The sequence below is a fragment of the Ambystoma mexicanum genome, chromosome 1q (assembly GCF_040938575.1).
Source record: "Ambystoma mexicanum isolate Mex_15411 chromosome 1q, UKY_AmexF1_1, whole genome shotgun sequence".
Classification (NCBI taxonomy): Eukaryota; Metazoa; Chordata; class Amphibia; order Caudata; family Ambystomatidae; genus Ambystoma; species Ambystoma mexicanum.
In genome coordinates, this window is record NC_090922.1 from 847,981,174 (window position 1) to 848,823,034 (window position 841,861).

The 841,861-nt window shown below is 45.5% G+C and overlaps 1 protein-coding gene across 3 annotated transcripts; it reads right to left on the reverse strand.

Moving 5' to 3' along the window:
* Window positions 1-57,551: 57,551 nt before the first annotated feature.
* On the reverse strand, window positions 57,552-713,677 carry LOC138537920 (coagulation factor XIII B chain-like). 3 transcript variants are annotated; one of them, XM_069641490.1, is made up of 9 exons: window positions 713,504-713,670; window positions 527,350-527,547; window positions 405,856-406,032; window positions 252,636-252,809; window positions 209,705-209,770; window positions 160,859-161,038; window positions 103,559-103,738; window positions 76,804-77,004; window positions 57,552-58,045 (listed from the first exon to the last, which is right to left on the reverse strand). In XM_069641490.1, coding segments are annotated over exons 1-9 (1,236 nt in total). In that variant the 5' UTR covers window positions 713,562-713,670; the 3' UTR covers window positions 57,552-58,043. The 3 variants fall into 3 exon arrangements, with proteins under 3 accessions (XP_069497591.1, XP_069497590.1, XP_069497592.1); XM_069641489.1 differs by lacking the exon at window positions 76,804-77,004 and having other exon boundaries at window positions 713,504-713,674; XM_069641491.1 differs by lacking the exons at window positions 76,804-77,004; window positions 527,350-527,547 and having other exon boundaries at window positions 57,685-58,045; window positions 713,504-713,677.
* Between the last annotated feature and the right edge of the window lie 128,184 nt (window positions 713,678-841,861).

Genomic DNA, 841,861 nt, shown 5'->3' on the forward strand with positions numbered 1-841,861 from the left:
ACATTAAAAGAAGTAAGACAGCTATTCATTAATACTCAAAAAGAAATACAATCAATAAAAAAGACATTGAACATTTAAGACAAATCATGGACAGTAATACTCCAGATAATTAGGTTAAGGAAGAAGATGCATCACATGTTCAAAGTGAACGAAAAACAAAACTCATCACCACATTCCCCCCAAAAAACCTGTTTTTGAAAAACTTTGTTTGCAAATATATTTACCTTTTTAAAGTAGATCCACTTATATGTATTAATGAATAAAAAGTATTGAAAATATTACAACTGTTTACAAAAAGTACCCTCAATACATATTAAAAAACTTTCCAAAGAGGACTACCCACACATATATGTAGATTTGTTTTTTAAATACATTTTTATAACCGCAGCTACACAGCGTAAGACGTGCTCGTGGCTTCTAATTATTTGCGGCCAAACACAGTTCCCCTTAAACCCACGGGTAACAACCCAGCACATGAGGGATAGCCGCGTTAAATCTGAGCATGGAATATAAATGACAAAAGAGACAGTAGTAATACAATGGTAGGTGAAATAAGTTATCTGAGGTACATTATAATAAAGAGAGCACACCAAATGTGCTAAAGTGCTACATTCAGTGTACTCCACAATAGCCCTTTTAAGGACTAATTATCACATGTAAATATACAAATACAATGAAATAACATCCATCACATATAAATACACAAATACAATGAAATAACATCCAAAAACTTTTTCTATGATAACTCATCACTCAGCCGCAGCTAGAGGTCACTGACTTTTTTCCTAGCTGCGGTTACAATATGAAACTATGGGGGGTTAAGTCAAATAGATACTTTATTCATTGTAGATCATTCTTAGAAAGGACTCTTTTGAGTACAAACAGCGTAAATGTTTGCGCTTATAGGCCCATAGCTGCGGGTTTGGTCCAAGGAACCTGCGGCTATGATGCTCCCCAGTCGTTGCTGCGATTAACCATGCCTTCAAAATTCAACTCCCTATTGGGTGATACCGTAGCCGCGGTTATTCATCTATGTTTAAAAAAAAGAAAAAATATCCTTCTATCTGTAATAAAAGACAACATAATTAGTTAAAGAACACACACACTTTAAGAAACACAATGTAATACACAAGTATTATGACCCTCATATCTTGTATGCAGTGCATCACATGCACTATTGAAGATACAGCATTTGTGCATACAACACTGTTGTTCTCTTTGCACATACTAATCTTTTGGCCATTGGGAAAAAGAATCCAACTTGGATTAAAAAAGCCCATACAATAACATACAATATTATATAAACTACCAGTACAATAAACAATCAGGGATATATAAACTGGGTGAGAATAAACAAAGGACGTTAAACTGGGTGGTTGCAGGACAGAGAATGGGGAACGTTAAGTACACTCTGAGAACAAGAGAGAATAGGGTGAGATAAGACAACTTGGAAAACAAGTGATAGAAAACAATTACACAGGCAGAAACACTACTACTATCTTTTTTAGTAGTCTTTTTCACCCCACAAAAAACAACCTCCAAGAAGACCACTGCAGATAATTCAAAATATTCCAAGATAAAAGAACACTGTTTTTAAACAAATTGAGAAAATCCTATGCACTTTGTGCAAAAGGACTAAGATGTGGACCTTCAAATGTTCAATTTAAACGTGTGGAAACATCCATTTTCAGTGGGACACCATATACAGTGAAAGAACCCTCAACTTCTGCAGCTTTGTCAATTCCACCTGTTCCAATTTGACTGCTCCCAATGTTTCAGTATTGAGAGTAATGTGTTGCCTATGCCACAATTGGCTTCTCCCAGAAGATGCCACTCTAGCCCATTGAGAAATTACTTTCTCCAAACATAACGTACATTGCCATCACTAATTCACTTACACAAAGGAGGCTGGGGAAGGTTAAGCAAACTTGGGGAACAAGAGAGAATAGGGTGGGATAACTAAACTTGGAGAACATGTGATAGAAAAAAATCTAACAGGTAGAAACACTAGTACTTTTTGTAACAATCATATTTTGTGGCAAAAAAGATGTGGAGAAAGTCCAATGCACCTTGTGCAAAAAGACACAAACACGTGGGCCTTCAAATGTTTCTAAATGGTCTGCCCCATACTAGGCTGCAGCCTTTGTTGACTTACATGTAGCCTTCCCACTTCACTGGAGCTGTTAGCGGTGGTTGTATAGAATCAACCTCCAAGGTGCTGCCACCAACAGCCAGAATCTTGAAATACCTGCAGCACTTGAGGACTCCATTTGAAGAATCATCAAAAATGCTAAAAAGTTTAGCAAAGGAGACTTTTCATGAACTGTCTACAGATGTGCTGCTCCCATCTCCAGCAGTATCACTATGTTTTGAAAATAGGTTGGCTTTAACGGGAGTTAACTGTATAACATCTGGTTCAAGTCCACTGGGATGATGACAATGATGAAGCTACAACAAAATACAAAAATAAAATAAAAAAATAAAAATGAACTTGCAAAACACCATCAATTGTACTACCACACAGAAAACTCATAATAGCTAATAGTACTGCATAGCTGAAAGTGAATTACAATCACAACAAATACAATCAAGTACACCTTGAACCTCACTAACATGAATACAAAAACTAAATGCCTGCATATAAATGCCATTGATTGACAAATATAATTGTGTAGGTCCATATTAGTGAAAGTTAAACATACATTAAAAAATACTTGCCAAACAATCGAAGCAGATGAAGAAAAATGATAATGAAGAGCACCTGATAGCACTGGTTAATATAACTAACACACACACCAATGCAAATAAACCTTCAAATATATACATATTTATTAACACTGACTTTCGCATTAGCCACACTCCTACCATGTGCACAGTGAGAGTTCCGGAAACAAAAAGAAACGACTGCAGAAAATGGTGCCTTTTATACAAAAGAGGACTATATCATAATACAACTACTAAAATAGATGACATATTTTCACCACAACATATCACAGAAAGCTACACAAGTAGAAAAATAACAACCAATAGCAAATAGTGAAACTCACATACATCTATTTTTCCCCATCCACAATCTTCCATAGCCATGGCTATTCGTCATGGCTGCGGATCTTGCTTTTTATCCACAGCCAGATGTACATTTTTTTGCAAGCCCAAAATCAAACTAAGCCAGCCTTCAAAACTTCTAATAAAACAAGTGAACACATAAGCACATAAAATAACACACATAAATGAAACGATGTGCTTTATCATCCACATAACAATATGATTATTGCCCAAAAAATATATGGTTTATAGACATAAACCGCATAGCCGTTCCTACGGGTACAATTAATAAAATGGCGTAATGCATTGACGCATCTATGCATGTACTTTTTTTTATATACGTGGTTATAGAAAATCCCCTTAATGGCCGTTTGCTATTAGCCGTGGCTTTATGCAAAAAACTATGACTAGAACAATGTATTTCCACTCCCTAAATTCCAAACAAGTGTCTCTAACACAATTAACTGAGCCCCCTGACCACCACTACCCATGGTCCTCCTCCACTCCCCTGGTCTCTCCCATTTTCCCAAAACACTCAATGCATCTATGATGCTACTCCACTCAAAATGTTGGATAGCCGCGGCTTCTACAAGTCCACAAACACACAACATGCCATTTGCCAGAATATCAGTCAATTACAAACACCAAAACACACAAATCATATGTACCCTACTCATACAAATTACATAAATTCAAACTAGTCATCATTTTCCTGGAAACAGTGAATACTGCAGATATCATGGCTGGTTTGAAAACTGCGTGGCTGATCGGAGACAGTTGCTGTTTTGGGTACTGGCATTTTGTGAGAAACTAAATATTAGCATGGACATTGGTTTGAGAGATTTTACAATTAAATGGTTTGGATTGTGGAGCTTGTAAATGATGACTGCCTAACCAGAGTCTACTTCATGGGTCTAAAATCTTAACATCACTCATTGGTGCTACAGGGCCCCATTCCAAAAGCCCCTTATAACCACCAAAAAGTTTGAAGTAGGAACTTTAACAAGGTCCTTCCCTCTGATATCTCAGCCAGCTTAACAACTCTTATGGCTGACACAGCCAACACAGACACATGTGGATCCCTGGTGACTTTGATAACTTCCACCTTCTAGGACATGCTGGATAGAATACCCCGATGCAGTGGAAACTGTTTAGGGCCAACCCCCACATTAAAACTGGTTCTCACCTCAACTCAGAGCTCAAAAGAAAGAAAAAAGGAAACTGGAAGAATGGTGGCTAAAGTGTCCATCAGCCGAAAATAAGAACAACTGGAAAGCTGCTGAAAATTGGGATAAACTTAATATTATGGAAACCAAGAAATGTTTTTTACAATGACCAAATCAACAGGGCATCAAACAGCTTGGGCAAACTCTTTTAGATTCTCAGATCACAAGAGTAGCCCAAGGCCTTTTCCATCACATTTCAGCCTACATCAGCAGATTGTTGAGAAGTACAAGGTACCTTTGAGTGCAAAATACTGAAGGCTAGTGACACAATTAAAGAAACACTAGCTGTCCCAGTTGATTCCGGAACCCCTGATCGGCCAAAACACATTTCATTACCTTGCCAAATGTATCTTTGCACTGGTCACTACCTCTGATATGGGGATCACATTGTCTACTATGCAACCCACATCCTGTTCTGAAAACATACTTCTCCCTATAATAGTGCTGGAACATCAAGAACTTTTTGTCCCTTTTTTCACACATGTGGTCAATTCTTCCTTTAGGGCCAATCTTGTCCCCGAATCCATCAAGTCACGGTAACCCCTCTGCTTAAAAAACCATGGGATCCCAAAGACCCAGGTAACCTCAGGCCGATCATCAACTGCAACGTTCTTCTAAAAGTACTTGACAATTGTACCACTGCGCAACTACAACGCTTTGTGGAGTCCAAGAATATCCTCCACAAACAACAATTGGGTTTTAGGCCAGCACACAGCACTGAGACAGCACATATCGACCTACAGACCCACATGTTGAAAATCATGGATGGGGGAAAAGCTGGAGTGCTGGTCTCACTCTATTTATCCGCAGACTTCAAATTGCATGATCATGATCAACTTCTATTGAACACTCAGGAAACTGCTCAAAGGAGGTTGTTGAATGAATCAAATTGTTTCTGTCCAACTGGGTATTCAAAATCCATTGGGCTGACGTTTTCTCCTCTCTCGCACTCATTAAGTGTGGTGTGCCATAGGGAGCCAATTTATCCCCAGTAACTTGTACCTAAGACCACTCTGCTCGCTTCACAAGGACTCAGGTGTATTCTTTACGTATTACGCTGATGATACACAGTTCGTCCTGGAGGTCAGCAGCGATCACGCATGCGACTCCCTAAAACTCCTTGGTGCTTACGACCTCATCGATTTCTGGATGACTAGGAACTGGTTGTGCCTAAATGGCACCAAATCTGAACTTCTTGTCTTTGATTCTTGGTGGGCCCATGCTAAACTGAGGCCAGAGTATAAAAGTTTTAATATTAAGAACTGTGGCATCTCTGTCCAGGGCAATGGAATCTTCTCTGAGCACAGAAGCGTATGTGAATCAAGTCAGCAGGAACTGTCAGTAATATCTCCGTCTGCTTAGCTATATGCAACCATTTGTTAATGAAAAGAACTGTGCCACCATTGCTCGAGCAACCATTCTCTCAAGGCTGGGCCACGACAACACACTGTTAATTGGGGCCAACAGCTCCTTCCTCACAAGATGTCAGACTTTACAGAGCAGTGCAGTGCACATTATTAAGAAAAAATCAAGAACAGAGCATATCCGATAGGAGAGATCTACATTGCATGGCGGTGAAGGAACGTGTCGCTTTTAAAACACACACTCTCGTACATCAATGTCTTTATGGGACAGCTCTGTTCTTCTTAAATTCCTTAGTCTCCCGTTACTTACCAAACAGACTGCTGCGCTATGCAAACTTGGGGCAGATCAACTGTTTGAATTTTACACAATCAAATGAACTACGCAGTCAATTCCATTTAATGCTCAGAAGCTGTGCAATTCCTTCCGCTGGCTATCAGGTTGGAAGAAAACACTCAGGCATTTTGCAGAGTCCTCAAGATCGTACTTTTCAAATGATGGATCATTTCTTTGGGCTCTCATCAAATAGGAGTCTGAATGTCCTGTCTTCTCTTTATGTTTGTCTGAATGTGTGATTGTTGCACCCAGATGCCTGTGGGCTCCGATGCACTACAAATAAATAAAATAAATAAATAAAGTGATGTTCTTTTTTACGAATCTTGCCATATGTGAACCCCAGACAATATAGTTTATTGTTTATTGAAACTTCACTCAGAGGAATCTTCAGGGAAATGAATGTATGGTTATCTAGCTACAGTTCTTGATCTGTTAATAAGTAACTACACAAATATGTATTGTCTCTTAGTTTGCAGCAATCATAAATCACTAATCTTCCAGCCATTTTCCATACTTCTACCATTAAAGGGTGTTGTTGCCCATTTTTTGGTGTATCTTCACTCATGACCTTGGTGTCATCTTACACCCACACATCTTCTCGCTCTTCATCTCCAAATATGCCACTGCAGCCAGACTCAACATCCCCAATATCGGAACAATCTGACATATTCTTCCTTTCAATACTGCTAAACCGCTAATGTCCTCCTAAATCCTTTCTATATCTGACTACTGTGCCAATATACTCTATGGTCTTCCCAACTAGGCTTTTTTTGTCTCCTCTATACAAAGTCCTCAACTTTGAAATCTGCACACTTTTCAACCTTTCTCGTTTTACCTCTACCTCATCTGGCGTCCCCAGATTGGTTGGTTATCTATGAAACAAAGGGCTAAGTATAAACTTCTTCTCATCATCTTCAGAACTACCCATGGCCTCGCCCCACTCTACCTATCTGCACATCTCACTCCCTAATCTCCTCTGCGTTCTTTAAGATAATCCTCAGATCAGCTCCTTGCCTCCATTTGAGCTCCCTGTGCTCCCTCTCATTTCTGCTCTCTCTCTCTCTCCTCGCTCCCCAACTCTGGAATACTCTTTCTCTCCCTATCCGTACCACTCCAACTCTGCCACTATTTAAATCCAACTTCAAAGCTCTCCTTTATTCTGACAACCCTGTTTCCTAGCACTCTATTGTACTTCATCACCCTGTGTTCTTGTCCTAGTAGCAGCTGAGATATCACTTTCCAGCATCTCCTAATAAAGTTTGTCAGACCCCTCAGCTCATCTTTCTTCCCCATAACAGACGCCAACAAGGAATCCAATGGACCCATCATGCTAGCTTCAACACTTGCCCACATATCAAGATCCTCTTCCAAAAACACCATCTTTTGACGTGCTGAGAAATCCAGATGATACAATGCAAAATTCAACACTAAACACCCCCTTGGAGATGGCTGATGCAATAACTTCCATGTCAATATCAGCTGCTTCCCATCCCACAAAAGTAACTGAATTTCCCTAACCAGTTTCAGCTATAACCTCTTATCTAGAGAGAGGTGTGTCATTACAGCAAATAACTAATTCTCTGGGTTGCCATCATTTCCAGTGCATTGAACTGGCCCCAGAGATACAAATGAATGAATTACCATGTCTCCAAATCCATCACCAATCGTGCTACTCCAATGGACATGTTCACCCTCATCATCTGACCTGAAAACCTGTGAGCCATATACCTAGATATTTCATCCTAACCGGGCACTATATGAAGCCAACGTGAAATACGTGGTCTTTCTGGCAACATTTGAAATGTACAAGACTTCAGTTTTTGACCCCTTGTAGCCAGGCATCTGCCCAAAGTGATTGATCATCTCCAATCTCCTTTCATTGCCATCAGAGGTGGCAATGAGACTTCAAGATTTGACTTTTATGGACTTCATTCATTCACGGTGCGTCACTCTTTCTCAACTCTCATGCTGGACTTGCTTTGCATCTTGTACTCATGGTGACCCTGAATCATGCTGTTCCCATCTTCATCTTGTATCCTGGCTTGCAACATTATGTGTTACTACTGACTTCTGCAATTGTATTTGCTCTCCACGCTTGCTTCTCCACTCTTTCTGACTGCTTACTCTCTTTCCTCTCCTCCTTTCCCTTCTCCCTTTTCCTATCTCCTCCCCTTACTTTCTTCTATGCACTTACTCTATCAGAATTGTCCTTGGACCTAATATGATAGCAACCTCATATGTTTCCTCCACCCTCCAATTACTGTTTTTTTTCCTACCCACCACCCCTCCAGCACTATCTGAAATGTCGTCAGGCCGAGTATGATAGTCGCTTGTTTTGTTCCTCCCCTCCCTTTCTGCACCCCTCTCCCTCACCTTTTGTTTTTCTCCGGCTCTACCAGAAATGTCATCAGGCCTAGTATGGTAGTCGCCTGTCTGTTTCCATTTCCTTCCCACTCTCCCCCTCCCTTCCTTATCTATGTCTTAGCTCTTGAACTATCTGAAATGTCGTCAGGCCGAGTACGATAGTTAATTTCACATCCTTACTGTTCATGGCCTGTAAGAATTTGGTTGTATTTTCCCTTGTTCCCTCCCTTGCCTTGAAGTGCTTTGAAACACATTGTGTATAGGTGCTAAATAAATAAACGATCATATCATATCATATCATAATAAAGAATCCACTAGGAAAAAGAAACTAGGGTCATAAGGGGCAAGATATCATTGGGGCGAAGCTGTTGTTGTGGCAATTCATATTGGGTTAACCCTGATCCCTCCTGTAAACCCTGCCCATCGGTTCTCCTATACATTCATTAATTTATTAGCTTATTAAACAAACAAACATCCACACTAGCACAATTACCAGAACCTCACTTCTTAACATAATGTCACCTTCCAAGGTATTATGCAAAAGTTGTGCTAAATCATTGAACAATTCGTTCTCACCAATTGACACTTTTTTCTTTGTTCTTTTGGCAGATTCTTTCATTGTAGGATTGCTACTCCAGTGGACTGTGAGTTATACACAGAAGCAAAAACATGACCAACCCAGGGTCTACACACCACATTGATTCCTCCTGTGTTAAATGTGTCTTCTGTAATGTGGCTACATCAGGCCCTACATTCCTCAGGTAGCTTAGGACCATGTTCCCTCTTAATGGGTTGTTCAGACCTTTTACATTCCACAATACAAATTTCAGGGCTCCTTCTCAGCGAGCCCCTGGCCTACAAGATGTGGAACAACTAACAACCACAGGAGGACTGCAGCTCCTATAAACCAACTATAAAGAAGCAAAGTTTCCCACTCTCCCCCATCATACTAAGCACAAAACAGTTTAAAAAATCAGTTCAAATCTCTAGACATAGGGCCTCATCGCGGGTTATGAAATAGCGTTACCGCCGGGACCCCTGGCGCAAATAGCACAGCATCACAAGTATGCAGGCACAGGTCCTAGCGGCAACGCTACATGCGCCCGGTGGAAACAGAAACGGAAAGTGGGCTACCACCCAAAAACCCAGTGCTAATAGCGTTTCCGTTGCCCGCGGTATCAGCGCTGCTGCAATCAGCACACGCTATTAGCACCGGCGGGAAACGCATCACTGCCAGAATGGGAAGCATTGCAGTGGCCATTTTGAAAATCACAATCCATCAAAAATCATAGTCCCTGGCTGCCATCCACACTCCCAAAGTATCTGAAATGTCTCAGGAGAGGGTAAGAGGCAACGCAGCCCAAGATCACCTACGTAAGCCCAAATTCACTGATGCAGAGATTATGGTCTTGGTGGATGAGGTTGTGGCCTACCATGCAGAGCTCTATGTGGCCAGACTGGGGAAAACATCATCCCAGTGCCGCACAAACAGACAAGCAGTGAGTCAGAAGGTGTCTGCAGTCAGCTGCATCCCCCGAGATGGGAAGACTGCTGCAAAAGGTGGAATGACCCGCGTGTGTGGGTCTGGGGGCACCTGTCCCAGCACAGCCATGACAGCCAGGCCAGACGGGGAGGCCCGCCACTGGAACTTCACCCCACTCTCTGGGAAGAGAAATGTAGCTTGGTCATCAACATGGAGGGGATCGAGGGATTTGGAGGAGCCGAGGTGGGTGCCTGCAGCCAGGAGGCAGAAGGTGAGTCCACTCCCTCCCCCAATTTACATGTAACTACAACAGCCTAGCACAGCATTCCCCAGTGGCATGACCCATGAGCCGGGTACTGTGACCAGTGGCAGTGTGTGGAAGCCACTACAGGCACCTACCCCAGCACCCATGTTCAAGTGCACCAAGGCCACCTCTGTGTTCCAGATCAGTGGGGAGGCCAGCCAAGGGACCCATCCAAGTGCCATACGCCAGAGAGCCCTGGCGGGGGTACAGCAGTGCCCCATCAGGACCTGGCAGTGACAAGTACCAGAACCCCCCAAATCATCAGGTGTAACTGTAAAGTTGGTCATGGGGATCAGAGGCATGCAAGTCAAGCAACAACTAGGCCAGCAATGTACCCCTGCTATGCCACCGTGGGCAAATGCAATCCCCCAATGAGCCCCCCTTCCAGCACGTGTCCCCATCGTTGCCAATCAAACACAACCAGTCTAAGCCCGTGCATCAGTCCAACAGCCCATGGCCACAACAATCACCATTTATTTACCATCATGGATGCTAAAACACATGAGATATTTTGACATAATGCCACCCCCTATGTCCCCTACAGGCACACAAGCATCACCAGAGGCATCAGGGGACAAGGATGCAGCTGGGCCATCTGTACGTGCACCCTCCCGCACAACCACCACAACCACCCCATAAAGGGGATGGCATGCCACTCCTATGTGCAAGAAGCACCCCACCATACCCTGGTCCAGCAGGGGCTTGCCTACATCATCAACCCAGCCTTCCAGGAGCACACAGTTGCACTGAGGAGACCACTATGGTAGTCCACACCACCAGGGAGGACCCCCCTGTCCTACCATGTCTTTTGAGGACCTACGGGAGAGCAGCAACAGTGACAGCCACCCTTTGGCAGTGCCCCTGACACCAAGCGCAGTCGGCACTGTCCAGCACCCACCACGCCCGAGAGCCCAGTTTGTGTTAAGAAGCACAGCCCTAGCCCACAGAGGCCAGTATGCCGCTGGCACGCATACACCCCACAACCTGACACTGACACCAGCTCCTATGGTTCCCCTGTTACCAGCCACTCTAGGCACTGCAACTGCTCACCATACCACACTACAGCCACGCTGGGCATCGTAATGGAGCAGCTAAATGAAATGGAGGCAAGGCAGGGGCAAATGGAGAGAATTGCCACTGCACACAGTGACCCTTTATGGAGGCCATCCGTGATGTCATCCATGGGGCCACAAGGAGGATGGCCCATGACAATTCAAGGACCAGGAATGTCATCACAGCATGCACGGCTTCACTGACTGGGCTTGGGCAAAGGGTGCGCGAGTTGTGCGAGGGGGTCTCTGCCCTTGCAGAAGATATTAGGAAGAGCTATGCTCTACAACATCAGCAGCTGAAGGTGGCCGCATCAGTTCCTTCCACTTCAACCAACCCCATGGAGGATTCTCATCAGAGCACCCCTAGGCAGAGATCCCTACGCCAGTTACGCTAATGTTCCCTGGATGAAGGGAGTCGGGAGAAGAGGGCAAGGCCTTCTTGAATGTCATGACTCTTGTTGGCCTGAGTGACCTTGTCATGGAAACAATTGTGGGTGTGGGAGAGGGTATAGCGTGCTGGGGTTTTGGTGGGGTTAGGGGTATGGAGGATAGTGTGCTGGGGTGTTGCTGGGGGGTGGCTGGAGGGGGGAAGTGTGCTGGGGTTTTGGTGGGGCATGGGTGGAGGGGGATCGTGTTTGAACAAGTTACATTAAAATCTGTTTAACTGAAAACATGCGAGGACATGCTTCATTGTGTTCTTGTGCACTTTATTCACACTATGCTGGTTGTGTACTGAGCCAGGTCACCGTTCAAGAAGTAATTGTCTATTAGTGCATGTCGGGCAAGTCTCCTTTCCCTTACGTCATCCCTGTGAGCGTGTGCTCTGGCTCCTGCCACATGGTCGTCCTCTCCATCTTCCTCTGGCTGTGGCCTACCAGCATCGGGGGTAAGGGCACATAGCTCCTCAGGCAAATGTTATGGAGCATTGCACACACCAATACTATTTTCTCTACTTTGTTCAGGGCACACATAAGAGCTCCACCAGTGCAATCTAGGCACCAGAATCCTGCCTTTCGGAGTCCGAAGGTGAGCTCTGTGCATACGTGGTTCAGACTGTGCACATGGTTGTAGGTGGTCTCATGTGGTGTATGTGGGTCACGCAAAGGGGTCATCAGCCACGCCAGCTGCGGATATCCAGAGTCACCTGCATGGTGTGAAATACAGACGTCAGTCATTTCTGCTGTCTCAATGTATCTGGCCACTGTTAGCCATGAGCATTATTGTGTGCATCATGCCCATGCAATGTGCATGTGTGATGGGTGTGCATCCTTTGTATTTCATGCCATACATTCCTTGTCCTGTACATGCACCCTGTGTTATTGTGGTGGGTGTTCAGTGGCGTGTCCTACGTGACTGCACATGGGCAGACGACTGTGGCACAGGTGCGCATGCTGTTGGGTGTTGCTGTGTGGATCTGCAATGTGCCACATTCAAGATGCACTGTGGTCCATGTGGATTGATGTGTCATTATGATGGCAGCGGTGTGTGTCCGTCAGCATGTGTGTGGCCAGGTGTGTACAACGTATGCATGCACTCTTGAATGCCCGCTTTCATAGGTGCAGGTGCTGCCTGGCTGCTGCCAATGTATCCTTTTGACATGCAGTGCTTCCTTTAGTTGTGACTACCCCTCATCTCTGTTATTGTGCTTCACCATGCATATGGCTGCATTTGTACTCACCCACTATCCAGGTGCATTGTCCCCTATGTCTCTCCATGTATCCTGGCAGTGTGCTGTTGCGTAGGACCATGGACTTGTGTGTTGAACCTGGGCAGCGGGCACAGCAGTGTGTGATGATGAGGTCAGGGCCACATTTCACCTGCATGTTGAGGGAGTGGTAATTTCTCCAGTTCCTGTATGTGGCCTCATGGGCATGGGGCGCCACCAATGCTGTATGAGTGTAGTTGATGGCTCCTATCACGTTGGGCAGTTGCCTTCATGTCGTTGAACTTGGCCTGGGTGGTGGGCAGTGCAATGTGTCAGTGGACATGGCTCAGAAGGGCATCCAGCACCTGGCCCAGGACTGTGCTGAATGTGGGCTGTGCCATACCATGCAACATGGCCACGGACGGAGTTCTGGAAGATGCTGGTCCCCAGGAACTACAGGACTGCTACCAGCTTCATCAGTGGGGGCAGAGCTGTGCAGATCCTGTTCCTGCTCTTGATGTCATCATGGATTGTGGCGAGCAGTTCTGTGATTGTCTCTCTGTTTAGGCGGTACTCAATAACCAACTGGGTGTTGCTGAGTGCCCAGGGTGAGGGCCTGGTCCTGGGGTTGGATGCTCACCCTGCCGGTCCCATTCTCCTCCTCCTCATTCCAACCTGTGCCCCCAGTACTCCCTGTGCCCTGGCCTGGTTGGCCTGCATCTCAAGCTCCAGGTGCAGCATGAGCAGCTCCCTGTCCCCGCCTCCAGCAAATAGAGGTTGCATGGTGTTGGAAGAGGTGTTTGAGGATTGGGAGTGTCTTATGTATGCCTCTGGTGTGCATTGTGTGACCTGTGGCTTTTAAATGGCACCTGGGTTCAATTATCTCCAGCTGAATAGGCTGGAGGTGGTTCTCGGCTGTACAAGCGTCGGTTTTCAGTGCTATACAGCTGTAATAGCACTGTGTGTTGTCAGTGCTATTAGTGCCAGCTTTAGTTGCACCTGCTGTAAAAGCGCTAGTACCTTTTGGGTCCAGCGCTAATTGTGCCGTATTTCAGGCCTAACGCCCAGCTCGTGATGAGGCCCATAGTCCCTTAGTCTATAAATATGTTCTTCCCAATCCCATCATGTTATCCTGTACTTGCAGCATCACATTAATGATTTGTATCCTGTCAGTCAAGTCAGCGTGTCTACGTTGTTAGCACAATATTGAGAGATGACAGGGCCATACGTCCTAAGCATGCTACGTGGGTGCGAATGTTTTTTAAAAGGAAAGTATTTCTTTCCATGGACGGGACGCCTCACAGCATCCCGTTCAGGGAGAGAAAATGCTCTACCAACATGGCTGCCATGGAATAGGCAGGCAGGGCTCCGTAGAGACTCCAGTTAGGCTCTGTATCTTAAGGGATTTTTGTTCTCCTCACCTGATGCCTGTCGGAATAATATAAGGCTTTATAAGCCTTCCTAGCCATCTTTGTTTCAAATGGAAGTCACATTTTCTCCCTTGGCTACACTTCAATGGCATGCTGGTGTTCTGCAGAATTTCTAACTCCAACCACACAGCTGTCATTCAAACACTAGCTTCTCAGCTTCGTCTGATGAGCGCCCACTAGCATATTGGCTCAAACACAGCTATCATGCATGCTGCATATTTCTCAATTTCTGCTCTCACTTGGTTATTCTGTGGTTCTCCCTGAATGGGTCCTCCTTAGCACTTGCAACCTGTGATGCTGTGGGGCCTTATTTGGACTTGAAGATTTATTTCCTCAGGGGTTTCCACTGACAGATGGAAACCCTGCATAAAAGGATTCACATTTCCTGGAGTTTCCTAACCAGTTTAGGAGTGTTTACAATGGACGGCCATAGTTTCTGGCATTTGAACTGTCTTACCTGGACTTCACAGATAAGCAGGACATGGGTTTTTGTGTGCAGGGTAAATATATTTTAATTTCATTTTAATGTGTTCCAGTGTATAGAACTTTTCACATTAGTACACGTATATTCCGCTGGTAAGATAGCTCAGCGGGTTAAGCGCTCGCTGCTGCTATTTGAGCATAATCTGCAGGTTTGAATCCCAGCAAGGCCAACTCAGCCTTTCGTCCTTCCAAGGTCGATAAATGAGTACCAATTTCGGTTGGGTGATATTGTATGTAAATATGTACTCTGTAAATCACTTTGGATTAAGGTGCTATATAAATAACACATCATTATCATATAGGACAAAAACAATGCAATCTGTAATTAAATCAAATATCCATAAACAGAATATAGTTTGGGTTTTCAGAGTGAGTGTTAATTTAGCTAATTTAAAAGTATCCTCTTATTGATTGAATGTAGCTTCTACTACATAAACATATGCATACTTCTTTACTTCGGACAGTAATTTGTTTAAGCTCTCTAGTCGATATGGAATCTTCCTTCAGTACTCTCACCCTATGACTAGTGGCTGACATCATTGTGGCCCAATCTCAGCTGGTCATTCAGGCAAACTTTCATTTCTCCACAAGTGGTATACGACTTGGTCTTCTGGACTGGACCTGTGACTCATTAATAGATTACATTGTATAGTGCCCAAGTCATTTAAAACGTGCACTTCTCTTAGGCTTATTTCTACCTTGGCCAGTTGCAAACCTGTTATTATTTGTTCCAGTTGTACTACTTTCTCCACATGTAGGCTTCCACTAAAGATGTTCCAGGATGAGGTCACTGAGTGGACCTGATCCCCAAATTCTTCCACGTTTCTTGGAGTTCCTCTTTTTCTCAGACAACATGACCTCTGATGGGCTAATCTGAATAGTGTTCATGTTAAAAAATAAATCTGAAAAATAGGTGTTACTTGATATTGGTAGAACAAAATTCATTAAATTGAGTTGGATGTTCAACTCCATCCACTTCTCTGAATCAGTCCGATTGTATACATGTTTGTACCGTTATGCCACTAGTTGTATTGCGATTGCTTCTTTCAGGTTTTTGAGATTGGTAACATGATAGCGTGCTTGCTGAATAACAGTGTAAATATTTTTGTTTAAATGGTATCCTGTATTGACAGTGGATTGTATCATCTCCCATGCAATATTGCTTTGTTAACAGTTCAGTGTGGTTTATGAAAATATAATTGGCACCAGGAAACAAATGATTGCCTTTGACAAAAAAATGTAAATGCAATGGTCTAGATATTAGTATGTCGAAGAGTAAATCTCTGATATTCCATCCGCTGCATAAAACCCCACTTTACCTGGATCTGACCCTAGATGGGGGCAGCATAGTGCAAGTTTATAATTATGAGTATTTAGGTATGTGTTTTACAGGAAACACCAAATGGTCTAAGCAGGTGGAGAAAGCAAACCTTACTCTTGAAAGGAATAGCAATGCGATTCTTGCATTTTTCGGCTCACGTGGTAAAGGGGAAATCACACCTGCAATTACTCTTTATGAAGTGAAGGAAAATGCAGAGGCAATATACAGTTCAGAACTCTGGGGTTTTGTCAGATGTATAAAACTTGGTACAACGGAAAACACATTTCTAAAAAAAAGCTGCTACACCTTCTGTGTAGTATGGTGTTAAATGAGGATGACGCTCAAATGAGTTGAAAGGGGTTTATTTAAGTATAAGAGGAACAGGCAGCAGACACAGCTGCAGGGGCAGGCAAACACCAACTGCCTGAGCTCGAATGTGTTCTAGCCCAGAATGGAATGCAAACAAGAGACGTAATGTGGAATGCAAAGACCTCACAATGCACACGTTAAAGTGAAGGTGAACAAACAAACATTATCATGACTCTTAAACATAACACATCTCCCTCCCTACATACAATGATTCATTAACCAAATCATTCAAGATAGAAATCTTTGAAACGGTTGGGTATTTTTTTTATCCTCCTATTGGATGTTTCTATGCTGCAGTCTTGATTCTCAACACCCTCTTTGCTTGGTTGCGATAACTCCACTCTCAAGTCTTCATTGATGTCACCATCCTCTTTGTTCACACCCATCTCTCCACCACCAAGAACTGATGAACTTTTTACTAATTTTAGATTTCGACCAGCATTCACCTCCCTCAAGGATCACTGCGCTTCCAGGTATAGCTGCAATCCTTTTGGGACCTAGAAACCTACTTTCCAAGCATTTAAATCCAAACAGGGGATTTTTAATTAATACTAAATCTCCCTCTGCATACTCCACATCTTTAACTTTAAAGGTAGAATTGAATCTTTGTCTATCTTCATCTTGGGCATCATCAAATAATCTTATCACTTCCTGTCTATCTACCTCTACACAACCAGCAACCCCCAACCATCCTGGACACAATCTTGTGGCAGGTTGCCGGCCCTTCAAAGGCACAAATGGTGAAATTTTACTGATGGAATGAGGTGTCGTGCGGTAGCTCCAGACCATCTCCTTTAACACCTCAGACCACTTTAAACCAGACCCAAGTGCCAACTGTATTCCTCCTTTAATAAACCTGTTAGCCCTTTCCACTAAGCCATTTGCCCTCGGATGATATAGCGCCGTGCGCAAATGTTTAATGTTCAAATGTCCTAGAAACTCTTTTATCTTGTCTGAGCAGAATTGCATCCCGTTATCTGTGACTATCTACGTGGGAATACCTTACCGATAGAAGATTTCCTCGAAAAATGCAATCATCTCATTGGTAGTGGCCTCCCTTAAAGCTTTCCATTCTAGCCATTTGGAGTGATAGTCTACTAACACCACTATAAATTTAAACCCATCACCAAGTCCTTGAATGGGACCTATTATGTCTACAGCAAGTTTTTTCCATGGTTCTCTGGGAACCTGAACGGGACTAGTTTTCCTTTATCTGCTCTCTCACACTCTTTGCAAACACAAACTCTTTTCTCTACCTCACTGTCCATACCAGGCCACCAAAAAGATTGTCTCAGCAATCTTTTGGTGCCACTCATGCCCACATGGCCCTGGTGAGCTAAGTTAACTAAACAGGGTCTAATTAACAAAGGAGGAACTCCTGTTTTACACTTCTTTATTTGGCCATCCACCCCTTGTCCAGTCCTTTAATTCAGATAACATTGTGTCTGACCGATCTGCTTCGAGCCACTCATCTCTGCTTACCGCACATCCCTCAACATCAGAAATAGTCATGTCCTCCTCATTGACCATTTCTGACAAATCGTCAACCATTTCTATTGGAAACCTGGATAAACAATCAGCCACCACATTATCTCTACCCGGAATATAGCTCATCTTGAAATTATACCCCTGCAATCCTACCATCCACCTGGAAATCCTTGGGGAACCTTTGGCCCAATCACTGCTACTTAAAAGTTGTACCCATTGCTTATGGTCAGACTTTACCTGGAATTCCTGTCCCCACAGAAAAAAATTAAATGTAGAGTGGCCCAGAAGACTGCCAAAGCCTCTCTTTCTATCACTGGGTAGTTCTTCTCAGCACCCCTCAAGGGTCTGGAGGCAAATGCTATTATATGTGCTTCTTTTCCTGAGTCTATTGAACATAGTGAGGCACCCAAACCAGACAAACTAACATCCACCATGAATATTGTCTTCCTCCCACTCACAAAACCACCTAATGAGGGGGATTTACATATCCCTTCCTTTATGGCTGTAAAAGCTGCCTGACAGTCTTCAGACCTCTTGAAATGTAGTCCTTTCTTTAGTAAGGGTGAGGAAATGGTGGCAAGTTTATCAACACATTTGTGGTAGAATTCTACCATCCCCATGAAAGATCTAAGTGGATCTTTGTCGGTTGGTGCTGGCACTCCACAAATATTTTCCACCAAACTAGCTTTGGGTGACACTCCTTGACCAGATATTTTGTGTCCTAGGTATTTTACCTCCCTGACACCAATTCTTCATTTCTTTCTCTGTACCGTAAGACCAGCCTCTCTCAATCTTTGTAGCACAAGTCTCAATACACAATCATGTTCACTCTCGGATTCAGCATATACCAGGATATCATCCTGAAAGACAGCAACCTTTTCAAGATCCCTTAGTACTTCCTCCATAACTATCTGAAACACTAAGACAGCAGATGCCAAACGAAAAGGCATATGTAAATATGTGAAAGTCCCCTCAAGTGTGACTAAGGCTGTGACATGCTGACAGTTATTGGATAGGGGCACTTGATGATAAGCGGCGGATAAGTCAATTACAGAGAACCAGCTAGGTTCCTCTAGAGTGGCTAATGTCTCAGATATAACGGGTAAAGGATGTCTCTCTATAAAAATGTTCTTATTGAGATCTCGGAGGTCTACACAAAGTCTCAAACTTCTGTTGTTCTTGGTGACAAGTACTACTGGAGAAAGCCACTCAGTATCTTCAATGCTCTCAATGACATCTTCATTAGTTAAATCATCAAGTTCTTCTTGAAGTTGTTGTCGCAATTTCAGAGAAACTGCTCTCACCTTGTGCACAACCGGTTGCGCTCTTCCTCTGAATTTGATATTATGTTCAAAATTGGTCAATTTACCCAACCTTGAAGTGAACACTTCCGGAAATTCCTTTGACCATTAATCGTCTACTTCTGCAATTTATATCGGATCTGTAGCACTCGCCTGAATGCAAACCCACAGTTTCCTTTGTTCATCCCAACCTAGGAGTGATGCTCCCCTAATATCTCAGCTGTACATTTCCTTCCCTTATACAACACATGTCCTTGAAATACACCAATCAGTACAATAGTGGATTCTCCATAGCTACAAGGCTGAACTTTGGCAGGGACTAGCAGTCCAGGATCTTTGCCGAGAACATTTTTGTATGTATCTTCTGATATTATGGTCCAAGGAGAAGCCGAATCTACTTTCATCTTTAGGTGACAACCATCAACCAAGAAGTCATCAACTGGTCCTTTATATTCACCCGAGACAGAGTAGATGTGAAAAATATGTCTTTTGTTCCCTTCTTGGATAGGTGGACCATCTGATGTTCTGACGGTGAGCTGACTGGGTGTTTGGATGTTCTGTTCCCTCTGATCCACTAAGTTTATTGAAGATTCTTTGCACTCATTGGCAAAATGTCCTTTACGTTTGCTTTTGAGACAGTCTGCAAACCTAGCTAGGCATGAGGGATTGTTGGCAGAGTGTTTGGGGCTGCCGCATCTGGAACTCCTTTGGTTCCACCAATCTGTTCTGGAGCTTGGTTTCTTTTTTGTTGTTATAGCACATACGCTTTCCCTCATGTATTGAGAGGTTGGCTCGATACTGCAGGTAATTTCTATAGCTTGTTCTAAAGTTACATCTTTTGCAAGTAGCTTTTCCTGCACTCTGAGGCTATTGGTACATCTCGCCAATTGGTCCCTTATGAGAGAGTGTGTCAACTCACCAAAGTCGCATGTGTGGCTTAAGGTCCTTAAGGAAGCTACGTATGATTCTACAGATTCAGAGTTATCCTGGGCACGTTGAAAAAATCTGTGTCTCTCAAACGTCACATTCTTCTTGGGCTCAAAATATTCTTAAATTTTCTTCATGGCCACAAGGTATTCATCAACATCACCTGCACCTTCTTCTGTGCCTGGTGTAAGACCATCAAAGATGACGCGCCCCTCGGGACCTAAATTGTGAAGAAGCAGTGCTTTTCTTCTAGCCAAACTGTATCCGTCTCCCCCTATGGCCACAATGTAGTTTTCAAACATGCGGATCCATCTATCCCATCTCACTGGAGGACAACCTGGTTCAGTAAGAAAGGGTGCAGGAGGAGAAATTGCTGCAGCCATAATCTTGTTGCGGTGCTGCATGAAGCATTGGGTTCGAAGCGTAGTGGTGGCAGCTCAGTATTATTTGGGAACAGCACCACAGAACACCGTCCAGAATGTCCAATTCCTGAGCAACCAAATGAAATGTACAATATGTAGATCGCCTTATGACATAATAATGTGGCTCTTTCAGGCTGCAGAATGATGAAAGAATGTTCTGCTTGCAGGATGTTTTGTGACCTCACAATGAGAGGTCTCTGGGGGAGAGAAGGTTAACGCTGAGATGGTCAGAGTTACAATGTGTATGTGGTTGCCTGGAAACCACAATCAACAAACAAGGCCTTTTCGCATGGCGTGAATCAATTTCCGCTGGGCCAGCCCACACGTTACGTACTGACAAGATAAGTCCATCCTTCACTGGCTGTGCACGAGCGTATTATTAAAAATCAATAAGGCGCATGAGTCCTAGTTTACAACAAATGGCTAAACCCCGCTTGTGTGGCACCCCTCCTCTGACCTGTCACCGGGCGGGTACCACAGTGTCTGCAGCCTGGTGGAGCTCTGTGGCCGCTCCGAGTTCCTCACTGAGCGCTGCTCCTGAGTGACGGAAAGGCGTGGCTGGCGAGACGCTCTCAGTGGGGCTGTGCAGCGTGACCGTAGCGCTCTGAGCTGCTTAGCCCCTTCGCACCACTCTTCAGGGCCGGGGAGATGGGAGGCAGGGGAAGGCAGCGCCTTCAGTACAGTAAAGCAACAAACGCGGGTACGTGTCTCCTTGTCATCTTCATGCGTTGTCCTAGTCGCCAGTGTTAAATGAGGATGATGCTCAAATGTTTTGAAAGGGGTTTATTTAAGTATCAGAGGAACAGGCAGCAGACACAGCTGCAGGGGCAAACAAACAAACACCAACTGCCTGGGCTCGAGTTTGTTCGAGCCCAGAATGGAATGCAAACAAGAGACGTAATGTGGAATGCAAAGACCTCACAATGCACACGTTAAAGGTGAACAAACCAACATTATCATGAGTCTTAAACATAACATATGGCTAATACTATCATACGGGTTGAGGTAGACGAAAGCCTAATAAGTGACTATCACCTTTAGGTCTGTCCTTCATTGGGTGAGACTATGTCTTCATCTACTTTGATAAAATATAGGGACGACTCATGTGACCTCCTCAGAGGATGGAGGTTGCGATTTACCCTGGTGCATGCATGTTAAAAAATATCTAGTGATTTGGGGTGTCTGCATCTGCGGCACAATCCCCAGAGTATTGCAGCAGGCTCATCAGCTACGCTTACCTAAGCACATTGCAGTTTTCTGCGTGACAAGGCTACTGCATATTGCAATAACCGTACCCTCTCATCTTTTATATATTACAAACCAAATTTTGGATACAAAGTCCATCTTGATGAGATGGCCCCAGCGAGAATGCACACAATGTTCTTGAAATTACGGTTTGATATTTTACCGTTAGCCTGTAACCAGCATTTATGGAAAGTATGTGTCTCTGACATGTATCCCATATGCTCCTTGGAAAGAGAATCAGTTGAGCATTTTCTCTTCTTTTGCCCATAATATGTTCATTTGCGATCTGTTTTCTTCAAGCCAATACAGAGGGAGCATAATGTGAGACGGGCTCAAGATGCACTTCTCTTTTGTAAAACGACTAACAAAAGGAATATCATTTTTGTAGTTGCTAAGTTTGTGTATAGTGTTTGGCTTGTTAGCTCAAAGTGCATTGATTTGGAGTTATTAGATTGTATGTATGTTAGAGCTGTTTTGGCATCATAGACTTTACACATAATGTATAAGGACCTTATTGCTAAGCAACACTACTGACACCTGAATTGGAAGTTATCTAGCACTACACTTTAGAAATACTATGTTACTTTAGATTTGCTGCACTAACAAAACTAAGTGGTTCTATCTGCAAATCTAGATATTCATGTTATCATGTCATGTGTTTTTTTAGATTGATTTTATGTATTGCAATACTTTCTTTAAAGGGTTATAACATGTTTTTATTACGTATGTATGGTTATGATGTATCTGTGTTTGGTACGTTTTATGACATGCTATGATGATTGGTTGAAAAGATAATTAACATATTGACCTTCAGGCCCGTTGCCTTCATTAAAATGCACAAAGATTCCTGCTGCCATCATCTTTTCTAACTTTCTCAGGAAAGACATGTGATACTACAGCCCACCTGTTAAATGTTCACTCGCTGTTACAGGATCCTGTCTGATCGTCATCTTGCCACATTTCATCCACTGCACAGCTCTGTTGTGTAGATGCCCAGTGTCTAGAAAGTATGCGTATTTGCAGCAGTGTTCAGTTAGGTTTGTTTTCGGTGTTGGTAAAGCCACTCATATTTCTTGAACTTTCTTTAGTGCTTCAGAAAGCTTCACTTTATTTTTCTGGATAACTTTCTTCCTAACCCAATTTGAATTAGGTGATGCATTTGCAATTGCTTTGCGCTTTCAGTGTGGTGGTTCCCACTCCAGCAAAGCTTTATATACAGTGGGTATCTATACATAGGTACACTCCTTTGCACTAGAAATAAATCCCACATTTCCAAGAAGCAGTTCCACAATGTCCTCCCAGCCAAACCCTAATGCAGTACTTTCCACACCAAGACAGGTTTTTGATATCCTCAGTGGTGATTTCTTGCATACTTTCTTGCATGCTTTATTGTTAGTGTCCCAGACATTACAGTCTCTGTGTATGCCCTCTCACCCGAGTCCCAGATAAGCAAAGAGACAAAGGAATCCAGCCCACTAGTTAGCACAATTCACAGCCGTTGCATCAATTGGTGGCATCTTGCATCAATTGGTGGCATCGCTGGCTAATGTCACTTGCCTGAGTCCATTCAGGGAACTTTTTACAACAATCTGAGGTGTTTGTGGTTAATAGCACTTTGTGAGGGCCTGACTACTTGGTTTCTAGTCAGTTCTTTCTGTGATGGTCTTCCATAAAGATCCACTGGCATGGTTGAAATGAATGACACGGTGCTGCTGGCCCCTGTCGGAGTGCCTTCTGCACTTGCTGATAGACACATACATTTATGCGCCATACATTAACTGCACATTCCCCTTTCTTAAGGGTGCGCGTGGAGCCTCTGGCAGAGGCATCGGCCTGCCAGTGAGTATCTTATGCAGACTCCATCCTGTCATCTTGTTCACTGTGCCCAGCATGCTTAAAGGATAGTTCCGGGACTTTTTTTTTTATTGTCCCTACGGTTCGGCCATGTGTTTTTAAGCATAAATCGGAAGATCGTAGAAAACTTTCCTATGGACCATACCCGACTTTTCGTCCATTAACGCACTCGAAATCAGCCGCCATTTTCTGATAATCCTCTCACTTGCCGCATCGCCCTGGCTCACCTGCTTTTGCGGCACTAAATCAAATCCCCCGCCCCTGAAACAGACTTTATCAAAACATTCATATTCCCCGCCTCTATCCGTGACGTGACTGAGCTGCGTAGGCAAACGCGCCCAGGCGTCTTCTACGCGACTCCACACAGAACCCGGAAATCAACACAGATGAGCTCACACAACACAGCGCGCCACAATCGGGAATATGAAACTGTACTTTTAAATTAAACTTCAAGATTGTAAATTTGGTAAAGTACATTTATTTGACATCAAATGTTTTGAGAATATTCAGCGATTTTCATTTTTATTTGCTCACGTTCCAAAAAGTTCGTTTTGAGGCACGCGATGTTCCTTTGCTGTACACAGGGTCTTAGATCATCTCACAATACAGCGCCACAATTCGGAATATGAAACTGTGGTTTAAAAGCAAACGGCAAGATTGTACATTTGGCAAAGTACATTTATTCGACATCAAATGTTTAGAGAATATTCTGGGATTTGCATTTTTCTTTGCTCTCGATCCAAAATAGTTCGTCTTGAGGCAAGCGATGTTCGTGTGCAGTACACAGGGTGTTAGTTTACGATAAAATAAGCTCTTCGGTCGCACTGATAATCGCATGGCTGTTCCAACAACGAGGCACTAGGCCACCACAACGGTCTGTATGTTGCATCTAGCCGTTAGTACCGCGTAAGGGCATACTTGTACTTGGCGATCGTCCCATAAAATGGTCAGGGTGGTAACGTTGTTCACGCGGAGAAGCAACTGGCGGTTAAAAAAACCATCCGCCGGTGTCTGGTACTCGTGACACATGCAGTAATGCATGATGTACCTGTTTGAAAAACATAAAAAATGAAATTAGTCTCACCATCAGATCTTTATTAAAATTATTCATTTTATATATTAGGTCGGGAAATTATTTCATAGCTAGGACAGTGCAACTGGGTATTATACATCAAGGAGTGGCTGTAGGATACTGAGACAGTCCCCCAGTGCACGGGTTGACAGGGAGGCAGTGCAGGTGGAGAGTGGAAGGGCCCAGCACCGAGGTCGCAGACAGTGGACCAGTTGTAGCAGGGGAGAGGGAGAGAGAAAGCAGAAGCAAATAGGAAGGTTTTGAGGTGCTTCCGTAAAAGGAGATGGTTCTCCTCAAGATAGTGGCGGTACAAAACAATATGCCACATAGAACGAACAAGTACAACTTAACCCGTCTTTAAAGCTACTGTATAGTAATTACATTGCGGTATAAACTCATCTAAAGAGTTACTTACATTATATTAGCATTTTCCATTGTGTCTGTGCGTAGGGCAGCCCCGAAATACCACTCCTTCTATGCCGACGTTATTTCTTCTAATGAACGAACATGAAATGGCTTCATTATCGTTTCTTACGTTATTGCCCCACACCCCCAAAAAGAAGTCTTTCGGGATGGTCCCGGCCTGTCAAGGTCAAATAACAATACAACCTTATACTGAGTCGTGGGCCATTCCGGCACCCGAGCAAAAAATCAAAGCAGCTGACCTTCACTTTGAACGAGCGCACATTCCTATTTAGCAACATTCAGTGTAAGGCCATCTCACAGGACTTGAAATTTACACTCCATTTTTGCATTTTGTCTGCGTGCTTTGCAGCCCCAGAGAACCATAAATACGGAGACATTCTATATTTTTTGAAAAATGATTTATAATACTGTTTGGTTTAATTTAATGCGCAGATGAACAAGGTTGGATAGACACATTGCATGTACACTGAGCAATCACTTTAATTTACACATTACATAGATACACATATTCAATGGGCCTGCGACATGAGGAGACTCGAGAGAACAGACAATCAAATTACAATCATTTAAACCGTGATGTGTATTTCTCAATGAGCTCTTCTTTAGGTGGACATGGAACAGAGGCAATGTTGGGTGGCAATGCAGTTGTCCCCTGCACAGGTTCGTTCACAACTCCATTTATGTGCCTATCTAGGACGTCAACAATAAGTCTCTCAATAAACTCATATTGCATATCCTCAAACACTGGTTTGATCACCCATTGTTTACTTCTTTTAGTGAAGGCCTTATTGTAGCGAAGCGTCCCTAAAGTTCCGGTCGTCCTACTTTGTTGACGTCCAACATTATGGTTATGTGCCAAGACCGCTAGAAGAGTCCGATTTATCATGCCCTCCATGCCAAAATGCAATCGTTTTGGCCTGTACTTTAGGCACATATTGTGGAACACCTCCAAATCTCCTGTGTGGCAGAATTCCGTGAGTCCCCTCAAATCTCTTGTTATAGTTTTATCAAATACAATCTTTTCAATGGCTTTGTGAGTGGGTGATGAAGGAATCAACCACTTCTTCTTCCGTGCCTCCTCTGTGGACAAATGGCCATGTTCACAATTGTGGAAATGTTGGTTTGTGTTCCAACAGTGAACGTTTGTGCAGTGTAGCATTACTGACCGCCATTTTTCCAGTAGAATTTCCAACGACCCTCCACATGTTTTTGAGCTCCACCAAAGATGGTTGCTGATTGACTTGGACCACTGTGAAATACCTTGCGTTTCTTTTTTTTTAACCTGCAGCAGACATTTTTTTATTGATTGTTTTTGCAAGATGCCAAACGTCAAATTGGTGATTTATATTTTTGTACTCTTCTCTCATTGTTTTGCCAATTGAAACGTGTCTGTCCGTGGCTATCAGGTCGATCACCATTCCCCGCGATTGTAGTTCTTGCAATGATGCTACAAAGCCAACTTTCTCCATGGCCACTGAGGATGTACTTTGTGACACCTGCACGACCACCGAACTCACAATTTTCTTACTTTCCATGTCCTGAAAGTGGTAGGTGCAGTACTTGGCTGAAAATCCTGGGCTGTCGCACTGTCCATCACCGGCTAGCCTGAACCGTTTGCCCGCGAATGTACTATCAATAGACATTTTTTCCATTCTCCAAGCTTCGCTAATGGCTGGAAATAGATAATCGGTTTGGTATTTGTAGAACTGAGTTTTCGCAATGAAATGGATTCCCACAAACTGAAAGAAAGACTCTAACTTTTTAAAACTTGAACCACTAAAAAGTGCAGCCGCTGCACAAAGTAGATTGCCTGCTGGCAGTTGCCCCAGCATGGGTTGTGCAGACCATGAGAAAGGATGATATTTTGTACAGGTGGCATGTATTTTAAGGTTAGTGCCTCGAATTGCACGAGTCACATTAATCAATGGCTCCCCACATACTTCCCCACCAACCGAATGCCCACATTTCATCCGAATAATAATATCAATCAAACAACTATCGAATACAATGAATTTGGCCTCTTTCCTTATACTGTCACTCTGCATCCCAGCTGGTTCTGCCTGTAATGTTGAGGACATGTCACTCACATGAAAGGTAGAATCTCTGATATCGTCTTCCGCTATGTTCAGTGATATTGATGGTGTTTCATTGTCGTCCACTTCATTCTCTTCCATTGCAACATCTGTTCCTTCTCTGGCGATGGGTGAATAAAACAATTTCTTCAACTTTCTCGCGGTCTTAGTTTTTGCGGGTGTGGATTCTGTGAATTGATCTCCGACTGCATCCGAACTACCAGGAGGACATTCACTATCAATGGCTGGTGGTGGTATAGCTCCGTTGTCAATCACTTCATATTCTTCCCATTGGCACGATGCATCTCCAGTCTCAAGTCCCTGCCAAAAGGTTTGACAAGCAACATCTCTCGTTCGCTTCACTGTCTGTGTAGATCTAGTTCGTACACCCACTCGCAACTAGAGGACAGATTGGAAAAGGGATGTTCAGTTTAAACACAACTACTGTATTGAACTATTAACAGTGAAAAACAACATAATATAGTGACCAGGACACTAACCTTCTTTTGCTTTCTTTTCTTTGAAACTTTCTTGCCTCGAACTTCAATATCAGGACGCTGTTGCTCCGACTCGTGTGTGCATGTCTCCACTTCCTCTTGCGCTGCAACGACTATATTTTCATGATAAGCACATCCATCACGCACTGATGCTCCATCGACTCCCTGAAACATAGAACTTTCATTAGTATGTATAATAATATCGAAAACACAAAATGTACTTGGGGACCAATACCCACGTACATCTCAATAGCAAAACACGAATGAACGCTTTGTGTAGAACATTCAAACGACAATTATTCACGCATTGTTGATCTAGTTAGATGGAACTGTCAAGATCCATACCTCGGGCTCCTCATAGACTTCCATTGATGATATTATTGAAGATGATGCTTCAGTGACTCCCTGAAACACAGTAATTGCATTAGTATGGTTTTCTATTTTGTTAAAAAGAACATAAACTTTGTGCAGGCGTCAACGGCTCATCTAAATAGACCTGCACAAATGATCAGTTGTCTAAAATAAATAATGGATATGTAAATATGATTCGATTTGCTCGATCGTTGGAAGTGTCACCACCCAGAGATCTGCATCAACTACTAGGGGTGATGTTCTTGTAGAAGAAGGTCCGTCATCTCCCTGAAACATAGTACTTGCGTTAATAAAGAAGGAAGTATAGCGGATGTAATCACGTCATATGATTTCGCTTGATCGAACTGTCAGTATCCATACCTCGAAATGCATAAGAACATCAAGGGACGATGTAACTGCGGTGCACACTTCTGCAAGCTGTTGCGCCGACCCGTAACTGCATGCTCCCCCTTCTTCTTGGACTAATGCTCCATCGACTCCCTGAAACGTAGGACTTTCATTAGTAATGAACACAATATTGAAAAAAGAAGACACATAGGAGGGCGACGACAGAAGGACATATCAATGGCTAAAAACGAAAGAAACATTGTGTGTAACAATCACGCTACAAGAATGCAAGATCTGATGATCTCCATCGATGGAACTGTCCGGAAACGTACCTCGAGCATCTGAGTGACATCAACGGTTGTCGTCAATACGTTGGACTCCTCAGCATCTCCCTGAAAGACAGTACTTGCATTATTTTGGATAACAATAATTATAACTGAAAACAAAGACTAGAGGACGAGTACAAGGGTGTACCATTAGGTAAAATAATTACACGATAAATTAAAACTATTGATTTACATGCCTAAAAAAAGTCAGTGGCAGAATAGCCAAGTAAGATTACCCGATAGGCGCTTGAAGTGGCTGATGACTGCAATAACGACACGGATGGAGAATCTTCCGCCTTCATATTGAGTGGATACATTAATGGGGAAATTATTGTTAGCTAATGCTACACACTACCGCAAGGCCGAGAGATAAATACGTAAACTTGACTCACCAGTGGAGGGATGTGGACGAATAGAGTGGGAATAGCGTTTGAGAGCAATTTTCGCCTCGCTCGCGGTGTGTTCTTCTTTATTAGCAATGATGTGGAGTACATGTCTGAGCTAAAGTGCCTGCTGCAGATGCTGTATCGATCACCCCTCTTGTCCGCAAAGACTTCTAGGACTCTACTTTCAAGCTCAGACGGTGGATATCCGCAATATCGGACCCATTCTCTTATCTGATCTATCATCTTAGGGAAAACATGCATTATAGTACCTTCAGATTTATTATGGGTCTTCGAAGGGCAACCGCCAATGGAACAGGCAGGCATTGTGGAAAGTTCTGAAAAGTAAAGATCAACAATTCTCTATGAATACCAATGTGTTAAAAAATTAAATGACACATAAAAGGTTCAATGCAAGGTTCGTTTTGGTTCTTGGAACTATACACGTTATTCACATGCGGATAAGTATTTGAATAACTTTAAAAAAATAGAAAAATAATTTGACTAAACTCAGAACATGTGACTAGTTACTTGCATGTACTGTCTTGAACGAAAAGAAATTGGACGCAATATGATTATGGTACATGGCCTTACCTTGACGAACAAACAGTTAGATGCAGGGATCAGAGTAGTTTCTTGTCGTAGAACAGGGAGCAGTTCACAGGTTGCAAACTGACGAGTTTCCTCGAAGTGGTCACGGAAGTTCACAGAGACGAAGAGCAGATAACCAGCACCTTCACGGGTTGACTAGCAAAGCGCAAAGAAGTGCTCATTAGAAATATGAAGTGGGTTATAAAGAATTCGAAACAGGGGTGTGTTTGTGAATGAATGACGTCTATATGTCGTGGCATTATGCGGATTGCAGGGGGCCGTCCAGCGTGAAGGGGGATGCTTGGCAGGAGACACGGGGTCTGGAGGTAGACATGGGAACAACAACCCATGCTCTATAGACCACTTTGAAGTGTACATGGTCTTTGGCACCTCTTGGCCTTTATTGCTCCCTGACAGCTCCACTTGCCAGCACAAGTACCCCGGTGCGAACTGCCTTTGATAGGGCGGGGGGTGGATTGGGGCGGTGGTCGTGCAGACAAGACACAGGAAGACTCGTGAATGGAGACACACTTATGTGGATTGCAGGGGGCCGTCCAGCGTGAGGGGGGATGCTTGGCAGGCGACACGGGGTCTGGAGGTAGACATGGGAACAACAACCCATGCTCTATAGACCACTTTGAAGTGTACATGGTCTTTGGCACCTCTTGGCCTTTATCGCTCCCTGACAGCTCCACTTGGCAGCACAAGTACCCCGGTGCGAACTGCCTTTGATAGGGCGGGGGGTGGATTGGGGCGGTGGTCGTGCAGACAAGACACAGGAAGACTCGTGAATGGAGACACACTTATGTGGATTGCAGGGGGCCGTCCAGCGTGAGGGGGGATGCTTGGCAGGAGACACGGGGTCTGGAGGTAGACATGGGAACAACAACCCATGCTCTATAGACCACTTTGAAGTGTACATGGTCTTTGGCACCTCTTGGCCTTTATCGCTCCCTGACAGCTCCACTTGGCAGCACAAGTACCCCGGTGCGAACTGCCTTTGATAGGGCGGGGGGTGGATTGGGGCGGTGGTCGTGCAGACAAGACACAGGAAGACTCGTGAATGGAGACACACTTATGTGGATTGCAGGGGGCCGTCCAGCGTGAGGGGGGATGCTTGGCAGGAGACACGGGGTCTGGAGGTAGACATGGGAACAACAACCCATGCTCTATAGACCACTTTGAAGTGTACATGGTCTTTGGCACCTCTTGGCCTTTATCGCTCCCTGACAGCTCCACTTGGCAGCACAAGTACCCCGGTGCGAACTGCCTTTGATAGGGCGGGGGGTGGATTGGGGCGGTGGTCGTGCAGACAAGACACAGGAAGACTCGTGAATGGAGACACACTTATGTGGATTGCAGGGGGGCGTCCAGCGTGAGGGGGGATGCTTGGCAGGAGACACGGGGTCTGGAGGTAGACATGGGAACAACAACCCATGCTCTATAGACCACTTTGAAGTGTACATGGTCTTTGGCACCTCTTGGCCTTTATCGCTCCCTGACAGCTCCACTTGGCAGCACAAGTACCCCGGTGCGAACTGCCTTTGATAGGGCGGGGGGGTGGATTGGGGCGGTGGTCGTGCAGACAAGACTCGTTTGCCGCAGGGCCTCACCAAGGAGAGGCCATCTAACTGCATGTAAGAGGCAGGCTGCAGGATCTAGTACATGGAAGGCAGGGGGGTGACTTTATAAATACCTCACCCTCCCAGGAGAATATATGGGTGCAAAGGTTATGTGGATTGAAGGTGGGCGGCCAGCGTGAGGGAGGATGCTGGCCGGGGACATGTGGTGTGACAAGACAAGGCACAGGAAGACTATTCAATGGAGACACACTAGATTCATTTAAAAAATGAAAACAACCATTGTTAAAATATATGTTGGGTTTTATTTTAGATCTTAATTTCAATTGAACATAAATAATAAACATTACACATTGTAAAGTTCCGGTTGCAGCACATCCAGGGAAAATCTGCGGTATTGTCCACTGTCGCTTGGGAAATGTTGTCTAATGGCAAGTACCGCACAGGCAGGTATTACTCTCCGAACGCGGTGTCCGAGCCTCCCGTGAAGCCACCAAGTGAAGCAACGATAGGCCACCAGCCTGTACCACCTGTGAAAATGAAAGATGCAAACTGTATTAAAATGACAAAACTTTCTTATCATTCTGCTTTGAAAAAAATTCTATCTAGAAAATGCACAATATGGACCCAATTTACATGCATTCGAATGATATGTAGATGTAATTTTATATGTGGGAGACGACCATGACATAGTAGTGGCATCACTGACATCAAAACCAGAGTATACTTACTCGTTACTCGGATTACGCGGACGAACAGTGCCGCGAAGTTCGTGCATAAGCACCATCATCATCCTCAACACGGTCCGTGAGAGGCAGGCTTCCCTGAACTCTGGCAGCTCGGTGCTGCATTGCAGACTTGGCTCGCCTTCCGAAATGTAGGCCAAGCACCCGGAATTTTCACGGCAGCAGCAGTTCTCCTCCTCAGTTGGCATTAGCTCGCACCGATTGCACGTGCACCAGGTGGAGACGCCGTCCATGCGACATGGTCCAGGCTCTTCATCCGTTGACTGGTCCTCCCAACTGCCGTCCGAATCCCCATCGTTTTTGCGTGCTTGCCTTTCCAGTAGTTCTTCCTCGGTGTACTCGGGCTCGTACATATACGGCATTATTGTAGCCATTGTGTGGTAAAGAAAGTAAAATAATTTACAGAGATGGTACAGGTGTTCACAAGGCCTAGAAGTGGCGAAGGTAGCTGACCAGAGCACAGAAACGAGTCACAGAATACTATAAGTAACACAGAGAGAATAATGGAATCGAAAATCTGCTGCTGTGTGTTGTGAAACGGTGTGTTTATACTTATTAAGGAAAGAGGCGTCCTGCCATTTCCATGGCGACACGTCATTAGCTGAGGTGCAGCGATTGTTGACACGAAACGTGCTTTGGCATTGGGAAATGGGCGGTACGAGTCTGCTGATGTCAGGCTCAGGGGCGGGGGATTTGATTAAGTGCCGCAAAAGCAGGTGAGCCAGGGCGATGCGGCAAGTGAGAGGATTATCAGAAAATGGCGGCTGATTTCGAGTGCGTTAATGGACGAAAAGTCGGGTATGGTCCATAGGAAAGTTTTCTACGATCTACCGATTTATGCTTAAAAACACATGGCCGAACCGTAGGGACAATAAAAAAAAAGTCCCGGAACTATCCTTTAATGTGAGCAGCAGTGCACCAGGCCACTTTCAACCAGTTTCTGCACATTTTATAGGGATTTTATTTTTCGAAATGCTAATTCGTCTTTCAACCAATACTTATGATTGTGGGTGATAAGAAAAAAAAGACCTTCTACTTTATATTAAGTGCTTTATATAGCTCCTGTATCAATTTCTCTGCAAAGTGTCTGCCTCTGTCACTGCTGGTGCTCACTGGCACCCCAAACCTATGGGTAACAGCACATAGCCTTCCCCATAGCCCGGACTGCTTTAGGGGTTGGATAACCGTATATCCATTTTGAGACCACATCAAAAGCAATCATCATGAACTCAAGACCTGCCACTTTTGCCTTCTGAATAAAATGGCACAGTAACCTTGCAAATGTCACCCATGGAGCCATGTGTATGCCCTGCACCACGTTTGCTGATTTGCATAGGTTTTTGTTGTTGTTGGTAAATCAAACACCGATGAACTAATTGCTTCGTAATCTGTGAAAAGCCTGGAAGATACCATTTATTTGATCTGCACTGTCATTCTGCCCTTCCCCAAAGCCTGCTACACTATGGAGCATGTGTGCAAAATAATGCTCGAGTGCCTGCGGAACTACCAAATGTCTTTCATGTGATTGGCAAAACAAAACGCATCACTTTGAAGGGAACAACTTGATCTGGTTCACATATTTTCCTCTGTTTTCAGCACTTGCTTATGTATCTCTGCCAATTGTTCAGGTTTATCATGTGGCACACTTGCAGAGTGAACTTGCTTCTGCAGCGTAATTTTCTCTGTCAAGCTTTAATGGAAAGGGCAGTCGCTGTTTCCTTTGCAAATGCATTCCCTCAACTGATTTCATCTCTGGGGGTTTTATGTGCGAGACATCTAATGATCACTATTTCTTTGGTTTGCACAATTAATTACAAGAGGGAATTTACAAAACATGTCTTTTTTGTTTGTATCCCTGCTGCTGTTAGAAAAGGAGTCTTCTTCAACACACTTCTGTAATCCTACATTATCTATTATAGAATACATGGAGGAAATCTATGAAACCATTCACCTGCTTGTCCTTTGCTATGAAACCTGCATGTATTAATGAAACTACCTCAGCCACCTACAATGAAAATACATCTGGCAACTGTCTGCATTCTATCTCTGCTAGTGCACTACACACTGCATAAGATGATTTTAACTCCCTTTTTCATTCTTCACAAAAGAACAATTTACTTACTATTCGTAGTCTGGATTTTCCAATGGAATTTTTCTGTCAATCATTTGGTGGTCTAATCAGCACTGCTGTTGTTGGGATGCAGTCATGTGGTTCCACAACTGCTGAAAATGTCAGTAATGGAATTGGATTTAGCACTGGAGAAAGTGTGGAGGTTATATTGCTGAAATGGGCTAATAATAAAGACATTCCTATCTGAAATTGGTCCAATTGAAACTGTTAAGAGCTGAATTACTCAGTGAAACAATGGATAGGTTGAGAATCCCTACAACTTGCACTGTTTCTGAAGACAGTGAGCCATACATAACATTCGTATTCTTACATGTGGAGTGGTTTGTGCTCAGGACAGCAAGACTGAACACACTACTTCTATTAATTTCACACACTACAAAGGGTCCATCCTGATCAATGGGCATCCACATCTGCATGATGATGGCAGTTTGGCCACTGGCATGCATAACAATTATTGTGATCTTTGTTTGGTACATGAATGATTTTAGTGTTGGTGTTTGTGACAGGAAGGGCTTAGAAAGCAACTACTCTTCCGCTTGGTTAGAGTTGAAGCCGATTAGGGCACTGCAACCTCCAATGTCTCTATTGCTTACAACAGTGACACACGGTTACTGGTCACTCAATTACTTATATTACCACATGAACTGGGGGAAATGCCATCACCAACTCTTTCCCGTCCCCCAGGTCATCTGGTTCTTTTTCCACCCCCCCCCCACACTTTAATGAACACTGTCCAATCTAGCCCCTGCTGCTGTTGCTGTAAATTGTTCAACTGAATCATCATTAATTCACACTTGATAATGCCTTTCTTTTTCTTCTGATAAGAAACACAATGATCCACTACAGAAACCAATTCCAAAATGGGCTTTGTTTGCCACCCCACGCATATCATTTTAAGCTGTGTTTGTGCCTGGCGTAACTGCCCCTTTTCAACGGAAGCCGCTACAGTTTTCTCTGCCATCTCTGTAGACTAATTTATACCAAAATGATGCATTAACAAAAACTTGAAATGATCCAAATAATCTACTTATCTGTGTTTGCTTGCCATTATTCTATTTAATGTAGGCCAATTGGTCTTCCCTGGGTAGACAATGGCAATCTTCTGTATCAATGTATCTTTAGTGTGAACCTATTTAATGCCTTGTCCTATATCCTCAGTAGGCATGCCACTCTCTTGAGGCAACATGTGTTTACCTCTAAAGGCATAATCAATCATAAGCAGATTCATGTCAGCCCATAGTGGACAACAGCACTGAATCATCGTTCTCAATTCCTCAGTAAAATTCTCTAGATCATCTGTAACACTAGGAAACTAATTGGACACATTCCTCAAATTCCCAGATGTCCATGGGGCATACGTTGTTACTAGGCTAACGGTACCATCAGCACCGACTTTAAGGACATTTCTCAGTGGGGCTTGTAGTTGCGCAATGTGGGTATGGGATGGGCTTATGGTGGACATGCACCCTGCTTGCCGGAACAAGGTTTGGAATTGGGATTACACGCTTGCATAGTTCTGGGTTTGTGATCACTAGGCGCTTGGGCCTTTTCTTGCACCACTTGGACTTGTTGCATCATTTCCGTTTGTTCTGGCCCATAACATTCTCCACTTAGCTCAGCCTTTTCTAATGTGTCAATGATATCTTCAATATTCACATGCTCATCTTTGCTAAACAGACTCTTCTCTGTTTGTTCTACATTTAGTTTGCTGTCAGAGCTGGCAAATTGTACCATTCTCCTTTGGTCTCACCTTTCCTCTGCCTTTGTACCGGGGCGGTTCATATTTCATTCTTGTATCTGTCTCTTCTAAGCCCTTATTTTTGATTCCTCAACACGCTTTGATGTCTTTGCCAAACGGTCTAGAACAAACTCCCATACTTTTGTTTTAATGTTTTATCCTTCTACATGTGGTGCATCATAAATGGAAAAGCTTTATTAAGTTAAATATGCTGTCTGTTAGGAAGTGTCATTGTCTATCGCATTTTGTTATAGATCTCCCTTTTTTAAAAAATATTTACATGACTCTGGTCGACAATTTTATAAATTACGTACATCAGAGACAAAGCTGTTCCACAATGTGAGGCACTCAGCTCTTTAGAACTGTGGTGAACATAGTTACAAACCACATGTTTGCCTCACCTACAAAGCAACCAGCGCTGGTATGCCAACCTCTCTGATGGAGAAACTAAAACCACTGGGCAGCACACTATCATCTCACACTAAGACCATCACCAAACTGGAAAATAGAGATGCTCGTAAGGAGAAAACTAGGAAGCAGTCCTCCTCATACTATTCTCTGATCCTCCGTAAATCCATCCGGTTCACAATTCGGACTGTGCCAAGTCCCCTTGAGTTTCGAAAATAACTGAACACCTGACTCATCCAAGAATACCTTGCTGTAACATAATTTCTGGTTATCTTGTGCACATCCCCATCTGCATATTTTAATGTAGTAATTATTACTAAGGTTTACTTGATGACTTGATCAATTCTCACTCCCAATGTTTTGCTCTATGAGCTGTACAGCGCTCCATTGCTCCCTAGCAATTTTTGCCCATTATACATATGTAATAATAATAATAATAATAATTATAATAATTATAATAAATATAATAATACTATTGGCTCTTCCACATTTATAGCAATGCCCTTTACTTCTTTCCCCTAGTCATATTCTCATTATTAACTGTTTATTAGCACTTCTTCTCAGATTTTGTATCTCATTTATGGTCCATTAACATAAAACAGGCTCGTGTTTAGTTTACCTTGACAACACTATTGGGTCTCCACCTCTTTCCTCCAATCGTTCTCAAATGTACTTCTGCTTTGTGCTATTTGCACCCAAATATTGTTAATGCAATGAAAATCCTCCCCCAAACCTCATTTTTGATTATTTTAAAACAAGCCCTGACTAATCCTTTCCCTTTATTTGTTTTACCCTTCCCATGTTTACCAGTGCTGCCTTCACTTTAATTATGAAGTCTTTTGTGCAGCTCAAGGAGGAACACCAAACTTCACATTCAGCTGTGCTTAAGAACCCCTCTGGAGGTTTCAATAAGGTATATTACTTATCTGGAAATACACAGATGGGGGGTTTAAGGGGAAGTGGACCACTACTTCTGTTACCTTTTTATACAGGCATGGCACATGTAAGATATGATAGCAGCAAATTGTACAATCCCTCAGTTAATCACCAAATAATCCAATTTGAAAGCAGGCAGCAAAGGTACAGACACTGTTTTTTTCCATAGAGCCATGCAGAAATTGACAGAATAACTGGCATAGTATTCCTATTCCAAAATTGAGGCTCTCAAGGACAGAAACCTCAGGATTTTTAAAAGGATTTTACACAATGAGCTTTATACAGCAAATGCAGTATGCTACATCTAGTTGGTTACATTAACAATAAAGGTTCCAATGGTGCATCCTTTACACTTGGAGGGCAAGGTTTTACAGCACTGCTTGAGACCCGTAAAATTCTGCCAAGGCTACTCATGTTAAACAGACCACTACCTCTAGCAGATCTTTCGATTACACACAATAAGACTTGATCAGACACCTAGGAACCACTTGACCCACTTTCCGGTTCTCAGATGGAGTGTGTTGCCTTCAGTGATGACATTGAGCTGGAAAGTGGGTGAATCCGCATCCTGGACAGAGCCTGACCAAATATTTGCACAGCCTTATGGGCTTGCATATGCATGCATACAATCAGCTTCTTCAACATACCACCTTCCGAAACATGGCTTCAGATGCCGAATCAACTTGTATCATAGCTGTGGCTTTGCTCTGTCAGGGGCTCTTGTATGTACATGGCTCATGCAAAAAAATTTAATATTGTTGATTTCGACAACAGCATAATTTAAATCTCTATTCACTCCTGATGTTGTGTTATCTACTTCCATTATCACAAAACTTTTAATCAGCATTCTCTTAAACATACAGATGGGGTATTATTAGTACATTCTCTCACTTCCACATCATTCTGTAATGTTGGTCAAATCGCTCTACGATTTGAATACTCTTTGATCTGGCAAGAGCATACCTAAATATGTACTTATTGTCTTTTTTTTCCCCAAAATAATCTTATTGAGTTACTTTTATTGCCCCTTTACTGCTAATTTCAAAATGTTCAACATAGTGCCACATTTTTAAATCAATCTATAGTGGTTCAACCTTTTGTTTAATTGGTGGTAATTCTATTTATTCTAAAAACAATGAACATTGTAATGAGCTGACATTTATTCTTGGGTGTGCTGAGTTAAAAATTCCAAAAGAACATCTTTGAGTTAATTATACATAATCCCTGAAAGGTGGCTCACTAATTGAAATATCCATCAACGTATCAAGGGAACCACCTTTTTACAGCCGATAGTCATGAAAAATGTGATGGATGCATACATTGTGTTTAGATAATCAAAGAACGGTTACAACTCAGCCAAGTTGACACATAATTAAACTTTAGAAAAACATTTCTGTTCAAAATGCACCTATTTTTACCAGTATGTCAGACATATTTAATAAACAAATGCATGGACTTGTCAAAAGACCTTTTAGAAAGGTTGTCACTATTGATTGTCCCACTGGGACATTGGATGTTCTTCTTGTTATGCTCTCGTGGTTTCTGTTTGCCAGACAAAAGACCCCTCAATCTTCAGCAAGATTTTCCCCATTTGCACTAATGTATGAGAGAAGTAATTGGAATATCCGCAAAATTATTAAAGAATGGTGTGGAGGCTGGTGGCATTTTACTTCAGGTCTGTGGACATAAATGAGCCTCAGAGAGTGAAAGATGGCAGTCAGCATTGTGGCAATGATGCAGATGCCGCAGTCATACTGGGGGAGGTGGCTCAGAAGAAATAAGGACTGGAAGGCAAATGAACATGAGTCTGTGCAAGGAAGAAGTAAGCCAGATTTGATCATGAAGGCAGCATTAGCATAGATCACATGAATGTTGAGTCCACTGTTCTATTTCAGTTAGGTGTGAAGGAAAGCTCCGAAAGAGAAGGTGATGTATTCCATGTGAGTGGGCCAAGCGTGATGGATATTGAGATTTTACATCAGCTTTAAAAAGGTTAAACACCATCTCTGTTTTTGATGCGCATCCAATGCCTCCAATTGACAAACTGCTTGAGCATCTAGGAGATCCAACTATGACACCACTTTGTAACTTACCAAAGCAGGGCAAGAAGATACTGCCTTTTCAGAACCACAAGGTCTGATTCCATTAGTTCACCACCCTTTGGGCTTTTTGGAGCTCCCCAACATTTCAGAGGTTCACAGATCATCACTTATACAATCACTGAGATGGTGCAGCTGCCAACCTGGATGATTTCATTATACACAGTACCACACAGTACCATCTGAGATGGACTTCTGGAATAACTCAGACTGGTATTTTCTACTTTCTAAGATGCTGGACTTCTTCCCAATCCAGCCAAATGTATCCTTAGTGCAACATCCTACCTGGCCTTCTGACTCCCAGAACCGTTGTCAGTGTATAATCTCTCCTGTAGGTGCCTGTTCCCGTCCCGCCTGATTGCTTCACCAAAAGCCAGCAATTGAAACAGCCAAGCAAGTGCCAAAATGGCGGGAGGGTTATTTTCTGTTTTGTCCCGTGTGGATGTGTGGCGGTCACCTCTCCGGCAAGGGGAACTAGTGGTATTCCTTTGCTCCCCTGTGTGAACTAAATGCTGTCTATCAGGTGCTCCCCTTCTCTCTCCTGCAGTGACTATCTTTCCCTCTAGTTCCCCCACCAAATCCTGTGAGTATCTGCAATGTTGGGTGAGCTGAGCAGCAAAGGCGTTCTTGGGGTCTCAAATGGACGACTGATCTTTATTTTACTAACTGGACTTCCTACCATGGTATTTGATAGTCACTGTTGTGTCTGCTTTAGGGCTCTTGCCTCTAGGTAAATGTCTCTGGAGGCTTTTGTTGGATGAAAGCAATCCTAAAATCTTTATGCGCACAAGACTAATCTAGTGTCTCTTTGCACTTTTCGTTTTCAGGTCCTGATAAGGTGGAGTCTGGGGCGAACCAGTAGAGTTTGATGGTGGGTTGCCACTAATGATAATGTTCAAGGTAAGTAAAGATGAAATGCAGTGGAGCAGGTCAGTACCGCACAGAGTGCAGCCCGTGTTTCCAAACTCACTATTCTGACCTGATCTGCTCTCTTTGTCTTTCTTTCCGTTGCAGAGCATGTGAGTGGCGGAGACCATGGCAGGATATCAGGGCGGGATGCGAAAACACAACGAAAAACAACAGGTGAGTCCCGTAGCATCCTCCAGACAGGGGTCCTGGAATAATCTGCAACATGTGCCGATGGGTGGGGCCTTATATAAGCTTTCAGCAAGATTCCTTCAACCTTGTTGATGTCTGTATGAACGTATCTGGCCTACCTGATCTTTCTCGTGAATGTCTGTCTGGCCCTGGCTCCATGCATGCAGTATGCTGGCCGGTGTGTGCATCTTCCCTCCTTGCCCTATCCTTGTGTGTGCAACGTCCTGACCATGTAAGGCTGTCATGGCACTAACCACCTTCTCACTCAAATACTTGGGATATCACATGGCCAACAGAATGTTTAAAACTCAAGATCCAGGCAATTTGAAATGTTTCCTTGTGAAAAAGAAGAAAGATCTAGTCTCTAATGTAAACACTACAGGAGATTTGTTACTGAGTTTTCCACCAGACTATTCTGTTAACAGAATTGTGGAGTGAAAACTGTCCCATTGTGTTGCAGTTTATTGAACCAGAGGTGTAAGCTCTCGAAGAACTTGCGATTACTCTGTGTCATCCTCCAACACTGGTCACCCTGGATTTCCCACTATCATTTATGTTAGGGAGAATTCTCCAGAATGGCTAATTTCCCTTACCTACTGAGTGCCTCAGCAGCTTTACTGGATTTCAAGAATTTATTTTTTTCACCTCGTAAGAATGTGAGCCTTTTTTCCCAATCTTACATGTGTTTTGCTGTGTGTTTTACATTTTTGTGTTCATAGACTGTGGAGCCTCACCTACTCCATAGGCATCATCTTTTTACAGTGTGTCACACAGCACCTTTAGTCCAGTGACACAGGGTTGCCTTTTTCAGACTTCACACTTTAAACTCCATATTCTGGGACTGACTACTGTCTCTCAGAACATGTAAAGTTGCCATTGAATTTATTAACCTTTATAAATTCACAGACCCAGTACAAACTATTTTACATAGAGTACTGGAAAGTGTTAATAGTTATCCCTTTTTGTCTATCTCTCATGGAACATTATTTTGTTCCCCTTTCTTTAAGATTTGGCTGGTGGCAGTGGTATCTACGATATTTTTCTTACCGCGGTCTATGAAAATAGCCTTGGTACTGTTTTAGGCTATGTTAGTAGCCTCAAACTTAAATCCGCTGGACCTCATTTACTTTTATTTGGTTCCGGCTGGGTTTATTCACCATTTCTTTTTGTAAAGGTCTTTCTCATGTTTTACTCTGCACGCCAAACCAGGTTTGGTTCCTTTGTTAACCGTCCTTTGGCAGGCTTCTGGGCAGAAGCCCTCCTTAGGTGCCTGAGAGTCTGGGGGGACAGGATGTGAGTGAGGGGTTTTAGGCTGCCTGCACAGGGTTCCCTTGGAAATGCAAGTCACACTCTGGTTTGATTGGCTAGGTGACTGTCCTGCCAGGAGAGCCTCCTTGCTGTGTTGAATGGGGGGAAACTGCATAAAAATCAGGTCTCTGGGACTTGGAAGGCAGAGTCGCCACTGGCTCGAGAGAACATAAGAGAAGCTGAAAGAAGAGGACCACTACCACGACTGACCCCCCGGTGAAGCCCTGCTGCGGGTCCAAATCTCCAAACTTCGACGACAGAGAAGATCTTCAAGGAATCTTCTTCCCTTGAGCTAGTAGGACCAACCAGTTTGCCAAACACCAAGCAAGGCCTCCCTCCCCTGGTCGAGTTTGCTGTGCACAGCTGCAGTGAACCTGATAGCCAGGAGGACCGGACGCGGTTTGGGTTTTAAGGAGTGCACCTTTTATTCATTGCTTTGCTCTGCCGCTGGTTTTTTCCCTGGGCAGTGCAGGACCCACCAGTCTTCCTACTTCATGTCAGTTCGACAGTCGCGTCAGGAACCGTGAGCCTGCAGGACCTGCCAGGAACTTCTGCCTCAGCTTCAGCCTTCTTCTTCATTTAAGGTACTGTTCTAACCTGGTTGTTCATTCCATCCAACCACGGTGAAAGTGTTTGAAATCTTTTGCCAATCTGAGGGCTTGTCCTTCTCTACTCTTTTAAATAACTTTTCCTTCGACCAACTTCATTTCGAACTCTTGGCAAAGACTTAACCGCGAACCACTCTGAACTGTGTGATCCTCTGCAAAGTCTCTGAACCATTAACATTGGCCCAGGCCTATTGATTTGAATCCTAGTTGTAGCAAGCCTTTTCTAGATTGCCCTGCCTACTTACTTGTTGCTGCTGGATTTTGAATAATCTTGTTTTTCCCTACCTTTTAAATTGCTGGAGTGCCATTTTGCTCACACTTCATTTTGAGCTTAACTTGTCCAGAATTCATTGGGTGTTGTGTAGTGTATTAAGAGTGTTATTTTTCTGCTGCTTTATTTAGTGAACTGTTTCACAAATGAATGTGTAAATAAATCTATGTTCTTTTACTCAGAAACCTTGAGTCAGTGTGTGTTTGAACCATAGTAATTGCTGTCCTTTGTGTAACTGTTGATACTGCTCACTTTACTCTTGAGATAAATCTGGCTGTCCAGCCATCGCTACCAATTTACTGTGTAGTGGAGGCTTGAATAGAGACAGAGAAGACAAGTCCACCCTGTACATCAGCGTGAAAATGTTTCTTTGTGTGGTTCAGTATTTCATCATTGAGCTGGATTGTCAGCCATCAGATTGACGGTATGGGCCTTCCATTATTATTTAAAAGAAGGGAGATAGTGATCCGTCATGATGAGATTAGAACAAGAATATGAAGTGAAAGATATGCACATGAATCCTTGTCCTGAAAAAATGCAGAATGTCTTTGAAAAATTCAGAGTTAGAAAAGCCACCCGAATACATTTCTGTTTCGACTTCCTACTTCTTTTATGGCCTAACAGGATATGTGTTAGATATGGGAGGTCTTTTTTCAGAATTCAGAGAATATGTGTACGTTATGGGAGGGTATATGCGATGACACGCCAACAGGACCAAGGACTTCGCACCTTAAAGAACAAAAGTGAAACAAATTGGAGACTATGCCCCTCTAGTGAGAATAAAGCTAAATTAACTGCACTTTCCTCACATTACAAAAAAGAAATCTGCCAAGCAAAACGCAACTCCTACGACGAACGTATTGCTAACTCAAACTCAAGCATGAAAGAACTCTTCTGCATACTCAAAGAACTAGAGTCTCCTATTGCTATCCCGGACGTCGGCACCAAGGACAAATCCTGGTGTACAGATATACAACAAGCCTTAGCGCATAAAATTGACACACTTCAGAATAAAATTCAACTAAAAAAGAAGGCTCTAAACTTACTGCATTCACCTAACACTCTCCTGCCCAACGAGCCTCCACCGGCACATAATACCTCATTCCACTTCTCTAAAATGTCCATCCTAGAGGTAGAAAAAATTATCCTATCTTTGAAGCCCTCAAACTGCAAAGGCGATATCTGCCCTGCACAGCTAATAAAAGATACTGCTAGAGAACTCTCCCCCTTTATAACCAAACTGATAAATGCCTCATTTGCTACAGGTACTATACCTGACAACCTCAAGCAATCCTGGGTGCTACCACTCCTCAAGAAACAGACACTTGATCCCCTCATTCCTACAAACTACCGGCCTATTACCACGGTTCCATTTTTATTAAAAATATTGGATAAGGCCGCCTACACTCAAATCCAGAAGCACTTAGAATTGCACAAACTCCTGGGCAACAATCTGGCTTCCGTCCACTGCACGGAACTGAGACTGCCCTAATCGACCTCAAGTCCCAAATAGACGAGTTGAGAGACAAAGGAAGGACAGTACTCCTGCTCCTACTCGACCTCTCCGCTGCATTCGACCTGGTCAACCACAAGGTCTTATGTCGGCACCTTGACTCTGCAGCTCACTTCTCCACGGACGCTATCAAGTGGATCGAGTCCTTCCTGAGTGAGAGGACCATGAGAGTCTTCTCCCCCTCAGCATCAGCCGATCCTACACCTATCCTATGTGGTGTTCCCCAAGGATCCTGTGTCTCGCCTACCCTCTACAACATCTTCACTAAGCCACTGTTCGACGATCTGGACCAGCTGGGTATCACCTACACTAACTATGCAGATGATACTCAGATTCTCTTACCACTTTCTGGGGATTACGGTACAGACATGGGCCTAGTGAACAAGGTTTACCTTATCATCCAAGCATGGATGGCCACTCACGGTCTATACTTGAACGATGATAAGACTGAACTAATAATATTGGGTTCGCAGGCCAATATCAAAAAATTAGGTCAAGAATATTCATCCTTCAATATTGACGGCAAGACTATTAAAGTCTCCAAGGAAGTAAAAACCTTGGGATTTTACTTGGACTTCACACTATCCTTTGACAAGCAGGTCAAATCCCTTACCTCGGCTACGGCTTACACATGCAAACTTCTTAGAGCTGGTAAACCGTTCCTCTCCGACAATAGTTGTCTGATCCTGGCTAGAGCTCTTATACTCTCTAGAATCGACTATTGCAATGCCCTCTACATTGGGGCTAACAAATCTACTATTCAAAAACTCCAAACGCTACAGAATAACGCCTTAAGAGCAGCCCTTGGCATAAACAAGAAAACCCACATCTCTGCCTTGAGACGTCAACACAAATGGCTCTCCACATCCAATAAAATACTTCTAAAAACACTCTCTTTGACACACAAAGCCTTGAACAATGCGGCCCCTAGCTACCTTATAGACAAACTCCAGAGAAGAACTTCTCTCAGACCAACTAGAAGTGGGAACACCAATTGCCTAAATATCACCAAATACAAACTTACTACCATCGGGGGTAATGGCTTCACTGTTAAGGCTGCCAAAAGCTGGAATTCACTGCCCCAGGAGTTGAGAGCTGACCAACCATATCCACTCTTCAGGAAAAACTTAATAAAACACATCACTGCCACCAATCCTTAGCCTCCCATCACTCTCTCCTCTCCCCTGAGAACACTAGCCTGCAATTAAGGAAACTGTATATCTTGCTATATTCTTTCTTTATGTATATATTGTAGCCTGTGTATATGTAACCATAAAAGTTTTATATCCTTAGTGCATGTACCTTTGCTTCAGTCCTTTTGTTCATATTGTATATATCCTGTAGTCATGCAAAAATTGTTCATCTTGCTATATGTAAATTCTGTAACCTGTGTATACGTAACTATGTAAGCCTTGCATTTCCTTGTCGTTGCGCCCTTTTACTTACGAGTCTGGTGCGCTTAACAAATGAATAAACAAACAAACAAACAAACAAACAAACAAAACAGCCCTGATTCCAAAGATGTTCTTCCCTCCCCATAGATTGTTGATAACTCCTGCAGGCCCATGGATGATAAGAGGAACTGTTGAAAGGAAAGAAGGGGGTGCAAGCAGTTCAGAGTGCCAGATGCAAAGCTTGAGTGATGGCAAGAGATCCGGAGAATGATATAAGGCAGTGGCAGCAAAGTAAGAGGTAAAATGATAATTGAAATTCATGGTAAGAAAGAGAGACTGTGGATGTCTGACACCAAAACAAGAAGAAGAGTTGTTGGTGCACTCCTAATGTTAGATTCTAAATTCAGAGAATATCTTTATCAATATGAGAGTTTTAAGGTGCAGGGGAGGAAAATGGTCCAGCCATAGAAACACAAATATGCAAAACAACGGAAAAAAGAGGATCCGAGATTGGAAACCTCCCGTTCCCTGCACAATGTTATCTACCGTCATTTGACAGTGAAAAGAATGGTTCGGTCAACATTTTTTATTGCCCCTACGGGTCGGCCATGTGTTTTTAAGCCTAAATCGCTCAATTTTAGAAAAATGTCCTATGGACCTTACCTGAGTTTTCGTCCAATAAACGCAGGCGAAAACAGGCAGTAGGGCGCCGCCATTTTGTGATAATCCTATCACTTGCCGAATCGCCCTGGCTGACCTGCACTTACGGCACTAAATCATATCCCCCACCCCTGAGCCTGACATTATCAAAACATTCATATTCCCCGCCTCTCTCCGTGACGTTTCTGTGCTGCGTAGGCAAACGCGCCCAGTCGTCTTCTACGCGACTTCACACAGAACCCGGAAACCAACACAGATCAGCTCACAACACAGCGCGCCACAATTCGGAATATGAAACTGTACTTTAAAATCAAACAGCAACACGGTAAATTTGGTAAAGTACATTTATTTGGCATTAAATGTTTATAGAATATTCAGCAATTGCCATATGAACTCCTAAAGTCATTTATTTTCTTTTATCTCTATCCGCAAATCCGTAAAAGTTTATCGTGAGTCACGCGCTGTTCCTTTATGGTACACAGGGTGTTGGTTTTCGTTCAAAGAAGCACTTTGAACCGCAAGGCTGTTCCATGAAGTAGGCACTAGGCCAGCGTAAAGGTTGATATGTTGTTTCTAGCCGCTAGTACCACGTAAGGTCATATGGGCCCTTGGCGATCGTCCCATAAGATCATCAGGATTGTGCAGTTGTTTACATTAAGCTGCAGCTGGCAGTTAAAAAACCATCTGCCGGTGTCTGAAACTGGTGGCAATGGTAAAAGGGAAGGCTATACCTGTTTTGAAAACATAAAATGTATAATTAGTCTCGCCAGCCGATCTTTATTAATATTATTCATTTTATTTATTACGGCCGAGCAGAAACTATTTGCTTTCAAGGATAGTGCAATGGAGTATGTTCGGCTCTAAAATCAATGCGAAAACTAACGAAATAAATGGAGGTTAGTACACAATGAGAAACGACTTTTTGTCTACATGCGTGTGGAATGTGGACCTGCATGCCCATGTGCCCGCTACAAGGACGATCCCACAAATGTTTTCAAAGCTCTTCATTCATTCATTTATTCATGCATCCATTCTTTAATTCTTCATTCCGGTATAAAAGTGTCTAAAGAGTTACTTACATTATATTTGCAATTTCCATTGTGTCTCTGCGTAATACAGTCTGTAAATCCCACTGTGCCCTTGACAACGATTTTCCGTATACTGAACTAACATGAAACTCGGTCTAGTTTCAGAATTTTCTGCCTTATCGTCTCTTACGTTATTGCACACCCCAACCCCTCTTCAAATGAAGTTCTTTCGGCATGGTCCCTGTCTCTCAAGGTCAAAAAACAATAGAACCTTATACTGCCAGTGCGAGTTGTGGGCCTCTTCAGGGCGCCAGCTGAAAATCAAAGCCGCTGACCTTCACTAGAAATGAGCATACATTCTTTCTTTCCAACATCCCGTAGTAAAACCATCTGTGAGAACTTGAAGTTTCGAATCCATCTATGTAGTGCGCCTCAATGTGCAAATGCGAACTGGCTTGTCTCCCATCTGCAACGGCTCCCTTGGCGCGTTCTAAGGCCCCCAATTTTGTCCTCGTTGTCTGCAAGCTTTGAAGCCCCAAAGAACCATAACTATTGAGACTTTTAATTTTTTGGGGAAGGTCACGGAAAGTATAAAGTATGCGAGGAGTTGAGTTGAAAGTGAGATTTATTGTTTGTTTGTTTTATTATTTGCAATACGCAAGCCTCCCCTCGGTTAACAGTGCCCAGCATTTAGAAGAGATTGCGAAAATTAGTTACATCAACAAAAATATATACATACACATATAGACAAGGTCAGCAATATGAGGTGAATAGAGAGAGAATTCAAAGATGACACCCAGGTTGTTCGGCACCCAAGATGTTGAAGGTAGGGGTTAGGGTTAGCATACTTTGTATGCACACTGCACAATAACATTTATTTACAAAAAGACAATCGTATTACAATTATTTAAACCGGGATTTGTACTTCACAACCAGCTCTCCTTTGGGTGGACATGGCACAGTGGCAATGTGGGTGGCAATGGATCAGTGCTGTGCACAGAAACGTTCAAAATTCCACATCTGTGCTTCTCTAATACAGCAACAATAAGGCTTTTCACAAAGTCGAACTCCATTTCGTCATAGACTGGTTTGATCACCCATTGCTTACTTCTTTTTGAAAGGGCCTTAGTGTAGCGAGGTATCCTTACATTACCCTTAGTCCTAGATTGTTCACGGCTGAGATTCTCGTTATGGGCCAAGGCCGCTAGTAGAGTCCTATGTCTCATGCCCTGTATGCTGAAATGCAAGCGCTTTGGCCTGTACTTTAGGCACATATTGTGGAACACCTCCAAACCTCCTGTGTGACAGAATTCTGTCCGTCCCCTCAAATCTCTTGATAGAGTTTTATCGAAAACAATCTTCTCAATGGCTTTGTGTGTCGGTGAAGATGGATGCAACCGCTTCTTCTTCCGTGCCTCCACTGGGGACAAAGGGCCATGTTAACATTGGTGGAAATGTAGGTTTTCTGACCAGCGGTGCACGTTGGTACAGTGGTGCATCAGTGACCGCCATTTTTCAAGTAGTATTTCCACTGACCCTTCACAAGTTTTGGAGCTCCACCAAAGATGGTTGCTGATAGACTGGGACCACTCTGAAATACTTTCCAAACCTTTTTTTTTCCCTGCAGCCGAGATTTTCTTTTTGATTGATTTAGCAAGATGCCATACGTCAAATTGATGTTTAATATGTGGGAACTGCTCTCTCATTGTCTTGGCAATTGAAACGTGTCTGTCCGTGGCTATGAGGTCGATGTGCATTCCCCTCGATTGCAGATATTCCACTGATTTTATAAATCCTAGCTTTTCCATGGCCACTGAGGATGTACATTGTGTTACCTGCACGACCACCGAACTCACAATTTTCTTACTATCCATGTCCTGAAAGTGGTAGGTGCAGTACTTGGCAGAAAATCCAGGGCTGTCGCACTGTCCATCGCCGGCTAACCAGAATCGTTTGCCTTCGAATGTACTTGCTAGAGACAATTGTTCAATTTTCCAAGCATCACTAATTGCCGGAAACAGATAATCATGTTGGTATTTGTAGTACTGCGTTTTTTAAATGAAATGGAGTCCCGCAAACTGAAAGAAAGACTTTAACTTTCTAAAACTGGAGCCACTAAAAAGTGATGCAGCTGCACACAGTAGATTGCCTGCTGGCAGTTTCCCCAGCATCGGTTGTGCAGACCATGAGAACGTATGATGTAATCTACAGGCGGCATGTATTGTGACGTTACTGCCTTGTTTTTGACGAGTCACATGAATCAATGGCTTCCTACACACTTTCCCTCTGACGGAATGCCCACATTTCAGCATACTTATAATATCCATCAAACAACTGTCGAATACTATGTATTTGCCCTCTTTCATTAGACTGTCATCCTGCGTCAAAGTTGTTTCGGCCTGTGACGTTGAGGACATTTCACCACATTTGAAAGAAATATCGCTGCTATCAAGTTCTGATGCGTCGGTGAATGCTGCTGCTGGTTCATTCTCTGTCATTTCAACATCTGCTACTTCAACATTGATGGGAGAACACAACAATGTCGACAGCTTTTTTGGTGGCAATTTTTTGGCGGGTGTAGATTGTGTAAATTGATCTGCGACTACTTCAGAGCTATCTTCAATACATCCAGTATCATGTTGTTGCGGTGGTGCGGTCGTACTGTAGCAATGGTCCTTTACAACTTTACTGAATTCTCGGGACACATTCATTTCATTTTCTGTGCATTTGACATGAGCATCCCGAGTCTCAACGCGCCGCGTCTGAATTAATAGTTCCTCCATAGCCTCCATAGTGTAAATGGTCTGGCAAGCAACATCTCTCATTCGCTTCACTGTCTGTGTATGTATAGTTCGTAGACCCACGGGTAACTAGAGGACAGATTGGAAAAGGGATGTTCAGTTTAAACACAAGATAAAGTATAGTACAATTGACTTGAAAAAAAACATAAAATAGTCCCCAGCACAAAAACATTTCTAAAGTTATGAACTGTTTGTAACTAACCTTATTTTTGTTTCTTTTCTTTGCAACTTTTTTGACTCGACCTTCAACATCTGCACGCTGTTGCTCCGATACGTATCCGCATGTCTCCCCTTCCTCTTGCGCTGCAACGACTATATTTTCTGTATTCGCATAGACAGCACGGAATGAGGCTCCATCGACTCCCTGAAACATAGTATTTTCATTACTGTGTATCAAAATATTGTTAGCATAAAACACACGGGAGGACGAACACACATGTACGTCTCAATAGCCAAACACGATTTAAACATTGTGTGGAACAATCAAACGACAAGTATTCGAGCTCTGATGACCTAGTTTGATGGAGCTGTCAGTATCCATACCTCTGGCTCTGCATGGACTGCCACAAATGATTGTATTGAAGAGGAGGCATCAGCAACTCCCTGAAACACAGTACTTGCGTTAGTATGGTTTTCAATATTATAAACATAACACACACTTGGGGTCGACAGCACAGGTACATATAAAGAGATAACCACAAATGTTGCATTGTCTAAAAGAATCAAGGAATATTTAAATATGATCAGATTTATCGACTTATTTCTCCGATTTCTTTACATCTGCATCATCTAAATGGGATCTTGTGATTGTAGTGGAAGCTCCATTGTCTCCCTGAAACACAGTACTTGTGTTAATAGGGAAGAAAGTATAGCAAATGGAATCACGTTATATGATCACGCTCGATGGAGCTGTCAGTATCCATACCTCGTGCTGCTGAAGAATATCTAGGGCTGTTGTCAATGTGATGCGCACTTCCGAAAGCTGTTGCGCCGATTCGTATCCGCATGGTCCCGCTTCCACCGGAATTACTTCAATGTCAGGCTCCGCAACAAGTGCGTGGGTTGACGATTCAACAACTGTCTGAAACATAGTATTTGCATTAGTAAGGATTACAATATTGAAAACACAACACACGCTTGCGGTCGACCGCACAGGTACATATCAACGGCTAACCACAAATGAAACATGGTGTAGAACAATCAAACGACAAGTGTTCCAGTCCTGATGATCACGGTCAATTGAGCTGTCAGTATCCATACCTCGTGCTGCTGAAGAACATCTAGGGCTGTTGTCAATGTGGTGGATGCTTCAACATCTCCCTGAAAGACAGTACTTCCATTAGTATGGATAACACTAATTATAACTGAAAACAAACACCAGGGGATGACAACTAAGGTGTATATCAATTGGAAAGCACTAACCAAACAATTAGTAAAATAATCACACGATACATACAAACTCTTACTTGACATGCATAAAACAAGTCTGTAGCGGAATAGCCAAGTATGATTACCTGATACGCACTAGAAGTGGTTGATAACTGCTAGCACAAGACGGAAGTAGAATGTTCTTGCTTCAGATTCAAGGGATAGTCAAGAAGTTGTAAAGGTAAATTGTTTGATAATGAAAAGCCAACTTTTAAAATTGCCATGTAAGGAGACAGAATACTTGACTAATGCGCAATATAGCACAGTTCCCTGTGCCCATATATAGATTTCTGTTTGTGGGTTATGAAATCTAAAAATAATATATTATTCAAAAAGCTATACACTCATATCAATGTCGAAATTGGAAACAACACCTAAATTATCAATGAATCCATTCGGCTACCTACACACTACCGCAAGGCCTAAAGCTAAAAACGGACGCTTGACTCACCAGTGGCCGATTGTGGACGAATAGAGTGGGAATAGCGTTTGCGAGCAATTTTCGTGTCGATCGCCGTTTATTCTGTTTTGTTACCCAAGATGTGGTGTACATGTTCAAAGGAAAGTGCCGGCTGCAGATGCGGTATCGATCACCCCTCTTGTCCTCAAAGACTTGTTGGACTCTACTTTCCAGCTCATCCAGTGGATATCCGCAATGTCTGACCCATTCTCTTATTCGATCAACAGTTTTCGGGAATACATGCATTGTAGTGCCTTCAGATTTAGCATGGGTCTTCAAAGGGCAACCGCTAATCGAACAGGCAGGCATTGTTGAAAATTCTGAAAAGTAAATATCAAGATTATTATAAAACCTTGATGAATAAAAATGTCATAAAAAGTAAATGAAACATACCATGCTAAATGCAAGGTTTGTTTTGGTCACCCAAACTATACCAGTTCATCATGTGCGGCTTGGTATTTGTATAAATTACAGACATTTTTTAAATTATGTGACTAAACTCTGAACATGTGACTCGTCCCTTGGATGTTGTGTCTTGCACAAAAAGGAACCATGCTTACATTATAGACTGGACCCCCGAAGGATGCAATTCGATGACAATTGACACAGATGAAAATAAATAGATCTATTGATAGCATAACAATTGAAACTCAAGTCAATAGCAATGAGACCAATGGCCATAGCTCTATTGGGTACTGTAATCGCAAATAGATAGAAATGTAAAAATGACCGAAATATGACTAGGATACATGGCCTTACCTTGACCAACAAACAGTTGGATTCAGCAGGCCGAGCAGTGTGTTGCAGGAGAACAGGTAGATGGCCACAAGTAGCACACTGACGAGTTTGCTCGAAGCGGTCACAGATAGCACGACGACGAGCAGATTAGCATAGATCTCAGTGCTTCTCAGGTAGAAGGTTCAGGAGTTGACTTGCAAAGCACAAAGATGTTCCCATAAGACATATCAAGTGGTTTATAAAGTATTAGAAACAGGGGTGTGTTTGTGAATGAATGACGTGTGTATGTCGTGGTATTATGTGGTTTGCAGGGGAGGCCTGCCTGGAGACACGGGGTCTGAGGAGGCCATGTGAGTGATGGTGGGATACCTTTTGAAGTGTACATGCCGTTTGGCACCTTGGCCGTTTGCGCCCGTGACAGTCCCCCATGCCAGCGCTCATCCCCGGGTGCGAACCGCCTTTGATAGAGGGGGTGGGATGGATGGGCCTGGGGCATGCAGATTAGGCACAGGTAGACTGCTGAATGGAGACACACTTATGTGGATTGCAGGGGGGCGGCCTGCCTCAGGGGAGGCCTGCCTGGAGACACGGGGTCTGAGGAGGCCATGTGAGCGATGGCCCCTGGGCGTGGGATACCTTTTGAAGTGTACATGCTGTTTGGCACCTTGGCCGTTTGCGCCTGTGACAGCCCCCATGCCAGCGCTCATCCCCGGGTGCAAACCGCCTTTGATCGAGGGGGTGGAATGGATGGGCCTGGGGCTTGCAGATAAGGCGCAGGAAGACTGCTTAATGGAGACACACTTATGTGGATTGCAGGGGGGGCGGCCTGCCTCAGGGGAGGCCTGCCTGGAGACACGGGGTCTGAGGAGGCCATGTGAGCGATGGCCCCTGGGCGTGGGATACCTTTTGAAGTGTACATGCTGTTTGGCACCTTGGCCGTTTGCTCCCATGACAGCCCCCCATGCCAGCGCTCATCCCCGGGTGCGAACCGCCTTTGATAGAGGGGGGTGGGATGGATGGGCCTGGGGCGTGCATATAAGGCACAGGAAGACTGCTGAATGGAGACACACTTATGTGGATTGCAGGGGGGCGGCCTGCCTCAGGGGAGGCCTGCCTGGAGACACAGGGTCCGAGGAGGCCATGTGAGCGATGGATCCTGGCTGTGGGATACCTTTTGAAGTGTACATACTGTTTGGCACCTTGGCCGTTCGTGCCTGTGACAGCCCCCTATGCCAGCGCTCATCCCCGGGTGCGAACCGCCTTTGATAGAGGGGGGTGGGATGGATGGATGGGCCTGGGGCATCCAGGCAAGTGTGTGGGAGCGAGGGGCCATCAGGCCCCTCTCATCCTTTACTTCTCAGTAGAAACTCGTACCAAGTGCCTCCAGTAGTGGGTTCGCCCCTTGCCCTTATGTAATGTTAACTTTGGATGACATTTGCGTAGATGGGAACACTGAGCAGGACAGGGGGCATCCATTTTCGTACCAAATTTCCACTCCATCTTGGTGACCAGGCCTCACTGCAATAGTACAGCGCGCAGAGCACATGGCCCACACCCTCGTTCCCACTCTGACTGGAAAACTCCAGAGGTCTTTGCAACAGCTAATAAATGTAACACATCACTCTTCCTCTGAGATCACGGTCCTGCATGTGAACCAGCCTGAACCAAGCACATAGCTCGTTCATCTCCACAAACGTGTCCTTGCCCACGCACCCTCGCCAGTGGAAACTTACTGCCATTCTGACCCTGTGTCCCTGCAAGGTATTCTCTTCATGTGCCAGACCACTGACCACGCCATGATGCCCACCTAGCAGATCCCCAACTAACATTAGACCCCTACTACAGTATATCATTGCCTATCAATAACAAATGCCACATACCGGAGATTCTTGTGAGCACAGACCCACACTTCAAACAGTGTATTATAGTGGTCAAGACCCTTGACCTAAGGCCTGTATAATCCAATGTTAATTGATAGTATAGATATATGTGTGACTTTTATAGAGACATAACCGACTGAAAGACTTTGAACAAGTGTTATTTAGCGCATGCATTATTGATAATATATTATGTTAGCTTAGATAGTGACCACCCCGCTTCACAGCGACCTGAACTTCACCCATTCCGAGCACAGCTGTCTGACGTCCATCCTTGAATGGAGACACACTTGATTCATTTAAAAAATCAAAACAACCGTTGTTAAAATATATGTGGTGTTTTATTTTGTATCTTATTTTGATGACACAAAAATACAAGACTTTAAACATTGTACAGTTCAGGTTGCAGCACAGCGAGAGAAAATCCCCTGTACTGACCGCTGTCACTCGGGAACGTTTCTCTTATGGCACGAACGGCACAGGCAGGTATCACTCTTTGAACGCGGTGTCCAAGCCTCCCGTGAAGCCACCATGTCAAGGAACGATAGGCCACCAGCCTGTACCACCTGAGGAAAGGAATGAAACAAACTGTTTTTAAATGACCAAGATAAGTTTAATAAACGTTTGTTGTCAATGACAATTCTTGTAACTAATGGCATTCTGCTCGGACAAATGCTATCTAGACACTGCACACTATTGAACGACTTTCGTGTGTTACAATGATATGTATATGTAATTTTGGATATAGTAGAAGACCATGAAATAAGAGTGGCATGACAAGAAGAATATACATACTCGTTACTCGGATTGCGAGGACGAACAGTTGCGCGAAGTTCGTGCATAAGCACCATCATTATCCTCAACACGGACCGTGTGAGGCAGGCTGCCCTGAAGTCTGGCAGCTCGGTGATGCATTGCGGTCGTGGCTTGCCTTCCGAAATGTAGGCCACGCATCCCGAGTTTTCACAGCAGCAGCAGTTTTCCTCCTCGGTTGGCATTAGCTCGCACCGATTGCATGTGCACCAGGTGGAAACACCGTCCATGCGACTAGGTCCAGGCTCTTCAGCTGTTGAATCGTCCTCCCAACTGCTGTCCGAAGACCCATCGTTTTCGCGTGTTTCCCTTTCCAGTAGTTCCTCCTCGGTATACTCGGGCTCGTACATGTAGGGCATAATTGTATCCATTGTGTGTTCAGAGCACAGAAACGAGTCACAGAATACTCAAAGTTCACAGAGAGAGGAATGGAATCGAAAATCTGCTGCTGTGTGTTGTGAAACGGTCTGTTTATACTTATTGAGGAAAGAGGCGTCCTGCCATTTCCATGGCGACACGTCATTAGCTGAAGCACAGCGAATGTTGACACGAGACGTGCTTTGGCGTTGTGAAATCGGCGGTACGCGTCTGCTGATGACAGGCTCAGGGGCGGGGGATATGATTTAGTGCCGCAAAAGCAGGTCAGCCAGCGCGATGCGGCAAGTGATAGGATTATCACAAAATGGCGGTGCCCTACTGCCTGTTTTCGCGTGCGTTTAATGGACGAAAACTCCGGTAAGGTCCATAGGAAATATTTCTAAAATCGAGCGATTTAGGCTTAAAAACACATGCCTGACCCGTAGGGGCAATAAAATGTTTTGACCGAACCATTCCTTTAAAGAAGCATTTCGAAATGTAGAGTAATGAAAAAACAGTTATACAAAATGTTTACATACACAATGCTCATAAAGACAATCTTTACGGATTAAAAGGAGAAATATTTATGGCAGCCATAGATATTGGACACCTGTATATCTCTACTGAAAAAATTGTGTATTCATTAAATATTTCTGGGATCCTCTTTTTCCATTGTGATGTCTGACACCAAAGCCTTTTCCAGTAAGAACTGTTAGGGCGGAAACCACCATGTAGATGATACTAAAATGCTTCAGAACAGGGCTAGAGAGGCAAGATAAAAAGGAAGCACCTGTTGCGCTAGCATTGGGGAGCTACAATCAGCCTCCCAACCAAGGGTCATGAACACCCCCCCTAGAGGAGAAGGATAGACTCAGTCGAGAAATTACTCTGTTTGGGCAAATTGACCCTGGACATGAAGACTAGGAGTGGAGAAAACAAAGGATCTGGAGAAGAAGAAGTGAACAGAGAAGAGCTGTTAACAAGGCCAAAGCACAAAGGTGAGAAATTCAGGTTAAGGGGAAGTATTGTATGCTAAACCTGATGTTAAACGTTCTCACAGCCAAACCATGAATGAGACTTAACAAGGAGTGAACCCTGCCTGAACCTGATATGCAATGTTCCTGGAGCCACCACAGAAAAGGCGCGTTATAAGAAGTGATTCATGCCGGAACCTGATGATCAAGGCTCCTGTAGGCAATACAAAGACAGAACATATTAAAGTGAATCAGTGAACAGTGGGACTTGAAGAAAAAGGACTCAAGAAAAAGCAAGCAAGTGAATACCACAGGAAGCATTGTGTAATGGGAAATGAAGCCCAGTGTTTCAAGGGTTACTGAGGATGCGAGTACCCCAAGAATCATTTTACACTGGGACATGGAGTGTGAAGAGACACATTAACCCATCATATTTGAAGTCTGAAGTCCCAAGAGATATTGAAAAAGTGAAACTCCAGTGAACCCTTGTACCACAGGACATGGAATCCAGAGGACATTGTGGGTGAGACCCTGTGTGCCTGCTGAAAGATATAAAATTGAGTTCCACACTACTTGACAGCCTAGCCTGCGTTCTCTACAAATAAAATCTTCTAACACTATGCTTTGAATTGGATCATAAATCCTTCAGGTCTGTGGCAATATGCACAGGTGTTACATAAAGATGTGTATCCTGCTTCTTTATGTGAATATCTGTTTTGTGTATTGTGGCAGCTTAAATAAAATGTGTGTAAACTCAGGTTACTAATCCACGCATATCCCCCAGTGAATTCCTCAGTCTTTCCGACCAAAATATATATTTCATTTCTTCATTATAAATAAGAATCAGATTATTTTTAATGTGTTCAATTAGCACAACACTTTATTTCAGTGACAATATTATTGATGATGACTACATATTTCTTTAAGTTCATTTGTAAATAGAAATTTCTGACAAGATGGATATCACGATATTCATTTGAATGATATATGGTTACAGCCACCTCAATAGCACAAAAAAACACACGTTTTCTAATTCGTAGATATTTGTGTGTATCAATTAGCAGAGAAAAATAATACCAATGTTATTGTGGATACAAGAAATGTGAATAGATATTGATAAATTCTAAATATTAAAATCATGACTTTAATGTGTTTGAACTGTATATGATACTGAGGTTTCTAAAAATAATAAACCTACAATTAATATAAGTAAAGGAATAACTGGACACATGTTAGATGAATATAGAGACACAGGACATGCTTTCCAAATACAATGATCTCTCGATGGAACCTTCAGTGTATCTTCCTCATACTTGCTGAGAAACCAGTACAATAATGCTCTTTTATTTTGATGTCCTGGCGTGGGGGAAAGCAAATAAATATCGATTAGGGAATGGAGTGATCAGGTTAAAAACAATAACATTGTGCATTTTACAAGAAACACATTTTTAGTGTTAAGAAATAATGGAAGCGACTTATGGCTTAAGCAAACACAATGGTGGCACTTAGTCATACCCAGAAAATGTATCTGCATTATTCTGAGTCGTCCAAGTCCTGACCTGTGCGGGTGGTCCACATCACAGCTAAACACCTTGTTGCCTTCTTCCTAAACATAGTATAACAGATGCCATCCTTTTCATTTCCACCTTTATTACATCAACTAGTACATACATATATTCTCCTGCGTGAGAGAAGAGTGGGCTCCACGACTGTGACGAGGAAGAGTAGGATTTAGAATAATGGAATTAGCAGTAGGTAATCTGGCATTTACCCTTTGTACATCTTTCTCATCCTAGTCCTCATCTATGAGAAAAGAACATGTAGAACAGATAGGTAGCTATCAATTATACAGAAGAATTCCACCGGTGTGGAAAACACCCAATAATTTAAAGTTACAATCTGTTGTTTATGGCTTCGATTGAAGACTATAGCCACAACAGCAAACACCAAATGTCAAAGCTACCGGCGTTGATGCCCCCAAAGATTATGATGAAACTCATATTCCTCTGCAATTACTTAACAGCCTACCTTCTATTGATAGGGGGTGCTGAGGGGGCTATAGCCCCGGGTCTTTTGGTTGTAGCCCCGGATAGAAGCTCAGGTGCTACAACCAACATGCTACCTAGCCCCAAGTCCCAACAGTCCCAACATGAGCTTAGCCCCTGATCTTTTCCAGACCTAGCAACACCCCTGGCAGCGCCAATGGGCTCCGTCTCCTCCCGGAGAAAAAGTGTTGCGCTACAGTCTCTGCCTCTATAACGCGTCTCCACATGTACAATGGAAGGCACCAGTCGCTTTCCCTGTGTGTGTTCAGAAATGCTCCATTGCTTTGACGAGCAGAGCCTTCACGCACACATAATCACCCAAAATACCTACAAGGCCACCACCAGTTGTACCTTTGCTTAAAAAATGCATAGGTGACCATTGACTCTTGGCAATTACACACATTGTATGCATTTAGGTGCTAACGTTCATTTGATAGGAAGAATGACTTCTTTGCAACCTGAAATGTGTCACCCTGAAACAAGTACAGTATACTCATTACATTTCTACTGCTTTTGCGTGAGTGAATACAGGCCTCCCCCTGTGATGCTACTTTAGGCGATTTATAGTGGAGCATTTCAATGTCATGCAGAGTTTCAATACAAATAGCACATTTCAATATAGAACAACCATTTCTGTATTGTTCATATGGTTTTGAACAAAATGGTACAAAAGGTAAAGTCTTGTATAGAATATTCGAGCTGGGAAATTATGGAGCACTCAGAATCACTCCTATTTCGTCATCAGGAGGATTCATGCAGAATAAGTGTGGGTGGTGTCAGTTTCAACATTATGTAAACTTCCCTCTATGCTCTGCTCTTCCACAAAACTCTTCCTCAACTTTCTTAAAAGCGATTTTGCCTGCACAATATTTGCTTACATGCAACCTTGCAAGTAACGCTAATGGCCGTTCAACATTTAAATCCTTAGCTGATTTTTTATACATTTCAAAACCGAGAAAGAGCGTCCACAAGATGCATAGGTGACTGGCAAAGTTAATGCTGAGCGCATGCACTTTGCCATGGTGGCAAAACCCCTGCTTTTAAGAACCTCAAGAATATCAGCTTAGGTTGGAACATTGCCATTGAGAATGGTTTTGGAAACAGTAATCACAGACATTTGTTGAGAAGCATGAATGTCAAGCGAGGGGTACATTGAATTTAATTGCAAAATGGCTTCAATGCTCAGGAAAGCTGCAGACTCGGGCATAGTCAATTCCTCCACTCGTCTTATTAGACCTCTGTTGTCTATAGTAAAACGATGGCTCAACTCAGCCATGAATCTATCTAGAACTGGCAAAAGAAACGTGCGTTTTTGATTCTTGTTCGATTTTATTTTCTGAATGGTAGTGCCGCCCTAGGGTTCTAGTTGTTACAAAACCATACAAGAGTGTGTTTCATTTTCGTTTCCTTGGGCATCTAACAGGATGTCATTTAAGGGCCGAACTTGCGGTCTCCCTTGCTACACATGTGGTCTCCCGTGCTACGCCAAAAACAAAAATCCATTTTTCTTTTTTAAATGGAGATCAGTGTTTTGAGTGCTTGCTGCTGTGATGTGTGTTTGATCTGCAGGTTACAGGTTCGACTCCTGGCAAGGTCAACTCTGCCTTCTATCCTGCTGAGGTTCATTAATGAGTACCAACACAGGCAGGTTGGGTGATATTGTATGTATATTTATTCTATATGACGCGCTTAAGCGTAAGTCATATATAATAACACATCATTATCGTTTTGCCTTGGATGTCTGCTTGCATTTCCAATAATTTGGTAATATGGGCCTATATGCACTGATATTAACGATACATATGGTGATCCATTCTTGTATGAAATGTATATAACTTTACAGTGAAATCATCATCATTTTTTTCCTAGTGTACTTTGAAACAATGCTGTGTGATGTCACTTCCTGTTTTGTCAAAGAGTCGAAGGCTGAGTTCTATTGCTTCCCCTGATGTCACTTCAGGTGGGGTCAAATGACATCACTTCCTGTGATGTCATCAGAGGTCAATGGTTGTGTGATGTCACTTTCGCTACCCCTGGCAATTTGGTGAAATGACATCCCTGGCATCTGACACATCTATACCAATTCTTCTTCAAAAATCTATAACCAGCTGCCAGATTCTGTTCCAATTATGATGCATAACTTGCATGCTGCTTATCACAGCATCACACAGTGCTTTGGCCTGTGAAGCATGGATTTGAGGCCACGCAATTTTTTGAGTCCATGAGTGACAATAAATGATCAAATATTACGAGGTTGGCCACAAAGTCAACAGTGTTCACAGCAGCGAGGAGCCCAAACCCCTCTATCCCACACTGGCACTCACATAGACCTCAGTCCGGAAACTGGAAATGCTTTCCAGCACATTCATCATTTCCTTAAATCGTTCTTTTACAACAGTGACAGACTGCCATCTGCAAGCCCACCTTGTGTCCGACAGCTGAACTATCACATTTGCAGTTGATAGGCCTCCTGGAATGTTACAAAGAGTACATCCACAGTGGTCTGTGAAATGTAAACAAATGAACTCTGGAGGCCAGAAAATAAGAATTCCTCAGATGACTCAACATCGTGGACAGTATCCACCAACTCCAGGGTAAGGCGTGTGCAGCACAATGAAGGTATTGTGGCTTTGGAAGTTTCTGACGCATCGTCACTTAACACTAGCACCATGATACGCACTGCACCACTACATTGACAACACACAAACCACCTTTTTGCATGAATTCAAACAATGCATCCGTTAGACTATTGGCATGTACATATTGTTGGAAAGCCCTTGCGAACTGCAAAGCTGTCATTTGCACCACAATAACGTGCACACATATTCAACTGCGCCACTTTAGACGCATACCGTGCTTCATCAGCAATAATGCACCTCATGCCAGCTTGCTGAATGCATGTACTATATTTTGCAATATATGAGATGCACGGATAGCTAATAATTCATTTGGAATCTCAAGGCTAACATAATCACCATTCTCTGGCATACTATCACATTCTGATGCAAATACAGGATCAAATCCCTTCTCAAGGTGAATTAATTCTAGAAAATGACATTTACCAAGCGACTCGTCAGCTTCATCTTTCTCTGAATGCTAATCCTGTCCTTGCCAAATAAATTAGTAATTTTTCTGAGATGGCCTATGTGTTTTCTATTTTCAGACACTATCATTTGATGGGATTTTCACATTTTGGCTAAAAAACGGCCATATCTTTTACTTTGTTTGAAAGCCTCCCAGAGAGCCATGCTGTTGAAATGGGTCATGTATCCGGATTGCTTCTCAAAACGGCCCAGTGTGTGTTTCCAGTTTCTTAAATCAATTGAAACAAAAGATGCTGCTACATTGTGGTGAACTGGAGAGAAATCAAAGCAGGCATAGGAGAAATGTGCATCTTTCTCAAGGCTGAACCTGTGCCACGAGAACTTTGCGTACCATTCAAGACAAAAGGACCAATACTGTTGGCGACTAGTTCAAGACAGAATTGTGTTCAAAACCTTAGCCCTGACCTATAAATGCCTATCTAATACAGCTCCCAAATATTTCACATGCACAATTACCAGAAACCAGTCTGACAAACCCACAAGATCATCACTTACACATTGTCGCATAGTTCCCAAATTTAAGCTACAAAAAGCAGGGGGCAATAGCTTTCCTGTTTTAGCCGCTAAATTATGGAACTCCATGCCAGTAGAGAGTTATGTGCCAAACCTTCATTGTGGGGCTTTACACAAGAATGCCTTTAAACTACTTGTGCACTAACTTACGCTCATCACCTATATATGGACTAGCAAACACGCCTTAATTCACTTTGACAATACAACTGTGTCACAAACTGTAAAGTTGTCTGATATACCTAATCTTGTGTGATATCACACGTGATGATATCTACCAAACTCTCCTGTAAGTAGTTTGCTGCTGGCTGCTTGTTACCGTAACTGTAATGCAAATTGTATAAAATATCTAATTCTGTGTGATATCTAACCTGATGACTTAGGTCAGCATCCTACAAGTGCATTGACCTGTAAGTAGCTTGCTGTTGCCTGCCTGTAACTGTAAATGTAATGCAGTTTTCTTGAATGCGCCCAGACACCTAAGGATCAGGAGCGCCCTACAAATGAACAAATAAATTAAATAAATAAAATGTTGTGGGGGTAAACAGCAAGTTGAGGTTGCATTTGTATTGTCTTTAGTTGTTTTATCTCAACATTAACACCTGTGTTGTGGACAAGGTCTTTGGGTACGTTTTTTCCTGTGCTCATAGTGGTTGACTGCATAGCTAGTTCAGAAAATGTAGCTGCTGAGTCGTTTCTACTTTCCTTTGCTTTTAGCAAACTTTTTACAGTTGATGCAGTTTATACAGCACCACAACACATGGAAGGTTTGACTTGCCTACACTTGATTCCACAATTTCCACTGTCTCCTGTTTTGCTAGCAGACATTGTTAAAGTTCGCCCTTGTTGACTGATTTGCCCTGGCTCCGTTTCTGTGGCTCTCTGTTTTCCCTGGGTTTTCATCTCACACTGTGTACACTCTGGCCTGTGTAACCAACGATCTATATATTTGCAGTGTGCCTTCTCTCAAGTGCCCCGAGGTTAGCGTTATTTGCTTTGGAAATAAAAATAAATAAATACACCCTAACAAGGTGATAGAGGCCCAGCATGGTAAACAGAAATGTACCAGAATCTGAGTTTTGGGAAAAATGTGTAAAGAAATGTAACAAAAGACATATATTTGTTTGTATTAGTTTATAGTGCAATTGGTTAATTAAAACCGTATACACATTACGATAAATTAAACCATTTTAAAATTCAAATTATACACATCATCACATATCTTTACAGTCCACATCAATGAATATTATTACATTTAAAATATCAATATACCTTACTTCCATACAACCACACAAATCAATCAACATGTTCCATCCTTTAATTTTTCAAAAGCCATATTGCCCAGCCAGAAGGGAAACTCTGTACTACTCTCTCTGGATTTTAACACGCTTCACTGTTTAAGAGAAACATTTCACATATTTCAGAAATAAGTACATTTTTTTCTCTGCTCCTGCTCCAAAAATGACTTGACTGGTGAGCAATGCAAGATTTAAAAGATCAAAGCCAATTGAAATCGCAGCTTGGCCCTAGCCTTGCTCCTGGACCTCTGGAGACGGGCAGGACCAGTCACTTCTCTGCCCCAGTGCTAGGATCCTAGGGATGCAGAGTATGTGTCATGGAGACACTATCATATGCAGGGTGTGGCATGAGAGCAAAGACCTTCCTTCCCCGACTGCCCCAGGGAACTACCTGTAGTTTTGCACACCGCTTAGTTGTGTTCAGAGTTGCTCATGACAGCTGATGAGGGTGCATATGTGCTAGCTTGCTGTGCATATTTCATCTTAGACTTTGTTGAACTGCAAATATTATGCTTTGAAAGCTGCATGCCTGGGACAAGAAATAACTACAGGCATGTGACTATTAGAGGTTTTCATGTGGCAGGCATCAAGTCGTGTAAGTAGTGAAACTCATTGGGTTGATGTGCACATTTCATGTGTAACTTTGTTGAACTGCAAATAGTATACTTTGAAAGCTGCATTCCTTTGTCAAGCAATTACTACAAGTAGGTGACTATCACAGCTTTAATGGGGCAGGCAACATGTTTTGAAAGTAGTACAACTATTGTATTGGTGTGCATATTTCATGTTAGACTTTGTCAAACTGCAAATATTATACAATGAAAGTTGCATACCTGTGCCAAGAAAGGACTACACAAATATGACGATGAAAGGTTTTAATAGGGCAGGCGACAGGTCTTGAAAGTAGCACAACTCATTGGGTTGGTGTGCATATTTCATGCTACACTTTAACAAACTGCAAATATTATGCATGAAAGGTGCTGTGACAAAAAATGACTACAAGCATGCGACTATCACAGCTTTTAATGGGGCAGGCAACACATTTTGACAGTAATACAACTCATTGGATTGGTGTGCATATTTCATGTTAGACTTTGCCAAACTGCAAATATTATACAATGAAAGTTGCATACCTGTGCCAAAAATGACTACATGCATGTGACTAACATAGGTTTTAATGGGGCAGGTGACACATCTTGAAAGTAGCACAACTCATTGGGTTGGTATGCATAGTTCATGTTAGACTTTGCCGAACTGCAAATATTATGCATTGAAATCTGCATGCGTGTGCTAACAATGACTACAAGCATGTAAGTCTGGCAGATTTTCATTAGGCAGGCATTAGGTCTTGAAAGTATTACAACTCATTAGCTTGGTGCGCATATTTCATGATAGATTTTGTCAAACTGCACATATAATACGTGGAAAGCTGCATGCATGTGCCAAAGAATTACGACAAGCATGTGACTATCACTGGTTTTCATGGGACAGACATCAAGTCTTGAAAGTAGTACAACTCATTGCATTGGTTACTCTCTCTGCAAGTTGTGAATTAATCAACCATGCCTGACTTTTCGACTCACTGTATCATATTGATTTCTGGGTAAGTGTACACCTGTAATAATAAATCGGTACAGGACTCTTATATTAAATCTGCCAACAATTCCAGCACGTATAGGACATGTAAGAGAAGTTCATTGTAGATTATGAAACAAGACGGTGAATGAAGTAGTTGGGTCAAAAGTAGGCCGGTCTGCATTACTTGCTTTACAAATTGTATAATCAGCAGTTATTTTGCATGGAAATTACTGTTCTGTGGCAGCAATTGATGTTAAGATTTGGTACAGCAATTCACAACCTGTAGCCCACACACATACATATTTTTCAATGCAGGGGGTAGATTTGAGCATGGAGGGGCTCCCTGGGGATTGTGTACAATATAGTGAGCTCTTGATGCACTGTTGCCTGCGCCACTCAGTGGCCCTGCAGAAATATGGTTTGAGGGGTTCTCCAACAGGCTCAAGTTCTACTGGGAGTTCCCATGTAACCCGCACCCTCCATTCCAGCAGACAGCTGTATGTCTGATACTGCTGGGCTGAGCATAGCTTCCAGCACACAAGAAGAAACCCGCTGTAAAAAGCATGAAAAGCCTCTTCTGAGCAGAACTTTCTGCACCCCTTTCACCAGCACATAGTCATAGGGGGATTTCCAGACAGGCTGCTGCCTTGAGCGAACACTGTTCTGAGGCAGAGTGGTCACATGTGCAGCCTAACATGTGACTGACACTCTATCAACCGTGCCGTCCTCTGTACACCTTCTAGTATCTCTATTGCCCCGTCTGGCCCTGCCACGAAAGTGAACCCCTGTACAGCAACCCTTTGCCATAAGTACTACTGCACCATTAACGATGGGCCCCTACCTTCAGTCATGATGGCAGAAACGCATTTTGTAATTTTCAGAAAGCACCAAAATCCAGAGTTCCCCGGAGAAATCCTAGCCCCCTCTGTTCCTAACACCCAAGGAGGTTGCACCAGACATCCTCTGTTGAATCCCTCCACAAAATACACACACGTACAGCCGCAGCACATGCAACTTGCCCATAGATAACAGCAAATAAAGTAATGCTTGGCATTCAGAGTTCCCCTTGCCCAGCAGCCCCACAAACCAATACAAAACACCAGTCTTCGTTCAGCAAACCCATGAAACACTGAGCATCCATAGATAAATAACAAAGTAAACATTGCAGTATAGATTTCCAGCAGCCTCACAAATGAAAACAAACATTGGCAACGCCAACAGTTTGGCCTTTTGTATAGGCATAGGAAAGGCACTTGCCAGGCACTGCCGTAGTAGTGGCATTAACTGGTCATTGATTGTGGCAGGTGCAAAATGGTGCGTGTACCTGGGCATCTAACAGCAGTGCCTGGCAAATGACTATTAGGTGCACATAAGCCAAAACTGTTGGCTTTGTCAATGCTTGTTCTTAAGAGGACTTCAGTGAAGGGCAGCTATTGTGCTTTTATATTGAGTGACTAGCCAGACCTGGTTACGAAATGTTTATTACACCAGTTGCATGTTTACAACTCCAATTAAGTCATTAACTCTCAGAAGACTGATTTCCGCTTGTCCAGCAGTCACACAAATGAAACAAGCATTGACAATGCCAACAGTTTGAGCTTTTGTGTAGGCATGGAAAAGACCCTTGCCATGCACAGCCATAGTGGTATGAAATAGCCAATGTTGGTAGTGGGTGCAAAATTGTGCAAGTACCTGGGCATCTAATAGCAGTGCCCGGCAAATGCCTAATGCTTATACACAAGTCAAAATAGTTGGCTTTAATAATGCTTGTTTTTAAAAGAACTTCAGTGAAGGACATGCAGAGTGCTTATTAATCACGTGGCTGGATGCAGACCTGGTGAGACATATCATATTACACCAGTAGAGGGTGTACAGCTCCAATTAAGTCATTAACTCTCAGCAGACTACTTAGAAAAAACACTGGCAGGCACTTTGAGTACATAGTTTCATGGTAAGGCTTCATTAAAGCGAGCTCAAAGAGTTCCCATGAGGAGGAGTGTTGGGCGGGAAGGGGCAGGAACTGGATGGGAATGACCATAGGGATTAGCAGGGCCGTGGGCAGGCAATGGGTGGGCACATAACCAAACAACACCTACAGGCTGTTTGTCCCTCCCCATATGTCATTCCCCCTATCTGTACTCCAATGCAATCGTTTCCACTTATAGGGGTCACAAGTTACACCTAACAGCCCAAACTAACAAGTAGAGACAAAATCACTGCAGTCTAAATGAACATTGCCAGACAGAATGATGTTGATGAAGTGGTTTTGTTGTAAGGAGAAAGGGGGAGTGGGTGGAGTGAAGGGAGGGACACAACTAACACAAAGGAGCCCTTTGGTGCCCCAACGCCAAATAACACTTATTTCATTAATTTCACTTGCCGTGTTAAAAATAGAAACATACACAACAACATAGAAGATGGACACATCACATATCTGTTAACTATGTTGAGCATATTTTAAATGTCTCATGTAAGTGACTAATTGTCCAGTTCATTCTTACATAGACATTTACCGACCACTAGTAGTTTCCACCACCCGGTACACCTCAAATGTTCTCCTTGAAATTGGTGTCCCATATATATTAAGTGCTCATTTCAGGCAGGCAGCACAGCTGGATCATTTCACATGTCCTCGTATGATAAGCTTTGACCAAACAGGGTACCCTGAAGCACTAAGAACCAGCAGTCCCACTAGTTTCCTCACTTTACACGTTAGCTAAGCAATATATACGTACAAGCTCTGAGCGTCTAAAGTGTACCATAAAACCATTTTGTAAAGTTGCCATCCTAGCTCACAAAGGTTTTTGTACAGCTGAACTGCTATCACGAATCCGTCAATCCTTACTTTCCAATGCCTATACTGAAGTCAAACCTATTGGCTTTGCCAATGCTCGATTTCAGTCACACACCATCCTCGTGTTGATTTACATTGAACTAGATGACAATGTTCCCACCACCTTCTACAAATACTTTTAATGTTCACCACCAAGCATTTTGCTAAACTAAGCCGTGAAGCCTGAACCCTCCGTCGCAGGCACTCACAATTTCCTTCAGGTCCTCCTCACTGAGCCCAGCGTAGCGGTAGCACTGCTGCTCAAACTCATAACAGGTTGTGTTGTCCACCACTGCAACCTGGGGAGGTCTAAATCCATCTAAGTGGGCAGGGCAGGCCCTAAGAGTGTGCACCCCCCCCCCATGACCGGCCAGCCACAGGAAGCACATGAGACCTGCGGTCAGGTGAGGACTGGCCTATACAGAACTCTGGAGATTTCCAGGTAGGCCTCTGCACCCTGTGCCTCTTTTGTGTGGTTACCTATTTTTTCTCCAAATGTTCTCATAGGAAAAGGTTGGGCCGGCTGAAAATGTGTAATATGAGGCCACTTTCAAAACTATTTCCAGCGCCTCTTTTGGTTCTCAGTGCACCCCTGCCTGCATTATGAACCCATTCTGGCAGGTTTGGTACTCTAATTCAGCTTGAACTACATATCACAACTCCAAGTTTAAGGAGGCGTATATGTCCAGAGCAGTGAAGCGTGGTCCAGTCAATGACAGACTGAGTAGCGAGCACACGGAGAGTAAGCTAAAGTGAAGGCAAAATAAAACAACGTTGAGGCAGCGCATGTGGTACGGTTCCAACCATGGGGGCACCAGGCATGGGTTTGGGAAGGCAACAAAGCCAGGGACATATCCTTACTAAATACACGAGAATCTCAGCTATCAAACTGCCTGCCAGGAGTGCGTTTTTCATTTCGCCCCTCCCTCTCCAGAGATCGTTCCTCTGGCTTTTCCCATTATCCTAAATCTGATAGATGTCTAATCGCATCGACTACTTCAACAGTTAATTTACCCGTCATGCCCATCAATAGGGTCATTATGACATTTTCATATGCAGGAGGAGCTGTCCGAACTAAGGTGTTTCTAGCAGAAACTGACAAGTTTACCATCCCTATATGCTCCAGATTGTCTAGCTGAATAACCTCCTTCATAGCATGTACCCCAATTCTTTGAATAGCTTCCCTCAATGTGTTCCATTTTTTATCGTCAGTCGGCCAATCCACCGTGATAGCATATTTATGATTACATCCTTGCGCTGCTAGTTACAGAAGACACTATTGCCCATTGTCACCATTACCATCACAAAGTGGACCTGCATGCAGGGTCTCCTGTATTTCAACATCATTTGATAAGGGTAAAAATCTGGACAGAATCTGTTGTATCTACCAGAAGACCCGCCGCTCCTCCATCAAACATTCTAACCATCCAAGCTAGTAAAGATTCACCCGCCCTCAGTTTCAATCGGTTCATTATTTCACCAACTTCCAGTTGTGAATAATCCTCAAGAGCTGTCATGTCTACCACACCGGGATGACGACCCAACTTTCTGCATATTACGGGATTAACCATCACCTCTTTACATGCTGGTTTTGGTTTGGATACAAAATCTGGTTCAGAACCACTATCAGTAGTAATGCTATCAAACACATCACCATCCCACTGATCGGGGTCCCAATCCATACCTGCGGCAGCAATCACGGTTGCGACCTTAAGAGAATTGACTCTTCCTCTTCTCTTCCGATATTTATAGCGAGCCACTCTTATCAAAGCCTGTTCAGCTACAGCTTGGTATTTAGCTGCCTTATCATGATATAATTTCATTTGGAGCTGCTGCATTAATGCAATTTGTTTTTCAGCAGCCAGTTCCTTTTCCAATTTCTGAACGCTAAGCTGTAATTCTACATTCAGTTGATGCATTTTTTGAAAAGCATGCAACAAAATCCAACTGCTTCTCCCGAGAGCCGAACATTCCTTCCCCTTCTCTATTGGGACCTGTTGTAAACATTTAATCAATTCAGTTGGACTTGCCTCTCCTATACTCGTATCCCAGGTCTCACTCAATCCTGCACCACATACCCAAGCCTGTGCAATTTTATCATATGGCATTTTCGGTCACCCTGGGATAGTTACTTCTGGACATTCTCCGGCAGCGGAGCAAAATGTTTTCCTAAATAGGGAACTCATCGTATGAAATGGATGTTTCACTTCCCTATCATCAATATCACAATACACACACAACTATACACCAGTTTTCTCTTTTTTTTCCTCTTCCTCTCGATACAAAGAGAGAAAGGAAAAGGGAAATAAATGTGTTTTCCTTTTTCTGCTGGTCCGAGTCCAAAACTTTAACTTCAATTTATTAGCAGGATCCTTTGGCGTCCATATCATCACAAAGACCCTGCTCACAGTGCAAACATGATTTGCGTCTGTTTGGCCATGTGAGGGGAACACTTACTCTTGCGTCTCCCCGGATCCCTGGCAAAACAAGTTATTGGACTCAGACAAGCAACAAAAAAAACACACATAAACTACTCGTTATCATAAAACAAATGGCTCCTTACAGGCCCTTTATTCACACAATATATGTATACATAAACTTGGCATACATGAAAAAACATACACTTAGATATATAAAAATATAGTTATAAAATACATCACTGTTAGGCAGGAAGCAGAAGACACTTTCATCTTAGCCACTACAACACTGCTTAGTCCCTCAGCAGGTAGGCAAAGAGATCACTCGTTCTAACGGGGTCTCAGGTGGAGTGTCCTCCCTCTCAGCGAAACTGCATCACTGGGGTGTCCGAATTCCAATTAACTATTGCCACGCAATGCGCTCTCCTTTATGGGGGCATTTCCCCCCCTTCTCAGTTGTGTTTGCCCTCAGCCAAAGAGCAGACCATAAGTCGAAGGGACAGAGGATAGAAAAAACACTTAGAAGTGAGAAAACCCAGCACCCCTCTCCTCGCATTCATTCCCAGAATCCCTTATCATGCACCTGCAGGACGCTCCGACTCACTCCCCGTATTCGTCCTTCAGTGGACAATACAATAACTATTCTCCACAGTAAGTCCATTCAGCAATAATATCTGTATAGCCTATGCGACCTTGCTCTTTTTCACTACTGAAAATGCGTGTGTATTCTGCGAGGCCCGCAGAGACGCAGGCTTTATTACTGTGATGGGAAATGAGCATCCAAAATGGCTGCACATTGACACCATGTTGTTCTAGCTCACATTTTGCACAAGTATTGCAGTTGTCAGTGCCGTATAGATCCATAAGTGTCGACCACATGGGATTGGTGAGTGCTTAGACATCACTCTCGCAGCACGTGGGTCAGCTGGGCTCATCCTTGCGAGGTGAAGGTCAGGCCAGCAAAAATGACACTTTCCCTGACTAACTAATCTTGCAATAACAGCATTTGAGAGATTGAGACAAATAGCACTCAAGTTCATAGACAAGCTGTAGGCAGGCATTGTGCCCTCTGCACACTGGTACCCATAAACCCAGAATCCCTGACCCAGGTGCCCATCTTGGAGGTTTTGATCTACCCGATGCCTCATGATACAAATAGACAAGTGTTATGATTAGAAAGAATATATGAGTGTCTGGGGTCAGGGCTCTCGGTGGTATTTTCGTTTGGCCACTAAAGGGGTGTATCTGTACCAAAGAGCAGGTGGACATGGGCCTGGTAGTTTACAGCTTGGCAGGATGGGGTTCAAGAGGGACACGAGCAGGTTAGTGGAGATGGATGGTCTCAGGCTAGGGCATGTTTTGGTCTCACACAGTGAAGTAAGCTCATCTGGTCTGGGACGGCACTAAAAGTTGCAACAATGAATAGCGGAACTTCCGTGAGAACAAAGTTTGTGCGAAGCTGGCAGGAGGCAGAGGGGCAGGGGCCTGGGCTGGTGGTGTGAAGCGCGGGCCAGAGGGAGAGACTGGCTTTTAGAGATCATTTTCAGGCCTAATAAAAGATGGCATTTGGCGGATCACCTAAAATGGTGCCTTTGTACTGTAATAAGGTTTAGTTATGTTTGTAATTAGTAGGTGATTAAAACAGATTGTAGTTGGGGGTAAAGGGGATGTCTCCCCCATCAGCACAAGTGTGATCCATGTTGCGGGAGTGGCGAGAGGGGCGGGATGAACCACCTCTCTTCCAACACCGCTTTATTTTCTTTTACAGTGTGCAAGCAGTCAAGCAAGTCATTCCATGCGTATTCTGCACAATTTAAAGTAACAAACCATGTGGGCGGGCCTAGGTTCCTCAGCATACAACGTACACCTGCGTGACGCCGGAACCAGTATTCTTTTGTACCATGCATGTTTGCCAAGAGATTTGTGATACTTGACTGCAAAACTTGTGTCTTTTATCTTTTGAAGCAGAAGGGTAGTGAACATGTTTAAACAATTAGAGCCTGTTTTTAATGTGTCTGCTACTCCATAACATAGAGTTGCTGGTTCACTTTTGAACAGGAGGTGGAAAATGTATTCTTCATTTTGTCTGAATCTTGGGTCTTCAGAATATATTTGTAAAGATCGATATTCTGATGCACTAATTTGAGTAGATCTTTCATAATATCTTCCTCCTTTTCCAGTAGGGAAGAGTAGAGGAAAAGAATGTGCTTCTACACTTTTCTCCCATATGTTCATTGGGGAGCCTTTGGCTTGACGCATTTTATATGTTTCTAATGCATCTTCTATGGTGTCTATGGAGTGTAGTGTGTGAATTGTATAATGGTCTACCATTTTGGCTTCAGTAACAGGATCTACATGTTCAGATTGGCCAGTTTGTGGTGACTCGAGAATTATTTGGGTGGTTTCTTTTAAGTTTTCCTAAATGTTTCTATCTTTGTAGAAGTAATTGTTTTCTTTGGTATATTCTAGGGCTTGTCTAACTTTGTTCCGTTCGACTAGATGTTGCTGCTATTTTTGAATTTTGTTGGTACATTAACTAGTAAAATTAATGATTGATCTATTGGCCATTATACTCCTAGAGTTTGTACATTTTCTTTAAGATCTAATGGCGAATATACTACTTTGCCACAAATGCCTTTTAGTAACTCAGATGGAGGCAATTTGGCTGTTTTCAGTTGAAGGCGTATTATGCTTGAAATGGGTGTACTGTTTGGATTATAATGCTCTCATACAAGTTAAGTTGTCGGAGAGTTTTTGGAAGTGGGAAGATTTCTATGTTATTAGTGAGAGCATGTGATGGCATTTGGTTATTATCAAGCTTTGCATTGCAGTTTTTGCAAACTATTGAGGGGTCAGTTATTTTGTACTTATTTTCGATATAAAGCTAATTGGAATTATTGGGATTCCTCAGTGTCCTCTATTTTATATCTACTATTTTAGTGCTATTTTTATAAAATGTTCTGTGACAACAGACACATACTTTGTCTGGTATTTCAGCAGATGTGTTTTGAAACTTAGCTATTTCTTTTTTATATTGATTTTGATATGGAACAAGGGAGAACAAAAACAACGATCTTACTAGGCCCAGTGACATTGAGAACAAGCAAGTGCAAGGGAGAGGTAATGGGGAGAGCGCAGGCGGGGAGGGGAGAAATGGAAAGTGCTGAGCATGGGAATAAAAAACAGCAATAGGTGGTAGTGCAGCCAGCAAGTGGCAAGTTCTAGGTTTAAGGCACAGACAGGGAGAATCCGATAAGTGCAGAAAAAAAGGGGAGTCTGTAGGGTTACAGATACAGTTCCAAGTGCAAGGTTTGCCAGGAGGCAGTGCGGGCGCGTGGCAGGGTGTTCAAGTACCTGGGCCCGAAATCAGAGAGTAACCAGGTGCATGATGCCGTAGCAGAAAAGATCAGCAGGGGCGAGGAGGAGAGAAGGCAGAAGCAAAGAGGAAGCTCTTGAGGTGCTTCCGGAACCAGAGATTGTTCTCCTCAAGTTTCAGAGTAGCAGAGAGGCTGTTCCAGAGGGAGGCCCCAGTCAAAGACAGAGAACTACCCCCAGCTTGTTTATTTGAGAAACGACTGACCCTGAGGTAGAGGTGGAGGAGCACAGAGCTCGAGAGGGAAGGTATTTACGGAGAGAGAGTCGAAGGTATTTTGGACCCAGGCCCCAGAAAGCCTTGTGGACAATGCAAAGAGTTTTGAATTGAATCCTTGCAGCCACTGGGAGCCAATGAAGAGATTTCAGGGCTGGAGAGATACGATCCGAGGCCTTGAGGCCAAGGACAAGTCTTGCAGTCCTGTTCTGGATGAGATGTAAAGGGCCGAGATTAGAAGTTGGTAGATTTAGGAAGAAGCCGTTGCACTAATTCAACCTAGAGAGAACCAGGAATCGAGATACAGTGAGCTTCTGGGGTAAGGAGAGGAAAGGCAGAATACCTCTGAGGATGTGCAGTTAAAAGTTTGACTTTTTAGAGACATCAGAGATGTCGGCCCGAAAAGGAAAGCGTGCAGTCGAAGATGACCTCAAGGTTGGGGATAGGAGGAGGGCCAAGGGAGGCCAATCAGAGTGTGACAGGAAAGAAGGGTGGAGGTGTGCTGACGAGGAGGATGGCCGTCTTTTTGGCATTAAGACAGACATTGTTGGTGGCACACCACTCCTGAATAGCAGACAAGCAATCAGAGATGAGAGAAGGAGAAGAGGTGGCCATTGAAGCCTGAAAATGAGTTCAGTGTCATCCACATAGCACTGAAAATTGGAGCAGAGAGATGCAATGCGATGGGCGAGAGTTTCCAGGTATTGGTTGAAAAGCCAGGGTGAGATGTTAGACCGCTGGGGAACACTGCAGGTAGAGAGCGAGATAGAGGAAAGGAAGGACCCAAGTTGGACCTGGGACAGTCGATCAGAGAGGAAAGAAGTCAGCCAGACCAGAGTCTGATCAGTGATACCCAAGTTGTCACAGGGACAGTTGAGCGGGATGGTATGGTTGACTGTATCAAAGGCAGAAGAGAGATCGAGTAGGATGAGGACAGAGGGTATTTTAGAGTCAAGGTTGGAGAGCAAGTCTTCACGGATGTTCAGGAGAGCAGTTTCCATGCTTCTGGCAGCTTTAAAGCCAGACTGATGGTCATGGAGACAGCCAACAGAATTGGAATGAAGGTTAAGCTGAGAGATGGCCAACTTTTCCAGGAGTTTGCCAAGAAAGGGAGTAATGGAAATTGGGCAATAGTTAGCTGGACAAGAAGGATCAGTTGTGGGTTTCTTGAGAAGAGGGTGCACAAGAGAGTGCTTCAGAGGGGAGGGGAAGGCTCCCGAGGTGAAGGAGAGGTTGCAGAAATCAGCCAGGGCAGGAGCAAGGGTGTCAATGTGGTCCTTGATGGTTTTCGAGAACAGGGAAGAACCTGTTTTGACAAAACTTTCATAGTTCGGACTTGGCTAGAAACCTCATCAGAGGAGATAAAGGGGAAGAAAGGAAGAGTAAGAGTGTCAGGGGCAGCTGCTGAAGGGTCAGAGTTTGCAGAAAGAGAAGGGAGAAGATGGGGGAACGAGAGGGTGGAGAGGATGTCTGTTTTTTTTAGATGAAGTGAGAGGCAAGGGCCGTGCAAAGGGTCTGGGAGTGACAGGAGAGGTAGAGACTGCAGCAGGGTTGGCCAGCTTTTGTATGTGCTTGTAAGGTGGTTGGTGTTTGTGAGGTTTTTGCTAATAGTTTCTAAAGCCACTGAATTTTCTAAGTCAACTTCCATTCCAAAATATTCACTTTGGATGTGCTCTATTTCATGAAGGAGTTGTTTGGGTGATCGATGTAGGAGAATGTTATTTAAATATTGCAGTTCTAGTGCAGTACTTTTTGTATAGTACAGTCTATGCACAAGATTTCGTATTGCGGAATGGTGTGTTGTTAACATTCTGATGTGGTGGAAGTTGCTTTTGCAAGCAGTTCCTGAAATGCAGGCTAATGAATGTCCTCATAGTCAGTGTGGATGCGTACTGGGCAGGTGTCCAGGGTCTGTAAAGTTTTTATTCTACTTTTGTCTTTTAGTTTGACATAGTGATTGAAAAATGTTCAAGATTTGAAGGATTGTTGGCGTACGTTACATATTGAGTTGCACGTCAATGACATTTGTAATTCCATCTTTGATATCCTGTGTGTTAGCCTTAGCAGTGCACAATGGTGGCACGAGTTATGGTTGCTTAGCTTACCATAACTGGCGAATTTATTGGGTTTTTACTTGCAACCATAATGTCCCTTTAACAATGTTTTTTCACTGAATTTCATAGGTTTATACCAGTGCAACTTAACCATAACATCCATTTAACAACGTTTTTTCACTGAATTATATACATGAGTGGAGCTCTTGTTTTCCCTTTTCCTGATTATGCTTTTGTGTTACGTCATTGATCTTCCTCCAGAATATTTGATGACGCTATTTATAACAGTTATGCAAGCTAATTCTTTTGGTGATAGTTGGAGTCAGTTGTGCAGCTTCCCGCCATCTGCTTAGCCCTGTATGTGGGCCCCTTCTGTGATCTAATGCATGAAAATAATTTTCGCCTATCATTGCTTTGACTGCCATTACATTGAGCGGATAATGTTACCACCTGATATTTCAGTTCTTAACACAGGGAGGAATTTGGCATGACGCGCTTTACCAATATGTCAATACATTTTTATTCAAATGGCATCAGCGCTGACAAATATGTTTACTCTTCGATCCAGACTGGTGTTTGCAGATACACGGTAAATAACAGAATCATTAAAAAACACACACCATTCCATTAATTATAACCCAGTACATAAAGAAATCATAATTTGAGTTACTGCTGCCAATACTTACACATCCGTACACAGTTGGGGTGCTCTAGCTGGCCTCGGGTGCATTGTGCTCTGAATGGCAAGGTTTCATTTTTCCTGTACTCTGCGGAAATGCATTCAAATTCAATGAATTGACCATGCTGACTATATAATTTGCTTTCCGGAGACCATTTTAGCCTTATGTTGTTTGCGGCCATTTCCTCTGGCCTTGCAGTGCATGGCTCTGTCAAAGACACAATAGCCATTGTTAGATAAAAAGCCCGATTTTACAGGTGCCTCATGATGATCTGGAGGCAGAGAACACATTTAAAACAGTAAACCTTTGCAAGTTTGTGACATCTCACTGGCACATTATGTTCACCATCTGGCCCTCAGGACAGATAATTCCACACATATGTATGTGTGTGAGAAGCTACACTGCTTATTCATGATCATTTGCCTGGCTCACATGCCCCCTGCTACTTCATTGTCATATATACTCCAAAGCCCTCATTACAGGTGTGGACCCTCCAGGGGTGTTGCTCAGTCTGGAAAAGATCCAGGGCTAGGCTAATGATGGGACTTTCGGGACTCAGGGCTACCTAGCCTTTTGGTTGTAGCCCCTGAGCTTCTACCCGGGGCTAAAACCAAATCACCTGGGGCTATAGCCCCCCAGACACCCATAGCGACACCCCTGGAACCCCCAAAGAGCGAGAACAAGTTGTGATCTCTAGGGCCCACCTTCTCACCCCTTTGAAAAGTAAGGCAGGAAAGGATCAATGACACATTAGTAAATCTTATTTCTGTAATCTGGCAGAGCCGCTCAAATTATCACTGAGGTAACAGTATTTACTGACGGTGGTAATATGGGCACAAAATCTGCCTCAGATGTGATGAAGCCCCCAAGTGTATGCCAGGCTGTCGCATGGCTGCCAATGTTTTCAAAACGTGAGCAATTTTTCTTACGATTGCATTTACCCATTGAACTGCCATTCTCATTTCAGTCAGTTTATGTGCTCTGTCTGTGCAGTGTTTGGATATGGCAATGCATTGTTTGTGTGATATTTCTTAGGATTAGGAAGCTGTGAACCCTCGAAGTGTCGCTAGGCACTGTGTCAGCAGGAGTTCATCCAATCCTGGAGAAAAAAAAACATGGAATGCCACACTCCTTTTACATTTCTGCCTCCAACATTTCGGTTTAACCATGTCTCTATCATTGAGAGCATTTTCCACTCAGGCGCTAGATCACAAAGACCTCTGCTCCCCCACTCGATGAAACATGACATCCATATTCATACATCTCCTCACACACCACAAACAGCTCTTTTGATCTCAAGCTCGTTTGTCAAGATCTAACAAAGGCATAGAATGCATGGAGTGCCATAGGGAGCTAGTGAATTATACAGTGAAAAATAGTGTATAAAACGACTCTATATTTCTGCAGCATTTGACCTGGTTGACCTTAACATTATTTGTGAATGCCTATTTGAATCCGGTATTAGAGCGAGAGCCCTCGAGTGGTTCATGTCCTGTCTAATAGACCAAACACAGTGCATCTACATGAGTTTGAGAGGCAGAGGAGTGAAGTTGTTAGTGGGTTGGTTATTGTTTCATGATTGCACGCTACGTCCACGAGCCCTATATCAGTCATTGAATTGCTTTCTATCTAGATGTGGCGCGTGGTAGGCTAAAGAATTCCCTCTATGTGTGCACATGCTAACATACATTTACTATTCTATCCAGATGCGACGCAGGCTAGGTTGAGAATTCCAACTAAGTGAGGCACATGCTAACATTCACTATTCCATCTAGATGTGGCGCATGCTAGGCAAAAGAGTTCCCTCTATGTGTGCACATGCTAACATTCACTATTCCATCTAGATGTGGCGCATGCTAGGGTAAAGAATTCCCTCTATGTGTGCACATGCTAACATTTACTATTCTATCCAGGTGCGACGCAGGCTAGGTTGAGGATTCCAACTAAGTGTGGCACATGCTAACATTCACTATTCCACCTAGATGTGGCGCATGCTAGGCAAAAGAGTTCCCTCTATGTGTGCACATGCTAGTATTTACAATTCTATCGAGATGCAACGGAGGCTAGGTTGAGGATTCCAACTAAGTGAGGCACATGCTAACATTCACTATTGCATCTGGATGTGGCGCATGCTAGGATAAAGAGTTCCCTCTATGTGTGCACGTGCTAACATTCACTATTCCATCTAGATGTGGCGCATGCTAGGCTAAAGAATTCCCTCTATGTGTGCACATGCTAGTATTTACAATTCTATCGAAATGCAACGCAGGCTAGGTTGGGGATTCCAACTAAGTGAGGCACATGCTAACATTCACTATTGCATCTGGATGTGGCGCATGCTAGGATAAAGAATTCCCTCTATGTGGGCACATGCTAACATCTCATCTCTAAAATACAGAGCAATTCTACTCCCTTGTTTGATATCTCAGAATGCATTAAACAACAGACACTTGGATGGCACATAACCATCTATTAGTGAATTCAGAAAAAAACGAAAATCCTTAAAACATCCTTAAAAACCCTTCTTTTAAAAGGAATAGGCCTATTGCTCCCATCATTACCTGACTCTCAGATTGTCAAAACCTAGGGTAACTATAGACGCCAAAATTTCCCTCAAACCTGAAATAACAACATTCGTTTTAGCAAGATCCTCCCATTTTTGTCTTTGCCCCAAAAACGCATAGCCGTAATATCAATAGTAATCTCCATATTCGACTATAAGAATAGCCTTTACCCAGGTGCCCCAGCATACCTCATTGCTAGACTCCAGAGAGCCCAGAATGCAACTCTGCAGATCTTACTATGCTTGGGTTACAGAGATCACAGGCAGGAGAATTGCTTTTAAAACGCTGTGCATAACTTTCAAAGCACTTCAGGAAAGGGCCTCAGATTCATCCAGTAAAACTTAACAGATGCATTCCCAACCGAAAACACTGGCAAGCAACACTCATGACATTGGTGGTGCTTGCCTATTCAGAGAAGAAATTAGGAGGACCCTCCTTTTCAACTCTCACACCTCAACTTGGGAACACACTCCCAAATATATATGAACCATCCACCAGTTTCTTCAATTGAAAAATGCCATAAAAACTATACTGTTCCGCTATGACTCCCATGCTATTTCCTAGACAGTTGACTCCGGGGGAAGCCTGCCCTCACATTCAGCTTACATATTGCCTGGCTACTGAAAATAATATGTTTATTTTGACTCTACGATGAGCTTTCTCCCTCACAGCTTTGCTTACTCATGTCTGTTTATGATACTTCTTTTGTTGATATTGTATTTTATCACATAGGGCAGGCATGTGGATATTATCTCACAAAATAATGAACTCAATGCTTGAACTCTAGTTTTCTACAATGCCATACTCGATCAAGGTTTACCTCATTAGATGTGCCTACTACACTTCTGCTTCCCTCCTATTCTTCATGATATGAATGGTGTTGATTTTAATCAAAAGGAATGTGCAGGCACCTACTCCTTTCTCTAAATACGTGTTACTGCTTGGACTTCACCAACTACATTGTGCCTTAATTGCTCAAGTAACTATTTCCCCACCTAATAATGCTTGGTGGACTACCAGAGCCTTGACCCAGTCTCTGAAGGATAATCAGTAAAACTAAGGATCGTGTTTTCTTAACAATGGAGATTATTTCTTTTCAGGCCTGAGGACGTTTGGTTTTGGCTTTGGGTGGGAATACCTTTTTGTCTCACTGAAATTAAGTCATCTTGGAGGCTGCGGGTAAGTCCTTAGGCTCTTTATTACGTTATATAGTCATCAGGTTACAATCAAGACATCAGGTACTGGAGATTACATTCGGGATCTCAAGTATGTTCAGGAGAGCACACTGGCTCCCACCACCCAGGCTACATGCCTCCACCTGCGCTGGATGGAACTCTCACAGGCAAACCAGAACATTCTAAGCACCTGCAAGACATTCCACAGCGACATAGCTCCACACACATGTGCAGGCGTACAGGGGCGGGAGACAGGATACAACACACCTCCCTTCCTTATACACACCCAAAGGACGTCCACACGCATACGGGCATACAGGAAAGGGAAACTAGATACAACAATCACCTTCGCATTGACCTGAATACCCTCAATGCATAGGGTATGGCTCTGAGACACGTCTGCCAAGTGGGCTTGCCCTGTCCAGCCTGCAGGCTCTCTAACCAGGGGAGAGGTTTAACATTACCAGCTGGTATTACAGCCACCAAAACTATCTGGAACTCTTGAGCACATCCTAAGGCCATCTTACATCCATAACAAGTCTTAATAGACCTCTACTCTACACAATTAAGATGTCTTGAACCACCTAAAGATGAGGTTGCCCTTAAGGTTGTCTCTTTCTTTCTACTAATGTACACTTCCTTTCCTAACAAGCAGCCATACACACATCCCAGCTTGCATATTCCTTATGCCTTGTGTTATCCTAGCCTTATGTTTGTTACCCAACTTTGTTGCATTCTGTTTGCCTATTCTCCACCTACTTACCCTTTAATTCCATCTGTGTTCCCTTCTTCTACTCTTCCCACAGAGTACGGTCTAGTATTAACACCATGGGGGAGTCACCATTCGCCCACCCATGGACAAGGACTGACCATTCTAAGACCAAGGCGGTGGTAACGGGCACAGTACAGAAAAGCCAAATAACATAATTCAAGTAGTGTAATAGTCAATACAATGTGAACACGTGCAGAACTGAATGTTGAAACAACCATTTAACCATTCACCTGTCCGCCAAAGCAGATTTGTAAAATGAAATCCTAAAACATAGTCAAATAGAATTCTGGCATAGGTGACCTGGAAGCAGTCCTTGAAATCCAACTATTTGAGCCAATCTTTGTGATCCTGGTCAGACCCCCTTCGCCCCTCAACCTCCCCCCACCGTCCTGGCCATCTCTCCGACTAGCCCATCTCCAACCGTGCCAGCTCTCCAGTCTACCCACCTCTTTCCATGGAACCAACCCTGGATGGCTCATAAAGCTCACACTATCTACTGCTCACCAATTGTGCAAATTGCAATCAAATTCCAGAGGTAATCCAGGCTTGCTGTGTTGACACGGGACCTATGGAATATGTAAAACATAGCTGACAGTACTACTACAGTTACCAACTCGCTGGTATCCGAGGAAGAGTACAGAGTGTGCCCTCATCGAATTAGGGTATATTTGAAATTATATTAAAGGGAATGTTAAGAAAATCACACTATAAGAGAATTAGAAGTATTGACCTATTTTACACATGGAAGTTAAATGTGTTAAAACTGTTTTCCCAGGCAACAATCTTTGCACATAAAGATTGAGAAAAAATCTTTGCTATGTCTATGTGCATGCTAACGGGCTGCCAGCAAAAGTGTCATACGCATGTTTTTTGCAGCCACTACACAGCCGCTTCCCCAAGTTTAGAAAGTCTTGTTTACAATAATATAATGAAAGGAGATGCATTAATTCATCCGAGAACGAGCAGAAATGCAGATCAATGTACTTGAAACATATATTGTGCATTATCTAAAATGGCCATGCAGATGGTATGCAGAGGAAACACGAGACAAAATAAATCAGGCAGCACAAAATCATAGTATGAAACCACCAGTAGTGAGGCACTATCAAAAAGAACCATGAGTTCCACAATTAGGATTTCAGCTAACTGATGCGGCCATGCGGGGCCTCCTCTCCCTCTGACCACATCTCCATGGTAAGGGGGTGATAGAGAGAAATATATTGCTGTGTTATAAAACTGCTGACTGGCAAAACAGGGCAGATGCTGGGGGCCTCCCTGAGGCTCAAGGCCTCTTTCAACTGAAAAGTTGAAAGGCCCTGATGCAGTCTCTGCTCTTGACACATCAAATATTTCAAAAAGTAACTAATTTAACCTGCCTCACCCCAAGGGAAGTGACAGCCACAAGTGCTCTGGCAAATACAGCTTGTAAAACAAGCCTCAGAACAAAAGTAATATAGAGATAAATACATGGCAACATGGGGCAGTTGCTGGGGGCCTCCCTGAATCTCTGCTTGGCTTTTTGGTTGTCTTTCTCCTGTCCCCATGGTGCCTCCTGCCCTCCTTTCATCTTTCTTATCCCTCTGGCTGTTTCTCCTGTCCCATCGGAGCCGGCTGCCCTCCTTTCATCTTTCTCATCCCTCTGGTTGTTTCTATTGTCCCCTTGGTGCCTCGTCTTCCTTTCATCATTCTCATCCACCTGCCTGTCTCCTCTCCCCTCACTGCCTCCTGCCTTCCTTTCACTTTTCCCATGCTTTGCCTGACTTTTGGATGTCTTCTCCCCCCCTCTCTCGAGGCTTCTCTTGTCCCGTTCCTCGCTGACACTGCCTTCCTATCGACCCCCTGCTCCCCATTCTCCCTCTCCCTCATGTGGCTTCCTTACCAGCACCAGATCGGATTGCTCTGTTCTTTCAGTCGAGCTTTCACTGCTTTCAGTTTCAATTTGCATTTTCACGCCAAATATTTCAAGGCAGGAGATCACACATATCACTATAGGGTTTAGAAGGAAAACTTCAGTGCGCCTCGAACTCACACATAATAGTGAATTGCCATTCGTTGATTGGTAGTACCAGGCAACCATTTGGAAATGTGGGGCAAACGGTCCATTTTACAGCACATTAGCTGCAAAATGCACAAACTCATCAAACTTGCTCTTTTATATTAGTGGGTGATTGCTGAAAGAATATGAACCACAAAGCAGTGTCTGCATTACGCTCCCAGTGAAGGTCATAGAAATAAATCAAAAGATTACAACACAGACGGCTTCATAACTTCTCACCTCCCAAAGACTCACCTCGCTTTCAATCGAATCACAGCACAGCACACTATGCTGAGAAAACATGTGAAACCGCAGTGCTCAGTCTCTGCATCTCCAAAATGTGTGTTTTAATAACAGAAGGCAAACCTATCCAGCAGTACTACTGAGCGTATATAGACACTGGCCTTTCTGCAAGTGCCACACGTGTGTGCACTCAGAATTACAGTAAGAGTTCTCAGTCAAATAAATGATGTCTAACACCCACCCACCAGTCGAAATTGCACAGGTTTAACTCTTTCATATTCTGCAGCTCTGTATGAGCTCTGCAGCTACTGGCTCTGTGCCAGATCTCGCTCTGAGGCATCTGAGCTGGGCTGCCGCTGCTGGTGGCTGGAGCACTGCCAGCAGAGCCTCAGCTAATGGTGTGCATTCATCACTGAAAGTTAACACTTATTTGTTAACTTTCTTTGATGAATGCCTCTATCTCTGTAAACCACTGCGCAGCAAGCCATGATTAAGGGCAGCTGCAGAGAGAGTGTCGGTGCCGACAAAGCAGTGCCAGTGTTGGCCACCGGCAAACACCGGCACAAATTAAGCACTCATGTTTCTCAGTACAACTGAGCCAGACAATGGCATTGCTGAACCAGCCAGTGTTGCCCTAGGAGCAGCCAACCCAGCCCAGGTAGCCCATTCAGCAAGGCCACAGGGCGCTAGCTCAGTCAGCCCATCAGGCAGGTCCCCAGACTAGGAAGCTCACCAGCCAGGCCCTTAGCCCACAGACAAGGCAGCCCATTAGCCAGGCTACCAGCCAAGGTATCCCACCAGCCAAGGCCCCAACCCGCAACCCAGACAGCCAATCAGCCAGGGCCCCAGCGCCCTAGGCCGGTCAGCCCTTCCGCCAGGCCCCTGGCTCCCAGCCTAGGTAGTCCATCAGCCAGAAACCCATCCCAGGCAGCCCATCAGCAAAGGCCACAGCCCCGACCCCAGGGAGCACATCAGCCAGAAACCCATGGCAGGCAGTCCATCAGCCAAGGACACAGCCTCCACCCTAAGGCAGCCCAATAGTCAGACCCACAGCGTACCGAACAGGCAGCCCATCAGCCAGGACCTCAGCCCAGGAAGCCCATCAGCCAGAACATCAGCTTCCAGCCCAGGCCACCTATCATTCAGGCCTCCATTTCCCAGCCCAGGCAGCCCATCAGACAGGCTCTCCAGGCGCATCACCCAACCAGGAGTAGAGGTAGGGGAGCACAAAGGCCCTACACCCTGACGGTGCACAGGACCAGACTGGACTACCATACCGCCACAGATCTGCAGGTCATTCCCAGATTCCCCCAGCACATGCCCACTATATTCGCTCTCCTAGCCAAACAAGGAAACAGTCACAACAATCACCATCTGTTGAAGTTCCTGACAGTGCTGCATTTCTGTGCCACTGGTACATTGCAAAACTGAGACACCCAGCACATGGCACCTCCCAGGCCTGGTTTTCCTCATCCTAACACATGTGCTTGCTGCCACTACGAGAGGGCCGTGGTGCCACATTATATTCCCCAACAATCCGGAGATCCTCAACCATGTGACAGTAACATTCTATACGATAGCAGACTTCCCCAACATGGTCCTGGACCAGGAATGTATTATATTTATTTTCTATTGGACATTTGTATGCCTCCTATGTTTCCAGATGCCACAAGACAAGATGAGGGCGGGAGGAGGGAGGGGGGCAAGGGAATACAAGAAAAACAAAAGACGATTATATTGGCCTTGTGACAATCCTACCGTGCAAGTTCTTGAGAAGCCTGTAAGTGCAGCGGTTATGGGGTGGAGAGAGAAGTGCAGTAGTGGGGAGTCTGCAGGAAAGTGCTGGGGGGGTAAGTGCCAGGGGAAAAATGGGGGAAAGGGAGGATGAGTGCAGTGAACAGGGTAGACCAAGTTGGGTTAGTCTGGGAAAGGGAGCCAGAGGGCAAGTGCTGGTAAAGGATGCAGGGGGGCATAGTGGGGCGTGGTATGGCCCCTGTATGACTCTGAAAGGTACAGTCCCAGTCACAGGGCAGCGGAAGAGTTAGCACAGGAGTGGGAGAGGGAAGGATGAGGAGAAAAGGAAAGTCTTGAAAAGTTTCCAGAACTTTAGAAGATCTAGCTCACGTCAGATGGGGGCAAGGGAGGCCATTTCAGCAGGAGGAGCCGGTCGGATCTATCTCCCACTCTTTGCTTGGAGAAACGTTTGACCTGCAGAGAGTTGGAGGCAGAGGACCCAAGGCATCTGGTCAGGAGGTATTTAGGGAGGGAAAGCTGGATATAAAGAGGTCCCAGGCCCCAGACAGCCTTGTGGATGATGCAGAGGGTCTTGAATTTGATCCTTGCAGTAACCGGTATGCCAGAGGAGAGATGCAGTCCCTGGGCTTTAGGCCAAGCATAATTCTCAATGTCCCATTGTGGTTTACTTGGTGGGGGCAAAGGGAGGAAAAAGGTAGAGTGAGAAAGAGGCTGTTGCAGCAATCAATCCTAGAGAGAACCGGGGCTCTGGAAACATTAAGCTTCTGGGGAAGGTGAGGAAAGGTAAAAATGCTCCTGAGAAGGTGGACAGGAAAGTTGGACTTCTTGGCAAGATCTGTGATGTGTGGAGAGAAAGAGAGAGAGGAGTCAAAGATGATCCCAAAGTGTTTTGCCTCAAAGGTGGGTGAGGGGGCTGGACCGAAGGAGTCTGGCATACATGCGGTACTTATTTTATTATTTCATTTGCATCTTTGTCCAGTGCTAGCCCTAACCAGAGGGTCTCACAGTGCCTTACAAAGTGCAACATTTAAAAAGATGCGAGGTGAAACAGAAGTTACACATTTTTTCAGGACAGTATAGGTTGGTAAGGATAGACAGTGGATGGCAGGGGAGGTCATGTTGCTGGATTACGTGTGGGAAAAGAGGAATGTTTTTAGGCTTTTTGAGAAAGTGATGGAGGGTGTGGTGCACACTTGGAGTGGTAGAGCGTTCCAGGCTCTGTGTGCCCTCAGGGTGAATGCCTTTTTTTGTGTATAGTAATTTGCAGAGTGGATTCCGTAGGAGATTTTGGTTAGCTTGTCTGGTGTTTGTGTGTCTAATGGATTTCAGTTTGTGATGAAGGTTTGATGGAGGGTTTGAGGTGGTTGGCTTTGTACTTGATGCAGAGTGCATTTCCATAGAACAGCTTAGGTAGAATTAGTGCTGAAGTCATCAAGGGGACAGATGTGTCTGTTCTTGCTTAGGAGGTGGATTTATAGTTTGCATTTTTGGTTATGACAGCTGGTGTGTGGTGTGTCAATGGTAGGAGGTTCTATGATGGATCCTGCGGATTTGACAGGTGTGGAGAAAGATATGTGTGGTTTGTCTGTGGCAAGTTAGTTGATCCAGGGTCTCCTGTTGGGGTTGTGCCAGGGGGCACACATGAGGAGGTATATCATTTTGGAAACATTGATTTCGATGTGGGTGGCCATGCGGGTGGTGATGGTGGACAGACAGCTTTGAGGATGTGGAGTTGTGAGGGGGAGGAGATTTGTAAGTATACGTGCATATTGTATGGATATTGGGGAACATGCGGGTTCTGGCTGCCAAATGTCTCTCTGGGGGATTCAACATACAGGGTGAAGAGTAAGGGAAATAGTTGGGATCCTTGGGGGATCCCATGCCTGACTGGGGTGTGTTAGATTAATAAGGGGCCTTGGAGACAAAGTCTATCTTGTCAATGAGAAATGAGGTGAAACAGTTGAGAACATTGCCTAAGAGTTTCATATTGTGGGATATGATTTTTAGGACAATGGTGTTGTCAATGGTGTTGAATGAAGTGGATACGTACAGCAGTAAGAATAGGAGCGTCTATCCTTTGTCAGTTACATCATGGATGTTACCTGGGATGTGAAGTGTTGCAGTGGCTGTGTTGAAAGACTGATTGGAAGACGGTGATGAGGTTGTTTGTGATGCTTTGTTTGAGTTAACTTGTCATGAAACGTTCCATGATTCTGGCAAGGTATGGTAGATTAGTGATGGGTCAATTACATGCCATATCAGGCTTGCCCAACATGGTTGGTGCACTGTACTGCATGCATGTGGCACTTATTTAATCAATTTATTTGATTTGTTTGTGCAGCGCTGGCCCTAGTCTGAGGGCCTCGAAGAATGTGGCAGATGAACCCTCAAGCATGTGCAGGCCAAGTTCTATGACATAGCAGTCTTTACCAACATGGTTGGGGCCCTGTACTGCATGCATGTGGCCTTTGTACCACTATGGTCACGAGAGCAGGTCTTTAAGAAAAGGCACATGCAGCAATCAATCAACATGCATGTGGCCAGTGATGCAGACCGGATATTGCCTGGCTCCACTGTTGACTCAAAATACTGGCTCAGAGCAACCTGCAAACCATTGTCGAGGGATTACCACTACAAAGGGTCATTCCGCTGGGTAAGCACATGGCACTTTACCTCTCCAATGCAAGTATTTACACACCACCCACCATGTATGTGCCTCACCCATCCCAATGTGCACACATCCAGCCAACATAATGCAGAGGTGATGTGACACACCTTTCGGTCAGAACTGGGACATTCGGAAGAATGCTAGAGCAACATCCCACTCAGGTGTCGTGATGGGATGTTTAACTAAGCACATGATTGCACCACAAATAGGAATACCTTGGCAGTCCACTGAGATTTTGCTCTGTGTCACCAAATCTCTTACCACTGGCCACCACTCTCATCTCTCCTCCCTTCTCATCTTTCTAGACCTTTTATCTGCCCATGCCATTGTGGATCATATTTGTTGTATATTGGGGTCTTAAGATATCAATTTAAAATGCCCCGTGCTGATAAGGGTGTCGCATGCTGGTGAAGTTACAGAGAAATACTCCTTGCTCCGTGATAAATGAACCAAAAGAGAGGAAACCCTCCTTCTTCACTTTTTTTTGCAGCGCCACAATAGACATTTTAAATAAGCAGTGTGCGCCCAAATATGAGTAGGACATGTTGCAGCAACCCTGTAATTAACACGCTGCACAGGCACCAATACAACATATGAATATGCATTTCTCAACATAGTCAGCGACAATATGACAAAATATATCAGTCTATTGGGCACAGGACAGAAGTATAAAGAGTTAGCCGCTCTCTCTCGTGGAATTGGCTCTAGTCAAGTTTGAATATTTTCTTTTTTCTAGGTGGGATTTAACCCGTAAAACTATATGTGAATAGCATCACTAGAGCCACTCAAATTGAAAGCATGACTGGGTAAGTCCACCTTGAGGACTGTCAATGGTGAACACTTTAACCAAATTACAACAAGTAGAGAATATATTCATAACTAACCTGTGTGTATGCTTTTTCTCATTTTTCCTCAGATCTCTACCCCCATTCCACCCACCCGGATTCTCTGTGACAAAAACCATTAATGTCTGTTATTTATCTCGATTCTTTATTTTTTTAATTTTTTTTTGGTTTGTAAACTCCAAACGATTTATCTTCAAATGTATTATTTGTTTTCTTTAAATGTCAAATGTCGCAAACTATAAGATTTATAGCCGTGATTGAAAAAGGCATTGAATTTGCCGAAACATGTGTTTCACTAAGGGCAATTTACCACACATCACCAAGGAATGTAACTTCTTACCTAATGAATATTAGGATGCACAAAATACAACTACAATCAGTGTTTGAATGAATTATTGTGGTGCCGCTTGTGGATCATCCCTTCCTTCTCAAAACTCTTTCTCTACTTGCCTTCAAGCAAGTACAGAAAGAGTTACATAACACTATATATATATATATGTGTGTCGTCCTCAATGACTGATTTGCCATCTCATGTGAATCCTGCACCTCCTCCCCAACGCCTCTTCCTATGGCTGTGTCTCAAGGATCAGCATCTACTCTTCACCCTTTAGCTCTTCTCCTTCATCAAACTCATTGCCTCACCTTGTTGCTGATGATTCTTATATATTCTAGTTCTTCATCACCTTCACCCCTGCAGTCTCCAAATGCATAACCAACTCTCTAAATGGTGTCTGCCACTGGATGTCTCTATGCTACCACATACAAAACTCTTCAAAGTTGGAAGTCATCTCCCATCTTTTTCCCACTGATCTCCTCATCTCCTTAAACAATGAGGACAATCTTGGGCTTCTCTCAGACAGTGACCTGAAACTCTTATCAGTCCATCACTGCCACTACCACCGCAGCTAGGCTCAAACTCCTAATCATTAGTAAAGTCCACACTCACCTCACGCACCACTCAACTAAAACTCCTAACCATACACTTGTACTCGGAAAACAGTAACATTGTATCAGTGTCCTTGTTGATCTACCCCTCTAGTCTTCTGCCCTCTCAACAAAGGACTAAACTGAGGGACATGAATACTTTTTAACCAAGGCAGGTTATCCCCCAACTCTCCTTACTTTCTCCGAGTTGAATGTCTCTCAATGAAAACATTTTTTTCCGGTTCAATTCCTGCTATTTACCAAATAATCCCTCCAAGGTCTTGCCTCCCCCCCTCCAACTACCTCACTAAATGCATTTCACTGTACTTTCTTACTTGGACCTCCTCTCACCATCTTTTCACATTCTATTAGAACCCCTGCCTCCCTATTTCCTCCCCACTTTTGCTTCATTTCCCATCTTGCCCAACTCCATTGGAATACTCTCCCTCCATGACTATGAAAGCCATAAACTCAGTGTAGGTATTCAAATTGAGACTCACATTCTACTTGCCAGCAATGGAACGACTCCTTCCCCCAAAGCCCCTACCCTCTCATGAAATTAAACACCAATCCACCTCTCCTGCACTCTGGCCGCAGGAGTAGTCTAATTTGTAGATATGAAGACACTAATATGCCATAATGTCCTCCAGTATCTGTCTCTGGTTTCTGTTCATAACCGTAACCTGTCACCATCCGGTAAATGTCCTTCAATCCGAAAAATGTTATAATGTTATAATGAAAGGGCACAAGTCATTCCTGTTCATGACACCACACTGATAGTGGCCCTATGTGGTCAAGCATGGAATGCCCCATAGAAAAATCACAATACAAGTAAACTTACCACTGATCCCACTCACTGTGCTACAAAACCATTGCCTCTTTAACAGCATCCCTGTACCATGAGGTGAGGCTTTCCCAATTTGTGAACCCATCCTAATGTGGCTTTTTACCTGTCTCTACCAGCATAATTGATGTAGCGCCCCACACTATGAGGTGAGGTTTCCCCAACTAAATAAAAGGATAACCCAGGTATAAGCTACAAATCTGCAATTTATTATTTAGTATAGGCCAAGTTCATCATTCCTGCTTAAATTACTTTTAAATATCATGATGCCCATCTTTGAGATATTGATCTCTAAATTATTGTTTGCTCTGATCATTTTCCGTAAGAGAAAGGACACATTGTAACCTAATTCTCACTGCATCAAATAGTACCATGTCAACAGCGAAAGCCAGAAACTTAACACTATCATGACCAATCTTTGAAGGAAACAATAATTTTGTCCCTAGTTTGGTCAAACACACCCAAACCCATTTTCCTACTACAGCCAGCCGCAGGTGAAGTGCTATATGCTTCTGATGATGGAGAGCTCTCAGAAGAGGATTAAGACGTCCTCCTTGGTGCAGAGATCAACATCACCCTGAACCCGACTGTCCCTCTGGCACCCTGTCGAACCAGAAGGGTCCTGTTGCACTCCCACCTGCTCTGATGTTAGTCTCCTCCTATTCAAGGTTAGTTGCCTCACTGTAGTAGGCTCGTTTGAGACCACCAGTGCTCCCCTACTTAAAGAGCACTCCACCACCTTGGCAGAAACCCTCTCTGTGGATAGGTTCTCACTGGTCCCTCTGTCCTCCCCAGTTACAGTTACTGCATGAAGTTTGCCCAACGTTGGATGGGTGGGCAACCATTTCTGTGCACCCCAATCACTTATTTTAAAGACCTCAATCATACCCTTTCTGCCTTCACTCTTCATCTCTCTCGTGGACACAGGAGGGAGGCTCTTCAGCAATGACGTTCCATCGTTCACCACCGCCCTGTGGCTCCTTTCATGATGAAACAGTTGGGATGCTCCAGGCCTTTCACCATCCTGCACAATAAGAATGTTGCTAAAATCAAAGTTAGAAGGAAGCGGGAGAACTATATTTTTTACTTGTATTTTCCAAACCCCCACCTTTAGCTGGCTACTGCTGCACGTCTTGTTCCACTAACACCACTGACTCAAAGAGAACACAATCAGCTATTTCATAGCAGTCTGTCGCCTCCATGCTTCCTTGGTTTTTTTTAAATCGAAAAAATGCATTTTCCTGTGCAAGTCAATATCTCCCTCCTAGAGAGCAGCTAGCTTTCACTTCAGCTGTGACTGCGTTTGGCAGTTGAGCCGCAGCCGCACTCTTAGCGCTCTTTAAGGGCTCTTCCTTCCTGTCCCTTTCAGCTCCTACATCCAGTTCTGAGGTTTCCAGTTCATCACGCCCACCCCCTCCAATAATATTGAGAGATTCCAAGAGGAAAATATGATACACCCGTGATTTGTTGACTGAACAGGCAGCATCGATCGGATCCCGAGACCTTTCGGGTCCAGGTTTAAACACTTGCGAGGGATCGTCACCATTCTCCCCTATTTTCTGATTTATCCTCTCTCCCCTTGAATGCTGCAGCATGACCTCACGGGAAGCCATATCATGGGTTTGATCCAATCAGCCTCCCACTTGCTCTGTTATCTTCTCGTCAACCACCCCATGTATAAATACAAGCTGCAGTTCTGCCCGGCATTCCATAACCGACTGATAGCTTACAGGCAATGTTTCAAGTAAGTCATGTGTTTCCACAACCATTACCTCCACGTTCTTTTTCTCACAGGATTTTGAGGGTGCCGGTTTCTTAGAGAATGCTGAGTCACTTAGCAGACGCAGCTTGCCCCTTGTACAGGGATGACGCCCGTCCCATGCTATTTGCGCTGCTAAATCGAGGTGCACCAGATTTCTTCCTTGTCCACATTATCTGACCTTTGCTCTGCCCCAGCCCGGCCCACCATGGACCACAGCAGATCACTCTCAATACACACTCTGGGTGCGCTCTGCGTGGGAGTGAAGTTTTTAAGTTGTGGGACTGGATACAGTTCATTAGAAACTGAAAATAGACTTCCGGCACAGCAGAGCAGCAACTTGACTCCACAGCAGACCACACTTAATACACACTCTGTGAATATTTATCTAGCATTGCTCTTGTCAGAAAACCAATGCGAACAACCTTTCTGTATAAGCACTGAAGAAAGACCTGTGTTTACATTTATGAATTCAAGTAGTTGGGGTCCTCCTTATTTAATCCAGCCAACTTAACGCTTGCCCCCAATGCATGGTATGGTACTTATGGATCACATCAACAAGATTTTATTTTATTTCTATCATTTAGGTTCAATTATCACAGAACACATTCCACTTGGTCCATGTAACGCTCACCTGATTCTCGCAGAGGCGCCGGTCTTGACTGGGCGACTACCGTATCTTCAAAGGTGATGTGTAGCACCCGGTTGGCTCTTTGGGCTGGACCTCTGTGCACTGTATGCCTGACGTGTAGAGTAAGATGTCTGCAGATAGAAAATATGGGGTTAATGAACTGGGGTTATTGGGGTGTCCCTATCTCTTTCCTCTTCTCCTCTCCTGTAGACCCCCAAAGGTTAACGCTCTCACCTTAGGTAAGTGAATGCCGAGCTCTCCATCTGCCTCGGGGCAGGGTGCTGTAACCAGTTTCTTCACTGGATAGGTAGCGCAGGCCTCTTGACTTCAGAGGACTGCTGTCCGTCGTTTACTGCACGAACGGTAAGTTTCGAGTCATTCAAATGTCTTTAAAGTCTTTAGTAATGATGTCTCTTGTTTTGCAGGGTTCCGGCGATGGCGGATGACGGGCTGAAGTGAGTTGAAGATGGAGCCCGTGTGATGAATAGAAGCGCCTGGAAGCACGTAAGTAAGCGCTTGTTGCCTGCTTCACTATGCGCTCTAACTGTCTTTTTATTTTGCAGGTACGAGTTCGGAGCGGCTGCAGGGTGCCGGAATACCCACTGGATTAGATGTGGAAAGGAGTAATGGCACGTGAGTATTAAAGTTCCCCAATGTCTTTAAACGCACCTTGTTTTGTCTTTCAGATGCGGGATGCAGCGCCGAAGGCCTCCGGAGCGTACGAAGAGTAGGTAAGCCTTTGCCTTTCAGATGCCGGAATGCTAACCTGTTCTTTCTTGTCTTTATAGGTGTTGCTGAAGACTGGATTCAGGATGGTAAGCCTTTTTCCTTAGGCCCAGGACCGGATGCAGAAGACACGATGAGCGTTCTGCTGCAGAGGTTGCAGAATAACGCAAAGCAAGATTCATCCACCGGGTGTGGTTTAAATAGCCTCCTGTAGTGCTTAGGTGTCTCCTTCCACAGCCACGCCTAAGTAAGAAAAGAGTTCCTGGTAAGAAAAGAGTTCCTGCCTTCCAGAAGAGTTCCAGTGTTCTGAATCTAGGGAGTGGCTCCAGCCCCACCCAACAGGAAAAGTAGTTCCAAACAGAAGAGGATCAGAGGCTCAACTGGCAGGCAAGTAAGCAGCATGGTCTGCTGAAGGTAAGTCCACCCAAGCATTATGAGCCCGGCGCTTCCAGCGCTGGGACTGGGCATATTTATGAGCCTGGTGCCACTGGCGCCAGGACTGGGTCCAAAAGGTCCCAATTGGGACTGGTTGGCACTCGGAACCTGGGTTATGGATCTGCTTCCAAGGGAGTTGGGAAAACCCTGACCTTTTGGAAGCAGAGATCATGACAGTACCCCCCCTCAAGGCCCCTCCCAAACCGGGCTTCTCCGGGGGTTTTGGCTTTTCAGGAAATGTTCGGTGAAATCTTTTGATTAGGCGAGGAGCGTGGACATATTCAGCAGGTTCCCAGGATCTCTCTTGGGGGCCGTAGCCTTTCCAGTCAATTAGGTAGAATAGTTTAGATTTGGAGATCTTGGAGTCCAGAATGCTTTTGACTTCAAACTCGAGTTCTCCATCCACTAGGATAGGTTTTGGAGATTTGGTTAGTCGGGTTTGAGGTTGCACGGGTTTTAATAGAGAGACGTGGAAGACCGGATGTATCTTCATGTGCGGGGGCAAGTCCAACTTGACCGCTACTGGGTTTACTATGGTAGTGATGGAATAGGGACCAAGGTATCTTGGGTTGAATGTGCGTGGCCCTTTTAGAGATAGATATTTGGTGGATAACCAGACTTGATCCCCTACTTGATAGTGAGGGGCTTCCTTCCGATGTTGATCTGCTCCTTTCTTGTATTGTTCTTTAGCCCTTTGAAGGTGAGAAACAGCTTCCTTAAAGGCTTGGGTGATTGTAGAATGCAGGTAGTCTACTGCTGGTGTTTCAAGATCTTGGAGGGGATCCAACTCCGAGGTTCGAGGGTGACTGCCGTACAAAAGAAAAAACAGGGTTTTCCCAGTTCCCGAATGGACAGAGTTATTGTAGGCATACTCGGCTATCCAAAGGATATCTTTCCAAGTTTTTTCAGTTTGTTGCAGCATGCAGCGTAAATACTGTTCCAGAGTTTGATTGGTCCTCTCGGTTTGTCCGTCGGTCTGAGGGTGGTGACTGGTCGATAGTCTCACATCAATTTGAGCCGACCGACAGCAACTTCGCCAAAAATGAGAAATAAATTGACTACCTCGATCCGAAATTAGAACCGAAGGAAAACCGTGCAGTCGGACGATGTTTTCGAGAAATTCTCGGGCCAGAGTTGCTGCTGTTGGCAAGCCTTTGAGCGGAATGAAATGCGCCATCTTGGAGAATAAGTCCACGATTACTAGAATCGTATTGTATCCGGAGCATGGAGGTAGATCGGTGATGAAGTCCATAGAAAGCGTATGCCAAGGGCGAGGTGGGATGTCAATAGGGCGTAAGAGGCCTGCTGGTCTTTCCTTTTGACTCTTGTTTTGGGCGCATACTCCACAGGACATTATAAAGTCTCTGATATCTTTTTTCCAAGACGGCCACCAGAAGTAGCGCTTGATCTTTTCTGAGGTCTTGGCTATACCGGGATGACCTTCCATTAAAGAGTCGTGATAACAAGAGATTACTTTTTTCTGTAAATCTGTGCTGGGTAGGTATAATCGTTCTTGGAAATACAATAAGTTGTCCTTTACTGCAAAGTCCTTTCCCTGCAGATGCCAATTCTGTATGTCTGCTGGAGTTACAAGTTGCCTGGCTTTATCCTTAACTTCCTCTATGGATTCTGTGGTGATTACACCCAGAATTCTTTGTTCGGGAATGATTGGTACAGGTTTAGGGTTGACCAAGTGTTCTTCCACTCCCATCCGAGAAAGGGCATCGGCTTTACCGTTCTTTGTACCAGGTCGATAGGTAATTATGAAGTCAAACTCGGCAAAGAATAATGCCCAACGGAGTTGTCTAGAGGATTGGGCTTTTGCGGTCTTCAAATATTGCAGGTTTCGGTGATGCGTAATCACAGTAACGGTGTGTCGGGCCCCCAGCAGATAATGCCGCCAAGCCTTAAAGGCAGACTTGATAGCCAGAAGTTCCTTGTCAGTAATCGTGTAATTGATTTCAGGAGGCGAGAATTTGCGGGACCAAAATGCCACGGGATGCAACTGATTGGTTACCGGGTCCTTTTGTGATAGAACTGCCCCCATGGCAAGGCTTGAAGCATCAGTTTCCACGATGTAGGGGAGTTCGGGGCGAGGGTGTTTTAAGATTGGTGCAGAGATAAATTTAGTCTTCAAATCCTGGAAAGCTTGTTCCGCCTCGGTAGACCATTCAAAACGTTTGTTTTTCTTTAACAAGGCAGTGATGGGCTGGACTATTCGAGAGAATTCGGGGATAAACCTGTGGTAAAAGTTAGCGAAGCCTAACATGCTTTGCACACCTTTTACGGAGGATGGTGATGGCCATTTGAGAACTGCATCGACCTTCTTTGAATCCATACGCACTCCGCCAGGTGATAATATGAATCCCAAGAATTCAACTTCAGTCACGTTGAAAACACATTTTTCCAACTTAGCGAAAAGTTTGTGTTGACGCAATCTTTCGAGGACCATTTTCACGTGTTTCCGATGTTCAGATTCCGATGAAGAATAAACGAGGATGTCGTCAATGTAAACAACAACACATACATCTATGAGCTCTCTGAGGACATCGTTCATAAAATATTGAAAGGCGGCCGGGGCATTGCAAAGTCCGAAGGGCATGACCTGATATTCAAATAGCCCATACTTGGTGCGGAAGGCAGTCTTCCATTCATCGCCCTCTTTTACTCGTACCAAGTGGTAAGCTCCTCTAAGATCCAGCTTTGTATATATGCATGCTTTTCTGACTTGGTCCAGGAGTTCAGGGATCAAAGGTAACGGATATCTATTCTTAACGGTGATCTGGTTCAGGGAGCGATAATCGATACAAGTTCTAAGGTCTCCTTCCTTTTTTGGAACGAAGAACAAAGCTGAAGAAGCAGGGGACTTGGAAGGACGAATAAACCCATTTGCCAGGTATTGATCCAGGTATTGTCGAAGGTGAAGGTTCTCAGGCTCGGTGAGGGCATAAATTCTACTACAAGGAGGAGTAGATCCAGGTATCAGGTCTATCTGGCAGTCATAAGACCTATGAGGAGGTAGAGAGTTAGCCTGATCCTTCCGGAAAACATCTTGGTATTCTAGGTATTCGGGAGGTAACTGGGGAGTCTCTGAAGAAATTGCGACCAGTGCAACACCAGGTGGAGGGTGACAAGTAGAGACACATTCTGGAAACTGGACCGTTCTTGCTCGCCAATCGATCAGAGGATTGTGTTTCTCTAACCAAGGTATTCCTAGAATAAACTGAAACTGAGGGGCCTTGATCACATCGAACACGATCTTCTCATGGTGTCCATCTTGACTTACTAGCGTCACCTCTTGAGTGGTATGCGTTACTGGCCCGGAGGCTATCTCCGTACCATCCACCGTAGTAATGACGTCCTTTACAGCCTTGGGACAAAGAGTTAGATTCATCCTCAAAACCATTTCATGATCCACATAATTGCCGATGGCACCGCTGTCGACGTAAGCTTCAATTGCATGTAATCGATCCGGATTATCAGGGCTAATGAGGACCATAGGTATCACGAAATGCGAGGTCACGGAACTGGTTTTCACGCTCGGCAAGAGGACCTCTATTCTTGTCGGGCGAGGTCGTTTCCCTGCTCAGAGTTTGTAACTTTGGTAACTGCAGCTCCTACTGCCTTCTTGGCAGGTTTCACCGGACAGTCTCGAAGAAAGTGCCCTGAGTTTCCGCAATATAGGCATAATTGCAACTGTTTCCTCCTTTCCCGCTCCCTTTGTGTTAGAGGACCTTTCAGACCCCCTATTTGCATGGGTTCCCCGGAGTCTACTCCTTTGGAAGGAGTTGGCGGTTTGGAAAATACTCGAGCATCAAACTTGGAACGATCGGCCTTCCTGTTCTGCAGCCTGTGATCTATTTGAACGACCAAGTCTATATAATCCGAACAGTCTTGTGGGGGATTCACTACTTGGGCTAAAACGTCTTTGAGCTCTCCACGTAGACCTCTATAAAACAGCGTAATCCTTTTGTCCTCAGGCCATTGAGTTTCCACTATTAGTCTATTGAAAGATGCAATATAAGCCAAAAGGTCTTGATTACCCTGTCGCAACGAAAGAAGCTCATTGTCCAAGGCCTGCCCCTGTGAATGTCTTGCGAACAGTTTTTCCATACTAAGCTGAAAGGCTTGAAAATCATGGAGAACCGGATCATCTTGATTAACTAGAGGGATCGACCAGTCTGCCGCATTGCCACTAAGGTACGAAAGTACAAAAGCTACTTTTGCTTGATCAGTTGGAAAGGCTGCTGGCCGGCATAAGAAGTGCAACCGGCACTGATTGATAAATACTGCAAACCTCTTTGGGTCACCAGAAAATCGTTCGGGCAGAGCCAGAGGTACATTCCCAGGTAGGTTGATCTGCACTGGATTCATAGAGGATGTTGAAGGAAGATTTGCCCCTGATGCGGGTAACGGGGTCTGTCCGGCTTGTGACTGTAGCACTTGTCTAGCAAGATTGTCTGTTCTCTCCTTGGAAATAATTAGTTCCCTTCTTAGAGCATTCGTTTCCTGACGAGCTGCATGCACTTCTGCCCTTAGTTCCCCAAGTAACCGGGCTAGGGGGTCAGTATCCGAGGTTTCCATAGCGCCTGGGCGAGAGTTTTGCGGTGGGCTTTGCGTTCTGTAACGCTCACCTGATTCTCGCAGAGGCGCCGGTCTTGACTGGGCGACTACCGTATCTTCAAAGGTGATGTGTAGCACCCGGTTGGCTCTTTGGGCTGGACCTCTGTGCACTGTATGCCTGACGTGTAGAGTAAGATGTCTGCAGATAGAAAATATGGGGTTAATGAACTGGGGTTATTGGGGTGTCCCTATCTCTTTCCTCTTCTCCTCTCCTGTAGACCCCCAAAGGTTAACGCTCTCACCTTAGGTAAGTGAATGCCGAGCTCTCCATCTGCCTCGGGGCAGGGTGCTGTAACCAGTTTCTTCACTGGATAGGTAGCGCAGGCCTCTTGACTTCAGAGGACTGCTGTCCGTCGTTTACTGCACGAGCGGTAAGTTTCGAGTCATTCAAATGTCTTTAAAGTCTTTAGTAATGATGTCTCTTGTTTTGCAGGGTTCCGGCGATGGCGGATGACGGGCTGAAGTGAGTTGAAGATGGAGCCCGTGTGATGAATAGAAGCGCCTGGAAGCATGTAAGTAAGCGCTTGTTGCCTGCTTCACTATGCGCTCTAACTGTCTTTTTATTTTGCAGGTACGAGTTCGGAGCGGCTGCAGGGTGCCGGAATACCCACTGGATTAGATGTGGAAAGGAGTAATGGCACGTGAGTATTAAAGTTCCCCAATGTCTTTAAACGCACCTTGTTTTGTCTTTCAGATGCGGGATGCAGCGCCGAAGGCCTCCGGAGCGTGCGAAGAGTTGGTAAACTTGCCTTTCAGATGCCGGAATGCTAACCTGTTCTTTCTTGTCTTTATAGGTGTTGCTGAAGACTGGATTCAGGATGGTAAGCCTTTGCCTTTCAGATGCCGGAATGCTAACCTGTTCTTTCTTGTCTTTATAGGTGTTGCTGAAGACTGGATTCAGGATGGTAAGCCTTTTTCCTTAGGCCCAGGACCGGATGCAGAAGACACGATGAGCGTTCTGCTGCAGAGGTTGCAGAATAACGCAAAGCAAGATTCATCCACCGGGTGTGGTTTAAATAGCCTCCTGTAGTGCTTAGGTGTCTCCTTCCACAGCCACGCCTAAGTAAGAAAAGAGTTCCTGGTAAGAAAAGAGTTCCTGCCTTCCAGAAGAGTTCCAGTGTTCTGAATCTAGGGAGTGGCTCCAGCCGCACCCAACAGGAAAAGTAGTTCCAAACAGAAGAGGATCAGAGGCTCAACTGGCAGGCAAGTAAGCAGCATGGTCTGCTGAAGGTAAGTCCACCCAAGCATTATGAGCCCGGCGCTTCCAGCACTGGGACTGGGCATATTTATGAGCCTGGTGCCACTGGCGCCAGGACTGGGTCCAAAAGGTCCCAATTGGGACTGGTTGGCACTCGGAACCTGGGTTATGGATCTGCTTCCAAGGGAGTTGGGAAAACCCTGACCTTTTGGAAGCAGAGATCATGACAGTCCATTTATTCAAACCATCTCGTTGTATACATACTGTTGGGTGTCTTGACCCACGTTCAACTTATTAGGCTACAACATTTGTGCTGTGGGCTTAGTAAATTCAAGAATCCAGGAGAACCGTGCAGTTTTGCGCACACCAAAATGGTCGCCGAACCTGCCACCCACCAGTGCAAGCGTGATGGACTGGAAGCGCCAGGGGTGAAAGGTGGTGCCAAAGGAAAAATAGCAGTGCCTGTTAGATCAAAAGCGCCTTGAAATCACAGCTGTTTCTCTGAAGTGCAAGCTCAAAATGTCCATTTCAATTTGTTCAAAATCCGTTTTTAATTGATGTCAAAAAGTTGCTAAAATCATGGGCACAAGGCCACTCTAAAGATTCAACCTTCTTGTGGGGGGTTCCACATCACCACTTTACTGTAAGGATGCCCATCAAAACAATGGCAGCAAGGATTAGAGCTGTCAAGCAATATCCTCCTGTCAAATTCAAGACCACACCTAAAAAATGGGTACAGTACCAGCTTTGGACACAAGCCGGCGCTAGTGGTCTAAACTCTGACAGTAGAACTGTACTTCAGGAGTTGCCAAAGGATCCTGAGCCAGCTGGAAACAACAAATCATTTTGGTTAATTAAAATTCATAAACACCTGCTGTTCACAGAAGATAGGCTGATTCAATTAACAGTCCAAGAGGCTGGGAAACCTTCTCACCTCAGAACTCCACATAAGAAGCCAGGAGATCACATGGACATGCTAACCAAATGCAGAGTGGCCCCCTTGTCTGCTGACCTCAGCCGACACAGAAGACTCTTTCCATTGAATAGGATATGCTGATTTGGGTGTTGACTGTAAACAGAGCTCTGCCTGGTAGGAGAGACATGTGATCCCTGACTCTCCCAGTTCCTAGGGGCGGGCCAGACTGGAGTGTGAATTCATATTGCAGCAAATGTATGTTTGATTTAATTGCTTATAAAATCTTGTATTAAGCTCACAGAAATGTGCAATTTGGGGGTCCACAAAATGAAAAAGGCCCTCACGATTTGAGACCAAACTCCAATTTGTGCAGTGTCCTAGGACCGAACCCCTCTAATTATTAATACTGCAGACACTGTGCTTATGCTAGAGACCTAGTGAATTACTGGAATATGTGTAGAAGGGGGGTGTACATTTGTGTAATTTTGGGAAAAGATTTAACATTGGTAAACCAACTAAAAACAAAAATAAGTTGCCATTTTTGAATGTTAGCCCCCAGGAAGATCAGAGTTGGGCCAGAATGTACCTTAAGTCATCTGCAATCTGTACATGTAATGTCAACCACTTGTGCATTTGAGAAATATGTTTAGTTATGAGAATGATTTTCTAAAGCAAAAGCAAAGGGGCGTTTCTTCAATAGATTGTAAATGGCAGCATCACCCTGACTCACAACTCAGTTCCCCCAATCAAGGGAGAGAAGAGGAACTGGCCAATGATAAGTTGAGAGGATTGGGCATGCAGAATGAGCCGACCCACCCACTTTCTAAACACATAAAAGGAGACTGTGCAGGACAGGTAGGGACATTCAATTTCCATTTCCTTGCGGAGCACGCTGACAGACGACTTCACATCCAGAGACTCCAGACTTTAAATCCATCAATCTCCAGAGACCAGAGATCCAGAGAGACCAGAGATCTAGAGAGACCAGAACTGTGCGGTGCTCAGAGCTGACCCAGATCGCTGTGCGCAGAACCAGTACCAAGTGGCGAGAGAACGGCAGCCAATCCTGACCCGATCCGTGACGAAGTCGCATTCCTGTCCATAATATAGTGTGAGTACTCGGCCAGAACTGTGCAAAACCAATCTCTTAGTTTAAAATAATCTAATTCAAACTATTTTAACCTATTGGGAACTGCATCATAGAAATCGTGTCCCTTCTTTTGATTCAAAGATGCAAAACTGTCATCTGTCATTCTGAAACTTTAAACTTTCATTTCTGAAAAACTACCTTCACAAAATAGTCCGTATCTCTTGAACCATTTGTGATATAAGCGTGATATAACTTTTATTTTAAAGCTGAGATTCTAAGATTTCTAACAAGCTCTATATTGACTTGCTACTCCTTATACTTCCTCCGTAATTGCACTCGACGCACACGACTAAATTGCAGCAATTTGACATTTTGCTTCATTTCAGCCATGTGTAAAAATATTTGTCTTTTGCTTCCATTACGGAATTCCGTTTTCAACCTGGTAACCATACCTGAATCATTGATAGGGCTGGCCTGAACTGATGTGAAGAATCTCTCACTCACCCTGAACCCCTAGAGGGAATTAAAATCATTTTAGCATATTTTTCCCTTCTTTGCATACCATCTTTAAAGTACTTTGCCTGTGTTTAAAAGCATCCCTGTTTCACTAAGCTCGCTAGGGGGGAACTGAATACGTATTGTACTGTGATTGTATTCCTGAGAACTGTGGGCTCTCCCTTCCATCTTCTATTGCATAAGGGGGGGTGAGTTGCCAAAAGGGGAAAAGTGATTCTATTACCTTTTGCTGAAATCATATCAAGTTTATTCCTGTGTTGCTTCTTTTCCACCTTGCATTTCCTTGTACCATATAAAGCATTCTCAGCTACCTTATCCTCTATACTACTCCTAAGTAATTAAACCAGTGTGCTAGTATAACATCATCCATTGTTGATCACTGTCATATGTCTAAGTATGATATTAAATATGAATTTATTATAAAAGTGTGATATATATCTATTGTTTAATTTTTCAAATAAACCTTTTCAATTTGCAAAACAAACCTACTTCTTGGCTCAGTGGGGTCAGGGGGATTCTCAGAGAGGGGCGTGATACAAGGGTTCATCATCCAGATTATAACTTGTCATAAAAATATATAAATAAGGGCTTCCCTTGAGCAATCCCAGACAAGGCACTGACCTAGTGGGAATGCTTGATTGGAGTCTTTAACAATACAATATCCAAAATGTCTCTTTGTCATTGCCTCAATTTTCTTTTTCCTCTCTGGAATTTGGCAAAACTGTGTTGAATTTATGCTAACATAATTTGGCTGTATTGTATTGCATGACTATAAATGGCTTACAATTAAAAACTTTTCAGATATATATATGAATTCATGTTAAGTATCTATCTTGAATCTGTTGAATAATCTAGGATTGGAAGTGCTTGGGCAAAACAATCAATAATACTATTTATTTAGGAAAAAGAGAGGAACACACAATTTCTTTTATGGCAAAATAGTGCAAGTGGAGAACTAAGTCAATCGAGACACACTATAGAGCACATATTGCATACACTAATTTTCCATTATTTCAAACTAGTCAATTATTCTTTGACATACCTAAACATTCTGGTAATGCAGACCAAGATCCTTTCCGGCAACGAACTCTGCTGGGTCCACGCATTATATGTAAATCCTGACACTTGTAGTCCACAAATGTTCCTGAGTTGAAGAACTTCTGTTGTATGCTGACAATGTCTCCATGAGCAATGAAGGGTGCAGGACCACACTTAATTTCTTCTAAAATATAATACAAAGGTGTTTCTTGTCAACAGATATTTTCCAGAACTATTCAAACAGCATTGACAGTCAAAGCTACCATTGCATTTCCGTTTGGGGTCAAACACACGAGATGGGTGAAAATGCCATCTTTTGTACCAAAGTATTGGGTGGGAGAACTATCAGAAAATGCCATCTGTTTCTGCAGTTCAGAATGTGGGAAAGAAGCTCCTGTCCTTTCTCTGAGTGGAAACATGGCAGCCTCATGAAAATGTAGGCTAGTTAGGAGGCCATACGGATGTCACCACCAGTACCCAAACTCAAGCAAAGTTGCAAAAGGTAGCAAAGGTGACTTAGAATATGTCAAATACTGTTGCCATTTTGGAATGAAACCAAACAATTAATGTATAATTTATGAGAATATTGTATTCACTCGTAATACTATATTAAGATTGGCCCATTTTGCAAGGGATGTCAATCTTGTAGTTTGAGTTTAGTAACAGAGAAGAAGCGTGCCTCATATTTTGAAACTGTATATTCCTTTTAATTATTGGCATGATTGCGATGGGATAATATTTTGTATTGTGCCTACTAGACCATACATTCGGCCAATTTACACATCAAATTGTATTAATTGTTAGCCATCACCCTTAAAGTAATGATAACTGAAATTTAAGAAACACAAGGCCTAAAGCTACCTTGCTCCAGTTCCATATTGATTTGGGCTGATGTCTCATGAAAGCAATAGATCCATGAAGGTTCCTTTTTTTCTTAATGTCGATTCCCTGCCACTTTGCTTAGAGAGCTGGATACCTGTTTATATTTATTTATATTTATTTTATTTTATTAATGTATGTATAACATGGCCAACGGCCCCCAAGCATAGGGGTGCACATAAACACAAAAGACATAATCCAATAATGGCAGGACAAACATAATCGGGATCAATGAAACAGTGCATATACAACCGAACTGAAGTAGATAGCATTTTATGAGAAGAGGTGTTTTCAGCAAACGTTTCAACTGAGCCAACGTTTTGGTAAATCTTTATTTAGGTATTTATTTAATCCCCTGAAGCTTATTCTTGGAGCAATCCCCTGAGTTTCATCTATAATCTAGTAGGGTGCTGATGGTTGCCTCAGTTCAAACTTCAGAACCCCTTTGACTTATTCATGTATTCTTTCACTCCAATGCTGTTTCCTGCTGTCAGTGTGTGGTTCTTTGCAAATGCATAAAATGATGTACAAAAGTTGTATGCAGTTGACACATTTTGTAATTTTGTATTTGTGTTATCTTCCAGCAACATATTCCTTGGTCTAAATGGTTAGCACTTATTTTGCAATCTTTCCATTTATAAAATCTACTAGCCTAAGTACCCGGCTTCTGCCGGGATGTACATTCTAAGATTTTTGTTTTTCATATTCTACCAAAAAAGATGAACAAATATTGTTGTTTGCTACAAAGGTAAAACGCGATAAATGTTAATGTCACTAATTAATTGAACACCAAATGTTCATTTATCTCTGATATAAATTCTCACATGAATATCATATTTGTATACTTACTCTGATTATTTGCAGTGTTGTTAGCAGTGTTGGCCATTGTGGCTGCTAAATACACACTGCAATTAATCAGTGTAAGCATACAATTATGACATTAATGTGAGAATTTCATTCAAAGGTAAATAAAAATGTGGTGTTCAATTAATTAGTGAAATTAACATGTATGAAGTTTATCACAAAAGAAATCAATGAAAAGAAAAACACATGCACTCTCTTCGAAAAAATGACCTGTAGATGGCGTGCGGAAAACACCACAAAACCTAATGCCGAAATTTTTTTAAAGTTAATTATCTCTGAACGGGATGACCTATTGAGCTAGAAATAGTTGCATTCAGTCAGCAATGACAAAGAATATTCCATGTAAAATTCATGATGCCAGACCTCACCGTTCATGAGGAATTACATCCTCAGGATCAACGTCACATACAAACCCACAAACGGTACTTTGCGTATATATATAGATATGTATAGGCAGGGATCAGCTAAACTTGGTGCTCCTCCTTATGAATTATCTGGTAGATTGGACTTAAATTGTTGATTGCATTGTTTGTGCAGAGAATTAGGTAATAAATCTGGCATTCTCTGTATCTTTTGATGATGTACCACCCCGCATTTGAATGCATTTTGTTAAAGTGTTTTTCATATTCATCTGGCTAACTGGGTAACTGGAATTTATTTTCCCATACAAAACATTGTTTTATTTGTGATTCTCAGATATACACTAGTAGTGTGCAACACATTGTTTGCTTATGTGCAAATATGAAGAATCCTCCTGTGTCCAAATGTAGGTCTAAAGATTCAGTGACATTTTCAAATTGTTAGTATTTAGCTAGTGGCTGAATTCAAACAGACTATCCTGAGGACAGTCCCAGATAAGCAATACATCATCAATATCCCTTGACCCATATACTTTTTTAATTGTGGTTTGTTTGATCTATTCTCCAATCATGTGTAATTCATAATAAAAATTCAATTTTTAACATATTGCATTTAAGAGGGTAACCCAGAAGCAAATCTGACAAAGTTATGCCAATATATAATGTGTCCTATAATCAAATTTAGTTACCTTCTAGGTAGCCACTTCATAGTATCAGGTGATGACACCCCTCCTTACCCTTTGTTACAACTTGAGTTACAAGTTAGATGACTTGTCGCCTCTGATATTGCAAATTAAAAGCTTGGGACCCCCAACACATTATAAGGCAATTTTAATACAGCAGCACAAGTGACTAGAAGATCCTAATAAACTTCTAATTAATAGTCAACTGCTTTATACCAAATATCACTCCATTCAAAATTCCAATATTGCTGCAGTATTACACTTATTTTTCATCTCTTTGAATGTGTTTACTACCCTATAACAATATGCTCACTCTTGGATAACAGTGACAGTGTATTGTGACAGGCCCCCTCCCCTCCTTACCTGCAGTGATGGCTGCTTCTAGGTCACAACAGAGCAGCAGCCAGAGGAGACACGCTCACTGACGCCGGAGCTCCAGGAGGCATCCCTGTCAAGGGGTGCTGCAAACACCATAACACCGAACATCAAAGAAATCAGGCTCCAGCTGACTCTGTCAGCTGGAGCCTGCACCAGAACAAGCCTCTTCTGGCCTACCAGCGAAATCTTGTCAATAAATAATTGTGGAGACTATTGATAAGGGGGCGGGTGGGGGGTCTGTGGAGTATTTGTGTGAGAAAGGGAAAGAGTGAGTATTAGAGGTAGAGTAGGAGTAGTGGCGGAGTGGAGTAGCGGTAGCGAGGGAGGTGGTGGCAGTAGTTGGAAGTAAGTGGTAGAGGGAGAAGTGTGTGAAGGAGATAAGAGGTAGAGTGGTAGTCAGTAGTAGAAGGAGGGTGCAGGGCACAATGTCCCTCAGTGTGCCTGATTGTCTGACTAAGGGCTATTGAGAGGGGTGAGCAGGGCATGATATTCCTGCAAATCCAGAGAGAGAAAGATAGCGGAAGTGTAGGGCTAGCAGTAGAGTGGAAATAGTAGAAGAGGAAGAGAGAAACAGAGAGAGAGAGAGAGAGAGAGAGAGAGAGAGAGAGAGAGAGAGAGAGAGAGAGAGAAGTAGTGACAGTGAGTGGGAGTGGGAGTGTGGGAGTAGCGATTGGTATAGAGTAAAACAGATCTGGGAATCAGAGAAACAGTGAAAGGTGGGGAGTAGAGTGAGAAAAAGAAGAGAAACATATTACAGAGGTAAAGGGATACTTGGCGGTAAAACAGTAGTAAGAATAGGAGAAGGAAAGGAAGTAAGATCAAACGGGTGGAGGTGGAAAGGTGGAGTGAGAGGCTAGAGGGACAGTGGCATGGCGAGAGGAGGAGAACAACTTAAGAGGCTCATATACTGAATGGTCAGGTACAAGAAGGTGTGAAAGAAGTGAGCATGACGTGGGGTCAAAGAAGGCACTATTCCTTTTTCCACAAGACTAAGTGGTGATAGGAGAGGGAAAGTTAGGAGATCCCTAGTTAGTCAGCTAGCCAACGATTTAGGGAAAACACCATTAGTCCAAAAAGAGAAAGACAGATTGGGTTAACGTCCCTAGTGCTACTAACATCCCTGATACGGATGTCTGAGCTAGGGACAAAGTTGTGGTAGACCAGAGAGGGAGGACCAGCCCTAGCACCAACAATCCCCATCCCCTCTAGACCAAGACCCCATTGACCCAAGAGAGACGACTATCCCATCTACAAATAACTTTAATAAACACCATTGAACCATGCATCCGAGTCAGCGTGGTTCCTTGTGGTGGGCCACCCTGTCACAGTAGTTATATGTGTACTTGCTGAGGACATGGTATTTTTAAAAGAAAAATATACAGAGATACATATAGTAGGCAAGGCACTCCTGCAATTAAACTTTGATTAGTGGACAATTAACTTGATGATGGCAGGCAAAGAATAAACATCTCCATTGGACAGAAAACAGATGAACAGGACAACAGAGAGGAGTATCGAAGGGAGATGCCAGCATATATATGAATGGTAAGGGGAATGATTTTTTAGGGAGGCATAATGCACAGGACCCTTCTAGATGTAGAGGATGGAGTTTGAGGATATCTTAAAGGCATTTATGTTGGTGGGATTTTTGATCTGACGGGCTTGCAATTCTAATCATGGAAGGCAAAGAGGCAGAAGGATGGCAATTGAAACAATTCACAGGCTAGGTGACGTACAAATGCATGGAGGATGGTGCTAGAACAAAGGGAGCAAAGACAGGAGTGGCAGGAGATGGAAGCTACAAGTGGGGGCTAGTCATGAGTAGACTGAATGGCTTGCAGCAAGACCTTGTAATAGGACCAGTTGTGCATAGAGAGCAAACACATAACAAGGGTCAGCGGTGAGTGGGGACCGGGAGAGGTTATAAAGAGCACCTGTGACAAAGAAAATTGTGTTGATTGGAGCAAAGCGTTAGAGATGGAAGCCGTAGCAAAGCTCGAGCAGTAGTCATGACAACTCCGAATCACTGTGGGGATAAGAGTATTAGTGACATAGAAGGTGAGGAGAAGGCAGATCTTCCTGGATTAATCACAGATTTGCCATCCATAGATGAGGTAAAAGCTGGATGCTTAATTAAAAAATATTTTTGGCATATCAAACATTATTCATGAGCATAAAAGTATAAAACATTATTTGATGCTGACCTCACACTGGACATTACCGATTGTAGATTTGAATACACACAGATTTTACCAATAAGTAGGTATCTTTCTGGCTAACTTCTTCATAGCAATAATGCAATAACAATGATTATTTATTTATCTATAAACTGGTGATATCAGATTGTGCATTATCAAAATACACCACAATGTAACAATGTAACAATTGTTATGATACTTTGGGTCTCATCATGAATCTGACAGTATTCTGGCACAATTTCCACAGAGCGGAAATAGTGTAAACACTGGGTCAAAATAATTTGACAAAATAAGGTTGTCTGACGAAATATTGGTGCTAATAGAGCTACCGTTGGCGATTCCGGTGTTATCAGAACTGGTGGAAAATTGCATCACTGCCATTATGGGGAGTAGAGCTGCAGCCATCTCGAAAAACCCAATCCATCCAGAATGTCCCACTTCCTGTAGCCATCCAGACTTGGAAACAGCAACAATGTCACAGGGTACAACCAGAGGCAAAGTGCCTGAAAATCGCTTGAGGAAACCCAAGTTCAGTGAGGGAGAGCTGGCGGTCCTCACTGATGAGGTTGTTGCCCACTGTGAGGAGTTTTATGGTAGTAGGCAGTGTAAAACCTCTGGCCAGCGCAGGACAGCCATCAGGCATTCCATCAGTCAAAAGTTGACTTCTGTGGCCAATGTAGCCCGTGATGGAGAGCACTGCAGGAAGCGATAAAATGACCTCAGGGTGACAACACTGCCAGGAGTCCCTGGTGACTGGAGGTTGCACCATGGAACCACTGGTCTTCACTGCCTGGGAGGAGAAGTGCAACACAGTCCTCGAAATGGAGGGCATACAGGGAGTTGGAGGTCTGGAGGCGGGTGCCAGAAGCCAGGAGGCAGGAGGTGATTCAACCCCCCCACCCAAGCACAAGTGCAGGCACAAATGTCAGTCTTGCCCCAGTGAACAGTGTGAGACAGGCATGGTATCAAGAGAGACACAGACTCAAAGATGGTAGTTTCAAAACCTTTATTTACTAAGGTTCCTGAGTTAGTGTAATGCCTAACTGGCCCTAACACGGTGTGCATTTATAATGTCGAAAAAAGAATGTTGAATTACAAAAACGTTGAAAACTTAATGTTGAAAAAAAATTTGAATGCTTTATTTTTTTATTTATTTATTTTATTTGGGTTCTGCATGTAAAGAAAAAGGTCACAAAAAAAAGGGTGGTTGGGGGGAACCCCCCCATTTTGAATAAACAACGTAGTAAAAAAGACATTCAATTTTTTTTTTTTGACATTATTTTTTCGACTATATGCCTTTCGACATTATTTAATTCGACTTTATGACTATAAACCCCCTAACACTAAAGGGATGGTCCCCTTAACTGATGTTTCTAAGGGATGTCGAAGTCTGAAAAGTAAAAACCTGTCTGTGTCAAAACCTATGCTTGCCCTCTCTTGGCAAAATGTGTTAGGAAGTCTCTTAAAAGAAAAATATAGTGGTTCAACAGAAAATAGGAAACCAAGGTTGGTTTCGGGTGGTCTTCACACCAGGAGTACATTGGTCAGTTTTACAGTTTCAGAGTTCAATCTAAAAGGGCCGTTCATAGGACCTTCTTCAAGGTTCTTGCAGTGGTCTCAGACAGTTTCAATGTCTTAAGTTCCTTGGGATTCCCTTCCTCAAATTCAAAACATAACCAAAAGAAACATACACAGTTCCTCTTCAAGCTTCTCGAATTCCCTTGCCCAAGCTTTAACTCCTTTAGCATCAAAAATTAACAATTTTTAGTAACCCGGCGAGAGACAATCTGAATGCAACAAGCATTCTGATTGGCTCTCGCCAGGTCCCTACCCGGCCGGGAATCCCTCCGTCGGGATTCCACGGCCTTTGTCCCTGGTGTGGGGCATGGCAACCCCTCAGCCAATGAGGAGGCTCGAAGCGGGGCCATCCCCGCTCAGAGCCTCCCCGCGGCTGAGAGGCTGCCTTCGCCTCCCGCCGGGGACTCGGGTACGTTTTTTTAAAAAAAATTTAAATTCTCTTTCCAACCTCCCATCCGCCCTCCAACTTACCTTCTTGGTCCTGCGTCCCCGGCGGGGGATGAGGGAAGCCTCCAGCCGTGTGGAGACTCGGAGCGGGGCCATCCCCGCTCTGCGCTTCCACACGGCTGGCGGCTTCCCTCGTCCCCCGCCGGGGATGCCAGTAAGTTTTTTTTTCATTTTTTCCCTCTTTCCCGTGCCACTCCCACCCTCCCAACCCCACTTACCTTCTTTTTGATCCTTTGTCGGGAGCGGATGCGCTGGGAACAATTGTGTTTCCAGCGCATCCGCTCCCGATGGCCGCCATGGAAAGGGAAAGCAGACTCTGTTTTCCCTTTCCATGGCGGCGGCCATTTTTTTATTTTTTTTTATTTCTCCCGAAATGCTGCAGCGCCCGAAACACTGCAGCGTTTCGGGACAAAAAAATAAGCTTTTAGTGCCCCGGTCACGCAATTTTTGTGGGCCAGGGTACTAATAGCAATAGAACCCTCACGTCGGGGGCATTAACGACTCTCGAGTCCTTACCTATGGGCCCCGGGGCATTACCTGAGTCGGTAATGCCCCCAACGCTCGGGTTCTATTGCTTTCTTCAACTTTGTTAGGCCTCTTAGGGTTCCTTTCCCCAAGCTTAGGCCACTCTTCCCCAAGCTTCAATTCCTTCAGTATCACAAAATAATAGGTATTCCACTTTGTTAGGCCTCTCAGGGTTCCCTTCCCCAATCTTAGGCCCCTCTTGGATTCAAACACAAGTTCAGCTTGGGCCTCTCAGGGATCCCTTCCCCAAGCTTAGGCCCCTTTTAGTTCTAAATACAAGTTCAGCTTGTCAGGGTGTACCATTCTCCCTTATACAGTTTTTAGGCTGTACCTTTCTCTCATATAGCGTTGTTTTACATATAATCCATTCAGTGGGTAGCATCAGAGACTTTCAAACACGTCAGGTTGTTTGCTCCTCCTAAGCACGACCACTCTGATCTTTAGCCCCTCTCTTTATTCCTTGCTTTTCCTTTTTTTAACCTTTCACCTTCAGGTGCTTCCTGCACCCCTTCTTGTTCTCCTTTGTTTCCTTTGCTTCCTTATCATGCACACGTGCACCTTCCTTGCTTTCTCATGCACACTTGCACTTTCCTTGCTCTCTCGTGCACACTTGCACCTTCCTTGCTTTCTTGTGCACACTTGCACCTTCTTAATAATACTTTCTGTATGCCCTGCTAGCACCTTTTCCTTTTGTTGCTTTCCTTATTTATATTTTGGGCTTCCTGTCTTTCTCATATTTCCTTTAACTTTTCTGCTCTTTGCCGCTCTAAAAGCTTTCTCTCTCTTCTTTCACTTTTCTGCCCTGTGTCACTTTACAAGCTTTCTTTCACTTTTTCCGCTCCATGCCGCTTTACCAACTGTGTCTTTTTCCCGCTCCGCTCCAGTCATCTGCACACTCCCAGTTTCTCTCACTGACATGAAACTCACTGGGCAACATGACATTGATAAGCGGTCCCTCTAGATACACAGGGTTGAGGTCAGGGTCTCACCACCTGCCCCTCAGACACCCTTGCGAAAGGCACAAGTCCTGAGGGAACAAGCACTTTTTCAACAGCCAACAGCAGGACGCCGGGTGTCTCACTCTGGCTCCTTGGAAACACTGCTCGCTAGCCACGCTGCTGCCCCTTACAAACACTGGGCCAGCATCTTGGCATGCCGTTCTCCTTCAGGCTTCAGGTCCTGCTGCTCTCAGCTCCTTGGCCTCTCTGGTCCAGACAACATCCCCAGCTCGCTCATTCTTTCCAAAAAAGACCACACCTTTTATAGTTGTGAAAATAGTCAGGTGGAGTCAGCTGTGAATGATAATGTGTAAATGCCTGACACTGCCTATCATTGGGACAGTTTGAGTTCTTTCTATAGCTGGTTTCCCTGACAGTCCCCATGTTGTTCCTATGGAAAATCTTCCCTACTCCCGGTTGTATCTTCCTCATCCCAGTATTGGTTGGAAATGGACCAGGGGTAATGGACTGAGATTGAAAATGCCTTATGAAAGCTGATGGAGAGAGATTTGAAGTGTAATGGGATTGGAGATTAGATTGAGTTCTTGTTACTTTTTTTATGGAGTTGACGTTGAATATAGGAACATCTTATAATATTGTCTTTACTTAAGGGAATGCTTGGCCCCTACCTTATGTCTGTGGGTTGATTATAAAAACAGGTGTCTTGGTGGTATTCTCTGTAACTTGGACATGTAGAGGATGAATGAATCTCAACACAAGAACTTTGTCCTTGTTTTATTTGGGTCTTCTTCCTTCCTCCTCTTTGGCAACTGACTCCTTTCTTTCTCCCTCTTGGGCCATAAATTATAGGATTGGAATCAAAGGCCATGACACCTGGATAAGAGTTGTGGGAATCAACATATCCCATGAAGGCTTCCGGGAGTTCCTCTCCCTCCTATATTGTCCCGTCAAAATACTGCATCTCGCCTGGGATATTCCCACTAAGACATCCATGCACTCTGCTACCCAGGTGATCCTTGTCCACCCCCAGGGTTGGGATCCAAGAGCGATGGCCCTCCCCGGACCACCTGAATAGAGGACTCTCAGGGTCTGGATGGGAGAACACCCCAAGGTTTCTCACAACAGGGACACATATCAGCAGGCCCAGAAGCTGAGCAGGCCAATCAGGGTGAAGTGATGGTGTGGCACATCAGCCACCCTCCACAGCAGCCATGGGACATGGCACCAAGGGCACTACTGAGCAGTGGGAAGTGGTGCCAAGTGACCCATCCAAATGCCTTGCACAGCACACCCCTGCTGTTGCACCCGGTGACAGCCAGATTGTGTTGCGTATGCAACACAACAAGGTGCAGCAGTCACACCAACATGTTGAGCACCCATGTGGTCTGCCCCATGTTGGCATGGCAGACAAATCACATGGACGTACACATCCCCATACAACGACATGGGTGCAGTTAGCCAATCAATGTCCACTACAGCACAACACTGCTGGCTGCACAGCAGTGCCCCATAGAGCCATGCCAATGCCACAGAAGAAACCACCACACCCACTCCCACAAGGTGTGTGCTGCCTGGGGAGGGGATAAGGGGGCAAGAAGGACGACAAGCATGCAAGCTAAACATCAGCTGCCCCAGCATGTACACCCTGCCCTCCCTACACACAGGCCAAAGGCCAACTGGCCATGTGTCACACACACATTGGTGCAGCCATCCTCACAATGCTGTGCCCACATGCAATCTCCCCTGACCAATCATGCCCATCTGCCCAAATGTGTGCTATGTACCATATTCAATGTGTTTTGCATGCCAACACACGAAGAAGAACCATACCTGACAAACATGCACATGTCCCCTACAGGCACTCACACATCACCAGTGGCTTTGGAGGAGGACAAGGGGGCAGGCCATTCTGGAAGTGGCACTTCCGGGCCCTCAAGGTCTGCCACCACCACCACCCCACAAAGGTGCACACATGATATGCCTAGGCGGATGGATTGCTGTGAGACACCATGACCCAACAAGGCCAAGTCCACGGCAACACCACAGGCTACCAGGACTACCCCAAAGCCCACTGCACCCACTCCTGCAGATGCAGTGACTGACACAGAGGGCACACCATCAGGCAACTGTGGAGACAATGGGGGACATCAGCCCAGTCTCACCACTTGCAGAAGGCCACAAACCCCAGAGAGCCCTCACCGCCGCCAGCGTGCATATACACCTGAGCCGGACATTGACAGGCTATCCTACGGCTCCCCGGCCTACACCTAAGAACCAATGCACAGCCCCCCTCCCATCCAGCACACACCACCAAGCAACACCATGCTTCAGAGGCTGGAGGTGATGGAGAGGGGACAGAGCGAGATGGAGGAAATAGGACACACCCATTCTGAACACCTGCAGGCGATCCATGACTGCCTGCAAGGGGCTACCCACAGGATTGTGCGGGCCATTACAAGGAACCAGGTGGAGGCAGCTGTCAGAACTACCGCCCTGAGTGTGTTTGAGCAGAGGGTCAGGGAGTTGATGGAAGGGGTCTAGGCACTTGCTGAGGCCATCCACCAGAGCATGGAGGTCACACTGCAGCACATACGTGGGCCAGGCTCGATAGTCTTCAGTTCAATGATACCCACTGAGAAGTCACAGGAGAGTACAGCCAGGCACTTGTTCCAGTGCCATTTGGGCTCAAAATCACCTGGGGCTGGCATGGGCGGAAAGAGGCCACAGATGTAAATAACATTGAGACACCTTTCGGCCTGAGTGGCCATGTTGGGAAGTTGGTGGGGGAAGTGGGGATATTGTGCTGGGCAGTTGGTGGTGGGTGGGTGAGGGGGGATAGAATGCTGGGCAGTTGGTGGTGGGTGGGGGTGGGGGCAAAGTGTGCTGGAGAGTTGGTGGTGTGTGGGGGAGGGGGTATAGTGTCCTGCGGAGTTGGTGGTGGCAGGTGGTTGGGGGGGTAGTTGGGACACATCATTCCATTAAAACTGTTGAACTGCATCAATGCAAGGTTATTCCTGATTGTGTCAACGTTGTGTTTATTAATAGAGGTGAGTGGCCTACAGTTGTGCACGGCTTGAGCCATGTGAATGTGTCATAAGAACTGGTCTATCAGTCCCCGGCGAGCCAGTCTCTCATCCCACATGTAATCTCTGCCAATGCGTGCATTTGCTTCTGCCACAGGCACTGCATCCTTATCCTCTGGGGGTGGCATCTCTGCATCAGGGGGTAGTGGTACATGTCTCTTCAGGCAGATATTGTGCAGCATGGCACACAAGCACAATTTTACCCACTTTGTATGGAGCATACATCAGGGCTCCACTGGTATGGTTGAGGCAGCGGAAACGTGCCTTCAGGAGGCTGAAGGTACTCTCGATGCACAAACGAGTCCTGCTGTGAGCGTGGTTGTAGGCAATATACTGTGGTGTTTGTGAATCAAGCACAGGGGTCATTAGTCAGGGCAGCTGCGGTTATCCAGAGTCACCTGCATGGGCGGGAGGCACAGCCATTAGTCACAGTGCAACGTGTGGGCGCGGCCTTACACAGTATCAGGGCAATCGACATCATGTGCATGCATATGGTGCTTCATTTGGTGGCATATGTCTGTACAATGTCTGTGCATGCTGTGTCACTCATATCATGCATTATTTTTGCTACACATGCACCCAGTTCCCTTGCAGCAGATGTTCCATAAGGTGTCTATCGGTCTCATGTGCAGCCGACATGGTGGCTGTCTTGTGGCAGTGTATTTCTCCCATGCTTGTGGCATACTGGGTTTGAAATCGGCCCTCACTAGGCTTCTGGGGCCACGTAGTCGGCACTGTGGGCTGGGCGCACATGGGTGCATGTCTGTGGTACTGGCAGGGTTGCTGTTGTGTGATGCGATGTGGCCATTTGTCGGTTTGGATGGTGCTAGTTGCATTGTGGTACCTGTAGTCATGTTTGTGTTCAAAGTTGCTACTGTATGTGTTCATCAGATTCTCTATCCAGTCCAACATGTGCATGCTCCCTGGGCTGTAGTGTGATGTTGGTGCGGGATGTGGTCAGGTATGTCTTTTGATCCACTTGTCATGCCATGTCTTGTGTAGTCATTGGCACCCCCCACCCCATCTGGTAAGGTGCTTTGCAGCGAATGCGTGCAGGCATTTTTCCTCAGCCACTATCCATGTCTGTTGTCCTCTGTGCCTTTCCATGTATCCAGGCAGTGTGCTGTTTTGAAGAACCATGGGTGGAACCAGGGTAGCGGGCACAGCAGTGAGTGATGTACAGGTTGGAGTCGCATGTCACTTGCACATTTAGTGATAGTGCTTCTGGTTACGATACACTGCTTTTCGGGTCTCGGGGGCCACTACTGCAACATGGGTACAGTCCAGGGCTGTGATAACATTTGGCATTTGGGCAATGGCATAGAAATGTGCCTTCATCGCATGGACCTGTGCTGCCGTGGTAGGCAGTGAGATGTGACATTGCACTTACTGCAGAGAGCTTTAAGCACCTGGGCCAACAAAGTGCAGAACGTGGGCTGCACCACCCCATGCATCATGGCCACAGAGTGCTGGAAGGTGCCTGTTCCAAGGAATTGTAGGACGGACACTAGCTTCAGCAGTGGGGGCACAGCTGTCCGGATGTTGATACTGCTTCCTATGCTGTCCTGTATTGTGGTGAGCATCTCAGTTATGGTATCCCTGCTGCGGTGGTACAGAGTGAACAATTGGCTGTCAGTGAGGGTCCAAGGTGAGGGCCTGAAACCGGGGATTAGTGCACAACTTGCTTGGGCTCTCCTCCTTCTCCCACCCTTGTACACCCTGTGCCTTGGCCTGGTTATCCTTCATCTCTACTTCCAGGTGCAGCATGAGCAGCTGCCTGTCCCAGCTCACAGTGGCTAGTGGCAGAATGGTGTTGGACACAGTGTTTGGGGTGGGGAGGGGTGTCTTATGTGGCACTCTGGAATGCATTGGGATTACCTGTGGCTTCATTTCAAACACATGTTTTCATTTACTTCCAGCTTAAGGCTGGAGGTAATAGCGCCATGTTTTTGGTGGTATTTGTGCCGGTTGGACTAGGGATTTGGCTGTGATTGTGCTTCATGTTGCCGGGCAAGATACCACCGGCTGTAATAGCGCCGGCTGATTTTACTGTCAGCGGTATTTGAACTGGCTCCGGATCCTGATTCGCGGCGCTAACTGTGTTACCGCCACTTTTAGAGCTTACCGGCCAACTTGCGATGAGGCCCTTATTAAAGCTAACAAGTTATCCCTTCCCTCTTTGTTTATGACATTTTAGCCTTGAAATAGCACAACCTACCACTCCATTCTCCCACCTCTCCCCACTCCATCCATGCTGGCTGCGTCCTCATTGAACATTGGTGCCCACGCAGAGAATAGGAAGGCGTGTCAGACATCACTGTGTTCAGTTGTTGATTGCAGGAGGTCCCACAAGCACGGCAAGGCAACGCATAGTAAAATGAGTACGCCTTGTATATGTTCAGGGGCAGAGTCCGGCCACAAAACAATATATCTGTTGGATGATTCTAATGCATGGTGGGTGCATGCAAACATTTTCCACATTTTCCACAGTGCTGGAAAAAACTAAAGTAAAGGACCTTATTGCGTGAAGAGGCATAGCAGAAATGGAAGAAAGACTAATAGACTGAGAGGCCTAACAACCACCAGTAAATCTCCCTTTTGTGTAATGTACTTTTAAATGGTGAAAACAAATGGTTTTTAAATGGTGAAAACAAAGAACAGAAAAGAACTGAAAAAGGGAAATATCCTAGCGCACAAAGAACAAAACAAATTCGCAAATTCCCCAAAACATTTTTCACCCATCTGAGTTGTTTACCAAATCTAGGTGAAACAAAACAAATCCCTGGTCAGACTGGAAGGAGTATTGGGGAAATGATTTAAAAGACATGGAACATGAAGGATTAACCTCAGAAAAGAAGAGGCGGTTGCTCCTACATGCACTTGGTGCAGAAAGACAACGACAATATAGAGAACTGCAACTTCTTACCTCAACAGAACCTGCCGCAGGGGATATGGATTTGTATGAAACAACCATGAGACAACTGTACATATATTATCCACTGGAGAACACTATAGCCATCAGTAGGTTTAATGTGTATTCCAGAATGCAGAAATCAGAAGACACCAGAGAAGAATATGTTTCTACTTTAAAGACGGGCCTCATTACAAATTTGCCTGTCTGGAAACAATGGTACCAGTAAGCTTGCCGGTACCATTGTTTCCAGACCGGCAAACTACGAGTTCTGCAAGTGGGTGCCTTTCAGCCCGCCAGATCTGACCTGGCGGGCGGAACGGCACCCACTCGCAGACCTTGACGGATGCACCGGCACTGTTGCACACAACGCCGGTGCATCCGTCCTACCTTCCGTCCTCCCCTCCCTACCCATTGAGTCTGAAAAAAGAAATGAGGCCCGTTGTTTTATGTAGATTTGGAATGGAAATCACCACAGAGGAACTTTTTTCGATAAAATCATTAAGTATACAAATAAGCCAATCATTCAAGAATGGATCCGGATGAGTGGAGATCCTACTTTGGCAGAAACCATAGAGATTGCAAAAGAAAATTGAGCAGGATATAGAGGGGGAGGTTAATGCAGATGCTCACACTGGTAGTATTGAGCCAGGCATGTTAGATGTTTCCTTTAATATGCTTTCTAAAACAACCTAGGATGCTAATTGCTTGTCTGTTGTGCATGAGGCAGGGAAGGGTTTTGCGTTGACGCCTATGCTGGCTTTCAGACCCCACATTCTGAAAAGGTCTTTACTAAACACACGCTCAATGGTGGCACATCCAGTCGTCATTTCAGATTTCATATTGGAATCTATCCTGGACATCTTGGCTGTCACAGGAACGTGGCTCAATGACACCTCCAATCATGCAGCGTTTTTGGATACGCCTGCAATTTATAGCTTCATGACAACTGATCGTGCCCTAGCTGGATGGGGCGGGTAGCCATTTTCTTGAGACTCTTTGAAGATACATGTATCTAATAGTGTTACTATTGAGAATTGTGAAGTAATATGTGTGAAAGTGAGCGTGAATTCTACTATTAGTTTTGGTGTGTTGTACAAGCCACCTATATCTACACTAGACTTTGAAGAACAGTTGGTTGTTGCAATTCGTAAAAATTTGAAACCCGGCAGTCATTTTTTGCTGATGGGTGATTTTAATCTATGGTTTAACAATAATACAGACCCATATGCAAGATCCATGACGGAGGCTCTGGAAGCTCTTGGATTTTGACAGTTTAACAACAAAGCCATGCACAGTATTGGTAATTGCCTTGATTGGGTTTTAGCATATAATATGGACCTTCTCTTTTCAATTACAAGCCATCCCCCTGGTCGTATCACTCCTCAATTACGTGTAATGTAATGCTACCTGGTGCCCTTGCCCAGTCTGACTCCAACCTGAGACTATGGGGCGAACGTCCGAAATTTGAAAAATCGTACTCCATCAATGATCACCCCCTTCGTTGTACCCGCTCTGTCTAAGATAATACAAAGTTCATGGGTCAACATTATTGCAGAACGTATCCGGCAGGCCTTAGAAGGTAGGTACAATGGAAACTCTTGTGCTCATCAGAAATAAAGTTATCAAATTTGAAACCATGATAAACACTTGGTTAAATTATACTATTATTGAACTTAGAAAAGAGAAGAGACAAGCAGAAAGAGCCTGGCAGAAAAAGCCACATTCTTCACTGAGCAAAACCTGGACTTCCCATTGCAGACACCTATGTCAGAGCTTCTTTCAGAGAGGTTTTCACTGATATCCTTCTCTCTGTCACCACTATAGACCTATGGACCCCTCACCACATCTCTAATCTCACTCCTTCCTCATCCTCTCCCATTAACAGTGCTTCCAAGTGGGAAGTCCTCTTGGCTGGCTTCTCATCTTCATGTTGCTTCGTTAATGTCTACCACACCGGCACTATCTTGGTTCAGAGTTTCCAACCCAACCGCCTTCTTTTTGGCTGGATCCTGCCATCACTCATTAGTTTCCTACCTTCTCCTGCCTCTCCTCCCACTACTCTCACTACCCCTCCCTACCAGTGTTTCACACCCTTGTGCCACTCCTCACAAAGTTTTCAAAGCAAATACCTCCTTCACCTGGCAACTCTTAACGCCTGCTCAGCCAACAAACACTCCATTGTCGTCTGCCTCCTCCTAGAAGACAATGACCTTGACAATCTCACTCTTATCAAGACTTGGTTCAATGCCAGCTTAGTCAATGCTTTTGACTCCCTCCTCCCTCCGCCCTGATGGGTACAATATCATTTCCAAGCCTTGACGTCACTGTGCTGGCAGCGGGGTTGCCTTAATCTTCCGTAAGTGGGTTCTTTCCACCATCTTACCCACCCAGCTCTACTCTTCCTTTGAGACTCTGATGTGCAAAAGGGTCATCTCTCCCTCCTCCTCCATGACCATTTGCACCATTTACCGGCCTCCATGCACAACCACCCTGTTCCTCTCTGAATGGGCTGATTTCTGTTCTTCCTTACTTTCATCCACCTCCAATTACGTCCTCTTGGGGGATTTCAACATCCAGTTCCAGCATCTACTCTTTTTGTTTCATTGACCTCTGCTCCTCTCTATCCCTCTCCATTCTTCCTTCTCGTTCAACCCACTCGTCTGGAAACACTCTTGATGCCCTCATTCACTCTGGCCTCTCTCGCTAGTCCCCACTTGTCACCCCTCTCTCTTGGTCAGACCATTCTCTGCTCTGCTCCCATTTGGGTCTCTTTGGCCCTCTGACCACACCCCCAAAACCCTTGCCAACTGCATACACTAACATGCACCCGATGAAATGCGTGTGAGCATCTGCCTTCACCTCCACATTCATCTCACCTCACCCCCTACCTCTGGCTCTACTACTGCCTCTGCTCTCAGCAACCTTCATGTCTCCATTACCAATACCCCTGACATGTTTCCCCATTCATGAGTATCTGCCTGAAGCCCGCCTCTAATTGTATCACTTGTCCAGCCAGCTAGCGCCCTATTTCCATCACCTCCTTCCTGGAGAAACTGCTGGAGAAGCTGGCCTTGCCCCAACTCAACTCGCACACTGAAGTTGGTGGTCTCCACAACCCTAAATCTGGATTCCGAGCATCCAGATGCACGGAAAATGCTCTTCTGAACACCTGTGAAGAACTGCTTGAATCTCTTGACTCCAACTACCCGGCAGATCCTACTCAATCTCTCCTCTGCCTTTGACACGGTCAACCATTCCATCCAGGCACTGGAATGGCTGACATCCTTCCTAACTGACCACACATCGCAGGCCATCCTGGGCTCCTTCTCCTCTCCTACTTCCTTTTCCTCCTGTGGTGTCCCCCATGGCTCTATCCCGTCCCCTTGGCTCTTCATCTACCTTGCTCTGCTTGCTCACCTCATCACCTCTTTCTCCCCCAACTTCCAGTGTTATGCTGATGACACACAACTCTTTTTCAAACTGCCTGCTGACCCTTTTGCACCTTCCATCATCCCTGACTGCCTATCTGCCATCCAGTCCTGCTGCATTGATCTCTGCCTCAACGCCTGTAAAACTGAGATCCTTCGCATTGGGATCCCTGTTCCCTCCTTCTCACCCTCACTGTGGTCTTCCTCCTTGGGCTCTCCCCCTGCTCCTACCTCTGAAGCCAGAAAACTTGGAGTCATATTTGAGTCCTCTCTCTCCTTCCTCCCTCACACTCAGGAAATTGCTGAGAAGTCCCACTATCAGCTCTTCCTTCTCAAAGGAACTCTTTGTTTTTTTCACTTTCCCCCAGAGGCTCAATATTACCTGAGCCCTGGTTCTCTCTAGGCTTCACTATTGCAATATGCTCCTCCTGAATCTGCCTTCTTCCACTCTGTGCCCCCCCCCAAGTTAATCCAGAATATGACAGCAAGAGTTATCCTTGGCCTTAAGCCACGGGACCACATCTCTCCTGACCTAAAAAGTCTTCACTGGTTCCCGGTTGCTGCACGGATAAATTCAAATCCCTCTATATCATCCACAAGGCTGTCTGGGACTGGGGAACACACACTATCTTCAACTTTATCTAACTAGATACTCTCCTTCTAGACCTTTACGTTCCTATGGCACCAACTCTCTGTGTAAAGCTTTTAGTGTTAGGCAGAATTATATGCTGTACCTTTTGGTAACACCACACACAATTAAGCCTACAAGTGACAGTACAAATTCACCTTTGGTACAAGCCTGTACTACACCGTAAAGTGGTAGCGATGGCTGAGCAGCCAGACTTATCTCAAGAGTAAGTGAGCAGTATCAATAGTTACACAAAGGACAGCAATTACTATGATTCAAACAAACACTGACTCAAGGTTTCCGAGTAAAAGAATATAAATGTATTTACACATCAGTTGTATAACATTTCACTAAAGTAAAGCAGTTGAAAAATCACACTCTTAATACACTGCACCACACCCAATAGATCCTGGACAAGGTAGGCTCAATATGAAGTGTGAGCAAAATGGCACTCCAGCAATTTAAAAGGGAGGGGAAGACAAAGTTAGGCAGAAATTGAGTAACACCAACAAGTAAGTATGCAGGGCAATCTAGAAAAAAGGAACTACAGTGAAGAAATCAAATACAAACAGGGCCTGGTCCGAAGTCAATGGGTCAGAGTCTTTTGCTCAAGATCACACAGTTCAGGGTAGTTTGTGGTTAAGTCTTTGCCAAGAATTCGAGACCAAGTTGGTCGGCAAAAAAGTTAGAACAAAGAATGGAGAAGGACAAGCCCTCGGATTGGCAAAAGGTTTCACGCACTTTCACCGCTGCTGGACGAAATGAACAACCGGATTTGAACAATACCTTAAATGGAGAAGAAGGCTGTAGCTGAGGCCGACGTTCCTGGCAGGTCCTGCAGGCTCACGGTTCCTGAAGCGACTGTCAGACTGACACGAAGTAGGAAGACTGGAGGGTCCTGCACTGCCCAGAGAAGAAACCAGCAGCAGAGCAAAGCAACAAATAAAAGGTGCGCTCCTTAAAATGCAAGCAGGGTCCGTTCCTCCTGGCTATCCGGTTCATTGTAGCTCTGTACAGAAAATTCAACCAGAAAAGGGAGCCTTGCTTGGAGTTTGGGTGAACTCGTTGGTCCCACCAACTCAAGGGTAGAAGATTTCTTGCAGATCTTCCCTGTCGTTGGAGTATGAAGATTCGGACCTGCAGCAGGGCTTCACCGGGCGGTTGAGTCGTTGTAGGGGTCCTCTTCTGTCACCTCCTCTTCGGTTCTCTTGTTCCAGTGGTGACTCTGCCCTTCCAGCCCCAGAGACCTGATTTTTATGCAGTTTTCCCCCATTCACACAGCCAGGCTGTCAATTACACAACAGGGTGGCTGTCCAGCCTGGACAGTCACCCCAGCCAATCAGATCAGAGTGCGACATGGGTCTCCAAGGAGACCCTGTGCAGGGAGTCCTCAACCCCTCCCTCACATCCTGTCCCCCCCAGACATACAGGCACCTAAGGAGGGCTTCTGTGCAGAAGCCCGCAAAAGGACGGCAAACAAGGGAACCAAACCTGGTTTGGCGCACAGAATAAAACACGAGAAAGACTTTTACAAAAAGAAATGGCGAATAAACCTAGCCGGAACCGTATAAAAACATATATGGTCTAGCGGGTTTGAGTTCGAGGCTAACAAGATAGCCTAAAACAATACCAGGGTTATTTAAGATAACCGCGGTAGGAAAAATAGTGTAGTTACCACTGCCACCAGCCAAGTCTTAATGAAAAGGGAGTGAAATAATGCTCCAAGGAAACAGACAAAAAGGGATAAGTATTAACCCTTTCGAGAACTCTATGTAAGATAGTTTGTACTGGGTCTGTGAGTTTTAAAAGAGACTAATAAAGTCAATGGCAACTTTACATGTTTCTGGGAGACAGTAGTCAGTCCCAGAAAAATGGAGTTGGAGTTGGGAAGTCTAAAAGACAACCCTTTGTTACTGCACTGAGGGTGCTGTGTAACACACTGTAAAAAGATGATGCCTATGGAGTAGGTGAGGCTCCACAGTCTATGAACTCAAGAAAATGTTAAATACACACAGCAAAACACATGTAAGAGTGGGAAAAAGGCTCACACTCTAACCAGGTGAAAAAAAAAACCTATAAATCCAGCAAAGCTGCTGAGGGATTAAATAGGTAAGGGAAATTAGCCATTCTGGAGAATTCTCCCTAACGTTTAGCTAAACCGAGTGTAGGTGGTTGATCACTCTACTCCACTGGCTCCCTCCTATGGAACAGCCTCCCCCTCTCTCTGCATCTTCAGCAGAACTTCCTTAAATTCAGGGAGCTCCTCAAGACTTTCCTCTTTATCTCCTCTTTGCCTTCTTCTCTCCTCTGCTAATTTGCACAGCTGCTGTGATTGGTGTCCTGGGCCCTCATGCATCCTCGGGCCCCTGACCTCCCACACCCAGTCGTCCCAGTTCCTGTCTACCCTCAGTATTTGCCCTTGTACTCTGTCCTCCTTGGAGGCTCGCACTTAGCCATCACGGCCCCTGGCCGTGTAGCACTCTCCTCACCATATACTTCTACTATGCACTTACCTGTGGCTCACCCATGAGCAGGACACTCTGGCACTCCCCCCTTCCCTCTTCCTTGCTGCACTTGCATGTTCTGGATACTCAAACTAGGTTTGTCCTTTGTCGCCCTTTATTTCCCCCCACTGAACTTCAGACAATAGAGAAGGCAGATCCCTGGCACCTTTGATATTTTAATTAGGCTGGCCATGGCTGGAGGAAGGTGTTGCCTTCCCCCTTCCTGAGATGCTTTGATGTACCCGTGGCTGTCACATTCCAGCTATATGTAACCGGGAGGTCTGCGTTTGTACCCCTAGAGTACACTTGACTATGTGTTTGTTGTGCAGTGAGTAGAGGAAAATATGTGCGGGTTAGCCCCACACATTTTCTGAGGTTGTTCTCCCTCATTCATTTTCATTACAAAACTTTTTTTAAAGCCAGGCTTGCACATACTCCCTCTGCAGAAGGTTGAATTACTCACAAGGACGAAGAAGAGGCAACAGGGAGTAGTGAAGCTTTCATATAGGAATAACATGGGGAATGTAAAGGAAACCCACTAATTATCACTCCGACCTGACACCACTTGACTGCTTTTCCAACAAGAAATGGGTGCAGGAAGCCCCTGAAGGAAAGTTAAGAACAGAAAAGAAAAGATAGGGGTTAAAGCTCAGAGTGGTCGTGCTTCGGAGGTGCAAATAATCTGCCGTTTTCAAAAGCCTCTGATGCTAACCCTTTGAAAGAATGGTGCATGAAGAAAAAAGCACATCCTGACAAACTGAACTCGTGTTTTCTTTTTTTAGCTCAAGAGGGGCCTAAGCCTGGGGAAGGGAACCCTTAGAGGCCTGAATGCTGAATTTTGTGTTTAACCTGCAAGGGGGCCTGAGCCCAGGGAAGGGAATCCTGAGAGACCCAAGAGTTTAACTTGTGTTTGAAGATCAAGAGGGGCCTGCGCTTTGGGAAGGGAATACCGAGAGGCCCAGGAAGTGTATTTGTGTTTGAACTTGGAAGAGGCCTGAGCTTGGGGAAGGAAACCCTGAGAGGCCCAAGAAGTGTATTTATGTTTGAACTTGGAAGAGGCCTAAGTTGGGGTAGAGAACCCTAGGGGGCCTATAAAAGTGGAATCTTGATTATTTTGTGCTACTGAAGGAACTGAAACTCAGGGAAGGGAACCCCAAGGCCTTAAAGACATTGGGCCTCATTACAAGTTTGGAGGTAGCCACTTCCTAACACATTTTTGTCAAATAGTGTGGGCAAGCATAGGTTTAGACAGAGACCGATTTTTATTTTGGACTTTTAGTCTTTGACAGCGTTTAAAAACATCAGATGAGGATATCATCCCTTTAGTGTTAATGCCAGTTAGGCATTACACCAACCCAAGAACTTTTAGAAATAAAGGTTTTGAAAACGTATCTTTGAGTCTGTGGCTCTCTTGATACCATTCCTGTCTCGCACCACAAGATTGAAGGAGACGTGGCTAGATGCTCAGAAAATCCAGCAACCTGGTTTATATCTTTTCTGAACCCAAGGACCACGAGAGCTGCTATGGCTGCTATACAAGCATGGTCAGACTCAGTGGAGTGTGGGGTCCCACAGAGGTCCTGTTTAAGTACTACTCTTTTTAATATCTATATGAGACCTCTCTTTGGCCTGCTGGACGACATTAATGTGGTATATACTAACTACGCTGATGACTCCCACATTTGTTTTAAACTAGCAGGAGATTATGATCAGGATCGAGATGAAACAATGGATGACCAATGACACCCTTGCATTAAATTATGGCAAGGTAGAGCTCCTCATTATAGACTTGGGGCCCAGATGTAAAAATCTGTATTCGAGGTACTCACATTTTAACATTGCATGCTGCACTATTAAAGTAGCATTCCATGTGAAGACTCTGGGAGTCTATTTTGACGCTCAGTTGTCTTTTTTTAAACATGTGGATACTAGTAGATATTCTTGTACTTATATAAATAAGCTTTTTAATCAAATCAGCACATACCTATCCATAGAAAACAGAGCGGTATTGGATTATTGCCTATTGACAGGCACATCATTTATAATGCCTTGTTGTTTGTAACGGTATAGCAGGATATAGTTTGGATTAAAGGAAACGGGCTTGACCATCGAGTTTACAAAATGGGAGTTTAAAGGAAAAGGTTGTTGAATATTTAGGACACGCTGTAAAGAGTGAAGGGTCTAGGCCCAAACATGACACTTTGCAAGTGGTTAGGAAAGCACCTGTGCTGACAACTAAGGATGAAGTAAGATCATTTTTAGGACTGTCAGAATTTTATAACAATTTCATAAGAGATTTTTCAGGCATTATTGAAATGTGTTTTTTAACATGGTTGACCTTTGCAGGCCATCAGGGGTAACCTTTAACATTTTAAATTATCAAGGTTTACCTTTTTGATTGGTTTTACAGACAGTAAATTTCCTGATATAAGAAGATATGTTAATTTCAAAACTATTCCTTCTCATGCATGTTGTGTTCTTTGGTGGTCTGTCACAAAGTCATAATTGCACTAATCAAACGTCTTCTTTGCATAGGCACTGTTTTTAGAACACAATGATAAAGGTACTAACAACCTCAACATGATAAATGTTCATTCAATTCCTCTGGTGTGTAAGAATAACATGGATGTAAATGGACAGTATTTTTAAATGCAAACTCCAATAAAGCTTTGCAAATAAATTCACCCTTATATGCAGAAACACGCTTTTTAAATGTTGCATCTCTCTTACTTCCACGCGTGTTCCGCTATAGCAGTGATGTCAATGATGAGGCAATACGTGATGTCATATGTGATGACATCAGTGAGATAATTTGTGATGATGTTCGAGTGCTTAGGTGCTGGGCAATGGGGCCTCATAGTTAAGGTGGCATTGCTTTCCACACCTGCCGAGGTTCTGTTGTATTAAAACATCACCTTAACATCACTAAAGAGTATTCACTGAATTTAAGGGTTTCATTGTGTCAAATTATTTCACCTTAGCAGTGCATCAAGTAAAGTTATTTTTGCAACAAACCTTTTAACCTTATCCCTTAGCCCAAGGTTGTTCACTAATTCCAAGGGTTTGCTATGCTCTACCCCCTCAACCTGTAATTCTGCAATTTTCCAGATAACACAACTGATGTCATATCATATGTTATTTATATGTGTTATTCAGCTATGCAACGTCCACTTTATCAAGTATTTCATCTTTTTTTCTCCACTAGATAAGAATGGATTGCTAATGATGTACTTGGACGAGGAGGAGGGTTGTGGTTTGTTGCAATATTGGGGTATTGGGAGGAGGAAGAGGGGTGTGGGGTTAATGCAACAGAATACTAATGTAGTACTGAAAGAAAGAATATGGAGGTGAAGGTAAAGGCAGGATTACTGATGGGGACTGGAATGAAGAATAGGGAGGTAGTGGGGGACTTTGTCAAGGAAGATTGAGGTGATTTTACTGGGGGACTGTGATGAGGAAGACAGATGGGGTGTTAGGGGGCTGTGATGATGAAGAGTGAGGTGGGGTAGTAGGGAACTGTGACAAGCAAGAGTAAGATGGGGTAGCTGGGGACTGTGACAAGGAAGAGTGGGGTGGGGTTAGTGGGGGACTGTGATAAGAATGAGTGAGGTAGGAGTAGTGGGAGACTGACTGTGACAAGGAAGAGTGAGGTGGGAGTAGTGGGGACTGTGATGTGGAATAGGGAGGTGGAGTTAGTGGGGGACTGCGAAAAGAAAGAGGGAGGTGGGTGATAGGAGACTGTGAAGAGAAAGAGTGAGATGGGGTTAGTGGGGGACTGTGATGAGGATGAGTGTGATGGGGTAGAGGAAGACTGTGATGAGGAAGAATCAGGTGGGACTAGTGGGGGCCTGTGACAAGGAAGAGTGAGGTGGCTGTGGGGGATGTGATGCGGTAGTGAGGGATTGTGATGTGGAACAAACAGGTGGGGCAATGGTCAGACAGTGATGAGGAAAAATGAGGTTGGTGTAGTGGGGGACTCTGATGAGGAACAGTGAGATGGTGGTAGTGAGGGACCTTGATGAGGAAGGGTTAGGTGGGGTAGTTGGAGACTGCAAGAAGGAAGAGTGAGGTGCCAGTAGTGGGAGACTGTGATGAGGAAGAGTGAGGTGTGGGCAGTAGGGGACTGTGATGAAGAGTGAAGATGGGGTAGTGGGGGACTGTGATGACAAAGGGAGGTTGAGGTAGTGGTGGACTGTGAAAAGAAAGAGCGAGGTGGGGCTAAGAAGCACTGTGAAGTTGTAGAGTGAGATTGGGAACTGTGGGTACTGTTATGAGGGAGAGCAGGTTGGGAAATGGATGACAGTGATGAAGAAAAGTCAAGTGGGGGCAGTGGTGGACTGTGAAGAGGAAGAGGGAGGTGGGGTAGTGGAGAACTGTGATGAGGAAGAGAGAGTTGGCAATAGAGAGTGTCTGTGTCAAGGAAAAGTGAGGTGGGGTAGTTGGAGACAGTGATGAGGAAGAGTAAGGTGGGGTAGTGGTGGGATTGAGGATATAGGGATAAAAGAAATATTATTATTCGGTACTCAGATGAGGAAAAGGAATGTGAGATAAAGGTAAGATTACTATTGAGTACTGGGACAAGAAAGAGGGGTGTTTTTGGGTAATTGTAAGATTACGAAAGGGTAAAATGAGCTCTCATTGGCCAAATTAGATCTTTATCAGCTGGAGGACAATTGATTTGGCTCTATTGGAATACAAAGATGTTTATACTAGGCCTTGTTTTCAAATGGCAGAGCTAATGCCCATGGGTCCCTAGGCCTTCCCCCATCAGAAATATGTTTTCACATAGGTTAAACAGAAATGTAGCTTATCATGTGCACTAGAGAGACGGCATCTACAAGGATTAGCCAATCAAACATAAGAACTGCTTTCTGGCCATGCATAGTAAACAGGATTGTATTCCCTGTATAACTTCTAACAGTACATGCAATTAGATGTAATTAATAACATTTGATACTTTTAACATAGGTTTGTCTCTATCCAAAGAGGCATGATTTTTATATTTGACATTATTTCACAAGTTCTTAATGAAAACCACTACATAAAAGCATCTCTGTACAATGGAATGTTTAATTTGAAATGACATGGCAATTCTTTCCAATTGCACCCAATTTTAAAGCTCTATTTGGGAGATGGATCTCTATGGCTCCCCCAATTTGTTTCTTGGCTTTACCATCAATTGTGGCTTCACCATCAATTGTGACCTCTCCATCAAAGCATGTATTGTAAACAAGACACAAAGAGCATGGTACCAGCTCTCTTACCTGCACTGAATGAAACACTTCTGCTATGCCTCAGACTTCAGATGCATCAGCGAGGCCCTTGTGATATCTAGCCTGGATTATGGCAATACAAACCTACTAGGTGTGTGTTGGTAACACACCTATCCTTGCGGTGGGCTTTCAGATGGAAAGGTCCAATCAGTGCTAAATGTTTTAGGCATTGCTACTTTACAGGATTGACATTAGCAGACACAACATTCATTTCCTCCCCTATTGTTGCTAATCAGCAATGTTGTATGGCCAATGCATAGTACTGCCCTACGGGAAAATGAGTCAAACTGTTTGCTTCTCCCAAATATGCAATGTTATTGTGTTTTAAATAGCACACAGTCCCCCATTTTTGTAGTTTCTTGCCAGCACTGCCACTGTAAAACACATGTTGATGCCTGTTGCCATGCCCACAATATATCTTCATTGTCATTTACAGCTATATTTGTAATGCCCAAAATATGGCTGGGAGATCTGTTTGTACAAGACAGATGTGTCCCATTGTGCTTGCGCCGGAATGCATGATCCCCTGCTGGGAGAGGCAATGCTCCTGTGTGCTATTTATTCTGCGTGTTTTTCTCTGGGTTACTGCTTCCTTAATAAATGGGCAGATGGGTAGTAGGTTGTGTGGAAGTCAGAAGGACACTGACTCTTTGAGGACATGATGCACAGTATTGTATCAAAGTAACCTAAAAAGGGCTATCTTTCCCTATCATTATGGGTGGTCCCTGCCATTGTTACTAACTAAGGTGCTCCTTCGTCAGTTGGTAATATCCTGTCAGGATTGCCCGGTCAAGGTTGCCCACATAGTGTAGAAGAAGAATTCTACCCTACAATGTAACCCTGTGTATGGATATAAAAAAACAATACCAGGGGTCAATTGTTTGGAAGAATGGACCCAAACGCGTGGCAGGAGGCTCCCTAAAACTGGAAAGGAAAATCGAAATTAGCAACAACCTTTTCCTTTTATCAGGACAATAACGGAGGACAGAAATACTACTACCTTCTTGTTGGGGCTTAATATCTCAAGGTGACACTGATTATAAACAACATCAACATCAAAGGAAGGCCTGGGATATCTGTGATAATAGAGAATAATATGAAGAATCCTTAGTACGTAAAAAGGCCTGTCAGTGATAGAGAATCAAAAGTAATGGACAGACACTTTTTACCATGAGCTGATCGTGAAGAAAGAACAAATGCTCCAGGTAAGACCGTAAGGCACTGGAGGTGAACGGGGCTATTCCCGCCGGCACGCAAACACCTAGGGCTTAGAAAGTCCAAAAGAATACCCGCCGGAACGAGGACGCTCCCCCTTCTTCCCCACAAATGGTACACAGGCAGTCTCTAGTCCTTACCGGGGTGAGGCAAGGAGGATGGTACCAGCTGTTTTAATGGGTAGCACTTGTAGCATGGAGGGTCCGGGGAAAATCAGCAGTCCATAGACTTCCGAGTTGGTAGCAGTACTCAGCAATAAACGTCCATGAAAGGCAAAGGATGTCCTTAATGAAGTCTGGGTCGGCAGCGGGCGCTTCGTGAACAATGACAAGACGTGAAGCAGAAGGCAATCCTTAATGGAGTTTGGGTCGGCAGCGGGCGTTTCTTAAACAATGTCAAACGTTAGGCAAAAGGCAGTCCTGAATGAAGTCCGGGTCGGCAGCAGGTAGTCAGGTTCCAAGCGGGGTGGGTACAAAAAATGGGGGCACAAAGTCAATAAGGTAAGCAAGGTTCAGAGAGGTAGGTTATAGGATGGAAACAGGGAAAAACCAGGTACAAAGATCCTTGCAAAGGCCAAGAACAGAAAACAGGAAACTCGAGCGTACAAACATAGTGTACTTCAAACAATCAGAAGCAATGAGCTCTAATCATGAAAGAGTTTAAGAAGCTGTGATCACATGACCATAGCGTGCGTCTGACGCTGTAGTAATCAATGTCCCCACCCCAATTTCCATGGCAACCGCCACCGCAAAGTAAAGGAAGGATATCTTTTAAGGGACGTGGTGCGGAAAGGTAGTAGAACTTCATTAGTTTGTTTGCTGCGAGATGGTGAGCGTGAGTGAGTGTATCAATCGTGTACTTTTGTAAGCACATGTCGTGAGTGACGAGACGGGAAAGATGCAACCCCGACTCGACTCCTAACATATCCAAATAAGCAAGTACATTGTCCAAAACTACCCAATCTGACCCGATGACTATAAAAAGTAACTTAAATCAGGAAAATTAGGGTATTCCTAGTAAAAATATATGTGTTCCTTGTTAGGATTGAATTTGCAAATAGTCTGTGACTTTGTAGATCAGTCTCTTTAGTTCACCAACTGAATAATTAAATCTTCCTTTCTCTTTAGGAATCCCTTTGGAGGCCATCTGACAGGATTCATAACCGTCATTGTTGCTGTTACTATATCGTGTTAAAGTATTACTATTCTGGTGGGTTTTCCTTTCTGGACAATTGTATATCTCCTTCACTTGGGCTGCTTCTCTTGATGTATAGTCCAATCATTTAGTTCTCTCCAAATTTGGTTCACAATCTTTTCTCTTTCTCACATCATACTCTTCTTGTACAATGTATTTATTTATTTTACCCCCTTCCCAGCGTATTCCGCCCCACTGATTTTTTCTTGTTTTATTTAGCTTTTCAATGGTTCCTTATCTAGTACCAACAGGATTGAAGTTAATTTCTTTCCCAGTGAACTTTGTTTCATAATTTGCATTGAGAGAAGTTGTACAAGTGGTATAAGGATTCCCTTGATGCCTCCCGTCCTTCCTGGCACCTTTCTTTGGATCACAAACCACTGTTTGCTTTGTTTCACTTGTGTGTCTCTCTCCGCCGTCACTTGCTTTCTCGTAGTGTCCCAGTACTTCACTGTGCAACAGAACCTAGTGACTCGCTTTTGGCGGTGGTCTCTGTGATATATTTTGTGAATACACTATCCACAACGGCTCCTCATTTGCCGTTTCGCCATCACCTTCTTGCAAGCTTCTGCCTTGCTGGTTTCTCTCTGTCCAGGTTTGCAGTATTGTGGGTGCCCCACACTGCGTTCTCAGGTGTGTTCGACTTGCAGGCTTCCGGGTTTCCATCTTCCCCAGGTGCTACTAGCATCGGAGTTCCACAAGCCTACATACATGCTTGTCTCTCTCTTCTTCTTGTTGCCTTTTCAAACAGGGCTCATTAATCAACCTCCTTGTCCCAGCAGATTAGTCATTTTTATTTAAAGGGATATGCTCTTTTCTCATAAGATAATGGCATCGACTAGGTGTTTCTTCATCCAACTCCTAATACGTTATATCCTCTGATCCTTTTGAGCATCCCATGTAATCTACAGCATGTCCAGCATTCAGGAGTTCCTCATGGGAATGGGAGTCCTAGTCCCCAAAGGGAGAGTCTCTACCGGTGAGATCTCACTTTCCTCTACCTCTAGGTAGGGTATTGTGGAGTGGGCTCACCTCCCTAGCCTCACAGGGGGTGCTGCCTTGGCTGGATTCTGTGATCTGGTGAAAGAGCATGGCTCTATGTCACTGCTTGCGTGAATTGGGGATGTGCTAAAATGGCAGTGGATTTTATTTTTTGACAAAGCAGAATTGTATGTTGAATTATTTGAAAATCTATAACAACACATTGATTAAAATTCACCTGAGATTCCATTTGCATGTGCAATCCAAAGATAAACATTGAAACTTTTTTTTCAAGCTGCACACCAAATCACTGATGGCTAGAATGCAGTCAAAACAAACAAAAATCTCCTCTCAATATAATTTCCATCACTGTGTTTTGAGATTTATCAAAAATAAAAGTTATTTATTATAGTTTATTTTTCTTTTGCATATATTAAGTATGTTTTGGAATATTTGTATGTTATCAACTTATCCTCGCAACATCCCCAAAACATGTATAGTGACCAAGTAGTGGTGACAAATCTCCACCAACACCACACCATGCGTTTAGTGACAATAACACAATGAGCCTCATTACGACCTGGGCGGTAAGGGATTACCGGTACCGGTAAGGGCACCGGTACTGGTAATCCCTTACCGCCCTATTACAAGTTCCCTTTGCGGGTCCTCCCTTAACGCCTGGTTTTACCCGCAAAGGGACTTTGGTGCTAATAACGGTACTGCAATTTGCGGTACCGTTATTAGCACCTTCCCCATTCCCATTGAGCCCTATGTGGGCTCAAATGGGAATTGGGAAGGCGCCTGGTGAATGGGGAATTACCGCCCCCGCCAACCTTGGAATGGGGCGGTAATAGCTCCATTCACCAGGGCGGAGTAGGTGAGGTTTTGGAGGCATCCATGGCGCTAATAGCCCCCAATAATAGCCCCCGTAATGACCCCCAATATCTATATATATATATAAAACAAAGTTGTATTTGTTTGTGGCTTTGTATGTGGTGTTGATCTTGGGGACATAACTCCTCATGAACAGTGAGGTCTGGCATCATGAATTTTGCATGGAATATTCTTTATTGCATTGCTAAATGAATGCAACTATTTCTAGCTCAATAGGTCATCCCATTCCTGAGATAATGAACTTTCTTTGATTTTTCGGCATTACGTTTTCTGCCCACCATCTACAGGTCATTTGTAGAAAGTACTCTTCATCGTGCTGTCTGTGCTGAACTGGTCTTGCCTTTTTTTGTTTTCTAATTTGTTTAGCAGAGAGTCAGAGTGCCTTACTTTTCATTGATTTGTTTTGCAATAAACTCAATACATGTCTCAGGGTTACACAGCACTGATGGTGTCAATTGATTCTTTTACAAAGATGGCACACTTCGTACCCTTACTTGGAGTCCCATATGCAGCTCACATTCCTTGAGTATTCATTAACTGCATCTTTTCCCTCCATGGGTTGTCGGATACTATCATCGCGGACAGGGGTTCACAGTACACTTCAAGGTATTGGAAGCAAGTTTGTTCCATTTTGCATATTGAACGTGCGTTGAGTTACGGGTTCCACCCTCAAACCAATGGCCAGATGGAAGGTCTGAACCAGATGTCGGAAACCTACCTTAGCTGTTATATTTTGACAGCACAGGGCAATTGGGTAGACCTTTTACCACTAGCAGAGTTTGCGTCCAATAACTCCTTTCATACCTCCTTGGAGATGAGTCCCTTTTAGTCTGCTACTGGATTCCACACTAGCTGTTTCCCTGCAGCAACAAAATCAGCTTCTTTATTCCCATACATTGATGGATTGCTTTAGAACATCCAACAAGGGCACCCATTGGCCAACATTGCCATACGTGCTGCGCAAGAAAGTACCAAACACTTTGCAGACCTTTGCCGGACTCCGGCTCCAAAGATTTCAGTGGGTGACAATGTTTGGTAGGCCTCACGTTCCTTCCTCGACATCTTGTTCCATTGAAACTTTCTCCCTGATATTTTGGCCCTTTTACAGTGATAGCTTTACGGGGATCGACACATTTTTGTCTACATCTTCCTCCTTCCTGGGCCAGGATCCACCCTGTTTTCCACATTTCGCAACTCAAGAAGGATGCTCCTGATCGTTTTGGTAGAAGTCCCATGGTTAGGACCCCTCCGGTGGCAACGTCCACTCGGTCAGAATTCAAGATTTCCGGCATTTGTGACTCCTGCTATCGCAGGGGCATTTGGAAGGGTTACTCCCCAGCTGATTGCTCTTGGGAGCCTACTTCTCCCATTCATGCCCCTCGCTTGATTGATCAGTTTCATTTGCTGCATCCTGGCAAGCCTGGCACTTCCGCCCTTCGGAGGGGGCATACTGTGACCACAACTCTGAAGTGAAGATGCAGGATCACTGGCTCCCTGTCAAAGAGAGAATTGTCTTTAAAACCATCCTCCCTCACTCATAATTGCCTCCATGATCTTGCACCCACCTACCTGGTCCAAAGAATTGCCAAACATACCGCCACTAGACCTCTGAAAAAGGGCTACTCCAACAGGATTACCACTCCCAAAACACGAAGAGCCTGTGCTGGGGCACTAGCTTTTCCATGATGGCCGCTTCTCACTGGAATGCCCTTCCCACTCACCTAAGGATGATCGAGCCCCACCTAGCATTCCGCAAAGCAATCAAAACTAAGCTTTTTGTCTGAATGTTGCACTCTTTAAAACTCTCCGGATTGTGGCTGATGCGAGTTGCTGGAGAAATGCTGCACGCTATTCTGTTAATGATGACTGATATAATGATGATGGATACTCTTGTAACGATGCGTGTTGTATGTAACTGTGAACCCCATCTGTTACTTATGTTTTCATTATTAATGTACCTTGAATCAAGAGACCACCTTGGTCACCTGTAACCACCTAATCACGTTTCTTACCAATTTCATGTAACAGCACCTCGATGCCTCTGGGCTGTAAGTGCGCTACACAAATACAAATAAATAAAAATACTGTCATGTCCCGTGGGCGCAGGTGGTCCTTATGGCAGTGGTGGAAGGGCATTGGTTTGATTTCCAGGAAGATTCCCAAGATGGCGCTGTGGAGAAGGAGTGGTGTTCTAGCCTCCAGTGGCACTTCCCTATGCTTAGCCCTGCCTCTGACATCCAGGTAAAGATATAATTTTGCTGTAACTGAGCAACGCTGCATTGCTACTGCATCCATAGCTACGCTCTGCTTCGCCACGATATATGGGGGTCCGGTTCTTAGCGAGAGCAATAATTCCTTCGTTTAAGTCATAATGCCCTAATCCTCCTGAACTGCAGCTGGCGGATGCCAGATGGTTTCCTAGACAACGGTACTCGCGTACAGCAGACCCGGAAGTCAGCAAATGCATTGCTCCAGCAGTCCACGCTGAATCCCAGCCACTCGTTAAATATTCAGCTTCTATCCCTCTTAAACTGCAGCCGGCTGACACTGCATGGTTCCCCAGGAAATGGATCTTGCGTTACACACCCGGAAGCCAGCAGGCACCTGTCCTCAGTCATCTGCACGGCATTGCCTCTTCTCTCTATCAGTCCTTACATTGTACGGTACAGGTTTATGGTGGCTTACTTGTTACCTCAGAAGATTTCTACCTTCAGGCATTTAGCACCCAAAAAGCGCTCCCATGATGCTGAAGAGAGGAGCAGTGTGCACCCTCAGCCTTAAGAAGTCTGTTATCCATACTTCACAGCCATCCTCCGACTAAAATAACTGCCCGGAGGAAACATCCCAGTGCGAACTAACAACAGGGTTTTCTTCCCCAGTTTTCTTCCCCAGAGGATTTCCCTGTGAACCCAGTCCCTACTTGAATAGTGAAACTACAGGTGGGTGTAGGACGACCAGGGGTATTCTTCATACTTCACCAAAGGCTGCTGAAGATCCAGGTAGGCAAAGTTCCATTTCAATTTACATCCGATTACACAGTTAGTGTTACCCGCATTAATAGTCATAACACATATTCAATTACAACATTTAAATTCATATTACATATTCAATTTCAATTTCAACCATTAGAATTCAATGCAGATGTAGTGCAATTGGGTTACAGGACTTCAGCTACCATATTAATCATTATAAAGGAACAAGTAATATTTAAAACAATTTGCAAACATCTGGTAAAAATCTAAGTACGGTCAATTTAATGAAATCAATTTGCCATGCAGTATCTTCAACCACAAGCTATCTAAGTAGACCCATCCGAGAGAACTAACAAATGTGCTAAAAATATTGATACAATGAATTCTTAACTCCAGACAATATAATACCAAATGCACCAATGTCTCAGTCTCAGTACTACATCTGCAAAAACGACAAGTAGGATCACGTTTTGGGGTACCATATAAAATATGTTCAATTTCACTCCTATTTGTGGAGGTACAAACAAAGCAGTAGAGAGGCGAATAGCAACATCTGCTACATAAATGTCAAATAAGCAGGGAGCAAAAATACAACCCTGCCTCAGACTATTTTCAATTGGAATAGGCCCTGATTATTTAACCTAACTTGTAGACAGGACCCTTCCTGCATATGAATTAATATTCATAATAAAGGTGCCGGTAGACCCAGTTTTTCCAGTTTTGTCCAAAGGGTCGGGCAATCAACGCTGTCAAAAGCCATGGAACGATCCTTTGAGGCGATATAAATTGGAGGGGAATTCCCTGACCATATTGAATGCTGAAGAGTGGCTAACACTACCACCACAGTCTGTACCCAAAGATTTTCGAAACCCAATCTGATTAAAGGCCAAAATATGGTTGGAATTACACCAAACCTCTATGTCCTCCAAGATGTCTGCATCCATGAAAGCGATTGGGTGGTATTGCCCTTTTTATATATCAGTACTATGTAAGAATTCCTTCAAGATGAGGGCATGGGCATAGTAGAAGCAATGTCCTTAAACAAAACTCCCAAAATTGAAGACCATAAAGGCACATTCTCTTGAAACACTAGATTAGCAATGGAATTGGTACCACAAGCATTGGAAGGTTTTGCCCGGCTGATTGCACGTTCAATAGCTCAATCTTCTACCAATCTATGCCATTCATGACTTATAGTCACAATATCCAACTTGGTAAACTGAGGAGATATCGGTTTATGAATTTTTACAAAATGATCATACCAGATTTGTTCTGCAATTGGATTTGTCTGTATAACCATTTGGTTTATCTCCATTGCATTATGTAGTGACCAGAAATTAGGTGTCTTATGTTTTTGGGCTAAATGACTATGATATTTCAGACAATTTTTCCTGTTCTGTTTCAGGCACTTAACCCCACTAGCAATATCTGTCTCTGACATGAAGGATGACTTAACCCTATGGATCTCAGTCTTATATCTATTTTCATGTTGATAACCTGCATGTCAAATTTATGTTGATGATTTCTGGATCGTGTGGTCTTATTTATAACCTTGGTATTATACCTAACACAGAGATTGAGTAGGACCGAAAAATAGAGGATGAATAAGTGGCCTTTTTTATCTCATAATTACAACCCTCAAAGTCCTTTAGGAGTAACATATTTAATTTATAAATGTTCGTATTGTGCCAAGCTGTGTGGTTACCTCTTATGTTAGCCTTTGCGAACACAGGAAGATAGTCCCTCGAACATAGACAGAAAAGCCCCGTGAGTTGTACACTGAACATTGCATGGTCGCTATAAGTATTTGGTAAAACAACTAAATCAATAGCTAAATTATGCAGATTTTTAGTAAGAAATAGATAATCAATAACAGAGTCTGCATTCCAGCTAGTCCATGTTGGTGTGACAAGATGGTGATCCTCGTTAAGCATTCACATTCCCCAACCCTCAAGAAATTGACACCATTTCTCACCCTGTTCCCTCTTTCTATTGGCCAAGCCCCAGGAATTGTAATATTCTGTAGAAGAGGTCCCCTCTAGCATTTCCCTTATAACCTCTTTGTTCTCAGAAATAAGATGTTCAATATCTGAGTAGGTAATGGACAAACAGTCAGCATTAAAACCCCTCTGCAAAGATAATTTCACCACCTGGGAAACTTTCAAACAAATGATATGATAATAATATGATATGATATTCTATTTATAGTGTGCCTCTACACAAGTGTTTCAATATTCCAGTATTTCATTTACAATCCCCAGGGTGTTAGCAAGGTTATCTAACATGGTCCAATATATGTTCAACAAAAGTATCTTCAGCCAAGGTTTATCTGACACTGCAATTACTCCTGCAAGTAAGCCTTTACTCACTTTCCAGGTTTCTAAAACGTTAAGGCCCTTTCCAGATTTTAAAGCAATTAAAAGGCCACCGGCAGGACATCCTCTAGGACCCTGATTAGCGGGTTCAGCTATTGTTTCATATCCATCAAAAACTGGATGCCCTAACATCCAGTTTTCTTGTGAAAATATAATATTGCACATTCCAAGATTGCAGCAGAGGGAGGGGTCAGAGCAAAGGGAAGAAAAACCCCTGACATTCCATGAAAGAAATATTAAAGGCCATTCATTAATAAGGGGGACCCTTTACATCCTTAAGTTGGGAAATGACATTAGGAAGAGACAGGGCGAGCCAGTGTAAATTATTGTTATTGTTTACTTCGTCTACTGGATTTAAATTATAACCTGCCCTATTCAATATAGTTGAGGTATTATACACTTGATTAATTTGCCCTTGTATTGGACTGGCACCTTCATAATCCCGACACGCAGAAAATGGGTTGGAATCATAACCCATTCTCTGAAGATGAGGTGCCTCCTTTAAAAAAATCTCATAGATCATACAAGAGGGGATAACCAATCTAACATAATCATAGCTTCTTGAGTGATTAAAATCTACCAATTTTATGTCATTGGAACTAGCGAGTCTAAAAGCCGGGATTTCATCAAAGAGTGCCAATATGTAAGATCTATTTAAAGAATTTGGGCCCTCTTGACCAAGCATATAGTTAAGTATGATGCTGGGTTCTTCTGGAAAAACGAACCCTCTCATCAGTAAATCCCTATATAAGGAGCAATTGGGATGCCCACTTTGGCCCTGTTTTACATTAGAGCCAAAGTTATTTGCGATATTAGCAGAGGATTTTGCTGCAGATGAACTTTGCTTTGACCCCTCTAACAGATGATTCATAAGATCTTTAACTAACAGACCCTTATATGGGTCAATAGGTGCACTATGACTGGACTTTGTGGTATTATTGGAAGGTCCGGATTTTACAGACGGTTCATGTAAATTATACTTTAGGTGTTCCCTCACCCCCATCCCTGATTTAAGTCCCCACTTCCTCTATGTTCGTTGTTCAGATCAGTCATCCTTAAAGACGTTACATCCTTTACACACCCCCCATCCCCACCCACACCCTGGTAAACTGGGTTGCCCATTTGGAATGTATGCAAATGGCCATTGGTCAATTACTCTTATTTCTGGTTCACCAAGATACCCAAGCATGGCTCCACCACTTATAGGTAAATTCCCAGCCCCAGATATCTTGGCTGAGGCAACCCCCTTGTACCCATTTCAATTCGCAAAAGTGCAAGATTGAATTGAACCTTATTTGGGTCAATAGGGTTAGGTGCTCCGGGCCGGGCGGCATGATATATCCTGAAACGTCCCCCTAGGTCCTCAACGGGAACCTGGGGAAACGACATGTTATTTGCCATGGAGGAAGAATCTGTCCACTTAAATGTATAGAGAACACTGTGGGCTGTTTGCTCTTCACCCTCCTCTTATGTTTCATTGCCTCAGTCAATCTATATTCAGAAATGTTATTTAAGAAAAGTGGAACATTAATAGTTTGATCCCATTGATCCCTTCGCTTATCTTCCTGGAGCTCGTTGGCTAACATGACCCACTGTGCATTGCGTTTCCCTACCATCCTGCAATCAGCGTTGTAATCATCTACCAACGAAGGGGACTCCTCTGTAAGCACACACTCCTGCAAGTCTGAAAATGCAACCTGACACATATATTTTCTGGAAGAAGTGTTTGAGCACTTCGATACTGTTTTTAAGTTATTTTTCTTCCTTTTGTTTTTTATTTCTTTTTTGGAAATTCTAATATTCTGAGTGACCTGCTGGAGACGACCCCACTGTTGATTGCAGGAGTAGGGATCACAGATACGGTTTGACTCACCTGCTCATCTTGCATCACAGAAACCTAAATAGAAGCTCCTAAATGTGTGTTTGTGGCCATTGATCAGTGATCATCCTTTGTTTCCCTAACTACACAAATCAAATAGGCTAAAAGAGTGGATATTTCTAATAAACCTTTTGTATGGGCTTTCATTCCATTTAACATATCCACCTGCGTAGTCTGCATAATAATGTTATGATCATAACAATATGGGTGTCCCTTGTGAGGATACTCTTACAGGCTTTTGTGCCAAAGTAAATTATACACCCCCCAACCCCGCCTTTCGTCCACAAGATGTTCGGATAATGCTAACAGGGAAATCTCTCCCATCGAAAACAGTGGAGGAGTATTCAACAGAGAGTCATTGGGGCCTGTTGGTAGAGGCAGCACCCTTGCCAACTTGAGTTAAGGATCCTATATCCTCCATAGGAATCTGATAAGGATCATTGGTCATGATGTCATGGTGTGCAACCATAGTAAGGGCCTTCTCTTTGGAACTAACCCTATCAGATCTCAGACGATATGAGATTGAATAAACCGGCTCTGGAGATGGGGGAAGAGGCAGGGCCATTGCCCGAGACAAACTATTCCATCTAGATGTATAAACCAGAGGTGCTCTCATAATATCTTTCCTTGAGGACGCTGTACATTCTTTATTCTTCCACAATTTTTTTTAGTGTATTTTGGCAAAACAAACAAACAAGAGGCATTAAATTATGTTTCCTACAAATGGAAGCAGATTTGCTGAGCTCAGTACTCCTATCAGCCATTAGCACTTTAAAAACAACACATTTACTCGCTTTCCACATGAATGAGAACTTAAGTGCATAAGCGCCCGCCACCTCGCTGCAAGCCAGCAAACAGCCAACATCACTCTGAAGGCACTCTGGGATGCGTGGTCCGGGGGTTAAATTGATGTGCTGGGCAGTTTGTGGGTGGAGCTTCAATCCCACAATTTGAAGTTGTTTAAACTGTTAATAAATAACAGAACAATGTTAAACTTGAGCCTGATTTAGATTAATATAAATACATAGCCAAAGTCCACAATCCGGTAGTCAACGTGGATTAGGTAGTTTCCAATACCTCGCCAGTGAATACAGATTAGAAAAATTGGTTTGTAACCTTATATGAAATTGTGCCTGTTGTCTATTCATATACAAGGGAACCACCTAAAAGATCTACAAGGGAAAGTATCAGACATGAACCTGGTTTCAACACCCGAAGAACATGTTGCTGTGGAAACCCATGTGGGTCTGCCATGCCCTCCTAGATTATTAAATGTGCACTTTGATGTGGGGTTTAATCGGTACTCCTGCAAAGTAGCAAAGAGATTAACATATACGGGGTCATTCTGACCCTGGTGGTAAGGGGTTAACGGCGCCGTAAAGGTGCCGGAGCCGTCAACCCCTTACCGCCTCATTATGAGTTCTACTCGCGGGACCCGCTAAGGATGCCTGGTTTTACCAGGGGGCCTTAGTGGGTCCCGCGAGCAGCCCAGCATGCTAACAACTGGCCCGTTGTTAGCATGCTCCCCATTCCCATTGAGCCCTATGGGGGCTCGAATGGGAATGGGTTTGTACCAGGTCTGGGTTCCTTGAATGAGGAATTACTGGGCCCTCCAAAGTCAGAATGGCCTGGTAATTCCTGATTCAAGTAACCCGGACCCGAAACTGGTAAGGGGGTAGCCATGCCGCTAATAGCAGAATGGTTACCTCCTACCTGGTAATGACCCCCATAGTGTTGCTGGGTTAAAGAACATATGCTACCAGGTGAGGGTGGCAGACAAGTATCAGGCTTACTGCTAAGTGGGGTCCTCTAACTATCCACAAAATGGGTTGAGGAAGTGGTAAGACTGCTTTTCTGTCGGAAGCTCACTGAAGGTAATATACCTGAAGACATACATGATACACCTAATAAAACAGCAAATGATTTGCTTTATAATTGCATCTCTACAATTTTTCGCTCTTCTCAAAGCCGGGATCACCCTTTTGATCAATAGAATTATCCAGATACATTCCATACAATTTCATACTTAACACTCTTCAGAGATCCAACAGTCAAAAACTCAATGAAAAACATACATTGACTAGACTTACATAAAATAGTCTAAAAACACAGCACATGATAGGTTGGTTGACAAGAAGACGTGTAATAAAAAAGTGTGTGTTTAAGTACATAGACAGAAAACACTAGAATTGTCCACTCTAGCTACTCACAAAATAGTTGTCAGGTCAAATGACTTGTCTCTAAGAAGTATCACATCTCGTAAGAACAATCCTTCACAAACTGATATTAAGCTACAAAAAAGCCAACTGTGCAACCATCACACACCATTCAGTGTGACAAAGAGTGTAACAATATATTTAGAGATTACCCTTAACATGGAGAGTTCATTCCCCCCAGTTCAAGCGATACCCAATATATGATTTATTTAATTCAGTATAGTCTTGTCTATGACTCATATAGATATATCAAAAAGGGCACCTAGCTAAGCCTTGATATGCAGAGGTGGGTATACAATACTATCACAAAACAAAAAGGGTGCGAGATCACATATGACGTCCTGAGATGTCCTACTACGCACTCAGACATCCTCTTTGCTGTAATGTACAATGTGCAAAGCCACTGTTGTTGTCTTTTTTGTTACTCCAGAAAGATATCACTCTCTGCATAACACACGTTTCTATGTAAACATTAGGCCACAAATGGGAGAAAATGTGTATTGTATGAGTGAAGCCCTTTAGATTGAATTGGATGTTGCTTAATGGTACTACCGCTTTTTAAATTTTATAATATGTCCGCCTTGTTGGGTCAGAATGTAAATAAGAGATTGACTTGTTAAATAAACAATTTAGGGTCAAAGTATTGACCTACTACGAAGAGTCAATGTATGTTGTGAGTGTGTAGCAAGACATCTGAGGACATCTGAGAACGTCATAAGTGATCTCGCACCCTGAATTTTTATGTGATAATATTACGACTCATATGGAGCCATGACGATCCTTCCTCCTGTGTCCCCAATAAGCCAAGAACCTGGCCGCGGAACAGAAAGAATATATATTTATCAAATAGTAGATTAATCGGATATTTGCACCAAATGATTACACACACCACCTTCTCTGTGGTACCAAAACCAAGCTTAAATTGAAAAAACTCACTTTTATGGATTTCACTTTTGGGTCTCATGTACACAGAACACATGCCAAATAAACAGTTCAACCTTCCTGTCCCACAAACACACTCTGGAATGTCAAAATTAAACCATAACCACAAACATTACAAGATCATGAGCATTATCATTCATTGGCAAAGTTTAGATTTAAACCAATTGCAACCTTTTTCTATTTTCAAAAGCAATTTCACACATGCAGCGCTTTGTATAGTTAATTTCCCCATAATCTAAAAGTTACAAGTGAACAGGGTCAATCCAGCCTATCCAGGGAACCCAATAATCTACTTCATATAATGTAAAGTACACACCTTCATTCTTAAAATAAATGTTAATAGTCAAAAATGGATTATTACACTGATTATATTTGCGAATGCTCAACATCTTGCTATGTTATTGTAATTTTTGTTTTGACCCCGTTAGTGCTTTTACACAACAGTAGGCAATGTACTGTTTAGAATGTTTGTATTGAAATCCAAGTCCCAATTATCTTGAATATGTATATGTTACAGTATCACGCATCTTTTGCACATTTGTATTTAATGGGATGTTCTGTGTTGTGTGTACAACTAGACCAATGGGTCTCCATTTTTTACTATAAACATTAATTGTAGGAACAAAGGTATGTCTTCTATAGTCTATGAAGTAGATTATTTGGTTCCCTGGATAGGCAGGATTGACCCTGTTCACTTGACACTTTTGGATTATAGAGCACCCCTGGGCAGAATAGGGTCTCAACAAGGAGCCATTCACGTTATTTAGTAAATGTCCCTGCATACCTGAAAATGCTAGAAGTTTTGAAAACACAACAGACTTTTGATAATATTTTGGATTGATAGAATCCTTCTTCCTTCTTCACGCTGAAGCAGTAAACAAGTCCTCTTCTGTCAGGGTCACTTTATCACTCTCAGGAAAGAGGTTGCATTTTTCAATTAGTAATTACACATGGTTTAACTTACCAAAGCACTTCTCTATCCAGTACCAAAAACCCAGATTTTAGTTATATTTAAGACACCTCTGCTTAAATGTCAGGTATGAGGAAGTCTGTGGTGGAGGGTAACAAGAAAAATAGTTATACCCACTTGCATTAACAGACTATAGTTTGTATCCACAGTGGGAATGAGTTTTGTTAATTTTGAATGTTAACAAAATCACCCCATATTTTTAGCGATGGGGGAATTAATTACTTCCATACCCCATATCCATTCACTAAGCGGAAGGTATTAAATCAAACAAATCCCCACACTTGATTCTGTTGGACAAACTACTTGCATTGGATTTCTAGGTTCGGCGCTCACAAAAAGACATCAGCATTTCAGGACCCTCTCATGGAGAAGCACAGGGATCTGGTCAGGCACTTCAGTCATGGCTAGTCATAGCATTCATCCCTCTATTTTGTGCTCCTTGCAAAAGTCCCAGCCACTTTAGACTTTCACAATTCCTGTCTGTTAAGTGTGCATCTAGCTTTCAGCCCTGTCAAGGTTAAATTCTGCCAGCCTCTTTCAGCATTCACCCAGATGACTTTGAGGCAGTTCTCCCTCTCTGCCTTTTGCATCCACTTTTTTAACCTAAAAGCCACAAATTTGAAATATTGAAATCAGGAGGTTTTAACTTATAAACCCTATATATTTATTGGACTCCTATCGTCCTCTCTACCCAAAAGCCCAGCCCCTCTCTGTGGATATGCCTTTAGAGTTAGGTAGTTGAAATGATGGGAAGGATAAACCCACCCACCGAAGTTCTCATTAAGACACTTTTACATTTTTCACCTAAAAAGTCACATTAGAAAAAACATTGATTTTACAAATAAACATAACAACATATATATTTTTGGGTTTCTCTAATCATGCCGCACTTGATGAACTAACTCACATCTTGCAGGAGATTGCAGGTCTGCTGATGGTTTTTTGCCCTTTACTCACACATATTAAAGGTCTGTATCACCAAACTTTACACCCAGTTACATGATTCCCGATGCTACTACCTCCACAACTTTCGATCTTGTGAAATTTTCTGAGGAGTTAGAAATACATTTTAGATTGTTAGAGGGTTTCCAAAAGTCGAATTCTGATGGCAACAAAACAGCCTTGGGATGAGCTTTAGAATGATACATGTCCCATTTCTGTAGGTAACAATGTTGCAAAGTTAATGGGCAAACCATTATTACTAATATAAACCTTTGCAACATAATTACATACATATTATTCTGACCATCAAACAGCCCTCTAAGTTTCAGTTCTTTTTCGAGGTTTCATTTCCACCCATAGCATATGCTCCAGTCAGTTGTCCATTGTTGATTTTAGCCTGGTGTAAAGTAATCAGCCGTTCCTCTTCCAAGGCTATTGGATGAACTGACTTATCTCTGAGAAAAGGCCCTGATATTATCCCTTCCTGGTCACTTGAGCATTCTGAATAGAAACTGGACCCTTCTCAGGAAATAGAAACTTAAGCCAGGCCTCTCGAAACAGACATTTATATTTGTGAGGGTACATTTTCTCATCATCTCATCATGATATGTTCATTTTGGCAAAGGAAATTCTAACACAATAGGCTTCAATACAAGGTTGGGGGTAGCCTTGCTGGTAAAAAAAAGGCTACCTCCAAACTTGCAAGAAAGTCTGGCAGCTGCGAATGGGCAATTACCTGGGTATTCCGGCCCTGCCGAACCCGGTAATTGCCCTTTTGTGGGTGCCAGAATTGGGTGATCCCCATTCTCATTTGACCACCCTAGGACACAATGGGAATGGGGATGGGGATGCCTGTAGCACCGGCACTGTTCATAATGGTGCCTGTGCTAAAGGCATGCTGTGTTTGCAGGTGCCTTTGATTCTGCCAGGTCACACAATGGTACCGGTAAGCTTACTGGTACTGTTGTATCCAGACCGGCAAGCTCATAATCAGGCCCTAAGCGTTTATTATTTCAGCTGCACAATGCACCCACTTCCATGATCGCAGTTTCTGTGTTTGCAAATGCCATGCTTTCCATGTAGAATAAGCCTTTACCATTCACATGCATGACCCAATCAGTACATGGAATTCTCTTAATTTAAAACAGCATTTTTAAGCAGCAGCGACTGAAATACTGCCTTTCATTTTTCTGCATTATGCTTTCCATGTAGAATAAGCCTTTATCATTCACATGCATGACCCAATCACTACATGGAATTCTCTTAATTTAAAACAGCATTTTTAAGCAGCAGCGACTAAAATACTGCCTTTCATTTTTCTGCATTAGGTAATGAAGGGTAGGTCTTTGGTTTATTTTTTTGTTCTTTGTAATTTACACAGACCCCTTTCATTTTAGTCTCTGGAAACAGCATTTTGAAGTGTAAGTTTAAAATGAAATAATGCCTTTTTGTCTGTGAACTCACAGTATGTTTTCTAGATACTGCACGTTTTAGGCTTCTGTCAGCCAGCAGTGTGTTTCCCATGTGAAGCACTTTTTAGGCTCAACATGGCTCAATGTATTTCCTTTTGTTTTTGGCCATAAATATCCCACATGAGTACAACTGAAATGAACACTTAATCACCCATAAGTATCAATTGCTCTATGACACTTAGAGGACAACAACCGACTTTTGTTGAGTCAATTAACCACATATATGTCATAATGGTAGACTAATTCAAAGAGTGTCAGAGAAGGATGCATCACTTGACTCCCTAAGGGAGCCCTGCATAGGACATACCAATATATCAGATCATAATCTGCCAAGCAATTAGATCAATGAATACTCACAAATCCAGGTAGCTGCCATCACCACAAGCTCTAATACTGAATGCCAAACATACTAAGATGCACACAGATACAGGCTTTAATCGAAACCTCAAGAACCGGCCTGTCAACTGCAAACATATCACAACTCAAACAACTTACAACCTCCATCTTATACATCAAAGACGCCTACGAACTTTGAACAACGCACTTTGCCTGAAGACAGTATAATCCTGAATGACAAAACAAAAAGGGGTATCCAGTGAAAATATTGATAGCAAAAATTGTAGTCAGTGAAAAATGTGTGATGAAAATAAATACCTCTGCAATGAAAATGTTGGCACGCAAAAAGTAGTCCCAAAATACAGCTGAAAGGTAGCCAAACATGTAGTGCTGCTAGGATAATTATTAGGGTCGAGAAGGGTGTTTTGGGCTTGTGATTGCCGGGTTTAGAGTTAGGCTAGGGAGTTAGGGTGGGATAGGGATTAGGGTAAGAGTAAATATTTTGGTTAGAATTAGGGTACAAATTAGGGTCAGGGTGGTTGCTGAGGGGTCTGGTTAGTCGTTACCGTAGATTAAGTCTCAGGGTATGAGTTATGGTAAGGCTAGGGCTAATAGAGTAATGGTAGGGGTATGTTTTTTTAAAGAAAGGGCTAGGGATGTTGGGGAAGGCTGGTGATGTTGGCGTAGGATAGGAGTTAAAATAAACCTACTGGTTAGAGCAAAGTGTTATTTATTTATTTGGTTTTGTATAGCACTGGGCAGCCCTAAGGCATTGTAGCGCTTGTTGCACTAGGCGTGTTGGTTACATAGTTTAGATACATACAGGTTACAGTCATGAGAAATTACAAGTTCCTTACAAGGGTTACAGTGACACAGTGTGTTGGAGTTCAAGTGGTAATGCAAAGTACTTAATTGAACAGTTTAGTTTTAAGCATTTTTCTGAAACCAGTATAAGATTTTTCATTTCTCAGAGCTGTGAGGAGGGCGTTCCAATTTTTTGGTGCTAGGTGTTGGAAACTGGCGCCGCCTGCTTTGTGTCTTCTGAAGGATGGGACGTAGATCTGGTTGGTGAGGTGAGATCTGGTGGGTCTGGACGATGTGCAGGGGGTGATCCTTTTGGATAAGTAAGGGGGGGCATTGAGTGAGAGGCACTTGTGTGTAATAGCTAGTATTTTGAATAGAATGCATTCTTTGACTGGGAGCCAGTGTGCGTCTTTTCTTGCTTGGGATTTATGTTCTCTTTTGGGGATACTTAGTGCAGCTCTAAGGGCATTGTTTTGAGTCACTTGTAATTTGTGTAAGTTTTTGGCAGAGGTACCCAGGAAGAGAGGATTGCAGTAGTCAAGTTTGGTGCCGACAGTGGCTCTGGCGATGGATAGGCAGTTTTGTATCGGGAGGAAGGGTTTGACTGCGTTGATGATTTTTTTGGTGAGTGCAGCAGACAAGGCTATGGCATTGACCTGTCGGGGTCATAGATAGGGAGGAGTTGAGATAGACCCCTAGTGTTTTTACTGCTGAGGATACTGTGAAAGTGGTGTTGTCGATGGTGAATGAGTTGTATTGTGATGATAGTTTGTTTAGCGTTTCTTTAGTGCCCGCTACGAGGATTTCTGTCTTATCTCCGTTGAGACAAAGACCATTGGCTGCCATCCAAGTTTGGATTGCGGCGTAGATGTTGTTTAGGGTGGCTGCATCTTGTTCATAAATGCTGGTGAGAGGGATGAAGACTTGTGTGTTGTCAGCATAGTTGGTGTATGCTATGTTGCGATTGTCTAAGTCATTGAACAGAGGAAGGGTGAAGATGTTGTATAGAGTGGGTGCAGTACATGAGCCTTGTGGTACTCCACAGTGAATAGTGGTGGGTGGGGCAGCGGCCGAGTCAGAGAACACTCTCATGAGTCTTCCACGGAGGAAGGAGTCAATCCAGGCTGTGGCTTCTGGAGAGAAGTGGGCAGAGTTTTGTAATTGCTTGTCTAGGATCTCATGGTTGACGAGATCGAAGGCAGCTGACAGATCCAATAGAAGGAGGAGTGCAGGTTTGCCTTTGTCCATGACATCTCTGAGTTGTGTTTTTAAATCTAGTAGAGCAGATTCTGTTCCATGACCTGGACGGAATCCCAATTGGCTTTTGCCTAGTATTTTATTTTCTTCTAGGAATTGTTGTATCTGTGTGTATGCTACCTTATCCAAAATTTTGAACAGGAATGGTACGGTAGTGATGGGTCTGTAGTTGGTGGCTATTTCAGAGTCTGGTGTGGGTTTCTTCAGAAGTGGGTGTAGCCATGCCTCTTTTAAGCAGTCAGGGACTGTATTTGAGTTAAAGGAGGCATTGATGAATGTTTTAATAAATGTGACTAGGGTTTCATAGCAGTCTTTGACTAATTTAGCCAGACATGCGTCACCTTTGCAGTTGAAAGGTTTGATTTTTTTGACTATTTCTATTACTTCAAGTGTGGTCACTTCCCTGAAAGAGAATGGTTTGATTTTTAGTGGGTTGATCTTGTTTTCATGGTCGGGTGTGAGATTGATGATTATGGAGAGGTTTTTGTGATGTACTAAAATCTTATCTTGGAGGAGCTCAATTTTATTAATTAAGGCTGTTTGCACATTGGTGCACCATGCTACGTCTTTGTTGATTTCTAGTGATTTGGTGGCTGGGATGGAACGTTTTCTGTAGATGGCGAATAGTTCTTTAGATTCTGAGGTGGCTTTGGTAATTCTGTTGTTGTAGGAGGAGGATTTGGAAGTTATTATGCCTTTTTTGTAGCTAGGGGGAATGGATTTATAGGCCAACAGTGTATCGTCCTGTGGGGAGGCTAGCCGTTTCTTTAGAGCTCTCAGTTTTTGAGTTCAGAGTTCCTTGAGTTCAGTAGTGAACCAAGTGTTGTTGTGTTTTATCTTTTTAGCTTTTTTGTTCTGAAGAGGTGCAAAGGCTTCAATGGCTGATTCCATCACTGAGTTGTATGTTGCTGCGAGTACAGAGGGGTCTATGGAGGTGGGGTGAAGGATGGATGGGGTGTCTAGGAAGGGGAGGATGTTTTCTTTGGTAAGGTTACGGGCACTTCTGGCTAAGGCCTGAGGGATAGGTGAGACAGTTAGGGTAAGGTTAGGATTTGAGAAAGGGTTTAGGTTAGGGCAAGGGCTATGTCATTTGTGGAGAGCTGGTGATGGGGTTGGAGTACAGTTCAATTTTCTATTGAGCAACATGCAAATACAATGCTTTAGTGCCCTGAAGGGTTAGTGTTCTGAATAATTTCAGGCTAGTAATTAGAATAAGAGGAAGGTTTAGGAACAGAGTTGGGGTGATTGTGGATGTTTTATTAGAGGTTTGGGTAATTGTTAGGGTTGCAGCATTGTACTTTTTGGTATTTAAAAGTCCCTTTTTTGTTACCTTATTACTGGCAGCATTTTCACACTTTGCATTGATTGTATTGACTACATATTTTAAAATGACTTTTTGCTGGGTACATTTTCACATGACTACATTTTCCTGGGGACATTTTCACAAAGAACCAAAAAAGACTGTTAGGTACATTTACAAGAGTTAATCTCTGTATGGCTGATCCTTGACTAAGGAAATCCTGTGGTCTCTGCCCACCACAATGTTTATAGGTGACATTGGGAAGAGACCTTGCAAATGGAAGATGTTCTGGTCTATGAATACCTGCTACATAAATGCAGTGTCATGGTGGATCTCCGCTCTAAACCACAATCACTTGCTTACATGTCTGTGTGAGTAGTAAGAGGATGGACCAGCCTCATAATTATTGAAGACAACATCAGATCTTTTTACTCTGTTTTTTGTGATGCCATATTCCATCTGACAAAAGTCACCACAGATTCCGTGCCTCTGTCTGGTCTAAAATCGGAATGCCAAATCATCAAATACGAGTATAGCGTCTATTTACTTCTTCAAACATATTGTGAGTGTATTTTTTATATGTTTAGCCCAAAATATTTTTGAAACTGAAAAAAACAGATATTTTTGCCTAATGCCACATTAATATTTTTCAACTCAGTTGCGATTATATTGTGCTTTGCTTATGTGCTCCAGGGGTCAGTGTCTGAACCTTTCCTGAATATGCTGATTTTTGGCTTTTGAATCCTGTTCGATACTGCTTTGCAGCACCCTTTTCAGTCTGCTTTTGCAATCTGCCTGTTTTTTTAACCTTTCCTTGATTTTAAGATTTTTACTTCTGAAACCCTTTCCTGTTTTGCTGTTAAAGACATTGAGTGATTCAGGAGACAGCCGTGGAGTGTCTAGTGAGCACAGGCAGCAGCCCTCGAAGCGGAAGTGACGGCTTGGGAGCAGCATTTTAACACATGAAGCTTTTCTGTGTGAAAGCGAACACTTTCTTGCCTGCTGCTGTTGCCTGCAATCCTGCGCTGGGAGTTTTCAAGAACTCGCGCTATACAAACGCTCGCTTCCAGGAGGAGGGGGTGCACTGTGGCTGTCACGTGACTGCTCACATGACCTTCCATCGCCACAAAGCACAGCTCAGTCCACCCTTGTGGCGTTAAGCCCGGCGGGGTAAAGGGCGTTGGCTGTTATGCGGCTGTTTGGCACTGGTTGAGCACTGTGGCTTCTCAACTGTTTTGCCAATCTAATAGAAAGCCCGCGTCAGTAAAGGGTGCAAGTTTGTGACTGTTGTCTGTTTGCTGTGCGCAGGGCGATGGACGTTCATTCCCATCCATTGCAAACACAGATCTTTACCCCGGAACAGCAAGGAGATTTCAGTCCAGCAATGTCGATGTTGGATGGCGGGCCACAAACAAGAGGAAAGACTCTACAACAACGATGTATTCTAAACCCATGGACGCTAGTGAAACCATCAGGACGCAAAGCGAAGGTAAGCCCTCAATCTGAGAGTGACATGACATGTGAATGAATATTTCGCATTCAGATGGACACATTACTGCTAACCACCAGGCCATAAAATGATCTACACAGATACCCTCTCTATACACATTAGCTGTAAAAGCAGCAGGGTTAAGAGAAGATCTGGTAAAACGACCGGGGCAAAGAAATTCAAAACAAGGATGTAAACTACTAACTCTTCCATCGCAGATTGGAATACCAGCAATAGATTTGAGCCAACAAATATACTCACCGCTCAATGTCGAGACAGTAGATATAAATCCGGCACTATTTCAGTCTCCTTTTGAAGTAACCGATCTTGAACTTCTGAATGCAACAAATCAAACTGACAAGTTGACTGAAATCAGTCCCCTTGGTGACAAAGTGTCTCCTGATATCAAGACCCCATGCCAGGATGACAATAATAGCAAAAGGAGCATGAAATCAAAAAAAACTGCAAACGATAACTACTATTAAGACAAATGAAGAGTCTGGCATCAATATCACAAGCGACTATAAGCATGTGGAGGGACAGTTAAAGTCAACCTGGGAGCTACACAGTAAAGAACCTATAAAATGTGTGGCCCCCATAGCTTCTGCAAACAAGCTCGAAGTTATATGTAAAACCATACTTCAGAAGGATATGCCAAAGCACCTCACCATAGAAACTTGCCCACAGCCAAATACTAATGAGGTGACCAGTCCAAGAAGAAAATTGCAGACAGCTCAGGATGCTCGAGACAGTCGCCTGTTTGATAAACTAATGGCTGACTATCTTGCTGCTGAAGCCAAATTAACTGCAAGTTTCCAAGAAGAGGTACAAAAATCAACAAAAAAAAAGAAGGGAAAAAAATGCATGAGATGGCTAAACAGCCGTACTATTCGGAGGCTAGTCGACAAGCCACCACCAGCACCCCAATAACAAAACTGCCAGGAATTAAAAATTGTGCTTCAAAATTAACTGGACATTGGGACTCCACACCAAATGTATCAGTAGCGGCTGTAAAGGTTCAGCAAGAACAAGATGAGGAGGTAATAAATTCCATCTCAAATGGATGTCAAGTCCAAGCAAACGAAATAAACTCTAATCGCGAGACTGGAGTTACATCAAACCTATCATCAGCAGCGACCATACAAATTATTAACCACGTGCTTGCAGCCACAGCCACTGCGTTAGGCCCGTTCATTAAACTTTATCAATCATTACAAGATACTATAAATAATCAAGTGGCAATGATGACAAATGTTTTTTTCAAAAATAACAGCCATTGATGAATTTACAAAGCTTTGGCCAGGAAGCAGAACATTCGATGCGGTGGCAGTCAATACAAAAAGAGCAGTTGATCAAAGATCAAGCATCAAAAGATGATCTAATGGCAGCATTAATTGAATCCATTAAATGGATGCACCAAAATGAAATTAGAAAAGAATCCCTGCCTTCAAGCCCTTGCTCAAGTCTAACTAGTAGGGTTAATCCCGCAATTTCAAATGGAATGGTGGACTTAGAGATGCAGTCAGATATCATGCATAGACCTCCAGCAGCTTTATATCCTTCTGTTGCCATCGCAATGAAAACAACAACATCACACCGAGCGTGAGCACGGAGGGGCTACAAAATAGCCCAAAGATTAAAGTAAGAAAGACTGACCTAGTGGTCCAACCATCAAAGCAAGGTTTTTTTAAATGTTGACCTACAAGAAAGACCTTTTAAGAATCCAATGGAAAAATGCAAAGGCAGCACTACTGAAAGACCACCTATTCAGGCAGCACATAAAAGCAATGATCAGGCTGAGACAACGAAGGATGATCAAATAAATTCTTTCTCCTCCTTTGGAATTTTTTCTGGGTCAGCCAAAGTAGGAAATCTGAATAGGAAAGAAAAAATTAGCTGTACAGAAAATTTGAAGATAAAGAAGCTGCTGGAGCGCAAATCGAAATTAAAGAAATCATTATGTCAGACAGCAAAGTCTTTCATCCGCAACCTTCCCACTTCCCGTAAGGCATCGCTGTTTGTCCGCGCGATGACAAAAGACAAACCAACCGATACTCAGGAAGTTGTAACAACTTTAGAAAAGACCTTTGGTGGACCATCCTTATCAAAAAGCATAAACATAACGAAACGTAGGAGATTAGAGTCTGAAGATCAAGAAATCTCTTTATCTGCTACGTCAACTAATTTATGTGATTTATCAACATATTCCGATGACCAGTTAACAGAGGTAACAAGTGTCTCTGAGTCAAAAGTCTTAATGCCTCAAAAAGAAACAAGAAAAAAGTCACACGGAGAAGAGAAATCAAACTTAAAAGTTAACGATGCTAGAGTAACCTCCCCGCCTGATGTCAAAAGACTAAGGATTATTCCACAATGGCATAAAGTGAACTCTAATGTACATTGCAAATTAAACCCGAAACTTACTCTAGTACAACAACAGAAAGCAACTAATTCTAGCACAAATCCACCGCAGGGCCGTAAACACATCAAAGAGTGCGCACAAATAAAACTAAGATTACAAAATATCCACTCAGATGATCCTAATGTCAACTTAAACCGAGGTAACATCATGAAACTATTTAAATACATTCCTGCACTGCGCACTGTAACCTCTGAGGACATAATGATCAGAGAATATGCAACCGAGAGAACCTCATACCAAGTGCGGTTACACATCAATTCTCAGGCCGTTAGAAGAACGCTTTTTGATACAAAAGATGATATTTTACTATATGGTTTCGATCTCTCTCTTGAACCAGCGAGTGAATTTAACGCTGATCATGCCTCTAATGACAAATCTGTCTTATCGACACAAATGGATCAAAGAAGAGAACAACTAAGGCACCACTTTTCTAGAACAAGTCATGTCAAACAAGCTATGCCATCACCACAACATGAAACAAAAAGGAGATATCATACCATCTCGCGAAACTAGCTAGGAAGTGATCCCCAGGACCAGAACTATAACTTAATTTCTTGGAATTCGAGAGGGTTTGTACACCTGCTGAATGATTTTTCAGTAGCCCTTGATCAAAACTTTGCCCTTTGTTTACAAGAAACATGGCTGCGGGAGCCACCGACCCGAGATGGTTACACGATTTTACTAAATCCAGCAGGAAAAAAATCAAAACGGACAACCCTTTTCAGGACTCTTGATGATGATCAAACATTCCCTTTCTTGGCATGTCAAGGAATTACAAACCCAAATGTATTTGTCCAAGGAGTATTAATTGAACATCGAGGGGCTCTTAACATTGAAAAAGCAAGGACCTTGCTAATAAATGTTTATTGGAACGTTGCAAAGATTAGTCCTTCGAAACTAGTAAATTCTGTGACAACAATGATGGATATTTACATAACCAGTGAAAAAGATTTGGAAATTTTGGAAATAATTATTTGTGGAGACTTGAACAATTCATGGTTCGAGTTTGACAAATCCACGAACAAACAAAGGCCTATAAAGTTTGACAAATTAACAGCTGAGGAAAAATTGTGGCAAGCGGCAATGAGTAGCAGAAATTGCATTATGATGAACAGACATGTTAAAGGTGATATACCAGCCAATACAACCTGGCAACAAATGTACAAGCAGAAAACGTTAGATTACATTTGGATTTCACATAACATGTTAAGAAAGGTCACACAATTAAATGTCATTCCAACTCTTAATAGCGATCATCTACCGCTAAAGTGGACCTGGCATGAGACCAAGCAAGATCTACCGACCAGATATGCCCATGCTGTTGCCATGAATGCAAGTGGAAATCGCCTTCGATTGAATGGTAATCAGATCTGCCAGTTGACCGATATATTCGGAAAAGAGACAGCACCGCATGACCCAAATTATGCACCGTTGTTACAGAAATTCTTAGTGAAAACAAATGCTAAGGGGCAGTTGGTCACCAACACCAACATAAATTTAGCAAGCTGTTGTTGAAAGAAAAAAAATCTTTTCTGCGAGACATAAGAAAAATTAAGAAATCAAAAAACATTATGCGAGACGATCATTTCCGACATCGTCGACAACGATACAGAAACTGGGTTAAAGCATTTGCTACTCAAAGAGACCAAGAACGGGCTGAATTAATGCTTCAATTATTTCAAAAACATAATTCGCGAGAAATTTGGGCTATTTTGAACACTGGTCATACAAAATGTAACCAACTACCGATCAATGAAGTAGCGCCCCACACTTGGGAATCTTATTTCTTTAAAGTGTTTAATGATGGAGAGAAAAATAAGAATATAACCCAAAAGACATCAACTGAACGATGGAATGTAGCAGAATCTAGCTCTGAAATTCTGGCAGCAATTGAGCAGTTGAAAAATTTGAGAGCCGTCGGAGCAGATAACATCTCAAACGTGATGCTCAAACAAGAAGCAGAATGATGGGCACAGTTCATTGTAGTACTATTTAAAAAAATAGCAATCACACAAGTAGTCCCGTCATCCTGGCGCACAGCGGTGGTAATACCAATACACAAAAAGGGGTCAAGGGCTGACCCAAGTAACTACCAGCGTTTGTAGATGTGAAGCAAGCCTTCGATAAAATAAATCGAAATCTCCTTTGGCAAAAACTAAGGAAATGGCAATGTCCAGCGAATATACTGGAGCCGATTATAGCCCTCCATGAAGCTACATCGATACGTATTCGGACAAACCAGAGTGGTGATCTGACAAACATAATTCCAACATCAAAATGAGTAAAACAAGGCTGCCCATTGGCAGCTCTGTTATTTAAGCTATTCATCTCTGATTTACCGGACGAACTAAAAGAGGTGCAATGTTTTCCGCCAAAAATAAATGGTCAAGCACTAAACTGCATTATATATGCAGATGATATAGTTCTGGCAGATCACACACCAATAGGCCTTCAGCGACTGCTAACAAAACTAAATATATACTTAATAAAGAACATGCTCGAAATCAACACAGAAAAAAACAAAATCATAAAAATGACGAACATGAAGGGGCAGAAAAATAGAAACTATAAATGGTTTGTTGCAAATAAAGAGATTGAGACAACGACGACAATACGTTATCTTGGAATCATTTATAATACATCAATCCGAGAATGGCCTTGGTATCAAGACTTGAAAAATAGAATGACAACTTATGCGCTACAAGGGCTAAAAATACATGACGACTATGGTAAATTCTCCATCCAACCAGTATTGACATTCTATTTGAATAAAGTTATACCGGCCATCACATTCGGAGCCGAATGTGCCTGGAATCTTGACTTCAAAGTATGGGATGTTTTTGAAGGGTTGTTCTGGCGCAAAGTTTTAAGATTACCTCGATACGTCTCAATGACAACATTGCGCCATGAACTGGCGATCACCTCTCTGTATAATACAACTGTCTGGAAAGCATGTACATTGTTACGCAAAATAAGAGATCATCCTGGTGAACCAGCATATAAAATACTTAAAGTGAATCCAGCAGATCTAACATCAAATATCTTAAAGGACTGGGCTCACAAAGTGGATCAAATTTTGATAGCAGCCGACATTGACATAGAGTCTCTTCAGTGGCATCCGCAATTGGTTAAAAAACACCTCCAACTATGGTGTTCGATCCAGAATAGTGAAAGAAGAGCGTCTCAGAAAAACGCTCTTCTGCTACAACTCACAACGAACAAATTAAATTTACAACCCAAATATCTACTAAAATGTCCATCTCGACACCATCGAGACCAATTTTTGTGGCTGCGGGTAAACGCCCTACAGACAAAGGAGATGAGATGGTTAAGAAAAGATCCTGATTTAAAAAACATTCTGTGTAGACACTGTGGAAAAACTGTTGAATCACTCTACAATCTGATCACAGAATGTGAAGCAATCTCAAATCAGAGGAAGCTTTATCTAGGATTTTGTTTTCCTTTAAACAGAAACGAAAAAGAATGGTGGTCGCGTGTGACTTCAGGACATAATATGAAAATAACTTGTGCAATTATTGATTTTTTGGATGTAATTCTAAAAAGAAATTTAGATGGATCAGTCTAAAAGAGTCTATCAAATAACTCAAGCTAGATTGTCTGTGCATTTGAAAGTCCAAAGTGGTTATATAGATTTTGTGATAAATGTTTGTGATAAAAGTTTGCATAAACTAAAAATTCACAATAAAAAAAATAGAAAGAAATTGTGCTTTGAGGTCTCAACATCACGTGTGAGGGGAATCCTGCTGAGTATCAAATGCATCTGATAGAGACATGATTCAGGTCCCTAATGTATCCAGTTTTAGCTCATATGTGAAATATTTGTGTCACATTGCGCAAGCCGAATTTGTCAAAGAACGTGAAGAGGAAGGAAGGCTTCTGTAGACTTACAAATACTTAGTATGCAGGTGTCCTCGGGCTATTTGACCCACCCAATATATACCCAGGCCTCAGACATTGTTCTTGTCTCTACAAGCACTGATCCCGTTCTCCATCTGCCTGCTTACTCCTGCTATAGTCATGGCCACCAGTGAAATGTGATGGTGCTTTGTTAGTATTTATCCTTTTGCTCATGTTTGTAATTGGTGTTTTCTTTCATTAATTGCTTACATTTGCACTTCCTCTGAGTGTCTGTTAAATTTTGTATTTATATTATTATGGATATGTCTGTTTTTGAAGTTGTGTACAACTGTAAGCATATTACATGCTACCGTCTTCAGCAGGTCTTCAAAATCAAATCTCCAGTCCCGTGCACTTCTGCTAAGTCCTTCCTCTAACTTCAAGCGTAGGTCTTGTGTAATGTATCTTCCACATCAAGCTACAAAGGCACACCACCTCCTCTCTGGGCATCTTTGCCCTCAACAGTACCCAAATCCTGGGGCATCGCGGTGCAGACTTTCTCTGAATTCAGTGGTAGTTTCCAGGATGTCTGTGGTAAGCAGTGCACACACATGAGCCGGGTGAAGGGTGACACTTGAGGCGTATAGGGGGTGGGCTAAATCTACTGCATAACGTGATGGTGGGCAAGGTGCTGGCATGTAGAACATGGGGCAGAGATTGTGATCACTTGCAATGGGTTGAGTATATGGGAACTTGATTGTAATCCGTGGCAATAGAAGTGAAAAGGGGTATTCTTCTGGCAATCCATGCCAATGTGGTAGGTAGCTAGACATTTAATGGCATTCTGTCTCAACGGGGTGAATAATTTGCCATTTTATATTGTTGGAGCTAGGGCTGACCTAGCTGCTTAATACATGTACATCTACATAATATATAAATGCTATGAGTGATTAGATTAGTCTCAGAGTGAACCACATTTATAAATCAAGGGCCTAAAACAAAGCCATTCATGCTGTATATTAGAGAGCATTACGGGAAAATAGGTTTGTAAAAATACTTGGATGTTTAACATATACATATACTGACTGATGCACTGTGGAGGCGACGTCCATGTTCCTTTCACACATGTTATGTGTGCGGAGCCATAACGTTTGTAGTTTTCCTCGCAGTCATACATGATTGTATCGCCATTGTAATACGCTGCTTTCATGCTTCCCTCTTCTATGTTAGCCAATGTAGGGGGTGGTGGGCATTGTTCTTCAGTCTCTACAAAAAACAAGGCATGATTAAACATCCACACTATTGTGGCATTAAATAAACCACAGTCTACAGAATGAATTTCAGAGTGATGCATTTACTGAATAATTGATAGGGATTTCCATCTGGAACTCTCTTTTTCCCAATTATCAACTTTGAAATGCAGTGGATTAGGAAGCCTATGCTTTATGGCTAGCAAAATATAAATGCGATACTCTATAAGAGCATGGCAATTACTACTCCCACATAGTCCAGGAACATAGACCTTGCACTCCATTAGACCATCTATGCTTGTAACTATGCCTGCAACATTCTACAACCTAGGCTCCTAACTATGTTTCTAACTATGCCTGTAATCTTCTGTAACCACTATTCTCATGTACATCCAGCGCCCAGATGCCTATGGGTTCGGGGCACGTTATAAATGACAACTTAAACAAATAAATACATGATGTAATAACTTGGATATAGACACACACCTTTTCTGTACAAAAGTTTAAAACAAGCTTTAGGGTGGTTTGTCTATGATGGCAATGGGGCTCTGAACCACTATACTATCATCACCAATTATGTATCAGCCAAAGCCACCCCAGTGAAAAGGCTTAGTGCTCCCAAATGCTCAAGGGCTGGCTTTAACTGTGAAAGGTAAATGTGGCTTCCGTCTGACACTTGCCCACCACACGTGGCACATGGGCCATACAAGCCAGGGACATTTTGCTTCCCCAAACTTGCACTACTATTGGCAGGGTGGGGTACTGCAGGCTTAAATGTGCTCCAATCTCCTATCAACGCTTGGAAACACTTCCAAGTGTCATTAAATGATTTACAGCAAACCTGAAAGACAACATAGACCATTGTGTAGGTGTACCTGGCAAGAATTCTCCTACTTAATTTCTCACATAGGATTAATTACCATTACATAACATTTGTGAAAAACAGGGCCAGAAAGTTACCCCGACTAGCTGAATGTCAGTAAATATATGCACCCTCCAAAATCCCAACAAATTGCAACAAGATGTACAACGTCTGCTGAACCAGAACAGAGTAATGTACTGAAATATCCCTACTTTTCACCGTTATGTTAATCTATTCAATTCTGTGCTTAACCCTAGATTGTGCTGCCCAATTATTGTAGAATGGAGGAGAAGGGGTGGGCAGCACTATTAGGCTAATGCAAGATACTGATCTTTCTATGGACATTATATATAATAAGTTCAAACAAATTTCAAGGTACAAGACAACAATCTCATCCACTCACAGGATGATGTAAAATACAACTGTTGAAGAACATTATTTACTCATTGTACAGGTAGTCAACAATGGCCAATGCATTTCAACCCCAACCGACCCATCATCAGGGCGGAGTCTATGTAAGAGAGAAAAGAAATGTAATAGTAAGGTTCTGGTGATAAAATGCACGGTGTACAAAATAAAAAAAAGATATAAAACTGTATCTGGACTGTGACATAGAAATAAAAAACAATCAACATGGACCATCCTGTGAGTTAAAAAATCAGAGGCTAAAAAGGGCTTAAAGGTAGAGTACAAAGCAGGGCACATGCATGGTAGCCGAAAAATGTGTATGTCAAAAAAACTAAAGAAATCAAAAAGGTAAAAGCATACCTGCTGAAAAAATAGAAGCATCAGAACTCTGGTAAGGTCACAGTGAAGGCTGCACGAATCTGTTGACTGATGGCAAAGTGTTTACTAGAAAAATATACGTATTATGTATAAATCTAAATCAGTGCAATTTGTGGAAACTGCATACACCCAATGTTGTGCTGCTGTACCTCTGTAATATTATTGCAGCGGCATAGCTGATTGCAGCTGTAGAGCTGAGCTGAGAATGGATTGAAGAACCCAAATTCGTGAATGTGTGGCAATTTGGCGCTAATGGCGCAGTGTGTCTAGGCAGAGTAATGACATCATAGTTGTGATGCATGATGACATATGAACTGGCAAAGAATCTGACCATCAAGGTGGTTAAAAAAAATTTGAAACTTTCAAAGTAACGATGGGGGCTAGGGTGTGGTTGGGGAGTGAGGATAGGACAAAGGGCCATACATAAGATGGTAGAAGTGAAAGAACAAAGGGAACAGAAATTAATTTTGGAATAAAGATAAACCAAAAAAGATAAAATATATATTTCATATTTGTATTGTGCAGCCTGACAGGATAAACTGCATCTGGCCGTGAGTTATTTGAACAAATGTGTTTTAAGGAATTTGCAAAATTGTAAAAACTTCTTGGTACTCTGGAGCTTTCATGGTAGGGAGTTCAGTAATCTAGGGCACACGCCACAAACCATCCGTCTCCTCTGGAAACACAAATACACAGAAGGTGCCACAATTTTAAAGAGGGTATCGTCCATGCGACAAGAATATAACACAAAAAGTTGGAACAATAACACACCATTCAGTGCTCATAAGCAACAAAAAATTCACACAAATCAAGGGGTGTTCCTAACATGAGGATCACCGCAGATTATTCTCATGGGAGACTCAGTTGTTAATGATGCATACAAAGAGAAACAGTAGGATAGATGTGAGTTCTAACTATCCCTGCCTAAGTTCCCAATCGTGCTAGGAAATGCTGGTGTGCCGCTTATCTAACAGTGACAGTTAACGGAAAGGAGTCTCTAACCAATTCTGGTATACGCCTGTCATCAATTGGTCTTTTGGGTGAGTCTCACATCAGAATTAGCCACACTGTGTAAATGTAAAGTGTGTCCTGTGGCTAAGCAGTAAACATTGGGCTAAATAGTGTAGCACAATCACCTTCCTAATGTCAACCTAGTTGTGGTAAAAGTACATTTTTATTAACCTGTAGAAGTGACTAGGAGTGTGTAGGTGTTAATAAAAGATGACCTAGGTCATCAGTTTAGTAACACCGGGTACAAACGATTACCCAACCCTTAAATGTAAACAATACAGTATTTTCTGATAGGATGTGTCAAAAATAGACTGAAGACAGTAATAGCCGCTTCCTCAATAAGGTGGAGTGCCTAGGAGGAGCCCAGCAGAGTGTAGAAGCTAGAACTGGTAATTTCTTAAAGTTCTGTGTCTGGCGGTTTCAGTGGTATTTACCCACTTTCTTCAGGACAGTCTTCTTTGGGTACCCGAACAAGCTCGCAAGCACAAGGGAAACAAGGATGGATTACTGGTTGCTTGAATCCTCCTTTCTGGTACTGCTGTACAGTCCGTGGAATAGAAGCAGTGGCCCTGTAAAGAAGAAACATGAGAATAATCTGTGGTGATCCTCATGTCAAGACCACCCCTTGATTTGTGTGAATCTTTTGTTGCCTATTAGCACTCAATGGTGGGTTAGTGTTCCAACTTTTTGTGTTATATCCTCTGGAAACATAACAGGAAAGTGGGAATACCAACAAGAGCAGTGATCAACTCGGTTCATACTACATCAGTTTCTCTGCAAGTTATTTTGGGGCGAGATTGTGTAAACACTTGAAAACCAGGCATAGCATCTGAAAGTCTATATTCTCCCTAACAGTGAACCACTGGAGACCTCTACGCAGTGGTGAAATGGCAGCTGATTTTGAGACTTGATAGCCTAACAGGACTGCAGCATTCTGAGCCCTCTGAAGCCTGTTCAGTTGACTCTTTCGGTATGCCTGATGGAAGGCTATTACAAAAGAAAATTCAAAGGACACCTTCAGATAACCACTTTCTCACTAGTAGCTCAAATGAGCTAATTCGTATGCACAAAGTTCATATCATATTGGTTTCATAGCTTCGTATAATTCTCCAACCAAAGTTTGCTTTAAAAAATACACAGTTGTATTCTTCCATTCGTGTGAGGCAGTATGCATACCATATCTGGGTCTGCCAATGCATTCAGGCTAAACCTTTTACTAAAACATGCCATCAATATAACCCAGAAAGAAAAAACATAAAAATTAAAAGATACAACATAGCACAAAGGGACACAATGATAATAATTAGGTTAGTTCATCAGAACTACAATGTGCAACAAAAGCTGATACATCAGAGTCCTTCCTGTACCTGTGTACTGTATGCCCCTACTGAATGAACTGTGTTCCTCTAAGGTCATAACAACCAAACAGTGGTCAGCAGTCCTCCCTAAAAGAAAAAACAAACTCATAAACATCTCTACCATCTAAAGTATAGGAAACCGTTCGTATGTTCCTTTGTATTAAGCGGCAGTACGAAGGAGACGCCTGCCTCCTCTGCTCACAACTTACCTTTTTGTTGGTACATCTCGTACGCGGATCAGTGAGCGGCATGACGTCATCGCGTGATTATATCGACCGCACCTCTGCAGCGCAGCACAATAGTAAACAGAAAATTCTAGCTTGCACGGAGTGTTATGTCCGATGAACATTCTACCTTCAAAGTGTTGGCTTTAAACAAACAAAGTTCTGCCTTCGAAAATGTACTAATCACTCATATGATGATGAACACCAGAAGTTTCCTGTTTACACCATACGTTAATAAAAAATCGGCATTGAGCATGAAATATGCTGTGTTCTGTATAGTGCATTTCATAGTGGAATATGGCGTGACCCAACAAGAAGAAACAGTCATACACATAGGCCGTTGTTGTTTAAACCATGATTTTACAGTCAATTCTTATGGACTTCTACCATTTTAAATGTCCTAGCTAATATAAAGCCATTCTAATTGGCTCGAGAGCTGTTATATTCATATTCTCCTGGTGGGCTGAATACCCCATTGTGACACAGGGACTGATGGTGCTATGGGACATGTTCCAGTTATGCGTTGGCACTATCAGGTAACAGACCTTCTCTGCCGATCTGAGCATTCTTGCCATTCGAACATTCGATTGCCATTGGATTAGACTTTGCACTGTCTAATTTGTTCGTAATTATGTCTAAACCATACTGTTCTGGCTCATTGCACAGAAACGCACTCTGTATCGCAAATAGCATCGCGTTACCAAGGGGACACAATACAAACACATCTGCTCATGTAAATCAACATTATACATCTCTAGTCTCCAAAATTAAGCTCAACATCAAAAGAAGTATTTATGTTTGTGAACCATAAAGTAAACATGCCCCACCTGTTCTAATATGTGCTTTAGAGTAACTCTTGTAAAGTGATTGATATTCATGCTATCACATGTCATCAGATGAGTTGCTAGGGGGGGGTCTAAGGGGGCTATAGCCCCTGGTCTTTTGGTTGTAGCCCCAGATAGAATCTCAGGAGCTACAGCCAAAAGTCTAGCTAGCCCCCAGTTCCGACAGTTCCGACATCAGCTTAGCCCCGGGTCTTTTCCAGACCTAGCAACACCCCTGCATGTCATACTTTTCAGAGGATTGACCAAGAATGATTATACATAGCACACGAAACTGATATCTTCATTGATCCCATTCGTGGCTTCTGAGTCATATTTCCCTATCCAAAGGGTTTCTCGTTGGTTTAATTTCAGAGCCCAAACCTCAAAAGGTCTATTCTTCCTTAAAACCTCCACCACTATGAACAGCATCTGGGAAATATCCTGTTTCTTTTATGCCAATGTCGTGCTACAGCTGAGTTGACATTTCTGGTCCAGATACATGACCAATGTTTGATCCAGCAAACTTTGCAATGCTGCATTGACTGACCCACATAATAAATCCCACGCAGCCATCTAATAGTCTAGACAACATTATATTTCTCACATGTGGCAAAATGTGAATCAGAATCTTTTCCCCTGGGCGTGGCTGGTAAACTATATTCCCCTTAGTGATGAAGCTGCAATTTGAACAATGCATAAAAGGAAATGTTCCCTTTCTCTGGAAAATTTGTGTCTTGTTTACAGGTTTGGTTTTCACCAGGTAATCTATGAAAATTGGTGGTGCATTGAAACGCAAACACTGGGAGTTCCTTAAACAAATGCTCTACTCGCTTGTCACAAGTCAATGTTCTCCAATTTTTCCAAATTACAGATTACATTTTCTTTCTTTGGACAGAATGCTTAGAGACCTGCACCAGGGTTGGTGCTGTTTTTTCTTTAGGTGTTTTACATGTCTGTTTGTGTTGAAACTAGGGCTTTCCCCCTCTTTTTAGGAAAGTTAAATCTGGGTGTTTTTACATTGCTGTTTGTGTTGAAACAAGGCCTTTTTCCCTCTTTTTAGGAAAGTCAAATCTCAGTGTTTTTCAGTACGCTTCCCCCCCTCCCTTTATTTCATCCACACTGCTCCTGTGTTCCACTGTGGTTGCCTGTTTGTTGCCTCCTGTGTGCTTCCTTCTCTGTGAACCCTGCCCTCTGCTGCCTCCTCTGATGCTCAGCTTTGGGCTGTCCTTCTTTCCTCCCCACTCTCCCTTCCTGCCTCCTCGCGCCCTCTATGGTGCTCTCAATCTCTCCCATCTTCTCAAACTGCTACTCTATCTTCTATCCTATCTTATCCATCTCACTAAGTCTGGTAGGAAAAAGTTCAAGAGGAGTATCTTGGTCTCCAACCCTGGCCTCCCTATCGCAGATACCAACATCAGCACTTCCTCCAGACAGACCCTAACCAACATCCTCTTTGTTGTTCCCTCTCCAGACATATGGGCCCCTCATATGGTATTGGTTCTCTCTCCTATCTCTTCCTCGCCCACTAATGGTGGCACTCGTTTAGAGGTCCTCTTGGCCTCCTTCCACTCTTTCAAGACCATCATTAATGTCTATCTAAATGGCACTGTCTTGGTTCAGCCAAATCTATTATTTTTTGATAGGCGTATCCCACGCCTTATCAACTTCCTTCTCCTGCTACTCCTACTAGCATCTCTCTGGCTCCTCTGTCAACTCCTTCCACTGCCTCTTTAGCACTTTCTTCCTCTTCTCTGGCTACCATGTCACCTCCTGCTACCACCTCTCACCGCACTTGGGCCCCTCTAGCACCGCCGCTGGCAGTCCCTCAAACTTGTACTCCACCCCAGAAGTCTTTCAAATATGGCAACCTGCTCCACATCGCTACTCTAAACACTCGCTCTGCTGTGGAACACACCTCTGACATCAGCCACCTCCTCGAAAAACTTGACCTGGATGTCCTCATTTTCAGCGAGACATGCTTCTGATCTTTCCAGAGTGGGTCCCCGCTTCTATCATTACTACACAGACCTACTCCTCCTTTGAATGCCTGGTCTGCAGGCTCTCTATCTGTCCTGGCCACCCTCTGACTGTGGCTACCATCTACAGGCCACGTGGCCAGATCACCCTCTTCCTCTCAGAATTGGCTGCCCTCTCCTCTTCTCTCCTTGCCTCTACCTTTCAACTTCTCATAGTCCGACCTATGAAAGCGTCATCAAAACAGGTGCTCCCCTGCTCCTCCATAACCATCAAGGACCACATTGACACCTTCATTCCAGCATTGATTAATTTCTGCAACCACTCCGTCACCGCTGGATCTTTCCCCTCTCCCCTCAAGCACTCCCTTGTGCACCCCTCCTTAAAAAGCCTTCTTCCGATCATACCTGTCCAGCAAGCTATCTCCCAATCTCTATCACCCCTTTCCTGGGCATACTCCTGGAAAAGCTGGCCTTCTCCCAGCTTACTCTCCACACTGAATCGGTTGGTTGTCTCCATGGAATCCGAGTGATTTGCCTGCGGCTGAAAGTACAGCGGGTAAATCGTTCGCATGAGAAACTACCAAAAGTTTGCACCTTTCTCATGCAAACGCATACATTCTCACACACACACAACACACCCATAACACCCCCCCACCCACAACCTCAGCACACCCCCACCCATACCCCCAACATAAACAAACCCCACTTACCTTGACTTCACGCTGGGTTCCTCCAGCGCCAGTTCCCTTTCACTTCCGTGATGGGGAACCGGCACTGTAGGGTCCTTTTCTTTTCTTTTTTTTTTTAAACGGAAGGCTGCGGGGGTGTCCCCCGCAAATCCTGCTCACTATACCATGAAGTATAGTGAGCGGGTCGATGCGCGGGAAACCCCCGCAACCCCTGTTTTATTTTTTACAATGCCTACCCCGGGGACCCAGACCAGGTCCAGCAACCCCAGAAGCAGGCATCAAGTTATTTTGGGCAAGCCCAAAAACCCCTGCTAGGGGCTGTTTGGGTGCGGTCCTGGCACCTTTGGCGCCAGGCTCATATGGAGAGTCAGTCCTGGCGCCTATGGCGCCAAGCTCATAGAGTACAACTTACCTGATGCAGACCATGCTGCAAGCTTACCTGATGCAGACCATGCTGCAAGAGCTCCAAGCCAAATGAGGCTTGGCAGGGACTATTTTACCTAGGGACTATTTTTTTACTCGGGAGGGACTGGGGAGGAATACTTACCTGGGACTACTTTGAGGCTATTTAAACCATGCCCGAAGAGCAGCATACGCTTCGTGTTATTCTGCATCCAGCAGCGTAACGCACACCGTGCCTACAAGTCTGCATCCAGCCTTCTGCCACGCCCGCCTCAAGTTTGGAGCCCCTAGAAAAAGGGAGAAAGAAGGAGAAAAGGTTAGAACAAGAGCAATACCTTTGATCCTTACCTGAATTCCCGATCCATCGCGCCTTCGAGCTGGAAGAAAGAAGTTATTTTATGATGGCGCCTCGCCTGCTGCAGCGCCGCGCTGAACTCACCGGCCTTCGCAGCATCTTCACATTCCACCGCATCCTCCTGCATGTTCCCGCCACATTCCGGCACCTAAGGAGTAGACAAGAACAGCAAGGTGAGCCAAGGGACTACACAGAGGAATATTAGAAACCCCCCCATAGACTAACCTGATTTTACCACCGGGGGTACTATTCCTCTTCACGGGTCGGCGCAGCTTCCACTGCATCTTCGTCGAACCCCGGCCCCTAATGGGAAACAAAAGGACAGCATGGTTAAACAAAGGGACTATCAAGGGGAACCCTCCTCACCACATTAGACTTACCTGATTTTACCGCTGGAGGTATTATTCCCCGATACTTCATACTTTCTCTCAGTGCCTGAATAAGGGAGAAAGCAACAGACATTATTTATCGAACTGTGTTGGAAATACAAATCCTTACCAGAATATTACCGTTTGCCACGAGGAACTCTTCACTAGGGTCAAGCTGCAATCTGCAAGGAATTGGACAAGAGTGAAACACGTGTATGGGGTTGCTGGTGGTGCTCTCGTTCAGGTTGGAATTGCCATTGCATTTCGGTGCTGGACTGCCCCTGGGCGGGACAAAGACTGATATGCAAATGGATATTTCCCATCTGTGAAAGGCACAGTGAGAAAAAGCAGTGGCTGCGAACTCTCAAGTGGTTAATAACCACTGAACAGGTTATCAAGCCTTGTTCTATCGAGAGAGGGGCGCCCGCTACCTTTGCAAACCAAATTTCAAGGAACCTGGGATTGGTAACCCTAGGTCTCCTGGGGGCAACCAGACGTGGTCTCCCTCTCACTGTGCTTAGAGAGGCATCAGCTTCACCTCACTGATGATCCCGAGTGAAACACGTGTATGGGGTTGCTGGTGGTGCTCTCGTTGAGGTTGGAATTGCCATTGCATTTCGGTGCTGGACTGCCCCTGGGCGGGACAAAGACTGATATGCAAATGGATATTTCCCATCTGTGAAAGGCACGGTGAGAAAAAGCAGTGGCTGCGAACTCTCAAGTGGTTAATAACCACTGAACAGGTTATCAAGCCTTGTTCTATCGAGAGAGGGGCGCCCGCTACCTTTGCAAACCAAATTTCAAGGAACCTGGGATTGGTAACCCTAGGTCTCCTGGGGGCAACCAGACGTGGTCTCCCTCTCACTGTGCTTAGAGAGGCATCAGCTTCACCTCGCTGATGATCCCCAAAAAGGGTGAAACACGTGTATGGGGTTGCTGGTGGTGCTCTCGTTCAGGTTGGAATTGCCATTGCATTTCGGTGCTGGACTGCCCCTGGGCGGGACAAAGACTGATATGCAAATGGTTATTTCCCATCTGTGAAAGGCACAGTGAGAAAAAGCAGTGGCTGCGAACTCTCAAGTGGTTAATAACCACTGAACAGGTTATCAAGCCTTGTTCTATCGAGAGAGGGGCGCCCGCTGCCTTTGCAAACCAAATTTCAAGGAACCTGGGATTGGTAACCCTAGGTCTCCTGGGGGCAACCAGACGTGGTCTCCCTCTCACTGTGCTTAGAGAGGCATCAGCTTCACCTCACTGATGATCCCCAACAAGGGTGAAACACGTGTATGGGGTTGCTGGTGGTGATCTCGTTCAGGTTGGAATTGCCATTGCATTTCGGTGCTGGACTGCCCCTGGGCGGGACAAAGACTGATATGCACATGGATATTTCCCATCTGTGAAAGGCACAGTGAGAAAAAGCAGTGGCTGCGAACTCTCAAGTGGTTAATAACCACTGAACAGGTTATCAAGCCTTGTTCTATCGAGAGAGGGGCGCCCGCTACCTTTGCAAACCAAATTTCAAGGAACCTGGGATTGGTAACCCTAGGTCTCCTGGGGGCAACCAGATGTGGTCTCCCTCTCACTGTGCTTAGAGAGGCATCAGCTTCACCTCACTGATGATCCCCAACAAGGGTGAAACATGTGTATGGGGTTGCTGGTGGTGCTCTCGTTCAGGTTGGAATTGCCATTGCATTTCGGTGCTGGACTGCCCCTGGGCGGGACAAAGACTGATATGCAACTGGATATTTCCCATATGTGAAAGGCACGGTGAGAAAAAGCAGTGGCTGCGAACTCTCAAGTGGTTAATAACCACTGAACAGGTTATTAAGCCTTGTTCTATCGAGAGTGGGGCGCCCGCTACCTTTGCAAACCAAATTTCAAGGAACCTGGGATTGGTAACCCTAGGTCTCCTGGGGGCAACCATACGTGGTCTCCCTCTCACTGTGCTTAGAGAGGCATCAGCTTCACCTCACTGATGATCCCCAACAAGGGTGAAACACGTGTATGGGGTTGCTGGTGGTGCTCTCATTCAGGTTGGAATTGCCATTGCATTTCGGTGCTGGACTGCCCCTGGGCGGGACAAAGACTGATATGCAAATGGATAATTCCCATCTGTGAAAGGCACAGTGAGAAAAAGCAGTGGCTGCGAACTCTCAAGTGGTTAATAACCACTGAACAGGTTATCAAGCCTTGTTCTATCGAGAGAGGGGCGCCCGCTACCTTTGCAAACCAAATTTCAAGGAACCTGGGATTGGTAATCCTAGGTCTCCGGGGGCCACCAGAGTGGTCTCCCTCTCACTGTGCTTAGAGAGGCATCAGCTTCACCTCACTGATGATCCCAAACAAGGGTGAAACACGTGTATGGGGTTGCTGGTGGTGCTCTCGTTCAGGTTGGAATTGCCATTGCATTTCGGTGCTGGACTGCCCCTGGGCGGGACAAAGACTGATATGCACATGGATATTTCCCATCTGTGAAAGGCACGGTGAGAAAAAGCAGTGGCTGCAAACTCTCAAGTGGTTAATAACCGCTGAACAGGTTATCAAGCCTTGTTCTATCGAGAGAGGGGCGCCCGCTACCTTTGCAAACCAAATTTCAAGGAACCTGGGATTGGTAATCCTAGGTCTCCGGGGGCCACCAGACGTGGTCTCCCTCTCACTGTGCTTAGAGAGGCATCAGCTTCACCTCACTGATGATCCCAAACAAGGGTGAAACACGTGTATGGGGTTGCTGGTGGTGCTCTCGTTCAGGTTGGAATTGCCATTGCATTTCGGTGCTGGACTGCCCCTGGGCGGGACAAAGACTGATATGCACATGGATATTTCCCATCTGTGAAAGGCACGGTGAGAAAAAGCAGTGGCTGCAAACTCTCAAGTGGTTAATAACCACTGAACAGGTTATCAAGCCTTGTTCTATCGAGAGAGGGGCACCCGCTACCTTTGCAAACCAAATTTCAAGGAACCTGGGATTGGTAACCCTAGGTCTCCTGGGGGCAACCAGATGTGGTCTCCCTCTCACTGTGCTTAGAGAGGCATCAGCTTCACCTCACTGATGATCTCCAACAAGGGTGAAACACGTGTATGGGGTTGCTGGTGGTGCTCTCGTTCAGATTGGAATTGCCATTGCATTTCGGTGCTGGACTGGCCCTGGGCGGGACAAAGACTGATTTGCAAATGGATATTTCTCATCTGTGAAAGGCACAGTGAGAAAAAGCAGTGGCTGCGAACTCTCAAGTGGTTAATAACCACTGAACAGGTTATCAAGCCTTGTTCTATCGAGAGAGGGGCGCCCGCTACCTTTGCAAACCAAATTTCAAGGAACCTGGGATTGGTAACCCTAGGTCTCCTGGGGGCAACCAGATGTGGTCTCCCTCTCACTGTGCTTAGAGAGGCATCAGCTTCACCTCACTGATGATCCCCAACAAGGGTGAAACATGTGTATGGGGTTGCTGGTGGTGCTCTCGTTCAGGTTGGAATTGCCATTGCATTTCGGTGCTGGACTGCCCCTGGGCGGGACAAAGACTGATATGCAACTGGATATTTCCCATATGTGAAAGGCACGGTGAGAAAAAGCAGTGGCTGCGAACTCTCAAGTGGTTAATAACCACTGAACAGGTTATTAAGCCTTGTTCTATCGAGAGTGGGGCGCCCGCTACCTTTGCAAACCAAATTTCAAGGAACCTGGGATTGGTAACCCTAGGTCTCCTGGGGGCAACCATACGTGGTCTCCCTCTCACTGTGCTTAGAGAGGCATCAGCTTCACCTCACTGATGATCCCCAACAAGGGTGAAACACGTGTATGGGGTTGCTGGTGGTGCTCTCGTTCAGGTTGGAATTGCCATTGCATTTCGGTGCTGGACTGCCCCTGAGCGGGACAAAGACTGATATGCAAATGGATAATTCCCATCTGTGAAAGGCACAGTGAGAAAAAGCAGTGGCTGCGAACTCTCAAGTGGTTAATAACCACTGAACAGGTTATCAAGCCTTGTTCTATCGAGAGAGGGGCGCCCGCTACCTTTGCAAACCAAATTTCAAGGAACCTGGGATTGGTAATCCTAGGTCTCCGGGGGCCACCAGAGTGGTCTCCCTCTCACTGTGCTTAGAGAGGCATCAGCTTCACCTCACTGATGATCCCAAACAAGGGTGAAACACGTGTATGGGGTTGCTGGTGGTGCTCTCGTTCAGGTTGGAATTGCCATTGCATTTCGGTGCTGGACTGCCCCTGGGCGGGACAAAGACTGATATGCACATGGATATTTCCCATCTGTGAAAGGCACGGTGAGAAAAAGCAGTGGCTGCAAACTCTCAAGTGGTTAATAACCGCTGAACAGGTTATCAAGCCTTGTTCTATCGAGAGAGGGGCGCCCGCTACCTTTGCAAACCAAATTTCAAGGAACCTGGGATTGGTAATCCTAGGTCTCCGGGGGCCACCAGACGTGGTCTCCCTCTCACTGTGCTTAGAGAGGCATCAGCTTCACCTCACTGATGATCCCAAACAAGGGTGAAACACGTGTATGGGGTTGCTGGTGGTGCTCTCGTTCAGGTTGGAATTGCCATTGCATTTCGGTGCTGGACTGCCCCTGGGCGGGACAAAGACTGATATGCACATGGATATTTCCCATCTGTGAAAGGCACGGTGAGAAAAAGCAGTGGCTGCAAACTCTCAAGTGGTTAATAACCACTGAACAGGTTATCAAGCCTTGTTCTATCGAGAGAGGGGCACCCGCTACCTTTGCAAACCAAATTTCAAGGAACCTGGGATTGGTAACCCTAGGTCTCCTGGGGGCAACCAGATGTGGTCTCCCTCTCACTGTGCTTAGAGAGGCATCAGCTTCACCTCACTGATGATCTCCAACAAGGGTGAAACACGTGTATGGGGTTGCTGGTGGTGCTCTCGTTCAGATTGGAATTGCCATTGCATTTCGGTGCTGGACTGGCCCTGGGCGGGACAAAGACTGATTTGCAAATGGATATTTCTCATCTGTGAAAGGCACAGTGAGAAAAAGCAGTGGCTGCGAACTCTCAAGTGGTTAATAACCACTGAACAGGTTATCAAGCCTTGTTCTATCGAGAGAGGGGCGCCCGCTACCTTTGCAAACCAAATTTTAAGGAACCTGGGATTGGTAACCCTAGGTCTCCTGGGGGCAACCAGATGTGGTCTCCCTCTCACTGTGCTTAGAGAGGCATCAGCTACACCTCACTGATGATCCCCAACAAGGGTGAAACATGTGTATAGGGTTGCTGGTGGTGCTCTCGTTCAGGTTGGAATTGCCATTGCATTTCGGTGCTGGACTGCCCCTGGGCGGGACAAAGACTGATATGCAAATGGATATTTCCCATCTGTGAAAGGCACAGTGAGGAAAAAGCAGTGGCTGCGAACTCTCAAGTGGTTAATAACCACTGAACAGGTTATCAAGCCTTGTTCTATCGAGAGAGGGGCGCCCGCTACCTTTGCAAACCAAATTTCAAGGAACCTGGGATTGGTAACCCCAGGTCTCCTGGGGGCAACCAGACGTGGTCTCCCTCTCACTGTGCTTAAAGAGACATCAGCTTCACCTCACTGATGATCCCCAACAAGGGTGAAACACGTGTATGGGGTTGCTGGTGGTGATCTCGTTCAGGTTGGAATTGCCATTGCATTTCGGTGCTGGACTGCCCCTGGGCGGGACAAAGACTGATATGAACATGGATATTTCCCATCTGTGAAAGGCACAGTGAGAAAAAGCAGTGGCTGCGAACTCTCAAGTGGTTAATAACCACTGAACAGGTTATCAAGCCTTGTTCTATCGAGAGAGGGGCGCCCGCTACCTTTGCAAACCAAATTTCAAGGAACCTGGGATTGGTAACCCTAGGTCTCCTGGGGGCAACCAGACGTGGTCTCCCTCTCACTGTGCTTAGAGAGGCATCAGCTTCACCTCACTGATGATCCCCAACAAGGGTGAAACACGTGTATGGGGTTGCTGGTGGTGCTCTCGTTCAGGTTGGAATTGCCATTGCATTTCGGTGCTGGACTGCCCCTGGGCGGGACAAAGACTGATATGCAACTGGATATTTCCCATCTGTGAAAGGCACAGTGAGAAAAAGCAGTGGCTGTGAACTCTCAAGTGGTTAATAACCACTGAACAGGTTATCAAGCCTTGTTCTATCGAGAGTGGGGCGCCCGCTACCTTTGCAAACCAAATTTCAAGGAACCTGGGATTGGTAACCCTAGGTCTCCTGGGGGCAACCAGACGTGGTCTCCCTCTCACTGTGCTTAGAGAGGCATCAGCTTCACCTCACTGATGATCCCCAACAAGGGTGAAACACGTGTATGGGGTTGCTGGTGGTGCTCTCGTTCAGGTTGGAATTGCCATTGCATTTCGGTGCTGGACTGCCCCTGGGCGGGACAAAGACTGATATGCAAATGGATAATTCCCATCTGTGAAAGGCACAGTGAGAAAAAGCAGTGGCTGCAAACTCTCAAGTGGTTAATAACCACTGAACAGGTTATCAAGCCTTGTTCTATCGAGAGAGAGGCGCCCGCTACCTTTGCAAACCAAATTTCAAGGAACCTGGGATTGGTAACCCTAGGTCTCCTGGGGGCAACCAGACGTGGTCTCCCTCTCACTGTGCTTAGAGAGGCATCAGCTTCACCTCACTGATGATCCCAAACAAGGGTGAAACACGTGTATGGGGTTGCTGGTGGTGCTCTCGTTCAGGTTGGAATTGCAATTGCATTTCGGTGCTGGACTGCCCCTGGGCGAGACAAAGACTGATATGCACATGGATATTTCCCATCTGTGAAAGGCACGGTGAGAAAAAGCAGTGGCTGCGAACTCTCAAGTGGTTAATAACCACTGAACAGGTTATCAAGCCTTGTTCTATCGAGAGAGGGGCGCCCGCTACCTTTGCAAACCAAATTTCAAGGAACCTGGGATTGGTAACCCTAGGTCTCCTGGGGGCAACCAGACGTGGTCTCCCTCTCACTGTGCTTAGAGAGGCATCAGCTTCACCTCAATGATGATCCCCAACAAGGGTGAAACACGTGTATGGGGTTGCTGGTGGTGCTCTCTTTCAGGTTGGAATTGCCATTGCATTTCGGTGCTGGACTGCCCCTGGGCGGGACAAAGACTGATATGCAAATGGATATTTCCCATCTGTGAAAGGCACAGTGAGAAAAAGCAGTGGCTGCGAACTCTCAAGTGGTTAATAACCACTGAACAGGTTATCAAGCCTTGTTCTATCGAGAGAGGGGCGCCCGCTACCTTTGCAAACCTATTACTGGGGATACCTTGGTTGGAAACACATAATCCTTGTATTGATTGGCGAGAGAAGAGAATAACCTTCCCAGATTGTTCACAACCCTGTTACCCAAAGAAAAATCAGAACACAGGCCTGGCCACAGTAACCACAGCAGTCATGCAACTACCTCCAGAGTACCAAGAATTCCAGGATGTCTTCCAAAAAGAACAGGCAAACACCTTACCTCCACACAGATCGTACGATTGTCAAATCGATCTCATACCCGGTGCACAACCCCCTTGTAGCAGGATTTATACCCTTACGGAACCTGAGAACCTTCACCTACGACAATACTTAGACCAGTACCTTGCCAATGGCTTTATTCGCCCATCCAAGACCCTGCATCTTCAGCTTTGTTCTTCGTGCCCAAAAAGGAAGGTGACCTCAGAACGCGCATAGACTACCACGCATTGAACCAGATAACTGTTAAGCACCGATACCCATTGCCTCTGATCCCTGGACTACTAGACCAAGTGAAGGACGCTTGTATATACACTAAATTAGATCTCCGGGGGGCATACCATCTGGTACGTGTAAAAGAGGGTGACGAATGGAAGACTGCTTTTCGCACTAAGTATGGGTTATTCGAATACCAGGTGATGCCTTTCGGGTTGTGCAATGCACCAACAGCCTTCCAATACTTCATGAACGATGTCCTTCGTGAACTCATTGACGTTTGTGTTGTCGTATATATCGATGATATTCTAGTATACTCCTCTTCAGAATCTGACCATGTGAAGCACGTCCGAGCAGTCCTTGAGAAATTGCACCAGCACAAACTATATGCAAAACTAGAAAAATGCGTTTTTCATGCCACAGAAGTTGAATTCCTTGGGTTTATCCTGACCCCAAAGGGTGTCCGAATGGACTCACGAAAGGTGGACGCAATCCTTAAGTGGCCATCACCAAGTTCAGTTAAAGGAGTACAAAGCATGCTCGGCTTTGCCAATTTCTACCGCAGATTAATCCCAGATTTTTCACATGTCGTACATCCCATCACAGCACTCTTGCGAAAATATAAACGCTTTATGTGGACTGAAGAAGCTGAAAATGCCTTCCAAGAGCTGAAAGCGAAATTCACGTCTGCACCTATATTAAAGCACCCGCGCCCTGACCTTCCATACATAGTGGAAACTGATGCATCCAGTCTAGCCATGGGAGCTGTCCTGTCTCAAAAGGACCCTGAAACTGGCCAGCTTCACCCAGTAGCATTTTGGTCCAGAAAGTTCTCGGCACCCGAGTTAAACTATGCGGTTACCGACAAGGAGTTACTAGCCATTAAATCCGCCTTCAAGGCTTGGCGGCACTATCTTCTCGGTGCCAGGCATACCATTACTGTGATCACCGATCACCGGAACAGTATTTAAAAACAGCCAAGACCCAATCGTCACGTCAACTCCGATGGGCATTGTTCTTTGCCAAGTTCGATTTCGTGATGACCTATCGACCAGGTTGTAAGAATGGTAAAGCAGACGCCTTATCCCGAATAGGGATAGGAGAGGCAGAAGTGAACCCAGAACCAGTACCTATAATTTCCGAACAAAGGATTCTTGGCATGACTACTCTACAGACACTAGAGGACATTCAGTTAAAGATCCAGCAACTCTTTGATCCTACAGCCCTGCAGGACTGGGTAAAGAAAGGCCCGGACGACTCTGTCACCAATGATCTGCCTTATTAACAAGGGCGGCTATTTCTGCCACACAAGGAACTACAAGAGCTAGTCATTTCCCGTTATCATGATACCCTAATGGAGGGGCACCCAGGTATTTGCAAAAACTGAAGCTAAAATTAAAAGACAATTCTGGTGGCCCACCTGGCGAAAGGATATTAAATCATTTGTGATGTCTTGTGGCATTTGCGCCCAAAACAAAAGTCAAAAGAAAAAACCAGCTGGACTCTTACAACCTTTAGACATTCCGCCTACACCATGGCACACCTTATTATTAGACTTTATTACTGATCTACCTCCTTGTAATGGATTTAACACCATTCTAGTTATTGTGGATCTTTTTTCCAAGATGGCCCACTTTATTCCTTTAAAAGGATTACCTTCAGCCTCAATCCTGGCCAAAGAATTCCTCGAAAACATTGTTCGCATACATGGATTTCCGTCCGTGTTGGTCTCTGACCGGGGCAGTCAATTCATTTCACATTTTTGGAAGAAATGTTGTCAATTGGCGCAAATCTACGTGAGATTATCGACCAGTCACCACCCCCAGACCGATGGTCAAACGGAGAGGACCAACCATACTCTTGAACAATACCAGCGTTGTATGTTACATCAAACTGAGAGTAATTGGAAGGACATTCTTTGGATCGCAGAATATGCATACAATAATTCAGTACATTCTGGAACTGGACAAAGCCCCTTTTATACCCTATACGGGCACCATCCTCAAACCTCAGACCTTGACTCACCCCAACACTTAGAAATGCCCGCAGTGGACCATCTACACGCTACGATTACACAAGCCTTTAAGGAGGCAACTGCACATTTAAAACAAGCGAAGGAGAAATATAAGAAAGATGCTGATCGGCATAGAAGTGATACTCCACAGTACCAGATAGGGGATCAAGTATGGTTGGCCACAAAACACATACCTCTCAAGGGAACGCGGACCTTTAACCCTAGATATTTGGGACCTTACTCTATTAAGGCCATTATCAACCCGGTGGCCGTCAAGTTGGACTTACCTGCTAATATGCAAATTCACCCCGTCTTTCATGTGTCACTTTTGAAGCCAGTGCAACCAGGGACAAGACTAACCAAGCCACCAGACCCCATCCTTATAGACGGGGAACCCGAATTTGAGGTTAAAAACATCCTGGACTCCAAGATGGTGAAGTCCAAACTTTTTTATTTAATCGACTGGAAAGGTTACGGACCACAGGAAAGGTCTTGGGAACCTAGTGACCATGGGCATGCACCTCGATTGGTGAAAAGATTCCACCGAAATTTCCCAGACAAACCAAATCCACGGGGAAGAACGACTTTAGGAGGGGCCTTGTGGGAGAGTGCTGTCATGATGCCTACCCCCAGGGACCCAGACCAGGTCCAGCAACCCCGGAAGCAGGCATCAAGTTATTTTGGGCAAGCCCAAAAACCCCTGCTAGGGGCTGTTTGGATGCGTCCTGGCGCCTATGGCGCCAGGCTCATATGGAGAGTCAGTCCTGGCGCTATAGGTGCCAGGCTCATAGAGTAGAACTTACCTGATGCAGACCATGCTGCAAGCTCACCTGATGCAGACCATGCTGCAAGAGCTCCAAGCCAAATGAGGCTTGGAGGGGACTATTTTACCTAGGGACTATTTTTTTACTCGGGTGGGGCTGGGGAGGAATACTTACCTGGTACTACTTTGGAGGCTATTTAAACCACGCCCGAAGAGCAGCACACGCTTCGTGTTATTCTGCATCCAGCAGAACAATGCTCACCGTGCCTGCAAGTCTGCATCCAGTCTTCTGCCACGCCCACCTCGAGTTTGGAGCTCCTAGAAAAAGGGAGAAAGAAGGAGAAAAGGTTAGAACAAGAGCAATATCTTTCATCCTTACCTGAATTCCTGATCCATCGCGCCTTCGAGCTGGAAGAAAGAAGTTATTTAATGATGGCGCCTCGCCTGCTGCAGCGCCGCGCTGCACTCACCGGCCTTCGCAGCATCTTCACATTCCACCGCATCCTCCTGCATGTTCCCGCCGCATTCCGGCACCTAAGGAGTAGACAAGAACAGCAAGGTGAGCCAAGGGAATACACAGAGGAATATTAGTAACCACCCCTTGGACTTACCTGATTTTACCACCGGGGGTACTATTCCTCTTCACGGGTCGGCGCAGCTTCCACTGCATCTTCGCCGAACCCCGGCCCCTAAGGGGAAACAAAAGGACAGCAAGGTGAAACAAAGGGACTATCAAGGGGAACCCTCCTCACCACAATAGACTTACCTGATTTTACCGCCGGAGGTATTATTCCCCGAGACTTCATACTTTCTCTCAGTGCCTGAATAAGGGAGAAAGCAACAGGTTACATATTGACATTATTTATCGGACTGTGTTGGAAATACAAATCCTTATCAGAATATTACCGGTTGCCACGAGGAACTCTTCACTATGGTCAATCTGCAATCTGCAAGGAATCGGACAAGAGTGAAAGTCAGGCATTTGAACTCTTACGAACTATATACTTTTCGGAGTCAATATTGTTCAGGAACTCACCAAATCCTTCGAGCCAGTGAAGCAACTGGTTATCAACGCGCCCCTGCGCTCAATGCAGGATGGAGAGCTCATCTTTTCAAACCATCAGGTGAGACTATAAGAGGGGACATCAAAGGTGATCCGTGGGGAGAACAGCGGGGGTGGGGGGATTTACACTCAACTCCACGTGTGGTTAATTCCCTTTCTCCATTTGCAGAAGACTATTCCTACGGGCCAAGCAAACGAAGCTAGGTGGGCCAGTCCAGTCCGTCATCTTGGCCCTACGCGTCACATTGGTGGAGACCGCAGCTATCCAGTTCAGATCGACGCCTCTGTGGGAGCCAGGTGAGCGTAACATACCACCAAAGGTTCAAAGTTTTTAGAACAAATGCCCGTTGCAACCATTTGTTTACGGTAAAATTGGCCTAAAACGTCTCCATGACCATCAGTCTGGCTTCAGAGTAGCCAGAGGGACGAAAACTGGTCTCCTGTCCACATGTGAAGATCTGCTCTCTAATCTTGGCTCCAGCCTTCCTTTTGTCGTCATCCTCCTTGACCTTTCCTCTGCTTTTGACATGGTAAATCACACCATCCTGATAAATCGACTCAGTGAGAACCTGTGCATCATGAATCAGGCTCTGGAGTGGTTGACCTCCTTCCTCCTGGACCCACCCTCCCAGGACCAACTTGGGTTCTTTCTCTCCACCACCTCTCTCTCCACATGTGGTATTCCCCAGGGCTCTATCCTCTCACCCTGGCTCTTCAATGTCTACTTGGCCCCTTTGGCCCACCTAATCTCTACCTTCTCCTCTAACGTTCAGTGTTATGCTGATGACACTCAGCTCTCCTTAAGGCTCCCCTCAGCCTCCTCTCCTCTCTCGCTCATTCCTGACTGTCTATCTGTGAGTCAGGATTGGTGCACCTCCAACAATCTCTGTCTTAATGCCAGTAAGACTGAGATCCTTCTCATTGGGAACCTTGCTCCCGCTTTCCCTCTCACACTATGGTCGCCATCCTTGGGCCCTCTTCCTTCGCCTTCCTATGAGGCACAAAACCTTGGTGTCATCTTTGACTCCACTCTCTCCTCCTCTCCTCACTTCATGGACCTTGCCAAGAAGGCCTACTAACAGCTGCACCTCTTCAGAGGTATTTTTCATGTTCTCTCCTTCCCCCAGAAGCTCACTGTCTCCAGAGCCCTGGTTCTCTCTATGCTGGACTACTTCAACAATCTCTTTCTCAATCTGCCTTCCTCTACTCTCCACCCTCTGCAACTAATACAGAACAGGACTGCAAGACTTATCCTTGGCCACAATCCCAGGGACCATATCTCTCCATCCTTGAAATCTCTCCACTGGCTCCCGGTGGCTGCAAGGATCAAGTTCAAGACACTCTGTATCATCACAATGTTTTCTTGTGCCGGGGCCCGCACTATATCCAACCATCTCTTCCAAAATACCTTTCTTCTCAACACTTTCACTCAGCCACCTCCAACTCTCTTAGGGTCAGACACTTCTCCAGGCAGAGAGTAGGGGGTAGATCACTTTCCTCTGCAGATTCCTCCCTCTAGAATGTAATTTTTGCCCGTCTAAACTTGAGCGGTAACCCCTGAAGTTCTGGAAGCAGCTCAAGACCTTCAATTTCTCCTCTGCTTTCTCTCTCTCCCTCCCCTGCTGGCCTACCTGTCTGCTGTGCTGACTGGTTGCTTGGTACCCTCAGCGTCTCACAGGGTAACAGGCTCCACCATGATCAGTCTCCCTGCACTTCCTCTGGGCCTAACACACACTTAGGGGCTGCAACTGTAACCTCTTCAGTCTGCTGCCTCCTTGCACTTACCAAAGCCGTGCTGCCCTGGCTGCACTTACTCAGAGCAATGCTGCCTGATTGAACTCCCCAATACCACTCCCTGGCACTCCCCCCTGTCCCTTCCCCCTGTAATGTGCGTTGTCGCACTTGCACGATCTGAATGACACAAGGCCTACTAAGGCTGCTTGTCTTGTCCTCCCTCTGTTTCCCTCCCTTGGGTTGTCGGGCCTAGAAACACTTGTGTACAGGTGCGTTATAAAGGACATATTTCATATCACATCATATCATATCATTAAAAGGATCGAGTCTTGTTCTAGTTCAGCTGTTCTTTCCTATGATGCATTGATCACCTCAGCCATGTAACCATGGGCAAGGAAGTTGCCTCCCATAATTTTGAATTGATTCTCATCTCTTGTGCATCACTCACTATCCTCCTTACTCTCAACAGTTGACAATATGGCAAATTTATAATCAAACCTGGCTGGTGGAAACTTAACCAATATAATAGGTTGTTCCCATCTGTCTCCTTACAGAATATATTTGTGGTATATCTATTATCAACTACTAAGATCTTATTGTCAAGAAAGTGAATCAAACGTTCTGCTTCAGCAGCAAATTGGATACAAGGGTCAATAGTGTTCACATATATAAAGGAATCAATTTTCAAGTGTTCCCTTCCAAATTCCAGATATCATCTATATACTGTACCTACATTGCTAGGTAATTCTGCCCTACTGGATGTATAAGGGCATGGTCTTGTTCAAATTTAGACAAAAAGCAGTTTGCATACAATGGGGCCATCAGTGTACCAGAAACCTGAAGGAGAACTGCCCATTGTACTGAAAATATAAGTTTTTGGAAATAAATTGAAGCAAGGTCATTATGAATTCCTTAGAAGCCCCAACGTGACCCTCTTTCATTAGAAACCATTCTGCTGCCGTCATTCCTAGGTCATGCAGAATTGGGGTATATAGTTATGTTGCAATAGCCATAAACTAAATATGTGCTGGAGCATGTTGGATACCTTTCAAATGTTGCAAAAAATGTGTGGTGTTGGGAATGTATGTCTCTGTATCTTTGATTAATGGTTGTAGGAAATGATCTATTTTTCACCAATGGTTGTAGAACACTATTTACTGCTGCAACTGTGGGTCTACCAGATGGTTGTGTTGGGTGTTTATGGATCTTAGGTAATGTGTATAAAGTGGGAATCCTTGGGTGACTGTTTTGTAAGAACATGTTTTTGTTGTGATTACTTATTTCCAGCTCTTCAGACCTATTGAGGATTGTGACTTGGTCCTCCATAATAGTGCCTATAGGATTTTTATCTAATTTAGCATGGATAGTATTGTCGCTTAGCTGTATTAAACACTCAGTATCATAGTCAGTCATTTTCATCAATGGTGAGCTCAGTATCACTATATTGATTCTTTACAAACGCCAAGGTTTAAGATTGCCAAACCTACATCGTCTGTATGAAATCTTACTGAGATCTTTCAGAACTTGTTTGTGAAAAATGTCGATAGATGGTTCATTAATGGGAGGCATGAATTTGCTATAGCTTTAAACTCCTTCATTGCTTCTTCCGTACTGGAATCTATTTCTTTACTCATTTCCTGAATCTCATTAAAAAATACCTTTAATATATGTTTTCAAATAAACCAGAATAAATCCTCTTTGGTATTGAATAGAGTAGCGCTGTAGTTAGGAACAAAACGTAATCCTTTATGTAAGGTATTAATCGCTGAAGAGGTAAACTGCCTGTTTGATGAATTAAGAGCTAGGTTTTCTTTTACTGTCTTGCATTTCTGCCTTTCACTTTTCATCGATTTCCACTTCCTCCTCGGCATTCTTTTCCTTCCCTTGTCCTTTCTAAAACTGTAACTGTCGAGTTAGAGGTTTGTGCTACTGCTATTTTGTAACATTACTGTTTCACTCCGCCACGTCTCTGTTGTGGGTCTTGTTCACTCACTACCTCTGAGCTAGATGAATTAGATGAGCTACCCTATGCAGACTTTTTTTGTGTTGGTCTGAATTTGTCCATCCAAGCGTTAAACTCATCATTTAAATAATACTAGGTATCTTGTTTAAACTTTATCACTTTCTTGTCCTCCAATTCAGTCTTGTAAATTTTCAATCTACAATTAATATCTAGTAGAATTGCTCATAATTCCTCTAGGCCTAATAGTCCATCAAGTTATTACTCTGTATCTTGAATGTCAACATTAATTGATTCAATATTCTTAGATAGTTCTTGTATTGTCAATTAAAACAAATCAAGAGAGTACTTTTTTAGTATTGCTTTCCATTTTTTCACAAACTCCCTGCTCTTTTTGCATAATGTTGGGCATAAGTGTATTCCAGACCCTAGGTATGTGTTGGTTTTTAAAATATCTCTCTAATGTAACTGCCTGGACCTTCCTATTAATCTCCTTGTGTATTACATGTTCTATGTGTTTAATGCATTTAGAAGGATCTATAGATGATGTGGAAGTACTAATCGGTGTAACTTTAATCAAGTTAAGAATCGCATCTGCCTGCTCATATGAGAAACACACATTTTTCTGCTCTCTTGTTTGTTAATAATTCTATATCCTTAAAAGACATATTCTCTGTGTGTGTCCATCTCAAACAGTGCTCTTTTGTATAAGCTAGAAGGCTATTGCCATAATCAAGTTGAGAGTTGATAAGTGCCCTCACTACACAAGCATAGATTATCTGTGGGACAAAAGGAGGGGCATGGTGCAGCAGGCATAGGGAATAAAACACATATTGTACCTTGGCTCCCACCTGGTTTTCACTCCCCAGGCTAGATTGCCATATGCACACATAATACTTAACTTTAGAGGTAAAGGCAAATCTCTGGCCCATGAATCAAGGAGGAAGGGATACAAAAACAGGGTAAGAAAAAAAGAAAAAGATTTTGGGCAAAAAAGTCTGCAAATGGAACACTCGAAAAGAATCCAAATAAATCCCCAGATGGGATAAAATTGGCTACATCAACAAAACAGAATCATAGAGATAAAGGAGGACAGCTACGTGAAGCAGAGACTCTAGAGAAGTAATAGAAGGTACCAGGTAGTCGAAATTAGCCCTCAATCAAAAGAGCAGGGAAGTATGGTAGTGTGCAAGTGTAGGTAAAATACATGTACGGTGAAGCATAAAACCACACAAAGTTTTTTTTTTAGAAGTCCCTCATCTTGACAACCTATGAGTTACAAGAATAGTGGAATGTAGGGGAGTAATCTGAATCAAATGGCTACACAATGTCCATGAATTTTATCACTAAATGTTCAGAGAAAGCAATGCAGATTGAGGTCTTCATTCATACCACTGAAAATAATGGAGTATAATCTGTGTATCCAAATGGTTTCCAATTGTTCCAGGCTTTTCCCAAAATCCTCTTTAAAGTAGTGGTTGTCAATGACGTCCAGGATTTGAAATCTCATCTGAGCAATGGAGTGTCCATTTTTCTTGCAGTGACACGCTACAGATGAGTTTGCTTTGTTAGTCCTTAAACAAGATGTGTGCTCATTCCTCCTGGTTTTCGCTTGAAGAGGTTTCTTACCCCCATAATAGAGCCTGCTTGGGCAGCAAATACTGTAAACACATTTTTTTGAATTGCGAGTGCCAATTTGTTTTAAAGTTAGTTTTTCTCCAGTTCTCGCATAAAACACAACTGATACTTTGACAATGTTGTTACAGTTCCCACAGTTAAGACAAGGAAAATTCACTATCTGTACAGACGTATTAGGGTGCTTAGTGTGGCTGCCAGACCTCATCAGTAGTTCACGTAGGCTCTTGCTGTGCGTGTAAGAAAAAACTGGGGGAGTGGTGAACAAATGTTTGATTCTGTTATCATTCTAGAATGTACTCCAATGTTTGAGAATTCTACTTTGAATTTTGTTACTATATAAAGAGAAAGTGGAAACATGTACTAATGAAGGATCTTTTCTTTTTTTTTTATTTGTTTATTTATAAAGTTTACACATATACAATTAATCAAACAATCAGAACAAAAATACTCAGCAAGAATACACAGAATAGCAGAATATTATATATACATAACTTGCAATAAATCAGTAAATACTCAGAAAGTCATCCCACACCTTTCCGTACAACCTCAACTTCCCTTGCCGCTTGTAAACCACCCTTTCCATGGATGCAAGGGCAGACATCCCCTCCACCCAATCATCAAGAGAAGGCGCATTCCGTGACTTCCAGCCCCTGAGGACCAACTTTTTGCCCAGACAAGCTCCACGGAGTAAAAACTTTTTCTGTGACACAGAGAGATCATCCAGCAATTCTCCACCTCCCAAAATCATTGTCATAAAATCCAATTCAACATCCAAATCCAAAACACGCAGACAGGCACCACAAACCTCGTGCCAAAATCCCCGTACACGATCTTTTCTTTTAACCTGACCATGTAGCAATTAACCTCTTGTCCTAGCTTGTACCTTTTCTACAGCCAGTTGGAGCTCTTTCTCATGGTAACCTCTCTTTCTGAACCTGTAACACAGTTTACTGAATTCTTCTTGGCATTGTGTGATATCTAACAATCCTTTTGATTCTGAGTAGCTGACGGCATTGAAGGCTTTTTAATGTGTTGGGAGGATGAAAATGTAACTGTCTATTTCTTTAGTAAATAGTGTGGTAGATAACATCACAATATTGAACACAAGCTTAACATCTAAAAAATGAACATGCGGCTAACTATATCAGTGCTAAATTGAATCTGTGTATCACCGACATTGATTTACTGTAAAATATTGCATGGTGATGTCAGGGGACCGTGCCAGATGGAAAATAATTTCCCAAAGTACTGACCCCAGAATTGTAAGTATTTGTACCATACCGGATTGTCTAATATGTGTTGTGTCTCAAATCTTCACATAAAACAGTTGGCGTATGTGGAGCAATCAGGGCTCCCATTGCAGTACAGTTATTTGCAGGTAGTGTTGCTACTTGAATCTGAAGTAGGGGATTTGTGAGATGAGGTCAATCAAAATCAAGATTAATTCCTTAGCTTTTCCAATGTGTCTTTTTTGTTGTAATAAAATCCACTCTACAGCCTTTTGGCCTACGTCATGATGTATGCTCATTTAAAGGCTGTTAACAGCTACAGTAACTAGAATTTCATCTGGTTCTAAATTAACTCATTCGAGTAGTTGTAGGAAATGAGTAGTGTCTTTAATATAGATCTGGGTTTTCTGCTTGAAGGGCTGTAAAAGGAAATCGATGTATGTACCAATGGGTGGTAAGAGGCTATTGGTGGTGGCCACTATGGGTCTGCCGGGAGGATCGGCGGGATGTTTCTGACCTTCAGAAATAAGAGGAAGTGGGCACTCTGGGGTGATATGCTTTAGCTTTCTCAGTCATCCAGCCCATATCTGAGGAGTGTTGAAGTACAGTGTTTGGGTTATTTTGGATATCTAGGGTAGGGTCTTGATCTAAGGGTAAATAAGTATCTTGCATGCCCAGTTTTCGATTGCATTTCATTTTGTAAACTGAAGTGTTAAGGATGGCTAGTGTGCCACCTTTATCGGCAGGGCCAATGGTGATGTTGTCATCTTATTATAGAGATTTGATTTGTGACATTTCTCCTCCTTTGAAATTACAGTACTTTGGTTTTCTGAATGATAATTTATTGAGGTCTCTAAGTACCACCTCCTGAAGAAATGTGATTGAATATACTGAAATTGGAGGTACCTAAGTGCTTTTGGTTTTGTACTCAATGTATTCCTCTTCGTCCTCTGGTGTCACGTCTCTACGGGGTAATTCTGTGAAAAGAACATTCAATTGCAACTTCCATACATATTTGTGTGAATCTTGATATCGAACAAGTTAGTGTTATAGGTGGGTATTAAATGATTACCTTTTTGTAGTTTTGATATTTCTGTGTTCTGCAAAGTTCTATTAGATGAATAAATAACTCACTCTTTCTGTGGTGGAAGTGGGTTTGTAATTGTATTGCCCTCCTTCTGCCCCTTTGTGTTCTTTTTCTCTTTGGCTCCTCTCTAAAAAAGATGTGGTTTGTTAACTAGTGATGGAACATTAGATGCTGTGGTAGCATCTTCAGGACCAGCTTCTGTATCTTGTTGTTTAGTGGGTGGCCTGTGTGTCTTTGTGCAGTTGTAGTGTAGTCTGAACTGGAACCCCCTATGTCTGGTGAGCTACTTCCCTTGGAGATGTTGGTTCGAGTTCTGTACTTGTCTGACCAAGCATAAACCTCATGATTGAGATAGTTCAATGTATCCCTTTGAATTTGAGCAGTTTTTCTGCTTGCAAGTCTGAGCACTTTGACTTGAGTTTGAGGTTAAACTGAGGCTGAGGTTTTATTGAGCTCATCTTTGGTTGTGAGTGCAATGAGTTCAGTCTGAATATCTTTGATTCCTTTCTCTGTGTTGTTAATGGAGGTAGATAGTTCATGAATAGTAAACAGGATGAGAGCTAGGGAACATTTGTTAAGGATTTGTTCCCACCAGTGCACAAAACCTCTGTTCTCTTTGCATAGGCTTGGTGTGAGTGGTATGTGGAGACCTTGAGGAATCCCTCTGTGCCCCATAATATCTGCCAAGCATAACTGTGTGTAGTTTGTGGTTAATTTCTTTCGGTATCTAGTACTATAATTTAACAATTTATATTTCTGTGGATTAACACTGTAAACCGTGTGCCCTGTTACCTCAATAAACTGAGTATGGCGTCTGCCTCGGGGGCTGACAAGCCTAATGTGGCAGCTCTTCTGTCAGTTATGTGTTCTATTACATCAAATGACATAGGGCCTCATTACGACCCTGGCGCTAAGGGGTCTGCGCCAGCGTTAGCTGCGCCGACCCCTTACCGCCAACTACGAGTTCCCATAGCGCCATGGTCATTTTTCCGCCCGCTTTTTGCGGGCGTAAAAATCCATGGCGCTATGGGACCTTGGTGTTAATTACGCCACCGTAATTTACGGTGGCGTAATTAACTCCTTCCCCACTCCCATTGAGCCCTATGGGGCCGAAATGGGAATGGGGAAGGGTAAATGGGTCAATGGGGACTTACCGCCCCGCCGACCTCGGAATGGGGCGGTAAGTCCGCCATCCGCCATGGCGTGAAGGGACTTTGCGCCATGGCGGAAAAGTCCGCCGATGGCGGAAAAAATCCGCCAGGGTCGTAATGAGGGCCATAGTGAGTGTGCTGCCATCCATGTACACCATGGGGAGTGTAGAATGGAGGTGGGGGGTGGGAACCACTATTAGGCTAATGCAAAATGGTAATTTCTCTATGAACAGTAGATATCATACCTTCAAACAAATTTCAAGGTGCAGAAAAATGACACGGGGGTACATTCACTGTGCAGACAGATAATCCACTTACATCCTGAAGTGTTTTGGGGCATGACCAGCCGCTTTAGTATCTAAAAGGGCAGCTAGTTGTGTTGCATACAGATAACTTTAAATATCTGGTGCCCCTAGAACCCCTTTCTGTCGAGCCACCATCAACCTATGTCTAGATACAGTGGGAAGCTTTCTGGCCCATATACTATTTGAAAAGCTCGGTTTGGAGATCCTTCATTTTCTTTTTGGGAACTCAAATTGGGAGTCCCTGAAAAATTTACAAGAGTTTTGGCACCAAGGTCATTTGCAGTATTGTCACTGTCCCTAACCATGAGATATCCATTTTCCCCCTCCGCATCAAATCTGACTTAAGTGTCAAAATGAGGTACGGGTAATTATTAGAATATAACTGATCATATCTGGGTGTAAATTGAACCATTAGGTATTTTAGCTTTTCAGAGGTCCACGTGAAGGGGAATGCTTCCTTCAGGCTACTCACTATGTGAGGACTCTCAGACACATTGAGAATGATCAATTTTGTTTAATTTATCTTAAAACCCAAGGACTATATGCAGCAATGTAGTTTGTGATTCTCGCATAAAGAACAGGAGCCTATCGGAATATAACGCAATCATATGTTGATGCCCAGCGATCAAAATTCCCTTAATGTCCACTGTCGATTGGACCCTACACACTAACAGTGCCATGGACAGTGCAAATAAGAGATGGAAAAGTGGGCATCCCTTTAAATTTCCCTGCGTAAATGGTAATGGGTCTGAAATCGAAACCCCCCAACAGCTAAGAGAAATAGGCCCGGCATATTCCATCGGACGCCTTCTCAGCATCAACCAATAACACTGCTAGTTTTTGAGTCATGTGCTTTGCCCATTCAATTCATCTATGGCCCTCTGGATATTGTCCTGAGCCTGTTGCCCAGGAATATACCCTATTTGGTCCTTCTGAGGGATTACTGAGAAATGTTCGAATACGAAATGTCAGAGAAAAAATAACTTTCTGTTTTGTCTCCCACAGACATTTCAGACCACCCACCTCTTCACTTACTTACCCTCTGGCGGCACATGGCAAAGTGTGCTGCTGCCTCCGCAATCCCCATGTGCTGCCGGTTCCCTTCACACATATGGAAGGGAACCGGTGCTGCAGGGTGCATTTCTTTGTTTTTTTATTTTCTTTTTTAGTTTACTTAGCCCCTGCTTCCTTTTTATGGAAGCAGGGGACAGCCCTAGATCCCCTAAGGCCTGGAATGTCAATCAAGGGGAGTGAGGGACTCTGCAACCTCTGCTACTCTTGATCGACATTTTCATAATTAGTTTTTTTCTTATGCCATTTTCAATGCATTTTCCCTTTCGTTTTGTTTCGATTATTTCTTCAGATTCCCTTCTGAGTAAGTCCCAGGAGAATACCTGCCAACCTGACAGCTAAGATTTTGGAATAAATCCAAGCATCGTAAATACGAACCACAATTGGTCGATATGACAAACAATGGGTTGCATCTTTGTCTAGTTTACTCAGAAGTGTCAACAGAGATTCTCGCATTATCAATGTAATTGCCCCCATGTCCATAAAGCTATTTTAAAAAAGTGACTAGGCATGGGGTAAGTACCCCAGAAATTATTTTGTAAAATAGGGGTGAAAAGCCATCTGGGTCTGATGCCTTATTTTTCGGAAGAGATGTAATAACCCTGGAAACTTCCTCTGCGATCATTGGCGCCTCTAAAGTCCATTTGTCCTCTTCTGGAATCATTGGGAGGTGTGCCACTCGAATGAATTCCCTTTGAGTTGGGCTACTAGAATCCTCCACCCTTTACAGTTCTGAGTAATATTTTTTCTCAATATTTATTTTGGCAGTTTCATCATCATAAAAACTACTCCTCTCATCCTGCTACTTATGTATGGTGGTGCTAGCTTGCTGGGACCTGAGCCCATATACCAACATTTGTGAGTCTTTATTGGAGGTGCTAAAATAAAACTGTTCAGTCTGAAGCATTTTGTGAGAAATATCAGTTGCCCAGAGCGCTTTCAATGCAGCTCCCGTTAACTGAAGCTGTCTGTATGTTGTATGTGACCCATCCCTTTGTACTGCATGTCTAACTCTTGCATCTCCTTTCTTCATCCAATCGTTGCAACATCAGCACACATTTATGCACGGAGGACAAACGTTCCCCCCATATTGTGGGCCTAAATGTGCCCCAAACTGTCATAATAGGGATATTGTCTGTCATATATTCTTGAGAATATAATGACATCTTATTGGAAATTGAGGTGCAATAAGCTACATCTGCTAAGAGGGAAGCATTCACTTTCCAAATAGTGGTCTTCCTTGCACCTGGGCGTGTGCATCTATCTGAATAATTATCGGAACATAGTTGGATCCTACCCCTTGCTCAATGTTAAAGACTGTAAAAAAAAAAGCAAACGGGAGACCAAAAAGTAATCTATTCTACAAAATCTGCAATGTACGTGCAAGGCATGAGTGTAATCCCTATCTTGGGGCTGTTAATGTCTCCATATATCTGTTAGCGGTGAATCTTCCATTGCCTGTCGCAAGGACACTGACCTAGTTAGCTCAGAGTCCTCAGCAATACCTGGCCTATCAATCTCCCTATTAAGTACAAAATCAACATACCCTCCCCACCACATTCAGGTCTGCTTTCTGGAACTGAGCCATGCGCAAACACCTGGGCGTAAAATTCATTCTGGTTCTGACTCGTGCCATACATGGACATCAGTTAAATCTGTGCCCCCCAAAGGGATATGAAAGCCCAAAAACCTTCCAGAGGGTCCTTCATCACTCCCAAATTCTCAGAATGCACAGACTTATTAAACAGTATTGCCACCCCGCTCTCTTAGCATCTGGAGAAGCAAAATATTGCTGTGGAAAATACCTAGAGCGAAGACGTGGCCAATCTGCCCATAGGAGATGGGACTCTTGGAGTAATGCTATATCAGCTTTAACTCAATCAACTTAGTCAATATGCTCTTCTGCTTTTAACAATACAATCTTAAGGTCCACATTCATATTACATTTGCCAGTTCTTCTAACTTCAACCCCTTCAATAAATTGTTACTCAATACAAGGTGCACTGTAGGACCCCCAGCCACTCCCTGCAAAACTAAAATAAGCCATGATTGTTCCATCACATTATTGTAAACCAGGAAAGTCAACACATACATAAGAATCACAAATGTATAAAACTTCAAGAAACCAATGATACTAGCACTGTGTGAATACTTTGGAAATAATAAACCTACAACCACCCCATTTTGGGGACACATCAGGTTATGAAAAAACCATACTAAGGGCGGGTAATCCTGATGCCCTGCCTATTTGAAAACGTGTAACTTAACAGCAACTTCTTGAAACCATCCATGCCTTAACCAAGATAATTCCTGTAACATTTGCAAACCACTCACAACATTCTACCCAGATATACATGATGAGCGTGTCCGTCCCTCTCTTTCATGATGGACCCTCAGAGTCACCACTCTACTCACATATGTCAATAGAAGATATTCTGCGGTCGAATAGCCTGCTCTTCCTGGACCCCTCATGGGTCCAGTCTGGTCCGAGGTAGTTTGTTATGCCCCTGCTGGACATCTCCTCGTTTGGGATCTTCAAAGCGCAATCGGTGTTTGAAGAGAGGTGAACTGGTGCTGTACGACAATATTGTTGAATATTATGTTGAACGGGTGAACCCATCTGTACTGTAGCCCTTTGTTTGCAAACCACCCCTTCAGAAGCTTTATCTGGCAGCGTGCTGGATAGAGCCCTGTGCCAAATCTTGAAATAGCATTAACATGCTGGCCCAAAATGATTTCCATGCTGTGATCTGGTATTCCAGAAAATCATATCTTTAGTTTTGAGAAAAGCACCCTTGTAAGGACATTCAGCAGAAGGTTCTGTCGCTGTTGGAAGTAAGAGAAGACCCTGTGTGTGCGCGATCCAATATAAAATCTGAATCTGTAGCGTCGCCTAAGATGTCAGTGTAAAGGTCATGAACATAGGCCTCCAAGTCATGATCGGACACCTCCGGAGGTATTTCACGTATCCAAATGTAATTTCTCCATGATCGGTTTAGGCTATCCTTCATTCAGGAGGCCTGGTGCATCTCTAGTGCTGCTACTTTTTGTTTCAGCTGGTCTTGATTATTCGCCTGATCACAGAAGGCGCTTTCGAGGTCATCTAACCGATGTTCCACCAGTTGGATGTTGTGAGCCAATTCATGAAAGGAAGCCTTCAATTCCTGCATGTTAGGCATTATTTTCTTCTGAATGAATAAAAACAACATATCAATATCACCTTTCATAGCCGGCTAAAGATCCAATTCGGTACCTGCTGCCTGATCAGGGGTCCCATTGTCAGGTGGTGTTGAACGTGTCGCCTGAACCAGGTCTCTTACGGATGCCATGGATTTCTCCCTATGCTTATCGACCTTCATGTTATTTCTGCACTGTATAAAATGACCCCAATCGGCGAAGACTGTCGATCCTCAAGATGAGATGTACACCTAGTCCAGATGGTCAACAGTTAAACTCTTATATCGTCCCCATTGAGTTGCCCTCTCAGCGAGACAACAGGCTGCCTCACCCGGCGGCAATGCGGCTGCTCCGGTTTCCGGGCTGGTGCACCAAATCTGCTCCACATGGATCAACGAGCCCACATGTGGCCTGCCCAGTGTGAGGGGCCAGTAATGCGAGGCGGACAACTGCTTGCATTTTTCTCAGAATTAAACCGTGTATTAAAAGAAAAAGATGCAAATACATGCTTGCTAAACCTACTCTATCAGGGAGTTCCCTACATAGTCTAAGAGTTAAAGGAATCACTCCTAACAGAAACAATCTGGCACTCAGACTAATCAAAAAACATTGAAAGTAAATTATAAACAACATAAATGAGTGAATAACAAACAACCAGTAATTTGGATGACCTTCACCTGTCCTGGGTAATCGAGTCTCCAGGATTGATCACAGTTCTTGTAACCAGTTCTTGTAAGTTACAAATGAAGCAAAAGTTCAAACAAAAATCCATCGGTAACAGTTCTTCAGCTTCCAGTTGAAAACATCCATTCCCAATTCCAGCCAAGAAAATAGCACCAATGTTTATCCTGGATGTCTTCCTTCCAAGATTGTTTGGCCACAGTTCAAAGAATAGATTAATAACTTCTCCTTCTACAATTCTATGAGTGTTCATAACCTCTGCAGTACATTTAGTACAATTGTCAGAATGTGTCTTCTTGGGTTGTTGTTTTCCTCTTGACAAGCACCCTTCTACTACTGTTACTGTGGACCCCGTCACCTTGGTTCCACAGTATGCCACTACTTCAACCAACTTCAATGTGACATCTAATGACAGTAGTATGCACAACGACAGCCAATAGCTGAAGGTAAATCAGGCACCCCACTGGTAAAAAACAGCCTGTATTACTGGCACCAGTATTATCAGAGCCGGTAATACTAGCAATCCACCCATGGGAATGGGGATTTACTGGTAATGCCACCACCTGTAATATGCTGGTAATGCTGGATATCAGGTGGCAGGAACGGTAATACCGTTTGCCGGTACCCACCAGAATTACCAGTGGGATACCGGCAAACACATAATGATGCCCTTTGTCTTCTTTCAAAACATTAAGTGACAGGCACCATGGCCCTTGCTCACCCTTTGCAATGAACATAGAAAGATGGAAGAGTCTTTATCTTCTTAATTCTTCTATATTAAGACACTCAAATTCTGCATTATGTGGCGACCCGTCTACTTATCAGACTTTTATTTTACACATGAAGGCATTGAAGAAATCTCGCTTTTGTCCTTTTCAAATATTTATGATGGTTCCAATTTGTTTTCTATTCTTAATGGTATCCTCACTAATATGGTGTCCTATTTCTAAACTCAGCAATAACTGCATTTGTTGCACCTGTAAATGTAATCAGAATAACATATGTAATATTATGCAACTTAATGTATGCCGATTTAGGTTTATCTCTCTCTCTCCCATTCTCTGTCTCCCTCTTCCTCACAAACTCTCACTCCCTCCATTTCTCACTCTAGATTTATGTCTATCTCTGTGAGATGTGTGTTGTCCGGAGCGCATTTACTAGAGTCTCCCCAACAAGAGAAACTCGAGAAAAAAACATAGATATATCTTGAAGGAGGTGGATATGCTGGTTTTTATGTTACAAGTAGAAAGAAAACAGCTGCAACAGAGGCCTCCACCACGGCTTAGGACCTGCTTGTTATTTGAAGATATATATAATGTTGATTTGTTATTTAGATAGTGCTTTCTATAGAACACATTTTAAAAAATATGAAGGTGGTACCAACTGAAGGCGGTACTCATTTATCATGGTGGTTTTTTGGCAGGCCTTGGTAGGGCCAACAGGACAAGGCCGCAGTGTCTTCAACTGCATACCAACCAATCAGGGGTCAGCACATAAAACTAAACATTCAAGTGATGCTCACAGAACAAACGGAATAATGGTTTTGATGTGAGCATAATACTTTCCAAGAGGGAAGAGAATTTTGAAATACAAATGGTGTATATTTTTGAAAAGAATATGCTACAGGAAATTAATCAATTCTACTAACATTGTAAAGTGGACCTGTAACATTTTACAATATTAAAATAAACTGATTACTTCCACCATATAGTATAAACATAATGAAAATGTTACCCTTTTTTATTGAGCACTTTATCAAAACATTATTTTCTGACTAAAGGTTTATTTTCAAAGATCAACAGTCTATTACACTCATTTTATATGATTCCAAAATAACCCCTGGAGAAGGGGGAAATAGGCCCAATGATGGTTCTTGTCTACTTTACTTAACACAAAGCACATTTTGGAAAAATAAGAAGGACCACAAATATTTACATTTGACAAATAGGTCTCTTATAAAATGGTTGTATGCCTGACCCCAAAAGTATGTAATGAACATTTGGCTTGGTGCTAATTAATTTTTTTGCAAGTCTCACCTTGCCATTAACGTGCTTGTAACCAACGACCATATATATTCATTTTGACAATCTGAGTATTTGGATGTGAAAATAAAATAGCTGTGACAACTGTCAATCTATTAGGATCCAAGTGTTTTGCTTCGATTGATAATGCTGTTTCTGCTAAAAACCATAGGCATAACATAGGGGTAAACACAGACTATGGGCCTCATTACAACTCAGGCGTTAAGGGTTAACGCCACCGTTAACCCTTAACGCCTGATTCTGATTTTAACGCCTGCTTTTAGCAGGCGTTAAAATCCATGGCGCTAACCTGCCATGGTGCTAATTACGCCGCCGTAATTTACGGCGGCGTAATTAGCGCCTTCCCCACTCCCATTATGCCCTATGGGGCAAAAATGGGAATGGGGAAGGGAAAATGGGAAATGGGGATTTACCGCCCCACTCACCTTGGAATGGGGCGGTAAATCCGCCATCCACCATGGTGTAAACGGAGTTTACACCATGGTGGTAAAGTTGGTGCACTTAGCACCAAGGTTGTAATGAGGCCCTATGTAACGCTTCATAGTATCATAGTATCATGCACAATGCTAGTCAATTGTTCTAAAGGACACAGGCAGACATATGGTGAGAGAGAGGATTAATAAGTATCAAATTACTGTCAGAAAGTGTCTGCAAGAATTAGCAGTGACTGAAGCATTTTTCGTATGATTGAGTGGGTGGCAGGGTTCTGTAATGGGTACCCAGTCAATTTACCGAAAACAAATCACAGTGGTACATTTCACCAAAGACCATAATACTGAAAAACACTGAAAATACTAAATACATATATATAGGGTAGTTGGGTAAGGGGTTCAAATGGGTCGGGATGGGGTTGGGGTAATGTTGTAAAGATAACAAAATGTGTGGCTTGGAGGGGGGACCTCCCCCCAAATAAAATTAAATGAAAACAATCAGCGTTTTTCAGTATTTTGGTTGCAGTGAAATGTACCACTCTGAATTTTCAATTGGTAAAATGACATATAACCTCTGTGATGTAGTGTGAATTGGTGCCAAACAAACTCAATGTCAGCCAAAACCCCAAAAACACTGAACACTAGATCGCAAAAATTGTAACACTGACAAAGCCTGTGATTTTATTGCAACTTGCAGTATATTGTAACTCTTCCTACTCATAGGCTTACATGCTTCACACACAATTTCAACCAGGGTGGTAATAATTAAAAGAAATCAGGTCAGACATGAGCAATACCAGGCTTGAAACTTTTCCAGTGTTAAGTACATTCTCACTTGTTTCTTTTTCATTGTTTTTAACTTTATATTGTTTACTCATCGTGGCTTCACTTAGTAGTCAGTGTACATGCTTACGGGCTGCAGGAACTGGCACTGGTCTCAGATCTGTGAGCCAACTGTAGCTGGTCTCCTACGCTAACTTGTGTGCAGTGTGCAGTCTTTCCCTTGTAGGTCACTTCTGCTCTACACTTTCCTTTGTATAGTAGTGAGTAAAAGAGATTGGTATCTGGTAATATTATCCCCATACATATTGTCGCCACACATGTGGTCGCCGGGAAAAGGCTGTGGCAACATTTTATATGGTGACCATATATATATGGGGTCAAGGGGAGCGGGAGTTGCAGGGGTGTCCCCGCTTCTCCAGAAAAAAAAAGATTTTGGGCAGTGTCTCCCGTATTTTCAATCTGATAATGTCCCTGCAAACAACAGCTATATTTTGGCGGCTTTTTTGCCAGCTGACATTTTTGCAGGGACATTATCACATGGAACCATGAGATGCAGGTGCAACCCCTGTGATAGATGTGGGGCCAATTGGGGCAGCCATTTTAGCTCCCCTGGTGTGAGGTCATCGGTTCTTTCTATGGCTTAGCTGGCCCAAATAATGCTGAAATGTTCTAGAAATTGAATGAGAGGGTGGAATGTTGAAATAAGTGGAAGTTGAGCCGTAAGAGCAATTGTGACTGCCAGCTCTAAAATGGAGCTCCCCCTAGGCTATATAAATATATATATATATCCATATATATATCCATATATATCACCATATACTTCCATAGACCTAAATATTGAATGAATTCTGAGCAGGGTTTGCTTCAAACTCAATCTAACTTTCATGTTGACCATTCCCAGGGAGTTTCAGTCAAAATCCCAGGACTCACTGTGCTCTGGGGAAGATATTTCTGCTAAACTGTGTGTGTTGCTCCCCGGTCCCCGGGATCTGTTTCACGCAGACTGCGTTCATGTTCGAGGCAAGGGACCTTTTGTTTTTCCTCCCTCTGTGTGAAGAGCTCATTTACTGCAGGGGATTGATGAGCATCCGGATGCAAAGGAGAGCTAAAGTTGGAGACTAACTGCATTTTGTTTACCCATATTGAGGAAAGCGGCTCTTGGAGCGCGCCTGTTCCGCCCCTTCTGTCTGAAGACAACAAGATAATCAAAAGGAAACACTGAGGCTGCGTCTATGGACGTCATGCTGTTGGCTTTCAGTGAATAGGATAGCGATCTAGAGTATAGTGTTGGGTCCCCTAATTGGGCAAATGTCAAGTAACTTTATGTGGGAGTTAGTTACCAACTTCAATCTGTACTAGGAAGGTACAAAGTCTCCTTCGGGATTAGTACATTATGTGGGGCATGATTTATTAAGTGTAAGACTGCCCTGGACTTCAAGATATTTATTTTATTGGTGTCAGTAGGATATTCACGACTTCTTCATTCATATGGAAAGTGTATGGACTACCTTTGAGGCAGTTATAATTTCACAGATTAATCACCTCACTGAGGATTCAGGCACTGTGTGCTTTATTTTTTTTAGCCAAACACATACATATGCCATGTGTTAGCTGCTCAACTTAACTTAATAGTGATTACATTTTAAGGAAGCAAACCTTACTGCAAAGAATGTGTGTTTCCTCCTATCTGCAGTCTTGTGTTAGAGAATATACAGCCTTCTCAAATGTCCTTGTTTTGACGGGACTCACTGCTACGGGGTTGTTGAGTTCTTGAATGGTTTTTCCTGCGACTTTATCTCCGGTTTTATGGTAAACTGGAGACCTTGAATCTTACAGTTACTAGTACAACATCTAGCTTCCAATTACTCTGTTGACTCCTGGTTTTTAAAGCAACTGTTACTTAAAGGTTCTGTTTTTCCAACTGTATAGACAATTTCAAGATTACTGAGAAGATGTCAACTGTGACCATTGATTTTACCCATTGATCTTCAAATCTGCGTCTGACAAACCGTAGTGGGGAGTGGACCACAAGTATCTTTATTATCATAGTAAATAGTATGATGTGGGATGCCTTTTGGTACATGTGTATGTTAACACATTTGATCACATAGGCCAAGTATTATTTTGTCCTTGTGTTTCAGTTGTTCATGAATTTACAGGATTATTACCTGTCATGATAAAAGATCCTTCCTCCCTTGAGTGTAGAGTACAACACACAATTCATATAAAGACATCACACCTGGACCTTCTCACTGTGTCATTCATTTGGAGTCATCCTTGGCTTAATGCAGATAGTCAGCTTTCTTTGCTGAGATCTGAGGTGATAATCAATGGTATTTTTGTTCTCAGAGTTTACAGAAAAGAGATCAGGTATACATTTGTTGTCAACATAGTTCTTTGTTTTCAGTCCTACCCAATTCCCTCCTTCCTGTTAATTCAGAGGGGAGGCACTGGCTATTCATGATATGCACGTTTCCCCCAATCCTGGATGTTATTAGATAACATTCAACTCTGAGGACATACTTGATGTTTCTACATTAGCAGGTCAAATAACTGGGCAACCACCTGTGTTGGGAACTTGACAGCTACAGGATTGCAGATTTCATACCTACATTGCCGGCAGTCACAGGTCACAGAAGCAGATTCGAGAAGCTGACGACCATGGAGGAGGAACGGAGGCAAACTCCAGTCGCCAGAAGAGCCTTAAATGAGGGCTATAGTGGGCCAAAAAGTAAATGTGGGCGGGGCGGTAGGCGGGGCGTGGCAGGAGGCTTTTTCAACCCCCAATTCATATTAAACACATGGAAAAAGAATATGTTTTTGAGGGGTAACGATTTTTATTGCATTTCAAACTTACATTTTGTACTACACATTTTCAATTTATTTCGATTTAGTTATTGTATATCGTCTGTTTAATTAAATTATATATATTTTATTGACCCTTGCTTGGACATTCCGTTATTTTGGACTGCTATAGTTTGCTGTTTGGGTTGCCCAGGAGGAGTATGGCCTTTGTTGAGTCAGGTTTCCTCAAAAAAGCAAAGGATGTACATTTCCTAACTGTGCCTGTTTTAGCTTCATTATTGGGTTCACTCTTGGAGAGCAACACTATGCCCCATGTCCCCCACCCCCAACCAAACACTATGCCCCCTGGCCCCCTCACCCCCAACCAAACACTATGCCCCATGGCTCCCACCCCCAACCAAACACTATGCCCCATGGCCCCCTCACCCCCAACCAAACACTATGCCCCATGACCCCTTCACCCCCAACCAAACACTATGCCCCATGCCCATGTCCCCCACCCCAACCAAACACTATGCCCCATGGCCCCCTCACCCCCAACCAAACACTATGCCCCATGTCACTCACCCCCAACCAAACACTATTCCCCATGGCTCCCACCCCCAACCAAACACTATGCCCCATGGCCCCCTCACCCCCAACCAAACACTATGCCCCATGGCCCCCTTACCCCCAACCAAACACTATGCCCCATTGCTCCCACACCCCCAACCAACCACTATGCCCCATGGCTCCCACACACCCAACCAAACACTGTGCCCCATGGCTCCCACTCCCAACCAAACACTATGCCCCATGGTCCCCTCGCCCCCAACCAAACACCTCGCCCCATGGCCCCCTCACCCCCAACCAAACACTATGCTCCATGGCTCCCACACCCCCAACCAAACACTATGCCCCATGGCTCCCACCCCCAACCAAACACTATGCCCCATGGCCCCCTCACCCCCAACCAAACACTATGCCCCATGGCCCCCTCACCCCCAACCAAACACTATGCCCCATGGCTCCCACACCCCCAACCAAACACTATGCCCCATGGCTCCCACCCCCAACCAAAAACTATGCCCCATGGCCCCCTCACCCCCAACCAAACACTATGCCCCATGGCCCCCTCGACCCCAACCAATCACTATGCCCCATGTCCCTCACCCCCAACAAAACACTATGCCCCAAACACACTCTCAAGCATGCACCCATACAGACCCGAACCCCACCACCCCCCAACTCAGCAAACACACTCTCAAGCATCAATCATGCACCCATACAGACCTAAACCCCCACCCACCAACTCAGCACACACACTCTCAAGCATGCACCCATACAGACCCAACCCCCCCAACCCCCAACTCAGCACACACACTCTCAAGCATCAAGCATGCACCCATACAGACCCAAACCCTCCACCCCAACTCAGCACACACATTCTCAAGCCATGCACCCATACAGACCCAAACCCCCCACCCTCCAACTCAGCGCACACACTCTCAAGCATGCGTCCATACAGACCCAAACCCCCCACCCCCAACTCAGCACACACACTCTCAAGCATGCACCCATACAGACCCAAACCCCCCACCCCCCAACTCAGCACACACACTCTCAAGCAGGCACCCATACAGACCCAAACCCCCCACTCCCCCAACTCAGCACACACATTCTCAAGCATGCACCCATACAGACCCGAACCCCCACCCCCAACTCAGCACACACACTCTCAAGCATGCACCCATACAGACCCAAACCCCCAATCCCCCAACTCAGCACACACACTCTCAAGCATGCACCCATACAGACCTGAACCTCCCCACCCCCAACTCAGCACACACACTCTCAAGCATGCACCCATACATACCTGAACCCCCCCACGCCCAACCCAGCACACGCACTCTCAAGCACGCACCCATACAGACCCAAACCCCCCACTCCCCAACACAGCACACACACTCTCAAGCATGCACCCATACAGACCCAAACCCCCCACCCCCAACGCAGCACACACACTCTCAAGCATGCACCCATACAGACCCAAACCCCCCACCCTCCAACTCAGCACACACACTCTCAAGCATGCACCCATACAGACCTGAACCCCCCAGCCCCCAACTCAGCACACACATTCTCAAGCATGCACCCATACAGACCCAAACCCCCCACCCCCATCTCAACATACACAACACAAACACTCAAAAACAAACATTCATACACATCCAACACCCCCACCCCCCATCTCAACATACACAACACAAACATTCAAAAACAAACATTCATACACATCCGACACCCCCCCACCTCCCCATCTCAACATACACAACACAAACATTCAAAAATAAACATTCATGCACATCCGAAACCCCCCCACACCCCATCTCAGCATACACAACACAAACATTAATGCACATCCGACACCCTCCCACCCCCATCTCAACATACACAACACAAACACTCAAAAACAAACATTCATACACATCCGACACCCCCCAACCCCCATCTCAACATACACAACACAAACATACAGCAGAACAGACCCGACACACAAACACAAACAAACAGACCACTTACCGGACGTGCTGGAAGGCAGGTAAGCTGGAACGCTGGCGAGGTAAGTGGAGTGGTACTATGGCTGGCATGGCCAGCAAGGCTGAAATGCCTTCCGGCATCAAGCCTTACTGGCCACGCCAGCCGTAGTGCTGGCCCTCCATTGGTGCAGCACACACGCACTACGTGGCTCGTAGGAGCAACGTGGTGCATGTGTGCTGAGCCAATGACGGCCAGTGTTTTGTCCGGCCCGGAAGACAACAAAGACTTTCCTAATGGAGGGCGGCCGATGCTGCTTGCGGGCCGCCCTCCATTAGGAAAGTGTTTGTGCCTCGCGGGCTGGACAAAACAGCATGGCGGGCCGCAACTGGCCCGCGGGCCGTATGTTGTGCACCCACAGGGGTGATGGCTAGACCAGCTGGGACATGGGGAGGTTAGCGGGCCTAATCCATATGCTGCAAGGGTCATGAGGCCTAGGAAGAGGCCTGAAGGGTCTGGGACCCAACAAGAAGTTGTGAAAGTCATGCACACAAGCTTGTAGAGGGGACAAACAAGCAGGGAGAATTGTGACGATTGGGGGGTTTCTTCCTCTAGCTGGTGCTTGAGTAAAGCCTTGACCATCTTCTTGTGACAGTACTTGGAGGAAAAGGTCTCCAAATATCAAAATAAAAAGAAGAAGGGAAATATGGGTCTGGAACCTGCACCAACAAAAGAAGATCTCTAAAAGTAATCTTATTTGTGGCAGTACATGGCAGGAGAGTGAACCAGGTCTGTAAAATAAGAGCAACAGAGAAATACTGTTCTGGGATCCACACCCACTAGAGAAGAAGAGTACAAATCATCTTCCTCGTGGCAGTACTTGGCAGGGGAGTGAACCAAGTCTACCCAAGTCTGGTGTAACGCTCACCTGATTCTCGCAGAGGCGCCGGTCTTGACTGGGCGACTACCGTATCTTCAAAAGTGATGTGTAGCACCCGGTTGGCTCTTTGGGCTGGACCTCTGTGCACTGTATGCCTGACTCGAAGAGTAAGATGTCTGCAGATAGAAAATATGGGATTAATGAACTGGGGTTATTGGGGGTGTCCCTATCTCTTTCCTTTTCTCCTCTCCTGTAGAACCCCAAAGGTTAACGCTCTCACCTTAGGTAAGTGAACACCGAACTCTCCATCTGCCTCGGGGCAGGGTGCTGTAACCAGTTTCTTCACTGGATAGGTAGTGCAGGCCTCTTGACTTCAGAGGACTGCTGTCCGTCGTTTACTTCACGAACGGTGAGTTACGAATATTTCAAATGTCTTTAAAAGTCTTTTGTAATGCTGTCTCTTATTTTGCAGGGTTCCGGCGATGGCGGTTGACTGGCTGAAGTGAGTTGAGGATGGACCCGTATGCGGAATAGAAGCGCCTGGAGGCGCGTAAGTAAGCGCTTGTTGCTTGCTTCACGATGCGCACTAACTGTCCTTTTATTTTGCAGGTACCAGTTCGGAGCTGCTGAAGGATGCCGGAATGCCCACTGAGTTTGGCGTGGATGGAGTAATGGCACGTGAGTATTTAACGTTACCCAATGTCTTTAAACGCACCTTCTTTTGTCTTACAGATGCGGGGTGCAGCGCCGAAGGCCTCCGGAGCGTGCGAAGAGTTGGTAAGCTTTTGTCTTTCAGATGCCAGAATGCAGTGCGATGACCTCCGGAGCGTGAAGAGTAGGTAAGCCTTTGTCTTTCAGATGCAGGAATGCTGTGCGAGGCGTTGATGACAGCCGATGGACCAGGTAAGAGATGCAGTGTCACTGAAGACCGTAGTGCTAACCTGTTCTTTCTTGTCTTTATAGATGTTGCTGAAGACTGGATTCAGGATGGTAAGCCTTTTTCCTTTAGGCCTAGGATCAGATGCAGAAGACACGATGAGCGTTCTGCTGCAGAGGATGCAGAATAACGCAAAGCAAGATTCATCCATCGGGTGTGGTTTAAATAGCCTCCTGTAGTGCTTAGGTGTCTCCTTCCACAGCCATGCCTAGGTAAGAAAAGAGTTCCTGCTTTCCAGAAGAGTTCCAGTGTTCTGAACCTAGGGAGTGGCTCCTGCCCCACCCAACAGGAAAAGTAGTCCCAAACAGAAGAGGATCAGGGGTTCAACTGGCAGGTAAGTAAGCAGCATGGTGCTGCAGGTAAGTCCACCCAAGCATTATGAGCCCGGCGCTTGCAGCGCTGGGACTGGGCATATTTATGAGCCTGGCGCCACTGGCGCCAGGACAGGGTCCAAAAGGTCCCAATTGGGACTGGCTGGCACTCGGAACCTGGGTTATGGGTCTGCTTCCAAGGGAGTTGGGTAAGTCCTGGCCTTTTGGAAGCAGAGATCATGACAGTACCCCCCCTCAAGGCCCCTCCCAAACCGGGCTTCCCCGGGGGTTTTGGCTTGTCAGGAAATGTTTGATGAAATCTTTTGATTAGACGAGGAGCGTGGACATATTCTGCAGGTTCCCAGGATCTTTCTTGAGGGCCGTAGCCTTTCCAGTCAATTAGGTAAAATAGCTTAGATTTGGAGATCTTGGAGTCCAGGATGCTTTTGACTTCAAACTCGAGTTCTCCATCAACTAGGATAGGTTTTGGGGATTTAGTTAGTCGGGTTTGAGGTTGCACGGGTTTTAAAAGAGAGACGTGGAAGACCAGATGTATCTTCATGTGAGGGGGCAAGTCCAACTTGACCGCTACTGGGTTTACTATGGTAGTGATGGAATAGGGACCAAGGTATCTCGGGTTGAATGTGCGTGGTCCTTTTAGAGGTAGATATTTGGTGGATAACCAGACTTGATCTCCTACTTGATATTGGGGGGCTTCCTTCCAATGTTGATCTGCTCCTTTCTTGTATTGTTCCTTAGCCCTTTGAAGGTGAGAAACGGCTTCCTTAAAAGCTTGGGTGATAGTAGAGTGCAGGTAGTCTACTGCTGGTGTTCCAAGATCTTGGGGTGGATCCAACTCTGAGGTTCGAGGGTGACAGCCGTATAAAAGAAAAAACAGGGTTTTCCCAGTTTCTGAGTGGACAGAGTTGTTGTAGGCATATTCGGCTATCCAAAGGATATCTTTCCAAGTTTTTTCAATTTGTTGCAGCATGCAGCGTAAATACTGTTCCAGAGTTTGATTGGTCCTCTTGGTTTGTCCGTCGGTTTGAGGGTGGTGACTGGTCGATAATCTCACATCAATTTGAGCCGACCGACAACAACTTCACCAAAAATGAGAAATAAATTGACTACCTCGATCCGAAATTAGCACTGAAGAAAAACCGTGCAGTCGGACGATGTTTTCGAGAAATTCTCGGGGCAGAGTTGTTGCTGTTGGCAAGCCTTTGAGTGGAATGAAATGCGCCATCTTGGAGAATAAGTCCACGATTACCAGGATCGTATTGTATCCGGAGCATGGAGGTAGGTCGGTGATGAAGTCCATAGAAAGCGTATGCCAAGGGCGAGGTGGGATGTCAATAGGGCGTAAGAGGCCGGCTGGTCTTTCCTTTTGACTCTTGTTTTGGGCGCATACTCCACAGGACATTATAAAGTCTCTGATATCTTTTTTCCAAGACGGCCACCAGAAGTAGCGCTTGATCTTTTCTGAGGTTTTGGCCATACCGGGATGTCCTTCCATTAGAGACTTGTGATAACAAGAGATCACCTTTTTCTGTAAATCTGTGCTGGGCAGGTATAATCGTTGTCCTTTACTGCAAAGTCCTTTCCCTGCAGATGCCAATTCTGTATTTCTGCTGGAGTTATAAGTTGCCTGGTTTTATCCTTAATTTCCTCTATGGATTGTGTGGTTATTACACCCAGAATTCTTTGTTCGGGAATGATAGGTACAGGTTTAGGGTTGGTCAAGTGTTCCTCCACTCCCATCCGAGAAAGGGCATCAGCTTTACCGTTTTTTGTACCAGGTCGATAGGTAATTATGAAGTCAAACTCGGCAAAGAATAGTGCCCAACGGAGTTGTCTAGAGGATTGGGCTTTTGCGGTTTTCAAATATTGCAGGTTTCGGTGATCCGTAATCACAGTAACGGTGTGTCGGGCCCCCAGAAGATAATGCCGCCAAGCCTTAAAGGCAGACTTGATAGCCAGAAGTTCCTTATCAGTAATAGTGTAATTGATCTCAGGAGGCGAGAATTTGCGAGACCAGAATGCCACGGGATGTAACTGATTGGTTACTGGGTCCTTCTGTGATAGAACTGCCCCCATGGCAAGGCTCGAAGCATCAGTTTCGACGATGTAGGGGAGTTCGGGGCGAGGATGTTTTAGAATTGGTGCAGAGATAAATTTTGTCTTCAAATTCTGGAAAGCTTGTTCCGCCTCGGTAGACCATTCAAAACGTTTGTTTTTCTTTAACAAGGCGGTGATGGGCTGGACTATTCGAGAGAATTCGGGGATAAACCTGCGGTAAAAGTTGGCGAAGCCTAACATGCTTTGAACCCCTTTTACGGAGGATGGTGATGGCCATTTGAGAATTGCATCGACCTTCCTTGAATCCATACGCACTCCGCTAGGTGATAATATGAATCCCAAGAATTCAACTTCAGTCACGTTGAAAACACATTTTTCCAACTTAGCGAAAAGTCTGTGTTGACGCAACCTCTCGAGGACCATTTTCACGTGTTTCCGATGTTCAGATTCCGATGAAGAATAAACAAGGATGTCGTCAATGTAAACGACAACACATACATCTATGAGTTCTTTGAGGACATCGTTCATAAAATATTGAAAGGCGGCCGGGGCATTGCAAAGTCCGAAGGGCATGACCTGATATTCAAATAGCCCATACTTGGTGCGGAAGGCCGTTATGGGTTATGGGTCTGCTTCCAAGGGAGTTGGGTAAGTCCTGGCCTTTTGGAAGCAGAGATCATGACATCTGGAGACAGGGGAAGCCTGGGTCCGGAACCCTCAAAGTGAATGGCTGGAAGTCTTGAACTGTGAAAGCAAAGTGAAAGAGAGGCCGGGGGAAGGGAATCATTACCCCTGGTGGTGTTGAACTGTACAACCAAGTGACAACATACCAGGGGAAGGGAGTAATTCACCCTTGTTGTAGCAAACTCTGAAGTCATGATACCAGGAGAAGGGAGTCATTCTCCTGGTATCCAAGACAAGGGGAAGAGAATCATTCCTCCATGTTGTGTTAAACTGTTAAATCCAGATACCAGAAGAAGGGAGTCATTCTCCTGGCAACAAGAGCTGAAAAGACATTCTGATACAAAGTGTTAAAAGATAAGCAGTGTGCCTGACAGAGAAACCTGCTACAAATTTGTCTTTTGTGTTGGAGGACAATTTTGACCCAGGGAAGGGGATCTTTCCCCTAAGAAGAAACCAAAACCGGGAAGTGAACATTTATCCCAAGCCCAGAAGAAGGGAGACCTTCTTCTGCACCAGGAAGGTCTACTTTACCTCTAGTTTAGTTTTAAGAGTAATGGACATTCTGACAGAACCGTTAGTGTTTTAGTTGAGGCAGGGAAACTCCTCTTAGAGATAGGGAATGTTAGGTTTTATTTTTATTTTCCTGATGAATAAATCTCTATAGCAATCACCATGCCACTTGTGTGTCAGTCTCCTCCTTCTGAAACCTTAAACATGCAAAAATAAAAAGGGAAATCATTTATGCAATGGCTGTAAATGGTGATAGCTTCACATAACATGAGCAAGTAAAAGTAACTGCATTTTTACTCACCAGCAGATGCTTTTAGTTGTAGTAAAGGAGGACGTACACCACCGGGTGAAGTAGGATTCATTGCATCTGAGAAACAAAATATAAAATATTCATTAAATGAGATAAATGACACAACTTAAACTTGCTTGAAAAGACTGCATAATTATTATCAATATCTCTATGGTGTGTGATGTGTTTCTTAAATTATGCAATCATAATATTGCACTAATATATATATCATTATGAGACACTGGTGCAGTCTTATGCTTGACAACAATCTTGGTCCAGTGCTGCCTAAATGCCCGATTTTGAATTACAAACAAGCACTGCAATTAAAGGACAGATTGGTCTCCAGCTACTTATCCCCTGTTGAGAAAAACTCTGCTAGGACCAATTGGTTACCAGGTTTACTTAAAGGTTTTACTAAGTGCCAAAAATGTAAGGCCTGCCCCCATGCTACTGTATGTAAATCTATACATCCTATCACAGGCCTTGAAATTAAGAACAAACATGTTATTAATTGTGATACTCCATTTGTTGTGTATGTCCTTGCATGTCCCTGCTTGAAATGGTTCGTAGGGTCCACTACATGTAAATTAAAGCTCAGAGTTTTGCAGCATCTTAGAGCCATCAAGAATTTTGACCCTACGTACCCGATGGCCAAGCATTTCAGGCAGGAGCATGACAGTGATTTTCATTTACTCACGTTTTTTGCTGTGGCCCATGTCCCGACCCACCAGAGAGGAGGAGACCGAACCTTGTAATTGAGACAATTGGAGACTAGGTTCATTTTGGATTTTGATACTAAATATCCAAATGGTCACAACGTGGATGAGGAGCTACACACATTTATGGGTACTTGAGAGGGTTGCACTCTTTGCTCTATCCTCTTTCCCTCTTCTTCCTTTGTTGATTCTGGCTATTTAATACTGTTTCTCATAGAGACTAACATGGTACACCGCCCTGGCCTGGGAATGGCCTCTTTAATTTAATCTTATTATTTGTGCAATTTCACAATAGATCCTTTTTCTTTTTGGCTCTAGGGCTGCCTTGTTTCTGTTAACATTCGGGGAACGTCACTATGATTTTTTGCATGACATTTTTATTTCAATCTGTCTTGCGTTTTCTTTTGTAGAAAATATCTCCCCCTCTATTGTCGCCCTTTCTCCATCTTTGTTATTATATAGGTCCATTAATGGTACTGCTTCTTGTTCTCAGGGATTTGCACTTTATTATGTGGTTTTAAATGTTGTAGACCTAAAGGTTACATACTAATTTAATGCAATTGCACTTTAGCTTTCAACTATGCTTATTTTATAATGGTAGGTATTACAAAAAGAAAGATATCGGTTTACATATGCACTTGCACTTTATGGTTAACAATGTTTCTGATTGTATACTGCTGCTGTATTAATACATTTGCACTGAAATGCATTTGAATTTTATGCCCTTTTCTTGGGTTGTAAAATGTATGAGATCCTTTATGAATGCACTTGCACTTTATGGTTTCTCTGAAACATGTTCCAATTCCATGGTTGCTGTATTGACACGATTGCATTTGTCTCTGGTGTCAACATCTGCTATAAACCTACAACGCAACTACATCTATGGACTTGCACTAGCACTTTATGATTTTTATTACTGGATGTAATGTTTTCAATCTTGGCTACATTTTATCTGTTGTAATCTTAGATATGTTTTTTTAAACTGCTTTATTTCGCAACTTGTGCAACGACTGTGCCTAATCCATTGCATCATTGGGTTATACTAGGTTCTACTACAGCCTAACATGGCCGCCTTATTTTCATGGTATAGTGTAGGACCCAATGGAGATGGGCGAAATAGTAAAGGGACTACATTTTAATATCTATGTTGATTGTTTCCTTCATTCCCCTAACGTGACCAAGCGCGAAACGCGTTGTTCAGGACTCCCCCTTGGTGTCCTGTTTTGTTTGTTGTGTGTGCCTTGCCGTTATTTTTTCTCTATATATATATATTCAGTAAAAAAACATTGTTAAAGGGACGATATGGTTAAGTTGCGCTACTAAAAACCTATGAAATTGAATAAAAAAACATTTTGACACCTTGCGACAAAAGCTCCCCAAACAAATACCCAGTACTACTGATGACATTCCTACAGATATATCCTCCTCTGATGTTGATACTACTGAAAGCGAAGGTGAACAGCCCTCTAGAAAACTTAATTTTTTAGAGGAAATGAGACTGTTAGGTATGGAGGGCAAGCTAAACAGCGGCAAGAAATCCAGAGGACGAGGAAGAGGAAAATCATCGAGCCAAAGAGGCAGAAAAAAACATGGAGGGGAAGGCCTAGCATCCACATCAACCGCGGACAAACCGGAACGACTAACGCGCTCTGGAGCAAAGAAATAGTTCACAAGACCATGAGGTCACCAGACATGGCTATCATTAATCTGTCCACCCACCACCTTACTGCCAAGGAGACTAATGTACTCCAAATGGGCCTTAATTTCTGCCCACGTCAAGTTATGATTATGCTGAAACTCGGATAGACTTTGACAAATACATGCGTAAAGTTAGATTGAAAAAAATCTTTGCCATGTATCCACCAAAATCTAAACCTAAATCCAACTTCCAGGGAGGCACTGATGTCTCCAGGCAAGATACGTTAACTTTGAGGGACTTGGAATATCTAGAGACCGAAAGTGATATAGTCACTGATATTTGGGACCAAGAATCCCCTTTATCATATGTTGATACTGCCTGGCCAGGGAAAACTCAACTCAAAGCTAAATCACGTTTCAACCCAGTATTCAATCCAGGGGGACATGTTGAGGCTTTTCAAGATTTGGTTGTCCACGATTTTAAAAAAATCAGGAAGAAAAGGGCGCCACATAAAACCAATCTTACCTTGTCATAACAATGCACCATTGAACGTTTGAGTGCCATGACGGAGTGTATTATCAAACCATCAGATAAAGGCATGAATATTGTCCTCATGAACCGTTGTGACTACATTAAAGAAGCCCACAGACAACTGCTGAACAAGGACTGCTATGCAACATTAACTGAAGATCCTTCTGAAATCATGAGCAATAAACTCGACCATCTTTTGCAGACATGGAAAGAGAGAGACTTGTTGGATGAGGACATTTGTTCTTACTTACATCCTAGTTTCCCTGTGATTCCAACTATCTATTTTCTGCCCAAAGTTCATAAGAGTCTTATTAGACCCCCGGGCAGGCCAATAGTCACACTTTGCGGGGCTCTGTTAGAAAACACTTCGAGATTTATAGATGAGATTTGGTGTCTTTTGTTACTACTCTGCCTTCTTATCTTAGGGACACCAAAGACTTTCTCAGCCGCATAGAAGGTATACCATGGCAATCCACCTATTTATTAACAACACTGGATGCAGTCTCTCTCTATACGTCTATATGACACATAGATGGTCTCAAAGCTTGTGAATATTTTTTGCATACGGAATCCTTGAATTTTCTTCAGCACTCACAGATGATCCTTGAAATCTTGCTTTGTCTTACTAATAATTGTTTTCTCTTTGACAAGCAGTTCTTTATGCAATTACAAGGGACTGCCATGGGATCTACATTTGCCCCCCTCCTATGCCAATTTGTTGATGGGTTGGTGGGAGAAATTTGTGGTATGGCATCCCAGAAACAGCCAATACACATCTAAGATTGCCCTTTGGCTAAGATATATTGATGACTTGTTCGTCATTTGGGGCGGTACTAGTGCAGAATGGTTGGATTTTGTTACAGTTTTGAACACCAATGATCTCAACCTACAATTCACTGAGAGCCACATCAAGACTGCTATCACTTATTTGGATATTCTTCTTACTGTGGCTCAAAGTGAATTGATTACCAACTTATACAGAAAACCCACGAGTTCTAATATCCCACTCCATGCCAAGAGCAACCACCCCACTGCCCTTAAATGGAGTATCCCTTATGGGGAGTTCATTCACATTCGAAGAAATTGTTCTAGGATTGAAACCCTCGACTGCGAATGTGCCCTGATGGCAAATAAATTCAAGCAACGAGGGTACCCTAAGAAAATTTTGGAGAGAGCCTTTTTGAAAGCTAGAGGTAAAGATCGGTCTCTATTATTGCTAACAGACACTCAGAAGCATATAACCACTGACACCAGTGAGACATGGCTTATTTTGACATGTGGTGTAGGAGCCCATAATATTCGACAAGTCATACAACGTCATTGGCATATCCTTAAATCTGATGAACATTTAAACACTATTTTAGGTGATCGCATTAACATTACTTTTCGCAGATCTGCCTCGTTTAAGGATACATTGGTTCCAAGTTTCATGAAGCCCATTGACTATGCATTGACCGGCAGTTGGGTAACTGTAAAACCATGGGGCTTCTACAAGTGCTCCAAATGTAAAGCCTGTACTTACGCTGTAAACAAGACATGTTATACACATCCGATTCTGGGGAGTAATATCAAGATCACATCCAGAATAACTTGTGATACGGATCATGTGGTTTATGTTTTGAATTGTCCTTGCAACATGTGGTATGTGGGGTGCACGAAAGACAAATTGAAGTTAAGAATACTTCAACATATTAGAGCCATCAGAAATATTGATTCCAACTATCCTATGGCTCTACACTTCCAGTCTCAACATGGCAGTAGATTGGAGGGTTTCTCCTTTTTTGGAATTCAGACAGTACCCAAATCACCTAGAGGTGGCAATCGGGAGTTATTGTTGAGACAATCAGAAACCAGGGCCATTTTGGACCTTGAGACCAAAAAACCGAGGGGCCACAATTTGGACGAAGAGCTATACATGTTTTTAGGTACCTAGTAGTATATATTTATGGAACTTTTTCTTTGCATTTTGTATAACATACTAGGCACCTCTAACATATCTGTGTATTTTTTTATGACCCCTATGTGCTCAACTGTTTTTTACCAATTGATCTCCGCCATTTTGTCCCTCTTCTTTATCTTGCTGACGTACATCACAGGTTGTTTTTCTCATGGGATTATGAAGTTTTGATTGTATACATTTGTTTTTAGCATGATTAGTAGTAGGGTCTTTTTTCTTTTAATATTTATCATTACGATGAATATTTTTACTCTGATGTTTTTTGGGATTCCTTTAGCTTTCTGACATTGTCCTACATCCTGTCTTGGACTTTTGTTTGGGTACTTTACATGTCTCACCTGTTTTGATGCTGATATTACATATATATATATATTTTCCTAACAAGCTGTAGCAGGTTAGTTATGATAGCAGTGAGTTACCTATATTGGGCATTTTATTGGTCATATGCACTTTGCACTTTATTGCTGATGAAATCGTTGTCTATTCTCCAGTTGTCCATGTATGCACTTTCCTCTGATTTGCAACCTATCACAGAGACAGACAGGAGTATTTTTTAACATTTTGATACTAAGGTATTTTACTATTTTGTGATTTTTTAAATTCTTCTCTGATAATGAATTGTATAATTTTATGATTGACATAAACACTATATTTAGGAATATATTAGTGCATCCATGGACGTAGAGCACTGTGCATCTTATTTTTTACTATTGAGAGGACAACATGTTTTCATCTTCTTTTCCTTACCCCCTCTATTTTACATATGCTATTCTGCATCATTGGTGTGGCCATTAAACACCCGCGTCTGCCGCCGCCTCCTCCCCAGTCCATTCAGCCATAGTGTTTGCGCACTTGTCGTAACATTTTGAATTGTGTAACATCTACATATTTTGTAGATGACTGTGGTGCGTACCTTGTTTTTGGAGTAATTTACTACTGTGATACTTTTTGCTGTTACAATATGGCCACCACGTGCTCATCACTTTTGCATTCATTTGTGAATGGGGACACTCTGTGTATTTTTTACCATAGAGGTTTTAAAGCATTTTTAAGGAGTCCTTTTTCAGTGTTATTCTCTACCTACGTGAACAAGCGGTCAGCGTACCGTGAAACGAGTTGTTTGCCAGGCTTTCCCTTTTGATGCACTTTTACTAAATAAATAATACTTGTGCTGCCTGGACCTGCTGTCTTGCCTCTTCATTGCTGGGACTGGACTTCTTTTCCCCGCTTTTCCCCGCTTCTCTCGGAGTGCAATCCGTTGGATTTGCCCTGTCTCAGGGCATACTTTTCCTTTTGAATATATATATATATATATATATATATATATATATATATATTCAGTGAAAAACATTTGTTAAAGGGACGTTATGGTTCCAAGTAAAACCGAAAAACCCTTGAAATTCGCCAGTTATGGTAAACTAAGCAACCATAACTCGCGCCACCACCGTGCACTGCTAAGACTAACACCCAGGACATCAAAGACAGTACAACTGTTCGTAGTGTTCGCTAGCAACATGAAACTGTACTAAGAACACACGCGGTGTCCTGAATTGTTCGTAAACAAACAAAAATTAAAGTGTCCTAAAGAACACTATACCTGTCCGGTACTGTTCGCTAGCAAGTCCAAACTGTTCTAGGAACGCTATTGGTGTCCTGAAATGTTCGTACGTAAACGAAAATGGAGGTGTCCTGAAGAACACTATACCTGTTCGTAGTGTTCGCTACCCAATTGAAACTGTTCTAAGAACACAATTGGTGTCCTGAAATGTTCGTACATAAACAAAATTACATGTGTCCTGAAGAACACTATATCTGTCCTTACTGTTCGCTACCAAGTTTAAACTGTTCTTAGAACACACACGGTGTCCTGAAATGTTCGTTTCACGTGTGACGCACTTTTAATTACTTCAGAACCCGAACAGTGTTCGTAGGACATCAATGCGCATGCGCTAACCAATCTCCGTGCACTTGGTGTCCTGCGAACAGGCGCTTCCTTTGCGGACTAGTTCGCAAACGGATCATATGACCGCGCCCACGCTCATCGTGTGTCCTGAAATGCGGACACTGTTCGTGTCCCCGAGCAATTTAAAAGTACATTTTCAGTTAATCCATAATATTTTTCAATAAAATCTCACCATGGCAAAAGTCCCACATAGCAATCTTGAGTTTCTATATACCTTTTGAAACTTTCTGATCCTTTTTTTGTGTTCGATCTGTCCGCGGACAGTACGCATGTCCGCGAACCGCGCACAAGCACCCCTATAAAAGACCACGCCCAAGAGCTTATTCCCATTGTGTTTCTGGCTATTCTTCAGAACACAGTGATTTTTGCTGCCACCTGCAGACTACACCAGCATCGAGATGGCATCCTTGGCTGCTGAACTGCCACTTGGTGCTGCACCTGCTTCAGCACCACCCCCACCCCATCCACCACCACCACCTCCCCAAGGGCCTGAAGAGGGGAACAGGAGTGAGGATGCGGAGGAGGAAGAAGAGGATGATGAGAATGAGGTAGAGGAAAACCCTACTACCCGCACTAGGCGTGAGTCTTGGGTGTGGCGGTTATTTACCATTCATGGTAATGTTCCTAAGGCTTGTGCGAACCGTGTTACCTGCAATTAGTGCAAAATGATACTCAGTCGCGGGAAGCACGGAAAGTACAGCTTTGGGACCACTACTATGAAGCGACACCTGAGGTCATTTCACTCTGGGGCTATTCGCAGGGTTGTACCTTGCGAAGAACGTAGCAGGTTGATTTCCTCTACTTCATCCTCTGTTTCTGATCCTGTCACCACAAGGACCACCTCTCAAGCTGCCTCACAGGCCATACAGAATGCTGATGATCCTTACCTTTCGAGGGTCAGAGTTGTATGTATGTACTGTGACACAGTACTCTGCAGGGGGGAGCGACTTTCGGAGTGCTTTTGAGACTATCGTCTCAGGGCACGAGAAGACCTGCTCACTACCCAAATAAAACCCACTCTACATCTTCCTCTCTCAGCTCACCCTTTCTTATCCCTGTGGTTGGTGTCCCCCCCTTTACCCTCCTTTACCCTCCTCTCCTAGTGTGTCGTGTCTGAAAAACCAAAAAAATACAAAATTACAAAAATAAAAAAAAAATAAGGCTCTTTTCAGAGCCGCCTTTCCCAGTTAAAAAATAGAAGTGAAAATAAATGTAAATAGAAGTGAAAATAAATGTATTTTGTATTTTTTAGAAGTCCACGGACAGTTCGCGAAACATTAAAAAAATTGGGTTGCTACTCCATCACAAACATTGTAATTTTCTCTGGAAAGAAGTGGTGGCTCTGAAAAGAGCCTTTGGGTGGTGTTTGTAAGTCAAAAATTGTAAATGCTTAACATCTACTTCAAAATCGTTGTTGTAATTCCAAAAAAGGTCGCAATGCATTTTCTACATTTCTCAGAAAAATCTGATTGCCAGCATAAGTAAGATGGACTCCATCTCTGCGAAAAATGTATGTACTAAAAAACATAATATTTTCATTGTGAAAAGAAGACATGCCAAAATCTCTTAGAAAGGCACAAACAGCCTTATTAACATTGCGCCTTGCTTTTTCCATTTGTGGACCAAATGAAGAAGAACGAAGCCACATTTGTCTCTGCGCAATCCGTGAAAATATCACTTGAGAATTAGGAAACATGTCCATAACCTTCCTAAGTCCTTCTTTCATAGCAAATTGCAAAGAAATTCCAGTCACATGTCCTAAACTGTTCCCTCCACAATGAATTACAATTATGTCTGGATGTTGCTCTGTCTCCAAAGTAGCACAGAGAGGTAGCAAGTCCAACCACTTCATTCCACGTACTCCATGCCAGTGTACTTCCACATGTGGGAATCCAAGATCTACAGCTACTCCACAGCTTTCTGCATGCACCTTCAACCAATGTATCCACGAATCTCCTAAAATCCAAACAATCTGTTTTCTGAAACACACAGCCATAGCTATCTTTTGTTCTCTCAGCAAAAAGAGTATCTGAGAAAATCTCTCCTGGCACAACACACCCACCAAACTTTACTGACCAATCCCTTGCTCTGCTCATTCTAATTTGCATGCCTCCCCACCCCAAAATCCCCGGATGTAAAACGCAATGTCCGTGGACTACCTCCATGTCCGCGGACATATCGTAACATGGACAGTCCTTCTACCATTTCCACTACACACTCTCTGCCATTCCCTCATTGGATGTACCTCAAAAATCACATGACCATCCCCCAATCACATTCAAGACCTCTACATCTAACTGCATCCTCATAGATCAGCACTGCAAATGTACTCTGAATCTCTCTGAGTACAAGTGTCATATCATTGGAAAGCAGCATCTACCAGAAATACTGTACAAGTCTCCAAGATTTCTACTTGCAGCTGCATGCATATCGATATGCATGAACACAAACTACAGGTATACATATTTTCTGTATAGTACATGTACAATTCTTATAGATTCATATAAACAAATTAACTGACTTTTAGCTTGTATAACCTATAAAATGAACTTACTGTCCTATAATCAACTGTCACTTCCAAACATATCTGCTATTTAATTTCTTTTTACACACACATTTGCAAAGCACGTTGAACTAACATATTTAAAGTACAATATAAAGAGTTAACATACTCAAACAAAATTGCATGCACGCACTATGTTCAAATATCAAACAACAATACTTGTACAAAACATAAAAATCAATGTCTAAATTAAAATCAGTGCTATATACAAACAAAATTACTAATTTGATTACTACTCCTGCCAGTGGAACAGCAAAATAAATGAGACTATTACAAACTTTCTTCAGAAGCTGCAATGGAACTACACAGAGTATTAAAACAAATGAAAATGCTACTAACACGTGGGTAAGCCCGGACACCCCATTTCATCAACTGGGTGTAGAAATAGACAACAAAGGAAGATACCTGATAATGTGGGGTACGCTGGAGAACTCAGCTATGCATAGTGAACTCATATTTCCCCCAATACGGTATACCCTCCCACCTCAAGAAGCTATGCGCCAAAATGATGCTCCATAGAGACCACACTCTAATATGGGGAGGAGATTTCAATTGTGTCATGAACGCTGAATTTGACAGGTCTACCACACCACGCACACCCAACAACCTTTCTTTCCAAGCCCTCCGCAGAGCTGTGGAGGATTTACACATGACAGACATCTGGCGGGACCTGCACCCAGTCGACAGATCCTACTCATTTTACTCGGCCCCCCACAACCTCCACACCAGGATAGACTATTTCTTCATAGACAATGAGCTAACCCTGCAGGTTGAATCTGCGAACTACCTGGGTAGATCAATATCGGATCACTCCCCACTGATACTGCAACTTTGTCTGAGAGGCCCTAGACCTCCTATCCCGATGTGGCGCATGTCAATAGAGGCCTTGACCGATCCCGCATTCAAAGAAACCCTAGCTGAGAAGCTTGAGGAATACATAGAGTTTAATAAGGGTTCAGTCGAAAAATGGAGTACATTTTGGGAAGCAATGAAGGTGGCAACGAGGGGAGAGGTAATTGCCGAGGCAGGTGGGATCAGGAGGCAATTGAGACAGGAACTAGAGTCTCAGGAGGAAAAGATCAAGCACCTCGAAAACATTCTCCCCCCAACGATTGAGACGGAAACCAGGCTGAAGGAGATCAGAGAAGACTGTAAAATTGCATGGGAGAGGCTCTCGAAGTTCTACTTCTCCGCACGAACTGTGAAGGCACACAAAGAAGCGGACAAACCAGGTAGGATACTAGCCTGGCTATGCAGGAAAGAACACCCGAGGATAGCACTAAATCTCATTAAGGACAGCAAGGGCACAGCCCACAGGACACAGCAAGCAATAAACAACACTTTTCTGACTACTATGCCGATTTATACGCCCACACCAACCGAATACCCGAGGCAGACATAAAAGACACCTTGGCGGAAGTCGGTCTACCCAAATTGAACCAGAAGCAGAGAAACATGCTGGGAGAGCCCATCACGCCCGAGGACATATCCGAGGCGATCAGATCCCTCTCCACGAGCAAAACCCCTGGAACAGACGGCCTTACCTAGGAGTTCTACAAGGCGTATGAGGAGATCTTATCCCCCATACTGCAAGAAGTTTATGCAGAGGCATATGAAACTGGAATATTACCGAGTAGCATGAGAGAGACCCTTATAGTCCCAATGCTTAAGCCTGGCAAACCACCCGAAAACTGTGACTCATACCGCCCACTAGCGCTCCTGAATTACGACAGCAAAATACTAACGACCATACTGGCAAAAAGGCTTTCAAGAGTAATAGGTACCCTGGTACATGAAGACCAAACTGGCTTCGTCCCAGGACGCAACACCACGGCCAACTTGAGAAGACTCCAGCATGTAATAGCACAGACGGCCGAATCCACCGAAGACCTGGCTGTACTGTCGCTAGATGCCATCAAGGCGTTCGATTCGATTTTCTGGGAGTGGCTGATCGAGACCCTGAGGGAATTCGGACTTGGCGAACAATTTGTTCGATGGATCGAGGTGCTCTACAACAACCCGGTTGCGAGAGTGAAGACTGGGGGCATGATATCAGAGGCTTGGGCCATCCAAAGGGGAACTAGACAGGGATGCCCCCTCTCGCCAATGATGTACATCCTGGGGCTGGAACCGGTGGCAATCTACTTCAGGAAACAGCTTTTTGATGCAGGTATCAGCCTGGGTGGAACGGACAATATCATCTCCCTATACGCCAATGATGTCCTCTTGTATCTACGGGACCCCCAAAGAAACGCCCCTACAGCCCTGGATATCCTAGACAATTTTGCAAAATACTCTGGGATAAAATTCAGCCGCCAGAAATCATGTTCCTTCCCTTTGGCTGGACTCAGAGGCAGGAACACAGACGAACTCCCTGAGATCGGGATCCAATGGCAAGTGGAGGCGTTTCGCTACCTGGGCCTCACCATCAAGCACACGCCGGTCTCCACCCACGAATGCAACACGGCGGTGGCCATGTCCGGAGTACGCAGATCCATCAAATCCTGGTCGAAATTGCCGCTTTCTATGATGGGTAGAGTAGCAATATCCAAAATGATAATATTGCCTAGATTTCTCTATTATTTCACTAACATAACATACTATATTCCATCACCCTTCTTCAGGAAGTTGGAATCCCTGCTCAGAGACTTTCTTTGGGGTCGAGCCAGGCACAAGCTCATGCTGAGCATCCTCACACTTCCCTACGCCGAGGGTGGCGTCCAGCTGCCTGATTTCCAGAGGTATTACCTGGCGGCACAACTGACTCATATCGCAAAATGATTGTGCGATGACCCTTCAGCAGAGACGAATCTCCTGCGCCAACTAACCTCACCCATGCACCCTAAGGAACTAATATGGAACAAGCAAGTTGGGCCCTCTGACCCACCCATCATAGCACGTTTGGGGCGACAGGTATGGACAAAAGTCACCTCCATGCTTGGGCTACGGCACTCATACGCACCTGAGATTCCCATGCTGGCAGACATATGCAAAACCGCCAGCGACTTATCGGCAATGAGGAGATGGGAGCACTCTGGCCTCTACACATGGGGAGACATGTTTACCGAAGGGCTGTTTAGGGAATTTGAATCGCTGCAACAGATAGACGGACTCACCCCAGGACAATTCTTATGGTACCAGAAGGTGAGACATGTTGCCGAGAAATGGAATGTATGGCCCGAGGAGCCGAACACACACCCCCTTGTGCAGGAGATGTATGGTGTCAGTGATGGCTGGAAACCGACGTCGAGGTTATACATCCAAATAAATGACAGGTCCAACCCAAGAAGTGCACGTCTGAAAGAGAGATGGGAGCCCGATTTAGGGACTGAAATCACAGAGGGAGAATGGTCGAGGGCCCTATCATACCCGAAGGAGATATCCCGGAATGCGAGGTTCAGGCTAATTCAGCTCAATATCCTCTATAGGACTTACATGACCCCACACAGGATAGCCACATTCTCCGACAAGGTTGCCCCGACCTGCCCATGGTGCACTTCCGATCATGCCGACATGATCCACATGTTCTGGACCTGTCCGAAAGCACAGAAACTTTGGTCCGCCGCTGAACAGACCTGCAGGAGGGCTGGGCTGGAGATATATGAATGGACACCTAAGGAATGCCTCCTGGGCACCCATCCGAGGCTGAGTAAAATCAAACACTCGGTGAAGTTTATGGACACTGCATGTGTGCTCACGAAGAGAACAATTGCCATGGCCTGGAAATCCCCGACTGGCCCCAGGTATGAACCCTGGATTAAGGAGATGTTAAGATGGACGGCAGCCGAAACCAGAGCGTGGGAGGAAGGGAATAGCCGAGGCGGAGAAGACTCGTGCACCGCACTGGAGGCCTGGAAGACCCTTCTGAGAGACCTGATTTTTTCAACGAGCCACAAGCCCCCTTGAATCTACCCCCCTGAATCTCATTGTAAGTTTGACCGAGAAACTGCAATATCAAACTCGCACTCGCACCCACATCACACCCCACCAAGATCAGCCAGACCCCATCAGACCCGAGACAAGGGTTCCAATAGGAAACGAGGAGCCCAACAACTCAGAGGACATACGGACAGTTAGTGTTACTATTGTTGTTTGTTAGTTGTTTAATCTTACCAATGCTTTAATTTGCATATATGTTATGTACTAGATGATTCAATCCTCACCATGCTCATGATGGTTTAATGCACATATATATAAATGCCAATAAAAACATTTAAAAATAAAAAATAAAAAAAATAAAAAAATAGATGAAGTGTGCATGGTCTCCAACCTAATGTTGGCTTTGATTCACCTAATATTACAAGAAGTACTCAAAACAAACTACGAAGAGCTCTTTGGAGGAAAACACATTATTGTTTTCGGAGATCTTCTTCAATTGACACCAGTGAAAGGTGAGCCTATTTTTAAAACCTTAGGACACAAACTCTGCCGTAAAACTGTTGGCAGCATTGGAAATGTCAACCTTTGGCAACATTTCCAATACAGAGAATTAACAGAAAACATGCGCAATCTGCAGATCTTATTTATGCCAACATCTTAAAAAGTATTAGAGTTGGTATATTATCTCAAGAAGCACACGCAATATTGAAAACCCGGCACATTCATGCACTTTATGGTGATAATGCATGTGCTACGGATGTTATAGAACAATTAGCCCACAAAAATGTCAATTGTATGACCTTAATGCCAACTCTTGCAAGCTGTTTCAAATTCAATGAAACAATTTTAAAAAAAGAAATGCAACCAATAATTGAAATTAGTGCCACAGACAAACTAGACATACATAGTATGACACTACCCATGTGTGAACAAACCACAACGAGACCAAATAGTTTAGAAAATTCAATCTCCAACACAGCTGGATTGGAAAAAATATTAAATTATCCTTAAATTGCAGAGTAATGCTTAAACGTAACCTTGATGTGGAACAAGGACTAGTTAATGGAGCACTGTTGGCTTTCAAACATACCCACGTGACAAAAACATTCAGTTTGTCAATATTCTCTTTGGCAAACTTTCAGAAGTGAAAAGGATAGGATGCTCAACAGCTCGATTCCTTTTCTTCAAAGACATGTATGTACGCCGAGAACAATTTTCTCTAACTCTTACATACGCAGTCACCATTCATAAATCACAAGGTCTTACCCTAGACAAAGCATTGATAGACATTGGTAACCTAGTCTTTAAAGAAGGCCTGAGCTATGTAGCACTATCACGGTTACGTACACTTGACGGTCTATTTCTAATCAACTTTGATGCAAGTAAAGTAAATGCTGATATTCCTTGCATTTTAGAATACAGTAGACTTTGTTCACTATACACCCCCCATTTAAAAACATATCCTGTTCCACAAAAAGTAAAATGTTCTAAAAGAAAACTAAATCAAACAGAAATGCAACAGGATGTAACTGCAAATCCTCCAAAGAGAATAAAAAACGAATACTTCATCAAGTACCACAAACAAAAAAGAAACTATTAGGGAAAGTAAACCAGGTACTTCTTCAAAAAAGGAAGACAAACTCAAAAAAAGCACTCAGATATAGAACTACCTGGTCCATTTAAACTTTCAAATGTAATTGGTGTAAGTTGCTACGCAAATGTATCAATGAATATTCTATTTCAATTACCACCAATTGTTGACAACATTTACTTACACAGTACAGACCAATTGTGTTTGCACATGTTAGTACTTCATAGAAACACAACAAACAATCCTGACAACAAGTATAGTGTTTATGGAATAAGACAACAATTGGGCTACCGTGCTGGAATGGTGAAATTCACTATAAACTCACAGGAAGATCCAGAAGAATTTCTAATGTACTTTCTACAAGTACTGGAAAACAAAAACATACCTATAAATGAAATCTTCCAGATTTCGTACATGTGGAAACATACATGCACTCTCTGCAACAATGTGACACAAGAACAAATCCCCAATGAGCGCTTTGTGTATGTATCAATACCTAATTGTGAATCCGTTACATTTAAACAACTTGTACAAAATGCAAACCACGGTACATTATGTACTACCTGCAATTCGGATAATCGCTCCAGCTTACTAATACAAACACATAGTAAATATGTAATACTAATGCTTCTATGTTACAATGCAGATGGTACCAAAAACAACTGCAAGCTGACTGGATTCACACATGGTCAAGTATCACTTGGTAAGAAAACCTTCACAACAATAGTTGTAATCTACCACACAGGAGCCACAACCAATGCAGGTCACTATACTACATATATAATAAAAATGTGGATGGTTCGGATGTAATGATAGTACCATTACTCTAAAGCAGAGATTACCTGAAAATCTTACAAACACTTATTTAATCTTCTTAAAACCAAAATTTATTAACTAAACTGTACTTAAACATTAACTAAACTTCTATTAAAAAACTATAAACTGTTACAATATGCCAACAGCTATATAACTGCCCCAAGATTCTACAACAACTAAACAGATAAATAAATACTACTAAATTATATAAAAAAATATATAGTTAGAATACACCAACTGGTATCTAACTGCCCCAAGATATTCAATAGCCAAACAGATAAATGAATACCACTACATTATAACAAAAAAGTAGACAGTTAGAATACGCCGACTGGTATCTAACTGTCCCACAATTTTACAATATCCAAACATATAAATCAATACCACTTCATTATAACAAAAAATACACAGTTACAATATGTCAACAGGTATCTACCTGCTCCAAAAATCTGCAACAAGCCAATATATAGAGCATTAGCCAGAAACAACAAGTGAACACTGAAAACAAACAAACAAATAGACTGTAGCATAACAAAAAAGTTTTTTTATTTTTTTATCCAACATGGATTTCTTTTCTCCCACAGACCCAATGATTTTAGCAACAAACACAGAAACTGAGCAAATTGCACAGTACACTGGTTTGTAATCTACTAAATATGAGGGTAAAAAAACATAATGTTGATTATTCAATGTTATAAGTCATTACAAAATACCAATACTAACATGATCTTTTCTTTTATCACAGAAATGAAGAAGAAATACATGTACTCCAGTTACTAAACCAAACAGTAAGTATATTATAATAAGTACAACCATCGCAGCAAATCACACCCATAGTGACTTATAACTTCGGTGCTTATAAATTTGGTCTTGTCCATGCGCCCAAGACTATAGGCCCTGCCCACAGCCACCACAGCATATCACACCCATAGTGGCTTATAACTTTGTTGCTTATAAATTTGTCTTGGATCCCAAAGTTATAAGCCTCTATGGGTGTGATATGCTGCGGTGGTTGTGGCCAGGGCATAGAGTCTTGGGTGCATGGCCGTATGGCCATTCTCCCAAGTCTCTATGCCCTGGCCACAACCACCGCAGCATATCACACCCATACAGTCAAACATTTTAACAATGCCATATGGGCACTTTTAATGTCCGCGGACATGATGAGTGTTCTTAGAACAGTTTCATCTTTCCTACGAACAGTACAGACAGGCATAGCATCCTCAGGACACCCCCATTTTCTTTATTAACGAGCATCCCAGGACACTTGATGTGTTCTTAGAACACTTTCAACTTGCCAGCGAACAATACGGACAGTGTCCTCAGGACACCCCATTTCCGTCCATTTATGAAAATTTCAGGACACTGCATGTGTTCTTAGAACAGTTTCAAACTGCCTGCGAACAAAACGGACAGGCATACCGTCCTCAGGACACACCCATTTCATTTATTTATGAACATTTCGGGACACCGCGTGTGTTCTTAGGACAGTTTCAGCTTGCTTGCGAACAATTCGGACAGAGCTAGCGTATTTTAATGTCCCCGGACATGATGAGTGTTCTTAGAACAGCTTCATCTTGCCTACGAACAGTATGGACAGGCATAGCGTCCTCAGGACACCCCCATTCTGTTTATTTATGAGCATCCCTGGACACATATGTGTTCTTAGAACACTTTCAACTTGCCAGCGAACAATACGGACAGCGTCCTCAGGACACCCCCATTTCGTCCATTTACGAACATTTCAGGACACATGATGTGTTCTTAGAACAGTTTCAACTTGCCTGCGAACGAAACGGACAGGCATACCGTCCTCAGCACACACCCATTTAGTTTATTTTCGAACATTTCGGGACACCACGTGTGTTCTTAGGACAGTTTCAGCTTGCTTACGAACAATTCGGACAGGGCTTGCGTCCTCAAAACACTCCCATTTCGTTTATTTACGAACATGCCAGGACACTTGATGTGTTCTTCGAACAAATTCATCTTGCCTACGAACAGTATGGACAGGCATAGCGTCCTCAGGACACCCCCATTTTGATTATTTATGAGCATCCCAGGACACATGATGTGTTCTTAGAACACTTTCAACTTGCCAGCGAACAATACGGACAGCGTCCTCAGGACACCCCCATTTCGTCCATTTACGAACATTTCAGGACACATGATGTGTTCTTAGAACAGTTTCAACTTGCCTGCGAACAAAACGGACAGGCATACCGTCCTCAGCACACACCCATTTAGTTTATTTTCGAACATTTCGGGACACCACGTGTGTTCTTAGGACAGTTTCAGCTTGCTTACGAACAATTCGGACAGGGCTTGCGTCCTCAAAACACTCCCATTTCGTTTATTTACGAACATGCCAGGACACTTGATGTGTTCTTAGAACAATTTCAACTTGCCTATGAACAGTACGGACAGGTATAGCGTACTTAGGACACCCCCATTTTGATTATTTACGAACATCCCAGGACACATGATGTGTTATTAGAACAATTTCAACTTACCAACGAACAATACGGACAGCGTCCTCAGGACACACCCATTTCGTTTATTTACGAACATTGCAGGACACCACAAGTGTTCTTAAAACAGTTTCAGATTGCTTGCGAACAATACGGACAGATGTAGCGTCCTCAGAACACCCCCATTTTGTTTATTTACAAACATCCCAGAACACTTCATGTGTTCTTAGAACAATTTCAACTTGCTTGTGAACAGTACGGACAGGCATACCGTCCTCAAGATACCCCCATTTTGTTTATTGATGAACATCCACCATCCTCAGGACACCCCCATTGTGTTTATTGATGAACATCCCAGGACACATGATGTGTTCTTAGAACAGTTTCAACTTGCCTGCAAACAAAACGGACAGTCATACCGTCCTCAGGACACACCCATTTCGTTTATTTTCAAACATTTCAGGACACTGCATGTGTTCTTAGAACAGTTTCAACTGGCCTACAAACCATACGTACAGGCGTAGTGTCGTCAGGACACCCCCATTTTGTTTATTTAGAACATTTCAGGACATCTGTGTTGTCCGCTGACAAATCGAACACAACAGGCGGGTCTACCACCTAAATAAATACAACATTTAACCCATCTCTTACGCCCCCACCCTCCCCAAACAGTCTTACACACCAGCACACTCTACTAAATAGTATTTTTCCACCAAGTTTCACAGCGCTGTCCGGACGTCCGCAAATCCAAGATGAAAATCTGACGCGCTTCATGCTCTTCACCATCCAATCAGCGAACACGTTGCATGTCCGCGGACATGACGCAAGCCGGTTGGCCAATCAGGACACTGTCTGCGGAGCGTACAGGGAAGTGTGTACACGGACCGAACATAGATATCACACATTTTTTGTGACCTACTTTTTGGTCATTTTTTTAAAAACTACTGGACGGATTTTCACCAAAAGCACGCTTTCGGGACCAAGCCGCTGCTCCTGGTCCAAATTTGGTGAAAATCCGTCCAGCAGTTTGGGCTGTAGGCGTGAGCAAAGTTTTTTCCCCATTCAGTCTATGGGAAAAAAATAAGTTTTGGGACCTTTGGGACCGCCCTTACAACTTTGCCCCCCCTGGACCAAACCTCATCAAACTTTGCAAAATAATTCAGAGTGCCCCATATACTATTTTGTGTAATGTTTGGTGAGGATTCGTCCAGGGAGAGCAAAGTTATAAGCCGCCCAAAAAGTGCTCTTCCTATGGAAACAGCAACTTAACCATAACTACCGTGGCTGTGTATGTGGATGTGATGTCATCTTTGATGTCCTGGGTGTTAGTGTTAGCAGTGCATGGTGGCGCGAGTTATGGTTGCTTATCTTACCATAACTGCCGAATTTCAGGGGTTTTTTCGGTTTTACTTTGAACCATAACGTCCCTTTAACAAAGTTTTTTTACTGAATTTGATAGGTTTTTAGTAGTGCAACTTAACCATAACGTTCCTTTTAACAAAGGACATTATGGTGAAGTTGCACTAATAAAAACCTATACAATTGACGTTATGGTTACAAGTAAAACCAGAAAACCATTGAAATTCACCAGTTATGGGGCCTCATTACGACTCAGGCGGTAAGGGTTTTACGGCGGCGTAAACAGCGCCGACCCTTACCGCCTGAGTACGAGGTCCCTTAGCGCCATGGCGGACTTAACACCTGCTTTTAGCAGGTGTTAAAATCCATGGCGCTAAGGGACCATGGAGTTTATTACGCCACCGTAATTTACGGTGGCGTAATTAACGCCTTCCCCACTCCCGTTATGCCCTATGGGGCAAAAATGGGAATGGGGAAGGGTAAATGGGGATTGGGGACTTACCGCCCCGCCAAGGTCGGAATGGGGCGGTAAGTCCGCCAACCACCATGGCGTAAACGTAGTTTACGCCATGGTGGTAAAGTCACGGCCCAGGCGGTAACATACCGCCTGGGTCGTAATGAGGCCCATGGTAAGCTAAGCAACCATAACTCATGCAACCACGTGAACTGCTATGACTAACACCCAGGACATCAAAGGTGACATCACAATTAATTTTCACATTGCAACTTATCCCGATTCCAAAGAACTTCCAAACATAGCAGGTCCATAATGCCTATGCCCACTTTAACCCAGTTTCCAGTCCCCCATGGTCATGACCAGTAGCCAGATTGTCCAGTGCATTGTCTTTGGCCATAACTCAGACAATGTGGTCAATGCCCATGTCCGCAGTTTATACCTCAGTCACCAAAGGTATATCACAATTTCTTGTACCTACATTTTGACACTTTTGAAAAAATAAAACATGGACTCATTTGCAAACCCATGCTTTCAGGTATTTGGCAATGCTCCTTACATGAGTTTGCTGCCAATCAGCCAATGTTTTATTTTTTCAAGTGTCAAAATCAATGTACATAAAATAGTCATATAACTTAGCCCTCACTTGACAAAATCCATTCAGCCCTTGCCCAAACATTCACGGTTAGGTCTATAATCTTTCTGAAAACTTTTGTACACATTCGTCAAACGGCAACAAAGTTATAAGCCATCTAAAAATGTTAAGACCCCCCGCTAATTTTACCCCCTCTTCATGAAATCCCACCAAACATCATTCATATCTAGGTCTAAAATCTTTTTTCAAACCTTTGTGCAGATTTGTCAAAAGGCACCACATATGTACACCTTTTAAACATTTTGTTCCCTCTTGACAAAGCAGAACCATACTTTGCAGAACAATTCAGAGTCAGGTCTAGAATCACATTCCAAAATGTTTTGCAGTTTCATTGAGTGGTGCCAAGGATATAAGCCATTCAAAAACTGCTTTTCACCAACCTGGTAATGCGGAACTAGATGTCTGTGAACATCACAGGACTGCCCCGGTCATCCGGACTGTTCGCAGACATCAGAGTTGAAAAGCCACCCAGTTTTGGGGCTTTTTAAGGCCATATCCCATCCTCATCACCCCTCACCACTCCAGAGATTGTTTAATTAGTTTGACAAGTGTAATGTTGTGTTATTTAATATGTTTTTACTGCACTGTCTGTGGACACCGGCTGCTCCTTGAATCTAACATGGCGGACGTTTCCAAAAATCGGATGCACCTTACGCTTTTCACCATCTAATCAGCGGGTGCGTCTGATGTCTGGGTTGATCGGAGGCCCATCTGCCAACTGAACAGGGAAGTGGGTCTGCGGACCGAACCCAGATATGACTAATTGTTTTTTACCTACATTTTGGCAATTTAAAAGAAACTACTAGACGGATTTACACAAAATTTACAAAAGCACGCTTTTGGAACCAAGCCACTGCTCCTGTCGCAAATCTGGTGAAAATCCGTCCAACAGTTTGAGCTGCAGACGTGAGTAACATTTTATTTCCATTGGGAAAAACCGCACATTTTGGAACCCCCTCATAACTTTGCACCCCCCCCTCCCCGGCAGGAAACCTCACCAAACTTTGCGGAATCAATCTGACGGGGCCATATACTATTTTTTCAAGGTTTCATGAGGATTCATCCAGGGGGGTGAAGTTATAAGTCACCCAAAACGGGCTCTTCGTTTGGGTTGAGCAACTTAACTCAACATCATGGCCGCTACCGCAGGCCATATAATATATTCACTGGAAACATTTTGTCAAAGGGACAGTATGGTTAAGTTGCACTAAACAAACTCTGAAATTCAGTGTTAAAGAGATGTTATGGTTAAAAGTAAAACCAAAAAACCCTTGAAATTTACCAGTTATTGTATGCCAAGCAACCATAACTCACGCCACCTCTGTGCACTGCTAAGACTAACACCATCACACATGTCATTCATGTACTTAGTCACGGGAAAGCTGGGTTGTATTCCTATGGGACAACATCCATGAAATGCCACACTAAATCCAACCACCCGACTGCTCTGAGTAAGGCGATACCTTTCTCAGGTAAGAGTAGGTTGACATCCTCCAATCCATTATTTTCAACTGCTCCTGTTACCTCAAAGGATACTCCTTTGGGGCAGAGGATCCCAGCGGCGGCTTCACAGGCCATACAGAACGCTGTTGAGCATTACCTTTCGAGGGTCGCAGTGCTATGTTTGTACTGTGAAGCACCGATCTGAAGGGGGAGCAGCTTCAGAGTGCTTTCATGGCTGCAGTCAAGGAACAAGGGAAACACTTCCCCCACCTTAAATTTAAAGCCAACCCAACATCTTCCTCTGTCCACCTGCTCATTCATCTCTGTGGTTGGAACTCCTACCCGCCCTTCACTTCCCTAGCTTGCCTCTCCTGCAATGAAAAAGCCCCAAAAATTACAAAACCCAAAAAACGCACAAAAAAGGAGCCACCTTTCACAGTTAAAAAATAGAAGTGAGACACAGGCACCTTTACAGCCTGCATAGTCTGCGGACAGTATGGTAGTCCACGGACATCTACAAATTCCAGGCATGGGGTGGGAGAATTGAAATCATTTTAATTGTTTTGCATCCAAAAATGGTGGCTCTTAAAAAAAACTTTTTGGTGCTTTTATATATTTGTTTAAATTTTTGGTTTATACACTAAAATAAGAAACATTTTATTGAATTTAATTATGTCCTCTCACTTTTCCAAACACTGCTTCTAAGCATTTTGAATGTGTTACAGAAAAATCTGATTACCGACATCAGTTAGATGGACTCCTTCTCTCCAAAAAATGTGGCCAATATCAGTTTTTTTTGTTGTTGTTGGGGTTTGTTAACAAAGACCTTTTTTCCTTTTTTGCATCTATTCAAAGTAGTACTGTATACGCTACATCTTCCCTTAAAACATTCTTACAGGAACTTTTTCAATGCATTCCTAACATTGTAAAGAAAAATTGCATTTCCAACATCTGTGAAATTAACTCAATGTTCCCAAAGAAATTCACACCATCAAACCTTATATTGTCATTCTGAAAGGATGACATTCCTGCCGCATATACAAAAGCAGATGCTGCTTTATTGACAAGCTGTAACGCTCACCTGGTATCCACGGGGACGTCAGTCAGCCGGTCCTGGCCTCTTACGACCTCAAACCCTTCCCTGGAGGCTATTCGACTGGCGACTGGGCCTGAAACACAGGATTGGAAGAGTTTAACTCCCTATTGTCTCTGTGTGCTTGAACCCCTTCCTCCACAGGGTCCAACCCTTCCCTTTGATCCACAGCTCACCTTGTTTTCTTGGATGGTGTGCTCTCCGTCCTGCTTTCAGCGCAGGGGCGCGTTGAGTGATGCGGGCTTGTTGGTGCCTAGTTACTTCACTGGCGAGAGTCCAACTGGTAAGTATAATGAGACTTTGAACAGTTCTCTAACTTCGTTCCTTTCCTTCTTAGATGATGGCCGGTGTGCGGGGATGGCAGCGTGCTGCTGAGATGAATGGTGCTGAAGGTGAGTGAGAGCGTGATGCACCCTTTTCAAATTTGTATTGAACTGAGTTCTTTTTCTGTGTCTTTTAGGTGCTGCGACGTTGTCAGCGTGGATGCCGGTTATGAAGAACAAATGCGGTGAGTAAGCGTGGTATGCGGCATCTCTAGATGTTTACACGCTAACCTGGAGTGTCTTTTCCCCCTTGCAGATGGATGAGAAGTTCCGGAGACACAGTTCCCCCAGCGCGGCTGGGATTCAGGTAAGCATTTGAAGCTCGTACGGAATTTTTAAAGAAATAAGCGAAGAGCTGTAAAATGCTTACTAATGCGTTTTTTCTTTTCCTCTTCATTAGGAAGCGGCGTGCCGGGATGGGAATTACACCGCCGAAGATGCCCGCAGAACAGAAGGAGCGTTGAAAGATGGGCAGAAGGGCTGCAAGGTAAAGCTGTTCCTAACGGTGTACTTGTTCTTGCAGGAGCTGAGCGCAGAAGAAAGATGCAGGCCCACTGGAGACCGATCCGAACACGGTGAGTGTTACGCTGCAGGTGCAGAAAACGCAAAGCATGCTTCTCAGCCTGGGTGTGGCTTAAATAGTCTCTGGGTATCCCAGGTGCCTCTGGGCTGAACCACACCCAAAAGACTAGACCGCAAATGCAGTTCTGGGAAGCAAAATATGTGGGGGCATCCATCTTGTCCCCATCAATGCATTACAAGTCCAATCCCCAATGTTATCCTATGGGAGTGAGTGGGTCTGGTGCCACAAGCGCCAACTCTGACTCCAAGTGAGTCTTTGGAGGGATGGAGAGGCCCTTGAGGGCCATGTAGGTGATTGTGGCCTGGCTCCAGCCTGACATCTTGGAGGGCTGGGGACAAGAGGGGAAGGAATCATGACAGCACTTCCCCTCAAGGCCCCTCTCAAGGTGGCTCTTCTGTCTGGTCGTGGTTTGGTTGAATGGTTTTGATTAAATCATCTAAGCAAGCGAGGTGCATGGATGTACTCACAAGGCTCCCATGTCCTGTATTGTGGACCATATCCCTTCCAGTCTACTAAATAGTATAATCTGGATCTGACGTACTTTGAATCTAGGATGTCCTTGACTTCGAATTCTGGCTCCCCGGCAACTACTACTGGCTGCAGTGGCGATGCTACCCTGGTTCCAGGTTGAACAGGTTTAAGGAGAGACACGTGGAACACAGGATGAATCTGCATGTTTGACGGCAAGGCTAGTTTGACCGCCACAGGATTTATCATGGAGGTGACGGTGAATGGACCCAGGTATCTTGTACGGAAAGCTAGGGGTCCTTTAATGGACACGTGTTTAGACGCCAGCCAGACTTTGTCTCCCACTTGGTAGTTGGGGGCCTTTGCTCGGTGTTGATCAGCAAACTTCTTTTGGTGATTCTTCGCTTGAAGTAGATGTTCAGCTGCCCTTTTAAAGGTTTGAGAAATGGTTGTGTGCAAGGTTTTGACTGCTGGGTTGTAGGAATGTCCAACTCAGAAGTACGTGGGTGCCTGCCATACATGGTATAAAAGGGTGTCTGCCCGGTGCTGGTGTGTAGGAAATTATTATAAGCATATGCAGCAATCCGTAATAGGTCGAACCAGCTTCCTTCAGCTTGGTGTAAAATGCAACGCAGATACTGCTCGAGCGTCTGATTTGTCCTCCCAGTTTGACCATCCGTTTGGGGATGGTGACTGGTGGATAGCCGGATGTCCATCTGGGCCATAGAGCAGCATTTTCTCCAGAAGTTTGATACGAACTGAGTACCTCGGTCTGAGACCAAAACTGAAGGGAACCCATGGAGCCGTACGATGCCTTCAAGAAACACCTTTGCCAGAGTGGAAGCATTTGGGAGCCCCTTAAGAGGAATGAAATGTGCCATTTTTGAAAACAGGTCCACGACCACAAGAATAGTGTTAAACCCTTGACTGGGTGGTAAATCAGTAATAAAATCGAGGGACAATGTGTGCCAGGGTGCTGGTGGGATTTCCAATGGTTGTAATAGCCCAGCCGGTTTCTGCTTGGATGACTTGTTTTGAGCACACACTCCACAAGAAAGGATGAATTGGATAATGTCTTTACGCCACATGGGCTACCAATAATTTCGTTTTACCTTGGCTAGGGTTTTAGTGATTCCGGGGTGGCCCTCGATCAAGGAATCATGATAACCGGACATAACTTGTTCTCGTAGTTCTTGGTTTGGTAAGAATAAATGATTCCTGAAGTAGGGCAGCTTTTATCATGTAGTGTTCTCCTTGCGCACCCCATGCTTGTAATTGTACCCGACTCATCAGGTTTTGGATTTCTTCACGTATTTCTTTCTGAGTTAGGGTTGCTGTGATTCCTAGGAGCTTGTCACTCGGGATGATTGCTATTGGATAAGGAGTCTGATACCCTTGCTCTTCCACCCCCATACGGGAAAGGGCATCGGTCTTCCCGTTTTTCACCCCTGGTCGAAATTTAATCACGTAGTCATATTCAGCAAAAAAAAGAGCCCAACGTAGTTGTCGTGAGGATTGGGCCTTTGCCGTTTTTAGGTACCGGAGGTTCCGGTGGTCAGTTATTACGGTGATTGTGTGTCTGGAGACCAAGAGATAGTGCCTCCATGCCTTAAAGGCTGACTTAATGGCTAGGAGTTCTTTGTCTGTAATAGCGTAATTGAGTTCAGGGGGTGTGAATTTACGCGACCAGAAGGCAACAGGGTTCAACTGGCCCGTTTCGGGGTCCTTTCGCGAGAGGACAGCTCCCATAGCCATGCTTGAACCGTCCGTTTCCACCAGGTATGGGAGATCAGGGCGAGGGTGGCGTAAGATTGGGGCAGATGTGAATCTTGCTTTGAGTTCCTGGAAAGCCTCCTCGGATTCAGTGTCCACTGGAACTTTTTGTTGCTTTTCCTTAGTAATGACGTGATGGGATGCACAATTTGCGAAAATCCTGGGTTGAACCGGCGGTAGAAGTTTGCAAAACCCAGCATACTTTGAACCCCCTTGAATGAAGTTGGGGATGACCAGTTCAGGATATCATCTACCTTGTGAACATCCATTCGGATTCCATTCGGCTGAGAATAAAGCCCAGGAATTCCACCTCAGAGATGTGGAATGAGCACTTTTCGAGCTTGGCATAGAGCTGGTGTTGACAGAGTTTCTCCAATACAGATCGGACGTGTTTAACGTGGTGCTGCTTTGATGCGGAATACACTAGGATATCGTCGATGTACACTAGAGCGCAGACATCAATCAATTCAAAGGGCATTACATGATATTTGTACAAGCCGTATTTGGTGTGAAAAGTGGTTTTCCCTTCGTCCCACTGTTTTACGCGAACAAGGTGACATGCCCCCCTCAGGTCGAGTTTCGTGTAGATTTGGGCATCTTTGACTTGATCAAGCAATTCAGGCATCAGTGGCAGGGGGTAGCGGTTTTTTACAGTAATCTGGTTCAGTGCGCGATAGTCGATGCACGTTCTCAAGTCCCTCTCCTTTTTCGGTACGAAGAATAGAGGACTGGCTGCTGGAGACTTCAAGGGACGGATGAGCCCGGTGGCCAGGTATTGGTCAAGAAAGGCCTTGAGGTGCTGGTTTTCTGGTTCCGTGAGTGCGTAAATTCTCTCACAAGGGATTTGTGCACCGGGTATCAGATCGTTTTGGCAATCGTACGTTTATGCGGTGGCAGGGTATTAGCCGTTCTTTCTGAAAGACATCTTGAAAATCCTGGTATTCACTTGGGAGGGTTCCGATTGCCACCGTCGCAAGCGTGGAGGTTCTGGTGTCTATTGGTTGTTTCTCTTGGCGATAACATGTGTGGGCGCAAATCTCGGGAAAGGCCAATTCTTTTGCTCGCCAATCGATTTGAGGATTGTGAGCTACCAACCATGGCATTCCCAAAATCAACCGGAACTGTGGTGCCTTAATGAGGTCGAAAACGATAGATTCTTGGTGTCCATCCTGGAAACGAAGGGTTAAAACTGCAGTGCATTGGGATACTGGACCAGAAGCTATTTCCGTGCCGTCGACAGTGGTAACAGTGTCGGTGGTTGATTTAGGGCATAACGGAAGCCCCATCTTTGCCGCAAGATCCTGGTCGATGTAATTCCCAATGGCCCCACTGTCTCTGTACGCTCTTACTGCGTGCATCCGAGATGGTTGTTGGGGATTGAACAAGACCACAGGTAGTGCAAAATGGGAGGTCTGTAGTTCACTTTCTTCGCTGAACAAGTGGACCCCTACACTTGCCGGGCTGGGGAGTTTTCTGATTCCTTGATGGTATCTTCCTTGTCTGTGGCCCCTACCGTCCTCTTCGGTGGCTTCACAGGGCACTCTTTAAGGAAATGGCCTGACCTTGCACAGTACAGACATAACTGCTGCTGTCTCCTTTTATCCCTTTCGGCTTTAGTCAAGGCGGACCTGACCCTCCCGATTTGCATTGGTTCTCCTGAACCTTCCGCTGTTCGGATAGTATGGTCCTTTGAATGCACAAACATAGGGCGAGGGTCGGTCTGGCTCGGTCTGCTCTTCGGTCCTGTAACCCATGAACCAGTTGGACAACAAGGTCAATGAATTCTGAGCAGTCTTTCGGGGGGTTCACTACTTGTGCAAGAACATCCTTGAGCTCCCCCCGCAACCCCTGATGAAATAACATGGCTCTCTTCTCCACTGGCCATTCTGCTTCAACTACGAGTCTATTGAACGTGGCTATGTATGTTAATAAGTCTTCATTCCCCTGGCGTAGGGACAGAATTTAGTTGTCTAATGCCTGCCCATGAGTACGCCGGCGAACAGCTTTTCCATCTCCTGCTGAAAGCCCCTGAAGTCATGCAGCAAAGGATCGTCTTGGGCCACAAAGGGTACAGACCTATCCGCGGCACTACCACTTAGGTAGGATAGCACAAATGCGACCCGTGATTGGTCATCCGGAAAGGCCACTGTCCTACAAAGGAAGTGCAGGCGGCACTGGTTCATGAACGTTGCAAACCTCTTGGGATCCCCCGTAAATCGTTCGGGCAGGACCAAGGGAACTGCCCCAGGAAGGGTTATCTGAACAGGATTGGCTGATGGCGCTGGCATCGAGGGCACGCTTCCCGGAAATGGTGCATGCCCTGCTTGTGACTGGAGAAGTTGTCGGCTTAAATCATCAGTATGTTCTTTGGCTACTATCCGGTCCCTTCTCAGGGTGTTGGTGTCCTGCCTGGCTGCATGTACTTTGGAACGTAGCTGTCCCAACATTTGAGCTAACTGGTCAGTTTCTGGCATTTCCATGACGCCCCCGGTATCCACGGGAATGTCACTCAACCGGTCCTTGCCTCTTACGACCTCAAACCCTTCCCTGGAGGCTATTCGACTGGTGACTGGGCCTGAAACACAGGATTGGTAGAGTTTAACTCCCTATTGTCTGTGTGCTTGAACCCCTTCCTCCCCGGGGTCCAACCCTTCCCTTTGATCCACAGCTCACCTTGTTTTCTTGGATGGTGTGCTCTCCATCCTGTTTTCAGCGCAGGGGCGCGTTGATTGATGCAGGCTTGTTGGTGCCTAGTTACTTCACTGGCGAGAGTCCGACTGGTAAGTATAATGAGTCTTTGAACAGTTCTCTAACTTCATTCCTTTCCTTCTTAGATGATGGCTGGCGTCCGGGGATGGCAGCGTGCTGCTGAGATGAGTGGCGCTGAAGGTGAGTGAGAGCGCGATGCGCGATGCACTCTTTTCGTATTTGTATTGAACTGAGTTCTTTTTCTGTGTCTTATAGGTTCTGCGACGTTGTCAGCGTGGATGCCGGTTATGATGAACAAATGCGGTGAGTAAGCGCGGTGTGTGGCGCCTCTAGATGTTTCCACGCTAACCTGGAGTGTCTTTTGCCCCTCGCAGATGGATGAGAAGTTCCGGAGACACAGTTCCCCAAGCGCGGCTGCGATTCAGGTAAGCGTTTGCAGCTCGTACTGAATTTTAAAAAAAATAAGCGAAGAGCTGTAATATGCTTATTAATGCCTTTTCTCTGTTCTTTTCCTCTTCATTAGGAAGCGGTGTGCCGGGATGGGAATGACACCGCCGAAGATGCCGACAGGAATTCCCTTTTAGAGTATTCCAGTTTCCATCAAAGGACTCTTAAGGAAAACCTGCCCTTTGGGCAATTCCTCAGCTTTAGGAGGAATTGCACCACGAAAGAGGAATATGACACACAAGCACAAATATTGACATCTAATCTGAAAGAGAGGAGTTATCCTCACAGAATCATAAGACAAGCTTACAAAAGGGCCAGGAACATACCTAGAGCCATTACCCTTACACAACACAGGAAAACAGAAAGGAGACCGGATGTAATTACAGCAGTCTTCAGTCATTTACCTGTGGTCAATCGTCTCAAAAGGGAAATTCAAAAATCATGGCATTTGCTGAACATAGAAGATTACCAGTACCTCTCTTTGCTATAAAAAGAAGAAATAATGTGAGGGACAGCCTCATACACACCTATCAAGAAATGAAACCTCCAGAGACTAACACCATTTGGAACACACCCAGGGTGGTGGGACATGCTCCTTGTGGGAATTGTTCAGTGTGCCAATCTACAAAACGTACAACCACAATAGATATTGGGTGGAAATACCCGTGGGAACAGAGAAGCTTCACAAACTGTAACACAACTAACATGGTGTATCAAATCTATTGGCCTTGTGGTATGAGGTACATTGGAATGACCACAAGAACAATAAAAACCCGCATTTGTGACCACAGATCGAATATCAGAACAAAAAGAGGTACTTCCCCATTAGTGGAGCATTATAAGGAAAGAGGACACTCTGAAAATGAGATAACCCAAAGAGGAGGTAACATAGCAGCAATGCTTTTGCGAAGGGAACAAATGTGGATTTTTAGACTCCAAAGACACAGGATCGGCTTAAATGAAGAAATCTGCTGGTAAACCTTGGCCGTGCAATAAAATAGTTGGTGCATAATTCCATCACAAAACCAGAAGGACGTCTGGGTTTTGTCCAGAACCAATAGAGGGTATTGCATCAACAGCAGTAATTATGCTGCATTTTTCATCACACAATCCTTGTATAATAGTGTGAACTTATAGGAGTCTCGTATGTGTTTATCCCCCTCTAATATCAGACACACGAGGCCTCTATGTCAATAACAGTATTGATTTTCTGTTACATGCAGTATTTAGATTTAGCATCCACCAATAGAAGGAATATGTGGTATGCTCATACTGAAAAGATTCATTACATGATCTCATACGTATTCCTGACACATTGTGGAATTAGTACATACTGGAACAGGCTCACATTTTGTACCCACATAGGATATCCCGCTCAGAATTGCGAGGCAACTACATTTCCCATCTTTCCTGCAGGACTGTAGTAGTGATGCACTCACACGTGACCCAACACGGCCACCGTCAATTGAATTTAGAACTAATATGGCGGATGCGAACGCCGTTTCACGAACAACATGCAGATGAGAGTTAATACCCTGTAACGTAGAGGTAAGAACCTTTGAACTGTCCATCTCCTGATCTGCGATCGCAAATTGGCGCAATACACTTCAGAGATGGGACCGATTGAAACTACATTTCCCATCTTCCCTGGGGGGAATGCAGTAGTTTCTCGCACCTGAACATGACCAGATACGATCTTCATCATTTTAAGTCAGAACAAACATGGCGTATGAGAACGCCGCTTCACGATCAACATGCGTATGAGAGCTAGTATCCGGTAACGCAGAGGTAAGAGAATTTGAACTGTTTACACTGTGATTCGCGATCTCTTGCGGGCAATATGCTCCGGTGAGCGGAAGTACTCAGAGACAGGACCAATTACATTGGTCACTGCCCGAGCACAATTTGAAACATAGTAAGATCGCTGAATGAATGAAACGCACAAAAAGCATATATGTTATGAAATGTGGTGTCTTTTCTTCGCATTTCTGATTACCACATCTTGTACACGTTAATACATGCATGCCAGCTTGCTACTCAGTAAAGTTAGTAACCAATATTGGGTGGGCAAGAGTGCCGTATACAGGCTGGGTACTGCTATCACCCACACAACTGGGAGATCCTAATATTCTACTTGATCGCTGCTCTTATTTATATTGTGGACCTGCATTATGAAAGACATCACATTACATTTGTCTGTGGTCTAATTCCACAGGGATTTATATTAGGAATGCATGGAGAAGTCTGGAGACTACAAACATCCAGCATCCAAACACATTCGCTTCAGAACCTGAGCCGTGGGACCCCCACCTGACAAATCACCCATGCAGGAAGATACTAAGAACTTAGTGGCATGTGCCAGGACCTAAGAATTGAGAGGGATCCACAGGTAATATACCCCAATCTATGAGATTGTTCCCCAAAACCTTGATTGATTTTTTTCGGTACTTATAATTTCCCTTTGTCCTTTTTTGTAACCCTAACAGGGATTGAGACATAAGCCTAATGCCCGTGGGTAATCTGATGCACCTCTCAAAATCCTTCGAGATATGGACCCATGTGAAGAAATCATGGTGCCAATGAGAATGCAAAATTCTCTGTCCTGAAGAAAGCGGCTAGTTACAAGAACCGCTGAAACCGGTTGACTATTTCTATAAGAGCTGTTAGGTTGATGACCACAACTCCAAGACCCTACATCAATTTGAGGAATGGGCTTGAACAATCAGATTTCATCACCTTTTATGCTTAGAACAATATAAAGTCATTTGATTTATTGAACGAAACAGTTCACTTTTAACTGATATTCTGACACGGACGGGTCAAAACACACACACAGTTTTTAAATATAAGACACAGAGACTGGAGGCGGTACCAATAAAATGAAAACACCGACCACCAAGACTTATTCACCTATTATCTGTTTAGGAAAGTAGTGAGAGAGTTGAGGGCAAGAATTCACAAACCCCTTGTAGGCGGCACACCATCGCCAGCTAGGCATGGGTTTGCTACACTGGGGGGTATGAGTCATTCACACATAGGGCAAGTAATGTATTTGTAGGGATTTAGACTCAGCTACAGCTAATGGTATAATTCCTAGGAAACAGACAGGCTTTCTGAGAGGTCTCTCGACTACTTTGAACATATTAATTCTGACTTGTATTACATCTTCATCATTTGTCATAGCAGGAACTCCGCTTTTTGCTGCCTGGGTTGATCTCTCCCAGGCGTTTGATTCCATAAAGAGGAATAGGCTGTGGCTCAAGTAAAAAAAATGGGGTTTACCGGACGGCCTACTGAATGTTCTTATACATCTTCATCAAGGCTCTGCCCTTAGAGTTAGACTTACGAAATCTGGTATTCTATCTACTACTATTAAAACAGAAAGGGGGTTCGTCAGGGTTGTCTTCTGGCTCCTTTTCTGTTTATATTATTTATGGTGGATCTATGTCAATGGCTGCTGGAGAAAAGTCTGGTGGCTCCTAGGATTGGCTCGGTTAAAACATCATGGCTGGCCTATGCAGACGATATTGTGGTAATGGATCATACCCAAGTCGGACTCCAGCGTCTATTGACAGCCCTAGCTAATTATGCAAGCCTTAATGACCTGACTATAAATCCAGCAAAGTCAAAGACTGTAATCTTTAAACATCCCCACAAAATAACCAAAACATATGCATGGCATTTGAACGACATTGTGGTACCTATAGACAAAGAGGTTATCTATCTAAGGTGTCAGATTCCGTCTTATCCCTCCATTTATCATCTCCTAACAACCATAGAACCCAAAAAAAGAAAATTGGGGGCGCAAATGAAAAGAGTGTACATCAAGTACTGCAAGTGCTGGCTTATGCCACTGATAAAATTCTATGTGGCGAAGGTCTTTCCTGCATAATCTGAAAATGTTGAACTCTAATCTGTTTTGGGAAAGATTGTCGCAAGGCCAAGAAACTTTGCTTACTTATGAAGTAACATGGTTTTAAATGATATGAAATTATTAGCAAATGTGACCTAGATACTCTCCCTATAATGAGGATTGATAATTGTATGATTATCTGGGTATTTTATTTTTCTTTTCATTATCTTGCCCTGTATTTCATTGTGAAGATGTCTTTTACGGCGATATTGATGGGTTTTATTTTATTTTCTTGTGATAATGTTAAGGTATGTATTTCTTTGTTTGTGTAAAAAGTCAAAATTTTGACTAATATCACAATAAAAAATAAAAAAAATATAAAGTAATCTCTCACTGACTTGCTCTTTCTGTATGCAAAAGTTGGAGGCTTTTCAAATAACTGAGCAATAATTGGATCTATTTTCAGAACATCCCAATTATTTTTCACTAGTTTTTTGATTTGTTGAGGACAGGTCGTCACATATACCAACTCCTCTGTCGAAGATGTTTGTGTGGGTTTCAATGCTGCTTCCTTCATCATCACTGCTGTTGCTTTTTCTACAGCTGCTGATATTGTAGCTTCAGGGTAACCTCTCTCCACGAATTTCCTTTGCATATTTGCTGTTTTCATACTGAACTTGTGATCTTCTGAGATAATCCTCTCATAGCCCAGGAACTGGCTGTACAGTATACTTTTCTATTGTTCGTCTTGGATGAAAACTTGAGGCAGGCAGAAAACTGTTCCTATCCATTTGTTTATTATAAACCATTGTTTCTAATCTTCCATTCTTAATGTACACATCTACATCCAGAAACTGGATTCTGCTGATGCTATGTTTGGTCGTAAATTGAATTCTTGGCACCAAATGACTGATACATTCAAAAAAGTGTTCTAAGGTGTCAAGGATGCCTCTCCAGACAACAAAAACATGATTGATGAATCTGCATAGACACATCAGATGACTCTTCCATCTGGCACTTTTCAGGACAAACTCATCCCCAAGATAAGACATTCAGGTGTTCAGAAACTAAGCGCCATTGCAGCACCCATAGAAGTCCCCGAAATCTGAATCAAAAATTCTAACTTCTAGGCCCACTGTTTGTGTTATGTTTGTATACAGACTGCACACATCCATAGTGAATAAGATGCCTTGTTCCTCATCAAACTGGATTTCTTGTCATTTTTATACAAATTCTGTGGTGTCTTATGTACATTTTAGATGATTGGATCAGTGGTTGAACAACCTTGTCTACGTGTTGTGCAAGTGATTCTAATAAGCTTCCTGCGGTTTCTATTATCAGTCTCCCTGGTGGTTCACTCAAATATTAGGTAAGATATATATTCATGGCATCATTGAATGCAGTTTAGTAAGAAAAGCTTTGGTTTTATGATGAATCCACTCATTTTGCTCAGCTTCATCTAAGAGTGGTTTAGCGATGGCTCAAACTTGCTCTGACGGGTCAGAGAAAACTGCCATGTACATTTCTTGATCAGCCAATTGTCGCTCAATCTCCATTCGATATTTGTCTTGATCCATAATTACAAGTGCTCCTCCATTGTCTGCAGGCTTCAAAATAATGTTGTGGTTATTCCACAATTGCAATAATGCCTCATGTTCATGTCTGGAGAACTGACCTGTTTTTCTCTTTCTAAATGAAAGTCTACTCATGCCGTTAAGATATAGTTAGGTTCTGTGATATTACATGAAGGCAATTGTTACTAGCGGCATTATATGAGGGTTCGTGAGAGGTGTCACCTGCAGGAATTAAGGTGTGAACTGTGTTTATAACAGTATTAATGGTGTTATCCATAGATGCACCATGTTCATTAGGAATTATGTATAGTTCAATATTAGCCGGTCAAGTGGCACAGCGAGTAGAGCACTCGCTTTGACATCAATGCCAAATTATTATTATTATTAATTATTATATTGTTTCAGAGAGATTGAATTTCAATTAAAGATGGCCACCGATATAATCGATACGCTTACTCATACTGAATTGATGACGTTGGACATTAGACGTGCTGCGAATGTCATGTGTTGCACATCCGCCAGTATTTCATGCGCGTACACAATGGGAGGCTGTTCCTACAACCGGTTTCCGATTCCTGTATCTCGCATCTGTTAATTATGGCAATGAAGTCACAAAAGATTCTTTGCACATTTTACAGTATGTGTGCATTACTGGATGATACTGGTCATATAGAGACTTAATAACGGGGCATGTTTGTTTAGACACACAGAACAGATTATTTTTCAGTCGAATTGGAAGCGACTGATACTTGCAAGTAAGTGCAAATTGGATTGTGCATTTTAGTGGTAATTTGAACCCGATTAAGATTATAGTGAAAACTTTTTCTGACATTTGAACGTTCAGATGTTTTGCTTACATCACTTGATGTTGGAAACAGACTGGACCAGAGGATGGTCAGTTTGTTTGACTTAATTGTTTGGCAATTGGATACAATTGAGTAATCGGTTGTACATATTTTGATTATATAGAAAAACAACTCCTTGTTTACAGCTCTCTGTTGGCGTTGGTGACAACACAGGAGCAGACAGGTGAGTGTATGGACCTAATTGGTATACTTTAGTTATGCTTCTGAAAGGCAAGTAGTCTAAATCCTATCCCGTTCTATGTATTAGATCCTTTAAAAAAGATAACAGATTGACCTGATGGAGGGTCGTTGTGTCCCGAATCCCATAGTGGATATGGGAGTGCTTAGATGGGAAATCCATCTTTGTTGATGTTGAATTGTTCTGTAAGGAACTCATGGTGGCAGCAGTACAAGTGATCACAGTTCAGGGTGTTTATTAAACTGAAAAGGTAGGTTGGAAAAATGACTAATCTAAACCTAGATATAAGATCGGAGCATGCTTCGACCACCAAATAATAATAAGGCAGTCCTAATGCTGTTTGTCAAATAAAAGGACCTATGCTAAGAAAAACCTAGTGCCAATCCTTATGCTAAATACACAAATAAGTGTGGGATAATGTTCTTAAGAAAGAAGAAAGTGTTCATAGATAAGGATGCAATACTTGTGGTCTCCCTTCTCCAACTTTTCAGCATGGGACAAGGTGGGACTTTGGGGCACAGCACACGCTCAAGCTTTTCCAGCACAAGCTAACATTTCCGCTTTCAGCAATCAGGGCTTTCGTGGTTAAGTCTCTTTTCTACCAAAAAGTCTCTTGCCGCTGTGGGCCTGATGTATTTAAATAATAAACAAAGAGTTCCTTTCACATATACATTGGGTGATGCCTTTTCCACCCCTGAGTCACCCTCTTCCAGGCTTGGACCATCTCAATTATTAGCCTCCCTCTGCCAGGTTCGCTATGGCTTTCAACACAATCTTCTTTGTGACATTCACAAATCATAATGTCTTTTTAAACAGTTCACTGTAGACATCCCTCGGCTGGGTTCACTCTTGTCAACACACTGTATTTCAGGACTTTAGACTTTGCCCCCTCTATCGGCATCCCTCGTTCGGGTTCACTCTTGCCAATCTGGTCTTCTCATTCAACTCTTATGATGCAGGATTCATTTCCCTTGGCTTCACAATCATCTGTCGGTCAAAGACTTTCGACTGTACAGAGGATTTTAGAAGACCCCTGGATGACCACTGTGACCCCTTTCTCATCTTTCCCAATGCCTTCTGGTTATGTAAGTTTCAACAATTGGATAATTGCAGAGAGTTTCCTGAGTGAGCACCCACGTGGTGCCTGACTCCTCTGTTGCCGGTTTTCCCCCTTTTGATATCAATCACTATTTATGCTTTCACATTTCAATTAGCCGTTTGCTACATTTAGGTCTACACAGTTTGATTTCTTATCAACTCTCCCATCGACTCAACGGCTGTGATGAACTGCTTGGCTTTCTTCCTCTTTGGAGTCAAGGTTGGTACCACGGAAACAAGTGTCTCTACCCGGCTTGGTTATCAGCAGAGGATGGTCTTGTGTACCATTGGCATCTGCTGCAACACACTCTGGCTATTTTTTGCAGAATTACGAGTCCTTCTGCTGAGGTTTCATGGGACTTGGTCGGAAAGGGCAAGGTTGCTTCTTTCCTTGTCACCCTCTCGATATGCGCCATCTTTCTCCTCCTCTTGAGCTGCCATGCTGCGTTAGCCTTCTAGACGTCCAGTGTGCCTTGCTCATATTGTGCTCTTGTGCTCCACCTTTTATTCCTGTGGGGAAGGTAAAAGGCTGTCAGGTGTGTGTAATTCTGGTCAAATGCCTGACTTTGCCTGACCCTGGTGTTGGGACATGTTAGGTAAATAGGTCGAGTGTTAGTCCGTCATCCTTCCTAATATGCAAAGGTGTTCACGTCGGAAAAGGGGGCAGTAAAGTGTTTGTGTATCCTACGTGGTAGGTTTGGGAAAAGTTGCCAGAAGAAGGGGGATACCACGTCTCACCCATCTGTGTCCCACTTGCACTCCCAGAGGATCCCCAGTGCAGGAGATCCTTCCTCACTGGTCCACCCCCAGGAACTGGATCCAATAGCAATGGCTGTGTCCTTGCCACCTGGATGACATATCCCTGGGGACGAGATGGGGAGACACCCACAGGTTTCTCACAGTTCTCACATATGTTGTAGAATTGCTTTCTTAGCATATCAATGCATTGTTAAATAAGATTTCATTAACAAGGGATCACCAGTTGATGTTGATTATTTTGAATGAATATTACATTTTTTCTTCTTCTTTATTCTGAAAACACATTATGTATGAAAACACTTGAGAAAGTGCTTACTGTTATTTGTGAAAACATTTAATTTGGTTCATATTTTGTATTTTAAGAGTCACTTTTATTATTGAATATGTAATTAAATTACAGAGGATTATTCCTCGAAAGAGTGACTGGATACTTGTCAAGTATTTGATGATCCATGTATATTTAGTCTCGCCTGATAGGCCACATCGGACCACTTCAGAATTATGTGAATATAGAGCACAAATTGTCAATGACAGATATTTTGTGATGCTTTAAAGAAACAGAATATATCTTAGAGCCTCACAATCTTCACTATCAAACATAGACTTGAGATCTATGAATGACAAATATAAAGTCTCTTTTTTTTAGTAGAACACATTTTTGCATAAGCAGATGTAGGTTAAAGGTCTTGGCCACCATCCCAATAGCCTTCCTGAATCTGACCAGTAAGTGGCATTAGCTATTGTTTGTGGAACACCGATCATATCATCCTACAGCAGTCTTTTCATAGATTTTACCAAAACTATTAATCAGTGAAATAGTGCAGAAATTAGACAGGCATCCAGGATTACCTCAGCCTTTTTCCAAAGTGTGTCATAAAACTCTGCACAGGGTAGGGACCTTGAAGGTTTTAGCAGTACAAATGTAGCCCTATTATTGGCTCATGCTTAAAGTGTTCCAAGGGCATCTAATCTGGACCAGAAATGTCACCCCCTCACTGCAATTCTAATGACATTCTTACATAAGCCTGAGAAACATTTAAAGGAGCAATTTCTTCAAATCTCACAAAATCAATGAAACCTTTGAAATCATCAAACCAAACCTTTTTCAGTAATCAGAGAATCATACCCATGGATGACCAATTTCCCAAAAGCCTGAGTGGTGTTGTTGGCAACAGCAACATATAGAGCTTCTCAGTTCCGTTCCTCATGAATTTGTTTCTTAACAGTCATCACATGTTTGTAACTATATTGAGTCTTTCTAAGCTCTTGTTATGAACAAGAGCAACTATACCTAAAGGACCTTATGGTCTGCTTGTGGTCTGCAGGAGCTCACTCTTACCATTCGGCAGTCCTTGTCAAAGCAGGACCCTAGTCTTTTAATCATAAATAGTGGCATGAGGTTTAGTAGCATGTGGTCTGCCTCTGCTTTTAATCAATGTGGCATAAGCCTCTGTGACATTGCCACAGTATTGGTTTATCAGATAGAAGAGAGTTCAGGAGTGGAAGAAGGGAAATACAGAGTATGGGCTTGACAAAGCCATATCTAAATGTGCCCATCAAATGCACCTATTTTATCATTAGGTACCAGTGCCTCATCGCTGCTCTTAGGATCTGCCAACAGGTTGACTCTGCTGATGGAATATATCAGAGTGTTAGGGAGTTGTAGTCATTCTCCAGGTGAATTTTATACCACATAATCTTTAACTTAGGCCCAGCTGGAAAGAGGCACATATTTAATCTGCGGCTACTTCTGTCCAGTCATCTAAATGCTAAATGAGCTGGAACATCACCTCTCAAGTGTACATCAAATGCCCTAGGTTCTATTATTTGAGGTGAGTTTCATGGAAAGAGTGTGCGGCGCTGGTGCGTGAGTGTTGAAAAATGCAAATGAGGAATCCCCCATGCCTCATCCACATTATATATGATAGCTAAAATTGCATAGAGAGGTTTAAGATGCAGGTTCAAATCTCTTATCAAAACGCATAGATTTCTCTGGTGCCTCAGATCATAAACCAAGGCTAGCTAAATCCTGCTCAAAACATGAAAAGGATAACACGTCATGTCATCTGCAAGGCAAAGCTAAAATGTCCATGGTAACAGAATCTAAGATGGGCACATTAGTCTTCAAGGAGACTTTCACGCACACCATGAGAATCCACCTCTTCCCCTCTTAAGATGCCTTATTCTTCTTTCACAGTTGGTGGGGAAAAAAATGAAATACACCAGGTGCATCATTGTTTCTAAATCTTTTCAGAATCCATGATGATCCTGTTTAGTTGGGGACAGTTCATATGTCTTTGGGGCTCAGAAAAACAATGAGACAATGAAACGCAACACAACAGGGGTAGCCTTGGTTTAAACCCCAATAACAGGGCTGATCAAGAGTTCTCCATAACGCCTCCTTTCCTCTATAATTGACTCATCCTTCAGTCTAACACCTGTACATTTACACAAATGGGAGTCCCACACATAGCAGCTTAATGCTTGATAGCACCCCTCACAACATTAACCTAGGAAACACACTGCACACCCCATGACATATGTAGTCCTATCATATCTCCTGCATCATCTCCAGACCTGCAGCTGTCCTATGACCCCAGTGTGGTCATTTGTTAAATCTTGAGTTTGCCCTACGGATACAACATAAACCCAAGATTCACTGCCCTAAGGGTTCCGCCTCAGGTGTAGCATGGAGACAACCAGAAATCAGGTGGCTGATGATGTCCTCCAAATCATGGATAAGCACAGCTCATGCCTCCTCATCCTCGACCTCTCAGCTGCATTTGACACCTTCGACCACCACATCCTTCTCTCCCTCTTTGATGACAGGATGAGATTCTCTGGCACTGTTCTGATTTGGTTTACCTCTTCCCTCTCAGGCAGACACCAGGCTGTCCAGATGAAGAGGAACGTGCTGCCTTCTAACTGACTTCAGGTCTCCTATGAAGTACCCCAAGGCTCCATCCTCTCACCAATCCTTTTTAAACTTTACATGGTGCCTATGGGCACTCTCCTCAAAGATCCCAAAATTGTCATCTATCAATGCGTGGGCGACACTAGTTGTACATGAGAGTAAACAGCGGGCAGGCCAAAATGTGTCTCTGCGATTACCTAGCCATCATCCAGACATGAATGTCGACTGCCTACCTTAAACTAAACCCAACCAAGTCTGAATTCATTCTCATCAGTCTGCCTGCTAAAAAACTCCTGTCCAATTATGGTTCAATGATATGTACCTGGAAGCATTAGATCCACAACTCTCATACTCAGCAAACTCCCTAGGCTTCACCATTGACACCAGGCTGTCCTTCCAGAAACACATAGCCAGGATGGCCCAAATAGTCTGGTACAGAATCTCTACCCTTTGAAAAACAAACCCATTATCCCGCCTCAAGACATCCGAACAGTAGTGATGACCCACAAGGTCTTGCACATCGATGGAGGAGATGCTTTCCTGACAGCGCTACCAGCTGTTCACGTGGCTCTCCTAAAAGCAGTCCACCAGGCTGTATCATGTCTTATTACAGGACCATGGACATTTGACTGAATCACCTCCATCCTACGCGAACTACATTGGCTTGTACTCCAAGCCAGCATACCGTTCAAGACTGCATGTGTCATCTACAAAGCAGTCAAGGGTAGCACACCAGCGTACCTGGTGGCTATGCTCCACATATCTGGTGGCACTCACTCCTTGTGCAGCGAATCAACCATTCGTCTTGAATCACAACTCATCCGCAAAGAGAGGATCCCAGTGTTGGCTTGGAATGCCTCCACAATTCTCCAGTTTACAAATCTTTTAAAACTTTCAACAACACCTGACGAAGGACTAATTCCAATGCACGCACACTGTCGCACAGACCTCATAGTACTGTGCTACTGTTAAAAGATGGCAGTCCAAATGCTGGCTACCCACACTCTGTACAGCATTTCTCTGCTCTCGAACTAGGTCCACACTTTAAACAAATAAAGACAATTTAAAAAAATGGTGTAATCCACCAATAAACCACATACAACCAAGGCTTCACACCTGCTTCACCTTACACCCCACTAACTGCCCCGCCAGTCTTTTTGAAGAATGTTGTGCTATGAGACCACAATAAAATATCATGAATTAAATATGGAGTTCCTTCATTCTTTCTTATTCGTGAGTGGGGCACAACAATCTTTATAGAACAGGGGTTTGACTATGATACATTTTTGCACAAACACAGAACACATTTTTCACAGGTACAAACAGCATTTGTAATTACATTACTACAATTACACTAGCGCCTATGCAACTGAGCATAAGCAAATTGCATTTGCGCATCACAATTGTGCAATAATCCCACCAGAGTCTTAGTAGTTGCAGTGTATTGATATTCTGTATGGAAGCATGTACATTTCATGCATATGACTTGGTATCTTAGGGCCTCATTACACGGAAGGCGGTGAGCCATGGCGCTATTAGCGCCATGGCTCATGCCGGTAAAATACTGGCACCGCCTTGGCGGAAAGGGGATTTACCGCCCCATTCCAAGGTTGGAGGGGCGGTAAATCCCCTTTCCGCCATTGCCCTTCCCCATTCCCATTTCTGCCCCATAGTGCTCTATGGGAATGGGGAAGGCGCTAATTACGCCACCGCAATTTTGCGGTGCCGTAATTAGCTCCGAGGTCCCTTAGCGAGTTGGATTTTAACGCCTGCAAGAAGCAGGCGTTAAATCCTCCAACCCGCAAAGGGACCTCGTAGTACGGCGGTAAGGGTTAACGGTCACCGTTGCCATTAACGGTGACCGTTAACCCTTACCGCCGTCCGTGTAATGAGGCCCTAAGTGTTTGTGGACATTGTCCGCGTTTCACCTATGTATGATTCTACGGAATAATTTTAAAATAGTATGATCACCTTACAAATCATATTTTGTGCCCTTGGTGGGAGAGATCTGTGAATAATAGAGATTGCCTATTATATAGTCAACTGTGCTGACAAATTCTGTGCTTCATTGTAACAGGGGTCTGCAAGCTTTGGCTCCCCAGACTTTTGGACTAGAAAATTCTTCCGCTCTAGCCAGTATAGTCTTTGGTTCAGCAACAAGGGCATTGTAGAGCAAAACCTCTGAGGTGCCAAAAGTTGCAGACCCTTGTTTTAGAGGAAATTGACATTTCCAATTTCGAAAAACTAATTATTGCATAAAATACTTACCATTACAATGAGGAGGCTCTGGATACCATCCAAAATAATAGCACTGGATTTTTGGAGATCCAATCAATTTATATCCTTCTTCACAGTCAAATTTCACAGCATGACCATTTTTAAATGTCCTATCGCTTATAAAGTGATGATAACGAGATGTGTTTGCCAATGAACATGTACTTTCTAAAAAACAAAAGACAAATGCATATTCGATTATTAACGACAATTCCAGTCTGAGTAGAAAAATATGCCAATTTCTAAAGTAAGAATCATATTAACAATAACAAGCAATAATGAGCCATGAGAACAACCGAAATTAGAGATTTTTAAGAACTTATTTAAAATGTATGTTTGCAACAAGTATGCATCCTTATACAAAGGCATCCAAATATTTATATATGAAAAAAGTAAAATCTATTAATAACGAAATATGACTCCTGCGATAACCTCATAATATCACCTACACCATACTCATCTAGGAAATAAGAAGACATTAAGCCAAAATACATAGTTGCATACAATCATGAAATCACGCTGTATCATAAAAGGTAATAGACCTAACCTAACAGTTGGGGTAAAACATCACTTAGAACAGATGTATACTTAAATTATCACACCACTTACGATATTGGGGGGCCAAAATATCACTGTGTCCCGCTATCCCCGGAATACTAGCTCTTTTACATGGGGGATCAACAACCTTCTATGCCTTACTCCTCACAGGAATCTGCAACATATCTTTCCTCCCCCAGAATATGGAGCCTACAACAATTATAATGACATTAAGATAACTTTAAAAATTGTAAAATGTCATAGTTTGTTTCACAGGCCCAAGGGGATACTTCATAAGATATCAAATTGATCAAGACTGGGCGGTACATACTAACGACCAATGCTTGCTTCAGAAATCATGAATATGCCACAACGACAAGAAAAAAAAGCAGGCACCCCCACAATCACTGGTTTAATCCTATAGACCCAACAAGTCAAAGTGTGATGGGCAAAGATACCTATATTTAGCAATAAAAAACATGGCATGTTTTACTGTTCTTACAAAATATGAATTCAGGTACTTCTTGAGAATACCCATTTTTACTCTTCAATACAACAGAAAAATAGAGAATGTTTGCTAGTGTCCAACGTCAGTTTCAACCACTTGCTTCCACAATGGAATTGAATTTCATATGGCCTGTTGTATGTTCGACCACTCAAATGTGCAGAAAGGGCCATGCTCCGTGCTTTGCATCCTTGGTAAAGTGGGTAACAACTGACCGAGCCTCAATTGGCGAAAGGTGAACAGCAATATCATGGGAGCGTCATATCCAGGTCATGTGCTCCTGCTGAGGAAAAGTTATTACAAATAAACTCTAGTGCCAAACTAAGTACCGTTAGTAGTATCATTAGCCAGTTGCTGAGAAACGCATACTTTTTCTTCATACTCGATGGACAAATACGTATTTACCAAAGAATTTCATTAATTTCAACCTCACCCACAGAGAGAAGTAACCGGAAGTGTAGGCATGCTTTTTATGGTCTTTTTAGATGCTGACTAAAGATAATTACTTTTTAAGGCGATATGGCGAGAGAAATATTTGGCCTTGATGGGTAAAAGACTGCTTCCCTTCACTGACGCAAGCTCTGAAAATTACAACGTAAAATTCGCCAGAAACTACTAAAAATTAAAAAATCATTGGTGTAAAAATCATCCAGGAAGTGCCCAGCAGAACATGAAGTGAATTATTGTACATCTCTTTCTTGGACGTGCATGAGGCAACTGCATTTTTTGCACACAATCTCAAAAGAAGCTGCAGTAACTACTGAGGGATTTTGAACCTGAAAGGGAGGAGTACTGGGTTAAGAGACAATACTGCCATGCTGTTCCCAAAAGTGACCTAGAAAGTTTGGGGACGTTGCTCTTGGAAAGGGCGTGAACTGCACTTCGTGGTGTATTTGTTGGTGTAACAGTGCCACATAATTGTCCTCTTATTCGCAGGTGTTCCCACATTTGGTGGAACATCTTTAAGTGAAAAGTTTACTTAGGTGCAAAAAACAATAATAGGCAGGATGGACACAGAAGACAATAGCCCTGGTTATCTTCCTATATTCAGAAAAAAGATTTTCTACTCATTGGGTCAGATGGGTATGAGGTAGTTGTTTTTAATCATATTTGATGCCTCTAAATAAAGATGTTTTGTAAAAAAGATGTGTGTTGTAAAAGACCTAGACCCAACATAAATGTAGGGATAAGAAACGGGGTCCAAGTTTGACATTCAATCCACTACATGTTAAATGTTGGAATGGTCTGGCGGAAGAACCTGGAGTGTTCTAAGAAATCCCTTTTCTCGACTTTTAATACAGATGTCGAGTTCCACCCATGTATTTCATCACTATATAGAATAGGGGTAAATACTTTCTTCAGAATATCTTAGTAGAATGCCTCAATAAAACCAGGTAGGATAGCTCAGGGACAATGTACTCACCTAGCAACAAGATGAGGCCAGTGCAACATGGAACTGATCAAAATGTGACATAGCTTTACAATTAAAAAAAAAATGTTAAAACGCTTAACGCTGAAACTGAATAGATTCATCGGTTTTGAATGTCAGTTCCCATATCTGCTGGTTCCAATTGTCTGGTGAGTCTTAGATTGTTAAATATGTTGAGTTTCGCAAATGAATTATTACTGATTTTAGATTCAGAATTTAGATACAGAAAGTAGAGACTTCTTCTAGCCTTGCATAAATACTTGTGTTACAATGATCCCTAAAAGAGATCTACTGCAGTAGCGTCCAATGCTAAAGAAAGAGCTGTTTTGACTCACATATGTGCCTGAGAAGGCCACAGCATCATCATTGCACAGGATAAAGGCAGCCCTAAACAACACTGATGCATTTTTTTATTTTTACATTTTTTTGACTCTTTACTTACATTTTACAAGTACAGAACAATATAGAACCAAGCTATCTTGTAAACAAATCAAGCAAACCAAATAAACAGTGCAACTATTTACAATTAATGATGTATTAGCAAGCATCACCCTGTTCAAAATTAGTCTTTTCTCCCACCACACTCATCCCCAAACCCACCCCCCACCCCCAACCCCCAACACCCAATGTTCACATTCATATATAATATAGTTTAGTACAAAGAAATTAACGTTCCCCAGAACTTTTCAAATAACGCATTCTTCCCTTCATGTCTATACAATACTCATTCAATATCTATTAGGGGAAGCGTATCTGAGACCCATACTTCTGTTTTCAAGATGGCACCAGACTTCCAATTACTCAAGATTATTTTCCTCCCGATCATAGCCCCTCTGAACAACCATTTTTTCTGACATTGAGTAAGATCATCTAAGATTTCATCACATCCCAACATCAATGTTTTGAAGTCAAATACAATCTTCTTCGCAAGCACTTTTTCACAAACTGCACCTATTTGCATCCATAAGACTCTCACCCTTCTACAATCCCACAACATGTGCTCAAAGGTACCTATTTCATGGATACATGCCCAACAATCAGAATTTTCTCGCAGTCCCCTCTTCCACAATCTTTCAGGGGTCCAAAATACCCTATTCAAAATGTTAATCTGCTGTGATCTCTCTGTAAGTCCCAGAGAGCACATCAGGACATTTTCACACATATGCATCCACAAATCCACTGTGATATCAGAACCAATTATTCTACTCCACTCCTCCCTCAATGAATCATTACTGTTGTACTGTGCCACGATCATATTTTAAACACGGCTGGCTAAATCCCCTTCCCCCACCAATGCCTTCCTCATGAACAAATCTAGATTTAGCCTCGTCTCTAGATCAATCTTTCCGACAGCACTCCTGAGCTTCCTGTAGTCAGACACATTAATATTCTGAATAGCAAACTCCATCTGTACTTCTCTAGTTGTCATCCACCTCTTATCCTTAAACAGATCAACAATCCATTGAACACCACCTAGAAACCATTCAGGCCAGAATATGACCTTACCCTCAATCCTAATCGACGGGTTCAACCATACAGAAGCACCAGGATCTTTATATGCATCCTTCCTCAACAATTCATTCAGCTTCTTCCAAGAATTTCTTAAACAAACAACCAAAGGATCATTTACACAACCTTTCCTAGAAGTCGAGGTCAAGATCGCTCTCGGCAACAGTGGTCCACTATAGCTAGTTTCTGCCAGCACCCATTCATCCGGAGAAGCACTAAGGAATTGAACTATAAAGTTAGACATGAACGTGAGACGTTAGGCTCTAAAATTAGGTACTCCCAAACTAACCTTTGCCAAAGGTAATTGCAACTTTCACAACTCTAGCCTGGAAATGTTTTTGTCCCAAATAAATGCTTGAAGTAATCCATCCAATTCAGTCCAATACTTAGTATTAATGGTCATGGGACATAATTAATCTTTGGGGCTGAGACCATCTTCATAGCGTTCACTTAACCCCATAGTGACAGGTGTAATAAACCCCATCCTTCCAAATCATCTCTAAAGTCAGAACAAACCACCTTTAGGTTTGCATGCACCAACTCTGCGATCTTAGGCGTAATCCAGATCCCCAAATACCTCAAACTGTTATCACACAACCTGAACCCAAAGTCAGTAACAACTTTGTATCACAACTAGGCACCAGGGGCAAGACTTCTGATTTAGTCCAATTAACTTTGTAACCCGAGGATAAATGAAACCTTGATAAGATGTCCATAAGCTTTGGTAAAGACCGACGCAGGTCCCTGAGGACAAAAAGCAAGTCATCAGCAAACAACCACAACTTTTGTTGTAATCCCCAGCATGACAATCCCAGCACCCTCTGATCCTGCCTATGTGCTTCAGCCAGCGGCTCTATCACAATAACAAACAGTAAGGGTGAAAGGGGGCATCCCTGTCTTGTTCCCCTTCTCAGAACGAAGCAATCAGAATGTAAGCCATTGGTAATCACGTCTGCTGTTGGCTCTGTGTAAAGTAATTTAATCCATGACACACATTTTCATCCAAATCCATCCCATCAAGAACCGAAAAGAGAAAATCCCAGTTAACTCTATCGAAAGCCTTTTCGGCATTAAGTGATAGCACAGCAGTATCAACATGTAGATCAGTCACCTTCGAGATAGTGTGGAGCAAATTTCTAATGTTACTTAAGGTCTTCCTACCCTTCACAAACCCAGATTGGTTCTCATTAATTAGTGTCTGGAGCAGGTTTTCCAATCTTAATGCTAAAACTTCAGCCAAAATCTTATTATCTGTAGTAAGCAGACTAATTGGCCAATAGCTCGCCAGGAGTGTATCATCCTTTCCTTTCTTTGGAAAGACAGAAATCATTGCATGCCTCGTACTTGTTGGTAATAGGCCATCCACCAGTGATGCCATTTACGTGTCCTTCAACAAATTCAATGCTGAGTCTGGTAGTATTCTGTAGAATTCCACCGGTAATCCATCCGGACCAGTGATTTCCCTGTGTTCAGCCTGCTGATTGCCCGCTTTATTTCATCAAGTGTTATGTCACCCTCAAGCAATTGCAAGTCAATTTCTGCAATCTTTGGAATCTTTGTTCCTCCAAGGAAATGGTCCCCTCTGCCCGTCATACTTAATTCATTTTGTTATAATTCCAAGTAGTAATCATGAAAGATATCATTGATCTCTTTTGGGTGATATGTGATTTCACCATTCTTATCCCGGAGTGATGTAATGGACTGCTCAGACTCCCTTTTCCTAAGGCTGTCAGCCACAATAAAATCTATTTCACTAACAAGTTTCCTCAAGACGTCATCACTTTGCAGGACCAAAGTATTCATCCTCCACATATACTGCTTGTGAAAGGCAAAGTCAAAACGCAAGAGCATAATGACATGAGCATGATCAGACAATAGAATTGCACCAATCTCACTCGTCTTGTAGTTCTCAGTCATTTTCCCAGCTGTCAATAGCATATCCAGTCTGGAATAAATCGAATGAGCCCCCGAGAAGAAACTATATTCTCTACAAGAAGGATGCTCCAACCTCAAGCAATCTTTCAAATTGTGTTTGTCAAGCAAATCTTTCAAGTCTAAGTGCTGGCGATCAGTTTGTTTGCGATGTGTCGACATACTCCTATCCACATTCTTGTCAACTACAACATTGAAATCACCACCTAGGATAATATCGCCAGAACCTAAATCTTGTTTAGTCTGTGCCACTTTCCGGAAAAAGGACTCATCATCCACTGACAGTATGTAAATATTACATAAGGTCATTATATAACCTTGAATGTTCACTAATAAAGCAACAATCTGCCCTTCTCAACAACAATGACACATTAACTGTGTAATGTGCATTAAATAATAAATGTCGGACCTTTCAGTAATGACAACTTGCTGACTGACCACTGTGCATTAAAATACATTTTCAGAGAGCCTGAAATGGAACTGCTCAGCCAACAAAAAACTCTGGTAGACGCTATTTAACATTGTAATCCTTTAGTAGTAACCATTCCTGCCAAGCACTGATTAACTCCTCATAGCACCTCCATCTCATCAGGAGTTTTGGAGGGTGAGGCATAGTGGTAATGGCAGGCAGGATCATTGAGGGAAGACAGCACATATATTGTGAGGCAAATGTGGCAGAAGGAGAACCAGAGGGTTAAAGATCTCTGAGTTGGAAATATTACTGGGATAGATGAAGAAGGTGCATGGGGAAAAGGTGCATGGGGAGAAAGATCACTTGTGGTGCAAGGAGTATTCGTAGGGAAAAAGAACATTGCAGGCAGAAGGAGCACTGAGATTAGAATAAGCAGTAGTTACGCAACCTTACTCTCAACACCTCTATAAACGAGGTATATCAGAGCCGGCCTATCTTCCCTCACAATCTTTAGACTGTTTGCAAGAGCTTTACCAGATGAGGGTCACTGCATGGTTGGGCAGGTTCCTCTACACAGTCCTACACTTAGCCTGCACCTGCTGGTAGGGCCCCTCTTCAGTGTGTTTATTGGAGGCTATCGCTCTGCCTGGGCTTACTTCCTGCAAGGGTTATTTCCGGGTACTCAGGCAGTTTTATCAGCTCGGTATACATCTTTCTAAACGGTCAGGCACACCAGACTGACGGCTATGACACATCTCTTTTAGATACACCAGTGGAGTATCGGACCTAGGTAGGAGCGGTTGTGCTACTCTCAATTTTCAATCAACAGGGATTAAAGCATATTTTTCCGGGCTCTTTCCAGGAGCTCCACAGGAAGGCCGCCATATAACCTCCACCCCTTGATAGTCTCCAAATTGCACTTTTAATTAAATTACCCACTTAATAAAAAATAACCCCCTGTAAATTCTGTCTGCTACACATTATTTGCAAGTGGCATTTACGTTTTTTTTTCCAAAAATGGATCAGAAAAATGAAGAGTAAAGGACGTTTTACTCTTGATATTTCCACTCCTTTTTGGAAAGGACAACAATTGCACAGAAGGGGACAGTTTGCACTCCTTCCATGCAGTGTTGGAGGTTTGTAAAATGACCTCCTCCCCTTCCCCTTGGTATTCTAATACCAGTTTTTGCTAAAAGGCTCATCAAAATGAAAGACTTTGCAAGGTTTGCCTAAGAGTGGAGAGGGAACTGGGTAAAATCGCAATCAAATGGAACTTCACTTTTAAATCATTAGGATTTGGCAGAGATCACACATCTGAGTCTTTGGACAAGATCTTTTATAACTCGATTGAGAACAAATTGAAAGCTGCAAAACCTGATCAATCCTGGGATGGGCACCAGTGTGTTAGATAATCTAGTGTTTATACTTACAGATTTCTAGCGTCCTCCACTTGGTTGGTGAAAGAAACTAGACAAAAGATTCTGATGTGTCTACACCACATCTGGAGACGCTGCCTGTGTGGTGAGAACAACTATGTATGAGTCAGTTGCTACAATCATAAAAACATCAAGACAAATATTTTCTGATGTCTGGAGCCCCTTTTATTAAACGTCTTTAGTGGCAGAGGAGAAGTGGCTGTTGCCAATGCCTTTTGGATACATGTGTTATATGATCAGGTCAAATCTCTAAAAAACATGCACAGTATGTGTTAATGGTGAAAAGATAATGGTATGCAGTACTACAACAAAGCTGCTATTGCTTGTAAATTGCAATGTGATTTAGACTACCTGCCTTCTCTTAACCTCTGCAGCAGGTGCCACCCTCTCAGCATCTGTGGGAAATTGCATACCTGCTGTAAGTAGGCTGAAAGCACACATCTCAGTCAGTCAGTTAAGGCTACCCGAAGTTTGGGAGGGAAAGGCTTCCTACCTGTCCGGTGAGGGTATGTGGCCCCTTCTTATTGAAGTGCCTTGGTTCTTCCTGAGTGGTCAGATTTGATATCCTGCAAATAAGCGTAGGTTCGAGCTATAGTGTCCTGTCTGTTATAAATTAATGCCATTACTGTATGTGGCGCGTGAGACGTGTCGAGCTAATTTTCCTGATCTAAAGCATGCATAGTATACCTGATTCAGTCAATAAAGTGCACGGCTGGTACTGCTGGATGATGGTGCCTGTGAATACAGAACGGTGATCTGGAGAGTGAAAAATTAAATGGGGAAAGGAAGAAAAGAAAAAATCTAAAATGGAAAAAGGGAGCATGAGAAGATCTCATCTAATTGGATAACCTGCATTTTGGTCATAGTTGAGCTCTTTCTGAATAGCCACGCTGCAACTGCAGCTGTGCTTACCTGTAGGTTGGAGCGGATGACTAGCAATCGTCGAGTGGCACCTACTGAGTAGCGGTCGATGTATTGAATCCTGGTGAATCCAAACATACATTCCTGTGTCAATAGTCTGAATAGGATTTGCTTTGCAGTCCTCAATGTTTAGCATTTCTATAGTCCCAATTAATCCCCCGCAAACGCACTTCGGTGATCCATTTTCAGACTGAACTTGACTATCTGCTATCAAAGATAAAATGATGTATACACTTGCACATTATCAGGGTAATTCATCGAATTTCGCACAAAAGTGGCGCACGCGGCTGGCGCAGTGTCCCCATGCGATACACTGCGCCAGCCGCGTGCGATAAAATCCATTTCATTGCACAGCGTATTCATGGATTTTAGCCTCCAAAACGAGCCGTGGCGCAGAGTGGCGCAGCGACCCTGCAGCAGCGCCAGTTACGCCCCCAAGAACGCCCTCACGCAAGGAAAAGCCATCAAAATCCCCAAATCATCGCAAATGTCTGCACCAACCCTGGACCAGTTCACAGGGCTGCCAAACAGCAAACGCCAAGCGGGGAACGTGTATTTCAGGGGTGAGCGGGAAGTTTCACACGCAAATTCAGCAGGGTATGTGTATTTCAGGGGAGCGCGGGAAGTTTCACACGCAAATTCAGCAGGGTACGTGTATTTCAGGGGTGCGCGGGAAGTTTCACACGCGATTCCATCAGGGTACGTGTATTTCAGGGGTGCGCGGGAAGTTCCACACGCAAATGTCCTGTGTACGTGTATTTCGGGGTGCGCGGGAAGTTTCACACGCGAATTCAGCAGGGTATGTGTATTTCAGGGGTGCGCGGGAAGTTCCACACGCGAATGTCCTGGGTACGTGTATTGCTGGGGTGTGCGGGAAGTTTCACATGCAAATTCAGCAGGGTACGTGTATTTCAGGGGTGCGAAGGAAGTTCCACACGCGATTGTCCTGGGTACGTGTATTCCTGGGGTGTGCGGGAAGTTTCACACGCGAATTCAGCAGGGTACGTGTATTTCAGGGGTGCGCGGGAAGTTTCACACGCAAATTCAGTAGGGTACGTGTATTTCAGGGGTGCGCGGGAAGTTCCACACACGATTCCATCAGGGTACGTGTATTTCAGGGGTGCGCGGGAAGTTCCACACGCGAATGTCCTGTGTACGTGTATTTCGGGGTGCGCGGGAAGTTTCACACGCAAATTCAGCAGGTAACGTGTATTTCAGGGGTGCGCGGGAAGTTCCACACGCGATTCCATCAGGGTATGTGTATTTCAGGGGTGCGCAGGAAGTTCCAAATGCGATTGTCCTGGATACGTGTATTCCTGGGGTGTGCGGGAAGTTTCACACGCAAATTCAGCAGGGTACGTGTATTTCAGGGGTGCGCGGGAAGTTTCACACGCAAATTCAGCAGGGTACGTGTATTTCAGGGGTGCGCGGGAAGTTCCACTTGCAATTCCATCAGGGTACGTGTATTTCAGGGGTGCACGGGAAGTTCCACACGCGAATGTCCTGTGTATGTGTATTTCGAGGTGCGCAAGAAGTTTCACACGCAAAACCAGCAGGGTACGTGTATTTCAGGGGTGCGCAGGAAGTTCCACATGCGAATGTCCTGGGTACGTGTATTCCTGGGGTGTGCGGGAAGTTTCACAAGTGAATTCAGCAGGGTACGTGTATTTCAGGGGTGCGCGGGAAGTTCCACACGCGAATATCCAGGGAACGTGTATTTCGGGCTGCGCGGGAAGTCTCACACGCGATTTCAGCAGGGTATGTGTATTTCAGGGGTTCCGGGGAGTACTACACATGAATTGGCCGTGTGGGTCCTCCCAGGTGTTCGCTCTACAACCTCCACGGCCCCTGCAGGCAGCCCACACCACGGGGGACTACCCTGCACCCGTGCTCATGTCCCGCAGGCAGCCCATCCACATTGGGCATGCCCCCCAGCCAAGCCACATGTCACCTTGCACTACTGATCAACAACGCATGTCTCCCAGCACCCCCACCCCCCAGAAGTGCAGGGCACCCTCCACCATGCCCCCACACATGTCTCCCAGCACCCCCACCCCCCAGCATCCAGGGGCACCCTCCACCAGGCCCCCACTCATGTCCAACTCATGTCCCCCTGCACCCCCACCCCCCAGCAGTCATGGGCACCCTCCACCAGGCCCACACTCATGTCTCCCAGCACCCTCACCCCCCAGCATCCAGGGGCACCCTCCACCAGGCCCACACTCATGTCTCCCAGCACCCCCACCCTCCAGCAGTGCAGGGCACCCTCCACCAGGCCCCCACACATGTCTCCCAGCACCCCCACCCCCCAGCAGTGCAGGGAACCCTCCACCAGACCCCACTCCTGTCTCCCTGCACCCCCACCCCCCACCAGTCAGGGGCACCCTCCACCAGGCCCCCACACATGTCTCCCAGCACCCCCACCCCCCAGCAGTGCAGGGCACCTTCCACCAGGCCCCCACACATATCTCCCAGCACCCCCACCTCTCAGCAGTGCAGGGCACCCTCCACCAGGCCCCCACTCCTGTCTCCCTGCACCCCCACCCCCCACCAGTCAGGGGCACCCTCCACCAGGCCCTCACACATGTCTACCAGCACCCCCACCCCCCACCAGTCAGGGGCACCCTCCACCAGGCCCCCATACATGTCTCCCAGCACCCCACCCCCCAGCAGTGCAGGGCACCCTCCACCAGGCCCCCACTCCTCTCTCCCTGCACCCCCTCCCCCCACCAGGCAGGGGCACCCTCCACCAGGCCCCCACACATGTCTCCCAACACCCCCAGCCCCCAGCAGTGCAGGGCACCCTCCACCAGGCCCCCACACATGTCTCCCAGCACCCCCACCCCCCAGCAGTGCAGGGCACCCTCCACCAGGCCCCCACACATGTCTCCCAGCACCCCCACCCCCAGCAGTGCAGGGCACCCTCCACCAGGCCCCCACTCCTGTTTCCCTGCACCCTCACCCCCCACCAGTCAGGGACACCCTCCACCAGGCCCCCACACATGTCTCCCAGCACCCCCACCCCCCAGCAGTGCAGGGCACCCTCCAACAGGCTCCCACACATGTCTCCCAGCACCCACACCCCCAGCAGTGCAGGGCACCCTCCACCAGGCCCCCACACATGTCTCCCAGCACCACCACCCCCCAGCAGTGCAGGGCACCCTCCACCAGGCCCCAACTCCTATCTCCCTGCACCCCCACCCCCCACCAGTCAGGGGCACCCTCCAACAGGCCCCCACACATGTCTCCCAGCACCCCCACCCCCCAGCAGTGCAGGGCACCCTCGACCAGGCCCCCACTCATGTCCAACTCATATCCCCCTGCACCCCCACCCCCCAGCACTGTGGGGCACCTGCCAGCATGCCCCCACTCATGTCCCACTCATGTCCCCCTGCACTCCCACCCCCCAGCAGTCATGGGCACCCTCCACCAGGCCCCCACACATATCTCCCAGCACCCCCACCCCCCAGCATCCAGGGGCACCCTCCACCAGGCCCACACTCATGTCTCCCAGCACCCCCACCCCCCAGCATCCAGGGGCACCCTCCACCAGGCCCACACTCATGTCTCCCAGCACCCCACCCCCTACCAGTCAGGGGCACCCTCCACCAGGCCCCCACACATGTCTCCCAGCACCCCCACCCCCCAGCAGTGCAGGGCACCCTCCACCAGGCCCCCACTCCTGTCTCCCTGCACCCCCACCCCCACCAGTCAGGGGCACCTGCCAGCAGGCCCCCACTCCTGTCCCCCTGCACCCCCACCCCCCACCAGTCAGGGGCACCTGCCAGCAGGCCCCCACTCCTGTCTCCCTGCACCCCCACCCCCCAGCAGTGCAGGGCACCCTCCACCATGCCCCCACTCCTGTCTCCCTGCACCCCCACCCCCCACCAGTCAGGGGCACCCTCCACCAGGCCCCCGCACATGTCTCCCAGCACCCCCACCCCCCAGCAGTGCAGGGCACCCTCCACCAGGCCCCCACACATGTCTCCCAGCACCCCCACCCCCCAGCAGTGCAGGGCACCCTCCACCAGGCCCCCACTCATGTCCAACTCATGTCCCCCTGCACCCCCACCCCCCAGCACTGTGGGGCACCTGCCAGCAGGCCCCCACTCATGTCCCAATCATGTCCCTCTGCACCCCTACCCCCCAGCAGTCATGGGCACCCTCCACCAGGCCCCCACACATGTCTCCCAGCACCCCCACCCCACAGCATCCAGGGGCACCCTCCACAAGGCCCACACTCATGTCTCCCAGCACCCCCACCCCCCAGCAGTGCAGGGCACCCTCCACCAGGCCCCCACACATGTCTCCCAGCACCTCCACCCCCCAGCAGTGCAGGGCGCCCTTCACCAGGCCCCCACACATGTCTCCCAGCACCCCCACCCCCCACCAGTCAGGGGCACCCTCCACCAGGCCCCCACACATGTCTCCCAGCACCCCCACCCCAGCAGTGCAGGGTACCCTCCACCAGGCCCCCACTCCTGTCCCCCTGCACCCCCACCCCCCTGCATCCAGGGGCAGCCTCCACCAGGCCCCCACTCATGTCCAACTCATGTCCCCCTGCACCCCCACCCCCCAGCAGTGCAGGGCACCCTCCACCAGGCCCCCACTCCTGTCTCCCTGCAACCCCCAACCCCACCAGTCAGGGGCACCTGCCAGCAGGCCCCCACTCCTGTCCCCCTGCACCCCCACCCCCACCAGTCAGGGGCACCTGCCAGCAGGCCCCCACTCCTGTCTCCCTGCACCCCCACCCCCCAGCAGTGCAGGGCACCCTCCACCAGGCCCCCACTCCTGTCTCCCTGCACGCCCATCCCCACCAGTCAGGGGCACCCTCCACCAGGCCCCCACACATGTCTCCCAGCACCCCCACCCCCAGCAGTGCAGGGCACCCTCCACCAGGCCCCCACTCCTATCTCCCTGCACCCCCACCCCCACCAGTCAGGGGCACCTGCCAGCAGGCCCCCACTCCTGTCCCCCTGCACCCCCACCCCCCACCAGTCAGGGGCACCTGCCAGCAGGCCCCAACTCCTGTCTCCCTGCACCCCCACCCCCCAGCAGTGCAGGGCACCCTCCACCATGCCCCCACTCCTGTCTCCCTGCACCCCCACCCCCCACCAGTCAGGGGCACCCTCCACCAGGCCCCCGCACATGTCTCCCAGCACCCCCAACCCCCAGCAGTGCAGGGCACCCTCCACCAGGCCCCCACACATGTCTCCCAGCACCCCCACCCCCCGCAGTGCAGGGCACCCTCCACCAGGCCCCCACTCATGTCCAACTCATGTCCCCCTGCACCCCCACCCCCCCAGCACTGTGGGGCACCTGCCAGCAAGCCCCCACTCATATCCCACTCATGTCCCTCTGCACCCCCACCCCCCAGCAGTCAATGGCACCCTCCACCAGGCCCCCACACATGTCTCCCAGCACCCCCACCCCCCAGCATCCAGGGGCACCCTCCACCAGGCCCACACTCATGTCTCCCAGCACCCCCACCCCCCAGCAGTGCAGGGCACCCTCCACCAGGCCCCCACACATGTCTCCCAGCACCTCCACCCCCCAGCAGTGCAGGGCACCCTTCACCAGGCCCCCACACATGTCTCCCAGCACCCCCACCCCCCAGCAGTGCAGGGCACCCTCCACCAGGCCCCCACTCCTGTCTCCCTGCACCCCCACCCCCCACCAGTCAGGGGCACCCTCCACCAGGCCCCCACACATGTCTCCCAGCACCCCCACCCCCCAGCAGTGCAGGGCACCCTCCACCAGGCCCCCACACATGTCTCCCAGCACCCCCACCCCCCAGCAGTGCAGGGCACCCTCCACCAGGCCCCCACACATGTCTCCCAGCACCCCCACCCCCCAGCAGTGCAGGGCACCCTCCACCAGGCCCCCACACATGTCTCCCAGCACCCCCACCCCCCAGCAGTGCAGGGCGCCCTCAACCAGGCCCCCACTCATGTCCAACTCATATCCCCCTGCACCCCCACCCCCCAGCACTGTGGGGCACCTGCCAGCATGCCCCCACTCATGTCCCACTCATGTCCCCCTGCACCCCCACCCCCCAGCAGTCATGGGCACCCTCCACCAGGCCCCCACACATGTCTCCCAGCACCCCCACCCCCCAGCATCCAGGAGCACCCTCCACCAGGCCCACACTCATGTCTCCCAGCACCCCCACACCCCAGCATCCAGGGGCACCCTCCACCAGGCCCACACTCATGTCTCCCAGCACCCCCACCCCCCAGCATCCAGGGGCACCCTCCACAAGGCCCACACTCATGTCTCCCAGCACCCCACCGCCCACCAGTCAGGGGCACCCTCCACCAGGCCCCCACACATGTCTCCCAGCACCCCCACCCCAGCAGTGCAGGGTACCCTCCACCAGGCCCCCACTCCTGTCTCCCTGCAACCCCCAACCCCACCAGTCAGGGGCACCTGCCAGCAGGCCCCCACTCCTGTCCCCCTGCACCCCCACCCCCACCAGTCAGGGGCACCTGCCAGCAGGCCCCCACTCCTGTCTCCCTGCACCCCCACCCCCCAGCAGTGCAGGGCACCCTCCACCAGGCCCCCACTCCTGTCTCCCTGCACCCCCATCCCCACCAGTCAGGGGCACCCTCCACCAGGCCCCCACACATGTCTCCCAGCACCCCCACCCCCCAGCAGTGCAGGGCACCCTCCACCAGGCCCCCACTCCTATCTCCCTGCACCCCCACCCCCACCAGTCAGGGGCACCTGCCAGCAGGCCCCCACTCCTGTCCCCCTGCACCCCCACCCCCACCAGTCAGGGGCACCTGCCAGCAGGCCCCCACTCCTGTCTCCCTGCACCCCCACCCCCCAGCAGTGCAGGGCACCCTCCACCATGCCCCCACTCCTGTCTCCCTGCAACCCCACCCCCCACCAGTCAGGGGCACCCTCCACCAGGCCCCCGCACATGTCTCCCAGCACCCCCACCCCCCAGCAGTGCAGGGCACCCTCCACCAGGCCTCCACACATGTCTCCCAGCACCCCCACCCCCCCGCAGTGCAGGGCACCCTCCACCAGGCCCCCACTCATGTCCAACTCATGTCCCCCTGCACCCCCACCCCCCCAGCACTGTGGGGCACCTGCCAGCAAGCCCCCACTCATATCCCACTCATGTCCCTCTGCACCCCCACCCCCCAGCAGTCATGGGCACCCTCCACCAGGCCCCCACACATGTCTCCCAGCACCCCCACCCCCCAGCATCCAGGGGCACCCTCCACCAGGCCCAGACTCATGTCTCCCAGCACCCCCACCCCCCAGCAGTGCAGGGCACCCTCCACCAGGCCCCCACACATGTCTCCCAGCACCTCCACCCCCCAGCAGTGCAGGGCACCCTTCACCAGGCTCCCACACATGTCTCCCAGCACCCCAACCCCCCAGCAGTGCAGGGCACCCTCCACCAGGCCCCCACTCCTGTCTCACTGCACCCCCACCCCCCACCAGTCAGGGGCACCCTCCACCAGGCCCCCACATATGTCTCCCAGCACCCCCACCCCCCAGCAGTGCAGGGCACCCTTCACCAGGCCCCCACACATGTCTCCCAGCACCCCCACCCCCCAGCAGTGCAGGGCACCCTCCACCAGGCCCCCACACATGTCTCCCAGCACCCCCACCCCCCAGCAGAGCAGGGCACCCTCCACCAGGCCCCCACACATGTCTCCCAGCACCCCCACCCCCCAGCAGTGCAGGGCGCCCTCCACCAGGCCCCCACTCATGTCCAACTCATATCCCCCTGCACCCCCACCCCCCAGCACTGTGGGGCACCTGCCAGCATGCCCCCACTCATGTCCCACTCATGTCCCCCTGCACCCCCACCCCCCAGCAGTCATGGGCACCCTCCACCAGGCCCCCACACATGTCTCCCAGCACCCCCACCCCCCAGCATCCAGGGGCAACCTCCACCAGGCCCACACTCATGTCTCCCAGCACCCCCACACCCCAGCATCCAGGGGCACCCTCCACCAGGCCCACACTCATGTCTCCCAGCACCCCCACCCCCCAGCATCCAGGGGCACCCTCCACCAGGCCCACACTCATGTCTCCCAGCACCCCACCGCCCACCAGTCAGGGGCACCCTCCACCAGGCGCCCACACATGTCTCCCAGCACCCCCACCCCAGCAGTGCAGGGTACCCTCCACCAGGCCCCCACTCATGTCCCCCTGCACCCCCAGCCCCCTGCATCCAGGGGCAGCCTCCACCAGGCCCCCACTCATGTCCAACTCATGTCCCCCTGCACCCCCACCCCCCAGCAGTGCAGGGCACCCTCCACCAGGCCCCCACTCCTGTCTCCCTGCAACCCCCAACCCCACCAGTCAGGGGCACCTGACAGCAGGCCCCCACTCCTGTCCCCCTGCACCCCCACCCCCCACCAGTCAGGGGCACCTGCCAGCAGGCCCCCACTCCTGTCTCCCTGCACCCCCACCCCCCAGCAGTGCAGGGCACCCTCCACCAGGCCCCCACTCCTGTCTCCCTGCACCCCCATCCCCACCAGTCAGGGGCACCCTCCACCAGGCCCCCACATATGTCTCCCAGCACCCCCACCCCACAGCAGTGCAGGGCACCCTCCACCAGGCCCCCACACATGTCTCCCAGCACCCCCACCCCCCAGCAGTGCAGGGCACCCTCCACCAGGCCCCCACTCATGTCCAACGCATGTCCCCCTGCATACATGCCAACATTCTGTGACCAAAAATCTGTAGGAATCTTAAAGTTTCAAAAATAGTCAGGCGAGGAGGTAATGATAGGAATAGGGCGTGTCAGCAACCCATTGTCATTGAATGAGCCCGCCGCGGGTGCATTCACTGACAATGAGGCGCCTGCCACGCCTTCTGCCATCACGCCAGCTCGGGGGAGCCCTTGAAAGACTCGCCCGAGTTGACGTGATGGGGGGGCTAATGGCACCTTTTGTGAAAGGCACTCGCGGCGGAGGGGCGCCCTTAGCCCACCGCCGTGGGCGCCTTTTACATCAAAGGCCTGCATGCTGCGCCTTCCCCCGCTACGCCAGCTCGGGGAAGTCCTTGAAAGACTCCCCCGAGCTGGCGTGGTGGGGGGCTAATGGCGCCTTTGGCCAAAGGCACCCGCTGTGGAGGGGCGCTTTTAGCCCCTCGCCGTGGGTGCCTTTGACATTAAAAGCCTGCATGCTGCGCCTTCTCCCGCTACGCCAGCTCGGGGAAGTCCTTGAAAGACTCCCCCGAGTTGGCGTGTTGGGGGACTAATGGCGCCATTTGCCAAAGGCACCCACGGCGGAGGGGCGCTTTTAGCCCACCGCCGTGGGTGCCTTTGACATTAACAGCCTGCATGCCGCGCCTTCTCCCGCTACGCCAGCTCGGGGAAGTCCTAGAAAGACTCCCCCGAGTTGGAGTGGTGGGGGGCTAATGGCGCCTTTTGCCAAAGGCACCCGCAGCGGAGGGGCTCTTTTAGCCCACTGCCGTGGGTGCCTTTGACATTAACAGCCTGCATGCCACGCCTTCTCCCGCTACGCCAGCTCGGGGAAGTCCTTGAAAGACTCCCCCGAGCTGGCGTGGTGGGGGGCTAATGGAGCCTTTAGTTTTGCCAAAGGCACCTGCGGCAGAGGGGCGCTTTAGCCCACCGCCGTGGGTGCCTTTGACATTAAAAGCCTGCATGCCGTGCATTCTCCCGGTACGCCAGCTCGGGGGAGCCCTTGAAAGACTCCCCCGAGCTGGCATGGAAAAAAAAAATGTACAAAAAAAAAAGTTTTTTTTTTTAACAAAAATATTGGTAGGCGGTAGGACTGCTTAAAAAGCGGTATCCTACCGCCTAAATCGGTAGGGTTGGCAAGTATGCAAATGGTGTCATAGTATCGCTGTGTTCTAGTTGAGTGGTGGTGTAAGGGAGAGAGTAAGCGTGGAGATGTGATATGGTGGTTTACCTTAGGTGCTTGAGATTGAGCACACTCTAAACCGTTCCATGCACTCCAAACCGTTCCATTCACTCCATTTTATGCACTCCAGCCGTTTTATGCACTCCAACCATGCTATGCACTTTGATCGTTCCATGCACTGAAATCATTTTTGTAAGTGTCCATTTCGTGCCCTCTATCTGTGACCATACAGATGTATTCCTGCAGTGCAGGTTGAACACTGAACAACATGGAGACTGATACCCCCCATCAGTCTAATAGGCAGATGCTGTGTGATGATGGTACGCTCTGCCACTTGCCTTTACAGGTGGTTCACAGATGGTCTGTCCCGGCAAGAGAGCTGGGCAGAGTCATCTAGCTTTCAAATCAGTGGATTGATCTGAGCCCATCACTCAAATGTATCACTTACCCGCCCACCGCACAAACAGATTAATTGCCTTTGAGTCACATAAATGACCTACCACTGTAAAAAGCAGTAGGATCTGTCACCCAAATCTGTAGGTGGTAGGACTGCTTAAAAAGCAGTAGCCTACTGCTTAAATCTGTAGGGTTGGCAAGTATGCCCCTGTACCCCCACCCCCCAGCACTGTGGGGCACCTGCCAGCAGGCCCCACTCATGTCCCACTCATGTCCTCCTGCACCCCCACCCCCCAGAAGTCATGGGCACCCTCCACCAGGCCCCCACACATGTCTCCCAGCGCCCCCACCCCCCAGCATCCAGGGGCACCCTCCACCAGGCCCACACTCATGTCTCCCAGCACCCCCACCCCCAGCAGTGAAGGGCACCCTCCACCAGGCCCCCACACATGTCTCCCAGCACCCCCACACCCCAGCAGTGCAGGGCACCCTCCACCAGCCCCCCACACATGTCTCCCAGCACCCCCACCCCCCAGCAGTGCAGGGCACCCTCCACCAGGCCCCCACTCCTGTCTCCCTGCACCCCCACCCCCACCAGTCAGGGACACCTTCCACCAGGCTCCCACACATGTCTCCCAGCACCCCCACCCCCCAGCAGTGCAGGGCACCCTCCACCAGGCCCCCACTCCTGTCTCCCTGCACCCCCACCCCCACCAGTCAGGGACACCCTCCACCAGGCCCCCACACATGTCTCCCAGCACCCCCACCCCCCAGCAGTGCAGGGCACCCTCACCAGGCCCCACTCATGTCCAACCCATGTCCCCCTGCACCCCCACCCCCCAGCAGTGCAGGGCACCCTCCACCAGTCCCCCACTCCTGTCTCCCTGCACCCCCACCCCCCTGCATCCAGGGGCACCCTCCACCAGGCCCCCACTCATGTCCCCCTGCACCCCCACCCCCCTGCATCCAGGGTCAACTGCCAGCAGGCCCCCACTCCTGTCTCCCTGCACCCCCACCCCCCAGCAGTGCAGGGCACCCTCCACCAGGCCCACACTCCTGTCTCCCTGCACCCCCACCACCAGTCAGGGGCACCTGCCAGCAGGCCCCCACTCCTGTCTCCCTGCACCCCCACCCCCCAGCAGTGCAGGGAACCCTCCACCAGGCCCCCACTCCTGTCTCCCTGCGCCCCCACCTTCCAGAAGTGCAGGGCACCCTCCACCAGGCCCCCACACATGTCTCCCAGCACCCCCACCCCCCTGCATCCAGGGGCACGCTCCACCAGGCCCCCACTCATGTCCAACTCATGTCTCCCAGCACCCCCACCCCCCAGCACTGTAGGGCACCCTCCACCAGGCCCCCACTCCTGTCCCCCTGCACCCCCACCCCCCTGCATCCAGGGGCAGCCTCCACCAGGCCCCCACTCATGTCCAACTCGTGTCCCCCTGCACCCCCACCCCCCAGTAGTGCAGTGCACCCTCCACCAGGCCCCCATTCCTGTCTCCCTGCACCCCCACCCCCCACCAGTCAGGGGCACCTGCCAGCAGGCCCCCACTCCTGTCTCCCTGCACCCCCACCCCCCACCAGTCAGGGGCACCTGCCAGCAGGCCCCCACTCCTGTCTCCCTGCACCCCCACCCCCCAGCAGTGCAGGGCACCCTCCACCAGGCCCCCACTCCTGCACCCCCACCAGTCAGGGGCACCTGCCAGCAGGCCCCCACTCCTGTCTCCCAGCACCCCCACCCCCCAGCAGTGCAGGGCACCCTCCACCAGGCCCCACTCATGTCCAACCCATGTCCCCCTGCACCCCCACCCCCCAGCAGTGCAGGGCACCCTCCACCAGTCCCCCACTCCTGTCTCCCTGCACCCCCACCCCCCTGCATCCAGGGGCACCCTCCACCAGGCCCCCACTCCTGTCTCCCTGCACCCCCACCACCAGTCAGGGGCACCTGCCAGCAGGCCCCCACTCCTGTCTCCCTGCACCCCCACCCCCCAGCAGTGCAGGGAACCCTCCACCAGGCCCCCACTCCTGTCTCCCTGCGCCCCCACCCCCCAGAAGTGCAGGGCACCCTCCACCAGGCCCCCACACATGTCTCCCAGCACCCCCACCCCCTTGCATCCAGGGGCACGCTCCACCAGGCCCCCACTCATGTCCAACTCATGTCTCCCAGCACCCCCACCCCCCACCAGTCAGGGGCACCTGCCAGCAGGCCCCCACTCCTGTCTCCCTGCACCCCCACCCCCCACCAGTCAGGGGCACCTGCCAGCAGGCCCCCACTCCTGTCTCCCTGCACCCCCACCCCCCAGCAGTGCAGGGCACCCTCCACCAGGCCCCCACTCCTGCACCCCCACCAGTCAGGGGCACCTGCCAGCAGGCCCCCACTCCTGTCTCCCTGCACCCCCACCCCCAGCAGTGCAGGGCACCCTCCACCAGGCCCCACTCATGTCCAACTCATGTCCCCCTGCACCCCCACCCCCCACCAGTCAGGGGAACCTGCCAGCAGGCCCCACTCATGTCCAACTCCTGTCTCCCTGCACCCCCACCCCCAGCACTGTGGGGCACCTGCCAGCAGGCCCCCACTCATGTCCCACTCATGTCCCCCTGCACCCCCACCCCCCAACAGTCATGGGCACCCTCCACCAGGCCCCCACACATGTCTCCCAGCACCCCCACCCACCAGCAGTGCAGGGCACCCTCCACCAGGCCCCACTCATGTCCAACTCATGTCCCCCTGCACCCCCACCCCCCACCAGTCAGGGGCACCTGCCAGCAGGCCCCACTCATGTCCAACTCCTGTCTCCCTGCACCCCCACCCCCAGCACTGTGGGGCACCTGCCAGCAGGCCCCCACTCATGTCCCACTCATGTCCCCTGCACCCCCACCCCCCAGCACTGTGGGGCACCTGCCAGCAGGCCCCCACTCATGTCCCACTCATGTCCCCCTGCACCCCCACCCCCCAACAGTCATGGGCACCCTTCACCAGGCCCCCACACATGTCTCCCAGCACCCCTACCCCCCAGCAGTGCAGGGCACCCTCCACCAGGCCCCCACACATGTCTCCCAGCATCCCCACCCCCCAGCAGTGCAGGGCACCCTCCACCAGGCCCCCACACATGTCTCCCAGCACCCCCACCCCCCAGCAGTGCAGGGCACCCACCACCAGGCCTGCACACATGTCTCCCAGCACCCCCCCCCCCAGCAGTGCAGGGCACCCTCCACCAGGCCCCCACTCATGTCCAACTCATATCCCCCTGCACCCCCACTCCCAGCACTGTGGTGCACCTGCCAGCATGCCCCCACTCATGTCCCACTCATGTACCCCTGCACCCCCACCCCCCAGCAGTCATGGGCACCCTCTACCAGGCCCCCACACATGTCTCCCAGCACCCCCACCCCCCAGCATCCAGGGGCACCCTCCACCAGGCCCACACTCATGTCACCCAGCACCCTCACACCCCAGCATCCAGGGGCACCCTCCACCAGGCCCACACTCATGTCTCCCAGCAACCCCACCCCCAGCATCCAGGGGCACCCTCCACCAGTCCCCCACACATGTCTCCCAGCACCCCCAGCCCCCAGCAGTGCAGGGCACCCTCCACCAAGCCCCCACTCCTGTCCCCCTGCCCCCCCCACCCCCCTGCATCCAGGGGCAGCCTCCACCAGGCCCCCACCCATGTCCAACTCATGTCCCCCTGCACCCCCACCAGTCAGGGGCACCTGCCAGCAGGCCCCCACTCCTATCTCCCTGCACCGCCACCCCCCACCAGTCAGGGGCACCTGCCAGCAGTCCCCCACTCCTGTCTCCCTGCACCCCCACCCCCCAGCAGTGCAGGGCACCCTCCACCAGGCCCCCACTCCTGTCTCCCTGCACCCCCATCCCCACCAGTCAGGGGCACCCTCCAATAGGACCCCAGACATGTCTCCCAGCAGCCCCACCCCCCAGCAGTGCAGGGCACCCTCCACCAGGCCCCCACACATGTCTCCCAGCACCCCCACCCCCCAACAGTGCAGGGCACCCTCCACCAGGCCCCCACTCATGTCCAACTCATGTCCCCCTGCACCCCCACCCCCCAGCACTGTGGGGCACCTGCCAGCAGGCCCCCACTCATGTCCCACTGATGTCCTCCTGCACCCCCACCCCCCAGCAGTCATGGGCACCCTCCACCAGGCCCCCACACATGTCTCCCAGCACCCCCACCCCCCAGCAGTGCAGGGCACCCTCCACCAGGCCCCCACTCCTCTCTCCCTGCACCCCCACCCCCCTGCATCCAGGGGCACCCTCCACCAGGCCCCCACTCATGTCCCCCTGCACCCCCACCCCCAGCAGTGCAGGGCACCCTCCACCAGGCCCCACTCATGTCCAACTCATGTCCCCCTGCATCCCCACCCCCCACCAGTCAGGGGCACCTGCCAGCAGGCCCCACTCATGTCCAACTCCTGTCTCCCTGCACCCCCACCCCCAGCACTGTGGGGCACCTGCCAGCAGGCCCCCACTCATGTCCCACTCATGTCCCCCTGCACCCCCACCCCCCAACAGTCATGGGCACCCTCCACCAGGCCCCCACACATGTCACCCAGCACCCCCACCCCCCAGCAGTGCAGGGCACCCTCCACCAGGCCCCACTCATGTCCAACTCATGTCCCCCTGCACCCCCACCCCCCACCAGTCAGGGGCACCTGCCAGCAGGCCCCACTCATGTCCAACTCCTGTCTCCCTGCACCCCCACCCCCAGCACTGTGGGGCACCTGCCAGCAGGCCCCCACTCATGTCCCACTCATGTCCACTGCACCCCCACCCCCCAGCACTGTGGGGCACCTGCCAGCAGGCCCCCACTCATGTCCCACTCATGTCCCCCTGCACCCCCACCCCCCAACAGTCATGGGCACCCTTCACCAGGCCCCCACACATGTCTCCCAGCACCCCCACCCCCCAGCAGTGCAGGGCACCCTCCACCAGGCCCCCACACATGTCTCCCAGCATCCCCACCCCCCAGCAGTGCAGGGCACCCTCCACCAGGCCCCCACACATGTCTCCCAGCACCCCCACCCCCCAGCAGTGCAGGGCACCCACCACCAGGCCTGCACACATGTCTCCCAGCACCCCCACCCCCCAGCAGTGCAGGGCACCCTCCACCAGGCCCCCACTCATGTCCAACTCATATCCCCCTGCACCCCCACTCCCAGCACTGTGGTGCACCTGCCAGCATGCCCCCACTCATGTCCCACTCATGTCCCCCTGCACCCCCACCCCCCAGCAGTCATGGGCACCCTCTACCAGGCCCCCACACATGTCTCCCAGCACCCCCAACCCCCAGCATCCAGGGGCACCCTCCACCAGGCCCACACTCATGTCACCCAGCACCCTCACACCCTAGCATCCAGGGGCACCCTCCACCAGGCCCACACTCATGTCTCCCAGCAACCCCACCCCCCAGCATCCAGGGGCACCCTCCACCAGTCCCCCACACATGTCTCCCAGCACCCCCACCCCCCAGCAGTGCAGGGCACCCTCCACCAAGCCCCCACTCCTGTCCCCCTGCACCCCCACCCCCCTGCATCCAGGGGCAGCCTCCACCAGGCCCCCACTCATGTCCAACTCATGTCCCCCTGCACCCCCACCCCCACCAGTCAGGGGCACCTGCCAGCAGGCCCCCACTCCTATCTCCCTGCACCCCCACCCCCCACCAGTCAGGGGCACCTGCCAGCAGGCCCCCACTCCTGTCTCCCTGCTCCCCCACCCCCCAGCAGTGCAGGGCACCCTCCACCAGGCCCCCACTCCTGTCTCCCTGCACCCCCATCCCCACCAGTCAGGGGCACCCTCCACCAGGACCCCAGACATGTCTCCCAGCAGCCCCACCCCCCAGCAGTGCAGGGCACCCTCCACCAGGCCCCCACACATGTCTCCCAGCACCCCCACCCCCCAACAGTGCAGGGCACCCTCCACCAGGCCCCCACTCATGTCCAACTCATGTTCCCCTGCACCCCCACCCCCCAGCACTGTGGGGCACCTGCCAGCAGGCCCCCACTCATGTCCCACTGATGTCCTCCTGCACCCCCACCCCCCAGCAGTCATGGGCACCCTCCACCAGGCCCCCACACATGTCTCCCAGCACCCCCACCCCCCAGCAGTGCAGGGCACCCTCCACCAGGCCCCCACTCCTCTCTCCCTGCACCCCCACCCCCCTGCATCCAGGGGCACCCTCCACCAGGCCCCCACTCATGTCCCCCTGCACCCCCACCCCCCTGCATCCAGGGGCACCTGCCAGCAGGCCCCCACTCCTGTCTCCCAGCACCCCCACCCCCCAGCAGTGCAGGGCACCCTCCACCAGCCCCCCACACATGTCTCCCAGCACCCCCACCCCCCAGCAGTGCAGGGCACCCTCCACCAGGCCCCCACTCCTGTCTCCCTGCACCCCCACCCCCCACAAGTCAGGGACACCCTCCACCAGGCCCCCACACATGTCTCCCAGCACCCCTACCCCCCAGCAGTGCAGGGCACCCTCCACCAGGCCCCCACACATGTCTCCCAGCACCCCCACCCCCCAGCAGTGCAGGGCACCCTCCACCAGGCCCCACTCATGTCCAACTCATGTCCCCCTGCACCCCCACCCCCCAGCAGTGCAGGGCACCCTCCACCAGTCCCCCACTCCTGTCTCCCTGCACCCCACCCCCCTGCATCCAGGGGCACCCTCCACCAGGCCACCACTCTTGTCCCCCTGCACCCCCACCCCCCTGCATCCAGGGGCACCTGCCAGCAGGCCCCCACTCCTGTCTCCCTGCACCCCCACCACCAGTCAGGGGCACCCTCCACCAGGCCCCCACTCCTGTCTCCCAGCGCCCCCACCCCCCAGAAGTGCAAGGCACCCTCCACCAGGCCCCCACACATGTCTCCCAGCACCCCCACCCCCCTGCATCCAGGGGCACCCTCCACCAGGCCCCCACTCATGTCCAACTCATGTCTCCCAGCACCCCCACCCCCCAGTAGCGCAGGGCACCCTCCACCAGGCCCCCATTCCTCTCTCCCTGCACCCCCACCCCCCACCAGTCAGGGGCACCTGCCAGCAGGCCCCACTCATGTCCAACTCCTGTCTCCCTGCACCCCCACCCCCAGCACTGTGGGGCACCTGCCAGCAGGCCCCCACTCATGTCCCACTCATGTCCACTGCACCCCCACCCCCCAGCACTGTGGGGCACCTGCCAGCAGGCCCCCACTCATGTCCCACTCATGTCCCCCTGCACCCCCACCCCCCAACAGTCATGGGCACCCTTCACCAGGGCCCCCACACATGTCTCCCAGCACCCCCCACCCCCCAGCATGTGCAGGGCACCCTCCACCAGGCCCCCACACATGTCTCCCAGCATCCCCACCCCCCAGCAGTGCAGGACACCCTCCACCAGGCCCCCACACATGTCTCCCAGCACCCCCACCCCCCAGCAGTGCAGGGCACCCACCACCAGGCCTGCACACATGTCTCCCAGCACCCCCACCCCCAGCAGTGCAGGGCACCCTCCACCAGGCCCCCACTCATGTCCAACTCATACCCCCTGCACCCCCACTCCCAGCACTGTGTGCACCTGCCAGCATGCCCCCACTCATGTCCCACTCATGTCCCCCTGCACCCCCACCCCCCAGCAGTCATGGGCACCCTCTACCAGGCCCCCACACATGTCTCCCAGCACCCCCAACCCCCAGCATCCAGGGGCACCCTCCACCAGGCCCACACTCATGTCACCCAGCACCCTCACACCCTAGCATCCAGGGGCACCCTCCACCAGGCCCACACTCATGTCTCCCAGCAACCCCACCCCCCAGCATCCAGGGGCACCCTCCACCAGTCCCCCACACATGTCTCCCAGCACCCCCACCCCCCAGCAGTGCAGGGCACCCTCCACCAAGCCCCCACTCCTGTCCCCCTGCACCCCCACCCCCCTGCATCCAGGGGCAGCCTCCACCAGGCCCCCACTCATGTCCAACTCATGTCCCCCTGCACCCCCACCCCCACCAGTCAGGGGCACCTGCCAGCAGGCCCCCACTCCTATCTCCCTGCACCCCCACCCCCCACCAGTCAGGGGCACCTGCCAGCAGGCCCCCACTCCTGTCTCCCTGCACCCCCACCCCCCAGCAGTGCAGGGCACCCTCCACCAGGCCCCCACTCCTGTCTCCCTGCACCCCCATCCCCACCAGTCAGGGGCACCCTCCACCAGGACCCCAGACATGTCTCCCAGCAGCCCCACCCCCCAGCAGTGCAGGGCACCCTCCACCAGGCCCCCACACATGTCTCCCAGCACCCCCACCCCCCAACAGTGCAGGGCACCCTCCACCAGGCCCCCACTCATGTCCAACTCATGTTCCCCTGCACCCCCACTCCCAGCACTGTGGTGCACCTGCCAGCATGCCCCCACTCATGTCCCACTCATGTCCCCCTGCACCCCCACCCCCCAGCAGTCATGGGCACCCTCTACCAGGCCCCCACACATGTCTCCCAGCACCCCCAACCCCCAGCATCCAGGGGCACCCTCCACCAGGCCCACACTCATGTCACCCAGCACCCTCACACCCTAGCATCCAGGGGCACCCTCCACCAGGCCCACACTCATGTCTCCCAGCAACCCCACCCCCCAGCATCCAGGGGCACCCTCCACCAGTCCCCCACACATGTCTCCCAGCACCCCCACCCCCCAGCAGTGCAGGGCACCCTCCACCAAGCCCCCACTCCTGTCCCCCTGCACCCCCACCCCCCTGCATCCAGGGGCAGCCTCCACCAGGCCCCCACTCATGTCCAACTCATGTCCCCCTGCACCCCCACCCCCACCAGTCAGGGGCACCTGCCAGCAGGCCCCCACTCCTATCTCCCTGCACCCCCACCCCCCACCAGTCAGGGGCACCTGCCAGCAGGCCCCCACTCCTGTCTCCCTGCACCCCCACCCCCCAGCAGTGCAGGGCACCCTCCACCAGGCCCCCACTCCTGTCTCCCTGCACCCCCATCCCCACCAGTCAGGGGCACCCTCCACCAGGACCCCAGACATGTCTCCCAGCAGCCCCACCCCCCAGCAGTGCAGGGCACCCTCCACCAGGCCCCCACACATGTCTCCCAGCACCCCCACCCCCCAACAGTGCAGGGCACCCTCCACCAGGCCCCCACTCATGTCCAACTCATGTTCCCCTGCACCCCCACCCCCCAGCACTGTGGGGCGGCACCTGCCAGCAGGCCCCCACTCATGTCCCACTGATGTCCTCGTGCACCCCCACCCCCCAGCAGTCATGGGCACCCTCCACCAGGCCCCCACACATGTCTCCCAGCACCCCCACCCCCCAGCAGTGCAGGGCACCCTCCACCAGGCCCCCACTCCTCTCTCCCTGCACCCCCACCCCCCTGCATCCAGGGGCACCCTCCACCAGGCCCCCACTCATGTCCCCCTGCACCCCCACCCCCCTGCATCCAGGGGCACCTGCCAGCAGGCCCCCACTCCTGTCTCCCAGCACCCCCACCCCCCAGCAGTGCAGGGCACCCTCCACCAGCCCCCCACACATGTCTCCCAGCACCCCCACCCCCCAGCAGTGCAGGGCACCCTCCACCAGGCCCCCACTCCTGTCTCCCTGCACCCCCACCCCCCACAAGTCAGGGACACCCTCCACCAGGCCCCCACACATGTCTCCCAGCACCCCTACCCCCCAGCAGTGCAGGGCACCCTCCACCAGGCCCCCACACATGTCTCCCAGCACCCCCACCCCCCAGCAGTGCAGGGCACCCTCCACCAGGCCCCACTCATGTCCAACTCATGTCCCCCTGCACCCCCACCCCCCAGCAGTGCAGGGCACCCTCCACCAGTCCCCCACTCCTGTCTCCCTGCACCCCACCCCCCTGCATCCAGGGGCACCCTCCACCAGGCCACCACTCTTGTCCCCCTGCACCCCCACCCCCCTGCATCCAGGGGCACCTGCCAGCAGGCCCCCACTCCTGTCTCCCTGCACCCCCACCACCAGTCAGGGGCACCCTCCACCAGGCCCCCACTCCTGTCTCCCAGCGCCCCCACCCCCCAGAAGTGCAAGGCACCCTCCACCAGGCCCCCACACATGTCTCCCAGCACCCCCACCCCCCTGCATCCAGGGGCACCCTCCACCAGGCCCCCACTCATGTCCAACTCATGTCTCCCAGCACCCCCACCCCCCAGTAGTGCAGGGCACCCTCCACCAGGCCCCCATTCCTCTCTCCCTGCACCCCCACCCCCCACCAGTCAGGGGCACCTGCCAGCAGGCCCCACACATGTCTCCCTGCACCCCCACCCCCCACCAGTCAGGGGCACCTTCCAGCAGGCCCCCACTCCTGTCTCCCTGCACCCCCACCCCCCAGCAGTGCAGGGCACCCTCCACCAGGCCCCACTCATGTCCAACTCATGCCCCCCTGCACCCCCACCCCCCACCAGTCAGGGGCACCTGCCAGCAGGCCCCACTCATGTCCAACTCCTGTCTCCCTGCACCCCCACCCCCAGCACTGTGGGGCACCTGCCAGCAGGCCCCCACTCATGTCCCACTCATGTCCCCCTGCACCCCCACCCCCCAGCAGTCATGGGCACCCTCCACCAGGCCCCCACACATGTCTCCCAGCACCCCCACCCCCCAGCAGTGCAGGGCACCCTCCACCAGGCCCCCACACATGTCTCCTAGCACCCCCACCCCCCAGCAGTGCAGGGCACCCTCCACCAGGCCCCCACATATGTCTCCCAGCACCCCCACCCCCCAGCAGTGCAGGGCACCCACCATCAGGCCTGCACACATGTCTCCCAGCACCCCCACCCCCAGCAGTGCAGGGCACCCTCCACCAGGCCCCCACTCATGTCCAACTCATATCCCCCTGCACCCCCACCCCCAGCACTGTGGGGCACCTGCCAGCATGCCCCCACTCATGTCCCACTCATGTCCCCCTGCACCCCCACCCCCCAGCAGTCATGGGCACCCTCCACCAGGCCCCCACACATGTCTCCCAGCACACCCACCCCACTCCTGGATGCTGATCCAGGGGCACCCTCCACCAGGCCCACACTCATGTCTCCCAGCACCCCCACACTCCAGCATCCAGGGGCACCCTCCACCAGGCCCACACTCATGTCTCCCAGCACCCCCACCCCCAGCATCCAGGGGCACCCTCCACCAGGCCCACACTCATGTCTCCCAGCACCCCACCCCCCACCAGTCAGGGGCACCCTCCACCAGGCCCCCACACATGTCTCCCAGCACCCACACCCCCCAGCAGTGCAGGGCCCCCTCCACCAGGCCCCCACTCCTGTCCCCCTGCACCCGCACCCCCCTGCATCCAGGGGCAGCCTCCGCCATACCCCCACTCATGTCTAATACATGTCCCCCTGCACCCCCACCCCCCAACAGTGCAGGGCACCCTCCACCAGGCCCCCACTCCTGTCTCCCTGCACCCCCACCCCCACCAGTCGGGGGCACCTGCCAGCAGGCCCCACTCCTGTCCCCCTGCACCCCCACCCCCCACCAGTCAGGGGCACCTGCCAGCAGGCCCCCACTCCTGTCTCTCTGCACCACCACCCCCCAGCAATGCAGGGCACCCTCCACCAGGCCCCCACTCCTGTCTCCCTGCACCCCCATCCCCACCAGTCAGGGGCACCCTCCACCAGGACCCCACACATGTCTCCCAGCACCCCCACCCCCCAGCAGTGCAGGGCACCCTCCACCAGGCCCCCACACATGCCTCCCAGCACCCCCACCCCCCAACAGTGCAGGGCACCCTCCACCAGGCCCCCACTCATGTCCAACTCATGTCCCCCTGCACCCCAACCCCCAGCACTGTGGGGCACCTGCCAGCAGGCCCACACTCATGTCCCACTCATGTCCTCCTGCACCCCCACCCCCCAGAAGTCATGGGCACCCTCCACAAGGCCCCCACACATGTCTCCCAGCACCCCCAACCCCCAGCATCCAGGGGCACCCTCCACCAGGCCCACACTCATGTCTCCCAGCACCCCCACCCACCAGCAGTGCAGGGCACCCTCCACCAGGCCCCCACACATGTCTCCCAGCACCCCCACCCCCCAGCAGTACAGGGCACCCTCCACCAGGCCCCCACACATTTCTCCCAGCACCCCCACCCCCCAGCAGTTCGGGGCACCCTCCACCAGGCCCCCACTCCTGTCTCCCTGCACCCCCACCCCCCACCAGTCAGGGGCACCCTCCACCAGGCCCCCACACATGTCTCCCAGCACCCCCACCCCCCAGCAGTGCAGGGCACCCTCCACCAGGCTCCCACACATGTCTCCCAGCACCCCCACCCCCCAGCAGTGCAGGGCACCCTCCACCAGACCTCACTCATGTCCAACTCATGTCCCCCTGCACCCCCACCCCCCAGCAGTGCAGGGCACCCTCCACCAGGCCCCCACTCTTGTCTCCCTGCACCCCCACCCCCCTGCATCCAGGGGCACCCTCCACCAGGCCCCCACTCATGTCCCCCTGCACCCCCGCCCCCTGCATCCAGGGGCACCTTCCAGCAGGCCCCCACTCCTGTCTCCCTGCACCCCCACCCCCAGCAGTGCAGGGCACCCTCCACCAGGCCCCCACTCCTGTCACCCTGCACCCCCACCCCCTACCAGTCAGGGGCACCTGCCAGCAGGACCCCACTCCTGTCTCCCTGCACCCCCACCCCCCAGCAGTGCAGGGCACCCTCCACCAGGCCCCCACTCCTGTCTCCCTGCACCCCTACCCCCCAGAAGTGCAGGGCACCCTCCACCAGGCCCCCACACATGTCTCCCAGCACCCCCACCCCCCTGCATCTAGGGGCACCCTCCACCAGGCCCCCACTCATGTCCAACTCATGTCTCCCAGCACCCCCACCCCCCAGCACTGTAGGGCACCCTCCACCAGGCCCCCATTCCTGTCCCCCTGAACCCCCACCCCCTGCATCCAGGGGCAGCCTCCACCAGGCCCCCACTCATGTCCAACTCATTCCCCCCTGCACCTCCACCCCCCAGTAGTGCAGGGCACCCTCCACCAGGCCCCCACTCCTGTCTCCCTGCACCCCCACCCCCACCAGTTAGGGGCACCTGCCAGCAGGCCCCCACTCCTGTCTCCCTGCACCCCCACCCCCCACCAGTCAGGGGCACCTGCCAGCAGGCCCCCACTCCTGTCTCCCTGCACCCCCACCCCCCAGCAGTGCAGGGCACCCTCCACCAGGCCCCCACTCCTGCACCCCCACCAGTCAGGGGCACCTGCCAGCAGGCACCCACTCCTGTCTCCCTGCACCCCCACCCCCCAGCAGTGCAGGGCACCCTCCACCAGGCCCCACTCATGTCCAACTCATGTCCCCCTGAACCCCCACCCCCCACCAGTCAGGGGCACCTGCCAGCAGGCCCCCACTCATGTCCAACTCCTGTCTCCCTGCACCCCCACCCCCAGCACTGTGGGGCACCTGCCAGCAGGCCCCCACTCATGTCCCCTGCACCCCCACCCCCCAGCAGTCATGGGCACCCTCCACCAGGCCCCCACACATGTCTCCCAGCACCCCCACCCCCCAGCATCCAGGGGCACCCTCCACCAGGTCCACACTCATGTCTCCCAGCACCCCCACCCCCCACCAGTCAGGGCCACCTGCCAGCAGGCCCCCACACATGTCCCCCAGCCAACATGTCATCACAATCTAGATCCCTGGGCCTAATGGGCAGCCTCCAAATGCCAAACACCCACCCGAGTATTGCATCCACCCACTTAGAAATGGCAATTACATGATACAACCCAGATGGCAAGTTTGTAAATGAACACATGTCCCTCACATACACACAATGGGTGTCAGTGAATGTCAAAACCCATATCATGATATGCATGAAACCAATGAGATGATACTACACATTGAAGTTTGAAGAAAAAATATGTATTAAAAGCAACATAAATTGAATCAAAAATAAACAAACGAAAATGGGAATTAAAAAAAAGAAAGCAGCATGTCAGTAAAATAATGTAAAACCACAAATCATAATCCAAAGGAAAGGTGTCCAAAGTCACAGTTCCCAAAAGTAAATCCAATGGAAAATTAAAATCGAAAACCATTGCTCCATGGGTAAATCATTAAAAATAATAGAAAATCCAACAGTCAACTATATACAGATAAACAATCCAGGGTCCATGATCCCAACAGAAGAAATGAAACCTATCTAATAACACTACCTAATAAAAAAAACTATATACAAAAATGTGGCCCATTGTCCAAAAGGTCCAAAAAAAAATGCAAAACCAAAGGAATCCTAACACTAACTACAGAACTATTTACAAGGGCAGCGGGCCATTCCGACGGATCACTTTGGGATGTTCCGGGCCAGGGCATCATCGAACTCCTGCTCAATGTCCCGGAGGCGGTCCTCCTCCATGGCCCCGAGGGTCCGCAGGGCCGTCGACATGTTCACCTCCAACTCCCTGCGGATTGCCTCGAGGCACTCGGCCCGCCTCAGGGCCCTCCGCATGGAGTTCTCCGCCCTGACCATCGTGAGCCGTGCCTCTTCCGCCCGCTGCCGCTCCACATCCACTTCCCGTCCTGGGTCCTCCTTCCCTCTGGCCGATGCCTGCCCCTCCGATGTCCAAGGCCCCGAGCCATCATGGCTCCCACCTCGTTGCTGCTGCTGCTGTGCCTCTGCCCGTGCCCTGGCTCCTGCTGCCTGCACATCCTCCACCGGCTGGGGTGCAGTCGTTGATGTGGCCACCCCTGCTGGACGTCCAACTCCTGACTTTGGCAGGGATGCCTCCTCCACCAGTCTGGCCGCACCGTCAGAGGCAGCTCCACAGGGCACCCAGGTGACTAATGGGTGGAAAGATGGCACGGAGGACGACTGGCTATAGGGGGTTCAGTTGAGGAGGGGGTCTGAGCAAGCCCCATCAAACGGAGGAATCCGGCCTGGGTGACCTGTCCCAGTAGGCCGACGCGGTCAACGAGTCATTCGAGATGACGTGCAGTCTCCTCATGAAAAGACTCGCATGGCCCGTTGATGCAACGCCACACCAGTCAGGACAAGCTCAACCCGGACCCGGATAGCCACGTCTGCAGGCAGAGGAAGGCCAGTTATTGCGTGACCCGTCATCTTCCCCCAGGGGTCACATACAGCCTTGCTAGAGCACTAGGGTACGAATTCCATCTAGTACCCTACCCCTTTGACCCCCAATTGCCCAGGACAATAGTTTACTGCAACTCCCATACGCAAAACTACATCAGTGCCATGGTTGGGAAGCGAGCACGCGGTAAGGGTGGCAAAGGTGGGCGAGCCACAAGAGGTGGCTGTGGTGGATACGGTAGGGGACTTGGCCAGGACTTGCAGGGTGCCCCTAGCCCCCCATGTGTGGGTGACCAGTCAGGGACACCCATGCCCCTCCCCCCGGTTGAGGGTAACGTGGCTGACACCATCCCTGCTCAGCTCTTGTTGGACCAGCCCATTGTGGCACCAGACCTGGCACTGGGTGACTCCATGGCTGACTTCCAGGTCAGCAGGTCTAGGGGCAGCTATGTCATCTGCTGCCCTGAGTAGGCAGGGTGGGGAGGCTGCAGTGGCAGCTGCGGCTCCATCCACCCCAGCTCTGAGTGTCCCAGCCAGGACAGTGTCGGTCCTAGTCCATCCTGCTGACGTTCCCCCTGACTACATCACACTTCAGCTAATGCCTGCACCAAGTCCCATGGTGAGTGTTCATTCCCACACTCCTAGTCCACAGTCCACCGGGGCTCCTGCCCCTAGTGTCCAGAGTGGCGTAGGACACTCAGTATCACCACCACCTTCCAAGCGGAAGAGGAAGAGTGCTCGTCCAGTACAGGCTGATGCCCCAGACACGGCTACACAGTCCGGCCCACCAAGGAAGCCCAGCTTCAATCACGTCGAACTTGATGCACTTGTGGAGGATGTGTCCGCATATGACAGCGAAATGGTGATTACTGCAGGATGCAAGACCACACCTGCACAACGTCAGGCACACTGGCAGACCATTGCGGAACTCATAAGTGCCCTTGGATTCGTGAGGCGCACAGCTAATGATTGCTACAAGCGCTGGAATGACCTTAAGCGCAGGGCAAAGAAAAAGCTGGCCTCAAGTCATGCCGCAACTCTAGTGACTGGAGGTGGGTCTCCGGCAGAGGACATAGAACTCACTCCACATGAGTATGTTGCTGGGACCTACGTCACGGAGGAGACCATTGCGGAACTCATAAGTGCCCTTGGATTCGTGAGGCGCACAGCTAATGATTGCTACAAGCGCTGGAATGACCTTAAGCGCAGGGCAAAGAAAAAGCTGGCCTCAAGTCATGCCGCAACTCTAGTGACTGGAGGTGGGTCTCCGGCAGAGGACATAGAACTCACTCCACATGAGTATGTTGCTGGGACCTACGTCACGGAGGAACAGATCCAAGGCGTGGGAGACCTGCCAGATTACGAGGCATTGTCCGGTGAGTGCACATGCATGTGTGAGTCATCCATGTGCACGGTGTGTGTGTGAGTGTTTCTGTTTGAGTGCCAGGTGAGGGGGTGTGTGCATTCAACCACTTTCACTAGGCATTTCTCAGCCCTATTGTCACATGTGTGACATGGCTAGGGTACATGCCATCTGTGTGATGGCATGTGTCATGTATGTGTATTGGACATGCCAATCACAGGCCAATGTGTGATGGCACTGCTAGGCAGCATGCAGCAAATTTGTTGGTCTTCCATCTTGGTGTCATCAATGTGTGCCATTTGCCTCCCCTTCATACGCAGTGACAGTGCATGCATGGGAGGGTTATAGTCATGTGGTACATGTGTCAATGAAGTACTGTTTCTGTTGCTTCTCAGCCCTAATTGTGTTCCATGTTGCTAATGCCTGTTCCCATTTCTTTTCTTTCATGTCTTTGCAGGGGATGACGCACTTGATACTGCTGGGGTTGTGGAGATGGTGCAGACCCAGGAGGGGTCTCAGGCCCGACCGGGCACCAGTGAGGGACGTGGTGTGGTGGTGGGTGAGAACCCACACTTGCTGCAGGCCGTCATCTCAAGGGGTGTCTCTGGGTGCACCTCCCCCGAGCTCTATTCAGGTGTCGATTCGGATGATGAGACCTATATTGCGTCGCAGGTAAGTGTTTCTGGGAGGGATTCTGTACTGTCCAACCCACCTGCATCAGGGTTAGAACCCTCAATGGGGATGTCAGTGTTGGTAGGTCCGCCTTAGGTGGTTACGGATGCAGGGTCACACTCCACTACATCTGATCCTGTTCCTGGGCCTGCAGATCAGAGAGGGAATGCAGTCCTGACAGGTGTGGTGCCCGCCGACGCGGTGGCCATACGCCACCTGGCAATACCACAAGGGGGCAATCCATATACGGTATGGCAAACCAACAGGCAGCATCAACTGAGATGATGGCTCAGCCCATGGATAGGGTGGCCACTTCCATTGTCCCCCAAGAAAGGCTAATTGAACAACTACAGCAGACAACAGACTCCATGTCCATGTCAGTGTTGGTAGGTCCGCCTTTGGTGGTTACGGATGCAGGGTCACACTCCGCTACATCTGATCCTGTTCCTGGGCCTGCAGATCAGAGAGGGAATGCAGTCCTGACAGGTGTGGTGCCCGCCGACGCGGTGGCCATACGCCACCTGGCAATACCACAAGGGAGCAATCCATATACGGTATGGCAAACCAACAGGCAGCATCAACTGAGATGATGGCTCAGCCCATGGATAGGGTGGCCACTTCCATTGTCCCCCAAGAAAGGCTAATTGAACAACTAGAGCAGACAACAGACTCCATTAGCCAGTCACACAGGGAGGACATGTTGGCGTCCAACAGGGACAGGCGGGCGGCACTGGAGACTCTGCGGGAAGCCATTTCCATTGAGTCCCAGGGCCACAGGGAAGCCCTGAGGGTGGAACTCGGTCAGCTCTGGGCAACTCTGGTTGAGCTTGAGGCTTCAGCTAACACGAGGACAGAACAGCAGCTGGAGTGGCTCATACGCTCTCAGCTGAGATGCAGGCAACTAGGGCGGAGGTCCGGGCATCCCGTGAGTTGTTGCATGGGGACCTATGCACAATTATCCCCCAGAACCAGACCTTACACACCTGCATGCTTGCTGCCATGGAGGACCAGACTAGGGCTTTGCGTGAGCTGCCTCCCATAGTGCCACCACCTCCTGATGCAGCTGCAGAGGGTGAGGAGAGCGACAGCAGCGATTCTCCCACAATAGGGTAGCCGTGCAGGCCATGAGCCCATGGAGGTGTTTTTTTTTCACAAGATCCACACAGGTGGGTTTTGGTGTGCACTCTGTCCTCGGACCTCCTGGGTGGCCTTCCCCACGCCCCAAGGCCAATTAATGGACATTTTTTTTTTTTTTGATTTTTCTTTTTTGATTTTTTGGACAGTGTGTTGCCTTGTGTGGCTCCAGTGGGCATACACTGTATTGTGGCTGGGCACATGCAGGCTTGTCCTGAATTTGGGTCAGATGCTTGGGTTTGTGTGACACACACCCCTCCTGCTTCCCGTTTCCATGGGCTTGCAAAGGCTGTGCCCAAGTGACATTGACTTACACGGTGACGTTGGACTCCCATTTGATGTGTGGGCAGTCTGTAGTCAATACTGTGTATACATTCCTAGTGCATATTGTTGTTGTATTGTACACTGCATGGTGTATTGATATGTGGCTCTGCATCCATCTAAGCCTCCTAATTTGCAGGTCCTTTTCTCATGTCTTCACAAGGCGGTCTACTTTGGGACTGGAGTCCATGTTGTAAGCAGTGCACCTACACTCTTGCGTGGCGCTAACACTGTATACTTGGAAGTGTTCGAAGTGCTGCCATTATCAGGTAGTGAGGCTACCAATTTTTTAAGTCCGTACTGTCATGTTTATGGTAGATTGGAGGTTGTGTAGGTGATCGGTATTCTTGGTAAGTATTTGGTAATGTGTGTTGTTGGTCCTGCATTACTGTGAGCATTTCATGAGTGGCCAGTTTCCATTAGGGACACTGTAGTTGGTGACACTTGGGGCATGTTGTGGGGATTAATTTGTTTGCTCTCACATTGCATGACATGCCATGGTGTGTTGTGTGGCCGTGCCGGGCAAGGGTTGGGTGGCATGCCACTGTTCTCATGTTGTATTTTGCAAGTGGGTATTCATTTTTGCTGCATGGAAGTGTGTCTTTTGATGACACTGCATTGGTGGTGTTTGTGTAGGAAGGGATGCACACATTGTGACACTTCCAGATGAACAATCTCAGGCCTCTATGGTTCTGACAGTTGACTGTCCCTTTTTTCATCATAATTGTCAGATTGAGTCATCATTGATTGTCAGATGGTATGTGCCAGGGCTGTGTGCACTCCACAGGGGTGTGCTTTCTATGTGAAGTAATAAGCCACCAGCTGCGTAAGGGCTGCCTCACCCCGTGCCCTTTCCCCTCCCATGCGCAGCGGGCGTGCATGTGGTTGGAGATGTGGGGGCACCACCATGTCCACAGCCAGGCCTCGGCGTGTTGCAACATTGTGCAGGACACATGCTGCCACTATGATCCTGCACACTACTGGGGGGGCGTATAACAGCTGCCCGCCAGAACGGTCAAGGGAGTGAAAGTGTGACTTGAGCACTCCGAATGTGCGCTCCACTATGCCCCGGGTTGCAATATGGGCTGTGTTGTATCTTACCTCGGGAGGCGTGATGGGGTTCCGAATTGGCGTCATCATGTGTGTGCTCAGAGGGTAGGCACTGTCCCCTGGGGAGGTGGTGATGGGGATCATTAGTGGGATATTGGCATTACTCTGTATCTGTCATGCATGCGTGTGCTGTGGCATTTCTACTCACCAAGCAGCCATGCATCGCCATGCCGCCCAGCTTCCATGTCCCAGTTTAGAGTTGACATCCTGTTTTTTTTAAGCTGTCGTGGGTGGACCCTGGATAGTTGGCATATACTGAGGTGATGATTCCCTTGGCATCATATACTACCTGGATGTTGATGGAATGCCAGTGCATGAGTGCAATCAATGGCACCTATCACTTTGGGGAATTGTGCCACCCTGTAGAAATCCTGGCTGACAGCCTGCCTTTCTGCAGGTGTTCTGGGCAGGTATATGTGCCTGCGGACTGATGGGCGTGCAGTGATGATGGCCAAAACCTGGTGTAGGCACCGTGACTGCGTGGCCTGTGACACCCCCCCCCCACTATGGCACTTGTCCGCTGAAATGATCCGGTAGCCAAGAAGTGCAGTACATTGAGGACCTTCTCCAGGGGGCTGAGTGTTTGGGAGCACAGGGTGGGTGATGTGAGGTCATCCTCCCACTCACTGACCAGGTCGAGTATTATGTGTGGTGGAAACCTGTACCTCCCATACACCTGGTCATCAGGCATACCAAATAGGCTGGTTCTGGGTGTGAAGATTCTGGCCCTGACTATCCTTCTCCTCCTCCTGCGGTATCCCACGGCCACTGCTGCTAGGAACGGTATATTCATCCTGGCGTCTGAGCTTGTTTGTTGTTTGCGCACTCTTTTATGCTGCACGGGACGTGCGCCTGCTTCATGCTGGCGTACGTGTTTCAGGATTGGTCCTTTTATATTTTTTGGCGCATTGTAGGTGACCGTGTAAATCTTCCCGCCCACCCTAGGAATACACGTAACACGCTCTCCCAGGCCCAGTCGCGAGTAAATAATCCCGCCCACCCGTGGAATACACGTACCCCACTCTCACAGGCCCAGTCACGTGTGGAACTTCACGCGCACACACCGAAATACACGTACCCTGCAAATTCACGTGTGAAACTTCCCGCGCACCCCGAAATACACGTACCCTGCTAGTATCGTGTGTGGAAGTTCATGCGGACCCATGATACATGTACCCTAATGGAATCGCATGTGAGTCTACCCGCGCAACCCTGGAATACACGTACCCAGGCAAATCGCACGGCTGGGGGGTGGGGGTGCTGGGAGACATGAGTGGGGGCCTGGTGGAGGCTGCCCCTGGATGCAGGGGCGTGGGGGTGCAGAGGGACAGGAGTGGGGGCCTGGTGGAGGGTGCCCTGCACTGCTGGGGGGTGGGGGTGCAGGGGGACATGAGTGGGGGCCTGGTGGAAGGTGCCCTACAGTGCTGGGTGGTGGGGGTGCTGGGAGACATGAGTTGGACATGAGTGGGGGCCTGGTGGAGGCTGCCCCTGGATGCAGGGGTGTGGGGGTGCAGAGGGATGTTAGGGAGAATTCTCTGTTTAGGCTGAATTTCCTAACCTAGTGAGTCCCCCAGCAGCTTTGCTGGATTTCGGGAGTTTGTTTTTTCCATCCTGCCAAGAGTGAGACTCTTGGACATGAATGTGTGTAATTCCTTTGAATGTCAATGTGTTCTATGGGCTATGGGGTCTTTTACTCCATAGGGTCTCATATGTTTTTCTATGTGTGTTACACCGCACCCTACGTGCCGTAACACTGGGGCGTCCTAGCGGACCTCCACCATAGACTCCATACCCGGGGACTGACTACTGTCTCCCCGGGCATGTAAAGTCACCATTGGCTTTACTAGACCTAAACTTACTAACAGAACTAGTACAAACCATCTTATTGTGGACGTGCTAGTAGGGGTAATTCGATTACTCCTGGGTCTGTTACTCGAGGGGGCACTGTCCCGTCCCCCCTCGTCGAGTTTTGGCTGGTGGCAGTGGAAACTACTTGTTATGTTCGACCCCGAGCATAACCCTATGGGATTCATCCCGTTGTTGGAGATTGATACTTTTTCTCGTTAATCTCTAACGTACCACCGGTCTACTTATCTTAAATAAGTTTATCGGATGGTATTTTCTGCCAGAACTCGGTTTGAAAAATGGCGTCTGTGTTCGTCTCTGTGACTCCTAAACCAAAGGTTGAGCCCTTTGTTCCACTTTTGGCGGGCCTCTATACAGAGACCCTCCAAAGTGGTGCCATTCTGTCTGGGTTACCACAGGGGTGTGGGAGGGGGTTTAGGCACCCTGGACCGAGTTGCCTTGCCAACTCCGGTCGCACTCTGGAGTGATTGGCCCAAGTGGTGAGCCTCCCCGCTCAACACTTAGCATGTGTTGATTGACAGCTAGGCTGAATGAATGGGGGTTTTCTGCATAAAAGCAGGGCTTTTGGGACTGGATCTTCAGAAGTCGCCACAGGACCTAAGAATCCGACGAGGGTAACGCTGAGCCGACCTGCAACGACGACACCTCCGGTGGAGCCCTGCTGAACCGACTCACCACTTCCCGACGACAGAGGAGATCTCCCTGCCGGAGAGTCTCTTCCCCTGACTGGTGGGAACAACCAGTCCCCTTTTGCTTTTTCTTCGCCTCAGGACACGGTGGTCGAATTGCCAGTGCAGAGCACCCCGGCAACTGGATAGCCACTACCCCTGTACCGCGACCAAAAGGTGGTGCCTTGTGACAGAGCACTCCGCGGCTGGTCTCTTCCCTGGTGGTGCACCGGACTTCACTTTTCTTCGACGACGAGAACATCTCTACTCTTGGCAAAGACCCGACGTGCATCCACCACCAGGAACAACTGCCCCCGCCGGAGCTGCCCTCCACAACAGGGTACCGTGTCCGCCTGGCTTCTCTTTCGATCGGTTTGAGTGAGGTGTCTTAATCCTCTCCTTTCCGTTGGGCCGCCTCCAAGCTTTCTCACTTATTGTTCTGAACTGGTTCAATCTGCCGATAACAATTTGCTACAAAGACTCGAATGCATTTCCACTAGAGACTTTTTTTTTTGGGACATATCTCCTTGCCTCTCTCCGAGTGGGCCTGGCCTCTGAACTTTATGATCTATTGTGGTTCTTGCCTTCTTGCCTTGCATTTTACCCGTGAAGTATTGAACTGTGTTGATTTCATAACCTGCCTATTTTCCTCTCGCGTCCTAACTAATATTAGAGTGCCATCTAGGTTGAGGCATACACCTCTGTCTGTAAATAAGTGGTGCCGGTAGAACCTAGACTTGTCGAAATATTGTTAGGGGGTTTGATTGTTTCTTCGTCGTAGAGTAATTGTGATTGATTTGTTTGCCGTGATAGTGCCATAGTGTTTTTGATAGATGTTTCGTTATAAATAAATACCTTAATATCTTTACACTGAGCCTTGTTGCGTGTTTGCTTGTCTTACTGCGAAGAATTGCCCTATTTTGTATACTCCACATACTGCTCAACTCTTCTTGAGGGAAGTCTGACTGCTCAGCCACAGCTACCAAGTGAATCTGTGTGGTACAAACTGCTACCAAGTGGGTTCACCACCAAACAACCGTAGTCCTAAATCTTTTGCAGTGGTCCCAGAGGGAACTGCACAGGTTTCCGCCTAACACTGATGTACAGCGGTGGAATTTGTATCGAGTATACAGTTTAGAGTGCTTTTCGACACTTTAGGATATCTAACCACAAAACTTAGCACTAAAAAGCAACTTTCAAAAAACATGTCTACGATGGAAACTTACAGTCAAGAATCCTTGTCAGGTGAAAATACTGAGAGTTTGCGAGCTCTCTGTAGGCAAGAGAATCTTTCTGTAAGAGGCAAGAAGTTAGAATTAATAGAGAGATTGCTGGCGAACCAAAGTCTGGGTACTGGCTCAGAGGAACCAATCTCTCCAGCAAATGTAGATAACAGTGATGGTGTTGATCTAAATCGTAATTCTGATGATAGCGATGAAGAGGCTGACGAGGACGGAGAGGCTAACGAAACTGTCTCCCCTGCTCCTCTACCTGCCTTACCAGCTGTGCCTACGGGGCCCATACCAGGTCCCAAAAGCAGCCCTGCTTATTTTGAACTTGAAAAAATGAAGCTCGAATTAGAATACAAATGGTTCTTGGCTCAATCTGAACGAAACCAAGAGCTCGAGTTCAGACGGATGAATGCCCAGGCTGAGCAGAAGCAAGCTGAGTTGAGACTCAGGGAAATAGAACTTAATCACGAATTAGAAATGAAAAAGTTGTCTATGGAAAATGCTTCTCTCTCCTCTGGTTCCTCCAGGAGCTCCAGTCCCAAAAGACCCCGGATGCCGAAGGAATTAGTGGGTATGTATGAACCGAGATTGGATGTGTTGGATTGGTTAAAACTGTTTGAATACAATCATGGGCTCCAGGACATCACCGGGAATGATTTACTTCCCTGGTTGTTCTCTAGGCTCCCTCCTGTTGCGACTGATGTGGTAATGGAGTTGGGAGAGGCGGATAAGACGGATTACGAAAGTGTGAAACTAGCTTTAATAGCTAGATTCGGGAAGACCCCTTCCCAGTATCTTAAGAGGTTTAGAACCCTCAAAAAGCATGATGGTACCCCTTGGGCTACCTGGGTGAGTGAAGGGTTGAAAAACTTAGAGGGATGGATTAAGGGTTACAAAGTGAACACTTATGAGGGTATGAGGAATCTTTTTATGTTGGAGTCTATTTATGATGCCTGTTCTCCTGAGCTCAGACAGCACTTGGCTGATTCGAAGGAATTGGATTCCCGGAAGCTGGCTAAGGCTGCTTACTTATGGGTTTCCAACAGGGCTACTCATAAGGATTCTGGGGCAACTCGGAAAAAGGATGAGGGAAAACAGCCTAAAAAAGACTCAAAAGAGAATTCTAATAACTCAAATTCCAAAGAGGGCCCCAAACAAAACCAGAAGGGTAAGCCACAAGGTAAACCACAGCAGAATAGTGTGTCTTCTGGTGCCAAACCGGAAGGAGGTCAGAACAAGCCACCATTCCAAAAAGCGTTCGGTAAATGCTTTGTTTGTGGTTCGACTGACCACGTGAAAGGAGATCCCAGATGTAAGGGTAAACCTTCAGGGGACCAGCTTGTCTCCTTAGCCTTCGCTCCAGAGGAGGAAGTGCAAATGGCAAGTGGAAACTTTCTACTGCTAGCTGACAAACCCATTGGAGTCTCAGCCAGCGTTTCTTTAGTATCTCTGGGGTTGTGGGAACAACAGAATTTAGATGTCTATAATTCTATCCCCGATAATACTAAAGAGTATTATAAGGACAGTGTCCAGCTGAATGGTCAGGAGACTCCTGCCATTAGGGACACTGGGGCCAGCATAACTGTGGTGGATAAATCGTTTTTTTCAGGCTGAGGATGTTGCTAAGGCATCCAAACGCCTCACCAAGTTAGCTGGAGGGCCTGTGCAGATGCTTCCCCAATTACCAGTTCTCATCCAGTGTAACGACATGACTGTAAAGATACCTGTCAGCATACAGAGTGAGGTACCAGGACGCGCACTGTTGGGTAACGATTTGAAAAACTCTCGGAGTTGTATCGCATACTCCGAGACCTCCTAGTAAACGGTTACAGGAGCAAACCAGACCCGCAAGAGAGAGGACCATGCGCTGTACTCTCCAGGAGATGATGAAGAAGGAAATCACTCCTGCTCCACTGGAATTGTCGGCCGCTGTCTCCAAGAAAACAGAAGCGAAAGGGAAACCTAAGACTTCTATCCCGAAACCAGCAGCCAGCATTTCAGTGAATCCAACACGGACTTCCCCGCGGTTGTCCAAAGTTACACCCGTAACTCCACCTCCAGCTGAGGCTGAGAGGGAGGTACAACCCTGTGTGGTAGAATTAGACTCTGAGGAAGAGCTAATGGAAGGCCAGGAACTCATTGGAGATCTGGATCCTGTTGACCATCCTGAGCTGCAGTCTTTACTGGCAGAAGGTGGACCCAGCAGGGCAGACTTCAGTAAGGGACAGAGGGAATGTCCAACTCTGGAAGGTCCTCGCCACCACGCAGAATCTCAGGCCGAAGGGCAAGAGCCTGGGAAATACAGGTTGCACTGGGAAGATGGCCTCTTCTACAGTGAACCGACCGAGTCTGCACCTGGAGACTACAAACGACTTGTAGTACCCCAAGAGAACAGACCACAGTTCTTGCAGTTAGCCCACGAGATTCCTTTGGCTGGTCACTTGAGTTTCAAGAAGACTAAGGAAAGGCTCTCGCTCTACTTCTATTGGCCAAAGATGGGGGCCGAAGTAGAAAAACACTGCAGGAGCTGCCACACCTGCCAGATCTCTGGTAAGGTTGGCTCCAAGAATGTGGCACCTTTAGTGCCTCTCCCAGTTGTGGGAGTCCCGTTTGAGAGAGTAGGGATTGACATTGTTGGTCCCCTTGATCCTCCAACCTCCTCAGGCAACCGGTTTATACTTGTTGCAGTAGACCATGCTACTAGGTATCCTGAGGCAATTCCTATGAGGACTGTTACAGCTCCGGCTGTGGCTAAGGCCCTCCTTGGTATTTTTACTAGGTTCGGGTTTCCTAAGGAAGTAATCTCTGACAGGGAGTCAAACTTTATGTCCCACTACATGAAAGCCATGTGGAAAACCTGTGGAGTTACTTACAAGTTCTTAACAGCTTACCACCCACAAACCAATGGGTTGGTAGAACGGTTCAACCGAACCATGAAGAGCATGATAGGTGCTTTAGAGGAACCCCTTAAGCGTAAGTGGGACCTTCTACTGCCATGCCTTCTCTTTGCTTATAGAGAAGTCCCTCAGGAGGGAGTAGGTTACTCTCCCTTCGAACTACTCTATGGTCATCCCGTCAGAGGTCCATTGGCCCTTATTAAGGAGGGGTTGGAGAGTGCTCCTTCCCCCAAGCCAGTCAGAGTGACTGACTACGTGATAGGTCTCCTGAGGAGAATGTCGCACATGATGACGGAAGCAAGCGATAACTTGAAAGCTGGACAAGCATTGGTCAAGCACTGGCATGATCAAAAGGCTAACATGGTTGAGTTCGCTCAAGACCAGCTCGTTCTCGTTATGATCCCAACAAGGCAGAGGGCCTTGCAAGATAAGTGGATGGGACGCTTCAGAGTTGTGGGTAAACTCGGAGAGGTTAACAATCTGGTGGACTTGGGCAATCCCAAGGAGGCTCCGACAGTCTTTCACACCAACCGCCTCAAAGCGTATGTCTCAAGACCCGATGTAGGAGCGTTGCTTCTAGCATCATCTGAGGAAGAAGAAGAGAGTGAAGCTCTTCCGGATCTCCTCAGAGGCTTACCTTTAGATGAAAAAATTGAAGGAGTAAATCTCTCCTCCAATCTGACCCCCGAGCAACAAGAAGAGTGCAAATCTATGTTGAATCAGTTTGCCTCCCTGTTCTCGCTTTCACCAGGCTTGACCCCTTGGGGCCAGCACGACATACTCACTGGTGACTGTCTGCCAGTCAAAAGCAGAGGATACCGCATGTCAGAAAACGTACAAACCCACATCAAAGGTGAGGTCAGCAAGATGCTCGATCTCGGGGTAATAGAGCCCTCTACTAATCCATGGTCTAGCCCAGTTGTGTTAGTACCAAAGGCTGGATCTAAAGAACTTAGATTCTGCATGGATTATAGTGCTCTTAATTCAGTCACCAAGACTGATGCCCACCCTTTGCCAAGAACAGATGAGTTGGTGGATAAACTTGGCGCCGCCAAGTTCCTCAGCACATTTGACTTGACGTCAGGCTATTGGCAGATAGCCCTGACAGACCATGCCAAGGAGAAAACTGCATGTTCTACACCCGTTGGCTTATACCAGTTTAAGGTAATGCCTTTCGGATTGAAGAATGCACCTGCTACGTTTCAACGGATGGTGAACCAGGTTCTGAATGGGATGGAGGACTTCTGCATGGCATACTTGGATGACATCGCAGTGTTCAGCAATTCCTGGGAAGAACATGTAACCCACCTGAGAGATGTTTTGCAGGCTCTTGGATGTGCCAATCTGACCATAAAGGCGAGCAAATGCCAAATTGGACAGAGTAAGGTAGTCTATCTTGGACATGAGGTAGGAGGTGGAGAAATAAGGCCTTTGCTCAGTAAGATTGAAGCTGTGCAAAATTGGACAACACCGACTACTCAAACCCAAGTGAGAGCCTTCCTAGGACTCACTGGGTATTACAGGAATTTCATAGAGAACTATGGGACCATAGCTTCTCCACTGAATGTCATCTCCTCGCCCAAATTTCCTTAAAAGTTTAGATGGAACGAGGAGTGCAATCAGGCTTTTGAAAACCTGAAAAAGGCTCTTTGCCAAGCCCCAGTACTCAGAGCTCCTGATTACCGCCAACACTTCATTGTGCAGACAGATGCTTCAAATGTAGGAATAGGTGCCGTACTCAGTCAACTGGATGGGAAAGGTAGGGAGCACCCCGTTTGCTTCATCAGCCGCAAGCTGAAGGATCCTGAAACAAGGTGGGCAACAATCGAAAGAGAGTGCTTTGCTATCGTGTGGGCTCTGAAGAAGTTTAGGCCGTACTTGTATGGTTCTACTTTTGTCATTCAGACTAACCACCAACCCATGAGATGGTTAATGCAAATGAAAGGGGAAAACCCAAAACTATTGAGATGGTTGATCTGCCTGCAAGGGTTTGATTTCACCATTGAGCACAGGTCAGGATGTCACCACCAAAATGCTGATGGTCTCTCTAGGATGTATGTCATCGACTAGATGTATGAGATTCATTCAGGAGGGGATTAAATCCTCCTGTCCCTTAGTCTGGGGGGGGCGAGTGTTAGGAGAATTCTCTGTTTAGGCTGAATTTCCTAACCTAGTGAGTCCCCCAGCAGCTTTGCTGGATTTCGGGAGTTTGGTTTTTCCATCCTGCCAAGAGTGAGACTCTTTTCCTCCCACTCTTGGACATGAATGTGTGTAATTCCTTTGAATGTCAATGTGTTCTATGGGCTATGGGGTCTTTTACTCCATAGGGTCTCATATGTTTTTCTATGTGTGTTACACTGCACCCTACGTGCCGTAACACTGGGGTGTCCTAGCGGACCTCCACCATAGACTCCATACCCGGGGACTGACTACTGTCTCCCCGGGCATGTAAAGTCACCATTGGCTTTACTAGACCTAAACTTACTAACAGAACTAGTACAAACCATCTTATTGTGGACGTGCTAGTAGGGGTAATTCGATTACTCCTGGGTCTGTTACTCGAGGGGGCACTGTCCCGCCCCCTTCGTCGAGTTTTGGCTGGTGGCAGGGGAAACTACTTGTTATGTTCGACCCCGAACATAACCCTATGGGATTCGTCCCGTTGTTGGAGATTGATACTTTTTCTCGTTAATCTCTAACGTACCACCGGTCTACTTATCTTAAATAAGTTTATCGGATGGTATTTTCTTGCCAGAACTCGGTTTGAAAAATGGCATCTATGTTCGTCTCTGTGACTCCTAAACCAAAGGTTGAGCCCTTTGTTCCACTTTTGGCGGGCCTCTGTACAGAGACCCTCCAAAGTGGTGCCATTCTGTCTGGGTTTCCACAGGGGTGTGGGAGGGGGTTTAGGCACCCTGGACCGAGTTGCCTTGCCAACTCCGGTCACACTCTGGAGTGATTGGCCCAAGTGGTGAGCCTCCCCGCTCACCACTTAGCATGTGTTGATTGACAGCTAGGCTGAATGAATGGGGGTTTTCTGCATAAAAGCAGGGCTTTTGGGACTGGATCTTCAGAAGTCGCCACAGGACCTAAGAATCCGACGAGGGTAACGCTGAGCCGACCTGCAATGACGACACCTCCGGTGGAGCCCTGCTGAACCGACTCACCACTTCCCGACGACAGAGGAGATTTCCCTGCCGGAGAGTCTCTTCCCCTGACTGGTGGGAACAACCAGTCCCCTTTTGCTTTTTCTTCGCCTCAGGACGCGGTGGTCGAATTGCCAGTGCAGAGCACCCCGGCAACCGGATAGCCACTACCCCTGTACTGCGACCAAAAGGTGGTGCCTTGTGACGGAGCACTCCGCCACTGGTCTCTTCCCTGGTGGTGCACCAGACTTCACTTTTCTTCGACGACGAGAACATCTCTACTCTTGGCAAAGACCCGACGTGCATCCACCACCAGGAACAACTGCCCCCGCCAGAGCTGCCCTCCACAACAAGGTACCGTGTCCGCCTGGCTTCTCTTTCGATCGGTTCGAGTGAGGTGTCTTAATCCTCTCCTTTCCGTTGGGTCGCCTCCAAGCTTTCACACTTATTGTTTTGAACTGGTTCAATCTGCCGATAACAATTTGCTACAAAGACTCAAATGCATTTCCACTAGAGACTTTTTCTTTTGGGACATATCGCCTTGCCTCTCTCCGAGTGGGCCTGGCCTCTGAACTTTATGATCTATTGTGGTTCTTGCCTTCTTGCCTTGCATTTTACCCGTGAAGTATTGAACTGTGTTGATTTCATAACCTGCCTATTTTTCTCTCCCGTCCTAACTAATATTAGAGTGCCATCTAGGTTGAGGCATACACCTCTGTCTGTAAATAAGTGGTGCCTGTAGAACCTAGACTTGTCGAAATATTGTTAGAGGTTTGATTGTTTCTTCTTCGTAGAGTAATTGTGATTGATTTGTTTGCCGTGATAGTGCCATAGTGTTTTTGCTAGATGTTTCGTTATAAATAAATACCTTAATATCTTTACACTGAGCCTCCTTGCGTGTTTGCTTGTCTTACTGCGAAGAATTGCCCTATTTTGTATACTCCACAAACTGCTCAACTCTTCTTGAGGGAAGTCTGACTGCTCAGCCACAGCTACCAAGTGAATCTGTGTGGTACAGACTGCTACCAAGTGGGTTCACCGCCAAACGCCTGTAGTCCTAAATCTTTTGCAGTGGTTCCAGAGGGAACTGCACAGGTTTCCGCCTAACAAGGGACAGGAGTGGGGGCCTGGTGGAGGGTGCCCTGCACTGCTGGGGGGTGGGGGTGCAGGGGGACATGAGTTGGACATGAGTGGGGCCTGGTGGAGGATGCCCTGCACTGCTGGGTGGTGGGGGTGCAGGGAGACATGAGTGGGACATGAGTGGGGGCCTGCTGGCAGGTGCCCCACAGTGCTGGGGGGTGGGGGTGCAGGGGGACATGAGTTGGACATGAGTGGGGGCCTGGTGGAGGGTACCCCTGGATGCAGGGGGTGGGGGTGCAGGGGGACAGAAGTGGGGGCCTGGTGGAGGGTGCTCTGCACTGCTGGGGGGTGGGGGTGCAGGGAGACAGGAGTGGGGGCCTGCTGGCAGGTGCCCCTAACTGGTGGGGGGTGGGGGTGCAGGGAGACAGGAGTGGGGGCCTGGTGGAGGGTGCCCTGCACTGCTGGGGGGTGGGGGTGCAGGGAGACAGGAGTGGGGGTCTGGTGGAGGGTGCCCTGCACTGCTGGGGGGTGGGGGTGCAGGGGGACATGAGTTGGACATGAGTGGGGCCTGGTGGAGGGTGCCCTGCACTGCTGGGGGGTGGGGGTGCAGGGAGACAGGAGTGGGGGCCTGCTGGCAGGTGCCCCTGACTGGTGGGGGGTGGGGGTGCAGGGGGACAGGAGTGGGGGCCTGGTGGAGGGTGCCCTGCACTGCTGGGGGGTGGGGGTGCAGGGAGACATGAGTTGGACATGAGTGGGCGCCTGCTGGCAGGTGCCCCTGACTGGTGGGGGGTGGGGGTGCAGGGAGACAGGAGTGGGGGCCTGGTGGAGGGTGCCCTGCACTGCTGGGGGGTGGGGGCGCAGGGAGATAGGAGTGGGGGCCTGCTGGCAGGTGCCCTTGGATGCAGGGGGGTGGGGGTGCAGGGGGACAGGAGTGGGGGCCTGGTGGAGGGTGCCCTGCACTGCTGGGGGGTGGGGGTGCAGGGGGACATGAGTTGGACATGAGTGGGGCCTGGTGGAGGGTGCCCTGCACTGCTGGGGGGTGGGGGTGCAGGGAGACATGAGTGGGGGCCTGGTGGAGGGTGCCCCTGGATGCAAGGGGGTGGGGGTGCAGGGAGACAGGAGTGGGGGCCTGGTGGAGGGTGCCCTGCACTGCTGGGGGGTGGGGGTGCAGGGGGACATGAGTTGGACATGAGTGGGGCCTGGTGGAGGGTGCCCTGCACTGCTGGGGGGTGGGGGTGCAGGGAGACATGAGTGGGACATGAGTGGGGGCCTGCTGGCAGGTGCCCCACAGTGCGGAGGGGTGGGGGTGCAGGGGGACATGAGTTGGACATGAGTGGGGGCCTGGTGGAGGGGTTGGGGGTGCTGGGAGACATGTGTGGGGGCCTGGTGGAGGGTGCCCCTGCTCTGCTGGGGGGGTGGGGGTGCAGGGAGACATGAATTGGACATGAGTGGGGCCTGGTGGAGGGTGCCCTGCACTGCTGGGGGGTGGGGGTGCAGGGAGACATGAATTGTACATGAGTGGGGGCCTGCTGGCAGGTGCCCCTGACTGGTGGGGGGTGGGGTGCAGGGAGACAGGAGTGGGGGCCTAGTGGAGCGTGCCCTGCACTGCTGGGGGGTGGGGGTGCAGGGAGACAGGAGTGGGGGCCTGGTGGAGGGTGCCCTGCACTGCTGGGGGGTGGGGGTGCAGGGGGACATGAGTTGGACATGAGTGGGGCCTGGTGGAGGGTGCCCTGCACTGCTGGGGGGTGGGGGTGCAGGGAGACAGCAGTGGGGGGCTGGTGGAGGGTGCCCTGCACTGCTGGGGGGTGGGGGTTCCGGGGGACATGAGTTGGACATGAGTGGGGGCCTGGTGGAGGGTGCCCCTGGATGCAGGGGTGTGGGGGTTCAGGGGGACAGGAGTGGGGGCCTGGTGGAGGGTGCCCCCACTCACTTAGTGCAAGGTGACATGTGGGTTGGCTGCGGGGCATGGCCATGGTGGATGGGCTGCTTGCGGGACATGTGCAGGGGTGCAGGGTAGTCCCCTGTGGTGTGGGCCACCTGCAGGGGCCATGGAGGGTGTAGAGGGAACAGCTGGGAGGACCCACACGGCCAATTCACGTGTGGGACTCCCCGGCACCCCCGAAATACACGTAGGCTGCTGGATTCGCATGTGGAATTTGCCACGCACCCAGAGTACACATACTCTGCTGAAATTGCGCGTGGAACTTCACGCGCACACCGAAATACACGTACCCTGCTAATTCGCTTGGGAAACTTCACGCGCACCCCGGAATACACGTGCCCAGGCCAATCGCGTGTGGAACTTCCCGCGAACCCTGTAATACACGCACACGCTATTTTTCACACAGCGGTTGTCCGTGTTTGTCGGTACCCCTTTGCACCTCATTTGTCCTAGAGGGCCACTGTATGGACCATTCATCATAGCTGTATATGGGTGCTTTTTATTAGCGCACATTTTGGCGTACATTTATTTCAGGCGCAGGGACGCTACCGCCTGCTTTCTTGTGGCGTACTAGTTTGGCCCTGTGCGCGTCTTTCACCATGCGCTGGTTTGCCCTATTCGATTCCATGAATACGAGTTGTAGGAGAGCGTGTGGGCGTTCCGCGCACTTGCCTCCTGTACTTACCCCGTGACGCCCATATTTTCACGTGTTGTTCCCCATTCCGAGTGTTACGCCCCGTGTTCCGCCTACTTTCGTGATGTGCGCCGCGGTATGTGCGATTTCGCAGTGGCCGTGGCGCATGCCGTTGGATGACCTGTGCGCCGGCGTGCGCCGCGCACTTTTTCAGCGCACATCCAACCTTTTTCTCGCGCACGGACTTCCATGAATCGATGTGCGCTGGTTTCCCTGCGATTTTCGCAGTTGCACTGCGAATTTCGCACTTTTACTGCGAATCGCACGTTTTGGCACCTCTGCGGCGGAATTTTTCGGCGCACATTAATTCCATGAATCGGCCAGTCGATAAAATGCTTTCTCTTAGGAATAGATTGTTATGTGCACCCTAATGATGGAACCAAACAATTTCTTACATATTGTTATCATACGTTTATGGTTATCACATATCTTTATTGTTGCATTGTTCCATTGGAATTAGGTTTTGTTTTAGGTTTCATATACATCATTTTATGATGAGAAATAGAACATTCTATAACTACATTTGAGGTTGATTATTATACAGTCAATGTATTGAATCCTTGGTGAATATATGCAGCCAAAAACGAATCAGCCTAATTTGGTTTCCTTCTAAAACAGCTTTCTAGAAATGCGTGGTTGGGTCATGTAGGTGATTCATGTGGTTCAGTCTAAATTAGTATAAGTAGGCAATTGGGGTGAGTGATTTTTTCCCCTCCATTTAGTGGTGTAAATACTGAGTATGGCAGTGGATCCCCAATTAAGAAAAATGGTTCAGGCCGGTCCTCCGACCAAGAATATTTTTGAAAATAATTGGTTAAAATTGTGCATTTTACTGCAAGAAATTGGTCAAAAAGCTTTACAATTTACAATTGGTATTGTAGGGTAACACATGATAGAAACCAATAGATTCCAGGTCACCAGCAGTACATAGCATGATTTTCCAACAAATGGGGTTGCTGGTGGTACTCTTGTTCAAAGGAGGTTTGCCTGGCATTTCGGTGCTGGACTGCCCTTGTGGGCGGGACAAAGACAGATATGCAAATGGGTGTGCTTCTTTTTTGAGAAGCACATTGTGCTAAAAGCGATGGCTGCGGACTCTCAAAGTGGTTAAAAACGATAGAACAGGTTATCATGCCATGTTCTTTCGAGAGAAGGGTGCCTGCTACCTTTTTTGCATTTTTGTAAGGAACTTGGGGTTGGTCACCCTAAGTTACCTGGGGGAACCCAGGCGTGGACCCCTTGCTCACTGTGCTCAGAATGAGTGGGACTACCTTTTTTTTTTGCCCTTTCCAACAAATGTTCATGATGCCTTTGAACACATGATATGCTAATAGTGTACCAGTGTAACAAGACATTTTTATGATGGCTGTGCCCAATAATGCAAGTATTGCCACAGTAAGAAGCCAAGTGTATGCCTCCTGTGCCATTATGTGCCAGTATTCCGAGTTAAGAAAACATATATGTTGGCTTTGTCTAAAATACCAGTTAATGCACTGTAAGAATTAAAGTCCATGCTGACTATATCAATATATGCCAGTATGCCCATCTAAGAGCACACTCATCTTGTATTTGCCCATAATGTCAGTAATGCCACTGCAAGAATGTAAGTGCATGCTGAATGAGCTAAAATACAATGGTATTCTCATGCAGAAACACAATTGCTGGCTTTGTGCATAATGCCAGAGTAAAAAGATTGCTGTTCATGCTGCCTGCGCCTATGTAGGCCAGTAACCCAATGTAAGAACACTCACACTAGATGTGCCCATAATGCCAGTAGTAACACCACACAACTCCACTTAAACATGCACACGCTGGTGCAAGCCCCTAAAACCCACCCATCATCCTCACTCACCCTTCTGATCATATGTAAACTATTGCTTAACCCCCCAGAGCCAGGTGAGTGCAACCGCCTACATTTAACCTCCTATTCCACCCATCTGGTGGTTTCCGTGGTCCCCCTGCCCCCTCGATAGCCCATCCGCCTCCCTCTCCCTCCCCGCATCCATTTCCTTATTCCCCGGCCCTCCCCGCCTCCCGCCCACCCCCTCCCATTGGTCAATCCAACCCACGCTCGGAGCCTAACGACTCGCGTGTCTGCCCCGGCTCCCTTAACCCCCCAGAGCCAGGTGAGTGCAACCGCCTACATTTAACCTCCTATTCCACCCATCTGGTGGTTTCCGTGGTCCCCCTGCCCCCTCGATAGCCCATCCGCCTCCCTTTCCCTCCCCGCATCAATTTTCCCTATTCCCCGGCCCTCCCCGCCTCCCGCCCACCCCCTCCCATTGGTCAATCCAACCCACGCTCGGAGCCTAACGACTCGCGTGCCTGCCCCGGCTCCCTTAACCCCCCAGAGCCAGGTGAGTGCAACCGCCTACATTTAACCTCCTATTCCACCCATCTGGTGGTTTCCGTGGTCCCCCTGCCCCCTCGATAGCCCATCCGCCTCCCTCTCCCTCCCCGCATCCATTTCCTTATTTCCCGGCCCTCCCCGCCTCCCGCTCCCGCCCACCCCCTCCCATTGGTCAATCCAACCCACGCTCGGAGCCTAACGACTCGCGTGCCTGCCCCGGCTCCCTTAACCCCCCAGAGCCAGGTGAGTGCAACCGCCTACATTTAACCTCCTATTCCACCCATCTGGTGGTTTCCGTGGTCCCCCTGCCCCCTCGATAGCCCATCCGCCTCCCTCTCCCTCCCCGCATCCATTTCCTTATTCCCCGGCCCTCCCCGCCTCCCGCCCACCCCCTCCCATTGGTCAATCCAACCCACGCTCGGAGCCTAACGACTCGCGTGCCTGCCCCGGCTCCCTTAACCCCCCAGAGCCAGGTGAGTGCAGCCGCCTACATTTAACCTCCTATTCCACCCATCTGGTGGTTTCCGTGGTCCCCCTGCCCCCTCGATAGCCCATCCGCCTCCTTTTCCCTCCCCGCATCCATTTTCCCTATTCCCCGGCCCTCCCCGCCTCCCGCTCCCGCCCACCCCCTCCCATTGGTCAATCCAACCCACGCTCGGAGCCTAACGACTCGCGTGCCTGCCCCGGCTCCCTTAACCCCCCAGAGCCAGGTGAGTGCAACCGCCTACATTTAACCTCCTATTCCACCCATCTGGTGGTTTCCGTGGTCCCCCTGCCCCCTCGATAGCCCATCCGCCTCCCTTTCCCTCCCCGCATCCATTTTCCCTATTCCCCGGCCCTCCCCGCCTCCCGCTCCCGCCCACCCCCTCCCATTGGTCAATCCAACCCACGCTCGGAGCCTAACGACTCGCGTGCCTGCCCCGGCTCCCTTAACCCCCCAGAGCCAGGTGAGTGCAACCGCCTACATTTAACCTCCTATTCCACCCATCTGGTGGTTTCCGTGGTCCCCCTGCCCCCTCGATAGCCCATCCGCCTCCCTCTCCCTCCCCGCATCCATTTCCTTATTCCCCGGCCCTCCCTGCCTCCCGCCCACCCCCTCCCATTGGTCAATCCAACCCACGCTCAGAGCCTAACGACTCGCGTGCCTGCCCCGGCTCCCTTAACCCCCCAGAGCCAGGTGAGTGCAGCCGCCTACATTTAACCTCCTATTCCACCCATCTGGTGGTTTCCGTGGTCCCCCTGCCCCCTCGATAGCCCATCCGCCTCCCTTTCCCTCCCCGCATCCATTTTCCCTATTCCCCGGCCCTCCCCGCCTCCCGCTCCCGCCCACCCCTTCCCATTGGTCAATCCAACCCACGCTCGGAGCCTAACGACTCGCGTGCCTGCCCCGGCTCCCTTAACCCCCCAGAGCCAGGTGAGTGCAACCGCCTACATCTAACCTCCTATTCCACCCATCTGGTGGTTTCCGTGGTCCCCCTGCCCCCTCGATAGCCCATCCGCCTCCCTCTCCCTCCCCGCATCCATTTCCTTATTCCCCGGCCCTCCCCGCCTCCCGCTACCGCCCACCCCCTCCCATTGGTCAATCCAACCCACGCTCGGAGCCTAACGACTCGCGTGCCTGCCCCGGCTCCCTTAACCCCCCAGAGCCAGGTGAGTGCAGCCGCCTACATTTAACCTCCTATTCCACCCATCTGGTGGTTTCCGTGGTCCCCCTGCCCCCTCGATAGCCCATCCGCCTCCCTTTCCCTCCCCGCATCCATTTTCCCTATTCCCCGGCCCTCCCCGCCTCCCGCTCCCACCCACCCCTTCCCATTGGTCAATCCAACCCACGCTCGGAGTCTAACGACTCGCGTGCCTGCCCCGGCTCCCTTAACCCCCCAGAGCCAGGTGAGTGCAACCGCCTACATTTAACCTCCTATTCCACCCATCTGGTGGTTTCCGTGGTCCCCCTGCCCCCTCGATAGCCCATCCGCCTCCCTCTCCCTCCCCGCATCCATTTCCTTATTCCCCGGCCCTCCCCGCATCCCGCTCCCGCCCACCCCCCCCCACTGGTCACATCAAGGGGACTTCCATTCATAGCCAATCTCCCCAGGGCAGCCCCTGCCCGGTAGCCACATCGGCTAAGGACCCCAAGACCAAGGGCGGCTCCAACAGAGACGGCTCCAAGATGTGTCTGCAGGTGTCAGCAGGGGAAGCTAATGAAGCCAGCAACTAACAGACACCACCAAAACCGTGAGTGTGGTATGGGTGGGGGAGTAGAGCAATCACTCCACTCCAGAAAGCCCATGCCACTCTATTTTACCTCCAAATAACATAGACTGCCATAATGTTAGCATGTCCACTCTTAGAAAGAACTGTGAAAGTTAGCATGCCCACCCTTAGAAAGAACTGTGAAAGTTAGCATGCCCACCCTTAGATAGAACTGTGAAAGTTAGCATGCCCATCCCTAGACGGAATTGTGAATGTTAGCATGTCCACCCCTAGACGGAATTGTGAAAGTTAGCATGTCCACTCTTAGATGGAACTGTTAAAGTTAGCATGCCCACCCTTAGATAGAACTGTGAAAGTTAGCATGTCCACTCTTAGATGGAATTGTGAATGTTAGCATGTCCAACCCTAGACGGAATTGTGAAAGTTAGCATGTCCACCCCTAGACGGAATTGTGAAAGTTAGCATGTCCACTCTTAGATGGAACTGTTAAAGTTAGCATGCCCACCCTTAGATAGAACTGTGAATGTTAGCATGCCCACCCCTAGACGGAATTGTGAAAGTTAGCATGTCCACTCTTAGATGGAACTGTTAAAGTTAGCATGCCCACCCTTAGATAGAACTGTGAAAGTTAGCATGTCCACTCTTAGATGGAATTGTGAATGTTAGCATGTCCAACCCTAGACGGAATTGTGAAAGTTAGCATGTCCACTCTTAGATGGAATTGTGAATGTTAGCATGCCCACCCTTAGATAGAACTGTGAAAGTTAGCATGTCCACTCTTAGATGGAATTGTGAATGTTAGCATGTCCAACCCTAGACGGAATTGTGAAAGTTAGCATGTCCACTCTTAGATGGAACTGTTAAAGTTAGCATGTCCAACCCTAGACGGAATTGTGAAAGTTAGCATGTCCACCCCTAGACAGAATTGTGAAAGTTAGCATGCCTCACACTTAGATAGAAATGTGAAAGTTAGCATGTCCACCCCTAGACGGAATTGTGAAAGTTAGCATGCCTCACACTTAGATAGAAATGTGAAAGTTAGCATGTCCACTCTTAGATGGAATTGTGAAAGTTAGCATGTCCACTCCTAGACGGAATTGTGAAAGTTAGCATGTCCACTCTTGGACGGAACTATGAAGGTTAGCATGTCCACTCTTGGACGGAATTGTGAAAGTTAGCATGTCCACTCCTAGACCGAATTGTGAAAGTTAGCATGCCCATACTTGAATAGAACTGTGAAGGTTGGCATGTCCACTCTTAGATAGAATTGTGAATGTTAGCATGCCCTCACTTGATGGGACTGTGAAGGTTGGCATGTCCACTCTTGGATGGAATTGTGAACGTTGGCATGTCCACTCTTGGATGGAATTGTGAAAGTTAAGCATGTCCACTCTTAGATGGAATTGTGAATATTGGCCTGCATCGCATCTAGATGGAACTGCGAAGGTTAGCATTTGAAAGTTGCATTTAGAAAGTGTGCCCTACAGCCTCTCCATCAAGCAATAGCCTCTCTGTGAATTTTAGAAATGTGCCCAATAGCCTCTCTGGTAAATTGAATTTAGAAGTGTGCCCAAGATCCTCTGTGAAAGTTGCATTTAGAAGTGTGCCCAATAGCCACTCTGTGAAAATTGCATTTAGAAGTGTGCCCAATAGACACTCTGGAAAGCTGCATTTAGAAATGTACCCAATAAACACTCGGGAAAGTTGCATTTAGAAGTGTGCCCAATAACCTCGCTGTGAATTTAGTAGTGTTCCCAATAACCACTCTGTGAAAGTTGCATTTAGAAGTGTGCCCAATAACCCCTCTGTGAAATTTAGAGATGTACCCATTAGCCTCCATGAGAGCTACATTTAGAAGTGTGCCCAATAGCCACTCTGTGAAAATTGCATTTAGAAGTGTGCCCAATAGACATTCTGGAAAGTTGCATTTGAAATGTACCCAATAGACTCCCTGGAAAGTTGCCTTTAGAAGTGTGCCCAATAACCCCTCTGTGAAATTTAGAGATGTACCCATTAGCCTCCATGAGAGCTACATTTAGAAGTGTGCCCAATAGCCACTCTGTGAAAATTGCATTTAGAAGTGTGCCCAATAGACATTCTGGAAAGTTGCATTTGAAATGTACCCAATAGACTCCCTGGAAAGTTGCATTTAGAAGTGTGCCCAATAACCCTCTGTGAAATTTAGAAGCGTACCCATTAGCCTCTGTAAGAGTTACATTTAGAAGTGTGCCCAAACGCCTGGTAAATTGAATTTAGAAGTGTTCCCATTAGCCTTGCTGGAAAATTGAATTTAGAAGTATTCCCAATAGCCTCGCTGAAAATGGATCTTAATAGTGCGCCCAGTAGCCTCTCTGTGGAAAACTGAATTTAGGTATGGGCCCAATATCCTCTGTGAAAGCTGCATTTGAAGTGTGCCCATTAGCCACGCTGTGAAAGCTGCATTTAGAAGTGCTACCAATAGCATCTGTGAAAGTTGATTATAGAAGTGTATCCAATAGACACTCTGGAAAGTTGCATTTAGAAGTTCGCCCAATAACCTCTCTGGAAAATTGAATTTAGAAATGTGCCCAGTAGACGCTGTGCGAAAATTGCATTTAGAAGTGTACCCAATAACTTCTGCGAGAGTTACACTTAGAAGTGTGCCCAGTAGCCTCGCTGATAAATTGAATTTAGAAATGTTCCCAATAGCCTCTGTATGGAAAATTTTACTTAAGTTTGCCTAGTTGCCTCTCTGTGGAAAATAGAACTTAGAAGTTCGCCCAGTACCCTATCTGGGAAAGTTGCATTTAGAAGTTTGCACACTGAAAGAGCATATAACCATTCATACCACACCCCACGCTTACTCTCTCCTTGGATCACCACTCAACTAGAACACAGAGATACTATGACACCATTCGGTATAACTGTTCTCATACGAACATCCGCCGCTTACTCCACATCATTCTATGTAAACACTGCTGGTCTCACACCCTCAGCCAGGCGTTTTCCTCAGGCCTAACGCAGCCACATCCGTTCCGGATTAATCCTGCCAGAACGAACACATTCTCCTGATCTCTCAACCACCACACCTACCGATAAGAATCAGCTATTACACGCGTACCGCACGAGCTGCACACATATCCGGTGCACACACGCACCTTTTTGACTCTCCCTACTCTCTCTACTGATCTGAACTTCGGTTCCCAAGGGCGTTCAACCTACCAGCGCCTTCAGACCATACCAATGGTATATAAGGCGCTATATAAGTGCAAAATAACAATAACAATAACAATGAGTACCTGCAAGAACTGAGGAAACCAATTACATACACGGGTAACACAATCCTACATCATGGTACACGTATTTGTACATTGAAAGCACATAAAAGTAGTGCCTCATTGAAACCTCTTCTGAAAAAATAGACATTATTTAGAAAATCAGAGATTGCAAAGCCATGTCTTCCCATATGCAAGTCTGCTACTAAACAGCTTCATTTTCAGCTTCAGAGTCAATATGGAAGCCATAGAGATGGAAGGTCTCCATTCCAATGAGAGGTTAACTAAAATATGTCTTCGAAATCTCATTATTCCTTATACCTGCGGGTTTCAGAACCACAGTCCAGGCCCTGGAAATCTCCCACATCGACAGAAGAAATACCCTCCTCACCAGCGTTTGTTTTGGCAATGCACCTGGCTCCACTTGGGGACTGTCAACACAGGGAGGTATGATTTATAGCAAGCAGGAAAGAAGAATTTCAACCACATTTCTCACATTCTAAAGGAGCTGCATTGTCTTCCCACGCCTGCCAGAATACTCTTTAAGTCAGCCTGCCTCACCTGTACGCCAAACACTGACCACACACCAGCCTATCTATTTGCAAATCTCTATTTCTAAGGTGTCTTGCACTCTTCCAGAAACCAGGCTTTCACTAGGCTTGAGACAAAGCAGCAAGCAAGAAAAAGAAACAGACAACAGGCCTTCTCTTGTTACACCCCTGTCTACTGGAACACCATTCTGGTGTCAATCTGGATGGGGCCATTGCTCTTGCAGTTCCGAAAGGAACTCAAGACGTCACTCTTCAGTCAATACCCAGGCACCACTTACTGAAATACCCGCCTTGCCTCATATGCTACCCTCAAAGACATGTAAAAAGTTCTAGGTATCCACTATAACAAACCCAACTACAAATACATATTCAGAACACCGTTGATGTATGTGAACACAGTGCATGTATGTGCCACTCAGTTTCTGTGGCACACCGTTGTGTAATCGTATTCATGATCACAGTGGCAAAACATAGATGCTGTTCTTTTGGGCTCTGGTTGGTTCTCTGTCCCTTCATAGACGCACATTTTTCGAAGTAATTTTTGTCAAAATATTTACTTCGGAAAAACCTATCGATTTGTTTTTTATTTTTTTTATTTTGAGGTGTCCCCCATGCCCTCGTTTCCCTATGCTCCTACCCCTACCGCAAACCCCCTCCCACCCATTTTAACCCTTTACCCCATACATATTTAGATTCGTTTTCAGAGTAATTATTTCAGCAACAACATCAGTAAAACAATGCAATACTCCCTGGTTATAGGCAACAGAGTAGTCGTATTGTTTACTTCTCATCTGGTCATGTCTGCAGTGAATTATGCCATGTGAATATCAGAGCAGGCATGTTGACAGAAGAAGATGTGAAGTATTGAACCATGAAACACAAACAGAAGTAGACCTCATAAAGTGATTACTGACATGAGTTGGCATGCGGCATACATTGGGGTCAAGGACAGAAAGGGATGGGGTGAGGTTAGGCCCACTGCAGTCTCACCCCTTTGTTAAATAGTAGGAACAGCAGCTTGCTCAACCACTATGCGTGGGCAGTGACAGTTGAGCATTTAAACATTAATGCTGACTAAGAGAACAGAGAGCTAAATATTAGCAAATCATGACCATCAACACAACACACACGTTGGGAATTGAATGCTGCCTAAGAGAACAGAGAGCTAAATATTAGCAAATCATGACCATCAACACAACACACACGTTGGGAATTGAATGCTGCCCAAGAGAACAGAGAGCTAAATATTAGCAAATCATGACCATCAACACAACACACACGTTGGGAATTGAAATTAAATCACAGTCGAAATTCTACGTGTTTCAGTTTGATTCTGGGACAGAACACACAGCACTAACGTCTGACTTGCACAACCTTATTTGATACTGTCAGGGCGTGGCTAATGTGGTCCCAGGGCTTAAGGTAGATTGCACTGTTAAAATAACACACCTCTTCTCCTCCTGTTTATTGGCCCCATGCAGGTGGCTCAGTGAACTCAGCTCCTCATGGATGACCATCTCCTCAGGCTGCTCCCAACACCAATCAGAGGCCTAGCACCTCATTGCATATATCAAATGCAATTGCCTGTTCAACAGCTAATGAATTTTGATTATGTATCTGACTGACAATCACAGCTAAAAATCATTGAACAATTGTGGTGTTTGTGCATGAGAGCATACTGCCGTGGTCACATTTCTGGCACCCTCAGCCTTCTAACTCCAACAGTAATGCCATTTGTGTGGAGCACAAAGAGTTCATCATGGAACACAAACAACACCTTTGTGGTTGGGACATGCCCCCATTCCTGCACATAATGCCACTGAATGCAAGCAGCCAGTCCAGCAGGCAGGCAGTCAACAGACAATGTATTTATGTGTTCCCCAAGGCAGCACGCCACTGGCTTCATTGACTGAGTTCCTAATGCCTGCACACTGCATGCAACTGTAGTGTAACCAATTAAGGGGGGCTGTGCACCCCACCCTAAGCAGCCAACTATCAATGTAAATAGGCGATGCATTTTTGAATTTTTGAATTAACGTTGTGTATTGTGAGATAGTAGGATTCAAAGAAGTTGAGGGATTAGGCTTTAGTTGATGGATTGGTTGGAAAATGAAGGGATTTAGTGGGGATAGATGTGGGAAATTAATAGTATTTAGTTGAGGGGAGTGTAGAACATTTTAATTGGACTTAGGTCTGGGAGAGGTAGAACACTGAAGTAGAATTTAAGATGAAGGAGAGGTAGTACATTAGAAAAGGACTTAGTTGAGGGAGTGGTAGGAATTTAAATATGGCAGGACTTTGTTTTGACTGATACTTACCTTGCATGATATAGCACACATTGTGAGCAGAAGAACATCACAGAATTATTTGGAGGCAGAAGAAGACAGGAGATCCTATTCAGTGCATGTAACTCAGTGCTCTATTTTTGGGGCCAGACCAAATACTTGTTATTTGTGAAGTCTTAGCATTATGTTTAGGAAAGAAGCTGTATTCAGTGTCTGTAACTGAGTGTATCATAGTTTTGTGGCCAAACAAAATACTCATCAAGTGCAAAGAAAAGTCTGATCATTCTTTGGAGACAAGTGGCGATTAGATGATGCAGATGAAACCTATTGTGCCAGCCTTTTGTGGCAAGTTCAAATAAGTACATTTCTTGTAGAAATATCGCATGCAGTGACAAATATTTTGAGTGATTGTAAATCAGCGTGTGATCTTTAAGGGGCCAGACCGAATTGTTTTGTATTTTAAAGCTGTGAATAAAAAGCCTTAGAATCTTTTTTGGCATGGGAGCACATTCAGTGTATGTAACTGAGAATGTCGTCTTTTTATACAGAGAACACAGACGTGTTGCTTGTGTAGGACAGCTGTTTCATTATTTGCATACAGTAGGAAACTTTTCTCAGTGGCTGTTACTCAAAGGGCCATATTTTGTGGTCTGACCAAAAATGCGTTACTTGCAAAGTTGCAGATACAAGTCTTGCAATTCTTTTTAAGCAAGGAGTGCATTCAGAATTTGTAACTAAAATTGTCATCTGTTTGTGTACAAATTAAATATTTGTTGCATGTGAAGAAAAGGCTTATTTTTTGGGGATAGTAGGAGATTAAATTGAGTGGCTGTAACTCATTGTGTCAGCTTTTGAGAACAAACCAAACACATTTTGCTTTTATAGAAGCAATGTGTAATTCTTTGGGGGAAGGAACAGGTTATATTCATTGGCTGTAACTTATTGCATCACAAACAGAAACGTCTTGCTTACTTTGAAAAGTCAAAAAAAAATATTTAAAGGCAACAGGAGATGTTATATAGTGACTGTGAATGTGCTATCTTATTATGAAATAGGAGAGAAAGCCAGTGACAACCATTATGACATAAATTAATTTGTTGTCAAATTGTTAGGAGCAGAAATGTTTAAGAGCAGAAGCCAGTAGGAGAACACATGTAATTGCTATAACTGAGAGCACCAACTTTTTGTGACTAGGTCAGATACTTGTTGCTTAGGAACGAGTGAATCCAAAGTATTTGAACCCTTTTAATTGAAGAGTGTACCTTCAGTGTATATAGCTTAGTGTATCATCCTTTAGTGTCCAGACCAAATAATTGCTGCTTATGTTTATAGGCAGGACGAGATGAAATTCAGTGTCTCTAAACATCGTGAGACCTCCTTGTAGCCTGACCAAATACTTGTTGCTTGCAAAGTTGGGAATATGTTTTAGAATTATTTTGGGGTAAGAGAGTGCATTCAGTGCTGTAACTAGCTGTGTGTTATCATTTTGTAGCTAGCTGAAATACTTTCTTGTGTAAAAAATTATGACAATTCTTTGGAGTTCCCATCTTTTTGTCATCAGACCAGATACCTCTAACTTAAGCAGACATGTCTTTGAATTCTTTTGGAGGCAGGATCAAATAATATTCAGTGTCTGTAAAGCAGTATGCCAACATTTTGGTGCAGACCAAATAACCTTTGCATGAAAAGTTCTGAATTCAAAATATTAGATTTGTATTTAGGTAGATCAAATACTTATTGCTTACTTGGGAAGGAGTTCATTATATGTTCTATAGTTGTAACTCAGTGTGTCATCTTTTGAGGCCAGACCTAATATTTACTGCTTTCAGAGAAAAGTGACAGAATCATTTGGAGGCAGGAGAGAATATATTCCCTGCCTTTATGTGAGCGTGTCATATCAGTACTAGAGAGGATAGAGATGCAGTGACCACCCTGAATGGCATAACACATTTAACATTGTCAAATTGATTGGAAGAGAATCTGGGAACAATATGATGACAGCACAATTTACCACAAGTCTTAGAAGGGACATATGGGATGTGTGTACCTCAGACATTAAGGCTGGAAGATTTAGGGCCTCATCACGAGTTGGGTGGTAGCCCTTAAATATGGTGGTAACAGTATTACCGCTGCATTTAAGGGCTGGCCCTATCACGATTAGAGTGCTAAATGGGCTGTTTTAGCTCCAGCTTTTTTCTGGAGGTGAAAATCCCATTTAGTGCCCTGTTTTTGGTGTAATTACCACTGGCTGTATTAGCACGCAGTATTTTTGCCAAAAATTCCCCATTCGGTCTTACGGACCCAATGGGGAATGGGGATATACTGTTGACGCCCAACCCATGATCCAGTGGTAATAGCGATGGATCGGTTGGCGCTAACTCTATTACAGTTGGGCAGTATTACAGCCAGGATACCACCCGACTCGCAATGAGGCCCTAAGTGTCAACATATCTCAACAAAATTAATCCCCAAGTTCGGACAATAAAGTGCCAATGAGGTTAAACTAAGGTTGCAGGAACAATAGTAAGGTTTCTGATAGACTGGCCATACAGTCAATCATCCACATAAACCATGTTTATCTAAATATAATATTGCCTCAAAAATCAATGAGAATAGTATTTTGGCTATGGGTTTCCTCATTCAGCCCTAGATGGACAAAAGCTTGTTATTTATATATTTTACACACTGGTACAAACCCTGATGCACTGAAGTGAGAATGACATTTCAGACAATTATATTTTTGTCTGTATAAATTGGGCTTCTAATGGGAAAGATTGTTCTATGATATTTGTGTATTAAAACCAAGGATTGTAAGTATGGGACTATATCTATTTTGCCAGACTCCCAAGTCACTGGCATCCCACCTGGAGCAGGAGCTCTGAACCATTGCAGGAGCAGTTGGCAACGTTCCCCTCTGGATACTGGGTCCCCAAAGCGAAGGTATGCTGCCAGCTGCCTTTATTTGAAATGCATGGCTATTCTTAGCGCACTAGGCGTGGTAGCCGAGAGAATTCTGCAAACACGAGCATTTTATTTAAGAGGCGCTCGTGATGCACATGAGATGTACTGGCAGATTTAAGCGCCTGCAGTACACCTCCACCATTCTAACATGCAAGGTGTTTTCCACTTCAAAGATGGCTGCCCGTTCTTCATACCCTGGCCACCATTTTCAGCCCCTCCAGCACAGTGATGCCTGCCACTGATTGGCCTCTGCACCTACTCCACAAGCCTATCAGGAGCCGGCAGGCGTGAGCCGGCCCTTCCTGTAAAGGCCCTGAAGGCAAGGCCAGCAACTGTCCTGAGACTGTCCCGAGCTGACCAGAGCCCAGGGCCATACCCCCTGTTCCTGCTCCCGAAACTGTGAGTAACACATGATACCTGGAACTTATCCACCTACCTAACAGTCAACTCACATTTACTTTGCCGCCTTATTGCAGCGCCAACCCCTGCTTCAATAACCTGTGCTCACTTACAGCTTTAATGCCTGTCCTCTGATTGTGTACTATCTGCCTACTACTACCACCCCAAGCCCACTATGTACAACTGGACTCAGATGCCCCTTTACCACACATTAATGGAGCACTGAGCAACTCTCTGCAACAAATCCCATTACATATTGTGACTCCAATCGCATACCTGAGCCTGCACGCTGCATCCTATTGTACACCTACACCATTGCCCCATCCTCTCTGCAAATTGAATCTAGGTGTTCCATTGTCTGTGTATTGAACTGCTGCATTTTAGGCTCACACTGCAAAATTGAATGTAGGTGTTCCATTGTCTGTGTATTGAAGCGCTGTAAATGTATTTGTATTTGCATAGTTGAGCTTTGTACCTTGTCAATAAGTACCCTTTACAATCACTACACCTAGACTACTCCCGTATTTGCATTCTGAACTCTGCACTCAAGCCACACAGTCCATACCAGACCTAGTTAGCGCACCGATTCAGAACTTGAAACAGACTCCCCCTATAAAACCCCTACCAACAATGCACACATCCCTGCGCAACCTGCTCCCCACCTCCCACATAACAAGTATCATACACATCCTGCTCCTACTACTAGCAACGCACCAATACCACTCCACTCACTACAACAACATGTCAATACCTCTCAACCACGCCACCAAACCCTGGCCAACTGACTGCCCCAGCAACACCAGACACAAAACACCCTACCCTGCATTACCTCTGAGAGGAACGGAAGACTCCGCTCAAGACTTGCAAAACTCTATGAACCACCAGCCAGAACCATGGCATCTCCCAACAAATGAACAAATAAACACTGGCCCAACTTGACCACCACCAACAGCCCCCCATCCAAGACCCAAACTACAGCTAGTCCCACCTTACCCAAGACAAACAATCCTAGCCTCAAGGGTGCACTAATAAACTCTAGATCGCTAGTTACACATGCTACAGAGATAGCAGATATCATCCACTCTGAACAGTTAGACCTCCTAGCAGTCACCGAATCTTGGCTACACGCCGCAGCATACCAAACGAATATACCATATTGCGATCAGACAGAACCGATACTCTGGGTGGAGGCATTGCACTCATAACGAGAAACAACCTACCCTGCAGACTAGTGCCATCCCCGGTCATCAACTCATGCGAGCTCATGACAGCCAAACTAAACATAAATAACACCCAGATGCTCACAATATACTTGATGTACAGACCTCCAGGCTCCATTGGGACCTTTAAAGATGACATATCAAATATCATCTCGAATAACCTAAAAAACTCCTCCCAAGTTAGGTTATAACGACCCCAAAGACACATGCTTCCCACATGGCTAGTATCCTAGCGGAACAAGGATTTACCCAAAGAGTGTTCACCCCCTCACACAACAAAGGCAGAACCCTTGACTGGGTAGCAGACTACAACTGCAATGCCACGATAGCCTCCATATCCGTCCAGATTTGGACAGATCACCACCTCATAACCTTCACCCTAACTACCGCCAAACCCACCCTGGCACCCATACCAATAGCGCCGTCCATTCCTACCCGGAACAAAAAAAGCATCACCTGTGACAAACTGCTACCCCTCATCCTCCCTACACTCAACGATATCCCAGAAAACCTGGACCCCGAAACTATGTTTAATGAATTTAACCACTTCATGACCACATCTCTAGACTCTATTGAACCACTCAAACTTAGACAAAGCAAACCCAAAGTCCATCTCAATTCATGGTACACCCCTTACCTTAAATCATTGGGCAAACAAAAAAGGCATTGTGAGACATCCTGGTGAGCACAACCTTCTGACGTAAACAAAGCCAACCTCAACTCCATCACAGCCCTACACAAAAAAGAAATCATCCTAGCTAAACGTGAAACCTATAACACTAGAATTGCCCAAGCCAACTCTAGCACAAAATAACTCTTTGTCATCCCTGTGCCAGACAACTGCATCGAAGAGCAACTCTGGTGCTCCAACATACAGCAAGCCCTAGCCAACAAAGTCACTACCTTTCAAACAAAAATTGCAAGAAAAAAGCCACACTCGCAGACAACAAACCCATCAGCGTCAACCTAGAGCAACCAAGTAACGCTACCAATCACCCCAGATTTAAGGTTACCAAAGTCACCATAAAAGAAACAGAAAATACCATACTATCTCTCAAACCCACCAATTGTCAAGGCGACCTATGCCCTGCTCAACTCCTCATGGATGCTGCCAGAGATCTGGCCCCCTTTATCAGGAAACTTATCAACTCATCCTTCTCCACTAATACCATCCCATCCAACCTCAAAGAATCATGGGTGCTTCCCCTACAGAAAAAGCAGTCCTTAGACCCACTAATACCCACCAATTACCGCCCGGTTACTACAGTGCCTTTTCTCTTAAAGATCTTAGACAATCTTAGACAAAATGGCATACTCCCAGATACAAAAATACTTGGAAACCAACTCCCTACTAGGAACTAGGCAATCAGGCTTCCGGCCCCAACATGGGACAGAAACAGCCCTTTTAGACCTCAAGTCACAGATAGATGAACTCTGGGATGTAGGGAAATCAGCCCTCCTCCTTCTCGTGGACTTATCAGCTGCATTCGACCTGGTCGACCACAGGGTCCTATGCAGCCACCTTGACTCGGCAGCTCACTTCTCCAAAGAAGCCATAGCATGAATACCTTCATTCCTAACCAACAGGACTATGAGCATCTTCTCCCCCATGGCAGCAGCCAATCCCACCCCCATAACTTGCGGAGTGCCCCAGGGATCTTCCGTCTCACCCACCCTCTACAATATCTTTACCAAGCCCCTATTCGATAATCTGGACCTGCTGGGTGTCACCTACACTAACTATGCAGATGACACACAGATTCTCCTACCGCTTTCAGGTGATTATGACAAGGATTTGGCCTTGGCGAACAGGATATATCTCATCATCCAGGCATGGATGGCCACCCACGGTCTATGCCTGAATGATGACAAGACAGAGATCATCATCCTGGGCACTCCCTCGACCCTCAAAAAACCCAGCCCTGAATACTCAGCATTCAACATAGACAACAATATCATCACCGTCACCAAGGAGGTTAAAACTCTGGGCTTCTATCTGGACTCCACTCTCTCCTTCTGCAAGCAGGTCAATGCCCTGTCCTCAGCCACAGCATATACATGCAAACTGATTAGCGCCGGCAAGGCCTTCCTGTCACAGGACAGTTGCATCACCCTAGCCAGAGCCCTCATCTTATCCAGGCTGGAGTACTGCAATGCTCTTTACATAGGAGCCAATAAACAAACCATCAGAAAAATCCAAATCCTACAAAATAATGCACTGAGAGCAGCCCAAGGAATCCCCAAAAGAGAACATATCTCTAACACCGGAAGAGCCAACAATTGGCTCTCCACTCTTGATAAAATAAAACTAAAAACTGCCTCACTCACCCACAAATGCTTAAACAACTCAGCACCCTGCTACCTACCAGACAGATTCACTTTGAAGCCTGCCACAAGAATCACCAGACTCGCCAACACCAACTACCTCTGGGTCCCCAGATACAAACGCGCCAAAATCGGAGGCAGCAGCTTCCAGGTCAAGGCAGCACTCCTCTGGAACTCACTACCACCCCCTCTAAGAATCAATCAAACCTATCACAAGTTCCGCCAGCGCATCACTAGCTGGCTCAAAGATGTCGACATCGAGACACATACTTTGCTGACTCTACCCGGCACCCCTCTCTACACTGCATGCACCAACCGCATCGACTGCTTTGCAAAATTATTCATGCCACAATGTACCTGCCTATATATATCGTAACCTTATTGTGCCCACATGTAACCAATCGGCACCGGCACACAAATGTATATTACATGTTGTAACCAAGCTTCGAATATCCTTGTGACTTGCTCCTGAATACCCTCGGGTCTGGAGCGCATTACAAATAATAAACAAAACTAAACTAAACTAATAAAAGTCAACTTTGGTTTCGGGGTTTGTGGCTTGGTGAAGCGTTGTTCCTTATACGATGCCACACTGTGTCTCCAATCTGCACCAAAATGTGCATAGTTACCTGCTAGACCTCTCTGTACATTACTGGCTACATCACATTTGGACACCCAAACCGCATCCTGGATTTGAGCAAAAGTCAAAATTTGTTTGCTGATTTATGGCTTGGCAAAGCATTGTTCCTTATACAAGTCCACACTATTTCATCAATCTGCAACATAATTTTTCATAGGTACCTGTTAAAACCCTGAGGACATTACTGGCTGCATGACATTTGGTCATCCCATCTCTTTCCCTGGATTTCAACAAAAGTCAATGTGTTTGTGGGTTTTGGGGTTTGTGGCTTTGCAAAGCGTTGTTCCTTGTACAATTATATATCGTTTCACCTATCTGCACCACTTTTTGTATGGTTTCCTGTTATAACCCTCTGGATATTACTGGCTACATGACATTTGGACACCTGTGCCCTTTCCCCAGATTTCAGAAAAACTTAAATAAAAATGTGGGTTTGTGGGTTGGTGAAAAGTTGTTCCTTATACAATTCCACATCATTTCACAAATCTACACCAGATTTTGCAGAATTACCTGCTAGTTATCTCTGGACATTTCTGGCTACATGACATTTGCACACCATACCCCTTTTCCCAGGATTTCAGCAAAAGTCAACCTTTGTTTGTGAGTTTGTTGCTTGGCAAACTGTTGTTCCTCATATAATTGTACACCTTTTGACCAATCTGCAACAGCTTTTGCATAGGTACCTGTAAGGACTCTCCAGACATTACTGGGTACTTGACAATTGGACATCCCACACTTTTCCCTGGCTTTCAGCATGTTTACACATGAGACAGTTGGCTGAAATTTGTGAAATATCATTGTGGTCACAGAAAGACCAGTCTTGACATGAAGAACAAAACTCCAGGTCCTTATGGAACCTTGAAAACCACATTTTAAGTCCCTACTACGCATGGTTTCTGAAATATTTGCACCACAATGCACCGCAACAAACTGCACCACGCCAGGTTGAAGCAACAGGTGGCGAGAGAGCACAGAAGGTCCCAGTATGCAGCAGCACACCAACTCTCTCCTCCTCCCAACATCTGCTCCAGGGAATGTCAGCCAACCACACGCCCATTCTCAGTGCAGTTTACCCCATGGTGCAAAACACGATAAGCGAATCGAAACAGCGACCTACCGGATCATTGATTTTTGGTTAATTTGTTCAACTCATAGAAAGATGTTCTACATATAGGTTACATTTTAAAATTGCTCTGCAGTTTCCTAAGCTATTTAGTCATGCTGTTGCTTGTTGCCACATAGGGAGTGTAATGCTGTGCACTTCTAGCTTCTGTGGAGCTGATATGCAGTATGGGTTGCATTTCTTTTTTAACATTGTATCATTGAATTGACTACAGCTTGCAAGGGTTGGCATTAAGGACATGCAGTTTATATTTTATTGAGTTAATTGTTCCATGACATTGGGTCAGATGTATTTTTCCCATATAGCTCATGGATTAGTCTAGTATTTAAGATGCATTTTGCATCTTTAGTAAGCAGATCAGTTCTAATGTTCTTTAAAATGTTATCATGCGTGAGATCTACAGACTGAGCCATGTTTTGAGTTAGTTCTCAGTAGGGAAAATGTAGCCAGAAATCTACATTTCCAATGCTACGGAGTGTGTTCCGGCACTATTTGTGTCCTAATGTTTTGAAAATAGGTTGACCTTTTACTGGTGTTAACTGTAGGAGGTCTCTGAAAACAATAACACGTTTTCCTCCAAAAAGTACTTTGTAGTCGGTTTTTAGGACTTCTTGCATCATGAGATGAATTAAAGCCGGCATGAGGTTGGAAACATGCTTACTTCATCTATCAGGAGCAATTTCATTTGTTTCAGTAGAAGCTTCTGCTGATAATTTGTAGTAATCTAATTTGTTTTGGTGTTCTACTGGGAGGAGCAGTAGTAAGTGTAAAGTTGAACTTTCTATGTTATAGACAGCTAAACCTGTGGGGGCTTAAAAGGTTGTTTGTTAGGTTTGTAGACATGTGCTGACTATTTTAATTAAGAACGTTTCACCAGAACCAGATTCACCACTTACATATAGGAGCAGAGGTTTATAATTTTTACAGCTACAAGTTTTAGTTTCATGTTTAAAACTATGTTCAATTTCTTCAGTGACCTCTAGGTGAATGGTGTGTTGTTCAGTATTTAGCCATGATTTGAACACTGATAAGTCTTCTTCATATTGTTTAGATTGATATATGGTATATTCTATCTCAGTCATGGCTATTTCTGCTTCATTCAGAAGGAGTGGTTCTCAAAGTGGTTGTTGGATTCCTGTAAGGGAAGGTTGACTGCCCTCAGGAATGTCTTTAGCTAGTAGAGCTATGATTTCTTCCTCTTGGCATACATTGTCCAACATTTGTTTGTATTGTTTGAAATTGAGATTTGTTGTACTGCTTTCATTTGCTTTGAATGCAGCTTCAAATTAAGGGCATGGCTACCGCCAAACTCTCTACCGGCCCGGCATCCGCAAATGGGTCATTACCGGCCCATCACGAGTTGAATGGGCCTGTAATTGCCCATTCCCGGGTGCCAGTATGGCCGGCCTCCCGGTCCCCCTTCTGCCCCATTCTGCCCCACAGGGCAGAATGGCGGTCGGGAGCATGGTTGCACCGGCACTGTTTATAACAGTGCCGGTGCAATCACGAGTTCTGCTTGCGGGTGCCGGACTGCATGCCTGGTCAGACCACGCGTGCAGTCCGGCACCGGCAAGCAGAAATTGTAATGTTGCAAAGAGCTAACAACGGCGCCGGTAGCACGATTCATTAAGCTATTTACTTGTCCTTTTGCACAAACTGATCTAGGGAAATCAAAAGCAACATTTGGTATAGTTTTCATTTTTGTTTTTATAGATACATCAGCAGTATTAGACAAACTTATGTTTTTGGAAGCGTAACATTTATGTACGTAGGTCATTATGTGTGGATTCTGAAGGGATGTTGCAGGTAATGTATTGGTCAATAAATTGTAAAGCAGTGGCATCACTGTCAAGGCTAAATTTGGGAGCAACTTTTATCCACAAAAGCATATGGATGTGTGGTGCTCCTCTGGATCGATATACTTTTCTCTAAAAGATGTATTCAAATTCTCGGAGTGGAGGAGTAGTTTTTTGGCAGATGAAGTGCAGCATGGCAATGAAGCAATGGTGAAAGTATCTTGATACATTGACAGGGTCAAGAAGCAGAGTTCTCCGAGTGCTTTCATATCTATTCCCTCTTTTTCTTGGTTTGCAGTGCATAAGAAGTCGTGCAAGTCATCCGATGCATATTCTGCATAACTTAAAGTAACACACCACGTGGGTGGGCCTAGCTTCCTTGGCATACAATGTACATCAACATGACATCAGAACCAGTATTCATTTGTACCATGCATATTTGCCAATAGATTTGTGATACTTGACTGCAAAACTTCATCTTTGTCGTTTTTCATTTGAAGCAGTTAAGTAGCGGACATGTTTAACAAGTAGAGCCTGTTTATACTGTGTGTGCAACTCCATAATATAGAGTTGCTAGTTCACTTCCCAAAAGGAGGTGGAAAACGTATTCTACATTTTGTCGGAATCTGGAGTCTTCAGAAAATATTTGTAAAGAGCAATATTCTGATTCAGTAATTTGTGTGGATCTTTCATCATATCCCCCTTCTTTTCCTGCAGGAAACAGTAGAGGAAAAGAAGGTGCTTCTACACTTTTCTCCCATATTCTCATTGAGGATCCTTTGGCTTGACACATTTTATGTTTCTGAATGCATCTTCTATGGTGTCTTTGCAGTGTAGTGGGTGAATTGTATACTGGTGTAAAATATTGGCTGCAGTAACAGGATGTAGATGTTGAATTTGGCCTGTTGGTGGTGAATCTTGAATTATTTGGGTGGTTTCTCTAAGTTTTTTCTCTATGTTTATATCTTCGTAGTATTAATTGTTTTCTTTGGGATATTGTAGGCTATGTCTATCTTAGTTTAAGTCGACTAGTTGTCACTTTTTTGTCTTTTGTTGGTACTTCATTACCTAGTACAATCAAAGATTGATCTATTGGCTGTTGTATTGCTTGAGTTCCTACATTTTCTTTAAGTAAGATCTAATGGCAAATATACTACTTTGCCATGAATGCCTTTTAGTAACTCATATGGAAGCAATTTGACTGTTTTCGGTTGAAGGCGTATTATTGATTGAAATGGGTGTACTGTTTGGACTATAATTCTCTCATGCAAGTTAATTTGTTGGTGAGCCTTCGGAAGTGGGGATATTTCTAAGTTGTTAGTGACAGCATGTGATGGCATTTGGTTACTATCAAGCTTTGTATTGAAGTATATGCACGTTATTTTGTGTTTATTTTCTGATGGTAGATATTAACTTAATTGGAACTATTGGGATTCCTCATTGTCCTCTATTTTGTAGGCCATATCTACTATTTGTGTGCTCTTTTTATTAAAAGTTCTTACAGACACATACTTGGTCTGGTATTTCAGCAGATGTGTTTTGAAACGTAGCTGTTTCTTGTTTGTATAGTTTTGTTAGGAGGTTGGTGTTTGTGAGGCTTTCGCTAATGTTTTGTGAAGTTACTGAATTTTGTAAGTCAACTCCAGTTCCAAAATATTTACTTTGGATGTGCTCTATTTCTTGAAGGATTTCTTTGGCTGTTAAATGTAGGAAAATGTTATTTACATTTTGGAGTTCTAGAGCAGGACTTTCTGCATAGTACAGTCTATGCACAAGATTTTGTATAGCAGAATGGTGTAATGCTAACATTTTGTTGTGGTGGAAGGTGTTTTGCGTGCAGTTTCTGAAATGTAGCCTAATCAATGTCCTCGCAGTCCAGTATGGTTGTGCACTGGGCAGGAGTTTGGTTTGTAAAGTGTTCATTCTACTTTTATCTTTTAGTTTCACATAGTGATTAGGAATTGATGAATTGTTGTAAAAATTTGAAGGATTGTTGGCGTACGTTAAATATTGAGCTGAATATCCATTTGTACACTGTACGGGTTGTTTGGGCAAAATGAACATCTGGTTGAAAGTTTGTTAGGGATGTTTTTTCTATAAGGGTTTCTTTTTCCATAATGGTGCCATTTCATACCCTCGGCCATTACTGTCTATGGCAATTGGGGGGTTTTGTTCTTGTTTATAAGCCTCTTCATTGAAATATGGTTCTGTGCTGCTTGTGTGAATCCATTCATCTTCACAGAAGTTTGAAAAGGTATCAATGTTGACATTTTACATGTTTAGAAGTAGTTTTTGTAATGTATTGATCAATTTAGTTAGTGGTTTCATTCTGTTTCAAATCAATATAAAAAACGTTCTCTTTAGTAGAAATGAGCTGTCAATTAGATCTACAAGGATTAGTATTCTGCTTTCATTTTTAAGGGTAGACCGTGACTTTTTAGCTTTCTTTATAAGATTGTGAAGAACTCTACTGTGAAACATTTTTAGTAAAATATTTTTTTGGAATGCTTTACTGTGGCTACGTTAACATTGCTAGCTATAGTATTAGGTGCAAGGTCTGCTTTTCTTTGTATAACTTTTTTTAATTTTAGTGTTTGCAAGAGGGGCCTTACTTTTTTAGTGGTGGCTGGTTTAGTTTTGTTGAATGAGGTTACTAGCTGTTTTGTTTTAATGTTTTCTGTAAATTGTTTCAGAGGTGGATTACAATATGGCTTGCTTTTATTCTTATCTGCTCTATTTTTTCTTTGTTTTCTATGGAGTTGATTTTTAGTAGGCATTCTGTTTTGTCTGTCGGGAAAAAGGAAAGTTTGGGTTTGAAAGTTGTAGAATGTATATGCATGTATTGTGCATGATTGTGATTGTAGGGATGGATACAGTGCTGGGTGATTGTGTAGTGGGATGATAGGTGTGGTTGGGAAGTTTGTTAGAGTAATAGTTTGAACAGGTGTGATGGGCTTGGGTTAGTGAGTAAGGGAGTGGTGATTTGATTGAATAAGTAGGGACTAATGTTTTGATGATGTTTTGATGAAAACAGCGGTTGTTTTAATGTGTGATTTATTGCATAGGTATGAGGGTTGTGTATGTTTAATGGTAAATGGGTGCGGAAGTGTGTATGTGTGGTAAGGTATGATAGTGATTTTTAATGCATTGAGTGTGGAACTTGTTGGATTGGAATGAGGGCCTCATGTGGATAGGGGTATGGACTAGTAAAGAAGTCAAATTGTGGTATACAAGTTGATGAGAGATGGATGTGTTGTTAGCCAGTAAGGAATGGGTGGTCTATTGAATAAAGAGCAATGTTTAGATGGGAATAGAAAGAGTGTGAATGTTACCATATAATGAGTAAGAGTGAAATCAATGTTGTTGACTCAAAAAGAATACTCTAGGCTAATAAATGGTTAAAGTATATTGTTACAATTAGAAAGAAATACATGCAATATTAAGGTCTACAGATTGGAACGGGGTCATGTTAGCAAGTATGCATGTACTGCCATTATATTAAACTTCCACACATCAAGTGGCACTTAAAAATGGTCTACACATCTTTTACATAGGGTTTCAATTTCTCTTAGAAATACGTTTAACACAGTGGTGCTATAAATGCACATATGCATTTGTTTTACTTTCATGAAAATGCTCCTAAAAAGAAATATTTTTAAACACACAGCATTTTCCATTTTTCATTACATATAAATATCACACTTTTGAATCTTCTAGTTCAGTCCTGTTTTTTTTGTTGCATTCTGTAGTCCAGATTTTGTAATGGGAGAAGTGGAATTAGAAGTCCCAGAATGCAAAGAAATGCTTGATGAACACCTATGGATTGGAATGAGTTATATTGGCAAGTATGCATGTACTGCAAACATATTAAACTTCCACACACCTTGTGCCACTTACAAATGTTCCACAAATATTTTCCACCTGCTTTTCTTTTTGATTTTTTACACAATAAAAAATGTCTTTGAAGTCAATAAGTGCATCCAATTTTGCAGACAAGATCATTATTTCATTACGTGCAGTTGGGGATTGGGATCGTCTTTGGGATTGTTGTGAATATTCATAATGATTTGGTGGTGTACTTGCTTCAAGTAAAGTATGTACTACAAGAAAAGAAGACATTATTATTTCATTGAGCTGTATATAAATTACTTTATTTGTTTATATTGAAAGATGTATTGTTTACCATTAGAGATTGTATCATAACTCATTTCTTCTTTTAGAAAGGTTTCCTCGAGCCACTCAGATGTGCTTGCCATTTCTGTCAAAATAAAACATTGTAGTATTTGCTTATGACAACTGTTTATATAATGAATGGTAATAATAGAGAAATACATGCACTATACTTACTATTTGGTGAGAGTTTGTTTTGGAATGGGTTGCTGGTCTATCTCAGTCTGTATGAAGAGTTGTACTGGACTGGTAATTTGAGGTGTACAATTATGGTTTGTACTTGGTGCATGCCATAATTTTGTGTGCTAAATGAAAAAAATAGTTTTCACATTTTGAAATGTTGAATTGTATACAAAGGTATATTTGGGGGTAGTAAATATAAGTAATATAATTTAATGTATATATTTTTATGCGCTGAAGAGTACATTTTCTGTTGTCCCAGGTGCTCCTGGACTTTGTTGATGCTACCTGATGTCTGCAGACTTTCACTCTGTTCGCAGACTCTCGAGCAGTTATATTTTGGGTGAGTGTGATTTTTTATGTGTACTCATTAAAAATAGGTGTAAGGAATTTGTAGCAAATTAATCGCTCTGGTAAAAAAACTATGAAATTCAGTGAAGACACTTTGTTAAAAGGATCTTATGTTAAGTTGCACTAATAAAAACCTATTACATTTAAAGTAAACACCAACTCTGGACATGAAGGTATGAGAAAGTCTTTATTGATTTCGCAGCTGAAGGGATGCAGCCATTCCTCCTCACCAGCAGTTTCCAACTTTCCTATTTAAAATACAACATTCTCTGAGCTCTTGCCCATTTGAAGATCTCTGTGACATCAACTGTTGATGTAGGATTCTACACGTGGGTAAGCTTCTTTAACTACATACACTATATAGCAAAATTCAGTGAAACAACTTTGTTAAACGGATGTTATGGTTAAACCGAAAAACCCTTGAAATGTACCAGTTACGGTAAACTAAGCAACCATAACTCACACCACCACTGTGCACTGCTAAGACTAACACCCAGGACAAAATAATGACATAGAAAAAGCTGTTGATCACATCACTGATGACATCACATATATGTGCCACTTGATATTGTTCACTGACATATGTAGGCCAGTTGTTTGTGTCACCTGGCAGTGAGAAATTTAAAAATCAAAAGGTGCTATATATATAGACGTTAACCTTGTCCTATGTTGTTAAGGTATTTTCCTTGTGGTTTGGCCTCAGCTCATGGTGCACATACATCGGGAAATAAGCATGCCTCAAACACTCAATTGATTTGTATATAAATAGAGAGGGCCCTGGCGGCTCCATCTTTATTGAGCACGGTTATACTTACTACTCCTGATGCTCTGTCCAGGTGAAGGGATATGGTAGAGTTGAGATGCAGATCTTAGGTATGCATTAAAGGCAGGGGGAGGAGGAATCCTCTATTCTCCTAAATTACAGGTCACGTATATTACAAAATTGCCGTTGACCAGTGAACATTGTTTCACACAGTATATAGGGAAAACGGGCCTTTCTACATTTCAGGATTTATTTCCTGGTGGGCAGTTATTCTCTAGAGTTGCATTCAGGGAGAAGGAGAATGTTACATCCATGGATTTATTTTTGTACTTCCGGTTGAGAAACTCCTTGAAGGAACTGTTTCTGATGTTTCCCAGTGCACTGGAGGTGGCTACTATCCTGGATGGGGTGATAGGTAGCTATGTGTGCAGGATTGTGTCCAGTCTCTATTGTAAATTAGTGGCTACTAAGGTGAAGTGGGTGCAGGCATCCCGGGGCAAATGGGAGACGACTCTGGGTTACAGCATTACTGATGAGCTATGGCAATACTGTTGCACAGAGACTCAAAAAATAATCTTAATAGCAGGAGTCCATTTTAAATATCTTCTTTTTTTATACACCCACAATTCTACATACATTGTTCATGGCTATCAACACCGACTGTGTTGTTCATGGCTATCAACACCGACTGTGTTGGTTGTGTGGCCTCACACCGCACACATTTTTTACATGGTGTGGAGGTGACCCCCTGTGTTACAGTTTTGGGAAGATGTCTTTGATGTCCTCCGTTTCATCATTGGGGAGCGGGTAGACCCTACACCAGTAGTGGTATTGCTGGGATACACTGGTCAGATGGCAAGGTAAGGAGGTTGATGGGCTATTGATATTGGTAAAATGAAGGGTAGCAATGGTATGGGGTACGAGAAAGCTGCCTGCAATAGAAAGGTGGAAAGAGGACATGCTCTATTGCAATGAGATGAAGATGGAATATGGTACTATGGTGCATCCTATTGCTTGGCCCGGGGATATTTGCGGACCCTATAAACAATATCTTATCACCCTGTCGCAGGAGACTGGTTCAGAGTCAGAGGCCGGGGCAGCTCAAAACATGGGTTTGTACACACATACTTTTTTATTTTTTATTTGTATATGGTTTATTAAAACCTTTAAAAAGAAAAACAAAACAATTATCACATCAACGCTTTACACATAATACCACTTGATTTAACTCAATCACCCCTCCAACACCATGTCCTCTTTAACCTCTAGATCTATTTAGTTACATGAGTTCATGTGCTTTCCTGATGTTGTTTACTAACCATCACTAGGTGCATCTAATATTGCATCTCGTATAGTTTCCAAAAAAAAGGACAATGCAAAAATCTGTTTTTGTTCTGCACCAATAAACAACCTTTGCCACCAGTCCTCGGCGCTTAGCAATTGCTGTTTTTGCTGTTTTTTGAGTATTCATCCCAGGTTTTTTGTCCTTTGGGTGCATATAGTGCAGTACAAAAAAGAACAAAATGTTTTAACATTTCTTCTTGTTGAGTGCACTGTCTGCAGGTCTGCAGGTTAAATCGGTAGGTTTGTTTTTCACCAAAATGTTTAGTCTTTCTTTGGTTTTGAATGCATTTAGCCAAACACTAAGATACAGACCTCTACGATACTGGTCTGGAAAAAGTTCCACATATTTTTGTGGCTTGTTGAATGGTCTGGCTTCGCAAGGGCACATCCTTCATTATTCTGTGTCTGAGCCTTTGTGTACCAGTTGAGATCCAATCCGTTCTCTAAAGTTTTATTTTGACTTGATTCGGGTTGCAGTGTAAGGTTATGATGTCAGTTCAAGATCTTTGAGTAAAGCCTTGCATCGGGTCAAAAGGCTCTTTGCATCACCATTGCCGGGGTTATGCAGGATTTGAAATTGAGGTGCAGCATCTTTCATTGTTGTTTTACGAAAAAGTGCTAGCATGTTCCAACAAACACGTGCATTGATTGATATCAGCCCTAGCTCATAATGCATGCACGCTGTTGGAGTGCCCTTGGAAAGCCGTAGCACCTTAGTCCAGAAGATGTTTTCCAGTGTGGCCCACAGCTTGTAAGAACATTCAAAGGCACTTTCTGCTCCGAATGTAAGGGCTGGCACCACTTTTTGATTATAAAAATTGATCACAGGTCTTAATGAGAATTTGCCATATTTTTCTGTCAAAATGGCTGCCTGGCATGCTAATTGCCGACACTTGGTTTTGGCCATTTCGACCCACGGTCCATCATTTATATGGGAACTGATCTTCATTCCCAGGTATCTTGCATTGTTTACAATATTCAATTTTTCCCTTCCTCCCGCCACTCAAATGTTTTCCTCTTGCTTCTCTTGATGTTCCTTAGATTTTGGAAAACAAGTATTTCACATTTGTTTTTGGTAAATTGTAGGCCATTGTCCTTGACGTATGCCTCTACAGCATCCAACTTGCGCTGTAATCCAATTGGTGTTATGTTCAAGAGAATTAGGTTGTCGGCATACATACGCCGACTCACATGCGTTCCATGTATCTTCAGTGGAAATGAAGATACGTTCTCGAAAGCGTGGATAATATCAGAAAGAAACATATTAAAGATGATGGATGCCAAGGGACACATACTGTTTGATGTTTTGATTGTTATTGGGACAGCAGTTGGATAATGCTGAAGAAAGCATTGAGGTTTTCTGTGTATGCACAGGGGGGACATACACTGTACTGTATGGAGGAGGTGAATTGCTGGGCTTCTGTTTTTTGTTGTCGGTTTGTTTTGAAACAATAGAATTTTAAAAAGAAAGAAAACAAATTTGCTGTTGCACAACATGAGCAGGCTTGCCCAGCTTCCTGTCCTGGCCACCTTACTTCCTGTTCCGTCCCAGCCAATCAATGTGTGGGTCAAGCCAAAGCCCAAGTTCTGACCCAGGCCGGCTCGGTCGCCTCTGGGCTTGCACAGCTTTAGTTGTTATGTACGATTTGCACAGAATTCCTCCTGTTTCTATATGTTCAAAAAATTGCTGTTATTATTACCCAGTTTGATGATACTCAATGTACTGACCTCTGAAGGATCAAAGACTAAGGGGCTCATATCTGACTCGGCGTACCATAAACAAAATGTGCAAAAGCAAAGGCTTTTACGCCTTTTTGTTTCTGGTACACCCTATTTTGATTAATTTGGATGGCAGAGAGAAGGGGCGGATCGTAACTTATGATTCTGCAGTCCCCTTCCTCTCCACTATACAAATAACCACTTGGGGGGGATTCATAAAGAGTCTGCCAGATTTTTTCACCAGCAAAACACGGCTGGACTCCATAGGAATCCATTGTAAACGCCGCCTGCTATGCATTCATGGCAGGCAGAGTGTATGTAATTTGCACAGCGGTGCTCAAAAGGGTGGCATTCAAGTGTGTATGTTACCCTTTTCCACTCTGCTGTGAAAATGAGGAAAATTCAGTGGTAGGAGCCTGTGTACGCAAAAGTTCAAATGTTACAGGTCCCTGACAAAAAAAATTCAGGAGAGTCAAATATGAGCTCCTACAATGGCTGTGCAGGCTTTGAACTTGTGACATTATTAGGGAGAAGTCTCATAAATGTGCTAATTTGCCTTACCTTTTGAGACCCCCAGCAACTTTGCTGTATTTATAGGACTTTCATTTTTACCTGGAAAGAGTGTGAGCCTTTTCTTCCCACTCTTTCATGTATTTTGTTGTGTGTTTTACTTGTGTGTTCTTTGTATATAGAGTTTTAGACAACTCCATAGGCATCATCTTTTTCTTGTGTGTCACACAGCTCCCTCAGTGCAGTGGCACAGGGATGTCTTTCAGACTTCCCAAGTTTTAAATACCTTCTCTGGGACTGACTATTAACATGATGTTCCCGACAGCAATGCATTTAAACGCTCCGGTAGCTAAAATCCACCAGAGCCATGTTTTTCAAGATGGTGTCTTAGCCCCCTCTGTAAAAACAGGTTCTGGCCAACTTTTTTCACCATTTCTTTTTGGAAAGGTCCTTCTAGTGTTTGTCTCTGTGCGCCAAACCAGGTTTGGTCTCTTTGTTAATTTGCCTTTGAGTGTCTTGGGTGGACAGGATGTAAGGGAGGTGCCCGAAACTCCCTGTGTTTAGTCTCCCAGGAGAGCTGAATGCATTCTGGTGTAATTGGGTAACCTTTCTACCGCGATTATCTTCTATAAACGTGATAATGTTTTAGGGTATTATAATAGCCTCAAACATAAACCCGCTTGACCAAATACAGTTTATTTTGGTTCTGGCTGGGTTTAGTCACCCTTTTATTTTGTTAAAGCCATTCTCGCGTTTTACTCTACGCGCCAAATTGGGGATGACTCCTTTGTTTGCTGTCTTTTTGCGGGCTTCTGCACAGAAGCCCTCCTTAAGACGCCTGATTGTCTAGGTAGGCAGGATGTGAGGGAGGGATCTTCGGACCCCTGCCATGGGTTCCCTTGGTAACCCAAGTCGCGCTCTTGTCTGATTGGCTAAGGGGACTGGCCTTGCCAGGCCAGCCACCCTGCTGTGTGCGTGACAGCTAGACTATAATGAATGGGAGAAAACTGTTTAAAAGCAGGTCTCTGGGACTTGGAAGGCAGAGTCGACCACTGGAAAGAAAGAACCAAAGATGAACTGAAGGAAGATGACTGCTGCAACTCCTGGACCATTGGTTTGCCTGGTGAAGCCCTGCTGCAGGTCTGAATAGCCTGAACTCCCTCATCAGAGAAGCCCCCTCAAGGACGACTTCTTCCCTTGAGCTGGTGGGAACAACCAACTCGCAAGCCACCTGGAAACCATCTCCATACTGGTCGAATTTTCTTCAGAGTGCTGTTGAAAACAAAATAGCCAGTGAGAATGATACAAGTTTGTGGCCTTTAAGGTACTCACACCTTGAACCAACGTTTTGCCAAGCTTGTGGATCCTTCCCCATGCAATGCAAGAACCCCCCAACATCCTCCCTCTTGTCCCCACGACTGAGGCCCATGAACAGCGAGATCTGCAGGAACTGCCAGGAACAATTGCCTCGGCTACAGCTTTTCTTCATACAAAGGTACTGTGCAAATGCGGTTGAGAAATCCTCTCTGCCGTGGTGACAGTTTGTGAAACTTTCCCAACTTTGGAGTCTTGTTCACTCCTAATCCTACATATAACTCTTTTGTGTGCCAACTACTTTTAAGAACATTGGCTAAGACTTAACCGTTTACTACCAGAACTGTGCTATCATATCCAAGACACTGATCCACTGAATTTGGCCCAGGCCTATTGAAATGCATTGCCTCTTGTAGTGACTGAAACTATTTGCCCTGCCTGAGAAAGTATTTGTGTTTAATTCATACAACCTTTGTCTTTTTACCCATCTTTGAAAGTTCATGAAGTGCTATTTTGCTCCCACTTCAGGGGAGCCTAACTTGTTCAGAAACGTATTGGTTTGGTACTGGAGTATATTATAGCGTGATATTGAGCAGCTTATTACTAGTGGAATGTTTTCTAACTAAATATGTAAATAAATTAATATTGGTTTACCAAGAAACCTTGAGTAGGTGTTTGTTTGAACCACTGTGATTGCAAGTCCTTTGTGTAACACCTTGTACTGCTCACATCCTTCATGAGATAAGCCTGGCTGTGCAGCTCTGCTACCACAAAACTGTGTAGTACAGACTTATACCAAAGGTGAGATTGTGCTTACCCCTGTAGTCTTAATTGTGTGTAGTGTTTGCAAAGGGTACTGCATGTAACTCTGCCTATCACTGGTGGCAAGTGGTGAGGATAAAGTATAGTTGTTACATTGAGAGCGCTGCTCTTACTGTTGTTCAAATGACCTTCACAAAGCTAAGCACCACTAGAAAGGAATTGTTTTATCATGCCAGATATGGATAACTACAGTCAGGAGGCCCTAGTCATTTTAACAGTTGATCAACTAAACGAAATGTGTAAAACTAGGAACCTCACTGTTAAAGGCAAAAAGAATGAATTGATAGAAAGATTGTTGGAATGTCAAAGTCTGAGAAATAGGTCTGCTATACCTACTTCTGTAGAAAATGTGGAAACTGATGACGAGGATGATAATGTTTCAGAGTCCAACTCAAATGTTATCGATGAGTTAGAAGAGGCAGAGGAGCCTCAAGATGTAGGCCCTACTGCACCTCTACCTGCTGTTAGGCCTCAACCTTTAGCCACAGGGACCATACAACGTCCAGTACTGAGTCCAGAGTTTGTCTCTCTTGAGAAAATGAGACTTGAGTTAGAATTCAAAAGGCTCCAAGCACAAACTGAAAGTAAACATCAAGAACTTAAACTAAGGGAAATGGAATTACAACATGCTCTTGAAATGAAGGGTTATCTCTTGCGAATGGTTCTCTCTCAGAGTCTTCTAGGTATTTTAGTGCTACGAGGCCTCGCATACCCAAAGATGCAGTATGTATGAGGTTAAGCATAACTATGGGATTCTGGAAATTACAGGGAATCAGTTGATTCCTTGGCTTTTGTTTAGGCTACCCCAGGTTGCAACTGATGCTGTAATGGAGGTGGGGTAAATAGACAGAATTGAGTATGAAAATGTGAAACTAGCTTTGATAGCAAGGTTTGGGAAAACTCCTTCCCAGTATCTTAAGAGGTTTAGAACCCTCAAAAAGCATGATGGTACCCTTGGGCTACCTGGGTGTGTGAATGTTTGAAAAACTTAGATGGTTGGGTTAAGGGTTACAGAGTTGACACTTATGAAGGTATGAGAAGTCTGTTCATGTTAGAGTCTATCTATGATGCCTGCTCTCCTGAGTTCAGACAGCACTTGGCTGATTCCAAGTAAATTGATCCAAAGAAGTAAGCTAGGACTGCTGACTTATGGGTTGCCAACAGGGATATTCACAAGGATTCTGGGGCTATTCAGAAGAAAGATGAGGAAAAGCAGCACAAGAAAGATAACAAAGAGAATTCCAATACCTCCAATCCAAAAGAGGGCCACAACAACCGAATCAGGCTAGTGAAACTTCCAGTGCTAAACCAGAGGGAGGTCAGGCCAATCCCACATTTATCAAAACCTTTTGAAAGGGTTTTGCTTGTGGGTCAACTGACCATGTGAAAGGGGATCCCTGATTAAGGTTAACCTTCAGGGATCTACATTGTCTCCTTAGCCTCCTCCTTGGAGGAAGGAGAACAAATGGCAAGTGGAAACTTTCACCTACTGGCTGAGGAACCCATGAACGTCTCAGCCAGTGTTTCTTTAGTGTCCCTGGGTCTGTGAGAACAACAGAACTTAGATGTCTATAATTCCATCGCAGACAATACCAAAGAATATTACAAGCACAGTGTACTTGTGAATGGTCAGGAGACCCCTGCCATCTGAGACACTGGGACCAGCATTACTGTAGTCGATGAATCTTTTTTGAGGTTGAGGATGTTGCTAAGGCACCCAAACTACCTCACTAAGCTTGCTGGAGGCCCCGTCCAAATGCTTCCACAGTTACCAGCTCTCATCCAGTGCAATGACATGACTGTCAAGACACCTGTTTGTGTGCAGAGTGAAGTACCTGGGAGAGTCATGTTGGGGAATGACTTAAAAACTCTTGGAGTTATATCAAGCACCCCTAGGCCTCCCATCAAAAGGAAACAGGAGCAGACAAGGAAGGCCAGGGAGAGTACCTTAAAAGACTCTCTAGGGGAAATTGCAGAGGAAACTATAACCCCCCAGTCCACAGGACTTACTGACTGCCATTTCCAAGAAAAAGGAGGACAAGGGGAAACCTAAAACCTCAAGGAAGAAGCCAGCAAGCACTCCTGTGCTACCTACAAGGACATCCCGAGAGGACTGTCCAAAGTCACACCTGTGACTCCTCCACCAGCTGAAGCTGAGTGTGAGGAATAACCAGGACTGGTTGAATCAGCTGCTGAAGATTCAGAGCTGGAAGAAGACCTTCCCCCTGTTGGAGATCTTAAAGACCACCCTGAGCTGCAGTCTTTACTGGCCGAAGGTGGCCCCTGTAGGGCAGACTTCAGCAGAGGTCAAAGAGAGTGTCCTACTCTTGAAGGCCTTCGCCAACAGGCAGCTTCCCAGCTTGAAGTGCAAGAGCCAGGGAAGCATAGGTTATACTGGGAAGATGGCCTCTTCTGCAGTGAACCAACTGAGTCTATCCCAGGGGACTACGGAGACTTGTAGTGCCTCTATAGACTAGACATCAGTTCCTACAGTTAGCCCATGATATTCCTTTGGCTGGTCCCTTGAGTTTCAAGAAGACTAAGGAAAGGCTTTCTCTTTATTTCTACTAGTCTAAATTGGGGTCTGATGTAGATAAATTCATAAGGAGCTGTCACACTTGTCAGACATCTGGCAAGAGTGGAGCCAAGAATGTGGCACCATTGGTCCCTCGCCCAGTGGTGGGAGTCCCTTTTGAGAGGGTAGGAATCAACATTGTTGGTCCCTTAGACTCTCCAACCTCTTCAGGCAACAGGTTTATCCTAGTTGTAGTAGGCCATGCTGCTAGATACCCTGAAGCAATACCTATGAGGACTGTTACAGCTCAGGCTGTTGCTAAGGCCCTACTTGGTATTTTTACCAGGGTAGGTTTTCCTGAGGAGGTCATCTCTGACAGGGGATCCAATTTTATGTCCCACTACATGCAGGCCATGTGGAAAAACTGTGGCGTAACTTAAAAGTTCTCATCTGCCTACCATCCCCAGACAAATGGGTAGGTATAGAGGTTTAACTGTACTATGAAGAGCATGATAGGTGCTTTAGAGGAACCCCTTACAATAAAGTGGGACCTTCTACTGCCATGCCTTATGTTTGCTTATAGAGAAGTCCCTCAGGAGGGAGTTGGATTTAGTCCCTTTGAGCATCTCTATGGCCATCCAGTTAGAGGACCCTGTTAGGCAGAATCATATGCAGTACCCTTTGGGAACACTATACACAATTAAAACTATAAGTAAAAGTACAATTTCACCTTTGGTACAAGCACACAGTTATAGTGGTAGCAATGGCGGAGCAGCTCAAGAGTAAGTGAGTAATACAAATAGTTACACAAAGGACAGCAATTACTATGGTTCAGGCAAACACTGACTCAAGGTTTCTAAGTAAAAGAATCTATATTTATTTACTCAAAGTTGTATAACATTTCACTATTCTAAGCAAGTTAAAAATCACAATCATAAATACACCACACCACTTCCCTTAAATTCCAGACAAGTTAAGCTCACAAAATGAAGTGGGAGCAAAATGGCACTCCAGCAATTTAAAAGGGAGGGAAATACAAAGTTATTAGAAATTAGGCAACACCAACAGGTAAGTACTCAGGGCGATTGAACAAGAGAGACTACAGTGAGGAGATCAGATGGCAAAGGCTTAGGGCCAAAGTCAATGGGTCAAAAGTCTTTTGCTCAAGATCACACAATTCAGGGTAGTTTGCGCTAAAGTTCGTGGCACAGATTCTGGACGAGGTTGGTTGGTAGAAAAGTTAGTTCAAAGAGAAGAGAAGGACAAACCCTCAGATTGGAGAAAGATTTCAAACAATTTCACCCCGGTTGAACGAAACGGACAACCGGATTTGCACAGTACCTTAAAACGGAGAGGGAGCTGTAGTTGAGGTGGACGTTCCTGCTGGTTCCTGCAGGCTCCCGGATCCTGAAGCGACTATCGGACTGATCAGAAGCAGGAAGACTGGAGGGTCCTCCGCCACCCAGGGAAGAAGCCAGTAGCAGAGCAAAACAACAAATAAAAGGTGCGCTCCTTAAAATACAAGCAGGGTCCGACCTTCCTGGCTATCGGGCCCACTGTAACTCTGTACAGCGAATTCGACTAGAGGAGGGGTCCTGGCTTGTAGTTTGGGTGAACTGATTGGTCCCACCAGCTCAAGGGAAGAAGTTTCCTGGAGGATCTTCTCTGTCGTCGGATTTGGCGATTCGGACCTGCAGCGGGGCTTCACCGGGCAGTTCAGTCGTGGTCTGGGTCCTCTTCTTCCAGTTCCTCATTGGTTCTTTCATTCCAGTGGCGACTCTGTCTTTCCAGTCCCAGAGACCTGCTTTTTATGCAGTTTTCCCCCATTCATACAGCCTGGCTGTCAATCACACAGCAGGGTGGCTGGCCTGGCAAGGCCAGTCCCCTTAGCCAATCAGACAAGAGTGCGACTTGGGTTACCAAGGAACCTGTGGCAGGGGTCCGAAGATCCCTCCCTCACATCCAGCCTACCTAGACTATCAGGTGCCCTAAGGAGGGCTTCTGTGCAGAAGCCCGCGAAAAGACAGCAAACAAAGGAGTCATCCCCAATTTGGCGCGCAGAGTAAAACACGAGAATGACTTTAACAAAAAAAAAGGGTGACTAAACCCGGCCAGAACCAAAACAAACTGTATTTGGTCAAGCGGGTTTATGTTCGAGGCTACTATAATAGCCTAAAACATTATCAGGTTTATAGAAGATAATCGCGGTAGAAAAGTTAGGGTAGATACCATTGCCACCAGCCAAGTCTTAATGTTAAAGGAGCGAAACAAGGCTCCAAGATGCACAGACAAAAAGGGATAAGAGCTAACCCTTTCCAATACTCCATGTAAAATGGGGTGTACTGGGCCTATGGTTTAAAGTGACTATATACAGTTAATGGCAACTTTACCTGTTTCTGGGGGACAGTAGTCGGCCCCAGAAAAATAGAGTCAGTGGGAAGTCTCAAAGAAAACCCTGTGTCACTGCACTGAAGGTGCTGTGTAACACACACACAAAGTGGTGCACATGGAGTAGGTGATGCTTCAGTGGCCAAGATCACATAAACAGTGAAAATACACAAAGCAAAACACATGTAAGAGTGGGAAAAAAGGCTCACACTCTTACCAGGTGAAAGAAATAAATCCTAGAAATCCAGCAAAGCTGCTGGGGGACTTTTTAGGTAAGGGAAATCAGCCATTTATGAGAATTCTCCCTAACGCTAGCCCCCCCGAGACTAAGGGACAGGAGGATGTAATCCACTCCTGGATGAATCTCTACCTCTAGTCGGTTATAAACATCCTAGAGAGACCATCAGCATTTTGGTGGTGACATCCTGCTCTGCGCTCAATGGTAAAATCAAACCCTTCCAGGCGGATTGACCCCTTTCATTTGCATTAACCATCTCAAGGGTTGGTGGTCAGTTTGAATCAAAAAAGTAGATCCATACAAGTATGGTCTAAACTTCTTCAAACTCCTCACAATGGCAAAACATTCACACTCTATGGTTGCCCACCTTGTTTCTGGTTCCTTCAGTTTCCTACTGATGAAGCAAATGGGGTGTTCCCTACCTTTCTCATCCAGTTGACTAAGGACTGCACCTATACCTATCTTGGAGGCATCTGTCTGCACAATGAAGGGTTGGTGATGAGCAAGAGCTTTTAGGACTGGAGCTTGATAGAGGGCTTTCTTCAGGCTTTCAAAGGCTTGAGTGCACTCCTCATTCCATCTAACCCTTTTAGGGAATTTTGGTGAGAAGATCACATTCAAAGGAGAAGCTGTGGTCTCATAGTTCTCAATGAAATTCCTGTAGTACCCAGTGAGACCTAGGAAAGCTCTCACTTGGGTTTGAGTAGTAGGGGCGGCCCAGTTATGCACAGCTTGTACTTTGCTGGGCAATGGCCTTACTTCACCTCCCCCTACCTCATGACCAAGGTAGACCACTTTACTCTGACCAGTGTGACATTTGCTTGCCTTTACGGTCAGATGAGCTTGCTCAACAGCCTGCAAAATATATCCCAGGTGATCAATATGTTCCTTCCATGTAGGGCTGAACACTGCAATGTCATCCAAGTATGCCATGCAGAAGTCCTCCATCCCATTCAGAACTTGATTAACCATCCTTTGAAATGTAACAGGTGCATTTTTTATTCCAAAAGGCAGTACTTTAAACTGGTAGAGGCCTTCTGGGGTAGAGAATGCAGTTTTCTCCTTGGTATGGTCTGTCAGTGCTATTTGCCAATGGCCTGAGGTTAGGTCAAATGTACAGAGGTACTTGGCGGAACCAAGTCTATCCACCAGCTCATCTGTCCTTGGCAAAGGATGGGCATCAGTCTTAGTGACTGCATTTAGAGTTCTATAGTCCACACATAATCTCAACTCCTTGGATCCTGCTTTTGGTACTAGAACAACGGGACTAGACCATGGACTTGTAGAGGGCTCTATAACCCCGAGATCAAGCATCTTGTTGACCTCTCCTTTGATGTGGGATCTCACATGTTCTGACATTCTGTAACCCCTGCTTTTGACAGGTAAACAGTCACTAGTGAGAATATCATGCTGGCCCCAAGGGATCAAGTCTGGTGCTAGAGAAAACAGGGAGGCAAACTGATTCAACATAACTTTGCACTCCTCCTGTTGTTCAGAAGTCAGTTGAGAAGAGAGATTAACTCCTATCTGTTCATCTAAAGGTTAGCCTCTGAGGAGGTCAGGTAGAGGTTCACTCTCCTCTTCCTCTTGAGCTGAAGCTAGAAGCAAACCTCCTATATCCGGTCGCGTGACATAAGCCTTTAAACAGTTGGTGTGAAAGACTCTGGGAGCCTCCTTAGGTCCGCCTAAGCCCTCTGCCTTGTTGGCACCATAGCTAGTACAAGCTGGTTTTGAGTAAACTCAACCATATTGGCCTTCTGGTCATGCCAATGTTTGACCAGAGCCTGACCTGCTTTCACGTTATCACTTGCTTCTGCCATCATGTGTGACATTCTCCTCCGGAGACCTATCACATAGTCAGTCACTCTGACTGGCTTGGGGGAAGGAACACTCTCCAACCCCTCCTTGATCAGGGGCAATGGACCTCTGACTGGATGGCCATAGAGAAGTTCAAAGGGTCTGTAACCAACTCCCTCCTGAGGGACTTCTCTATATGCAAAGAGAAGCCATGGCAGTTGAAGGTCCCACTTTTTCTTAAGGGGTTCTTCTAAAGCACCTATCATGTTCTTCATAGTAAGATTAAACCTCTCTACCAGTCCATTTGTCTGTGGATGGTAGGCTGTAGAGAACTTGTAAGTGATACCACAGTTTGTCCACATGGCTTGCATGTAGTGGGACATAAAATTGGATCCCCTGTCGGATATCACTTCCTTAGGAAACCCTACTCCGGTAAAAATACCAAGTAGAGCCTTAGCCACAGCCTGAGCCGTAACAGTTCTCATAGGTATAGCTTCTGGGTACCTTGTAGCATGGTCTACTACAACCAAGATAAACCTATTCCCTGAAGATGTGGGAGGGTCAAGGAGACCGACAATGTCAATGCCCACCCTCTCAAAAGGAACTCCCACCACTGGGAGAGGTACCAGGGGTGCCACATTCGTGGCTCCACTCTTGCCAGAGTTTTGGCAATTGTGACAGCTCCTACAGAATTTGTCCACTTCTGAACCCATCTTAGGCCAGTAGAAGTAGAGCGAGAGCCTTTCCTTGGTCTTTTTGAAACTCAAGTGACCAGTCAAAAGTATCTCATGGGCTAACTGTAGGAACTGGAGTCTGTTAGCAAGGGGCACTACAATTCTTTTGCAGTCCGCAGGGATAGACTCAGTCGGTTCACTGTAGAAGAGGCCATCTTCCCAGCTTAACCTGTGCTTTCAAACTTCTTGCTCATCAAGATGGTTAGCAGCCTGTTGTCGAAGACCTTCGAGAGTAGGACACTCTCTGTGTCCTTTGCTAAAGTCTGCCCTGTTGGGTCCACCTTCTGCCAGTAAAGACTGCAGCTCAGGATGTTCAACGGGGTCAAGATTTCCAACTAAGACAGTGTCTTCTTCTAGATCTGACTCTTCAGATGCTGTTTCAACCACACACGGTTGCACCTCACACTCTGCCTCAGCAGGTGGAGTAGTCACAGGTGTGACCTTGGACAATCTTGGGGATGTCCTTGTTGGTAGAACAGGGGTGCTGTCTGACTTTTTCCTAGAGGTCTTGGGTTTCCCTTTTGCCTCTGTTTTTCTAGAAATGGCAGTGAGCAACTCCTGTGGAGTGGGAGTGATATTTTCTTCCATCATCTCCTCCGGAGAGCCTCTCCTGGTTCTCTCCCTTGCAGACCTTGTTAGCTCCTGTTTCCTTTTACTCGGAGGCCTGGGGGTGCTTGACACAACTCAAAGAGTTTGAAGGTCATTACCCAACAGGACTCTCAAAGGCACTTCACTCTGAGCACTAACAGGTATCTTGACAGTAATACCATTACACTGGATGAGAGCTGGTAACTGGGGAAGCATTTGCATAGGGCCTCCAGCTAACTTGGTGAGGCGCTTGGGTGCCTTAGCAACAGCCTCCACCTTGAAAAATGATTAATCCACCACAGTTATTCTGGCTCCAGTGTCTCTGAAGGCAGGGGTTTCCTGGCCATTCTCAAGAATACTGTCTTTATAATACTCTTTAGTATTATCTGGGATGACATTATAGACATCTAAATTCTGTAGTTCCCACAAGCCCAGGGACACTAAAGAAACACTGGCTGAGACTCTCATGGGTTCATCAGCCAGTAAGTGAAAGTTTCCACTTGCCATAGGTACTTCTTCCTCTGGGGAGAAGGCTAAGGAGACAGTGTGGACCCCGGAAGGTGTACCCTTACATCTGAGATCCCCTTTCAAATGGTCAGTTGACCCACAAACATAAATTTTCCCAAACGTTTTGATGAATAGGGGCTTGTTCTGACCTCCATCTGGTATGGGTCCAGATGGTGCACTAGCCTGATTTGGTCTCCCTTGTGGTTTACCCTTATTTTCTTGTTTGTGGCCCTCTTTTAGATTGGAGGTATTAGAATTCTCTTTGTTGTCTTTCATTGGCTGTTTCCCTCATCCTTTTTCTGCGTAGCACCACAATCCTTGTGAGTAGCCCGGTTGGCAACCCACAAGTCAGCAGCCTTAGCTAACTTCTTTGGATCTATCTCCTTAGAATCAGCCAAGTGCTGTCTGAGCTCAGGAGTGCAGACATCAAAAATAGACTCCAACATAACAAGATTTCTCATTCCTTCATAAGTGTTTACTCTGTAACCCTTAATCTAACCATCTAAGATGTTCAAACCATCACATACCCAGATAGCCCAAGGGGATCCATCATGCTTTTTGAGGGCCCTAAACCTCTGAAGGTACTGGGAAGGGGTCTTCCCAAATCTAGCAATTAAAGATAGCTTCACACACTCATAATCCAGTCTATCTACCTCCCCTAACTCCATCACAACATCAGATGCAACAGTGGGTAGCCTAGAGAAGAGCCAGGGAAGCAATTGATTCCCTGTGAGACCTTTAATACCATGGTTATATTCAAACATTGCCAACCAATCTAAAATATCAAGCTTAACCTCATGCATACCCACAATTTCTTTAGGCATATGGGGTCTCTTAGGACTGGAAGAACTAGAAGACTCTGCGAGAGAAGCATTTTCAAGAGACTGGGCCTCATTACAACCCTAGCGGAACAGGTTAACGGGCTCCGCAAAAGGAGGTGGACCCGTTAAACCCGTTCCGCCACATTACGAGGTCCCCTCGCGGGACCCGGTAAAGACGCCTCGTACAACCAGGCGTCATTACCGGGTCCCGCAAGGGAAAGAGGGAGCAAACAACGGGCCACTTGTAATAGGCCCATTGTTTGCTCCCTCTCCCATTCCCATTTAGCCCTATTGGGGCTGAAATGGGAATGGGGAAGGTCTGGGCCGGAATTACCGGGCCCTCCAAACTCGGAATGGCCCGGTAATTACCCATTCTGGGAACCCGGACCGGGACGCGATTTCGGCAGCCAATAGCGGCATGGCTACCGCCGAGGTCGTAATGAGGCCCACAATCTTTTCATTTCAAGTTCATGATTCAACTCCATGTCTCTGAGTTTCAGTTCTTGATTTTTGTGTTCAGTTTGAGCATTTAACCGTTTGAATTCCAGTTCAAGTCTCATTTTATCTAGAGCAATGAATTCAGGACTGAGTGTAGGACGTGTGGGGCTCCCAGTGGACAAGGGTTGAGGTTGCTGAGCAGGCAAGGGAGCAGAGAGACCTACATTAGGAGACACATCTTCCTCTTCTAACTCATCATTAACAGACCTAGCATCATCTGCAATACTTTCCACATTTGCTAGAGAATCAGGTATTTCAGACCCACTCCCTAGACTTTGGTTCCTTAACAACTTTTCAACTAATTCAATCTTTTTTTGGGGGGGAGTGGGATGGGTGTGAGGGTGTGTGGGGAGTAGGGGGGGAGGGGGTTGAGGGTAGTGGAGGGGTTTACATTGTTACATTTAATACACCGGTTGTGTGAAAAACAAGACCTGAGTGGACATTCATCATTGAGCATGTGTCAATTATTCATTTACAATGCATAGTGTAAATGTATCCCCACACCCAGTGCCCTCTGTCCAACCATCATGTCACCCTCTGCTGCCATGTGTGTCAGTAATATTGTGCAATCACTGACTGGCGCACAGCACGTCCCTTCTGTGGATCGGCACCGCCATGATGTCCAGCCACATCTTCTTCTTCCCCTTCATCATCACCAGGTGGTAGCAGTTCAATGTCAGGGGGCAGGGGCACGTTCCGGTGGATGCACATATTGTGCATCATGACACATGCCATGATGATCTTGGCCACCTTCTCATGCCTGTAGAGGAGTGCCCCACCCGACCGGCTGAGGCAGCGAAATCGTGCCTTTAACAGGCCAAATGTCTGCTCGATGACCACACGGGTATGGGTATGGGAACGATTGTAGTCCTCCTCGTGCCTGTTCTGTGGATTTCAGACAGGGGTGAGGAGCCACGGCTTCAATGGATAGCCACTATCACCTGCATGAGAGGCAATTAAAGGTAAATGTCAGGCAAATCATGATGGACAGCTGTACTAGTCACACATGCCTGCAGGTTTACGTTGGCCACATGCACATGTCCCTGGATGTATTGACGCCTTTTTCAGTCCCTCAATGTGTACTGTGCCATGGACTGATGGTGTGGGTTGCATCTTCAAGATGACGCATGGTGTGCACTGACGTCTTGTTGCACATGCATTTTGTACGCATACATCTGTGTTAGTGTCAAATTAGTGAGGTGTTGTGTTCTGTGAGATTTACTTAGAGGGAGCGTTGGCAGTAGTCTGTGCAATATTGGGAAATCGGTGCTGATCATCTGATCATTCCCATGATGACATGCAGCATTCCTGTGAGTGTGCCGGCCCTGTGCCAGACAGTGGATTCCCTAGTAGGTTCAGTTTGATGCACTCACAGGGATGCTTGTCCTGTGTGGTGATATGCTGGAGACAGCAACATAGTGCATATGCACTGCATGGTGCAGGATGGCGTTACGGAGGGTGAAGGCCGCTGATGAGTGGTGCACGTGTTGTGGGATGTGGGGTGGTTTCCTGTTAGTCATGTAGTGATAGGTGTCAACCTTACTTCACTCCTATGGGATCTGGGTGTCATGTACCGTTTGTGATGCTTTGGGGCACAGTGTTCGGTGATGTGCACATCATGCAGTCATATCAACGTTGTCAGCATGGTGGTGTGTGCATCTCTCCCCCCAGTTCAATGCCATGTGCCAGTCATGCAAATTACCAAGCAGCCAGGCACGTCGTCCAGCATGTCTCTCCATGAAGTGTGGTAGCGTGGAGTTCCGCAGGATCATAGAGTCATGAGTTGATCCGGGATATCGGGCACAACGATGTGTGATGATCTTGCTGGCGTCGCAAACCATCTGCACATTGATGGAGTGGTATTGCTTGCGGTTGCGGTACACCACCTCCATGGCATGCGGGACCACCAACTCCACGTGGGTGCAGTCGAGGGCACCTATACAATTTGGCATGCCTGCCAGTGCATGGAAGCCAACCTTTCTATCAAATATCTCCTGGGGAGTCCGTGGTAGGGATATGTAGTCCCTTGTGTGCTTGAGGAGGGCATCCAGCACTTGATTCAGTATCCGGGAAAATTAGGGTTGTGATATGCCATGCATGTGCCCCACTGTGTGTTGGTAGGTGCCTGTGTCAAGGAAGTGGAGCACAGACACCACCTTCAGCCTTCAGTAGAGGGGGGATGGCAGTGTGTATTTCAATGAGGCTCACTATGTCGTTGTGTATCAGGTCCACTATGGTGGTGATGGTGTCCCGGTCCAGACGGTACAGGTGTGGATATGCTCAGGGGTTAGGTTGAAAGGACTGGCTCTGATGCGAGGGATTGGGGGCTGCCGACGTAACAGTGGCTGCACTGGTTGGCCATGCTGGCCCTTTCTCACCCTCCTTCTCCTCTGTGGTGGCGGCTGTTGTTGTTGTTGCTGATGTTGTGGCAATGCAAGCATGTCCTCCAGCTCCAGTAATGCTACTACTATTGGAATCATCTTGGTGTAGGAGGGGGTGTGGTGTGTGGGTGTGCTCCTTTTGTACTGTGCCAGGCTCCATTACATCCACTGTGCTGATTGTGTGAATCTGTGACAGTTGTGAACACTGCTCAGGGCCTTTTACGGTAGGTCGGCAATGCCAATATTTACGGCATGCCGGTAACCACTTTTTCCACCTTCATGAAGCTGTTATTTGCATGTCCGCTTCACTTGTGATCTCCTCCAGTTTACGGCATGCCGCTAATGCCGGCATGGTGAGTCGCGTGCCTACGCCAAGACTGCTATTAACGGCATTGTTTTTTACGATGCTGCTAATAGCGGTCGGGCTGGTCAGAATAGCCTGTAGCGGTAATGTATGCAGTATTCCTTTACCGGCATCGTTGTTCCTTTAGCATCAAGCTCGGAATGACCCCCAATGGGTCAAAAGTCTTTTGCTCAAGATCACACAGTTCAGGGTAGTTTGCGGTAAAGTTTGTGGCACAGATTCCGGACGAGGTTGGTTGGAAGAAACGTTACTTTAAAGAGAAGAGAAGGACAAGCCCTCGGATTGGAGAAAGATTTCAAACACTTTCACGGTGGTTGAACGAAAAGGACAACCAGATTTGTACAGTACCTTAAAACGGAGTGGGAGCTGTAGCTGAGGCGGACGTTTTCGGTGGTCCTGAAGCGACTGTCAGACTGACCAGAAGTAGGAAGACTGGAGGGTCCTGCGCCTGCTTTTTATGCAGTTTTCCCCCATTCATACAGCCTGGCTGTCAATCACACAGCAGGGTGGCTGGCCTGGCAAGGCCAGTCTCCTTAGCCAATTAGACAAGAGTGCGACTTGGGTTAACAAGGGAACCCATGTCAAGGGTCCGAAGATCCCTCCCTCACATCCAGCCTACAAGACAGCAAACAGAGTCATCCCCGGTTTGGCGCGCAGAGTAAAACACGAGAAAGACTTTAACAAAAAGAAATGGCGACTAAACCAAGCCAGAACCAAAATAAACTGTATTTGGTCAAGCGGGTTTATATTCGAGGCTACTATAATAGCCTAAAACATTACCACATTTATATAAAATAATTGCAGTAGAAAAGTTAGGGTAGATACCACTGCCACCAGCCAAGTCTTAATATTAAGGGAGCGAAACAAGGCTCCAAGATGCACAGACAAAAAGGGATGAGTTAACCCTTTCCAATACTCCATGTAAGATGGGGTGTACTGGGTCTGTGGTTTAAAGTGACTATATAAAGTTAATGGCAACTTTACCTGTTTCTGGGGGACAGTAGTCAGCCCCAGAAAAATGGAGTCGGTGGGAAGTCTCAAAGACAACCCTGTGTCACTGCACTGAAGGTGCTGTGTAACACACACAAAAAGTGGTGCACATGGATTAGGTGAGGCTCCAGTGCCCAAGATCACATAAACAGTGAAAATAGAAACAGCAAAACACATGTAAGAGTGGGAAGAAAAGGCTCCCACTCTTACCAGGTGAAAGAAATAAATCCTAGAAATCCAGAAAAGCTTTTGGGGGACTCTTTAGATAAGGGAAATCAGCCATTTATGAGAATTCTAACAGTCCCTCTGCCCTAATTAAGGAGGGGTTGGAGAGTGCTCCTTCCCCTAAGCCAGTGAGAGTCACTGACTATGTGATAGGTCTCCGGAGGAAAATGTCACACATGATGGAAGAAGCCTCAGATAACTTAAAAGCTGGACAGGCTCTGGTGAAGCATTGGCATGCCCAGAAGGCCAGCATGGTTGAGTTTACTCAAGACCAGCAAGTTTTAGTTATGGTACCTACAAGGCAGAGGGCCTTAGAGGACAAATGGATAGGACCCTTCAAGGTTGTGGGAAAACTTGCAGACGTCAACTATCTGGTGGACTTAGGCAATCCTAAGGAGGCTCCCAGAGTCTTTCACACCAACCGTCTAAAAGCGTATGTTTCAAGACCAGAAGCAGGAGCTTTACTTCTAGCTTCAGCTCAAGAGGAGGAGTAGGGTGAACCTCTACCTGACCTACTCAGAGGACAGCCTTTAGGTGAGAAGATAGAAGGAGTCTATCTCTCTTCTAATCTGACAATGGAACAACAGGACGAGTGAAGGTTTCTGTTAAATCAGTTTGCCTGTCTGTTTTCACTATCACCAGGCTCGACCCCTTGGGGCCAGAATGATATTCTCACTGGTGACTGTTTACCTGTTAAAAGCAGAGGTTACAGGATGTCAGATCATGTAAGAACCCACATAAAGGAGGAGGTCAACAAGATGTTTGATCTCGGGGTAATAGAGCCATCTACCAGTCCATGGTCTAGTCCAGTTGTACTAGTGCCAAAGGCAGGATCCAAAGAGTTGAGATTCTGTGTGGACTATAGAGCTCCTAATGCAGTCACAAGGACTGATGCCCATCCTTTACCAAGGACAGATGAACTGGTGGACAAACTTGGTTCAGCCAAGTACCTCAGCACATTTTATCTCACGTCAGGCTCTTGGCAAATAGCCCTGACAGACCATGCCAAGGACAAAATTGCATTCTCCACCCCAGCAGGCCTCTACCAGTTTAAAGTCATGACTTTAGGACTAAGGAATGCACCTGCAACATTCCAAAGGATGGTTAATCAAGTTCTGAATGGGATGGAGGCCATCTGCATGGCATACTCAAATGACATTGCAGTGTTCCGCCCTACTTGGAAGGAACATGTTGACCACCTAGGATATGTTTTGCAGGCTCTTGAGCAGGCCCATCTGACCATAAAGGCAAGTAAGTGTCAAATTGGTCAGAGTAAAGTGGTCTAACTTGGTCATGAGGTAGGAGGAGGTGAAATCAAGCCATTGCCTGGCAGGATACAAGCTGTACAAAACTGGGCCACCCCTACTACTCAAATCCCACGTGAGAGCCTTCCTAGGCCTCACTGGTTACTATAGGAACTTCATAGAGAACTATGGGACAATAGCTTCTCCTTTGAATGGCGTCTCCACACCCAAATTTCCCAAAAAGGTCAGGTGGAATGAGGAGTGCACTCAAGCATTTGAAGGACTTACGAAAGCCCTTTGTCAAGCTCCAGTTTTAAGAGCTCCTGACTACAACCAAACCTTCATTGTGCAAATAGATGCTTCTAATACAGGTATAGGTGCAGTTCTGAGTCAGCTCAATGAGAAAGGTAGGGAGCACCCCATTTGCTCATTAGCAGGAAGCTGAAGGTACCAGAAATAAGGTGGGCAACCATTGAAAGATAATGTTTTGCTGTTGTGTGGTCACCGAAGGAGTTTAGACCATACTTGTATGAATCTACTTTTGTGATTCAGACAGAGCACCAACCCTTGAGATGGTTGATGCAAATGAAAGGGGAAAATCCTAAACTATTAAAACGGTCAATCAGCCTGCAAGGGTTTGATTTCACCATTGAACACAGGTCAGGGTGTCACCACCAAAATGCTGATGGTCTCTCCAGGATGTTTGACTGACTGGAGTAAGGAGATTCATCCAGGAGTGGATTAAATCCTCCTGTCCCTTAGTCTGGGGGGGGGACGGGTTTTAAGGAGAATTCTCATAAATGTGATAATTTCCCTTACCTTTTGAGACCCCCAGCAAATTTGCTGGATTTCTAGGACTTTAATATTTACCTGGAAAGAGTGTGAGCCTTTTTTCTCACTCTTTCATGTATTTTGATGTGTGTTTTACTTTTGTGTTCTTTGGATATGGAGTTTTAGACAACTCCATATGCATCATCTGTTTCTTGTGTGTCACACAGCACCCTTAGTGCAGTGGCACAGGGATGTCTTTCAGACTTCCCAAGGTTTAAATACCTTCTCTGGGACTTACTACTGTCTCCCAGTGAATGTAAAGTTAGATTGACTCTGCTAGTATTTTTAAATTGCTAGACCCAGCACACACTGCCTTACAGCAGAGTGCTGGAGGGAATACCTAGTATTCCCTATGCCTAGAAAACTCATGTAGCCCTCAAAAAGCTACCCTCTGCTATCAGAATGGCTGGCGGCAGTGGTATTAACACGATTTTCCCGACCGCGATCCGTTTAAACGCTCCGGTAACTAAAATCCACCAGAGCCATGTTTTTCAAGATGGGCCTGAGCCTCCTCTGTAAAAACAGGTTCTGATCGACTTTTTTTGCCATTTCTTTTTGGAAAGGTCCTTCTAGTGTTTGTCTCTGTGCGCCAAACCAGTTTTGGCCCCTTTGTTCATTTGCCTTTGGCGAGCTTCAGTACTGAAGCCCCCCCCGGCGCCTGAGTGTCTGGGGTGGACAGGATGTGAGGGAGGTGCCCGCTACTCCCTGTGCTTAGTCGCCTAGGAGACCTGAATGCACTCTGGTGTGATTGGCTGGCTGACTGTCCGGCAAGGACTGCCACTCTGCTGGGTGAGTGACAGCTAGGCTGGAATGAATGGGAGAAAACTGTTTAAATGCAGGCCTCTGGGACTTGGAAGGCAGAGCCGACCACTGGAATGAAAGAACTGAAGACGAGCTGAAGGAAGACGACTGCTGCATCTCCTGGACCGTTGGTTTGCCCGGTGAAGCCCTGCTGCAGGTCTGAATAGCCGGAAACTCCCTCGTCAGAGAAGCCCCTTCAAGGACGACTTCTTCCCTTGAGCTGGTGGGAACAACCAACTCGCAAGCCACGTGGAAACCATCTTCAGAGTGCTGTTGAAAACCGAATAGCCAGTGAGAGGGATACCAGTTTGTGGACTTTAAGGCACTCATACCTTAAACCAACGTTTTGCCAAGCTTGTGGATCCTTCCCTGTGCAGGAACTCCTGATGTCCTCCCTCTTGTCCCCACGACTGAGGCCCAGGAACAGCGAGACCTGCAGGCACTGCTAGGAACATCTGCCTCAGCTACAGATTTTCTTCATACAAAGGTACTGTGCAAACGCGGTTGAGAAATCCTCTCTGCCGCCGTGAAAGTTTGTGAAACTTTCCCAACTTTGGATTCTTGTTCGCTCCTAATCCAACATTGAACTATTTCGCGTGCAAACTACTTCTAAGAAAATTGGCAAAGACGTAACCGTTTTGTACCAGAATTGTGCTATCCTATCCAAGACTCTGGGGGTCATTCCGAGGTTGGAGATAAGGGAAAAACAATGCCGGTAAAGGATTACCAGCATCGCTTACCACTCCGGGCTGTTCCGACCATCCAAATAACAGTGCCTCTAATAGCGGCATGGGCGTGGACAAGCGGCCCATCATACCGCCAATAGCGGCATGTCGTAAACTGGAGGACATCACAAGTCAAGCGGACATGCAAAGACCGGCATAATGAAGGCGCTAAAAGTGGATCCTGGCATGCCATAAATACCGGCATCGCTGACCAGCCATAAAATGCCATGTGCAGTGTTCCCAACTGCCAGAGGTGCACACCATCAGCACAGGTGGAGGCAATGGAGTCTGGACCTGTACAAAAGGAGCACACCCACACACCACACCCCTTTCCACACCAGGATCAATCCAATAGTAGCATCAATACTTCAGCTGGAGGACATGCTTGCATTGCAACACCAGCAACAACAACAACAACAACAACAGCAACAGCAGGCACCACAGAGGAGATGCAGCAGGAGAAGGAGGGTTAGACTGGCCCAGCATGCCGCACCAGTGCAGCCAGCGTAACCACACATGCAGCCCCCAATCCCAAACATCAGAGCCAGTCCTTTCAACCCAACCCCGGAGCAGACCACACCCTGTACCGTCTGGACCGGGACACCATCAACACCATCGTGGACATGATACAAGATTGTCTGCCTCATTGAAATACGCACCGCCATCCCCCCTCTACTGAAGGTAGTGTTGGTGCTCCACTTCCTTTCCACAGCCACCTACCAGCACAAAATGGGGCACATGCATGGCATATCACCACCCTTATCCACTCGCATCGTCACACAACAGAATACATATCCCTACCAGGGACTGCCCAGGAGATTCTAGAAAAAAAAGGTGGCCTCCATGCACATGCAGGCATGCCAAATTGTATAGGTACCCTTGACTGCACCCACATGGAGTTGGTGGCCCCGCATGCCATGGAGGTGGTTTACCACAATTGCAAGCAATACCACTCTAACAAGGTGCAGATGGTAGGTGACGCCATCAAGATCATCACACATTGTTGTGCCTGATATCCCGGATCAACCACAGGAATGCTGCATGTCAGCATGGGAAAAATTAGCACCGTATGCCTAACATTGCAGAGCCTACTGCCAACGCTCCCCATCAGGAAATCCTACAGAACGCTACACATCACTAAATGGACACGGACACAGCTGTATGCGTACACAATGCATGAGCAACAAGACGGCACAGCACACCATGTATCATCTTGAAGATGCAACCCACACCATTATTTCATGGCACAGGACACATTGAAGCCATAAAAATGGTGTGCATACATCAAGGGACATGTGCTTGTGGCCAACGATAATCTGGCGGCATGAGCATCCAATGCAACATGCCCCTGCCCCCTGACATTGAACTGCAACCAGCTGGTGATGATGAAGGGGATGAAGAAGTAGTGACTGAACATCATTGCGTTGCCGATGCACAGGAGGGACGTGCTGTAGGTCAGTCAGTGATTGCACAATATTACTGACACACATGGCTGGAGAGGGTGACATGATAGTTTGACAGAGGGCACTGGTTGTGGGGGTACATGCACACTATGCACTGTATATGATTAAATGACACATGCACAATGATGAATGTCCACTCAGGTCTTGCTTTTGACACAACAGGTGTATTGAATTTAACAATGAAAACTATCCACCACCCTCACCCCCTCCCTCTCCCCCTCCCCTACAACTCCCCCACGCACCCTCCTCCTCCCCCGTTCCCCACAACTCCCCCACACACCCTCACCCCCATCCCCCTCCCCCACAACTCCCCCACACACCCTGACCCCCTCCACCTCCCCCCACAACTCCCCCACAAATGTCCCAACAAGTCTCCAATGCCTTCATCAGGCTGCCCAGACTATTTTTTAGCACTCCCTGGACCTGGTGGTGGCATGTCTGGCCGGCGCAGGGTGCGAGACGACCTGCGGAGTGGGCTGTTCTGGGTAGAGCTTGACGAGGATGGTGTGGCCACCTGCTCAAATTGGGTTGCCGGACATTCCGACTCCATGGCATCGACTATGCAGCTGAGTACCTGCCGCAGGGTGGATACCTCCTCGCACAGACGGCTAGTATTCTCTGCAATTATCTTGCCCATGGAGGCGGTGTTGTGTATGATTGTCTTGCCTATAGAGGCAATGTTCTCCCGCCTCTCCTGCCTAGCCTGGGCGTTATCATCCATGAACTGCCGCACAAGGGCAGTCAGTGTAACGCTCACCTGGTTCCCACGGAGGCGCGGCGTCGAAGGCGCAGAACTCTGAAGATGGACAGGAAGGGCCCCTCTATTCTGGCTTCCCTGGCTCGTTGGATACCCTCCTGTGCGTGAAAAGGGAGTATTACCAACTGTGGAACAATGCTCAAGCCTCCCACTCCCTTCCAACCCTCCACGATACCTCCTCCACGATTTCCCGTGAAGCCTCACCTTAGGGTTTGGAAGGATGAGCTCTCCATCCTGCTTCTGATGCAGGGGCGCGTTGAAACCCAGTTACTTCACTGGATTGAGGATTGATGGGAGTTCAGGTAAGCTTGACTGTTCAGGTAAGGCGCTGTAAAAGTTCTGTTAAAAAGTTCAAGCTTAATAATAATGTTCGTTGTCTAATTGCAGCAAGCGCTAATGCTTATGTCTTTTTCCCCTTAGGGGCCGGGGTTCGGAGTGCCGGAGATATGGCGCCGACCCGAAGTGAAACAGTTCTGGATGAGCGCTCAGGTAATGTCTTTGCATTCGCTCATTCAATGTCTTTGTCTTTTTTCCCCATAGGGGCCGGGGTCCGTAGATGCCAGGAAGCGGCAGGACCCGAAATGCAGTGGGAATAATCCAACAGGTAAGACTTAAAAGGAAACTGAGCTTTCCTTATTCCTTTTCTCCCTCTCACCTTTGTTCTTGTCTTTTTTCCTCTAGGCGCCGGCGCGTAGCTGAATCCGGAAGATCGCTGCTGAAGATGGAAGCGCCTTGCAAAGGTGAGTAAAATGCAGCGCTGCAGCGATCGAAACGAAATGCCTTTAAAATGATGTCTTCCTTTTCAGGGCCGTTGGAGAAATGACTCCGGGATGCAGATTTAGCAGGTAAGGGCTTTTCTTCTCCTATTCTCTTCTTTTCTCCCCTTGCAGGTGTTCCAGGGTGCTGTCAGGCGTGGCTGAAGTCAGGATGCAGGAGCTGACACGGTGAGCGTCCAGCTGCTAGGTGCAGAACAACGCGAAGCATGTGTGGCTGTTCGGGTGGGGTTTAAATAGCCTTGGAAGAAGTTCCTGGTATGTATCCTTCCACCAATCAGGTATGTATCCTTCCCTGACCACACCCGGGTGGTGAAGTAGTCCTACAGGATAAGTAGTCCCATTCAGGCCTCAAGAGGGCCTGGATGAAGCAGCAAGGTCTGCATCAGGTAAGTGTGCACCCAAGCACTTAAACACATATCCTCTTCTATGAGCCTGGCGCCTAAGGCGCCAGGACTGGGGTCCGCTATGAGCCTGGCGCCTAAGGCGCCAGGACTGAGTCCAAAGGGCCCCGACTTGGGCCCGCTGAGACTTCCCTCGGGAAAATGATGTCTGCCTCTGGGGTTGCTGGGCCCGGCCTGGCTCCTTAGAGGTAGGCATCATGACAGTACCCCCCCTCAAGGCCCCTCCCAAGGTCTTTTCTTCCGGGGGTTTTGGTTTGTGCGGGAATCTTCGATGGAATCTTTGAATTAATCGTGGTGCGTGAACATAGTTACTGGGTTCCCAAGATCTTTCCTGAGGTCCATATCCTTTCCAATCAACAAGATAGAAGAGTTTCGACTTAACTATCTTGGAATCTAAAATGTCTTTTACTACAAATTCTAATTCTCCATCAATTTGGACAGGGTCTGGGGGCTCAGACAGTCTGGTTCCAGGTTGTACTGGTTTTAGAAGAGATGCGTGAAAAACGGGATGAATCCGCATGTTGGATGGTAAATCGAGTTTAAAGGCCACTGGGTTGATAATAGCTTTGATGGGGTAAGGCCCAATGAATCTGGGATTAAAAGTTCGCTGACCCTTGAGGGGTAGATGTTTAGTTGCTAGCCATACCTGATCTCCTACTTGGTAAGGAGGAGTTTTACTTCGGTGCAAATCAGCGTTTTCTTTATACTTTTTCTTGGCTTGCTGTAAGTGGGTTGTAGCTTCTTTGAAGGCTTGGGTTATTGTGGAATGTAGGTGATTTACTGCAGGCATCTCCAGGGTCAGAGGTGGATCTAGGTCAGAGGTCCGAGGATGGTGACCATACAGGGTATAAAAAGGAGTCTGTCCGGTTCCAGAATGCACTGAATTGTTGTATGCATATTCTGCAATCCAAAGGATGTCCTTCCAATTCAACTCGGATTGGTGTAACATGCACCGCAGATATTGCTCGAGAGTCTGATTGGTTCTCTCGGTTTGTCCGTCGGTCTGGGGGTGGTGGCTGGTGGATAACCGCACGTCTATTTGTGCTAGTTGGCAACATTTCTTCCAAAAGTGGGAGATAAATTGACTTCCACGGTCTGAGACTAATATGGAAGGGAAACCATGTAACCGCACTATATTTTCCATAAATTCCTTGGCCAAGGTGGAAGCTGACGGCAATCCTTTTAAAGGGATAAAATGGGCCATTTTGGAGAATAGATCCACTATTACGAGAATCGTGTTGTAACCACCACAAGGAGGCAGGTCAGTTATAAAGTCCATTGACAAGGTGTGCCAAGGTGCTGGTGGAATGTCCAAAGGTTGAAGTAGGCCGGCTGGCCTTTTCTTTTGACTCTTATTTTGGGCACAGATTCCGCAAGACAACACAAATGACTTTATGTCTTTTCTCCAAGAAGGCCACCAGAAGTGGCGTTTGATCTTTTCTTCTGTTTTCGCGATACTGGGGTGTCCTTCCATTAATGATTCATGATGACAGGTAATGACAAGTTCCTGCAATTCTTTACTTGGCAGAAATAACCGCTCTTGGAAGTAGGGTAAATCATCCTTAACGGTGTAGTGAGGACCCTTTTGATTCCATTCCAGTAAGGCAGAAGAGTCAAAAAGCTGTTTTACTTGAGCTTGGATGTCCTCAATGGTTTGCAATGAAGTCAAGCCCAGAATTCTTTGTTCCGGTATGATTGGCACAGGTTCTAAACTCGAATTGGGTTCTTCCATGCCTATCCGGGATAAGGCATCTGCCTTACCATTCTTGCAGCCAGGGCGATAGGTAATTACAAAATCAAATTCCGCAAAGAATAAAGCCCATCGGAGTTGTCGCGAAGATTGAGCTTTGGCCGTCTTTAAATACTGCAAATTTCTGTGGTCCGTAATTACGGTGATGGTGTGTCTTGCACCGAGAAGATAGTGACGCCAAGCCTTGAAAGCTGATTTAATAGCCAGTAGTTCTTTGTCGGTAATTGCGTAATTGAGTTCAGGTGGAGAGAATTTTCTGGACCAAAAGGCTACAGGGTGTAGTTGGTTAGTTTCTGGGTCTCTTTGCGACAGGACAGCTCCCATGGCCGAACTGGATGCATCGGTTTCCACGATGTAAGGGAGATCTGGGCGCGGGTGCTTCAATACAGGTGCAGAGGTGAATTTGGTTTTCAGGTCCTGAAAGGCTTGTTCAGCCTCAAGAGTCCATTCAAAGCGTTTGTTTTTCTTTAGGAGAGCTGTGATGGGTTGAACAGTTCGAGAAAATTCCGGGATGAACCTTCGATAGAAATTGGCAAAGCCAAGCATGCTTTGCACTCCCTTCACAGAGCTAGGAGATGGCCATTTGAGAATGGCGTCCACTTTACGCGAGTCCATTCGGATTCCTTGAGGTGTCAGGATGAATCCGAGAAACTCCACTTCTGTGGTATGAAAAACGCATTTTTCTAGCTTGGCAAATAATTTGTGCTGGCGCAATTTCTCAAGAACTGCCCTAACATGGTTTCTGTGATCAGATTCTGAGGAGGAATACACCAGGATGTCGTCAATATAAACGATGACACAAACATCGATAAGTTCCCGAAGAACATCATTCATGAAGTACTGAAAGGCGGCAGGTGCGTTGCACAAACCGAAGGGCATTACTTGATATTCGAAGAGCCCAAATTTGGTGCGGAATGCAGTCTTCCACTCGTCACCCTCTTTTATACGTACCAGGTGGTAAGCTCCTCGGAGATCTAGCTTGGTGTACACACGAGCATCTTTTACTTGGTCGATAAGCTCAGGTATCAGGGGCAAAGGGTAACGATTCTTAATCGTTATCTGATTTAGGGCGCGGTAGTCAATACAGGCCCTAAGGTCTCCTTCCTTTTTAGGTACGAAGAACAAAGCGGAAGAGACTGGTGACTTTGATGGGCGAATGAAACCATTGGCCAGGTATTGATCCAAATACTGGCGCAAATGCAGGTTCTCAGGTTCAGTAAGAGCATCAATCCTACTACAAGGTAGTTGTGCATTGGGTACCAAGTCGATTTGGCAATCGTAAGATCGATGGGGAGGTAAGGTGTTAGCTTGCTCTTTCTGAAAAACGTCTTGGAATTCTTGGTATTCAGATGGTAGCTGCACAGGGGTGGAAGTTACAGAGGCTAGACCCATAGCTGGATTCCTTGGGTAACAGGTTGGTTCACAATCAGGAAAAGTTATCTTCTTTGCTCGCCAGTCTATTCTCGGATTATGTGTTTCTAACCAAGGGATTCCAAGAAGTACTTGAAATTGTGGGGCCTTGATCACATCAAACACGATTGCTTCCCGATGTCCGTCCTGACCCACCAGAGTGATTTCAACTGTGGAATGCGTTACAGGCCCTGAGGCTATTTCGGTTCCATCAACTGTAGTAATTACATCTTGGGCTACTTTCGGGCGGAGAGGAAGCTTAATCCTGGAAGCCAATTCACGGTCTATGTAATTTCCAATAGCTCCACTGTCTATGTATGCTTTTATAGCATGCAACTGCTGAGGCTGTTTTGGGTTCACAAGCACCATTGGCATGACAAAATGCGAGGTCAAAGAGTTTGTTTTCAAGCTCGGCAAGCGGACCCCTACGCTTGTCGGGCTAGGTCGTTTCCCGAACCAGGTGTCAATAACTCGTTATCAGTGGCTCCAACCACCTTCTTGGGTGGTTTAACTGGACAACTTTGAAGAAAGTGACCAGAAGTTCCGCAATACAGACAAAGTTGCATTTGTCGCCTTCTCTCTCGTTCCTTCTGCGTTAATGGTATTTTAACACTGCCAATTTGCATAGGTTCGGAAACGTCAGTACTCTTGGAGTTAACGTGGGCCTTGATAGGTACTCTGGTTTCATACTTGAGCCGATCTGCTTTTCTATTTTGAAGTCTGTGATCAAGTTGAACCACTAAGTCTATGTAGTCTGCGCAGGCCTGGGGTGGATCTACTATCTGAGCTATAACATCTTTAAGCTCTCCGCGCAGGCCTCGATGAAACAATGTGATCCTTTTATTTTCAGGCCATCCGGTTTCCACAACTAGTCTATTAAAGGTGGTGATATAGGACAAAAGATCCTGATTACCTTGTCGTAAGGATAGCAGTTCGTTGTCAAGGGCCTGTCCCTGCGAGTGTCGAGCGAACAATCTTTCCATGCTGGCCTGGAAGCCCTGGAAATCCCGGAGAATGGGATCATCCTGATTTACCAATGGAATAGACCAATCGGCAGCACAGCCACTGAGGTAAGATAGTACAAAGGCTACTTTGGTCTGGTCGTTGGGGAAGGCCCCGGGCCTGCATAAAAAGTGTAAACGGCATTGGTTCATAAAAACGGCATATTTCTTGGGATCCCCCGCAAAACGTTCCGGCGGGGCCAAAGGCATGTGTCCAGGTAGATTGATTTGTACCGGGTTATTCGAACCCATTGTTGTAGAAATATCTCCGGAAACAGGTAAAGAAGTGTGCTCTGCCTGGCCCTGCAATAACCTTTTGGCCAGATCATCAGTTCTTTCCTTGGATAGGATTAGTTCCCTTCTGAGAGCATTAGTCTCATGGTGGGCTGAGTGCACTTCTGCCCGTAATTCCCCTAAAAGATGGGCCAGCTGATCTGTCTCGGAAGTCTCCATAGCGCCCAGGTGGGAAATTGTGGTAAGGCATCGCGTTCTGTAACGCTCACCTGGTTCCCACGGAGGCGCGGCGTCGAAGGCGCAGAACTCTGAAGATGGACAGGAAGGGCCCCTCTATTCTGGCTTCCCTGGCTCGTTGGATACCCTCCTGTGCGTGAAAAGGGAGTATTACCAACTGTGGAACAATGCTCAAGCCTCCCACTCCCTTCCAACCCTCCACGATACCTCCTCCACGATTTCCCGTGAAGCCTCACCTTAGGGTTTGGAAGGATGAGCTCTCCATCCTGCTTCTGATGCAGGGGCGCGTTGAAACCCAGTTACTTCACTGGATTGAGGATTGATGGGAGTTCAGGTAAGCTTGACTGTTCAGGTAAGGCGCTGTAAAAGTTCTGTTCAAAAGTTTAAGCTTAATAATAATGTTCGTTGTCTAATTGCAGCAAGCGCTAATGCTTATGTCTTTTTCCCCTTAGGGGCCGGGGTTCGGAGTGCCGGAGATATGGCGCCGACCCGAAGTGAAACAGTTCTGGATGAGCGCTCAGGTAATGTCTTTGCATTCGCTCATTCAATGTCTTTGTCTTTTTTCCCCATAGGGGCCGGGGCCTGGAGATGCCAGGAAGCGGCAGGACCCGAAATGCAGTGGGAATAATCCAACAGGTAAGACTTAAAAGGAAACTGAGCTTTCCTTATTCCTTTTCTCCCTCTCACCTTTGTTCTTGTCTTTTTTCCTCTAGGCGCCGGGGCGTAGCTGAATCCGGAAGATCGCTGCTGAAGATGGAAGCGCCTTGCAAAGGTGAGTAAAATGCAGCGCTGCAGCGATCGAAACGAAATGCCTTTAAAATGATGTCTTCCTTTTCAGGGCCGTTGGAGAAATGACTCCGGGATGCAGATTTAGCAGGTAAGGGCTTTTCTTCTCCAATTCTCTTCCTTTCTCCCCTTGCAGGTGTTCCAGGGTGCTGGCAGGCGTGGCTGAAGTCAGGATGCAGGAGCTGACACGGTGAGCATCCAGCTGCTAGGTGCAGAACAACGCGAAGCATGTGTGGCTGTTCGGGTGGGGTTTAAATAGCCTTGGAAGAAGTTCCTGGTATGTATCCTTCCACCAATCAGGTATGTATCCTTCCCCGACCACACCCGGGTGGTGAAGTAGTCCTACAGGTTAAGTAGTCCCATTCAGGCCTCAAGAGGGCCTGGATGAAGCAGCAAGGTCTGCATCAGGTAAGTGTGCACCCAAGCACTTAAACACATATCCTCTTCTATGAGCCTGGCGCCTAAGGCGCCAGGACTGGGGTCCGCTATGAGCCTGGCGCCTAAGGCGCCAGGACTGAGTCCAAAGGGCCCCGACTTGGGCCCGCTGAGACTTCCCTGGGGAAAATGATGTCTGCCTCTGGGGTTGCTGGGCCCGGCCTGGCTCCTTAGAGGTAGGCATCATGACAGTCAGCTGCTCAGAACGTTGCGGCCCTGCGGGTGCACCTGTGGAGGTGGATGGTGCCTGGGTGCCATGCTCGACCTCACTGCTCTCCACTATGGGACTAATGGCCCCTTGAATTAACTCCCCCCCAGACTGCTCCGTGGTGGTTCCATGGTCCGACTCAAGTGATGTGATTTGTGGGGATGGCAGTGGACTAGGCGTGTGGGGAGGTTCTGAGAAATCATCCTCACGGGCACCCATACCTCTCCCTGTGCCTCCTCCTCAGCCTGGGGTGCTGTGGCTGCCACCTCCCCAGCCAGACTGGACTCTGCCGAATGTTGAGCCTCGGCTGTCTCCTGTGGCTGTGCAACAGGTGTTGCCACTACCTCCTCAGCGGCCCTTGGCAGCACCAGTGCCCTGGCAAACTGAGGTGTTTTCACTGGTGGTGCATGGCGGCCCCTGGGTTGGGCCTTCGAGGTTGAAGGCCGGTTGGCCTCATCCCGGGCCCTCTTCCGGGGTGTGATTTTCTGTGGGGTTGAGTCCTCGGCATCGCTGCCATGTTCTGAGCCTATGGGGGTCGAAGAGAGGGACGGCATGAGTGATGATTGATAGGCATCATACATACATTTGTACAATTGATCGTCCACACAATCGAGGGTAATAGGCATTTGAGTTTGGATGATCACGTTGTTTGATACATGGGTGGGTGATGCAGGCATACGTCGGGGTCACTCATGTTGGCCAAGACCTATGGTATGTGACATGCATATTTGTTGGGACCTGCATACAGTGTGACTTATGGCATTTACATTTTGTGTGGTATGTGTCAGGTACGGTATTGCCTTGCTGCAGGCATCTGCATGTTTCTGTGATGTGTCCGACAACTTTGCTGGGAGTGTGTGTGTGTTGGGCCATGGCTTGCCTCTCTGGCCAGAAATATTGGTTGACTTTCATCAGACTCTGCATTACTGTGTTTTCTTAGGACACTCACCTCCATCCGCCGATGTTGTGGCGCCACACTCCATATCTCCGACATCTTCAATCCCCTCAATGCCAATCAGGCTGGCACAGATGTCCTCCCATCGGGGCAGCTTGATGGGGTAGCTGGCTCCTCCGCCTGTTGCCGTTGCCTGGCTCCTGTTCACAGAGAGTATGTTCCGTACTCGCAGCCGCCAGTTGTCCCAATGCTTCCTGCAGTCTTTTATGGTGCGTGGGGTGTTCCCGACTGCGCTCACTTTCTGCGCCACAAGTGCCCAGATCTCTTTTTTTCTAATGATGGCCTCCCTTGTCATGCTCTGAGCGATCACGATGTCGGCATGTTCCTGCAGGGTCCCAGCTAGCATCTCCATCTCGTCTTCATTGAAGCACTCCTTGCATTGGCGGGAGGTGCCCTTCTTAATGGCCTTTGGCATTGTGGTGTTTTGGATGATGATTTTCCACGAACAGCAGTGTCCCACAGGTCCTGTGTGCTGAGGGTGGCAATGGATTGTGTTTTTAAATATGGCCACCGTGCTCCTTCCCGTTATGGTGCAATGACACTACTTCCGGTTCCGCTTATTTACAGTGGCCGCTAATGCCGCATTGGTTCATGCCGGTAGTGCTATCTGCACTATGCATGATGCCGCTAAGGGCATTTTTCGTGCCTTTAACGGCATGGCGGTAATGCCCTTACCGGCATAGAGCAAAGCTTGTGCCCGCAAAGTCCTAACAGCCCTCCATTAGCAGGCTCTTGACTACACGGACACGCTATTTGCGCCATGCCGGTAAGGACAGTTACTTACCTCCAACCTCGGAATTACCCCCACTGATCCATTGACTTTGGACCAGGCCTATTGAGCTGAATTGCCTCTTGTAGTGACTGAAACTATTTGCCCTGCCTGAGAAAGTATTTGTGTTTAATTCATATAACCTTTGTCTTTTTACCCCTTTTTGAAAGCTACTGAAGTGCCATTTTGCTTCCACTTCAGGGGAGCCTAATTTGTTCAGAAACGTATTGGTTTGGTACTGGAGTGTATTATAGTGTGATATTGAGCTGCTTATGACTAGTGGAATGTGTTCTAACTAAATCAATGTAAATAAATTAATAATGGTTTACCAAGAAACCTTGAGTAAGTGTTTGTTTGAACCATTGTGATTGCAAGTCCTTTGTGTAACACCTTGTACTACTTACATCCCTCTTGAGATAAGCCTGGCTGCTCATTCCTGCTACCACAAAACTGTGTAGTACAGACTTATACCAAAGGTCAGATTATGCTTACACCTGTAGTCTTAATTGTGTGTAGTGTGCCCAAAGGGTACTGCATGTAGTTCTGCCAAACAGACATACAGGCTGGTCCCATGTCTGAGGCGAGCAATTATGCATGAGGGAGTCCACCTCTGCAGTGTACCTCACAATAATTACATTGAATGATACCGGAGTCTGCTTGTAAGGTACATGACAAAATAATTTCATTTGTATTGCACACAAGTGGCAGAAAAAAACACTCTGCTCGCAACTCTTCTAAGCACTGACAGAAACCAAAGCTTCAGGTTTCAACATGCACCATTATACAGTAATTTGAAAATATTCCATTGGGATTGGTTTCTACTGTGTAGAGAATTTTATTGGGCTGTGCAAAAGGTGGCTTTGAGGCAGGATCACCAGCATGTTACTTGTGTGGATCAGTGGTCGAAGTGTACGAAAAGAAGTAGTGGAACTATGTTCCCTGCTGGGCTGCCCCCGCTCCACACAAAGCCCATCGACATGCCTCTGACATGTGCAATCCAAACCCCCAAACAAACACGACTGCTGTTAAGGGAACGGTCAGTGTAGTGCAAGTTTCAACTAATTCCTACACTTTTTTGAAAGAGCAAAACCATTCTGTTGATAACATGCATTCAGCATAGCAGTCGGCACTGTAGAGCCATGAATTGTTGGGCAACCAGGAATGTCTCACTTAGCATAGCTTTAAAAACATGCCACTCCCAGTTCTCCCAGGGATTTTCGGGCAGAAAGGCACGCAAATCTGCGATTTAGGCGCAAATAATTCCATTAATCAGGCTGTATATTTCTCCTCCCCTTGTGTAATGTAGTATATATTTCGTAAAGCATTCATAGGAAATTGCCCTTAAGTATGGTATCTCTGACAGATGAATTGTGTGTGTAGTTATTCTGATCTGAGTATACTATGTTTTACTAAGATTTACCAACTGATGTAATACATCGAAGTACCACTGTGTCTGTTTTTATAGATTGTGGCCAAGTGAACTAATTGATTATTTATAGTAGAAATATGCCTTGCATTGTCAACTGCCCATGTTGAAACAGGCATAGCCATTTTAACTGGACATAATGCAATCAGAACTTGCAGTGCTAACTGGTACATTCTACAACCCTCTAAAGATGGTCTAACGTCTTCCCTAACTAATCCACAAGGAAGCAAGGGGATTAGTCATAGCTCTCAACTCACATGCTTTTGGCGGGTGTCATCCGCCTTGTAAACAGCTGACTCACACACCAAGCCTCCTGCACGCCCATTTGTTTCAATGAGCCTCTCACCCGCCAAAAATAAAATTGGGTGTTTTCACCCGCCCTTGCAAAATAAATGGTTGAGAGCTATGGATTAGTATTGTCGGGAGACCATGTGATGAAGGGTGAGCAGCTCCACTCCTGGCTGGCTACCATTTCAGCAGAAATACACATCATATAAGCAGGTAGAGCCATTCAGAGCCTACCATCTTGCTCTATAACGTGTTGTTGCAGTCTTCCCTAAAACATCCCAAATGCACAAAAGTGAATGATGTTCAGGAGACCATGTGGATAGTGTCAAGTAGCTCCACTTCTGGAATTCAGTGACTGTAGAAGCTATCAGAGGTACAATCCTTGCTTCCACTCCAACATGTTTGTTCTTGGCCAAACAGAACATCCAGAGTATTCACAAGATCATAGGGCCAGCCTATGAGACAGAAGCAGGATGGTGGTATAGGAGCAAAGACCCTTTTCAGTAAATCAATGTAACTTCAGCACCAATATAAGATTGCAGGAACTGTGGATAGCCCAGTGTGCATCCATGTACTGCAGAAGCATTTCCCAAATCTTCCAAAGGCATCACTGTTATTGTTGTATGGGAGACACATGAATGAGGCAGAGCTACTCCATTCCTAGAGGTCTCTGATTCCAGCAGACAATGGAGGCACACACCTTCCTGCCACATTATCATTGCCCCCACCCCCTCCTGAAAATCCAGTTAATTCCAAGATTACTGGACCAGCACATGAAAATCAAGCAGTAGGAGAACATAATATATAAGTGTTAAGTGGCCACAGAAGTCCTAGGTATGCCAGAGATATTGAAATCAATCCAAACGAAACTCAAGGAGGGGGTAGACAAAATGCAAAGCAAATTTCAGCTTTATTATTATCTATCTGCCTTCTATTAATTAAAGAAGCTATGATCCCTCATTCCTCGGCCCTGTGTGGCAGTTAATGTTCCATGTGTGCTTTTAGGCACTACCACAGGTGTCCTTATCTATTGGCTCGTAATGAATAGACAGTGTTCTCAATGATAATTCACGTGTTAGAGGACCATGTATGAAGTGAAATTAACTCCTATTCATTCTGATTTTAGCTAATTCTAAAGTGCTTGTCATATGTTCGATTTATCCCAGGGACTCACTTGAGTTATTCTTCATGGAGCTTGTTGGCTTGTTCGCCAGGTGCTCTATTCCCGTGCACCTGGCGAACAAAGAGTGGTTGTCTTCATATAAACTTTTTCATGACTTTGGGTGTATCCAGTTGCGCCTTGAGAACTGCAGTCTACTGCCTTCGCTCTGCTATTCCCATCCTCACAATCTCTCTGTAACCTTGGCTCTAATTACTAACTACCGTCTGAGCTCTGCACAGCTCAGTATTTCTCTAGATTCAGCGTTTCGAGGTCTTTTGAAGTCTTGAGGCCTGGGCCTATTTAAAAGCATGCTGCAGCATCAATTTTAAAGAGGATGCCTGCCTTATTACTCTCTGGCTTCTATGTTAGTGCAACACTCACATATCGTTCATATTGCATTCAGCTTATGCACTGGTTATGTTAATGTTCTTCCTGTCTTGTGGTTGCTATGTTAATATCTTCCATGTATACATTTCATTCTTCGCACTATCTGCGGGTGTTTGGCTAATTCCAAGGGTATCTTCTGGAAACGGGTGCTAAACCTACCAAGAAGTACTTTAGCCTTTACAAGCCTTTACGATGGAACTTGGCTTAACCTCTTTATACGCGATGGTGGTTTGCAAGACTTTAGCCATATACAGGAAATGATTACAGACAAACTCACCAGGGTGCTTCCAAATCCTGTAAAAAGCTCTCAAAGATAGCGCGGAAACAACACTGCAAGAATGGAAGAACAGCTGTATGACAACCCGATCAAATCTGGGGACAACAGAAGAAACCCTGCTTAACAACCCGGCATGGGTAAAATGCAAACTATGGACAGCCGACTGGATCAATACGCCAGATACAAACTGTATGAGAAGGTGCAGAAACTAAACACAACTCATAAATACCTAACACAATTCACAAATAAGTACTACTGTGCCCAGTGTTTGCGCTTCCAACTGAACAAACATCCCACAAGTGAAACTTTGATAGTAAGAAGAAGGAGGGGCTATATTGACTTAACATGTTGCCTGTGCAAAGACATGAACTCTGAAGAATACTTGTACCACTTATGTTCTGCCCACACCTGACCATAAAGAGGACTAACATATTGGGCAGGTTCATCAGTGAGCACACAACATTATCAGCAGACCAATGGTGGTCCTGGTTGATTCAGGGTGACAGGGTTTCACCGACACTGGCATTGGTTAATTTTCAATCAGAGATTTTTATTCAAATTTATAGCACTAAGGGACTGGTTTAGTGCTATTTCATATAGGGACCATTGTAATGTGGGACATTAATTGACATTTAACCTACATGCATGGGAAAATGATGATAACTGTGTGTACTGGCAAAAGGCTTTTTTTTAGAGCCAAATGCAAATAGAAAAAATAAAAATGCATATTTGACCTACTGTGCGTGTTCTTCGTGTGGAGTGCACATTTGCTTTATGTCTAATGCATGTGTGTTACTTGGTGCAATGTTATCTAGACTGCATTTGTCATCTTCAGCCTAGATTGTCTGTATGTCTTTTTGTACCTGCCAGGGATAAGGGTGGTATCATTGTTTTAGTGAGTAATACCTCTCACCTGTGAGAAACTTGATTGGGACAGAGCATAAACTGTGGGTGACGTATACATCTGCCTCCCAACATAAGGCTTCTTACGCACATCATTCAGGCATCTGGAGCCTCGCTGCTACACAGTGACTTACTGCAGATATCCCAGCCAGCAGTTCTGAAAGGATTTTTTGAATTGTTCCCTAAATCATCACAAAGGCAGTGAGGTGATTGGTGTTTGGGAGACCATGTGCCCAGGGTCAAGTGGCCCTATTTCTGGTGATCTACTATTCCAGCAGAGATTAGGGGATCAGTCCTTCCTACCATCATAACATTGCTGGCATTGGCCTCTCAGAACATCTCGGACATTCTCATGATCATGAGGTCATTCCACAAGATTGAAGCAGGAGTGGTTTTTATAATCAAAGGCCCTATGCACATCTTCCAAGCAGCTAGTGCCGATGTGCAACTTGGTGAAATTCAGAAGGTAGACCAACCCACAGCTTGGTAAAGTTTTTTTTGTAGACTTCCCTATCCTAACTCATCCCAAGTGCAGCAAGGTGATTGGTGGGGAGGAGACCATATGACCGGGCCTTAATTCCCCATCTGCAATGCAATCAGCATAGATTTGGCTGGGTAGCTTAGTGAAGTGAAGGTGGAAAAGATAAAGCCTCTTCACAGAGCCCGGCCTCACATGCATGTGACTCCTAGGATGGTGACCGACCCACCTTCTCACAAATCATTTTGGCAGAGATGAGATACTAACCTTTCTCATGCTTTACATGATTTCATGTACCATATTGACCTATAACACCTGCATCAGTACTAACCCTACACCTCATGTTTGTACTAGAACCCAATCTGGGCTCACCTCACTGTTAAATTAGCACACTAATAACCACAATGCTCCTTCCTACTGCCCAATGGTGGTGCAACCCCGCCTGCACCTTCCCAGTGGCTAGCTCCTACTCTTATGTGACCTCTGAACCAATAGAACAGTACCTCCATGTCCCAACAATAGGTAGCTCTTGAGCATGCTCAACATTCTACGCCTGAGGAGAAATTAGGATTCTCAGCCCATCCTGCTCCTCCATCCACTAGTCCTTCCTTCCCGATCCAACTTCCGGATTATGTAGACCTCTTCTCCCAGTTATCGCAGGTGTCTGAGGGACCCTCTATTCTCAGCGGTATCTACACACTCAGCATCATCCCTCAGGGCACATCAAGTTAATTGACCCCACCTAGAATCCAGTTAGTAGACCATATTCTATACATTATTCTACATTTCCCCATATTGGGGAGGAGTTCTCCACACTGGGAGACTCCTATCAGTGGGTTCATGGCCCTAGATATTCATATTCACTGGTGAAATGTGAGTCCTAACTGACCATGGCTCTTTCGAGATGCATGGAATCTGCCCTGAGAGACTCTCAGATTCCAAGTAGTAGCCACTCTGCAACCGTATATATATCCCCATAAATTCTCCTGTTATTAACGCCAACCCACATGCTGTTGGACCATACCTAGATCATTTACCCATCTAGTCCCATGACTAAAGGTGTTTTAAAGGTTTCTACTAATCTCTTCTCAGTAGAAACCCAGACCATAGATTTTCAGATAAGGCAATAAATTAAAAGGCAGAGCAAAAAATGCCAGACCTCATTCTTTTTGCCAACCATATGACCAGGTCAAGATCCCCTTTCATCCTCAACAACCCTATCTGTATTATTGAAGGGGGATCTGTTCTGCACTCCACTGAGTGCATCCCCCAAAATAACAAAATAACTGTAAGCTATTAGAACAACCATATACTCATGCTGTAAGCCAGCCAACCACAATTGTCTAAACCACTTCCCACAACCTTCTCTTTCAAACAGTACATCTGTATATATCGTGGGTTTGTGGGTTTGTGGGTTTGTGGGTTTGTGGCTTCGCGTATGTTCCCTATACAATTCTACACCATTTCACTAATCTGCACCAAATTGTGCACAGTCACCTGTTAGGGCCCTCCTGGCATTACTGGCTACATTACCTCTGGACACCCCATCCCTTTACCTGGATTTCAACAAAAGTGAACATTTGGGTGTGGGTTTGTGGCTTTGAATATGTTCCATTTACAATTCCACACCGTTTCACCAATCTCCACCACATTTTGCACAGTCACCTGTTAGGAACCTCTGGACATTACTGGCTACAAGACATTTGGACACCCTACCCCTTTCTCTGGATTTCAGCAAAAGCCTCTGGGTTTGTGGATCTGTGGCTTCGCGTATATTCACTTTTCAATCCCACACTGTTTCACCAATATGCACCACATATTGCACAGCCACCTGTTAGGACCCTCCAGACATTACTGGCTACATGACATTTGGACACCCCAACTCTTTCTCTGGATTTCAGCAAAAGTGAAAAAGTGTGTGTGGGTATGTGGCTTTGCATATGTTCCCTATACAAATCCACATCATTTCACCAATCTGCCCCAAATGTTGCACAGTCACCTGTTAGGGCCCTCCAGACATTACTTGCTACATGACATTTGGACACCCCACCCTTTCCCCAGATTTCAGCAAAAGTAAAAATGTGTTTGTGGGTTTGTGGCTTGGTGATGCGTTGTTCCTTATACAATTCCACACCGTTTCACCAACCTCTCCAAATTTTGCACAGTTACCTCTACCTATGAGGGAATGAAATCCAGGGCAACACCGGATATATCAGGTAGTACCCTATTAATCTCTCTCCCACAATCCCTATTAGACAGATGTCTAACCAGACAGTATTTCCGCCTCCATGCCCGCTACCCAAAACTGTCTAACTGCTGAACCCACAAAATTCTCTGCAGGTGAGTGAACCCAAATATAACTCACATCTCCCCTAACTCAGGGAGATCCAGAGAGTGTCCCCACACCTAGGAATGTCCTTTTATGTCCCCGAAATCATCCCTAATCTTTACTTGATATGCTATTAAAAAATGACACCAACAATTAGTCCCTCCTGAAAACTTCAAACTTGACCATAATAGGTATTATCAATATGTGGTTCTCTGCTACCTTTATAAGCAATATGTTGGACAACTACATAAATATTGTAACAAACTAGGGAAAGCTAAAATATACAACAGAGTAGCCTCCATCCTCCCTTATAACCTCAGAAACTGGCACTTTTAATCTATGATTATACAGTCCTAATTATGGTACCAACCAAAGACCTCATTTATCACCATGAATTGCCTGGGATTCTCCCAATCGCCCAAAAAGCCAACATACAAATGGAACATCCGCGTGATTCTATCTTCTAATACTTTGTAGGGCTGAACTCATGGTTAGATCAAAGTCTCATTATGTTCCTCTTAATGGATGCAAAGTAAACACAAATGGAAAAACACCACCACCCAATGTAGTTATGATCCTTAAAAAACATTTCCCAAGAATACTTTGCCAACCATTTTACATGGCCTCCACTCCTGAACCAGTCAACAACATCCCCTGACTCCATGTCAATCTGACCAACCTTATGCAATTTGCAAAATGCTTGACATTCTCGGTCTGTAGGCAAACTAGGACATAATCCCCACCCAAACCTTCCAAGAAATGGTTCAACAAATACATATGCAACTTGAAAGGAAAAGGCAGGGAACCAGCGAGAGAATGGCAGAACCCACTGACTGATTTAGAAACAATTGACTTGTTCATATCGGATGTTGCTATCCACAAGATAATCAATATCACACAAGTCTCAGACACACAAGGTGACTGTTGTCAAGTGTCATTCATCAAATTACAAAAAGATGCAGTTTTCCCAGTCATTGCTTAGCTCTGTATACCTCTCTTGCATCTGTTTCTATTCCAGCAGCACGTAAAAATGCATGTATAACCCCCATTCATTAAAGGAAAAACAAGATAGACCCCCCCTAACCAACTACACAGACATTGTGAATATTCCCTTCACTTCTATTCCGAAAACAATCATCTCCTACACCATCACTAGCCCAGCTTCGGACCATTTAGTGGAAATAAACCAACACCCATCAAAATCGAGGAAATCATCCAAAACAACCTTGAAAAAAACTACCCAGCCAGATGATCCTACTGGCCTCTCAGCAACTTAAGATATGATGGATCACAGCAGCCACATCCAACAAATCCAGAAAAACACATGTATAGCATCAGGTGGTTCAAATCCTTCATGAAAGACAGATTATTTTGATTACGTTGGGTCACTTCACCTCTCTACCTTTTGGGTTCCTCCAGGAACAGCCATATCACCCTGGCTCTGTAATGTCTTTCAAATTCTCACATCCTTCCTGGATTTCTTCCCTTTCTAATTCCAATGCTTCTCTGATGATCTCTAAATCTTCACCAGTCTGAAGCCCAACATGACCCACCACAATTCAATCTCAAGATGCATCTCCAATATCTTCAATCAGATGACAACCAGTAGCCCATACATAGAGACAAAACTGAGAAAAGTATGTCTGCTCAGACTAATGAACAGCCACTCCTGTTCCAATGCCTTTTCACATTAGAGTTCCTTAACCCCTCCAATAGGGCTAGAAATGTTGCAGCCATTTTGAACGGAAACATGGCGTTTCCGTTCAAAATGGACAGGTCAATGTAATATGCATAAAAGCAAACTTCTAACTCCACCTTTTGAAAACTATTACTCCCTTTCTGGAGCCTCAACAATAATTAGAGATGTTCAGATCATTGATGAACCCCTCCCTCACTTACACTATTGCAATGACCTGCTCTCTCTAACCCCTGAGAAACTCATTGGGTGACTCCAAATTGTTGTAGATAATGCCAACAGACTCCTTAAAGAGATAGGACTACGGTACCATATATCACCAATGGAATGTCTTTCTTGTTACTGATCGAGTACAGAAGCACTTTTAAAATCTTTTACCTCATTGATACGTCATAATAATGCTTTTCCTGAAAATACCAAGAGCAACTCTCTACGTCCTATTACCCTCACAAAATATGTTACCATGTAATAGACACATACTCTGCTGTCCCAGATTCCAAAATGTATGTGCTGGAGTTAAAAAAACGAACAATTCTAGGACCTCATCTCTGAAACTTCTCAAGTCCTATAAGCCCCCAAAAAGAATAAAAAAAGATGTGAACGTCTACATGCTTACTCAAGCATCTGACCATGAGCATAAATAACCAAAGGAGGCTATAATGGGTGCTGAGGAAAATGAAAATGCAAAAGTGCGTTTATGCTTTCAGTTTCTACTCCATCTCAGTTTGTGTTTTTGTGAGGTGCAGGAGAGCAGCAAAGAGAAGTTAGTACCACCACTTTGCCTTCCTCCTTCATTTCAGAAGAGAACACAGTTTTACGCATGCATGAGATTTTCATGCAGGTGAAAAACCAATGGATTGCAATGAAATATGGAATACACCTCGCATTTGCACCTGCTAAAATATCCGTAAGGCCCGTCCCCACCTGAAATTTCATGCCACAAAACTACTAATCTGTACCCTAGTTCTCTCAGGTCTAGACTACTGCACTTCCCTTCTAATTGGTCTTCCTTCCCACAGTCTTGCCCCACTGCACTCTATCTTTAACTAAGCTATCCCTACCCTCTGTCTCCTCTTTCCTCGCACTTGTGTCTCTTACCATCACTCTTTTTCCTGACTTTCTTTCGTTAATCGTATGTTCTTTCTTTCATTTCTTTACTGTGTCTATAAAACCACTCATGGTCTAGCCCCTCGCTATCGCTCTTCCCTATTTTTATGTACCTTCTCGATCCCTTCAGACCAAATCCTGCTGTATGTTCCTAAACCCCCCTGTGCCCAATCTCATTCTGGTCCTTCTCCCGCTTGCCTGCCAATCATTGGAATTCACTTCCATCTGACAATATATCTGCTCCTTCTCTACATATCTTTCGTTCCTGCCTTAAATCTTTGAAAGATAGGATTTACCATGTCCTTTTCAAAATGTGTACTCATCACATGAATTTTTGTACCACTTGATTGTTTTCTCCAGCGCTTTGGTGAATGCGCTTTAGGAATTCAATAAAATTCAAATACAGGCAGATTCCAGTGGAATCCATTATAAAATAGTGCCTGAAAAGCATATGTTTCAAGCAGTGTTTCATTTATCTCAAAACACAGTGTAAAAGTAAAAAGCAAAGGTGATATAGTCTTTCTTTACTTTTTACTTTTATACACTGCTTCGACAGTAATACAATGTACATGTGGGGGCCCAACAGCATACATGCATGGTTTAATTAATGAGGGATTTGGTCATCTGGCGGTTCGAGTCACGCTCTGATGTTAAGTCCTGGTGGTTCGATGCGGGTTTGAAGGTGCAGTGGTTCAAAGGTCGTCACAGCACATTGGTGTTCAAATAGGAAAGGTGACTTGCTCTGTGGTAGTGATGCAGCATCGAGCCGATCCAACAGATACAAGCATTGGTGGTTCAAAGCTCGAGTGAGTAACAAAAGCAGGAATGGCAGGTTCTGTTGAGTCGAAGGTGCTAAGCATGGTTCGAAGGTTACTCAAATCAGTTTGAACTGTGAAATCAGGGATCCTTGTTCTTCTGGCTTTCAGGATGTTGAGAGGCCAACAGCAGTGGGATTTAGGGAAAGGTGAGTCATTTTCAGGCTGTGCCCTCCCAGCATCGCAGAGTGATATGCCTTGGTACTGAACAAAGTCACCCCTAATGTGCCCTGGGTATAGGTAGGGAGCAGATCCTTCCTCTGCCTTGGTATATCTGTCTTCACCTCTGTCATAGTGCTTTGGAAGGACTGCTTTTCTAACATGGTTCAGATAAATTATTTAATATGTCCTTGAAGATCCAAAGGTGAATCAAACAAGGAGAGGGAGAACTCCTATTTTACAGGAAAAGTTCTATGGGCAATTGGATGACCCCAATCATTTTTAAGGGGTCCAATCACTGTCCCTGAAAAAGTGATCCTTGCTTCCTGATGTCATTCCCAGAGTGCTTTGTTCTGCAGGAAGTAGAGCACATAGAAAAGAGAGAAAGGCCCACATAAAATCAGCACAGAGAAACCCTTCCTCAAAACCACTTGTGCTTCCCTCGATGTCCTACCTCCACCCTTTTGTAGAGGAGGAGCCAAGTACCCCCACTCCAACAGACCACCTCCATTACCTGTCGAATGGGAACCGAAGTATGTGACGTATACAGAACAGTTCAACCAGCAAAGAGCAGAGCGTGGGCTCTGTGCAGTACCCATAAGAATACCCATATCTAAGAGAATCTGGGAAGCAAGATACCCATTGAGAAAACCATACCTAGATTCAAGAAAATATGATGGCCATTTGAATGAAATCCCTGAAGAAGCAAAGAAAATGACGGATGAAGGAGAATGGTGATGTCATATAAAACCGAATTGACACCCATATAAGAGATAAACAGACCAGAGAATGCAGACAATCTATAAAATATTAAGATGAAGCAAGGATAAGTGACTTCTTGGGATCAAGGTGCAGAAGCTTATGCCACAGACCTGATGAAGATACTTAGTTAATTTAAACGTGTACAGATGCTACAGAAACACAAGCAGCAAAATAATCATGAAGCTAGCCACATGCGGCAAGCGCCATTATATGCATATATAGATACATATGGATCAGTAAAGGATGGATGATTCCACTACGTTATGAAGCAGTACTGAACAAAGCAAGAAGGCCTCATTTCAGTGCCGAAGTTAAGAAAAGCAATTGTATTAAACAGAATAGAAGCCCAGGTAAGGAGTTGACTGAGCCAAAAAAGCCAAGGTCTTATCAAACTGGAATGGGCTGTCATTGGATACAATTAGTGTGAAAGAACAGAGGCTCCTGTTCAGAAAGGTCAAGCAAAAACAAAAGATGTCAGAGGACTATTGGAGAATAAAATCAAATACACAAAAAGCTCAATTTCATGGTGTCCTGTCATGTGGTAGAAGGAAGTTGGACGGTCGAGGTGGTCACACCTGCGCACGGAGGCTGGCAGGTGCCCACACTCCCTGAAATTCTTGGAGCACAGTACAAACTGAAGGCCAATCTTCAAAGTACTAATTGACACTGAACCATTGAGGTGATGATGGATTGCTACAGTAATTGGTGGGAAGCTAGTGCTAAGACGAGCTTATCCGCACCTGGTTGTTCAACCTGCGTGCTGCTAGACGTAGGTGTAAAAGTACTGATGGGGTTGGAAGCCAACCAATTGTAGAGGACGACGTAATTAGGGGTCCTATAGTTTGTGTAGCCAATAGGACTTTGTACATTTAGTGACATTCATAGTGACCATTTTGAGGGGAGGGCTTAGTTGCCCTGCCTGATGTTAATTATCCTACCACCTTCCTCCACTGTTCTATATAAATATAGAACCCTTACTTAGACATGCACATAGACCCAATCACACCCTCTGTTAGGTTTTTGTAGTTTGCTTCGTAGGATGGCGTTGGTAATGACGCAGGTCAAAACATCTGTGATGACTAATTTTGGGTATAAGAGCCTTGTTTTTTATGACGTATTGAGAGTGAGAAGATCAAGTGATTGCTGATGTTCGTTGTGCTCCCGTTTTATAGATTTGTTAATAAAACTGACTAACTTTGCCAAACTATTGAGTCATTTTGATTATTGATGTATGAATAAAATCTGCATCCCCATCCATTTCCCGGGTATAGCTACTCATCTTAAAGGGCTGTTGAGAGAACACCCAGCTCACTTGGTAGCAGAGATAGGATGGTTCGATAAAATAACCATCGGCCATCTACATAAGTAAACTTTAGAGTCTCTGCAATATTGCACAAACTTTGTAATTCGGCTGGCAGGACGTGAAGCTTCATGTAGATAGTGGATAGTTTAATCCCAAAATTCCTTGCAAGGATGGTTGATGGGACCCCTAGTTTCTATAGGAACCCCTCCCACATCTACGCGAAGCAGATCGAAAAGCAGCTCGAAGAGGCGTTAACAAAGGCGATGATCCCGAGTGTCCGAAGAAGAAAACATGCGAATGGTGAGTAAATTGACTAAAAAGTGTGGCAAAGGAATATATGTAAAGCAAATAAGGAGCGTAACGGAGGGAGGTGGGATAAAATATAACGTAAGAGTAAGAGTGTAAAATATATGGATATGGGAATTGAGATGTTGCCTTGAGTGTGGCCGAGCAATATAACATAAAGAGTAATCGTGAGTGAGGCCACGATAAGAGAATGCCCTGTTCCCAGACTTTAAAGAGTACTAGCAGAAACCTTTATCTAGAGTCCCATAACTGGATGACGTAGGAGACGGGATTGATTAAAGACGATCCAGAAAGTGATAGGTTTAAGTTCAAATCTGTGATTGAAAATAAACGAGCGCTAAAACAAGCGAAGATAGACAAATTAAAAATGGAGGATGTTAATCGATTAGTGCATCTTTGCAAGCAGCTGCCAAAACATGCGCCCAAACTTAGACAGTACAGTACAGAATGGGTTAAAGGAACCACAGATAAAATGCTTATGCCATGGCCTCAAGGCTGATCATTATCGAAGGCAGTCATGCAGCATATGATGACATATTTGCATGCAGCGCATACTGGAAAGAAGCTAGAAAAGCGCCTAGCAAGTCTAGAACTTTGGAAAATATACCAACAAGAAAAGGAGGAGGAGCCTCCTTTAGATTGGATACTTAATCTATGCAAACAGGGGGGTGAAGAGCCTTCCGCTCCATCCCACCCTGTCTGAAACGAAAGACAAAGTTAAGAAAGACGATAGGTTATACCCATTAAGGGAACTTAAAGCAGCAGCGGGATATAGCAATCCCTTATATGAGTCAGCTATGCAAAGTAGTGACGAGAGTCCAGAGAAAGATGCTGAGAAAGAGGAAACCTCCAAAGTCTTGAGGGACAACGGGAGATGTGAAAAGGAGAGAAGTGATATAGCAAGCACATCTCTACATATAGGAAGAGAAATAAAAAGATGGAAAGGAGACAGAGATAAAACTGATGAGATAGCGCTCTAACAGAACGAATGAATGGGAGGTCAGATTTTACTTAAACTTGATGGTGAAAGGCATCGAGGTTGCAAGAAAAAGGGGAGATCAAGACGAACAGGATAAAAAAGACAGGGAAAGAGAAGAACGATTGAAATATGAAGGGGCGAGAAGAAAGGATAGACAGAAACGAGAGCAGTTATATCAAGATGAACAAGCTAAAAAACAAGAGAGAGCAGAAGAGCAATGAAAACGTGACAATAAGTAAAGAACAGCTAATGAGCAGGAGAGGCTAGAAAAGAAAAGAATAGACAAAGAAGAGCAAAAGATAAGAAAGAAAAGAATAAAGAGACGGAAGGATGAAGAGATGCGAAGGGCAAATGAAGGAAGGTATACAAAAAGGAAGGAAGAGGACAAAGTGAGAGAAGAAGCGAGAAAGCATAGAGAATTCAATGAGGGTATGGACTATAAACTAAGGCAGAGAGCATGCGATCTCAAGTATTTGGAAAGAGAAGTAAGAAATCCTGATCCATTTGTAGAATGGGAAGATATAGAGGAATATTTTGCCGAATAAGAGTCATTACCAGGCCCATCTAAACCGAATCTAGAAGATGAATTTGACTCAAGAAGTATTGGGGAAGCGATTGATAAAGTATAGCATGACATGAGAGCTCAGAAGGAAGCTCAGGGGAAAGGAAAAAATTATCGTCTCGAGAGCACTCAGCTGTATGACACGGAGGAAACCTCATGTAGCATGAGACATAAGGAGCTGTCTTTAGATAGAAATTAAGACGAGAGAAGGTGCACGAGTTGGGTACAGGCAATGTCAGACGAAGATAGGTAAACCTTCCAAGGGGAAGAGAGATAATGTTTGTGACCCCGAGGGATGTCTCTCTATGGATAGGGGAGTAAAATGGTCAGATTCAAATGTACCTGTACCCAAGGCATCAGAGCCATTGACACAGTTGAACTGACCCGGGGGGCAACCCCACAGTCAGAGGGGGTGTCTCCGCCTTATGTAAGTAGGTTAAGATCAATGCCAAGAAGACGGCGATGTGGGAATATCACCCTGGTGGTGAATAGACAAATGATGAGAGATCAGAATGCGTTTGGCATGTCACAGTTCCCTTTGCTAGAAAAAGGAGGAACGAGGCCAGAGTATATACCATGGCCTCAAATGGACAGAGATAATCTAAGGTGTAAACTCCCGATTTTGACTTCTGGTACTGGGAAATGGATACATGAGTTAGAAAAGAGGACGGGAGGAAATACATTGGCAATAGGGGACATTAAAGGTCTTCTGATCGCCATGCTTGGTGTGAGAGCTGACGATGTATAGCCATGGGCAGGCTACCCCAGTGTGACTAAAGTCAACACTGTGCATGATGGAGCGCTGCTTAACAATTTCAGAGCAGCAGTTTCGAAGGCACTTCGAGTAATATATCCGAACATGTCCGATATGGGAGCTATAATGACAAAAAAGATGAAAGAAGGAGAGGATACTTTGCTTTAAATTCAAAATTTCCAAGATGCCTGGGCACTCGAAACTTGTGAATCTTGGGTGAAATCTATACCTGTGTTCTATCATATATTATGCCAAGGACTGCCAGAGCAAGTGCAGAAGCAGCTAAAGAAATGAGTGGGTATAGAAGCTAAACCGTGGTTGGAAATTCAGTTGACCATTGCACATTACTGCAGAATTCTGCAGGAAAAGAATCGCAAAAAAAGATGATACTCGAAAAGGCGAGGAGGCAAAATTAGTTCCGAAAAAAGTGTCCAAGTATGCCATCGAAGGGGCAATGTTAACTAGTACAGACGGATCCATTTCACAACAGATAACGAACAGGCCAGAGGCGAATAGTCAAAGGCAGTTTGATCAAAGTAACAATGGATATGCTCCACAAGGAAGGGGTTCCGAGGAAGAGGTTGGCAAGATAATCAAGGGAATTGGCAGAATAATAGGAGAGGTTTTCAGAGCAATCAAGGTGGGTTTTAAAATATGCAAAACGGCAATCAGGGTATGCAAAATGGGCAAATGATAAGACCACAGCCTATATGTTGAATGTTTGGAATGACATGACATTTTCCTTGTACATGTAGAAGGCAAGGCATGGTACAGAATTATCAGTTTTCAAGAGGGGGGATGTCAAATCCAACTGTGTATTCGCAGCAGAATTTAGATGGATTTGCGCAAAATCAAACAGTGCAGCAGCAAGCACCGAGAGTGCATCAAGGCTTGCAACCACTGCAGATGACAGGTAACCCACTGCAGGGACAATCTCAGCAGTCCCCTATGCAGCTCCAACAGAACACAGTTACAGGACAGGAATCGAATCCTAGAGTAGGGAGTGTCACTGTTGATGGAGGAAATCCTTTAACAAATAATGGGACAAGGCTGTACATGGAATAGGACAGCTCACTGGGAGACCTGATGTGTTCCATATTCTCCGTGACACAAAACCCTCATGGGGAGCTAAGGGTGGAAGTCAGTATAGGAGGCAAAGTTTCTTCGTTCTTATTGGACTTGGGTGCAATGCGCTCATGTATATGAGAAGGCACAAGCACATTTTCATTGTCTGGGAATGCCATGAATACTCAGGGATTCACAGGAGCTACAAGTCATGTTCCTTTCACCGAAGAACTACCAGTATCTATAGGAAAATGTGACATGAATGTGCCACTGCTTTATTCGAGGCAAACGCTGGGTAATATATTAGGACGAGATCTGATGACTAAATTAAATATGACAATCTCGTTCACTGATGAAGCCATAATATGCTCAACACCAGGAATGCATTATTTAAATGTGTGTGAAATAATTATGGCATACACAGGACGAATGGCTATGAGAGCAATCCCATTAGAACCAGAGATTTTTCAATATGGTGTGCGCATATTGTTGTCCTGGCTGCCAGGAATAGCAGGCAAAACAATTAGAACTCCTGGTGAGTTTTTGTATAGACCAAGGATACCTATGTTTGAAGAAAAGGGACAAGTATTTCCCTTAATGATACAAGCAGCCATAGTGCGAGGAGAAATAGCATTGCTTGATGGCTGTGATGATGAGGGCAGGCAATGGTGTGCAGTAATCGCCATTGGAGAAGGTTACAGATTGACTGACATCACGGATGATGATCTGTTTGACGATCACCCATCTGATGACAAAGTAATATTTGAAATGAACATCACTTACTGGGTAAAAGCAATTAAAAGAGAAGAGCCTCAGAGAATGATGTTAGCACAGAAATGCCCTGAATATTTTGAACAAAGACATGGCGAAAGTGCCAGTCTCATTATGGACCACTGTCTCCTATGACATAGGCCTACTAAAGAAGGTCGGGGAAGTGAAGATTCAATTAAAACCAGGAGCAATTTTACCTTGAGCACAGCAGTATCCCATGTCTCGAGAGTCAGATGAAGGAATTTTCAAGACAATTTCTGCCATGATGGACCAAGGTATCTTAGTGACATCAGCATCACCATGTAATATGTCAGTGTACCTGGTGAAAAAAGTAAAGGTGAGTCTTGGAGACTAATACAAGATTTAAGGCTGATAAACCAGATTGTAGAGGCTGAGTTCCCTCTAGTCCCAAACCCGTCTACAATTCTATGTAATATACCTGTTGGTGCACGATATTTCACAGTGATTGACTTGAAAACTGCATTTTTCTCAATCCCGTTGCACAAAGACTCACACGATTTGACTTTGTTTACTTTCAGTCAAGTTTGCCTGAACAGCACACGGCTGCCCCAGGGGTACAGTGAGTCCCCAATGATTTTCAATAGAGTCCTCCAGATGGACTTGAGCAATATTGCCTTAGAAAGCATTGTGCTGCAATACATATATGACATTTTAGTTTGCAGCACCACAAAGGAAAAGTGTAGATGTGATTCTGTTCAGCTGATGATTACACTTGCTGACAAAGGATATAAGGTTGACAAGGAAAAGTTACCATATTGTCAACAAGAAGTGCTGTACATAGGCCAATTGATCTTGCATGAAGGAAAGAAAGTTACTCCTGAAAGAGCTGAGGCAATTTTAAAAACACCTAAGCCACACACGATAAAACCGATGTAGAGTTTTTTAGGACTATGTAATTACGTCAGAGCATGGGTCATTGACTATAGCTCATATACAAGGCCTCTTTTACAGGCCTTGAGAAAAGCACAGGCAACACAAGAAACAATTGTGTGGACTGAGGCAATGGACAAAGGGTTTGATGAATGGAAAAAGCCATTTGCAGGCTCCAGTTTTAGGGATCCCCAATTATGCAGATGAATAATTTTTATTCTCGCATACAGATGGTGCTGTTATGACAGCAATGCTCACGCAGAGAACCACGTTGGGGTACAACCCTGTTGCATATTAAAGTGGAATTTTAGACCCAGTGATGAGAGGTCATTTTCCGTGCGAACAAAGTTTGCCAGCTGAAACGTTCACCATAGAGAAGGCTACAAGCATAGTGATGGGATGCTCTATGATGTTATTTGTCGAGCACACATTATTTGCCATTTTAGAAAAACTGAAAGGCACGTTGACTTCTCAAAGGGCTTCTGCCTATGAGGTAGTTATATCAAATCCGGCAATCAAAATAGTTTGATGCAAAATAGTGAATCCAGCTATGTTTATAGCCGAGACAATCACAGAAGGAGAGCCAATACACGATTGAGCAAACTATGAAGAGTTCTATGATGAAATCCCTAGAATGAAGGAGAATGCATTGGCAGGGGGAGAGATTGTTTTCATTGACGGTTCTTCCAGAATTGATCAAAATGATGGACAGAGATATACAGGCACTGCTGTGGTAAAGCACCTGGCAAATAGGGCGTTTCGGGTACTCGTTAGTACTCAACTACCATCTCATTACTCAGCACAAGCTGCAGAATTATTGGTGTTGATACTCGCGCTCGAGAACCACACAGACCAGGAAGTAACAGTGTACAGGGACTCCGCCTATGTGACGTGGACGGTGCACGCAGGATTAGCGTGCTGGAAAAGGAGGGGTTACCTCCAAACAGACATCTGCACGCAGCCTTATTAGACAGGCTCATTAAGGCACTACAACACCCAGTTGGCATAGCAGTCATTAAATGCGCAGCTCACACAAAAGGGACAGGTTTTATCTCACACGGAAATCAAGCAGCAGACGCTGAAGCCAAGCGCATAGCCAATGCAGATACAGGAAGGATGAACTTTGAAACATGTGATGTGAATGAAAGAATGACTGTAATGATGATGATGGTTGAAGGATATAACCATATGTCCAAAACACAGATAGTGGAGATCCAGGGGGAGCCACCTCAAAAGGAAAATAACTTATAGACGCGAAGAGGGTGTTCTTTAAACCCCTCTGAAGCATTGTGGCGACAAGTCAGCACTGGTAAACCAGTGATGCCTATAGCCTTATTAAGGGTGGTGCTGGAACAGCTAGACTACCCTGCGCATACAATGAGGGAGAATCTAGCTGCAACTATTGCTGAGGAGTGGCTTGTTCCGAATTTGATGGAACATGTTGCATTTTTCATGGTAAACTGTAGAGTTTGTCAACAGTTCACAGCTGGGCATACACTGTGCACAGTTAGGGGAGTCATTCCGAGACTTAATGGCCCTTTTCAGCACTTGCATATTGACTATGTCAACATGATACAAGTATGTAAGGGATACAGATATTTAATTGTTGTGGTGTGTCCTTTCTCAAGATGAATAGAGGCAGGTCCATGTAACATGTTATGCTCACCTGGTTTCCACAGAGGCGTCGATCGGACCCGGACAGCTGCGGTCTCCACCAACAAGATGACTGTCTGGACTGGTCTGCCTAATCACGTCTGCTTGATCCGTAGAAGTATTCTCCTGCAAGTGGAGAAAGGGATTTAGCCACCCGTGGACATGAGTGATAGCTCCCTCCCACTGTTCTCGTTCTCCCTTCTTGTCACTTCCGATATCCCCTTTTAGGAACCTCACCTTATGTATTTAAATGATGAGCTCTCCATCTTGCGTGGATTGCAGGGGGCGCGTTGATGCCAGTTACTTCACTGGTTTGAAGGCGTGGGAGAGTTCCGGAGAGTATTGACTCTGAAGTTCCTGGCAAAGTTCGGTAACTATCAAGTTCATAGAGTTCAATATGTCCGATAATTCACTCTTGTTCCCCCCTTCCTTCCTTGTCTTGCAACTAAAACCGTGAGAAGATACCCCTCGTGGCAGTTGGTGGTGCTCAGGTAAGAGTCTGTATTACCCGACGCCGTCCGGTAAATGTTGCCGGTGTTTAACGTGTTGTTTTCTCTCCCTTTGCAGGTGCGGCACATGAAGATGTGGAGAGTTATAGAATAATGCCTCCGGTAGTAATCAGGTAAGTCTATGATGATAAGTGTTTCATTTGTTGGTTTTCTCGGCTCACCTTGTTGTTTTCTTCTGTCCCTCAGGTGCCAGAGTTCGGCGAAGAAATGATGGAGGCAGCGCCGAATCGAAAGATGCTGCGAGGACTGGTGAGTATGGCACGGCCCTGCAGCTGAAAATGCGACGCGTACAGAAATGATGTTCTTTGCAGGTCCGGAGGCGAGATGGATACGAAATCAGGTGAGGAATTCAAAATAGTTTGTTTTCTAATCTTGTCCTTTTCTTTCCTCTTGGTTTTAGGAGCTCCAGATTTGAGGTGGGCGTGGCAGAAGACTGGATGCAGACTGCAGGCACGATGAGCGTTACGCTGCTGGATGCATAATAACGCGAAGCGTGTGCTGTTGTTCGGGCGTGATTTAAATAGCCTCCAAAGTAGTTCCAGGTAAGAAGTTCCCTAGAACCACGCCCAAGTAAAAAATAGTCCATGTAGAAAAATAGTCCCACCCAGGCCTCACGTTGGCTTGGACTCACTAGCAGCATGGTCTGCATCAGGTAAGTAAAGTCTATGAGCCTCATGATGAGCCTGGTGCCTAAGGCGCCAGGACTGAACCCAAACAGCCCCCATCCGGGGCTGTTGGGGCTTTAATAAGTATCTGGATGCCTGCTCCTGGAGCTGATGGGCTTGGTCCTGATGCCCAGGGGTAGGCATCATGACAGCACTCTCCCCCAAGGCCCCTCCTAAAGTTGTTCTTCCCCTTGGCCTTGGTTTGTCTGGGAAGTCTCGATGGAATTTCTTCACTAACCGAGGTGCATGAACGTGGTCACTAGGCTCCCATGCCCTTTCTTGTGGTCCGTAGCCTTTCCAATCGATTAAATAAAAAAGTTTTGATTTAACCATCTTGGAGTCCAGGATATTTTTTACCTCGAATTCAGGTTCTCCATCTATCAAGATGGGGTCGGGTGGTTTGGTTAATCTTGTTCCTGGTTGAACTGGTTTTAAAAGTGAAACATGAAAGACAGGATGAATTTGCATATTAGAGGGTAATTCCGATGTGACGGCCACCGGGTTGATAATGGCCTTAATGGTGTAAGGTCCCAAATATCTAAGGTTAAAAGTCCGAGTTCCCTTCAGAGATATGTGTTTTGTATCCAGCCAAACTTGATCCCCAATCTGGTTTCGTGGAGTTTCACTTCTGTGTTGATCAGCATTTTTCTTATATTTCTCTTTTGCTTGTTTCAAAGGTTCTGTTGCCTCTTTAAAGGCTTGTGTAATAGTTGAGTGTAAATGACTAACTGCGGGCATTTCTAGATGCTGTGGCAAATCTAGTTCTGAAGTTCGAGGGTGATGTCCATATATGGTATAAAAGGGGCTTTGTCTGGTTCCTGAATGTACAGAGTTATTGTATGCATACTCGGAAATCCATAAAATATCTTTCCAATTACTTTCGGTCTGGTGTAGCATGCAACATTGGTACTGTTCAAGGGTCTTCTTGGTCCTCTCCGTCTGACCATCTGTCTAGGGATGGTGACTGGTTGATAACCTAACGTCGATTTGCACCAATTGACAACATTTCTTCCAAAAATGTGAAATGAATTGACTACCTCGGTCAGAGACCAATACGGAAGGAAATCCATGTATTTGAACAATGTTTTCGACGAACTCCTTGGCCAGAATTGATGCAGAAGGTAATCGCTTTAAAGGAATAAAGTGGGCCATTTTGGAAAACAGATCCACAATAACTAGAATGGTGTTAAATCCATTACATGGAGGTAGATCTGTGATAAAGTCTAAAGATAAGGTGTGCCATGGTGTAGGTGGAATAGCCAAAGGTTGTAAAAGGCCAGCTGTTTTTTTCTTCTGACTTTTGTTTTGGGCGCAAATGCCACAAGACATCACAAATGACTTTACGTCTTTTCGCCAGGTAGGCCACCAGAATTGTCTCTTAATTTTAGCTTCAGTTTTTGCGATACCTGGGTGCTCTTCCATCAGGGTGTCATGATAATTGGAGATGACTAGTTCTTGTAGTTCCTTGTGTGGTAGAAATAGTCGCCCTTCATAATAAGGTAGATCATTGATGACTGAGTAGTCTGGGCCTTTATTTAGCCCATCCTGCAGGGCTGTTGGATCGAAGAGTTGTTGGATCTTTACCTGAAAATCCTCTAGTGTCTGTACAGTAGTTATGCCAAGAATTCTTTGTTCTGAAATTATAGGTACCGGTTCAGGGTTCGCATATGCTTCTCCCATCCCTATTCGGGATAAGGCATCTGCCTTGCCATTTTTACAGCCTGGTCGATAAGTGATCATGAAATCGAACTCGGCAAAGAACAATGCCCATCGAAGTTGGCACGACGGTTGGGGCTTGGCTGTTTTTAAATACTGCAGGTTTCGATGATCAGTGATTACAGTAATGGTATGCCTGGCACCGAGAAGATAATGCAGCCAAGCCTTGAAGGCGGATTTGATGGCTAGTAACTCTTTATCGGTAACCGCATAGTTTAATTCGGGTGCCGAGCACTTTCTGGATCAAAATGCTACTGGGTGAAGTTGACCGGTTTCAGGATCCTTCTGGGACAGGACAGCTCCCATGGCTAAACTGGATGCATCAGTTTCAACTATGTATGGAAGTTAGGGCGTGGATGCTTTAAGACAGGTGCAGACGTGAATTTCGCTTTCAGCTCTTGGAAGGCCTTTTCAGCTTCTTCGGTCCACAAGAATCGTTTGTTTTTTCGCAAAAGTGCTGTGATAGGGTGCACAACATGTGAGAAATCCGGAGTGAATCTGCGATAGAAATTAGCAAATCTGAGCATGCTTTGTACCCCTTTAACTGAACTGGGCGATGGCCACTTGAGAATTGCGTCCACCTTTCGAGAGTCCATTCGGACTCCTTTTGGAGTCAGGATAAATCCAAGGAATTCAACTTCTGTAGCATGAAAAACACATTTTTCAATTTTGCATATAACTTGTGCTGGCGTAGTTTCTCGAGGACTGCACGAACGTGCTTCACATGGACTGATTCTGAGGAGGAGTACACTAGAATATTGTCTATGTATACGACAACACAGACGTCAATGAGTTCACAAAGGACATTGTTCATAAAATACTGGAAGGCTGCTGGTGCATTGCACAACCCGAAGGGCATCACCTGGTATTCGAATAATCCGTACTTAGTGCGAAAGGCAGTCTTCCATTCGTCGCCTTTCTTTACACGTACCAGATTATATGCCCCTCAGAGATCTAATTTAGTGTAGATGCAAGCGTCCTTTCCTTGGTCTAGTAATTCGGGGATCAGAGGCAATGGGTATCGGTTTTTAACCATGATCTGATTTAATGCGCGGTAGTCTATACATGTTCTGAGGTCACCTTCCTTTTTAGGCACGAAGAACAAAGCTGAAGATGCAGGGGACTTGGATGGACGATTGAAGCCATTAGCAAGGTATTGGTCCAAGTATTGTCGCAGGTGAAGGTTTTCGGGTTCCGTAAGGGCGTAGAACCTACTACATGGAGGTTGTGCACCGGGTATGAGATCGTGTTGACAATCGTATGATCTGTGAGGTGGCAAGGTGTTGGCCTGTTCTTTTTGGAAAGCATCCTGGAATTCTTGATATTCCTGAGGTAACTGCACGACTGGAGTAGCAACTGTGGCCAGCCCTTGGTTCAAGGGGTTTTTCCGGGTAACAAGTATGTGCACAATCTGGGAAGGTTATTCTCTTCTCTCGCCAATCAATACAAGGATTATGTGTGTCCAACCAAGGTATCCCCAGTATTATTTGGAACTGCGGGGCTTTGATTAAATCAAACACAATAGTCTCTCGATGCCCATCTTGACCCAATAATGTCATCTCTGCGGTGGAATGAGTTACAGGCCCGGAGGCAATTTCAGTTCCATCGAATGTGGTGATGACATCTGAAGTGGTCTTTTTGCAGAGAGGTAGATTCATCCTAGCAGCCAATTCGTGGTCCACATAGTTTCCTATGGCCCTGCTATCAATGTATGCCCTTACTGCATGCATGTGTGATGGCTGTCTTGGATCCACAAGGATCATTGGTATGATGAAGTGCGAGGTCTGAGTGTCCTTCTTCAAGCTCGGCAAGCGGACCTCTACGCTTGTTGGGCGTGGTCGTTTCCCGAATCAGGCTCTGTTTGATTTTTATCAGCAACTCCGACTACCTTTTTGGATGGTTTTATAGGGCAATCCCATAGAAAATGTCCTGAGGCCCCACAGTACAGACATAATTGCATCTGCCATCTCCTTTCTCTTTCCTTTTGAGTTAAGGGTCCCTTGATCCCCCCGATCTGTATCGGTTCTGGTGCATCTGTTCCTTTGAGGGTAACATTGGTTTTAACCAATACCTGATTCTCAAACAGCCTTTCTATTCTGAAGTCGGTGGTCTAACTGGACCACTAAGTCTATATATTCTGCGCAATCCTGAGGTGGGTTCACAACATGGGCCAAAACATCTTTGAGTTCACCCCGAAGTCCACGATGAAATAATGTAATTCGTTTTACCTCTGGCCATCCGGTTTCCACCACCAACCTATTGAAGGTTGCGATATAGGTTAGTAGATCCTGGTTACCTTGTCATAATGATAAGAGTTCGTTATCCAGGGCCTGTTCCTGTGAATGTCTGGCAAATAGTCTCTCCATGCTCAATTGAAACCCTTGGAAATTCCGAAGAAGAGGGTCATCCTGGTTGACTAGTGGAATTGACCAATCCACTCCGCTGCCACTAAGGTATGATAGTACAAAGGCTACTTTGGCTTGGTTGTTCGGAAAAGCAACAGGTCTGGATAAAAAGTGCAATCGGCATTGGTTCATAAATACAGTGAACTTTTTCGGTTCCCCAACAAAACGTTCAGGTGGAGCTAAAGGAATGCTCCCTGGTAGAACCACTTGCACAGGATTGCTCAATGAAACAGGAGTTGGATTCCCCCCAAGTCCAGGTAATGGTTTTTGCCCAGCTTGGTTTTGCAGCAATTGTCTACCAAGATCATCAGTGCGCTCCTTTGAGACAATCAGTTATCTCTTGAGGGCATTAGTTTCTTGGCGCGACGAGTGCACTTCTGCCCTAAGTTCCCCTAAAAATAGGGCTAGTTGGTCAGTTTCTGAGGTTTCCATGACGCCCGGGTGGGGATTTGTAGATAAGCTTTGTGTTCTGTTACGCTCACCTGGTTCCCACAGAGGCGTCGATCGGACCCGGACAGCTGCAGTCTCCACCAACGTGATGCGTAGTGCCGAGATGACTGTCTGGACTGGCCCACCTAATCTCGTCTGCTTGATCCGTAGAAGTATTCTCCTGCAAGTGGAGAAAGGGATTTAGCCACCCGTGGACATGAGTGATAGCTTCCTCCCACTGTTCTCGTTCTCCCTTCTTGTCACCTCTGATATCCCCTTTTAGGAACCTCACCTTATGTATTTAAATGATGAGCTCTCCATCCTGCGTGGATTGCAGGGGGCGCGTTGATGCCAGTTACTTCACTGGTTTGAAGGCGTGGGAGAGTGTCGGAGAGTATTGACTCTGAGGTTCCTGGCAAGGTTCGGTAAGTATCAAGTTCATAGAGTTCAATATGTCCGATAATTCACTCTTGTTCCCCCCTTCCTTCCTTGTCTTGCAACTAAAACTGTGAGAAGATACCCCTCGTGGCATTTGGTGGCGCTCAGGTAAGAGTCTGTATTACCCGACGCCGTCCGGTAAATGTTGCCGGTGTTTAATGTGTTGTTTTCTCTCCCTTTGCAGGTGCGGCACATGAAGATGTGGAGAGTTATAGAATAATGCCTCCAGTGGTTATCAGGTAAGTCTATGATGATAAGTGTTTTATTTGTTGGTTTTCTCGGCTCACCTTGTTGTTTTCTTTTGTCCCTCAGGTGCCAGAGTTCGGCGAAGAAATGATGGAGGCAGCGCCGAATCGAAAGATGCTGCGAGGACTGATGAGTAGGGCGCGGGCTGCAGCTGAAGATGCGACGCGTACAGAAATGATGTTCTTTCAAGGTCCGGAGGCGAGATGGATCCGAAATCAGGTGAGGAATTCAAAATAGTTTGTTTTCTAATCTTGTCCTTTTCTTTCCTCTTGGTTTTAGGAGCTCCAGATTCGAGGCGGGCGTGGCAGAAGACTGGATGCAGACTGCAGGCACGGTGGGCATTACGCTGCTGGATGCAGAATAACGTAAAGCGTGTGCTGTTGATCGGCCGTGGTTTAAATAGCCTCCAAAGTAGTTCCAGGTAAGACGTTCCCTAGAACCACGCCCGAGTAAAAAATAGTCCCTGTAGAAGAATAGTCCCATCCAGGCCTCACGTTGGCTTGTACTCACTAGCAGCATGGTCTGCATCAGGTAAGTAAAGTCTATGAGCCTGGCGCCTATGGCGCCAGGACTGATTTCCATGATGTGCCTGGTGCCTAAGGCTCCAGGACTGAACCCAAACAGCCCCCAGCCGGGGCTGTTGGGGCTTTAATAAGAATCTGGATGCCTGCTCCCAGAGCTGATGGGCTTGGTCCTGATGCCCGGGGGTAGGCATCATGACAACACACCCATACTCCACTTGTGTGGCCAATTTTCTAGTGCGGGAAGTATTTCCTAGATGAGGAGTATGTGAAGTCATGAGGTCAGATAATGGTCCTCATTTTGTTAACACAGTTTTTGAACAGGTCAGCTTGTTGCTTAGTATAAAGCACAGGTTTTCTTCAGCTTATCATCCGCAAGGAAATGGGATCTGTGAGAGGCTCAATGACTCGCTTAAGAAAAGGATAGCCAAGTTGAAGCTTACTCTGAAGAAAGGGTGGTTGCATTGCCTACCACTGGCATTATATGCATTAAGGAACCAACCAGGTTCTGACCACCATCTTACGCCTCATGAAATTGGGACAGGAAGGCGAATGAGAACACCCCTAATGCCTCCATTCAGAGTTAGAGGTGATGCTCTGCCGACAGCAGAAGGGCTAGGATTGGAACTGCATAACTATTTGAACTGTTTGACTTCCAGTATTTCTGTCATTTCAGGATAGTTGCAGTGACAGGGGTGTAGGGCAGTACAGAACACAGAGGGAAATGCTTCAACAAGCCAACCTCTGGAATTTCGTCTTCCCCAACTTTACCCCAGAGATGCGGTCCTAGTACGAAACCACACAAGGAAAAAGTGGGACGAACCTCCCTTCAACGGTCCATTTATTGTTGAAGACATTACACCGTCTGGATCTTTTTGGGAAACGTAAAGATTTTCTCTGGAGAAACACCTCTGTCTACACGCCTCTGCGTAGAGACTGCAAACATCGGGGAAGAATCACAGCACGTGCAGACAAGATGTATGACGAGGAAGAAGGACGCATAACCTTTCAAGTGGAAAGCTTAAAGAACTTTTAATGGACTGTGCCTTCGTTCTGGACGCTCCCTTTTGAGCAATTTCTGAAAGGGTTAAAGCAAATAAATGTGAACACTCTGTGCATCCTAGTTTCAGAGTAAAGGGAAAATCTGCATTCATAAAGCCACAGTAGCTCATTTACTTTGGACTGAGGCACACTCAAAGCCTTCATAAAAAGAGGATTATACCAGATTCTGACTGTGGATACAGCAATTGGAAAAGGGTACAGTACCCTGATTCGTTCCACACTGAGTTCTTGTTTGGATCTACCTATGGTGTTACCCAGTGATGACCTTTCTAGGAACTACTGACTTATTTCGAGTTGATGTTGCGCTTGTATCCTTCACTGGTGGAGAGAACTTGTCGCATTCCAGCTTGCTGCCAGAACACAGTGAGAGAGAAACAAATGCACCTATCAGAAGACGGAAGCCAGTGTGGTATTCTTTCATCTGATTGAGGAGTACCCATATCTTGTCGGAAGGCACACTGATGTGTGCAATTTTCTGAGAGATCCAAGAAACACTGCAAATCTGAATGTAATCTTGGAGGGCATTATCATTCAAGTGAGCATCTATTCTGAGCGAAATCACAGAACAGTATAGAAATTTTCCTTCGAGGGACAGATCGAGAAGTGCTGGTAAAAGACAAACTTTGTTCATGCTGAAAGGGAAGCAACATGTCATTTGGGCTGAAGCAGATTCGAGGCATTGACTGGGAGCTGATCTACGTAGCAGAACATATACAAGACTTGCTGTGGTCATTTTTCTTCATATAGAATATTTGCATCACGAATGGTGAAAAAACTGGTTCCAGACACACAGAGAAAAGTTATTCTTATCATCCAGTGAGCAGACAACTGATAAAGGACGAAACACTGAATCAAGACAGCAGCTTCCAGTAGCAAATCATCATGCAGACCTATTAAAATAAGTTTTTTCTTCCTTAGGTAATCAAAGATGGGCAACCTCAGTAGCAACATGGTTCTGCCCAATGAAGACAGACGCTCATATTGCCCAAGAAGTAGATGGTGCAAGATTACTTACCATTGCATAATCTACACTTCCATTGTGTTTATAATCATACTGCTTTCATTGACTGTGAGAACTGCATTTTACATAGGTGAAAATGGAGCTCAGAATCCTGTGTATCTTCCTGAACGTAAGGAAAATGTACATGTGGCAACTACAAGGCAGCTTAGACCCTACATAGTTATTCCTGTTCCAAGAAAGAATGGTAAATTCCCTGAGCTTGATATGGATGTTATTAGTAATAACTCACACACAACACTTGCCTTAATGGATGCGTTTAAACACAAGAGACAGAGTCGGTGGATCAGGCAAGGTGAGGGGTTGATAACAGTTGAACTTACACGAGTAATGCATGCCAAAACACCTGGTCCCATGACAATTGACCCAAAACCAATTCCTAAAAGAAAGTCACATGGAGAGATTTTGAGAGACATGTTCATGCCCAAATGGGCTGCTGAACAAATTAGACAATCTGAACTGTCACATACTCAAGAATCACCTGGGGGTGTACACCGACTACTGATGAATGTGCCTATGATTCCTCCTGAAAGAATAAGCTACATGGATACACTTTATGACATGATCATGGAAGCTCACGCAAAAAGGATCAGGCCTAAAAGAAGCACGCAGGAAGATTACGAATTAAATGATTACCTGGACAGTTCAGCACACCTGGGAAATAACATATGGTACCACCATATGAAAGAAGTTGGAAGAAGTACGTCAAATGAAGAATGCTTCGTATGTGCACTCCTGCCATACAGTATGGGGAAATCAAAAATCTTCATAGCAATTTAAATAGACGTCCAGACAGCACATTGTCTTTCACACATAGCACTTTGCAAAACAAGAGAACAGTTTGTGGGAAGCGCTGTTTCTCTTAAGTGGGCAACTGAAAGGAAAGATCAAGATGAATATGACTATATCCAAGATATAAAGACAAGAAACTATGCAAAAACAAGGAGTATCATTATCAGATATGAGAAACTTGGAGTAAAAGGAGCTGAAATCAGAAGAGAAGTGAACAAAAAACTGGAGGCCGCAGGAAAATCTGCAGACGATATTCGAATATGGAAGACAGGGGTCAGATGCAGATCTGGGGATCAGTATTATCACCAGATGGATGGGAAAAAGGAGTGGTAATCTGCAGAGCCTGGATGGTAACTAATCGTCCTGAATCCACTATTTTGAATGTACAGGATGTATGCAAACGGTATCTGGTCATTGCATCGACTGCCAAACCGTTGAATGCCATACCATTGAAAACAATGCTCGAAAAAAAGCTTTGAATTCATTTTTTTTAAATAAAAATGGGTCTTAAAGGTTAAAAAAATGGGGTTGGGGAGAATACCCCCATTAAAAAACTTTTTATTTTTAAATGCATTTGATGCTTTTTCTGATGCTTTTTTTCAATGGTATTGCATTAGGCGGTTTGGCTGTCGATGTATAGACTATGAACCATGCAAACCACCGCGGCCAAAACATTTGAAACTATTGTCATGGGTCGAAGACAGAGGAGGACCCCTGCAAATAGTGCCTTTGGAAAGCTCAAAGTTGTGTTTCAGAAGAATGGCACAAGGAAAGTTGGAGAAAATCAGAATTGCGATCGTATCTTTGATACATTAGGAATGGTGCATGGAACAGCAGTGATCATGGATCACTATTGGGCTTGCGGATCCAAAGCATACATAAGGCTACCTAAAGTTTGGGAAGGAATCTGCACACTTGTGAATGTCCATGTCCCAGCATTGGTGATTCCAAAAAGTGATCTGAACCTTGACAGTTTTCCAAAAGCAGATGCTCACCTGAGGAAGGAGAGATCTCTGGAACTTATGAAGAGGATGAAAAGGGAGAATTACTTTTCAGTAAAATCAATCGAAGCCTTTGATGCTATCACATTTGAGCACAGACTGTTCAGTCAGACGTCATCAGTATTTTCATTAATCTTTCTACCAGCAATCTAGGTTGGAGCAAATACCAAATGGTTACAGATAACCAGATGGGAATTGCTGCAGACAATCAACACTACCATAAAAGGATTCAATGCAATCAGAAAAAAGAGAAGAGCTATAAGACTGATGACACTGCAGAACAGATATGTCTTGGACATGATCACAGCTATGGATGGATGTGTTTGTGCAAAAATCGGAGAATCATGTTGCACGTTCATACCTTCTCACGATGACTAGAATGGTACCTTGACAGAGGCCATAGATATGATGACAAAACTCCATTGCCAGATGATAGACAAAGTAGAAGACATTGCTGATGACAGCTGGTTTGTAAATCTTTTCTCTTGGGTTCCACAATGGACAATGGCAGACATGTTCAAGTTCCTTAGAGCCTTATTAGTGTTGGTGATGCTTGGATTCTGTGTGATGAAGATAATAATCTCACAGTGCAAGAAGGCAGGAAAGAAAGCAATAGGGATGAAGATCATGATCGATGTTGAACTAGTATGGAAGCCCAAAGATCTGACTGATGAAGAAATCGGGGACTTTCTGAAGGCCAGCATCCATGCACCTGAGGGAACGAAGTTCCTGTATCCAAAGGATCATAGGAAATATGAGGTAAAATGGATTTACTGCAGTCCAAGTGGACAGTGCATGCTCATTACATGGAATAAGGATGAGCATGTGAAATCAGCCGGATGCCTGAAGGGAGTCATAAAGATATGGATCCCTAAGAAGCATTGCTTCAAAACAGGATGTCTAGAGATAAAGGATGATGTGAGAGTGGTTGATGAATCACTCAGAGGGGGGAGTGTAGAGGAGGAGCCAAGTACCCCCACTCCAACTGCCCTGCCTCCATTACCTATTGAATGGCAATTGAAGTATATTATGTATACAGAACAGTTGAACCTGCAAAGAGCAGAGCGTGGGCTCTGTGCAGTACCCATAAGAATACCCATACCTACAAGAATCTAGAAAGCAAGATACCCATTGAGAAAACCATACCTACATTTAAGACAATATGATGGCCATTTGAATGAAATCCCTGAAGATGACGCATGAAGGCGAATTGTGATGCCATACAAACTGAATTGACACCCATATAAGAGATAAACAGACCAGAGAATGCAGACAATCTATGAAATATTAAGATGAAGTAAGGATAAGTGACATCTTGGGATCAAGGTGAAGAAGCTTATGCCACAGACCTAATGAAGATAGTTAGTTTAAACATGTACAGATGCTACAGAAACACAAGCAGCAAAATAATCATGAAGCTACCCACATGCTTTTAAATGGATATATTGCGGCAGGCGCCAATATATACATATATAGATACATATGGATCAGTAAAGGATTGATGATTCCACTACGTTATGAAGCAGGAAGGCCTCATTTCAGTGTCGCAGTTAAGAAAAGCAATTGAATTAAACAGAATAAAAGCTCAGCTGAGGAGTTGACAGAGTCAAGAAAGCCAAGGGCCCTCATTCCGAGGTTGGTGCTGGTCATGGGGCTATTAGCGCCATGACCAGCACCAATACCGGTACCGCCACCGACTTGGTGGTATGGGGATTTACCGGTCCAGTCCAACCTTGGCGGGACCGGTAAGTCCCCATTTGAAAAGCCATTCCCCATTCCCATATGAGCCCCCATAGGGCTCAATGGGAAGGGGGAAGGCGTCAATAACGGTACCGTAAATTGCGGTACCGTTATTATTGACCCGGTACCCCTTTGTGGGTCCCGTTGTTAATGCCTGGTAAAACCAGGCATTAAGGGAGGGACCTGCAAAGGGACCTCGGAATAGGGCGCAAAGGGATTACTGGCACCGGTGTCATTACCGGTGCCTGGTATCCCTTTGCGCCCAGGTCGTAATGACCCCCCAAAGTCTTATCAAACTGGAATGGGCTGACATTGGATACAATTAGTGTGAAAGAACAGAGGCTGCTGTTCATAAAGGTCAAGCAAAAACAAAAGACGCCAGAGGACTATTGGAGAATAAAATCAAATAAACTAAAAGCTTGATTTCATGGTGTCCAGTCATGTGGTAGAAGGAAGTTGGACGGTCGAGGTGGTCACACCTACGCACGGAGGCTGGCTGGTGCCCATACTCCCTGAAATTCTAGGAGCACAGTACAAACTAAATGCCAATATTCAAAGTAATAATTGACACTGAACCATTGAGGTGATGATGGATTGCTACAGTAATTGGTGGGAAGCTAGTGCTAAAACGAGCTCATCCGCACCTGGTTGTTCAGCCTGCGTGCTGCTAGATGTAGGTGGAAAAGTACTGACGTGGTTAGAAGCCAACCAATTGTAGAGGGCCACGTAATTAGGGGTCCTATATTTTGTGTAGCCAATGTGACGTTGTACATTTAGTGACGTTCATAGTGGCCATTTTGAGGGGAGGGCTTAGTTGCCCCACCTGATGTTAATTATCCTACCAACTTCCTCCACTGTTCTATACAGATATAGAACTCTTACCTTGACATGCACATATACCCAATCACACCCTCCATTAGGTTTTTGTAGTTTGCCATGTAGGATGATGTTGGTAATGACGCAGGTCAAAATGTCCGTGATGACTAATTTTGGGTATAAAAGCCTAGATTTTTATGAAGTATTGAGAGTAAGAAGATCGAGTGATTGCTGATGTTCTTTGTGCTCCCCTTTTTATAGATATGTTAATAATATGGACTCACTGTGCCAAACTATTGAGTCGTCTTTATTATTTATGTATGAATAAAATCTGCATCCCATCCATCTTCAGGGTATAGCTACTCATCTTAAAGGGCTGTCTGAGAGAACACCCAGCTACCTTTCTCTGCCTGCAGCTTCAAAGGCTCTCTGGTGTGCTGCCCACTAGTGTGAGCAGGCCCTTGTGATGGATTTGCCTCTTTGAAGCAATGCTCTCAGGAGATCTCCAGCTGGGAGATCCCAGGATTGTCAAGGGAGGAGTTAACCTTCCTTTCAGAGAGTCAACAGAGGCATACATCCTGTTTTTTGTCTCATTCACTGGAATGCAGTCAAGTAGGTGTTTGAAATCCACAAAGCCTCCCATAGCTGGACTGACACTGGTGTGAATCCAATTTAATATGACTTTAATAATTATGCAATTATCAGCCATCATACAAAAATGCAGGCTTATATTTCCAGATTACCATGCTGCCAGATGATAGTTTCAATATTATCATGGATTCAGAACAGAGGTGAAAATATACATGTCACATCTGCACTGCAGTGATTTTGCTGTCACAGCAGCTTTCATCAGGGTGCCTGTGATCTCCTCTGAACCTGCGTTGAGCCACAGGAGAGCAGGTGCTGCAGATCAGGAGACTGATGCAGCAGGGTGCATGTATACACTATGCTTTTGGCATGGGATTTATGAAAGGGTTGTCTGATTAACAGACCACCCTTCCGAGATTAATTAGCAACATTATTTTATTGTTAATAAAGATAATCTCAGGATATTTCACCATCAGCAGATGGCAACCCTTCTCAGTGGAATCAGATTTTTGCATACATGTGTTTAGGGCTTGCTGTTATTTTACTTTGCATAATTGAATGTGAGTTTTCTATGCTATTTGAGCACCATTGAATCTAATGTAGCCTATATGCACTAAAACAATGTAATGGACTCTGAACATTCCATGGTCCCAATGAAATACAGTATTGCCTCCTAAATGGCCTGAGAGGAATGGAACTATGCTGTGTTAATTGCTCAGAAACAAATCAGGATGTGTTGTGATCATTAGACATAATGCACCCAAACTTGCTGTGCTCAATGGTGGAAATTAAATGTAGTTTTGTTTTGCTAATTAAGTATGGTAGTGTAAAGAATTGCCATTTGGCAAGGGTGCAAGGTCCTGGCTTTTTTTATTTTTTATTTAAAAAAAGAATGATCGGGGTAATTCCATCTCAAAAAGGGATAATCTGCCAAAAAGCATTGTGCACTCATGCCCTCATGCCCTGACACATCAGTAGTCTGATCCTTGGAACCTGCTCTACTTGTGGCACTGAGCAGGTTCCAAGGTCACAGGATGCCCAATTGACAGCCTCAGAGACATCCAAGCCTCCTGAGGCAGCATTTAAGATATGTACCCCTGAACCCAAAGCTATGATGATAATGAGTCAGTTGCCCATTCTGGTGGCAGGGTAAACTCTAAATAAAGGTTATGCCTACAATCAGTCATCGTCCAAGGTGCTACTTCTGATCACGATTGCCACATTCCAATTGATATCACACATATGTCCGGTCCTGTGAGCCTGCTCCGCTGTGGAAGGTGATGTGTATTCTGGTTAGCCGGGTGTAAACTGTCAAATTGCAGGACAAAAACCTGGAGGGCTGGGCCTCCTCGTTGATCTCTTTGAGAGGACAGGTAACACCCTCCACTCAAGAAAGCTGCAAGGCAGGGAGCTGTCCTGGGCCCGGGAATCAAGGGAGCACACCCATTCAAAAAGGGGAACCTCATACTAGGGTACTGCATGTCTAAAGGCCGTTGATCTCAATAAGAAGGGAAGGGGGTGGGATCATGATAAGCAGGAGGACTCTGGTCAAGGAAAGGGGGCTTCCACCATCTTGCTTTTCACTGTTTCTCTCTTTCCTGTCCCCTCACCTTCCTCTGGTGTAAAGCACATCAGAAGGGCAAAGTCCACTCCATTCAAGAGCAAGAATTGCACCACTAAGGCAGGCCATCTTCAGTCTAATCTCCTGAGGACCTTCCACCCTTTCAGCAGATTCGCTCCATTCCTCTCAGATCCTTCAAGGCCGCAAATTTGTTCTGAAGAACTCACTGGACTTCCTTTGGGAGAGGTATACACTCCAAAGCCCTCAGCCTTAGGTGAAGACGCAATCATCCAGGAGAGAAGGAAGATCTGTCCCCTAACACTCCCAGGGCATATCAGGAGTAACCACTGCTGTCGATCAGGACCTAACACTTGCTGCCAGAATCTCTTAATCTGGGATAGCAGACCGGAAATGGAATCATCCTATCCTCAAGTCCCCCTTAGAGCGCTCAAAGCAATCAGAGGACTAGTTCAACCAAAGCATCCTGTTCACCACACTGAAACGGCTGCTCTGTGTTCACTGCACCTGGTACAAGAGGGAAGTCACTGGTGCTGGTTGCTGTGCTCCCCCATCCATCGAACATTGCTTGCACCTTTTGACCAGCTCGACACAGCATTTTGTCCGGAGGTTACAAACACGGCTCAGCTGCACCTGGTACAAGAGGGAAGTCACTGGTGCTGGTTGCTGTGCTCCCCCATCCATCGAACATTGCTTGCACCTTCAACCAGCTCGACACAGCATTGTGTCCGGAGGTTACAAACACGGCTCAGCCCACCTATCCCTTGAACGGCCGCCTCATTGATCGCACACCAACGCACCCAATATCACCACTTAGACGACCGTAGCCAACTGACTCAAACTGCTGGATCATCACTCATCGACTATCCCAGCGGCTAAAGCCTGACTCGGCCTGGCCAACTGTGAAGCGTTCCTGGGACGGTCCAACCTGCATCATTGAAGAGACACCATTCTACCACAGAAGCACCTGCATTCGCCCCTACTTGATGCCCACTTGCTGCCAGGGCCTCCACAATCCTATGTGCCTAAACTGTGCCTGATCAGCTTGTATCTTCATTCTACTCTGGCCCTGACTGTGTCTGCCCACCAAGAACTGAATCCATGTACTGTTGAATCTGGACTGCCCCCTCGGTCAACTTCCATAGGGACTGGTTCGGTCATGATTGCTCCCGTTTCTACAAGATATCCTTTTATGGTAGTACCTTAGCTACCACCCTTGGAACTATGCTCAGCGTGCTACTTTCTCCAGTCTGTTGCATCTTCTCTGTCCTTCCAATGGGGGTGGGTTTTTGTATAGTAATCTCTTTTTGTTATTCGTGCAGATGGTGTGTTTAATTGAAGTATGTGTATTTGTATAGAACACTAGCAGAAGTACCTGTTCTCCGAACAGGTTCTTTACAAACATGATAACACTAATTCTGTAAATCACGGTTCAGATTTGCTTATCACTTGATGTGCTTTGCACCCTGAAGAATGGGTGCGTGTGACTGGCTGACATACCCTGGAGCAGATGATGGGGGAGGCAAGAGTTGGTGTGCTGCTGCATACTGGGAACTTATGTGCTCTCTCCCCACCTGTCGCCTCACCCTGGCATGGTGCAGTTCATCATGGTGCAAATATCTAGGAAACCGTGCATGCTAGGGCCAGCACCTCAAGTTTTGTTCCTCATGTCGGGACTGACCCTTCCACCACCACATTGATGTTTCACCGATTTCAGGCAACCGTCTCATTTGTGAAGGTACTGAAATCTGGGGAAAGTGGTTGGGTGTCCAAATGTGATGTAGCCAGTAATGTCTGCAGGATCCTAACAGGTAACTATGCAAAATGCTGTTTAGATTGGTGAAACGGTTTGGAATTGTATAAGGAACAGCACTTCGCCAAGCCACAAACCCACAAACACATTTTGACTTGTGCTAAAATCCATGTAACAGGGAGGGGTGTCGAAAAGTCATGTAGGCAGTAATGTCCGGAAGGTCCTAACAGGTAATTATGCAAAATGTGGTGCAGATTGGGGAAACAGTGTGGAAATGTATAAGGAACAACTCTCCACCAAGCCAAAAACCCACAAACAAATGCTCACTTTTGTTGAAATGTAGGGGAAGGGGTGGGGTGTCCACATTTCATGTGTCCAGAAATGTCCGGAGGCTGCCAACAGGCAATATGTCAAATTTGGTACAGATTGGTGAAACTGTGTGGAATTGCATAAGGAACAACACTTTGCTGCAAATCCCCCCACAAACACACACATTTTCACTTTTATATATATAGATTGATGATTGATTGGACATTCCCTTTATTATGGACTGTGATACTGTGTTGTTTGGGTCACTACTGGTTCACCTTCACTCACCTCTTGACAGAGGCGTAGGCAGGGTAGGGCCTGAGGGGCGAGGCCCACCCAAAATCTGTAAATGCCCACTCAGCAGCGCTGTGTGGTTATTTACAGATATTTTTGTCAGTGCAGTGGGCCCAACTACATTAGCATCAGGCCCCATTTGCTAGACAATCCTGGCTACGCCTCTGCCTCTTGAGACTTTATACTTCCCTCGGCCCACATTACCACAAAAGGCAAAGGAGCTATATCTCTTAACAGTCCCTGTTTTACTTTTATGAATGTTTTGTCTTTAATTTTGTAGAAGTGTGAGGGCTGAGTGCAGCATTTTACCCCTACTCATCCAGTACTCCAGGGGAGCAGAATCCAATTTGTCACAAGTAGATCCTGAACATTCTGGACCAGCTGGACCAAATATATTCAGTCATTGTTATGCTAACTAGGCATGATGTAATCAGCCTTTGCTGTTCTTGATGCACATATCTTAATCATATTTGTTTGTGGTTACTGGGCATAATGAAGTCTAACATTGCATTGCACATTGGGCCTATTATAACTCATCATTCTGTACTGAGACTGGGCCTTATCGAATTTGGTCTTACTTTAGTAGTGGGGCATAATGGACGATGGTCTTGCAGTGCTAACTGGGCATACATACTGGTCATTCTGTGCTAGGTGGGTATAAAGTACACATGGCTTGCTATGATGGTAGAGAATAATGTGATCTGGTTGTTCTGTGATAACTGTCCAACATATACATAGGTTTTACTGTGCTAACTCTTAAAACAGTATCAGACAATGCTGTGGCAGCAAGGCAAAATGGAACCTGACCATGCTGTGCCAACTGTGATTTAGAGAATAGGTAACTACGGATGTGATTGGGGATAATATGCACTATCCATAATGTGCCACCTCAAAGTCATATAAACCAGACATGCGGTGCTGAGTCTGTTGTACACCAGCCATGCTGTACTGAATGGGAGTAATGGAGCTTGGTCACACTTAGCATACAATATGATGGCCATGCTCAGGCAGCTTGGCATAATTGAACCTGCCTTTAATGGGGTATTTTGACATCATGAAATCTGACTACGATGCCCTATATGGGAATACATCAAGCTGGCAATACATTTCCCGAAGACCGTAGTACTACATTGTGACCATAATGCGCGTGCATGGTGTGATAACTGGACAATGAGGGTAAGTTGCTTGGCATGATGTCTCAAAATATGACATTTAATGTGAGCACCTCGCACATGACGTCAGTGTCTGGCAATGCTGTGAATAGTGGCACTGTTTGAGTATTTGACTGGGGGTTGTGAAGTCACTACCAAACAGTGGTGTGATCTAATGGCAGCACACGGCAATGTTGTTTGAGGCACAGCATATCATAACAATACCTGACAAATGATGCCAGTACTTAGGCATATGCTGGCCATGCCTGGCAAATGCATCCACATTGCTTTTAAAAAAAAAAAACTAATATCTTTACGTGCTTGTTGGTTACTGGTTTGGTAGACAATGCAGCACGTCTCCGATAATGGCTGTTCGACTTCATATCCTCTCATGGGTATGTTAGGTTTGACATTTTTACAGAAGACGAGCTCACTTCTGCAAGAATGGAGATGTTCCAGCCAGAGGAGAACAACATGTGTTGCGGTTAACCAATGGGTAATCTGAACGTTTGGCAAGGTCAAGTGGGGTTCTCAAATATTGGGGTCCGAGTTTTAGTTATTCGGTTTGGACATTCCTAAAAACAATGATCACCTAGAGGTCCACGGGCCTCATTAACAGAGCGTTTTCCAATGGGATTATGCCATTATAAAACCCTTCTGAGAATCAGGCCCCAAGAGTAAACCATACCCTTCAATCGCACAGTCACTAGCACTTGTCGAACACTTGCAGTCACTAAAACTTGTCGAACACTTGCACACTGCGTACTTCACATTGTATACAACCCTAAAGCTGGCAATGAAAATAGCAGGAGTGTGGCACTCTTATTTCAGCCCACCGAACAGTTTAGTCCATCTAGAGGTGATAAACAGAATGAGGTCACTCACCAATGCACTCTGCTTTGGAAAACTGTCCGTCTGGAAGACACTCTATTATTCCACCTTTGTTTCCTTCTGGGGTGCCAAATTCACTGTGACATTCGTATGACGCAGTTGTCCCTTCTGTATATGTGGAGTCCTCGTACAAGATGTTCATATCATTTAAACTGACCTGGTCACATTTTCCTAAAAATTAGAATAGAAACGTTTTTGAAAATATTGGTTTTATATGCAAGTTTAAATTGGTCTTTCCAAATAAAGACAGTGTGCAACAGGTGCATTTGCTTAAATTATCGTATGATGAGCATCAAGGGCACAGGAAGACCAGTGAGTTCGCATGCTAATGCCCTTGGGAAAAGGCTCAGACTGGCTTCTAAGGAAATAAGGCAAATTCCGAACCAAAAACGCAAAATGCTAACGTGGACAAGTTTTTTTGGGTCAAAGAGGGCCACTTTTCTGGCCAATGTGGGCTAGTTTCATAAGTTACTTCACCATGTGGCTAGTAGTTTTAACCAGTGTTCCTGAATAAATATTCTTTAAAATTCCCAGTTTGCATCACATGTTATTAAAAACCTCCCCCTTTGGTACTACTCAAGGGATCTGTCACAAAAGGAATGAATTGCCATTTGCAACAGTGGGCCACTTTTTCATTGGTACCTGAGACAATTGTATGCCCGGCCACAGTCACCTCATATAATGGTGAGAAAGTGGAAAACCATGAGCAAGCAAGCGGAGCAAGGTAAGAGCGAGGATGCTGTCCTCTGACATCTCTGCTCTCCGCATCCTCTATAGCTCCTTGTATCCTGGTAACCAAAGCAATAAGGGCGGGGACACTGAAGAGAGAAAGGGGACTGGAAGGGGTTTCATACTCTAGTGACCTTCCCTACCCTGCAGCCGCTCCCCAGTCAAAGAGAGAGGCTAGGTTATCACACGAGGCACGGAGGAATACAAGGACACTATTCTCCATGGTCTCTGCGCTACCGCTGCCCTGCCCTGCACGCATACTCAGCAAGTTAACCAAGTCTTCAATACATTTGGGGCATGGGAGCGGAATTTCGCATCGCAGTCCATCTTGCACTGAGGAAAACCTGATGCTGCTCTCAGCATGATGAATTCAGGCCTTCCAGTGATTCGTGGAATACACGAATGAGACCTTACAGGGCTAACTGACACACGAGCACACTTGCAGGTGAATGAATACATCATGTACACATACAGAGCACTATCTGGTTCACAACCACTTTGGATATTCAGTTTCCTACAAGGTTTTTACAGATTCGTTCTTTATGTCATGCAGGCCACAAGCTAGCTGGCGTGGATAACCTGTCCTATTATGGACATTTGCTGGTCCATAGCGCCATCTTATGGCTGCAATATAAACTTTGGAAAACCTTTCTTTCAGTCCCTTTGATGATAGACACTTGCACAATCAGATTGTGGAGTGAAAAATGCAGTTGAATGCGATGAAGTTTCAAAAGCTTACATCTTATTTATTTAATGTTACATTTGTAAAGTGCACTTAACCCAGGGGCATTAAGGAACGGGTTATAGTACAGGTTTCGAGCAGGTTACAATACAGGTTTGAAAGCAGACATTCTTATATATACTCTAGGTGAAAAGCCAGGTTTTCAAATGTTTGCGAAAGACCAATAGGATTGTTTCCTCTCAGGGCCGGTGGTAGGGCGTTCCACCATTTTGAAATACACATGAGCTTGCTGTTAGAAAGGAGTTGTGAATCTTGGCATACAGAAGCAGTGTTTAACTCACACACACTTGCTGACTGTATTGGCTAAGTGGACGGCAAAGTGATTACCCAGTCTGCAGTCTACGTGTAGTGTAGCTTTTCCACTGGCCATTTTGCCCATGATCTGTGTGAGCACCCATCCCCTGCAGTTTAAACCTTGCAAGGTCCACAGAGGGAAAAGTGGCGATGCACATGGTCGCCGAGTATGCGCGTGCTGCAGGGCCCGGGCACCCGCGGTAGAATGTAGTCGGGGCTGAGCCTCCCTCCCGAGTCAGAGAGAAGAGACGCAGTATCAATGGCCCTTTGTTCCATCCATACTGTGTCTTTCTCTGGCCCGGGTAAAAGGTATTGTTTTGCTTCCGGTTTGCCCGTGTTTAAGGCAGGAGCAGCAGGCACACGGGACACAATGCCACCAGCCAAAGCAGAGAGCACCACGTTTGGAAAGCAGCAGCAACTGCAGCAGGTATGTTTTCTTTTTCCTTTACATTTTTGCTCTCTTTTTCCTTATCCCCCGCTACTTTTTGTTCTCCCCCCGACCGCTGTTATTTTATTTACCCAACACCCCTGTTCCCTTCCCCCACATCTACATCTGTGCATCCATTTCTAAAAATCGTTTTGGGTTGGGTATACTTCTACATCTGTGCACTCTGTACAATCTGATTGTGCAAGTGTCTATCATGTGCACTCCTCTTGGCAAGATTTTTAGTAATGGATGCACAGATGCAAAGCAAGAGGCTCTTGCTTTGCATCTGTCCCTCAATTTCTAAAAATCGTTTTGGGTTGGGTGTACCTCTATATCTGTGCACCCCTCTTGCTTTTCCTCCACTTTTAAAATCGTTTTGGGTTGGGTGTACTTATAGATCTGTGCAGCCCTGGGGTGCACAGATGTAGAGGTACGCACAACCTAAAATGATTTTTAAAATGGAGGCCCAGATGCAAAGCAAGAGCGGTGCACAGATGTAGAGGTAAAATAATTTTTTGCTTTGACTCCATTTTTATAAATCATTTTGCAATGGGTGCATTTCATCATCTGTGCACCCCTCTTGATTTGCCTCCATTTTTAAAATCGTTTTGGGTTGGGTGTACTTCTACAGCTAAGTACACCCAACCCAAAATGATTTTAAAACTGGAGGCACAGATGCAAAGCAAGAGGGGTGACGAGATGTAGAGGTAAAACTGTTTTGAGTTGGGTGTATTTGTACATCTGTGCACCCCTCTTGCTTTGCCACCATTTTTATAAATCGTTTTGGGTTGGGTGTATTTGTACATCTGTGCACCCCTCTTGATTTGCCTCCATTTTTAAAAATCGTTTTGGGTTGGGTGTATTTGTACATCTGTGCACCCCTCTTGCTTGGCCTCCATTATTAAAATCTTTTTGGGTTGGGTGCACTTCTAGATGTTGTAAGAGGATTCAATTCAACACTACAGCTAAGTCAATGCCTAGTCTGGGATACTGAATGGAAACCCTTATTGATATATCTTTATGTCCAGTTCATGAGTTCTGGATGACTACCCCTATATAACACCCCTCTCTTGGAATCCCCCTGACCCAACTGAGCCAAGAAGTAGTTCTGTTTTGCAAGTTTAAAAGGTTTATTTGAGAAAAATTAAACAATATATATATATCACACTTTTATGATAAATTAATAATTAATATCACACTTCAGAACATGAGCAGTTAACAACAATGGGTAATGTTCTACTAACAAACTGATTGGGTTACTCAGAAGTAGTATAAAGGATGAGGTAGCACGCTTGGGAATAGGAACAGAAGAATAAGGTGGTAGAGAATGCTTTATCTAGTTTCAGATGGATGCAATGTTGAATGAAAATGCAATACAGAAAATACTCAATATGATTTCAACAAAACAATGTAATCACTTTTCTCTGGCAATCCACTCCCCCCCCCTTATGCAATGTAAGGAAATGAAGAGGAGAGCACACAGTTCTTAGAAATGCAATCAAATGTAATTCAGTTCACCCCAGCAAGCTTAGACTACAGAAGTTTGGAACACAGGCCCAAAATGCTTTTATGTGTGCTGGCAATGAAGTGAGGAATATGCTGAAATGGTTTTAATTCCCTTCAGGAGCTTCAGGGTGAGTGGTATCTAGTTAATATGAGTTCAGGCTCACTCTAGCAATGATTCAGGGATGGTTCTTAAGAGGCAAACGAAATTTAGCAGTTCAGGCAAAAGCAGCTATCTTTTTACAAGTAAAGAAATCGGGCCAAATCACAAATCGCGGCAAAGTTCGTGAATGCGTGAATCGTGATTGCAGAGAAAGTATAAGGAGTAGGAAGTCGGTTCTAGGCTTGTTGGAAAGGTAAGAGTCTAAGTTTCTAGCACAAACGGTTACGGAGTTATGAACGATTTGGTGAAGGTTGTTGTTCGGATTTCAAATTTTTAAAGTTCAAAGCGACAGGTTACAGCTTTGCAGCTAGAAAATGACAGGTGACAGCTTTGAAAATGACAGGTGACAGTTAGGAGGCAGTTCTGGTTAGATTATAATAGTTTGGATTAGATTATTTTAACTAAGAGATTGGTTCTGCACAGTTCTGCTAGGTACTCACAATATATTTTTGAAATAGGCCTTGCCACGGATCTGGTCAGGTTTTGGACTGGACTCCGGTTCTGGTCTCGGCACTTCACAGTGATCTGGGTCAGCTCTCTGGTTCTGCTAACAGCGGTCTGGGTCACTCTGGATCTCTGGCCTCTGGTTCTGGATACTGCTCTGCTTTCTCTGGGTACAGCACTGCTTCTGGATCTTTCTGGCACAGGGTTTTAGGCCAAAATCAACAGCTGGGTCCGGCTGTGAATAGTCTGCAAATGATTTTTGGGCCTGCTGACAAATACCTTTGCTTGCAGTGGGCCTTCTTGGTTCAAAGTTCTGTAGTCTCTGTTTAGCTTGGAAGTCTAAGTGTAGGATCTCTGGATGTGAAGTCGTCGGTCAGCATGCTCCGCAGCAAATGGAATTGAATGTCTCTACCTGTCCCAGCAGTCTCTATTTATGTGTTTTGAAAGTGGGTGTGTGTGCAGCATCACTAGCCAGCCCCTCTCTCAACTGCCCATTGGTCAAGCTTTCCGCACTGCTTTGATTGGGGGAAGGAAATGTGTGTCATGGTGATGCTGTTTTATGGTCTGCAGAAAGGATACTCCCCTGTCAAATTGCACACAAATCTATATTTGACCCAAATACATATTTGCACAGGTACACATTTGTTTAAAATTACATGCACCCATCACATATCACATGAAGTATACTCTGTTCAAACTCTGATGTTTCTAAGAGCTTGCATTCAGAAACGGCAACATTTTGCATTTTTTAACTGGTTTTGCAATATTGGTCTTTCACCAAAAACTACACACATATACACGGCCTTTCCATACATACTCCAGTAAATTCCCATGTCTCTAGCCCAAACACAGAGTCTGCAGTATCCATAAATAGCGGGGTTTTGCCCCAGAACATCACACAAATTGGAGTTTGGGCTTGAATCGAAGGTACATTTTTTAAATTAAGGCTCTCAAAGTTATACATTCCTGTCATTTGATTACAAAGAGTTATCAGTGTTTCCGTAAAACATATATTTTGCCTTCAATTCAGTTCTCAGAGTGTTGGAGTCCACCTCCAAGACTTGGGTGGGTCAGTGATCACATGTGTCTTCTGCTGGGAGCTCTTTGTGTACAGTCAACAGTCAACATCAGCATATTCTATTCAAGTGCAAGAGCCTATTGTGTGGTCTCCAGGAGGCTGCCAGCCAGTCTGCCTTCTATCAATCAAAAGGTCATGTGCGATTCTGACTCCTGGTGTGAATCTCTGGAGGTGAGAGGTTTCCCAGCCTTTGGCCTGTTAATTAAATCAGATTGTCTTCTGGGAACAGCATGCGGTTAAGATTTTAATTAACTCCCAGCCTTTGATGTAAAGGCCTCTCCTGCAACTCCTGACATGCAGTTTCCCTGTCAGAGTTTAGACCGCCAGCGCCGCCCTCAGTCAAAAGCGGGTACTGCATGCATTTTTTTGGATCAGTCTTGAATTCAAGCATTTCAAACAAGAGATATTACATGGAAGTATATTGTCCAGGTTCAACAAATGGCATTGGTGTAGTTCTGCAGTAAAATAATTTTGTGCCCATAAATTAGCCATGTTTGACCTGAAGAAAACGAATTCCCAACAGTTATGGGTTGCTTTTGGCAATCAGCATTGCCCCTTTTACAATGGTTTTAGGCTCTGTGCCCTTCTGTGCTCACAACATAGGCAAAAATGGGTGGCACCTTGGGTGACCATCTTGGTGTGCGCACAAACTGCGTGGTTCTCCTGGATTCTGGCGCACATGTGGGCTTTTTGGCCATCTTGGATTTTCTAAGCCCACAGCACCAAATGTTGCTGCATGATAGCTCAAACGTGGGTCAGGACACCCAACAAAGCCCCCCACCCGACTGCACTTTAAATCTGAGTCGATGGGGAGTCGGGTGCAAAGAGTGTTTTGACCCATGTACTGGTATGTCCGCATAATCTTCTCCCAATTCTGCAAATGGCACAGTTCAGCATCTTTTCCTCCATCCGGTACTGATCGATCGGTTCTCCTCGCCGGTCCTGATGGGAATATTGGGCGGTACCCCGGGCCCCTTGCGTCTCTGCTCCCGGTCTCCGGATCGTCCTCCTTGGCCAGTCTCCACGTTTTCTTTCTCCTAGGACGACAAAGGAAGAGCGGCAATACCTATTCATGGACATTTCTCCCCCACCATTGATATAGTGGGGTGGCATATATATTTTAGAACTCAACAGATATGAACATGCACATTTTTTTAAATTAAGCGACAGGAACACATAAACTTGAGAAACACAGAATTTGATAGGTTATATGTAGGATATTTTAGGGTTGGAATTGAATTACTCTGGAGTAGTACCCTCTGGGATTGCAGAGGACTCCTCCAGTTGCTGCAAAGTGTGCCTGGGATGGCAACACTTCAACTGGTTTATGTGGACCCACTTGTCTTCCCCCTCTGCCAAACCGCCTTGGGGATGCGGATCTTGTAGGCCACAGGGGAGATCTTGTCTAAAATTTCAAACGGTCCCTTCCATGTAGTCAAAAATGTTCGCTGTTTGGCCTGGTTCCCTTGGAAATTGTATAAATAGACCCGGTCCCCCACCTGATATTCCTTCCTGGAAGTTTTCAGGTCATAGTGGGTCTTCATACTCTCAGCTGATCTTTCTAGATTCCGCTGAGCATAGGCAAAAGCATGTTGAAGGTGTTTCCTTAAATTCTCCACATACTCTGCTCTTGGGTCCTGTAGAGCAAATGCTGCGGATGCACCATCTTGCGTCCAGTCATCAACTCGAATGGTGACATTTTGGTTGCAGATGAAGGGGTAGATCTGATGGCCATTAGGACCAGAGGTAATCGGATATCCCAACTTGGCCCAGAATCTGCCACAAACTTCTTTAATATGCTCACAATTGTCCGGTTGTAGCGTTCCACTGCTCCAGAAGAAGCTGGCCTGTAAGCAATGTGTAGCTTTCTCTTGACCCCCAGTATCTCCCACATCTTTGTCATCACTTCACTGGTGAAGTGGCTACCTCTGTCTGACTCAATCCTTTGAGGTAGACCAAAACGGGAAAAGATGTGGTTAATCCTCAGGGCAGCTGCTGTTTCTGCCTTGCAGTTTGGGGCTGGGAGACATTCCACCCACTTGGTAAACAAGCATGTAACGGTCAACATGTACTTATTCCCCCTAGCGTAGCGAATCACAGGGCCTACAAAGTCGATTTTTAAATCTGACCATGGGAGTGTCATTCCCCTTTTTTGGAGAGGCGCCCGGTGTGTGAGGGATGTTGGCTGAAATTGTGCACACACAAGACAACCCTTCAAATATTGGTAGAGGTCCTGGCCCATGTGTGGCCAGTAGGCAACCTCTCTTAAGATCTCAAGTGTTGTATGAAACCCCCTATGACCGGCGGTAGCCGCATCATGGGCGTGACATAACATCAGGCTTCGGAAGGAGGTAGGAACCACCCACTGATCATGGCCAGCTTGGAATTTCCTTACCAACAAACCGTCTTGGATCCGGAACATTTTTGGACATTTCATCAACACTCTAAGGTCCTTTTTCCCGTTGTAATCGGTATCCGTCAGGGGAAAGTTCTCAGGGTCCTCAATGTGTTGGTAAAATTTACCAATTATTGGATCCCCCTTCTGAGCGGTAATCAAATCAGCATCAGGGGTCTCCTTACTCCATTGTGCAATTGAAAGATCATTGTGAGCATTTGTCTGGGACCTAGTGATAGCAGTGACCTGAATTTCCCCCAACAGGGACTCAATCACTATTAGATCCCCTTGGATGGCCCCGGTTTTGGCCAGCTGATCAGCTAAGTCATTTCCAGTTTTGTCTGGTCCCTCTACTTTGGAATGACCCTTGATCTTCTTCCAGTAGATGGTCATCCCATTCGAGGTGACCAGATCATCAATGTTTTGAATTAACTTCCCATGTTTCAAGGGTTTGTTGTTAGCACATAACATGCCTCTGGTTTTCCAATTAACCAGCTGTTCCACGAACCCGTTCCGTACATAATCAGAATCTGTGATTATGACCAGTTTGTGGAGTTGATGTTGGACAGCAGTGAGGATGGCTTGATGCACAGCCATCAATTCTGCCACCTGACTACTTCGGGGACCAATTTTGTATCCAGCGGAGGGTTCTGGGGACTCATTCACCCATGCATTCCCTACGCCGGCCACCAGTTCTTTCTCCCCGTTGTTGTCAACATGGTAAGAGCATCCATCCACATAGACAGTGGGCATTCCCTCACACTTGTCCTCTTCAAAGACTTTGTGTGGGGAATTAAGGTATGCCTCCATGTTGTCCTTGATTTTTAGACTTTCGTCCTCGAGACAGTTTTCTCTGGCACAATCATGCAAGTCAGCCAGACCTTGCGCGAGGGGACTCTTCTTGTTTTTGGCCATATCTGACCTCCACAGGAAAGCCTTGCATTGACAGAATCTAGGAAGTAATTCGGGAATTACTCACATTTCCGGCCCGGATTCTGTCACTTTGGAGATATTGCAGAGGCTGGTGTGGAGTCTCCACTATGATGTGTTCCCCCTGGATAAACGGGCGGTAATTCTTCAATGCCCACACCGTTGCCAGGAGTGCCTTCTCACAATCGTTGAATTTTTCCTCCACAGAGGATAAAGTTTTGCTCGCATAGGAGATTACTTTATTGGCTTTGTCATGCTTTTGGTATAATACTGCCGTCAAGCACGATTTAGAGAACCCTATCTCCAGGAAGAACTCCTTGTTTCTGACAGGGTAAGCTAGGCAGGGCGCTTGTGAGAGGCTTCTTTTGAGTTGTCTTACTGCCTCGGCTTGTCCTGGACCCCATTCCCACTTGACCCCCCCCTTCAGGAGATGAATCAGGGGTCTGGTGATCTCTGCGTAGCCCTCAATGAACTTTCTGCTGTAATTAGTCAGTCCAAGGAGGCTCCTTAGTTCCCGCAGAGTTGTGGGTGTCTTTCAGTAATCGATGCCCCAAGAAATTAACACAGGTTATACACCACTGTGCTTTCTGAAAGGAAAGTTTTGCTCCGGCGGCCCTCAACTGGGTCAGAACATAACGGATCTCCGCTATGTGTTTCTCCACAGATGAACTTTTGATGAGGACATCATCTACATAAGCCAGGTTACCCCTTGCACCCAGGTCAGGCATGGCCTTGTGTAGGAAAATGTTGAATTCATTCCCGGAGTTGAGGTATCCGAAGGGAGTCCGGGTCCATGTGTACTGCTGGCTCCCAAAAGTAAAAGCCAGTTTGTATTGGTCCTCCCTACTGACAGGCACGGTCCAGTATCCATTGGTCAGGTCTATTGCAGTGAATACCTGTGACCCCTGGATCTGGGCCAGCCCTTGGTCAATGTAGGGCAGAGGCCATCGGGAAGTATGGACCCGTTTGTTGAGCTCCCTAAAGTCGGCGCAGAGTCTCCACTGGCCGTTTGGCTTCACTATTCCCAGCACCGGATTATTGAAGGTGCTGTATATTGGACGGATTATTCCCCGGGACTCAAGGTTCTTAATTATTTCAGTAAGGGACTCCATTGATGCGAGAGGCAAGCGATATTGCTTCACAAACACTGGAGTCATGCCAGGGTCCGTGGGGATTGTTGTTGTGTGGATGTCGGTGCGGCCACAGTCGTATGAGTCTACCGCAAAGAGATCTTGGAAATCCAAGAAAACTTGTTTCAACTTTTGCTTCTGTTCCAGAGTCACACAGGCATCAGCTAGGTTGACTCTCTCTTCCACCATCTGCCTGAAGCCTGGAAAGACTTCTGGTTTGGCTATCTCAGCGGCCTCCTCCAACTGGGTGGAGAAGTCCCTGGTCTGAGTGCTGATTTGGACTGGAGGCCTCAGGTGGGAAAGGCAACCCTCATAGACCTGGAAAATCACCTCATCCCTCCTGAAGTCACAAGTCACATCTTCCTTACCATAGGGGCAGGAAGTGTACACCAGGAAGTTCCCCCCATGCCGGGTAAAAATCCTGACTGGTGTTGTATTGTCCTCACTGTCACTGTCAAAACAGTCCTTGGGGATTGGTCCTAACAGTTCATTTCCTAGATCAATGGAAAAATGTCGGTCATCAACCGCCATTCCAATAATGGTGCCTGCGGCTAGAGTAATGCTCTTTAAGTCGCTGTTATCCACCTCTATTGGGATGGTGTCATGTTCTATGTTGACTAATGGAGTTGGGTTTACCCCCAACCCTTGCTGTTGGAGAGAAGCATTTAGATGTATATAAGCATCAGGGTTTTGCAAATATTGTCCTCTTTTAACTTTCACTTGCAGGGAGAATTGTCGGGTCCTTTCTGGGATGGTGACTTCCTCTTTAATCTGAATTTCAACTGCATAAGGTAGCAATTGAGCTGACCTAAATGCTTTTTCTGGATCATCAAAGCCCATGGGATTATCCGCTAATCGGGACCAGGCTTTGAAGTTTATTAGGTCCAAACTAATGGCAAAGCGATTGAGAATGTCACTGCCTAAGTAAAAAGCGGCAGTGACGTCTCGTACGACCCAACAATTGTGGACTATGCTCTTGTTGCCAATGTAGATTTTGAGCATGCACCTGCTTGGCAGGAGATGTTTGGAATTGGGTGCTTCCAGGTCCATTTCCCATTTGTCTATCAGTTTGAATGTGGGAATGGCTGGATCTTTTGGGAGTTGGCGGAACATGGCTTCGCTGATGAAACTCTTAGCGTTGTTCACACACACTCGAGCGAGAACAGAGTCCTTCCCATCATTTAACTGAACAGGGATGAACAACTGCTCTCCAATTTGCTGAATATCAGCCAGGCTCTGAGCTGATTTCACATCTTTCTGGACTATAGGAGTGAGAGTTTCTGATTGTGGATTAGTAAAGAATTTCAGGGTGTTTCCTTCCAGTGTGGAATACCACCTTAAACTGGAAGGGAGGTTGATTTTCAGAAATAGAGAGGACCCCCCATCACCAGTCTGTTGTCCTACTGCTATTACTGTCACGTCGGGAGTTTGGTTGTTCTGGAAGTGAAATTCTACTTGGTCAGATTTTTGTTCAACCATGTGGCAGGTGCCGTTTAAACTAACATGGTTGACACTCTGTTTTAATTTTATTGGTCGGCTAGTCTGGGTCCAGAGGACCTTGTTTACACAATCTATTAGGGGTGACAACCTTCTCAGGAGGTCATTCCCTAGTAAACAAGGGGTGCCCTCTGGAGTCACTACTATGACCGTGTGTTTCACCTTGTGTCGCCCAATTTTAATGTCCAAGTCTGCAGTCCCCTCAACGGGAATTTCCTTCCCGTCAAAGTTCTGCAGTTGTCCAGGATGAGAGGTGAGAGGAATACGGTAATTCTCCCCCTTTCCTGCATTTAGTTCATCAAAGGCCCTTTTGGACAGAAGGGTAGCTTGGGATCCAGTGTCCACCAGTGCCAAAATTGTACCCTGCCCCTGTACTTGTACCGGGGCATAGTATCTTCCCTCCTTCTCCTCAAGGGGGCACAGATAATGCACATTTGTGGACAACTGGTGGGCTAACTTTCTGGTTTTGGACATTGCTAGAGAAGAGATTTGGGCAGAATTCTGTGGAGAGTCTTGGGAATCTGAAAGAAAAAGTTGGCAACTGGAGATCAGAGCCATTGTGGGTTCCCCTGGTTCCGGTTCTGGGCCGCCCCCCCCTTCTTGGAGGCAGTCACCAGGATGGGTTTGAACCAGGGGATTTCGGTATTGGGGGTTCTGGGATGAGATGATGGGCGGCCGTAGCTCAGTCTCCATATCTCCCCAGTCTGAATTGACATCCCTTGGGACCCATTTTTCCTTGGGAGGAGTTCCCCCATCTCTGAAGGAGAAGATCCTTTTCCCAGGATCTTCTGAGGATCCCTCTCCCACGAATTGGAAGACCTGTACCTCCTCCACAAAGTGGGTCTGTTTGGGTCCTTTGTTTCTCCTACCCCCCCCGTCTGCTCCTTGGAAGGCAGGCTTTCAGGGGCAGGAGATTTTGTTTCCGGTTCCTGGTTTTCCAGAGGCTGTTTACAAGTTGGGAAGGAAGCTTCCTCCTAGGCTTTACACCCCCCTTCCCCTTGTGCCTCCTCCCTGGGAACCGGTGTGTTATCGGGGTGCTACCCCCGTCATTGTTCTGGAGCACCAGGTCCAGAGTTTGGGGCATTCTGTGGTGGCATGCTCATCTGAGGGTTCTGTTGAGCCCTCAGTATGTGACCCAGATCCCGTGCCATATTTTGGACCTGGTGCTCTAACTGGGAAACCCCCTCAGGCTGATACGGGGCTCTATTTCCTCCCCTGGGCTGATCCCGGGAAGGGTAGCTATCCCTTCTCTGGTAGTACCCCTGGTTGGGAAGATTTTGGTACCCCTCCACCCTTGGCCTCCCCTCTCCCGGATTAGGTTGTCTGGGCTCAGGGAATTGGGGATAGAAGGGTGGAGGATTTTGGGGCTGGAAATTGGGCGGATACCTGGGGAAAAAGTTCTGCCCAGGATTTGGAGAATTTCTGCCCTTCTGGGGGAAGTTAGGAGGTAAGTTCCCCGGGTCAGGTGCTTGGCTGGACCCCCCCCCCTTGGGCTGGAGGAGTCCACACATAACCCAGGATAGGTCGGTTTCCCTTGTAGCGGGGACTTACATAGTCAGGGGAGCGGGGGACCCCATTTGTGGGACTACCTCCTCGACTCCCTGTCTGTGACTGGCCCCAGGGCCTTCTGGGCTGTGAATTATTTGGTGCAGGCAGGTTTTTAGGCCCCCCCCATCTCCAAATCTAAAACGGGGCAACCTTTACCTCTGCCACCTTGGCAGCAGCAGGGGTGCTGTTGGTTTTGGGGTTTTTCGGCGCATTATTTTTATTTTCGATGGGCTTCTGCACCTCATAGATCCGGGTAGCCTGTTCAATGACCCAGTCTAAAGATCTTTTCTCATGAAAATCTCTCACGAGCTGGGTCATTATATATTTAGGGAGAGCATGGAAAAATGTATTGACAAACTCTTTGCTGTCTGTGCGCACCCTTCTGGTGGTCTGCGCAAAAGCACGCTTCAGTTCTTGCACAAATTCTTGTGGGGCCTGATCCTCCCCACATTGCAAATTGTAGGCTGCCTTGCGAGCCTCTTGGGGACAGAAAAATGTTTCAAGATGGCCGCCCTATAGGTGGACCACCTTGAATGATTTTGGTCCTCCAGCCCCGCAAAGAAACTGGAGTACTCTGGGGAGAATGTCCACTTTACATACTGAATACAGCTTTGGCTGTCCTTCAAATGAAAGGTCTCCATCATTTGCTCATAGAGCTCCAAGTGTTCCCAAACAGAATACTTGGCGTTCTTATGATAAGGCGTGATGACACTCCTGATTGCCTTAATCTGTTTCAATGGGTCCTTAAGCAAGGCCCTTTTTGCCTTATTGGCCTTTTTGGTTCGGGTAACCCTGGTCCATTCATCCTCTGACTCAGAGGCACTGCTCCCAGAGGTTCCTGTCTGATCTTCCAGGTTTTCCTGTATTCTGCAAGCCTGGGAGTGGCTGGCAGAATGTGGGGACCTGGTCTCCTGTGTCCTGTACCGTTCAGAGGAGTCTCCAGATTCCTCTTTGCTGCCAGGATTTGATGGGTACCCCCCCACTGACCTAACTGGGCAGAGGTTTTCAGGATGCCGTTAATGGGCCTACTCTCCTGGGGTTCCCCACTAAATTGCACTGTGCTTGGGTGCCCATACCCGGATGCCCGCCCCTCCGTACCTGGGTGGTACTGGCCTATGAGCCCCATGCTTTTGGCTGGATAGCAATCTGCCATCCCTGTGGCCCGGTGCTCATGGGCGACAGGGGACATGGGGGTGGCAGAGTCGAGGGGCTGAGAGAGATAAAGGCCTCTGGTACTAGGGCTCCTGAGGTTATGCTCAGGAGTTATCCTTTCCCAGCGAACCTGGTCTCTATCCGCCCCTGCTCCCTGTTGCAATGCAAGAGCCTGCGCCTTCAGTTCCTCAGTTAAGGCCTTACTCGACTCTATCAGTCTCTCCTGCATCGCTAACTGTTGGAGCCTATCGTTGTGCTGGCAGAGAGCCTCATTCTCTCTCTGCGTTTCCTGATTGGTCCTGGAGCACTGGGCCAGTCTTTGCTGCAGGAGGGTTACCTCCTGAGCTGTGTCCCTATTGGCCTGCTCCTTTCTTGCCAGAGCCTCCTCCACCCTCCTGGTGTGCTCTAGCAAGTCCTGGTGTTCTTTTTGGAGGTCACCCAGTCCCTGGTGGGCCAGTTGATTTCTTCCATTTTTCTTGTTAAGTGGCAGACTTCCTGGCCTAAGGTGTCCCTTTCCTGACCAAGAGCTTGAATTTGTGACGCCAGGTCGTCCCTTTGCCTTTGGAAGGCACCAGCTTTCTGGCGCTCCTGATCAAACTCTGCCTGGGTATCCAGGTCTTTCAGGATCAGTTTATTGCTCTCCTCTTTCTCTCTGTCTAGTTGGATTTGCAGGGTGGCTACCTGCTCTGTGCATGCCCTGTTGAAATTGATCTGTTGCTCCAGCTTTTTCTGGCTCTGCAGTAGGGAGTCCAAACTGTCTTGGCGTTCCTTCTGCAAAGCCAGAATTCTGGTATCCTGGTCAGCCTTTTCCTGTTGCAGGATATCCATATCCTTCTTTATTTTAATGATGTACTGTCTACTCTCATTTTCGGACTCCTGGCTTCTGTGCAGCCTCTGCTCAGAAGAGTCCAGATCAGATTGGGCCTTGTGTAATGCCAGCAGTTGCCTACTCGCCAGATCTTGGCCTTCAGCACATTTGTCCTGCATGGCTCCCATATGTAAATATAAATATGCCGCTACCCTGGCAATCTTGTGGTGCTCATCCTTGGCCTTAGGGGCCATATATAGTTCACTCAGGGCCACATGTAGGGGACCCTGATCTCCCCATGTATCTGACCCTGTTTCAGTGACCTGTTGCGCGATTGCCTGCAACCAGACCGTTTGGTGCTGATGAGTCCACTCACCTCTCACAAATAGCTTATGTAAGAAGTGCTCTCTCGCTATTTTCATGTCTACCAAGGTCGTCATTCTAGAGATTGATCTCTGTCCTGACTTACAGAAATTAGTATTTTATTTTTGCAAAACAGACCTTTTTCTTAGAGTGTCCCTTTGAAGAGTGCTTTACAGCGTAAAACAGCGTGGTGATCCGACCGGATGTATGTATCCCGTCAGTTAGCACGCTGTATTAAGCTGCACAAGTGATAGATCTAACCCAAACGTCCGGCTCGAGCCCCCAATTTGTAAGAGGATTCAATTCAACACTACAGCTAAATCAATGCCTAGTCTGGGATACTGAATGGAAACCCTTATTGATATATCTTTATGTCCAGTTCATGAGTTCTGGATGACTTCCCCTATATAACACCCCTCTCTTGGAATCCCCCTGACCCCACTGAGCCAAGAAGTAGTTCTGTTTTGCAAGTTTAAAAGGTTTATTTGAGAAAAATTAAACAATATATATATATATCACACTTTTATGATAAATTAATAATTAATATCACACTTCAGAACATGAGCAGTTAACAACAATGGGTAATGTTCTACTAACAAACTAATTGGGTTACTCAGAAGTAGTATAAAGGATGAGGTAGCACGCTTGGGAATAGGAACAGAAGAATAAGGTGGTAGAGAATGCTTTATCTAGTTTCAGAGGGATGCAATGTTGAATGAAAATGCAATACAGAAAATACTCAATATGCTTTCAACAAAACAATGTAATCACCTTTCTCTGGCAATCCACTCCCCCCCCTTATGCAATGTAAGGAAATGAAGAGGAGAGCACACAGTTCTTAGAAATGCAATCAAATGTAATTCAGTTCACCCCAGCAAGCTTAGACTACAGAAGTTTGGAACACAGGCCCAAAATGCTTTTATGTGTGCTGGCAATAAAGTGAGGAATATGCTGAAAATGGTTTTAATCCCTTCAGGAGGTTCAGGGTGAGTGATATCTAGTTAATATGAGTTCAGGCTCACTCTAGCAATGATTCAGGGATGGTTCTTAAGAGGCAAACGAAATTTAGCAGTTCAGGCAAAAGCAGCTATCTTTTTACAAGTAAAGAAATCGGGCCAAATCGCAAATCGCGGCAAAATTCGCGAATGCGTGAATCGTGATTGCGGAGAAAGTATAAGGAGTAGGAAGTCGGTTCTAGGCTTGTTGGAAAGGTAAGATTCTAAGTTTCTAGCACAAACGGTTACAGAGTTATGAACGATTTGGTGAAGGTTGTTTTTCGGATTTGAAATTTTAAAAGTTCAAAGCGACAGGTTACAGCTTTGCAGCTAGAAAATGACATGTGACAGCTTTGCAAATGACAGGTGACAGTTAGGAGGCAGTTCTGGTTAGATTAAAATAGTTTGGATTAGATTATTTTAACTAAGAGCACAGTTCTGCTAGGTACTCACAATATATTTTTGAAATAGGCCTCGCCACGGATCTGGTCAGGTTTTGGACTGGACTCCGGTTCTGGTATCGGCACTTCACAGTGATCTGGGTCAGCTCTCTGGTTCTGCTAACAGCAGTCTGGGTCACTCTGGATCTCTGGCCTCTGGTTCTGGATACTGCTCTGCTTTCTCTGGGTACAGCACTGCTTCTGGATCTTTCTGGCACAGGGTTTTAGGCCAGAATCAACAGCTGGGTCGGGCTGTGAATAGTCTGCAATGATTTTTGGGCCTGCTGACAAATACTTTTGCTTACAGTGGGCCTTCTTGGTTCAAAGTTCTGTAGTCTCTGTTTAGCTTGGAAGTCTAAGTGTAGGATCTCTGGATGTGAAGTCGTCGGTCAGCATGCTCCGCAGCAAATGGAATTTAATGTCTCTACCTGTCCCAGCATTCTCTTTTTATGTGTTTTGAAAGTGGGTGTGTGTGCAGCATCACTAGCCAGCCCCTCTCTCAACTGCCCATTGGTCAAGCTTTCCGCATTGCTTTGATTGGGGGAAGGAAATGTGTGTCATGGTGATGCTGTTTTATGGTCTGCAGAAAGGATACTCCCCTGTCAAATTGCACACAAATCTATATTTGACCCAAATACATATTTGCACAGGTACACATTTGTTTAAAATTACATGCACCCATCACATATCACATGAGGTATACTCTGTTCAAACTCTGATGTTTCTAAGAGCTTGCATTCAGAAACGGCAACATTTTGTGTTTTTTAACTGGTTTTGCAATATTGGTCTTTCACCAAAAACTACACACATATACACGGCCTGTCCATACATACTCCAGTAAATTCCCATGTCTCTAGCCCAAACACAGAATCTGCAGTATCCATAAATAGCGGGGTTTTGCCCCAGAACATCACACAAATTGGAGTTTGGGCTTGAATCGAAGGTACATTTTTTAAATTAAGGCTCTCAAAGTTATACATTCCTGTCATTTGATTACAAAGAGTTATCAGTGTTTCCGTAAAACATATATTTTGCCTTCAATTCAGTTCTCAGAGTGTTGGAGTCCGCCTCCAAGACTTGGGTGGGTCAGTGATCACATGTGTCTTCTGCTGCGAGCTCTTTGTGTACAGTCAACAGTCAACATCAGCATATTCTATTCAAGTGCAAGAGCATATTGTGTGGTCTCCAGGAGGCTGCCAGCCAGTCTGCCTTCTATCAATCAAGGGGTCATGTGAGATTCTGACTCCTGGTGTGAATCTCTGGAGGTGAGAGGTTTCCCAGCCTTTGGCCTGTTAATTAAATCAGATTGTCTTCTGGGAACAGCATGCGGTTAAGATTTTAATTAACTCCCAGCCTTTGATGTAAAGGCCTCTCCTGCAACTCCTGACATGCAGTTTCCCTGTCAGAGTTTAGACCGCCAGCGCCGCCCTCAGTCAAAAGCAGGTACTGCATGCATTTTTTTGGATCAGTCTTGAATTCAAGCATTTCAAACAAGAGATATTACATGGAAGTATATTGTCCAGGTTCAACAAATGGCATTGGTGTAGTTCTGCAGTAAAATAATTTTGTGCCCATAAATTAGCCATGTTTGACCTGAAGAAAACGAATTCCCAACAGTTATGGGTTGCTTTTGGCAATCAGCATTGCCCCTTTTACAATGGTTTTAGGCTCTGTGCCCTTCTGTGCTCACAACATAGGCAAAAATGGGTGGCACCTTGGGTGACCATCTTGGTGTGCGCACAAACTGCGTGGTTCTCCTGGATTCTGGCGGATATGTGGGCTTTTTGGCTATCTTGGATTTTCTAAGCCCACAGCACCAAATGTTGCTGCATGATAGCTCAAACGTGGGTCAGGACACCCAACAATGTGTGCACCCCTCTTGCCAAGAGGGGTGCACAGATGTAGTGGTACACCCAACCCAAAGTGATTTTAAAAATGGTGGCACAGATGCAAAGCAAGATGGGTGCACAAATGTAGAGGTAACATCGTTTTGGGTTGGGTGTATTTGTACATCTGTCCATTTCCTTTAACTATCACTGATTTGCAAGGTGGTGCTTTGCAAGCTCGTTTAGTTGGAAATGTTCCATCATGCATATGAAAGGCAGTGTTTGAAACTTGTGCTCCTTAATGATGTGCAGAGCCACGGACACTGTGTGTGTCTGCCTAGCTGTGAATTGGGGAAACTGGCAGTGCTTGAATGTCCGGCCTGAGCCGAAACAATGTTTTTCCCCCTGTAATTCTGTAATTGTCATGTTACCTGCATTTTTTTGAAGTGCTCAGACCGCCCCTGGGAGGTCAGAAAGCTCTCCCCACTCACTGCCCTGTATTTCCTGGTCCCCCGGCCTTTCCACAATTTAATCGCTGCCCCCCTACCTTTTTAATTTACCAATGACTAGTCTATGAGTGTCTAATTTGTGCATATGTAAACTGTGTTAACAATGCATTGTATGCTTCATATTTTCTCTCGATGCTTGTGTGAAGCAGTGGCTTCTGTGTTGTGAATACAGTAAGGCAGTATACAGATTTGTATGCTTGTGTCTTGGAAGGTAAGATGTTATTAACCATAAGTGGGGTATAATTGTTTTACTGACTACGTTGTTTTTTTAAATAAGGGGTGTTTCAAATGAATGTTGAAAACCAGGAAAGTGGGTCTTATTAAAAAATGTAGACGACCATGGCTACAGCTTTTAGACACAAGTACTTCCATCAGTCGCAAACATCACTTTGCTGCAGGGGGAGCCTAGGTAACTGCTTTTAACATTGCACACTACTTTACCAGAATTTCTGGTAAACTACAATGTTAAAAGCAGTTAACGCTCTCCCCCAAGTCTGAAACCACACGTGATTGAGTTATACTTAATCGGAAGCATCTGATGTGTCCACTGAAAGGTTAAGAGAAAGTTGTATCCCATTTGCGAATCTGATGACCCAGAGGTAACATCTTAGCAACTATCACTTGTGCACAGCATAATTTCAATAGGTTAAAAGAAGAGTGGTCAGCCATAATAGCCAGGTTGCATCTATACAGCATTTAAACTATATGTGTTCATAAATAATGGGCAACATGATATGCACGATTTGTGGGATGCTATGTACTAGCTTCTTGTTCCCAAGTGGGAGAACCATATGTCATCAAATCATGAGAAATTATGGGTATCTACTGTGAAATCGTCGGGCATATGGACCTTGTGGCCCCTAGGAAAAAGACAAAAAAGTAAACATTACCCCTGAAGGCGATACATTGATTGATGATGAACTAAACCTCATACAATATAAAATCAGTAAACTCGAATAGGAATATAAGAAAACGTCTTGCAACAAGAGATACATTTTGCATGGATTACAGCAACCAATTTTCTTTCTTACAGTTGTATGCCAGTTAGATGTTTTCTGAGACATTATACCTAGCAGGGACCGCTTCACCCAAGTCCCCTGGAAATGACACATCTGAAACCCCGAAGCAATCCTGGAGAGGTTTATTACAATAACCCCTGCTAAACCAAAGCAGAGCTCCCATGTGCCTGACAAAGCATTTGTTGCAATTTCGAGCTCCACAGTTGCATCAAACTCCCAAGCACAATGCCTGGAAAGTATACCTGATGTGCCTACATTCAGTGATGTTGGCAGCAGCAATGTGACATAGGAATATTGCCCAGACATGAGTGAATCAAATGGTTTTAAGTCCTAGCAGGACCACACGTTTAAAAAGGAATGGTTAGAAACCTATAATTGGCTTACATATGATGAGTCTGTTCAAAACATTTTCTGTAAGGTATGCCAGGCTGCTAATAAAAAGGGTGTGCCATTGCCAAAAAGTAGCCATGATAAGGATGCCTGGAATGCTTTTATTGAACATGGCTTTAACAGTTTTAGGAAGGCCATAGAGAGATGTAGCAGCCATCAGACTTCAAATCATCATCGGGCAGCTGCAATGGCACTAGCATCTGTGAAAAGGAGTAAGAATGTTGCAGCATCCCTGCTGTTAGGCCACCTCAAGCAGATGAGGGATAACAGACGAGTGCTGGTGAATATCTTGACCACATTGTCGGCTTTAACTCGGAAAGGTCTTGCAATTCGGGGCCATACTGATAAGGACTCTAATCTAAAAGCAATTCTCTCACTTTGTGGCAGAGATATCCCAGAACTGCAACCTTGGCTTCAAAGAACGGAGTACAAATGGATGTCACATGGCATTAAATGAAATGCTGGCAATTATGTCACATAATTTGCTCCGTGGCCTGATGAAAGAGATTCATGATGCAACATTATTTTCTATTATTTTAGATGAGGCTGCTGATTTATCAATACAAGAGGAGGTCTCTGTAGTCTTTCACATTGCAAAAGAAGATCTTCACGTAGAGGAGATTTTTTTTTTACTTTTATCAAACGTCTAGCACTACTTCACAAACCATTTAAAAAGATGTTCTCCTGAGGTTTGGCTATAAAATGGAAAACTTGTTATGATGGTGCTTCTAATATGGCTGAACATCGACATGGTATGCAGACATTGGTACAGGAGGTGGCACCACAAGCTATTTATGTGCACTGCTTTGCACACAATCTAATCTTAATAACTCAGGATGTAGCTATGGTAATCAACAAGTTTGGGGATCTATTCGGTTTTGTAAGGGACTTGATTGGGTTCATTTGAAATTCCGCAAAGCGCCTCGCTTGTGTTGAACGTTGACAAGAGGAAGGTAGTATCAAACTGCTTCCATTCTGTCCTACCCGATGGACAGTTCAAGCAAAATCTTTGAAGACTGTGCTCGCTAAATACAGTTCTATAATAGACTTTCTGGGACTTGCAGCCGGTGCCTACAATGAAGCGGGAACAAAAGCCCATGGGTTGCACTTGCAGCTCCATAAACCTCAAAACCTTTCTAGGTCTTCATCTTCTTTTCATGGTATTTTCCCATGTTGAAATTGTGAACACTGCTCTACTGAAGGTCAATTTAAGGTTCCATGAAGCATTGGTTATGATTGAAAACCTTAAAACCATAATTGCACAACTGCGTGTGGGATTTGAAGACTTCTTCTCAAAAACCACATCAGGAGTCGATGAGTTAGATGTGGAACTAGAGGAACATTTTGTGAAAAGAAGGAAAATTCCATAGCGCCTTGGTGAAGGGTCAGTTCTCCATGTTTTCCAGTCTCGCAAAGACCTCTATAGACGAGGCTATTGTGAACTCATGGACTGTACATTGGTAGCTTTGTCAGAATGTTTCAATACAACTGCATGTGACCATATGGTTAACACAGAAACATTTGTTACAGGGAACGCCCCCAGTGAATATGCCATGATTTTTTATAAGACTGACTTCCATGAATGCAGTCTAGAGCTACATAGAAATATGTTCCTTGAAATTGTACAAAGGGACAAGACTTCGGTTATGTGTTTTCAGGATGTCTTTGACTTGTTCCAATGTAAAAAGGAGTCGTCCTATGCGCAATTTGTTCCCAGAACTGGCACGACTACTTCAAATTGCAGTAACTAGCCCTGTATCCTCTTGTTCTTTAAAGCGTTCATTTTCTTGTCTTCGGCGCATCAAAACATATCTAAGAGCTACAATAGGCAAAGCTCGATTAAATGCTGTTAATTTACTACATGGACACAAAGATGAAGCTGCACATCTGGATGTTGTAGCCATTGCAGAAGAATTTATTCAACAAACTGCTGTATGTAAAAATACATTTTGCATGGGGAAGGTGCTGCAATGAAACATGGCTCACCTGTTGTCCTGGCTGGCAAATCTACAGCAGCACTATTGTAAGTTTGATTTGTTGAAGTTTTACTGGGCTATGGCACCACACACATCTGGCTTGGTAGTTTAAATATTTTTCACGTAAAAATGGATGCTTGGTATCTACTCGCTAATATTAGCAATAAGTGAACTGTGTATTTGACTATACCATTCTTAATGCTCATACATTATCTTTACAAGTTAATAAATATACATAAATACTAAACAAAAATGACCATTTTTAATGTGTTTCTATTTGAGTATAAAAGCCACTACAATGCAAGTGGTTTACTGAAACTGTAGTGAAGATACTGATAGCATCTAATGTTAGTCAAAAACACAGCAAATGGGTAAAAAACCTAATATAGATATTCACACAGAAGGTGGACCCAAAACAATATTGCTGTCCAATAGGAAGTCTGCCTGGTTCTCAGGACTAGTAGAGTCTCTTGCACTACAGTGACCAACTTCCAGAGGGTCCTTCTGATACAGCAATATGATCTAAAAACCTGCCATAGCTTCAGGTGGGCATTTAGACCACCTTTGGGGTGATGGTCATTCTGCGGTATGAAGGGTATGATGTAGATCATGATAACGTACTGTTGTCCTTTTTAATCAGGAAACTTCGGAGTAGGGGCAGTGATGGCTAACTGGAATGCTATTGGGAGGCTTAAACCTCCTTCTTACTTAACTTTAGTATATGCAGTACATGCTAGCCAATGTTTCCACTGTTCTGCGTCCCCACCCCGGTTTCACCAAGTTGGCGACTACGTGCAAATACGGTCATAACTGCTGGTGATGTCACTTCCTATATTTGGGCACCCCCAGGGAAATTCATAGATCGGCTCCCCTGGCTACTCAGTCTGCAGTCTATGAATGCTGTGGCGTTTCCATTGGAGGTTTTGCTCGTGACCTGTGATCTGTGCAAGTACCGGTGCCTCTGCAGTTTGAACCTTGCGGGTGTCCATAAAGTGGGTCGCGAAGTGGAGTGCAAGGTGACTAGTGACTAGGCAGTCTGCAGTCCACGGTGAGTGGTTTGGGTGGCTTCAGAGGAGTGAAGAGCACAGAGATTTGACAGTTGTGACTTCTAATACTGAACCAAGAAGGTGAGATTGTGGACGTAGTAGGATTTATTCACTGTGTTTCTGGGAATGTACTGTTGGATTAATAACTGTAACATCATATAAGGGAAATCAAAACGATATAATCTGCGATCTCGGACCAAACACCTTTGGACAAAGAGATGGTCAGAAAATTAAATGTAGTGACCAGGTCCATCAAAGCTATATAGTCACGTGCTCCAAGAAAATAATTCCAATCGATCGATACCTGATTCCTTGATCGTCGGACTTGGAATGGAATTTCAAGAAGGAATTGAAATTTCTGGCCCTGTAATATCAGATGTGGAAAGGCATGCAAGTATTTCATGTATGGATGTGTGCACGAGCCTTGAGGAAGAAATACAGGCATTGGACGCAGAGTCACCTAGACTGAGCATGTCTCCTAAACTCTTCAATAATCCGGATATTGAAGACTTTACAAAGGACGTTATTCAAGATGTCGACTCCTATGAGCAGTGGAGTGTAGGGGAACACTCTCATTTTCCATTGAAAACTGAGACTAAGGTGCAGAATGATGTGATTGATGGTTCCACTAGCCCATTGGTAGCTTTAAATATTGTGTTGCAATCTTTTATACATCTTTACAACACTGTAGTGCTGTAAATAAGGGAAAATTCAAAGGTCCTAAGAGAAATAAAGCCAGTCTTATTAGAAAATGATCTGAGAACTCTTATTTCCAGGCTGAATGCAGTAGACTCATCATTAATATCCGGATTCCAAATAAACATAGTTGTTGCAGACAAGCTACAGGAGGTGGTATGTATAGAATGATCATAGAGGGCCATTGTGGATAATGGACACTCCGAAACTAGAAGGCTGTTTCCAGTCAGACTAAAAAAAATAAGAATATTAAAGGTTGGGCCAAACTCCAGAACAGAGGTTCAAGAAATGATTTACGAACTAGGTTAAATGCAACAAAGAGGGGAGATGCAAGTGAGCACTCAATATGTGATGATAATAACTCAAGATTCAGTGATTATTACAATAAATGACACAAAAACTGGCTCAGCTCAGGTGATGAGTTGTATCGGAGAGGAGATGGCTCACATTAATAGCGGGTCAGAAAGCACTAATACACCAATTGACCCACATGGAGGAACCCCATTGAAGAGTTGTGGAAAGAAGAAAAAATAAAAAATAAAATAAAAAGGGAGGAATCAGAAGATTTCTGCAACCTACAAGTGGTGGTTTCAACAGTGTGGATGACACTCATGAGCATCTGACGAAGGACATAACGATGGAAAAAACCCAAGAACGGAACACAATTTGTGTACCGGCCAATAGTCGACAAATGGACTCACTCCCCATATCTCGGGGATGGTTGGAGAAAGGTCCAAGCTTAATGAAAACCTCTACCGTGGAACAGTTAGGGGAGAAGTCACAGCTTAATCCTATAAAGGGTGCTAACAGGTGTAAACACGCACATTTATCACCCATAATGTTTGAAACTGTGTTTGAGACAGAGAAACAAGTGCCCTCTAATAGGGCACAAATCATGTCTATTTTTGAAACAATCACTGACTTAACGGTAATTACTTCTTCAGATATTCATTTTTGCTCATCTGTTTGACCGCACGCATCCAGGGAAGTGTGTGGTTCTTTTTTACTCAAAGTTGATAGGAAACTTTGTTCATGCTAAATACGACAAAATACTTAAGAGAGGCTTTGAAAGTTATTGTGTTCAGCATAATTACATGATTGAAAATGAGATAACTAAATCTTCTGGGTCTGGGCATACCAATATCAAATGCTTGATTACTAAGGAAAGTCGAAGACCGGTGTGTTTTGGTCACAACAAGGTAGTTGAGGTTGGTTGTCATCATCACTCCCCACGAAATGGGCTTCAGACCAGGTTTTTGAGACGAAACAACAAAGAGTATTTTGTTTGAACTTGAGGGAATATAAAAGCTTTTTGGGTTCCCAAATGAGTGTTATGCTGAAATCATATGATATTATTCTGTTACAGGAGTCATGGCTAAGTGAGCAACCAGTCATTGACGGATACTCTGTAGCTATGAAGAATTCAAGAAAAGGACAAAAGCAAAAACCCTTCGGTGGCCTTATTACTGCCATAAAAATGTACAAGGCCGGTCCATTAAAGAACTCAAAACCAACACAGGTGCAGTATTGACAGGAGAGGTTGTTGATAATCATAAAGCTTCTGTGATTCATACCTTAATACTTAACATCGACTACTATCCTGTTCAAGTAGGAGTAGAAGAGGACATCAATGTCGTAGAAAAATATTTTTTTGGTATGGTCGGTCGATGTCTAACATCATACCTTTGGGAGGAGATCTCAACTTTACCTGGCCTTATGTTGAGAATGAATTGGCAGGTCTTGATGGAGACCATGGAAACGTGGATGATCCCGAGACCCATGGTAAAAAGAGTCAAGATGGCTTGATTTGGGTGCATTTTCTGGCCCTGTGTTTTCTGTTCAGGTTAATACATTGTTTGGGAAAGAGCCTGTTCTTGGCCCCACCTTGATTCGAATGTTATCTAGTTCAGCCATTGATTACATATGTTTTGCTAATGTGGAACAAAAGAGCGTAAGATCTTTCAAGGAAGCCAGGACAAATCTTGGTGACCATGCAATGCTTGACACTCTGTACGAGTTTGGTCATGACAAGACGCTGGAACAGAGTTGTAGTAATCTGATCACTAATTCTATAGGAAATAGAGAAACAGTGTGAAGGTGAATGTGAACTTTGCGAAATGGTGGAATAATTTGACAGAGAATGAGAAGCGCACATAAACCTCTCCCTCTGAATTTAAATCCCTGCTTGGTAAATTAATAACTGTGCCTCCTACAGAAAATGTTTGGAAATAATGGGTGTTTGTTGAGAATAGAGAGTTTAAGTATGGCTATAAATGCCAAGAAGTGACTTTTGTGCTTCGATTTAAGAAAAGTGTGATTATCTAAAATTATTGATTGGAAAGATTTAAAAAAAGAAAGGCGTAAAATGAAGCAGAAACTGGCTAAAATTGTACAGATCGCAAAACTATTAAGATCAGTCCCTAGCTTCTTGCAGCTATCACAAAGAGGGACGTTAGATTCATCTGGGGGACCTTGAATCAGAAAGAGCAAGGACAACCTTTAGCTTAATCCATATGTGTAATGGAGGCGGATTGGATCAAGAATTTCTCTGCAAAATTTGGTGTGCATACTACTCCACTGAACCATGCAGATTTGTACGATGACAATCGATGGCAATTAACCCATAGGTTAGTGATTGACAAAATTGAACTCCTTATAGGTAACTTAAACAAATCTAAGGTGTGTGGACCGAATGGATTGCGGGCTAATAACAGTAATTTATGGGCTGATAATTTGGTTAGATTGTTTGTGCAGGTAGTCCTTGAAGGTGTACTTCCTCATTCATGGAATCAAACAATAATTGTGACATTCTATAAGAAAGGCAAACAAAGGGATCTGACTAGCAATCGCCTTAGCCCTTTGACGGACACCTCTTCAAAAATCTTGCCATCAGTTGTTTTGAAGGAATTAATGAATTGGGCCAAGAGCATTAAGTTGTTTAGTCTGTTTCAGACAAGCTATAGAAGGGGTGTAGGAATCATCGAGAGTGGCCTAGTACTGGCTTCTATCATGTCTCTGGCTAGTGAGGGGACGGGCAAGGTAATCTAACTGGTGGTCCTGGATCTCTCCTCTGCTTTTGATCATGTACATCTGACAAGTTTGTTCTATAAACTTACAGTGTGGGGAATAGATCAAGAATACTATGCATGATTTGGCTGCTATATACAAACAATGTGGCCAGGATTGGGCTAAATACCTCAGACACATAGTCTAGCCCAGTATCGTTGAATCGTGAAGTCCGACAACCTTGCGTAATCACACCAACTTTATTCAATCTGTATTTGGCCAACTTATGGTCTGAATGTAATAAGTGGGGTGGATATCCTCCAAAATGTGGGAGTTTGCATGTGTCCTGTATTGGATATGCGGACAACCTAATTCTGATAGATTTTACACCTGCTAGTCTGCAACATTGCCTAAATGGAGCAACTGCTTACATCAGAAATAATCATTTAGAAATAAATGTTACCAAATAAGTTGTGATGACGGTCAGTGCCAAGAGCAAATTGAAGAGGCACAAGTGGTTTAAAAATGAAGCAGTAGTGAGGGAGGTGGGTTCCTTCATTTATTTGGGTTTTGTGTTTTAGGTGAAGGGCACACTGTCTAAATAGAAGATGAAAGTGGAAGAGAAGGTTAGGTCAAGTCTATCTTTAATGAAAGTGTGCTCTAGCACCTTGAAGCGTCTTGTGTGCTAGATGTAATTACCAATAATGATCTAGGACCAGCCAGACTGAAAGATCTGGCAAATAACAGGCAGTAATTCACGCATGCACACCCAAGTGTGATTATACAAAGGTTTGATACCTCGATATGCAGCATCTATGACATCATCCTACGTGTAAAACTAAAACTATGGAAGGGAGGGATTGGCTAAGGAAACATATGTACCCATGGTATGCATATGTGTTAATACCGTCATTGGCTGCCCCTTATTTGGCATGACTTGAACCACCTCTAAATAGGTATAATACTAATTATAGCGGGGAAATGACAGCGGATTGGTCTTTGCAATATTGTATAGCATGTTGCTACATAGACCCTCTGATTGGTTGGCATGCCTTCACAACCTCGGACCTTCAGCTTGTTCGGAGCACGTAAGCAAAATGAAACTCAGATGCTGCAAGCAATGTCAGACAACTGCCCACTTTCCCAATTAGTCCATCATCTCTCATCGGTCAGGCTCCAAGCCAAGGCTTCTCCTTTGCAGTTGACCTCACAGCCTGTTCTCTATTCTGGGACACTCAAGGGAGTGTAGGCACAGCATTATCTTTGTTTAGGCTTAATGAATAGCACTTGTTTTCATCTTCTGAATCACGTGTCGGGACACCACAAATGTGTTCATCTCAACATTCTATTTCATGCTATTTGATTGAATTGAGCTGGGTGTCATTACCTTTCTTGGGCTCTGGAATCTTGCTCACTCCATTTTACATAGGTTTTCTGCACCTTTAATTGTCTAATACTTGGCTCGTCCAGATGTTTTCTCCTGTGCTTAATCTAAGAGAAATATGTTTTACATACATGGCTTATTCTTTGACTCCCCTTGTGCCTTGCAATAATTCCTTGAAGTAGGATCCTTAATCCCAGGCCAATAGACTCATATTTATTCCTCACACAAAGCTGTTTTTCCAGTTGGCTCTGACTCTGCAGCCCTGGTCTGTCTCAGAGGTAGCTTGATTAGTTTTAAAATGAGTCCGATGCCCATCTTTCCATCCTGGCCGCTCCAGCCATGTCATGTTTTCCTCTGCAGCCCGCTTCTCTATTTCTCATCTATCTTGCATTTCTGCGCATATACACTTATTAATCAGCAGGTTACTTTATCTTCTTTGCAGATGGGGAGCAGGTGCAAGGGGATCTTTCCCAACTTAGCAAGCCCCACCCACCTGGTGCCTTTCAGGTTGCCGCTCTTCTTCCCCACTTAGCAAGCTCTGCCTACCTGGTGCCTTTCTGGCTGTCGCTCTTTTTCCCTACTTGAGCCCTCCTACCTCTTTTCCTTTGCAGATGGGGAGCAGGTGCAAGGGGATCTAGGTCACCTGGCCAAATCCCCGGCCACCTGGTGCCTTCCAGATTACCACTCTTTTTCCCCACTTAGCAAGCCCCACCCACCTGGTGCCTTCCTGGTTGCCACTCTTTCTCCCCACTTAGGAAGCCCCGCCCAACTTTGCCTTCCTGGTGACCGCTCTTTTTCCCTATTTAAGCAGCCCTCCAGCCCCTTTTCCTTTGCAGATGGGGAGCAGGTGCTTGCAGCTCTTTTTCCCCACTTAGCAAGCCCCGCCCACCTGATGCCTTCCTGGTTGCCGCTCTTTTTCCCACTTAGCAAGCTCGGCCCACCTGGTGCCTTCCTGGTTGCTGCTCTTTTTCCCTACTTAAGGAGCCCTCCAGCCTCTTTTCCTTTGCAGACAGGGAGCTGGTGCAAGGGAATCTAGGTCACCTGGCCTAAGCCCCAGCCCACCTGGTGCCATCCAGGTTGCCTCTCATTTTCCCCATTTATCAAGCCAGGCCCACCTGATGACTTCCTGGTTGCCGCTCTTTTTCCCAATTTAGCAAATCCCACCCACCTGGTGCCTTCCTGGTTGCTGCTCTTTTTCCCTACGTAAGGAGCCCTCCAGCCTCTTTTCCTTTACAGATGGGGAGCATGTGCAAGGAGATCTAGGTCACCTGGCCTAAGCCCCGCCCACCTGGCGCCTTCCAGGTTGCCACTCTTTTTCCCACTTAGCAAGCTCGGCCCACCTGGTGCCTTCCTGGTTGCTGCTCTTTTTCCCTACTTAAGGAGCCCTCCAGCCTCTTTTCATTTGCAGATGGGTAGCAGGTGCAAGAGGATCTAGGTCACCTGGCCTAAACTTCTTAGACCTGCCACTTCCTTCCTGCTCCTTACTCTTAGATCAAGGGCGTCGCTTGCCCTGGTGCCCAAAGCGAAAGGCAGACAAAGAAAATGGCAATTCCTGTTCAGTCCAGCAGCACCCAGGGCCCGGCCCCCTGCTCAGACAGCAGGTAAGCATGCACCAACATGGGATTACTCCCTCTGTCCCCACAGGCCATCCCCGCCCCCTCTGGTCCCCCCGGGATATGATATGATATGATATGATATGGTATTTGTAACGCGCCTATACACAAGTGTTTCAAGGCGCGACGAGGCAGGGAGGGAGGGAAACAAGGGGAAGACAGACAAACGATCCTACTAGGCCAGGTGTCATTCAGATCGCGCAAGTGCGGAGGTAAGGGGAAAAGGAGGAAGTGCAGGGGGAGGAGGTGGGGGGGAAAGTGCAGTACAAGGTAAGTAGCGTAAAAAAATAATAAATAATAAATAATAAATAAAAAGGGCCAGCTGGTGGCAAGTGCGAGGTAAGTGCAGAGCAAGTGCTGGGAAGGGGGCTGTAGGGATACAGTGACAGTCCCACAGTGCAGGGGGAGCCAGGGAGGCAGTGCAAGTGGAGAGTGGCTGGGCCCTGGACCGAGGTTGCTGAGAGTGGCCCAGATGCAGGTTTAGTGCTGAATTCAGTGGGGAGTTTAGCAGGTTTAGCAGGGGAGAGGGAGAGAGAAGGCAGAAGCGAAGAGGAAGGTTTTGAGGTGCTTCCGGAACCAGAGATGGTTCTCCTCAAGTTTCAGGGAGGCAGGAAGGCTGTTCCAGAGGGAGGCCCCTGCTGCGGAGAGAGATCTACCCCCAGCTCGTTGCTTCGAGAAGCGGCTGACCATGTGGGAGTTGGAGACGGATGAGCGAAGGGCTCGTGAAGGAAGATATTTAGGAAGAGAGAGTTGAAGGTATTTAGGTCCCAGGCCCCAGAAGGCCTTGTGGACAATGCAGAGGGTTTTGAACTTAATCCTCGCAGCCACTGGGAGCCAGTGAAGAGATTTCAGTCCTGGAGAGATACGGTCCCTGGGCTTGAGGCCAAGGACAAGTCTCGCAGTTCTGTTCTGGATAAGTTGCAGAGGGCGGAGAGTGGAGGCAGGCAGATTAAGATAGAGGCTGTTACAGTAGTCCAGCCTTCAGAGAACCAGGGCACGGGAGACAGTGAGCTTCTGGGGGAAGGAGAGGAAGGGAAGAATACCTCTGAGAAGGTGCAGCTGGTAGTGTGACTTCTTAGAGACGTCAGATATATGAGGAGAGAAGGAGAGTGTGGAGTCGAAGATGACCCCGAGGTTTTTAGCCTTACAGGTAGGGGCAGGAAGGGGGCCAAGGGAGGCCGGCCAGAGAGCTGCAGGGAAGGAGGGAGTGGGTGTGCCGATGAGTAGAATCTCAGTCTTACTGGCGTTGAGGCAGAGGTCATTGGCGGCACACCATTCCTGGATAGCAGACAGACAGTCGGAGATGAGGGAAGGAGAGGAGGAGGCCGAGGGTAGCCTGAAAATGAGCTGGGTATCGTCTGCATAGCACTGGAAGTAGGGGCAGAGAGCGGCGATGCGGTGGGCAAGGAGTGCCAGATACTGGTTGAAAAGCCAGGGAGAGAGGTTGGAACCCTGGGGGACACCACAGGTGGAGAAAAAGATGTCAGAGAGGAAGGAGCCCATTTGGACCTGGGAGGGTCGACCGGAAAGGAAAGAAGTCAGCCATGCCAGAGCCTGACCAGTGATACCCAGGTTATCACGGAGACAGTTGAGCAGGATGGCATGGTTGACAGTGTCAAAGGCAGAGGAGAGATCGAGCAGAATGAGAACACAGGGAGTGTTGGAATCGAGGTTCAGGAGCAGGTCCTCACGGATGTTCAGGAGAGCAGTTTCCGTGCTTCTGGCCGCTCTGAAGCCGGATTGATGGTCATGAAGATTACCAACAGATTCAGCATGGAGGTTAAGCTGGGAGATGGCCAGTTTCTCCAGGAGCTTACCCAGGAAGGGAGTAATGGAGATTGGGCGATAATTGGCCGGGCAGGAGGGGTCGGAAGAGGGTTTCTTGAGGAGGGGGTGCACAAGGGAGTGCTTGAGGGGGGATGGGAAGACTCCAGAGGCGAATGAGTGGTTGCAAAAGTCAGCCAGGGCAGGAGCCAGGGAGTCGATGTGGTCCTTGATGGTTTTGGAGGAACAGGGGTGAACCTGTTTAGACAAGGCTTTCATAGATCGGACTTGTCTGGAAACCTCATCAGCAGAAAAAGGTGGAAAAGCAGAGAAGGAGGGCGGAGGGGCGGCTGCAAGAGAGCAAGAGGAAGAGCCGGGAAGAGAGGGAGGGGGGAGAGAGGAGGAGAGCGAGGACAGGATGTCCTGAGTTTTTGAGATGAAGTGCGAGGCCAGTGCAGTGCAGAGGGCCTGGGAGGGGACAGGAGAGGTAGAGACTGCAGCAGGGTTGGCCAGCTCCTTGCAGATTTTAAAGAGTTCGGCCGAGTTGTTAGATGCCTCAGAGATGCGGGCTTGGATAAGGGCTCCCTTCTTGGTGAGAACGGAGAGCCGGTATTGCCTTTGGAGCAGGCGACAGGCCAGTTTGTCAGAGGATGAACATGAAGCACGCCATTTCCTCTCTGCCACCCTGCACTTGCGTTTTAGGGTGACGAGATCCGAGTCATACCAGGAGTTACATTTGGCTTTGGGCTTCAGGCGGATTCTCATGACGGGGGCAAGGATATCGAGAGTATCAGATATAGAGGAATAGAGCATGCAGAGGGCTGTGTCAGGGTGGGAGTCAGCCGAGGGGGGAGGAGGGGGCGAGAAGGTAGCAGCGAAAGCCTCAACTGACACGCGCTTCATGGGTCGGATGACCGAGAAGGTGGGTGGCAGTGAAGAGTATGGCTTTGCCTGTGGGGTAGGGAGGGAGAGGTGGGAGGATAGGAGAAAGTGATCGCTCCAGGAGAGAGGAGTGGAGAGAGGGAGGGAGAGGGGAAGGTCAGAAGAGATCAGAACATCAAGAGTGTGCCCTGCAGAGTGAGTAGGCCCAGACGGGAGAATAGAGAGTGAGAGAGAGTTGCAGAGTTCGCGAAAGAGACCAGTGGGGGGACAGGAGGCATCGAGGTTGATGTTGAAGTCACCGAGAAAGAGGAGTTGGGTGGTTGAGGACAGGAGTGAGGAGGAGAGGTCAGCCCATTCAGAGAGGAAGGAGGAAATTTGACCAGGTGGTCGATAGATAGTAGCCACGGTAAGGGAATGGCTAGGAGAGAGAGAGAGTCGGCAGACAAGGCATTCAAAAGAGGAGTAGGTCTGCGTAGGAGTGACAGAGGCAGGAATCCACTCAGGGAAGATAAGGGCAACACCACCCCCTGAACGGTTAGGCCTGGGCACGGAGAGGATCTTGTAGCCGTCAGGTAGGAGTGTGTCGAAGCTGGTGGCAGAGCTGGCTGTGAACCATGTCTCAGTGAGACCGAGGACGTCGAGGTCCAGTTCCTCAAGAAGGCGACAGATATCAGAGGAGTGCTTGATGGCAGAGCGAGCATTTAGAGTGGCAATGTGGAGAAGGTTGCCACCTTTGAAATACTTCCGGGGAGGGTTACAGATCAGAGGTATGCCCTGCGGAGGTGTTAGAGAAGGAGTTGAAGAGGGAGCAAGAGAAGGGGCAGGGAGGGAGGGGAGAGGCAAGGATGTTCCCTTGTGCCCCTCTCCCTTCTCGCACTCAGGTTTTGACTTTTTTCTTGATTCTGCTACCCTGCTCCCCCCCAGCCTACTTCTGCCAGAGTCCGTCCAGATACATTCTGGTTTCACCATCACTGTCTTGTGGCCAATGCTGGATTTGAATTTTATGGATGTTATTGATTAACGGTGGGTCACTCTATCTCAACTCTCATGATAGACTTCCTTTGCATGTTGTACTCATGGTGGCCCTGAATCATGCTGTTCCCATCTTCATCTTGTATCCTGGCTTGCAACATATGGGCCTCATTACAACCTTTGCGGCAGCCATGCCGCTATTAGCGGCATGGCTGCCGCCGAAATTGGGTCGGGTTCACAAAATGGGGAATTACCGGGCCATTCCAAGTTTGGAAGGCTGTCATGAAGCCTACCCCTGGGGACCCAGACCAGGTCCCGCAACCCCAGAAGCAGGCATCAAGTTATTTTGAGCAAGCCCAAAAACCCCTGCTAGGGGCTGTTTGGGTGCGGTCCTGGCGCCTATGGAGCCAGGCTCATATGGCGAGTCAGTCCTGGCGCCTATTGCGCCAGGCTCATAGAGTAGACCTTACCTGATGCAGGCCATGCTGCAAGCTTACCTGATGCAGACCATGCTGCAAGAGCTCCAAGCCAAATGAGGCTTGGAAGGGACTATTTTACCTAGGGACTATTTTTTTTACTCGGGTGGGGCTGGGGAGGAATACTTACCTGGGGCTACTTTGGAGGCTATTTAAACCACACCCGAAGAGCAGCACACGCTTTGCGTTATTCTGCATCCAGCAGCGTAACGCTCACCGTGCAAGTCTGCATCCAGTCTTCTGCCACGCCTGCCTCGAGTTTGGAGCTCCTAGAAAAAGGGAGAAAGCAAGAGAAAAGGTTAGAACAAGAACAATACCTTTGATCCTTACCTGAATTACCGATCCATCGCGCCTTCGAGCTGGAAGAAAGAAGTTATTTTATGCGCGTCGCCTCACCTGCTGCAGCGCCGCGCTGAACTCACCGGCCTTCGCAGCATCTTCACATTCCACCGTATCCTCCTGCATGTTCCCGCCACATTCCGGCACCTAAGGAGTAGACAAGAACAGCAAGGTGAGCCAAGGGAATACACAGAGGAATATTAGTTACCCCCCCATAGACTTACCTGATTTTACCACCGGGGGTACTATTCCTCTTCACGGGTCGGCGCAGCTTCCACTGCATCTTCGCCGAACCCCGGCCCCTAAGGGGAAACAAAAGGACAGCAAGGTGAAACAAAGGGACTATCAAGGGGAACCCTCCTCACCACAATAGACTTACCTGATTTTACCGCCTGAGGTATTATTCCCTGAGACTTCATACTTTCTCTCAGCGCCTGAATAAAGGAGAAAGCAACAGGTTACATATTGACATTATTTATCGAACTGTGTTGGAAATACAAATCCTTACCAGAATATTACCGGTTGCCACGAGGAACTCTTCACTAGGGTCAAGCTGCAACCTGCAAGGAATCGGACAAGAATGAAAGTCAGGCCTTTGAACTCTTACGAACTACATACTTTTCGGAGTCAATATTGTTCTGGAACTCACCAATTCCTTATAGCCAGTGAAGCAACTGGTTATCAACACACCCCTTCGCTCAATGAAGGATGGAGAGCTCATCTTTTCAAACCATCAGGTGAGACTATAAGAGGGGACTTCAAAGGTGATATGTGGGGAGAACAGCGGGGGTGGGGGGATTTACACTCAACTCCACGGGTGGTTAATTCCCTTTCTCCATTTGCAGAATAATATTCCTACGTGCCAAACAAACGAAGCTAGGTGGGCCAGTCCAGTCGGTCATCTCGGCCCTACGCGTCACATTGGTGGAGACCGCAGCCGTCCAGTTCAGATCAACGCCTCTGTGGGAGCCAGGTGAGCGTAACAAAGGCCTGGTAATTCCTCCCTCCAGGAATCTGGGCCCGGACCTTCCCCATTCCCATCTGAGCCTCCATAGGGTTCAATGGGAATGGGAGAGGGAGCAAACAACGGCCCGATTACGACCAGCCCGTTGTTTGCTCCCTCTTCCCCTCGTGGGACCCAGTAAGGACGCCTGGTTTGACCAGGCGTTACTTACCGGGTCCCGCGAGGGGAGCTTGTAATGAGGTGGAACAGGTTTAACGGGTCTATCTCCTTTAGCAGAGCCCGTTAACCCGTTCCGCCTCACTCGTAATGAGGCCCTATGTGTTACTACTGATTTCTGCAATTGTATTTGCTCTCCCCTCTTGCTTCTCCACTCTTTTTGACTGCTTACTCTCTGTTCTCTCCTCCTCTCCCTTTCCAATCTCCTCACCTCCTCCCCATACTTTCTTCTATGCACTTACTGTATCAGCATTGTCCCTGGACCTACTATGATAGCAACCTCATCTGTCTCCTCCTGCTCTCCTTACTTGTCCCCCCCTCCAGCACTGTCCGAAATGTCATCAGGCCTAGTACCATAGTTGCTTGTTATGTTCCTCCACTGCCTTTCTGCACCTCTCTCCCTCACCTTTTGTTCTTCTACGGCTTTACCAGAAATGTTGTCAGGCCGAGTATGATAGTTAATTTCACATCATTACTGTTCATGGCCTGTAAGAATGTCATTGTATTTTCCATTGTTCCCTCCTTTGCCTTGAAGTGCTTTGAAACACATTGTGTATAGGCGCTATATAAATCACCTATCATATCATATCATATATATGATTTCTTCATATTCAATTACATGTTTCTCTTGTGACTTCAGTTACATCGTTATTTTTTGAGTATTTGCATATTTTTTCAGTGAGTCTCAGTATCTTTCCTCTATGACATCACTCTGCTCTTGCCAGATTTCACTTATAGTTCTATTTTGTCGAATGGTGTGTGCAAACATCCTTCCACCCTCTCAGTGGCAGGGTACATTCGATACGGTTGTCTAAATGAATATCATCTCTCATACACTCATCGCGGTATCGGGAAGATACCTGGTGTTGCACATAGGGCACTTCTCCTACTGTTCCAGTATGACAGAGTTGAGGGGGCAGTAGCTAGGGATGGCATGTCCTCCTGACCCTCTACATTCCCCCCTCTGGTTGAGTCCTCAACCAACTCCTCTTATTCAATCTTCTTCATTATCTCTTCACATCTAGGTTTTTTTGGGATCATATTTTCGTCACCCCCCTCAGGTCACCTGCATTCTTTCTATGCTCATCCACACTCCAGGTCATGTGGTAGTAGAACTTTGTTCCTGCGGGTACCATGGGACTTTTCTTTGTGTTCTCTGTTGTGATGTGCTTTGTTGTGATGTGTGATTTGGAAAGAAGGGAGATATGTTGTAGTGTGCTTGCCATGAATACAGGTGCTTGGTGATTTAAGAGAGAGTGTTGGAGGGTCAGAGATAATGTAATGTTGTGAGTGAGGGAATGCTTGGATTGAAGGTTCCATACTGTGCCAGTTGTAGAGTTCCTGCCTGGGTGATGGCAACCAGTGGTTATCTCTGTTAACATCTTAATGTAACTGACTGAAGCAGAATAAAGTAACCTGTGTTGGAACCTGCCTGAAGTGCTGAGGATCTTACGTTATTTCACTGGAGATGAGTAGGTCTAGGTTTGAGGCCTGTAGATGAACCTAGGTGCCAAGAGAACATGTTTCAGCTGACCAGTCTGCTGCAGGGGGTTCAGAGAAGAAGAAAGAGGAACCACTTCCCCCAAAAGTAAGTCCCATCACCCACGGCTAGCTGGCCCATTAGATGGCACAGAAGAAGAAAAGAGAAAAGAGGGGAGCTGCATCGTAGTGTAAGACCCAGTACATATACATTTCCCAAGGCAGAAGGTCACCTGGGCGAAGAAAATGAACAGCTCTGCCCCAATAAGAGACGCAGGGTGAAGAAAAGGGGCCCAAGTACCAGTGTACAGTGCCATTGCCCAGGGCAGGATAAGAAAAGGGTCCTTATATTCTTGAGGACACTGTAAAGACTAGGTTGAAAAAAAAGGAAGTACTGATGACCCATTGCAATGCCCAATGCTCAAGAAGGGCCCAATGGGGACAACATTGGCCATGGTTATTGGCTGATTTTAAGAGGATCTGTTGGCACATTGCTGATGGATACTGCAGTGAGAAAAGAGTTGCCCAGCCTGGGAGGGTTGATGGTGTGACCCCAGCATCCTCTGCAGAGCGGATTGCACCTGGTTTTGGTGTCACAGGGGCACTTTCAGGGCCAGCTGTTGTGGTGGTTGAAACAGCGAAAACATACAGGGCCAGCTTAAAGTTGGAGCACCAGAGATCTGCACCCATCAGAGCCTATGTAATAAACTCTGACGCTGAGGGTAAGTGACTAAGAGCTTTATTTTATGGCCCCCGGAGGCTGGGGCAGTCAGTGGGGAAAATGGCGTTACGTTCCGTGGTGGAACGTGGGGAAACAGCATTCTCCTTTCTGGGTGGAATGGAGTATCAATAAAACATATAACATCTCCTTATCTATGGGAAAGAGAGGAAAGGAAGGGGAGGCAGGGTGGGGAGGGAAGGTGCGGGGTGAGACAGGGTGGACAGTTGCTGATCAATAGTAAACAAAGTCATTGTTGAAATTCCGGATGATCCTGCGATTCCTTCTCGACAGACTTCTGGCAGATGTTTCCTCATCGTTGGGACGGTGTTCGTTGTGCCAGCTTGTGCCAACATGTGGATCTGTAGAAGTACTGGGTCTGTAAGTGTCAGTGTTTGTTCTCTTCACATCCTCTCTTGACCAGGTATCATTGTGGTTGTTTTTGGAAGTGCTCAGTCTGCAGGTGTCATTGGTTATTTTCACGAGCTCGTCGTGGGACCATCTCTTGCCATCCTCTAATGTGACGGATTTTCCATGGCAACGCGTGACTTTTTGTGGAGATCTAAATTTGGATTCGCCCTTGAGTATCTTCTTGGGTTCTCTGACGCAGACCCAGTCACCTTTCTGCAGGGTCATTTGTTTTGCTCTGTTCTTCTGGTCATAGTAAGTTTTGTACTTCTTTTGTTTCTCTTTTATAGTTTTGTGGATTTGTTCCATGTCCACCTTCCATTCCGTGTTTATTATTGCCTCACCAGTATCTAAGAAAATCCATGCTGGTCTCAGTTGGTTGGTTGCTGTTCTGCCTCGCATCAAGGTGAAGGGTTCTGAGTTAGTGGTGAAGTGCGGCGTTGTTCTATATGCATGCAAGGCCTCCTTGAGGGTTTCTCTCCATGGCATAGCATTGGCTGTGGCTAGTTGGATGACACTTTTTATTAGTCTATTCATTCTTTCCACCAATCCGTTGGACATTGGGTGGTAGAGTGATGTGGTGATGTGGTTGATGGATTTCTTTACAAGGAATTCTTGGAATTCCGACAAAGTGAACTGGGACCCGTTGTCTGAGACTTTGTCTCTGGGGTCACCTTCCCTGTTAAATATTTCCGTTAGAAAGTCAATGACCTTTTTTGTGGTTGCGCTGGTTTCTACTACACCCCATTCAGTCCATTTGGATGTGTAGTCCACGATCACGATGATGAATATTTTTACTGCTTCCAGATTTTCAAAAGGGACCATAATGTCTATTGCCAGCTTTGACCATACGTGTTTGGGGGTTTCTACAGGCTGAAGTGGTGTTTTCCTTAAGATTTTCGATTTGTCACTGGAAGCAGAGGCACTGCAGTTTTTTACTGTCTCTTCCACCTCTTTCCACATGTTGGCCCACCAGTAGTTGTTCCTTATCCTGTTCTTTGTCAGACTCCTTCCCAGGTGTCCTTCATGGGCTAGTTCAAGTAATTTCTTTCTGAGTGCCACAGCTGGAATTATTCTACTTCCTCTAAAGATGTGATTGTCGTTCATGTATATCTCATCTTTGAATGGAGTGAAATTCACCAACTCTTGTCCAACACCTTCCCAGTCGCTCATCATGGCTCTTCTGATTTCTTGTTGCTCTGTGTCGGCTTTGGTGATGCGTGTCCATTCATCGGAGGGGATGGCAGGATATATGGTGGCTATGATGTCTTCGTCTTGAACTTCATTTTCAGTGTCTACTTTGTCTTGAATGGTGGTTAGTCTGGAGAGACAATCTGCTACTTGGTTTAGTGGACCAGGATTGTAGAAAACCTGAAGATTGTATTGCATCACGTCTAGGAACCAGCGCCTTATTCTGGGAGATATGAGGTGTGGCATTTTAGATTGTAGGATGTTGACAAGGGGTTTTTGATCAGTCTTTAAGAGAATGGGTAGGCCCCAAATTGGATTTCTGAAATGTTGTAGGGCCCACTTGACAGCCAGGGCTTCTCTCTCAATGGTGGAATAGTTCAATTCAGCCCCTCTTAGCACTCTCGATGCAAATACGATGGTCACGATGTTGCCCTTCTGTTGTTGTTCTAGTACTGCACCAAGGCCGATCTTACTGGCATCTACTGACACTATTGTCTTAGCTTTATAATCAAACATGCTTAAGGCTGGAGCTCGATTGATGTCGGACTTGAGGCTCTCGAATTCCTTTTTTTCAATCTATGGACCATTCAAATCTGTTACTTTTCTTCATGAGTTTCCTCATGTTTTCTGTCCTGTTGGCATAGTTACTCACTAATTTGGAGTAGTACTCCGTCATTCCTAAAAAAATTTCAACTTGTCTTTGTTGGTGGGTTCAGCTAAGCTCAATATTGTGTCTAATAGTTTTTTCTTGGGACGGATGCCTCTGGCATTGATGGAATGGCCAAGATAGGAGACTTGACTGCACTTTATGTTGCATTTCTCTAATTTGAGGGTGAGTCCACTTCTTTGGATCATCAGTAACACGCCCATTAGTTTGGCATCATGATGTTCCTCGGTTTTGGCTGATATAAGAATATCGTCCTGGAAGCATCGTACCCCATCAAGGCCTCCAAAAAGATGTGACATGAGTCTCTGGAAAACTGCCGCGGCTGAAGCAAGACCGAATGGCATTCTGTTGAACATGTATGCTCCCAAAGGTGTGACGAAGGAAGTGAGGGCCTTTGAACTGTCATCTAAGGCAATCTGGTGGTATGCCGAGGAGAGGTCTAAGGTGCTAAAAAAACTTGCCGGTTCCATGGTTGAAAGAAGTTCTGTTATGTTGGGAAGTGGGTGGCTCTCGACCCATATGTTTTTGTTTAGGTCCCTTAGGTCAACGCACATGCATATGGAATTGTCGGGTTTATTTACAAGGAAGATGGGGGCAAGCCATTCAGAACTCTCTATGGGTTGTATAATGTTCTCATTGCATAGACGTGTGAGTTCGTCCTTGATTGCCGCTTTGGTCCCAAAAGGTACTCCACGCACTCGATAGACCACGGGAACAGCACCTCTTTTCAAGATTATTCTGTGCTGGAAGCCCTTGAGCAATCCAATTTTATCACAGAACACTTTGGGGAATTGTTCAGCCAAGTTAGCTTTGATGTCGGCATCGTTTTTGAGCACACTCAGTATGGGGATATCTTCCCCGGGATGGATTCTCACTTGGAGAGCCGCCTGCTCTTCCCATCCTACTACAGAGGACCCGTTCTTGGCTACAAACAACTTGAAGTATGTTTGTCTGTCATGAAACTTGAGCTTGACCCACGTGTGTCAGGCTCTGAAGTAACTCCCTTCACCTCCTCCTCACCTGAAAGATCTGTGGAACCGTCTTGGTGCTCTGTCTTCTTCTTCAGTCTCTCTTGCCTCTCTGTGTTTATCTTCTTCCTGGTCTTTTTATCGTGCAAAAAGGGATGAGCTCCCTGGGATGCCACTCTGTCGGTATATGAGATAACCAGACATGGGGGACTCCCGGGAGCCAGTTCCGGAGCAGGGAAAAAGCCACACGGCAGAAAAAAACATGCTAGTTGGTTCCACTGTGTGCAGGCAGGTTGGAGACGTGTGTAGTTGAGCAGAGTCCGGATGAAAAGAAACTTGGTGTGAAGGAGATACTGGAGCTGATAATGGAGCAGATGCAAGGGAGATTCCAACAAGAGGATTGTGAGGTAAGTATGCCCAGAGAGGAGGGAACCCAGACCGGGAAGCAAAGAAGAGAAGGTAAAGCAGGAGGGATACACAGGAGGGGAATTCAAGATATCCGGGACGGATAACAGGTCTGAATGGCAGGGACGCGAGCAGTGTCGCGAGCAAGAGACAGAGAGACTCGAGGGAGAAGAAATAGCAGTAGGGAAGCGAAAACGAAGGAAGAACACACACGGTAGCGTTACCTTCGCAGAGCGTAGAAGGTGCAACGCGAGGAGGAAAGGACCGGACCGGCATTACTGGATGCGGCGGCCATCTTGGGGAACAACTAGACCGTTGAATCCGAATGGCCGCCGATGTAACGGAACCGCTAATGGCGCTTCCAGATGTCCCACAAACGCCGCCATGCGGAATGCATGACAACGTGTATCCCATGATGTCAATGGGTGTTTTCCCATACCCTGTGGCTCTTACCAAAGAGCTCCGTAGATCATGGACTTTGCCAGAAAGCACTTTTACAAAGGTTTCAAGATCCACCATGGTATAGGGGGACCCGGTGTCTACCATCACTCTCAAGGGTATGTCGTTGACGTACATGTTAACCCATGGACCATTCGTCTCTTGGAAGGAAGTAACTTTGAGGATCTGTACCTGTGGGTATGTCTGATTGACAGATAGCATACTGTCTGACATTTGATCATAGTCCACTGTTTTCACGGACCCATATCTGTTGATGGGTCGTCTGCTGCTGTTGCCAGATCCACGTGGTCTCCCTCGGGTGTTTCGACAGAGTTTGGCAAAATGGCCTAACTGGCCACACTTGTAGCATTCAACATTATTGGCTGGGCACATCTTCCCAGCATCGTGGCGTTTATACCATCCGCACTTCTGACAGCGCGTGGGGTTTTGATTATCGTAAGCTGATGTTCTCCCCCTTCTAGAACTTCTTCTGGTACTTTGAGGAGCATTTTTCACAGCTGCTACTAATGCCCCATCTTGGTCGTAGTCAGAACTGCCTTCCACAGACTTCACTTCCACAGCAGCACCCTCTTTCAGGACCAGTCTCTCCTTAATACAACGGTCCCCAAATTCCATGCTCCTCACTATTTCAGTGGCTTGGTCCAGCGAGGGATTTTTTGTTTGCCATAGTTTTTGCTGTATGCGGGGATCTGCCACATTGAGGACAAGCTGGTCTCTGAAGTACTCGTCACTGACACCTGTGAATTTGCACGTAGACATCAGTACTCTGAGGGAAGTTAGGTATGCGTCGACAGACTCGCCTTTCGTTTGCTTCCGAGAAAAGAACTTATATCTTTCTAGCACTACGTTTGTCTTGCTGCCGAAGTGCTTAGTGAGCTTGGTCAATGCGGTGTCAAACCTTCGATTGCCGTCTCCACTTGCACCGTCTGGCTCTGGGAGCGCCCTGAATAACCTCAGACCCTCGGTTCCTATGCAATTCAGGAGGGTTGCTTCCTTAAGGTTGTCACTAAATTTACTTCCGCCAATGGCCCTGAGATATATTTGGAAGCTGTCAAGCCACTGCTCCCAGGTGCAGGTCGGGGTTCCGGGGCAGGGAAGAAATTTGGTGGGGTGCGGCACGTTCTGCATGGTGGCTGGTGAGGATGATGAAGGCTTTGTGGATGATGAAGGCTTTGCGGTCGAACTGTACAGCTGGTGGAGGAAGGTTGGGGAGACAGAGATGTGATGTGTGCTGTGGTCCACTGATGGTTTGGGTTATAGCATCACTGAACGGCTGGTATCTCTTTTGTCTTCTCCATGGTTGGCTGGTGTGCTTGTGCTCTAGAGCCAAATTTCTGGCCAGTGCCAGATCGACAGTGATGGGTGCACTGGCACCGTGGATGGTTGACACCACCTGTAATCTCAATGTGTTTATTGAAGAAATGCGTGTTGGCACAGTGCCGTGCTATTTTTCTACTTTCTTTTTATTTATTTATTTATTATTATTTTTTTGAGCCAAGGGGAGCTTATGTAGTTGAATATAAGATTCACTTTCCCCTGGAGTCAATGGGGGCGCTGTGGTGCGAGGCCTTGTTGCGGTCGCCAAGGACAGCTGAAGACAAGCAGGGCGTGGGAACGCTTTTACTGTTCTCTGCCCCTTGCAACCTGTGGGGGCGCTGTGGTGCGCTGCCTTATTGCGGTCGCCGAGGACAGCTGATGAGATACAGCTTTACTGTTCTCTGCCCCCTGCAACCTGTGGGGGCGCTGTGGTGCGTGGCCTTATTGTGGTCGCTGAGGACAGCTGATGGGATACAGCTGATGAGCGTAGGAACAAGGGCTGGCCCAGGCAAAATGGCCACACGCAGGGCACGTAATAAGGTCCTTTCCTCAAACGGCCGTTGGCTGGTGCTCAAAAGATGCACTATGAGCGCTAGCGGCCCAAGGTGATTTATGGTACAATTTAGAAGAAATTGGTACCTGCTTTTGCTTTTTCTTGTACCTGGTGCCTGCCGGGCGGCCCCTTCCCCACAAGATAGCAAGGCTGGGGAGGCGGCGAAGGCACCGGAAGATGGCTGGAGCACTGGCAGGGGAGCTCTGGGGGCCGGGGTGTCCAAAGGAAAAGGGGCCTTGTCGCCAATTGTAATAAACTCTGACGCTGAGGGTAAGTGACTAAGAGCTTTATTTTACGTCCCCCGGAAGCTGGGGCAGTCAGTGGGGAAAATGGCGTTACGTTCCGTGGTGGAACGTGGGGAAACAGCATTCTCCGTTCTGGGTGGAACAGAGTAACAATAAAACATATAACAGCCCACCAAGCGAGTGGTGACGCCCTCTGGCTGGTGAGGGAGTCAGTGATTTTGCTAGCGGTATTTGGATTGCAGCTGGTGCTGTTGCAATATGAGAGTTAGAAGAGGGGACGTATCAACCTTCCCTGTGTTTGTGACGTCCATTCACGCACGTCGCATCAAGGCAATATTACCTTCACACAAGTCAGAGCTACGAGCTGTGCTACGATGCGAAGAAGAAAGGCAATGAAGTGTAAATCCATGCAGCCAGTCGGTCACTGTGGGGGGTGAAACAGTTTTGATAAGATCAGAATGTATTTGGAATATTCGCAATGTGCCAGGCTGACAATAATGGAAAACCTGTGCAGGAGGTTATGTTAAAGAGGACTAACAGAAATAAAGTTACTGTTTATACATGGTGATGCAAGAAACCTGCAGTGCGAATTAGCATGGGCTAAAGGATGACTGGAGCACCCAGTTCTTGTTGGCTGAGTATTCTAGGAAGCGCTGCTATGTATTTGACCTTCTTGCTTTTATGGGTGGCAGGATGGTGATTTATTGCCTCCCAATTTACGTCAGTCGGCTGCTAGCTCTAATTGGTGTTAATCCTTTTTCTCTTGTGCATAGCTGGGGAGGTAAATTGTAAGTGAACAGTACAGAGCGACAGTGTAGTTCAAATGCATTATTAAGGTTACCTTTAAAGAAACAGTAGTACAATGTTGATGCACGTTGATGTTAGTTACTAACATTAATCTTAACAGGGTCTGCAGATTAGAGGTGCAAGCCACCTATGGACTTTTATATTTTGAACCTTAAGGCATTTGATTGCTAAAATTAACCCATGATGACATGTTCTGGGGATTTTAATGACATGTAGTCAGAGTGGATCGGTGTGTGTGAGTGAGTGTGATAAAATGAACCTGATTTGAGGAAATTCAGGTTGAGAGCAATATTCAGCTATGGACTTTTAGGGCTGTGATCAAATGAATACATTTTCATAGTGTGAATATTTTGCCTAGCTGGGGAAGAAGAGAGTCATGAGAGAGTGCGCTAGTTTAACCTGAATTGAGGAATTTCAGGGTTAGATCTGTGTTCAGCAGTGGACTTTTAGGTTGCAAACTTTATCACAATTAAAAGCTAAGTGACTTTTAAGTTAAATTGTTGGGTGTTAAGAGTGTGGGTAAGATTAACAATGTCAAAAAGTTAAAATGTCATTGCGTGGGTATTTCAAGAGTGGTAGTGTTTACCCTTGGAGATGGGTTTTAGTGAGGTATGGATGGTATGGGAATTCTCCGGTATGAGGGGTGGTTACTGGTTTTGGGTGACACCGCACCCAGCACACGTTGTGAGTGTGTATGTTATTGTGTGCGACTACTCTTCCGGTGTGAGGTATGGTCACTGGTACATATGGACATAGGAGATTGGAAAAGATGATGTGAGAGATGGAAATTATGCAGTTTGAGAAGAAAGGGGGGGTGCCTTCTGACTAGTGAGAGTGGCTGATTTGTGTTTTGACCCAGTGTGGGTAGATAGGGGGGACACCTTCCACAAGCTGTGAGTGGCTGATGTGTGGAGAAACAGCCAGACTAGTTAGGGTGGATGCCCTCCGCCATCTATTTCTGAGATGCGCCTCTCATTAAAAAGGTGTACTGTGTGAGTGTTTCCCCAAATGTTTTCCTCAAGTGGATCTGTGTGTGAAGGATATTTATGTTTTGTGATGAGAGGAGATGTGTTGTTATGTGCTTTGTTGTGATGCTGTGTGATTTGGAAAGAAGGGAAATGTGTTTCTTTGTGCTTGGCATGCATGCAGGTGCTTGGTGATGTAAGAGAGAGTGTTGGTGTTTCAGAGAGAATGTTAGGTTGTGAGTGGGGGAATTCTTAGTGTGAAGGTTCCATGCTGTGTCTGTTGGAGAGCTCCTACCCGGGTGATGGGAACCAGTGGTTATCTCTGTTAATATCTTCATTTAACTGACTCAAGCAGAATAAAGTAACTTGTGTTGGAACCTAATTGAAGTGCTGAGGTTCTTAAGTTATTTCATTCTCATGGACAGTACCTTCAATATGTGGGGTATGATCTACATTCACATCAATCATTATCTTCATCCCGATTGCTTTCTTGGCGGTTTGCTGACATTGTCCCAAAATGATCCTTATGAGACAGTATCCTAGCAATACCAAAACTAGTATTGCTCCAAGTAATTTGAAGGCATTGGCCAGACAGGTTGTAATCCATGAAAACAGAGACGAAAACCAGTCATCTCCTGCTGTCTTATCAACTTCATCCTCCATCTTGGCATGCAGGGTTGACTGTGCAGGAAGAAGGCCCAACCTTGGTGCAAACGCCTCCTTCCATTGTGGTAATTAAGTCAAGGACATACCTGTACTGGAGGGTCATAAGCCTAATGGTGCTCAGTTCTTTTCTGATTCCATTAAATCCTTTTATTGTTGCATTGATAATGTGAAGCAGCTCCCACCTGGTGATCTGCGGCCACTGGCACTCACTGCAGTCTGGCATCTTGGCATGTATATCGATGTCATTATCATTTCCATCTTGCTGAATAATTTATGCTCATCTGGTATGTCGTTATAGACTTCTATTGATTTTGATGAAAACTAGTTTCCCACTTCAGTTGGCACAGGTTGAGCAACCTCTTCCTTCTCTGGTGTTAATCAATTGTTTGTAAATTCATCAATATGGAGGACACTTTGAGGAATCACTAATGCAGGAAGATGTATAACCACAAGGGAGCATACTCCTCCACAATTTGTAGGCCACTGCATTTATTTATTAGCATTTATAAAGCACGCAGCAGCCCTCAGGCATCGTGTAAGCTCTGGATCCAAAGGCCAAATGTCGATCCATCAGCACGGCAGTTCCTCCATTAATTCCTGGCACTTCGAGCACCTGCTTACATCCTTTATTTTCTCCAACCAGAACCAGGCCTTCATTCTTGAACATTCTATCACATTTTTTGTGGCATTAAAGATACTGGTCCTGCTTCACTGTCAACCCATGTTAGTAGCTTAGAGAACTTGGCCCATGAATCTAAACACATATCACTCACGATTTGTACTGTGCTTACTGGTTCCTTCATTAATAAGTGTGCGGGGCAAGATAGCATTCCTTCTTCCCATTCTGTGCTGGTAGCAACTCGTCCATACACCAATAGTAGAGGTCTCTCCCAGCATCCTGCTACTTCTGATCTTTCCACTAGGTCTGAACATTCCATCCTCCTAATTTCAACAACCTTTATTCGTTCTCCAATCTAGGATGGATACATAGGTTTTTTGCTCTTCCAACCCATCCCTTTCTCCATCCTTTGTGTTTTCACATAAGTATCTTCATATGGAAATGTTCCGCTTGATCGCCAACCTAGGGTTGCCAATTTTTCCTTCGAATTGTCCTCTGGCTGTGCACGCTGCTAGATGACTGAGGCACTTTGTATCATGTGCAGATATCACTTTTGCAATAAATGTTCTGGCTGCGTTCTTGGCATAGGGGGTGAGAGAACACACGTAGCAACTTTCATCTGACATTCTCTCTCCCACCTCCTTAATGCGCGGATACCATAGGTTATTCTTTAAGTGAGCTGAATTATCAAGATATGTATGTATGCCTTCATGATCTTCTTCAACATCTCTTTTAAGTTGAACTATTTGTTTAGTAAAATTAGGGAAGATGCTGCTTGTGCTTTTTCTATCGATTATAAAGGATACTTCATTGTCCCCCACAGTATCTGCATTTTTAATCATTATGTATCTAACTGGCATAATAATAAGGATGAAAAGACAAATCATAAGACAAAATGAAATCTCAATTATCATTCCAGAAAAATATATTGACTTTCTTGATGTTAGTGAGTCTCTCATATTTTGAAACCTTCCCATTTTATTTAATTCAATATGTAATTGTGTTATCTTCTGTAAATCACAATTTTATATATAGAACTGCAAAATATTTGCCACATTGATTTGAATATAATGTGATTGCTTTTAGGATTGCCAAAAAAAGTTACGGTGTGCACATGTCGGCTTATCAGAGCTGGTTAAGACTGCAATGTGTGGGTGAAAATAGCATACACGAATGTGTGTAATGCTATTATGATGGGTTGCATAGTAGATGCAGTGTATTCATTGTCCTTTGGCTCTGGTGCATCAATGCATTGTTCTTTGTGCCTTTCTTAAAATGTTCCAGGATAGCTGCAAGTCCATTCATTTCTTAATGGATTTAAGAAATGTCGCTCTTTATTTCAAGGGTATTTTTATAATTCCATAAACTGTTTTTTTGTTGCTCTTGGTTACTGATCATGTCTGGATACGCAGAATTTCATATCTTGCTTCACTGTCACTAGATGCATGATGGGTCGAGCTTTCTCCCTTATACAAGATTGATGTTGTTCAGATGCAGTCAGGCTCTCCTTCCTTGCAGCTGAACAACTTTGGGACTAACTGCATACACTTTGTGAGGTCCCTCGATGCAGGGTTTATTCCATGTGTGGACACATTTTCGTATAAATACCTGGTCCCCTGGATATAAACTGGGTTATTGTAAAAGGTTGTCAGGATCATTTGGCTACCTTTCTTCTTAAAACCTCTTTGACCCCTCCCTGCGGTTCTTCATCTGTTCAGAAATAAAAGAGACACTAGCATTCATAGTTGCAAAATATTCATGCATATCATCACCTAATATTTTCGCTACAGGGTAGGCATCAGTTTCTACCCTATTTAGAGGAGCAGGGGTTGTTCTCATTTGGCGTCCAGTCACCAACTCATGAGGAGTTAGCTGGTGATCTGAGCCAGGCTGATTTCACAGTGCATATAGCACAAGGAGCAAGCAGTGCAACCACCCCTTCTTCAAAGCTATATTAATTGTTGCTTTCCTCTCTTTACAGAATCCCTTTAATCTTTTACAAATCCCTGTTGGTGATAGGCAGAAGACAACTATTTTATACCTAATAAAAGAGTTACTTGCTCAAACAGTTCATTTACAAAATGAGGTCCATTGTCCGACCATAGCACTTTGCACACACCCCATCTTGGAAACACCTCACACACAAGGTACTTGGTGGTGCATGTAGCATTGGGGTGTGTACATGGACCTGCCTCTATCTTTCTTGAAAAGGGACATACCACTACCAGCCTGTACCTATAACTATAACCGTTACAGATATGTAGATGCTGAAATGTTCCTCTGGATCCAGGGATTGCTCCTCTCACTGTTTGCAAAGTGTGCCCTGCAGTACATTTCTGGTACATGATGCAATTCACAATACACCCTGCCACATGTCCTGGTGAAAACCAATGTTGTTGCAATTGTAGCAGCAAGACTCTCTTGAGTCGTATGTGTGTGATAGTGTAACTGCTCCAGGGCTACCCTCAATAATGCTAGAGGAATAACTGGCTTTCCAGTGCTATCCTGCCTTCAGATTGCCTCAGTGGGGGTTAAAGAACACCCCTGTTTTCTCCATAAATCTTGCTCCACGTGTGCGGCTTGACCTTGTATTTCAATTAACTGAACAATAGTTAGAATGTTAAAGTCCTCCTTTACGAACATGCATCGTCTTATTATTTGCTTAATAGTTCTTACTACAAGATCAGAAATATTTGCAAAATATACTGCCTTTTTGGCTTCTAAGTCTGCGCCTTCATTTCCGTGAGAAATTATGTCTGTTATTTTAATTTGTGCTGCACATTTTTGTGACAGCGATAGTCAATGGGAGTTTTAATGCCTCAATAAGCTTATCCGATAGGGATGCATGTTGCACTGGGGTGCCATCTGCACAGAGGAAGCCACTCCTTTTTCAGCATGACAAACCTGCGTGCACAGTTGACGTCACATAGGCGGAGTCAGATAAAACCGTCACTTTCTCTTCCTCATATTTTTGGAGTGCAGCGATAAACGCCACTATTTCTGCAGCCGGTGCTGAGCAATGCGAAGGAAATCTTGCGCTTGTAACTACTTCAAATTAACCCTCTTGTTTCAGCTCTACTATTGCTGACCCAGTAAGCCTTTCACCAGTAGTTTGGTAAATTTTTGAAGAACCATCAATAAAGAGATCTCCCCCCACCCCAAGAGCATTTTATCCAGCACAGCGAATGTCATCATAAAATTCAGTATACGTTGTGCATGCATGTACATAATCATCCTCCCCTACTGGTTCCACTATGAATGTTGATGGATTCTCTATTCTGCATCCAACAATTTTGATCGCAGGGTTCAAGATAATTACCTCGTATCCTGATGCTCTTTGTATGATCAATGTACTTGGGTTTCTCTAGAGTGGCAAATAATGCATGCTCAACAAATAATGTTACTGAACACTCCATTGTAATACTTGAAGCATTTTCAATTGCAAATGCAGCAGCAGCTAAAGCTTGTTTGCAAGGGTAATGCCCTTTCTAACTGGATCTAAAATCACACTATAATAATCAAATAGTTTGTGTCCATGTCCTAATGTTGTTTTCTGTGTGAGAACTGCTGTCATAACTTCTCAATTTCAATGAGAAAATAAGTAAGATGCTTCATGATATTCTGGAATTCCTAGCACAGTGTCTGTACTAATTGCCTTTTTTCATTCCTCAAATCCTTCAGTCATTTCATTGCTTTAGTTTCTGAAGTCTTCATAATTTATTCTGCTCTTTCAGGTGTCACTTTTCTGCCCTCTTGAGAGATTATCTGTCCTATGTACAGGTCCTCTTCCTGACAATATTGTAACTTTTCTTTATCTACCTTGTTCCTTTGTGTGCTAATATGGTCATGAGTTGCACTAAGTCTTCCCTGCGCCTTTCCTCTGTCTTAGTGCACACCAATATGTCATCTTTTTACTGAATTATTGCACTCTCGAGCTGAACATTACCCAGGTCCATCTGAAGGACCCTGTTAAAGATTGATAGGAACTCAGAGTACCCTTGGGGCAAACAAGTGTGTTTCAGGTGGATATTTCTTTACAAAAAGGATGTCAAATCTTGTGAGTCCTTATGGAGAGGAATTGAGAAGAAAGTGTTTTTAGATCTTTAAATGTAAACTATTTAGCCTTAGATGGAATATTACATAAAAGCATGGTAGGATTTGGAACTAAAGGAAACTCTGCTTCAACAACATTGTTTCGAGGGCGAAGATCCTTGACCCCCCTGTTGTTTTCTACACTGGGTACACATCCATGGTACATGGGGACTCAGATGGCACCAATATTCCTTGCTTCGTTAAAGCAGAAATGGTCTCAAATATACCTTCATCCGCTATTCAATACATGGGATATTGTTTTGCTCCTAGAAAAATTGCTCCTGTTTTAAGCTTGATTCTAACTAATCCTACTCCTTTCAATAGGCCCAATTCATATGGACTGGTGGTCCATAAAATATTTGACACTTTTTTCAAATTTTCCTGGAAAAATGACGGTTTCTTTTTTACCATTGCCCTTCTCTGTGGTATTTCTCTATTCTCCACTTTAATCCAATAAGTCAAACTTATGAAAAATACTAATTCATCATGAGAATAATCATCCCTAAAAGGCCATTCATCTGTGAAGTCTGTCAACCTATATCCTTCACTGAGGGCTATCACAACCCTCCAGCCTCTCCCCTCATCATCTGTTTAATGGACAGCTACTCTTTACTCCCTGACCGCTGCTGCTTCTAACTCTTAAGGGATAACATGTCTTTCTTCATCATCCATGCGTATTTCTGGTCTAAACAAAAACTCTTCAGGTATTCTCAATATTTTACCTACCAATTTAGGTAACCACGATAATAAAACCGTCACTCTATACAAAATACTTCTGGATCTTAAGGGACTTCTCTTAATGCTTTTTGGTTTGTGAAGGCTAATATGAATTTGTTCACATTCGTATAATGTATGCCTGGAGTGCAACACACTATTCCCTCGTCAGTAAAAGATATTGGGCTTCATTACAAGGTTGGCGGTCCAGTAATATTGATCGGTAAGGCCTTTACCAGCATTGTTTACCGGACCGGCCCATCACGACCTGCAATGCCGGTCCTACCTACCGTGCACTGCCATACCGCCATGCGCGCGTGCACGCGAGCACCGTGCCAGTAACAATGCATGCTGCAAGGAAAAGGACATTACGAGTCACATGGACATGCAGATACTGGCCTCCAGATGCCGGTAAGAAGGGCCACCATGATGCCAGCATTACCGGCATCGTGAATCACCCGTTAATAGGAAACTGCTGTGTTCCCAACTGCCACAGGTGCACACAATCAGCAAAGGTGGAGGCAATGGAGCCTGGCCCTGAACAAAAGGAGCACACACCACACCTCTTCCAAGGCCAAAATGATACCACTTGCAGTTGCGATACTGGAGCTGGAGGACATGCCTGCATCCATTCAACTTAACCCCAGCACAGATCCACACCCTGTACCGCCTGGACAGGGACACCAGCACCACCATAGTGGATCTAATACATGAAGACTTGGTCAGCCTGATCAACATCCACACCGCCATTCCCCCTCTGCTGAAGGTGGTGTATGTGCTCCACTTTCTGGCCACAGGCACCTACCAGCACACAGTGGGCCAGCTGCATGGCATCTCGCAACCATGTGTCTCCGGTGTGCTAAACCAAGTGCTGGATGCACTCCTAAAGTACGCAAGGACCTACATATCCCTACCACGAACAGTACAGGAGGTGAGTGACACCAAAACAGCATTTCATGCACTGGCAGGCATGCCCAATGTCATTGGTGCCCTTGACTCCCATGTGGAGTTGGTAATCCCACATGCCATGGAGGTGGAGTACCGCAACCGGAAGTTATACCCCTCCATCAATGTGCAGATGGTATGTGATGCCAGCAAGATGATAACACATTGCTGTGCCAGATACCCAGGATCCATGCATGATGCAATGATTCTGTGGAACTCCTCGCTACCCCGCTATATGGAACGAGATACTGCCCGACGTGCCTGGCTCCTGGGTGAGTCTATTCTCTGGGCCATGGGAGAGGATTTTAGGGGTGGGGGGTACATGCATATGCAACCTGTCTACTCTCTGGACCATGGAAGAGGATATTATTTGGGGGATACATGTATATTCAACCTGTCTGCACCCTGGGCCATGGGAGTGTCCTCAATGGGGTGTCTGGACACTGTCCATGCTGGCAAACACCGTGCCCATAATCATTCAAATAAGATGCATGACACAGACAATGGAGGCCGACACACTCTGGCCGCACACCAATGTGTAAATGTCAGACTCACAATAAGCGCACACCCTTCAACTTGTCCACTGGACATCACCTGACCATACCCACAGTATCAAAATGCACCATCATGCAGTCACAAAGCTGAATACACATGACCGTATCAAAGCACCTTGCAGGTCATGCATCCATGAGTGCGCAGTATGAATTCCCACTTAGGGAAATCTCATGTCACTGCCCCTCCCCGACAATGACACTGCATAACACCATGGCAACATGTGCAGATGAATACAAATGGGAAAACACATGTGACAAGGATGCTTCAAATTGGACCCATCAAGTAGTAAACAACACCTACATGGGTGTGATTGGTGCGGGAATCACCCACAGCACATGAGTACCAGCATGCAAGTCGACACCCTGCATCATCTAAGGAACACATCCCTACACTGGCGGACACTACCAACAATCACATAGTGCCATTGTGACTAGTGTGAAGATGTCGAGGGACATGTGCATGGCGTCAACAATTATCCCAAAGCATGATAGTCTACACAAGCTGTAGCATGTTGGGCATCAGCCTAAAGCATCAAACATTGCCCAACATGTATTTGGTCTCATCCCCTGCCACACAACCCTCACATTTGAGTGCCTCATGGACCCTGTCACTCCATGCGGGTGGTTGGTGATTCCAATGTCAAGGCCCCTAAGTGGTGTACGTTACCCAAGACCAGCACCATGGATTGCCAAGTTGTGTACAGGGCAGATAGTTGCGCAGATGTGAAGTCAATAGCTGCCATTGACGATATACTGCATGTGAGAATGAACGATATACATGCTGAGCACAAATGGAATTGAAGAAATACCCTTACACATACCTTATTTTGCTCCCATGCAGGTGACGCTGGCTATCCCCTGAAGCTGTGGCTCCTCACACCTGTCAGGAATCCGCAGAACTTGCACGAAGATGACTTCAATCGTGCCCATACACGCACTCGTGTGGTCATAGAGCAGACCTTTGGCCTGTTGAAGGTCAGGTGGCGCCATCATTTTACGGGCCTGTGAAGGTGGGCAAGATCATCATGGTATGTGCCATGCTGCACAAAATGTGCATCCGGCGGAACTTACCTCTGCCACCTGACATGGACCAGCCACCACCAGGTGAAGATGAAGATGAGGAAGGAGAAGATGTTGCACATCGGCCAGGTCGCGATACACATGAGGGACATGCTGTGCGTCAATCAGTGATAGACCATTCTTTCTGATGCACCGGGATGCAGAGGGTGCATTGCATGTGGGAATCTGGGCACTGGGTGTGGGGGTATATGGGCACTGTGCACTGTCATCCTGTGTCACGTTTATCTCCAGGGGTGCAGGGGCAGTTGTTTGCTGGTCCTGTGTTGGGGGCTGCAAAGCTGGTGTGTGCCTTGTGTGCCACTTGCTCCGTCCTTGTTCCCCTGGATGTGGATGTCCATCGTCACGGCCCCTGGACCTTTTGGCAGTTGTTCTGGCCTGTGCACTTGCATCATGTTCATCGCTGTCTGCATCCATGCCTGTGGGGGACAGAGAGAGGCAGGGCATCAGTGATAGTAGTACTTGTATCATGCATGCATGGGTCTTCGTGCAGTTTGTGCCATGTGGATCGTTGCATACTTGTTGTTACAGTGGACAGGGTGCATGCAGGAAATTGGGGGGAGTATTGGCATCCCTCAGGTGTTGACATGTTCACCATGGTGTCTGCTGTGGGGCCTATGGGTGTGTTGTGTCTTGCATGCTGTGTGACACGTGCTGTTTTTCTGTGAATCGAGTGTGTATTGGGTATGGGAGCGGCATGCAGCATGCATTTTGATGTTACAGTGGTGGGGCCAGCATCTTGACAGGGATATGTGAATGTGTGTATGATGGGCCATGTATTGGCTCGCATCACATTCACATTTGTTGGACAACCATGTACTTTGGATGTCAGGTGTTTGTGGGGACACTCACCTTCATCAGCCGATGATTGGACTCCGCACTCCGCTCCACCAACTCCTTTGATGGCCTCCACATCAATTACTAAGCTGCTGGTCTCTTCCCACCTTGCCAATTTTATGGGGGAGTGGGCAACGCTGTCTGTTGCCTGCCACTGGTTGCGATTGGCCAACAAGATGTTGCGTACTTGCAGGCGCAGGTCGTCTCACTGCTTCTTGCAGTCCTTCACGGTGCGTGCGGTGGTGCCAAACGCACTCACCTTCCTTGCAACATCCTCCCATATCTGCTTCTTCCTTAGCTGTGCTGGACACCTCAGGTCTGCACAGAATACCACGTCCGCCTGCTCCACTAGCATGTCCGCTAACATATTTAGCTTGTCGTCACTAAATCTCGGTTTCTGCAAGCGAGCTGCGCCTTTCTGGGTAGCTTTGGACATCTTCTTCAAGGTGTGTTTGGGATTTTGCCTGCACAGGTCCTGTCTGTAGAGGATTGCAATGGATTGTGTTTTTAAAGATGGCCGCCAGAGCATTTCTCGTTCCAGTACAATGTCATCAAGTCACGTCCTAATATGTTAGCTTGTGTCTGCAAAGAATTTAACAAGGGCATCAACATGTCATGTTCTCCAATAGAGATGGGTAATTTGTCTGTAAAACTAAACTCATCACCTCAGAAAATTCTAGTGCATCCATGGCAATGCCTGATATTGGGTATTTTCCATCCCGGACACAGGAACAAGTTGCTCCAGTGTCTACAAGAAACAAACATGTCTTGGCTCCTATCATTTCCTTGACCCTTAGTTCCTCTTAGGGGGGTCTGGTGTCACAGTACTGAACACATCAGGTCGCTGTGTGGGCTGTCCTATTATGGATATTAACTCATCCATGTACATTTGAAAGGATTTCCTCCTACCACGTTAACACTCCCTAGTTTAGGTGCAGGTATTCACAGTATTCCTACATTTCTGTTCCATTGTGCTACCATGGCAGTTGTGTCTGTGCTTGTTGTGTCTGTATCTGTTGTGCTTGCATATGCACTTGTTGTGGTTGTCCTTCTGCCTATTGCATTTCTAATGGTGCTTGCTGTGTGAGTGCCCTGAGGCCTTTTAGCAGTTTTGTTATAAAAATAGATAGATAGATAGATAGATAGATAGATAGATAGATAGATAGATAGATAGATAGATAGATAGATAGATAGATAGATAGATAGAATAACATCAAGAATGATGTTAGCTATAGGTGACATAAAATGCCTGCTAGTAGCCATGCTAGGGAAAGGGCTGATGACATTTGGAAGTGAGCAGGATATGCGGGTGTGACTGCCCAAAACATGACAAATGATGGTGTGCCATTTAATAAAATAATTGCAAAGCAGATGTATGGCTAAGCTCTCCGAGCACTCGAGTACAATGGGCCTCATCATTAGTTGGGTGGTAGCCTTTAGATGCAATAGTAACGGTATTACCGCTGAATTTAAGGGCTGTCCCTATCATGAGTCTGGCGTGTTTACACCCAGCTCGGAGCTGGTGGTAAACACAGAGAGAAAATGCTAATTTTTCAGCACAATTACTGCCAGCAGTATTACCGCATGGTAATTGCGTGGAAAATTACCCATTGGGGAATGGGGACTTATAGTTACCGCCCAACTCGTGATCCGGTGGTAATATCACCAGACCGGTGGGCACTAACACTAATAAAGTTAGGCAGTATTAGAGCCCAGATACCGCCCACCTCGTGATGAGGTCCAATATTCCAATACACAGATATGGGTGCAATCATGACTAAGAGGATGGGCGAGGATGAAGATCCTGTTGCCTTTATTCAAGCTATTCAAGAGAGATGGCATCTTGAGAAGAGAGAACCATGGGATAAAAAAGTAGCATTATTCTACCACATTATATCAGGGACTGCCCAAGGATCTAAAGGGTCTCTTCATAAGTCTTTTTGGCCTGTGGATGATAATATGAACTAGTTCACATTCATATAATGTATCCCTGTAGTTGAAAACACTATTGCGTCATCAGTGAAAGAAGTTTTAGTCTACTTAAAGACAGCACTCTATACTCATCTGTTAATGCTTCACCTGACCTTCCTCCTGTTTCCCTCGATAAAGATCCTTCAACATCCTCTTGTTTTTTTTTCCATCTTTAATTCTCATTTGCCTATATAAATCTCCAATCCTCTTCCCTATGTTTTCTTCTTCATGCTTGTCAGCCCATGTCTGTATTCTTTTTATCCCTTGCAGATCCCTGCGTGGCTGTAGTGACCCTATCTCTTCCTCAAATCATTCTCGTGCTTCGATCGGCACAATGCTTCTTTGAAATAGATAATATATATCATCATACTTTAGTCCCCTACTTCTATTCATCTCATCTTTCCTTCTAATCTCTTTTCTCTTCTTCCTCTTGCCTTTTTTGCAACCTGTGTACTTACATTATCTGTCTTTCTATCTCCTCTCACTTCTTCTCTTCTAGTCTCTCTTCTTCTTTCCTTGCCTCTTATCTTCTTTGTTCTTCCTTTCACTTCCTCTCTTTTTCCTTCTCTTCTTTGTATGCTCTCTCGTGTTGTCTCTTTTCCCGCTCTTTTCTTTCTTCCCTTTCTTGTACCTCATCAATGTTCTTATCATCTAACTTAAGTAATATCTGTCCTCCCATCCATTCATTCTGTACTATTGTTACTCCCGTAGCCTTATCTCTTCTTCCTCTATCTCCATCTATCTGTCCTTTCGCTCATCATTCCGTTGGCTTTCATTGCGTGTTGGCATCTATGTGCATTCTCCACTTTTGCTCTCTTCGCATTATCCTCACTGTTATAAGCGGGCGGCTTGTATGTCGGATCAACATACCCCACTGCTGCTTTCAATTCCTTTAAATGATAAAATCTCTGTTCCTCAGTATCTGTGCACTTGTTTTCAGAAAGTGAAAGAGGAGTTTTTTTCAGGAGTGGAAAGAGGAGCTAAAGGCATTATATCCTCTTCCTTATGCAGATTATGCATCCACTCTTTCTCAGGCGGATCTTCTTTCTCGCTCTGATACATTTTCCACAACTCTAAAACAGTCAATCTTTTCTCTAACTTCTTCCTCTTGTATGTAGCATGCAAATATGTTGTCATTTGTTGCAATACTGTTATTGACAATGAACACTCTTGAGGCCATGGCATGAGTGTCCTATTAGTCATGCCTCTGACCCACTCCACGTGATACTGTCTTATCTTGGGTGTGTATCTTGGCAGTGTCCTGCATAGGTGTAGAAAAGGAGTACCACTCATGATGACAATTCGATCTCGGCTGTCAATACTTACCAGATCTTTTATTCTTTTATTTATTTGGTCAAGTATACCACACTGATTAATTTGAGCAGGCACCATTAATCGCTGTTTATTACCCCAAAATCTTTTTTTAACCACTTTAAAGTTCTATGCAATGATGTTCTTTTTGTTCCTTCATTTACACTTTCCATCAATTTTAACTGTTTCGTTGTTTTATTATTGATGTTTTAAGAGTTGCTTCTTTATTTATTCATTATTCTCCTTTGACCTCTGCCCTCCTGATTGATGTCAATCTCTTGATTTAAAAATCTGATGATCACCTTAATAATTTACTATCGTTTTATGTGCCTCATCACAAGTCCGGCGGAACAATGGTGCAATTACCGCCGGGCGCTAATAGTGTTTGTACGGGGTTCTGCAGAGGAATCAGCACCACATCACAACCTGGTGATAACACGCCCCAGACTCTGGCGGAAATGCTATTAGCGCCTGGATGTAACTGCATTGGAACAAGGGCTACCTCCGAGAAAGCAATGCTAATAACGCTACCACTGGCAAATCCGGCACTATTAGCGCCTGTTGGAAACTGTGTCACTGCTGGAACAGAAAGCATTGATGAGGCCATATTGAAAAATCCAATCAATTAAATATCTCACTTCCTGCAGAAAGCAGCAAAAATGTCCCAAGAGTAGACAAGAGGCCAGGGGGCCGAACATCACCTGCGTAAACCCACATTTTGCGAGGGTGAGGTGGTCATGCTCAAAGATATGGAAGTCGCCAGCGGAAGACCATTGGGAAGTGCAGAGCCACCATCTGGAACTCAATCTCCCAGAAGGTGACAGCAGTCTGAAGTGTACCCCGTGATGGAGAGCACTGCCTCAAGAGGTGGAACGACCTGCAGGTTAGGGTTCAGGGGACTGCTGTCCCAACACCGCCAGGAGTCCTTGGCGACAGGAGGATGTACTATTGAGCCACTGGTCCTCACTGCCTGGGAGGAGAAATCTAGTAAGGTGCTGGACCTCTAGGGGATAGAGAGAGTCGGCTGTGTAGAGGCGGGTTCCAGCAACCAGGAGGCAGAAGGTGAGTCAAACCCCCTCATGCACACATGATATCCCAGCATAAGATGCCTCAGTTGACAGGGACACAAGTCAGCAGACCCAGAAGCTGGGTCTGCCAACAGGGCAGAGTGACAGGGTGGCAAATCAGTCACCCTCCAAAGCAGCCATGGGGCAGGCCACCAAGGGCACCCCTGAGTATCACAGCAGCATCAAGGGCACTGAAGTGAACTAAACAAATGGCATGCTCACCACACCCCTACTGGCACACCCTATGCTGGCGGGATTGAGGTGCTTGAGCAACCTCACACAGTGCAGCAGTAACACCAGCATGTTGTGGGCCCAGTAGGCCTGCCCCATGACAGCATGGCAACAAGCCACAGGGAAATACACGTCCCATACACTGACATGTGCCCAGCCTGCCAATCACTGTGCACCACAGTACCGCCAGGTTGGATGCACAGCAGCGCCCCATAGACCCATGACAGTGCCATGTAACAAGCCATCCCACTACGTGAGTGACACCCAGGGAGGGGATGTGGGGCCATGAAGGACCACAAGCATGCAAGTCAGACATAAGCTGCCCCGAAATGGACACCCTGCCCTTCCCAAACACAGGCCAATGACCAACAGGTCATGGGTCACACACCCATCGCTACAAGCAACTCCATGACGCTGGGCCCACATACATCCTATGTGGAAGAACCATACTGATGACATTTCCTATGCCTTGCAGGCATTCATGCATCACCAGAAGCTTCAGAGGAGGAGGATGATGCAGGGCCATCAGGGCGGCACACATCCAGGCCCACAAGGTCTGCCACCACCGCCACCACCACCCTGCAAAGGCTGACAGATCACTTCCAGGTGGATGCCCCGCCTGCATTGTCAAATGGTTATTGGTGGCTGCGCACATGTCGGTGTATGGGACGTGTACTTCCCTGTGGCTTGTCTGCCATGCCGGCAAGGGACCCCAGCAGATGTGGGCTCATGCCTGCTAGGCCTAGAGACCCAAGATACTCCTCACTGATGAGGTCCAACAAGGCATAAACATGGTTGGGGATGCTTGTGGTCTCATGCAGAAGGGATGTGACCAAGCAGTTTGGGCTGGGCTGCCCCTTTTCGTGTGGGACCAGGCCTAATTTGCATATGATCTTTCCCCTTTTGTAATGGCTTGGCAGGCAAAGAACAATGGTCTGGGGGGTTGCCCACAGCAATGCCAGATGTTAGGATTAATTCCAAACCTTCCAGCCATCACCTCTTTTGTTTTATGAGCGTGGTTGTAGGCAGTCTCCTGTGGTGTTTGTGGATCACACACAGGGATCATACGCCAGGGCAGCTGTGTGTATCTGGAGATACCTGCATGGGGGAAGCACATGCATTGGACATGGTGTAAGGTGTGGGGTGGACTTATACAATATCAGGTCAATGGACTACTTGTGCATGCACATGGACCTTCATTTCACAGCTTGTGTCTATTCTATGAGTGTACATGCAGTATCACTCATGTCATGCATTGTTTGTTATTCACATGCACCCTGTTCCCTTGCAGAAATTGTTACGTAAGGTGTCTGTCGGTGATATGTCCAGCATACATGGTGGATGTCATGTGGTAGTGTATTTCCACCATGCATGTGGCATGCTGGGATCACCACGAGCCCTTCCTGGACCTCTGATGCCAAAGGGTGGGCATTGTGGATGGCCAGACATGGGTGTATGGCTGTGTTGCTGGCACAGATGTTGTGTGAGGCAATGTAGCCATTTGTCAGCACTGATTTGGTAAGTGCATGTTGTATTGTGGTACCTTTATTCATGTTGGTGTATATGGTTGCTACTGTATGTGTACAACTGCTTCTCCATGCAGGTAAGTCTGACATGTGCATGCCCCCTGGCCTGTACTGTGACGATGGTGCGGGAGGTGATGAAGTACAGATTTCGCATTTGCTTGTCATGCCATCCTTGTGCAGTCATTGCATCCCCCAGCCCCATTAGGCTTTTCTACTCACCCACTTTCCAGGTCTGTTGTCCTCTGTGCCTCTCCATGTATCCTGGCAGTATGCTGTTCCGTAGGACCATGGCATCATGGGTGGAACCAGGGTATCAGGCACAGCAGTGGGTGATGTACAGGTTGGGATCGCAGGTCACCTGCACTTTCAGGGATTGGTAGTGCTTGCAGTTTCGGTACACTGCATCATGGGCCTGGGGAGCCACCAGCGCAACATGGGTGCAGTCCAGGGCAGTGATCACATTTGGCATTAGGGTAATGGCATAGACCTGTGCCATCATGGCTGGGGTGATAGGCAGTGAGACGTGGCATGCCAATTGATGCAGGAGGGATTCAAGCACCTGGCCCAACACTTTGCAGAATGTGGGCAGTGCCATGCTATGCATCATGGCCACAGAGTGCTGGAAGGTGCCAGTTCAAAGAAATTGTAGGACAGACACTAGCTTCAGTAGTGGGGGCACAGCTGTCCGGATGTTGATCCTGCTCCCCATGTTGTCCTGTATTGTGGTGAGCAGCTCTATTATGGTCTCTCTGTTGAGGCGGTACAGGGTGACCAACTGGCTGTTGGTGATGTCCAGGGTGAGGGCCTAACTCTGGGGATCAGGGCATGCCTTGCTTTTGCTCTCCTCCTCCTCCTCACCACCCACCCCCTGTCCTCCCGTGCCCTTGCCTGGTTGTCCTGCCACTCTACTTCCAGGTGCAGCATAATCAGCTGCCAGTCCCAGCTCAAAGTGGCTAATGGAAGCATGGTGTTGGAAACACTGTTTGGGGTAGGTGTGTGCCTTTTGTAGCCCACTGGGGTGGATGGGGATCACCTGTGGCTTAATTTCAGGCACATTTGTTCATTTACCTCATGCTGTTTTCAGCGGTATTAGTGCTGGTTTTTAATTCTGTTACCGCCACTTTTAAGGGTTACTGCCGGACTTTTGATCTCCTAATCTAGACACAATATAAGTTTTATACTGACATATTTATAACACCATACACATGTGTGCTCCAAAATTTTCTGCGTACGCCATCCTTTACTATCTTTAGTAAATGTATCTCATCTCACTTTTTACCCCATTTTGGAGTTTGATACACACTCTTCTGTTTGGTCTTGCATCAGGAATCCTTAAATAATACCCCTATTTGGAAACAGGAATTGAGTTATCTATTTCTCTTCTTTCTAATCCCCAAAAATCCCATTATTTCTATACATAAAAAATACTGTTCCTCCCCCTATTTTTACCACCTTCAATGTTCTACTTACATCCGTGGCTCAGCTGGAGTCCCTCAGCATAGACTCTTCCCCAATCTACAAGTTTGACTTCAGTCCACAGGGAACCTTCGGGGACCGGACAGGCATTTCATCAAAGGAGCACCTGCCAACCAACTCTTCTCACACATGTGTATTTGCAACCCGATCTCCACAGGAAGCTCTACAGTCTTCTGGCTAGTGGAGGAATCAATCGAGAATCCGAGAATCTAGATCTGGGCCTTGATCGATTAGACCAGAATCATCCTCTGCTACCAAAATGTGCTCTAGCACCCTGAAGCATCTCATGTACTAGATGGAATTACCAATAATGATCTCTGACCCAATTAACCGGACAGAATATGGCAAAGTACTACTTCATTATTAGCATAAAAATAAAGTAAGACAATCTGGCAACTAACAGGCAGTAATTCACACCCTCACACCCAAGTGCTATTATACAAATGTTTTATTCCTTGATATGCGTCATCTATGACGTCATCCCATGTGGAAAACTAAAACCTATTGAAGGGAGGGATTGGTTAAGGGAACATATGTAACTATAGTATGTATAAGTGTTAATAACTTCATTGGCTGCCCCTTATCTGGTGGGCACCCCTTGAACCACCTCTAAATACTTATAATACGGAGTATAGTGGAAAAATGGCAGTGGGTTGGTCTTTGCAACATTGTATAGCATGTTGCTACATAGACCCTCTGATTAGTTGGCAAGCTTTCCCAACCTTGGACTTTTGGCTCGTTAGTAGCACGTAAGCAAAACAAAACTCAGATGCCACCAGCAACGTCAGACTACTCCCCACTTTTTCCAATTAGTCCATCAACTCTCATCGGGCAGGCCCCAAGCCAAGGCTTCTCCTTTGTAGTTGACCTTGAAGCCAGTTCTCTGTTCTGGGACATTCAAGGGAGTGTAGGCACACCATTATCTTCATTTGGGCTTAATGAATAGCCCTTGTTTTTTACTTCTGAATCATGTGTAAGAAGACCACAAATGTGTCAATCTCAACCTATTTACTGCTATTTGATTCAATTGAGCTGGGTGTCATTACCCTTCTTGGCCTCTGGAGACTTGCTCACCCCATCTTACATAGGTTTGCTGCATCTTTAATTGTCTAATACTTGCAGAAATGTTCTCCTTTGTTTAATCTTAGAGAAATATTTCTTATGTACATGTCTTGAATTGTGTATTTGTATTTTGTTTATTGTGTATAGCATGCCTGGTCCAAAGGCATCCGGGCACATTTCTTAGGGTTACAGTTACATAGGTCAACACAAAGATATATATACCTATCATTTTATAAGTCCATTTACATGCGGCAGATATTTACATGTCCATTTACAAGCAGAGGATATTTACGATGGTGTTCCACAGGAAAGCAAAGCACCAAGCACCTTATCCTTTTTACTCCCCTTGTGCCTTGCAATTATTCTTTGATCCAAAGCCAATATACTCCTCTTTATTCCTCACACAAAGCTGGCCTGCCTCTGAGGTAGCTTGATTGGTTTTAATACCAGTCCAACGTCCATCTTTCCATCATGCCGTTCTAGCCATGTTATGTTTTCCTCTGTAGCAAGCTTCTATATGTCCCATCTACCTTGCATTTCTGTGTGTGTACACTTATTAGTCAGCACGTTACTTTATCTTCTTTGTATATATGTTTTATTCATATTCAATTACATGTTTCTCTTGTTACTTCACTTACATCTTTATTCCTTGAGTATTTCCATATTGTTTCAGTGAGTCTCAGTATTTTTCCTCTATGACGTCACTCTGCTCTTGTCAGATTTCACTCATTGCTCTATAATGTCCAATGATGCGTGCATACATCCTTCCTCCCTCTAACTGCGAGGGTTCATTCAATACGGTTGTCCGAGTGCATATCATCTCTCATACACTCGATGTACTATTGGGATGATACCTGGTGTCCCACATAGGGCTCTTCTCCTACTGTTCCAATATGACGGAGGTGATAGGGCTAGAGCTGGGGATGACATGTCCACCTGCTCCTCCACAAAAGTAATCAACCAAAGGTTTTGTGCTTTTTCTTTGCCCCCCTGCTAGAATTTTACTGTACGAAGGTTACACCTATGTGTTTGTATGGGTCAGAAATAATGCTGCTTCCAACTAGAAAGTATATTGATTCTCTGACAGCCAGGATTTTTAAGGAAGTTTTGAGTGTACCACAGTCAGTATCTCTTAGTGTCATCAGGTTGGAGATGGGTCTGGTGTCTTGCTGGGCACAGCATATGAAAAAAAAATATCTCTTACATAGACACATACTAAATTCTGAGAAATGTTCTCCTGAGTTGTTAAATGGTAATTATATAGTGCCTCCTTAGTATTTATATTGGCCTAAACCCAATCGCTTTACACAGAAAACTGTGTTGCAAAGTTCCGATTTTTGGGTTTAACTTCGCCGCCATTTTAAGATTGGTCCGCCATTTTGACTTCCACTTGTGTTCCATATTCTAAAATGGTGGTCTGTGTTTTCGACTCGCAACTAAGCCTTCTGACCGTTGAGTTCTGTAATGTTTAGGCTGTCCGAGAGCCGACTGTTTAATAAAGCAAAGAGAACTTGTGCTTCCTATGAACTGTCATTCAAGTGTTGTCTGCGCTCACAAGCCTCATCCTTGTATAAACATTGGGACAATGAAGAACAAACCTCGGGCGTATGCTTTGGCTGAACTGCATTGAGTAGAAATGTGGAACAAGGCTTACCGCAGGATCCAAGAACGTACATCACCATTGTGTCTTCATGGAAATACAAACCTATGTAATCCTTTGCATAATATTGTATAATCTGTATGTGAACTAGGCACGAACTCTAGACACAAATTATTAACATGAAGAGACGCTGGACAATATTACACGGAATTGTATAAAAGCATGAATGTTTCGATGTACAGCACTCTCTCACCTTTCCTTGTCAGCTGGTACACACTGCGAGGTGTTGGGAGCCAGATAGCTATCTGTTTCTTTGTAAACTGTTCAGTATTAAAAGATCTGTGAATCTTTTAGCCCGTGATTGGTGTTTTTCCTTTGTGGTACTCAGCATCGATATTTCTTTGTTCTTTCAGATGGCGCCCGAATAGGGACCCTCAAGATTGATGCCACCTTGTTGAAGGAAAGACACAGCTATCGGACTGGGATCGGATGGTGAGAAAAGGGGGCCCCTTTTTGGATGAGATGAGATACCTCAACAGTACTGCACGATCCGATCCCTAGGCGGTGAGCACGCAATCCGAGACAGCATCTTGACAAGGGTCATATAGCGAGGCGGGCAGTTTTGCCGAAATCACAAACCACGTGGGTCCCTTGTCCATTGTAATCCGATCGGACCTCCTTTGTCCTTTGTAATCAGGTGAGTCGTGCCCCGATTCCTAAATATCCTGATATTTGGTTGCAGATTTGTCCTCATGACCACAAACAACGCCAGGTAACACCAGTAATCTGACATGCCTGGGATATTGTCTTCCTGTTCCAGGGCGTTATTCCGTAGAGACAGACAATCTTTGATATTTGGCTGATTGGCGCCACAGGAGGGGTCGCCGGCATGTCTATGTACCGTAAGAACGGCATTTGGTACTATAGTATTCATTGATATTTGGCACAGACAAACTAGACATGTTTCTGAATTGCAGTGGCCAGTCAATTGTAGTTTTGAGATTGCCTGAATAGAGTATTTAGAAACTATATTTTTAAAGGAAAAAAAATGCTAGACCTGCTGTGTTTGATGTAATACAGAATTGGAAAAGAGAAGCTATGTAGCAATTTAAGAGTAAACAGAAGCATGCTCGTCATCATATATTAAAATTCTAAAAAAAAACATCATTATATGATCAACAAAAACAGTCAGGGTCTGTTAGAAACATGGATAGGGCTTTTTCAACTTGATATACAGAAAAATATCTGTCTAAAGATTTTCATGTCTCAGATGAACTAACTGATAAACTCTTAAATGAACGTAGGCCTGGTGCCAATGCACCACCTCCTTATGTACCTTTTCCTGCTGTCTTACCTCTTCCTGATGTCGCTTCTTCTCCCATAGAAATTCCTGCTCTTCCTGTTGTTCCTCCGCCACCAGTTATTGCTTCACTTCTATTGTTGTTCCTCTGCTTGTACCTCCACCTTTGCCAACTGTTACTGTTCCAGTAAGTCCGTCTTTGTTGTCAGTAGTAGTGTCTCCACTACCTGTTGTACAGGATTTGCCTACTCTCTCTTTACCAAGCGGTTCTGCTCCACTTGTAGCTGATAAAGGGGCGTGTACTGAATTAAAAGTTGTAACGCAGAACATGGGTTCCAAAGAGAAGAGGAGAGATTTGAATGCATGGGCTAAGCAATGTATAGAGAAAGGTGAAAAATCTACTGTCTTAGCTAGACTCCTTAATCTAGAAAGTATTCCCGATCAGAATGTCTTTATTGAGAGAATGGGGATACATTGGCTGTAATGTGGAATAGATTGATGGACACCGATGTCCCACAAGGGTTGAGGGATTTGAATGTTTTAGCCTATTCAAGGGATTCTGCTGAGAAAGTACATGAGCATGTCGATAGTGTTTTTGAGTTAAGAAGGGAGTTAGAACGGTTAAAGAACAATGAAATAGATGGTGATAGTTTGGATGCTTTTTATGTGCAGAAACGGTTCCTTCCTCATTGTAAGTCAACAAGTGAAGAAACGCGAATTTGCACAAGGGATGCGCTTAGATGGATTTTGAATGTGTCGATATCTCCCATAGAAGTATATGCTACGTATAGTCAGTATACTCCAGAAATGCAGAGGAAAGTGTTACAGGTAATGGTAGAATACCTGAAGGATGAGTGTATTAAAAAAAAAGATTTGTTGTCCCGCAGAATTGATGATTATTTATAAGAGAGCCTTTTTGCACCCAATACTGTTCCCACCACTTTTAGCGCTCGATCTGGCTTTATTGTTCAACAAACGTTCGGAGTTGCCTACTTCTCAATTGCCTATGAGGGAGGGTCCTCCGACATTTGTTCTTAAAGTTGAGATTCAGATAGTTAGAGGGACTAGAGGTGGGAACACGCAGTTTCGAGGTAAGTCTGTTCCACAGAATAATGCACAGTTGGATCCTGTATACGTGAACCAATGTGCATATTGCAGACAAGAGGGTCATTGGAGAGCACAATGCCTGATCCTTCAGTAGAGGTCAGATAACACATATGGTGTCATGGGTAGAGGATCCAGAGGCCCTGTGGAGTAGGGGGTCCTGGTAGAAGCCAGTTCGCTCAAAATCCACAGTCATTCTCGTAAGATAATCAGCAACCTAGTATAGATAGCAGAAATATTTTCGATAATCCTTCAACTGCCTATCTTTCTGAAGATCTTGTCTTCAATGATATATTGTGACATTAGGGCAGCCCGAAGCAGGGTCTGGAACCAATGCCTATTCCCGTTAATCAGGGAGGTCCCTACGTTGAGATGAAGGTGGGGAATAGGAAGCATCTATTTTTGATCAATACAGGAGCACAGAAGTGTTCCATGGATCTTTCGCCGGTTCCAGACATTCCACTGTCGGGGCAGAATAACGTTTCTGTAGGGTTTTCTGGTACGCTAGTGGTTAGTCCGATTTCTATACCGGTACTGATTTCACTGGGGCCATTTAAGGATTACTGTCCGTTTCTTTTTGACAACGAACTGTGGAGAGAATTTGTTGGGGTTGAATCTGTTGAAAGAATTAAATGTGGTTATTCATTGTTCCTCAGATGGAGTGCGTTTGACGATTTCACCTCAGCAATTTTCTGCCTCACAGTTCCTGACTAGACCTTTGCCGCCAGAATTTAGTGAAGTTCCGGCTTGTTTATGGGCGGTTGACGACAATGATGTTGGCATTTTACAAATTGAGTCTGTTAAAAGTGTTTGGAAACCAGGAGTTAAGTTGCCACGAATTCCACAATATAAGATTTCAGTTGATGGTGAGCAAGCTTTGAAGTGTATAGTTTCCGATTGTGTACATTGTGGAGTAATCGAAGAAATTGCAGGAAGGTTGTGCAATAGCCCAATTTTACCAGTGTATAAGAAAGGGGATAATGCAATTCCATTCCGTTTTCATTAACGATTTGCGTGCTATCAATAAGATTGCTGCTCCACAATTTCCAATTGTGCCTGATGTAACAACGATATTGACAATGATTCGAGCTTCTGCTACTCATTTTAGTGTGGTGGATCTTAAGAATGCCTTCTTTAGCATTCCCATACACGTGGATAGTAGATATTTGTGCGCGTTCACCCTAGGGGGACACTTGTTTACATTCACCCATGCATCACAAGGGTACACGGAGAGTCCGAGCATTTATAGTAGGGTTTTGAAAGAGCAGCTCAATACACTTGAGTTGCCTTCCACTAGTACGTTGTTGCAGTACATTGACAACCTTCTCTTAGCTGCAGACTCAGAAAGTGCTTACAAAGAGGGTACTGTGTTATTGCTTATTCATCTAGCAGAACATGGACATAAAGCTTCATTAAAAAAGTTTCAGTATTATTGACAGGAGTTCGCCTATTTAGGCTCTCTCCTGTCAAAGGAGGGAAGAAGATTGACACCGGAATGAATAAAAAACATTTCTAGCATGTCTGTCCCAAATACACAGAAAGAAGTTAGAGCCTTGATATGAATGACTTCTTACTGTAGATAGTGGATCCCAAAACCAATGTTGGCATTGACAATGAAAGGCATTTCTTTGCCACTACCGTGGAACTTGGAACACCAGAAAGCTTTTGAACTGCTCAAGACTGCACTCCGTTCAGCACCAGTTTTGGGCACACCAAATTATGATAAGGCCTTTGTGTTGTATGTGCATGAATGTGATGAATGTCCTTTGGCTGTGCTAACGCAGGAACATGGGGGGAAGAATAGACTGTGCAGTTATTTTTTCCTCCACACTTGATCCTGTTGCATGCGCTGTGTTGCGATGTCTGAGAGCTGTCGCTGCTGCTGCGTCTGTAAAACAAAGTGAGGGTATGGTTCTAGGTCATACTTTAACCATCATGGTACTTCGCTCTGTGGACGTTCTATTAAATATAATGCAAACGCAACACCTTACTTCCGCACGATATGAACTGATCCTATTTGCACCGCATATTCAAATTAAAAGGTGTTGCGTATTGAATTTGGCTGAATTGTTACCTCTCCCGCAAGATATTGTTTACAGTGACAAAATGTCACATGACTGCCTTTATACCACAGAGCAAGAAACTAATGGCAAGATTGATTTAAATGATACAGCTTTGAATGATCCACAAGGGGATCTGTTTTGCGATGGCTCCTGCTTCAAGCTTCCGGATGGTACACCCACTTCTGCTTATGTTATCACTACACTAAGCACGATTGTGGAAACCAGGAGAATTTCACATAACTCTGTGCAGGCCGCAGAGATTACTGCACTGACTCGAGCTTCTAAACTTTCCGAAAGGCTTAGAGTAAATATATTTACAGATAGCTGGTATGCCTTTGGGTGGTTCACAAACTTCGGTAGACAATGGGCAGAACAAGGTTTTTTGACCTCACACGGAACAAAAATCCAACATGGCACCTTGATAGTTCAGCTACACTCAGCACTTGCCCTTCCTACTCAACTAGCAATCATGAAGTGCGCCGCACATCAAAAGGTAGTAGATGGTGTAGGGAGAGGAAACGCTTTTGCTGACAGGATAGCTAAACGGACCTCTATTGATTTATACTGAGAAATGTAAGTCAGGACAGAAACTACAAATATCTGTACAGTAGATGAAGGGATTGACTCGATAAAGAACATTCAAGCTGATGCCACTTAGGACGAGCTTAGACACTGGGCTGAGGGTTTTAGCATGTTTGGATGAGGAAGGGTGTTGGATAGACAGTTCAAAAGGAAAATGGATGCTACCCGATGCATATGTCATTGCTATGATCACAATGGCTCATGGTCCCACTCACATATGTGCTAGGAGAATCTGTAGAATGCTACAATATGTCTGGGTAAATGGCAACATAAAAAAAAACTGCTGAGCGTTTTGTCCAGAATTGTATGATTTGCTTACAGCATAATGCGGGGAAGGGTATGTCGACACCTGGGGTAGTTTCGCCCCCCTCTGTGTCTTTTGAAGTGATTCATTTCGACTTCATCAAGATGGAGCGTTGTAATAACTACTAATATGCCTTGGTAGTCATTTGTGCCTTTAGCAAGTGGGTTGAAGCCTTCCCTGTGAAAGATGCTACAGCAATGACAACGGCAAAAACCATGCTTAAGGAATACTTTCTGAGGTTTGTTTTGCCTATGGTCATCTGGTCGGATAATGGCCCACATTTTATCGCTGCTGTTATTCTGCAAGTATGCGGGAATTACAGATTGATAAACGGTTCCATTTGGCTAGACATGCTCAGAGTGCTGGAATTTTGGAATGCCATTATGGTATTTCAAAGAACAAAATTGCCAAGGTCTGTGCCAGCAATAATTTGAAATGGCCAGATGCTTTACCTATAGTGCTACAGTCCATGCGGCCGACCCCACAGACTAGAACTGGACTCTCCCCGGATGAAATCATGTTGGGGAGGCCAGCTAACATTTGGTGCCTGCCAAAGCCTAAAGTGTTAAAAGATGTAGAGCATTTGCTTCTTACTGAATACTGTGACCAGTTAACTCAAAATTTGTATTTGATTTATCAACAGGTGCGGGAATCCCTCCCAGTTAAGTATGAGGGGCCAGGTCACAGAATTCAACCAGGTGAATGGGTGCTCACAAAGTCATTTGAGAGAGCATCCAGTCTCGCACCGCGCTGGAGAGGACCGTTACACGTCCCATTGGCCACACAGACTGCTGTACAAGTAGCAGGAAAGAGACACTGGATCCACGTGACGCATATCAAGAAAATACCTTTTCCTTTGCCAATCGATCAAGAAGAAGAGAAGGAAACCACTTGTTCTGTTTTTGGTGATCAATCTGTCTTGAACAACATCAAGGGTGTTTCAGAGATACTTGCTGAGCCCGTGGGGCCTGGGGAGACAGCTGCTTTGTCTTTGAAATCTTCTTGGGATCTTTCTGCACCCTTGAGCAATCTTTCCTCTGTTTCACCACTTCCATCAGGAAGCAACGACACTCTGTTCGCAGATCACACAGTGCCTGGAGTCTTAAGGTACGATCTGCATCCACGGCATTAGACTTACAGCACAGCACATCTGTGCCCACGGGAAACGACTGTTGAGCTAGTCCTTTATCATTCTTTCGTTGAAATATAAGTAAGGGCTGGGACCAGCAAAGCTATCTTCAATCAAGATACATCACGTGGTCAGGAGATCACCAACGAGCAAACTTAAGGAGTCTGTCACAGAAACCTTCCGAAACAAATTTTTGAGGAACAATGCCTGTCGCTATTTCTACTCATACGAAGCAACCGATCGATTGTGTGGCTAACAAAGACATTGGACAAAAAAAAGAAAATCATAGTCCTTGAGGACTTATTGTTTTTTCCTGAGTTTGTTAATTGGTCTAACAGTAATCATCGATTTAGGGTTTGGTATATTGAGGCGGTGCGTCCACTTGAAACTTTGATACCCACTGATAAGTGTTTCTATTATGTCTTCTCCTTTCGTGCATCTGCACACTCTATCTTCTAGGGATTCCCAACACAGAAAGGGTTATTACAACAATACACATTTGTTAATTATGAATGCGACCCATGTAATTTTGAATAGAACTAATTAATGGATATGTTCGCATTTGCCACAAAACGGGAAAAAGGGTTGGCCTGGTATATTCATCCTTTGCCTTTAAACTACTGTATGCTACACCTCTCGAGGGCACTATTCTTTGGTCGTTGGAATGACAGCATCTAAGGGAATTGCGATGACACTAACTTGAAGGAGTTTGAAAGGCGAGTCCTGATGCCTCTGTGATGTTCTCTTTTTGTAAATAGGAACAAGCTTAACGTTGCTTCTTTTAGGCCTTCTGATAGGCTTTCTAAACCTTTCCAATCATTAGTCTCTTTTCAAAATGGCTCCCGTAGGCAACCGGGATGCCACTCCACCTTCTTACATTATATATCACAGCCCCTACTCTGTTTCCTTCTGCATACAAAGAGATGGTTCTCAGTCAGTGGGTACTTTTAAGGGTTGTACCAATATTGCGAATTTGATTAGTGAGGGCAAACCTCTGTATGTAGATGATTCCATTTATTTTGATTGTGGCAATGAAGATATTACTGTCAAGGATCTAATGGCAATCATCATTTCTGACGAATATGATTCAGGATGTATGGACATTGAAGCGTGGAGTTGTGAGTAAAGCGAATATATTTAGTAAGCTATTGGCTTAGGCCAAAAGGAGGGTTTGTTAAACAGCAATTATGTAGTGCCTCCTTAGTATTTATATTGGCCTAAGCCCAATCGCTTTACACGGAAAACCGCGTTGCAAATTTCTGATATTTGGGTTTAACTGCCACCATATTGAGATACGTCTGCCATTTTGATTTTCAATTGTGTTCCATATTCTAAAATGGTGGTCTGTGTAAACGACTCGCAGCCAAGCCTTCTGACCGTTGAGTTCTGTTAATGTTTAGGCTGTCCGAGAGGCGACTGTTTAATTAAGCAAAGAGATCTTGTGCTTCCTATGAACTGTCATTCAAGTGTTGTCTGCGCTCACAAGCCTCATCCTTGTATAAATATTGGGACAATGAAGAACAAACCTCAAGCGTATGCTTTGGCTGAACTGCATTGTGTAGAAATCTGGAACAAGGCTTACCGCAGGATCCGACAACATACATCTGAATTGTGTCTTCATTGCATAATATTGTATAATCTGTGTGTGAACTAGGCACAAACTCTAGACCACAAATTATTAACATGAAGAGAGGCTGGACAATATTACACTAAATTGTAAAAAAGCACGAATGTTTCGATGTCCAGCACTCTCTCACCTCTCCTTGTCGGCTGGTACACACTGCGAGGTGTTGGGAGCCAGATAGCTATCTGTTTCTTTGTAAACTGTACAGTAATAAAAGATCTGTGAATCTTTTAGCCCGTGATTGTTGTATTTCCTTTGTGGTACTCAGCCTCGATATTTCTTTGTTCTTTCAGAGTCTTACATTTGTGAGATGTTGGTGAATAATTCTAACAGATTTCTGCAAAAATGTTATAAACAGTTTCTGAGATTCATGGAGTTAGCAGATATATCCACTACAGACTCGCAGATTGTTATGCAAACTAAAATCAAAAGCTGTGATAGAATATCTGATTTGGAAGACCATCTAAGTTTACAACTATATAAAAATAATGGTATATACTATATGCCTACCAATGGTCTCAGACCTTATCTTCTGAAATGTGTGCCTAAATTACTACAGTGATAGTTCCTAAAATTATGCTAAATTGTGTACCCACACTTCAGGTCATTGGGCGGAAATTGGGGATTCCCAAACAGCTCAAAAGTTTTACACTATATAAGAACAAGTGCTTGGAAGCCATACATAATATGGTTGTGGAATGTCCAAGTCTGGATAAACTTAGGCTTCAACTTATGGGTCCTTAGGTGCATTCAGCGTTAGAGATTTTCAAACTAGCTTCTGCAATAGGATTATCACAACTATTTTGGCTTTGTCAAAATGCCTTAATAAATCTTTCGAAGAACTGCATGCAGTAATAGAACAAGGTCACTTATTTTTAGGGTTTTAAAAATTAGATCTTGGAAATCTGTTTAACATCTTTTTGATTGAGTAATGAAGTTCAATGATATTAACCTTTAGTGGGCATTAAATAATAATGTCTGTAAAGGATAGTTTTGATTTGTGCATTTTACATTTTTGTCAATTTTTTATTTAGATATTTTTTTCTCTTGTGTTTCTTGATCCTGTATTTGATTATTATTATTTTTTCTAGTTATGTAAGGTACTTTGTGTACTAAAAACACTCACACAAAAAAATGAATGTAACCTTGCACACGCTGGCAGAATTTATTGTGGTAAATGTAGGCCTTACTTCAAACAGAATGCAGATTATACTGTGTGAGCCTAATTCGATAATGAACACACATTTATTTTAATTTTATTTTATTTATTTATAGAGCGTCAAAGCACTTAGGCATTAGAGCACTACATGGACACAAGAGACCTTTGAAGACGGGACAACAAGAAAAAGGAAGGGCGGATTGTACCAAGTGTTTAAGAGAATAAGTGGGTAGTCAGAAGTTTTTAAAACGCAGCAAGTTAGGTTTTTCTCTCAGTGTGGAGGGAAGTGCATTCCAGATTTGTGCTGCTAGTACAGTGAAAGATCTCCCAAAACCTCTGGTTTTCTTTACTCTTCAGATAGTAAGCTGACCACTAGTACTCGAGTGAAGCTGTCTTGATGGGCTTTATAAAATAGGATATTTCCTTCAGATATTTAGGGGCATCGCTGTAGATGCATTCATAAATTAGGGTGGTGGCCTTGAAGTGTATCCTTGCTGGCACAGGAAGCCAGTGTAGTTTCTTTCTAGTGCCTGTGATACAGGTTCTTTTGGGGATGCTGTGAATTACATGCACAGCATAAATTTGCACAATCTGCAGTAAATTGATGCAGCAGGAGTTGGGCCCAAGAAGAAGGAGATTACAATAGTCTAACAGGGATAGAATAATTGCTCTTGCCTGAATGGCACGATTTCTTTGTGACAGAAAAAGTTTGGCATGTATTAGTACTTTTAGGTGGTATTGGGTACCATTGAACATGAGCAGTAGAATTCACAGCTGCATTCATGTGAACACCAATTATTTTGACTTTGCCTTTATGGAATTTTATGATGTTATCAATGGACAAGCTGAAATAGTCAGAGCACAGCTTGTTCTGGCTTGAGTGGAGTCAAAGATCATCCGTTTGGTCTTGGAGGGGTTTAAACACATGGAGCTTAAATTCATCCAGTCAATGATAAGTCCGTAGATGTGTTGTATCTGGGCTGAGTCAGAGCCATAATTACCACTGAACTCCAGTACGAGCTGAGTGCCGTCAGCATCATTTGAATAATAGATGTTCAAAGAAGTTAACAAGTCACATAAAGGCTTAATGTATAAATTAAATAGAAAGGGGGACAAGCAGGCACCCTGCAGAATACATTCCGTAATGTGTTCAGTTGCGGATGTAGCTTTGTCCCAACGCACACTTGATTTCCTGTTACCCAAGAAAGAAGAGAGCCAGCTGGTATTATCAGTCGAGCACTGTACATGAGAACATAATAGGTCCACAAAACATGAATGTTCCATTAAATCAAGTGGCTGACAGGTCCAACAATACCAGCATGCCAGTTAGGGAGTTTTAAACAAACTCCATGGCATAATCTTTTTCTGTGTGTCACACAGCACCTTCACTGCAGTGGCACAGGGGTGTTTTTCAGACTCCCCAAGGTTTAAACACCTTCTCTGGGACTGACTACTGTCTCCCAGAGCATGTAAAGTTAAATTGACTATGCTAGTCGCTTTAAATTTACTGACCCAGCACACACTATCTTCCTATAGTGCGCTGGAGGGGTTGCCTAGCTTCCCCCGAGTCAAAACACTCATGTAACAGTCAAATGTTACCCTTTCCTACTTGAAATGAATGGTGCCAGTGGTTTAGATTAAACTACCATGATTTTTCCCCACCGCAAAGCGCGGTAGCTAAAAATCGGGTTAGTCATGTTTTTCAATATGGCGCCCAAGACCTATCTGTAAAAACAGACTCTGGTCAACTTTTTTTGCCATTTCTTTTAGTAAAGGTCCTTCTTGTGTTTGTCTCTGTGCGCCAAACCAGGTTTGGTCCCTTTTTTTTGTTGTCCTTTGGCGGGCTTCAGTGCTGAAGCCCTCCTCTGGCGCAGGGTGTCTGCGGTGGACAGGATGTGAGGGAGGTGCCCGAAACTCCCTGTGCTTAGTCTCCTAGGAGACCTGAATGCACTCTGGCGTGATTGGCTGGCTTGCTGTCCGGCATTTATATATAGCATTTAATATGAGTAATGCCGAATGTCAGCAGCCTTACCTGACATTTAGGCCTCAAGAGAAGGTTACACAGGGTTAGACATATTTCTGATCGCATGCAATGAAGAAATACAGAGTAGAAACCCAGAGCATTTAACATATAGAGAGTGTAAACACATAGAATAATGGAGGTGTTTAGTCTGTAGAAGCATATTAGGACTAGGATAAACATGTAGGGAAAGAACAGTGCTCAGGGCACAACCAGTAGACAGAAAAACTGTTCTTAGAAGCATAATAGAGATTAGTACCCGGCGAGAGTCAAGCAGAATGCAACACGCATTCTGATTGGCTCTCGCCGGGTCATTACCCGGCCGAGAACCCCACGATTCTCGACCGGGATTCCAGCCGCCATGGCAGGGGGTGTGGCAGTCCCTCAGCCAATGAGGAGGCTCGAAGCGGGGCCATCCCCGCTCCAAGCCTCCCCCACGGCTGAGAAGCTGCCTTCGGCTCCGCCAAGGACTCAGGTAAGGTTTTTTGTTTCTTCCCCTTTCCTCCCACCTCCCTGCCCTCCCCATCCCACTTATCTTCTGCCTCCTTCGTCCACCGCGGGTGGCGTGGCAGCCTCCAGCCGTGTGGACGCTTGAAGCGGGGGCCATCCCCGCTCCCCGCCTCCACACAGCTGGAGGCTACCATCGTCCCTTTCCCGGCGGCCATTTTCCTGTTTTTTTTTTTGTTCCAAAACGCTGCACCTTTTCGGGACAGAAAAAAAATACTTTTAGTGCCCCGGTCACGCAGATCTTGCGGGCCGGGGTACTAATAGCAATATGCCCCTCGCTTTGCTCGGGCCTATAACTATGGGCCCCAGGGCTTTCCCTCACTCAGTAATGACCCCGCCGCGCTGGGCATATTGCTTAAATAGAATAGGAAATCATTGGGAATGTGTAGAAACTTGTGTTGGCAAGCTGGCATCTGTTAATTGAAGATGTGCCATTTTATAATAATTAGCATTGTAAAAGAGCAGCTTTTGCGATAATTAGAAATCTAGACCGCAGAGGAGCATTTCGATTTATGTTGGTAAAATACACTACATTTCTGCCTGTCTCAGGTGCTGCAAGAGACAAAGATCAGAGCCCTCGAAGAAAGTGGCAGAAAGACATGCAAGAATTGAATAGAAGCTCAGAGCGAAGCAGGTTACCAAGCTTAAGAACAAGAGAAATTATAACAATAGTGTTCCTTAAAGTTTGCACAAGTGAAGGTAGCATTTCAGTGGGAACACCGTAGCATAGATCTCAACTCACACGCTTTTGGCGGGTGACACCCGCCTTGTAAAAGGCTGACTCACCCGCCAAGCCTCCTGCATGCCCATGCATTTCAATGGGCGTCTCACCCGCCAAAAACAAAATCGGGTGATTTCACCCGCCTTTGCAACACAAATGGTTGAGAGCTATGCTGTAGGGAGTTGGGATGTGGTTAGTAGAAGTTGATCAGGGAGGAGACACACTGCCCCCTTGCGGAGAATGGGCACTTAAGATTGCAACTACAAAACCAAGCAATAAGGAAAAGATGAATAAGAATTTTGGGGGAAAGGATTCAGGAACCCTAGTAGCAAAGAAGCACTTGATTAATACAGGGGACAAAGTAAAGATGCCATGGAAGGGTGGGGGAAAGATAATTATTTGTGTTATCCCTTATATGACTATGTTCATAAAACCAAGACACCACATGTACACTCACACACACATACATATGCATATTCAAGAATTGTCCTTTGGCCTGAAATGATGACGTAGAAATATTTTTTAGGAGATTGTGTGTTCCCATGATGGGAAAGTAAGGATATTTCCCAGAAGGTGAACCATGTTTCCGTGGAGAAGTCACAATATTAACTGCCATATTGTACAGTCCAAAGGCTGAGAACGTTCAGAGGGTGCCAACATTAGGGTCTCATGAGAAGGTGATGATGCATTCATATTTGTTGCCACACTGTTTGCACCTCACAAAATGATTGGTCAACGGAGAAGGATGAACCCCACCATGGAACACTCGAAGGTGGGATAACCAATGGGGAAGTGATCCAAATGTTGCAAAATGTACCAGTGCACAGCAGCCAATCAGAATGAACATGTCTGGATAACCTGAATACTAGATTATTATTAAAAGGAGTTACTAATTTGGTCATGAGAGTAGGTTAGGCCAAACGGTCTAGGCAATGTACAGTAATGTGTAGGAGATTATAATGAATAACCAATCAGTGAAGAAGAATGTACATTTATCTTGAAACATTGTCAAAGCTATGATGTCCCTCACTCCTGTAAAAACTGCCATCTAATGATGACAATTAGAATGATGCTTGTATTATTAATGCCCAAGACTGCATCTAATAAACTATTGTTTTTCTTGCTACTTGTACACTTTTGTTTTTCATTGGACTGATTTTGTTTTTTTGCTAAATTAATGTTCGGGCCTACCTTACAATCCTTTAACCTGTGTTAACTCGGAGATGACCTAAATAAACTACTTGTTTATGATGAAGATATGTTGCGAGCATTTTGTAATAGCTAAGGGTTAAAACATTCTGAACATCAGATGAAATATAAAGAAAATATTTATATTGCAAAATAGGAGAATTTAGTCATCCCAATTGGTGCACAGATATTGATTTTTCAATTGTTTAACATTCTGTATATATTCTTTGGACCTCATTACAAGTTAGCAACAGGCCGGTGCTTCCGTCTCCCCACTCCCATCGCATGGGGCTCCATGGGAATGGGGTACAACATTTTCCCTCACCTGATATCCCGTGCCACAGGGACTTGTTATGTCCCGGTGGCACTGGGATATCAGGCGGTGGAAACGGTGGTTCAGTCCGGCGGAAAACCACTGGTAGCACCGGCAGGTTACCGACTGACTTATAATGCGCCCCACATGCCCTTATTTTTTTTTTTTAATCATGTATACTTAGACATTTGGGATATATGTTTCTAAAAGAACACACTTTTTTGTTATAAAATGACAAAAAGAAATATGAAGTTACATATGATTTTTGGAACAGTTGCACATTTCCCCTTTGAATTCCCTCAATATATATGTATGTCCAACAAAGGAGATCCTATTTGGCCTATGGATTGATATATGTCATTATATTCCAAGCAGTTGAACCCCCTTGATTGGGGAGGGACAGCAGTCAAAGGTTTATGCTTTGTCCCTCTTTGCCGGCCAAAGAAAATGTGCATTTTAATTTAAGTATGTATTCTCTAAGATTTCTTTTCAAAAAGTGAGCAAAATAGTGCATTCTAAAAAGAGTCATAGATTGATTAAAATAAATTGCCTAAGTGTGCTAATTTCAGAAAGAAAATAAAACCTTGCAGCATTACAATGCCCACAGAAACACGGGATAGGAAGTCTTTGCCGCAGTAGAATTTGACGAAGTAGATTTTGTTGAATTTCTTTTGTCGGATTGTCGGATTGTGCCACAAATGTATGTTGGGGTTTAGGAGAGTAATTAATGTAGGGGAGATAAGGAGGGGGCTGTGGCTGTGGGGGGGTCTACCCCTGTATATATTTCCAGCCAAATCTTTCTGTAAAAACAAAACAATTAGACAGAATTTGCTACAATGAATAAGATTCAACAGCTCACATAAATCTCAAAAACACTGCAAAGTGAGGTTCGTAAATGTTAAACAATTCACATATTTCATGCCTGTCCCCCAAATATTGCAAAACAAAAGAGGTGATGACTGGAAGGTTTAAGATTAATCCTAATCTCTGGCATTGCTCTGGGCAGCCATCCAGACCATCGTACATCACATGCCAAGCCATTACTAAAGGGAAAAGACCATATGAAAATTAGGCTTGGTCCCACCCCAAAAGGGGCAGTCCAGCCCAAACTGCTTGGTCACATCCCTTCTGCCTGAGACCACAAGCATCCCCAGGTATGTTTGGTCTCTAGACCCAGCAGGCATGGGACCCACGTCTGGGCATACCTGTCCCACTAGGGGTGACTAACGCTAAGTAAAAGAGGTGATGGCTGGAAGGTTGGAAATTAATCCTGACCTCTGCCATTGCTCTGGGCAATCCTCCAGGCCATCATTCTTCACCAAAAGGGCCAGTCCAGCCCAAACTGCTTGGTCATATCCCTTCTGCATGAGAACACAAGCATCCCCAAACATGTTTCTGCCTTGTTGTGCCTCATCAGTAATGTGTAGCTTGAGTCTGTAAGCCCAGCAGGCACAGGACCCACATCTGGGCATACCCGTCCCACTAGAGGTGACTTACACAAAACAAAAGAATTGATGGCTGGAAGGTTTGGAATTAATCCTAACCTCTGGCATTGCTCTGGGCAACCCTGCAGACCATCATTCTTCACCTGTCACGCCATTACAAAAGGGAAAAAAACATATACAAATCAGGCTTATCCCACCCCAAAAGGGGCAGTCCAGCCCGAACTGCTTGGTCACATCCCTTCTGCACGAGACAAAATATCAACATCAAATGTCCAGTAAAAATTATTTTGTCTCCCTTCTCCCAAATTATCGGTACCACATGTACCTCAACAAACTGAATTTTATCACACTATGTGAACATGAAAAGCTAACCAAAAAGCTCCACCTACCCCGAAAAGCAATGTCATTGCTTTCATGATCAATGCTTTTCTGTTTCAATTCCTTACTTTACCTTGTAATGTCTATTTTTGCGTAGTTTGTAATGCCCTAGCTTCTCTCCTCAAATATGTCCCTAATGTCATGCTCCTGCAAACACATTTTATTCATTTAGCCGTTTTTCATTCTCAGTCCAGAACTGCAGCAGTCACTCATTCACTATATTTCACTATGTCTTTCTCTCAGAGTACCTGATCCTCGCTTTCTCCTCCTCAGACTATTTTTAGAGGTAGATAATTCTCTTACAAACACATTTCGAAGTCATGTGCCATAAAGGACATCTGTATCATTCTCATGTAGGATATGCTCACACGAACAGGGGATGCACAATGACTCAAAGTTATATGTATTACCATGAGGTATATAGGTTGATGAGAAATAAAAGTCACAGTTGTTCCACTGTATTGAAGAGAGGGTGCCAGGGATGCCTCCCCGCACCCCCATGACCATGACAGCCCGAAGAGTCAAGAAATCATGAACCCACTCATTATTCAGACAACCCCCAGGAGCACCAGTGACTGACACAAATGCAGCGAAGGGAAATTCCCTCAGATAGCCATTCCAACCTTATCCAGTAAATGCCTTTATGGATACAGGTGCCACAACAGTGGTCATAGACCCAAATGCCATGATGAATGACGTTGACTAAAAATGCAAAGAAACCACGGTGCTGACATCACTAGTGAAACCACGATGTAGCCACATTAGTCATGAAGTACACTCGCAACCATGCACAGCTTTGCACAAATACACACTCGTATACATGAAGAACATGCTCACACAGTTGTGTAGATAGAGGACAGATACATATACATACTGTCAAAGCTTTTATTATTTTTCTCATTCGCTAAGTGCAGAAACGCTGAACGCAAGGTAACGAAGAGATGCAGAGAAAGCTTTCAGATGCTTATGGCAACTAACCCTGTGGAACTGAAGGAACACATAAGGACACTGGCAGGACCAAGTAGGACTAACCTAGAGGCAATATAGCACTATATAAATGGGCAGAAATCATAGTATTAGTAGAAAGGAAAAACAAACAAGGCCTCACCACAGGACAAGAGACGAGAGAAAAGCAGAACCAGGCTACACAACGCAGGAAGGCCAGGGCTCGCAGCCAAGGTCATGGAGAATCAGCACATTCCATAATTAAGACGGCAATGAACCACCTGCAGAAAAACAGGATACATCCTCATAATTGCAGGTGAGAAGAGCTCGATTTTGTAGGCCTCAGCCACGTGATGCGGCCGAGCTAGACAATGGATATTCACACGCGATGGGAAGATGAACAGTTCTCAGCCACCGAGACGAGAAGCGAAACACAAACAAGTTAACAATGTTGCAACTGGGAGAGCACACTCATAGGCAAAAGTGATATTGTTAACAGATATATTGGGAACACATAGTAATTTCACACCACCTTGAAGATGTGCACAGAGGGCTGAGAAACAAACTGGGTCTCAGGCCTGAGTCCCAGCTAATAAAGGGACAGAAATCCAGGGGTGGATGGCAGGGGGCAAGGGCCAATGGTATACCTGTGACCCTGCAACAATGTAATAAATAGTTTCATGGGGAAGGGGCAGGCCAGCCACCTGACATGGAAGGTCCGATATAGTAAGAAATATATAGACGATCCATGTTGCCTACCACTCCGAGCACCCAATTAACACAGGCAATAGGTTTTCAGGGGAGGGCCCAGGTGCTGACGCCATTCTGCATCAAAACCGGGTGGCATGTTCGTTGGAATTGTGACTCAGATCTTTTGAATGTCCTGTATTTTCCCTGTCAGTTTTCCTAATAAACAACAGTTGTAACTTGCCCTTGGCTGAGTCCTCCGTTTATTCTGTGGGCAGGGTTGTTGGACCCTGGGGAGCTTAATGGATGAGCTCGGAGTAACCTTCAAAACCTCTGGCATACCCCTTCAACAGTAGGTTCCGATGATATATTGTGACATAACCTGGAGTTTACAGGGTGTGTTTAATTATACAGGTTGAGACACTGTTCAATATTGTTTCGAGTAATGATGTTCTTTTTGTTTTTTAAACTGTGTTTGTTTTTGACAACATATACTAAACCGTCAAACTGCAAAGGTGACAACTGCCCAGCCCAAATAATTAAGGATGCAGCCAGAGATCTAGCCCCCTTCATTTCTAAACTCATTAACACCTTCATTTTATCTAACACTGTCCCAAGCAGCTTAAAAGAATCCTGGGTTCTACCCCTACTTAAAAAACAAACTTTAGACCCATACATCCCTACAAATTACAGGCCTATCACAACGGTCCCAATCCTCCTGAAGATAATAGATAGAGTGGCCTATCTTCAAATTCAGAAGTACCTTGAGACCAACCAACTCTTAGGCTCCTGTCAATCTGGGTTCAGACCTCAGCACGGCATGGAGACAGCTTTAATAGACCTGAAAGCCCAAATCGATGAGCTTAATGACAAAGGAAAAACAGCTATGCTAATTCTCCTTGACCTGTCGGCAGCATTCGACTTGGTGGACCATGCAGTATTATGCAAACACCTAGCATCGGCTGCCCACTTTTCAAGTGAAGCTATTGCCTGGGTGCAATCCTTTCTAGACAACAGAAGCATAAAAGAGTCTTTTCCACCTCAGCATCTGCAGACCCAATTCAAACAACATGTGAAGTTCCCCAGGGCTCATGTGTCTCACCAACTATGTATAATATTGTTACTAAGCCTTTATTTGACAAATTGGACAGACTGGGCGTCACCTACACAAATTATGCAGTTAACACCCAGATCCTCATTCCCCTTTCGGGCAATTTCACCTCAGATACTGTCTTAGTAAACAAAATGTACATCCTTATTCAGGCATGGATGGCAACCCATGGCCTGTGCCTGAATGACGAAAAAACAGAGATCCTGATCCTTGGCTCGGCCAACAACCTAAAAGAAACTTGACTCTAATTATAGCGTCTTCAACATTGACAGCAATATAATCACAGTTGCCTAAGAAGTGAAGACGCTTGGCTTCTATCTGGATTCCACACTATCCCTTAAAAAACAGGTAAACTCCCTGGCCTCATCCACCGCCTACACTGGCAAACTTATTAGAGCATGCAGAGCCTTCCTCTCACTAGTAAATTGCAGTACCTTAGCCAATGCCGTCGTCCTATCAAAACTGGACTACTGCAATGCACCGTATGTAGGAGCCAATAAATACATCATTAATAAATTACAAAGATTGCAAAATAACGCGCTCAGAATGGCCTTGTACCTCCCTACTAGAGAGCACATTTCTAATGCCAGAAGAAACTACAATTGGTTGAAAATCAGTGATAGAATCCTCTTTAAAACTGTCACACTAACCTTCAAATGCCTGAACAACGCTGCCCCCCCACACCTAAAGGAAAGAATAACTAGAAAGTCATCAGCACGACGGACTAGGACAGCCAATTCCCACTGCCTCCAAATACCTAGATTCCGTCTAAAAAAAACTGGAGGCAACAGTTTCCCTGTAAAAGCAGCCCAGCATTGGAACGCATTACCAGTGGCCCTAAGAAGGGATCAGTCTTATGATAGCTTTAGACACAACACCCGTGCCTGGCTATGCCTCAACGACCTCTAGACCAATTACTTCAGCTGTCTGTTTCAGTGCCTTGCCTCTACCTGCACTGTCAACCTCTGTAACTGTGTCTGCCTTGCCTCTAACCTGTGCCATTAACTTCTGTAACTGTGACTGTAAGCATTCTCTGTACCTGCCTATACCTGTAACCAAGTCCTAAGTATTCTTGTCATGCTGTGTGCCCGCTACCTAAGGGTTTAGGGCGCCCTACAAATAAATAAATAAATAAATAAATAAATAAACACAACATAACATAAAAATTCAGAGTATCGTTACAGCAAGATAAAAGAAGAACATATCCGCATCTTCCTCCAGTACCCAAAAAGTACTTGTTCATTGTAGCTGTATCAGTCGATGAGGCAAACAGCAACATATGCTAACCAACATATCCCAACACTTCAGAGCGTTATGACAGCCCGTACAATAAGACTACATCCACACCTTCCGCCCAGCACCTCATAATGTCTGTCTGCTTCCAGCATAATCAGTCCAGTGAAACTGGCACTCCAGACTCAGCAAAAACTGAACATGCAGTCCCTAGACATCAGGAGGACGGGCATGCTGTGGTAAGGTATGAATGTAAGCCACATCAAATCATGGCAATAGGCAATATCCTCTAGCCATTGTTCTTTCTTTGGCCCCGGACACTTCCACCCTGTCATAGCTATTCTTCATCAGGCTAAAATTACCAGTAGGCCTGCAAGTCGTCTATACAGCCGAGCCAGACCGATTGTCAGACCTAGAAGTGCCATCAGGGGGTCCAGCATCACTGTTTTTATAATTATAGCTGACTGATTTACAAACACCCCCAGAATTGCATATTGGGAGGCTCCTCCATGAGAGACAGACAAAATGTGCCCCAACTGCTTTACAAGGTAAGCACTCCCCAGAGACCTCTGTGTAGTACTTCTGCGATTTGGATGGTGTGTAATAGGTCTGGAGTATGTAATTAAAGTGTATTTGTTTATATCGAGCATTAAGTGACACACTGTGAGTTTGAGCCCTGATATAGTTCTATGCCATATCCGCAATCTCCACTCTTAGCGCTCTCTCCCTCCTCTGCTTCGCCTAACCCCTATGTGCAGAATTAAGGTCCTCATCTTCTCATAAATATGGGAGATCAACCTCCCCTCACCACGGGTCTCTATCACCTCATGTAGTATTGGGAAGGCAGGTGGTTAATCCTAATCCTAAAACAGAGGAATACATCTAGGGAGGTTACCCCAGCCTTACTTTTAAAGTCCTCTAGGCTCAGAAAGATGTTTGTGTAAAAGTCCCACAGTGTTGCAATTCCCAGTTTATCCACTAAGGCCGTGTATACCGTTCATTGGTGATTTGCAAACCTTGGATTTAGTTAATTGGGAGTGCCGTAGAGTACAACAATGCCACCCCTACCGTATGTGCCAATCTCTGCATGCCACACACGTGCTAGCGACTACCCCATTGCCTCCTCTCCTCTAGCTAGACTTTCCCAGAATCTCCACCTGCAGAAGATGTGGAGCCACAATCGATCTCTCAATTTAGACGTGGGGCCTACTGGGTCTCGTCTCATACCAGAAGGATAAAAAGTGGGCTTGTGCCGTCAATAAATAATCTTCAAAGTCTGGGAGCGCCAGGACCCCGGCTGTGAGAGGGAATAACACTGATTTATCATAGTTAATTTTTAACCCAGACATTTCTCTGAATTGAAATATCTGCTTCATCACTGGGTTAAGGTTTTTTCTCTTGCCGTTTTCAAATATAGAGCTTTATCATCTGCATAAAGTATAAGAATAACCCTGTGTGAGCACAATTGAATACCTCTCTCTAAGTGTCATTCCATCAGCACTGCAGCCAGCGACTCAATAGCAAGTGCAAATAAAAGCGTCGAGAGAGGGCAGGCTTGGCGCATCCCTCTCACCATTTGCAGGGGTGCCGTCTGTTCTCCATTATTGGCTATCAATGCTAATAGGGAGGCATTTAATAAGGCTACGAAATCCAGGAATCTGCGACCCAAGCGCATGTGCCAGAGAGTACTAAATATAAATAGCAATTCGACAAAATCAAATGCCCTTTCGGCATCTAACAGGACCACAATCCTCGCCGCTTACTGATCCACCCCTTTGAGAAGGCTGAAACCCGTAAGTGGTGTTCCTGCCAGGAATGAAGCCTGATTGTTCCACCAGAACTAAGCTGTGCATAAAGGGAAGGAGCCTATATGCTAGCAATATGGCCAGGATTGTATTATCCAAAGTAATGACGGATATATGACTATATGAGGAGCAATTCTTTGCCGGTTACCCCTCCTTGCACAAGATTATTATCGTGGCTTCCCGAAGTGTCAGCAGAAGGGTGCCCTTCTGCACTACCTCCTGATATCCCTGGAGCAGGTACAGAGTAACAATATTGTTGTAGGCTTTATAATATTTGCAAGTAAGGCCATCTGGGCCTGGAGATTTGGCTACGGGCAGGTCCTTAATGAACCCTTTAATTTCTTCCAGCGTTAACTCCCTGTCCAAGAATTCCCTTTGTTCTAGTGACAGTCAGTCCAGTTCCACCTACCCTAGGTATTGCCTTATACTAACCTCAGAGTGCGTTCACTTTGGCGAATAGAGAGCAATATTATATTCACAGAATGTTTCCCCGATGTCTGCTGTCTCAAAAATGGATTCTACTCAGGAATTCCTTATATGATCAACTTGAGTAGGTCAGCGCTCATCTGCAAGGAGCCATGCCAACAATACTACATTCTTCTGTCATGTCTAATGTCCGCTAACACAGCCTCACTTCCTATCTCCTGATGCACTTGCTCCTTAACCTTCAATTTGACTTTAATGGCCTCTAACTCTGCTGTAATCAATCTCAGTATCCCTGCCTCCTTCCCTAAGTAAATCCAACATATGTAACATTTGAAGGTTTCCCGCAGTACCCCAGGAGAGTCAACCATGCAGCCATTGGTGGCGAAAAAAGCCTGCATGTCTGCAAACAGCTCATACTGAAAAACAGTGTCCCTAAGCGCTTCCGACTTCGAACACCAGTTCTCCCCTCTCACAACCACCACAGAAATAAGGCATTCCAGCATCACTGGAGAATGATCTGACAATGTCCTTTTCCAAATCTCACAGGACCCCAGATGTATTCTCGATTTCCTGGCGGCCAGAAATAGGTCTATTCAGGAAGCCGTGTATTGTACCCAAGAGTGAAACTTGTAATCTCATACTGTGGCGTTCAACACCTGCCACACATCTGTCTGTCCATATACGGTGCAAATATCCAATACTTTCCAACTGGCCTTAAATTGCTGGTGTATCCCACTAGTGAACCTGTCCAGGTCTTCATTGAAGGTGGCATTGAAGTTGCCCCCCAGAGAATTAAGGAGTGAGGCATCAGGGACAAATGTGATGGGACCCAGTTGACAAATCTTGGGTCGTCAGTATTTAGGGCATATGTGTTGAGCAGCAAGACCTTCAACCCTTCTATGTATCCAGTCAGAAACGTTACCCTGTCCTCCTGGTCTTTTGTCATCTGTAGAAGGTGAAACCAGAGGGAGCTATGGATCAAGATGGGCAACCCTCTCGCATACAAGAAATATTATGAATAATATCTATAGCATTCCCACTGTGCCATCCATTTACTTTCACACTGACCTGTTAAATGGGTCTCTTGAAGAAACGCCAATTCTATAACATGTCACTCGTATACTGAAGGATCTTCCTGACCTTATCTGGGCGGTTACCGCCCGTATATTGCAGATGATCATCTTGAAGCTTTTCAACCCAATTCCTCCACCACTAGCAGTCAACTTTAAGGGTGCCGTACACACAAAATCCAGCATTCACAGAGAGGTTGATCCAACACCATCCCACCAGGACTTTGGCCAAAGGACTGTACTAATTGCATATTAAAGAACACTCTGAATAACATGAGCAATCCCACAACCCCCTACCTCCTCATTCCCACTGCATGCCCCTTCCCTGCTGAACAACACCCCAAACTAGTTTGGAATTCCCCTGACCCACCCTTCAACCAATATTGGTAGAGCACACACAGGGCCCTCACACCCCCACCCAGCCCCAACCCTTAAACAAGCAACATCAGAACCTGGCTGCAAGCATCCCCCCTAAATGAACCCTAATGCTCCCTCCCCTGTTAAATTATAGCCAGCGTACAAGGTTCATGTAGAATTCACCCATATGTCTGGACAACCACTCCTGGTCTAGACTATTCACACAGGGCAAACAGCATGGTGGCCCCACAATGTATCAGCCAGACTCAGGGGCAAGTGGAAAGAAATGCCAATTCTATAACATGTCACATAATATACAGATGGACCTTCCTGATCTTTTCTGGGCGGTTACCGCCCATATATATTCCAGGTGATCATCTTGAAGCTTTTCAGCTCTTTTCCCCCATGACTATCAGTAAACTTTAAGGGTGCCGTGCACACAAATTCCAGCATCCGCAGAGAGGTTGATCTCACACCATCCAACCCAGACTTTTGCCAAAGAACCGTACTGGAGTTTGCATATTAAAGAACACTCTGAATAACATGTACAATCCCACAAACCCCTACCTCCCCATTCCTCATGCATGCTACCGCCCTGCTGAAAAACACCCCAAGTAGTTTGGAATTCCCCTGACCCACCCCCCAACCAACATTGGTGAAGAACACACTGAGCCCTCGCCCCTCCACCCAGCCCGACCCTTAAACAAGCAACATCAGAGCCTGGCTGAAAGCAGCCCCCCACAAATGGACCCCAAAGCTACCTCCCTTGTTAAATCATAACCAGCGTACAATGCTTTTGTAGAGTTCACCCATATGTCTGGACAATCACTCCTGGTCTACACTAGTCTCACAGGGTGAATGGAATCAACGCTGTTACCCAAAAATGCAATAACCCTATCAGACATGCCCAGTGGCAGCTCTCCCCATCATGGTCTTCAGCTTCATATACTTCCCAAATATATCCGGTGTCCAACACCCACAGATCACCGTCTAGTGTCATGTCTGGCTTTGGGAAGTATAACTTTGGGGTGACCCAGCGGATTCTTGGTTGGGATTCTGAGGTGCTCGTCCCCTTCCTGGGAGTTCCATCTAGAAACATACTGGCCTCCAGGGGTGTTGCTAGGTCTGGAAAAGACCTGGGGCTACGCTAATGTTGGAACTGTCGGGACTGGGGCCTAGCTAGCCTTTTGGTTGTAGCTCCTGAGATTCTATTCGGGGCTGCAACCAAAAGACCAGGGGCTATCGCCCCTCTATGCCCCCCCACACACCCAGCAACGCCTCTGCTGGCCTCATCCAGTGTGACAAAGAAATGTTCCTTCCCAGTGTACCGGATCCGGAGTTAGCTCGGAATAGCATGGCATATCTGATGTCCAGGTCCCGGAGCATATGTTTCACTCCCGTAAAGGTTCTTCTCACCACCTGCACTGATGTTAAAAAATCCAGGGATATCTGCATGCAATCTCCATTAAAGGCAAGATTACTCCTTTCCCTGGATTCTTGCAATTATGGGGTGCAATCCTGGAATTCTTTGAGCCTGTTCTACAATGAACAATGGTGAGTGTTCATCTTTACCAAACAGTGTTTTGCACAGTTTTTCCACAAAGTCTTCCATGCGGCTCGCTCCGTTTGCTCTCAGACCCCAGCCAGGCGCCTTGTGTTACGTCTTGCTCAGCCCTCCAAATCTTCATTATTGGCCGTAATTACTTTGTGCACCTCCAAGGCCGCCAGCCTGATCAGGACCTTTGCCACTGTATCTTCAAGCTCAGAACATTTGTTCTGCCCCCTCATTGAGTCTGTCACCATGTTTATCCAGGCGCAGTTGTTTAAGATCAACCTTGGTATCGAGGGCATCTCATTTGGTGTCAGTTACCCTATAGCTTCCTTGGAGTGTATCAGGATTTTCCTCATATCAAATCTGTGTCCCCCGGTGTCTTAGTGGCACAACTTCGCCTACTGGCCTAGGTAGGAGGCTCCTCCTAAGCTTTAGACCTTTTTCCAGCCATCTCTCCCTCAAATGATAGGGTGTGTCGGTTCCTCTCCCCATTAACCGTCCTGATGCTCTGGCTCTCCACCCAGGACAGTCCGGCACCCCTTTGGGGTGTTTCTTCCAGATGCCCCCCTGGCCTGTGTCAGCCACTTGTGTGGATCTATAGTCCTTATGCCGGCAGCCCCACACCTCTCAAAGTGCCCCTTTCTTCAGCAGGTCCCAATTTACCTGTGCGCTGCTCTCCACTCAACCCTCATTTGGGGACTTCTCCAACAGAGGCTCCCCTTCCCTTGTTCTGTCCTCTATTACTCTGTTTCTGTATTCAATATCTGGCTCCCCTGCTCAGCACTGCAGCAAGCACCACCTGGAAACTCTGTCAACTGTCCTCCTCTCTTCAGCGGGGCACCCTAAGACTGCACAGCTAGCGCCAGGCCAGCAAGAGCGAGCGTAGCCTGCCACACCTAGGCTGCTGACACTGACATTCCTCCAGCTGCTGCCTCATTGCCTGCAGCCATCCTTCTGCAGATCACTGCTCACATTGTTCGCTCTTTCAGGGCTGTGCTCCTGGCTGCACCCGCCCCAGTCTGTGGGGCGGGCTGTATGCACTGCAGCCCCCGCTGATATCCTCATGCTCCAGCCGGGTCCTGCCTCTCTTGGTTTGCCACCCTGAAGACGTTTTCCTTCTTGTGCCATCCCAGTCAGTGTGGATGGCTCTGCCACCTGCTGGTAACCGTTCTCACTGCAGACCCCAGGGGGGGTAGCCCCGGCCACCCTGACCCACCTTCTATAGCCCTGCTGGGCTGTTCACCACCACCACACCATGCAGCCCCCTCTGTATCGGCCGCCAAAAGTGCATCGTCCAGGCTCGGTCTTCTGGCCTTTCAGCCACCCCGCCACCAGCGTTGTGTGCGGCCAGCTATCCCCTGGTCCACTTGGCCCAAAACTTAGTCCAAATGTTCCACAAGTGAAGCGTATCGAACACCAACAATTTCAGGGCTGACAGCTCACGGGAACCGCAGGATATTTATCAGGATTTCTGGGTCAAGAGAGGAGCTCGGGCTTGAGCGGCCATGCTGCTTGTGCTCTTGAGCGCCCCCGGGTAATGATGTTCAACCAGACTCTTTGAATGCTGATGCATTTCATGTTAATTATGTATTTTATGGTGATGGGAGTGCATTTGAATGTGATTTTGCATTTTTCATATCAAAAGTTGAAATAAACAGAACACAATATCATGGTAGGCTTTACGTGTGCAGAGCAGAGGGCATGCAGTTCAGTATTATTTGTACAACGCCTAAAGTATTTTTTTTTAATTAAATTTATTTTATTAAACACTTGGTCAACCAACAACAGGGCAGTTACAATCCAACAAAAATAAAAAAGAACATTCAGATACAGCAAAAGAATAACGCACCAATATGTCGGGTAATGTATCAAACAATTCTGACATCAGCTCAGAGGGTGTATCATTTCTCATCAAATATGACAAAAGTCCATTCTTAGGTCGGCACATTGCTGGCAGCAATGACAAATACAGTTCCTCTGTACCGTTCGCCAACATGACGTCATTCAATAAATTCTCATGAATAGGCAGGCCACTCCAGGACCTTCACAGCAAAATGGCTCTCATATCACGCAGGAGCCACAAAGTAAAACATCGCTGCATAACCACTGCCATCTTGCCTGTATACCCCAGAGTCTGGCATTCTGATGCCCAGTATGCAGCCAATTTAGGGCACCCCCAAAATATATGCAAAAGCGTGGCATTCACCTCATGACCTATGGGTCAGCCCTTAGTCTTGGAAGATCCAAATCTGTTAATCATAGCAGGTGGGTAATACAGTCTATTAAGTGTCTTACAATAAATTAGACAGAATTTTGAATTCAATTAAACCCCCTTTGACAGGTTGAATATATTCTGCCGTTGTGAATCACTAAATTCTGCCTGTAGATCTGCACACCACTTACTCCTGAACTTCGGCCCTGCCATTGTGTTCATGGCCAGTGCCAGTGAGTAGAGTGTAGAGACATCCTTCTTGATACCAGGGTTTATACAGTATGTATTTCAGACAGGCATGTGAGGGAGACTCGGCTGGGAACTCCAGCCAGAGTGCCATGAAAACAGCTCTCATATGAAAGTAGAATAACAACTGTAATGGATCATCACCTGTGTGGATCGTAATAACATTCCAATCTACAAATCGGTAATCAACATGCAAATCACCAATAGTAAGAATGTGCGCACTGTGCCAGCTTCTCTCAATGTTTCCGTCAGTTGTGGGCGACACCACCGACAATCCCCACAATGGTACTTGCTTGCCACGTGGGGCCAAAATGCCCAGCATTAAATCTCCACCGGACTTGTCCACGTGGCCCCTCCTGGATCCAGGGGATGAGAAGGCTGATGCTGATTGCAGACAAGCAGCATTGAAAAATGCACCTATTCCATCAAGTATTACAATTAACACACTGGAGCTGCCATACCGCCAACAGTATATGGCCTAGCGAGATGTGTCCACTGCATGCAAACCTGACCATTGGCCCACAGAAATGAGGAGCACCCCCTGGCTAAGCCTGTAAAAATAAAATGTCCGGGTCACAGCACAATATTCCAGAATAGATATAACAATTTAGGCAGAATTATCATCTTCATCAGGGATAACTTTCTTGCTAATGACATAGGTATATGACTCCATTTTTTAAGTTTGGTTATCATGATAGTCATGTATGAAGTGTATTTGAAGGTCAACTTGAGCTCCACTGACATAGCTATCAGCATCCTCAAATAACAAAAAGTATGCAAAGACTAGGTGTCTGATACTACTGTGGTGTTAGCAGTTAGGGGGAATATTTCAGACTTATCTGCATTAAGGTGTAGTCCAGAGTGCCTGCCAAAGTCATTAACTACATTGATCAACGTAGGCAAATGGATTTCTGGATTTTGAATATATAAGAGGATATCGTCTGTATAGAGAGATGTGAGTTCTGGCCTCTCTCCGACCATATACATGCTCTGGCATGTATATCTCTTATCCTGTCCGCCAGAGGTTGCAGAATCACGGCAAAGAGCAAAGGCAAGAGGGGGCAGTGTTGTCTGGTGCCACCCTATAATTTCACTACTGGCATCCCGTTTGTGCGCACTGTAGCATATGGGAAAGTGTACAGAAGTCTAACCCAAGATAAAAACTGGCATCCAAACTCATAGTTGTACAATACCTGGTACAGGAAAGGTCAGGACACCATGTCAAAAGCCTTCTTCCTATCCAGCAACACTGTCACTGCAAACATTTCAGGGGGGTCAACGCGAGTTTAAAAATGACATCCTGGTCTCCAGCCCAGGCTTCCCTATCACTGACACAAATACCAGTGCTTCCTCTAGGCAAACCCTCACCGACATCCTCTTTGTCGTTCCCTCGCCAGACGTGTGGACTCCCCATATGATCTCTGTGATTTCTCCTTTCTCTTCTTCTCCCATTAATGGTGGCACCCAGTGGGAGGCTCTCCTGGCCTCCTTCCACTCCTTTAATGTCATCATTAATGTTTGCCTGAATGGTACCTTCTTGGTCCAAGGACCTCAGGCCAACTTTCTCCTCTTTGATAGACGCTTCCCACGCCTCATCAATTTCCTTTCTTCTCCTGCTGTCCCCTCTCTTCCCTCCATGGCTTCCTCGCCTCCCCCTGTTGTCTCCGCCTTGGCTACCTTACCCTCTCCTCCTTCCTCTTCTGCCCCCCCCCTCAGGCTTCTTCTACACCTCTGCAGGGCATACTTCTGATTTGTACCCCTCCCCGGAAGTCTTTCAAGGACGGCAACCTTCTCCATATTGCCACTCTCAACTCTCGCTCAGCTGTCGAACACTCCGCTGACATCTGCCACCTCCTTAAAGAACTTGACCTTGATGTCCTCGGTCTCACTGAGACATGGTTAACGGCTAGCTCTGTAATGCGCTATGACAATCTCCTCCCAGATGGCTACAAGATCCCCTCTGTGTCCAGGTCCAATCGTTCCAGAGGGGGTGTAGCCCTGATCTACTCTTATTGGACTCCTGCCTCTGTCATTCCTACGCAGGCCTACTCCTCTTTCGAATGCCTTGTCTGCAGGCTCTCTCTCTCTCTCTCTCTCCTAGCCATTCCCTTACTGTGGCTACCATCTATCGGCCACCTGGTTAGATCTCCTCCTTCTTATCTGAGTAGGCGGGCCTCTCCTCTTCGCTCCTGGTCTGGACCACTCAACTACTCCTTCTTGGAGACTTTAACATCCACCTGGATGCTTGATGTCCTTCCTCGAGACACTTTTGCAACATCTGGAACTCTCTCTCACTTCCTATCCTCCCCTGGGGCCGGACTCACTCTGCAGGACACACTCTGGATGTTCTGATCTCTACACACCTTCCCCTTTCTATCTCTCTCACCACTCCTCTCTTCTGGAGTGATCACTGTATCCTTTCCTCCCAGCTCACTCTCTCCACCCCTCAGGCCAAGCCAACTCCAGCACTGCTACCTACCTTCTCGGTTATCCGACACATGAAGTGTGTGTCAGTTGAGGTTTTTGCCACCACTTTCTCCCCCTCCCCCTTTGGCTGACTCACACCCTGACACAGCTCTTTCTATGTTCCATTCTGCTATATCTGATCCTCTTGATGTTCTTGCCCCCGTCATGCGGATCCACTTGAAGACAGTAGCCAAGAGCAATTCCTGGTACGACTCAGACCTCGCCACCCTTAAACGCAAGTGCAGGGTGGCTGAGAGGAAATGGTGTGCTTCCTGTACAACCTCTGACAAACTGCCCAGCCACCTGCTCCAAAGGCAATACCGGCTCTCTATCGACACCAAGAAGAGAGCCCTCATCCAATCCCGCATCTCTGCAGCACCAAACAACTCAGCCAAACTTTTTAAAATCTCCATCTCGCCTGTACCCTCCCAGACCCTGTGCACAGCCCTGGCTTCTCATTTAATTTCTAAAACTCTAGATATCCTGTCCTCTCTTCTTCTCCTCCTCCTAGCTTTCCTCTCCTCTCTTCCTCTGGCCCTTCTTTGGCCACCTCTCCTCCCTCCTTCTCTGCCTTTCCCATGTTCTCCCCAGACAAGGTTTCTAGACAAGTCCGATCTATGAAAGTCTCATCGAAAAATGTTCTCCCCTGTTACTCTAAAACAATCAAGGATCACATTGACACCCTGGCTCCTGCTTTGGCAGACTTCTGCAACCACTCCTTCACCACTGGAGTCTTCCCTTCCCCCCAGAAGCACTCCCTTGTGCATCCTCTTCTTAGGAAACCCTCAGCTGACCCCTCCTGCCATGCTAAATACCGCCCAATCTCCATCACTCTTTTCCTGGGCAAACTCCTGGAAAAGCTGGCCATCTCCCAACTTAATCTTCACACTGAATTGGTTGGTTGTCTCCATGACCATCAGCCTGGATTCAGAGCTGCCAGAAGCACGGAAATCGCTCTGCTGAACATCGTGAAGACCTACTCTCCAATCTTGACTCCAATAACCCATGTGTCCTCATCTTACTTGATCTCTCTTCTGCCTTTGGCACGGACAACCATGCCATCCTGCTCAACCATCTCTGCGAGAACCTGGGTATCACTGATCAGGCCCTGGCTTGGCTGAACTCTTTTGTCTCTGGTCGACTCTCGCAGGTACAACTTGTGTCCTTCCTCTCCTCTATCTCCATCTCTACTTGTGGTGTTCCACAGTGGTGTAACCTCTCTCTGTGGCTGTTCAACCAATACCTGACACTTCTTGCCCACCGCATTGCTGCTCTCTGACCTAACTTTCAGTGCTATGCGGATGATACGCAGCTCATTTTCAGGATTCCTTCCGCCACCACTTGTCCTTCTCTCATCTCTATCTTTCTGCCATCCAGGAGTGGTGTTTTGCCAATGATATCTGCCTTAATGCCAGTAAGACTGAGATTCTCCTCATCGGCACACCTGCTCCCTATTTTCCTGTGGCTCTCTGGCCAGCCTCTCTTGTCCCTCTTCCTTCTCACACCTGTGAGGCTAAAAACCTTGGGGTAATTTTCGACTCCACTCTCTCCTTCTCTCCCCACATCTCTGAAATCTCTAAGAAGTCACACTACAAGCTGCACCTCCTCAGAGGTATTCTTCCTTTCTTCTCCTTCCCCCAGAAGCTCACTGTCTGTAGAGCTCTGGTTCTCTCTAGGCTGGACTACTGCAACAGCCCTTTTCTAAATCTGCCTGCTTTTACTCTCCGTCCTCTGCAACTCATCCAGAACAGGAATGTGAGACTTGGTCCAGGGATCTTATCTCTCCAGGACTGAAATCTCTGCTCTGGCTCCCAGTGGCTGCAAGGATTAAGTTCAAAACCCTCTGCATTGTCCACAAGGCCTTCTGGGGCCTGAGGCCTCAATACCTCCAGATCTCTCTTCCTAAATATCTTCCTTCTCAAGCTCTTCACTCATTCGCCTCCAACTCCCTCAGGGTCAGTCACTTCTCCAAGCAACACATTGGTGGTAGATCTCTTTCTTCAGCTGGGGCCTCCCTCTGGAACAGCCTCACTGCCTCCCTGAAACTTGAAGAGAACCATCACCTCAAGACCTTCCTCTTTGCTTCTGCTTTCTCTCCTCCTCTCCCCTGCTGAACTCCTGACTGACATTGCACTGGTCACCTGAGTACGCTCCCATCTCGGGCCCAGATCCCCTACCCACCAGCTGCACACCTGCACTGCCTCCCGGGCAACCCCTGAACTTGGGGGCTGTTTCTGTACCCCCAGCTCTTGACACTTGATGTCTGCAATTACCCCTGCACTTGCCACTAGCTGGCTGCATTTTTACCTACTGTTTTTATTTATTTTATTTATTTTTTACTATTGATCCTATGTTTTGCACTGCCCCCTCGCGCTACCCACTCTTTCCCTTTCTCCCCCCTCCCTGCACTTGCACAATCTCATTGTCACCTGGCCAAGTAAGATTGTTGTCTCTGTCTTCCCTCTGATCTCCCTCCCTTGCCTCATCACACTTTGAAACATTTGTATATAGGCGCCTTATGAATGCCATATCATATTATATCATCATATCATATCATCACACCATAAAGTCTCCTCAGAGTCAGAGCCATTGAGTGACCTGGAATGAAGCCTTATAAAGCTAGAAACAACCCTGACCAAGTACAGAAGGTAAATTATGTTGGCCAAAAACCAATCGTATCACATATCCAACACCGCAAAGATAGAATCGTCGGTAAAACCACAGGACATCCATCTTGTGTAACATCTGCCATTTTGCTTTTTTCCTTTCTGTAAGAATGCTTTGCAAAACATATTATATTCTGAAAGCTCATACATGGTACGAGGCCACAGCTTGCATGTTGAAAGATCAGCCCAGACAGGAATGCCAAACAGTACAGAAATACATTGTTTTCCTCCCTCACTGAGTCCTTGAGAGGAAGCAGAAACAGCATTTAATCAACAGCCCAGGTGCCGGCCTGTCTCACTAAAGCTGTAGAAATAGGCAGTTAAAGCATGAATTATACTTTTCTAGCGGTCCTCCTTCATGGGTCTTCCTTAGAACAGGCTGACCCTGGTTCACGAATAGAAACTAGTAGATAATGTGCTTTGGAATGTGTCTCTCTCGCGAACATGATATCCTTGCTGAACAAGTGCTTTATGTTCTGTATAACAAAGAACTATGTCTGCAACTGTTGCTAAGTATACGAAACTTGTCATAATGTGTCATATTTGTCATAATTGTCAATCACCGAACACTAGCTCAAGAAGATACATTATGGGCAGTTCTGATGTGCTTAGAAGGTTTACTTTTTGTATATGTGACTGTTTGAATGATGTTGGTGCTCTTGCGTCTCACGAGGTCTGGGTGACACACGTTGCGAGATGTTAGACCCAGTCGGCCAACTGAGAATATTTTTGCAATAAACCATAGTACTTGGAAAATCAAACCTTGTGTCTGTCGTATCACTAGTATATGGTGATTGTGCCTTAGTTTCCACATGCGGAGGGTCTTCAGGGCCTAGCAGCCTGACTGGTCCATATGGACCATATAGGGCATCAGTGGAGACAGCCTGGTTGCAAGGACCTTAGCAAATACCTTAGCATCAGTATTTATAAGGGACAGCAGCCTTTACGAACCACAAACCCCAGCCGCTTTGTTGGGTTTCAACAATGGAATGATAATCACTTCACAGATAGTATCAAGCAACACTCGCCATAGCAAAGCCTCCTAATACAACTGTAATAGATAAGGGGCAAGAGTATCTTTAAATTGGTTACTGCATAGACTCCATTGAATCCCGGAGCTTTGCCATTCGGCAAATCCATTATGGCTGCATTGAGCTCCTCAACCGTCATTGGATGTTTGACAGTCTCTCTCAGCTTGGCAGATAATAGAGTAGTCGCTATCTCATTAAAAACTCTGTTTCAAGGGGGAGGCACTGCCCACAGGTTGATACAGGGTGGCATAAAACTGGAAGAAAATGCTATTGATCTCCTCATCCGTATAGGCCATTGTGCCATCCTGATGCATAATGAATGGTATGTGCCCGCCGCCAGCTTCCACCTTCATCAGGCATGCAAGGACCCTGCCGCGTCTTCAGCTTTGCCATACATCCTAGTAAGTGCAGGTCTTTCAAAATATTTCACCTCTCCCTGTGCCGCCTCACAAAAGGCATCCAGCTCAGTCTCAATTGCGTATCTAAATGTGGGTGAGTGGCTGATCGCATAATGAAGCTGCAGTGTCAACAGTTTGGCTTCCCTGGAGTCCAGTTCACCCCGTATACTCCTAAGGACCCCAAATTCTGTGGATATGGCCACTGGTCATATAATTGACTTAAATGCATGTCAAAGAGTTGCTACTGAGTCAACCGTTCCCACATTAATGCCAAAATACGAGGAAACCTGTTTGTGCAGGTTGTGCAAGAAGACCGTGTCCAACAGCGCTGCTGGTTTAAATCGCCACGACGGTCGATGCCCACCCCCAGGAAAAAGCTCCACAGCCAATTGCATGGGAGCATGATCCAACAAAGTATGTGGCAGAATCTCACAGTTTGAAGTTTGAAGTTTGAAGTTTTGTTTATTTATAAAGCGCAAACCAGGTCCAGTGGCAACCGGGCACACACTCTTGAAAATGGGTTACAATAATCAGTAAATACACAAAAAAATGTACACAAATATACAACAATATACAGAGAAAAATACCATTAGTAGATTATAATACAAGTACAATAAGAGGTGTATATACACAAAACCTATATTACTCATGGAGGCAGGACTGAGTGAGGGGCTTCATAAATCATGAGAGAATAGCCAAGTTTTAGCGTTGTTCTTGAAGGTTAGGAACGACGATTCAGAGTGTTCCAAAGTTTGGAAGCTAGGACAGGGAAGCTCACACCACCCGCTTTTTGGAGTTTGAATCTTGGCAGGGTGAGGCTGTGAGTTTGGGCTGATCTAGTGGGTTGAGAGGAGGTGTGGAGTGTAAGGCGAGAGGAGAGGTAGGGTGGGGCATTGTTATTCAGGCATTTGTGGGTCAAGGCTAGAGTTTTCAGGGCAATTCTTTGTTTTACCGGGAGCCAACGTAAGTCAGATCTGATGGTGGAGAAATGGGAACGTGTCGGGATGTTTAAGGCTGCCCTTAAGCCATTATTTTGTACCGTTTGCAATTTATTGAGGTTGGACTGACTGGTCCCTAGGTAGAGAGCACTACAGTAGTCAATTTTGGCCATAATGAGTGTTCTGGCGAGGGTGATGCAGTTGATAGAGTTTAGAAAGGGTCTACAGACAGTGATAAGTTTATGAGTATAGGCAGATGCCGACCTTACTGCATTTGTTTGTCTATTCAAGGAGAGCGTGGAATCGAGATAGATGCCTAAAGTTTTAGTGTCTTTGGAGACCTTGATATAATTGCCGTCGATGGTGAAGGACTTGTAAGTTTGATCTAATTTGTTAAGACGATGGCTTGATCCTAGTAGTAAGAGCTCAGTCTTATCATCGTTAAGGCAAAGTTAGTGATGTGCCATCCAGGCCTGAATGACCAGGTAGACATCATTCAAGGCTTTGGTGTCGGCTGTGTAATCACCCGTGATAGGAATGAGTATCTGGGTGTCGTCCACGTAGTTGGTGTAGGAGACACCCAGATAGTCAAGAACATCGAAAAGGGGCTTGGTGAATACGTTGTACAACATAGGGGACACACAAGAGCCTTGAGGGATGCCACAATGAATGGGGGAGGGGTCTGCTGATGCTGTAGGTGAGAAGACCCTCATGGAGCTGTTGCTCAGGAATGAATGGATCAGGCATTGGCAGAATCAAAGAAGCGGGCTGCAGATTTAAGATGTTGGCAGAGTATTTGGTGGTTGGCCAAATCAAAAGCTGCAGAGAGGTCAAGGAGAAGGAGTAGAGCTAACTTCCCATTCTCCTTTAATGTCTCCATCTGAGTTTTCAGGTCAATCAGGGCTGATTCAGTGCTGTTTTTAGGACGGAATCCTGATTGTCTTAACCCCAGAAGATTGTTGGATTCGAGGTAGTCTTGAATCTGCAGGTAGGCTGCACGATCCAGGATTTTAAGCAGGAACGGGACTGTAATGATTGGTCTAAAATTGGTTGGGATGTTAGGGTCAAGGGAAGGTTTTTTGAGAAGTGGGATTACCCATGCATCCTTTAGGTTATCGGGGACTATACCCGTCTTGAAGGAGGCATTTATGAATACTGTGATGAAAGGGGCTAAGTCGTGAGATGCTTCCTTGATAATAGGTGCCTGGCAAGAGTCACCTTGGCAGTTGGACGATTTGAGGTTGTTTATGATTCCTTCTACTTCAAGGGTGGTGAGCGGGGAGAAGGAGAAAGGTTTATGAGAGGGATTGGCTTGGTGAGTATTAGGTGTAGGTGTGGTCAGTGGTTGGTCAGACTGTAGGGATTTTTGTTTGTCTCTGATTTTAGTTTGGAGGGTGGCAATTTTACCCAGGAGTGATGTCTGAATATTCATGCACCAAGTACTCTTTGGTACACGAGTCAGGGGGGCTGCAGGTGTCTCAAGTTCCTTAAGAATTTTGAAAAGTTCCTTGGTGTTAGACTGGGCTGACACAATACGGTTGTTGTAGGAATCTTTTTTAGCCTGGAGTAAGGCTTCTTTATAGTTAAGGGTGGCTAGAAGAAGACTGTCCTTATGGGCGTCAGAATGGTGGCTTTTCCAACGTGACTCTGCAATACGTTTCTCTTTGCGTAACACCATGAGCTGGGGAGTGAACCACGAGTTGAGGTGAGCGCGTTGTTTAGGTCTCCTCAGTTTGAGCGGGGCAATAGAGTTGATGGCTGCACGCACTGGCTGGTTGTGCATGTCGGCTAGGATGGTAGGGTCCGAACAAGCATCAGGAGCATTATTAAGGGTGGGAAGGATGAGGGGGAGTAGTTTTTCAGTGGTCATGTTCTTTTTATTTCTAGTGAGGGTGGCTGGGGTGACAAGAGGCGTGGGTAGAGAGGCTGCTTCAAGACTGAAGGTGATGATGTGGTGATCAGACCAGATGCAAGGGGCGCTCGAGAGTACACAGATATTATAGTTGGTGTCACTGAGCCAGCCAAGGGACCGCCCTTTGATGTGGGCGGGTTCCTTTATATGGTGTGAGAATCCTAGATCTGTTAGGGTGTTGGCGAGGTCGAGGGCCGCGGGATCATTAGGGTCTTGGTAGCCTAGATTAAGGTCACCAAGAATGATGGTTTGAGAGTTAGAGTTTGCTTTATGAAGTACTAAGGCAGAGATGTCATCCACAAAGGATGTAGGAGGACCAGAGGGTCTGTATATTAGGTGGATGGTGACCGTTTGGTTGGATGAAAGTTGGAGTTTGAAAGAGAGTAACTCTGCGGATTCAACCTTAATGCTTGGGATGGTTCTGAGTCCTAGTGAGTTTCTATAGGTAAATGCAATTCCTCCACCTCTCGAGGTGCGGTCACATCTGATGATGGAGTAATCTGTGGGGATGGCCAGAGAGTGCAGGGCCAGAAGCAGCATGTAGCCAAGTCTCAGAGATGGTGATGAGGTCAAGTTCCTGGGTCTTGATAAGATCAGCAATGTCCAGAGAGTGGGCAGCTAAGGACCTTGCGTTGATCAGCTCGGCCTTGATTAAGCCGACGTTGCTTGTTGAAGCAAGGTTGGTCTGAAGGCAATGGGGAGTAGGTGAGGTGGGCCTTAGTGGGGGCGGGCTGAGCATCGGGGTTTTCAAATGAGGGCTCGGGTACATAGGATGACCCTTCTTGCCCATAAGTCTAGAGCCCAGTCTTTTTTTATTTTTTTGGGCAGTGGAGCAAGGTTGGTTGGGTGTAGGTTTTTTGGCGAAGTGGTCAAGCCATAAGGCCGGAGCATTAAGATAGATGTTGTGGTTCTGAGGTACAGTACTTGAATAGGTATCAGCAAGTCCGTAGGTGGAGGCCATGGATGTAGTATGCAAGGTGCAGGGTGCAGCTAAATTAGTTGATGAAAGGTAGAGCGTCCAGGTAGTTATCCACACTAAAAGTGGTACTTGTAATAAGGAAATCAAAGACCTTACGGTGGACAGGCGTGATAACATGTTACCAAAGTTGGAGAGGTAGTGGGGCACGAGGTCTGTGTAGGAGTCGCTGGTTAAAGTTGAAGGAGCTACTTGGCTAAGCAGTGTGAGCTCATGGGTTAAATTACTTGTAAGAGATGGGTACAAAAGGCAGTCGGGTTAAGACTGGGGTTTGGTTGTACCAATGCGGCAATCTAGGCAGTGGGGGCACATCCAAATCAGAAGTACCAAAGGCAATGCAGATACCAAGGCTTGCAACAAAAGTGGGCATATCAGGCAGAGAGCAATGCAGCATACATGGGGCACAAATCAATAGTGCGACACAACAAGTTGGACAATGCAGATACACTAAGGCTAGCAACAAGTGTGGGCAAATCAATATCAATGTCAGTATGAGGCACAACAAAATTGGGCAATGCAGATACACTAAGGCTAGCAACAAGTGTGGGCAAATCAATATCATTGTCAATTATGATGCACAGCAAAATAGGGCAGTGCAGATACACTAAGGCTAGCAACAAGTGTGGGCAAATCGGGCGAGGGGCAATGCAGCATCCATGGGGCACACAATTGTGAGGCGTTGCAATTTGGGCTATGCAGATACACTAAGGCTTGCATCAAATGTGGGCATATCAGGTAAGGAGCAGTGCAACATACACAAGGCACAGTTAAAAAAGTGTGGCGCATCAGGCTGGGCATAACACATCGAACATTATCAGGCAAAAGCAATGTAACATACATAAAGAGCCGATCAGTTTATAGGCGCCCCAGGTTTGGACAAGGTGTCAAGGTAGCTTAGATTGAGTAGCAGAGTAACTAGGTGCTAGAAGCAGCTGTCAGGGGAGGAGCAGCTAGGTGTAGAGTGCAACAGCAGTGGCAATAAATCGAGGCAATACAGGCATGTGCAAAGTGCAGCGAGCAATGACCGTGTAGACAGTCAGGGACAGGTGTGGCTAAGTGCAACCCGGTGCAAAATGCAGCGGTCAATAGCAGTCAATGTCGAAGCATGGTGTGCAAAACTAGGCACGTTTAGAGTCAATTTGCAATGAGGAATACAGAAAGCAGGCACATGTAAATGCGAAATGTGGTATGGCAGGCAACAACTGAGCACATTTAGAGTCAATTTTGCAATGAGGAATACAGAAAGCAGGCACATCTAAATTCGAAATGTGGTATGGCAGGGAGATTCAGGCACTTTTTCTTTTTTTTTTTAGAGGCAGATTCTAATAGGGGGGCTTGAGACACAACATAGAGAACTGGTATAGCTGTGTGTAGATGGATGAGCAGGCCGAGTCATGGAGCCTATGTTGGTGACATAGAGGGCCTGTGTTGCCGGTGCAAGGTGGATTAGCAGTGGACAGTTTGTGCTGGTTCGCTAATAATCTAGGGTGGCTTTACAGGTACTTGCTTGGCAAAGATACCTCGTGACCCGTAAATGCGGCGTCACGGATGGCAATCGGTTGCTCGTGAGTAGGCAGAGGTTAAGAGATAAGACAGGCGAGATCTGCCGAGTACATGGTGCTGCGGCAGTGCATGCGCAGGTGGCGGAAGCAATAATGTTACCTTGGAGGAGGCGGTGTGGGGGCCAGGGGGACTGGCAGACAGCAGCTTCGGCAGAAAACACGCATCAAACAGGCGACAACCTTATTCCAGTGGGCCTTTTGTGCGGTGGGCTGGCTGAAGCCTGCCGGTAGCCAATGGGGTAGAAGAGGCCTTGATCAGCCAATTGGAGCGGGGCAGGCTGTGGGCTGGTTAGGTGCTGGATGCGGCGGAGTGAAGGCGATGGGCCATCTTTAAATGGCTGGATACCTCATGTACCGGAATGGCAGCGGAGGTTAGATTACAACATTTACTGCTGTGTGGAGGTGGCAGCGGGTGTTTTCCTCCAACTGGCGTAGAGGAAATGGATTCTATGTGCTAGTGGCTGCTGGAAGAGTGCAGATCAGGGCCAGAGGGCAGCTCCTACTACGCTCTTGGTTATTCTGGCAGGTGTTAGCTGAGCCTCGAGCGGGACGCCAGCTGCTCCTTCAGTGGCTGGTCGGTGTCAGGGAGCTCCTGTTCCCGACCTGGGTGCTGTGGGGAAGACCACAGGCATCAAACAAGTGACGGCCTTATTCCAGTGGGCCTTGTGTGCGGTGGGCTGGCTGAAGCCTGCCGGTAGCCAATGGGGTACCCCTCTGTACAAAAGGGAACTAGGTATAGGCCAATTGTCTATACAAGAGTGCATATCGTGCACAGATGAATAACATTAATACTCCTGACTTCTATGCAGGGTGCACTAGGCATTGATATTCATGGCAGCCATATGTGAACAGATACGCATAGTGGCATTGGTGGATGACCTCACATCAGTGCCTGTGGAATCAAGTGCGGGATCAAGGAATGTATTGATGTCTCCCCCACAGAGTATTTTGGCCATGGGATACACAGTGCAAAACTGAAACACCCCATCATAAAAATCAGGATCATCGATGTTAGGGTCGTATATATTAATCAGCAGTGCCTCTTGTCACTGTAATATATCATGCGCCACCATGTAACACCCTTCTTCATGGATATTGGTGTCCAAAATTGTAAACTGAATAGATCAGTGTTTAATGTCATTACTCCTCTGGCATGTGAAGACTAGGACGTATAATAGTGTTGGGGACCACATTGTTGTCCAAAGGGCATGGCCTGCTTCCCCAGTGCATGTGTCAGTTGCAAAAACAAAATAATTACACCCTTTTGATTAACATAGGATGCCATTTTGCGAGCCTTAATTGGGTTGCCCAATCCACAGACATTCCAACTAAGAAGGGATTCAGGTTGGGTCATCCTATGAGGTGCTGACAGAGAGTACAAGGAGAACAAACCTGAAAAACTGAAACCATCTTTCTGTGCATTCGACCTGTGCCTCCTGTCACCAAGTGCATTTTCAACTACCCCAACACCCTGGATCCCATCCCCACCACCCACACTGCACCTCCTATTATGGCAGTGTACATCCTCCCCAACATAACATCATACATAACCACTTGCACTTGCAAAAGGGAACAACTGTTTTAGCATAATGCGGGCCCCAACTACATCAATGTCGGATAACTAACCGGATAACTAATCCAGAATGTGGTTGTAAACCCAGGCTCGACCTTCAACATATTGCAATGAACACATACAATAATAAGTATAGAGCGATAATATGTGCCAACCAATATTCAGCCAAGACTCATCTCAGCCCAGAAGCTTCACTTTCCTCAGCACCCCCAGAGGGATCTTGGACTCAATGAAAGAAACTGCTTCCTCCCGCACTCAGAAAAAATACAACTTACTATTAAACTGAAGTTTGAGTTGTGCCTGAAAAAGCATTGCATAAGGGGTATTTCTTTCACAGTGCATTTTCTTAACTCCTAGAATCATGCATTGCTCCCTTTTGCTGGACTGCCACAGGTAAATGTGAATCAACTGGAAGTCCAACCGCAACTCCTTCTTCTCGCTAGCTTGACATAGTATTACATTGCGGTCACACAATAGTTCAAATACATGCAATGATATGCCTAGAGTAGTCGCCAGGCTTAGGTTTCTATATAAGAGCACTGTGGTTCTGCTCCACTTTCAAATGCAGTGATAGTGAGGTATTATCCAACATGTTTCAGAGAAGATCCTGAACCACCACCTCCATGTTCCCACGAAATGCCTTCTCTGGGACCCCTATTATACAAATATTGTTCCTGCAAGACGTAGATTCCAGGTCATCACAGGGTGCATCCAGTGATGGGGATGACTCCCCAATGTTGCAGGGACAACAGCTGTGGGGCATGCTGTCAGGCCAGAGCACCCGCACCTCCATACCGCCGGCCCCTTCGGATAAAAAGCCTCAGTTGTGGCCATGCGAGTACACACTAAGGGACCTCTTCCATTGCCAGTATGTCATAACTGCATTGGTCACCAATGGGTGGAGCAACACACAGCAGTCACGACCCACAGATGTTATCCAAAAACCTGGGGCACAAGTAGAAGACACCGACAAGGGCTGCAATGTAAGAAATAGGAAAAAATAAACCAAGCAGCGCAGCTAACAGGAGCACAGAACCACCACAGGATTGTCAATTGCCGTAGTGCCAGCGCATCATTGCCCACAAAACAACACCATCATGAAAGCTGCTAGATGGATCATCACAGTGGGAGCCAGAGCCAATTCCGTGCGCCTCTCACAAAGCAGATGTAACAAAAACGGTTGGTCAAAAATGCCAGCGTCAGCTGTGCAAGGCCATAGGCAGATGCAGGCCTCAGCAGATGACAATACACAGCAGTGTCCAAATGGCCTCACTGGCGCACCTGGAGTAGTAATACAAACGGATTCAATGGCTCTTGGGCTAATGGGCCCATCCCAGGGCAGCAACTCGAATGTCAGCTTGCAGTTGTACCACCTCTGTCGGAGCACAGCACAATCCTGTCGCCAAACACCCACCCCGGACTGGGGAGGGTGATACCAGACCTCATTCCTCGCAACTCCCACATGACAGGCACACTAGAGCACAGTAGGATGCGAGAGCGGCAGAGCAGCAGCTCGGCTGGTCACAAGACGTGAGCAGGACATTCCCTGCTCCTCCTCACTGGAAGACAGCTTCGACCACTAGCTGCAGGACGCCTTACGTGGTTTTCAGAAACACAACCACAGATTTATAAGATAATAAATGACGGAATGCTCCTGCACCAAGCAGAGCTCAGTCAAAGTCTGCCATGACGGCTCTGTTGCACAACAGCGCCCCCCCCCCTGCCTAAAGTATCTTACTTGATAAGTGAAACATTATTAGTAGTAATAAGAATAATAATCTACACCCACACTAAATCATTGAGCTGTGACCTGGTTATTTTGTATGTACCATCGTAACTAAGCTATTCTAACTTATGTAACAATGCCACGATGCCTACGGGCTGTTGTGCGCTATGCAAATACAAGAAATTAAAAAAATAAACTGAAGCATACCCGCAGCATTTAAAGTACTCACAGAGACATTTTGGAGCTGGAGTCCATCCATCCTCAGTGCATGTAATGTGTCCACCTTCAGATTCTATTTTAAAACCATCATAGTAGTAATAGTTCATTTGTTTTCCTTTTCGCGTTGGAAAATAGAGTTTTGGGAAATTGTAATATGCCCAGCTACTTATTCTGCCATGTGTTATTCTCTATTAAATGCAGTTCAATCGTAATATGTACGTGGGTATTAATAGCATTGATGTACTATAGGACACTGTAGAATACCAAATAATTTCAAGAAATGATATTGGCTGAACCATATACTCATTTCATTTTCATTGAAGGAATTCAGATTTTGGATAAAATAATTTTGAGGGAATCTGCACAATTTATTATTGTAGATGTTATTTACCACAGTTAGGCTACTTAGGCTAATGTATATAACATTGCAACAGATAGCCAATGAAATATTTTACATCCTATAAACTATTTGTGTTTACTTAATAATGTCCGCGTGCACATGTAGCTATATCCGAAGAGAGTAATTGACAGCCCCAGCATCATCCAATTTTCAGAAGCTGAATCAGTTACATACAAAATATGAAATGTTTACTATTAAGTACTGCTTGGTGCACCTTAATTTTCAGATGGGAATAACAACAAATAGGATTATAATTCGGGGAAAAAAAAACAAAAAAAATGATATATCTGCCATGATGATGCCAAAATAAAACTGGATATTTGAAGATACTCGTGGTTGTGACTAATTTCAAGGAATTCTCAACGACTGTAACTTGGAGAGTGCCGTCCCTCCTTGGGAGAAGTGTAACTACTTCTTCTTTTTTTTAAACATATATATATATGTAAATATATATATATATATATTCAGTGAAAAAACCTTGTTAAAGGGACGTTATGGTTCAAAGTAAAACCGAAAAACCCCTGATATTCACCAGTTATGGTAAGCTAAGCAACCATAACTAGCACCACCACCGTGCACTGCTAAGACTAACACCCAGGACATCAAAGATGACATCAAAAATGTCATTGATGACATCACCGATGACATCACATGTGCATTTACCTTTCATGAAAAGTCTGTACAAGGGATTCTTATTGTAATGTTAATAAAAAAAGTGTCAAGGATCATTGGAATACATATCAAGTGCTAATTAGTGCATTAAGCAATGTATTGCTATAAATAGCATTCTATTATGAAGTTCCATCCAGTATACTAAGGTACTCATGTAGAAACATAGGCATTGTGTGCAGCATACATGATGGAGGTGCAATATTCATAAGCTTGCCATTTTGAATAGTGAAATGATAACTGTTTTCTTATTAGAGTTTTGCGTACTGTGAAACATGTGTAAGTAGGTAATAAAACCCACTTACTACATACTTGCATTATTATAGACAAAACACAAAGAGAAAAGAACACATACAAATATGGGTATATACAGAAGTGAAGTAAAAAAAGCAGAAGTAGTAGCGGAAATAATTCATTACCTAACTGATTATCTTCATGCAGAGAAATGATTACTCTGTTTCACAGCTGTTATTTACCCTATGTATGTATCATATGATGTGACAGGACCCTAAGGAAAGTAATGTGAGTACAATGTGTACAAATATGAGCATATAGAGGGAAAGTACAGTAATAAAAAAACAACAGATCTATCAGAAAGTGCTGATAACTCTACTGATTATCTTCATGCACAGAAAGGATTGCTGTCTTTCAAGCTTGTGTCTTCCCCTATGTATATGTTTCATATGATATGACTGGACCCTAAGGGAATTACTGTAAGAACATACTTGAAGGATAAGTGTACAAATATAGTAAGTTTTCAATTTTTAGGTCCTGACTGTTACTGAAGGAAACCATGTGGCCTAGATATATGTTAGTAAAAGAAAAAAGGGGGAGCCAGCCATGTGAGGTCATCAGTGATGTCATCAATGACATTTGTGATGTCATCTTTGATGTCCTGGGTGTTAGTCTTAGCAGTGCACAGTGGTGGCGCGAGTTATGGTTGCTTAGCTTACCATAACTGGCGAATTTCAGGGGGTTTTCGGTTTTACTTTGAACCATAACGTCCCTTTAACAAAGTTTTTTCACTGAATTTCATAGGTTTTTAGTAGCGCAATTTAACCATAAAATCCCTTTAACAACATTTTTTTACTGAATTTCATAGGTTTTTAGTAGCGAAACTTAACCATAACGTCCCTTTCACAAAGTTTTTTTACTGAATTTCATAGGTTTTTATTTGTGCAACTTAACCATAAAGTCATTTTAACACATTCGTTTTTACTGAATTTCATAGTTTTTTATTAGTGCAACGTAACCATAACGTCCTTTTCAATGGAGGAAGACCACTAGCATCCTAGGTTCTCAAAGTGGGAACCCGGGGTGGTAAAAAAAAGATTTTTTTTCCCAAACCAGGACACTGCAGGCAGGCGTCCCTGTGTAGGAAGGAAAATCTTTTACCAAGATGGACACCAGGGAAAGGGAAGGCAGGGTGTATAAAGAGAACACAAAAGGGCATCGGCAGGGGGTCGGGAAGACCAGGAGAGAGACAGAGGGCATGAGTGGGGGGTAACACGAGGGAGACACGGGGCATGAGCAGGGGGTGGAAAGAAGGGAGACATGGGGCATGAGCGGGAAAGACGGGAGACACGGGGGCATGAGCGGGGGTGGGGGTGAACAGGGGAGACACAAGCCATGAGCGGGGGGAAAAGGAGGGAGACAGAGACAGAGCATGAGTGGGGGTGGGGGTGAACAGGAGAGACACAGGGCATGAGCGGGGGTAGGGCAAGGTGGGGCCCCCACCCTCGCTTATGCCCCGTGTCTGCCCTGTTCCAACAGAGCAGACACGGGGCATGAGCGGGGGGTGAAGGTGAACAGGGGAGACACGGGCCATGAGCGGGGGGAAAAGGAGGGAGACAGACACGGAGCATGAGCGGGGGTGGGGGTGAACAGGAGAGACACGGGGATGAGCGAGGGTAGGGCAAGGTGGGGCCCCCACCCCCGCTCATGCCCCGTGTCTGCACTGTTCCAACAGAGCAGACACGGGGCATGAGCGGGGTGTGGGGGGGAAAGAAGGGAGACACGGGGCATGAGCGTGGAGTGGGGGGAAAAAGGAAGACACAGGGCATGAGCGGGGGGTGGGGAGGAAAGAAGGGAGATACGGGGCATGAGCGGGGGTGGGGGGAACAAGAGGTCAACAAGGGGCATCATAGGAGGGGGTGACAAGAGGAAGACACGGGGCATGAGCAGGGGGTGGAAGGGAACAGGAGGAAGACACGGGGCATAAGCAGGGGGTGGGGGGTACAGGAGACAGACACAGGGCATGACCAGGGGGTGGGGGGCAACAGGAGAGAGACACAGGGCATGAGCGGGGGTTCGGGAGAACAGGAGACAATCACAGGGCATGAGCGGGGTGGGGGGAACAGGAGACAGACACGGGGCATGAGCGGGGGGTGGGGGGAGCAAGAGACAAACACTGGGCATGAGCAGGGGGGTGGGGGGCAACAGGAGAGAGACACAGGGCATGAGCAGGGGGTGGGAAGGAACAGGAGACAGACACGGGGCATGAGCGGGGGGACGTGGGCGGTACAGGAGACAGACACGGGGCATGAGCGGGGGGTGGGGGGCAACAGGAGAGAGACACGGGTCACGGAGCAGGACATTTCAGGGAGGCCGGTTCGGCGCAGGAGCCGAATTGGCCGCACATAAATGTCCTGCAAGTTCTTCATGCAGGCACCACAGCCAAGCAGAGTACACAGTCGGGCCTGCAAAGGTGGGGGCTGTGCTGCTCGGAGCAGTCTGCTCCGAGCAACACAACCCCCACCCTCGTGAGCCCGGCAGATCAATTCTGCTCTGTGCGCGGCACCTCAGTAGGAGTAGACACACAGGGCATGAACAGGGGGTGGGTGGGAGGGGTAGACACACGGGGCATGAGCGGGGGTGGGCGAGAGGGTAGACACACGGGGCATGAGCGGGGGGTGGGCGGCAGAGGTAGACACACGGGGCATGAGCAGGGGGTGGCAGGGAGGGGGGCATGAGCGGGGGTGGGGGGAGGGGAGAGACACACACGGCATGAGCGGGGGGTGGGCGGGAGGGAGAGACACACGGGGCATGAGCGGGGGTAGGCGGGAGGGAGACACACACGGGGCATGAGCGGGGGGTGGGTGGGAGGGAGAGACACATGGGCCATGAGCGGGGGGTGGGAGGGAGAGACACACGGGGCATGAGCGGGGGCGGGAGGGGAGAGACACACGGGGCATGAGCGGGGGGTGGGCGGTAGGGAGAGACACACGGGGCATGAGCGGGGGTGGGCAGGAGGGAGAGACACACGGGGCATGAGTGGGGGGTGGGCGGGAGGGAGAGACACACAGGGCATGAGTGGGGGGTGGGCGGGAGGGAGAGACACACGGGGCATGAGCGGGGGTGGCTGGGAGGGTGAGACACACCGTGCATGAGCGGTGCGTGGGCGGGAGGGGGAGACACACGGGGCATGAGTGGGGGGTGGGCAGGAGGGGGAGACACACGGGGCATGAGCGGGGGGTGGGCGGGAGGGGTAGACACGCGGGGCATGAGCGGGGGGTGGGCGGGAGGGGTAGACACACGGGGCATGAGCGGGGTTGGGGGAGAGGGGGTGAGACACGGGGGGTGGGCGGGAGGGAGAGACACACGGGGCATGAGCAGGGGGTGGGCGGAAGGGAGAGACATACGGGGCATGAGCGGGGGGTGGGCGGGAGGGGTGGGCATGAGCGGGTGGTGGGCAGGAGGGGTAGACACACGGGGCATGAGCGGGGGGTGGGTGGGAGGGGTAAACACACGGGGCATAAGTGGGGGGTGGGCGGGAGGGGTAGACACACGGGGCATGAGCAGGGGGGTGGGCGGGAGGGGTAGACACACAGGGCATGAGCAGGGGGTGGGCGGGAGGGGCATGGGCGGGGGTGGGTGGGAGGAGTAGACAAATGGGGCATGAGCAGGGGGGTGGGCGGGAGGGGTAGACACACGGGGGATGAGCGGGGGGTGAGCGGGATGGAGACACACAGGGCATGAGCGGGGGGTGGGCGTTTTGGGAGAGGCACACGGGGCATGAGCGGGGGGTGGGCAGGAGGTCGAGAGACACGGGGCATGAGCGGGGGGTGGGTGGGTGTTAGGGAGAGAGACACGGGGCATGAGCGGGGGGTGGGCGGGAGAGGGAGACACACGGGGCATGAGCGGGAGCGGTAGACACACGGGGCATGAGCGGGGGGTGGACGGGACGGGTAGACACACGGGGCATGAGCGGGGGGTGAGGGGGAGGGGGAGACACACGGGGCATGAGCGGGAGGTGGGCGTGAGGGAGACACACACAGGGCATGAGCGGGGGTGAGCGGGAGAGAGAGAGACACACGGTGCATGAGTGGGGGGTGGGTGGGAGGGAGAGACACAGGGGGCATGAGCAGGGGTGGGAGGGAGGTTCGAGACACTCGGGGTATGAGCAGGGGGTGGCTGGGAGGGAGATACACACGGGGCGTGAGCGGGAGGTGGGCGGGATGGGTGGGCATGAGCGGGGGGGTGCGGGAGGAGTAGACACACGGGGCATGAGCAGGGGGTGGGCAGGAGGGGTAGACACACGGGGCATAAATGGGGGGTGGGCGGGAGGGGTAGACACAGGGGGCATGAGCGGGGGGTGGGTGGGAGGGAGAGACACACGGGCATGAGCGGGGGGTGTGCGGGAGGGAGAGACACTCGGGGTATGAGCGGGGTGGGTGGGAGGGAGAGACACACGGGGCATGAGCGGGAGGTGGCCGGTCGGGGTAGGCATGAGCGGGGGGTGGGCGGGAGCAGTAGACACACAGGGCATGAGCGGGGGGTGGGCAGGAGGGGTAGACACATGGGGCATGAGTGGGGGGTGGGCGGGAGGGGTAGACACACGGGGCATGAGCGGGGAGTGGGCAGGAGGGGTAGACACACGGGGCATGAGCAAGGGGTGGGCTGGAGGGATAGACACATGGGGCATGAGCTGGCGGATGGGTGGGAGGGTTAGACACACGGGGCATGAGCGGAGGGTGGGCGGGAACAGTAGACACACGGGGCATGAGCGGGGGGTGGGCGGGAGGGGTGGGCATTAGCGGGGGATGGGCGGTCAGGGTAGACACATGGGGCATGAGGGGGGTGGGCGGGAGGGAGAGAGACACACGGGGAATGAGCGGGGTTTGGGGGGAGAGACACACAGGGGGGGCGGGAGGGGTAGACACACGGGGCATGAGCGGGGGGTGGGTGGGAGAGACACACGGGGCATGAGCGGGGGGTGGGTGGGAGGGAGAGACACAGAGGGCATGAGCGGGGGGCGGGTGAGCGGGGGTGGGAGGGAAGGAGAGACACACGGGGCATTAGTGGGGGGTGGGCAGGAGGGGAGAGACTCATGGGGCATGAGCGGGGGGTGGGCGGGAGGGGAGAGACATATGGGGCATGAGCAGGGGGTGGGCGGGAGGGGAGAGACACACAGGGCATGAGCGGGGGTGGGCAGGAGGGGAGAGACACACAGGGCATGAGCGGGGGGTTGGCTGGAGTCTAGAGACACACGGGGCATGAGTGGGGGATGGGCGGGAGGGGAGAGACACATGGGGCATGAGCGGGGGTGGGAGGGAGGGGTGAGACAGACGGGGCATGAGCGGACTTGAGTTTGTGTGCAGGCATCAGATCCCGCTCCTCGGCCCTCCGCTGGCCACCGTGTGCCGATGGCGTGAGCAGGGGGCTGGAGGAACAGGGGAGACACGGAGCATGAGTGGGGGGTCAAGAAGGACACATGGGGCATGAGTGGGGGGTGGGAGGAACAGAAGACAGACGCGGGCATGAGCGGGGGTGGGGTCTTACTGTGCAGGCAGCAGATCCCGCTCCTGCTGAGCGAAGCGGACACAGATATCACACATTTTTTTTTTACCTACTTTTTGGTCATTTTTAAAAAACTACTGGACGGATTTTCACCAAATTTGCAAATTCACGCTTTCGTGACCAAGCCGCTGCTCCTGGTCCAGATTTGGTGAAAATCCGTCCAGCGGTTTGGGCTGTAGACGCAAGCAAAAAAAAATTCCCATTCAGTCTATGGGAAAAAAAACTTTGCCCCCCCTGGACGAATCCTCACCAAACTTTGCAAAAAAAATTCAGAGTGACCCAAATACTTTTTTTGCAAAGTTTGGTGAGGATTCGTCCAGGGCGAGTGAAGTTATAAGCCGCCCAAAAAGTGCTCTTCCTATGGAAACACCAACTTAACCACAACTACATGGCCACTACCGTGGCCATGATATATATATCATAAAAAGTATTTGGGTCACTCTGAATTTTTTTTGCAAAGTTTGGTGAGGATTCGTCCAGCGGGGCAAAGTTATAGGGAGGTCTCAAAACTTTTTTTTTTCCCATAGACTGAATGGGGAAAATGTTTGCTTGCGTCTACAGCTCAAACCGCTCAGTATATATATACTGTCTCCTGGTATGAATCTTGTAAAGTATTTCTTAGCTGTCGGTTTTTCTAATCTGGTCAAAGCGGTGGGCTCTGCTAAATTCTGATTACTGTTCTGGTCTGGTGAAAGTCTGTGCCTCACAAACGTTTCTGTTTTTCTGGTTCTGTATTTGAGTAGTGGACGGAAGTAAACATGGGCACAATGCAATGGGTTCGGGGGAAGGGTCAAATTAAATAGGGACAGATGGGGCCACTTAACAGAGTATAGATGATACAGAGAGGAATGCCACTATATGAGGTTCCAAGAGGCAGATGGCGGCAAAGGACAGTCTAAGTAAATGGAGGCAACACCAAGAGACACACCTGCTCAATTAATGCACGCTAACTACAATAGGGCTACATGTGAGTTTCTCAGTGTCTGACCTGTCTTGATGCAGGATAATCGACATACTCAGTTTCTGTTAGAGGGTACGTTTAATTTAAAACGATGTGTGGCTTTGTGACGCACCCTAGAGGAGCAAAAGGAAAAGGAAAAGGTGAGTCTGAGAAATTGGGGAATATGCCACAAGGCTGGCAGTGGAACAATTTTTCAGAATACATCAGACAATAGGGGATTGAAGGATTCCAATGAACAAATGAAAGGGCAAATTATCTTTTTAATAAGGGAGTAAGCAGGGAATTGTCATGGCTGGGTCATCCACCCTGATATATCCCCTCAAAAAACTGATGAGAAACAGAATGGTAGCCAGGATGACGGGACACCAGAATATATCAATGATTTATTTACTAATGTGTGCACAGTGACCCTGGGAGGTTAGGTGCTGGCTTTGCTTACCCCAGCCCTGATAATCAGATGGGCATCTCTTGTGCTGGCTCAGCAGGTGTTGGTACCAACTGTGGTAATGCAGCCAGAAAAAGTAGTCAAGGCCCTCTTTCTCCATTGATCAGAGGGATGACGTATCCTAGGTTTGCGGCAATACAAATGTGGTTGTAGACCCTCCCGAGTGGGTAACTTCCCAAAGAACAGGTGGGATAACCAACAGGGAAGTGATCCGTATTCTGCAAAATGTACCAGTGCACAACAGCCAATGAGAATGAAGAAGTCTGGATAACCTGAGTATTAGATCATTAGTAGAGGGAGGTTACTAATTTGGTCACAAGAGTAGGTTAGGCAAATAGGGCTAGGCAATGTATAGTAATGTACATATGTCGAGGGTCAAAATGAATAACCAATCGGTTAACAAGAACTTACATGTAGTTTAAAACATTGTCAAAGCTATGATGTCACTCACTCCTATAAAACCAGTCATGTAATGATGACAATATGAATGGTGCTTGCAGTCTTCCTGTCCGAGACTGCCTTTAATAAGCTTTTGCTTTTTTTTCTACTCAAGCACTTTTATTGTTCATTGGATTGATTTTTTTATTTTTTTGCTAGATGGATTTTTGGGCCTACCTTACAATAATTTAACCTGTGTTCACTTGGGGATGACCTAAGTAAACTACTTGTTCATGAGTAGTTTTACGTTGATTGATCTGCTTCAGGTGCTTTTCTGGAGGGATTTGTGTGGTTTCTGCTATCGTTGTTTGCCTAGTTTGTGGTATTCTGTGGGGTTTATCTTGTGTCGCCCACCCCGTTTACTGAACTGGTCTGCATCTAGAGTGTGCAGTCTCTGGGGTGTAGTCTTTTGTTTGTTTCTGGTTTTCTAACTGTCCACATTTTCCCCCGCGAAATTGGCTGTAACAGTCAAGTGTCTCTCTGCCTCTGTTCCTGGCAGCCATTTCCACTTGCCTTCCTGACTGTAATCTAGAACCATCCTACAAGAAAACCACTTTAAGAGCAGTGTTAGAGGCTGGTTGATGCCCAGTGAATAGTTTTACATAGATTTCAATCCGTATTGACCTGCTTCAGGTGCTTTTGTGTATGGATTTGTGTGTTTTTTGCAATCGTTTTTTTGCCTAGTTTGTGGTATTCTGTGGGGTTTATCTTGTGCTTTTTGTGGACTCACACCCTGCTTTCTGAGCTTTCTAAGCTGGTCTGCATCTAGAGTATGCAGTCTCTGGGTTGTAGTCTTTTGTTTGTTTCTGGCATTCTCACTGACCCCACCTTCCCCCTTGCAATTGACTGGAACAGTCAGGTGTCTCTCTGCCTCTGTCACCCTCCCTCAACCCTGTTCGCCATCCCTCTGGGTCCTCCCCCACTGCTTAGACTTTCATTCCAGGGAGATCACGAGTGACAACACCAGCCAATCACACTGGACCAAGAAGAAGAAGAAAGCAGTCAAACTACAGCCAAGGCGACAATATGTATACCTTACACTATGTCTGTGGACATAGGCCACAGGCCCAGCCACACATCCATTCACCCTAGAATGCAGCTATGGCTATGCTATTACGGCCTATCAGCACACATAGTTGTCCACACTGAAACCCCTGACGTACCGCAACAACTTCTGCCGTTAGTATAAAGTGACAACTAAAGAACAAAAATGTGGTTTGGCTGGGCACACATTGAATCTTCAGCAGTAGAACCCTATCCTAATATACCAACAGAACCCACCCATGTGCCTGACCTTTGGGCTGCTTACTGGAGCCTAGGCAGCCCACCTAAGTTCTAACCCGTCAACAATGCATACAAGCATCTTTAATTCAAACTTTTTGAACTTCCTGCACACGGACTGCAGTCACCGAGGGCGTTCTGACCACAAAGCGCATTGAGGCCATACAAATGGGGAAAGGGCGCTATATAAATGACAAATACAATACAATGAAGATATATTGCAAGCAATGCTGCAACAGCTATAAGATGAAACACGATGAACATCAGAAAAAATATAATAAAAATAATTATATTGCAAAATAGGAGAATTTAGAAAAAAGGTGATTATTCTGTTACCACCTCTTTTTTGGTGTCAGTGGAATAACTGCCATGTTTAATGCACTGTTCAACTCCACGTTTCATCTTAAAGCAAAGGATTTTCTTCCAGCATCATGCTGGAGGCAAACCTGCCATGTTAAGGTCCAAATCGGATGAATTACTACAGTGGAATTACCACTTAATTCCCATGGAGTCCTGGGGATAAATACCATCCTTTTAAATCCCCTAGAAAATCCATGGGACTAAGTGGCATTAATGGTAAACATGTTTGGTGGTAATTCAGCAGATTTACCACTGAATTACTGCCACAATGAGTCCCTTTGATTTTCTCTTCGTTGTTTCACATATTTTCAATACTATTAAGATATTAATAAGATGACTGCAAATTGTTTGATTATGTTGTCAAAAGAAGCTTCTTTTCTATGCTTGCTTTAACAATGAGTTACATGCCCTTATGTATTTATTGATTTTTAAAACATGTCTAGTAATACATTTGGGATACATTATTTTAAATGAACACACTTTTGTTTTTTATATGACACAGGAAATCTTCTGTTGCATATGCTTTTATTTTGGAAAAAAATGTTTGGAACACTTGCAAATTTCCCTTAGGATGCATAAAGAGACCCTATGCTGCCTATGGATTTATATATGTCATTATATTCATTTGACTCCCTTCTCCCAGATAACCAGCATATGTACCTCAAAAAACAGAAATTTACCACAATATGTGAACATCAAAAGCTAACCAAAAGGCTCCACCTACCCAGAATAGCAATGTTATTGCATTCATAATCATTATTTGCCTTTCTGTTTCAATTCCTTAGTTTACCTGGTAAATGTCTATTTGTGCACAGTATGTAACGCCCACGCTTTTTCCCCCAATATTGCCCGAATGCCGTGCTCCTGCAAACACATCTTATCCCATTAGCAGTTTTTCATTCTCAGTCCAGAACTGCAGCAGTCACTCATTCTCTATATTTCTCTTTGTCTTTCCCTCAGAGTACCTGATCCTCAGTTTCACTATGATCTCCCTGAGCCTGTTTCTCCTCCTCAGACTATTTCTAGGGGTAGAGAATTCTCTTACAAACATGTGAAATTATGTGCCATAGAAGAGATTTGTCATTCTCAGGTAGTGTATGCTCACACGAGCTGGGGGTTTGGGGTGGAGGGGGGTGCACAGTGATTCAAAGTCATATACATTAACTTGATGCATATAGGTTGATGAGAAATAAAGTCATATTTGGGCCACTGTATGTTCCGATTATATACTGTAACCAAAAAAGTGATGGGTGGAATGTTTTGAATTAATCTGACCCACTGGCATTGCACTGGGCAACCTTCCACATCACTGTTTATCAGCCCATCTGCGCCAATGCAAAAGGGGTCCAGCCATATCCAAATCAGTCAGGTACTGCCACCAATAGGAGCAGCCCTGGCCAAACTTCTATCCCAGATCCTCTCTGCACGGAAACACAAGCAACCCCATACATGTTTTGGCCTTGTTGCCCCCCCCCAGTGAGGTGCAGCTTGGTATCCTATGGCGTAGCATACCTTCTCTCACATAGGGATACAAACTGAAACCAAAAAAGTGATAGGTGGTAGGTTTTTAATTAATCTGAACCACTGGCATTGCTTTGCTTTAGCCACCCCAAGTGGGACGGGTTTGCCCAGAGGTGGGTACCGTGCCTGCTGGGCCTACAGACCTAAGCTTCTTCACACTGATGAGGCCCAACAAGGCTGAAACATGTTTGGGGATGCTTGTGGTCTCCTGCAGAAGGGATGTGAACGAGCAGGTTGTGCTGGACAGCCCCTTTTGTAATGGTTTAGGAGGCAAAGAACAGTGGTCTGGAAGGTTGCACAGAGCAATGTCAGACACTACGATTAATTCAAAACCTACCAGCGATCACCACTTTTGTTTTGCTTTAGTCACCCCAAGTGGGAAGGGTATGCCCAGACATGGGTCCCGTGCCAGCTGGGCCTAGAGACCCAAGCTGCTGATTAGGCCCAACAAGGCTGAAACGTGTTTGGGGATGCGTGTGGTCTAGTGCAGAAGGGATGTGACCTACCATTTCGGTCTAGACGGCCCCTTTTGGGGTGGGTCCAAGCCTGATTTGCACATGGTTTTTGCCCTTTTGTAAAATGGCTTGGCAGGCGAAGAACGGTTGTCTGGAGGGTTCCCCAAAGCAATGCCTAAGGTTATAATTCATTCAAAACCTTCCAGCCATCACATTTCTGTTTTGCTCCGATGATATATTATTGTAACATACCCTCGAGTTTATGTGGTGTGTTTAATATCATCTTGTGTAATGATGTTCAACCAGCCTCATTGAATGCTGATGCATTTCATGATAATTATGTATTTTATGGTGACGTGAATACATTGGAATGTGATTTTGCATTTTACATGTAAAAAGTTGAGAGGATGCCATGGTAGTCTTTACATATGTCGCTCAGCATAACTTACTTGTACAGTTCACGGGTTTAAAGTATCTTACCGAATAAGTGAAACATTATTAGTAATAATAAGAATAATAATCTTCACCCACACTGAGTTATACCCGCAGCATAATAAATACTCACGGAGACATTTTGGAGCTGGAGTCCAACCATCCTCAGTACATGTAATTTGTCCACCTTCAGATTCTGTTTTAAAACCATCATAGCAGTAATAGTTAATTTGTTTTCCTTTTTGTGTTGGAAAATAGAGTTTCGGGAAATTGTAATAGGCCCAGCGACTTATTCTGCCATTTGTTATTTCTGTGAAGCCACAAAGTTCACCTAAAAAAATAAAAAAATAAAAAAAACAGAAATCTGTTAAATACAGTTCACCCATAATACATATGTCTGCAGTAATATCATTGAATTGCTATAAGAAACTATAGAATACAATATAATTTCAAGCAATGATATCAGCTAAAACATGTACTAATTGCATTTTCATTGAAGGAATTCAGATTTTCCATAACAGAATCTTAATGAAATATGCACAATATATTATTTATATTATTGTGGATGTTATTTACCCACAGTTAGGCGCCTGTATATAGCATTGCAACAGTTAGCTAAGCAAAGATTTTGCATGCACATGTTTGCATCATACAATTTTCAGAAGCTGAATCAGTTACAAAAAAAAATATTGACAGGCCGATTCATGGAATTAATGGGCGCTGAAAATTTCAGCGCAAGTGTGCGAAAGCGTGCAAATCGCAGCACAGGTGCGTAAATCGCAGCGAAACCCGCGCACATCGATTCATGGAAGTCCGTGTGCGTGTAAATCCATGGATGTGCGATAAAATCCTGCGTGGCGCACGCTGGCGCACACGTCTTCAAACAGCGTGCGCTACGCACACAGCGAAAGCGCACATAGCGCAGCACACACAACAAAAGTAGGCGTAACATGGGGCGTAACACGTGGAATGGGGAACAACGTGTGAAAATGTGGGCGTCACGGGGGAAGTACAGGAGGCAAATGCACGGAACGCCCACACGCGCGCCTACAACACGTATTCATGGAATCGAACGGGGGCTAACGCGTGCACCAAAAAAGACACGCTAATCCGGAAAAACATACACCAGCAGAAAGCAGGCGTACATAGACCCGCGCAGCATAAAAGTGCGCGCAAATAACAAACAAGCTCAGACGCTAAGATGAATATACCGTTCCTCGCAGCAGTGGTTGTGGCATACCGCGGGAGGAGGAGGAGGATAGTCAGGGCCAGAATTTTTACACCCAGAACCAGCCTTTTTGGGATGCCTGATGACCACGTGTATGGCAGGTACAGGCTTCCACCTCACATAATACTCGACCTGGTGAGTGAGTGGGAGGATGACCTCACATCACCCACCCTGTGCTTCCAAGCACTGAGCCCCTTGGAAAAGGTGCTCAATGTACTGCACTTCTTGGCCACTGGTTCATTTCAGTGGACAAGTGCCATAGTGGGGGGGGTGTCACAGGCCACGCAGTCACACTGCCTGCACCAGGTGTTGGCCATCATGACTGCATGGCCATCAGTCCGCAGGCACATATACCTGCCCAGAACACCTGCAGAAAGGCAGGCTGTCATCCAGGATTTTTACGTGGTAGCACACTTCCCCAAAGTGCTAGGTGCCATTGACTGCACCCATGTGGCTCTACGTCCTCCCAGGGCAACTGAGCACATCTACAGAAACCGGAAGCACTGGCATTCCATTAACGTGCAGGTAGTATGTGATGCCAAGGGAATCATCACCTCAGTATATGCCAACTATCCAGAATCCACCCATGACAGTTTCATTTACAGAATGTCAACCCTAAACTGGGACCTAGAAGCTAGGCGGCATGGCGATGCATGGCTGCTTGGTGAGTATAAATGCCCCTGCACATGCATGCATGTCAGACACTGGGTAATGTCACAACCCCACTAATGATACCCATCATCACCTCCCCAGGGGACAGTGCCTACCCTCTGAGCACCCACATGATGACGCCAATTCGGAACCCCACCACACCACCCGAGGTAAGATACAACACAGCCCATATTGCAACCCGGGGAATAGTGGAGCGCACATTCGGACCGCTCAAGTCACGCTTTCCCTCCCTTGACCGCTCTGGTGGGCAGCTGCTATACGCGCCCCCAGTAGTGTGCAGGATCATAGTGGCAGCATGTGTCCTGCACAACGTTGCAACACGCCGGGGCCTTCCGGTGGACATTGTGGTGCCCCCACATCCCCAACCACAAGCACGGCCGCTGCGCATGCGAGGGGAAAGGGCACGCGGTGGGGCAGCCCGTACGCAGCTCGTGGCTAATTACTTCACCTAAAATCACACCCCTCTGGAGTGCACACAGCCCTGGCACATACCAGCTGACAATCAATGATGATGACATAAGGGACAGTCAACTGTCACAACCATACCAGCCTGAGATTGGTCACCTGGAAGTGTTACATTGTGTGCATTCCTATCTACCGAAAGACAACCAATGCTGTGTCACAAAAAGACACACATTTATGCTGCATGAATGACTACCCCCTTGAAAAATACAACATGAAAATAGCGCCATGTCACCCAACCCCTCCCCATCTCCGCCACCCAACACACCATGGTATGTCCTGCAATGTGAAAGCAAACAAAGGAATGCACAACACATGACACAAGTGTCACAAAGTGCACTGTCCCAAATGGAAACAGGCCACAGACAATATGCTCCCAGTAATCAATAACAAACAGCACACATGACCAAATACTTACCAGCAACACAATACAGCAAAACAGCATGAAACATCGCCAGAATATGACAGTAATGTAAGTCATACAACCTCAATAAGCCAGCACAGCGACCCCTTCCAACTCCAGAGTGTTGCTGTCAGGCAAATGTGTAAGTGTACTGCATACAACATGAACTGCATCTGCAAAGGAGACGGCCTTGTGAAGACATGAAGAAGGTACCTGCGGATAAGGGGGAAGACATGGATGCACAAGCACATATCAATACACCATGCAGTGTTCAATACAAAAACAAACCCCACTAGGGATGTCCACACAGTTATGACTACAGACTGCCCTCAGAGCTCATGGGAGCCCAATGTCACTGTGTAAGTCACTGTCACTTGGTCACACCCTTTGCAAGCCCATGGAAACGGGAAGCAGGAGGGGTGTGTGTGTCAGGAACCCAAGCATCTAACCCAAACACAGGACAAGCCTGCATGTGCCCAGCCGGAATACACAGTGGATGCCCACGGGAGCCACACAAGGCAACACACTGTAAAAAAAAAAAGAAAAATCAAAAATGGCCATGTGGGGGCCGGGGCGGCACCCAGGAGGTCCGAGGACAGGGTGCACAGCAACACCCACCTGTGTGGATGTTGCAAAAAAAAAAAACACCTCCATGGGCTCATGGCCTGCACGGCTACGCTACTGTGGTAGAAGTGCTGCTGTTGCTCTAATCACCCTCTGTTGATGCAACAGGAGGTGGTGGTGCTATGGGAGGCAGCCCACGCAAAGCCCTGGTATGGTCCTCCATGGCAGCAAGCATGCGGGTGTGGAAGGTCTCGTTCTGGAGGATGATAGTACGGAGATCCCCATGCAGCACCTGACGGGTTGCCTGCATTTCTGCACGCATGGCCTCCCGTGATGCCCAGATCGCCTCCCGAGTTGCCTGCAGCTCAGCTGAGAGTGAACGTGTGAGCCGCTCCAGCTGCTGTTCTGTCTTCAAATTTGTGGAAGCCTCAAGTTCAACAAGAGTCTCCCTGAGGTTATGGAGTTCTACCCTCAGGGCTTCCCTGTGGCCCTGTGACTCTATAGAAATGGCTTCCCGCAGAGTCTCCAATGCCGCCCGTCGGTCCCTGTTGGATGCCAACATGTCTTCCCTGTGTGATCGGCAAATGGAGTCTGTTGCCTGCTGTTGTTGCTCCATCCGCCTTTCAGGGGGGATAATGGAAGTGGCCACCCTCTCCATTGCCTAAGCCATCATTTCAACTGATGCTGCCTGTTGAGTTGCCATACCGTACATGGAGTTTTCCCATACAGTATTGCCTGGTGGCGTACGGCCACCGCGTCGGCGGGCACCATACCTGTTCGGGGCAAGGCTATCTGCACCTTGCTGTGCTGGCACTGCCTGAGGCTGCAGGACTGCATTCCCCCTCTGATCAGCTGGCCCGGGAACAGGATCAGATGTTGTGGAGTCTGACCCTGCTTCCGTAACCGCCAAAGGCGGATTTACCAACACTGACATCCCCATGGAGGGTTCTACCCCTGGTGATGGTGGGTTGGACAGAACAGAATTCCTGCCAGAAGCACTCACCTGCGAGGGCACATAAGTCTCATCATCCGATTCAGCACCTGATTAGAGGTCTGGGGAGGTGCACCCAGAGACACCCCTGGAAAGTATGGTCTGCATTACGAAAGGGTTTTCACCCACCACTACACCACGTCCCCCACTGGTGCCCGGTCGTGCCTGAGATTCCTCCTGGGTCTGCACCATATCCTCAACCTCAACAGCATCAAGTGCGTCATCACCTGCAAAAACATGAAACACAAAAAATGGAAACAGGCATTAGCACCATAGCACACACATAGGCCTGACAAGCCAGAGATCCAGTACATGATTTACACATGTCCCACATGAATATAACCCTGGCATGCATGCACTGTCACTGAGTTGGAAGGGAGGCAAAAAGCAGACACTGATGACACCAAGATGGAAAAGCAACACATTTGCTGCATGCTGGGTAGCAATGGCATCAGACATTAGCCTGTGAGTGGCATGTCCAATACACATACATGACACATGCCAGCACACAGATGGCATGTAGCATAGCCATGGTACATTTGACAGTACAGCCATATGTCAGTGAATGAGTACTGTCAGCCATCTATGTCAGATGGGCACGATGAGATGAACAAAGCTACATAGTGTGACAAAATACGCATGTGACACTCACTGCAACACATCCAGTGTACAAGAATACAGTGAATGCATGTCATGATGCCTACCTCCAAGGAGCCAGGTCCAATCCAGCAACCCCAGAGGCAGGCATCATTCCCCCCAGGGAAGTGCCAGCGGGCCCAAGCTAGGGCCCTTTGGACACAGTCCTGGCGCCTTAGGCGCCAGGCTCATGTTGGACCCCTGTCCTGGCGCCTTAGGCGCCAGGCTCATAAAGCTAGACATGTGTTCAAGTGTTTTAATGTGCACTTACCTGGGGCAGACCATGCTGCTACATCCAGGCCCTCTTGAGGCCTGAATGGAACTACTTTACCTGTGGGACTACTTTCCACCTGGGTGTGGTCGGGGAAGGATACATACCTGATCGGTGGAAGGATACATACCTGGAACTTCTTCCAAAGCTATTTAAACCACGCCCGATCAGCAACTCACGCTTCGCGTTGTTCTGCTCCTCGCAACTGGACGCTCACCGTGTCAGCTCCTGCATCTGGACTTCAGCCACGCCTGTCAGCATCCTGGGTCGCCTGCAAAGGGAGATAAGAGAGAATTGGAGATAAAGAAGACCTTACCTGCTAAAGCTGCATCACGGAGACATCACACCGACGATCCTGAAAGGGAAGACATCATTTTAAAAGCATTTCGCTTCGATCGCTGCAGCGCTGCATTTCACTCACCTTTCCTGTGCGCCACCATCTTCATCAGCGATCATCCGGATCCGCACCCACTTCCCAGAGCCTAGAGAGAAAAAGACAAGAAAACAAGGTGAGAGAAGGAAGGGAATAGGAAAGGCTCAGTTTCCTTCTAAGACTTACCTGTTGGGTCATTCCCATTTCATTTCGGGTCCTGCCGCTTCCTGGCATTCCGGACCCCGGCCCCTATGGGGAAAAAAGACAGACATTGAATGAGCGAATGCAAAGACATTACCTGAACGCTCATCCAGAACTTACCTGTCATTTACTGGAACTGCACGTTTCACCTCTCGTCGGCGCCATATCTCCGGCATTCCGAACCCCGGCCCATAAGGGGAAAAAGACATAAGCATTAGCGCTTGCTGCAATAAGACAATGAACATTATTAGTAAGCTTGAACTTTTGAACTTGCAACAGAACTCTTACAGCGCCTCACCTGAATAGTCAAGCTTATTTTGAACTCCCATCAAACCTCAATCCAGTGAAGTAACTGGGTTTCAACGCGCCCCTGCATCAGAAGCAGGATGGAGAACTCATCCTTCCAGACCCTAAGGTGAGACTTCACGGGGAATCGTGGAAGGGTATCGTGGAGGGTTGGAAGGGAGTGGGAGGCTTGAGCATTATTCCGTCAGTAGGTAATACTCCCTTTTCACGCACAGGGGAATATTCCTGCGAGCCAGAAAAGCCAGAGTAGAGGGGCCCTTCCTGTCCATCTTCAGAGTCCTGCGCTTCACCATTGAAGAAGCATCAGCACTCGAAGCCAGACCTGCGCCTCCTTTGGAATCAGGTGAGCGTGACAGAACGCGAAGCCTACCCACAATTTCCCACCCGGGCGCTATGGAGACTTCCGAGACAGATCAGCTGGCCCAGCTTTTGGAGGAATTACGGGCAGAAGTGCACTCAGCCCGCCAGGAGACTAACGCTCTCAAAAGAGAACTGATCCTATCAAAGGAAAGAACAGATGACCTGGCCAAAAGGTTATTGCAGGCCCAGGCAGGGCACACTCTTTTACCTAATTCCGGAGGTACTTCCACATCAATGGGTTTGAATAATCCGGTACAAATCAATCTACCTGGACACATGCCTTTGGCCCCACCTGAACGTTTTGCGGGGATCCCAAGAAATATGCCGTCTTTATCAACCAATGTCGTATACACTTTCTATGCAGACCCGGGGCCTTCCCTAACGACCAGACCAAGGTAGCCTTTATACTATCTTACCTCAGTGGCAGTGCTGCCGATTGGTCTGTTCCATTGGTAAATCAGGATGATCCCATTCTCCAGGATTTTCAGGGCTTCCAGGCCAGCATGGAAAGATTGTTTGCTCGACACTCTCAAGGACAGGCCCTTGATAACAAACTGCTATCCTTACGACAAGGTAATTAGGATCTCCTGTCCTACGTTGCCACCTTTAATAGACTGGTTGTGGAAACTGGATGGCCAGAAAACAAAAGGATCACATTGTTTCATCGAGGCCTGCGCGGAGAGCTTAAGGATGTTCTAGCTCAGATTGTAAATCTACCCCAGGTCTGCGCAGACTACATAGACTTGGTGGTTCAACTTGATCACAGACTTCAAAATAGAAAAGCAGATCGGTTCAAGTACGAAACCCGAGTACCGATCAAAACCCACGCTAACTCCAAGAGTACCGACGTATCCGAACCTATGGAAATCGGCGGTGTTAAAGGACCATTAACGCAGAAGGAACGAGAGAGAAGGCGGCAAATGCAACTTTGTCTGTATTGCGGGACCTCCGGTCACTTTCTTCGAAATTGTCCAGTCAAACCACCTAAGAAGGTGGTTGGAGCCACTGATAACGATTTATTGACACCTGATTCGGGAAACGACCTAGCCCGACAAGCGTAGGGGTCCGCTTGCCGAGCTTGAAAACAAACTCTTTGACCTCGCATTTTGTCATGCCAATGGTGCTTGTGGACCCAAAACAGCCTCAGCAGTTGCATGCTATAAAAGCGTACATCGACAGCGGAGCTATTGGAAATTACATAGACCGTGAATTGGCTTCCAGGATTAAGCTCCCTCTCCGCCCGAAAGTAACCCAAGATGTCATTACTACAGTAGATGGAACTGAAATAGCCTCAGGGCCTGTAACACATTCCATTCCACTGTTGAAGTGACACTGGTGGGTCAGGATGGACATCGGGAAGCAATCGTGTTTAATGTGATCAAGGCCCCACAATTTTAAGTAATTCTTGGAATTCCTTGGTTAGAAACACATAATCCCAGAATTGACTGGCGAGCAAAGAAGATACGTTTTCCTGATTGTGAATCAACTTGTTATCCAAGAAATCCAGCTATGGGTCTAGCCTCAGCAACTTCCACCCCTGTACAGCTACCGTCAGAATACCAAGAATTCCAAGACGTTTTTCAGAAGGAACAGGCTAACACGTTAACTCCCCATCGGTCTTATGATTGCCAAATCGATCTGGTACCCAATGCTCAACTACCTTGTAGTAGGATTTATGCTCTTAGAACCTGAGAACCTGCATTTGCGTCAGTATTTAGATCAGTACCTAGCCAATGGTTTTATTCGCCCGTCTAAGTCTCCTGTCTCCTCAGCTCTGTTCTTCGTACCGAAAAAAGAGGATGACCTTAGAACATGTATAGACTATCGCGCCCTAAATCAAATAACGATTAAGAATCGTTATCCTCTGCCCCTGATCCCTGAGCTTATCGACCAGGTGAAAGACGCTTGTGTGTACACCAAGTTAGATCTCCGAGGAGCTTATCACCTGGTGCGTATAAAAGAAGGCGACGAATGGAAGACTGCATTTCGCACCAAATTTGGGCTCTTCGACTATCAGGTGATGCCCTTCGGGTTGTGCAATGCACCTGCCGCCTTTCAGTACTTTATGAATGATGTTCTTCGGGAACTTATCGATGTCTGTGTCATTGTTTATATTGACGACATCCTGGTGTACTCTTCTTCAGAATCCGATCACAGAAAACATGTTAGGGCAGTTCTTGAGAAATTGCGCCAGCACAGACTATTTGCAAAGCTCGAAAAATGCGTTTTTCATACCACAGAAGTTGAGTTTCTCGGATTCATCCTGACACCTCAAGGAATCCGAATGGACTCGCGAAAGGTGGATGCCATCCTCAAATGGCCATCTCCTAGCTCGGTGAAGGGATTTCAGAGCATGCTCGGCTTCGCCAATTTTTATCGAAGATTCATCCCGGAATTTTCCCGAACAGTCCAACCCATCACAGCTCTCCTAAAGAAAAACAAACGCTTTGAATGGACTCTTGGGGCCGAACAAGCCTTTCAGGACCTGAAAACCAAATTCACCTCTGCACCTGTATTGAAGCACCCACACCCAGATCTCCCTTACATTGTGGAAACCGACGCATCCAGTTCGGCCATGGGAGCTGTCCTGTCGCAAAGAGACCCAGAAACTAACCAACTACACCCTGTGGCCTTTTGGTCCAGGAAATTTTCTCCTCCTGAAATCAACTACGCAATTACCGACAAAGAGTTACTGGCTATTAAATCTGCTTTCAAGGCTTGGCGTCACTACCTTCTCGGGGCAAGACACACCATCACCGTAATTACGGATCACAGAAATTTACAGTATTTAAAGACGGCTAAAGCTCAATCTTCACGACAACTCCGATGGGCTCTATTCTTTGCGGAATTTGATTTTGTAATTACCTATCGCCCTGGCTGCAAGAATGGTAAAGCGGACGCCTTATCCCGGATTGGCATGGAAGAACCCAATTCGAGTTTAGAACCTGTGCCAATCATACCTGAACAAAGAATCTTAGGCCTAACTTCATTGCAATCTATTGAGGACATCCAAACGCAAGTTAAACAACTTCTAGACTCTTCAGCCTTACTGGAATGGAGTCAAAAGGGTCCTCATTACACCGTTAACGATGACTTACCCTACTTCCAGGAGCAGTTGTTTCTGCCAAGTAAAGAATTGCAAGAACTTGTTATTGCCCATCATCATGAATCATTAATGGAAGGACACCCTGCTATCGCTAAAACGGAGGAAAAAATCAAACGCCTTCTTGGAGAAAAGACATAAAGTATTTTGTTTTGTCTTGCGGAATTTGCGCCCAAAACAAGGGTCAAAAGAAAAGGCCAGCCGGCCTACTTCAACCCTTGGATATTCCACCGGCACCATGGCACACCTTGTCAATGGACTTTATAACTGATCTGCCTCCTTGTGCTGGTTACAACACTATCCTAGTAATTGTGGATCTATTCTCCAAAATGGCCCACTTTATCCCTTTAAAAGGTTTGCCTTCAGCTTCCACCTTGGCCAAGGAATTTCTGGAGAATATAGTTCGCATACATGGTTTCTCTTCCATATTAGTCTCGGATCGTGGAAGTCAATTTATCTCCCATTTTTGGAAGAAGTGTTGCCAACTAGCACAAATAGATGTGCGGTTATCCACCAGCCACCACCCCCAGACCGACGGACAAACCGAGAGAACCAATCAGACTCTCGAGCAATATCTTCGGTGCATGTTACACCAATCCGAGTTAAATTGGAAAAACATCCTTTGGATCGCAGAATATGCATACAACAATTCAGTGCATTCTGGAACCGGACAAACTCCTTTTTATACTTTGTATGGTCACCATCCTCGGACCTCTGACCTAGATCCACCTCTGACCCTGGAAATGCCCGCAGTAAATCATCTGCATTCCACAATAACCCGAGCCTTCAAAGAAGCTGCAACTCATTTACAGCAAGCCAAGAAAAAGTATAAAGAAAACGCTGATTTGCACCGAAGTAAAACTCCTCCTTACCAAGTAGGAGACCAGGTATGGCTAGCAACGAAACATTTACCCCTCAAGGGCCCACAAACCTTCAATCCCAGATTCATAGGACCTTATCCCATCAAGGCTATAATCAATCCTGTGGCCTTTAAACTGGATTTACCGTCCAACATGCGTATTCATCCAGTTTTTCATGCATTACTTTTGAAGCCAGTACAACCAGGGACCCGACTGTCCAAGCCTCCAGACCCAGTTCAAATTTAAGGGGAATTGGAATTCGAAGTTAAAGACATTTTAGACTCCAAGGTGTTAAGGTCGAAACTCTTCTATCTTGTTGACTGGAAGGGATATGGACCTCAGGAGAGATCGTGGGAGCCTAGTAACCATGTTCACGCACCTCGATTAATACAAAGGTTCCACCGGAGATTTCCGAACAAGCCAAAACCCCTGGAGGGAACAACCTTGGGAGGGGCCTTGAGGGGGGGTACTGTCATGATGCCTACCTCCAAGGAGCCAGGTCCAACCCAGCAACCCCAGAGGCAGGCATCATTCCCCCCAGGGAAGTGCCAGCGGGCCCAAGCTGGGGCCCTTTGGACACAGTCCTGGCGCCTTAGGCGCCAGGCTCATGTTGGACCCCTGTCCTGGCGCCTTAGGCGCCAGGCTCATAAAGCTAGACATGTGTTCAAGTGTTTTAATGTGCACTTACCTGGAGCAGACCATGCTGCTACATCCAGGCCCTCTTGAGGCCTGAATGGAACTACTTTACCTGTGGGACTACTTTCCACCTGGGTGTGGTCGGGGAAGGATACATACCTGATCGGTGGAAGGATACATACCTGGAACTTCTTCCAAAGCTATTTAAACCACGCCCGATCAGCAACTCACGCTTCGCGTTGTTCTGCTCCTCGCAGCTGGATGCTCACCATGTCAGCTCCTGCATCTGGACTTCAGCCGCGCCTGTCAGCATCCTGGGTCGCCTGCAAAGGGAGATAAGAGAGAATTGGAGATAAAGAAGACCTTACCTGCTAAAGCTGCATCACGGAGACATCACACCGACGATCCTGAAAGGGAAGACATCATTTTAAAAGCATTTCGCTTCGATCGCTGCAGCGCTGCATTTCACTCACCTTTCCTGGGCGCCACCATCTTCAGCAGCGATCATCCGGATCCGCACCCACTTCCCAGAGCCTAGAGAGAAAAAGACAAGAAAACAAGGTGAGAGAAGGAAGGGAATAGGAAAGGCTCAGTTTCCTTCTAAGACTTACCTGTTGGGTCATTCCCATTTCATTTCGGGTCCTGCCGCTTCCTGGCATTCCGGACCCCGGCCACTATGGGGAAAAAAGACAAAGACATTGAATGAGCGAATGCAAAGACATTACCTGAACGCTCATCCAGAACTTACCTGTCATTTACTGGAACTGCACGTTTCACTTCGGGTCGGCGCCACATCTCCGGCATTCCGAACCCCGGCCCCTAAGGGGAAAAAGACATAAGCATTAGCGCTTGCTGCAATAAGACAATGAACATTATTAGTAAGCTTGAACTTTTGAACTTGCAACAGAACTCTTACAGCGCCTCACCTGAATAGTCAAGCTTATTTTGAACTCCCATCAAACCTCAATCCAGTGAAGTAACTGGGTTTCAACGCGCCCCTGCATCAGAAGCAGGATGGAGAACTCATCCTTCCAGACCCTAAGGTGAGACTTCACGGGGAATCGTGGAAGGGTATCGTGGAGGGTTGGAAGGGAGTGGGAGGCTTGAGCATTATTCCGTCAGTAGGTAATACTCTCTTTTCACGCACAGGGGAATATTCCTGCGAGCCAGAAAAGCCAGAGTAGAGGGGTCCTTCCTGTCCATCTTCAGAGTCCTGCGCTTCACCATTGAAGAAGCATCAGCACTCGAAGCCAGACCTGCGCCTCCGTGGGAATCAGGTGAGCGTGACATTGCAGGCAGATGTACACATCAATGGTTGGTCACTTAAACATCACAGGAAACAACTATCAAGTCCCACATACAAACATGCACCAAAAATCAATGTGAGCAGGCCAATACTCAATCAGCCTGAATGGTCTAATCATTCACATAACAAGGTAACAAATGTGGGCCACTGTGGGGTGTAATCAATGACAGAAGCATGTCACATATGTGACAATAGGGCTGAAAAATGCGTTTCAAAAGTGGGAGAATTGAAACAATCAGCCTGAATGAACACTGGAAAATTCTGAACAATGTTCTTGCAAGATGACAGTTCAAGGGCAACTGCAGTAATGTGGCGCTAAATGGCTACTGTGGGCAGAAGGGATACTGTCATACCCAAATCCAAGGCCAGTGAATGTTTTGGAGGAAGCACATGGGTGACCCATACCACTCAGGTGCACACACCCTCACCTGGCACTCAATCAGAACCCGTCACCCACACAACATACACATGGATTACACACACATGCATGGGCACTCACCGGACAATGCGTCGTAATCTGGTAGGTCTCCCACACCTTGGATCTGTTCCTCTGTGACGAAGGTTCCAGCAATAGACTCATGTTCAGTGAGTTGGTTGTCCTCTTGTGGAGACCCACCGCCAGTCACCAGAGTAGAAGCATGATTTGAGGCCAGCTTCTTCTTTGCTCTGCGTTTCAGGTCATTCCAGCGCTTGTAGCAATCATCAGCTGAGTGCCTCACAAATCCAAGGGCACTAATGATGTCCGCGATGGTCTGCCAGTGTGCCTTACGTTGACCAGGTGTGGTCTTGCACCCTGCAGTCACCACCATTTCGCAGCTATGTGCTGACACATAGGCCACTAGTGCATCAAGTTCGGCGTCATTAAAGCTAGGCTTCCTTGACGTGCCGGAGTGTGTAGCCGTGTCTGGGGTCTCAAAGGTGGTGCGGATCCTGAGTGGCTTATGCTGCTCTGGTCAGTAGGGGCAGAAGCGCCGGTGGACTGGGTACTAGGAGTGTGCGAATGCACAATGACCATAGGTCTTGGTGCAGACATTGGCTGCAGGCTGATGTTGGCAGGGGCAACGTCGGTTTAATGGACCGGGACCGGCACTGCCCCGGCTGGGAGACTCAGAGCTGGGGTGGATTGCGCTGCAGCTGCCCCTGCAGCCTCACCACCCTGCCTACTTGGGGCAGCCGATTACATAGCTGCCCCAGATCCACGTGGCCTGGTGACACCAACTTGCACCACCACACGTGGCGTAGACTTGCTGACCTGGAAGTCAGCCTGGGAGTCATCCTGTGCCGGTTCAGGTGCCACAATGGGCTGGTCCAACAAGGGCTGAGCTGGGATGGTGTCAGCTACATTTCCCACAACCATGGGGGGGGCATGGGCATCCCCGATTGCTCCTCCACACATGGAGGTCTAGGGGCACCCTGCAAGTCATGGCCATGTCCCCTACCTCGCCACCACGCCCACCTTTTGGAGGTCAGCCACCTTTGCCTCCCTTACCACTTGGTCGCCTTCCAACCATGGCACTGGTGTTGTTGTGCGTATGGGAGTAGCAGTAAACAATTGTCCTGGGCAATTGGGGGTGAAAGGGGTAGGGTACTAGATGGAATTCATACCCTAATACTCTAGCAAGGCTGTCTGTGACCCCTGGGGGAAGATGACGGGTCAAGCAACACAGGCACCCCGAAAACAAAAAATAACGTGCACGCAACCCCTCATAGACCACGTGTGTGGAAAAATGAACCCGCACTACGCTGTGGCACCCAGAAACACAAAAATAAGCATACGCATGTTACACGCAGCCTACAATGACCTCTGAAGGGGTACGCGACACAAGGGGCAAGCACAGTTGGTAAATACATGCGCAACTCACCGTCTGCCTGGAAAAAAACGTGAAAAAGACATGCGTGTGCACGTTGGCAACACCCCCGCCAAAAGAAGAATTGTACGCTGTCTGCGGAGACAGGACAAAAGAAGAAGTGAACGCTGTTTGAGGAAACAGGCCCAACAAAAAAAATGAACGCTGTCAGAGGTAACAGGGAGTACGAACTTGAAACGCTGTGAAGTAATCACGTGTGAACTGACAAGAAGTACAGAATTCACCCACTCGCTCTCCACGAAAAGCATATACAAGGAAATGGGGTCCTACACGTACCTTTTAAACCGGCCAACACATACAACGTCACTTACACGTGTACGCGCTAAGGCCCTTTCCTCCAATTACACGAGCTGACACTCGGACGTGCAGTTTTTGGACGTGTATGATGAACATGCACCCGTGTTAAGGGAAACGCCTGAGTGCGTCACGTCACAGATGCGTAGGCCCTTTCCTCGAATTACACGCATTCACATGCGACATGCTATTTTTTCACACGCCCTGAACCACTATGCCCACGTCACGAGGGAAACGCCTGCGCGCGTAACGTCACAGGGATGCCCTTTCCTCGAATTACACGCTGACGTGCAATTTTTTCATGTGCCAAATCACTCCGTATCAAGCTGGCCACGCGACAACACACGGAAGACCACGCTCCTGCCCAGAAGGCCGAATTACTGCCCCCAAGCGCCCTGAGCACGCTCCTACCTGCCATCTGCTGCTGCCTGCCTGCCTGCTGCCCACGTGCTCTGCTATTTGCTGGCTGCACATCAGCCAGGGGTGAAGTTGCTGTGACCACCCCTGCTGGAACTGAAGACTCCCGACTGAGATACCATCGGTCCACAGCCCAGCCCCAGGACCCAGTTGCCCACCCACACCTGCCTCTGGGGTTGCCATGTCGGGCACACCACCATCTGGCACCACTGGCAACCCCCAGCCAGAGAGGCAGAGGGCCACCAGCTTCAGTGCCAGGGAAGTTGGTGTCCTGGTGGAGCAAGTCCTGGGGCAGTCGGATGCCCTCTTTGGAAGTTCTCGCACCGACTATGAAGGACGGACCAGGATCTGGATGGACATCGTGACTGCCATCAACGAGGAGGGGGGTGGCAGTCCGCGACATCAAACATGTCAAGAACCGCTGGGAGGACTTCAGGTCCAGGACCCTCGACAAGGCCCCGCACCTCTTGAAGGCAGCGGATGCCAAGGGGCACCGGGGCCACCTGTCCGACCACCAAATGAGGGTCCTGGAACGCATAAGCCGAGCGCTCCACGTCCAGGTCCTTGAGAGGCAGACCCGTCTGGAGTCGAGCGGTAAGTGTACATGCATACTGGTTGGACGTCATGCGTGTCGTGGTGTGCCAGTAGTGTGCAGGTTGCACATGTGTTTCTGTAGGGTCATGTATGGATGTGTATGTACAGGGGCGTAAGGCTGATACATGCGAGTCCTCTCATGTGAGAGACACATAGATGGTGTATGTGTGGATAAGCATGCAGGCCAAATGCAGATGTGGGAGCACACATGTTTGATTTACTGTGTATGTACGTTGGCATGGTTGTGGTGTCACACATGGATGTTGGTTCCAGCTGCATGTATCTGCACTGTGTACATGTGCATGTGTGTGTATTTGACAAGTGTGCAACTGTGACTGTGATGCAACATGGAATCATGTGACACTGATATGTAGAAGGCTGAATGCCAGATGTGACATGGATGGCGATCTCATCACTCTGACAGTTGGTGGACGTGCACACATGCATGTAAGTGTGTTGGTGTGTGTGCATGTGTTGTGTACTCCCCGTGTTTCATGTGATGTCAGGCTCACCTTCAGATGCTGATGCTGTTGTATGTGTATGGATGGTGCTGCCTGGTGCAATATTGCTGTGGAATTGCTCATGTGTGTGAGTAGAAATGACATGTGTGTTAGGGAGTGTGATGCCATGTCTGAAGTTTGACACTGCCACTCATGTACAACTGTCATGTGTGTTTCAGTCCATTGTACAGTGCCCTGATGCCTGTGTTCTATCTCTCCCTGTCTGCAGCGTCAACTGATGAAGAGGGCGGAGAGGGTGCTGTGGAGCAAAGTGGCAGGGATCGCACCACCAGCGGAGACACAAGGCCCGGCTCCCCTCCCAGATTGTCATCTCTTCGGGGAGTGAGGAGTCTGGTGCCGCATCCCAGGCCGCAGCGGCTGAGGGTAGGTCCAAGAGGCGGAGATTGGAGATGGACTCCTCGGCAGCAGAAGGGGCAGCTGAGACCCCACGGGGTCCGACAGAGGAAGATGGCATGGAGTCATCCAGGTTGGTGGGGGGTTTGGAGGAGGAGGAGGAGGAGGCCGTGGAAGGGACACACACGGGGTCTGGAGGTGTCTGGAGGTGGGGATTCCACTGGTGCCAGTGGTGCAGTGCAGGGGCAGGGACAGGAGGCAGCACAGGCCGCCGTGGTGTTGGAATTGAAATGATATTATGCCTCCTATTGCAGTATTTGAATGTGTATTGGCCTACGCCAAGTTGTCTAAAATATCATGTAAATAGACTACGCGGCAAGGTCTTGACCTTAACAAAAAGTTATGTAAGTCGCCATCTTGGATTTAGCCGCCATTTTAGGTTCTCTTATAAAGTGGAAGTCACCCTGAACATCAAAATCGAGGCACACACGAATAATTAATATGCCTGCAGGCCACTTGTCGGGGTCGCGAACTGAGACCTTGCCCTATCACTGACCTATGTGTAAATGAACAACTGTATCAGCGGAACTGATCAAAATGCATACATTATAGGATTGACCTGGCAAGGAACCCTAGGCCTGGTCCCAAGAATGGTTAACCCGCGAGGGGGGTTGGCCAAGGGCTGGATAAAGGATATAAAAGCCCAATTATTCCAATGTACGGTCTCTCTACTAATGCATCGAACCTTCGTTGAAGTTCGTTACGTTACTCTGAGAGCCGAATAGCTATCCGTTTGTCAATTGACTTTGGTAACTGTTGTAGCTTTTTAATAAAGCACTTGTATGTCCTTTGTAACCTGTGTTGGTGTGTTTCTTTTGGGCTTCCCAGCCTCATATCAATTTTTATGTTTTCACAGTTGGCGCCCGAACAGGAACCCTCAAGATTGATGCCGGATCATTGAAGGTTGAGGCAGACTATCGAACCGGGATCGGACGGTGTGATTCTGCGGGCCCGACTGAACGAGACGTGATACCTCAGCAGCGCTGCACGATCCGATCCTTGGACGATAGTCGTGTGGTCTGACACGGCATCTTGACGAGGGTCCATTTTTGAGGCGGGCAGATTTGTCGAAACCACCAGACACAAGGTAAAATTCGTTAGGTAAGTTCTTTGATAAACTGTACGGTCCTCCTTAGGTTTGGTCAGGTGCAGTCGTGACCCGGCTCTTAATTTAACCCTGACAATTTGAATTTGGCGTATTGTATCTGCAGACACAATTATTGACCAGGTAACATCAATTTTTTCTGAAATGCCTGGGAAATTGTCTAGCTGCTTTAGGGCTCTGTTCCGCAGCGATCGACAATCTTTGGAATTTAGCCGCCCGGCACCACAGGAGGGGTCGCCGGCATGTACTATGTACTGTAAGTATGGCATTGATAGTATAGTATTTAATGATATTTGGCACAGACAGACCAGACATGCCTCCGAATTTCAGTGGCCAATCAATGGCAGTTTTTAGATCTCCCGTATTGAATACCTAGAATCGGTCTTGCTAAAAAAGAAGGCTAGACCTGCAGCCCTTGATGTTTTACAGAATTGGAAAAAAGAAGCGTTACAGCAGCTTAAAAGTAGGGATAAACATGCACGCCGTCATAAAACAAATGCCGAAAAAGCGTTGTTATATGATAAAGAAAAACATTCAGAATCAGTTAAAAATATGGATAGGGCCTTTTCACTTGGAATCCAGAAAATTTACCCCTCTAAAGATTTTCATGTTTCCGAAGAATTTATTGAAAAATTGTTAAACGAACGCAGGCCTGGTGCCTCTGCGCTGCCTCCGTATGATCCTTTCTTGGGCGCTCTGCCCATTCCTGCTGTTGTTCCTGCTGTTATTCCCGTTCCCCCTGTACAACCTATTGTTCCTATTCCTCTAGTTGTTGTTCCTCCACCTATCGCACCACCCCTTCCTCCTGCGCCGATAGTTGCACCTTTATTAAATTTACCTGCACCTCCGCTCCCGAGTGGTCCTGTATTGACTGAAGTTGATCAAGGTGCAGGATCAAAGATAGTCACTCGTAATACTGTTTCTGCAGATAAGAAACAGGAATTGTTTGCATGGGCTAAGCACTGTATGGAGAAAGGTGATCAAATTAATGTTTTTTCCACATTATCTAATTTGAACAGTTTTCCCGAGAAAAATGTTTTTATCGAAGGCTTGGGGACTCATTTATGTGTGATGTGGGGTAGATTACAGAATTCGGATCTTCCACAAGGGGTGAGAGATCTAAATGCTTTGGCACTTTCGAGGGACACAGAGCAGAAAGTACATGGTCATGTTGAAAGATTGTTTGAGTATAGGAGGGACTTTGAGAAAGCATGAGATGAGGATGATGAAGACGACAGTATGTATGTACAGAAACGGTTCCTTCCGTATCGTAGATCGGCACCTGAGGAAGTACGAATTTGTACCAAAGATGCGATTCGATGGATCTCGGATTCATCGGTTCCGCCAGATGAAGTTTATGACACGTATAGTCAGTATACAGTAGAAATGCAAAGAAAGGTAATTCAGGTAATGGTACAGTACCTGCAAGAAGAATGTGTAAGAAAGAAGGTTAGTTGCCCCATAGAATTGTTGGGGATTTGTAAAAGGGCTTTTTCGCCCGACACTTCTTTGGCTGCCTTAGCGCTCGACCTGGCTCTGTTGCTTAGTAAGCAGCCGGAGGTACCTATATCTCAGTTGCCTATGAGAGAGGTTCCTCCGACCTTTGTCCCAAAGGTTGAGATTCCCGCCAACGCTGGGACTGGTGCACCCGCTGTGGATATCCCTGCACATTATGTATCACAATTCGTTCACGTCCCGTTTTCACGACAGGAAGTGAACACTATTAGACAATCAGTTCCCGATATCAGGAAAAACCCGACGGGGTTTTACAAAGAGATAGAGTCCGTCTTACAGTCCTCTGTGTTCACCTTAAGTGATATTGACTTGCTATTCCCTGTACTCCTACCCGTAGATGTATGGAAGCAGGTTCGGACAATAGACGATGTGCCAGGGTTGGGAGATACGTGGGCTAATATGATTAGGATTGATGGGGAAAGACCAGCAGGTGAGAAACCACCACAGGTAATACTTACTTTGCCTGATAGAATTGTCGCAAAATTAAAAACTATAATTCCAGAGAAAAGAATTATTTGGGACAAGCTTACGGCCTGTGTTCAAGGGAAAACTGAAGGCGCCACCAAATTCTTTAATAGATTCGAGCAGGTATTTTCCGACTTCAGTGGGCAGGATTTGGGTACAGAGTCTGGGAAAAGGTTGTTTGTGGACACATTTGTGCGTGGATTGTTGCTCGACATCCAGTCACAGATTATGTCCTCTGCGAGCGCTTGGTAGGCAAAATCTCAATCTGAGGTTTTGCACATGGCTCAGTATTATGAGAACCGTGTTAATAATGAGAAGGAGAAAATAGAAAAGAGGAAAGGAGACTTGAGACTTTGTTGTATTATTACAACAAATTGTTAGAAACCCAAGAGGAGGCACGACACAGACCAGAGGTCAGTATGTCCCAAAAGGAAATGCTCCTTTGGGTTCTGTGAATCTTAATCAATGTGCTTATTGCCGCCAGGAAGGTCATTGGCAAGCACAGTGCCCCGTCCTTCGACAAAGGTCAAACAGTGCGTTTGGGAGTATGGGTAGACGACCCAGGGGCCGCTCTGGAGCAGGGGGCCCTGATAGAGGTCAGTTTTTGCAAGATCCTCAGCAACCTTTTTCACGGGAAAATCAGACCTCGAGTGTGGACTCGAGGAACATATTTGATCACCCTTCTGCTGTCTACCTTTCTGAAGAGCTTCCTTCTGACGATACTCTATTTCATTAGGACTGCCCGAAGCAGGGTTTGGAACCTTCACCTATTCCCATTAATCAGAAAGGCCCCTACGTTGAATTATTAGTAGGGAATAGGAAACACCAGTTTTTGATAGACACTGGAGCACAGAAGTGCTCCATTGATCATTCTCGGGTTCCAAACATTCCACTGTCAGGGCAAACCAATGTTTCCCTAGGGTTTTCTGGTATACCAATTGTTTGTCCGGTTTCTTCACCGGTGTCTGTTTCTTTGGGTCCCTTTACGGACCATTGCCCTTTTCTTCTGACTTCAAACTGTGGAGAGAATTTGCTGGGGTTGAATTTGTTAAAGAAATTGAATGCAGTAATTCATTGTTCCTCTGATGGAGTACGGCTGACGGTTTCACAACAGCAACTTCCTAATTCTCAGTTTCTGATTCGACCTTTTCCTCCCGAGTTTAGCATTGTCCCGGAATGTTTATGGGCGGTTGACGACAATGATGTCGGGGTACTGCAGATTGAGCCCGTTAAGATAGTTTTGAAATATGGAGTTAAACTACCACGCATTCCGCAGTATAAAATATCAGTTGAGGGCGAGCGTGCTTTGAAATGCATTGTCTCTGATTTTGTGCATCGTGGGGTGATCGAGGAGATTACAGGTAGTTTGTGTAACAGTCCGATCTTGCCTGTATATAGGAAAGGCGACAATGCAATCCCATACCGGTTCATAATTGATCTTCGTGCTATGAACAGAGCTGTCGCCCCACAATTTCCAATCGTGCCTGATGTGACGACGATATTGACAATGATCCCTGCTACGGCTACGCACTTCAGCGTTGTGGATTTAAAAAATGCTTTCTTTAGCATCCCTATACATAAGGAAAGTAGATATTTGTTTGCGTTCACCTTGGGGGGACGCTCATTTACATTTACTAGGGCACCTCAAGGGTATACTGAAAGTCCAAGCATTTATAGTAGAGCTTTGAAAGAACAGCTCGACACCCTTGAAATTCCACCTACTTGTACACTGCTTCAATATGTCGATGATTTGCTTTTGGCTGCAGATTCTGAAAGTGCTTGTAAAGAAGGCACTATACTGTTGCTTGTTCATCTGGCCAAAAATGGTCATAAAGCTTCGCTCAAAAAATGTCAATGTTGTTGTCAGGAGGTCGCCTATTTAGGGTACCTCCTGTCAAAGGAGGGAAGAAGATTGACACCTGAAAGAATAAAACACATTTCTGGCATGTCTGTTCCAAATACACAGAAGGAAGTCAGAGCCTTAATAGGTATGGCTTCTTACTGTAGGTTGTGGATCCCGACCTTTTCGCTAGTGATAAAACCGATGTTGGCTTTGACTAAGAAGGGCATTTCTCTGCCACTGCCATGGAAATTGGAACATCAACGATCATTTGAGCTTCTCAAAACCGCGTTATGCTCTGCACCGGTTCTGGGTACTCCAAATTATGACAAGGCCTTTGTGTTGTTTGTGCATGAATGTGATGGATGTGCTTTGGCTGTGTTAACACAGGAACACGGAGGGAAGAATAGGCCGTGCGGCTACTACTCCTCCGCCCTTGATCCTGTCGCATGCGCTTTGCCAAGATGTTTGCGAGCTGTCGCTGCTGCTGCCGCGTCTGTAAAACAGAGTGAGGGAATGGTCCTTGGCCATGATTTGATTTTGATGGTACCTCACTCTGTAGATATCCTATTGAACAAAACCCAAACGCAACACCTCACCTCTGCACGGTTAACAAGGTATGAATTAATTCTGTTTGCCCCGCACATTCAAATTAAGAGGTGTTGTGTTCTTAATCCGGCTGAACTCTTACCTTTCCTGCAAAACACTGTTTGCGGTGGCGAAGAATTACACAACTGCCTGTATACCACTGAGCAAGAAACGAAGGGCAGGATAGATCTTATAGATACTCCTTTGGACAATGCAGAAGGGGAGCTGTTTTGTGATGGCTCCTGATTCAAACTCTCAGATGGTACATCTACAGCTGCTTACGCAGTTACTACATTGAGTAAAGTTGTTGAAACTAAGAGAATTTCGCATAACTCCGCGCAGGCCGCAGAGATTATAGCATTGACCCGAGCTTGTGAACTCTCCGAAGGGCGTATAGTAAATATATACACTAATAGCCAGTACGCCTTTGGGGTGGCTCACAACTTTGGGAGGCTCTAGTCGGAAAGAGGGTTCCTGACCTCACATGGGACCAAGATTCAGCATGGCCCCTTGATAGTGCAATTGCTCTCCGCACTCTCACTCCCTAGGCAGTTAGCGATCATGAAGTGTGCAGCCCATCGTAAGGTCATAGATGATGTGGGAAAAGGGAACGCTTTTGCGGACCTGAAAGCCAGGCAAATGGCCACAGACCTTAGCACGGACATGTATGCTTTGAGGGAAATGAAAGATGCTTATATAATGGATGAAGGTATTGGGTCTGTGCGAGATATTCAAACTGATGCCACAGTAGAAGAATCTAAAAGGTGGGCTGAAGGAATGGGGAAAGTAGATGATGATGGGTGTTGGGTGGATACATCTGAAGGAAAATGGTTGCTCCCTGATTCATATGTACTGGCAATGGTTACGATGGCACACGGTCCTACACATGTGTGTGCTCAGCAGATCACGAAAATGTTAGAACAAGTTTGGGTGAATAACAAGATTCGAGAGACGGCAAAAAGACATGTTCGAAATTGCATGATCTGCTTACAGCACAATGTGGGTAAGGGGACAGTAACTCCAAGGGGAAGCTTTGGGCCCCCTTCTGTTCCCTTCGAGGTCATTTACTTTGATTTTATTGAGATGGAACGATGTAACAATCTTAAATATGTTCTTGTAATTATTTGTGCCTTCAGTAAATGGGTCGAGGCTTTCCCCGTTAAAGATGCTACTGCCATGACCACTGCAAAGATTATGGTAAAAGAATTCTTTCCTCGATTTGGGCTCCCAAGGGTAATTTGGTCGGACAATGGTCCTCATTTTGTTGCAGCAGTAATTTTGCAGATATGCACAGCTTTACATATTGAGAAACGATTTCACTCAGCTAGACATCCTCAGAGTGCTGGGTTGGTGGAAAGACACAATGGTCTCTTAAAGAATAAGCTTGCAAAAACATGTGCCGATACCAAACTGAAATGGCCAGATGCCTTACCTATTGTATTATTGGCTATGCGTACCACACCTCAAACTAAGACTGGGCTTTCTCCATTTGAGGTAGTGATGGGGAGACCTGCTAACATTTGGGGTCTCCCAAAACCTAAAGCCCTGAGAGAGGTGGAAAATGTATTGCTTGTAGACTACTGTAACCAGTTAACTAAAAACCTGTATTTCATTTATCACCAGGTGTATTTGGCTTTACCTGTACGGTTCACGGGCCCAGGACATGATATACAGCCTGGAAGTTGGGTCCTAGTGAAGGCCTACGAAAGGTCTTCCTGTCTCGCTCCTCGTTGGAAGGGACCCTACCAGGTGCTGTTGGTCACCCAGACAGCAGTGCGGGTGGCTGGGAAGAAACACTGGATCCACGCAACGCATGTCAAGAAACTTCCTCACCCGACGCCACACGTTACAGAAGAAGCAGAACCCCTCGCTGATGCTACAGTCTCTGATGTTGGAGTAGCAAACAGCGCTGTGAGTGCGTCGGTGAATCTCTCTGAGCCCGTGGAGCTTGGGGAACAGTCCATTTCGTCTCCGCACTCTCTTGAAAAATCACTTCCGGAAAACACTGTTTCAAGTTCTGCGACTTCCGTCGCCTCCGACACGTCGCTTCCCTCAGGAAGTGACGACACCTTATTTTCGGATCAAACAATCTTGGCTACCACCAGGTACAACCTTCGACGAAGAAAATAGAACTACGGCACGGGTTTTCCGTGCATTTGGGAAAGGGAAGTGATTGGAAGTTTTCTCTTGTATAAGAAAGTTTCTGTTGAACAAAAAAGGGGTTCTGCTGGCGAGGGTTGGGAAGGACTAAGAAATCGCGCGACCGTAGCGTCGCCAGCAACAAACATTGGGGTCGTCGATTGAGGAACTACAATGCCTGCCACCTCCACTGCTGCTCCCCGCACTGGACTTGTGAATAAGGGGGTGACCAACTTGGACAATGAACAATGTGCCTGGGCCCCGAAAACGTACTGCTGTGTTTTGATAATGATAATTGTTATTTTTGCAATTACTGTTGTAGGACTTTGGTACTTTGAAGAAATCTATCCTCTAAAACCTCTACTACCGACCGAGATTGTACCAACTGCTTTGACTCCCTCTGTACACCTTCACACTCTGTCACCTAGAGACTCCCAACATAGACAAAAGTATCATAACAACACTCTAATGATAGTAATGAATGCAACGCATGCCATTTTTAATAAGAGTAATTGTTGGATTTGCACTCATTTACCGCAACATGGGAACAAGGGACTAGGATGGTATATTCACCCTTTACCTTTAACGACTGCTTGCTATGCCTCTCTTAGAGCACTATTCTTTGGCCGTTGGAATGATAGCATCTCAGGGAACTTTGATGGAACTAATTTGAATGATTTCGAGAAACATGAATTAACTCCCCTGGGATGCTCGCTTTTTGCAAATAGAAGTAAACCTAATGTTGCTTCTATTAGGCCGTCTGATAAACTGTCTCTTCCTTTTCAAACTTTAATTTCCTTTAAAATGGCTCCGATAGGCAATAAGGACGCCGTGCCTCCTTCCTACTCTATAAATCATAGCCCTGACTCGGTCCCCTTTTGTGTACAAAGAAACGGCACTCGGCCAATGGGAGATTTTGAAGGTTGTATGAACATTGTAAATTTGACTGGAGAAAACAGGCCTCTGTATGTAGAGGGGCCTGTTTATTTTGTTTGTGGTAGTTTAGCATTTCCCTGGTTGCCCAAGGATTCGCAGGGAACCTGTTATTTAGGAATCCTGTTACCCGGGGTATTTGTAGCTAGTACATTGGAGGTTTCTAAGGCTCGCCCACGGCGGGACAAGAACGGAGATACCCCTGGGCAAGTATTGGGAGATATAGCAAAATCAGCTGTGCCCTTTTGTGGACAAATAACAAACTCTGAGAACATTAGGGGATTAGCAAGGGTACTGGAGAGAACGATCAACCGGACCACGGACATACTCTACAATATGACACTAGAACAAAAAGCAATAAGATTGGTAGCACTCCAAAATCGGATGGCATTAGATGTCATTTTGGCGGAACGAGGTGGAGTATGCAAATTGGTGGGGTCCGCTTGCTGTGTTTTCGTACCAGATTCCTCGCCGACAATTTTTAAAGCAATACAGAACTTGCATATTCTTAGTTCTGAAGTACATATCCTTGTAGGAGATTGGAATCTTAGCACCTGGTTCTGGGATTCTTTACGATCTTGTGGTTGGAAGGTGCTTTCTGTTATTCTAGTTATTTTGGGGATCCTGCTATTCCTTTGTTGCTGTTTTCAATGTCTTCCGAGTATATGTGGAATGCTAGGGGGATGTTGTGCCCAAGCAGTGAGCACAATAGGGCATAGAATGTATGCCCCAGATACAGCATCCAAAGAGTTTGTGTTACAAGAGGTTCTAATGAACGACCTAATGGCTATAGATATTACAGACAATGATTCGGGATGTATGGATGACAGCACATGGAGTTATTTGCAAAAGTATTAGAAATGATATTAGCACTTGGCATAGGCCAAAAGGAGGGTCTGTTGGAATTGAAATGATATTATGCCTCCTATCGCAGTATTTGAATGTGTATTGGCCTACGCCAAGTTGTCTAAAATATCATGTAAATAGACTACGCGGCAAGGTCTTGACCTTAACGAAAAGTTATGTAAGTCGCCATCTTGGATTTAGCCGCCATTTTAGCTTCTCTTGTAAAGTGGAAGTCACCCTGAACATCAAAATGGAGGCCGAATAACATTCTGAGTGAGATTCTGGCCGTTGTGACCTCCGCACACACGAATAATTAATATGCCTGCAGGCCACTTGTCGGGGTCGCGAACTGAGACCTTGTCCTATCACTGACCTATGTGTAAATGAACAACTGTATCAGTGGAACTGATCAAAATGCATACATTATAGGATTGACCTGGCAAGGAACCCTAGGCCTGGTCCCAAGAATGGTTAACCCGCGAGGGGGGTTGGCCAAGGGCTGGATAAAGGATATAAAAGCCCAAGTATTCAAATGTACGGTCTCTCTACTAATGCATCGAACCTTCGTTGAAGTTCGTTACGTTACTCTGAGAGCCGAATAGCTATCCGTTTGTCAATTGACTTTGGTAACTGTTGTAGCTTTTTAATAAAGCACTTGTATGTCCTTTGTAACCTGTGTTGGTGTGTTTCTTTTGGGTTTCCCAGCCTCATATCAATTTTTATGTTTTCACAGCGGAGGTGCCTGTGTGTAATCCTGTCCCTGATCCTGTGACTGCATCATCCAGCAGGGATGCCTACGTCCATGTTAGGGAGAATTCTCTGTTAAGGCTAATTTCCCAAACCTAGTGAGTCCCCCAGCAGCTTTGCTGGATTTTTGGGGTTTATTTATTTCTCCTGCTAAGAGTGAGACTCTTTTTCTCCCACTCTTAGACATGATTTGAGATATCCTTTGACTTTGTAATGTGTTTTCTGGGCTATGGGGTCTTTTACTCCATAGGGTTTCATGTATTTTTGGTAAGTGTGTTACACAGCACCCTCAGTGCAGTAACACAGGGGTGTCATAGTAACGAACACAGGGCTCTTTGTCGACTTGGCAAGCCTGGGAGAGCTTACTAGTAACGGGATGCGCTGGTATGAGGAATCAAGTGGCTGTGTGAATTGCCATCAGCCCACTAGCGTAGGACGGCACCGTTGCATCCTGCAAACACAGCCGCGCGCGAACTCCACTGAATGAAAACTCAGCACGGTGTAGATCACACAAAGAGCCCTTTGTTCGTATCCTGTGCCTAGTAGGTTCCTCCATCAGACTCCACTACGATGGGCACCACCATACATAGTTTTTCTGGCTTGACAGCCCATGGACAGCCTTAGCCTTCGGCAGGGCCCCTTTCTTCAGCAAAGACATTCTGTTCATTTATCGTACCAGTGCCTGGCTGACTGTGCGAGTCTTCTGTTCCATACCTCCTGATGAAGACGTTGTGCAATAGACATACCACGTCAAAACCGGTTGAGTTTAGTCCCCAAGGGATGTGATCCACACTACATGCTCATTTCTAGATCTGCCCTTGTGATAGATTGTTTTAATAATTGTTTCTATTGTGTGTTTTTCTGCTTCTGTAAAACAAAAAAAACATATTAAAATCATTAGCTGGGCTGTGAGGATTGTGCTCGCTCCCCATTATGAATTAGCTTTGTCATTTTTAGCTATTGTTGCCTGGATGATTGTCACATTGAATGTTGTATGGGTTGAATGCTGCACTATGAATGGTCTGGATGATGGACTAATTTTAGCCATGTTTTAGATGTACTCCTATTGTTGTGATATGGAATAATATGTTTGTTAAAGCACTGTGTCATTAATTGATAATTTTTTCAAATTCCTGTATCATGACTAAATAAAATTGATGCAATTTGTAAGCAACACAGTCTTGCTCTCTGAACAAATTTTTCCGGATTTCTGTGGTACAATAATACTCTGGTCCAGAGTACAGAGTTTCCCTGCTCTTTTCTGTTTTTGTAGGTTTTCTGCATAAAAGCAGGGCTTTGGGGACTGGAACTTCAGAAGTCGCCACAGGACCAAAGAATCCGAAGAGGGAGAAGCTAAGCCGACCTGCAATGACAACACCACCGGTGGAGCCCTGCTGAACCGTCTCACCACTTCCCAACGACAGAGAAGATCTTCATCCTGGAGAGTCTTCTTCCTCTGAACTGGTGGGGATAACCAGTTTGCCCTCTTTTTCGCCTTCCTGGATCGTCTTGTGGTCGAATCGCCGTGCCAAGCACCCTGGCGGCCGGATAGCCACGCTTCACCACTACTGCGAATAAAAGGGTAGTACCTTTTAACCGGGAAACTCTGCGGCTGGTTTCTTCCCTGGCAGTGCAACGACCTCCAGCTTTCCTCCACGTTGAGATCTTCTCTTCCCCTGGATGAAGCACTGACTTGCATCCACTGCCAGGAACAACTGCCCCCGCTGGAGCTTTCTCACCATTTCAGGTACTGTGTCCCGCCTGGTTTCCCTTGCAACAGACTGTTCAAGGTGTCCCGTAAATCCTTGACTCTCTATCCTGGGGTGACTTAGGACCTGCTAACTAACTTTTCCTGAACTGATCCAACCCTTTTTGAACTATCTGCAAAGACTTTTTAAAGTAATATTCAACTGTGTGATCTTGGACGCATTCCGCCTTGCTCTCTCCAAGAGTGGGCCTGGCTTATGACATTCTTGTTCCTCAGTAGACTCTGCCTTTTCTGACTTGCTCTGGTTCTTTTAAAGTGTTGGTATTGTGTATTTTTCAAATTCTGCCTTTTTCCATCTTTTTTTTTTATTTTTTAAATGTGTCTTTATTCACTTTACAAACAGAAGTCATGGTACAAAAACAGAAAAAAGAAACACTTTAAGGCTTTGATATACAAGACAAATCAGTGAAGCTCAATAACAGCAGATGCTCGTATTGACGAGCCCATTGTCTCTGATTAAGTCCTGTATGAGTACCCGACTTCACCATTCCCCGTAACACCCCCCACCCCCAGTTGGTCATGCAGCATTCAGTTTGATCATTGCAGCGTTTTACAAATGGCAGTCATGGTCTCTCATTTGTCAAAGTGACAGCTTCATTGGTGAGAGTAGGGTGATGCATCATAGCGGGTCGCTTCCTATTTTCATTTTCAGGTTTACACGGGAGGGGTCGATGGTGGACCTCGATAGAGTCCGTTGGGGAGATATTTGGTTTTGTAGCCCATCCATAGGCCCTCTACCTGCGCTGACCTTCCATGGAGAGATGCTGTGATATGCTCCATTATGCATATATTGGTGGCGACGTTAGCCCATTCGTTTTTGGTGGGCAGTGAAGTTGATTTCCATTTCGTAACAAGTACGGCTCGAGCTGCTAGCAGTAACTGTGGGGTCAGGTCTCTCACTCTAGTCAAGTCGTCATCATTTTTTTCGAGGCCAAATAAAATAAAATAGGGGTCTAACGTTCTGGTGATGCCGTCGATTTCTTTTATCCAGCCCAGGACCTCGTTCCAGAAGACTGTTACATGAGTGCAGCTCCACCACATGTGCCAGTTATCTGCGTTTTCTCCACATCCTCTCCAGCATTCGGGACTGGTAGTTTGGAACATCTTAGATAGTTTGATGGGATCATATTGCCACCTATGGAGTAATTTGATGGCGTGAAATCTGTATTGGTTCGCAATGGAAGTTTGCGTAGCTGCTTTGCATATGGTTTCCCATAACTCTGGGGTGAACTGTTCACCAAAGTCTCTTCCCCATTTGTTTCTCAATAGGTCAGTGTTCCCCCCCTCGCTTTCTATCAATTCTTTATACATCGCTGATATTAGGCCTTTTATCTCTGTTCTCGAGTCCAATATCTTCTCCAAGGGTGTGAGGTCCCTCATCAGGTACTGTTTCCTCCTCGGTCTCGTCAAAACGCCTTTTATTTGAATGTAGTGGATGTGGACAGGGGGCCAATTCCGAGGGCTTCAGTTAATTCTGGAAAGGATATGAAAGAGTCCTTTCTCTGTAGTTGTCCAACTCTCTCTGTGGTCGTTGATTCCGGGTGACCATAGATGGCTCAGAGGAGCGGGCCATCTGGTGATGTTGAGCATATTCTTGCCCGGAGTCCAAATGTCCCATATGGTACTGAGTACTGGGTGATCTTTGATCTTCCTGGAGATCAACCGCATGGGGGACCAGAGCCATTCTGACACCGTGGCTGGTGCGAAGTACTGACACCGTGGCTGGTGCGAAGTAATGATTATCCATGGTGACCCATTGTAAGCTCGTGAGGTTGCGTAGGTGGGGGATCAGGACTCTAGTTGGGAAGCTTTGTAGTATTTTTGCAGGTTGGGGAGGCCAACACCTCCTTTTTCTTTTGGGAGTGTTAGAGTCTTATACGAGACCCTTGCTTTCTTTCCTTGCCAGAGAAATTTGAGGATGGCCCTTTTAATGTCAATGAAGAAGCTGGCTGGGATTCTGATCGGTAGCATTTGGAAAGGGTACAGGAATCGGGGAAGGGACACCATTTTGATCGCATTGAGTCGACCCAGCCATGAAATTGTGAGCTTCTCCCATCTCACCAGGTCGGCCCGGAACTGCTGTAATAAGGGAGGAAATTTCGCCTCATAAAGATCGTCAAGATGTTTAGTGATCAATATCCCTAGGTATCACAGTTTTGCGTGTTCAATATTGAGGCCCAGCATGGAAAATTTGGTGTTGTTAGCCTCTTCCTGACCTTGGGGTGGGAAGAGGGTAGATTTCTGTTTATTCACCTTGAACCCCGAGAGCTTGCCATATTCATCCAGTAGGAAGAGAGCTCGGGGGACTGAGGTCATAGGGTTGGTGACGTGGAGGAGGATATAATCCGCGTAAAGTGCCACTTTATATTCTGTCGTCCTCAGGTGAATACCCTCCACTGTTGGGTCAGTCCTTATTACCATCGCTAGGGGCTCTAGGGAGAGGGCGAAGAGGATCGTGGAGAGGGGGCACCCTTGACGAGTCCCTCTTTCCAGGTTGAACCATCTAGAATATTCGCCATTCACAAATATTGCCGCTCTAGGGTCTGTGTATACCACTTGTATTGCCCTTCTGAACCTGGGGCCCATTCCAACCTTACGCACCACCGCTTTCAGGAATCCCCATTCAACCATATGGAAAGCTTTCTCTGTGTCTATGGATAGGAGAGTAGGGTTGTTGCCCATGGTTTGGGATGCATAAATCAAATGTAGGGTCTTGCGCATTGTGTCGGCCCCCTGTCTCCCCAGTATGAACCCAACCTGGTCAGAGTGTATAAGTTGGGGCATTAATGTTTCCAGCCTTGCAGCCAGTACCCTTGCGTAGATCTTTGCATCTAAATTGAGTAGTGAAATGGGGTGGTAAGAGCTGCATTTTGTCGGGTCCCTCCCATCTTTGGGGATTACTGTGATGAGAGCCCTGACAAAGGAGTCGGGGGGTTTACCAGTATCGATGATTTCGTTGAAAAGTTCCGTTAAGAAGGGGGTGAGGAGAGAACTAAAGGTTTTGTAGAATCCGGCTGTGTAGCTGTCTTCTCCCGGTGACTTGCCTAAAGTGAGCCTCTTTATAGCAGCCTGAACTTCCAAATCAGTTATGGGGGATTCCAGCAGTTCAACATCTAGGGAGGGGATGCGGGGCATGTGTATTGAAGACAGGTAAGATTCTATTTCTGGTTGGTCGGGGTCTGACTCGGAGGAATATAAAGCTTCATAAAAGTTGGCAAAGCTTTCTGGGATAGTGGGACAAGGGCGTGAATTGGAGGAAGCGTCGTCGAATATATGTAGTACCATTCATTTGGCTCTTTGTTCTCGAAGCACGGCGGCAAGAAGCGCATCTGCCTTGTCTCCCTTCTCATAGCATTTTTGCTTCAAAAATCTCAGCTTGTGTGCAATCTGTTTGTGCTCTAAGAGTTTCAGTTTGTTTCTTTTTCCCCTTGCTTCGTTCAGTTTTGCTCGGTCGGATTCTGATTCTCCCCGGTTGTTGGACTCCAGCTGAGTGATTTTGGTTTGTAACCTGTGTTCAATAATGTTTCTCTCTCTTTTTTTTGACGCACCTTCGCTTATCAGGATCCCTCTCCAGGTGGCTTTAGCGGCTTCCCATACAGTTTGCTTAGATACTTTGCCACTGTCGTTAGTGTCGAAAAACTGTGTGATTTCAGACTCCATCTCAGCCTTAAAGGCCACGTCTTTCCAGAGGGTCTCATTGCATCGCCATTTTCCACTCTTGGCAGGTAAATGTATCCATTGGATGTCTGTGCGGACCATGTCGTGATCAGACCAAGAGATCGGGGTAATCTCTGAATGTGATACCATCTCTGCGAGCTTGTTAGTTGTGTATAGGTAGTCGATTCTGGTGTATGTATTATGGAGGGCGGAGTAGAAAGTGAAGCCTTGTTCGTCTGGGTGATGGTCTCTCCACACATCCCTCATGTTGTACGTTTCCATCATGGCAGCAAGCCCGGTTTGGTCGGTTCTGTCGTTGAGTTTTACATTGGGGTTGCCGGGCTTACGGTCTCTGACAGGATCGGCCCATTGATTGAAATCGCCACCTAGAATGACATGGCCGGGTGCCTCGGGAAGAATCTTCGGGACAGTCTTAGTGAGGAATCTGGATTGACCTGTATTTGGGGAGTAGAGGGTCGTAATGGTTACATTTATTTTCCCAATGTGGCCACTCACTAGAAGTGCTCTGCCCTCTACATCGGACCATGACTTGGTGAGTTCAAATTCGGTGCCCTTTCTGATGAGAATCCCGACTCCCCCCTTTCGTAATGGACCGGAGCCCCAAAATTCTATTCCGACCTGTTTCGGTAAGATTCGCCATTCCTCGCCTTTCATGTACTTGGTTTCTTGCAGGAGAAGAATATCAAGCTGGGCCCTGCGGAATTCTCTGGCCGCTAGTGACTTTTCGTTGGAGAATTAAGGCCTTTAACATTGAGTGTCCCTACTCTCAGGGGGGTGGCATGCCCCGCATCAGTGTTTGCTGCCATTGATTGCGTTCAAAGGAAGATGACTGCTATTGACTGCTCGTTGATGCATGTCTGCTCTAGATCCCACTGCATTGGTATGTATACGAGACAGTGAGTACTGCATTGACCATTACAAAGTTCTTTAACCATTCCTTGTATGTCCCCTTTTCTTTACCCATTTCCGGTTGGTGACGTTCGATCGTACCCGGGCAAGGACACCAAGTCGGTATCGAACCACCCATAGGGGCCGTTACATCACGCCCTTTGTCCAAATATGCCATCATTGTTTGAGTTGAGCCCTTTCATGGTCCCCCCCTAATTGTAGTCATTAGGGTTGCGGGGTTGTATCAATGTCAACACTTATTACATGTGCAATATAGTTCACTGCTTTGGTTTGATCTTACCGGTATTGTGAAGTCTTCAGTTTTCCCCCTCTGGGGAAAGGTTGCCTCTTCGGAATTTCCGCGATCCCTTCACCTTCTTCCTCCAGGCACCCTGAGTGTGCCATTCTTGATCTTCTCTTTGTTTCTCATCTCGATTAGGATCGCCGTCAGGGGGGCCAAGAAGGTCGCAGATGCATGCTTTTATCTCCTTTTCGGATCTTAGTCTATGTCTGGTTCCTTCTTATTCAAACGTTAGCGAGAAAGGGTAGCCTCACCTGTATCTGACATTTTTCTCCTTAAGTTTCTTAGTGAGGGGGCCACACATCCTTCTGAGCGTCAGCGAAGATAAGTCCTGATAGATCGCAATCTGGGATCCTCCTAGTGTGATCGTGTTACTTTTCCTGGCTTTTTCGAGGTTCGGGCCTTGTCCCGAAAGCGGTGGAATCGGGCCAAGACTGATCGTGGTCCGCCCGAGGGGCCTCCCGCTCTGTGAATATGTTCCGTGATTGGTTCGTCCACCTCATCATCAGCTGTGAGAAGCTTAATAATATTGTGTAGAGTTTCCTTGAGGTCCGCCTCTGTTTCGCCTTCTCTTTCCGGGATACCAAAAATGCGGATATTGTTACGTCTCTCTCTGTTTTCTAAATCATCAAGCTTAAGCTTAAAGTCCTCTTCTCGGCATTCTAACTCCGTCATCCTGTGATCGAGCTGTGTTTCGAGAGTATCAATGGAGGCTTGATTGTTCTCCACTCCTTCGAGTCTATCCTCCATGCTGTCAAGTCACTGCATAATCCTGTCTATTTTGCCTCCTATGTTAGTGCACAAGTTCTTTATTTCACCCAGAAGGGCAGCGATGTCTCCTTTTGTCGCCGCCGCCAGGTCATTCCCCGTGGTGTTGCTGTTCGCCATTGGGGGCTCAGAAGGTGCAGGTGAAGCAGGGGCGTAGGCGAAGTGCGACAGCCTGTGTTTAGCGGTCATAAGCGTTTCCAATGGCTGGGTGGAACGGGCAGTGCGTGGGGTGAACAGGATGGTAATGGCTTCTGCTACTGGTACGTCGTAGGGAGCCCCGGGGAGCGTGATCAGCCATGGAATGCCGTAGGATTCTTTCGCAGAACGGTGTCCAAGGCTTCCTTCTTCCAGCGGAGGTACGATGGTGAGGGCGTAATGAAGTAATGCACCCCCTTGAGAGGTCGCCGGAAGGTCGGAGACCGCTGTTGCTTGATTACACGTGTCGTTGTGGGTTCCCACCATGGTCTACTCCCTCGTCCATGTCACACTGTGGGCCCATGGGGCGGGGGTCGGCCCAGGTGTGGGTGTCTGCCGCACCGTCCAAGGTCCGCACTGTGGTCCACTCCCCTGTTCATGTCTGGGTGCGGGCCCGAGGGTCCGGGCGCAAGTGCACGCTGCTCCACTTGAGGTGCCGGGATAGGGCAGAGGACACCGCAGGTCCCTGTTGACAGTTCCTGTGAGGGCGAAGGAGTCCAATAGAGGAGGCCGGCAGAAAGCGTCCATCCGGACCTCTACACACTTCACAACACGCAGGTGTCTAGGCCTCGATTAGTCTCGGGTTCAGCCCATTCATCATTGAGGAGTGGGGTCCGTGGCGGTCGGCGACGTACCTGTGTGTCTTGGAGTTCAGAGGGAAGTGATCTCCGCGCCGCGTAATGTGGCTCCGCCGCGGCTTCCCTCCGGGGAGTCGTGTCGGGGGGATGGTGTTACGGAGGCCAGTATATCTTCTGCGCGGCAACGTTCGGGGATGCTGTCTCCGGGCACCGAGGGTGTGGGCCCTCCCCTTCTCTTCGTATGGGCCAGAAGCTGGTCCCTGTCAGCGTAGTGTGACTCCGCGGGGCATACACGCGGGGCCTCGGGTCTCGTTGACACGCTGCCTGCGCGTGTGGTGGTGTTGTCTCGAGGGCCCTTCTTCCTCCGGCTGTTTCGGGGGGTGCGGAGGTCCGTTTCTCCTCGGGATTTTTCCCAGGCCGAGGGGGGTGTTCAGCCAACACTATCTCGTCGAATTTTCACAGGGGAGTACCAGGAAGAGGGGGCTCAACTCATCTTCCGGGGTATTGCTGACGGAGCTCACACAGAGAATGTGTTCATCTCTGCGCCCCCTGGTAGCCAGAGTTCTTTCCCTCCCTTTTTAACTAACTTATTGGAGTGCCATCTTAGGTTAAGCGCTCACCTCTGTCTGCAAATAAGTGGTGTTTTAACTGAGACTTGTTCAATAAGTAATCAGGGATGTATATATAGTAATAGGGACTGTGTTTGAACTTGCTTGCCATATTAGTGTTAGTGTATTTCACAAAGTGTATTTTTAAATACATAATTATATACTTTTATACCCAAGCTCTGGTCAGTGTTTGCTTGTGCTACTGTATTTTGGTACCTATCTTGTATACTCTATATACTGTCTAACTCTTCTTGAGAGAAGTCTGGCTGCTCAGCCACAGCTACCAGGTAAATCTGGGTGGTACAGACTGCTACCAATTGGGTTTACTGCCAACACCTGTAGTCCTAAGCCTTTTGCAGTGGTCCCTAAGGGAACTGCACAGGTTTCTGCCTAACAGAGCAGACCCGTTTTCAGGGAGGGGATGGGCGCACAACAACTGGCCTTCCTCTCCCTGCGGACGTGGCTATCCGGGACCGTATTGAGCCTGTCCTGGCTGGGATAGCGTTGCGTCAACGGGGCATGCGAGGTGACCTGCTGTGTTTTCGTGAAGAAACTGCACGTCATCTCGGATGCCTCTTTGACTGCGTTGACCTACTGGGATGGGTCACCAGTGCTGGATTCCCCTGTGTGCTGGACCTTCTTGCAACCCCCTCCTCACCTGAACCCCCTACACGCCAGTCGTCCTCCATGCCATCTTCCCAGCCATGTCTCACCTGGGTACCCTGTAGAGCTGCCTCTGACCCAGCGGCCAGGCTGGTGGAGGACACATCCCTGCCACAGTCGGGAGTCGGAAGTCCAGCAGGGGTGGCCACCACGACAACTGCACCCTAGCCGGAGGAGGACGTGCAGGCAGCAAGAGCCAGGGCGCAGGCGCAGCAGCAGCAGCAACATGGTGGGAGCAATGATGGCTCAGGGCCTCCAACATTGGAGTGGCAGGCAACGGCCAGAGGGCAGGATGACCCAGGATTGCAAGTGTCTTCCATGTGGCAGTGGTTGGGCCACGCCATAGATGCGCAGCGTCAGCGGGCAGAAGAGGCACGGCTCACAATGGTCAGGGCGGAGAACTCCATGCGGAGGGCACTGAGGCGGGCCGAGTGCCTCGAGGCAGTTCGCAGGGAGTTGGAGGCCAACATGTCATCGTCCCTGTGAACCCTCGGGGCCATGGAAGAGGACCGCCTCCAGGTCATTGAGCGGGAGTTCGATGATGCCCTAGCCCAGGACCTCTAAAAGTGAGCCGTCGGACTAGCTCGCTGCCATTGTAAATAGTTAGTCAGTTAGTTAGTGTTAGGTTTCATTTTGGTTTTCATTTTTGTTTGGGGCGCTTGGACAATACCCCACATTTTTGTATATAGTTATTCATTAGTTAGTGTATTTTTGTAGGTTTCATTTGGACAGTTGGGCTCATCAACCCAGGATTTCATCCTTGTAAATCGTTGGAGTGTGGATTTGTCGGCATTTTCTTTTTTGATTTTTCCATGGAGAAATGGATTTTACTTTTTCATTTCTGTTTGGATTTGCTTTATTGGAAGGAGACTTTGGAGACATTTTTGATTTCATATATTTTGGATTCTGATTTCCTTTTTTTATCATTATGTGACATTCTGAATTGTTTTCCTTATGTCCATTGTTTGGTATTTGATTTTCTTTCACCACATTTTTTGTTCAATACATTTGTTCCCGTACTTCAATGTGTGGTATTCTCTCATTGGTTTCATGCATGTCACGATGAGGGTTTTCACATTCACTGGCACCCATTGTGTGTGTGTGACGGACATGTGTTGATGTACATACATGCCATTTGGGTTGTTTCATGTAATGGGCATTTCAATGTGGGGTGTATGTTATGCTTGGTTGGTTATTTGGGCAGGGGTGGCGTGCCGTGGGATTTTGGTGGCCATGAGCGCCATGATTGTAGGTCATGTTGACATGTTGGGGGGGAATGAGTGGGGGCCTGCTGGCAGGTGCCCCTCACTGCTGGGGGGTGGGGGTGCTGGGGGACATGAGTGGGGCCTGCTGGCAGGTGCCCCTCACTGCTGGGGGGTGGGGGTGCTGGGGAATATGAGTGGGACATGAGTGGGGGCCTGCTGGCAGGTGCCCCTCACTGCTGGGGGGTGGGAGTGCAGGGGGCATGAGTGGGGCCCTGCTGGCAGGTGCCCCTCACTGCTGGGGGTGGGGGTGCTGGGGGACATGAGTGGGGGCCTGCTAGCAGGTGCCCCTCACTGCTAGGGTGTGGGGGTGCTGGGGGACATGAGTGGGACATGAGTGGGGGCCTGCTGGCAGGTGCCCCTCACTGCTGGGGGGTGGGGGTGCCGGGGGACATGAGTGGGGGCCTGCTGGCAGGTGCCCTTCACTGCTGGGGTGTGGGGGTGCTGGTGCATATGAGTTGGACATGAGTGGGGGCCTGCTGGCAGGTGCCCCTCACTGCTGGGGGGTGGGGGTGCAGGGGGACATGAGTGGGACCCTGCTGGCAGGTGCCCCTCACTGCTGGGGGGTGGGGGTGCTGGTGGACATGAGTGGGGGCCTGCTGGCAGGTGCCCCTCACTGCTGGGGGGTGGGGGTGCTGGGGGACATGAGTGTGGGCCTGCTGGCAGGTGCCCCTCACTGCTGGGGGGTGGGGGTGCTGGGGCATATGAGTGGGACATGAGTGGGGGCCTGCTGGCAGGTGCCCCTCACTGCTGGGGGGTGGGGGTGCAGGGGGACATGAGTGGGGCCCTGCTGGCAGGTGCCCCTCACTGCTGGGGGGTGGGGGTGCTGGGGGACATGAGTGGGGTCCTTCTGGCAGGTGCACCTCACTGCTGGGGGGTGGGAGTGCTGGGGGACATGAGTGGGACATGAGTGGGGGCCTGCTGGCAGGTGCCCCTCACTGCTGGGGGGTGGGGGTGCCGGGGGACATGAGTGGGACATGAGTGGGGGCCTGCTGACAGGTGCCCCTCACTGCTGGGGGGTGGGGGTGCTGGGGGACATGAGTGGGACATGAGTGGGGGCCTGCTGGCAGGTGCCCCTCACTGCTGGGGGGTGGGGTTGCCAGGGGACATGAGTGGGATATGAGTGGGGGCCTGCTGACAGGTGCCCCTCACTGCTGGGGGGTGGGGATGCTGGCGGACATGAGTGGGACATGAGTGGGGGCCTGCTGGCAGGTGCCCCTCACTGCTGGGTGGTGGGGGTGCTGGTGGACATGAGTGGGGCCCTGCTGGCAGGTGCCCCTCACTGCTGGGGGATGGGGGTGCTGGGGAACATGAGTTGGTGATCATATTGCAACGTGACATGTGGCTTGGCTTGGGGGCATGCCCATGGTGGATGGGCTGCCTGCAGGACATGACCAGGGGTGCAGGGTAGTCCCCTGTGGTGTGGGCTGCCTGCAGGGGCCATGGAAGGGGTAGAGGGGACACCTGGGAGGACCCACACTGCCAATTCATGTGTAGGACTCCCCGCGCACTACACTGGATACACGTACCCCGCTCTGACAGCGTAATCGCGTGTGAAAGTTCATGCGCACCCCCGAAATACACGTACCCCGCTCTGACAGCGAAATCGCGTGTGAAACTTCACACGCATCCCAGAAATACACATACCCCGCTGTGACAGCAAAATCACGTGTGAAACTTCCCGCGAGCCCTAGTAATACATGTACCCCGCTCGCACAGGGCCAATTGCGTGTGAAACTTCCTGCAAACCCCAGTAATACACGTACCCCGCTCGCACAGGGCCAATCGCGTGTGAAACTTCCCGTGCACCACAGTAATACTCGTACCCCGTTCACACAGGGCCAATCGTGTGTGAAACTTCCCGCGCACCCCAGTAATACACGTACCCCACTCACACAGGGCCAATCGCGTGTGAAACTTCCGCGCACCCCAGTAATAGACGTACCCCGCTCTCACACGGCCAATCACGTGTAAACTTCCCACGCACCCCAGTAATACACGTACCCAGCTCGCACAGGGCCAATCACGTGTGAAACTTCCCGCGAACCCCAGTAATACATGTACCCCGCTCGCACAGGGCCAATCGTGTGTGAAACTTCCTGCGAGCCCCAGAAATACACATACCCTGCTCGCACAGGGCCAATCGCGTGTTAAACTTCCCACGCACCCCAGTAATACACGTACCCCGCTCGCACAGGGCCAATCGCGTGGGAAACTTCCCACACACCCCAGTAATACACGTACCCCGCTCGCACAGGGCCAATCGCATGTGAAACTTCCTGCGCACCCCAGTGATACAGGTAGCCCTCTCGCACAGGGCCAATCACGTGTGAAACTTCCCGTGAACCCCAGTAATACACGTACCACGCTCGCACAGGCCCAATCGCGTGTGAAACTTCCCGCGAATCCCAGTAATAAACGTACCCCGCTCGCACAGGGCCAATCGCGTGTGAAACTTCCTGCGAGCCACAGAAATACACGTACCCCGCTCGCACAGGGCCAATCGCGTGTGAAAATTCCCGCTAACACCAGTAATACACGTACCCCACTCGCACAGGGCCAATCGTGTGTGAAACTTCCTGCGAGCCCCAGAAATACACATACCCTGCTCGCACAGGGCCAATCGCGTGTTAAACTTCCCACGCACCCCAGTAATACACGTACCCCGCTCGCACAGGGCCAATCGCGTGGGAAACTTCCCACACACCCCAGTAATACACGTACCCCGCTCGCACAGGGCCAATCGCATGTGAAACTTCCTGCGCACCCCAGTGATACAGGTAGCCCTCTCGCACAGGGCCAATCACGTGTGAAACTTCCCGTGAACCCCAGTAATACACGTACCACGCTCGCACAGGCCCAATCGCGTGTGAAACTTCCCGCGAATCCCAGTAATAAACGTACCCCGCTCGCACAGGGCCAATCGCGTGTGAAACTTCCTGCGAGCCCCAGAAATACACGTACCCCGCTCGCACAGGGCCAATCGCGTGTGAAAATTCCCGCTAACACCAGTAATACACGTACCCCACTCGCACAGGCCCAATCGCGTGTGAAACTTCCCGCGAACCCCAGTAATACACGTACCCCGCTCGCACAGGCCCAATCGCATGTGAGACTATCTGCGCAGCGGGGTACGTGTATTCGGAGGGGTGCGCGGGGAGTTTTACAGGCATTTTCGTGGTTGTGAGCCTGTGCGCCATGTACGGGATTTGTGCGCTGTACATGGTGCACGGGGAGGGTTTGGGGGTGTAACTGGCGCTGCTGCAGGGTTGCTGCGCCACTCTGCACCACGGGTGGTTTTGGATGTTAAAATCCATGAATACGCTGTGCGCGGAAATGGATTTTAGTGCACGCGGCTGGCGCATAAAATCGCACGCGCACACTGTGCACCAGCCGCGTGCACCACGTGTGCGCTGAATTCTATGAATTATCTTGTGAATGTTTACTAATAATTACTGCTTGGTGCACCTTAATTTTCAGGTGGGAATAAAAACATAATAATAAAAAGATAATTATGATTCTGGGAAATGTATGTATATATATATATCACTAACAAAAAACGTTAAAGGGATGTTATAGTTAAGTTGCACTACAAAAAAACCTATGAAATTCAATGGAAAAACATTACTACATGGATGTTATTGTTACAGGTAAAACCTAAAAAAAACAGAAATTCACACGTTATGGTAAGGTTGGCAACCATAACTCACGCTACCACTGTGCACTGCAAGGATTAACACCCATGACATCAAAGATGACATCACAAATGTATTATGTTTTATGAATGTGTGCTAATAAAGATTGATAGGTTAATTTGTACTGGTTGTGTATGTCCGTTTTTTTTCATTTAACAAGGCCATCGTAAATGTGAAGTGCTTAGCACTAGTTGGGATGATTGCAAGTATGAAAAATGGAGGAGGCAGACGATCGACGCACCTGGGTTTTCTATGTGCAATCACAATGAAACCATCCGTAGGAATACCACTATGGGCCGCATGTTTGCATGCACACAACCGCCTGTAAATAGTTGCATGAGCATCCGTTTATCTGTGGCACAACTGCGCACATGCGTATATCGTCCTGTGACGCCTGGCAACCCAGTCCCTGGTGAACATATGCAAATAAATGTGTGATGTTTTTGTAGTAGGTGGAAGAGTGCACCCATGTCCTGCGAGTATTTATGCACGTAAACAATCCACCTACTGTATCATGCTCACGCAAGCGTATGTAGAAATGTACAATGTGCATGTGCCATATGTTTAAGTAGTCCGGGGATGGCAAGAGTATAGATAGGAGAACTATGCACGTGGCCACAAAGTATAACAGCTAATGTACGTCTGGCAGACAAGCTTGCAAATGGAGACCAATGGTGACATCACCATGGCAACAGATCAATGGTGCGCGTGGTCCCTTATTTGGCGGACACTCCCCAGATCCATACACATCGAAAGAGGACATTATTCTGCACTGTATGGAGTGTTACAGTGATAATGCACCCTTACAGATATCCTCCACTCTTCCTTCTACATGTAGATGTTGTAGGGAAAGAGTCAGTGCCACTTTGCAGTGTCGCATGCTCCACATCAACCCTATAAAAGTGCACACCCCACAAGTGCTCTGTTTGGCTTTCTAGAGAAGACCACCAGCGCACATTGGTTGGGGCAGAAATTGCTTTCTCACTGATTGTGTGCCTGCAAACTACTTCTGCAAGTAATGGCCACCAGAGCTTCTGCTACTACCTCTGACTCAGGAGCACCCACACCCTCACCACCAACACCTCCTTCTGAAAGTCCTGAGCAAGGGGACAGGCATCATAATGTGGAGGGACATCGAAAACGAAACATGAAAAGAGTGGAAGCAATCCCAATTGCCTACAGCCAACGTCAATCCTGGGTGTGGAAACTATTTAGGACCATTGGAGATGTGCCAAAATCTTGTGCAAACCAAGTGCAGTCCGCTGAGTGCAACATAGTACTCAGCCGCGGAAAACCTGGCTTGTACAGCTATGGCACCACCTCCATGCGGTGTGACCTCAAAGCTCACCACCAGGCAGCTATTCGGAGGCTAGTTCCTTTCCAAGCAGGCAGTAGGTTATTGTCCTCTACAGGGTCTTCTGCATCTGCTCTTGCCACCACTAGGGACACTCCAGTAGGCCACTTCATTCCGCAAGCAGTCGTGAAAGACATACGCAGTGCAACAGACCCCTACCTTTCAAAGGTCGCTATATTGTGCATATACTGCAACGCGGTACTGTGTAGGGGAGAACATTTACAAAGTAATTTCGAGGCTTCTGTCTGGGAGCATGGCAAACACTGCCCCCTACCCAAGTAAGGTACAACCCACATCTTCTGCTCTCCACGTCCAATTTATTATCCCTGTGGTTGGTACCCTTTGCCAAATCTCCCTTCCACTGCTGACTTTTCTGGCATGTCTTATAGCAACAGGAAAAATGTTACACAGCTAGAAGTGTGGGGAACAAAAATGCTTTTTTCAGAGCCACCTTCCACTGATCAAAAATAGAAGTTGATTGCAAGCATGCAGGCGGTAACACTGTCTATAAGCACTGCGTACAGAGATGGCAACAATGGGCGGAGGGATGACGTCAAAAGCATTGTATGCACATGCTAAAAGAATTGGTGGCTCTTAAAAGAGCCTTTTTGTGCTGGTTGTATTTTCAACGGTAAAAGCAGTGAATAACCACAGGGAAAATGCTTCCTATACTTGCAGGAAGCACTGCATGGCATTTTGGATATTACACAGAAAGATCTCATTGCCAGCATGAGTCAGATGAACTCCATCTGAACGAAAAATGTTCCTACTACTAAACATAATGTTTTCATTGTGGAAGGAGTACATGCCAACGTTGCACAACAAAGTGCAAACAGCCTTGTTCACATTGCGCCGCACTTTCTTCATGTGTGGGCCACAGAAGGAAGAACACAGCCACATCTGTCTCTGGGCAATGCGAGAAAAAAATATGTGTGATTTTGGAAACATTTCCATGAGTTGCCGAAATGTCTCCTTCATTGCAAAATTGTGAAATGCCAGTAAAACACCCTAAACTGTTGCCTCCACAATGAACAACAATAACATCTGGATGAGCAAGTGTCACCAAACTGGCACAAAGAGGATTTGCATGGAACCACTGCCTCCCACGTATTCCGTATCAGTCACATTGACATTATGGAAACCAATGTGTGCTGCTAGTGCACAACGTTCTGCGTAAACTTGTACCCAATGTATCCACGAGTCACCCAACAGCCATATAGTCCGCCTAATTAACGGCACACCCGTCCCCGTAGTCATGTCCACTCCTATTGGCAAACATACATTCTGGCACAATTTGTTGCTACACACCACACCCACAAATTCTTATTGACCAATCCCAACTCCTGCACAGTCCCATTTCCATTGCAGCCACCCTCAAAAGACCCGGATGTAGCACGTGCAGGCCACAAAAGGCGTGGCTTTCGCCAACATATTTCCCTGTATACGGGGCTGCACAAACACATTTTAAGCATCGTAGAAAGTGAGCGTCTTCGTAGAAGTTGTGCAAGATGTTTTTCTTTCTAATTTTGCTAAAGGTATCTGTAAATAAACACCTTTTTGGGTGCTCCTTGTTAAGGGTGCCTCTCGGCTTGTCCTCCGTACATTACTACACGTGTGTCTGCAGCGTACATTGCATATAGTGCAACAGTTTACTAATTGAAATAGAGGTAAAAAAATTCCACAGCTACTAACAAACATCACACTACAAGCACTAGCGTTGTAATGGGCACAAAAGAACATCCTACCATGGAACACAAAAGCAGACACATACGTGAATCGCTAAACCTAATTCCCATTTCCATAGCAAGCACATTACGAGGGACAGCATGTAGCACGTGCGATTTCCACAACTACCGTGAATTCCGTAGCACAGTAAATCAGGGCCATTCCTTCTTCCCTTTCAAGTACTCTTTCAGCAGCACTCCCTGATTGGCTACTGTTAAAGTAATGCATACACATCCACCAATTACATCCAAGAACTGTTTATGTAATGCTATCACATCTATTGAACAGTGAGTAACAGCTGTTAAACACACAGAGGTGAAATATATTGTAAATCAAAAGCACCTGCATGAGAAAGTACTGCACAATGATCTACGCGTTCTGCACCCACACACATCAGCATCCCTACCCATCACCACACCCAGTAGGAATTACTATTTTTTGTACAGTACAGTTCCAACTGTGTTATGTTATATGTGCATAGCAGCAGTGTACCTAGGAGGAAATCTACATAACGTGCTAAAAATTTGTATCGTTAAGTCTCTCATCACATACCATAAAATTCCTCCTACAGTGGTAGGTGGTTCCAAAGGTAACATTTGCCCACAACAGGCATTGGTATACAAAAAGGTTACTCTGTTCTTTTGTTCCATCATTTTTGCACTCAGTACATCTTTCCACACCTCTTCTGTTATCCTTTCACAATCTGCACTACTACATTTGTGAAGTAAATAGACCTACACTAATACACACACGTTTTTCATAACAAGTGGTACACTAAACTCCCAAATAACCCACCTACTCCCTTAACAAACATGCTTACGCTCCCACGCGCCCTCCATATTGTACACCTTCCTTTAATACATCCTACAATAAACCTACTCTCTGCAATCAACAAAGTAAGTACAATATCAGCATGCTTTTGTATATTTTACTAAACGAGTGCACTATTGTTGTACTGCAGCATATAAATGTTTGCCCGCCCAGCAATATGTACTTCATTGTTACTTATTACACCTCTACAGGTGCTAAGTTTTTGTTATGTCGCCAATATTAGAGTAATGGCCACAAACTAACATAGTGTCCCCAACCTAACCTTACACACTACTGTACAGCCACACACATGCAATTAAATAGCTGACTACCCTCCCATTCAACCACTGCCTCACATTACACACATACACATGTGAACATTTGCACACTTCCCTTTCTTTGCCAACAGCTACTACACAATGCCTACCAGATGGCAATTCCGTAGACAGCAAGACATAAAGATAACCATGCAACCTACAAACACAACAAGTATCCATCCACTGCAGGCTCAACATGTACAGAAAGGTGAAGGAAAAGATGTAATTGAGTCATGAAGGAAAACTGATGCATCTACCAGTAACAACAGTGTAGGCGATCTGGCAAAATGTGAGAATGTAAAGAAAACCACTGCATACAGTGGAACACACACTACTGCTAAGAGAGCACATACAAATGGTCACGTAATCACAAGCAAGCACCCTAAAAAGTAATTTTACAAAAACAAAATCCACCACAGAGTCCTTCAGAACCATACAAGTAGAGGGCAGAAATCCCGCTCAACCCTCAAAACCTAACACAGAAAAGTCATTGTAGAAGCTCTTGTAGACAGTGTTATAAGAGTGAAGCAGAAATTGTTTATAGTAATTTTGAAAAGAATGAAACCACTAACAAGATTAATTAGTAAATTGCAAGCACAAATTCGAAACAAATGCAACGTGAGCATATATACCTTTGACCACATCTGTACAGATGAGTAGAGTCACACCACCAACACAGAGCCATACTTGAATGAAGAATCATACAGACAACAAACTAACCAAATTGCCTTAAATTAGACGAGGGTATGAAAAGATACACAATACCATAATGGAAGAGGCAACACTGCTTTCGGAAATATCCCATCAAACTTACACGTCACTCTCCAATCCACCAAACCAACATGCCTCACCTACAAATGGCCTTGCACATCAGTTTGCAACGTTCGCCAAAGCCTAAACAAAAATGTTCAGCAATTCCTCAATCAGTATGCCAAAGGCAAAGACAAAAGAAGAATGAAAATACTGCAAACTATGGACTCCTGTCCAGTGAGCAACTACACTGGAATACAAGGACATTCCTTAGCCTGTATTTCTGGACCAGCTTGCAAAAGCACCTTCCACCGTATTGAAATGTTAGCAACCCACCATTCAGCAGTCAGAAATCTAGTGTACAAACTGTACTATGCAAAAATTGCAGCTTTAGCCCTTCAACATGTAAATGATATTCTCCTGCACGGCACAGCCAAACAAGTGCTCGATGAAATTCAGCACATCCAAAGGAAATACTGTGGAACTGAAGAGCAGTTACACACTCCAACATTTTTGGACAACAGTACTGACAACAATGCAGCTCTCAACTTTTTATATCACACATACAGAAAATAAATACAAAAGTACAAAAGCACTTCTACTGAAATGCCAAACCAAGTGTGTGTGTGTGTTGTCGTAGAACTTTCTATAAAAAGAGCACCAAAACTGTAGATATCATGCAGAAAATAGAAGGCAATGAAGAATCCTAATGGTTTCAATAAGCTCTGTACCTTCTAGCAAAAAAAAGTACGACATTACCAACACCTCCATACTGTGCACATACTGCACTGCAAAACTTGACAATAACCAAAGGCCTTTATGGGCAATTAGGAATAATTTGGAACTATTTCCACTGCCAAACGCACTTCAGCAGCTTACTTTGCATGAGAGCATTATAATACAAACAGTGCAACCATTTCAAGCAATAATACGTCTTCAACCAAAAACTGCAAAATTACCTCCCACTGAATTGTGGTAAAGTAGTCTATTTAACTTTAGATCTCAAAGAAAATGTAGACACTCTACGAGTGCAAAGGCCAATACACACATCTTTGATTATCCTGGTGAATGGTGTACCTACAAAAGACAAAGGGGGTAATTCATAGAATTTAGTGCACAAGTGGCGCACGCGGCTGGCGCACAGTGTGTGTGAGCGAATCTCTGCGCCAGCCACGTGCGCTAAAATCCATTTACGCGCACAGCGTATTCATGGATTTCAGCTACCAAAACCAGCCGTGGCGCACAGTGGCGCAGCGACCCTGCAGCAGCGCCAGTTACGCCCCCAAGAGCGCCCCTCGCGCAGGGAAAAGCCATCAAAATCCCCAATCCAGCGCAAAGGGCTGCGCTAACCCTGTACCAGCACGGCAAGCGGGGTACGTGTATTACTGGGGTTTGCAGGAAGTTTCACACACGATTGGCCCTGTGCGAGCGGGTACGTGTATTTCAGGGGTGCGCGGGAAGTTTCACATTCGATTCCAGCAGGGTACGTGTATTTCAGGGGTGCGCGGGAAGTTTCACACGCGATTTCAGCAGGGTACGTGTATTACTGGGGTTCGCGGGAAGTTTCACACGCGATTGGCCCTGTGCGAGCGGGGTAAGTGTATATCATGGGTGCGCGGGAAGTTTCACATGCGATTTCAGCAGGGTACGCGTATATCATGGGTGCGCAGGAAGTTTCACACGCGATTTCAGCAGGGTACGTGTATTTCAGGGGTGCACGGAAATTTTCACACACGATTTCAGCAGGGTACGTGTATTACAGGGGTGCGCGGGAATTTTCACATGCGATTTCAGCAGGGTACGTGTATTTCAGGGGTGCGCGGGAAGTTTCACATGCGATTTCAGCAGGGTACGTGTATTTCAGGGGTGCCAGGGAGTCCTACACGTGATTTGGCAGTGTGGGTCCTCCCAGGTGTTCCCTGTACACCCTCCACGGCCCCTGCAGGCAGCCCACACCACAGGGGATGACCCTGCACCCCTGGTCATGTGCCGTAGGCAGCCCACCCAACATGGGCATGCCCCCCAGCAAAGGCACATGTCTCCTTGCACTACTGATCACCAACTCATGTCCCCTTGCACCCCCACCCCCCAGCAGTGTGGGGCACCTGCCAGCAGGCCGTCTCTGCCCTCTTCTTCACTTGGCGCTGTGTAGAGGGAGACATAGAACACAAGCATCAGGGTACTGTACAGTAGTCCCCTAGAGAGGAAGCAATAGCAGATGAGTGGCACTGTCAAAGATCACTTCCATCATGTCCCTCCACAACACATGGGTCAGTGCAGGCAAAACACATGCAGTAACAGGCACGGCGCATGCTATGGACATTAGCATACATGTCCAAGGGACTCTTGAAACCTACAATGTTGTTTTGGAACTCACATGCATCATGGGTCATGCCTATCACATGGACACACTTCACCGTCGTTTCATCCATCTGGCCTCGTACACCCCAGACACAGTGGATGCAAGGATCGCTAGGCTGCATCAGTGAATCTTAACATTGTCACAGACATGTGTCATGCATCCATGGCATTCACAAGTCACAGACACGCAGGTCAGACACACAGACATGGACACCATACATGCACATGGCATCAGCACCCACCCCTCACCCCCACCCATGTCCAGGAACAGAGACTGGCATGTTCTCATGTGTCCATTCCGCATAGGGCTCCCCATGTTGCATTTAAACACATGCACCAACCGTGTGGTTCGCACATTACTGGTCCCACATGCATGACCATGATGTCCCTGCACACACACATGCGTACATGGCCTATGTCACACATACAGGCAAGTATCAGACAACCAGCACACTGCAACATGCCCTGTCTCACACAGCAATGCTTGGCCACTTACCGCTCGACTCCAGGAGGGTCTGCCTCTCAAGGATCTGGGCATGGAGCGCTGGGTGTACGTGTTCCAGGACCCTCATCTGGATGGTACTCATGCTGCCCCAGCCCCCCTCCACGAGGCGCCGGGCCTTTATGAGGGTCCTGGACCTCAAGTCCTCCAGCGCTTCTTGACTTGCTTGATGTTGCGGGTTGCCACCCCCTCCGCGTTGATGGCAACCACAAAGTCATCCCAGATCCTGTCCCGTCCTTCCTTATAGGCGCGTGATGATCCGAAGAGGGCATCATAATGCCCCAGGACAAGCTCCACCAGGACACCAACTTCCTTCTGACTGAAGCTGGTGGCCCTCTGCCCCTCTGGCTGGGGGTCGCCAGTGGTCTCAGATGGTGTTTGCCCCGACATGGCGACCCCCGAGGCAGGCGTGGGTGGGCAACTGGGTCCTGGGGCTGGGCTGTGGAGCGATGGTATCCCAGTCGGGAGTCTTCTGTTCCAGCAGCGGTGGGCACCGCAACTGGACCCCTGCAGATGGCTGATGTGCAGGCACCAAATGGCAGGGCACGAGGGCAGCAGGCAGTCAGGCAGCAGCAGATGGCAGGTGGGAGTGTGCTCGGGGCTCTTGGGGGCAGTGATTCGGCCTTTTGGGCAGGAGCGTGGTCTTCCGTGTGTTTTCACGTGGCCAGCTTGATACAGAGTGATTTGGCATGTGAAAAAATTGCACGTCAGTGTGTAATTCAAGGAAAGGCCCTTAGCGCGTAAGCGTGTCTGCACGCATACGCGATTTCATTGGACCAAAGGCCCTTAGTGCGTAAGCGCGTCTGTGACGTATCGCGCACGGGCATTGCCCTGGCAGGGCTTGAAGATCCCACGTGGATTTCCATTGCTCTGTATGTGCTATCCGCGGGGTGCGGTGCGTGTGTTTTCCAGGCGTTGGGGTTCACACGCTATTACTTCACAGCGGTTGGGTGTTGGCTATGCGTTCTTCTACATGCAGACGGTGAGTGGTACCCCGCTCACCCAAGGCCTATCGCGTGTGAAACTTCCTGCGCACCCCTGAAATACATGTACCCTGCTCAATCGCGTGTGAAACTTCCCGCGCACCCCCGAAATCCACGTACCCCGCTCAATCGCGTGTGAAACTTCCCGCGCACCCCCGAAATCCACATACCCCGCTCAATCGCCTGTGAAACTTCCCGCGCACCCCTGAAATACACGTACCCCGCTCAATCGCGTGTGAAACTTCCCGCGCAACCCCGAAATACACGTACCCCGCTCAATCGCATGTGGAACTTCCCGCGCACCCCCGAAATACACGTACCCCGCTCAATCGCTTGTGAAACTTCCCGCGCACCCCCAAAATACACATACCCTACCCAATCGCGTGTGAAACTTCCCGCGCACCCCCGAAATACACGTGCCCCGCTCGCACAGGCCCAATCGCAGTATGGGACATTCATCATTGCTGTATATTACCACTTTTGTAATGCGCAGGGACGCTACCGCCTGCCTTCGTGTGGCAGACGTGTTTCGGCTTGTGCGTGTCTTTGGCTGTGCGCGGCTTTGCCCTATTCGATTCCATGAATACGTGTGGTTCAAGTGCGTGTGGGCGTTCCGTCTGCTTCCCTGCAGTACATCCCCAGTTACGCCCTTATTTTCGCGCGTTGTTCCCCATTCCGCGCGTTACGCCCCGTGTTCCGCCCACTTTCTGGTGGATGCGCCGAGGTTGTGCGCTTTCACTGTGCGTGTCACGCACGCCGTTCGGGATGCTGCAGTGACATGTGCGCCATGCACGGGTTTGGCGCACATCCCGAGGAAAACACGCGCAGGGACTTCCATGAATCGCACACATGTGCCTGTTTTTTCGCGTTTGCGCCTGCTTGCGCCAAGATTTTCGGCGCACGTTTGTTCCATGAATCGGCCCAATTATAATTTGGCAACACCTAGTGGACTTAATGAAAGTTAGAGAGGTGTTTCAGTACCTTAAAGAAAACAATGAATACTACAAGGAAATAAACGTTCAAGAAAACCTGAGAGAAACAACCAAAATAATTCAGGACTCCTGAACAAGTGGCCAATTTCAGCATCTAGATCCTAGTGCAGCCTCCAGTATTTTAGACCACTATACAATTCACCCACTGCAATCCAAAGACACCATAGACGATGCACTAGAAACATATCAAATGCTGAAAGCCAAGGAGCGCCAATCAGTATATGGGAAGAAAGTTCGGAAACACAAGCCTTTCCTCTACTGATGAAAGAAGCACACAAATAACAACATACGAATACTGCTGTTTACAAATGTATTCTGAAGACCCTAGATTTAGACGGCACGTGGAGTGCATATTCGACCTACTCTTTGAAAGTGAACTAGCAATGCTATGTTATTGAGTTGCCCACACATTAAAAACAAGTTCCCATTTCCAAAACATGTCTACTTTAAAAGGTGCAAGAGAAGGACGAAGTTTTAAAAACAAAACAGGTATAAACATGACAACACCAGGAGAGCAGTGCTCTCTCGATCCAGTAAATGTTTCACGCTACTTTCATCATTGCTTCCTTGCCATGCTGCACTTAATTTGCAATAAAGCACTTCCTCCCCTCGAAGAAGTGGAACACTTCTTTTGGAGAAAAGAATATCAAGCCAGAGGAGCACCACACATCCGCATGCTTTTGTGGATTAGAAATGCTCCTAAATTTTGTGATGAAAGTGATGAAACTGTTTTGCAGTTCATTCACAAATATGTCACTTGCTAAATCCCTTCGGAAAGTACCCATAGTGACCTACGAGCACACATTTTGCAATTCAAAAGACACAAGTGTGGCAAGTATTGTCGACGCAAATATAAGAACATAGGCAAATACTACACCAAATGTCGCTTTGGTTAGACCAGTTTCAACAGCAGCTTCATGTCTTCTGTTTGACACAGTGTGAAAGGAAAATCTCCTAAAAACACATACTGCATAAAAAGGAGCGAAACATCAAAGTACATCAATGATTACACTGCAATTATTGCCCCCCTATGGAATGCCAATATTGATGTACAGTGCATTACAGACAATTCCACTGCTGTTGCACGATATGTCACCACTTACTTAACCAAAGCAGTGAAAACAGAGCTCAAAGACCTCTGGGATGACATTTCCTCTGACAAAACACAGACTGATTAACTCTTCTACTGATTGCTCCAGCTGAGTTGGTAAAAGGCACACACGTTATTAAAATGAACCTGGGTAGAATGCCATCTTTTGGAGTACAGAGCCAGGACAACCAAAATCCTAAAAGGCCTGAACTGGGCCACCCTCTACAAGGAGTGCCTTTTTTATGCTCAGAATAGTTTAACAACTCTAGGCCAGTGATTTAGCCTAAATGGGTGATGTGGAAACTTTGTGGAAGAGTTTCTGTAATGTAAAGCGTACAGGGAAATGCTCTGCAGGACGGGGGTGAAAAACATCCCCCTTCTGCATTTTAGGGAAGCCGCTCACTGCCCTCTTTCCAAAGTGTGGTTTACTCATGTTCTCTGGATCCGAAGACTGCCAAAGAAGGCCCTAGTAGAGGGGAGCAGGATCTTCAATGGTGCAAAATCAAAGTATTTACCTGCAAAAAGATTGTCTAATTGAGACTGACAAATGTAGCAGCACCCTGCAGCATGAAAACGGGCAGCAGTCTGTAATGTGCGGTTTGCAATGTTCCAGCAACCAGGAAATATCTAATGTCTGTTTTCTAAAAGAATAAGGACGCTTTCAGTGGTTTCTTTTTCTTTTGCAAATAAACCTTATTTGTACCTACATCTATTATCCCGCCTCTCTACTTGCTGTGTAGTGTCTGCACATTTTTAGTGTTTTTTCCCAATGCGTGTCCCTTGTCTGTCAACGTGTGAATTGCTGCTCCCCTTGCTTGTGTGACACAAAAGAGCGATGGCTGTAAGGTTTTGAATTAATCAGAGGCATTGCTGTAGGCAACCCTCCATGAGTATTTGCTGTTCTGCTTAGTGGCCATTGACTGATGGCATTTCTGTTTTGGGTGACATTACACATTTTCCAGTGATGAACACAAGTACAAGGAACCACTCAATGGAGCGAAATTCTCCTATTTCTTTGTCTGCCATTTCCTTCTATCCAGCAATCATCCTGCCCCAGTCACAGAAATGGGAAGCTTCTGAGCCTTTATTCCCATTATAACTTGAACTGTATGGTAGAGGACAGTCACTAACATGGAGTTTTTCATGAACAGGACGTATAATATTGGGAATTGTTGCCTGGGGCTCAGAGGCTGTAATGTGGAATAATATTCTTCAGTTATTCTACCCGTATTCCGTAATGCTGTCACGTTAAAAGAAAGCTAAATAGTGCCATCTAGTGGCCGATAAAAAATATCACTAGGTCATGAATTCACATAGGCAGCAATAGAATAGAGAATATACACTCACATAGTCAATACCTGATATTAATGCTCTTAAGATACAATGCCGACAGCACCAAAAAAAACTGCAAACTTACTGCCTTCACACACGGACAGGTATCACTTGGCAAAAACACCTTCACAACTGTAGTCATAATCTACCACACAGGGGACTCCACCAATGGAGGCCTCTATACTGCATACAGTAGAAAGCATCATCATGGTCAGACTGCAATGATACTTCCATCAGTCCCAAGCACAGATTACCTGCAAATCTTGCAAATGCCTACTTAATATTCTTGTGGCCAAAATGTACTAATTGATGAACACATGTACTATACCTTACTCCCCAGCAGCAACCAGTACCTTCGTAAGTAGACAAAAAATGTTTTTCCTTCCACACTATCGACCTAAACCAAAGTACCATACTGGAAGCATTGGTGAAATGCACGAGAGTGTGTGTTAGACAATGTTATCCTCAATTAACCCAAGGAGTACAGTCACACAAACAGTACATGTACACAAAGCACGGTACCAATATTTTCCACTTGAAATGTGCAAGGGAAAGTGCTAAGTATGAGGGTTCAAAACTATACTCAGTAACCTCTAAAATCACCACTTACGCAAATGAGTCAGCAGCTCTCTGAGAATTGTCATACATCTTCAACACATATGGACGTACCACCATGTTACTCCGTAATTGGACAGTACTACTTGAAAGTGTACACAGATGTCTATGTAACCACAGGAATGCACAAGCTTCTCTGCATACCCTTTATAAACGGGTCACTCTAAACAGTTGGAATACGCCACCTGGTATGTAACTGTAACCTAAATACGACAATGTCAATTGCAGCATCACAACTACCCACCTCAACCTTCACCAACTACTGTGCTACAAACATAACGTCACACACTTCCAAACTATGAGCAGTTACAGTACGCCAACAGTTATGTAACTACAGTCAGAATTCTGCATTAGCACAGAACAATGTCATAATACTTGCAAACCAGCAGCAGCAACCAAACGCATAAACAAACAGTGGTACAAAAAGGAAGAGGGAAAACATTTACAAATCACCACCTGCTATACAACGCCACCCATCCTACCAACATGTATAGTCCAGATATCGTACACCATTACATTTCCTCCTACTTGAAGAGTACACCATACAAAGTGCTCTACGCACTTCAAACGTCACTATCATTCATTGTGTACCATAGTAGCAACAAAATGGCAAAGGTTTTTTTTTTTAATACAGCATGGATTTTTTTTCCCATGGACCCAATGATTATGCAAAGAACCTCAGGAACTGCGCTGATTGCACAGTACACTTGGTCAAAGCATAGTATTTATGACGTACTAGTTATGGGGGTCCACAAAATAAAGAAATGTATGCTATGTAGTGGACTGCAAACTAACAAATACCTGCGCTAACATACTATGTTCTCTTTTCCCACAGATAATGGAGCAACCAGTACCACAACATTTTACACTCCATACACAAAACACAGTGTAGGCCTTCCTCAATCCAAACAGTAAGTCTTCAACGATTGCTATTATACTTCTGTACAATATCCACAGTGCAATAAGTGCACTTATTTCTGCTATGCACATACCAATACCACCATTTGCAATGCACACCTATATTACACTGTGCAGCTTGTGCCTACGTCCTACATGCTTCACTACACCCTGTACATTGTAGGTCCTCCAGCCATGCACTAAACATTGTACACCCTGTCCACTATTGCCACTGCACTGCAGAACTACACATGCAAACATCTATCGACGTACCACTAACCCCACATATTACACAGCCACCTACCCCTTAGCCCCTACAGTTGACATTGGCTGCTATTTCTTCCACAAAATACATAACCTGTTTCCTACGTATGATGGTCACCTAAGCCTCTCATAAGTGCACACACTGAATAAACAACCCTACAGTAAGCTATCCTACAATCTGCACAATCACAACAATACAATTTCATGCATGCATCAATACATCTTACATAACTGTCCTAACTGCTGCAACATTTGGCTCCTTGCTTTCCACTGGCACTGTGCAGGCCGTTAGGTGATTTTCATTGTTATGAACACCATTTCCAAGAAACGTATCCAACCCATATTTCACTGCAGCTCATACAGCATAGCTCCCCAGCCATATTGCAACCACTGCCTTACTACTTAACTTTTAAACGTCAGTTTCCCTTTTCATTGTGCAAATGAAACACCATTTAAAGCCCATAACCGCCTTACAATGTTAGACAAACGTTCACAATAACTGCTTTCCTTTCCTGAACAGTAGTCCCAAACAAGGTCATGCAGCACGACACCAAACTGCATACGATAGACCACCCACCCACGTCTTCTGAAACAGCGAACACAGTCTGACATTACCCACTGTTGCCTGTTAACACACTGCAGATATACCTAGTCCTTACCCACAGCCATCTTTGCATTCCCGGGACCATTTGTACGGCACCATCATTTCAACTTCTATATTGGTTTGGCAGAACAGTCCACAGCGCTTTTACACTGAAGAAATTAGGGAAGTACTAAAGCTGCAGGTGGCTGAGGGGTGTGGGAGCACTGCCAGATGCCACCCACATTTAAGAACCTAAATGAACACAGACAGTTCTCAGTCTCACTGCGCTGAACAGTGCAATAGTGATAGGTGTTCAAAGTAATTCAAAGAAGGAGGGATTTCTCATGACTCGAATGAGTTTAATAACGAAGTAGCCTGACACGTGTTTCGAGTCATGACCGACTCTTCATCTGAGGCTAAACATAATGCACAACATAATGATGAACAAAAATAGTATAGCACAGCATAAACAGTTTGAATGAAAGTTGTCCATTGTGAAACAAATCAATATAAAATTGATAAGGACATTAGTACGGACATTCAACCAAAAGGGCAAACACAAGTGCAGGTAGGCCAAAAAGAACAGCAATTGCAGCATATATATTAAGATAAAATCAAATAGCAACAAACGAAGATAATCAAAAATAATAGATAAATAAGATTGGCACAGTACCATATTAGGAGGGGATTGAATTGAATGGATAATCCATAGGTTACGGGATGCATGTAAGAAACATGGGTAAAGAAACAAACAAGTTGCAAGGAGTTAGTTATAATTCATCCACGGAACAGCTATAGCAGCGCAGTCAAAGAGGCAAAAGCCGCCAAAAAAAACAAAATTGGAATCATAAATAAAAGGTACCTGAAAGTTTCAAGAGCTTGCCTAACCAATTAAGTATATCATGGCCAGTGCCAGATGCACTCTCTAAAAAGGAAGAGAGAAGAAAAGAATTTTATTTTATATGAAGTGTTTAAATACGCTGTTCAAGCACAAATGTGAAACTAAGGAAGAACAAGAGAGTGCGAGATTAAATGACAAATCACTATCTACAGGAGAACAAGATACCTCGAGGTTTAAGAATTCTAATTTTTCCAGATTTTAAGGATCCGTTAGGCACAGATCTTTTGTCCGATTGGGAAACCAATCTCACCAAACCAATCTCACCACAAGCTCCAATAAAATGTTGGAACTTCTGGTTGAGCATGCTACACGTGAACATTCACGTACAATAGTTGAAATTGATAAAATGAAAGAACAAATTAATCTTTTTGATGCACCGAGTGCTACCATTGATAAAAATTTCAAAACACTATATGAAGTCCTGCGCAAACACCAAGATGAGGTAAAAATGCGCAAATCAAGAAAATGTTCTCGCAATGATCGCGACTATAGAGATAATCGCATCTATCCATACCAGGCCAAATATGATGAGGTCTCCAGATCCCGTTCTAGCAGCCTGACATCCACCCCAGCTAGTTCAGAAGTAGATAGTGACTCAGAGCCTCAGACCCCATCAACATCTAATTTGGGCAATGCCATACATTCTGATTCTCTACCACATGACATAGTACAAGACGAGTTATTAGACTCTGAACCTAATTCTTCGGTTCCATCAGGCCCTTTGCCTTTTTTGGAGCAGCTCAGACGCTTCAAGAAAGGCAATCGGATTGCAGCAGCAAAAAAGGTGCGTTTTCAAATGCCAGTAGCTTCAAATATATTGGCCCCAGGCATACTACCAGGGGCACAAGGGGTGGTAGGCCAAGGCAGCGGAAACGCTCCACCCAACAGAAGACAGACCCGAGCAATGTCTCAGTCCCTACAACAGTCAATCAATCTGAACCAATACATTTAATTACTAACTTAAGCTCACATCCGCTCTGCTTGGCCGAAACGGCTGTTCTCAACAAGGGTCTTTCGTTTGTGCCCTCAACTACCAACAACTTTGTGGACATCCACATTGATCTTTTTAAGTTTACACGTAAACTCAAGCTTAAAAAATGTTTTGCAACGTAAGTTCACAATTATAAACCTTTACCTCCCACTCCTATTCCGTCTCACATCTCTATGCAAACACTTCTTACTACTCATGTCCTTATGACCCTAGATGATGTTGCACCACAAACACAAACCAGCATTTCAGAAGTTCTTAAAGAATTAGATGTTGTTCAACAAAATGTTTCCATCAAGGAATTAACCAGGAAATCTAAGTTTACTCCTACATTCCCTTTTGATAACGTCATAGACACTTTCTATCAGGCAGTCTTTAAGGATATCCATTCATTGCAAGATTATGGTGCAATTTGCAAGCCGTGTTATAAGCACAATCTTAATAAAGATGAGTTTCAAGCAATGGTACATCTGTCTGGCAATTCTGAATTGATTATTAAGGAGGCCGACAAGGGCGGGAACGTTGTTGTCATGGATTGTGCTGATTATATAACTATGGGCTTGCAGCACTTGAATTCCACCGGATGTTATTTGATTCTTTCTAATAATCCTTTGAAGACTATTCATGCGACAGCCAAGGATCTGATTACTAAATGGCATACAATAGGCCTTCTTACGGATGTGGAAAGGCAATTTCTCACTGTAGACGGACCTATTATGCCCACCATTTATTTCCTCCCAAAAATTCATAAACAATTCATCAATATACCAGAAGGGAGACCAATAGTGAGTGGGAGCGTTGGTACATTGGAACCTATCTCTGTCTATATCAATGAATTCCTGTTACCTGTGGTGCTTAACACTCCTACATACATTAGAGATACCATGCACACTTTACAAATTCTTGACAGTTTAGATTTTCAAATAACAGCTGGCTTGTCACTCGGGATGTAAAAGCATTATTTACCTCTATTGATCATCACAAAACATTAGCAAGTGTGGACTTTCTTTTGCGTGAATTTTCTGCATCATTTTTCGAACTCATTTTGATGGTTAAAGAATTTTTGCTGTTTACTTTACAGAATAATGTTTTCATTTTCAATAACATGTACTTTAAGCAACTAATTGGAGTGGCCATGGGTGCAAGCTTCGCACCAGCTTTGGCCAACGTATTCATGCATTCATTTGAACAAAAATGTGCATTTGGGAATGAAGCTTTTTTACCTTACATGAAACTGTGGAAACGTTATATTGATGATGTTTTGTTAATTTGGAATGGTACACAAGAAATCTTGCTTGAATTTGTGGCCTATCTCAACAATAATGATTGGGGTATACAATTTACTTTGACCTACAGTCAGACTCACATACATTTTTTTGAACCTTTCAATTGATATTACTCCAAATGGGTTGGTGACAAAAACTTTTCGCAAATCCACTTCTGTCAATTCAATATTACATGCGGACAGCTGTCACAAAAATCATGTCATTGTAACGCTCACCTGATTCCCACAGAGACGCTGACCCGAACTGGACTGCTACCGTTTCTTCTATCGTGAGGCGCAGGGCCCAGAAGATGCTCTGGACGGGGCCTCCGAATTCGGATTGCCTGGCTTGTAGAGTAAGTTTTCTGCAGGTGGAAGAAAAGGGATTGGTTACCAGGTGGGGTGGATATGTGTTCCCACCAATCTCCCATTTCTCACTCTTCTTGAACCCCAACTTGGTTTCTGCGAGCTCTCACCTTAGGTATTGTAAAGATGAGCTCTCCATCCTGCTTCAGGTGCAGGGGTGCGTAGATTCCAGTTACGTCACTGGATGGGAAATAGTTGCGGACACTGTGTCCTTTCGTCTCTCCTGTGGTAGCCGTAAGTATGAGTGTCTTTTCTCCACAGGAGCCGGGGCCCAGAAACCTAAAGCAGGTATGTCTCTTGGTGAGTATTTGTTCTCCGTGCTTAGTAGTGCTCACCATGTATTCCTCTTATGCAGGTGCTGGGATGTAGCTGGCGTCGTAGCCACGGTGGAGGAAGGTAAGTGAAAGAAAAGCGACTGCTTACTTCTAATGATTGTCTTTTTCTGCTTACAGGTACCGAGATGCTGCCGGCGACACAGCCGCTGTCGCGTGTGATGAGGCACGTAAGTAAGTGGAAGAAATGTGCCTGCTTTAGAGCGGGCACCTCTAATGACTGTCTTTTTCTGTTTTTCAGATGCCGAGATGCTGCCGGCGTCGTGGCCGCGGTGGAGTTCGGCGAGGCCACGGATGGGTAAGGCAAGGCAGCGCGGCTGCGAGCGTTTGAGAGCGCTGCTAATCTTGTACCTTTCCTTTGCAGGATCATCGGAGGTAGGATTGCTGAGGCCGGATTCCGGTAAGTATTATTTCTAATGCTCGCCTTCTCTTTTCTTGTCTGTTTGCAGGTGTTCCGGGTGCTGGCGGGCGTGTCAGGAGCCAGGATGCAGGAGCCGACTCGGTGAGCGTCCTGCTGCTGATGCAGAATAACGCGAAGCATGTGTATTCCATCGGGCGTGGTTTAAATAGCAGAGAAGTGCTTCAGGTGTGTGTTCTTCCACCGGCTCCACCCAGGTAAGAAAAGAGTTCCTGAATAGAGGAAATAGTTCCTCCCAGCCCTGATGGCTGGGGACTTCAGCCAGACTGGATTGTTCTGGGTAAGTATGCAGCATGGTCTGCCTCAGGTAAGTCCACCCAAGCATTATTACACAGTTTATCAATATGAGCCCGGCGCCTATGGCACCGGGACTGAAGACCTTTATGAGCCTGTCACCAAAGGCGCCAGGACACGGTCCAAAGGGCTCCTGTAGGGGTCTGCTGGGTCCGGAGATGTGGAAGAAGGGTCTGCTTCCGGGGGCGCTGGGCCAGTCCTGGCTCCTTGGGAGTAGTGCTCATGACAGCACCCCCCCTCAAGGCCCCTCCCAAAATTGTCTTCCCCGGGGGTTTTGGTTTATCTGGAAAGGTTCGGTGAAATTTCTTGATTAGACGAGGAGCATGGACGTGGTCATAGGGTTCCCATGACCTCTCTTGAGGCCCGTAACCCTTCCAGTCAATCAGGTAGAACAGCTTTGATCTGATGATCTTAGAGTCCAAAATGTTTTTAATCTCGAATTCAGGTTCTCCATTCAATTGAATTGGTTCTGAAGGTTTGGTTAGTCTGGTTCCAGATTGCATGGGTTTCAAAAGCGATACGTGAAAAACAGGATGTATTCGCATATGAGCTGGCAATCCTAGTTTAACGGCCACTGGGTTTATTATGGCCGTAACTGGATATGGCCTCAGATATTTGGGATTAAAAGTGCGTGGTCCTTTGAGTGATAAGTGTTTGGTGGACAACCAGACCTGGTCCCCAATCTGGTATTGAGGGGCCTCGCTTTGGTGTTGATCTGCTCCTCTCTTGTACCCTTCTTTAGCTTGTTGTAAATGTGCAGCAGCTTCTTTGAAGGCTTTGGTAATAGCAGTGTGTAACTGATCCACGGCGGGTGTTCCAAGATCTTGAGGTGGACCGAGGTTGGAAGTTCGAGGATGAATTCCATACAAAGTTAGAAGGGGCTTTGCCCGGTTCCAGAGTGAACGGAATTATTGTATGCATACTCAGCTATCCAAAGGATGTCCTTCCAGTTGCTCTCTGACTGTTGTAGCATGCATCGTAAATATTGTTCGAGAGTCTGGTTAGTTCTTTCAGTTTGACCATCGGTCTGGGGGTGATGGCTGGTTGAGAGTCTTACATCGATTTGAGCCAATTGACAGCAACTACGCCAAAAATGGGAAATAAACTGGCTTCCTCTATCTGAGATTAGTACCGATGGGAATCCGTGTAACCGGACAATGTTTTCAAGGAATTCTCTGGCTAGTACTGAAGCTGAGGGTAAGCCTTTTAACGGAATGAAGTGGGCCATCTTGGAAAACAAATCCACAATAACGAGAATAGTGTTGTACCCAGAGCAGGAGGGTAAGTCTGTGATAAAATCCATAGAAAGGGTGTGCCAGGGAGACGGTGGAATGTCTAATGGTTGGAGAAGACCAGCCAGTCTTTTCTTTTGACGCTTGTTTTGAGCGCACACACCACAGGACATCACAAATTCTTTTATGTCTTTTCTCCACGAAGGCCACCAGAATTGTCTTCTCACTTTCTCTTCTGTTTTGGCAACGCCAGGGTGGCCCTCTATCAAAGAATCGTGATAGCAGGAGATTACTTGCCTTTGCAAATCGGCGTGTGGTAGGAATAATCGTCATCAGAAATAAGGCAATTCATTGTTTAAAGTGAAATCCATTCCTTTTTGTAGCCAGTTCTGCAAGTCTGTTGGGTTCAGAAATTGTTTAACGTTTGCCTCAATGTCCTCGATGGATTGTGAAGAAATCAGGCCCAAGATCCTTTGTTCAGGAATTATTGGTACAGGCTCTGGGTTGACAATGGTGTCTCCCATTCCAATCCGGGAAAGAGCATCTGCTTTGCCATTTTTGCTGCCGGGGCGGTAAGTGATCACAAAGTCAAATTCGGCAAAGAACAGGGCCCAGCGGAGCTGTCGAGAGGATTGAGCCTTGGCGGTTTTCAGATACTGTAAATTCCGATGATCGGTGATCACCGTGATGGTGTGTCTGGCCCCAAGGAGATAATGACGCCAGGCCTTAAAGGCGGATTTAATAGCTAACAGTTCCTTGTCTGTGATGGCGTAGTTAACCTCAGGCGCCGAGAATTTTCGAGACCAGAACGCCACGGGATGTAATTGGTTAGTCTCTGGGTCTCTTTGTGAGAGGACCGCTCCCATTGCTAAGCTGGATGCGTCGGTTTCGACGATATAAGGGAGATCTGGGCGTGGGTGCTTCAGTATTGGTGCAGAAGTAAACTTGGCTTTTAGCTCTTGGAAGGCTTGTTAAGCTTCTTCAGACCACTCAAAACGTTTATTCTTTCTTAAGAGAGCCGTGATGGGTTGTACCACTCGTGAAAACTCCGGAATGAATCTGCGATAAAAATTGGCAAAGCCTAACATGCTCTGAACACCTTTTACAGAAGTAGGTGATGGCCATTTGAGAATAGCGTCCACCTTTCGCGAGTCCATGTGGACGCATTTGGGTGTCAGGATAAAACCCAGAAATTCGACTTCAGTGGCATGGAAAACACATTTTTCAAGTTTGGCAAATAGTTTGTGTTGGCGAAGTTTTTCAAGTACTGTTCTAACATGATTTCGGTGATCTGCTTCCGAAGAGGAGTAAACAAGAATGTCATCTATGTAGACGACAACACAGACGTCAATGAGCTCTCTGAGGACATCATTCATAAAATATTGGAAAGCGGCCAGCGCATTACATAGTCCAAAAGGCATCACTTGGTACTCAAATAACCCATATTTAGTGCGAAACGCTGTCTTCCATTCATCGCCTTCCTTGATCCGTACCAAGTGATAAGCCCCCCGTAGGTCTAGTTTTGTATATATGCAAGCATCCTTCACCTGGTCAAGGAGTTCCGGGATCAGAGGTAAAGGGTATCTGTTTTTTACCGTTATCTGATTCAGAGCGCGGTAGTCTATACATCGCGGTAGTCTATACAGGTTCTGAAGTCACCTTCTTTTTTTGGCACGAAGAACAGAGCCGAGGATGCAGGGGACTTCGATGGACGAATAAAACCATTGGCCAAGTACTGATCCAGGTACTGTCGCAGGTAAAGGTTCTCAGGCTCGGTAAGGGCGTAGATCCTGCTGCAAGGAGGAGTTGCACCGGGTAGTAGATCTATCTGGCAATCGTATGACCTGTGGGGCGGTAATGTGTTAGCCTGTTCCTTTTGGAAAACATCTTGAAACTCTCGATACTCTAGCAGTAATTGCAAACTGTCGGCCGTTACTGACGCTAGGCCAATGTCTGATCGTAGATAGCAGGTTTGTGCACACTCTGGGAACGTTATCGTCTTTGCTCGCCAATCAATCTGAGGATTGTGTTTTTCCAACCAAGGGATTCCCAGAATTATTTGAAATTGCGGAGCCTTGATCACGTCGAACACTATTACCTCCCGATGCCCGTCTTGGCCTAATAATGTCACTTCAGTAGTGGTATGGGTTACCGGCCTGGAGGCGATCTCAGTCCCATCCACAGTGGTGATGACATCTTTAACAGCTTTTGGGCAAAGAGGTAGGTTCATCCTGGAAGCCAACCCTCGGTCCACGTTATTTCCTATAGCTCCACTGTCCACGTTGGCCTTAATTGCATGCAATCTTTCTGGCTGCTTCGGATTTACGAGGACCATTGGCATAATGAAGTGCGAGGTCAAAGAACTGGTTTTTAAGCTCGGCAAGTGGACCTCTACGCTTGTCGGGCAAGGTCGTTTCCCGGCTCAGACTTTTCGGAATTCTTGTCGGAAGCTCCTACGGTCTTCTTAGGTGGTTTTACAGGGCAGTCTCAAAGGAAATGTCCCGAGTTCCCACAATAAAGACACAGTGCATTTGCCGTCTTCTGTCACGCTCTTTCTGGGTTAAGGGGCCCTTTACAACCCCAATCTGCATAGGTTCGGTGCCATCGACACTTTTGGAGTTGCTCTGAGTCTTAGTGAAGATTCGGGTTTCAAACCTGGATCGATCCACCTTCCTGTTTTGAAGCCTGTGATCTAATTGGACCACCAAATCAATATAATCCGAACAGTCCTGAGGTGGATTTACGACCTGGGCCAGGACGTCTTTGAGTTTGCCGCGTAGACCTCGGTGAAATAGCGTGATTCTTTTCTCCTCGGGCCATCCAGTTTCCACAACTAACCTATTGAAGGATGCAATGTAGGCTAAGAGATCCTGGTTGCCCTGTCGTAGGGAAAGGAGTTCATTGTCCAGGGCCTGCCACTGGGAATGCCTTGCAAAAAATCTTTCCATACTCGTCTGGAAGGCTTGGAAATTCTGAAGGATTGGATCATCTTGTGTAACCAGTGGAATTGACCAATCGGCGGCATTGCCGCTAAGATACGAAAGTACAAATGCTACCTTGGTCTGGTCATTCGGGAAGGCTGCGGGCCTGCAGAGAAAGTGCAATCGGCATTGATTTATGAACACTGCAAATCTTTTAGGGTCTCCAGCAAAACATTCAGGTGGTGCCAGTGGCAAATTTCCAGGTAGGTTGATTTGAACGGGATTGGTTGAAGTAACTGGGGTAAAATTCCCCCTGGATTGGGCAGAGGGGTTTGCCCCGCTTGGCTCTGTAATAACTGTCTGGCAAGGTCGTCAGTTTGTTCCTTTGACACTATTAACTCTCTCCTGAGGGCGTTCGTCTCCTGGCGAGCAGCATGAACTTCAGCCCTTAATTCCCCCAGTAGCTGGGCCAGTTGATCTGTATCAGAAGTTTCCATAGCGCCTGGGTAGGAGATTATTGGTAGGCTTTGCGTTCTATAACACTCACCTGATTCCCACAGAGACGCTGACCCGAACTGGACTGCTACCGTTTCTTCTAGCGTGAGGCGCAGGGCCCGGACGATGCTCTGGACGGGGCCTCCGAATTTGGATTGCCTGGCTTGTAGAGTAAGTTTTCTGCAGGTGGTAGAAAAGGGATTGGATACCAGCTGGGGTGGATATGTGTTCCCACCAATCTCCCGTTTCTCACTCTTCTTGACCCCCCAACTTGATTTCTGCGAGCTCTCACCTTAGGTATTGTAAAGATGAGCTCTCCATCCTGCTTCAGGTGCAGGGGTGGGTAGAATCCAGTTACGTCCCTGGATGGGAAAAAGTTGCGGATACTGTGTCCTTTCGTCTCTCCTGCGGTAGCCGTAAGTATGAGTGTCTTTTCTCCACAGGAGCCGGGGCCCAGAAACCTAAAGCAGGTAAGTCTCTTGGGGAGTATTTGTTCTCCGTGCTTAGTAGTGCTCACCATGTATTCCTCTTATGCAGGTGCTGGGATGTAGCTGGCGTCGTGGCCGCGGTGGAGGAAGGTAAGTGAAAGAAAAGCGACTGCTTACTTCTAATGATTGTCTTTTTCTGCTTACAGGTGCCGAGATGCTGCCAGCGACACAGCCGCTGTCGCGCGTGAGGCACGTAAGTAAGTGGAAGAAATGTGGCCGCTTTAGAGCGGGCACCTCTAATGACTGTCTTTTTCTGTTTTTCAGGTGCCGAGATGCTGCCGGCGTCGTGGCCGCGGTGGAGTTCGGCGAGGCCACGGATGGGTAAGGCAAGGCGGCGTGGCTGCGAGCGTTTGAGAGCGCTGCTAATCTTGTACCTTTCCTTTGCAGGATCGTCAGAGGTAGGATTGCTGAGGCCGGATTCCGGTAAGTATTATTTCTAATGCTCGCCTTCTCTTTTCTTGTCTGTTTGCAGGTGTTCCGGGTGTTGGCGGGTGTGTCAGGAGCCAGGATGCAGGAGCCGACTCGGTGAGCGTCCTGCTGCTGATGCAGAATAACGCGAACCACGTGTATTCCATCGGGCGTGGTTTAAATAGCAGAGAAGTGCTTCAGGTGTGTGTTCTTCCACCGGCCCCACCCAGGTAAGAAAAGAGTTCCTGAATAGAGGAAATAGTTCCTCCCAGCCCTGATGGCTGGGGACTTCAGCCAGACTGGATTGTTCTGGGTAAGTAAGCAGCATGGTTTGCCTCAGGTAAGTCCACCCAAGCATTATTAGACAGTTTATCAATATGAGCCCGGCGCCTATGGCGCTGGGACTGAAGTCCTTTATGAGCCTGTCGCCAAAGGCGCCAGGACACGGTCCAAAGGGCCCCAGTAGGGGTCTGCTGGGTCCGGAGATGTGGAAGAAGGGTCTGTTTCCGGGGGCGCTGGGCCAGTCCTGGCTCCTCGGGAGTAGTGCTCATGACAGTCATAGCGAATATTCCTAAAGGAGAGTATATTCGCGCTAAGAGAAACTGTTCCGAACCCTTGTACTTTGATCAAGAAAGTATCGCTATAAAATCCCGGTTCTTGGAGAGGGGCTATCAACCTAGCTGCCTCGACAAGGCACTCATGTCTGTACATCAGCTGAAAAGAGCGGATCTGCTTACTACTAAAACTCGCGAGAAATCGCCTCTGCCTCAAAAAATCAGGTTTATCACTAGATATAATTCAGATAGTCACAAGATCCACAGAATTCTAGAGAAACATTGGCACCTGCTCCATTTAGATTTTGACATTGCCAACTGGCTTGATCCCTCTGTTAATATAACATTTAGCAAAGGGAAATCTCTTAAAAATAAACTCTGCTCTTCATTTATGTGTCCACTCACTCCTAAATCTACGTGGGTAGACTCTGCCCGTGCTGCTGGTTTTCACAAATGTGGATTCTACAGCATGTGCAAGTACACTCTGGAAACTTCAAAGGTCTCCTTTGGAGATAGAGGAGACCACACTATTAAAACATTCCTCAATTGCAATTCAAAGTTCGTGGTTTACTGTATTATTTGTACATGCGGATTGCAATATATAGGCAGCACCATCAGGTCCCTTAAGACTCGTATTCGGGAACATCTCGCAACAATTAGCAGCCAGGAATCCAAATACCCACTGGCCTATCACTGGCAAAAACTGCATCAATTGGATAGTAAGGACGACTTTCGATTTGTGGGCCTTTGCAAAGTGTCATTGCCACCTAGAGGGGGCAATCTGATGCTCAAATTATGCCAGTTAGAAGTGAGACTCATCTGTAAATATCCTTCTGTGTTTAGAGATCTAAATTCAGACCATGAATTTGCAACCTTTTTGTGAAAACCTACTGTTGTTCTCTTCTTTATTTTACATGGGTATCATGTTTTCCCTCCCCTTTTTTTGTGTACATGAGTACTTTATTTACACCCAAGTGGTCATTTATAATCGTGTGGGGTCTAGTGATCCCTCTACAATGACTGTTTGCAGTCCCGTTACCTCACATTTTTCTAAAGCAGCGCATTCACAGATGGCAGATGCACAATTTATTTAACATCTTTCCCCAATTTGGTTCCTACTAGCTTGCTCTAGTAGTTGCAATTCTCTGCAGTTTAATCCCTTTCATCTATATGAACCCGTTTTTCCTTTTGGTTATTCAGCTCAACAGCAATTGGTGCACAAGGCACAAATTTCCTTTCGTTCTCAGGCCTTACTAGTATATATTTATCTTGGCGCCCTGCGGGGCTCCATTTTTTGCAATTAGTAAATTTTTTGCTGTGCAACGCTGTTTATATAACTTTTTGTGGATTCCAGCCCTGCTAATTTTTAAATTCAGAACAGGTTAATCTCTGCCTTTTTATGGCGTTTGGTAAGCTCCTTACTTTTTGGGGCAAATTCACTCCTGAGGTATTCATTTCATTTCCATCATTCCAATATGGCGGTTTTCTTTCCTGACCTAATCATCCATGTTCTAAAATACCTTGTGTATTTAAATAGTCCTGTTTCTATCTCTATGGTCTGGGCTTACTTTCATTTCATTCAGTTCAGCAGCATGGCACAGGTAAGACGGTTTTTCGCGGCCCCCTGGCCGCTATGATACTTCTAATTAGTGCATCAGCACGTCTCAATTAAGTTTAGAGAAAGTCAATTTTTTGCTTTTGCCCATTCTTATTTGCGCACGCACGCCATGCTTTTGCGTTTTGGGTTTCCTCTGGCACTGCGGGTAGCTGCATTTTAGCAATCACAGTTGTTACGTTAATTTGTCCATGTTTAAGTGATGCTGAGGGAATTTCTTTTCCCTTACAGAGTTCCGCAATTGCAAAGCAGTGAGGTATGATTAGTCATTTAATGTCACACTCTCTTGTTCTTCCTTAATTTCACATTTGTGCTTGAACAGCGTATTTAAACACTTCATATAAAATATAAATCTTTTCTTCTCTCTTCCTTTTTAGAGAGTGCATCTGGCACTGGGCACGATATACTTAATTGGTTAGGCAAGCTCTTGAAACTTTCAGGTATCTTTTATTTATGATTCCAATTTTGTTTTTTGGGCGGCTTTTGCCTCTTTGACTGCGCTGTTATAGCTGTTCCGTGGAGGCATTATAACTAACTCCTTGCAACTTGTTTGTTTCTTTACCCGTGTTTCTTACATGCATCCCGTAACCTATGGATCCTACATTCAATTCAATCCCCTCCTGATATGGTACTGTGCCAATCTTACTTATCTATTATTTTTTATTATTTTCGTGTTTTGCTATTTGATTTGATCTTAATATGTATGCTGTAACTGCTGTTCTTTTTGGCCTACTTGCACTTGTGTTTGCCCTTTTGGTTGAATGTCTGTACTAATGTCCTTATCAATGTTTTATTGATTTTTTTCACAATTGTCGACTTTCATTCAAACTGTTTATGTTGTGCTATACTATTTTTGTTCATCATTATGTTGTGCATTATGTTTAGCCTCAGATGAAGAGTCGGTCATGACTCGAAACACGTGTCAGGCTACTTCGTTATTAAACTCATTTGAGTCATGAGAAATCCCTCCTTCTTTGAATTACTTGTAACACCTGTCACTATTGCACTATTCATCGCAGTGAGACTGAGAACTGTCTGTGTTCATTCAACTTCTACATTGCACTACCTTCACTGTAATGACACTACCAACATTCGTAAATGCATACTACAATCGAAACACATTGCCGGCTGATTCCTTCTTTTTTTTCCTACATCATCTCCGGAAATGAAAACCTAACATACCTCTCCTTCAACAGAACACATGCTCAATATCAAACAGCCTTGAACAGAAAGCATGTTTAGCTCCAAGTTCAGATATCATATAGATGTTTAGCAAAAAAAGATACAGAACTTACACTGCAGTTCCTCTGTCTCTGTGTCCCAAAGGTAGTCTGCAACAACAATCCCATAAGGCGTACACTGCAATGTCATGCCTACCCAACAGAAGCATGGAATTTGCTGAAATTATGTAAGTACACATTTATATCACATGTGTATTACCATTAACATTTCTGAACGTGCTCCTCAGTATGCATATTTAACAATTTACTCTACCGCTCACTTCCTCTCTCTACCCTACACAGACCTTTGTGACAGCAGTAAAAAAAATGCTGTTACACTGCCATGTCGCCACCATTTCCAGTAAATTGCAACTGGCATTGTACTCTCTTTTTCTGCCATTCTTCCCCACCCCCTGGAAATGGAGACATACAAGGCAAGACGAACATCAAGCGCAAGTCATACAGTAAAGCACCACACCTTCTGCGCACTCGTACACTGCTGCATTCCCTGTTCTGTCCTTTGTATGCCCTCTCACACAATTACTACATCTACGCACCCTCAGTGTAGTGTACGTTATAACAGCCACAGGTGCATGCACCAGTCACCCAGCACAAAAACATCTACAGCTCACATTCAATTGATGCACTTCTTACCAAAGCCACTCCTCCATTCTCCAGCAATCCGGGGTAACCCCCATAACATTTCCTATTGTATTACTTTCTTTTCAGACACACAGACACATTGTGCTGTGGGTCTAACGACACTCGCTACCACTGTCAACTTTTGTAAAAATTAAACACATGAAAACAGCATCTAGTCCCAACGTTTCAAAGACATTTTCTTGTGTGCAGCTCTACAATCACAGTATGACCTACAAACCAGAGATCAAGGCAGTGGGTTAACATATGACACTACACACTAACACACAGTTCATGCTCCATCAGGCATGCAGCTATTACTACATTATCCTTCCCGCGAAGTTATGTCCTGTACGCTGCAACTAATACCCACTAATTACATCTACTCTTATTCCTCTTTCTACTCAGATATCTTGCACCTTACTGCGTGTGCCCCCCCTTCCACAGTCCAATAGACGGCTGGTGGACCAACCATTGGAAGATTACCATAAGCAATTTCTTTTCCATCGTTATTATCTGGGCCAACCGATATGGCCCGGTATGTCCACTTGCGGTTCCTAATATACGAACCAACCTGCAAACCTTTACTCTGTGCGCCATCCCAGAGGCACCAGATGCTACCTTTACTACCTTTCAAAGAAAATGTTTTCTTCCACACAGCCACCAAGCACCACTACATACTCCTCTTCCCACTTTGCTAGACAAGAACAGAAGTACAGAATTGCACAGACGGCATTGCTCACTGGATTTTCAAAATAAAGCATTTCCAACCACTCAATGTATTGTTAATAAAGTATGGAATGTTCTGGAACCGTATATTCTGTGTGTGCATGTCAGCTTTTGCTTTTGTTTATGTTGTTCTTTTCCAGAGCTACGTGCTCACATGACAGAGTGTGCAACGCTTGGCACGCACATAAAATAAATACCTGGACTGCACGCCGTGAGGAACAACTGTCCACAAGTGAAGTCACTGACACCAGTAACTGCTGTGATGGTGTGTGCGACACACAGACATAGCTAACAGAAGCAATGCACTCATAAAAATTGCACACACTGACAGCTCCACTCGCTTCCATTGCTCATCTGAATAAGTAAGCCAAACATAGGTAACAGTCTGATGGCCTGCCATCCTGTATATAGCTGGACTTAACAGCATTCATGATGTTATCGGCTGCAAATGTATGTGTTAGACTGTACATTATCCATACTTTACATGTGTAATGCGTATTAACTCGTGTCATGTCGCACTACCTTCCTTTGCTCTCAAAGTACAGGGTATTACGAGAGGTATACCATACTGTACATTAATTGTGGCATCTCAGTATGTTAATGGAAAAAGGCCAATGACGTTTACCATATTCAAGTGCAGTCCCTTCACGCCACCTCTACTGGTGTGCCAACTGCAAAATTTCCTCCACAATTTCCTCCACAACCATGCTGTCACAGTAAGCACCCACAGGAGACATACATATTTCCAACTGTGTACACTGCAGTTACATATCATGACCTGAGAAGGCGGGAACCTTACAACACTTACATATGTACAAGTGTACTGTATGGCACAAGGTATGCGTATAATACCTTATGCAAATGACCTAAGGCAAAGTGAAAGTACTCTGTGTACATATGCCTGCAATCCACATACAAATATCATAGTACTCCCATACATAGCAGCATTGCGTTGCCGTTTTTTAGCAACAGGCTGCTCCTTCGCCACACCCATGCCTACGGCCTCTGCTCATGCACCCAATTGCCTAGTCCTACTACACACCCACTGGAAGGCAATAGAGGCATGCATGGTACCATTTCCCACAGTGCTCTACTGCTTACAAATACATATAGCTACACTAATGGACCCAAACAAGGCAACATTCGCACCTACTTCCAACCAGTTCCCACACTGATATGGCCAAGGGACGTAGCCATGCACACAAGGCAGTACGGCCTTTGCAGCACAACACAACATAGTACACTGACTGCGAATATTCTCGTATTATCTCCAATGTACTCCCCATCCGCTATACAGTGTGCTTACACTGACTAACATATGATAGTCCCCTGTGCATTTAACCACCATTGCATTGTATGTCAGCAGCTGCGGGAATGCTCCACATCGCAACAATGCGCTGCCACACAATCCTTCCATTTCTCCATGTCGTTATGGCCTCCCTTGCAGCAACGGTGTGCCCAGACTCGCCGCATACGACCGCTGAATGCCCCACTGCTCTCACATGCATTGGGGCATTACATTGCGAGGGTGGTGGCCAAGCCCTGGGCTCTTTCTACATGCCATGCCCATGCAGTAAAAAGGCTATGCCTTACCCACAGCCACTACAAGCCAAGTCAGACAAGCAAGCAAACCTTTCGCCACAAACCCACTGCCGCAAAACAACGCAAACACACCAAGTCAACGTAACCACCATCAGCCGTGTGCTACAGCAGAAAACATTGCCAATATATTAGCTTCGCCCTCTTTCAACTAGCCGATTCTTCAAACCATGTTTTCGGCGCACCACTATCTTCTGATACACCATGGTGGCATTTCACAAAAACATTCATGCACAGCTCACTTCCCACCAGCCACGGCCATTGTTCGCCGACATCACGGCATCCCACAGGCCAATGAGACTTCGGTCTGCGGAACGAACAGGGAAATGGGTCCACGAACTGAACCCAGATATCACTAATTATTTGTGACGTACAGTTCAGTGTTTTGCAAAAAAAGTACTGGTCCGATTTCCAACAAACACACAAAAGCATGCTTTCTGACCCAAGCCCCCGGTCCTGCCGCAAATTTGATGAAAATCTGTCCAGCCGTTCGGGCTGTAGCCATGCGCAAAGTTTTTCCCCATACGGTTTATGGAAACAAATAAAAATTGGGACCCCCTATAACTTTTCCCCCGCACGAAACATCACCCAACTTGGCGGCATATATATATATATATATATATATATATATATATATATATATATATATATATATATATATATATATTCTGTGAAAAACTTTGTTAAAGGTACGTTATGATAAAGTTCCACTAGTAAAAACCTAACAACATCAGTGGAAAAACGTTCTTAAAGGGTTATTATGGTTACAAGTAAAATCAAAAAAACCCACAAATTTGCCAGTTATGGGAAGGAAAGCAGCCATAAGAGTGGAACTTAACCATAACATCCCTTTAACAAAGTTTTTTCACTGAATTTGATAGGTTTTTATCAGTGCAACTTAACCATAACGTCCCTTTAACAAAGTTTTTTCACTGAATTTCATGGGATTTTACCAGGATACCCTTAATTTTTCTACATGTCCCTTACATCATAGTGAACCCCTGCCCCCATCATGATAGCCACGGAGTCTGCAAACTGTGCGAATGTCCACAGACTTTGGACAGCAGTCACACTGCCCAGAAGCACAGGGGTTACCTTACATTGATGCCATGCATGATGTCACAGGTGATGTCTTAAGGGATGCAACAAGTGTGCTCATGGACTGTGAAGCAGAGCAGCTTGGAGTTAAGGTGGTGTAGCTTCCAACACCTGCTGAATTCAGAGTTTATTTTTCATTAAACTGGAACCTTAATGCCACTTCAACGAAAGATTTTGAACTGAATTTCAAGCGTTTTATCACACTGACCTGATTCACCTTCACTGTTTCTTAATAAACGTTTTTCAAATGAATCTAAATGATTTTGTTTTGCTATATTTCCCACCACCTGCAGTACAAATGTTCTCATTTTAATAGCTTGATTTTATGTCCTATGCATACTTATCAGTGTGTTAGTAAGCTATGCACCATGGGCTTCTCCACATTGTGGGTCCTGGGATATGTGCTATTGCTAGGACAGTGAATGCTTTGTCTAAGGCATGGCCTTTAACTATGCCGCATGCTGCGCTTTGCCACATGATGACGCACAGGATGAGGAAATGTGACAATGAAGAAGAAGAGGCACTGGAACAACGAAGAGGAGGAGAGGGTCTGACGAGGATGCACTTGCAGAACTGTGATGTGGAGGCACTCATAGAGCTCTGATGTGGATGTATGCAAGGGACTTTGATGAGGATGTGCGTGAGGGACATTGGAATGAATGCGCATGAGGGACAATGACAAGCATGAGCGCACGAAACTGTGACAGTGGAAGGGTAATGCATCAATAATGAGGTACCAAAAAGTGGAAGAGTGAAAGGGGGTGATGTAATGGGTCACTAATGGATTACGGGGACAACTAAGAGGAATATAAGGATAATGCATGGAATGTTTAGTGGGTCCGGATGGGGGAGGCAGTGTAATGTAATGGATTACTAATGGGGTACCAGGACTAGAAAGACAGAGTTGGAGGTAGTGTAATGAATTACTAATGGGGTACCAGGGTGAGGAAAAGGAATTTGGGATAATGTCATGGATTAGTAATGGGGCACCGGGATGGGGAAGATGGAGTTGGGGCAATGTAATACATCACTAAGTGCTAGACTGGGACAAGGAAGAGGAAAGTGGGGTAATTCAATGGATTACTAATTTGGCACCAGGATGAGGGCGAGGGAGGTGGGAATAATGTAATGGATTACTAAAGGGTTACTGGGACGAAAAAGCATGAGGCAGGGTAAGGATTTACTAATGAGATACCGGATAGAGGAAGAGAGGTCCAGGGGTATAAGGTATTTGGGTGGGAAAGTGCAAGGCAGGTTCATTAATTATTAATGGTGTACTGGGATGAGGAACAGCAGGCCACAGTAATGAGGTATTGGCATGAGAGAGAGTGGGGCGGGGATAATGGTGTACTTAGTCAAGGAAGGTTACTGAAGCACTAATGGGATCCTGTGACAAGGAAGAATGATGGGGGAGTAATGGATGACTGGCATGGGGACAAGTTACATGGGGTAATGCATCACTAATGGGGTACTACGATGAGTTGGAGTATGGTGGGGCAATTGGATACTGGAACGAGAAAGAGTCAGTGGGTGTTAATGGGGTACAGTGCCAAAAAAGGAGGAGGGGTAATGAGAGACGTGCACAAGACGATTCTCGTCGGAAGCAAATCATTGAGGGCACCGTATTCCCTGTATCATAGATGCAGTTGATACTATTATACAATAGGTAGAGGTATTAATGAAATACCTGAAAAGAACTTCAAAGGGCAGGATAATGTCTACATTGCATGGGAGATTGTGAAGATTTCTGATGTGAAGGGCTTATTAAGTAAGGACCATCCTTCAAAAGAACATTTTATTCGAACTGCAGTTTTGTCTGCTCTCTGGAATACACTGCTGTCTGCCATTTCTCCCTCAGCATGACACTTATTTTTTATTTAAAAAATGACATACCTTGGGCCTCATTCCGAGTCTGGCGGTAACCCTGACGCTGCTACTGGCGGGTTGCCGCCGGACTCGGAATGAATTAACAGTACCTGACTTCCCAGTGCCACCGGGCTATTCCCAGTCCGGCAGCCGGGAAGTCAGGTGCCATCAATTTCATTAATCCCCATTCACATAGAGTCATGGGAACTCTGCCATCGTTAACAATGGTGCCGGTGCTCCCATGACAAGTCTGCCTACCGTGGCCACTGTGCTCGGCAGGGTCAGACCTGTCAGGCACAGCAGATCCAGCAGGCACATCTCTAGTTTGCCGGTTTGGAAACATCTGTGTCATTTGGTTTACCGGCATCATTGATTCCGGACTGGCAAAGTTATAATGAGGCCCCTTGTCTGAAATATTCCCTTTTTCCATTCCTTTCAAAGGACCAATCTCAGAAGATGGCACTGACATTTTGATTTTGAAACACCACTATCTCAGCATTAAGCAATGCATTATGGAAGATGTATATAATATTTTTGCTGTCTATGGCACCTGCTTCTCTGTCAAATTTTAATATCTATTGAATGTATTTACGCCAGGTTAAAAAAAGGAATATGCTTTGTGCCCAACTTGTTTCATATTTGACACAAATCCATCCAGCGCTTTTTGCCTTGCACCTGTTAAAAAAATAAATAATAATCTCTTTGGGGAAAGTAAGTGTCTCAGTCCAAAAATCTTTCTTTTATTTTACCCTGAATACTTTGAACAATTAGATACATTTGACCAATACTTTCCAGTTTAGAATGATCTGTGTCAGGCCATTCCCTGCGAACATTTCAGCCAGATCTACCCAGCAAGTCAAAGTTATTAGCAATAGGATGTTTCCAAAAGTCAATGGTCCTAGGTTCCACCTCAACCGTAAGGCCCGCCACATAAATATATACGTATATATTTTAATACATCATTTGAGCAAAGTTACAAATGCAACAGTGCCAACCAGTGGCCATGGCTGGAAGTTCACCTCCAGTTCAGAGCCACAGCACATGAGCAAAGCATTATGGGTATGCAAATTAGCCCAAATGCAAGCCATTTGCTCCAAAAAATGTCCTTACAGGGCAGTGCTATTTTATATATACCTTAATCAACCCAAGACTGGCACTTCACAAGAATGCAGACAACTACATACGATGTTTCACCATTATTAAGGATCATCAATGCAGTATAGTCTGACAACCTTTTCTTTAAAGTATTGTGGCATATTTAGCAAACACCAGAAAAGTTATTTTGGGTTTGAAAAGGCTTGAAAAATCCCTCCCACTTGAAATGCAAAAGTAGACTTGGTCAATTGAGCCAAGACCCACATGCCACACTGCTGCCTAGTACCGATCACTGGAAATCCAGAATCACAAGAGCAAATCATTGTGGGTTTGCATAATTACCCCAACACAGAGAGCTCTCCAGAATGGAGACAGGTTTCACTCGTATTAGGGATCATCAGTGCAGTATAATCTGAGAGCCTTGTGGTTGGAGCATAAAAGCATGTTTAGCAAACACCAGTAAAGCTATGGTGGGAGAAATTACGCAGATGGATGTTGACTAAATGATGGGAATTTACTGCTACAAAAACATATTTGGAATCTAAAATGAAAGAGGTCTCAGTATTTTAAGTTTTCTCACATACCAATTTACAATTACTGTAGGAATGGTGATCTGATTAACATCCTGTTCATTCAACATGTTGGAAGTCTAGCAGCTCCTACGCTGCCTAGCCTAAAAACAGCTGATGACAACATGTATTGTAGGAGAAAACCACTTATTATTCCAAAGAGGCTGCTATCTGCTAGTCACTCCTATCCTTTGTGGGCAGAACACTGTAAAGCAAAAAAGATACCTGGGTACCCGTTCTGAAATTTAAAGAGCAAGGTGGAAATTGATTTCATTAATGAATGTTCATAGATCAATAAAACATGGATTTACAGAAAAAGCTTGGTTAATCTGATCGAACACCTATTGCCAAGCATTCTTTACCACAGCAGGCACTTCGTCAGACTTGTTCAATCTCCCAACTAACAGCTTTCCATATTTCAAGTGAACTTTGATACCCAGTGCATGTCATGTGACTCGAGTACAATGAGCTTCTAAATCTCACAGTACTATGGTGGACCTCTTGTCACAGGTTAAATCCCTATGATAGTCGATGATATGGCAGGTTATTTTACCTAAATCCAAAGCCCTAAAAGGAAAGCCGAAATGGGGGCTTTTGGTTTTTATTCAGACTACTATAGTCAGGAAATATCATGCATTAGGCATTTGCTCACTGGATCTAATTTGTTGGGAGATACTGTATTCATTTACTGAATGTGTATCTAAGACCCTTATAGGATGCCTTAAATGTCTTCAATGTCACTCTTGAGAAAGTGTTAGATTCACATACTCCAACTAAACAAGCTCACATTATAATTGCGGGTGATCTAAAATGTTAATTTGTGCATCGAAAGCGTATGTTCGGCTGGGCTTGATTGCTCAGTTGTTCCGCGTCATTCTAATGGTGTGGCTTGACAGCAAGAGGTGCACTCATCTAGTTCTGCTTTTCATTTGCAGCATCAGCAGCAGTGAGAGCATGATAGTGCGACTGAATTTGGTAGACATTGGTGGAGAGTCTAGAGGGCACCAAAACTACAAATTCCCACAAACCAGCTTCCTATCCTCTTTGCTAAGAGTGAGTATTCACAGATTCAAACGCATAATGTCATGTTCACCCCCTACTAAAAAAAGGAGCAATTAACCATGTGATTTATCAAAAATATACATATTTTAATTTTTCAAAAAACATTACACTTAATCATATTCTAAAAAATGTTTAACAAAGACACCATACAGAATTCATTCCTATGCTTGTATGTGTATTATCTACCTGGAACACCAGTTCTTATAAGGGGTCTGGTATAAGAACTGGTGTTCCAGGTAGATAATACACATACAAGCATAGGAATGAATTCTGTATGGTGTCTTTGTTAAACATTTTTTAGAATATGATTGTTAAGTGCAATGTTTTTTGAAAAATTAAAATATGTATATTTTTGATAAATCACATGGTTAATTGCTCCATTTTTGAGTAGGGGGTGAACATGACATTATGCGTTTGAATCTGTGAATACTCACTCTTAGCAAAGAGGATAGGAAGCTGGTTTGTGGGAATTTGTAGTTTTGGTGTCTAACCGTCCTCACCCACCCAGTCCCTAAAAAGAGGACTTTGTGTAGCTCACAAGTACGGATGAGTCTAGAGGGCAACCAGCAGTTCACAAAGACATGCCTGTGTGGCCCCATGCGCAAGTAAATGTCCCTGTTGAGGAGGCTAACAGGCTAATGTTAACTCGCATAGGTTTTGTTTTTGCGACCCCCCCCCGTTAGACACCCCGGCAGAGGTGGAACAGGTGTTTCCTGGAGAATTAGGGAAGCAGAGAAAATCCATGTCTCCTGTCTGTGAGCATTGACTAGTGGCTGACCCGGGACTGTTGATTGTGGAGAGTGTGGTTGCAGCTGTTAGGTTGCACAAAGTTTCCAGCCAATAGTTTAGCTACCTGGGATAGTCGGCTGTGAATCAAAGTCAGTGTTTAAACGTTGCAGATGGTAGGTTCCTGATAAGGTTTGCCCTTTGCCTGATCCCTCTGGTGAGTGTGATTAATTGTATATTCTACACTAGTGATGTATGCTCTACGGAGTAGAGCAGTAACAGACTTGGGGAACTTACCGGATGCCAACCTGATTAAAACTCTGACTGTGACAGCTGTTCCTGCTGTGAAAGAAGCAAATCCAATTGCTCTGGTAGTGACTATGACAGGCCCCCTACGACAAGCCCACAAATGCTAGCAGAACATTTCCCAACCAGTGCTTCTGGTAATTGTTTATGCCAAAAATATTAGTCGCTATGATGGTGCAAAGTAAACCTCTTACTTCTTTGGCTAAAGGATTCACATCTACAGTGGTAAAGATAACAAGATTTTTTGGAAAGGTTCCTACCTATGCACAGAACTGGGGGATCCCAAGTAATAGGTATCTTGCCTCTGCTTGGAAATGCAGTGGAAAATGAGAGCACAGCAAAATCTGTGGTACCACCAATAACAAACCAAACTATATGTAATAACAAATTTACCAACACGGGTGCAGGTTTGATTAGAAATTCCATCTTGTAGGAGCAGACCCCTACCCAAACCAGGTCGACCACCTGAGGAACAAGTGCATGTTTCGTACATAAAGCAAGGTTTATTGTACAAATTATCCAGGGAGCAGTTGGATAGTCCTCTGGAAACAAGCCAACTCAAGTCTCAACAAACTAAATACATTTTTATACATTTGAACAACAGTTAAACACTCCCAGATTTATTACCATGCACCCCTAAAACATGATTGAACAAAACATTTACAAAGAAGTTCTATCGTTTCCAAATGTATTCTCTCTCAATGGTCATCGACAATCTTTACTGCAATCTTCAGATCATATTCAAATTCTGCCTTTGCTGGGCATTGGCCCGTGGTAAGCCGTGACATCATGGTACAATGAAACATTCACATATAACATAATTCATTACTTAGTAAAAACTGACCTAGAGCCTTTTAACCCAAAGTGTGATGCACATGGTCCACTCGGAAATATTCGAAATAGTAAGAAGGGCTAAACAAACAGGTTTCTCTTTGAACTATCGATTGCGATTTTGTCCACCCCAGACTCCTGACTCCTTTTAAGGCATTCTAAGACATTCTAATTTATGCGACCACTACTCCAACACCTACAGCCTCTGATTTCACAAACAATTGAACACTGGACACCCTGGCCTTGGGCCCCATCTTTATTGCAGGCACAAACAATGTATTTATTTATTTATATACAGGAGGAACAGTGATCTTTTGATCACAAAAGAACGCACAATAGATAAGCAATCAGATTTGACGGGAAGCAATGAGCTTCTTACAATGGGGTGATTTTGAGAGACATTGCGACCAGGTTGTGGAGGGGAGACAATGGAGCAGTCACTGGGAACAATCCATAAGTGGACATACATAGATTAAGAAGAACCAACATTGGACATTTCTAAGTGCAGGTAGGTGGTACAGCCAGCTCTGCTGGGGATGTGGCCATGATGGGCAGAGGGCTATAATGGAGGCAGAGAAAGTGAGAGACAGAGGCAGGTTAGAGTTGAGGGAAATATGTTAGCTAGCAGGCAGATGCGAGGTAGGTTAAGAAGGTAACTCAGAGGAGAGGAGGCAGGCTTGTAGTTTGGTTTTGAACAAGACCTGGTGGATTGTTTCTCGGATGTCCCAAGAAAGAGAACTCCATGCAAGTGGAGCAGGGAGGGCGAGGAGCCACAGGGGAAGTCAAGGAGGCAGAGCAGAGATTACGATAAGGCTTATAGAGTTTGATAGTTGAGGATAGATACAGGGTGCTTTACTGTAAAAAGATTTGTGAACCAGGAGAAGGCCTTTAAATCTGCCCCTGTTTTGCATTATCAGACATCCAGCCTTGAAACAGTACAGGGAAGTAGGAGTGAATTGAGGTAGTTCAAAGAGAGTCCTGATAGCGAAGTTAATAATCTTGCCGAGAGGACAGAAAACATAGTTGGTGAGAACAAAGAGGATGCTGGAGCAAGAGGGTCTGATGGGGCACAAGAGGGGTTTGCCTTCATCAATAGAAATAGCACTTCATCAATATTAGTGTGACTAAAGTGGGAGATGGAGACAGAGGATGATGGTAGAGTAGGCAGCGTGTACAATTTAGGAGGAGGGAGTGTGAGGAAGGTCAGGGGAGGGTCTCGAATTTTGGAAATTATTCCAGTGAAGTATTCAGCTAGGTTATTAACTTTGAGAGTGCAGTTGATAGTCATAGGCTTAGGAGGAGTGAGGAGTGAGTTTAGGCAACCCTTTAGCCGGTGAGAGTGGTTGGAGTATGGTTGGAGTGAGTGTCAATGAAGGTTAGGAGAGTTCAGGGCTGAGAGTTAGAGTTGTAGGTTCTCATGCAAGTGGATATGCCTTCATTTGTGCAGCTGCTGATGCATGTCTGTGTGAAGAGACTGTATGCATGGGGTGACCCATGGTTGAGGACGCTGAGAGGAGAACTAGTCATATAGTAGGGACTGGACATTGAAGAAGACAGTGTTGGTGGAGAGGTATCTGGTGTGAAGGAGGAGAGTGAGAACTGTAGGTCGGAGAGAAAGGGGGGACTGGAAGAAGGTTTACATTTCCTTTAGGTAGAAGGTGAAGCAAGTGGTGAGGAAAGTTTATAATGTGGAAAGGAGATGATGGTAGAAACCATCGAGTGATCAGATATGGATGGTGTGGCAGTAGTATTAGTGGCTGCGAGAGAGGTGGAGACGAATAAGAGATGGAAAGAGTTACCCGTGCATGGGTATCGATAGAGTGGAGAGCGTGGCCCTTAAGAAAAGACTAAAGTTCAGATTTCTTTGAAGTGGTTGGAGAGGGAGTGTTAAAGTCACCTAAGAGATTGAGGTGATGTTTAGTGGAAAGAGAATCAAGGAGTTGCCCAAGATCATCAAAGAATGGTACAGTGGGACCAGGAGGGCGATAGACGGAGATGATGTGAATCGAGTGGTCGACCCCCTCTACGTGACTTCAATGCAATGAACAAGATTACAGCTGTTCCTTACAGAACTGGTAAACCATAAAACTTTGTCCTGTTTGCAGGATGATCTTCTACTGAATGACTCATTCTTCCTCTGTCAAACCTCGAAGCCTGAAAAAAACAGAATGTTCCAGCTACCCAAAATGAATTGTGCAACTGCTAACTGCAAAGTCTGAATAAACTCACAAAAGCCCACTGCATGCATATTTATATAAACTCCTTATTAAACTCCTTTTATACATTTCTCTGTGTTTATGTTTTATAAATATTATTCCTTCTTTACTGTGGGATCGAAGGACAGGCACCCCTCTGCATGCGCATTGAAACCCTCTCTATCTCCCACTTTCTACATATTTCAGGGTACCCTGAGTGTAGATCGTGTTCATGTTACAATTGCGGTTTTGACACTGTATATTTCTATGCTCATGCAACTCAAATAGGTATCAATTCTAGACAAAAAGTAACACTAAAAGTAACATATGCCATCAATAATTAACTAGGCTCGATACATACAACATTGCAACATTTCACCAAGTTCGCTGCTACCAATACATTGTGTGCAACATGAACCCCTCGTAATCATGGGGACTCTTCCTCACCACCCTAACAATCTCTCATGTGATCAAAACGATTCCAATATCAGTCACCTTCTTCTTGGAAAAATCACCAGACTCATTTTGAATGACTCTTTCGGATATATCCCAGCATGATAGCATTGGAGTAGCATTCAATGGAAATGACAGTAAGAGTATTAACGACGGGTCTACCCTACAGAAATCCAACGTTCAAACTCCTAGGAATCCCAGCTACGAAACCCCCAAAATTCCTGGTGGATCAACCATGGGAGCTTCACATTTTGTTCCTACATCTTTGGTGAGGGTCTATGAGAATATGAACTTGGGCCTAAGAGAAGTAAAAGAATGCCTAAGAACTTCAAATTCAAAGATGTGCTTCCTTCAAGGCAATATAGTGGCCCAGACACGCAATCAGATAAATAAAGGAAACCAGTCACTATCAGAGGATAAATCCCTGGGTTTGAGTTTTAAAGTTATGGATCGGATGAGTGAAGACAACCAAGTTGGATCAGAAATGTTTGACTTAACTCGTTAGACGTCGGCAGCTTGTATAATATTACAAGATTCTCAGAGTCAGGAGGAATCAAATGAATCATAGAGGGTGATGATTGTTGAGCAGATTGACAGGGAGGTTCAGGATAGTAACGTTTCAGTACTCAAGTCTACAGAAAGAAATCTAGAAATAAAAAGATTGCATTTGGGGCAGAGGTACCTGTGTTACACTCAATTCCCCCAAGTAATGAGGGAGATAGTGCTCTGGACAGGGCTGGATCCTGTACGATGGCCTAAAAGGCTGTAATGGTCGCGAATGGTGGAGTATCTCAATCAAAAATAACAAATTAAAAACATACAGAGTAATATGAAAAATGTTGAGAAAAATGGACAAGTCAGTTACTGGCTCTCAGTATGGAGGATGTGGAGTCTGTACGTGGGTATAAACAAACCAGTAACAAAAAAAAGGGAAATACTCTGTCTTACTTGGAGAACAAAGAGGCTCAATTCTGCTTCTCTTTGCTAAACCAACATTGGAAGTAAATGAGGAGTTGGATGGAAGACATCAGTCTGCAGATGAAGAGTTGATTGACATAGATGAGAACCCATTGCTGGGCCATTGTGTGATCATGGACACCTCTAAATTGTTGGAGGAAGGGCTGGAGATTGTGCAAGGTCTAAGAATAATGATATGACTAAGCAGATCCTCCACTTTCGCAGAGATAGTAACCCAGAATGAAACAACCAGGAACACTCGTGCATAGGTAATATTGCAAAAGTAAGGGGGAAGGTCTGGATCTGAGAGCAATGCTTGATAAACCCCTTGTAATAAAAAGATAGTTCAGGGAAAATAATAATAGATCTGTGTATGAAAATAGGGTGGCAAGATGTGACCAGACCACCCGCATTGCTGAAAAGATCAAAGAACCTAGATGTTTTGGGCTGCAAAAAGAGGAGGGTGTTTACAGAGTGTTAATTTTGGAATACTTTTTACAGGATAATCCTAAAATTGTGCTAAACCGCGGAAATGTTCAGAATTTGGTACATGATGTTCCCCTGTTTAGAAACATTTATTCCCGAGATATGGAACATGTTGAGTTTAAGGATGATGAACATACAAATGTGGTGTGGCTATCCATTGGCTGTAAATTTGTTTTTGAGTTCCTATTCAAGGAACGTGAGAAGCTGTTAACAATGAGATATGATCTCTATCCAGTAGAATATCTGTGTACATCGCAGTACACATTCAAGGGACGGTGTACCAATTCAGCAGGGAGAGGGCCAGTTGACAGTACACAGGATGATAAGGGGCAGGACGGAGGGTGATAGAGATTAGTAATGCCTATTGTCCTTCTTGGGGTCAGATCACTCAACTAGATCCACCATGGTACATAGAATGCCGTTGTCAATCGCTTCTCGTGAAACAAGAGAGGTGTTTTGCATCTGTTTAAAACAGGTGCATTTGGTCCCTGTTTGTTGCAAGCCAATATTATTAACCTACAAGAAGTTTGGTTGAAAAGAAAACCCACATTAGATGGGTTCCTGATGTTTATACAGCCAGCTAGGCAGGGTAAAAGAGGTAGACTGGTTGGGGGACTTATTACAGCTATTAAGATTGGGTTGGGGCTGCTGGTCATGTTAGGGATGTGCTGCCCCCTGGTGTGCCTGCAGTGTCCCATCATGAAAACTCAGATCTATTTTTTAGACAAGGGGATATAATGATCATTAATGTATACTGGAAGCCAGTTGATCAGTTATAAATTGACCTTCTTGATCATGTAGCATTGGTGATTGAAGACGGGTTTGGCACAAACAATAGTGGGGAGGTGGTGATTGCTGGTGTCCTCATCAGTGATTGCTGTTCCTTTCTAGATTTCTCAAGTGACAATGTAAGTAATAAAGCTAGGACAGCAAGTGGTCATAGATGGATGGCACCAAGACAACCTGGGATTCGAAGTGATTACATTTGATTTCTTTAGAACAGTAATGCAAAGCTTATACCTGGAAAGGAGGGCCTTGACCACAATGATTGATTATATCTTTGTCTCCCTTTCCATCCTACAGGACTAGCTAGCTTTTGATATATCTCAATCTTAAAACAGTGCCCATCTGATTATCAGAGGGTTTGTGAATCAAAGATAAAAATTGTGGAAAAGAACTTGGAACAAGGGCCTATGGTTACTAATGCAGGCTATCGGATTAGATGGACTGCTTCTAGTAGATGGTGGTTTCATGATTTCAGGCTCTGTCTATATAAGACTATGGGGAGAGAGGATTTTTCATCTCTTTTCTCTGTTTCTCTGTGCCTCTTTCTGCAAAAATTTTCTCTGAGAAAATTAGAGGTCAGGAAAATCTATCGAGCTGACCTAAGAAAATTTAATAGACTTCAGAACGGGGAAAGAGTGATGTAAAGGAAAAATAGGAAACAGCAACACAAAAACTGGTTGCTATTCTCCAAAGCACATAGAATACAATTGGATGTGGAGCAAATGTTAAAAACAATTTGCAAGAACAACAAACGTAATCTCTGGGTACTTCTTAAAAACTATGAAATAATCCAACCAACAACACTCTCTACTTTGGTCTCAGAGGAGGGCTGGATTGCCCACTTCATAGCCATGTTTGCATGGCCTAAACTTGGGAAGTCTTAAAGGAGCTTGGAGAGGAGCATGGAGTTGGTAAAAAATGGTTGATTGAATTTTGAAAAGGATGATATTGAATCACTAATAAGAAAACTAAACTTTGTCTGAACCGACTGCCGACTAGAGAGGAGCTAACTGTACTGAGGCAGATGGATAAGTCTGAGTCATATTGTAGATTCTACAAAAATTAAGAAGTGATTGAATTCTTAAACATTTAGTTGTGGCCTAATATCTATAAGATTTATCTATAAGAACTAAATACTCAGCTGGCATTTGCAAAAATGTTAAAACATTGACGGTGAATGATTGGTGGAGTATGTTTATAACTGGGAAGAACCCCTCCTTGATTTTTGCTGTGATGAAATTCTTAGATTAAATTGTACTTTGTGTGCCTGTTTAAGATCTAAAGGTTTTTAACTGTTGTTTCTTAACCGTTCATGAAATTGTTTAGATGTTGTTTGAATTGTAATGGAAAATACTGGCTGTTTAAGATGTACATTTTTAAAACTATGGTCTTTTTATTGTTGATGAAATTACTTGATGTTGAGATTTTATTGCAAAAGACAAATTGTAATAATTGGAAAATATTAAGGGGGTAATTCTTGGATTATTTGTGCCAAAAAAATGGGATTTGTGCGCCATTCTGCCTGCAAATCCCTGTTTAACAAATGGGGATTTGCGGGCAGATTGGCACACAAATCCAGTTTTTTTCGGCGCAAATAGTCCATGAATTACCCCCTAAATGTTTGTAATAATCCAAACATAATAACATAATGATACAAATTAGTAATAGTATATTTAATTTGAATTGGAGTTGTAGGATACATCTGCACACTTTTGATAAAGACATGTGCGAAAAAAAGGGTTTTGAGGAACCACATTCAAAGATTGCAAAGACAAGTCAAGTTGAAAGTAACTGGAGATCAAATTAAAAAAAACATGATTTTAGGAATTGCCGAAAGTGGCACATATAAAAATCTGGCAGAATGTGTGAGAGTCTATTCTAATGGTCTTATGTAACAACAATATTAAGGATTTGTGGTCCCTCATGAATAGTGGTAGATTAATTCAGATGGATAAACAAATAAATCCCATTGCAGAATGTGTATGGATGGAACTTCTATTTTTTTTTTTTTGTTTTTTTTTTTTATTTGATTCAACTGTTTTCACAGTTTTAACAAAGTTTGTTGTTCAGAGAGTTTGTGTTCCCAAAGGGATTCTGATCTATTGCGCTTCTGTGTCTAGACAGGTGAAAATGTACTTGTCAGATTGGATCTTCTTTCTTCAGGTTTATGTTCTGGAAGAACTGGCCGACTGCGATTACTGATTTTACATTTCCACCTGACATCAGGATATTCCACCAATATTCCTCCTCCCCGCAACTGCTGTTTTTGGATAAGTGGCCCATATGTGTCATTCTTTTGGCCGCTAGTCCCGGGCATGACAGCAGCAGATGCCTCAAGGTTTCTATTATTTCGGGTTTGTTGCAGAATCTGCAGAGGTTATTAGCAGCAGAGCCTCTGATGAATAGGATTTCTTTCGTGTGTAAGAGATTCGGCCTGGCCCTTAGAAAGGTGTTTCTAATTTGCTTACTTGGACCTTGTAGTAAATAGCTCATGGGTTCATTTTGTTTTTGGTAATTGACTGGTAGGTCCGCAGCCAGTTTGTATTTAGCGGCCTCTTCCAGCGTTTTAATCCAATCCATTTGTTTAAATTTTTTTACTGTTTTGGCGGGGTTACTTTCTAATTCTTCCCATGAGCTTCCAATTTCCTCAAGGGTTTCTGTATTTCTTTGCTCCCAAGAGGCTAGGATGTTGTTCTCTCCTGTTTTGAGTTCTTTCTTTATAAACTTGAAGATCTTCACAGAGGATAGTCTAATTTTCCGGTTCAGCATTAAGATGTTTAGCTTGACTCTTCCTTTTAAAGAGATGACGTTGATTTCTCTGCGAATAGATTCCATCGGAGTAGAGTTTGGGAGCATTAGAATTTTCCTCCAAAATAATCCTTCTAACTTCTGCCAGGTCCGTTCTGGAATCATGGGCATCGCTTCTGCACCATAGGTAATGGCGGGTACCACTTTCGCTGTGTAGAAGTTCAGCACTGGTTTCAGTGAGAATTTTCCGTATTTTTTGTCCATGAGTCGAGCTTGTGTTATCATAATTTTGGTCTTGGCAATCAAGGATTCCTGCATGGGGGTTTCAAAGCGATTTGCGCTTATCGTAACTCCCAGGTATCGGAATGATTTTACTTTCTCCAGTTTCCCTCCAGCCAGGAACCATTTAGATTTTGCTTTTTGTGTAGTAGATTTTTCCAGAGTCATTATTTTTGTTTTTGATGAGTTTAGAATCAGATCGTTGGTCTCAAGATATTCTGCGAGCGAAGTAAGTTTGCGTTGTAGCCCTATGGCGGTTTGATCCAGTAATAAGATATCGTCGGCATAGAGTAGTCTGCCAACCATTTCATCTCCAATTCTAGGCGGAAATGTTCTAATGTTGGGGTCCCAGTGTTGGTAGTCTCCAATGAACGCGTTGTACAGTGCGGGGGCCAGTGGGCAACCTTGTTTCACGCCTCTGTAGGTATTGATCTCCTCTGAAAGTTGTCCTTTTCCATTGAGTCTGACCCTCATGGATGTTCCAGAGTACAACTCCATGATTGGGTTCAGGATTGATGTCGGGCAGTTCCCTGTCCTCAGTTTAGTCCATAGGCGCTCTCTATTCACCGTGTCGAATGCGTGAGAGAGGTCTATGAACGCCAGGTGTATCTTTGGTCGTCCCTCTAGCACCTTGGCTTTCAATACACTGAGTAACATTATGTTTGCCAGTGTTCCGATATTTTTTACAAATCCTGTCTGAAAGTCATCCTGTAATTCGGAAGTGACTGCCCAGTTCTTAAATTTGTCTAGGAGGAAGGCTCCAAACAATTTCCCAATGGTGTCCAGTAAGGCTATTGGGCGGTAATTTGCTGGGTTGCCTTTATCGCCTTTCTTGAAAATTGGGACCACGTTTGCTGATTTCCAAGATTTCGGAATGGATGGAACTTCTATCAAAGCTCTATTCAGCACCTGAAGAGGACCATGATCTGTGACCAAAATGTAAGCAGTATTAAGGTAGAATACTGGCTAAGGAGGGTTAATACATCTAGAGCATCTGGCCCTGTCAGTCTGTCCAACTTCTCCTTGACAGGTAATATTGAAATTTGAGCAGAGATCTTATCCATACTCTATAAGGAATATTCTTAAGAGTAGAACCTTCCCTGAGTCATGAAAGATGTCTAATCTCATTTTCAAGAATAGAGATAGGTCCAGACCAAAATATTATTGCCCTATCTACCTTCTTGCCATTGGGAGTAAGATCTGTTTGATGATCCTGCTTGAGGATCTGATTGGATGGATGGAAAGTATAGGGGGTTAGGACATTAGCCTGTCAGCATTCAGGAAAAGTTTGGGGACCCATCCCAATGGTTTTAGTCAGTGTCTCCTTCAAAAACAAAGAATTAATGATAAGAGCCAGTTACACCTAGTATGTGTGACCTCACTTTGGCTTTTGATCAAGTGGATAAGGAACATCTTTGGATGAACATTAGATCCAGGGATGCCCCAGTGGGTTTTGTTGAAGTCCTGGTTGCTCTGCCTTATGATATCAAGGTGACTGTTAGATTGGATGGTAGAGGTCCACTCTCATACCTTGTGGTTACCAAAAGTGGGTCACGACAAGGCTGCATGCTCGTCCCATTTCTTTCTAACTTTTATCTATCAGATTTCATTTCTTATTTTACTAATATTGCTGCTTCCCCCCTGCAAATAGGCCAGCAAGCAGTTGACTATATGGCAGAATTCGGAAGATTTTGTCCTTATATACAAAAGCCCAATTGGATTGAAAAGGAGCCTGGAGGCCCTTGCATCCTAAATGGGGTTAAATAATTTGGAAATCAATATAAATAAGATTAATAACATGGTGTGTACCAACAATAAAGTCGTACGTTTGTTTGGAAGCTTGATGTGGAGAGATTAGAGTGTGTAGAGATCTGGGATTTACTATCTATAACAAATGAAATAAGGGTGAGCATTTTAGAATGCTGAGAAAAAATCTGGGTCTTATGCTGCCAAGATGAGAAGATTGACCAATAAGTATGGCTAATTTTCTGTATGCCTGCCCTCAAATACTACAAGGCCAAGGTAATAGCTGCCCTGTTGCGCGACATTGAGATTCCAAATATAAAGGAATACAAATGGCACAAAATAGAGAACTATATATGATGTAGGGTTCTCGGTTTACCAGACTGCTTGCTGATAGCTTGTAGAAAAAAGGACCTAGGCTAATTAGCCATCGGTGCGGGCACACAACAGTAATTCCCACGAATGGTTAAATATTTGCATAAATTACTTGATCAAAAAATATATAATCATAAATAAAAACAGTTCACATGATGTATAAATGATATTTTTTAATCCACCAAAAATGTCAATCAATGAATTTTTGTCATTGGTTAAACAACACCAATTTGTAGCCTGCGTTTTAATAGGCAAATGAACAACCCTATGGCTAATGCATTTTTCGGAAATCATAGTTTCCTTCTTCAGAGCCGGGTAAAACTATGCAAGCATGTATACATTATTCATCAATAATCAAGAAAATCAACATCGTGAAATTAGTGTTGCAATAAACATGTTGGGAAGGCATTTAGCAAGACAGGATAACCACAATAAACAGAGACAATTCATAAATAACACGTAAAGAAGAGAGAAAAACACATATGTCATAATTAGTTGCTTGGAATACAGTCCTTGATGGTTATTGCAAGATCCACGTTTCAATTGATCAATGTACTCTCATCATTAAATGGCATAACATAATGCACATATTACGTCAACATAAAATGCAATGAACATCTTATTCTACATGTTCTCAAAAATGGTTGCTCATTTTTCCATAGAAGCAACTGTACCATAATGTAATAATAGTTACTCTGTGTGTTATAAACTGTCACCAATTGTTGTTGCAATCTATTCTTGCTTTACACCTACGAGCACTAACCTTCAAAGTGTATCTATTTTCCAGGCGCTGCCTGCGCTGGTCAACGTTGTAAAGTGCGTTCGAGTAACGCTGTAACTACTGAAATAAAACAAACACAAACATTAGTGTGCTCGTCATGATAAAGTGCGATGCTGCACTTATGGGGTTACCACTTCATCATTACTCGTGCTTACCTATAAAGCTTTCCTTTACAATCCGTTCGTATAGTCCTGCCGTGTGTGTTCTCCTGAGCTGCTGACTGTCTCGAATGTGGCTGAAAAGTAAATCATTGTCAAGGCAACGTGTATATCTAAAATGGCCGAACGTGACGAAGTGTACCGGCCATCTTGGTGTGGGCTAATAAAATCTGCCTGATGTGAATAACTGAAAAATGTTAACTCAAACTGCTGATATTACTTAACTGATGCCCGTTTGTTGTCCCAAAGCACAACATAATTATAGAGTGTATATGCGAGTACACTCGATGTCAAAGATGAAGAGATACCTGTGTGGATTGTGTGTTGTTGTTAAGTGCACAATAAAGTTGTGAAAAAAATGAGTGGGCAATGTCCATCTGCATTCTGGTAGGTATGTAGTGGATGTTCACAGATACTCTTCCTGTCAACTAAATGCATAGTGCAGACCAAGAAAGTCATAAGTGGTAGAGCAACTCTATTTATGTCACCTATAGAAATGCGAATGTGTCATGCTCTGTTTGATGCTTACTACTCTGTTTGATACTTACTTATGGAGCACTAATTTAGCTCGTGATTGACTTGGTAAGATAAAAATGCTCTACAACTATGAACATATAATGAAATACTTATAGAAACTTGGTTAATTACAATCACGATTCAGATTACAGTGAAATGTACATAGTCACGTATAGCATTATCAGAGAAAGCAATTAAGGTCAAATTCATCATTAATTCCTCGTGGTGATAGTGCTTCGAGCCGATCGATCCAATATGCTTCTCTCTGCTGTCTTTTCCTTTTGGTATATCTGCAAGTATTGTCAATTAATTTCAGTACTTGGAATCTAAGTTGTGAGATATTGTGCTTTTTTTCATTGAAATGTTTTGCTACTGCGGAGTTGGTGTTTTTGTTGCGTATACATGATTTATGTTCATTAATGCGTATACGTATTTTCCATCCTGTTTCGCCAACATAGTATGTACCACAAGGGCACCGTAAACAGTAAATGCAGTTCTCTGTGTTGCAAGTTGCATGGCATTTTAATTTGATCTTTTCACCTGTGCAAGGGTGTACCACTGTTTCTCCTTTAATTATACTGTTGCAATTCCCGCAATTTAGGCACGGGTAAGTGCCAGTTCTCTTAGTGAAGGTGTTTATTCTGGGTTTGTCTTCTCGTGTGTTAACAAGTAAATCTCTCAAGTTGTGTGATCTTTGGTACGCAAATGTTGAGGGAACAGCAAAAAGATCTTTGGTTCTTTCATCCTAGCTTGCAGATAGCTGTCATCAGAAGGGAAATGGGACTTCTTTCCTTAAACAGTTGGTTGGAATAGAGGCCTTTATCATTTTATCCAAAATCCTTCTTCTGCTGAGATAATCATTATTTGTATATTTGAATAATATTATGGATAAGGATGCAAGCATCTGCCTTCCCTATTGGGTTTGTGAATGCCAACATTTACTGGAAAAGAATCTTCAGAGTAAAGAAGTTGTAATTCATAATTCGCAAGAAGTTAAAAATGCTATTCGAGAGCAGGATTGGTGTGTGACATTTGAAGAACTCAACAACTACAAATTAAACAGATTTCAAACTCCTTCTGAATAAAAATATAAAACTCTGGAGAATTATATAAAGAAATTCCCATGCCCTTTTATTCAAAAAAAGTACCTGAGACTTGGGTTTAATGTATACCCCATGCTGGAAGTAGACCCAATGTATCTAGGAAATGCAATCATGTAGACTTTGCGGGGAGCTCAGCATAACTGAAACATTTGAACATCTGGTTTTAGAATATAAAGAAACAATGTATTTTAGGAAGAAACATCTATTAAAATGATTTGCATCTTTTAAACTACTTTTGCCTTTTCAACTGTCGTGCATGATTTTATGTGGAGAGTCTACTGCCCTGACGATTGCTGCCATTCGCTGTGTTGATACTATTATGGAAGCTATGAAATTTTTTAAAAAATGTTTTTATGAATGTGACGCTGTTTACATGTGTGTGATTGTATGATGTAATATTATGTACTGATGACCTTTTAAAATGTGTAATTGCCTCAGCTTTTGTTGATATATATGATTGTGAAAGGTTTTGATAAAACTGAGCACAATAGAAATGAAATAAAATGTCAATTCAAACCTTTTGCGCCATATCCGGAGGACCTGCATCGCTCACCAGGGAATCACACCCTGCAAAGACCACATTCATCGCGACCGGCCTGCCTGTCCTACATTTAGAAATGCGAAGACACACAGTTAAATTGACTCTATCCTTGTTTGTCTGTACTCCTAGAAAATTGTAGACTCATTTCGGGTTAGAGAGGGACCTGTGAGCAACCATGACACACTGGAACTATATTTGGATGCTTAGTCCCGTTTATCCAGACCAGTTTTCACAGATCAAATCCCTATCTGATGTCCACCATCCTACCCGGAAATGGGTCCCGATTAACAAAGCTTTGAATCTCCCAAGCCTCTACAATTAACTGTTAAAGTTACTACCTGACTATTTCTGGCAGAAGAGACCTCTTTGACACCACTAAGCTTTTACAACTGACTTGTCCATATTATCAAGCCATTTATGTCTATCCCGCTCCCAAACATGTGTCTAATTTTAGACGTACTTGTTTGACTCGGAGTGTAGACAGGCCAACAAATAACTATTCACTTTAAGAAAATCAACAAGTACAAATGACCACTCCCAGCTTTCATTAAATTGTAGGCACTACAAATTATTCTCCTTCTTCTTCTTGTTCTTCTTGTTCTTCTTCTGGCATGTATTGAGCACAGACCTAGCTTCGAGAAGCAAGGGAGCACTTTACAAGGTATATAGCAATACAGATTCACAACGGAGAGCTTTAGAGAGGTATACAGCAGTACATATGCATAACAGAGCACCTTTTAGAGTAGTATACAGCAGTACATATGCATAACAGAGCACTTTTCAGAGGACACGACAGACCCCAAATATAGCAGGGGGTAGGAGACAGAGTGGCACAGAGGGAGGTACAGCTGTACGGGGTGGTCAGGAGGAGAGGGGTGGGTGCCGTCTGTCGAGGCAAGTAGCACAGGGTTGACGTGATGGCCTCTGTGCTGAGGAGGAGAGACTCCTTGAAGAAGTGGGTCTTGGTTTTTTTTCTGAATGGTAGGAGCGTGGGCGGTCTGATGCTGACAGAGAGGAGGTTCCATAGCCTTGGGGCGTAGGCAGAGAAGGCTTGTTTTCTGGTCCTTTCCTTTTTGCAGGAGCGGATTTCAAGTCTGCATGCGTCCCGACTTCTGGCAGTGCACTGTCTGCCAGAGATGCTGTTCTCTGCAAGGTAGCTGGGTGACTTGACAGTGACTGCCTTATAGATAATGCAATAATACTAGAAGATGGTGTGTGCATGCAGTGGGAGCCAGTGATGTTTGATTAGGGCTGGGTTGATGTGGTTGTATCTGCGTAGACCCTTGATGAGGCATGTGGCCATGTGTAAGACACTTCACAAATGCACAAGGGAGGACAACAGGAGGCCTTCACGAGAGCATCTAGTTGGGACAGGACCCGTGTTTGAACGTTGGATCTGAGCTGTCTGGAGGGAGGAAGGACTTTACTTTTCTTAGGAGGGAGAGGTCATACTAAGCTGTCTGAGTTGTCTTAGCTATGTGTGTCTTGAAGGAGAGGTGTTTGTTGATGTTGAACCCTGGGGACTTGGCACGAGGGATGAGCTTGGCAGTCAAGAGCTCAAGGTTCATGGTGGATAGCGAGGTCTCTATGTCTGGATGTCCGGGTTTAGCTTCAGGTATGCATTGGACATCCAAGATTGAATCAGTGACAGGCAGGTTATGAGCTTGTGGATGTCCTTGATTGGGTCGATCTTGAGGTATAGCTGTGTAACTACAAAGGACTTTTATGCAAAAAGAAAGATGCTTCACTCATTAAACAATGGGAAGAACTCTAGGTAGCAACAATAAACAATAATCAAAAGTAGTACTGTAAGATATTTTCCAAAGGTAATCCACCTTATACAGCTGGGACTATGATCAAAGAACTAATGTGGTAATTCATTTCCAACTGCTATTCTGTTAATGTTTGTGAGCAGGTACAACCAGAGGAGCCCACTAACACAAAACCAATGACAACTTGAAATGGTAACATATTCTGTGTACTATACACAAACTGTAAGATGTTTAGCTTTGACAAAGTACAGATGACAGTTCACAGAGCCTTGGCAAAGCCCCAGGACTCGACTTGATTCCTAATGTTTTGTTCAAAGAAAATACAGCTATCTGGGTTTCATTTCTAACAAACGTTTAGAAGACCTAACAATGGTGAAAGCTGGGAATGGGCAGGGAGCAATTATTGTCCTTATTTATAAAAAAAAAAAGAAAAGTGCTCACATGATGACCTGTGTAAATCAGCCAGTATTTCTATCGATTCTCTTTCTAAATTATATGCTAAGACGTTATCATGGAGGCTAGAACAATGGTCATAGGAAAACAATAACTTTGCTCCAGCGCAGACAGGTTTTGGGAAAAGCATATCCACCACTGACTAAGTTTTCAGATTAGTCCTGATCCTTCAAAAATATGCAGCAATGCAGAGGGTTCCCTTGTTTTCAGTGTTTATTGACCGCCAAATTGCCTTTGATTCTGTTCCCAGAGAGCAGTTATGGTCCTTACTAGATGATTTAGCTGTTCAGCGCTTGTTGGTTGACAACATATACTCATTGTACTACAGCAACTTTGCTATCGTTTTATGGGGCCCTGGGGCAGAATGTAAGAGCCAATGGTTCTATTTGCAGGGGTGTTAGGCAAGTGTGCATGCTTGCCTCCTGCTATTTTCACTATACATAAATTGTCTTACGCCGATAATAAATAGTTCTGATACTGATGAACCTAACCTTGGGGGCACCAAGTCGGGTCTTTTTTTATTTGCAGATGATACAATCCTAACCTCCAAGACACCTACGGGATTGTAAAATCAACTAAATGTATTGCACAACATCTGTCAGAAAAAAAGGGCTGAATATTAACATCAAGAACACCAAGGTCATGACCTTTTCCCTCACCGAACTTCACAAGCGAAACCAAGTTAATTATGTTATTAACAATTAATCTATTCAGGAGGTTGACAGCTATGATTACCTTGGTATACCATTGCACCAGTCTCCCAAATGGGTAGAACTAGTTGCTAAAGGCACTGCAACAGTAGCTAGAAGAGGCATGGCTGTGTCTGGCTTTTTGCAGTTTTACAAAGGCTGCACACTTTGTCACGCTACTAAGGTCTACAAGATGCAAGCCATTACTGCAACTGTACGTGGTAATGAGTTCTGGGGACATTCCAACAGATCCCATTTGGAAAAGGAAGAACATTACACCTTGAAAATGCCTTTTGGGACTTCCACACAGCACCCCAACAGTACCTAGTGGAATAAGACTTGGTCTATTAGGGATAACCCATACTGTTGAATGGATGCCCTTACTGTATTGCCTGCAGATATTTAATGTTGGGGTGAAGTGGTGCTGGAGCAGGCTATTTCCCCTGTTTGAGCAGGAAGTGCTGGGTGTTTGGAACTGGGGCTGTGCTGAGCAGAGGATTTCAGATGCTGGTGCATCTTCATTAGCCCTTTTAGCCCCTGGTTCCCACTTGAGCGGAAAGGTGCCAGAGCGGGCTGTTCCTGATGCCTCGTGGTGCAGCACACTTAAATCTCTACCTCCCCGATAGACCAACTTCAATATTCTCCACCGAAATCAGCTTCTCTGAGTCTTCCTCCTAATTCATATACACTTAGGAGGATGTGTGGTTGCCTCTGAGGTGCCTGTCATACATTTTATAACCCCTTGGCTTGTTTCAAAGGCCCTGGCTGCCCCCCATATATGGCTGGACGTGAAATTGGTATTGAATTTGTGCTGAAACATTGGCCTTTTCCAGGACATATACTTGCACTTCCACTTCTGCATTTGCATCATGTGTTTTCTACAGATTTGCACTTTTTAAACTTATGTTAATGGCATTTATGGAACCTTGGAACCTTTAATTGAAGGCAGGTATCACAGTAAACCCCTTGCCCCGCTCGATGCCGCTAACTACCCAGCCCTCCAGTCCCCATGTACCATTCAAAGGCATGCACTCCTGTCCATGCCTTAGAACATGCACAGTCTGGGTTATCCAGACCAAGTACTGTAGCTAGTCTTCACATTCGTGCTGCGCTTGACCTGCGGGAGTATCTAACGCTCTCTCTCGCTCCCCCTTGTCACCTAGCGCTTTCAAAGCACACTGTGCATAGTCACTTTGTGAATGAACTATCATATCATATCATATAACTGTGCTTACTCTCTACTCTACACCATCACACAATCAGAGTACAGCTATACCCCTCAATAAATTTGTCTTAACAGCTCACATACAAATATTACCACACAAACACCTCATCACTCTAATAAAATACAGCTATATCCCATGACAAACCGGCCTAGCTGCGCCAGAATCCTGTCTGGGTGTCCACCCACCAGACTGCACACATTCAACTGACATCCTCACCACCACACCTAACGCTAGGATGCAGCTATCATCAGGCAATTACATCAGCTGCACACAAAACAGGTGCACCCACGCACCCTATGACACCTACTCTCTCTACTAACCTGGACTGCGGTCCCCGAGGGTGTTCAAGCTACAAGCGTTTTGAGGTCATACCAATGATATATAGAGCACTATATAAATGCCAAATAACATAACATAACATACTAAGGAAATACTAATTACATTCATTGCATTAAGGACACTACAGTGCTATCTCCTTATGGCCCCAGTCAAGTTGCAGGCTGAGTAGTTTCCATCTTTACCTGGTTTCCAGGTCTACACAAAACAGAATTTAATTGAGATACTGACTGCAGATTACCTTACCTTTTAGCCCCCTTATAATTTTTAAGGAAATGTATTCTCTTAGATACTAATAACTTATATTTGTCTTGATACTTGTCCACAAACACCTTCATACAGTGATTTTGGGGAATGGGCAACTGTAAGGCTGTACACGAAGTGGACCCTGTAACTCTGAAAAAAACAGGACTAGCGGTAAGTTGAATCAGCAAACATCTCAAGCCAAGGACCTGTACTTTGGACCAATATTTAAAGGAAATCTCGGGGAAACTTGTAAGAATACAAATGGCCAAGAAAGCCTTGGTCCAACTTGGCAGTCCACCCAGCTCTGCATAAGAAAGGATGTTCTGCTAGAAGGCCCCATACTATACTCTCCCAGGAGGTGCAGGACTCTGATCTAAATTGTACATGCATTCTGATCTAAATTGTACATGTAGAAATGCACACACACAGAATCATGCCTGCCTCCTTTGCACAGTGTGAGTCTGAGCCTAATTTGAACAATATATCATCGGACAAAGTAGACAACATTAATATGGATGGCACATTAGTACCAGGGAAAAAACAACGAGAAGTACGTAATGAACCAAAATGACCCATGGTCTTCTGAGGCAGCTATTGTGCAGGCTAATCAGATGGCTGAGAATGCAATCTTTAATGATGAGTGGCATTCAATTACAACTACTAATGATACTGGGATTCTTGACACGGTATAAGAGAACCAAGGCAAGACTTACTGAGTTACAAATGAATATCAATAATTTGATTCACGATCTTAGGAATTTAAAAATAAATTGTGATGGGATTTTTGCCATTATAGAAGATGTGAGCTGTACTTATAGTAGTTCTATCTCTTTACTGAATATATCATCAGATCATTGAATTCCACTCTCTTCAAAGGGAGGAGTGAAAAACATCGAAAAATACTTAAGTAACCATCTGCCTAGACCCACAGGTAAAACATGATAAAATCTATCGTAGATGTACATGCTTCCCCCAATCCAAAAACTATGTATCATCTCTGACTGCCCAGGAGGTCAGCCTGGGTATTAATAAGAGAGAAGCCCATCTGAACTTCCTGTTAACTTTACAATTACCACTGAGGCTGTGCCTTTAGTAGGATCCTCGTTGAACTAGAACCATTACGTACTGGTGTGGAAGAATAAACTCATTCCCTCATAAATAAGATATCCCACCTGATCGATGCAAGAATAAATGCCCCAAACATTGGGCCACAGAAGACAAAAATTGCTCAAAGAGTTCACTGGGTTAGTAAAAAAAAAATACATTTGGTGATGAGCCATAGTTAACTTTGCCGACTAAAGTGCAATCACCTTACTCAACCTTGCTTTCGAAACCTTTAACAGGAACACCAAGCTTTTAACACTCACTTTTCTGAACCCTCAGTTGATAATACTTTTTACACAAAATGACAGAACAAGATCGGAGAGAGGGCCGCTACACTGAATATTCCAATGCAATGTAACGACAAAGTGAAATCAGCTAAAACATGTTAGCGTAGTTATCACTGAGGACAGCTTTGAAAGTTTAGCCGGTTTGTAGGAAATAGACTGAGAATCAAGCCCACAGATAATAAATGAACTACCCCTCCACATTTGTGCACATTTCTCTCTTGGTCTAGATGGTGCATGTTGAGCTACTGTTGAAATACCATCGTGGAATATTGCTGGCTGCAACAATAAACTGAAGAATCTGGATATTATAGCAACTTTACAGACTGCTGATATCATTATTCTTCAAGAATCATGGGCTTGTTTGGAGCTATATATTGATGGCTATTCTGCTTATCAATTTAAGGCAATTGAAACCCTAAAGAATGACCGGTGGGTGTCATAGTGGTGTTTGTTTAATCAGTATTCCCACCAACTGTTATTAATCAACCAACTAATTCTGAGAACCTGCAATTTATAAAACAATGTGGGGACAGCAAACATGTTGTATGTTGGGAACTATTATAACCGTATGAATAGTGATTATTCAGATGGTTGCCTTACTGACTTGAAATGTATGATAGGAGCTATACTGGAAACTAACGAAGGTGGTGTAACATTTAATTTTTTAGGAGGTCATTTTAACCTCAAATTTGGTAATGTACCAGCTATCGGCCTCTTTTATCCAATGGTGGAGTTGTCAAATAATATTGCTACCCTAACATGATTGAACCCAGAATGTGTGTTAGTGGTTTAAAATGTTATACCCGTTTAGTTTAATGGGAAATGGATCTATGTGATCAATGCACCACCCATAATGTCGAATTTCAAATTGCCTACTTCCATCATGGTGCAGTGCATTCATCACATAGATCACTTTGGCCCGCATCGCCTACCCACCTTCCCCTCCCCTCTCTACTTACCTTTCAGCTGCATCCTTCTGTGTGTGCTTCCAAGTCATCTCTGTCCCTGCGGCATCAGGTCCCTTCCACTAACGTGGCTCGGAACTGGCGCTGCAAAGTCCTTTTTTTACTTTATTGTCCCCTGCTCTCCATGTAATAGAGAGTGGGGGACACCCCTGCAAACCACCAACTCCCAAACAACAGAACAAGAGCAGTGGGGAACACCCCCGCAATCCCCACTCCCCTTATTCGATGTAATGGGATTCTTTTTTTTTGCTTAGATCCTGCGTTTACCCCCAACCAAAATTCCAACTGCAACTGCAGTTAGTATTTTAATACGGGCCCAAAGCACAGTATGGTGGGGGTCTCAATTCTTTTAGGTGACATTTTGGTATAGTGCCTGGGAAATGAGACCAGGAAGATTTCCAAATGACAATCCAGGAAATTACACCTTCATTGGTCACCAAGGAAAGTCAATCACAGATTATGTCTGTGTAACTGTAAAAAGTTGGAATTCTATTGATGACTTTAAGACTTGTTTACAGCTCACCACCCTACTACTTTAAGGTTAAAATGGAAATGTCAATGTAACTCTTGACAGAATAGTCAGTATGCGCATGATAATGCCTTAAGCCCAACTAAGACAAGAATCAGATGGGAACCTAGTGTTGCTGACAATTATAGTGAGATAGTTGGACCGCATTTTCATTTTATAATTGATATTGATATTCATATTGATATTTTATTTCTATCGCGCTCATAAACAAGTGTTTCAGAGCGCGGCAAGGGAAGTGGAACAGGGGAGAACAAAAACAACGATCTTACTAGGCCCAGTGACATTGAGAACGCGCAGGTGCAGATATCAGTTTATATATTTTATAGTTTATATCAGCGGTCTTTGCTACTTATTTTTAACTCACCCCAAAAATATCAGGAAGGTTTTTTCAAACTTTTATGCCATCTTAAGAAGCCTCAGCCTGTTGGATGGTTTAATAGTGAGTGCAAACAGGCTAAAGTAGCCTTGCAGGCAGATGACTCAGACGGAGTAGAAATCATAAGTGCCAGTGATAGGTACAAAAAGTTAACCAGTGACCAGAAATAAGACCCCGAAGGAAAAGCCTGGGAACAGCTTTCACAAGCTGCAGCCCAGACTAATTCTAGAGCTTTCTGGGGTCTTGTCAATAAAGGATCACTTTCTATGACAAAGAACCACTAGTCAACCAGTAATGCACCTGAGACTGAATGGGTTAACTGCTTTTCTGTTTTATATGGAAATTGCAATGTGGAGTAGAATGACCCAGAAATAAGAACGCTATTGAGCCAAGAACTTTCTATGGAATTCAATTATGCTGAAGTGCATTCGGCCTTAAGAAAGCAAGACAGTGGCAAGCACTGGCCCTGATGCTATACCTGCAGATCTTTTTCATTTATTAGAAGAAATTTAGACAGCCTTTTTGTAAATTATTTTAAATCATATGACTCACTGAGCACTTTCCTCAACTACTGGCATCAAGCTCTTATTTACCTGATCTTTAAAAAGGGCCCAAGAGAGTCATCAGCTGCAAATAGGCCTAAATCACTGCATGATTTCCAATTTAAAATCTTTGGAAGAGTAGTTGTGGCTCGCCTCCAAGAGTGGTGTAAACATAATATCTTAAGTGAAATTCAATGTAATTTTAGAGAAGGTCTGGGAACCAGTGAACCCATTTTGAATTTGTATCTTATTGTTTCCAACTATATATATTTGAAAAATGAAAAGATGTACTTTGCATTCAAGGATCCCAGTACTGCCTTTGACCATGTACATTGATCAAAGCTATGGCAGTTCCTGAGGTCGATGAACTGCCCAATGGATTTAATAATACTCCTGGCTAAACTACAGCTTGTGTACACTCTGGGCATATGGGACATTGTAGCCATGATGCCCTGTTAATAGAGTGTGAGGGAGGATTGTGTCATGGCTCATTTACTTTTCAACCTGTATATCGTTGGTTTATCGGATGCTCTAACAACATGCATGACTTATGTGCCTCATTTTGGCCAAAATATCTATAGTGCTCCTTTCATATTGCAAACGATACTGTTCTATTAGTATGAACATCTAGGTCCTTGCAATGTCTAATTGATAATTATGTACTGAAATTGACCTTAATGATTTGTTACCCTTCTGGGACACATAACACTCAAACAAATATCACTTTCTGGGCACTAGGAAGAACAATACTGATGGTGATATCTTATGACTACCTGGGTGTGACATTTGTATCACATTTTAAAGGTGATAAACATATTTAAACATTAGGAGACACGATGACAATCCTTTGGTGGCGTTGCCTGCTTTGAAAAAAGTTAAAAAGCACAACCTATTAGGATCCTACTAGACATTTATAACATTAAAACTAAAGCAATGGCTAAATATGGTGCTGGGATGGTTACATGTCTTTATACTGAAATATTTTTATAAAGAATGAACATATATCGAATATTTTATTAAAGTTTTTTTTATAGAGAATGCACTTTTTTGTTTTCTTTTATTTTGAGGGGTCCCCTCGCAAACCCTTGTTTCCCACCAATAAAAACCCATCCCATTTTATCCCAAAAATATTTAACCCTTTATCCCACCTCTAAATGCATTTGCTATAAAATATTTCGTTATAAAATATTCAATATATGTTCATTCTTTATAAAATATTTGATATAAAGACTGCATACCACAGGGATCTGGGGATTTGCTGATAATGCTCTATTTGGCACTTGGAAAATAGCTTTTTGAAAAAGATCTTTGGCCTTCCACAGTTGGCACCTAAAAACGCCATGCATTGATGTCTTACAAAACCTCCAGACTCAAGCCTACGTCTAGCGCTAAAAGCACAACTACCCACACTCAATTTAAACTAGAAACAGAGGCACATTCCCTCAAAGGAGCAATCCTTAACACAAGATCATTAGTTGCCCACACCCTTGATTTAGTGGACATAATCACTGAAGCCAACCTGGACTTCATTGCTCTTACCGAGACATGGCTACACAATGCAGCCGGCCCGTCATTTATGTTGGCTATTCCAGATGGATAAACCATATCTAGACAAGACCGAGAGGGCACCCGCGGTGGTGGAATTGCCATCATATCTGGGGCGAACCTATCATTAAAGTTGGCCCCTTTCCAAACTTTGAAATCGTGTGAAACCCTCACCTCTAAACTTCCCATAAATAACAACCAATCACTCACCATTCACCTAGTTTGCAGACCACCCGGCCTTCTTGGGACCTTCGAGGAGGATCTGCATAGTTTGTTAACTAATAATGTCAAAACTATGTCACAACTACTGTTATTAGGTGACTTTAACCTAGGTTTCAACGACCTAGCGGATACACAATAAAATAAATAAATAACCATAGCCATACTATCAACTCACTAGGACTATCTCAAAAAGTTAACAAGCCTACCCATCTGAAGGGAAGAATATTAGACTGGGTTGCCGACGCTAACTGCTCAGCTGTCATCATGACCATTTCACCACTACCCTGGACTGACCACTTACTGGTGTCCTTTAATCTACTAACTACTAAACCATCCACCACACTCATGCCACTGGCACCTCCATGCTTAACTAGAAGCAAGAAAAATATAACAACGGAAAAAATTATACCAGCTATCCTCCCAACCCTAAACGCACTACCAGACAACCTACACCCTAGTATTCTAGTCCATGAATACAACAAAATCATGCTCGACACTATGGACAAAATTGCCCCACTGAAACTCTGTACAAGCAAACCTAAAGCCCATTTAAATAAATGGTTTGCACCTGAACTTAAGGCCCTTCCCCTTAGCAAGAGAAAATGTGAATCTGCCTGGAAGTTATGTCCAACTAATGAGAACAAAGTCAACCTAACCTCCATCTCACGGCAGTATAAAAATGAAATCTGCCTAGCAAAGCAGAATTCTTACAATGACCGTATTGCTAAATCTACCTCAAGCATGAAGAAAATTTTCGCCACATTGAAAGAACTTGAATCACCTATAGCCACACCAGACACTTGCACCAAGGATCAGACCTGGTGCACAGATATTCAACATGTGTTAGCAAACAAAATAAATAATTTACAAAAGAAAATCAACTAAAAAAAAAATCCTTAAACCCCCCGATCTCCCCTAAGCCATTGCCTAATGCCACACTCAACACCCAGACAAAGAAATTCTCATTCACCAAAACTACCGCCTTGGAGGTAGAGAAAATCATCCTCTCACTTAAGCCATCTAATTGTAAAGGTGATATCTGCCCAGTACAGATAATTAAAGACGCTGCCAGAGAACTATCACCATTTATCTCCAAACTAATAAATGCTTCATTCTCCTCGGGCATTATTCCCGCCAATTTAAAACAATCTTGGGTGCTCCCGCTCCTCAAAAAGCAGTCATTAGATCCACTTATCCCCACTAATTACGACCTATTACTACAGTACCTTTTCTATTGAGGATTCTGGATAAAGTGGTCTACACCCAGATTCAGAAACATCTTGAACTGCACAAACTACTTGGTGCTAGACAATCAGGTTTCCATCCCCTACACGGGACAGAAACAGCCCTCATTGACTTAAAGACCCAAATAGATGAGTTGAGAGATAAGGGTAGGATAGCACTCCTCCTCCTACTAGATCTTTCAGCTGAATTTGATCTTGTGGATCACAAGGTCCTATGCAAACATTTGGATTCAGCAACTCATTTCTCCACTGAAGCTATCAGATGGATTGAATCCTTTCTGAGCGACAGAACGATGAGAGTATTTTCCTCCTCAGCAGCGGCAGACCCTATACCTATCACATGCGGAGTCCCCCTGTGTCTCCCCTACTCTATACAACATTTTCACCAAACCAATGTTCGATGACTTGGACCACCTACAGCAACTATGCAGAAGATACTCCGATTCTCCTCCCGCTTTCTGGGGATCATAACAAGGACATGGAGTTGGTGACCAGGGTTACCTCATCATTCAGGCATGGATGGCATCTCATGGCCTATGGCTGAATGATGATAAAACAGAGCTAATAATCTTGGGTACGCATGCCAACATCAACAAACTTGGCCTGCAATACTCCTCGTTTAATATAGACGGCTATATCATCAAAGTAACCAGGGATGTAAAAACTCTTGGTTTCTATCTGGACTCCACAATGTCATTTACCAAACAGGTTAATTAACTAGCATCTACCACGGCTTACACCTGTAAATTAATAAGAGCAGGCAAGCCCTTCCTATCCAACGATAGCTGCATGATTCTGGCAAGAGCACTAATACTCTCCAGACTCGATTATTGTAACGCACTCTACAGTGGGGCTAACAAGACCATAATCCAAAGGTTACAAATTTTACAAAAGAATGCACTAAGAGCTGCGCTCGGCATAAATAAAAGAGAGCACATCTCTGCCACTAGGCGCCAACACAAATGGCTCTCCACTGAAAACAAAATCCAACTAAAAATGATTTCACTGACACATAAAGCTGTGAATAATGCTGCCCCTAGCTACCTGATGGATAAAATAAAAAGAAAGCTGTCCATTAGAGAGACTAGAACTGTCAATTCTAACTGCCTGATAGTTCCTAGATTCAAACTCTCCACAATTGGTGGCAGTAGCTTTCCCGTGAAAGCTGCCACACTCTGGAACTCCCTACCACACACTCTGAGAGCGGACCAACCTTACTTACACTTCAGAAGGAATTTCATCAAACACATTAACTCCAATAACCCGTAGCCACCTTCACATCAGTCAACACAAGTACCGCACACAACCTTTACATCCACAACTGTGCCTACTATGTATATTACTTTGCACTATATGTATATTATTTTGCACCTATGTATATTATTCCTACCTACCTCATATATTTACACTCTATCCTGCAAACCTGTATATTTTCTCAACATTTTAAATTGTATATCACGGTAAATCCTAAATTGCACATCTCTGTAACATTCCAAATTGTATATTTCTGTAAACAGTATATAATCTGTATATTACTGTAACATTCTAATCTGTACATTTTATGTAACATTGTAAGCCTTGCATATTATTATTGCTGCACCCTACTACCTCTGGGTCTGGTGTGCATTACAAATCAATAAACAAACAAACAAACAAACACACATATAGAATCTATCTTTATTTGGCTGAGAGTCTGGGCCAATGAGAATGCTTGTTTAACTAAATATATAATGAATAGCATACGTTCTGAGCATGGTTGTATGAAAATACCCTGTTTGCTGCATATTTAAACCTCCCTAAGTAGTATTATTGTAGAAATGTACTTCCAGGATCCCTCGCAAGGAAATAAAACTATTAAGGAAAATATGATAGGAAGAACTATAAACTATAGGGAAGAAAAAATATTATGTAAAATGTATAACAGAAGACATATACTTTTTATATCTGATCAAATTATTGGCTAGTTATTATGGACCAAGTACAAACATGCGTGATTCAATTTACTCTGGCTAAGAGATGTGACAGACAAATGGACCAATGAGTGTAATAGTAACTGTCTATTTTGTACAGGTGAAAATGAATATTTATTACATCTGTGTTTCTTTATCCCACTTTATAGGGCCCCATGTAAAGGATTTTTATTCTAAGTCTATGAACCTATAGATTTTAATCAATGTTTGCCTCTTTTTTATTATCTGTTGACATCTGATACATCTCTAATTGCTTCGTCTTTTCTGAGTTTCTTTTAAACGGCAGTCAGAATTAGAAATAGTTTGGGAAATTAGTTTTCTTAATAATGAGAGTGGAATAATAGCTTCTATTGGTCAGTTTTATGCTGTTTTTAATCTGCTATAATTCATTTTAACTGTGTGTTTACATTGCTATGTCTTTTTTATTGCACTTCTACTTGTATTTGATTTGGAAGGCTTTATGGAATATGTTTTCTGAAATAACTAAATTGTTGGGCCTTGGAAGCCTATTGTGAAGCCATTTGCGCTTAAATAATCCTGCAGAATGCTCTGAAAATGCTATGGCTAGGCTATATTAAAAATGTGTTGGTTAACTTAGGGCTGAAGGATCTTTGGTATAATTCCCATGTATGGCCTAAAGTATAATATGGTGGTGTACAGTACCTTTAGCGAATTATATTATAAGGGAGCTATGCGCAAATTGCAAGAGAAACACAGACATCCTAATGACCACAATGAGAATGAGCACTTTAATTCTGCACCCTTTTGCCTCGCTTTGGAGTAAGGACTCTGGGACTTGTCCTTTCTGTGTAAATTGGGAGAAGACATTTGTCACTTTTTGTTAATATGTCCACTTTGCAAATGTCCCAAAAGGCAATTCCTCAAACATCTATTTATTTTACGTAACGTTAGATGCACACATGGGGCTCTAAATTTTGTAAATCGACCTAGAGCCAAGATTAAATGAAATCTATTTTACCTTTTTTTGGAGACGTCCTGGTCAATTTGCCAACAGTTTATAACTAATACTGCTGCTATTTGATTTGATTATGTATTTTCGTACAGGATTGCTGATTTAATAACTGAGATTTGGGAAATTATGCATTATGGAATGTGTTTTCTCTTTTACTGTATTTATTGAAACAAAGCTGTTCAGTGATGATTTTTATCCTATTGAATTTTGTTATATTGATGTTATGAAGCTAAGCTTTCTCTGTCAAGCTGCTATCTTATTTCAAAGTGTTTATTTGTATGGCACATCTGCACTTCATTTGTTCATAAGCTATTTGCAATGTGATTATGTACTAGTTTACCATTGGATTGCATTTGTTGTGTTGCTTTTAAGGCTCATCACTTTCTTTAATTGAATAGAATTGATAATCAATGACTTGATATACTTTATCCATGATGACATTTGTCTAATAGCTTAATAATAAAAGTAAAAATTTGATCACAATTAAATTTGTATAATTCAACTATTCTAAATAAGCCTAATGCTAATATGTTTTAGAAGCTTATAGACAAATATTCATTATTTTCTCTCTAAACAGCACATGAATACCAGAAGAGTATTTAAGCCTTACACTTGGAACGCTGCACTCATAACTAAAGAAATTCATCTATTGCATTCAATACAATTATTCAATGTTTTCAATTTCTTCAAAATGATGCTCTATTGGGCTTGAATTATGTATATTTTATATATGATTATCACACTAAATAAACTTAATTCAGCGTTACACCACATCTGATATTAACTAAACACATTTTTAATACTCTATCATTTTGACATGGTTAAACATGGTTTATCTAGTAAGCATAGAAACATCAGAAACAACAACAGGGAAGCAAACTGTATCTTTCATTCTTTGAAAGGGCTTGAATTAAAGTGACAAAGTGCTTAATAATGTGTCCAAATTCTTCTTCTTCATCTGAATTGTAACCAGTCACATTTATAGTGTTCATCGCAATAATCTGTTTGGATTACAGTTGTCTCAATTTACCTTCTCTATTGCCTTTCCTCTATTTAATTTTATTATTAGGCTATTACATTTAGGAACATGTCAGCATTAGTAAAGTATATGGAGTCATTAACTATCCTAGGGAATGGACTCCTGACGAGACGGCCACTGTAGTAGCATGAGATTGAGAAACTCCTTGTATTCGAGTAACATGGCTTTCATTGGGGATCAATGTTCCCTTGAAATATGGAAAGCCATCAGTTGGGAGATTGAAAAAGCCTGATGAAGTCACTTCAGGGGATTGAATGTTTGGCAATAGATGTTACCAAAGGTACTAAGCTCGTTTTTCAAATCTGTGTTTTATTCCTCGAACTTTCCTTAATGAAATAAATGTGCATGTTAAATTTGGGAATAAGTGCCCAGGGATCTTAAGAAACAGTGTATTTAATTTTAATACAGCACATGACCACGCATTGTCATCCCCTTTAATGGTCCCCTTTAATGCCTGATTGTTTGCCTAATGTAATGTAAGAGATACATATAGCCATTGTGAAAAATAGGTTTGGCTATACAAAGCAAAAGGAATGGGAAGCTTATAATGTGCATCTATAAATAGTTTGGTGTTTTAAAAAAATGATAAAATGCAGGTATAGAATTATTCTCCTGTAGTATTCTCCAGCAGTGCATAATATAGATATAATACGCTACTATAAACAGTGTCTTATCAATTAATAGCTGTAAAATGTCACAGGAATTTGTTTTAGGAAAATGGAATTTGAAAGCCTGTTGCAGCTTTCATTAAGTGATACAGCGACACCTGTAATTCTTCTCTGTGAATTCTGAATTAGCAGACATTGCGAAGTCACAACTCTTACAGTTGCAGTAGTGATGCCATGTTCTTACTACAGGCAGTGTTTTAAGTGGGCCGGGGCCTGCCAGGGCCGGGCCCCGCTAGTCTCCAAAAAGTGGGGCTGAGCCGGGGCCCTGCTGGGGCCCCCGTCCCACCACGCCATGGCAGGACGCATTATCCCGCCACGGCCGCAGCTGCGACGGGAGATGCGCCCGCCAGTGTAACGTTAGGCAAGTGGACAGAAGTGCCAGCCAGCCACAGCGTCGTTGAGGCTGGCTGGCACTTCTGTCAGTCACTGTAACTTCCCTGATGACCCCCCATCTGAGGTCATCAGGGAAGTTACAGTTCCTTTGTTTGCCCTCGCCAGGTCACTGACCCTCTGTGAACCTGCAGGCTCCATGATCTAATATGTAAATTATATCACGGAGCCTGCGGGTTCCCAGAGGGTGAAAGACGCCTCTGGCTCTGTGATCTCTGCTCAAAGCAGCGATCACTGAGCCCGAGGTGCCCGTCTCCTTTGGCAAATCTTTATAAAAGATGCCTTGAAATGTGTACGTTTCAAGCCATCTTTTATAAACGTAGAAAAATGTCTACGTTTATAACAGACGGCTTGAAACGTACACAATTCAAGGCATCTTTTATAAAGCTTTGTCGACGGACAAAACCACCGTGGGTTTTGTCCGTCCTCAACGCTTTATAAAAGATGGTGTTATGTTCATGCTTTGGAGTCAAAGTATGCGAGTGAAGCCGTTCATGGGTTCGACAGGTTTTTACTAGGTACAGACTTTAGGTAAATACATTAGGGCAGTCAGGTAAAATACATAGGCAGGGAGAGACATCCACCGGCCCCCTGGTCCGTTAAGATACAGGTCCCAACTGTTTTTCTAGGAACAATCACACACAGTGGAACACTCATGCAAGGTCCAGTCTAAACATTCTACATCAACACTCCAGTCATGACCCAAGCACACATAGCATGGACAGGGAGCAGGTAAAAACCTAACACATCTTCCCCCTATATAACCAGACAACAACAGGATAAAAACACAGGGAGAAGATACAAATTGCTCTGAACACCTAAGAAAATGGATACTGACCACAGAGATCAGGTCCAACAAATCCTCTTAAATACAACTCTGACTAACCAAGCTATAGCTCAGAGCAAAATGCGCTATCCTCACTTTACCATACACTAGCTCAAAACAGCTAAGTACCAACCATAGACAAACATCAACTCTGCAGCGGGCCCACCAACAGACGTCAAATAACAGGGAACCAGCCCTCATTCACCAGGCAACCATAACCACCATGTTACATGTAAAACCATCTTAATCATCAAACTACCAACTACAAGGTGTGCGCAAACACCTTCAAAACCTAGCACACCTGCCAGGAATAAATTTGTTACACAAACAAATAAAACTGACGGGGTTGCCCCATCAACATTTTCCACATTTTAACAACATGGCTGACGATTGTCCAGTACACGCAACCCATAACCAACTCCACTCACACCTCCACACAGCCTCGAATTCAGCATTAAATATGGTGAACATTAACACAAAATATGCACCCGGAATAGAACCATAATTCAAGCCTGCAGAGAGCTACTGTGTGTACATGTGGCAAAGTTATTAATTGGTTAAACAAACATTTCATCTGTGTGTACCTGTGGAAAAAATAGTTTGTTAATATAGCATGCATGACAAGTAATTCATTTACATTCCCCTTACATTCAGTTCGACACATCTAATATGCACTCTCATGCACATCTTATGCCAGACCAAAGGCATAAATTGTACACTTCAAATGTACTACTAACGCCCAATCAGTGACGTCATGTGCACATCATGCACCAAACCAAAAGCATCTACAATGCAACTTGTGTAGATACTATGCTAAAACAATGGCATCACCAAAGCAAACCGTGGCACAGCTATGCCGAACAAATGGCACTTCTTGTGCACTAATACACAACTCATGCCAAACCAATGGCATCTAATGTGCCATTGTTGTGCCAACAATGGCACAACCTATGCCAAACCAATGGCGTCTAATGTGCCAACCATGGCACAACCTATGCCAAATCAATGGCACCTACTATGCCAGACTGCTGACACCTGATGTGCCAAACCATGTCACATATCTCCCAAACCAGACTCTCTCTCACAGGTCATAATGCCACTTCAAATTGTTACATTACTGTGCCCTTCCCATAACATATCAGTGGAACGAATCAGACCCAAAAGTGGAAATAATGCAATTCAAAAATAATGCCTCCCAAATCCAAGCATTAAAGTCCTCAGAGCCCCACTGATAAGTTCATGGAAAACATTTTGCAAGGTTAGCACATGTGACAATTCAGTCTGGGATGCAAAATATCAAATCAACAAAGTTTCCAAAAGTCATGGCCGAAATTCCAAATAGCTCTGTAGCGTGTCTCTGTTTTCATTTAAACACGGACATGAGCATAAAGAATGACATATCTTCTAAATAGAGCTTGTCAGCCAGTCCCACATAATGAGACATTAGGTATAACATCCTGTGCTGCAGAGCCTGAACTGCGTAGGTTGTTCTCTTTTTAATTTTCCTTTAACCTGCAGTACCTGAATAAAGGGATTGTACAGTTCACAGTGGCTGCCGAAACATCTGATGTCCAACGTTGTGTTTCCTATATGAACACGGAAGCAGAGCACGTATCTCACGTTGGAAGGTCCTTTTCTTTAAACCTTCGTCAATCTGAAAGCAATGCGGTCACTGCGCTTCCAGGTCCTGGAATACGGAAAATAGAACCTACGCCAGGCACCATCACCAACACCCGCAGCAATCATTTGACGTCATCATTCTGATTGTGAGAGCGGCCACGGACAGACGGCTCCGCTCCAACCGTCACCCCAAGGCCACAGGCTCCACGGCCCAAAATCAATGCAGCCAATAAAGAAGAGGTAAGTGCCTGGATATTTACGCCTTGCTGCCTGTAAGGAGGGCACAACCCGCACCACTTTCCAACTCCTGCCAGCCGTAGGTGCTCCTGCACGCTGCACAGCAGCCTATTGTTTTGTTTAAGGGACCACCTCCTCAACCTTTTGGCCATATACATATTGTAGTGCTCACACACTGGGGAAAACACGTGCCAAATTGGTGTGTAGAGAGCTGCTTCCCGGCCATACTAGTCTCTTAATGTTCACTGCCCGATTAAGGTGCAAGCCAGCCCCCAAATTATCAAAATTGCAGTCTTTTCCCGGCTCAGCCAAGGGACAGGATGGGGTGGCCGGTGGATGTCTCCTGTGGTGCACCGCCTGCTTCTCTGTGCTGCATATGCCCTCTGTCTCCAGATCTCCTTTGCTGTCATTCAGCGTTTCTCCTTTCACTTGCCGAACCATCTCCAGCAACTTTCCCAAGGTCAAAGCCATATCCCATCCTCGTCGCCAATGTTATGTTCATGCTTTGGAGTCAAAGTATGCGAGTGAAGCCGTTCATTGGTTCGACAGGTTTTTACTAGGTACAGACTTTAGGTAAATACATTAGGGCAGTCAGGTAAAATACATAGGCAGGGAGAGACATCCACCGGCCCCCTGGTCCATTAAGATACAGGTCCCAACTATTTTTCTAGGAACACTCACACACAGTGGAACACTCCTGCAAGGTCCAGTCTAAACATTCTACATCAACACTCCAGTCATGACCCAAGCACACATACCATGGACAGAGAGCAGGTAAAAACCTAACAGATGGCTTGTACGTTTCAAGCCATCTTTTATGAACATAGAAATATGTTACAAATGTCTATGTTTATAAAAGGTGGCTTGAAAAGTACACAAACCATAGTAAGGTAAGCACACAAGTGTTCGTAACTTACTATGGTTTGTACACTTTCAAGCCACCTTTTATAAACATAGAAATATGTAACATTGCTATGTTTATAAAAGAAGGCTTGAAAAATACACAAACCATTCTAGTACTCATACAAATATATAAATGCTCTACTACATTTATATATTTGTTTGCGTACCGTACTATGATTTGTGCACTTTTAGGCCACGCCCCCAAACGAGGGCCCCCCCTCAATTTCTTACCCCACTTAAAGCACTGACTACAGGTCAGTAGTGAGGTCACAACTCAACTATCCTGTAATATATGGGATAAAGTACTTCCACCATAAGTTATACGGATATAATACTTGGCAGCCTGTATTATTTGTATAAAAGCCTGGAAATAATGTTCTTATTACAGGCTTGTGACGTCACAACTGATCTGTAATATGAAAATGACATCACAACTGCTCTGGAATCCTTTATTAGGCTTCAGTTGTGATGTTACAATGCATGCAGCTTGAGAAGAATTCCAGCCGTCTCTGCAGCACCTATTTAAAGCTGTGACAAGCTTACCAAATAATCTGCTAGTAAAACCGTTTTCTGTAACACTCTACAGCCATGAATTGACAAAGAACTGTTTATAGTGAAACGATTCATGTGTGCACTGCACCAGATTAACATGCATGTGCACGAATCTGCATGATATTGCTTATTTTAAAGCACAAAATGAAAACGTTTTTCGATGCATTTTGTTTAATTGCTAAAGGTATTTTTCTGCCACGCATTAGAAGCTACATATTATCTTTTTTTAATCCAAACGTATTCTACATTGATGATATGAATCAACAAATGGAATATCTACTGACATTAGATTAAGCAAGTGGCTAGGTATTAAAGTGCATGATAGTTCCCATGTATTTTAAGGAATGCAATACCCCCTACTGTATGTCAAACTGATATAGCAAGTCACCTCATAGTACCGTGACCTTATATAGAAATGCTGCCTTCGTCCTTGTTCCTCAAGTTGATCAAGGAACTCCTTGGTGACTCGTAGCATCCTTATAATGTGTGGCAGATAGAGCAACAAGACCGAAAGGGTTCAAGTGTAATGTAAGACATTGTTCTCAGGCTCCCAACACAGAGGAGGGAGGCTAGTACACACCTTTGGGGGTCCTTCACCATAATGAAGCCCTGGCCAGCAGTGTAACAGGCAGATCTTGCAGAAGCAGTAGGTTCCTCCCAATGTGCCCTAGCAGATGGCAGAGAGCAGAGCTTGCAGCATTGGATCAATGTCTTTACTTCTTTTGCTTTCAATATGCCATACGTTTACATATCACATTTACGGCTTCATACCTTTACTTCTTCTGACTTTCACTTCTTCTAACATTCACTTCAACATTACGGGGGATATGATATGGCATTTATAACACGCCTATACACAAGTGTTTCAAGGCACGAAACAACCTTTTTTCACACCCACATTCTGTCCCCTACAGTGATTGACTCCAAAATTAAACTTACAGTGAACCTCATAATATCCATTGCCACCTGGAAAAGTTGAAGATGAAGACGAAATAAAGCTAACAAGAAGGAAATGCATGAAAAACTAGATGGCTGACAAAGTGAACGTCGAATAAGTAAGTGTAGAATAACTTTTTGGCAAAGTAAAGGGGGGGCATGCTCTGTCTGGTAGAGGGCTTTTGAGGGCTTTTGAAAGTCAACTCTCCCAAAAGAGATCCAATTAATTCTTCCTCAGGTGTTTGCTCAAGAGTAAATCAATAAGGAGAGGGAGACCCCATATTTTATAGACTGCTTTCTGCCGGGGACGCAGGTACGTTTTTTTTTTCCTTCTTTTTTTTCTCCCTCCCTCCCAACCCCACTTACCTTCTCCTTTTTTTTCGGGAGCGGGCGTTCTGGGAACACTTCTGTTTCCAGCGTGTCCTCTCCCGATGGCCACCATGCAAAGGGAAAATGGACTCTGTTTTCCCTTTGCTGGTGGCCATTTTCTTATTTGTTTTTTTTCTGTCCCGCAATGTTTCTGGACAGAAGAAAAATGCTTGTAGTGCCCCGGTCCCACAAATCTTGCGGGCCGGGGTACTAAAAGCAATATGACCCTCGCGGCAGGGGCATTATCAACTCAGGTAATGCCCCGGGGCCTAATGCCCCGGCCTCCGGTCATGTTGCTTAATTAAACTGACTTTTAAGGTGTGCTAGTACTTGTCTCAAGTCCTGATGTTCCCTTGCAGACCATAGGTGACCTATTCAAGAGCTACAACGTTCCACACCATTTGCAGTCAATCAAACTCAGTCAGAACCTGTTTTTGTTTCCAATGACAAGCCAACCTGCTATCAGCAGAACCATGTTTCCCCTCCATTGTTTTCTGGTGGGGTCCCATAGCCTGCAGGCTCTTTCTTCCAGTTCTGCATCTTCACCTCCTGGGAACATTTTCCCCATCTGGGTCATTAACCTTTGCAGAAAGGTGCTATAACCTCGCACTGCCACCATATATGGTCCCAATATCCCCTGACATTGCAGCCCCTCCAACAATCGGATGCTACTTTTTGGGACGAGAGGATATCTAAGGGGCATTGTGTTTGTCTTGGAAGCAAGACAACGCATAGCAACACAGGTTTCAATGTTGGGCTCACGCTTAGAAACTAGTCCCCGGTAATAAGCTTATTATGAAAGAACAATTATAATTATAATTACTTTAGAATACATGGTATGCATTCTCGCTGGGGTATAATGCCACTGTAGCTTTATTTTCTACCACATTTCCATAAGCTGAATAGAGCGCATCACCCTAGGTATATTGCTGCATAAATGCTCCCATCTTTCCTGGGAGACCTCCATGCCTAGCGAGTTCTCCCAACTACTCATATATGGCCACTGTATACAGACATTCCGAGAGTAAGTTATAGAGGGACAAAACAAGTTTCTTTCTTAGACCCTGATTGCATCATTATACATTTCACAAATGGGGTCCATTGTCTTCCAGCCTCGGCCTTAATGAGCGATAGGGCAATCAGTGCCTTAGTTGACAATAGGGAAGCCTATCCTCTGTCTCTGTTTCTCCCTTGTTGCCTTCATTGCTATCAATTCTCCTCACAGGACTTCCTTAAATGCATTCCACACCAACTCCAGCTCCATACCCGGGGTCGCATTTTCCGCAAAGTTTGTGTCTATCTTGTCTTTAATGATCTTGACCATTACAGGAGATCTGATGGGAATCCCCATCTCCAGAGGCCTCCCAAGCTTCCTGTTATGTCTATCTTCGCCTTTATGGTATGTGGTCTGATAGAGAAATGGCCCCTATTTCTACTTCTTTCACCCTCCCCATTAATCTGGTGGAAGCCCATATATAGCCTATTCTAGACAGAGAAGAGTGAACATGGGAGTAACACGTAAACCCCTTGCTTTCCCTCTAATGCCCCTCCTGACATCATGTAGCCACAGGGCCTTCATCCTCTGCCTCAGAGCTTTAGATTGAGCCTGCAAGTTCTGAGATGATCCCTTAGTCCTGTCCACCTGGGGTGTGCAGTCCATATTGAAATACCCAGCCAGAATTATTTTTCCTTGCGCAAATCCCTCTAAACTCAGCAACACCCCCCTCAGGAAGTCATATTGGCCTGCATTAGGAGCATATACATTTGCCATTGTGTATACCTGGTGGCCCATATAGACCTGGAGGAAAATATACCTGCCTGCAAGATCTGCTTGTGAGTCCCTGACTTGCATGTCTAGTGCATCTTTGATTGCTATTAAAACCCCTGCTGTTTTATCCACTGTGTTGGCTTGGTGAATGCTGGAATATTCCTGAAGCTTAAGACCCTATTTATCTCTTTTCCTTATGTGAATCTCCTAGTACATCACCACATCTGGCCTCTCCTTATGCAGGAATACCTCTAATTTTGTCTTTTTCACTGGAGAATTCATACCCCTCACATTATGTGTGGTGACAGTGAATGTCATGGGTGATACAGCACTGTCTTTCTGCCTTCCTCCTTTTCATTCCTCTGCCTGCCCTAGTTCTTCCCTCAATGACCCCACCTCCATCAACCTTCCAACTCCCCTTTTCTCCACTTCCCCCCGAACCATACCAACAGCCCCAAAACCTCCCTTGCATCACCCGCTGCCCTGGGGAGAGTCAAAGTTCCTACTGACACCTGGACGTAAAGTCCACAGCCTTGACCCTACTTGAAACCCAGAGCTCCACTTGTAGGGCATATTAAATCCCAAACTCTTAGATTCAATCGACCACCCACCAAATAGCAGACCTCACCATCACCGATGTACTGATAGAATCACTTTACCCCATCCCCAGTTACCCTTCATGCTGGGGCCTTACAGTATCAGTCCTTGACTTGCTGGCCAATACTGCATCAGCCTGTGGTGGATATAGTTGGTTGGGCTGGGCACAGTGATAGACTTACACAGCCTCCTTCTGCCGCCCTTGCTCCTGCACCATCTTTCATTTCTAGGGCTTACTTCTGGATTGCTTGCAATTCATGTTCCACTCTCGGCTCTCTCCTTGCTCTGCCTGCATGTGCAGAATGTTTTCCCCTTCATCGCACATCTTGATCCTATGTTGACAGCCCTCCCAGGTGAACAACAGTCTAAAGGTGAATGTTCACTTTTATCGCCCATTGCCCTTCTATTTTGCAGCGTGCGTTGGGCCGAATCTTGGTATAGTTGTATGTCCATTCCATTGAATCTTATGCGATCCGATGACTGATCCGCCTTCATTATTTCCTCTTTTTGGGCATATGAGGCGATTGCGGCCAAAGCATTGTATGGCCTGCACCCTGGTCACCCCTGCAAGGCCACACATGTTGGATCCTATCTAATTGCAATGCTCCCTCTTGGTGCCCATCCAGGAGGTCATCAAAAAGGTGCTGTACCATACTCTTCAGCTCCATCTCAGGCAGATTCTTGACGTGGATGTTCGAATACCTCAAAAGGTTTTTGAAATCCTCAGAACTCAGGATTTTGAGACAGTCGGGAGAGGTGCTCAAAGAGTTCATCATTTGTCTTTGTGTCGGATGTCATCTCTTGTAGGGCTCTTTCCATAGTGTCCACCTTCTTTTCCAATTTGGCCACATCACCTCTCAATTCGTGTATGGACTATTTCAACTCAGTTTTCATCAATGTGAACTGGGTCTGGAATGTTTCTGTGTGAGTGTCCTGAAATTCCTTAAAGCATTGTTGAAGGTCTTCCTTTCGCAAAGCCATGACTAGTTCTGCCTGATTGCCCTGCTGTTCTGTGTCGTGCCTCTCCGCACCTCACTGCTGTGTTGCTACACCTCTGGCCCCCAGTATCTTGATATGCAACCTGCTAGCTTCTTCTAGGCGCTTTCTGCTTGGCCACCAATACGTTCCCTTTAACTTTTGATATTAGGCCACCTACTCCGACATCATCTGATGCCAGTACCACTTCTGTCCACCTTCACTAGTCTGTTGACGCTCACTGACCCCTCTGAGAAGCTTGTCAGGCCTCACGTTTTTCCATGCCTGCCACTTTAAAAATGCAGCCTGCTTCTGTAGGTGGCCTGTGTTTCCTTCATCTGCAGTATGATGCCGTTAATCTTTCTTCACACACCAGAGGCCCGGGCTCATAGGCACCTCCGTGGCATTGATGCAGTGATCAATGGTTGCAGCCCCACGTGGCTCCCTAATACTCCAGTGCTTTGTCTGAGCGTGTTCCCCTGCCAATTCGTATCAAGCAGGGGGCTGCTCTGGACCCCCATGCTTTCACTGCCGTTGGGCTACCCTGGGTCGCTTCTCCTTACCTACGCTTCTGCAAGGTCCGGTCAGTGCTGCAGCAGTGAGTCCGGGCTCTTCTTAGTGGGCATGGGTCGGCTCTCAATTGCTTGGGCGCAAAATGAATTTTGCTACCCCGCAGGCCCTGGGTATGCCTGCTGGAATCCATTGGCGAGTTACCTCCTTGGGCGCTAGCCCGGTGTTCCGAAGTCTGTAACGGTGCTCTGCTCATTTATTCAACTTAATTGTGGGCCAATGAGGATGAAGTTACTCTGAATATGCTCTCCCTCTGGCGGCCATCTTCCATTCAGCAAGTCTCCTTTAAGGGGTCCAACTTCTGTCCTTGAGGCAAGCAATCTTTGTCTTATTTTATCATACCCAAAGTGCTTTGTGGTAAAGGAAGTAGAGGACAGGAAGTTGAGAGAAATATAGATAGAAACAAGATGGCGGAATCTTCATCCAACTATGCTGAGCTCCCTCTGTCTACACTGGCTCCGCCCTCTTCCCTTGTCAATAACATCAAAGGCCCTTTTGGTATGAAGCACTCTGGTCTGAGACTGTTGCTGTTCGGAATGGGTGGGGGCTTTGATACCTGTTTTCCAGGACAGGTCTTGCTGGGAGGCTGTCCTGCTGCAGAGAATAGTTACCAGAAATCACAAAGGAACAAAGGAGAGGCCCAGCCATTTGGTCTCCTAGCCAGGCTGTCTGAACAGAATATACATAATCCTTCTACAGCTGAGCTGAGTTTAGAGTGCTGATACAGGTACAATATCAATTGTATGTGGCTTTAATACGTGTGAGAGTTACTAGCCACTATACCTTAAAATCAGGTATGGCTTATAATTAATATTTACAATTGCCACTGGGATAGTAACTCTCATCGTTATTTGGTTTTGTGAACAGGGGTGCATATCTTAAATGCCCAGGGGTTGAAGTGACTTGATTGTCACTACAGCTGTCAGAGGCACCTGTGATCCATCATACCAGTGTTCTGCTACTGTAAAGCAGGTGCTGCAGATCATGACACTGAATGAACAGGACACAGGTCTAAATTATGCTTTTGGCATGGAGTTTGCTACAAGGGAGGTATGGTCAGCAAATCACCTTTTATGAAAGAGAATGACCCTCAACATTTTAGTATTAATAAAAATCAGTAAAACCAGGGCTTCCACACCCTTGCCAGATGGCAATCCTTCACACAATCCGGCACAGCGGGAGGCACAGGGGAAAGGGTTCCTCCATCTTGGTTTTCTGTGGGTTTTCTTGTCCTTCCTTTCTCTTCCACTTCCTGCACAACACAGCCCTTTGGATATGATGTACAAAGGTGAAAGTCACATGTAACAATCACAGATATTGCACCTTTGAAAGCAGGCTTGCTTTTATCCAATCACTCTGACCTTTTACCTTTATAAGGAAGGGGTCACCATCTTCTTCTTTGAATCTTTTTTAACCCATAAGATGGGCCAGCAGGATTGCTTAGTCCTCCGGTTGTGAGGTAAAGTCAGGTGTCCTATCCCCAGGGAAAATGGGGTGACTGCAGTTGGACCAAGACCTACACTCTCTGCCAGCTGCAACGGTACCCAGGCTCCCCACTGGGTGTGATGGCCCCCTGCAGGTGCCAGCTGCCTCCCCGGACATGAAATGAAGTGGGAATAGGACTACCCTTGTCCCCTAGCCGCTTGATTGGGACTCACAGCACCAGAAGAAATCAATGCCGCTGGATGTCTGTTTTCTACTGCTTCGAAGGCAGCCGGATGTCTGTAGTCTGCTGCTTTGAACTGTCTCAAGCCCGAGTCAACCATGTTTGAATTCCTATGAACCCTCAGCACCCACTTGTCTGCCTTTGCTATTCTATTTGAACCACTGTGTTGCTTCATCATGCCAGTTCTTCACCACACCAGCCCAGCACAGTGCGTCACCTACTCCTACTCAAACAAAATGCTCATCACTGCAGAAACATAAGAACTGCTGTGTCTCCGAACCCGACCCGATGCTGATTCGCTTCCTCAGTCAACCCTACTTGCAGCACTCCAGCCCAGTTCGACATGAACATATAGCACTGAGCAATACAGTTCATTGCTGTTGAACCACAAATAAATTCCTACGGTTCTGTTGAGAGCCCCAAGCCCCAAAGGCCAATATTTGGGACCCAAGTGACTGCTAAACCCGACTTGTGCAGCTTTTTCTCAAAGACATATCCTTTTATAAGTGGCATTGTTGCAATAACTTGCTTTCTCCACTGCTACAGTACCCAGACTGCTTGCTACATCTACATTCTGCCTTTTCTGTGTTCCTTCCACAGTGGAAGGTTTTTGTTTGTGTTTTTCTGGTCAGTGTATTGCATATTGGTGAGTTTAATTAAAGTATAGATATATGTATGGGCCCGTGATTAGAGACTCCTTTATTTTGGACTATTTCACCTTTGGTACTTGGGTTGCTACTGTTGTCACATTCCCACTCCTCGTAAGAGTAGAACATGCCCACAGCCCACGTTAGAACAAACGAGCAAGAAGGTCTATCTCTTGACTGTGCCCGTTTCACCTTTATGATTGGGATCATTGTTGGTGTGTACTAGTGTGACGGCTGAGTTATCGGTTAGCCAGTACTCATCTTTGTATTCCAGCAGACTAGTAGTCATTTAATCCCAGTTGTTATCGCTGGAGAAGTGGTGTGCCGGGGGGATTATCAGCAAAGCTCCATATTGGGGGCCACAGGCTGTGTCCATGGATCATATATTGGTGGCGCTAAGAAATATGGCATCCGGTTATATTTTCGAAAACATATTTTCGAGATACCATTTTGTCGAAAACAATTAGCTGAATTTTTTTTTTTCGAATGTATTATTTTTTATTTAGTTTTTTTTTGTTTTGTAAGTAAAAAAAGTGTCAATAAAAAAAACAGGAGGATGGGGGGAGAACCCCCATTTAAAAAAAGAAATCAAAAAAATCTGAAAAAAGAATTTTCGCCAAATTTGTGCCGACAAAATGGCATTTCGAAAATATGGTATTCGAAAAAGTCACTATAAATCAAGAAATACAGCAGTCACAGGGCCAGGGGCAGATGTGATAGACACAAGGGTGGACTGGGAACCAAAACAGGCCCTGGAAATAATGTTCAAAGTTGCCCCATATTACACATTTTCAGCAAGTCCAACTCTTTTCCTATGAGAGAAATCTGAAATAAAATAGGTTACCACACAAAAAAAGGTCCAGAGTGCAGAGGCCTATCAGGAAATCTCCAGAGTTCCCCATAGGCCAGCCCACCCCTGGTCTGGAGGCACAAGAATTCCAGTGCTCCTTATCATAGGAGAAATCATTTTGTGCATTGAGATCTTCAGAGGATTACAATGGTGTGAGCAAGCTTCTTAAGCAAGACTTGGGAAAAAGCATGCATACTGCTTTGGGGGGAATTTGGGTTTTCCCTGTTTAGTCAGAGAAAACAACCTGTGGCGTCGCTCGCGCTCCTGCATTCAGATGAATTCACATTGCTCGCTATTGTTATTTATATGTCAGTGGCAAAAACGCTGCATCAGGACAAGCAGGAATTAACCGCCATGACATGCTTTATGAAAGACCTCTGTGGTCATTCATATTTTTACCACCTTCATGTTCATGTTACTGGTCGTACATTTCACACTCCCTCACAGTGTCATTTGGCAGCAAAGGTTAAGGAAACTCTAAAAACAACTCAAAGGAAACATGAGAAAAATGGCATTAAAAAATCCCTGCTGACCTTGCAGCAACGGCATCACAGGCTTTCCAGAAAGGTCAAAGGACATAACATAAACAGCTATATAACACACACCACGCAGCAGAAGCGGGAGAAATCTCACATTTAGCTGCATATACATTCCTAATACTTTTCTTATGATTATTATTAGTATTATTTTACTATTATCATCATTTTTAGTGTGCTCTGTTATAAAGCCGAAACTATTGGATTGGAGTACAGATAGGGAGAAGTGACATATGAGGAGGGGCACAGGGCATGTAGGTGTTGTTCGGTTATTTGCCCACCCAGTGACTGCCCATGGCTATGCCAATCCCTTGGCCATTCCCTCCAGGTTCCTACCCCTCCCCACCCAAAACACCTCCTCATGGGAACTCTTTGAGCTCACTTTAATCAAGCCTTGCCATCAAACGTTGCACTGGCAGTGCATGTTAGGGTTTTTTCAAACCAGTCTTCTGAGAGTTAATGACTTAATTGGAGTTGTAAGTGCTACTGGTGTAATACACATTTCTTAAACAGGTTTACCTTCAGCCACTCGATTTATAAGCACGAAATGTTAGGTCCGTCACTGTATTCTTGTTAAAAACAAGCATTGCCAAAGCCAGTGGTTTTGGATTCTGTTATTATTAGGCATTTGCCAGGCACTGCTATTAGATGCCCTGGCACCATTTTGCACCTGCTACCATACATGGGCATGTAATAGTACCACGGCCGTGACTGGCAAGTGCCTCTACCATGCCTACAACAAAAGCCCTAACCGTTGGCATGACCAATGCTTGTTTTTATTGTTATTCAGTTGCGGCTGGTGAAGTGTCAAAGAAGATGGGCCTACTCATTTTCTCCGAAATGGCACGAACGAGTGCAGCAAGTGAGCCCAACTAATTTACAGTGATTTCAAGGGAGGGTTGCCTGCGAGAAATGTTTTTATTTTTGTGTTGAAATGGTGCATTTTTGCAGCACACATTTCAGAAAGAGTGATTTAAAAAGCCATATTGCTTTCTACTTTTGCTTGTAAGCACTTTCCCTGTGCTAATGACAGGGAAACTCCAGGAGGGGCGGTTGAAGGCTGTAGAGAAGCAGTCATGAGGGTCCCCCTCCCTCATGGGGTGTATTGAACCCATCAGGCCGTAAGAAGATATGCCAATAAACGTGTGTCTTCACTTCGATGCAGTGAGTGGGCTGTGGCGGTGCAGCTGTGACCTTAGTACAGCATCTCATTTATTTACCGCGCTTGATATAAAGTGATACTGAATATGAAGATTTCGGAGACTTTGGCTCTTTCTCGGCCTAATTTATGAGCTATTCCCAGAAGCGGACGCGCCAGCAACATATGGGGTGGTATTTCAGAAACGTTGCAACCTAGTGCAAACACATTACTTCAATGTATGTTTCCAGAGAAAAGGACTAGGTAAATATGTCCTTGCTGCAAACATGCCGTAAGAGAATATGATGTTTGCACTAAGGCAATGTTTGCACTAGTGCTTATTGTCATTGCTGAAAGGTTTCTGTAATACGGCCTCTGAACTACGTTTAGAGCGGCCGCTCCAGCACTTTGTATATCTTCAAGCTAAACTTCATCTTGAAAGTGAGCCATGTATCCAATGTCCTGAAAATCAAAAGTTCCTTCATGGAGTGATATCGCATCAGCATCTTGCTTGCCTTCAGTCGACCGACAATTGACCTGATGGTCTTACCAAGGCCTCATGAAGCCGGGCCGGCTGCAGGCCCTGCTGACCTGCCACTGTGCTGCCAATGTGTGCACTGGCACGTGCAGTTCCAATCCGGTGTGGTGCCCAGCCCAGGAGGCCATCATGCGCAGGCGCGGGTCCAGAGCTTGGAAGAAAAAAAAAGAATTTGCAGCGCCTCCCTCGGTTGGCGGTGGCAGCCAGCACTGCAGGCAGCCAACTCAACACAAACCACCCAGGCGGATGCGAAATCACAGGATGTGCTGTTGTGTGTATCCATCCGCTCCAAAGAGGCCCTGCAGGCCAGAGGCCTACCGGGGGATGTCCCGGTGTCCCGTTGGGGCAGTCCAGCCCTGGATAGACACAGTGTTTCACTCATTGATATGAACAGTCGTCTGTGGAAGCTTTAGACGTTTATCTTTCCAAAAAACACAATAACTGTTCATGCGTGGATACTATTCTATATATGCACTCCCATGTACTTTTCCCCTCCCCCACCCATGTGCACTTACGCGTTCTCAATGTGACTGGGCCTAGTAAGATCGTTGTTGTGTTCTCCACTGTTCCCCTCCCTTGCCTTGTCAAGCTCTGAAACACTTGTGTATGAGGGTGTTACAAATAGAAATATCATATCATATCATAAATGCCTACACTAGAAGCACGTTATCTTTTAATCCATGTTCTTCTTTCCTACCAGTACCACCTACATATATTTATTGAAAGAAGATGTATGCTTACCCGTAACGCCTTTCATCTTGGGGCCACACAGAGCACCTTTACAATTAATGATGTACATCCCAACCCCTATTGTTTTGTTGCCAACAACATTCACTTTCTCAACACATCCTTCGCTTGGGATATGCTATCTTCTGGAGCTGCTTTGGCAATCCCAGAATTATTTTTCACAAGTGACCTGCGTTCCCATAAATGTACAATACTGGCATGTAAAACTACAGTATGCCAGGATTACCCAAACACGCTTTCAAATCCATTCAAATACTGTTCCATACACGGTTCAAGATAGTGTTGAAATGAAACGATTTCAAATCGAAGCAGAAAAAATGGTACTCAAAATCAGGAATCGCACCCCATAGACATTGCACCAGCCAATCCAACAAAGAATTTCATTCAAGACCATATGCATCCTCTACTTTTTGGACAAACCACCTAAGTGCCTGGCCAAATGTTTCCCAAAAAATGACTCAACAGGACAGCACAGAACAGCCACAGAATGAAACCTCTGGATTGGCCTATTCATGGAAACCAAGCTTTGAGAAAGCCACTTGTGATGGACAGATACGTCTCTTTACAGAACGTATCATGTAGGCGTGGATGTAACTGCTCTTATGTGACATCCTTGGACAATGAGGTGAAAGAAATCGAACTCGACCATCCCACTATACTTCGCCCAGAAGCCTGTGGTTTTGAACTTTTAAAAGCTTGTATTTTACAAAACTGACTTTTCCATCTGATTCTCCAAAGAGGTGGACTATTTGGCTTTCTAAATATGTTGGGATTGATCTTAACATTTATACATGCTTGCACGTGTCTCACTTGTTATGTTTTATTGGATCAGAAATGGCAAAACATTCAAAATCAGTATTTAATTGGCTCTGCAAGTTAATGCATAATACAAACTTTCCTTTTTTTTTTTTTTTGGTTTGTCCAAAAAAAGATATCAGTGTGAAGCCAGTCAAATAGCTCTTTGAGTTCAGCACCTGCTCGACAAATCTGTTTTTCCAACTGCAGGGCACAGGTTCAAATCCTAGTAGTTCTGTGTCAGACTTTCATGTTTCTGAGGCGACACACCATATTTGGACTCCCAAGAAAATCAAGCACTTTCGCCACATATTATAGGAAAAGGATGGTTTTTTGGGGGCGCAGGGATAAGAAATCGCCACCCCCAGTGGCTTTTCCCCAGGTGAGATTATAACATAGAAACCTTTTAGAGATCCAGTTTGTAGGCTAAATATTAGCACATGTTCTATACAGTATATGCGGACTGCACACACAGCTGTAGGAATGTATGTTATATTAATTTGCTTTTGTACTACACCAAATTTCCATTGTAGTAGTCTTAAGGTTCTGACCATTGTCAATAGTGTACTGTGCCTGGGCTAATCATTCCTTAGTCAGCCGGGAAGATGCACATAATCAAAAGCGAAGTAAGTGGGAGGGAAAGTGGGGAAGGAGTTAGTAGGTGCAGGAAGCGACTTTGGCAGTATAAAGTGCTTAGTTCTGGGATGCCCAAGCAAACTCCAGAAGGTGACCTATCCCACGCGTACGATGTGAATGTTGTTGGTAATAAAAAAAAGAGTGGTGGGATAGCCATAATTAAAGGAATACTGCGCTCAAAAATGTTATTGTCCTGAGCGTTCGGCATGTGATTTAAAGAAATCGGTGATCGATCGTAAAAACATTTCCAATACGCCTTACATTAGTTTTCTGCACTTTTACACATGCAAAATCAGGCAGAGGCCATCTTGTGCTAATCTTATCCGTTTATCCATCGCCCTAACTTCAAGAGCCCCTGCGGCACTAAATCATATCCCCTGCCCCTGAAGCTGACATCACTAGATGCGTACAGCCCATTTCACAATGAGAACATACGTCTCGTGTCAAGAATTACGTGTCTCCATGGAAATGGCAGGACGCCTCTTTCCTCAATAAGTATAAACAGACTGCTTCTCATCAGACAACATCAGAGTTGCTTTTTCAATCATTTCACTGTCTTTTTTGTATATCCTGTGACTCGTTTCTGCTCTGTTCAGCTATCTTTGTTGCTCGTTGCCTGTGTGACCAGATACTTGTACTAGCATTACTATTGATTTTAATTTTGTCGTATAATGGCATCAATACAGCCCTACCAGTACGAGCCTGAGTATTCCGAGACGGAATTAGTTGAAAGAGAGAGATGTACTGATAGAATCACTTTACCCCATCCCCAGTTACCCTTCATGCTGGGGCCTTACAGTATCAGTCCTTGACTTGCTGGCCAATACTGCATCAGCCTGTGGTGGATATAGTTGGTTGGGCTGGGCACAGTGGTAGACTTACACAGCCTCCTTCTGCCGCCCTTGCTCCTGCACCATCTTTCATTTCTAGGGCTTACTTCTGGATTGCTTGCAATTCATGTTCCACTCTCGGCTCTCTCCTTGCTCTGCCTGCATGTGCAGAATGTTTGCCCCTTCATCGCACATCTTGATCCTATGTTGACAGCCCTCCCAGGTGAACAACAGTCTAAAGGTGAATGTTCACTTTTATCGCCCATTGCCCTTTTATTTTGCAGCGTGCGTTGGGCCGAATCTTGGTATAGTTGTATGTCCATTCCATTGAATCTTATGCGATCCGATGACTGATCCGCCTTCATTATTTCCTCTTTTTGGGCATATGAGGCGATTGCGGCCAAAGCATTGTATGGCCTGCACCCTGGTGCACCCCTGCAAGGCCACACATGTTGGATCCTATCTAATTGCAATGCTCCCTCTTGGTGCCCATCCAGGAGGTCATCAAAAAGGTGCTGTACCATACTCTTCAGCTCCATCTCAGGCAGATTCTTGACGTGGATGTTCGAATACCTCAAAAGGTTTTTCAAATCCTCAGAGCTCAGGATTTTGAGACAGTCGGGAGAGGTGCTCAAAGAGTTCATCATTTGTCTTTGTGTCGGATGTCATCTCTTGTAGGGCTCTTTCCATAGTGTCCACCTTCTTTTCCAATTTGGCCACATCACCTCTCAATTCGTGTATGGTCTATTTCAACTCAGTTTTCATCAATGTGAACTGGGTCTGGAATGTTTCTGTGTGAGTGTCCTGAAATTCCTTGAAGCATTGTTGAAGGTCTTCCTTTCGCAAAGCCATGACTAGTTCTGCCTGATTGCCCTGCTGTTCTGTGTCGTGCCTCTCCGCACCTCACTGCTGTGTTGCTACACCTCTGGCCCCCAGTATCTTGATATGCAACCTGCTAGCTTCTTCTAGGCGCTTTCTGCTTGGCCACCAATACGTTCCCTTTAACTTTTGATATTAGGCCACCTACTCTGACATCATCTGATGCCAGTACCACCCACCAGGAGTATGGTCTTTCCTGTTCCTGTGCCTCCTTCTATGTGCTCCCCTTTTTCTTCCCACCACCTCCTAGAGGCACTGGGTCCTAATGTCAGGGGGTATTATTGTTCACTCCTACAGCGCAGGGAGGCAATCACAAGCATTTTCTTTCAGCTGCTTCTAGTTGGGGCTTCCCAGTCATCCCATCACCTGTCACTCTTGGGGTCTTGCTTTTTTGCTGCTTCACCTTCCCCTTCCTCAACACCCCCGTGATATACGATCTCCTCCAACTCAAAACACAGTTATGGCCAGGCTCATTCAGCTGTATGCTACCTTTTTAATGCTCCTGCAGCACACTGCCCCACTTCTGTCCACCTTCACTAGTCTGTTGACGCTCACTGACCCCTCTGAGAAGCTTGTCAGGCCTCACGTTTTTCCATGCCTGCCACTTTAAAAATGCAGCCTGCTTCTGTAGGTGGCCTGTGTTTCCTTCATCTGCAGTATGATGCCGTTAATCTTTCTTCACACACCGGAGGCCCGGGCTCATAGGCACCTCCGTGGCATTGATGCAGTGATCAATGGTTGCAGCCCCACGTGGCTCCCTAACACTCCAGTGCTTTGTCTGAGCGTGTTCCCCTGCCAATTCGTATCAAGCAGGGGGCTGCTCTGGACCCCCATGCTTTCACTGCCGTTGGGCTACCCTGGGTCGCTTCTCCTTACCTACGCTTCTGCAAGGTCCGGTCAGTGCTGCAGCAGTGAGTCCGGGCTCTTCTTAGTGGGCATGGGTCGGCTCTCAATTGCTTGGGCGCAAAATTAATTTTGCTACCCCGCAGGCCCTGGGTATGCCTGCTGGAATCCATTGGCGAGTTACCTCCTTGGGCGCTAGCCCGGTGTTCCGAAGTCTGTAACGGTGCTCTGCTCATTTATTCAGCTTAATTGTGGGCCAATGAGGATGAAGTTACTCTGAATATGTTCTCCCTCTGGCGGCCATCTTCCATTCAGCAAGTCTCCTTTAAGGGGTCCAACTTCTGTCCTTGAGGCAAGCAATCTTTGTCTTATTTTATCATACCCAAAGTGCTTTGTGGTAAAGGAAGTAGAGGACAGGAAGTTGAGAGAAATATAGATAGAAACAAGATGGCGGAATCTTCATCCAACTATGCTGAGCTCCCTCTGTCTACACTGGCTCCGCCCTCTTCCCTTGTCAATAACATCAAAGGCCCTTTTGGTATGAAGCACTCTGGTCTGAGACTGTTGCTGTTCGGAATGGGTGGGGGCTTTGATACCTGTTTTCCAGGACAGGTCTTGCTGGGAGGCTGTCCTGCTGCAGAGAATAGTTACCAGAAATCACAAAGGAACAAAGGAGAGGCCCAGCCATTTGGTCTCCTAGCCAGGCTGTCTGAACAGAATATACATATTCCTTCTACAGCTGAGCTGAGTTTAGAGTGCTGATACAGGTACAATATCAATTGTATGTGGCTTTAATACGTGTGAGAGTTACTAGCCACTATACCTTAAAATCAGGTATGGCTTATAATTAATATTTACAATTGCCACTGGGATAGTAACTCTCATCGTTATTTGGTTTTGTGAACAGGGGTGCATATCTTAAATGCCCAGGGGTTGAAGTGACTTGATTGTCACTACAGCTGTCAGAGGCACCTGTGATCCATCATACCAGTGTTCTGCTACTGTAAAGCAGGTTCTGCAGATCATGACACTGATTGAACAGGACACAGGTGTAAATTATGCTTTTGGCATGGAGTTTGCTACAAGGGAGGTATGGTCAGCAAATCACCTTTTATGAAAGAGAATGACCCTCAACATTTTAGTATTAATAAAAATCAGTAAAACCAGGGCTTCCACACCCTTGCCAGATGGCAATCCTTCACACAATCCGGCACAGCGGGAGGCACAGGGGAAAGGGTTCCTCCATCTTGGTTTTCTGTGGGTTTTCTTGTCCTTCCTTTCTCTTCCACTTCCTGCACAACACAGCCCTTTGGATATGATGTACAAAGGTGAAAGTCACATGTAACAATCACAGATATTGCACCTTTGAAAGCAGGCTTGCTTTTATCCAATCACTCTGACCTTTTACCTTTATAAGGAAGGGGTCACCATCTTCTTCTTTGAATCTTTTTTAACCCATAAAATGGGCCAGCAGGATTGCTTAGTCCTCCGGTTGTGAGGTAAAGTCAGGTGTCCTATCCCCAGGGAAAATGGGGTGACTGCAGTTGGACCAAGACCTACACTCTCTGCCAGCTGCAACGGTACCCAGGCTCCCCACTGGGTGTGATGGCCCCCTGCAGGTGCCAGCTGCCTCCCCGGACAGGAAATGAAGTGGGAATAGGACTACCCTTGTCCCCTAGCCGCTTGATTGGGACTCACAGCACCAGAAGAAATCAATGCCGCTGGATGTCTGTTTTCTACTGCTTCGAAGGCAGCCGGATGTCTGTAGTCTGCTGCTTTGAACTGTCTCAAGCCCGAGTCAACCATGTTTGAATTCCTATGAACCCTCAGCACCCACTTGTCTGCCTTTGCTATTCTATTTGAACCACTGTGTTGCTTCATCATGCCAGTTCTTCACCACACCAGCCCAGCACAGTGCGTCACCTACTCCTACTCAAACAAAATGCTCATCACTGCAGAAACATAAGAACTGCTGTGTCTCCGAACCCGACCCGATGCTGATTCGCTTCCTCAGTCAACCCTACTTGCAGCACTCCAGCCCAGTTCGACATGAACATATAGCACTGAGCAATACAGTTCATTGCTGTTGAACCACAAATAAATTCCTACGGTTCTGTTGAGAGCCCCAAGCCCCAAAGGCCAATATTTGGGACCCAAGTGACTGCTAAACCCGACTTGTGCAGCTTTTTCTCAAAGACATATCCTTTTATAAGTGGCATTGTTGCAATAACTTGCTTTCTCCACTGCTACAGTACCCAGACTGCTTGCTACATCTACATTCTGCCTTTTCTGTGTTCCTTCCACAGTGGAAGGTTTTTGTTTGTGTTTTTCTGGTCAGTGTATTGCATATTGGTGAGTTTAATTAAAGTATAGATATATGTATGGGCCCGTGATTAGAGACTCCTTTATTTTGGACTATTTCACCTTTGGTACTTGGGTTGCTACTGTTGTCACATTCCCACTCCTCGTAAGAGTACAACATGCCCACAGCCCACGTTAGAACAAACGAGCAAGAAGGTCTATCTCTTGACTGTGCCCGTTTCACCTTTCTGATTGGGATCATTGGTGGTGTGTACTAGTGTGACGGCTGAGTTATCGGTTAGCCAGTACTCATCTTTGTATTCCAGCAGACTAGTAGTCATTTAATCCCAGTTGTTATCGCTGGAGAAGTGGTGTGCCGGGGGGATTATCAGCAAAGCTCCATAGTGGGGGCCACAGGCTGTGTCCATGGATCATATATTGGTGGCGCTAAGAAATATGGCATCCGGTTATATTTTCGAAAACATATTTTCGAGATACCATTTTGTCGAAAACAATTAGCTGAATTTTTTTTTTTCGAATGTATTATTTTTTATTTAGTTTTTTTTGTTTTGTAAGTAAAAAAAGTGTCAATAAAAAAAACAGGAGAATGGGGGGAGAACCCCCCATTTAAAAAAAGAAATAAAAAAAATCTGAAAAAAGAATTTTCGCCAAATTTGTGCCGACAAAATGGCATTTCGAAAATATGGTATTCGAAAAAGTCACTATAAATCAAGAAATACAGCAGTCACAGGGCCAGGGGCAGATGTGATAGACACAAGGGTGGACTGGGAACCAAAACAGGCCCTGGAAATAATGTTCAAAGTTGCCCCATATTACACATTTTCAGCAAGTCCAACTCTTTTCCTATGAGAGAAATCTGAAATAAAATAGGTTACCACACAAAAAAAGGTCCAGAGTGCAGAGGCCTATCAGGAAATCTCCAGAGTTCCCTATAGGCCAGCCCACCCCTGGTCTGGAGGCACAAGAATTCCAGTGCTCCTTATCATAGGAGAAATCATTTTGTGCATTGAGATCTTCAGAGGATTACAATGGTGTGAGCAAGCTTCTTAAGCAAGACTTGGGAAAAAGCATGCATACTGCTTTGGGGGGAATCTGGGTTTTCCCTGTTTAGTCAGAGAAAACAACCTGTGGCGTCGCTTTACAGGCTTTCCAGAAAGGTCAAAGGACATAACATAAACAGCTATATAACACACACGCACGCAGCAGAAGCGGGAGAAATCTCACATTTAGCTGCATATACATTCCTAATACTTTTATTATGATTATTATTAGTTTTATTTTACTATTATCATCATTTTTAGTGTGGTCTGTTATAAAGCCGAAACTATTGGATTGGAGTACAGATAGGGAGAAGTGACATATGAGGAGGGGCACAGGGCATGTAGGTGTTGTTCGGTTATTTGCCCACCCAGTGACTGCCCATGGCTATGCCAATCCCTTGGCCATTCCCTCCAGGTTCCTACCCCTCCCCACCCAAAACACCTCCTCATGGGAACTCTCTGAGCTCACTTTAATCAAGCCTTGCCATCAAACGTTGCACTGGCAGTGCATGTTAGGGTTTTTTCAAACCAGTCTTCTGAGAGTTAATGACTTAATTGGAGTTGTAAGTGCTACTGGTGTAATACACATTTCTTAAACAGGTTTACCTTCAGCCACTTGATTTATAAGCACGAAATGTTAGGTCTGTCACTGTATTCTTGTTAAAAACAAGCATTGGCAAAGCCAGTGGTTTTGGATTCTGTTATTATTAGGCATTTGCCAGGCACTGCTATTAGATGCCCTGGCACCATTTTGCACCTGCTACCATACATGGGCATGTAATAGTACCACGGCCGTGACTGGCAAGTGCCTTTCCCATGCCTACAACAAAAGCCCTAACCGTTGGCATGACCAATGCTTGTTTTTATTGTTATTCAGTTGCGGCTGGTGAAGTGTCAAAGAAGATGGGCCTACTCATTTTCTCCGAAATGGCACGAACGAGTGCAGCAAGTGAGCCCAACTAATTTACAGTGATTTCAAGGGAGGGTTGCCTGCGAGAAATGTTTTTATTTTTGTGTTGAAATGGTGCATTTTTGCAGCACACATTTCAGAAAGAGTGATTTAAAAAGCCATATTGCTTTCTACTTTTGCTTGTAAGCACTTTCCCTGTGCTAATGACAGGGAAACTCCAGGAGGGTCGGTTGAAGGCTGTAGAGAAGCAGTCATGAGGGTCCCCCTCCCTCACGGGGTGTATTGAACCCATCAGGCCGTAAGAAGATATGCCAATAAACGTGTGTCTTCACTTCGATGCGGTGAGTGGGCTGTGGCGGTGCAGCTGTGACCTTAGTACAGCATCTCATTTATTTACCGCATCAGGGCTGGTGAACTATGAACTCCAATGACCTTTGGGCTTTCGCTTGATATAAAGTGTTACTGAATATGAAGATTTCGGAGACTTTGGCTCTTTCTCGGCCTAATTTATGAGCTATTCCCAGAAGCGGACGCGCCAGCAACATATGGGGTGGTATTTCAGAAACGTTGCAACCTAGTGCAAACACATTCCTTCAATGTATGTTTGCACCAGAGAAAAGGACTAGGTAAATATGTCCTTGCTGCAAACATGCCGTAAGAGAATATGATGTTTGCACTAAGGCAATGTTTGCACTAGTGCTTATTGTCATTGCTGAAAGGTTTCTGTAATACGGCCTCTGAACTACGTTTAGAGCGGCCGCTCCAGCACCTTGTATATCTTCAAGCTAAACTTCATCTTGAAAGTGAGCCATGTATCCAATGTCCTGAAAATCAAAAGTTCCTTCATGGAGTGATATCGCATCAGCATCTTGCTTGCCTTCAGTCGACCCGACAATTGACCTGATGGTCTTACCAAGGCCTCATGAAGCCGGGCCGGCTGCAGGCCCTGCTGACCTGCCACTGTGCTGCCAATGTGTGCACTGGCACGTGCAGTTCCAATCCGGTGTGGTGCCCAGCCCAGGAGGCCATCATGCGCAGGCGCGGGTCCAGAGCTTGGAAGAAAAAAAAAAGAATTTGCAGCGCCTCCCTCGGTTGGCGGTGGCAGCCAGCACTGCAGGCAGCCAACTCAACACAAACCACCCAGGCGGATGCGAAATCACAGGATGTACTGTTGTGTGTATCCATCCGCTCCAAAGAGGCCCTGCAGGCCAGAGGCCTACCGGGGGATGTCCCGGTGTCCCGTTGGGGCAGTCCAGCCCTGGATAGACACAGTGTTTCACTCATTGATATGAACAGTCGTCTGTGGAAGCTTTAGACGTTTATCTTTCCAAAAAACACAATAACTGTTCATGCGTGGATACTTTTCTATATATGCACTCCCATGCACTTTTCCCCTCCCCCACCCATGTGCACTTACGCGTTCTCAATGTGACTGGGCCTAGTAAGATCGTTGTTGTGTTCTCCACTGTTCCCCTCCCTTGCCTTGTCAAGCTCTGAAACACTTGTGTATGAGGGTGTTACAAATAGAAATATCATATCATATCATAAGTGCCTACACTAGAAGCACGTTATCTTTTCATCCATGTTCTTCTTTCCTACCAGTACCACCTACATATATTTATTGAAAGAAGATGTATGCTTACCCGTAACGCCTTTCATCTTGGGGCCACACAGAGCACCTTTACAATTAATGATGTACATCCCAACCCCTATTGTTTTGTTGCCAACAACATTCACTTTCTCAACACATCCTTCGCTTGGGATATGCTATCTTCTGGAGCTGCTTTGGCAATCCCAGAATTATTTTTCACAAGTGACCTGCGTTCCCATAAATGTACAATACTGGCATGTAAAACTACAGGATGCCAGGATTACCCAAACACGCTTTCAAATCCATTCAAATACTGTTCCATACACGGTTCAAGATAGTGTTGAAATGAAACGGTTTCAAATCGAAGCAGAAAAAATGGTACTCAAAATCAGGAATCGCACCCCATAGACATTGCACCAGCCAATCCAACAAAGAATTTCATTCAAGACCATATGCATCCTCTACTTTTTGGACAAACCACCTAAGTGCCTGGCCAAATGTTTCCCAAAAAATGACTCAACAGGACAGCATAGAACAGCCACAGAATGAAACCTTTGGATTGGCCTATTCATGGAAACCAAGCTTTGAGAAAGCCACTAGTGATGGACAGATACGTCTCTTTACAGAACGTATCATGTAGGCGTGGATGTAACTGCTCTTATGTGACATCCTTGGACAATGAGGTGAAAGAAATCGAACTCGACCATCCCACTATACTTCGCCCAGAAGCCTATGGTTTTGAACTTTTAAAAGCTTGTATTTTACAAAACTGACTTTTCCATCTGATTCTCCAAAGAGGTGGACTATTTGGCTTTCTAAATATGTTGGGACTGATCTTAACATTTATACATGCTTGCACGTGTCTCACTTGTTATGTTTTATTGGATCAGAAATGGCAAAACATTCAAAATCAGTATTTAATTGGCTCTGCAAGTTAATGCATAATACAAACTTTCCTTTTTTTTTTTTTTTGGTTTGTCCAAAAAAAGATATCAGTGTGAAGCCAGTCAAATAGCTCTTTGAGTTCAGCACCTGCTCGACAAATCTGTTTTTCCAACTGCAGGGCACAGGTTCAAATCCTAGTAGTTCTGTGTCAGACTTTCATGTTTCTGAGGCGACACACCATATTTGGACTCCCAAGAAAATCAAGCACTTTCGCCACATATTATAGGAAAAGGATGGTTTTTTGGGGGCACAGGGATAAGAAATCGCCACCCCCAGTGGCTTTTCCCCAGGTGAGATTATAACATAGAAACCTTTTAGAGATCCAGTTTGTAGGCTAAATATTAGCACATGTTCTATACAGTATATGCGGACTGCACACACAGCTGTAGGAATGTATGTTATATTAATTTGCTTTTGTACTACACCAAATTTCCATTGTAGTAGTCTCAAGGTTCTGACCATTGTCAATAGTGTACTGTGCCTGGGCTAATCATTCCTTAGTCAGCCGGGAAGATGCACATAATCAAAAGCGAAGTAAGTGGGAGGGAAAGTGGGGAAGGAGTTAGTAGGTGCAGGAAGCGACTTTGGCAGTATAAAGTGCTTAGTTCTGGGATGCCCAAGCAAACTCCAGAAGGTGACCTATCCCACGCGTACGATGTGAATGTTGTTGGTAATAAAAAAAAGAGTGGTGGGATAGCCATAATTAAAGGAATACTGCGCTCAAAAATGTTATTGTCCTGAGCGTTCGGCATGTGATTTAAAGAAATCGGTGATCGATCGTAAAAACATTTCCAATACGCCTTACATTAGTTTTCCGCACTTTTACACATGCAAAATCAGGCAGCGGCCATCTTGTGCTAATCTTATCCGTTTATCCATCGCCCTAAGTTCAAGAGCCCCTGCGGCACTAAATCATATCCCCTGCCCCTGAAGCTGACATCACTAGATGCGTACAGCCCATTTCACAATGAGAACATACGTCTCGTGTCAAGAATTACGTGTCTCCATGGAAATGGCAGGACGCCTCTTTCCTCAATAAGTATAAACAGACTGCTTCTCATCAGACAACATCAGAGTTGCTTTTTCGATCATTTCACTGTCTTTTTTGTATATCCTGTGACTCGTTTCTGCTCTGTTCAGCTATCTTTGTTGCTCGTTGCCTGTGTGACCAGATACTTGTACTAGCATTACTATTGATTTTAATTTTGTCGTATAATGGCATCAATACAGCCCTACCAGTACGAGCCTGAGTATTCCGAGACGGAATTAGTTGAAAGAGAGAGATGTACTGATAGAATCACTTTACCCCATCCCCAGTTACCCTTCATGCTGGGGCCTTACAGTATCAGTCCTTGACTTGCTGCCCAATACTGCATCAGCCTGTGGTGGATATAGTTGGTTGGGCTGGGCACAGTGGTAGACTTACACAGCCTCCTTCTGCCGCCCTTGCTCCTGCACCATCTTTCATTTCTAGGGCTTACTTCTGGATTGCTTGCAATTCATGTTCCACTCTCGGCTCTCTCCTTGCTCTGCCTGCATGTGCAGAATGTTTGCCCCTTCATCGCACATCTTGATCCTATGTTGACAGCCCTCCCAGGTGAACAACAGTCTAAAGGTGAATGTTCACTTTTATCGCCCATTGCCCTTTTATTTTGCAGCGTGCGTTGGGCCGAATCTTGGTATAGTTGTATGTCCATTCCATTGAATCCTATGCGATCCGATGACTGATCCGCCTTCATTATTTCCTCTTTTTGGGCATACGAGGCGATTGCGGCCAAAGCATTGTATGGCCTGCACCCTGGTGCACCCCTGCAAGGCCACACATGTTGGATCCTATCTAATTGCAATGCTCCCTCTTGGTGCCCATCCAGGAGGTCATCAAAAAGGTGCTGTACCATACTCTTCAGCTCCATCTCAGGCAGATTCTTGACGTGGATGTTCGAATACCTCAAAAGGTTTTTCAAATCCTCAGAGCTCAGGATTTTGAGACAGTCGGGAGAGGTGCTCAAAGAGTTCATCATTTGTCTTTGTGTCGGATGTCATCTCTTGTAGGGCTCTTTCCATAGTGTCCACCTTCTTTTCCAATTTGGCCACATCACCTCTCAATTCGTGTATGGTCTATTTCAACTCAGTTTTCATCAATGTGAACTGGGTCTGGAATGTTTCTGTGTGAGTGTCCTGAAATTCCTTAAAGCATTGTTGAAGGTCTTCCTTTCGCAAAGCCATGACTAGTTCTGCCTGATTGCCCTGCTGTTCTGTGTCGTGCCTCTCCGCACCTCACTGCTGTGTTGCTACACCTCTGGCCCCCAGTATCTTGATATGCAACCTGCTAGCTTCTTCTAGGCGCTTTCTGCTTGGCCACCAATACGTTCCCTTTAACTTTTGATATTAGGCCACCTACTCCGACATCATCTGATGCCAGTACCACCCACCAGGAGTATGGTCTTTCCTGTTCCTGTGCCTCCTTCTATGTGCTCCCCTTTTTCTTCCCACCACCTCCTAGAGGCACTGGGTCCTAATGTCAGGGGGTATTATTGTTCACTCCTACAGCGCAGGGAGGCAATCACAAGCATTTTCTTTCAGCTGCTTCTAGTTGGGGCTTCCCAGTCATCCCATCACCTGTCACTCTTGGGGTCTTGCTTTTTTGCTGCTTCACCTTCCCCTTCCTCAACACCCCCGTGATATACGATCTCCTCCAACTCAAAACACAGTTATGGCCAGGCTCATTCAGCTGTATGCTACCTTTTTAATGCTCCTGCAGCACACTGCCCCACTTCTGTCCACCTTCACTAGTCTGTTGACGCTCACTGACCCCTCTGAGAAGCTTGTCAGGCCTCACGTTTTTCCATGCCTGCCACTTTAAAAATGCAGCCTGCTTCTGTAGGTGGCCTGTGTTTCCTTCATCTGCAGTATGATGCCGTTAATCTTTCTTCACACACCGGAGGCCCGGGCTCATAGGCACCTCCGTGGCATTGATGCAGTGATCAATGGTTGCAGCCCCACGTGGCTCCCTAACACTCCAGTGCTTTGTCTGAGCGTGTTCCCCTGCCAATTCGTATCAAGCAGGGGGCTGCTCTGGACCCCCATGCTTTCACTGCCGTTGGGCTACCCTGGGTCGCTTCTCCTTACCTACGCTTCTGCAAGGTCCGGTCAGTGCTGCAGCAGTGAGTCCGGGCTCTTCTTAGTGGGCATGGGTCGGCTCTCAATTGCTTGGGCGCAAAATGAATTTTGCTACCCCGCAGGCCCTGGGTATGCCTGCTGGAATCCATTGGCGAGTTACCTCCTTGGGCGCTAGCCCGGTGTTCCGAAGTCTGTAACGGTGCTCTGCTCATTTATTCAGCTTAATTGTGGGCCAATGAGGATGAAGTTACTCTGAATATGTTCTCCCTGTGGCGGCCATCTTCCATTCAGCAAGTCTCCTTTAAGGGGTCCAACTTCTGTCCTTGAGGCAAGCAATCTTTGTCTTATTTTATCATACCCAAAGTGCTTTGTGGTAAAGGAAGTAGAGGACAGGAAGTTGAGAGAAATATAGATAGAAACAAGATGGCGGAATCTTCATCCAACTATGCTGAGCTCCCTCTGTCTATACTGGCTCCGCCCTCTTCGCTTGTCAATAACATCAAAGGCCCTTTTGGTATGAAGCACTCTGGTCTGAGACTGTTGCTGTTCGGAATGGGTGGGGGCTTTGATACCTGTTTTCCAGGACAGGTCTTGCTGGGAGGCTGTCCTGCTGCAGAGAATAGTTACCAGAAATCACAAAGGAACAAAGGAGAGGCCCAGCCATTTGGTCTCCTAGCCAGGCTGTCTGAACAGAATATACATAATCCTTCTACAGCTGAGCTGAGTTTAGAGTGCTGATACAGGTACAATATCAATTGTATGTGGCTTTAATACGTGTGAGAGTTACTAGCCACTATACCTTAAAATCAGGTATGGCTTATAATTAATATTTACAATTGCCACTGGGATAGTAACTCTCATCGTTATTTGGTTTTGTGAACAGGGGTGCATATCTTAAATGCCCAGGGGTTGAAGTGACTTGATTGTCACTACAGCTGTCAGAGGCACCTGTGATCCATCATACCAGTGTTCTGCTACTGTAAAGCAGGTGCTGCAGATCATGACACTGATTGAACAGGACACAGGTGTAAATTATGCTTTTGGCATGGAGTTTGCTACAAGGGAGGTATGGTCAGCAAATCACCTTTTATGAAAGAGAATGACCCTCAACATTTTAGTATTAATAAAAATCAGTAAAACCAGGGCTTCCACACCCTTGCCAGATGGCAATCCTTCACACAATCCGGCACAGCGGGAGGCACAGGGGAAAGGGTTCCTCCATCTTGGTTTTCTGTGGGTTTTCTTGTCCTTCCTTTCTCTTCCACTTCCTGCACAACACAGCCCTTTGGATATGATGTACAAAGGTGAAAGTCACATGTAACAATCACAGATATTGCACCTTTGAAAGCAGGCTTGCTTTTATCCAATCACTCTGACCTTTTACCTTTATAAGGAAGGGGTCACCATCTTCTTCTTTGAATCTTTTTTAACCCATATGATGGGCCAGCAGGATTGCTTAGTCCTCCGGTTGTGAGGTAAAGTCAGGTGTCCTATCCCCAGGGAAAATGGGGTGACTGCAGTTGGACCAAGACCTACACTCTCTGCCAGCTGCAACGGTACCCAGGCTCCCCACTGGGTGTGATGGCCCCCTGCAGGTGCCAGCTGCCTCCCCGGACAGGAAATGAAGTGGGAATAGGACTACCCTTGTCCCCTAGCCGCTTGATTGGGACTCACAGCACCAGAAGAAATCAATGCCGCTGGATGTCTGTTTTCTACTGCTTCGAAGGCAGCCGGATGTCTGTAGTCTGCTGCTTTGAACTGTCTCAAGCCCGAGTCAACCATGTTTGAATTCCTATGAACCCTCAGCACCCACTTGTCTGCCTTTGCTATTCTATTTGAACCACTCTGTTGCTTCATCATGCCAGTTCTTCACCACACCAGACCAGCACAGTGCGTCACCTACTCCTACTCAAACAAAATGCTCATCACTGCAGAAACATAAGAACTGTTGTGTCTCCGAACCCGACCCGATGCTGATTCGCTTCCTCAGTCAACCCTACTTGCAGCACTCCAGCCCAGTTCCACATGAACATATAGCACTGAGCAATACAGTTCATTGCTGTTGAACCACAAATAAATTCCTTACGGTTCTGTTGAGAGCCCCAAGCCCCAAAGGCCAATATTTGGGACCCAAGTGACTGCTAAACCCGACTTGTGCAGCTTTTTCTCAAAGACATATCCTTTTATAAGTGGCATTGTTGCAATAACTTGCTTTCTCCACTGCTACAGTACCCAGACTGCTTGCTACATCTACATTCTGCCTTTTCTGTGTTCCTTCCACAGTGGAAGGTTTTTGTTTGTGTTTTTCTGGTCAGTGTATTGCATATTGGTGAGTTTAATTAAAGTATAGATATATGTATGGGCCCGTGATTAGAGACTCCTTTATTTTGGACTATTTCACCTTTGGTACTTGGGTTGCTACTGTTGTCACATTCCCACTCCTCGTAAGAGTACAACATGCCCACAGCCCACGTTAGAACAAACGAGCAAGAAGGTCTATCTCTTTTTTTAATTTTAATGATTTTTATTGTTAAAATATTGATTTTGATACAGATATCAACAGGTTACAGACTTTGAATAAAACAAGAACCACAAAGAAATGACATAGTAAATGATTTTGATCCTTTGTAATAGTATTTCTATAAGGCTAAGTCATTTGTTAAATTCACAGCGAATGTAAAATGAACTATAATAGATATAAACCGTGTTAATATAACTTGTAGTTTAGAATTAATTATATCACAGGTCTGCAACGAGTGACTTATATGTAGTGAATATAGAGATTTGGGGGGAGACGTACCGGGAGACAGACTTGAGACATATAAGGATAGGTAGGGAAGAGGATAGGGGGGGGAATGGGTATATTGGATTATTTCATCAAAATAATCTAATCATTTCAAACATTATCAAGTTCTAGCATTTCTGAATAAGTATGGAAATATGAATAATGATGCTAATATAAGGGTGTAAATTTATGTACCATGAGCCGTTGCATTGAAACAGTTAAGATACCTGGTGAAATAATACCATTTAGCATTATATTTAGGAATTGCGTTGTGATTATTGGCCATGCACATCTCTAGTTTATGAGTGTTACAAATGGTGTTCCACCAGATTTTGGTGGAAAGTAAACTAGAGTCTTTCCAGTTAGCCGTAATACATTTTAAAGCTATACAGATGAATAAGTCATAAAGTCTTGCAGAGTCAGATGGGAGATAAATTGTAATGGCTATACTTCCTAAAAATATGTTAACAAAGGAAAAGGGCACATCAACACAGAAGATACATTTAAGAAGCTTCCAGATTTCCTGCCAAAATTTAACAGTAAATGAACATTCAAAAAACATATGCATATACGTGGCGGGAGATATGCCACATGACCAACATTTAGCATTATAATTCGAATTAGACTTAGCCAATTTGGCCGGAGTAATAAATGCTCTGTGCATGAAGAAATAATAGTGTTGTGATATATTTGCTGATACCGATATTTGTTTGATTTTAGCGAACAGACGATGCCATATTTCATCTTCAAACATGAAGCCCAAATCAAGTTCCCATTTCAGACGTATAGGGCAAATCTTAAAATTTGAGGTGAGCATATTGTAAATTTTAGAGGCTCGAACTTCACCACCTATGGTAAGGTGCATTAGTCTAAGGGCATCTGGAGTAAGAATTTCATTGGAAAATTGGGCAAGTGCATCAAGGCAGGAATTAATTAAGTTGTTATAAAATTGAAAGTCTTTTTTAGGAATGTTAAAAGTGGTGGAGAATTGCTGAAAGGAAAGGACATACGGGTCATCTATAATCTGTTGGATGAATCTGATACCCTTTTGAATCCATGTTTTGCGGTTAAGGATCTTGTTATTAATTACTATGTTCTTATTATGCCATAATAGTGGGGAAAGATGCTTATTAGGAGCTATAGTGTGAGGAAAAAGAAAGGTTTGCAGAGCAGATATTGAGGCTTTAATAGGGTCTGAGATCTTTTTAGTTGAATGTTTGAAAATGTGTATGTAGTCCGTGATTTCGTGTGGTAAAACTACTTGTTTTTCTAATGTACACCAGGTTGGGATATCAGCGGATATAGGATCCATGAACCATTGACGAGATTGTTTTATAAGAAATGCATGATCATATGATTTAAAGTCAGGGAATCTAACTCCCCCCATATCATAGGGGGCTTTCAGTTTTGTCAGGGCAATTCTCTTACTTTTTCCTTTTCCCCATAGAAAATTAAGTAGTATAGAGTAAATGGATTTGAAAAAGGAAAGGGATAATGGGACGGAGAGAAGTTGCAGATAGTATAGTATTATGGGAGTAAGCATCATCTTGATAGTATCTAAGCGCCCCCACCAGGAGAGGTATAGTGGAGACCATTTGGATGTTAGATCCTTGAGGGTGCCCAGTAGTGTTTCAGTGTTGAGTTTGATCGTATTTGGGATAGTTGGGGCAAAACGAAGACCTAAGTATTTGACTGAGCTATTGCACCATTTGAGGCCAAAAGTGACAATATCATGTTTAAGGCAGTATGGATTTAAGGGCATAATTTCTGATTTCTGTGTATTTAATTTATATCCTGATACTTGACCGAATTGTGATAAAATACTCAAGAGGTTGGGAATGTGAAGTTTGGGGTTTTTAATTAATATAAGAATATCATCCGCATATGCAGCTATTTTATTTATTGAAGCGCCGACTTGAATTCCCGGGATGTTTTTGGTAGATCTTATTAATTCTAGAAGTGGTTCAAGAGAGAGGATATATAGTAATGGTGAGAAGGGGCAACCTTGACGCGTTCCTCTCAGTAAGTGAAAGGAGGAGGAAGTTTGACCATTTAAGTAAATAGCCGAGTTGGGGGCAGAGTAAAGCAGTTTGACCAGTGAAATGAATTTTTCACCACAACCATGCCACCGTAGAGTTTGAAACATAAAATTCCAGTCGACACGATCGAAAGCTTTTTCCGCATCTAATGCAATGGCCGCATAGCCTTGTGTATCTTTTTTTGTCTTTGGCTGCAAGGTTGATGGCGTTTAATAGGAGTCTTGCATTAGAGGATATATTACGTCCTTTTACATATCCTGTTTGGTCTGGTTTAACTAGATTGGGGAGTGAGGATTCGATTCTATTGGCAAGTATTTTGGCAAAAATTTTGCTTTCAATATTGATAAGGGAAATGGGTCGATAGTTGCTAGGAAGAGTAGGGTCCTTGTCAGGTTTTGGAAAAATGATAAGCAAAGCTTCAGAAAATGATCCCGAGGAACATTTTTGTGAGATAAAATATGAAAAAAGGTTTTTGAGCTTAGGTGTTAAGGATTGAGAGAATGTGTTGTAGAATTCTGTAGATAGTCCGTCAGGGCCTGGTGCTTTTCCTTTTCCGAGGCCATGAATGGCTTTGGTAATTTCGATAGAAGTGATGTCTTTTTCTAGATGAGATAGATCAATGTCAGGGTAGGTGGTTCTACTGATGTTATTCAAAAAGGAGTCAATGTTTTCTCTGGGAATAGCGCTTTCTGGAGTATAAAGTTCCGTGTAAAATCCTCTAAAGCATTCCAATATTTCATCAGGCCTATGATGCATCTTGCCCAGCTTATCTTGAATGTGAGAGACTTGAACTTTTTCTTTTTTGGTTTTTAGATAAGAGGCTAACATTTGACCTGCTTTATTAGAAGTTTGATAGATCTTAGTTTTATACTTAAGAATGGTTCCTGCCGCCAACTCAGTAATTTCTTTATTGATTTCAAAGCGTATCTTAATGACTTGTCGTAGATTAGCTGAGTTAGTGTCAGTATAATAATGTTGTTCTGCAATAGTGAGTTTAGAGTAAAGATCATCGAGATGTTTTTTCCTGATTTTTTTATTCTTGCCTGATAGGGCCATTATGTGACCACGAAGGGCCGCTTTGAAAGCATCCCAATTATTGACAGTGGAGGTATCTTGATCTTGGTTTTCGTTAAAGTATTGTTGAATGAAAGCGTTGATGGATTGAATAGATTTAGGATCATTTAAAAGAAAATTGTTAAGTTTCCATCTGGGAGAACCCTTTTTCATATCTGTAAGGGAGAAGGAAGTAATGACAGGAGCGTGGTCAGAAATAATGATATTGGCAATCTTGGAGTCTATAATGGATCCTGAAAGAGTTTTTGTAGCAAAAATATAATCAATACGTGACAATGTGTTGTGTGGGGGAGAATGGTAGGTATAATCCAAATGTGAAGGATGAGATATCCTCCATGAATCAATTAGACCTGTCTCTCCCAGACAATTTATAAAGGATTTGTGAGTTTTGTTGGGTTTAAATATGCAACTGGATTTTCGATCCAAAAAGGGGTCAAGGACCTGATTGACATCGCCACACATTATCAGGTTGACGAAATCATTTTTCAAAATCATTTGTTTGATATTATTCCAAAAGGAGGGATCTGGTAGTGTAGGTCCGTAAATGTTGAGAATTGATAATTGTGTCGTGTCAATTTGCAGTTTCACCCAAACCCATCTACCATCTGTATCTGCATCTTGGGCAAGGATTTTGTAGGGTTGTTTTTTGCTAATAAGTATCGCGACACCATTTTTCTTGGATAAAGCTGGGCTAGCAACAACTTCCTTCACCCAAAGAGACTTGAGTTTCATTGATTCTGTGAGGGATAGGTGTGTCTCTTGTAGACAAGCTATTGTTGGTTTAAATTTATTTAAGTGAGATAGTACTTTACATCTTTTCATTGGGTTCTTGCAACCCTTAATATTCCATGTTATGCATTTAAATATCATCTAGCTGGCGGAAATTTGATATTCATACATCTTATAGCTATCATACAGAAATACACATATACCATTGTCATTCGATTGAAATAATGTTTACACCAATATTTGTGCTGAAGGAAGGAACATTGAGGGTCAGGGAAGGGAGATATGGGTTTGATCACATCTTGACAGGTAGTATACCATGACGAATGAATGAATTTAGGGATCAAACAGGACATGGGATAAGGAGTTGAGGGGATATATGTATGGGGGATAGGAAACGCCTACCGAGTCGCTAACTAGGAAGAAGCGACTTCCTGTGGAAGATGGACCCAAAAGAGCGACCCCCCCACATAGTGAATAACAATGTAAATTCAATGCATTAGGTAATTAGATACTTATGAGTGTAAAAGTCAAGTGATGAGGAACCAGTTTCAAGTAGTAGATGAATTAGAGGCCGCCGCTGGAGAAGAGGTGTCCATGTTTTCATTTTTGATGGATTGTATGAAGAGCCTTAGGTCAGCGGGATCATCATAGACTGCAGAGCGTCCTTCGTATGTAACTTTAAAGGAGCAAGGGTGGAACAGGCCGTATCGGACATTAAGTTGTTTAAGGGCAGGCCGGAACGCCAGAAAGACCTTTCTTCTTTGGGCTGTACTTCTGGCAACATCCTGTGAGATAAATAACTTACTTCCATGCCAGATTAGAGATTTACGTTCTTTAGCTGTGGAGATGATAAGTTGCAGTTGAGAGTATTCTAACAGGTAGAAAATGAGTGTTCTTGGTGGCTGACGAGCTGAGGGAGAGACTGAGGGTTGGCCAATCCTATGGGCACGTTGTATATTAAAAGTGGTTTCCAAAGGCAAATGTAGTATGGCCGGTAGGAATTTTTGTAGGAAGGCAATGGGGTCTGTGCCCTCAGCTCCTTCAGGCAGGCCCGAGATGCGTAGGTTGTTACGCCTACTCCGATTTTCCAAATCTTCGTTATGTTTTTGAAGCTCTTTGATGGATTTCTCCATTTGTGCAACCTTGGGTGATAAATCTTCAAGCGCGCCAATTCTTTTCTCTGCCTCATCTACTCTGTTGATAACTCCCATCCACCTTTCATCTAGTTGTTGTAACTTTGTGTTAGTGGTTTCCATAAAGGGTTTGAGTGCCCTTATTTCAGCTAGAATGGTTTCAATCGCGGAGTCTGAGATTCCAATTGGAGGTGGGGAGTCACTTTTGGGTCTTTTTAGATTAGTTGAGGAGGCGGTGGCGTCTTTGGTAGAGGTGCCATTTTTTTGGTTGGCTTTGCTGGTTGCCATATCTGAGCAAAGGTTAACAAGAATAAGTAGTTATGGCGTATGATTCTTTGTAGAAGTTATTTATGATGACTTGTAGTATATAATTATTACATCCATATTATTCTTAAGGCTTTGCACTGAGCTAGAGAGACCAAAAAATGGAAAAACCCAGAATAATAAGGCATATACTACTGAAAATTACAATAGATATGTTGTTTAGAGCTGTTATCCAAAAAAAAAAAAAAAAAAAAAAGGTTTGCACCTGTTGAGCTGTAGGAATACGCCGGTTGGATGCGTGTAAACCTGTCTGACTGTGCAGTGTTAGAAAATTGCAGCGATAAGGTATGGCAGTGGTGTTAAATTTACAGGGGAGAAGAGTTTTTGCAGAAGTGAGACTGAATAACGTGTTCAGTATTATAATTTTAATTCTCAGTATGACTTTACTGCCGGCCCCTTCAAAGTTATTTTAGTCTCCTAAATATAGTTGAAGAGTTGAAGACTTGTATTTGTACTGTCATTGTCAACTTAAAACACGCATATATTTTTTTTTTTTTTTTTTTTTTTTTTTTCCTTCAGTATATATTCATATAACTGGTTATTAAGTTCGCTTTAAGATTGTTCCTTACTTTTTTTTTTTTTTTTTTTTTCTTTGTCTTGGCTCCCAGCAGGTGGCGCACTCGTAGGAAGGTGCTGCACGTCTAGGCCCAGTCCGGGTTGTCAGCTGATAAGGAACGCCGCTCCTCTCCTCACGAGGGGCGGTTCGCGTTCCGACGTGCGTCCGATGCGGAAGCCCGCGAGAGGAGCCTGCAGCGTGTGAAGTTTTCCTGCACGCCGGAGCCGCGGAGAAGTTCCACCGAGCGAAAGCGGGATGTTGGCAGTGCTCGGCACGAAGAATAAGGTAAGTTTTATAAAGTAATATTTAACCTAATGCAATTTAAATATTTTTGTGAGGGGGAGCCGATCCTCTAGGCAGCCATCTTGCTTCGGCGCCTAGCCACGCCCCTCCATGAATGCCAAGAAGGTCTATCTCTTGACTGTGCCCGTTTCACCTTTATGATTGGGATCATTGGTGGTGTGTACTAGTGTGACGGCTGAGTTATCGGTTAGCCAGTACTCATCTTTGTATTCCAGCAGACTAGTAGTCATTTAATCCCAGTTGTTATCGCTGGAGAAGTGGTGTGCCGGGGGGATTATCAGCAAAGCTCCATATTGGGGGCCACAGGCTGTGTCCATGGATCATATATTGGTGGCGCTAAGAAATATGGCATCCGGTTATATTTTTGAAAACATATTTTCGAGATACCATTTTGTCGAAAACAATTAGCTGAATTTTTTTTTTTCGAATGTATTATTTTTTATTTCGTTTTTTTTTGTTTTGTAAGTAAAAAAAGTGTCAATAAAAAAAACAGGAGGATGGGGGAGAACCCCCCATTTAAAAAAAGAAATAAAAAAAATCTGAAAAAAGAATTTTCGCCAAATTTGTGCCGACAAAATGGCATTTCGAAAATATGGTATTCGAAAAAGTCACTATAAATCAAGAAATACAGCAGTCACAGGGCCAGGGGCAGATGTGATAGACACAAGGGTGGACTGGGAACCAAAACAGGCCCTGGAAATAATGTTCAAAGTTGCCCCATATTACACATTTTCAGCAAGTCCAACTCTTTTCCTATGAGAGAAATCTGAAATAAAATAGGTTACCACACAAAAAAAGGTCCAGAGTGCAGAGGCCTATCAGGAAATCTCCAGAGTTCCCCATAGGCCAGCCCACCCCTGGTCTGGAGGCACAAGAATTCCAGTGCTCCTTATCATAGGAGAAATCATTTTGTGCATTGAGATCTTCAGAGGATTACAATGGTGTGAGCAAGCTTCTTAAGCAAGACTTGGGAAAAAGCATGCATACTGCTTTGGGGGGAATCTGGGTTTTCCCTGTTAAGTCAGAGAAAACAACCTGTGGCGTCGCTCGCGCTCCTGCATTCAGATGAATTCACATTGCTCGCTATTGTTATTTATATGTCAGTGGCAAAAACGCTGCATCAGGACAAGCAGGAATTAACCGCCATGACATGCTTTATGAAAGACCTCTGTGGTCATTCATATTTTTACCACCTTCATGTTCATGTTACTGGTCGTACATTTCACACTCCCTCACAGTGTCATTTGGCAGCAAAGGTTAAGGAAACTCTAAAAACAACTCAAAGGAAACATGAGAAAAATGGCATTAAAAAATCCCTGCTGACCTTGCAGCAACGGCATCACAGGCTTTCCAGAAAGGTCAAAGGACATAACATAAACAGCTATATAACACACACACATGCAGCAGAAGCGGGAGAAATCTCACATTTAGCTGCATATACATTCCTAATACTTTTATTATGATTATTATTAGTATTATTTTACTATTATCATCATTTTTAGTGTGGTCTGTTATAAAGCCGAAACTATTGGATTGGAGTACAGATAGGGAGAAGTGACATATGAGGAGGGGCACAGGGCATGTAGGTGTTGTTCGGTTATTTGCCCACCCAGTGACTGCCCATGGCTATGCCAATCCCTTGGCCATTCCCTCCAGGTTCCTACCCCTCCCCACCCAAAACACCTCCTCATGGGAACTCTTTGAGCTCACTTTAATCAAGCCTTGCCATCAAACGTTGCACTGGCAGTGCATGTTAGGGTTTTTTCAAACCAGTCTTCTGAGAGTTAATGACTTAATTGGAGTTGTAAGTGCTACTGGTGTAATACACATTTCTTAAACAGGTTTACCTTCAGCCACTCGATTTATAAGCACGAAATGTTAGGTCCGTCACTGTATTCTTGTTAAAAACAAGCATTGGCAAAGCCAGTGGTTTTGGATTCTGTTATTATTAGGCATTTGCCAGGCACTGCTATTAGATGCCCTGGCACCATTTTGCACCTGCTACCATACATGGGCATGTAATAGTACCACGGCCGTGACTGGCAAGTGCCTTTCCCATGCCTACAACAAAAGCCCTAACCGTTGGCATGACCAATGCTTGTTTTTATTGTTATTCAGTTGCGGCTGGTGAAGTGTCAAAGAAGATGGGCCTACTCATTTTCTCCGAAATGGCACGAACGAGTGCAGCAAGTGAGCCCAACTAATTTACAGTGATTTCAAGGGAGGGTTGTCTGCGAGAAATGTTTTTATTTTTGTGTTGAAATGGTGCATTTTTGCAGCACACATTTCAGAAAGAGTGATTTAAAAAGCCATATTGCTTTCTACTTTTGCTTGTAAGCACTTTCCCTGTGCTAATGACAGGGAAACTCCAGGAGGGGCGGTTGAAGGCTGTAGAGAAGCAGTCATGAGGGTCCCCCTCCCTCACGGGGTGTATTGAACCCATCAGGCCGTAAGAAGATATGCCAATAAACGTGTGTCTTCACTTCGATGCGGTGAGTGGGCTGTGGCGGTGCAGCTGTGACCTTAGTACAGCATCTCATTTATTTACCGCATCAGGGCTGGTGAACTATGAACTCCAATGACCTTTGGGCTTTCGCTTGATATAAAGTGTTACTGAATATGAAGATTTCGGAGACTTTGGCTCTTTCTCGGCCTAATTTATGAGCTATTCCCAGAAGCGGACGCGCCAGCAACATATGGGGTGGTATTTCAGAAACGTTGCAACCTAGTGCAAACACATTACTTCAATGTATGTTTCCAGAGAAAAGGACTAGGTAAATATGTCCTTGCTGCAAACATGCCGTAAGAGAATATGATGTTTGCACTAAGGCAATGTTTGCACTAGTGCTTATTGTCATTGCTGAAAGGTTTCTGTAATAAGGCCTCTTAAATACGTTTAGAGCGGCCGCTCCAGCACCTTGTATATCTTCAAGCTAAACTTCATCTTGAAAGTGAGCCATGTATCCAATGTCCTGAAAATCAAAAGTTCCTTCATGGAGTGATATCGCATCAGCATCTTGCTTGCCTTCAGTCGACCCGACAATTGACCTGATGGTCTTACCAAGGCCTCATGAAGCCGGGCCGGCTGCAGGCCCTGCTGACCTGCCACTGTGCTGCCAATGTGTGCACTGGCACGTGCAGTTCCAATCGGTGTGGTGCCCAGCCCAGGAGGCCATCATGCGCAGGCACGGGTCCAGAGCTTGGAAGAAAAAAAAAAGAATTTGCAGCGCCTCCCTCGGTTGGCGGTGGCAGCCAGCACTGCAGGCAGCCAACTCAACACAAACCACCCAGGCGGATGCGAAATCACAGGATGTGCTGTTGTGTGTATCCATCCGCTCGAAAGAGGCCCTGCAGGCCAGAGGCCTACCGGGGGATGTCCCGGTGTCCCGTTGGGGCAGTCCAGCCCTGGATAGACACAGTGTTTCACTCATTGATATGAACAGTCGTCTGTGGAAGCTTTAGACGTTTATCTTTCCAAAAAACACAATAACTGTTCATGCGTGGATACTTTTCTATATATGCACTCCCATGCACTTTTCCCTTCCCCCACCCATGTGCACTTACGCGTTCTCAATGTGACTGGGTCTAGTAAGATCGTTGTTGTGTTCTCCACTGTTCCCCTCCCTTGCCTTGTCAAGCTCTGAAACACTTGTGTATGAGGGCGTTACAAATAGAAATATCATATCATAAATGCCTACACTAGAAGCACGTTATCTTTTCATCCATGTTCTTCTTTCCTACCAGTACCACCTACATATATTTATTGAAAGAAGATGTATGCTTACCCGTAACGCCTTTCATCTTGGGGCCACACAGAGCACCTTTACAATTAATGATGTACATCCCAACCCCTATTGTTTTGTTGCCAACAACATTCACTTTCTCAACACATCCTTCGCTTGGGATATGCTATCTTCTGGAGCTGCTTTGGCAATCCCAGAATTATTTTTCACAAGTGACCTGCGTTCCCATAAATGTACAATACTGGCATGTAAAACTACAGGATGCCAGGATTACCCAAACACGCTTTCAAATCCATTCAAATACTGTTCCATACACGGTTCAAGATAGTGTTGAAATGAAACGGTTTCAAATCGAAGCAGAAAAAATGGTACTCAAAATCAGGAATCGCACCCCATAGACATTGCACCAGCCAATCCAACAAAGAATTTCATTCAAGACCATATGCATCCTCTACTTTTTGGACAAACCACCTAAGTGCCTGGCCAAATGTTTCCCAAAAAATGACTCAACAGGACAGCATAGAACAGCCACAGAATGAAACCTCTGGATTGGCCTATTCATGGAAACCAAGCTTTGAGAAAGCCACTAGTGATGGACAGATACGTCTCTTTACAGAACGTATCATGTAGGCGTGGATGTAACTGCTCTTATGTAACATCCTTGGACAATGAGGTGAAAGAAATCGAACTCGACCATCCCACTATACTTCGCCCAGAAGCCTGTGGTTTTGAACTTTTAAAAGCTTGTATTTTACAAAACTGACTTTTCCATCTGATTCTCCAAAGAGGTGGACTATTTGGCTTTCTAAATATGTTGGGACTGATCTTAACATTTATACATGCTTGCACGTGTCTCACTTGTTATGTTTTATTGGATCAGAAATGGCAAAACATTCAAAATCAGTATTTAATTGGCTCTGCAAGTTAATGCATAATACAAACTTTCCTTTTTTTTTTTTTTGGTTTGTCCAAAAAAAGATATCAGTGTGAAGCCAGTCAAATAGCTCTTTGAGTTCAGCACCTGCTCGACAAATCTGTTTTTCCAACTGCAGGGCACAGGTTCAAATCCTAGTAGTTCTGTGTCAGACTTTCATGTTTCTGAGGCGACACACCATATTTGGACTCCCAAGAAAATCAAGCACTTTCACCACATATTATAGGAAAAGGATGGTTTTTTGGGGGCGCAGGGATAAGAAATCGCCACCCCCAGTGGCTTTTCCCCAGTAGAGATTATAACATAGAAACCTTTTAGAGATCCAGTTTGTAGGCTAAATATTAGCACATGTTCTATACAGTATATGGGGACTGCACACACAGCTGTAGGAATGTATGTTATATTACTTTGCTTTTGTACTACACCAAATTTCCATTGTAGTAGTCTCAAGGTTCTGACCATTGTCAATAGTGTACTGTGCCTGGGCTAATCATTCCTTAGTCAGCCGGGAAGATGCACATAATCAAAAGCGAAGTAAGTGGGAGGGAAAGTGGGGAAGGAGTTAGTAGGTGCAGGAAGCGACTTTGGCAGTATAAAGTGCTTAGTTCTGGGATGCCCAAGCAAACTCCAGAAGGTGACCTATCCCACGCGTACAATGTGAATGTTGTTGGTAATAAAAAAAAGAGTGGTGGGATAGCCATAATTAAAGGAATAGTGCGCTCAAAAATGTTATTGTCCTGAGCGTTCGGCATGTGATTTAAAGAAATCGGTGATCGATCGTAAAAACATTTCCAATACGCCTTACATTAGTTTTCCGCACTTTTACACATGCAAAATCAGGCAGCGGCCATCTTGTGCTAATCTTATCCGTTTATCCATCGCCCTAAGTTCAAGAGCCCCTGCGGCACTAAATCATATCCCCTGCCCCTGAAGCTGACATCACTAGATGCGTACAGCCCATTTCACAATGAGAACATATGTCTCGTGTCAAGAATTACGTGTCTCCATGGAAATGGCAGGACGCCTCTTTCCTCAATAAGTATAAACAGACTGCTTCTCATCAGACAACATCAGAGTTGCTTTTTCAATCATTTCACTGTCTTTTTTGTATATCCTGTGACTCGTTTCTGCTCTGTTCAGCTATCTTTGTTGCTCGTTGCCTGTGTGACCAGATACTTGTACTAGCATTACTATTGATTTTAATTTTGTCGTATAATGGCATCAATACAGCCCTACCAGTACGAGCCTGAGTATTCCGAGACGGAATTAGTTGAAAGAGAGAGATGCAGAAAAGATGGGGCATCAGACGAAGGTTGCAAGGAAAAATCCCCCGATAATGAGCCTGAGCCTAGTCGCATGGAAGACATTTTCACCTGGTGTAACTGCAATCGGTGCAAGGTCATGCCAACCGAGGAGGTGAACTGCTGCTGCAGAGAAAGCTCTGGATGCTTGGTCTACATAGCGGAAGACGAAACGCGGCCGCAATGTGTTACCTAGCTGCATGACTTTAGGGCAGTCTGCCTCACAAGGTCCGTGTTGAGGATTATGATGGTGCTTATGCACGAACTTCGAGCAACAGTTTGCCTTCGCAGTCCAAGTAACGAGTAAGTGTGCTCTACATGCTATTTAAGTTAGGACACTAACATTTCATGTTTGTCCCCTATATTGTCATAACTTTGTTCTATCACCACCAAACCAATGTAGTCTGACAATTCAATACATCTCTCACACTCTGTTGAAACCATAGTGGTCATCTTATATGTTTTTCACGTACAACCAAGAAAGAATATTTCTCTTTCCCCCAAACATTATGGATTGCATGGGTGTTCACTTTGTGATGTGTCTACACTTTAAAGCTCAAGTCGATTGATCCATGAAGTAACATTTGTACTGGCAACTATGCCGTAGAATACACAATTGCATTTTCAACTTAGGTTTGTACACTTATCATGTTCATTTAAATACAGTTTTATGTTTCTCTTCCACAGGTGGTACAGGCTGCTAGCCTATTGTGTGTTTCCATGGTGGCTCATGGGAGGCTTGGATACCGCGTTCAACGAGTAATACCCGCCTGTGTCGTTGGTGCCATTCGAGCACCAACTTTCCCAGTGACAGCGGTCAGTACAGGGGATTTTGCCACACTATGCTGCAACCCGAAGTATACAATTTGTAGTACATTTGTGCCATCATCATCAACAAAAAAATAAAATAAAAATCATCTTTCATGAATGGTTGTTTAAATTTTTCATTGATTCAAGGACACGCTCACTTGTCCTGGCAGGGGGCGGGAGGGAACGGTCAAGGTGCCAAACACCATGTACACTTCAAAGGTATCTTTCGCGCAGGGGCCAATGTTCACATGGCCTAGCCAGACCCAGTGTCTCCAGGCACTCCAGGCAGCCTCCTCAGAAGCAGGCCACGCTGCTGCAATCCACATAAGTGTGTCTCCATTCAGCAGTGTTCCGGCCCTTTTCTGCATGCATCATCCCCCCTCCAGTATCAATAGCAATTCGCACCTCTGTCCGTGCGCCTCCAAGGGGGCTGGCAGGGGGAGAACGGCCAAGGTGCCAAACACCATGCACATGTCAAAGGTATCTTCCGCACAGGGGCCATTGCTCACATGGCCTAGCCAGACCCTCTATCTCCAGGCAGGCTCCCCTGAAGAAGGCCACACCACTGAAATCCACATAAGTGTGTCTCCATTCAGCAGTGTTCCGGCCCTTTTCTGCATGCCTCATGCCCCTCCATCCCCCCTCCAGTACCAATGTCTTTTTACACCTCTGTCCGTGCTCCCCGCCACCCCCCCCAAGGGGGCTGGCAGGGGGAGAATGGCCAAGGTGCCAAACATCATGTACACTTCAAAGGTATCTTACGCGCAGGGGCCATTGTTCACATGGCCTAGCTAGAGCCAGTGTCTCAGGCAAGTTCATCTGAAGCAGCTGTGCCCCTTCAATCCACATAGGTGTGTCTCCATTCAGCAGTGTTCTGCCCTTTTCTGCATGCCTCATGCCCTCCCTCTCCCCTCCAGTATCAATGGCAGTTTGCATCTCTGTCCGTGACCCCCGAAGGGGGCTGGCAGGGGAGAACGGCCAAGGTGCCAAACACATGCGCACTTCAAAAGGTATCTTCCGCGCAGGGGTCATTGCTCACATGGCCTAGCCAGACCCCATGTTTACAGGCAGATTTCCCTGAAGAAGGCCGCACCCCTGCAATCCACATAGGTGTGTCTCCATTCAGTGGTGTTTTGTCCCTTTTCTGCATGCCTCATGCCCTTCCATCCCCCTTCCAGTATCAATGACAGTTTGTACCTCTGTCCGTGCCCCTCCAAGGGAGCTGGCAGGGGGAGAAAAGCCAAGGTGCCAAACACCATGCACACTTCAAAGGTATCTTCCCACAGGGGCCGCTGCTCACATGGCCTAACCAGACCCTGTGTCTCCAGGCAGGCTCCCCTAAAGAAGGCCGTGCCCCTGCAATCCACATAAACGGTGTTCCGGTCCTTTTCTGCATCACATACACACACACTTTTCCAATTCTTTATAAACCCCTTGATAGTTATCCTGCGAACATCTGTGAGCACTGGAAGTCAACTCATGATAGTGCTACCTGTTCTCCTGCGACTAACTACTTTGCTTGCTGAAGCCAATTTTTTGATAGACAAGTTAAGGCAGGTCACCTAATCATCTATTTCTGATCTGAAAATGTCTATCTAATTCTGAAGGGATGTACCTAGTAGTGTAATGTTCATTAATCTCAATGACTTTACCAGTGTCTACGGTTTAAAGTGTTCTAATCTCGATATATAGCAAATTTCATCAGTGTCAATTGTGATAGGATTGCATCTTTCAGGAACCATGTTTATAAGCATGTTTCCTTTTGATGTATGAAAAGAAAATTCAACAGACTCGTAACACGTTACGAATTATGTCGCATCAGTCAATTCTGTATGAAATGTATCCCTGTGTATAGTCGACCACGCTACACAGGTTTGGCTTCTTTGACCAAAAGAAACATTGCTTCAAAAAATATTGATATAATCCCATCAATCTCATGCATTCAGTAGAATTTTCTTGAAATTATGTGTACTTTTTTTATACAGATTTTTCAAGAATGCCTGCTTGTATGGTTTTCGTTTGCGGTTCTAGGTGCTATGTCAAAATTATGGGCACTATCATGCATAAGTTCCCGACGAATATAGATTTAACAAGAGAATGCGTTTGACGATGTGGATTTCCAGTGGTCGAGCTTGAATGTAGAGTCATGGGTGTCTTGGGAGACTCAAGGGCCAATCGATACTGCATCTGCGACCATTCACAGTACACAAAAAAGCATCGACGACTCAGAAAGTCTCGTAAATTGCTTCCAAATGTAATTCCAACTCTATTCGTGGACATGGTGCCTCAGGTGAGTCCCGGATGATGAATTGCATATTTACCAGATTGTACTACTTTTTAACTATACAACATTTTACTGCACATCTGTCCCTGGTTTATGGAGCATCATGGAAAGTAATTATGACCATAGAAAACAATGGCATGGTGCACTTCAAAAGAAGCATAATCTTTTTGTAATCACGTGCTTGACAAGTCCTTTTTTTTATATAACATTTTATTGTGCGTGGCAGAACAAATGAAGGGCAGGCAGTATAACAAACAATATTGGTTACATCCTTGGAATGAGTAAGCAATGCATAAAAGTACCAGGAGAGATCAATGTTGGGCCATTATGAGGACACATCACCAGGGGTACATGACATGGCAGTTGAGATGAGCATCTGAGAGGGGCTATTGTGAGGGGAGGGTTGCCCAAATGTAGAGTCTTTGGAGTCAGTAGACAGGGATGCAGGATAAGAGCAGAAACGGGGTCATATGTCTCTCGGCCTCGAAACCGGCCTTTTTTTTTAGGATAGCATACCAACTGTAACACAGACCCTCGCAAGTCACGACAACACCAACACATCCAGTATACCAATGGTGAGATCTATTGATTATCAGAAGGTCATATTATTAAGAGTCAGATCTTCCCACTTATCTAATGCAAATATAATTTTCCCTTTTAGTGCCTCGGGACAACGCACTGGTATTGAAGGAGCAAGATTCTGCATCCATTTCTTTCCCGGAGTCAACATCAACTTCTAGCGCCTATCTGGTAAGTTCATTTCACTTTTCATTTACGAGAATGTAGTGTGCTTGAAATTTCAAATAATATGAGATTGTTTATGTACCCAGTCGGTTCTTCACACTATGCGTAATTTAAGGGTTTCTTTTTAAATGCATCAATGTCTGCATCCCATTGTCTCTGTTCCATTTTGCTGTTTTCATCATTACTATAACAATGACTGTGTTACAGGGGGATGCTGGTACCTCGACTTCATTGACATCATCCTTTGGAGCTGCTCCAGAGTCTGAGGTATGCATACTCACAGTTGCCTAGATTGAAAGAAAGTAAATCCTGCATAGCATACTATTAGACGTTGACATTCTTATAAACGCGTTTCAAACTTTTATTATTTCAGTACTAACGTTACAATTTCTCCATGATACAGAATACAATGCAAAATATTTGAGGTCCATATTACAATCAGTATTTATTGCACCGTGATCTCTGATCGAGTACACTTGCCATCAATCAGGTGAAAAATCGAAATGTATATTTTGGGCAAATGACGTACAGTGTTTACGAGAGTATATATATATATATATATATATATATATATATATATATATATATATATAAGAGATGTGTGCAATGAATGATTTAGTTTTCCAAAATGTTTTAATTTTTTTTTTTTTATCAATATTGTATCCAAGGAATGTATACAAGGTCGGGAATTAGAAGAGGAGGCACATGGATCAGAGGTGGTGGACCAGCTTGCTGGTGTGGTTGTTACAGTGAAGACCACGGTTTCACAGAAAATCAAGAAAACCAGGGTAATTAAAGATTTCTATAATTGTTTTGTGCTGGTGTTTTCTTCAGAACATGTTTTTTTATTTAAAGTGCTATGTACTTTATGTGTGATTTACATTGAATATTTCTTTACACTCCATCTCCTAGAGGCCCAGAAGGAAAAGAAGTATAAAGACACAGACAACAAATGAAACCAAAGATGCTGCTTGCCAAACAGATTTCACCATGGAGCAATTACTATTTGAGGCACAGCGTGGTGTAGTCAAGAAGCAGGCTATTAGTAAAGCCTGGAAAATTGAACAAATGTCAATTGTAAGGACATTCTCTGACAAACGGTTCAGGCTAGCTGGTGATGGCCAGTGTGATTGCCCCGGATTTTCAGCAAAGTACTGCACATACCACTTTCAGGACAAGGATACTAAAAAAAAATGTGAGTTTGGTGGTCGTGCAGGTGTCTGAATGTAAATCCCCAGTGTCCATGGAGAAACATGGTTTTATCAAATCCCTGGAAAATCTCCAATCGAGGGGAATGCAAATAGACTTCATAGCTACCAACAGACAAGTTTCAATAGCCAAGGCCATGCGAATGCAGCTTCCAAACATTCGGCATCAATTTGATGTATGGCATGTTGCCAAATCAATCAATAAAAAAATCAGTTGCTGGTAAAAAAAAAGGCTTCTGAAAATATTTTGCAGTGGTCCCAGTCTTTCAGCAACCATCTTTGGTGGAGCTCCAAAACTTGTGATGGATATGTGGAAATTATACTTGAGAAATGGCGCTCATTGAAGCACCACTGTTCCAACGTTCACTCATGGACAGAAAACCTACATTTTCACCAATGTGCACATGGACCTTTATCGGAGGATCAGGAACGCAAGAAGAAGTGGTTGGTTCCATCTTCACCTCCACACAAAGCTCTTGAGAAGATCGTGTTTGATAAAACTCTTTCAAGATATCTGAAGGGACTCACTGAATTCTGTCACACAGGAGATTTGGAGGTGTTCCACAATATGTACCTAAGGTACAGGCCCAAGAGATTGCATTTCGACATAGACAGGATGCAATATCGAACATTACAAGCGGTATTAGCGCATAACAAAAACATAGGGAGAGAACAATCGACAAATGCAGGAAACTTTGGGATGCTTCGTTACACAATGGCCTTTGCAAAAAGAAGCAGAAAATGGTTGGTCAAGCCAATATACCAGGAAATGGAATTCGATTTTGTGAAAGATCTCACTTTGACTGTGTTGGGCATGCATAATCATGGAATCGATCATGATTTTGTTCATAGGGCACATACATTGCCACAAAACATTGCAAACGTGCCCTGTACACTGTAAGTGATTTCAACCCGGCACTTCACCTAAATCAATCCCTAGCATGGGTTGCACAATAAAAACCCTTAATTATTTATGTCTATAAGTTCTTTTATTTCTGAATGATGTGCCCTTATATCATGCCCCTCTCTTTGAATCCCCCCCACCGGTCACACTGAACCAGGAAGCAGGCTGTTTTGCAATATTTATTTTAGGTATTTCACAATAGATCTATCACACTACTTTAATGGTTATACAATGTTCACCAATGGGGTGATGTCACAATAAATCTCTTTAATCACACTGAGTAATGATAGGAAAAATAATGCAGCATAGAATAATACTTTGGTGTGGGTCCAAACAAAATGCAATGTGATTACTCTTTCCCCCTGCACATTACTCAATCCCCCCAATATGCAATATAAAGAGATGGAAGGAGAGAAAACAGGTTTCAGAAATACAGAAGTTAACAAAGGAGTATGAATCCAATTTCCCCCCAGCAAACGCAGAGAGAGAGAAACAGGAATGATTGTAAACTTGTCAAAAATGGTTTAAAGTTGGCTTTGCATGAATGGTAAAAACACTGAAAAATTGATTTAATTCACTAAAATGGTTTCAATACTAGTGGGAGCCGCTTTGTATAGTTTCAGACAAGCACTAGCAATGATTATTGAGTAACTAGCAAGTTGAAAACTTAATTCTGAGGTTGGATGCAATGAACCGCTATTTCACATGTAATAGATTTGAGCCAAATGAAACATTTGCGGCAAACTTTTAGTTTCTAGCATGAATGGTGAAGAAGTTATGAAGGTTTTTGTAGAGGTCATTAATTTTCAGAAAGAGTTAAAATAGCAAAACAAGATTTCACTTTTTAAAATTAACAAACAAGGTTTCTCTACACTAGGAGAGACTATGAAGATGCAAACTACACAACAGCGCAGCCACCAGACCAGGATATCACTGGTTGGTTTGGCCTGCTGAGACGCTCGCCTTTCTTCAGAAAATATATCAGCACAAAGATGATTTTAACACTACTATTACAAAGGACTATAGGGTAAGAGAAAGAGTTCAGGCAAGACAAAAGGATTTCTAGCAATACAGTTCTGGATATGAAAATGGGTTTGGATAGGGCTGACTTTATGGACAATACATATGCTAGTGACAATCCTATGCTATGGATACTCACTACCAATGTTTGGAATCAGCAAGGCACTCTGGACACTGCATGGTGGGATTGGATTGGATCTGACAGGCTCTGGTTCTGGTTCACAGCTATCTGGTCACTGGACGGTTCTACTGGGTTGGATCTTTGGATTCTGGCAAGAATTCTTAGCAAGAAAGCAGTACAGCACAGCCAGGCTGTTCTTTTGTTCCCCTTAGACGTCTGGGGAAAATCTGGTTTCTGGATTTTTTTAAAGGCTAAGCGGAGAAAGATTCAGCTTTGGAAATGGGCCTTTCTGCTTTCAAAGTTCTGGAGTCTGGAATATGGATTTCTCTTGCAAAGTGCTCCGCCAGCAATCGGTTGGTGGGTGAATGTGTGTGTGTTTTCTAGGTCCTAAGCTGTTTCTATTTATGTATTTTCTAAAGGGGTGGATATGCTGAATTATCCTAAGCACACCCCCTGGTATTCTATTGGCTAAGGCCTTTCCTCTCCCTTGATTTGAGAAGAAAACAGAGTGTCATCATGACGATGTGTTTTATGAACCAGGGAAAAGCTCCACTTTGTCTTTGCACATAAAATCTACTTTTCCTATAATGCATATTTACAATTTTACAAACTTGATAGCAATAGCATATTTATAGCACAGATTCTGTGGAGCAAGTATTCATCCAAGTCCCGTCGCAGTGAGAGCTTGAGTCTAGATTTGGCAATTCTTTGCACTTTTGGTCTGGTACCCAATGTCAGATTTGTCCACAATTTTACCCATATGTGCGCATGATATCTGGGCATAATCATATCAAGTTTCATGTTTCTGACATCACCACAATTGCTACAAAACCACAAATTCTGCAGTTATGTCCCTGAACATCGCACAGAGTTCTGTGTACTTATAAAACGTGACCAAAAATTTCACATTAACAATCCTGTAATTTTACAATTTTTACAAATTTGCACAGTCCTTTGTCATTCCTTTTCAAAAATATACTTTTCTGTGCTTTAAGAATAACAAAACTGTCTGTCCCCGCCCCCAAAGTTTCTGGTGGCTCAGGAGCAATCCCCGCCTCTTTCCTCTGGCAGGGGCTTCTGTTGACACTTGCATCTGCATACCTTTTCAATCAAGGAAGTCCTTTGTCTCTCCCAGGAGCAGCAGCCCAAATCCCCTCCCCTCTTCATTAACACCTGAATGTGAGTTCTTGGGCCAGAGAGCAGAAGGGAGGTGCCTTTTGTTGGGGCCAGCTGTGGAATTTGCTTTGTAGTTCTGTGGCTTGCCTCAGGTTACTACTTTAAACTCAGTTTGTTAAGTTTTCTTTGATTAAAATAAACTTATAATTTCAAAACAGGCAAACAGAACTCTAATTCCAGTCTTTTAAAACATAGAGATTAAATAGTTGCAACCTATATCACTTGTGATGGCAAGTCACTTAATTCCAACCATTTCATTTTAACTGCACAAGTTTAAGCTTCTAATGCAATTAAATGACAGCTGTCATACAGGCGGCCGGTGGTACTGCACTCACATTTTGACTAATTTTACAAACAAGCACACTTTTTAATGTGGATATTCTTATGATGGATTCTGCTTTTCCTGATATTGTGTGCTCAGGTTGGTTCTTTAATTGAAGTGATGGGTAATACCCAGCAAGGATGTTGGATATTTTCTGAGGTTTTGAACCATTATTTTGTATTTTTCAGCAGCCAAGGAAAAAAGGATTTCAGAGCAGTTTTGGGTTTCCTTGCAATAAAGCACTGCCTTTCATGTAGTTTCCATTTTCACTCTGTGGGCAGCCCAGTGACTGGTTTCAGCAGTGTGGTCTCCTGTTCCACCACTGACAGAGGCAAATTAGACTGGCAGCCATCTTTTCCGGTCTCAAATCAGAATTTTCCTAGGTTTAGCACAAATAGGGCTTTTTGCGGCCATTTTGCTGGTTCTGGTGCCACCAGCACCCAGTGATGTCACAGGGCAGAGACCAGGGGGTCAGTACATCCCACAACACCAAAAGCAGGCTCGTAGAACAGTTCACTTCCCGGTTCAAATGATTAGCAGCAGTGTATATGTCCCTCAATATTTGTACATTGTACATGAACACTGGAAATCTATTTAACTTGAATTTCAAAGCTATGAAAAGTATTAAGAAGTATTAAGCATCCAAATTGTCTTATCAAATGTATCCTCTTTGTCAATTTATTTTGCAAACAGTGCCTGTTGGAGGATGACATACAGTGTAACTCTGTGCTTCTCCCTTCCTGCTTTCGGCCAGCTCTTGTGCGTTCTTCACTGATCGGGGTGTGGGAAGGTCAGATGGATATCAGCATGAGAGCAACTGTGGGGTCTGCAGTTGCCCAAGCAAGCGTGTCTCCAAATAGCTGAACACATACGCGTCCCACTAAGGAATGAGACCTAGGCTAATTAACAAACTTGGCATGCAAGAAATAATGGCTGTAAGCAAAACAGCGCATTAAAGAGGGCTGTTGGTTTAAAATAGGGGCATTCTGACCTATATTTTTATGGGGGCATGTGTTAGGGGTCGTTGCTATCGGATGCCTTATCAGAAGGGCTGATCTTTGATTTGCGGCCTTTGAAGTCTTACGATTTCCAACACAGTGGGGATAGGTGTTAGTGTTAAAACATATGACCACTTCTGATTAGGTTTATGGGAGGTGAATTTGAGGTGGTGCAGGGGGTGCATCTGGGGACCAAATGCGTTCAAAGGGAACAGGGGTAATGGGTTCATGGGACCGTGGCCAGGCCGGAAGGGGTTGGAGATGGCATGAGTCAGTCAGCAGAGACGGATGGGGCACCAAGGTTGTCTCGTACAAGCACATTTTGTCAGGGCTCGAGACTTGCTACTTGCAAAAATGAATAGCTGCATTGCCGTGAGAACAGGAGACCGGCTGAGCTGACAGAGGTGGTGGGGGCTGGCTGTGTGCGGCGCTGGGAGAGATAACAGGTCGCCAGAGGGGCAGAGGACCTCGACAAATAAGGCATTTGAAATTAAACAAAATGGTTCAAAACATACACATTATCACAGCGTTAATACACTTATATGAAACATGGGTGATGCAATAGGTACAGCAGGGGTGGAGTTGTCTCCCACCTTAGCTTAGAAGTCATTTTACCGGTACGAGAAGGGTGCAGGGGGGCTGGATATGCCGCCTCTCCTCCAAAATGTGTTAGTGTGCGGCATGTTCAGTGGAGATGTATAGGCACTTGTATTTATGACTTGTGAGTGTCTCACATTATCCACAGAGCGCATTCCTCTGTGAAAACAGGGCGCACGCAGATGTGACAATGGGGAGGACACCAACTGGAATTTTTTTCATAAAATAACTAACACAATACATTCCAAAGAGTAACAAAGTATTCACGATCGCGCAGCATTGGTGGATGCCAGCAAACACTTTGTTTGTTTTTTGAAAATATCAAATGCAACAGTGGTCTGCAGGGCTTTCACTCCCACGGTAGTGAAGGCCACTGCGTTTGATTTTTGCTTGTGAGCTGTTCACACCCACGCATCCTACACAGTATGTTTTTCATTTGTGGCTTTCCTTCACCAAAAGCAAACTTAGCATAGATGTTCCTAAGAAGGGTTGTTTTTCGTCCTTGGAAGAAAGGGAGGATTCGGAATGGAATGAATGAGCGAGGTGTGTAATACCGGCAAATATGATAAGGGTCACCATTCCAGGACTGGACAAGCGACCATGTAATTTCATTTTATTTTTCTAGAAATGTGTGAACGGACACTCTGCGTTATGCCGAAAGAATGGAAATTCCAAATATTATGTAAGTTTTACTGTAGACGAGCTTGTAGACAAACGAGTAAAGGTTTCATTTTCTGACCATTATTGCTGGCTTACATTGTACTGCAATGTTGTTTGTGAAATATTGTTACGACACGTGAAAAGAACCTGTGTGTAATTGTCTTTGTCCCGGGCACATCGGCAGTCCAGGACCGAAATGCATGGAGTCCACGTCTGAGTTGACCAGGTTCCACTGACGCCAAATTATTTGCTAATATTCCGTTATAATGCTGTCTATGTGTTCTTCAAATTCTTCCGTCAGCTTCCGCATCCGCATCCCATAGAGAGCTAAATTTTGCTCATAGCTCTAACCTCTCAAGCACATCATAGACTCCAACTTTCCACAATGTTTTCTCTGTTTCACGTTTGTGTTCATCATTAGTTTTCACACGGTGCAAAACAAATGGGTAAATGCATAAATTAGAATAAAGAATGGCTTCTGAGACACATTTCTGTTATGTTTTCTACACAGCTACATCCTGCCATTCTGCGAATGTCATCGTTTCCAGATACCAATTGATGGCTTCTTCAGCCGGCAGTTGCTGATAGACCTCAACTGCTGGCTTTCTATCACGCTCTTGTGGGACGATCGTCCCGGGCCGATATGCCCTTTCACGGTACCAGTGACAAGGAGCAACCTGACATTGTTTATGGTGGTCTAGCAAGAAGCTGATGCTAAAGCCTTGCAATTCATGGTGCGTCCAATGCGATTCTAATATCCAAAGGAACACAGTGTGACTCATGATAAAGATTTGTGAATCGAAAACAAAGAAAGGCATAAAAGATTGGAAATCAACGGATGTTCTCAGAGCATTTATGGTGAAGTAAAAAGAGTATTGCGGTTTCCTTTAAATATAGTGTTTTGTATTCAGAATTGGTACGCACTGTGATGTGAGAGGATGTGTGTTGATATTCCGGGTTCTGCGTCAACTGACGTCAAGACGTCAAGACGTAGGTGATAACTGGGCGCATTTGGCTAAGATGCACACTAACATCATGGAGATAGGTGGAGAATATTGCTAGGAATAGTGATGTCAGCTTCATGAGCGGAGAATATGATTTGAATTTTGGGTGATGGATAAACAGATAGATTAGCACAAGATGACCGCGCCCGCTGCATGATTTCGCATATGTAAAAGTGCAGAAAACTAAGGTAAGGTGCATAGGAAATGTTTTTACGATCGATCACTGATTGCTTTAAACCACATGCCCGAGCGCTCGAGACAATAAACGTTTGAGCGCACTATTCCTTTAAGTTTATACTTGTTATGCCTGCCTCCTAGATGAAAAGTAAACTTCATAAAAACAACTAGGTATTGGGCATGTTTTAAGGGTAATTAGTGAATGTAGGTAGTAAGGATAAGAAAAGCCATGGAATGATAGAGGGATTCTAGTCTAACCTTGACCATAAAAAAAAAACAACTGTGTCCAAAGTTCAGCCTCCTAACATCCCTTTCCTGTAGGCTGCGATGGGATCCACGTTCAGACCACCGCCCCTCCTAGACGATTTAGATTGAAAAAATACATTAAAATATGGATATGAGCATGAAACAGTGTAGCGGGTAGGGGTATGAGTTATGAATGGAGGCAATTGGCGGGAGTGGGAAATTACGTATGGGGGAGCTAACCAGTAGTGTTGGAATCAAACTATGTAGGATATAGTATGCCTATATATACACAATAGTCATAACACAAACTAATACAACCGTTAGGGGTAGGCCTGAATCCTTGTAGGCCATATCTTCTCAGGAAACACAGAACAATGAGTCCCTATTCCTTGCTTCACCATTGCATCCCGATTCCCAGGTGTTTGAAAAACACACAGCTGGGATTACCTTGAGTGTAGGGGCTTTAAAAAGTTTGTCTGTGTCGATACTGGGAGATCAGGCCCACGACATGTGGGCTAAAGCAGGGTGCCTGGGTGTGAAGTTGGGGCACGATAAACATGACGGAGCACATCTTAACAACATTAGGCCCAAGTATGGGCAGCATTACGGCATGCATACCCCGACACACCTGACCTTCAGTCAATTATGCAGCAAATTATGCGCAATGATGAGGATCCTGCTCAATATAAATTACACATACAAGAGATGTGGCGGGTGAAAATGGGGGACCAAGCGATTGCGTTATTTCTATTTCGTGGTTAAAAGAAGTCTTCCGAAAGAGGTGCAGAAGGCACTTGACAAAATAGTGGGGATAGAGGCAAAAGGTTCAGCGGAAATTTGGTCTATTATTATCCATCATTGTAAATGGTTGAAAGAAAAGGACAAGGAAACTGCGCAGTGAGCGCATTCAGAGTGAGTGAAACTGGTTCAAACAAAATTAGCAAAGACTGCACTGGAGGGGGCTGTGGCAGTAGTGCAGACAGAAGGGTTGTCAGACCTTAGGGAAATTCAGGCAGACATGCATGTGGCACCCGTGTACGTAGGAGAAAACTTTTGGGCCGGTGGGTATCAACCTCAATATCAAGGACCGTTCCCAGGGGGATTCCAACAGCGGACAGAGGGATTTTCAGGTGCCAGGGGAGGGCAAGGAGGTTTCAGAGGAATGGGACCATGCGGAGGAGAAGGAGCAGGTCAATGTTGGACGTGTGGGCGCATGTGTCATTTTGCGAGAGAAGCAGGAGTAGAGAAACGTATGCATACCCCCAACAACAGATTCCCTTATTCCTACGGGGTCCAGTTTCATACCCTCAGTCATAAGGACAGATGCCCCTGGTGGCCTCTAGTGGCTTGCCAATTCCCATGCCCCGCCCATTCCCCCACCAACATTTCTGCAGTTACCCACCATGGTTTATAGTAATGTGCCACCATATGCTGTACATCAGGTTCAGCAACATGGTCCCCACATCCCGAGCAATACATGATTCCGAATAGTATGGTGAACCAATATCAGGGAACCACTGTGATCGGAGGTAACCCATTTGTTTTTCCAGTGATGAATAAGTATCTAGTTTAGGGCAGCCCACAGAGAGCCTTAGTATGTCAAGTTCTATCGGTCACCGCTTACCCAGAAGAGGAACCCTTGGTGGGCTTGGAACTAGGAAACAAAGAATTCATTTTCATGGTAGACACAGGTGCAACTACATCATGCATTAGTGAGGGAGGATTCCCTTTATCAGGTGAGGTTATAGAAATGCAGGGCTTATCTGGGGCAGTTCAATTGGTTCCTTTCACAAAGAAATTACCCATTAAGATAGGTGGAGGAGAGGTGTGCGCCCCCTTGTTATATGCTACTGCGACTCCGAAGAATCTGTTGGGAAAGGATATCTTGAGTAAGCTCAACATGACTATCTCGTTCACAGAAAGAGGTGTGGTGTGTTCCTGGCCTAGTATGTGCGGCATGAGGGTAATGTAGGCATTGCATGCATTGGGCATTGGGTCTGTGGCAAGAGGAATAACAGTGGCCCCTGATTTGTTTCTATATGGTATCACCATATTACTCAGTGCAGTGCCACACGTAGCAAACAGTTACTGATGGGTACCCTCTGAGTTTTTGTTCAGGCCTGCTCAGCCTCATGAGACAGTTGCAAGTACCATTATTGAACTGGATATAGAAGGAGTCCTAGTGGCAATAGACCAGATTGTTATGATAGCAGTTTATTCAAACAAAGGGGAATGGTGCACAGTTCTGTGTATTGACCCCCACGATAGCATTGAAAAATGTCTCTAACAAGGAGCTGTTTGAAAACAGAGAAAATGAGGGAGAAACAATATTGTAAGTGTGTGTCCCTTGTGAGATAATATTACAGTACAGACATGTAGTTTGCCCAATGCTGCTAGTAGGGAATGCTACTTCATTTGCCTCTGCAAATTTGGCTCAAGTACCCAATAAGTTGTGGATGAGTAATCCACATAATGTAGGACTTTTAAAAAGGTGTTAAGCCGATATGTATCACCCTGAACCCCGGGTCTGTGTTACCACAAGTGAAACAATATCCTTTATTAAAGGCAGCAGAGGAGGGAATGCATGACACCATAATGGACCTCTTGCATCAGGGTATCATAATACCCTCAAACTCACCCTGTAATAAGCTATTTACCCAGTGAAGAAATTGAAAGGTGCTAGTTGGAGAATGATTCAATATGTACGGCCTCTTAATGACATTGTACAGTATTAGGGAGAATTCTCCAAAATGGCTAATTTCCCTTACCTACTGAGTCCCTCAGCAGCTTTGCTGGATTTTAAGGATTTTCACCTGGTATGAGTATGAGGCTTTTTTCCCACTCTGACATGTGTTTTAGGCTATGTGTTGTACATTTTGTGCTCATGGACTATGGCGTCTCACCTACTTCATAGGCATCATCTTTTTACTGTGTGTCACACAGCACCTTTAGTGCCATGACACAGGGTTGTCCTTTACTCTTCCGACAGATAAACTCAATTTTCTGGGACTGACTACCGTCTCCCAGAAAATGTAAAGTTGCCATTGACTTTGCTAGTCTCTTAAAATGTACAGACCCAGTACAAACTAACTTCCATAGAGTACTGGAAGGGTTAATAGTTATCCCTTATTGTCTGTTTCTCATGGAACATTATTTCGTTCCCCTTTTTCTAAGATTTGGCTGGTGGCAGTGGTATCTACCATTTTTATTTTACCACAAGCTATGAAAATAGCCTCTGTACTGTTAGAGGCTATGGTGGTAGCCTCGAACTTTAATCCGCTGGACCCCTTTTAATTTCATTTGGTTCCGGTTTGTTTATTCAAAAAAGAAATTTGCAAAGGTCTTTCTCGTGTTTTACTCTGCGCACCAAACCAGGTTTGGTTCCTTTGTTCGCCGTCCTTTGGCAGGCTTCTGCACAGAAGCCCTCCTTAGGCGCCTGAGTGTCTGGGTGGACAGGATGTTATGGAGGGGTTTTAGGCCCCCTTCACAGGGTCTCCTTGGAGACCCAAGTCGCACTCTAGTTTGATTGGCTAGGTGGCTGTCCATTCAGGACAGCCAGCCTGCTGTGTGATTGACATCCAGGCTGTGTGAATGGGGAAAAACTGCATAAAAGCAGGTCTCTGGGACTTGCAAGGCAGAGTCGCCACTGGAACAAGAGAACCAACAAGGAGCTGAAGGAAGATGACTACTGCAACTACTGGACATCCCAGTGAAGCCCTGCTGCAGGTCCGAATCGCCTGAAACTTCGAAGACAGTGAAGATCCGCAAGGAGCCTCTTCCCCTTGAACCTGGTGGGACCACCAGCTCACAAAGTCCTTGGACCTCCTCTTCAGCCTGGTCAAATTTGCTGTGCTACAGGAAACCTGATAGCCAGGGAGAGAGAGTCCATTTGTGCTTTTAAGGAGCGCACCTTTAATTTGTCACTTTGCTCTACTGCTGGATTCTTCCCTGGGCCGCGCAGGACCCTCCAGTCTTCCTCCTTCTTGTCAGTCTGACAGTCGCTTCAGGAACCATGTGCCTGCAGGAACTGCCAGGACCTGTTGCCTCAGCTACAGCATTCTTCTTCATTTAAGGTACTGTACAATTCCGGTCGTTCGTTCCATCTGACCGTAGTGACCGTAGTCTTTGCCTCTCCGAACGCTTGTACTTCTCTACTCTTTTAAATAACTTTTCCTCTGACCAACTTCGTTTCGAACTCTTGGCAAAGACTTAATCGCAAAATACTGTGATCCTCTTCAAAGACTCTGAATCATTAACATTGGCCCAGGCCTATTGATTTGAATCCTAGTTGTAGTAAGCCTTTTCTAGATTGCCCCCTCTATTACTTGTTGGTGTTGTTGATTTTTGATAACCTTGTCCTTTCCCTCCCTTTTAAATTGCTGGAGTGCCATTTTGCTCACACTTCACTTGAGCTTAAATTGTTCAGAATTCATTGGGTGTTGTGTAGTGTATTAAGGTTGCGATTTTCTGCTGCTTTACATTAGGGAACTGTTTTACAACTGATGGTGTAAATAAGTGTATATTCTTTTACTCAGAAACCTTGAATCTGTGTTTGCTTGAACCATAGTAATTGCTGTCCTTTGTGTAACTTCTGATACTGCTCACTTTAATCTTGAGATAAGTCTGGCTGCTCAGCCATCCCTACCACTTTACTGTGTAGTACGGGCTTGTACCAAAGGTGAATTTGTACTTGCACTTGCACATTTACCACCCTCAGGCCAACGGGATTATAGAAAGGATGAACAGTTTGCTTAAAACAAAATTGTCAAAGTTGTGGGCAACACTGGAAAGGAACTGGGTGCATTGCTTCCCCTTGGCCTTGTTCAGTTTAAAGACCCAGCCCTGTAAGGACCATCACCTTTCACCTCATGAATTTGTGATGCAGAGATTTATGCATATACCAATAGCTCCTTTGCACAGTGCTTCCAATGCTCACTGGGTCGCCTCGATTCTGAGGGATTAATTCCATTAATATTTAAAGCCGTTAACAAAGTGTATTAACTACCTTTCCCAACAGATTGCTCCATGGCTGTAGTAGGTGTTGACAACAGTGCTACACCGTTATCTGCCAACTCGCCACCATTGCAATTATTTCCTAATGATAAAGTTTATATACAAAATGTTATTCATAGGTGGAGCGAACCTCACTACAATGGTCCTTACACTGTGGTGTATGCTACTCCTCTTGCTGTAAAAGTAAAAGAACTGTGTTATTGGGCTAATTTGCCTGATGTTCAACAAGCACCACAAACTGTGCCCCCAAATGTAAGCATCTTGACAGTGTGTTTTTAAATTGTTGATTAATGATTTTGGTTATTAGTATTTACAGCAGGATTGTAGTATTTATGTTTTGGCAGGATTTTTAGTTTTGTTTTTCTTTTCTTTTAGATTTTTTCAATTTTGTCATATATTTTGAAGACTTTTTTTAATGATATTTTTTAAGTGTACCATTCTTTCTCAAATAACTATGTTATTAAATAGCGTTAAACATGTGTGTTTTAAATGCGGTTCTAGTACTTTATTTTTACCACTTATGTGTGGGTTTGATTTTGGGTTGTTTATATATATATATATTTAGAACTGTTTTATGGGTAGGCCATATAAAGGGGGCTGGGAATGTAGTATTAGTACTTCAAAGAAATGCACATATTTTCCATTTTTTACAAATATTTTGATGCCACAACTCCAAACGATGAATATTTAACCACAGTGGTAACTTTTAAGTGAATTAAAACACACAATACTTTATTATGGGATTTAGAAATGCAATTGAAATGGGGTTTGGAGAAAGAAAAGAAGTATGATCAGTACAAAGGTGTATTGTTTGATACAATGTCCAATGTGTACCACCCAGAGTTTAACAAAGTGTGGTATAGCTATATGAACTCAGCGGGGAAACAGCACCACAATGGGAGTTGTTATATCTGCTGCTATATCTGCTCCCTAATACCCCTTGTGCTGGGAGCACCCAAAATGTTAGTACCTCAGGAGATATTGCCCTTCTAGGCTCAGTGTTTGGTGCAATTAGAACTGTGCCCAGTTCACATTCTTTTTCAGGGGCACAAAGTAGACGTTGTACTAATGGACAAAGATGGAGAAGTGTGCAAAGTACAACAGTGCCCCTCAATGCAAGCCCTGGCCTATGTTGGAATTGGATGAAGTATTGTTCATATCAAACACACGGGAAAAGAGGGTTGTGAGCTGTGCGGCAGGGGGGGTTGCAGGATTCAGAGAAGAAGTAATTTGGAACATTAATAAGTACTGTTTTGAGATATGCCCTGCAAATATACCTAAACTGACATGGATTGAAGCCTGTAAAACACTGGTACAAGTGCAACCAGGGGATGAAAGCCAGTTTTGTTTTTGAGAAAATGCAACTGTTCCAGTAAGCACTAATACTAAGTGCAATAAGACATTGTTCATTCCATATCTTGCAAAAGGAACATTGGCCTTGATGGACATGTACTTGGTATGCGGTAAACAAGCATACCTGCATCTTCCACCGTTTTGGTGAGCCACCTGTGAATTGACAACCCTGCACTCAACTATCCTGGTGGTGCTGGAAGTACACTTGACAATAGCATCAAAACCTGAGGTGGTGCATTCAATATCACCATCTATCCAACCCTCCCAAGTAAAGAAGAACAAGCTGTCATTAAAGTTGAGAAGGAAGCCATCAAACTATCTGACGGAAGAATCATCCAAGCTGCTTAAAGCAATTCCAGACAAGTAACGGCTATACACCAAAATGGACATGTTGTTTGGTCTCTCATGACTCCAGGAATCCAGGCTGCGGAGAATGCCAAGTTGCTACAGATTGTTCGGTGGGAGGTGATGCAGTTGAGGAACAATACCAAACATGGCCTTAATTCAATCAAAAGTGAACTGAGGGCGATCCAGTTGATGACACTTCACAATAGATATGTTCTAGATCACCTAACAGCGATAAAGGAGGCGTGTGCAAGAAGATTGGGTTGTGATGTTGCATGTACATACCCCCAAATGACGCTGAGAACAAGTCCCTGGTGCACATCATAGTGGCCCTGCATGAGTTGAAGACAAGAATGGAAAAAGAAGCGGGTGTGCAAACTGAAGATTGGTTCGATACGTTCTCATGGGCACCGTCCTGGCTTGGGGCACTGGTGAAGATACTGGTTATGGTGGTGGTGTTCCTGTTGGTGGTGTTTTGCACATGTCAGTTGATGCTCTGATGTTGTGTCAAGACTATCTCAAGTAGCGTTAAAATGATGGTTACTATTGGGGCAAGAATGGCTCTCCCGGGCACAAATGCGGGGCAACTTCAAATTTAGGACTTAAACAACCCACGTATGGTCAGAATTGAATTACCTCTCCACCGCCCAGGAACACTAACATCCTCGCCCAACAGACCCTGAGAACTATTCTGAACACTGGGTAGATTTAGACGGTGATGGGGATTGCATTTATCTCACATGCACCCTGGAAAAGTTTGCACGGGATGGGGGTAGTTTGTGTCATGTGTGCAAGGCATTGGCGCCGAAGGATGAAGCAGATAGACATAGAGAAACAGATAAGTTAGTTAATAAAGGATTAACTAAAGGGGGAAGGTTGGGATGCATGTTCAGACCACTGTCCTTCCTAGATGATTTAGATTGTGAAAAATATATCAAAATATAGAGATGAGCACAGGACGGTGTAGGAAGATATGTTATGAATGGAGGCAATTTGAGGGAGTGGGAAATTACATAGGGGGAGCTAACCAGTATTGTTGCAATCGAACAATGTAGCATATAGAATGCCTATATGCACAATAGTCATAACACAAACTACTAAGTGTTTATCAGCATGCCTGAATCCTCGCAGGATGTGCCTTCGCAAGAAACACAGAACAACAAGGTCTTATCCCTTGCATCACAATTGCATCCCAATTCCCAGGCGTGGCAAATTCCCAGGTATATGCCCTCACACCAATTAGGCCTTTGAACCAATTAGTTAGGAATGTTTGCAGCTGACAAACCGAAGGGCTGCAGCCCAGCATCAAGGTCATATCCCTGGGAACTAAGGCATAGGTCTTGGGATGCCAAAACACAAACCAAGATTTAAGACATTAGCGCTCCCCAGAATGACGGTCGCTCTATTTGTACTACCAGATTTGCTGTGGAATAGGCCGTATAGCCTCCATACCTGTATTTTGGGGATCTCGGGGAGGGGAACTGATAAAGGGAAAAGCAGGAGCAGCACCTTCCACTTCACTGGACCGTGATCCAGATGGAAGGTAAGCCAGTGAGTGGCACATGAAAGCGCAGCCACAAGAATTGATTTTCATCACAATTCAACAGAAGCCCAATGCACTGAAGCCATATTCCTTTGCACTAAAATTTCAATTTCACCCTGCGTCTCCACTTCAACCACGAGGGTTAATACATTATAAAATGGCCACCGCCTAAATTTGGCTGACTTCTTTGTTTTCAATCTGCACCTGATCGTGGATTGGCTGCCCTCTGCCATATCCACCAATCAGGGTCACCGGCAGGCGAACGCCGGCCCACCTCAAAGGCACTCGAGGAAGGCACATCCCCAGTTCTAGCCTGTCCAGAGCCTCCAGAGACCAGGGCCAGGACCCCTGCCCATTTGGCCCCAGAACTACTGCCCATCTTCCACTTGAAACTTTATCTACCACCCACCATGTAAAAGGCAGCCTACCCGTGCGCGATTGCAAGCATATCTATATGCTTTTGACTTGAGGTATTCCACTTCATCAACACGGTAAAACATATGCCTCATATTGCTGTCTCCACATGTCTACTTATTGTGACTTGATGCCCAGCCCCCTAACGCATATCCCATTCACGTTATTTACCCTACACCACTGCTTAACTGCCGCATCATGTTTTTGTTTCTCTTTCCCCACTGTATTGAGCAACTTCCGTGACACAGCTCACCAACAGTACCTGTAATCCCTGCCTACCGATTGCCTGAATGCATGTGTATAACTATGTTCTTTATTGCATGACTGCCTCACCCCAGGGAATTGTGTGATTTGTCTAAGCCTCACCTACTCTGTACCCTGCTCCCTCGTGCCAAATTGAATAGTAACTAGCATTGATGTGCCACTCCCTAAATAAGCGTACATATGCCCATTTGCCTAAACTACTAACTATACCAAACTAGATTACGGCATTATCGTTCCTTAAGCCAAGGCATAGCTTTTACAGATTCAGCCTTACCTCCCCTTGCTATCCAGCTGGAAACAAAGGAAGTAGATCATCTTACTTGTATGAAGTGTTTTATTCCATGTGAGTACACCTAACGTAATTCTTCTATTACCCTGAGCTAGCTGGATCCACATCCCACGCCTTATGCCAAATGAGCTACATCACCAAAATCTACAGATTAACGTGACCTAGAGCTATGTGTATGAGTCCCATGTTAAGAAGGATGTATAGGGATGCGTACTAGTGTATATGCTACAATCTTACTGCTATTGATCCTGTTCCTTTGCGATTGAAACAAGCCTGTATAGCCTGAATGAGAATGTTCGTGGCGCCCCGTGCAAGCTAGCATCAGATTACTTTAAGCACATCTGAATTAGCCTATTTCTGCATATGCCAATCAGCCTATTCTTTTGCATTACTGATTTAGCCCATCTTGTGCAATTCGCCACTACTGTATGCGTCACTCATGCCCTTATGAACTATTGATAGGGAAAGCCCCTTGCTAGCTCGTCTTTTTGCCTGCCACACTTAACTCTTGCCATCTTACTTATTGTTCTGACACTATGTGCCTGTCTATGCTTGCCTAGCATGTATGCCGAGAACCATTAGTCACACATTGTATTTCTATACTACTTTTGAACTATACTGTATGACTACACTCCCCTGCATATGTACCACAGTGCCGCTACAACAACCACATGCTACCTATTCTAATCGTTTGCCCATCTGTGTCAGGATATGCTGCTGTGGCCCCTTGCCAGCATCCTCCTCATACACCTTGTCATTACAGGGCAATTAGTCAATATACACTGTGCACTATCTCTCAACACCGCCAAGATTCACCACCACCACCCCAGTACGCACTCCTCCACTATGTCCCACAACACAATATCTTTGACTTACCCCTTTCCCCCCCCACACCCAAGCACAACACTATAACAAACCCCATCATTGATTACCTTACCAACCCTTATCTCAACGCACCTGCCTTGTGGCTTCAACATTTCGCCACAAAACCCACACCCAATCGACCTTGCTCACTCCAATTTAGGAATGCCAGACTTAGAACCAGACTGCCTCACATACCATGCACCCAGCGCAACACTCTCCACCACCACACTCCCAGCCCTCGGCCAACCACGCAGCCCTTACCTGACCACTCGGCGATTCCCCCTATTAAAGAACAAAAGGGAGCCCTCATTAATGCCAGATCCCTCACCGCCCACGCTCTTGATATCACAGATCTCATTAATGCCCAAAACCTCGACTTCATCGCTATCACGGAAACCTGGCTACATGCCGCCTCAGGCCCGCTCCTGTCCCTCGCCATCCCTGATGGATATTCCATCATTAGAAATGACCGCCAATCCAACCTGACTAAAGGGGGTGGCGTCGCATTTATACATAGGGACAATATTAATATGAGACTCATCCCCAACACCCAACTTAGTTCTGCCGAATCCTTATCAGTTAAACTCTCCCTATCACCGACCAACACAGCATCCCTACACCTTATTTACAGACCACCAGGACCTCTAACCTCCTTCGCGGAGGATATTACTTCTATTCTTACCGACAACACCAAGCCCAATTCCCAAGTAATGCTAAAGGGTGACATCAACCTTGGCCTATTAGACCCTAAGGATCTCATGGCCACTGAGATCGCTAGTATCATTTCTAGTTTAGGTTTTCAGCAACGCATTCTCAAACCTACCCATAAAAAGGGTCGAACACTTGATTGGATTGTAGACTTAAACTGTAACACATCGATAAGCTCCAACTCCACCTGTGCCTGGTCTGATCACCACATCATTATCTTTCAAATACTAGCTACCAATCCTTGCCCTAAACCTATCATATCTCCCCCCATTCTTACGAGGAACAAAAAGGACATCACTAGGGACAAACTACTCCCCCTCATCCTACCTATGCTTAATAACTGTGCTTTACAGCATAACGACCCCACTATCTTAGTGGATACCTGTAACCAAACATTGCTCAAAGCTATTGACACCATAGCACCGCTCAAACTACAGAAAGCTAAAGAACGAGCCCATTTGAATTCTTGGTTTGTGCCACAACTCAGAGCTCTGTGCAAAGAAAAACATAAGGCAGAGGCGCTCTGGAATAGTCTACCATGTGCGACTAACAAAGATAACCTTTTCATCGCATCCCTCAACTACAAGGAAGCGATCCTACAAGCTAAAAAAGAGATGTACAACTAGCGTATCTCACAAGAAGAATCCAACACGAGGGAGTTATTTAAAATTCTCAAAGAATTAGAATCCCCTTCGCCCATCCTTGACACATGTAGCAAAGACAGTACATGGTGCAATAATATCCAAAATGCTCTCCTCACCAAAATAACCACCTTACAAGCCAAAATCAATGCCAAACAAAACTCACTCCTTACCTCCTCCCTAACTAAACTCCCTGCTCCCAAGACGACCACCACCTTCATCCAGACCCCATTTAGCTTTGTCCCTCTCACCATCCCAGAGGTTGAAAAAATCATTAGCAATCTAAAACCTTCCAACTGCCAAGGTGACTCCTGACCAGCACCGATCATCAAGGAATCGGCACATGACCTTGCACCTTTCATTCCCGCCTTCATCAACTCCTCATTTCACACTGGAATTGTCCCTAACAATCTGAACGACGCATGGGTCATCTCCCTGCTGAAAAACCTACATTGGATCCCTCGATACCATCTAACTACAGACCCATCACCACGGTCCCATTCCTTCTAAAAATATTAGATAGATCAACCTACCTACAAATACAGAAGTATCTGGAAACAAATAACCTACTAGGCACAAGACAATCTGGCTTTAGACCCAAGCACGGGACAGAAACAGCCTTATTAGATCTCAAGACTCAAATCGAGGACCTCAAAGACAATGGTAAACTGGCCCTCCTACTACTCCTGGATCTCTCTGCAGCCTTCGATCTGGTCAATCACCAAATCCTTTGCTATCACTTGACATCAGATGCCCACTTTTCTGAAAAAGCCACCAAATGGATTAGCTCCTTCCTGGAAAATAGACACATAAGAGTATTCTCACCCACCTCTGTGGCAGATCCAACCCTGGTCCTCTGCGGAGTCCCACATGGGTCTTGTGTATCCCCTACACTTTACAATGTACTTACCAAACCTTTGTTTGATGTGCTTGACTATCTGGGTGTCACCGACACCAACTATGCTGACGACCCCCAGATACTCATCCCTATCACTGGTGACAACATTGCTCATTCTAAAGCTTTGAATGACATCTACCAAGTTGTCCAAGCCTGGATGGCCCAACACAAGCTCTGTCTTAACGATGACAAGACAGAGCTCCTCATCCTAGGCACCCAACAAAGACTCAATAAGCTTGACCCCTCGTTTAGCACTTTCAACATCAATGGTAATTCCATCAAGGTATCCAAAGATACTAAAACCCTGGGAATCTACCTCGATTCCACACTCTCCCTCAACAGACAAAGAAACGCGGTTGTCGCCACCTCTGCTTACACATGTAAATTGATTACAGCCTGCCGTCCATTCCTCTCCACTCAGAACTGCATTATCCTTGCCAGGACTCTGGTTATGTCCAAACTGGATTATTGCAATGCTCTCTATCAAGGTACCAACCAACGCAACTTCAACAAACTCCAAATCACTCAAAATAATGCTATAAGAGCTGCCCTCAACATCCCTAGATCTGCACATATCACTGAAACTAGAAAGAGTCTACATTGGCTCTCAGTTGCCCAAAGGATATCATTGAAATCCCTGGCCCTTACTCACAAATGTGTAAACAACCAGGCCCCCATCTACCTAGCCTCTCGATCTCTCAGTATATACCTTCATGGTCACTCAGATCTTCCCAAGCAGAATGCCTCATGATCCCCAGATACAAGCTACAGACAGCCGGAGGTGCTAGTTTCCCAGTCGCCTCCGCCAAACTCTGGAACACACTGCCACTTACCATCAGAACCCTGCCTTCTCCTACCTTATTCAAACACAAAGTCAAGCTCTGGCTATCCACTACACCTGACCAATTGCCATCATATCTTCTCCACCTTCTTTCATTTTGTGCCAATCGGCCTGCCTATCTGCATTGCTTTGCACTTGAATGCTCTTGTGAAGGTAACTAATTGATTGTAACTGTACTCCATGCCATTCATGTACCTGTTTTCTCTAAGACATGCGCCCGGTTGCCCTCAGGCCTGGTGTGCTATACAAATAAATAAAATACAAATACAAATATGAGCCATTATTTGTACCAAGGAGAGCTTAGAATGATGCTCATACAGTGGGGAGTGCATGATGTGGGCACCGACATGTCTGGGATGAGAAAAGGGCTGCTTTGTTCGCAAGGACCATGCTGACCTCGATGTTGCCCACTACGTTCACATTGATAACCAGGTGCATGTCACATGGTGAGGATCGAGGGTAGGGTGGTGCCAGTTGGTGTTAACCAATTGCATTACTACAGTGTTCCACGATGGACGAGGACGTTACCCACGTGTGGTCAAGATTTGAAAGACGACAGCGGAACCAGTTGGAGGATGGGCTATATGTAATCATTAGCATGTGTACAGACGGCAGTCAATGAGGGTGGGGGATTAACACTGTATATTGAGTGTGTCATGAGTGATGATTTTTGTGTTTAAAACCTGAGTCTTGTGCGAAAGACAGAAGCAAGCTCTATGGCAGTGGATTCGTAATACCATGTTGCCTTTTTATTTTATATAAAATAAAGCTCTTGTCTTTCATGAAAAAAAGGTTGCACCTAGCCTTTTTCCCTAGTGGGTTGCATTTTCTTGGTCTGATCTCTGGGAGTTACCCTACCGCTGCAACAACTAGGTTTCAGGCAGGTAGAATGTTGAAGGTTCGCCAGGGGTTCTGATTATGAGCTTTTACTGGTTTTGCTCTTGCATCTATATAATGATACAAGTAGAAGCTTGGAAGAGAATTGATGGAGGAGCAGCTCAGGTTTGGTGGAAACTGATTTGTAGGATAGTTATTTTAGAGTAAAATGAAATTGCTATTATAGCCAGGGTAGAGTTATGTTGGATTTATTTTGGGAGGTTGGTGGGTACATAATGTTTGGGAGGGTGAGGTGAGAATTGGGGATGCAGGCACAATACAAGCCTCTTGTATGTGTGAATTGTGGGTGAAGGAGCAATCCAACCCACTTGCATCTTGTAGGTTTAGGAGATGGCCGAGTTACTGAGCACCCTAAGTGAATTTAGTAGCCATTATTTTATTTATTGAAGGGGAGTGTGAAATAAATGATGTCTGAATCTTCTTCAGGGACCAAATTTAGGAAGAACCACTGTTATGTGAGGGGAAGAATGTATCCGTTCAGTTTTTTTCACCTTCAGTTTCTATTTACAGTAAGGAGCCCAGATAGTGTGTGTTTCTCTCCACCATCCATGAAGGCCAACTGGTCAGCAGCAAACCTCTTCCTCTGTAAAGACCATGGTTATCTGTCCCAAATGAATTTAGTGCATCAGTAAGAAATGGAATTGTACAAAGAGTGCCTTTGGACATTCATCAGGTGCCAGTGGATGGAGTTCAGGAGGAGGAGGAAGTTGAGTCACCAACAATGGAGGTGCAAGAAGAAGAAGCTATGACATTGGCTCAGCAGCAAAGACACATGAGGAAGAAGAGGTGATTCCTGAAAATTCCACAGATTGGATTTACTTGCCAATGGATGACAATGAAAACCATGGAAATGATTTAAACTCCATCCCTGCATTCAAGATCGAGACTCAGATACCTCTAGATTGATGGTGTCTCGGATAGTCAGGGAGAACAAGAGCTAGAAGAACGTACTGCAGGCATTCATGAACTCATGCAATTGTCAAGTTCAAGAATTATAAACAGAAAGCAAGTGACACTTCCCATTCTGATAAAAAGTGAGTAGTAATATAACTTTGCAGTCAGTCACATCAAGAAGAATGGCTTCTCAGTCAATAGCTTCACATTTGATCCACTGCAAAGTACATGTAGCAGACCCAAGAAAGCAGGAGAGCCAAGGACCAATCTCAGCCCTCCAAAACAATCAGGAGAATGACATTGTTTTACAGCTTGCCACATACTATATATGAAAGAAAGGTGTTTTTCAAGGGAAGCCACATTCCCATTTGGTCACCTCTTCCTTATAAGTTCACATGAGACAGCATCATCCAGATGCTCGTCGAAAGGAAACAGTGACAGGGACAGAGTAGGCCCACAGCACGCCTCAACTACAGGAAAGAGACACATGTTCACCACCATCCCACACCACTGTATCGGATAATCTTGCTACGTCATAGATTTCTGCTTGCCCTGAAGGAACTTCATCTTTGACTAGAGATCCTATGGCGTTAAGGCAACCTGTTATTTCCCCCTCTTTGCACCAGTTTGCAGTTGCTGAACATTTCGAGCATGATACAAAGTATCACAAAAGACACAAATAGCTACAGCTATTCAATGGACACCTTGGTGAAATATGGACAGTAGATGTACTGCCAGATTGCCATGGTACCTGGTTTGCAGAGATGCTGGCGCTATTGTGTCATACAACAGGAGACACCTTAATAACACCAAGGTGAGAGCTAACTTTTATTTTAAAAAAATGAACGAGCATCTTATCTATAAAGACCATGGCAGGAGGAAATACTAGCCCTACTGCTTTAAAAACCACACACCAGATATGATCGAGATGTTTGTGCAAGTCAGTTACAGCCCCCCTCTGCAACAACAGTTGGCAATGCTGCAGTGCCCTCATTCTACTTCTCCTGAACCACTTGCTGGTAGACAATATCTGACTCCTCTGCCTGCTACACTTCGGTCTCCTGTATACAACAGCCTTCTCTCCCCTCGAGTAGGTCTGCAGATACCACAATTGGAAACCACATCCTTCCCCTCATACATAGTCTCTCCCTTCACAAACCCCTGCTCCCATCCTAAAACACCATTTCCCTCTCCTCAAGTCACCTCAACAACAGCTTCCCATTCTCAACCATGATCTCCCCCAACGATGATCTTTCCCGCCTCAACAGCTAACCCCTTCCTCAAACACAATATTCCCCTCCTCAGCCGCTGTCTTCCCATCCACATGCTGCATGTAAACCTCTGCACACCATTGTCCTAGTGCTCCTGCCCTACAGATGCTGAGGAGTAGTCCATCTCCTCATCTTCTCCACTGGCCTCCCTCCAAATAAAAGGACAAGCTGTTAAAGGCATCAATTTAGCAAAACTTAAATGTGCCTAAGGTGTCAATGTTCAAAACACATAACAAAGGACAATGGAAAACAAAAGGTTGCTCACAAGACTCACATGGTGGAAAGGTTCTTGGAACAAACTAACAAGGGGCTGATGACTGAGCAAAGCACATGACTCAGGCAACACAGTTTATACACAAATGTTTGCCTACAAAGGAAAGAAAAGGTGTTAGGAATCTTTTTGCATTTATTTTTGGGATGACACAAAAAGAACAAGGGAAAGTGCAAAAGTATTTCTTATATATTTATTTTTAAAAGGGAGTAAGGGATAAACTGGGAGAATAAAGGGGTATACAAAAAAAGGGTATAAAACATGGATCACGAAACATGAAAAATATCACACACAACTAATAAACTCCTACAAAAGACTCATACACTCTCCTCAATTGTGCTAAAGAAATCCAAACTCACCAATTTGTCAGCCTGTCCTGTCCGCTCCCAACTCAACAGCCAAACAAAACTCTCAAAGGAAGCAAGAAGCAACCTGGGGCATTTAAAGGCCCTCAACCTTTCAATTGGGTGTTGGGCCGCGAACACTGCTCGAGAAATCTCCCAGGAATACAGATGAGATAGATGAACCTGCCCAGAGAAACTCATTTTTCACGTGGGGCACATTTTGGGAAGTTCGTCCACACCTAACAACAACCAATACCTTGTAACCAGATGATCTTAGGTGCATGGAGGGGCAGTGTGTCTTTAACTCTTGTCTAATATAAAGCAGATTTTTGTTGTAGTAGGTCCTATGGAGGAGACAGAATACTTTGAAGTCAAATCCACCTCTGTCAGGGAGCCAGTGCAGGGAGACTAGTGAAGTCATAAGGTGTCCCTGTATTCAATGCACAAGATGAGTCTGGCTGTTTTTTTCTGAATTGCTTGTAGATCCTGGTGGAGGTTATGGGGCTACTCAACAGTAGTTTGGGCGTGAGAGAGGCATGGCAGATGTCACCGATACTCTTTGGGTCATTGTTGACCTTTGCCAGACCATGGTCAATCAAAGACAGACCTACTTTCACCCATGGTCGACCATCATCAGCAATGGTTGACCATTGCTGACTATCACCAACCAGGGCTGACCATCCCCAACCATGGGAGATCATACTCAACCATGGTTGACCATCACCAGACCGTCTTTGAGCATCACCAGACTATCGTCAACCTATAACCAACCATGGTGAACCATTGTCAAACATGGCAGATCTTTGCCAACCCTAGCCTGTCATCGAAAGACCATAGTTAACATCCCTCACCAATGGCGAACATGAACATGTCAATGCCCATTAATAACTATGGATGATTATTGCCAACCCTGGCCGTTCTTGCCATGACCAGGGCAGGTAAATACCAAAGCGAGATGAAGCACAGTCAACCATTGCCATACCATGGTCGACGTCTCCAACCATGGCCCACAATTGTCTTTACTAGCGCCTTGTTTCTTCCTCTACAATCATCCTGGTGTGTTGCTGGCAGTGGAAGTGCATGCACATCATGCACACAATTGTATGTTGTGGGGCTTGCGCTACAACCGTATTGATACAGTAAATCATGTCAAACGCAATTCTTCAACAGCGGGGTGAGCTGGTGTTTTTGCTGGGATGTGAAGGGTTGTGGATTGCAGTGGGGACACTGCATGCCAAAACCCACTACAATAGCAGTAGTCTGATTGCAAACCCCAGAGCATTGGGTGGCAACACGTGGCCCTTCAGATGTTTTGGCCTGCAACTTTTATCAAACCCAGGCAGGATTATCAATGGTGAGGGATCATGGGGGTTGTAGGCCAAATCAGCTTAAGGCAAGGGAGTTCCCACCACTACCCTATACTAACATCCATTAGCCATATGTTCTATAAAGAAAGAACCAGGAGGATGGGTTGGGCAACAGTTCACCTGCTATCAGAGTGGTAAGATTGCTCAGTGGTCGAGGTGGGCGGGAGCCGATGGCAACCGTGCTCCTCTAATTTGTTTTGTTTTACCATTCCTATACATTTCTTAGAAAAAATAATGTTTCCGGAATGGTTTCTTTTTAAAATACAAGTGAAGGAAGAAGTTGAAACTTGCACTTCAGTGCACTGCATCGGGGATGACGCTGCCAGAGGCACGACTTTCCCTTAAACAGCAGGTGCGTTTGTTTCACCTTACTGGGGATTCAAGCCTGGGGCCTGCAGGATCAGCTCCAGCCTCAAATCATGCTGAGTTATCATCGAACTGCTGGGCTGCTATTTATTCAGTGACCTGCTTGGGATAAAGCCCATTCCCAAGCCCCATTATAGCACTTCTTCTGCATTGATCATAATTGTTCTTGTGGATTTAAGCAACTTAAACCTTGCAGCAAAACATTGGAATGCTTTGCCACCAGCACTGTGACCCTCACAATCTCACTGGGTCTTCAGAAGAGCAATAAACACGTGGCTCTTTGCATAATACAAACTTGAAATAACACCCTGGACACTTGACCGCTTTTGACTTTTAACTCGTTTAACAGGATTTGTGACAGCGCCTTGATGCCCCTGGGTTTAGTGCGCTTTATAAATGTGAAAATAAATAAATAAATAAATGCTCCAGAAAATACCGCATGCGCAGCTCCGCGCGCAGTTGATGGGCAGGTGAGGCGTGGCTTTGATCGCTAGCATGCCCCTTGAGAGGTGCAAATGGTGGGCGATTCTAAAGAAAATGGTGGTAAAGCTGCATGCTGTGCGGGGCAATGAGAAAAGGTAATGGGGCCGTTTAAAATGATGCATTTGGCATTTCCTTTCACTGTGTTTCTTTCAGCCTTTACACAGCGGTTGAGGTGGAATGGGGGAAAAGCGGAACCAAGCTATGGGATGTGTGTTGCTCTTGGGAAGGGATGTGGCGGTAGGGTTTATGGGGAGCGAGGGCATGCCAACAGGGAACATAGTTACTACCAGAGGTCGAAGTGGGCGGGAGCGGTCGGGAGCGGTGCTCCTATACTTTCTATTTTTCAGTTTGACTGTTCCTATACTTTTATTTTAAAAAGAAACCGTTGTGGAACGGTTTAGTTTTAAAATAAAAGTGTAGGAAGAAGTTGAAGCTTGCACTTCAGTGCACGGCACTGAACATTCCCTTAAATAATAGGTGTGTTTGTTTGGGGGTTTGGATTGTGTGTGGGAGGGGGGCACAGCGATGGGGTTTGTGGAGAGCGGGGCAGAGCGGCATTGAAGATAGCTCCACTACTTCTTTTCGTACACTTCGACCACTGGTTACTACTTCATTTCGTGCACTTCCACCACTGATATTGCTTCATCCAGAAAGGAAATCATTAACGTTGTCGGTATAAAAAGCGGAGTCTTTCCTCCTTCGATTCCAACTGGGAAGTGAAAGTTACACAGGTCATACAATCATGCTTTGACACGCTGGCCTGACATTCGACCTCTTCACGGACTACCATGCCAAAACCGTAAGCACTATGACACAATCCAGCAGCCCAATGCGCAGGCCAATACATACAGCAATAGCGAGGTGGCCCTTTCCCATAGAAGGCATCGACAGGTGGCCGGCCTCTGCTCGTTTTATAGCACCCTTCTGACTAGTGGTTAAAGCATAGGAAAGGAAGCCCGACTTCCAACATGGAGGCGCGGCGCGTTTCAGTACCATGCACCTGAAGAGGTGGGCGAGTAAAAAGCCGCCACACAAAATATACACGAAATGATCAATCCTTCATACACCACATCATTTATAATTTACTGAAAACAGTAAGCTTTCAAATGAAATGATTCAATTGCCAGTTGCTGCCATATAATAACGAAGGTTTTTTTTTTGTATAAGAAAGCGGTGGTGTAACCACTGTTCCAACGGGTTCATCCAGAAACGGTTTTCAAAATTCAACTCCTCTTTCCGGAATTAAGAGCAAGTTCACTAGTTAGCTATGCTGGTGTGGGTTCGGTAAACTCTCCATTACTGCTTTAATCTTACCTTGAGCTATGAAGAATGCCCAGACTACCAGAAACGCACACCACCCCCGCAACATCATGCTCAGCCCAGGGGACGTTCATCCGGGTGCACCAGCTGGCCTTGACTTCAATCCCTGACTGACTGCAGGGAGCAATTGCACAGAATTAAAGATCAACGTGCAGCTCAGAGTTTATGAAAACGCTGAAAAGAATGCAGTCTGAACTGCTGCTTCCCGGAATCCAGCTGTTTCTCTCCCAACGCCCCCTCATTCCATTCAAGGGCGTTTGGTTTGTGAATCATTAAAATCCGTGTTTACAAATGAAAACTAGCAAAACCTTCTCGAACTAACCTTTGTTTATTTTGAACTGTGTTGCTATTTCTGTACTCAGTATACTTTGCTGAAAATGTTGCGGGGGAGGGTGGGCATGACATCTAAATTAAAGTGGTCCCTGTCAAATGAGTGGGACAAAATGGTGTGCCAAAACATGTTGGCGGGGCTAAACGCCCTTGCCACCCCCATAAAATTACGCCCATGAACTAGCTGTTCATCAATAATGCTGAAGCCTCCAGAGCAGGGCTTAGTTGTCTCTTTCCGGACCAGTGTTTTGTCTTATCCACCTCGATGACTGGCCATGCACACACTTCTATGACCATATCGCATTCTCGGTGGCTCGCACAGTCTGTTAGTTGCACATTTCCTCCTCTTCTCCCTATCCATCTCTTCAGGCTTCCTTGTTCTACAGTGCAAAATCTGGTTTACCCCCAATGAGAACGCAATGCACCAACTCTTTGGTGTCGACCAGGAGCGTAGGAGACCCATACAATCTGGGGGGCACAGGGGACACCTTGGGGACATGGGCAGGGAGAGTAAGGAATTGCCTGCTCGCAGATACTCCTTTGCATCTTTACCCCGTCACTGTCATATGCAGTAGATTGTAAAGGAGCTTACCCAAATGTATGGAAATACTTTGGTCTTAATAATATTCCCCCCACAGGCCTTGTTTTTCACTTCCACCTCAGTTGGTGTGATGATCCGTTTCACTTCTTGTGTTTCTCCGGGTCTCCAAGCAATGGACCTTTAGAGAGATCTTTTATAATACTCTCACATGCGCTTTAAGTGCAGATGCTTCATGGAGTTTCGCCAACCCATCCTATCCTATTCCACTTGAACCCTCAATGATGGAACATGAGTGTGCCCCTTTACAGCAGTGTATGAGCTGCAATCATACCTCGGCAACAGAAAAGGAAAAGGCACTTGCCAGGCACCGCCATAGTGGTATTAGGTACCCTCTGAAGGTAGCAGCTGCAAAATGGTTCAGGTGCCTGGACATTTAATGGCAGTGCCTGGCAATTGCTCAATACGCATACACAAGCAAACACTTGCCATTGCTGGTTTTTAGCAGGACTTCAGTGAAGGAAATAGGAAATGCAAAGTGCTAATAGAGTGGCTGAACGCATCCCTGGATAAGACATTACACCAGTAGTATGTTCCCAACTCCAATTAAGTTATTAACTACACAGGGCGATATGATATGATATGGCATTTATAACACGCGTATACACAAGTGTTTCAAGGTGCGACGAGGCAAGGGAGGGGGAACAGAGGGAAGACAAACAACAATCCTACTAGGCCAGGTGTCATTCAGATCACTCAAGTGCATGGGAAGGGGAAGTAGGAAAGTGCAGAGGAGGTATGGGGAGGGGACAGTGCAGTACATGGGATAATGAGATAAATAAACAAAGTAAAAGTAAGGCCAGCAGGTGGCAAATGCAAGGGTAAGTGCAAACAACAGGTCTCAAGTGCTGATAGTGGGACTGTAGGGATACAGAAAACAGTCCCCAAGTGTGGGTTTGCCAGGAAGGCAGTGCAGGAGTGCGACTGGCAGCAGAGTGGGCCTGGGTCTGAGATCAGAGGGTGGCCAGGTAACCAGTGCAGTTTCAGTATCAGCCAGGAAGACAGCAGGGGAGAGGAGGAGAAGAAGCAGAAGCAAAAAGAAAGGTTTTGAGGTGCTTCCAGAACTGGAGATGACTCTCCTCAAGTTTCATGGAGGTATGGAGGCTGTTCCAGAGGGAGGCCTTAGCCGAAGAAAGAGATCTACCACCAACTCATTGCTTGGAGGAGCGTCTGAGGGAGTTGGAGGCGGGTGAGTGAAGAGCTTGATGAGGAAGGTATTTAGGAAGAGAGAGTTGAAGGTAATGAGGCACCAGACCCCACAAGGCCTTATGGACAATACAGAGGGTTTTGAACTTAATCCTCACAGCCACTGGGAGCCAATGCAGAGATTTCAGTCCTGGAGAGATAGGATCCCTGGGCTTGAGGCCAAGGACAAGTCTCACAGTCCTGTTCTGGATGAGTTGTAGAGGGTGGAGAGTAGCAGGCAGATTTAGAAAGAGGCTGTTGCAACAGTCCAGCCTAGAGGGAACCAGAGCTCTGGAGACAGTGAGCTTATGGGGGAAGGAGAGAAATGGAAGAATACCTCTGAGGAGGTGCAGCTGGTAGTGAGTCTTCTTAGAAGCGTCAGAGATGTGAGGAGAGAAGGAGAGTGTGGAGTCAAAGATGACGCTGAGATTTTTGGCCTCACAGGTGGGAGCAGGAAGAGGGCCAAGAGAGGCCAGCCAAAGATTGAAAGGAAAGGAGGCTAGTGGATGGGCCGATGAGGCGAATCTCGGTCTTACTGGCATTAAGGCAGAGATCATTGGCGGCACACCACTCCTGTTTGGCTGGCAGACAGTCAGAGATGAGAGAGGGAGAAGAGGTGGCTGAGGGTAGCCTTAAAGTGAGCTGAGTGTCATCTGCATAGCACTGGAAGTTGGGGCAGAGCGCTGCAATGCAGTGGGCAATAAGTGTCAGGTATTGGTTGAACAGCCAGGGAGAGAGGTTAGACCACTGGGGAAGATGGAGATAGAGCTATAGGAGAGGAAGGACTCAAGTTGAACCTGGGAGGGTCAATCAGAGAGGAAAGAAGTCAGCCATTCCAGGGCCTGACTGGTGATCCCTAGGTTATCACAGAGACAGTTGAGCAGGATGGCATGGTTGACTGTGTCAAAGGCAGAAGAGAGATCCAGTAAGATGAGGACACAGGGGGTGTTGGAATCAAGGTTGGAGAGTAGGTCTTCACAGATGTTCAGGAGAGCGGTTGCCATGCTTCTGGCAGGTCTGAAGCCAGACTGATGATCATGGAGACAACCAACACATTCAGTGTGAAGATTGAGCTGGGATATGGCAAGCTTTTCCAAGAGTTTGCCCAGGAAAGGAGTTATGGAGATTGGGCGATAGTTAGTCGAGCAAGATGGGTCAGCAGAGGGATTCTTAAGGAGAAGGTGCAAAATGGAGTGCTTCAGGGTTGAAGGGAAGACTCCAGTGGCGAAGGAGTGGTTGCAGAAGTCAGCCAGGGCAGGAGCCAGGGAGTCAATGTGGTCCTTGATGGCTTTGGAGGAAAAGGGATGAACCTGTTTTGATGAGACTTTCATAGATCGGACTTGTCTAGAAAGCTCATCTGGCGAGAAGAGGGGAAAGGCATAGAAAGAGGGAGAGAGGTGGCCGAAGAAGGGTCAGAGGAAGAGCAGGCAGTAGAGGGAGGAAGGGGAGAGGAGAGAATGGACAGGATGACCTGAGTTTTAGAGATGAAATGAGAAGCCAGTGCCGTGCAAACATCCCTAAAACAATGGCTTTATCTAAACCCGAAGCACATCCTATGCCATTTCTGCCCTACACCACTCTCCCTGTGTTCTGGTCTTTCCTGGACCCCTCTCTCCCCTGCGCACACTGGTCACTCCGTGCAGCAAACCATCCCCATCTTTCATCTGCCCTGCGTTCTTGTTCCCATCTCTCCCCTCCCTTGCTCCTCTCTTTTTCTGTCCTCTGCACCCCAGTCCCTTTTTCACTTTGCATTCCCCCTCTCTACTGCACCCCAGTCCCTCACTTCCCATTCCCCCATGGCCAGAACCCCACAACTCTCATCTGTACACTTACTCAGCACTTTCTCCTCAGTCTTCAGAGCACCCTCGATATCCTTGGGCGCTTTTCTACAACTATTAGTCATGTTCCATTGTCGTACCTCATTTTGGGGTCTTCTCCAGGTCACTGTCGAGGCAAGGCCCAGCCAGTGCTGTACACACATGCTTGTATTTATTATTTACATTATAATGTTGTTTTCCGCTTGCCGGATGCTGCCCCCCCATACCAGCCTGCACCGCACTGTTCTGAAATCACATGTTTGCCTCACCTGCACTGTATGCAGTGTCAGTATACATACACTCATCACTCTGTGGTGATGAAGTCCAGGTATGGACCCAGCAAGGGGTTGAGGGGGGCAAGTGGGTAATGGGATTATAAGCCACTTGAACTTCCATAAGCTAGTGCACTGTTCTGGATGTGCTAAGGGAACTGAAGGGAAGATGGCAACATGCTTCTTCTCACAGCAACAGCATTAATACTGCATATACCATAGGGACCTCTGGGCGGCAAACACACAACACAAGGGAAAAGAAACTGCAACGGAGCATGGACAGGAATGTGCACTGGCACGCAGGTCCATGGGGGAAAGAGGCCCGCTAACAAGGCCATACAGTGCTGTCTCGGGTCACTGTCACCAGGTAAGTAGCACAATGTAAGTGACTGGCCTGCACTTATTTTCGGGGTGTTGAACTGTGGGGTCAGGTCTTTGTAGTATTTCCACATTAGCCTGCAGTGCAGGTCTAAGTAATTTCTCATTTCTGCATTCATGTAATACAGACTATTCTTTGTAGTCGACACGATTTCCAAACGGTCATCTCCCTATCATGGCTTTTTAATTCCCACAAGGCGCATGTGGCGTGGCGGTGGTGGTGCTCTGACCTTACATTACACTTATGGTTCCTAAATCCGAATTCGAGCTCTGCAGAGCCTAAACAAGCCCCCCCCGAACACGGGCCAACCGCTCCCTGCAACGCACACCTCCCCTCAGCCACAGCCACCACAGTACCGTAGTTGGGTTCAACTGCTTCAAATGAATCCACAGACGTGTGAGCACATCCCTTTGCTCCGGTTACAGGCTGAGGCAACTTGCATTTCACACCCACTTTTGTTGTCCTCACGAATGCCCTCATTATCGGGAAGACCACACTGCACAATGCACCCCATTATGAGCTTCAACATAAACAAATAGCTTAATTTTCCAAACAATGGAGACCTTCCCAGAATAGCGCTCTGGTGTATAGAAACTGTATAAATAGTACGTTGGCACATTCCCCCTAATAAATCCTCCATATGCCGGCCTGCCCTGCACCTGGGAGAGAGGGCCATTTGACTTGCCTTAAGTACGGTAGCAGAGGTTTCAGGAGGTCGAGTCGCAGTCCGAGTTTCACTCTGTCTCCCTCGATATTAACAAACGCTGTCAGTCACTCTCAGCAGGAGCAGTCGTCGCTGCCTGGCTTCTCCTTCGTTCTGGAAGATGAGGCTGGGCAGCAGCGCACTGCGCAGGGGAACGTGCAGTTCCCCGGCCTGGGTACGTTCCAAATGCACAGGCGCGGGGCACGCATGAGCAAGCAGCAGAAGTTCTTGTTTTAGCCCGCTGCTGCAGTCAGTCTGAAGTTAACTTGTACTTTTGCACGCATGACCAGGGATGTCATTTCACCAAAATGCCAGGGGTAGCAGAAGTGACATCACACGACCCTTGACCTCTGATGACATCACAGGAGGTGATATCATTTGACCCAACCCGAAGTGATATTGCGGGAAGCGATAGAACTCAACCTTTCACCTCTTGACAAAACTTCAAGTGGTATCACATAGCATTGTTCCTAAGTACACTACGAAAAATATGGTTACGATATCACTACAATGTGATGTACATTTCATACAAGAATGGATCGACATATGTATCGTTAGGATTAGTGTTTATAGACCCATATTACCAAATTACTGTGAATGCAAGCAGACGTCCATGGCCAAATGATAATGATGTGTTATTATACAGCACTTACGCTTAAGCGCTTTATATAGAAAAAATATACACCCAATATCACCCAACCTGTGTTGGTACTCATTTATCGACCTCAGAAGGATGAAAGGCTGAGTTGAGGTGTTTAAGAACAGACTAAATCAGCGACTCACCCCCTGAAGTGTGCCTGAAATGAACCTTTAATGAGTCTAGCAATTATTGTATAGAATTCCAGAAAGGCGCATTATTTGGTTTCCCTATTCTTTCTTATTTAGGGTCAGTGCTGTTAGGCTTGTGGCACCCCTGTTCTTTTTTTTTCTTCTTTTTTTTAGAGGCCTGAACAAGAAAGCCAGTCACTCCAGAAGTAAAGAACCACATGGTGCTGGCCACAGCCCATGAGCTTGCATTACAACAACAACAAAAAAAGGCCACTTTTATTTTTTTCCCCATTTTTCTTTAGGGGTAGAAAGGGAGACCACAGGGGTAGCACAGGGGTAGCAGTTGCAACCTCTGGCAACCCCTAAATGACGTCCCTGCGCATGACATTGACATCTGCAGTCTGCAGTGCAGACTGCAGACGTATTATACCTGCAGAAGTTCCACAAATTCTGGGGGGGATAAATGACATTATATCCCCCCCCACTTAAAATTGTGGGGGGGATTTGTCCCCCTTGTCCCCCCATGTCCTACGCCCATGCGTGCAGTATAAACGCTTATTATCATAACACCACATATCATAGGCTCTCAGGATCAGCAGTTAGTGGGTAGTTTCTTTAGCTCCTAGTAGTTGGTCGGAACCAGGATGAATGGCTCTGGTGGTACCGTCTGGCTGCACCATCCCAAGCGGTATAAGAGAGTGGCGTGTGTAGTATGACCAACAGGAGAGGAGGTCAGAGTTCAAAAGGTAAATGTCATGGGTCACCACGTAGGCAGAAGGTCATAAGAACAATCCAGCCACTAGTGGAGTGCAAGGCATGGGGATAGAAGGTGGCATGGGTGACAACCTCTCCGGGTCGGCATGGCATAGTGGAGTCACCACAGACTAAACTCTCAGGTGACTAGGGGTGAAATCGGGTGTGCTCAGTGAAAGGGACTTCCACCCAATTATCAATTCTCCCTAACTTTCAAAATTAGAATGGTTGTTACTCCTTTCAAAGCCAAACCAAGGTGTAGTGTCTCTATAGCATTGCAATCATATATTTGATGTCTCCAATTATTTTGTGCATGTTATGCATAAGTTGCATTATTCCTAGAGCATGAGGGGGGAACTCTACCCAGGATGAGCTGCCTGCCGCCCTCCTAAAACAACTGGTGTGGCTCCATTCACTGTGCTCTCAAGAAATCTCCAGTAAGAGTTCATAAATAACTGGCCTGCTCCAACGAAGGGGTACTGGGTGGAGGCCCTGAGTGGTAGTGGAAACGAGAGAGCGATGGAATGAACATAGAAAGAAATTAAGCAAGAAGGGAAGGAAAGAGGCATAGGCGTAATCGTGAGACAAAAGAAGGCAAACAGGAAGACAGATGAAAAGGAGCTGAGGTGAAAAGCATGATGGGAAACTGTTAAGGATTTCAATCAGGCACACACCCGGGTCTCGCCTAGCATGTAGTGCACAAATGAAATACTTATTTTTCTGTGTCTATAAGTTCAATAATCTGAATGAGATACCACTCATATCACACCCATCTCAAAATACCACCCAGGTCACAATGGAGCAGGAATCAAGATAGTTTGTAAAGGTAAAGATGTATGTATTTATTTGAATTCAAATCACACATAAGTTTAATATATATATATATATATATATATATATATATATATATATATATATATATATATATATATATATATATAAATGGGGCAGCAATCACCAAGCGGTGACAATACAATTAAAAAATAAGTAAAGCGATTGAATTCACTTATAATAATGCAGAATAGAAAACACATGAAAAAGAACAGTTTTCGTTTGTGAACAGATAGCGTTTAGATCAATATTTCCCCCTGCAAAGTTCTTAAGGCACAAATGAGCAATCCTACACAGATGTAAGTAAGCAGCAGGTATTCAGGAATGAAAGATAATGTCTAGAGTTTGAATGCAATCTTCCCTCCCCAAACAAGAGAGAAAAACGTTTTTGGAAATTGACACTTTTTAAAATGACAGGTGAAAATGGCTTTGTGACACAATGCAAAAGGGTACAAAAATGCTTATATTGATGAAAATTCTTATGAAAGCAACACAAAACAGATTCCAACACACATGAGCTACGATATAAAGAACAGTGCACACTTTAGATCAGAATAGGAGGGAAAAAACACTTTGGATGGAAAAAGACATGTGTAAAACTTGGGTGAAATGTAAATTCGCGGCAAAATTTCACTATGCGACTTTTGATAAAAACGGTTCAAATACACGGCTCCGCAATGCGGTTTTTGGTTGTGGATGTAGCTAAGGGTCTTGGGTATCAGTGAGAGTTGAAATTAGGTTATAGAAGTTTTAGTGAGGCGGTTTTTAAAAATAGGCTCAGAGAAAAGCAGAAATTTGGTTTTAAAATGACAGATTGTTTTTATTACACTATATTTATGACTATGGAAAAGAGAATGCCACGCATCAATCAGTTACGCCAATTGTAACTCTTCACGTATGATACTCTAGTTTCCGTTTCGTATGGGAATTACTTTATTTAACCCAAATCGCTAATGGGTTATTGTTTAATGAAACAGATGAGAGAAAAATCAGCGCAAGAAAAGTTCTGACAATATTAGGGTTCTGAAGTTAAAGAGGGGATAGGTTGAGATTGGGATAGAACAATTCAGATATACTATGGGTCACTGTTATTCCTGTTGATACTTACAGTCCCTTGTAATTAATATTGAACACCAGGGTTCTGGTCCTCGGATTGGGTCAGGTCTACCGGCAGCAGGGAACTTCTGGAGGGATCAGTCACCTGGGCGGTTCTGGTCAATTTGGATGACACCTCAACTGGATTTGGAATGGATTGGCTCTTCTGGTCACTGGCCATGGCAGATTAGCAGGATGCGAGTTTCAGCAGGCAAGCTTGAATGTAGCAAGCCAGACTGGATAAGAATTCATTCTCTTTAGTTCGGGATGGTTGAATTTGGGCCTAGCAAAAAAGAGTTCAGCAAATGCTAAGGCCTGGATTCCCCAAAGAAGTCTGGAATCAGCTGCAAGGTGAAGAGTTCTGGAGCGCTGTGCGGAAATCTGGATGTGTTCAGGAAGCAGTGTCCCCCTATGTGTGGTTAAGTTCCTATATTTATCCTACCAAGTGACATCACAAAGTTTATGGTGTGGGCAGAATTTCAAAACACACCCCTACAGCTCTGACTGGCCAAATGCACATGCCTTGTTCTGGTTGCCAGTCAGAAAAGAGCTGTCATCCTTATGATGGGATTTAGGAACTCCCACATTGACTTTGACCAAAATTTAACTTTTGCACAAATGTACATTTCTCAAAATGATGTCCCCTAATAAAATCAGACACGTACATTGCATATCTGATGGGTTATTTTCACATTCCATCCCCATATCTGTGAGAGCTGTCTTTGTTTTTCCGTGGAATTTTATCAATTTTAATCACAACAGTTTGGACTAATAATTTCTAATTCAGTACATATATGGGGGATTATGACTGGAGCATGAATGTACAATCTGAGACTTGCAGCATTAATAGTTCTGCTACAATTAGGGTGTTCCTGTAACCATGGTTCCTTAGGTGGTACAGGGTCCATTAATGTCTTCAAAGCATTGGCCTAAAATTAGGTTACCATCTACCAATTTTTAGATTTATACTCCTTCAGGTTGCACAGTTAAAGAGTTTCAAATTTAATCACAATTAAGGATTTAAACACCAAAAATTCAGAGCAGTTTTTTTTTCTTTGTAACTTCCCTTTCAAAAGCAACAGCTGTCAAATCCCTTTGATAAGGGTGGGGTGTAGAGGGAAGTTTCTGGCACCTCCCCAGAAGGGGTCAATGCTCAGCCCGTCATTTGTGCTTGGCTCAGCCAAAGACAAATGGCTAATGAGGTCTTTGTTCTCGAGTGATGCGAGAACCTCCAGCATCACTTAAGCCTTCCTGTAGCTGTTGAGTGTCAAGCTGAAGTGTGAATCTTTCCCAGGCTGGGATGTCAGATCAGAATTAAATAGTTGATTAGCTCCAGACTGGGTTTGGAGTTTAAGTTAAAACATATAAGTAAACACAGTTGTAAGTGGATTTTGACATTTAAAGAATTAAGCCTTTCAACAATAACATACTTTTAAACAGGCAATTTTTGCACTTTATGCAGGGAAAAAGCACATTTAAACTGAGTCCTTTACATCAGATATTGCTCTGCAGCAATAGTTCTTTCCTGAAGTGCTGGGATTTATCTTTTAGTTTGGAGATGTTTATCCAGCCTTTTGTTTGTAGTTTCTCTGTACAGCTGAAAATGAGACGGATTGTTATATGTTCCCACTTAGATCCACATTTTTACCGTGTAACTGAAAACAATTTGTTGCTGGACTGGTGTTTCATAAAGACATTTCTTAGCTGCTGTCAGTCAGCGAGGCCCAGTTCTCTCTGAATGCACTGGATGATCTGTGGTTTCAGCACATTTTTCATTTCAATGGTTGACTTGGAAATTGATTGAATTGAGCACCAAAACAGCACTTTGAAGGTTGCAATTGATTGGGAAAATAGTATTTTAAAGGCATTTTCGGATTTTAGCCCACTACTGTGGCCTTGCTTCATGTGACAGGTAACAGCACCCACAGACATTCTCCTGCAGAAATTTCTGTTTTGACATCAACTTTGACTGTGTGTGGTAAGGTGGTGCAGCCTTTTTGTGATTTATGAACCATGCACAGTTTTGCAGATTTGGCGGGCAGAGGGGTTAGCACATCCATTTTCGCTATTTTCTTTCCCCTATTGGCAAAGAGGTGCATTGGCATGGGTAAAAATATCCCACACATCCCTCCCATCTTCGGCGTGACTTCCAGTCGTGAGGAAGTCGGGCACGTGGGATTTTTTTTCTTCGGTCCATATGAACAAATCCGGTTGCTTCTCCCGTCAGCAATGGATGCAACATGCTCTCCTCGCTGATTCTGGTTGGAAGTGTGGAGCAACACTCCGGAACTCTTGGGGTTTTCCTGCCGGTCCTCGAGGAAGTCCTCCTTGGTGATTAGGTGCATTTTGTTCCAGTACTAGAAGACAGAACATAGCACGGTTATGAAACATTTCCCCACTACTGTTCCCCGGGGGTTCTCAGCAGTGGGACATATGCATGCTTTTAATAACAATTGACAATATTCCCTGCATATATTCAATAATAATCTTAACAAATTCCTCGCACATAATCAATGAACATTTAATAATTATTCTAGATGTCCGGATTTTCCCCCAATGGGGTTCCGGTAGGCTCTTCTATTTGCTATCTGGGATGGCAACTCTTTAGCTGGTTTATGTGGACCCACTTGTCTTTCAAATTTCTCTTGTGGATGTGGATTCTGTAGGCGACTGGTCAGATTCTGTCCACAATTTCAAAAGGACCCTGCCAGCTTGACAGGAATTTGCGCTCTTTGGCTTGGTTCCTCTGGAAATTGTACAAGTAGACCCGGTCTCCTACTTGATATTTCTTTTTAGTTGTCTTAAGGTCATAGTGGGACATCATACTGTCTGCAGATCTTTCTAGATTCCACTGAGCATATGCAAAAGCATGCTGAAGGTGTTTTCTCAGATTCTCAACATACTCATGAGTTGTGGAGGCATTTATCAAGGTCTGCTCTTGGGTTCTATAGAGCAGATGCTGGAGTAGCACCATCCTTCGTCCAGTCATCAGCTCAAATGGAGACATTTTTGTTGCATAAGAAGGGGTAGATCTGATGGCCATCAGGACAAGGGGTAATCGAATATCCCAACTTTGCCCAGCGTCTGCCACAAACGTTTTTAATATGCTCACAATAGTGTTATTGTATCTCTCAAATCCACCACTAGAGGACAGCGGTATGCTATGTGTAATTTCCTTTTTAACCCAAGTATCTCCCACATCTTTGTTGTCACTTCGCTGGTGAAGTGACTACCTCGGTCTGACTCAATCCTTTGGGGTAGTCCAAAACGCAAGAAGATGTGATTGATTATCAGGGCAGCTGCTGTTTCTGCCTTGCAATTTGGGGCCGGGAGACATTCCACCCACTTAGTAAACAAGCATGTTACAGTTAACATGTACTTGTTCCTCCTAGAGGAGCGAATCATGGGCCCGATGAAATCGACTTGCAAATCTGACCAAGGCAGTGTCATCCCCCTCTCTTGGAGGGGAGCATGGTGTGTTAGTGATGTTGGCTGAAATTGTGCACACACAAGACACCCCTTCAAGTATTGGTCAAGGTCCTGCCCAAGTGTGGCCAGTATGCAACCTCTCGCAAGATTTCTAATGTTCTATGAAACCCCGATGACCGGCTGTGGCCGCATCATGGGTGTGAATTAGCATCAGGCTTCGGAATGAGGTAGGGACCACCCACTGGTTACAGCCAGATATGGATCTCCTCACCAACAAACAGTCTTGAATTTGGAACATTTTTGGACATTTCATCAACACTCTGAGGTCCTCTTTCCCAATGCAAACGGTATCCATCAGGGGAAAGTTCTCAGGGTTCTCAATGTGTTGATAAAACTTACCAATTATTGGATCCCCTTTTTGAGCCATAATCAAATCAGCATCTGGGGTCTGCTTACTCCACTGGGCAGTTGAGAGTTCATTGTGAGCATGTGTCTGGGACCTAGTGATAGCAGTGACCTGGATTTCCCCCAACAGGGACTGGATCTCAAGTAGATCCCCTTGGATGGCTCCGGTTTTGGCCAGCTGATCAGCTAAATCACTTCCAGTTTTGTCTGGTTCCTCTACTTTAGAATGACCCTTGATCTTTTTCCAGTAGATGGTCATCCCACTAGAGGTGACCAGATCATCAATATTCTGTATTAGTTTTCCATGTTTTAGTGGTTTATTGTTAGCACATAGCATGCCTCTGGTTTTCCAATTAACCAGGTGCTCCATGAACCCGTTCCGGACATAATCTGAATCAGTGATTATGACCAGTTTAAGGAGTTGGTGTTGGACAGCAGTGAGGATGGCTTGATGCACATCCATCAGCTCTGCCACTTGATTGACTACTACGGGGACCGATTTTGTACCCAGCGGAGGGTTCTGGGGCATCATTCACCCAGGCATTCCCCACGCCGGCCACTAGTTCCTTTTCACCGTTGTTGTCACATGGTAGGAGCACCCATCCACATAGACAGTGGCCATTCCCTCACACTCGTCTTCTTCATAGACTTTGTGTGGGGAATTGAGGTACGCCTCCATGTTGTCCTTGATTTTAAGACTTCCGTCCTCGAGACAGTTCTCTCTGGCACAATCATGCAAGTCAGCCAGACAATGCGCAAGGGGACTCTTCTTGTTTGGGCTATATCTGACCTCCACAGGAAAGCCTTGCATTGAAAGAATCCAGGAAGTAATTCTGGAATTACTCACATTTCTGGCCTGGATTCTGTCACTTTGGAGGTATTGCAGAGGCTGGTGTGGATTCTCCTCTATGATGTGTTCCCCCTGGATGAACGGGCGGCAATTCTTCAATGCCCACACTGTTGTGAAGGAGTGCCTTCTCACAATCGTTGCATTTTTCCTCCACAGAGGATAAAGTCTTACTCGCATAGGAGATGACTTTATTGACCTTGTCATGCTTTTGGTATAATACTGCTGTCGAGCATTTATTTGAGAACCCTATCTCCAAGAAGAACTCCTTGTTTTTGACAGGGTAAGCTAGGCAAGGCGCTTGTGAGAGGCTTCTTTTGAGTTGTCTTACTGCCTCGGCTTGTTCTGGACCCCACTGCCACTTGACCCCCCCCTTAAATGATGGATCAGGGGTCTTGTGATCTCTGCGTAATCCTCAATTAACTTTCTACTGTAATTAGTCAGTCCAAGGAGGCTCCTTAGCTCATCCAGAGTTGTGGGATCTTTTAGTTTCAGGAGTGCTTCTACTTTCTTTTCCTGGGGACAGAGACCCTCAGGAGTTATCTCATGCCCCAAGAAATTGACACAGCTCCTGCACCACTGTGCCTTTTGGAAATATAGTTTTGCTCCGGCAGCCCTCAACTGTGTCAGAACATAATGGATCTCCGCTATGTGTTCCTCCACAGTTGAGCCTTTGATTAGGACATCATCTACATAGGTCAGGTTACCCCTTTCACCCAAGTCGGCCATGACCTTGTGTAAGCAGATATTAAATTCATTACCAGAGTTGATGTATCCAAAGGGAGTCAGGGTCCAAGTGTACGGCTGCCCCCGAAGGTAAAGGCCAGCTTGTATCGGTCCTCCCGACTGACAGGTACGGTCCAGTACACATTGGTCAGGTCAATAGCAGTGTATACCTTTGACCCCTGGATCTGGGCCAGCCCTTGGTCAATGTAGGGAAGAGGCCATCAGGGAGTGTGGACCCATTTGTTTAGCTCCCTCAAGTCAGCACAGAGTGTCCACTGGCCGTTTGGTTTCCAAATCTCCAGAACCGGATTATTGAAGGTGCTGTGGACTGGACGAATTATCCCACGGGACTCAAGATTTTTAATTATTTCTGTGAGGGACTTCATGGATGCGAGAGGCAAGCGGTATTGCTTCACAAACACTGGAGTCATACCAGGGTCTGTGGGAATGGTGGTTGTATGGATTTCGGTGCGACCACTGTCATATGAGTCCACCACACAGAGATCCTGAAAATCTAAGAAAACTTGGTTTCAATTTTTGCTTTTACTCCAGAGTCTCACAGGCATCAGCTAGGTTGACTCTCTCTTCAACCATTTGCCAGAAACCCAGAAAGACTTCTGGTTTGGCTATCTCAACGGCCTTCTTCAGCTGGGTGGAGAAGTCCCTGGTTAAAGTACTGACTTGGACTGAAGGCTTCAGGTGGGGAAGGCAGTCCTGGTGGACTTGAAAGATCACCTCATCCCTCCTGAAGTCACAGGTCACCTCTGCCTTACCATACGGGCAGGAAGAGTACACCAGGAAATTCCCCCCATGCCGGGTGAAGATCCTGTCTGGTGTTGTGTCAGTGTCACTATCACTGTCAAAACAGTCATTGTGGATTGGTCGTATCAGTTCATTACCTAAATCTATGGAAAAATGTCGGTCATCAACCGCCATTCCAATAATGGTGCCTGCACCCAAAGTGATACTCCTAAGGTCGCTGTTCTCCACCACTATTGGAATGGTGTTGTGTTCTGTATTGACTAGTGGTGTTGGGTTTAACCCCAACCCTTGCTGTTGGAGATGGGCATTGAGGTGAACATGTGCGTCAGGATTTTGCAGTTTCTGGCCTCTTTTAATTTTTACTTTAAGTAGGAATAGTTGGGTCCGTTCTGGGATGGTGACTTCCTCTCCAATTTGAACTTCAACTGCATACAGCAGCAATTGAGCTGACCGAAATGCTTTCTCTGGATCATCAAAGTCCATGGGATTACCTGCTAATCGGGACCAGGCTTTGAAGTTTATCAGGTCCAAACAAATGGCAAAACGATTGAGAATGTCACTGCCTAAATAAAATGCAGCAGGGACATCTCGCACGACCCAACTGTTATGCACTATACTTTTGTTGCCTATGGTAACTTTGAGCATACAACTGCTAGGCAAGAGATGTTTGGAATTGGGAGTTTCCAGGTCCATTTCCCATTCGTCTATCAATTTAAATGTGGGAATGGCTGTATCTTTTGTCAATTTCTGGAACATGGTTTCGCTGATGAATCTCTTACCGTTGTTCACGCACACTCGGGCAAGAACATCGTCCTTCCCCTCATTTAACTGAATAGGGATGAACAACTGTTCTTCATTTTTCTGAATGTCAACCAAGCTTTGAGCTGGTGTCTCATCATTTTGGACTATGGAAGTGGGATTTTCTGATTGTGAATTGGTATAGAATTTCAGAGTATTTCCTTCCAGTGTGGAATGCCACTTGAGACTGGAAGGAAGGTTGATTTTCAGAAATAGAGAGGAATTCCCATCACCAGTTTGTTGTCCTACTGCAATTACTGTCACGTCTGGGATTTTGTTGTTTTGAAAGTAGAACTTAATTTGGTCAGGTTTTTGTTCAACCATGTGGCATGTGCCATTTAAACTAACATGGTTGATGCTATGTTTTAATTTTATTGATCGGTTAGTCTAGGTCCAGAGGACCTTGTTTACACAATCTATTAGGGAAGACAATCTTCGCAGGATGTCATTCCCCAGTAAACATGGTGTGCCCTCTGGAGTCACAACTATGACCGGGTGTTTCACCTTGTGTCGCCCAATTTTTATTTCCAAATCCGCAGTCCCCTCGACAGGAATTTAATTCCCATCGAAGTTCTGAATTTGTCAAGAGCGAGGGGTGAGAGCGATCTGGTATCTTCCCCCCCTTCCTTAGTTCAGCTGATCAAAGGCTCTCTTTGACAGATGGGTGGCTTGGGATCCAGTGTCCACCAGTGCCAACAATGTACATTGCCCTTGTACTTGGACCGGGGCATAACATCTTCCCTCCTTCTCCTCAAGGGGGTAAAGATAATGTGCATTTTGGGGTAGTTGGTGGGTTAATTTCTTGACTCTTGATTCTGACACTGGGGTAGTTTGGGCAGGATTCTGTGTAAGTGCTTGGGGATCTGTAAGAAAAATATGGCAGTTGGATATTGGGGGAGTTTTGGGCTCCCCTGGTTCTGATTCTGGGCACTCCCTCCCCTTTTTGGAGGCAGTCCCCAGAATATGTTTGTGCAAGGTGGCTTTCTGGCTGACCATTCTGGGGTTCAATGATGGACAGCTCTAACTCAGTCCCCACATGTGCCCAGTCCTGATTAGGATCTCTTGGGGCCCATTTTTCTTTGGCCGAGTTCCCCCATCCCTGAAGGAGAAGATCCTTTTCCCAGAGTTCTCTGAGGACCCTTCTCCTTCAAATTGGAAGACACTAACCTCCTCCACAAAATGGGTCTTTTTATGTCCTTTATTTCACCTACCCACCCTCTGTTCCTTAGGTTGTAGACTTTCGTGGGCAGGAGATTTTGGTCCCGGTTCCTGGGTTTCCACAAATGGGGAAGGAAGCTTCCTCTAAGGCTTTACATCCCCCTTGCCCCGTGCTTCCTACTTTGGAACCGGTGGATTGTTGGGGTTCTCTTGCTGTCATTGCTCTGGAGTACCAGACCCTTGATTTGTGGAGTTCTGAGCCAGCATGCTCATCTGAGGGTTCTGCTGAGCCCTCAACATGTGACCCAGGTCCTGTTACAAGTTCTGTACCAGGCCCTCCAGTTGGGACACCCGCCCTAGCTGGTACGGAGTCTCTGGTCCATCCTAGGTAGATCACGGGAAGGGTAACTGTCCCTTCTCCCATAATACCCTTGGTTGGGATAGTTCTGGTAACCCTCCACCCTTGGCCTCCCCTCTCCCAGATTGGGTTGTCTGGGCACAGGAAAGTGGGGAAAGAAAGGAGGGTTGTATTGTGGGTTGAAGTTTGGCGGGTGCCGGGGAAAGAAGCTCAACCCGGCATTTGGGGGATTACTGCCCTCCTGGGGAAGTTAGGAGGGAAGTTTCCTGGGTTGGTAGCTACCTGGTTGGATTCCCCCCCTTGGGCTGGGGGAGTGAACACATACCACAGGATGGGTTTGTTGCCCTTATAACAGGGGCTAATATAATCCAGGGAGTTAGGTGTCCCATTTGTGGGATTACCTTCCTGACTACCTGTTTGGGATTGGCCTGAGGGCCTTCTGATTCTTTGGTTAGAAGATGGATTCTGTACAGGAATAATTTTAGGCCCCCCATCTCCAGATCTAAAATGGGGGCAACCTTCATCTCTGCCACCTTAACAGCAGCAGGGGTGTTGGCTGGTTTGGGGTTTTTATTTGTATTTTTATTCTCTACCGGTTTGTGCACTTCATAAATACGAGTCGCCTGTTCAATGACCCAATCTAGTGATCTCTTGTCATGAAAGTCCCTCACCAGCTGGGTCATGATGTATTTAGGGAGTGCATGAAAGAAGGTGTTAATGAACTCCCTACTGGCTGTGTGCACCCTCCTGGTGGTCTGCACAAAGGCACGTTTTAGTTCTTGCTCAAATTCTTGTGGGGCCTGGTCTTCCCCACACTGCAGATTGTAGGCCGCCTTGCGGGCCTCTTGGGGGTTCCTATTTACAGAAAAATGTTTTAAGATGGCCACCCTGTAGATGGTCCATCTTGAGAGTTTCTGATTCTCCAGCCCCGCAAAGAAGCTGGAGTATATAGGGGAAAATGTCCACTTGAGATATTGGATGCAACTCATAGTATAGTGAGCAGGGGGTCCACGTCTGGATTCCCCTAGTAACCTAGGGTGAAACCCAAAGTTACTTGAAATATGCAGATAACAAGGGGGGCCCTGGGAGGCTCTCTGCCAGACATGAGTCCTTGTTACAAGAGCCTTACCCAGAGTCTTTAGCTCACTATCTTTCACAGAGAAGAAATATCCCCCTTGCTCACAATTCTTAGAGAGACACAGCTCCACCCTACTGATTAGGTCCAACCAGACGAAACACGTGTCTGGGGTTGCTGTTGGTACTCTTGTTCAGAGGAGAATTGCCTAGCATTCCAGTGCTGGACTGCCCCAGCGCAGGACAAAGACTGATATGTTTGGGATATTTCTTCTCTGTGAAAGATAGTGAGCTAAAGACTCTGGGTAAGTCTCTTGAAACCAGGACTAATGTCTGGCAGAGGGACTCCCAGGACCCCCCTTTGTTAATTTGCATATTTAAGTAACTTTGGGTCTCACCCTAAGTTACTAGGGGAATCCAGATGTGGACCCCTTGCTCACTATTCTTAGAGAGACACAGCTCCACCCTACTGATGAGGTCCAACCAGACAGAAACACGTGTCTGGGGTTGCTGTTGGTACTCTTGTTCAGAGGAGAATTGTCACTGAAAACAATTTGTTGCTGGACTGGTGTTTCATAAAGACATTTCTTAGCTGCTGTCAGTCAGTGAGGCCCGGTTCTCTCTGACTGCACTGGATGATCTGTGGTTTCAGCACATTATTCATTTCATTGGTTCACTTGGAAAATGACTGAAATGAGCACCGAAACAGCACTTTGAAGGATGCAATTGATTGGGAAAACTGTATTTTAAAGGTATTTTCACATTTTATCCCATTTCTGTGGCCTTGCTTTCATGTGACAGGTAACAGCACCGACTGACATTCTCCTGCAGAGATTTCTGTTTTGAAATCAACTTTGACTGTGTGTGGCAAGGTGGTGCAGCCTTTTTGTGATTTATGAACCATGCGCAGTTATGCAGATTTGGTACGCACAGGAGTTAGCGCATCAATATTCTGCAGTTTCTTTCCCCTATTGGCAAAGGGTTGCATTGGCATGGGAAAAATATCCCACAAAACGAATAGGCATACACTAAGAGTAAACCAAAATTGAGATGGAATGAAGGAGAAGGGAAATGGATACATGGATAAATGACAAAAATAGGGCTGGAAGAAGGTATTGATTATTGGAGAATGGATGAATGCTGAGTAAGGATGGATGGGCTCATGGATAATGAGTGGGTAAAGGACACATCAAATGGATGGGTACAGAAGACAAAGAGGACTGGATGAACAGATTGATTAAGGGTGAAAGGATGAGTGCAGGTTAAGGGAGGATGGATGGGTTCAGGAATGTAGAGCGAGTAACAAATACAATGGATGGATGTATAACGAAAGAAAAGGAGGCTGGGTGAAGGGATTATTAGGGGAGAATGGATAAATGCTGGGAATGGGAGAATGGATGAGTAAAGAATACAATGGATGGATGGATATTGAAGAAAGGGTAGCTGTCCAGTGGGCAATGGATGGGTGGATAATTAGAGAACAGATGCAGGGAAACGTAGACCAAGGGTGCACAGGTGGATGAAGGGATGATAAAAGGGACATTGAATCATGGAAGAATGGATGGAGAAAGATAGAAAGGATGGCTGAATCAAGAGGATGTGTGGATGGATGGATGGATTATTGGGGAATGAATGGAGGATATGACTAAGCCAGAAATAATGTCTTAAGGGAGATTTAGTGTTTGTATGGATGGATGAAGAGAGAATGGAGGGATGGAGAATGGATCGAAAAGGGAAGATGGTTGGAGGACTGATCAACTGAGGATGGATGGATAAATAAAGAGAGATGGATAAGAGACAGGATGGATGGATGTCGGAAAACAAGATGAATGGATAGGAAATGCGATAGGGTGGATGGGTGAATGAAACAGCAACGTGAAGGACGGATGGATGCAAAATCCGAAGGAACGACATAAAAGTAAGTGAAAAGGAGAATGTGAAAGAAAGAAGGAAAGAAGAACGAAAGAAAGAAAGAAAGAAAGAAAGAAAGAAAGAAAGATAGAAAGAACAAAAGAAAGAAAGAAAGAAAGAAAGAAAGAAAGAAAGAAAGAAAGAAAGAAAGAAAGAAAGAAAGAAAGAAAGAAAGAAAGAAAGAAAGAAAGAAAGAAAGAAAGAAAGATGGAGCTCCTCTGCCGTATAAGGTGATGGGTGCTTATGGGCCGTGCTTGGTAACTTTCACCTTGGGCATTACAAACTCTAGGCCTGCCACTGGGGGAAAGGAGAGAGAGAAAGAGAGCAAGAGAGGGAGGGAGAGAGAATGAGAGAGAGAGAGAGAGAGAGAGAGAGAAACAGAGAGAGAACAGAACAAATATAAAGGGCACCGAAGAAAATGGACTCACCAAAAATAACCAACAACATCAGGTATATTTTTGCGTTCATTTCCACCTGTTCACAGGACTGTCCCCTGCCGCTACTGTGGGTACAGTACCTGATGCACTGTGGCACAGACCTGTCTGCTGCCCGCAATGCCCCTCTGGTGGGCAATGCAGCCGGTGCACAGCACATGCCTGTCCTTTTGGCATACCCGGTGCAGAGGCCTGTATGGTATACAACAGTAATGTCCCTTTCATTGCCACCTCCATAATGACTCATGTTCAAATGGATAGGGAGCTGCAGACTGAGCCCAGGACTACACCCATGCAGGGCCCGGCTGCTGGGCAAAGATAGAACAGAGAGAGGCATGTGATGTGCTTGCCCAATGACTCAACTGCAAACAGCAGCTTGGTATGAGCTGCGCCCGCAAAATGATGAAGGGGGACAAAAAGACATGCCACAAAAGTTGTGGGGGGACTTTTCCCTCGTACCCTGTATAATAACGGCCTTGTCTGCGCTCTTTTTTATGTATAGCAAAAGCTTCTTCTCTCTCTCAGCATGATTGACAGGTATTGGGCCTCATTACGACCCAGGCGTTAAGTTACCGCCTGGGTCGTACCTTTACCACCATGGCGTAAACTACGTTTACGCCATGGTGGTTGGCGGATTTACCGCCCCATTCCGAGGTTGGCGGGGCGGTAAGTCCCCATTAACCCATTTACCCTTCCCCATTCCCATTTTTGCCCCATAGGGCATAATGGGAGTGGGGAAGGCGTTAATTACGCCACCGTAAATTACGGTGGCGTAATTAACAACAAGGTCCCTTAGCGCCATGGATTTTAACACCTGCTAAAAGCAGGTGTTAAATCCTCCATGGCGCTAAGGGACCTCGGAATCAGGCGGTAAGGGTCGGCGCTGTTTACGCCGCCGTAAACCCCTTGCCGCCTGGGTCCTAATGAGGCCCATTGTAGGGTAACTACACAACAATCAGGCATAGAAAAGACAACCCGCTAGGGAAAAAAGCTAGTGCACCCTTTTTCGAGAAGAACAAGAGCTTTATTTTGTACACAAAAAAAAAATGGTCACAGGGTATAAGTCCACTGCGATAAAGCTCTGTCTCCTCATAAAAATGGAGTTCACCTTATCAACATCAAAAAGTCATTCATGATGTATACAATATACAGTATAATCTCCCACCCTCATTGGCTACCGCCTGTTTATATGCTAATGGTTACATATAGGCCCTTTGCTGATTAGTCTATTGTTTTCTTCACCTTCTCCATATGTGGGTAACAAACTCTTCACTTCAGAGCTCTGCAAGGTAATTGGTTAAGCTTAACAGACAATACCCTATCCTGGCCCTTGTTAGGGAGAATTCTCCAGATGGCTAATTTCCCTTACCTACTGAGTCCCTCAGCAGCTTTCCTGGATCTCTAGGATTTATTTTTTTTTACCTGGTAAGAGTGTGAGCCTTTTTCCCACTCTTACACATGTTTTGCTGTGTGTTTTACTTTTTTGTGTTCATAGACTGTGGAGCCTCATCTACTCCATAGGCATCATCTTTTTACTGTGTGTCACACAGCCCCTTTAGTGCAGTGACACAGGGTTGTCTTTTTCAGTCTTCCCACTTCAAACTCCATTTCCTGGGACTGACTACTGTCTCCCAGAACATGTAAAGTTGCTATTGACTTTATTAGTCTTTTTAAATTCACAGACCCAGTACAACCTATCTTAAATAGAGTAGTGGACAGGGTTAATAATCATCCCTTTTTGTCTGTCTTTGTTTCTGTCTCTCATGGAACATTATTTAATTCCCCTTTCTTTATGATTTGGCTGATGGCAGTGGTATCTACCATATTTTCCCTACCGCGGTACTGTTTTAGGCTATGTTAGTAGCATCGAACTGAAACCCGCTGGTCCCCATTTACTTTTATTTGGTTCTGGCTGGGTATGTTCGCCATTTCTTTTTGTACAGGTCTTTCTCGTGTTTAACTCTGCGTGCCCAACCAGGTTTGCTTCCTTTGTTCGCCATCCTTTGGCAGCTTCTGCACAGAAGCCCTCCTTAGGCGCCTGAGAGTCTAGGTAGACAGGATCTGAGGGAGGGGTTTTAGGCCCCCTGCACAGGGTCTCCTTGGAGACCCAAGTCGCACTCTTGTTTGATTGGCTAGGTGACTGTGCTGCCAGGACAGCCACCCTGCTGTGTGATTGACAGCCAGGCTGTGTGAATGGGGGAAAACTGCATAAAAAGCAGGTCTCTGGGACTTGGAAGGCAGAGTCACCACTGGATCGAGAGAACCAAAGAGAAGCTGAAGGAAGAGGACTGCTGCAACTACTGAACCTTCAGGTGAAGCCCTGCTGTGGGTCCGAATCTCCAAACTTCGACAGCAGAGAAGATCTGCAAGGAATGTTCTTCCCTTGAGCTGGTGGGACCAACCAGTTCGCCAAACACCAAGCAAGGCCTCCCTCCCCTGGTCGAATTTGCGGTGCACAGCTGCAGTGAACCGGATAGCGAGGAGAACCGGACCCTGTTTGGGTTTTAAGGAGCACACCTTATATTCGTTGCTTTGCTCTACTGCTGGTTTCTTTGCTGGTCAGTGCAGGACCCTCCAGACTTCCTCCCTCGTGTCAGTCCGGCAGTCGCTTCAGGAACCGTGAGCCTGCAGGATCTGCCAGGAACTTCTGCCTCAGCTACAGCATTCTTCTTCTTCTAAGGTACTGTTCAAACCCGGTTGTTTGTTCCGTCCGACTGCAGTGAAAGTATTTTAAATCTTTCGCCAATCCAAGGGCTTGTCCTTCTCTACTCTTTTAAGTAACATTTCTTCAGACCAACTTCATTTCGAACTCTTGGCAAAGACTTAACCGCAAACTACTCTGAACTGTGTGATCTTCTGCAAAAACTCTGTACCATTAACATTGGCCCAGGCCTATTGATTTGGATACTCATTGTAGTAAGCCTTTTCTAAATTGCCCTGCCTACGTACTTGTTGGTGGTGCTTAATTTTGGATATCCTTGTCTTTCCCTGCCGTTTTAAATTACTGGAGTGCCATTTTGCTCACACTTCATTTTGAGCTTAACTTGCCCAGAATTGATTCGGTGGTGTGTATTATATTAAGAGTGTGGTTTTCTGCTACTTTACTTAGTGAATTGTTTTACAACTGATGTGTAAATAAATGTATATTATTTTACTCAGAAACCTTGAGTCAGCGTTTGTTTGAACCATAGAAATTGCTGTACTTTGTGTAACTTCCGATACTGCTCACTTTACTCTTGAGATAAGTCTGGCTGCTGAGCCATCACTACCACTTTACTGTGTAGTACAGGCTTGTAGCAAAGGTGAATTTGTACTTGCACTTGTAGTCTTAGTTGTGTGTGGTGTTCCCAAAGGGTACGACATATGATTCTGCCTAACAGCCCCTAACCACGTGATGTGCATCTGGTGGTTAACATGAACTGAATCAGTTAGCCGCTGCATTGTGCCAGCAGTGTACAGCTCAAACAAGAAGCTCTCCCATGCTGAAGTCTTCAAACTATAACTTCTTCAAACAGCACTTGGAACTGCTTTATCTTTGTACCGAACCAACCGGAACTTTAACTTGGACCCCTGAAAGCTTAATTCTGTATGACCACTTGGCCTAGCAGTAGTCATCACATTGAACCTGCACGACCCTCATACCTAACATGGCAGACATTTCGAACCTCACTGCTCTGAGGCCACACCAAGCCACACAGAGTTTCACATGGAACGTGACTCAATGCCGACTTGCTGCATTCCGACACAGTTCATCCTACACTCGTAACACTGAGGAGCCCTGTTTGCTGCTGCTGATCCACCAAGAAGAGTCTTGCCATTGCTCACATTTGGGACCCTAGAAACTGATAAGGCATCCTTAAGCACCTTTTTCTCCAAAGGCATATCCTTTTCAAAGTGACATTGTTGGAATGTCTTGATCGTCACCCCTGCTAAATTACCCAGAGCACTTTCATCTTCATGTTCTGCATTTTCTGTGTTCTTTCCAGAGGGATGCTTTTTGCTACTGTTTTTATAGTCCATTATCTTGCATATTACTGCGCTAAATTTAAGGGTATATTTTTATGGAACTTTGATTGGACATTCTTTTTTATTGGAGTCTTGTACTATTTCTGTTTGGGTTGCTAATGTTATCAAATGCACATCCCTCTTAACGGTAAAGCCATCCTTTGGTCACAGAAGGTGAAGTAGATATATCTCTTGACTGCACCTGTTTTACCTTTATGATTGGGATCACTGTTGGTTTGAAATAGTGTGAGGGCTGAGAAAACCTTTTGGCCAGTACTCATCCTTGCACTCCTACAGCGCAATAATCACACCAAGTCTCATTCAGCATCAGACATGCCAGTATAAAATAAGATTCACACATATCTCAATTGAATCAAAGCACACTTGGATAGGATCTCTATACATGTATATCTGAATAAGAGTCAGAGATGTCACACATAAAGCAACACTAATTTAAGTCTCTGAAGTTATTCTGAGCCTATGTTGTGCCCAGAGATATGCCAAGGATCCACATAGCTCTGCCTAGAGTCTGCCTTACCTGAAAGCACAGTCCTGAATGAGGCTCTGTCCTGGAAACGATTCTTCTATGTCCAAGACTTTAATCAGGTATAGAGTCGAATCTAGAATCAATGCCTGAAGGTAAAACCGCTCATAGCTCACTCTAAACTGAAGCCTGGCCCAGCTCAGAGCCGATTCCAGATTAGACCTCATTCCAACAAAGGGCTCAGCTCAACTCATTGGACTGAGCCTGAGGCCCAATCAAAAGCACAGGTCATAATATAGTCGAGAACTAAGGTAATTCTTGAAATGGTACTAGCGAGATTAGAGAGAAGTGAATACTAAGAGCAGCAGTCTGAGTAATTCTGTGCACTACGAGCAGAACTTCAATTATTCTGTGTATTAATAGGTGCACGACTCAGAGTGAGTATGGGGGCAGCATCATGCATGACACTATCTGTGAGGTTGGCTCCTGACAGGGGCACAGTTTTGAAGTCATCTGTAGTGAGAAGCTTGATAAGAGAAGAGAAACACGTATTTTCAAGAGTTGTGCTCGCAAGGAGTCTTGATACAGTATCATCATGAGTTTCCTCTTAGCCTATGAGCCTTTCCTTTTGCCTTTCTCCCTTTTCTCCCTCTTGTACCTCTGAGTGCCTCTAGCTTCGTAACTACTCGACTCTCTCTCCACCCTGCTCTAATCACCTATAATGCATTCACACCGACTCCTCCTGCTGCTCTTCCTACTCACCTCTCCCTACACGTTCTCTACTCACCCAACAGCTTCCTCCTTTCCTATCCCTATCATTAAACTCACAACTCAAAACTCTCACGACTCCATCTCTCTTGCAACTCCTTCCAACAAACAAAGACGACAAGCTTACCATACCTCTCTAACACCAATCCACCTCAGCCTTCTTCCTCTGACACTCAACTTCTCTACTCTTCCTTACCTCATCAACTGAACATTGCATGCTAGAAATACTCAGTCTGTATGCAACAAAACTGCTTTCATCACAAATAATTTCCCTCCAGCATTCCTCCCCTCGACCATATTGCTATCACCGATAACTGGATTTCTCCATCTGACACTGCCACTCTGGTGGCTCTACACGACTCCAAACTATTCTTCATTCACTCTCCTCGAATGACTGGCAGAGGTGGAGGCATTGGAGGCCTATTCACTTCCCACCTCAATGCCTCACAAATCTCCAATGCCACGTCCTCTCCCAACTCTTTTGAATTCACCATCTCTACGATTGCTCTGCTTCACTTGGTTTACATAATTTCCAAATATCGCCCCCTCCTGGTCCCACTGAACCATTCTTTGATGATCAAGGGAAAACACATTGATCCTCTTTCAACTAAACATCATCTCATTCTCTTAGGTGACTTTAACCTTCTCACTCCAACTACATCTCAGAAATCTGAACTTCAGTATTTTCTTAGTGACCACACTATCCACTCTATTCATATCCTACCTACTGACATGGGGGTAACTGTTGTGACCTCATATTCCTCTCCACCTCTCTCTAAGCCAGTTATGCTACTGCCACACCATTCATCAATGGTTTCCATCACCATCTTCTTTCCACCCTATGACCTTTCCTCACCACTTGCTTCATTTATTACTAAAAAGAAATGTAAACCTTCTGCCATTCCCCCCTTTCTCTCTGACCTACAGTTCTCTCTCTCTAACCCTTCAAACCTGATGCCTCTCCCACCAAGACTGCTTATCCAGCTTCCAATGCCACTATATAACTGTTTCTCCTCTCACTTCCCACTGCTTACTTTCACCCCTAAGTCTCAGCATCCTCAACCATGGGTCACCCCATTCATATGCTCTCTCTGCAAAGACATGTGTCAGCTGCTGTGCAAATGGAGGTGTACCCCCTTGCATGAGGACCTGCAACTGTACCCCTCTGCCCTAATCTCTCTCAAGTCCACCCATTATAGAGCAAAAATGGAATTCTACATAACCCTCATTGACTCTAACTCCAACCATGCTTGCCAGTTTCAGGGCACCCTAAAATCACTCCTCACTCCTCTTAGTCATCCTAAGTCTATGACTATCACCTCCACTCTCACAGCTACTACTCATAAATTTTACACACCACCTACTCTAGCCTCATCCTCTGCCTCTATCTCCCACTTTAGTGTCAATAATACTGACAACGTGCTATCACTACTGATGAAGACTAATCCCTCTTGTGCCCATTCAGACCCTTTTGCTCCTCAGCGAGTCAAGCCTATTGCCCCTTTAGTGGCCTCTCACCTTTCTGAACCCTTCAACCTGTCCTTCAACTGTGATTACTTACCCTCTCTTTTCAAAACAGCCATGGCCATCCCTCTGCTGAAAAAGCAAGGGGCTGACTTGAACCTAGGCTAACTTTCACCCTGTGTCGCTCTTTCTGCACTACTCTAAAGTGCTTCAAACGGTTGTGTTCAATCGTTTTACCAATTTCGAAGACATCCACAACCTTCGAGACCAACTACAAGCAGATGTCTGCTCCTATCACTCCACGGAAACTGTTGTCATGAACGTGTCCAACTTTATCGCCTCTGCTAAGTACTCCAAGATATCCTCTATCATAATTCTCCTTGACATGCCTGCTTCCTTTGACACTGTTGATTACTCTGATCTCCTTAACACTGCATTTCTTCTTGGGATTCGTGATTTAGCACTTGCCTGGATTGAATCCCACCTTGCACCTAACTAATTCTCTATCTCCTGGATTATCAACACCTCTCAACTCAATCCTCTTATTTTTCGTGTTCCGGAAAGCTCTGTCTTGGATCCACTCCTCTTTACACTCTACACCTCTACTCTTGGGGCACTAATCTCCTCCTTTGGTTTCTTATACCAACTTTTCACAGACGGCACCCAACTCTCCTCTGATCTCTCTATCAAAATGTCCAACTGTCTCTTGTAAGACAAGACCTCCAGACAACCAGACCAAAAAAACACTCTTCTATGGGAGAAAGGATCGGTGCAACACTTTGTGAGGAAAATAAGGAAAATAAGGTTTTATTCTGTATACAAAAAGGAAAAAGGTAACACAGTGTCTCATAGAACCCAACTGACATGAAGCTCTCTGTTAGTTCAAAGCAAGTAAATGCTTTTTCAGGATGGGGAGCATCATTCATGTCGGAAGCACCATACAGTGTTATCCCACCACCCTCTTTAGCTACCACTTGTATACTAATGACCCCGCTTAGTCCCTTGACCCATTGGCCATGTCATAATCTACTCCTAACCCCTAACACTTGGGCCTCCTATTCCATAATTTTGAGTCCCAGCTACTGGATTGGTGAGTTAACTGGATTGTTGGCCGCCCCATCGGCAAAGTCACATGACGTGCACCTGGTCAGTCACATGAGCCCAGTGGATAACGCCAAAGTCAAATTGGCCCTTTGAAGTGACTGTAGGCTCCTCTTGATTCCAGACATGAAGGTGCCTGGGCAATGCCCCCCATCTCCAAACTAGATTTTTTGGCATCAACTATTGCTCCTTGTATCACAAATCACTAGATATTCTGGTCCCCGCTCACCCCTTATCTGCTGCTCACCCCAAGTATCCGCCCTAGGTGTCTCAAGGACTACATTAATCAGCCTATTTCTTATGAATTTATGTACTCTGTTCCCCAGTTGCATGGTAGCTCAAATGAGACAGCCATCTGCTTGGGGGGTGCTAGTGCCCTAAATCTCACCCTAGTGTATTGGCAGCTCAAGACCTCAGAACTGACTCCTATGAGTTTGGCTGCAGCCCTACCCTCGCTCTGCCATTCACATTCCAATCTTTCTATGCCAATACAATGAGGCCCTTATCTGTTCAGCGCGGATGTCACTGCTCTCTGCTTCATGCCCGGGCTCTCTGCTGCATTACTGGGGCCTGCAGAGGGGGCTACTTCCAGATCTGTGTTACACCACACCACTGAACTGCAGAATGGCTGACCAAAATACTGCTAGACCTCACTTCCAATAGGGTGGTACTTCAGTATTTACCACACCCCGACCCTGTATCGGCACAATCCTTTTCCCACAATGCTACTCTAGTACAACTATAGTTTCACTACCACTACACTTTTTAAACCATGCCCTATACATGGGCCTACCTAGAAACATCTATAACTACTTTAAATATACATGTGTTACCTACTACATATTTTCTTGTGAACACCTATCATATTGGCAAGCTTCCAACTACAATCCCTGCACTCCTACTGCCATGCACCTTCGATGTAGCATATGCTAATAGATGCGTCTTAGTCTGAACCTCTTAGCCGTGCTGGGACAATGAACGTGTATCCCAACATTCCCCCTTTAGTTAATACTTCATTAAATAACCCCTTTTTCTCTTCCTTTGGAACCCATGATTTACACACATGGTGCAAACCGCCCCCGTTGGGCATCTTGTTCTGGGGTGCAGATAAGGTAACACAAATCCCCATCTCCAGCTAAGTCCACCCAATGCTCATTATTATTTGTTTCTATTAGTGTTTAGGTTATTGCAAATGTTTCACTTTTATTTCCAACAATTTAATTCCATTTACAAATAAAGCAGAAGAGGAGAGAAGAGGACTCTCCACATTGCATGTACTGTCCCTTGTTTTGCCTGTTTTTTTTTCTTCACAGTTTATTTGGGCTGGTCTCTACCACTCTCTTTTATTTTTTTGAAGGTTGCTTCAAGAAACTTTTACCAAGGCAAAGGTGATTCTCTGATTTTGCCCCTATACAAGAGCTCTCACCATTTCTCAGCTTCTAAACCAGCCTTTCCAAAGATTTGTTTAAGAAGATGGATTGATCTTAAATCCTTCAGGCTTGGGCAAAACAGGGTTAGATGTTTCAAGGTTTCCCTGAGAGTCACAGAGGCGGCATTTGTCATTTACTTGTTCCCGACCAAACCTCATTAGAGTGATTCTATTATGGAGTACATCTAGCCTGAATCTTGGGAACACATCTCGCTGTTTGTTGTTGGAGAATTTCTTTAGATAACCTGGGATAACGTTGTTTTTTTTTAGAGAATATGTGTGGCGGAAGTTGCTCTCTTCTCTTCCATTTTTGCGCCACTCATCTGCCCATAGGATCCTTTTTACATGCATTGGATTTTTGCATAGGGTTTCAATTAATGTCTGTAAATTCTGGAGCATTGTTATCCATTGGTTCCTCCACTGGTTTAATGCCCAGTCATTCGTACCTGAATCTTTGATCCTAATCACTTCATATTGCGGGGGGCTGTTTGTCAAATTTGCTTTCCTAAATAATTATAGCTACTTTTACACATAATGATGTTAGCCCCAATTCATGTCAAATGACTGCCACTGGAATGGCCTTTGGTAGATGTAATATAAGTTTCCAAAAGAAACCTTCCAAATAGTCCCACAATTCACACCGAACACCAAGACAGGCCTCTGTTCCCGTACCTTCGATCAAGCACCCTGCCCTGCGTTGTACGATATTTAGCTTTCCTCTTTAGGCAGTCAATCCATGCATTCTCTCCTTTGGCCACGCTTAACATAGTTCCAAGATATTTTATCTCATTCGATGAAGCCAAGCATTTCCCATTTAATAGTCAGCTCTCTTTTTTCTTCTTGCCTCCTCTCCCAGCACCAAATACTATTATCTCAGATTTGGAAGCATTAATTTTCAGTCTGTTTTTATCCACATATTTCTGAAGGGTGTTCAATTTTCTCTGCAGACCAATCATCGTCTGATCCAAAAGGACCAAATCATCTGCATATAGTAACCAGCCAACCATATAGTAACCAACCAACCTCCATTCCGTTGATCTTAGGTGGGAATGTTGTTTTGTCTTCGAGATCCATTTTCATATTTTCAATTAAAAAGTTGAACTGAGTCGGAGCAAGGGGGCATCCTTCTTTTTAGCCCCTCTGAGGTATCTATTTTCCTTGTTATGTTTCCCTGTTTGTCCAACTTGATCTGCATCGTCCCTGAGTATAGATCTTTGATAGCTGAAAGCAAATTGTTCAGGCATCCTTTTGATTTTAATTTCTGCCACAGTAGATCACAATCTATGCTGTCAAAAGCTTGTTCCAAATCTATACAAGCCATATAGACTTTCCCTTTATTATGTACAGCTCAAAGTTTAACAAGACTTAGTAATAGTAGCTTTAAGCTGCATCCTACCTCTTTAACGAATCCATCCTGTCTACTATCAAATCTCCTTGTCACCAATATCCACTTGTTCCGTCGCTTTAGGAGAATCATTGCAAAGATCTTTCCCAAGACATCGAGTAGAGCGATGGGACTGTATTTCGTCAGTAACAGGTGATCCCATTTTTTAAATATCGGGACCACAATTGCCTCCTTCCAGGATTTTGAGATTTTTTCCTTTTGGATTATTTTTCTGAAAATGATTTGGCCAAAGTCTGCCCATGGTTCTGCGGCATCTTTCAGGGTGGCGTTGGAGATGCTCTAGGCCTGGTGCTCTAGACCTACTTGCTTTTTTTATGAGCATTACAATTTCCTCTCTATCAAATTCGATGTTCCAACTCTGGGGTGATGTCTCTGCTGTATGTGAGGTTGTTAAATGTTTTGCTTCAAACAGGTTCCCAAAGTGCTGTACTCATATGGCTTCTGGTATAGGGTTTGCTAAATATGGCGATGCAGTTCTCCCTCTGTCATTCAAGTGCTGGCACACACGCACTGCCTCCCAGCAACCCTTGCACTTGGGTCTCTATCTGTACCGCTACAGTCCCCCTACCTGCACTTTTGAACACCTGCTGTCTTCACTTACCCTTGCACCTGCCACCTGCTGGCCGCACTTCTTGTTATTGTTTTGATCCCATGTACAGCACTGCCCCCTCCCCTTTTGCCAGACATGTTTCCCCTTCCACCTCCCCTGCACTTGTGCGATCTCAATGTTACTTGGCCTAGTAAGATCGTTGTCTCTGTCCTCCCTCTCTTCCCCCTTCCTTGCCTCGTCGTGCCTTGAAACACTTGTGTATAGGCACGTTACAAATGGCATATCATATTTTGGACCATTCCTGAAATTGTCATTATTATTGGATCGTAGTCACTATAAGGTACTGGCTAATGTTTGGGAGAAGATTTTGCGACATGAAGAAATAATCCAATGTTACTTTCCTCCTTTTGTTTGTCCAAGTGGCTGCCGCTGGAATATCTCCCTTGACATTTCCATTTAGGAGATGTATCCCTCTCAGCTCCATCTCATCCAGCCATTCACGACCATGACGATTCTTTGGTTAATTTTCTCCAATTTTTACTCCTGCTGTCCCTTGCCCTCCTAGGAGGCAGTTTGAGTTAAGGTCACCACAAATCACTGAACAAATATTCAAGTGATCCAAGTACATTTTGTTGATTCAGTCTGTTACTAGATCTACAAGTGATGCTCCCTCCTGGACATCGGGGTTCTAGTACAGGTTAAATAGGAGCAGGAAGTAATTATCTCTCTTTGTCTTTTCCTTCAGGCGAATAAGTAAGATCTGTATATACGGATTTGGATTGATAGTCTGCATGACCGTCAAATTAAGTCAATTTCTTATCAGTACTAGGAGGCCGGAAGATGGTCTGCCAGTTTTACCTCCTTTAGCCGGATTTAAGTGCACTGAGTAACCTTCAAAAATCAGAGTCTTTCTGAGCCAAGATTCCTGGATGCATATTATGTCTAATTTAGATATCACAGGGACCAGCTCATTGAACAAATTCATATATCCTCGCGTGTGCCAGCTCCCGATTTCCAGGTTTCTTGGCCTTTCTTTCTTCTGGCTCTAAACAGAGCATTTTGTAGGTAGAGCACTGGCCAGCTAACTCCAAGATGTTTGATCTTGTAATGGTGTTGTTTCGGTTTGGTCGTGGGTCATTCTCTTTGTTGGATTTTCCTCCACCTTCCTTCCTCGTACAGTGATCTTGATCTGGCTTAAGGTTAATTTTTCTTTATGTGTCAACGGTGGAGGCAGATTTTCAATTTTACTAGTCTTCCCAAGGATCTGGCGACTCCCAGTCAAATAATGTCCCTTAGGTTTCTTTGGCTTGAAGTTGGTCATTGCTGTCTTTTCTGATGATCGTTTCATTGCATTATCTCTTTTACTCAAATCAAAGCCCAAGGATCGAAGTTTGTCATTTGCATCAAGCATTAAGGAGGCCAGGGCAACAAAGATCATAAGTAAATTTAGTTTGTAATTTGCTCTTTCGTCTGGGAAATCGACAATCTTGATGTTGTCTGAATTGAACACTCTTCATTTTGTGATGTGATGTAAGAGGGTCATTATATTAGATCTGTTTAATATTAGACCATCATCTGCTTTCAGGATTCTTTCCAATGTGATTGTTAGTCTCTGATCCCATTTGAAATCCACTCTGTTTACTCCCTTATAGTTTGTACTCTTGGGACCCATTTGATTTTGACTAGGTCTGTCCCACCCTGTCTTCTTTGGGTGTGGTGAGAGGTGATCGTGTTTTGACTTCGAAAGTAGTTTGGTCATTATAATAGCCTGTGTAGGGGGGCTTTTATCAGTCTTTTTGGGACGTTAGTTTTTCTCTTCTTTCAGATAAGGTGAGGAATGGTGGGGGGTTGTTGGACTCCATGGAAGTAGAGAGACTTTGTCCCTCTAACTCTTGGGAAGGTATAACTTGGACCACCCTCAGATATTCCTCATTATTGGGCATGTCATCATCTTCGTAAACTGATAGGTCCATCAGATCCATCACACTCACTTCCAATTCCTCTTTTTGGATGTTGTTTACTTGGTCCACAGGAGCAGTCTCTGACTGCATATTGGATACCTTTTGCTTGCACGGACCTGCATTTTCTCCAGTTAAATCACTTTGAGTTGATTTTTCTGTAGTTTGAACCTTCAGGTTTCTCAAAAAACTTCTCAAGCCACAGGGCTTTCCCTGCCTTGATTTTTTCACATTTTTAGATTTCTTAGCTTCTTTACATGGCTCGCTTATAATAACCGCTCTTCCATTTCTTCTGACTTGTTCAAAAATGGAAAAAGGGTTTCTGCTGCTATTTTTGAAATCATGAAAATCGCAGGTCTTCCCAGTTTTGGAATACTCCAAGTTGGCATATTTTTCACAGTCTTTGTGAATTTGGGCCCTGACTACTTCACCTGTTGGTGTTGCAATAATTTTTGGTTGAAGTCTTTTGGATGTACATTTATCCTGGACCCCCTCTTGCGTAATAGGCTCTTGGACGGCGCAATCGTGGCCCCCCGGCCCTTACCATTGACGTGTCAAGCGATTGCATACATGGATCGTTCTTAAATAAACTTCCAATGCAACTTAACCAAATTTTTCTCACTTTTACACATGCAAAAACGACCGCTCGGGTACCGCCATCTTGTGGTATTCTTATCCCTTGATCTTTCACCCTAAGTTCAAGAGCCCTTGTGGCACTGGTTCGGATCGCCTGCCCCTAATGGTGAATTTACTAGACGCTGACACCCCATACAAACCGCCATTGCACGTCTCATTTCAATGTGCTATGTGAGCAAAATATTGACAAGTCTCCATGGAAATGGCAAGATGCCTCATTACTAAACAAACCCTTTCTGATAACACATCGTTGGAGTGTCTTTTTTTCTTCGTGTCAGTGTATTTCATTTCCAAGCCTCCCTAACTTGTTTCTGCTCTGTTCAGCTCTCTGCCAAGGACGACACACTGAGAGCAGGTACTTATACAGCCTAAAATCAATTAACCAAGTAGTCGCTTTTCATTTCTCATATTATGTACAGAGGTCTTTTCCAAACCATACTTAACCCCATAAGTGCCACTGACGGGCCAGCTCGTCAGTGGAAACCGCTCCAGGTTGCCACCGACGAGCCAGCTCCTCGGTTTTGGCACTCTGCTTTGCTCGATCCCTGCAACGCAGGGATCAAGCAAAACTGTAATCCAACCCCTGGGCTATGTGAGGGGGAGGTCCCCCCTCACTGCCAGGGGGCTGGATTACCTTCAGTTTCACGTCAGCGTGCGTAAAGCACGTCGGCGTGAAACTGAAAGTAAAATCACTGCAGCAGCCATTTTCGGGTGCTGCAGTGAAGAAAGAAGGTAAGAGCCCTTCTTTCTCTGCGTCGATCTCCGGCTGTATTTCAAGCCGGAGATCGAGGTGGTTATCGTTGGAAAGGGGAGATTCTCCCCTTTACAACGATACCCATTGTGTTGCATTGCTGCCCACGGATCAGGCGCAGGGTGCGCGATCCACGGGCATCAATGTCACCGGATCAATACAGATCTGTTTGTGACGCGGGGGCTGCTTACTAGGTAAGCGGCCCCCTTCCCCCTGTGGCCCCAAAGCATGGGGCCACAGTGCCAGAGACCCCTGGGGGCAGATGATCACTGCAACCAGGGGTGAAGAGGACAAACAAAAAAAAATCGAGGGAAGGGGGGAGGTGGGAGGGGGTTTGGGGCCCTGGGGCCCACTAGGCCACCAGGGATATGGCAAAAAGTGGTGTCCTTGGAAAGGGGAGCTTCTCCCCTTTCCAAGGACACCATCTACATGAGGCATTGCTGGTCACGGATCGGTGCAGAGAGCTCGATCCGTGACCAGCAACGCACTGGACTACCATGGATCCGTTTGTGATCATGGGGGCACATGGCTGACCCCCAGGGAATGTAAAAAAAAAAGAAATGATGGGAAAAGGGGGTGGGGTGGGATACCACTAGCCACCATGGATTTTTTACTGAATGAAAGGGGGGGTGCCCCCCAACTGAAGTAGAAAGGGGGGCACCCCTTGTAACCCTCCCTGGGGGCAGATATCTGCTCCTAGGAAGGGGCATCTGACCCCAGGGAGGGATGCATGAGGTGCCCCCCCCTATCTGACACCAGAGAGGTATGCATGAGGTGGGGCCCTCCATTTGGGGTGGGGGTGGGAGAGGGCCACCCCCCGTTCCAGTAGAACATTTGCCGGCAATGTAGGGCCCCACTCAGCCCCCCTTAAAAAGCAGCTTACGATTTTGTATTATTTTTTTTGTTTACCCAACTTCGCTTGGCGCAGATGACCACATTAGTGTACCAATCTGCCCCCAGGATGCCCAAACCCTACTGCTCCATCTATTGGGGGTCCTGCCCCACCTTTTGTGGTGACCCTCTCCCCCCCGCCCCAAATGGCTGGGACACCTCATGCAGCCCTCCCTGAGCCTCCTAGGAAGGGCTGCATGATGTGCCCTCCCTCCATTTGGTGTGGGTGAGGAGAGGGCCACCACAAATGGTGGGACAGGCCCCCCAATAGATGGGGCAGTAGGGTTGGGCACCCTGGGGGCAGATTGGCACACTAATGTGGCCATCTGCGCCAAACGAACTTGGGTAAACAAAAAAAATAATACAAAATCGTAGGCTGCATTTTAGGGGGGGCTGAGGGCCACCCTAAATTGGCAGCGAATATTTTACTGCAAAAGGGGGAGGCACTCACCCCCCCCACCACAAATCGAGGGCCCCACCTCATGCAACCCTCCCTGGGGGCAGATATCTGCTCATAGGAAGGGGCATCTGACCCCAGGGAGGGATGCATGAGGTGGGGCCTCCCCTATCTGATGCCATGGAGGGATGCATGAGGTGGTGCCCTCCATTTGGGGTGGGGGGGGAGTCCACACCCCGTTGCAGTACAGCATTCACTGCCAATTTAGGGTGCTCCTCAGGCCCCCCTAAAAAGCAGCCTACGATTGTGTATTATTTTTTTGTTTACCCAACTTCGCTTGGCGTAGATGGCCACATTAGTGTGCCAATCTTCCCCCAGGGTGCCCAAACCCTCCTGCCCCATCTATTGGGGGTCCTGCCCCACCTTTTGTGGTGGCCTTCACCCCCCCACCCCAAATGGAGGCGGGGTGCACCTCACGCAGCTCTTTGCAGGAGGCCCAGGGAGGCCTGCATGAGGTGCCCCCGCCACCCATTTGGGGTGAGGGGGAGAGGGCCCCCAAAAATTGTGGGACAGGCCCCCCAGTGGGCGGGGCAGTAAGGTTTGGGCACCCCGGGGCCAGATTGGCACACCAACGTGCCCCTCTGCGCGAAGGCAAGTTTTGTAAACAAAGAAAAAAATGGAAAATGGTGGAACACTTTTTAGGGGGGGCTGTGGGGCACCCCAAAGGGTCTGGGAAGTTTCTAATGGGATGGGGCATTGACCCCCGCCCCTCCCAGCCACAATGGAGTGGGTGCCATGTCATGCAGCCATCCCTGGGACCAGATATCTGCTCCTAGGAACGGACGCCTGAGCCCAGGGAGGAGTGCAGGACAGCCCCCCCATTATCTGCCCCTGGGGAGGGCTACATGAGATGGGCCGCAACTCCAATTTGGCCATGTGTGGGTTCCCACGAGTGTGCTCTTTTGGAAAATGCATGGGGTTCCCTGTTTCCCTTGCTGGCTTCGACAACCTAGGCCCAAATTTGTAGGTTGCCCACATGAACAAAATGGGCAGTGGCGAAAGACTTGGGGTTACCTGTGGGTTACCCTTTTCCTTTTGCACCCCCGGTAGGTGCGTGTTAGGGAGAATTCTCTGTTTAGGCTAAATTTCCTAACCTAGTGAGTCCCCCAGCAGCTTTGCCGGATTTCTGGAGTTTGTTTTTTTCATCCTGCCAAGAGTGAGACTCTTTTTCTCCCACTCTTGGACATGATTTATGGTATTTCGTTGAATGTTAATGTGTTCTATGGGCTATGGGGTCTTTTACTCCATAGGGTCTCATGTGTTTTGCTATGTGTGTTACACAGCACCCTCTGTGCCGTAACACTGGGGTGTCCTAGGTGACCCCCGCCATAGACTCCACACCCTGGGACTGACTACTGGCTCCCAGGGCATGTAAAGTCACCATTGGCTTTACTAGACCTAAATTTACTAACAGAACCAGTACAAACCATCCTATTGTGGACGTACTGGTAGGGGTAATTCGATTACCCCTGGGTCTGTTGTTTGAGGGGGCACTGTCCCGTCCCCCCTCGTCGAGTTTTGGCTGGTGGCAGTGAATACTACTTTTTATATTCGATTGCAAATATATTCTTATGGGATTTTCCCATTGTTCGAGGCTAATACTTTTTCTATGTAGCCTCGTCATACCGCCGGTTTATTAAATTAAAATGAATTCACCGGGTTGGTATTTTTTGCCAGAACTCGGTTTTTAAATGGCGTATGTGTTCGCCTCTGTAACTCCAAACCAAAGGTTGAGCCCTTTGTTCCACTTTTAGCGGGCTTCTGCACAGAAGCCCTCCAGAGTGGTGCCATTCTGTCTGGGTACCACAGGGGGTGTGGGAGGGGGTTTAGGTACCCTGGACTGAGTTGCCTTGCCAACTCAAGTCGCACTCTGGTGTGATTGGCCCAAGTGGTGAGCCGCCCCGCTCACCACTTAGCATGTTTGATTGACAGCTCGGCTGAATGAATGGGGGTTTTCTGCATAAAAGCAGGGCTTTGGGGACTGGAACTTCAGAAGTCGCCACAGGACCTAAGAATCCGACAAGGGTAAAGCTGAGCCGACCTGCAACGACGACACCACCGGTGGAGCCCTGCTGAACCGACTCATCACTTCCCAACGACAGAGGAGATCTCCCTGCTGGAGAGTCTTCTTCCCTTTGACTGGTGGGAACAACCAGTCCCTTGCTTTTTCTTCGCTTCCAGGATGTCTAGTGGTCGAATTGCCCGTGCTGAGCACCCCAGCAACCGGATAGCCACTAACCACTGTACCGCAACCAAAAGGTGGTGCCTTGTGACTGAGCACTTCGCGGCTGGTCTCCTCCCTGGTGGTGCAACGATCTTCAACTTTCCTCTACGACGAGATCATCTCTTCTTCTGGCAAAGCCCCGACTTGCATCCACCACCAGGAACAACTGCCCCCGCCGGAGCTGTCTCTTCACTTTCAAGGTACTGTGTCCGCCTGGCTTCCCTTGAACCGGTTAGCGTGAGGTGTCTTAAATCCTTACCTTTCCACTGGGTCGCCTCCAGATCTTCTTAACTTTTGTTCTAAAACTGGTCCAACCTTTCTGTGACATTTTGCTACAAAGACTTGAAGTGCATTTCCACTGTGGTATTTTTGGGACATACCGCCTTGCCTCTCTCCGAGTGGGCCTGGCCTCTGAACTTTGTGATCTACAGTAGACCCTGCCTTGCTTGCCTTGCATTTGCTTTGTAAAAGTGTTGGTACTGAGTTGGTTCCATTCCCTGCCTTTTCTCTCCCTTTTTAACGAATACTAGAGTGCCATTTAGGTTAAGCACTCACCTCTGTCTGCAAATAAGTGGTGCCTTTGAACCTAGACTTGTCGAAATATTGTTATGGGATTCATATATACTTATAGTAACTGTGATTGAAGTTGTTTGCCATATTAGTGCCAGTGTGTTTTTCATAGGTGTGTTTTTAAATAAATAATTATATATCTTTACACCCAAGCTCTGATCCGTGTCTGCTTGTTCTACTGTGTAAATTGCCCTATCTTGTATACTCTATATACTGCCTAACTCGTCTTGAGAGAAGTCTGACTGCTCAGCCACAGCTACCAGGTAAATCTGGGTGGTGCAGACTGCTACCAATTGGGTTTAATGCTAACTCCTGTAGTCTTAAACTTTTTGCAGTGGTCCCAGAGGGAAGTGTACAGGTTTCTGCCTAACACTGGGGTACAGCGGTGGGATTTGTATCGAGTATACAGTTTAGAGTGCTTTTCAACACTTTAGGATAACTAACCACAAAGCTTAGCACTAAAAAGCAACTTTCAAAAAACATGTCTACTATGGAAGTTTACAGTCAAGAGTCCTTGTCAGGTGAAAATACTGAGAGTTTGAGAGCTCTCTGTAGACAAGAGAATCTTTCTGTAAGAGGCAAGAAAATAGAACTGATAGCAAGATTGCTGGAAAACCAAAGTCTGGGTACTGGTTCAGAGGAACCGACTTCTCCAGCAAATGTAGATAACAGTAATGGTGTTGATCTAAAACAAAGTTCTGATAATATTGATGAAGAGGCTGAAGAGGAAGGAGAGGCTAATGAAACTGTCTGCCCTACCCCTCTGTCTGCCTTACCAGCTGTACCTACTGGGCCTACAGCAGGTCCCACACTAAGTCCTCAAGTCCTTGAACTAGAAAAAATGAAAATAGACTTGGAATTCAGAAGGATTACTGCTCAAACTGAACAGAAACACCAAGAAATGCAACAAATTCTTAGGCTCAGAGAAATGGAACTCAAGCATGAGTTAGAAATGAAAAAGTTGTCTGTTGAAACTGCTTCTGTCTCTGGCTCCTCTAGAAGTTCCAGTCCCAAAAGACCCCGGATGCCTAAGGAATTAATTGGTATGTATGAACCAAAGTTGGATGTGTTAGATTGTCTGAGTTTGTTTGAGTATAATCATGGGCTCCAGAACATCACAGGTAATGAGCTACTTACCTGGTTGTTCTCTAGGCTCCCCCCTGTTGCAACTGATGCGGTAATGGAGTTGGGGGAGGAGGATAGGAAAGAGTATGAAAGTGTGAAACTAGCTCTGATAGCTAGATTTGGGAAGACCCCTTCCCAGTATCTTAAGAGGTGTAGATCCCTCAAAAAGCATGATGGTACCCCTTGGGCTACCTGGGTGAGTGAAGGGTTGAAAAACCTAGAGGGATGGATTAAGGGTTACAAGGTGAACACTTATGAGGGTATGAAGAATCTTTTTATGTTGGAGCCAATTTATGATGCCTGTTCTCCTGAGCTCAAACAGCACTTGGCTGATTCAAAGGAATTGGATTCCAGGAAGCTAGCTAAGGCTGCTGACTTGTGGGTTGCCAACAGGGTTACTCATAAGGATTCTGGGGAAACTCAGAAAAAGGATGAGGGAAAACAGCCTAAAAAAGACTCAAAAGAGAATTCTAATAACTCAAATTCCAAAGAGGGCCCCAAACAAAACCATAAGGGTAAGCCACAAGGAAAACCACAGCAGAATAGTGTACCTTCTGGTGCCAAACCAGAGGGAGGCCAGAACAAGCCACCATTCCAGAAAGCATTTGGTAAATGCTTTGTTTGTGGCTCTATTGAGCATGTGAAAGGAGATCCCAGATGCAAGGGTAAACCTTCAGGGGTCCAGCTTGTCTCCTTAGCCTTCGCTCCAGAGGAGGAAGTCCAAATGGCAAGTGGAAACTTTATACTGCTGGCTGATGAACCCATTGGAGTCTCAGCCAGTGTTTCTTTAGTGTCTCTGGGTTTGTGGGAACTACAGAATTTAGATGTCTATAATTCTATCCCAGATAATACTAAAGAGTATTATAAGGACAGTGTCCAGGTGAATGGTCAGGAGACTCCTGCCATTAGAGAAACTGGGGCCAGCATAACTGTGGTGGATAAATCTTTTTTTCAGGCTGAGGATGTTGCTAAGGCACCCAAACGCCTCATCAAGTTAGCTGGAGGGCCTGTGCAGATGCTTCCCCAATTACCAGTTCTCATCCAGTGTAATGACATGACTGTGAAGATACCTGTCAGCATACAAAGTGAGGTACCAGGACGTGTTCTGTTGGGTAACGATTTAAAAACTCTTGGAGTTGTGTCTCATACCCCCAGACCTCCAAGTAATCAGTTACAGGAGCTAACCAGACCTGCAAGGGAGAGAACCATGAGAGGTACTCCCAAGGAGTTGATAAAGAAGGATATCACTCCTGCTCCACTGGATTTGTCAGCTGCTGTCTCAAGGAAATCAGAAGCGAAAGGGAAACCTAATACTTCTAAACAGAAACCAGCAGCCAGCACTTTAGTGCAGCCAACAAGGACTTCCCCTCGGTTGACCAAAGTTACACCAGTAACTCCCCCTCTAGCTGAGGCTGAGAGGGAGGTACAACCCTGTGTGGTAGAATTAGACTCTGAGGAAGAGCTAATGGAAGGCCAGGAACTCATTGGAGATCTGGATCCTGTTGACCATCCTGAGCTGCAGTCTTTACTGGCAGAAGGTGGACCCAACAGGGCAGACTTCAGTAAGGGACCGAGAGAATGTCCAACTCTGCAAGGTCTTCGCCACCAGGCAGAAGCTCAGGCTGAAGGGCAAGAGACTGGGAAATACAGGTTGCACTGGGAAGATGGCCTCTTCTACAGTGAACCAACAGAGTCTGAACCTGGAGACTACAAACGACTTGTAGTACCCCAAGAGAACAGACAACAGTTCTTGCAGTTAGCCCACGAGATTCCTTTGGCTGGTCACTTGAGTTTCAAGAAGACTAAGGAAAGGCTCTCTCTCTACTTTTATTGGACAAAGATGGGGGCCGAAGTAGAAAAACACTGCAGGAGCTGCCACACCTGCCAGACCTCTGGTAAGGTTGGCGCAAATAATGTGGCACCTTTAGTGCCTCTCCCCGTTGTGGGAGTCCCATTTCAGAGAGTAGGGATTGACATTGTTGGTCCCCTGGATCCTCCAACCTCCTCAGGCAACAGGTTTATACTTGTTGTAGTAGACCGTGCTACTAGCTATCCTGAGGCCATTCCTATGAGGCCTGTTACAGCTCCAGCTGTGGCTAAGGCCCTCCTTGGTATTTTTACCCAGGTTGGGTTTCCTAAGGATGTAATCTCTGACAGGGGGTCAAACTTTATGTCCCACTACATGAAAGCCATGTGGAAAACCTGTGGAGTTACTTACAAGTTCTCAACAGCTTACCACCCACAAACCAATGGGTTGGTTGAAAGGTTCAACCGAACCATGAAGAGCATGATAGGTGCTTTAGAGGACCCCCTTAAATGAAAGTGGGATCTTCTACTGCCATGCCTTCTCTTTGCTTATAGAGAAGTCCCTCAGGAGGGAGTAGGTTGTTCTCCCTTTGAGCTTCTCTATGGTCATCCCGTCAGAGGTCCATTGGTCCTTATTAAGGATGGGTTGGAGAGTGCTCCTTCCACCAAGCCAGGTCTCTGGAGGAGAATGTCACACCTGATGGCAGAAGCAAGTGATAACTTGAAAGCTGTACAAGCATTGGTCAAGCACTGGCATGACCAAAAGGCTAACATGGTTGAGTTCACTCAAGACCAGCTAGTTCTCGTTATGATCCCAACAAGGCAGAGGGCATTGCAAGACAAATGGATGGGACCCTTCAGAGTTGTGGGTAAACTTGGAGAGGTCAACTATCTGGTGGACTTGGGCAATCCCAAGGAGGCTCCAACAGTCTTCCATACCAACAGACTCAAAGCGTATGTCTCAAGACCTGATGTAGGAGCGTTGCTTCTAGCATCATCAGAGGAAGAAGAAGAGAGTGAAGCTCTTCCTGATCTCCTCAGAGGCTTACCTTTAGACGAAAAGATTGAATGAGTAAATCTCTCTTCAAATCTGACACCTGAGCAACAAGAAGAGTGCAAATCTATGTTGAACCAGTTTGCCTCTCTGTTCTCACTTTCACCAGGCTTGACCTCTTGGGGCCAGCATGACATACTCACTGGTGACTGTCTGCCAGTCAAAAGCAGAGGATACAGAATGTCAGAAAATGTAAGAACCCACATCAAAGGTGAGGTCAGCAAGATACTTGACTCGGGGTAATAGAGCCCTCCACTAGTCCATGGTCTAGCCCAGTTGTGTTAGTACCAAAGGCAGGATCTAAAGAACTTAGATTCTGTGTGGACTATAGAGCTCTTAATGCAGTCACCAAGACTGATGCCCACCCTTTGCCAAGAACAGATGAGTTGGTAGATAGACTTGGTTCAGCCAAGTTCCTCAGCACATTTGACTTGACGTCAGGCTATTGGCAAATAGCCCTGACAGACAATGCCAAGGAGAAAACTGCATTTTCTACCCCAGTTGGCTTATACCAGTTTAAGGTAATGCCTTTTGGATTGAAAAATGCACCTGCTACATTTCAACGGATGGTAAACCAGGTTCTGAATGGGATGGAGGACTTCTGCATGGCATACTTGGATGACATAGCAGTGTTCAGCAATTCCTGGGAAGAACATGTAGACCACCTAAGATATGTTTTGCAGGCTCTTGGACGAGCCAATCTGACCATAAAGGCGAGTAAATGCCAAATTGGACAGAGTAAGGTAGTCTATCTTGGACATGAGGTAGGAGGTGGAGAAATAAGGCCTTTGCTCAGTAAGATTGAAGCTGTGCAAAATTGGACAACACCTACTACTCTGACCCAGGTGAGAGCCTTCTTAGGTCTCACCGGGTATTACAGGAATTTCAATGAGAACTATGGGACCATAGCTTCTCCTCTGAATGTCATCTCCTCTCCAAAATTCCCTAAGAAGGTTAGATGGAATGAGGAGTGCAATCAGGCCTTTGAAAACCTGAAACAGGATCTTTGCCAAGCCCCAGTACTCAGAGCTCCTGATTACCACCAAACTTTCATTGTACAGACAGATGCTTCAAATGTAGGAATAGTGCAGTACTCAGTCAACTGGATGGGAAAGGTAGGGAGCACCCCGTTTGCTTCATCAGCCGCAAGCTGAAGGATCCTGAAACAAGGTGGGCAACAATCGAAAGAGAGTGCTTTGCTATTGTGTGGGCTCTGAAGAAGTTTAGGCCATGCTTGTATGGTTCTACTTTTGTCATTCAGACTGACCACCAACCCTTGAGATGGTTAATGCAAATGAAAGGGGAAAACCCAAAACTACTGAGATGGTCAATATGCCTGCAAGGGTTTGATTTCACCATTGAGCACAGGTCAGGGTGTCACCACCAAAATGCTGATGGTCTCTCTAGGAAGTATGTCATTGACTAGAGGTATGAGATTCATCCAGGAGTGGATTAAATCCTCCTGTCCCTTAGTCTGGGGGGGGCGAGTGTTAGGGAGAATTCTCTGTTTAGGCTGAATTTCCTAACCTAGTGAGTCCCACAGCAGCTTTGCCGGATTTCTGGAGTTTGTTTTTTTTCATCCTGCCAAGAGTGAGACTCTTTTTCTCCCACTCTTGGACATGATTTGTGGTATTTCGTTGAATGTTAATGTGTTCTATGGGCTATGGGGTCTTTTACTCCATAGGGTCTCATGTGTTTTGCTATGTGTGTTACACAGCACCCTCCGTGCCATAACACTGGGGTGTCCTAGGTGACCCCCGCCATAGACTCCATACCCTGGGACTGACTACTGTCTCCCAGGGCATGTAAAGTCACCATTGGCTTTACTAGACCTAAATTTACTAACAGAAACAGTACAAACCATCCTATTTTGGACGTACTGGTAGGGGTAATTCGATTACCCCTGGGTCTGTTGTTCGAGGGGGCACTGTCCCGTCCCCCCTCATCTAGTTTTGGTTGGTGGCAGTGGATACTACTTTTTATATTCGACCGCAAATATTTTCCTATGGGATTTTCCCACTGTTCTAGGCTAATACTTTTTCTATGTAGCCTCGGTCATACCGCCGGTTTATTAAATTAAAATGAATTCACCGGTTGGTATTTTCTGCCAGAACTCGGTTTTTAAATGGCGTATGTGTTCGCCTCTGTAACTCCAAACCAAAGGTTGAGCCCTTTGTTCCACTTTTGGCGGGCTTCTGCACAGAAGCCCTCCAGAGTGGTGCCATTCTGTCTGGGTACCACAGGGAGTGTGGGAGGGGGTTTAGGCACCCTGGACTGAGTTGCCTTGCCAACTCAAGTCGCACTCTGGTGTGATTGGCCCAAGTGGTGAGCCGCCCCGCTCACCACTTAGCATGTTTGATTGACAGCTAGGCTGAATGAATGGGAGCTTTCTGCATAAAAGCAGGGCTTTGGGGACTGGAACTTCAGAAGTCACCACAGGACCTAAGAATCCGACGAGGGTAAAGCTGAGCCGACCTGCAACGACGACACCACCGGTGGAGCCCTGCTGAACCGACTCACCACTTCCCAACGACTGAGGAGATCTCCCTGCTGGTGAGTCTTCTTCCCTTTGACTGGTGGGAACAACCAGTCCCTTGCTTTTTCTTTGCTTCCAGGACGTCTAGTGGTCGAATTGCCCATGCTGAGCACCCCGGCAACCGGATAGCCACTAACCACTGTACTGCGACCAAAAGGTGGTGCCTTGTGACTGAGCACTCCGCGGCTGGTCTCTTCCCTGGTGGTGCAACAATCTTCAACTTTCCTCTACGACGAGATCATCTCTTCTTCTGGCAAAGCCCCGACTTGCATCCACCACCAGGAACAACTGCCCCCGCCGGAGCTGTCTCTTCACTTTCAAGGTACTGTGTCCCCCTGGCTTCCCTTGAACCGGTTAGCGTGTGGTGTCTTAAATCATTACCTTTCCATTGGGTCGCCTCCAGACCTCCTTAACTTTTGTTCTAAAACTGGTCCAACCTTTCTGTGACATTTTGCTATAAAGACTTGAAGTGCATTTCCACTGTGGTATTTTTGGGACATACCGCCTTGCCTCTCTCCGAGTGGGCCTGGCCTCTGAACTTTGTGATCTACAGTAGACCCTGCCTTGCTTGCCTTGCATTTGCTTCGTAAAAGTGTTGGTACTGAGTTGGTTTCATACCCTGCCTTTTTCTCTCCCTTTCTAACGAATACCAGAGTGCCATCTAGGTTAAGCACTCACCTCTGTCTGCAAATAAGTGGTGCCTTTGAACCTAGACTTTTTTTCGAAATATTGTTATGGGATTGATATATACTTATAGTAACTGTGATTGAAGTTGTTTGCCATATTAGTGCCAGTGTGTTTTTCATAGATGTGTTTTTAAATAAATAATTATATATCTTTACACCCAAGCTCTGATCCGTGTCTGCTTGTTCTACTGTGTAAATTGAAAATTAACAAGGGGGGTCCTGGGAGTCCCTCTGCCAGACATTAGTCCTGGTTATGAGAGACTTACCCAGAGTCTTTAGCTCACTATCTTTCACAGAGAAGAAATATCCCAAACATATCAGTCTTTGTCCTGCCCTGGGGCAGTCCAGCACCGAAATGCTAGGCAATTCTCCTCTGAACAAGAGTACCAACAGAAACCCCAGACACGTGTTTCGGTCTGGTTGGACCTCATCAGTAGGGTGGATCTGTGCCTCTCTAAGAATAGTGAGCAAGGGGTCCACGTCTGGATTCTCCTTGTAACTTAGGGTCAGACCCAAAGTTACATAAATATGCAAATTAACAAGGGGGGTCCTGATCCGTGTCTGCTTGTTCTACTGTGTAAATTGCCCTATCTTGTATACTCTATATACTGCCTAACTCGTCTTGAGAGAAGTCTGACTGCTCAGCCAAAGCTACCAGGTAAATCTGGGTGGTGCAGACTGCTACCAATTGGGTTTACTGCTAACTCCTGTAGTCTTAAACATTTTGCAGTGGTCCCAGAGGGAACTGCACAGGTTTCTGCCTAACAGTGCACCCACACATGAGAAGTACCGTTTTCATCGGGACACGTTTGGGGATGTGGGAAGGTAGGCCATGGCTGTGTGTTTCGGTGGGTGGCCAGAGCGAAATGTCTGAGAATTGTCTTCATTTCCAGTCAATTTCAGAGACATTTCCATGTGTCCACTCACGGAAACACGTCGCCAAAAACAGATGTCATACCTTCTTGCATTCCCACAGGTGTCCCGACGAAAAAGGTACCTCACAAGTGTGGGTGCACGTACCGGGGCACAAAAGGAAAAGGGTAACGCACTGGTAACCCCAAGCCTTTCGCCACATCCCATTTTTTTCATGTGGGCAACCCACAGATTTGGGCTTAGGGTGTCGAAGCCAGCAAGGAAAACAGGGAACCCCATGCATTTCCCAAAAGAGGCCATCCGTGGGAATGCGCAGAGGTCTGACTTGCACGAAGCAGCCCAGAATTTATTACCCAGAACTCCAGACAAAGTGAACACTGTGGTTTTGCCCCACCAAATATCACACTTTGTCTGGGATTGTGGCTAATAAAAACTGGGGAAATTTGCGCAAGGCAGACCTCTGGATTCCCACGGGTGTCCTCTTTTGGGAAATGCATGGGGTTCCCTGTTTCCCTTGCTGGCTTCGACACCCTAGGCCCAAATCTGTAGGTTGCCCACATGAACAAAAAGGGCAGTGGCGAAAGGCTTGGGGTTATCAGTGGGCTACCCGTTTCCTTTTGTGCCCTCGGTAGGTGCACCCACACATGTGAGGTACCGTTTTCATCGGGACATGTGTGGGGACGCGGGAAGGTAGGCCACGTGTTGTTGGTGGTGTGTTTCGGTGGGTGGCCAGAGCGAAATGTCTGAGAATTGTCTGCATTTCCAGCCAATTTCAGAGACATTTCCCTGTGTCCACTCACCGAAACAGGTCGCCAAAAACAGATATCATACCTTCTCGCGTTCCCACAGGTGTCCCGACGAAAAAGGTACCTCACATGTGTGGGTGCACCTACCGGGGGCGCAAAAGGAAAAGGCTAACCCGCTGGTAACCCCAAGCCTTTCGCCACAGCACAATTTGTTCAGGGCAACCTACAGATTTGGGCCTTGGGTGTCGAAGCCAGCAAGGAAAACAGGTCACCCCATGCATTTCCCAAAAGAGGACACCTGTGGGAACGCGCAGAGGTCTGACTTGCACGAAGCAGCCCAGAATTTATTACCCAGAACCCCAGACAAAGTGAACATTGTGTTTTTTCCCCACCAAATATCACACTTTGTCTGGGATTGTGGCTAATAAAAACTGGGGCGATTTGCACAAGGCAGACCTCTGGATTCCCACGGGTGTCCTCTTCTGGGAAATGCATGGGGTTCCCTGTTTTCCTTGCTGGCTTTGACACCCCAGGCCCAAATCTGTAGGTTGCCCATATGAACAAAAAGGGCAGTGGCGAAAGGCTTGGGGTTACCAGTGGGTTACCCTTTTCCTTTTGTGCCCCCGGTTGGTGACCCACACATGTGAGGTACAGTTTTCATCGGGACACGTGTGGGGACGTGGGAAGGTAGGCCACGTGTTGTTGGCGGTGTGTTTCAGTGGGTGGCCAGAGCCAATTATCTGAGAATTGTCTGCATTTCCACCAATTTCAGAGACATTTCCCTGTGTCCACTCACCGAAACACATCGCCAACAACAGAGGGGGTGCAAAAGGAAAAGGCTAACCCGCTGGTAACCCCAAGCCTTTCGCCACAGCACAATTTGTTCAGGGCAACCTACAGATTTGGGCCTTGGGTGTCGAAGCCAGCAAGGAAAACAGGTCACCCCATGCATTTCCCAAAAGAGGACAACCGTGGGAATGCGCAGAGGTCTGACTTGCGCGAAGCCGCCCAGAATTTATTACCCAGAACCCCAGACAAAGTGAACATTGTGTTTTTTCCCCACCAAATATCACACTTTGTCGGGGATTGTGGCTAATAAAAACTGGGGAAAATTGCGCAAGGCAGACCTCTGTGGATTTCCACTGGTGTCCTCTTTTGGGAAATGCATGGGGTTCCCTGTTTCCCTTGCTGGCTTCGACACCCTAGGCCGAAATCTGTAGGTTGCCCACATGAAGAAAATGGGCAGTGGTGAAAGGCTTGGGGTTACCAGTGGGTTACCCTTTTCCTTTTGCCCCCCCGGTAGGTGCACCCACACATGTGAGGTACCGTTTTCATCGGGACACGTGTCAGGATGCGGGAAGGTAGGCCATGTGTTGTTGGCGGTGTGTTTCGGTGGGTGGGCAGAGCAAAATGTCTGAGAATTCTCTTCATTTCCAGCCAATTTCAGAGAAATTTCCCCGTGTCCATTCACCGAAACACATCGCCAACAACAGATGTCATACCTTCTCGCGTTCCCACAGGTGTCCCGACGAAAAAGGTACCCCACATTTGTGGGTGCACCTACCGGGGGTGCAAAAGGAAAAGGGTAACCCGCTGGTAACCCCAAGCGTTTCGCCACATCCCATTTTGTTCATGTGGTCAACCTAGAGATTTGGGCCTAGGGTGTCGAAACCAGCAAGGAAACATCATGCATTTCCCAAAAGAGGACACCCGTGGGAATGCGCAGAGGTCTGACTTGCACAAAGCGGCCCAGAATTTACTACCCAGAACCCCAGACAAAGTGAACATTGTGTTTTTTCCCCACCAAATATCACACTTTGTCGGGGATTGTGGCTAATAAAAACTGTGGCAATTTGCGCAAGGCAGACCTCTGTGGATTCCCACTGGTGTCCTCTTTTGGGAAATGCATGGGGTTCCCTGTTTCCCTTGCAGGCTTCGACAACCTAGGCCAAATTTGTAGGATGCCCACATGAACAAAATGGGCAGTGGCGAAAGGCTTGGGGTTACCAGTGGGTTACCCTTTTCCTTTTGTGCCCCCGGTAGGTGCACCCACACATGTGAGGTACCGTTATCATAGGGACACGTGTGGGGACGCGGGAAGGTAGGCCACGTGTTGTTGGCGGTGTGTTTCGGTGGGTGGCCAGAGCGAAATGTCTGAGAATTGTCTGCATTTCCAGCCAATTTCAGAGAGCTTTCCCTCTGCCCACTCACCGAAACACATCGCCAACAATAGATGTCATACCTTCTGACATTCCCACAGGTGTCCCAACAAAAAAGGTACATCACATGTGTGGGTGCACCTACCGGGGGCGCAAAAGGAAAAGGGTAACCCGCTGGTAACCCCAAGCCTTTCGCCACAGCACAATTTGTTCATGTGGGCAACCTACAGATTTGGGCCTAGGGTGTCGAAGCCAGCAAGGAAAACAGGGAACCCCACGCATTTCCCAAAAGAGGACACCCGTGGGAATGCACAGAGGTCTGAGTTGCGCGAAGCGGCCCAGAATTTATTACCCAGAACCCCAGAAAAAGTGAACATTGTGTTTTTTCCATACCAAATATCACACTGTCACACTTTGTCGGGGATTGTGGTTAATAAAAACTGGGGAAAATTGCGCAAGGCCGACCTCTGTGGATTCCCACAAGTCTCTTCTTTTGGGAAATGCATGTGTTTCCCTGTTTCCCTTGCTGTCTTCGACACCCTAGGCCGAAATCTGTAGGTTGCCCACATGAACAAAATGGGCAGTGGTGAAAGGCTTGGGGTCACCAGTGGGTTACCCTTTTCCTTTTGCGCCCCCGTTAGGTGCACCCACACATGTGAGGTACCGTTTTCATCGGGACACGTGTCGGGACGCGGGAAGGTAGGCCATGTTTTGTTGGTGGTGTGTTTCGGTGGGTGGCCAGAGCAAAATGTCTGAGAATTGTCTTCATTTCTAGCCAATTTCAGAGACATTTCCCTGTGCCCACTCACCGAAACACATCGCCAACAACAGATGTCATACCTTCTCGTATTCCCACAGGTGTCCCAACGAAAAAGTAACCTCACATGTGTGGGTGCACCTACCGGGGGCGCAAAAGGAAAAGGGTAACCCGCTGGTAACCCCAAGCCTTTCGCCACATCCCATTTTGTTCACGTGGTCAACCTAGAGATTTGGGCCTAGGGTGTCGAAACCAGCAAGCAAAACAGGGAACCCCATGCATTTCCCAAAAGAGGACACCCATGGGAATGCGCAGCGGTCTGACTTGCGCAAACTGGCCCAGAATTTATTACCCAGAACCCCAGACAAAATGAACATTGTGTTTTTTCCCCACCAAATATCACACTTTGTCGGGGATTGTGGCTAATAAAAACTGGGGCAATTTGCGCAAGACGGACCTTTGTGGATTCCCACTGGTGTCCACTTTTGGGAAATGCATGGGGTTCCCTGTTTCCCTTGCTGGCTTTGACACCCTAGGCCCAAATCTGTAGGTTGCCCACATGAACAAAATGGGCAGTGGCGAAAGGCTTGGGGTTACCAGTGGGTTACCCTTTTCCTTTTGTGCCCACGGTAGGTGCACCCACACATATGAGGTGCCGTTTTCATCGGGACACGTGTGGGGACACGGGAAGGTAGGCCACGTGTTGTTGGCGGTCTGTTTCGGTGGGTGGCCAGAGCGAAATGTCTGAGAATTGTCTGCATTTCCAGCCAATTTCAGAGACATTTCCCTGTGCCCACTCACCGAAACACATCGCCAGCAACAGATGTCATACCTTCTCCCATTCCCACAGGTGTCCCAACGAAAAATGTACCTCACATGTGTGGGTGCACCTACCAGGGGCGCAAAAGGAAAAGGGTAACCCGCTGGTCACCCCAAGCCTTTCGCCACAGCACAATTTGTTCATGTGGGCAACCTAAAGATTTGGGCCTAGGGTGTCGAAGCCAGCAAGGAAAACAGGGAACCCCATGCATTTCCCAAAAGATGACACCCGTGGGTATGCACAGAGGTCTGAGTTGCGTGAAGCGGCCCAGAACTGATTACCCAGAACCCCAGAAAAAGTGAACATTGTGTTTTTTCCCCACCAAATATCACACTGTCACACTTTGTCGGGGATTGTGGTTAATAAAAACTGGGGAAAATTGCACAAGGCCGACCTCTGTGGATTCCCACAGGTGTCTTCTTTTGGGAAATGCATGGGTTTCCCTGTTTCCCTTGCTGTCTTCGACACCCTAGGCCGAAATCTGTAGGTTGCCCACATGAACAAAATGGGCAGTGGTGAAAGGCTTGGGGTTACCAGTGGGTTACCCTTTTCCTTTTGCGCCCCCGGTAGGTGCACCCACACATGTGAGGTACCGTTTTCATCGAGACACGTGTGGGGACGCGGGAAGGTAGGCCACGTGTTGTTGGCGGTGTGTTTCGGTGGGTGGCCAGAGCGAAATGTCTGAGAATTGTCTGCATTTCCAGCCAATTTCAGAGACATTTCCCTGAGCCCACTCACCGAAACACATCGCCAACAACAGATGTCATACCTTCTCGCATTCCCACAGGTGTCCCAACGAAAAAGGAACCTCACATGTGTGGGTGCACCTACCGGGGGCGCAAAAGGAAAAGGGTAACCCGCTGGTAACCTGAAGCCTTTTGCCACAGCACAATTTGTTCATGTGGGCAACCTACAGATTTGGGCGTAGGGTGTCGAAACCAGCAAGGAAAACAGGGAACCCCATGCATTTCCTAAAAGAGGACAACCGTGGGAATGCGCAGAGGTCTGACTCGCGCGAAGCCCCCCAGAATTTATTACCCAGAACCCCAGACAAAGTGAACATTGTGTTTTTTCCCCACCAAATATCACACTTTGTTGGGGATTGTGGCTAATAAAAACTAGGGCAATTTGCGCAAGGCAGACCTCTGTGGATTCCCACTGGTGTCCTCTTTTGGGAAATGCATGGGGTTCTCTGTTTCCCTTGCTGCCTTCGACACCCTAGGCCCAAATCTGTAGGTTGCCCACATGAACAAAATGGGCAGTGGCGAAAGGCTAGGGGTTACCAGTGGGTTACACTTTTCCTTTTGTGCCCCCGGTAGGTGCACCCACACATGTGAGGTACCGTTTTCATCGGGACACGTGTGGGGACGCGGGAAGGTAGGCCACGTGTTGTTGGCGGTGTGTTTCGGTGGGTGGCCAGAGCAAAATGTCTGAGAATTGTCTGCATTTCCAGACAATTTCAGAGACATTTCCCTGTGCCTACTCACCGAAACACATCGCCAACAATAGATGTCAATCCTTCTCGCATTCCCACAGGTGTCCCAACGAAAAAGGTACCTCACATGTGTGGGTGCACCTACCGGGGGCGCAAAAGGAAAAGGGTAACCAACTGGTAACCCCAAGCCTTTCGCCACAGCACAATTTGTTCATGTGGGCAACCTACAGATTTGGGCCTAGGGTGTCGAAGCCAGCAAGGAAAACATGGAACCCCATGCATTTCCCAAAAGAGGACACCCGTGGGAATGCACAGAGGTCTGAGTTGCGCGAAGCGGCCCAGAATTTATTACCCAGAACCCCAGACAAAGTGAACATTGTGTTTTTTCCCCACCAAATATCACACTGTCACACTTTGTCGGGGATTGTGGCTAAAAAAAACTGGGGAAAATTGCGCAAGGCTGACCTCTGTGGATTCCCACGGGTGGCCTCTTTTAGGAAATGCATGGGGTTCCCTGTTTCCCTTGCTGGCTTCGACACCCTAGGCCGAAATCTGTAGGTTGCCCTCATGAACAAAATGGGCAGCGGTGAAAGGCTTGGGGTTACCAGTGGGTTACCCTTTTCCTTTTGTGCCCCCGGTAGGTGCAACCACACATGTAAGGTACCGTTTTCATCGGGACACATGTCGGGACGCGGGAAGGTAGACCATGTGTTGTTGGCGGTGTGTTTCGGTGGGTGGCCAGAGCAAAATGTCTGAGAATTGTCTTCATTTCCAGCCAATTTCAGAGACATTTCCCTGTGTCCACTCACCGAAACACGTCGCCAACAACAGATGTCATACCTTCTCACGTTCCCAGAGGTGTCCCGACGAAAAAGGTACCTCACATGTGTGGGTGCACCTACCGGGGGCGCAAAAGGAAAAGTGTTACCCGTTGGTAACACCAAGCCTTTCGCCACATCCCATTTTGTTCATGTGGTCAACCTAGAGATTTGGGCCTAGGGTGTCGAAACCAGCAAGGAAAACAGGGAACCCCATGCATTTCCCAAAAGAGAACACCCGTGGGAATGCGCAGCGGTCTGACTTGCGCAAAGTGGCCCAGAATTTATTACCCAGAACCCCAGACAAAGTGAACATTGTGTTTTTTCCCCACCAAATATCACACTTTGTTGGGGATTGTGGCTAATAAAAACTGGGGCAATTTGCGCAAGGTGGACCTCTGTGGATTCCCACTGGTGGGTGTCCACTTTTGGGAAATGCATGGGGTTCCCTGTTTCCCTTGCTAGCTTTGACACCCTAGGCTCAAATCTCTAGGTTGCCCACATGAACAAAATGGGCAGTGGCGAAAGGCTTGGGGTTCCCAGTGGGTTACCCTTTTCCTTTTGTGCCCCCGGTAGGTGCACCCACACATGTGAGGTGCCGTTTTCATCGGGACACTTGTGGGGACACGGGAAGGTAGGCCACGTGTTGTTGGCGGTCTGTTTCGGTGGGTGGCCAGAGCGAAATGTCTGAGAATTGTCTGCATTTCCAGCCAATTTCAGAGACATTTCCCTGTGCCCACTCACCGAAACACATCCCCAACAACAGATGTCATACCTTCTCGCATTCCCACAGGTGTCCCAACGAAAAATGTACCTCACATGTGTGGGTGCACCTACCAGGGGCGCAAAAGGAAAAGGGTAACCCGCTGGTCACCCAAAGACTTTCGCCACAGCACAATTTGTTCATGTGTGCACCCTACAGATTTGGGCCTAGGGTGTCGAAGCCAGCAAGGAAAACAGGGAACCCCATTAATTTCCCAAAAGAGGACACCCGTGGGAATGCACAGAGGTCTGAGTTGCGCGAAGCGGCCCAGAATTAATTACCCAGAACCCCAGACAAAGTGAACATTGTGTTTTTTCCCCACCAAATATCACACTGTCACACTTTGTCAGAGATTGTGGCTAATAAAAACTGAGGAAAATTGCACAAGGCAGACCTCTGTGGATTCCCACGGGTGTCCTCTTTTGGGAAATGCATGGGGTTCCCTGTTTCCCTTGCTGGCTTCTACACCCTAGGCCGAAATCTGTAGGTTGCCCACATGAACCAAATGGGCAGTGGTGAAAGGCTTGGGGTTACCAGTGGGTTACCCTTTTCCTTTTGCGCCCACTGTAGGTGCACCCACACATGTGAGGTACCGTTTTCATCGAGACTCGTGTCGGACGCGGGAAGGTAGGCCATGTTTTGTTGGCGGTGTGTTTCAGTGGGTGGCCAGAGCAAAATGTCTGCGAATTGTCTTCATTTCCAGCCAATTTCAGAGATATTTCCCTGTGCCCACTCACCGAAACACATCGCCAACAATAGATGTCATACCTTCTCGCATTCCCACAGGTGTCCCAACGAAAAAGGTACCTCACATGTGTGGGTGCACCTACCGGGGGCGCAAAAGGAAAAGGGTAACCAGCTGGTAACCCCAAGCTTTTCGCCACAGCACAATTTGTTCATGTGGGCAACCTACAGATTTGGGCCTAGGGTGTCGAAGCCAGCAAGGAAAACAGGGAACCCCATGCATTTCCCAAAAGAGGACACCCGTGGGAATGCGCAGAGGTCTGACTTGCGCAAAGCGGCCCAGAATTTATTACCCAGAACCCCAGACAAAGTGAACATTGTGTTTTTTCCCCACCAAATATCACACTGTCACACTTTGTCAGAGATTGTGGCTAATAAAAACTGAGGAAAATTGCGCAAGGCAGACCTCTGTGGATTCCCACTGGTGTCCACTTTTGCGAAATGCATGGGATTCTCTGTTTCCCTTGTTGGCTTCGACACCCTAGGCCCAAATCTGTGTGTTGCCCACATGAACAAAATGGGCAGTGGCGAAAGGCTTGGGGTTACCAGTGGGTTACCCTTTTCCTTTTGTGCCCCGGTAGGTGCACCCACACATGTGAGGTGCCGTTTTCATCGGGACACGTGTGGGGACACGGGAAGGTAGGCCACGTGTTGTTCAGGGCTGGACTGCCCCAACGGGACACCGGGACATCCCCCGGTAGGCCTCTGGCCTGCAGGGCCTCTTTGGAGCGGATGGATACACACAACAGCACATCCTGTGATTTCGCATCCGCCTGGGTGGTTTGTGTTGAGTTGGCTGCCTGCAGTGCTGGCTGCCACCGCCAACCGAGGGAGGCGCTGCAAATTCTTTTTTTTTTCTTCCAAGCTCTGGACCCGCGCCTGCGCATGATGGCCTCCTGGGCTGGGCACCACACCGATTGGAACTGCACGTGCCAGTGCACACATTGGCAGCACAGTGGCAGGTCAGCAGGGCCTGCAGCCGGCCCGGCTTCATGAGGCCTTGGTAAGACCATCAGGTCAATTGTCGGATCGACTGAAGGCAAGCAAGATGCTGATGCGATATCACTCCATGAAGGAACTTTTGATTTTCAGGACATTGGATACATGGCTCACTTTCAAGATGAAGTTTAGCTTGAAGATATACAAGGTGCTGGAGCTGCCGCTCTAAACGTATTTCAGAGGCCGTATTACAGAAACCTTTCAGCAATAACAATAAGCACTAGTGCAAACATTGCCTTAGTGCAAACATCATATTCTCTTACGGCATGTTTGCAGCAAGGACATATTTACCTAGTCCTTTTCTCTGGAAACATACATTGAAGTAATGTGTTTGCACTAGGTTGCAACGTTTCTGAAATACCACCCCATATGTTGCTGGCGCGTCCGCTTCTGGGAATAGCTCATAAATTAGGCCGAGAAAGAGCCAAAGTCTCCGAAATCTTCATATTCAGTAACACTTTATATCAAGCGAAAGCCCAAAGGTCATTGGAGTTCATAGTTCACCAGCCCTGATGCGGTAAATAAATGAGATGCTGTACTAAGGTCACAGCTGCACCGCCACAGCCCACTCACCGCATCGAAGTGAAGACACACGTTTATTGGCATATCTTCTTACGGCCTGATGGGTTCAATACACCCCGTGAGGGAGGGGGACCCTCATGACTGCTTCTCTACAGCCTTCAACCTCCCCTCCTGGAGTTTCCCTGTCATTAGCACAGGGAAAGTGCTTACAAGCAAAAGTAGAAAGCAATATGGCTTTTTAAATCACTCTTTCTGAAATGTGTGCTGCAAAAATGCACCATTTCAACACAAAAATAAAAACATTTCTCGCAGGCAACCCTCCCTTGAAATCACTGTAAATTAGTTGGGCTCACTTGCTGCACTCGTTCGTGCCATTTCGGAGAAAATGAGTAGGCCCATCTTCTTTGACACTTCACCAGCCGCAACTGAATAACAATAAAAACAAGCATTGGTCATGCCAACGGTTAGGGCTTTTGTTGTAGGCATGGGAAAGGCACTTGCCAGTCACGGCCGTGGTACTATTACATGCCCATGTATGGTAGCAGGTGCAAAATGGTGCCAGGGCATCTAATAGCAGTGCCTGGCAAATGCCTAATAATAACAGAATCCAAAACCACTGGCTTTGCCAATGCTTGTTTTTAACAAGAATACAGTGACGGACCTAACATTTCGTGCTTATAAATCGAGTGGCTGAAGGTAAACCTGTTTAAGAAATGTGTATTACACCAGTAGCACTTACAACTCCAATTAAGTCATTAACTCTCAGAAGACTGGTTTGAAAAAACCCTAACATGCACTGCCAGTGCAACGTTTGATGGCAAGGCTTGATTAAAGTGAGCTCAAAGAGTTCCCATGAGGAGGTGTTTTGGGTGGGGAGGGGTAGGAACCTGGAGGGAATGGCCAAGGGATTGGCATAGCCATGGGCAGTCACTGGGTGGGCAAATAACCGAACAACACCTACATGCCCTGTGCCCCTCCTCATATGTCACTTCTCCCTATCTGTACTCCAATCCAATAGTTTCGGCTTTATAACAGACCACACTAAAAATTATGATAATAGTAAAATAATACTAATAATAATCATAATAAAAGTATTAGGAATGTATATGCAGCTAAATGTGAGATTTCTCCCGCTTCTGCTGCGTGTGTGTGTGTTATATAGCTGTTTATGTTATGTCCTTTGACCTTTCTGGAAAGCCTGTGATGCCGTTGCTGCAAGGTCAGCAGGGATTTTTTAATGCCATTTTTCTCATGTTTCCTTTGAGTTGTTTTTAGAGTTTCCTTAACCTTTGCTGCCAAATGACACTGTGAGGGAGTGTGAAATGTACGACCAGTAACATGAACATGAAGGTGGTAAAAATATGAATGACCACAGAGGTCTTTCATAAAGCATGTCATGGCGGTTAATTCCTGCTTGTCCTGATGCAGCGTTTTTGCCACTGACATATAAATAACAATAGCGAGCAATGTGAATTCATCTGAATGCAGGAGCGCGAGCGACGCCACAGGTTGTTTTCTCTGACTTAACAGGGAAAACCGAGATTCCCCCCAAAGCAGTATGCATGCTTTTTCCCAAGTCTTGCTTAAGAAGCTTGCTCACACCATTGTAATCCTCTGAAGATCTCAATGCACAAAATGATTTCTCCTATGATAAGGAGCACTGGAATTCTTGTGCCTCCAGACCAGGGGTGGGCTGGCCTATGGGGAACTCTGGAGATTTCCTGATAGGCCTCTGCACTCTGGACCTTTTTTTGTGTGGTAACCTATTTTATTTCAGATTTCTCTCATAGGAAAAGAGTTGGACTTGCTGAAAATGTGTAATATGGGGCAACTTTGAACATTATTTCCAGGGCCTGTTTTGGTTCCCAGTCCACCCTTGTGTCTATCACATCTGCCCCTGGCCCTGTGACTGCTGTATTTCTTGATTTATAGTGACTTTTTCGAATACCATATTTTCGAAATGCCATTTTGTCGGCACAAATTTGGCGAAAATTCTTTTTTCAGATTTTTTTTATTTCTTTTTTTAAATGGGGGGTTCTCCCCCATCCTCCTGTTTTTTTTATTGACACTTTTTTTACTTACAAAACAAAAAAAACTAAATAAAAAATAATACATTCAAAACAAAAAATTCTGCTAATTGTTTTCGACAAAATGGTATCTCGAAAATATGTTTTCGAAAATATAACCGGATGCCATATTTCTTAGCGCCACCAATATATGATCCATGGACACAGCCTGTGGCCCCCAATATGGAGCTTTGCTGATAATCCCCCCGGCACACCACTTCTCCAGCGATAACAACTGGGATTAAATGACTACTAGTCTGCTGGAATACAAAGATGAGTACTGGCTAACCGATAACTCAGCCGTCACACTAGTACACACCACCAATGATCCCAATCATAAAGGTGAAAGGGGCACAGTCAAGAGATAGACCTTCTTGCTCGTTTGTTCTAACGTGGGCTGTGGGCATGTTGTACTCTTACGAGGAGTCGGAATGTGACAACAGTAGCAACCCAAGTACCAAAGGTGAAATAGTCCAAAATAAAGGAGTCTCTAATCACGGGCCCATACATATATCTATACTTTAATTAAACTCCCCAATATGCAATACACTGACCAGAAAAACACAAACAAAATCCTTCCACTGTGGAAGGAACACAGAAAAGGCAGAATGTAGATGTAGCAAGCAGTCTGGGTACTGTAGCAGTGGAGAAAGCAAGTTATTGCAACAATGCCACTTATAAAAGGATATGTCTTTGAGAAAAAGCTGCACAAGTCGGGTTTAGCAGTCACTTGGGTCCCAAATATTGGCCTTTGGGGCTTGGGGCTCTCAACAGAACCGTAAGGAATTTATTTGTGGTTCAACAGCAATGAACTGTATTGCTCAGTGCTATATGTTCATGTCGAACTGGGCTGGAGTGCTGCAAGTAGGGTTGACTGAGGAAGCGAATCAGCATCGGGTCGGGTTCGGAGACACAGCAGTTCTTATGTTTCTGCAGTGATGAGCATTTTGTTTGAGTAGGAGTAGGTGACGCACTGTGCTGGTCTGGTGTGGTGAAGAACTGGCATGATGAAGCAACACAGTGGTTCAAATAGAATAGCAAAGGCAGACAAGTGGGTGCTGAGGGTTCATAGGAATTCAAACATGGTTGACGCGGGCTTGAGACAGTTCAAAGCAGCAGACTACAGACATCCGGCTGCCTTCGAAGCAGTAGAAAACAGACATCCAGCGGCATTGATTTCTTCTGGTGCTGTGAGTGCCAATCAAGCGGCTAGGGGGCAAGGGTAGTCCTATTCCCACTTCATTTCCTGTCCGGGGAGGCAGCTGGCACCAGTGGGGAGCCTGGGTACCGTTGCAGCTGGCAGATTGTGTAGGTCTTGGTCCAACTGCAGTCACCCCATTTTCCCTGGGGATAGGACACCTGACTTTACCTCACAACCGGAGGACTTAGCAATCCTGCTGGCCCATCTTATGGGTTAAAAAAGATTCAAAGAAGAAGATGGTGACCCCTTCCTTATAAAGGTAAAAGGTCAGAGTGATTGGATAAAAGCAAGCCTGCTTTCAAAGGTGCAATATCTGTGATTGTTACATGTGACTTTCACCTTTGTACATCATATCCAAAGGGCTGTGTTGTGCAGGAAGTGGAAGAGAAAGGAAGGACAAGAAAACCCACAGAAAACCAAGATGGAGGAACCCTTTCCCCTGTGCCTCCCGCTGTGCCGGATTGTGTGAAGGATTGCCATCTGGCAAGGGTGTGGAAGCCCTGGTTTTACTGATTTTTATTAATACTAAAATGTTGAGGGTCATTCTCTTTCATAAAAGGTGATTTGCTGACCATACCTCCCTTGTAGCAAACTCCATGCCAAAAGCATAATTTACACCTGTGTCCTGTTCAATCAGTGTCATGATCTGCAGCACCTGCTTTACAGTAGCAGAACACTGGTATGATGGATCACAGGTGCCTCTGACAGCTGTAGTGACAATCAAGTCACTTCAACCCCTGGGCATTTAAGATATGCACCCCTGTTCACAAAACCAAATAACGATGAGAGTTACTATCCCAGTGGCAATTGTAAATATTAATTATAAGCCATACCTGATTTTAAGGTATAGTGGCTAGTAACTCTCACACGTATTAAAGCCGCATACAATTGATATTGTACCTGTATCAGCACTCTAAACTCAGCTCAGCTGTAGAAGGATTATGTATATTCTGTTCAGACAGCCTGGCTAGGAGACCAAATGGCTGGGCCTCTCCTTTGTTCCTTTGTGATTTCTGGTAACTATTCTCTGCAGCAGGACAGCCTCCCAGCAAGACCTGTCCTGGAAAACAGGTATCAAAGCCCCCACCCATTCCGAACAGCAACAGTCTCAGACCAGAGTGCTTCATACCAAAAGGGCCTTTGATGTTATTGACAAGGGAAGAGGGCGGAGCCAGTGTAGACAGAGGGAGCTCAGCATAGTTGGATGAAGATTCCGCCATCTTGTTTCTATCTATATTTCTCTCAACTTCCTGTCCTCTACTTCCTTTACCACAAAGCACTTTGGGTATGATAAAATAAGACAAAGATTGCTTGCCTCAAGGACAGAAGTTGGACCCCTTAAAGGAGACTTGCTGAATGGAAGATGGCCGCCAGAGGGAGAGCATATTCAGAGTAACTTCATCCTCATTGGCCCACAATTAAGCTGAATAAATGAGCAGAGCACCGTTACAGACTTCGGAACACCGGGCTAGCGCCCAAGGAGGTAACTCGCCAATGGATTCCAGCAGGCATACCCAGGGCCTGCGGGGTAGCAAAATTCATTTTGCGCCCAAGCAATTGAGAGCCGACCCATGCCCACTAAGAAGAGCCCGGACTCACTGCTGCAGCACTGACCGGACCTTGCAGAAGCGTAGGTAAGGAGAAGCGACCCAGGGTAGCCCAACGGCAGTGAAAGCATGGGGGTCCAGAGCAGCCCCCTGCTTGATACGAATTGGCAGGGGAACACGCTCAGACAAAGCACTGGAGTGTTAGGGAGCCACGTGGGGCTGCAACCATTGATCACTGCATCAATGCCACGGAGGTGCCTATGAGCCCGGGCCTCCGGTGTGTGAAGAAAGATTAACGGCATCATACTGCAGATGAAGGAAACACAGGCCACCTACAGAAGCAGGCTGCATTTTTAAAGTGGCAGGCATGGAAAAACGTGAGGCCTGCCAAGCTTCTCAGAGGGGTCAGTGAGCGTCAACAGACTAGTGAAGGTGGACAGAAGTGGGGCAGTGTGCTGCAGGAGCATTAAAAAGGTAGCATACAGCTGAATGAGCCTGGCCATAACTGTGTTTTGAGTTGGAGGAGATCGTATATCACGGGGGTGTTGAGGAAGGGGAAGGTGAAGCAGCAAAAAAGCAAGACCCCAAGAGTGACAGGTGATGGGATGACTGGGAAGCCACAACTAGAAGCAGCTGAAAGAAAATGCTTGTGATTGCCTCCCTGCGCTGTAGGAGTGAACAATAATACCCCCTGACATTAGGACCCAGTGCCTCTAGGAGGTGGTGGGAAGAAAAAGGGGAGCACATAGAAGGAGGCACAGGAACAGGAAAGACCATACTCCTGGTGGGTGGTACTGGCATCAGATGATGTCGGAGTAGGTGGCCTAATATCAAAAGTTAAAGGGAACGTATTGGTGGCCAAGCAGAAAGCGCCTAGAAGAAGCTAGCAGGTTGCATATCAAGATACTGGGGGCCAGAGGTGTAGCAACACAGCAGTGAGGTGCGGAGAGGCACGACACAGAACAGCAGGGCAATCAGGCAGAACTAGTCATGGCTTTGCGAAAGGAAGACCTTCAACAATGCTTTAAGGAATTTCAGGACACTCACACAGAAACATTCCAGACCCAGTTCACATTGATGAAAACTGAGTTGAAATAGACCATACACGAATTGAGAGGTGATGTGGCCAAATTGGAAAAGAAGGTGGACACTATGGAAAGAGCCCTACAAGAGATGACATCCGACACAAAGACAAATGATGAACTCTTTGAGCACCTCTCCCGACTGTCTCAAAATCCTGAGCTCTGAGGATTTGAAAAACCTTTTGAGGTATTCGAACATCCACGTCAAGAATCTGCCTGAGATGGAGCTGAAGAGTATGGTACAGCACCTTTTTGATGACCTCCTGGATGGGCACCAAGAGGGATCATTGCAATTAGATAGGATCCAACATGTGTGGCCTTGCAGGGGTGCACCAGGGTGCAGGCCATACAATGCTTTGGCCGCAATCGCCTCATATGCCAAAAAGAGGAAATAATGAAGGCGGATCAGTCATTGGATCGCATAAGATTCAATGGAATGGACATACAACTATACCAAGATTCGGCCCAACGCACGCTGCAAAATAAAAGGGCAATGGGCGATAAAAGTGAACATTCACCTTTAGACTGTTGTTCACCTGGGAGGGCTGTCAACATAGGATCAAGATGTGCGATGAAGGGGCAAACATTCTGCACATGCAGGCAGAGCAAGGAGAGAGCCGAGAGTGGAACATGAATTGCAAGCAATCCAGAAGTAAGCCCTAGAAATGAAAGATGGTGCAGGAGCAAGGGCGGCAGAAGGAGGCTGTGTAAGTCTACCACTGTGCCCAGCCCAACCAACTATATCCACCACAGGCTGATGCAGTATTGGCCAGCAAGTCAAAGACTGATACTGTAAGGCCCCAGCATGAAGGGTAACTGGGGATGGGGTAAAGTGATTCTATCAGTACATCTCTCTCTTTCAACTAATTCCGTCTCGGAATACTCAGGCTCGTACTGGTAGGGCTGTATTGATGCCATTATACAACAAAATTAAAATCAATAGTAATGCTAGTACAAGTATCTGGTCACACAGGCAACGAGCAACAAAGATAGCTGAACAGAGCAGAAACGAGTCACAGGATATGCAAAAAAGACAGTGAAATGATTGAAAAAGCAACTCTGATGTTGTCTGATGAGAAGCAGTCTGTTTATACTTATTGAGGAAAGAGGCGTCCTGCCATTTCCATGGAGACACGTAATTCTTGACACGAGACGTATGTTCTCATTGTGAAATGGGCTGTACGCATCTAGTGATGTCAGCTTCAGGGGCAGGGGCTATGATTTAGTGCCGCAGGGGCTCTTGAACTTAGGGCGATGGATAAACCGATAAGATTAGCCCAAGATGGCCGCTGCCTGATTTTGCATGTGTAAAAGTGCGGAAAACTAATGTAAGGCGTATTGGAAATGTTTTTACGATCGATCACCGATTTCTTTAAATCACATGCCGAACGCTCAGGACAATAACATTTTTGAGCGCAGTATTCCTTTAATTATGGCTATCCCACCACTCTTTTTTTTATTACCAACAACATTCACATCGTACGCGTGGGATAGGTCACCTTCTGGAGTTTGCTTGGGCATCCCAGAACTAAGCACTTTATACTGCCAAAGTCGCTTCCTGCACCTACTAACTCCTTCCCCACTTTCCCTCCCACTTACTTCGCTTTTGATTATGTGCATCTTCCCGGCTGACTAAGGAATGATTAGCCCAGGCACAGTACACTATTGACAATGGTCAGAACCTTAAGACTACTACAATGGAAATTTGGTGTAGTACAAAAGCAAAGTAATATAACATACATTCCTACAGCTGTGTGTGCAGTCCCCATATACTGTATAGAACATGTGCTAATATTTAGCCTACAAACTGGATCTCTAAAATGTTTCTATGTTATAATCTCACCTGGGGAAAAGCCACTGGGGGTGGCGATTTCTTATCCCTGCGCCCCCAAAAAACCATCCTTTTCCTATAATATGTGGCGAAAGTGCTTGATTTTCTTGGGAGTCCAAATATGCCTCAGAAACATGAAAGTCTGACACAGAACTACTAGGATTTGAACCTGTGCCCTGCAGTTGGAAAAACAGATTTGTCGAGCAGGTGCTGAACTCAAAGAGCTATTTGACTGGCTTCACACTGATATCTTTTTTTGGACAAACCAAAAAAAAAAAAAAGGAAAGTTTGTATTATGCATTAACTTGCAGAGCCAATTAAATACTGATTTTGAATGTTTTGCCATTTCTGATCCAATAAAACATAACAAGTGAGACACGTGCAAGCATGTATAAATGTTAAGATCAGTCCCAACATATTTAGAAAGCCAAATAGTCCACCTCTTTGGAGAATCAGATGGAAAAGTCAGTTTTGTAAAATACAAGCTTTTAAAAGTTCAAAACCACAGGCTTCTGGGCGAAGTATAGTGGGATGGTCGAGTTCGATTTCTTTCACCTCATTGTCCAAGGATGTCACATAAGAGCAGTTACATCCACGCCTACATGATACGTTCTGTAAAGAGACGTATCTGTCCATCACAAGTGGCTTTCTCAAAGCTTGGTTTCCATGAATAGGCCAATCCAAAGGTTTCATTCTGTGGCTGTTCTATGCTGTCCTGTTGAGTCATTTTTTGGGAAACATTTGGCCAGGCACTTAGGTGGTTTGTCCAAAAAGTAGAGGATGCATATGGTCTTGAATGAAATTCTTTGTTGGATTGGCTGGTGCAATGTCTATGGGGTGCGATTCCTGATTTTGAGTACCATTTTTTCTGCTTCGATTTGAAACCGTTTCATTTCAACACTATCTTGAACCGTGTATGGAACAGTATTTGAATGGATTTGAAAGCGTGTTTGGGTAATCCTGGCATCCTGTAGTTTTACATGCCAGTATTGTACATTTATGGGAACGCAGGTCACTTGTGAAAAATAATTCTGGGATTGCCAAAGCAGCTCCAGAAGATAGCATATCCCAAGCGAAGGATGTGTTGAGAAAGTGAATGTTGTTGGCAACAAAACAATAGGGGTTGGGATATACATCATAAATTGTAAAGGTGCTCTGTGTGGCCCCAAGATGAAAGGCATTACGGGTAAGCATACATCTTCTTTCAATAAATATATGTAGGTGGTACTGGTAGGAAAGAAGAACATGGATTAATAGATAACGTGCTTCTAGTGTAGGCACTTATGATATGATATGATATTTCTATTTGTAACACCCTCGTACACAAGTGTTTCAGAGCTTGACAAGGCAAGGGAGGGGAACAGTGGAGAACACAACAACGATCTTACTAGGCCCAGTCACATTGAGAACGCGTAAGTGCACATGGGTGGGGGAGGGGAAAAGTGCAAGGGAGTGCATATATAGAAAAGTATCCACGCATGAACAGTTATTGTGTTTTTTGGAAAGATAAACGTCTAAAGCTTCCACAGACGACTGTTCATATCAATGAGTGAAACACTGTGTCTATCCAGGGCTGGACTGCCCCAACGGGACACCGGGACATCCCCTGGTAGGCCTCTGGCCTGCAGGGCCTCTTTGGAGCGGATGGATACACACAACAGCACATCCTGTGATTTCGCATCCGCCTGGGTGGTTTGTGTTGAGTTGGCTGCCTGCAGTGCTGGCTGCCACCGCCAACCGAGGGAGGCGCTGCAAATTCTTTTTTTTTTCTTCCAAGCTCTGGACCCGCACCTGCGCATGATGGCCTCCTGGGCTGGGCACCACACCGGATTGGAACTGCACGTGCCAGTGCACACATTGGCCCTCATTACGACCCTGGCGGAAATCGAAAAACGATGGCGGAAATGCAATACCGCCATCGAATAGCGCTCGGTGCGACTATGACCCGTCACCGCAAAGTACGAAGCCATTAGCGACACCGTAGTGAACGCCAACGCTAACTGCACCAAGCACGCGCGCGCACGCCATGCCAAACCGCAAACACCACCATGGTGCAACGGTACGCCAATTCCGACCCTAGCGGACATGTACCTAACGCCATCAGGCATGGCGGAATGTACCATTCCGCCATGGCGAGAAGTACGGCATCGCGAATCAACCGTAAACGGCCCCACTGAGTGCCTGTACACCGCTCCCTGCCCACAAAGTACAACTCCCCGTAGGTGCAATGAAGCCACAATGCAACCATTGAAATGTACAAGTCACCCATGCATGCCAACGAACAAAAGAAACACAAGAGGGGCCAATGGGAGCTGCAGGGCACAGATGGCACGAATACAGAAGCCATCCCAATGGACATGACCACAGTCCCCCACCAAGAAACGCACGCAAACACAGGCACCTGTGACCAGCAATATTCCGAAGACCACATCATTCAACCAGTCCACCTGGCTGACCGGCATCTGTTACACAAAACCCAATCCCCCGCCCCTGAGCATGACAACATTCAAACTGGCATATTGGCAGCCCCCATCCCTGACCTCACTGGGCTTCGTAGGCAAACGCGCACAGCACAGTACCACGCAACTAAACCCCGAAGCTGGAACCCAATGCAGATCTCCTCACAATACATCGCCCCCCAAATAGGCATATGCCACATCACTTGCAAAGAAAAACGCTACACGGGCCAAATCAGAATAGAAATTTTATGCACATCAAAATCACAAAGCACATACAGCCATCAGGCCATGAACTCCAAAACACCAATCACCATTGTGGGCTGCTTCCGCAAGAAATGACCAGCCACTACCTGTGTGTCGCCCTGTTCCCCCATGGTACACAGAGCCACATTCACGTACGAAAAGGCAACATGGAAGCGCACAGAACCGCAGGGCCGTCCCAATGGGGAGGCACTAGTCCAGCTGAAAGGCCGAAATGTTGCTCCGAGCCACCAGTACTGCGTAAGGGCATGTGGCCCATTGGCGATCGTCCCATAAGATCGTAATGCTGCTCCACTGATTAACACGAAGCAGCAGGTGTCGGGAGTAAAATCCATCTGCAGGAGTGGCATACAGATGGCAGTGGCAAAAGGGGAGGAGATACCTGTCAACCAAAAGAAAAGAAAAAGAACAGAATGGCCATCAGAACTACATACCAACAACTCACTTCAATGATCACACGAAATCCACAGCCATATGCATGCTAGCCCACTCCAAAGGAACATCACCACCCCAAAACCACTTGCGACTCATAACCATCTATATCGAGGTGCAAACACCATCACAAACGAGTGTCTGAGGGCGCCTCGAGACAGGGAGGGCTCAACAAGGCCAGATGGACGATGGTCCCACTATGGCAGCCCTGCATCACATAGCGTAGGGGAGGCGGATAGATCCCAAGAAGCCCTGTACATGGCAAACTCTGTATCAAATCACCTGCCCATGCATCCATCCATCATTCCCTCATCCCGGGATCAAAATGCCTGAATAATTACTCACATAACATTAGAAACATCCATTGAGTCTGTGCGTTATGCAGCCTGCTAAATCCACAGTGCCCCAGCCCGTAATTCCAGTGTTGTGAAGTAACATGTATTTGGTAACGGACGGCCTCATCGCCCACGTAGCTATTGCGCATCCCAAACTATTCATATCAATCATTGCTCCCTCGCCATGGGCCCTGTCTCAAGGACATAGAACAATAGAACGTTACATTTGCAGTCAGACCTGTGGGCATCTCCTCGCCGCTAGCTGGAAACCGAAAGCGCCGCCCTTCGAATTCCTCATTTGCAACATCACGTCGAAAAGGCATCTGTGGCCGTTTGAAATCACTAATTATTCCATCGAGTGCGGCTGTGTGTGAAAATGGCAACTGCCTTCACCCACGAATGGGACGCCCCGCCCGTCGTTGCAACTCGGTACAGTGATGCATGAGGGCCCACCGTTACTCGAGTACTACGTCCCACTGACCCCTCACAAGTCTGTTCGCGACTGCACAGATAGTATGTGAAACAATGGGACCACAGCAAAATGAACATATCAACCAATCTTACACGGCCATCGGGTACAAATACATGATTGCAATAGCAAGATACAATTCCCCGAATTGCAGCGTTGTGCGCGGGACGTGCTCGGCCAAAGGGGAGAGCAGTTTGCACAGGTGGAATCAATCACCACAGGTGGAGGCCATACAGCCTGAAAACACATAAATTGCACAGCCAGTCTCCTCCCACAACCACACCGAAATGCTACCGGCAGGACTCGCGATGTTGGCCCTGGGGGACCTGATAGCACTGCAAGTGCTCCGACTCCAAGAAGTAGACGAACACCAACCTCAACCAGCCGCACGGAGGAGACGCAGGAGGAGGAGGAGGAGGCCAAGGCAGGGCCAGCAAGGCCCACCAGCACAGCCACTACCACCACGCAGGCAGCCCGCAATTCAACGCCTCCGAGCACATCCGTTCAACCTCACTGATGAGCAGATCCACACCCTCTACCGTCTGGACCGGGACACCATAGCCGCCATTGTGGACATGACACAGGCTGACCTTGTCAGCATGATAGATAGCCCAACCGCCATCCCACCCCTACTGAAGGTGGTGTCTGTACTCCACTTCCTGGCCACAGGCACCTACCAGCACACAGTCGGACAGTTGCATGGCATTTCTCAGCCACTGTTCTCACGGACACTATTGCAAGTGCTCGATGCCCTCCTGAAGCACGCAGACGACTACATCTCTCTACCACGCTCGGAGCAGGAAATAACCAACACAAAAGTGGGATTCCATGCACTTGCCGGCATACCGGGTTGCATTGGTGCCATCGACTGCACCCATGTTGAATTGGTCGTCCCACATGCCATGGAGGCCCAGTACCGCAACCGAAAACAATTTCATTCCCTGAATGTACAGATGGTGTGTGACTCCAACAGGATCATTACACATTGTTGTGCCCGATTCCCTGGATCAACCCATGATTCTATGGTCTTGAGGAACTCTACAATACCACGCTACATGGAGCGACACGCAGGGAACAGATCCTGGCTACTCGGTGAGTCTCATTACATGCATGATGATGTGGGGTATGTGAATTGTCAATGACCTGCCAGGAAGGGGGGGGGGGTGTGCGTACGTATCAATGGCATTCCACATCATACGTTTCTCGTCCACATACAGGTGATGCTGGATATCCACTGAAGAGATGGCTCCTCACACCAGTCCGGAACCCACGGGACCAGCATGAGGAGGACTACAACCATGCCCACTCACGTACCCGTGTAGTCATTGAACAGGCATTCGGCCTACTGAAGACCCGTTTCCGCTGCCTCAGCAGGTCTGGCGGGGCACTCCTGTACCGCCATGAGAAGGTTGCAAAGATGGTGATGGCATGTGTCATGCTCCACAACATGTGCGTACGTAGAAATGTGCCCATGCCCCCTGACGCAGAACTGCAAGCACCTGATGATGGTCATGATGAGGGTGGGGATGTGGCAGCACCTCATGGAGTCTGCGAGGCACCGGAGGCCCGTGACATTCGTCAGCATCTCATTGATGTATGCTTCTAGCACTCACGCATGGTGGCTGATACATGGACACGGGACTCGTGGCACTGCGTGTGTCTGGGACATGCACAATATGGACTGTACGCCTATGATGGCCTAGTACACAAAGATCAATGTCCACACTTCTCATTGGTTGATCGTGCACTTTTTATGGCATATGTGATATCATGTTGAACACCCTATCGACCCGCCACCCAAGTGAGCCCAACACACCCCCTCCACCCTCCTACCTCCCCCCCGAACACCAGTGTCCAAAGATGCTCATTGTCAGTGGGCTGTCGCTATTGCATGCCCCCTCTGCGGGTATCAGGGGCACCCCTGCCTGTGGAGCGCAGGTTCCTTCCAGATCTACGTTGGGGGCTGCCCTGGACGGAACTTGCAACGGATGATGTGTCTGCCTGCTCACGTCCATGCATGTCCCTAAGGGTTTGCGAGAGCTCAGTGAGCACACGGCGCACTGCGGCAAGTTCGGCACATACGTCTTTGGACGTCGCATGCAGTTCCCTCCTCAGGCTCTCGGTGCTACTCTCCATTTGGACTCTCAGGCTCTCGGTGCTACTCTCAATTTGTGCCCTTAGCGTCTCTGTACCTCTCTCCATTTCTGCCCTAAGTGTCTCTGTTGATGTTTCTATGTCTGCCTTGGTGCCCCCACATTCATCGGCATGGCCCTTGAGGAGTGTGGCCATTTGCTGCTGTTGGACGATTAACTTGTCGAGGGACTGTTGCCTCTGCTGGGCCATGGCCATTTGCGGTGGTGTCACAGAGGGGCTGTTGTCCTCATGTTGCCTTGCCACAGGGCTTGTGGGGGATGGCCAGTCGTCGTCTTGTGGCTGCACCTGCGTGGTATCCTCATGTTGTACGGGAGGGGACAGACAGGGGGATTGGGACAGGTCATGGATGGATCTGACCTCGACATCCCCGTCTTCTGTGTCCGAGCATGCTGCCATCAATGGGGTGTCACCTATGGTGCTGCTGCCACCAGAGGCAGTGCCTTCTGTGGCATCCATTGGGGGGACCTGTGGTGGTGGTGTTGTGGCCATGCTGGCTGCTGGGGTGCCTGTTGATGTTCCCTCCTCTGTGCTGCCACCTGATTTGTGCTGCTGCCGTGTCTTGATGCGTGCAGCTGAGGTGGAGGGTCTCTGGCCGTTGGTCTTGGCCCTCTTTGCAGGTGTGCTGGTAGGGGTGTCCTGTAGCTCGTCGTTTGGATCGGACCCTGTGGTGGAGTAAAGGAGGGCGAGGGTTATTGATGGGTCAGTGGGAATTGGAATGGCATTGTATCACATGCATTGGGGTGGTACCTGAGGGTGATTTGGGTCGGGGTCTTGGAGGTGCTTTGATTTGTGTGTGGAGTGAGGGTGCAGTTGTTTGGCAGCCTGCAGTTAGGGTGTGCCTGCTGCACGTGTAGTGCGTGTATTAGGGGTTTTTAATTATTTATGTATTTATTGTGGGTTTTAACGTGCGCTATCAGGCCGATGTGTGTGGGCGTTCTCCTGGACATGTGTTTCTGTTGCACTATGTGGACGCATGGTACTTCACATGGATGGACTGTGTGGATTTGGCATTGTTTTATCTGGCCCACCTACCTGAATCTTCGGATGTCTGCACTCCTTTCTCCATCCCTCCGACTCCCTCTATGCTCTCCATTCCGATGGTGGAGGCACAGATTTCTTCCCAGGGGGTCAACTTGATGGGTGATTCAGGACCTCCCCCGGTGGCTGTGGCAATGTTGCGGTTGGCAGAGAGTATGCTGCGGACGCGTATCCGCAGGTCGTCCCATCGCTTGCGGCATTGCTGTGGGGTGCGGGGTGCGGTCCCCACCGCACTTACCCGCTGTGCCACCAGAGCCCATATGGCCTTCTTGTTTGCAAGTGCCGTCCTGGTCATTTGCGTGGAGAAGACGACGGCTGCATTCTCCTGGAGGGTCTCTGTTAGCACGGTGAGTTCCTCACGGGAGAAGTGGACCTGCCGCTTGCGGTCGCACGCTTTCTTCGCTACTTTTCCCATTTTTCTTGGTTTCGCTAGGGTGGTTGACGGGTTGGGGTGTGTTTCAGGGTAGTGATTTTAGTGGTTGTGTTGTTTTGGTGTTTTTATAGGTGTACGCCGGGATGTTTCCCGTTCCGGGCCCATGTTTTAACTTCCGTTTCCGTATATTTCCGGGCACCGTACTTTCCGGTAGGCGCACACTGCGGTGACCGCTAAGAGGGGTGGCGGTATTGCACCTAGGGCGCCGTACGGCGGCGGTGTGGGCCGTTTTGGGGTCATTTCCGCCATCGCGGACTTTGCACTTCCGCCGTGGCGTGGTGCTCGTGCCCGATGGGTCGGAATGGGCCGCACTTTGCTCCTTCGTACAATGGCGGAAACGCTATTTACGCTGTGGCGCTCCGGTCAGTCGCTTTCCGCCAGGGTCGTAATGAGGGCCATTGGCAGCACAGTGGCAGGTCAGCAGGGCCTGCAGCCGGCCGGCTTCATGAGGCCTTGGTAAGACCATCAGGTCAATTGTCTGGTCGACTGAAGGCAAGCAAGATGCTGATGCGATATCACTCCATGAAGGAACTTTTGATTTTCAGGACATTGGATACATGGCTCACTTTCAAGATGAAGTTTAGCTTGAAGATATACAAGGTGCTGGAGCGGCCGCTCTAAACGTAGTTCAGAGGCCGTATTACAGAAACCTTTCAGCAATGACAATAAGCACTAGTGCAAACATTGCCTTAGTGCAAACATCATATTCTCTTACGGCATGTTTGCAGCAAGGACATATTTACCTAGTCCTTTTCTCTGGAAACATACATTGAAGTAATGTGTTTGCACTAGGTTGCAACGTTTCTGAAATACCACCCCATATGTTGCTGGCGCGTCCGCTTCTGGGAATAGCTCATAAATTAGGCCGAGAAAGAGCCAAAGTCTCCGAAATCTTCATATTCAGTAACACTTTATATCAAGCGAAAGCCCAAAGGTCATTGGAGTTCATAGTTCACCAGCCCTGATGCGGTAAATAAATGAGATGCTGTATTAAGGTCACAGCTGCACCGCCACAGCCCACTCACTGCATGGAAGTGAAGACACACGTTTATTGGCATATCTTCTTACGGCCTGATGGGTTCAATACACCCCGTGAGGGATAGGGACCCTCATGACTGCTTCTCTACAGCCTTCAACCGCCCCTCCTGGAGTTTCCCTGTCATTAGCACAGGGAAAGTGCTTACAAGCAAAAGTAGAAAGCAATATGGCTTTTTAAATCACTCTTTCTGAAATGTGTGCTGCAAAAATGCACCATTTCAACACAAAAATAAAAACATTTCTCGCAGGCAACCCTCCCTTGAAATCACTGTAAATTAGTTGGGCTCACTTGCTGCACTCGTTCGTGCCATTTCGGAGAAAATGAGTAGGCCCATCTTCTTTGACACTTCACCAGCCGCAACTGAATAACAATAAAAACAAGCATTGGTCATGCCAACGGTTAGGGCTTTTGTTGTAGGCATGGTAGAGGCACTTGCCAGTCACGGCCGTGGTACTATTACATGCCCATGTATGGTAGCAGGTGCAAAATGGTGCCAGGACTCTAATAGCAGTGCCTGGCAAATGCCTAATAATAACAGAATCCAAAACCACTGGCTTTGCCAATGCTTGTTTTTAACAAGAATACAGTGACGGACCTAACATTTCGTGCTGATAAATCGAGTGGCTGAAGGTAAACCTGTTTAAGAAATGTGTATTACACCAGTAGCACTTACAACTCCAATTAAGTCATTAACTCTCAGAAGACTGGTTTGAAAAAACCCTAACATGCACTGCCAGTGCAACGTTTGATGGCAAGGCTTGATTAAAGTGAGCTCAAAGAGTTCCCATGAGGAGGTGTTTTGGGTGGGGAGGGGTAGGAACCTGGAGGGAATGGCCAAGAGATTGGCATAGCCATGGGCAGTCACTGGGTGGGCAAATAACCGAACAACACCTACATGCCCTGTGCCCCTCCTCATATGTCACTTCTCCCTATCTGTACTCCAATCCAATAGTTTCGGCTTTATAACAGACCACACTAAAAATGATGATAATAGTAAAATAATACTAATAATAATCATAATAAAAGTATTAGGAATGTATATGCAGCTAAATGTGAGATTTCTCCCGCTTCTGCTGCGTGCGTGTGTGTTATATAGCTGTTTATGTTATGTCCTTTGACCTTTCTGGAAAGCCTGTGATGCCGTTGCTGCAAGGTCAGCAGGGATTTTTTAATGCCATTTTTCTCATGTTTCCTTTGAGTTGTTTTTAGAGTTTCCTTAACCTTTGCTGCCAAATGACACTGTGAGGGAGTGTGAAATGTACGACCAGTAACATGAACATGAAGGTGGTAAAAATATGAATGACCACAGAGGTCTTTCATAAAGCATGTCATGGCGGTTAATTCCTGCTTGTCCTGATGCAGCGTTTTTGCCACTGACATATAAATAACAATAGCGAGCAATGTGAATTCATCTGAATGCAGGAGCGCGAGCGACGCCACAGGTTGTTTTCTCTGACTAAACAGGGAAAACCCAGATTCCCCCCAAAGCAGTATGCATGCTTTTTCCCAAGTCTTGCTTAAGAAGCTTGCTCACACCATTGTAATCCTCTGAAGATCTCAATGCACAAAATGATTTCTCCTATGATAAGGAGCACTGGAATTCTTGTGCCTCCAGACCAGGGGTGGGCTGGCCTATGGGGAACTCTGGAGATTTCCTGATAGGCCTCTGCACTCTGGACCTTTTTTTGTGTGGTAACCTATTTTATTTCAGATTTCTCTCATAGGAAAAGAGTTGGACTTGCTGAAAATGTGTAATATGGGGCAAATTTGAACATTATTTCCAGGGCCCGTTTTGGTTCCCAGTCCACCCTTGGTGTTGTTGGGTGTGTGTTTCGGTGGGTGGCCAGAGCGAAATGTCTGAGAATTGTCTGCATTTCCAGCCAATTTCAGAGACATTTCCCTGTGCCCACTCACCGAAACACATCGCCAACAACAGATGTCATTCCTTCTCGCATTCCCACAGATGTCCCAACGAAATATGTACCTCACATGTGTGGGTGCACCTACCAGGGGCGCAAAAGGAAAAGGGTAACCCGCTGGTAACCCCAAGCCTTTCGCCACAGCACAATTTGTTCATGTGGGCAACCTACAGATTTGGGCATAGGGTGTCGAAGCCAGCAAGGAAAACAGGGAACCCCATGCATTTCCCAAAAGAGGACACCCGTGGGAATGCACAGAGGTCTGAGTTGCGCGAAGCGGCCCAGAATTGATTACCCAGAACCCGAGACAAAGTGAACAATGTGTTTTTTCCCCACCAAATATCACACTGTCACACTTTGTCGGGGATTGTGGCTAATAAATATTCGTGCAAATTGCGCAAGGCAGACCTCTGTTGATTCCCACGGGTGTCCTCTTTTGGGAAATGCATGGGGTTCCCTGTTTCCCTTGCTGGCTCCGACACCCTAGGCCCAAATCTGTAGGTTGCCCGCATGGACAAAATGGGCAGTGGCGAAAGGCTTGGGGTTACCAGTGGGTTACACTTTTCCTTTTGCACCCCCGGTAGGTGCACCCACACATGTGAGGTACCATTTTCATCGAGACACGTGTGGGGACGCGGGAAGGTAGGCCACGTGTTTTTGGCGGTGTGTTTCGGTGGGTGGCCAGAGCGAAATGTCTGAGAATTGTCTGCATTTCCAGCCAATTTCAGAGACAATTCCCTGTGTCCACTCACCGAAACACGTCGCCAACAACAGATGTCATACCTTCTCGCGTTCCGACCGGTGTTCCGATGAAAAAGGTACCTCACATGTGTGGGTGCACCTACCGGAAGCGCAAAAGGAAAAGGGTAACCCGCTGGTTACCCCAAGCCTTTTGCCACAGCACAATTTGTTCATGTGGGCAACCTACCGATTTGGGCGTAGGGTGTCGAAGCCAGCAAGGAAAACAGGGAACCCCATACATTTCCCAAAACAAGACACCCGTGGGAATGCGCAGAGGTCTAACTTGCACGAAGCGGCCCAGAATTTATTACCCAGATCCCCAGACAAAGTGAACATTGTGTTTTTTCCCCACCAAATATCACACTTTGTCGGGGATTGTGGCTAATAAAAACTGGGGTAATTTGCGTAAAACAGACCTCTGTGGATTCCCATGGGTGTCCTCTTTTGGGAAATGCATGGGGTTTCCTGTTTCCCTTGCTGGCTTCGACACCCTAGGCTGAAATCTGTAGGTTGCCCACATGAACAAAATGGGCAGTGGCGAAAGGCTTGGGGTTCCCAGTGGGTTACCCTTTTCCTTTTGCGCCCCCGGTAGGTGCACCCACACATGTGAGGTACCGTTTTCATCAGGACACGTGTGGGGACGCGGGAAGGTAGGCCACGTGTTGTTGGCGTTGTGTTTCAGTGGGTGGCCAGAGCAAAATGTCTGAGAATTGTCTTCATTTCCAGACAATTTCAGAGACATTTCCCTGTGTCCACTCACCAAAACACGTCGCGAACAACAGATGTCATACCTTCTCGCGTTCCCACAGGTGTCCCGACGAAAAAAAAGGTACCTCACATGTGTGGGTGCACCTACCGGGGGCGCAAAAGGAAAAGGGTAACCCGCTGGTAACCCCAAGCATTTCACCACAGCACAATTTGTTCATGTGGACAACCTACAGATTTGGGCCTAGGGTGTCAAAGCCAGCAAGGAAAACAGGGCCCCCATGCATTTCCCAAAAGAGGACACCCGTGGGAATGCGCAGAGGTCTAACTTGCGCGAAGCGGGCCAGAATTTATTACCCAGAACCCCAGACAAAGTGAACATTGTGTTTTTTCCCCCACCAAATATCACACTTTGTCGGGGATTGTGGCTAATAAAAACTGGGGTAATTTGTGTAAAACAGACCTCTGTGGATTCCCACGGGTGTCCTCTTTTGGGAAATGCATGGGGTTCTCTGTTTCCCTTGCTGGCTTCGACACCCAAGGCTGAAATCTGTAGGTTGTCCACATTAACAAAATGGGCAGTGGCGAAAGGCTTGGGGTTCCCAGTGGGTTACCCTTTTCCTTTTGCGCCCCGGTAGGTGCACCCACACATGTGAGGTACCGTTTTCATCGGGACACGTGTGGGGACGCGGCAAGGTAGGCCACGTGTTGTTGGCGTTGTGTTTCGGTGGGTGGCCAGAGCAAAATGTCTGAGAATTGTCTTCATTTCCAGACAATTTCAGAGACATTTCCCTGTGTCCACTCACCGAAACAAGTCACCAACAACAGATGTCATACATTCTCGCGTTCCCACAGGTGTCCCGACGAAAAAAAAGGTACCTCACATGTGTGGGTGCACCTACCGGGGGCGCAAAAGGAAAAGGGTAACCCGCTGGTAACCCCAAGCATTTCACCACAGCACAATTTGTTCATGTGGACAACCTACAGATTTGGGCCTAGGGTGTCAAAGCCAGAAAGGAAAACAGGGCCCCCATGCATTTCCCAAAAGAGGACACCCGTGGGAATGCGCAGAGGTCTGACTTGCACGAAGCGGGCCAGAATTTATTACCCAGATCCCCAGACAATGTGAACATTGTGTTTTTTCCCCACCAGATATCACACTTTGTTGGGGATTGTGGCTAATAACAACTGGGGCAATTTGTGAAAGGCAGACCTCTGTGGATTCCCACGCGTGTCCTCTTTTGGGAAATGCATGGGGTTCCCTGTTTTCCTCACATGTGTGGGTTCACCAATCTAGCTGCAAAGGGAAAAGGCTAACCCACTGATAACCACAAAAGGGTTTGGGGAGATAACCCACAGATTTGGGCATAGGGTGTCCAAGCCACCAAGGAAAACTGGGATCCCCATGCATTTCTGAAAAGAGGGCACCAATAGGAATCCACAGAGGTCCAACTTGCGTGAAGTGGACCAGAATGTTTTACCCAGAACCCCCGACAAAGTGAAGAATTTGGGTTTTTTCAGCACATTTCGGAATTTGCCGGGGCTTCTGGATAACACATTCTGGGCCGATTTGCGAAATCATACCTCTGCGGATTCCCACGGGTGTCCTCTTTTCGGAAATGCATGGAGTTCCCTGTTTTCCTTGGTGGCTTGGACATCCAAGGCCCATATCTGTATGGTGTGCCGGTCAGCAGAGAGTCTGAAATTCCTGTCTGAAAACAGACTTGGGGTTACTTGTGTTTTAGGCTTTCCCCTTGGCGCCCGGGTAGGTACACCCACACATGTGAGGTACCGTTTTCATCGGGACACCTGTGGGAACGCGGGACGGTAGGCCATGTGTTGTTGGGGGCGTGTTTCGATGTATGAGCCGAGCGAAATGTGCAGAAAATGCATTTCTTTCCCCACATTTCGGACTTTGCGGGGGTGTCTGGGTAATACATTCTGGGGCGATTTGCGCAAATCATACCTCTGCGGTTTCCCACGGGTGTCCTCTTTTCGGAAATGCATGGGGTTCCCTGTTTTCCTTGGTGGCTTGGACACCCGAGGCCCACATCTGTATGGTGTGCCGGTCGGCAGAGAGTCTGAAATTCCGGTCTGAAAACAGACTTGGGGTTACTTGTGTTTTAGGCTTTTCCCTTGGCGCCAGGTAGGTGCACCCACATATGTGAGGTACCATTTTCATCGGGACACCTGTGGGAACGCGGGACGGTAGGCCATGTGTTGTTGGGGGCGTGTTTCGATGTATGAGCCGAGTGAAATGTGCGGAAAATGCATTTTTTCCCCACATTTTGGAATTTGCGGGGGTGTCTGGGTACTAAATTGTGGGGCGATTTGCCCAAATCGTACCTCTGCGGATTCCCAAGGGTGACCTCTTTTCGGAAATGCATGGGGTTCCCTGTTTTCCTTGGTGGCTTGGACACCCGAGGCCCGTATCTGTATGTTGTGCTGGTTGGCAGAGAGTCTGAAATTCCGGTCTGAAAACAGACTTGGGGTTACTTGTGTTTTAGGCTTTTCCCTTGGCGCCCAGGTGGGTGCACCCACACATGTGAGGTACCATTTTCATCTGGACACCTGTGGGAACGCGGGATGGTAGGCCATGTGTTGTTGGGGGCGTGTTTCGATGTATGAGCCGAGTGAAATGTGCGGAAAATGCATTTTTTCCCCACATTTTGGACTTTGCGGGGGTGTCTGGGTACTAAATTGTGGGGCGATTTGCCCAAATCGTACCTCTGCGGATTCCCAAGGGTGTCCTCTTTTCGGAAATGCATGGGGTTCCCTGTTTTCCTTGGTGGCTTGGACACCCGAGGCCCGTATCTGTATGGTGTGCCGGTTGGCAGGGAGTCTGAAATTCCAGTCTGAAAACAGACTTGGGGTTACTTGTGTTTTAGGCTTTCCCCTTGGCGCCCAGGTAGGTGCACCCACACATGTGAGGTACCATTTTCATCGGGGCATGTGTGGGAACACGGGACGGTAGGCCCTGTGTTGTAGGGGGTGTGTTTTGTTGGGTGAGCCGAGCGAAACATGCAGAAAATTCGTTTTTTTCCCCACATTTCGGACTTTGCAGGGCTGTCTGGGTCATAAATTCTGGGGCGATTTGCCCAAATCGTACCTCTGCGGATTCCCACAGGTGTCTTCTTTTCAGAAATGCATGGGGTTCCCTGTTTTCCTTGGTGCCTTGGACACACAAGGCCCATATCTGTATGGTGTGCTGGTCGGCAGAGAGTCTGAAATTCCGGTCTGAAAACAGACTTGGGGTTACTTGTGTTTTAGCCTTTCCCCTTGGCGCCCAGGTAGGTGCACCCACACATGTGAGGTACCAATTTCATTGGAACACCTGTGGGAACACGGACGGTAGGCCAGGTGTTGTTGGGGGCGTGTTTTGATGGGTGAGCCGAGCGAAATGTGCGGAAAATGCATTTTCTTTCCCACATTTCGGACTTTGCGGGGGTGTCTGGGTACTAAATTCTGGGGCGATTTGCCCAAATCGTACCTCTGCGGATTCCCACGGGTGTCCTCTTTTTGGAAATGCATGGGGTTCCCTGTTTTCCTTGGTGGCTTGGACACCCGAGGCCCATATCTGCATGGTGTGCCGGTCGGCAGAGAGTCTGAAATTCCGGTCTGAAAACAGACTTGGGGTTACTTGTGTTTAAGGCTTTCCCCTTGGCGCCCAGGTAGGTGCACCCACACATGTGAGGTACCATTTGCATCGGGACACCTGTGGGAATGTGGCACGGTAGGCCATGTGTTGTTGGGGTCGTGTTTCGATGGGTGAGCCAAGCGAAATATGCGGAAAATGCGTTTTTTTCCTCACATTTCAGACTTTGCGGGGGTGTCTGGGTACTAAATTCTGGGGCGATTTGCCCAAATCGTACCTCTGCGGATTCCCACAGGTGTCCTCTTTTCAGAAATGCATGGGGTTCCCTGTTTTACTTGGTGGCTTGGACACCCGAGGCCCATATCTGTATGGTGTGCCGGTCGGCAGAGAGTCTGAAATTCCGGTCTGAAAACAGACTTGGGGTTACTTTTGTTTTAGGCTTTTCCCTTGGCACCCAGGTAGGTGCACCCACACATGTGAGGTACCATTTTCATCGGGACACCTGTGGGAACGCGGGACCGTAGTCCATGTGTTGTTGGGGGCGTGTTTCGATGGGTGAGCTGAGCTAAATGTGCGGAAAATGCGTTTTGTTATTTTCCCCACATTTCGGACTTTGCGGGGGTGTCTGGGTACTAAATTCTGGGGCGATTTGCCCAAATCATACCTCTGCGGATTCCCACGGGTGTCCTCTTTTTGGAAATGCATGGGGTTCCCTGTTTTCCTTGGTGGCTTGGACACCCGAGGCCCATATCAGTATGGTGTGCCGGTCGGCAGAGAGTCTGAAATTCCGGTCTGAAAAGACTTGGGGTTACTTGTGTTTTAGGCTTTCCCCTTGGATCCCAGGTAGGTGCACCCACACATGTGAGGTACCTTTTACATCGGGACACCTGTGGGAACGCGGGACGGTAGGCCATGTGTTGTTGGGGGCGTGTTTCGATGTATGAGCCGAGTGAAATGTGCGGAAAATGCATTTTCCCCACATTTTGGAATTTGCGGGGGTGTCTGGGTACTAAATTGTGGGGCGATTTGCCCAAATAATACCTCTGCGGATTCCCACGGGTGTCCTCTTTTCGGAAATGCATGGGGTTCCCTGTTTTCCTTGGTGGCTTGGACACCCGAGGCCCATATCTGTATGGTGTGCCGGTCGGCAAAGAGTCTGAAATTCCGGTCTGAAAACAGACTTGGGGTTACTTTTGTTTTAGGCTTTCCCCTTGGCACCCAGGTAGGTGCACCCACACATGTGAGGTACCATTTTCATCGGGACACCTGTGGGAACGCGGGACGGTAGTCCATGTGTTGTTGGGGGCGTGTTTCGATGGGTGAGCTGAGCTAAATGTGCGGAAAATGCGTTTTGTTATTTTCCCCACATTTCGGACTTTGCGGGGTGTCTGCGTACTAAATTCTGGGGCGATTTGCCGAAATCATACCTCTGCGGATTCCCACGGGTGTCCTCTTTTCAGAAATGCATGGGGTTCCCTGTTTTCCTTGGTGGCTTGGACACCCGAGGCCCATATCAGTATGGTGTGCCGGTCGGCAGAGAGCCTGAAATTCTGGTCTGAAAACAGACTTGGGGTTACTTGTGTTTTAGGCTTTCCCCTTGGCGCCCAGGTAGGTGCACCCACACATGTGAGGTACCTTTTACATCGGGACACCTGTGGGAACCCGGGACAGTAGGCCATGTGTTGTTGGGGGCGTGTTTTGATGGGTGAGCCAAGCGAAAGGTGCGGAAAATATGTTTTTTTCCCCACATTTCGGACTTTACGGGGGTGTCTGGGTACTAAATTCTGGGGCGATTTGCCCAAATCATACCTCTGCGGATTCCCACGGGTGTCCTATTTTCGGAAATGCATGGGGTTCCCTGTTTTCCTTGGTGGCTTGGACACCCGAGGCCCATATCTTTATGGTGTGCCGGTCGGCGGAGAGTCTGAAATTCCGGTCTGAAAACAGACTTGGGGTTACTTGTGTTTTAGGCTTTCCCCTTGGTGCCCAGGTAGGTGCACCCACACATGTGAAGTACCGTTTTGATCGGGACAGCTGTGGCAATACGGGACGGTAGGCCATGTGTTGTGTTTGTGTGGTTTTCACAACGTTTTGACCCATTTGCTGGTGCCCTTTGTCACACAACCCTTTCTTTTCCCAAATGTGACCTACATTTAGTCGCTGCTTTAGGCACCATACACTTTTGTAACCTGCACAAGTCACCTACCCTTGAAAAGGTCTGCCTGTGCCCTTTCAAAAAATGTATGCTTGCCGTTCCTCACCACATTTCTTTTCCCGATTTACACATGCTAAGTGCGTCTGTTCAGGCCGTGAGCGTAAAACTCCTGTGTACCACGGCTCAGTGTTTGGCTTGTGGTATTGCTTGTTTTGTAAAACACTACAAAAAATGTGTGCTTTCCTAACTGCAAGAGTTGGGGGAATGTAGTGGAGCATTGCTTTTCTCAAAATTCATAGAAGCCATTGCCGTACCAAGCCAACCATGTCCAACACATACCTTTTTTTCGGTCATTTTCCCACTTTTCCCCCAATCTATGGCAGTTTCCCCTACCTAGTTGTTGCCTGACCTACGCAAATCACCCCTTCCTAAACTTGGAATTGTGTCTACTTTTCAGAAATGTATGCCTTTGCATCCTCCAAATCGGCTTTCTACCCTTTTCTTCCATTCCGTCCACGCATGTCCAATTGGCAAAAATGGCCAAAATCGCCTACCTCTCACAAAACGGTTGATAACCACATTGAAATAATTTTTTTCCATTTCCACTCAACCTGTTCTTGAAAGCCAGGAAATTGGAGAATGCAGCACAGCAAACCATTTGTTCCTAGCTCTTACAAGGAAAACACCACAGGCTACTTTGTACATCAGTTTATTGGCTTTTTTTGAAAAAAACCAAAATGTTCCCCCTTTTTGGTTATTTTCTCTCACTCCCCTACAGCACCTTAGGATTCCTGGGTGGCATTACGACCGCCTACATATGGGAAAAAAAGGAGCCAAATTTGGCCGAGATATCTCATGTAACAAAAAAGTTACAAGCCATTGAATGGCCACATACTTAAATCACCAAAAAAGGCCCTGGCACTGGGGAGAAATACCGATGGCACTTAAAGGGTTAAAAAATGTGTCCATGGGAATTGTTACAGTTTGTAACTACTAATCTTGCCTTTTTACGATGTGCTTTTGTGACATTGGATGTTTCTTTGATTTTCTTTTTTTAACCTTCAATATTAATGGGAAACTTATTTTCATTGCTTTACACAAACAAAAATGTGTTTATTTGCCTCTCTGTTGATCCTGTGCTTCTTCACTATTCAGGAACTATGGCAACAATTCAGCCCTACATGTACAAGCTCAAATTCTCAGAAGAGGAGCTCCTTTAAAGAGAAAAAAGTGGAGACGAGGTGGAATCAGAAGAAAATCATGAGGATTCATTGATACAACAAGGGGGTTGGTAGCATGGGAACGCGCTAAGTGCCGAATACCATGTACACCACAAAGGGAACATTGTCCACATGGCCACCCCAGACCCGGTGTCTGCAGACTCCCTTTGAAGAACACGTCCCTGCAATCAACATAACTCTGTGTCCCTTGAACATTGTTCCGGGCATTCTGCCAACACATCATCAGCATCCACCCTCTTCCAGCATCAATTGCAGTTCGCACCTGTGGGCGTGCACTCGCAAGGGGGCTGCACTAGCAGGATTCAGGAGGTCAAACATTGTCATAGAGGTCTGGTGGGTGTGAACGAAAACCTCAGACATTTACATACACACTCACATCTGTAAGTCTTTATAAACACTATACAAGTTACCAAGAGAACATATGTGAAATCCACAAAGGATATATCGGCATCTCTCCACTTCTTACCTTTCTCACTGAATCAGCTCATTTGTTGATCCAAGTAACAGTTATTCCACTTTTAGTGCAGTTTTCTGTATTGTCAACGATCTGCACTAGGCCACTTTCTATTGCTCTATACTGCAATGTATACGCTATTCTCACTTTATTTTATTTTAAAAGTCTACACCATTATCAACCGGCATAAGCATGTTTATCTCTGTAATTAGCACATAACATTACAGAGTATTGTTTTTAAATGTCATTTTTAGTAGTACATGTTTTCTATGTTCTTTCGGTACCATTTTCTTTGAAGTCAATTAATTTTTATTATCAGAGGGATGAGTTGTTTGGTTTACTCACTGATACTTTTTGAATACTAATATTTTTTTTTATTTTTCTTTAACAGATCATAAGGGCAATCGAACAATGCTTTCTTGTATCATTTTCGGTTGCAGTAATACCAGCCATGCTAAAATTGAGAGTAGAGTCCTTGATGTTCTTCCGAAGAATTAAAATTTAATAAGAACATGGCTACCCAACTGCAGATTTCCAGTGTATGAAATTGAAAGCAGAGCCAAGGATGTCTTGGATGACGTGAGGGGCAATCGATTCCGCGTCTGGAATATGCACTTCTTTGAAGATATGTATGAGCAATCACAGTACACTAAAAAGCGTTGCCTCAGACTACTTTGAAAACTACTGCCCAATGCAGGCGAGTAGTGGATGCTACATTTTTTAATGTATTTGACTATTTTCTAGGTTTGCATGAATAATAAGTCTTTGAAGTGAACACTCATATGGAAATAGTCAGTGGGCAGGTACCATAAATAAAGTTTTTCAGGTTTTGGGGAATAATTCCATTGATATTACATTGCACGTCTTTCCCTCTTGACACAATCGACTTTGGTTTATACATTAGTAACTTTAGATTACTTTGTGTGATACTCAAATAGCTCTAAGCAATGGGAGCCTTACCGAACACACACTCCCATTGCGTCTTTTTAAAATGATGTCACCTTTTTTTGGTAAATTACCATGTCTGTCTTTAAATCGACCGCACAGATGGAAGTACAGACCGTTAGCATGGAGGAAACCACAGACACGTCTAACGTCCTAATGGTGAGACTTGCACACAAACTTAATTTTTTGTTTTTGATGTGGTATAAGTTATAATACCAGTGTACATTTTCTAACAAACAATGTTCTGACTATTTGAATCGATTAAAGGACCAAGATGTTACGTCGACCACTATTCCGGAGTCCCTAGCAACCTCACTCACCCTTCAAGTACATTTTTTAGAATAATCCTTCACATGCGAGTACACAAAATATGTATTTGTTCAAGTTCAACCAAAAGCGTATTGATTATTGTTATGTGTAATGCTTACTTTTAGGATTCTTTTCTGTGTAATTGTTTTGGATTTGGCTTTTACATCTTTCTTATTTCAATTACCATTACATAGGCAGAGCCTCGAACTTCGACAACATACTATTCTTCTACTGCAACCGGCCGGAGGATGAGGTAATAGAAGTCAAAATGTATTGATTTATACTAATGGTGATAGATTAACAATATGTTTTTTACATTTAAGTTGCCATTTTATTTGCTGATTTGCAATACTGTCAGCTCAATGCAAAGCTTTACAACAACAACCTTGCTCTATTTATCACAGAAAAACATGCAACTATGAAAGTAAACTTTCAGAAAAATGTACCTTGTCACTGAATGACATAGACCATTTACCACATTGTGTTTATTTTAGGTCTGAAACTTTAGCTGCTTAACAAAAATTGGAATGGTTGAAACAAAATAACATTACGAGGCATTGAAGGGGACACAATTTAATCAATATGTATTCCAGGGTGAATTCAAACCAACTCCCTGCGACATCTCTGAAGGTTATCAGGTACAGTTTTCATATATGTATTTTAAAAATGTTAACTGGAGGAAGAAACTTAATTTTTTAGAGATGTTAACTCATATTGCAAGATCGACAATCATTAAAACCACTTTATAAAGATGTAGTTTGTGAGATCGACAGCTTTGAACATTACATTATTTGAAAATGTATTCAATTTTCTTTTAATTTATTATGTACAAGGACTATGCTACTGAAGTGGCTGAAATTGAAGACATACACGGACAAGAGGTATAAGTAACATATTGTAAAATATCATTTATCCTCCATGTTTACAGTAAAGTAATGTTTAATATGTTTTAGTTGCTTCCGTAATGATATTTTGTTATATTTTGATATAGGGATAAATGATTCTTTAAGTGGAAGAGCAAATTTCAAAGTTAATACAATTTAAAAATGTTGTTTTTCAGCTTGGTCTGGTGGTCGCCAAATCCAATTTGAGAGTATCATGGAAAATCCACAAAAAAAGGGCACATAACATAATGGTTTTTAAACAAGAATATTTTGTTTACAACTTACTCCATTGATAATACATTTTCAAGTTGTAATTGATCTATTCTGTGTGTGTGCTATACATTAAGCATGCTCATTTTCTCTTACAGTAGAGGCCTAGGATGAAGAGGAGCATAAAGACTCAGACAACTAGACTAACCAATGATGTCAGTTGCCAAACAGACGTGACTTTAGAGCAGCTACACCGGCAGGGAGGCTGTTCCAGAGGGAGGACCCAGCCGAAGAAAGAGATCTGCCCCAAACTCTCTGCTTGGAGAAGCGACTAACCTTCAGACAGTTGGAGGTGGAGGAGCGGAGACTCGAGAAGGGAGGTGTTTAGGAAGAGAGCGTTGGAGGTAGTGTGGTCCCAGGCCCCAGAAAGCCTTGTAGATGAAGCAAGGGGTCTTGACCTTGATCCTTGCCTGCACTGGGTGCCAGTGAAGAGATATCAGCGCTGGAGAGATACGATCCCTGGGATTGAGACCAAGGACAAGTCTCGCTGTCCTCTTCTGGGTAAGTTGCAGAGGATGCAGGGTAGAGATAGGAAGATTTAGAAAGAGGTGTTGCAGTAGTCCAGCCTAGAGAGGACCCGAGCTCTGGAGACAGTGAGCTTCTGGGGGAAAGTGAGGAAAGGAAGAATACCTCTGAGGAGGTGCAGCTGATAGTGTGACTTCTTAGAGATGACAGCTATGTGAGGAGAGAAGGAGAGGGTGGAGTCGAAGATGACCGCAAGGTTTTTAGCCTCACAAGTGGTGGAAGGAAGAGGGCTCAGAGTGGGCAGCCGGAGAGAGAGGAAGGGAGGGAGCTGGTGTTCCGATGAGGAGGATTTCAGTCTTACTGGCATTAAGGCAAGGCATTTTGTCTTTCAAACGTATAAATAAGTAACTTAAATTTGGTTATGAAATGATGTCTCGGTTAGTGCGTGAGTCAGTGCAAAGGTGGTGGCTCTGAGGATTCCGTCATCAGGTAACACATGTTTCATGTTTTTGTATGCAAATTCTGGTTAGTGTTTGATATTTACTTTGTGACTCTGATGTGTATGATTTGCACTAGCACATTAGGCAATGTTTTAGTTGGTATGCTTTTTTGATATGCATATGAAGTATATTTGGGTGAGTCTTTTGCCATACTGTTCAAGTATGAGCTGTAAAATGATTCATACTAGTTGTATCTGTAATTAGATCGGTTGTGTAGGATGTTATAGTGCAGTATGGAAAAGAGTGATAAACTGTGACATCCTGTATTTTATAAAATGGCCCAATTCCTACAGAAATGTGGTTGGTGTTTGTCATGTTTTGGTGCATTGTTTAATAGAGTGCCGTACTGTGATGTGTATCCTTTGAAATTGCACATTAGGTAATGAACACAGGATGTTTTTATGTGTGGTTTAATACACTGGAAATTGGGCATGCTTTAAAAAATTGAACATGGATTCTTTTGTTTTAATTACACAATGCTGTACTTGTATGTGTTGTGAGTGGAAGCTCGAGGTGCCTCTGAGGAGTCCCTGTTACTGAGTAGCTAACATATCAGAATGTTTCAAGGTCTTCACATCACCACTTTTGCCAAATGAGTATTTCACTGCATGTTTTACAATTGTTCTAACCACAAAAAGACAGATGGTGGTTTTGGGTTAAGAATGGCAAAAAACGGCATATAAGAGTTTGGTGTAATTTGACAAAAGATTTCGAACACACCTCATAGATCCCAAATGGAGTGTTTGCATTCTCCCATAGTCTTGCCTTTTCATCTCTCCAGTGATCAATATTTACTATGTCAAAAAATGTAAATACTTAGACTTATTAATGGGATTGGCTATTGCACAAGACCCATATTAGAAAGCGTGTTCAATTCACAATGTTCTCTTTCACACAGACTCTATTTAAAGGCATCTGCTTCACTACCATCTTTAATAATTATCTAAGTGACATTTTAAATGCTTACCAGCATTAAAAGAATCCATATCTTTCTTAGCTATTGAAGGAATCTAATATCAACACTACAAAATATCTTTCAACAATTCATAGGTAAACGGTGCATGCCCATTTGCACATATTAGCAACCACCACAGGGCAGGGATCACATCATCCAAATATCCACTAACGAATGTACTGTGTAAGGCAAATACTGGTGCAGACAAAGGCAGCCACAATATAGATGTACACAAATCATTCTAGATACTTAGTAGTAATTTAGGGTCCAAGAATCCACAACACTAAGTTATGACAGGATCTAAAAAGAAATCTCTGCACACATAGAGGGCTAGAGAATTTGTATTAGTCCACTGGATTATGCTATGATCTTGATATAATGGGCCTGAAGTCTGTAGCCCGCAGATCATGCACAAATCCCTACAGAAAAATATCCATTATATTTTCACACTTTCCCTTATAATTCACCCCCTTCTTTCATCCATGTCTCACCACCCTTATTTCCCTACGCACACGCCTCTCCTACGTACCGTCTTGCTCATAGTTTTTCTTTTCATCAGCGCCCATCTTTCACATGCTTCTGGAGCACCCTCTTTTCAATAGCTATTGTTATTGTACTGCACATTTAGCAAGTTCAAGACCCTCTGGCTTGTCCACAAAGCTTTCTTGGGCCTGGGGCCACTCTACCTCCAACTTTCTCTTCTAAAACATTTTCCTTTTCGAGCTCTCTGCTCATCCACCTCCAACTTTCTGAGGGTCAGACCCTTCTCCAGCCGAGAGTTGGGGGCAGACCTATCTCCTCACCCGGGGCCTCACTGTGGAACAGCCTCCCTGCCTCTCTCAAACTTGAGCAGAACCACCTATGGTTCCGGAAGCAACTCAAGACCCACCTTTTCGCTTCCGTTTTCTCTATTCCTCTCCCCTGCTGATGCACCTGACTGCTCTCCGCACTGGTCACCCACTGAACTCGAGCCCTGGCTCCCCCAGCACTTACGGTTCTGTATCTGCAACCCAACAGCCCTTCTCTCTACACTTATGAGCCCCCCGCTGGCTGCACTTGTGAGTTAACTGCACTTGCCCTCCCTGCTGACACTTCTCCCCTTCCCTCTTCCCTGCACTTGTGCAATCTGAATGACACATGGCCTAGTGAGATCGTTATTTTGTCCTCCCTTTGTTCCCTCCTCCTTGTCTTGTTGCATCTAGAAACACTCGTGTACAGGCGCGTTATAAATGCCACACCATATCATATAATTCAAAAATAAAATAGAGGCAGCCAAGAACCATTGAATAGGGTTACTGTGCATTTTTGTTCAGGACACCAAAATGTGTCTTGCGGCTTTGCCACAGTAGAGTCATTGCATTTCTTTTTTCCCTTTCGAGATCTAGGGCTACATGCCCCAGAATGTGTGGGGCACATCTACATTTACTGTACACAACTTGCAACAGCTGCTGGAAAGGCATCCCACGCTACACACAGAAACAATCTGAACTTCTCAGGGACCATCCCACAGCAACAGATCAGTCAAAATCACTTCTGCGCTGAAGCTGCACTCCTCTTCCTGCTGTTCCCTCATGACCTACCTGACTAAGTGTTGAAGGTAATTCTTTTCACCCATCAGGGGCCACCAAGTGTCTTGGTGCAACTTCACCATAATGCCTTTTCTGGTGTGCTGGGGATCAATGTCATCAAGGTGAACCCCTCGATAGCATGCTGGCCTTCCAATCAGAAAAATGTATGACATTAGCATGACAGAACCTCTGCCAGTGGAGAGCTGAAAACCAGTGGAGAGATTGCCAAGGGCACCTTAACTACTCCTCCAGCCATGAACATTGTATTTACCAAGATGGCACAGATTTCTAAGGGAGGTCGGTAGGTTATGCAACAAGCGGCAGACCATATCACATAAAAAGCTTGCTTTCATCAATACACCAACTTTGGAATGTCAGAAGCCTCTCATGAAATAAAAGAGCCCTCAGAATGTGAAGGAGAATGTGCCTCCACAGGCTAATAAAATGTGTGCATTTAATATGCTCAGGCTCTTCACTGTTAAGCCAACATCAAGGCACTCGGTAGGACATTACTTAAATAACACAACATCAAATAGCAGTGCAAAGACTCAACAACAATACATCAACCAAACTAACATACATAGATACAAAGCAGTGTCTCTCCAGATAGAACTTTCTCATTAGAATTTAAGGAATATCTAAAGCCAAAACATCTTTTTTAGGTCTGTTGTTACAAAGAAGCACAGTGTCTGATGGAAATTGGTAGATTATACCAAAAACCACACCCTAAGGTATGCAGCGACCAGCTACTGTATTGGGTAGTGTTATGTTTACCCACCACCAGCAGATCCTTTGAACAAGACCCGAGGGAATGAGTTGAAATGTTTTACTGAACTATATTGGAGAAATTGCTAGGAGCTGATCCATTGACAATCATCCAAATTTTTCAAACCAAAAATCACGCAAACCGCACAGTTTTGAACAGGCTCAATTTTAGAGAGTAGCTTCTTGGATATGCCAATATACATAGATAATACATAGATAAACAGTATTGTACTCAGGATAGAACCACTGCCTGCACTAATGCTTTTAGCTGTTCCTGATCTAACAGGTTGGCATATCAGCAAATGGTGCATAAATGAAAATGGACCCATTTTGCCACCATATATATTTGACCAGAAAAGTCAGTTGATTAGCAAATAAATCACGCAGATTCCTGGCTGACTCTACAGGGAAAGATGGAGCTCCAGCACATCAAGGCCATGCACAAAGGAGAGAAGACTCAGCAGGGAGACTAAACAATACCACTTCTGTTCAGTCCCAATTAAGCCATATATATTTGTCATTCATCCAGTGTTGCATCACACCCTAACACTCTCCCACACCTCTATCTTCCCTTGATTCATCATGGAGGTTTACCAAAATGTGTGTACTGTCAGCATACAGCTGACACACAAGACCGTTCTTTTCTATTACTATTCAAAGGGAACATATATACATCGAAAAAGAGAGTGAAAAGAGCTGACCCCTGTGAGACACCACAGACCAGCTGACAACAAGCCATGATAAAGTTCTCCCTTCTAACCTCTGCTCGCTGCCTTTTAAATAGGAGCTCAGCCAAGCTAAGGCAGATCCATCAATAAGCATTAGCACCATGGTGGAAGGAGCCAGCCAATCAGGTGGCTAGGAACGCAGGCTGAAACCAGTGATCTCAGCCTGCGTTCCATGCCACCTGACGGCCAGTTCCCCCACCGCCATCTTCCCACATGCTCCGTCCCCTTTTTTTCCTTTCCCATCCTTCTACCACACGCGGTACGACGTCCTTTCGTTGCTGGATGTTTTTTCGCTGGGGTTTTTACCATGATTTATTTAATGAAAAAAACTCATTGGACTTTTAGGGGGGTTAGGCAAATATATGTTTGGGGTGTGGGTGTTTGAGAATAGCATTTAAAGTGGATGGAGGGTTGGGGAGGGAAACCCCAAAAATAAAAAATAAAAAAATTCTTGCACATTCTCCACAGTAAAAACCTGCTAAAAAACACCCCACGGTGAAATGACATGGAACCCCACACGCCACTCCTTCCCTTTTGCTCTCGCAGGCAGCCTCATGTCACAGGCCACCATGGAAAGCAAAGAGGGGCTCAGTACAGAGCCCGCCTTCCCTTTTCATGACGGCCATTTTAAGACAGTACAGTATTTTCAGCGACTGAACGGGATGCACAAGATGTCCCATTCAATGACTGAAAATATTTAATTTTTTAGCAACACGGTCACCACTTTGGTAACCTGGGATATTAATGGCCCCGTTCCAAGTGCTGGAAAAGGGGGCTACAGCCCGGTGACCTCATTATTGGGCCTTGCTTGACCCAGGCAGTTAACTTGGACTGTCAGGCCGTTACCCCCCATTCCCCCCGTTCCATGAAACGGGATCCTAACACCACATTGATGATTCTAAGCATTGTGATAGGATACTGTGCTCCTCGGTATCAAACGCTGTTGAAAGATCCAAAAGGATAAGTGCAGCAGGGTTTCCTTTATCAGTTAATTCTAAATTGTTCTCATATATTAAAAGGACTCTGGCTTCTGTGCTTTATAAAGGGCGAACACCTGATTGTCAGCTTGTTATATGATTTCTTTCTTCTAAAATTGGAAGGTTGCTTATCCTTCCATGATTTAAATCAGGAAGTGCAAAATTGGCCAAAAATATGCTGGGTTGCTTGGATCTAGCTTAGCCTTTTTAAATAAAGGAGAGACTAGAGCTTCTTTCAATAATGATGGGAAAATACCTCTCTCAAAAGAGGCATTGATAATATCCAAATCAACCACCACTAGCGCAGTATGATCCTGAATACATCTTGGAGGCAAAGTACCTAAAGATGAGGCAGAGGTTTTCAGATCTTGCTCATTCTTTATTATATATGTGCTGTACAGAAAGTCAAAACATTTAAAATGCCACAGTCTTCCTAAGGGGAGGCTGGGAAAACTAACATGCATTCTAAGTTGATCTTTAATTGCCTCTCTCCGTTTAGTAATTTTCTCCAGAAAGAACACTACTAAATTATCACAGAGTGTTTTTGTCGGGGCAATAGAAGAACAAGGCCTCTTCATCATTGCAGGTATGTTGCTGCACTTTTGTGTCTCTTTCTCTATTGTAAGCTAATACAGTTTCCATCTTCATTTCTATTTGAAAGGTTTCAGAATTTCTGGGGGTAACCTACTGAATGTTGGTTTCTCCTTCTGCTAATTACAAACCATTCATATTGGCATATTGGCATTAGAAGAGTTTTATATTGTACAAGTAGACATACTTGATAACCCTGATCCTGTTGGTCACTGTTACCATTAGCTTATCACTTGATGTGCTTTGAACCCTGGAGTAAACTGCAGTGAGAATGGGTGCATGTGTCTGGCTGGCCTACACCGAAGCAGACGTTTGGGGGAGGTGAGAGTTGGTGTGCTGCTGCATACTGGGACCATGTGTGCTCTCTCCCCAGTTCTCACCTCACCCTGGCATGGTGCAGTCTGTTGTCGTGCATCTTAGTGCAAATATCTTGGAAACCTTGCAGCCTATGGCCTGGACCTCAAGTTTTTTTCCTTCTATCGGGATCGGCCCTTCTACGACCAAATTGATGTTTTGCCGATTTCAGGTACCCGTCTCATGTGTGAAGGTGATGAAATCCAGGGAAAGGGAACGGGTGTCTAAATGCCATGCAGCTAGTAATGTCTGGAAGGTCCTAACAGGTAACTATGTAACATTTGATGCAGATTGGTGAAATGGTGTGGAAGTTTATGCGGAACAATGCTTCACCAAGCCACAATCCCAGAAACACATTTTGACTTGTGCTGCAATTCGGGGAACGGGGAAGGGTGACCAAATGCCAAGCAGCCAGCAATGTCCAAATGATCCTAACTGGTAACTATGCAGAATGTGGCGCAGATTGGTGAAACAGTGCAAAATTGTATAAGGAACAACCCTTAGCCTAGCCACAAAACCACAAACCCACAATTCTTTTTGACTTGTGCTGAAATCCGGGGAACAGGGTAGAGTGACCAACTATCATGCAGCCAATAATGTCCAAAGGGTACTAACAGGTAACTATGCAGAATTTGGTACAGATTGGTGAAATAGTGTGAAATTGTATAGGGAACAACGCTTTACCACAAATGCACATACCCACAAACTAATTTTGACTTTTGATGAAATCCGGGAAAAGGGATGGGGTGTCCAAATGTCATGTAGCCAGTAATGTCTGGAGGGTCCAAACAGGCAACTATGCAAAATTGTTCCCGCCATTTTAATTATTTCTACTCTTATGCAGACGGCACCCAACTTATCATGAGAGTGGACCAGAATCCAGCTGACACTTCCAGGTGCCTGAGAGGGTGCCTTGCATCCATCAGCAGCTGGATGAGCACCAGTTGGCTTAAACTCAATGGCGAGAAGTCTGAGGTTATGATCACCAGCCCACTGGCTCAGAGTCAGGTGTGGACCTTGGACTTCTGGCCTACTTACCTAGGGATGATGACAGTGCCTGTTGATTCCCTAATTAATCTTGGCAGCATAATCAGTTCTTCTACATCTCCTGAGCTTCATTCAGTGCCATCTGCTAATCATGACTTTTCAAAGTCTAAATGCTTAGGAAGGTCATTCCCTTCCTACCCCAGCACTATCAGTGCCTCATTATTGCCATGGCAAAGTCCTCTATTACTGCAATGCGGTTCTTCTTGCCCAGCCGAAAATGCTATAATCATAGGCTTCAGATTTTACACAACTCAGCTACACAGTTTTTGATGGGTTTGCCTCACTTCTCCCATGCCCCGCCTATTCTGATCCAGCTTCACTGGCTGCCTGTTGAGTGTTGCATTAAGTTTAAGATTCTTTGTCTGAAACACCATGTGCTGCATAGGCAGGGTGCAGCCTTTCTCCAGAAAAAGATTTTGTCCTATATCCCTACTAGGTCTCTTTCCTTGGCAAGCCTTGACCTGCTGATGGTTCCCCATTTTAGGAAGGCCACAGTGGGTGGCCGAGCTTTCTCAGTGGCTGCCCCCTGCCTCTGGAACTCCCTTCCTCTTTCTCTTAGACTAACTTACGATTTCCTTCACTTTAGAAAATTGCTCAAAATTTTCCAGTTTCCTCACAGAGTCATTTTCTGTTTATTCGTTCCTCTTTATGCTCGCTTTCTTCTCTGCCTCAGTGCCAGGATACCTCTGGGTGATAGCCTGCTATAGAATTGGTATTGAAAATGTTTTCTAGGCAATAGGGGTACAGTATTGTCTGTTGTGTTTTCTCCGATTTGTGAGGGCCTTCAACATTAACATGTTGTATCTTCCTTTTCTTTAGTGCCACCATCTCCACCCAGACCCCATCTTGGATGAGACTCTAAACACCAGTTAGTGGGAGGAATGTCAGGGGCCAGACCAAGTTGTTTATGCAATAGGTGAACATTGACAATGAGGCTAATTTTCAGCAAAATCGGGAAAACCAGTGACATCAATAAGGACTTTCAGGGGTCCTAAAAAACAGCAGGGGTGCCCATACACCCTGCACCCCTGAATGAAAGACATTGTACTCGGTAACATGGTGTACCTTTGAGGGATGAAGGTGCTTCTTATTTGGAGGAATGTCCAAACACTTCACTACCAAAGCTTATCCATGAAGCCTTGGACACAGATCCCTCACACCAACCCATTGGTTCTAAGAAAGAAGAGTACTGTACCCTCTTGCCTGACTCACCTTTGCAAGTGTTTACCCAGGCGGTATCATATACATACCACTCAAAGACCTGGTGTTTTTTTTTACAATTTCAAGAATGAGATTTTAAAAAAGTCAATTTTAATATCTTGGACAGGAAAGCATCCATGCCTCTAATGGCCAGCTTAATGACCTTTGTTCTCTCATGTTTCATCGGGGATCACACCCAGCACATTAAGGAAACATACATTCTTGTGGATTCTCCACTGGCATGTCTTGTCAGTTTTGCATCCCCAATCGCCTGTTTCTCTTCCTCTTACCTTCAGTAAGGCAAGTGATAGTATGATTATGATCAATATTATTATTATTATTATTATTATTATTATTATTATTATTATTATTACTATTATTATTATTATTATTATTAACTGAGTACAAATCTGGTTTCCAAAACGAACATCCACCTTGGGCCAACATAAAATGATTCTCCCAGAAACAGCAATATGTTTTACAAATCTATACCTGCAAATAAAGGCACAAAAAAACTGTTAATTCCTGTGAAGATCAATACACTAAGGTGGGTTGGGGTGGAAGGAGACCTGTGGAGATCACATCAAATGACATTATTAAGCACTACTATATGCATTGCATTACTGATATATACTGGCAAACATAGCAATGACAGAGAATAGGGATAGAAAATTATAATTGTTATAATTGTTCTTTTATAACGTGCTTAATACCGGGGGACCTGTTTCTAAGCACGAGCCCAGGATTCAAACTTGTGTTGCTAAACGCATTGCCCCTGAGCTATCCACCAAGCAAGCAATCCCTTGCTTGTGGGTCACAAGATGTTTCAGTGTGACTCCCATCAGACCTCCACATTGAATTTACTGGATAGAGTTGATGTGAGTGCTAATCCAAAACATTTGCGTGCAACTTGGGGGCAGACTTGAAAGCAAAAGAGTCAACGTTTCTAAACATTACTAAACACCACTACACAAAGCCAAATTACATTTCTTCTGAATGCTAGCACGCATGCACGTACACTGACTCCCTTCACCCCTGAAAGTGTTGTACAGAAAATAAAATGGCCACACACCTACAATATTGTCATGACCATAGTCAACACCATCTGGCAGAATTTTACTTTAATTCTTTTGTATATGGCGCAACCAAAACGGCCCAGAGGCATACGGGCGCCAATGACAATGGTCTCGAAACATAGATGGCAAAGACAAGCAGCACTACCCTACACTCCCTACACTGTCAGCAAGAGATATAAGAACTCTTAATCAAATAAGTGTTTTTTTAGTCTTTTCTTAAACATTTCAAGAGGTTTGCATCTTCTACGATCAAAGGACATTGCATTCCAACTTTTTGGTGCAGCTGTCCAGAACGCGAAGCTCTTGGCAAAAAGTTGATGGTGGGGATTTCCAATAGCTTGAGATAGTTTCTCCTCAACTTAGAATGGCCCTGACGGTGCCATTCTGTATCATCTGAAGTCTCGAAAGTTCTTTCTTCCCGATGCCTACCAGGAGGCTTCCACAATAAGCAATCTTAGCACCAAAAATGACCCTTACCACTGTTTCACAACTATTTTGGGAGAGGTATGGGTGAATGTGGCGCAGTAGCCTAATATAGTAGGCTGAAGACGATACCAAACTTCTGACCTGGGCCTTCATGGACAGGGATTTGTTAAAAGTAACCCCCAAAGTTTTAATTTTATCTTTGGTTTAATTAAGCAATCTCCAATAAGAAATTGCTGATAGTCTGTGCTAAGGTTTTTAAGTCTACAGCAAGAACCTTAGACCATGAGTTCTCTTTTTTTACAGTTCAGTGCAAATCCATTCTGGCACATCCAGTCACGAATCATGTTGTAGATCTTATGTATCAGTTTCACATCTTCCAAATAGTCCCCTGTGAGGGTGATGAGGCACTGGGAGTCATCTGCGTAATTTGAAAAGCAGATCTGATTTTTTTCCAGCATGGTAAAGAGTGGGGTTGATAAGATATTATGAAGAATAGGCGATAAGCAGGCCCCCTGTGGGACTCCACAATTCAAAGGGGCTGGTGTAGCTTCTGCTATGTTACTGCAAGCTCTAATAGATCTGTTTCACAGAAAGGATTAAACTCATGCTAATGCTTGATCACTTTTCTAATAGATCTGTTTCCCAGAAAAGATTAAATCCATGCTAATACTTGATCACTGAAATTATTGACATCTTGGAGTCTCTGAAGAAGCAGTGTGTGATCCACTAAATCAAATACTGCGGATAAATCTAACGCCATAAGCACCATGTTCTTCCCATCATTGATCGTTCTCACGAGACTCCGTACCATGACCTGGCGAAAGCCTGATTGATATTTGTTAAGGATGGTATTATTCTCCAGATGGACTAACACTTGTTCATTTCATAAGCAATTCTATTCAAAATGTTAAGGAGAAAGGGGGCATTTGCCGTGGGTCTATAGTTGGTGGGATTGGATGGGTTAAGGCCTTGTTTTTTCAAGAGTGGTGTGAACCATACTAAGGCATAAGGGCATGAGGTAGCTTGAGTATACAAAGTCAAAAGGGCTTATCTATTTCAGATGAGTAGAGGGAGGTTAGCTCAGAGGAAATGCATTTGTTTTAGAAATAAGACAACCCGGAGCAGCCAGGTTTGAAACCCGGGCCTGTGTTTAGAAGTGGGACGCAATATAAAAATAACTATTTCATTTTATAGATGCACTTGTAAATGTCTCAGTTCATGATAACGGCAAGCATTGTAATTCCCCAAAAGACAAAATCAGAATACTATTCTGAGGTACTGAGGGAAAACACTTAGGGGAAAACAAGCATTACTGATATTTAGAGCGCATCTGGGCCTTATGCTGTACTTTAATGCGTGTTAGTCTTACAAGATATGTTTGATGTTATTCTGGGGGACGGGGTGTTTGACGATGGTCTTCAAAAGAACTGCACTATATCAAATGTGAAAATGATCACCTTGACACCATGAAATGTGCAACTAAGTATTCATAATAATAATAATAATAATCATTGTAATAATACAATAATAATAAAAAATAATAGTAAAAAGGATTGAAAATGATTTTGATAGCATGTTAGGCCTTAATGAAAGAGATGGAATGAAATATACTACTAGTGAAAAAGGTAGTTTTTAAAAATGTATACCTTACCTTGCCCTGAGCACAATAAGCACCTATATAGATGCCTTGGCTTGGCTGAGGGCGTGGCCATGTAATGGGTGCAACCATGAAGCTGGGTGCTACCTCTGTTAACGTGTGCAACCCCCAAGGGAGAGGGTGCGATCAGTGATTTGGCAGTGCCATAAAGACACCAAATGATGTGCAGCTTTATGTAGGTAAATGACGATGTTGTGATGGAAGGTTTTGTCAATTTCTGGACTATTGTACCAAATATCAGATGCTCGAATGATCTTTAAGCATTATATAAACCTAAGCGGTTTATTATTTTTATTTGTATTATAGCGGATATTGTTAGGGAAATCCCCATCTATGGACTTTGCACATTGATTGCACTTGAGGGCTCTCAGAGGAGCTTGTACTGTAGGACTGATAAGGCAGCGCTTTTAGAGGCTCTTGGGTGTACTGGGTGAAAGACACCCATCTACCATTTTTGGATTGAGCCGGTCTGCACTGGTTAGGATAATGGAGTTTCATTCCCCGAAGGGAGTATACAAGGAGCTAGTGGCTCAATGCCCGTCATCTGATGAGGTGGACAATGGATGTCGTCATATCGAGATGGTTGACCTGGAAGGAGAACATCACATGATTCATCATAACAAACTCAACATGTTAGAAAGACTCAGACAGGAAACAAAGATGTCTATTGTTGTATAATGGGGCAGGGTTAGTCAAACAGAAGTGGCCTGTTCTGGAGGAGGTCTATGAGTCTAATAAAGGCTAGATGAGTTAGAGGCGGGTTGGCTCGGATGGTTGGGCATGGTGAGATGCTCTCCGTTTGTCTGCTTGCAAGTCTGAATAAATGGAACCTGATTTATCCATTCTGTATCTGGCCTATTAGTCTTGCTTTTGTCTTACTTTGATATCCCACACAATGAATACATGTCCTACTACTAAACATTCAACATCCTGAATTCCCTATCTAAGCCACCTTGTGCTATTGTCCCACTTGAACCTTACGAAGACCAGTGCAATATCACCAAGGCCTACATTAAGGACAAGATTACTAACATGCAATCTAAGTTGACACAGCCATTTAACTGCCATAGAGTCTCCTCCACCATTAAATATGATCCAATATAATGCAGATATATGGACACCGTTACCTAGTTTTAGTTTTGCAAACGTTTTTTGTCAAGAGATTTCTTCAGTCATAAATAGTATAAAATCTACTAGTTGCCCAGATGATCCCAGCCTCATGGCCGTGATAAAGGAGGGTGCTAATACCCGGATCCCGGTCGTATCTACGCTTATATATTCACTGTTTAACAAAGCAATAGTGCCCCATGCCTCAACGAGGGCCTGGGTTACACTTCGATTAAAGAAACAAAATCTTGATCCCATTTCTTATTTAATCTATCATCCAATTACAAATGTGCCTTTCCTTTAAAGGTGCTAGACAAAGGTGTCTTCCATCCAACTAAGCAACTTCGTTGAACAACAGAATTTGCTTGGTGAATGTCAGTCCGGATTTAGAACAGATGCAAGTACTGAATTAGCACTTATGGGTATTAAAGACTCCCTTCTTAACATCATTGCAATGGAGTTGGGTCTCCTTAGGATGTTGGACTTGTCCACAGCGTTTGACACCTTAGACCACAACATCCTAATAAGTAATATCAGAATTCACAAAGTGGCTTCCACCATTTATAACATGCAGATACTCCAGAGTTAAACTAGGAGCCCATCACTCTCAAGAAGAAATAGTTGAAAGGGATGTTCCTTAAGAATCATGCAAATCATCACTGTCATTCAATATTTAATTACATACTCTTCATGATTGCTACCTGAACTTGATATTACCTTCTACAATTGTATTGATGACACCTAACCTGTTTTTAGCCTTGGCAAGGACCTGTTGTCTGGAATCTCACGGATTCATCAGTATCTTAACATTAAAGAAACATGGATGTCTCATAATTACTTGGGGTTTAATCCCAAGAAGACAGAACTTTTACTTGTAGATCCAAGCAAAACATACATTCTTTAGCTCTCACTGCACTTCCCAACATCAGTTTATCAGGCTTCTCTATAACCATGCAGCAAAATGTCAAAATCTTGGGTGTCATATTCAACCCCAACATTTCCCTGTTTCCTCAGAATTACTCAGTAGTTAGTTCCACCAACTACTATTTAATGCTACTGCGACAGATACACCCTTTAATTACTCTTGGAACATCACTGAGTTGTGCTTGCTAGAGCTATAATGGGATCAAAATTAGACTACTCCAATGCTCTATATGCAGGGTCCCTAATGCAAGCAGTTATATCGCTTAAAGTGACACTGACCACAGAAAACAGATCTCCTGTGTGCATGGGAGCTGGCAGTCTGAATAGAGCCGGCTCTCATGCTGTGTCTGTTCTTTGACAATAATAATTGCAGTGCACAGTCCACAGTGCCAGTTATGTCTGTGGGTGGAGTTTCTTCTGTCTCTGACCACACTGCGCCTCTACCAATTAAGAAGGACACCCTGAACTGGCCTTGCATGCAATATACGTGTACCAGAGTGTAAAGGGAGCTTGAAGTGGTCCTGGTTTTGCTACACATGTATCTATTCATGGGAGTAGTTTGCACTGGCTTGTTCAAACCTTTTTCTTTGCTAATGCTGTGCTTGTGCATTTTTGGAATGGAATCTTACACTGGTCGTAGCATGCTATGCTAGTATCTGTTTGCAGGGGACTTGCACTGGCCTACCCCTTGTGATTCCTGCTTGAGGGAAGCTTGGCCCGGCTCTACCCATGCTGTCCATGTACATATTTGCGATGGAAATATGCAACAGTTTTGCCCATACTGTACGTGTACCCGTTTGTGGGGGAAACACTGACCCTATCCATTCAGTAGTTTTAACTACCTGCAAGGAAGCTTGCTTTTACATTTTCTGCCAAGAAACATCCACTTACCCATACTGAACTGTTTGTGAGAGACGCTTGCTTTTGTCCTACTGAGGCTGTAGCTGTTGGATGAGAGAATCCTGCAAAAGAACTGTCCAGGCTCTCCCTGCACTTAGTTGTTGGGCAAGCTTATGGTGACCCATGCACATACGGCATCTGTTTGTGAGGAAATCTTCCTCTGGACCTACCAGTTCAGTGCATGAAATGTCATTGGGGGAAGCTTGCACTGATTGCCCCAAGTTTCACCTGTTCAGAAAAGCTTGGTTTGGCCCTACCGATGCATTTCCTGTACCTACCTGATCTGTTTGTGAGGTAAGCCTGTGCTGGTCATGCCAATGCATTCTGTGCATATGCTGTCTGTATTAGTGAGGGAAGCTCATACGTTTGGAAAATGTGCGACACTGGTGCCTACCTAGGTTGTGACTGTTTTGGGTGCCTATAAGATTAGTTGGCACTGTTACTTCCCCCGCTGTACTTTTTCAGTGTGTGATAGTAGCTGTTATGTTGCTGCCTATTTAGTTTATTTATTTTGTCCCTCTCATCTCCGCTCTTTCCCTCTTCTTGCTCCACTTGCATGGAATTCTTTTCCCTGGACCTCAGAGAAACAGTCCCTAGGGATTACTTAAAGCCTACCTCCTCACCTCTGAGTTACCCTCTTAACCTACCTATCATCTGTCTGCTAACTAACATTATTCCCTCACCTGTAACATGCCTGTCTCTCAATTTTTCTGCCTCCATTCTAGCACTTTGCCTATTACGGTCATATCCCAAGCACAACCGGCCGTACTACCTACTTGCACTTACAAAGGTCCAATGTTGGTTGTCCTTAATCTATGTATTTATTTATTTTATTTATGGCATTTGTGTAATGCCCACACCCAGGGGTATCAGTGTTTGTTACAGGCAGTAAGTGAATCAGTGAGTAGTCATACAGTGATACAGTAATAGCAAAACAGATGTTAGTTGTATTTATCAGAAATCCTGGTTTTAGCTATTTTTTAAAATTTGTTGTAGGATTGCTCATTTCTCATTGAAGAGGGTAGAGAGTTCCAGAGGGTGGGAGCAGAAACCACAAAGCTGGAGCCTCCTGCCCTTTTACTTTTTGTAACGGGGACTGACAAGAGAGAGGCTGGAGCTGGATTTTAGGGTACGACTAGGTGTTTTCCAAGTGATAGTCATTTAGGTAGGGCAGAACTTCTTCGTAGATGCATTTGTGAACCAGGGTAAGTGTTTTGAAAACAATCTGAGCTTTGATGGGCAACCAGTGGGCATCTCGTTATGGTGGCCGAGATGTGGTCACTGCGTTTTAGTCCAAAGGCAGCTCAAAGGGCTTTGTTTTGTAGAAGCTGCAGTTTGGATAGGTTAGAGGCTGATGTGTCCAGAAGGAGCGCATTGCCATAGTCCAGTTTGGATATTATTAGCGCGCGTGCAAGTGTCAGGAAGTTATCAGGTGATAGGAATTGTCTACTTAGAGATATGAGTTTGGAGGTGTAGGCTGTGGAGGAAGATAGAACGTTAATCTGCTTGGACTTTGACAGCTCTGCACCCAGTTAAACTCCCAGTGTTTTCACCTGTTTGGGGACTGGGATTGCTATGCCATCAATGCAGATGGAAGAGTAACTGCTGTCAAGTGCTTTTAGTCGAGAGGGGTAGCCCACAAAGAGGAGCTCTGTGTTGTCATCATTTAGACAGAGGCTTTGTGTAGCCATCCAGTTTTGAATGGTGCTGAAGATGTTGTTGATAGAGGTGGTGTCCTGAGTGTAATTGCCAGTAATGGGGACGAGGACTGGGTGTCATCAGCAAATGTTGTGTACGTGATACCCATTGAGTCTAAGAGGTCAAAGAGGGGTTTAGTGCAAGTATTGTATACTATGGGTGAGAGGCAGGAGCCTTGGGGGACTCTGAGTGGCACAGGGATGGGGCCGGCTGCCTCTTTGCCGATGAAGACTCTGGTGGTATACCGCAGACAAATCTAGAAGCAGTAGAATGCTTAGATTTCCGGAGTCAAGTATGCTGTACATCGTGATTTTTAGGTCCAGAAGGGTGGTTTACGTGCTGTGTGTGGGGAGGAAATTTGATTGTCTGGTTCCAAGGAGATGGTTGATCTCAAGGAAGGATTGGATTTGTGAGTATGCTACACAATCTATTATCTACGAAAGGAAAATGACTGTGGTAATAGGTCGATAGTTGGTAGGAATTAGTGGGTCAAATGTGGGTTTCTTGAGTAGGGGGTGATCCATGCTGCTTTGATGTTTGCTGGAACAAGGTTGGTGGTGAAGGAAGCATTAATTAAATCAGTGATGATGGGGGTGAGGGTGGGGGCACATTGTTTAACTAAGTGTGCGGGACAGGTGTCACCTTTACAGTTAGTAGGTTTTAGGGTGAGGATGGTGGACAGCACCCGTTCTTGCGATACTTTGTTGAATTTGAATGGTGGAGTGTCGGGGGGGGGGGCAGGTTTGCTGCAGTCAATTTCACTAGCTAGTGGCAGTTTGGTTGCGAGGGAGTCTCTTTTGGTATTGATTTTGGTTAGGGGAGAGTCCATTTTGTTAGCTACTGCATTTTGAATGACTGTGCACCATGTTTTGTCTGCTTGGGTGGATGGGGCATTCGGGGTGGGCAATTTTAGTTCTCTTAGTATAGTGAAGAGCTCTTTGGTGTTGCAGCTAGCATTGGAGATGCACATATTGTAGGAGTTTGTTTGTGTTCCACGACTGCTGTTTTGTACATTTTTGAGGCTCTGCTTAAAACTTTGCTATTGGGAGAGGTGGGGTTCTTTTTGTACAGATGTTCGAGGGCACTTTTGGCACAACTTAAGTTAATGAATTCTTCATCAAACCAAATGTTAGCTGGTTTGTGGGGTTTCTGGGTTTTAGCAATGAGTGGCATCAGGACGATCAACTCTGAGGATGGTGTATTCAGGAGGGAGTGCCAGTGCAATGGTGGGACCTGAGGCCGGGTGCAACCATGATTCTGTAATAGCTAGTATATCTAATTGGTGTTCTAGTAGTAGGTCATGGATGTCTATAGCGTGTGCTCCTATGGACCGGGCATAAATGCAGGGACATTTTAGGGTTTTACGTTGTTCAGGGGGCTGTGGGGAGCTCTCCGAAGGGCACTGGAGAGATGTTGTGTTGGAAGAGGGTGGTTGTGGTTGAATGGCTGTGCTTGCCAAAATCAGCAGTGCCTGATGTATGTAAGTATTAAGTAGTGGGGTGGGTTCCGAATTGCTCTGGTGCTGTGGGAGATGTGGGACCTGGCAAGCTGTGAGGAGCCAGAAAGAGGTGCGAGTACCAAGTCTGTTGCGTCTGTGGTGCCTAGAGAGTGGACAGTGGAGGGGGTAGGTGGTCATTGACATAAAGGGTTCTGGTTGTAAGCCGTGAGGAGCATTCAAGTCCTATGCAGGCTTTAGTGTTAGAAGTGTTGTCAGGACTGTGATGAGGGGTGTGTGGGTGCCTCCTAGGGACACCTGGGCATTTATGTGTTCTTAGTGGAAGGGCCTGCATGTTGTATGTGGGTTCAGTGGACTTTGCGGGCACTGTGGTAGAAGTGGGATTGGGGGGTGCAACAGGAGCAGTGGGCTTGGCGGGCACTGTGGAGGAAGTGGGCTTGGCGGATGTAATGGGGCAGTGGGCTTGGATGGCACTGTGGAGGAAGTGGGCTTGGCTTGTGCAACGGGGCAGTGGGTTTGGTGGGCGTTAGGGGTTGGAATGGCAAGGAGCAATGGAAGCTGTTGGCCACTGGTGAGAAAGCTCAGAGTTAGGGAGTGGGGAGTGGTAGGTAGGAGGAAGCAAGCATAGGTCATCAAAGGGTACAATGCATGAGCAGGTGAGGGGTTCTGCATATGAGCTCTCCTTACCTTGTTAATAGGATGGCAGATTGGATATTGTGTGCAGAGGCTTGGAGAGTGATGTCCCAGCGGATGCAGCTGACACGGCCTGACAGGGCCAGATAGGGGAGGTCTTAGGCCTTAGCAGTTGGCCTCTGCTGGGGGACGGCATCACCATCCGGCTCCCATTGGACCTGGGAATATGATCAGGCCCAATCGGATGCAATTGCAGGTGGCCTATGGGCCTGCAAGACATCAGCAGGGCAGTTTGCAGAAAGCACGGTGGCCATTTTAACAGGGCCAAAATCAAGTGAAGGCAAATTCGAATTTTGATAGTTTTCGGAAGGGGTCTGCATTATATTATTGAGAGGCAATTTCTTCGCATGTAGCCCATCTGGGCTTACTTTAGTGTGGATTTTGATTGTTTTTTCGGTTTCAGTATTGAGGATGTTGCAGCTCTCCTGAGTTGGGCTGACCACTTATGTATTGTCCCTGGTGACTGTTCCATTTACTCCCTTCCACAACCTGGTCAGAATGTCTCTCAAACTCACCCCATTGTAATACGCTCACTGCTTGCCATCAATTCTGAGTTCTTATCTATTGTATGTTCTTTTGTGATCAAAAGTGCATTGTTCCTCCTTTATACAAATAAATACATAAATAAATAAACATTTATACTGTGCTGGTCCGACCCAGAAGAAGCAAGGAGGTGAAAATGAAGTAAGTGTTTTCAGGGCAGGATATGAAGGGTAGGGTAGGTAAAGGATAGCAGGGGATGTTACCTGCTTGGTTAGATGCAGGGACATGTTATATTTTGAGGTTTTTGTGGAAGATGGTTATGGAGGGTGGGGCACGGATGTAGGGTGGGAGACAATTCCACCCTCTGGGTGCCAATTGCATGAGGCATGCTTTTGTGTGCAGGTTAGCTTGCAGAATGAATATGAGATTTTGATTAACTTGTCTTGTGTTTTTATGGGGGATGGATTTCAGTTTGTTGTGAAGGTAGGGGTTTTGCAATGTATGGCCTTGTATAGGATGCAGAGTCCTTTGAAAGCATGTCTCTGGGTTATTGGTAGCCAGTGGATCTGGAAGAGACCTGAGGCAATGTTTAAGTGTCTGGGTAGGTGTTGTATCAGTCATGTGGCTTCTTTCTGTGTGGCCAGCAGGGGGCAAGAGTATTGTTGGGAGTCTAATGTGGATAACATTTCCGTAGTCGAGCTTGGCTAGTACTAATTCCTGGAATGTGCTCTGAAACTTGTCAGGGGGGACAGTTATTTAGTTTCTTGCATAGGCGGGGTAGCTGTAGATTGCATGTTTTAGTGACAGCAGGTATGTGTTGTCTGAAGGTTAGCTGGGGTCTATGGTGAAGCTTTGGGATTTGACCGATGGGGTAGGAGGGTATGTATTGGTTTTCTTTGTGGAGTATGTTGATCCAGGGTGTAAGATCAGGTTTGTGTCGGAAGTTTAGTGCAGATGAGGAGGTATAAAGTTTTGCATGGGCTGTGTTTGAGGGAGGGGTTGGCCAACTAGGTGGTGATGGTGGAGAGACAGTTATTGGTGGTGTGGTGTGGAGTTGTGAGCGGGAGACGTTTTGGAAGTATATTGCATGTCATCTTTGTAATGGTAAGACTTGATTTTATGGTAGGTAAGAGTCTGTTTGAGGCATTAACAAATAGGCTAAAGAGAAGGAGAAATAGGGAGCTGCTTACAGTATTCCATCAGTGAATGTACCTATGTGTTACCTGGTCATTGCATAATGGAAGCTTTCGCTGCTCCTATCTGGCATATGCTTGTTTTTTGCGTGTTGTTCACTGCAGTTACCCATATTGTATCATTACTGATATGTCAGGAAAGTTTGTTGTCTTTTCCGTGTCTGAATAAACCTTATACCTCTTCTGTCAGTGGCTGTTACTGATTAAGCGAACAGTGTGACCCACACTCACTAAACACAATGACTTTACATAACAAACTGTGTGGTACCACTGGGGTTTTTTTCTTTAAATTTTGTGTGATATAGCACATTTCAAAGAACATTGCGAAATGTGACAAGTCCAGGGAATTTGTCGCCTCTCCGCAAGGGGGAAGCAGCCACTTTGGGAGTAGGGGATGAACCTGCTATGCCTAATACCCCCTAGGAGATGGGGTACGCCAGATCCCACTACAGGTGACACAGGTGACACACCCCTTAGAGGACAGGCCATACCTTAAGGATATGAGTTACCTTCCTTGTCGCAGGCATATAATGTTTTAATGGCTACATGGGGCTTGCTACAGAAAGCTATGGAAATGTATGTACATGTATATGATTCGGTAGCTAGTATGGTGTCTAACGCTTTAATGTTGCCCACATTACATGGAATGCACGAGCAACGGACTGTTTTATTTCTTCCCAGGGAGAAACATAAAGGTTCTGTGATACCAACCAGAAGAGGGAGAGAAGGATGGAGGCATGATAGTCTGTGGAGCTGAGACTGAAAGAAGGGCCCTTTCCCTTACGGGTGGAATCAGGAACCAATTCCTTGGACCCAGGCCTTGCTCTGGAGAAGTTGGACCCCACCGACATGGGAAGAGATGCAACTATGTGAGCCATGTTCAACCAGCGTAGGCTGGAACCAATGCTGAAGCCATGCCATGAACTGATGGGAAGCACCGAACCATGCGCAGCAATGCAGTAGACAGAAGATTAATTGGATTCACGCTGCCACCTCTCCCGAGGGACACCACAGTTGTCATTTAGGTACACGGTGCATTCAGGGAACTAGTAGGATTTGGCAGACATGCAGATAACCCAAACCCGAGTTAGAAGGCAATCAGCCCCTGAGAGTCTGAAGCCCCAGGTAATCCAAGCAAGGGTGAGATCCCATATATCCCGAGGCAGGGTCAGAAGACGAACAGTCTAAGAAGAGCTGAAGCATCAGATAATCCGGGGTGAGATCCCAGATACCCTAAGCCAGAGTAAGAAGACGAACAGCCCAAGAGGGGCTTAAAGACTAAACGGCCAAGGCAGGGCTGAGAGAATGGATATCCCACGAGGGTGTGCGAAAGCTAAGGCCCAACGGTGAGTCACAAATTCATCAGGCCCAGAGTGGGCCACGAGCAAAGCAATCCAAAGAGGGGGTGTACAACCCAAGATGCCCAGAAAGGGTAGGAGCCAAAGGGTTTCTGAACCAAGCCAGACAAGGTCTGGCTACCCAAGGACATTTACAAGGACTTTACCTTGCAGAACATTAGCACTTAACAGCAGGCCATGGGTCCTGGACACTCTGATTATTCCATCGTATACCGGGCAGGAAGCCACAAGGAAAACTATTCAATTGTTTTGTTGAAACAGAGAATTTGGGAAACGGCCCAGAGACATTGGCTGGTGACATGACTGGAAGCCCAAAAGCCTTAAGGAATTGTGTGTTTTGATAAGATTGGTTTCCTTTGAAGTGGTAGGGCCTGGATCATACTAGGATAGGTTGTCTAGACGGCTTACAGACTTTGTTTTGTATGACATCCACCTATTTTCCTTCCTTTTCATTCTCTTGAATCTGAGTTACCACTGGAAGTAAAATTGGTTAACACTATCCGCTGCAGAGTGCACTTAAACACCTGTTTAGGAAATTCTCCAATCCACCATTGGCCAAGTCGGGAGGTTGATCCATAAGCTTATTTCTGTATCTGGTGCTTACAGTGGCCCATTGCAGAGGCAGTCCAACTCCTATTCTCCCAGAAATCTGAGACATCAAAGGAATTCCCTCCCCTCATCTGTGAATGTACAGCCGAGCAAAGAGTGCTTCTTTGCCATCTCTATCCTTGGAAAAAGGGTGCACAGAAGCTACCACCATCTAGAACTAGAAGTGGCAGCAGTAAAGCTACTGGCAGACACCCACAATATCTTACATTTATGGATACAAGCAGCAGTTTCTGCCACTCACTTTAGTGAAGGCGGCATGGATGTTGTTGGAGGTGGGCAGAGGCAGAGATATGGCATGCAAAAGCAACAGCAGCTCCACCTGAAAATCATGTGGTGCTTAAGGAGACCCAGTAGAGTTTGTGGCAGCCTCCCTCCGACGACCTTTAAATAGATTCCTACTCTGTCATTAAAGTGACCTAAAGGACCCAGAAACCAGGCTCACAAATATGTCTGTGTGGGAGGCAAGGATTGTGGAATGGGTATCCCTGATCCACATGCATTCTTTTACTTTTTATTATACCTGATATCATAGATTTTTCTTAACCTGCAAGATGCATATATTATAGATTGTGTGGTAAAAGATATTGATTTAATTTCAACTTGTTATGAAAAAACGACCTGAAACACGTTGGCAAAATGGCACTTTGTGAATGTGGTGGGCAGGATATGCATGCAAGGAAGTGAGGACCCATCTGTCATGATAAAGTCAGGACACATGGGCTAATTTCTGCTACTCAGGATATACTGATTGTAGTGTTATAAACCTGTGTTTGACACGTTGGGTATGTTTAGGTTGGTTAGGAATTGTGTAAAGAGGCAGGAGGGTTTTATCATCATCATGCCAACATTTCCCTTGCACTGACAAGGCACACATTGCAATTGTGTAAAATGGTAGAGTGTGTTGAGTATTCAGTTTCAGTGTTATATGTATTTATTTATTTGATTTAATGTACGTACAAGCAATGGTTTTGTAAATACAACATACATTACAAATAAAATAATATCCCATAGAAAAGTTAACATACATACAAGTTAATATACATAGGGCCTCATTACACGGTAGGCGGTGAACCATGGCGCAATTAGCGCTATGGTTCATGCCGGTAAAACACCGGCACTGCCTTGGTGGAAAGCGGAATTACCGCCCCATTCCAAGGTTGGAGGGCCAGTGATTCCCCCTTCCACCATTGCCCTTCCCCATTCCCATTTTTGCCCCACAGGGCATAATGGGAATGGTGAAGGCGCTAATTACGGCACCGCAAATTGCGGTACCGTAATTAACTCCCTGGGTCCCTTTGCGGGTTGGTTTTTAACGCCTGCAAAAAGCAGGCGTTAAAATCCCCAACCCGCAAAGGGACCTCGTAGTAAGGCGGTAAGGATTTACCGGTACCGGTAAAATACCGGTACCGGTAAACCCTTACCGCCTACCGTGTAATGAGGCCCATTATAATTAAACATCATTCTATTTTCAACCTCATTTTCTTATTATCCTAAATTTACCTCATGTTTACCTAATTTTTACATCACTCTGTCTAATATCTAACATTCTTCTCCCATGTTCATATTTAGTACACTCCATCCGATAATACATTTAAAATTTCAATGCACTTCCAGTAAAACCTTATCATAAAATAAATCAAATTCATGTAATGTCCTTCTAAAAAGAGGTCCCAACAAAAATTGATGCTATTGCTATCAAGCTGATTATTATAAAGCTTTTAAAAAAGTAATTCTTAGTGAATTTAAACAATCACATTCTATTATTCCATGTTTGAGTGATTCTTGGTCTAAGTTACCACATAACCGGCACCATCTCTCTGAGTGTGGGATACCCAGCTGCACTCCTGTTATCTCTAGGTTTTCTCCCCTATTACATTTAAGTAGAAGATATTGCTGCATGACTTTCTGGGATGGATATGCCTGAATATATTTTGGTGGTATCTATCGGTGAATGCGGTATTGCAGATACCACCCACTGTTGTTCAGTGTTGCTAGTTGCACAATGTTGGTTTCAACACACTTTTCTCTGCCATACTTTCACAACCATGTTTTGAATCTTAGTGCTTTATTGACATTAGTTCTTTTTTCGATTTTATCAAACCACAATATATGCATCATCATCATTTTCCCTAATGGCCCATTCTTATTACACATGTTAATTTCCTTAAATTTGGTTGGGATTTGCACACCAATCGTGTTGTTATTCAGAGTAAGCTATTTATTATAGCTCAAAATGGTAGAGTGTGTTGAGTATTCAGTTTCTGCGTTATATGGGAATGGCTTTGCTTGCAGCAGAGATTCCAGGCCCAGGTTCCCGGCAATGATGATGTGCTCCCTGTAGTGTTGTAAATTCGTCTGCACAATGTTGTGTGTGCCTTGCCCTTTTTTAAAGAGGTTTGTGTGTTTTGTCATAGTCATTTCCAGCAAAAAGTTGGGCAAGGATATGGCCACTGGCCAGGCATTGTGCCCACGTTTCCCTGTTTTTAAAGTGAGCAGAATGTTGTGTGTAGTATGTTGTTTCAGAGTTTTGCAAAAGGTTTGCAGGTGTTGTAACCATCTGTGCCAAGTACCAATGGGTACAGTGCCTACTTGTGTTAAGTGCCAGATTTAAGTGTTGCTTTCCAAGTATGTCTTCAAAGAAAAATAAAACACAATTAGAACTGGCATATGATTCAAGGACAGTACTAAGTTTTTACCCTCATAGATGGCAAATTAAATTTGGTATTTTTTATAAACTATTAATGCGTAGGCCATTGGTGTTGTCAACATGTTTCAAAACATTTGGTCATGGGGGAAAAAAACAAAAAGGGATTTATAAAAATGTGTGTTAATGGGGAATAGTTACTTTTAGTTACATGCAAAATACCATATATTTCTTCGATCGTTAGAATTTTTGATTTTATTTAATGTTTTAAAGTAATTAGACAACTGATGGCTTATCCTGAATGTGGTGTTTAAAAAAACGGAAGACTGTAGGTACAAGTTTATTTTGTTGAAATGACGCAGATAAGTTTATGTTGTTACATTTCATCAGCTATGCAAGTATTTTATTCATTCTAAAGTTTATTTAGCAGTGTGACATATTTTTGAAGCTTTTCTTTTAACTAAAACATTATCTTAATGCAACATTAGATCTCTTGAGTAGAAAGTATGGAGGGTATTGTATATGACATAATTGTGCAGTGTACTGTTGGTCTACTCTAACTGTAACATTAAAGATCATGTGCACTATGTTTACTATGCAACGTGTAGATTGTCAAGGTATTGTTTTAAATTTGGGTTACTTCAAATAGAATGTCTTCTTTGTAATATTGTTGTTTTAAACATGCATCTATGCAACACCTTTCCTTTAAGAAATCTTGTAGTGCTGTTAACGTTCTAAAGTAGCTAGATATCCATTGGCACATTCTAACTGTTTGATTATACAGAATGAACACTTCAGGCATACTTTTAATGGGACAAACTTAGGTTAAGAATGAACACTTCAGGCATACTTTTAATGGGTCAAACTTAGGTTAAGAATTCAGTATTCATTTTATGAGTTTGCAGGTAACCGTTTTTCATGAGTGATGCAAGTATCATTACACTCAAAGCAGCCACTGTTTGTTTTGCATATGCTGTATAATGGGCAGATGTCATACTGAAGCCTTTATGGTTTATTAGTACCCGGCGAGGGTGCAATCAGAATGAAAGAACCATTCTGCTTGGCCCTTGCCGAGGCATTACCCAGCCAGGAATCCCTCGGTCGGGATTCCACTGCCATTGCCCCCGGTGGAGGGCGTGGCACGCCCCTCAGCCAATGAGGAGGCTCGAAGCGGGCCATCCCTGCTCCGAGCCTCCCCACAGCTGAGAGGCTGCATTCGCCCCCCCCGCCGGGGGCTCAGGTAGGGCTATTCCCTTCCCCTTTCCTACCTCCTCCCTGCCCTCCCCCCTGCCCTCCCCACCCCTTGCCCCGATGGCAGCCTGCAGCCGTGTGGATACTCGGAGCAGGGCCATCCCTGCTCCGCACCGCCACACGGGTGGAGGCTTCCATCGTCCCCCGCCGGGGAGGGTTTTTTTTTTCCCGTTTTTTTCCCCCCTCCCTCCCTTCTGCCCTCCCAACCCCACTTACCTTCTTCTCTGTCTTCTTTCGGGATCGGACACGCTGGGAACACTTCTGTTCCCAGCGCGTCCGCTTCCGATGGCCGCCATGGAAAAGGAAAATGGACTCTGTTTTCACTTTCCCGGCGGGCATTTTCTTGGTCGTTTTTTTTTTTTCTGTCCCGAAACGCTGCAGCATTTCGGGACAGAAAAAATGGTTTTATTGTCCCGGTCAGGCCTTTAACTATTGGCCCTGGGGCATTACCTGAGTCGGTAATGCCCCCGCTGCTCGGGGCATATTGCTTAATTATGAAAACTTTGGTTAATGTTTTTCCATAATGAGAGACAGGTCAATACGTGGCATTGGGAAGTTTACAGTTGTTTTTTGTTCTGCCATATATAGCATAGAAACATTAATGTAACACATTAGCCATGTCTTTCTATTTCTATAGTGGAGAGAATGTTTGAATTGCTAGAATGACACAACATTCCACAACTTGCTTGATTTAATAGTTTCTGTAATGGTACAGTATCCCAGTTTCCTCTTCATCTTGTGCCGGATCTCCTCAAATTCCAGAAGCACCTCAAGACCTTACTTTTCACCACCTCCTCCCCCACTCCTTTGCTAAGCACCACAGTTGCTTAGATTGGTGACCAGGGTCTGTATGTGTTTGCCTGGGTCCTGGACTCCCACCCCCAATTGCCTACAGCCTCTGCCCACTCCCAGCACTTTCCTTAGGCACCCACTGCCCTGTGCTATCACAGGCCTGCACTTATTTATTGGCAGGTGACCACACTCACAAAGTGATCTCTGTCAGAAACCTCAAAGTTTGCAACTTACTCCCTAGTACTTCCCGCCTTGTTACTCCTTGTTACTCCTAGCACTCATCCCCCTCCCTCATCCCTCTCTCTCTCTCTCTGCACGTGCCCACTCTGAATGCTCACAAAGCATAATAGGACAGCTTCTCTCTTTCATTGTTATATTTACCTTTCATTCCCATGTTCCCTCCATGTTGCCCTGTGGGCGCTTTGAAACACAATTTACTTGATGTATAGGTGCCTTACAAATACACACTAAATAAATAAATACAGATATATATTCAAAACTCTCATTTGGAATATTGGCATTTTAAACAGGATGGTAAATACTGTATTTGTCCAAGTGTATGCAATGTCCAGAAGTTCATTCATAGGAATGGAGGAACTTCTATCAAGTATATGAGAAGTTCATGGCAATCCGTCTTGGTGTTTAGCAGAAATGTAAGACTTTCTGCTCATGCATCTACCAAGGGTGTCATCTTGAATGCTGTGGAGGGCAAAAGTAATGCATAAAAGCATTACATCTAATCATTGTTTTCCTCCTCCATCTTGGAAGAGCAAACACTTTGTTGCTTGCAAGAGATTTTCATTCCACTGTAAAACCAGTGGATTTCTATGAAATATGCCTCAGATGTACAACTGGTAAATAGCACATACATTATATAGTATAATAGAATCATATTGTAATATATAATCAACACAGCCAAGGCCTCCTACTATTAGAACAGCATAGCAGTAGCCGGCAACAAAAGCAGAGCCCTCTTCAAAGCAGTCAAGCCCTGCGTCAACCCACTACCCTATCCTGCCATACCCCACTCCATCAAAAAATTCACTGCCATTAACACTTTCTTCATTGACAAAATCAGCAGGATTCACCAGCACATAAACATCAGCTCTAATTCTACAGACCCACCTAATGTCCCTGCTTGTGGAATCATCACACCCTGGACATCATTCAAGGCACTCTCTATAGAGGACCTGGTAGAAACCCCAGCCATCCTCAAAGTCACATCATATACATACAACATCCTCCCAGCAGCAGCAGCCATCCTCAAGACCCTCCCAGCAGAAGCTCTCCTTCCCTACCTGGAGATCATCAACAGCTCCCTAACTCAAAGCACCTTGCCATCAACCCTAAAGACAGGACAAATCCTCTCTCTACTAAACAAACCCACTCTGGTTCCTGACAAGATAGGTAACTCTCGCCCCATCACCCATCTTCTCTTCTTAGGTAAGTTCATTGAGAAGGTATTAGCTACGCAACTGCAGCAACACATCGACACCAACAACCCCCTCCAAACCTACCATTCTGGGTTTCAGACACAGATGCAGCACGGAGATGACACCCTGAACATCCTTGACAATGGCCAACCCTGCCCCCTGGTTCTACACAAACTCTCAGCTGCTTTCAACACAGTAGACCACTAGGCACTCACGGACACCCTACATCAGTGCATAGGGGTCAGCGACCTTGTCCTACGCTGGTTCAAGTCCTAACTCGCCAATTGCCAGAAATGTGTTCAGATGGATTCCACTAGATTGCAACTGCTACCCTTTACCTGTGGAGTCCAGCAGGGATCCGTCCTCTCTCCAGTGATCATCACTGTATACATGGAGCCACTGAGAGACGTCCTAGCCACACACAACATCCATATCCATCAATACGCTGATGACAAACAGCTATACCTCAAGATCAACTCCATCAAGGACATCCACAGGCTCAAAACCTGCCTCTCGCTGATCCAATTTTGGATATCAAGTGCATACTTGAAGCTCAACCCCTCCAAGACCGAATTACTACTCCTCAGCAACATTGAAAACCAGATATTTAGGCTTGGCTATCAACCATGAACTCTGCAGGCTTGATACCCAAGCTCACCTCCTGCGCCAAGTCCCTTGGGTTCCATATTGACAAACACCTCTCCTTCATAATACACATAGTTAAGAAGACACTGACAGCTTGGTATCAGCTCTCCCTCATGTGGAAAGTCTAGCACTTCCTCCCTCGATACAGCTTTATATCCACTGTTCATGCTCTGGTCCTATCCCACCTGGATGGCGGCAAGGCCCTCCTCAAAGGCATCCTGTTGTCCTCTCTTGTGCCCCTGAGCTGTGTTCTACATGTAGCTGCAGACCTCATTAAGGGTCTGTACAGATAAGACCACACCAGCAGGCCCTCATCGACCATCACTGGCTCCTACTGCATGCACAAATCACCTTCAAGTCTTGCTGCATCATCTATAAGGCAATCGCCCTCAAGTCACAAAGCTACCTCGCTAAGAAACTCAGCCTCTCTGGTGGACAGTGCACCAACAGAAGCCAGCACATGTGCATACTTGAAATCCGCTGCTGCAAAAAGTTAAGGACCAGAAAAAAGCCTTCTCTGCTGACGCCCCAAGACTATGTAAACCTTCTCCCCATCAACATCAGACTCGCCCCCATGCTTCTACAATTCAGAAAAGAGCTCAAGACCCACCTCTTCACAGAGTCTCTCCTCCTCAACACCTAGGCCTTCATGTCAACCCCTGCGCCACCTGACTTGCTAGATGCTGGCTGTCCTTCTCTTACCCACCACCCTGTACAGCTGTACCCTCCTCTGTGCCACTCTGTATACTACCCCTCATTGTAAATCTGTGTTGTTATCTCTGAAAAACGCTCTGTTATGCATCTGTACTGTTGTATACCTCTGTAAAGTGCTCCAGTATGTATCTCTATTGATGTATACCTCCATTGCTTCTCAAAGTAGGTCTGTGATCAATAAATATAATAATAATTATTATTATTACAGTGGGTCCGAGCTGCGGCCAGGCACCAGGACATGCAATACTGCCTCTTCCCTATCCTGGTTCAGGGTGGCCACCTCTCCCTGCAGTTTGGGGCCATAAGGCTCTGCCATAGTGAGTTTTTCCTGTATAGGTCTCATAAACCATAGACCTGGGGAGTGAACTGTAATCTGGCATTACTGCATTAGGCTTCTGTTGGAATGGGCAACCAGAAACGGCAGTCCAAAATGGAGCAATTTGCAGAGTCAGACCGAGATCAACCTGTGCAGGAATCACCCGGAGCTAATCATCTCGATATCTCGGCCTTAAACCAAACTCTATTGGCCCTGAAGGGGAGCACCGATAATCTTGGGGCTAAAATAGATGCTTTGACCTGCAAAGTGGACATTTCAGCAGTCCAAATTGAGAAACTATGTGGCAGATGTCAGAGGCTGAGCAGAGGATCGACGAGGGAGAAGATAAGATCGCTGCACCCGAAAGAGAGGTGACTTCCCTGCAGCAACCTGTTAAAAGAGAGGCGGCTAAAAACAACGATCTCGAAGGGAGATCTAGGAAGAATAACATTCGAATTACAGGGGTGGCCGAGAGCACTCGTATTGAAAACATGGAACTGTTTGTTGAAAAACTTATTAAGGAGATACTGGATGACCCGCCTGTCACGAATATGTTCATGGTCGAAAGGGCCCACCACTATCTAACAACTAGACCACCACCGGGTGCCCCAGAACGGGCCATAATAGCCTGGATCATTAATTATAGAGACCGCAACACCCTGTTACGAGTGGCGAAAGAAAAGCAAATTCTGCAATAGGGTTCATCGACAATATGCTTTTCCCAGATTTCAGCCAGCAAGTGCAGGATCAGAGAAAGACATTCCAAAATGTTAAAAACATCCTGAGGAAAAAAGGTGTCTCTTTCTTCACTAACCCTGAAGAGGCTGAAAGATATGCTATGAATATCTCCGGTCCAGTGCCTTCCCCTCCGGGGACCACATGAAGCGGCGACCTGGCCCACAAGGTTAAAACACACGGGATAGGTGGTCACCGCAGTGTCATTAGTAGGGGGACAGGTGTCTCCAACTGTTAAAAACTATTTGGAAAATAGAGTCACTGAAGCGGTGTGTAATATATGGTAGGGAGTCTGAGGCCACAAGGAGGCGTAGAACCCGCCAGCACCCCCGCGCCCTGTGACAATTTAGTTCGACTCAAGTTGATGTTGGCTATGTTTAGGGTGGGGGGTGGGTTAGGGGAGCCGTAGGTTGGTGTTTCTGGTGTGGGTGGGGGAGGGGGCGAAGGTTTAATGGCTCAAGTTTGAGTGCGTTTCTAACAAAGGGGAGGGGGGCGCATACACTTCCGTTGGCATGCACAGTTACACATGATTGAATGCTCAAACACACAAGACACACTACCCGATACAGAGAGTCCATACAAGACAAGCACCAGTAAGGTTGCATGGTCCAGTCATACATGGCGAACTATGTAGGGGATGATGCCCAGTTGGGAGGGATCATAACCATAATAACTTGGAATATACAAGGGTTTACTAATAGTAAAAAAGCACATCTGATTACGAACTATGCTAGGAACCACCGGGTGAATGTTTTGTGTATTCAAGAGACTCACTTGGGAATAGCGCGAAAACTCCCCAATCTCACCGGTTGTGGGGTGCATAGATATTGATCTTCCTATTCTTCTCAATCTCGGGGAGTGGCTATATATATTCATTGGTCCTTGGAGTTCAAACTCCATAAAGTTATTACAGACACAGAAGGTTGTTTCGTCCTGGTTGCAGGGGAGATAAAGGGATGGCATATCCTTTTTATTAGTATCTATGGTCCTAATTATGACTGCCCAGACTTCTTTCAAACATGTGCAGAATCCCTACTTTCCTTCCCTAGCTATGAAGTGGTATGGGCGGTTGATTTTAATATGGTTTTGACAATAGATAGGGATAGATCCTCCACCGCCCAAACAACAGTTTCACGGGCTGTCCAGAAATGGAAGGCCATAGCGAGAGATCACTCCCTTATAGATGCATGGAGACTCTTATACCCTACCGATCGGGAGTTCACTTTCTACTCAGGGGTACACAGTAGCTCCTCTAGGATTGATTATATCCAAATGTCTCCTGAGTTAGCCCGGGGGACCTATAAGGCCAGGATTCTTCCCTGTAGATTATCAGATCACTCCCCGGTTTTGGCCCAATTTGAGAAACCCCAGGTCCCACGCAAACAGCTTAGATGGAGGTTTAGAGCCCGGGCTCTGGAGGATGTCACTTTTAGGGAAGATATTCATGAAAATATCACTGAATTCTTCCACATGAATGTGGACTCTGTCCTTGATCCTAGGATAATATGGGAAACCTTTAAAGTTTATATACGTGGTTGTTGCATTTCTAAGGAGGGGGTGTCCTGAAAAGTATCTGTAGGTCTATGTCAGCCTTAGAAGGGGAAATTAAGAGATTGGAGGCCACGCAGGTATAGACGGACACTCAGGCACTTCAGTCCTTTTTAGGGAAAAAGAGGGAGGACATCTACATGCTAATGGCTAGTGAGAAATGCTTCTTGGGAGATCCTATTTTGACAGCCAGATATGGGGAGGGGGATCACCCTAGTAGAACACTAGCCTGGCAATTAAACAGGAGTGGCATCCCGTCCCTATACTGGAGGTAGAGAGGGAATCTGGGGACATTGTTAGAGACAATGAAGAAATCAATGAGGTATTTCGGGCCTTCTATGAGAAGCTGTACTCGACGCGATTTACCGCCGGCCATGATGCCATTGTACAAGACTTGGATAGGATTGCACTTGGGTGGCTCGACCCAGAGCAGGGCGCTTCACTGAATGATCCTCCTTTGGAAGAGGAATTCCTCAAGGTGATACTTTCCCTCCCAAATGGTAAGGCTCCTGGATTCACGGCTGAAATGTACAAGGCTTACACTGATCTCCTTATTCCGCAGTTGCGAAATATGTTTGAGTTCGCCAGGTCAGCTGGTACACTTCCGGAATCTACCAGGACGACCCTGGTAACGGTTTTACTTAAGCCAGACAAAGACCCATGCAAATGTTCCTCATATAGACCCCTATCCCTGATAAATACCGATAATAAGATCCTTGCCAAACTCCTAGCTGACAGGCTCCTCTCTCATATGTCTAGCCTGTTCCACCTGGACCAGGCAGGCTTCATTCCAGGTCGATCCACTCAAAATAACCTGCAAAGATTATTTACACTGATGCACAATACTAACACCGAAGTCCCAATGGCCGTGGCCGCCCTCGATGCAGAGAAGGCCTTCGACTCGGTCGAATGGCCCTTCCTGTTAGAGGTTCTCCATCGGACAGGCATCGGCAACACTTTCTTACAGTGGATACGCTTGCTGTATACGGCCCCCAAGGCTAGGGTGTATACCAATCAAATGCTATCGGGCATAATATTCCCTACTAGGGGGACTAGACAGGGCTGCCCCCTCGCCCCCATCCTATTCGCTTTAGCGATTGAACCCGTGGCCTGCGCTCTGCTTGAATTTCATTCCCATAGGGGGATCAGCCTGCCCATGTGTACGTCAATATTATCATTATACGCGGACGACATGCTGATTTATGTTAAGCACCCACAAACCAATCTAATCCCGATAATGGAGGAGATTGGAGACTTTGGTACACTTTATAGTTTACAAATTAACTGGTCGTAGTCGGAGATTCTCTCTCTTTCCAAGTCTGTAACACAATTAGACATTGGAGATGCTTTTGCTTGGTGCCCACAGGGTATCCGATACTTGGGCATCCGGGTCTCCACGTCCCGGTCAAGTTATACGAAGAAAACTACGTGGTAGCCGTGGGGAGCCTGCAACACAAGGTGGATACCTGGATAAGACTCCCCATCTCCCAGGCGGTGAGGATCTCCCTTTCCAAAATGGTTATTTTACCTAAATTGTTATACATTTTTAATAAAGTTCCGGTCTGGCCACCTGGGAGATTCTGGACTTGCCGCAGAGACATGATGAATAGGTTGATATGGGCAGGGGGTCACCCTCGGGCTTCCTTAGACATGCTCTGCAGTCCATATTCACTACGTGGGCTAGATGTCCCAGATCTTTTCCTCTATTATCTGATAGCGCAAATCCAGTGCACAGTTTGGTGGTGGTCCCCAGCGGCTGATCTACCGCACACACGTTTAGAAAGGACAATCGTCAGACCGGATGATTTCAGGGGATTGTTGTGGGGAACCCAGGAGCAGCATGATAGGACAGAGGTTCAACCACTGGTAATTACACTTAAAGCATGGGACCGTGTGGCAGGCCTGGTTGGTGTAGACCAGTGGTAATCTCCGCTTATGACCATTGACCAAGTTCGGGGCCTCTCTCTTACACATGAAGAAGTAATCCGGAGACACTTCACAAATCTAAACGTGCATACGCTGGGCGACTTAATAGTGGAGGGTAGATTTATTGCGTGGGATGAACTTAAAGAGAGAGGGGATTGTTGCTTGGGTTGTAGTTATTATGCTATTGTCAACTGTTAACAAGCATAAAAAGTTAATAAAAAAAAGAAAAAGAATGGAAAGGGTTGATTGTAAATTCTTCATACAAGTGTTGTCTCTTTTCTAATTCTACTTTTTCAAATTGTCCCTCTTTCCTTATTGTCTTCAAGGTTTAAATTCACAAGTTATTTAATATTAACAATTGTATAATATGTATTGCTTGTTTTTAGCCAAGTTAAAATGACCAAACTTTATGCAATTGAGAAAGTTGTTGACAGATTTGATTTACCTTGTTTTTGGTTTAAGAGATTCATAATACCAATGTGTTTTCAATTGCACCATTACTTCATAAAGCTTCTATGCTGTCAGTTATATTTTAATGTAATTATGCTACTTGTCCTCTTAAAGCTTTTGTCAATTTTTATGCTGGTGTTTTTACAGACTAGGTGTCTAACCTTACAGTTGGTTAGAACATGTACACTGTTTGATGATAATTGTGTCACATACATGTAAAAAAATATATATATATTTTGGGAATTGGTTTTAGTTTCATATTTTTTGCCATTAAGTGCATTGGCAGGTTATTGCTGTCAACATGTTTACAATGGTACAGACACATTATAGACTGTCCTCTCATGGGATTTGTTCCTAAAGGAATAAATACATTATAAATCCAAGCTACATTTTGTTGTTTAAGTCACTGGTCTTTTCATTTACATTCATGAATTTAGCAGAAATGTTTATTGTGTGGAAATCTGCAACACTCACCTTCATGTGAAGAATTTTGATTAATTTCAAAGTTATAAGTTTGTGTTTGCTATATTTGTGATATTTGCAATGATGTTAACATATGGAATATAGCTTAATTTCCAATAGTATGTTCTTTTATGGATAAATGTTTCTATTTTTAACAATCCCCACCAATACAATCCCATCCCAAAATCTTGGACGAAAAACAGATAGTTTTTAATCTCAATATTCTGTTTTTAGTTAAAATAATAGATCAAGAAATTAAAGGTGGTACCCTAACTTTCAGTACTGGAGAAGTCACCCACAAAATCCCACATAAATACCAGATGCTTGTCTACAGAAAACAAATGCAACCTGCCTGCTATTATTGCCATAAATATAGAAACAAACTTCATGGGTAGAAAACTCAATTCAAGATTTTTCTTCTATTTAACTATGCTTTTCAGAGGTCACAAAGTCTATCAATCTATGAAAATCTGTGAGTCACATTATACACCCCGCTCCCAAACCCAGATATAATTAGCTCTGTGAAAATTCACACATTACATTAATAAGTGGACAGAGTCAGAGACTGACATTCCCTGTTCAAATACATATTTTAGAGCATACTATTTTTAAAATACTTCTACACATTTTCATTTATATTCACAATCCTCCTTTAGTGCCATAGAATGCAAGCAGATTTCCCCAAAACATATGTGCACTGGGGTTATTGTACTCTCTTCTGTTTTTTCTCTTAAAGGCCCAGGACAGGAAGGGACATCAACATCTCCGGCAAATATGCCAGTTAAGCTCTTCCTTTTTCTCTGTCACCCTACTCCCAAATTCTTCTCAGACAACCTGGTTCTGTAATGGGAAATGCTTATGAATTCATCTTTATATCCACTGTTCATGCTCTGGTCCTATCCCACTTGGATGGCGGCAAGGCCCTCCTCAAAGGCATCCTGTTGTCCTCTCTTGTGCCCCTGAGCTGTGTTCTACATGTAGCTGCAGACCTCATTAAGGGTCTGTACAGATAAGACCACACCAGCAGGCCCTCATCGACCATCACTGGCTCCTACTGCATGCACAAATCACCTTCAAGTCTTGCTGCATCATCTATAAGGCAATCGCCCTCAAGTCACAAAGCTACCTCGCTAAGAAACTCAGCATCTCTGGTGGACAGTGCACCAACAGAAGCCAGCACCAACAGAAGCCTCGGTAAAAGGTGAGATAGCCTATAAGATAGCTCAGCAGGTTTGACGCGTGTGATCTGCAGGTCGCAGGTTCAAGTCACGGCAAGGCCAACTCAGTCTTTCATCTTTCTGAGGTCGATAAATGAGTACCAAGTTTGGGTGGGATGACAAATGTACATTCTATGCACAGTACTTCGGCAAACGCACTACATAAATAACAAATCATCATTCAATTCATTAAAAGGTCTTCTTAAGGAGAATTTCCATTGGCTAAATCTATGTGAAACCCCATCAGATTATCTCCTATTGGTGTGCCTCTCTTCCTCTACTACTCTCCCAAAAATGCCCTCAGCTTTCTATGTGTTAACATATAATACCTAAACAAACTCCACATCTGCAGCATCATTTGACCCATCAATTTCAAATTGAAAGAGCCTCTGATAGGTTCTTTTCACACATTCACATCTAGGAGAGATCTCATTTTGCTCTAAGTTGCCCAATGTATTTTGCCAAGTGATAGTTGCGTTATTTGGCCATGGATAGGCCGTCCCTTTGTAATTCTAATCACATTTGATAGAAAAAGCATTTCCCTCATGATTCTTTGTATAGGCTCATGCCATTGCTGAGGCCTACATATTCAGAATTGCAATACAAATTATTCAGACATCCTTCATGTTTCTCTTGCTACAGGCATGGTACATTTATTACATATTTGATGTTAATAATTCACACATTTTCAAATATCCTGTTTATGTACCTGTGTCCATCAAATGTAGTATTTATTTTGTAAGCAACCAAAAGGTTAAAAAGTTATAATTAATAACGTATTTGATTGGTTTGTTACTTTTTTAATCTATTTTCTTTTCCACGGCTTCACATTCAGTGTTTTACACTGAATTTTAAGTTTTAATTGAAAATGTGTGCTAAACATATATCAAAAGGATTTGTTTAATATGTTTATTTTCATGAAGCTGACACACCATGGATAATGCCTTACTGGTCTGCTAGGTTAGAGTTTTATGTGCACATCTGTACCTTTGAAGTGCCCATTACTGGCTGGCCATGTATCTTAAACTCTGGCCCTGCATTCCTTGTAACATATTTAGGTCCACTTCTTTGAGGGAATGCCAATATCTGCATCACTGTATTTTCCTTGTTATTTTAAAATGATGGATTTTATTTGTTTGTGCACACTTCTGTGCCATTGTACCTCTTAATGGGTTAGACGCTGATTAATGGGAGGACTTTTTTACAGAAAGCTTACTTTTGCACCTCTTGTCTTAAGTGGTGGACACTTGAAACACTAACATCTCACATTTAACTAGAATCCGACTAATTTGACCCTTCTCAAACTTACATGTAAAAGGGAAAACTAAATTCTTTGTGTCATTCTTTCTGTAATGACAATTTAATAAAGAGTAGGCTTTATCAACAAATGTCATTCCATATGCATTAAAATAAACATTTAATACTCTGTCTAAATATTAAAATATACATTCGATAAGTTGGAATGTTTTTCATACATATGGCTGCTCAAAAAATCTCTTTGCATCAGACATTTTCGTTTTGAAACTCAACACTTTTCCCTGTTATATTTGAGATTATGTTACGTATTATAGATATGGGAGGTGATTCAAAATGCACCTTGGATAAGAAATGCATGACAGTTATTCAAATAATCTGTACAGAGTTCTTAGCTATTCCTTTTTTATTGTTGTGTACTTTGTGAAGGTTCAGCTTAATTTGTTTCCCTGAATTCTACACCAAAGTATCTGTTTTGTCAATCATAGAAGACTGCTTCAATGGCTTCTATACTTTGGCTGTCCATTGTTGTTTTAAACGTAAAAGTAATTCTGCTTTAATTTTAGCAACGTAAATTTGCCAAGCAAAATGTTCAATAGCTGTTTTATGCACCTAACATTCAAATGTGATTAAATATATTATCACACTAATTTCCAGAATGACTGGAACAATGATGTCCTAGAAATCCTGTGTATTGTCCCATGTAACATACATCAAGTTGTCGTAAAATTATTGTTTTGTCTCTGTTTTTACACATGCAGTATTATTTGAACACTAGTAGAATGAAAATGTGCCTGATGTATTATACAGTAATGTATAGCAGCCTTTTGTTTGGAAATATTTCATTTTACTGAAGGATTAATAACAGTGTCATCATTTATATTGCTTCAAACTTCACATCAATCATGGGTTTGTCCATCTTTACATTAAAAATGATTAACTTCCAAATTAAAAACATAGCTTATGTTATATGTTACCAAATCAAGTATCTTCAGCAATGTGATGTTTGCAAAAGGACTTTGCAGAAAGAACAATGCTAACATGCTTTCTTTAAATATTTGTTCATTGTATTCTGCAACATTGTCACCACTTTCTGTGCTTTAACAGTGTTTTAAAATATGGATTCCTATATTAAAACATTTCCACAATGTTTAATGTGTTTTGACCATTAATATGCGTATCCCTTTTCTAATAATTCATTATTTTATAAATCTGTAGATATTTTTTGCCCTGTGTGCCAAAAAACAGTGTGTTTTTATCATTCCATTGTATTGTGCAAAGTAAGCATCCTTTTCTAAGTTCAGTGGTGTATTTTGGCTTGTGTTAATATTCTTTGAATATTACCTTTTGGGGAATGTTACAACTGTCAATGGGCCTCGTTATAAGTGTGGCAGTCTGGAAATAAGGGTGCCGGTTGCACCGTACCGACACCCTTTCCGGACCGCAACACAACAACTCTGCCTCCTGGGGCCATTGCGCCTGGCAGCTCTGATCTGCAGGGCGCAACAGCCCCGGAAAGCAGAGTTGTGACATAAGCACCGGCACCATTCACAACGGTACTGGTGTTTCCATGAACCCATTCCCATGGAGTACTATGGGACTCCACAGGAATGAGGGTTTACCAAATCCGCCGCGGACTTCCTGCTCAGCCAGGACTTGTAATGTCCCGGTGGAACCAGGAAGTCAGGCATTGGATTCGGTGTTATGAGAACGGCAGCGACCCTACAGTAGCATGGGCAGGTTACTGCCGTCCTCATAATGAGGCACCAGATTTTTTATTGATTTTTTACATTTTGTAACAAGCATTTTGTATGCAGTTTAATTGTTGGTACAACGTGCATACATTTACTGCTGGGTTCAATGTTTACTATAGTTTTAGCTATAGCAAACAGCAAGTTCAAATTTCATTAAAAATGTACATGTACAAATAGTCTGACTGTCCTGGCTCCCTAAATGCACTAGTATGCACCTATTGGCGTTGGCAGTACTTGTTCCCCCATAGGTTAACTGTTGACACTATTATTGCTGGGATAAACATCTACCTGCCTCACTTTGGGAGATTGTAATTGTTTTAAAAGCTGTTGAAAGTATGTTCTAAATCTTATTCTAACTGTTCCCTCCTTAAACAACTCAATAACTGAATTGGTTACCAAAATAAATAAAATACTGACCTTTACTGAAGTCACTCCATGTGCTGGAACATGTGTTAGCATAGGAAAAGTCTTTACCAACTTTTATTGTCTTTTAATAACTGACTCCTAACTTTGATTGAATGTCACTAGTAGATCATGCTTTTCTAAAGAATGCTTATTTAAACCTTGTGTATATTATAAATAAATATGTATGTATAACTTTAATTTTGTAAGTGTTACTTAGCAACTTGTACTTACTGATTTCAATTGTACAGCTCTTCAGCTCACATTACCTCTCTTAAGATAAGCCTGGCTGCTCAGTCTCACTACCAACTTGTGTAGTACAGGCCTATATTAAAAGGTGGGTTACCTAATACCAAGAAGATATATCTTGTATAGTCCCACACCATTTGGACTGCACTAATTCTTACCTAACACAGGGGATTAAAAAGTCAAGTTTCAGTAATGACAGCCTGTACTGGTGAGGTATAGCATTGCAGTCCCAGTTTGTGTGAAGGCCTTGTTGGCCTGTCAGTCCACTCATTGGAATCGGGGACCCATTCTGCAGGTTGCCCCAATGAGAGCACACTGTTCTTATAGCACTCAGTGCATATGCAGTCTTCAGCTGCTTCTGGCTCATGCCAAGACTACTCTTCGCTGCTCTGCTAATTGTGGTTTGTTTGACTGTGACAGTATTGCCAGTTGAGATTTACAGGCTCCCTCTCCGTGGAGATGATTTCAGTTCAGGTGGCGATGTCTCCTTCTCTTAGAGGAATTCTGGGAGGCGTTAATTTCTTTTTTAAGCAGAGATAGACTGGGCAGCATCATGTTTGAAAGGTATTGAGTGAATGCCAGTGGCATTGTATGCAATCTAACTAGCACTACAAGAAGGGACAGGGATAGGGGCCCACCCAACTGCCACCTTCCCCCTCTGTGGTAGAACTGGCTCTGGCTGCCACCCTGGTAGGTCTCCCACCCCAGTCTGAGAGGGGTTCCCCTCCCGCCTTGAAAAGGTTGCTCTAATGACCTTGGTACATTATACACAATTGACACCGTGCATTTACCAACCTGCACATACCATTTTGTACATTTACTTTGCATTCTGTTGTGTTTCAAATGCAGTCACAGAAGAGATACAAAATAATGCCAAAATCCGGTTATTTCTACAAATGTTATTTCAAGAAAATTTTTTATGAATACCTTGAGTAATAAAGTACAACAAAAACACAATGAGATCCATGTAGGTAAACAAATATATATAACTACATACAACATATCATTTGGTAGTTATAAATAATAACACAATATTGTAGTTAAAAGTAGAATTAATAGCAGATTATTTTGCAATTAAAGACCTGAAAATAATTAA

Coding starts and splice junctions, on each gene's coding strand:
- LOC138537920 (XM_069641489.1), bottom strand. CDS start 713,561: ATGATGTTGCGGGGGTGGTGTGCGTTTCTGGTAGTCTGGGCATTCTTC. Junction 406,033..527,349: donor TCCAGCTCCAAAATGTCTCC/GTGAGTATTTAT, acceptor TCTAATTTTTAG/GAAAATGTGACCAGGTCAGT. Junction 58,046..103,558: donor TGCATTACCAGAATGTTTAG/GTATGTCAAAGA, acceptor CCCCCACGCCAG/GACATCAAAATAAAAGAGCA.